Source organism: Schistocerca gregaria, chromosome X (assembly GCF_023897955.1).
Source record: "Schistocerca gregaria isolate iqSchGreg1 chromosome X, iqSchGreg1.2, whole genome shotgun sequence".
NCBI classification, from domain to species: domain Eukaryota; kingdom Metazoa; phylum Arthropoda; class Insecta; order Orthoptera; family Acrididae; genus Schistocerca; species Schistocerca gregaria.
Window position 1 is genome coordinate 455,421,168 of NC_064931.1, and position 1,153,433 is coordinate 456,574,600.

At 42.3% G+C, this 1,153,433-nt stretch overlaps 2 protein-coding genes and 24 non-coding genes across 30 annotated transcripts; 25 read left to right on the plus strand and 1 right to left on the minus strand.

Annotated features, from left to right (window-relative positions):
- The first annotated feature begins 82,173 nt into the window (after positions 1-82,173).
- Trnas-uga (transfer RNA serine (anticodon UGA)) lies at positions 82,174-82,248 on the plus strand. The gene has a single exon. It is a non-coding gene; the product is annotated as a tRNA-Ser (tRNA).
- A 19,296-nt stretch (positions 82,249-101,544) lies between these two features.
- On the plus strand, positions 101,545-101,619 carry Trnal-caa (transfer RNA leucine (anticodon CAA)). The gene has a single exon. It is a non-coding gene; the product is annotated as a tRNA-Leu (tRNA).
- An 824-nt stretch (positions 101,620-102,443) lies between these two features.
- On the plus strand, positions 102,444-102,518 carry Trnal-caa (transfer RNA leucine (anticodon CAA)). Its single transcript has one exon. It is a non-coding gene; the product is annotated as a tRNA-Leu (tRNA).
- Positions 102,519-103,342: 824 nt separating this feature from the next.
- Positions 103,343-103,417, plus strand: Trnal-caa (transfer RNA leucine (anticodon CAA)). The gene has a single exon. It is a non-coding gene; the product is annotated as a tRNA-Leu (tRNA).
- Positions 103,418-103,942: 525 nt separating this feature from the next.
- Trnas-cga (transfer RNA serine (anticodon CGA)) lies at positions 103,943-104,017 on the plus strand. Its single transcript has one exon. It is a non-coding gene; the product is annotated as a tRNA-Ser (tRNA).
- A 2,592-nt stretch (positions 104,018-106,609) lies between these two features.
- Trnar-gcg (transfer RNA arginine (anticodon GCG)) lies at positions 106,610-106,684 on the plus strand. The gene has a single exon. It is a non-coding gene; the product is annotated as a tRNA-Arg (tRNA).
- Positions 106,685-130,907: 24,223 nt separating this feature from the next.
- On the plus strand, positions 130,908-130,982 carry Trnas-cga (transfer RNA serine (anticodon CGA)). The gene has a single exon. It is a non-coding gene; the product is annotated as a tRNA-Ser (tRNA).
- Positions 130,983-177,092: 46,110 nt separating this feature from the next.
- On the plus strand, positions 177,093-177,167 carry Trnas-uga (transfer RNA serine (anticodon UGA)). Its single transcript has one exon. It is a non-coding gene; the product is annotated as a tRNA-Ser (tRNA).
- Positions 177,168-183,476: 6,309 nt separating this feature from the next.
- On the plus strand, positions 183,477-183,551 carry Trnas-uga (transfer RNA serine (anticodon UGA)). Its single transcript has one exon. It is a non-coding gene; the product is annotated as a tRNA-Ser (tRNA).
- Positions 183,552-189,861: 6,310 nt separating this feature from the next.
- On the plus strand, positions 189,862-189,936 carry Trnas-uga (transfer RNA serine (anticodon UGA)). Its single transcript has one exon. It is a non-coding gene; the product is annotated as a tRNA-Ser (tRNA).
- A 10,125-nt stretch (positions 189,937-200,061) lies between these two features.
- Positions 200,062-200,136, plus strand: Trnal-caa (transfer RNA leucine (anticodon CAA)). Its single transcript has one exon. It is a non-coding gene; the product is annotated as a tRNA-Leu (tRNA).
- A 1,424-nt stretch (positions 200,137-201,560) lies between these two features.
- Trnas-aga (transfer RNA serine (anticodon AGA)) lies at positions 201,561-201,635 on the plus strand. The gene has a single exon. It is a non-coding gene; the product is annotated as a tRNA-Ser (tRNA).
- A 525-nt stretch (positions 201,636-202,160) lies between these two features.
- Trnas-cga (transfer RNA serine (anticodon CGA)) lies at positions 202,161-202,235 on the plus strand. The gene has a single exon. It is a non-coding gene; the product is annotated as a tRNA-Ser (tRNA).
- A 2,024-nt stretch (positions 202,236-204,259) lies between these two features.
- On the plus strand, positions 204,260-204,334 carry Trnar-gcg (transfer RNA arginine (anticodon GCG)). The gene has a single exon. It is a non-coding gene; the product is annotated as a tRNA-Arg (tRNA).
- A 26,940-nt stretch (positions 204,335-231,274) lies between these two features.
- On the plus strand, positions 231,275-231,349 carry Trnas-cga (transfer RNA serine (anticodon CGA)). Its single transcript has one exon. It is a non-coding gene; the product is annotated as a tRNA-Ser (tRNA).
- A 9,824-nt stretch (positions 231,350-241,173) lies between these two features.
- Trnas-cga (transfer RNA serine (anticodon CGA)) lies at positions 241,174-241,248 on the plus strand. Its single transcript has one exon. It is a non-coding gene; the product is annotated as a tRNA-Ser (tRNA).
- A 4,726-nt stretch (positions 241,249-245,974) lies between these two features.
- Trnas-cga (transfer RNA serine (anticodon CGA)) lies at positions 245,975-246,049 on the plus strand. Its single transcript has one exon. It is a non-coding gene; the product is annotated as a tRNA-Ser (tRNA).
- Positions 246,050-247,174: 1,125 nt separating this feature from the next.
- Positions 247,175-247,249, plus strand: Trnas-cga (transfer RNA serine (anticodon CGA)). The gene has a single exon. It is a non-coding gene; the product is annotated as a tRNA-Ser (tRNA).
- A 10,330-nt stretch (positions 247,250-257,579) lies between these two features.
- Positions 257,580-257,654, plus strand: Trnas-cga (transfer RNA serine (anticodon CGA)). Its single transcript has one exon. It is a non-coding gene; the product is annotated as a tRNA-Ser (tRNA).
- A 1,726-nt stretch (positions 257,655-259,380) lies between these two features.
- Trnas-cga (transfer RNA serine (anticodon CGA)) lies at positions 259,381-259,455 on the plus strand. The gene has a single exon. It is a non-coding gene; the product is annotated as a tRNA-Ser (tRNA).
- A 4,723-nt stretch (positions 259,456-264,178) lies between these two features.
- Trnas-cga (transfer RNA serine (anticodon CGA)) lies at positions 264,179-264,253 on the plus strand. The gene has a single exon. It is a non-coding gene; the product is annotated as a tRNA-Ser (tRNA).
- Positions 264,254-266,277: 2,024 nt separating this feature from the next.
- Trnas-cga (transfer RNA serine (anticodon CGA)) lies at positions 266,278-266,352 on the plus strand. Its single transcript has one exon. It is a non-coding gene; the product is annotated as a tRNA-Ser (tRNA).
- A 4,125-nt stretch (positions 266,353-270,477) lies between these two features.
- Positions 270,478-270,552, plus strand: Trnas-cga (transfer RNA serine (anticodon CGA)). The gene has a single exon. It is a non-coding gene; the product is annotated as a tRNA-Ser (tRNA).
- A 21,816-nt stretch (positions 270,553-292,368) lies between these two features.
- Trnal-caa (transfer RNA leucine (anticodon CAA)) lies at positions 292,369-292,443 on the plus strand. Its single transcript has one exon. It is a non-coding gene; the product is annotated as a tRNA-Leu (tRNA).
- Positions 292,444-351,550: 59,107 nt separating this feature from the next.
- On the minus strand, positions 351,551-844,086 carry LOC126299299 (filaggrin-2-like). 5 transcript variants are annotated; one of them, XM_049991094.1, is made up of 19 exons: positions 843,999-844,086; positions 757,551-757,769; positions 747,381-747,522; positions 656,521-657,378; positions 620,665-620,700; positions 601,541-601,573; positions 539,165-539,200; positions 505,188-505,220; positions 492,334-492,369; positions 469,468-469,503; positions 433,275-433,316; positions 428,476-428,748; positions 427,063-427,152; positions 418,056-418,097; positions 414,377-414,418; positions 409,603-409,875; positions 408,187-408,276; positions 363,405-363,452; positions 351,584-351,893 (listed from the first exon to the last, which is right to left on the minus strand). In XM_049991094.1, the coding sequence occupies exons 4-19, from the start codon at positions 657,365-657,367 to the stop codon at positions 351,856-351,858; spliced, it is 1,995 nt and encodes a 664-aa protein (XP_049847051.1). In that variant the 5' UTR covers positions 657,368-657,378; positions 747,381-747,522; positions 757,551-757,769; positions 843,999-844,086; the 3' UTR covers positions 351,584-351,855. The 5 variants fall into 5 exon arrangements, with proteins under 5 accessions (XP_049847052.1, XP_049847051.1, XP_049847053.1 ...); XM_049991095.1 differs by lacking the exons at positions 747,381-747,522; positions 757,551-757,769; positions 843,999-844,086 and adding an exon at positions 731,803-731,952 and having other exon boundaries at positions 351,551-351,893; XM_049991096.1 differs by lacking the exons at positions 414,377-414,418; positions 747,381-747,522; positions 757,551-757,769; positions 843,999-844,086 and adding an exon at positions 731,803-731,936.
- Positions 844,087-1,052,138: 208,052 nt separating this feature from the next.
- Positions 1,052,139-1,056,574, plus strand: LOC126298798 (uncharacterized). Its single transcript, XM_049990262.1, has 3 exons — positions 1,052,139-1,052,251; positions 1,053,109-1,053,199; positions 1,055,039-1,056,574. The coding sequence occupies exons 1-3, from the start codon at positions 1,052,212-1,052,214 to the stop codon at positions 1,055,391-1,055,393; spliced, it is 486 nt and encodes a 161-aa protein (XP_049846219.1). The 5' UTR covers positions 1,052,139-1,052,211; the 3' UTR covers positions 1,055,394-1,056,574.
- The last annotated feature ends 96,859 nt before the right edge of the window (positions 1,056,575-1,153,433 follow it).

Sequence of the window (1,153,433 nt, forward strand, 5' to 3'; positions counted from 1 at the left end):
ACATTTTAATTGAACCAGTTGCTCAACTTCAACAGATTTCATTGTCTATAGTGAACTTTGTATACCTTGTCATGATGAAACTAGTCCCATCAGTTCAGTATGTTGCAGACAGTGGTTTGTAGAAGATGCAATCAACAGTTGGATATCATTCATTATGACAGTGAGTAAATGGTCTGCAAGGGAGCATATCACTTATTAATTTAATGCTGGTTAAGAATAACATTTATGTGTCTTATTGTTGTCGCGCATATGTACCTTACAAAATCATTTATTCTCTATATGATACTGATCAATGTTATTCATGTGATTACATCTCAACTAACAAGACAGATTACCACTGGCCATCTTCACTGAAAAATCAACCATGGCAGAAAATAGCATGTATTATGGAAAAATAGGAAGTTTATACAATAGCATCTACCAATATCTAGATCATTAGATATTAAACTCACATGCCAAAATACTAGTCACCACTTAAAAGATCACACTGGTTACTTTGTAGCACTGTGCATGGTACCATGCAGTCATATGACCTATATCACTTGTGTGGAACATGGCAGTTAACTGGTGTGTATGTGCCAATCAACTGCATGGAATCAGTGCAATTATATGAGTTGATATGGAGTTATGACAAAATAGCAGAAAGGAATTACTGCATGTGGACATGCCAATGACCACAGCCTGAATGAAGTTGCACAATGTGTTGGTGTATCAAAACCAACTGTTAGATTAGATTCGATTAGTTTTGTTGACAAAAGTGAAATCGGTCTGTATTTTGATGGTATTTCTTTATCCCCTTTCTTGAATAGAGGCTTAACATCCGCATATTTTAGCCAGTCAGGAAATGTCCCAGTTATAATAGACTGGTTACACAAGTAACTTAGAATTGTACTAAACTCACAAGAACATGCCTTAATTAACTCTGTTGCTGTTTCATTGTTACCACTAGAATGCTTTATTTTTAAAGATTTTATTATAGAAGTTATTTCATTTGGTGAAGTGAGTGACATATTCATGTACCTGAAGTTATTTATAAATGCTAGTTTCATATATTCAAGGGTATTATTTACTGATCCTGACAATCCCATTCTATCAGTAATGGATATAAAGTACTTGTTAAATAGATTTGGCACACTATGCCCATCGGTTACTAATGTGTAATCTACCCTTAATGCTATTTTCTCCTCTTCCTTTCTGGTTCTACTAGTCTCCTCTTTCACTATATCCCTTATTGTTTTTATTTTGTTCCCTAAAGCTGCTATCTTCTTCTCATAGTGCATTTGTTTAGATGTCTGAATTAATTTTTTAAATACTTTACAATATTCCTTGTATTTAGCTAAATCATCAGCATTGGAGCTATTCTTGGTGGACACATACATTTTTCCTCTTTGTCTTACAGGAAATCTTTATTCTTTGTGTAAGCCATGGTTTTATTATAGACTTCTGTTTAATTTGAGTAATTTTTAGAGGAAAACAGTTTTCAAACATGGTACTGACATTGTTCATTAATGTGTTATATTTTTCATTCACGTCATGAGCACTATAAACATCTTTCCAGTTCATATCTTTGAGAAGTTTTCTAAAACACTCAACTTTTTTGTTGATTGACTACTCTCCTGTACTCAGATTTAGTAGTCTTGATAATCTGCTTAGAATTTATAACTAAAACAAGGAGCTGTCCGAGGTGTCTATAAGTAATGATATACCACTGGCAGCCATGTACCATGGTGTTAGAACACTGGTTGTAAAAATATCCTAATAGGGACTGAAGGCAAGTGTTATGCCTTGTAAATAACAGTAGGTTTCAAAGCACACACAAATTACTACAGTCAATGAATATAGGTGCATCTAAACCAGTTTCCAAACCAATACTAGTAAAGGTTCTGCATGCAGCTGACATTCAAGACTTGGGTACCTTCCAAAATGCCACTGCTCACAGCATCACGCAAAGCTACAAGTCTCCAACAGGCCATGTTTAGTGTGGTCCATTAAGTCACAATTTGGCTTATTTTAAAATAATGCAATTTGCCAAATGCACCAATAGCCTAATGGGTTTAGCACACAGTGTGTGGAGGGTGTAGATCAGACCAGAGGTGGTTACATGATGTTTTAGGTTTTCTTTCTGTATAACAACTTAGGACCACTCATTAACTTAACTGAGTTGTTTATTTCTACATTCTCAGTGACCAAGTGTTGTGATTTCTTCTACATCATCAATATTTTGTAGACACTCGTATCTTCCATGATGACAACGGTTGTGTTCACACAGCTGCACACATACATTCATTATTGAACACACAGGGACTGTGTTGTGCCTCAGATGGTCCAATAAAGTCTGGGACTATAGGGACCAATGGGTGAAATATAGCAGTAAACATGCCAACAATTTCACACTACAAGACCTAATCATAAATGATTGGCTATAGTTGGGTACAGCACAACTGAGGAAACTTTATTTTGTCAAACTGAGGCATTTTCAAGTTTATATGTAGTGTTCTCCTGTAGGTGACCAGTTTTTTGTCCACTGTCCTTACTATTTCCATTGGAGAAGAACTGAGGAGGTGCGTGACTGTGACTTGCCAGGAAGTCATCATAGGACGAGCTGTCAAATGCACGGTAACCAGTCCACTAAGTTCCCATAAGAAGATTGTCATTTCTTTTTACTGTAGAATGAGCAATCACACATACATCAGGGTAGAGTATCACAGAACAACAATACACAATTAATATTTTCAAAATGCAATGACTATCAGCACGTTTGTATGTTCTATGATCACGTGTATGGCAAACATTACACGCATGCTGGAAGCTTGCACTCATTTCACCCATAACATGCATAAGATCTTCACATTTCAGAAATTTCTACCCAACTATAAATTTTCATAGGATAAATACCAGTCAGAATGTGTGTATGTTAATGCAGTTTACTCATGAGGCTACATAAAAATGTGACAAAATCAATGACACTCAAAGAAACAGTCTGTCACCTCAGGACATTATCAGAAGATACAGCAGGAAGAAAAACATGTTGGCTGAACAACTAAGAGAACATTGTTCTGGCATTACTGAATTTAGCATGCTTCTTCTACATCTGTATCTACACAAATACTCCCATAGCCACTGTATGGTGCATGGTGGAGGGCACCCAGTACTACTGCTTGTCATTTCCCCTCCTATTCCACTCGCAAATAGAGAGAGGGGAAAACAACTGTTTGTTCATTTCTGTATGGGCCCTATTTTCTTGTATCTTATCTTCATTGTCCTTATGCATGATGTATGCTGGTGTCAGTAGAATCATTTGGCAGTCAGCTTCAAATACCTGTTCTGTAACTTTTCTTAATAGTTTTTCTCAAAAAGAACCTCGCCTTCCGTCGACGGATTCCCATTTGAGATCATGAAGCATCTCCTCAATACTTACATGTTGTTCAAACCTATCAGTAGCAAATCTAGTCACCTGCCTCTGAACTGCTTCAATGCCTTCCCTCAATCCAACCTGATACAGGCCCCAAAAACGAAGGCAGTGCTCAAGAATAAGTAGCACCAGCATTCTATATGTGGTCTCCTTTACAAGTGGACCAATGTTTCCAAAAATTCTCCCAGTAAACTGAAGTCAACCATTTGCCTTCCCTAACACAGTTTTCACATTCTCATTTCACCTCGTATAGCTTTGCAACATTATGCCCAGATACGGAAAGGAATTGACAGTGTCAAGCAGGACCACAGTAATAATGTATCCGAACATTACAGGTTTGTTCTTCCTACTCATCTGCATTAACTTACATTTTTCTACATTTATGGCTAGCTGCCATTCATCACACCAACTGGAAATTTTGTCTAAGTGGTCTTGTACCTTCCTACAGTCGCTCTACTTTGACACCATGGCATCATCAGCAAACAACCGCAGACTGCCGCCCACCCTGTCCGCCAAGTGTTTTATGTATATAGAGATCAATAGGGGTGCTATCATACTTCCCTGGGGTGCTCCTGATGATACTCTTGTCTCTGATGAACACTTTCCAACAAGGACAATATACTGGACTCTATTATTTAAGAAGTCTTCATGCCGCTCACATATCTGCCAACTTATTCCACATGTTCGTACCTTTGTTAACAGCCGGCAATGGGTCACTGTGTCAAGTGCTTGCTGGTAATCTAGGAATAAGGAACATGCCTGTTGCCCTTGATCCATAGTTCTCAGTATATCATGTGGGGAAAGGGTAAGCTGAGTTTCATATGTGTGATGCTTTCTAAAACCATGTTGTGTGGATATAAGCTTCTCAATCTCACGAAAGTTTATTATATTCAAACTGGAAAGATGTTCAAGGATTCTGCAGCTAGCAGAAGTTAGGGATATTGGTTAGTAATACTGAGGGTCTGTTCTTTTACTTTTCTTATATACTGCAGTCATCTGCTCTTTTTTCCAGACACTTGAGACTTTGTGCTGAATGAGAGATTCACAAGAAATGCAAACTAGGTAATGGGCCAATGCCATAGAGTACCATTTGTAAAATTGAACTGGTATTCCACCCAGACCTGGTGATTTATTTGATTTCAAATCTTTCAGTTGTTTATCTATCCCAGGTATGCTTATTTCTATGTCATCCACATGGGAGTCTGCCTGATGGTCAAATGACAGTATCTTTGTACAGTTCTGCTGTGTGAATGATTTCTTGAAAATGAAATTTAAAACATCAGCTCTCGTTTTGCCATCTTCAACTGCCACAGCAGACTGGTCAAAAAGAGAGTGAATGGAGGCCTGAGACCCACTTAGCGACTTTACATATGACCAGAATTTTCTCAAGTCCTCTGCTGGTTCTTTTGCTAAGGTGTAACTGTGGTAGCTGTTGTGTGCCTGGTCCATAGATCATTTCACTGATCCACGAATCTCTACTAACCTTCACTTGTCATCATTTGTGAATCTCCTTTTGAACTTAGAGTGCAGCAGCCTCTGCTTTCTCAGCATTAGCTCAATTTAGTTATTCAACCATGGTCGGTTTTTTCCATCCTTTACCCACTTACTAGGCATGTAACTCTTACAATCAGCTTGGACTTTCTCCATAATTCCTCTACATGCACCTTACTGGAACTAATTCACTGTCTAACTAAGATGTTAATAACTGCTTATCTGTTCTATCTAGCAAAAACATTCCCTTAGCCTTCTTGACTGATTTATTAACTTTCATAATCATAGATGCTGAACTGACTTCATGATCACTAATCCTTATTTCTATACCGAGATTGTTGATAAGGTCCAGCCTATTTGTAGCTTCAAGGTCTAAGATATTTCCATTGTGTGTGGGTTGCTGACCTTGCTTTTCAAGACAATTTTCAGAAAATGTGTTGTAAAATATTTCACAAGACTGTGTCTGTACATCCCCCCTCCCAATGAATCCCCAGCATCACAGTCTATACTCAGTATGTTCAAGTCACCTCCAACTAGTATTGCATGAAGTGGGTATTTATGCAGTATTGACTGTAGAAATGTTATTACTCCATAGAAGAAGTTATGAATGATGATGTGGAAGTCTGAGCAAGGAAACATCACCTGTAAATTAAGCTTAGCAGTTTTGTGTAAAATAAATGATTTTAAAAATATGTTTACTACGTAAACACTGCTGTTCTATATTACTTTGCGATACATGTAAACTGGAGTGTTGATATGTTGTTTTTGTAAAACTGTATATACAAATTGAAATTGTAATGTAAATGTAATGTTGACGAGTCCCCAGTACATGAGATCTGTGATTTGACTTTGTACATTATGGGATAATAAAAATTCTGATTCTGATTCTGATTCTGATTCTTTGAATGACTCTAGAACTGTCACAGCAGAATTGGGTGTCCGGTAAAAACATCCAACAATTAACTTAGTTTCACCTACAACTGCTATACGTGACCATATGACTTCTGTTCAACCTCAATAAAGACAATATTTTGTCAACTGCAATGGACACTTCCCCTCCAATGGTCTCTAATCTGTCTTTCTGATATACATTCCATGACTTGTTAAATACCTCAGAGCTTTCCTCTTCGGGTTTCAGCTCTCGGTCCCAGGGATAATTTGAGTACAAGAACTTTCCTGGAGGGCAGTAAATTCAGGAACTTTATTACAAATATTTTGACGGTTTACTGACAAAATTCTGACAGTGAAAGTGTTTTTATTCTGAACGACGTTTGACTTCCCTTGCTGTGAATCGACTGGCAAGTGTTCATTAGAGCAGCTCAAACTACCAGCTGTGCACTCCACAAGTACTTTGCTACCCAAGTAGTTGTTTCATTTGTATAGTGTAGCCTGCACCTATCAAGGAGAGTCCTGCAAACTGCACATGATAGAATAGGTCTGTAAATCTGCAGCCGAGATCATCATAGTGTTGACAAACACTTTGGTTGAGACCCCCCATCTGGCTACAAACCAAAGGATCCTGATCAACTCTAAGAATTATGCAAATTGAGAGCTCAACTGGCATCCTGTGTGTGAGGCCAGCATTTTTCACCAAATCTGCCAGTTGCCTACACAAATTGAGAATCACCTCAGAACCAATGGGACAGATGTCGTTGGTGCTGGTGTGAGCCACAACTTGCAGACAACTCCACCCTGCACACTCAATAGCTACGAGCAAAGCCGCTCCACATCTTGGATGAGGCCTCTGGCAGATATGCTGAGTGCACATTAGCTTTATTACCAGCCCTCAATGATATCTTCATAAGAGGGTCCACGATGTGCCTATCATTGGAGCTCCCAATAACCAGTAAACCTCTTCCCCTACATGCCTGCTCGGACCCTGCTGAAGGAGTGGCCACTTGTCCACTCTCAGGGTGAATGACCAAGGTAAGGCAGCCAGTCTTCACATTGGCCCCCTGCCTCGAACAACATGAACGTGTTACCACCTGCCACTCACCCTGCTGTGAGGGCTGATCCACAGCATTGAGTGCATTAGGAGATACCTTGGAACCAAAGCCTGTGGACAAAGCAAGTGACACCTGAGATGTCCCACACTTCTCCGCCACTACTACACTCTCAGGCAGCAGTCTAAAGGTGACTGAGCATAATTAAAAGAGCAGTCAGCTCTTAATAACCTACGAACAGCTCCTTCTGCATTTGTACACAGCATGCACACATCCTATCCATCCTAGCAAGACTAACTGAAGAAGTGAACTGTAAAAGCAGACAATCCTAGATGTGTGACTTGCTACCCCCCTGAACTGCCACCAGTCGATGCTGATGCATTAATAAACTATGTAGCTGGTTGTTCAGTGAGCAACTACAGTGTTAGAGACTAAATGAATTTATGCTTACAAAAACATTAGATTAAACCCCTAAAACACAAAAACACGCATGAACTTTAATAAATACACTACGTGGAAAAAACAGAAAAGGATACACACTTAACTTGCTGCTCTGTAGACATATCACCTGCCATGGGGTGGAGCCTGACTGACTGGCATACTAAATGAACAGATGCATTATATCCCCCACATTTCGTAATTCATAGATTTATTTAGGCAGTATCATTATCAGGTAGTTGCAGGCAGTAAACAGTAAGTAAAATATAATAGAAGAAGGCCACAGTGTGGGATGTTCTTCATCCTGTCTATGTGACTATAGGGGACCATAGAGTGTCATCCACAGTCTTCTATTAAATCTAAGTTCTGGAACAGGTGTAGGCCAGACTGAATGACTGGATGGTGTCATCTGCAGCAGGCAGGCCTGGTGGTATGCACGCCAGTGTCAGCTTCCATTTTTCCAGTAAAACATATGATGTTGGCTCCAGTGGAAAAATGGCTTCATCTGTGGCAAGTTGAGTGATAAAATGTAATAGTTTTATCTTCTTTGTAAGGGACACCACAGCACAGTTCCTCATTAAACATAGGCGACATTTTCCCAATTAGGCTGCATTTATTTAGACCTCTCCTTTGTCATAAAAATTCTTTTGGTTCTGTAAGCTATTATCAAGTGTTGAGCCCAAATAAGACATTTTTCTTTCATTTTACTCATTCAACATCCATGACATCATTTCACTTGGGATCTATGGAAGGTGCATTAGTACATTTTTCATTGAAAAAAATTATTGTTCATTGTTGTTTTTCTGACATATTTTACATCTTGGAGTATCTTTTCACTATGGATCAAAAGGTATGTCTTATTTAATGTAAATGCCAGTTAGTGGCTCAGAAAAGCTTCAAGAGTCGAATAACAAAGAAGATGCCTAAATAAATAGAGCCTAAGTGGAAAAAGTGTTCCTGTATTTAATTATATGAGATTTTCTGGCATCAACCAGTCCTATAGTATTATCATTTATGTAACATGCCACCACGGGGTCTGCTTACTGGGAGGCAAAACCTTGTACAAGTTAATTTTAAAAATGAGTATAGCTTGGGGTGTCAATGGACACAACATGTGATATCTACCCAAACATATTGAGGGAGATCTGAATAGCAAATACTACAGGGGGAGATTTTAGAGCATGGGGTGGTTTATCTTTCAGGCCACACCACATGCCATGTTTTACTAGGAAAATACACAACCACATTCGTCAAGGTATATGTAAGCCAGTTGTGAAGAATAAAGGCAACCACAGCTTCCAAGATGGCATCAAGTGTAGTGATGTATAGCAACCAGATGAATATGAGTTGCAGATCTGCAGTGAAAAAAAGGAAATTGCGAAAGTTGTAAAAGCGGAGAAAAAGAACACATTTCAAGTTTATAAAAAATTGTGGACATTGTAAGGTGTGATATTTTGCATCTAACAAATAAAAATTCTGAAGTGAGGAAGCTGCACCATATTCCAAACAACAAATCAAGTTGTGAAAAAGCAAGCTGCGATACTTTTATTTCCCTCTTGTCTTACCAGCTGCCTCCTTTTTCATTTTTGAATTCATTGCCAGTAACTTACATGAGTATAATATGCATTTTCATAAAAAAGGAAGATTGGCCCTCAGTTTCAAATAATATAACACCACATCTAATTTTTGTTTAGTTTTATGTATGTAATTGGTTTCCTAATTAATTTTGAGTATGGCTAGTTAGTATCTTTTGTTATAGAGTGAAATCAGTAATTGTTTCATAACTTTAACTCAAATTGTTGACTTATAAACAAATATAAATTCTGTACAAATTGTAAACATCTGGAGGAATAACTAATAGTATCTTAAAGAATCTATTTTGCTCTATTCGAAAGCATATTAGCCAAGCCAGCCCTTAATTAATTCCAAAGTAATTAACAGTTTTCTCAAAAGTATTGTTTGCATATCAATATCGGTTACTTTCATGATTTAAACAAATAATTTTGCCTAATTCTTGTAGTAGAAAAAACTGTTAAAAACAACCAATTTTTCAATGTGTTCAGTTAATTGAATAAGTTTAATTGTAATTTCTGTAAATTTAACTTCAATCAATGTGTGGTTTCAACACCTGTTATTGTGAGGATGTATAAGGACCTGTTTTTTATTACAGAGACAGTCAGTCCACGGCCGAGTTTTTCAGACAAGGAACCTGTATTGGTTAGATCAACAACAATGCATCTGTGAAATAAGTGTAACACAATTAGGCCATGTGTTAAAACAATGACAGTGTCTGTTTTATACGTACCTTTTTATTGTTCAAGAACTGAACTATGTGGTTAGGTTTTTACTGCCCATAAATGTTCAACAGTAAACTATTGCAGCAGTATGTGGATGTTTGCCTGCAACCTATTAATGGGGCTTATCGAAAGTTAAACAACAGTGCACTGGCCACGTGACTGTGTATTATTGGCTGTTTGTAAACGGTGGGAGTAATATACTGTGAAACGTAAATGTGCACCTATTGGCTACACCATTTAATGTAGTCAGTATTGTACTTCCACACCCCATTTTTCAGCCAATGTAGCCACACAGTACGTTGGCACTGAGGACAACAAAAGAACTAAAAGAAGGTCAACCATCACAAAGTAAGCCACAACATGGGAATCTGATGAGTTATGAGAAGCACAAAGACAGTGGCAAATGGGTGTCAAACATAGCAAATGAAATTATATCAGCAGATAACTACAGATACAGTGTACTGTTGACTTGTACTATTGAGTGCAATATGGATGACAAACTTCATAAACTGTGTGTTAACAGAAAAACAAACCAGTCAACATGAGAAGAATGCAACAGAAATTGACTGCCAGTGTCCAAAAAATATCAAACCATGCAACAAAAGCCAATCCTCAATGACTAAAAGCAGTGATCCTGTAGGATCAGGTGGGATAAAGACTTAACAAACCTTGTAAACAACATGAAAGCAATGGCAACTCCACTCTAAAATCTTACATACAGTGCAATGTACTTTTTCTTGCTGATAGTCATAGAAGAATTTTAGCCGGTACTCTACAAAGTGTAAATCATAAAATCCAATAAAGCAGCACAGGGAAGCTGGGAGCAAGGACAAAAACATTATAGAAGACTCAACTTTAGAGAGCAAAATGTTGCATGACAATGACTTTGTGTCTCTATAACAGGTACAAATAATGTTGCTTGTAATGAAGCTGATACATGTATTGGTGTTCTGTCTAAGTCTGTACAATGAAACAAATTAAAAAAACATTGTTTTTCCTATAATCCCACATCAACATGATTTAATGTACAGCATGTGTTAACAAATAGATAAGAGAAACATATGCCAGAATTAAATCATTATGCTTGCGAAATGAAAAATGTTTACCTTTAGATACAGGCACATTAGATTAGAGCATGCAACTAAAAATGGACTACATCTGAACTATGAGGGCAAGCATTTTCTGTGCAAAAAATTAAGCAAAATAAATTTTTTGAGTGAGACTGACATCCCTTTTTTAGTGCAAATAGGCCTTTAGTGTGCACATGCAAAGGCAAAACATTTACCGACAACATCAAGAAAGATAAAAAATGTAAAATAATGTTCCATAATGTCCAGTCCATTACTGATGAAACATATATATTGTGAATGGACTTTGTATAAGGGCAAAGAGGGTTGTAGTTTTATGTTAAACAATTATCAAATTGTGGGTGCACACTACACGAAGGTACACAAAGGTGGTGGTATGGGTACTTATGTCAGAAATAACATTCATTGCTAAAACATTGAATAGGTTGATATCTCACAATGGAGATGGCCTTTGATGTAGCAATAGTTACAATGAAGGTAGGCAAAAACAACTTAATAATTATTGGTGTATATAGCTCACCAAATAATCCTGTAGAAGAATTCTTTTGCCACTTGCAAAAACGTTTGGGTAAACTATCTACAAACAAAAAACAGGTTAATAACAGTAGATGTAAACACAGGCTCTTTAAGCTACAATTTAAATTATCTTAGACACTTTGACATGTTGCACTGCTATAACCATATCAAAACAAATGAGGAAACAACCAGAATAACATATAAAAAACAATCCTGCATTGATCATATTTGTTCTAATGTAGATAGGACAGATACAGTGGTAAGGAGTATTGAAATAACAACTCTATATATAGAGATTAATGCAGACCAAAAAGCGTTGTGCATAGAGACCTACTCATTAAGAAGGAACTTGCACACAGATATGACCAGAAATTATCCAGATCACAGGATATAAATGAAAAATGGGACCTTTTCTATGAAATATTTATGCATAGTTTTAATCAGGCATGTCCTATAGTAAAAAAAAAAAAAGAAGAACTAAGCAAATCAGATCACACAAATAACCTCAAAATTGCCCCAGAAATACACAAACTAAAAGAAAACATGAAAGACCTGTATATGTTGATCTGAGGTAAAACATTGCAGTACTTAAAAAAAAAAAAAAAGTGTACAAAAACAGTCAAAAAACTTACACGGAATCCCTGAAGACGATAAAAGCGCGCCATTATCCTGAACAGATGAGTAAATCCAATAACATTAGCAAAACAGTTGGCATATTGTAAACAAAGAATGTGAACATAAGAGAGTATCCAATGTGCAGAAATATAGAACTAGGAGAAAATGGAATCTTGTTGTTGAATGAGCCAAAGACAATATAAAGGCCTTCATAAAACATTTTAGTAAGGCATGCAGAGAAGAAATTGATGAGTCAACACTACAAATAAATGAGTAAGGAGTTTAAGAATACGAGGTCATGAAAATAATTTCAAAACTCAAAATAAAATCATTAACTGGCTGGGATGACATACCATTTACATTACAAACAAAATTGAAAAATGAATTAATAAAACAAATAACACATTCAATAAATAAATCAAATGACCAGGCAAACGTTCCTCGATTTTTAAAAATTACTGAGATTTGACCAGTGTGTAAAAAGTGTGCAACCACTGAGAAATAATTGCTAGCCAACAGCTAGCAAGCTGCTTGAAAGAGTAATTCTAGACCAAATGGAATCCTCCTCCTGTAAATACATTCTACTGAACAACTAGCAGCACAGGTTCTGAAAACGACAATCCATAATAACAGCAGTAGCAGCTTTTTTCCATGAACTGCTAAACAGACTGGATAAAGGAAACAAAGTTATTGGAAGACAATATAATCAGCATACAGAACTCCGAACTATGGAGTCCCACAGTGACATATAGAGAGGCCATTCTTTGTTCTTGTAGATACTACTGATGTAACACAGCCACAATACTCAAAATTAGTGAAATAGGCTGATGAGACACCGTGCATTAACTGGAGCCATACTGAGTGGGTAACATTTGAAAGCAATAAAGGGAACTTTGAAATAATCACAGAATATCTAACGAAGAATAAAACTTACACTGAATAAGAACAAGAATGTAGTAATAAAGTTCTTGTTAAATTATAATAACATCGATGTTGAATAACTTTGTACAGTTGAAACATCTGATAAACATAAGTTTGTAGGCATTTTGATCGATGAAAAACTCACATGGAAAGATCGTATCTGTGATATCTGTAAAAAGGTTGTACCAGTAATATTTACTTACTACAATGTCTTGCAAATATAATACCACCCCCCCCCCCCCCCCCCACCATCCTTAAACAAGTTTACTGCCACTAATATATTGTAGTTTATGTTGTTGTTGTTCTCTTTAGTCCTGAGACTGGTTTGATGCAGCTCTCCATGCTACTCTATGCTGTGCAAGCTTCATCATCTCCCAGTACCTACTGCAACCTACATCCTTCTGTATCTGTTTAGTGTATTCATCTCTTGGTCTCCCTCTATGATTTTTACCCTCCACGCTGCCCTCCAATGCTAAATTTGTGATCCCGTGATGCCTCAAAACATGTCCTACGAACCGATTCCTTCTTCTAGTCAAGTTGTGCCACAAACTTCTCTTCTCCCCAATCCTATTCAATACCTCCTCATTAGTTACATGATCTATCCACCTTATCTTCAGCATTCTTCTGTAGCACCACATTTCGAAAGCTTCTATTCTCTTCTTGTCCAAACTAGTTATTGTCCATGTTTCACTTCCACACATGGCTACACTCCATACAAATACTTTCAGAAACGACTTCCTGATACATAAATCTATATTGGATGTTAACAAATTTCTCTTCTTCAGAAACGCATTCCTTTCCATTGCCAGTCTACATTTTATATCCTCTCTACTTCGACCATCATCAGTTATTTTACTTCCTAATTAGCTAAACTCCTTTACTACTTTAAGTGTCTCATTTCCTAATCTAATTCCCTCAGAATCACCCGATTTAATTTGACTACATTCCACTATCCTTGTTTTGCTGTTGTTGATGTTCATCGTATATCCTCCTTTCAAGACACTGTCCATTCCGTTCAACTGCTCTTCCAATTCCTGTGACATCTCTGACAGAATTACAATGTCATCGGCGAACCTCAAAGTTTTTACTTCTTCTCCATTAATTTTAATACCTACTCCAAATTTTTCTTTTGTTTCCTGTACTGCTTGCTGAACATACAAATTGAATAACATCGGGGAGATGTTACAAACCTTTCTCAATCCCTTCCCAACCACTGCTTCCCTTTCATGCCCCTCGACTCTAATAACTGCCCTCTGGTTTCTGTACAAATTGTAAATAGCCTTTCGCTCCATGTATTTTACCCCTGCCACCTTCAGAATTTAAAAGAGAGTATTCCAGTCAAGATTGTCAAAAGCTTTCTCTAAGTCTACAAATGCTAGAAATGTAGGTTTGCCTTTTCTTAATCTTTCTTCTAAGATAAGTCGTAAGGTCAGTATTGCCTCACATGTTCCAACATTTCTACGGAATCCAAGCTGATCCTCCCTGAAGTCCGCATCTACCAGTTTTTCCATTCGTCTGTAAAGAATTTGCATTAGTATTTTGCAGCTGTGACTTATTAAACTGATAGTTCGGTAATTTTCACATCTGTCAGCACCTGCTTTCTTTGGGATTGGAGTTCTTCAGTTGTAGTATATAGAAATTGTAGTATATAGAAGTTGCCAATGGCCTCGCCATAGTGTTTACACTGGTTACCAGCAAATCACCAAAGTTAACACTGTCAGGCTGACCTAGCATTTGAATGGGTGACTATCTGATCTGCTGAGCATTGTTGGTAAGCAGGATGCACTCAGCCCTTCTGAGGCAAACTGAGGAGCTACTTGATTGAGTAGTAGCAGCTTTCATCCCATAAACTGACATACGGTCAGGAGAATGGTGTGCTGACCATATGCCCCTCCATATTTGCATCCAGTGACACCTGTGAGCTGAGTGTGACACTGCAGTCTGTCAGTGCAACAGGGGCTTCATAGCCTGTTCAGGTGGAGTTCAGTTTTATATAAAAGTAGAACTATCTGCAAAGTTGTTTTGAATTTTTAGTCATTCACTGACACTGCCTTTCAACCCCCAACTATTTGCTTTCTAATCATAATTTGCTACATCTGAATTGGATTTTGTTCAAAGACTCAACACTTAATCACACAGTACAATATCATTTTAAACAACCAATATGGATTCCAACAATGTAAAACAGTAGTAGACATCATAAATTAATTTAATGAAAAAACTACTACATTGTTATATTAAAAACAAAGATTCCAAGAATTACCAAGCGGGAAAGCACTGGTAGATAGGCACAATAAATAAAACACACAAACACACACACAGAATTTCTAGCTTTCGCAACCAACGGTTGCTTCTTCAGGAAAGAGGGAAGGAGACGGAAAGACGAAAGGATGTGGGTTTTAAGGGAGAGGGTAAGGAGTCATTCCAATGTGACATTGTTGTACAGTGAGAGTTGCTCAGATGGCATTTTTCAAGATAAAAATGATAAAAGAGTTTATTTTTAGCTAAATGATGCAATATTGTGGCATGAAGATTCTAAAAGGCATCCTAATTAACGTAAAAGATGCTTATCCAGTAATTTGTCATTAGAGAAATTGAAGCTACTGATGAACCAAAGTGGGAAGTAGTTCCCACACTGATACTGGAACTCACAGAGAGATTTGGTCTTTCTCCATATGGGCAAAGGTGTGACATAAGTGATTTTCTGTTGAATGGATGGCACTTGTTTATTGATGAATCTGTTCACAAAGATATTTAAAAAAGCACTGAAACAGATGTCCATAGAGCAAATACAAGAATAATCATTACAATTTGAAGAGCTGGGTGCATTTCTTGCTGTTACACATGTAAGGGGTTCCATTGAATCCAAAGTAATGGAAGTGGATCTTCTTTGCTTGAAGAAAATTACAAGACCATTTTATAAGTCTGTGATGTCACATAATCACTTCCAGAAAATCATGATGTTCCTCCTATTTGATTTATAGTTGACATGGTGGCAGCAACTAAAAAAATGAAAATTTTCTGTCATGTCATATGTATGGGAGAGTTACAACAAATTGGCAAAGCATTCCTCATCCGTATACCTTTTCTGATGGACATTATTTCCCATTAAAGTTTTATGCCAGTACACTCATTTCATTGTTCAAGATCTAACAGTTATGGTCAGAAATATGGGACACCTGTCTATAAAAGTTCTCAGTATATGCTGAACACTTTCTCATATCTTGGTAAAGATTGAACTCATCTTGGTGATGAACATATGTATCTAACATGAATGTACTTAATGTACAAAATAACTCACCATTAGATTGTATATCAGTTACTGAAAAACACATTCCCTAAAATAAAAAAAGTCCACTGAAGATGAAGCATTTTTGTCCTGACAGCAGTTTTAGGGAGTTTGAAAAATGAGGCAAGTTCTAGTATTAATATCCTGTTCTCTGGAGAATCAGCAAGAAAGTTTGTATTGATATCCTGACACAAAATTTACTTCGTGTCCTCCTTAAGAACTGAGCTAGGCACAGTACCAAACCTAGCGAGAAAAGTTCTATAATCTGAAATGGGGCATCTGTAGGGCCCTAGAACAAAAAGTTTTTTCTTGAAAATTTCAACTTTTCTACCTATCCTAAAAGTATCTCTTCCTTACAGTACTTTTAACAAAAAAATAACATTTTTTAATAAATATAATGAGCTCTTGGAAATTGGATAAGATGTACCACACCAAAGGGAGCCACAGAATTTATTTGCTATGTAAATGGTGCTCCCAGATACAAATAATGTCAGTGCCAGCATCTTTCACTAATACACCTGTTTTACCATTAATTCCCTCAACATGTTGATGATATAAGCTTACAGTGCCTTACGATTTCCATTCCCCATTTACTGAATTAACCTCCAGCATTAAATGAAGTTTCCTCAACCAGGCATACTTCCTACCTAGCTTCATCCTAAACAGTTCGTAACCTGTTACATGTTATCCACCTACCATGCTGTTTCTCATAAACCTAGTCAATCATCCCTTCCTAACCCTATAACTGTGCATACCATATCTAGCATAGCCCAACCTATGAATAATGTCAACTGCCACCACAGAAATGTGTGTCTTGTCAGCAGTCAGGAGCATCCTCTCAGCTCCCATATTAACACACTTCAGAACAATGTCAAGATGTGGATGATCATGACAATGAAACAATTGTATGTGATGAACATTAGTGGTTCAAGTTTCAGTAGTAATCTGGTACAAGTTACCACTTATTTCAAAATCCCAGTCCCTACCAAGGATATTCCCCACACTTCCCACTATCAATATCTGATTGTCTGTGTTAAAGTTCTTACACAGGGCCTCAGATTCCTCTGTCACCTCTGCACTTGGTCTAAAAATATTGATGAACTGGTACTCCTCACCTAAGGTCTCTTATAACTGTGGACCTAGACATAACCCCTGACTGCTACTTAGCAGCAGAATGCCCCTTTTCTTAAAGCTTGTATCTATCTCTGGCTTCCTAACAAAATCAGGTTTATTCCACATATCACCTGTTCCTACAATTACTGGAAGTTGGTAATATCACAGACTGCATTAAGGCAAAGTACATTATTTTAGATATATTATCCACACTTCCAAAGGCTGCAGAAAAGATAGAATTTCTTGAATTTAATGGCCAATCTTTCATAAGTCACTTTCTACTGAATATGAAAGATTTTAAAATTATTTTGCAAGAGAATAAAGCAGAGATACCATTCTGCACAACATGTACATAAATATGTGAGGAGGGGAAACAAGCAAGGTAAAGCTAAAGAAAATATACAGATTTTAGGTCTGTAATTTGGAATACAGACATTCCATGACTATCAGAAGTTGAAAGTAATGTCAAACACATTTGTGTAATTACTCATTTCAGAAAAACTGAAAGAATTTTTTGCTCACAATATGTAGAGTGGACTGATGCAAGTGGAGTGTTCACATACAGGGTGGTGAGTTATCATGGGTGGTTGTGAGTATACAAAGTTTGTGTGGGTAGGCAAGACTATACACACAACAATACCAGATACTGGCTGACCTGGAGACTTACATGAAAGAAATGCCGTTGTAGTAGCATGCCTTTAACAGAAAAAAAACACACATCTAGGGAATACAGTTTCAATGTATTTGTTAACTGTGGTACTCATTTTTAGATCCAGAGCTATAACAGAAAAATAACATGGTCAAATTTTGAACTGACTATGTTTGAGTTGTCTCTTTTATTTTCATGACAGAAGAAGATACATGCAACAAAATATTTATCCAGCCCAGATGCGATATGTGAAACATTTGCACAAATCTAGATAACTAAATTTTTCAGCAGCACTGGGTGGTGGAGTGGAAGTTGCAAGGAGCCGTGAGGGTGCAAATACCTTTACTTATGTACCAAAACATTATCACAAAAACAAAACTGAACAATATCCAGAATTCATCAGTAAACAAGAACTTTGCATGGTAGAGGTTGCTCAGTCTATAATTCAGGTAATGAAATAAACTTTGAAAAGAGAAGCAATGTATTCTATTACTAACTTCAATGGGAAATCTGACATAAAGGCACCACAAAATATATAGAGAGTGAAGTACATAATCATTTCACGTTAAGCATTGACGGACGGCACGTACAGCAAATTCAATGTAAACTTCAACACAGCAGACGACTGTCAACTAAATATGAGCATTTCACTTGGGAAATATCAAGTACAAGGCAAACAATGGAAGTCACAGACACTGTCCATTTATTTCAACCCAGGAACTCAGCAGGAACCAGGAACAAACTGACCACAACGCTTCCACTGGCACCTTTCTGTACAATCAACACTGCTCTCTGTGTTGTCCTCGCAGTTGCCATCAAGACATAATCTTGAGACTTTCTTCTACAATTAATGCACAATACAACCATAACAGAGGAATGGTGCTATCCTGTATGCCCTGTAAGGCAGCAGAACTTCATACATCAACTGTTTAATTCATTTCCTGCAGTAAAGAATCTGGGGCAAATGCAAACAGTGTAATAAATATTGGTTTGAAAACCTGATTAAGTTAATGGTAGATCATGAATGATTTTTCTACTCATGTAAGTAATTTGCTTGTCACAGTTCATCAATTATGAGAGCTAAGTTTACAGACCATTTATTTTCACTGCTGCACTACTACTTGAGTTTGTTGCAACAAATGCTGCTGTTGATCCAAGTAGGTCTCTCATGTTTGTCTGTTATACTGAAAGGGTTTTCATTAACTGTTAGTTCCTATCTGATAACAGAAAATGGTGGAAGTGAAATGACTACCAAACAACACAGGTGAACACTCTTGCAGTTTGAGACATTTCAACAGGAAAACACAACACACAACTTGATTGTTACTTTTGGTGTGACATCACATGCTGAACTGCTGTTGAAATTGCTCATCAATGTTTTATAAAGTTTTAATCTTCAGTTACTTATTTTAAAATTTATTTGTGTTAATACGTGCTTTAAGAGTAACTTATTAGTGCATTTTCACTAATCTCAGTCCTGGTTCATGTGTTATTGACTCCAGTGGTCTGTTATTCCTGAATGTGTTTACATTGTTCATCCAAGCCTCCCACCTCAGAAATGTGATTACATTTGTGGTGTGCAGTTGCAGCTGTAGCATTTATAAAGCTAAGTAGTGATGAAGTTATTTGTGCATTAATATACAGTTACTAAATTTAATAGTTTTAAACAGTGTTTTGTGCTGTTTCTTGCCAAATAACTTTTTAATAAGCTTTAGAAAACATTTGCTTGCTGTGTTATTTACAGTTTCCTGTGCACTGAAGCTATTTAGTAAACTTTGTGCTTTAGTTTTCAGCTGACATTTCTTACTGTTTCTAGTGAAATATTTCAGTAAAAGTTTCATCCAGTGTTTTCACTTCATTGAGTGTTACAGTGCCCACTTGAAATTTTGGTTTCAGCTAATAGTTTTGTGAAGTTTTGTTTATACTGGTATTAGCTGTAGTATAGTAGTATTAATACAAGAAGTTGCTTTTTCAGTAAACAGAGAATTTTGAAACTACTATTTTTAGTTCTATAAATAGTTATTCTTGTGTAACTGAACTTATGAAACATGGACATAGTTTTTTTCCAGTAACTGTAAAATTTTACCATGAGTGAGAAGTGTGGGCTCTGTTATAGGTTTGTAAGTAGTGGTTTATGGTGTGGGACCTGTGAAATTATTTTCATTGGAGGGAGTGTAGTGGGGAAGCCAGTGGGTATTCTAGCATGATCCTCTCCTGAGAATGCAGAATCTGTAGTAGAAATAAATTGATAGAGGAGCAGTAATGTAAGATCTGTGGCCTTCAGATGCAGTTACAATGCACAAAGGAGGAACTAGCCAGGTTGAGGATGGTGAAGGGTCATGGAGATTGTGAACCTGCAGCTGGCAACAAGGCAGCTAGGAGGAGGAGTTATTCAGACAGTTATACTTTGCATATATGCAATAGATTTCACCTACTGTCAGAATTGAGTGGAGAGGAGCCACTTGTAGCTGTAGATGTAGATGTAAGGACATGCAGCAGTATTCAGTAGTTAGGAGGTGTAGGTCAGTTACAAAGTCTAACAGAAAGAAAAAGGTTCTGCTGCTAGGTAGCTCACACGGTACAGGTGTGGGCCAGCAGCAGCAGGAAGTCTTGGGGAGTGAGTACCAGATCACCAGCATTGCAAAGCCTAGTGCAGAGTTGGCTCAGACCTAGGTACCATATTTGTTGTGAAATGTGAACAGCTATTGGCCACATTCACGACCGGCCATCAACCCACACCTAACCATCACAACAACTGATGCAGCCAGAATGTTGCACCTACTCAGCTGCACCGTCCCTGCTGGTTCCAAGCACGATTTGGTGCCGAAGTGTGCTGCTGTCATCCATCCTGAAGCTACCCAAACTAGTACAGCAGCTTTAAACAGGAGCATCAGGTCACTCCCCTGCTTCGAGCCACCTCACTACAAAAAATGACAACACTCATCATATCCCACATCTACATTCTAATGGCACATGGCTCTTCATCTATGACACCCATCTTAGGGAGTACTTCCTAGTTGACACAGGTGTCGATGTTTGCATGCTGCCACCTCAGCTGGCTCCTGTTGAGTAACTATATCTTCCGGGTCTGGGGGTCAGTAAAACGACCCAATTAACAGGTGAGTCTGATTGTTATGTATAACCTCTACTCATACTATTTCACAGGAACTATCTACTTCAATTTCACTACAAAGCAAACTTCTCCTCACAGCAATAAATACTCCACCATCACCAATTGTATTTAATCTATCCTTTCTTAACACTGTTAGATCATTGGAATAAATTTCTGCTGAACTTATTTCTGGCTTTAGCCAGCTTTCTGTAGCTATAGCTATTTGAGCTTCAGTGCTTTACATTAGGGTTTGGAGTTCTGGTTATTTCCCAACACAGCTATGACAATTTACAACTACAATACTGATTATTTCTACAACTAACTTGCTGACAGATTTACAACAGTGGTGACACAGATTTTTCGGAACTGCAACCCACCCCATTCCAGAATAGGACTTGTCCTGCCACTTTGCTAAGTGGTTCAACACCAAGTGAGTTTCAGTTCCTTGAAATGTGGAAATGATAGCTTTAACAGCAGTACAATCTCATAAAGAAATTGATGGGTCCAGTGCATCTACAATTGCTTCTTGCAGTACTGGTTTTCCAGTCATTCACTAAAGCTCAAGAGCATTAGAAAGTGTACCAGAAGTGTTAAGCACTGCATTTCCAGGGAAGCAAATTCAATTACCATGAGCAACAGCAAGCCTTTTAGTACCTATAAAAAAAAGTTGGCTCCTCTTATACAATCGATTAGTGCTGCCCTCACCACTTTGCACACGCTTTTAAGTGAACATTTTGCTATAAAATTACGTGTGGTAGCTGCTCCTTTCGAGGTCTTTTAACATTGTAAGACAACATCAGACAGTTTATGCATCATTGATTGCATTCCCTCAAGGCCTACCCTGGGGGTTTTATGTGTTCTTGTGGACTACCTTGTACAGAATCATTAACATCTGAAGTGGTGATTAGATTATCACCTGATAGCAAAGTGCAAGCTGAGATGTTATTGCAGTCAGATCCTTCTGTTGGTGAAGTATTGCTAGGGAATTCAGGATTTCTCAAACAGCCAAGGCTACCATTTACAAAGCCTGTGGACTATCAAAAGTGTCATCTCTATTTGCAAGTTTGGTGCGACCTAGTCCATGTGACAGCCAAACTGCAAAAATGTTGTCATGCCAGGTGGTGGAGGAGTGGTTCCCATATGACCATAGAGTAATCAAACCAAGTGCCACAACAGTTTTTGGACACTGACAACAAGTTATTCTGGTAGTTTTTCTCTATATACTAGATCTAGATGCCCAAATTATAATGCTGTCTGTCAACTGTTGTTTTTTCCAGGGGCGCATAGCAGATGTTGCCACTGCCAGCTATGCCATCAACAGCAAATAAATCACATCACAGAGTCTAAAGGAGCACCATGCTGCCTTATGCTGCCAATGACAGTTCATGGGATTTCCATTTTATTCCATTTTGATACTGAGGCCTTCATCTCAATTATTAATCAGCCTACATATTTCTGATTAGGGTCTCCACCCTTAAAATCAGTAGCAGCTAAGCTGTGGAAATAGCTTCATCATGAAATTCTGACACCTTGCCAAGTAGTTCAGGAATTAATGTATAAGTACACACCCTGAACCCTTCCTTTCTTTGTTGTAGCAGATCCCTGACGGCAAAATATTTTTGGCCTGGGTGTGTACACAGCCTTTTGGTTTTCTATCCAACACTCAGTCCAAGCAATCCAGATTACTATTCCATGTGCAGAAGTAGATTATCTACATCTCTAATATGCTCCCTTATTTTCTCCACAATGGGGAATGGCTTCTTATTTTTCTAGTAGCAAAATTTTCTAAAACCCGCCCAATAACTTTAGCTTTGCGGTATGATGCTAAGGTGGAGCTGAATCACTTAGAAGAATCAAAAAGTGCTGTTCCTGATTCCTTATAGCAGATAGTTATTACCTTTAGTCAGTGTTAAAAAAACTGGATGGTGCATTATACTTTGTTAGGAACTTGCAAAATATGGTAAACACACAGTCAATAGTGGATTCCTACTCCCTTCCACATCCTGATTACCTATTTTTAAAATTGGCAGGGAGTCAGTATTTCTCAAGGATAGATCCTTCTAAGACTTATTTTCATCTTCCATTTGATGGTGCCTCTAAAGTCATTCTAAATCGAAGAGCCAAGGAAACTGTTACATCTGCCTAATATCATCAAGGACTCGCCCCAAGTCTGCATAAGCCTTGCAACACTACCTGGCATGCATACAACTAATGTTTGAAGCAGTGCTGGAGGGAATTGACACCATGAATCCTGCAGGGCTGTCAATAAATCCGTAAGGGTACAAGTGGGTGGAGGTCTCTCCTGAATGACACATTGCAAGGCATCCCGGATAACTTTCATGTCTGAAGAGTTTGGTGGCCAGGAGAAGTGTTTAAACTTAGAATCTGTAAGCCCATATCAATCACGTTTCACTGAATGGTTCTCACACTGACACTTGTTCATGGCCCATCATTGGTCCTACAGTAATTTGTGGAAGTGTTGCACTTCTGTCATATTGAATTATTCTCTTCAGTTATAACTGATCCCAATCTTGCAGGATCATTTTCCGGCCACAGTTTTGTCAGAGATTTGATGTTTCACCAGGTTCCTGATATTCACGGTACATTCATGAAATGGCCACATGGGAAAATCCCCACTTCATCACTACCTTGGAGATGCTGTCCCCCATCAATATTACACCAATTAAAACACCACATTCGAACTCACTGAAATCTTGGTAACCTGTCATTGTAGCAGAAGTAACCAATGTAACAACTGCACCAGACACTTGTTGTCTTATATACATGTTGCCGACCACAGCACCGTATCCTGCCTGTTTACATACCTTCCCTATACCAGTTTCTTGGGTGCTTCATTGTAGTATTCAATACTCCTTTGGCCTCTATCAATATAATAGGTTACCTTTCAGTGTTTCTAGCACAACAAAGTCTCTTTCTGAAATTTGTAGAATAAGCTATTACCAACATTCCACAATGTGACAATATCAAATCTCTGGCAAGGATTTTCAATCCATTTGAAAGCTGAGTTAAACTGTAAGTTGCCAACATGCTCCTCCAATTAATATTTTGGCACGAGGCCACTTAAAAGAATACTGGGCCTAGGAAATTGGCCATTAATGCTGTTATTACAGCATTACTGGCACATATACAATTGATGTATATTAAAGAGTAATATATAATGAAAAAAGATCAACCTTGAAGATTTCTTTTTCATATTTACTACAGTTTTGTGATAGATTACAAATTTAGAAATAATGATGACAGAAAGTATAATTATCCTTCCAAACAAAACTAGTGATGTGAGTTATTGAGCTATTTCTTACTCTTCAGCTTCCAAAATTTCTTGGTCAGTCAACGTATCGTTTGCTAGGTAGGCCTTAAACCAACATCAGAGAATGTGGTAGCCATTTTCAATATTCCAGAACCAAAGAAGATGAGGAAATTGTCACCAAGCATTTATAAAGCTCAAGAAATATCTCCAAATTGCTGTTTGCCTAATGTCTAGGGTTGACCTCAGACGTGTCACCCTACAGTGCTGGGACTGTTGTCACACATGTTCTCAAATGGTTCAAAACAGCCTATCACACTTACCTCAAAGACATTCACTATGACACAAGAAAGTTATTCCCAAATACAGAAGGAGGCACTGGCAACTATGTTTCGTATCCAGAAGTTCCACACTTTCTCGTATGGCAACAAATTTCATCTGGTCACAGATCATAGGCTGTTGTCCATATCTGATCCAAAGTCAAAGGTGCCTCAGCAGACACCTCAGTGGTCACAATGCAGAGCTCTTTCCTTATCACATTAAAAATATTCTGTTTATTATCACACATCAGACCAAAAAGGGAATACAAATGTGCTGTCACATTTCCCTACAGGATTTGATGAGGAATTTGATAAGCAAGATACTTTTTTCTTTCACACTGATTCACAGTTGGAACAGTCAATGGAAGTTTTTCCGTCATTCCCAGAGATGCCACAGCAGCCAGATGTAATAATCCACTCTAGAGGTGGCTAGTAACAAAGCCTTCTCCTTCAGCAATGTTCTTGGAACCTCATTGTTTCTTTTCATGACACCATGCTCTATTAACCTATTACTGAATTAAATGGATGATCAGTGTTGAGCAGTAATTCCAGAGGTTCTGCTCTCCTGTATGTTGTGACTCCTGCATCAGTCCCTATCAGTCTTTCCACAATGAAGTATCTGACCCGGCGGCACATGTAGTGGCCACATGTCAAAAAGTATATTGCATGTGTGACTAAACAGTGCCAGGCTTGTCAGATGCAGCATCCTGCACTACCTCAAGCCTATTAACTGTGGCCTGTTCCTGCCCATACATGGGATCGGGTGAAAGTGTACTTTTCAGGTCCATTCCTTGGGGTTATGTCATTAATTTCAATAGTTACATGTTCCCATTTATCATATATCATCAAAACATAACAGACCACGATGTTACAGCCTCTACCAGTGCAAGAGGAAGAAGCACCCATCCCTGTCTGGGCATACATTACTGGAACTATGCCTGGCTGTATGTGTGGCTCCATCACTACCAAGTGGTCCTAGTGGCCACACTGCGTGGCATCCTTCATCGACACTGGAACCAGATTCATTTATGCCATCTAGGACAAGCTCTGCCTCCATATTGGCCGCAACAGTTGACCATTCAGCTTTGCCCATCTCAAGCACCAGCCAATGAGGGGCCCAGTTCCAGGGTGACAGCCCAGGTGGTTGGCCCCTGGTTTTCCCTTTTCCACTGTTGTAACCCATGAAACTTATGGATCTGGACTTGGATGACATGCAGGAAATCCTCTGTCTGTGTCGAGTCTGATATCAAACCCACAACTTTCTCCAGAATCAGCAGCAAGCAGTGAATCAGAACCACTATTGCCTAGTGCTTCTCAGATGTTGGACCCTTTGTGGTGGCATGTTCACATACACCACCACAAAGACTGCAATGTATGTATTCAGCACCAAATGTGACAAGGCAATACAAGAGTGCCTGCTTAATTCAATGGCAGCACTACCTCAATTTGAGTGGTCCCGGTGGCATGCTACCAGCACAGCCTCATTCTCTTGTGCACCAGCTATGCTAGGTTAAGGACTGACTGACCTGCTTGGACAGACATGATTGTAGGATGAGCAGTGCATGTGATAGTAGCAGCTTTGTACCAGAAATGGCAGTTCAAACAACAACAGCAACAGCAGTTAGATTTATTTTGTCTGTTGGTTACAGATTCACAGAATGCTGCAGACCCTCCACAAGTCCTCCTTTGCATGCCTGAGTGCTCTCCCAGTATTTCCACCATTCCAGGAAGGGAAGGAAGTTTGGGAATGATATGTGTGCCATTTGCAGCAACACTTTGTAGTGTTTCAGATGGAGGACCTGTCTTTGTGAAAGTCTTTTCTTCTTGTCTTGGGTTGAACCTGAAACATTTCATTTATTTCAAAAACTTTCAGAATTAAAGGACCCAGCAGCAACATTGCCTTTTCTGAAATGTGCTAGTTGCTCAGTGCTTATTATCTTAAGCAAACCCTTCTTGTTGCTTCCTGGGTGGAGTTTCACCAGCAACATATGAAACTGGGCCAAGTGTGGGTGGCCAACATCTGTGGTATAAGGAGGAAATGCCAATTTATTTGTGATAATTGTCAACATTCCAATGCACACACTAATAATACATAACATCACTGTCCATTCTGTTCTGCACAGGGAGGTACGGTGCACAGATTAGCATTTAGAAGCACCAAAAGAGAAGTGGTTTTGGCTATCATTCAGCCGTTTGAGTCGTCTAGGGCTCAGATGGACGTATTTGAGGGTTTCACAGACATAGAATTGCTGCTTTCACAGCAAACATGTCATTCACTGTTGATATCACCACCACAACCACCACTATAATAATAATAATAATAATATTCAGGTTTACACCATCCACAGTTGGTTGGTGCTCCCTTCCAATACATGTCCCCCTTGTGTCCTGATTGTTCCCGTGTGCATACCTGTAGTTGCTACCCACATTGGCAGCCATGGTGCATAGCATATGATAATAAAAAAAGGACATGTGGCAGCTGTTTGCCATAGCTGCCCACACAACCAGTCCTTGTTCACAGACAATTTATAGAAGTTCAAAGAACTATGCCCATACATGGCCAGGTGTTCAATGTTCCAGCAGTAATATCTTTATTACACTGCACAATCAGCTGCAGTCATTCCATTTCCAGGTCAATACTAAGGTCACCATGTCTCTCATGAATCATGAAACTTACCATCACTCGAGTCATGATTGATATTGTGTATCAACATGTTGAGTCAGCTAGCATGTTTTTAGAGTCATCAGTGTGACATCAGAAAACATGTTTGGTCTCAATGCACGCACATTTTTTGGATTTCACATGTGGGATGTGCTGTGCTGTGCAAACTGTCTTGATGACGTCACTTTCGCCAATCCCTCATTGCAGAAACATCTCACTAACCTGCATATCCTATTCACCCAACATCAAGGGGTGGATCTTATGTGTTATATGCAGAATTTGAAGTTTTTTCAGATAGAAATCAAGTATCTGGGCCACCTTCTTTCCTAGGGCATTGTGAAACCTGTAGTACAGCACGTGGTGGCAATGGTCCCCCTAACTCCACCATGGAACCTGAAGGAATTCCAGTCATTTCTGGGTCAAGCCAGCTATTATTTTAAATGTCTGCATAAAAAAGTGGGTATCATTCATCCACTCAACAATGTGAGTACAAAAGTTGTATCCTTTGTTTGGTCAGCCGACTGACAGACTGTTCACCTGCATTAAGTCACTGCAACACCTCAGCACTTTTAGACAGGTAAACAGCTAGTTCTTGCCGCAGACAATTCTCCATAGTGTATTGAGGCTGTCTTGGCTGACAAAACTGCAGAAAGTTCCAAACAGCCTACCACGTATGTCTCCAAGACATTGACAGCCACACAGCGCAATTATTCTCAAATTGAAAAGGAGGTTTTGTTCATTGTGTGTGCAATCAAAAAGTTCCAAGTATTCTTCTATGGCAACAAAACCCATCACCAATGAGTGCTTGTGGAATTTTTTGGCCCACATTAGCAGCTTCCTGACAGGACAGCACAATGACTCCAGCATAGGTCTCTGTTCCTGAGTGTGTATCATTATGGGATTCCTACAGACTGACAGTGCAGCATGCAGATGTGGATGCATTGTCATGCTTGGCCATTGGACCCAATCTGTTCTTCAACGAAGTTGAGGTTACAGCCCTGTCAGCTGTTGGGATCCTTTGCTGCGTCAGGTGCATCAGTTTGTAAGGAATGGTTGGCCTGAGTAATTCTGGTATTTATTCAGAAGTAGTTGTGGAGGTTATTTGTGACTGTATGCAGTGCGCCAAATAGCAGGTGGCACCAACACAGAGTTATGCTCCCATGGCCCATGCCCAGTCAGCCATAGGACAGCATCCACATTGACTTTGCATGACCCTCCATGTGATTGGTAGTAGCTGAGACACTGTTCAACTATTCATGTTTCACACGTACTCACTCCACCATCGCAGAAGTTACTGTGCTGGCTCTTATCCAGGTTTTCATGAACAAAGGGCTGCCACAGATAATTGTCCCTTATTATGACAAACAGTTCACTTTGGCTTTGTTTCGGTCTTCCTACACCTGCAGTGGTATTACCCACATTACTTCTGCTCCATTTCACCTGCACTCAAATGGGGACATGGAGCATATGGTGGACACATTTAAGACATGTTTAAATAAGTGCTTGCTTGTCAGGATTGTCAGCAGACTTGGCATTGCCACTTTTTCTCAGCACCTACAGCACCAACACATTGAATGGCCTTGGTCGAGTGGCAATCCTCCACAGATGTCAGCTGTGGATGTGCTTTATCTGCCCTGTCTGTGCCAAGAACTATGAGGCATTCATGTCAGATGCATTCACGTCCTTCGTGTTATGCTCCAGGAGACTCTGTCCAGGTGCACACTATCAGTCTGTGGCCTGGATGGGTACTGATGATGGTGCGTACAATGTGTGGTCAGTGGACGTTCACAATGGATGCCCATCTCCCACTATCAGAACCAGCAGTACCCTCAGTGGGGACCTGAACCACATTGCCTGCAGCTGCAGCAGCCACAAGGAAGGAGCTGTTATTCAGCTGTCACCCCATCCCAGGGCTCTGGTGCCATGAGTGTGCATCTCACTGATGTGCTTTTGAAAAATGGTGATGTCAAGATGGATGCTTTCTATCATATGGACCACTTCTGGCTGTATGCCCTGCTGGCTGAGAGACAGCTGACCATCCAGCCTCAAGCTGATGCCAAGGAACCAATGGAGAGGAACACCATAGACCTTCAGCTGTTGCTAACCCAAGGCCATGGCCACCAGGTAACCAATGGTCTCCTCGGCCATTCTAACTTGTTGCTGTCAGCCCCACGCAGTTGGTTCTCTGCCTTCTTGCACTGACACCTGCCATACCAGCTTCCCAGAGGAGAAGAGGAATGTGGTGACATGCTCACATATGCCACAACCACAATTGCAACATTTATATTCAACACCACACATGAGAAGGCAATAAGGGGATGTCTCCTCCCAGCAGCATGCTACCGCTCTCTTGTGCATCAGCTGTGCCAGGTGAAGGTTCAGCTTACTGACTTGGAGGGTTATACAATTATAGGATGAACATTGCATATGATCAGACTCAAACTGGATTTGTATTCTGCAGTTAATTGTCTCTTTTCCTTGTGTAATTCTGGTGCTCACACACACTACTATTGTAAACGTTTGGGTGTTGCTGTTGTCAATAAAGAACTGAAGATTTTAGTCCCACAAATGATCCCTCTACCACCCACAGTCCAAAGCCAGACACCAGCTTTCACAGTAGGTCATGCCATGTCACCTACTCTTCCCACACACTGGCCAGAATTGTTCTGATTCTATGAACTGGTTCAACTGAGGAGGGATCTTGTACTTCTGATGGACATATCAATGGAACAGTCATGTAATTCTGCATACATCTAGAGAGATCACTAGTCATGGCACAGGAGGATATACACTGATCAGGCAGAACATTATGACCACCTACATAATAGCCAGTATTTCCTCCTTTGGCATGGATAACAGCAGTAATGCATCATGGCATGAAAGCAATAAGGCCTTGGTAGGTCGCTGGAGGAGCAAGGACCAAAACTGCACACACAAGTCACCAATTTCCTGTACATTCTGGGGAGGGGTGCGACAAGCTCTAAGGGCGTGTTCAGTCCCCAGATGTGATCAATCAGGTTCAGATCTGTTGAGTAGGGATGCCAACATGTCAATTGGAACTCACCACCATGTTCCTCAAACCACGTCACCACACTCTTGGCCTTGTGACATGGTGCATTATCTAGTTGAAAAATGCCACTGCCATCACGAAACACGACTGTCATGAAGGGTCTCTGTGGTCTGCAACCAGTGTATGATACTCCGAAGCCATCATTGTGTTTTCACTAGCTTCACTGGACCTGTGGATGCCCACTTCAGTGATTCCTGAGCATAATGGTGCCAATGACAGCATGTCTCTGACCTGCAGCACAGGTGTTAAGAAGCTGTTCCCCTGCAAGAAGGCAGATTCACACGCTCCCATCAGCACGATGCAGAGGGTATCAGGATTCACCAGACTATGCAACACTCTGAAACTGCATCATCAATGTTCAGTGCTCAAGGGCACATGCCCGTTTCAGTTGTAGTTGCCAATTTCATGGTGTAAACATTGTCACATGCCTGGGTCTTTAGCCCATTATCAGGAGTGTTCAGTGCACGGTGTGTTCAGACATATTTGTATTCTATCCAGGACTGAAGTCTGATATTAATTCCACCACAGTTCACCACCTGTCCTGTTTTACCAATTTACCCACACTACGATTTCCAACAACTGTAATGAGGGGTGATTGTCCAACTCCATGATGTTTGGATGTGGTTTCACCTTGGTTTTTCCATGTGTTGAAGAAACTTATCACAGCATGTCTCAAAACCCTGATAAGTTGTGCAGTTTCCAAAATGCTCATGCCATGCCTCCATTCCATCACAATCTGCCCTCAGTCAGGCTTAGATAGATCATACACCTTCGACATTCTACATGCGAACAGTACACTCACTGATACTACATGCACCATGCATGTGCCTAACTAGCAATCATTCCTTGCCATGTGATGCTACTATCACTTAGATGGTCTTATATTGATCATAGGTCACTGGTCATAAAGTTGTGGCTGATCAGTTTATCTTCCAGCACTAGGTCCCATGTCAAAACATCTGTGGAAGATTCAAGGGCTGCCATGTACCACAACAGTCTCACTTGTCATCCAACTGATGTTTACAGAGAGCTCCAATGAATCTGTTGATGACAGGCCTGTGCTACATGGCTTTCTCTCGGACTGTGATTTGCACTTAGTTATTAAATACTTAAAACATTTGACTAGCTCCTGGATTTGTCTGTCTGCCTAATTTGGGGCTGTACTTGACAACTATTCAACCAAACACAATATTTTCAGTGAACAAACTTATGGCATGTGGATGTACTGCGGGCATGGTTCTTATCCAACTGCTTCCTAGTTGAAACTACAAACAGTGTTATTCAGCACAGACATGTGAGTTATTCAAAAAATATTCAACATATTTTACTGATCATAATGTATCCATCTCCTGAAGTGTTTTGTTTTGTGTTTTTTCGGAAGTGTCAGTAACTATTAATTTCTGTGATTTAATGGTAAACAAGTTGTGCTTAATAAATTCTGCTTTTGAAGAAAGAGACTTAGAATGGAAAGAGCCAGATAGAATAGCATGATTTCATGACATCACTGCCTACCTTAAGGTGATATTTTCTATATCTATGCTCTCAGTGTAGCACGTAGCCTACCAACTGTTTTAGAATGATGTTATCTAGCCTGCAAGAGGTTACATTTACTAATAATAACCACCACAAACTTATTCCTTTTGGCATTTACCATACTCCAGTAATACTGGCAAGTGAGGAAAGAAAAACTCCCAGACATGAACATTAGTGAAATCAAAGAAGTTACATCTGATTTACCCTTGCATCTTTAAACATAATGTTCATGTTTAAACAGAGAATATACAACAATATGTTTTCAATCATTGCTAACAGAATAATCAGGTTTCTCTCAATGAAATCAATATATAGGACTAAAAAAACAAGGTTGTGAAATTTAAATAAGTTCAGTAATGGGCAGATGGTACATACTACTTTAGAAACTTACATATTCATGACCAAAATTGATTAAAAAGTGTCAAGTTGTGAATATGAGGCTCAAAAATTTCTGCATAGCATAATTAATCTGTAGATGAGTGTGAACACAAAGCTCCTAAATAAGAAATTTACCAAAGACAAAGGAAAACTGCAAACTTTCCTTTTATTGAATGGGTATTGAGATCATAATTTAATCTGACCACTCTGTCAGTGCTGTGTTTCACCAATTCCTCTACATTGTTTTCACAGTCCATTAGCAGTGTGTACCAAGTAGCTGCAGACTAGAAAGGAATCAGTGGACACCTCCATGTAAATAAATCACTTAGCATTGTTGGCTTTGCAAGCCAAGTGCTGATTCAGCTACCTAGTTGTGAAAGCTATCATTGTTCACTCACATTGGTGATTTTACTTCATGACTTGTGGATAATGTGCTTGAACTGTAACTGTGCAGTGCCGGTGGCTGAAATGGCTCATTTGTTACTCTACTGTTGTTGACAGTGAGCAAAATGAAAGAATGAAATTTAGTACAGGTAAATGGCCTATTCCTTTCAAACACAGCCTTTATTAGTATTATACACAGAAAATACCAAGAATCACAGTAAATGAAGAAAGAAAAGTGTCACTGGTAATTAGTACTAGCCTAAGCCAACAGTGGAGTATTTCTACATATGTTATGAGAACTAAAGGCTGAGATAGAGAAATACTGACAGTTTCTTGTGCATACCACACACATATGCACTGTGAATAGCCATCACACAAAATACTCTTTCGGAAACATGTTCTGGAAACTGTAGCTTTTCACGATGGACATCTCTGTGTATCTTCCCTCTTGTATATTTCACTCTGTTTTCAAATCTAATACTGTGTATAATTGTCAGAATATGAGGTCAAAACAGGTGTTACATAGTAACCAGACAAACTTAGCTGTTGTACAGAAAGGAGTGCATTATTCAGGCTTAATAGTTTTCATTGCTCTACCTACATGCATCAAAGGTGTCTCTCTTGAAAAACTAAAGTTAAAGGGAAAATTTAACATTTAGCTTAAACGAGTGTACATGGCTGTAGATTTATTGTGTAACTGGATGTCCCATTAGAGCAAGCATAAATAAGAATTACTTCCATTGTAAAAGATATACTGATTTTTTAATATGATATTTTTAATATTAATGTCTTGTAGTTTAGATGTAAATACACTTCCAAGATAAAAAAGAAGAAGAAAGAAAAAAAGGAAATCAACCATGAAGGAGTTATCTAAATTGTATGTAAATCAGTAGGGGTGAAGTACTTGTAAAGACAAACAAAAAATTGAGATTTCAGAGAAATTACATGATTTATTCACGAGAAAGAGCTTCATAAATTCAGCAAGTTAATACAGTGTTGGTTCACCGCCAGGCTTTGCACAAGCAGTTATTCAGCTTGACATTAATTGACAACGTTGTTGGGTATTGTCCTTAGGAATATAGTGCTGAATCCTGCCCAAATGGGATGTTACATTGTCAAAATCTCGAGCTGGTTGGATAGCCCTGTCCATAATGCCCCAAATATTCTCAACTGGAGAGAGATGTGTTGGCCTTTCTGGCCAAGGTAAGGTTTGGCAAACATGAATAGAAGCAGTACAAACTCTTTCAGTGTGTGGGTGGGAATTATCTTGTTGAAATATAAGCCCAGAATGGCTTATGGTGAAGGGCAACGAAATATGATGTAGAATATCATTGATATACTGCTGTGTTGTAAGGGTGCAATGGATGACAACCAAGTTAATTTAGTGATATTCTATGGCCTGTTTTGTTGCCCTTCATGACAAGCCATCCTAGGCTTACATTCTTGCAAGATAATGTCTGATCATACATGGTGAGAGTTTCTAAAGTTTCTTTTCGTGCTCACCAAACCATACCTTGGCCAGCAACATCACCAGATCCCTCCTCAATTGAGGACATTAGGAAAATTATGGGCAGAGCCCTCCAAGCATCATGGGATTTTAACAACCCAACACGCTAAGTGGGCAGGATTCGAAATGATATACCCTAGGAGGACATCCAACAACTCTATCAATCAACACCAAGTCAGTTAACTGTTTGCATAAGGAACAGAGGTGGACCAGTATGTTACTGGCTTGCTCAATTTGTGAAGTTCTTTCTCTTGAACGATTCATCCATTTTTCTAATAATTGGTTTGCCTGTACATGTACATCGCATCTACTGACTTTTGTCTCATTCAGGTAATTCCTTCTTAATGTGTCATTTGTTTTGTCTTGTTATGTTTTACTGTGTTATGCACCTTATTTATTCTTATGTATTATGATGTAACATTCGTTTTACAAAGGAACCACTGCTGTAAAGAATGAAGAAATTGAGTTGTGTCTCAAATTTCATAGAAAATTTAAATGGTTAGGTGGCTGTGTAATATAGTAATGTTAATCCTTGGGAGAATGTCTGGTTACAATGATAACCCATTTAAAAGTTTCAAGCAGTAGACAATTTTACAGTACAGTTCAATAAATGTGGTAAAACTATGTAGGAACTAATTTTACTACATTTCATTGCATTTACTGGGGGCTTTCCACACGGAAAGTCAACTTCATTCATTCACAGAGCACTTCACGAGTCTTCTTCAAACTTTTCAAAATATCTGTTCCTGAACAGTCAGCACGTACAAAAGCAGTAATGACTTTTTCATCAACAAGAAGTATCAAATTCATAAATCATAAAGAAGTGTGGAAAGAGACTACAAAAAAGTGGCTCTGTAAATGAAGTTGTTAAAATTAGGTTTGCTGGAAACTTTTTCTTCTGCTGGTGAAAATGCTAGTCAGTTTAACGTCACATTATATCAAAGTGAATTTAGTTACACAATGTTTACATTGTTAGGGCTATTGCAATGAGATATATTTGCATTAAGAACTACAATTTTATACACTTTTTTCTCTTGGTAGGTCATCCACAACTGTTGTATGGGTCATTAATGATTGATAACATCCACATGCAGAAGTATTTAATTTTATTTTCTGTTAAAAAGAGGCACAACTAGATTTCAGAAACATAGTTTCATTGTCACAAGCATCCGAAAAAGTACAACTACATTTGATGATCATATACATCTATTAATTTCCAGATTGCAATCCATGTACCAGAGAATAACTATATTACCTATTTTATTTTACTCATATTAATATGTTGTACATATTATGGTATTCTCTTTACAATTTTACTATAACAGGTTTTCTTACAGTTCAACAATATTCATAGTCATCACATTTTGTTATAATTTTTCAGGTGCATCAGAGGATCTGACTGTTGTCCTGAAACCTGATTGTGCTCTCCTGTCATAGTAAAATAAAATTTAATACAACTGTGCACAAGTTTTATCAATCATGTATCATTCTAGATAATCATTTGTTACTTAAAATGTTTGTACTTATGGTTTGTTAATTCAGCCATGTCTAAAATGTGACTCAAGAGTTTTAACATACATTTAGATTGTAAATTAATGTAGTGACAATGCTGGTTAACTTTAAGTTGCTTTCTATGATACAGTTACTTTCTCACAATTAAGATGCAGGAGACAAATAAAGAAATTTAGTCGGCAGTAGTGTTTGATAGTTCTTACCATCATCTGATTTCTCATCTGGCTCTTCAAACATTTCCTCATAAACAAGTGGTATTTCTCCATTGTCTTCTTCCATTTCCTGATCTTGCTCTGAAAAATATAGTTATTTTCTATTGAAATCATATCCAAGCCACCTAGAAACATATTTAGATGTGACTTGTGATGCAACTCATTTTTACAGATATGTTATGGCAAGGTTGATTGAAATAAAATCTCACTTTCAAGTTGTTGAGACTTCATCTATTTATTTCAGGGTAAATTTATATGTATGTCAAAAGGATAGGCAAATGGGAAGTGGGTGTGGTGCTTTTGTAGCAGTAACTCGAATAATATTTTTAAGGATGCATTCAATGAAACATATTTGTAGGTAGAAGTATCATTTGTTGAAATACTAGCTGAGTATCTGGTGTTGCTTGGGTATGTGTTTATTTACTTCTATTAGTCCATCTCCTTCCCCTCTCTCTGTTGATCTCCTCCTCCCACCTTTCTGTTCATCTCCTGCCCCCTCTCTCTGTCCACACACTCCATCCCTCACTCTCTGTCCATCTGCTCCTGCCACTCTCACAGTCATTTGCTATTTCTTTCTCTAACTGTCAGTCTGTTCCTCCCCAAGCAAATAGTAATGTTCTGCTCAAAGCTGAAAAGTCAACCAGTCTACAAAGGTAAACTTCTCATCAGACAAATTGGTTGTGTGGCTTACTTCGCTCAACAATATTTTGGTGCAGTAAAATAATAATTTTCTAGATGGCTGTGCATCCCGTCAGGTGTTGTTAGATGCATACATGTAAGTGATACAGAGAGAACATGAGAAAGTAGGCTGCATGCCAGATTCAGATTTGAACTCAGCTCCTCCCAAATAAAACTACATCACTAAACCACTTGCTCAGACACTTGCTTAACAATCAGTGTATGAAGGTGGTCTTTAACAAAACATATTACAGAGAACCCAACAATCAATTAAAAGGTAGTAATAATTCAATGCAATAATAGTTATAATTAGCTATGGAGGTTCAAGTAAAAGATATTTCCATGTTACTATCACTATAAATTTCCTAAATTGTGGAGCTAATTTTAAAATACATGCAGTAAATGATGTAAACAGAGGATACACATATTTTAACGCAAGGAGCCTGCTAAGACTTAACATGAAAGGGGCAGACTTCAGTGGCTATGACCTGGGAATAAAATTGGATAACAGACTTCCAAAACAATCTTTAAGTTTGAAATGAAGCTGCTTTGAAGTGGCAGTGTAGGAGTTTCTCAACAAATGATAAATAATGTCAGTCTACTCCACTTCTCATATCATAATAGGAAGAATTACATAATCGGATGGGACTGATGACCTCGCTATTTGGTCCCCTCCCGCAAAACAATGAATCGACATAACGGGAAGAATTACACCCTAAAAACAGTTTGTGACAACACAGTCATTAAATAACAGTTAGTAATAGTATTCCAAGCACTTACCATGCCAGTTTGCATGCATTTGGTCTTCATTTATATCTTGATTAACAAAGTACTCCTCCTGGTTTATGCCTTGTTTATTATCAACATAATACTGTTGCTGATTTACATCTACATGATCATTAACAATGTTCTCTGGCTGGTTGACACCTACATCATCATAAATAATGTTCTGTTGCTCTTCGGCATCTTCATCATCGTCATGTATTACTATTTCTTCAAAATTGTTCACTTCAGCATTATTGTCGGCTTGCTCTCCATTATTTTCACTTCTCTCATCATCAGATGACTCTGGAGGGGAAAAGAAAAAAGGAACAGTAATTCACATCAAAAGTAGCTAGGACACCTTCAGACTGTTAACAAGAAATTATTAATCACTTGTGTAAAGCTATAATTCCTTACTACTCATAAGAAGATCTTCTATGGAAATGATAAGAAAACATCACAGTGTGGCACTTGAAATCCATGGTGTATCTGAAAAGATTCTGAATAGTGCCATACTGCTTAAAATTAACTTTTAACATGTTGTCAGGTTTGAAGTCATCAAATCACTGAGCATAATTAATACTGTACTTAATTTTACCCTATCTGATGTTCAATGGGGGACAATCATTGCATGCTGTTTTTGATACCTACAGGAAGTAAACTGTGTTGATATACAAACTGTGTTATAATTCCATTATTCTCAACAGGAAACTGGCAAAAGGTATACAAAGGCTACCTGACTCACACAATGTATTTAGGATGTTTTAAGAAGAACAGTTAGGAAAGGAGGAGCTGATAGTAGTCATCTATGACTAATCGAACTGATGAGTCTAAGGGATCAAATTAGTATATCATTAGGCACCATCCTAGATGTATCAAAGCAATAGATATATTTTAAAAGGAACGAGAAGGGCAGCCAAATAGACTCTTAGTACATTCATCCAGGATGAAAAACAGTATGCGAAGCAAAGGGAAAACCAGCTACAGTAGAAGATTCAAGTAGCATTTGATTTCTGTACTGTGTGGTGTGTGTGTGTGTGTGTGTGTGTGTGTGGGAGGGGGGGGGGGAGATATTAGAGATACACTGACAAACCAGGAAGAGGCCCGCCCAACATGCTAGTCATGTGGTGGGAAACATATGTCGTGCATGTAACTGCCAGGCTCCCAGTTACTCAGCCCACAGTCTCTGCTGGTGGCACATTGCTGACCCAATTTTCACAGTTTTAAGAGAAACTAATGCAGAGTGTAGATTGATGATTCAAGAATCTCCTTTTGAAGCTGCAAATGCTCTTGTAACAGCATCAAAATCTGATAACCTAATGCCTAACCATGTCAAAATACATTTGACATGCGTTTTCTTTACCAGAGCAAGAGAAAAATCAGTATTATTTGTTAGATTCTTGGGGTGGTCAGTGCAAAAGAACCATTTTTATATTGAGTTGTCCAACATGTGAAGAAATGTCATTCACTTTATGTGTGTGGTGTAAAAAAAGATATGTTTTAAGCATTCCCATACACATTATCTATATTATCTATATCATTATCTATATTTTAATGTTTTTGTATGATAACAATTAAATACTTATTACTTTCAATTAACAAAATACCATATCACATGTGTGAAAAGTAAACTAAAAAACAAAAATAAAGAAGGAATTTGAAACATAAAATTGTATCTAGGGAAAAATAACTTTTTCATCTGGTCATCCCAAAAGGTTCAACAGAACAGGTATCACCACATTCACCTTACAATATTTGAAGAATTTTCATATCGAGTTCTGCTGAATGACGATGATGTCAATGTGCACTTGCAACTTATGCTCAAAATTAATATAAAGTGTTTGATTTAAAATTCCCTCCAGTATTAAAAATTGATATATATTCAATGCCATTAGAAACTTATCTCTATCTGACAACATTGGATTCAACTGTCAGCAGCAGTGCAATACTGCAACTAATGTGAGTCATGAGGATTCACAAGCTTACTAACACTGTCTGTCCCCCACCCCACCATCACAAACACAGGACACAGCCAAACGTGTGATGTGTCGTTGCAGTCTGCAGTGTGCAGTGTCAGTGAACTTTAAAGTGATTTGTGTTATGGGCAATAGTACAATATTTTTTTAATAGCTAGTTTCTTAAAGGAAAAAATAAAAGAGTGAAAATCTCATTCTGGAAACATCCCCCAGGCTGTGGCTAAGCCATGTCTCCGCAGTATCCTTTCTTTCAGGAGTGCTAGTTCTGCTTGGTTGGCAGAAGAGCTTCTGTAAAGTTTGGAAGGTAGGAGACGGATACTGGCAGAAGTAAAGCTGTGAGTACCGGGCGTGAGTCGTGCTTCGGTAGCTCAGTTGGTAGAGCACTTGCCCGCGAAAGGCAAAGGTCCCGAGTTCGAGTCTCGGTCGGGCACACAGTTTTAATCTGCCAGGAAGTTTCATAACAGCGCACACTCCGCTGCAGAGTGAAAATCTCATTCTGGAAACATCCCCCAGGCTGTGGCTAAGCCATGTCTCCGCAGTATCCTTTCTTTCAGGAGTGCTAGTTCTGCTTGGTTGGCAGAAGAGCTTCTGTAAAGTTTGGAAGGTAGGAGACGGATACTGGCAGAAGTAAAGCTGTGAGTACCGGGCGTGAGTCGTGCTTCGGTAGCTCAGTTGGTAGAGCACTTGCCCGCGAAAGGCAAAGGTCCCGAGTTCGAGTCTCGGTCGGGCACACAGTTTTAATCTGCCAGGAAGTTTCATAACAGCGCACACTCCGCTGCAGAGTGAAAATCTCATTCTGGATCACAAGATAGATACACTTCATACATCTTTGCAATGGGAAATTTTATATGTGCTTGCTCTTGGGCTCACAGATTTTGGCAAAAGTCATCTACAAACTTGCGGGTTTGCATAATTTTTCTTGTACCTGTCTCACGTTTACCACCTGACACAACTCTCTTGTTTCCCTCTGTCAATGATCAACATTGGTGAACACTGGTTTGCTAGGAAGTCGCATGTTCGGGTATCTTTCCTGGTGCAGGTGAGGAGCTGCACTGTCTTTCTCATGAGCTTCTCCACCCACCCAAAAACACACACAAACACACACACACACACACACACACACACACACACACACACACACACACACACAGGAAGAGTGGAGATGAAAAATGTTCTCAGTGCCACATTTTCCGCAAAACGCGTTTCCTGGCTCTTGTGTTCTCAGTACTCTGTTGCTTATCCTTACACTTGATCCAGGTGCCAAACCATGAAGAAAGTAATTTAAACATGTATTGATAAGATGGAGCATGTTCTGTGTGCCAAGCTGTGTTTCCCTCTGGTGTTCCACTAGCATAAAATTAATATTGTATTTCAGTGCTTTTCTTATTCCAAATAAAACATAGTGTCTTAGTATCAATAGCACTATGAACAAAAACTTTCTTCTTGCTATTTTGTCGAAAACTGACATTTTTGTGACAGTGCCCGTGTACAATATGCCCAGCTGCTTCTCACAAAGAAGAAAGTAGCAACCACCCACTGTTGATAATACTGTTCATCTATGTAAATAGTTTCGTTTATGGTTTCGAGCTGACAGGTTCGTTTTTCAATAGCTGTTGACATTTATATTACATTTATCGTTGTTTGCATTAGTTGCAAAAACTTTCAACAACTAATGTAATATATATGTGTGAACAGCCGTCTTAAGATGAACCTGTCGGTTCGAAAATGGTAACGGCCTGTAAATAAACAGCATTATTAAAACTGACTAGTTGCTGTTTTCTTCTTTGCAAGCTTCAGCTTGTAAAAGCTTTCTTATTGCCTCTTGGAACCAGTCAGTGGTGCTGCAATGAACAACATAATTCTGCGGCAGCAGAAGAATACCTTCCTTTCTGGATACAAGTCAGTTATATACACAGATGTGTTGTTTCTTTCATTCTCCTGACAAATGTTAGATTTGGCACTTAAAACCTTTCTACTTCAACTTCTACTGTTCAACTGCCTATCAGCAAATATTACTTTCCATGATGATGGGTTGTTATCAAACCAGTTGAAGATGATCTGTATGTCCATACAGATTGCGTCTAAAGCACAGTAAACAGACCTCAGAACAGTTACTCCGGCATACTAGCTGTGTGTTTACATCTTTCTTTGCGATTAAATCCCTCCAATTGCATGAGTAACACGGCATCAGTAGATGGAGAGGTAGCTATTAAAGAGAAACGTGGTCAAATACCTCTACATGCTGCAGTTACTCCATTTCTCACTATGTAATAGGTAGCTTGGTGAAAAACGTTCAAAAGTCATCTTCTACAATTTCCAAAATTTTCAAAATTGTTTAGTTACATGATACGGATGACAGAAGATAAGATTTTATAAATATTTTGGGCCAAACAAATAGTTGTATAAAACAAATTTACAATCTAACACAGACTCTGTATAACTAAGTACGTTACCTAAGATACGAAGCAAATCACATAGAACACTGTATCACGTCTTGAGTAAACTCTATTACTAGTTCATGAAACAGTCATATTTCGATCAGGATGCTGTAGACTCTGATTGCTTAAGCAGGTATAGAGAACTTACAATCCACATGTGTAAGTGGACGTCCTAGTCTCAGACATAATAAATTTATGAGACTGTTTGTAAATTAATGAATCCAGCTTCTGAGGTATGCGGTATTTCACCTAACAGTTGTCTTTTGTAAATAAATCTAAGACACATTGCCTAAATCCGTTGGAGATAAGCTTTTATTGCCTAAAATGAAGCAACATTGTGAGGACAATATGTGGAAATGACCTATGTAATGCACTGCTACCAACAAGAGAAATATGAAGGCCGCATTTTTTCCTAGGAGTAGTCTGGCTCCTACTTAGTATCCATTGATGCTGTGTTATTCAGAAAGGTGGAAGGATTTAATTGCAAAGAAAGATGTAAACACATAGCTAGAGTACCTGAGTAACCCCTCTATGGTCGCCTAACATTACAGCCCTCTCGGCCAGGGGAATATTTGCACGTAAAAAGAACAAGGGCACATATATTGCTTACTTTGATTTTCTGGCAATAAAGGCAACATCCTTGGTGTACAGTTTGAGTCAGTCTCATGAACTTTATTTATTGAGACACTAATTTATTCAGTCGAAGTCACGGCTTGTTTCTATTTTGTTCCGACAACTACATAACAGTTGCACCTAACATTCCACCTCATTAATTTTTGGCGTGCAGAGTCATAGTATGTACAACACAACTATCAAACGACGAACTTACGGACCCTTTCTATTTTGTTTTGAGAATTGTCTTACTGTTGCCCCTGGGCATTCCACTGTGAACTATTTCTGTATATATTTTTTTCCTCAGTGAATAAATGTTTTTCTTACGGTAGGACATATGCTGAACTAATAGCGCATGAAGCTACATGGTACTTATCATTGAGTGGAACAACGTCATCATCAGAAGATTCCGAGGACTCTGAAAATTAAAAATAATAGTTTCAAGTGAAAGCTGTGTCTACAGAAATCTTAAAGAGAGCAAACAAGATGTTACATTACGTAGTATTTAGGAAAAGGTGAAAGAAATGGACTGTAACTAAACTTTTTCATCATTTTTCTGCTGAAATAAAATTGAGACTAACTGGTTTGCTTCAAAAGAAGAACTGTTTTTTTGGCATGGCATTCATAACCAGCCAGAGAGGTGGGAGAAATGTATAACTAGCAATGGAGATTATTTTAAATAAAATATTGTTTATCAATTTCAAACAACAGTTTTATAATTATTGCCACCAACTTCCAGTTTCCTACTTCTACTCTTGATATGCCTTTTGATTATTGTAGTGATTTTCGCTCGATTGATTTTGAGGTATCAGAGGTTACACCTGGAGGTAAGGTTATTGATCTAGGAAGGACCCTTGAGCCACTTGTAGGTTTGGATGGAGAGCAAGGAAGGTATTGTGATCAGCATGACATAGTAGATGGATGGGGGAAGCTGGCTAGTTCATATCAACTCTGTAAAGGCGGTGGATGAGAAGGGATATGACTCATCTTTTGGGCACTCCTATACATGGATTGGGTATTTTGATGATAATAAAAGGGGTCCAGTGTGTCAGAAATGAAGCGGGATACCATATCCAATCAAAGGCTTATTCAAGGTCCAGGGACACAAAAATGGCAGTATTGAGTATTTTGGATGGAAGTCACACTAAGTTTTAGAGAGTGGTAGGTATGATTGTAAGTGCTTGTGGATGTGCTGGGTTGGGATGGATTCAGGTATGTTGCTAAAGATGGAGCTAAGGCTAATTGGTTGATAAGATGAGGTTTCACTAGCAAGTTTATTAGATTTGAGGAACAAGATTATCTTGGAGACCATCTTCAGTTCGTAAAGAATCCAGTGTATAGGATGACACTGCACGGTGTTGCTGCATACTGTAGCAAGGCGAAAAGACTTTCCTTAAGATGGCAGTAGGTAATGAAGTTATGCCAGGTACTGCATTGTGTTCTTGGAGAGGGTTGTTTTACTGTTTTGTGCTGCAATCAGTGTTTTTGATTTGGTTTGTGGTATTTTGTGAAAGTATTGAAAGTTGAGAGTGAGGAGTTGTGTGGTTGTATATGTACACCAGTGGACAGGCCATGGAGTGGTTGAAGTTTGAATCTCTAGGAACAGTGAGGATATGATCAAGTATGAGATAAAGAGCTTGGCTTTACTAGAAGTTGTCTGGTAATGGCCATTTGTTGTGGGGGATAGGATAATGTGGTGAATGATGTGAACTAGTAAGGGGGTGGATTGATTTCCAATACTTTGTTGAGTTTACAAGTAGTATGGTATTGAATTTTGTACATGTCTGTTCCCAGTTCTTGAATTTCTTTGCCTGAAGGGATTTTTGGATGTACACCAATCAGCAAAAAATTATGACCACTGCCCACCATGATGTTGGATGCTGCCTGGTGGCTTTCAGTCATGTGACATGGTAACAAGAGTATCCAAGCAGAGCAGACACAGATAGGGGACACCCTAGCATCGATATGGGCTGCAAATGGGGAAATTCATTGAGATAAATGACTTTGACAAAGGGTAGATTATTATTATGCTGAGTCTGTGCACTAGTATCTTGAAAATTGTGATGTTGGTTGAATGTTCACATGCTACTGTCATGAGTTCTACAGAAAGAGGAAAAAGGACAGTGAAACTACCACTATGCACTACAAGGTTGGATATCCATGGCTCCAAAAAGAACGTGGGTTTTGAGACTTTTCTGCTCTGTAAAGTAGTGTAGATGATGATCTGTGGCATCTCTGCTGTAAGAGCACAATGATGGTCCACATACAGGTGTTTCAGAGCACACCGTTCATCACACATTGTTGAACATTGAGCTCGACAGAAGACCACCCATATATGTTCACATGTTGATCCAACCACATAATCAATTATGATTGCAGTGTGAATGAGACCACTGGGCTTCAACCACCAATTAATGGAAATGTTTTGATACTTCTGGTGAATTACATTATTGCTTCACTAGGTCAATGGTCATCTCCACAAACACTGCCATCGAGGTGAATGACAGCTCGAAATGTGCAGTATGCCATGGATGCTGGCTGGTGGGAACAGTGTTATGCTATGGGAGACATTCTCCTGCACTTGCATGGGGGCTGTGTTAATAATTAAAGACATGCTGACAGCTGCGAACCATCTGTATCTTTTCATGCTTGATGTCTTCCCCGAAGGTGATGTCACCTTTCAGCAGCATTACTGTCTGTGACTTGGAGACAGAACATGGTACAGTTTTAGGAGCATTATGCAGAATTCATGTTGATGCCTCAGCCACCAAATTCCCCTCATGTAAATCTTATGGAAGACATCTGGGTCGCTATTAAGGGCCATCACCGCATTTGCAAATGAGCGGCCCATTATTTACGCATATTGCATGACCCGTGCATAGACATCAGATGCCACATACCTCCAAAAAGGTACTGACAAATTGTCAGCTCCCTGATATACAGACTCAGTAATGTATTTTGTTCCAGGTGCAGACAAACAATCTATTAAGCAGGTGGTCGTAATGTTTAGACTCATTAGTGTACATCTGTAGTTTTTGGTGGCATGTGAGGTCTCTGTGCAAAACTATTTAAAGTACCATCAACCTGTCTAGAGTTGACTGGTTTTTTCGTATTTTTTATGCTACTTCACAGATAAAGTGAGCTGCATTTTCACTGAAAATAGTATCCTTTAGCTCACAACTAAGGGATTTTTTCCTGTTATTTTCTTTTAATTAATGTCCTGGTCACTAGGAAAAACACATTTTAAGCACCAGTCAACTCAACTCTGCACTCATTGTGAAGTTGACCAGCATATTAAACGTACACATAATAAATGTTCACACATAATCCTGCTGGTATCAGCCTCACTATTGGATTATTTTGTTATTTATTTGTATTTTTTTAATGGAATTTTAGGATCAGAAGATGAGAACTTAACACATTTTGTATAGTGCATACATCATACAGATTCATGTTCATGAAACTTATAGAAAATGTTTAAGTAATTCCCAGATTTAAAGTAATTTGATAGAAAATATTTAAGTAATTCCCAGATGTAAAGTTATGTCAACCTACACACAGTATTATCTCAATTATTAATGAGCTAATTAATACAATAGGCCTGAAAAATATAGGAAATATGGTTTACATCTGTGTAAGATCCTAATTACTATCATAGCCCTGGAAATTTTAAAAGTCTCCTATTCCTTTAGAAACAAGAACACTTAGTTTTCTTTCTGTTTGGTCATAGACAATTAGCTAACATTTCCTGTCTTAGTATATTTGGATTGGAATCTGTCACAATTTGTAATGAAATTAATTTCAAGTTCTTCCCCAGGTACCAATTCCTCAAAGCAACAAACATAAAATATAGTTTTGTTGGTTGTAAACTTCACTATAAACAAACCCTTTGGTTTAGGTTCATCAAAGTTTCACCATTGTTATCTTTCTCTTCAAACCATTCACCCGATAAATCTTTAGGGAACTATTGTATACCTTCATCACTGTCACTGGGATCCTGGGACCCTGACTGTTTTCTTTTAGTGTTGGGTTTCATGACTTCTCTTTTCCTTTGTTTCTCAGTTGACACAGGATGAGAGATTTCTTCATTTGGATGAGATATTTTGTCTGCAGTATTGGTGTTGGCAACACTATTTCCTGGCTCAATTTCTATTTTCCTTTTTTCGGCATGTGGTGATTTTGCACATCTCATACCATGGAGCACTTTTATGGCTGTTTCTCCCACAAGAACTAGTGTGCCTTGACCTTTTGGAGACTCTACCATACCAGATTGTGATGATAATAGTTTATTACAGACTTTTTGTGGCCATGAGAAATTCTGCAGGCCCAGAATCCAGACTTGGTAGTTGTGTTAGGATTGATGGTCTCCATCAACTCACTAATAACAGCAGGGAAATTGTCCTTTGTAATTGTAGTCAGTTGCCTGTCTGCTTTTTGATGCCATTTTGTCAAGACTGATGCCTATTTCATTTTAATAGGTCTGTAAGAGGCCACATCTATAGGTTGTAGCAAATTGGCTGGAGACAGATGAATTTAATTCTGTGCTTCTTACACATTTTCAGCACATGTGATGAAAAATGGGAAGACAGATTGTCACCCAGCCGTGCTTTTACTACCCCTTATTTCCTGGTCCAAGGTTTTACAATAGTCTGGAATCAATTTTTGAATGTAACTCCCTGAGACCATCAAAACTTCAACCTATTCCTGGAGGTATTCCATGAGTCTAAGTATCCCTTATATGTTCAGATCTATAGATGACATATGCAGGCATGGGTATGCCATTGGCTGTACCAGCTAAGATCCCACTGGTTGCTGATTTAGAAGAATAAATTATTCTTTCCATATAATTGATTCCTCATTTGAAAATACACTCATTTCCACTAAGTTTATCAGCTAGATTGGTCTCATCATAATTTAGAATGTTAGAAGGTCTGATGCTCTCTAGTGTCTTTTCAAGGTTTATCAATATCAGTTGGAAACATAAATAATAAAAAATAATAATTTTGATCAGAGAAAATATGAATTTCATCATGAAACAGAAAACAACATAAAATCAGTTTAGTTACTAAGTGTTTAAAACTACAGCATCTTTGTTCTATTAGCAGGGATGTTTATTGATGCTGTTGTTGACAGCATGGCATTTCAATGAATTAAACCATCCAGCCACTCTTTTCCAGGGATATTGTTTTTAAATAATTTTGCATTCCATCAACTTTTTTCATGATAATGTTTTGCTAAAATCCAAAGATCAAATTTCAAATGGGCAATTCCCACTCTGGAACAGTAATTGGGTGTCCTGTAATGATTTTTTCTTCCTCTAGATTAAATACACTCACTTTTCCATGTTTTCCCATATGTCTTCCCATGATATTGTCTCCCAAGGTAATTCATGGATTCCATACTTCTTTGCAACATTTCTAATTGGTAATGTATTTCACTTTATATCTTCAGTTACTTTAGCAGCATCTAGATTTTTATAATACCCGTCTGCTACAATACAGAGGTGACAGACAATGAAAATAAGAAGTCACAGCAAGACAGCATTACTTTTTGTGGCAAAATCAAATTGTCTTGTAATAAGTGCAGCTGTTCTACCTTGTGAGATGCCTGGTTGACTCTGTACTGAAAAACTCTTTCAGCTTGAGACATGTTTCAGTAACATGGAAAAAATATTTTTATTGTAATATTTCGTTAAGCTAAAAATCAAGATTACAGATATATGATTATACTGTATTTCAGTACACCTTAAATGGGGTAAATTGAGAAAAATTTGACACAATATTTGTTTCACTCATGCTATTTTTTCTATTGTAACAATGAGTTACAAATCATTAAGGACACACAATATGTTCCGCACCACCTTATGAGGTCAAAGGGAAGATACTAGTCAGCTAGAAGCTGGCAGTAGTGTCTAGTACCTAATTGTGTTGCATTATCAAGTTAATGCAGAAAGTGTAGATAGTGGTCAAATTCGGACTCCATGTCATTCTAGATGGTTCTACACTAGTGCATATACCGAGTGTGGTGGCACAGTGGTTAGGACACTGTACTCGCATTCGGGAGGACGATGGTTCAATCTCGTCTCCGGCCATCCTGATTTAGGTTTTCCGTTATTTCCCTAAATCGTTTCAGGCAAATGCCGGGATGGTTCCTTTGAAAGGGCATGGCCAATTTCCTTCCAAATCCTTCCCTATCCCGAGCTTGCGCTCCTTCTCTAATGACCTCGTTGTCGACGGGACATTAAACACTAACCACCACCACCACTAGTGCATAGGACAATTATCACAAATGTTAAGCTATGCAGTTATTGTATTATCAATAGTAACATAAAACAGCTTGACTAACAATTGGCTAACTATCCTAAAAGGATATAAATGATAGTTTTTCTTATATATTTTGGCAGTTATGTCATGTACTATGATTTACAAAAGCTTGCTAAGAAATTTTTAGAAGCTCAGATTTTCTAATTGGAAATTTTCATAATCTGCCATGTTGTTTGTTGTTGTTGTTGTGGTCTTCAGTCCTGAGACTGGTTTGATGCAGCTCTCCATGCTACTCTATCCTGTACAAGCTTCTTCATCTCCCAGTACTTCTGCAACCTAAAACCTTCTGAATATGCTTGGTGTATTCATCTCTTGGTCTCCCTCTACAATTTTTACCCTCCACACTGTCCTCCAATACTAAATTTGTGATCCCTTGATGCCTCAGAACATGTCCTACCAGCTGGTCCCTTCTTCTTGTCAAGTTGTGCCACAAACTCCTCTTCTTCCCAATTCTATTCAATACCTGTTCATTAGTTATGTGATCTACCCATCTAATCTTCAGCATTCTTCTGTAGCACCACATTTCAAAAGATTCTATTCTCTTCTTCTCCAAACTATTTATCATCCATGTTTCACTTCCATACATGGCTACACTCCATAAAAATGCTTTCAGAAGTGACTTCCTGACACCTAAATCTATACTCGATGTTAACAAATTTCTCTTCTTCAGAAACGCTTTCCTTGCCATTGCCAGTCTACATTTAATATCCTCTCTACTTTGACCATCATCAGTTATTTTGCTCCGCAAATAGCAAAACTCATCTACCACTTTAAGTGTCTCATTTCCTAATCTAATTCCCTCACCATCACTCGACTCAATTCGACTACATTCCATTATCCTCATTTTGCTTTTGTTGATGTGTATCTTATATCCTCCTTTCAAGACACTGTCAATTCCATTCAACTGCTGTTCCAAGTCCTTTGCTGTCTCTGGCAGTACTACAATGTCATCAGTGAACCTCAAAGTTTTTATTTTTTCTCCATGGATTTTAATACCTACTCTGAATTTTTCTTTTGTTTCCTTTACAGCTTGCTCAATATACAGATTGAATAACATTGGGGAGAGGCTACAACCCTGTCTCACTCCCTTCCCTACCACTGTTCCACTTTCATGTCTCTTGACTCTTATAATTTCCACTTGGTTTCTGTACAAATTATAAATAGCCTTTCGCTCCCTGTATTTTAACCCTGCCACCTTTAGAATTTGAAAGAGAGTATTCCAGTCAACATAGTCAAAAGCTTTCTCTAAGTCTACAAATGCTAGAAACATAGGTTTGCCTTTCCTTAATCTATTTTCTAAGATAAGTTGTAGGGTCAGTATTGCCTCACATGTTCCAACATTTCTATGAAATCCAAACTGATCTTCCCCGAGATCAGCTTTGATGAGTTTTTCCATTCGTCTGTAAAGAATTCGTGTTAGTGTTTTGCAGCTGTGACTTATTAAACTGATTGTTTGGTAATTTTCACACCTGTCAACATCTGCTTTCTTTATGATTGGAATTATTATATTCATCTTGAAGTCTGAGGGTATTTTGCCTGTCTCATACATCATGCTCACCAGATGGTAGAGTTTTGTCAAAACTGGCTCTCCCAAGGCCGTCAGTAGTTACAATGGAATGTTGTCTACTCCCGGGGCCTTGTTTCAACTCAGGTCTTTCAGTGTACTCTCAAACTCTTTACACAGTATCATATCTACCATTTCATCTTCATCTACATCTTCTTCCATTTCCATAATATTGTCCCTCTCTCATGTTAGTGTAATAAAATTACATATTTTTGAAATCAGAAGAAATTAGGGCTACAACATTATATCACTGAACTTCAGAAAGTATTGCATTCCACATATTTGACGTAAAAACAAATCAGAAAAACTGCCACATTATTAAAATAGTTTACACCAATAAACATCTTCAGTCAGAACAAGTTTTCATACACTGGTCATCAGAAGCACAGCTGAAACATATAACATTCTGATGAGAATGCTTCTTACAGACACTGTTTTCACAACTGTTGCACAATTTCTGTATTATCCACATATATGACATATTCCATGGTTAGGTTCACCAAGAACTAGCTCCCTCTTTTCTGTATCATTCTAGAAATATTTGTATACTCTTGGAAGTTTTGTTAGTTTCTCTCTTTGGTCTAATTGAGTATTCACATGGCTATGCTAGACTTTTCTGTAAAAACTATCACCCATCTTCCTTATCTGGTTTGTTGTGGCTAAAGATGATGTTTGCTGAGTGGTTCTAGGTGCTTCAGTCCGGAACTGTGCTGCTGCAATGGTCACAGGTTTGAATTCTGGCTGGGGAATGGATGTATGTGATGACCTTAGGTTAGTTAGGTTTAAGTAGTTCTAAGTCTAGGGGACTGATGATCTCAGATGTTAAGTTCCATAGTGCTGAGAGCCATTTGAATCAGTTTTTCATGATGTTTGAATTAAGTCCTCCAGTATCAATATGTCGGTAAAATAATGTGACTGAGATCATTTGGTTATTCTGGATGTCATAGTTGATGCACACATCTCATCCTCAGTATCCACCCTTTATTTGGTTCTGTTGTAGTCTGCTGATTCCCCTCTTTTTTTTTCACTCTAATAAGTCACAGTTATTTGAAAATTAATTCTTATCACCATAGCCTACAAAAATGTCTTAGGTATGCATGTTATAGAGTTTCATTCTACTTTTTTTTGTAACATTACATAATGCAGTACTGTTTCTGAGGCAGATTTCAAAACAGCACGAGTTCTTATGTCAATGGTGGTACCTGGACACCTAATATTCACTTTTGCCATCAATTATATGCAGACAGGCAAATTATACCCCAGTATGCCCTTCCTCTTATTGTGCATCTCTGCGGCTGTTGTGCAGGTATAGACATCATATAAGAAACTGACACATTACTTGTTCAGCTGTACTAAGAGCTTTAAAACTTTTTATTTTCCTGTCTTATTCAATAAACTCTGTTGCATGTGGGGCTGCTGCTTTCCTTGAATATGTGTTAACATATTTTTTTCTGGAGCTGGATGGTAGACCCTGATAATGCAACTATACCATATCTAACTTCACTTGGGGATGTGTTAGGAATAATTTTACTAGGAGCAATGTTTGAGTTTCTTTCTTTATGTGGTGTGCATCTGGAACATAATAAAAAAGAATAAACCCTCATGTCTTCAAAATAAAGATACAGTGACATTATTTTTTTTAAAAGTTATATAATATGTGTTCATAATAGAGAAATAAATTCATATACTGTATCTTTCTCTGTAATTTCTATGTGCCTTTCACTTCAGAAACATACCCAGCCATTGTATTGAAGACTTTGTACTGGTGAAGAAATTGCTATTTCATTTCACACATGTTAATTAATAGGTATAAAGAGAAAACACAAATTAAAGACAGGAAAAAAGTATATGTTTTGGTTAAAAAAACTTCCATGCTATTATAGAGGAAGCAAGTTGAAAGTCATGAGAATGTATTAGGAAAATACATGTGTTATTGAAAATATTTTCCTGTACAGGAGCATTTCCTCCATACAAAAAACTGCACAGTCCCATATTTTATGGTCAAAAACACAAGGATTGGTAGCCCTGCGCCTGCTACACGGACGTCTGAGTCACAGCTCTTGTACAAGATAAGTAATTTAAGTAGTAATAAACTGTTTTTTAACACTTTAAACTAATTTATTACGTTAATTATAGTGCTCTGCAAGCATACCATTAAAGGTTTTTGTCTTACTCGCGTATTTTCACAGTAATCACGTAAAGTTCATTTTGTTTACATATCGCGGCCAGGCCGAACTTTTGAGTTTTCAGATTAAACTTCATACCGCAATCTTAAGAGCATTTACTGATAGTTTAGTGTGCTAAATACGTTTGCTGCCCATTTATATCTGTAGAGTATCGTCATCTCTTAAGTAATTTCCAGTAAAAAAAACTTCTGAACCACTGTTTACATAGTCGCGAGTAGGCCTAATTTTTCGTACACGTATTTTCATTGTTTTCCGGTAACTTAATTGTCTTTCTGTCACTAAAATAGATTTGTACCATGAGTGTAAAGTGCCTGACGTGCCGTAGGATCGTTAGCTCCGGGGTCTGGTGTGATGGATGTAGTAACTTTTTTCATTGGGGCGACTGTAGTGGCGTGGGAATTGGGAAAATGAGCGAGACTCATCAGTGGTTCTGTAGGCTATGCAGTAGAGATAGGAAGATTGTGGAACAGGAGGGGAAAATTGCTGCCCTTCAGGCTGAGTTAGATGAGGCTAGGCGAGAACTGGGCAGGTTAAGGGGGGAGAAGGGTAAACAGGGGTGGGAAGTGGCAACAGGCATGAGGAACAGGCCAAGAAATTCTTCTGACCGCTTTGTTATTAATGTACAAAATAGGTTTGACCTGTTGCCTCAGTCAGAAACTGATGAGCCTCTCACAGAAGTAGATGTACACAGGGCTCAACAAGCTTTCAGCAGCAAATTGATTAAGAATGTAGGGAAGTCTGCAAAGAGAAAGAAAGTCTTGTTGCTAGGTAGTTCGCATGCTAGGGGTGTGGGCCAACTTCTGCAGGATGAATTAGGGTTGGATTACCAGGTCACAAGTTTTTTCAAACCTAGTGCTGAACTTGGGCAGGTTACAGAGGATTTAGGTTCACTATGTAAAGGTTTTACTAAGGAAGACACCGTGGTTATTGTGGGTAGGCCGGGCAACAGTATTGACAGAGATCCGGGGTACAGCATAGAGTGTGACCTGGCAAATATTGCATCGGCATCGAATCATACCAGTGTTGGGTTTGTGTCGGTTCTGGAGCGCCACGACCGACCTCATTTGACCTCTTCTGTCAGGAGAGTTAATTTGGAGTTGGAACGGCTACTTGGATCTGATGCGGGGTCACACATTGGTGTGGTTCGTGTTGATTCACTCTGTAGGTGGGACTATACTAGACATGGCCTACACCTCAACAGGAAAGGGAAGGGTAAACTGGCTGGGCTGATAGCAGGAAATTTAAAGGGGGGAGGAACTACATCTCATGGTGGAAACTCTTTTTTAGTGTAAGATCAGTGTCCAGTGGGAAACTCAGCCATGCAAGTACTAAAGATGTCAAAAAAGTTCAAGATAGTTGCAAAAGTAAAATGAAAAATGTTAGTATATTTCATCAAAATATTGGGGGATTGAACAATAAAATTGATGAGCTTCTGCTTTGTTTAGAAGATATAGAAACTGAGAATGTAATAGATGTACTATGCCTGTCTGAGCATCACATTGTCACTGATATGCAAAAGGTTAGCATCAATGGGTACAAATTAGCTGCACATGTAAGTAGAGATAATATGATGAGAGGAGGAGTTGCCATATATGTCAAAAGCTTCCACAGTGCAAAAAATTTAGAAACTAAAAAATTTTGTGTAGAGCAACATATGGAAGCATGTGCCACTGAACTTAAACTAAAGGGTGGCACTTTCATAATTGTAACAGTGTATAGGTCCCCCTCAGGGAATTTCCAGCTATTTCTGGAAAACTTGGATGCTTTGTTGTGCTATCTGTCAGACAGGGGGAAGCAAATTATCATTTGTGGGGATTTCAATGTTGATTCCCTGAAAGAGTGTAATAGGAAGAATGACCTTTTAGTATTACTCAGTTCTTTCAATTTGAGCTCCGTCATTGATTTTCCTACTCGGATAACAAAGAACAGCAGTACATTGATAGATAACTTTTTTATAGACCAAGATAAGTTTAAGGACATAAATGCTTATCCTGTTGAGAATGGTCTTTCAGATCATAGTGCACAGCTTGTTACAGTACATGACATAGCTCCATGCAGTATAATAAATCAGACTTTCAAAGCAGTGCGTTCAATTAACAATATAAATATTGCAAACTTTAGGGAAAGCCTACAGCAGCTAGACTGGGATGAAGTGTATAAGGAACCCGATGCAAACTTGAAATATAACTTATTTCACAATACATTTTTAAGGGTATTTGAAAATTGTTTTCCCAAGAAAATAGTTAAACATAATTCCAAGAAAACATATAAAAAACCTTGGCTAACTAAAGGAATAAGAATATCTTGCAACCGCAAAAGAGAACTGTATCTAACAGCAAGATGGAGTACTGACCCCGAAATTGTTCAATATTATAAAAACTATTGTGCGGTACTAAGAAAAGTTATTAAAAAGTCCAGAAGCATGTGTATCATGTCTGAGATCAGTAACTCTGATAATAAAATTAAAGCAATTTGGAATATTATTGAAAGGGAAACAGGGCAACCAAGAGCACAGGAAGACTCTAGTGCAATAAAATTGAATGACAAGTGCACTAACAAACAATCAGAAATTGAAAATATTTTGAATTATCATTTTTTAAATGTTGTGGAGAAAATAGGATCTAGATCTTCACTAGAAGAGGCAAGGCTATTAATAGAAGAGGCCATACCTGCACAGTTTGAAACAGCTGTAATTCCACCAACCTCTCCCTCTGAAATCAGTAAAATAATAAACTCACTGAAAAGTAAAAGCTCTTACGGAATTGATGGCATTTCCAGCAAAGTACTTAAAGCTTGTTCCCCACAGATAAGTAGAATTCTCAGCCACGTATGTAATAGCTCTTTGGAGCAGGGTGTTTTCCCTGATAGACTGAAATATGCCATTGTAAAACCATTGCATAAAAAGGGGGATATGTCGGATGTCAACAACTACCGCCCAATCTCTCTTCTGACAGCTCTATCAAAAATTTTTGAGAAAGTAATGTATTCAAGAGTAGCCTCCCATATTTGTAAAAATAAAGTACTAACAAAATGTCAGTTTGGTTTTCAGAAAGGCTTTTCAACAGAAAATGCTATATATGCTTTCACTGATCAAATATTAAATGCTCTGAATAACCGGACATCACCCATTGGTATTTTTTGCGATCTCTCAAAGGCCTTTGATAGTGTAAATCATGGAATTCTTTTAGATAAGCTAAATCATTATGGTTTGAGTGGGGCAGTGCACAAATGGTTTAATTCATACTTAACTGGAAGAATGCAGAAAGTTGAAATAAGTGGTTCGTGTAATGTTAAAACAGCTGATTCCTCAAACTGGGGTGCTATCAAGCACGGGGTCCCACAGGGTTCGGTCTTAGGTCCTTTACTGTTCTTGATATACATTAATGACTTACCATTCCACATTGATGAAGATGCAAAGTTAGTTCTTTTTGCTGATGATACAAGTATAGTAATAACATCCAAAAACCAAGAACTAAGTGATGTAATTGTAAATGATGTTTTTCACAAAATTATTAAGTGGTTCTCAGCAAACGGACTCTCTTTAAATTTTGATAAAACACAGTATATACAGTTCCGTACAGTAAATGGCAAAACTCCAGTAATAAATATAGAATTTGAACAGAAGTCTGTAGCTAAGGTAGAATTTTCAAAATTTTTAGGTGTGTCCATTGATGAGAGGTTAAACTGGAAGCAACACATTGATGGTCTGCTGAAACGTCTGAGTTCAGCTACGTATGCTATTAGGGTTATTGCAAATTTTGGTGATAAGAATCTCAGTAAATTAGCTTACTATGCCTACTTTCATTCACTGCTTTCATATGGCATCATATTCTGGGGTAATTCATCGTTGAGTAGAAAAGTATTCATTGCACAAAAACGTGTAATCAGAATAATTGCTGGAGCCCACCCACGGTCATCCTGCAGACATCTATTTAAGGATCTAGGGATCCTCACAGTAACCTCACAGTATATATATTCCCTTATGAAATTTGTTGATAATAATCCAACCTAATTCAAAAGTAATAGCAGTGTGCATACCTGTAACACCAGGAGAAAGGATGATCTTCACTATGCAGGGTTAAATCTGACTTTGGCACAGAAAGGGGTAAATTATGCTGCCACAAAAGTCTTTGGGCACCTACCAAACAGCATCAAAAGCCTGACAGATAGCCAACTAACATTTAAAAATAAATTAAAAGAATTTCTAGATGACAACTCCTTCTACTCATTGGCTGAATTTTTAGATATAAAGTAAGTAAAAAAAAAAAAAAAAAAAAAAAAAAAAAAAAAAAAAAAAAAAAAAAAACTTAATCATTAGTGTCATGCAATATTTTGTGTAATGTAATTTCTTGTACAGACATCTTTTATTAACCTGACACGTTCCACATCATTACGAAGTGTCGTATTCATGATCTATGGAACAAGTATTAATCTAATCTAATCTACATCTGATTTTGAAGATATATTTTTCACAGGTTCAGGTTTCCTTCATTTTAATGTTCTGAGAGGAAGAATATGTGCAGAGAGATCAGTCTGTTTCTGAGGTAATTGTGACATAACGGCTCACACCTCATAGGTAACATATTAGCATATCATTCCTTCAGGTCTCTTGCCAGTATCAGAATAAATGCATGTACAGGGTGAGTCAATAACTATTGCCACCTAGAAGAACTCCAAAAGTATGATAGTAGCTGAAAAGTTTACAGGACAAATGCTGCATGGGACAATGGGGGACATAATATGACATTGGTTTTTTGTTGATAGGAAAGGTCACTTCACAGATGTAAAGGTCAATTTTGTTTTTTTAAATGAGATGCTATAGTTTTGTACTTATTTTCTGATAGAGGTTATGGAGACGAATCAAATTATGTGTAACATTAAGGTCTTTGAAGGTCAGTGAAGGTCACAAAGTTGACATGAATATCCATTTACAGAAGGTGTTCGAAGTGAGGACCATTGGTATATATTCAGTGCTGTAATCTTTTTATCACGGATTGAGTGGTATTCCTTATCACATCAGCATTTATCAAAGCACATACTCTGACAATTTTCTTTTGTATATCGTGCAAATAGTAAATATCCATCTAACGTACCACTGATGTGTGGACACCATTCAACAGTTTCGCAATACAACACTAATAGGAACAGTAAGAATAATATCGTTGAATCAAGCGAATGTGAATTATGCATTCCTTTGAAGAAAAAGTTGATATGCTTCTCATTTACAGAGACTACCAATGAAATTCAATGAGAGCTAGAGACTTACATGCTTAAATTTATCCTTAACATATTCACCCTACATGTTGTACATTTAAATATTTGTATGATAAATTGAGAACAACTGGATCTTTAACACATTTGAAACATATCTGGAAAAGGAAAGTTACTAATGAGGGAATGGAAATTGGTACTCTTCACAATGTGTTTCGAGATCCTTGTGTTAGTTCACGGCAGATCACAACGGAATCTGGCATGAGCCAGATTTATGTTGTTCATGTTCTGCATCACCATAATTATCATCCTTACCATATCAGTTTCCACCAAGAATTAATTGATTCAGATTGTATGCATCCTATTGAATTCTGCCAATGGGCTCAACTTCAGATTCAGACAGAGGACACATTTATTAATTTGGTTTTCTTTACTGATGAGGCTACAATCATAACTGTGGAAATGTTAATTTGCATAATATGCATTATTGGGCAACTGAAAATCATTGTTGGCTGAGTCAAGTTGCACACCAACAACTGTGGTTGGTGAATGTATAGTGTGGGATTCTGGAGGACAGACTAATAGGCCCTATTTCATCAAAGGAAATCTTAATGGTAGGAAGTGCGCCACATTCCTGCAAGAAACATTAGGTCTGTCATTGGAAGAAATGCCTATAGAAAGAGGAAAGAGAATGTGGTATCAACACAAAGGATGTGTGGCACATTTTTCACCAATGGCTAGAAATGAGTTGCAGAGACAATTTCCAAATCATTGGATTGGACGCAGAGGAGGTGTGTTGTGGCTGGCACCTCTGGATTTTTTCTTATGGATATTCATAAAAGACATTGTTTATAAAGACATTCCAACTACACCTGAAGATATGCAAGAGAGAATTGTCAGAGCATGTGCTTCGATAAGTGCTGAAGTTATAAAGAACACCACTCAGACTATGGTAAGAAGATTATTGCACTGCATTGATATCAATGGTCATCACTTCGAACACCTTCTGTAAATTGATGTTCATGCCACCTTTGTGAACCTTGTAGACCTTCAAAGACCTAACTGTTACACATCTTTGGATTTGTCTCGATAGCCGCTATCAGAGAATAAGAACCAAACTATAGCATCCATTTTAAAAAAGAAAATTGAGCTTCATATCTCTGATGTGACCACACCCAGCAACATAAAACCAAAGTCATATTATGTCCCCTGTTGTCCCATGCAACATTTAACATTTTTCCAACAAACTCTTCATCTCCTATCACACTTCCGCAGTTATTCTTGGTGGCAACAGTTAGTGAAACATTCCACGTGGTAAAAATATATCTAAAAACAAAGATGATATAACTTACCAAACGAAAGTGTTGGTATGTTGATAGACACACAAACAAACACAAATACACACATAAAATTCGAGCTTTCACAACCCACGGTTGCTTCATAAGGAAAGAGGAAAGGAGAGCAAAAGGTGAAAGAATGTGGGTTTTAAAGGAGAGGGTAAGGAGTCTTTCCAATCCCGGGAGCACAGAGACTTATCTTAGGGGGAAAAATGGACACGTATACGCTCACACACACACACACACACACACACACACACACACACACACACACACACACACACACACACACATCCATCCGCACATATACAGACACAAGCAGACATTGTGTGTGTTTGTGTTTGTTTGTGTGTCTGTCAACATACCAACACTTTCATTTGGTAAGTTAGTAGTAAGAGTAGAGGTCAATGAATCCATCATTTTTCTCTTGTCTGTTTACCTGTTTCCTTTCTGCATGTCTTCAGTTCAAACTGCTATTATTGCTCCTGTCTCAAGTTTTTTCTGTATATATGTCATCTTTTCAAACCTTTTTAAGAAGTCAGAATTTCCTCTGAAACTGTCACCTTTCTGTTCCATCTGCATCATCTGCTTTCTAATTCCTCTTGCTTTCTTCCTAAACTTTCTTTTACCCTCTGCTCAGTGCTTAACGTATGCACTGTTTCTCCCTCTCAACCTCCCTGTAGACATGTTGAGACTTATCCTCCACTCTTTGTGTTGAATGAAACTGTTTATTATTCAGTTCTATTCAGTCAATACAACCACAATATAAAATTTGTGTGATAGATTTGGTTATTTGATCTTCTACAAACATGGATGGAGCCAAAACAATGGCACACAGAGATACCAATATGCTGTTTGCAAACAGTTTTCTGACTTTTCATCTGGTTGGGATGATATGATTAATAATATTAGTGAAAAAGAGTTACTCTCAACTTTGAGTGGTAATCAGAAATACCTGGACAACATCTGTGAGTTATTTCCCAACAGATTTTAAAACATTTTAACACTTTTGTCTCAAAGACAATCAAATTTATGTTAGTCTTCTTAAAATCAGTAATGTCATATAATATTTGAGCCGCAAAGTTTCTGTCTAGTATAATTGCATTCTTGCATTTCTACTGGTTGTGGCCAGTGGTGCTGGCTTCCATGGAGCTTCAATCAAGTTTACATTAACATGAGCACACAGCTCATTTTTGTTGTGACTTTTTCTTTGAAGTGGTACAAATGAGGTTTATCAAAACAGGAAATAGCTAATTTGTTTAAACAGAATGATTTAGAGATTGAAGAATGGGATTCTGAGGAATACTGTGCTTTGCAGTTGCATACCTGATCACTTATCAGTAACACATTATTGTTACTGCCTATCTAAAAAATATTATTGTGTTATTTTTTCTGTTAGATACTGCTAGGGCAGGACTGTGCTGCTTACATTATTTTTTTCAGTGAGCAAAGTTAATCAAAACAGCTCATCAGAAGAGCCTAAAACCCATGATGAACATTAGTATGTACTGCTGGCTGCTTCTGTTGCCAAGGTAGGCATTTTGAGTGTACACATCAATCCAACACTGAGAAATCTTCTCACAGACATCAGTTCTCTGAGCTAAGTACTTGTCTGTGAGCACTATTTTCAATATGTGTGCCTCAAAATGGCCAAGAATTTCAGATCATAGGAATGCTGATTTTGTGATGAGTTGCAGTTACTGTCTATACGTAATGTGTGGTAAACAGTATTTCTTGCTTGCATCTTGTTGACAACTGTAATCACAAAAGGCCTCAATAAAAAGTATTTTTATATTCTCTTCAAAGATTTCCCTGCTATTACAATCTATAACAACAATGAAGTCAGGAACATTCTCTCTCTGCAAAGCTTGAATAGATGAAGCAATATGGTCTTTTTCATATCACCTAAATTTTTGAATTTATGTATAAAATAAACCACTTAAATATGGCTTGAATTTATAAACTGTTGTAGAAGCAAACAGTGTGTATATATCAAATATAGAAGCACATATTGGAAAGCAGGCACTCAGAAACTAATCTTCAGCAGCTGTCCTAATCTGTTGTCACATAGCAATCTGTTTATTAAACTAGTTTCTTCCTATCCATGTCTCTTTCACCATTATCTTGAACAGGACCTGGTGTTGTGGATGTTGTAAGTAAATTCAGAAGATCATTGCCTAAAAACTTAGCTGTAGCTATGTTAATGACTGTTGAAATACTATAGAGGTGAAAATATAAATATTTTCAGTCAGATGTGAGGACAAGATGGAAATGTATACATCATACAGAAATTATGCAGCATCGTTTGGCACACACACAATGAAGAATGGCATAGGTATACTGAAGTGTCCTGATGTATCGTAATACAATTTGGTTGCTGTTTTCACCTTCCAGATCAATGCTTACAGTACAAATTATTTTGGTATATAAAAGTCAGGTGGTGCAGGAAAATGAATTTTCACTTGTTGCTAATGGGAATGTCACATGGATTTTGAGTATGCAGTTCAGTGCACCAGAAGAATTGTGTAACAAAGTTTTTTTATGGAACATCAGTTGATGTGGAATGAACACACAAGATACTTGAAGAAGAATGTTTGTAGCATGTTGTAACCTTAAAATCCTATTAACTGCATGTCACAGCCAGTGTCCTGTGGTGACAAGGTATTCTATTGCACACTGTGCTCTTACCTGAGGATATCGTTTTTTGGAGATTAAATACACAAAGCACGGACACAATTTTTAAACTATAGAAAATGCCCAAAAGAATAACAACTCAAGGCACAGAAAAAATTCTCGTTGCTGATGACAAAAACATTATAGCCAGAAATGGGCAAACTAATTTATCTTTGAGAACTAGTTCATTGATGATCATTCCTTTTTGGGGACCATGCATTTGTACTCACTCCATTGTTTTTTATATCTAGTTATGCATACTACAAGAATTTTAAATAAATTTTGAGGAAAAGTTCAAATATGCACTAGCCTTACTTCTTCATGGTAAATTCAACAATTAACAAATGTGGAAAACTTCTTCACTTTGATCTCCTTATACAAATGCCTTCTCAGAAAGTATCACATTAGTCAGCTGATGAGGTGGACCAGAGAACACAAGACAGTTAGAGACACACAAGAGTAACCCAAATGAAAGTATAGGTTACAGAAGTGGTTGTGACCCAGCATGGACCACCACATTCTTCATTAACTGCAGAGGGAAGCTGTTAATCATAAAAAGTACAATGTCTTCATTTTCAATTCATTTATAGAAAATAATATATACTTGCATGTGTATTACTAGCATGAAATAATGACAAGTAAACTGTCATGTGCCAAACCAAGATTGTAGTTTTCTTTTACAATGATCCAGTGTGTAAATTAACAACATATCAAAGGGCCATAGTATTATCATGGGAAATAAAGATTCATTAGGAAAAATCATGACTTCCAACACATGAACAGATTAATTGTGTACTAAAATTCGAGACTTTGCATTAGCAATCAGTATAACTACATACACCTGCTGGGAGATCATAAAAACACCAAAAGTGAAAAGATACAATACTTCTTTTTCTAAACCATGATGACATAGCACACACCATTGCCTAGAAAATATTTACATTAAGAACAATAAGCTTTTGATCACTCATCAGTTGAAAGGGCCCCCAACGTTTATGCATAGATTCAGTCATCAGATACTTGAGAAAGAGAACTTCTGAGCAAGAACGGCAGCCATTAACAGATAAGAGTGAAATTAATGAGATTTGATAATAAATATTAATGAACTTAAAATACATATTTCACACACAAACGTATTTGAAAATAAAACATAAGAAAACTTCACTGCTGGCTCCATACCAATAATGTTATACATATTTTGGTCATTTAGCTTACTCAGAAAATAGCAGGAAAAAGTTTTCTGTTCAACTTGCACTGAATGGGTTTTTAGATAAATCATTAATTTCTTTTCCAAACAGCATAAAATATGACCACTTTAAGAGATGTGATTGTTTTAACTGAAAAATTTTTGGAAAAAGATCACTTTTATTTACCTTGCAGGCATAAGATATATCAGAGGTATATCAGAGGATTATATTAATAGTTTAATATTTAACTGTAAATCCTGTTCTCAAAGAACTACCTCAAGGAGTATCTTTCCATGCTCCAAGGTCATCCAACAAGCAATGTTGGTGGTGAAAGCTATTTATTTTCCATAATGAAGTTGAATTACAACCACAAGAAGAGTTTGCAGTTAGTTCTATTTTTATTTTCCTTACCAGTACATAAGTCAAAGCACTCTGCCACTTCAGAAGCCAAAGCACCATACTTGGATATCAGAATTCTTTCAAAACTTTAAATAAGCATATCAGGATGTCAGTAATGATACCCCACATGTGGGCATAAAAAAAATTTATGACACAAGTCCCTGTTCTGTAGCTTTGATCCTCTGAATCAAAAATTAAAACGGTCAGTACTCTGCACCTTGAAGCAGAACTAGTGGATGCAAATGTATAAGGATTCAAGTAGGAATTCTTCTAATCCCAAAAATTATGGCTAATACTACTGAACAGTTCATTTCTAATAAAATAAGAGTATCTTTAAACAGACTGTACTTAAGTAACAGGTTCCTTAAGATAGATTTTTCACAGTGACATGAAAATGAAGATGTTGTCAATGCTCTACACCTCAACACCTAGTTACTAAACTAAAAGTTGCAAATTATCCAGCAGAGATAGGCAACAATCTCATGGAACACTGTAAAAATAATAAACAAAAAAGAATTACAAAGGCTATATAAACTTCAGCTTGTGTTTGAGTTTTCTCATAAGATTCCATAGAAAGATAGAGACATCATGGAAGAATAAGTATGCTTAGAATAAAATGTTATTTTCTCATCATATGTACCTCACTCACTTAGTAAATTCAAGGATTACAGGCTGTATTAAGTATTAAGATGAGAGTAAAACAGTATTTTGTTAACAAGCTACTTCTGAACAACAGTTTTTGAGATAAATGATAAATATGATGTTATGCAATTCTACAATTATTCAAATGTAGAGACTGTAGAGGCACTGCTTCCCCTTTTCATATTGAGACAAAATCATGCACAACTCATTTTTATGTGCAAAGTAATCAAACCAGGGGAACCACAAAGAAACAACCAAACTTGAAAAATATGAGTGTCACTAAGTGTCATGTTTTATTTTTGGAAGAAATGCAAAAATCACAAATTTACTGTGCTTTCTTGCACTACAATTAAAAAATAATTAAGTTTGGTGTTAAAAACTAGTCTTTAAATCAATCAGATGGAAGTTAAAAAAATGTACAAGTAAAAAAAAAACACTATGGTTGCTCCTTTTTCTTGGTCAAACAAATAGACACCATGCCTTGTGATATGTATGTGCTCCATATAGTTGATAAAAGCAACAATGAGATGAGTAGATTACTCTCTTCATTACCTGAAAGTTACATTGCGATACATACAACTTATTTTTTATGTAAGTTGTATAATTCTAAGAATCTGAACTTGAATGAAGATTGAGTGATTAAACAAAAATGAAAGACCCAGTGAAACAAGATCAATGCACAAATAAGGAATGGAGGAACTAGAGTGAGAAATGAGATCATCTGAATGAGACTGAGGTGGGAATGAGGCCAGTTGGTGTGAAGGTAAACAACTGTTACTGGGAATGAGATTGACCATGACAAAAGTGAACAGATTTATGGAAGTATTTAGCAAGTGCTATGGAGCTGTATTCCCAATAAAGAAACAGACTGAGGTGTAGTAATAGAAACAAATTTTGGGTGACAACTGGAATAAAGATCTCAACCAAGGAAAAAAGAAAACTATATGATATTATAAAGACAAAGTAGGTAGGTGATGAATTTCATACTTATTACAGAAAACACAAGACAGTACTTTTAAAAAAGTTGTAAAGGAAGCAAATATAAAGGCAAATGATCTGTACACTCAAGCTGCTGGAAACAAGACCAAAGCCATGCAGAAACGTATGAAACAACAAGCATGTAATGTCACTAACAGAAATGCCAATATCATATTATGTCAAGAAGGAGAGAAAATAACAGAGCCAAGGAAAGTAGAAAATACCTTTAACAGCTGTTTCATGAATGTAAGTGGGCAAATAATCTGTAAGATTACTTCAGGAGCCAAAATGCAACAGCATTGCCACATAAGATCCATAGCTTTGCAACCTCATTCTATCTCTACCCAACAAATGAAGAAGAAATCCTGACCATCATGAAAACTTTAAAAATGAAACAGTCCTCAGGTTCAGATGGTATATGTGAGAAAATATTAAAAAGATGTAGTGAACTCATTGTAAAACCACTAACATATCTATGCAATAGTTCACTGACATCAGGTACTTTTCCTTCTTGTCTAAAAATTGCCAAATTATATCCAGTCTACAAAAGAGGAAACACAGAATAAGTTGGCAGTTACAGGCCAGTTGCTCTATTGTTCAGCTTCTCAAAAAGTCTAGACAAAGCCTTCCACAAAAGACTTACAGCCTTCATGGAAAAATGTGAAATCCTATCCAATGTACAACATGGATTTAGGAAGAACTGCTCTACCAACAGTGCTTTCTATAAGTTCCTAAGTGAATTTTATCAGAAATGGGACAGTGGTGAATATATCACAGGTGAATGCCTTGACTTGTCAAAAGCATTCGCTATTACAGGTCATGAAGCATTCCTACAGAAATTAAATCAACTAGGCATCAGAGGTACACCTAATGACAACCAGGTCATACCTTAGTGGATGGAAATGAACAGTGGAAATACAAGACACTGATAGCAACAAAATCACAAATCATTACTCAGATTACCAAGAATTGAAATATGGTGTTCCTCAAGGATCATTACTGGGACCAGTGCTCTTCCTCTTAAAATGTAAATGACCTACAAACAAACATACAGTGTCAAAATGCTTACTAGTTTGCTGATGACAAGCTTTCTCATTATTAAAAAAATCAGAAAACCCACTACAAGAAAACATAACAAAAACAATGGATATCATAAGAGAATGGTTCACATACAATAAGTTAAATCATAAATGAAAGAAAAACTGTAGCAATCAACTTCCATAATATCAAAGGAAAGCTTTCACAAACTATAAATATGCAGTTGGCAAACAAAGCTGTAAATAGAATTGACCTGACAAAGTTTCTCGGACTGTGGATCCAGGATAATGTCAGGTGGGGAACTCATATTGACAATGTCAGCAAAAAATTGAACACATCTTGCTATGCGATGAGGCTCCTTGAAAGCTACTGTAGCAAAGGCTGCCTAAAAAGTGTGTACTATGCAAGTGTCCAATCAATGTTGAAGTGTGGAGCCATTTCCTGGGGAGCTTCTCCAAACACCATCAAGCTGTTTAGAATCCTAAAAATAATTGTAAGAATCATAGAACATGCCAAACACAGAAAATCTTGCAAGCCACTCTTCATAAAACTGCAACTTCTGAAACTTCCATGCCTTCATATATATGAAACCATAGTATTCATACAGAAGTATGCAATTGAAAATTGCACACTCTTTCTCAAAAATGAAGATGTACACAGTCACAATGCAAGGCAAAAAATGGATCTCCATATGCATCATACAAAAACAAAACTCTGCCAAAATGGAGGTCTGCACCTTGAAAAAAAAAGGTATTCAGGAAACTACCAAGTAACATAAATCAATGAACAACATAGCAGGTTCAAAGCTGCAGTAAAGGAATAACTAACTGATCACTGATTCTGAGGTCTGTAAGAGTATTTTGATGAATAATAATGTGCCAGTCTGAATAATAATGTACTAGTCTCATCCACTGAAACCATAGTAACATTGTACCATTGAACAACTACAAATAATGTACCAATAATAAGTAGTGTAAGCGTAAGAGATTACTGATGTTAAGATGACAGAAACAGTATTGCCATAAATAATGTCCAACATCTTAATGTACATTCTATGAACCAACAAAGTGTAAAGGACAAATAAATAAATAAAAAAACCATTCCCAGAAATGAGACTGACTTCAGCTGAAGTGAACAGTAAATGACCATTCCTTATAAGTAATTCCTCAATCTTCTGCTTACTTGACTGAACTGCTGAATCTACTCCTTTGGGCATTTACATTCATAAATGAACCACATCTAATCATAACTGCTCGTAAAATACCAGAACTACTGACTAAGGAGCCATATGAAACCCTCAGTAGTGTGTACAGTTGTGCAATATATATTAAATAATACTGAATAAAAGGAAAACAAATGATGTCAAATACAGTTTAATAAGGAGGAACAGCTCTGAAACAGGAAACATAAATGACACATCCACAGCTTGTGCAGCAACCATGAAGTCTTTAGGGAGAATATTGATTGTCAATTGATATGGAATGAGAACACAAATATACCATGAAATATAATATTTTCGTCATTTATACCTTCAGGGTTCTATTATCACTGTCAAACAGTTAGTCCCATATTGTGATATAATATTATTATTATTTATACATGATTCTTAAACATGAGATTCTTTTCTGGTCAGGAAATGCATATAACCAAAACAAAATTTAAACTATAGGAAGAGCCATAAGAATAAAAACTAAAAGTTTTATTCGAGTTTGTTGTAAGGAACTATTTAAAGAAAACTGATATCCTTACTGCATCAGGTGAGCTCCTTTACCAGTTTGTTGTGCACATCAGAAAAACAACAGTAACAATGTCCACAAACTTCCATACACAATCATGGAACAAGAGCCAGTTTGGAATAAAATTTACTGGGTAAAAATGCCTATCTGAAAGTTCAAATGACTCAGCCATGATCAATACTACTGTAAGTGTAGTATTTTCACACTGTTGAGCTTTCTATCAAACTTCCCTATCAGGAGCATAATGTATGATTGCATCATGAAGCATATGATCTGCATAGGGTTCCTTATGAATATTTTTCACAAAATTACAAAAATGGCTAAGTCCATGTAGTTCTGATGCCCATGCCCTGTATGACTGTTTTGGTCTTTTTTGGCAGCATTAACACAAGTATGTTTACAGTAATAGTTAGAAAGTAACTTAGACAGCTGATCAAAAGAAAGACTTGAAGGTTCTTATATGGGGGTGAGCCAACACAACAACTGATATATGCGAGGTGAAATTCATGACAAAGAAAGGGCCTTGAACAAGTTTACATTTGTGACCCCAAATGCCTTGAAATATTGTTGCAGGTATTTTTTGTAAGCATCCCAGTTTTGTGCTACATCATCATATGCACGGAACAGTGGCAGATATGTTGGAGGTGGCACCACAAGTTGAGCTAATGTACTCATTACACTCGAAATACCAACTTTCAGTGCCTGCTGTTGCTCAAGAAGAGGCTTAAGAACTACCTTCTTGGAGATTAAAGTCAAAAGACTCATGACTGAAGTGGAACACATAGAGTCAAATATCATACTCATTGCCAAAGTGTGTTCTAACCCAAGAACACTGCACTTTTTTGTTTGAAGAGTACACACACACGGGCAACAAGGCAGCACAATCAGCAGGCTGTACACTTAACTGCTGTTGTATTAGCAGGCCAAATGGCATCCAGTAGTGGAAATCAAGGAAAAGTTCACACACAAACTATGAAGCAGTGCACACACCAAATTGGTTGCAGGTGATGGGTACAGATTTAAAAGAAGTAACATTTTTAAGAAAATTACAATAGTTTACATTCTTTTATACACATTTCTAAGACACTGCTACACGAATGCATACTGCAGTTTCCATTAATCAAAAATAAAATGTATAGTTACCTTGTTCAACCTGTGAAATTGTCCTCAATGAATTCTTCAGTAGAATAAATACACTTTTCCACCATAAGACTAAAGAGCATTCTTTTCAGTGAATCAAGCTTCACATTATATATATGTATATATTACTGCCTTTTATTTTATTGTAAATTTTAAACCCTATGTACTCTGATGTTTGTGTATAGAGTTTTAAGCAGCAGTCAGGAGATTTCAATTCTCCCTGTGGCAAGTGCTGTTGTTGTGGTCAAAAGAGAAAGAGTTTGCTGTATGCTGATTTTCATATAAGAATAAGTTCTCATAAATGTAAATGGAGGAATAGACAGTAGTTTTAAATATTTTAACAGTGAAACTTCCTGGCAGATTAAAACTGTGTGCCCGACCGAGACTCGAACTCGGGAACTTTGCTTTTCGCGGGCAAGTGCTCTACCATCTGAGCTACCGAAGCACGACTCACGCCCGGTACTCACAGCTTCACTTCTGCCAGGGTTCGCAGGAGAGCTTCTGTAAAGTTTGGAAGGTAGGAGATGGATACTGGCAGAAGTGAAGCTGTGAGTACCGGGCGTGAGTCATGCTTCGGTAGCTCAGATGGTAGAGCACTTGCTCGCGAAAGGCAAAGTTCCCGAGTTCGAGTCTCGGTCGGGCACACAGTTTTAATCTGCCAGGAAGTTTCATATCAGCGCACACTCCACTGCAGAGTGAAAATCTCATTCTGGAAACATCCCCCAGGCTGTGGCTAAGCCATGTCTCCGCAATATCCTTTCTTTCAGGAGTGCTAGTTCTGCAAGGTTCGCTGGAGAGCTTCTGTAAAGTTTGGAAGGTAGGAGACGGATACTGGCAGAAGTGAAGCTGTGAGTACCGGGCGTGAGTCGTGCTTCGGTAGCTCAGATGGTAGAGCACTTGCCCGCGAAAGGCAAAGTTCCCGAGTTCGAGTCTCGGTCGGGCACACAGTTTTAATCTGCCAGGAAGTTTCATATCAGCGCACACTCCGCTGCAGAGTGAAAATCTCATTCTGGGATTTTAACAGTGGTTGACAGGATGCTCATTCTTTGGCAACACACATGTTCCTAATTATTTTCTTTGTTAGCATTTCTTGAATTTTCCCATAAGATTATGCCATAATGAATAACTGACTCAAAGTAGCAGTGATAGACATGTACCTTCCGATTTACATTTTTATCAAGATTTAGGCCTGAGAACTTTACATGGGTTGCTTTTGCAACGCCCTGATCTTTGCAAGTTACCTTTATTTTGCTCTGTTCAAATGATCTACTTTCAATATGCATCATTCTGTTTTAGTTACATTTAGTTTTAGTCCATTTTGATGGAATCAAGATTCAAGTTTTTCCAGAGTATTTTTTACCATTTTTGGCATTGTTTCAGATACCTCATTTTTTATTACAACTGATGTATCATCAACAAATAAAAATGAATGATCATCAGTAGCAAGTGGTAGGTAGTTTATGTCAAAAAGGAACAGATAGAGACCAAGTATCAAACCTTATGAGACTCTGAGGAAAATAGTTTTCCAGTTTGAGGAGTGATTTCTTGAATCTGAAATTACAATTAATTTTTGTTTCCTGTCTGTTAAGTAAGAGTTGAACCACTGTAAAGCAGTGTCCTTCATTCTGTGTATCTAGAATTTGTGGAGAAGTAGGGAGTGGTTCATTGAATCGAAGGTTTTTGTCAGACCTCAGAATTTCTTATGACCTTTTTCTTCTTATCTAATGTGGAGCATATGTTTTGAGTAAATTCATCAATTTACAGTGATTTTTCTCTGTTGGAAGAAAAACTGGTTTCCAAAAAGTATGTCATTTGAAATAAGAATTTTTTAAATTTGTTTTGCTGCAATTTTTTCAAACACTTTACAAGATGGAATCCTAAATTTTTGGGACTGGTGAAGCCATCTGGAAAGTAGGAGTAGTAGATCTTTGCACCGCTAGGTGATGAGAGCTGCATGTCTGATGAGTCAGTGTGCACAGTGGCATTCAGCTGGGAGGACGTGTTATGTGTCCACAGTGATTTCCATAATAATCTGTGTTTGGTGTGTGGTAATTTTACGATGGATCTGCAAACAGAACAGCATGTGTGTACTGCATCTGATGATCCAACCTCCTTGTCATGAGTTATCACTGAAAAGATGAAAGGATGTGGGTCATCCTTTCATCTTTCCTTTTCCTTCCCTCTTTCCTGACGAAGCAACCACCGGTTGCAAAAGCTCGAAATTTTGTGTGTGTGTTTGTTTGTTATTTTATTGTGCCTGTCTACCGGCGCTTTCCTGCTTGGTAAGTCTTGGAATCTTTGTTTTTAACACACACACACACACACACACACACACACACACACACACATATATATATATATATATATATATATATATATATATATATATATATATATATATATATATATAAAGAAACTTCCACATGGGAAAAATATATTAAAAACAAAGATTCCAAGACTTACCAAGCGGGAAAGCGCCAGCAGACAGGCACATGAACAAAATACACAAACACACACACAGAATTACGAGCTTTCGCAACTGGCAGTTGCTTCGTCAGGAAAGAGGGAAGGAGAGGGAAAAATGAAAGGATGTGGGTTTTAAGGGAGAGGGTAAGGAGTCATTCCAATCCCGGGAGCGGAAAGACTTCCCTTAGGGGAAAAAAAGGACAGGTGTACACTCGCACACACACACACATATCCATCCGCACATACACAGACACAAGCAGACATATTTAAAGGCAAAGAGTAAGGGCAGAGATGTCAGTCGAGGCGGAAGTACAGAGGCAAAGAAGTTGTTGAAAGACAGGTGAGGTATGAGCGGCGGCAACTTGAAATTAGCGGAGGTTGAGGAAAAAAAATCCTGATCCCACTCCTAATGATCCAACTCCCCAAGACACTATCCAAATTGAACCCTGCCTGCAACAGTTCCGTCCTCCATCACAGCGGGACCCACCTCCTCTTCCTCAAAATCACCCTCTCCAAACCTTCCAAGAATTTCTCACTTCCAGCCTTGCCTCTCAATCTTTCTTGAAAAAGCTTAATCCTACTCCCAACATCACCGCAGCCGAGTCCCAGGCTATCCGTGATCTGAAAGCTGACCGATCCATCATCATTCTTCCGGCTGACAAGGGTTCCACGACCGTGGTACTTGATCGTCGAGAGTATGTGGCTGAGGGACTGCGTCAGCTTTCAGACAACTCTACATACAAAGTTTGCCGAGGTAATCCCATTCCTGATGTCCAGGCGGAGCTTCAAGGAATCCTCAGAACCTTAGGCCCCCTACAAAACCTTTCACCTGACTCCATCAAACTCCTCACCCCACCGACACCTCGCACTCCTACCTTCTACCTACTTCCTAAAATTCACAAACCCAAACATCCTGGCCGCCCCATTGTAGCTGGTTACCAAGCCCCCACAGAACGTATCTCTGCCTACGTAGATCAACACCTTCAACCCATTACATGCAGTCTCCCATCCTTCATCAAAGACACCAACCACTTTCTCGAACGCCTGGAATCCGTACCCAGTCTGTTACCCCCGGAAACCATCCTTGTAACCATTGATGCCACTTCCATATACACAAATATCCCGCACATCCAGGGCCTCGCTGCAATGGAGCACTTCATTTCACGCCGATCACCTGCCACCCTACCTAAAACCTCTTTCCTCGTCACCTTAGCCAGCTTCATCCTGACCCACAACTTCTTCACTTTTGAAGGCCAGACATACCAACAATTAAAGGGAACAGCCATGGGTACCAGGATGGCGCCCTCGTATGCCAACCTATTTATGGGTCGCTTAGAGGAAGCCTTCTTGGTTACCCAAGCCTGCCAACCCAAAGTTTGGTACAGATTTATTGATGACATCTTCATGATCTGGACTCACAGTGAAGAACAACTCCAGAATTTCCTCTCCAACCTCAACTCCTTTGGTTCCATCAGATTCACCTGGTCCTACTCCAAATCCCATGCCACCTTCCTAGACGTTGACCTCCATCTGTCCAATGGCCAGCTGCACACATCCGTCCACATCAAACCCACCAACAAGCAACAGTACCTTCATTATGACAGCTGCCACCCATTCCATATCAAACGGTCCCTTCCCTACAGCCTAGGCCTTCGTGGCAAACGAATCTGCTCCAGTCCTGAATCCCTCGACCATTACACCAACAACCTGAAAACAGCTTTCGCATCCCGCAACTACCCTCCCAACCTGGTACAGAAGCAGATAACCAGAGCCACTTCCTCATCCCCTCAAACCCAGAACCTCTCACAGAAGAACCCCAAAAGTGCCCCACTTGTGACAGAATACTTCCCGGGACTGGATCAGACCTTGAATGTGGCTCTCCAGCAGGGATACGACTTCCTAAAATCCTGCCCCGAAATGAGATCCATCCTTCATGAAATCCTCCCCACTCCACCAAGAGTGTCTTTCCGCCGTCCACCTAACCTTCGTAACCTCTTGGTTCATCCCTATGAAATCCCCAAACAACCTCCCCTACCCTCTGGCTCCTACCCTTGCAACTGCCCCCGGTGTAAAACCTGTCCTATGCACCCTCCCACCACCACCTACTCCAGTCCTGTAACCCGGAAGGTGTACACGATCAAAGGGAGAGCCACATGTGAAAGCACCCACGTGATTTACCAACTGACCTGCCTGCACTGTGATGCTTTCTATGTGGGAATGACCAGCAACAAACTGTCCATTCACATGAATGGACACAGGCAGACAGTGTTTGTTGGTAATAAGGATCACCCTGTGGCTAAACATGCCTTGATGCACGGCCAGCACATCTTGGCACAGTGTTACACCGTCCGAGTTATCTGGATACTTCCCACCAACACCAACCTATCCAAACTCCGGAGATGGGAACTCGCCCTTCAGTATATCCTCTCTTCTCGATGTCCGCCAGGCCTCAACCTCCGCTAATTTCAAGTTGCCGCCGCTCATACCTCACCTGTCTTTCAACAACTTCTTTGCCTCTGTACTTCCGCCTCGACTGACATCTCTGCCCTTACTCTTTGCCTTTAAATATGTCTGCTTGTGTCTGTGTATGTGCGGATGGATATGTGTGTGTGTGTGCGAGTGTACACCTGTCCTTTTTTTCCCCTAAGGGAAGTCTTTCCGCTCCCGGGATTGGAATGACTCCTTACCCTCTCCCTTAAAACCCACATCCTTTCATTTTTCCCTCTCCTTCCCTCTTTCCTGACGAAGCAACTGCCAGTTGCGAAAGCTCGTAATTCTGTGTGTGTGTTTGTGTGTTTTGTTCATGTGCCTGTCTGCCGGCGCTTTCCCGCTTGGTATATATATATATATATATATATAAAGATGATGTAACTTACCAAATGAAAGCATTGGTATGTTGATAGACACACAAACACACACACTGTGTGTGTTTGTGTTTATTTGTGTGTATATCCACATACCAACACTTTCATTTAGTAAGTTACATCATCTTTGTTTCTAGATATATTTTTCCCATGTGGAATGTTTCCTTCTATTATATGTAGTGAGTTTCTTCATGTTTTGATGAGACATTGAAAAGGTAAAGTTTATGTTGTAGTACTTTGAAGAACATGATGACTATGATGAGTTTGTGCGCCTTAGGAACTTAATTCTGAAGTGTGTTGCATGATCTTCAGTTCTGTCAGACAGCATTTGTTTGTATCAGAGAATATGAAGATGGTCTGTAATGTGTTACTCTGAGTCTGATAGCTATATGAAAAAAATATATTGATTACATCTGATAGGTTTGTGATAGAATATGTCTTAGAATAATAAAAACAGTAAAAAATAAATAGTGAAGATGGTTGGGCTAAAGTGATGTTTTTGAGTGGTATTTGGTGCCATGTAAGTGTTTGTTATAGCAAGTCTAGACTGTTTAAAAGAGTTATGCATTAGGAGGAAACGGGGGTTGCTGAGGCTGACACAGAATCAGAAAATAGTTTCTGGAGTAGAAAAGGTGTGGGGGCACTACAGTCCCTAATGCCATGTGAAAAGTTTTAGTGTCATGAAATAATTTTGTTTGACGGTAATACTTTCAATGAAACATTACTATCCAGAAGCACATTCTGCCATTGGGATTTGACACTGCTGTGGCATTAAACTTAGAATATTTTAGCATTCATTGTATGAAATGTACTATAGTTGTCAGGATATTTTCCTGATATTGGAAAGCAAATATTTAATGAAGGTCAGATTTTGTTATTTACTCAGGCTGCCACTTTGAAACATTTGAAATGAAAAAGTTGTGTTAAATATAGTGAGTAACACTGGTCACATTACTCAGGCAAAATTATGTAAATGTCAGCTGTGTTCTTCCACTAATATTCATATTTTATATTTTCATTTGTTTTGTCAAGATAAATGATTCAGCACCCTCTGGGGGACACGCATTTGATTTGATTTTATTTTAACAGGGAAGCTACAACAGCTTTGGTTAACCCACCACTACCCACACTGAAACTGAGTTTACTGTGTGGTATCGTTCCCTGTATATCTCGTGAAGCCAAACAATGCCTGTAAAGCCAACCAATGCCTTAAAATGGTGCAAGGAGTCTATTTTACCAGTTCTTTGTTAGACACAATTTCTTCAGATCTAGTTGTCCTGGAAATTCTTAGTCTCTTGCTCTCCAATGCAGTGCATTTAATGATTATTTGTGATGCCATTTCTTCACTCTCATCACATATCCTACATTTACGGTCTTCTTCCATTTTACCCATTGTATCTAGGTGTTTCTTTGAAATTCCGATGGCCAGTCATCAGTCCAACCATGAGCTAAATCTCTTTCCTGTTCAAGCCCAGGATTACAGAGCTTATTTTAAAACATGGATTTGGCATCATTACCTTGCAATGTTTTTGTTTATAGAAGTAGGTCCAGTATTCTACGTGCAGTCTTCTGAGCCACTTCTGTGGTTCTAGTTTGGTCATAGCCTTGGTGATTGTCAGGACAGGTTCCAGTCTAATGAATAGAGTCTTTGCCCCATCCTGGCCAATATGTCAGCTTGTTCATTGCCACTGACCTCTGAGTGGCTATGGTCCCACACTAGGTTTACCCTGTCGCTTCCCCCTAACTCCACCACAACCCTGTGACATTCTGCAACAATCTTAGACCTTGTTACAGGAGATACCAATGATTTCAGGGCTGCCTGGCTGTCTGAATAGCTGTAGATGCTAAGGTCCTTATATCACCTATGCACATTCTCTTCCACACACGCCCTGACTGCAGTGATTTTGTTTTGTTTTCTAGAGAGATTATGCCCTCCAGTCTTTGCTGAACCCCATACATCTTGGCCCCAGTACCTTGGTCTGATTTCGAACCATCAGTGAATCAGACATCTCCCATATAGGGCCAAATTTTTTTTTTTTCATTGCTCCCTGCTTCCAATTATTATGTTGTAAGGCTTATTGAAACAGTTAGGAGTTATTATATTGTTGGCTAGCGTTTCCCCAAACATTCCTATATTTACCTCACTCCTCCCTAACTATTTTAGTGTATGATTCTGGATATCCCAATGAGATCGAATTTTTACCAGTTTTGAGTCTGTATGCACCAGCTGCTGCCTCCATCTTGACCCAAAGGTATATTGGAGGCATGTCCAGCATGGTTTCCATTGCAGCAGTTGGTGTGTTGCTGATTCTGCCTGTTATGGCTAAGCAGGCCAGTCTTTGCACCTTAGCAAGCTCATTAGCTGCAACCTGCTGTTCTACTTTCTTTCACCACACTACGGCCCTGTAGGAGATCCCAGGTCTAACAACCTTGGTGTATATTCATTGCATACCTCTGGGACTTAGGCCCCAGTTCTTGGCACGAGCTCTTCTTTTACTCACTAGAGTACCTTTCACCTCGGATCAGATGCTCTTAATGTGAAGGGTCCATGTTAGTTTCTCATCTAAGGTTACCCGTAGATATTTCACTATCCCCTTCACAGGTAGAGGTTCATCACAATGTTTTAGATTCCAACTTGAGTCTGGGACATGCTTCTTCATGAATGGTACCACAACAGCCTTCTTAGGATTAACCCTTAGATCCTGTTTCCTGCACCAATCTTTCACAATGTCCAGCACATCTTGTGCCATATTCCTGACTGTATCAGTAAATTTGTTAAGTATTACTATGGCAAGCTCATCTGCTACTCTTGGCAAAAGCATTTTCTGGAATGTAGTTCCTCAATGAGTTTTTCAGCACTAGATTCCGCAATACAGAGGACAAAGCTCCTCCTTGTGAACAACCTCAAGTGGTGTTAATTACCATCATGGTGACCTCTACCTTTCTTCTATTAAGCATGGTCTTACTCCACCTAAGTGTAGTGGTCCCTAGGTAAGCTTGTGTTACTAAAACCCACCTCGATGTCCAGGAAGATGCACAGGGCTATTTCCTGAGAGTGAAGTGCTTTCTCCACCTTCCCAAGGAGTTGGTGGAGAGCTGTCTCACATTATTTACCTGGTTGATGAGCATGTACATTAACCAGTTTTACAATGATTTTAGACTGAAGGAGGACAGACTGATTGGTCTCATATCCTTGGCCTTGGTACGATCAATTCTCCCTGGCTTGGCATAAAGACAACCTTCACTGGACTCCAGTCATTGGGAATGATTCCTGCTGCTAGGTTAACCCTGAATAATCTGATAGGAAAACTTGGCCAGGTGACTTGAACAGTTGGAATGTTCCCACCACCCATTGGATTTTACTGAAGTTGACACATCCCTTGGTGAATTCCCAGTCCTCTTTTTGAATGCCTGAGAACCTCTGTCTCTCAGGGATCACATTCTGATCTGTGTTATCTGACAGAGCATATTGTGGGAATTGAGTTTTGAGGAGCAATTCCAGCATATCATGTACTGTTTTTGTATATTCCCCATCATCCCTCCTCAATGTACCTCCTGGATTAGTTGGTACTCGAGTGAGGATTTTGTGCAGTCTGCCCTGAGCAGACATGTCCTTCACTTCCTCACAGAATGCCTTCCAGGATGCCTCTTTGCTTGTCTAATTGCAACGTTGTAGTTGACAAGGGCCTTGTCCTTTACATCTCGTAAGGTTAAATAGTCTTGATGCTTGTCTTCTTTGCGTTTCCAAGTTGATGTTTCACCAAGGCACACTCCTATTTGTGCACTTCTTGGTGACAGAGCAGTTGTCCTAGTATGAGGTCACTATGGTAGAGGTTACAGACTCTGCCACTTTCTCAAACCCTACTTGATTCCTTATTGAGGTTTTAATTTCTGTCAAGATGAAGTAAAGGTCCCTGCTGTATGTCTCCCAGTCTGTTTTCCTGGGATTCCTATAGAACATGGTCTGTCTCATTCCCAATTCAACCTTGAATTTAATATACATGTGGCTCCAATGCCACATGCCATTGTTTGAAATTGCTGCCCATCATAATGGAACCAAACGTTATTTCAAATACTTCTTCCCTTCTGCTGTTCCTGAATGTAGGTTTGTCGCCCCTATTCAGGACCTCCAACTTACTAGACAAGAGAAATTCAAGAAAGTGCTCACCTATACTGCTGGTGTACTTGATGCCCCACACTAGGTTGTGGAGATTGGCATCACATCCAACCAACAGTTGGTCAGCTTGCCAATGGAAAGCTTCCATCAGTCTCCTCACCTCCAAAGGTGGAGGAGAGCTGTCTTTGTAAGGAAAGTATGCTGAGGCCAAAATAATTTCACTCATGATACCTTCCTCACGTTGGTGCATGCTCATGGTCACCGGGTCCCTGGAACAGAAATCCAACATTGGCTTGAAAGAAATTTCATTTTTCACATAAATGCATGTTCTAGTTTCTTAGATTTCTAGCATACATCAACTTACCTCCACTACCACCGAGGCCTAATACACCCCCTTTATGTAAGTATGGTTCTTGTCTCAGGGCCATGTCCACTTGCTGTCTCCCCAGACGACAGTTCAGGGCAGCAGTGGCCCCTTTACTGGGCTGCAGATTAATCTGCAGCATCTCAAGTCTCCATCTTTATGTCATCATTTTTTTTTTGTTGAGGTATTTGATTACCCTGGCAGTGAGCTGCAAGAACCCTAAAAACAATTTCAGGTCTTTCTCTCTCATCACCTTCAGGGACTTCTCTCCAGCCTTCACCACCAGGGTGATACAGCCTCCTGGTTGAAACTTCCTTGCAGATTAAAACTGTGTGTCAGACCAAGACTCGAACACAAGACCTATGCATTTCATGGGCAAGTGCTCTACCATCTGAGCCACCCTAGTACGATTCACGACCCGTCCTCACAGCTTTACTACCACCAGTATCTCGTCTCCTCAGATGACGTACCGGCAGAAGTCTGCTCAGATGGTAGAGCACTTGCCCATGAAAGGCATAGGTCCTGAGTTCGAGTCTTGGTCCGGTACACAGTTATAACCTGCCAGGAAGTTACATATCAGTGCACACTCCACTGCAGAGTAGCAATTCACATTCCAGCCTCCTGGTTAATTACTCTCCAATTCTCTGTCGAGACTTTGGGATCCTGGATCCCTATTTTCTCAAATAGAGTTTTTGGAGAGACATCCTTCAGGATATTTGTCACCCATATTGATACTTTTGTGGTGTTAAGAAGCTCAGCTGACTCCTTAAAAAGCAGATTCACATCCTCCCATGGGGAGATCATGGGCACCTTGTTCTTGAGCCATTCCACTGTATGCACCCCCTCACATACAAAAATGGGGGCACTATGATCTAGATAGACCCTCCTGAATTTGAGACCTGGGCCAGCGTCCAACCACCCTCTCCCCAATCTTTTCAAAGAGGGTCATCTGCACGAGCACCAGCTATTTCAAGGTGATGCTTACCAGAGAATAACTTTCTTGGATAACCGACATCCTAAAAACCAAGACTGCAGTACTATACATCTGTTTCCCTATTTCTTGTCTTGGCTTTTTCTGGACTCACTCTTCCTGAGAGAATGGTTTCTTACATTCCTCCCTTTCTCTCTTGTTACCTGTCTTTGACATTGAGGGTGTTTGTGTATCCCCTTCAACCTGAGACATTTTTTTCTTGGTGGTTTTGGGCTAAAGACCTTTTAATTCCCTCCACTTTTTTTGGGAAGCCATTATTTTCCTTCCTTTAGCTTCTGTTCCCTGAGAAGTATCCTCCTCTGGGCCCCAGACAAGGCTTTAATCTTGATCTGGTCCAGCGTCTCAGTTACACTTCCCATTTCTTACTCAGGCCTAGACACTGAATCAGTAGTGTGGCTGCATACCATCAGTCCTGAGCCCAATGTTTGGATGTCTGAGATCATAGTTTGCCCCTCAGTTTGTTTTAAATTATTTTCATCAGTCGGGCCCATCTTGGTCCCATGATGTTTGGGGATCTATACAGTCCACATCACACATCTTTCCATGTACCACACATTCCTCGGCACAGTTGGGGAAGGAAATTGGGTAAGGACTAGGAGTGGATAAGGAAGACAGAAAGTTTTGGAATACTCTTTCTCTGATCCATCAGCTAAGGCCTTTCTGGTAGTAGGTCCTCTACCTTTGGCATAGCCCTCAGCTTCACGCAGATACAAAAGCCTCTCCACCCACACAGATAGTGCTTTGTCAAGGTGGTGTCCCCCAAAGAGGGGGACACACATTCTTTGTATGTTATTTGTGTAGCAAATATAAGGTTCCTAGGTAGGTAACATTTTAGTTCCAGTTTTGTTTCCAAATGCTGCACCTGCACCTCACTTGTCAGTCTGTCAACGTTACATTCTTCTGTCAATCTGTTCATTCTGTCATAGTTAACTAATCTTGAGCAATGTTAATATCACTCAAAATCAAAGTCAAACCATTATTACATATAAAATAAGTTCACAAAACACTGATCTACCTACCTGACTGTGCCCACTATAATTCAGTTACCTTATATGAGCCATGGAACTATTTGCTACTTGTATAGGCAAATTATTCTTGATTTATGAATGTTCTGTAGTTTGCAGAGCTTGTTGGTATTTAGTTAGACATTATGTCTAACTGCTATACAACATGACAATTCACATTATTATTTTTGTAAATAAAATGTATTTTTACCATTTTCTACCATGCTATTTTTTACGATTTTGTGGCTTAACTAGTGTTGAGTGGAGAATACTAAGTGATTTATGCTTTTGATTCACTTGTGACTTATTCTGAGAAATGTGTAGACTCCTGTACCAGGTACATTTGTTGCATGAAAATGTGGTGAACATGTGAATGTGACATATGTTAGGTAGAACTGAAAAATCTTAGATTTCACTTACTGTAGTTTTGAACATTCATAATGATGACTTACTTACTGTTTACACTGTAGAATGGATGATATAAAGACTGGATACTGAGATGAATATTAAAAGTTGGAAACTGTATTATGGCAGTGATTTGAAATATTACTATGTTATGATTTCAACCTATAGCAGACAATGAATAATGATGACTTTATTCACAAAATATATGCAAATCATATATTGTATGATAATTAACACAGTCGTGACTATAGAAGAGAAAGTATGTTGCTTATTGAGGACACTGAATTGGAAGTAGAAAAACCTCTAATGTCTTTGTATCTGCTCTTTGAATTTGTTAATTAAGCACAATACTGTACTTTAGATACTTGATACTTAGTAACTTCTTACTAGTTTGTATTTAATTCAAAAATCATTCACAGATGGAATAATTAATTACTTTGCATACTATGTGTACTTATGTGCAAACCAAATTACAAGGGAACTGCACCTATTCATGATGCTCAATTTTTTCCAAATTATGGTACATGCAGGGCCAGGCCACAAGTGAAAGTGACAGTTGTGGAAAGTCCAGATGGCCAAGTATTTAGAAAAAATAGCGTTTTTGGCATAGGTTCGGTGAGGCATGAGCCGAAACTTCCTGGTAGATTAAAACTGTGTGCCCGACCGAGACTCGAACTCGGGACATTTGCCTTTCGCGGGCAAATGCTCTACCAACTGAGCTACCGAAGCATGACTCACGGCCGGTACTCACAGCTTTACTTCTGGCAGTATCCATCTCCTACCTTCCAAACTTTACAGAAGCTCTTCTGCGAGACATGCAGAACTAGCACTCCTGAAAGAAAGGATACTGTGGAGACATGGCTCAGCCACAGCCTGGGGGATGTTTCCAGAATGAGATTTTCACTCTGCAGCGGAGTGTGCGCTAATATGAAACTTTCTGGCAGATTAAAACTGTGTGCCCGACCGAGACTCGAACTCGGGACTTTTGCCTTTCGCGGGCAAGTGCTCTACCAACTGGCAGAAGTAAAGCTGTGAGTACCGGGCGTGAGTCGTGCTTCGGTAGCTCAGTTGGTAGAGCACTTGCCCGCGAAAGGCAAAGGTCCCGAGTTCGAGTCTTGGTCGGGCACACAGTTTTAATCTGCCAGGAAGTTTCGTATCAGCGCACACTCAGCTGCAGAGTGAAAATCTCATTCTGGAAACATCCCCCAGGCTGTGGCTAAGCCATGTCTCCACAGTATCCTTTCTTTCAGGAGTGCTAGTTCTGCATATCTCGCAGAAGAGCTTCTGTAAAGTTTGGAAGGTAGGAGACGGATACTGGCAGAAGTAAAGCTGTGAGTACCGGGCGTGAGTCGTGCTTCGGTAGCTCAGTTGGTAGAGCACTTGCCCGTGAAAGGCAAAGGTCCCGAGTTCGAGTCTCGGTCGGGCACACAGTTTTAAACTGCCAGGAAGGTTCATATCAGCGCACACTCCGCTGCAGAGTGAAAATCTCATTCTGGAAACATCCCCCAGGCTGTGGCTAAGCCATGTCTCCACAGTATCCTTTCTTTCAGGAGTGCTAGTAATGCATGTCTCGCAGAAGAGCTTCTGTAAAGTTTGGAAGGTAGGAGACGGATACTGGCAGAAGTAAAGCTGTGAGTACCGGGCGTGAGTCGTGCTTCGGTAGCTCAGTTGTTTGCGAGTCAGCCGCCGAGCGGGACGGACGTGTGGCGGAGCTGGACGTCTGGCTGTAGTAAACACAGGCTGAGTCGCTGCGTTTGAGGCTAGTGGTGCTGCTAAGCCGCTATTCGTGTTGCACTTGTATTCATGAAGTTCTAGAATTAATAGGTCGAATTATTTTAGGAAAGACACAATCAAGTTTACTTTCGATCGAAATTTCGTTCGACCTAAAGCATTTGAAATTAAAGCATGGTTTATCGAAAAAGTATTGATTAACGGTGATGATGTTGTCGGAGTTTATCTCTCGTTTGTGACAAATGCTGTGTATCTGAAGATGAAAAGTCCAGAATTATGTAGTTCCATTGTGGATCGTTGCGGAGGTAGCGTGAAGTTTAATCATTCTGATGGGAATGTGAGTGACGTTGCTGTTAGTCATGCTGGGTACGGGATTCGTACGATCAGAGTGTTTGAGCTCCCTTTTGAAATTCCGCCCGAAGAACTTAATGTTGCCCTTCGGCCTTATGGCAGAATTATTTCCAATGTGGCAGAAAGGTGGTCTGAAGCTCATATGTTTCCTGTCTTGAACGGCGTAAGGCAAATTAAGATTGAATTACAGAAGCATGTCCCCTCTTTTCTTAATATTTGTGGGTATCGTGCTTTGATTATCTATGATGGGCAACCGCGGACTTGCGCTTTATGCAATTCCACGGAACACATTCGTGCAGAATGTTCACGGAGGCGTGTCCCGCAGTTACCGCGTGACGAGATGCCGCGTTCCGGCCCTGTTGTTGGTATGAAGTTGTCATACGCTGCCGCTGCTGACTTCCGCAGCCGAGGCGAGTCGGTGCCGCCTGTGCGCGGGGAGCCTGCTGCCTCGCGGGCGGTTGTCGACGATACTCCGGCTTCAAGCTCTAGATTTGCGGATGGTCTGCCGATCAGCTCCGCGCCCCTCGAATCTATGCCGACGCCAACTTTTTCCAACTCTCCCACTGTGGTTGCTCGTTCTTCCGCGGACTCGGCCGAAGATCCCCAAATACCCGCAACGGAGGTTTCCTTGCGTCGTCAGGATTCCCACCAACGTGAGGATATTGCCACTAGCTTCCGAGGAGTGGACGCTCCAGGCATCCACTCTGCGGGATCTATGAACGAAGATAGCAATCTGGACATTGGTTTCACGTTGGCGCCCACAGAAGACACTTGCGTCAAGGAAACCACAACGAGCGATAGTGTAGAATTGGAGACTGGGTTGCTACCAGTGGGAGCCATGGAAAAAGATCTGCCTCCTTCTGCCGTTGTGGAATGCGATACGCGGACTTTTGTCCGAAAAAAGGAACAGGCGACGTCAGACGTATCATCCGGTACTTCTCCTGACAGGTCGCAAACTTCATCTCCTGCTAGATCGCCGAAGAGATCTTCGAAGAAAGGCAAGAAGAGGAGATTGGCACACAAAGCAGCAGAGAGTTTAGCTCCTGCATTGCGGGAAAAGTTAAAACATTTAAGGGATAATGAACGACTACGAGAACAATGCCCAGTAGCACGAGTTAACGAGTGTACTGAAGCGGAGATGAGTCGTGCCGATGCAGATGATCTTCAACAACAACCTCGCGCACCGCTTGGCGTCGCAGGTTTGCAGACCGGCACTACTATGGATTTAGACCGAACTGTCTCAGGAAAAGGACTTGATTGGGCCGATGCCCAAGAAGATCGCACCGACCACGGAATGGAGATGGACCTGACACATGCTAGTGGCATTTAATTATTTTTTTTCATGTCTATTTTTCTTTCTGACAGACAGCATGGAATGGTACAGACGTGACTCTGCATGGGGTATACTTCATTAGCCAATTTCTTTTACCTGCACCTATGCCAACGGAACTGACATATAACGTGACCACGATCAATATAAATCGGATTCGCAGTGAAACGAAAGTCGCTTCTTTAAAAGATTTCCTTTACCAGTCGGATACTGATATAGCCCTCCTACAGGAATTTAATGTCCACAACTTTTATGTCCCAGGTTTTCAAGAGATTTTAAATATTGCACCGGAAGCCACATGTGGGACTGCGATCCTTGTCAAAGATGGTATTGATGTGAAGGATATCTGTCTGTTAGAAAATGGGAGGGGCATCAGTTGTAAAATTTTTACTACTACTGTTTTAAATGTATATGTCCCCTCTGGTAACAACGCTAGAGATGATAGGGCTAATTTTTTTTAAGAACGATATGGTCTATTTACTTAAGGGGAATCCGGCGGAAGCTTTAATCGGTGGTGACTTTAATTGTGTACTTCACAAAAAGGATCAGCGACCAAATTTTAACTTCTCCAGGGAACTGGCGGCTTTGGTGACAAACATGAAGTGGACAGACGTGTGGGAAAGCAAATACCCCACGTTAGTCAAATTTACGTACATCAGTAATCGCTCGCAAAGCAGAATAGACAGAATATACGTCACAGCAAACCTGGAAAATAAAATCAGTAGTATCAAAGTAATTCCCACTACCTTTTCGGACCATCTCGCAGTGAAATGCAGCATTCGGTTTCAGAAGCAAGGAACGTATTGGGGTCGCCCCTTATGGAAGCTGAATACCCATATGTTGTTCGAGGGTGCCCTATCAAGAACAGTAGCGGAGGTATGGCAGGCTGCTCTACGTATGCGCCATAAATACAGCTCTCGCCTTGCGTGGTGGACCTCATGTGCTAAAAAGAAATTGAGATCATCCCTAATAGCTTACGGGAGGGAGCGAGCGATGTGGTCTCGCAATACCGTTGAATTTTACTATACATGCTTAAGGGAACTATCAGCTCAGCAGATGACTGATGAGGTTTTCATTGAAATAAAGAAGATCAAGGCTCACCTCATAAGTCTCAAGCGACAACAGCTGGAGGGTTTAAAAATTAAATCTCGTGTCCCGACAACGGTGGAGGACGAAAACGCATCGCTGTACCACTTACTCGAACATGAAAGAAATAGAAGACGAGCGTTTATTGCTTGTCTTAGAGTGGGCGATAACCGGGTGCTGACGGAACACTCTGACATTTTAAATGCAGTTTATGGATTTTATCGTACGTTATATACTGATACCCGGTATAATCTAGACTGTGCGAACGATTTGCTACGAACTACAGGTATCGACGACGTTATCAATGACGAGGACAATGTGTCCCTTACCACTGCGATCACATGTGAGGAGGTGTTTGATATACTTAAATATTCGCCTACCCGTAAGTCCCCAGGGCCTGATGGCTTGCCTGTAGAGTTTTATTGTAAATTTTGGCCTCTCATCGGTAATCAATTCACAGAAGTGATAAATGAAGTGTTGCAAGGTGTTACTGTTCCACGCGAGTTCAAAGAAAGCGTAACTGTGCTAATACCAAAGGGAAGGAACGCGACAGTTAAAGATCTCAATCAATTGAGACCAATATGTTTGATGAACTCGGATTATAAAATAATTGCACGTGTACTGAAGGAAAGACTGAGACCTCTAATGGAGAAGATCATAGGTGACCACCAAACCTGTCTCTCGGGGCGGAATATTTTTAAAACTGTTTGTGAATATAGGGATGTCTCTGCAATTTTTGCAACGTCATCCTCACCAGGAGGCCTTGCCTTTATCGACTTCTCAAAGGCTTTTGACAGGGTCAACCACTTATTTTTGTTCAGAACGTTGACCTATGTGGGTTTTAGTCAACATTTTGTGCAAGTTTTAATTAACATTGTTGAAGGCATCCAAACACAAGTGTCTGTAAATAGGCATTTCACTCCACCCATTGAAATTCGCAACGGCGTCCCGCAGGGAAGTCCTTTGTCAATGCTCCTGTATGTTGTTGCACTGGAGCCTTTACTAAGGAGACTCGATGTCGATCTTGAGGGCATCACGATATCTGGCGTTAACAACGTCACCAATGCATATGCTGATGACGTTGGAGTGGTTATTCGTAGTAACGAAGATTTAGAGAAATTAACTACGAATATTCAGATCTTTTGTGAAGCTACAGGCGCTAGGGTTAACGAGGTGAAGAGTTCGTTTTTAAATCTTAAAGGTCTTCAAGATGTCCGTTTGGAATGGGCACGCTCCGTCGATCGTCACACCGCTCTGGGTGTCACCTTTTACCGATGTCCGCTTCAGACCATGACCTACAATTGGAAGAAAGTACTGGATACAATCAGAGGAGCCACAATACTCAATCAGACCAGACATCTGAACATTAAACAACGAATCAGAATAATTAATTGGTCCATTTTATCAAAAGCTATATATATAGGTCAAATATTGCCAGTTTCGAAACCCATTGCCAAACGTATAATGAGTATCATTTGCCGATTTATATGGACAGGGAATATTTTTAGAGTAGCAGTCGGTACAGTTACGTTACCTTCCGCTGAAGGTGGCCTAGGTTTAACAGATATATGGCGGAAGACTACGGCGTTATATATAAAGAGGACCCTACAAATTATAGAAAAACATCCACATAGTATTACAGCCAGGCTGTATCGACTCCTACAGCCAGAAAATTTACGTCCACCCATAAATATAGGCGGAATTAATTATAAATTGAAATATATTCGCCAGTTCTTTTTAGAGATTAGCTACATGGACAGTATTGTCACGAATCCACAATCAAGGAATTGCAGGAAATTCATGGAACTCTTAACAACGAAAGAACATGTCAACAAAATGGAGTGCAGATATCCCGACAAAGACTGGAAAAGAATTTGGAAAAATATTAGTAATCGTGAACTGTCTTCCGACATTCAGGCAACCTGGTACCGAGTTGTTAATAACGTAGTTTCCACTAACGAAAAGTTGCACTCCATTGGTCTTAGTGACACGATTGTGTGCACCCGATGTGACGCAGTTGACACATTGATCCACCGCTTTCTCTGTGGCGGATACGCCGAAATATGGAGGGGACTCCAACGGCGGGTAGCCTTTATAACCAGAACTGTTAGTACTGAGATCAATGTTGAAAAATTACTCTTCCCCGATGGTGTTTTCTTCCCTGTCCAGAAAACCAATGCTGTGTTGTGGTTGTTTGGCAATTATGTACATTACGTTATATCTGAACACGGCAATGACCGTGTTTTAGAATACGAATTATACGAACGAGCAAAATATTATCAGATATGTACGCGCAGGGACCACAAAAAAACTTTTGGTAACATGTTACACATTCTGTTTCAGAGACAAGGGATTGGATAAACATCTTAATAGCCCTCGTCTACGAAAAATGTAGTCACAGGCCAAAGTAGGGGATCGCTGTTGAGGGTGAAGTACGGTGGGGACTTCGTGTGCCCCAGGGCCGCTACGGTAGCCGTGAAGGCCTCGGACAGAACCCCGAAACGGCACTGCGGCTTCACACTTACTGCTGGATGAACCCCATATCTCCAGCAACTACTTTCATCTATGATGATTTTCCAGGATCTCGGTAATATCGGAAGGTGGTTTCGTTGCACACAATGCAGTGGAAGCTTCTTGCACGTGTTCCTCAGTTACAATCTTTCTATTTTTGTTTAATTTTTTTCAGTATGAAGCAAGAGTGACAATTTATTAATTCCCAAGAAGCCTTAATTTTTCAATTTTCAGTTCTACGGAGGAGAAGCCTCACATGGCGAAGAAGCCAAACATCATTTCATTTCCCTAACTGTCACAGTAAATTTGAAAAAAAATCAGTCGATATAGCATAGAAGCTCGCCGAAGAAGGCATAAAAGGAGAGCGAATGGATGGGCTGTGTGGGGAGAAGGGAGGCCCAAAAAAAAAAAAAAAAAATGGATAAGGCGTAGGAAAAAAAAAAAGTTGGTAGAGCACTTGCCTGCGAAAGGCAAAGGTCCCGAGTTCGAGTCTCAGTCGGGCACACAGTTTTAATCTGCCAGGAAGTTTCATATCAGCGCACACTCCGCTGCAGAGTGAAAATCTCATTCTGGAGACATCTCCCAGGCTGTGGCTAAGCTATGTCTGCACAGTATCTTTTCTTTCAGGAGTGCTAGTTCTGCACGCCTCGCAGAAGAACTTCTGTAAAGTTTGGAAGGTAGGAGACGGATACTGGCAGAAGTAAAGCTGTGAGCACCGTGCGTGAGTCGTGCTTCGGTAGCTCAGTTGGTAAAGCACTTGCCTGCGAAAGGCAAAGGTCCCGAGTTCGAGTCTCGGTAGGGCACACAGTTTTAATCTGCCAGGAAGTTTCATATCAGCGCACACGCCACTGCAGAGTGAAAATCTCATTCTGGAAACATCACCTAGGCTGTGGCTACGCCATGTCTCCACAGTATCCTTTCTTTCAGGAGTGCTAGTTCTGCATGTCTCGCAGAAGGGCTTCTGTAAAGTTTGGAAGGTAGGAGACGGATACTGGCAGAAGTAAAGCTGTGAGTACCGGGCGTGAGTCGTGCTTCGGTAGCTCAGTTGGTAGAGCACTCGCCTGCGAAAGGCAACGGTTCCGAGTTCGAGTCTCGCTCGGGCACACAGTTTTAATCTACCAGGAAGTTTCATATCAGCCCACACTCCTCTGCAGAGTGAAAATCTCATTCTGGAAACATCCCCCAGGCTATGGCTAAGCCATGTCTCCACAGTATCCTTTCTTTCAGGAGTGCTAGTTCTGCATGTCTCGCAGAAGAGCTTCTGTAAAGTTTGGAAGGTAGGAGAAGGATACTGGCAGAAGTAAAGCTGTGAGTACCTGGCGTGAGTCGTGCTTCGGTAGCTCAGTTGGTGGAGCACTTGCCCGTGAAAGGCAAAGGTCCCGAGTACCAGTCTCGGTCGGGCACACAGTTTTAAACTGCCAGGAAGGTTCATATCAGCGCACACTCCGCTGCAGAGTGAAAATCTCATTCTGGAAACATCCCCCAGGCTGTGGCTAAGCCATGTCTCCACAGTATCCCTTCTTTCAGGAGTGCTAGTTCTGCATGTGTCGCAGAAGAGCTTCTGTAAAGTTTGGAAGGTAGGAGACGGATACTGGCAGAAGTAAAGCTGTGAGTACCGGGCTTGAGTCGTGCTTCGGAAGCTCAGTTGGTAGAGCACTTGCCCGCGAAAGGCAAAGGTCCCGAGTTCGAGTCTCGGTCGGGCACACAGTTTTAATCTGCCAGGAAGTTTCATATCAGCGCACACTCCACTGCAGAGTGAAAATCTCATTCTGGAAACATCACCCAGGCTGTGGCTAAGCCATGCCTCCACAGTATCCTTTCTTTCAGGAGTGCTAGTTCTGCATGTCTCGCAGAAGAGCTTCTGTAAAGTTTGGAAGGTAGGAGAAGGATACTGGCAGAAGTAAAGCTGTGAGTACCCGGCGTGAGTCGTGCTTCGGTAGCTCAGTTGGTGGAGCACTTGCCCGTGAAAGGCAAAGGTCCCGAGTTCGAGTCTCGGTCGGGCACACAGTTTTAAACTGCCAGGAAGTTTCATATCAGCGCACACTCCGCTGCAGAGTGAAAATCTCATTCTGGAAACATCCCCCAGGCTGTGGCTAAGCCATGTCTCCACAGTATCCTTTCTTTCAGGAGTGCTAGTTCTGCATGTCTCGCAGAAGAACTTCTGTAAACTTTGGAAGGTAGGAGACGGATACTGGCAGAAGTAAAGCTGTGAGTACCGGGCGTGAGTCGTGCTTCGGTAGCTCAGTTGGTAGAGCACTTGCCCGCGAAAGGCAAAGGTCCCGAGTTCGAGTCTCGGTCGGGCACACAGTTTTAATCTGCCAGGAAATTTTATATCAGCGCACACTCCGCTGCAGAGTGAAAATCTCATTCTGGAAACATCCCCCAGGCTGTGGCTAAGCCATGTCTCCACAGTATCCTTCCTTTCAGGAGTGCTAGTTCTGCATGTCTCGCAGAAGAGCTTCTGTAAAGTTTGGAAGGTAGGAGACGGATACTGGCAGAAGTAAAGCTGTGAGTACCGGGCGTGAGTCGTGCTTCGGTAGCTCAGTTGTTAGAGCACTTGCCCGCAAAAGGCAAAGGTCCTGAGTTCGAGTCTCGGTTTGGCACACAGTTTTAATCTACCAGGAAGTTTCATATCAGCGCACACTCCGCTGCAGAGTGAAAATCAAATTCTGGAAACATCCCCCAGGCTGTGGCTACGCGATGTCTCCACAGTATCTTTTCTTTCAGGAGTGCTAGTTCTGCATGTGTCGCAGAAGAGCTTCTGTAAAGTTTGGAAGGTAGGAGACGGATACTGGCAGAAGTAAAGCTGTGAGTACCGGGCGTGAGTCGTGCTTCGGTAGCTCAGTTGATAAAGCACTTGCCCGCGAAAGGCAAAGGTCTCGAGTTCGAGTCTCGGTCGGGCACACAGTTTTAATCTGCCAGGAAGTCTTATATCAGCGCACACTCCGCTGCAGAGTGAAAATCTCATTCTGGAAACATCCCCCAGGCTGTGGCTAAGCCATGTCTCCACAGTATCCTTTCTTTCAGGAGTGCTAGTTCTGCATGTCTCGCAGAAGGGCTTCTGTAAAGTTTGGAAGGTAGGAGACGGATACTGGCAGAAGTAAAGCTGTGAGAACCGGGCGTGAGTCGTGCTTCGGTAGCTCAGTTGGTAGAGCACTCGCCTGCGAAAGGCAAAGGTCCCGAGTTCGAGTCTCGCTCGGGCACACAGTTTTAATCTGCCAGGAAGTTTCATATCAGCGCACACTCCACTGCAGAGTGAAAATCTCATTCTGGAAACATCCCCCAGGCTGTGGCTAAGCCATGTCTCCACAGTATCCTTTCTTTCAGGAGTGCTAGTTCTGCATGTCTCGCAGAAGAGCTTCTGTAAAGTTTGGAAGGTAGGAGACGGATACTGGCAGAAGTAAAGCTGTGAGTACCGGGCGTGAGTCGTGCTTCGGTAGCTTAGTTGGTAGAGCACTTGCCCGTGAAAGGCAAAGGTCCCGAGTTCGAGTCTCGGTCGGGCACACAGTTTTAAACTGCCAGGAAGGTTCATATCAGCGCACACTCCACTGCAGAGTGAAAATCTCATTCTGGAAACATCCCCCAGGCTGTGGCTAAGCCATGTCTCCACAGTATCCTTTCTTTCAGGAGTGCTAGTAATGCATGTCTCGCAGAAGAGCTTCTGTAAAGTTTGGAAGGTAGGAGACGGATACTGGCAGAAGTAAAGCTGTGAGTACCGGGCGTGAGTCGTGCTTCGGTAGCTCAGTTGTTTGCGAGTCAGCCGCCGAGCGGGACGGACGTGTGGCGGAGCTGGACGTCTGGCTGTAGTAAACACAGGCTGAGTCGCTGCGTTTGAGGCTAGTGGTGCTGCTAAGCCGCTATTCGTGTTGCACTTGTATTCATGAAGTTCTAGAATTAATAGGTCGAATTATTTTAGGAAAGACACAATCAAGTTTACTTTCGATCGAAATTTCGTTCGACCTAAAGCATTTGAAATTAAAGCATGGTTTATCGAAAAAGTATTGATTAACGGTGATGATGTTGTCGGAGTTTATCTCTCGTTTGTGACAAATGCTGTGTATCTGAAGATGAAAAGTCCAGAATTATGTAGTTCCATTGTGGATCGTTGCGGAGGTAGCGTGAAGTTTAATCATTCTGATGGGAATGTGAGTGACGTTGCTGTTAGTCATGCTGGGTACGGGATTCGTACGATCAGAGTGTTTGAGCTCCCTTTTGAAATTCCGCCCGAAGAACTTAATGTTGCCCTTCGGCCTTATGGCAGAATTATTTCCAATGTGGCAGAAAGGTGGTCTGAAGCTCATATGTTTCCTGTCTTGAACGGCGTAAGGCAAATTAAGATTGAATTACAGAAGCATGTCCCCTCTTTTCTTAATATTTGTGGGTATCGTGCTTTGATTATCTATGATGGGCAACCGCGGACTTGCGCTTTATGCAATTCCACGGAACACATTCGTGCAGAATGTTCACGGAGGCGTGTCCCGCAGTTACCGCGTGACGAGATGCCGCGTTCCGGCCCTGTTGTTGGTATGAAGTTGTCATACGCTGCCGCTGCTGACTTCCGCAGCCGAGGCGAGTCGGTGCCGCCTGTGCGCGGGGAGCCTGCTGCCTCGCGGGCGGTTGTCGACGATACTCCGGCTTCAAGCTCTAGATTTGCGGATGGTCTGCCGATCAGCTCCGCGCCCCTCGAATCTATGCCGACGCCAACTTTTTCCAACTCTCCCACTGTGGTTGCTCGTTCTTCCGCGGACTCGGCCGAAGATCCCCAAATACCCGCAACGGAGGTTTCCTTGCGTCGTCAGGATTCCCACCAACGTGAGGATATTGCCACTAGCTTCCGAGGAGTGGACGCTCCAGGCATCCACTCTGCGGGATCTATGAACGAAGATAGCAATCTGGACATTGGTTTCACGTTGGCGCCCACAGAAGACACTTGCGTCAAGGAAACCACAACGAGCGATAGTGTAGAATTGGAGACTGGGTTGCTACCAGTGGGAGCCATGGAAAAAGATCTGCCTCCTTCTGCCGTTGTGGAATGCGATACGCGGACTTTTGTCCGAAAAAAGGAACAGGCGACGTCAGACGTATCATCCGGTACTTCTCCTGACAGGTCGCAAACTTCATCTCCTGCTAGATCGCCGAAGAGATCTTCGAAGAAAGGCAAGAAGAGGAGATTGGCACACAAAGCAGCAGAGAGTTTAGCTCCTGCATTGCGGGAAAAGTTAAAACATTTAAGGGATAATGAACGACTACGAGAACAATGCCCAGTAGCACGAGTTAACGAGTGTACTGAAGCGGAGATGAGTCGTGCCGATGCAGATGATCTTCAACAACAACCTCGCGCACCGCTTGGCGTCGCAGGTTTGCAGACCGGCACTACTATGGATTTAGACCGAACTGTCTCAGGAAAAGGACTTGATTGGGCCGATGCCCAAGAAGATCGCACCGACCACGGAATGGAGATGGACCTGACACATGCTAGTGGCATTTAATTATTTTTTTTCATGTCTATTTTTCTTTCTGACAGACAGCATGGAATGGTACAGACGTGACTCTGCATGGGGTATACTTCATTAGCCAATTTCTTTTACCTGCACCTATGCCAACGGAACTGACATATAACGTGACCACGATCAATATAAATCGGATTCGCAGTGAAACGAAAGTCGCTTCTTTAAAAGATTTCCTTTACCAGTCGGATACTGATATAGCCCTCCTACAGGAATTTAATGTCCACAACTTTTATGTCCCAGGTTTTCAAGAGATTTTAAATATTGCACCGGAAGCCACATGTGGGACTGCGATCCTTGTCAAAGATGGTATTGATGTGAAGGATATCTGTCTGTTAGAAAATGGGAGGGGCATCAGTTGTAAAATTTTTACTACTACTGTTTTAAATGTATATGTCCCCTCTGGTAACAACGCTAGAGATGATAGGGCTAATTTTTTTTAAGAACGATATGGTCTATTTACTTAAGGGGAATCCGGCGGAAGCTTTAATCGGTGGTGACTTTAATTGTGTACTTCACAAAAAGGATCAGCGACCAAATTTTAACTTCTCCAGGGAACTGGCGGCTTTGGTGACAAACATGAAGTGGACAGACGTGTGGGAAAGCAAATACCCCACGTTAGTCAAATTTACGTACATCAGTAATCGCTCGCAAAGCAGAATAGACAGAATATACGTCACAGCAAACCTGGAAAATAAAATCAGTAGTATCAAAGTAATTCCCACTACCTTTTCGGACCATCTCGCAGTGAAATGCAGCATTCGGTTTCAGAAGCAAGGAACGTATTGGGGTCGCCCCTTATGGAAGCTGAATACCCATATGTTGTTCGAGGGTGCCCTATCAAGAACAGTAGCGGAGGTATGGCAGGCTGCTCTACGTATGCGCCATAAATACAGCTCTCGCCTTGCGTGGTGGACCTCATGTGCTAAAAAGAAATTGAGATCATCCCTAATAGCTTACGGGAGGGAGCGAGCGATGTGGTCTCGCAATACCGTTGAATTTTACTATACATGCTTAAGGGAACTATCAGCTCAGCAGATGACTGATGAGGTTTTCATTGAAATAAAGAAGATCAAGGCTCACCTCATAAGTCTCAAGCGACAACAGCTGGAGGGTTTAAAAATTAAATCTCGTGTCCCGACAACGGTGGAGGACGAAAACGCATCGCTGTACCACTTACTCGAACATGAAAGAAATAGAAGACGAGCGTTTATTGCTTGTCTTAGAGTGGGCGATAACCGGGTGCTGACGGAACACTCTGACATTTTAAATGCAGTTTATGGATTTTATCGTACGTTATATACTGATACCCGGTATAATCTAGACTGTGCGAACGATTTGCTACGAACTACAGGTATCGACGACGTTATCAATGACGAGGACAATGTGTCCCTTACCACTGCGATCACATGTGAGGAGGTGTTTGATATACTTAAATATTCGCCTACCCGTAAGTCCCCAGGGCCTGATGGCTTGCCTGTAGAGTTTTATTGTAAATTTTGGCCTCTCATCGGTAATCAATTCACAGAAGTGATAAATGAAGTGTTGCAAGGTGTTACTGTTCCACGCGAGTTCAAAGAAAGCGTAACTGTGCTAATACCAAAGGGAAGGAACGCGACAGTTAAAGATCTCAATCAATTGAGACCAATATGTTTGATGAACTCGGATTATAAAATAATTGCACGTGTACTGAAGGAAAGACTGAGACCTCTAATGGAGAAGATCATAGGTGACCACCAAACCTGTCTCTCGGGGCGGAATATTTTTAAAACTGTTTGTGAATATAGGGATGTCTCTGCAATTTTTGCAACGTCATCCTCACCAGGAGGCCTTGCCTTTATCGACTTCTCAAAGGCTTTTGACAGGGTCAACCACTTATTTTTGTTCAGAACGTTGACCTATGTGGGTTTTAGTCAACATTTTGTGCAAGTTTTAATTAACATTGTTGAAGGCATCCAAACACAAGTGTCTGTAAATGGGCATTTCACTCCACCCATTGAAATTCGCAACGGCGTCCCGTAGGGAAGTCCTTTGTCAATGCTCCTGTATGTTGTTGCACTGGAGCCTTTACTAAGGAGACTCGATGTCGATCTTGAGGGCATCACGATATCTGGCGTTAACAACGTCACCAATGCATATGCTGATGACGTTGGAGTGGTTATTCGTAGTAACGAAGATTTAGAGAAATTAACTACGAATATTCAGATCTTTTGTGAAGCTACAGGCGCTAGGGTTAACGAGGTGAAGAGTTCGTTTTTAAATCTTAAAGGTCTTCAAGATGTCCGTTTGGAATGGGCACGCTCCGTCGATCGTCACACCGCTCTGGGTGTCACCTTTTACCGATGTCCGCTTCAGACCATGACCTACAATTGGAAGAAAGTACTGGATACAATCAGAGGAGCCACAATACTCAATCAGACCAGACATCTGAACATTAAACAACGAATCAGAATAATTAATTGGTCCATTTTATCAAAAGCTATATATATAGGTCAAATATTGCCAGTTTCGAAACCCATTGCCAAACGTATAATGAGTATCATTTGCCGATTTATATGGACAGGGAATATTTTTAGAGTAGCAGTCGGTACAGTTACGTTACCTTCCGCTGAAGGTGGCCTAGGTTTAACAGATATATGGCGGAAGACTACGGCGTTATATATAAAGAGGACCCTACAAATTATAGAAAAACATCCACATAGTATTACAGCCAGGCTGTATCGACTCCTACAGCCAGAAAATTTACGTCCACCCATAAATATAGGCGGAATTAATTATAAATTGAAATATATTCGCCAGTTCTTTTTAGAGATTAGCTACATGGACAGTATTGTCACGAATCCACAATCAAGGAATTGCAGGAAATTCATGGAACTCTTAACAACGAAAGAACATGTCAACAAAATGGAGTGCAGATATCCCGACAAAGACTGGAAAAGAATTTGGAAAAATATTAGTAATCGTGAACTGTCTTCCGACATTCAGGCAACCTGGTACCGAGTTGTTAATAACGTAGTTTCCACTAACGAAAAGTTGCACTCCATTGGTCTTAGTGACACGATTGTGTGCACCCGATGTGACGCAGTTGACACATTGATCCACCGCTTTCTCTGTGGCGGATACGCCGAAATATGGAGGGGACTCCAACGGCGGGTAGCCTTTATAACCAGAACTGTTAGTACTGAGATCAATGTTGAAAAATTACTCTTCCCCGATGGTGTTTTCTTCCCTGTCCAGAAAACCAATGCTGTGTTGTGGTTGTTTGGCAATTATGTACATTACGTTATATCTGAACACGGCAATGACCGTGTTTTAGAATACGAATTATACGAACGAGCAAAATATTATCAGATATGTACGCGCAGGGACCACAAAAAAACTTTTGGTAACATGTTACACATTCTGTTTCAGAGACAAGGGATTGGATAAACATCTTAATAGCCCTCGTCTACGAAAAATGTAGTCACAGGCCAAAGTAGGGGATCGCTGTTGAGGGTGAAGTACGGTGGGGACTTCGTGTGCCCCAGGGCCGCTACGGTAGCCGTGAAGGCCTCGGACAGAACCCCGAAACGGCACTGCGGCTTCACACTTACTGCTGGATGAACCCCATATCTCCAGCAACTACTTTCATCTATGATGATTTTCCAGGATCTCGGTAATATCGGAAGGTGGTTTCGTTGCACACAATGCAGTGGAAGCTTCTTGCACGTGTTCCTCAGTTACAATCTTTCTATTTTTGTTTAATTTTTTTCAGTATGAAGCAAGAGTGACAATTTATTAATTCCCAAGAAGCCTTAATTTTTCAATTTTCAGTTCTACGGAGGAGAAGCCTCACATGGCGAAGAAGCCAAACATCATTTCATTTCCCTAACTGTCACAGTAAATTTGAAAAAAAATCAGTCGATATAGCATAGAAGCTCGCCGAAGAAGGCATAAAAGGAGAGCGAATGGATGGGCTGTGTGGGGAGAAGGGAGGCCCAAAAAAAAAAAAAAAAATGGATAAGGCGTAGGAAAAAAAAAAAGTTGGTAGAGCACTTGCCTGCGAAAGGCAAAGGTCCCGAGTTCGAGTCTCAGTCGGGCACACAGTTTTAATCTGCCAGGAAGTTTCATATCAGCGCACACTCCGCTGCAGAGTGAAAATCTCATTCTGGAGACATCTCCCAGGCTGTGGCTAAGCTATGTCTGCACAGTATCTTTTCTTTCAGGAGTGCTAGTTCTGCACGCCTCGCAGAAGAACTTCTGTAAAGTTTGGAAGGTAGGAGACGGATACTGGCAGAAGTAAAGCTGTGAGCACCGTGCGTGAGTCGTGCTTCGGTAGCTCAGTTGGTAAAGCACTTGCCTGCGAAAGGCAAAGGTCCCGAGTTCGAGTCTCGGTAGGGCACACAGTTTTAATCTGCCAGGAAGTTTCATATCAGCGCACACGCCACTGCAGAGTGAAAATCTCATTCTGGAAACATCACCTAGGCTGTGGCTACGCCATGTCTCCACAGTATCCTTTCTTTCAGGAGTGCTAGTTCTGCATGTCTCGCAGAAGGGCTTCTGTAAAGTTTGGAAGGTAGAAGACGGATACTGGCAGAAGTAAAGCTGTGAGTACCGGGCGTGAGTCGTGCTTCGGTAGCACAGTTGGTAGAGCACTCGCCTGCGAAAGGCAACGGTTCCGAGTTCGAGTCTCGCTCGGGCACACAGTTTTAATCTACCAGGAAGTTTCATATCAGCCCACACTCCGCTGCAGAGTGAAAATCTCATTCTGGAAACATCCCCCAGGCTATGGCTAAGCCATGTCTCCACAGTATCCTTTCTTTCAGGAGTGCTAGTTCTGCATGTCTCGCAGAAGAGCTTCTGTAAAGTTTGGAAGGTAGGAGAAGGATACTGGCAGAAGTAAAGCTGTGAGTACCTGGCGTGAGTCGTGCTTCGGTAGCTCAGTTGGTGGAGCACTTGCCCGTGAAAGGCAAAGGTCCCGAGTACCAGTCTCGGTCGGGCACACAGTTTTAAACTGCCAGGAAGGTTCATATCAGCGCACACTCCGCTGCAGAGTGAAAATCTCATTCTGGAAACATCCCCCAGGCTGTGGCTAAGCCATGTCTCCACAGTATCCCTTCTTTCAGGAGTTCTAGTTCTGCATGTGTCGCAGAAGAGCTTCTGTAAAGTTTGGAAGGTAGGAGACGGATACTGGCAGAAGTAAAGCTGTGAGTACCGGGCGTGAGTCGTCTTCGGTAGCTCAGTTGGTAAAGCACTTGCCTGCGAAAGGCAAAGGTCCCGAGTTCGAGTCTCGCTCGGGCACACAGTTTTAATCTGCCAGGAAGTTTCATATCAGCGCACACTCCGCTGCAGAGTGAAAATCTCATTCTGGAAACATCACCTAGGCTGTGGCTACGCCATGTCTCCACAGTATCCTTTCTTTCAGGAGTGCTAGTTCTGCATGTCTCGCAGAAGGGCTTCTGTAAAGTTTGGAAGGTAGGAGACGGATACTGGCAGAAGTAAAGCTGTGAGTACCGGGCGTGAGTCGTGCTTCGGTAGCTCAGTTGGTAGAGCACTCGCCTGCGAAAGGCAACGGTTCCGAGTTCGAGTCTCGCTCGGGCACACAGTTTTAATCTACCAGGAAGTTTCATATCAGCCCACACTCCACTGCAGAGTGAAAATCTCATTCTGGAAACATCCCCCAGGCTATGGCTAAGCCATGTCTCCACAGTATCCTTTCTTTCAGGAGTGCTAGTTCTGCATGTCTCGCAGAAGAGCTTCTGTAAAGTTTGGAAGGTAGGAGAAGGATACTGGCAGAAGTAAAGCTGTGAGTACCTGGCGTGAGTCGTGCTTCGGTAGCTCAGTTGGTGGAGCACTTGCCCGTGAAAGGCAAAGGTCCCGAGTACCAGTCTCGGTCGGGCACACAGTTTTAAACTGCCAGGAAGGTTCATATCAGCGCACACTCCGCTGCAGAGTGAAAATCTCATTCTGGAAACATCCCCCAGGCTGTGGCTAAGCCATGTCTCCACAGTATCCCTTCTTTCAGGAGTGCTAGTTCTGCATGTGTCGCAGAAGAGCTTCTGTAAAGTTTGGAAGGTAGGAGACGGATACTGGCAGAAGTAAAGCTGTGAGTACCGGGCTTGAGTCGTGCTTCGGTAGCTCAGTTGGTAGAGCACTTGCCCGCGAAAGCCAAAGGTCCCGAGTTCGAGTCTCGGTCGGGCACACAGTTTCAATCTGCCAGGAAGTTTCATATCAGCGCACACTCCACTGCAGAGTGAAAATCTCATTCTGGAAACATCACCCAGGCTGTGGCTACGCCATGTCTCCACAGTATCCTTTCTTTCAGGAGTGCTAGTTCTGCATGTCTCGCAGAAGGGCTTCTGTAAAGTTTGGAAGGTAGGAGACGGATACTGGCAGAAGTAAAGCTGTGAGTACCGGGCGTGAGTCGTGCTTCGGTAGCTCAGTTGGTAGAGCACTCGCCTGCGAAAGGCAACGGTCCCGAGTTCGAGTCTCGGTCGGGCACACAGTTTTAAACTGCCAGGAAGGTTCATATCAGCGCACACTCCGCTGCAGAGTGAAAATCAAATTCTGGAAACATCCCCCAGGCTGTGGCTACGCGATGTCTCCACAGTATCTTTCCTTTCAGGAGTGCTAGTTCTGCATGTGTCGCAGAAGAGCTTCTGAAAAGTTTGGAAGGTAGGAGACGGATACTGGCAGAAGTAAAGCTGTGAGTACCGGGCGTGAGTCGTGCTTCGGTAGCTCAGTTGGTAGAGCACTTGCCCGCGAAAGGCAAAGGTCCCGAGTTCGAGTCTCGGTCGGGCACACAGTTTTAATCTGCCAGGAAGATTCATATCAGCACACACTCCGCTGCAGAGTGAAAATCTCATTCTGGTAACATCCCCCAGGCTGTGGCTAAGCCATGTCTCCACAGTATTGTTTCTTTCAGGAGTGCTAGTTCTGCATGTCTCGCAGAAGAGCTTCTGTAAAGTTTGGAAGGTAGGAGACGGATACTGGCAGAAGTAAAGCTGTGAGTAGCGGGCGTGAGTCGTGCTTCGGTAGCTCAGTTGGTAGAGCACTTGCCCGCGAAAGGCAAAGGTCCCGAGTTCGAGTCTCGGTCGCTCTCACAGTTTTAATATGCCAGGAAGTTTCATATCAGCGCACACTCCGCTGCAGAGTGAAACTCTCATTCTGGAAACATCCCCCAGGCTGTGGCTAAGCCATGTCCCCACAGTATCCTTTCTTTCAGAAGTGCTAGTTCTGCATGTCTCGCAGAGGAGCTACTGTAAAGTTTGGAAGGTAGGAGACGGATACTGGCAGAAGTAAAGCTGTGAGTACCGGGCGTGAGTCGTGCTTCGGTAGCTCAGTTGGTAGAGCACTTGCCCGCGAAAGGCAAAGGTCCCGAGTTCGAGTTTCGGTCGGGCACACAGTTTTAATCTACCAGGAAGTTTCATATCAGAGCACACTCCGCTGCAGAGTGAAAAATCTCATTCTGGAAACATCCCCCAGGCTGTGGCTACGCGATGTCTCCACAGTATCCTTTCTTTCAGGGGTGCTAGTTCTGCATGTCTCGCAGAAGGGCTTCTGTAAAGTTTGGAAGGTAGGAGACGGATACTGGCAGAAGTAAAGCTGTGAGTACCGGGCGTGAGTCGTACTTCGGTAGCTCAGTTGGTAGAGCACTTGCCCGCGAAAGGCAAAGGTCCCGTGTTCAAGTCTCGGTCGGGCACACAGTTTTAATCTGCCAGGAAGTTTCATATCAGCGCACACTCCGCTGCAGCGTGAAAATCTCATTCTGGAAACATCCCCCAGGCTGTGGCTAAGCCATGTCTCCACAGTATCCTTTCTTTCAGGAGTGCTAGTTCTGCATGTCTCGCAGAAGAGCTTCTGTAAAGTTTGGAAGGTAGGAGACGGATACTGGCAGAAGTAAAGCTGTGAGTAGCGGGCGTGAGTCGTGCTTCGGTAGCTCAGTTGGTAGAGCACTTGCCCGCGAAAGGCAAAGGTCCCGAGTTCGAGTCTCGGTCGGGCACACAGTTTTAATCTGCCAGGAAGTTTCATATCAGCGCACACTCCGCTGCAGAGTGAATATCTCATTCTGGAAACATCCCCCAGGCTGTGGCTAAGCCATGTCTCCACAATATCCTTTCTTTCAGGAGTGCTAGTTCTGCATGTCTCGCAGAAGAGCTTCTGTAAAGTTTGGAAGGTAGGAGACGGATACTGGCAGAAGTAAAGCTGTGAGTACCAGGCGTGAGTCGTGCTTCGGTAGCTCAGTTGGTAGAGCACTTGCCCGCAAAAGGCAAAGGTCCCGAGTTCGAGTCTCGGTCGGGCACACAGTTTTAATCTGCCAGGAAGTTTCATATCAGCGCACACTCCGCTGCAGAGTGAAAATCTCATTCTGGAAACATCCCCCAGGCTGTGGATACGCCATGTCTCCACAGTATCCTTTCTTTCAGGGTGCTAGTTCTGCATGTCTCGCAGAAGGGCTTCTGTAAAGTTTGGAAGGTAGGAGACGGATACTGGCAGAAGTAAAGCTGTGAGTACCGGGCGTGAGTCGTGCTTCGGTAGCTCAGTTGGTAGAGCACTTGCCCGATAAAGGCAAAGGTCCCGAGTTCAAGTCTCGGTCGGGCACACAGTTTTAATCTGCCAGGAAGTTTCATATCAGCGCACACTCCGCTGCAGAGTGAAAATCTCATTCTGGAAACATCCCCCAGGCTGTGGCTAAGCGATGTCTCCACAGTATCCTTTCTTTCAGGAGTGCTAGTTCTGCATGTCTCGCAGAAGAGCTTCTGTAAAGTTTGGAAGGTAGGAGACGGATACTGGCAGAAGTAAAGCTGTGAGTACCGGGCGTGAGTCGTGCTTCGGTAGCTCAGTTGGTAGAGCACTTGCCCGCGAAAGGCAAAGGTCCCGAGTTCGAGTCTCGGTCGGGCACACAGTTTTAATCTGCCAGGAAGTTTCATATCAGCGCACACTCCGCTGCAGAGTGAATATCTCATTCTGGAAACATCCCCCAGGCTGTGGCTAAGCCATGTCTCCACAATATCCTTTCTTTCAGGAGTGCTAGTTCTGCATGTCTCGCAGAAGAGCTTCTGTAAAGTTTGGAAGGTAGGAGACGGATACTGGCAGAAGTAAAGCTGTGAGTACCAGGCGTGAGTCGTGCTTCGGTAGCTCAGTTGGTAGAGCACTTGCCCGCAAAAGGCAAAGGTCCCGAGTTCGAGTCTCGGTCGGGCACACAGTTTTAATCTGCCAGGAAGTTTCATATCAGCGCACACTCCGCTGCAGAGTGAAAATCTCATTCTGGAAACATCCCCCAGGCTGTGGATACGCCATGTCTCCACAGTATCCTTTCTTTCAGGGTGCTAGTTCTGCATGTCTCGCAGAAGGGCTTCTGTAAAGTTTGGAAGGTAGGAGACGGATACTGGCAGAAGTAAAGCTGTGAGTACCGGGCGTGAGTCGTGCTTCGGTAGCTCAGTTGGTAGAGCACTTGCCCGATAAAGGCAAAGGTCCCGAGTTCAAGTCTCGGTCGGGCACACAGTTTTAATCTGCCAGGAAGTTTCATATCAGCGCACACTCCGCTGCAGAGTGAAAATCTCATTCTGGAAACATCCCCCAGGCTGTGGCTAAGCCATGTCTCCACAGTATCCTTTCTTTCAGGAGTGCTAGTTCTGCATGTCTCGCAGAAGAGCTTCTGTAAAGTTTGGAAGGTAGGAGACGGATACTGGCAGAAGTAAAGCTGTGAGTACCGGGCGTGAGTCGTGCTTCGGTAGCTCAGTTGGTAGAGCACTTGCCAGAGAAAGGCAAAGGTCCCGAGTTCGAGTCTCGGTCGGGCACACAGTTTTAATATGCCAGGAAGTTTCATATCAGCGCACACTCCGCTGCAGAGTGAAAATCTCATTCTGGAAACATCCCCCAGGCTGTGGCTAAGCGATGTCTCCACAGTATCCTTTCTTTCAGGAGTGCTAGTTCTGCATGTCTCGCAGAAGAGCTTCTGTAAAGTTTGGAAGGTAGGAGACGGATACTGGCAGAAGTAAAGCTGTGAGCAACGGGCGTGAGTCGTGCTTCGGTAGCTCAGTTGGTAGAGCACTTGCCCGCAAAAGGCAAAGGTCCCGAGTTCGAGTCTCGGTCGGGCACACAGTTTTAATCTACCAGGAAGTTTCACATCAGCGCACACTCCGCTGCAGAGTGAAAATCTCATTCTGGAAACATCCCCCAGGCTGTGGCTACGCCATGTCTCCACTGTATCCTTTCTTTCAGGGGTGCTAGTTCTGCATGTCTCGAAGAAGGGCTTCTGTAAAGTTTGGAAGGTAGGAGACGGATACTGGCAGAAGTAAAGCTGTGAGTACCGGGCGTGAGTCGTACTTCGGTAGCTCAGTTGGTGGAGCACTTGCCCGCGAAAGGCAAAGGTCCCGTGTTCAAGTATCGGTTGGGCACACAGTTTTAATCTTCCAGGAAGTTTCATATCAGCGCACACTCCGCTGCAGAGTGAAAATCTCATTCTGGAAACATCCCCCAGGCTGTGGCTAAGCCATGTCCCCACAGTATCCTTTCTTTCAGGAGTGCTAGTTCTGCATGTCTCGCAGAAGAGCTACTGTAAAGTTTGGAAGGTAGGAGACGGATACTGGCAGAAGTAAAGCTGTGAGTACCGGGCGTGAGTCGTGCTTCGGTAGCTCAGTTGGTAGAGCACTTGCCCGCGAAAGGCAAAGGTCCCGAGTTCGAATCTCGGTCGGGCACACAGTTTTAATCTGCCAGGAAGTTTCATTTCAGCGCACACTCCGCTGCAGACTGAAAATCTCATTCTGGAAACATCCCCGAGGCTGTGGCTACGCCATGTCTCCACAGTATCCTTTCTTTCAGGGGTGCTAGTTCTGCATGTCTCGCAGAAGGGCTTCTGTAAAGTTTGGAAGGTAGGAGACGGATACTGGCAGAAGTAAAGCTGTGAGTACTGGGCGTGAGTCGTGCTTCAGTAGCTCAGTTGGTAGAGCACTTGCCCGCGAAAGGCAAAGGTCCCGAGTTCAAGTCTCGGTCTGGCACACAGTTTTAATCTATCAGTAAGTTTCATATCAGCGCAAAACATCAACCAGGCTGTGGCTAAGCCATGTCTCCACAGTATCCTTTCTTTCAGGAGTGCTAGTTCTGCATGTCTCGCAGAAGAGCTTCTGTAAAGTTTGGAAGGTAGGAGACGGATACTGGCAGAAGTAAAGCTGTGAGTACCGGGCGTGAGTCGTGCTTCGGTAGCTCAGTTGGTAGAGCACTTGCCCATGAAAGGCTAAGGTCCCGAGTTAGAGTCTCGGTCGGGCACACACTTTTAATCTGCCAGGAAGTTTCATATCAGCGCACACTTCGCTGCAGAGTGAAAATCTCATTCTGGAAACATCCCCCAGGCTGCGGCTAAGCCATGTCTCCACAGTATCCTTTCTTTCAGGAGTGCTAGTTCTGCATGTCTCGCAGAAGAGCTTCTGTAAAGTTTGGAAGGTAGGAGACGGATACTGGCAGAAGTAAAGCTGTGAGTACCAGGCGTGAGTCATGCTTCGGTAGCTCAGTTGGTAGAGCACTTGCCCGCGAAAGGCAAAGGTCCTGAGATCGAGTCTCGGTCGGGCACACAGTTTTAATCTGCCAGGGAGTTTCATATCAGCGCACACTCCGCTGCAGAGTGAAAATCTCATTCTGGAAACATCCCCCAGGCTGTGGCTACGCCATGTCTCCACAGTATCCTTTCTTTCAGGGTGCTAGGTCTGCATGTCTCGCAGAAGAGCTTCTGTAAAGTTTGGAAGTTTGGAGACGGATACTGGCAGAAGTGAAGCTGTGGGTACCGGGCGTGAGTCGTGCTTCGGTAGCTCAGATGGTAGAGCACTTGCTCGCGAAAGGCAAAGTTCCCGAGTTCAAGTCTCGGTCAGGCACACAGTTTTAATCTGCCAGGAAGTTTCATATCAGCGCACACTCCGCTGCAGAGTGAAAATCTCATTCTGGAAACATCCCCCAGGCCGTGGCTAAGCCATGTCTCCACAGTATCCTTTCTTTCAGGAGTGCTAGTTCTGCATGTCTCGCAGTAGAGCTTCTGTAAAGTTTGGAAGGTAGGAGACGGATACTGGCAGAAGTAAAGCTGTGAGTACCGGGCGTGAGTCGTGCTTCGGTAGCTCAGTTGGTAGAGCACTTGCCCACGAAAGGCAAAGGTCCCGAGTTCGAGTCTCGGTCGGGCACACAGTTTTAATCTGCCAGGAAGTTTCATATCAGCGCACACTCCGCTGCAGAGTGAAAATCTCATTCTGGAAACATCCCCCAGGCTGTGGCTAAGCCATGTCTCCACAGTATCCTTTCTTTCAGGAGTGCTAGTTCTGCATGTCTCGCAGAAGAGCTTCTCTAAAGTTTGGAAGGTAGGAGAAGGATACTGGCAGAAGTAAAGCTGTGAGTACCGGGCGTGAGTCGTGCTTCGGTAAATCAGTTGGTAGAGCACTTGCCTGCGGAAGACAAAAGTCCCGAGTTCGTGTCTCGGCTGGGAACACAGTTTTAATCTGCCAGGAAGTTTCATATCAACGCACACTCCGCTGCAGTGTGAAAATCTCATTCTGGAAACATCCCCCAGGCTGTGACTACGCCATGTCTCCACAGTATCCTTTCTTTCAGGAGTGCTAGTTCTGCATGTCTCGCAGAAGAGCTTGTGTAAAGTTTGGAAGGTAGGAGACGGATACTGGCAGAAGTAAAGCTGTGAGTAGCGGGCGTGAGTCGTGCTTCGGTAGCTCAGTTGGTAGAGCACTTGCCCGCGAAAGGCAAAGGTCCCGAGTTCGAGTCTCGGTCGCGCATACAGTTTTAATCTGCCAGGAAGTTTCATATCAGCCCACACTCCGCTGCAGAGTGAAAATCTCATTCTGGAAACATCCCCCAGACTGTGGCTAAGCCGTGTCTCCACAGTATCCTTTCTTTCAGGAGTGCTAGTTCTGCATGTCTCGCAGAAGAGCTTCTGTAAAGTTTGGAAGGTAGGAGACGGATACTGGCAGAAGTAAAGCTGTGAGTACCGGGCGTGAGTCGTGCTTCGGTAGCTCAGTTGGTAGAGCACTTGCCCGCGAAAGGCAAAGGTCCCGAGTTCAAGTCTCGTTCGGGCAATCAGTTTTAATCTGCCAGGAAGTTTCATATCTGCGAACACTCCGCTGCAGAGTGAAAATCTCATTCTGGAGACATCCCTCAGGCTGTGGCTAAGCCATGTCTCCACAGTATCCTTTCTTTCAGGAGTGCTAGTTCTGCATGTCTCGCAGAAGAGCTTCTGTAAAGTTTGGAAGGTAGGAGACGGATACTGGCAGAAGTAAAGCTGTGAGTACCGGGCGTGAGTCGTGCTTCGGTAGCTCAGTTGGTAGAGCACTTGCCTGCGAAAAGCAAAGGTCCCGAGTTCGAGTCTCGGTCGGGCACACGGTTTTAATCTGCCAGGAAGTTTCATATCAGCGCACACTCCGCTGCAGAGTGAAAATCTCATTCTGGAAACATCCCCCAGGCTGTGGCTAAGCCATGTCTCCACAGTATCCTTTCTTTCAGGAGTGCTAGTTCTGCATGTCTCGCAGAAGAGCTTCTGTAAAGTTTGGAAGGTAGGAGACGGATACTGGCGTTAGTAAAGCTGTGAGTACCGGGCGTGAGTCGTGCTTCGGTAGCTCAGTTGGTAGAGCACTTGCCCGATAAAGGCAAAGGTCCTGAGTTCGAGTTTCAGTCGGGCACACAGTTTTAATCTACCAGGAAGTTTCATATCAGAGCACACTCCGCTGCAGAGTGAAAAATCTCATTCTGGAAACATCCCCCAGGCTGTGGCTACGCGATGTCTCCACAGTATCCTTTCTTTCAGGGGTGCTAGTTCTGCATGTCTCGCAGAAGGGCTTCTGTAAAGTTTGGAAGGTAGGAGACGGATACTGGCAGAAGTAAAGCTGTGAGTAGCGGGCGTGAGTCGTGCTTCGGTAGCTCAGTTGGTAGAGCACTTGCCCGCGAAAGGCAAAGGTCCCGAGTTCGAGTCTCGGTTGGGCACACAGTTTTATTCTGCCAGGAAGTTTTATATCAGCGCACACTCCGCTGCAGAGTGAAAATCTCATTCAGGAAACATCCCCCAGGCTGTGGCTAAGCCGTGTCTCCACAGTATACTTTCTTTCAGGAGTGCTAGTTCTGCATGTCTCGCAGAAGAGCTTCTGTAAAGTTTGGAATTTAGGAGACGGATACTGGCATAAGTAAAGCTGTGAGTACCGGGCGTGAGTCGTGCTTCGGTAGCTCAGTTGGTAGAGCACGTGCCCGCGAAAGGCAAAGGTCCCGAGTTCAAGTCTCGCTCGGGCACACAGTTTTAATCTGCCAGGAAGTTTCATATCTGCGAACACTCCGCTGCAGAGTGAAAATCTCATTCTGGAAACATCCCCCAGGCTGTGGCTAAGCCATGTCTCCACAGTATCCTTTCTTTCAGGAGTGCTAGTTCTGCATGTCTCGCAGAAGAGCTTCTGTAAAGTTTGGAAGGTAGGAGACGGATACTGGCAGAAGTAAAGCTGTGAGTACCGGGCGTGAGTCGTGCTTCGGTAGCTCAGTTGGTAGAGCACTTGCCTGCGAAAGGCAAAGGTCCCGAGTTCGAGTCTCAGTCGGGCACACAGTTTTAATCTGCCAGGAAGTTTCATATCAGCGCACACTCCGCTGCAGAGTGAAAATCTCATTCTGGAAACATCCCCCAGGCTGTGGCTACGCCATGTCTCCACAGTATCCTTTCTTTCAGGGGTGCTAGTTCTGCATGTCTCGCAGAAGGGCTTCTGTAAAGTTTGGAAGGTAGGAGACGGATACTGGCAGAAGTAAAGCTGTGAGTACAGGGCGTGAGTCATACTTCGGTAGCTCAGTTGGTAGAGCACTTGCCCGCGAAAGGCAAAGATCACGTGTTCCAGTCTCGGTCGGGCACACAGTTTTAATCTGCCAGGAAGTTTCATATCAGCGCACACTCCGCTGCAGAGTGAAAATCTCATTCTGGAAACATCCCCCAGGCTGTGGCTAAGCCATGTCTAGACAGTATCCTTTCTTTCAGGAGTGCTAGTTCTGCATGTCTCGCAGAAGAGCTTCTGTAAAGTTTGGAAGGTAGGAGACGGATACTGGCAGAAGTAAAGCTGTGAGTAGCGGAGGTGAGTCGTGCTTCGGTAGCTCAGTTGGTAGAGCACTTGCCCGCGAAAGGCAAAGGTTCCGAGTTCGAGTCTCGGTCGGGCACACAGTTTTAATCTGCCAGGAAGTTTCATATCAGCGCACACTCCGCTGCAGACTGAAAATCTCATTCTGGAAACATCCCCCAGGCTGTGGCTACGCCATATCTCCACAGTATCCTTTCTTTCGGGGGTGCTAGTTCTGCATGTCTCGCAGAAGGGCTTCTGTAAAGTTTGGAAGGTAGGAGACAGATACTGGCAGAAGGAAAGCTGTGTCTACCGGGTGTGAGTCGTGCTTCGGTGGCTCAGTTGGTAGAGCACTTGCCCGCGAAAGGCAAAGGTCCCGAGTTCAAGTCTCGGTCGGGCACACAGTTTTAATCTGCCAGGAAGTTTCATATCAGCGCACACTCCGCTGCAGAGTGAAAATCTCATTCTGGAAACATCCCCCAGGCTGTGACTACGCCATGTCTCCACAGTATCTTTCCTTTCAGGAGTGCTAGTTCTGCATGTCTCGCAGAAGAGCTTCTGTAAAGTTTGAAAGGTAGGAGACGGGTACTGGCAGAAGTAAAGCTGTGAGCACCGGGCGTGAGTCGAGCTTCGGTAGCTCAGTTGCTAGAGCAATTGCCCACGAAAGGCAAAGATCCCGAGTTCGAGTCTCGGTCGGGCACAAAGTTTTAATCTGCCAGGAAGTCTCATATCAGCGCACACTCTGCTGCAGATTGAAAATCTCATTCTGGAAACATCCCCCAGGCTGTGGGTAAGCCATGTCTCCACAGTATCCTTTCTTTCAGGAGTGCTAGTTCTGCATGTCTCGCAGAAGAGATTCTGTAAAGTTTGGAAGGTAGGAGACGGATACTGGCAGAAGTAAAGCTGTGAGTACCGGGCGTGAGTCGTGCTTCGGTAGCTGAGTTGGTAGAGCACTTGCCTGCGAAAGGCAAAAGTCCCGAGTTAGTGTCTCGGCTTGGCTCACAGTTTTAATCTGCCAGGAAGTTTCATATCAGCGCACACTCCGCTGCAGATTGAAAATCTCATTCTGGAAACATCCCCCAGGCTGTGACTACGCCATGTCTCCACAGTATCTTTCCTTTCAGGAGTGCTAGTTCTGCATGTCTCGCAGAAGAGCTTCTGTAAAGTTTGGAAGGTAGGAGACGGATACTGGCAGAAGTAAAGCTGTGAGTACCGGGCGTGAGTCGTGCTTCGGTAGCTCAGTTGGTAGAGCACTTGCCCCCGAAAGGCAAAGGTCCTGAGTTCGTGTCTCGTTTGGGATCACAGTTTTAATCTGCCAGGAAGTTTTATAACTGCGCACACTCCGCTGCAGAGTGAAAATCTCATTCTGGAAACATCCCCCAGGCTGTGGCTACGCCATGTCTCCACAGTATCCTTTCTTTCAGGAGTACTAGTTCTGCATGTTTGGCAGAAGAGCTTCTGTAAAGTTTGGAAGGTAGGAGACGGATACTGGCAGAAGTAAAGGTGTGAGTACCGGGCGTGAGTCGTGCTTCGGTAGCTCAGTCGGTAGAGCACTTGCCTGCGAAAGGCAAAAGTCCCGAGTTCGTGTCTCGGCTTGGCACACAGTTTTAATCTGCCAGGAAGTTTCATATCAGCGCACACTCCGCTGCAGAGTGAAAATCTCATTCTGGAAACATCCCCCAGGCTGTGACTACGCCACGTCTCCACAGTATCCTTCCTTTCAGGAGTGCTAGTTCTGCATGTCTCGCAGAAGAGCTTCTGGAAAGTTTGGAAGGTAGGTGACGGATACTGGCAGAAGTAAAGCTGTGAGTACCGGGCGTGAGTCGTGCTTCGGTAGCTCAGTTGGTAGAGCACTTGCCTGCGAAGGGCAAAGGTCCCGACTTCGAGTCTCGGTCGGGCACACAGTTTTAATCTGCCAGGAAGTTTCATATCTGCGTACACTCCGCTGCAGAGTGAAAATCTCATTCTGGAAACATCCCTCAGGCTGTGGCTAAGCCATGTCTCCACAGTATTGTTTCTTTCAGGAGTGCTAGTTCTGCATGTCTCGCAGATGAGCTTCTGTAAAGTTTGGAAGGTAGGAGACGGATACTGGCAGAAGTAAAGCAGTGAGTACCGGGCGTGAGTCGTGCTTCGGTAGCTCAGTTGGTAGAGCACTTGCCCGCTAAAGGCAAAGGTCCTGAGTTCGAGTCTCGGTCGGGCACACAGTTTTAATCTACCAGGAAGTTTCATATCAGCGCACACTCCGCTGCAGAGTGAAAATCTCATTCTGGAAACATCCCCCAGGCTGTGGCTACGCCATGTCTCCACAGTATCCTTTCTTTCAGGAGTGCTAGTTCTGCATGTCTCGCAGAAGAGCTTCTGTAAAGTTTGGAAGGTAGGAGACGGATACTGGCAGAAGTAAAGCTGTGAGTACCGGGCGTGAGTCGTGCTTCGGTAGCTCAGTTGGTAGAGCACTTGCCCGCGAAATACGAAGGTCCCGAGTTCGAGTCTCAGTCGGGCACACAGTTTGAATCTGCACGGAAGTTTCATATCAGCGCACACTCCGCTGCAGAGTGAAAATCTCATTCTGGAAACATCCCCCAGGCTGTGGCTACGCCATGTCTCCACAGTATCCTTTCTTTCAGGGGTGCTAGTTCTGCATGTCTCGCAGAAGGGCTTCTGTAAAGTTTGGAAGGTAGGAGACGGATACTGGCAGAAGTAAAGCTGTGAGTACCGGGCGTGAGTCGTACTTCGGTAGCTCAGTTGGTAGAGCACTTGCCCGCGAAAGGCAAAGGTCCCGTGTTCAAGTCTCGCTCGGGCACACAGTTTTAATCTGCCAGGAAGTTTCATATCAGCGCACACTCCGCTGCAGAGTGAAAATCTCATTCTGGAAACATCCCCCAGGCTGTGGCTAAGCCATGCCTCCACAGTATCCTTTCTTTCAGGAGTGCTATTTCTGCATGTCTCGCAGAAGAGCTTCTGTAAAGTTTGGAAGGTAGGAGACGGATACTGGCAGAAGTAAAGCTGTGAGTAGCGGGCGTGAGTCGTGCTTCGGTAGCTCAGTTGGTAGAGCACTTGCCCGCTATAGGCAAAGGTCCCGAGTTCGAGTCTCGGTCGGGCACACAGTTTTAATCTGCCAGGAAGTTTCATATCAGCGCACACTCCGCTGCAGAATGAAAATCTCATTCTGGAAACATCCCCCAGGCTGTGGCTACGCCATGTCTCCACAGTATCCTTTCTTTCAGGGGTGCTAGTTCTGCATATCTCGCAGAAGGGCTTCTGTAAAGTTTGGAAGGTAGGAGACGGATACTGGCAGAAGTAAAGCTGTGAGTACTGGGCGTGAGTCGTGCTTCGGTAGTTCCGTTGGTAGAGCACTTGCCCGCGAAAGGCAAAGGTCCCGAATTCAAGTCTCGGTCTGGCACACAGTTTTAATCTGCCAGGAAGTTTCATATCAGCGCACACTCCGCTGCAGAGTGAAAATCTCATTCTGGAAACATCCCCCAGGCTGTGGCTAAGCCATGTCACCACAGTATCCTTTCTTTCAGGAGTGCTAGTTCTGCATGTCTCGCAGAAGAGCTTCTGTAAAGTTTGGAAGGTAGGAGACGGATACTGGCAGAAGTAAAGCTGTGAGTACCGGGCGTGAGTCGTGCTTCGGTAGCTCAGTTGGTAGAGCACTTGCCCGCGAAAGGCAAAGGTCCCGAGTTCGAGTCTCGGTCGGGCACACAGTTTGAATCTGCTAGGAAGTTTCATATCAGCGCACACTCCGCTGCAGAGTGAAAATCTCATTCTGGAAACATCCCCCTGGCTGTGGCTAAGCTATGTCTCCACAGTACCCTTTCTTTCAGGAGTGCTAGTTCTGCATGTGTTGCAGAAGAGCTTCTGTAAAGTTTGGAAGGTAGGAGACGGATACTGGCAGAAGTAAAGCTGTGAGAAGCGGGCGTGAGTCGTGCTTCGGTAGCTCAGTTGGTAGAGCACTTGCCCGCGAAAGGCAAAGGTCCCGAGTTCGAGTCTCGGTCGCGCACACAGTTTGAATCTGCCAGGAAGTTTCATATCAGCGCACACTCCGCTGCAGAGTGAAAATCTCATTCAGGAAACATCCCCCAGGCTGTGGCTACGCCATATCTCCACAGTATCCTTTCTTTCGGGGGTGCTAGTTCTGCATGTCTCGCAGAAGGGCTTCTGTAAAGTTTGGAAGGTAGGAGACGGATACTGGCAGAAGTAAAGCTGTGTAACCCGGGTGTGAGTCGTGCTTCGGTAGCTCAGTTGGTAGAGCACTTGCCCGCGAAAGGCAAAGGTCCCGAGTTCAAGTCTCGGTCGGGCACACAGTTTTAATCTGCCAGGAAGTTTCATATCAGCGCACACTCCGCTGCAGAGTGAAAATCTCATTCTGGAAACATCCCCCAGGCTGTGGCTAAGCCATGTCTCCACAGTATTCTCTTTTTTAGGAGTGCTAGTTCTGCATGTCTCGCAGAAGAGCTTCTGTAAAGTTTGAAAGGTAGGAGACGGGTACTGGCAGAAGTAAAGCTGTGAGTACCGGGCGTGAGTCGTGCTTCGGTAGCTCAGTTGGTAGAGCAATTGCCCACGAAAGGCAAAGATCCCGAGTTCGAGTCTCGGTCGGGCACAAAGTTTTAATCTGCCAGGAAGTTTCATATCATCGCACACTCCGCTGCAGATTGAAAATCTCATTCTGGAAACATCCCCCAGGCTGTGGCTAAGCCATGTCTCCACAGTATCCTTTCTTTCAGGAGTGCTAGTTCTGCATGTCTCGCAGAAGAGATTCTGTAAAGTTTGGAAGGTAGGAGACGGATACTGGCAGAAGTAAAGCTGTGAGTACCGGGCGTGAGTCGTGCTTCGGTAGCTCAGTTGGTAGAGCACTTGCCTGCGAAAGGCAAAAGTCCCGAGTTCGTGTCTCGGCTTGGCACACAGTTTTAATCTGCCACGAAGTTTCATATCAGCGCACACTCCGCTGCAGAGTGAAAATCTCAATCTGGAAACATCCCCCAGGCTGTGACTACGCCATGTCTCCACAGTATCCTTCCTTTCAGGAGTGCTAGTTCTGCATGTCTCGCAGAAGAGCTTCTGTAAAGTTTGGAAGGTAGGAGACGGATACTGGCAGAAGTAAAGCTGCGAGTACCGGGCGTGAGTCGTGCTTCGGTAGCTCAGTTGGTAGAGCACTTGCCCCCGAAAGGCAAAGGTCCCGAGTTCGTGTCTCGGTTGGGATCACAGTTTTAATCTGCCAGGAAGTTTCATATCAGCGCACACTCCGCTGCAGAGTGAAAATCTCATTCTGGAAACATCCCCCAGGCTGTGGCTACGCCATGTCTCCACAGTATCCTTTCTTTCAGGAGTACTAGTTCTGCATGTCTGGTAGAAGAGCTTCTGTAAAGTTTGGAAGGTAGCAGACGGATACTGGCAGAAGTAAAGCTGTGAGTACCGGGCGTGAGTCGTGCTTCGGTAGCTCAGTTGGTAGAGCACTTGCCTGCGAAAGGCAAAGGTCCCGACTTAGAGTCTCAGTCGGGCACACAGTTTTAATCTGCCAGGAAGTATCATATCAGCGCACACTCCGCTGCAGAGTGAAAATCTCATTCTGGAAACATCCCCAGGCTGTGGCTAGGCCATGTCTCCACAGTATCCTTCCTTTCAGGAGTGCTAGTTCTGCATGTCTCGCAGAAGAGCTTCTGTAAAGTTTGGAAGGTAGGAGACGGATACTGGCAGAATTAAAGCTGTGAGTACCGGGCGTGAGTCGTGCTTCGGTAGCTCAGTCGGTAGAGCACTTGCCTGCGAAAGGCAAAAGTCCCGAGTTCGTGTCTCGGCTTGGCACACAGTTTTAATCTGCCAGGAAGTTTCATATCAGCGCACACTCCGCTGCAGAGTGAAAATCTCATTCTGGAAACATCCCCCAGGCTGTGGCTAAGCCATGTCTCCACAGTATCCTTTCTTTCAGGAGTGCTAGTTCTGCATGTCTCGCAGAAGAACTTCTATAAAGTTTGGAAGGTAGGCGACGGATACTGGCAGAAGTAAAGCTGTGAGTACCGGGCGTGAGTCGTGCTTCGGTAGCTCAGTTGGTAGAGCACTTGCCCGCGAAAGGCAAAGGTTCCGAATTCGAGTCTCGGTCGGGCACACAGTTTTAATCTGCCAGGGTGTTTCATATCAGCGCACACTCCGCTGCAGAGTGAAAATCTCATTCCGGAAACATCCCCCAGGCTGTGGCTAAGCCATGTCTCCACAGTATCCTTTCTTTCAGGAGTGCTAGTTCTGCATGTCTCGCAGAAGAGCTTCTGTAAAGTTTGGAAGGTAGGAGACGGATACTGGCAGAAGTAAAGCTGTGAGTAGCGGGCGTGAGTCGTGCTTCGGTAGCTCAGTTGGTAGAGCACTTGCCCGTGATAGGCAAAGGTCCCGAGTTCGAGTCTCGGTCGGGCACACAATTTTAATCTGCCAGGAAGTTTCATATCAGCGCACACTCCGCTGCAGAGTGAAAATCTCATTCTGGAAACATCCCCCAGGCTGTGGCTACGCCATGTCTCCACAGTATGCTTTCTTTCAGGGGTGCTAGTTCTGCATGTCTCGCAGAAGGGCTTCTGTAAAGTTTGGAAGGTAGGAGACGGATACTGGCAGAAGTAAAGCTGTGAGTACCGGGCGTGAGTCGTACTTCGGTAGCTCAGTTGGTAGAGCACTTGCCTGCGAAAGGCAAAGGTCCCGTGTTCAAGTCTCGGTCGGGCACACAGTTTGAATCTGCACGGAAGTTTCATATCAGTGCACACTCCGCTGCAGAGTGAAAATCTCATTCTGGTAACATCCCCCAGGCTGTGGCTACGCCATGTCTCCACAGTATCCTTTCTTTCAGGGGTGCTAGTTCTGCATATCTCGCAGAAGGGCTTCTGTAAAGTTTGGAAGGTAGGAGACGGATACTGGCAGAAGTAAAGCTGTGAGTACCGGGCGTGAGTCGTGCTTCGGTAGCTCAGTTGGTAGAGCACTTGCCCGCGAAAGGCAAAGGTCCCGAGTTCAAGTCTCGGTTTGGCACACAGTTTTCTTCTGCCAGGAAGTTTCATATCAGCGCACACTCCGCTGCAGAGTGAAAATCCCATTCTGGAAACATCCCCCAGGCTGTGGTTAAGCCATGTCTCCACAGTATCCTTTCTTTCAGGAGTGCTAGTTCTGCATGTCTCGCAGAAGAGCTTCTGTAAAGTTTGGAAGGTAGGAGACGGATACTGGCAGAAGTAAAGCTGTGAGTACCGGGCGTGAGTCGTGCTTCGGTAGCTCAGTTGGTAGAGCACTTGCCCGCGAAAGGCAAAGGTCCCGAGTTCGAGTCTCGGTCGGGCACACAGTTTGAATCTGCCAGGAAGTTTCATATCAGCGCACACTCCGCTGCAGAGTGAAAATCTCATTCTGGAAACATCCCCCTGGCTGTGGCTAAGCTATGTCTCCACAGTATCCTTTCTTTCAGGAGTGCTAGTTCTGCATGTGTTGCAGAAGTGCTTCTGTAAAGTTTGGAAGGTAGGAGACGGATACTGGCAGAAGTAAAGCTGTGAGTACCGGGCGTGAGTCATGCTTCGATAGCTCAGTTGGTAGAGCACTTGCCTGCGAAAGGCAAAAGTCCCGAGTTCGTGTCTCGGATGGGCACACAGTTTTAATCTGCCAGGAAGTTTCATATCAGCGCACACTCCGCTGCAGAGTGAAAATCTCATTCTGGAAACATCCCCCAGGCTGTGACTACGCCATGTCTCCACAGTATCCTTTTTTTCAGGAGTGCTAGTTCTGCATGTCTCGCAGAAGAGCTTCTGTAAAGTTTGGAAGGTAGGAGACGGATACTGGCAGAAGTAAAGCTGTGAGTAGCGGGCGTGAGTCGTGCTTCGGTAGCTCAGTTGGTAGAGCACTTGCCCGCTATAGGCAAAGGTCCCGAGTTCAAGTCTCGGTCGGGCACACAGTTTTAATCTGCCAGGAAGTTTCATATCAGCGCACACTCCGCTGCAGAGTGAAAATCTCATTCTGGAAACATCCCCCAGGCTGTGGCTAACCATGTCTCCACAGTATCCTTTCTTTCAGGAGTGCTAGTTCTGCATGTCTCGCAGAAGAGCTTCTGTAAAGTTTGGAAGGTAGGAGACGGATACTGGCAGAAGTGAAGCTGTGAGTACCGGGCGTGAGTCGTGCTTCGGTAGCTCAGTCGGTAGAGCACTTGCCTGCGAAAGGCAAAAGTCCCGAGTTCGTGTCTCGGCTTGGCACACAGTTTTAATCTGCCAGGAAGATTCATATCAGCGCACACTCCGCTGCAGAGTGAAAATCTCATTCTGGAAACATCCCCCAGGCTGTGACTACGCCATGTCTCCACAGTATCCTTCCTTTCATGAGTGCTAGTTCTGCATGTCTCGCAGAAAGGCTTCTGTAAAGTTTGGAAGGTAGGAGACGGATACTGGCAGAAGTAAAGCTGTGAGTACCTGGCGTGAGTCGTGCTTTGTTAGCTCAGTTGGTAGAGCACTTGCCTGCAAAAGGCAAAGGTCCCGAGTTCGAGTCTCGGTCGGGCACACAGTTTGAATCTGCCAGGAAGTTTCATATCAGTGCACACTCCGCTGCAGAGTGAAAATCTCATTCTGGAAACATCCCCCAGGCTGTGGCTAAGCCATGTCCCCACAGTATCCTTTCTTTCAGGAGTGCTAGTTCTGCATGTCTCGCAGAAGAGCTTCTGTTAAGTTTGGAAGGTAGGAGACGGATACTGGCAGAAGTAAAGCTGTGAGTAGCGGGCATGAGTCGTGCTTCGGTAGCTCAGTTGGTAGAGCACTTGCCCCCGAAAGGCAAAGGTCCCGAGTTCGTGTCTCGGTTGGGATCACAGTTTTAATCTGCCAGGAAGTTTTATATCAGCGCACACTCCGCTGCAGAGTGAAAATCTCATTCAGGAAACATCCCCCGGGCTGTGGCTAAGCCATGTCTCCACAGTATCCTTTCTTTCAGGAGTGCTAGTTCTAACATGTCTTGCAGAAGAGCTTCTGTAAAGTTTGGAAGGTAGGAGACGGATACTGGCAGAAGTAAAGCTGTGAGTACCGGGCATGAGTCGTGCTTCGGTAGCTCAGTTGGTGGAGCACTTGCCCGCGAAACGCAAAGGTCCCGAGTTCAAGTCTCGGTCGGGCACACAGTTTTAATCTGCCAGGAAGTTCCATATCAGCGCACACTCCGCTGCAGAGTGAAAATCTCATTCTGGAAACATCACCCAGGATGTGGCTACGCCATGTCTCCACAGTATCCTTTTTTTCAGGAGTACTAGTTCTGCATGTCTGGCAGAAGAGCTTCTGTAAAGTTTGGAAGGTAGGAGACGGATACTGGCAGAAGTAAAGCTGTGAGTACAGGGCGTGAGTCGTGCTTCGGTAGCTCAGTTGGTAGAGCACTTGCCCGCGAAAGGCAAAGGTCCCGAGTTCGAGTCTCAGTCGGGCACACAGTTTTAATCTGCCAGGAAGTTTCATATCAGCGCACACTCTGCTGCAGAGTGAAAATCTCATTCTGGAAACATCCCCCAGGCTGTGGCTACGCCATGTCTCCACAGTATCCTTTCTTTCAGGAGTGCTAGTTCTGCATGTCTGGCAGAAGAGCTTCTGTAAAGTTTGGAAGGTAGGAGACGGATACTGGCAGAAGTAAAGCTGTGTGTACCGGGCGTGAGTCGTGCTTCGGTAGCTCAGTTGGTAGAGCACTTGCCCGCGAAAGGCAAAGGTCCCGAGTTCGAGTCTCGGTCGGGCACACAGTTTTAATCTGCCAGGAAGTTTCATATCAGCCCACACTCCGCTGCAGAGTGAAAATCTCATTCTGGAAACATCCCCCAGGCAGTGGCTACGGCATTCTCCACAGTATCCTTTCTTTCAGGGGTGCTAGTTCTGCATGTCTCGCAGAAGAGCTTCTGTAAAGTTTGGAAGGTGGGAGACGGTTACTTGCAGAAGTAAAGCTGTGAGTACCGGGAGTGAGTCGTGCTTCGGTAGTTCAGTTGGTAGAGCACTTGCCCGCGAAAGGCAAAGGTCCCGAGTTCGTGTCTCGGTTGGGCACACAGTTTTAATCTGCCAGGAAGTTTTATATCGGCGCACACTCAGCTGCAGAATGAAAATCTCATTCAGGAAACATCCCCCAGGCTGTGGCTAAGCCATGTCTCCACAGTATCCTTTCTTTCAGGAGTGCTAGTTCTGCATGTCTCGCAGAAGAGCTTCTGTAAAGTTTGGAAGGTAGGAGACGGATACTGGCAGAAGTAAAGCTGTGAGTACCGGGCATGAGTCGTGCTTCGGTAGCTCAGTTGGTGGAGCACTTGCCCGCGAAAGGCAAAGGTCCCGAGTTCAAGACTCGGTCGGGCACACAGTTTTAATCTTCCAGGAAGTTCCATATCAGCGCACACTTCGCTGCAGAGTGAAAATCTCATTCTGGAAACATCCCCCAGGCTGTGGCTACGCCATGTCTCCACAGTATCCTTTCTTTCAGGAGTACTAGTTCTGCATGTCTGGCAGAAGAGCTTCTGTAAAGTTTGGAAGGTAGGAGACGGATACTGGCAGAAGTAAAGCTGTGAGTACCGGGAGTGAGTCGTGCTTCGGTAGCTCAGTTGGTAGAGCACTTGCCCGCGAAAGGCAAAGGTCCCGAGTTCGTGTCTCGGTTGGGCACACAGTTTTAATCTGCCAGGAAGTTTTATATCGGCGCACACTCAGCTGCAGAGTGAAAATCTCATTCAGGAAACATCCCCCAGGCTGTGGCTAAGCCATGTCTCCACAGTATCCTTTCTTTCAGGAGTGCTAGTTCTGCATGTCTCGCAGAAGAGCTTCTGTAAAGTTTGGAAGGTAGGAGACGGATACTGGCAGAAGTAAAGCTGTGAGTACCGGGCGTGAGTCGTGCTTTGGTAGTTCAGTTGGTAGAGCACTTGCCCGCGAAAGGCAAAGGTCCCGAGTTCGAGTCTTGGTCGGGCACACAGTTTGAATCTGCCAGGAAGTTTCATATCAGCGCACACTCCGCTGCAGAGTGAAAATCTCATTCTGGAAACATCCCCCAGGCTGTGGCTAAGCCATGTCCCCACAGTATCCTTTCTTTCAGGAGTGCTAGTTCTGCATGTCTCGCAGAAGAGCTTCTGTAAAGTTTGGAAGGTAGGAGACGGATACTGGCAGAAGTAAAGCTGTGAGTACCGGGCGTGAGTCGTGCTTCGGTAACTCAGTTGGTTGAGCACTTGCCTGCGAAAGGCAAAAGTCATTAGTTCGTGTCTCGGTTGGGCACACAGTTTTAATCTGCCAGGAAGATTCATATCAGCCCACACTCCGCTGCAGAGTGAAAATCTCATTCTGGAAACATCCCCCAGGCTGTGGCTACGCCATGTCTCCACAGTATCCTTTCTTTCAGGAGTGCTAGTTCTGCATGTCTCGCAGAAGAGCTTCTGTAAAGTTTGGAAGGTAGGAGACGGATACTGGCAGAAGTAAAGCTGTGAGTACAGGGCGTGAGTCGTGCTTCGGTAACTCAGTTGGTAGAGCACTTGCCCGCGATAGGCAAAGGTCCCGAGTTCGAGTCTCGGTCGGGCACACAGTTTTAATCTGCCAGGAAGTTTCATATCAGCGCACACTCCGCAGCAGAGTGAAAATCTCATTCTGGAACAATCCCCGAGGCTGTGGCTAAGCCATGTCTCCACAGTATCCTTTCTTTCAGGAGTGCTAGTTCTGCATGTCTCGCAGAAGAGCTTCTGTAAAGTTGGGAAGGCAGGAGACGGACACTGGCAGAAGTAAAGCTGTGAGTAGCAGGCGTGAGTCATGCTTCGGTAGCTCAGTTGGTAGAGCACTTGCCCGCGAAAGGCAAAGGTCCCGAGTTCGAGTCTTGGTCGGGCACACAGTTTTAATGTGCCAGAAAGTTTCATATCAGCGCACACTCCACTGCAGAGTGAAAATCTCATTCTGGAAACATCCCCCAGGCTGTGGCTACGCCATGTCTCCACTGTATCCTTTCTTTCATGGGTGCTAGTTCTGCATGTCTCGCAGAAGAGCTTCTGTAAAGTTTGGAAGGTAGGAGACGGATACTGGCAGAAGTAAAGCTGTGAGTACCAGGCGTAAGTCTTGCTTCGGTAGCTCAGTTGGTAGAGCACTTGCCCGTGAAAGGCAAAGGTCCCGAGTTCGAGTCTTGGTCGGGCACACAGTTTTAATCTGCCAGGAAGTTTCATATCAGCGCACACTCCGCTGCAGAGTGAAAATCTCATTCTGGAAACATCCCCCAGGCTGTGGCTAAGCCATGTCTCCACAGTATCCTTTCTTTCAGGAGTGCTAGTTCTGCATGTCTCGCAGAAGAGCTTCTGTAAAGTTTGGAAGGTAGGAGACGGATACTGGCAGAAGTAAAGCTGTGAGTACCAGCCGTGAGTCATGCTTCGGTAGCTCAGTTTGTAGAGCACTTGCCCGCGAAAGGCAAAGGTCCCGAGTTCGAGTCTCGGTCGGGCACACAGTTTTAATCTGCCAGGAAGTTTCATATCAGCGCACACTCCGCTGCAGAGTGAAAATCTCATTCTGGAAACATCCCCCAGGCTGTGGCTACGCCATGTCTCCACAGTATCCTTTCTTTCAGGAGTGCTAGTTCTGCATGTCTCGCAGAAGAGCTTCTGTAAAGTTTGGAAGGTAGGAGACGGATACTGGCAGAAGTAAAGCTGTGAGTACAGGGCGTGAGTCGTGCTTCGGTAGCTCAGTTGGTAGAGCACTTGCCCGCGAAAGGCAAAGGTCCCGAGATCGAGTCTTGGTCGGGCACACAGTTTTAATGTGCCAGGAAGTTTCATATCAGCGCACACTCCACTGCAGAGTGAAAATCTCATTCTGGAAACATCCCCCAGGCTGTGGCTACGCCATGTCTCCACAGTATCCTTTCTTTCAGGGGTGCTAGTTCTGCATGTCTCGCAGAAGAGCTTCTGTAAAGTTTGGAAGGTAGGAGACGGATACTGGCAGAAGTGAAGCTGTGAGTACCAGGCGTAAGTCTTGCTTCGGTAGCTCAGTTGGTAGAGCACTTGCCCGCGAAAGGCAAAGGTCCCGAGTTCGAGTCTTGGTCGGGCACACAGTTTTAATCTGCCAGGAAGTTTCATATCAGCGCACACTCCCCTGCAGAGTGAAAATCTCATTCTGGAAACATCCCCCAGGCTGTGGCTAAGCCATGTCTCCACAGTATCCTTTCTTTCAGGAGTGCTAGTTCTGCATGTCTCGCAGAAGAGCTTCTGTAAAGTTTGGAAGGTAGGAGACGCATACTGGCAGAAGTAAAGCTGTGAGTACCAGCCGTGAGTCATGCTTCGGTAGCTCAGTTGGTAGAGCACTTGCCCGCGAAAGGCAAAGGTCCCGAGTTCGAGTCTCGGTCGGGCACACAGTTTTAATCTGCCAGGAAGTTTCATATCAGCGCACACTCCGCTGCAGAGTGAAAATCTCATTCTGGAAACATCCCCCAGGCTGTGGCTACGCCATGTCTCCACAGTATCCTTTCTTTCAGGAGTGCTAGTTCTGCATGTCTCGCAGAAGAGCTTCTGTAAAGTTTGGAAGGTAGGAGACGGATACTGGCAGAAGTAAAGCTGTGAGTACAGGGCGTGAGTCGTGTTTCGGTAGCTCAGTTGGTAGAGCACTTGCCCGCGAAAGGCAAAGGTCCCGAGTTCGAGTCTCGGTCGGGCACACAGTTTTAATCTGCCAGGAAGTTTCATATCAGCGCACACTCCGCTGCAGAGTGAAAATCTCATTCTGGAAACATCCCCCAGGCTGTGGCTAAGCCATGTCTCCACAGTATCCTTTCTTTCAGGAGTGCTAGTTCTGCATGTCTCGCAGAAGAGCTTCTGTAAAGTTTGGAAGGTAGGAGACGAATACTGGCGGAAGTAAAGCTGTGAGTAACGGGCGTGAGTCGTGCTTCGGTAGCTCAGGTGGTACAGCACTTGCCCGCGAAAGGCAAAGGTCCCGAGTTCAAGTCTCGGTTGGGCACACAGTTTTAATCTGCCAGGAAGTTTCGTATCAGCGCACACTCCGCTGTAGAGTGAAAATCTCATTCAGGAAACATCCCCCAGGCTGTGGCTACGCCATGTCTCCACAGTATCTTTTCTTTCAGGAGTGCTAGTTCTGCATGTCTCGCAGAAGAGCTTCTGTAAAGTTTGGAAGGTAGGAGACGGATACTGGCAGAAGTAAAGCTGTGAGTACCAGCCGTGTGTCGTGCTTCGGTAGCTCAGTTGGTAGAGCACTTGCCCGCGAAAGGCAAAGGTCCCGAGTTCGAGTCTTGGTAGGGCACACAGTTTGAATCTGCCAGGAAGTTTCATATCAGCGCACACTCCGCTGCAGAGTGAAAATCTCATTCTGGAAACATCCCCCAGGCTGTGGCTAAGCCATGTCCCCACAGTATCCTTTCTTTCAGGAGTGCTAGTTCTGCATGTCTCGCAGAAGAGCTTCTGTAAAGTTTGGAAGGTAGGAGACGGATACTGGCAGAAGTAAAGCTGTGAGTACCGGGCATGAGTCGTGCTTCGGTAACTCAGTTGGTTGAGCACTTGCCTGCGAAAGGCAAAAGTCATTAGTTCGTGTCTCGGTTGGGCACACAGTTTTAATCTGCCAGGAAGATTCATATCAGCCCACACTCCGATGCAGAGTGAAAATCTCATTCTGGAAACATCCCCCAGGCTGTGGCTAAGCCATGTCTCCACAGTATCCTTTCTTTCAGGAGTGCTAGTTCTGCATGTCTCGCAGAAGAGCTTCTGTAAAGTTTGGAAGGTAGGAGACGGATACTGGCAGAAGTAAAGCTGTGAGTACAGGGCGTGAGTCGTGCTTCGGTAACTCAGTTGGTAGAGCACTTGCCCGCGATAGGCAAAGGTCCCGAGTTCGAGTCTCGGTCGGGCACACAGTTTTAATCTGCCAGGAAGTTTCATATCAGCGCACACTCCGCAGCAGAGTGAAAATCTCATTCTGGAACAATCCCCGAGGCTGTGGCTAAGCCATGTCTCCACAGTATCCTTTCTTTCAGGAGTGCTAGTTCTGCATGTCTCGCAGAAGAGCTTCTGTAAATTTGGGAAGGCAGGAGACGGATACTGGCAGAAGTAAAGCTGTGAGTAGCGGGCGTGAGTCATGCTTCGGTAGCTCAGTTGGTAGAGCACTTGCCCGCGAAAGGCAAAGGTCCCGAGTTCGAGTCTTGGTCGGGCACACAGTTTTAATGTGCCAGAAAGTTTCATATCAGCGCACACTCCACTGCAGAGTAAAAATCTCATTCTGGAAACATCCCCCAGGCTGTGGCTAAGCCATGTCTCCACTGTATCCTTTCTTTCAGGGGTGCTAGTTCTGCATGTCTCGCAGAAGAGCTTCTGTAAAGTTTGGAAGGTAGGAGACCGATACTGGCAGAAGTAAAGCTGTGAGTACCAGGCGTAAGTCTTGCTTCGGTAGCTCAGTTGGTAGAGCACTTGCCCGCGAAAGGCAAAGGACCCGAGTTCGAGTCTTGGTCGGGCACACAGTTTTAATCTGCCAGGAAGTTTCATATCAGCGCACACTCCGCTGCAGAGTGAAAATCTCATTCTGGAAACATCCCCCAGGCTGTGGCTAAGCCATGTCTCCACAGTATCCTTTCTTTCAGGAGTGCTAGTTCTGCATGTCTCGCAGAAGAGCTTCTGTAAAGTTTGGAAGGTAGGAGACGGATACTGGCAGAAGTAAAGCTGTGAGTACCAGCCGTGAGTCATGCTTCGGTAGCTCAGTTGGTAGAGCACTTGCCCGCGAAAGGCAAAGGTCCCGAGTTCGAGTCTCGGTCGGGCACACAGTTTTAATCTGCCAGGAAGTTTCATATCAGCGCACACTCCGCTGCAGAGTGAAAATCTCATTCTGGAAACATCCCCCAGGCTGTGGCTACGCCATGTCTCCACAGTATCCTTTCTTTCAGGAGTGCTAGTTCTGCATGTCTCGCAGAAGAGCTTCTGTAAAGTTTGGAAGGTAGGAGACGGATACTGGCAGAAGTAAAGCTGTGAGTACAGGGCGTGAGTCGTGCTTCGGTAGCTCAGTTGGTAGAGCACTTGCCCGCGAAAGGCAAAGGTCCCGAGTTCGAGTCTCGGTCGGGCACACAGTTTTAATGTGCCAGGAAGTTTCATATCAGCGCACACTCCACTGCAGAGTGAAAATCTCATTCTGGAAACATCCCCCAGGCTGTGGCTACGCCATGTCTCCACAGTATCCTTTCTTTCAGGGGTGCTAGTTCTGCATGTCTCGCAGAAGAGCTTCTGTAAAGTTTGGAAGGTAGGAGACGGATACTGGCAGAAGTAAAGCTGTGAGTACCAGGCGTAAGTCTTGCTTCGGTAGCTCAGTTGGTAGAGCACTTGCCCGCGAAAGGCAAAGGTCCCGAGTTCGAGTCTTGGTCGGGCACACAGTTTTAATCTGCCAGGAAGTTTCATATCAGCGCACACTCCCCTGCAGAGTGAAAATCTCATTCTGGAAACATGCCCCAGGCTGTGGCTAAGCCATGTCTATACAGTATCCTTTCTTTCAGGAGTGCTAGTTCTGCATGTCTCGCAGAAGAGCTTCTGTAAAGTTTGGAAGGTAGGAGACGCATACTGGCAGAAGTAAAGCTGTGAGTACCAGCCGTGAGTCATGCTTCGGTAGCTCAGTTGGTAGAGCACTTGCCCGCGAAAGGCAAAGGTCCCGAGTTCGAGTCTCGGTCGGGCACACAGTTTTAATCTGCCAGGAAGTTTCATATCAGCGCACACTCCGCTGCAGAGTGAAAATCTCATTCTGGAAACATCCCCCAGGCTGTGGCTACGCCATGTCTCCACAGTATCCTTTCTTTCAGGAGTGCTAGTTCTGCATGTCTCGCAGAAGAGCTTCTGTAAAGTTTGGAAGGTAGGAGACGGATACTGGCAGAAGTAAAGCTGTGAGTACAGGGCGTGAGTCGTGTTTCGGTAGCTCAGTTGGTAGAGCACTTGCCCGCGAAAGGCAAAGGTCCCGAGTTCGAGTCTCGGTCGGGCACACAGTTTTAATCTGCCAGGAAGTTTCATATCAGCGCACACTCCGCTGCAGAGTGAAAATCTCATTCTGGAAACATCCCCCAGGCTGTGGCTACGACATGTCTCCACAGTATCCTTTCTTTCAGGAGTGCTAGTTCTGCATGTCTCGCAGAAGAGCTTCTGTAAAGTTTGGAAGGTAGGAGACGGATACTGGAAGAAGTAAAGCTGTGAGTACCGGGCGTGAGTCGTGCTTCGGTAACTCAGTTGGTAGAGCACTTGCCCGCGATAGGCAAAGGTCCCGAGTTCGAGTCTCGGTCGGGCACACAGTTTTAATCTGCCAGGAAGTTTCATATCAGCGCACACTCCGCTGCAGAGTGAAAATCTCATTCTGGAAACATCCCCCAGGCTGTGGCTAAGCCATGTCTCCACAGTATCCTTTCTTTCAGGAGTGCTAGTTCTGCATGTCTCGCAGAAGAGCTTCTGTAAAGTTTGGAAGGTAGGAGACGGATACTGGCAGAAGTAAAGCTGTGACACAGGGCGTGAGTCGTGCTTCGGTTGCTCAGTTGGTAGAGCACTTGCCCGCGAAAGGCAAAGGTCCCGAGTTCGAGTCTTGGTCGGGCACACAGTTTTAATGTGCCAGGAAGTTTCATATCAGCGCACACTCCGCTGCAGAGTGAAAATCTCATTCTGGAAACATCCCCCAGGCTGTGGCTACGCCATGTCTCCACAGTATCCTTTCTTTCAGGGGTGCTAGTTCTGCATGTCTCGCAGAAGAGCTTCTGTAAAGTTTGGAAGGTAGGAGACGGATACTGGCAGAAGTAAAGCTGTGAGTACCAGGCGTGAGTCTTGCTTCAGTAGCTCAGTTGGTAGAGCACTTGCCCGCGAAAGGCAAAGGTCCCGAGTTCGAGTCTCGGTCGGGCACACAGTTTTAATCTGCCAGGAAGTTTCATATCAGCGCACACTCCGCTGCAGAGTGAAAATCTCATTCTGGGAACATCCCCCAGGCTGTGGCTACGCCATGTCTCCACAGTATCCTTTCTTTCAGGAGTGCTAGTTTTGCATGTCTCGCAGAAGAGCTTCTGTAAAGTTTGGAAGGTAGGAGACGGATACTGGCAGAAGTAAAGCTGTGAGTAGCGGGCGTGAGTCGTGCTTCGGTAGTTCAGTTGGTAGAGCACTTGCCCGCGAAAGGCAAAGGTCCCGAGTTCGAGTCTTGGTCGGGCACACAGTTTGAATCTGCCAGGAAGTTTCATATCAGCGCACACTCCGCTGCAGAGTGAAAATCTCATTCTGGAAACATCCCCCAGGCTGTGGCTAAGCCATGTCCCCACAGTATCCTTTCTTTCAGGAGTGCTAGTTCTGCATGTCTCGCAGAAGAGCTTCTGTAAAGTTTGGAAGGTAGGAGACGGATACTGGCAGAAGTAAAGCTGTGAGTACCGGGCGTGAGTCGTGCTTCGGTAACTCAGTTGGTTGAGCACTTGCCTGCGAAAGGCAAAAGTCATTAGTTCGTGTCTCGGTTGGGCACACAGTTTTAATCTGCCAGGAAGATTCATATCAGCCCACACTCCGCTGCAGAGTGAAAATCTCATTCTGGAAACATCCCCCAGGCTGTGGCTACGCCATGTCTCCACAGTATCCTTTCTTTCAGGAGTGCTAGTTCTGCATGTCTCGCAGAAGAGCTTCTGTAAAGTTTGCAAGGTAGGAGACGGATACTGGCAGAAGTAAAGCTGTGAGTACAGGGCGTGAGTCGTGCTTCGGTAACTCAGTTGGTAGAGCACTTGCCCGCGATAGGCAAAGGTCCCGAGTTCGAGTCTCGGTCGGGCACACAGTTTTAATCTGCCAGGAAGTTTCATATCAGCGCACACTCCACTGCAGAGTGAAAATCTCATTCTGGAACAATCCCCGAGGCTGTGGCTAAGCCATGTCTCCACAGTATCCTTTCTTTCAGGAGTGCTAGTTCTGCATGTCTCGCAGAAGAGCTTCTGTAAAGTTTGGAAGGTAGGAGACGGATACTGGCAGAAGTAAAGCTGTGAGTACCAGGCGTAAGTCTTGCTTCGGTAGCTCAGTTGGTAGAGCACTTGCCCGCGAAAGGCAAAGGTCCCGAGTTCGAGTCTCGGTCGGGCACACAGTTTTAATCTGCCAGGAAGTTTCATATCAGCGCACACTCCGCTGCAGAGTGAAAATCTCATTCTGGAAACATCCCCCAGGCTGTGGCTAAGCCATGTCTCCACAGTATCCTTTCTTTCAGGAGTGCTAGTTCTGCATGTCTCGCAGAAGAGCTTCTGTAAAGTTTGGAAGGTAGGAGACGGATACTGGCAGAAGTAAAGCTGTGAGTACAGGGCGTGAGTCGTGCTTCGGTAGCTCAGTTGGTAGAGCACTTGCCCGCGAAAGGCAAAGGTCCCGAGTTCGAGTCTTGGTCGGGCACACAGTTTGAATGTGCCAGGAAGTTTCATATCAGCGCACACTCCACTGCAGAGTGAAAATCTCATTCTGGAAACATCCCCCAGGCTGTGGCTACGCCATGTCTCCACAGTATCCTTTCTTTCAGGGGTGCTAGTTCTGCATGTCTCGCAGAAGAGCTTCTGTAAAGTTTGGAAGGTAGGAGACGGATACTGGCAGAAGTAAAGCTGTGAGTACCAGGCGTAAGTCTTGCTTCGGTAGCTCAGTTGGTAGAGCACTTGCCCGCGAAAGGCAAAGGTCCCGAGTTCGAGTCTTGGTCGGGCACACAGTTTTAATCTGCCAGGAAGTTTCATATCAGTGCACACTCCGCTGCATAGTGAAAATCTCATTCTGGAAACATCCCCCAGGCTGTGGCAAAGGCATGTCTCCACAGTATCCTTTCTTTCAGGAGTGCTAGTTCTGCATGTCTCGCAGAAGAGCTTCTGTAAAGTTTGGAAGGTAGGAGACGAATACTGGCAGAAGTAAAGCTGTGAGTAACGGGCGTGAGTCGTGCTTCGGTAGCTCAGGTGGTACAGCACTTGCCCGCGAAAGGCAAAGGTCCCGAGTTCAAGTCTCGGTTGGGCACACAGTTTTAATCTGCCAGGAAGTTTCGTATCAGCGCACACTCCGCTGTAGAGTGAAAATCTCATTCAGGAAACATCCCCCAGGCTGTGGCTACGCCATGTCTCCACAGTATCTTTTCTTTCAGGAGTGCTAGTTCTGCATTTCTCGCAGAAGAGCTTCTGTAAAGTTTGGAAGGTAGGAGACGGATACTGGCAGAAGTAAAGCTGTGAGTACCAGCCGTGTGTCGTGCTTCGGTAGCTCAGTTGGTAGAGCACTTGCCCGCGAAAGGCAAAGGTCCCGAGTTCGAGTCTCGGTCGGGCACACAGTTTAAATCTGCCAGGAAGTTTCATATCAGCGCACACTCCGCTGCAGAGTGAAAATCTCATTCTGGAAACATCCCCCAGGCTGTGGCTACGACATGTCTCCACAGTATCCTTTCTTTCAGGAGTGCTAGTTCTGCATGTCTCGCAGAAGAGCTTCTGTAAAGTTTGGAAGGTAGGAGACGGATACTGGCAGAAGTAAAGCTGTGAGTACAGGGCGTGAGTCGTGCTTCGGTAACTCAGTTGGTAGAGCACTTGTGCGCGATAGGCAAAGGTCCCGAGTTCGAGTCTCGGTCGGGCACACAGTTTTAATCTGCCAGGAAGTTTCATATCAGCGCACACTCCGCTGCAGAGTGAAAATCTCATTCTTTAAACATCCCCCAGGCTGTGGCTAAGCCATGTCTCCACAGTATCCTTTCTTTCAGGAGTGCTATTTCTGCATGTCTCGCAGAAGAGCTTCTGTAAAGTTTGGAAGGTAGGAGACGGATACTGGCAGAAGTAAAGCTGTGAGTACCAGGCGTAAGTCTTGCTTCGGTAGCTCAGTTGGTAGAGCACTTGCCTGCGAAAGGCAAAGGTCCCGATTTCGAGTCTTGGTCGGGCACACAGTTTTAATCTGCCAGGAAGTTTCATATCAGCGCACACTCCGCTGCAGAGTGAAAATCTCATTCAGGAAACATCCCCCAGGCTGTGGCTACGCCATGTCTCCACAGTATCCTTTCTTTCAGGAGTGCTAGTTCTGCATGTCTCGCAGAAGAGCTTCTGTAAAGTTTGGACGGTAGGAGACGGATACTGGCAGAAGTAAAGCTGTGAGTACCGGGCGTGAGTCGTGCTTCGGTAACTCAGTTGGTTGAGCACTTGCCTGCGAAAGGCAAAAGACCAGAGTTCGAGTCTCGTTTGGGCACACAGTTTTAATCTGCCAGGAAGTTTCATATCAGCGCACACTCCCCTGCAGAGTGAAAATCTCATTCTGGAAACATCCCCCAGGCTGTGGCTAAGCCATGTCTCCACAGTATCCTTTCTTTCAGGAGTGCTAGTTCTGCATGTCTCGCAGAAGAGCTTCTGTAAAGTTTGGGAGGTAGGAGACGGATACTGGCAGAAGTAAAGCTGTGAGTACCGGCCGTGTGTCGTGCTTCGGTAGCTCAGTTGGTAGAGCACTTGCCCGCGAAAGGCAAAGGTCCCGAGTTCGAGTCTCGATCGGGCACACAGTTTTAATCTGCCAGGAAGTTTCATATCAGCGCACACTCCGCTGCAGAGTGAAAACCTCATTCTGGAAACATCCTCCAGGCTGTGGCTACGCCATGTCTCCACAGTATCCTTTCTTTCAGGGGTGCTAGTTCTGCATGTCTCGCAGAAGAGCTTCTGTAAAGTTTGGAAGGTAGGAGACGGATACTGGCAGAAGTAAAGCTGTGAGTACCAGGCGTAAGTCTTGCTTCGGTAGCTCAGTTGGTAGAGCACTTGCCCGCGAAAGGCAAAGGTCCCGAGTTCGAGTCTTGGTCGGGCACACAGTTTTAATCTGCCAGGAAGTTTCATATCAGCGCACACTCCGCTGCAGAGTGAAAATCTCATTCTGGAAACATCCCCCAGGCTGTGGCTAAGCCATGTCTCCACAGTATCCTTTCTTTCAGGAGTGCTAGTTCTGCATGTCTCGCAGAAGAGCTTCTGTAAAGTTTGGAAGGTAGGAGACGGATACTGGCAGAAGTAAAGCTGTGAGTACCGGGAGTGAGTCGTGCATCGGTAGCTCAGTTGGTAGAGCACTTGCCCGCGAAAGGCAAAGGTCCCGAGTTCGAGTCTCGGTCGGGAACACAGTTTTAATCTGCCAGGAAGTTTCATGTCAGCGCACACTCCGCTGCAGAGTGAAAATCTCATTCTGGAAACATCCCCCAGGCTGTGGCTAAGCCATGTCTCCACAGTATCCTTTCTTTCAGGAGTGCTAGTTCTGCATGTCTCGCAGAAGAGCTTCTGTAAAGTTTGGAAGGTAGGAGACGGATACTGGCGGAAGTAAAGCTATGAGTACCGGGCGTGAGTCGTGCTTCGGTAGCTCAGGTGGTACAGCACTTGCCCGCGAATGGCAAAGGTCCCGAGTTCGAGTCTCGGTGGGGAACACAGTTTTAATCTGCCAGGAAGTTTCATATCAGCGCACACTCCGCTGCAGAGTGAAAATCTCATTCAGGAAACATCCCACAATCTGTGGCTACGCCATGTCTCCACAGTATCCTTTCTTTCAGGAGTGCTAGTTCTGCATGTCTCGCAGAAGAGCTTCTGTAAAGTTTGGAAGGTAGGAGACGGATACTGGCAGAAGTAAAGCTGTGAGTAGCGGGCGTGAGTCATGCTTCGGTAGCTCAGTTGGTAGAGCACTTGCCCCCGAAAGGCAAAGGTCCCGAGTTCGAGTCTCGGTCGGGCACACAGTTTTAATCTGCCAGGAAGTTTCATATCAGCGCACACTCCGCTGCAGAGTGAAAATCTCATTCTGGAAACATCCCCCAGGCTGTGGCTACGCCATATCTCCACAGTATCCTTTCTTTCGGGAGTGCTAGTTCTGCATGTCTCGCAGAAGAGCTTCTGTAAAGTTTGGAAGGTAGGAGACGGATACTGGCAGAAGTAAAGCTGTGAGTACCGGGCGTGAGTCGTGCTTCGGTAGCTCAGTCGGTAGAGCAGTTGCCTGCGAAAGGCAAAAGTCCCGAGTTCGTGTCTCGGCTTGGCACACAGTTTTAATCTGCCAGGAAGTTTCATATCAGCGCACACTCCGCTGCAGAGTGAAAATCTCATTCTGGAAACATCCCCCAGGCTGTGGCTAAGCCATGTCTCCACAGTATCCTTTCTTTCAGGAGTGCTAGTTCTGCATGTCTCGCAGAAGAACATCTGTAAAGTTTGGAAGGTAGGCGACGGATACTGGCAGAAGTAAAGCTGTGAATACCGGGCGTGAGTCGTGCTTCGGTAACTCAGTTGGTAGAGCACTTGCCCGCGAAAGGCAAAGGTCCCGAATTCGAGTCTCGGTCGGGCACACAGTTTTAATCTGCCAGGAAGTTTCATATCAGCGCACACTCCGCTGCAGAGTGAAAATCTCATTCTGGAAACATCCCCCAGGCTGTGGCTAAGCCATGTCTCCACAGTATCCTTTCTTTCAGGAGTGCTAGTTCTGCATGTCTCGCAGAAGAGCTTCTGTAAAGTTTGGAAGGTAGGAGACGGATACTGGCAGAAGTAAAGCTGTGAGTACCAGGCGTAAGTCTTGCTTCGGTAGCTCAGTTGGTAGAGCACTTGCCCGCGAAAGGCAAAGGTCCCGATTTCGAGTCTTGGTCGGGCACACAGTTTTAATCTGCCAGGAAGTTTCATATCAGCGCACACTCCGCTGCAGAGTGAAAATCTCATTCAGGAAACATCCCCCAGGCTGTGGCTACGCCATGTCTCCACAGTATCCTTTCTTTCAGGAGTGCTAGTTCTGCATGTCTCGCAGAAGAGCTTCTGTAAAGTTTGGACGGTAGGAGACGGATACTGGCAGAAGTAAAGCTGTGAGTACCGGGCGTGAGTCGTGCTTCGGTAACTCAGTTGGTTGAGCACTTGCCTGCGAAAGGCAAAAGTCCAGAGTTCGAGTCTCGTTTGGGCACACAGTTTTAATCTGCCAGGAAGTTTCATATCAGCGCACACTCCGCTGCAGAGTGAAAATCTCATTCTGGAAACATCCCCCAGGCTGTGGCTAAGCCATGTCTCCACAGTATCCTTTCTTTCAGGAGTGCTAGTTCTGCATGTCTCGCAGAAGAGCTTCTGTAAAGTTTGGGAGGTAGGAGACGGATACTGGCAGAAGTAAAGCTGTGAGTACCGGCCGTGTGTCGTGCTTCGGTAGCTCAGTTGGTAGAGCACTTGCCCGCGAAAGGCAAAGGTCCCGAGTTCGAGTCTCGATCGGGCACACAGTTTTAATCTGCCAGGAAGTTTCATATCAGCGCACACTCCGCTGCAGAGTGAAAACCTCATTCTGGAAACATCCTCCAGGCTGTGGCTACGCCATGTCTCCACAGTATCCTTTCTTTCAGGGGTGCTAGTTCTGCATGTCTCGCAGAAGAGCTTCTGTAAAGTTTGGAAGGTAGGAGACGGATACTGGCAGAAGTAAAGCTGTGAGTACCAGGCGTAAGTCTTGCTTCGGTAGCTCAGTTGGTAGAGCACTTGCCCGCGAAAGGCAAAGGTCCCGAGTTCGAGTCTTGGTCGGGCACACAGTTTTAATCTGCCAGGAAGTTTCATATCAGCGCACACTCCGCTGCAGAGTGAAAATCTCATTCTTTAAACATCCCCCAGGCTGTGGCTAAGCCATGTCTCCACAGTATCCTTTCTTTCAGGAGTGCTAGTTCTGCATGTCTCGCAGAAGAGCTTCTGTAAAGATTGGAAGGTAGGAGACGGATACTGGCAGAAGTAAAGCTGTGAGTACTGGGAGTGAGTCGTGCATCGGTAGCTCAGTTGGTAGAGCACTTGCCCGCGAAAGGCAAAGGTCCCGAGTTCGAGTCTCGGTCGGGAACACAGTTTTAATCTCCCAGGAAGTTTCATGTCAGCGCACACACCGCTGCAGAGTGAAAATCTCATTCTGGAAACATCCCCCAGGCTGTGGCTAAGCCATGTCTCCACAGTATCCTTTCTTTCAGGAGTGCTAGTTCTGCATGTCTCGCAGAAGAGCTTCTGTAAAGTTTGGAAGGTAGGAGACGGATACTGGCGGAAGTAAAGCTATGAGTACCGGGCGTGAGTCGTGCTTCGGTAGCTCAGGTGGTACAGCACTTGCCCGCGAAAGGCAAAGGTCCCGAGTTCGAGTCTCGGTGGGGAACACAGTTTTAATCTGCCAGGAAGTTTCATATCAGCGCACACTCCGCTGCAGAGTGAAAATCTCATTCTGGAAACATCCCCCAGGCTGTGGCTAAGCCATGTCTCCACAGTATCCTTTCTTTCAGGAGTGCTAGTTCTGCATGTCTCGCAGAAGAGCTTCTGTAAAGTTTGGAAGGTAGGAGACGGATACTGGCAGAAGTAAAGCTGTGAGTACCAGCCGTGTGTCGTGCTTCGGTAGCTCAGTTGGTAGAGCACTTGCCCGCAAAAGGCAAATGTCCCGAGTTCGAGTCTCGGTCGGGCACACAGTTTTAATCTGCCAGGAAGATTCATATCAGTGCACACTCCGCTGCAGAGTGAAAATCTCATTCTGGAAACATCCCCCAGGCTGTGGCTAAGCCATGTCTCCACAGTATCCTTTCTTTCAGGAGTGCTAGTTCTGCATGTCTCGCAGAAGAGCTTCTGTAAAGTTTGGAAGGTAGGAGACGGATACTGGCAGAAGTAAAGCTGTGAGTACCGGGCGTGAGTCGTGCTTCGGTAGCTCAGTCGGTAGAGCAGTTGCCTGCGAAAGGCAAAAGTCCCGAGTTCGTGTCTCGGCTTGGCACACAGTTTTAATCTGCCAGGAAGTTTCATATCAGCGCACACTCCGCTGCAGAGTGAAAATCTCATTCTGGAAACATCCCCCAGGCTGTGGCTAAGCCATGTCTCCACAGTATCCTTTCTTTCAGGAGTGCTAGTTCTGCATGTCTCGCAGAAGAACATCTGTAAAGTTTGGAAGGTAGGCGACGGATACTGGCAGAAGTAAAGCTGTGAGTAGTGGGCGTGAGTCGTGCTTCGGTAGCTCAGTTGGTAGAGCACTTGCCCGCGATAGGCAAAGGTCCCGAGTTTGAGTCTCGGTCGGGCACACAATTTTAATCTGCCAGGAAGTTTCATATCAGCGCACACTCCGCTGCAGAGTGAAAATCTCATTCTGGAAACATCCCCCAGGCTGTGGCTACGCCATGTCTCCACAGTATCCTTTCTTTCAGGGGTGCTAGTTCTGCATGTCTCGCAGAAGAGCTTCTGTAAAGTTTGGAAGGTAGGAGACGGATACTGGCAGAAGTAAAGCTGTGAGTACCGGGCGTGAGTCGTGCTTCGGTAGCTCAGTTGGTAGAGCACTTGCCCGCGAAAGGCAAAGGTCCCGAGTTCGAGTCTCGGTCGGGCACACAGTTTTAATCTGCCAGGAAGTTTCGTATCAGCGCACACTCAGCTGCAGAGTGAAAATCTCATTCTGGAAACATCCCCCAGGCTGTGGCTAAGCCATATCTCCACAGTATCCTTTCTTTCAGGAGTGCTAGTTCTGCATGTCTCGCAGAAGAGCTTCTGTAAAGTTTGGAAGGTAGGAGACGGATACTGGCAGAAGTAAAGCTGTGAGTACCGGGCGTGAGTCGTGCTTCGGTAGCTCAGTTGGTAGAGCACTTGCCCGCGAAAGGCAAAGGTCCCGAGTTCGAGTCTCGGTCGGGCACACAGTTTTAATCTGCCAGGATGTTTCATAACAGCGCACACTCCGCTGCAGAGTGAAAATCTCATTCTGGATCACAAGATAGATACACTTCATACATCTTTGCAATGGGAAATTTTATATGTGCTTGCTCTTGGGCTCACAGATTTTGGCAAAAGTCATCTACAAACTTGCGGGTTTGCATAATTTTTCTTGTACCTGTCTCACGTTTACCACCTGACACAACTCTCTTGTTTCCCTCTGTCAATGATCAACATTGGTGAACACTGGTTTGCTAGGAAGTCGCATGTTCGGGTATCTTTCCTGGTGCAGGTGAGGAGCTGCACTGTCTTTCTCATGAGCTTCTCCACCCACCCAAAAACACACACAAACACACACACACACACACACACACACACACACACACACACACACACACACACACAGGAAGAGTGGAGATGAAAAATGTTCTCAGTGCCACATTTTCCGCAAAACGCGTTTCCTGGCTCTTGTGTTCTCAGTACTCTGTTGCTTATCCTTACACTTGATCCAGGTGCCAAACCATGAAGAAAGTAATTTAAACATGTATTGATAAGATGGAGCATGTTCTGTGTGCCAAGCTGTGTTTCCCTCTGGTGTTCCACTAGCATAAAATTAATATTGTATTTCAGTGCTTTTCTTATTCCAAATAAAACATAGTGTCTTAGTATCAATAGCACTATGAACAAAAACTTTCTTCTTGCTATTTTGTCGAAAACTGACATTTTTGTGACAGTGCCCGTGTACAATATGCCCAGCCGCTTCTCACAAAGAAGAAAGTAGCAACCACCCACTGTTGATAATACTGTTCATCTATGTAAATAGTTTCGTTTATGGTTTCGAGCTGACAGGTTCGTTTTTCAATAGCTGTTGACATTTATATTACATTTATCGTTGTTTGCATTAGTTGCAAAAACTTTCAACAACTAATGTAATATATATGTGTGAACAGCCGTCTTAAGATGAACCTGTCGGTTCGAAAATGGTAACGGCCTGTAAATAAACAGCATTATTAAAACTGACTAGTTGCTGTTTTCTTCTTTGCAAGCTTCAGCTTGTAAAAGCTTTCTTATTGCCTCTTGGAACCAGTCAGTGGTGCTGCAATGAACAACATAATTCTGCGGCAGCAGAAGAATACCTTCCTTTCTGGATACAAGTCAGTTATATACACAGATGTGTTGTTTCTTTCATTCTCCTGACAAATGTTAGATTTGGCACTTAAAACCTTTCTACTTCAACTTCTACTGTTCAACTGCCTATCAGCAAATATTACTTTCCATGATGATGGGTTGTTATCAAACCAGTTGAAGATGATCTGTATGTCCATACAGATTGCGTCTAAAGCACAGTAAACAGACCTCAGAACAGTTACTCCGGCATACTAGCTGTGTGTTTACATCTTTCTTTGCGATTAAATCCCTCCAATTGCATGAGTAACACGGCATCAGTAGATGGAGAGGTAGCTATTAAAGAGAAACGTGGTCAAATACCTCTACATGCTGCAGTTACTCCATTTCTCACTATGTAATAGGTAGCTTGGTGAAAAACGTTCAAAAGTCATCTTCTACAATTTCCAAAATTTTCAAAATTGTTTAGTTACATGATACGGATGACAGAAGATAAGATTTTATAAATATTTTGGGCCAAACAAATAGTTGTATAAAACAAATTTACAATCTAACACAGACTCTGTATAACTAAGTACGTTACCTAAGATACGAAGCAAATCACATAGAACACTGTATCACGTCTTGAGTAAACTCTATTACTAGTTCATGAAACAGTCATATTTCGATCAGGATGCTGTAGACTCTGATTGCTTAAGCAGGTATAGAGAACTTACAATCCACATGTGTAAGTGGACGTCCTAGTCTCAGACATAATAAATTTATGAGACTGTTTGTAAATTAATGAATCCAGCTTCTGAGGTATGCGGTATTTCACCTAACAGTTGTCTTTTGTAAATAAATCTAAGACACATTGCCTAAATCCGTTGGAGATAAGCTTTTATTGCCTAAAATGAAGCAACATTGTGAGGACAATATGTGGAAATGACCTATGTAATGCACTGCTACCAACAAGAGAAATATGAAGGCCGCATTTTTTCCTAGGAGTAGTCTGGCTCCTACTTAGTATCCATTGATGCTGTGTTATTCAGAAAGGTGGAAGGATTTAATTGCAAAGAAAGATGTAAACACATAGCTAGAGTACCTGAGTAACCCCTCTATGGTCGCCTAACATTACAGCCCTCTCGGCCAGGGGAATATTTGCACGTAAAAAGAACAAGGGCACATATATTGCTTACTTTGATTTTCTGGCAATAAAGGCAACATCCTTGGTGTACAGTTTGAGTCAGTCTCATGAACTTTATTTATTGAGACACTAATTTATTCAGTCGAAGTCACGGCTTGTTTCTATTTTGTTCCGACAACTACATAACAGTTGCACCTAACATTCCACCTCATTAATTTTTGGCGTGCAGAGTCATAGTATGTACAACACAACTATCAAACGACGAACTTACGGACCCTTTCTATTTTGTTTTGAGAATTGTCTTACTGTTGCCCCTGGGCATTCCACTGTGAACTATTTCTGTATATATTTTTTTCCTCAGTGAATAAATGTTTTTCTTACGGTAGGACATATGCTGAACTAATAGCGCATGAAGCTACATGGTACTTATCATTGAGTGGAACAACGTCATCATCAGAAGATTCCGAGGACTCTGAAAATTAAAAATAATAGTTTCAAGTGAAAGCTGTGTCTACAGAAATCTTAAAGAGAGCAAACAAGATGTTACATTACGTAGTATTTAGAAAAAGGTGAAAGAAATGGACTGTAACTAAACTTTTTCATCATTTTTCTGCTGAAATAAAATTGAGACTAACTGGTTTGCTTCAAAAGAAGAACTGTTTTTTTGGCATGGCATTCATAACCAGCCAGAGAGGTGGGAGAAATGTATAACTAGCAATGGAGATTATTTTAAATAAAATATTGTTTATCAATTTCAAACAACAGTTTTATAATTATTGCCACCAACTTCCAGTTTCCTACTTCTACTCTTGATATGCCTTTTGATTATTGTAGTGATTTTCGCTCGATTGATTTTGAGGTATCAGAGGTTACACCTGGAGGTAAGGTTATTGATCTAGGAAGGACCCTTGAGCCACTTGTAGGTTTGGATGGAGAGCAAGGAAGGTATTGTGATCAGCATGACATAGTAGATGGATGGGGGAAGCTGGCTAGTTCATATCAACTCTGTAAAGGCGGTGGATGAGAAGGGATATGACTCATCTTTTGGGCACTCCTATACATGGATTGGGTATTTTGATGATAATAAAAGGGGTCCAGTGTGTCAGAAATGAAGCGGGATACCATATCCAATCAAAGGCTTATTCAAGGTCCAGGGACACAAAAATGGCAGTATTGAGTATTTTGGATGGAAGTCACACTAAGTTTTAGAGAGTGGTAGGTATGATTGTAAGTGCTTGTGGATGTGCTGGGTTGGGATGGATTCAGGTATGTTGCTAAAGATGGAGCTAAGGCTAATTGGTTGATAAGATGAGGTTTCACTAGCAAGTTTATTAGATTTGAGGAACAAGATTATCTTGGAGACCATCTTCAGTTCGTAAAGAATCCAGTGTATAGGATGACACTGCACGGTGTTGCTGCATACTGTAGCAAGGCGAAAAGACTTTCCTTAAGATGGCAGTAGGTAATGAAGTTATGCCAGGTACTGCATTGTGTTCTTGGAGAGGGTTGTTTTACTGTTTTGTGCTGCAATCAGTGTTTTTGATTTGGTTTGTGGTATTTTGTGAAAGTATTGAAAGTTGAGAGTGAGGAGTTGTGTGGTTGTATATGTACACCAGTGGACAGGCCATGGAGTGGTTGAAGTTTGAATCTCTAGGAACAGTGAGGATATGATCAAGTATGAGATAAAGAGCTTGGCTTTACTAGAAGTTGTCTGGTAATGGCCATTTGTTGTGGGGGATAGGATAATGTGGTGAATGATGTGAACTAGTAAGGGGGTGGATTGATTTCCAATACTTTGTTGAGTTTACAAGTAGTATGGTATTGAATTTTGTACATGTCTGTTCCCAGTTCTTGAATTTCTTTGCCTGAAGGGATTTTTGGATGTACACCAATCAGCAAAAAATTATGACCACTGCCCACCATGATGTTGGATGCTGCCTGGTGGCTTTCAGTCATGTGACATGGTAACAAGAGTATCCAAGCAGAGCAGACACAGATAGGGGACACCCTAGCATCGATATGGGCTGCAAATGGGGAAATTCATTGAGATAAATGACTTTGACAAAGGGTAGATTATTATTATGCTGAGTCTGTGCACTAGTATCTTGAAAATTGTGATGTTGGTTGAATGTTCACATGCTACTGTCATGAGTTCTACAGAAAGAGGAAAAAGGACAGTGAAACTACCACTATGCACTACAAGGTTGGATATCCATGGCTCCAAAAAGAACGTGGGTTTTGAGACTTTTCTGCTCTGTAAAGTAGTGTAGATGATGATCTGTGGCATCTCTGCTGTAAGAGCACAATGATGGTCCACATACAGGTGTTTCAGAGCACACCGTTCATCACACATTGTTGAACATTGAGCTCGACAGAAGACCACCCATATATGTTCACATGTTGATCCAACCACATAATCAATTATGATTGCAGTGTGAATGAGACCACTGGGCTTCAACCACCAATTAATGGAAATGTTTTGATACTTCTGGTGAATTACATTATTGCTTCACTAGGTCAATGGTCATCTCCACAAACACTGCCATCGAGGTGAATGACAGCTCGAAATGTGCAGTATGCCATGGATGCTGGCTGGTGGGAACAGTGTTATGCTATGGGAGACATTCTCCTGCACTTGCATGGGGGCTGTGTTAATAATTAAAGACATGCTGACAGCTGCGAACCATCTGTATCTTTTCATGCTTGATGTCTTCCCCGAAGGTGATGTCACCTTTCAGCAGCATTACTGTCTGTGACTTGGAGACAGAACATGGTACAGTTTTAGGAGCATTATGCAGAATTCATGTTGATGCCTCAGCCACCAAATTCCCCTCATGTAAATCTTATGGAAGACATCTGGGTCGCTATTAAGGGCCATCACCGCATTTGCAAATGAGCGGCCCATTATTTCCGCATATTGCATGACCCGTGCATAGACATCAGATGCCACATACCTCCAAAAAGGTACTGACAAATTGTCAGCTCCCTGATATACAGACTCAGTAATGTATTTTGTTCCAGGTGCAGACAAACAATCTATTAAGCAGGTGGTCGTAATGTTTAGACTCATTAGTGTACATCTGTAGTTTTTGGTGGCATGTGAGGTCTCTGTGCAAAACTATTTAAAGTACCATCAACCTGTCTAGAGTTGACTGGTTTTTTCGTATTTTTTATGCTACTTCACAGATAAAGTGAGCTGCATTTTCACTGAAAATAGTATCCTTTAGCTCACAACTAAGGGATTTTTTCCTGTTATTTTCTTTTAATTAATGTCCTGGTCACTAGGAAAAACACATTTTAAGCACCAGTCAACTCAACTCTGCACTCATTGTGAAGTTGACCAGCATATTAAACGTACACATAATAAATGTTCACACATAATCCTGCTGGTATCAGCCTCACTATTGGATTATTTTGTTATTTATTTGTATTTTTTTAATGGAATTTTAGGATCAGAAGATGAGAACTTAACACATTTTGTATAGTGCATACATCATACAGATTCATGTTCATGAAACTTATAGAAAATGTTTAAGTAATTCCCAGATTTAAAGTAATTTGATAGAAAATATTTAAGTAATTCCCAGATGTAAAGTTATGTCAACCTACACACAGTATTATCTCAATTATTAATGAGCTAATTAATACAATAGGCCTGAAAAATATAGGAAATATGGTTTACATCTGTGTAAGATCCTAATTACTATCATAGCCCTGGAAATTTTAAAAGTCTCCTATTCCTTTAGAAACAAGAACACTTAGTTTTCTTTCTGTTTGATCATAGACAATTAGCTAACATTTCCTGTCTTAGTATATTTGGATTGGAATCTGTCACAATTTGTAATGAAATTAATTTCAAGTTCTTCCCCAGGTACCAATTCCTCAAAGCAACAAACATAAAATATAGTTTTGTTGGTTGTAAACTTCACTATAAACAAACCCTTTGGTTTAGGTTCATCAAAGTTTCACCATTGTTATCTTTCTCTTCAAACCATTCACCCGATAAATCTTTAGGGAACTATTGTATACCTTCATCACTGTCACTGGGATCCTGGGACCCTGACTGTTTTCTTTTAGTGTTGGGTTTCATGACTTCTCTTTTCCTTTGTTTCTCAGTTGACACAGGATGAGAGATTTCTTCATTTGGATGAGATATTTTGTCTGCAGTATTGGTGTTGGCAACACTATTTCCTGGCTCAATTTCTATTTTCCTTTTTTCGGCATGTGGTGATTTTGCACATCTCATACCATGGAGCACTTTTATGGCTGTTTCTCCCACAAGAACTAGTGTGCCTTGACCTTTTGGAGACTCTACCATACCAGATTGTGATGATAATAGTTTATTACAGACTTTTTGTGGCCATGAGAAATTCTGCAGGCCCAGAATCCAGACTTGGTAGTTGTGTTAGGATTGATGGTCTCCATCAACTCACTAATAACAGCAGGGAAATTGTCCTTTGTAATTGTAGTCAGTTGCCTGTCTGCTTTTTGATGCCATTTTGTCAAGACTGATGCCTATTTCATTTTAATAGGTCTGTAAGAGGCCACATCTATAGGTTGTAGCAAATTGGCTGGAGACAGATGAATTTAATTCTGTGCTTCTTACACATTTTCAGCACATGTGATGAAAAATGGGAAGACAGATTGTCACCCAGCCGTGCTTTTACTACCCCTTATTTCCTGGTCCAAGGTTTTACAATAGTCTGGAATCAATTTTTGAATGTAACTCCCTGAGACCATCAAAACTTCAACCTATTCCTGGAGGTATTCCATGAGTCTAAGTATCCCTTATATGTTCAGATCTATAGATGACATATGCAGGCATGGGTATGCCATTGGCTGTACCAGCTAAGATCCCACTGGTTGCTGATTTAGAAGAATAAATTATTCTTTCCATATAATTGATTCCTCATTTGAAAATACACTCATTTCCACTAAGTTTATCAGCTAGATTGGTCTCATCATAATTTAGAATGTTAGAAGGTCTGATGCTCTCTAGTGTCTTTTCAAGGTTTATCAATATCAGTTGGAAACATAAATAATAAAAAATAATAATTTTGATCAGAGAAAATATGAATTTCATCATGAAACAGAAAACAACATAAAATCAGTTTAGTTACTAAGTGTTTAAAACTACAGCATCTTTGTTCTATTAGCAGGGATGTTTATTGATGCTGTTGTTGACAGCATGGCATTTCAATGAATTAAACCATCCAGCCACTCTTTTCCAGGGATATTGTTTTTAAATAATTTTGCATTCCATCAACTTTTTTCATGATAATGTTTTGCTAAAATCCAAAGATCAAATTTCAAATGGGCAATTCCCACTCTGGAACAGTAATTGGGTGTCCTGTAATGATTTTTTCTTCCTCTAGATTAAATACACTCACTTTTCCATGTTTTCCCATATGTCTTCCCATGATATTGTCTCCCAAGGTAATTCATGGATTCCATACTTCTTTGCAACATTTCTAATTGGTAATGTATTTCACTTTATATCTTCAGTTACTTTAGCAGCATCTAGATTTTTATAATACCCGTCTGCTACAATACAGAGGTGACAGACAATGAAAATAAGAAGTCACAGCAAGACAGCATTACTTTTTGTGGCAAAATCAAATTGTCTTGTAATAAGTGCAGCTGTTCTACCTTGTGAGATGCCTGGTTGACTCTGTACTGAAAAACTCTTTCAGCTTGAGACATGTTTCAGTAACATGGAAAAAATATTTTTATTGTAATATTTCGTTAAGCTAAAAATCAAGATTACAGATATATGATTATACTGTATTTCAGTACACCTTAAATGGGGTAAATTGAGAAAAATTTGACACAATATTTGTTTCACTCATGCTATTTTTTCTATTGTAACAATGAGTTACAAATCATTAAGGACACACAATATGTTCCGCACCACCTTATGAGGTCAAAGGGAAGATACTAGTCAGCTAGAAGCTGGCAGTAGTGTCTAGTACCTAATTGTGTTGCATTATCAAGTTAATGCAGAAAGTGTAGATAGTGGTCAAATTCGGACTCCATGTCATTCTAGATGGTTCTACACTAGTGCATATACCGAGTGTGGTGGCACAGTGGTTAGGACACTGTACTCGCATTCGGGAGGACGATGGTTCAATCTCGTCTCCGGCCATCCTGATTTAGGTTTTCCGTTATTTCCCTAAATCGTTTCAGGCAAATGCCGGGATGGTTCCTTTGAAAGGGCATGGCCAATTTCCTTCCAAATCCTTCCCTATCCCGAGCTTGCGCTCCTTCTCTAATGACCTCGTTGTCGACGGGACATTAAACACTAACCACCACCACCACTAGTGCATAGGACAATTATCACAAATGTTAAGCTATGCAGTTATTGTATTATCAATAGTAACATAAAACAGCTTGACTAACAATTGGCTAACTATCCTAAAAGGATATAAATGATAGTTTTTCTTATATATTTTGGCAGTTATGTCATGTACTATGATTTACAAAAGCTTGCTAAGAAATTTTTAGAAGCTCAGATTTTCTAATTGGAAATTTTCATAATCTGCCATGTTGTTTGTTGTTGTTGTTGTGGTCTTCAGTCCTGAGACTGGTTTGATGCAGCTCTCCATGCTACTCTATCCTGTACAAGCTTCTTCATCTCCCAGTACTTCTGCAACCTAAAACCTTCTGAATATGCTTGGTGTATTCATCTCTTGGTCTCCCTCTACAATTTTTACCCTCCACACTGTCCTCCAATACTAAATTTGTGATCCCTTGATGCCTCAGAACATGTCCTACCAGCTGGTCCCTTCTTCTTGTCAAGTTGTGCCACAAACTCCTCTTCTTCCCAATTCTATTCAATACCTGTTCATTAGTTATGTGATCTACCCATCTAATCTTCAGCATTCTTCTGTAGCACCACATTTCAAAAGATTCTATTCTCTTCTTCTCCAAACTATTTATCATCCATGTTTCACTTCCATACATGGCTACACTCCATAAAAATGCTTTCAGAAGTGACTTCCTGACACCTAAATCTATACTCGATGTTAACAAATTTCTCTTCTTCAGAAACGCTTTCCTTGCCATTGCCAGTCTACATTTAATATCCTCTCTACTTTGACCATCATCAGTTATTTTGCTCCGCAAATAGCAAAACTCATCTACCACTTTAAGTGTCTCATTTCCTAATCTAATTCCCTCACCATCACTCGACTCAATTCGACTACATTCCATTATCCTCATTTTGCTTTTGTTGATGTGTATCTTATATCCTCCTTTCAAGACACTGTCAATTCCATTCAACTGCTGCTCCAAGTCCTTTGCTGTCTCTGGCAGTACTACAATGTCATCAGTGAACCTCAAAGTTTTTATTTTTTCTCCATGGATTTTAATACCTACTCTGAATTTTTCTTTTGTTTCCTTTACAGCTTGCTCAATATACAGATTGAATAACATTGGGGAGAGGCTACAACCCTGTCTCACTCCCTTCCCTACCACTGTTCCACTTTCATGTCTCTTGACTCTTATAATTTCCACTTGGTTTCTGTACAAATTATAAATAGCCTTTCGCTCCCTGTATTTTAACCCTGCCACCTTTAGAATTTGAAAGAGAGTATTCCAGTCAACATAGTCAAAAGCTTTCTCTAAGTCTACAAATGCTAGAAACATAGGTTTGCCTTTCCTTAATCTATTTTCTAAGATAAGTTGTAGGGTCAGTATTGCCTCACATGTTCCAACATTTCTATGAAATCCAAACTGATCTTCCCCGAGATCAGCTTTGATGAGTTTTTCCATTCGTCTGTAAAGAATTCGTGTTAGTGTTTTGCAGCTGTGACTTATTAAACTGATTGTTTGGTAATTTTCACACCTGTCAACATCTGCTTTCTTTATGATTGGAATTATTATATTCGTCTTGAAGTCTGAGGGTATTTTGCCTGTCTCATACATCATGCTCACCAGATGGTAGAGTTTTGTCAAAACTGGCTCTCCCAAGGCCGTCAGTAGTTACAATGGAATGTTGTCTACTCCCGGGGCCTTGTTTCAACTCAGGTCTTTCAGTGTACTCTCAAACTCTTTACACAGTATCATATCTACCATTTCATCTTCATCTACATCTTCTTCCATTTCCATAATATTGTCCCTCTCTCATGTTAGTGTAATAAAATTACATATTTTTGAAATCAGAAGAAATTAGGGCTACAACATTATATCACTGAACTTCAGAAAGTATTGCATTCCACATATTTGACGTAAAAACAAGTCAGAAAAACTGCCACATTATTAAAATAGTTTACACCAATAAACATCTTCAGTCAGAACAAGTTTTAATACACTGGTCATCAGAAGCACAGCTGAAACATATAACATTCTGATGAGAATGCTTCTTACAGACACTGTTTTCACAACTGTTGCACAATTTCTGTATTATCCACATATATGACATATTCCATGGTTAGGTTCACCAAGAACTAGCTCCCTCTTTTCTGTATCATTCTAGAAATATTTGTATACTCTTGGAAGTTTTGTTAGTTTCTCTCTTTGGTCTAATTGAGTATTCACATGGCTATGCTAGACTTTTCTGTAAAAACTATCACCCATCTTCCTTATCTGGTTTGTTGTGGCTAAAGATGATGTTTGCTGAGTGGTTCTAGGTGCTTCAGTCCGGAACTGTGCTGCTGCAATGGTCACAGGTTTGAATTCTGGCTGGGGAATGGATGTATGTGATGACCTTAGGTTAGTTAGGTTTAAGTAGTTCTAAGTCTAGGGGACTGATGATCTCAGATGTTAAGTTCCATAGTGCTGAGAGCCATTTGAATCAGTTTTTCATGATGTTTGAATTAAGTCCTCCAGTATCAATATGTCGGTAAAATAATGTGACTGAGATCATTTGGTTATTCTGGATGTCATAGTTGATGCACACATCTCATCCTCAGTATCCACCCTTTATTTGGTTCTGTTGTAGTCTGCTGATTCCCCTCTTTTTTTTTCACTCTAATAAGTCACAGTTATTTGAAAATTAATTCTTATCACCATAGCCTACAAAAATGTCTTAGGTATGCATGTTATAGAGTTTCATTCTACTTTTTTTTGTAACATTACATAATGCAGTACTGTTTCTGAGGCAGATTTCAAAACAGCACGAGTTCTTATGTCAATGGTGGTACCTGGACACCTAATATTCACTTTTGCCATCAATTATATGCAGACAGGCAAATTATACCCCAGTATGCCCTTCCTCTTATTGTGCATCTCTGCGGCTGTTGTGCAGGTATAGACATCATATAAGAAACTGACACATTACTTGTTCAGCTGTACTAAGAGCTTTAAAACTTTTTATTTTCCTGTCTTATTCAATAAACTCTGTTGCATGTGGGGCTGCTGCTTTCCTTGAATATGTGTTAACATATTTTTTTCTGGAGCTGGATGGTAGACCCTGATAATGCAACTATACCATATCTAACTTCACTTGGGGATGTGTTAGGAATAATTTTACTAGGAGCAATGTTTGAGTTTCTTTCTTTATGTGGTGTGCATCTGGAACATAATAAAAAAGAATAAACCCTCATGTCTTCAAAATAAAGATACAGTGACATTATTTTTTTTAAAAGTTATATAATATGTGTTCATAATAGAGAAATAAATTCATATACTGTATCTTTCTCTGTAATTTCTATGTGCCTTTCACTTCAGAAACATACCCAGCCATTGTATTGAAGACTTTGTACTGGTGAAGAAATTGCTATTTCATTTCACACATGTTAATTAATAGGTATAAAGAGAAAACACAAATTAAAGACAGGAAAAAAGTATATGTTTTGGTTAAAAAAACTTCCATGCTATTATAGAGGAAGCAAGTTGAAAGTCATGAGAATGTATTAGGAAAATACATGTGTTATTGAAAATATTTTCCTGTACAGGAGCATTTCCTCCATACAAAAAACTGCACAGTCCCATATTTTATGGTCAAAAACACAAGGATTGGTAGCCCTGCGCCTGCTACACGGACGTCTGAGTCACAGCTCTTGTACAAGATAAGTAATTTAAGTAGTAATAAACTGTTTTTTAACACTTTAAACTAATTTATTACGTTAATTATAGTGCTCTGCAAGCATACCATTAAAGGTTTTTGTCTTACTCGCGTATTTTCACAGTAATCACGTAAAGTTCATTTTGTTTACATATCGCGGCCAGGCCGAACTTTTGAGTTTTCAGATTAAACTTCATACCGCAATCTTAAGAGCATTTACTGATAGTTTAGTGTGCTAAATACGTTTGCTGCCCATTTATATCTGTAGAGTATCGTCATCTCTTAAGTAATTTCCAGTAAAAAAAACTTCTGAACCACTGTTTACATAGTCGCGAGTAGGCCTAATTTTTCGTACACGTATTTTCATTGTTTTCCGGTAACTTAATTGTCTTTCTGTCACTAAAATAGATTTGTACCATGAGTGTAAAGTGCCTGACGTGCCGTAGGATCGTTAGCTCCGGGGTCTGGTGTGATGGATGTAGTAACTTTTTTCATTGGGGCGACTGTAGTGGCGTGGGAATTGGGAAAATGAGCGAGACTCATCAGTGGTTCTGTAGGCTATGCAGTAGAGATAGGAAGATTGTGGAACAGGAGGGGAAAATTGCTGCCCTTCAGGCTGAGTTAGATGAGGCTAGGCGAGAACTGGGCAGGTTAAGGGGGGAGAAGGGTAAACAGGGGTGGGAAGTGGCAACAGGCATGAGGAACAGGCCAAGAAATTCTTCTGACCGCTTTGTTATTAATGTACAAAATAGGTTTGACCTGTTGCCTCAGTCAGAAACTGATGAGCCTCTCACAGAAGTAGATGTACACAGGGCTCAACAAGCTTTCAGCAGCAAATTGATTAAGAATGTAGGGAAGTCTGCAAAGAGAAAGAAAGTCTTGTTGCTAGGTAGTTCGCATGCTAGGGGTGTGGGCCAACTTCTGCAGGATGAATTAGGGTTGGATTACCAGGTCACAAGTTTTTTCAAACCTAGTGCTGAACTTGGGCAGGTTACAGAGGATTTAGGTTCACTATGTAAAGGTTTTACTAAGGAAGACACCGTGGTTATTGTGGGTAGGCCGGGCAACAGTATTGACAGAGATCCGGGGTACAGCATAGAGTGTGACCTGGCAAATATTGCATCGGCATCGAATCATACCAGTGTTGGGTTTGTGTCGGTTCTGGAGCGCCACGACCGACCTCATTTGACCTCTTCTGTCAGGAGAGTTAATTTGGAGTTGGAACGGCTACTTGGATCTGATGCGGGGTCACACATTGGTGTGGTTCGTGTTGATTCACTCTGTAGGTGGGACTATACTAGACATGGCCTACACCTCAACAGGAAAGGGAAGGGTAAACTGGCTGGGCTGATAGCAGGAAATTTAAAGGGGGGAGGAACTACATCTCATGGTGGAAACTCTTTTTTAGTGTAAGATCAGTGTCCAGTGGGAAACTCAGCCATGCAAGTACTAAAGATGTCAAAAAAGTTCAAGATAGTTGCAAAAGTAAAATGAAAAATGTTAGTATATTTCATCAAAATATTGGGGGATTGAACAATAAAATTGATGAGCTTCTGCTTTGTTTAGAAGATATAGAAACTGAGAATGTAATAGATGTACTATGCCTGTCTGAGCATCACATTGTCACTGATATGCAAAAGGTTAGCATCAATGGGTACAAATTAGCTGCACATGTAAGTAGAGATAATATGATGAGAGGAGGAGTTGCCATATATGTCAAAAGCTTCCACAGTGCAAAAAATTTAGAAACTAAAAAATTTTGTGTAGAGCAACATATGGAAGCATGTGCCACTGAACTTAAACTAAAGGATGGCACTTTCATAATTGTAACAGTGTATAGGTCCCCCTCAGGGAATTTCCAGCTATTTCTGGAAAACTTGGATGCTTTGTTGTGCTATCTGTCAGACAGGGGGAAGCAAATTATCATTTGTGGGGATTTCAATGTTGATTCCCTGAAAGAGTGTAATAGGAAGAATGACCTTTTAGTATTACTCAGTTCTTTCAATTTGAGCTCCGTCATTGATTTTCCTACTCGGATAACAAAGAACAGCAGTACATTGATAGATAACTTTTTTATAGACCAAGATAAGTTTAAGGACATAAATGCTTATCCTGTTGAGAATGGTCTTTCAGATCATAGTGCACAGCTTGTTACAGTACATGACATAGCTCCATGCAGTATAATAAATCAGACTTTCAAAGCAGTGCGTTCAATTAACAATATAAATATTGCAAACTTTAGGGAAAGCCTACAGCAGCTAGACTGGGATGAAGTGTATAAGGAACCCGATGCAAACTTGAAATATAACTTATTTCACAATACATTTTTAAGGGTATTTGAAAATTGTTTTCCCAAGAAAATAGTTAAACATAATTCCAAGAAAACATATAAAAAACCTTGGCTAACTAAAGGAATAAGAATATCTTGCAACCGCAAAAGAGAACTGTATCTAACAGCAAGATGGAGTACTGACCCCGAAATTGTTCAATATTATAAAAACTATTGTGCGGTACTAAGAAAAGTTATTAAAAAGTCCAGAAGCATGTGTATCATGTCTGAGATCAGTAACTCTGATAATAAAATTAAAGCAATTTGGAATATTATTGAAAGGGAAACAGGGCAACCAAGAGCACAGGAAGACTCTAGTGCAATAAAATTGAATGACAAGTGCACTAACAAACAATCAGAAATTGAAAATATTTTGAATTATCATTTTCTAAATGTTGTGGAGAAAATAGGATCTAGATCTTCACTAGAAGAGGCAAGGCTATTAATAGAAGAGGCCATACCTGCACAGTTTGAAACAGCTGTAATTCCACCAACCTCTCCCTCTGAAATCAGTAAAATAATAAACTCACTGAAAAGTAAAAGCTCTTACGGAATTGATGGCATTTCCAGCAAAGTACTTAAAGCTTGTTCCCCACAGATAAGTAGAATTCTCAGCCACGTATGTAATAGCTCTTTGGAGCAGGGTGTTTTCCCTGATAGACTGAAATATGCCATTGTAAAACCATTGCATAAAAAGGGGGATATGTCGGATGTCAACAACTACCGCCCAATCTCTCTTCTGACAGCTCTATCAAAAATTTTTGAGAAAGTAATGTATTCAAGAGTAGCCTCCCATATTTGTAAAAATAAAGTACTAACAAAATGTCAGTTTGGTTTTCAGAAAGGCTTTTCAACAGAAAATGCTATATATGCTTTCACTGATCAAATATTAAATGCTCTGAATAACCGGACATCACCCATTGGTATTTTTTGTGATCTCTCAAAGGCCTTTGATAGTGTAAATCATGGAATTCTTTTAGATAAGCTAAATCATTATGGTTTGAGTGGGGCAGTGCACAAATGGTTTAATTCATACTTAACTGGAAGAATGCAGAAAGTTGAAATAAGTGGTTCGTGTAATGTTAAAACAGCTGATTCCTCAAACTGGGGTGCTATCAAGCACGGGGTCCCACAGGGTTCGGTCTTAGGTCCTTTACTGTTCTTGATATACATTAATGACTTACCATTCCACATTGATGAAGATGCAAAGTTAGTTCTTTTTGCTGATGATACAAGTATAGTAATAACATCCAAAAACCAAGAACTAAGTGATGTAATTGTAAATGATGTTTTTCACAAAATTATTAAGTGGTTCTCAGCAAACGGACTCTCTTTAAATTTTGATAAAACACAGTATATACAGTTCCGTACAGTAAATGGCAAAACTCCAGTAATAAATATAGAATTTGAACAGAAGTCTGTAGCTAAGGTAGAATTTTCAAAATTTTTAGGTGTGTCCATTGATGAGAGGTTAAACTGGAAGCAACACATTGATGGTCTGCTGAAACGTCTGAGTTCAGCTACGTATGCTATTAGGGTTATTGCAAATTTTGGTGATAAGAATCTCAGTAAATTAGCTTACTATGCCTACTTTCATTCACTGCTTTCATATGGCATCATATTCTGGGGTAATTCATCGTTGAGTAGAAAAGTATTCATTGCACAAAAACGTGTAATCAGAATAATTGCTGGAGCCCACCCACGGTCATCCTGCAGACATCTATTTAAGGATCTAGGGATCCTCACAGTAACCTCACAGTATATATATTCCCTTATGAAATTTGTTGATAATAATCCAACCCAATTCAAAAGTAATAGCAGTGTGCATACCTGTAACACCAGGAGAAAGGATGATCTTCACTATGCAGGGTTAAATCTGACTTTGGCACAGAAAGGGGTAAATTATGCTGCCACAAAAGTCTTTGGGCACCTACCAAACAGCATCAAAAGCCTGACAGATAGCCAACTAACATTTAAAAATAAATTAAAAGAATTTCTAGATGACAACTCCTTCTACTCATTGGCTGAATTTTTAGATATAAAGTAAGTAAAAAAAAAAAAAAAAAAAAAAAAAACTTAATCATTAGTGTCATGCAATATTTTGTGTAATGTAATTTCTTGTACAGACATCTTTTATTAACCTGACACGTTCCACATCATTACGAAGTGTCGTATTCATGATCTATGGAACAAGTATTAATCTAATCTAATCTACATCTGATTTTGAAGATATATTTTTCACAGGTTCAGGTTTCCTTCATTTTAATGTTCTGAGAGGAAGAATATGTGCAGAGAGATCAGTCTGTTTCTGAGGTAATTGTGACATAACGGCTCACACCTCATAGGTAACATATTAGCATATCATTCCTTCAGGTCTCTTGCCAGTATCAGAATAAATGCATGTACAGGGTGAGTCAATAACTATTGCCACCTAGAAGAACTCCAAAAGTATGATAGTAGCTGAAAAGTTTACAGGACAAATGTTGCATGGGACAATGGGGGACATAATATGACATTGGTTTTTTGTTGATAGGAAAGGTCACTTCACAGATGTAAAGGTCAATTTTGTTTTTTTAAATGAGATGCTATAGTTTTGTACTTATTTTCTGATAGAGGTTATGGAGACGAATCAAATTATGTGTAACATTAAGGTCTTTGAAGGTCAGTGAAGGTCACAAAGTTGACATGAATATCCATTTACAGAAGGTGTTCGAAGTGAGGACCATTGGTATATATTCAGTGCTGTAATCTTTTTATCACGGATTGAGTGGTATTCCTTATCACATCAGCATTTATCAAAGCACATACTCTGACAATTTTCTTTTGTATATCGTGCAAATAGTAAATATCCATCTAACGTACCACTGATGTGTGGACACCATTCAACAGTTTCGCAATACAACACTAATAGGAACAGTAAGAATAATATCGTTGAATCAAGCGAATGTGAATTATGCATTCCTTTGAAGAAAAAGTTGATATGCTTCTCATTTACAGAGACTACCAATGAAATTCAATGAGAGCTAGAGACTTACATGCTTAAATTTATCCTTAACATATTCACCCTACATGTTGTACATTTAAATATTTGTATGATAAATTGAGAACAACTGGATCTTTAACACATTTGAAACATATCTGGAAAAGGAAAGTTACTAATGAGGGAATGGAAATTGGTACTCTTCACAATGTGTTTCGAGATCCTTGTGTTAGTTCACGGCAGATCACAACGGAATCTGGCATGAGCCAGATTTATGTTGTTCATGTTCTGCATCACCATAATTATCATCCTTACCATATCAGTTTCCACCAAGAATTAATTGATTCAGATTGTATGCATCCTATTGAATTCTGCCAATGGGCTCAACTTCAGATTCAGACAGAGGACACATTTATTAATTTGGTTTTCTTTACTGATGAGGCTACAATCATAACTGTGGAAATGTTAATTTGCATAATATGCATTATTGGGCAACTGAAAATCATTGTTGGCTGAGTCAAGTTGCACACCAACAACTGTGGTTGGTGAATGTATAGTGTGGGATTCTGGAGGACAGACTAATAGGCCCTATTTCATCAAAGGAAATCTTAATGGTAGGAAGTGCACCACATTCCTGCAAGAAACATTAGGTCTGTCATTGGAAGAAATGCCTATAGAAAGAGGAAAGAGAATGTGGTATCAACACAAAGGATGTGTGGCACATTTTTCACCAATGGCTAGAAATGAGTTGCAGAGACAATTTCCAAATCATTGGATTGGACGCAGAGGAGGTGTGTTGTGGCTGGCACCTCTGGATTTTTTCTTATGGATATTCATAAAAGACATTGTTTATAAAGACATTCCAACTACACCTGAAGATATGCAAGAGAGAATTGTCAGAGCATGTGCTTCGATAAGTGCTGAAGTTATAAAGAACACCACTCAGACTATGGTAAGAAGATTATTGCACTGCATTGATATCAATGGTCATCACTTCGAACACCTTCTGTAAATTGATGTTCATGCCACCTTTGTGAACCTTGTAGACCTTCAAAGACCTAACTGTTACACATCTTTGGATTTGTCTCGATAGCCGCTATCAGAGAATAAGAACCAAACTATAGCATCCATTTTAAAAAAGAAAATTGAGCTTCATATCTCTGATGTGACCACACCCAGCAACATAAAACCAAAGTCATATTATGTCCCCTGTTGTCCCATGCAACATTTAACATTTTTCCAACAAACTCTTCATCTCCTATCACACTTCCGCAGTTATTCTTGGTGGCAACAGTTAGTGAAACATTCCACGTGGTAAAAATATATCTAAAAACAAAGATGATATAACTTACCAAACGAAAGTGTTGGTATGTTGATAGACACACAAACAAACACAAATACACACATAAAATTCGAGCTTTCACAACCCACGGTTGCTTCATAAGGAAAGAGGAAAGGAGAGCAAAAGGTGAAAGAATGTGGGTTTTAAAGGAGAGGGTAAGGAGTCTTTCCAATCCCGGGAGCACAGAGACTTATCTTAGGGGGAAAAATGGACACGTATACGCTCACACACACACACACACACACACACACACACACACACACACACACACACACACATCCATCCGCACATATACAGACACAAGCAGACATTGTGTGTGTTTGTGTTTGTTTGTGTGTCTGTCAACATACCAACACTTTCATTTGGTAAGTTAGTAGTAAGAGTAGAGGTCAATGAATCCATCATTTTTCTCTTGTCTGTTTACCTGTTTCCTTTCTGCATGTCTTCAGTTCAAACTGCTATTATTGCTCCTGTCTCAAGTTTTTTCTGTATATATGTCATCTTTTCAAACCTTTTTAAGAAGTCAGAATTTCCTCTGAAACTGTCACCTTTCTGTTCCATCTGCATCATCTGCTTTCTAATTCCTCTTGCTTTCTTCCTAAACTTTCTTTTACCCTCTGCTCAGTGCTTAACGTATGCACTGTTTCTCCCTCTCAACCTCCCTGTAGACATGTTGAGACTTATCCTCCACTCTTTGTGTTGAATGAAACTGTTTATTATTCAGTTCTATTCAGTCAATACAACCACAATATAAAATTTGTGTGATAGATTTGGTTATTTGATCTTCTACAAACATGGATGGAGCCAAAACAATGGCACACAGAGATACCAATATGCTGTTTGCAAACAGTTTTCTGACTTTTCATCTGGTTGGGATGATATGATTAATAATATTAGTGAAAAAGAGTTACTCTCAACTTTGAGTGGTAATCAGAAATACCTGGACAACATCTGTGAGTTATTTCCCAACAGATTTTAAAACATTTTAACACTTTTGTCTCAAAGACAATCAAATTTATGTTAGTCTTCTTAAAATCAGTAATGTCATATAATATTTGAGCCGCAAAGTTTCTGTCTAGTATAATTGCATTCTTGCATTTCTACTGGTTGTGGCCAGTGGTGCTGGCTTCCATGGAGCTTCAATCAAGTTTACATTAACATGAGCACACAGCTCATTTTTGTTGTGACTTTTTCTTTGAAGTGGTACAAATGAGGTTTATCAAAACAGGAAATAGCTAATTTGTTTAAACAGAATGATTTAGAGATTGAAGAATGGGATTCTGAGGAATACTGTGCTTTGCAGTTGCATACCTGATCACTTATCAGTAACACATTATTGTTACTGCCTATCTAAAAAATATTATTGTGTTATTTTTTCTGTTAGATACTGCTAGGGCAGGACTGTGCTGCTTACATTATTTTTTTCAGTGAGCAAAGTTAATCAAAACAGCTCATCAGAAGAGCCTAAAACCCATGATGAACATTAGTATGTACTGCTGGCTGCTTCTGTTGCCAAGGTAGGCATTTTGAGTGTACACATCAATCCAACACTGAGAAATCTTCTCACAGACATCAGTTCTCTGAGCTAAGTACTTGTCTGTGAGCACTATTTTCAATATGTGTGCCTCAAAATGGCCAAGAATTTCAGATCATAGGAATGCTGATTTTGTGATGAGTTGCAGTTACTGTCTATACGTAATGTGTGGTAAACAGTATTTCTTGCTTGCATCTTGTTGACAACTGTAATCACAAAAGGCCTCAATAAAAAGTATTTTTATATTCTCTTCAAAGATTTCCCTGCTATTACAATCTATAACAACAATGAAGTCAGGAACATTCTCTCTCTGCAAAGCTTGAATAGATGAAGCAATATGGTCTTTTTCATATCACCTAAATTTTTGAATTTATGTATAAAATAAACCACTTAAATATGGCTTGAATTTATAAACTGTTGTAGAAGCAAACAGTGTGTATATATCAAATATAGAAGCACATATTGGAAAGCAGGCACTCAGAAACTAATCTTCAGCAGCTGTCCTAATCTGTTGTCACATAGCAATCTGTTTATTAAACTAGTTTCTTCCTATCCATGTCTCTTTCACCATTATCTTGAACAGGACCTGGTGTTGTGGATGTTGTAAGTAAATTCAGAAGATCATTGCCTAAAAACTTAGCTGTAGCTATGTTAATGACTGTTGAAATACTATAGAGGTGAAAATATAAATATTTTCAGTCAGATGTGAGGACAAGATGGAAATGTATACATCATACAGAAATTATGCAGCATCGTTTGGCACACACACAATGAAGAATGGCATAGGTATACTGAAGTGTCCTGATGTATCGTAATACAATTTGGTTGCTGTTTTCACCTTCCAGATCAATGCTTACAGTACAAATTATTTTGGTATATAAAAGTCAGGTGGTGCAGGAAAATGAATTTTCACTTGTTGCTAATGGGAATGTCACATGGATTTTGAGTATGCAGTTCAGTGCACCAGAAGAATTGTGTAACAAAGTTTTTTTATGGAACATCAGTTGATGTGGAATGAACACACAAGATACTTGAAGAAGAATGTTTGTAGCATGTTGTAACCTTAAAATCCTATTAACTGCATGTCACAGCCAGTGTCCTGTGGTGACAAGGTATTCTATTGCACACTGTGCTCTTACCTGAGGATATCGTTTTTTGGAGATTAAATACACAAAGCACGGACACAATTTTTAAACTATAGAAAATGCCCAAAAGAATAACAACTCAAGGCACAGAAAAAATTCTCGTTGCTGATGACAAAAACATTATAGCCAGAAATGGGCAAACTAATTTATCTTTGAGAACTAGTTCATTGATGATCATTCCTTTTTGGGGACCATGCATTTGTACTCACTCCATTGTTTTTTATATCTAGTTATGCATACTACAAGAATTTTAAATAAATTTTGAGGAAAAGTTCAAATATGCACTAGCCTTACTTCTTCATGGTAAATTCAACAATTAACAAATGTGGAAAACTTCTTCACTTTGATCTCCTTATACAAATGCCTTCTCAGAAAGTATCACATTAGTCAGCTGATGAGGTGGACCAGAGAACACAAGACAGTTAGAGACACACAAGAGTAACCCAAATGAAAGTATAGGTTACAGAAGTGGTTGTGACCCAGCATGGACCACCACATTCTTCATTAACTGCAGAGGGAAGCTGTTAATCATAAAAAGTACAATGTCTTCATTTTCAATTCATTTATAGAAAATAATATATACTTGCATGTGTATTACTAGCATGAAATAATGACAAGTAAACTGTCATCTGCCAAACCAAGATTGTAGTTTTCTTTTACAATGATCCAGTGTGTAAATTAACAACATATCAAAGGGCCATAGTATTATCATGGGAAATAAAGATTCATTAGGAAAAATCATGACTTCCAACACATGAACAGATTAATTGTGTACTAAAATTCGAGACTTTGCATTAGCAATCAGTATAACTACATACACCTGCTGGGAGATCATAAAAACACCAAAAGTGAAAAGATACAATACTTCTTTTTCTAAACCATGATGACATAGCACACACCATTGCCTAGAAAATATTTACATTAAGAACAATAAGCTTTTGATCACTCATCAGTTGAAAGGGCCCCCAACGTTTATGCATAGATTCAGTCATCAGATACTTGAGAAAGAGAACTTCTGAGCAAGAACGGCAGCCATTAACAGATAAGAGTGAAATTAATGAGATTTGATAATAAATATTAATGAACTTAAAATACATATTTCACACACAAACGTATTTGAAAATAAAACATAAGAAAACTTCACTGCTGGCTCCATACCAATAATGTTATACATATTTTGGTCATTTAGCTTACTCAGAAAATAGCAGGAAAAAGTTTTCTGTTCAACTTGCACTGAATGGGTTTTTAGATAAATCATTAATTTCTTTTCCAAACAGCATAAAATATGACCACTTTAAGAGATGTGATTGTTTTAACTGAAAAATTTTTGGAAAAAGATCACTTTTATTTACCTTGCAGGCATAAGATATATCAGAGGTATATCAGAGGATTATATTAATAGTTTAATATTTAACTGTAAATCCTGTTCTCAAAGAACTACCTCAAGGAGTATCTTTCCATGCTCCAAGGTCATCCAACAAGCAATGTTGGTGGTGAAAGCTATTTATTTTCCATAATGAAGTTGAATTACAACCACAAGAAGAGTTTGCAGTTAGTTCTATTTTTATTTTCCTTACCAGTACATAAGTCAAAGCACTCTGCCACTTCAGAAGCCAAAGCACCATACTTGGATATCAGAATTCTTTCAAAACTTTAAATAAGCATATCAGGATGTCAGTAATGATACCCCACATGTGGGCATAAAAAAAATTTATGACACAAGTCCCTGTTCTGTAGCTTTGATCCTCTGAATCAAAAATTAAAACGGTCAGTACTCTGCACCTTGAAGCAGAACTAGTGGATGCAAATGTATAAGGATTCAAGTAGGAATTCTTCTAATCCCAAAAATTATGGCTAATACTACTGAACAGTTCATTTCTAATAAAATAAGAGTATCTTTAAACAGACTGTACTTAAGTAACAGGTTCCTTAAGATAGATTTTTCACAGTGACATGAAAATGAAGATGTTGTCAATGCTCTACACCTCAACACCTAGTTACTAAACTAAAAGTTGCAAATTATCCAGCAGAGATAGGCAACAATCTCATGGAACACTGTAAAAATAATAAACAAAAAAGAATTACAAAGGCTATATAAACTTCAGCTTGTGTTTGAGTTTTCTCATAAGATTCCATAGAAAGATAGAGACATCATGGAAGAATAAGTATGCTTAGAATAAAATGTTATTTTCTCATCATATGTACCTCACTCACTTAGTAAATTCAAGGATTACAGGCTGTATTAAGTATTAAGATGAGAGTAAAACAGTATTTTGTTAACAAGCTACTTCTGAACAACAGTTTTTGAGATAAATGATAAATATGATGTTATGCAATTCTACAATTATTCAAATGTAGAGACTGTAGAGGCACTGCTTCCCCTTTTCATATTGAGACAAAATCATGCACAACTCATTTTTATGTGCAAAGTAATCAAACCAGGGGAACCACAAAGAAACAACCAAACTTGAAAAATATGAGTGTCACTAAGTGTCATGTTTTATTTTTGGAAGAAATGCAAAAATCACAAATTTACTGTGCTTTCTTGCACTACAATTAAAAAATAATTAAGTTTGGTGTTAAAAACTAGTCTTTAAATCAATCAGATGGAAGTTAAAAAAATGTACAAGTAAAAAAAAAAACACTATGGTTGCTCCTTTTTCTTGGTCAAACAAATAGACACCATGCCTTGTGATATGTATGTGCTCCATATAGTTGATAAAAGCAACAATGAGATGAGTAGATTACTCTCTTCATTACCTGAAAGTTACATTGCGATACATACAACTTATTTTTTATGTAAGTTGTATAATTCTAAGAATCTGAACTTGAATGAAGATTGAGTGATTAAACAAAAATGAAAGACCCAGTGAAACAAGATCAATGCACAAATAAGGAATGGAGGAACTAGAGTGAGAAATGAGATCATCTGAATGAGACTGAGGTGGGAATGAGGCCAGTTGGTGTGAAGGTAAACAACTGTTACTGGGAATGAGATTGACCATGACAAAAGTGAACAGATTTATGGAAGTATTTAGCAAGTGCTATGGAGCTGTATTCCCAATAAAGAAACAGACTGAGGTGTAGTAATAGAAACAAATTTTGGGTGACAACTGGAATAAAGATCTCAACCAAGGAAAAAAGAAAACTATATGATATTATAAAGACAAAGTAGGTAGGTGATGAATTTCATACTTATTACAGAAAACACAAGACAGTACTTTTAAAAAAGTTGTAAAGGAAGCAAATATAAAGGCAAATGATCTGTACACTCAAGCTGCTGGAAACAAGACCAAAGCCATGCAGAAACGTATGAAACAACAAGCATGTAATGTCACTAACAGAAATGCCAATATCATATTATGTCAAGAAGGAGAGAAAATAACAGAGCCAAGGAAAGTAGAAAATACCTTTAACAGCTGTTTCATGAATGTAAGTGGGCAAATAATCTGTAAGATTACTTCAGGAGCCAAAATGCAACAGCATTGCCACATAAGATCCATAGCTTTGCAACCTCATTCTATCTCTACCCAACAAATGAAGAAGAAATCCTGACCATCATGAAAACTTTAAAAATGAAACAGTCCTCAGGTTCAGATGGTATATGTGAGAAAATATTAAAAAGATGTAGTGAACTCATTGTAAAACCACTAACATATCTATGCAATAGTTCACTGACATCAGGTACTTTTCCTTCTTGTCTAAAAATTGCCAAATTATATCCAGTCTACAAAAGAGGAAACACAGAATAAGTTGGCAGTTACAGGCCAGTTGCTCTATTGTTCAGCTTCTCAAAAAGTCTAGACAAAGCCTTCCACAAAAGACTTACAGCCTTCATGGAAAAATGTGAAATCCTATCCAATGTACAACATGGATTTAGGAAGAACTGCTCTACCAACAGTGCTTTCTATAAGTTCCTAAGTGAATTTTATCAGAAATGGGACAGTGGTGAATATATCACAGGTGAATGCCTTGACTTGTCAAAAGCATTCGCTATTACAGGTCATGAAGCATTCCTACAGAAATTAAATCAACTAGGCATCAGAGGTACACCTAATGACAACCAGGTCATACCTTAGTGGATGGAAATGAACAGTGGAAATACAAGACACTGATAGCAACAAAATCACAAATCATTACTCAGATTACCAAGAATTGAAATATGGTGTTCCTCAAGGATCATTACTGGGACCAGTGCTCTTCCTCTTAAAATGTAAATGACCTACAAACAAACATACAGTGTCAAAATGCTTACTAGTTTGCTGATGACAAGCTTTCTCATTATTAAAAAAATCAGAAAACCCACTACAAGAAAACATAACAAAAACAATGGATATCATAAGAGAATGGTTCACATACAATAAGTTAAATCATAAATGAAAGAAAAACTGTAGCAATCAACTTCCATAATATCAAAGGAAAGCTTTCACAAACTATAAATATGCAGTTGGCAAACAAAGCTGTAAATAGAATTGACCTGACAAAGTTTCTCGGACTGTGGATCCAGGATAATGTCAGGTGGGGAACTCATATTGACAATGTCAGCAAAAAATTGAACACATCTTGCTATGCGATGAGGCTCCTTGAAAGCTACTGTAGCAAAGGCTGCCTAAAAAGTGTGTACTATGCAAGTGTCCAATCAATGTTGAAGTGTGGAGCCATTTCCTGGGGAGCTTCTCCAAACACCATCAAGCTGTTTAGAATCCTAAAAATAATTGTAAGAATCATAGAACATGCCAAACACAGAAAATCTTGCAAGCCACTCTTCATAAAACTGCAACTTCTGAAACTTCCATGCCTTCATATATATGAAACCATAGTATTCATACAGAAGTATGCAATTGAAAATTGCACACTCTTTCTCAAAAATGAAGATGTACACAGTCACAATGCAAGGCAAAAAATGGATCTCCATATGCATCATACAAAAACAAAACTCTGCCAAAATGGAGGTCTGCACCTTGAAAAAAAAAGGTATTCAGGAAACTACCAAGTAACATAAATCAATGAACAACATAGCAGGTTCAAAGCTGCAGTAAAGGAATAACTAACTGATCACTGATTCTGAGGTCTGTAAGAGTATTTTGATGAATAATAATGTGCCAGTCTGAATAATAATGTACTAGTCTCATCCACTGAAACCATAGTAACATTGTACCATTGAACAACTACAAATAATGTACCAATAATAAGTAGTGTAAGCGTAAGAGATTACTGATGTTAAGATGACAGAAACAGTATTGCCATAAATAATGTCCAACATCTTAATGTACATTCTATGAACCAACAAAGTGTAAAGGACAAATAAATAAATAAAAAAACCATTCCCAGAAATGAGACTGACTTCAGCTGAAGTGAACAGTAAATGACCATTCCTTATAAGTAATTCCTCAATCTTCTGCTTACTTGACTGAACTGCTGAATCTACTCCTTTGGGCATTTACATTCATAAATGAACCACATCTAATCATAACTGCTCGTAAAATACCAGAACTACTGACTAAGGAGCCATATGAAACCCTCAGTAGTGTGTACAGTTGTGCAATATATATTAAATAATACTGAATAAAAGGAAAACAAATGATGTCAAATACAGTTTAATAAGGAGGAACAGCTCTGAAACAGGAAACATAAATGACACATCCACAGCTTGTGCAGCAACCATGAAGTCTTTAGGGAGAATATTGATTGTCAATTGATATGGAATGAGAACACAAATATACCATGAAATATAATATTTTCGTCATTTATACCTTCAGGGTTCTATTATCACTGTCAAACAGTTAGTCCCATATTGTGATATAATATTATTATTATTTATACATGATTCTTAAACATGAGATTCTTTTCTGGTCAGGAAATGCATATAACCAAAACAAAATTTAAACTATAGGAAGAGCCATAAGAATAAAAACTAAAAGTTTTATTCGAGTTTGTTGTAAGGAACTATTTAAAGAAAACTGATATCCTTACTGCATCAGGTGAGCTCCTTTACCAGTTTGTTGTGCACATCAGAAAAACAACAGTAACAATGTCCACAAACTTCCATACACAATCATGGAACAAGAGCCAGTTTGGAATAAAATTTACTGGGTAAAAATGCCTATCTGAAAGTTCAAATGACTCAGCCATGATCAATACTACTGTAAGTGTAGTATTTTCACACTGTTGAGCTTTCTATCAAACTTCCCTATCAGGAGCATAATGTATGATTGCATCATGAAGCATATGATCTGCATAGGGTTCCTTATGAATATTTTTCACAAAATTACAAAAATGGCTAAGTCCATGTAGTTCTGATGCCCATGCCCTGTATGACTGTTTTGGTCTTTTTTGGCAGCATTAACACAAGTATGTTTACAGTAATAGTTAGAAAGTAACTTAGACAGCTGATCAAAAGAAAGACTTGAAGGTTCTTATATGGGGGTGAGCCAACACAACAACTGATATATGCGAGGTGAAATTCATGACAAAGAAAGGGCCTTGAACAAGTTTACATTTGTGACCCCAAATGCCTTGAAATATTGTTGCAGGTATTTTTTGTAAGCATCCCAGTTTTGTGCTACATCATCATATGCACGGAACAGTGGCAGATATGTTGGAGGTGGCACCACAAGTTGAGCTAATGTACTCATTACACTCGAAATACCAACTTTCAGTGCCTGCTGTTGCTCAAGAAGAGGCTTAAGAACTACCTTCTTGGAGATTAAAGTCAAAAGACTCATGACTGAAGTGGAACACATAGAGTCAAATATCATACTCATTGCCAAAGTGTGTTCTAACCCAAGAACACTGCACTTTTTTGTTTGAAGAGTACACACACACGGGCAACAAGGCAGCACAATCAGCAGGCTGTACACTTAACTGCTGTTGTATTAGCAGGCCAAATGGCATCCAGTAGTGGAAATCAAGGAAAAGTTCACACACAAACTATGAAGCAGTGCACACACCAAATTGGTTGCAGGTGATGGGTACAGATTTAAAAGAAGTAACATTTTTAAGAAAATTACAATAGTTTACATTCTTTTATACACATTTCTAAGACACTGCTACACGAATGCATACTGCAGTTTCCATTAATCAAAAATAAAATGTATAGTTACCTTGTTCAACCTGTGAAATTGTCCTCAATGAATTCTTCAGTAGAATAAATACACTTTTCCACCATAAGACTAAAGAGCATTCTTTTCAGTGAATCAAGCTTCACATTATATATATGTATATATTACTGCCTTTTATTTTATTGTAAATTTTAAACCCTATGTACTCTGATGTTTGTGTATAGAGTTTTAAGCAGCAGTCAGGAGATTTCAATTCTCCCTGTGGCAAGTGCTGTTGTTGTGGTCAAAAGAGAAAGAGTTTGCTGTATGCTGATTTTCATATAAGAATAAGTTCTCATAAATGTAAATGGAGGAATAGACAGTAGTTTTAAATATTTTAACAGTGAAACTTCCTGGCAGATTAAAACTGTGTGCCCGACCGAGACTCGAACTCGGGAACTTTGCTTTTCGCGGGCAAGTGCTCTACCATCTGAGCTACCGAAGCACGACTCACGCCCGGTACTCACAGCTTCACTTCTGCCAGGGTTCGCAGGAGAGCTTCTGTAAAGTTTGGAAGGTAGGAGATGGATACTGGCAGAAGTGAAGCTGTGAGTACCGGGCGTGAGTCATGCTTCGGTAGCTCAGATGGTAGAGCACTTGCTCGCGAAAGGCAAAGTTCCCGAGTTCGAGTCTCGGTCGGGCACACAGTTTTAATCTGCCAGGAAGTTTCATATCAGCGCACACTCCACTGCAGAGTGAAAATCTCATTCTGGAAACATCCCCCAGGCTGTGGCTAAGCCATGTCTCCGCAATATCCTTTCTTTCAGGAGTGCTAGTTCTGCAAGGTTCGCTGGAGAGCTTCTGTAAAGTTTGGAAGGTAGGAGACGGATACTGGCAGAAGTGAAGCTGTGAGTACCGGGCGTGAGTCGTGCTTCGGTAGCTCAGATGGTAGAGCACTTGCCCGCGAAAGGCAAAGTTCCCGAGTTCGAGTCTCGGTCGGGCACACAGTTTTAATCTGCCAGGAAGTTTCATATCAGCGCACACTCCGCTGCAGAGTGAAAATCTCATTCTGGGATTTTAACAGTGGTTGACAGGATGCTCATTCTTTGGCAACACACATGTTCCTAATTATTTTCTTTGTTAGCATTTCTTGAATTTTCCCATAAGATTATGCCATAATGAATAACTGACTCAAAGTAGCAGTGATAGACATGTACCTTCCGATTTACATTTTTATCAAGATTTAGGCCTGAGAACTTTACATGGGTTGCTTTTGCAACGCCCTGATCTTTGCAAGTTACCTTTATTTTGCTCTGTTCAAATGATCTACTTTCAATATGCATCATTCTGTTTTAGTTACATTTAGTTTTAGTCCATTTTGATGGAATCAAGATTCAAGTTTTTCCAGAGTATTTTTTACCATTTTTGGCATTGTTTCAGATACCTCATTTTTTATTACAACTGATGTATCATCAACAAATAAAAATGAATGATCATCAGTAGCAAGTGGTAGGTAGTTTATGTCAAAAAGGAACAGATAGAGACCAAGTATCAAACCTTATGAGACTCTGAGGAAAATAGTTTTCCAGTTTGAGGAGTGATTTCTTGAATCTGAAATTACAATTAATTTTTGTTTCCTGTCTGTTAAGTAAGAGTTGAACCACTGTAAAGCAGTGTCCTTCATTCTGTGTATCTAGAATTTGTGGAGAAGTAGGGAGTGGTTCATTGAATCGAAGGTTTTTGTCAGACCTCAGAATTTCTTATGACCTTTTTCTTCTTATCTAATGTGGAGCATATGTTTTGAGTAAATTCATCAATTTACAGTGATTTTTCTCTGTTGGAAGAAAAACTGGTTTCCAAAAAGTATGTCATTTGAAATAAGAATTTTTTAAATTTGTTTTGCTGCAATTTTTTCAAACACTTTACAAGATGGAATCCTAAATTTTTGGGACTGGTGAAGCCATCTGGAAAGTAGGAGTAGTAGATCTTTGCACCGCTAGGTGATGAGAGCTGCATGTCTGATGAGTCAGTGTGCACAGTGGCATTCAGCTGGGAGGACGTGTTATGTGTCCACAGTGATTTCCATAATAATCTGTGTTTGGTGTGTGGTAATTTTACGATGGATCTGCAAACAGAACAGCATGTGTGTACTGCATCTGATGATCCAACCTCCTTGTCATGAGTTATCACTGAAAAGATGAAAGGATGTGGGTCATCCTTTCATCTTTCCTTTTCCTTCCCTCTTTCCTGACGAAGCAACCACCGGTTGCAAAAGCTCGAAATTTTGTGTGTGTGTTTGTTTGTTATTTTATTGTGCCTGTCTACCGGCGCTTTCCTGCTTGGTAAGTCTTGGAATCTTTGTTTTTAACACACACACACACACACACACACACACACACATATATATATATATAAAGAAACTTCCACATGGGAAAAATATATTAAAAACAAAGATTCCAAGACTTACCAAGCGGGAAAGCGCCAGCAGACAGGCACATGAACAAAATACACAAACACACACACAGAATTACGAGCTTTCGCAACTGGCAGTTGCTTCGTCAGGAAAGAGGGAAGGAGAGGGAAAAATGAAAGGATGTGGGTTTTAAGGGAGAGGGTAAGGAGTCATTCCAATCCCGGGAGCGGAAAGACTTCCCTTAGGGGAAAAAAAGGACAGGTGTACACTCGCACACACACACACATATCCATCCGCACATACACAGACACAAGCAGACATATTTAAAGGCAAAGAGTAAGGGCAGAGATGTCAGTCGAGGCGGAAGTACAGAGGCAAAGAAGTTGTTGAAAGACAGGTGAGGTATGAGCGGCGGCAACTTGAAATTAGCGGAGGTTGAGGAAAAAAAATCCTGATCCCACTCCTAATGATCCAACTCCCCAAGACACTATCCAAATTGAACCCTGCCTGCAACAGTTCCGTCCTCCATCACAGCGGGACCCACCTCCTCTTCCTCAAAATCACCCTCTCCAAACCTTCCAAGAATTTCTCACTTCCAGCCTTGCCTCTCAATCTTTCTTGAAAAAGCTTAATCCTACTCCCAACATCACCGCAGCCGAGTCCCAGGCTATCCGTGATCTGAAAGCTGACCGATCCATCATCATTCTTCCGGCTGACAAGGGTTCCACGACCGTGGTACTTGATCGTCGAGAGTATGTGGCTGAGGGACTGCGTCAGCTTTCAGACAACTCTACATACAAAGTTTGCCGAGGTAATCCCATTCCTGATGTCCAGGCGGAGCTTCAAGGAATCCTCAGAACCTTAGGCCCCCTACAAAACCTTTCACCTGACTCCATCAAACTCCTCACCCCACCGACACCTCGCACTCCTACCTTCTACCTACTTCCTAAAATTCACAAACCCAAACATCCTGGCCGCCCCATTGTAGCTGGTTACCAAGCCCCCACAGAACGTATCTCTGCCTACGTAGATCAACACCTTCAACCCATTACATGCAGTCTCCCATCCTTCATCAAAGACACCAACCACTTTCTCGAACGCCTGGAATCCGTACCCAGTCTGTTACCCCCGGAAACCATCCTTGTAACCATTGATGCCACTTCCATATACACAAATATCCCGCACATCCAGGGCCTCGCTGCAATGGAGCACTTCATTTCACGCCGATCACCTGCCACCCTACCTAAAACCTCTTTCCTCGTCACCTTAGCCAGCTTCATCCTGACCCACAACTTCTTCACTTTTGAAGGCCAGACATACCAACAATTAAAGGGAACAGCCATGGGTACCAGGATGGCGCCCTCGTATGCCAACCTATTTATGGGTCGCTTAGAGGAAGCCTTCTTGGTTACCCAAGCCTGCCAACCCAAAGTTTGGTACAGATTTATTGATGACATCTTCATGATCTGGACTCACAGTGAAGAACAACTCCAGAATTTCCTCTCCAACCTCAACTCCTTTGGTTCCATCAGATTCACCTGGTCCTACTCCAAATCCCATGCCACCTTCCTAGACGTTGACCTCCATCTGTCCAATGGCCAGCTGCACACATCCGTCCACATCAAACCCACCAACAAGCAACAGTACCTTCATTATGACAGCTGCCACCCATTCCATATCAAACGGTCCCTTCCCTACAGCCTAGGCCTTCGTGGCAAACGAATCTGCTCCAGTCCTGAATCCCTCGACCATTACACCAACAACCTGAAAACAGCTTTCGCATCCCGCAACTACCCTCCCAACCTGGTACAGAAGCAGATAACCAGAGCCACTTCCTCATCCCCTCAAACCCAGAACCTCTCACAGAAGAACCCCAAAAGTGCCCCACTTGTGACAGAATACTTCCCGGGACTGGATCAGACCTTGAATGTGGCTCTCCAGCAGGGATACGACTTCCTAAAATCCTGCCCTGAAATGAGATCCATCCTTCATGAAATCCTCCCCACTCCACCAAGAGTGTCTTTCCGCCGTCCACCTAACCTTCGTAACCTCTTGGTTCATCCCTATGAAATCCCCAAACAACCTCCCCTACCCTCTGGCTCCTACCCTTGCAACTGCCCCCGGTGTAAAACCTGTCCTATGCACCCTCCCACCACCACCTACTCCAGTCCTGTAACCCGGAAGGTGTACACGATCAAAGGGAGAGCCACATGTGAAAGCACCCACGTGATTTACCAACTGACCTGCCTGCACTGTGATGCTTTCTATGTGGGAATGACCAGCAACAAACTGTCCATTCGCATGAATGGACACAGGCAGACAGTGTTTGTTGGTAATAAGGATCACCCTGTGGCTAAACATGCCTTGATGCACGGCCAGCACATCTTGGCACAGTGTTACACCGTCCGAGTTATCTGGATACTTCCCACCAACACCAACCTATCCAAACTCCGGAGATGGGAACTCGCCCTTCAGTATATCCTCTCTTCTCGATGTCCGCCAGGCCTCAACCTCCGCTAATTTCAAGTTGCCGCCGCTCATACCTCACCTGTCTTTCAACAACTTCTTTGCCTCTGTACTTCCGCCTCGACTGACATCTCTGCCCTTACTCTTTGCCTTTAAATATGTCTGCTTGTGTCTGTGTATGTGCGGATGGATATGTGTGTGTGTGTGCGAGTGTACACCTGTCCTTTTTTTCCCCTAAGGGAAGTCTTTCCGCTCCCGGGATTGGAATGACTCCTTACCCTCTCCCTTAAAACCCACATCCTTTCATTTTTCCCTCTCCTTCCCTCTTTCCTGACGAAGCAACTGCCAGTTGCGAAAGCTCGTAATTCTGTGTGTGTGTTTGTGTGTTTTGTTCATGTGCCTGTCTGCCGGCGCTTTCCCGCTTGGTATATATATATATATATATATATAAAGATGATGTAACTTACCAAATGAAAGCATTGGTATGTTGATAGACACACAAACACACACACTGTGTGTGTTTGTGTTTATTTGTGTGTATATCCACATACCAACACTTTCATTTAGTAAGTTACATCATCTTTGTTTCTAGATATATTTTTCCCATGTGGAATGTTTCCTTCTATTATATGTAGTGAGTTTCTTCATGTTTTGATGAGACATTGAAAAGGTAAAGTTTATGTTGTAGTACTTTGAAGAACATGATGACTATGATGAGTTTGTGCGCCTTAGGAACTTAATTCTGAAGTGTGTTGCATGATCTTCAGTTCTGTCAGACAGCATTTGTTTGTATCAGAGAATATGAAGATGGTCTGTAATGTGTTACTCTGAGTCTGATAGCTATATGAAAAAAATATATTGATTACATCTGATAGGTTTGTGATAGAATATGTCTTAGAATAATAAAAACAGTAAAAAATAAATAGTGAAGATGGTTGGGCTAAAGTGATGTTTTTGAGTGGTATTTGGTGCCATGTAAGTGTTTGTTATAGCAAGTCTAGACTGTTTAAAAGAGTTATGCATTAGGAGGAAACGGGGGTTGCTGAGGCTGACACAGAATCAGAAAATAGTTTCTGGAGTAGAAAAGGTGTGGGGGCACTACAGTCCCTAATGCCATGTGAAAAGTTTTAGTGTCATGAAATAATTTTGTTTGACGGTAATACTTTCAATGAAACATTACTATCCAGAAGCACATTCTGCCATTGGGATTTGACACTGCTGTGGCATTAAACTTAGAATATTTTAGCATTCATTGTATGAAATGTACTATAGTTGTCAGGATATTTTCCTGATATTGGAAAGCAAATATTTAATGAAGGTCAGATTTTGTTATTTACTCAGGCTGCCACTTTGAAACATTTGAAATGAAAAAGTTGTGTTAAATATAGTGAGTAACACTGGTCACATTACTCAGGCAAAATTATGTAAATGTCAGCTGTGTTCTTCCACTAATATTCATATTTTATATTTTCATTTGTTTTGTCAAGATAAATGATTCAGCACCCTCTGGGGGACACGCATTTGATTTGATTTTATTTTAACAGGGAAGCTACAACAGCTTTGGTTAACCCACCACTACCCACACTGAAACTGAGTTTACTGTGTGGTATCGTTCCCTGTATATCTCGTGAAGCCAAACAATGCCTGTAAAGCCAACCAATGCCTTAAAATGGTGCAAGGAGTCTATTTTACCAGTTCTTTGTTAGACACAATTTCTTCAGATCTAGTTGTCCTGGAAATTCTTAGTCTCTTGCTCTCCAATGCAGTGCATTTAATGATTATTTGTGATGCCATTTCTTCACTCTCATCACATATCCTACATTTACGGTCTTCTTCCATTTTACCCATTGTATCTAGGTGTTTCTTTGAAATTCCGATGGCCAGTCATCAGTCCAACCATGAGCTAAATCTCTTTCCTGTTCAAGCCCAGGATTACAGAGCTTATTTTAAAACATGGATTTGGCATCATTACCTTGCAATGTTTTTGTTTATAGAAGTAGGTCCAGTATTCTACGTGCAGTCTTCTGAGCCACTTCTGTGGTTCTAGTTTGGTCATAGCCTTGGTGATTGTCAGGACAGGTTCCAGTCTAATGAATAGAGTCTTTGCCCCATCCTGGCCAATATGTCAGCTTGTTCATTGCCACTGACCTCTGAGTGGCTATGGTCCCACACTAGGTTTACCCTGTCGCTTCCCCCTAACTCCACCACAACCCTGTGACATTCTGCAACAATCTTAGACCTTGTTACAGGAGATACCAATGATTTCAGGGCTGCCTGGCTGTCTGAATAGCTGTAGATGCTAAGGTCCTTATATCACCTATGCACATTCTCTTCCACACACGCCCTGACTGCAGTGATTTTGTTTTGTTTTCTAGAGAGATTATGCCCTCCAGTCTTTGCTGAACCCCATACATCTTGGCCCCAGTACCTTGGTCTGATTTCGAACCATCAGTGAATCAGACATCTCCCATATAGGGCCAAATTTTTTTTTTTTCATTGCTCCCTGCTTCCAATTATTATGTTGTAAGGCTTATTGAAACAGTTAGGAGTTATTATATTGTTGGCTAGCGTTTCCCCAAACATTCCTATATTTACCTCACTCCTCCCTAACTATTTTAGTGTATGATTCTGGATATCCCAATGAGATCGAATTTTTACCAGTTTTGAGTCTGTATGCACCAGCTGCTGCCTCCATCTTGACCCAAAGGTATATTGGAGGCATGTCCAGCATGGTTTCCATTGCAGCAGTTGGTGTGTTGCTGATTCTGCCTGTTATGGCTAAGCAGGCCAGTCTTTGCACCTTAGCAAGCTCATTAGCTGCAACCTGCTGTTCTACTTTCTTTCACCACACTACGGCCCTGTAGGAGATCCCAGGTCTAACAACCTTGGTGTATATTCATTGCATACCTCTGGGACTTAGGCCCCAGTTCTTGGCACGAGCTCTTCTTTTACTCACTAGAGTACCTTTCACCTCGGATCAGATGCTCTTAATGTGAAGGGTCCATGTTAGTTTCTCATCTAAGGTTACCCGTAGATATTTCACTATCCCCTTCACAGGTAGAGGTTCATCACAATGTTTTAGATTCCAACTTGAGTCTGGGACATGCTTCTTCATGAATGGTACCACAACAGCCTTCTTAGGATTAACCCTTAGATCCTGTTTCCTGCACCAATCTTTCACAATGTCCAGCACATCTTGTGCCATATTCCTGACTGTATCAGTAAATTTGTTAAGTATTACTATGGCAAGCTCATCTGCTACTCTTGGCAAAAGCATTTTCTGGAATGTAGTTCCTCAATGAGTTTTTCAGCACTAGATTCCGCAATACAGAGGACAAAGCTCCTCCTTGTGAACAACCTCAAGTGGTGTTAATTACCATCATGGTGACCTCTACCTTTCTTCTATTAAGCATGGTCTTACTCCACCTAAGTGTAGTGGTCCCTAGGTAAGCTTGTGTTACTAAAACCCACCTCGATGTCCAGGAAGATGCACAGGGCTAATTCCTGAGAGTGAAGTGCTTTCTCCACCTTCCCAAGGAGTTGGTGGAGAGCTGTCTCACATTATTTACCTGGTTGATGAGCATGTACATTAACCAGTTTTACAATGATTTTAGACTGAAGGAGGACAGACTGATTGGTCTCATATCCTTGGCCTTGGTACGATCAATTCTCCCTGGCTTGGCATAAAGACAACCTTCACTGGACTCCAGTCATTGGGAATGATTCCTGCTGCTAGGTTAACCCTGAATAATCTGATAGGAAAACTTGGCCAGGTGACTTGAACAGTTGGAATGTTCCCACCACCCATTGGATTTTACTGAAGTTGACACATCCCTTGGTGAATTCCCAGTCCTCTTTTTGAATGCCTGAGAACCTCTGTCTCTCAGGGATCACATTCTGATCTGTGTTATCTGACAGAGCATATTGTGGGAATTGAGTTTTGAGGAGCAATTCCAGCATATCATGTACTGTTTTTGTATATTCCCCATCATCCCTCCTCAATGTACCTCCTGGATTAGTTGGTACTCGAGTGAGGATTTTGTGCAGTCTGCCCTGAGCAGACATGCCCTTCACTTCCTCACAGAATGCCTTCCAGGATGCCTCTTTGCTTGTCTAATTGCAACGTTGTAGTTGACAAGGGCCTTGTCCTTTACATCTCGTAAGGTTAAATAGTCTTGATGCTTGTCTTCTTTGCGTTTCCAAGTTGATGTTTCACCAAGGCACACTCCTATTTGTGCACTTCTTGGTGACAGAGCAGTTGTCCTAGTATGAGGTCACTATGGTAGAGGTTACAGACTCTGCCACTTTCTCAAACCCTACTTGATTCCTTATTGAGGTTTTAATTTCTGTCAAGATGAAGTAAAGGTCCCTGCTGTATGTCTCCCAGTCTGTTTTCCTGGGATTCCTATAGAACATGGTCTGTCTCATTCCCAATTCAACCTTGAATTTAATATACATGTGGCTCCAATGCCACATGCCATTGTTTGAAATTGCTGCCCATCATAATGGAACCAAACGTTATTTCAAATACTTCTTCCCTTCTGCTGTTCCTGAATGTAGGTTTGTCGCCCCTATTCAGGACCTCCAACTTACTAGACAAGAGAAATTCAAGAAAGTGCTCACCTATACTGCTGGTGTACTTGATGCCCCACACTAGGTTGTGGAGATTGGCATCACATCCAACCAACAGTTGGTCAGCTTGCCAATGGAAAGCTTCCATCAGTCTCCTCACCTCCAAAGGTGGAGGAGAGCTGTCTTTGTAAGGAAAGTATGCTGAGGCCAAAATAATTTCACTCATGATACCTTCCTCACGTTGGTGCATGCTCATGGTCACCGGGTCCCTGGAACAGAAATCCAACATTGGCTTGAAAGAAATTTCATTTTTCACATAAATGCATGTTCTAGTTTCTTAGATTTCTAGCATACATCAACTTACCTCCACTACCACCGAGGCCTAATACACCCCCTTTATGTAAGTATGGTTCTTGTCTCAGGGCCATGTCCACTTGCTGTCTCCCCAGACGACAGTTCAGGGCAGCAGTGGCCCCTTTACTGGGCTGCAGATTAATCTGCAGCATCTCAAGTCTCCATCTTTATGTCATCATTTTTTTTTTGTTGAGGTATTTGATTACCCTGGCAGTGAGCTGCAAGAACCCTAAAAACAATTTCAGGTCTTTCTCTCTCATCACCTTCAGGGACTTCTCTCCAGCCTTCACCACCAGGGTGATACAGCCTCCTGGTTGAAACTTCCTTGCAGATTAAAACTGTGTGTCAGACCAAGACTCGAACACAAGACCTATGCATTTCATGGGCAAGTGCTCTACCATCTGAGCCACCCTAGTACGATTCACGACCCGTCCTCACAGCTTTACTACCACCAGTATCTCGTCTCCTCAGATGACGTACCGGCAGAAGTCTGCTCAGATGGTAGAGCACTTGCCCATGAAAGGCATAGGTCCTGAGTTCGAGTCTTGGTCCGGTACACAGTTATAACCTGCCAGGAAGTTACATATCAGTGCACACTCCACTGCAGAGTAGCAATTCACATTCCAGCCTCCTGGTTAATTACTCTCCAATTCTCTGTCGAGACTTTGGGATCCTGGATCCCTATTTTCTCAAATAGAGTTTTTGGAGAGACATCCTTCAGGATATTTGTCACCCATATTGATACTTTTGTGGTGTTAAGAAGCTCAGCTGACTCCTTAAAAAGCAGATTCACATCCTCCCATGGGGAGATCATGGGCACCTTGTTCTTGAGCCATTCCACTGTATGCACCCCCTCACATACAAAAATGGGGGCACTATGATCTAGATAGACCCTCCTGAATTTGAGACCTGGGCCAGCGTCCAACCACCCTCTCCCCAATCTTTTCAAAGAGGGTCATCTGCACGAGCACCAGCTATTTCAAGGTGATGCTTACCAGAGAATAACTTTCTTGGATAACCGACATCCTAAAAACCAAGACTGCAGTACTATACATCTGTTTCCCTATTTCTTGTCTTGGCTTTTTCTGGACTCACTCTTCCTGAGAGAATGGTTTCTTACATTCCTCCCTTTCTCTCTTGTTACCTGTCTTTGACATTGAGGGTGTTTGTGTATCCCCTTCAACCTGAGACATTTTTTTCTTGGTGGTTTTGGGCTAAAGACCTTTTAATTCCCTCCACTTTTTTTGGGAAGCCATTATTTTCCTTCCTTTAGCTTCTGTTCCCTGAGAAGTATCCTCCTCTGGGCCCCAGACAAGGCTTTAATCTTGATCTGGTCCAGCGTCTCAGTTACACTTCCCATTTCCTACTCAGGCCTAGACACTGAATCAGTAGTGTGGCTGCATACCATCAGTCCTGAGCCCAATGTTTGGATGTCTGAGATCATAGTTTGCCCCTCAGTTTGTTTTAAATTATTTTCATCAGTCGGGCCCATCTTGGTCCCATGATGTTTGGGGATCTATACAGTCCACATCACACATCTTTCCATGTACCACACATTCCTCGGCACAGTTGGGGAAGGAAATTGGGTAAGGACTAGGAGTGGATAAGGAAGACAGAAAGTTTTGGAATACTCTTTCTCTGATCCATCAGCTAAGGCCTTTCTGGTAGTAGGTCCTCTACCTTTGGCATAGCCCTCAGCTTCACGCAGATACAAAAGCCTCTCCACCCACACAGATAGTGCTTTGTCAAGGTGGTGTCCCCCAAAGAGGGGGACACACATTCTTTGTATGTTATTTGTGTAGCAAATATAAGGTTCCTAGGTAGGTAACATTTTAGTTCCAGTTTTGTTTCCAAATGCTGCACCTGCACCTCACTTGTCAGTCTGTCAACGTTACATTCTTCTGTCAATCTGTTCATTCTGTCATAGTTAACTAATCTTGAGCAATGTTAATATCACTCAAAATCAAAGTCAAACCATTATTACATATAAAATAAGTTCACAAAACACTGATCTACCTACCTGACTGTGCCCACTATAATTCAGTTACCTTATATGAGCCATGGAACTATTTGCTACTTGTATAGGCAAATTATTCTTGATTTATGAATGTTCTGTAGTTTGCAGAGCTTGTTGGTATTTAGTTAGACATTATGTCTAACTGCTATACAACATGACAATTCACATTATTATTTTTGTAAATAAAATGTATTTTTACCATTTTCTACCATGCTATTTTTTACGATTTTGTGGCTTAACTAGTGTTGAGTGGAGAATACTAAGTGATTTATGCTTTTGATTCACTTGTGACTTATTCTGAGAAATGTGTAGACTCCTGTACCAGGTACATTTGTTGCATGAAAATGTGGTGAACATGTGAATGTGACATATGTTAGGTAGAACTGAAAAATCTTAGATTTCACTTACTGTAGTTTTGAACATTCATAATGATGACTTACTTACTGTTTACACTGTAGAATGGATGATATAAAGACTGGATACTGAGATGAATATTAAAAGTTGGAAACTGTATTATGGCAGTGATTTGAAATATTACTATGTTATGATTTCAACCTATAGCAGACAATGAATAATGATGACTTTATTCACAAAATATATGCAAATCATATATTGTATGATAATTAACACAGTCGTGACTATAGAAGAGAAAGTATGTTGCTTATTGAGGACACTGAATTGGAAGTAGAAAAACCTCTAATGTCTTTGTATCTGCTCTTTGAATTTGTTAATTAAGCACAATACTGTACTTTAGATACTTGATACTTAGTAACTTCTTACTAGTTTGTATTTAATTCAAAAATCATTCACAGATGGAATAATTAATTACTTTGCATACTATGTGTACTTATGTGCAAACCAAATTACAAGGGAACTGCACCTATTCATGATGCTCAATTTTTTCCAAATTATGGTACATGCAGGGCCAGGCCACAAGTGAAAATGACAATTGTGGAAAGTCCAGATGGCCAAGTATTTAGAAAAAATAGCGTTTTTGGCATAGGTTCGGTGAGGCATGAGCCGAAACTTCCTGGTAGATTAAAACTGTGTGCCCGACCGAGACTCGAACTCGGGACATTTGCCTTTCGCGGGCAAATGCTCTACCAACTGAGCTACCGAAGCATGACTCACGGCCGGTACTCACAGCTTTACTTCTGGCAGTATCCATCTCCTACCTTCCAAACTTTACAGAAGCTCTTCTGCGAGACATGCAGAACTAGCACTCCTGAAAGAAAGGATACTGTGGAGACATGGCTCAGCCACAGCCTGGGGGATGTTTCCAGAATGAGATTTTCACTCTGCAGCGGAGTGTGCGCTAATATGAAACTTTCTGGCAGATTAAAACTGTGTGCCCGACCGAGACTCGAACTCGGGACTTTTGCCTTTCGCGGGCAAGTGCTCTACCAACTGGCAGAAGTAAAGCTGTGAGTACCGGGCGTGAGTCGTGCTTCGGTAGCTCAGTTGGTAGAGCACTTGCCCGCGAAAGGCAAAGGTCCCGAGTTCGAGTCTTGGTCGGGCACACAGTTTTAATCTGCCAGGAAGTTTCGTATCAGCGCACACTCAGCTGCAGAGTGAAAATCTCATTCTGGAAACATCCCCCAGGCTGTGGCTAAGCCATGTCTCCACAGTATCCTTTCTTTCAGGAGTGCTAGTTCTGCATATCTCGCAGAAGAGCTTCTGTAAAGTTTGGAAGGTAGGAGACGGATACTGGCAGAAGTAAAGCTGTGAGTACCGGGCGTGAGTCGTGCTTCGGTAGCTCAGTTGGTAGAGCACTTGCCCGTGAAAGGCAAAGGTCCCGAGTTCGAGTCTCGGTCGGGCACACAGTTTTAAACTGCCAGGAAGGTTCATATCAGCGCACACTCCGCTGCAGAGTGAAAATCTCATTCTGGAAACATCCCCCAGGCTGTGGCTAAGCCATGTCTCCACAGTATCCTTTCTTTCAGGAGTGCTAGTAATGCATGTCTCGCAGAAGAGCTTCTGTAAAGTTTGGAAGGTAGGAGACGGATACTGGCAGAAGTAAAGCTGTGAGTACCGGGCGTGAGTCGTGCTTCGGTAGCTCAGTTGTTTGCGAGTCAGCCGCCGAGCGGGACGGACGTGTGGCGGAGCTGGACGTCTGGCTGTAGTAAACACAGGCTGAGTCGCTGCGTTTGAGGCTAGTGGTGCTGCTAAGCCGCTATTCGTGTTGCACTTGTATTCATGAAGTTCTAGAATTAATAGGTCGAATTATTTTAGGAAAGACACAATCAAGTTTACTTTCGATCGAAATTTCGTTCGACCTAAAGCATTTGAAATTAAAGCATGGTTTATCGAAAAAGTATTGATTAACGGTGATGATGTTGTCGGAGTTTATCTCTCGTTTGTGACAAATGCTGTGTATCTGAAGATGAAAAGTCCAGAATTATGTAGTTCCATTGTGGATCGTTGCGGAGGTAGCGTGAAGTTTAATCATTCTGATGGGAATGTGAGTGACGTTGCTGTTAGTCATGCTGGGTACGGGATTCGTACGATCAGAGTGTTTGAGCTCCCTTTTGAAATTCCGCCCGAAGAACTTAATGTTGCCCTTCAGCCTTATGGCAGAATTATTTCCAATGTGGCAGAAAGGTGGTCTGAAGCTCATATGTTTCCTGTCTTGAACGGCGTGAGGCAAATTAAGATTGAATTACAGAAGCATGTCCCCTCTTTTCTTAATATTTGTGGGTATCGTGCTTTGATTATCTATGATGGGCAACCGCGGACTTGCGCTTTATGCAATTCCACGGAACACATTCGTGCAGAATGTTCACGGAGGCGTGTCCCGCAGTTACCGCGTGACGAGATGCCGCGTTCCGGCCCTGTTGTTGGTATGAAGTTGTCATACGCTGCCGCTGCTGACTTCCGCAGCCGAGGCGAGTCGGTGCCGCCTGTGCGCGGGGAGCCTGCTGCCTCGCGGGCGGTTGTCGACGATACTCCGGCTTCAAGCTCTAGATTTGCGGATGGTCTGCCGATCAGCTCCGCGCCCCTCGAATCTATGCCGACGCCAACTTTTTCCAACTCTCCCACTGTGGTTGCTCGTTCTTCCGCGGACTCGGCCGAAGATCCCCAAATACCCGCAACGGAGGTTTCCTTGCGTCGTCAGGATTCCCACCAACGTGAGGATATTGCCACTAGCTTCCGAGGAGTGGACGCTCCAGGCATCCACTCTGCGGGATCTATGAACGAAGATAGCAATCTGGACATTGGTTTCACGTTGGCGCCCACAGAAGACACTTGCGTCAAGGAAACCACAACGAGCGATAGTGTAGAATTGGAGACTGGGTTGCTACCAGTGGGAGCCATGGAAAAAGATCTGCCTCCTTCTGCCGTTGTGGAATGCGATACGCGGACTTTTGTCCGAAAAAAGGAACAGGCGACGTCAGACGTATCATCCGGTACTTCTCCTGACAGGTCGCAAACTTCATCTCCTGCTAGATCGCCGAAGAGATCTTCGAAGAAAGGCAAGAAGAGGAGATTGGCACACAAAGCAGCAGAGAGTTTAGCTCCTGCATTGCGGGAAAAGTTAAAACATTTAAGGGATAATGAACGACTACGAGAACAATGCCCAGTAGCACGAGTTAACGAGTGTACTGAAGCGGAGATGAGTCGTGCCGATGCAGATGATCTTCAACAACAACCTCGCGCACCGCTTGGCGTCGCAGGTTTGCAGACCGGCACTACTATGGATTTAGACCGAACTGTCTCAGGAAAAGGACTTGATTGGGCCGATGCCCAAGAAGATCGCACCGACCACGGAATGGAGATGGACCTGACACATGCTAGTGGCATTTAATTATTTTTTTTCATGTCTATTTTTCTTTCTGACAGACAGCATGGAATGGTACAGACGTGACTCTGCATGGGGTATACTTCATTAGCCAATTTCTTTTACCTGCACCTATGCCAACGGAACTGACATATAACGTGACCACGATCAATATAAATCGGATTCGCAGTGAAACGAAAGTCGCTTCTTTAAAAGATTTCCTTTACCAGTCGGATACTGATATAGCCCTCCTACAGGAATTTAATGTCCACAACTTTTATGTCCCAGGTTTTCAAGAGATTTTAAATATTGCACCGGAAGCCACATGTGGGACTGCGATCCTTGTCAAAGATGGTATTGATGTGAAGGATATCTGTCTGTTAGAAAATGGGAGGGGCATCAGTTGTAAAATTTTTACTACTACTGTTTTAAATGTATATGTCCCCTCTGGTAACAACGCTAGAGATGATAGGGCTAATTTTTTTTAAGAACGATATGGTCTATTTACTTAAGGGGAATCCGGCGGAAGCTTTAATCGGTGGTGACTTTAATTGTGTACTTCACAAAAAGGATCAGCGACCAAATTTTAACTTCTCCAGGGAACTGGCGGCTTTGGTGACAAACATGAAGTGGACAGACGTGTGGGAAAGCAAATACCCCACGTTAGTCAAATTTACGTACATCAGTAATCGCTCGCAAAGCAGAATAGACAGAATATACGTCACAGCAAACCTGGAAAATAAAATCAGTAGTATCAAAGTAATTCCCACTACCTTTTCGGACCATCTCGCAGTGAAATGCAGCATTCGGTTTCAGAAGCAAGGAACGTATTGGGGTCGCCCCTTATGGAAGCTGAATACCCATATGTTGTTCGAGGGTGCCCTATCAAGAACAGTAGCGGAGGTATGGCAGGCTGCTCTACGTATGCGCCATAAATACAGCTCTCGCCTTGCGTGGTGGACCTCATGTGCTAAAAAGAAATTGAGATCATCCCTAATAGCTTACGGGAGGGAGCGAGCGATGTGGTCTCGCAATACCGTTGAATTTTACTATACATGCTTAAGGGAACTATCAGCTCAGCAGATGACTGATGAGGTTTTCATTGAAATAAAGAAGATCAAGGCTCACCTCATAAGTCTCAAGCGACAACAGCTGGAGGGTTTAAAAATTAAATCTCGTGTCCCGACAACGGTGGAGGACGAAAACGCATCGCTGTACCACTTACTCGAACATGAAAGAAATAGAAGACGAGCGTTTATTGCTTGTCTTAGAGTGGGCGATAACCGGGTGCTGACGGAACACTCTGACATTTTAAATGCAGTTTATGGATTTTATCGTACGTTATATACTGATACCCGGTATAATCTAGACTGTGCGAACGATTTGCTACGAACTACAGGTATCGACGACGTTATCAATGACGAGGACAATGTGTCCCTTACCACTGCGATCACATGTGAGGAGGTGTTTGATATACTTAAATATTCGCCTACCCGTAAGTCCCCAGGGCCTGATGGCTTGCCTGTAGAGTTTTATTGTAAATTTTGGCCTCTCATCGGTAATCAATTCACAGAAGTGATAAATGAAGTGTTGCAAGGTGTTACTGTTCCACGCGAGTTCAAAGAAAGCGTAACTGTGCTAATACCAAAGGGAAGGAACGCGACAGTTAAAGATCTCAATCAATTGAGACCAATATGTTTGATGAACTCGGATTATAAAATAATTGCACGTGTACTGAAGGAAAGACTGAGACCTCTAATGGAGAAGATCATAGGTGACCACCAAACCTGTCTCTCGGGGCGGAATATTTTTAAAACTGTTTGTGAATATAGGGATGTCTCTGCAATTTTTGCAACGTCATCCTCACCAGGAGGCCTTGCCTTTATCGACTTCTCAAAGGCTTTTGACAGGGTCAACCACTTATTTTTGTTCAGAACGTTGACCTATGTGGGTTTTAGTCAACATTTTGTGCAAGTTTTAATTAACATTGTTGAAGGCATCCAAACACAAGTGTCTGTAAATAGGCATTTCACTCCACCCATTGAAATTCGCAACGGCGTCCCGCAGGGAAGTCCTTTGTCAATGCTCCTGTATGTTGTTGCACTGGAGCCTTTACTAAGGAGACTCGATGTCGATCTTGAGGGCATCACGATATCTGGCGTTAACAACGTCACCAATGCATATGCTGATGACGTTGGAGTGGTTATTCGTAGTAACGAAGATTTAGAGAAATTAACTACGAATATTCAGATCTTTTGTGAAGCTACAGGCGCTAGGGTTAACGAGGTGAAGAGTTCGTTTTTAAATCTTAAAGGTCTTCAAGATGTCCGTTTGGAATGGGCACGCTCCGTCGATCGTCACACCGCTCTGGGTGTCACCTTTTACCGATGTCCGCTTCAGACCATGACCTACAATTGGAAGAAAGTACTGGATACAATCAGAGGAGCCACAATACTCAATCAGACCAGACATCTGAACATTAAACAACGAATCAGAATAATTAATTGGTCCATTTTATCAAAAGCTATATATATAGGTCAAATATTGCCAGTTTCGAAACCCATTGCCAAACGTATAATGAGTATCATTTGCCGATTTATATGGACAGGGAATATTTTTAGAGTAGCAGTCGGTACAGTTACGTTACCTTCCGCTGAAGGTGGCCTAGGTTTAACAGATATATGGCGGAAGACTACGGCGTTATATATAAAGAGGACCCTACAAATTATAGAAAAACATCCACATAGTATTACAGCCAGGCTGTATCGACTCCTACAGCCAGAAAATTTACGTCCACCCATAAATATAGGCGGAATTAATTATAAATTGAAATATATTCGCCAGTTCTTTTTAGAGATTAGCTACATGGACAGTATTGTCACGAATCCACAATCAAGGAATTGCAGGAAATTCATGGAACTCTTAACAACGAAAGAACATGTCAACAAAATGGAGTGCAGATATCCCGACAAAGACTGGAAAAGAATTTGGAAAAATATTAGTAATCGTGAACTGTCTTCCGACATTCAGGCAACCTGGTACCGAGTTGTTAATAACGTAGTTTCCACTAACGAAAAGTTGCACTCCATTGGTCTTAGTGACACGATTGTGTGCACCCGATGTGACGCAGTTGACACATTGATCCACCGCTTTCTCTGTGGCGGATACGCCGAAATATGGAGGGGACTCCAACGGCGGGTAGCCTTTATAACCAGAACTGTTAGTACTGAGATCAATGTTGAAAAATTACTCTTCCCCGATGGTGTTTTCTTCCCTGTCCAGAAAACCAATGCTGTGTTGTGGTTGTTTGGCAATTATGTACATTACGTTATATCTGAACACGGCAATGACCGTGTTTTAGAATACGAATTATACGAACGAGCAAAATATTATCAGATATGTACGCGCAGGGACCACAAAAAAACTTTTGGTAACATGTTACACATTCTGTTTCAGAGACAAGGGATTGGATAAACATCTTAATAGCCCTCGTCTACGAAAAATGTAGTCACAGGCCAAAGTAGGGGATCGCTGTTGAGGGTGAAGTACGGTGGGGACTTCGTGTGCCCCAGGGCCGCTACGGTAGCCGTGAAGGCCTCGGACAGAACCCCGAAACGGCACTGCGGCTTCACACTTACTGCTGGATGAACCCCATATCTCCAGCAACTACTTTCATCTATGATGATTTTCCAGGATCTCGGTAATATCGGAAGGTGGTTTCGTTGCACACAATGCAGTGGAAGCTTCTTGCACGTGTTCCTCAGTTACAATCTTTCTATTTTTGTTTAATTTTTTTCAGTATGAAGCAAGAGTGACAATTTATTAATTCCCAAGAAGCCTTAATTTTTCAATTTTCAGTTCTACGGAGGAGAAGCCTCACATGGCGAAGAAGCCAAACATCATTTCATTTCCCTAACTGTCACAGTAAATTTGAAAAAAAATCAGTCGATATAGCATAGAAGCTCGCCGAAGAAGGCATAAAAGGAGAGCGAATGGATGGGCTGTGTGGGGAGAAGGGAGGCCCAAAAAAAAAAAAAAAATGGATAAGGCGTAGGAAAAAAAAAAAGTTGGTAGAGCACTTGCCTGCGAAAGGCAAAGGTCCCGAGTTCGAGTCTCAGTCGGGCACACAGTTTTAATCTGCCAGGAAGTTTCATATCAGCGCACACTCCGCTGCAGAGTGAAAATCTCATTCTGGAAACATCTCCCAGGCTGTGGCTAAGCTATGTCTGCACAGTATCTTTTCTTTCAGGAGTGCTAGTTCTGCACGCCTCGCAGAAGAACTTCTGTAAAGTTTGGAAGGTAGGAGACGGATACTGGCAGAAGTAAAGCTGTGAGCACCGTGCGTGAGTCGTGCTTCGGTAGCTCAGTTGGTAGAGCACTTGCCCGTGAAAGGCAAAGGTCCCGAGTTCGAGTCTCGGTCGGGCACACAGTTTTAAACTGCCAGGAAGGTTCATATCAGCGCACACTCCACTGCAGAGTGAAAATCTCATTCTGGAAACATCCCCCAGGCTGTGGCTAAGCCATGTCTCCACAGTATCCTTTCTTTCAGGAGTGCTAGTAATGCATGTCTCGCAGAAGAGCTTCTGTAAAGTTTGGAAGGTAGGAGACGGATACTGGCAGAAGTAAAGCTGTGAGTACCGGGCGTGAGTCGTGCTTCGGTAGCTCAGTTGTTTGCGAGTCAGCCGCCGAGCGGGACGGACGTGTGGCGGAGCTGGACGTCTGGCTGTAGTAAACACAGGCTGAGTCGCTGCGTTTGAGGCTAGTGGTGCTGCTAAGCCGCTATTCGTGTTGCACTTGTATTCATGAAGTTCTAGAATTAATAGGTCGAATTATTTTAGGAAAGACACAATCAAGTTTACTTTCGATCGAAATTTCGTTCGACCTAAAGCATTTGAAATTAAAGCATGGTTTATCGAAAAAGTATTGATTAACGGTGATGATGTTGTCGGAGTTTATCTCTCGTTTGTGACAAATGCTGTGTATCTGAAGATGAAAAGTCCAGAATTATGTAGTTCCATTGTGGATCGTTGCGGAGGTAGCGTGAAGTTTAATCATTCTGATGGGAATGTGAGTGACGTTGCTGTTAGTCATGCTGGGTACGGGATTCGTACGATCAGAGTGTTTGAGCTCCCTTTTGAAATTCCGCCCGAAGAACTTAATGTTGCCCTTCGGCCTTATGGCAGAATTATTTCCAATGTGGCAGAAAGGTGGTCTGAAGCTCATATGTTTCCTGTCTTGAACGGCGTAAGGCAAATTAAGATTGAATTACAGAAGCATGTCCCCTCTTTTCTTAATATTTGTGGGTATCGTGCTTTGATTATCTATGATGGGCAACCGCGGACTTGCGCTTTATGCAATTCCACGGAACACATTCGTGCAGAATGTTCACGGAGGCGTGTCCCGCAGTTACCGCGTGACGAGATGCCGCGTTCCGGCCCTGTTGTTGGTATGAAGTTGTCATACGCTGCCGCTGCTGACTTCCGCAGCCGAGGCGAGTCGGTGCCGCCTGTGCGCGGGGAGCCTGCTGCCTCGCGGGCGGTTGTCGACGATACTCCGGCTTCAAGCTCTAGATTTGCGGATGGTCTGCCGATCAGCTCCGCGCCCCTCGAATCTATGCCGACGCCAACTTTTTCCAACTCTCCCACTGTGGTTGCTCGTTCTTCCGCGGACTCGGCCGAAGATCCCCAAATACCCGCAACGGAGGTTTCCTTGCGTCGTCAGGATTCCCACCAACGTGAGGATATTGCCACTAGCTTCCGAGGAGTGGACGCTCCAGGCATCCACTCTGCGGGATCTATGAACGAAGATAGCAATCTGGACATTGGTTTCACGTTGGCGCCCACAGAAGACACTTGCGTCAAGGAAACCACAACGAGCGATAGTGTAGAATTGGAGACTGGGTTGCTACCAGTGGGAGCCATGGAAAAAGATCTGCCTCCTTCTGCCGTTGTGGAATGCGATACGCGGACTTTTGTCCGAAAAAAGGAACAGGCGACGTCAGACGTATCATCCGGTACTTCTCCTGACAGGTCGCAAACTTCATCTCCTGCTAGATCGCCGAAGAGATCTTCGAAGAAAGGCAAGAAGAGGAGATTGGCACACAAAGCAGCAGAGAGTTTAGCTCCTGCATTGCGGGAAAAGTTAAAACATTTAAGGGATAATGAACGACTACGAGAACAATGCCCAGTAGCACGAGTTAACGAGTGTACTGAAGCGGAGATGAGTCGTGCCGATGCAGATGATCTTCAACAACAACCTCGCGCACCGCTTGGCGTCGCAGGTTTGCAGACCGGCACTACTATGGATTTAGACGGAACTGTCTCAGGAAAAGGACTTGATTGGGCCGATGCCCAAGAAGATCGCACCGACCACGGAATGGAGATGGACCTGACACATGCTAGTGGCATTTAATTATTTTTTTTCATGTCTATTTTTCTTTCTGACAGACAGCATGGAATGGTACAGACGTGACTCTGCATGGGGTATACTTCATTAGCCAATTTCTTTTACCTGCACCTATGCCAACGGAACTGACATATAACGTGACCACGATCAATATAAATCGGATTCGCAGTGAAACGAAAGTCGCTTCTTTAAAAGATTTCCTTTACCAGTCGGATACTGATATAGCCCTCCTACAGGAATTTAATGTCCACAACTTTTATGTCCCAGGTTTTCAAGAGATTTTAAATATTGCACCGGAAGCCACATGTGGGACTGCGATCCTTGTCAAAGATGGTATTGATGTGAAGGATATCTGTCTGTTAGAAAATGGGAGGGGCATCAGTTGTAAAATTTTTACTACTACTGTTTTAAATGTATATGTCCCCTCTGGTAACAACGCTAGAGATGATAGGGCTAATTTTTTTTAAGAACGATATGGTCTATTTACTTAAGGGGAATCCGGCGGAAGCTTTAATCGGTGGTGACTTTAATTGTGTACTTCACAAAAAGGATCAGCGACCAAATTTTAACTTCTCCAGGGAACTGGCGGCTTTGGTGACAAACATGAAGTGGACAGACGTGTGGGAAAGCAAATACCCCACGTTAGTCAAATTTACGTACATCAGTAATCGCTCGCAAAGCAGAATAGACAGAATATACGTCACAGCAAACCTGGAAAATAAAATCAGTAGTATCAAAGTAATTCCCACTACCTTTTCGGACCATCTCGCAGTGAAATGCAGCATTCGGTTTCAGAAGCAAGGAACGTATTGGGGTCGCCCCTTATGGAAGCTGAATACCCATATGTTGTTCGAGGGTGCCCTATCAAGAACAGTAGCGGAGGTATGGCAGGCTGCTCTACGTATGCGCCATAAATACAGCTCTCGCCTTGCGTGGTGGACCTCATGTGCTAAAAAGAAATTGAGATCATCCCTAATAGCTTACGGGAGGGAGCGAGCGATGTGGTCTCGCAATACCGTTGAATTTTACTATACATGCTTAAGGGAACTATCAGCTCAGCAGATGACTGATGAGGTTTTCATTGAAATAAAGAAGATCAAGGCTCACCTCATAAGTCTCAAGCGACAACAGCTGGAGGGTTTAAAAATTAAATCTCGTGTCCCGACAACGGTGGAGGACGAAAACGCATCGCTGTACCACTTACTCGAACATGAAAGAAATAGAAGACGAGCGTTTATTGCTTGTCTTAGAGTGGGCGATAACCGGGTGCTGACGGAACACTCTGACATTTTAAATGCAGTTTATGGATTTTATCGTACGTTATATACTGATACCCGGTATAATCTAGACTGTGCGAACGATTTGCTACGAACTACAGGTATCGACGACGTTATCAATGACGAGGACAATGTGTCCCTTACCACTGCGATCACATGTGAGGAGGTGTTTGATATACTTAAATATTCGCCTACCCGTAAGTCCCCAGGGCCTGATGGCTTGCCTGTAGAGCTTTATTGTAAATTTTGGCCTCTCATCGGTAATCAATTCACAGAAGTGATAAATGAAGTGTTGCAAGGTGTTACTGTTCCACGCGAGTTCAAAGAAAGCGTAACTGTGCTAATACCAAAGGGAAGGAACGCGACAGTTAAAGATCTCAATCAATTGAGACCAATATGTTTGATGAACTCGGATTATAAAATAATTGCACGTGTACTGAAGGAAAGACTGAGACCTCTAATGGAGAAGATCATAGGTGACCACCAAACCTGTCTCTCGGGGCGGAATATTTTTAAAACTGTTTGTGAATATAGGGATGTCTCTGCAATTTTTGCAACGTCATCCTCACCAGGAGGCCTTGCCTTTATCGACTTCTCAAAGGCTTTTGACAGGGTCAACCACTTATTTTTGTTCAGAACGTTGACCTATGTGGGTTTTAGTCAACATTTTGTGCAAGTTTTAATTAACATTGTTGAAGGCATCCAAACACAAGTGTCTGTAAATGGGCATTTCACTCCACCCATTGAAATTCGCAACGGCGTCCCGCAGGGAAGTCCTTTGTCAATGCTCCTGTATGTTGTTGCACTGGAGCCTTTACTAAGGAGACTCGATGTCGATCTTGAGGGCATCACGATATCTGGCGTTAACAACGTCACCAATGCATATGCTGATGACGTTGGAGTGGTTATTCGTAGTAACGAAGATTTAGAGAAATTAACTACGAATATTCAGATCTTTTGTGAAGCTACAGGCGCTAGGGTTAACGAGGTGAAGAGTTCGTTTTTAAATCTTAAAGGTCTTCAAGATGTCCGTTTGGAATGGGCACGCTCCGTCGATCGTCACACCGCTCTGGGTGTCACCTTTTACCGATGTCCGCTTCAGACCATGACCTACAATTGGAAGAAAGTACTGGATACAATCAGAGGAGCCACAATACTCAATCAGACCAGACATCTGAACATTAAACAACGAATCAGAATAATTAATTGGTCCATTTTATCAAAAGCTATATATATAGGTCAAATATTGCCAGTTTCGAAACCCATTGCCAAACGTATAATGAGTATCATTTGCCGATTTATATGGACAGGGAATATTTTTAGAGTAGCAGTCGGTACAGTTACGTTACCTTCCGCTGAAGGTGGCCTAGGTTTAACAGATATATGGCGGAAGACTACGGCGTTATATATAAAGAGGACCCTACAAATTATAGAAAAACATCCACATAGTATTACAGCCAGGCTGTATCGACTCCTACAGCCAGAAAATTTACGTCCACCCATAAATATAGGCGGAATTAATTATAAATTGAAATATATTCGCCAGTTCTTTTTAGAGATTAGCTACATGGACAGTATTGTCACGAATCCACAATCAAGGAATTGCAGGAAATTCATGGAACTCTTAACAACGAAAGAACATGTCAACAAAATGGAGTGCAGATATCCCGACAAAGACTGGAAAAGAATTTGGAAAAATATTAGTAATCGTGAACTGTCTTCCGACATTCAGGCAACCTGGTACCGAGTTGTTAATAACGTAGTTTCCACTAACGAAAAGTTGCACTCCATTGGTCTTAGTGACACGATTGTGTGCACCCGATGTGACGCAGTTGACACATTGATCCACCGCTTTCTCTGTGGCGGATACGCCGAAATATGGAGGGGACTCCAACGGCGGGTAGCCTTTATAACCAGAACTGTTAGTACTGAGATCAATGTTGAAAAATTACTCTTCCCCGATGGTGTTTTCTTCCCTGTCCAGAAAACCAATGCTGTGTTGTGGTTGTTTGGCAATTATGTACATTACGTTATATCTGAACACGGCAATGACCGTGTTTTAGAATACGAATTATACGAACGAGCAAAATATTATCAGATATGTACGCGCAGGGACCACAAAAAAACTTTTGGTAACATGTTACACATTCTGTTTCAGAGACAAGGGATTGGATAAACATCTTAATAGCCCTCGTCTACGAAAAATGTAGTCACAGGCCAAAGTAGGGGATCGCTGTTGAGGGTGAAGTACGGTGGGGACTTCGTGTGCCCCAGGGCCGCTACGGTAGCCGTGAAGGCCTCGGACAGAACCCCGAAACGGCACTGCGGCTTCACACTTACTGCTGGATGAACCCCATATCTCCAGCAACTACTTTCATCTATGATGATTTTCCAGGATCTCGGTAATATCGGAAGGTGGTTTCGTTGCACACAATGCAGTGGAAGCTTCTTGCACGTGTTCCTCAGTTACAATCTTTCTATTTTTGTTTAATTTTTTTCAGTATGAAGCAAGAGTGACAATTTATTAATTCCCAAGAAGCCTTAATTTTTCAATTTTCAGTTCTACGGAGGAGAAGCCTCACATGGCGAAGAAGCCAAACATCATTTCATTTCCCTAACTGTCACAGTAAATTTGAAAAAAAATCAGTCGATATAGCATAGAAGCTCGCCGAAGAAGGCATAAAAGGAGAGCGAATGGATGGGCTGTGTGGGGAGAAGGGAGGCCCAAAAAAAAAAAAAAAAATGGATAAGGCGTAGGAAAAAAAAAAAGTTGGTAGAGCACTTGCCTGCGAAAGGCAAAGGTCCCGAGTTCGAGTCTCAGTCGGGCACACAGTTTTAATCTGCCAGGAAGTTTCATATCAGCGCACACTCCGCTGCAGAGTGAAAATCTCATTCTGGAAACATCTCCCAGGCTGTGGCTAAGCTATGTCTGCACAGTATCTTTTCTTTCAGGAGTGCTAGTTCTGCACGCCTCGCAGAAGAACTTCTGTAAAGTTTGGAAGGTAGGAGACGGATACTGGCAGAAGTAAAGCTGTGAGCACCGTGCGTGAGTCGTGCTTCGGTAGCTCAGTTGGTAGAGCACTTGCCCGTGAAAGGCAAAGGTCCCGAGTTCGAGTCTCGGTCGGGCACACAGTTTTAAACTGCCAGGAAGGTTCATATCAGCGCACACTCCACTGCAGAGTGAAAATCTCATTCTGGAAACATCCCCCAGGCTGTGGCTAAGCCATGTCTCCACAGTATCCTTTCTTTCAGGAGTGCTAGTTCTGCATGTCTCGCAGAAGGGCTTCTGTAAAGTTTGGAAGGTAGGAGACGGATACTGGCAGAAGTAAAGCTGTGAGTACCGGGCGTGAGTCGTGCTTCGGTAGCTCAGTTGGTAGAGCACTCGCCTGCGAAAGGCAACGGTTCCGAGTTCGAGTCTCGCTCGGGCACACAGTTTTAATCTACCAGGAAGTTTCATATCAGCCCACACTCCGCTGCAGAGTGAAAATCTCATTCTGGAAACATCCCCCAGGCTATGGCTAAGCCATGTCTCCACAGTATCCTTTCTTTCAGGAGTGCTAGTTCTGCATGTCTCGCAGAAGAGCTTCTGTAAAGTTTGGAAGGTAGGAGAAGGATACTGGCAGAAGTAAAGCTGTGAGTACCTGGCGTGAGTCGTGCTTCGGTAGCTCAGTTGGTGGAGCACTTGCCCGTGAAAGGCAAAGGTCCCGAGTACCAGTCTCGGTCGGGCACACAGTTTTAAACTGCCAGGAAGGTTCATATCAGCGCACACTCCGCTGCAGAGTGAAAATCTCATTCTGGAAACATCCCCCAGGCTGTGGCTAAGCCATGTCTCCACAGTATCCCTTCTTTCAGGAGTTCTAGTTCTGCATGTGTCGCAGAAGAGCTTCTGTAAAGTTTGGAAGGTAGGAGACGGATACTGGCAGAAGTAAAGCTGTGAGTACCGGGCGTGAGTCGTCTTCGGTAGCTCAGTTGGTAAAGCACTTGCCTGCGAAAGGCAAAGGTCCCGAGTTCGAGTCTCGCTCGGGCACACAGTTTTAATCTGCCAGGAAGTTTCATATCAGCGCACACTCCGCTGCAGAGTGAAAATCTCATTCTGGAAACATCACCTAGGCTGTGGCTACGCCATGTCTCCACAGTATCCTTTCTTTCAGGAGTGCTAGTTCTGCATGTCTCGCAGAAGGGCTTCTGTAAAGTTTGGAAGGTAGGAGACGGATACTGGCAGAAGTAAAGCTGTGAGTACCGGGCGTGAGTCGTGCTTCGGTAGCTCAGTTGGTAGAGCACTCGCCTGCGTAAGGCAACGGTTCCGAGTTCGAGTCTCGCTCGGGCACACAGTTTTAATCTACCAGGAAGTTTCATATCAGCCCACACTCCACTGCAGAGTGAAAATCTCATTCTGGAAACATCCCCCAGGCTATGGCTAAGCCATGTCTCCACAGTATCCTTTCTTTCAGGAGTGCTAGTTCTGCATGTCTCGCAGAAGAGCTTCTGTAAAGTTTGGAAGGTAGGAGAAGGATACTGGCAGAAGTAAAGCTGTGAGTACCTGGCGTGAGTCGTGCTTCGGTAGCTCAGTTGGTGGAGCACTTGCCCGTGAAAGGCAAAGGTCCCGAGTACCAGTCTCGGTCGGGCACACAGTTTTAAACTGCCAGGAAGGTTCATATCAGCGCACACTCCGCTGCAGAGTGAAAATCTCATTCTGGAAACATCCCCCAGGCTGTGGCTAAGCCATGTCTCCACAGTATCCCTTCTTTCAGGAGTGCTAGTTCTGCATGTGTCGCAGAAGAGCTTCTGTAAAGTTTGGAAGGTAGGAGACGGATACTGGCAGAAGTAAAGCTGTGAGTACCGGGCTTGAGTCGTGCTTCGGTAGCTCAGTTGGTAGAGCACTTGCCCGCGAAAGCCAAAGGTCCCGAGTTCGAGTCTCGGTCGGGCACACAGTTTCAATCTGCCAGGAAGTTTCATATCAGCGCACACTCCACTGCAGAGTGAAAATCTCATTCTGGAAACATCCCCCAGGCTGTGGCTACGCCATGTCTCCACAGTATCCTTTCTTTCAGGAGTGCTAGTTCTGCATGTCTCGCAGAAGGGCTTCTGTAAAGTTTGGAAGGTAGGAGACGGATACTGGCAGAAGTAAAGCTGTGAGTACCGGGCGTGAGTCGTGCTTCGGTAGCTCAGTTGGTAGAGCACTCGCCTGCGAAAGGCAACGGTCCCGAGTTCGAGTCTCGGTCGGGCACACAGTTTTAATCTGCCAGGAAGTTTCATATCAGCGCACACTCCGCTGCAGAGTGAAAATCTCATTCTGGAAACATCCCCCAGGTTATGGCTAAGCCATGTCTCCACAGTATCCTTTCTTTCAGGAGTGCTAGTTCTGCATGTCTCGCAGAAGAGCTTCTGTAAAGTTTGGAAGGTAGGAGAAGGATACTGGCAGAAGTAAAGCTGTGAGTACCCGGCGTGAGTCGTGCTTCGGTAGCTCAGTTGGTGGAGCACTTGCCCGTGAAAGGCAAAGGTCCCGAGTTCGAGTATCGGTCGGGCACACAGTTTTAAACTGCCAGGAAGGTTCATATCAGCGCACACTCCGCTGCAGAGTGAAAATCAAATTCTGGAAACATCCCCCAGGCTGTGGCTACGCGATGTCTCCACAGTATCTTTCCTTTCAGGAGTGCTAGTTCTGCATGTGTCGCAGAAGAGCTTCTGAAAAGTTTGGAAGGTAGGAGACGGATACTGGCAGAAGTAAAGCTGTGAGTACCGGGCGTGAGTCGTGCTTCGGTAGCTCAGTTGGTAGAGCACTTGTCTGCGAAAGGCAAAGGTCCCGAGTTAGGGTCTCGGTCGGGCACACAGTTTTAATCTGCCAGGAAGTTTCATATCAGCGCACATTCCGCTGCAGAGTGATAATCTCATTCTCAAAACATCCCCCAGGCTGTGGCTAAGCTATGTCTCCACAGTATCCTTTCTTTCAGGAGTGCTAGTTCTGCATGTCTCGCAGAAGAGCTTCTGTACAGTTTGGAAGGTAGGAGACGGATACTGGCAGAAGTAAAGCTGTGAGTACCGGGCGTGAGTCGTGCTTCGGTATCGCAGTTGGTAGAGCACTTGCCTGCGAAAGGCAAAGGTCCCGAGTTCGAGTCTCAGTCGGGCACATAGTTTTAATCTGCCAGGAAGTTTCATATCAGCGCACACTCCGCTGCAGAGTGAAAATCTCATTCTGGAAACATCCCCCAGGCTGTGGCTAAGCCATGTCTCCACAGTATCCTCTTTTTCAGGAGTGCTAGTTCTGCATGTCTCGCAGAAGAGCTTCTGTAAAGTTTGGAAGGTAGGAGACGGATACTGGCAGAAGTAAAGCTGTGAGTACCGGGCGTGAGTCGTGCTTCGGTAGCTCAGTTGGTAGAGCACTTGCCCGCGAAAGGCAAAGGTCCCGAGTTCGAGTCTCGGTCGGGCACACAGTTTTAATCTGCCAGGAAGTTTCGTATCAGCGCACACTCAGCTGCAGAGTGAAAATCTCATTCTGGAAACATCCCCCAGGCTGTGGCTAAGCCATGTCTCCACAGTATCCTTTCTTTCAGGAGTGCTAGTTCTGCATGTCTCGCAGAAGAGCTTCTGTAAAGTTTGGAAGGTAGGAGACGGATACTGGCAGAAGTAAAGCTGTGAGTACCGGGCGTGAGTCGTGCTTCGGTACCTCAGTTGGTAGAGCACTTGCCCGCACAAGGCAAAGGTCCCGAGTTCGAGTCTCGTTCGGGCACACAGTTTTAATCTGCCAGGAAGTTTCATATCAGCGCACACTCCGCTGCAGAGTGAAAATCTCATTCTGGAAACATCCCCCAGGCTGTGGCTAAGATATGTCTGCACAGTATCTTTTCTTTCAGGAGTGCTACTTCTGCATGTGTCGCAGAAGAACTTCTGTAAAGTTTGGAAGGTAGGAGACGGATACTGGCAGAAGTAAAGCTGTGAGTACCGGGCGTGAGTCGTGCTTCGGTAGCTCAGTTGGTAAAGCACTTGCCAGTGAAAGGCAAAGGTCCCGAGTTCGAGTCTCGGTCGGGCACACAGTTTTAATCTGCCAGGAAGTCTTATATCAGCGCACACTCCGCTGCAGAGTGAAAATCTCATTCTGGAAACATCCCCCAGGCTGTGGCTAAGCCATGTCTCCACAGTATCCCTCCTTTCAGGAGTGCTAGTTCTGAATGTGTCGCAGAAGAGCTTCTGTCAAGTTTGGAAGGTAGGAGACGGATACTGGCAGAAGTAAAGCTGTGAGTACTGGGTTTGAGTCGTGCTTCGGTAGCTCAGTTGGTAGACAACTTGGCCGCGAAAGGCAAAGGTCCCGAGTTCGAATCTCGGTCGGGCACACAGTTTTAATCTGCCAGGAAGTTTCATATCAGCGCACACTCCACTGCAGAGTGAAAATCTCATTCTGGAAACATCACCCAGGCTGTGGCTACGCCATGTCTCCACAGTATCCTTTCTTTCAGGAGTGCTAGTTCTGCATGTCTCGCAGAAGGGCTTCTGTAAATTTTGGAAGGTAGGAGATGGATACTGGCAGAAGTAAAGCTGTGAGTACCGGGCGTGAGTCGTGCTTCGGTAGCTCAGTTGGTAGAGCACTCACCTGCGAAAGGCAAAGGTCCCGAGTTCGAGTCTCGCTCGGGCACACAGTTTTAATCTGCCAGGAAGTTTCATATCAGCCCACACTCCGCTGCAGAGTGAAAATCTCATTCTGGAAACATCCCCCAGGCTATGGCTAAGCCATGTCTCCACAGTATCCTTTCTTTCAGGAGTGCTAGTTCTGCATGTCTCGCAGAAGAGCTTCTGTAAAGTTTGGAAGGTAGGAGACGGATACTGGCAGAAGTAAAGCTGTGAGTACCGGGCGTGAGTCGTGCTTCGGTAACTCATTTGGTAAAGCACTTGCTCGTGAAAGGCAAAGGTCCCGAGTTCGAGTCTCGGTCGGGCACACAGTTTTAAACTGCCAGGAAGGTTCATATCAGCACACACTCCGCTGCAGAGTGAAAATCTCATTCTGGAAACATCCCCCAGGCTGTGGCTAAACCATGTCTCCACAGTATCCTTTCTTTCAGGAGTGCTAGTTCTGCATGTCTCGCAGAAGAACTTCTGTAAAGTTTGGAAGGTAGGAGACGGATACTGGCAGAAGTAAAGCTGTGAGTACCGGGCGTGAGTCGTGCTTCGGTAGCTCAGTTGGTAGAGCACTTGTCTGCGAAAGGCAAAGGTCCCGAGTTCGAGTCTCGGTCGGGCACACAGTTTTAATCTGCCAGGAAGTTTCATATCAGCGCACACTCCGCTGCAGAGTGAAAATCTCATTCTGGAAACATCCCCCAGGCTGTGGCTAAGCTATGTCTCCACAGTATCCTTTCTTTCAGGAGTGCTAGTTCTGCATGTCTCGCAGAAGAGCTTCTGTAAAGTTTGGAAGGTAGGAGACGGATACTGGCAGAAGTAAAGCTGTGAGCACCGGGCGTGAGTCGTGCTTCGGTAGCTCAGTTGGTAGAGCACTTGCCTGCGAAAGGCAAAGGTCCCGAGTTAGAGTCTCGGTCGGGCACACAGTTTTAATCTGCCATGAAGTTTTATTATCAGCGCACACTCAGCTGCAGAGTGAAAATCTCATTCTGGAAACATCCCCCAGGCTGTGGCTAAGCCATGTCTCCACAGTATCCTTTCGTTCAGGAGTGCTAGTTCTGCATGTCTCGCAGAAGAGTTTCTGTAAAGTTTGGAAGGTAGGAGACGGATACTGGCAGAAGTAAAGCTGTGAGTACCGGGTGTGACTCGTGCTTCGGTACCTCAGTTGGTAGAGCACTTGCCCGCGAAAGGCAAAGGTCCCGAGTTCGAGTCTCGGTCGGGCACACAGTTTTAATCTGCCAGGAAGATTCATATCAGCACACACTCCGCTGCAGAGTGAAAATCTCATTCTGGTAACATCCCCCAGGCTGTGGCTAAGCCATGTCTCCACAGTATCCTTTCTTTCAGGAGTGCTAGTTCTGCATGTCTCGCAGAAGAGCTTCTGTAAAGTTTGGAAGGTAGGAGAAGGATACTGGCAGAAGTAAAGCTGTGAGTACCCGGCGTGAGTCGTGCTTCGGTAGCTCAGTTGGTGGAGCACTTGCCCGTGAAAGGCAAAGTTCCCGAGTTCGAGTCTCGGTCGGGCACACAGTTTTAAACTGCCAGGAAGGTTCATATCAGCGCACACTCCGCTGCAGAGTGAAAATCTCATTCTGGAATCATCCCCCAGGCTGTGGCTAAGCCATGTCTCCACAGTATCCCTTCTTTCAGGAGTGCTAGTTCTGCATGTGTCGCAGAAGAACTTCTGTAAAGTTTGGAAGGTAGGAGACGGATACTGCCAGAAGTAAAGCTGTGAGTACCGGGCTTGAGTCGTGCTTCGGTAGCTCAGTTGGTAGAGCACTTGCCCGCGAAAGGCAAAGATCCCGAGTTCGAGTCTCGGTCGGGCACACAGTTTTAATCTGCCAGGAAGTTTCATATCAGCGCACACTCCACTGCAGAGTGAAAATCTCATTCTGGAAACATAACCCAGGCTGTGGCTACGCCATGTCTCCACAGTATCCTTTCTTTCAGGAGTGCTAGTTCTGCATGTCTCGCAGAAGGGCTTCTGTAAAGTTTGGAAGGTAGGAGACGGATACTGGCAGAAGTAAGGCTGTGAGTACCGGGCGTGAGTCGTGCTTCGGTAGCTCAGTTGGTAGAGCACTCGCCTGCGAAAGGCAACGGTCCCGAGTTCGAGTCTCGCTCGGGCACACAGTTTTAATCTGCCAGGAAGTTTCATATCAGCCCACACTCCGCTGCAGAGTGAAAATCTCATTCTGGAAACATCCCCCAGGCTATGGCTAAGCCATGTCTCCACAGTATCCTTTCTTTCAGGAGTGCTAGTTCTGCATGTCTCGCAGAAGAGCTTCTGTAAAGTTTGGAAGGTAGGAGAAAGATACTGGCAGAAGTAAAGCTGTGAGTACCCGACGTGAGTCGTGCTTCGGTAGCTCAGTTGGTGGAGCACTTGCCCGTGAAAGGCAAAGGTCCCGAGTTCGAGTCTCGGTCGGGCACACAGTTTTAAACTGCGAGGAAGGTTCATATCAGCGCACACTCCGCTGCAGAGTGAAAATCTCATTCTGGAAACATCCCCCAGGCTGTGGCTAAGCCATGTCTCCACAGTATCCTTTCTTTCAGGAGTGCTAGTTCTGCATGTCTCGCAGAAGAACTTCTGTAAAGTTTGGAAGGTAGGAGACGGATACTGGCAGAAGTAAAGCTGTGAGTACCGGGCGTGAGTCGTGCTTCGGTAGCTCAGTTGGTAGAGCACTTGCCCGCGAAAGGCAAAGGTCCCGAGTTCGAGTCTCGGTCGGGCACACAGTTTTAATCTGCCAGGAAATTTTATATCAGCGCACACTCCGCTGCAGAGTGAAAATCTCATTCTGGAAACATCCCCCAGGCTGTGGCTAAGCGATGTCTCCACAGTATCCTTTCTTTCAGGAGTGCTAGTTCTGCATGTCTCGCAGAAGAGCTTCTGTAAAGTTTGGAAGGTAGGAGACGGATATTGGCAGAAGTAAAGCTGTGAGTACCGGGTGTGAGTCGTGCTTCGGTAGCTCAGTTGGTAGAGCACTTGTCTGCGAAAGGCAAAGGTCCCGAGTTAGGGTCTCGGTCAGGCACACAGTTTTAATCTGCTAGGAAGTTTCATATCAGCGCACATTCCGCTGCAGAGTGAAAATCTCATTCTTGAAACATCCCCCAGGCTGTGGCTAAGCTATGTCTCCACAGTATCCTTTCTTTCAGGAGTGCTAGTTCTGCATGTCTCGCAGAAGAGCTTCTGTAAAGTTTGGAAGGTAGGAGACGGATACTGGCAGAAGTAAAGCTGTGAGTACCGGGCGTGAGTCGTGCTTCGGTAGCTCAGTTGGTAGAGCACTTGCCCTCGAAAGGCAAAGGTCCGAGTTCAAGTCTCGTTCGGGCACACAGTTTTAATCTGCCAGGAAGTTTCATATCAGCGCACACTCCGCTGCAGAGTGGAAATCTCATTCTGGAAACATCCCCCAGGCTGTGGCTAAGCCATGTCTCCACAGTATCCTTTCTTTCAGGAGTGCTAGTTCTGCATGTCTCGCAGAAGAGCTTCTGTAAAGTTTGGAAGGTAGGAGACGGATACTGGCAGAAGTAAAGCTGTGAGTACCGGGCGTGAGTCGTGCTTCGGTAGCTCAGTTGGTAGAGCACTTGCACGCGATAGGCAAAGGTCCCGAGTTCGAGTCTCGGTCGGTCACACAGTTTTAATCTGCCAGGAAGTTTCATATCAGCGCACACTCCGCTGCAGAGTGAAAATCTCATTCTGGAAACATCCCCCAGGCTGTGGCTAAGCCATGTCTCCACAGTATCCTTTCTTTCAGGAGTGCTAGTTCTGCATGTCTCGCAGAAGAGCTTCTGTAAAGTTTGGAAGGTAGGAGACGGATACTGGCAGAAGTAAAGCTGTGAGTACCGGGCGTGAGTCGTGCTTCGGTAGCTCAGTTGGTAGAGCACTTGCCCGCAAAAGGCAAAGGTCCCGAGTTCGAGTCTCAGTCGGGCACACAGTTTTAATCTGCCAGGAAGTTTCACATCAGCGCACACTCCGCTGCAGAGTGAAAATCTCATTCTGGAAACATCCCCCAGGCTGTGGCTACGCCATGTCTCCACAGTATCCTTTCTTTCAGGGGTGCTAGTTCTGCATGTCTCGAAGAAGGGCTTCTGTAAAGTTTGGAAGGTAGGAGACGGATACTGGCAGAAGTAAAGCTGTGAGTACCGGGCGTGAGTCGTACTTCGGTAGCTCAGTTGGTAGAGCACTTGCCCGCGAAAGGCAAAGGTCCCGTGTTCAAGTCTCGGTCGGGCACACAGTTTTAATCTGCCAGGAAGTTTCATATCAGCGCACACTCCGCTGCAGAGTGAAAATCTCATTCTGGAAACATCCCCCAGGCTGTGGCTAAGCCATGTCTCCACAGTATTGTTTCTTTCAGGAGTGCTAGTTCTGCATGTCTCGCAGAAGAGCTTCTGTAAAGTTTGGAAGGTAGGAGACGGATACTGGCAGAAGTAAAGCTGTGAGTAGCGGGCGTGAGTCGTGCTTCGGTAGCTCAGTTGGTAGAGCACTTGCCCGCGAAAGGCAAAGGTCCCGAGTTCGAGTCTCGGTCGCTCTCACAGTTTTAATATGCCAGGAAGTTTCATATCAGCGCACACTCCGCTGCAGAGTGAAACTCTCATTCTGGAAACATCCCCCAGGCTGTGGCTAAGCCATGTCCCCACAGTATCCTTTCTTTCAGAAGTGCTAGTTCTGCATGTCTCGCAGAGGAGCTACTGTAAAGTTTGGAAGGTAGGAGACGGATACTGGCAGAAGTAAAGCTGTGAGTACCGGGCGTGAGTCGTGCTTCGGTAGCTCAGTTGGTAGAGCACTTGCCCGCGAAAGGCAAAGGTCCCGAGTTCGAGTTTCGGTCGGGCACACAGTTTTAATCTACCAGGAAGTTTCATATCAGAGCACACTCCGCTGCAGAGTGAAAAATCTCATTCTGGAAACATCCCCCAGGCTGTGGCTACGCGATGTCTCCACAGTATCCTTTCTTTCAGGGGTGCTAGTTCTGCATGTCTCGCAGAAGGGCTTCTGTAAAGTTTGGAAGGTAGGAGACGGATACTGGCAGAAGTAAAGCTGTGAGTACCGGGCGTGAGTCGTACTTCGGTAGCTCAGTTGGTAGAGCACTTGCCCGTGAAAGGCAAAGGTCCCGTGTTCAAGTCTAGGTCGGGCACACAGTTTTAATCTGCCAGGAAGTTTCATATCAGCGCACACTCCGCTGCAGAGTGAAAATCTCATTCTGGAAACATCCCCCAGGCTGTGGCTAAGCCATGTCTCCACAGTATCCTTTCTTTCAGGAGTGCTAGTTCTGCATGTCTCGCAGAAGAGCTTCTGTAAAGTTTGGAAGGTAGGAGACGGATACTGGCAGAAGTAAAGCTGTGAGTAGCCTGCGTGAGTCGTGCTTCGGTAGCTCAGTTGGTAGAGCACTTGCCCGCGAAAGGCAAAGGTCCCGAGTTCGAGTCTCGGTCGGGCACACAGTTTTAATCTGCCAGGAAGTTTCATATCAGCGCACACTCCGCTGCAGAGTGAAAATCTCATTCTGGAAACATCCCCCAGGCTGTGGCTAAGCCATGTCTCCACAATATCCTTTCTTTCAGGAGTGCTAGTTCTGCATGTCTCGCAGAAGAGCTTCTGTAAAGTTTGGAAGGTAGGAGACGGATACTGGCAGAAGTAAAGCTGTGAGTACCAGGCGTGAGTCGTGCTTCGGTAGCTCAGTTGGTAGAGCACTTGCCCGCAAAAGGCAAAGGTCCCGAGTTCGAGTCTCGGTCGGGCACACAGTTTTAATCTGCCAGGAAGTTTCACATCAGTGCACACTCCGCTGCAGAGTGAAAATCTCATTCTGGAAACATCCCCCAGGCTGTGGCTACGCCATGTCTCCACAGTATCCTTTCTTTCAGGGGTGCTAGTTCTGCATGTCTCGAAGAAGGGCTTCTGTAAAGTTTGGAAGGTAGGAGACGGATACTGGCAGAAGTAAAGCTGTGAGTACCGGGCGTGAGTCGTACTTCGGTAGCTCAGTTGGTAGAGCACTTGCCCGCGAAAGGCAAAGGTCCCGTTTTCAAGTCTCGGTCGGGCACACAGTTTTAATCTGCCAGGAAGTTTCATATCAGCGCACACTCCGCTGCAGAGTGAAAATCTCATTCTGGAAACATCCCCTAGGCTGTGGCTAAGCCATGTCTCCACAGTATCCTTTCTTTCAGGAGTGCTAGTTCTGCATGTCTCGCAGAAGAACTTCTGTAAAGTTTGGAAGGTAGGCGACGGATACTGGCAGAAGTAAAGCTGTGAGTACCGGGCGTGAGTCGTGCTTCGGTAGCTCAGTTGGTAGAGCACTTGCCTGCGAAAGGCAAAAGTCCCGAGTTAGTGTCTCGGCTTGGCTCACAGTTTTAATCTGCCAGGAAGTTTCATATCAGCGCACACTCCGCTGCAGAGTGAAAATCTCATTCTGGAAACATCCCGCAGGCTGTGGCTAAGCCATGTCTCCACAGTATCCTTTCTTTCAGGAGTGCTAGTTCTGCATGTCTTGCAGAAGAGCTTCTGTAAAGTTTGGAAGGTAGGAGACGGATACTGGCAGAAGTAAAGCTGTGAGTAGCGGGCGTGAGTCGTGCTTCGGTAGCTCAGTTGGTAGAGCACTTGCCCGCGATAGGCAAAGGTCCCGAGTTCGAGTCTCGGTCGGGCACACAGTTTTAATCTGCCAGGAAGTTTCATATCAGCGCACACTCCGCTGCAGAGTGAAAATCTCATTCTGGAAACATCCCCCAGGCTGTGGATACGCCATGTCTCCACAGTATCCTTTCTTTCAGGGTGCTAGTTCTGCATGTCTCGCAGAAGGGCTTCTGTAAAGTTTGGAAGGTAGGAGACGGATACTGGCAGAAGTAAAGCTGTGAGTACCGGGTGTGAGTCGTGCTTTGGTAGCTCAGTTGGTAGAGCACTTGCCCGATAAAGGCAAAGGTCCCGAGTTCAAGTCTCGGTCGGGCACACAGTTTTAATCTGCCAGGAAGTTTCATATCAGCGCACACTCCGCTGCAGAGTGAAAATCTCATTCTGGAAACATCCCCCAGGCTGTGGCTAAGCCATGTCTCCACAGTATCCTTTCTTTCAGGAGTGCTAGTTCTGCATGTCTCGCAGAAGAGCTTCTGTAAAGTTTGGAAGGTAGGAGACGGATACTGGCAGAAGTAAAGCTGTGAGTACCGGGCGTGAGTCGTGCTTCGGTAGCTCAGTTGGTAGAGCACTTGCCCGAGAAAGGCAAAGGTCCCGAGTTCGAGTCTCGGTCGGGCACACAGTTTTAATATGCCAGGAAGTTTCATATCAGCGCACACTCCGCTGCAGAGTGAAAATCTCATTCTGGAAACATCCCCCAGGCTGTGGCTAAGCGATGTCTCCACAGTATCCTTTCTTTCAGGAGTGCTAGTTCTGCATGTCTCGCAGAAGAGCTTCTGTAAAGTTTGGAAGGTAGGAGACGGATACTGGCAGAAGTAAAGCTGTGAGCACCGGGCGTGAGTCGTGCTTCGGTAGCTCAGTTGGTGGAGCACTTGCCCGCGAAAGGCAAAGGTCCCGTGTTCAAGTATCGGTTGGGCACACAGTTTTAATCTGCCAGGAAGTTTCATATCAGCGCACACTCCGCTGCAGAGTGAAAATCTCATTCTGGAAACATCCCCCAGGCTGTGGCTAAGCCATGTCCCCACAGTATCCTTTCTTTCAGGAGTGCTAGTTCTGCATGTCTCGCAGAAGAGCTACTGTAAAGTTTGGAAGGTAGGAGACGGATACTGGCAGAAGTAAAGCTGTGAGTACCGGGCGTGAGTCGTGCTTCGGTAGCTCAGTTGGTAGAGCACTTGCCCGCGAAAGGCAAAGGTCCCGAGTTCGAATCTCGGTCGGGCACACACTTTTAATCTGCCAGGAAGTTTCATATCAGCGCACACTTCGCTGCAGAGTGAAAATCTCATTCTGGAAACATCCCCCAGGCTGCGGCTAAGCCATGTCTCCACAGTATCCTTTCTTTCAGGAGTGCTAGTTCTGCATGTCTCGCAGAAGAGCTTCTGTAAAGTTTGGAAGGTAGGAGACGGATACTGGCAGAAGTAAAGCTGTGAGTACCAGGCGTGAGTCATGCTTCGGTAGCTCAGTTGGTAGAGCACTTGCCCGCGAAAGGCAAAGGTCCTGAGATCGAGTCTCGGTCGGGCACACAGTTTTAATCTGCCAGGGAGTTTCATATCAGCGCACACTCCGCTGCAGAGTGAAAATCTCATTCTGGAAACATCCCCCAGACTGTGGCTACGCCATGTCTCCACAGTATCCTTTCTTTCAGGGTGGTAGGTCTGCATGTCTCGCAGAAGAGCTTCTGTAAAGTTTGGAAGTTTGGAGACGGATACTGGCAGAAGTGAAGCTGTGGGTACCGGGCGTGAGTCGTGCTTCGGTAGCTCAGATGGTAGAGCACTTGCTCGCGAAAGGCAAAGTTCCCGAGTTCAAGTCTTGGTCAGGCACACAGTTTTAATCTGCCAGGAAGTTTCATATCAGCGCACACTCCGCTGCAGAGTGAAAATCTCATTCTGGAAACATCCCCCAGGCCGTGGCTAAGCCATGTCTCCACAGTATCCTTTCTTTCAGGAGTGCTAGTTCTGCATGTCTCGCAGAAGAGCTTCTGTAAAGTTTGGAAGGTAGGAGACGGATACTGGCAGAAGTAAAGCTGTGAGTAGCGGAGGTGAGTCGTGCTTCGGTAGCTCAGTTGGTAGAGCACTTGCCCACGAAAGGCAAAGGTCCCGAGTTCGAGTCTCGGTCGGGCACACAGTTTTAATCTGCCAGGAAGTTTCATATCAGCGCACACTCCGCTGCAGAGTGAAAATCTCATTCTGGAAACATCCCCCAGGCTGTGGCTAAGCCATGTCTCCACAGTATCCTTTCTTTCAGGAGTGCTAGTTCTGCATGTCTCGCAGAAGAGCTTCTCTAAAGTTTGGAAGGTAGGAGAAGGATACTGGCAGAAGTAAAGCTGTGAGTACCGGGCGTGAGTCGTGCTTCGGTAAATCAGTTGGTAGAGCACTTGCCTGCGGAAGACAAAAGTCCCGAGTTCGTGTCTCGGCTGGGAACACAGTTTTAATCTGCCAGGAAGTTTCATATCAACGCACACTCCGCTGCAGTGTGAAAATCTCATTCTGGAAACATCCCCCAGGCTGTGACTACGCCATGTCTCCACAGTATCCTTTCTTTCAGGAGTGCTAGTTCTGCATGTCTCGCAGAAGATCTTGTGTAATGTTTGGAAGGTAGGAGACGGATACTGGCAGAAGTAAAGCTGTGAGTAGCGGGCGTGAGTCGTGCTTCGGTAGCTCAGTTGGTAGAGCACTTGCCCGCGAAAGGCAAAGGTCCCGAGTTCGAGTCTCGGTCGCGCATACAGTTTTAATCTGCCAGGAAGTTTCATATCAGCCCACACTCCGCTGCAGAGTGAAAATCTCATTCTGGAAACATCCCCCAGACTGTGGCTAAGCCGTGTCTCCACAGTATCCTTTCTTTCAGGAGTGCTAGTTCTGCATGTCTCGCAGAAGAGCTTCTGTAAAGTTTGGAAGGTAGGAGACGGATACTGGCAGAAGTAAAGCTGTGAGTACCGGGCGTGAGTCGTGCTTCGGTAGCTCAGTTGGTAGAGCACTTGCCCGCGAAAGGCAAAGGTCCCGAGTTCAAGTCTCGTTCGGGCAATCAGTTTTAATCTGCCAGGGAGTTTCATATCTGCGAACACTCCGCTGCAGAGTGAAAATCTCATTCTGGAGACATCCCTCAGGCTGTGGCTAAGCCATGTCTCCACAGTATCCTTTCTTTCAGGAGTGCTAGTTCTGCATGTCTCGCAGAAGAGCTTCTGTAAAGTTTGGAAGGTAGGAGACGGATACTGGCAGAAGTAAAGCTGTGAGTACCGGGCGTGAGTCGTGCTTCGGTAGCTCAGTTGGTAGAGCACTTGCCTGCGAAAAGCAAAGGTCCCGAGTTCGAGTCTCGGTCGGGCACACGGTTTTAATCTGCCAGGAAGTTTCATATCAGCGCACACTCCGCTGCAGAGTGAAAATCTCATTCTGGAAACATCCCCCAGGCTGTGGCTACGCCATGTCTCCACAGTATCCTTTCTTTCAGGAGTGCTAGTTCTGCATGTCTCGCAGAAGAGCTTCTGTAAAGTTTGGAAGGTAGGAGACGGATACTGGCGTTAGTAAAGCTGTGAGTACCGGGCGTGAGTCGTGCTTCGGTAGCTCAGTTGGTAGAGCACTTGCCCGATAAAGGCAAAGGTCCTGAGTTCGAGTTTCGGTCGGGCACACAGTTTTAATCTACCAGGAAGTTTCATATCAGAGCACACTCCGCTGCAGAGTGAAAAATCTCATTCTGGAAACATCCCCCAGGCTGTGGCTACGCGATGTCTCCACAGTATCCTTTCTTTCAGGGGTGCTAGTTCTGCATGTCTCGCAGAAGGGCTTCTGTAAAGTTTGGAAGGTAGGAGACGGATACTGGCAGAAGTAAAGCTGTGAGTGGCGGGCGTGAGTCGTGCTTCGGTAGCTCAGTTGGTAGAGCACTTGCCCGCGAAAGGCAAAGGTCCCGAGTTCGAGTCTTGGTTGGGCACACAGTTTTATTCTGCCAGGAAGTTTTATATCAGCGCACACTCCGCTGCAGAGTGAAAATCTCATTCAGGAAACATCCCCCAGGCTGTGGCTAAGCCATGTCTCCACAGTATCCTTTCTTTCAGGAGTGCTAGTTCTGCATGTCTCGCAGAAGAGCTTCTGTAAAGTTTGGAATTTAGGAGACGGATACTGGCATAAGTAAAGCTGTGAGTACCGGGTGTGAGTCGTGCTTCGGTAGCTCAGTTGGTAGAGCACTTGCCCGCGAAAGGCAAAGGTCCCGAGTTCAAGTCTCGCTCGGGCACACAGTTTTAATCTGCCAGGAAGTTTCATATCTGCGAACACTCCGCTGCAGAGTGAAAATCTCATTCTGGAAACATCCCCCAGGCTGTGGCTAAGCCATGTCTCCACAGTATCCTTTCTTTCAGGAGTGCTAGTTCTGCATGTCTCGCAGAAGAGCTTCTGTAAAGTTTGGAAGGTAGGAGACGGATACTGGCAGAAGTAAAGCTGTGAGTACCGGGCGTGAGTCGTGCTTCGGTAGCTCAGTTGGTAGAGCACTTGCCTGCGAAAGGCAAAGGTCCCGAGTTCGAGTCTCAGTCGGGCACACAGTTTTAATCTGCCAGGAAGTTTCATATCAGCGCACACTCCGCTGCAGAGTGAAAATCTCATTCTGGAAACATCCCCCAGGCTGTGGCTACGCCATGTCTCCACAGTATCCTTTCTTTCAGGGGTGCTAGTTCTGCATGTCTCGCAGAAGGGCTTCTGTAAAGTTTGGAAGGTAGGAGACGGATACTGGCAGAAGTAAAGCTGTGAGTACAGGGCGTGAGTCGTACTTCGGTAGCTCAGTTGGTAGAGCACTTGCCCGCGAAAGGCAAAGATCACGTGTTCCAGTCTCGGTCGGGCACACAGTTTTAATCTGCCAGGAAGTTTCATATCAGCGCACACTCCGCTGCAGAGTGAAAATCTCATTCTGGAAACATCCCCCAGGCTGTGGCTAAGCCATGTCTAGACAGTATCCTTTCTTTCAGGAGTGCTAGTTCTGCATGTCTCGCAGAAGAGCTTCTGTAAAGTTTGGAAGGTAGGAGACGGATACTGGCAGAAGTAAAGCTGTGAGTAGCGGAGGTGAGTCGTGCTTCGGTAGCTCAGTTGGTAGAGCACTTGCCCGCGAAAGGCAAAGGTTCCGAGTTCGAGTCTCGGTCGGGCACACAGTTTTAATCTGCCAGGAAGTTTCATATCAGCGCACACTCCGCTGCAGAGTGAAAATCTCATTCTGGAAACATCCCCCAGGCTGTGGCTACGCCATATCTCCACAGTATCCTTTCTTTCGGGGGTGCTAGTTCTGCATGTCTCGCAGAAGGGCTTCTGTAAAGTTTGGAAGGTAGGAGACAGATACTGGCAGAAGTAAAGCTGTGTGTACCGGGTGTGAGTCGTGCTTCGGTGGCTCAGTTGGTAGAGCACTTGCCCGCGAAAGGCAAAGGTCCCGAGTTCAAGTCTCGGTCGGGCACACAGTTTTAATCTGCCAGGAAGTTTCATATCAGCGCACACTCCGCTGCAGAGTGAAAATCTCATTCTGGAAACATCCCCCAGGCTGTGGCTAAGCCATGTCTCCACAGTATCCTCTTTTTCAGGAGTGCTAGTTCTGCATGTCTCGCAGAAGAGCTTCTGTAAAGTTTGAAAGGTAGGAGACGGGTACTGGCAGAAGTAAAGCTGTGAGCACCGGGCGTGAGTCGAGCTTCGGTAGCTCAGTTGCTAGAGCAATTGCCCACGAAAGGCAAAGATCCCGAGTTCGAGTCTCGGTCGGGCACAAAGTTTTAATCTGCCAGGAAGTCTCATATCAGTGCACACTCTGCTGCAGATTGAAAATCTCATTCTGGAAACATCCCCCAGGCTGTGGGTAAGCCATGTCTCCACAGTATCCTTTCTTTCAGGAGTGCTAGTTCTGCATGTCTCGCAGAAGAGATTCTGTAAAGTTTGGAAGGTAGGAGACGGATACTGGCAGAAGTAAAGCTGTGAGTACCGGGCGTGAGTCGTGCTTCGGTAGCTGAGTTGGTAGAGCACTTGCCTGCGAAAGGCAAAAGTCCCGAGTTAGTGTCTCGGCTTGGCTCACAGTTTTAATCTGCCAGGAAGTTTCATATCAGCGCACACTCCGCTGCAGATTGAAAATCTCATTCTGGGAACATCCCCCAGGCTGTGACTACGCCATGTCTCCACAGTATCTTTCCTTTCAGGAGTGCTAGTTCTGCATGTCTCGCAGAAGAGCTTCTGTAAAGTTTGGAAGGTAGGAGACGGATACTGGCAGAAGTAAAGCTGTGAGTACCGGGCGTGAGTCGTACCGGGCGTGAGTCGTGCTTCGGTAGCTCAGTTGGTAGAGCACTTGCCCCCGAAAGGCAAAGGTCCTGAGTTTGTGTCTCGTTTGGGATCACAGTTTTAATCTGCCAGGAAGTTTTATAACTGCGCACACTCCGCTGCAGAGTGAAAATCTCATTCTGGAAACATCCCCCAGGCTGTGGCTACGCCATGTCTCCACAGTATCCTTTCTTTCAGGAGTACTAGTTCTGCATGTTTGGCAGAAGAGCTTCTGTAAAGTTTGGAAGGTAGGAGACGGATACTGGCAGAAGTAAAGCTGTGAGTACCGGGCGTGAGTCGTGCTTCGGTAGCTCAGTCGGTAGAGCACTTGCCTGCGAAAGGCAAAAGTCCCGAGTTCGTGTCTCGGCTTGGCACATAGTTTTAATCTGCCAGGAAGTTTCATATCAGCGCACACTCCGCTGCAGAGTGAAAATCTCATTCTGGAAACATCCCCCAGGCTGTGACTACGCCACGTCTCCACAGTATCCTTCCTTTCAGGAGTGCTAGTTCTGCATGTCTCGCAGAAGAGCTTCTGGAAAGTTTGGAAGGTAGGAGACGGATACTGTCAGAAGTAAAGCTGTGAGTACCTGGCGTGAGTCGTGCTTCGTTAGCTCAGTTGGTAGAGCACTTGCCTGCGAAAGGCAAAGGTCCCCAGTTCGAGTCTCGGTCGGGCACACTGTTTTAATCTGCCAGGAAGTTGCAAATCAGAACACACTCCGCTGCAGAGTGAAAATCTCATTCTGGAATCATCCCCCAGGCTGTGGCTAAGCCGTGTCTCCACAGTATCCTTTCTTTCAGGAGTGCTAGTTCTGCATGTCTCCCAGAAGAGCTTCTGTAAAGTTTGGAAGGTAGGTGACGGATACTGGCAGAAGTAAAGCTGTGAGTACCGGGCGTGAGTCGTGCTTCGGTAGCTCAGTTGGTAGAGCACTTGCCTGCGAAAGGCAAAGGTCCCGACTTCGAGTCTCGGTCGGGCACACAGTTTTAATCTGCCAGGAAGTTTCATATCTGCGTACACTCCGCTGCAGAGTGAAAATCTCATTCTGGAAACATCCCTCAGGCTGTGGCTAAGCCATGTCTCCACAGTATTGTTTCTTTCAGGAGTGCTAGTTCTGCATGTCTCGCAGATGAGCTTCTGTAAAGTTTGGAAGGTAGGAGACGGATACTGGCAGAAGTAAAGCAGTGAGTACCGGGCGTGAGTCGTGCTTCGGTAGCTCAGTTGGTAGAGCACTTGCCCGCTAAAGGCAAAGGTCCTGAGTTCGAGTCTCGGTCGGGCACACAGTTTTAATCTACCAGGAAGTTTCATATCAGCGCACACTCCGCTGCAGAGTGAAAATCTCATTCTGGAAACATCCCCCAGGCTGTGGCTACGCCATGTCTCCACAGTATCCTTTCTTTCAGGGGTGCTAGTTCTGCATGTCTCGCAGAAGGGCTTCTGTAAAGTTTGGATGGTAGGAGACGGATACTGGCAGAAGTAAAGCTGTGAGTACCGGGCGTGTGTCGTACTTCGGTAGCTCAGTTGGTAGAGCACTTGCCTGCGAAAGGCAAAGGTCCCGTGTTCAAGTCTCGGTCGGGCACACAGTTTTAATCTGCCAGGAAGTTTCATATCAGCGCACACTCCAATGCAGAGTGAAAATCTCATTCTGGAAACATCCCCCAGGCTGTGGCTAAGCCATGTCTCCACAGTATCCTTTCTTTCAGGAGTGCTAGTTCTGCATGTCTCGCAGAAGAGCTTCTGTAAAGTTTGGAAGGTAGGAGACGGATACTGGCAGAAGTAAAGCTGTGAGTACCGGGCGTGAGTCGTGCTTCGGTAGCTCAGTTGGTAGAGCACTTGCCCGCGAAATACGAAGGTCCCGAGTTCGAGTCTCAGTCGGGCACACAGTTTGAATCTGCACGGAAGTTTCATATCAGCGCACACTCCGCTGCAGAGTGAAAATCTCATTCTGGAAACATCCCCCAGGCTGTGGCTACGCCATGTCTCCACAGTATCCTTTCTTTCAGGGGTGCTAGTTCTGCATGTCTCGCAGAAGGGCTTCTGTAAAGTTTGGAAGGTAGGAGACGGATACTGGCAGAAGTAAAGCTGTGAGTACCGGGCGTGAGTCGTACTTCGGTAGCTCAGTTGGTAGAGCACTTGCCCGCGAAAGGCAAAGGTCCCGTGTTCAAGTCTCGCTCGGGCACACAGTTTTAATCTGCCAGGAAGTTTCATATCAGCGCACACTCCGCTGCAGAGTGAAAATCTCATTCTGGAAACATCCCCCAGGCTGTGGCTACGCCATATCTCCACAGTATCCTTTCTTTCGGGGGTGCTAGTTCTGCATGTCTCGCAGAAGGGCTTCTGTAAAGTTTGGAAGGTAGGAGACGGATACTGGCAGAAGTAAAGCTGTGTAACCCGGGTGTGAGTCGTGCTTCGGTAGCTCAGTTGGTAGAGCACTTGCCCGCGAAAGGCAAAGGTCCCGAGTTCAAGTCTCGGTCGGGCACACAGTTTTAATCTGCCAGGAAGTTTCATATCAGCGCACACTCCGCTGCAGAGTGAAAATCTCATTCTGGAAACATCCCCCAGGCTGTGGCTAAGCCATGTCTCCACAGTATTCTCTTTTTTAGGAGTGCTAGTTCTGCATGTCTCGCAGAAGAGCTTCTGTAAAGTTTGAAAGGTAGGAGACGGGTACTGGCAAAAGTAAAGCTGTGAGTACCAGGCGTGAGTCGTGCTTCGGTAGCTCAGTTGGTAGAGCAATTGCCCACGAAAGGCAAAGATCCCGAGTTCGAGTCTCGGTCGGGCACAAAGTTTTAATCTGCCAGGAAGTTTCATATCAGCGCACACTCCGCTGCAGATTGAAAATCTCATTCTGGAAACATCCCCCAGGCTGTGGCTAAGCCATGTCTCCACAGTATCCTTTCTTTCAGGAGTGCTAGTTCTGCATGTCTCGCAGAAGAGATTCTGTAAAGTTTGGAAGGTAGGAGACGGATACTGGCAGAAGTAAAGCTGTGAGTACCGGGCGTGAGTCGTGCTTCGGTAGCTCAGTTGGTAGAGCACTTGCCTGCGAAAGGCAAAAGTCCCGAGTTCGTGTCTCGGCTTGGCACACAGTTTTAATCTGCCACGAAGTTTCATATCAGCGCACACTCCGCTGCAGAGTAAAAATCTCAATCTGGAAACATCCCCCAGGCTGTGACTACGCCATGTCTCCACAGTATCCTTCCTTTCAGGAGTGCTAGTTCTGCATGTCTCGCAGAAGAGCTTCTGTAAAGTTTGGAAGGTAGGAGACGGATACTGGCAGAAGTAAAGCTGCGAGTACCGGGCGTGAGTCGTGCTTCGGTAGCTCAGTTGGTAGAGCACTTGCCCCCGAAAGGCAAAGGTCCCGAGTTCGTGTCTCGGTTGGGATCACAGTTTTAATCTGCCAGGAAGTTTCATATCAGCGCACACTCCGCTGCAGAGTGAAAATCTCATTCTGGAAACATCCCCCAGGCTGTGGCTACGCCATGTCTCCACAGTATCCTTTCTTTCAGGAGTACTAGTTCTGCATGTCTGGTAGAAGAGCTTCTGTAAAGTTTGGAAGGTAGGAGACGGATACTGGCAGAAGTAAAGCTGTGAGTACCGGGCGTGAGTCGTGCTTCGGTAGCTCAGTTGGTAGAGCACTTGCCTGCGAAAGGCAAAGGTCCCGACTTAGAGTCTCGGTCGGGCACACAGTTTTAATCTGCCAGGAAGTATCATATCAGCGCACACTCCGCTGCAGAGTGAAAATCTCATTCTGGAAACATCCCCAGGCTGTGGCTAGGCCATGTCTCCACAGTATCCTTCCTTTCAGGAATGCTAGTTCTGCATGTCTCGCAGAAGAGCTTCTGTAAAGTTTGGAAGGTAGGAGACGGATACTGGCAGAATTAAAGCTGTGAGTATCGGGCGTGAGTCGTGCTTCGGTAGCTCAGTCGGTAGAGCACTTGCCTGCGAAAGGCAAAAGTCCCGAGTTCGTGTCTCGGCTTGGCACACAGTTTTAATCTGCCAGGAAGTTTCATATCAGCGCACACTCCGCTGCAGAGTGAAAATCTCATTCTGGAAACATCCCCCAGGCTGTGGCTAAGCCATGTCTCCACAGTATCCTTTCTTTCAGGAGTGCTAGTTCTGCATGTCTCGCAGAAGAACTTCTATAAAGTTTGGAAGGTAGGCGACGGATACTGGCAGAAGTAAAGCTGTGAGTACCGGGCGTGAGTCGTGCTTCGGTAGCTCAGTTGGTAGAGCACTTGCCCGCGAAAGGCAAAGGTCCCGAATTCGAGTCTCGGTCGGGCACACAGTTTTAATCTGCCAGGGTGTTTCATATCAGCGCACACTCCGCTGCAGAGTGAAAATCTCATTCCGGAAACATCCCCCAGGCTGTGGCTAAGCCATGTCTCCGCAGTATCCTTTCTTTCAGGAGTGCTAGTTCTGCATGTCTCGCAGAAGAGCTTCTGTAAAGTTTGGAAGGTAGGAGACGGATACTGGCAGAAGTAAAGCTGTGAGTAGCGGGCGTGAGTCGTGCTTCGGTAGCTCAGTTGGTAGAGCACTTGCCCGTGATAGGCAAAGGTCCCGAGTTCGAGTCTCGGTCGGGCACACAATTTTAATCTGCCAGGAAGTTTCATATCAGCGCACACTCCGCTGCAGAGTGAAAATCTCATTCTGGAAACATCCCCCAGGCTGTGGCTACGCCATGTCTCCACAGTATGCTTTCTTTCAGGGGTGCTAGTTCTGCATGTCTCGCAGAAGGGCTTCTGTAAAGTTTGGAAGGTAGGAGACGGATACTGGCAGAAGTAAAGCTGTGAGTACCGGGCGTGAGTCGTACTTCGGTAGCTCAGTTGGTAGAGCACTTGCCTGCGAAAGGCAAAGGTCCCGTGTTCAAGTCTCGGTCGGGCACACAGTTTGAATCTGCACGGAAGTTTCATATCAGTGCACACTCCGCTGCAGAGTGAAAATCTCATTCTGGTAACATCCCCCAGGCTGTGGCTACGCCATGTCTCCACAGTATCCTTTCTTTCAAAGGTGCTAGTTCTGCATATCTCGCAGAAGGGCTTCTGTAAAGTTTGGAAGGTAGGAGACGGATACTGGCAGAAGTAAAGCTGTGAGTACCGGGCGTGAGTCGTGCTTCGGTAGCTCAGTTGGTAGAGCACTTGCCCGCGAAAGGCAAAGGTCCCGAGTTCAAGTCTCGGTCTGGCACACAGTTTTCTTCTGCCAGGAAGTTTCATATCAGCGCACACTCCGCTGCAGAGTGAAAATCTCATTCTGGAAACATCCCCCAGGCTGTGGTTAAGCCATGTCTCCACAGTATCCTTTCTTTCAGGAGTGCTAGTTCTGCATGTCTCGCAGAAGAGCTTCTGTAAAGTTTGGAAGGTAGGAGACGGATACTGGCAGAAGTAAAGCTGTGAGTACCGGGCGTGAGTCGTGCTTCGGTAGCTCAGTTGGTAGAGCACTTTCCCGCGAAAGGCAAAGGTCCCGAGTTCGAGTCTCGGTCGGGCACACAGTTTGAATCTGCCAGGAAGTTTCATATCAGCGCACACTCCGCTGCAGAGTGAAAATCTCATTCTGGAAACATCCCCCTGGCTGTGGCTAAGCTATGTCTCCACAGTATCCTTTCTTTCAGGAGTGCTAGTTCTGCATGTGTTGCAGAAGTGCTTCTGTAAAGTTTGGAAGGTAGGAGACGGATACTGGTAGAAGTAAAGCTGTGAGTACCGGGCGTGAGTCATGCTTCGGTAGCTCAGTTGGTAGAGCACTTGCCTGCGAAAGGCAAAAGTCCCGAGTTCGTGTCTCGGATGGGCACACAGTTTTAATCTGCCAGGAAGTTTCATATCAGCGCACACTCCGCTGCAGAGTGAAAATCTCATTCTGGAAACATCCCCCAGGCTGTGACTACGCCATGTCTCCACAGTATCCTTTCTTTCAGGAGTGCTAGTTCTGCATGTCTCGCAGAAGAGCTTCTGTAAAGTTTGGAAGGTAGGAGACGGATACTGGCAGAAGTAAAGCTGTGAGTAGCGGGCGTGAGTCGTGCTTCGGTAGCTCAGTTGGTAGAGCACTTGCCCGCTATAGGCAAAGGTCCCGAGTTCAAGTCTCGGTCGGGCACACAGTTTTAATCTGCCAGGAAGTTTCATATCAGCGCACACTCCGCTGCAGAGTGAAAATCTCATTCTGGAAACATCCCCCAGGCTGTGGCTAACCATGTCTCCACAGTATCCTTTCTTTCAGGAGTGCTAGTTCTGCATGTCTCGCAGAAGAGCTTCTGTAAAGTTTGGAAGGTAGGAGACGGATACTGGCAGAAGTGAAGCTGTGAGTACCGGGCGTGAGTCGTGCTTCGGTAGCTCAGTCGGTAGAGCACTTGCCTGCGAAAGGCAAAAGTCCCGAGTTCGTGTCTCGGCTTGGCACACAGTTTTAATCTGCCAGGAAGATTCATATCAGCGCACACTCCGCTGCAGAGTGAAAATCTCATTCTGGAAACATCCCCCAGGCTGTGACTACGCCATGTCTCCACAGTATCCTTCCTTTCATGAGTGCTAGTTCTGCATGTCTCGCAGAAGAGCTTCTGTAAAGTTTGGAAGGTAGGAGACGGATACTGGCAGAAGTAAAGCTGTGAGTACCTGGCGTGAGTCGTGCTTTGTTAGCTCAGTTGGTAGAGCACTTGCCTGCAAAAGGCAAAGGTCCCGAGTTCGAGTCTCGGTCGGGCACACAGTTTGAATCTGCCAGGAAGTTTCATATCAGTGCACACTCCGCTGCAGAGTGAAAATCTCATTCTGGAAACATCCCCCAGGCTGTGGCTAAGCCATGTCCCCACAGTATCCTTTCTTTCAGGAGTGCTAGTTCTGCATGTCTCGCAGAAGAGCTTCTGTAAAGTTTGGAAGGTAGGAGACGGATACTGGCAGAAGTAAAGCTGTGAGTACCGGGCATGAGTCGTGCTTCGGTAGCTCAGTTGGTGGAGCACTTGCCCGCGAAACGCAAAGGTCCCGAGTTCAAGTCTCGGTCGGGCACACAGTTTTAATCTGCCAGGAAGTTCCATATCAGCGCACACTCCGCTGCAGAGTGAAAATCTCATTCTGGAAACATCACCCAGGCTGTGGCTACGCCATGTCTCCACAGTATCCTTTCTTTCAGGAGTACTAGTTCTGCATGTCTGGCAGAAGAGCTTCTGTAAAGTTTGGAAGGTAGGAGACGGATACTGGCAGAAGTAAAGCTGTGAGTACAGGGCGTGAGTCGTGCTTCGGTAGCTCAGTTGGTAGAGCACTTGCCTGCGAAAGGCAAAGGTCCCGACTTAGAGTCTCGGTCGGGCACACATTTTTAATCTGCCAAGAAGTTTCATATCAGCCCACACTCCGCTGCAGGGTGAAAATCTCATTCTGGAAACATCCCCCAGGCTGTGGCTAAGCCATGTCTCCACAGTGTCCTTCCTTTCATGAGTGCTAGTTCTGCATGTCTCGCAGAAGAGCTTCTGGAAAGTTTGGAAGGTAGGAGACGGATACTGGCAGAAGTAAAGCTGTGAGTACCAGCCGTGAGTCATGCTTCGGTAGCTCAGTTGGTAGAGCACTTGCCCGCGAAAGGCAAAGGTCCCGAGTTCGAGTCTCGGTCGGGCACACAGTTTTAATCTGCCAGGAAGTTGCAAATCAGCCCACACTCCGCTGCAGAGTGAAAATCTCATTCTGGAAACATCCGCCAGGCTGTGGCTACGCCATTCTCCACAGTATCCTTTCTTTCAGGAGTGCTAGTTCTGCATGTCTTGCAGAAGGGCTTCTGTAAAGCTTGGAAGGTAGGAGACGGATACTGGCAGAAGTAAAGCTGTGAGTACCGGGCGTGAGTCGTGCTTCGGTAGCTCAGTTGGTAGAGCACTTGCCCGCGAAAGGCAAAGGTCCCGAGTTCGAGTCTCAGTCGGGCACACAGTTTTAATCTGCCAGGAAGTTTCATATCAGCGCACACTCTGCTGCAGAGTGAAAATCTCATTCTGGAAACATCCCCCAGGCTGTGGCTACGCCATGTCTCCACAGTATCCTTTCTTTCAGGAGTGCTAGTTCTGCATGTCTGGCAGAAGAGCTTCTGTAAAGTTTGGAAGGTAGGAGACGGATACTGGCAGAAGTAAAGCTGTGTGTACCGGGCGTGAGTCGTGCTTCGGTAGCTCAGTTGGTAGAGCACTTGCCCGCGAAAGGCAAAGGTCCCGAGTTCGAGTCTCGGTCGGGCACACAGTTTTAATCTGCCAGGAAGTTTTATATCAGCGCACACTCCGCTGCAGAGTGAAAATCTCATTCAGGAAACATCCCCCAGGCTGTGGCTAAGCCATGTCTATACAGTATTATTTCTTTCAGGAGTGCTAGTTCTAACATGTCTCGCAGAAGAGCTTCTGTAAAGTTTGGAAGGTAGGAGACGGATACTGGCAGAAGTAAAGCTGTGAGTACCGGGCATGAGTCGTGCTTCGGTAGCTCAGTTGGTGGAGCACTTGCCCGCGAAAGGCAAAGGTCCCGAGTTCAAGTCTCGGTCGGGCACACAGTTTTAATCTTCCAGGAAGTTCCATATCAGCGCACACTCCGCTGCAGGGTGAAAATCTCATTCTGGAAACATCCCCCAGGCTGTGGCTAAGCCATGTCTCCACAGTATCCTTCCTTTCATGAGTGCTAGTTCTGCATGTCTCGCAGAAGAGCTTCTGGAAAGTTTGGAAGGTAGGAGACGGATACTGGCAGAAGTAAAGCTGTGAGTACCAGCCGTGAGTCATGCTTCGGTAGCTCAGTTGGTAGAGCACTTGCCCGCGAAAGGCAAAGGTCCCGAGTTCGAGTCTCGGTCGGGCACACAGTTTTAATCTGCCAGGAAGTTGCAAATCAGCCCACACTCCGCTGCAGAGTGAAAATCTCATTCTGGAAACATCCGCCAGGCTGTGGCTACGCCATTCTCCACAGTATCCTTTCTTTCAGGAGTGCTAGTTCTGCATGTCTTGCAGAAGGGCTTCTGTAAAGCTTGGAAGGTAGGAGACGGATACTGGCAGAAGTAAAGCTGTGAGTACCGGGCGTGAGTCGTGCTTCGGTAGCTCAGTTGGTAGAGCACTTGCCCGCGAAAGGCAAAGGTCCCGAGTTCGAGTCTCAGTCGGGCACACAGTTTTAATCTGCCAGGAAGTTTCATATCAGCGCACACTCTGCTGCAGAGTGAAAATCTCATTCTGGAAACATCCCCCAGGCTGTGGCTACGCCATGTCTCCACAGTATCCTTTCTTTCAGGAGTGCTAGTTCTGCATGTCTGGCAGAAGAGCTTCTGTAAAGTTTGGAAGGTAGGAGACGGATACTGGCAGAAGTAAAGCTGTGTGTACCGGGCGTGAGTCGTGCTTCGGTAGCTCAGTTGGTAGAGCACTTGCCCGCGAAAGGCAAAGGTCCCGAGTTCGAGTCTCGGTCGGGCACACAGTTTTAATCTGCCAGGAAGTTTTATATCAGCGCACACTCCGCTGCAGAGTGAAAATCTCATTCAGGAAACATCCCCCAGGCTGTGGCTAAGCCATGTCTATACAGTATCCTTTCTTTCAGGAGTGCTAGTTCTAACATGTCTCGCAGAAGAGCTTCTGTAAAGTTTGGAAGGTAGGAGACGGATACTGGCAGAAGTAAAGCTGTGAGTACCGGGCATGAGTCGTGCTTCGGTAGCTCAGTTGGTGGAGCACTTGCCCGCGAAAGGCAAAGGTCCCGAGTTCAAGTCTCGGTCGGGCACACAGTTTTAATCTTCCAGGAAGTTCCATATCAGCGCACACTCCGCTGCAGAGTGAAAATCTCATTCTGGAAACATCCCCCAGGCTGTGGCTACGCCATGTCTCCACAGTATCCTTTCTTTCAGGAGTACTAGTTCTGCATGTCTGGCAGAAGAGCTTCTGTAACGTTTGGAAGGTAGGAGACGGATACTGGCAGAAGTAAAGCTGTGAGTACCGGGAGTGAGTCGTGCTTCGGTAGCTCAGTTGGTAGAGCACTTGCCCGCGAAAGGCAAAGGTCCCGAGTTCGTGTCTCGGTTGGGCACACAGTTTTAATCTGCCAGGAAGTTTTATATCGGCGCACACTCAGCTGCAGAGTGAAAATCTCATTCAGGAAACATCCCCCAGGCTGTGGCTAAGCCATGTCTCCACAGTATCCTTTCTTTCAGGAGTGCTAGTTCTGCATGTCTCGCAGAAGGGCTTCTGTAAAGTTTGGAAGGTAGGAGACGGATACTGGCAGAAGTAAAGCTGTGAGTACCGGGCGTGAGTCGTGCTTTGGTAGTTCAATTGGTAGAGCACTTGCCCGCGAAAGGCAAAGGTCCCGAGTTCGAGTCTTGGTCGGGCACACAGTTTGAATCTGCCAGGAAATTTCATATCAGCGCACACTCCGCTGCAGAGTGAAAATCTCATTCTGGAAACATCCCCCAGGCTGTGGCTAAGCCATGTCCCCACAGTATCCTTTCTTTCAGGAGTGCTGGTTCTGCATGTCTCGCAGAAGAGCTTCTGTAAAGTTTGGAAGGTAGGAGACGGATACTGGCAGAAGTAAAGCTGTGAGTACCGGGCGTGAGTCGTGCTTCGGTAACTCAGTTGGTTGAGCACTTGCCTGCGAAAGGCAAAAGTCATTAGTTCGTGTCTCGGTTGGGCACACAGTTTTAATCTGCCAGGAAGATTCATATCAGCCCACACTCCGCTGCAGAGTGAAAATCTCTATTCTGGAAACATCCCCCAGGCTGTGGCTACGCCATGTCTCCACAGTATCCTTTCTTTCAGGAGTGCTAGTTCTGCATGTCTCGCAGAAGAGCTTCTGTAAAGTTTGGAAGGTAGGAGACGGATACTGGCAGAAGTAAAGCTGTGAGTACAGGGCGTGAGTCGTGCTTCGGTAACTCAGATGGTAGAGCACTTGCCCGCGATAGGCAAAGGTCCCGAGTTCGAGTCTCGGTCGGGCACACAGTTTTAATCTGCCAGGAAGTTTCATATCAGCGCACACTCCGCAGCAGAGTGAAAATCTCATTCTGGAACAATCCCCGAGGCTGTGGCTAAGCCATGTCTCCACAGTATCCTTTCTTTCAGGAGTGCTAGTTCTGCATGTCTCGCAGAAGAGCTTCTGTAAAGTTGGGAAGGCAGGAGACGGATACTGGCAGAAGTAAAGCTGTGAGTAGCAGGCGTGAGTCATGCTTCGGTAGCTCAGTTGGTAGAGCACTTGCCCGCGAAAGGCAAAGGTCCCGAGTTCGAGTCTTGGTCGGGCACACAGTTTTAATGTGCCAGAAAGTTTCATATCAGCGCACACTCCACTGCAGAGTGAAAATCTCATTCTGGAAACATCCCCCAGGCTGTGGCTACGCCATGTCTCCACTGTATCCTTTCTTTCATGGGTGCTAGTTCTGCATGTCTCGCAGAAGAGCTTCTGTAAAGTTTGGAAGGTAGGAGACGGATACTGGCAGAAGTAAAGCTGTGAGTACCAGGCGTAAGTCTTGCTTCGGTAGCTCAGTTGGTAGAGCACTTGCCCGCGAAAGGCAAAGGTCCCGAGTTCGAGTCTTGGTCGGGCACACAGTTTTAATCTGCCAGGAAGTTTCATATCAGCGCACACTCCGCTGCAGAGTGAAAATCTCATTCTGGAAACATCCCCCAGGCTGTGGCTAAGCCATGTCTCCACAGTATCCTTTCTTTCAGGAGTGCTAGTTCTGCATGTCTCGCAGAAGAGCTTCTGTAAAGTTTGGAAGGTAGGAGACGGATACTGGCAGAAGTAAAGCTGTGAGTACCAGCCGTGAGTCATGCTTCGGTAGCTCAGTTGGTAGAGCACTTGCCCGCGAAAGGCAAAGGTCCCGAGTTCGAGTCTCGGTCGGGCACACAGTTTTAATCTGCCAGGAAGTTTCATATCAGCGCACACTCCGCTGCAGAGTGAAAATCTCATTCTGGAAACATCCCCCAGGCTGTGGCTACGCCATGTCTCCACAGTATCCTTTCTTTCAGGAGTGCTAGTTCTGCATGTCTCGCAGAAGAGCTTCTGTAAAGTTTGGAAGGTAGGAGACGGATACTGGCAGAAGTAAAGCTGTGAGTACAGGGCGTGAGTCGTGCTTCGGTAGCTCAGTTGGTAGAGCACTTGCCCGCGAAAGGCAAAGGTCCCGAGTTCGAGTCTTGGTCGGGCACACAGTTTTAATGTGCCAGGAAGTTTCATATCAGCGCACACTCCACTGCAGAGTGAAAATCTCATTCTGGAAACATCCCCCAGGCTGTGGCTACGCCATGTCTCCACAGTATCCTTTCTTTCAGGGGTGCTAGTTCTGCATGTCTCGCAGAAGAGCTTCTGTAAAGTTTGGAAGGTAGGAGACGGATACTGGCAGAAGTAAAGCTGTGAGTACCAGGCGTAAGTCTTGCTTCGGTAGCTCAGTTGGTAGAGCACTTGCCCGCGAAAGGCAAAGGTCCCGAGTTCGAGTCTTGGTCGGGCACACAGTTTTAATCTGCCAGGAAGTTTCATATCAGCGCACACTCCCCTGCAGAGTGAAAATCTCATTCTGGAAACATCCCCCAGGCTGTGGCTAAGCCATGTCTCCACAGTATCCTTTCTTTCAGGAGTGCTAGTTCTGCATGTCTCGCAGAAGAGCTTCTGTAAAGTTTGGAAGGTAGGAGACGCATACTGGCAGAAGTAAAGCTGTGAGTACCAGCCGTGAGTCATGCTTCGGTAGCTCAGTTGGTAGAGCACTTGCCCGCGAAAGGCAAAGGTCCCGAGTTCGAGTCTCGGTCGGGCACACAGTTTTAATCTGCCAGGAAGTTTCATATCAGCGCACACTCCGCTGCAGAGTGAAAATCTCATTCAGGAAACATCCCCCAGGCTGTGGCTACGCCATGTCTCCACAGTATCCTTTCTTTCAGGAGTGCTAGTTCTGCATGTCTCGCAGAAGAGCTTCTGTAAAGTTTGGAAGGTAGGAGACGGATACTGGCAGAAGTAAAGCTGTGAGTACAGGGCGTGAGTCGTGTTTCGGTAGCTCAGTTGGTAGAGCACTTGCCCGCGAAAGGCAAAGGTCCCGAGTTCGAGTCTCGGTCGGGCACACAGTTTTAATCTGCCAGGAAGTTTCATATCAGCGCACACTCCGCTGCAGAGTGAAAATCTCATTCTGGAAACATCCCCCAGGCTGTGGCTAAGCCATGTCTCCACATTATCCTTTCTTTCAGGAGTGCTAGTTCTGCATGTCTCGCAGAAGAGCTTCTGTAAAGTTTGGAAGGTAGGAGACGAATACTGGCGGAAGTAAAGCTGTGAGTAACGGGCGTGAGTCGTGCTTCGGTAGCTCAGGTGGTACAGCACTTGCCCGCGAAAGGCAAAGGTCCCGAGTTCAAGTCTCGGTTGGGCACACAGTTTTAATCTGCCAGGAAGTTTCGTATCAGCGCACACTCCGCTGTAGAGTGAAAATCTCATTCAGGAAACATCCCCCAGGCTGTGGCTACGCCATGTCTCCACAGTATCTTTTCTTTCAGGAGTGCTAGTTCTGCATGTCTCGCAGAAGAGCTTCTGTAAAGTTTGGAAGGTAGGAGACGGATACTGGCAGAAGTAAAGCTGTGAGTACCAGCCGTGTGTCGTGCTTCGGTAGCTCAGTTGGTAGAGCACTTGCCCGCGAAAGGCAAAGGTCCCGAGTTCGAGTCTTGGTCGGGCACACAGTTTGAATCTGCCAGGAAGTTTCATATCAGCGCACACTCCGCTGCAGAGTGAAAATCTCATTCTGGAAACATCCCCCAGGCTGTGGCTAAGCCATGTCCCCACAGTATCCTTTCTTTCAGGAGTGCTAGTTCTGCATGTCTCGCAGAAGAGCTTCTGTAAAGTTTGGAAGGTAGGAGACGGATACTGGCAGAAGTAAAGCTGTGAGTACCGGGCATGAGTCGTGCTTCGGTAACTCAGTTGGTTGAGCACTTGCCTGCGAAAGGCAAAAGTCATTAGTTCGTGTCTCGGTTGGGCACACAGTTTTAATCTGCCAGGAAGATTCATATCAGCCCACACTCCGCTGCAGAGTGAAAATCTCATTCTGGAAACATCCCCCAGGCTGTGGCTACGCCATGTCTCCACAGTATCCTTTCTTTCAGGAGTGCTAGTTCTGCATGTCTCGCAGAAGAGCTTCTGGAAAGTTTGGAAGGTAGGAGACGGATACTGGCAGAAGTAAAGCTGTGAGTACAGGGCGTGAGTCGTGCTTCGGTAACTCAGTTGGTAGAGCACTTGCCCGCGATAGGCAAAGGTCCCGAGTTCGAGTCTCGGTCGGGCACACAGTTTTAATCTGCCAGGAAGTTTCATATCAGCGCACACTCCGCAGCAGAGTGAAAATCTCATTCTGGAACAATCCCCGAGGCTGTGGCTAAGCCATGTCTCCACAGTATCCTTTCTTTCAGGAGTGCTAGTTCTGCATGTCTCGCAGAAGAGCTTCTGTAAAGTTGGGAAGGCAGGAGACGGATACTGGCAGAAGTAAAGCTGTGAGTAGCGGGCGTGAGTCATGCTTCGGTAGCTCAGTTGGTAGAGCACTTGCCCGCGAAAGGCAAAGGTCCCGAGTTCGAGTCTTGGTCGGGCACACAGTTTTAATGTGCCAGAAAGTTTCATATCAGCGCACACTCCACTGCAGAGTGAAAATCTCATTCTGGAAACATCCCCCAGGCTGTGGCTACGCCATGTCTCCACTGTATCCTTTCTTTCAGGGGTGCTAGTTCTGCATGTCTCGCAGAAGAGCTTCTGTAAAGTTTGGAAGGTAGGAGACCGATACTGGCAGAAGTAAAGCTGTGAGTACCAGGCGTAAGTCTTGCTTCGGTAGCTCAGTTGGTAGAGCACTTGCCCGCGAAAGGCAAAGGACCCGAGTTCGAGTCTTGGTCGGGCACACAGTTTTAATCTGCCAGGAAGTTTCATATCAGCGCACACTCCGCTGCAGAGTGAAAATCTCATTCTGGAAACATCCCCCAGGCTGTGGCTAAGCCATGTCTCCACAGTATCCTTTCTTTCAGGAGTGCTAGTTCTGCATGTCTCGCAGAAGAGCTTCTGTAAAGTTTGGAAGGTAGGAGACGGATACTGGCAGAAGTAAAGCTGTGAGTACCAGCCGTGAGTCATGCTTCGGTAGCTCAGTTGGTAGAGCACTTGCCCGCGAAAGGCAAAGGTCCCGAGTTCGAGTCTCGGTCGGGCACACAGTTTTAATCTGCCAGGAAGTTTCATATCAGCGCACACTCCGCTGCAGAGTGAAAATCTCATTCTGGAAACATCCCCCAGGCTGTGGCTACGCCATGTCTCCACAGTATCCTTTCTTTCAGGAGTGCTGGTTCTGCATGTCTCGCAGAAGAGCTTCTGTAAAGTTTGGAAGGTAGGAGACGGATACTGGCAGAAGTAAAGCTGTGAGTACCGGGCGTGAGTCGTGCTTCGGTAACTCAGTTGGTTGAGCACTTGCCTGCGAAAGGCAAAAGTCATTAGTTCGTGTCTCGGTTGGGCACACAGTTTTAATCTGCCAGGAAGATTCATATCAGCCCACACTCCGCTGCAGAGTGAAAATCTCATTCTGGAAACATCCCCCAGGCTGTGGCTACGCCATGTCTCCACAGTATCCTTTCTTTCAGGAGTGCTAGTTCTGCATGTCTCGCAGAAGAGCTTCTGTAAAGTTTGGAAGGTAGGAGACGGATACTGGCAGAAGTAAAGCTGTGAGTACAGGGCGTGAGTCGTGCTTCGGTAACTCAGTTGGTAGAGCACTTGCCCGCGATAGGCAAAGGTCCCGAGTTCGAGTCTCGGTCGGGCACACAGTTTTAATCTGCCAGGAAGTTTCATATCAGCGCACACTCCGCAGCAGAGTGAAAATCTCATTCTGGAACAATCCCCGAGGCTGTGGCTAAGCCATGTCTCCACAGTATCCTTTCTTTCAGGAGTGCTAGTTCTGCATGTCTCGCAGAAGAGCTTCTGTAAAGTTGGGAAGGCAGGAGACGGATACTGGCAGAAGTAAAGCTGTGAGTAGCAGGCGTGAGTCATGCTTCGGTAGCTCAGTTGGTAGAGCACTTGCCCGCGAAAGGCAAAGGTCCCGAGTTCGAGTCTCGGTCGGGCACACAGTTTTAATCTGCCAGGAAGTTTCATATCAGCGCACACTCCGCTGCAGAGTGAAAATCTCATTCTGGAAACATCCCCCAGGCTGTGGCTACGCCATGTCTCCACAGTATCCTTTCTTTCAGGAGTGCTAGTTCTGCATGTCTCGCAGAAGAGCTTCTGTAAAGTTTGGAAGGTAGGAGACGGATACTGGCAGAAGTAAAGCTGTGAGTACAGGGCGTGAGTCGTGTTTCGGTAGCTCAGTTGGTAGAGCACTTGCCCGCGAAAGGCAAAGGACCCGAGTTCGAGTCTTGGTCGGGCACACAGTTTTAATGTGCCAGAAAGTTTCATATCAGCGCACACTCCACTGCAGAGTGAAAATCTCATTCTGGAAACATCCCCCAGGCTGTGGCTACGCCATGTCTCCACTGTATCCTTTCTTTCAGGGGTGCTAGTTCTGCATGTCTCGCAGAAGAGCTTCTGTAAAGTTTGGAAGGTAGGAGACCGATACTGGCAGAAGTAAAGCTGTGAGTACCAGGCGTAAGTCTTGCTTCGGTAGCTCAGTTGGTAGAGCACTTGCCCGCGAAAGGCAAAGGACCCGAGTTCGAGTCTTGGTCGGGCACACAGTTTTAATCTGCCAGGAAGTTTCATATCAGCGCACACTCCGCTGCAGAGTGAAAATCTCATTCTGGAAACATCCCCCAGGCTGTGGCTAAGCCATGTCTCCACAGTATCCTTTCTTTCAGGAGTGCTAGTTCTGCATGTCTCGCAGAAGAGCTTCTGTAAAGTTTGGAAGGTAGGAGACGGATACTGGCAGAAGTAAAGCTGTGAGTACCAGCCGTGAGTCATGCTTCGGTAGCTCAGTTGGTAGAGCACTTGCCCGCGAAAGGCAAAGGTCCCGAGTTCGAGTCTCGGTCGGGCACACAGTTTTAATCTGCCAGGAAGTTTCATATCAGCGCACACTCCGCTGCAGAGTGAAAATCTCATTCTGGAAACATCCCCCAGGCTGTGGCTACGCCATGTCTCCACAGTATCCTTTCTTTCAGGAGTGCTAGTTCTGCATGTCTCGCAGAAGAGCTTCTGTAAAGTTTGGAAGGTAGGAGACGGATACTGGCAGAAGTAAAGCTGTGAGTACAGGGCGTGAGTCGTGCTTCGGTAGCTCAGTTGGTAGAGCACTTGCCCGCGAAAGGCAAAGGTCCCGAGTTCGAGTCTCGGTCGGGCACACAGTTTTAATGTGCCAGGAAGTTTCATATCAGCGCACACTCCACTGCAGAGTGAAAATCTCATTCTGGAAACATCCCCCAGGCTGTGGCTACGCCATGTCTCCACACTATCCTTTCTTTCAGGGGTGCTAGTTCTGCATGTCTCGCAGAAGAGCTTCTGTAAAGTTTGGAAGGTAGGAGACGGATACTGGCAGAAGTAAAGCTGTGAGTACCAGGCGTAAGTCTTGCTTCGGTAGCTCAGTTGGTAGAGCACTTGCCCGCGAAAGGCAAAGGTCCCGAGTTCGAGTCTTGGTCGGGCACACAGTTTTAATCTGCCAGGAAGTTTCATATCAGCGCACACTCCCCTGCAGAGTGAAAATCTCATTCTGGAAACATGCCCCAGGCTGTGGCTAAGCCATGTCTCCACAGTATCCTTTCTTTCAGGAGTGCTAGTTCTGCATGTCTCGCAGAAGAGCTTCTGTAAAGTTTGGAAGGTAGGAGACGCATACTGGCAGAAGTAAAGCTGTGAGTACCAGCCGTGAGTCATGCTTCGGTAGCTCAGTTGGTAGAGCACTTGCCCGCGAAAGGCAAAGGTCCCGAGTTCGAGTCTCGGTCGGGCACACAGTTTTAATCTGCCAGGAAGTTCCATATCAGCGCACACTCCGCTGCAGAGTGAAAATCTCATTCTGGAAACATCCCCCAGGCTGTGGCTACGCCATGTCTCCACAGTATCCTTTCTTTCAGGAGTGCTAGTTCTGCATGTCTCGCAGAAGAGCTTCTGTAAAGTTTGGAAGGTAGGAGACGGATACTGGCAGAAGTAAAGCTGTGAGTACAGGGCGTGAGTCGTGTTTCGGTAGCTCAGTTGGTAGAGCACTTGCCCGCGAAAGGCAAAGGTCCCGAGTTCGAGTCTCGGTCGGGCACACAGTTTTAATCTGCCAGGAAGTTTCATATCAGCGCACACTCCGCTGCAGAGTGAAAATCTCATTCTGGAAACATCCCCCAGGCTGTGGCTACGACATGTCTCCACAGTATCCTTTCTTTCAGGAGTGCTAGTTCTGCATGTCTCGCAGAAGAGCTTCTGTAAAGTTTGGAAGGTAGGAGACGGATACTGGAAGAAGTAAAGCTGTGAGTACCGGGCGTGAGTCGTGCTTCGGTAACTCAGTTGGTAGAGCACTTGCCCGCGATAGGCAAAGGTCCCAAGTTCGAGTCTCGGTCGGGCACACAGTTTTAATCTGCCAGGAAGTTTCATATCAGCGCACACTCCGCTGCAGAGTGAAAATCTCATTCTGGAAACATCCCCCAGGCTGTGGCTAAGCTATGTCTCCACAGTATCCTTTCTTTCAGGAGTGCTAGTTCTGCATGTCTCGCAGAAGAGCTTCTGTAAAGTTTGGAAGGTAGGAGACGGATACTGGCAGAAGTAAAGCTGTGACACAGGGCGTGAGTCGTGCTTCGGTTGCTCAGTTGGTAGAGCACTTGCCCGCGAAAGGCAAAGGTCCCGAGTTCGAGTCTTGGTCGGGCACACAGTTTTAATGTGCCAGGAAGTTTCATATCAGCGCACACTCCGCTGCAGAGTGAAAATCTCATTCTGCAAACATCCCCCAGGCTGTGGCTACGCCATGTCTCCACAGTATCCTTTCTTTCAGGGGTGCTAGTTCTGCATGTCTCGCAGAAGAGCTTCTGTAAAGTTTGGAAGGTAGGAGACGGATACTGGCAGAAGTAAAGCTGTGAGTACCAGGCGTGAGTCTTGCTTCAGTAGCTCAGTTGGTAGAGCACTTGCCCGCGAAAGGCAAAGGTCCCGAGTTCGAGTCTCGGTCGGGCACACAGTTTTAATCTGCCAGGAAGTTTCATATCAGCGCACACTCCGCTGCAGAGTGAAAATCTCATTCTGGGAAAATCCCCCAGGCTGTGGCTACGCCATGTCTCCACAGTATCCTTTCTTTCAGGAGTGCTAGTTCTGCATGTCTCGCAGAAGAGCTTCTGTAAAGTTTGGAAGGTAGGAGACGGATACTGGCAGAAGTAAAGCTGTGAGTACCGGGCGTGAGTCGTGCTTCGGTAGTTCAGGTGGTACAGCACTTGCCCGCGAAAGGCAAAGGTCCCGAGTTCGAGTCTTGGTCGGGCACACAGTTTGAATCTGCCAGGAAGTTTCATATCAGCGCACACTCCGCTGCAGAGTGAAAATCTCATTTTGGAAACATCCCCCAGGCTGTGGCTAAGCCATGTCCCCACAGTATCCTTTCTTTCAGTAGTGCTAGTTCTGCATGTCTCGCAGAAGAGCTTCTGTAAAGTTTGGAAGGTAGGAGACGGATACTGGCAGAAGTAAAGCTGTGAGTACCGGGCGTGAGTCGTGCTTCGGTAACTCAGTTGGTTGAGCACTTGCCTGCGAAAGGCAAAAGTCATTAGTTCGTGTCTCGGTTGGGCACACAGTTTTAATCTGCCAGGAAGATTCATATCAGCCCACACTCCGCTGCAGAGTGAAAATCTCATTCTGGAAACATCCCCCAGGCTGTGGCTACGCCATGTCTCCACAGTATCCTTTCTTTCAGGAGTGCTAGTTCTGCATGTCTCGCAGAAGAGCTTCTGTAAAGTTTGGAAGGTAGGAGACGGATACTGGCAGAAGTAAAGCTGTGAGTACAGGGCGTGAGTCGTGCTTCGGTAACTCAGTTGGTAGAGCACTTGCCCGCGATAGGCAAAGGTCCCGAGTTCGAGTCTCGGTCGGGCACACAGTTTTAATCTGCCAGGAAGTTTCATATCAGCGCACACTCCGCAGCAGAGTGAAAATCTCATTCTGGAACAATCCCCGAGGCTGTGGCTAAGCCATGTCTCCACAGTATCCTTTCTTTCAGGAGTGCTAGTTCTGCATGTCTCGCAGAAGAGCTTCTGTAAAGTTGGGAAGGCAGGAGACGGATACTGGCAGAAGTAAAGCTGTGAGTAGCGGGCGTGAGTCATGCTTCGGTAGCTCAGTTGGTAGAGCACTTGCCCGCGAAAGGTAAAGGTCCCTAGTTCGAGTCTTGGTCGGGCACACAGTTTTAATGTGCCAGAAAGATTCATATCAGCGCACACTCCACTGCAGAGTGAAAATCTCATTCTGGAAACATCCCCCAGGCTGTGGCTACGCCATGTCTCCACTGTATCCTTTCTTTCAGGGGTGCTAGTTCTGCATGTCTCGCAGAAGAGCTTCTGTAAAGTTTGGAAGGTAGGAGACGGATACTGGCAGAAGTAAAGCTGTGAGTACCAGGCGTAAGTCTTGCTTCGGTAGCTCAGTTGGTAGAGCACTTGCCCGCGAAAGGCAAAGGTCCCGAGTTCGAGTCTCGGTCGGGCACACAGTTTTAATCTGCCAGGAAGTTTCATATCAGCGCACACTCCGCTGCAGAGTGAAAATCTCATTCTGGAAACATCCCCCAGGCTGTGGCTACGCCATGTCTCCACAGTATCCTTTCTTTCAGGAGTGCTAGTTCTGCATGTCTCGCAGAAGAGCTTCTGTAAAGTTTGGAAGGTAGGAGACGGATACTGGCAGAAGTAAAGCTGTGAGTACAGGGCGTGAGTCGTGCTTCGGTAGCTCAGTTGGTAGAGCACTTGCCCGCGAAAGGCAAAGGTCCCGAGTTCGAGTCTTGGTCGGGCACACAGTTTTAATGTGCCAGGAAGTTTCATATCAGCGCACACTCCACTGCAGAGTGAAAATCTCATTCTGGAAACATCCCCCAGGCTGTGGCTACGCCATGTCTCCACAGTATCCTTTCTTTCAGGGGTGCTAGTTCTGCATGTCTCGCAGAAGAGCTTCTGTAAAGTTTGGAAGGTAGGAGACGGATACTGGCAGAAGTAAAGCTGTGAGTACCAGGCGTAAGTCTTGCTTCGGTAGCTCAGTTGGTAGAGCACTTGCCCGCGAAAGGCAAAGGTCCCGAGTTCGAGTCTTGGTCGGGCACACAGTTTTAATCTGCCAGGAAGTTTCATATCAGTGCACACTCCGCTGCATAGTGAAAATCTCATTCTGGAAACATCCCCCAGGCTGTGGCTAAGCCATGTCTCCACAGTATCCTTTCTTTCAGGAGTGCTAGTTCTGCATGTCTCGCAGAAGAGCTTCTGTAAAGTTTGGAAGGTAGGAGACGAATACTGGCGGAAGTAAAGCTGTGAGTAACGGGCGTGAGTCGTGCTTCGGTAGCTCAGGTGGTACAGCACTTGCCCGCGAAAGGCAAAGGTCCCGAGTTCAAGTCTCGGTTGGGCACACAGTTTTAATCTGCCAGGAAGTTTCGTATCAGCGCACACTCCGCTGTAGAGTGAAAATCTCATTCAGGAAACATCCCCCAGGCTGTGGCTACGCCATGTCTCCACAGTATCTTTTCTTTCAGGAGTGCTAGTTCTGCATGTCTCGCAGAAGAGCTTCTGTAAAGTTTGGAGGGTAGGAGACGGATACTGGCAGAAGTAAAGCTGTGAGTACCAGCCGTGTGTCGTGCTTCGGTAGCTCAGTTGGTAGAGCACTTGCCCGCGAAAGGCAAAGGTCCCGAGTTCGAGTCTCGGTCGGGCACACAGTTTAAATCTGCCAGGAAGTTTCATATCAGCGCACACTCCGCTGCAGAGTGAAAATCTCATTCTGGAAACATCCCCCAGGCTGTGGCTACGACATGTCTCCACAGTATCCTTTCTTTCAGGAGTGCTAGTTCTGCATGTCTCGCAGAAGAGCTTCTGTAAAGTTTGGAAGGTAGGAGACGGATACTGGCAGAAGTAAAGCTGTGAGTACAGGGCGTGAGTCGTGCTTCGGTAACTCAGTTGGTAGAGCACTTGCCCGCGATAGGCAAAGGTCCCGAGTTCGAGTCTCGGTCGGGCACACAGTTTTAATCTGCCAGGAAGTTTCATATCAGCGCACACTCCGCTGCAGAGTGAAAATCTCATTCTTTAAACATCCCCCAGGCTGTGGCTACGCCATGTCTCCACAGTATCCTTTCTTTCAGGAGTGCTATTTCTGCATGTCTCGCAGAAGAGCTTCTGTAAAGTTTGGAAGGTAGGAGACGGATACTGGCAGAAGTAAAGCTGTGAGTACCAGGCGTAAGTCTTGCTTCGGTAGCTCAGTTGGTAGAGCACTTGCCCGCGAAAGGCAAAGGTCCCGATTTCGAGTCTTGGTCGGGCACACAGTTTTAATCTGCCAGGAAGTTTCATATCAGCGCACACTCCGCTGCAGAGTGAAAATCTCATTCAGGAAACATCCCCCAGGCTGTGGCTACGCCATGTCTCCACAGTATCCTTTCTTTCAGGAGTGCTAGTTCTGCATGTCTCGCAGAAGAGCTTCTGTAAAGTTTGGACGGTAGGAGACGGATACTGGCAGAAGTAAAGCTGTGAGTACCGGGCGTGAGTCGTGCTTCGGTAACTCAGTTGGTTGAGCACTTGCCTGCGAAAGGCAAAAGTCCAGAGTTCGAGTCTCGTTTGGGCACACAGTTTTAATCTGCCAGGAAGTTTCATATCAGCGCACACTCCGCTGCAGAGTGAAAATCTCATTCTAGAAACATCCCCCAGGCTGTGGCTAAGCCATGTCTCCACAGTATCCTTTCTTTCAGGAGTGCTAGTTCTGCATGTCTCGCAGAAGAGCTTCTGTAAAGTTTGGGAGGTAGGAGACGGATACTGGCAGAAGTAAAGCTGTGAGTACCGGCCGTGTGTCGTGCTTCGGTAGCTCAGTTGGTAGAGCACTTGCCCGCGAAAGGCAAAGGTCCCGAGTTCGAGTCTCGATCGGGCACACAGTTTTAATCTGCCAGGAAGTTTCATATCAGCGCACACTCCGCTGCAGAGTGAAAACCTCATTCTGGAAACATCCTCCAGGCTGTGGCTACGCCATGTCTCCACAGTATCCTTTCTTTCAGGGGTGCTAGTTCTGCATGTCTCGCAGAAGAGCTTCTGTAAAGTTTGGAAGGTAGGAGACGGATACTGGCAGAAGTAAAGCTGTGAGTACCAGGCGTAAGTCTTGCTTCGGTAGCTCAGTTGGTAGAGCACTTGCCCGCGAAAGGCAAAGGTCCCGAGTTCGAGTCTTGGTCGGGCACACAGTTTTAATCTGCCAGGAAGTTTCATATCAGCGCACACTCCGCTGCAGAGTGAAAATCTCATTCTGGAAACATCCCCCAGGCTGTGGCTAAGCCATGTCTCCACAGTATCCTTTCTTTCAGGAGTGCTAGTTCTGCATGTCTCGCAGAAGAGCTTCTGTAAAGTTTGGAAGGTAGGAGACGGATACTGGCAGAAGTAAAGCTGTGAGTACCGGGAGTGAGTCGTGCATCGGTAGCTCAGTTGGTAGAGCACTTGCCCGCGAAAGGCAAAGGTCCCGAGTTCGAGTCTCGGTCGGGAACACAGTTTTAATCTGCCAGGAAGTTTCATGTCAGCGCACACTCCGCTGCAGAGTGAAAATCTCATTCTGGAAACATCCCCCAGGCTGTGGCTAAGCCATGTCTCCACAGTATCCTTTCTTTCAGGAGTGCTAGTTCTGCATGTCTCGCAGAAGAGCTTCTGTAAAGTTTGGAAGGTAGGAGACGGATACTGGCGGAAGTAAAGCTATGAGTACCGGGCGTGAGTCGTGCTTCGGTAGCTCAGGTGGTACAGCACTTGCCCGCGAAAGGCAAAGGTCCCGAGTTCGAGTCTCGGTGGGGAACACAGTTTTAATCTGCCAGGAAGTTTCATATCAGCGCACACTCCGCTGCAGAGTGAAAATCTCATTCAGGAAACATCCCACAATCTGTGGCTACGCCATGTCTCCACAGTATCCTTTCTTTCAGGAGTGCTAGTTCTGCATGTCTCGCAGAAGAGCTTCTGTAAAGTTTGGAAGGTAGGAGACGGATACTGGCAGAAGTAAAGCTGTGAGTAGCGGGCGTGAGTCATGCTTCGGTAGCTCAGTTGGTAGAGCACTTGCCCCCGAAAGGCAAAGGTCCCGAGTTCGAGTCTCGGTCGGGCACACAGTTTTAATCTGCCAGGAAGTTTCATATCAGCGCACACTCCGCTGCAGAGTGAAAATCTCATTCTGGAAACATCCCCCAGGCTGTGGCTACGCCATATCTCCACAGTATCCTTTCTTTCGGGAGTGCTAGTTCTGCATGTCTCGCAGAAGAGCTTCTGTAAAGTTTGGAAGGTAGGAGACGGATACTGGCAGAAGTAAAGCTGTGAGTACCGGGCGTGAGTCGTGCTTCGGTAGCTCAGTCGGTAGAGCAGTTGCCTGCGAAAGGCAAAAGTCCCGAGTTCGTGTCTCGGCTTGGCACACAGTTTTAATCTGCCAGGAAGTTTCATATCAGCGCACACTCCGCTGCAGAGTGAAAATCTCATTCTGGAAACATCCCCCAGGCTGTGGCTAAGCCATGTCTCCACAGTATCCTTTCTTTCAGGAGTGCTAGTTCTGCATGTCTCGCAGAAGAACATCTGTAAAGTTTGGAAGGTAGGCGACGGATACTGGCAGAAGTAAAGCTGTGAATACCGGGCGTGAGTCGTGCTTCGGTAGCTCAGTTGGTAGAGCACTTGCCCGCGAAAGGCAAAGGTCCCGAATTCGAGTCTCGGTCGGGCACACAGTTTTAATCTGCCAGGAAGTTTCATATCAGCGCACACTCCGCTGCAGAGTGAAAATCTCATTCTGGAAACATCCCCCAGGCTGTGGCTAAGCCATGTCTCCACAGTATCCTTTCTTTCAGGAGTGCTAGTTCTGCATGTCTCGCAGAAGAGCTTCTGTAAAGTTTGGAAGGTAGGAGACGGATACTGGCAGAAGTAAAGCTGTGAGTACCAGGCGTAAGTCTTGCTTCGGTAGCTCAGTTGGTAGAGCACTTGCCCGCGAAAGGCAAAGGTCCCGATTTCGAGTCTTGGTCGGGCACACAGTTTTAATCTGCCAGGAAGTTTCATATCAGCGCACACTCCGCTGCAGAGTGAAAATCTCATTCAGGAAACATCCCCCAGGCTGTGGCTACGCCATGTCTCCACAGTATCCTTTCTTTCAGGAGTGCTAGTTCTGCATGTCTCGCAGAAGAGCTTCTGTAAAGTTTGGACGGTAGGAGACGGATACTGGCAGAAGTAAAGCTGTGAGTACCGGGCGTGAGTCGTGCTTCGGTAACTCAGTTGGTTGAGCACTTGCCTGCGAAAGGCAAAAGTCCAGAGTTCGAGTCTCGTTTGGGCACACAGTTTTAATCTGCCAGGAAGTTTCATATCAGCGCACACTCCGCTGCAGAGTGAAAATCTCATTCTGGAAACATCCCCCAGGCTGTGGCTAAGCCATGTCTCCACAGTATCCTTTCTTTCAGGAGTGCTAGTTCTGCATGTCTCGCAGAAGAGCTTCTGTAAAGTTTGGAAGGTAGGAGACGGATACTGGCAGAAGTAAAGCTGTGAGTACCAGCCGTGTGTCGTGCTTCGGTAGCTCAGTTGGTAGAGCACTTGCCCGCGAAAGGCAAAGGTCCCGAGTTCGAGTCTTGGTCGGGCACACAGTTTGAATCTGCCAGGAAGTTTCATATCAGCGCACACTCCGCTGCAGAGTGAAAATCTCATTCTGGAAACATCCCCCAGGCTGTGGCTAAGCCATGTCCCCACAGTATCCTTTCTTTCAGGAGTGCTAGTTCTGCATGTCTCGCAGAAGAGCTTCTGTAAAGTTTGGAAGGTAGTAGACGGATACTGGCAGAAGTAAAGCTGTGAGTACCGGGCATGAGTCGTGCTTCGGTAACTCAGTTGGTTGAGCACTTGCCTGCGAAAGGCAAAAGTCATTAGTTTGGGTCTCGGTTGGGCACACAGTTTTAATCTGCCAGGAAGATTCATATCAGCCCACACTCCGCTGCAGAGTGAAAATCTCATTCTGGAAACATCCCCCAGGCTGTGGCTACGCCATGTCTCCACAGTATCCTTTCTTTCAGGAGTGCTAGTTCTGCATGTCTCGCAGAAGAGCTTCTGTAAAGTTTGGAAGGTAGGAGACGGATACTGGCAGAAGTAAAGCTGTGAGTACAGGGCGTGAGTCGTGCTTCGGTAACTCAGTTGGTAGAGCACTTGCCCGCGATAGGCAAAGGTCCCGAGTTCGAGTCTCGGTCGGGCACACAGTTTTAATCTGCCAGGAAGTTTCATATCAGCGCACACTCCGCAGCAGAGTGAAAATCTCATTCTGGAACAATCCCCGAGGCTGTGGCTAAGCCATGTCTCCACAGTATCCTTTCTTTCAGGAGTGCTAGTTCTGCATGTCTCGCAGAAGAGCTTCTGTAAAGTTGGGAAGGCAGGAGACGGATACTGGCAGAAGTAAAGCTGTGAGTAGCGGGCGTGAGTCATGCTTCGGTAGCTCAGTTGGTAGAGCACTTGCCCGCGAAAGGCAAAGGTCCCGAGTTCGAGTCTTGGTCGGGCACACAGTTTTAATGTGCCAGAAAGTTTCATATCAGCGCACACTCCACTGCAGAGTGAAAATCTCATTCTGGAAACATCCCCCAGGCTGTGGCTACGCCATGTCTCCACTGTATCCTTTCTTTCAGGGGTGCTAGTTCTGCATGTCTCGCAGAAGAGCTTCTGTAAAGTTTGGAAGGTAGGAGACGGATACTGGCAGAAGTAAAGCTGTGAGTACCAGGCGTAAGTTTTGCTTCGGTAGCTCAGTTGGTAGAGCACTTGCCCGCGAAAGGCAAAGGTCCCGAGTTCGAGTCTCGGTCGGGCACACAGTTTTAATCTGCCAGGAAGTTTCATATCAGCGCACACTCCGCTGCAGAGTGAAAATCTCATTCTGGAAACATCCCCCAGGCTGTGGCTACGCCATGTCTCCACAGTATCCTTTCTTTCAGGAGTGCTAGTTCTGCATGTCTCGCAGAAGAGCTTCTGTAAAGTTTGGAAGGTAGGAGACGGATACTGGCAGAAGTAAAGCTGTGAGTACAGGGCGTGAGTCGTGCTTCGGTAGCTCAGTTGGTAGAGCACTTGCCCGCGAAAGGCAAAGGTCCCGAGTTCGAGTCTCGGTCGGGCACACAGTTTTAATGTGCCAGGAAGTTTCATATCAGCGCACACTCCACTGCAGAGTGAAAATCTCATTCTGGAAACATCCCCCAGGCTGTGGCTACGCCATGTCTCCACAGTATCCTTTCTTTCAGGGGTGCTAGTTCTGCATGTCTCGCAGAAGAGCTTCTGTAAAGTTTGGAAGGTAGGAGACGGATACTGGCAGAAGTAAAGCTGTGAGTACCAGGCGTAAGTCTTGCTTCGGTAGCTCAGTTGGTAGAGCACTTGCCCGCGAAAGGCAAAGGTCCCGAGTTCGAGTCTTGGTCGGGCACACAGTTTTAATCTGCCAGGAAGTTTCATATCAGCGCACACTCCCCTGCAGAGTGAAAATCTCATTCTGGAAACATGCCCCAGGCTGTGGCTAAGCCATGTCTCCACAGTATCCTTTCTTTCAGGAGTGCTAGTTCTGCATGTCTCGCAGAAGAGCTTCTGTAAAGTTTGGAAGGTAGGAGACGCATACTGGCAGAAGTAAAGCTGTGAGTACCAGCCGTGAGTCATGCTTCGGTAGCTCAGTTGGTAGAGCACTTGCCCGCGAAAGGCAAAGGTCCCGAGTTCGAGTCTCGGTCGGGCACACAGTTTTAATCTGCCAGGAAGTTTCATATCAGCGCACACTCCGCTGCAGAGTGAAAATCTCATTCTGGAAACATCCCCCAGGCTGTGGCTACGCCATGTCTCCACAGTATCCTTTCTTTCAGGAGTGCTAGTTCTGCATGTCTCGCAGAAGAGCTTCTGTAAAGTTTGGAAGGTAGGAGACGGATACTGGCAGAAGTAAAGCTGTGAGTACAGGGCGTGAGTCGTGTTTCGGTAGCTCAGTTGGTAGAGCACTTGCCCGCGAAAGGCAAAGGTCCCGAGTTCGAGTCTCGGTCGGGCACACAGTTTTAATCTGCCAGGAAGTTTCATATCAGCGCACACTCCGCTGCAGAGTGAAAATCTCATTCTGGAAACATCCCCCAGGCTGTGGCTACGACATGTCTCCACAGTATCCTTTCTTTCAGGAGTGCTAGTTCTGCATGTCTCGCAGAAGAGCTTCTGTAAAGTTTGGAAGGTAGGAGACGGATACTGGAAGAAGTAAAGCTGTGAGTACCGGGCGTGAGTCGTGCTTCGGTAACTCAGTTGGTAGAGCACTTGCCCGCGATAGGCAAAGGTCCCGAGTTCGAGTCTCGGTCGGGCACACAGTTTTAATCTGCCAGGAAGTTTCATATCAGCGCACACTCCGCTGCAGAGTGAAAATCTCATTCTGGAAACATCCCCCAGGCTGTGGCTAAGCCATGTCTCCACAGTATCCTTTCTTTCAGGAGTGCTAGTTCTGCATGTCTCGCAGAAGAGCTTCTGTAAAGTTTGGAAGGTAGGAGACGGATACTGGCAGAAGTAAAGCTGTGACACAGGGCGTGAGTCGTGCTTCGGTTGCTCAGTTGGTAGAGCACTTGCCCGCGAAAGGCAAAGGTCCCGAGTTCGAGTCTTGGTCGGGCACACAGTTTTAATGTGCCAGGAAGTTTCATATCAGCGCACACTCCGCTGCAGAGTGAAAATCTCATTCTGCAAACATCCCCCAGGCTGTGGCTACGCCATGTCTCCACAGTATCCTTTCTTTCAGGGGTGCTAGTTCTGCATGTCTCGCAGAAGAGCTTCTGTAAAGTTTGGAAGGTAGGAGACGGATACTGGCAGAAGTAAAGCTGTGAGTACCAGGCGTGAGTCTTGCTTCAGTAGCTCAGTTGGTAGAGCACTTGCCCGCGAAAGGCAAAGGTCCCGAGTTCGAGTCTCGGTCGGGCACACAGTTTTAATCTGCCAGGAAGTTTCATATCAGCGCACACTCCGCTGCAGAGTGAAAATCTCATTCTGGGAAAATCCCCCAGGCTGTGGCTACGCCATGTCTCCACAGTATCCTTTCTTTCAGGAGTGCTAGTTCTGCATGTCTCGCAGAAGAGCTTCTGTAAAGTTTGGAAGGTAGGAGACGGATACTGGCAGAAGTAAAGCTGTGAGTACCGGGCGTGAGTCGTGCTTCGGTAGTTCAGTTGGTAGAGCACTTGCCCGCGAAAGGCAAAGGTCCCGAGTTCGAGTCTTGGTCGGGCACACAGTTTGAATCTGCCAGGAAGTTTCATATCAGCGCACACTCCGCTGCAGAGTGAAAATCTCATTCTGGAAACATCCCCCAGGCTGTGGCTAAGCCATGTCCCCACAGTATCCTTTCTTTCAGTAGTGCTAGTTCTGCATGTCTCGCAGAAGAGCTTCTGTAAAGGTTGGAAGGTAGGAGACGGATACTGGCAGAAGTAAAGCTGTGAGTACCGGGCGTGAGTCGTGCTTCGGTAACTCAGTTGGTTGAGCACTTGCCTGCGAAAGGCAAAAGTCATTAGTTCGTGTCTCGGTTGGGCACACAGTTTTAATCTGCCAGGAAGATTCATATCAGCCCACACTCCGCTGCAGAGTGAAAATCTCATTCTGGAAACATCCCCCAGGCTGTGGCTACGCCATGTCTCCACAGTATCCTTTCTTTCAGGAGTGCTAGTTCTGCATGTCTCGCAGAAGAGCTTCTGTAAAGTTTGGAAGGTAGGAGACGGATACTGGCAGAAGTAAAGCTGTGAGTACAGGGCGTGAGTCGTGCTTCGGTAACTCAGTTGGTAGAGCACTTGCCCGCGATAGGCAAAGGTCCCGAGTTCGAGTCTCGGTCGGGCACACAGTTTTAATCTGCCAGGAAGTTTCATATCAGCGCACACTCCGCAGCAGAGTGAAAATCGCATTCTGGAACAATCCCCGAGGCTGTGGCTAAGCCATGTCTCCACAGTATCCTTTCTTTCAGGAGTGCTAGTTCTGCATGTCTCGCAGAAGAGCTTCTGTAAAGTTGGGAAGGCAGGAGACGGATACTGGCAGAAGTAAAGCTGTGAGTAGCGGGCGTGAGTCATGCTTCGGTAGCTCAGTTGGTAGAGCACTTGCCCGCGAAAGGTAAAGGTCCCTAGTTCGATTCTTGGTCGGGCACACAGTTTTAATGTGCCAGAAAGATTCATATCAGCGCACACTCCACTGCAGAGTGAAAATCTCATTCTGGAAACATCCCCCAGGCTGTGGCTACGCCATGTCTCCACTGTATCCTTTCTTTCAGGGGTGCTAGTTCTGCATGTCTCGCAGAAGAGCTTCTGTAAAGTTTGGAAGGTAGGAGACGGATACTGGCAGAAGTAAAGCTGTGAGTACCAGGCGTAAGTCTTGCTTCGGTAGCTCAGTTGGTAGAGCACTTGCCCGCGAAAGGCAAAGGTCCCGAGTTCGAGTCTCGGTCGGGCACACAGTTTTAATCTGCCAGGAAGTTTCATATCAGCGCACACTCCGCTGCAGAGTGAAAATCTCATTCTGGAAACATCCCCCAGGCTGTGGCTACGCCATGTCTCCACAGTATCCTTTCTTTCAGGAGTGCTAGTTCTGCATGTCTCGCAGAAGAGCTTCTGTAAAGTTTGGAAGGTAGGAGACGGATACTGGCAGAAGTAAAGCTGTGAGTACAGGGCGTGAGTCGTGCTTCGGTAGCTCAGTTGGTAGAGCACTTGCCCGCGAAAGGCAAAGGTCCCGAGTTCGAGTCTTGGTCGGGCACACAGTTTGAATGTGCCAGGAAGTTTCATATCAGCGCACACTCCACTGCAGAGTGAAAATCTCATTCTGGAAACATCCCCCAGGCTGTGGCTACGCCATGTCTCCACAGTATCCTTTCTTTCAGGGGTGCTAGTTCTGCATGTCTCGCAGAAGAGCTTCTGTAAAGTTTGGAAGGTAGGAGACGGATACTGGCAGAAGTAAAGCTGTGAGTACCAGGCGTAAGTCTTGCTTCGGTAGCTCAGTTGGTAGAGCACTTGCCCGCGAAAGGCAAAGGTCCCGAGTTCGAGTCTTGGTCGGGCACACAGTTTTAATCTGCCAGGAAGTTTCATATCAGTGCACACTCCGCTGCATAGTGAAAATCTCATTCTGGAAACATCCCCCAGGCTGTGGCTAAGCCATGTCTCCACAGTATCCTTTCTTTCAGGAGTGCTAGTTCTGCATGTCTCGCAGAAGAGCTTCTGTAAAGTTTGGAAGGTAGGAGACGAATACTGGCGGAAGTAAAGCTGTGAGTAACGGGCGTGAGTCGTGCTTCGGTAGCTCAGGTGGTACAGCACTTGCCCGCGAAAGGCAAAGGTCCCGAGTTCAAGTCTCGGTTGGGCACACAGTTTTAATCTGCCAGGAAGTTTCGTATCAGCGCACACTCCGCTGTAGAGTGAAAATCTCATTCAGGAAACATCCCCCAGGCTGTGGCTACGCCATGTCTCCACAGTATCTTTTCTTTCAGGAGTGCTAGTTCTGCATGTCTCGCAGAAGAGCTTCTGTAAAGTTTGGAAGGTAGGAGACGGATACTGGCAGAAGTAAAGCTGTGAGTACCAGCCGTGTGTCGTGCTTCGGTAGCTCAGTTGGTAGAGCACTTGCCCGCGAAAGGCAAAGGTCCCGAGTTCGAGTCTCGGTCGGGCACACAGTTTAAATCTGCCAGGAAGTTTCATATCAGCGCACACTCCGCTGCAGAGTGAAAATCTCATTCTGGAAACATCCCCCAGGCTGTGGCTACGACATGTCTCCACAGTATCCTTTCTTTCAGGAGTGCTAGTTCTGCATGTCTCGCAGAAGAGCTTCTGTAAAGTTTGGAAGGTAGGAGACGGATACTGGCAGAAGTAAAGCTGTGAGTACAGGGCGTGAGTCGTGCTTCGGTAACTCAGTTGGTAGAGCACTTGCCCGCGATAGGCAAAGGTCCCGAGTTCGAGTCTCGGTCGGGCACACAGTTTTAATCTGCCAGGAAGTTTCATATCAGCGCACACTCCGCTGCAGAGTGAAAATCTCATTCTTTAAACATCCCCCAGGCTGTGGCTAAGCCATGTCTCCACAATATCCTTTCTTTCAGGAGTGCTATTTCTGCATGTCTCGCAGAAGAGCTTCTGTAAAGTTTGGAAGGTAGGAGACGGATACTGGCAGAAGTAAAGCTGTGAGTACCAGGCGTAAGTCTTGCTTCGGTAGCTCAGTTGGTAGAGCACTTGCCCGCGAAAGGCAAAGGTCCCGATTTCGAGTCTTGGTCGGGCACACAGTTTTAATCTGCCAGGAAGTTTCATATCAGCGCACACTCCGCTGCAGAGTGAAAATCTCATTCAGGAAACATCCCCCAGGCTGTGGCTACGCCATGTCTCCACAGTATCCTTTCTTTCAGGAGTGCTAGTTCTGCATGTCTCGCAGAAGAGCTTCTGTAAAGTTTGGACGGTAGGAGACGGATACTGGCAGAAGTAAAGCTGTGAGTACCGGGCGTGAGTCGTGCTTCGGTAACTCAGTTGGTTGAGCACTTGCCTGCGAAAGGCAAAAGTCCAGATTTCGAGTCTCGTTTGGGCACACAGTTTTAATCTGCCAGGAAGTTTCATATCAGCGCACACTCCGCTGCAGAGTGAAAATCTCATTCTGGAAACATCCCCCAGGCTGTGGCTAAGCCATGTCTCCACAGTATCCTTTCTTTCAGGAGTGCTAGTTCTGCATGTCTCGCAGAAGAGCTTCTGTAAAGTTTGGGAGGTAGGAGACGGATACTGGCAGAAGTAAAGCTGTGAGTACCGGCCGTGTGTCGTGCTTCGGTAGCTCAGTTGGTAGAGCACTTGCCCGCGAAAGGCAAAGGTCCCGAGTTCGAGTCTCGATCGGGCACACAGTTTTAATCTGCCAGGAAGTTTCATATCAGCGCACACTCCGCTGCAGAGTGAAAACCTCATTCTGGAAACATCCTCCAGGCTGTGGCTACGCCATGTCTCCACAGTATCCTTTCTTTCAGGGGTGCTAGTTCTGCATGTCTCGCAGAAGAGCTTCTGTAAAGTTTGGAAGGTAGGAGACGGATACTGGCAGAAGTAAAGCTGTGAGTACCAGGCGTAAGTCTTGCTTCGGTAGCTCAGTTGGTAGAGCACTTGCCCGCGAAAGGCAAAGGTCCCGAGTTCGAGTCTTGGTCGGGCACACAGTTTTAATCTGCCAGGAAGTTTCATATCAGCGCACACTCCGCTGCAGAGTGAAAATCTCATTCTGGAAACATCCCCCAGGCTGTGGCTAAGCCAAGTCTCCACAGTATCCTTTCTTTCAGGAGTGCTAGTTCTGCATGTCTCGCAGAAGAGCTTCTGTAAAGTTTGGAAGGTAGGAGACGGATACTGGCAGAAGTAAAGCTGTGAGTACCGGGAGTGAGTCGTGCATCGGTAGCTCAGTTGGTAGAGCACTTGCCCGCGAAAGGCAAAGGTCCCGAGTTCGAGTCTCGGTCGGGAACACAGTTTTAATCTGCCAGGAAGTTTCATGTCAGCGCACACTCCGCTGCAGAGTGAAAATCTCATTCTGGAAACATCCCCCAGGCTGTGGCTAAGCCATGTCTCCACAGTATCCTTTCTTTCAGGAGTGCTAGTTCTGCATGTCTCGCAGAAGAGCTTCTGTAAAGTTTGGAAGGTAGGAGACGGATACTGGCGGAAGTAAAGCTATGAGTACCGGGCGTGAGTCGTGCTTCGGTAGCTCAGGTGGTACAGCACTTGCCCGCGAAAGGCAAAGGTCCCGAGTTCGAGTCTCGGTGGGGAACACAGTTTTAATCTGCCAGGAAGTTTCATATCAGCGCACACTCCGCTGCAGAGTGAAAATCTCATTCAGGAAACATCCCACAATCTGTGGCTACGCCATGTCTCCACAGTATCCTTTCTTTCAGGAGTGCTAGTTCTGCATGTCTCGCAGAAGAGCTTCTGTAAAGTTTGGAAGGTAGGAGACGGATACTGGCAGAAGTAAAGCTGTGAGTAGCGGGCGTGAGTCATGCTTCGGTAGCTCAGTTGGTAGAGCACTTGCCCCCGAAAGGCAAAGGTCCCGAGTTCGAGTCTCGGTCGGGCACACAGTTTTAATCTGCCAGGAAGTTTCATATCGGCGCACACTCCGCTGCAGAGTGAAAATCTCATTCTGGAAACATCCCCCAGGCTGTGGCTACGCCATATCTCCACAGTATCCTTTCTTTCGGGAGTGCTAGTTCTGCATGTCTCGCAGAAGAGCTTCTGTAAAGTTTGGAAGGTAGGAGACGGATACTGGCAGAAGTAAAGCTGTGAGTACCGGGCGTGAGTCGTGCTTCGGTAGCTCAGTCGGTAGAGCAGTTGCCTGCGAAAGGCAAAAGTCCCGAGTTCGTGTCTCGGCTTGGCACACAGCTTTAATCTGCCAGGAAGTTTCATATCAGCGCACACTCCGCTGCAGAGTGAAAATCTCATTCTGGAAACATCCCCCAGGCTGTGGCTAAGCCATGTCTCCACAGTATCCTTTCTTTCAGGAGTGCTAGTTCTGCATGTCTCGCAGAAGAACATCTGTAAAGTTTGGAAGGTAGGCGACGGATACTGGCAGAAGTAAAGCTGTGAATACCGGGCGTGAGTCGTGCTTCGGTAGCTCAGTTGGTAGAGCACTTGCCCGCGAAAGGCAAAGGTCCCGAATTCGAGTCTCGGTCGGGCACACAGTTTTAATCTGCCAGGAAGTTTCATATCAGCGCACACTCCGCTGCAGAGTGAAAATCTCATTCAGGAAACATCCCCCAGGCTGTGGCTACGCCATGTCTCCACAGTATCCTTTCTTTCAGGAGTGCTAGTTCTGCATGTCTCGCAGAAGAGCTTCTGTAAAGTTTGGACGGTAGGAGACGGATACTGGCAGAAGTAAAGCTGTGAGTACCGGGCGTGAGTCGTGCTTCGGTAACTCAGTTGGTTGAGCACTTGCCTGCGAAAGGCAAAAGTCCAGAGTTCGAGTCTCGTTTGGGCACACAGTTTTAATCTGCCAGGAAGTTTCATATCAGCGCACACTCCGCTGCAGAGTGAAAATCTCATTCTGGAAACATCCCCCAGGCTGTGGCTAAGCCATGTCTCCACAGTATCCTTTCTTTCAGGAGTGCTAGTTCTGCATGTCTCGCAGAAGAGCTTCTGTAAAGTTTGGGAGGTAGGAGACGGATACTGGCAGAAGTAAGGCTGTGAGTACCGGCCGTGTGTCGTGCTTCGGTAGCTCAGTTGGTAGAGCACTTGCCCGCGAAAGGCAAAGGTCCCGAGTTCGAGTCTCGATCGGGCACACAGTTTTAATCTGCCAGGAAGTTTCATATCAGCGCACACTCCGCTGCAGAGTGAAAACCTCATTCTGGAAACATCCTCCAGGCTGTGGCTACGCCATGTCTCCACAGTATCCTTTCTTTCAGCGGTGCTAGTTCTGCATGTCTCGCAGAAGAGCTTCTGTAAAGTTTGGAAGGTAGGAGACGGATACTGGCAGAAGTAAAGCTGTGAGTACCAGGCGTAAGTCTTGCTTCGGTAGCTCAGTTGGTAGAGCACTTGCCCGCGAAAGGCAAAGGTCCCGAGTTCGAGTCTTGGTCGGGCACACAGTTTTAATCTGCCAGGAAGTTTCATATCAGCGCACACTCCGCTGCAGAGTGAAAATCTCATTCTTTAAACATCCCCCAGGCTGTGGCTAAGCCATGTCTCCACAGTATCCTTTCTTTCAGGAGTGCTAGTTCTGCATGTCTCGCAGAAGAGCTTCTGTAAAGTTTGGAAGGTAGGAGACGGATACTGGCAGAAGTAAAGCTGTGAGTACTGGGAGTGAGTCGTGCATCGGTAGCTCAGTTGGTAGAGCACTTGCCCGCGAAAGGCAAAGGTCCCGAGTTCGAGTCTCGGTCGGGAACACAGTTTTAATCTGCCAGGAAGTTTCATGTCAGCGCACACTCCGCTGCAGAGTGAAAATCTCATTCTGGAAACATCCCCCAGGCTGTGGCTAAGCCATGTCTCCACAGTATCCTTTCTTTCAGGAGTGCTAGTTCTGCATGTCTCGCAGAAGAGCTTCTGTAAAGTTTGGAAGGTAGGAGACGGATACTGGCGGAAGTAAAGCTATGAGTACCGGGCGTGAGTCGTGCTTCGGTAGCTCAGGTGGTACAGCACTTGCCCGCGAAAGGCAAAGGTCCCGAGTTCGAGTCTCGGTGGGGAACACAGTTTTAATCTGCCAGGAAGTTTCATATCAGCGCACACTCCGCTGCAGAGTGAAAATCTCATTCTGGAAACATCCCCCAGGCTGTGGCTAAGCCATGGGTCCACAGTATCCTTTCTTTCAGGAGTGCTAGTTCTGCATGTCTCGCAGAAGAGCTTCTGTAAAGTTTGGAAGGTAGGAGACGGATACTGGCAGAAGTAAAGCTGTGAGTACCAGCCGTGTGTCGTGCTTCGGTAGCTCAGTTGGTAGAGCACTTGCCCGCAAAAGGCAAATGTCCCGAGTTCGAGTCTCGGTCGGGCACACAGTTTTAATCTGCCAGGAAGATTCATATCAGTGCACACTCCGCTGCAGAGTGAAAATCTCATTCTGGAAACATCCCCCAGGCTGTGGCTAAGCCATGTCTCCACAGTATCCTTTCTTTCAGGAGTGCTAGTTCTGCATGTCTCGCAGAAGAGCTTCTGTAAAGTTTGGAAGGTAGGAGACGGATACTGGCAGAAGTAAAGCTGTGAGTACCGGTCGTGAGTCGTGCTTCGGTAGCTCAGTCGGTAGAGCAGTTGCCTGCGAAAGGCAAAAGTCCCGAGTTCGTGTCTCGGCTTGGCACACAGTTTTAATCTGCCAGGAAGTTTCATATCAGCGCACACTCCGCTGCAGAGTGAAAATCTCATTCTGGAAACATCCCCCAGGCTGTGGCTAAGCCATGTCTCCACAGTATCCTTTCTTTCAGGAGTGCTAGTTCTGAATGTCTCGCAGAAGAACATCTGTAAAGTTTGGAAGGTAGGCGACGGATACTGGCAGAAGTAAAGCTGTGAGTACCGGGCGTGAGTCGTGCTTCGGTAGCTCAGTTGGTAGAGCACTTGCCCGCGAAAGGCAAAGGTCCCGAGTTCGAGTCTCGGTCGGGCACACAGTTTTAATCTGCCAGGAAGTTTCATATCAGCGCACACTCCGCTGCAGAGTGAAAATCTCATTCTGGAAACATCCCCCAGGCTGTGGCTAAGCCATGTCTCCACAGTATCCTTTCTTTCAGGAGTGCTAGTTCTGCATGTCTCGCAGAAGAGCTTCTGTAAAGTTTGGAAGGTTGGAGACGGATACTGGCAGAAGTAAAGCTGTGAGTAGTGGGCGTGAGTCGTGCTTCGGTAGCTCAGTTGGTAGAGCACTTGCCCGCGATAGGCAAAGGTCCCGAGTTTGAGTCTCGGTCGGGCACACAATTTTAATCTGCCAGGAAGTTTCATATCAGCGCACACTCCGCTGCAGAGTGAAAATCTCATTCTGGAAACATCCCCCAGGCTGTGGCTAAGCCATGTCTCCACAGTATCCTTTCTTTCAGGGGTGCTAGTTCTGCATGTCTCGCAGAAGGGCTTCTGTAAAGTTTGGAAGGTAGGAGACGGATACTGGCAGAAGTAAAGCTGTGAGTACCGGGCGTGAGTCGTACTTCGGTAGCTCAGTTGGTAGAGCACTTGCCCGCGAAAGGCAAAGGTCCCGTGTTCAAGTCTCGCTCGGGCACACAGTTTTAATCTGCCAGGAAGTTTCATATCAGCGCACACTCCGCTGCAGAGTGAAAATCTCATTCTGGAAACATGCCCCAGGCTGTGGCTAAGCCATGTCTCCACAGTATCCTTTCTTTCAGGAGTGCTAGTTCTGCATGTCTCGCAGAAGAGCTTCTGTAAAGTTTGGAAGGTAGGAGACGGATACTGGCAGAAGTAAAGCTGTGAGTACAAGGCGTGAGTCGTGCTTCGGTAGCTCAGTTGGTAGAGCACTTGCCCGCGAAAGGCAAAGGTCCCGAGTTCGAGTCTTGGTCGGGCACACAGTTTTAATCTGCCAGGAAGTTTCATATCAGCGCACACTCCGCTACAGAGTGAAAATCTCATTCTGGAAACATCCCCCAGGCTGTGCCTACGCCATGTCTCCACAGTATCCTTTCTTTCAGGAGTGCTAGTTCTGCATGTCTCGCAGAAGAGCTTCTGTAAAGTTTGGAAGGTAGGAGACGGATACTGGCAGAAGTAAAGCTGTGAGTAACGGGCGTGAGTCGTGCTTCGGTAGCGCATTTGGTAGAGCACTTGCCCGCGAAAGGCAAAGGTCCCGAGTTCGAGTCTCAGTCGGGCACACAGTTTTAATCTGCCAGGAAGTTTCATATCAGCGCACACTCCGCTGCAGAGTGAAAATCTCATTCTGCAAACATCCCCCAGGCTGTGGCTACGCCATGTCTCCACAGTATCCTTTCTTTCAGGGGTGCTAGTTCTGCATGTCTCGCAGAAGAGCTTCTGTAAAGTTTGGAAGGTAGGAGACGGATACTGGCAGAAGTAAAGCTGTGAGTACCGGGCGTAAGTCTTGTTTCGGTAGCTCAGTTGGTAGAGCACTTGCCCGCGAAAGGCAAAGGTCCCGAGTTCGAGTCTTGGTCGGGCACACAGTTTTAATCTGCCAGGAAGTTTCATATCAGCGCACACTCCGCTGCAGAGTGAAAATCTCATTCTGGAAACATGCCCCAGGCTGTGGCTAAGCCATGTCTCCACAGTATCCTTTCTTTCAGGAGTGCTAGTTCTGCATGTCTCGCAGAAGAGCTTCTGTAAAATTTGGAAGGTAGGAGACGGATACTGGCAGAAGTAAAGCTGTGAGTACCGTGCGTGAGTCGTGCCTCGGTAGCTCAGTTGGTAGAGCACTTGCCCGCGAAAGGCAAAGGTCCCGAGTTCGAGTCTCGGTCGGGAACACAGTTTTAATCTGCCAGGAAGTTTCATATCAGCGCACACTGCGCTGCAGAGTGAAAATCTCATTCTGGAAACATCCCCCAGGTTGTGGCTAAGCCATGTCTCCACAGTATCCTTTCTTTCAGGAGTGCTAGTTCTGCATGTCTCGCAGAAGAGCTTCTGTAAAGTTTGGAAGGTAGGAAACGGATACTGGCGGAAGTAAAGCTGTGAGTACCGGGCGTGAGTCGTGCTTCGGTAGCTCAGGTGGTACAGCACTTGCCCGCGAAAGGCAAAGGTCCCGAGTTCAAGTCTCGGTTGGGCACACAGTTTTAATCTGCCAGGAAGTTTCATATCAGCGCACACTCCGCTGCAGAGTGAAAATCTCATTCAGGAAACATGCCCCAGGCTGTGGCTACGCCATGACTCCACAGTATCCTTTCTTTCAGGAGTGCTAGTTCTGCATGTCTCGCAGAAGAGCTTCTGTAAAGTTTGGAAGGTAGGAGACGGATACTGGCAGAAGTAAAGCTGTGAGTACCGGGCGTGAGTCGTGCTTCGGTAACTCAGTTGGTTGAGCACTTGCCTGCGAAAGGCAAAAGTCCCGAGTTCGAGTCTCGTTTGGGCACACAGTTTTAATCTGCCAGGAAGTTTCACATCAGCGCACACTCCGCTGCAGAGTGAAAATCTCATTCTGGAAACATCCCCCAGGCTGTGGCTAAGCCATGTCTCCACAGTATCCTTTCTTTCAGGAGTGCTAGTTCTGCATGTCTCGCAGAAGAGCTTCTGTAAAGTTTGGGAGGTAGGAGACGGATACTGGCAGAAGTAAAGCTGTGAGTACCAGCCGTGTGTCGTGCTTCGGTAGCTCAGTTGGTAGAGCACTTGCCCGCGAAAGGCAAAGGTCCCGAGTTCGAGTCTTGGTCGGGCACACAGTTTTAATCTGCCAGGAAGTTACATATCAGCGCACACTCCACTGCAGAGTGAAAATCTCATTCTGGAAACATCCCCCAGGCTGTGGCTAAGCCATGTCTCCACAGTATCCTTTCTTTCAGGAGTGCTAGTTCTGCATGTCTCGCAGAAGAGCTTCTGTAAAGTTTGGAAGGTAGGAGACGGATACTGGCAGAAGTAAAGCTGTGAGTACCGGGCGTGAGTCGTGCTTCGGTAGCTCAGTTGGTAGAGCACTTGCCCGCGAAAGGCAAAGGTCCCGAGTTCGAGTCTCGGTCGGGAACACAGTTTTAATCTGCCAGGAAGTTTCATATCAGCGCACACTCCGCTGCAGAGTGAAAATCTCATTCTGGAAACATCCCCCAGGCTGTGGCTAAGCCATGTCTCCACGGTATCCTTTCTTTCAGGAGTGCTAGTTCTGCATGTCTCGCAGAAGAGCTTCTGTAAAGTTTGGAAGGTAGGAGACGGATACTGGCGGAAGTAAAGCTATGAGTACCGGGCGTGAGTCGTGCTTCGGTAGCTCAGGTGGTACAGCACTTGCCCGCAAAAGGCAAAGGTCCCGAGTTCAAGTCTCGGTTGGGCACACAGTTTTAATCTGCCAGGAAGTTTCATATCAGCGCACACTCCGCTGCAGAGTGAAAATCTCATTCTGGAAACATCCCCCAGGCTGTGGCTACGCCATGTCTCCACAGTATCCTTTCTTTCAGGGGTGCTAGTTCTGCATGTCTCGCAGTAGAGCTTCTGTAAAGTTTGGAAGGTAGGAGACGGATACTGGCAGAAGTAAAGCTGTGAGTAACGGGCGTGAGTCGTACTTCGGTAGCTCAGTTGGTAGAGCACTTGCCCGCGAAAGGCAAAGGTCCCGAGTTCGAGTCTCAGTCGGGCACACAGTTTTAATCTGCCAGGAAGTTTCATATCAGCGCACACTCCGCTGCAGAGTGAAAATCTCATTCTGGAAACATCCCCCAGGCTGTGGCTACGCCATGTCTCCGCAGTATCCTTTCTTTCAGGGGTGCTAGTTCTGCATGTCTCGCAGAAGAGCTTCTGTAAAGTTTGGAAGGTAGGAGACGGATACTGGCAGAAGTAAAGCTGTGAGTACCAGGCGTAAGTCGTGCTTCGGTAGCTCAGTTGGTAGAGCACTTGCCCGCGAAAGGCAAAGGTCCCGAGTTCGAGTCTTGGTCGGGCACACAGTTTTAATCTGCCAGGAAGTTTCATATCAGCGCACACTCCGCTGCAGAGTGAAAATCTCATTCTGGAAACATCCCCCAGGCTGTGGCTAAGCCATGTCTCCACAGTATCCTTTCTTTCAGGAGTGCTAGTTCTGCATGTCTCGCAGAAGAGCTTCTGTAAAGTTTGGAAGGTAGGAGACGGATACTGGCAGAAGTAAAGCTGTGAGTACCGGGCGTGAGTCTTGCTTCGGTAGCTCAGTTGGTAGAGCACTTGCCCGCGAAAGGCAAAGGTCCCGAGTTCGAGTCTTGGTCGGGCACACAGTTTTAATCTGCCAGGAAGTTTCATATCAGCGCACACTCCGCTGCAGAGTGAAAATCTCATTCAGGAAACATCCCCCAGGCTGTGGCTACGCCATGTCTCCACAGTATCCTTTCTTTCAGGAGTGCTAGTTCTGCATGTCTCGCAGAAGAGCTTCTGTAAAGTTTGGAAGGTAGGAGACGGATACTGGCGGAAGTAAAGCTATGAGTACCGGGCGTGAGTCGTGCTTCGGTAGCTCAGGTGGTACAGCACTTGCCCGCGAAAGGCAAAGGTCCCGAGTTCAAGTCTCGGTTGGGCACACAGTTTTAATCTGCCAGGAAGTTTCATATCAGCGCACACTCCGCTGCAGAGTGAAAATCTCATTCAGGAAACATCCCCCAGGCTGTGGCTACGCCATGTCTCCACAGTATCCATTCTTTCAGGAGTGCTAGTTCTGCATGTCTCGCAGAAGAGCTTCTGTAAAGTTTGGAAGGTAGGAGACGGATACTGGCAGAAGTAAAGCTGTGAGTACCGGGCGTGAGTCGTGCTTCGGTAACTCAGTTGGTTGAGCACTTGCCTGCGAAAGGCAAAAGTCCCGAGTTCGAGTCTCGTTTGGGCACACAGTTTTAATCTGCCAGGAAGTTTCATATCAGCGCACACTCCGCTGCAGAGTGAAAATCTCATTCTGGAAACATCCCCCAGGCTGTGGCTAAGCCATGTCTCCACAGTATCCTTTCTTTCAGGAGTGCTAGTTCTGCATGTCTCGCAGAAGAGCTTCTGTAAAGTTTGGGAGATAGGAGACGGATACTGGCAGAAGTAAAGCTGTGAGTACCAGCCGTGTGTCGTGCTTCGGTAGCTCAGTTGGTAGAGCACTTGCCTGCGAAAGGCAAAGGTCCCGAGTTCGAGTCTTGGTCGGGCACACAGTTTTAATCTGCCAGGAAGTTTCATATCAGCGCACACTCCGCTGCAGAGTGAAAATCTCATTCTGGAAACATCCCCCAGGCTGTGGCTACGCCATGTCTCCACAGTATCCTTCCTTTCAGGAGTGCTAGTTCTGAATGTCTCGCAGAAGAGCTTCTCTAAAGTTTGGAAGGTAGGAGACGGATACTGGCAGAAGTAAAGCTGTGAGTAACGGGCGTGAGTCGTGCTTCGGTAGCTCAGTTGGTAGAACACTTGCCCGCGAAAGGCATAGGTACCGAATTCGAGTCTCAGTCGGGCACACAGTTTTAATCTGCCAGGATGTTTCATATCAGCGCACATTCCGCTGCAGAGTGAAAATCTCATTCTGGAAACATCCCCCAGGCTGTGACTACGCCATGTCTCCACAGTATCCTTCCTTTCAGGAGTGCTAGTTCTGCATGTCTCGCAGAAGAGCTTCTGTAAAGTTTGGAAGGTAGGAGACGGATACTGGCAGAAGTAAAGCTGTGAGTACCGGGCGTGAGTCATGCTTCGGTAGCTCAGTTGGTAGAGCACTTGCCCCCGAAAGGCAAAGGTCCCGAGTTCGTGTCTCGGTTGGGATCACAGTTTTATCTGCCAGGAAGTTTTATATCAGCGCACACTCCGCTGCAGAGTGAAAATATCATTCAGGAAACATCCCCCAGGCTGTGGCTAAGCCATGTCTCCACAGTATCCTTTCTTTCAGGAGTGCTAGTTCTAACATGTCTCGCAGAAGGGCTTCTGTAAAGTTTGGAAGGTAGGAGACGGATACTGGCAGAAGTAAAGCTGTGAGTACCGGGCGTGAGTCGTGCTTCGGTAGCTCAGTTGGTGGAGCACTTGCCTGCGAAAGGCAAAGGTCCCGAGTTCAAGTCTCGGTCGGGCACACAGTTTTAATCTGCCAGGAAGTTTCATATCAGCGCACACTCCGCTGCAGAGTGAAAATCTCATTCTGGAAACATCCCCCAGGCTGTGGCTACGCCATGTCTCCACAGTATCCTTTCTTTCAGGAGTACTAGTTCTGCATGTCTCGCAGAAGAGCTTCTGTAAAGTTTGGAAGGTAGGAGACGGATACTGGCAGAAGTAAAGCTGTGAGTACCGGGCGTGAGTCGTGCTTCGGTAGCTCAGTTGGTAGAGCACTTGCCTGCGAAAGGCAAAAGTCCCGAGTTCGTGTCTCGGCTTGGCACACAGTTTTAATCTGCCAGGAAGTTTCATATCAGCGCACACTCTGCTGCAGAGTGAAAATCTCATTCTGGAAACATCCCCCAGGCTGTGACTACGCCATGTCTCCACAGTATCCTTCCTTTCATGAGTGCTAGTTCTGCATGTCTCGCAGAAGAGCTTCTAGAAAGTTTGGAAGGTAGGAGACGGATACTGGCAGAAGTAAAGCTGTGAGTAGCTGCCGTGAGTCGTGCTTCGTTAGCTCTTTTGTTAGAGCACTTGCCTGCGAAAGGCAAAGGTCCCGAGTTCGAGTCTCGGTCGGGCACACAGTTTTAATCTGCCAGGAAGTTGCAAATCAGCCCACACTCCGCTGCAGAGTGAAAATCTCATTCTGGAAACATCCCCCAGGCTGAGGCTAAGCCATGTCTCCACAGTATCCTTTCTTTCAGGAGTGCTAGTTCTGCATGGCTCGCAGAAGAGCTTCTGTAAAGTTTGGAAGGTATGAGACGGATACTGGCAGAAGTAAAGCTGTGAGTACCGGGCGTGAGTCGTGCTTCGGTAGCTCAGTTGGTAGAGCACTTGCCCGCGAAAGGCAAAGGTCCCAAGTTCGAGTCTCGGTCGGGCACACAGTTTTAATGTGCCAGGAAGTTTCATATCAGCGCACACTCCGCTGCAGAGTGAAAATCTCATTCTGGAAACATCCCCCAGGCTGTGGCTACGCCATTCTCCACAGTATTCTTTCTTTCAGGAGTGCTAGTTCTGCATGTCTTGCAGAAGGGCTTCTGTAAAGTTTGGAAGGTAGGAGACGGATACTGGCAGAAGTAAAGCTGTGAGTACCGGGCGTGAGTCGTGCTTCGGTAGCTCAGTTGGTGGAGCACTTGCCTGCGAAAGGCAAAGGTCCCGAGTTCAAGTCTCGGTCGGGCACACAGTTTTAATCTGCCAGGAAGTTTCATATCAGCGCACACTCCGCTGCAGAGTGAAAATCTCATTCTGGAAACATCCCCCAGGCTGTGGCTACGCCATGTCTCCACAGTATCCTTTCTTTCAGGAGTACTAGTTCTGCATGTCTCGCAGAAGAGCTTCTGTAAAGTTTGGAAGGTAGGAGACGGATACTGGCAGAAGTAAAGCTGTGAGTACCGGGCGTGAGTCGTGCTTCGGGAGCTCAGTTGGTAGAGCACTTGCCTGCGAAAGGCAAAAGTCCCGAGTTCGTGTCTCGGCTTGGCACACAGTTTTAATCTGCCAGGAAGTTTCATATCAGCGCACACTCTGCTGCAGAGTGAAAATCTCATTCTGGAAACATCCCCCAGGCTGTGACTACGCCATGTCTCCACAGTATCCTTCCTTTCATGAGTGCTAGTTCTGCATGTCTCGCAGAAGAGCTTCTAGAAAGTTTGGAAGGTAGGAGACGGATACTGGCAGAAGTAAAGCTGTGAGTAGCTGCCGTGAGTCGTGCTTCGTTAGCTCTTTTGTTAGAGCACTTGCCTGCGAAAGGCAAAGGTCCCGAGTTCGAGTCTCGGTCGGGCACACAGTTTTAATCTGCCAGGAAGTTGCAAATCAGCCCACACTCCGCTGCAGAGTGAAAATCTCATTCTGGAAACATCCCCCAGGCTGAGGCTAAGCCATGTCTCCACAGTATCCTTTCTTTCAGGAGTGCTAGTTCTGCATGGCTCGCAGAAGAGCTTCTGTAAAGTTTGGAAGGTATGAGACGGATACTGGCAGAAGTAAAGGTGTGAGTACCGGGCGTGAGTCGTGCTTCGGTAGCTCAGTTGGTAGAGCACTTGCCCGCGAAAGGCAAAGGTCCCAAGTTCGAGTCTCGGTCGGGCACACAGTTTTAATGTGCCAGGAAGTTTCATATCAGCGCACACTCCGCTGCAGAGTGAAAATCTCATTCTGGAAACATCCCCCAGGCTGTGGCTACGCCATTGTCCACAGTATTCTTTCTTTCAGGAGTGCTAGTTCTGCATGTCTTGCAGAAGGGCTTCTGTAAAGTTTGGAAGGTAGGAGACGGATACTGGCAGAAGTAAAGCTGTGAGTACCGGGCGTGAGTCGTGCTTCGGTAGCTCAGACGCATTCAAATGGAGGGCCTGCGGACGAGGTCTCAACCACGTTCCCTTCTACAAGAGGAACTGACGTCACTCTACCATCTAGTCCGTTTACGGTCGCGCCGGAAACGTGGGTGCCTTGCCTCCCTCACAACCGCTGACGGCCGCGTGTTCACCTCTCACCGTGACATTTCTGACTTCGTTTACACCTATTTTACTGATCTGTACGATACTCATATCCCGGCGGAAACCTCTCTTGACGACTTTACCTCCTTGCTGCCTCGCGTCGTCACTCCTCAATTAAACGACGCCTTTCTGCGTCCCTTTCAGAAGGATGACATATATGATGTTGTTGCAGGATCGCAGTCCCGCAAGTCGCCTGGATTAGATGGTATTCCTAAGGAGTTCTATGTTCAATTTTGGCCGCTCATTGGTGACACCTTAACGTCAATGGTAAATGAAGTGATGCGGGGAGTCTCACTTCCTGCTCCTTTTCAGGAAGGCAGAATGGTCCTCCTCCCGAAATCCACAGGTCGACCTGCAATTGATTCCCTCCGTCCTATTACTCTCCTTAACTTTGATTATAAACTTGTCGCTCGAGCAATTAATATCCGTCTCTCTAAGCTGCTCGATACCATTATTGCCGCCCACCAAAGCTGTGTGCCTGGACGCACGATACTGACTTCCGTTCTCGAATGTCGCGATGTAATCTCGGTGGCGACTGCCGCTAATATCCCAGGGGCTTTGCTTTTTCTTGATTTCCAAAAAGCGTTCGATCGCGTCAGCCATGATTTTTTATCGAGAGTGCTCACCGCTGTCGGCTTTAATAATGATGCTCGACAAATATTAACTAATCTTTTTACCGGTATCAGTGTCTCGGTGATTGTGAACGGTCACCCTACCCCCCGGATATCGATCAGACGGGGGTTACCCCAGGGAAGCCCCTTATCCATGTCACTTTTTGTTCTATCCTTAGAGCCCTTACTTCGCCATCTCACCATGCACTTACGTGGCTGGAATATATTGGGGGAAATTTTTGCAGTCCGTGCATACGCCGATGACGTCATGGTTTTAGTACGACATGCCGAGGATATACCGCGGCTTAAGGATACCTTGGATTCATTTTGTGGTCTTGCTGGTGCTCGCATTAATGATCGCAAATGCACGTTCCTGCCGTTGAGAGGCTTTGATCATGTCGTCATTCCTTGGGCGACGGTTGTCGATCGCCATAAGACCTTGGGGATCATAATGGATCGTAATCCGATCAAAATGGCGGCACTAAATTGGCGTGAGGTTACGAGTCGTGTTCACGGGGCGATCCTTGAACATGACCGCCGTTCCCTTAGCCTCCTTCACAAGGCACGGGTTTTAGAGGCCTATGTCTTCAGTAAAATATACTACGTTGCGCAGGTCTTCCCGCTTCCCGCGATGATGGCCCGCAGGCTGAAACAGCTGACTAGTCGATTTCTGTGGCGCCGCCATGTCTTCCGTGTCCGATATGAAGTTGTGGCCAGGCCTCGGAAGCTTGGAGGATTGGGTCTTTCAGATATCAAAGTGAAGACGTCCATCTTATTTGCCCGCCGCAATGTTTTAACCTGTACGCGGGCTCCGCATTCAGTCACCTCTCGTTTACTTTCCCGCCTCCGGCCGGCCAGTCTGACCCCTCCTGTTGATGTTGGACGGATTAATCCTAAATTGCGGCACATTCGTGAATACTTTGTACTTGTCGGTATTCTGGGTGCTGATATACTTTCTATGACGCATATAACTACCAACATGCTACAAATCCGTTGGGGTACAGCATGTTTCCCTTCTTCTGTTGAACTTGCTTCCCCGTCAACGTCATGGAAAACGGTCTGGTCTCATCTTAGCCTTCCCATTTTGCCGATGGAGATTGTTTCAACGTGGTATAAGGTCATTTACCGTCTGATACCTACTGGTGATCGTCTTTTTCGTATTGGCCTTCGTCCGACTGACCAGTGTGAGGAATGTCATCAAACTGACACCTTACTTCACAGGCTAGTTGCTTGCGGACGGGATCATTGGCTCTGGGTCCGCCGTCAATTAGCTTTTCTTACTAGAGGGCCTGAAACCGCATTCCCAGACGACATCTTCTTACATCCGGACATCTCTTATTTTCCTCAGACGAAAACGAACACGATTGTTTGGCTCTTGGGTTACTATGTCCATTACGTCATTGAAGGCGGTAATGACCCAGATCCCCGCGTTTTTCACCATTATTTGTCAACTGCGCATTGGAAATGGCAGCGGTTACCACAATACCGAACGCTTTTTGCGAATATGCTTTTTCTTGTGTTTAACCGTCAAGGGGCTGGTTAAGTTCCCCTGTGATTCCTGTTTTCTTCCCTGAGCTCGAGTCCCCTCCCTTGTTGTATTTTTTCGTAATTTTTTTTTCTCTCTCTCTTTTGCATGTATATATATACACCCAAAATTCATACGGGTGGGGTAACGGGTTGGTCTTCCCCTTCAGAAGAAATGTTTTATTTGTGTTTCACCTAATTTGTTGATTTTCTTTTTGCAGCTAATATTAAATGATGATTTGACTATGGTTGTCTGAATTCTCGTGAAATATACCAAGTCAATCTGATAATAAAAAAAAAAAAAAAAAAGTTGGTAGAGCACTTGCCTGCAAAAGGCAAAGGTCCCGAGTTCGAGTCTCGGTCGGGCACACAGTTTTAATCTGCCAGGAAGTTTCATATCAGCGCACACTGTGCTGCAGAGTGAAAATCTCATTCTGGAAACATCCCCCAGGCTGTGGCTACGCCATGTCTCCACAGTATCCTTTCTTTCAGGGGTGCTAGTTCTGCATGTCTCGCAGAAGAGCTTCTGTAAAATTTGGAAGGTAGGAGACGGATACTGGCAGAAGTAAAGCTGTGAGTACCGGGAGTGAGTCGTGCTTCGGTAGCTCAGTTGGTAGAGCACTTGCCCGCGAAAGGCAAAGGTCCCGAGTTCGTGTCTCGGTTGGGCACACAGTTTTAATCTGCCAGGAAGTTTCATATCAGCGCACACTCCGCTGCAGAGTGAAAATCTCATTCTGGAAACATCCCCCAGGCTGTGGCTAAGCCATGTCTATACAGTATCCTTTCTTTCAGTAGTGCTAGTTCTGCATGTCTCGCAGAAGAGCTTCTGTAAAGTTTGGAAGGTAGGAGACGGATACTGGCAGAAGTAAAGCTGTGAGTACCAGCCGTGAGTCGTGCTTCGGTAGCTCAGTTGCTGGAGCACTTGCCCGCGAAAGGCAAAGGTCCCGAGTTCGAGTCTCGGTCGGGCACACAGTTTTAATCTGCCAGCAAGTTTCATATCAGCGCACACTCCGCTGCAGAGTGAAAATCTCATTCTGGAAAAATCCCCGAGGCTGTGGCTAAGCCATGTCTCCACAGTATCCTTTCTTTCAGGAGTGCTAGTTCTGCATGTCTCGCAGAAGAGCTTCTGTAAAGTTGGGAAGGCAGGAGACGGATACTGGCAGAAGTAAAGCTGTGACACCGGGCGTGAGTCGTGCTTCGGTAGCTCAGTTGGTAGAGCACTTGCCCGCGAAAGGCAAAGGTCCCGAGTTCGAGTCTTGGTCGGGCACACAGTTTTAATGTGCCAGGAAGTTTCATATCAGCGCACACTCCGCTGCAGAGTGAAAATCTCATTCTGGAAACATCCCCCAGGCTGTGGCTAAGCCATGTCTCCACAGTATCCTTTCTTTCAGGAGTGCTAGTTCTGCATGTCTCGCAGAAGAGCTTCTGTAAAGTTTGGAAGGTAGGAGACGGATACTGGCAGAAGTAAAGCTGTGTCTACCGGGCGTGAGTCGTGCTTCGGTAGCTCAGTTGGTAGAGCACTTGCCCGCGAAAGGCAAAGGTCCCGAGTTCGAGTCTCGGTCGGGCACACAGTTTCAATCTGCCAGGAAGTTTCATATCAGCGCACACTCCGCTGCAGAGTGAAAATCTCATTCCGGAAACATCCCCCAGGCTGTGGCTACGCCATGTCTCCACAGTATCCTTTCTTTCAGGAGTGCTAGTTGTGCATGTCTCGCAGAAGAGCTTCTGTAAAGTTTGGAAGGTAGGAGACGGATACTGGCAGAAGTAAAGCTGTGAGTACCAGGCGTGAGTCTTGCTTCAGTAGCTCAGTTGGTAGAGCACTTGCCCGCGAAAGGCAAAGGTCCCGAGTTCGAGTCTTGGTCGGGCACACAGTTTTAATCTGCCAGGAAGTTTCATATCAGCGCACACTCCGCTGCAGAGTGAAAATCTCATTCTGGGAACATCCCCCAGGCTGTGGCTACGCCATGTCTCCACAGTATCCTTTCTTTCAGGAGTGCTAGTTCTGCATGTCTCGCAGAAGAGCTTCTGTAAAGTTTGGAAGGTAGGAGACGGATACTGGCAGAAGTAAAGCTGTGAGTAACGGGCGTGAGTCGTGATTCGGTAGCTCAGTAGGTAGAGCACTTGCCCGCGAATGGCAAAGGTCCTGAGTTCGAGTCTCAGTCGGGCACACAGTTTTAATCTGCCAGGAAGTTTCATATCAGCGCACACTCCGCTGCAGAGTGAAAATCTCATTCTGGAAACATCCCCCAGGCTGTGGCTACGCCATGTCTCCACGGTATCCTTTCTTTCAGGGGTGCTAGTTCTGCATGTCTCGCAGAGGAGCTTCTGTAAAGTTTGGAAGGTAGGAGACGGATACTGGCAGAAGTAAAGCTGTGAGTACCAGGCGTAAGTCTTGCTTCGGTAGCTCAGTTGGTAGAGCACTTGCCAGCGAAAGGCAAAGGTCCCGAGTTCGAGTCTTGGTCGGGCACACAGTTTTAATCTGCCAGGAAGTTTCATATCAGCGCACACTCCGCTGCAGAGTGAAAATCTCATTCTGGAAACATCCCCCAGGCTGTGGCTAAGCCATGTCTCTACAGTATCCTTTCTTTCAGGAGTGCTAGTTCTGCATGTCTCGCAGAAGAGCTTCTGTAAAGTTTGGAAGGTAGGAGACGGATACTGGCAGAAGTAAAGCTGTGAGTACCGGGCGTGAGTCGTGCTTCGGTAGCTCAGTTGGTAGAGCACTTGCCCGCGAAAGGCAAAGGTCCCGAGTTCGAGTCTCGGTCTGGAACACAGTTTTAATCTGCCAGGAAGTTTCATATCAGTGCACACTCCGCTGCAGAGTGAAAATCTCATTCTGGAAACATCCCCCAGGCTGTGGCTAAGCCATGTCTCCACAGTATCCTTTCTTTCAGGAGTGCTAGTTCTGCATGTCTCGCAGAAGAGCTTCTGTAAAGTTTGGAAGGTAGGAGACGGATACTGGCAGAAGTAAAGCTGTGAGTACCGGGCGTGAGTCGTGCTTCGGTAACTCGTTTGGTTGAGCACTTGCCTGCGAAAGGCAAAAGTCCCGAGTTCGAGTCTTGTTTGGGCACACAGTTTTAATCTGCCAGGAAGTTTCATATCAGCGCACACTCCGCTGCAGAGTGAAAATCTCATTCTGGAAACATCCCCCAGGCTGTGGCTAAGCCATGTATCCACAGTATCCTTTCTTTCAGGAGTGCTAGTTCTGCATGTCTCGCAGAAGAGCTTCTGTAAAGTTTGGAAGGTAGGAGACGGATACTGGCAGAAGTAAAGCTGTGAGTACCAGCCGTGTGTCGTGCTTCGGTAGCTCAGTTGGTAGAGCACTTGCCCGCGAAAGGCAAAGGTCCCGAGTTCGAGTCTCGGTCGGGCACACAGTTTTAATCTGCCAGGAAGATTCATATCAGTGCACACTCCGCTGCAGAGTGAAAAATCTCATTCTGGAAACATCCCCCAGGCTGTGGCTAAGCCATGTCTCCACAGTATCCTTTCTTTCAGGAGTGCTAGTTCTGCATGTCTCGCAGAAGAGCTTCTGTAAAGTTTGGAAGGTAGGAGACGGATACTGGCAGAAGTAAAGCTGTGAGTACCAGGCGTGAATCGTGCTTCGGTAGCTCAGTTGGTAGAGCACTTGCCCGCGAAAGGCAAAGGTCCCGAGTTCGAGTCTCGGTCGGGCACACAGTTTTAATCTGCCAGGAAGTTTCATATCAGCGCACACTCCGCTACAGAGTGAAAATCTCATTCTGGAAACATCCCCTAGGCTGTGCCTACGCCATGTCTCCACAGTATCCTTTCTTTCAGGAGTGCTAGTTCTGCATGTCTCGCAGAAGAGCTTCTGTAAAGTTTGGAAGGTAGGAGACGGATACTGGCAGAAGTAAAGCTGTGAGTAACGGGCGTGACTCGTGCTTCGGTAGCGCATTTGGTAGAGCACTTGCCCGCGAAAGGCAAAGGTCCCGAGTTCGTGTCTCAGTCGGGCACACAGTTTTAATCTGCCAGGAAGTTTCATATCAGCGCACACTCCGCTGCAGAGTGAAAATCTCATTCTGCAAACATCCCCCAGGCTGTGGCTACGCCATGTCTCCACAGTATCCTTTCTTTCAGGGGTGCTAGTTCTGCATGTCTCGCAGAAGAGCTTCTGTAAAGTTTGGAAGGTAGGAGACGGATACTGGCAGAAGTAAAGCTGTGAGTAGCGGGCGTAAGTCTTGTTTCGGTAGCTCAGTTGGTAGAGCACTTGCCCGCGAAAGGCAAAGGTCCCGAGTTCGAGTCTTGGTCGGGCACACAGTTTTAATCTGCCAGGAAGTTTCATATCAGCGCACACTCCGCTGCAGAGTGAAAATCTCATTCTGGAAACATGCCCCAGGCTGTGGCTAAGCCATGTCTCCACAGTATCCTTTCTTTCAGGAGTGCTAGTTCTGCATGTCTCGCAGAAGAGCTTCTGTAAAGTTTGGAAGGTAGGAGACGGATACTGGCAGATGTAAAGCTGTGAGTACCGTGCGTGAGTCGTGCCTCGGTAGCTCAGTTGGTAGAGCACTTGCCCGCGAAAGGCAAAGGTCCCGAGTTCGAGTCTCGGTCGGGAGCACAGTTTTAATCTGCCAGGAAGTTTCATATCAGCGCACACTGCGCTGCAGAGTGAAAATCTCATTCTGGAAACATCCCCCAGGTTGTGGCTAAGCCATGTCTCCACAGTATCCTTTCTTTCAGGAGTGCTAGTTCTGCATGTCTCGCAGAAGAGCTTCTGTAAAGTTTGGAAGGTAGGAGACGGATACTGGCGGAAGTAAAGCTGTGAGTACCGGGCGTGAGTCGTGCTTCGGTAGCTCAGGTGGTACAGCACTTGCCCGCGAAAGGCAAAGGTCCCGAGTTCAAGTCTCGGTTGGGCACACAGTTTTAATCTGCCAGGAAGTTTCATATCAGCGCACACTCCGCTGCAGAGTGAAAATCTCATTCAGGAAACATCCCCCAGGCTGTGGCTACGCCATGTCTCCACAGTATCCTTTCTTTCAGGAGTGCTAGTTCTGCATGTCTCGCAGAAGAGCTTCTGTAAAGTTTGGAAGGTAGGAGACGGATACTGGCAGAAGTAAAGCTGTGAGTACCGGGCGTGAGTCGTGCTTCGGTAACTCAGTTGGTTGAGCACTTGCCTGCGAAAGGCAAAAGTCCCGAGTTCGAGTCTCGTTTGGGCACACAGTTTTAATCTGCCAGGAAGTTTCATATCAGCGCACACTCCGCTGCAGAGTGAAAATCTCATTCTGGAAACATCCCCCAGGCTGTGGCTAAGCCATGTCTCCACAGTATCCTTTCTTTCAGGAGTGCTAGTTCTGCATGTCTCGCAGAAGAGCTTCTGTAAAGTTTGGGAGGTAGGAGACGGATACTGGCAGAAGTAAAGCTGTGAGTACCAGCCGTGTGTCGTGCTTCGGTAGCTCAGTTGGTAGAGCACTTGCCCGCGAAAGGCAAAGGTCCCGAGTTCGAGTCTCGGTCGGGCACACAGTTTTAATCTGCCAGGAAGATTCATATCAGTGCACACTCCGCTGCAGAGTGAAAATCTCATTCTGGAAACATCCCCCAGGCTGTGGCTAAGCCATGTCTCCACAGTATCCTTTCTTTCAGGAGTGCTAGTCCTGCATGTCTCGCAGAAGAGCTTCTGTAAAGTTTGGGAGGTAGGAGACAGATACTGGCAGAAGTAAAGCTGTGACACCGGGCGTGAGTCTTGCTTCGGTAGCTCAGTTGGTAGAGCACTTGCCCGCGAAAGGCAAAGGTCCCGAGTTCGAGTCTTGGTCGGGCACACAGTTTTAATGTGCCAGGAAGTTTCATATCAGCGCACACTCCGCTGCAGAGTGAAAATCTCATTCTGGAAACATCCCCCAAGCTGTGGCTACGCCATGTCTCCACAGTATCCTTTCTTTCAGGAGTGCTAGTTGTGCATGTCTCACAGAAGAGCTTCTGTAAAGTTTGGAAGGTAGGAGACGGATACTGGCAGAAGTAAAGCTGTGAGTACCAGGCGTGAATCGTGCTTCGGTAGCTCAGTTGGTAGAGCACTTGCCCGCGAAATGCAAAGGTCCCGAGTTCGTGTCTCGGTCGGGCACACAGTTTTAATCTGCCAGGAAGTTTCATATCAGCGCACACTCCGCTACAGAGTGAAAATCTCATTCTGGAAACATCCCCCAGGCTGTGCCTACGCCATGTCTCCACAGTATCCTTTCTTTCAGGAGTGCTAGTTCTGCATGTCTCGCAGAAGAGCTTCTGTAAAGTTTGGAAGGTAGGAGACGGATACTGGCAGAAGTAAAGCTGTGAGTAACGGGCGTGACTCGTGCTTCGGTAGCGCATTTGGTAGAGCACTTGCCCGCGAAAGGCAAAGGTCCCGAGTTCGTGTCTCAGTCGGGCACACAGTTTTAATCTGCCAGGAAGTTTCATATCAGCGCACACTCCGCTGCAGAGTGAAAATCTCATTCTGCAAACATCCCCCAGGCTGTGGCTACGCCATGTCTCCACAGTATCCTTTCTTTCAGGGGTGCTAGTTCTGCATGTCTCGCAGAAGAGCTTCTGTAAAGTTTGGAAGGTAGGAGACGGATACTGGCAGAAGTAAAGCTGTGAGTACCGGGCGTAAGTCTTGTTTCGGTAGCTCAGTTGGTAGAGCACTTGCCCGCGAAAGGCAAAGGTCCCGAGTTCGAGTCTTGGTCGGGCACACAGTTTTAATCTGCCAGGAAGTTTCATATCAGCGCACACTCCGCTGCAGAGTGAAAATCTCATTCTGGAAACATGCCCCAGGCTGTGGCTAAGCCATGTCTCCACAGTATCCTTTCTTTCAGGAGTGCTAGTTCTGCATGTCTCGCAGAAGAGCTTCTGTAAAGTTTGGAAGGTAGGAGACGGATACTGGCAGAAGTAAAGCTGTGAGTACCGGGCGTGAGTCGTGCTTCGGTAACTCAGTTGGTTGAGCACTTGCCTGCGAAAGGCAAAAGTCCCGAGTTCGAGTCTCGTTTGGGCACACAGTTTTAATCTGCCAGGAAGTTTCATATCAGCGCACACTCCGCTGCAGAGTGAAAATCTCATTCTGGAAACATCCCCCAGGCTGTGGCTAAGCCATGTCTCCACAGTATCCTTTCTTTCAGGAGTGCTAGTTCTGCATGTCTCGCAGAAGAGCTTCTGTAAAGTTTGGGAGGTAGGAGACGGATACTGGCAGAAGTAAAGCTGTGAGTACCAGCCGTGTGTCGTGCTTCGGTAGCTCAGTTGGTAGAGCACTTGCCCGCGAAAGGCAAAGGTCCCGAGTTCGAGTCTTGGTCGGGCACACAGTTTTAATCTGCCAGGAAGTTACATATCAGCGCACACTCCACTGCAGAGTGAAAATCTCATTCTGGAAACATCCCCCAGGCTGTGGCTAAGCCATGTCTCCACAGTATCCTTTCTTTCAGGAGTGCTAGTTCTGCATGTCTCGCAGAAGAGCTTCTGTAAAGTTTGGAAGGTAGGAGACGGATACTGGCAGAAGTAAAGCTGTGAGTACCGGGCGTGAGTCTTTCTTCGGTAGCTCAGTTGGTAGAGCACTTGCCCGCGAAAGGCAAAGGTCCCGAGTTCGAGTATCGGTCGGGAACAAAGTTTTAATCTGCCAGGAAGTTTCATATCAGCGCACACTCCGCTGCAGAGTGAAAATCTCATTCTGGAAACATCCCCCAGGCTGTGGCTAAGCCATGTCTCCACGGTATCCTTTCTTTCAGGAGTGCTAGTTCTGCATGTCTCGCAGAAGAGCTTCTGTAAAGTTTGGAAGGTAGGAGACGGATACTGGCGGAAGTAAAGCTATGAGTACCGGGCGTGAGTCGTGCTTCGGTAGCTCAGGTGGTACAGCACTTGCCCGCGAAAGGCAAAGGTCCCGAGTTCAAGTCTCGGTTGGGCACACAGTTTTAATCTGCCAGGAAGTTTCATATCAGCGCACACTCCGCTGCAGAGTGAAAATCTCATTCAGGAAACATCCCCCAGGCTGTGGCTACGCCATGTCTCCACAGTATCCATTCTTTCAGGAGTGCTAGTTCTGCATGTCTCGCAGAAGAGCTTCTGTAAAGTTTGGAAGGTAGGAGACGGATACTGGCAGAAGTAAAGCTGTGACACCGGGCGTGAGTCGTGCTTCGGTAGCTCAGTTGGTAGAGCACTTGCCCGCGAAAGGCAAAGGTCCCGAGTTCGAGTCTTGGTCGGGCACACAGTTTTAATGTGCCAGGAAGTTTCATATCAGCGCACACTCCGCTGCAGAGTGAAAATCTCATTATGGAAACATCCCCCAGGCTGTGGCTACGCCATGTCTCCACAGTATCCTTTCTTTCAGGAGTGCTAGTTCTGCATGTCTCGCAGAAGAGCTTCTGTAAAGTTTGGAAGGTAGGAGACGGATACTGGCAGAAGTAAAGCTGTGAGTAACGGGCGTGAGTCGTACTTCGGTAGCTCAGTTGGTAGAGCACTTGCCCGCGAAAGGCAAAGGTCCCGAGTTCGAGTCTCAGTCGGGCACACAGTTTTAATCTGCCAGGAAGTTTCATATCAGCGCACACTCCGCTGCAGAGTGAAAATCTCATTCTGGAAACATCCCCCAGGCTGTGGCTACGCCATGTCTCCGCAGTATCCTTTCTTTCAGGGGTGCTAGTTCTGCATGTCTCGCAGAAGAGCTTCTGTAAAGTTTGGAAGGTAGGAGACGGATACTGGCAGAAGTAAAGCTGTGAGTACCAGGCGTAAGTCGTGCTTCGGTAGCTCAGTTGGTAGAGCACTTGCCCGCGAAAGGCAAAGGTCCCGAGTTCGAGTCTTGGTCGGGCACACAGTTTTAATCTGCCAGGAAGTTTCATATCAGCGCACACTCCGCTGCAGAGTGAAAATCTCATTCTGGAAACATCCCCCAGGCTGTGGCTAAGCCATGTCTCCACAGTATCCTTTCTTTCAGGAGTGCTAGTTCTGCATGTCTCGCAGAAGAGCTTCTGTAAAGTTTGGGAGGTAGGAGACGGATACTGGCAGAAGTAAAGCTGTGAGTACCAGCCGTGTGTCGTGCTTCGGTAGCTCAGTTGGTAGAGCACTTGCCCGCGAAAGGCAAAGGTCCCGAGTTCGAGTCTTGGTCGGGCACACAGTTTTAATCTGCCAGGAAGTTACATATCAGCGCACACTCCACTGCAGAGTGAAAATCTCATTCTGGAAACATCCCCCAGGCTGTGGCTAAGCCATGTCTCCACAGTATCCTTTCTTTCAGGAGTGCTAGTTCTGCATGTCTCGCAGAAGAGCTTCTGTAAAGTTTGGAAGGTAGGAGACGGATACTGGCAGAAGTAAAGCTGTGAGTACCGGGCGTGAGTCTTGCTTCGGTAGCTCAGTTGGTAGAGCACTTGCCCGCGAAAGGCAAAGGTCCCGAGTTCGAGTCTCGGTCGGGAACACAGTTTTAATCTGCCAGGAAGTTTCATATCAGCGCACACTCCGCTACAGAGTGAAAATCTCATTCTGGAAACATCCCCCAGGCTGTGCCTACGCCATGTCTCCACAGTATCCTTTCTTTCAGGAGTGCTAGTTCTGCATGTCTCGCAGAAGAGCTTCTGTAAAGTTTGGAAGGTAGGAGACGGATACTGGCAGAAGTAAAGCTGTGAGTAACGGGCGTGACTCGTGCTTCGGTAGCGCATTTGGTAGAGCACTTGCCCGCGAAAGGCAAAGGTCCCGAGTTCGTGTCTCAGTCGGGCACACAGTTTTAATCTGCCAGGAAGTTTCATATCAGCGCACACTCCGCTGCAGAGTGAAAATCTCATTCTGCAAACATCCCCCAGGCTGTGGCTACGCCATGTCTCCACAGTATCCTTTCTTTCAGGGGTGCTAGTTCTGCATGTCTCGCAGAAGAGCTTCTGTAAAGTTTGGAAGGTAGGAGACGGATACTGGCAGAAGTAAAGCTGTGAGTACCGGGCGTAAGTCTTGTTTCGGTAGCTCAGTTGGTAGAGCACTTGCCCGCGAAAGGCAAAGGTCCCGAGTTCGAGTCTTGGTCGGGCACACAGTTTTAATCTGCCAGGAAGTTTCATATCAGCGCACACTCCGCTGCAGAGTGAAAATCTCATTCTGGAAACATGCCCCAGGCTGTGGCTAAGCCATGTCTCCACAGTATCCTTTCTTTCAGGAGTGCTAGTTCTGCATGTCTCGCAGAAGAGCTTCTGTAAAGTTTGGAAGGTAGGAGACGGATACTGGCAGAAGTAAAGCTGTGAGTACCGGGCGTGAGTCGTGCTTCGGTAACTCAGTTGTTTGAGCACTTGCCTGCGAAAGGCAAAAGTCCCGAGTTCGAGTCTCGTTTGGGCACACAGTTTTAATCTGCCAGGAAGTTTCATATCAGCGCACACTCCGCTGCAGAGTGAAAATCTCATTCTGGAAACATCCCCCAGGCTGTGGCTAAGCCATGTCTCCACAGTATCCTTTCTTTCAGGAGTGCTAGTTCTGCATGTCTCGCAGAAGAGCTTCTGTAAAGTTTGGAAGGTAGGAGACGGATACTGGCAGAAGTAAAGCTGTGACACCGGGCGTGAGTGGTGCTTCGGTAGCTCAGTTGGTAGAGCACTTGCCCGCGAAAGGCAAAGGTACCGAGTTCGAGTCTTGGTCGGGCACACAGTTTTAATCTGCCAGGAAGTTTCATATCAGCGCACACTCCGCTGCAGAGTGAAAATCTCATTCTGCAAACATCCCCCAGGCTGTGGCTACGCCATGTCTCCACAGTATCCTTTCTTTCAGGGGTGCTAGTTCTGCATGTCTCGCAGAAGAGCTTCTCTAAAGTTTGGAAGGTAGGAGACGGATACTGGCAGAAGTAAAGCTGTGAGTACCAGGCGTGAGTCTTGCTTCAGTAGCTCAGTTGGTAGAGCACTTGCCCGCGAAAGGCAAAGGTCCCGAGTTCGAGTCTTGGTCGGGCACACAGTTTTAATCTGCCAGGAAGTTTCATATCAGCGCACACTCCGCTGCAGAGTGAAAATCTCATTCTGGGAACATCCCCCAGGCTGTGGCTACGCCATGTCTCCACAGTATCCTTTCTTTCAGGAGTGCTAGTTCTGCATGTCTCGCAGAAGAGCTTCTGTAAAGTTTGGAAGGTAGGAGACGGATACTGGCAGAAGTAAAGCTGTGAGTAACGGGCGTGAGTCGTGCTTCGGTAGCTCAGTAGGTAGAGCACTTGCCCGCGAATGGCAAAGGTCCCGAGTTCGAGTCTCAGTCGGGCACACAGTTTTAATCTGCCAGGAAGTTTCATATCAGCGCACACTCCGCTGCAGAGTGAAAATCTCATTCTGGAAACATCCCCCAGGCTGTGGCTACGCCATGTCTCCACGGTATCCTTTCTTTCAGGGGTGCTAGTTCTGCATGTCTCGCAGAAGAGCTTCTGTAAAGTTTGGAAGGTAGGAGACGGATACTGGCAGAAGTAAAGCTGTGAGTACCGGGCGTGAGTCGTGCTTCGGTAGCTCAGTTGGTAGAGCACTTGCCCGCGAAAGGCAAAGGTCCCGAGTTCGAGTCTCGGTCTGGAACACAGTTTTAATCTGCCAGGAAGTTTCATATCAGTGCACACTCCGCTGCAGAGTGAAAATCTCATTCTGGAAACATCCCCCAGGCTGTGGCTAAGCCATGTCTCCACAGTATCCTTTCTTTCAGGAGTGCTAGTTCTGCATGTCTCGCAGAAGAGCTTCTGTAAAGTTTGGAAGGTAGGAGACGGATACTGGCAGAAGTAAAGCTGTGAGTACCGGGCGTGAGTCGTGCTTCGGTAACTCAGTTGGTTGAGCACTTGCCTGCGAAAGGCAAAAGTCCCGAGTTCGAGTCTCGTTTGGGCACACAGTTTTAATCTGCCAGGAAGTTTCATATCAGCGCACACTCCGCTGCAGAGTGAAAATCTCATTCTGGAAACATCCCCCAGGCTGTGGCTAAGCCATGTCTCCACAGTATCCTTTCTTTCAGGAGTGCTAGTTCTGCATGTCTCGCAGAAGAGCTTCTGTAAAGTTTGGAAGGTAGGAGACGGATACTGGCAGAAGTAAAGCTGTGAGTACCAGCCGTGTGTCGTGCTTCGGTAGCTCAGTTGGTAGAGCACTTGCCCGCGAAAGGCAAATGTCCCGAGTTCGAGTCTCGTTTGGGCACACAGTTTTCATCTGCCAGGAAGTTTCATATCAGCGCACACTCCGCTGCAGAGTGAAAATCTCATTCTGGAAACATCCCCCAGGCTGTGGCTAAGCCATGTCTCCACAGTATCCTTTCTTTCAGGAGTGCTAGTTCTGCATGTCTCGCAGAAGAGCTTCTGTAAAGTTTGGAAGGTAGGAGACGGATACTGGCAGAAGTAAAGCTGTGAGTACCAGCCGTGTGTCGTGCTTCGGTAGCTCAGTTGGTAGAGCACTTGCCCGCAAAAGGCAAATGTCCCGAGTTCGAGTCTCGGTCGGGCACACAGTTTTAATCTGCCAGGAAGATTCATATCAGTGCACACTCCGCTGCAGAGTGAAAATCTCATTCTGGAAACATCCCCCAGGCTGTGGCTAAGCCATGTCTCCACAGTATCCTTTCTTTCAGGAGTGCTAGTTCTGCATGTCTCGCAGAAGAGCTTCTGTAAAGTTTGGAAGGTAGGAGACGGATACTGGCAGAAGTAAAGCTGTGAGTACCGGGCGTGAGTCGTGCTACGGTACCTCAGTCGGTAGAGCAGTTGCCTGCGAAAGGCAAAAGTCCCGAGTTCGTGTCTCGGCTTGGCACACAGTTTTAATCTGCCAGGAAGTTTCATATCAGCGCACACTCCGCTGCAGAGTGAAAATCTCATTCTGGAAACATCCCCCAGGCTGTGGCTAAGCCATGTCTCCACAGTATCCTTTCTTTCAGGAGTGCTAGTTCTGCATGTCTCGCAGAAGAACATCTGTAAAGTTTGGAAGGTAGGCGACGGATACTGGCAGAAGTAAAGCTGTGAGTACCGGGCGTGAGTCGTGCTTCGGTAGCTCAGTTGGTAGAGCACTTGCCCGCGAAAGGCAAAGGTCCCGAGTTCGAGTCTCGGTCGGGCACACAGTTTTAATCTGCCAGGAAGTTTCATATCAGCGCACACTCCGCTGCAGAGTGAAAATCTCATTCTGGAAACATCCCCCAGGCTGTGGCTAAGCCATGTCTCCACAGTATCCTTTCTTTCAGGAGTGCTAGTTCTGCATGTCTCGCAGAAGAGCTTCTGTAAAGTTTGGAAGGTAGGAGACGGATACTGGCAGAAGTAAAGCTGTGAGTACCAGCCGTGAGTCGTGCTTCGGTAGCTCAGTTGGTAGAGCACTTGCCCGCGATAGGCAAAGGTCCCGAGTTTGAGTCTCGGTCGGGCACACAATTTTAATCTGCCAGGAAGTTTCATATCAGCGCACACTCCGCTGCAGAGTGAAAATCTCATTCTGGAAACATCCCCCAGGCTGTGGCTACGCCATGTCTCCACAGTATCCTTTCTTTCAGGGGTGCTAGTTCTGCATGTCTCGCAGAAGAGCTTCTGTAAAGTTTGGAAGGTAGGAGACGGATACTGGCAGAAGTAAAGCTGCGAGTACCGGGCGTGAGTCGTGCTTCGGTAACTCAGTTGGTAGAGCACTTGCCCGTGAAATACAAAGATCCCGAGTTCGAGTCTCGGTCGGGCACACAGTTTGAATCTGCACGGAAGTTTCATATCAGCGCACACTCCGCTGCAGAGTGAAAATCTCATTCTGGAAACATCCCCCAGGCTGTGGCTAAGCCATGTCTCCACAGTATCCTTTCTTTCAGGGGTGCTAGTTCTGCATGTCTCGCAGAAGGGCTTCTGTAAAGTTTGGAAGGTAGGAGACGGATACTGGCAGAAGTAAAGATGTGAGTAACGGGCGTGAGTCGTACTTCGGTAGCTCAGTTGGTAGAGCACTTGCCCGCGAAAGGCAAAGGTCCCGTGTTCAAGTCTCGCTCGGGCACACAGTTTTAATCTGCCAGGAATTTTCATATCAGCGCACACTCCGCTGCAGAGTGAAAATCTCATTCTGGAAACATCCCCCAGGCTGTGGCTAAGCCATGTCTCCACAGTATCCTTTCTTTCAGGAGTGCTAGTTCTGCATGTCTCGCAGAAGAGCTTCTGTAAAGTTTGGAAGGTAGGAGACGGATACTGGCAGAAGTAAAGCTGTGAGTACAAGGCGTGAGTCGTGCTTCGGTAGCTCAGTTGGTAGAGCACTTGCCCGCGAAAGGCAAAGGTCCCGAGTTCGAGTCTTGGTCGGGCACACAGTTTTAATCTGCCAGGAAGTTTCATATCAGCGCACACTCCGCTACGGAGTGAAAATCTCATTCTGGAAACATCCCCCAGGCTGTGCCTACGCCATGTCTCCACAGTATCCTTTCTTTCAGGAGTGCTAGTTCTGCATGTCTCGCAGAAGAGCTTCTGTAAAGTTTGGAAGGTAGGAGACGGATACTGGCAGAAGTAAAGCTGTGAGTAACGGGCGTGAGTCGTGCTTCGGTAGCGCATTTGGTAGAGCACTTGCCCGCGAAAGGCAAAGGTCCCGAGTTCGAGTCTCAGTCGGGCACACAGTTTTAATCTGCCAGGAAGTTTCATATCAGCGCACACTCCGCTGCAGAGTGAAAATCTCATTCTGCAAACATCCCCCAGGCTGTGGCTACGCCATGTCTCCACAGTATCCTTTCTTTCAGGGGTGCTAGTTCTGCATGTCTCGCAGAAGAGCTTCTGTAAAGTTTGGAAGGTAGGAGACGGATACTGGCAGAAGTAAAGCTGTGAGTACCGGGCGTAAGTCTTGTTTCGGTAGCTCAGTTGGTAGAGCACTTGCCCGCGAAAGGCAAAGGTCCCGAGTTCGAGTCTTGGTCGGGCACACAGTTTTAATCTGCCAGGAAGTTTCATATCAGCGCACACTCCGCTGCAGAGTGAAAATCTCATTCTGGAAACATGCCCCAGGCTGTGGCTAAGCCATGTCTCCACAGTATCCTTTCTTTCAGGAGTGCTAGTTCTGCATGTCTCGCAGAAGAGCTTCTGTAAAGTTTGGAAGGTAGGAGACGGATACTGGCAGAAGTAAAGCTGTGAGTACCGTGCGTGAGTCGTGCCTCGGTAGCTCAGTTGGTTGAGCACTTGCCTGCGAAAGGCAAAAGTCCCGAGTTCGAGTCTCGTTTGGGCACACAGTTTTAATCTGCCAGGAAGTTTCATATCAGCGCACACTCCGCTGCAGAGTGAAAATCTCATTCTGGAAACATCCCCCAGGCTGTGGCTAAGCCATGTCTCCACAGTATCCTTTCTTTCAGGAGTGCTAGTTCTGCATGTCTCGCAGAAGAGCTTCTGTAAAGTTTGGGAGGTAGGAGACGGATACTGGCAGAAGTAAAGCTGTGAGTACCAACCGTGTGTCGTGCTTCGGTAGCTCAGTTGGTAGAGCACTTGCCCGCGAAAGGCAAAGGTCCCGAGTTCGAGTCTTGGTCGGGCACACAGTTTTAATCTGCCAGGAAGTTACATATCAGCGCACACTCCACTGCAGAGTGAAAATCTCATTCTGGAAACATCCCCCAGGCTGTGGCTAAGCCATGTCTCCACAGTATCCTTTCTTTCAGGAGTGCTAGTTCTGCATGTCTCGCAGAAGAGCTTCTGTAAAGTTTGGAAGGTAGGAGACGGATACTGGCAGAAGTAAAGCTGTGAGTACCGGGCGTGAGTCGTGCTTCGGTAGCTCAGTTGGTAGAGCACTTGCCCGCGAAAGGCAAAGGTCCCGAGTTCGAGTCTCGGTCGGGAACACAGTTTTAATCTGCCAGGAAGTTTCATATCAGCGCACACTCCGCTGCAGAGTGAAAATCTCATTCTGGAAACATCCCCCAGGCTGTGGCTAAGCCATGTCTCCACGGTATCCTTTCTTTCAGGAGTGCTAGTTCTGCATGTCTCGCAGAAGAGCTTCTGTAAAGTTTGGAAGGTAGGAGACGGATACTGGCGGAAGTAAAGCTATGAGTACCGGGCGTGAGTCGTGCTTCGTTAGCTCAGGTGGTACAGCACTTGCCCGCAAAAGGCAAAGGTCCCGAGTTCAAGTCTCGGTTGGGCACACAGTTTTAATCTGCCAGGAAGTTTCATATCAGCGCACACTCCGCTGCAGAGTGAAAATCTCATTCAGGAAACATCCCCCAGGCTGTGGCTACGCCATGTCTCCACAGTATCCATTCTTTCAGGAGTGCTAGTTCTGCATGTCTCGCAGAAGAGCTTCTGTAAAGTTTGGAAGGTAGGAGACGGATACTGGCAGAAGTAAAGCTGTGACACCGGGCGTGAGTCGTGCTTCGGTAGCTCAGTTGGTAGAGCACTTGCCCGCGAAAGGCAAAGGTCCCGAGTTCGAGTCTTGGTCGGGCACACAGTTTTAATGTGCCAGGAAGTTTCATATCAGCGCACACTCCGCTGCAGAGTGAAAATATCATTATGGAAACATCCCCCAGGCTGTGGCTACGCCATGTCTCCACAGTATCCTTTCTTTCAGGAGTGCTAGTTCTGCATGTCTCGCAGAAGAGCTTCTGTAAAGTTTGGAAGGTAGGAGACGGATACTGGCAGAAGTAAAGCTGTGAGTACCAGGCGTGAGTCTTGCTTCGGTAGCTCAGTTGGTAGAGCACTTGCCCGTGAAAGGCAAAGGTCCCGAGTTCGAGTCTTGGTCGGGCACACAGTTTTAATCTGCCAGGAAGTTTCATATCAGCGCACACTCCGCTGCAGAGTGAAAATCTCATTCTGGAAACATCCCCCAGGCTGTGGCTACGCCATGTCTCCACAGTATCCTTTCTTTCAGGAGTGCTAGTTCTGCATGTCTCGCAGTAGAGCTTCTGTAAAGTTTGGAAGGTAGGAGACGGATACTGGCAGAAGTAAAGCTGTGAGTAACGGGCGTGAGTCGTACTTCGGTAGCTCAGTTGGTAGAGCACTTGCCCGCGAAAGGCAAAGGTCCCGAGTTCGAGTCTCAGTCGGGCACACAGTTTTAATCTGCCAGGAAGTTTCATATCAGCGCACACTCCGCTGCAGAGTGAAAATCTCATTCTGGAAACATCCCCCAGGCTGTGGCTACGCCATGTCTCCGCAGTATCCTTTCTTTCAGGGGTGCTAGTTCTGCATGTCTCGCAGAAGAGCTTCTGTAAAGTTTGGAAGGTAGGAGACGGATACTGGCAGAAGTAAAGCTGTGAGTACCAGGCGTAAGTCGTGCTTCGGTAGCTCAGTTGGTAGAGCACTTGCCCGCGAAAGGCAAAGGTCCCGAGTTCGAGTCTTGGTCGGGCACACAGTTTTAATCTGCCAGGAAGTTTCATATCAGCGCACACTCCGCTGCAGAGTGAAAATCTCATTCTGGAAACATCCCCCAGGCTGTGGCTAAGCCATGTCTCCACAGTATCCTTTCTTTCAGGAGTGCTAGTTCTGCATGTCTCGCAGAAGAGCTTCTGTAAAGTTTGGAAGGTAGGAGACGGATACTGGCAGAAGTAAAGCTGTGAGTACCGGGCGTGAGTCTTGCTTCGGTAGCTCAGTTGGTAGAGCACTTGCCCGCGAAAGGCAAAGGTCCCGAGTTCGAGTCTTGGTCGGGCACACAGTTTTAATCTGCCAGGAAGTTTCATATCAGCGCACACTCCGCTGCAGAGTGAAAATCTCATTCAGGAAACATCCCCCAGGCTGTGGCTACGCCATGTCTCCACAGTACCCTTTCTTTCAGGAGTGCTAGTTCTGCATGTCTCGCAGAAGAGCTTCTGTAAAGTTTGGAAGGTAGGAGACGGATACTGGCGGAAGTAAAGCTATGAGTACCGGGCGTGAGTCGTGCTTCGGTAGCTCAGGTGGTACAGCACTTGCCCGCGAAAGGCAAAGGTCCCGAGTTCAAGTTTCGGTTGGGCACACAGTTTTAATCTGCCAGGAACTTTCATATCAGCGCACACTCCGCTGCAGAGTGAAAATCTCATTCAGGAAACATCCCCCAGGCTGTGGCTACGCCATGTCTCCACAGTATCCATTCTTTCAGGAGTGCTAGTTCTGCATGTCTCGCAGAAGAGCTTCTGTAAAGTTTGGAAGGTAGGAGACGGATACTGGCAGAAGTAAAGCTGTGACACCGGGCGTGAGTCGTGCTTCGGTAGCTCAGTTGGTAGAGCACTTGCCCGCGAAAGGCAAAGGTCCCGAGTTCGAGTCTTGGTCGGGCACACAGTTTTAATGTGCCAGGAAGTTTCATATCAGCGCACACTCCGCTGCAGAGTGAAAATCTCATTATGGAAACATCCCCCAGGCTGTGGCTACGCCATGTCTCCACAGTATCCTTTCTTTCAGGAGTGCTAGTTCTGCATGTCTCGCAGAAGAGCTTCTGTAAAGTTTGGAAGGTAGGAGACGGATACTGGCAGAAGTAAAGCTGTGAGTACCAGGCGTGAGTCTTGCTTCGGTAGCTCAGTTGGTAGAGCACTTGCCCGCGAAAGGCAAAGGTCCCGAGTTCGAGTCTTGGTCGGGCACACAGTTTTAATCTGCCAGGAAGTTTCATATCAGCGCACACTCCGCTGCAGAGTGAAAATCTCATTCTGGAAACATCCCCCAGGCTGTGGCTACGCCATGTCTCCGCAGTATCCTTTCTTTCAGGGGTGCTAGTTCTGCATGTCTCGCAGAAGAGCTTCTGTAAAGTTTGGAAGGTAGGAGACGGATACTGGCAGAAGTAAAGCTGTGAGTACCAGGCGTAAGTCTTGCTTAGGTAGCTCAGTTGGTAGAGCACTTGCCCGCGAAAGGCAAAGGTCCCGAGTTCGAGTCTTGGTCGGGCACACAGTTTTAATCTGCCAGGTAGTTTCATATCAGCGCACACTCCGCTGCAGAGTGAAAATCTCATTCTGGAAACATCCCCCAGGCTGTGGCTAAGCCATGTCTCCACAGTATCCTTTCTTTCAGGAGTGCTAGTTCTGCATGTCTCGCAGAAGAGCTTCTGTAAAGTTTGGAAGGTAGGAGACGGATACTGGCAGAAGTAAAGCTGTGAGTACCGGGCGTGAGTCTTGCTTCGGTAGCTCAGTTGGTAGAGCACTTGCCCGCGAAAGGCAAAGGTCCCGAGTTCGAGTCTTGGTCGGGCACACAGTTTTAATCTGCCAGGAAGTTTCATATCAGCGCACACTCCGCTGCAGAGTGAAAATCTCATTCAGGAAACATCCCCCAGGCTGTGGCTACGCCATGTCTCCACAGTATCCTTTCTTTCAGGAGTGCTAGTTCTGCATGTCTCGCAGAAGAGCTTCTGTAAAGTTTGGAAGGTAGGAGACGGATACTGGCAGAAGTAAAGCTGTGAGTACCGGGCGTGAGTCGTGCTTCGGTAACTCAGTTGGTTGAGCACTTGCCTGCGAAAGGCAAAAGTCCCGAGTTCGAGTCTCGTTTGGGCACACAGTTTTAATCTGCCAGGAAGTTTCATATCAGCGCACACTCCGCTGCAGAGTGAAAATCTCATTCTGGAAACATCCCCCAGGCTGTGGCTAAGCCATGTCTCCACAGTATCCTTTCTTTCAGGAGTGCTAGTTCTGCATGTCTCGCAGAAGAGCTTCTGTAAAGTTTGGGAGATAGGAGACGGATACTGGCAGAAGTAAAGCTGTGAGTACCAGCCGTGTGTCGTGCTTCGTTAGCTCAGTTGGTAGAGCACTTGCCCGCGAAAGGCAAAGGTCCCGAGTTCGAGTCTCGGTCGGGCACACAGTTTTAATCTGCCAGGAAGTTTCATATCAGCGCACACTCCGCTGCAGAGTGAAAATCTCATTCTGGAAACATCCCCCAGGCTGTGGCTACGCCATGTCTCCACAGTATCCTTTCTTTCAGGAGTGCTAGTTCTGCATGTCTCGCAGAGGAGCTTCTCTAAAGTTTGGAAGGTAGGAGACGGATACTGGCAGAAGTAAAGCTGTGAGTAACGGGCGTGAGTCGTGCTTCGGTAGCTCAGTTGGTAGAACACTTGCCCGCGAAAGGCATAGGTACCGAATTCGAGTCTCAGTCGGGCACACAGTTTTAATCTGCCAGGATGTTTCATATCAGCGCACATTCCGCTGCAGAGTGAAAATCTCATTCTGGAAACATCCCCCAGGCTGTGACTACGCCATGTCTCCACAGTATCCTTCCTTTCAGGAGTGCTAGTTCTGCATGTCTCGCAGAAGAGCTTCTGTAAAGTTTGGAAGGTAGGAGACGGATACTGGCAGAAGTAAAGCTGTGAGTACCGGGCGTGAGTCGTGCTTCGGTAGCTCAGTTGGTAGAGCACTTGCCCCCGAAAGGCAAAGGTCCCGAGTTCGTGTCTCGGTTGGGAACACAGTTTTAATCTGCCAGGAAGTTTCATATCAGCGCACACTCCGCTGCAGAGTGAAAATCTCATTCTGGAAACATCCCCCAGGCTGTGGCTAAGCCATGTCTCCACGGTATCCTTTCTTTCAGGAGTGCTAGTTCTGCATGTCTCGCAGAAGAGCTTCTGTAAAGTTTGGAAGGTAGGAGACGGATACTGGCGGAAGTAAAGCTATGAGTACCGGGCGTGAGTCGTGCTTCGGTAGCTCAGGTGGTACAGCACTTGCCCGCAAAAGGCAAAGGTCCCGAGTTCAAGTCTCGGTTGGGCACACAGTTTTAATCTGCCAGGAAGTTTCATATCAGCGCACACTCCGCTGCAGAGTGAAAATCTCATTCAGGAAACATCCCCCAGGCTGTGGCTACGCCATGTCTCCACAGTATCCATTCTTTCAGGAGTGCTAGTTCTGCATGTCTCGCAGAAGAGCTTCTGTAAAGTTTGGAAGGTAGGAGACGGATACTGGCAGAAGTAAAGCTGTGACACCGGGCGTGAGTCGTGCTTCGGTAGCTCAGTTGGTAGAGCACTTGCCCGCGAAAGGCAAAGGTCCCGAGTTCGAGTCTTGGTCGGGCACACAGTTTTAATGTGCCAGGAAGTTTCATATCAGCGCACACTCCGCTGCAGAGTGAAAATCTCATTATGGAAACATCCCCCAGGCTGTGGCTACGCCATGTCTCCACAGTATCCTTTCTTTCAGGAGTGCTAGTTCTGCATGTCTCGCAGAAGAGCTTCTGTAAAGTTTGGAAGGTAGGAGACGGATACTGGCAGAAGTAAAGCTGTGAGTACCAGGCGTGAGTCTTGCTTCGGTAGCTCAGTTGGTAGAGCACTTGCCCGCGAAAGGCAAAGGTCCCGAGTTCGAGTCTTGGTCGGGCACACAGTTTTAATCTGCCAGGAAGTTTCATATCAGCGCACACTCCGCTGCAGAGTGAAAATCTCATTCTGGAAACATCCCCCAGGCTGTGGCTACGCCATGTCTCCACAGTATCCTTTCTTTCAGGAGTGCTAGTTCTGCATGTCTCGCAGTAGAGCTTCTGTAAAGTTTGGAAGGTAGGAGACGGATACTGGCAGAAGTAAAGCTGTGAGTAACGGGCGTGAGTCGTACTTCGGTAGCTCAGTTGGTAGAGCACTTGCCCGCGAAAGGCAAAGGTCCCGAGTTCGAGTCTCAGTCGGGCACACAGTTTTAATCTGCCAGGAAGTTTCATATCAGCGCACACTCCGCTGCAGAGTGAAAATCTCATTCTGGAAACATCCCCCAGGCTGTGGCTACGCCATGTCTCCGCAGTATCCTTTCTTTCAGGGGTGCTAGTTCTGCATGTCTCGCAGAAGAGCTTCTGCAAAGTTTGGAAGGTAGGAGACGGATACTGGCAGAAGTAAAGCTGTGAGTACCAGGCGTAAGTCGTGCTTCGGTAGCTCAGTTGGTAGAGCACTTGCCCGCGAAAGGCAAAGGTCCCGAGTTCGAGTCTTGGTCGGACACACAGTTTTAATCTGCCAGGAAGTTTCATATCAGCGCACACTCCGCTGCAGAGTGAAAATCTCATTCTGGAAACATCCCCCAGGCTGTGGCTAAGCCATGTCTCCACAGTATCCTTTCTTTCAGGAGTGCTAGTTCTGCATGTCTCGCAGAAGAGCTTCTGTAAAGTTTGGAAGGTAGGAGACGGATACTGGCAGAAGTAAAGCTGTGAGTACCGGGCGTGAGTCTTGCTTCGGTAGCTCAGTTGGTAGAGCACTTGCCCGCGAAAGGCAAAGGTCCCGAGTTCGAGTCTTGGTCGGGCACACAGTTTTAATCTGCCAGGAAGTTTCATATCAGCGCACACTCCGCTGCAGAGTGAAAATCTCATTCAGGAAACATCCCCCAGGCTGTGGCTACGCCATGTCTCCACAGTATCCTTTCTTTCAGGAGTGCTAGTTCTGCATGTCTCGCAGAAGAGCTTCTGTAAAGTTTGGAAGGTAGGAGACGGATACTGGCGGAAGTAAAGTTATGAGTACCGGGCGTGAGTCGTGCTTCGGTAGCTCAGGTGGTACAGCACTTGCCCGCGAAAGGCAAAGGTCCCGAGTTCAAGTCTCGGTTGGGCACACAGTTTTAATCTGCCAGGAAGTTTCATATCAGCGCACACTCCGCTGCAGAGTGAAAATCTCATTCAGGAAACATCCCCCAGGCTGTGGCTACGCCATGTCTCCACAGTATCCATTCTTTCAGGAGTGCTAGTTCTGCATGTCTCGCAGAAGAGCTTCTGTAAAGTTTGGAAGGTAGGAGACGGATACTGGCAGAAGTAAAGCTGTGACACCGGGCGTGAGTCGTGCTTCGGTAGCTCAGTTGGTAGAGCACTTGCCCGCGAAAGGCAAAGGTCCCGAGTTCGAGTCTTGGTCGGGCACACAGTTTTAATGTGCCAGGAAGTTTCATATCAGCGCACACTCCGCTGCAGAGTGAAAATCTCATTATGGAAACATCCCCCAGGCTGTGGCTACGCCATGTCTCCACAGTATCCTTTCTTTCAGGAGTGCTAGTTCTGCATGTCTCGCAGAAGAGCTTCTGTAAAGTTTGGAAGGTAGGAGACGGATACTGGCAGAAGTAAAGCTGTGAGTACCAGGCGTGAGTCTTGCTTCGGTAGCTCAGTTGGTAGAGCACTTGCCCGCGAAAGGCAAAGGTCCCGAGTTCGAGTCTTGGTCGGGCACACAGTTTTAATCTGCCAGGAAGTTTCATATCAGCGCACACTCCACTGCAGAGTGAAAATCTCATTCTGGAAACATCCCCCAGGCTGTGGCTACGCCATGTCTCCACAGTATCCTTTCTTTCAGGAGTGCTAGTTCTGCATGTCTCGCAGTAGAGCTTCTGTAAAGTTTGGAAGGTAGGAGACGGATACTGGCAGAAGTAAAGCTGTGAGTAACGGGCGTGATTCGTACTTCGGTAGCTCAGTTGGTAGAGCACTTGCCCGCGAAAGGCAAAGGTCCCGAGTTCGAGTCTCAGTCGGGCACACAGTTTTAATCTGCCAGGAAGTTTCATATCAGCGCACACTCCGCTGCAGAGTGAAAATCTCATTCTGGAAACATCCCCCAGGCTGTGGCTACGCCATGTCTCCGCAGTATCCTTTCTTTCAGGGGTGCTAGTTCTGCATGTCTCGCAGAAGAGCTTCTGTAAAGTTTGGAAGGTAGGAGACGGATACTGGCAGAAGTAAAGCTGTGAGTACCAGGCGTAAGTCTTGCTTCGGTAGCTCAGTTGGTAGAGCACTTGCCCGCGAAAGGCAAAGGTCCCGAGTTCGAGTCTTGGTCGGGCACACAGTTTTAATCTGCCAGGAAGTTTCATATCAGCGCACACTCCGCTGCAGAGTGAAAATCTCATTCTGGAAACATCCCCCAGGCTGTGGCTAAGCCATGTCTCCACAGTATCCTTTCTTTCAGGAGTGCTAGTTCTGCATGTCTCGCAGAAGAGCTTCTGTAAAGTTTGGAAGGTAGGAGACGGATACTGGCAGAAGTAAAGCTGTGAGTACCGGGCGTGAGTCTTGCTTCGGTAGCTCAGTTGGTAGAGCACTTGCCCGCGAAAGGCAAAGGTCCCGAGTTCGAGTCTTGGTCGGGCACACAGTTTTAATCTGCCAGGAAGTTTCATATCAGCGCACACTCCGCTGCAGAGTGAAAATCTCATTCAGGAAACATCCCCCAGGCTGTGGCTACGCCATGTCTCCACAGTATCCTTTCTTTCAGGAGTGCTAGTTCTGCATGTCTCGCAGAAGAGCTTCTGTAAAGTTTGGAAGGTAGGAGACGGATACTGGCAGAAGTAAAGCTGTGAGTACCGGGCGTGAGTCGTGCTTCGGTAACTCAGTTGGTTGAGCACTTGCCTGCGAAAGGCAAAAGTCCCGAGTTCGAGTCTCGTTTGGGCACACAGTTTTAATCTGCCAGGAAGTTTCATATCAGCGCACACTCCGCTGCAGAGTGAAAATCTCATTCTGGAAACATCCCCCAGGCTGTGGCTAAGCCATGTCTCCACAGTATCCTTTCTTTCAGGAGTGCTAGTTCTGCATGTCTCGCAGAAGAGCTTCTGTAAAGCTTGGGAGATAGGAGACGGATACTGGCAGAAGTAAAGCTGTGAGTACCAGCCGTGTGTCGTGCTTCGGTAGCTCAGTTGGTAGAGCACTTGCCCGCGAAAGGCAAAGGTCCCGAGTTCGAGTCTCGGTCGGGCACACAGTTTTAATCTGCCAGGAAGTTTCATGTCAGCGCACACTCCACTGCAGAGTGAAAATCTCATTCTGGAAACATCCCCCAGGCTGTGGCTACGCCATGTCTCCACAGTATCCTTTCTTTCAGGAGTGCTAGTTCTGCATGTCTCGCAGAAGAGCTTCTGTAAAGTTTGGAAGGTAGGAGACGGATACTGGCAGAAGTAAAGCTGTGAGTAACGGGCGTGAGTCGTACTTCGGTAGCTCAGTTGGTAGAGCACTTGCCCGCGAAAGGCAAAGGTCCCGAGTTCGAGTCTCAGTCGGGCACACAGTTTTAATCTGCCAGGAAGTTTCATATCAGCGCACACTCCGCTGCAGAGTGAAAATCTCATTCTGGAAACATCCCCCAGGCTGTGGCTACGCCATGTCTCCGCAGTATCCTTTCTTTCAGGGGTGCTAGTTCTGCATGTCTCGCAGAAGAGCTTCTGCAAAGTTTGGAAGGTAGGAGACGGATACTGGCAGAAGTAAAGCTGTGAGTACCAGGCGTAAGTCGTGCTTCGGTAGCTCAGTTGGTAGAGCACTTGCCCGCGAAAGGCAAAGGTCCCGAGTTCGAGTCTTGGTCGGACACACAGTTTTAATCTGCCAGGAAGTTTCATATCAGCGCACACTCCGCTGCAGAGTGAAAATCTCATTCTGGAAACATCCCCCAGGCTGTGGCTAAGCCATGTCTCCACAGTATCCTTTCTTTCAGGAGTGCTAGTTCTGCATGTCTCGCAGAAGAGCTTCTGTAAAGTTTGGAAGGTAGGAGACGGATACTGGCAGAAGTAAAGCTGTGAGTACCGGGCGTGAGTCTTGCTTCGGTAGCTCAGTTGGTAGAGCACTTGCCCGCGAAAGGCAAAGGTCCCGAGTTCGAGTCTTTGTCGGGCACACAGTTTTAATCTGCCAGGAAGTTTCATATCAGCGCACACTCCGCTGCAGAGTGAAAATCTCATTCAGGAAACATCCCCCAGGCTGTGGCTACGCCATGTCTCCACAGTATCCTTTCTTTCAGGAGTGCTAGTTCTGCATGTCTCGCAGAAGAGCTTCTGTAAAGTTTGGAAGGTAGGAGACGGATACTGGCGGAAGTAAAGCTATGAGTACCGGGCGTGAGTCGTGCTTCGGTAGCTCAGGTGGTACAGCACTTGCCCGCGAAAGGCAAAGGTCCCGAGTTCAAGTCTCGGTTGGGCACACAGTTTTAATCTGCCAGGAAGTTTCATATCAGCGCACACTCCGCTGCAGAGTGAAAATCTCATTCAGGAAACATCCCCCAGGCTGTGGCTACGCCATGTCTCCACAGTATCCATTCTTTCAGGAGTGCTAGTTCTGCATGTCTCGCAGAAGAGCTTCTGTAAAGTTTGGAAGGTAGGAGACGGATACTGGCAGAAGTAAAGCTGTGACACCGGGCGTGAGTCGTGCTTCGGTAGCTCAGTTGGTAGAGCACTTGCCCGCGAAAGGCAAAGGTCCCGAGTTCGAGTCTTGGTCGGGCACACAGTTTTAATGTGCCAGGAAGTTTCATATCAGCGCACACTCCGCTGCAGAGTGAAAATCTCATTATGGAAACATCCCCCAGGCTGTGGCTACGCCATGTCTCCACAGTATCCTTTCTTTCAGGAGTGCTAGTTCTGCATGTCTCGCAGAAGAGCTTCTGTAAAGTTTGGAAGGTAGGAGACGGATACTGGCAGAAGTAAAGCTGTGAGTACCGGGCGTGAGTCTTGCTTCGGTAGCTCAGTTGGTAGAGCACTTGCCCGCGAAAGGCAAAGGTCCCGAGTTCGAGTCTTGGTCGGGCACACAGTTTTAATCTGCCAGGAAGTTTCATATCAGCGCACACTCCGCTGCAGAGTGAAAATCTCATTCAGGAAACATCCCCCAGGCTGTGGCTACGCCATGTCTCCACAGTATCCTTTCTTTCAGGAGTGCTAGTTCTGCATGTCTCGCAGAAGAGCTTCTGTAAAGTTTGGAAGGTAGGAGACGGATACTGGCAGAAGTAAAGCTGTGAGTACCGGGCGTGAGTCGTGCTTCGGTAACTCAGTTGGTTGAGCACTTGCCTGCGAAAGGCAAAAGTCCCGAGTTCGAGTCTCGTTTGGGCACACAGTTTTAATCTGCCAGGAAGTTTCATATCAGCGCACACTCCGCTGCAGAGTGAAAATCTCATTCTGGAAACATCCCCCAGGCTGTGGCTAAGCCATGTCTCCACAGTATCCTTTCTTTCAGGAGTGCTAGTTCTGCATGTCTCGCAGAAGAGCTTCTGTAAAGCTTGGGAGATAGGAGACGGATACTGGCAGAAGTAAAGCTGTGAGTACCAGCCGTGTGTCGTGCTTCGGTAGCTCAGTTGGTAGAGCACTTGCCCGCGAAAGGCAAAGGTCCCGAGTTCGAGTCTCGGTCGGGCACACAGTTTTAATCTGCCAGGAAGTTTCATGTCAGCGCACACTCCACTGCAGAGTGAAAATCTCATTCTGGAAACATCCCCCAGGCTGTGGCTACGCCATGTCTCCACAGTATCCTTTCTTTCAGGAGTGCTAGTTCTGCATGTCTCGCAGAAGAGCTTCTCTAAAGTTTGGAAGGTAGGAGACGGATACTGGCAGAAGTAAAGCTGTGAGTAACGGGCGTGAGTCGTGCTTCGGTAGCTCAGTTGGTAGAACACTTGCCCGCGAAAGGCATAGGTACCGAATTCGAGTCTCAGTCGGGCACACAGTTTTAATCTGCCAGGATGTTTCATATCAGCGCACACTCCACTGCAGAGTGAAAATCTCATTCTGGAAACATCCCTCTTGCTGTGGCTAAGCCATGTCCCCACAGTATCCTTTCTTTCAGGAGTGCTAGTTCTGCATGTCTCGCAGAAGAGCTTCTGTAAAGTTTTTAAGGTAGGAGACGGATACTGGCAGAAGCAAAGCTGTGAGTACCGGGCGTGAGTCGTGCTTCGGTAGCTCAGTTGGTAGAGCACTTGCCCGCGAAAGGCAAAGGTCCCGAGTTCGAGTCTTGGTCGGGCACACAGTTTTAATCTGCCAGGAAGTTTCATATCAGCGCACACTCCGCTGCAGAGTGAAAATCTCATTCAGGAAACATCCCCCAGGCTGTGGCTACGCCATGTCTCCACAGTATCCATTCTTTCAGGAGTGCTAGTTCTGCATGTCTCGCAGAAGAGCTTCTGTAAAGTTTGGAAGGTAGGAGACGGATACTGGCAGAAGTAAAGCTGTGACACCGGGCGTGAGTCGTGCTTCGGTAGCTCAGTTGGTAGAGCACTTGCCCGCGAAAGGCAAAGGTCCCGAGTTCGAGTCTTGGTCGGGCACACAGTTTTAATGTGCCAGGAAGTTTCATATCAGCGCACACTCCGCTGCAGAGTGAAAATCTCATTATGGAAACATCCCCCAGGCTGTGGCTACGCCATGTCTCCACAGTATCCTTTCTTTCAGGAGTGCTAGTTCTGCATGTCTCGCAGAAGAGCTTCTGTAAAGTTTGGAAGGTAGGAGACGGATACTGGCAGAAGTAAAGCTGTGAGTACCAGGCGTAAGTCGTGCTTCGGTAGCTCAGTTGGTAGAGCACTTGCCCGCGAAAGGCAAAGGTCCCGAGTTCGAGTCTTGGTCGGACACACAGTTTTAATCTGCCAGGAAGTTTCATATCAGCGCACACTCCGCTGCAGAGTGAAAATCTCATTCTGGAAACATCCCCCAGGCTGTGGCTAAGCCATGTCTCCACAGTATCCTTTCTTTCAGGAGTGCTAGTTCTGCATGTCTCGCAGAAGAGCTTCTGTAAAGTTTGGAAGGTAGGAGACGGATACTGGCAGAAGTAAAGCTGTGAGTACCGGGCGTGAGTCTTGCTTCGGTAGCTCAGTTGGTAGAGCACTTGCCCGCGAAAGGCAAAGGTCCCGAGTTCGAGTCTTGGTCGGGCACACAGTTTTAATCTGCCAGGAAGTTTCATATCAGCGCACACTCCGCTGCAGAGTGAAAATCTCATTCAGGAAACATCCCCCAGGCTGTGGCTACGCCATGTCTCCACAGTATCCTTTCTTTCAGGAGTGCTAGTTCTGCATGTCTCGCAGAAGAGCTTCTGTAAAGTTTGGAAGGTAGGAGACGGATACTGGCGGAAGTAAAGCTATGAGTACCGGGCGTGAGTCGTGCTTCGGTAGCTCAGGTGGTACAGCACTTGCCCGCGAAAGGCAAAGGTCCCGAGTTCAAGTCTCGGTTGGGCACACAGTTTTAATCTGCCAGGAAGTTTCATATCAGCGCACACTCCGCTGCAGAGTGAAAATCTCATTCAGGAAACATCCCCCAGGCTGTGGCTACGCCATGTCTCCACAGTATCCATTCTTTCAGGAGTGCTAGTTCTGCATGTCTCGCAGAAGAGCTTCTGTAAAGTTTGGAAGGTAGGAGACGGATACTGGCAGAAGTAAAGCTGTGACACCGGGCCTGAGTCGTGCTTCGGTAGCTCAGTTGGTAGAGCACTTGCCCGCGAAAGGCAAAGGTCCCGAGTTCGAGTCTTGGTCGGGCACACAGTTTTAATGTGCCAGGAAGTTTCATATCAGCGCACACTCCGCTGCAGAGTGAAAATCTCATTATGGAAACATCCCCCAGGCTGTGGCTACGCCATGTCTCCACAGTATCCTTTCTTTCAGGAGTGCTAGTTCTGCATGTCTCGCAGAAGAGCTTCTGTAAAGTTTGGAAGGTAGGAGACGGATACTGGCAGAAGTAAAGCTGTGAGTACCAGGCGTGAGTCTTGCTTCGGTAGCTCAGTTGGTAGAGCACTTGCCCGCGAAAGGCAAAGGTCCCGAGTTCGAGTCTTGGTCGGGCACACAGTTTTAATCTGCCAGGAAGTTTCATATCAGCGCACACTCCACTGCAGAGTGAAAATCTCATTCTGGAAACATCCCCCAGGCTGTGGCTACGCCATGTCTCCACAGTATCCTTTCTTTCAGGAGTGCTAGTTCTGCATGTCTCGCAGTAGAGCTTCTGTAAAGTTTGGAAGGTAGGAGACGGATACTGGCAGAAGTAAAGCTGTGAGTAACGGGCGTGATTCGTACTTCGGTAGCTCAGTTGGTAGAGCACTTGCCCGCGAAAGGCAAAGGTCCCGAGTTCGAGTCTCAGTCGGGCACACAGTTTTAATCTGCCAGGAAGTTTCATATCAGCGCACACTCCGCTGCAGAGTGAAAATCTCATTCTGGAAACATCCCCCAGGCTGTGGCTACGCCATGTCTCCGCAGTATCCTTTCTTTCAGGGGTGCTAGTTCTGCATGTCTCGCAGAAGAGCTTCTGTAAAGTTTGGAAGGTAGGAGACGGATACTGGCAGAAGTAAAGCTGTGAGTACCAGGCGTAAGCCTTGCTTCGGTAGCTCAGTTGGTAGAGCACTTGCCCGCGAAAGGCAAAGGTCCCGAGTTCGAGTCTTGGTCGGGCACACAGTTTTAATCTGCCAGGAAGTTTCATATCAGCGCACACTCCGCTGCAGAGTGAAAATCTCATTCTGGAAACATCCCCCAGGCTGTGGCTAAGCCATGTCTCCACAGTATCCTTTCTTTCAGGAGTGCTAGTTCTGCATGTCTCGCAGAAGAGCTTCTGTAAAGTTTGGAAGGTAGGAGACGGATACTGGCAGAAGTAAAGCTGTGAGTACCGGGCGTGAGTCTTGCTTCGGTAGCTCAGTTGGTAGAGCACTTGCCCGCGAAAGGCAAAGGTCCCGAGTTCGAGTCTTGGTCGGGCACACAGTTTTAATCTGCCAGGAAGTTTCATATCAGCGCACACTCCGCTGCAGAGTGAAAATCTCATTCAGGAAACATCCCCCAGGCTGTGGCTACGCCATGTCTCCACAGTATCCTTTCTTTCAGGAGTGCTAGTTCTGCATGTCTCGCAGAAGAGCTTCTGTAAAGTTTGGAAGGTAGGAGACGGATACTGGCAGAAGTAAAGCTGTGAGTACCGGGCGTGAGTCGTGCTTCGGTAACTCAGTTGGTTGAGCACTTGCCTGCGAAAGGCAAAAGTCCCGAGTTCGAGTCTCGTTTGGGCACACAGTTTTAATCTGCCAGGAAGTTTCATATCAGCGCACACTCCGCTGCAGAGTGAAAATCTCATTCTGGAAACATCCCCCAGGCTGTGGCTAAGCCATGTCTCCACAGTATCCTTTCTTTCAGGAGTGCTAGTTCTGCATGTCTCGCAGAAGAGCTTCTGTAAAGCTTGGGAGATAGGAGACGGATACTGGCAGAAGTAAAGCTGTGAGTACCAGCCGTGTGTCGTGCTTCGGTAGCTCAGTTGGTAGAGCACTTGCCCGCGAAAGGCAAAGGTCCCGAGTTCGAGTCTCGGTCGGGCACACAGTTTTAATCTGCCAGGAAGTTTCATGTCAGCGCACACTCCACTGCAGAGTGAAAATCTCATTCTGGAAACATCCCCCAGGCTGTGGCTACGCCATGTCTCCACAGTATCCTTTCTTTCAGGAGTGCTAGTTCTGCATGTCTCGCAGAAGAGCTTCTCTAAAGTTTGGAAGGTAGGAGACGGATACTGGCAGAAGTAAAGCTGTGAGTAACGGGCGTGAGTCGTGCTTCGGTAGCTCAGTTGGTAGAACACTTGCCCGCGAAAGGCATAGGTACCGAATTCGAGTCTCAGTCGGGCACACAGTTTTAATCTGCCAGGATGTTTCATATCAGCGCACACTCCACTGCAGAGTGAAAATCTCATTCTGGAAACATCCCTCTTGCTGTGGCTAAGCCATGTCCCCACAGTATCCTTTCTTTCAGGAGTGCTAGTTCTGCATGTCTCGCAGAAGAGCTTCTGTAAAGTTTTTAAGGTAGGAGACGGATACTGGCAGAAGCAAAGCTGTGAGTACCGGGCGTGAGTCGTGCTTCGGTAGCTCAGTTGGTAGAGCACTTGCCCGCGAAAGGCAAAGGTCCCGAGTTCGAGTCTTGGTCGGGCACACAGTTTTAATCTGCCAGGAAGTTTCATATCAGCGCACACTCCGCTGCAGAGTGAAAATCTCATTCTTGAAACATCCCCCAGGCTGTGGCTAAGCCATGTCTCCACAGTATCCTTTCTTTCAGGAGTGCTAGTTCTGCATGTCTCGCAGAAGAGCTTCTGTAAAGTTTGGAAGGTAGGAGACGGATACTGGCAGAAGTAAAGCTGTGAGTACCAGGCGTGAGTCGTGCTTCGGTAGCTCAGTTGGTAGAGCACTTGCCCGCGAAAGGCAAAGATCCCGAGTTCGAGTCTTGGTCGGGCACACAGTTTTAATGTGCCACGAAGTTTCATATCAGCACACACTCCGCTGCAGAGTGAAAATCTCATTCTGGAAACATCCCCCAGGCTGTGGCTACGCCATGTCTCCACAGTATCCTTTCTTTCAGGAGTGCTAGTTCTGCATGTCTCGCAGAAGAGCTTCTGTAAAGTTTGGAAGGTAGGAGACGGATACTGGCAGAAGTAAAGCTGTGAGTACCAGCCGTGTGTCGTGCTTCGGTAGCTCAGTTGGTAGAGCACTTGCCCGCGAAAGGCAAAGGTCCCGAGTTCGAGTCTCGGTCGGGCACACAGTTTTAATCTGCCAGGAAGATTCATATCAGTGCACACTCCGCTGCAGAGTGAAAATCTCATTCTGGAAACATCCCCCAGGCTGTGGCTAAGCCATGTCTCCACAGTATCCTTTCTTTCAGGAGTGCTAGTTCTGCATGTCTCGCAGAAGAGCTTCTGTAAAGTTTGGGAGGTAGGAGACGGATACTGGCAGAAGTAAAGCTGTGACACCGGGCGTGAGTCGTGCTTCGGTAGCTCAGTTGGTAGAGCACTTGCCCGCGAAAGGCAAAGGTCCCGAGTTCGAGTCTTGGTCGGGCACACAGTTTTAATGTGCCACGAAGTTTCATATCAGCGCACACTCCGCTGCAGAGTGAAAATCTCATTCTGGAAACATCCCCCAGGCTGTGGCTACGCCATGTCTCCACAGTATCCTTTCTTTCAGGAGTGCTAGTTCTGCATGTCTCGCAGAAGAGCTTCTGTAAAGTTTGGAAGGTAGGAGACGGATACTGGCAGAAGTAAAGCTGTGAGTAACGGGCGTGAGTCGTGCTTCGGTAGCTCAGTTGGTAGAGCACTTGCCCGCGAAAGGCAAAGGTACCGAGTTCGAGTCTCAGTCGGGCACAAAGTTTCAATCTGCCAGGAAGTTTCATATCAGCGCACACTCCACTGCAGAGTGAAAATCTCATTCAGGAAACATCCCCCACGCTGTGGCTAAGCCATGTCCCCACAGTATTCTTTCTTTCAGGAGTGCTAGTTCTGCATGTCTCGCAGAAGAGCTTCTGTAAAGTTTTTAAGGTAGGAGACGGATACTGGCAGAAGTAAAGCTGTGAGTACCGGGCGTGAGTCGTGCTTCGGTAGCTCAGTTGGTAGAGCACTTGCCCGCGAAAGGCAAAGGTCTCGAGTTCGAGTCTCGGTCGGGCACACAGTTTTAATCTGCCAGGAAGTTTCATATCAGCGCACACTCCGCTGCAGAGTGAAAATCTCATTCTGGAAACATCCCCCAGGCTGTGGCTAAGCCATGTCTCCACAGTATCCTTTCTTTCAGGAGTGCTAGTTCTGCATGTCTCGCAGAAGAGCTTCTGTAAAGTTTGGAAGGTAGGAGACGGATACTGGCAGAAGTAAAGCTGTGAGTACAGGGCGTGAGTCGTGCTTCGGTAGCTCAGTTGGTAAAGCACTTGCCCGCAAAAGGCAAAGGTCCCGAGTTCGAGTCTTGGTCGGGCACACAGTTTTAATGTGCCACGAAGTTTCATATCAGCGCACACTCCGCTGCAGAGTGAAAATCTCATTCTGGAAACATCCCATAGGCTGTGGCTACGCCATGTCTCCACAGTATCCTTTCTTTCAGGGGTGCTAGTTCTGCATGTCTCGCAGAAGAGCTTCTGTAAAGTTTGGAAGGTAGGAGACGGATACTGGCAGAAGTAAAGCTGTGAGTACCAGGCGTGAGTCTTGCTTCGGTAGCTCAGTTGGTAGAGCACTTGCCCGCGAAAGGCAAAGGTCCCGAGTTCGAGTCTTGGTCGGGCACACAGTTTTAATCTGCCAGGAAGTTTCATATCAGCGCACACTCCGCTGCAGAGTGAAAATCTCATTCTGGAAACATCCCCCAGGCTGTGGCTACGCCATGTCTCCACAGTATCCTTTCTTTCAGGAGTGCTAGTTCTGCATGTCTCGCAGAAGAGCTTCTGTAAAGTTTGGAAGGTAGGAGACGGATACTGGCAGAAGTAAAGCTGTGAGTAACGGGCGTGAGTCGTGCTTCGGTAGCTCAGTTGGTAGAGCACTTGCCTGCAAAAGGCAAAGGTACCGAGTTCGAGTCTCAGTCGGGCACACAGTTTTAATCTGCCAGGAAGTTTCATATCAGTGCACACTCCGCTGCAGAGTGAAAATCTCATTCTGGAAACATCCCCCAGGCTGTGGCTACGCCATGTCTCCACAGTATCCTTTCTTTCAGGAGTGCTAGTTCTGCATGTCTCGCAGAAGAGCTTCTGTAAAGTTTGGAAGGTAGGAGACGGATACTGGCAGAAGTAAAGCTGTGAGTAACGGGCGTGAGTCGTGCTTCGGTAGCTCAGTTGGTAGAGCACTTGCCCGCGAAAGGCAAAGGTCCTGAGTTCGAGTCTCGGTCGGGCACACAGTTTTTATCTGCCAGGAAGTTTCATATCAGCGCACACTCCGCTGCAGAGTGAAAATCTCATTCTGGAAACATCCCCCAGGCTGTGGCTACGCCATGTCTCCACAGTATCCTTTCTTTCAGGAGTGCTAGTTCTGCATGTCTCGCAGAAGAGCTTCTGTAAAGTTTGGAAGGTAGGAGACGGATACTGGCAGAAGTAAAGCTGTGAGTACAGGGCGTGAGTCGTGCTTCGGTAGCTCAGTTGGTAAAGCACTTGCCCGCAAAAGGCAAAGGTCCCGAGTTCGAGTCTTGGTCGGGCACACAGTTTTAATGTGCCACGAAGTTTCATATCAGCGCACACTCCGCTGCAGAGTGAAAATCTCATTCTGGAAACATCCCATAGGCTGTGGCTACGCCATGTCTCCACAGTATCCTTTCTTTCAGGGGTGCTAGTTCTGCATGTCTCGCAGAAGAGCTTCTGTAAAGTTTGGAAGGTAGGAGACGGATACTGGCAGAAGTAAAGCTGTGAGTACCAGGCGTGAGTCTTGCTTCGGTAGCTCAGTTGGTAGAGCACTTGCCCGCGAAAGGCAAAGGTCCCGAGTTCGAGTCTTGGTCGGGCACACAGTTTTAATCTGCCAGGAAGTTTCATATCAGCGCACACTCCGCTGCAGAGTGAAAATCTCATTCTGGAAACATCCCCCAGGCTGTGGCTACGCCATGTCTCCACAGTATCCTTTCTTTCAGGAGTGCTAGTTCTGCATGTCTCGCAGAAGAGCTTCTCTAAAGTTTGGAAGGTAGGAGACGGATACTGGCAGAAGTAAAGCTGTGAGTAACGGGCGTGAGTCGTGCTTCGGTAGCTCAGTTGGTAGAGCACTTGCCTGCAAAAGGCAAAGGTACCGAGTTCGAGTCTCAGTCGGGCACACAGTTTTAATCTGCCAGGAAGTTTCATATCAGTGCACACTCCGCTGCAGAGTGAAAATCTCATTCTGGAAACATCCCCCAGGCTGTGGCTAAGCCATGTCTCCACAGTATCCTTTCTTTCAGGAGTGCTAGTTCTGCATGTCTCGCAGAAGAGCTTCTGTAAAGTTTGGAAGGTAGGAGACGGATACTGGCAGAAGTAAAGCTGTGAGTACAGGGCGTGAGTCGTGCTTCGGTAGCTCAGTTGGTAAAGCACTTGCCCGCAAAAGGCAAAGGTCCCGAGTTCGAGTCTTGGTCGGGCACACAGTTTTAATGTGCCACGAAGTTTCATATCAGCGCACACTCCGCTGCAGAGTGAAAATCTCATTCTGGAAACATCCCATAGGCTGTGGCTACGCCATGTCTCCACAGTATCCTTTCTTTCAGGGGTGCTAGTTCTGCATGTCTCGCAGAAGAGCTTCTGTAAAGTTTGGAAGGTAGGAGACGGATACTGGCAGAAGTAAAGCTGTGAGTACCAGGCGTGAGTCTTGCTTCGGTAGCTCAGTTGGTAGAGCACTTGCCCGCGAAAGGCAAAGGTCCCGAGTTCGAGTCTTGGTCGGGCACACAGTTTTAATCTGCCAGGAAGTTTCATATCAGCGCACACTCCGCTGCAGAGTGAAAATCTCATTCTGGAAACATCCCCCAGGCTGTGGCTACGCCATGTCTCCACAGTATCCTTTCTTTCAGGAGTGCTAGTTCTGCATGTCTCGCAGAAGAGCTTCTGTAAAGTTTGGAAGGTAGGAGACGGATACTGGCAGAAGTAAAGCTGTGAGTAACGGGCGTGAGTCGTGCTTCGGTAGCTCAGTTGGTAGAGCACTTGCCTGCAAAAGGCAAAGGTACCGAGTTCGAGTCTCAGTCGGGCACACAGTTTTAATCTGCCAGGAAGTTTCATATCAGTGCACACTCCGCTGCAGAGTGAAAATCTCATTCTGGAAACATCCCCCAGGCTGTGGCTACGCCATGTCTCCACAGTATCCTTTCTTTCAGGAGTGCTAGTTCTGCATGTCTCGCAGAAGAGCTTCTGTAAAGTTTGGAAGGTAGGAGACGGATACTGGCAGAAGTAAAGCTGTGAGTAACGGGCGTGAGTCGTGCTTCGGTAGCTCAGTTGGTAGAGCACTTGCCCGCGAAAGGCAAAGGTCCTGAGTTCGAGTCTCGGTCGGGCACACAGTTTTTATCTGCCAGGAAGTTTCATATCAGCGCACACTCCGCTGCAGAGTGAAAATCTCATTCTGGAAACATCCCCCAGGCTGTGGCTACGCCATGTCTCCACAGTATCCTTTCTTTCAGGAGTGCTAGTTCTGCATGTCTCGCAGAAGAGCTTCTGTAAAGTTTGGAAGGTAGGAGACGGATACTGGCAGAAGTAAAGCTGTGAGTACAGGGCGTGAGTCGTGCTTCGGTAGCTCAGTTGGTAAAGCACTTGCCCGCAAAAGGCAAAGGTCCCGAGTTCGAGTCTTGGTCGGGCACACAGTTTTAATGTGCCACGAAGTTTCATATCAGCGCACACTCCGCTGCAGAGTGAAAATCTCATTCTGGAAACATCCCATAGGCTGTGGCTACGCCATTTCTCCACAGTATCCTTTCTTTCAGGGGTGCTAGTTCTGCATGTCTCGCAGAAGAGCTTCTGTAAAGTTTGGAAGGTAGGAGACGGATACTGGCAGAAGTAAAGCTGTGAGTACCAGGCGTGAGTCTTGCTTCGGTAGCTCAGTTGGTAGAGCACTTGCCCGCGAAAGGCAAAGGTCCCGAGTTCGAGTCTTGGTCGGGCACACAGTTTTAATCTGCCAGGAAGTTTCATATCAGCGCACACTCCGCTGCAGAGTGAAAATCTCATTCTGGAAACATCCCCCAGGCTGTGGCTACGCCATGTCTCCACAGTATCCTTTCTTTCAGGAGTGCTAGTTCTGCATGTCTCGCAGAAGAGCTTCTGTAAAGTTTGGAAGGTAGGAGACGGATACTGGCAGAAGTAAAGCTGTGAGTAACGGGCGTGAGTCGTGCTTCGGTAGCTCAGTTGGTAGAGCACTTGCCTGCAAAAGGCAAAGGTACCGAGTTCGAGTCTCAGTCGGGCACACAGTTTTAATCTGCCAGGAAGTTTCATATCAGTGCACACTCCGCTGCAGAGTGAAAATCTCATTCTGGAAACATCCCCCAGGCTGTGGCTACGCCATGTCTCCACAGTATCCTTTCTTTCAGGAGTGCTAGTTCTGCATGTCTCGCAGAAGAGCTTCTGTAAAGTTTGGAAGGTAGGAGACGGATACTGGCAGAAGTAAAGCTGTGAGTACCAGCCGTGAGTCGTGCTTCGGTAGCTCAGTTGGTAGAGCACTTGCCCGCGAAAGGCAAAGGTCTCGAGTTCGAGTCTCGGTAGGGCACACAGTTTTAATCTGCCAGGAAGTTTCATATCAGCGCACACTCTGCTGCAGAGTGAAAATCTCATTCTGGAAACATCCCCCAGGCTGTCGCTAAGCCCTGTCTCCACAGTATCCTTTCTTTCAGGAGTGCTAGTTCTGCATGTCTCGCAGAAGAGCTTCTGTAAAGTTTGGAAGGTAGGAGACGGATACTGGCAGAAGTAAAGCTGTTAGTACCGGGCGTGAGTCGTGCTTCGGTAGCTCAGTTGGTAGAGCACTTGCCCGCAAAAGGCAAAGGTCCCGAGTTCGAGTCTCGGTCGGGCACACAGTTTTAATCTGCCAGGAAGTTTCATATCAGTGCACACTCCGCTGCAGAGTGAAAATCTCATTCTGAGGCATGAGCCATTTATATAAGCATAGTTTCCAGGCAGTGGCTGGTACCATGGGACAACACAGACTGATAAAAATAGGGCCATGGGCTTGAATCTCTATGCAAACAATTGTTTTACCTTTCATATGTTAAATTCTTACACTGCAAATAAATTAAAATAATTCTCAGTCTACTAAATTTGTTAATATTTTCACAAAAGGCTTGAAAAGGTACGGTAAACATAAATCTGGGATTGCAAATAAATTTCCAGGAAGGGAATGTAAGACATACACAAGATACTTTTATTGTTTTACAGTTGATGATTTTAAAATGCTGGGGTTATATTCATTATAAAAACAGGTGAAGCAGTTATTTCCTTGACATATTGCTCACATTATAAACGCTTTATTTGTCATTTATTTTAGAGTTTTTAAGTTTCTTTAGAAGAATAATCTTGGTTAATATATATAAAAGGTTCTGTCTCATTGCACAGTGTGACACAAACCGTATGCAACACATCATTGCATCAAATATTGGTAGTGGTATATGTTATCAAAATATATACATGACTGTAAAAGCAGATATAAAACGGCTGCACAAGTGATGGCATTTTTTATTTTATTTTATTTTTTTTTTAGAGCATTGGTGGGCTGGGCGTAGACCACTATTTGCTACATCATGGCAATCTTTCATCTTGAAAAATCTCATGAGAGGTTGATTAATAGGAGAAATTGGTTCTCCAACACACAGGGCTTCATCATAGGAGTCAAAAATTTTTTGTGTAAAATTTTGTAATTTACTCAGAATTTGATGATGTAATGGCATATACTCATACATCAAATTTTTCTTTGCTTTTCCTTTTCAGGCATTTTATGAGAATACCAATAAATGTTATGCACTGACCATTATTTCAGTTAATTTGCAGTGTAAGTGAAATGAAAATCTAAGATAAAAACAGGTTCTACAGAAGGACTTGGATCCCTCGTCCTCAGATTACTCTCCTGTTCTCTTTCCACAGCACCAGACCCTGTCTCTTCATTGTGTAATGTGAAAGGCTTATGTCTCACCTGATACACATCAAAAATGCTGTTTCCCTACGTAGCTGGCCGGTGTGGCTGTGCAGTTCTAGGTCCTTCAGTTTGCAACCACGTGGCCACTATGGACGCAGATTTAAATCCTACCTCGTGCATGGATGTGTGTGATGTCCTTAGGTTACTTAAGAGTAAGTAGTTCTAAGTTTTAGTTCTAAGTCCCATAGTGCTCAGAGCCATTTCTGTTGCCCTACATATAACAGGAATTTGTATGAACCTGGTTATGGTGAGTAAATGTGATCCTCTTGTTAGAGATCAAACACATAATGAGAAGTCAGGTGTCAACCCTGATTAACCAATGTACATACTGTTGTAAATACATGAACACACATTACTTTTGTCTAGTTGTACAGGTAATTAGAGTTTGCTCTTGTCTTAAAATTGGCGCATATTTGCCACTTCCTGATAAACATGCATTTCCATTGTTAAGGCTTTAGTAATCAACGTTTCGTGTTGATGACCGGCAGCACTGCCAGATGAGTTACTATTTATAATATTCGTTTATGATAAGTTGTGTGATTGGAATTTTGGCTTAAGACCTTTATTCTTGTTCATTTTTATTACCAGACTTTAATCAGACATGCTTCAAATTTGATATTTGACTATGTATCTGTATGTGATATTACTAGTTACATCTACTGTTAAGATGTGTACATTTGCATTACATGATTCTGATTGGCAATACTGAAGGACTAATTTATATAACCATTCAAGGTATGAACTTGCCTGGAATCCAGGACAGATATCACTATTGTTTTGTGCGACAGCCATATAAACATGCATACCATTATTCCTATGTAATTTTTAATGAGTTGTACACACATGACAAAGTATCACCAGACTACATTGTCTTTGACTAGCACCTGTTAAGGTGTTGTAAGTGTACTCCTGAGCATTATCTGTTACATAGATATTTCTCTCAATCTTTAATTGGGCTCTGTCTAGACACTTCATAATAAGAGCCATGTGTCATTTCAGGGGTTCTTGATGTATTAATCCACAAAATTCATGACTCAGTCATTGAGAAGTAAAGCAATCTATGGTGATACATTCTGTAAATTTACTGAGAACATCGTTGTGATACTATACAAAGAGAAAGGAGTTTGGTGAAATAAGAAAAGAAATTGTACATTAGAATATCAATATCGAAAAACAATAAATATGGTACAAGTACTGGAAAATTCATAAACAACTGTACTGTACACAATTATATTTCAGCTTGTAAAATGCAGCTTATATTATTGTATATGTTGCAACAGCCACACACAACTTAGTGTTTGTTGACTAATTTTTTTAAAACCTCTTATTAATTGTAATTAATTTACTTACATCATTTTGTTCACTTTGTAAATACACAATTTGTCTCGACAGCTGAGTGCTTAAGTATTTTGTGTTGTCAACATGTTACAGAAAATAGGACACTTTCTGTAACTTCACTTAAATTTGTAGTTAATTTCAACTTGCAATTTGAACATCTTGATAACCGAGTAATTTGATTTATAGCAATTTACAAATGTGTACCATAAGCTAATGTTGTTCTGTCCACATCAAACAAGGACAGTTTCTCTTTATTTTTCAATGTTTCCACATGTTGCACAACCAGAAACACATGAAATTTACTTCTTGAAACAAAAACCCCATATCTGCCCCATGTATGGCCTGGCAGATTCTTGCATGTAAACCTTGTGTCTGATACCCCTGACCGTACAAGAAATGTGATCTGGGATGATACTCTGGGATAGCAAAGGGGATATGTAATGTGGCAGAATGGTGCTACATATTCTGAAAAGATCGATACCATGTTTACTTTGGGTCAAAATGAGATTATAATACTCATATCACATATTGTATCTTTTCATAATTGGTAAGTTATATTCTTATGTATCTGTGCAGTTGTTCAGTCTTAAGATGCATGAAAAGTGTGAATATATGAACAAACTCTAGTACTTAGATGATCAATAATTCAATATGAAGTTCTGCATCTGACAGATAATGTGGTAGATATTCATGTTTTAATACACGCCATTGTTAATGTAATTAACTTTGTGTAACTTCACATCAAAATGCTGTTATCACATAGAAAGCTTTGGAACATGTTAGCACCTTCGGCACCATTATATCTGTTGAATTAATGAAACTTTATTACAATTCTCCATAAAACATGAAACCAACATGTTAAACTACGTTATGTGTTATTCTAAATAGATGTTATACAATTGGCTGAGCCCATACCAGCAAACAGTAACAACTTAGTTTTTGTTACAGCCAATCACAACCCTACTTTATGATATACAAGTTATATTGAATAGATGAAGATGTTTCATAAAAATCACTGTGTTTCACACATTATTTTAGTTAGAGTTCTTATTCATCTTGTAGATGTTGTTTATGAACCTAAGGTGAAGTTATTTAACTGTTTATACACCAACCAACAGAGGATCAATGAACTGCTAATTAAGTAAGTGTACAGCACTGATACATTTCACCCTGTTGGAGAAGTTCCTGAAGTTGACAAACAGGAAATAATCAAATAATAGTCAGCACTGGCTACCTCACCCACTATGCTGCCACCAACACTGTGCCAACTTCCAAGGCTACAGAATTTGCTAGGTTCCTTTTAAACATAATGAGTTTTTTGCCTACATATTAAATATTCAACTTGCTGAATGTCAAAGATATGACTGAAGTGATGAGGGTTTAATGCAGTTCCTCCGCTTAAAATACCATCTGGGTTCAGTTTTACATAATCTCAGGCAATTTGTGAATTCACCAAAAAATAACATAGTCAAATAACACAAAGTACTTATAAAATGAGCTTATTGCATCAGAACACATATGAAATTAACTTGGATTTAGTGCCCAAAATATTTCATAACACCAATGCCACACTGAGTCTAAAACTGAAGCAATACTAACACAATACTATCAGTTACAGTACTGATACAATACTAACTTGAATCACCTACCACTGATGCTGCTCATTTAAGTTCCAACATTATAAAGCCACATTACATATCATATAAACGGAACATAACTGAATTTGCAAATGGAATTTCTGTCCTTTCACAACATTCATTGTGGAATTTAACTTCACAAGTCTTGATGATGTTTCTGAAACAGTTACTACGTGAAATATCACAGTTTTCATATGAAAATTTCATGCAAAGTACATCAATAACAATGTCCTAATTACACTCCAGGAAATTGAAATAAGAACGTCGTGAATTCATTGTCCCAGGAAGGGGAAACTTTATTGACACATTCCTGGGGTCCGATACATCACATGATCACACTGACAGAATCACAGGCACATAGACACAGGCAACAGAGCATGCACAATTTCGGCACTAGTACAGTGTACATCCACCTTTCGCAGCAATGCAGGCTGCTATTCTCCCATTGAGACGATCGTAGAGATGCTGGATGTAGTCCTGTGGAACGGCTTGCCATGCCATTTCCACCTGGCGCCTCAGTTGGACCAGCGTTCGTGCTGGACGTGCTGACCGCGTGAGATGACGCTTCATCCAGTCCCAAACATGCTCAATGGGGGACACATCCGGAGATCTTGCTGGCCAGGGTAGTTGACTTACACCTTCTAGAGCACGTTGGGTGGCACGGGATATATGCGGACGTGCATTGTCCTGTTAGAACAGCAAGTTCCCTTGCCGGTCTAGGAATGGTAGAACGATTGGTTCGATGACGGTTTGGATGTACCGTGCACTATTCAGTGTCCCCTCGACGACTACCAGAGGTGTATAGCCAGTGTAGGAGATCGCTCCCCACACCATGATGCCGGGTGTTGCCCTGTGTGCCTCGGTCGTAAGCAGTCCTGATTGTGGCGCTCACCTGCACGGCGCCATACACGCATACGACCATCATTGGCGGAAGCGACTCTCATTGCTGAAGACGACACGTCTCCATTCGTCCCTCCATTCACGCCTGTCGCGACACCACTGGAGATGGACTGCACGATGTTGGGGCGTGAGCGGAAGACGGCCTAACGGTGTGCGGGACCGTAGCCCAGCTTCATGGAGACGGTTGCGAATGGTCCTCGCCGATACCCCAGGAGCAACAGTGTCCCTAATTTGCTGGGAAGTGGCGGTGCGGTCCCCTACGGCACTGCGTAGGATCCTACGGTGTTGGCGTGCATCTGTGGGTCGCTGCGGTCCGGTCCCAGGTCGACGGGCACGTGCACCTTACTTCAACCACTGGAGACAACATCGATGTACTGTGGAGACCTCACGCCCCACGTGTTGAGCAATTCGGCGGCACGTACACCCGGCCTCCCGCATGCCCACTATACACCCTCACTCAAAGTCCGTCAACTGCACATACGGTTCACGTCCACGCTGTCGCGGCATGCTACCAGTGTTAAAGACTGCGATGGAGCTCCGTATGCCACGGCAAACTGGCTGATACTGACGGCGGCGGTGCACAAATTCTGCGCAGCTAGCCCCATTCGACGGCCAACACCACGGTTCCTGGTGTGTCCGCTGTGCCGTGCATGTGATCATTGCTTGTACAGCCCTCTCACAGTGTGCGGAGCAAGTATGGTGGGTCTGACACACCGGTGTCAATGTGTTCTTTTTTCCATTTCCAGGAGTGTATTTCTGTTACTTACTTTGCGACTACAGTATAACTTTTATTTTTGTTCTTCTTCTCCCTCTCTCTCTCTCTCTCTCTCTCTCTCTCTCTCTCTCTCTCTAACCTTTCACAGCGCTTGTTAATCACAACACAAATTATTAAATATTTTCACTAATTTAACATACAGAATTCATGCAGTACTTCTTACATTTAAAATTGTTGAGTTTTTTAGTTCTCAGTAGGCATACTTTCACTTACAAAATGTGGATAACTGTGGCATGAGTCAACAACAAGAATGCATCCAACATAAATATTATTCATTTACTGTGAAACCACAAACTGATTGGTTCATGAGTTAGATTGTAATCTGTTTGAACTTCCCTCTCACGTTTTAAGTGAATTTGAATTGTTAACCTTTTCTTGTCAAACTAAATAGAACACCCTGGTATGTATGAGAGAAAATCGTGAGGGTCCAAACTCTGAACCTGCACACTGTGTTTGTCAGAACATTGTAGTCTACATGGATCAAGTGCTTAGCAGACCTACTATTGTAATTCTGCAAAGTTGAAGTCCTAATCCATCATTCACACCTGTCAGTCTGCAAATTCTGAGTGTGAAAGTACTACAAAAATAATATTTGGGAGAAATGGTTAACCTTGTAAATCAACTGTAGACATATCTTCTACAATACTTATATATTGGGACCAATGTCCCTTGTAGTCTGGTCCCTTCAATGCCACAAACCATCCAACTTATATAATGTCGATGCCCAATGTCCTCCAACTTCATATTGTCACAGGAGAAGCTGTGTAGTGCAGTCACTGTGGTGTAGTGTTTGTGATCCTAGACTGTTGCATAGCGGGACTTGAATTCAAAACTCATCTGAACTGTAAAATTTAAATTTAGATATTCGGTTCGAGTACAGTCTACATGTATCCACAAATGTTAAGAATCATTGTACTGAAATGTTCTGTAACTGTATATATAGCGCATGTGTTCTGGCCAGAGGCAGTTCACTCCGCAATCTTTTATGTGCAAGTGCTGAATAAACCTTTATTAAGTGAAGTTTGTGTTCATCATTCATCTAACTACACCTTCTTCTACGTGACATTATCCCGGTGGAGGCACTGGGTATTGGAACCTGTGATAATGCACATTATCGACGACACAGTGGCTCCTATCAGGCCACAACAGAGCCACTGTTTACGTGGCGAGAAACCGGAGTTCAAGCCCTATTCAACAGGTCGCAATCTATCAGAGACAGAAGAAGAAGAGGATGTTATGATGACAGCAAATGTGTACAACCACTTGGGACATCCTTCCAGGTTCTCTCGTGACAATGGCCAAGATCCAAGTGGCTGAAAGCATATGAGTATATAACCAAATTTAACAAAAGGGATGACATCGTGTGTTTGGCTAACGCAATTTTTTAATTGGAGGGCATTGCCAAGCAATGGTATGAGAACAATGAGGAGAAGTTCAGAAGCTGGTAAGTATTCCAGGTGGAACTTTGCAAGTATTTCAGCAACACACAACGACAGTATTACAATGCTGAAAGTAAATTAAAGTGCAAGACACAGCATCCAGGAGAAGCTACAGCATCCTACGTTCAAGACATCTTGGAGTTGTGTAAAATAGTAGATCCTAGAATGAAGGAGGAAGATAAGGGCCGGCCGCAGTGGCCAAGCGGTTCTAGGTGCTGCAGTCTGGAACCACGCGACTGCTCCACTCACAGGTTCGAATCTTGCCTCAGGCATGGATGTATGTGCTGTCTTTAGGTTAATTAGGTTTAAGTCGTTCTAAGTTCTCGGGGACTGATGACCTCATATGTTAAATCTCATAGTGCTCAGAGCCATTTGAACTATTTGAAGAAATGATTGCACATCTCATGAAGCGTGTTGCCGAGGACATGTATCAAGCCCTCATCCTGGAGGGGGTTTTGACAGCAGACGACCTCATAAAATGGTGACAGTATATCGAGACAATGTGTCAAAAAATAATTACACGCAAGAGGTTTGAACGGCTTCCAAACGTCATATCGATGTCTGTGTTAGAGGAAGGAACTGATTTCACAAGTGTTCTTCGTGATATAGTGTGAGAGGAAGTTCGGAAGGCACTTGGATCGCACGGCGGCAAAAAAATTGAGACGCTTCAAGAGGTCCTAAGGGAGGAAGTGTAGCAGACATTGAACCCTATCTCTCGTCCGTCATTTCCCTTTAAAACGGTGAAAACGTCGAGAGCCAGACGGAGTTACGTTCCTACAATGCCACATGAGGAATCTATTTAGATACCTGGAGGACCCAGGATAACTAACCAATATTTTTCCACTGCGGACGACCGGGACATGTGGTGCGCTATTGTCGAGAAAGGCGGCGGATATTTGATGACGTCCGCGCCATAAGTCAACAGACCAATCTTAGCCGACGCCAACTCCCGGAAGGCAAAGACTAACAAGAAGGTGTGGCTGCAGGGCAACGTAGTTCATCATCGCAGCAAGCTAGCCGCTGGAGAGGACGCTCCCCAACACGCCAGTCTAGGTCACCATCGCCGTTTAGAAGCTCCAGCCAATCACCTAGCGGCCGCAACCTGGAAAACTAAAGGGTGCGACCTTCCCTGGAGGTGAGTCTGCCGAAGAGAAAAATCCTCCGCCGTCGCTCTCTACAAAAATGATAGGAAACTACGTCGAAATCGTCATGGGTGTCCGACCAGCCCAAGCTCTTGTGGACTCTGGAGCATCATATTCAGTCGTTTCGGGGATGTACCGTAGCCAGCTGCAGAAAAGCGTATTTCTCGACAGCAAAACATTTCTGCTGAAGGTGGCTAATGGGAAATACGTAAAACCTACAGGAGAATGTGTCATTCGTGTGGATGTAAGTGGCCATTCACAACGCTTAGAATTCATCACCTTACAAGAGTGTAGTCATGACGTCATTCTCGGGTGGGACTTCTTGAAAGCTTCTCAGGCAATTATAGACGGTAGTCGCTCGAAGATTATGCTAGACGAGATGAGATGCAGTGGACAGGGAGATGCATCTCCGAGTGTGTGGAGACTATGTGTGCTGAATGAAGTGATCATTCCTGCGGTCAGAGCTAGCCTTGCATCACTCCATGGATCTTGTAGTAGAATCTAAGAGAAGCATACCACTGAAGAATAACTTGGTCATCCTAGCCTCTGTCGTCTCGTTTAAGAACGGATTCGGTGAATTGTGGATAGTTAACTGTGTCTGAGAACCGCAAATCCTTCCAAGACGCATGTGTGTAGCAAATGCTGAGCTGTTAACTGCCGAACAGCTGAGCATCATAGAAACGTCCCTTGCCGAGTCTGTGGGCAAAATTGGTGCTATCACTACGAGACAAGATCAGCTCGACTATCACCAGATCTCACTAAGGAACAATAGTGGAACCTACTTGCCATTCTTCAAGACTTCAATGAATGATTGAAACCGCAGGTGAAGAGCAAATTAGACAAATCGACAGTGAAGCACCGGAATAGCACTGGAGACCCATCAACCAATAAGCCAGATAGCATACCGTATGTCAGCAACGGAATGTCGATTAATTCGCGACAAGGTACAGAAAATTACGGTTAGAAGGGAAGTAGGCTAAAAGGCTATTTCCTAGAAGATGTGAAGAATGACATCATTCAGCTTTCACAGCGCCCATGGTCGTCACCAGTGGTTCTGGTCAGAAAGAAGGATGGCAGTTGGCGCTTTTGTGTTGATTACAGGACACTTAATATTGTAACTAAAAAGGATGTTTACGCTCCTTCCACAAACCGACGATACACTAGATTGTCTGAAGGGGCTAAGTTCTTCTCAACCATGGACATGTACTCGTGATACTGGGAAATCGAGGTAGATGAAGTCGATCGTGAGAAAACTACAGAAAGAGAATGTCTTGCTGTGATCTGGGCCATGTGGAAATTTCGACAGTATCTCTATGGAAGGCTATTCACAGTTGTTACAGACCATCATTCAGGTTGTTGGTTGACAGGTCCTAAGGCTCATAGTGTACAAAAGTGTAAAAAAAAAACACCAAGATGCCGACTGTCTCTCAAGAAATATCCTGTGCAAGACCATCAAGACTTTGATGAAGATAGTGATTGTCTCGCTGTATTCCAGGATCTCTCTGCTGAGCTGAAGAAGGACGCCATGATATCTCAAATTATGCTTGACTTAAATCGGTCAGAGGATGTGAAAGAAAAGCAAGAGAAACTCTCATCCGTTTGGAAAGATGTGGCTACCAGTGATTCCTAAACACGTGTGCTTAGATATTCTACAGAAATTCCATGACACACCTGAGGCCAGACATTTAGGATTTATTAAGACATAGGATAGGACACGCAGGAGAGTTTTCTGGCCAGGTTTATTTAGGAGTGTCCGTCACTATGTGTCCCACTGTCGAGAGTGCCAGAGGGGAAAGGCAGTTCCTCAGAAATCACCTGACCGACTCATACCAATTCCACCAGCCGAAACGCTTCCCAGCGAGTTGGTATTGACTTCCTTGGACGATTTCCAACATCTGCTGGTGGCAATAGATGGATTATTGTATGCACTTAACAACTGGCACGCTATGCCATTAAAAAAGCAGTGGAAACAGCCGGAGCGTCCGAGATAGCCAAATTCATCATGGAAGACATTGTATTAAAACACGGTGACCCAAGGTCGTTTTTTACGGATCGAGGGAAAGTTTTTCAATCGAATTTTGTGGCAGAGATAAACCCTTGGTGTAGAATTACTCACCATGTGACGACTGCCTACCATCCGCAAACTAACAGGATTAATTAGACCTTGGCCGACATGGTATCAATGTTCGTCGATGTTGAGCAGAGCAACTGGGATGAGGTGCTACCTTTCGGACGTTTGCCTACAACACTGCCAAACAAGACGCAACATGATTTACGCCATTTTTCCTGGTGCATGAGCCTGAGGCGACTACGACGATGGACACTGTGTGTCCATTGCATCCTTATAACGTGGAAGACGACTACATCGGCCAGGTGTTAACCAGAGCAGAGGAAGCTCGACAATTAACTCGATTCCGCATGCTGCAGGCTCAAGAAAACGATTGCCGAAGGTATTACGCGAGCCACCACCCCGTTGTCTACCTGCCTGGTGACCTCATCTGGATCTTCACTCCTGTTCGGAAAGTTGGTCTCTCTGAGAAGCTCCTCAGGCCTTACTTTGGACCTTATGAGGTTGTAAGACCGTTGTCTGACGTTACTTATGAAGTTGAAGATTTCAACCCCGACACAAGACGACGAAAGATCAGTGAGACGGTCCACGTCCTTCGAATGAGGCCCTATAAGGATCATTTAGGTGAATGCCATCACAATTACGCCGCTGCTACGCGATTGTATGTGGATCGTTTACCAAACAGACGACATCCAAACGAAAATATTATTCGAAATTTCACTCGACGATCTCGAAATGGATACATGCACCATCCACCTCGTCATCTCGAATACAATGAAAATGATGCTCGTTCTCTTACTGTTCTCGCCTGCGTTCTTGATCCCGAAATCAGTAGTTGTGCGATTCAGAGACAAACTGGAATACCAAAATTAACTGTTTTGAGGATTCTGAAGGCCCTTAATTATTGTGCTTTTCAAAACACACTGACACAGCATTAACGCAGAAAGATATGCAAATCCGTTAGCATTTCTGTCAATGGGCCTTGGAAATGATAAGATGTGACAATGATTTTTTTAGATACGTTATGATCACCGATTAAGCCACATTAAAAAACAATGGCGAATTAAATCGTCATAATTGTAATCCACACTGGCACAGACCCATTGACAATCAACGTAAATGGTCGTTAATGGTCTGGTGAGGAATTTTAAACGGTTGCTTGATAGGCCTGTATTTTTTTCACCGAAATGTTACTGGGGAATCTTATTTACAGCTTCTCCGTGATGATTTGTTGGAGCTAATGGAAGACGTTGAATTAGAAACTAGGCAATGAAAGTGGTTCCAACAGGATGGAGCAGCTCCCGATTATGCTAAAAATGTGCAGAACGTTTTAAATTTACAGCACCCTGATCGGTGTATAGGACGTGGCAGACCAATTCAGTGGGGTCCACATTCACCAGACCTAATATCTCCTGATCTTTTCTTGTGGGGTTATTGATTAAATATTGTTTATGAAAGACAGCCCACAATCTGCAGCGATATGGAGCAATGCATTCGAAGAGCGTGTGCAGCCATACCACGGGATGTGCTGCTCAAACCTGAGGACAACTTTCGCAGTCGACTGACTTTATGCATTGAAGCAAATGGGGATAATTTTGAACAATTTCTGTGCGGCTAATTTCATTAATTAAACACCGTAAATTGAGAGAGGCAAGGGAATTCACACTAACGAGGCACCCCAACATGTGAGAGGCAAGGGGACTCACACTAACGAAGCACCCCAACATGTGAGAGGCAAGAAGCACCCCATGGAACATAATTTTACTACGTCCATGTCGTTGTTCTTGGGTAACGCTAAAAGTAGGATACAGTTCATTTTGTACAAAAGTAGCTTAACTTGGCGTAATGAAAGAATTGGTGCACATTTTTTATTAATTTGATGCGTCTTTCCCGGATAATTCTAAATACATCAGAGTTCTTCCCCAATTTTACTTTTTTCAAAATTTCAGCGCCAGCTGTCAATGGTTTAAAAATGTTTCAGACATAACTTGATTACTTTTTTATCGAGAATCCGAATCTGCAATAAAAATGTGTGTTTCCATTTAAGATTTAAAAGTTGGCCCCCGTCCCACACAAGGGGGCAGGGGCTGGAGGTCACGTGTATTATCATTTGATGTCCCCCCTTTGAGCTTACGAACTTGTCTTACCCACTATTTTTACCCGATGTATAGTTTCCGAGATAATCTCATTTCAAACTTCAGATGGACCACCCTCTACATTAACCTTGTATCGTCTAACACCAGACGAGTGCTCCTATCTCTTTTTGGGATCACCAACAAGACATTCATGTGCGTAATATTTGCTAGTTCAGTAGCCCTTCGTGACACATTTCATTTATTCCCTGTACCACTTCTCCCTGCAAAAAGGCACAACATATACCTTAGCCACAAACCTGTCCTGTGGTTTTATTTTTAGTGAGAGTTCCTTCAGTGTTTCCTTCTGAGCATCTGATATCTTTCGCAAAGCATTAACTTTCTCCCTTATCTTTTTTCGAATCTGCTACTGTTCTATAACCACCTGATTCACTTTGCTCTTGTCTCTCAGAATTATCTGTACCAAAAGTAAGCTATCTCAGGGCCCCCCTTCACCTCTTCTGGTATATAGCATTTTAACCTACTTCCCTTCTAACCTTGTTGCTCCATAAACAGTAGCACTACTGCATTGACACATATGTTCAAATAACCAAATTCAGTATTTACCACAGAACTAAATTAATTCAAACAGTCGACCCCAGTTATCAGACTATCACTGGGTTTAAGAATGATTAAAAATGTGTGCTATATCAAGACACCTTTGAATTTCACTGGCAGGGTAACATCATGCTCTATTGATTTGGACACCTTCCCTGTAGCTCCATATTTGAGACCAGAAACACTGCCATGTTCATTTTGTTTGGCAACACTCAAAAATATTCTTGCAATATTGTGAAAATTTTTGAACCACTGTCCTTTAATAAATCACTCTCCAAACCTCCTATTACTATTTTAACAATAGCGTTTACTTCAGGTGGCAAGGGTATTGGTTCTTACTCATATAACAAATCCTTAAATATGGCTTTTCTCTCAAATTCTGGTGTCAGTACCAAATTCTCTTCCTTTACTCTTCCTACAGAATGACATTAAAAATCTTCAAGCATTCTTTCATGAAGCAAAGGGTCACAAATGTCCTTGATTCTTCCCACTTGGCTTGGAGCCAAACAGCTTTGCAGAATCGTTATCTGGCCTTACGGGCAGTTTGTACTTGAAATTTCCATCGAATACGAATTTATAAATAACGTCAATTTCCTTCGAAGGCATTAATGCACTCTTAATTCCGTTGCTTGTTCAAGTCCTCTCATCTGCATTTCGGAAGTATTTGAAGTATCACTATCTTCGATAGGCTCTTCTGCCATCCACAGTCCCTATAGTTGACTGTTCAGTGATGTGTTACCCCTTATTGTTGCTATTACAGTTGGTTCATGTTTTTCAAACAGTCGTGGATTCCTGTTATTGTATGCCATGTCTACTCCATCAACAATATATTGTCACTGGAACTCCTGCTTCCCTGATGACGCTTCTCATCCTGCACTTTCAGCAAGTATATCACTCTGCTGCCAAGATCGCTGGAACACTCCATCTGACGCTCAGCCATTCTAATCATGGAACCTACAACCCCCAACCAACCACACCCTGCACCAGCATTGCCAACCGTACGATCTGGATCATACATAAAAAAAAATTAAGATGGTGTACGAGAATTGATCAATCCTTCAGATAGCATGTCTATTCTACAATCTTTTGAAACACTTACTATTGTGAAGGTTTCGTCTTTTCATTGTTTTAATTTTCGTGTTTTATTTAATTTTTGATAATTATTTCATAAATACAATTGTGAGCAGATACATGCCTGTCTGTCAAGCAGTGGGATTCCCCAATTTCATTAATCTGCAGCTGCGTAAGTCAACTTAGGTAGTTCTCTCAGGTGAATCACCCTGGGGAGTTCACCATATTAACTGCTTTGCATTCTGCATGCTCGTACAAAAGTGAAAAACATTCCAGTCAATTTGGTGGCTTAGGTGAGGACAGTGGGAGATTTATAAAGTATCAAAAAGTGCAGAACTGTGTAAAAGGAAACACAAAACAGTGATATTGGTCTGATAGTGGTCCTAGTAATCCCTAGAAAGAACGTAAGGGACGAAAACAAAAATATAGAAAATTCTGGGAAACTAAACCTGAATTTCAAGGTTGGTTGTGCGGCGATGAATCATACTCTAAAAGGGCTAGATGTAGAATCTCCAACGTAACTACTGTGTCTGAATTGGGACATGTTAGAAAACATTCTAAAACTGAAAAATTATGTCAAAAAAGTGAAGGTTGTGTGATATAAAGGCCAGACAATTTTGAATACATTTGTGGAATTCTACAACTGAAATAATCAGGCTCACATTGCTAAAATTAGACAGGATTCGTGGTAGAACACTATCTTCCTTTCACTCTTGTAGATCATGTGGAGGCCTTTCACTGTTGTAAATCATTTGGAGGGTGTGGTTAAGAGTTGTTTATCTGATTCTAAAACCGCTAACGCTACACATGTGCATCGCAGTAAATGTTCACAGATGGTAAAGAACATGGCAGGAGAGAGCCATAAGAACGTACTTGCAGAAAAACTGAGACAAAATTAATTTTTTTTACTGATGAGTCAACAAACATAGGGTCTGTTAAGATGTCATATGTCGTGGTTAGGTATTTTGATAAAGAAACAAATAAAATTGGAAGTAAATTTTTTAATCATTGTGCTATTTTTAAGAAGGCTGAATATGATAAGGCAAACGAAGGTGAAACAAGTAAAAATCTTTATGCTAATCCAATACTTTCATTCTCTGAGTCCAATGTTTCTGAAAGGATTGTTATAGGATCTGCTTCTGATGGTTGTGATTCTCCTCACTTCACATATGTGCCATTGAAGTTTGTAAATGTGCTCCCAGACGATGTGAAAACCTAGCTAGGAACATTCATAACCATTTTAAAGCTAATGCTAAGAGAGAGGCACAGTTGCATGAGTTTCAAAACTTTTCAGATATAATAATTCATAAATTGTTGCATCAATCACAGACTAGATGGCTATCTTTGCGGGCCGTTGCAGTGAGAATTTTAGAACAGTGCAATGCCTTGCATCTCTAGTTTGATTCTAAATAATCTAGGGAGAGGCTGGTTGCCGCATAAGATATTCAGCGATCCCTCAGTGATATTCTTTTTAAATTATTTTATTCATTTTTGGCTTATATTTTACTGAAATTCACAGATGTAAATAAGCATTTCCAGAGTGGTAAAGTTGTTATTATTAACTTAAATGTAAATATAGTAGAAGGCTACAAGGAAGTGTCACTTTGCTAAACGGACCAGCAGTATGTCATAACCAGTAAGTTGACTGACACTGACCTCAACAACAGGTCGAAGTTTCTTCCTGACAGCCAAATGTATTTAGGAGTTGAGGTTTCGAAGGCACCCAGCAACAAGAAACATATAATGAACAGGACGCCGTGAAAGACTTTCATTCAGATATAGCGACTTCATGCAGACAGAACGTTCATAACTGAAAAAGAGATATAACTTTGGTGATGATTTATTGTCATTGTTTGCAGTTTTGACACCTAAGAGTGCTCTATTAACCCTCTGGGATTCACAAAAATTAATATTACTTGTAGGTTGTTCTTAGCAGAGTATTATTTACAGTTACCAGTATTTTGGGAGGTCAAATGTACAACTTTTCGCTTTTTTTCGTTTTGAGTCCTTTTTCTCCAATGAATTACACGTATGTAACATTGGGATTCAAGGTGATGGTATTGCCATGGGAAAGGTAAATGTATAATTTCAATTTTGCGTTCTGAATACGTTTATTACAAAAGCTTGTACAATAATGTAACAATAAGCGTATTTCCATACATTTATTTTAGTAGTGGAACCTTCTGAAGCGGCTTCTGTCTTTGTTGGGCACAGAAAAACTTTGCATTTTTGGCACTAAACAAAAGTATTCTGTTTCATGCAGACTTTGCGCCTTCCTTTCGCGTTATTCCACCGAGGAAAGTGGTCAGTTTTGTCCTTTACATTCCAGCACTAGAGTTACTGTAGTAGCAGTTTTCTTGACGTTTTTGGACATATCTTCAGTACTTGGACATCCGTTCTTGAATTTTCTTTGTCTATCAGATATCAATGCATTTGCAAGATTAGCTTGAAACTGTCTGAGAGAAAAATGATTTTCAGACAGGTCCTTGCAGTCTTCTCTATATTTCAGCCAGCTATTGACAACAGCTATTGCTATTCTGTGCCAGAAGATACACAAATATCATCTTCTGGATTTTTAGGGGAATTTGCATAGCGATGTCAACATATCATGAAGATCTGCTCCTCCGATGTTACTTGAACATTTGGACAATGGATGGCCTAGGGATGAAAATATGTTCTTTCTTAGTTCTATCGCATCTTTTTGTTATGTCCTTTGACTCTATACCTGTTAGGGAAAATACCAGTGTAACACATTTGTTATCATACCATTTCACAATGATGAACTTGCCCGTTGCAGTAACTTGTGACGCTGTAGTGCCACATACTTGCGCTTTCATCAGCTTTTCATCAGGAAGAGTATATTGCTTGAATCGTCCATCTCTTATTGTGCCTATATAATAAATACCCCTCTTCAGTAGGTTCTCAGCTCCAAGTTACGATGTGAAGGAATTTTCTGTGTAAACCCTAAAAAAGGGATTTTCTTTCAATGCTGCAGTTAGCTTCATCACAACATTGTAACCAAGACCTTTTCCAGTGACATGCCTTGTTGCCTTAGAAGCTGCGCCTTGGTAAACGTCAGAATCATACAAATACCCTAAGGAACCAGCTCTAGCCCACATTTTGAATCCCAACCGTGTTGACATCTTTTGTATATACTGTTGAAGACTACTGCATCGTTTGAAAGGGATCATTATTTCGTCAGGATACTGATTCTGCCCAGGCAGTTTTCTTAGGCAAGTTTGTGAGAACAAAGCAAGCCAAGGTAGAATTTTCTGTAGCTTATCTTCTTTCTGTATGTCCTGGAAATTCAACAAATATACTAGTTTCTGGAAGTGGCTTTGAACTAAACCCATTCGCCAATAAATACCTAAAAGCTGCTCCATCTCAGCTAGGGTAATGTCAATAGTTGTGCCCAGTTTCTGAATACCATAAATATTAGTTTGTTGAATACAGAGTTCCAGCATTTCACGTCACAAAAGATCTGAAGTACTGCAAACGGGTGAGCACTTCTTCATGTTCGTCTTCTGGAAGCTGCCGAAATGGATAAATTTCTGGAGTAAAGTCATCATCGATCCTCCACAACTCTGTATCTTCTGGAACATCCTCACGATTTACTGATTCAAAAACAGCTGACTCTTGCAACATCTCTGGAGTAGAAGTTTCTCTGCCGTCATGATATGTGCTACCATTAGTCGGAATTTCATCATCATCCTCATCACCAAGTTCAGAAAAATCACTTTCATCAGGATTATTTAGAACCTCAAGAATGTCATCAATCGTTAACTGGAAATGAAATAAAATACCTAAACATCACAATACGAACATTCATAAACATAACCCTAAACATCCATAGTTACACATAAGTTACATGAGTTGATTTCCTAGGGTATTTCAATACGCAGAACCAAAATAATGCAAATAACTAGTCCACTAGTACTTATTTAAAGGGAAAATATTTAATATATACTGATTAAAAACATTTTATCCACACAAACAGAGGATACCACATACCTTGCGCAACATTATGGCTACCAATGTCTGCCTAAGACGTTACAAACATGGTCAAATATATTTCTACAGTAGTTCCAATTATTCCTCATAGAATTCTCAGCATAGCTTGTGAAAATGTGTAACAGTGGGCATTGGTGAACCAGCATTGGCTAAACACCAGTAAAACCCATATAAAACTGATGTTACATATATGTAACCAGAGGTACTAGAGGGTAAAACAAAGAAAGGAAAACAACTCCCTTTCTTTTACCTCTTATGTCAAAATTTCCAAGAACAGCCTCTTTAGATGATAACAAGCATCTATAACAAATCTATGATGACTGGGGAAAACTTCATATCGAAAAATAGACGAAAATTTTAAGAACTGTACAGGACTGGATATTTTGGGGTAACATACTCAACATAAAAACTTTATTTGGCGAGAGAGAATTCCCAGCCCTACCAGAGTTGGCGCTCTCCTGTTTATCCCTTCCACATTGTAATGCTGACTGCAAAAGAATTTTTAGTTAGAAGAATGTTGTAAAAGTGGAAAATAGGAATAGGCTATTTACTTCCACAGTGAATGGATGTTTGCTTGCCAGCCAGTGTGTGAGTAGGAGCAGCCTCATGCAAAAATTTTGTTTCTAATGAAACTATGCTCAGTAGCAAGAAGAAGACGCAGTTATGTGCGGGGTTATCTGCTTAGAGTTCGTTTATTCCTGACCCTCCAGAGGAGGAGGATGGTGCTGATGTGATGATGATGATGGTGATGATGATGCATTCCATTTTTAAGTCATCTTCCAAGGTAAGCAAACAAGGAAAAAAAATATGACTTAATGATACGTATACATAAAAAAAATTAAAAGTAAAAAACAGCATTAAAATGTGGAGACGTTAATGTGGAATAATCGAACACATCTATTTTCATGTGGTACCAGTATAAAGCCGCAGACGAGACGAGCCACCACTTCTCAATGCACTGTAACAATCATAATAACGCTCTAATTCCGTTATTCTTGACCATAAGAATGTAAGTGAGAAAAAGTTTATTATAAGATTGAAATTATGCTGAAAGTATTTTGGAAGTTGCTAAGTGCTTTCACTTTGAATGACTGGATGATAACTGGGTAGGTAATATTCGCTCCATTTTAAGGAGAAGCGAGTTTCTCACAAATTTCATTATTTCTGACGTCATATCTCCTGAAGTATTTGCTGTACAGTGATGTTATGTTGCAGGTACATTCAGTGATTGTGTAGATACTATATGCACAATGTGTTACTCACAGCATTAGCAGTAAAGACCAGTGATAAATTAAAACCTTACGTCTGATGTATTATTGCATGTCAATGTAAGCAGAAGCTAGTTTTTGAAACGTCCAAGTGCCCATCACATCGTACCCCCCTGAACTATGAGCTGCACAGTGATATAATTTTGCAGGTACATTCAGTGATATATATAGATACCGTGTGCAAAGTGTTATGCGACTAGCGTTGGTGTTAAAGAAGTAAAAAATTAAAACGGCATGGCAGATGCTGAAGTTTCACCACATGAGCAGTGAAAATACTGTAGGCAATAAACTTTTTCTTCCCTCATTTTTGGGGGCTTTTAGCGAGAAGAAGTTACCTCAACATTAGAAGTTAAATGTGAAGTTTGTTGGAAGTCTCTAAACGTTTTCATTTTCGAGTAATGGATGAACAAAACTGGAATATTTACGCGCCATCAACTTCAAGACAAATACTTACTTCCTAATTGTAATATTTATTTTATCATTTTAAACTTAACTTACTCTTAATGAGTTGATTATGATAGCATGTAAAAATTTTTAATTCACTCAATAATCACGCGAAATATTGAAAATGACTTTCTTGTTGCTCCTGGAAGCCGTCAGATAGGTCACCTGCAACAAGAAGTCCATGACAGACACCCAAAAACGGATTTTATATTGTACATTGTAGATACGTACGATCCCTTGGTGAAATATATGAAAATTTCATTTCAATTATGCGATCCAGTAACGCTGAAAGGCTGGCAACGCTGCTCTGCACTGTCACGGTATCCCCTGCAGTCTGTATGTTGTTTGCTTGCTTCGGCAGAGTGGCATTTATTGTCGGAGACCTGCAGTATGTGTACTTACGACGCGACTTCACAGAAGGGAATGTCTAGAGTGGAGTTATCAACATGGCACCTGCACGGTCGAATAGTGGGCCAATGTCCTTTTCACAGATGATTCTAAGTTTAGTTTGGAGAGTGATTCACATCTGGAGGGCATGTGGAACACTATTTTGGAACCCAAACATTGTGGAAAGAGGGCGATATCAAGGAGGATCCCTAATGGTATGAACGATAACGCTTGACTTCATAGATTTTGATGTTTTCTAGGAAGCGTAAGATACTGCACGAACGGCGTGGCCTGCTCGCTCCTCCTATTTGAACCCTATAGAGCATGCGTGGGGATGCACTATGGAGATGGGTTGCACCACGTCACCATCCATCAACTTCCAAGGCTTGCGAGCAGTTCTGCAGGGAGAATGAACATTAATGCATCAACATGAGATTGATAACACCATTCACACTTGTCCCATCATTTCTAGGCCTGTATTGCTGCCAGAGATGGTCACACTCCACACTGAGCACATTTACGAGTCGTTGGAAGGTGAGTGCAAATCAGTTAAGTTGGAAAAAAACGAACATTTTTGTCTACCATTATACATGTTGCAGCTGCTTATGTTCTGTATTCTTTGCATTGTTTCTACTTTACTATCACCCATTTATATTGTTTTGTAGAAAACTAAATCCAACCACGCAAAGTTTCCGTTTGGTGTTTTAATTTTGTTTACCAGTGTAAATTGTAATCTACAATTTCCATATGCAGTGCCAAGATAACAATGGAGATGTAACACAGGTTCCTTAGCTTCCGTCTCAGTGACTAATGTGGTGCTGTTGCAAAAATTTCTGTTTGTGTTATTAGGTGCTCCCTACAAGAAGAGCTGACCACTAATAGTAAGTAGGCTCATTTAGGCATTGCAAAGAGAGAAAAGATGTCAACTAAATCTACTGGTGGCCAAACAACAAAATATGTGAAATATGCGTTCAAATAATGCAAAGTTTTCTGGCTGTCAAAACTGTCTTGAAGCTGCGCATGCACAGTACAGACAGTTTTAATATGATTGCATTCATTTGTGATACCTTTACTTGAATGTACGTAAATTTTTTATGTATAATCTATGCATGAACCTACCTCACTGCATTCAACCTCTTTGCTCATGGTGTCTTTCTGTCTTAAAACTAACCAAGGAGTTTAAAATAGGGGAAGATCCCTTTACACTGCAAAACTGAAATCACTGCCATTTGCACATCACCATACTGTAGAGTTAGACAGGCAGATTATCACTTTTCTTGAAAGTCCTGTACATAATGTTTGTCTGCACTATGTAAGAAAGTATCTTTGCAAAACTGATATGGAGTAAGTTCGAGATGTAATTTATAAAGGATATTGTGAAAAGTTGGCATGCATAGTCTCATATGATGGTTTAAGATAGTCTTTCTAAAGAAAGTGATGTTTATTGTGGTGTGATACCTCCTCTAGGGAAATATTCTCTTACAGCAACGTGGATGGTTTGAGATATTCTTGAATCCAGTTTCTCTTTTATTTAATTTAAAAGTTCATTTCATCTGATACACAACTGAATCGGCCTGATATTGCGAGAGTCAAGTAGTACATTATTGGACTGAAAAAAAAATTGGCTATTTGTAGTTTAACGTCTACGTATTTTGTATGGTTTTTGTACGTGGTACAAATGGTGGTTTCCAATAATTCTGCATCTTTTAACAAGGAAGGGAAATCAGGTGGTAAGTTCCTATGGGATCAAACTGCTGAGACCATCGATCCCTACGATTACAAACTACTTAATCTAACTTAAACTAACTAAGGACAATACATATATCCATAACTAAGGACAAAACACATATCCATACCTGAGGGAGGAGCCGCCTAAACCTTAGCAAGGCGCCACAGACCATGCGGCTACCCCACGTGGTATCTGTTAACAACACATAGTTTTGTAATCCGCTGTATTTTAATGCAATAACAGTTTGACAAAGCACAGTTATCAAGTACTTTTCCTTGTGTCCACGCAAATGTTTCTATTCTAAAAGAAAGTTAACACAACTGAAGAAATTTAAAGGAAATGTCCCTGAGGTTATGTTTTGCTCAATTTAAAAATAAATATTTCTTCAACCACACAAGGAACTGTTTCTGCTCTAGTCCCAAACTGTACCCTTTATTTAAACCATACTACGGAACTTTTTGAATATCTATAATATTTTATAATTTGTTAATATCAATATGAATTACACAACTAAATTATATTCCAAAATGATCGCAGTTTCAGATTGTAGGTCTTGACCACAGCTTAATATATCCTGCTATCTGAGCAAGTATTATGATATTGCAACCTACCAACAGAGACTTAGTTTGGAGAAACAAACACCTGTAATCCCACAATGGAAGCTCTGGAGAGTCGGACAAATGTCTAAGTATCGTGCTTTACTTAGATGTTAATATGTAAATAGGCACTCTCATTAGAGTCTCCTTCAGATAGGGACATTTTGTACCCTACATCAGACATATCTTAGTTGTCAATATGTAATACTCATTCTGTCATATCTATTATACACTCCTGGAAATGTAAAAAAGAACACATTGACACCGGTGTGTCAGACCCACCATACTTGCTCCGGACACTGCGAGAGGGCTGTACAAGCAATGATCACACGCACGGAACAGCGGACACACCAGGAACCGCGGTGTTGGCCGTCGAATGGCGCTAGCTGCGCAGCATTTGTGCACCGCCGCCGTCAGTGTCAGCCAGTTTGCCGTGGCATACGGTTCTCCATCGCAGTCTTTAACACTGGTAGCATGCCGCGACAGCGTGGACGTGAACTATATGTGCAGTTGACGGACTTTGAGCGAGGGCGTATAGTGGGCATGCGGGAGGCCGGGTGGACGTACCGCCGAATTGCTCAACACGTGGGGCGTGAAGTCTCCACAGTACATCGATGTTGTCGCCAGTGGTCGGCGGAAAAAGTGCACGTGCCCGTCGACCTGGGACCGGACCGCAGCGACGCACAGATGCACGCCAAGACCGTAGGATCCTACACAGGGCCGTAGGGGACCGCACCGCCACTTCCCAGAAAATTAGGGACACTGTTGCTCCTGGGGTATCGGCGAGGACCATTCGCAACCGTCTCCATGAAGCTGGGCTACGGTCCCGCACACCATTAGGCCGTCTTCCGCTCACGCCCCAACATCGTGCAGCCCGCCTCCAGTGGTGTCGCGACAGGCGTGAATGGAGGTACGAATGGAGACGTGTCGTCTTCAGCGATGAGAGTCGCTTCTGCCTTGGTGCCAATGATGGTCGTATGCGTGTTTGGCGTCTTGCAGGTGAGCGCCACAATCAGGACTGCATACGACCGAGGCACACAGGGCAACACACAGCATCATGGTGTGGGGAGCGATCTCCTACACTGGCCATACACCTCTGGTGGTCGTCGAGGGGACACTGAATAGTGCACGGTACATCCAAACCGTCATCGAACCAATCGTACTACCATTCCTAGACCGGCAAGGGAACTTGCTGTTCCAACAGGACAATGCACGTCCGCATGTATCCCGTGCCACCCAACGTGCTCTAGAAGGTGTAAGTCAACTACCCGGGCCAGAAAGATCTCCGGATGTGTCCCCCATTGAGCATGTTTGGGACTGGATGAAGCGTCGTCTCACGCGGTCTGCACGTCCAGCACGACCGCTGGTCCAACTGAGGCGCCAGGTGGAAATGGCATGGCAAGCCGTTCCATAGGACTACATCCAGCATCTCTACGATCGTCTCCATGGGAGAATAGCAGCCTGCATTGCTGTGAAAGGTGGATATACACTGTACTAGTGACGACATTGTGCATGCTCTGTTGCCTGTGTCCATGTGCCTGTGGTTCTGTCAATGTGATCATGTGATGTATCTGACCCCAGGAATGTGTCAATAAAGTTTCCCTTTCCTGGGACAATGAATTCACGGTGTTCTTATTTCAATTTCCAGGAGTGTACTTCGGAAGTAGGATGAAAAGTTACCATAAACTAATAATCCTATGTCAAGAGTTGTAAAAGACAGTGTAATTGTGTGAATATTTGAATAATAACCAAACAGGATACATCAATTAGAAGTGTCTCCTATCATCATTGTCAGTACTACAGATCTTGCGCTCTGTAGATACAGAGACTAACCTGGGCATGTGGCATCCCGCAAAAAGCACAATCATAGGTTCGAATTGACAATGTATCTGCCTCCGACGAAGAAGATTCCATGACCAATAAGCTTTCTTTTGTGCTGGGGACACAACTTAAGACGACAAGATGGTGTAAAGAACGGTCAGAGACTCTTATTCAATCTCTCCAGATCTCTCCAGCTTCCAGATATGACTTCCAAAGGGTCACATAATTTATACATGGCATCTCCTTGCTCGAGACCGTGTATTTAAAAAAGAGACTACTATCCAGTAACGAGAAGTGTGTACTGGATGAGATGTGAAATTCACAGTGAGAATAGTGAACTGTAGTCATATACATAAAATGAGCTAATCAGTAGTATATGAACAGTGAAAAGATAAAAAGTGACACTGTGTGAACTGTGAAATAATATCCTGTTAGAACTTTTGTAAGTTTCATGGAACTGTTAGGCAACAAAATTTATAAATTCCGCTAATTAATCCACGTCGAATAGTTGATACTGAAAACACCAAAACACAAAATCGAAGTGTAAGGTTATAAGTGTGTGCGTGCTGCTAAAGGAATACGTTTTGTTACATCACTACGAGAAACAACGCTTCATGGATCAGTTAGCAGAGCAGTGTACACCTGTCGCCTCCACCAGCTACAGTCCAAAGTCAGCATGCGACAAACGGCAGAGATATGCATCTGTGCTCGACTACAGCAGCGAAAGACACCCAACACAAGAAAAACAACAAGGCGAGCAGCAGCATCACACCACAGAAAAAGGTACCGAGTAAGTTTCTCACTTTGCAGCTAGTGAGAGTAAGCTAGTATAGACCACATTATAGGTTTTTAAGAATATTTTTAAATTCTTCTGTAATAATTTATTTAATAACAAAATGTTGGGGGGGAAGTGAAACATTGTACAGTCCTAGAAGTAGAGAAGTAGTGAAGCCTAAGGTTAATGAAACTGAAGAGGCAAGCCAATTACACAGCATGCCAGATGAAATTAGTATTATAAGTAAAGAGCATATTAATCGAAAGTCAGTAATGGAGAATGAACTGGAAAAATTATATTTAATAGTAGATGAGAAAAGTGTACAAAATCAAATGGATGATAGCTATTTACTAGAATAATCTGATGTAGAAACTGAAGTTTTACAAGAAACCATAACTTTAAATATTAGTGATAATAAAATTGGAGAGGTGGATTCTGATACAGATGATGTTGATGTTAATGACTCCGACACTGCCATTGCTAATGAATCAACAACTAGAACAATAAGATTAAGCTATGGAACAGCAAAAGCCTATAGAAGCTAATAATAAAAGTAAGGTTGAAATATTAGTGGCATTGGTTTCTAGGCAAAAAGAATTAAAAATAGGGCTAGAAGAAAAGATAGAACAGCACTAAAAAGATTTTTAAAAAATGCTATAAGGAAAGATAGAACAGTGGCAAAAAGAATTAGAAAAGTATTCAAATGAATTAAAGAAGGGGAATAGCTACTTGCTGATAAAATAGAAGCAACAATCGAGGTGACAGGAAAAATTAATCGTAAGTTTAATTATTTAGAGACCAGGAATGATTCTCATGAAACTAGAATAGGGGCCTGTGAAAAAGGAATTGAACATGGAACATGAGAGTGAAGTATGGAGTCAGAAATTGCAAAATCGTAAGCAAGAGGTTCATCGTAGTATTGATGTTGAAGTAGTGAAAATAAAAGATCTCATGCAACCTCAAGATTATCATTGTATTGTCATTCAGGGATGAAGTCACTAAATTTAGTAAAGATCAGAGTTAACTAGACAAAACTTGCAAAGCCACCCATGAAAGGCAAAACAAACAAGTCGTAGACTTAAAGAACGAAAATGGAGTCCTTAGCCTTTAAGTATCACAAATAGAAACTGTTTGTAGTGGTAATACAAATACAATTCAGGGTCGTTTGAGAGAAATAGAACTGAAGGTAGAATACATACCTCAACTAAGCGAGGTGAGTAAAATTATAGATAATATGGGAATTGTGTCAAAGCAGAAACTCGAAATGGGTTGAACAGGAAAAACATAAGGGCTTTGTTTATATTAATGAAGTAGTTAGTAATGAAAATGCTTACAAATTTCATAAATTTCTAATAAAGTTAGCATACATCTTGTTGCTTTCATTCACTAGTCTGAGGGCATCATACCTAACAACATGACAGAACAGCAGGAAATCAAATTTGTAGACAGTCTTTTTGAATGGGAACACTTAATCATGGGGGACAGGAGCCAGTAACACATGTAAAACATACCAAGAATTTCTTAGAGCATTCTTAAATCCTCACTGACCCAAAAGTACACAAAACAGTATAAGAACAGAAATATCTGAAGCTAGGAACTTTGAAAACAGAGGCTGGGATAGTTATAAGCAGTTCTTTAAGCACTGCTGGGAAAAGAACCAGTATTTAACTGATCCCTGACGTGAATCTGACTTAGTAGAAATAACAGTTCTTAATTTTCCAGTGTCTGTACAGGAGAAACTAATTCATGTCAACAAGAGTGAAATTAACAACCTCATGTATATACTTTAACAGCTGGATGAGCTTTACAGCAACATACAAGTGCTGGAAAGCTGGCAAAAAAACAGGTTTCGTGCAGACCACTGCAACGACCATAGCTCAAACAGGAATTTCACGGCAAACAATAACAAGGAGCAAGGTCGAATGGAGGAAGACAGACTTCATGATAGTAACTGAAATCCATCTAGAAGGGGAAGAGGTGGATTTCAAAGGGGTTTTAGGACAGGAAATAACCATAATGGTAGCTGGGATATTATAACAGCAATGAGCAGCAAATCAGACAGGTACGGTACCAAGTTGATGAACTGGTGCTAATTAAGTCCAGACCGTTGTCCTCAAAAATCGGTTCAGAAACCAAGAAGTTCCATGAAACATATGAGGGTGCATATAGGACAATTAAATTGACTCAGCCTAGTGCTGTGGAAGTGGCCAACCCAAAGACAGGACAGAGCAAAGGATTGTATAACATTGTTGATATCGAAAACTTTTATCAGAAACAAGGAAACGTCTGGGGGCAAAATCATTCTTTGCATTGCTAGATAGCTGAAACCTACCAGGTACCCAAGTTAACTAACAGTTTACTTCCTTTCTTTTCACACTGTTACTTCTGAATAGAATAGAATAGAATATTTTTACTAGCCTTTCAGTATTTTTCATACAATTGGCTTCATCAAAGTTTACAGAGGGTCTTAGTTTCAGTATGATATTCAAATAGTTACAGAAAGGGGAGAAAAGGAATTAAAGACCTTTTCTTCAGCATTATGTAAAACAATGTTTTATACAGTAATTAAATGAACACATAAGAAAAGAAACACAGTAAATAATTAGCTTATATAATATCAAAACATTTTCTTTATAACTTAGGTAAAACGTATATTTTGATTATTAGTTTCTAAAAATTCTTCAGATGTATAGAATTCGTTGTTTTTTTGCCAGGTTTACAATGTATTCTTATATTTATTTAGTGGTACTGTACAAAATGAGCATGGTATCTTACAGAAAAACTTTATGCTTAAGTACTTATAGTTATTATGGACTACAGCAAGTCTTGTGGAAGGCACATCCAGCAGGTGACTGTTTCTTGTACTGTGTGCATCCACATCACATTTCATGTTCAGTTTTTTTCAGATTTTCTCTAGCATATATTACGACAGTTACATATGTGCATGCTTGGCACTGTTATTACTTCAAGAGATTTAAAATAATTTCTGCAGGACTCTCTGGGTGCTAACCCCTCCATGCACCTGATTACTTTCTTCTGCCATCTGAAAATACATTCAGCCCCTGGGGAGGTACCCCAAAGCAATATTCCATATTGCAGTTGGGAATGAAAAAAAGCATAGTATGCATGGAGTAGCAATTGCTTGCTCACACTGTTTCTTAATTTATACAATAAGAAAAGTACTTGTGCTAGTTTACTACATAGATAATTGGTGTGTCCTTCCCATGACAGCTTTTTGTCTATGATTAGTCCAAGTAAATTCACTGTTTTGTTTTTAGTTACTTTGAAATTAAATATTATTTGTTCTGTTATTGTTTGATTTATGCACAGTTGGTTAGCCTGCCACCAGTAATTAGCCATTTGCATCATTTCTCTATTTTTGTCCAGTACAATCTTTAAGTTCTCTCCTGTACTTATTAATGTCATATCGTCAGCATATAGTATGTTCTTACACGGTATGTAATTCGAGAAGTCATTAAGATAAAGAATGAACAGAAAAGGTCCAAGAACAGAGGGGGTATTCCTCTTTCTATAGGGAGTATATCTGACCTCTGTTTATTTGCATATACAAGTTGTAACCTATTGCTATGATAAGATCTGAATAGTCGGAGCATGTCATCTTCAATGCCATAGTATTTTAACATTTTGATGAGTGTGTCATGTGACACCGAGTCAAAAGCTTTACTTAGGTCAGTAGGTGTTCCAGACATTGATATCCTTTTTTCATACCATTCATAAACATTACTTACCAAAGCTTCTACTGCTTTTACAGTTGACAGGTGTGACCTGAAACCAAACTGTTGTTCATTTAAAATTTTGTTGGTTTAAAAATACCTGTATATCTGATTATGCACACAATTATCTACTAACTTGTATATTATTGGCACTATTGAAATCGGTCTGTAGTTATTTGGGAGGTTTCTTTCACCTTTTTTATACACAGGCGATGTAAGTGTGAGCTTAAGAAAGTCGGGGAATATTCCTTCATCAAGTACTCTGATAGTGAGAGAAGTAGCATTTCAATTTGTTTTGCTATACATTTAATGATGAGATTACTGAGTCTATAATAATCTTCTGTTTTGGAATTACTTAATTTGTTTATTGACTTATGAATATCATTTAATGTGATTCGGGTCAAAGTGAACTTCTCACTTCTTGTCTGTTTTGCACACGTGAGCAATGCTTCTGCATAAGAGGCAGAATTGATGGGTGGGGTGGTGACACTATTTACAAAATATTCATTGAGAATATTGCAGTCAATAGGGACACTCCTTTCTTTATTGGTATTATTAATTTCCCTTTTAATGACACTCCAGGCATTTTTACATTTATTTTTAGAATTAAAAATATAGTCATCACTCGCACAGCACTTAGCCTTTTTTAATTCTAATCTGTGAAGGTTTCTCATTTTAGTGTACTTTTCCTTGTCCCTATCACTGTTATGAGATTTGTCTTTCATAATCATCAGTAGTATTCTGAGTTTGTTAACTTGTGGGGTGTACCACTTGTTAGTATTTTGTTGCTTATGAGTAATATTACTCTGGTACCTTTTGGTTACCAAGGGGCATGTCATTTCTACTATATGCTGGATCTCTGTCAGGAAAATGGAAAAACATCTATTAATCATTATCTTGTTATCCATTACATGAGTCCAATCCATTTCTTTTAACTGGTTTATCGTTTTGTTTACATTGGATTCACCTAGAATTCTATATGTCACTTCTCTCTCTGTAGAACTGAAGGCTGACTTTTCTATTTGAAGGCATAGCCCAGCGTGATCTGGTATTCCTAATTCTATTACATCACATTGTATGGAGTCTCTTTGTACATTTCTAATTATGTTATCAAGGCATGAGTTCAGTCTAGTGGGTTTCTCATTGAGACAGTAATAGTTTAATGACTTCAGAGTGTTTATCACAAGAACTACATTTTTTTCTCTTTGCCCTTATATCTATATTAATATCACCTACAATTACAATTCAATGCTGTTTATATTTTGACAACAGCAATATTAAAGTATTAATTTTTTCTATAAATACTATTTCATCAGAGCATGGGATTCGATAGATTGAGACAATTTCAGTTTTCTGTTCGTGCATTACCACACCAGCTACTCCTATTGTAGCTTCAAGGCATATTCTACTAAGATCTATAACTGAGTAATGCAATTGAAGGTTACTTTTGACATATATTGAGACCCCACCATGTGTAATACTTTTTCTGCAGTAGTATGTAACTAACGAATATCCAAGAGGAACACATAAGTCTATTTCAGTGTCTTTCATCCAGTGTTCATTGATGCATAGAATACTGCAGTTGATTTTATCGAGACAGTGTTGTAATTAATTGATTTTACACCTAACAGATTGTACATTTATATGAAGCAGGAGGAATCTGTCACTCCTACATAATGGTATTCTACTTTCACAGAACTTTCCATATTCATTTATTTTCGGTACATAATCTAGGGTTGCACAGTTATGTGAATTAATTATACTGCTGCAGTTTCCACTTAATGTTGTTTCTAACTTTCCTTCATCTACAATTTCGTTTTCTCTAAAAAAAGGAGGTGTACATTCATGCTCTGTGAGACTGTCTTTTAAGACAAGGCTGCTGTATGCTTGTATTTCATTTACAGCTTTGTTTATCTCCTGACACAAAAAATGTTTTCCCATGGTAATTTAGCTGCTCACGGTGTTCAGTGTGCAAATTTCTTTCAAGTCTGCTAATATCCACTACATTGCCTTTAGCATAAATGGAACATAGTTGTTTGATTTAAATATTCGTTTTACGAATCTCTTTGTTAACACATGAATTATAGATCTACAAGGTATCGTCACTACAATAGTGTTTTCCACCTTCCTTACATCTAAAAATATTTTCAAACCTTTTATACACTTTTTGGCTTCATTATGTGCTACATCATTTGCACCAGTCACACAAACAACAAAGTCACTGTCCCTTGTTGTATTCTTGTGTTCTGAGATGCCTTCATCAATATTTTCTGTCCTCGCACCAGGTTTTACGATGCCAGTTGCACGAAAATCCGTATTCACATCCTGTATAATATTTGCAAGCTTTCTTCCGTGGCTGTCAGCTAGAAAAAGCACATTATGTTTCTTTGTTCGCTGTTTCTGGCTGTTGGCGATGTTTTTGCAGCTCCTAACAATGTTTTTATCTTCACGTTGTGTGGCTTGTTCATTTTCAATGTTTATGGAGTTGCTGCTGCTTTCTGCTAACACACTGAACTTGTTTGTGCACACGAGATTAGGTTCATTCCATGTATTTCGTTGTGAGCAAGGCACTTTTTTAGTCACTTTGTTTGGCATTACACGAGAAATAGTTTTTGAATTGTTAGCACATTTAAGGCCACTGTTTTCACTTTGAAGAGCATTTGAGTTAGGCCTAATTACGCAATTTTGACCGTTACTTTCACTGGCAATTGAGTTCGGCCTATTTACGCAATTTTGACCATTACTTTCACTGGAATACGTGTTTAAGTTGTTTATGCTCTTTTGGCTTTTACTGCTCGCAACCAATGTTTTCAACTCACGACTTTCATTCTCAAGTTTAGTGATATCTCTTCTCAGTATATCAGCAACTATCTGAAGACTTTTTAATCGTTCATTTAACTTTTCGATTTCTCCTTTACCGTTATTACAAACACTATTTTATACAAAGGGGCTGCTGCTTTTTGTCTCGTTAATATTACTCACTTCTGCACTTGACGCGCTTTCCCTTAAATATTGTACGGTTTCCCAATCCATTGTAGTTCGTACCTCTTTCGACAGCTGAACATGTAAGGCAGACTCGCATGCTCCACAACAAAACTTAATTCGTCCGTGGTTTTTATTAATTTATTGCACTTAAGACACGATTTACTCTTGTCACTAGCCGCCATCTTTGTCATCTGTTCTTCTTTTCTATTCAAGATAAAAAGATAAAATCATAGAAAAGAGACAAAAAAGGGATCAATTGAAACAAAAGACATACTGACTGAATAGTTAAGCAACCAGTCATAGACTAAAATTATGGATAACAAAGGTAACATGCGGCATAAAGTTTGAAAAAAAAATACAGAATCTATGCTATGAGATCTACAGTCATCAACATTACAGGCAGGAGAACACTCTCTAAACTACGAAAATAAACTTTTTGCACATGTTATGAAACACAAGGAAATTAAATACACATATAATCAATTTGCTATATATCTTTATTTAGCTAGCTTGCAGCTGACAAAGAGGAACAGGACGATGGCAAACCAAGTAAGTAGAAACATTCAAAAGTAACAATACGCAATGGTCTTGAGACACTGATATTAAACTTTATTAGCAACAATTCGTAGACGTTCTGTGAGTGATTATAAGCAATGATGAGGTTTCCGCTGAAATGCATATATATTTACGCTAGGATGAGTCCACCTATATAAATGACAATGAAAGAGTTTTGGAGCGACCACAGAAGTCGACAATTCATATATGATGATAGGGAACAGGAAGGTAATAGGCGACGTGAAAATCGGCCACACATTTTGGAATTAGTAGGCAAGATATTTCCGCTGAAGCACAGCTATTAACTGTATCACGATGTAGAAAAATTACCCACACAGCTAATGGACACAAGACATGAATCTGACAGACAGTAATAAGTACTGAAGTACAAATACATAAATCACATGAGAAATGTTTGTTATATTCACAGCGTTTACATGTTTGAGCAGTAAAATCCATAATAAGTTTCGAGCGAATTAAAGCAACAGCATTTATTTCGCTATTTTTCTGTGTTATCATGATGTAGGGTATCTTCAGTTGTCTCAAAAGACCTGTGAACCTTGGTTCAATGCCTACTTAAGTGTATTGAATGAAATGAAAATAAAACATGAAGTATAAAATGAGAGTTATTCTTATATCATTTCGATTCTCAATACGTAGAAGTATGATAACAGTGCATCAAGCACTGGTATAATCTTGAATGGAAGTGAACACTACCTAGAATGAGTCATGCCTGATGTATAACGGTGGCTGAAGGTGTAATTGAAGGTAGAAAACATACATCATCTAAGTGAGGTGAGTAAAAAAATAGATCATATGGGAGTTGCATTAAAACAGATACTTGAAATGTGGGTTGAATGGGAAAAAACATTGTCTATATTGTAAAACTACATAACATTTATGTATGAATTTTATGTAAGGACACTTTTATGCTGAAATGATTTAGAGTATTTCTAAGCTATGTGATAGTAAACAATATATATGGATGGCCTATTGCTGTCATAAGTAAAAAATTTTGTGTTATTGGGTAAAAGTTGACGGCACTACGCTGATGTTATATAAAAAAATTTGAGTGTTATTGGGTAAAAGTGGATGGCATTGCACTGATATTAGATGGGAAATGTGTGTTGTGTAATCATGGACAGCATTGCGCCGACGGCATATATTATGTAGTTCCTATCATTTATTTATATAAATAATGGTAGTGAGTGTTTATGAGGAGATTTAATGGTCTAGGTGTCGATGTTTATTGTTGAATAACAAGACTACAGAACATTTAAAGGAAAAATATAACCTGAAAATAATAAATGATATTTTTTCAAGAAGAAGTTTATAATGTAATGTGTGTTTAGTTAACGTTTTTTGATAGAATTAACATGATAAAAATTATGTTTAGCAATAGCAAGTCAATGTTTATGGTAAATAGCGGTGTTATATTAGGAACAGCAACGCCTTAATTTTTTTAAGAGTTTCCATGAATGAGAGAGTAGGGGAGCCACTGAGAGATTGGAAAGTTCAATTTTTTACAAAATTAGGGGCAAAATTTTCTCATTTCCATTCTTGTTAGTTACCTTCGAGAACACGCCATTTTGGAAATCAGTGAATGAGGGGGATGTGTGATATTCCTGGCTGTGGCCGCTGGTATTTTATTTTGCTAGAAGCAGCTTGATGCACTTGAAGTAGCATATGGTACAAAACTTGAGTGAGGTAAAAGTGACAGATGGTACAGTGTACACCAGTCCCATGGGATAGTTCGCCAGTTGTACTGAACTGGCTTCTGATGGGTTGGCACTTTCGCATGCTAGTCCCAAAAACACCTAACTTTTCCTATTAATAATTTTTATACTTTTCGTTGTATTTCGCCCAGTTTTTAATAAGACAATCTCTCATGGTCACCCAATGAGTGTATCGTTTTTGTTTATTAAATTTCACTAGTTTTGAGAAACATAAGAGTAACAATAGATCAACCGAAGTGCTTCACGTTGCTTTGGCGCAACTGGGAGAAGAAGTACTTCGGCTGCGGTAGTCACTCTGTTTCGGGTGATCTGGAGCGCCGGGCACGCACTTCTGTTTTGGGTGTTCTGGAGGGTCGGAGACGTCTCAGTATCATGTGTTACTCACATGTGAAATGTAATAGGCATTCTGTTTCGGGTCTTCTTCGGAGCTGGACATGCTGTACTCTACATTGGGTGTAACTTAGTTTTGAATATGTAATACTCACTCTGTCTAGTGTGTACCGGAGAGCCAGACATGTGTATCATACTTCGGAAGTTGGATGGAAAAGTTACCATAGAATTAAGAAAGCTGTGTCAATTGTTATAAAAGACAATGTAAATGTATAAATATTTGGATAATAAACAGGATACAACAAAGAGAAGTGTCGCCGACCATTATTGTCAGTACTACAGATCTTGCACCCTGTAGATACAGAGACTAACCTGGGCCAGTGGCATCCCACAAAAAGGAAAATCACAGGTTCAAATTGACAGCACAGTAGCCTCTGTCTAAGTAGATCCCACTGCTGATGAGCTGTCTTCTGGGCTAGGGGCACAACTTTAGAAGACGACAGGTTGGTGGAAAGAACGATCAGAGACTCTTATTCAATCTCTCCAGCTTCCAGGCCTGACTTCCAAAGGGACACATAATTTATAATAGGTACAACTAAAAGACATTACAAATTAGCTTTCGGCCACAGTCTTTATCAGAAAAGAAAACACACACACAAGCAAGCACACCTCACGAGCATGCAGTTGCACTCTCCAGTAGTTTTCACCAGAAACCAGTCCGAGCTGCCACAGAAGGCAGTGATGTGTGTGTTTGTGGTGCGCTTGCTTGTGTGAATGAGCTTATGTGTGTCTCCTTTTCTGATGAATGCTGTGGATGAAAGCTATTGTGTAGCATCCTTTAGTTGTGTTGGTCTGAAACTTACCATGTCATATTTTTTGGTAAATAGCAATCTATCGAAGGAGATACCTTTTCTGATGAAACAACGACTAAGAAGTGGATTCTAGACATCAAAGATTTGGAGAAAAAGCAAAATAGTGGCTCTTCTGAAACCTGGAAAACAGCCCACAGAAGCTAAAACTTCCGACCGGCATCACTTCTGTGTCATCTTTATAAAGTCCTGGAAAGAATGATAGTTAATCGCACCTCAGCACATATTAACTAAACACTGATAAGACAGCAGGCGGGCTTTCGTCCAGGGAAGCCTTGTTGTGGACAGATCTTGCATTTGACACAATATATAGAAGACGGTTACGAACGCAAACAGATAAGTGGTGTTGCATTCGTCTATCTCACTGCCGCCTATTACACCATCAACCATAAGAAATTATTAGAAAAGATCTTTGCTGTTACAAAAGACTATCATCTGACGCAATTTATGAGATGTCTATTACAAAATAGACGCTTCTTTGTTGCTCTACAAAACAAAAGAAGTCGATGGAGGATACAGAATAATTGCATTCCACAAGGACTCTTGAATTGTTATATAACATTTATACCAATGACCAACCAATTGAACCTGTCACGAGATCTTTCATCTATGCAGATGATACAGCAGTTGCTGCCCAAGGAAGAACCTTTGAGCAGGTGGAAGAAACACACACTACAGGTCTTCAAACACTGTCTGCCTATTATCACAATTACCTGAAACCAAATCCCTCTGAAGCACAAGTGTGTGCTTTCCATTTACGGAACAGAGAGGCTAGAAAGAACCTAAACATCACCTGGAGAGGACAACAACTGACCAACTGCGATACCCCAAAATACTACGGATTAAAGCTAGACCGTTCCCTCACCTTCAAAGCCCACTGCAAGGACACAAAAATGAAAATATCTGCAAGGAACAACATCATTCGTAAACTGACAGGTAACAATTGGGGTGCACGACCAAATGCTCTTCGCACATCGGCATTGCCCTTACGCTTCTCTGCTGCTGACTATGCAGCACCCGTGTGGCTGAACGCCAGGCATGCCAAAAAAGTGGGCATTGCCCTTAATGAAACAGGATGCATTGTCACTGGCTGCTTGCGGGCAGTTCCTATTAAAAAATACATCATCTCATGGGCATAGCACTTCCACAAATCAGAAGAAGAACAGCAGTAGTAAAAGGGAAGCGGAAACTGGAGAGGTACTGGAACAGCCCTAAAGAAGGGCTTACTAAAGGACGTCACCTCCTATAGAAAACATGGAAGGTCCTCAACAGGCTGAGAACTTGTGTATCCTGATGCAAGATCAATTTGAAGAAATGGGGTTTCTCCCCAGGAGATGAACTAGGCAAATGTGGCGAATAGCAAGATCACCAACACCTGCTCAACTGTAGAAACCTCCCAGCCCCATGGACGATCTGGTTATCGCCAATGATACAGCAGTTCAAACAGCAGGATTTTTGATATCATATGGAATTTAATCACGCACTTATACTGTTTGTAAATTGATGTCATACGGAATTTAATCATGTACTTATATTGTGTGTATCTTGCTGTCTATCGGCTATATATGTATGTTATGTTCTGGACACGAGTAAATAAAAATTTTTGAATCACCTGAAATGACATATGTGAGATATAATAAAGATGATGACCAGTCATTAGGTTCTCAAACTACTTGTGTAGTGTTTCCCAGCCGTTTCTATTCCTGTGGAGTTATTTTTAAAATGTTTTTATATGGCAGAGGGTATTCAGCTTGCTTTAAATCTCACATGTTAATTGTGTTTGAGTGGTGATGCAAAGGAGGGAACGAAGAAGAGATTCAGTTGCTATTTGTTTTACAATAGTAGTTGCAAAAATCCTCGCAGATGTGTACAGAAATACAGGGTGAGCACAAAGTCTTGAACTGATTATAACAATTTATTACAGAATAAGCGTTTGGCTTAATAATTTACATTTGATGCCATTACGTAGGTTAGTGTTACTAGGTTTTTTTAAGATCACTTACGTTAGTAAACCTCAACGTGTGGTCCCTTGGTAGCTCAGAGAATGTCGAGGCGGTATTCCAGTTCCCGCCAGGTGTTTCTTAACATATGTTCTGTCACGGTACCCACAGCAGCTTTTATCCTAACCTTTAGTTCGTTGACATCAGCTACTGGTGTGACGAAGACTCTGTCCTTGATATAGTCCCAGAAAAAAAGTAAAGGGGCATAATGTTTGGAGTGCGGGTTGGCCACTGTGTTGGACCGTTCCTTCCAATCCACTGATCCAGAAATGTTTCATCCAGGATATCATGGACTATCAAAGCCTAGTGGATCGAGGGGGGGCGGGGGTGGGGGGTGCTCCACCTTGCTGGAAAATTATCCATGGTTCTATGGTTGATATTCTTCTAACTATGGGGCAATGAACTGTTGCAAAATGTCTAAGTAAATGTTAGCAGTAATGGATTTTTCCACGAAGAAAAATGGTCCAAAACCTTGGTATGCATGAGGCCGCACCAAACATTCGCTTTTTTGCTGTCTTGCTATAACTGTACAGTAGAATGTGGAGTCTCTGAACCCCATATATGGACATTATGACTATTTACCATTCCACTGACATGAAAGATGGATTCATCAGTAAAGCATATGGTATTTAAGTAAGTGTTAATGCCATATATTCTGTTGACAATCTCAGTTGCAAATTCAGCATGTACCATCAAATCATTTGGTTGCCAGGACTGCACGATTTGCACTTTGTGAGCATGCAACCTAAGCCTTTCATGAAGAATTTTCACCACACCTGCATGCGGAATTTGAAGTTCTGGTGATGCTTGACGCGTTGATTTTGACAGACTTCGTTGAGATGATCGCCAAACACGGTCAACAGTTGCATCACTCACACGAGGCCTGCCACAATCTTCAACACTGCCTGTTTCATTAAAAGTTGCATACCTTTGCTTTATTTATTTAACGTCAGGGGGGGCTGAGTCCATAAGAAGCCCAAAATTTACCCTGAACACTGACGGGTGATTTCGTTTCGTGAAACCAAAGCACACATTGCACTTTCTCCTGCTTCGACGCCATTTTGCCAGCAACTAACATGACCTAACAGACCAGGTCAGTGTTGTGGAGCAGTGGCACCATCTAATGGTCACAACAACTAGTAACGCTAACCTTTGTAACGGCATCAAATGTAACTTATTATGTCAAACAATTATCCTGTTATAAATTTTTATAATCATGGCAGGACTTTGTGCTCACCCTGAAATAGGGATCTCTGAAGCAAAGCCTCAGAACCACTGCTCCAGTAAAAACATTTGCCCATCAAAAATTTTTGTGGCATGTTGCTTTAGTAATTTTATGCGTCTGTGTATTTTACAATGTGTATTTTTACAATGTTGCTTCTAATCCCAGACAAACCACTTCATGACCTTTGCCTGAATCAAGTGAAAGTTGAATAATGTGTATGAGGCAAATATGCATTACAAGAAGAAAATAAAATTCTTCAAAAGGCGAACTGCCATCTGATGAAGTGTACTGGCTTGAAGATATTTTGAAGGTACTGCAGAACATAGAGGAAGAGATTATTTCTGTGCTTAAGGGCGTGCCAGAAATAAATGAACAGTTGCTGGCTTCCCAGTTTGCTGAGACTACAGGTCTAGAAAGTTCGGCTCAGCCAGAAGATCTTTACAATAACGCATAACATTTATTCGTTAAAGCATATGATTAGGTAAGGCCTACATTTGACGCTTTCTTTCCACAGCCTAGAACAATAACTGTTTCTACATCTGCATGAGTACTGGCAATTCACAATTAAGTGGGTGGCAGAGGTTTCATCAAATCACCTTCAAGTAAATGGTACAAAGTGTGGATGGGGCTCCTGATTTCTCAAGTGAGCCCTTTGAGGTTTTGAAAGTGAAACCTACCTTAGGTGATTCACGTTTTTTTGCCCTTTGCAGTCCAATACTGGATGAGATATCAATATGATAGAATGTTGAGTTTGATGGCTGTTGATACTTTGGTTATGTTGATATGGAATTTGGTATTATTTCAGAGTGTTTGCCAGTAGCAAAAGAGGCAATGGTGATCATGCTTAAGTTTTGGGGTTTGAACTGTTTCAGTAATTTTGTATGAAATGTTTCAATCATTTTGTGTTCAGGTTTTAGACAATTATTATTATTATTATTATTATTTCATTCATCTGTTAGGAGATGTTCAAATGTTGATGTGTCAAAGTTTGGATATAGTGGTCTCTGTGTAATAAACTTTTGAAGTTTTTATTTAAGTTTCATTCTGGTGAGGATGTTTCTGCATCTGCTATGGCTCCCTTTACAACTTTTAACATCCATAATCTCCTTGTAACTGGGAAGTGAAATCACTACATGGCCACTTTGGAACATACCATTGTATGTGTCTGCTGATTTCCATGTCTTCTGTTGAGTAATTTTTATCGTAAAATGGGTGGACATATGATTTTGACATTATAGGTTTTGCAAAGTCCCATTAACCTTTTTTCATTGTTGTTGATCTACTTATGTGCATGAAAACTGCCAGTTATTTTCTGTACTTTTTTCTCTGTCATTAATTGTCTAGAATTGTGTATGAATATGACTGGAAATGTTACAAATTTTGTGTTTTGCTGTACTGTTATTTTTTGTGAGAAGTGATATTACAATTTGTGACAAAGAACTAGATAATTTTATATTTCAAATAACATTTTCATTTGAGAGCATACCCTAGTTTTCCTTGAAAATTCTTTTTACAAATTTCATAACTGAATATCTGTGCTTTATTGAGTGTAAAGGCAAGTTACAATTCTGGTTGATATATACTATGGAATCACAGAAGTTCTGTTCTGTGGATTAGCCTCTGAGTGCACAGCCCATTCATCCTTGGAAGACCAGAGGACATCTGGTGATACAAAATTTATTTTATTACAAATATTTAATAACATTATATCTGGAGCAATAATTCTTGTGTACTACTGTACTATTCCAAATAAAAAGCAACTCTTAATTAGGGAACATCAAAAATTGTGGAGCTTGGTAGTGTCATAACTGAAAAAGTCTTTTTCTGTGTTTACTGTGAATTACTTATGGCTGACAGTTTCATTTCATTTAAAATGAGAGTAACAGTTTGGTTATTATCGCACAATGTAAACCATGCTTAATGAATTAGATTTTGCATTAAGAAATAAACTGTCTGAAACGTGGGTAGCCCTCCTTGAAAGTATACTGTATCAAAATTCATACTCAGAAACAACTGTCAATTACACATATGAACTAAGAGGGCAAGCACCAACCATTGATTTCACCAAGAAACTCACTACCTTGGCTCCACAGTATGACAGACTACCATGCTTCAATGGGTGGCCATGCTTATCACAGGTAGCAGCAGATCCACATTTTTTAACCTCAACAAAACTAGCCCGTTCAACATGCAGTTAGTGTTGGTGTGCTGTGAGTAAAATAGTGTGAGGGACTGAAAGTGTATCACAGAGAAGCAATGTGTAACTGTGTTTGTACATGCATTGGCTGAAATGCCATACATCTACACTAATGAAGAATATGTACATGTGGTGCATGTTTACAGCTGCTGACCACATACTTCAATAACCTGTGCAAAGATATAAAGAATTCTTACCACTGGAACCTCAGCTCAATAGCAAGTTGCAATATATATTCTGATTAACAAAATTTATAATTCCATTTATCTATCAAATTTGATGTTTCTTTTTTAAAAAAATTGCAAATTTGATGCTTATAAAGGGACCCTTTGGGGTCAGTATATTTTACGGGAACATTTATTTGAAATTTCAGTCTGTTTCATATTGTCTGTAATATTTTGGAACTCTGTTTGTATCACCCACTTTTAAGAATTTCAATTGTCCTATCAAATTCAAATTGGCTCTTTCATCAGTAACTGGCAGATATTCCAGAATTTTGAATGATTTGGTCAAGAAAAATTCATTCCAAAATTATGTTGAAAAATTATACACTCCTGGAAATGGAAAAAAGAACACATTGACACCGGTGTGTCAGACCCACCATACTTGCTCCGGACACTGCGAGAGGGCTGTACAAGCAATGATCACACGCATGGCACAGCGGACAAACCAGGAACCGCGATGTTGGCCGTCGAATGGCGCTAGCTGCACAGCATTTGTGCACCGCCGCCATCAGTGTCAGCCAGTTTGCCGTGGCATACGGAGCTCCATCGCAGTCTTTAACACTGGTAGCATGCCGCGACAGCGTGGACGTGAACAGTATGTGCAGTTGACGGACTTTGAGCGAGGGCGTATAGTGGGCATGCGGGAGGCCGGGTGGAAGTAACGCCGAATTGCTCAACACGTGGGGCGTGAGGTCTCCACAGTACATCGATGTTGTCTCCAGTGGTTGAAGTAAGGTGCACGTGCCCGTCGACCTGGGACCGGACCGCAGCGACGCACGGATGCACGCCAAGACCGTAGGATCCTACGCAGTGCCATAGGGGACCGCACCGCCACTTCCCAGCAAATTAGGGACACTGTTGCTCCTGGGGTATCGGCGAGGACCATTCGCAGCCGTCTCCATGAAGCTGGGCTACGGTCCCGCACACCGTTAGGCCGTCTTCCGCTCACGCCCCAACATCGTGCAGCCCGCCTCCAGTGGTGTCGCGACAGGCGTGAATGGAGGTACGAATGGAGACGTGTCGTCTTCAGCGATGAGAGTCGCTTCTGCCTTGGTGCCAATGATGGTCGTATGCGTGTTTGGCGCCATGCAGGTGAGCGCCACAATCAGGACTGCATACGACCGAGGCACACAGGGCCAACACCCGGCATCATGGTGTGGGGAGCGATCTCCTACACTGGCCGTACACCTCTGGTGATCGTCGCGGGGACACTGAATAGTGCACGGTACATCCAAACCGTCATCGAACCCATCGGTCTACCATTCCTAGACCGGCAAGGGAACTTGCTGCTCCAACAGGACAATGCATGTCCGCATGTATCCCGTGCCACCCAACGTGCTCTAGACGGTGTAAGTCAACTACCCTGGCCAGCGAGATCTCCGGATGTGTCCCCCATTGAGCATGTTTGGGACTGGATGAAGCGTCGTCTCACGCGGTCTGCACGTCCAGCACGAACTCTGGTCCAACTGAGGCGCCAGGTGGAAATGGAATGGCACGCCGTTCCACAGGACTACATCCAGCATCTCTACGATCGTCTCCATGGGAGAATAGCAGCCTGCATTGCTGCGAAAGGTGGATATACACTGTACTAGTGCCGACATTGTGCATGCTCTGTTGCCTTTGTCTATGTGCCTGTGGTTCTGTCAGTGTGATCATGTGATGTATCTGACCCCAGGAATGTGTCAATAAAGTTTCCCCTTCCTGGGACAATGAATTCATGGTGTTCTTATTTCAATTTCCAGGAGTGTATAATACATTCATTTCTGTAGATTTTTTTCATATTCTGGATATTGTTTTCTTAGTAGATGTTTACTCAGGCTTGCAGTGATCAGAAAGTTGTATTACTTTTGTGTGATTGTTGAAGAAATGGTGTTGTTTTAGAATGCAAATACTTCAGGATTAAGTGAGATCACTTACCAAAAGGCAGAAGCAATAAGATTTCAGTAGACACACACAAGTGAAGGAAGACTTCTAACTTTTTCATTTACCCTTTTGATAAGCTACAGTTAAATGTAAAAACACACTCATTCACATATACACAACTATGCCTCTGCATGGAGTCAACAAGACTAATAGTGCCAATGTTATTTTTTGGTAGATGGACTGGTTGTAGAGGTGGTAGTGCTGGGTGAGGTGGGTAGAGAAAGAGAGATGAGGGAGGCAGGGAGAGGGACTGCAGGCGGATGGATCTGAGGGATGCAGCTGATTTGTGAGCTAGGAATGTGAGAGGGAGGGGTGGCAGGTATATGGGCTGGCATGACCATAGCAGCTGCTAGGAAGCAGCACATGCTGAAGGTGACATGGGGACGTGAATTGGAAGGGATGGGGGTGGCAGACAGAGGAAGGGGAAAGTATTGGGTGTAGGGTGCAGTTATAGTGAGACACTTGAGATTGAAGCCAGGACAATTATGTGAGTGGGGGGGGGGGGGGAGGGGGGGGGGTGTTCCAAGGACAATTTCGATATTCACTGGTGAGAGAGGCTGGTGGTGGAGGGAAGGATGCAGATGGCTTGGGTTGTGAAGCAACCACTGAAATTGAACATGTGGCATATTGAGCGACCATGTCCACAGCTTTGTTCTTCACAAACTTTTGGCAGTGGCCATTGATCCTGGTGGACAGCTGGTAGCTAGTCCTATCAACATAAAAGGCTGTGGAGTGTTTAGAGCACAGCTGATGGATGACATGGCAACTTTCACAGGTGGTCCTATCTCTTATGAGATGACCAGCATATTGGGCAATGGAGTTCTCATGACTGCAAATTGATCGCACAAGGGGTCTAGGCTGAACAGGAGGGGTGTTTTGGTGTGGAAAGGATTACAGCTGTTGAAATACATGTAGTAGAGTCCATGCAAAATGCAGTTGCCAAAGTGCAGTGACCAGTTTTGTCCAACGTGCTGGAATGCCATTTGTTAGTTCAGAAGGGGAGGCCAACATTGTTTGCCTCCTCTCACCTGCTTTTGGCCATCAGTGATGCACTGTGATCAAAGAGTTGTGGCACACACCCTGCAGTTTATCTCAAACAGTTTTATAGAAACTGTTCAGTAAAAGAATTGCATTTTTGTGGTACTTATACATCAGCTTCATGATGATGTGCCCACCATTTTGTTAATGGTCTTAGTTATTGTGATATTTGCATTTAAATAAGACACTGGGAGAAAACTGAAAAAGTTTGCAATGAAACATAGAGGTTGCTATGATTTTGTGTTTGGGCACATTACATAATATATTGCTGTGTATGGAATTTAAGTAAAATGTTGAAATTTTCCTTAGAATTGGATGTATGTTGCCAATCTCAAGAAAACTGCTCTTATGTGGCACACACATTCGCGAACATGTTTGCCAGCCATGATATCACGCAAAGATGAGACTATGTTTCCATGTGGTTATTATGCAAAACTTCATTATCTATTAAATTATTCCATTCACTATGGACTTTTTGATGAAAGAATGTAATTTTTAAGTGTCACTGATAGCTTCTGAAAGGAATAATGCTGTGGGTTTTCGGACATAGGTGAAGACATTCCAAATTTATTTTTGTACCAAGGATATGCTTATTGATAAAATATTGACCTTAACTTTTCCTCAGTTCCTGACTTGTTGAGCCACTGTTTCAGAATTCTCTCACAACAGCTCCTTCACAACATTTTAATGAGGTGGCATTTTGCACACTGCACTGTGTTTTGGCAAAAGAAGCAAATTTTAACAGGGCAACAAAAGAACTGTATGTTTTACTCAAAATTCGCTACTCATTATGCTTCTCTGAGAGTTACAAATGGTTTATAAGCCAGGTGAAAATGAAGTCCTGCTTTTGTTTCATTTTCAGTGGATTTTTTTTAATGCTAACCAAAGCAGAGGAGACAGTGTATCTTTTTGAATGGTCGTCTTGTAAGTGTGGACGTGGAGGGGCTCCACTACTATTCACAAAAAAAATATGAGTGTAGGCATTAGTTTAGAAAGATACTTTCCCTGCAGCACTTGGCATTTCCCCTACAGTGCCTGCCTGCAATCCTCACCACCACCGCTCCCCCCATGCGTGCCCTGCCGACTGTGCATCTACTGGCCACATTATTCTGCACACACCCTGCTATTCGTGCTTAGTAGGTTTAATGTGGACAGAGGTGGCTGGAGCCAAAAGAGATGTGGAGGTCAATGTCCAGGAAGGTGGCGTGTTGAGTAGAGGAGGACCATTTGAAGTGGATGTTAGTTTTGGGAGGCTAGGAAAATTTCTTCCAGATGGCCCATAAACAGATTGGCATACAATGGTGCATGCGGGTGGCCATGGTTGTGCTACAGATTTGCTTGTAACCTTCCCTTCAAAGGAAAAATAGTTGCGGGTCAGAATATAGTTAGTAAGGTGTATAGGGCCCGCCTGGTTAGCTGAGCAATCTAACGCACAGCTTTCCAGAGCAGAAAGGAGTGCCTGCTGGTCCCCGACACGAAATGCCCAGCAGACTTGTGTTGAGGTCTGGTGAGCCGGCCAGTCTGTGGATGGTTTTTAGGTGGTTTTCCATCTGCCTCGGTGAATTCAATTCAATTCAATTTATTTGAGTCCTTGTAGTACATCATCAAAATGGCATAGGACTTGTCCATAAACATTACAATGTAAAATACATGTACATGAAAATTTATAATTGAATTTACTTGTCATTTAGACATTACAATTTTAATAGAACTATAAGAACATTAACATAAAAATATACAAGTAGGATAAATATTAACTGCGCTTTTATTGTCAATGATTCATAAACACTTCAATACTGTAAAAAACTATTGCTCAATAACATATTTTTTAATTCTCTTTTAAATACGCACAGTTTTGGTATTACTTTTACTTGTTTGGGGAGAGCACTATAGAGGATTTTGGGTTGTTATAGTACACTTTTGTGATACATACCTGTCTTATGAATTTCTCTGTGAAAATGATTCCTATTCCTTGTTTCGTAGTTGTGAATTTCTCTATTTAATGTAGAAAAATGCTCTTGTTCTTTTAAGAAACATATGCTTTCATATGTGTATAACGATGGTAGTGTAATGAGTTTTAATTCTTTTGAAGCATGCCTACAAGAGTATCTATATCCTATAACTTTTATTATTCTGACTGCCTTCTTTTGTAGTCTAAATGAATGTTGTTTTTAGACTTTTGTTACCCCAAAACTGTACACGGTATCATCAGAAACTGTGCATGAATGAGAAACAAACACACAATGCTGTTTTAATATTACATGAGCTTTTAAGCATTCTAAGTATAGAACATGTTTAACTTAATTTTTTGTTCAATGATATTAGATGCTTTCCCACCTTAAGTGTTCATCAAACCATACTCCCAAGAATTTAGTGTATGATGCTTGTTCAATCTTACACTTACCCAGTTCTACTGTAAGGTTAGTTTTTATTTTATTTGTAATATGTCTGAAGTTGATCCATGTTGGTTTTTTGGCATTCACAATGAGTCTGTTTTCATTAAACCATCTGTCTGCTTCATCTGTCGCTAATGTGACTTTTTCCTGTAAGTCAGCTACATATTTGCTTTAACAAATAAACTTGTATCATCAGCAAATAGTACTGCCAATGCTTCAGATAGTTGACTTGGTAGGTCATAGATAAATATTAAAAACAGTAATGGCCCTAATAGAGATCCCTAGGGTAATCCGTACAAAACTCTCTCGAATCTTGATGAATACATCCTATCTGCATGGCTTATATCCACCTTCTGATACCTGTCTGACAGATATGATTCAAACCTTTTGTGGGCAACTCCACATGTCCCATAGGCGTATAACGTCCTAAGGAGTACCTTATGGTCCATGACATCAAAGGCCTGTGATAAGTCTAGAAACCATCCACAATTTAATTCCTTTTTATTTATGGAATTTAGAACAAGTTGCAAAAAATTGAAGATAGCTGCTTCAGTTGATTTATTTTTATGGAAACCAATTTGCACATTAACCAATATTCTATTCTTAATAAGAAATTTGTATAGTCTATGATACATTATCCTCTCTATTATTTTTGAGAAACCTGATAACATTGATAAAGGCCTAAAGATACTAACATCATGTTTACCACTGTTCTTGTAAAGTGGCTTTATAGTTGACATTTTAAGTTTTGATGGAAATAACCCTGTCTTAAAAGATTCATTTATAATTTCAGCGATATGTGAGCCTATGTTTATTGCACTTTGCTTCATGACTTTGTCAGGAATCCCATCACACCCCCATGACATTTTATTTTTTAACTTATTTATAGCATTTAGTACCTCTGATCCAGTTACTAGATAAAGGAACATTGTCATGTCATTCGTGGGGATTTTTACCTTGCTATTGGAATTGCATTTAGTTTTAATTAAATTTATGGCTATATTTGTGAAATGTTTGTTAGATATGTTGGCAATCTGAAGTGGGTCCTTAACAGTTACACCCCACTTTCAATGACAAAGCTGTTATCTTTTCTTTTGTGTCTACCTATATTTTTATTTATTAACTCCCAAGTTGACTTCATTTTGTTGTTACCTTTTTCAACATATGAATCATTATCAAGCTTCTTAGTTGCAATTATTACTTTCTTGTGCAGGCTTCTATAACATTTGACATGTGCTTTCAGTGCTACGTTCTTCCTGGCTAATTTATTTAACTTTCTGAGAGTGTCTGATGACTTTCTAATGCATTTTTTAACCCATGTTTTGGTTTTATGTTTAGTTTTGACTCTTTTTATAGGAAAGGCAACATCGAAGCAGTGTTTGTAGCTTTCAAGGAATGAGTCAAACTATGTGTTGACATCACCACTTGATTCACTACCCCAGTTGTTATTTTCCAGAATGTAATTGAAAATTCTTATGCTGTCATCATTTATAAATCTCCTTTCTCTGTAATTGTTATTGATAACAGGGTATTTGTAAGATGTGACATTTGAACTCAATTTGACATGATCCCAGAAACCAGTGTCAATTACTTCAGTGTTATATTCATACTTGCCCTTGTTTATAAATACTTGATATATTATAGTTTCAGACATATTTCCACATCTGGTAGCTTCATTTTCAGTTGCCATCATATGACACAAAAACAGATTACACAGTCGCTGTTGTTTACTACCATCAATCTTAAAGTTAACATTAAAATCAACAAGAACAATTACATTATATTAAAGTTCATTCAGTAGTCTGTCAAGGTTTTCCATAAAAAAGGCAAAGTTGCCCAATGGTGATCGGTACAAATACACAATAGTAATTTTTAATTTGGTTAGCTCACATATACTGTATTCAAAATCTTTTTCTATGCATTTTAGTTTACATTTAATTTCTTTTGATTCTACCCCTGTCATAACATAAATTCATGTCCCACCCCCTTTATGGTTGAGTCTACAAAATTTTTGCTAATCATTTCAAAATTGGGAATAATTATGCTAGACCCTTGCATTTCTTTTACCCAGTGCTCACCTATACATAGTATGTTAATTTTTTTTGGCAGTTAATAGAATTTCTGTCTCAGCTAATTTACTTTGTAGTCCCTGATCATTTTAGTTTACAACTGTTTCATGTAGTGGATTTGCTGCACCATTTACCTTTGTACTTTCTTGTTGCTGACACTGTAAAGATTCTGCCTTTTCTTCTTCTTCGAATTGAGAACATCCCATAAAAAATAGTCACTATGCACAGCAGCTCTTCTTAACCTGGGGCTCTTCCTTTGAGATGTCTGCAGAGAATCTGATGAGTTCCTGGATCTAGTAGAATGGTTCTTGACTGTTGGGGTGGTTGCAGTCCTAGTTACAAGTGAGCATGAGGCATTAAGTGTGTCAAATGTGCTGACAGCTACAGCCTTGGAGGTTTCAGGTGCACATGAGTTTAGACTAGGTTTGTAGGCTTTCTCATCTGAAGAAATTGTTTCCTCTTCAACTCTGCTGGATGTTCCTGACATTTCTGCTGGCACCCCATATTCTACCACTCCTTCAGATACTGATATTGATATGTTAGGTATCTCTCTCATCTTAGATATTTCCTTGCAAATTTCCATTTTCTCAGTTACTGCTATGGTGAGGATACCAGGCAGTTTGTGTTGATCATTGAGATTATTTATTGTTTTCATAATTTGAGCACAGACATACAGCTGCCCAGCTCTATTTAGGAATCTCCACTGTTTGTGAAATGTTGTTTTCTGAAATCTAGCTGGACAAATGTTAATTTGGGTAGCACTTTGTTATTTAGTGAAGCAGTCTGTTAGTTTTTTTGATTTCTTCGTTAACACGAGACTTCTTTAAAAAATGTGGGCTGGTTCCTCTTATTGCGACTCAGCTACACTGTGTCAACGATTGCTGCACATACCAAGTTCTCGACATATGCATACACCACCATTACTCTGCCACACAAACATAGGGTTTACACTCGTCTGCTGTGAGATGTTGCCTCTAGGGGGAAGGGGGGTCCACCAGGGACCGAACGGTACAATAACCCTGGGTTTGGTGTGGAGCGGCAGAGGGGTGAAGTGAACTGCGGTAGTCATTGTGGGGTTGTTGTCCACTGTGGCTGTGGCAAGGACAGAGCCCCTCCGTCAACTCTAGGTCCCCGGTTAACATACAACAACAAGGTGTATGGAGTTTGAAAGACATTGGAAGGGAGAGATAGTGTCAGATAAGCAAAGCCTTGACATGACGGACGTTAGTGCACAGGGAAGTGCCATGAACAGTGATGACTAAGGATCAAGTGGGTAAAGGGGTGAGGATGTCAGTAGGCTGATGAAGGAAGTAAATAGCAACTTTAATTTGTGGGGGGTAGGTTTTGGGTTATTGATTGGAGGTGTCAGTAAACAAGAACAGAAATTCGTTCAGTACAATCATAATAGCTAGTCACAGTGGAGCGTCCAGGATTGTTGCTTTGCAGATTTTGGGGAGCGTGTAGAACGCCAGTGTGCATATTGTCGTTTGGGTTAGGAGGGAGATAGACTCAATGAGAGATCCTGAGAAGGACCTATGGATTTTGGTAGGGATTGGAGGTTATGTTGGACTTTGAGGATTGGATCACCCTGGCAGAGCATGTAGGTGGAGGAGTCAGGCAGTTGTCAGAGACCTTCCATCAGGTAGACACTATGACTCATCACAGCAGTGGTGGAGCCTTCATCTGCAGGGAAGATGATTAGGTCTGTATCTGTTTTCAGAATGTGTATTACTGTCTTTTCTTCTGCCAAGAAGTTAATGTTCTTAGGAAGGGACCTGAATGATGGTGAGGCTTAGTTGGAGGTAAGGAATTCCTGGAAGCTGACTAGGGATGAAAAGGTGGGAGGGTCACAGCTCGATGGTGGTGTGAACTGGAAGAGGCAAGGTTCAATGTTGGGATTAGGTCACCTTCAGTTGGTGTCGCTTCACATTAGCCACTACAATCATGCCAACCCATGTGCTTGTCACCCTTCTTCGTGCATTCCTAGCCACCAAACTGCCCACCTCCCTCCAAGTCAGTAGTCCCTCTAGTCCTTCCCCAGGCTTCCTGCATCCCTCTCTCTCTACCTGCCCCACCCAACACTACCCTTACCATAAACAGGTTACCCGCTGAAAATAAAAAAAACTAGTGGGCATCATGTAGGGTGTGTGTGTGTGTGTGTGTGTGTGTGTGTGTGTGTGTGTGTGTGTGTGTGTGTGTGGGTGCGCGCGCGTGGAAGTCTTTGGGCTGTTATGGAGAGAGATCAGTCATGTTGCATCAAGTCTTGGACTAACTTTCATGTAAGATGGAGTGGAGCTATATCTGTTGGAGTGGTCTCTGTGAACACCCTGTGTAACATTAACGTTAGTTTTTTATAGTTCTTCAATTACTCGGGAGGGAGGGGGGGGGGGGGAGGGATGGCAATTATGACAGAGAACATGGATCAAATTTCAATGGTACCAGTTGGGTCTCTCAGCAGATAGGGTTTCACTGCACCTCAATAGGTATGGGAAGTGGAGGCTGGAGAAGCTTATAGGGGACAGTGTAGTGGGTGGTGGTGGTGGTGGGATCACTCATCGAACAATTCCTGTGGTAGTTGGTGTTAGAGCTGCACCTTCTTTAGATTAAAGTTAGCTGATAGGTATACCTTCTTAAAGAAAGTCTCTCTAACTAAGGGCTCACCTCCAGAGGATGTGACGTTTCAGAGTACAGAAGGAATTAGGATATTTCATCAAAATATAAGAGGTATTAGAGACAAAGTTAGTGAAATTCTTATAGACGTTGACTCTGAAATTATTGGTATGTTGGAACACCACTTAAGTAATTTGACAATTCAGAGGCTTCCTTTACCAGGATAAAGATTAGGTGGTTGTTTCTCAAGGAGTTCCTTGTGGGGTGGGGGAGTGGCTATGTGTATAAAAAAACAGTATTCCATTTGAGTCCATAGACATATCACAGCACTGCACTTAACAGATATTTGAATGTTGTGCAGGGGCAGTTGATTTTAGTGAAACTAAACTCCTAATTGTTGTTGTTTATAGTTCCCGTAACTCTGAGTTCAGAGCATTTCTGCTCAAGCTAGAGAGGGTTCTTGATTCACTTTGTAGGAAGTAACAGAAATTACTTGTATGTGGTGACTTCAATATAAATTTTGTATGTGATGGAATAAGAAAAAGGGTGTTGATAGAGGTCCTAAATTCTTATGATCTGATGCAAACTTTGTGTTCCCCCCCCCCCCCCCCCCCCAACAGTAGCACAACTATAGACAATATTTTTCTTCATTCTCAATTACTAGATGGGCATTCTGTCAGTAAGAGGATGAATGGCCTTTCAGACCATGATGCATAAATTTCAACACTAAAAGGATTTTGTACTCAAATGTCAAATGTAATTACAAACTATGTAGGAAACTTAATCCAACAGCTTTAGAGAGTTTAGACAGTCTTGTTCAGGGACAAGACTGGCAGGATATTAATAATGCCGATAACATAGATGGTAAATGTAATGCTTTCCTTAAAATATTTCTCTTGCTCTTTGAGAGGTGCTTCACATTAGAAAATTCTAAACGGGGTACTAGCAGTAATAGACAGCCTGGGTGGCTTACTATTGGGATAAGGATATCATGCAGAACAAAGTGGGAGTAATATCAAAATCTTTGAATTAGTGACAATCAAGCTGCAGTAACCCTTCACAAGCAGTATTGTAAGCTGCTTAAAAATGTTATCAGAAAAGCAAAATAGTATTTGGTATGCAAATAGAATAGCTAATTCACAGGCTAAAATTAAAACCATGTGGTCAGTTGTGAAGCAAGTGTCTGGTCAGCAGCACAGGGTCAGCAATATAAAGTTAGATCGTAGTAAAAATATTTGTGTTAGTGATAAATCAGATATATGTACAGTATTTAACAATCATTTTCTGAGCATTGCTGGTGAACTAAATGAAAATTTAGTTTCTACAGGGAATCATATAACTTTCTTGGCAAATGACTTTGCCAGATTGATGTCAGAAATATTCCTTTTTGATACAGACAAGGGGAGATTAAGTCTATAATTAAATCACTGAAGACTAAGGACTCTCATGGTTATAATGGAGAGCCTAGCAGAATATTAAAGTACAGTGCTGCACAAGTTAGCCCTGTTTTTAGCCATATTTGTAATTTTTCCTTTAGGAAAGGTCAGTTTCCTGAATTGTTGAAGTACCTAGTTTTAAAGCCACTATATAATAAGAGAGAAAGGGATAAGATGGGCAATTTTAGACCTATGCCTATGCCATCAGTGTTTGCTAAAGTTATTGAAAAGGCTGTATCAGTAAGGATAATTGACAATTTTATATCACATGATTTGCTATAAAATGTACAGTTCGGCTTTAGAAGTCACTAAAGAACTGAAAAAGCAAACATATGTATACAGGTACACACACACACATATATATATATATATATATATATATATATATATATATATATATATATATATATAGAAAGAAACTTCCACATGGGAAAAACATATTAAAAACAAAGATTCCAAGACTTACCAAGCGGGAAAGCGCCGGCAGACAGGCACATGAACAAAACACACAAACACACACACACAGAATTACTAGCTTTCGCAACCGATGGTTGCTGCTTGTGTCTGTATACGTGCGGATGGTTGTGTGTGTGTGTGTGTGTGTGTGTGTGTGTGTGTGTGTGTGTGTGTGTGTGTGTGTGTGTTTTTGTGTGTTTTTTATTGTGTCTATCACCATAACACTTAATAGTCAGCAGAAATCAAATCTGCGTTTGGATCGTACTTCATTAACTCCTGTGCAGAAATGTGTGCTGTATACTGCTGCATCGATTTTCAATAAGCTACCACTCAGATTCAAAAACCTTAACAGTAATTCATGTGCTTTCAAATCACAAGTGAAGAGTTTCCCCATGGGTCACTCCTTCTATTCTGTCAAGCTTCTCCTAGAAAAATGAAGCTGATTCTTGTTGTATAGTTGATTGTGTTCACTTAAACTTATGGATTGACTTTTTTTTGGTTCATAAACATTTTATTTTTATCTGTTATTTCTTTTATGTTTCAATTTCTTGTACTGGCACATTCCATGACCTTGGAGATTTTATTCTCAATTTGGTCCTATGGAACTTGATGTCTAAATAAATGAATAAAATGTCAGATAGCTCTGACAAAGAAATATCTTAATTTTACTATTTTCATGCTGACCTGACTGTGGGGACAGGACCATTCGATTTTTTCTGAGATCCTGTATTGCTGAGAAGATATTAATTTTACAGTGTATTTCATATAATGAGAGAGAATTAGTTCTGAAATATGGTTTAAGAAAGAGATTCTACAGCAAAAAGGTGTAAAAATAGCGAACATGGCCATGAATACTATGTACCAAATTTGTTACAAGAGAAATGGTTAATGATGAATGAATGTAAATAGAATGACGGGGGACTTGTAAACAATAAACTGTTGCAGAAATCAATATAAGTATATAAAGCTCAAGATTTATTATTTTTTAATACAGTAGTTTGTGATTATGTTAACAAAAATGTCAATAACTGAAGACTGAATAAATTTGTTGAGAGTAATGAGAGCTAACGTGAAAGATTTAAGTTCTCAAATGGTAGAATTACAATCTACATTTGTGACTACAATGAAACCCAGCAGTGACTCTTTGAAATCTGTAATACAAGGTACATTAGAAACGAGAATAAAAATCAACAAACACCTTTCAAAGCCTAAAATACAAAAAAGGTAGTGTACAAATAAGTAAAAAACCAACATAAGCAAATGTTTCTGGAATTCGTGCCCATTCTACATTAGATTAGATTAGATTAGTACTTGTCACATAGATCATAAAAACGACACTTCATAATGATGTGGAATGTGTCAGGTTAATAAATGGTGTCTATACAAGGTATTACATTACACAAAATCTTACGTGACACCCAATATTTTTAATTTTTAGTTGGGTTGAGGAAATTACCCACTTACTATATGCAAAAATTTGGATTATAAGTAGAATAAGTTGCCATTCATAAATTCTTTTATTTCCTTTTAAATGCTATATGGCTATCTGTCAGACTTTTGATGCTATTAGTTAAGTGAACAAAGACTTTATTGGTAGTGTAATTTACCCCCTTCTGAGCCCAAGTTAGATTTAAACTTGAGTAGTGAAGATCATGCTTTCTCCTAGTGTTGTAGCCATGTACACTGCTATTACTTTTGAATTCATTCGGATTGTTAATAAAAAAATTCTTAAGTGTATATATATATTGTGAGGCTACAGTGAAGATCCCTAGCTCTTTAAACAAGTGTCTGCAGGATGATCTTTTATGCGCTCCAGCAATTATTCTGATTACCTGCTTTTGTGCAATGAACACACTTTTACTCACTGATGAGTTACCTCAGAATATGATGTCATACAAAAGCAGAGAATGAAAGTAGGTGTGGTAACCTAATCTACTGAGATGTATATCGCCAAAATTTGTAATGACCCTAGTAACGTAAGTAGCTCAACTCAAACATTTCAGCAGATCTTCAGTATGTTTTTTTCCAGTTCAACCCCTCATCAATGCATACACCTAGAAATTTTGAATATTATACCTTAGCTACCAGTTTCTGATCGAAGTCTATATATATTAATAGTGTCATTCCATTTACTGTGTGGTACTGTATATACTGTGTTTTGTAAAAGTTTAATGAGAGCCCATTTACAGAGAACCACTTAATGATTTTCTGAAAAACATCGTTTAAAATTTCATCAGTTAATTCTTGTCTTTTGGGTGTGATAGCTATACTTGTATCATTGGTAGAAAGTACAAGCTTTGCTTCTTCGTGAATATAGAATGGCAAGTCATTAATATACATTAAGAACAGCAGAGGACCCAAGACCGAACCTTGTGGCACCTCATTCTGCACTCTTCCAGATAGGTATGATTTAAAAAAATTTGAGCGCTGTCCCATTCATACCACAGTACTTGAGCTTATCTAGAAGTATCCCACGATTTACATAATCAAAAGCCTTTGAGAGATCACAAAAAATCCCAACAGGTGACATCCAGTTACTCAGAGCATTTAATATTATATATAGCATTTTCCACTGAAATACCTTTCTGGAAACCAAACTGACATTTTGTTAAAATTTTATTTTTACAAAGGTGTGAAGCTACTGTATAATACATTACTTTTTCAATAATTTTTGATAAGGCAGTCACGAGAGAGATTTGGCAGTAGTTGTTGACATCAGATGTATCCCCTCTTTTACGCAGTGGTTTAACAATGGCATATTTCAGTGTATCTGTTAAAATACCCTGCTTCAGACAGTTATTACATATGTGGCTAAGAATCCCCCTTATCTCTTGGGAAGAAGCTTTTATTATCCTGCTGGAAATGCCATCTATCCTATGTGAGCTTTTATTCTTGAGAGAGTTTACTATCTTCCTAATTTCAGAAGGACAGGTGGGTGGAATTTCAATTGTATCAGATTGTGTGAGTAAAGCCTCTTGCTTCTTCTAATGAAAATTTAGATCCTATTTTCTCTACAACATTTAAAAAATGATTATTCAAAATGTTTTTGACTTCTGGCTTGTTGTTTGTCAAGTTTCCATTCGTTTTGATGGTAATGCCATCATCCTGTACTCTTGGTTGTCCTGTCTCCCTTGTAATAATGTTCCAAATTTATTTGATTTTGTTATCAGAGGTATTAATCTCAGACATGATGCACATGCTTCTGGACATTTTAATAACCTTTCTTAATGTAGCAGAGTAGTTTATTATAATATTTGGCTGTTTCTGGGCCACTACTCTTTCTTGTTGTTAGATACAGTTCCCTTTTGTGGTTACAAGATATATTTATTCCTTTAGTAAGCCAAGGTTTTTTTGCATAGTTTCTTATAATTAGATTTAACTACTTTCTTGGGGAAACAGTTCTCAAACTGTCTTACAAGTGTAACATGAAATAAGTTATATTTTAAATTAGCATCAAATTCCTTGTACACCTCATCCCAATCTAACTGCTGAAGATTTTCCCTGAAGTTTCTATTTGTTGAGTCATTAATTTAATGCACAACTTTGGAGGGTAGTTTTGAATAACTGAATGGAGCTATGTCATATACTGTAACTAGCTGAGCCCCATATCAGAAAGGCCATTCTCAACAGGACAAGAAATTATGTTTTTAAACTTATCTTGGTCTATAAAAGTGTTATCTATCAATGTGCTGCTGTCCTTTACTACCCGAGTAGGAAAATTAATGACAGATGTCAAATTGAAAGAACCGAGCAAGACTTCCATGTGAATCTTCCTATTACACTCTTTCAGTGTATCAACATTGAAGTCCTCACAAATAATAATTTGCTTTCTCCTATCTGACAGATAGCACAACAAGGCAGCCAAGTTTTCCAAGAAGAAATGAAAGTTTCCTGAAGGGGACCTATATATTGCTACAATTATAAAAGAGCCCTCCTTCAGCTGAAGTTGACAGGCACACGTGTGTGTGTGTGTGTGTGTGTGTGTGTGTGTGTGTGTGTGTGTGTGAGAGAGAGAGAGAGAGAGAGAGCAAGCATGCGTACGTACAAAAATGGCAATTGCAATGTTCATAAAAGAAGCTGATGTGATCAATATGTTGAGCAGGAACATTTATTCAAAATTTAATTATTTTACATATGTACTGTACTATTCTGGAAATCCTTTTTTATCACTGACAATTAAGGACAATGACTATTTATAAAATTCCATTTGCTTCTTTCACTGGCAGCTGGCAGATATTTCAGGATTTCACATTATTTCCTCACGAAAATTACATTCCAAAATTATGTTGAAAAATATATAATTATTTTATTCCTATAAGTTTTTCTTATATTCTGAATATTGTTTTCTTGGTAAATGTTAACTCAGGATCGCAGTGATACATATTGCTGCTGCTCAGCAACAACAAGTTGTAATGTTTTTGTTCAGTTTTTCAAGGGAAATTTTTTGGTCATTTCTGGAGATATATCAGTCATGTTGTGTCAGATCTGGGACTTGATTTTGTGTCTCTTGGACTGATCACTGTTGACACTGTGTGACACGAATGTCAGTTGTTTATTTTAAAATTCTACAACTCTAAAAATTAATGCATTCCCATCATTTATGAAGTCAGTCTCTATTTAAAAGTGACTCCCATTAGCAATTTCCACAAGTTTCAGATGTGAAGTTAATTGTTGATTATGTAGAAGAGCTGAATTTGGCAATGAAGTATGATGTTTTTTCATCTGAAAATTAATATAGTCATTGAAATGCAACAAACCTGGGCCTCCTAAGGAATCATACTCCAAAATATATTTAATGATGAGTTGAGTCACAGATTCTTCAAATAATTAAGATGGGTATCAGCACTATTTATGGGTAAGTCAACAATCATAATTGAAACTGCTATTCTCCAGTGCTGCTTCCATAACATATTTTTATACATTTACATGCCTGATAATTCTGACAAATAATATACGATGCAACATGACTGGTGATATGTTGACAGGTCCAGTTGTTCTAGAAGAGTGAATGACAGGACATAATTACTTGCATTTTTTCGGAAAACTCAGCCATTCAACACTGTAAGCACATTCCTTTCATCATGTAGACTGATACATAAGATGGAGTTCCTCCACGTTTTTCCACATGTGGGAGGAACATCTTAACCACATTTGCTCTGATCACTAGAATGGTCATGGTAGTACAATTAACTGGCCACCAATTAGGCCAGACCTTATGCAATTCAAATTTTGCTTATGGGCTTGGATGAGGTCTTAGGTGTATAAATGGGAAGTGTACAAATGTGAGATGAACTATTAGGCCACGCCATGGATGTTGTTGCCCTAATTATGCAACATGCAGAGGCACTCAGACTGCAGTGTAACTGACAGTGGGATATTTGGAAATTACTGTGAACTGAACAAAAGCTGTAATGTGACATGTATGGTAATGCTTAAATGTGAATTTTTTAAAAATACACGTATTTCAATTGATACTTTGTAAAGTGCATGTTTTACACATGCATTTGGTTAAAATCTGACAATGTGCTCAATAATACATAAAATAACTAACCATGTTCATTATACATGTTCCTCAGAAACCATTCTGAATAGGGCATATGTCCATAAGAGGTTTTTTGCTTCAAGTGATCATTCCTGCATATCCCAGAGTATAAACCATTCCTCCTGGGATTCTCTGTAGTGACTGAATAGGTAATTTCTTGTGTTGCAATGTAAGCACTTTGAATTTTTAATTTAAATTGATATTGATATTTCACTAAAAATGAATAGAAACCTGTTTTGCCCCTAAAAAGTGATTGAAACTTGGTAGCTGAATGCATGGTGGCTTAAGCATCCTACTTAAATGACTTTGTAAAAATGATTAAATTTTGTGTTTATACATCTTCCAATTTTGAATATCTGTGTGCATGTTTTTTCCCTTCTTTTCTGCAACATTTTCTTCAGACTAAGATATTGAAAATATTCATATCTTAGTTTTCATTTATATCTAAGAACATACGTTTTAAAGACATTAAGAGAGATTTGTGATGTGGGCTCATATTCTCTGTCTGCATCTACTGTTTTGGTTCTAAGTTTCCCTATGGATGAGACTTACGTATACCAATAATCACAGTAATATAGGTTTTACTAGAAGACATTTTGTAACACAATATGCAGTATTACAAAAATGTTACATTTGTTATATTTGAAAAATACATGTACAGCACATAAAAATTACGTTCGTGCATATTAAGGCACATCACGACAATACACTTACTAAGTGGGGTACATAATGGTCTTACATTATTCAACTGAAAACTAATCTTAATGAGAGTTACACAGACATATATTTAAAAGTTTATGTTCACATTGTTCTTGGGAATGTATTCTTCATAATACTGATCATTGTAATACTGCAACACTGCAGATATTGTAAGGCATATTTTAATGTCGTCGTCTTCTTACTCGTCTTATCCTGTATGCTGCAATAAAAAAGATTAGTTATTCTGAATTCATAATTGAATACAAATAATGATTCTCTTCACATAAACACCAAAATATATAACATAGAGAACAGACACGAATAATTTCTCATTTAGTCTAAAAATTGTTAACAGTAGAGGAGTTAACTTTTGAAATTATCACACTACCCCTTTTAAGTTACTTTTCGCAAATAGTATTTACAACAAGCATTCAATAAGTAATGCAACATAATTTCCTATTTTTCTGCCAATTTCAGCTGCAAAAATGCAGAATTTGTTGTGGGACATTGTGCAATACTCCACATTCGGCTACTATAATTTCATTAAATTCCAATAGATGGCAGTGCTATATGCATCCTTCAAAACGGCATTTGTAATGGAGGTGAATTCCAAGCAAAGAACTGTCACTTAGTTGCTTATGGTGGAAAACAAGAGCATGGCAGATATTCGTATGTGTTTGCAGAATGTTCAAGATGATGCCGGTTAATATTGTTAGTGAAAGCCGCCAGGGCAAAAATGCAATTAAAAGTGACAATAACTGTAAAGTGTGTGCTAAGAAGGTGATAAAAGGAGTTCAGTGCACAGAGTGTTGATGCTGGTTCCACGAGAAATGCTCAAAAGTGTGTGCAGAATTTGTAACAAACTACTTCACTTGGATATGCTGTACCTGCGTCGTGGAAAAACATGAACGAGGAATCACAAACGCTGTTAGGGACAAAGACTAAACAAAAAAAATGCTTCAGAGTGGTATCGATGCTTTAAACAATAGGTACATTGCTCTCAGTGAAAAATACAGTGACAGAAAATAGACTACGTGGAAAAGAATTCCATCCAAATGACTTCCACGCCTCAAGTATGGATACGTGGCACTGAGCAAAAAAATTGCGTCTCCTCAAATATTATCCAGGAGAAAATCAAAATGGTAAGCAAAATAACTGTGACCAATAAATCATCAAACTGGAATTTGAATAATGTTGTGAAATACTGTGAGAAAAAAAGACTGATCAGCACTCTATTGCTAATGAATACAAGACATCTGATGTGAAAGTGCAGCAGTGTCCGCAGAAACACGAGGTGAAATTATTTGGGGACAGCCATGCATGAACCATCTCAAATGTAATGTCAATGCAGGCTGAGAATAGTGTAAGTATGTACAGTGAAGTAAAACCAAGGGCAAATTTCAACACAGTTACTGCTGGTATAAACAATAAATGCTCCAAACTCACAAAAAAGGACTGTACAGTGCTGATCCGAGGTGCAAACATTGTAAACAAAAACCATGCCAACAGATTAATTCAGAAACTTATCTTAGTAACACAATACTTACACTTCACTAATGTTACCGTAGCCACTCTACCACTCAGGTATGACCTGTCTGATTGGTCATGTGTCAATACACAAATTAGGCAAACTAATGATAAACTGAGATATTTTTGAGCTAAATTTACAAACATAAAATTATTACATATTAAGGCTAAAGAAGAAATATTTCGCAAAAAAAGAACATCATTATTATGCCTGTAATTGCGCTGGGTCTTCTTTCACAGGGAAACTGCTAAAATGGACCAAATCTTACAGGATTTTTTCCAAAAATAACGACAAGCATCCTGAACAGGAAATTAAAACATACAAAAGTAAAAAATAAGAACTTTATGGCTCAGAGAGGGAACAAAATAAATGTAAAGTAGGCCCACTTACCATCCTGCAAGTCAACGTTTGCAGCATTAGGAACAAGCTAGTAAAGTTAGAACAATTTTGAAAAATAACAAAAAATTGTGATGTACTGTGTGTTTCAGAGCATTGGCTTACAGAATATCAAGTAGATTTGTTCATACCTAACGAGTACATTCTGGCAGCTATAATGTGTAGAAACAACAGAAAAAATGGAGGGGGCTGCAATATTTATCAGACAATGTATACAATTCTCTAAAATATATGTAAGTTCATGGTCCTCAGAATTAAATAGCAAATTTACTTGTGTAAGAGTGATACACTAAAATATTGCAATTGTTAGCTTGTATAGATCACCGAATGGTGGTGTTAACTTATTTTTAGAAAAGTTTTGGCAAATGATAAGAAAAATCTTGAAACTCAAAAAAATGTAGCAATATGTAGTGATTTTAACATTGACTTACTACGCACACAGGAACTCAGCACAAATACATTCTTAAACCTACTCAGATCACTAAATCTATGTTATACTAACAATAGCCCAAAGTGTGTATATGCCTGTTTGGACAATATTATAGTTAATTTTTCAAGAAACCTATATAGTGTAAGAATAGCAGATGAATGTTTTGCAGATAATGATCCTCTAGTCCCAACACACCAGTATACACATCCAGATAAGAATTATAAGGTTGCAAATAAGAAACCAAGCATGACATGGGTTAGAAGTCAGAAAGAGGAATATATCAAGTTATTCACAGACTCCCTCAGAAAGGTAAACTGGGGCTTTGTTTATGAATATGACACAGATCAATCAAATGTTGAAACCTTATTTAATACTTTCATTAAGACATATACTGACTTATGGTACTCTTGTTCACCAATGAAAAGAAACAGTACTAAACCAAATAGAAAATGAAAAAAGCTTAAATGGTACACTGATGACCTTGCTAGTATCTGGAAAAAAATACTTTCACTGTACAAAACATTTAAAAACAATGGCAAATGTGCGACAGAACAAAATGATACTTAATATAAAGACTACCTGACATATAAAAAATGTTACAATGCCAACCTTAACCTTAACAAACAAACTGCCTATGAAAATTACATAGAAGGAGCCCCAAACAAATGCAAGGCTGCTTAGGATATAATAAAACAAGAACATACCTCTACCCAAACACAGGATGTTCTTCAGAAGAGCTCAATAAATATTTTACAACCACAGTAAATAAATTAAAATAAAAAATTAAACACTCAGACATACTAGCAATTGATATACTTGTTGATCAGCTACCGAAAGGCCATGAATTTCACTGGGACCATGTCACACCCACAGATATAATAAATATTGTTAGAAAATTATCAAACTCGAGAAGTATGGCCTACTACTGACTATCTAACTACACAATAAATAGAACAACACACTTCATTTGCAGTCCACTTGCTTTTATTATGAATAAAATCCTAGAAGTTGGAGTTTTCCCTAATCATCTCAAAATTTCCTAAGTTATACCTATATACAAAAAGGGGGAAAAACACCTCCCTGAAAACTATAGACCACAAACAGCTAAGTAACTATTTTGAAAAGTAGGACCTTCTCCATAATAGACAGCATGGTTTTTGACAAGGGAAAATACCACCTCTGCAGTCCTTGAAATAGTTAATCAGACATTAACAGCATTTGAAAATAAACAAACAGTCTCACTTGAACTTTGTGATCTGAGCTAGGCATTTGATTCCGCTTTTGATATCCTACTAGTCAAACTAAAGTATTATGGCATAAATAATTCAGAGTTAGAAATAATCAACTCTTATCTACATAACAGGAGACAATTTGTGTCAATTCAAAACAAACACTCTTCCATGACTTGTGTACCTCAGGGCTCTGTCCTTGGTCCCTTCTCCTTCATTGTTGCAATTAATGATTTGCCATCTTATATTGGAACTGAGTCAGTTATCTCCTATGCAGATGATACAACCTTAATCAGTAGAGATCGAGATTTCTCACAGCTACAGCAGAAATCACAGGGCACTATCACCTGAACACTAAACTCGTTCTTTGCCTAACAAACTTCTATGTAATCTAGAGAAAACTCAGCATCTGCAGTTGGGACTGGCTAACAAGGTAGATCCAAAATTCGTAAAACTGCTTGGAATACACATTGATTTCAAACTTAACTCTCAACCTCATATCAACCATGTCTGCAAAAAGTTATCAAGGGTGTCCTATCTAATCTGGAAAATATCTGATCCAGTGAGTAACAAATATCTCAGAGCAGCTTACTTTGGACTTTTTGTTACTATGGGGCCACTCATATCATGTCAGTGATGTACCACTGATGCAGAAAAAGGTGCTATGAATAATGTGCAAGGTTGGTCCATGGGAACACTACCGTCCCTTATTCATCATAATGGAAATAATGACAGTGATAAATCTTTATGTATATATATAATCACTGATATATGCTAAAAAGAACAGAAGCAAATTTAATGCCAGAGAGAACATACACTTTCACGACACGAAAAACAAATAGAATATTGACTTTCCTAGACATAGACCGACAAAAACAGGCTACTCTCCCAAAGTGAACTGTTTGAAATTATTTAACAAATTTACACATACTGCAGTCAGTACACCTTTCAATAATTGTAAAAGTAAACTGCACAAATGGTTAATTGACAATCCATACTACAGTCTTACAGAATTCTTGGATTCTTGTAACATAGAAATTGAGTTTTAAGTCTATGATTGCAATACTGTACAACTGATTACTGTAGCATAAATAATTTGTACTTGTAATGTAAACACTAACTAATATAAAAACTTTGTATGTAGGTAGACATCAATATAAAGCCTGTTTCACTGCATGTGGTCAATGGCAATTAAGGAATCTGAATCGGAATCTGAACTGGCGGGGAACAGAAGCATGGTGAAACATTGGGAAGGCATCTGTCATCCTCAGAACAAATTCGTGCAAACCTGTCCCATCTCCTGCATGACAGCTGACCACACACAGCTGCGACTCTTGCAATGTTGGAACATGCAGACACTCTCATAAGCGGTGATCAATGGATCATAATCAGACACTCTGCTACAACTCTGTTGGTAGTGCTGACACACTCATCCACCAGTTGAGGTACTCAAGGGTGTTCCTTGCTGTCTAACACAAAACCTTACAGAGCAATGAATTTGGCGCAGTGAAAGACGCACTCCACATGAAGCAGTACTAGGATGATTGGGAGGATATTGATGCAGCAGCACATTGTTCTTGTCATCAACCATTAGAGTGGTACCATGTGCACCATGGCCGCAGTAATGTGGTGTAAGGCCTGTGTGTTTCAATGGAGATTACACTGAGGTTATCAAAGTCATGGGGTAGCCATAATCATATATACAGATGGTGGTAATATTGTGTACATAAGGTATAAAACAGAATCGCATTGTTGGAGCTGTCACTGTACTCAAGTGATCCATGTGAAATGGTCTACGCCCTGACTATGGCCATTCAACGGGAATCAACAGACTTTCAACAGGAAATGGTCATTGGAGCGAGGCACATGGGACATTATATATAGGAAATAATCAGGGAATTCAATATTCCGAGATTCACAGTGTCGAGAATGTGCTGCAAACAACGAATTTCATTTATTACCTTTCACCACAGACAGTGCTATGGCTGATGGCCTCCACTTAATGACTGAAAAATAGCAGCATTTATATGGAGTTGTCAGTACTTCCAGACAAGCAACTGTATGAATCGATGTGGGACATGCAACACATGGATCCCATAAGACAGTGCAGCAAAATGTGATGTTAAAGGGCTATGGCAGCAGATGACCAACGGAAGTATATTTGTTAACAGCATGACAGCACCTGCAGTGCCTCTCTTGGGCTCATAAATGTGTCACTTGGATCCTAGATGACTGGGAAACCATGACCTGGTCAAATGAGTCATGACTGGTAAGAGCTGATGGTCTGAACATGACACAGACCCACAAAGTCACATACCCAATTTGTCAACAAGACACTATTCAAGTTGATGGTTGCTCCATAATGGTGTAGGCTGTGTTTACAGGAAATTGACTGGATCCTCCTATCCAACTGAACTGATCATTGACTGGAAATGGTTATGTTTGGACATTTGGAGACCATTTTTGGCCATTCATGGACTTCACCTTCCCAAACAATGATGGAATTTTCACTGGCCCACAACTGTTCATGATTGTTTTTAACATTCTGGACAGTTCAAGTGAATTATTTTGCCACCGGATCACCTGACAGCAATCCCATAAAATATATATGGGACATAGTCAAGTGGTCCGTTTGCACACAAAGTGTTGCACTGGCAACACTTTCACAATTATAGATGACTACAGAGGCAGCATGACTTAGTATTTCTGTAGGGATCTTCCAACAAGTTTTTGAGTCCACGCTACATAAATCTGCTAACTACACTGGGCAAAGGACGTCCAACATGTTATTAGGAGTATCCCATGACTTTTCTCAACTCAGCATATGTCGAAAAATTGTGGTTTGTGGCCAAAAGAGTGGAGAATGATATTGCGTATTGGAATTCTGAATAAAACCAACCTGCTTCAAGAAAAAAATGTATTGTATTACTCATTGAATGTACTTTGTATAATTCTCATTGGTTATGGTATCCCAGACAAGTCACTGATACAAATTTAAATCACTTGTCAACAGGAGCTTCCATCTACAAATGGTTATCAATACTATAGACAGGCACAGGTAATGATGGGAGATAGCCTCTAAAATGTCTTACTTATAAGCTCTGATTCATTACAAAATATGTCTGTAAATGGTGCATTGTTTACAGAGAACTATTATATCAATAATCACTTAAGAGGGAAATTATTTCCGTCTGTATTTACAAAACAGGCAAACAGAAAACAAAATTCTCAGCTGTCATGCTGAGCTCTAATGTTCAATAGTTGCCAAGATGGCTGATTGGATGGTCAGGCAAGGAAGAGAATGTATGCTTTGGCACATAGGAAACTGACATCTCAAATCATTGTAGATTTTGTCATGTCAATAGTTTAAACAGTGGATAGTTCTTGATCTGTTATTAACCTGTCTGGTAAAGATTCAACTGAAATTGAAACTTCTCTTCTAGCAAAAGGAAGCAATTTTTCTGTGATGCCCTTTAAAGTACCCACAGAGGATATTATAGTAAATATTGAGGCAGGGATCTGACAGATGAGGATAATGCCACAGTCCTGCTGAGGAGCGAGGACTATCATGAAAGGATCGACAATATTTTGGATCCCACCATTTATGACAAACTTCACAAGGATCCTACTAACAAGTTTTGAAATATCACTAATCAACTGGTTAAAGCATCATCATTCTCCCCTGACAATAAGAAGTTACTCTGCAAATGGAAGCCAAACCACCTAGGCTCTATGGATTACCCAAGGGGCACAAACCACAAATTTCTTTCAGGCCTATTCTGAGTGCTTTAGGGTCTCTCACCCACTAATTAGCTAGATGCCTTGCCTCACTGCTGCAACTTTATTTTAGGAAACTGACAGTCATATTGAGAATTTATATCATTTCATTGACAAATTAAAAGAAATGCACATGGTCCAAGGTGATATCCTTATTAGTTTTGATGTGTCATAATTTATCTAAATTCCAGCGAATGAAGATCTCTCATGTATAGTGGTTATTTTTCAGCACATATTGTGGAATTATTCAGACACTGCATCACCATGCTATATATTCAATACATGATCTTTATGAACAGATTGACAGGGTGGCTATGGTCAGTTCCCTTAGTCTGGCTATGACTGCTGGGCGCTAAGTCCACCGCTGGCGCGCTGCCCAGATTGCGTAATATGGTTGGCGGGTTGCGTAGCCCACCTCTGTAGGCGCAACATGCTGTTACATCCTTGAGGCCCCCGGTTCTAGATGTACCCTTGTCCAGTTAATGGCTGACGCTACAGATCAGTTTGCAAATAAACAATTTTTTTATGAAAATATACAGTACTATCACCAACAAATTTTACATATTCGCACACTCCTTTACCTTTCACCCAAATGAATACAGACTCATTTACAGATATTTTTCTCTTGTTATGAGTATATAAAGACAAAGATGACGGCAACATATAAGCAGATTTACCAAAGTCTTATTAGCAAGTTCTGCCATATGGTAGGTTCGAAAGGCAATAATCCTTTAGTTTAGATATTAATGATTCTTGGTAACAGATGGTTTACAGTAGCTATTGTACGTGGAGGTACAGGAGTACCTAATGTTGGTGGGCTTGAAAGTTTTGTTGATAGAGACATTATTGCCTTTCGAACCTACCATATGGCAGAACTTGGTAATAAAGACTTTGGTAAATCTGCTTATATGTCGCCGTCATCTTTGTCTTTATATACTCGTAATAAGAGACAAGGATGTAACAGCATGTTGCGCCTACAGAGGAGGGCTACGCAACCCGCCAACCATATTACGCCATCTTGGCAGCGCGCCAGCGGTGGACTTAGTGCTCAGCGGACGGGTGCACCAGTACGGCTAGTGCGCCCGTCCGGGATAACGCTCCACTGGCAGTGTGAAATATTCTAAGTCCGACTCAAAGTCACTCCTAATCAGACCTGTATGTAAGCGGCTCAGTCGTGCTGCCGCTGCTGCACAGGCAACTGCATTGAACGCTGCCAAGATGCCTTACAGGAGGTACCGTTACCGTTCTAAACAGACAATGTACAAAACCATCGAGAACATCAAATTTGCTACAACATCTGGAGACAAGAAGAATAGTATACCAGTCAAATCTGTTGCTGCTCAAGCTTTGCTGGATGGACCATCTGTTTTTTATGGTTGTCGTCTTAATTTTAGGTTAGATATTATTGATTCTTTTGGTCATGGGAACGGATGGTTTACAGTATATGGAGAACTTTGAACAACAGGACATTCAGACTGCCAGTAAAGGACTAACCAGGTGTTATCATTATATCTGTGATACTTTTGTAGTATGGATACACTGTGCAGAAATTGATGCCTTACTGATACATCTCAGCAGTATCAATCTGAAAATACAATTTGTGTATGAAGACTGAGAATAATGGCCAACTGAATTTCTTGAACGTGGATGCTATCAAGCCAGGGGCAGGATGATAGACCATAGGGTATACAAGAAAGCCATGCATACTAACCATTACCTGCATAAAGATTTTAACTGCCAACCCAGACGATACAAGAGGCAGAGAGGGCACACAAAATTTGTGAACTGACTGATTTAAAAGGCAAGTTTGAAGACCTACTGTCACCATTCAAGAAGAATGGTTATTCTAACCAGGAGATAGATCAAGGACTTCAGTCTAGGGAGAGAATTGGGATAGATGAGGTATGATGGTTGCCCAAAGGGAAAGTTTTCCTTCCATTCATCAGTACCTTTACACAGTACATTGGGAAAGTGTGGAGTAAATATGGTGTGAAAACTACCTTCAGATCTTCCAGGAACGTAAAAGAATGTTTGAGATCAGTAAAAGATATAAACATCCTTTGGATTCACTGGGTGTATATAAAATTCCTTTTAGTTGTGGATTGGTTTATACCAGTACCACAAAAAGAAGTGTTAACACCCGTCTGGTTGAATACAAGAGGAATTGCCAACTGGGACATACAGATGTATCATACATGGTGGAACATTTTTATCAAGAAGGTGACCATGGAATAAAAGTCACTGATAGAAGCATTATATCAAAAACCCTGTTATTATCATGCACATATTTATAGAGAGGATATTAAGATATATAAATACTATAATAATTTTAACAGAAAGAGGAACATGATAAATTATATAAAATCTGCATGTCAACATTGCATCATAAGAATGACAATTTATTACTTTCAGTTGAGAATGTTGGCATCACCAGAGATAATCTCACAGTCAATGTCTTTTGATGGACTGTGATGCCCTCTACACTGCTCGTATATTTGCCACATTACCTCTAAAGATCTCTCCCACAGTGAGAGAGGAAACTTTAGGAAAAGGATTTGTATGTCAACCACAGCCTATCAGCCTGGAAATTTTAAATGAGGTGAGTACCAGCTGTGAAAGCTGATATTGCGTGATTAAGTTATATTGTGTTTGTCATGGAATACAAATGAGGTGTACTGATATACATCTGCACCTGCATCCTCATCAATGTCTACATTTATACTCTGCAAATCACATTTAAATGCCTGGCAGAGGGTTCATTGAACCACTTTTACAATTCTCTATTATTCCAATCTCTTATAGCGTGCGGACAGAATAAAAACCTTTATCTTTTTCGTACGAGCTCCTATTTCCCTTATTTTATCGTGGTGATTGTTCCTCTCTATGTAGGTCGGTGTCAACAAATCACTTTTGCATTCAGAGGAGAAAGTTGGTGACTGAAATTTCACGAGAAGATTCCACCACAACGAAAAACGCCTTTCTTTTAATGATTTCCAGCCTAAATCCTGTATCATTTATGTGACAATCTCTCCCATATTTCACACTAATACAAAATATGCTGCCTTTCTTTGAACTTTTTCAATGTGAGTCCTATCTGGTGAGGGTCTCACACTGCATATCAGTATTCTAAAAGAGGACAGACAAGTGTAGTGTACACAGTCTCCTTAGTATGTCTGTTACATTTTCTAAGTGTCCTGCCAATATAACACAGTCTTTGGTTAGCCTTCCCCACAACATTTTCTGTGTGTTCCTTCCAATTTAAGTTGTTTGTAATTGTAATACCTAGGTATTTAGTTGAATTTACGGCTTTTACATTAGACTGATTTATCATGTAACCAAAGTTTAACAAGTTCCTTTTAGCACTCATGTGGATGACCTTACACTTTTCATTCTTTACGGTCAACTGCCATCTTTGGCACCATTCAGATATTGTTTCAAATTGTTTTGCAGTTTGTTTTGAACTTCTGATGACTTTATTAGTCAATAAACGACAGCGTTGTCTGAAAACAACCAAGGACAGCTGCTCAGATTGTCTCCCAAATCGTTTATATAGAAAAGGAACAGCAAAGGGCCTCTAACACTACCTTGGGGAACACCAGAAAACACTTCTGTTTTACTCTATGACTTTCCATCAGTTACTACGAGCTGTGACCTCTCTGACAGGAAATCCCAATCCAGTCACATAACTGAGACAATTTTCGATAAGCATGCAATTTCCCTTCGAGCCGCTTGTGTGGTATAGTGTCAAAAGCCTTCCGAAAATCCAGCAATATGGAGACTTTTGTATCCCCACCCAGAGATGGACTAGGTTAAAATGCACAGAAAGTGTTAAGGTAAAGATACTCAGCATTGCTGTCCAATCTGCTAACAAGAATCACAACACCAATGAGATGTGGCTCACTGTGTGGATAAAATATGTCCACGTAGCAATGAGCATGCAGTTTGGTTTGCTTGTATGAAACAGTTAGTGGAGCTGTTTATGACCCAGCTGTAGTCTTTGAATTTCCTTTGCTTACATTTCAGCAGATTGTACTAGATAAGTTTTGATCAAAACAAAAGGTCTTATGAGGCTCACAGCTTGAGTATTGAAATTACTCGCTCCTTCCACCCGGTGTCATCAATGATGTACATCCACAGGAGGCTTCGCTGCACCAGATGGTGACTTTTTTCTACAAACCATACTCTTTGTCTATCCAGCTTGCGTGAGTGCATGCACGCACATGTGTTTCATAGACTTGTAGACAAATGATTACTTTAAACAGTTTGTTATCTTGAATTATTAAAGAATAATGTGCATCTTATGAGTAAACAAACATTTTATACTTAATCAAATACCAAATGGAATAAAAATTGAAAGTAATATATACTCACTAGTTAGGGATAACTCTTTCCGTTCTACTTCGAGAATGTAGATGATCTCTGTGAAAACAGAAATTTATTATTTGAGACTCAACTAGTACATGAAACCCTTAAAAGTTAGAACTAAACATGAAATCTTGCACACAGTTTAATTGAAGATGTCCCCAACATTATACACACACACACACACACACACACACACACACACACACACACACACACAAATCTTGCACACAGTTTAATTGAAGATGTCCCCAACATCACACACACACACACAGAGATGGAGGGGAGAGGGGGGGGGGAGAGAGAGGGAGGGGGGAGGGGGGGGAGAGAGAGAGAGAGAGAGAGAGAGAGAGAGAGAGAGAGAGAGAGAGAGAGAGAGACTTTAGCATGACATATTAGGATCCTCCTCTTAGACTTTGAAAGGATAGCCTTAGGAACAGGTGTGTGTGCAGGTTGGGTAACATAGAAGATATAAGAGCATTTGATTGTGGTCAGATGGTCAAGATTACATCTTCAGTGAACCAGTTGTTGGACTTCAGCAGATTTCATTGTCTATAATGTACTTTGTATACTTTGTCATGATGAAACTAGTCCCACCAGTTCAATATGTTGCAGACAGTGGTTTTTAGAAGATGCAATTAACAGTTGGATAGCATTCTTTATGACAGTGAGTAAATGGTCTGCAAGGGAGAATATCACTTATTAATTTAATGCTGGTTAAGAATAACATTTGTGTGTCTTATTGTTGTCGAGCATATATACCTTCCAAAATCATTTATTCTCTATATGATACTGATCCATGTTATTCATGCGATTACTTCTCAACCCACAAGACAGATTACCACTGACCATCTTCACTGAAAAATCAACCATGGCAGAAAATAGCCTGCATTGTGGAAAAATAGGAAGTTTATACAATAGCATCTACCAAATATCTAGATCATTAGACATTAAACTCACATGCCAAAATACTAGTCACCACTTAAAAGATCACACTGGTTACTTTGTAGCACTGTGCATGGTACCATGCAGTCATATGACCTATATCACTGGTGTAGAACATTTCAGTTAACTGGTGTGTATGTGCCAATAGATTGCATGGAATCAGTGCAATTATATGAGTTGATATGGAGATATGACAAAATAGCAGAAAGGAATTACTGCATGTGGACATGCCAATGACCACAGCCTGAATAAAGTTGCACAATTTGTTGGTGTATCAAAACCAACTGTTAGATTAGATTGGATTAGTTTTGCTGACAAAAATGAAATCGGTCTGTATTTTGATGCTATCTCTTTATCCCCTTTCTTGAAGAGAGGCTTAACATCTGCATATTTTAGCCAGTCAGGAAATGTCCCAGTTATAATAGACTGGTTACACGAGTACATTAGAATTGTACTAAACTCACAAGAACATGCCTTAATTAACTTTGTTGCTGTTTCATCGTAACCACTAGAATGCTTTGTTTTTAAGGATTTTATTATATAAGTTATTTCTTTTGGTGAAGTGAGTGACATATTCATGTACCTGAAGTTATTTATAAATGCTAGTTTCTTATATTCAAGGGCATTATTTACTGAGCCTGACAATCCCATTCTATCAGTAACGGATATAAAGTACTTGTTAAATAGATTTGGCACACTATGCCCATCGGTTACTAATGTGTCATCTACCCTTAATGCTATTTTCTCCTGTTCCTTTCTGGTTCTACTAGTCTCCTCTTTCACTATATCCCTTATTGTGTTTATTTTGTTCCCTGAAGTTGCTATCTTCTTCTTGTAGTGCATTTGTTTACATGTCTGAATTAATTTTTTAAATATTTTACAATATTCCTTGCATTTAGCTAAATCATCAGCATTGGAGCTATTCTTGGTCAACTGATACATTTTTCCTTTTTGTCTTACAGGAAATCTTTATTCTTTGTGTAAGCCATGGTTTTATTATAGACTTCTGTTTAATTTGAGTAATTTTTAGAGGAAAACAGTTTTCAAACATGGTACTGACATTGTTCATGAATGTGGTATATTTTTCATTCACGTCATGAGCACTATAAACATCTTTCCAGTTCATATCTTTGAGGAGTTTTTTAAAACACTCAATCTTTTGTTGATTGACTACTGTCCTGTACTCATATTTGGTAGTCTTGATAATCTGCTTAGGATTTACATCTAAAACAAGGAACTGTCCGAGGTGTCTATAAGTAATAATGTACCACTGGCGGCCATGTACCATGGTGTAAGAACACTGGTTGTAAATATATCCTAATAGGGACTGAAGGCAAGTGTTACGCCTTGTAAATAACAGTAGGTTTCAAAGCACACACAAATTACTACTGTCAATGAATATAGGTGCATCTAAACCAGTTTCCAAACCAATACTAGTAGAGGTTCATCATGCAGCTGACATTCAAGACTTGGGTACCTTCCAAAATGCCACTGCTCACAGCATCACGCAAAGCTACAAGTCTTCAACAGGCCATGTTTAGTGTGGTCCATTAAGTAACAATTTTGCATATTTTCAAATAATGCAATTTGCCAAATGCACCAATAGCCTAATGGGTTTAGCATATAGTATGTGGAGGGTGTAGATCAGACCAGAGGTTACTACATGATGTTTTAGGTTTTCTTTCTGTACAACAACTTAGGACCACTCATTCACTAAACTGGTTTGTTTATTTCTACATTCTCAGTGACCAAGTGTTGTGATTTCTTCTACATCATCAAAATTTTGTAGACACTCCTATCTTCCACGATGACAACGGTTGTGTTCACACAGCTGCCAACATACATTCATTATTGAACACACAGGCACTGTGTTGTGCCTCAGATGGTCCAATAATGTCTGGGACTATTAGGACCAATGGGTGAAATATAGCAGTCAACATCCCAACAATTTCACACTACAAGACTTAATCATTAATGATTGGCTTCAGTTGGATACAGCACAACTGAGGAAACTTTATTTTGTCAAACTGAGGCATTTTCAAGTTTATATGTAGTGTTAAATCATATTAGTATGTCATCTCCTGTTGGCGACCAGTTTTTTGTCCACAGTCCTTACTAATTCCACTGGAGAAGAACTGAGGAGGTATATGACAGTGACTTGAGGGGAAGTCATCATAGGATGAGCTGTCAAATGCACGGTTGTGTGATCTCTTGTTACTGTAGAATGAGCAATCACACATACATCAGGGTAGAGTATCACAGAACAACAATACACAATTAATATTTTCAAAGTGCAATGACTATCAGCACGTTTGTATGTTCTATGATCACATGTATAGCAAACATTACATGCATGCTGGAAGCTTGCACTCATTTCACCCATAACATGCATAAGATCTTCGCATTTCAGAAATTCCACATCTACATCTACATCTACATCCATACTCCGCAAGCCACCTGACGGTGTGTGGCATAGGGTACCCTGAGTACCTCTATCGGTTCTCCCTTCTATTCCATTCTCATATTGTTCGTGGAAAGAAGGATTGTCAGTATGCTTCTGTGTGGGCTCTAATCTCTCTGATTGTATCCTCATGGTCGCTTCGTGAGATATACGTAGGAGGGAGCAATATACTGCTTGACTCTTCGGTGAAGGTATGTTCTCGAAACTTTAACAAAAGCCCGTACCAAGCTACTGAGAGTCTCTCCTGCAGAGTCTTCCACTGGAGTTTACCTATCATCTCCGTAACACTTTTGCGATTAATAAATGATCCTGTAACGAAGCGCACTGCTCTCCATTGGATCTTCTCTATCTGGTACAGATCCCACATGGTTGAGCACTATTCAAGCAGTGGGTGTACAAGCGTACTGTAACCTACTTCCTTTGTTTTCGGATTGCATTTACTTAGGATTCTTCCAATGAATTTCAGTCTGGCATCTGCTTTACTGATGATCAACTTTATATAATCATTCCATTTTAAACCACTCATAGTGCGTACTCCCAGATAATTTATGGAATTAACTGCTTCCAGTTGCTGACCTGCTATTTTGTAGCTAAATTGCTACCCAACTAGAAATTTTCATAGGATAAATACCAGTCAGAATGTGTGTATGTTAATGCAGATTACTGATGAGGCTACATAAAAATACGACGTAATCAATGACACACAAAGACACAGTGTCGCCTCAGGACAATATCAGAAGATACAGCAGGAAGAAAAACATGTTGGCTGAACAACTAAGACAACATTGCTCTGGCATTACAGAATTTAGCATGCTTCTTCAACATCTGTATCTACGCAGATACTCCCCTAGTCACTGTATGGTGCGTGGTGAAGGGCACCCTGTACTACTGCTTGTCATTTCCCCTCCTATTCCACTCGCAAATAGAGAGAGGGTAAAACAACTGTTCACCTCTGTATTGGCACTATTTTCTTGTATCTTATCTTAATTGTCCTTATGCATGATGTATGCTGGTGACAATAGAATCATTTGGCAGTCAGCTTCAATTACCGGTTGTATAACTTTTCTTAATAGTTTTTCTCGAAAAGAACCTCGCCTTCCATTGAGGGATTCCCATCTGAGATCATGAAGCATCTCCACAATACTTACATGTTGTTCAAACCTATCAGCAGCAAATCTAGTCACCTGCCTCTGAACTGCTTCAATGCCTTCCTTCAATCCAACCTGATACAGGCCCCAAAAACTCACGCAGTGCTCAAGAATAGGTTGCACCAGCGTCCTATATGTGGTCTCCTTTACAAGTGGACCAGTGTTTCCAAAAATTCTCCCAGTAAAATGAAGTCAACCATTTGCCTTCCCTAACACAGTTTTCACATTCTCATTCCACCTCGTATAGCTTTGCAACATTATGCCCAGATACGTAAGGGAATTGACTGTGTCAAGCAGGACAACAGTAAGAAAGTATCCGAACATTACAGGTTTGTTCTTCCTACTCAACTGCATTAACTTAGATTTTTCTACATTTAGGGCTTTGCTGCCATTCATCACACCAACTGGAAATTTTGTCCAAGTGGTCTTGTACCTTCTACATTCACTCTACTTTGACACCATGGCGTCATCAGTAAACAACTGCCACCCACCCTGTCTGCCAAGTCTTTTATGTATATAGAGATCAATAGTGGTGCTATCATACTTCCCTGGGGTGCTCCTGATGATACCCTTGTCTCTGATGAACACTTGCCAACAAGGACAATATACTGGACTCTATTATTGAAGAGGTCTTCATGCCACTCACATATCTGCCAACTTATTCCACATGTTCATACCTTTGTTAACAGCAGGCAATGAGACACCGTGTCAAGTGTTTGATGGAAATCTAGAAATAAGGAACACCCTTCATCCATAGTTCTCAGTATACCATGTGAGGAAAGGGTAAGCTGAGTTTCACATGCGTGATGCTTTCTGAAACCATGATGTGTGGACATAAGCTTCTCAATCTCACGAAAGTTTATTATATTCAAACAGGGAAGATGTTCAAGGATTCTGCAGCTAGCAGAAGTTAGGGATATTGGTTTGTAATACTGAGGGTCTGTTCTTTTACTTTTCTTATATACTGGAGTCATCTGCTCTTTTTTCCAGACGCTCGAGACTTTGTGCTGAATGAGAGATTCACATGAAATGCAAACTAGGTAATGGGCCAATGCCATAGAGTACCCTTTGTAAAATTGAACTAGTATTCCACCCAGACCTGGTGATTTATTTGATTTCAAATCTTTCAGTTGTTTATCTATCCCAGGTATGCTTATTTCTATGTCATCCACATGGGAGTGTGCCTGATGGTCAAATGACAGTATGTTTGTACAGTTCTGGTGTGTGAATGATTTCTTGAACATTAAATTTAAAACATCAGCTTTCATTTTGCCATCTTCAACTGCCACAGCAGACTGGTCGAAAAGAGAGTGAATAGAGGCCTGAGACCCACTTAGCGACTTTACATATGACCAGAATTTTCTCAAGTCCTCTGCTGGTTCTTTTGCTAAGGTGTAACTGTGGTAGCTGTTGTGTGCCTCGTGCATAGACCATTTCACAGATGCACGAATCTCTACTAACCTTCACTTGTCATCATTTGTGAATCTCCTTTTGAACTTAGAGTGCAGCAGCCTCTGCTTTCTCAGCATTAGCTCAATTTAGTTATTCAACCAAGGTCGGTTTTTTCCATCCTTTACCCACTTACTAGGCATGTAACTCTCCAGACTACGATTTACAATCAGCTTGGACTTTCTCTATAATCCCTCTACATCCACCTTACTGGAACTAATTCACTGTCTAACTGAGATGTTAATAACTGCTTATCTGCTCTATCTAGCAGAAACACTCCCCTAGCCTTCTTGACTGATTTATTAACTTTCATAATCATAGATTCTGTACTGACATCAGGATCACTAATCCTTGTTTCTATACCGACGTCGTTGATAAGGTCCAGCCTATTTGTAGCTACAAGGTCTAAGATATTTCCATTGTGTGTGGGTTGCTGACCTTGCTGTTCCAAGACAATTTTCAGAAAATGTGTTGGAAAATATTTCACATGACTGTGTCTGTACATCCCCCACCCCAATGAATCCCTAGCATCCCAGTCTATACTCAGTATGTTCAAGTCACCTCCAACTAGTACTGTATGAACTGGGTATTTATGCACTACTGACTGTAAACGATATTTGAATGACTCTAGAACTGTCACAGCAGAATTGGGTGGCCAGTGAAAACATCCAACAATTAACTTAGTTTCACGTACAACTGCTATACGTGACCAGATGACTTCTGTTCAACCTCAATATAGACAATATTTTGTCAACTGCAATGGACACTTCCCCTCCAATGGTCTCTAATCTGTCTTTCTGATATACATTCCATGACTTGCTAAATACCTCAGAGCTTTCCTCTTTGGGTTTCTGCTCTCAGGCCCACAGATAATTTGAGTGCAAGAACTTTCCTGGAGGGAGGTAAATTCAGGAACTTTATTACAAATATTTTGACGGTTCACTGGTAAAATTCTGACAGTGAAAGTGTTTTTATTCTGAATGACGTTTGACTTCCCTTGCTGTAAATTGACTGCAAGTGTTCATTAGAGCAGTGCACTCCACGAGTACTTTGCTACCCGAGTAGCTGCTTCATTTGTGTAGTGTACCATGGACCTATCAAGGAGAGTCCTGCAAACCGCAAATGATAAAGTAGGTCTGTAAATCTGCAGCCAAGATCATCACAGAGTTGACAAACCCTTTGGTTGAGACCTTCCATCTGGCTCCAAACCAAAGGAGCCCGATCAACTCTGAGAATGATAATGCAAATTGAGAGCTCGGCTGGCATCCTGTGTGCGAGGCCAGCAGTTTTCACCAAATCTGCCAGTTGCCTACACAAATAGAGAATCACCTCAGAACCAATGGGACAGATGTCATTGGTGCTGGCGTGAGTCACAACTTGCAGATAACTGCACTCTGCACACTCAATAGCCACAGGCAAGGCTGCTCCATATCTTGGATGAGGCCCCTGGCAGACATGCCGAGTGCACATTGGCTTTATTTCCAGCCCTCAATGATATCTGCCTAAGAGGGTCCACAATGCGCTTAACATTGGAGCTCCCAATAACCAGTAAACCTCTTCCCCTACGTGCCTGCTCGGACCCTGCTGAAGGAGTGGCCACTTGTCCACTCTCAGGGTGAATGGCCAAAGTAAGGCAGCCAGTCTTCACATTGGCCCCCTGCCTCGAACAACATGAACGTGTTACCAGCTGCCACTCACCCTGCTGTGAGGGCTGACCCACAGCATTGGGTGCGTTAGGAGATACCTTGGAAGCAAAGCCTGTGGAGAAGGCAAGTGACACCTGAGATGTCCCACACTTCTCCGCCACTGCTACACTCTCAGGCAGCAGTCTTAAGGTGACTGAGCATAATTAAAAGAGCAGTCAGCTCTTAATAAACTGCGAACAGCTCCTTCTGCATCTGCACACAGCATGTACACATCCTATCCATCCTAGCAAGACTAACTGAAGAAGTGAACTGTAAAAGTAGACAATCCTAGATGTGTGACTTGCTACCCCCCTGATCTGCCACCAGTGGATGCTGATGCATTAATAAACTATGTAACTGGTTGTTCAGTGAGCAACTACAGAGTTAGAGACTTAATGAATTTATGCTTACAAAAACATGAAATTAAACCCCTAAAACACAAAAACACACATGAACTTTAATAAATACACTACGTGGAAAAAACAGAAAAGGATACACATTTAACTTCCTGCTCTGTAAACGTATCACCTGCCATGAGTTGGAGCCTGACTGCCTGGCATACTAAATGAACAGATGCATTATATCCCCCACTTTTCGCAATTTGTAGATTTATTTAGGCAGTATCATTATAAGGTAGTTGCAGGCAGTAAACAGTAAGTAAAAGATAGCAGAACATGGCCACAATGTGGGATGTTCTACATCCTGTCTATGTGACTATAGTGCACCATACAGTGTCATCCACAGTCTTCTATTAAATCTAAGTTCTGGAACAGGTGTAGGCCAGATTGCAATTACTGGCTGGTGTCATCTGAAGCAGGCAGGCCTGGTGGTATGCAAGCCAGTGTCAGCTTCCATTTTTCCGGTAAAACATATGATGCTGGGTGCAGTGGAAAAATGGATTCATCAGTGTCAAGTTGAGTGATAAAATGTAATAGTTTTATTTTCTTTGTAAGGGAGACCACAGCACAGTTCCTCATTAAACATAGGTGGCATTTTCCCACTTAGGCTGCATTTATTTAGACCTCTCCTTTGTCATAAAACTTTGTTTGGTTCTGTAAGCTATTATCAAGTGTTGAGACCAAATAAGGAATTTTTCTTACGTTTTACTCATTCAACATCCATGATGTAATTTCACTTGGGATCTATGGAAGGTGCAATAGTATATTTTTCATTGTAAAAAATTATTGTTCATTGTTGTTTTTCTGAGATATTTTATATCTTGGAGTATCTTCTCATTATGGATCAAAAGGTACATCTTATTTAATGTAAATGCCAGATAGTGGCTCAGAAAAGCTTCACGAGTTGAATAACAAAGAAGATGCCTAAATAAATAAAGCTTAAGTGGAAAAGGGTTCCTGCATTTAATATTATCAGATTTTCTGGCTTCAACCTGTCCTATAGTATTATCATTTATGTAAGATGCCACCATTGGGTCTGCTTACTGGGAGGCAAAACTGAGTACGAGTTAATTTTAAAAATGACTGTAGCTTGGGGTGTCAATGGACACAAGATGTCATATCTACCCAAACATATTGAGGGAGATCTGAATAGCAAATACTACAGGGGGAGATTTTAGAGCATGGGGTGGTTTATCTTTCAGGCCACACCACATGCCATGTTTTACTAGGACAATACGCAACCACATTCAGCAAGGAATATGTAAGCCAGTTTTGAAGAATAAAGGCAACCACAGCTTCCAAGATGGCATCAAGTGTAGTGATGTATATCAACCAGATGAATAAGAGTTGCAGATCTGCAGTGAAAAAAAAGGAAATTGTGAAAGTTGTAAAAGTTGTAAAAGCGGAGAAAAAGAACACATTTCAAGTTTATAAAAAATTGTGGACATTGTAAGGTGTGATATTTTGCATCTAACAAATAAAAATTCTGAGGTGAGGAAGCTGCACCATATTCAAAACAACAAATCAAGTTGTGACAAAGCAAACTGCGATACTTGTATACACCACATGTAATTTTGTGTTTGGTTTTATATATGTAATTGTTTTTCTAATTAATATTGAGTTTGTCTAGTTAGTATCTTTTGTTATAGAGTGAAATCAGTAATTGTTTCATAACTTAGATTCAAATTGTTGACTTATAAACAAATATAAATTCTGCAATGATTGCAAACATTTGGAGGAATAACTAAAGTGTCTTAAAGAATCTATTTGGCTCCATTCGAAAGCATATTAGTAAAGCCAGCCCTTAATTAATTCCAAAGTAATTAACAGTTTTGTGAGAAGAATTGTTTGCATATCAATATCGGTTAATTTCACGATTTAAACAAATAAGTTGGCCTAATTCTTGTAGTAGAAAAAACTGTTAAAAACAAACAATTATTCAATGTGTTCAGTTAAATGAATGAGTTTAATTGTAATTTCTGTAAATTTAACTTCAATCAATGTGTGGTTTCAGCACCAGTTATTGTGAGGATATATAAGGACCTGTTTTTTGGTACTGAGACAGTCAGTCCACGGCCGAGTTTCAGACAAGGAACCTGTATTGGTTAGATCAACAATAATGCATCTGTGAAATAAGTGTAACACAATTACGCCATATGTTAAAACAATGACAGTGTCTGTTCTATACGTACCTTTTCATTCTTCAAGAACTGAACTATGTGGTTAGGTGCACCTATTGGCTACATCATTCAAAGTAGTCAATGTTGTACTTCCACACCCCATTTTTCAGCCAGTGTTGCAACACAGTACGTCGACAACGAGGAGAACAAATGAAGAAATAAAAGAAGGTGAACCATCACAAAGTAAGTCACAAAATGGGAATTTGATGAGTTATGAGAAGCACAAAGGCAGTGTCAAATGGGTGTCAAATATAGCAAATGAAATTATATCAGCAGATAACTACAGATACAGTGTACTGTTGATATGTACTATTGAGTGCAATATGGATGACAAACTTCATAAACTGTGTGTTAACAGAAAAATAAACCAGTCAACAGGAGAAGAATGCAACAGAAATTGACTGCCAGTGTCCAAAAAATAGCAAACCATGAAACAAAAGCCAATCCTCAGTGACTAAAAGCAGTGATCCTGTAGGATCAGGTGGGATAAAGACTTAACAAACCTTGTAAACAACATGAAAGCAATGGCAACTCCACTCTAAAATCTTACATACAGTGCAATGTACTGTTTCTTGCTGATAGACATGGAAGAATATTAGCCGGTACTCTACAAAGTGTAAATCATAAAATCCAATAAAGCAGCACCAGGAAGCCAGGAGAAAGGACGAAAAACATCATAGAAGACTCAACTTTAGAGAGCAAAATGTTGCATGACAATGACTTTGTTGTCTCTATAACAGGTACAAATAATGTTGCTTGTAATGAAGATGATACATGTGTTGAAGCTCTGTCTAAGTCTGTACAATGAACCAAATTATAAAAAACATTGTTTTTCCTACCATCCCACATCTACGAGATTTAATGTACAGCTTGTGTGTTAACAAATAGATAAGAGGAACATATGCCAGAATTAAACCATTATGCTTGGGAAACGAAAAATGTTTACCTTTAGATACAGACACATCAGATTAGATCATGCAACTAAAAATGGGCTACATCTGAACTATGAGGGCAAGCATTTTCTGTGCAAAAAATTTAGTTTTTGGGTGAGACTGACATCCCTTTTTTAGTGTAAATAGACCTTCAGTGTGCACATGCAAAGGCAAAAGTTTTACCGACAACATCAAGAAAGATAAAAAGTGTAAAATAATATTCCACAATGTCCAGTCCATTACTGATGAAACAGATAGTAAATCACACATATATGTTGTGAACGGACTTTGTATAAGGGGAAAGAGGGTTGTAGTTTTAAGTTGAACAATTATCAAATTGTGGGTGCACACTACACAAAGATAAACAAAGTCTTATGTCTTATGTCAGAAATAACATTCATTGCAAAAACATTGAGTAGGTTGGTATCTCGAAATAGAGATGGCCTTTGAAGTAGCAATAGTTACAATGAAGGTAGGCAAAAACAACTTAATAATTATTGGCGTGTATAGCTCACCAAATAATGCTGTAGAAAGAATTCTTTTGTCACTTCCAAAAACTTTTGGGTAAACTATCTACAAACAAAAACAGGTTAATAACAGTAGATGTAAACACAGACTCTTCAGGCTATAATTTAAATTATCTTAGACACTTTGACATGTTGCACTGCTATAACCATACCAAAACAAATGGGGAAACAACCAGAATAACATCTAACTAACAATACTGCATTGATCATGTTGGTGCAAATCTAGATAGGACAGATACAGTGGTAAGGACTATTGAAATAACAACTCTATATATAGAGATTAATGCAGACCAAAAAGCGTTGTGCATAGTGACCTACTCATTAAGGAGGAACTTGCACAGAGATATGTGCAGAAATTATCCTGATCACAGGATATAAATGAAACATGGGACCCCTTCTATGAAATATTTATGCAAAGTATTAACCAGGCATGACCAATAGTAAAAAAAAGAACTAAGCAAATCAGATCACACAAAGAGCCTTAAAATTCCCCCAGAAATACACAAACTTAAAGAAAATATGAAAGACATGTATGTGCTGTTCTGAGGTAAAACACTGCAGTGCTTCCAAAAAAAAAAAAAGTGTACAAAAGCAGTAGAAAAAGTTACACGGAATCCCGGAAGATGATAAAAGCACACCACTATCCTGAACAGATGAGTATATCCAATAACGTTAACAAAACAGCCTGGCATATTGTAAACAAAGAATGTGAACATAACAAAGTATCCAATGTGCAGAAATATAGCACTAGGAGAAAATGGAATGTTGTTGTTGAATGAGCCAAAGACAATATATAAGGCCTTCATAAAACATTTTAGTAAGGCATGCTGAGAAGAAATTTATGAATCAACACTACAAATAAACTCAGTTAAAATGAGAAAGGAGTGTAAGAATACGAGGTCATGAAAATAATTTCAAAACTTAAAATAAAATTGTTAACTGGCTGGGATGACATACCATTTACATTACAAACAAAATTAAAAAATGAATTAATAAAACAACTAACACATTCAATAAGTAGTTCAACTGACCAGGCAAACATTCCTGCATTTTTAAAAATTACTGAGATTTGACCAGTGTGTAAAAAGACTGCAACCACTGATAAATAATTGCAAACCAATATCACTGACTTCAACAGCTAGCAAGCTGCTTGAAAGAGTAATTCTGGACCAAATGGAATCCTCCTCCTGTGAATACATTCTACTAAACAACTAGCAGCACAGGTTCTGAAAACAACAATCCATAGTAACAGCAGTAGCAGCTTTTTTCCATGAACTGCTAAACCGACTGGATAAAGGCAACAAAGTTATTAGAATTTTTCCAGATTTGTGTAATGCGTATGATTCTGTGAATTATGCAGTTCTATTAGCCACGTGTAAGAAAAGTAGCACTAAAATTCGTAAGTTCTTGTCTGTGAGATAAAAGACAGTGCACTAAACTCAGTTATAATGATGAAACTAAGACAGTATAATCAGTATACAGAACTCTGAACTGGGGAGTCCCACAGTGACATATAGATTGGCAATTCTTTGTTCTTGTAGATATTACTGATGTAACACAGCCACAAAGCTCAAAATGAGTGAAATAGGCTGATGAGACATCATTTATTAACTGGAGCCATACTGAGTGGGTAACATTTGAAAGCAATAAAGAGAACTTTGAAATGATCACAGAATATCTAACAAAGAATAAACTTACACTGAATAAGAACAAGAATGTAGTAATAAAGTTCTTATTAAATTATAACAGTGATGTTGAATAACTTTGTACAGTTGAAACATCTGATAAACATAAGTTTGTAGGCATTTTGATCGATGAACAACTCACATGGAAAGATCACATCTGTGATATCTGTAAACAGGTTACACCAGTAATATTTACTTACTACAATGTCTTGCAAATATAATACCCCCCCCCCCCCCCCATCCTTAAACAAGTTTCCTGCCACTAATATATTGCAGTATATAGTAGTTGCCAATGGCCTCGCCGTAGTGTTTACACTGGTTCCCAGCAAATCACCAAATTTAAGCACTGTCAGGCTGACCTAGCATTGAATGGGTGACTATCTGATCCGCTGAGCATAGTTGGTAAGCAGGATGCACTCAGCCCTTCTGAGGCGAACTGAGGAGCTACTTGATTAAGTAGTAGCAGCTCTTGTCCCATAAACTGACATACGGTCAGGAGAATGGTGTGCTGACCATATGCCCCTCCATATCTGCATCCAGTGACACCTGTGAGATGAGGGTGACACTGCAGCCTGTCAGTGCCATAGGGGCTTCATGGCCTGTTCAGGTGGAGTTCAGTTTTATATAAAAGTAGAACTATCTGCAAAGTTGTTTTGAATTTTTAGTCATTCACTGACACTGCCTTTCAACCCCCAACTATTTGCTTTCTACTCATAATTTGCTACATCTGAATTGGAATTTGTTCAAAGACTCAACACTTCATCACAATATCATTTTAAACAACCAATATGAATTCCAACAATGTAAAACTGTAGTAGATGTCATAAATTAATTTAATGAAAAAACTACTACATTGTTAGATACAGAAACTAAAGTTGCAGGAATATTCTGTGATCTTACAAAAGATTCAACTCTGAAAAGCATGACCAGCTGCTTTTCAAACTCAGCAAATACAGAATAAGGGATATTTATTTGAAATGGTTTGAATCACGTCTTATGGAGAGGAAACAAAGGTTAATAATCACATCAAATAAAGACAATTACTTCTCAGAGTGGAAATCTGCACCACAAAGTGTTTCTAAATGCTCTATCTTTGGGCCAATTTTTATTCCAGTTGTTTGCAGATGATAAATCTGACCAAATTGAAAATGAAAATGCTGACAGTATACCACAGAGTGCTGTGAATACGTTAATTAATTCGGAAACATGATTCTCTGTGAATACATTAATGCTGAACATTTCAAAAATTCATATGATGAGTTTTAAAACCAAACAGTCCAAAACTGAAGAAATTAGTATTATTCATAATAATCAAAAATGGAAGAACTTAACTCAGTCAAATTCCTGGGTATAAATCCACGAAAAGTTACAACAAAATTAGAGATTGTGGCATAAGGAACATGAGGCTAAATGTTTTAAATTTCAGGTTACATTATTTTCTAATGAAAAAGATGCTGCTACTCACAGAAAGATTTCATGGAGGACAAGATGATAGAGCTGGATCCTTAAAATGGAATAAAAATTTATGCTAGTTATACCAGATGCAAATATTGAGATAGCATTAGAAATAATCTTGTATAAATTCCTCAAGAAGTAATATTGCAAGTCTGGCAAAATTTTAAATAAGTAAACTGTAATGCTGAAATGTCTCCTGTAAATGAGACTTACATTCTTAAACACAGTATATTATGAGATGAATAAAAGCATGAATGCATTACAGAGACGATCAACAAACTCTAGTGGCAAATGTGACACAAGGAGTACTGTGCACCATGGAGAAGTTCACTGTTGAAATTCCAAGTATCCCTTCCAAGAAAATTTGAGCAACATATTACTTCCTCCTACATACAAATCACAAAATGGCCATCACAATAAAATAGGAGAAGCTCACGAGGAGGTATGACAGTCATTTTTCCCAAGCAACACACATGACTGGAACAGGAAAAGGGTTAAATGATGCCCCGTAACGTGACTTGCAGAATATAGATGTTGTTGTAAAAACAGAGAAAATGTGTGAAATCCACAGATTTTGTACCTAGTAACAGTAGTGACAACTTCCACACTAACAAATCAATGATGAAAATTGTAGAGCCAATTTATTATGATCAGAAGAGGAAAAACCGTGTAACACAATATAGAACATTTTCTGTTCTGGGTGACTAATGATGTACTGTACTGATCTTGAGTATCTGTGGGCAGTGTAACTCTAGAAAAATTCAGGTGTCTTCTATTATGTTACTTGAATAAATGCAGCTGCCAGCCATTTTCATGTTGCTTTATTTATGACAATATGCATTTTGGGCTTTCACCCATCTTCAACTGGCATAACACATTTATATATTCATCAGTACACTGCTTTTATCAACTGTGTTTTGAATGTAGCAGGTGCTATTTGTTCTGTGATGAGGGGCTCATTTTCTGCACCATTGTACGCATTGCACAAGCACTTTTAAGTTCACTAGTGCAGTGCAACATTCACCATGTACCAAACTAAAGCATTTTTTAAATATTGGAAGTCATTTGGAAATGTTTCAACTTACAACATAAGTTAGCCAGTGACTGGATTCCATTCTTAAAGTGGATTTCTAAAAGGTCAACCAGATCTACTTTTATAGTTATCATAGCCCCTACTGTAGACTTAAAACATTTTCCTACCTCAAATTTCTTCAGATTTAGAGAACAGATAAATGCTATGCGGTCACAGACATTGGACATAGAATAAATGTTACAAGTCCCACTTCCAAGTCTTCAGTTTCCCTTTGTCAAAGCACATACCATTGTCCTGAAAAAAAGGTGTCTTTCTTTATCAGACTTTACATAGTATCAATTATTTTTACATCCAACTGGTCAAAAGATCTTGAATGATATGTTTTCAGATTTTTTGTACTTTTTGAAAAGTCATCAAAAAGATCAATCCTATCTTATTCCAAAAAACCACTGGCCACCAATTCAGCTAGATGACAATGGTTGTGCTTTTTTTTTTAGGTGCAGGGCTATAGGATTATAACAATTGCATTGTTATTTCATTTACAGCAGATGGCACTGACATTCTCAGGAAGAAATCAGATCGCAAATTCACCTGGATTCTCTTAAACCAGCTTCTCATTTCCTTTTGGTCAACATGCAATAACTTTTACACAGTTTTCACACACATCTTGCCCACAGATAATTATTCATGTAAAATGTATCATTGTCTTTCTTATGGTATAGCTATATCGTCAGTTATTTGACACATCAGTAAATATCCAACACCATATTTGGTACTTTCTGGATATTTTCATCAGTATTTCCAATTTTAGTACAACAAATATGGTTACGCACTTTAAATTGTGTAATTTGCTCTTATAAAACGTTATTAACTCTGTCCGACTTTCTGTTGGTGATAAGTCATCCGAAACTGAAAGTTTTAATTTGGGGACATTTTGCACTTAATATATTGAAATTAAATATATTAAACACAAATACATTTAAAATGTCATATAAACAGAATTATTCCACAAATAATTTCACTTCCAACTGCGAGTAACATGGGGCTATGTGTGTAAACATTCGAATGTAAGATCAATCACTTCTATTTTGACGTACTGCCTGTTGGCTTTTGTCTAGGAATCTTCAGCCTGCTGAATGCTTTTTCTGTCATTGTGCCAACACAAATGGCTGATTATCAAATAATCATCCCAGATTGGTTGTGACAAATTGGACTCAATCCTGTGTCCAGGTATTGTACATATTTTCCATAGCAATACTGAGGGTATTTTGGGCATCATTACCACTATTGTTCTCACCATGTAATCTAAAATTCATATTTTGTTGTGGCACATGAATCAAGGATAAATTTACCTTGATGTTTTCTTCTTTCTTATTAAAACTATTGTCATGTTTGTACCTTTCTTCTTCTTCTTCTTCTTCTTCTTCTTCTTTTGGCCTGAAACAATCTGTGTGGTAGCTCTTTCACAAAGCTAAAACCTGGGAGTCAGTGAATTTTATTATGTGATCAGTCTCACACAGTGTGTATGCCATCATGACCAATTTCTCGAAATGTCCTCCTGCAATACAATTTATGTCTGATGATCTTGGTATTAATGGGTCTTCTGATCATTCCAACAAACTTTACCATAAGAAAAATGGTGTGCCATATATTCCTGACATTATGAGTGGATCCCTTTTTTTTTTTCTTTTGCCAATGTGAGACACTCTCTGAACTGCCTGGTTGGCTTGCAAACAGTGTCTGCACAATATACACTGAATTCTGTCCATTACGCTGTGGATGTATGGCAGGAAGACCACATATGACATTTCTTCTTCCAATGTGTCACTTCACTGAGTGTTAGGTTTTGTGACACTGATGTTAACTAGTAGAGTACTTTTTGCGCCTCAGTATGTTTTGTGCCTCAGTATGCATTTGAGGTGCTGCATTTTGTCTCCAAGGTACTCAAGGTACTGTGTTTCAAGCATATTAATCATCTCTTTTCTGGCTTAGGTGATGATCTGAAAGTTTATGCAAGTATCATTATTGAGTGGCCGTCATTGGGTACAAGATGACTTAGACAGAATTTCTAGTTTGTCTCATGAATGGCAGCTTGCACTAAATGCAGTTAATGGGGATGAGTGGGAAAAACAGTCCTACAATTTCCATATAGGGTATCAGTACTGTGCAGCCTGACACAGTCACATTGATGAAATATCTAGGTATAACACTGCAAAGTGACATGAAATGGAATGAGAACATCAGGTTGGTAGCAGTAGGGTGTATGCTAGACTTCATTTTATTGTGAGAATTATGGGAAAGTTTAGCTCATATTTAAAGGAGACTATGTATAGAATACTAGAGTAGCCTACTCTTGAGTATTTCTTGAGTTATTGGAATCCCCAACAGTCAGAGTAAACAAAGACATTGACACAATTCAGAGGCATGTCACTTCATTCATTACTGGTAGGTTCAATCAGCATACAAGTACTGACACTGAAGTACATTTTGCATAAGGAGCACAAACATAAGATGACAAAAATTATTGCTCACATGGAGGCTTGAAGATAGTCATTTTTCCCTTACTCTGTTTGCAAGTGGAACAGGAAAGGAAATGACTTGTAGCAGTATGTGGTACCCTACACCATGCAGTGCGTGGTGGCTTGTGGAGTGTTTATGTAGAGGTAGATGCAGTCCATGGGCAGTAGTTTCCGATACAGGCTGTGGTGCAGATTCTCACCATACCTCCCAACCAGCACACATACAAAGCGTAACTGTTGGTCCTTTTATACTTCCATAGTACATTTAATGTTAGTGCGGAGATGGTCCAAATGTATTTGGAAATCAATGGACTGTTTGTCACAATGGTTTCACATGATTAAAGTATTACTGATGTACCTGCACCCCACACCAGGTTTGAAAAGTGACAAATCAGGAGCATGTCACTCATGGTGCTGCCTTCCAGCTTCCGTTATCCTGTAGGATGTAATTAAGCTGGTTCATGTGTGCCTTACCATAACCAACTTTATGTCAAATGGAAATTTGTACAAACAGATGGAAGAAGTGAGCAAGAAGATCAGAGACTGTCTCAGAATGGCAGAGGCCAAAGGGGCCTCTGGCAATGTTGAGAATACACTACATTTCTCACTGGGGAAAAGAGGCACCTTGCCCGTTTGTTCAGGAAAGTCTTAAAAATTTACAAACATGTCAATAGTCTTAACAAGAAAGCAGCAACGTAAATGGATACTGGATTCCTGTGCTGCAGGGAGAGACTGTTATAGGTAACACAAGGAGGACTACAGTGGTAATAACCAGTGAAAGGCCCTTGACATTGGCGTGTTAGGAACATATAACCTATGGTTGTGGGCTTGACTTCAGTCTGCCATCAACAATGGAGGATGAATCTCTCTGACAGTGCCAGCCACTCATGCTGGAAACATATAATAAAAAATTGTTAAATAAATATCAATTGAAGATCCTGAGGCAAATGGCAACATCTACTATGTCAACAAGTGGTCACAAAAGCCACAACAATATTTTAATTTTTATTTTCCATTCTGTACTTGTGTCCCTGTTTTAACATTTATCAATTCATGGTATTTCCTCATTTTATACCACTTTTCCAGAAAAATATGAAGTTGCTTAAAGATGACTTTGACATGCTTTTTCCTGCATGTACTTTCTATTCCCCTGTCTGATGAAATCCTTCAGCACGCTGCAGTATAGGGTGTAGTGAAATAATCTTTTTCGCATTAGGATGCAGCTTCTGTTATTTTCTAATGAAATTACTTGCCCAAATGGACTGCTTATCAGTACTGCATATCTGTCTGCAATTTTAATGGGAAATAGCTTTCAAAGAAAGTGGTGAAAAGTTTGAAGAAGTGCACTGGCAAGATTCAAGTAAATCTGTTAACACTAGAATCACCAAATGGATTATTTTTGTCCCAGAGCAAAACTGTAATCCCTCTCCTTTCTCTAATTGTTTTAGGAGGTGGATAAGGTTTCATAACTTTTAATATTTATTAACATAGTTCACTCTGAACTAAAAATCAATGCCATCACTTGCATAATTTTCAAGAAACAATAAGGAATACCTAGGACAACCAACGTGACATTTTCCACTGAATAAACTAAGTGGTGCCAACTGCTGCACATTGTTTTCAGCCTTTAATGAGTTTGCTGCTGCAATAGAGATCAAAAACTATATGTGTGGTGTCTTTGATGCAATAAAACTTCATTGAAATGGAAAACACATGTACTGTGAAGCAGTGAAGCCTGCCTCACTGTTTCAGTCTCACAGATGAGCAGATGTTAGCACTGATAAATAATACTGAATAAGTTGAATTTAAAAAAAGAGGTAGATGGTATTTCAACTGATTCTGATTGTGATGCAAAACAAAGAGCAGCATAGTGATCAGATGAACCAGGGGCAGCAATGAAGGTACTGATGAATCATAATGTATACATAGATGTGGAAATATTATGAAATAAACTGCTTCTGAGACTGTACATCTTTCTTTTTCCAATTTCACTGTGTTGTATTCATTTCAGGGGGAATGCTCATTTCAGTTATCTATAGACACTACCTGACCCAAAGTGCAACCACATTTTCATAGTAATAGGAAAGGTGGTAGAGGCATTTCTGTCACAATGTGACATCGTTGTACAGTGAGAGTTGCTCAGATGGCATTTTTCAAGATAACAATTATAAACAGAGTTAATTTTTAGCTAAATGATGCAAAACTGTGGCATTCAGATGCTAAAAGGAATCCTAATTAAGGTAAAAGATTCTTATCCAGTAATTTGTCATTAGGGAAATTGAAGCTCCTGATGAACCAAAGTGGGAAGTAGTTCCCACACTATTACTGCAACTCACAGAAAGAGCAGAATGTAAAATTTTCTTTGGGAGAATTTTGGTCCTTCTTCATATGGGTAAAGGTGTGACATAAGTGATTTTCTGTTGAATGAATGGCACTTGTTTACTGATGAATATGTTCTTGAAGATGTTAAAAAAAGCACTGAAACAGATGTCCATAGAGCAAGTAGAAGAATAATCATTACAATTTGAAGAGCTGGGTGCATTTATTGCTGTTCCACATGTAAGGGGTTCCACTGAATCCTAAGGAATGGAAGTGGATCTTCTTTACTTGAAGAAAAGTGCAAGACCATTTTATAAGTCGGTGATGTCACATAATCACTTCCAGAAAATCATGATGTTCCTCCTATTTGATTTATAGTTGACATGGTGGCAGCAACTAAAAAAATGAAAATTTTCTGTCATGTCATGTGTATGGGAGAGTTACAACAAATTGGCAAACCATTCCTCGTCTGTCTACCTTTTCTGATCGACAGTATTTTCTATTAAAATTTAATGCAAGTACACTCATTTCATTGTTCAAGAGCTAACAATTATGGTCAGAAATATTCATGTCTATAAAAATTCTCCGTATATGCTGAACACTTTCTCATATCTTGGTAAAGATTGAACTCATCTTGGCGATGAACATATGTATCTAGCATGAATGTACTTAACGTACAAAATAACTCACCATTAGATTGTATATCAGTTACAGAAAAACACATTCCCTAAAATAAAAAAGGTCCACTGAAAATGGGACATTTTTGTCCTGACAGTAGTTTTAGGGAATTTGAAAAATGAGGCAGTTCTAGTATTAATAGTCTTTTTTCTGGAGAATCAGCAAGAAAGTTTGTATTGAAATCCCTACACAAAATTTACTTCTTGTCCTCCTTAAGAACTGAGCCAGGCACAGTACCAAACCTAGAGAGGAAAGTCTTGAAAATTTTAACTCTTCTACCAATCCTAAAAGTACCTCTTCCTTACAGTACTTTTTAACAAAAAAAATCACATTTTTTAATAAATATAATGAGCTCTTGGAAACTGGATAAGATGTACCACTCCAAAGGGAGCCACAGAATTTATTTGCTATGTAATTGGTGCTCCAAGATACAAAATGTCAGTGCCTACATCTTTCACTAATACACCTATTTTACCATTAGTCCCCTCAACTTGTTTATGATATAAGCTTACAGTGCCTTACGATTTCCATTCCCCATTTACTGAATTAACCTCCAGCATTAAATGAAGTTTCCTCAACCAGGGATACTTCCTACCTTGCTTCATCCTAAACAGTTCTTAACCTGTTACATGTTATCACTGCAATTCAGCCTTGAGTGAGTCCATATCCACCTATCATGCTGTTTCTCATAAACCTAGTAAATCATCCCTTCCTAACCCTATAACTGTGCATACCATATCTAACATAGCCCAACCTATGAAAAATGTCAACTGCCACCACAGAAACGTGTGTCTTGTCAGCAGTCAGCAGCATCCTCTCAGCTTCCATATTAACTCACTTCAGCACAATGTCAAGATGGGGGATGATCATGACAATGAAACAATTGTATGTGATGAACATTACTGGTTCAAGTTTCAGTAGTAATTTAGTACAAGTTACCACTTATTTCAAAATCCCAGTCCCTACCAAGCATATTCCCCACCCTCCCCACTATCAATATCTGATTGTCTTTGGTAAAGTTCTTACACAGGACCTCACATTCCTCTGTCATCTCTGCACTTTGTTTAAAAATATTGATGAACTGGTACTCCTCACCTAAGTTCTCTTATAACTGTGGACCTAGACGTAACCCTTGTCTGCTACTTAGCAGCAGAATGCCCCTTTTCTTAAAGCTTGTATCTATCACTGGCTTCCTAACAAAATCAGGTTTATTCCACATATCACCTGTTCCTACAATTACTGGAAGTTGGTAATACCACAGAATGCATATAGGCAAAGTACTTTATTTTAGATATCTCATCCACACTTCCAAAGGTTGCAGAAAAGATAGAATTTCTTGAATTTAATGGCCAGTCTTCCATAAGTCTCTTTCTACTGAATATGAAAGATTTTAAAATTATTTTGCAAGAGAATAAAGCAGAGATACCATTCTGCACATCATGTACATAAGTATGTGAGGAGAGGAAACAAGCGAGGTAAAGCTGAAGAAAATATACAGATTTTCTAGCTGTATTTTGGAATACAGACATCCCATGGCTTTCAGAAGTTGAAAGTAATGTCAAACAAAGTTGTGTAATTACTCATTTCTGAAAAACTGAAAGATTTTTTTGCTCACAATATGTAGAGTGGACTGATGCAAGTGGAGTGTTCACATACAGAGTGGTGAGTTATCATGGGTGGTTGTGAGTATACAAAGTTATTGTGGGTAGGTGAGACTATACACAAAACAATACCAGATACTGGCTGACCTGGCGACTTACATGAAAGAAATGCCATTGCAACAGCATGCCTTTAACAGAAAAAAAACCCACACCAAGGGAATACAGTTTCAATGTATTTGTTAACTGTGGTATTCATTTTTAGATCCAGAGCTATAACAGAAAAAGAACATAGTCAAGTTTTGAACGGGCAATGTTTGAGTTATCTCTTTTATTTTCAAGACAGAAGAAGATACATGCAACAAAATACTTATCCAGCCCAGATGCGATATGTGAAACATTTAAACAAATCTAGATAAACTAAATTTATCAGCAGCACTGGGTGGTGGAGTGGAAGATGCAAGGAGCCGTGAGGGTGCAAATACCTTTACTTATGTACCAAAAAATTATCACAAAAACAAAACTGAACAATATCCAGAATTCATCAGTAAACAAGAACTTTGCATGGTAGAGGTTGCTCAGTCTATAATTCAGGTAATGAAATAAACTTTGAAAAGAGAAGCAATGTATTCTATTACTAACTTCAATAGGAAATCTGACATAAAGGCACCACAAAATATATAGAGAGTGAAGTACATAATCATTTCACGTTAAGCATTGATGGATGGCACATACAGCCAATTCAAGGTAAACTTCAACAGAGCTGACGACTGTCAACTAAATATGAGCATTTCACTTGGGAAATATCAAGTACAAGGCAAACAATGAAAGTCACAGACATTGTCCATTTATTTCAAACCAGGAATTCAGTAGGAACTAGGAATAAACTGACCACAACACTTCCACTGGCACCTTTCTGTACAATCAACATTGCTCTCTGTTTTGTCCTCGCAGTTGCCATCAAGACATAATCTTGAGACTTTCTTCTACAAGTAATTCACAATACAACCATAACAGAGGAATGGTGCTATCCTGTATGCCCTGTAGTACAGCAGAACTTCATACATCAACTGTTTAATTTATTTCCTGCAGTAATGTGGGGCAAATGCAAACAGTGTAATAAACATTGGTTTGAAAACCTGATTAAGTTAATGGTACATAGTGAAAGATTTTTCTACTCATGTAAGTAATTTACATGTCCCAATTCATAAATTACGAGAGCTAAGTTTACAGACAATTTATTTTCACTGCTGCACTACTACCTGAGTTTGTTGCAACAAATGCTGCTGTTGATCCAAGTAGGTTTCTCATGTTTGTCTGTTATAATGAAAGTGTTTTCATTGATTGTTGGTTTCTATCTGATAACAGAAAATGGTGGAAGTGAAATGACTACCAAACAACACAGGTGAACACACTTGCAGTTTGAGACATGTCAACAGGAAAACACAACACACAACTTGATTGTTACTTTTGGTGTGACATCACATGCTGAACTGCTGTTGAAATTGCTCATCAATATTTTACAAAGTTTTAATCTTCAGTTACTTATTTTAAAATTTATTTGTGTTACTATTTGCTGTAAAAGTAACTTATTTGTGGGTTTTCATTAATCTCAGTCTTGGTTCATGTGTTAGTGACTCTAGTGGTCTGGTATTCGTGAGTGTGCTTACGCTGTTCATCCGAGCCTCAGAAGTGTGATTACATTTGTGGTGTGCAGTTGCAGCTGTCGCAGTTATGAAGCTAAGTACTGATAAAGTTATTTGTGCACTAATATACAGTTACTAAATTTAATAGTTTTCAGCAGTGTTTAGTGCTGTTTATGGCCAAATAATTTTTTAATAAACTTTAGAAAACATTTGCTTGCTGTGTTTTTTACAGTTTCCTGTGCACTGAAGTTATTTGGTAAACTTCGTGCATTAGTTTTCAGCTGATATTTATTACTGTTTCTAGTGAAATGTTTCAGTAAAATTTTCATCCAGTGTTTTCCCTTCGTTGAGTGTTACAGCGCCTGCTTGAATTTTTGGTTTCAGCTAATAGTTTTGTGAAGTTTTGTTTATACTGGTATTAGCTGTAGTATAGTAGTATTAATACAATAAGTTGCTTTTTTTAGTACTGGTATTAGCTGTAGTATAGTAGTATTAATACAAGAAGCTGCTTTTTTAGTGAACAGAGAATTTTGAAACCAGTATTGTTACTTCTATAAACAGTTATTCTGGTGTAACTGAACTTATGAAACATGGACATAGTTTTTTCCAGTAGCTGTAAAATTTTACCATGAGTGAGATTTGTGGACTCTGTTGTAGGTTTTGTGAGTAGTGGGTTACGGTGTGGGATCTGTGAAAAGTATTTTCATTGGGGGAGTGCAGTGGGGAAGCCAGTGGGTATTCTAGCAAGATCCTCTCCTGGGAATGCAGAATATGTAGTAGAAATAAGTTGATAGAGGAGTTGTAGCGTAAGATCTGAGGCCTTCAGATGCAGTTACAATGCACAAAGGAGGAACTAAACAGGTTGAGAATGGTGAAGGGTCATGGGGAATGTGAACCTGCAGTTGGCAAGAAGGCAGCTAGGAGGAGGAGCTATTCAGACAGTTATACTTTGCATATATGCAATAGATTTCACCAACTGTAAGAACTGAGTGGAGAGGAGCCACTTGTAGCTGTAGCTGTAGCTGCAAGGACATGCAGCAGTCCTCAGTAGTTAGGAGGTGTATGTCAGTTACAAAGTCTAACAGAAAGAAGAAAGTTCTGCTGCTAGGTAGTTCACACAGTACAGGTGTGGGGCAGCAGCTGCAGGAAGTGTTGGGGAGTGATTACCACATCACCAGCATTGCGAAGCCTAGTGCAAGGTTTGCTCAGCCCTACATGCTGTATTTGTTGTGAAATGTGAACAACTATCAACCACATTCATGCCCGGCCATAAACCCACACCTAACCATCACAACAACTGACCCAGCCAGAATGCTGCACCTAGTCAGCCGCACCGCCCCTGCTGGTTCCAAGCACGCTTTGGTGCCGAAGTGTGCTGCTGTCATCCATCCTGAAGCTACCCAAATTAGTACAGCAGCTTTACACAGGAGCACCAGGTCGTACACCTGCTTTGAGCCATCTCTCTACAAAAAATGACAGCACTCATCATATCCAACGTCTACATTCTAATGGCACATGGCTCTTCATCTATGACAACCATCTTAGGGAGTACTTCTTAGTTGACACAGGTGTCGATGTTTGCATGCTGCCACCTCAGCTGGCACCTGGAAATCTTACACCACCCACTATACAACTACATGCCATGAAAGATTCAGTGATTTAGTAATTCCATATCCGCACATGAATATTTAAGGGCTGCAATGGTCTCATTTGTCATCTCATTGATCTTTACAGCAAGCTGTCCAGTGTACCTACCAAAGATGATCCTGCTCTATGTTGTTTTCTTCTAGATGGTGATTTGAACTTAGTTGTTACATACTGATGACGTTTGCCTAGGTAATGGACTCATATCTGCCATTGCAGGAGTGTATTTGATTGCTGTTCAGTCAACCAATGAGTTTTTAGTGGACAACTGATGGCATATGGGCACACAGTGAGTGTGGTTTGTATCTGAGTGTTGCCCAGTTGAACCTATAAACAGCATTCTCTAGCATGGATGAGTGAGTCATTCAAAGAACATTCAGATTACTTTGTTAACCATACGTCTTCTGTTTTGTGTATTTCCAGAAAAGTCGGGCACTATTCATTTCTGTAACTAAATGTAAGTAAGTTGTGGTTAATAATTTCTGTATTGTTGAAGAAGCATCTACACCTACATCTACATCTATGTGATTTCTCTGCTATTCACAATAAAGTGCCTGGCAGAGGGTTCAATGAACCACATTCAAGCTGTCTCTGTACCGTTCCACTTCCAAACTGCGTGCGGGAAAATTGAGCACTTAATTTTTTCTGTGTGAGCCCTGATTTTTTTTTTTTTACTTTTTTGTTATAATCATTTCTCCCTATGTAGGTGGGTGCCAACACAATGTTTTTGCAACCAGAGGAGAAAATGTGCAATTTAAATTTCATGAGAAGATTCTGCTGCAACAAAAAATGCCTTTGTTTCAATGATTGCCACTGCAATTCATGTATCATGTCTGTGAGACTATCTCCCCTAGTTTGCGATAACACAGAACAAGCTGCCCTTCTTTGTACTTTTTCGATGTCATCCATCAGTCCCATCTGATGCGGGTCCCACACCGCACAGCAAAACTCCAGAATAGGGCAGACAAATGTGGTGTACACAGTCTCTTTAGCAGACCTGTTGCACCCTCTAAATGTTCAGCCAATGAATCACAGTCTTTGGTTTGCTCTACCCACAACATTATCTGTGTGATCATTCCAATTTAGGCTGATTGTAATTGTAATCCCTAGGTATTTACTTGAATATACAGCCTTCAGATTTGTATGGCCTATCACATGATCAAAATTTAGTGGATTGCTTTTACTACTCATGTGAATAACTTCACACTTTTCTTAATTCAGGGCCAATTGCCACTTTTCACACCATACAGATATCTTATCTAACTCATTTTGCAATTCGTTTTGGGCATCTGATGACTTTACAAGATGGTAAATGACAGCATCATCTGCAAACAATCTATGACAGCTACTCAGATTGTCTCCTATGCTGTTAATATAGATCAGGAACAATAGAGAGCCTACAAAACTTCCTTGAGGAATGCTGGATATTATTTCTGTTGTACTCGATGACTTTCTGCCTATTACTATGAACTGTGGCCTTTCTGACAGGAAATCACGAATCCAGTCACACTACTGAGGCGATACTCCGTAGGCACACAGTTTGGTTAGAAGACGCTTGTGAGGAATGGTGTTGAAAGCCTTCTGGAAATCTAAAAATATGGAATCAATTTGACATCCCCTGCACTCATTACTACACAAGTATAAAGAGCAAATTGTGTTTCACAAGAGTGATATTTTCTGAATTCGTGATGACTATGTGTCACAAATTGTTTTCTTCGAGGTAATTAATAATGTTAGTTAGATGGGCCTGTAATTCAATGGATTATTCCTACTTCCCTTTTTGGGTATTGGTGTGACCTGAGCAATCTTCCATTCTTTAGGTATGGATCCTTCTGTGCACGAGCAGTTGTATATAATTGCTAAATATGGAGCTATTGTATCAGCATACTCTGAGAGGAACCTGACTAGTTTACAATCTAGACTGGAAGCTTTGCTTTTATTAAGTGATTTAAGCTGCCTTGCGATAATGAGGATATCTATTTCTATGTTTCTTATCCTGGCAGTTGTTCTTGATTGGAATCCAGGAATATTTACTTTGTCTATTTTGGTGAAGGCTTTTCAGAAAATCGTGTTTGATAACTCTGCTTTAGTGGCACTGTCATCAATGACTTCACCATTGTTATCGATCAGTGACTGTATTGATTGTGTCTTGTCTCTGGTGTGCTTTATATATGACCAGAATCTCTTTGGGTTTTCTGCCAGATTTTGAGACAGAGTTTCATTGTGAAAATTATTAAAAGCATCTCGCATTGAAGTATGAGCTTTATTTCAAACTTCTGCAAAACTTTTCTAGTCTTGGGGAGTTTGCCTTCTTTTAAATTTGGCATGCTTTTATCACTGCTCTTGCAACAGCCATCTGACCCGTTTTGTGTATCATGGGGTATCAGTACCATCACTTACTAATGTGGTCTATATCTCTCAATTGCTGCCGATACTATCTCTCTGAAATCTTTCCACAACTTTTCTATGCTTCCATGATCAGATCGGAAGGAGTGCAGACTGTCTCTTAAAAAGGCATTAAGAGTAGTTTTATCAGCTTTTTTAAATAGATATACTTTGTGTTTATTTTTTATGGTTGTAGGTGTTACAGTATTCGGCCTAGCAACTACTGCCTTGTGGTTGCTAATCCCTGTATTTATCATGATACATCTGCCCAGGATTATTTGTTGCTAAGAGGTCAAGTATGCTTTCACAACCATTTATGCTTCGAGTGGGCTCATGAACTAATTGTTCAAAATAATTTTCTGAGGAAGCATTCAGTACAATTTCGGATGACATTTTATGCCTGCCACTGGCTTTAAATGTATAATTTTTCCAGCATATTAAGGATAGGTTAAAGTTACCACCAACTATAATTGTATGAGTGGGGAACGTATTTGAAATGAAACTCAAATTTTCTTTGAAGTGTTGAGTAACTATATCTTCCAGGTCTGGGGGTCAGTAAAACGACCCAATTAACAGGTGAGTCTGATTGTTATGTATAACCTCTACTCACACTATTCACAGGAACTATCTACTTCAATTTCACTACAAAGCAAACTACTACTGACAGCAATAAATACTCCACCATCACCAATTGCATTTAATCTATCCTTTCTGAACACTGTTCGATCATTAGAATAACTTTCTGCTGAACTTATTTCAGGCTTTACCCAGCTTTCTGTAGCTATAACTATTTGAGCTTCAGTGCTTTATATTAAGGTTTGGAGCTCTGGTTATTTCCCAACACAGCTATGACAATTTACAATTACAATACCAATTGTTTCTACAACTAACTTGCTGACAGTTTTACAACAGTGGTGACACAGATTTCTCGGAACTGCAACCCACCCCATTCCAGAATAGGACTTGTCCTGCCATTTTGATAAGTGGTTAAACAGCAAGGGAGTTTCAGTTCCCTGAAATGTGGAAATGATAGCTTTTACATCATTACAATCTCATAAATAAATTGATGGGTCCAGCACATCTACAATTGCTTCCGGCAGTCCTGGTTTTCCAGTCATTCACTAAAGCTCAAGAGCATTAGAAAGTGTACCAGAAGTGTTAAGCACTGCATTTCCAGGGAAGCAAATTCAATTACCATGAGCAACAGCAAGCCTTTTTATTACCTATAAAAAAATGTTGGCCCCTCTTATCCAATCGATTAGTGCTGCCCTCACAACTTTACACACACCTTTAAGTGAACATTTTGCTATAAAATTACATGTTGTAGCTGCTCTTTTCGAGGTCTTTTAACGTTGTAAGACAACATCAGACAGTTATGCATCATTGATTGCATTCCCTCAAGGCCTACCCTGGGGGTTTTGTATGTTCTTGTGGACTACCGTGCACAGAATCAGTAACATCTGAAGTGATGAATTGATTATCACTTGATAGCAAAGTACAAGCTGAGTTGTTATTGCAGTCAGACCCTTCTGTTGGTGAAGTATTGCTAGGGCATTCAGGATTTCACAAACAGCCAAGGCTACCATTTCCAAAGCCTGTGGACTATCAAAAGTGTCATCTCTATTTGCAAGTGTGGTGCGACCTAGTCCACGTGACAGCCAAACTGCAAAAATGTTGTACATGCCAGGTGGTAGAGGAGTGGTTTCCATATGACAATACAGTAATTAAACCAAGTGCCACAACGGTTTTTGGACACTGAAAACAAGTTGCTCTGGTTGTTTTCTCTGTATACTGGATCTAGATGCCAAAATTATAATGCTGTCTGTCAACTGCTATTTTTGCCAGGGGAGCATAGCAGATGTTTGCCGCTGCCAGCTGTGCCATCAACAGCAAATAATCGCATCACAGAGTCTGAAGGAGCACCATGCTGCCTTATGCTGCCAATGACAGTTCATGGGATTCCCATTTTATTCCATTTTGATACTGATTCCTTGGTCTCAATTATTAATTAGCCTACATATTTCTGATTGGGGTCTCCACCCTTAAAATCAGTAGCAGCTAAGGTGTGGAAATAGCTTCATCATGAAATTCTGACACCTGGCCAAGTAGTTCAGGAATTAACATATAAGTACACACCCAGAACCCCTCCTTTCATTGTTGTAGCAGATCCCTGATGGGAAAATATTTTTGGCCTGGATGTGTACACAACCTTTTGGTTTTCTATCCAACACTCAGTCCAAGCAATCCAGATTACCATTCCATGTGCAGAAGTAGATTATCTACATCTCTAATATGCTCCCTTATTTTCTCCATATTGGGGAATGGCTCCTTATTTTTCTATTAGTTAAATTTTCAAAAGCCCGTCCAATACCTTCAGCTTTGTGGTATGATGCTAAGATGGAGCTGAATCACTTAGAAGAATCAAAAAGTGCTGTTCCTGATTCCTTATAGCAGATAATTTTTACCTTTAGTCAGTGTTAAAAAAACTGGATGGTGCAATAAACCTAGTTAGGAACTTGGAAAATATGGTAAACACACAGTCAATAGTGGATTCATACTCCCTTCCACATCCTGATGACCTATTTTTAAAACTGGCAGGGAGTCAGTATTTCTCAAGGATAGATCTTTCTAAGACTTATTTTCATCTTCCATTTGATGGTGCCTCTAAAGTCATTCTAAATCGAAGAGCCAAGGAAACTGTTACATCTGCCTAATATCATCAAGGACTCGCCCCAAGTCTGCATAAGCCTCGCAACACTACCTGGCATGCACTCAACTAATGTTTGAAGCAGTGCTGGAGGGAATTGACACCATGAATCCTGCAGGGCTGTCCATAAATCCGTAAGGGTACAAGTGGGAGGAGGTCTCATCTGAACAACAGATTGAAAAACATCCCAGATATGCTCAATAACGTTCATGTCTGAAGAGTTTGGTGGCCAGGAGAAGTGTTTAAACTCAGAATCTGAAAGCCCATATTGATCACGTTACATTGAATGGTTCTCACACTGACACTTGTTTATGACCCAACATTGGTCCTACAGCAATTTGTGGAAGTGTTGCACTTCCGCCATATTGAATGATTCTCTTCAGTCATAACTGATCCCAGACTTTGCAGGATCATTTTCCGGCCACAGTTATGTCAGAGATTTGATGTTTCAACAGGTTCCTGATATTCACGGTACATTCATGAAATGGCCACATGGGAAAATCCCCACTTCATCACTACCTTGGAGATGCTGTCCCCCATCAATTTTACACTAATTAAAGCACCACATTCAAACTCACTCAGATCTTGGTAACCTGTCATTGTAGCAGCAGTAACCAATCTGAGAACTGCACCAGACACTTGTTGTCTTATATACATGTTGTCGACCACAGCACCATATTCTGCCTGTTTACATACCTCTGTATTTTAATACGCTTCCCTATACCAGTTTCTTGGGTGCTTCATCGTAATATTCAATACTCCTTTGGCCTCTATAAATATAACAGGTTACCTTTCAGTGTTTCTAGCACAACATACTCTCTTTCTGAAATTTTTAGAATAAGCTGTTGCCAGCATTCCACAATGTGACAATATCAAATCTCTGGTAAGGAATTCAAACCATTTGAAAGCTGAGTTAAACTGTAACTTGTCAACATGCTCCTTCAATTAACATTTTGGCATGAGGCCACTTAAAAGAATACTGAGCCTAGGAAATTGGCCATTAATGCTGTTATTAAAGCATTACTCGCACATATATAATTGATGTATCTTAAAGAGTAATATATAATGAAAAAAGATCAACCTTGAAGATTTCTTTTTCATATTTACTTTAGTTTTCTGATAGATTATAAATTTAAAAATAATGATGACGGAAAGTATAATTATCCTTCCAAACAAAACTAGTTATGTGAGTTATTGAGCTATTTCTTACTCTTGAGCTTCCAAAATTTCTTGGTCACTCAACATATCCTTGGCTAGGTAGGAGAATGTGGTAGCCATTTCTAATATTCCAGAACCAAAGAAGATGAGGAAATTGTCACCAAGCATTTATGAAGCTCAAGAAATGTCTCGAAATTGCTCTTTGCCTAATGTCTAGTGTTGGCCACAGACATGTCACCCTACGGTGCTGGGACTGTTGTCACACATGTTCTCAAATGGTTCTGAACAGCCCATCACATTTGCCTCAAAGACATTCACTATGACACAAGAAAATTATTCCCAAATACAGGAGGCAGCACTGGCAACTATGTTACCTATACAGAAGTTCCACACTTTCCTGTATGGCAACAAATTTCATCTGGTCACAGATTATAGGCTGTTGTCCATATCTGATCCAATGTCAAAGGTGCCTGAGCAGACACCTCAGTGGTCACAATGCAGAGCTCTTTCCTTATCAAATTACCAATATTCTGTTCATTATCACACATCAGCCCAAAATGTGAATACAAATGTACTGTCACATTTCCCTACAGGTTTTGATGAGGAATTTGATAAGCAAGAGACTTTTTTCTTTCACACTGATTCACAATTGGACCAGTCAATGGAAGTTTTTCCATCATTCCCAGAGATGCCACAGCAGCCAGATGTAATAATCCACTCTAGAGGTGGGTTTGTCATTTCATACAAACTGGCTAGTAACAAAGCCTTCTCCTTCAGCAATGTTCTTGGAACCTCATTGTTTCTTTTCATGACACCATGCTCTATTATCCTATTACTGAATTAAATGGATGATCACTGTTGAGCAGTAATTCCAGAGGTTCTGTTCTCCTGTATGTTGTGACTCCTGCATCAGTCCCTATCAGTCTTTCCACAATGAAGTATGTGACCCTGCGGCACATGTAGTGGCCACATGTCAGAGAGTATATTGCATGTGTGACTAAACAGTGCCAGGCTTGTCAGATGCAGCATTGTGCACTGCCCCAAGCCTATTAACTGTGGCCTGTGCCTGCCCATACATGGGATTGGGTGAAAGTGGACTTTTCAGGTCCATTCCCTGGGGTTATGTGCTTAATTTCAATAGTTACATGTTCCCATTTATCATATATCATCAAAACAAAACAGACCATGATGGTCAACCCCTTTAAGGACCTGGATACTGATTATTATCTTATGAAGGAACCCCACTACCTCTGGTCACTGATAAATGGCCTGCAGTTCCCTTCTTCTGGTTTTCAATGGTTGTGCAATCAGAATAGCATTAAGTATATTACTGCACCTCCATTTCCCCCCATCTCAAATGATGTGGCTGAACATTTTCTGTAAGAGTTTGAAACACAGATGGAAAAATCATTAAGATCCAAGCCTACCAATTCCACACTGCTGTGCTTTTTGTCCTATTACCAGGCAACACTCATTCATGATCTGATACTGATTGGCCCCTTGTACCTGTGCCCTCATTGTTCCCTGTTAGACCAGTTACAGCCTCTACCAGTGCAAGCGGAGGAAGCAACTATCCCTATGTGGGCACACATTACTGGACCTATGCCTGGCTGTATGTGTGGCTCCAACACACCCAGGTGGTCCTAGTGGCCACACTGCGTGGCATCCTTCATTGCCACTGGAACCAGATTCATTTATGCTATCGAGGACAAGCTGTGCCTCCAGATTGACCACAACAGTTGGCCATTCAGCTTTGCCCATCTCAAGGACCAGTGACAGCCAATGAGGGGCCCAATTCCAAGGTGACAGCCCAGGTGATTGGCCCCTGCTTTTCCCTTTTCACCTGTTGTGATCCAAGACCCTTACGGATCTGGACTTTGATGACACGCAGGAAATCCTCTGTCTGTGTCGAGTCTGATATCAAACCCACAACTTTCTCCAGAATCAGCAGCAAGCAGTGAATCAGAACCACTATTGCCTAGTGCTTCTCAGATATTGGACCCCTTGTGGTGATGTGTCCACATACAGCACCACAATGACTGCAATGTTTGTATTCAGCACCAAATGTGACAAGGCAATACAAGAGTGCCTGCTTCATTCAATGGCAGCACCACCACCAGATGAGTGATCCCGGTTTCATGCTACCAGCACAGCCTCATTCTCTTGTGCACCAGCCATGCTAAGTTAAGGGCTGACTGACCTGCTTGGACAAACATGATTGTAAGATGAGCAGTGCATGTGATAAGATTCAACTGGGACTTGTATTCTACAGTTGATGTGCTCTCTTACTTGTGTAATGCCAGTCCTCAGCCCACCATCATTGTAAATACTTTAAAGTTGTTCTCATTGTTGTTGTCAATAAAGAACCATACATACTGCAGCCTTTGGTCATGTTGTTTCATTTTTCAAGCATGTTCTATGACTTCAATGGATTCAGCATTGGCTCAGTTATTACAACAACAGCAGTAGCAGCTTTTTAGCAGAAATGGCAGTTCGAACAACAACAGCAACAGCAACAGCAGTTAAATTTATTTTGTCTGTTGGTTACAGATCCACACAATGCTGCAGACCCTCCACAAGTCCTCCTTTGCATGAGTGTTTGCTCTTCCATTTTTGCCACCATTCCAGGAAAGGAAGTAAGTTTGGGACTCATATGTGTGCCATTTGCAGCAACACTTTGTAGCGTTTCAGATGGAGGACCTGTCTTTGCAAAAGTCTTTTCTTCTTTTCTTGGGTTGAGCCTGAAACATTTCATTTATTTCAAAAACTTTCTGAATTAAAGGACCCAGAAGCAACATTGCCTTTTCTGAAATGTGCGAGTTGCTCAGTGCTTATTATCTTGAGCAAACCCTCGTTGTTGCTTCCTGGGTGGAGTTTCACCAGCAACATATGAAACTGCGCCAAGTGTGGGTGGCCAACCTCTGTGGTATAAGCAGGAAATGCAAATTTATTTGTGATAATTGTCAACATTCCTATGCAGACACTCTAATACGTAACATCACTGTCCATTCTGCTCTGCACAGGGAGGTACGGTGCACAGCACCGAAAGAGAAGTGGTTTTGGCTATCATTCAGCCGTTTCAGTCGTCTAGGGCTGTGATGGGCGTATTTGAGCATGTCACAGAAGTAGAATTGCTGCTTTCACACCAAGCATGTCATTCACCACTGATACCACCACCACAACAACCACCACTATAACAATAATAATGATAATAATAATCAGGTTTACACCATCCACAGTTGGTTGGTGCTCCCTTCCAATACACGTCCCCCTTGTTTCCTGATTGTTCCCATGTGCATACCTATAGTTGCTACCCACATTGGAAGACATGGTGCATGGCATATGATGATAAAGAAAAGGACATATGGCAGCTGTTTGCCATAGCTGCCCACACAACCAGTCCTTGGTCACAGACATGGAATTTATAGAAGTTCAAAGTGCTATGCCCATACATAGCCAGGAGTTCAATGTTCCAGCAGTAGTATCTATATTACACTGCAAAATCAGCTGCAGTCATTCCATATCCAGGTCAATACTATGGTCACCATGTCTTTCATGAATCTTGTCAATCACGGCAAGCAGCCCATACCTGTTCGTGGCCAGTTCACGATTGATATTGTGTACCAACATGTTGAGTCAGCTAGCATGTTTTTGGAGTCATGAGTGTGACGTCAGAAAACATTTTTGGTCTCAATGCACTCACAGTTTTTGGATTTCACATTTTCACATGTAGGATGGGCTGTGCTGTGCAAACTGTCTTGATGACGTCACTCTCCCCGATCCCTCACTGCAGAAACATCTCACTAACCTGTATACCTATAAACACAACATCGAGGGGTGGACCTTATGTGTTATATGCAGAATTTGAAGTTTTTTCAGATGGAAATCAAATATCTGCACCACCTTCTTTCCCAGGGCATTGTGAAATCTGTGGTGCAGCACATGGCGGCAATGGCAATCCTAACTCCACCACGGAACCTGAAGGAATTCCAGTCATTTCTGGGTCAAGCCAGTTTTTATTTCAAATGTCTCCCTAAAAAAGTGGGTATCATTCATCCACGCAACAATGTGAGTACAAAAGTTGTATCCTTTGTTTGGTCAGCCGACTGACAGACTGTTCACCTGCATTAAGTCACTGCAACACCTCAGCACTTTTAGACAGGTAAACAGCTAGTCTTTGCCGCAGACACCTCTCCATAGTGGATCGAGGCAGTCTTGCCTCACAAAACTGCAGAAAGTTCCAAACAGCCTACCACGTATGCCTCCAGGGCATTGACAGCCACACAGCGCAATTATTCTCAAATTGAAAAGGAGGTTTTTGCCATTGTGTATGCAATCAAAAAGTTCCAAGTATTCTTCTATGGCAACAAAACCCATCACCAATGAGTGCTTGTGGCACTTTTGGGCCCACATTAGCAGCTTCCTGACAGGACTGCACAATGACTCTGTTCCTGAGTGTGTATCACTATGGGATTCCTACAGACTGACAGTGCACCACGCAGATGTGGACGCATTGTCATGCTTGGCCATTGGACCCAGTCTGTTCTTCAATGACGTTGAGGTTACAGCCCAGTCAGCTGTTGGGATTCTTTGCTCTGTCAGGTGCATTAGTTTGTAAGTAATGGTTGGCCTGAGTAATTCTGGTATTTATTCAGAAGTAGTTGTGGAGGTTATTTGTGACTGTATGCAGTGCGCCAAATAGCAAGTGGCACCAACACAGATTTATGCTCCCATGGCCCATGCCCAGTCAGCCATAGGACAGCATCCACATTGACTGTGCATGACCCTCCATGTGATAGGTAGTAGCTGAGACACTATTCAACTATTCATGTTTCACACATACTCACTCCACCATCGCGAAGTTACTGTGCTGGCTCTTACCCAGGTTTTCATGAACAAAGGGCTGCCACAGATAATTGTCCCTGATTATGACAAACAGTTCACTTTGGCTTTGTTTTGGTCTTCCTACACCTGCACTAGTATTACCCACCTTACTTCTGCTCCATTTCACCTGCACTCAAATGGGGACATGGAGCATATGGTGGACACATTTAAGACACAGTTAAATGAGTGCTTGCGCGTCAGGATTGTCAGCAGACTTGGCATTGCCACTGTTTCTCAGCACCTACAGCACCAACCCACTGAATGGCCTTGGTCGAGTGGCAATACTCCACAGGAAGTCAGCTGTGGACGTGCTTTATCTGCCCTGTCTGTGCCAAGACCTAAGAGGCATTCATCTCAGATGCATTTATGTCCTTCATGTTATGCTCCAGGAGACACTCTCCAGGTGCACACTATCAGTCTGTGGCCTGGATGGGTACTGATGATGGTGCGTACAATGTCTGGTCAGTGGATGTTCACAATGGATGCCAGTGGAGTGCCCATCTCCTACTACCAGAACCAGCATTGCCCTCAGTGGGGACCTGAACCACCTTGCCCGCAGCTGCAGCAGCCACCAGGAAGGAGCTGTTATGCAGCTGTCACCCCATCCCAGGACTCTGGTGCCACGGGTGTGCATCTCACTGATATGCTTTTGAAAAATGGTGATGTCAAGATCGTTGCTTTCTATCATATGGACCACTTCTGGCTGTATGCCCAGCCGGCCAAGAGACAGTTGACCATCCAGCCTCAAGCCGGTGCCAAGGAACCAATGGAGAGGAACACCATAGACCTTCAGCTGTTGCTGACCCAAGGCCATGGCCACCATGTAACCAATGCAGCCTTCATGGTCTCCTCGGCCATTCTAACTTGTTGCGGTCAGCCCCACGCAGTTGCTTCTCTGCTTTCTTGCACTGACACCTGCCATGCCAGCTTCCCAGAGGAGAAGAGGAATGTGGTGACATGTTCACATATTCCGCAACCACGATTGCAACATTTATATTTGACACCACACATGGGAAGGCAATAAGGGGATGTCTCCTCCCTTCAGCATGCTACCACTCTCTTGTGCATCAGCTGTGCCAGGTGAAGGTTCAGCTTACTGACTGGGAGGGTTATACAATTATAGGATGAACATTGCACATGATCAGACTCAAACTGGACTTTTATTCTGCAGTTAACTGTCTCTTTTCCTTGTGTAATGCCGGTGCTCAGTACACTACTATTGTACATGTTTGGGTGTTGCTGTTGTCAATAAAGAACTGAAGATGTTACTCCCACAAATGATCCCTCTACCACCCACAGTCCAAAGCCAGACACCAGCCTTCACAGTAGGTCATGCCATGTCACCTAATCTTCCCACACACTGGCCAGAATTGTTCTGATTCTATGAACTGGTTCAACTGAGGAGGGATCTTGTACTTCTGATGGACATATCAATGGAACAGTCATGTAATTCTGCATACATCTAGAGAGATCACTAGGCATGGCACAGGAGGATATACACTGATCAGGCAGAACATTATGACCACCTACATAATAGCCAGTATTTCCACCTTTGGCATGGATAACAGCAGTTATGCATCATGGCATGAAAGCAATAAGGCCTTGGTAGGTCGCTGGAGGAGCAAGGACCAAAACTGCACACACAAGTCAACAATTTCCTGTAAATTCTGGGGAGGGGTGCGACAAGCTTTGAGGGCGTGTTCAGTCACATTCCAGATGTGATCAATCAGGTTCAGATCTGTTGAGTAGGGATGCCAGCATATCAGTTGGAACTCACCACTATGTTCCTCAAACCACGTCACCACACTCCTGGCCTTGTAAACATGGTGCATTATCTAGTTGAAAAATGCCACTACCATTAAGAAACAGGACTGTCATGGAGGGTCTCTGTCGTCTGTAACCAGTGTATGATACTCCTAAGCCATCATTGTGCCTTTCACTAGCTCCAGTGGACCCATGGATGCCCACTTCAGTGATTCCTGAGCATAATGGTGCCAATGACAGCATGTCTCTGACCTGCAGCACAGGTGTCAAGGAGATGTTCCCCTGCAAGAAGGCAGATTCACATGCTCCCATCAGCACGATGCAGAGGGTATCAGGATTCATCAGACTATGCAACACTCTGAAACTGCATCATCGGTGTTCAGTGCTCAAGGGAACGTGCCCATTTCAGTTGTAGTTGCCAATTTCATGGTGTAAACATTGGCACATGTATGGGTCTTTAACCCATTATCAGGAGTGTTCAGTGCACTGTGTGTTCAGACATATTTGTATTCTATCCAGGATTGAAGTCTGATATTAATTCCACCACAGTTCACCACCTGTCCTGTTTTACCAGTTTACCCACACTACGATTTCCAACAACTGTAATGAGGGGTGATTGTCCAACCCCATGACGTTTGGATGTGGTTTCACCTTGGTTTTTCCATGTGTTGAAGAAACTTATCACAGCATGTCTCAAAACCCTGACAAGTTGTGCAGTTTCCAAAATGCTCATGCCAAGCCTCCAGGCCATCACAATCTGCCCTCAGTCAGGCTTACATAGACCATACACCTTCCCCATTCTACATGCGAACAGTACACTCACTGATACTACATGCACCATGCATGTGCCTAACTAGCAGTCATTCCTTGCCATGTGATGCTACTATCACTTGGATGGGCTTACATTGATCGTAGGTCTCTGGTCATAAAGTTGTGGCTGATCAGTGTATCTTCCAGCACTAGGTCTAATGTCAAAACGTCTGTGGAAGATTCAAGGGCTGCCATGTATCACCACAGTCTCACTTTTCATCCAACTGATGTTTACAGAGAGCTCCAATGAATCTGTTGATGACAGCCCTGTGCTACATGGCTTTCTCTTGGACTGTGATTTGCACTTGGTTATTAAATACTTATAACATTTGACTAGCTCCTGGATTTGTCTGTCTGCCTAATTTGGGGCCGTACTTGATAACTATTCAACCAAACACAGTATTTTCAGTGAACAAACTTATGGCATGTGGATGTACTGTGGGCATGGTTCTTATCCAACTGCTTCCTAGTTGAAACTGCAAACAGTGTTATTCAGCACAGACATGTGAGTTATTCAAAATATATTCAACATATTTTACTGATCATAATGTATCCCTCTCTTGAAGTGTTTTGTTTTGCGTTTTTTCCGAAGTGTCAGTAACTATTAATTTCTGTGATTTAATGGTAAACAAAGTTGTGCTTAATAAATTCTGTTGTTGAAGAAGCAGACTTAGAACGGAAAGAGCCGGATAGAATAGCAGGATTTCATGACATCACTGCCTACCATAAGGTGATATTTTCTATATCTATGCTCTCAGTGTAGCACGTAGCCTACCACCTGTTTTAGAATGATGTTACCTAGCCTGAAAGAGGTTACATTTACTAATAATAACCACCACAAACTTATTCCTTTTGGCATTTACTATACTCCAGTAATACCGGCAAGTGAGGAAAGAAAACTCCCAGACATGAACATTAGTGAAATCAAAGAAGTTACATCTGATTTACCCTTGCATCTTTAAACATAATGTTCATGTTTAAACTGAGAATATACAACAATAGGTTTTCAATCATTGCTAACAGAGTAATCAGGTTTCTCTCAATGAAATCAAAAACAAGGACTAAGAAAACAAGGTTGTGACATTTAAATAAGTTCAATAATGGGCAGATGGTACATACTACTTTAGAAACTTACATAGTCATGATCAAAACTGATGTGAATATGAGGCTCAAAAATTTCTGCATAGCATAATTAATCTGTAGACGAGTGTGAATACAAAGCTCCTAAATAAGAAATTTAACAAAGACAAAGGAAAACTGCAAACTTTCCTTTTATTGAATGGGTATTGAGATCATAATTTAATCTGACCAATCTGTCAGTGTTGTGTTTCACCAATTCCTCTACATTGTTTTCACAGTCCAATTGCAGTGTGTGCCAAGTAGCTGCAGACTAGAAAGTAATCAGTGGAAACCTCCATGTAAATAAATCACATAGCATTGTTGGCTTTGCAAGCCAATTGCTGGTTCAGCTACCTAGTTGCGAAAGCTATCAGCGTTCAATCACATTGGTGACTTTACTTCATGACTTGTTGATAATGTGCTTGAACTGTAACTCTGCAGTGCTGCTGGCAGAAATGGCTTCATTTGTTACTCTACTGTTGTTGACAGTGAGCAAAATGAAAGAATGAAATTTAGTACAGGTAAATGGCCTATTCCTTTCAAACACAGCCTTGACTAGTATTATACACAGAAAATACCAAGAATCACAGTAAATGAAGAAAGAAAAGTGTCAGTGGTAATTAGTACTAGCCTAAGCCAACAGTGGAGTATCTCTACATATGTTATGAGAACTAAAGACTGAGATAGAGAAATACCGACAGTTTCTTGTGCATACCACACACATATGCACTGTGAAACGTCATCACACAAAATACTCTTTCGGAAACATGTTCTGGAAACTGTAGCATTTTACGATGAACATCTCTGTGTACCTTCCCTCTTGTGTATTTCACTTTGTTTTCAAATCTAATACTGTGTATCATTGTTAGAATATGAGGTGAAAACAGGTGTTACATAGTAACCAGACAAACTTAGCTGTTGTACAAAAAGGAGTGCATTATTCAGGCTTAAAAGTTTTCAGTGCTCTTCCTACATGCATCAAAGGTGTCTCTCTTGAAAAACTAAAGTTAAAGGGAAAATTTAACATTTAGCTGTTGTAAAATTCTATTAACTTAGCAATTTTTTAGCTTAAATGAGTGTACATGGTTGTAGATTTATTGTGTAACTGGATGTCCCATTAGAGCAAGCATAAATATGAATTACTTCCATTGTAAAAGATATACTGATTTTTAATATGATATTTTTAATATTAATGTCTTGTATTGTACATGTAAATACACTTATACGATAAAAAAAGAAGAACAAATATAAGGAAATCAACCATGAAGGAGTTATCTGAATTGTACATAAATCATTAGGTGTGAAGTACATGTAGAGACAAACAAAAAAATTGAGATTTCAGAAAAATTACATGATTTATTCACGAGAAAGAGCTCCATAAATTCTGCAAGTTAATACAGTGTTGGTTCACCTACAGGCTTTACACAAGCAGTTATTCAGCTTGACATTGATTGACAAAGTTTTTGGGTATTATCCTTAGGGATATAGTGCTGAATCCTGCCCAAATGGGATGTTGCAATGTCAAAATCTCTAGCTGGTTGGAGAGCCCTGTCCATCATGCCCCAAATATTCTGAACTGGAGAGAGATGTGGTGACCTTTCTGGCCAAGGTAAGGTTTGGCAAGCATGAATAGAAGCAGTAGAAACTCTTTCAGTGTGTGCGTGGGTATTATCATGTTTAAATTTAAGCCCAGGATGGCTTATGGTTAAGGGCAACGAAATATGGCATAGAATATCACTGATGTACTGCTGTGTTGTAAGGGTGCAATGGATGGCATCAAGTTAAGTTAGTGATATTCCATGGCCTGTTTTGTTGCCATTCATGGTAAGCCATCCTGGGCTTAGATTGTAGCATGATAATGTCTGATCATACACGTTGAGAGTTTCTAAAGTTTATTTTCGTGCTCACCAAACCATACCTTGGCCAGCAACATCACCAGATCTCTCCTCAATTGAGGACATTTGGAAAATTATGGGCAGAGCCCTCCAAGCATCTCGGGATTTTAACAACTCGACACGCCAAGTGGGCAGAATTTGGCATGATATAACCTAGGAGGACATCCTACAACTCTATCAATCAACACCAAGTCAATTAACTGTTTGCATAAGGTACAGAGGTGGACCAGTACGTTACTGGCTTGCTCAATTTGTGAAGTTCTTTCTCTTGAATAATCCATCCATTTTTCTGAAGTTCTAATCATTTGTTTGTCTGTACATGTACATCGCATTTACTGACTTCTGTCTCATTCAGGTAATTCCTTCTTGATGTGTCATTCGTTTTGTCTTGTTATGTTTTATTGTGTTATGCACCTTATTTATTCTTATGTATTATGATGTAACATTCATTTTACTTAGGAATCACTGCTGTAAAGGATGAAGAAATTGAGTTGCATCTCAAATTTCATAGAACACTTAAATGGGTAGGTTGCCGTGTAATACAGTAATGTTAATCCTTGGGAGAATGTCTGGTTACAATGATAACCCATGTGAAAGTTTCAAGCAGTAGAAAATTTTACAGTACAGTTCAATAAATGTGGTAAAACTATGTAGGAAGTAATTTTACTACATTTCTGTGCATTTGCTGGGGGCTTTCAACAAGGAAAGTCAACTTCATTCATTCATTCATTCATTCATTCATTCACTGAGCACTTCACAAGTCTTCTTCAAACTTTTAAAAATATCTGTTCCTGAACAGTCAGCACGTACAAAAGCAGTAATGACTTTTTCATCAACAAGAAGTATCAAATCATAAATAAGTGTGGAAAGAGACTACAAATAAGTGGCTCTGTAAATGAAGTTGTTAAAATTAGGTTTGCTGGAAACTTTTTCTTCTGCTGGTGAAAATGCTAGTCAGTTTAATGTCACATTATATCAAAGTGAATTTAGTTACACAATGTTTACATTGTTAGGGCTATTGCAATGAGATATATTTGCATTAAGAACTACAATTTTATACACTTTTTTTCTCTTGGTAGGTCATCCACAACTGTTTTATGGGTCATTCGTGATTGATAACATCCACATGCAGTTGTATTTAATTTTATTTTCTGTTAAAAAGAAGCACAACTAGATTTTAGGAACATAGTTTTATTATCACAAGCATCCGAAAAAGTACAACTACATTTGATGGTCGTATACATTACCAAAGTCTACAAATTTTCAGCTTGCACGCCATGTACCAGAGAATAACTATATTACCCATTTTATTTTACTCATATTAATATGTTGTACATATTATTCTATTCTCTTTAGAATTTTACTATAACAGGTTTTCTTACAGTTCAACAATATTCATAGTCATCACATTTTGTTATAATTTTTCAGGTGCGTCAGAAAATCTGACTGTTGTCCTGAAACCTGATTGTGCTCTCCTGTCATAGTAAAATAAAATTTAATGCAACTGCGCACAAGTTTTATCAATCATGTATCATTCCAGATAATCATTTGTTACTTAAAATTTTGGTACTTACCTTATGGTTTGTTAATTCAGCCATGTCTAAAATGTGACTGAAGAGTTTTAATATACATTTAGATTGTAAATTAATGTCATGACAATGCTGGTTAACTGTAAGTTGCTTTCTATGATACAGTTACTTTCTCACAATTAAGATGCAGGAGACAAAGAAGGAAATTTAGTCGGCAGTAGTGTTTGATAGTACTTACCATCATCTGATTCCTCATCTGGCTCTTCAAACATTTCCTCGTCATTAAGTGGTATTTCTCCATTGTCTTCTTCCATTTCCTGCTCTTGCTCTGAAACATATAGTTATTTTCTATTGAAATCATATCCAAGCCACCTGGAAACATATTTAGGTGTGACTTGCGATGCACCTCATTTTTACAGATATGTTATGGGGAGGTTGATTAAAATAAAATCTCACTTTCAAGTTCTTGAGAATTCATCTATTTATTTCAGGGTAAATTTATATGTATCCCAAAAGGATAGGCAAATGGGAAGTGGGTGTGGTGCATTTGTAGCAGTAACTTGAATAATATTTTTAAGGATGCATCCAACGAAACATATTTGTAGGTAGAAGTATCTTTTGTTGAAATACTGGCTGAGTATCTGTTGTTGCTTGGGTATGTGTTTATTGAATTCTATTAGTCCATCTCCTTCCCCCTCTCTCTGTTGATCTCCTCCTCCCACCTCTCTGTTCATCTCCTACCCCCTCTCTCTGTCCACACACTCCATCCGTCACTCTCTGTCCATCTACTCCTGCCACTAACACAGTCATTTGCTATTTCTTTCTCTAACTGTCAGTCTGTTCCTCCCCATGCAAATAGTAATGTTCTGCTCAAAGCTGAAAAGTCGAGCAGTCTACAAAGGTAATCTTCTCATCAAACAAATGGGTTGTGTGACTTACTTCACTCGACAACATTTTGGTGCAGTAAAATAATAATTTTCTAGATGGTTGTGCATCCCATCAGGTGTTGTTATATGCACACATGTAAGTGATGTAGAGAAAACATGAGAAAGTATGCTGCATGCCAGATTCAGATTTGAACTCAGCTCCTCCCAATTAAAACTACATCACTAAACCACTTGCTCAGAAACTTGCTTAAGAATCAATGTATGAAGATGCTCTGTAACCAAACATATTACAGAGAACAAACATTCAATTAAAAGGAAAGATATTTCTCATATTATTATCACTATAAATTTCCTAAATTGTGGAACTAATTTTAAAACACATGCAGTAAATGATGTAAACAGAGGATACACATATTTTAACACAAGGAGCCTGCTAAGACATAACATGAAAGGGGCAGACTGCAGTGGCTATGACCTGGGAATAAAATTGGATAACAGACTTCCAAGACAATCATTAAGTTTGAAATGAAGCTGCTTTGAAGTGGCAGTGTAGGAGTTTATCAACAAATGATAAATAATGTCAGTCTACTCCATTTCTCATATCATAATAGGAAGAATTACATAATTGGATGGGACTGATGACCTCGCTATTTGGTCCCCTCCCCCAAAACAATGAATCAACATAATGGGAAGAATTACACCCTAAAAACAGTTTGTGACAACACAGTCATTAAATAACAGTTAGTGATGATATTCCAAGCACTTACCATGCAAGTTTGGATGCATTTGGTCTTCGTTTATATCTTGATAAACAAAGTACTCTTCCTGGTTTATGCCTTGGTTAGCATCAACATAATACTGTTGCTGATTCACATCCACATGATCATGAAAAATGTTCTCCGGCTGGTTGACACCTACATCATCATAAATTATGTTCTGTTGCTCTTCGGCATCTTCATCATCGTCATTTATTACTATTTCTTCAGCATTAAGGCCTGCTTGCTCTCCATTATTTTCATTTCTCTCATCATCAGATGACACTGGAGGGGAAAAGAAAAAAGGAACAGTAATTCAGATCAAAAGTAGCTAGGGCACCTTCAGACTGTTAACAAGAAATTATTAATCACTTGTGTAAAGCTATAATTCCTTACTAGTCATAAGAAGATCTATGGAAATGATCAGGAAACATCACAGTGTGGCACTTGAAATCCATGGTGTATCTCAAAAGATTCTGAATAGTGCCATACTGCTTAAAATTAACTTTTAACATGGTGTCAGGTTTGAAGTCATCAAATCACCGAGCATAATTAATACTGTACTTAATTTTACCCTATCTGATGTTCAATGGGGGACAATCATTGCATGCTGTTTTTGATACCTACAGGAAGTAAACTGTGCCGATATACAAACTGTGTTATAATTCCATTATTCTCAACAGGAAACTGGCAAAAGGAATACGAAGGCTGCCTGACTCACCGAATGTGTTTAGAATGTTTTAAGAACGAATATGTGTGTGTGTGTGTGTGTGTGTGTGTGTGTGTGTGTGTGTGTGTGTGAGAGGGGAGGGGGGGGGGGGGGGGGGAAGAGATGTGAGATATACTGACAAACCAGCAAGAGGCTCTCCAAACAGGCTAGTCATGTGGTGGGATATATATGTCGTGCAAGTAACTTCCAGGCTCCCAGTTACTCAGCTCACAGTCTCTGCTGGTGGCAGATTGCTGGCCCCATTTTCACAGTTTTAAGAGAAACTAATGCAGACTGTAGATTGATGATTTAAGAATCTCCTTTTGAAGCTGGAAATGTTCTTGTAACAGCATCAAGATCTGATAGATTAATGCCTAACCATGTCAAAATACATTTGACGTAAGTTTTCTTTACCAGAGCAAGAGAAAAATCAGTATTATTTGTTAGATTCTTGGGGTGGTCAGTGCAAAAGAACCATTTTGTGCACTGTACCTTAGGAATAATAACTTTTTCATCTGGTCATCCCAAAAGGCTCAACAGAACAGGCACCACCACATACAGCTTACAATATTTGAAGAATTTTCAAATCGAGTTCTGCTGAATGATGATGATGTCTATGTGCACTTGCAACTTATGCTCAAAATTAATATAAAGACGTCCAGTGTTTGATTTAAAATTCCCTCCAGTATTAAAAATTGATATATATTCAATGCCATTAGAAACTTATCTCTATTTGACAGCAATGGATTCAACTGTCTGCAGCAGTGCACCACTGCAACTAATGTGAGTTACGAGGTTTCACAAGCTTACTAACACTGTCTGTCCCCCACCCCACCATCACAAACACAGGACACAGCCAAACTTGTGATGTGTTGTTGCAGTCTGCGGTGGCAGTGAACTTTAAAGTGATTTGTGTTATGAGCAATATTTCAATATTTTTTAGTAGCTAGTTTCTTAAAGGAAAAAAATAAAAGGTATTAATATGATGTGGACTATAATTTGAAAGTAATAGCATACATGGAATAACATCGAAACGTAGCAGCTGATTGGTATTTTGGTCCTCCACCCACAGAGAAAATGATTTGCAATTTTTGGGCTAGTAAAGAAGAACTGGAAAAAGAGGACTGAAGGCAAAACAGCCAAAACTAAAAGATGACGATTTTAAAGGCCACAGTTTTATAAACTAAGAATCTTTCTTCATCTGCCTTTGCTATCTAATAGCAAAAGTGGCTAAAATGTTGTTTTTCTAAAAACAAACTGTTTAAAAATTAAGGTGTGTCTTATAGTCCACAGCATCTTATAGTCCATGAAATATGGTAATCAAGCTGCAGACACTAGTACATAATAGTCTCTTTGCTCAGGTTTTCTAATGTACTGAAATGTGTCTCATACAATTTAGGACAGTTAGAAGATCTGCGGCAACAGTTTGAAAACCCTGCTGAATTTAGTTTTATATTGAGTTGTCCAACATGTGAAGAAATGTCATTCAATTTATGTGCGTGGTGTAAAAAAAAGATATGTTTTGAGCATTCCCATACACATTACCTATATTTTAATGTTTTTGTATGATAACAATTAAATACTTACTATTTTCAATTAACAAAATACCATATCACATATGTGAAAAGGTAAACTAAAAAACAAAAATAAAGAACGAATTTGAAAAATAAAATAATGATTTCAAACATTAAATAAAACAAAGTCAAACAATTTGGTTAATAATAAATGTTTAAATATTTTGATTAAGTAAGTGAAAATACTCCAACAGCAAAATGTGTATAACCTATTCTCTAAAAATACCATTTCAGAAACCAGCTTCATTACCCATGAATGGAAACGGCATGGAAGTTTTTTTATTTGTGTTGGAATGAAAGTTTTCATTTTGCAAAATTAATTAAGGGTGATGAAAAATGTTCTCACTGCCACATTTTCTGCAAAACGTGTTTCCTGGCTCCTGTGTTCTCAGTACTCTGTTGCTTATCCTTACACTGGATCCAGGTGCCAAACCATGAACAAAGTAATTTAAACATGCATTGGTAAGATGGTGCATGGTCTTTGTGCCAAGCTGTGCTTCCCTCTGGTGTTCCACAAGCATAAAAATTAATGCTGTATTTCAGTGCTTTTCTTATTCCAAATAAAACGTTGTGTCTTAGTACCAAATGCCAAGCCGATTCTCACAAAGAAGAAAGTAGCAACCAGCCACTGTTGATAATCCTGTTCATCTATGTAAATAGCTTCATTTACGGTTTCGAGCTGACAGGTTCGTTTTCCGACAGCTGTTCACATTTATATTACATTTATCATTGTTTGCATTAGTTGAAAAAACTTTCAACAACCTACGTAATATATGTGTGAACAACCTGTCAGTTCGAAAACAGTAACGGCCTACTAAAAAACAGCATTATTAACACTGACTAGTTGCTGTTTTCTTCTTTGCAAGCTTCAACTTGTAAAACCTTTCTTATTGCCTCTTGGAACCAGTCAGTGGTGCTTTGATGAACAATGTAATTCTGCGGCAGCAGAAGAATACCTTCCTTTCTGGATACAAGTTAGTTATATACAGAGATGCGTTGTTTCTTTCATTCTCCTGACAAATGTTAGATTTGGCACTTAAAACTTTTCTACTTCAACTGTTCAACTGCCTATCAGCAGATGAGTAACTTACTTTCCACGATGACAGGTTGTAATCAAACCAGTTTAAGATGATATGTATGTAAATACAGATTGCGTCTGAAGCACAGTAAACAGACCTCAGAACAGTTACTCTGGCATACTAGCCATGTGTTTACATCTTTCTTCGCTATTAAATCCCTCTTACTGCATGAGTAACACGGCATCAGTAGATGGAGAGGTAGCTATCAAAGAGAAATGTGGTAAAATACCTCTATGTGCTGCAGTTACCCCATTTCTCACTATCTAATGGGTTCCTTGGTGAAAAACATTCAAAAGTCATCTTCGACAATACCAAAATTTTGAAAATTGTTTAATTACATGATACAGATGACACAAGATAGTATTTTATAAGTATTTCGGGCGAAACAAATAGTTGTATAAAACAAATTTACAATCTAACACAGACTCTGTAAAACTAAGTACGTTGCCAAAGATACGAAACAATTCATATAGAACACTGTATCACGTCTTGAGTAAACTCTATTACTATTTCACGGAACTAACATATTTCAATCAGGATGCCGTTGACTCTGACTACTGCTTAAGCAGGTATAGAGAACTTACAATCCACATGTGTAAGTGGACGTCCTAGTCTCAGACATAGTAATTTTACAAGACTCTTTGTAAATTATTGAATCCAGCTTCTGAGGTATGGGGTATTTCACCTAACAGTAGCGTTTTGTAAATAAATGTAAGACACATCGCCCAAATCCGTTGGAGATAAGGTTTTATTGCCTAAAATGAAGCAACATTGTGAGGACAGTACGTGGGAATGGCCTATGTAATGCACTGCTACCAACAATAGAAATGTGAAGGCCGCGTTTTTACCTAGGAGTAGTCTGGCTCCTACTTAGTATCAATTGATGCTGTGTTATCCATAAAGGTTTAAGGATTTAATCGCGAAATAAGATGTAAACAAATAGCTAGTGTACCTGAGTAACCCCTCTATGGTCGCCTAACGTTACAGCCCTCTCAGCCAGAGAAATATTTGCACGTAAAAAGAACAAGGGCACATCTATTGCTTACTTTGATTGTCCGGCAATAAACGCAACGTCCTCGGTGTACGGTTCGTGTCTATCTCATGAACTTTATTTACTGAGATAGTAATTTATTCAGTCGAAGTCACGACTTATTTCGATTTGGTTCTGACAACTACATAACAGTTGCACCTAACATTCCACCTCGTTAATTTTTGGCCTGCAGAGTCATAGTATGTACAAAACGACTATCAAACGACAAACTTACACTCTTTCTATTTCATTTTGAGAATCATCTTGTTGTTGCACCTGGGCATTCCACTGTGTACTATTTGTGTATGTATTTTTTTTTCCTCATTGAATAAATGTTTTTCTTATGGTAGGACATATGCTGAACTAATAGCACACGAAGCTAAATGGTACTTACCATTGAGTGGAACAACGTCATCATCAGAAGATTCCGAGGACTCTGAAAATGAAAAATAATAGTTTAAAGTCAAAGCTGTGTCTACAGAAACCTTAAAGAGAGCGAACAAGTCTATAGAAATCTTAAAGAGAGCAAACAAGTTGTTATATTACGCAGCACTTAGAAAAAGGTGAAAGAAATGGACCATAACAAAACTTTTTCATCATTTTTCTGCTGAAATAAAATTGAGACTACACAAAATTACTGTTGAAAACATCTACGAGCCGATAAGCCATTAGTAAACAACTTTCCTGTTTTCTGTTAAAATTGACAGCGATGAAGAATGGGAAACCGCACATTTTCAGTTAGTTTCTTTATATTAAATTCCAGCATCAACAGTTGCCTTATGCCAGGGCCATAATTAATTCAAACGTTGATAAGTTGTGGAGCAGTTTGCGAAGGAAATAAAGGAGCTCAGATTCTGGAAGAGTATACCTGTTACAAACATTGTGACTGACGATAGATTTAACCTTTGACCACAGCTCTGATCAACTCGTCTTGCAAATAATAGTATACTGTTTACCAATACACAATCCCCTAGTCTCCTTAATAAAACGGTTTCCTTTAGTGACGATTATCGCTGTAATCGCATCACGTTGCCGCTTCCTGTCTTTTTTTTGGGATCTAGAAAGGATATATGAGGGCTATTCGCCAAGAAAGGTCCAATCGATTGCAAAATGGAAACTAAAGTGAAACTCTGATGAAAGTTTGCATAGATGTGGTGGACAATGTCTCTAGTATACCCATCGATCGCGTCACATCGCTCTTTGCAGTTTTAAGCGTACATTGTGCACGTAATAACGCCTAGAAAATCAGGTATCCAAACAAGTACGGACATCAGAACAAGTTTTACCTCACGCCGGTTCCCAGAACTCCTGAAGATAGACGTTGATTGTGGATATTGTATCAAAGATGCAGTCCAATTGACTGTTCAGAGATTTAACTAAAGCCGACGAAAGCTATAACCATGCATGAGCAGCACCTATTAGACGGAGGGGGTCCGACAGCCGATCGGTTCCAGTTATTCCACCAAGGTGGTGGTACACGGCTCGTGTTGTCTGTAGTTCAACCATGTCTAGACGGACAATACCACGGTTCGATCACGTCCGGATTGTCACGCTGTGCCAGGAAGGGCTCTCGACAAGACAAGTGTCCAGGCGTCTCGAAGTGAACCAAAGCGATGTTGTTCGGATACAGATGAAATGCCTCGCTCAGACCGCCCAAGGGCTGCTACTGCAGTGGATGACCGCTATCTACGAATTATGACTCAGAGGAACCCTGACAGAAACGCCACCACGTAGAATAATGCTTTTCGTGCAGCCAGAGGAGGTCGTGTTGCGACTCAAACAGTGCGCAATAGGCTGCATGAAGTGCCATTTCACTCCTGACGTCCACGCGAGGTCCATCTTTGCTACCACAACACCATGCAGCACGGTGTAGAGGAGCCCAACAACATGCCGAATGAACAGCTCAGGATTGGTATCACGTTCTGCTCACTGATGAGTGTTGCATATGCCTTCAACCAGACAATCGTCGGAGACGTGTTTGGAGGCAAGTTGGTCAGGCTGAACGCCTTAGACAAACTGTCCAGCGAGTGCAGCAAGGTGGAGGTTACCTGATGTTTTGGGGTAACATTATGTGGGGCCGATGTACGCCGCTGGTGGTCATGGAAGGCGCCGTAGCGGCTGTAAGATACTTGAAAGTCATCATTTGACCTATAGTGTAACCATATCGGCAGCATATTGGCGAGGCATTTGTTGCAATGGGTGACAACTCGTCCTCAATCATCCGCATCTTGTGAATGACTTCCTTCAGTATAAAGACATCGTTCGACTAGAGTGGCCAACATTTTCTCCAGGCATGAACCCTATCAAACATGCCTGGTCCAGATTGAAAAGGACTGTTAAAGAATGACGTGACCCACCAAACAATCTGAGGGATCTACGCCGAATCATCATTGAGGAGTGGCGCAATCTGGACCCACAGTGCCTTGACGAACTTGTGGACAGTATACCACAGCGAATACAGGCATGCATCAATGTGGGAGGGCGTATTACTGTGTATTAGAGGTACCAGTGTGTACAGCAATCTCATCCACCATCTGTGAAGGTCTCGCTGTATGGTGGTACAACATGCAATGTGTGGTTTTCATGAGAAATAAAAAGAGCGGAAATGTTTTTGTACAGGTTGGAACTCTCGGAACCGAGGTGATGCAAAACTCTTTTTGATATGTTTATGAGTGCCTGTGAGAATTTCACCTGATTCCATGCAGCCCACAAAACGTAACTATCATGCATCTTCTTTTTCCTGACAATTCTGTGCCGCACACCGCAGGGGCAATGAGGACGCTTCTACAGAGTTTTAGATGGGAAGTGTTCGATCACCCACCATACTGGCAGGACTTGGCTCCCTCTGATTTTCATCTCTGCTCACATGAACCAATGACCATGAAGACAACATTATAGCACAGACAGCAGGCTGCGGATCACTCTAGAAAATTTGCGCAAACTACAGCCAGCTGCATTCTATTGCAAAGTTATTGGAAAGATGCTACAATGCCACGACAAATGTCTCAGTCGGAATGGAAACTATGTGGAGAAGTAGATGGAGAGTGTAGCTAAGTGTTGCAGATAAAACATTGTATTAAACAAATTTACAGTTTAACACAGACTCTGTAAAACATAGTATGTTGCCTAAGATAAAGCAAATCACATAGAACACTATCACGTCTTGGGTAAACTCTATTACTAGTTCATGAATCAGCCAATTTCGATCAGGATGCCGTAGACTGATTGCTTAAGCAAGTATAGAGAACTTACAATCCACATGTGTAAGTGCACGTCTTAGTCTCAGACATAATAAATTTATGAGACTCTTTGTAAATTAATGAATGCAGCTTCTGAGGGCTGGGTTATTTCATCTAACCGTTGTTTTTTGTAAATAAATGTAAGACACATCGCCTAAATCCGTTGGAGATAAGCTTTTATTGCCTAAAATGAAGCAACATTGTGAGGACAAAATGTGGAAATGGCCTATGTAATGCACCACTACCTACAAGAGAAATGTGAATGCCGTGTTTTTCCCTAGGAGTAGTCTGGCCCCCACTTAGTATCAATTGATGCTGTGTTATCCATAAAGGTGGAAGGATTTAATCGCGAAGTAAGATGTAAACACATAGCTAGTGTACCTGAGTAACTCCTCTATGGTCGCCTAACATTACAGCCCTCTCGGCCAGGGGAATATTTGCACGTAAAAAGAACAAGGGCACATCTATTGCAATAAAGGCAACGTCCTTGGTGTACGGTTTGAGGCAATCTCATGAACTTTATTTACTGAGATAGTAATTTATTCAGTCGAAGTGACGGCTTATTTCTATGTGGTTCTGACAACTACATAACAATTGCACCTAACATTCCACCTCGTTAAATTTTGGCCTACAGATTCATAGTATGTACAACATGACTACCAAACGACAAACTTACACTCTTTCTATTTCGTTTTGAGAATCGTCTTACTGTTGCACCTGGGCATTCCACTGTGTACTATTTCTGTATGTATTTTTTTTCCTCATTGAATAAATGATTTTCTTACGGTAGGACATATGCTGAACTAATAGCGCACAGAGCTAAATGGTACTTACCATTGAGTGTAACAACGTCATCATCAGAAGATTCCGATGACTCTGAAAATGAAAAATAATAGTTTGAAGTCAAAGCTGCGTCTACAGAAATCTTAAAGAGAGTGAACAAGTCTATAGAAATCTTAAAGACAGTGAACAAGATGATACATTACGCAGCACTTAGAAAAAGGTGAAAGAAATGGAACATAACAAAACTTTTTCATCATTTTTCTGCTTAAATAAAATTGAGACTACACAAAATTACTGTTGAAAACTTCAACAAGCCAATAAGCCATTAGTAAACAACTTTCCTGTTTTCTGCTAAAATCGACAGCGATGAACAATGGGAAACTGCACATTTTCAGTTAGTTTCTTTATATTAAATTCCAGCATCAATAGTTGCCTTGTGCCAGGGCCGTAATTAATTCAAATGTCGGCATGTTGTGGAGCAGTTTGTGAAGGAAATAAAGGAGCTCAGATTCTGAAAGAGTATACCTGTTACAAACATTGTGACTGATGATAGATTTAACCTTTGACCACTGCTTTGATCAGCTCATCTTACAAATAATAGTATACTGTTTACTAATACACAATCCCCTAGTCTCCTTGATAAAACGGTTTCCTTTAGTGACGATTATTGGTATAATCGCATCACGTTGGCGCTTCCTGTCTTTTTTTTGGGGATTACCCTTAATCCAAATAAATACAGATTCATTTACAGACACTTTCCTCTTATTACGACTATACAACACAAGTGCAGAGGGCGACATATATGCGGATTTACCAAAGTCTTTATTAGCAAGTTCAGCCATATGATAAGTACGATAGGCAATTATATCTCTGTCGACAAAACTTTCTAGTCCTGGTACAGATGGAGTACCAGACCCACCTCGTACAATAGCTACTGTAAGCCAACCATTACCATGACCGAAAGTGTCGTTAATATCAACGCATTCCAAAAAAAAAACTTCCCCCGAAACCACAACCGCCGGCTACGCTACAGATCAATTGGTCTTGTAGATCAATTTATTTATGAAAATACAAAGTACAGTCACCAACAAACTTAACATACTCACATACACCTTTACCCTTAATCCAAATAAATACAGATTAATTTACAGACACTTTCCTCTTATTACGACTATACGTATACTGTATATTTATGAAAATTTTCATAAATAAATTGATCTACAAGACCAATTGATCTGTAGCGTAGCCGGCAGTTGTGGTTTCGGGGGAAGTTTATTTTTGGAATGCGGCCGCGGCAGCGGCCGCCTATGATTCGAAAACATTGGTTGCTGTGGTTGCGTAATGTTGCGCAATGTTGGCGGCGCGCCAACGAGGCCGCCGCGCGTACGCGTGTGCCTAGATCTACTTTAACACGCGTACGCTGTAAGCGCACAACTGCTCAGCGGCTAAGTCCCGCGCAGATCCTAAGTCCCGTCCAAGGTCATGACGTCATCGCTGCCTATATAAGCGAGCGATCTGTACCAGGACTAGAAAGTTTTGTCGACAGAGATATAATTGCCTATCGTACTTATCATATGGCTGAACTTGCTAATAAAGACTTTGGTAAATCCGCATATATGTCGCCCTCTGCACTTGTGTTGTATAGTCTACAGTGTATAAAACGATCGAGAACATCGAGTTCGCTACAACATCTGGTGATAAGAAGAACCGCATACCAATTAAATCTGTTGCCGCTACTGCTCTTGTGGATGGACCTTGTGTATTTGTTGGATGTAGAGTTAATTTTAGCGTTGATATTAACGACACTTTCGGTCATGGTAATGGTTGGCTTACAGTAGCTATTGTACGAGGTGGGTCTGGTACTCCATCTGTACCAGGACTAGAAAGTTTTGTCGACAGAGATATAATTGCCTATCGTACTTAACATATGGCTGAATTTGCTAATAAAGACTTTGGTAAATACGCATATATGTCGCCCTCTGCACTTGTGTTGTATAGTCGTAATAAGAGGAAAGTGTATGTAAATGAATCTGTATTTATTTGGATTAAGGGCTATTCGCCAAGAAAGGGGCAATCGATTGCAAAATGGAAACTAAAGTGAAACTCTAATGAAAGTTTGCATGGATGTGGTGGACTACGTCTCTAGTACGCCCATCGATCACGTCATTTCACTCGTTGCAGTTCCAAGCATACATTGTGCATGTAATAATGCCTAGATAATCAGGTATCCAAACAAGTACGGACATCAGAACAAGTTTTACCTCACGCTGGTTCCCAGAACTCCTGAAGACAGACGTTGACTGTGGATATTGTATCAAAGACGCAGTCCAATTGACTGTTCAGAGATTTAACTAAAACTGACGAAAGCTATAACCATGCATGAGCAGCACCTATTAGACGGAGGGGGTCCGACAGCCGATCGGTTCCAGTTATTCCACCAAGGTGGTGGTACACGGCTCGTGTTGTCTGTAGTTCAACCATGTCTAGACGGACAATACCACGGTTCGATCACGTCCGGATGGTCTCACTGTGCCAGGAAGGGCTCTCAACAAGGGAAGTGTCCAGGCGTCTCGAAGTGAACCAAAGCGATGTTGTGCGGATACAGATGAAATGCCTCACTCAGATCGCCCAAGGGCTGCTACTGCAGTAGATGACCGCTATCTACGAATTATGACTCAGAGGAACCCTGACAGAAACGCCACCATGTAGAATAATGCTTCTCGTGCAGCCAGAGGAGGTCGTGTTATGACTCAAACAGTGCGCAATAGGCTGCATGAAGTGCCATTTCACTCCTGACGTCCACGGCGAGGTCCATCTTTGCTACCACAACACCATGCAGCACGGTATAGAGGAGCCCAACAACATGCCGAATGAACAGCTCAGGATTGGTATCATGTTCTGCTCACCGATGAGTGTCGCATATGCCTTCAACCAGACAATCGTCGGAGACGTGTTTGGAGGCAAGTTGGTCAGGCTGAATGCCTTAGACAAACTGTCCAGCGAGTGCAGCAAGGTGGAGGTTCCCTGATGTTTTGGGGTGGCATTATGTGGGGCCGATGTACGCCGCTGGTGGTCATGGAAGGCGACGTAGCGGCTGTAAGATAGTTGAAAGTCACCCTTTGACCTATAGTGTAATCATATCGGCAGCATATTGGCGAGGCATTTGTTGCAATGGGTGACAACTCGTCCTCAATCATCCGCATCTTGTGAATGACTTCCTTCAGTATAAAGACATCGTTCAACTAGAGTGGCCAACATTTTCTCCAGGCATGAACCCTATCAAACATGCCTGGTCCAGATTGAAAAGGACTGTTAATGAATGACGTGACCCACCAAACAATCTGAGGGATCTACGCCGAATCATCATTGAGGAGTGGTACAATCTGGACCCACAGTGCCTTGATGAACTTGTGGACAGTATACCACAGCGAATACAGGCGTACATCAATGCGGGAGGACGTATTACTGTGTATTAGAGGTACCAGTGTGTACAGCAATCTGATCCACCATCTGTGAAGGTCTCGCTGTATGGTGGTACAACATTCAATGTGTGGTTTTCATGAGAAATAAATACAGCAGAAATGATGTTTATGTTGACCTCTATTCCAATTTTTTGTACAGGTTGGAACTATCGGAACTGAGGTGATGCAAATTTTTTTTTTATGTCTGTATGAGTGTCTGTGAGAATGTCGCCTGATTCCATGCAGCCCACAAAACGTAACTATCATGCATCTCCTTTTTCATGACAATTCTGTGCCGCACACCGCAGGGGCAATGAGGATGCTTCTACAGAGTTTTTGATGAGAAGTGCCACGACAAATGTCTCAGTCGGAATGGAGACTATGTGAAGAAGTAGATGGAGAGTGTAGCAAAGTGTTGCAGATAAAACATTGTATTAAACAAATTTACAGTCTAACACAGACTCTGTAAAACATAGTACGTTGCCTAAGATAAAGCAAATCACATAGAACACTATCACGTCTTGGGTAAACTCTATTACTAGTTCATGAATCAGTCAATTTAGATCAGGATGCCGCTGACTGATTGCTTAAGCATGTATAGGGAACTTACAATCCACATGTGTAAGTGCACGTCCTAGTCTCAGGCATAGTAAATTTACAAGACTCTTTGTAAATTAATGAATGCAGCTTCTGAGGGCTGGGATATTTCATCTTACCATTGTCTTTTGTAAATAAGTCTAAGACACATCGCCTAAATCCATTGGAGGTAAGCTTTTATTGCCTAAATTGAAGCAACATTGTGAGGACAATACGTGGAACTGGCCTATGTAATGCACCGCTACCAACAAGAGAAATGTGAAGGCCGCGTTTTTCCCTAGGAGTAGTCTGGCTCCTACTTAGTATCAACTGATTCTGTGTCATCCATAAAGGTGGAAGGATTTAATCGCGAAGAAAGATGTAAACACATAGCTAGTGTACCTGAGTAACTCCTCTAAGATCGCATAACGTTACAGCCCTCTCGGCCAGTGGAATACTTGCACATAAAAAGAACAAGGTCATATGTACTGCCTACTTTGATTGTCCGTCAATAAAAGCAATGTCCTTGGTGTACGGTTTGAGTCAATCTCATGAACTTTATTTACCGAGATAGTAATTTATTCAGTCGAAGTCACGACTTATTTCTATTTCGTTCTGACAACTACATAACAGTTGCACCTAACATTCCACCTCGTTAATTTTTGGCCTGCAGATTCATAGTGTGTACAACATGACTATCAAACGCCGAACTTACGGACTCTTTCTATTTCGTTTTGAGAATCGTCTTACTGTTGCACCTGGGCATTCCACTGTGTACAACTCTGCATGTATTTTTTTTCCTCATAGAATAAATGTTTTTCTTACACTAGGACATATGCTGAACTAATAGCGCACGAAACTAAACTTAGTCCTTTTATCATTTATTATACTCCAGTAATACCGGCAAGTGAGGAAAGAAAACTCCCAGACATGAACATTAGTGAAATCAAACAAGTTACATCTGATTTACCCTTGCATCTTTAAACATAATATTCATAATCAAAATATCCACAGAACTCCCCCTGAGCAGCCATAGCGTACGGATCTCCGTGCCGGCACGTTCACAGGAGCTCAGTCCGTCAGTTCACCTGATGATGGCGACATGTTTGATCGCCGAAATATTGTGCCCGTTGGACACTGTAGACCGGCAGTACACCCGTGGATATTTTGATTATCAAATACGCCAGGAGAAACTCAAGAATCACATAATGTTCAATGTTTAAACAGAGAATATACAACAATAGGTTTTCAATCATTGCTAACAGAGTAATCAGGTTTCTCTCAATGAAATCAAAAACAAGGACTAAGAAAACAAGGTTGTGACATTTAAATAAGTTCAATAATGGGCAGATGGTACATACTACTTTAGAAACTTACATAGTCATGATCAAAACTGATGTGAATATGAGGCTCAAAAATTTCTGCATAGCATAATTAATCTGTAGACGAGTGTGAATACAAAGCTCCTAAATAAGAAATTTAACAAAGACAAAGGAAAACTGCAAACTTTCCTTTTATTGAATGGGTATTGAGATCATAATTTAATCTGACCAATCTGTCAGTGTTGTGTTTCACCAATTCCTCTACATTGTTTTCACAGTCCAATTGCAGTGTGTGCCAAGTAGCTGCAGACTAGAAAGTAATCAGTGGAAACCTCCATGTAAATAAATCACATAGCATTGTTGGCTTTGCAAGCCAATTGCTGGTTCAGCTACCTAGTTGCGAAAGCTATCAGCGTTCAATCACATTGGTGACTTTACTTCATGACTTGTTGATAATGTGCTTGAACTGTAACTCTGCAGTGCTGCTGGCAGAAATGGCTTCATTTGTTACTCTACTGTTGTTGACAGTGAGCAAAATGAAAGAATGAAATTTAGTACAGGTAAATGGCCTATTCCTTTCAAACACAGCCTTGACTAGTATTATACACAGAAAATACCAAGAATCACAGTAAATGAAGAAAGAAAAGTGTCAGTGGTAATTAGTACTAGCCTAAGCCAACAGTGGAGTATCTCTACATATGTTATGAGAACTAAAGACTGAGATAGAGAAATACCGACAGTTTCTTGTGCATACCACACACATATGCACTGTGAAACGTCATCACACAAAATACTCTTTCGGAAACATGTTCTGGAAACTGTAGCATTTTACGATGAACATCTCTGTGTACCTTCCCTCTTGTGTATTTCACTTTGTTTTCAAATCTAATACTGTGTATCATTGTTAGAATATGAGGTGAAAACAGGTGTTACATAGTAACCAGACAAACTTAGCTGTTGTACAAAAAGGAGTGCATTATTCAGGCTTAAAAGTTTTCAGTGCTCTTCCTACATGCATCAAAGGTGTCTCTCTTGAAAAACTAAAGTTAAAGGGAAAATTTAACATTTAGCTGTTGTAAAATTCTATTAACTTAGCAATTTTTTAGCTTAAATGAGTGTACATGGTTGTAGATTTATTTTGTAACTGGATGTCCCATTAGAGCAAGCATAAATATGAATTACTTCCATTGTAAAAGATATACTGATTTTTAATATGATATTTTTAATATTAATGTCTTGTATTGTACATGTAAATACACTTATAAGATAAAAAAAGAAGAAAAAATATAAGGAAATCAACCATGAAGGAGTTATCTGAATTGTACATAAATCATTAGGTGTGAAGTACATGTAGAGACAAACAAAAAAATTGAGATTTCAGAAAAATTACATGATTTATTCACGAGAAAGAGCTCCATAAATTCTGCAAGTTAATACAGTGTTGGTTCACCTACAGGCTTTACACAAGCAGTTATTCAGCTTGACATTGATTGACAAAGTTTTTGGGTATTATCCTTAGGGATATAGTGCTGAATCCTGCCCAAATGGGATGTTACAATGTCAAAATCTCTAGCTGGTTGGAGAGCCCTGTCCATCATGCCCCAAATATTCTGAACTGGAGAGAGATGTGGTGACCTTTCTGGCCAAGGTAAGGTTTGGCAAGCATGAATAGAAGCAGTAGAAACTCTTTCAGTGTGTGCGTGGGTATTATCATGTTGAAATTTAAGCCCAGGATGGCTTATGGTGAAGGGCAACGAAATATGGCGTAGAATATCACTGATGTACTGCTGTGTTGTAAGGGTGCAATGGATGGCATCAAGTTAAGTTAGTGATATTCCATGGCCTGTTTTGTTGCCATTCATGGTAAGCCATCCTGGGCTTAGATTGTAGCATGATAATGTCTGATCATACACGTTGAGAGTTTCTAAAGTTTATTTTCGTGCTCACCAAACCATACCTTGGCCAGCAACATCACCAGATCTCTCCTCAATTGAGGACATTTGGAAAATTATGGGCAGAGCCCTCCAAGCATCTCGGGATTTTAACAACTCGACACGCCAAGTGGGCAGAATTTGGCATGATATAACCTAGGAGGACATCCTACAACTCTATCAATCAACACCAAGTCAATTAACTGTTTGCATAAGGTACAGAGGTGGACCAGTACGTTACTGGCTTGCTCAATTTGTGAAGTTCTTTCTCTTGAATAATCCATCCATTTTTCTGAAGTTCTAATCATTTGTTTGTCTGTACATGTACATCGCATTTACTGACTTCTGTCTCATTCAGGTAATTCCTTCTTGATGTGTCATTCGTTTTGTCTTGTTATGTTTTATTGTGTTATGCACCTTATTTATTCTTATGTATTATGATGTAACATTCGTTTTACTTAGGAATCACTGCTGTAAAGGTTGAAGAAATTGAGTTGCGTCTCAAATTTCATAGAACACTTAAATGGGTAGGTGGCCATGTAATACAGTAATGTTAATCCTTGGGAGAATGTCTGGTTACAATGATAACCCATGTGAAAGTTTCAAGCAGTAGAAAATTTTACAGTACAGTTCAATAAATGTGGTAAAACTATGTAGGAAGTAATTTTACTACATTTCTGTGCATTTGCTGGGGGCTTTCAACAAGGAAAGTCAACTTCATTCATTCATTCATTCATTCATTCATTCACTGAGCACTTCACAAGTCTTCTTCAAACTTTTAAAAATATCTGTTCCTGAACAGTCAGCACGTACAAAAGCAGTAATGACTTTTTCATCAACAAGAAGTATCAAATCATAAATAAGTGTGGAAAAAGACTACAAATAAGTGGCTCTGTAAATGAAGTTGTTAAAATTAGGTTTGCTGGAAACTTTTTCTTCTGCTGGTGAAAATGATAGTCAGTTTAATGTCACATTATATCAAAGTGAATTTAGTTGTACAATGTTTACATTGTTAGGGCTATTGCAATGAGATATATTTGCATTAAGAACTACAATTTTATACACTTTTTTTCTCTTGGTAGGTCATCCACAACTGTTGTATGGGTCATTCGTGATTGATAACATCCACATGCAGTTGTATTTAATTTTATTTTCTGTTAAAAAGGAGCACAACTAGATTTTAGGAACACAGTTTTATTATCACAAGCATCCAAAAAAGTACAACTACATTTGATGGTCATATACATTACCAAAGTCTACAAATTTTCAGCTTGCATGCCATGTACCAGAGAATAACTATATTACCCATTTTATTTTACTCATATTAATATGTTGTACATATTATTCTATTCTCTTTAGAATTTTACTATAACAGGTTTTCTTACAGTTCAGCAATACTCAGTCATCACATTTTGTTATAATTTTTCAGGTGCGTCAGAGGATCTGACTGTTGTCCTAAAACCTGATTGTGCTCTCCTGTCATAGTAAAATAAAATTTAATACAACTGCGCACAAGTTTTATCAATCATGTATCATTCCAGATAATCATTTGTTACTTAAAATTTTGGTACTTATCTTATGGTTTGTTAATTCAGCCATGTCTAAAATGTGACTGAAGAGTTTTAATATACATTTAGATTGTAAATTAATGTCGTGACAATGCTGGTTAACTGTAAGTTGCTTTCTATGATACAGTTACTTTCTCACAATTAAGATGCACGAGACAAAGAAGGAAACTTTGTCGGCAGTAGTGTTTGATAGTACTTACCATCATGTGATTCCTCATCTGGCTCTCCAAACATTTCCTCGTCATTAAGTGGTATTTCTCCATTGTCTTCTACCATTTCCTGATCTTGCTCTGAAAAATATAGTTATTTTCTATTAAAATCATATCCAAGCCACCTGGAAACATATTTACGTGTGACTTGCGATGCACCTCATTTTTACAGATGTTATGGCAAGGTTGATTAAAATAAAATCTCACTTTCAAGTTCTTGAGAATTCATCTATTTATTTCAGGGTAAATTTATATGTATCCCAAAAGGATAGGCAAATGGGAAGTGGGTGTGGTGCATTTGTAGCAGTAACTTGAATAATATTTTTAAGGATGCATTCAATGAAACATATTTGTAGGTAGAAGTATCATTTGTTGAAATACTAGCTGAGTATCTGGTGTTGCTTGGGTATGTGTTTATTTACTTCTATTAGCCCATCTCCTTCCCCTCTCTCTGTTGATCTCCTCCTCCCACCTTTCTGTTCATCTCCTACCCCCTCTCTCTGTCCACACACTCCATCCCTCACTCTCTGTCCCTCTACTCCTGCCACTAACACAGTCATTTGCTATTTCTTTCTCTAACTGTCAGTCTGATCCTCCACATGCAAATAGTAATGTTCTGCTCAAAGCTGAAAAGTCGAGCAGTCTACAAAGGTAATCTTCTCATCAAACAAATGGGTTGTGTGGCTTACTTCACTCAACAACATTTTGGTGCAGTAAAATAATAATTTTCTAGATGGTTGTGCATCCCGTCAGGTGTTGTTATATGCACACATGTAAGTGATGTAGAGAAAACATGAGAAAGTATGCTGCATGCCAGATTCAGATTTGAACTCAGCTCCTCCCAATTAAAACTACATCACTAAACCACTTGCTCAGAAACTTGCTTAAGAATCAATGTATGAAGATGCTCTGTAACCAAACATATTACAGAGAACAAACATTCAATTAAAAGGAAAGATATTTCTCATATTACTATCACTATAAATTTCCTAAATTGTGGAACTAATTTTAAAACACATGCAGTAAATGATGTAAACAGAGGATACACATATTTTAACACAAGGAGCCTGCTAAGACATAACATGAAAGGGGCAGACTGCAGTGGCTATGACCTGGGAATAAAACTGGATAACAGACTTCCAAGACAATCATTAAGTTTGAAATGAAGCTGCTTTGAAGTGGCAGTGTAGGAGTTTATCAACAAATGATAAATAATGTCAGTCTACTCCATTTCTCATATCATAATAGGAAGAATTACATAATTGGATGGGACTGAAGACCTCGCTATTTGGTCCCCTCCCCCAAAACAATGAATCAACATAATGGGAAGAATTACACCCTAAAAACAGTTTGTGACAACACAGTCATTAAATAACAGTTAGTGATGATATTCCAAGCACTTACCATGCAAGTTTGGATGCATTTGGTCTTCGTTTATATCTTGATAAACAAAGTACTCTTCCTGGTTTATGCCTTGGTTAGCATCAACATAATACTGTTGCTGATTCACATCCACATGATCATGAAAAATGTTCTCCGGCTGGTTGACACCTACATCATCATAAATTATGTTCTGTTGCTCTTCGGCATCTTCATCATCGTCATTTATTACTATTTCTTCAGCATTAAGGCCTGCTTGCTCTCCATTATTTTCATTTCTCTCATCATCAGATGACACTGGAGGGGAAAAGAAAAAAGGAACAGTAATTCAGATCAAAAGTAGCTAGGGCACCTTCAGACTGTTAACAAGAAATTATTAATCACTTGTGTAAAGCTATAATTCCTTACTAGTCATAAGAAGATCTATGGAAATGATCAGGAAACATCACAGTGTGGCACTTGAAATCCATGGTGTATCTCAAAAGATTCTGAATAGTGCCATACTGCTTAAAATTAACTTTTAACATGTTGTCAGGTTTGAAGTCATCAAATCACCGAGCATAATTAATACTGTACTTAATTTTACCCTATCTGATGTTCAATGGGGGACAATCATTGCATGCTGTTTTTGATACCTACAGGAAGTAAACTGTGCCGATATACAAACTGTGTTATAATTCCATTATTCTCAACAGGAAACTGGCAAAAGGAATACGAAGGCTGCCTGACTCACCGAATGTGTTTAGAATGTTTTAAGAACGAATATGTGTGTGTGTGTGTGTGTGTGTGTGTGTGTGTGTGTGTGTGTGTGTGTGTGTGTGTGTGTGTGTGTGTGTGTGTGTGTGTGTGCGCGGGTGAGAGGGGAGGGGGGGGGGGGGGGGGGAAGAGATGTGAGATATACTGACAAACCAGCAAGAGGCTCTCCAAACAGGCTAGTCATGTGGTGGGATATATATGTCGTGCAAGTAACTTCCAGGCTCCCAGTTACTCAGCTCACAGTCTCTGCTGGTGGCAGATTGCTGGCCCCATTTTCACAGTTTTAAGAGAAACTAATGCAGACTGTAGATTGATGATTTAAGAATCTCCTTTTGAAGCTGGAAATGTTCTTGTAACAGCATCAAGATCTGATAGATTAATGCCTAACCATGTCAAAATACATTTGACGTAAGTTTTCTTTACCAGAGCAAGAGAAAAATCAGTATTATTTGTTAGATTCTTGGGGTGGTCAGTGCAAAAGAACCATTTTGTGCACTGTACCTTAGGAATAATAACTTTTTCATCCGGTCATCCCAAAAGGCTCAACAGAACAGGCACCACCACATACAGCTTACAATATTTGAAGAATTTTCAAATCGAGTTCTGCTGAATGATGATGATGTCTATGTGCACTTGCAACTTATGCTCAAAATTAATATAAAGACGTCCAGTGTTTGATTTAAAATTCCCTCCAGTATTAAAAATTGATATATATTCAATGCCATTAGAAACTTATCTCTATTTGACAGCAATGGATTCAACTGTCTGCAGCAGTGCACCACTGCAACTAATGTGAGTTACGAGGTTTCACAAGCTTACTAACACTGTCTGTCCCCCACCCCACCATCACAAACACAGGACACAGCCAAACTTGTGATGTGTTGTTGCAGTCTGCGGTGGCAGTGAACTTTAAAGTGATTTGTGTTATGAGCAATATTTCAATATTTTTTAGTAGCTAGTTTCTTAAAGGAAAAAAATAAAAGGTATTAATATGATGTGGACTATAATTTGAAAGTAATAGCATACATGGAATAACATGGAAACGTAGCAGCTGATTGGTATTTTGGTCCTCCACCCACAGAGAAAATGATTTGCAATTTTTGGGCTAGTAAAGAAGAACTGGAAAAAGAGGACTGAAGGCAAAACAGCCAAAACTAAAAGATGACGATTTTAAAGGCCACAGTTTTATAAACTAAGAATCTTTCTTCATCTGCCTTTGCTATCTAATAGCAAAAGTGGCTAAAATGTTGTTTTTCTAAAAACAAACTGTTTAAAAATTAAGGTGTGTCTTATAGTCCACAGCATCTTATAGTCCATGAAATATGGTAATCAAGCTGCAGACACTAGTACATAATAGTCTCTTTGCTCAGGTTTTCTAATGTACTGAAATGTGTCTCATACAATTTAGGACAGTTAGAAGATCTGCGGCAACAGTTTGAAAACCCTGCTGAATTTAGTTTTATATTGAGTTGTCCAACATGTGAAGAAATGTCATTCAATTTATGTGCGTGGTGTAAAAAAAAGATATGTTTTGAGCATTCCCATACACATTACCTATATTTTAATGTTTTTGTATGATAACAATTAAATACTTACTATTTTCAATTAACAAAATACCATATCACATATGTGAAAAGGTAAACTAAAAAACAAAAATAAAGAACGAATTTGAAAAATAAAATAATGATTTCAAACATTAAATAAAACAAAGTCAAACAATTTGGTTAATAATAAATGTTTAAATATTTTGATTAAGTAAGTGAAAATACTCCAACAGCAAAATGTGTATAACCTATTCTCTAAAAATACCATTTCAGAAACCAGCTTCATTACCCATGAATGGAAACGGCATGGAAGTTTTTTTATTTGTGTTGGAATGAAAGTTTTCATTTTGCAAAATTAATTAAGGGTGATGAAAAATGTTCTCACTGCCACATTTTCTGCAAAACGTGTTTCCTGGCTCCTGTGTTCTCAGTACTCTGTTGCTTATCCTTACACTGGATCCAGGTGCCAAACCATGAACAAAGTAATTTAAACATGCATTGGTAAGATGGTGCATGGTCTTTGTGCCAAGCTGTGCTTCCCTCTGGTGTTCCACAAGCATAAAAATTAATGCTGTATTTCAGTGCTTTTCTTATTCCAAATAAAACGTTGTGTCTTAGTACCAAATGCCAAGCCGATTCTCACAAAGAAGAAAGTAGCAACCAGCCACTGTTGATAATACTGTTCATCTATGTAAATAGCTTCATTTACGGTTTCGAGCTGACAGGTTCGTTTTCCGACAGCTGTTCACATTTATATTACATTTATCATTGTTTGCATTAGTTGAAAAAACTTTCAACAACCTACGTAATATATGTGTGAACAACCTGTCAGTTCGAAAACAGTAACGGCCTACTAAAAAACAGCATTATTAACACTGACTAGTTGCTGTTTTCTTCTTTGCAAGCTTCAACTTGTAAAACCTTTCTTATTGCCTCTTGGAACCAGTCAGTGGTGCTATGATGAACAATGTAATTCTGCGGCAGCAGAAGAATACCTTCCTTTCTGGATACAAGTTAGTTATATACAGAGATGCGTTGTTTCTTTCATTCTCCTGACAAATGTTAGATTTGGCACTTAAAACTTTTCTACTTCAACTGTTCAACTGCCTATCAGCAGATGAGTAACTTACTTTCCACGATGACAGGTTGTAATCAAACCAGTTTAAGATGATATGTTTGTAAATACAGATTGCATCTGAAGCACAGTAAACAGACCTCAGAACAGTTACTCTGGCATACTAGCCGTGTGTTTACATCTTTCTTCGCTATTAAATCCCTCTTACTGCATGAGTAACACGGCATCAGTAGATGGAGAGGTAGCTATCAAAGAGAAATGTGGTAAAATACCTCTATGTGCTGCAGTTACCCCATTTCTCACTATCTAATGGGTTCCTTGGTGAAAAACATTCAAAAGTCATCTTCGACAATACCAAAATTTTGAAAATTGTTTAATTACATGATACAGATGACACAAGATAGTATTTTATAAGTATTTCGGGCGAAACAAATAGTTGTATAAAACAAATTTACAATCTAACACAGACTCTGTAAAACTAAGTACGTTGCCAAAGATACGAAACAATTCATATAGAACACTGTATCACGTCTTGAGTAAACACTATTACTATTTCACGGAACTAACATATTTCAATCAGGATGCCGTTGACTCTGACTACTGCTTAAGCAAGTATAGAGAACTTACAACCCACATGTGTAAGTGGACGTCCTAGTCTCAGACATAGTAATTTTACAAGACTCTTTGTAAATTATTGAATCCAGCTTCTGAGGTATGGGGTATTTCACCTAACAGTAGCGTTTTGTAAATAAATCTAAGACACATCGCCCAAATCCGTTGGAGATAAGGTTTTATTGACTAAAATGAAGTGACATTGTGAGGACAGTACGTGGGAATGGCCTATGTAATGCACTGCTACCAACAATAGAAATGTAAAGGCCGCGTTTTTCCCTAGGAGTAGTCTGGCCCCTACTTAGTATCAGTTGATGCTGTGTTATCCATAAAGGTTGAAGGATTTAATCGCGAAATAAGATGTAAACAAATAGATAGTGTACCTGAGTAACCCCTCTATGGTCGCCTAACGTTACAGCCCTCTCAGCCAGAGAAATATTTGCACGTAAAAAGAACAAGGGCACATCTATTGCAATAAAGGCAACGTTCTTGGTGTACGGTTTGAGGCAATCTCATGAACTTTATTTACTGAGATAGTAATTTATTCAGTTGAAGTGACGGCTTATTTCTATGTGGTTCTGACAACTACATAACAATTGCACCTAACATTCCACCTCGTTAATTTTTGGCCTACAGATTCATAGTATGTACAACATGACTATCAAACGACAAACTTACACTCTTTCTATTTCGTTTTGAGAATCGTCTTACTGTTGCACCTGGGCATTCCACTGTGTACTATTTCTGTATGTATTTTTTTTCCTCATTGAATAAATGATTTTCTTACGGTAGGACATATGCTGAACTAATAGCGCACGGAGCTAAATGGTACTTACCATTGAGTGTAACAACGTCATCATCAGAAGATTCCGATGACTCTGAAAATGAAAAATAATAGTTTGAAGTCAAAGCTGCGTCTACAGAAATCTTAAAGAGAGTGAACAAGTCTATACAAATCTTAAAGAGAGCGAACAAGATGTTACATTACGTAGCACTTCAGGATAAAGACATCGTTCGACTAGAGTGGCCAACATTTTTTCCAGTCATGAACCCTATTAACATGTCTGGTCCAGATTAAAAAGGACTGTTAATGAATGACGTGACCCACCAAACAATCTGAGGGATCTACGCCGAATCGTCGTTGAGGAGTGGCACAATCTGGACCCACAGTGCCTTGATGAACTCATGGACAGTATAACACAGCGAATACAGGCGTACATCAATGCGGGAGGACGTATTACTGTGTATTAGAGGTACCAGTGTGTACAGCAATCTGTCCACCATCTGTGAAGGTCTCGCTGTATGGTGGTACAACATGCAATGTGTGGTTTTCATGAGAAATAAAAAGAGCGGAAATGATGTTTATGTTGACCTCTATTCCAATTTTTTGTACAGGTTGGAATTCTCGGAACTGAGGTGATGCAAAAGTTTTTTTGATGTCTGTATGAGTGTCTGTGAGAATGTCGCCTGATTCCATGCAGCCCACAAAACGTAACTATCATGCATCTCCTTTTTCATGACAATTCTGTGCCGCACACCGCAGGGGCAATGAGGATGCTTCTACAGAGTTTTAGATGGGAAGTGTTCGATCACCCACCATACTGGCAGGACTTGGCTGCCTCTGATTTTCATCTGTGCTCACTTGAACCGCTGACCATAAAGACAACATTTTAGCACCGACAGCAGGCTGCAGATCACTCTAGAGAATTGGCACAAACTACAGCCAGCTGCATTCTATTGCAAAGTTATTGGGAATATGCTACAATGCCACGACAAATGTTTCATTCGGAATGGAGACCATGTGGAGAAGTAGATGGAAAGTGTAGCTAACTGTTGCAGATAGAACATTTTTGATTTTCATTGTGGTTTCTATCTCGCAACCGCAAAAACTTTACTTTCCGAATAGCTCTCGTAGTTTGCAACCAGCTGGTCTTAAAAGTGTTTAAGTTAAGAAATCTTCGAGAAGCGATTAAAAAAGTTCTTCATGGCAACAATGAGCAGACTAAAGTGTAGCGACAAAAGACGGAAGAAACGTGTGACATCTGTGGCATACCAATAAGAGTCTGCTTACGGCGCCTGCAACAGTCTGTACGAGCAAAGTTCTTTAGTATGATATTTCTAATTTAGTGTTGCTTGCGTTTAGCACACATTATTACAAGGTAGAGACGCAGGATTTCACAGCGTTCCATCACTGATAAGTCAAACCATTATGACCACCACTCAGATAGCTTCTTCGTTCACATCTGGAACGCAATACAAGCAGTGGTTCTGCGTGGAATGGATTCGAGAAGTTCTTGGAAGGTATGTGATACCACATGTCTATGCACATTTCATGCAATTCCCATAAACTACTGGTCGGTGATGGTGAGCTGGCGCCAGATAGCGTTTCAGAAGCGTTTCTTCCGGTTTAGATCAAGTGAATTAGGTGGCTAAGACATCATAGTGGGCCGAATATCGTGCACCTAGAACCACTGTAGCACGATTCCGGCCTTCCTACTGGAAGATACCTATGTCGCCCGGGCAAAACATCAAGCATGAAGAGACACGGATGTTTTGCAGTAACTTTCACGTAGTCTACAGCAGTCATCGTGCCTTCCACTATTACCACAGGTCAGGTGGAAGCGAAGGTAAATGTCCCCCATAGACCAATACTGCTTGGAGGATAGTCGTCACCGTTTATTGATCTGGTGCACACCATGGGCACGTTACAACACATGACTATTTTATGGAAAAGGATCGAAATTACGATGTTAATGTCCTCGTTGAGGGCAGAGTGTTAGAGCACATACGAGACTAAGTGTTTTCTAGGAGAACTGTGACAGCTGCTGTCTATGAGGATGACATCCCGCAGTGACATGTGTACCTTTTTAGGGATGCACACAGACGTGGGAGGAAGGAACTGTCAAGTTTAACACTCAAGTATTGACGATGCTATTGCAGACGAAACAAAAGGGGGGACTAGCCAAGACAGGTGAATGGCCCCGTGTGGGTAGCCACGTGGTCTGAGGCGCCTTGTTACGGTCCACGTCGCTCCTCCCGTCGGAGGTTCGAGTCCTCCCTCGGGCATGGGTGTGTGTGTTGTCCTTGGCGTAAGTTAGGTAAAGTTAGAGTTAGTGGTGCGTAACCTTAGGGACCGATGACCTCAGCAATTTCATCCCGTAAGACCTTGTCACAAATTTCCAAAGTTTACAGGTGAATGAAAGCGGCATGGTGGTTCATTCAACGAAACTGTGTCGGTATTTAGCTGAAGCGATTTTGAGAAATGGTGGAAGACTTAAATCTGCATGCAACATGGCGACTTGAATACCGCTACAAATGAATGTGAGGCCAGTATCTAAATCACTGTGCTGCGTCGCCGAGCCCGTATGGTATGTGATAGGACATGACTGTATATGTTATTGCAAAGTATGTGTTTTTATTCCATTAGATAATAAGGCAATGAAATTTACTCCATAAACTGCCCTAATACTTGGTATATTTTCGTACGATCTGATTTGGGCTTTAACGTTCGAATTTAGTGAAATTTTGAAGCTTTCTACACTGTTGACCGTTAAAATTGTGTCACCAGGAAGGGTTGCACATTAAACAATTTTATTTGATATGTATATATAGTACTGAAGGAAGAGCACAAGATTAAATTGTGCAGGTGATTTAGTTTAATAAACGGATCACTACCTCTGCCAGAGCAAGCGGCTCTTAACTGGCTAAGAATAGAGTCGGGCTGAGTTTGGATGAGGATATTTAATTTCATTATGCTTCAACCTTGCGCCACACTTCATCAGTCGCAGTTGTGAGTAAGTTGTGGCCTACCATTATCTCAGCAACCTATTACCCAATGATTTTAATTGGTGAGAGATCTGGAGAATGTGCTTGCCGGTGCAACATTCGAACACCATCAGTTACACCCCACGATAGGTTCAGACAGCACGAGCCACATGCGGTATTGCGTCAAGTCACGGAGATCCCCAAATAGGATACAGTCAACGGTCTTCACACTTCTGAAATGAACCTGTTGCGATCGAAACCACCGGATTTGCAAAACAGATCTGATCATGTCGTATATCCATTAGCAACCCACACATCAAACAAAGTGGTGGGCCGTCTCACAATAACAAATGCAATTTCGCAGCGTTCACCTCATTGTTCCGCTGTGGGTAAAACAGGAAGTCGTCTGATACATTACTTAGAAAGTTCACACTGAAATCACCACAGATTAATAACTTCTTTTTATCTGACAGACAACATAATAGGGAGTCGAACTTTTTTATGAATAGCTCCCAGTCTCCTAATGGGGACCTGTAAACTGTTGCTAATATCAGTACTACATTATCTAGCTGAAGTTCACATGCAAAAACCCCAAAGTACTTATCAACACAAAATTTGCTTACTTCTACAGTTTTGTATTTATACCCTTGTTTTATGAAAATGGTAACTCGACCTTTATCCATCTTAGATCTACAGGTGTAAGATGCTAAATTATAACAATTTATACTGACGCTATCCACCCCCACAGTTACATGGTGTTCAGACAGATGGATTATATCAATCTCACTTTTATTTTTGAGATCATATAAACATACTAATAGCTCATCTACTTTAATTTTTATTTCCCTGATATTTTGATGAAGTAAGTTGATACTGCCCTTAGCTTTGCTGCTATTTAATATATATGAAGATTCTTTTATTCTATTTATCTTGATTGTTGTCTGTCTGGACTTAGGTTTTAACCTAAAAATTCAGTCTGCCTGGACCCATTAACCACTGGGATCACCTCTCGTGTGACTGTGGCCCCCCTTACAGTTTCTTCTAATAGAGAAGCTAAATTATTTTGCCCCTTCCTATTCAGGTGCAGGCCATGTCTAGTCTTATCCCCACCTACCAGTAGCAGTAACTGGGACAACAGTTATTTGAGATTTTGCCTGGGTCTGGAGCATCCTGTTCAGCTCAGTGTTAAAATGCTTTATAGCAGTGTTTACGCAGGGCAGATCATGGCCCTGAAAGACCTTCACAAATCTCCTATTTTATCCAGATCACTCCTATTATTGTATCTTGGACTCAGTATTAGGAGTGACCTCGATAAAATACACTCCTGGAAATTGAAATAAGAACACCGTGAATTCATTGTCCCAGGAAGGGGAAACTTTATTGACACATTCCTGGGGTCAGATACATCACATGATCACACTGACATAAGCACAGGCACATAGACACAGGCAACAGAGCATGCACAATGTCGGCACTAGTACAGTGTATATCCACCTTTCGCAGCAATGCAGGCTGCTATTCTCCCATGGAGACGATCGTAGAGATGCTGGATGTAGTCCTGTGGAACGGCTTGCCATGCCATTTCCACCTGGCGCCTCAGTTGGACCAGCGTTCGTGCTGGACGTGGAGACCGCGTGAGACGACGCTTCATCCAGTCCCAAACATGCTCAATGGGGGACAGATCCGGAGATCTTGCTGGCCAGGGTAGTTGACTTATACCTTCTAGAGCACGTTGGGTGGCACGGGATACATGTGGATGTGCATTGTCCTGTTGGAACAGCAAGTTCCCTTGCCGGTCTAGGAATGGTAGAACGATGGGTTCGATGACGATTTGGATGTACCGGGCACTATTCAGTGTCCCCTCGACGATCACCAGAGGTGTACGGCCAGTGTAGGAGATCGCTCCCCACACCATGATGCCGGGTGTTGGCCCTGTGTGCTTCGGTCGTATGCAGTCCTGATTGTGGAGCTCACCTGCACGGCGCCAAACACGCATACGACCATCATTGGCACCAAGGCAGAAGCGACTCTCATCGCTGAAGACGACACGTCTCCATTCGTCCCTCCATTCACGCCTGTCGCGACACCACTGGAGGCAGGCTGCACAATGTTGGGGCGTGAGCGGAAGACGGCCTAACGGTGTGCGGGACCGTAGCCCAGCTTCATGGAGACTGTTGCGAATGGTCCTCACCGATACCCCAAGAGCAACAGTGTCCCTAATTTGCTGGGAAGTGGCGGTGCGGTCCCCTACGGCACTGCGTAGGATCCTACGGTCTTGGCGTGCATCCGTGCGTCGCTGCGGTCCGGTCCCAGGTCGACGGGCACGTGCACCTTCCGCCGACCACTGGCGACAACATCGATGTACTGTGGAGACCTCACGCCCCACGTGTTGAGCAATTCGGCGGTACGTCCACCCGGCCTCCCGATGGCCACTATACGCCCTCGCTCAAAGTCCGTCAACTGCACATACGTTTCACGTCCACGCTGTCGCGGCATGCTACCAGTGTTAAAGACTGCGATGGAGCTCCGTATGCCACGGCAAACTGGCTGACACTGACGGCGGCGGTGCACAAATGCTGCGCAGCTAGCGCCATTCGACGGCCAACACCGCGGTTCCTGGTGTGTCCGCTGTGCCGTGCGTGTGATCATTGCTTGTACAGCCCTCTGGCAGTGTCCGGAGCATGTATGGTGGGTCTGACACACCGGTGTCAATGTGTTCTTTTTTCCATTTCCAGGAGTGTATGAGCAGAAACTAGGCACGTAGATGTGGGGTTTGTGGTGGTCTTTCACAGCGCCATGATCAGCCCTGGGTAACTACCATAATTCCTATCAATAGGTGTTGCAGCCTACCACAAAACTTTGCTTTTGTTTATAACAGCCGGTAGGCCCAGATCGAATGCAATAAAATGTAAAATTAACTTGTTTCATAGATATTTTAAATATGAAAATAACATTGTTATACTTTACATAGAGATTGTATGTGTTATCTTCCTCACTATAAAGCAGTGCTTTTTCAGGGTTTTTTTTTTTTTCCTCAATACTCTCATTTAGGCCTAGGATAACATTAATTGCATTCTTCCGATTCTGACAGTAATTCAAACTGTCTATTCGTTTCGTGTTTGCCTACTTAGCATACTATATTAGCGAACAACTGTTTTGGAAGTTATAGGTTTCGCCATGTTTATTTTGAGACATCTCCTTATTGCGGCCTAAAAATGAATAGTCAACTACCTGTTTAGGGTGTCATTTTTGAGACACGTGCATTTTGTAACACTTTAGATTTGGAAATAGCGCTGAGGCACTTGAGTTTGGAGTTCATACTCATGTTTTAGAGATAAATTTTGACAGATTTACACTCATGTTCAGAAAGAACAGAACAGTTTGAACGACTAGAGATAGGACATTCATATATACACGACATGTACCGTTAGTATGTTCTGCAGAAATGATTAGCATTTGAGCCACATGGGTCCTGTTGCTTAGTGAGTACAGGATCCACCATGGACCCTGATAACGTGTTCCATGCGTGATGGCATCGACGTGTATAAGGCGCGAATGGCGTCCTGTGTTATAGCCATCCATGCTGTAACAAAGTTCATCTGTGGTGGTTGGCATTGAGTCACAGTGCTGCACCTGTCGTTTCACAATATCCCACGCATTTTCGACTGGCGACACGTCTGGTGATCTGGCGGGCCAGAGCAAAAGGCTGACATCCTGTGACACCAACAAGGCATCTGTTCGTGCAGCAACATGCGATCGTGCATTGTCTTGCTGAAAAATGGCGTCTGGGATGTTATGCAGAAAGGATATGGTGACGTGTCGCAGGAAGTCATTCATGTAGGTCACACTAGTTACAGTGCCCTAGACACTCACCAGCTGTGACTTGTGGTTATAATCAATGTCACCCCACACCATAGGAACTTGCGTTGGCGCTGTATGTCTTGTGTGAATGCAGTCACTGTGATGCCACTCCCCTCGTCAGCGGCGAATCATTTTCAAACAAACAGAACCTGGATTCGTCCGAAAACACTCTTCTGATGCCATTCCTGTCCCCAGTGGCGTCGTTCCGTACACCACTGCCGTCTAGCATGTTTCTGCACATTCGTCAAAGGTAGGGGGAGAAATGGATGACGCGCACTAACCTGTGCTGTAATAAACGGTAACGGACTGTCAGTCATGATTATGTACGATGTGTGACACTTCCATTATTGCGTCAGAGCCGAGGAGGGCGCAGATCTGACCTGCAATGAATTCAGATGAGGTGTCGATCTTCTCGGGAGGCGGTCTGGGTGGTGCGACCTGACCCTTCTCGTCATATGGCTTCCCGTGAACCATTGTGCACACAACCATTGCACTGCGAAAACCCTTTATCCCACACGAGCAACAGAATCCCGGATATATACATGACATTCTCTCATGCCAATAAGGCGCCCTCTTTCAAAATCACTGATTTGACGGTACGGTTCACGCATACGACTGCGAAGCATCCTCAACATCTGCTCAAGTCACAGTGATCCATTACCTTCGGTTTATAGCGAAAACGAGAGCCGCTGGCACAGTTTACCGGTACATGGTGTTGTGCCGCAATATCTATGTTTACCTTGAACCCGGGGACTGACATTGTTCAAATGTACTAATGTACATGTCCTATGAATATGAACCTTCCATCTCTGGTCGTTCAATGTGTTCTGCTTTTTCTCTGAATATGAGAGTAAATAAGATTGTGACAATTGATTTATAAATTGGATTATTGTGTTGCTGACGTATTTTTGCAGACTTTTAGTCATTGGATTGACATTGTCAGACTTGACAAGTATCACTGAACGGTCTGGATGTGGAAATCTTTAAACTGAAGTTCCGCTGTCACTTGACAAGTGATGCTTAAACTGATTTTGATTGTCGTGTGACTATGGCCTCCAGTCTGGTAGACCGTTCGCTGGTTGTAAGTCTTTCTATCTGACGCCTCTTCGACGACTTGCACGTCGATGGGGATGAAATGATGATCATTAGGACAACACCCATTCTCTGAGCGGAGAAAATCTCCGACCCAGCTGGGAATCGAACCTGAGCCCTTAGGACTGACATTCTGTCGAGCTGACCACTCAGCTGCTTAAACTGTTAGTTCATGTCATAAACACTGCCGTGAATAGTGCTAGGTTACACATTTCAGGTGGAACTTCCATGTTTTTCAGGTGGAAATACTATAGTACTGACAATATGTACATTTTGCTGAATAATTTAGATATAATAATTTGAGGGTTCACTACTGCTTACAACATTTTTGGTTGATGCAAATGCTGTCCTTACAATGTTGCCAAACCACACACACACTTGCACTTTTCAAGATTTCATTTAAGTGCAAAGGGGATTAGTCCTCCATTGCCGAAGTACTGAGTTAGGTGCAACGAAATCGCCAACTACGTTATTAGCGGATGCACCAAAACATACATTACTGAATATCAGTCCTGCGAAAGTGATCTTCCAGAAGACAGCACTGTATAGTAGGCATGTAAGATAACGAAAAATTGAAATAGTGTGTTTTTGGTACTGTCAAGCCATCCAACCATTAGAAAAAAGTATTCCTTACTCTTTAATTTTGTTACTAATCGCATCACGAAAGAAAAGCTTTTGTAGCAATTTTAAAGACTCTTTGAAAAGTTATTGTTTTTAATAATATTTATACATGGCCATAAATAAAACGTTCCCCTGAGGTGTTTTAAAGATTACAGCAGTTACACCTGAAAAACTAGACTAGAAGAAGGGATCGGTTAGCAGCGCATATTCTAAGGCATCAAGGGATCACCAATTTAGTGTGGGAGGGCAGCATGGATGGTAAAAATCGTAGAGGGAGACCAAGAGATGAATACACTAAACAGATTCAGAAGGATGTAGGCTGCAGTAGGTACTGTGAGATGAAGGAGCTTGCACAGGATAGAGTAGCGCCATCCGGAGTGGCCAAGCGGTTCTAGGCGCTATAGTCTGGACCCGGGTGACCGCTACGGTCGCAGGTTCGAATCCTGCCTCGGGCATGGATGTGTGTGATGTCCTTAAGTTAGTTAGGTTTAAGTAGTTCTAAGTTCTAGTGGACTGATGACCTTAGAAGTTAAGTCCCATAGTGCTCAGAGCCATTTGAACCATTTGATAGAGTAGCATGGAGAGCTGCATCAAACCAGTCTCTGGACTGAAGACCACAACCACAACAATACCTGACATTCACAATGTACTCTGACTGCTTTTCGGTTGTGCAGTGGATCAATGTACTGACAAAGACTATGCTTATAACAGAATTTGTAGAATCTGTGTAGCTCTTTTTAAACAAATTAAACCACTTTTGAAAACTGATGGATAATACCAGATTATAAAGCCAAAGGATTCGATCACCTGTTGGCCCTAGGATTTTTCACATGAGTTTGAAGGCTTGTCCATTTGTGAAAATACATCTGAGCTAGCACTTGACCCATCTTTTGTTGCGACTAGGGTCGTTATTCCAGAAAGGTCTGGACATGTGGAGATTGTGGATTTGCTGGTAATATAGAACTATGTACCTACGCACGTGATGGAGTCCCTTGACGAAACAGCGGACAAATCGGGAAAGGAGGTCAGTGTCCAATATGTTTGCTGGGAGTTGATGAGCCAACGATCGTACTGGGTACAGTTAGATGCAAATCGTGGCTCACGAATGAAGCTTACCGCCAGGGTTCAGTAGGGTAACAGTGACTGATGATTAGTTTTAATCGTGGAGGGTGTGCGTAGTTACATATGAACTACGTGGAGAAATCAGTATGGTCATTCATAGTCAGTAGCATCGTCAGCGACACATATCATTTTAACCGCTAGCATGGACTGTCATAGCACGAAAGATTGATTAGGAAAAGCTATATAGCAATAGCAAACTTTAGTATGAATGTGGAATAAATTTGACTTAACGCGAGCGTGGTTGGGTCTAGGCATTGTCAGGAAGCGTTTATTGAATCAATAAACGATGTAAAATAGTATGGGATGTTATCCTATCACAGCAAACTTTTTTCCACCAAAATCTGAGGAGCTTTAATGCTTGTAAGTAAAGAGACACATTTTCTTTTAGGCAAAACGGCCAAATTATCCAACGAAACGTGTTGTCGCTGTTTACCACCCTACCCATTTCCTTCCGCCACAAATTATCTACTGAAGTGAAGCGTGAGCAGAAAGTGTAGTGGGAGGGAGATTACAGGACTCTTGTACGCTATAACGCCAATAATGATGTTGATGCAGATGATCATATGTAATGCTGTTTGTTTGAGGGTGGTCAAAATCATGGGTGTCAGTGTCCTTGCTAAACATGGAGGTCTGTGTGTAATGAAACGGACAAAACCTATCCACATACGCAACCTTGAGAGAATAGGCTATGTAATTAAGTACAGACGTTTTAAAGACTGTATGGCAATGATAATATCTGGGTGAGCAAGTGTAGTTACTTTGTTTCACACGTCCGTCTTGATTACACAAACTTTTACACTTCACTATTACCGGTTTAGGCTACTGCCATCTTCAGTCCTGTTACAAACAAAAACAGGGTGTAGCCAAATAAGTTCAGTGTGCTCAAAACAAGAGCGCTTTCGGTACACATTTGGACAGAGAAAAACATTCGGAAGGAAAGAGAGAATGACATGAAAGTGTTGCATAGGGCGCCAAAGGGGCAATTATTGAACCTACTCGAGGAATTGGAGATTTATGTACAGAGAAAACGGCAACCGGAATTACTGCCGAATGAACAGAACGAGTTTAGCCTAAATACTTATTTTGACGTTCACCTCTTAGTTTGAGCAGCGTCGAGTGCCCCAGCAGCTTGGCGTGCGGTCGTGTGCGCTGGCTCCAGCGACGAGGAGACGTGGCCTTTCTACGGGAGTTCCACCACAACAAAACAAGAACATCGTACAGAAAAGCCACGAAGTGCCGTCACTGAGATCCCACTCCGGATGTGTTATCGACTATTGAATTTTTAATTAGCAGTCACTGTTTCGTTAATTACCTTACACTTGCACTTACGGTTACGGTTCAATTGTTTTGTCATGCTGGAAGATTTCGTTCTATAGATGTGATTTTATTCTTAAACTTTTTATACTGGCTTTTTCACAATTGTGTGTTTTACATTGCCAGGCTAGGAGCTTCACATTGTTACTATTTGCACTTCTTATGTGGATTTTAAGTATGGATCTAATTCCACGTATTTTATGTAAGTACATGTTTTATTGTCAGACGCTCATTTTGCTATGTGATGTAATTTTAATTAATGACTATAAATACTGCATTTTAACCATTACATCTGCGATCCAGGTTACTTATGTACCCTAGCTATACTGCCGTCTGCTGGCCTCAGTTATTTGTGTAAGTGCCAGACGCATCCTCAACATCACCAGCACTTACTATGTAGCTACACGTCTAATTTGACGTCGATACCTACATCAGAATATTCCATGGTGTGTACGGCTGGTATACACGGCTGTTAATCATATTAATATTTTTTGTTTTCCTTATGTAGCACCAGATTTAGCTACGGCAAACTGAACTTAATTGGTTACACCTTGTTTTTGTTTGTGACAGATCTGATGATTGTAGTAGCATAAATGGTAATAGTAAAGTGTGAAAATTTCTGTAATCAAGACGGACCTGTAAAATAAAGTGCCACAATATGATCACGGACACATTTCCAGACTCTGTGTCTTCAGCTGACTAAGTTTACCTTTACGGTCGAGACCTGCGGCAAGGATTGACTCTCGTACCTCACGCTTATTGTAACACTGCCTGCTCTACTTCCGGTTCTGGTTGGGGCATTCTTGAGGCCGCCCATAGTCTGCGCTATAGTTCAAGACTATGAATTGAAACTATCAACCCCAGGACTACCGCAGTGTATTTTTTGTACATGCCTTAAGAGTCTGAAAATCAAACAGTTTCTTACTAACTCAAATGTTGTGTCCAAATTAGTTAACATAGGATGCAGCAATGTGGGTTCTATTATCTAATGATTACCTGCAATGAGTTAACTGTTTCAGCTGCAAGTTGCTGCTCCACTATCTCATCCGTGCCTTTCACAAATGGAACAACGTTATGTAGGGACCTTATCAGGAACTTTCACAACCATCGTCTTCGGTTACAAATGGGAATACGCACGGTACTACACTGCCCAGTCACAATCATGTGACCTCCTGTCAAAGGCCTGAATAACCACATTTGGCGGCACGGACTGGTGCAAAATGTAAAGGAAGAGAGTGTATGTAGTTCTGGAAGGTACCGACAGTGATGTGGAGCCATGATGTCTCCAGTGCTGTGGCCAGCTGCACCTGGTTTCTTGGTTGACGACCCATGGCCCGAACAGTGCGATCGAGGTAGATCCACAGATTCTCGACTGGATTTCAATCCGGCGAGTCTAGTAGCCATGGGAGTACGGTAACCTCATCTGGGTGCTCTTCGAACCACGCACGTAACTACGCTGTCCTGTCCTGTCAGGTGCCATCGTACCGAGGAAAAACAAACTGCATGTAGGGGTGGACGTGGCTCCCAAGGACATAGGTATTCTTTTATTGATCCATTGTGCCTTCCAGAATGATGAAATCGCACAGGGAATGCCACCAAAACATTCCCAAGACCATAATCCTCTCTCCTTCGGTGTGGACGCATCCCACGATTGTTACAGGGTGTTTGCTTTCAGTCCAGTGGAGCATAAAAACGTGATTCCACTGAAAAGGCTACATGTCGCTAACCAGTGGATGTCCAGTGCACGGAAATTCCAGCCTTTGTCGCCGACGAACGGTAACCAGTCAGAATGGGTGCCTGCACCGGACACCTGCTGCGGAGGCTCATACATTGCAACGTTCCCTGAACGGTCGTTGAGAACACACTGTTGGAAGCCCCTTGGTTCATCTGCACAGTCAGCTGATCAATACTTGCACGTCTTTCCACCTGTATACGTCTCCGCAGCCGTCGTTCACCCCCCTCATCTACGGCCCGTTATGCACCACAGTTGCCTCGGCGCCTGTTTTGGAAAGCACCATTTTTCCGTGAACGTTATACTTTAACCACGGCGGTATGAGAACAACTTACAAATTTAGCCGTTTCGGAAATGCTTCCACCCTTGGTCCGAAAGCCAATGATCATGCCCTTTTGGACGTCGGATAAATCGCTGCGCTTCCGCAATAAGGCCGTGTCCTACGTAAGCGACAGACGCAACCGATAGCGCGCGACAGCTTCAGACGACGCAGCACCACCGCAGGTACGGTTACGGAAGTATCCTACGTGGGTGACGTCCGTAGCGCAGTCTGTCCTGTGCTACATCTAGCGACGTTTGAATTCAAACGTGTTTGAATCTTGTCGCTGCAGCACGTGCGACAGTGAGAGCGACACCCATGTGTCTTCTCGGCAAAGCAGTGGAGCGGGCGCGACGGCAGCTATGAAACAGATATCATCCGATTTTAAGAAAACTACTCAGTGAAAAAATTTGATTCTTCCGCATCTTATAGCTTGATATCTTTGCTCGATAAAGGTCTGAAACTATTTTCGTTATGCGTCATAGTTACTGCGCGGTACGCAACTAAGTGCACGGCTGCACGAAATTTTTAACAATTTCCAGTGGTAAAATCACATTACGTAGACTTTCTTTGTAGTTCATTTCAGGCCATACATGACCGCGTATGAAATGTAATCAATATTTCTAAATTGTATTTAAAGTTGAGACCGGAATGGCATCGCCTTTCATTCTTGAGATATTGGTTGTTACATCTGCGAACGGGTCGCTTGCGGCGCGTCAGAATCCTTTCTACATCTACATCTACATCCGTACTCCGCAAGCCACCTGACGGTGTGTGGCGGAGGGTACCCTGAGTACCTCTATCGGTTCTCCCTTCTATTCCAGTCTCGTATTGTACGTGGAAAGAAGGATTGTCGGTATGCTTCTGTGTGGGCTCTAATCTCTCTGATTTTATCCTCATGGTCTCTTCGCGAGATATACGTAGGAGGGAGCAATATACTGCTTGACTCTTCGGTGAAGGTATGTTCTCGAAACTTTAACAAAAGCCCGTACCGAGCTACTGAGCGTCTCTCCTGCAGAGTCTTCCACTGGAGTTTATCTATCATCTCCGTAACGCTTTCGCAGTTACTAAATGATTCTGTAACGAAGCGCGCTGCTCTCCGTTGGATCTTCTCTATCTCTTCTATCAACCCTACCTGGTGCGGATCCCACACTGCTGAGCAGTATTCAAGCATTGGGCGAACAAGCGTACTGTAACCTACTTCCTTTGTTGTCGGATTGCATTTCCTTAGGATTCTTCCAATGAATCTCAGTCTGGCATCTGCTTTACCGACGAGCAACTTTATATGATCATTCCATTTTAAATCACTCCTAATGCGTACTCCCAGATAATTTATGGAATTAACTGCTTCCAGTTGCTGACCTGCTATTTTGTAGCTAAATGATAAGGGACCCATCTTTCTATGTATTCGCATCACATTACACTTCGCTACATTGAGATTCAATTGCCATTCCGTGCACCATGCGTCAATTCGCTGCAGATCCTCCTGCATTTCAGTAAATTTTCCATTGTTGCAACCTCTCGATACACCACAGCATCATCTGCAAAAAGCCTCAGTGAACTTCCGATGTCATCCACCAAGTCATTTATGTATATTGTGAATAGCAACGGTCCTATGACACTCCCCTGCGGCACACCTGAAATCACTCTTACTTCGGAAGACTTCTCTCCATTGAGAATGACGTGCTGCGTTCTGTTATCTAGGAACTCCTCAATCCAATCACAAAATTGATCTGATAGTCCGTATGCTCTTACTTTGTTTATTAAACGACTGTGGGGAACTGTGTCAAACGCCTTGCGGAAGTCAAGAAACACGGCATCTACCTGTGAACCCGTGTCTAAGGCCCTCTGAGTCTCGTGGACGAATAGCGCGAGCTGGGTTTCACACGATCGTCTTTTTCGAAACCCATGCTGATTCCTACAGAGTAGATTTCTAGTCTCCAGAAAAGACATTATACTCGAACATAATACGCGTTCCAAAATTCTACAACTGATCGACGTTAGAGATATAGGTCTATAGTTCTGCACATCTGTTCGACGTCCCTTCTTGAGAACGGGGATGACCTGTGCCCTTTTCCAATCCTTTGGAACGCTTCGCTCTTCTAGAGACCTACGGTACACCGCTGCAAGAGGGGGGCAAGTTCCTTTGCGTACTCTGTGTAAAATCGAACTGGTATCCCATCAGGACCAGCGGCCTTTCCTCTTTTGAGCGATTTTAATTGTTTCTCTATCCCTCTGTCGTCTACTTCGATATCTACCATTTTGTCAACTGTGCGACAATCTAGAGAAGGAAGCACAGTGCAGTCTTCCTCTGTGAAACAGCTTTGGAAGAAGACATTTAGTATTTCGGCCTTTAGTCTGTCATCCTCTGTTTCAGTACCATTTTGGTCACAGAGTGTCTGGACATTTTGTTTTGATCCACCTACCGCTTTGACATAGGACCAAAATTTCTTAGGATTTTCTGCCAAGTCAGTACATAGAACTTTACTTTCGAATTCATTGAAAGCCTCTCGCATAGCCCTCCTCACACTACATTTCGCTTCGCGTAATTTTTGTTTGTCTGCAAGGCTTTGGCTATGTTTATGTTTGCTGTGAAGTTCCCTTTGCTTCCGCAGCAGTTTTCCAACTCGGTTGTTGTACCACGGTGGCTCTTTTCCATCTCTTACGATCTTGCTTGGCACATACTCATCTAACGCATATTGTACCATGGTTTTGAACTTTGTCCACTGATCCTCAACACTATCTGCACTTGAGACAAAAGTTTTGTGTTGAGCCGTCAGGTACTCTGTAATCTGCTTTTTGTCACTTTTGCTAAACAGAAAAATCTTCCTACCTTTTTTAATATTTCTATTTACGGCTGAAATCATCGATGCAGTAACCGCTTTATGATCGCTGATTCCCTGTTCTGCATTAACTGATTCAAATAGTTCGGGTCTGTTTGTCACCAGAAGGTCTAATATATTAAAGCCACGAGTCGGTTTTCTGTTTAACTGCTCAAGGTAGTTTTCAGATAAAGCACTTTGGGAAACGATTGGTCGTCAAAACCGTCGTTTCTCAAATAGTTGAGGATATCGAAACGACGGTTTTTGGAAATGACAGCACGCAGAAAGGACTATTTTATCGTGTGATTAACACTCCGTACGTTTTTGTAAACGCGTGAGCAAAGCGAAATCAAGACACTCTATAGCCGGCCGGAGTGGCCGTGCTGTTCTAGGCGCTACAGTCTGGAACCGAGCGACCGCTATACTCACAGGTTCGAATCCTGCCTTCGTCATGGATGTGTGTGATGTCCTTAGGTTAGTTATGTTTAATTAGTTCTACGTCCTAGGCGACCGATGACCTCAGAAGTTAAGTCGCATAGTGCTCAGAGCCACTTTCAAGACACACTATAAATTACAGCATGAGGTTTTATTCAAATTTTCATAGCCAAAATGAGAGAAACAGGCAAACAGAGTATCAAAGTGACCAGTGAGGTCTAGTTTAGCATGAAAATACATAACTGCTTGAAAGGAATCAGGGTAATTAAGGAACACTTAATTAATGAGTGGAGAAAAAATTGAAATATTTCACGATAAGCTGCTGCCAAGCAAGTAAATGAAGTGTGAAACAGTTCATCTGTTCAAGGCCTAGCTGTTTTGCACATCAAAAGATACACTGGTGCGGTATTTAAATGTCGAAAAGGCTTCCTTCGAATTAAGTACCAAAGCTACGCTTTTCGAGAACAGAAGACGTTGGGCAGGCAAAATAGGAGTTCGTAAGGTCATGCTTTCTGAATAAAACGTGAAAATAAAAAATGAAAGAAATCGGTCCAATATTTTGTGAAATGATTTGGCTAAAAAAATAAGTAGATCAGGGAAACGTTCTCCATGGCTTTGAATAATGCTCGAAATCATGAACAGAAATTCAGGTGCATCAAACGTTTCCCTAATATTTTTTATTTCATTCCTTTAGATGAATCATTCCATAAAACGTTTGACTTTCTTTTCAAAAATTTTGTATGCTTCACTTTAGCGGACTATGTATATTAACTGAAACGCTTGGCCTTAACACTGACTGCTGATGAATTACGTTCGCAACATCAAATAGCTATAAAATTTCATGGTTGTTCCATGTAATTTATTAGGAATTTAATGTGTGCTATGTACTGGGATAGGTGTGTATACACTTGAACTACTCTGGCAAGATATTAAAAATATATTTAGCGATGCAATGTAAACAGTATACATAAAACGTTGTATACAGAATTGTAGCTGAATCGCTTTAAAAAAAATAGCAAAGAGCTGGGATCCAACCCATGTCCTCTTCGTAGCCGCTTTCTGAAAGCAGTAGTGCTGTCGTTACTCCACAGCTCGCTCTGGTTTGAGGTTCTCATTCATTATTTACGGTAGTTAGTTATTCTTGTCAAAAGCCCTTGATCGCGTAAAAAAACATTCGTCTTTAATTTATTGATGAGATAGTCGCATGCTCCTCTGCTCATTCACGTGTATTCTAAGAATTTGTCTGGTGATCTTCGTAGTTGATGATATAAATTACGAAATTCTCCATGAAGATTCCTCCCTCTGTAACTTTATGCACAGCATTGCTTTTTGCTTTATTTTCCTAAGTAAATTTAATTTTGTAGCCTTACTCTACAGCTACAGTATTCTACACTTCAGGGGCGCCGTTTTATAGAAACAGCTGGTCGGCTCTAAGCAGCCGTCTTGTAGCGCGAAATGGTCGCTCGCACACAGGACACCCGAGCTTTTCACCCGATGATGCTACTTGTTGCTGGGGTGTCGCGTATCCAGAAGTCGCTCGCTTACGTAGAACACGGCGTACGACAATAATTGCACCGCCCCCCCCCCCCCCCCCCCTCCCGAAGCGCTTTATATATCTTCCACTGTTGGTGCTACTACCACCCGGCGCCTGTGAGTGGCTACTGTTTAACATAGGCACACGTACATGCTGCGTTCATGGCACATGTACGCAGCAATACCACGAGAGGCCATCACCGCACGGTAGATGGCGCACGCTAACCGACTAGCTTCTGCTTCTGCTTCCGCATTGTTGCCAGGGCCCGAGAAAGCTCTGTCAATCATAGACAGCTTTGCTTCCGCCTAGAACTGGTGCCTTCCGCCAAAGACACAAAAGACGACGCACCGCTGTCACTCTCACAGTTCCTGAAGAACCAGTAGTACAGTTCCAGCTGTTACACAGTTTTGCGAGGTTCGGCAGTTCCGTTCGGAAGCCTACAGTTCTGCTTAGCAGTGGCTACTTATGGAGCATTAGAAACAGTTAACTACGAGTGCCTGCATAATACTTTCAGTCACACTGACTGAATCATAGGCTGCTAAGAGACACCCAAGTTATTTGAGGTTTCATTGTGTTAAGTATAGGACATCAACAGAGATGCATCAAATTGTTAATAAAGTTATTTGAAATTGTGGCTTCAGTCCGGAACCGCGATGTTGCTACAGTCGCAGGTTCGAATCCTGCCTCGGGCATAGATGTGTGTTATGTCCTTAGGTTAGTTAGGGTTAAGTAGTTCTAAGTCTAGGGGACTGATGACCTGTGATGTTAAGCCCCATAGTGCTCAGAACCATTTGAAATTGTGTATCATCACTGGTAATAAATGTTACTGATTATTACTTACTTTGCTGCCACATTTCTGTTCTAGTGCCGCCCATTCAAGCAAGTACAGACTCAGGGATTACCAGCGTGCACAGTGCCACCTTTTATTAGAACGACAGCAGAAGTACACTTCCCGCAACTGTGAATGTTTGCACTAAATTGATAGAAAAACTAAGTTAAACATCCCAACACTACTCAAACTAGTAATTAGCAGCAGTTCGTAATTATGTGTAAACTGATATTGTTGCTGACTGTGTTGAAGTGTCCTGATGCTCTTATAGGCGGTGTGTACACTTCCTTCCTACTCACTGTCATCTAACCCGTCTAGAGGAATTACTCCTGAAGATACGAACAGTCATGCGGCTTATACATGAGGGTCCTGTGGTTCACCTACGTCACAAGTTCGAACTGAACCCACTGGCGTTACAATCACAGTTAAACATGTGGAGGATGACAAGTCTCGTGAAATGCACTATTGCTACTTAAAAACTCAACAAATTTCTAATCTATATATGAGTGGCTTGTACAGAAACCAGCTCACCATTGTAAGAACCGAAGAACGTGAAAGGTAGGTAGCAGTTTGAGAAAGGAATATCAAAGTGTTGTAGGCTATCCACGATGTTATTCGATCTGCATATTCAGCAGAAGGTGAAGCAAATCAAGGAAAAATTAGGAAATGTAACCAAAGTTCTAATTGCGGAAATTAAAATTTTAAAGCTTCCTGATGACACACTAATTCTTACAGAAACAACAAAGAACTTGGAAGAGCAGTTGAACGAAATGGGTAATTTGTCCTAAGTCAATAACCACGTGAAGCATCTATTCAGATTCCACAAATAATTAGAGCTTTAAAAGCAAGTGAAAATGTCGAAAGGAATAACTGAACTAACTGAAAGAACTGTTGAGTTTCATGCAGTAATAATTTGGTGGTTTGTAAATATATTCTTGCTATATGGCTTTCCCTGGTAGTTGAAAATCATAATTACAGTTAATATTAAAATACTATTTAATTGAAGTTCTATAAGAAAAGTTAACGAATTGCTAAAGTCATTTCACAGAATCTGAAAGTGTTGATTATAAGCCGTGATTACAAAATAAATCCCATGCCATAACAGTTTAAAGGCCTACAAAATAAATCCCATGCCATAACAGTTTAAAGGCCTACTAAATTTCTGCTTGTTGGTGAACGACGCAACCAGCCACAAGTAGTTTTTAAATGTAATTTTAGTGCCATAACCGGTTTCGGACTAGCATGTTCACCTTCATGGATAAAATTAGAATTTAACTTGTATGATTATGATGACGACGTCCCACACTCCTTAACAGAGCGTACCGCCGTACTAGGCAAGGTCCTAGCGCAGGTGGTTTGCCATTGCCTTCCTCCAACCGTAATGGGGATGAATGATGATAATGATGAAGATGACACACCCAGTTATCTCGAGGCAGGTGAAAATCCCTGACCTCGCCGGGAATCGAACCCGGGACCCGTGCTCGGGAAGCGAGAACGCTACCGCGAGACCACGAGCTGCGGACATTAACTTGCATAGCAGGTTGTAATTAGCTTATTTGTGTATCGATATTTGTGTGTTTTTGTTGCCATTGCTTAATGTTGAAACTGTTGGACAAAGAGCCATGTAGAGACAGAGCCGTTTGAGGGTCTCCCTCTGTGTTAGTGATTCCACAGTGAAAGTTTGTGTGATGTTCAGTTCATTGCTCTTTTAAAATGTTGGTGCTCTTCCCATTACGAGTTGTTGTACTTCTTAAGCTATAACAGTTTCGGAGTTCCCAGAAACAAATCATGTCCTATGCAATGCAAAGGCTTGGTAACTATCTCACGATTACAGTTTATCAGCAATACAATTTGCGGGCCACCCCATGTCACACTGTCTAGTACTTTTCCCCCGTTAAATGACATAGTAATCTTCGTGCGCTATTGTGAAATAGTTTGAGGCCATGTTAACTAACAAGAAAGCAGGTTAATTCATGACTAAGCATACTGCAAACGGATGCTATTGTTTTCATGTCCGACAAACCAGCAAGTTTTTGCTGAACGAAGTTTAAATCAGTAGCTGCTTTACCTTCTGCTACACATTTAGTTGAAATTAGATGTGCCTAATTTAGACTAAAGACCGTGTTTATTTTGCCTTATCAAAAGCTTGTACTCCGTGATAACAGACAGTTGGTTCGACTCCCACTCGAATAACTTTTCAGCCTTTCAATACTCAGCACAGGCAGGAGACGAAACACAGTGTAATTCCCTTGTCACTAGGGCACGATCACGGGCAACTCAAATCTTGGCACAGGGTAGAATTCCAATGCAGAATTAACAGTTGTATCCCTATTTAAGGTTACAGTAAGATGTCAGTAGAAGACATTTGAAATGTTTTACGAATCAGTACTGCAATTGAATAGATCTTGTACTACAATGATCGTTGTCTGTATGTAAAATGTCATAACTTAATCATAGCTGACACTTGGTTCATCAATCATAAAAGAAAGTTGTATACATGGAAGAATCCTGGAGATACTGGAAGGTATCAGAGAGATTATATAATGGCAAGACAGGGATTTAGGAACCAAGGTTTAAATTGTAAGACATTTCCCGGGGCAGATGTGGACTCTGACCACAATCTATTGGTTATGAACTGTAGGCTAAAACTGAAGAAACTGCAAAAAGGTGGAAATTTAAGGAGATGAGGACTGGATAAACTGACTAAACAAGAGGTTGTAGAGAGTTTAGGGAAAGCATAAGGGAACAACTGACAGGAATGGGCGAAAAAAATACAGTAAAAGAAGAATGGGTAGCTTTGAGGGATGAAGTAGTGAAGGCAGCAGAGGATCAAGTAGGTAAAAAAACGAGGGCTAGTAGAAATCCTTGGGTAACAGAAGAAATATTGAATTTAATTGATGAAAGGAGAAAATATAAAAATGCAGTAAATGGAGCAGGCAAAAAGGAATATAGACGTCTCAAAAATGAGATCGACAGGAAGTGCAAAATGGCTAAGCAGGGATGGCTAGAGGACAAATGTAAGGATGTAGAGGATTATCTCACTAAGGGTAAGATAGATACTGCATACAGGAAAATTAAAGAGATCTTTGGAGAAAAGAGAACCACTTGTATGAATATCAAGAGCTCAGATGGGAACCAAATTCTAAGCAGAAAGGTGGAAGGAGTAAATCAGGGTGTATACGGGGACAAGGAAAAAAAAATTCCCGGATTTCTCCCGGATATCCCGTTTAAAAAATATGCTTTTTCTCTGGCGAAAATACACTTTTTCTGTGCTAAGTGACAGTAAGTTTTCTGTAGATTTTCCCTCGGCACTGTAAAACTTATCAATCCTTTGAATGGTTAACGGTTTGTACAATCGCACAGAACCTCCCGGAAAAAAAAGAAAAGATGGGGCAAAGAAGTTTTGGAGAGACTTTTAATGAAATTAAAAAGGAGTGAAGTTTTGGAAAGACCTTTGATTTGCAGCAACACGTACGTTGCATATTTTCGTATTACGAAAGTATACATTCGAATTGGACCAAACACAGCGCGTTAGTTTCCGGAGCGTTGAAACCAAGGTTGCGATGTACTTTTGTAAGCGAGTCATATCTCAAGCCACGAGATCTCGTCAGCCAATGACAGCAGCTATTCAGAGCATAGGACACGCGTTATAGTCAGCCATTAGCAAGATCACTTGTTACATAGTGCGAACACGCAAGAGGAAAACTTAACGGTTTACATTAATGTACACAGTACCGTATATCTACAAGAAATGCTAAGCTTTCACATATAATGTTAGTCTCTATGATTAACACGCTACAACAGAAGCTAAGCTTTCACATGTAATATTGATCTTTTTTTGTGTGTGTTATACTTTAAGACACATCACACAAATGTGCCAGTAAATTTAAAATTATGACATAAATGTCTCGGCTCGAAATTCTTGTAAGTGGCTGGTCCTCAAACTGTTCAGTTTCGAACGCTCTGTGATTTAGATTCCATCTCACTTTCTCACACGTAACATAACTCATCTTGCGTAAAAAGATATTTACTTTGAAAGTAACGCTTTTCTAACCACCGTTCGCAATACTATCCGGAGACTGTTAGAAATAGGTTCGATTTACCAGTTGCCAGAGAGCGCCAGAAAACAGGCATTATTGTGCGTGTGCAACTGCAGTGGTGTAGGAAGCCCGTATGTTCGTGTGTATAAAGCACTAAGAGAGCTTACATTGCACCATAAAAGAAACATTGCATCAGAGGATACTCCAAAGAGCATCGGAATTTCGTAAACCATACTAAAATGCATAATTCGGCTTGAAGTGCAAATTGGCTTTTTCCAGATTCACAATGAAGTAGGTCCCATCTGATATTAAGCTTTTTAGTGTGGTTTTTGGGATATAAATTTTCTTGGAGTACCAGTGCTCTACGATCTCATTTTTGGTTCTTTATTATCGCATAATGCCACATATGGCAGAAGAGGATAACGTGCACTTGAATTTGCACTTGAAATTCAGCGAACAGTTGGAACTAGCTAATACCGTAGAACGAAACACTTCGTTTCAAATAAAATGATTGCCTCGGCCGAAAGATTAATAAAGCCAAATTTCTCTAGCAAACTCACAAAAATAACTTCACTGTTCTGCGAGGCGATTAATGCTTGACTTGGAAATAAAATCAAATCAGAAACCTGAAATTAATAATATATTTTTGCCCTCCGTAATTATGTGAATGTATTTTAATTCACTTGATAGCTCCCGGCCACAGAAATCCGTTTTGTTTTCATTTGACGTGGGAGCTGTACACGAAGAGAATCAGCGAAGTCACTTAACGTAAACACGGGTCACGTGGAGGTTAACCCGCTCCCCACGACAACTCTGCGCAAGCGTGAATCTGGCAGCTAGGGCGCGCAGGAAAAATTTTTCTCGTTTGTATCTGGCTGCTTGCTGCTACTACCGATACAGCTAACAGCAAAACTTCAAGTAGCAGGAGAAGGTACTGCTTATACGCGAGTCAAATGCGCATGCGCCTCAGACCGCTGGCAGTTGGTCAAACGAACCTAATGTAAACAGTTGTGACATCATGCTCATAGCAAGCAGTTTATTGTTACGAAGAATTACAGTCTGCGCCCTACGGCTTTTGACATATTTTTGGTATTTGCAGACGTTTGTGTGTGTACGGTTTTTTGTTGTTGTAAATTTCACATTTCTTTTGCCATTAAAGTTATATTTTTTTTCCTCTCGTTTATATTTTATTGCTGCAGTATCATTCTCCAGTAGCAGGATACAATAACATTCTTTGCTAGAGAATCAATTCTGCAGTCAAAATTACAAAAAATTAACTCAAAGCTAAAACAAGGAAAAATTCCCGGAATTCCGAAAAATTCCCGGGTTTTTCCCACATTTATCCCGGATGAAAATATTCTCGGGTTTTTCCCAGATTTTCCGGTTGTCCCGGGTCGTAAAACCCTGTATATAGAGGGTCTGTACAAGAATAATGTACTTGAGGACAATATTATGGAAATGGAAGAGGATGTAGATAAAGATGAAGATGAAATGGGAGATACGATACTGCGTGACGAGTTTGACAGAGCACTGAAAGACCTGAGTCAAAACAAAGCCACAGGAGAAGACAACATTCCATTAGAACTACTGACGGCCTTGGGAGAGCCAGTCCTGACAAAACTCTACCATCTGGTAGGCAAGATGTATGAAACAAGCGAAATACCTTCAGACTTCGAGAAGAATATAATAATTCCAATCCCAAAGAAAGCAGGTGTTGACAGATGTGAAAATTACCTATCTGTTTAATAAGTCACAGCTGCAAAATACAAACGCGAACTCTTTACAGAGGAATGGAAAAGCTGGTAGAAGCCGACCTCGGGGAAGATCAGTTTGGATTCCGTGGAATTTTTGGAACACGTGTGGCAATACTGGCCTTACGACTTATCTTAGAAGAAATATTAAGAAAAGGCAAACCTACGTTTCTAGCATTTGTAGACGTAGAGAAAGCTTTTGACAATGTTTACTGGAATACTCTCTTTCAAATTCGAAAGGTGGCAGGGGTAACAAACAGGGAGCGAAAGGCTATTTACAATTTGTACAGAAACCAGATGGCAGTTATAACAGTCGAGGGGCATGAAAGGGAAGCAGTGGTTGGGAATGGAGTGAGACAGTGTAGTAGCCTCTCCCCGATGTTGTTCAATCTCTATATTGAGCAAGTATGAAAGGAAACAGACGCAAAATTCGGAGTAGGTAATAAAAGACTGGAGAAGAAATAAAAACTTTGAGGTCCGCAGATGATATTTTAATTCTCTCAGAGGCAGCAAAGGGCTTGGAAGAGCAGTTGAACGGAATGAACAGTGTCTTGAAGGGAGAATATAAGATGAACATCAACAAAAGCAAAACGAAGATAATAGAATGTAGTTGAATTAAGTCAAGTGATGCCTAGGGAATTAGATTAGGAAATAAGACACTTAAAGTAGTAGACGAGTTTCGCCGTCTGGGAAGCAAAATAACTGATGATGGTCGAAGTAGAAAGGATATAAAATGTAGACTGGCAATGGCAAGGAAACCGTTTGTGAAGAAGAGAAATTTGTTAACATCGAGTATTGATTTAAGTGACAGGAAGTCGTTTCTGAAAGTATTTGTATGGAGTGTAGCCATGTATGGAAGTGAAATATGGACGATAAATAGTTTGGACAAGAAGAGGATAGAAGCTTCCGAAATGTGGTGCCACAGAAGAATGCTGAAGATTAGATGGGTAGATCACATAACTAATGAGGAGGTATTGAATAGAAATGGGGAGAAGAGGAGTTGTGGCACAACTTGACAAGAAAAAGGGATCGGTTGGTAGGACATGTTCTGAGGCATCAAGGGATCATAAATTTAGCATTGGAGGGCAGCGTGGAGGGTAAAAATCGTAGAGGGAGACCAAGAGACGAATACACAAAGCAGATTCAGAAGGATGTTGGTTGCAGTAAGTACTGGGTTGGCTCTGAGCACGAGGCGACTTAACATCTGTGGTCATCAGTCGCCTAGAACTTAGAACTAATTAAACCTAACTAACCTAAGGACATCACACACATCCATGTCCGAGGCAGGATTCGAACCTGCGACCTTATCAGTCGCTCGGTTCCGGACTGAGCGCCTAGAACCGCGGGACCACCGCGGCCGGCAGTAAGTACTGGGAGATGAAGAAGCTTGTACAGGATAGAGTAGCATGGAGAGCTGCATCAAACCAGTCTCAGGACTGAAGACAACAACAACAACATGTAAACTGTAACTCGTAGGTAAATTATTGAGTTTCATCATTGACCATCCAGCAATTCTCAAACAAGCTGGTGGAGAAATGGAACGCCCTACTACAATTACTCCTCACCAACTATGCGGTCAGCGTAGGTCCATGATGCAGAGCATGGACTACCGTCTGTGGTGATCACACATCCTATCAAGAACATTTTCCGGCCTTTCATAATGTCCATGTGACCATCATGAATCGCAGTGACTTCAGTACAAGTGTTGTCTCTGAATAAAAGCGTCAAGTATGTTCGGCTCATTGCGTATTTCTTTCAGTTACATTCGGTTAAATATTGTAAGAGTTTTTTCTATGTATTGTCCAAGTTTCGTCAAGCTATGTCACTACGTCGTTGCATCTCATGTGGAAGTTAATTTCGATCCAAAGGTTTGCCCACCAGTTTACTTACGTCCATTAAATAAAATTTATCTATGGTTAGAGTCAGCATTGAAGGCTTGCACCAGGCGCCGATGGTGTGCAAGCCCCTCAGTGTATCGTTATAACAAAGACTGAAATTAACTGCGAATTTTGGAAGGAACATGACGATCTACATCTACGTGATTACTCTCCTATTGTATTAGTTAAAACAGTCTTGGTTGCAATTTTGTTTTTTGTTTTTTGTTTTTTTATTTTTCAATGACGCGTTTCGCCTTATAAAGGCATCTTCAGGTTATCTTTTCTTGATGGACGCGAGAGGCACCAAGATACTGTTAAGCACTGGTTTGCTGTTATGCCACATATGGACAGGAAGAATTTCTACTCTGCTATTCACAATTAAGTGCCTAGCAGAGGGTTCAATGAACCACCTTCATGCTGTCTCTCTACCGTTCCACTCTCTAACGGCTCGCGGGAAAAACGAGCACTTAAATTTTTCTGTACGAGCCCTGATATATTTTATCGTGACGATCATTTCTCCCTGTGTATGTGTGTACCAACATAATGTTTTCCCAATCGGAGGAGAAAACTGGTGATTAAAATTTCGTGAGAAGATCCCGTCGCAACGAAAAGTGCCTTTGTTTTAATGATTGCCACTACAATTCTCATATCATGTACGTGTCACTATCTCCCCTATTTTACGATAAAACAAAACAAGATGCCCTTCTTTGTACTTTTTCGATGTCATCCGTCAGTCCCACCTGATGCGGATCCCACACCAGACAGAAATACTCCAGAATAGGACGGACAAGCGTAGTGTAAGCAGTCTGTTTGGTAGACCTGTTTCACATTCTAAGTGTTCTGCCAATGACTCACAGTCTTTGGTTTGCACTACCCACAATATTATCTATGTTATTGTTCCAATTTAGGTTATTTGTAACTGTAATCCCTAAGTATTTAATCGAATTTACAGCCCTCAGATTTGTGAGACTTATTGCGTAATCGAAATGTAGCTGATGTCTTTTAGTACTCATGTGAATAACTTCACACTTTTCTTTATTCAGGGTCAATTGTCACTTTTCGCATCATACAGATATCTTATCTAAATCATTTTGCAAGTCATTTTCATCATCTGATGACTTTACAAGACGGTAAATGACACCATCATCTGCAAAGAATCTAAGACGGCTACTCAGATTGTCTCCTATGTCGTCAATATAGATCAGGAACAATAGAGGGCCTATAACACTTCCTTGGGGAACGCCGGATATTACTTCTGTTTCACTCTATGATTTTCCGTCTATTACTACGAATTGTGACATTTCTGACAGGAAATCACGAATCCAGTCGCACAACTGAGGCGATACTCCGTAGGCACGCAGTTTGGTTAGAAGACGCTTGTGAGGAACGGTGTCGACAGCGTTCTCGAAGTCTTAAGATACGGAATCAATTTGACATCCCCTGTCGATAGCACACATTACCTCATGAGTATAAAGAGCTAGTTGTGTTTCACAAGAACGATATTTTCTGAATTCGTGCTGACTATAGATTAATAAATCGTTTTCTTCGAGGTACTTCATAATGTTAGAATACAGTGTATGTTCCAAAACCCTACTGCAAATCGACGTGAGGAGTAATCTGCTGAATTACAAGCCTATATCATTACTTCAATTTTTGTGTATTGGTGAGACTTGAGCAATTTTCCAGTCTTTAGGTACGGATCGTTCTGTGAGCGATTGGTTGTATATTATTGCTAAATATGGAGCTATTGTATCAGCATACTCTGAGAGGAACCTGACTGGTATACAATCTGAATCGGAGGCCTTGCCTTTATTAAGTGATTTAAGCTGCTTTGTTACACCGAGGATATGTTTCTCATCTTGGCAGTTATTCTTGATTGTAATTCAGGAATATTAACTTCGTCTTCTTTGGTGAAGGTTATCGCGCAGTGAAGGTATTGATTGCGTCTTGCCACTGTTATGTTTTATGTATGACCAGGATCTCTTTAGGTTTTCTGCCAGATTTCGAGACAATTTCGTTGTGGAAATTATTCAAAGCATCTCACATTTAAGTACGCGCTATATTTCGAACTTCTATAAAACTTTGCCAATCTTGGGGATTTTGCGTTCTTTTAAAATTGGCATGCTTTTTTTCGTTGCTTCTGCAATAACTACCTGACGCGTTTAGTGTACCATGAGGAATCAGTACCATCACCTATTAATTTATGTGGTATATATCTCTCAATTGCTGTTGATACTCTCTCTTTGAAAACATTCCACATGATCAGATCGGAAGGAGTGAAGACTGTCTCGTAAAAAGGCGTTAAGAGTAGTTTTATCAGCTTTTTTTAAAGTAGATATACTTTGCGTTTCTTTTTGATGCTTGTAGGTGTTACGGTATTCAGCCCATCTGCAACTGCCTTGTGGTCGCTAATCCCTGTATTCGTCACAACACTCATTATTTGTCCAGGATTATTTGTTGCTAAAAGGTCAAGTATGCTTGCGCTACCATTTACGCTTCGAGTGGGCTCATGAACTAATAGTTCAAAATAATTTTCTGAGAAAGCATTCAGTACAATTTCGGATGATGTTTTATGCCTGCCACCGGCTTTAAACGTATAATTTTTCCAGCATATCGAGGGTAGATTAAAGTCACCACCGACTATAATTGTATGAGCGGGGTACTTATGTGAAATGAGACTCAAGTTTTCTTTGAACTGTTCAGCAACTATGTCTTCCGAGTCGGGGGGTCGATAAAACGATCCAGTTAATATTTAGTTCGATTTTCAGGTATAACCTCTACCCATACCATTTCACATGAACTATCTACTTCAATTTCGCTACAAGGCAAACTACCTCTGTCAGCAATAAATACTCAACCACCAACTGTATTTAATCTATCCTTTCTGAACACTGTTAGATCGATTGAAAAAAAATCGGCTAAACTTCTTTCCGGCTTTAGCCAACTCTCTGTACCTACAGCTATTTCAGCTTCAGTGCTTTCTGTTAGGGCTTGGAGCTCTGGTTCTTTCCCAACACAGCTACGACAATTTACAGCTACAATAACAATCGTTTCTACAACTAACTTACTGTGTTTTAGCTTCCCACTTTTAGACGGACGCCCCTTCTGTGGTTCCCTGAGACCCTCTAACCTAAAAAAACCGCCCAGTCTCTTCCACACAACCCCCGCTACCCGTGTTGCCGCCTGCGGTGTATAGTGGACTCCTAACCTATTAAACGGGACCCGGAAACCCACCACCCGATGGCGCAAGCCAAGGAATCTGCAGCCTTCACGGTCACAGAACCGCCTGAGGCTTCGATTCAGACTCTTCACTCGGCTCTGCACTAAAGGACCACGGTCGGTTCTATCGAAGATGCTGCAGATGATGAGCTCCGCCTTAACCTCGAAAGCAAGACTAGCAGTCTTTACCATTTCCGCTAGCCGCCCGAAACCAGACAGAATCTGCTCCGATCCAAAGCGACACACGTCATTGGTACCGACATAAGCCACCACCTGCAGTTGGCTGCACTCTGTACTCTTCATGGCACCCGGAAGCACCTTTCCACATCCGGAATGACTGCCCCCAGAATGCACACAGAGTGCACACTGGCTTCCTTCCCCTTCTTGGCAGCCATGTTCATAAGTGGCCCCTTTACGCACCTAACGCTGGAGCTCCCAACCACCAGCAAACCCACCCTCTGTGAATGTCCAGACCTTGCAGGCCGAGAAGCTACCTCTGGAAGAGGGTGGACGACTGCATCCGGCTCAGAGACATCGTCTTGTTCAGGTAACGCCAATGACGAGTCCGTTTTTCTTTCCGTCGCACCAGCACGTCGGCAAATATGTTTCCCTCCCGTCAGTAAACGGTAGCACGTGCTGGTGAACAGCCGTTCATTCTGTGTTCCTCTGCTATTGCTGCGAGATGTGCTCTTTTTTCGAGCATTGGAATGTTCTGTGTTCGCCAGGTGCTGCTGTTAAGTAGCTCCTGGAATAGTGTGACAGTCTGAAGATGAAGTTGGCCGTAAAAAGGGGACGTCTGAGAAAGCAGGCTTCGAAGCTTTAGTAGGCCCGCCAGCCAACGTCGATGCAAACCGGGGTAGTTCTCGCGGCAGAACTGTGTGGCAAGCTGTCACGGACATCACGCGCGATTCAGGTGTTTACCTGCTGGCAGAGATAGGCCGGCCCCAAAGTTCTGATGCTGACAACGACCAACTCGGACCTGGCTTTCGCACTGTACCGTGCTCATGGTTTCACTTGCTAGTCGTTGTCAATCGTGCTGGTAGCGTACTGAGCTTTTCTCCGTGCTCGTCTCTATGTGGTACTGGGACTCTGCTTCCCCGCAAATCAACCTACACGTCGAGTTTGTTTTCCTCTTCTGGGAGCCACCTCCACGACTTGTGTAGTCGAGATACCGCAGGCCAGATTAGTTACATTTGTGCCGACAGGACGGTTTCACGGCTTTGACACGCCTGTGCAGACACCGAGAAAGGTATCGACCGTTAAAAAGAGAATTCCAATCTGCGGACAAGGCCGCGAATTTGCGTACTCCTTGTACGAGTATATTGAAGTGGAGTAAGGATCCGACTTTAAATGTTACAAGACTGCTCGCCGAAACAGCAACTGCGGTTCACATTCACTGGTCTAAAGTGCTGTAGATTTTCGAAGGAGAAGGAGAAGGAGAAGGAAAGGAAGACGCGAACGATAAAGCATCACCAGATTTCCCTCTCCTTAGAATCCGTGGTAATAAAAGACGTTAAGACAGGCGGATAAACACGATTGACACATCCCAGCAAGACGCAATCTGTAAGCACGCATATGGTTGTTATCAACGCAAGAGTACTCTGCATTAAATAAGCTTCTTTTTAAGCTCAAAGTAGCGGAGTTATTTCTGAGGGTAAGTCGTCCCTTGCGTGGTAGCCTGCTTAGCTGAGTGGTTACGTGCTTGTCTACTACGCAGCGGGTCCGGATTCGACTCCCGGCTGGGTTGGAGACTTCTCTCCGCTCGTGTACTGAATGTTGTCTGGTCATCATCCTTTCATCACCACCTGCATGCAAGTCGCCCAATGTGGCGCTGCCTGAAATAAGACTTGCACCCGGAGGCCGAGAATGCCACACGATTATTTCATTTTCCATGAGCGCGACTCCAGCACGAAACGTTCTCGTCTCAGACGTTTATCGCCGAGCGTCGTGACATGATATGGAGATGTCGGTATCTGCATGCCGTGAAAAGCATTTCATCGGATGACATCCTGTGGCTTAACGGGACGTGCGTTAATGCGCGCCCTAAGTTGGCAAACGGGTGGACAAACCACACAGAGGAAGGAACAACAATAATGCCAATAGGGAAGGGTGGCTAGATAATCATTGTTCTTGCTAGTTTCCAAATTTTATTGTTGTTTCGTTTCAGGGAGGAAAATTTATTTTTTCTAGTTGCAGAAAAACGTTCCATCATAGAAATATGAACCTGGCGTGAATAAGAGAAAGTAATGGAACTTCTAAAGCTTTAAAGAGAAAAAGCGGCACACACACACACGTTGACGAACTAGTTTTGTAAGAGGGCATATTGCAATCAGGCTTGTTTCAATCATACTGAACTTACAGTGGCCTCGGTGGAATGTTACTCGGCAAGATATAATTCAAAATCTTAGAGAGGTGGAAATGTTAATGAAAGAAGTTGTTACGACCGTTAGTCCAAATGGCTGGTTGTGAGCCATACTCAACAGGAAGTCGAAGAAACATGAATCTGTGAAGGATTTGTGGAGAAAGAAATGGAAGAGGCAATAATTTATGTCAGCTTCAGGACCTCTCCAAGGAAGAGGGTAGCGAAGATTCTTCCCCGGGAGTTGCTCTGTTTACATCATGCTCGATATATTTATAAAATTTTCATTGATGTAAGTGATCTGTTCGGTATTCTCGTTTGTTTATTATTGACTATGCCTCGATGACGGTCAGTAACGACTACATGCCGAAAGTACGAGTGGCGCGCTTGGCTAGTGCTGGTAGCAGTGCTTCCCTTCACTCGCTCCACGCAAACTGTCAAACATCGCAAGTTATTTTACTCAAAGTATTCCTTGACGTACAATGGACACTACCTTCGCCTCTTACGGTGCCCTCCATTAAGAACGACGTATGGAGCTCTGTTTGCTTGGAAGTTTGCAATCCAGTCACATATCAGTTCGGGTATTCCGAGGGCATATAATTTATTCCCTAGGCGTTGGTGTGGAATTGCATCGAAAGCTTTTCGGAGGTCAATAAATATGGAATCATGATGAAACACATGATGTACATTCTTCTGGATCTCTTGAACGAAAAGAGCAAGTTCTGTTGATTCTCCGGGAAGTCCACATTCACTAATAGAGCACGAATTGTCTTTTGCAGGACTGGTGCTTGCTGAAACAAAGTTGACTCCTATGTAGTAGTCGTTCGGTCTCCAGGAAGGTCATCAAACGCGAGTACAGTGGACGTTCCACGATTCTGCTAAAAATCTATGTCGGCGAAATTGGCCTAGAGCTTTGCGTATCCGTCTTGAGAAGCTTCATCTAGAGTAGAATAACATGCGCCTTTTTCCGAGACCTATGGTGAAATGACGTTAGATGACTGACCAGTTATTTTGCGTATTCAATATAAAATACAATATAATAATAATATAATCTAATATATCTATATAAAATCTATGAGGCATAAGGAACTGGAACTCTAGGAATTCAAGAATTACACAGATGATGATGATGATGTTTGGTTTGTGGGGGCCTCAACTGCTGTCATCAGCGCCCGTGCACATTCCCAATATGTACGCAGTCCAATCTAGCTACTTTCATGAATAATGCTGGAATGAGGAGGACAACACAAACACCCAGTCATCAGGTGGAGAAAACGCCCACCCCGCCCGGGAATCGAACCCCGGACCACGTCATCCACAGGTAGAAACGCTAGTCACTAGATCACGAGCTACGGACAATTACACAGATGCACTATGTGATCAAAAGTATCCGGACACCCCAAAAAACATACGTTTTTCATATTAGGTGCATTGCGTTGCCACCTACTGCCAGGTACTCCACATCAGTGACCTCAGTGGTCATTAGACATCGTGAAAGAGCAGGATGGGGCGCACCGCGGAACTCACGGACATCTAACGTGGTCAGGTGATTGGGTGTCACTTGTGTCATTCGTCTGTACCCTAAATTTCCACACTCCTAAACATCCCTAGGTCCAGTTCTTTCCGATGTGATAATGAAGTGGAAACGCAAAGGGACACGTACAACACAAAAGCGTACTGGCCGACCTCATCTGTTGATTGACAGAGACCGCCGACAGTTGAAGAGGGTCGTAATGTGTAATAGGCAGACATCTATCCAGACCATCATACAGGAATTCCAAACTGCATCAGGATCCACTGCAAGTACTATGACAGTTAGGCGGGACGTAAGAAAACTTTGATTTCATGGTCGAGCGGCCTGTCATAAGCGACATACCACACCGGCAAATGCCAAACGACGCGACGCTTGGTGTGAGGAGCGTTAACATTGGATGATTCAACAGTGGAAAAACGTTGTGTGAAGTGAAGAATCACTGTACGCAATGTGGAGATCCGATAGCAGGGTGTGGGTATGGTGTATGCCCGGCGAACGTCATCTGTCATCGTGTGTAGTGCCAACAGTAAAACTCGGAGGCGGTGGTGTTATTGTGTGATCGTGTTTTTCATGGAGGGGGCTAGCACCCTTGGTTGTTTTGCGTGTCACTATCACAGCACAGGCCTACATTGTGGTTTTAAACACCTTCTTTCCTCCCAGTGTCTAAGAGCACTGCGGGGATGGCGACTGCATCTTTCAACACGATCGAGCACCTGTTCATAACGCACGGCCTGTGGCGCAGTGGTTACACGACAATAACATCCCCGTAATGGACTGGCCTGCACAGAGTCCTAACCTGAATCCTATGGAACAGCTTTGGGAAGCTTGGGACGCAGACTTCGTGACAGACCTCATCGACCGAAATCGATACCTCTCCTCAGTGCAGCACTCCGTGAATAATGGGCTGCCATTTCTCAAGAAACCTTCAGCTGATTGTACGTATGCCTGCGAGAGTGGAAACTGTCATCAAAGGTAAGGGTGGGCCAACACCATATTGCATTCCAGCATTACCGATGGAGGGCGCCACGAATCAGTAAGTCGTTTTCAGCCATGTTTCCAGATACTTTCGATCCCATTGTGTAACAACTTAATGTCGTAGACTTTAAGCAGCGGATCTCTTCATACACAGGATGTTACAAAAAGGTAGGGCCAAACTTTCAGGAAACATTCCTCACACACAAATAAAGAAAAGATGTTATGTGGACATGTGTCCGGAAACGCTTAATTTCCATGTTAGAGCTCAATTTAGTTTCGTCAGTATGTACTGTACTTCCTCGATGCACCGCCCGTTGGCGCAATTGAAGGAAGGTAATGTTGACTTCGGTGCTTGTGTTGACATGCGACTCATTGCTAGACAATACCAGCATCAAGCACATCAGTAGGTATCATAAACAGGTTAGTGTTGATCACGAACGTAGTTTTGCAGTCAGTGCAATGTTTACAAATGCGGAGTTGGCAGATGCCCATTTGATGTATGGATTAGCACGGGGCAATAGCCATGGCGCGGTACGTTTGTATCGAGACAGATTTCCAGAACGAAGGTATCCAGACAGGAAGACGTTCCAAGCAATTGATCGGCGTCTTAGGGAGCACAGAACATTACAGCCTATGACTCGCGACTGGGGAAGACCTAGAACGACGAGGACACCTGCAATGGACGAGGCATTCTTCGGGCATTTGACGACAACCCTAATGTCAGCGTCAGAGAAGCTGCTGCTGTACAAGGTCACGTTGACCACGTCACTGTATGGAGAGTGCTACGGGAGAAACAGTTGTTTCCGTACCATGTACAGTGTGTGCAGGCACTATCAGCAGCTGACTGGCCTCCACGGGTACACTTCTGCGAATGGTTCATCCAACAATGTGTCAATCCTCATTTCAGTGCAAATGTTCTCTTTACGGATGAGGCTTCATTCCAAAGTGATCAAATTGTAAATTTTCACAATCAACATGTGTGTGCTGACGAAAATCCGCATGCAATTGTGCAATCACGTCATCAACACAGATTGTCTGTGAACGTTGGGCAGGCATTGTTGGTGATGTCTTGATTGGGCCCCATGTTCTTCCACCTACGCTCAATGGAGCACGTTACCATGATTCATATGCGATACTCTACCTGTGCTGCTAGAAAATGTGCCTTTTCAAGTACGTCACAGCATGTGGTTCATGCACGATGGAACTCCTGCACATTTCAGTCGAAGTGTTTGTACGCTTCTCAACAACAGATTCGGTGACCGATGGATTGGTAGATGCTGACCAATTCCATGGCTTCCAAGCTCTCCTGACCTCAACCCTCTTGGGGACATTTGAAAGCTCTTGTCTACGCAACCCCGGTACCAAATGTAGAGACTCTTCGTGCTCGTATTGTGGACGGCTGTGATACAATACGCCATTCTCCAGGGGTGCATCATCGCATCAGGGATTCCATGCGACGGAGAGTGGATGCATGTAGCCTCGCTAACGGAGGACATTTTGAACATTTCCTGTAACAAATATATAAGTCACGCCGGTACGTTCTGTTGCTGTGTGTTTCCATTCCATGATTAATGTGATTTGAAGAGAAGTAATAACATGAGCTCTAACATGGAAAGTAATCGTTTCCGGACAAATGTCACATAAAATATTTTCTTTCTTTGTGTGAGAGGAATGTTTCCTGAAAGTTTGGCCGTACCTTTTTGTAACACCCTGTACAAGACCAATGGAGCGAACATGTGGGAACGGCAGAACAAAAGTGCGCACTTAATACAATGAGTCACTACCAATACACAATGAATTTCAGATTAACTGAATATGAGTTACTTACCATCAACTTCCATATTAAGAGAATAATTGCTCCGATCTGAAAAAAACAAGAAAATATATTTAATACTAATAAACAATCACATTAATAATAGACAATGCGTTAAGGGCATTAATCTGGAATTAACAGGAAGTAATATTTTTCATGTCTGTGCTGTAAGAACGAGATAAATCATACTGAAGAATAATAGTTAAAACATTACCACTGTAGCAGTTGCTGAAAATCTCTCCAAACTTTTCTGGTGTTTCGTAAGTTGTTTAAGGAAATTGAAGTACAATAATATGCTTTTATTCACTTGAAAAATAACTCATATTTTTAACTCACCTATGGCCAAGACATGACGATCAGAGAAATGACTTCAGACCAGACAACCGTGATGTTAGAGCATATTCATGACGGAGGGAATACTTGACTCAAGTGTGAAGACTTTTGAATGGATGCAAGTTTCACTGGCCGCAGGTTTCGTATATCCTTCCGTTTCGTCCCTTGCAATATTCCTCGCCCCAGCCCCCCCCCCCCCCCCCCCCCCACACACACACACATCGGCACAAAAATCATTAGTCTAAGCGAATTTTTCCCAAGTTTCAAGCGTGGATGGCTGTATGTACTGGACCCGACGCTAACCTTCGTCCTCTGTGATGTGCAACGAGCAGCGGTGATTGAGTGAAGCGATGGTTTCTATCTGATGGTGTGGAGACAGTTCTGGATGGTAGGCTGCTCACCAGATGATGTGGAAAGTGATTTCCTGCCTTGTGATCCGTCTATCCGCTGTTACAATCAGAGGTAATCGGTAAGTACTCGTATAAACACATTGTTGTTCTCAGTTGCTTCTTTTCTGGAGGACGGGTTTTCTAGAACCGATGTACAGGGTGCGTTCCGAAAGTAATGCAATTATTTTTTTAAAGTAATTTATTGAACAGATTTGCACAAACACTTAAAATTCTTCCAAGTACTGTCCTTGGGCCTCTACACATTTTTTCCAGCGACTCTGCCATGACCGGTACGCGCCCTGGAAGGCGTCTTCTGGGACCTCTCGCAAGGTCTTCGTCACGGCGGATTGGATCTCGTCTATGGACGAAAAACGGGTTCCTTTCAGGGCTGACTTAATCCTAGGAAACAAAAAGAAGTCAGCTGGGGCGAGGTCAGGACTATAGGGGGGGGGGGGGGGGGGGGACAGCGTTGGCACCTGGTGTTTGGCCAGGAACTCGCGGACTCGTAGCGCGTTGTGGCAAGGCGCGTTGTCGTGATGGAGTTGCCAGGTAGCGGAGATGTCCTTTCTCGTCCTGACGACCCTTTTGCGGAGTCTTTCCAGCACATCCACGTAGTAGGCAGCGTTAACTGTCTGTCCTTGAGGAACAAACTTCTTATGGACCACTCCTTTGCTGTCGAAAAAGAGAATGAGCATTGTTTTCACTTTTGATTTGCTCATTCTTGCCTTTTTGGGCTTGGGGGACTGATCAGTGTGCCACTCAGAGCTTTGGCGTTTTGTTTCTGGGTCGTATTCAAAAACCCAGGTTTCATCACCAGTGATGACGTTGTCCAGATAATCAGGTTCAATTTCAACACGTTGCAAAAGTTCACTTGAAATTTCCGCTCGGTTGGTCTTTTCGTCGTCTGACAACACCTTGGGCACGAGCTTGGCGCACACTTTCCTCATCGCTAAATCTTCAGTAACAATGCGAAAAACAACAGTAGACGACAAGTTCAGTTCATTGGCAACCATCCTGATACTCAATCGACGGTCAGAGTCCAACAGTTGTCGCACACGAGCCACATTGTTGTCGGTTTTGCTGGTTGACGGCAGCCCAGAGCGTTGTTCGTCGTGAACCTCTTCCCGGCCTTCCTTAAAGGCCTTTACCCACCTCGAAACTTGTGAGTAGGACAGAGCAGAGTCCCCGTAAGCCTCACGAATCATTTTGTTAGTCTCCTCAAAAGATTTGTTCAGTTTAGCACAAAACTTAATCGCGTAACGTTGCTCGATCGTCGATTCCATTTTTTCCGTGACACGGTCGGCGCGCAGAGGTTTACAATAACAGACGTCCTGCCGCTTCCACAGCTCGGAGAGCACTGAAACCGGTTTCGCGGCAAAGCTTAGCGTCCCCCCCACCTACTCCATGTGGCCCGCTCGCACTCCGACTACTAGGAGCGGCGCGGGAAATTCAATTGCATTACTTTCGGAACGTACCCTGTACTTACTGTAACTCCTGGGCAGCGACAAGTGGAAGCTTGTGTTCTTATGCCGCGAAAAGTTTCATAAAACTCTTTCAACTCAGTGTCAGTGCACTACAATGTAATACCTACACATTGTTATCCTCCACCGACATGTAAAGCTCTCTTTTGAACTGCGCGAATGCATGAACGAAGACATTAAAGAGGGTCGTTAAGGCAATACGGAACTAGCAGAAACACTAATTACTATTAGGAATGCTTGGATCTTCAATGTCCTGTTGGCCAAAGAAATGAGGCATGGTTATGTTGTCCTACGATATAGCACCTGTAGGGAATAAGAGCATGGTTCTTAACCCTTAACTACTATGGTCATTCACAGGAACACATTTACTATGGAGGGGTCTCACAGACGGCATTTTTCTATTTTATGTATCAAACCAGAATTTTGCTGAATATATATAGTTCCTTGACTTCCAGTCATTCATTACACTTCTTAGAGGTGACTTTTGTAGAAATTTGATTTTTTTAAACACTGCGGTATTCTATACTCTGCGACAATTAAAACAAAGCGAAATCTGGAGTATCTTTTTATTTTATGAGTTACGAAAATAACAGCAAATAGTTAGCTATCTACTCAGACACAGATTTTCATCAGAGGGATTATATTACAAATTGGCAATATAACTAGGTGGAAAAATCCGACATGACTTACGAAAAATTGTGTGCGAAGTCAGCTTTCAGTTTACGACTGACTTTGCAATGTACAGTGAATATTTCAGTCCGTAAGTCTATGAATGGAGAAGCTTTGCCACCATTTTACTTTTAAAATCACAAATAAAAACTAAATACTTGTTCTCATGTGCCACTGATTCATACTTTAGTCAATTTCCACCTGCAAACACTTCACGCAGACCTTCCTGGAACACTCCAAACAAATTGGAACACCACGCTGTTGACATGGATACCTTTTTTTTTCCTCTTCAGACGAGGAGGGCAAAAGGTGTACGTTTTTCAATATTCGAATTCTTCTTTCGGTGTCTGAGGCTCATCTTGCAAGTGAAGACATCTGTCTCATATAAGACACGTTGCACAGAAGGCCTAGCTTTCCCAGCCATGGAGAAACAGTAGCATGCAATAAAAACGCGGCACGCAAACACTATGGTACGTCTGTGAGACTCTCAAGGCTAATAATTACCAAACAAAGAGCAGCAACAATGCAAGAATGCTGTAGCTTGACAGCCAATACGAAGGTACATGGAAGAGTCCATTTGGCTTTGCAAGGGTGTGAGAAATATCACTACACAAAAATTAGTAGCGGTCTGAGAGACGGACGGTAGTAGTTAAGGGTTAATAGCACAACATTTATTGAAAACTATTCGCTCTAACGAGCTCGTTTAGTGAAGGTAAACCAATAACCCTTGTTAGGATTTATGCAATGATATTGAGTTGTACGCGATGAATAACATGGTACCATGAATTAAAAAGCAACGAGAGATTACTGGTAACACTGATGGTCATAACTGATTGGTCACTTTCTATCCCTATCTGACTACATATTGCGTAAGTGCACCTCACTGTGGAATTTAATGGTGCCTTTCAAATACACCGACCTTCAACGAAGGTATGGTGGTTACGGGCTACAGAGGATTAGCTGGAAAGTAGCTGTATAAGAACTGCTGACCAGAATATGGTACGCTGTCGTCACATCTGGATGCTCACTTGGAAGTGGCTCATTCGTTACGGTGCGTATGTAGGACCTGCGACCATAATAGCTAGAGGCAGATGTTCTGGCAGCTTTACAGCCTTCTGACAGTTTCAGAATCACTTGTCATTTTTTATCAATATAGTTTATTTCATCAGTTCATAAATTCACGGAAATACAACCTGCACATAGAGACACTAAAACGTTGTCGGCTTAACAGTGATTGCACTAAGACCAATGAAATTAAGTTCCAGTTTGTTTAGTACATGCACGTTAACTTAGATCAGATTTCTTAATTAGAGGACAGTTTTGATTGTGTGTCTCCTCAAAATAGTCGTGTAGTTCTAACTCGACGAGCAGTAAAGCGATCGAAATTAATAGCTTCGTTTGAGTGCGGTAGCACGTATACGCTCCTCAGTCATCGACGGAAGTAGCGCCGCAGTGGTGAGTACACTGGATTCGCCGTCGAGAGAAAGACGGTTGAAATCCGCGTCCGGCCATCGAAATTTGGGTTTTCAGTGATTTCCCTAAATCATTCCCTGCACATTCCGGGACGGTTCCATGGAAAGGGAGCGGCCGATTTCCTTCCCCATCTTTGAAACATTCCGAGCGTGTGCTGCGTCTCTAGTGACCTCCTTGTCGACGGGACATTATACCATCATCTTCCTTCCTTCCCTCCTCCTTTCCTGTAGATCGAAAAACGGATACAAATGTGTGAATTAGTATGTTCCCGTAACACCTACAGTTAAGAACCTCTGGCAGACTATTACTGGTCTCATTTAATCCTACAGGATGATAATTTTTGAACTATATGAAATAAAATGGTCATAGCTTCTGAACGGTTTGCGTTACGACGTTCAAACTGCACGTTTGGCTGAGGAGCATGATGGGAATTATTATGCCATGTATGATTTGGTTATCGATGAATCCCACTTTCCTTTGAATGGGTTCGTCAATTAGCAAAAGTGGATCACTTGGGGTACTGAGAATCCGCATTTCGCGATCGAGAAGTCTCTTCACCCTCAACGGGTGAGTGTGCGGTGTTCGGTGTCCAGTCTTGGAATAATCGGTGTGATATTCCTTGATGGCACGGTGACTACCCAACGGGCAGTGAAGCTTTTGGAAGATCATTTTATCCCCGTAATCCAGAGTGACCCTGATTTCGACAAGTTGTTCATACAAGACGGAGGTCGACCCCATCGAAACACGAGAATTTTTTGTGTTCTAGAGAAGCACTTTGGGGACCGCATTCTGGTTCTGGGGTACCCAGAGGTCATTGGCATGGTCCTCGATTGGCCGCCATATTCTCCGGATCTGAACACATTTAACTCCTTGTTGTGAGGCTATGCTAAAGTCAAGGTGTACGGCAATAATCCCAAAACCATTACTGAGCTGGAAACAGCCGTTTAGGAGGTCATCAACAGCATCGATGTTCCGGCACTTCAGCGGGTCGTGTAGAATTTCGCTATTCTTCTGCGCCACATCGTCGCAAATGATGGCAGGCATATCGATCATGTCATAATCTAAATCCGAATGTCTGCAGCGACGTTTACATGTTGAATAAAGTGAGTGCACGCCGTAATTTGTAACTAATTTACTATTTTATCATATAGTTCAACAATTGTCACCCTGTGTGTTTACTTTCCTCCCACAAGAGAACATCACCACTTGCTGAACTGTGCAATGATGGAAAGATAGACGCGGTTTTGAACTTCCAGGGCCTTGTCGTCGATGATAAGGACGACAGGGTTGTGTGAGTGCACGACGTCAAGAACTTTAGCGCTCGTACTAAACTATGAGACGAGTATGATTAAAATGGGTGAAAGACAAAAAATTATAATGAAATAAAAGTAAAATGACTTCTGAAAAATCATTTTATATACACACATACACATATCCTAAAATATTTGTTGAAAACAGAGACAGTTACAATAAAAAAGTGATTAAAATATCAACGCAGATATACACTCCTGGAAATGGAAAAAAGAACACATTGACACCGGTGTGTCAGACCCACCATACTTGCTCCGAACACTGCGAGAGGGCTGTACAAGCAATGATCACACGCACGGCACAGCGGACACACCAGGAACCGCGGTGTTGGCCGTCGAATGGCGCTAGCTGCGCAGCATTTGTGCACCGCCACTGTCAGTGTCAGCCAGTTTGCCGTGGCATACGGAGCTCCATCGCAGTCTTTAACACTGGTAGGATGCCGCGACAGCGAGGACGTGAACCGTATGTGCAGTTGACGGACTTTGAGCGAGGGCGTATAGTGGGCATGCGGGAGGCCGGGTGGACGTACCGCCGAATTGCTCAACACATGGGGCGTGAGGTCTCCACAGTACATCGATGTTGTCGCCAGTGGTCGGCGGAAGGTGCACGTGCCCGTCGACCTGGGACCGGACCGCAGCGACGCATGGATGCACGCCAAGACCGTAGGATCCTACGCAGTGCCGTAGGGGACCGCACCACCACTTCCCAGCAAATTAGGGACACTGTTGCTCCTGGGGTATCGGCGAGGACCATTCGCAACCGTCTCCATGAAGGTGGGCTACGGTCCCGCACACCGTTAGGCCGTCTTCCGCTCACGCCCCAACATCGTGCAGCCCGCCTCCAGTGGTGTCGCGTCAGGCGTGAATGGAGGGACGAATGGAGACGTGTCGTCTTCAGCGATGAGAGTCGCTTCTGCCTTGGTACCAATGATGGTCGTATGCGTGTTTGGCGCCGTGAAGGTGAGCGCCACAATCAGGACTGCATACGACCGAGGCACACAGGGCCAACACCCGGCATCATGGTGTGGGGAGCGATCTCCTACACTGGCCGTACACCTCTGGTGATCGTCGAGGGGACACTGAATAGTGCACGGTACATCCAAACCGTCATCGAACCCATCGTTCTACCATTCCTAGACCGGCAAGGGAACTTGCTGTTCCAACAGGACAATGCACGTCCGCATGCATCCCGTGCCACCCAACGTGCTCTAGAAGGTTTAAATCAACTACCCTGGCCAGCAAGATCTCCGGATCTGTCCCCCATTGAGCATGTTTGGGACTGGATGAAGCGTCGTCTCACGCGGTCTGCACGTCCAGCACGAACGCTGGTCCAACTGAGGCGCCAGGTGGAAATGGCATGGCAAGCCGTTCCACAGGACTACATCCAGCATCTCTACGATCGTCTCCATGGGAGAATAGCAGCCTGCATTGCTGCGAAAATAGGATATACACTGTACTAGTGCCGACATTGTGCATGCTCTGTTGCCTGTGTCTATGTGCCTGTGGTTCTGTCAGGGTGATCATGTGATGTATCTGACCCCAGGAATGTGTCAATAAAGTTTCCCCTTCCTGGGACAATGAATTCACGGTGTTCTTATTTCATTTTCCAGGAGTGTATGTACTGGCTGATCATCAGACAAAATAGGATGAGCCAGATACTCCACATTAGACTAAAACATCCCCACACTACGACTTTTGGTTGAAGTTCGGACAACGAAAATAATTCTAAAAGCTTCGCAACAGACGTCTCCTCATTAGCTAAAACAAAGTTTACGTCTCACCTGATGTTAGCCTATCCTATTCGGAAACTAGTTAGGGCGACTTGATTCCGTCGGAGTGACCTTTATGAGGTACGCCACAGCCGGGTAGTTGGCAACACAGACAGCAGCTTAGTGTCCCAGATGCTTTGCTACTCTTTTTCCCACAGTTACATGGCTTTTTTACTCAGCAGTGCGTTGGAAACTTGATGGGGTAAGGTACGTAGTCACAATGGGTTCTCCGTAGGCCTTATTGGCTGCTACATTAGCTAGTTCGCTACCCCCCCCCCTCTTTTTTTATACCAGATGCCCTCGTATCCAGTAGAACGATACCTACTTCCCTTGATGATGGAGAAGCAGCAGTTTATCCTGCATTAATTGGATAATCTTTTCTTCTGGGTACAGTTGATGGAGAATTTGTAGGTCACTAAGGGAACCTGAGATGATGAGAAACTGCTCGCTTCGATGACTGATCCGGTGCCTTCAAGTTAGCGTACACGGTGGGCGGACAAAAATATGGAAACAGCAAAAACACAACACTTCACCATGCTGAGTACTGTTTAGGACAGGGGTCTCCAAACTTTTTAGTCCGCGGGCCACATTGACTACTCCTGACTCCTCCACGAAGTTATAAGGGCCAAGATCTACCTAGTGGGATTAAAGCACCCTAGCACTCTATGATCACCGTAATGTAAGGCTAAAGGAAAGATGAAATCGCAAAAATCTAAGGTTGTGGGAATAGCTAGCACTGAAACGAACAACGATTTTTATTTAATTAAATAATTTTGATTGGTGGACGTACCTGACCGAAATTCTGGCGTATTTTATTCTGGCGAATTTCACCGACAAAAAAGTGTATCACTGCACATTCTTCACGAAAGCGTCCTGCAAAGTTAACGAAATCTCAAAATCATTGTTAGCAACACTATTACTGCAAGACGTAACAGAGGTGGAGTATGTCAACGCATTGTTATTTCAAGGGCGCAACAATAAGTTTAGTTATGTAGTCTCGTAGCGAGAAGCAGAGCCAATGTCGCTGTATATTGGTCGCCATAGGCCTCTAAACTCAATTGTTGGCAGTATAGGCACCACCTCATGTATTTGGCGGACAGAATACCGGGGATGTCCAGCCAGCTAACGCGGGCCGGTTTGCCGGCTCTCGCGGGCCGTAGTTTGGAGACCCCTGGTTTAGGAAAACCGTTGGAATTCAAAACAACTTCCAGTAGTCTCCGAATGGAAAAATACAGTTCCTATGTGGTTTTCAAGGGAATCTTTGACGATTCTTCCTGCAAAAGAGTTACAAGCTCAGGTAACGATGATGGAGGTGGATAGCGATCACGCACCTTTCTCTCCAAAGCAGACTAAAAAGGCTTTAATAATATTGAGATCTGGTGACTGAAGTGGCCAGGGAAAATGTGACAAGTCGTCCTCGTGCTCATAAAATCAATCCTGACCAATGCGAGCTGTGTGAATAGAGCACCTGTCATCTTGGGACACTGTATCACCGTTTGGGAACATTGTACCATTAGAAGGGCAAGGTCAGCAAAAACGCTCACATAATCCTTGGCAGTGACATTACCTTGCAGAGCACCAATGCAGCCCATGGAATACCACGACATGTTTGCCCAAATCAACAACAAATCCCCGCCACGTTTCGCTCTTGGGACGTAAACGCAGCTAGAAGTTGTAAACAGTGTGAAACAAGGTTCATATGACCAAATGACTTTCTTCCACTGCTCTACATTCCAGATTTTATGGCTGTGGCCTCACGTTTTCTTGTTAAGCGCATTTGAATCACTGATAAATAATTTTGGAATTCCAGTTCACCCTGCAATTCTCTGCTTGTGGAGCGCCCTTCGTGTTGTTTAGGTGCTGACAGGGTTCGCGAGTGCGACATTCAATGCTACAGTGATTTTTCCAACTGTCGTCCCCTTATTTTTGTTGTAATCGTCTTCAATGTGCGTCCGTCACGATAACTTAACACACCTGCATCCGTGTTGTGACTCAGCAGATGTTATTCCACATCCGCTGTGTGAGGCATAAATCTTCGACACGGTGCCTCGTGAAACACCAAACACTTCGGCTACCGTGGTTAGGAAGAACCCACCATACGATCAACAATTTGCCCACATTTAAAGTCACTTAGCTCTGACATAATGCTCTCACAATAACGCAGAACACTGTTCTGACCATGACTGACATTCGCAACGTATTGAGGACATTGCACAGGTGCCGTTCGTGGTCAAATTCAACAGCGTTATCTGCAGGCTTGCTTCTCATCAGCATTTATGCTCAAACGTGCATTTATCGCAGAGTTTCCATATTATTTTCCGACCCCTGTAGTTCAGCACTAAAAACTGTGAACTGGTCAGTGTCGATAAGTAAGGGGACACGACTAGGGTAGACGACTGAGATATCCTCTTGTTTCTATCCGCCTGTATGTATTTTATCAAAATTGCAGTGCTCATATGAAATGATATATAAACTCTAAAGTTACACTTAAAGTGCTTTCTTTGTCTAACACATTCAATTCTAAAATCATTATTGGCCTCTCAAGGGGTCAAAGCGGGTTTTCACTTAACTTGGCGTAAAACATCAATATCTGCCGCACCCATTTGTAAAATGAAACCCTCGCAGGTATCAAAATAAGCCTCGTTCCTCGCCATCGGATGTTAAAGAGTCGTTCGAAATGTGGCTGAACAATGGAGTGGTATGCAGGTGAGAAGGAAGAGGAATAAATTCTGTACGTCTGTCACGCCATGAGTAGTTGTCACCTGATGTGAAGTGGTGGCCCTCCTGCACAGAAGCTGGGTATAAGGCTGGTCCTAAATGCCTCAAGACTGGTCTAATTTCCTTGTGGTCGATGAATCATTCTTTTACGCTATACATCCACGGTATAGCCGCGATCGTACAAATCATCGATAAAACAGAGACAGTCAGGTTTTGTCTGGCTCCTAAGTTCTGTCACTAAACACTAAGTGCCCTGAGACATCTTGCCTTCAAATCTTTCAGATGTGGCAGACAAGGCACTTTTTCGTCAGAAGTGAGGCCCAGGAACAGCAGGATTCTTTAAAAATTAAACTGGTGCCTTTCATTCCCAATTCAGGCAAACTAAAAATGGAGTGAAAACTGTTAAAAAGAACATACATAGATTTCTCAGTAGGAAATACGAGCTGATTTTAGTTGCCTAGTCCTCCAGTCTCCTGACCGTCAGCTGAAGCTGGCATGTGCTACTTGTAATGCTGGAAAACAAGCTAAAGATGGAGAAGTCTTTCACAAATAGTAAACACTGGGCAGGGTCTCTCCCATGTTCGTAATGCTGTTAATAGCTGTTACAAGCATTGTCGTTCTCAGAAATACCACCTGATGGACACTGCTCTCTTCTTCAAAACGACTGAAAAAGTATTGCAGGCTCCATACTTAAAATAACGTGGGGACAGAAAAGAACGTAAGAAAACTGGTAAACGTCCCCGTATACCAGATTCATTGATCTGTCCTTGGATAATATGCCTCTACTTTCAGTTGCAACAGTTTTCCATTCAACCGAACTAAGAGTATACAAAATTTATATATTACTGCAAAGTATGTTGGTTAAGTCAAGAGGCATGTCTGAAACGATTTTTCCACTTAAAACTCGTTATCGTTGAATCCATGAAGAAACAAGGAGTACAAGAACGAAAATTAGAACATCCAGAATTCATTGCAGACTTCGAAATTTAAGGGAACTTTGTTGCTCATTGCCCACAGTTGGACATTACAAGGTGTGAAAGAAGCTCTTTCTGATTTAATGGGGTAGCATTAAAAAGAATGCCACATAACAGAAGTAACCCATATATACATTACTCTTCGAGGCAGGTGCGCTACCCCTGCGCCATTCCCATGCAGAGCTCACCACAGTCTCACGGACAAGCCTAACACGCCTCATGTGAGGCCCAAATTCGCAAGTTACACCAAATACTACTGATGTAGTGTACCCGCTTATTATACAACCAGAAGTCAGCTTAAATCGACGAGTACCTTTCATTTATGATATCCCTGCCGTAAGGCCTTCTTTAGATTTTCACAGCCAGAAGAAGAAAAGTAGGCTAACTTAGCTTTAAATTTACTCTTGGAATTGATGGTTCTCTTCTCAACAGGCATCAGGCAATTCTGTTCTGCCTCGTCTGAGTTGTTCAGCATCGTAATAGACATTTGGTGATTATGCAGCGTTGTTTATGATGGTTTCTGCTTTTTCTGCCTACCATTTCATTGGGTTTAAGTAAATGTATGGTTGATCTGGGTACTCAGAACAGTTATAGGTTTATAGTCACTGCAGCCTCAAGTTAGCGAGTTACATCACTTATGGTGTTAAACAGAACATGTTAGTCAAGAGCGTTACAATACGATCGCGCCCTAAAGGCTCGGCTTGTTGAGTGCCAGGGGAGACAGAGCTTTCTCTTGAAACGAAGCCAACTCAGAGTGCTCAGAACGCGGAGGCGGCGGAAGCCATATCAACAGGTAGCTATGGAAATGAAGCACAAAAGCTAAAGGCAATAGGCGAGAGTCCGGAGAGAGCCACGAGACAGGATACGACTGAGTTCTTACAAAAAACAGAAATTACTTAAAAAAGAAGACACTTCCAAAAAATTGAAGATACTTCCAACAAATGAAACATAGTTCCAAACAAAAAGACAACAATAAAAAAGACGAAAATTCCAAGAGAATACAGGAAAAAAGAAGTAGTGCTAATCAAAGGATAGATTTCATTCATAGTTGATAGCAAACGCATCATTTTAAGCCTTCATCAGGAGTTGCAAAGCGTGAAATCTGAGACAGTGCGATGGCAGTTGAAAACCTAGAAAACGGAATTTCAACTAAACCGGCCGTTGTACGGTAAGTATTGGAAGAAGTCAGCAAGGAACAAAATAACATGTTATGGGATGTCTCTCAGAAAGTATCTAGACGCAAGCAGGTCTTGAACCAACGTGATGGTGAAATATACAAGACAAACAGACAAATTGAAGTTTTTACGGTGGCAGTTGAACAGTTATCTGATCTTGAGGAGAATAATTCTAACGGGACTTGTCTAGTAAATGTGGCAGAAACGGAAAAGGTACAGATTCTGCTTCGTTTTAAGGAGATTCTGTCGGCAATTAATAGGCGACACCATGAAGCTCCAGATGAACTGCATAAATTAGCCGTACACGGTGAGGACCTGTAGGAATCGAGAGAGCAGTGTGTTCGGATAATACTGATACGAAGAAGAGAAGACACTTTCCTGACGAGCTCAGAGAGTTTCAGGAGAGACTGTCAAGAATTCGGAGTCCGACAACCTATTAAATGGGCGCTATGAACAGATCAATTAATGACTTTGAAGATGAAGAAAACAGGAGATGCTGCATTCCATCATGAAAAATGAACTTTCTGTGTGCACCAGAGAAGTGAAGTAACGATGCGGATGCGTATAGGCATCCAAGACCGTAAATTATACACGAGGTTCCGAACAGGTTTCTTCGCCAAATATTGATCGAAAAGTACGCTGGATCGAGTAAAACTTAGCATCCTGATACTGCCGCATATCACGATGCGAGACACCAGAATCTGGTGCCATATTAAAGGATCTCGATTCGTCGTACGACCCTTCCGAAATCATCAGAATTTGTTTGACCAAGCTGCCCCGCAGGATGCAAAGAGAAATCATGACTGCTGGCAGGAATATAAGCAATATTCCAGGTTTTCAATCTCTACTGAAGAAATCTGGCTACGATCGAGACGCAGTACCATGCTCCCCATTACCAACAGAGCAAAATCAGTTTCGCATTTCTCGTAAATTCCACGAGACACGAAGGAGTCATCAGCCACATTATTCCAGACGTAAAAATGGGCGAAGAAGACGAAATGCATGATCACACTCAGGACTGTCTCGGAGTAGGTGCAACGAGTAAAGAAACGTGGACTGATCTGGTCTAGAAATATTAGGAGAGGGAGTTCGTAGTTCTGAGGAGACACAAATGTTTGTTTTGTACACAGACATCGAAGACATAAGTTTAGTTATTGACAGTGAGCTGTCCGATGGTGTGTGTTCAATTAGGATAAACAACAAAAACTTTTCAGGGGATTATAGACACTGCCTCTCATACTTCTGTAATGACTAAGAAGCTGTTTGAAGGTTGTGGAAGGAATTGTCCATGGCACGAGTTGCCTTTGCAGAACACGAGAATAAGAGTAACGATGTGCTTTAGGCCTCAGTGTAACTAATATTTTCCTCTGTAAATCAACTTTGCTTCCTGGAAGATCAAGCAAACAGATAAATTTAGAATCACTCTTTCCTCTCGCATAAGAGCCCGATTTCCTCTTTCAGAAAAGGGATGTCCTGGAATGGTCCACCCCGCTATTATCTACTAAAGCATTAATTAGCTGTGCTCTAAATAGCCTTTCCATGGCTGTATCTTACATACCCTATTTCTTTCGCTCCACTACACGCTGATCTGTCTTCTCATCAGCTTTCACTCCGACACGTATTCTTACGGGCCAGTAATATGTAGTAATTTTCCGTAAGTCTGTAGTCCAATACTTTGTCAATCGTTCTAGGAAATATCAATAAACGTCATAGACAATAATGCTTTTTTAAAAAAATTACCCGTCCCCTAGTCTCATCAGCATTGCAGTCGGTAGTAGAAATCAGAACGGTACACATCGCATTCAGTGATCAAGTAGTATCTGCACAAGGCTGTACCGCGTTATTGTTAGCGTGCGCAGGTTTCGAATGCAAATTTTCTCTCTCAAATTCAGGTCTTAGATGATTCGTTTTGCACAGAAACCTGTATGGCAACTGCATTTATGGTTGAAGACTAATGAGCACTGAAAAAGGTGGAATACCTGGTGGGAAACGTTGCTAAGTTCTTGTAAAATAGGAATACTCCGCTGTTCCTAAGTTGCAAGTCTTTATCAATGAAAAGGTCCAGATATTGCCAAATATTTGTACTACCAGTAGTCAGATTAAATCAACGAGTACGTTTTAAGAGCGATACGTAATACAGCAGACACTCAACTGAAGGCACGGTCAGGGCGTTGATAGCTTCATAGTTTGGCAGCAAACAGTAATTCGCCGGCAACGTGGGCGTACTCACGCGGCTTTATGCCGTCTAGCCGTCATCATCAAGTTCCATGCGCGCTGGCGAATTTTCGATATTACTGAGATTTAACTTAAAACCACCAAAAAATCATATCAAGGAAGGGTCACTTAACAGCCCCCATCGTTAATCTGTGACACGGATTCTATCTGGGTCAGGCTTACCTCCCCAAATCCCAGAACTGGCGCGTTATTGTGTAGGCTATCTTCTTGATGGTTCATAATGAAATATACCAATATGACTAAGTAAAGCGAGCCGATGCATTTTGTCTCAGAGTAATAATCAACATCGAGACATAAATGCTTTTCCTTTTAATCTTAGTTTGTGATAGAAAGGGATTCACTGAGTAACTCTGACAAGAGTAATTATCAAGGCCATTACCAAAAGGGCTTTGCATAAGAAAGAATAAGGAAAGTCTTAGGACACAATGTAGTGTAAATTCAACCGAAACAACTAACAGATGTCTTCAGAGATGTGCAATTTGGAGTGGGTTATATAAATTAAATGATCCATTGCTACTCGTCATTACGTTACTAAACACTAACGTGTGTAACCCATTAACTGCAACCTCACACATCGTCCACAAAACTGATTTAAAATAAGTTACAAATGTCGTACATTAGGGAACAAAGCAAACTAAACTACGAATAACAAACTATTAAATGTTGCATAGCAACTTGTCTTTGCATCAAGAGACACAAAAAATAAAGACTGCTAGGACTTCCATCACAAGTGACGTGAAACATGTCGTGAAATAATTACGACGCAAAGCTAATTGTTGTGATATGTGGAGAGTCCATGGTTAAATAATGGATAATAAGTACCATATAAGTTACAAACAAATGAAACCAAGACACATGGAGGAAATAAGAAATGTGTTTATTATTTCATAATTGATTTCCATGGTGCATGTTCGGTCACATGATTCTGTCAATGAAAAGTACCTAACATACTGAATAATTCCTTAAATTTAGAAGGATATCAGTATCTATCCTCAATCTCGAGAAAATTGGTCGTTTCTAAAGCGCTTCGTCCCGAATTCGAGCGCCAGCGAAAAAGTCAGAATGAGATATTTGTAACATTACTCAAAACTCATCCACGTTTTGAGATATCGAAACAAGAGTTTTGCAATTGACAGTACGCGAAGAGAAAAATATTTGGCCATATGATTAATCGTCGACACTTCCATATCTAACCGATATTCAAGCTACTTACAGACTTTTCCATTGAAAAAACACCATTTTTAAGGGCCATCGACAGCTGATAAAACGAGAAATTTTACAGGTTCCTAGAAAACGGTAGTAGTTTTCGAAACATGGCTCTGACATTAACAATAAGATTCACAACCGTTGCAAGTTTTGTGGGGTCAACTGCCAAAATATTGGTGGATTGCTTCCAGCCACTCCACATGTGAGTGTCTTTTTCTAAATACTATGAATGATTTATGTAACATACGGAGACTCCTAACTGTAGTTGGTGATGCTGACCGAAAACACATTCGTCTGAAGTGCCCAGAAAATTCTGGTACAATATTTTTTACTTATACAGATTTTCATTCAATCGTACAACAAGCAGTTGCAGATCCTCAGGGGAAATTCATTGCAATCGATGTTGGAGGATTTGGAAAGGGAAGGGAAGGTGCTAGATTTTATTCTTCTTGACGCAAGAATACATCGTCACACTCTCCACTATCACACATTTGCTGGATTGCCTTTCGTATTCATTGGACATTAGGAGTACTCATCGTTTCAACAAACGCTTTTCCAGACCACGACAATTAACAGAATGCGATTTTGCAATAATGACGGGTAAGTGGAGCATATTTTGGAAGCCAAGAGAAATTGTGCCTGAATTTGCTGCTGATATTGTGAAATGTACATTAGCTTCACAAAGCAGTCATTGACCTACAAGGATCCCTGAGTGTCGATGAGCAACATTCAATAGATATCGAGCGTTCTATGCGAGGCACTTATCATACAGGACGAAATTTTAACAGATCTTAAAATGAAGCCGTCTAAATGATACAGTTTTGAACTCTTTTTCTCCCATAAGAAAACACGATTTACATGTGTTTTTCAGCTATGTTACTTCGACAGCATTATCGCCTTATTTTAAGTCAATGAAGGAAATAAGAAATTAATGAAATGCATTTTGTTCTTATAGTCTGTAATTCTGCTGGCACCACATCACATAACTTGTCCAAAATAAATTTGTTTGGAAGATAGTGCTTCGATGGTCCCATAAAGGATGCCAAGAAAAAAAAGCTGCTATCAAAGCCTCCGTCGATGCCATTTTCTCAACAGTACAACTAAAGAAACTCAGCACTGACGCTGCTACCCATAGTGACAGCCGAATACTGCCGGCATTGCGCGGCCGCAGCCTGAGACACTCTATAGCTCTGGTCGCCGCTCTCGCAAGGGAAACTTCCTATCGCACTTTTAGTGATAAAATGGCCCAGTGTACAGCCCATCAAAAACTGAACACAGACCAAGCGTAAAAACAGAAAGGTATAATGAACTGTGAAAAAAGAAGCAAAGTAGAAACAATGAATGGTCCAAGATGAAGACGTGCAACACATCTACATCTACATCTACATGACTACTCTGCAGTTCACATTTAAGTGCTTGGCAGAGGGTTCATCGAACCACAATCATACTATCTCTCTACTATTCCACTCCCGAACAGCGAGCGGAAAAAACGAACACCTAAACCTTTCTGTGCGAGCTCTGATTTCTCTTATTTTATTTTGATGATCATTCCTTCCTATGTAGGTTGGGCTCAACAAAATATTTTCGCATTCGGAAGAGAAAGTTGGTGACTGAAATTTCGTAAAAAGGTCTCGCCGCGACGAAAAACGTCTATGCTGTAATGACTTCAATCCCAACTCGTGTATCATATCTGCCACACTCTTTCCCCTATAACGTGATAATACAAAACGAGCTGCCCTTTTTTTGCACCCTTTCGATGTCCTCCGTCAATCGCAAGGGAAACTTCCTATCGCACTTTTAGTGATAAAATGGCCCAGTGTACAGCCCATCAAAAACTGAACACAGACCAAGCGTAAAAACAGAAAGGTATAATGAACTGTGAAAAAAGAAGCAAAGTAGAAACAATGAATGGTCCAAGATGAAGACGTGCAACACATCTACATCTACATCTACATGACTACTCTGCAGTTCACATTTAAGTGCTTGGCAGAGGGTTCATCGAACCACAATCATACTATCTCTCTACTATTCCACTCCCGAACAGCGAGCGGGAAAAACGAACACCTAAACCTTTCTGTGCGAGCTCTGATTTCTCTTATTTTATTTTGATGATCATTCCTTCCTATGTAGGTTGGGCTCAACAAAATATTTTCGCATTCGGAAGAGAAAGTTGGTGACTGAAATTTCGTAAAAAGGTCTCGCCGCGACGAAAAACGTCTATGCTGTAATGACTTCAATCCCAACTCGTGTATCATATCTGCCACACTCTTTCCCCTATAACGTGATAATACAAAACGAGCTGCCCTTTTTTTGCACCCTTTCGATGTCCTCCGTCAATCCCACCTGGTAAGGATCCCACACCGCGCAGCAATATTCTAACAGAGGACGAACGAGTGTAGTGTAAGCTGTCTCTTTAGTGGACTTGTTGCATCTTCTAAGTGTCCTGCCAATGAAACGCAACCTTTGGCTCGCCTTCCCGACAATATTAACTGTGAGAACCAGGGCGTCATGGTTGTGTGGTTAGGGTGTTGGACTACAAAGCGTGATATCCGTGTCCAAACCTTCCACGTGCCTATTTTTTTCCACAAAATTATGAACTTTTCGTGCGATCACTGACGGGTCTGTTCTCCTTCTGTAATCTTGGTAATTGTCACACTATACATTAGCTGTAGATTATGAGTCATGAAGTAAGAATAAATTATTGTCGTAAGTAAATGTGACAAATAGATGAATAGTAAGAGCAGGCGAGATGCTGCGTAGACCTCTCACAGAACTGAAAACAAAAAATAAACGGGTATGAATTATGTTAAAACAAAGGAACTCAAGGGTCTGTACTTCCAAAACGGAACATAAGAGTCATTACGTGTGGTAATTGTGTAGAACAAATTGGAAGTATGTACGTCTGGACGTCCCTTCCCTACACCTCGCTTTTGCAAACAGCCGTTACACCGCGACACAGCAAAACTTTGAGTACAGCGATAGATACATCAGTGATTGGACGGCAAGTTCATAATTGTGTGAAAAAAAAAAAGGAACGCGAGGCAGATTTGAATATGGATCTCCCCATTCACACTCCAGCACCGTGCGCACAGAACCACCATGCCGAGGCTATTCAAATCCGCTCCGTATCGTACATCTTAAGCTTGGACAATTCACTGTTTCTATTTTGCTTGTTCCTGTTTCCATCATCGATCTGTGTTCAGTTTTTGATGGGTTATCCAATGGGCCATGTTACTACTACATCTGAAGAGGCTGTGATGGGGAGTTACCATAGTCAGACGCAAACATGTTTGGTTCGCTCAGCGCCGCTCTATGCCGCGAAGCTTCGCGCCAATCTCCTTGCAGGGTCACTATAATCACCCTCACTGAGCAGCACTGTTTGGTTTCACCATCGCTATTACGTTGGGGTGTTCGGATACCTTTAATAAGATAGTGGGCATACTCTGAACTGAACGTTACCGAGGATGACCAACGGGTTTACTTACCGAAACTCTACCTGCAGATCACGAAAATTCGATGAAGCAATGACAACTGAAGTTAACACATTGGGTAGAAACTATCCTGTTTCTATCACCAACTTCAGCTGCATCCAGCTAACGTGTCGCGAAAAACATGTTTTTCTTTGAAGTGGTTGTCAATTTTATTTCGCCTCTGAAACATTTATTTATTTTTAACCTTCTGCGTAAATCCCGAAGAGAAAGGTTTCCTCACCCACATATATGAATCGTTATGTGTTTTCACCCTTAAGAAGACGCGGTATAGTTTTTCACATTTTTGGCATTATGATATTTTCACAACAGCCTGCAAGACGCTTCGTTTCATCATGAAGAGTCTATAGTGCTGTAATCTAACCAGTTGGGAGATGTTCTGAAACTCTAACAACTAACTGAAACAGCTGTATAGTTTTATTTCAAGAAATACAGCAAACATGCACTTATTCTGTATTTCTATTTATGCCAATACGCGTTTCAGGCTGTCAACTATTTTCAAATACTTGTTTTGTAAATTAAACTGCCTTTTGCTGCTGCTATTTAGTTTATTTCTCCCATACGCGTTTCGCCTTTTCTTGTTTTAAGGCATCATCAGTGGGATCTACAAAGATACAGTTTTGTTTAGTTTTAGATTATTAAACAGTTCACGTCGCGATTTTTGTAAAAAAGTAGTTACTTACAATTTGCTGATCTGCGTTTTCTCACATCTGGTGTAGAGGTCGCACTACCACTTTTTTCACTGCCACATACTCGTAACTTCGAGTTTTGGCCTTCCTTACACTGTTTCCCATGTTTCTCACACTTTTCGTGGTGAAATCTTGTGGTTTTGACACTCGACACAACTATTTCGTGTGACACTGCCTTTCACAAACGTAAATATTGCGACTCCATTTCGCGTTTCCCCCTCTTTGGCAAGTTCACGTATTTGTTGCCAACCTATCAAAGTATGTGTTTGAAACTACCTTCTATTTGTGCTGTTTATACCGTGTCCGTGTGTGTATGAGAGAGAGCGAGAGAGAGAGACAGTTCATGAGTGTAAATTATTATTATTATTATTTTCTTTGTGTGTGTGTGTGTGTGTGTGTGTGTGTGTGTGTGTGTGTGTACTAGCTTATTAGCGAGTGGTTGAAAACTTTGGTGACAGATATGTTTGATGTTTGGTGCTGTAATCCTTTTGGGTGTGTTATTCTATTATTTTATCTATTAGTGTAAATAATGAACTGTTTGCCATCTGTATTTGGTCATTCAACAGGATTTTCTTTTCTGCTTTGGTTTTCTGTATGTGATAATTTTCTTGCATGGTTAGGAGGTGTTTTTTATTGTTGAGTCTAATTATTCTCATGTCATCTTCTCTAGTGGTTGGTTTGTGGTCATTTTCTCTTAGGTGTTCTGCAAATGTGCAGTGGTTTTTCCCATATTTCCAGGCTCTCATGTGTTCTTTGTATCTGATATCAAATGTCCTGCCTGTTTGTCCTATGTATCTGCCATCACAAGTGTTACACTGTAATTGATATATACCTGCTTTCTGGTATATGTCTATGTTTTTTGTCAGTTTTGGAGTGTATTTTTGTATAGAATTGTCTGTTGTGTATGCTATATTTATTCCCTGTCTTTTGAAAATGTTGGTGATTTTATGGGTGAGTTTGTGTTTATTTGTCATTGTGTACCATCTTGTGTTTTCTTTCCTCTTTTTCTGATCATCCTGTGTAGTTGTTATGGGACTGTGTGTTTGTGTTTGGTTATGTTGTGTTGTCTTTGTTTTGGTGCTTTCTGCTTTTATTTTACTTTTAATTTTGTTGTTTAGCTTTGTGACTGTATTATTATTGTAACCATTATTTTGTGCTATCTGCATTATTATGTCCAGTTCTTTTTGGTAGCTTTCTTTGGTGAGTGGTATTGTGTTGAGTCTATGGATCATATGTCGAAGTGCTGCTTGCTTTTGTGCATGTGGGTGGTTCGAGGATTGGGGAATGATAATGTCCGTAGCTGTGGGTTTACGGTAAATTTCAAATGTATGCTTATTGTTTTGTTTTTTGATTGTTATATCCAGAAAGTTTATTTGGTTGTTCTGTTCTTTTTCAATTGTGAATTTTATATTTTTATGTATCTTGTTGATGTCAGTATGTAGTTTCTCAATTTTTGTTTGTGGTTCATCTATTAAACAAAGGATGTCATCCATATACCTGAACCAATATAATATGTTGTATTCTTTTGCTGCTATTTTTGTGAAAATGATCTGTTCAATGTGGTAGTTTCAAACACATACTTTGATAGGTTGGCAACAAATACGTGAACTTGCCAAAGAGGGGGAAACGCGAAATGGAGTCGCAATATTTACGTTTGTGAAAGGCAGTGTCACACGAAATAGTTGTGTCGAGTGTCAAAACCACAAGATTTCACCACGAAAAGTGTGAGAAACATGGGAAACAGTGTAAGGAAGGCCAGAACTCGAAGTTATGAGTATGTGGCAGTGAAAAAAGTGGTAGTGCGACCTCTACACCAGATGTGAGAAAACGCAGATCAGCAAATTGTAAGTAACTACTTTTTTTACAAAAATCGCGACGTGAACTGTTTAATAATCTAAAACTAAACAAAAATGTATCTTTGTAGATCCCACTGATGATGCCTTAAAACAAGAAAAGGCGAAACGCGTATGGGAGAAATAAACTAAATAGCAGCAGCAAAAGGCAGTTTAATTTACAAAACAAGTATTTATATGCTTGCTGCGGAAGATGGCCACGCAAACAAACTTGTTATTTTCAAATGGCGTAATACGTATTTGAATCTTCAGTAAGTATATCATTAAAACATAGACAGTAAAATGGCTGTAGCTGGTGCCTTGTACAAAATAACAACTGCGTTTAGCTACTCCACTTCGCGAATTGTATATTTACGGTATAAAGCTCTTTAGTTGTACCTACTACTCTGCTTGTTATTACCCCTATTTTCGCTTTCATAGACGTGGTAGAAACACTTTTCCACTTGTACCTCACCCAAAAAATCAGCGCAGTATTTTTATACAACAAACAAGTGGTAAAGAGTGTGTGTCACTTCTATGAACGAGAAAATCGGAACAACAAACAGAGTACGAAGTAATTTATTTTGGACAGGGGAGCTGCAGAATCCTATTTACTCTTGATGTTGTAGCAACGTGCTTACTGAAGATCAAGGGTGAAAGTCGTGCGCATTGGCATAAATGAGAATACATAATAAATGGCTGGTGGCTGTATTTCTTAAATTAATACTATCCACAGGGACAGGGCTCAACAACCAGTACAATGAATAAAGTATAACCGCTCGAGTGCAACCTAGTAATATTTAGGCCTGACTATTACTAAATGAATTTAACATTAAATGTGCTAAATAAACAGAAACTAGCCTGTGACTAACTTTCAGAACAATACGTACAGTCTCTCTCACGCATCTTATGTGAGTAGGAAGTAGATGTCGTCGTACTGTTCACACTGCAAAAGTCATCACAATTATATAGAGGGATCACGGGCATTACACGAAGAACGAACTGAGTTATTTATTGTAGAATCTTCATTCATCAACAATGTAAATCAAAAGACCAGAACTGTTAAGAACCAAACGTCCCGAAGTGCATGCACACCACATGCACGTAACAAAAAATAAAAGATGAATCACGTTTACTTACCACTCACTGGACTTCGCATGTGAAATTGACCACAACCTGAAATTGAAGGGAAATTATTATTAAATAGGTGTCAATGTGTCCATAATACACTGAGATATAAGCTCTAAAGGCTCTGAGCACTATGGGACTTAACTTCTAAGGTCATTAGTCCCCTAGTACTTAGAACAACTCAAACCTAATGAACGTAAGTCCATCACACACATCCATGCCCCAGGAAGGATTCGAACCTGCGATCGTAGCGGTCGCGCGGTTCCAGACTGTAGCGCCTAGAACCGCTCGGCCACCCCGGCCGGCGAGATATAAGCAGACTGGATAAAAGTTATATATCCATCTTGAGTGAAACTAATTTTAAATTGAGAAAATATACATTATTACTATGAGCACATTAGTACAGTTAAGTGAGTACGAAAAACTAGCAGACAGACACCCATGCAGGCAAAAGTAGTACTAATCCTGAGGCATTATCACACTATTCAGTCTCCTACATCAGCGTCCCCCTTCATGAACCCCTTTTCTTAACACAAACGCAAAAAAAGACATTTATTCATTTCGAAAGAAGTTTCGGGTGAAGAGAAGGATAAAGGTAAATCAAATCTTACGACGAGTTTTAACAGAGTGGGTAGGGACATATTGTGCTTGGTACATCGAACGGGTAACTTCATGGGACCTGAGGGACATTGTCTCGTCCCTTAACAGTAACCACTAGAGCCCTGTAGCTGCGTGGTGTGCGATTGGGAGCGTTAATACACTTCGCGAAAGTTGGCTAAGTTGCCGAAGATTACCGATGCAAATGACCGCGCTCAATTCCACTGCGAAATCACAGTGCGCGCATGCCCGATGTGCGTCATTTAACACCAGACTTGAGCGATATTTATGTGAATGGTTCAAATGGTGCAAATGGCTCTGAGCACTATGGGACTTAACATCTGTGGTCATCAGTCCCCTAGAACTTAGAACTACTCTAACCTAACTAACCTAAGGACATCACACACATCCACGCCCAAGGCAGGATTCGAACCTGCGACCGTAGCAGTCCCTATGTGAATGGCGAATAACGAATACACATATAATTTACTATTCCTTATTCATGAATACCAAATATTATTTGAAAGATTTATCACTTACACGAACAAAAACACTTATTCGTCATCTGTGAATAAAAAGTATTAAGGATCACGGATAAATCTGAAATCCAATTGCCTTTGTAGCTCCCATTTTTGCCCTACATTAAACAAACGTACTTTTCGTTTCTTTTAAATTAGTTTTCAGCACAACTATTCTTTGAAACGTCTCATTAGAAACTTTATTTGATTTACAAAAAATTTACAGTTGTGACACTAAGTACAATATGTCAACACATGCGATGCAGTCTTGAATTAGTTTTTAATCATAACTTCGATGTATGATTTTCAGCGACAAATATCGCCATCACCAGCAGATTCTTTAAATCTAAAAGATGCAGAATCTAGCATCGTTAGCAGGTCTTGGTGGCCGAGCGGTTCTAGGCGCTTCAGTCCGGAACTGCGTGACCGCTACGGTCGCAGATTCTAATCCTGCCTCGGGCATGGATGTGTGTGATGTCCTTAGGTTAGTTAGCTTTAAGTAGTTCTAGGAGACTGATGACTTCAGCATTTAAGTCCCATAGTACTCAGAGCCATTTGAACCATTTGAACTAGCATAGTTATACAAACACAGTAACACATAATTACGATTTTACTGTTAGTTTTCTGAAATATAGTTTTCCGTGGATACTTTCATTCTACCTCATTTATTGTATGTTACGGCAGTTTTTAAGAATCGCTGTCATTGTTTGCTGCATCTTTTTCTGTGCTTTTTCTGATACAGTTTTGTCTTAGCGTACATCATGTCGTTTGCAGCTGTGTGAGCGGCTGTTAGTAAGAAAATACTAAAAGGTGAATTTACCTATGTCAGCGTTATGCAATTGGGGTTGCGGAAGTGTTGTGGAATACAGTTGTGGTGTGTACTAAGCTGTTACTTAGTTATTCGAGTGTTCACGTTCGTTGGACGGCATGTAGCTGATTCTATATACAGAAAAACAAAACTTTACACTCTGTTAATGGCCCACAAGATTACGCCATCTTGCTGTTCGCTTGTGTCACGAGAGGTGTATTGCATGTTGCGAAAAGGCAATGAAAACTGTAGCGGGAGTTACGACGACTTCTGTTCTTTTTTTATATCGCTGTGTGTGATGGGTAAGTGGTTCTTTGCGTGTGTGTGCTTTTTGTTCTGTGTCCTTGGTCAGTTCTCTCAGAGTAGTAAAGTGTGTGTCGTTGCAGGGTGTTGTGTTTTCACTTATTAAACTTTTTCCCTTCCACTATAGCCTTATGTATGTAATAATTTTCTTATATTGTCAGTATAGACCGTTGCTGTGTTTCAGAATGTGTAGATCACTTTCGGTATTAATGGGTGGTGGTGGTGGTGGTGGGTAGTGCATAACGTCCCGTCGACAACGAGGTCATTAGAGACGGAGCGCAAGCCCGGGTTAGGGAAGGATTGGGAAGGAAATCGGCCGTGCCCTTTCAAAGGAACCATCCCGACATTTGCCTGAAACGATTTAGGGAAACCATGGAAAACCTAAATCAGGATGGCTGGAGACGGGATTGAACCGTCGTCCTCCCGAATGCGCGTCCAGTGTGCTAGGTATTAATGGGGTTATGGCTTTTGTTCATTGGGTGTTTTGCGAAAGTTGAATGTGTGCTGTAACTCTTTAGAGCTCTCATGTGCTCTGTGTACAGCACAGGTTGGCTGACAAACTGAAAGAGTATTAAGAAAGCGTTTACTTGCGTTTGTGCTTTACTTTAATATTGATTAATTTCTGACCAATTTTGCTGCCCTCTTCATGCTAGTTAACTTTGTAGAGTTGCTGTTTAAATGAATGTGATACTACTGGAAACACATGGGTGTTGGCCAGACCCTATACCCTTCTCTTCGTCATTTTGCTCGTGATAAATCTACTCAAAACCTTTAATTAACATTTTATGTAAGAACGAAGTCGAATACGCCTTGGTATCAACGGAAGTTTTTTTTCTCCTTTTTTGATACTCCTGGAAGTCAAGGAGAACCAATAACGCTATACGACAGGTCTGTCAACAACCATATGGTAGAATACACTTTTCTCATATTTTGCAAAATTTTTGCAGTCAAGTAATACACATTGGAAATTTTCAGGCTTACCTTCGTATGAAAGTAATCCGTCACTTAGAAAAAAATTATTTATGTGGCTTTAATCCTGCTGCGAAGCCTATGTGAGTGCTAGGTGGCTTATGCTGTTCACCAAATACGATATGTACACATACAGATATTCACTCATTCATTGGCCATCCTCAGCTTTAAATAGCTCTAAGCACTATGGGACTTAACATATGAGGCGATCAGACCCCTAGACTTAGAATTACGTAAACCTAACTAACCTAAGGACATCACACACATCCATGCCCGAGGCAGGATTCGAACCTGCGACCATAGCAGCCGCGTGGTTCCAGACTGAAGCCCTAGAACCGCTCGGTCACAGCGACCGTATCCTCAACTTCATATCCATCATTGTTATTTCACAACACATTTCAGTGCAAAAGTTGTTGGGAAGTGGCAGTTTCATTTTCCTTGTCTAAAAATACTGTAGGGAATGTGGCTGAGGTGCACAAGCGTTACGTACAAAGGGGAGGGCTTAATGTATTGTGGGTGTCGTTGAGAAACCTACCTTGAAAGATAAGTAGATGCATTCGGTGGATGTGCCGACAGCATACTGTTTCCAACTGAAGAGGCTAAAAAAAAAAAAAGTGTAGTGTACGAGCATCCGTACCTGCTTAAGGCCATGCATGTGTGTGAGTTTATTGGGGAGACACGCTGCGAGTCGTCACCCTGTCGCCAAAGGGGAACCCTTCAGGGAATTCAAGACCGCGAGTGTGTTTGCCAAACATATGCCAGGGAGAGTCCACAACAACTGGCCAGAAGTACCTGATTTCCAAGAATTTTTGAGATAGTCCAGCAAAGATTTGGCTTCCACAGACAGGTAAAGAAGACGAGACCAATCACCTAGTAGGACTCACCTACTGGCAGGCACCGATACGTCGCCAGCCAATAATAAGATGAGATGACAAAAGTTCGGTGCTGTGGAAGTACAAGAAGTGTCGATGAGGATCAAGTCTGCCAAGCAATGAAATTGAAGTGGACTTCGTGTCGAAACTAACTAAGAAAATGTCAATCAGGACCTGACCCCGTATTACACCACAGCCAGTGCACCACAGCAAGTAACCTACACTCAGTAAGGCCACAGTCTGTGACCCACAAGCAGGACTTAGTGTTCACTTGCACTTCATGTTGATCAGATCCAATCAGTTTTCACGAGCATTTCACTTTGTTTTCAACTCTGATGCCAGTCATCAGACTCTGACCCTCATGGTCGCCACTGCAAACATACTGCAATGGCAATCGAGTCCTGACTCCGCTGACAAAGAGTCATTCTTATGACCAACCTCATTCTATTCAGTTCAGATACTTCTGGTGATGATTCTGAAAATCTGCTCCATGCATAACTACTACATTCCACCACATGCTGGTTCCAGTGTCTTTATTTCCGCCCTGCATCTGATTCACGGGCGACATTACGACCCTCAGCTCAAGTTCCATCTTGATGTCAGAGTAAGAGTTAATAATAACTGCATCAATGAATAGAACGCGTGACGGCCGACAATCTGAACGCAAGAAACTTTGGCGAAGTATCAAGAGCCGCAGTTAACGGTCTTCATCTACTTCATTTTTTCAGGAGGACGAAAGCGTTGAACTGCCGACAACTATCGGCCATTCACCAAGTACCGATCGCTCGCCCAGATAGAACTGAGACAGCAGCCCATCACGCCGCCGCCCGTCACCGGCCGCTGCTCGGAAATTAACCACTGTTGGCAACCGGTTCGAGAGTTGGGTCGGGTTAAACTACCAAGCTGGTTCACCAGAGAACCCACAGCGTACTACAAACGCCGTCATTCCGTCGTGTCAGCGATGTCTAAGAACCCTGATATCCAACACCTTTAATGTACACTCCTGGAAATGGAAAAAAGAACACATTGACACCGGTGTGTCAGACCCACCATACTTGCTCCGGACACTGCGAGAGGGCTGTACAAGCAATGATCACACGCACGGCACAGCGGACACACCAGGGACCGCGGTGTTGGCCGTCGAATGGCGCTAGCTGCGCAGCATTTGTGCACCGCCGCCGTCAGTGTCAGCGAGTTTGCCGTGGCATACGGAGCTCCATCGCAGTCTTTAACACTGGTAGCATGCCGCGACAGCGTGGACGTGAACCGTATGTGCAGTTAACGGACTTTGAGCGAGGGCGTATAGTGGGCATGCGGGAGGCCGGGTGGACGTACCGCCGAATTGCTCAACACGTGGGGCGTGAGGTCTCCACAGTACATCGATGTTGTCGCCAGTGGTCGGCGGAAGGTGCACGTGCCCGTCGACCTGGGACGGGACCGCAGCGACGCACGGATGCACGCCAAGACCATAGGATCCTACGCAGTGCCGTAGAGGACCGCACCGCCACTTCACAGCAAATTAGGGACACTGTTGCTCCTGGGGTATTGGCGAGGACCATTCGCAACCGTCTCCATGAAGGTGGGCTACGGTCCCGCACACCGTTAGGCCGTCTTCCGCTCACGCCCCAACATCGTGCAGCCCGCCTCCAGTGGTGTCGCGACAGGCGTGAATGGAGGGACGAATGGAGACGTGTCGTCTTCAGCGATGAGAGTCGCTTCTGCCTTGGTGCCAATGATGGTCGTATGCGTGTTTGGCGCCGTGCAGGTGAGCGCCACAATCAGGACTGCATACGACCGAGGCACACAGGGCCAACACTCGGCATCATGGTGTGGGGAGCGATCTCCTACACTGGCCGTACACCTCTGGTGATCGTCGAGGGGACACTGAATAGTGCACGGTACATCCAAACCGTCATCGAATCCATCGTTCTACCATTCCTAGACCGGCAAGGGAACTTGCTGTTCCAACAGGACAATGCACGTCCGCATGTATCCCGTGCCACCCAACGTGCTCTAGAAGGTGTAAGTCAACTACCCTGGCCAGCAAGATCTCCAGATCTGTCCCCCATTGAGCATGTTTGGGACTGGATGAAGCGTCGTCTCACACGGTCTGCACGTCCAGCATGATCGCTGGTCCAACTGAGGCGGCAGGTGGAAATGGCATGGCAAGCCGTTCCACAGGACTACATCCAGCATCTCTACAATCGTCTCCATGGGAGAATAACAGCCTGCATTGCTGCGAAAGGTGGATATACACTGTACTAGTGCCGACATTGTGCATGCTCTGTTGCCTGTGTCTATGTGCCTGTGGTTCTGTCAGTGTGATCATGTGATGTATCTGACCCCAGGAATGTGTCAATAAAGTTTCCCCTTCCTGGGACAATGAATTCACGGTGTTCTTATTTCTATTTTCAGGAGTGTATTTTATAATACTCCTTGCTTTAATATTACTATCCCTCTTCACCTGGTTAGACTAATGACGATCAAGCCTGGCGTCCTTATTAAAAAAGTGGTTCCCTACTTTCTGCGCAATTTAAATTTATCACAATACAGTTCACTGTACGGCCCTAGCATCATCTCCACACTAGAACTCTACAGACATACTCAACCTGTAGAGACCCTTGAATTAGAACCGGTACGTATGTGAGTCAAAATATCGATGATAAGAAGCTGATATCCGACATTCCTCACATGCTATCGAAATTTCTTAAGACTACCCACATTTTATATCACTGAACAGAAACTTCAAACTAAGCGCAGAACATCACTACTTGTAGGAGCTGGACAAAAATATGGACACACCAAACATTTCATATGGAAACAAACACTGAATCATGGGATGTACCTGATCAGCCAATGTTGTGAAATAATCCTTGACAATAATGCGATCTAGCAGAGCATCCATGCTGCCAATGGAATACCACAACATGGCTGCAAAAATCATCACCGCCCGCCCGCCATGTTTCGCTCTTGCAACGTGAATCCATCGAAGTTGGAAACAGTGTGAAACCAGGCTCATCTGACCAAACCACTTTATTCCGCTGCTCCATAGTCCAGGTTTTATGGTTGCGGCACCACGTTTTCTTGTTAAGGACATTTGCGTCACTGACGAATGCTTTTGGAAATCTAGCCCGCCCTGCAATTCGTTGCTTATGGAACTCCCTTCTTATTGTTTCGGTGCTGACAGGGATTGCGAGTGCGATATTCAGTTTTGCAGTGACTTTTGTAGCTACTGTCACAATCACTTAACACTCAGTTTCGTCTGCGTGAAGACCTTGAGGATTGTGTTCTTCAATTTATAACACCAAAACTCTGTTGATGATCACACATTTTCTACGTGTTTTATTAACTGTGCTGAATATTATTCTTGTAAATATGTTGTCAACTATTTGTTTTTTAACAAAGAGAATACGCATGGAATGTTAACATTTTATAAGTAGACACGCTGCCCTAGTCAGGGAAAAGCTGTTGTCAAAAAGTGTAAAAAATTGTAAATATATTATCGCTGGGTGTGTGAGCGCGTCCAAAAAGTAGCAGTTAGGAGTCTCGAGGGGGCAGTTGTTGTCGTTGGTTGTGAATATTCGTCGACGTGGCTATGCAAAAGTGCGGAGATAATATGTCTGTTTCTGAAATGCGGAGCGGTGAATAGTGAAATGGTTGTTTTGCCGGATGTTTAATATGGGCGAGCTACGTACATGACATTTATTGGGCACAGTACAAATGCTGCTAGAGAAATTCACATAACATCAAGAGTACTGTCGGCCCTTGTTATTGGCTATGGTATGGCAAGAAGATCAACCTGTGCCCTATTTTCCCGCAAAATGATGCCGCTCGACAAACCAACGGGATCACGAAGCAAACTAAGATCTAGCCTTTTTATAACTAGAATTGTAATAGGCTGACCAGTGTAGTTGAATATTTTTTGTGTAAGTAACATTGTTTTCTTGCATATTGTCACGTAAATAATTTTCCTAAGTCATTATCCTAGTAGTATCCATCCTATCACTTTGCACGAACCGAGCCAATCAGAAAGTGAAGTGAACATTAATTTATTAGATTATCAAAACTTAATTTTTCCAACTTTTGGACAATTACGTAATAATGAAACCCTTGACTGTAGTATGAATTAAGTCAGAAATAGAATGATACAAAAGCCAGTATTAATTCATTGGCTAAAAATAGAGTATTTTTCATAATACAAAAATTGGTATTAAAACCTTACGTAACTTGGACACTGATTCCACGGTCAAAGCACAGGTTCTAGTAAATTCAAACAATCTTTCTGCTTGCTGCAATTACGACAATCGATATTACGGTGAGTAACGTAACATAAAGCTTCTGCCCAGAGCATGTTTTATGTATTTGCTATTTGATTAATATCTGACTACTGTGACATGTGTGGTGTGAAGTACTTGAAAGCGAGCAATAGGTACTGTTCCTACGTCATAACGGTAATAACTTTTCTAACGTAAGATTGCTTACGAGTATAAAGTTCAGTTTTAATTTAATTTTTCTTGTTCCGGCGAGGAAATGGCACCGTTGGTTGTTTTCATTAATGACATAATTTGAAAACTTTTTTCCAGATTTTCCACTAACTACTGTTAATTAAAAATTAGTTTACGTTATAAAATATATAAAGATAACAGAACTTTGTTTCTAATCGTCATTGCTGAAATACTGAGCAGTGGCGATTCGGTTATAACTTCATCTACTTCTATCGGTTTTACATTATTCTTCTGAGCAGATGCCTTTTCCCCACAGATTACGTGACTTTAGGTACACGGTCATACAGGAAAGCATAATTAGCCGGAGAGGTAGGAGAGTTCTTCCTGTATGCTATATAAATCCCCGATACGGTGCCTCTTTACTCACCGAACACTTCCGCTATCTTGGTTACGTAATCACCAAAATTTTGACCATATTCGAATTCACTTGGCTTCAGCATAATGCAGCCACCACTACACATAACACTGTAATTATCATGATTGACGCTTGCAACGTATTGAGGACACTGTACATGTGTCGCTCGTAGTCAAACAACAGGGTAGTTTGCAGCATTAACTACCATCTGCATTTCTGTTCAGGCATGCATTTCTCGTGGTGTTTCCATATTTTGTGTCCAACCTCTGCGCTTTTTTAGTAACTGCTCATCACTAGATGTACCCATACTCTCAGTGAATGGTGGCGAGTGTACAAGATCCTTCTCCGTATGCGTATTTACCGGTATCTCGAAATATGAGCTCTCAGATACTTCAAAATGCATGAAGAGTTAAAAATAAATAAACAAATAAAAGGTCGATAAAAATGAGATGGGTTGTGTTGGCCATGTGATATATGCTGGCATACTGAGCAGAATGGGCCTTGACGTCCTCTCAACGTTGTAAGCCAATTTTGGAACACGTATATGAACCATCAGTTTTGTTCGCACCTCTAATAACAACTATTTAGAAGTGACTGAAGTGTGATGACCCGTCACATTACAGCCGTAAAGTGAGTACATTAAACATAGTAGTACAAGGCTCCGGAAATCCGCTATCATCCCCGATCTTAGGGGCAGCACTATTGGCTGTAACTGCAATGGAACGGAAACTCGCTTTTCCTCTTTAAGTGTAGTCAAGTATTATCTATTACCAAGAACCTTTTATGCCTAATGATTACTAGAATGCATTATCACAGTTCTCTCACAATCTGTTAAGGATGAAGAAGAAATAGCGTCATGGAAGCTGCAGGCAATGCATTACTTTCAGGTACTAAGAAAATTGTAAATAGGGGCTAAATGTATGTACAGGGGTCATTAATAAGCAGACTACTGTGACGTCATGAAATGTTTTTCACGTTTTATCGTCCAGTTTGTTGAAAGTTTGTAAGAAGCCCCCCCAAATATTAATTCATTCCTCTGTACTTATCAAACTTCGCTCAAAAGCGGCCCACAGTATCCATTTACTTGTGTCTAATTATTGCACCTATCTGTTACAACAACAGACATCCTCAATTTAATTAGAAAGTGTCTTACGAGCACATCACAGTCATTTTTTAAAAACAGTCGTACATCTGTATTATTCAAAGTCGGCAAAAGCTAACAGTTACAATTAGTGCACAAATAACAATGGCTGCTTGTGCAGTTATTGGAGTCGAGAAAATATATGCATTTAACTACATATCTTTTTACAAATTAATGTATCATGTATATTCACAATGATCATCGAAAAAGGAAATAAACAATAGTAAAAAGTCCACATTTCTTTAAGCTTACGGGACGTGCTCATACAGCCATCTCTATAGTGAAATGGCAACTATGACGATACTAACGTGAGAATGACACAACGAGCCGTCCCCAAGTAGAGATAATCTCAGACCCATCTGGGAGTCGAACCCAGGCCCCTTCGGTTAGCAATCTACTGCGCTGAGAACGCATCTGCCGAGGCGGACCTGGTTAGGTCTTTGAAACCGCAACTGGCAGACCCCTTCCAGATGGTGCGGTGACCGATGTTCCGTGTTAATTAATCCCATTTTGGAAAATGTTAACTCTCAAGTAAGTTGCCTTCTTGCTAAATTGGGATATTCACTTCCAGACTGCACACAAAAACTTCCAAGAGGCTACGATTTAAATTCATTTCGAAGTTCTGTTAGCTCCTCCAACTATACTGTCAGCAACTGGTCTGTTACAAACGTATCGGATAGGACTGTGGGCCCAGTCATACTAAAACGAAGGTTCTGGAGATTTATCCTCGAATTGTTGAAGGTTTTAGAGGTGTACTACGAATAATTTTATCTACATCCAACTCATTTTCTTTCACGAAAGCATTCACACAAGAAAACATCTCGCAGTCACTCTTCTCAGTCTGGGGTTTCCAAAGTCCAAGTTTTCTATTTAAACGCAGGCACTTCCTCGCTTAGAGAGATGATATCACTACTTCAAGTGTTACGTGAAGATCATGCAGTGTCTAAGAAATGTGGTCCAAGAAGCACAATATTAGAAGCCATTTTTCTTCCAGAAACATAGCCGTGAGTGTAGCGCTGCTATTCAATAGGAGAAGACGAATGTCATCCCTCAGCTTCACTACGTAAAGAAGTACCTTACCACGAGACAACCTACGTGCCTGCGTATGGGATAGAAGTGAATTAAGAGTAGTATACATCTCCTCAAAAAGCATGGTATGGAAAATAGCCTACAGTTTAAAGCTCGTCCTTTCACAAAATTTGCAACACTGACGCCATCGTTCACGACTTTGCATTCCGGTTGTACTACTTTAGAAGTTAATGCCTCCCTGTGTATCATTCAAAGTGTGAATTTTGCAGAAGAAGAAACAGCACACACTCTTGCCATGAATCCTTTTTAGTTACAGTAAATGCGGTCACTCCGTCTGTACATATACCAACACAATGTGCCCACGACTATTTGTTGTCAATAAAAAAGGAATTCACAAGTAAAAAAATATCATCGCCTGCAGCCCTCCCTTAAAGAGCTTTACAAAACAGATAGTCCTCCTGTATTTAATTTTCCTATCAGTGGTATACAAAGACAAGGAGTTGGGAAAGAGTTCCGATATCAGTACCGGCAAAAGTTGTAGGACGAATTTTGGGCTATAATCAAGACGTGACAGCAATTTAAGTCAGTGACTACTGCAGCAATACGACGAATCACGGTATCATATGACAGTAGAATCGACTTCAGACTAGAGCAAAAACTTTCTCCGTACATGATTTCACACTTTTTGACGACTGCGGGAAGGAGTAATTTCTGGGCATAAATTTGTGGTGATTTCGATTTTGTAGTTAACCAAGAAACCTCTAGGGATGTTCTTAAGGTTTTCTTAAGAAATGATATCAGTTTTTTTTGTTGAGAAATCTGATATTTTCTTTTACTTGTTGCTCAAGAAGCTTAAGGAATTCGATTCTCTACACATCTCATCTTAAACCACTGGACTGATATCAGCCAAACTTGGTACACATATCACATACTGTCTGGAGCGGACCACTATGGGGGCAAAATCATCTAATCTCATAGGAGTTGGTGTTAGAGTTAAAAAGAAGCGTAGCTCATGACGCGCAAGAAATTAGAATTTACTCATCATGCAGTACTTGAGAATAAGAGCAGTTACTGACTTGCACTCAAGTTTACGAGTAATTTCAAACCTTAACGAGACTTTTTCTCGGTTAAACCCTGACAAAATCATGAAAGGAAGAAAGTTCATCGCTTACTGTATTTTAGGTGTTCAGGCAGTGAAACTGCCACATCAGGGTTACACCATATATTGTTCGAGTGTTGAAATCAAAAATAAGGAAACGAATGTCAGAGTTTAACTTGTGGTTGAGACGGTAAGAGCAGTTATACATTTTGAGGCGTAATCAGAAGGAGATAAGACACGCGGGTGCTTTCAAAATCACTCAGTTATTGAGCCGAATCGATTTAGATACTCTTAGAAAACTTCAGTCAAGGATTTGGACCCCGATTCTCCAGAATAATAGACTCATGTCCTATACACCATCACCAAATTTACCAACATTATCAGAGTTTCAAGGAAAAAGTGACAGAAACCGATTTTCACAATCAAATATATCTTACTGGAAATAATTCCACTTGTATCAGGATATTTATCAGCAAGTACATCACATGGCTCAACTGGTGGATTGTAAAAGCTTAAATCGTGAGATTCGAAGCGACACTACGTGATTAAATCTTGCATGAGATACAGAGGAGAGACAAAGAAATCTAATTATTATTTACTGCCTGTTCCATATATGATTACAGCGTTCTTCTAAGAGCTAATTTCAAGACTTTAATATCTTTAGACTTACCATGTACTGGTGGGCGACCGGGTTCATCACAGGCTGAAATCACAAAGAAAACGCATATCAGTAACAGTACAGCAAGTGTAGTAATACATACAAAATTATTCCTATTAATTTGTCTTTGGTGGAAGTAACTGAAATATTTCTTTTCTAGAATCAGGCAGGAGAGTAAATTGTCTAGATTCCTTCAGTTTTGAATTATTCTTACAGTGCTCCTAAATTTGTTATCTCTATTCTCGAAGTGATTTAAGTTTTGTACGCTATGGCAACTTCTGAAGAACAACCACTCACGGCAGTTATTCAGTTTCAGAGCCAAGAAATCCAGATTTTGCTAGCAAGCATTACCAGACCGGCGGAAGCACAGAAGGCAAGCGAGAGTGAAGTACAGAATTCTGCGGCCAGGTGCTGCCTTCTCCCTTCCACTCTTCTGATGGAAGAACAAAAGGAAGGTTAGAAGCACCGTATCCAGCTCGAAAATCATTTGACACCCTATAAAACCACTTTCATTTTTTTCCCTTGGGTATCAGTGGTTTAGGTGGTGTAGAAAACTGTTATCTCGAGTACAGCCCCAAACCCAGCTCTATGAGGATGTCGTTCAGAAGTAAGATGAATTTTTGGAATCTCACATTCATGTAGCTCCTGCTAGTTTCAATTTTTTTCGTACGCGTTGTCATAGTAACACGCCTTACAAGGAATGGATCGCTGAACTCAAAGGCATGACTGGTTACTGTAAATTTAGCAGCACCTGTGGAACTTCTTTTCACGACGAAATACTTCGTGATGCCATTATACAGAACCTGGTAGGCAACAGAATACGGGCTGAGATTCCAAATGATCGCCGTCCTTGTTTGTTATGTACATAAAGTAATTGAAGCTCATCAAGTACAAGATGTCGCGAAACTTTACTTTCATGTGATTGTTGTTGTAACACTCACCACGGTTAGTTCTCAGCGGGCTCTGCCCCGTGTAGCTCATTTTGACAACAGCTACAGCAAAAGGTTTGCAGGGCATAAGGAACTCTGCCACTTACACTCCAAACTCACGCACTCCGAAATCTTGTGTCAAGTGCTATATCACGAATGATCGACAGGAGAACTCAAACTGATTCCATTTTTCTAGGTTTCCAGAAGGCTTTTTACAACGTTCCTCACAAAAGACATCAAATGAAGACTGTATTCGTGGTTTCGTCTCAGAAAGGTCATTGTTCGTAGAAACCGGCTGAAAGTCATCCAGTAAAACAGAAATGATGACTGGCGTTCCCCGAAGACATGGTACAAGGCCTCTGCTGTTCCTAATAAATGTAAACGGCTTAGGAGACAATCTGAGCAGCCCTCGTAGATTGTTTGCAAATCATGCTGTCATTTACCCTCTAGTAAGGGCGTTAAAAGATCAAAGCTATTGCAAATAACTTAGACACGATATCTGCATGGTGGGAAAAGTGGCAACGACTCTAAATAAGGTAATGTGTGCGGTCATTCATCACGTAAGCAATAAAAAGAATTCGTTACATTTTGTTTACAACGTAGATTTAAAAAAATCTAAAGACTGTCGATTCAACTATTCACGAAAATTCAATTGGCAGCATTCTCCTCCTCTGAATAGAAAAAGATTTTATTGACGTCTATCTACATAGGAAGAAATGGTTAACATAAAATATCAAGATTTGGTATGGAAAAATTTATGTTTTCGTTTTTGCCACGTTCTGTTAGAAAGCTGAACGGTAGAAAAAACAGTCTGAACGTGGTTCGATGAACCATCTGCCAGGCACTTATTGCAGAGTACTCATGTAGATGCAGATAGCAAACACTGCTTTTTCTGCCAAGTGAAAATCGTCACTGTCACAAGTTAGGACACAGACAATTAGTATGTCTGCAAAAGTAGTGTAAAGCAAATTCTGTTTCACTTCAATCTAGATTTGAGCAAATGGAGATTGATGGGATCTCCCAATGTGAATCCTTACCCACTCCTCCTGGAAACTCTCACATGAACCGTAGACGCAAGTGCACGAACTGAAAAGGGACATGCTCTGTGCAAAACTTCGATAAATCAGTGCAGCTCTCTTCACATGGAAAGAAAGCTATAGGCTCTCTCTCGCAAAACAAATGAAAGTAGCCTTTCGCAAGCAAGAACTGACAGTCATATTCAGAGAAAAAATCTCAAGCTATTCCAATCTTTACAGATTGGAAACCATTCTGTACCATTCTAACCTGATACTGGTGCTTCAGTCACGTTGATTAATCCAACTATCTACGAGTAACTTTGACACTGTCAGTTGTAAAAATACGTCTGCGCTTCACAGTCTGCAACGGCGAAAGTGTTTCTGTTCTTGGGACGTGCACACTGCACGAAAATATCTAAAAACGACTCCATCAATGTCATTCACAGTAATTCAATCACGCTCGAGTCCCTATATTTTTGGCACGGTTACACTGGATTTGTATGGAAAACATATCAAGGAAAAGGTGCAAGCCCTTGATACGCAAGTTTCCCACGCCAGCATTCATCAAATGTGTGAAAAATATGGATATTTGTTCGATGGCACACAGAGATGCAAAGAATTTTTAAGCGCACATTACGCACGAAGACAATTCTCAAACCATGTGTTATCGAGTACGTCCGTGCATCACGCCATGAAGTGATTTCTGAGATCGACAGATGAGAACAAATTGGGGTCTTGAAGTCTATTTCTGCCGGTCAATGGACATCATCTCTGGTTATCACAAAAAAAGTAAAATCAAACTTCGTGCCGACTTCAAAACAGCAGCTATTGATCCTTTCCTGCTTCCATGTACTGAGCTTCTTTATCGCCTGGTAGGTGGATTTCTCAAATTGATTTAGCCGATGCTTACTTTCAACTACCCCTGGATGAGGAAACCGAAATATTTATGGTGCTTAGTGCGTAAGTCGGCTAGTAGCAATAGCAGCAACCTTCCCTTCGGAACCGAATCTGCTCCTACGTTATTTCAACGCGTTCTTGAACATGTCATGTTGAATGTTACGTCATGTTCAAATTATTTGGATAACACTGCGTACGAACAAACACCGGAACAGCATCTCATAAATTTGGACTTTTTTTTTTCAAGTTTTAAGCGACGCAGGGCTTATGCGTAGTTTACTCAGTGAAGCCCACGGCGCTGGTCCCTCGATTAAACATCACGGCCGGCCGGTGTGGCCGTGCGGTTCTAGGCGCTTCAGTCTGGAACCGCGTGACCGCTACGGTCGCAGATTCGAATCCTGCCTCGGGCATGGACGTGTGTGATGTCCTTAGGTTAGGTAGGTTTAAGTAGTTCTAAGTTCTAGGGGACTGATGACCACAGATGTTAAGTCCCATAGTGCTCAGAGCCATTTGAACCAAGCCAAACATCACGAAGTCATCGGAAGATCACCTTGTAACGTTAAAAGCCATACGATTTTTTGTGTATAAACTCAACCGGGAGAGGAAAGGCTGGGTTGCGCAACGCGCAGCTGACGGGTGAAGCGGCTGTGTGAAGTGAGTGAGATCTGAGCCGAAAGTAAAGTTGTAACAGCCGAGCTACAGACGGCTATGCAGGGGCTTCCAAGAAATCCCGCGTCGTATGTTCACTACAGAGCAGAGCGCTAGCAGGCAGCGTGCTTTCGTGGTGAGTTTCTGAGAGTATCAAATACTAAGATGCACATATTCTCAAAAGGTAGACAAAATACCGTCATAAAATCCCAATAACGTTATCACTACCGATGTATTATAAAGAAGTTACAGTGTTGTTGAAGTTACATATATGTCACGACTACACCCTTTTCACAAACAAATGAAATGCCATATAATGGAGAATGAAGATAGCCATAGGAAGAACCTATATGACATAGTATTACACAAAAAGTGGAATTAATTACAAACAATAAACATCCCACTGAAATGATTGGGTACCAAAACGGAAATGTAAGACACCATTACATAACAAATTCGCCTCTGCATAAATAGTTAATAATAGTGTCGTTTATTCGTGTATCAGTAGGACATTCTAATGTTTTTGTCACCTCGCTGAAGCAGTAACAAATGACATGTAAATTAAATTGTGAACTTGACTAGGTTTTTACCAGATACGACTCCTAGTTTAAAATACTTATCCGAACTAAACCAACAAACACTTTTCCATTTTTATGACCAAGAGGCAATACATTAACACAACCCAAATTCAATTACAGTAGATTTTCAAAAATGCCTCCATTGACACGTAAACAAAGGTTAAACCGTCGGATCATGTTCTGTCTGACACGGGCAAAAACCCCAGGATTATCCTGAATTGTTCCTTCTGCTGCTACTACCCGGGCAACCAGATCCTCTTCTGATGAAACAGGAGTTAAAAAAGTCCAGAGGGGAAATATCTGGGGATCGAGCAGGCCATGGTACAGGATCACCTCTGCCAATCCACTTTTCTTGGAATCGTCGGTCCAGGAATCGACGCACATGACAACTGAAATGTGCCAGCGCCCCGTCATGTTGGAACTACATGCGTGGTCTTGTAGGGATCGGGACGTCTTCCAGCAATTCTGGCAATGCTCTGGCGAGAAAATTTTAATAGTGCCTGCCATTTAATGGCCTAGGTATTAGATACTGCCCAATTAAACAGTCCCCAACAACACCGACCCACACATTAACGAAGAACCGCACTTGATGAGCGCTAGTAACTGAGGCATGTGGGTTACCCTCACTCCAAACATCCGAAATGTGCATGTTGAGGACTCCATCACGCCCGAATGTTGCTTCATCGGTAAATAACACAGAGAATGGAAATGTAGGATACATTTCACACAGTTCCAGGTACCACCGTTAAAACTCTGCTCTGGGTGGATAATCAACAGGTTTCAGGTTGTGGACACGCTGTACGTGAAATGGACGTAAAAATTGTTCTCGAAGAACTGTTCTTACATTCGTCTGATTCGTCCCCATGTTACGTGCGCACGAGTGCTGATTGAAGGAGCCCGCTCCACATGCTGCAAGACAGCTTCCTCAAATTGCAGCGTTCTTACCGAGCGACGGCGTCCCTGTCCAGGTAATCTGCTAAATGACCCGGTCTCACGCAGATGTTGGTACACAGCAGCAAAGGTCGTATGATGCGGGATACGGCGATTAGGATATTGTTGTTGACAAACCAGCTGTGCAGCTCGTCCGTTGTGGTGCGCTACATACTATGCACCAATCATGTCAGCGTACTCACTCCACGAGTATCGCTCCATTAGTAAACACAGACAATACACTACTACACTGGTGGACAGCAGTTGCCTACAACTGAAGAGCTTAATATGGCTTCCAGAAAAAAATGACATTAGGGAAAAATATTTGTTTTGATGTCACTTACAACCTCCCAGAGTTTATCGGTTTAAATACTTTTCACCCTGTACATTCAGAAAGTTGTAAATAACTTCGAATGGGTGTATCAACGTGAGCTAACGTGACTAAAATTTTTCGTTTTTAAATAAACCTTTTTTAAAGAACGTAAAATCCGCATTACGTTGAGTTTTGGGTTATTATAGAAAACGGGAAAAGCGATCAGTGCTATTTTAATAAGAATGCTGACAGAAACAAACAACATACAAAAGGCGTAAGAATTGGTACAGCATTCCTCAGACAATACTGTATCTATCACCAAGTGGTGTGGTCTGTTCGATGGTACTTATGTGTGTACATGAACAGCGCAAGACTTTTCCCATCTGGTCTATATGGTAGTTTCCCCTTAGCGTCTTCGGACATCAGTTGTATTACAGAATGGCATCGTCCCTAGTCTGGAAGTTTATACGAAGTGCAGTGCTCCATTTGCTTTAAAAGATTGAGAACGGTAAGAGCCACAATGAATTTGTGGCATAATATAAGGAGAAAACTTTGAACTTAACAGTTCATTTATACTTTGCAATAAAAACAAAAAGCAGCTGATCAGGTTCAAATGGTTCAAATGGCTCTGAGCACTATGGGACTCAACTGCTGTGGTCATTAGTCCCCTAGAACTTACAACTACTTAAACCTAACTAACCTAAGGACATCACACACATCCATGCCCGAGGCAGGATTCGAACCTGCGACCGTAGCAGTTGCACGGTTCCGGACTGCGTGCCTAGAACCGCGAGACGACCGCGGCCGGCGCAGCTGATCAGCTGCCTGTGTCTACACAACATGCCTTTATTTGCTTGTAGCTCTTGGAAACAGACAAATTAATACGAAAAATACAGTTCTTCAACCTCAGTATTCACTCTTTAGCGCTGCCTATTCGTAATGTCCCAATAGTGTTATAATTCCTGTTTTCTGAGCAGAGTTTAAAACAATTAGTATCAATAGGAAATACTGATGATTTTTTGCAGTAATCAACCACTTATCACTTTTCGAGAAAAGCAGCAAACGTTGGACGGACTAAGTTTCCTTTTATTAGTCTATTTAATTTAATATTTTGATTCTACGTATCTTAACACTAAGACAGTAAAAAGTTTTCAATCTTTGTTAGATTTCTACGTTTAATACAGGAAATATCAGAGATAAAAATCCGAAAATCGGTTATTCCAAAAACCGGTAATTTGAGCGGTTTTAATAGTCCGATTAAACTGGCGTTGGAAAAACCGAAAACCCGAAAATCGATTATTTCAGTGGTAACCCTTATCCTTACCGGAAATCGAACCTGGGGTCAGGAGATCGAGGTGGTTCGGGTTTGACAAGCAGATAGAATGGAGGACTGCCCACGGCACGCATGCATAGACAATAAGGCGGCACCACGCCAGAAATTTAGCTCGCCTTGACCTGACGGTCCTTGGCAAAGCATCCACACCGATTTTTGCTGGTCCTTTCTGGAACACGCGATAGCTGATTATTGTCGATGCATATAGTTGATATCCATTAGTCATTCCAGTGAATCAGACAACCAGCCCTATAAAATCACTCGCTTCTGTCTTTTATTCATGACGTTTGCTACGAACAACTGTTTCAAAAATTGATTCACCGTTTTCTTCATAGGAACTTCAACAACTTACCTACAAAATAGGTTCTTCATATCCCAACGGCGAGATTCTCTCCTCAACTGAAAGCTGAAGTCTAACGTTTCGTTGCATTTTCAATGGTTAGATGTCTAAATTCATGCTTTTTCCTCGAAGGGGAACACTTTGTTGTCCCTTGGCACCTATTACACTCTGCCTGGTCACAACGTTTTCTCGGCAACATTATGGCATGGTCGTCGCCACTCTGATCCATCCATTTCACCCTAGACAGCCTGCTTTAGACGCCAACTGTGCAACGAAGTTCCACGCCGGGAATCTGGCACTGTCGCTCTGTCGACTAACCGAGCTAATGACATTGTTAGCGGGAAAATAGGGCCAAGTGACGGCACTAAACTTTTCGTCTTCATGATTATTTTGATCTTGCCACACATTTTCATGTTTCAAAACGCTGCTTGCATCCCAGCCTGCTGTCCCCTTGTCGGTGCTTGACGTTCGGGCGCATGAGTCGTGAAACGACACTGCCATGGAGCTCGACAAAGGCCCGCCTACGCAGCTGCTGCCGCTACCGCATTCACTGCCACAGCACAGTCACGGACATTCAGCCTGTATCAGCCGTATATCCTTCAGCGTCTGCACCACCGCCACTGTTGCTCCCACCTGTGTCGCTGGATAGACGTCCTATCTCCGGTATTTTGGCAGACATTCCCGTGATTTGCAAAGCAAATGTCAGGACGCAGGTTCGTAGGCACCATCTGGCACTGGCTCGCATTCAATTCCATGGGTAGCAGCAAAACCCAAACCTCCATCACGTCGTCGTCCACACCCACGCTGTCCGACAACGGTTTGCAGTTCTGGGGTTGAGGAATGCGATATAAAAAAAAATGGTTCAAATGGCTCTGAGCACTATGGGACTTAACTTCTGAGGTCATCAGTTCCCTAGAACTTAGAACTACTTAAAACTTACTAACCTAAGGACATCACACACATCCATGCCCGAGGAAGGATTCGAACCTGCGACCGTAGCGGTAGCGCGGTTCCAGACTGAAGCGCCTAGAACCGCTCGGCCACTCCAGCCGGCGAATGCGATATCCATTGTGTCTTCGTAGACCACACACGGCGCGTCGCGCGCCGCTCACATCCCCGCAGACGAGACATTTACTTCGGCCGCCGCGAACCGATGTTTTATGAGGGCACGCCGTACGTCGCACGTGGCGCTACACACACCACCAGCGGCCGCCGAATTCGCATCACCTCAACTCACTGTCTGCAGTCGTGATTGGAACGCGCGTCTTTTTAGGCCACCGTAATAAGAGTTCCGCTTCAGAATGCTCTCAGAAAATGCCGAGCTTTCGGAAGAGATGAAGTGAGACATTATGAGCCCAGCACGGTGCTGTTGCTACTTCCACTGTCAGTGAATATTGTAAATCCGGTGCTGGTGGAAAAGAAAGACACTGCGAAGGGACTCAAGGACACAGTTATTTTTATTCAATACTTTTAAAATTTTAAATAAATACATTTATGTTTTAGTTATTCCTCAGTGTTCTGTGTGTTCATTCACATCGATATACACACCAGGAAGAAAAAAACCAATAATTTGTTTTAATTAGCTTCTCCCGAACTTTATCACTTATTTGGCACTCCCCTTGCTATACAGTTACATACTTACATACACGAAAAACGCTTTTTATTGCTTAGTACCTATTTCTTTGTGTTTTCAGCAGTCTTATGCTGAAGAATCTTACAACTTTTGTGATACGTAAATATGTTGTCATGCTAGTGTTCATGCAGCTCAGGTTAATGTAGAAATTTGTTACTACTGAAGTTAGTTCAAATACTGCCAATCGAGATTCTCCCGTTACTATTTTTGGAAACAGAACTGATTATCAAACGCTCTTGTCTGAAACATTTTGGTCATTCACATGCAAAAATGTCAAATGTGTCGCAGTCAGACGTGTAAAGGGTGTCCTATTTATCTTGACTACCACAAATAAATTTTTGTCCAGAAGCAAAGCAAATAACAAATTCGTACAGCGAATGTTATTTAGCTGCCACTAGAACATTAACTGAAACTTTGCTAGTTACGAAGAAACTAATAGTTGTACACTTTATTTTTTTTTTAAACAGCACCCTATATTTTTGTTGTTCGGTAATCCACTTCCTACCCTCAGAACCTGTACAAAAATGTGTTACAGTATACAGTTCATGTAACCACACCGTTATTAGAAACATTCAACTGAAGACGGTTCATCAAACGATCATTGTGTATCCATCTGATTACCTACAGCTGCATCAAGTGCAGAACTTACAATACCCCACGTACTTACGTAATAGAGTCGATCGTCATCACGGAGATTCCCCTTGATGGCCGCATATTTGCTTTCTAGTCCAGGCTAGCGAAACCTGCAGCGAATCTTTTAAACATATCAGGGAAATGAAAATGCATTTAATATGGCATCTGCCGTGATATATTTACAAGTTTATCGCCGTGAATTACTGTTACATTCTAACTTTCAGTTCCTACACACCTACTGGGTTCATCATTATCTCTCCATAGGAGTGGCGTTCAATATGTAATGAAACATTTTTTCTTCGGCCAATTTCGTTTGAAAAACTGCGGGATTTGTTGTGGGACTTCGTGGAATATTTCCGCTTCAATCCCTACAGTTTTATCGAGTCCAGATAGGAGGCGGCGCTATATGTAGCCATCAAAATGGTGTCTGTTACGGGCGTGCGTTCCAAGCAGAGACCTGTCATTGAGTTTCTTTCGGCGGAAAATCAAAGCACCACAGAAATTCATAGATACTTGCAGAATTTCTACTGAGATCTGACAGTAAACAAAATCACTGCGTGTCGTTAGGCGAGGTGTCTGTGCCGGCCGCTGTGACTAGGAGCTTCAGTCCGGAACCGCGCTGCTGCTACGGTCGCAGGTTCGAATCCTGCCTCGGGCACGGATGTGTGTGATGTCGTTAGGTTAGTTAAGTTGAAATAGTTCTAAGTCTAGGGGACTGATGACCTCAGATGTTAAGTCCCATAGTGCTTAGAAGCATTTTTGAGGCGTCGTCATAATCGCAAGGAGACTTCGCAAACCTGTCTGCTCTTCTACATGCCAGCTGGTCGCACACAGATGTGACTTTTGCAATGTTCATCGTGTTCGTTGCCACTAAAATGCAAATGAACTTCTCCATGACTCCATGACAATGCAAGGCCTCACAGAAGTCTGCGCACCAGAGAGCAGATCACAAAACTTCATTGGACTGTTCTTCCTCATCCGCCATACAGTCCCGATGTCGCACCTTCGGCCTTCCATCTGTTTAGCCCATTGAAGGAAGCATTACGCGGGAAGCAGTACTTCCATGCTGAGGAGTTTACTGAAGCACCATCACGTTGGCTTCGACGTGGTAACATGTGAGCATACACGTCCTTCCAGTAAGGTGGCGCAAGGCCGTCACATTTAACGGAGATTACGTTGAAAGCTAAGGGAGGGAATAACATGGTGTATTGGAATCTTGATTAAAACCAAATTGCTTTCAGAAAAAATGTGTTGCATTACTTACTGAACACTCCTGCTATATTGTGCATCAAAGTTAAAGGATCACTGTTTCGAGATGCTGAAATTCTCTCTCATTGCAAAGTAGAAGTTTGAGACTTTATTCTCCCGGCGGGGTCAGGGATTTTCTCTGCCTCGTGATGACTGGGTGTTGTGTGCTGTCCTTAGGTTAGTTAGGTTTAAGTAGTTCTAAGTTATAGGGGACTGATGACCATACAGCCATTTGAACCATTTTTTGAGACTTGATTCAAAGTTGCCTACAACCTCCCTCTTAATTGTGTAAACTTCATGTGAGATCTAAAATGGGTTAATGATGTAACACTGGCACGAAATATCACAATTCTGCCCAAGCCCGCCCTGGCTGTGTCACACGATGAGATGGTCGTCATACCGCGCTCTTACCCACATTTCGTCCCTTACTTTGACGCCTGTCCTAAGGAAATCAGAACCACGACGTTCTGCGTAGAAATCACGCCGTTTCCCTATGAGCGACCGAGAAAAACATTTCAGTTACGCCGCCGCCGCTACTCAAGATCGACACGGAATGGCCACAGAAGGTAGCAAAAGGGCGTCAGTGAAACCGCCCCTGTCCTTGGGGCGATGATTGCCACACATTTTGCAGTCGAAAACGACACTTCACAGAGCAGTGAGCTACAGGACGACGTTCTTGACTACCTTTCAACTGCTGACACGACACCCCTGGGATGATTCAGCCCTTCTCTAACGACATTGTAGTCTAACAGTCCTGTTAACATGATTGTTCCCCCCTGAAGTGCAGTGAGCCAGATGTTTTTGCTTTGGTGTATAGGGTGAAATCGCTAAGGTACATGTGAAGAAACTTGAACTTGAATCGAAGCAGAAAAGGTGCTTAAGTTTTTCAGCCCTCCTGTTTTGCACCATCCTGTGACCTGATTAGGGAGGGAAGCGACAGTGACACATGCACGAATAAAATGACAAAGCGCCCATCTAAGAACACCTATTTCGCAACATTATCGATGCCATCTGCCCGCCTCTGCTGAGCATTTTAAAAATGAACCTGCACAAAGACAAACTGTGTCACGAGTCCTAGGTGCCTGAAGGCAGGCAACCCCTTACACATTCTGCATGCCTCCTTCCAGTCGCAAGAGCAGCAGTGTAGCTTGCCTGCAGGCACCTAGGACTTCCGTCACGATCTGTCCGTGTGCATTACATTTTTAAAGTACTCAACAAAGGCGGGCAAATGACACCGACTGTGTTGCCGAACTGTGTGGTCTTACAGCAGTGGTCTTCACACTGGCCCGAATTAAGTATTTGTGCGGCCCGCGGTCCTCAGTCGCATTTTATAACAGTAGCCTACGCATTTAGGAGCTAACACTCGAAACAAAACAAAAAAGTCAACTAACGTTAAGAACTTCTTAAGCGAGTAGTTTTCCTCCTCAGATCAAACAAAGTACTTACAGACATAGTAACATTTTAAGATGTGCTTAATTTTAATTGACGCTGGTTAGTTGGGCCGTGAGCAAAGTAAAACTAGCTGCCTGCCTCAGGGGGAGAGGAGTAACTGGCACGGCTGCTACGGGGTTACGAGATGTTGGAGAGGGAATGTTGTATTTTTTGTCTTCCATTACTAACAACTCACCGGCGTTTGTGACGTGTACCGACGAGCTACTACTGTGCAAATTTTGACATGGGTCGAACACAGATTCGTGAGGCTGCATTATAGAGACGGCCAACTTCAACTGTAGTATCTATCTGTAGCAAATAACAATAAATTAATTGAGGCTGTTGTAATACAATGCACTGAATAGAGGATCACTGGGATATCATTTATCAAAAACTTTATGAGGATGACTACTGTTATTAATCCAAGTCATTCGAACACACGGTGAAACCAAAAACGTTTCACAACTTAACTTCAGTGTCGCAACTGTTAAATTGTTCAGATTGGCAGCCGTCTAAAACAGACAACAATCAACACAAACTGTTCCAAATGGTACCTGTGGTATCATTTATCGAAACAAACCCACGGACGTCAAAGTTGATAACGGAATTGCAAGCTTCTGTCAAGGCGCGGAGATCTGTCGTGCAGGATCCAGCAGGCCCAATGGTGCATGTCCGCTGAGCCACGCTTCCGGCTACATCATACCATGAGCGCCCTCTACCGCTGTATTATAGGATGGCCGGCTGCAGCCACAGAACCCACTGCCACTAGGAGCCTCTTCCGTTACGTGATGCAAGGCAACGACACCTACTTGCTGCTCAGACATCATCGTTTTTACCTTAGTTCAGAGAGCCTAATCCTTGTCGACATTTACAGATGGACTCTATTTCTTGATTCATCGTTTGTAGGGAGTCTTCGTTCACTTTGAGAAATAAAAGGCAAGTACATCTCCTGCTTACTGTGTTAACTTGTTCGCTAATTATTTATGCTCCTACCCAGCTTTCCCACGATTACAGTTGCCACAAGACTCGGCATACGAAATCATACACAACAGTACTGACATGTAGCACACAGTACTTCGGGGCTGTATTCTCGCGTGCCTACTGTAGAACAATACTGTCAATAACAAAAGTGACCAATAATTATAGAAGCGCAAATTCCGAGCTCCCTTCCAATTACAGAGACTTGTGAGGCCGAAGTTTTATTCAAAATTTTTCTCGGCGTGTTGCCACCACGTTAATGGCTTAGCACGGACAGAGAAGTTTACCCAACGTGTTGTGGATGTTATCTGCAACTACAGTGCGATTAATATTATATGGCACTTGGCATGTGTTGCCTGTACCTGAATGGAACAATCACATCTAGTAGTGTAGCGCACGAACTGCTAGACATGCTCTCTGTCACAATTGTCAGTGTGCCGTTACAGGCGGAAATGCACTGCGTCCGTTTCGTCGGCTGGCAGGCAGAGAGTAATTTTAATGGCACTGTAAGGAGAATACTGTCTCACCTGATCGTCGAAGATTCTGCATTTGGAAGAAACAATATGGATTCACATACTTGAATAGGTAATGGACGAGAAAGCCAAAGAACTACATACACGACACATTAATGAAGTAATTTTTATACTTAAATTTACCGGCAAGGAATAAATACTTATCATTTACAGTACGTGACTCCGTCTTCGAATCAAAAATGTATTGGAGGAATTATAGCACGCTTGAGAAAGTTTGGCCGGTCACCTCAGGGACGAAACTGGAAGCAGGAGCAGATAGGTTTGTCTTTGCAGGGTGAGGTATTTGATACAGGGAATGTTTTCTTTTTTGTCTTCCAATGACGACAAAGCATGGGCGTGTGTGTCTCGTACTGATCAGCTGCTACGTTTCGGACGGAATAACGTGGATTCTTGAGTGTGCATTATAGAGTGTGTGAGTGTGTGTGTGTGTGTTGGGGCTTATGGGCAATCAACATCGAGGTCATCAGCACTCTGTGCATTATAGAGACCCTCATCTTCACATGCAGTACATATTTACAGCAACGAATATGAAATTAATTTAATGCCTTTGCAATATAACGCAGTGTCTCCTGTTCCATAATGGATTTGAATGTAAGTATAGTTACTGTTACTAATCAATTAATCTCCAGCTCACACAGACAATATAACAACACATCGTCAAGCAATTAGAGTGTCACAACTTTAGAATAGCTGCGGATGGCAGCAGTCTGAAAAAAGAGAACAGTGGAGACGAAAAGTTTCGAATGGGGCCGATTTTTAACAATCAGTACTTGAGAGCCAGCAACTACTATAGTACTTACTCTTGCTAGATTATTGGAGGCTCATAAACTTATTTATGAAGATTACTAATAAATAATCAGAACGATAAATTTGCAGTCTGAGGTGCAATTCTACAATGTCAGTATTGCCTCATGAGCAAACAAATTTGACGACTACTGTTACATGCATAATGGGGAACCGGCACATATTGCTGCCGATATAAGACGACGTCAAACGGGCCAATACGGTCCAAGATGCAGAGATCAAGCGGAGTCTGTATTTCGGCCTCCAACGACCATTGACCTCAATAGGCAAAAACTGCTAAATCTGCTAACAGACCGTACATGGGAATTATGTCCTCCCAGCATCTCCTACAAATATAAAATACTTATCGGATCAGTCCTCATCTCTGTCCAGCCCCCCGCGGTGGTCTCGCGGTTCTAGGCGCGCAGTCCGGAACCGTGCGACTGCTCCGGTCGCAGGTTCGAATCCTGCCTCGGGCATGGATGTGTGTGATGTCCTTAGGTTAGTTAGGTTTAAGTAGTTCTAAGTTCTAGGGGACTGATGACCACAGCAGTTGAGTCCCATAGTGCTCAGACCCATTTGAACCATTTCTTGTCCAGCCCCGGCACACGGTCGTGATCTGCCAAGAAGTTTAAACCAGCGCAAACACCGCAGTAAAGTGGTTCAAAAATGGTTCAAATGGCTCTGAGCACAATGTGATTCAACTGCTGTGGTCATCAGTCCCCTAGAACTTAGAACTACTTAAACCTAACTAACCTAAGGACATCACACACATCCATGCCCGAGGTAGGATTCGAACCTGCGACCGTAGCAGTCGCACGGTTCCGGACTGCGCGCCTAGCACCGCGAGACCACCGCGGCCGGCACAGTAAAGTGAAAAATGATTCTGGCAACGATCAATATATTTAAAAATTACAGTATATCGGTGGCACTAAAAAACGTGGCGCCCCTCGAGTGACGCCACCGAAGTTTGTGTTTCCACTCACAACTTCAGAAAATCCATCTGTGTGGCGTCTCTTTAGCTGCGTGTGCGAATCCTGCTTTACGTATAAAAATTCCGAGCTCACGTTCTACTACGAGCAAAGAGGAGTTGTACCGGCCTCTATGGTTTATTTCGCGGGATAACCACGAGGCTACATGATACATTTCGCGCAATAACCGCGAGGGTTGGCTCGGGGGAAGCCGAGAGGTAGTCTACTGCCACAGGAATAGGTTGCACGGGTGCTGCCAGTGCAATGTCGTAAACACCATAGAGGAAGAACAAGGGGCAAAAAAAACATTTCTATTCCTGTAACAATCTGTCACAGTTAAGTCGTCTGCTATCCCAGCAGCAGTTGACAGTGACGTGCGTCATTGATGCTTACTACGTCTGTATTTATACAGTGTCCGTACCTTCACAGTACAAGTCCTTGAGACATGCGTGCATCTAATAATTACATATTTCCATGTGTCGCAAAAAGCTGACGTCAATGCATAGTCACAGAATGTGAAATTATTTATGAATGATGTGAGTATCTAGCTTATGTCTCCGTCTCTCTATCTCAGGCGTCAACACCGCGGGTCTGCCAGCAGTTAGCTTTGTCGGGTAACAGGAACAAAATGCGATCACTCGTTCGAAACACTGTAAAAGGTATGAGTTTCGCGTTGGATTCGAGTTTCCGATTCGCTCAGCGACTACCCGATTGGCTCGTCCTAGACCACGCCCACTGACATCCCAAGAGCTGGATGTCGAGGACAAAGAGGGAGAAAGAGAGAGACAGACGCGAGACAGCGGCCAGCTGCTGCGCTCTGCAGGCGCCGGGAGGCAGTTCCAGGGATATGGCCGCCCTACAAAGCCAGCCTTCCCTTATCAGCCGCCGCTCCTCAGAATTTGTAAAGTAGGCTACCCACAGCGGTTGTAGATGTGAGCTATGACAATTATGGAGTTGTACACCACTCCACTTTTGTTTTATGTCGTGGCTGCAACTAACACTTAAACAACCAGCTTTCTGTCTGAGAAGGACAGAGCCAAAGAAATGTACTGAAATAATACATACCACGACATAGGATGAAACGGAAATACTAATTGCCACAAGAACTGTAAATAACTGTAACTGTAAATAACTTCTTGCTGATAAAACAATTAACTGATCTGCTCAGAATGCAAATCTGTCTCAACGTCTACGCAAGACATGTACAAGATGTGTTTACAAAGACGAATTCTCTGGAAGGTAAAGTTTCTGGTACAGTTCTTGCGACATTCTGACGCGTTAAGAGTGAAGTGTGACGTAAGCGAGTAGTAGCTCAGTACTTGTTCCACATCTTTTTGTGGTACAGTTCGGCGATCAGCATGTCTAAAAAATTTAGAGACATAAAAAGAGCCCTTCATGGTATTTTTCGACAAGATAAACTCTAGACTCGGTCACAGTGGTAGTACCATCGTCTTTACGCCAGAGACAAACATGGGTAGGGATAACAGGTTACACTCTAGTATTCTCGCAAATGGAGAGCTGTCACACTTTAAATATATAGTAACAATCAAATGTTCATCTCCGTTGGGCGACATATTTATTTAAAATATAATTAATGAGAAACTACGTATACCTCCGGCTACATGGATTCCAGTACATCATGTTATCGTCAAAATACAGTACACCCTCATCACAATTATTCATATCTTATTTTTTCAGGAACTGTAGTATATATTTCATAATAAAATTCCGTCATCGCTTGCACAGACATTTTTCTTGCTTTTTACCGGTTTAAAAAAAATTAATTTGTCAACTTCTGAAGCCTGCAAAATTAGGGATATTATAAGCCTTTAGATATTGGCTGTACATTTATGTAGATGTATAAGAGGTGTATTACATAATATTACTTAGTACTGGTGTAGCGGATGTCAGATGAAACTACAGCTTGATACGTACACAGTTGTGAGTCATTTACTGTAAATTATCAATCTGTATATCTGCGTTTACAATAATCACAACATGCACAATTCTGGACATGTCTTGGCATGCGAGGAAGATACTGACATCTGCGAAATCAAAATTTATTACACACACAATCTATTGGTTATGACCTGTAGATTAAAACTGAAGAAACTGCAAAAAGGTGGGAATTTAAGGACATGGGATCTGGATAAGCTGAAAGAACCAGAGGTTGTACAGAGGTTCAAGGAGAGCATAAGGGAACAATTGACAGGAATGGGGGAAAGAAACACAGTAGAAGAAGAATGGGTAGCTCTGAGGGATGAAGTAGTAAAGGCAGCAGAGGATAAAGTGGGTGAAAAGACGAGGGCTGGTAGAAATCCTTGGGTAACAGAAGAAATATTGAATTTAATTGATTAAAGGAGAAAATTTAAAAATGCAGTAAATGAAGCAGGCAGAAAGGAATACAAACGTCTCAAAAATGAGATCGACAGGAAGTGCAAAATGGCTAAGCAGGGATGGCTAGAGGACAAATGTAAGGATGTAGAAGCTAATCTCACTAGGGGTAACATAGATACTGCCTACACGAAAATTAAAGAGACCTTTGGAGAAAAGAGAACCACTTGTATGAATATCAAGAACTTAGATGGCAACCCAGTTCTAAGCAAAGAAGGGAAGGCAGAAAGGTGGAAGGAATATATATAGGGTTTATACAAAGGCGATGTACTTGAGGACAATATTATGTAAATGGAAGAGGATGTAGATGAAGACGAAATGGGAGATAAGATGCTGCGTGAAGAGTTTGACAGAGCACTGAAAGACCTGAGTCGAAACAAGGCCCCCAGAGTAGACAACATTCCATTGGAACTACTGACGGCCTTAGGAGAATATAATAATTCCAATCCCAAAGAAAGCAGGTGCTGACAGATGTGAAAATTACCGAACTATCAGTTTAATAAGTCACAGCTGCAAAATACTAAAGCGAATTCTTTACAGACGAATGGAAAAACTGGTAGACGCGGACCTCGGGAGGATCAGTTTGGATTCCGCAGAAATATGGGAACACGTGAGGCAATATTGACCTTACGACTTATCTTAGAAGAAAGATTAAGAAAAGGCAAACCTACGTTTCTAGCATTTGCAGACTTGTAAGAAGCTTTTGACAATGTTGACTGGAATACTCTCTTTCAAATTCTGAAGGTGGCAGGGGTAAAATACAGGGAGCGAAAGGCTATTTACAATTTGTACAGAAACCAGATGGCAGTTATAAGGGTAGAGAGGCATGAAAGGGAAGCAGTGGTTGGGAAAGGAGTGAGACAGGGTTGTAGCCTCTCCCCGATGTTATTCAATCTGTATATTGAGCAAGCAGTAAAGGAAACAAAAGAAAAATTCGGAGTAGGTATTAAAATTCATGGAGAAGAAGTAAAAACTTTGAGGTTCGCCAATGACATTGTAATTCTGTCAGAGACAGCAAAGGGCCTGGAAGAGCAGTTGAACGGAATGGGCAGTGTCTTGAAAGGAGGATATAAGATGAACATCAACAAAAGCAAAACGAGGATAATGGAATGTAGTCAAATTAAATCGGGTGATACTGAGGGAATTAGATTAGGAAATGAGACACTTAAAGTAGTAAAGGAGTTCTGCTATTTAGGAAGTAAAATAACTGATGATGGTCGAAGTAAAGAGGATATAAAATGTGGACTGGAAATCGCAAGGAAGCGTTTCTGAAGAAAAGAAATTTGTTAACATCGAATATAGATTTAAGTGTCAGGAAGTCGTTTCTGAAAATATTTGTATGGAGTGTAGCCATGTATGGAAGTGAAACGTGGACGATAAATAGTTTGGACAAGAAGAGAATAGAAGCTTTCGAAATGTGGTGCTACAGAAGAATGCTGAAGATTAGACGGGTAGATCACCTAACTAATGAGGACGTATTGAATAGGAGTTGGGAGGAGAGAAGTTTGTGGCACAGCTTAACTAGAAGAAGGGATCGGTTGGTAGGACATGTCCTGAGGCATCAAGGGATCACAAATTTAGCATTGGAGGGCAGCGTGGAGGGTAAAAATCGTAGAGGGAGACCAAGAGATGAATACACTAAGCAGATTCAGAAGGATGTAGGTTGCAGTAGGTACTGGGAGATGAAGAAGCTAGCACAGGACAGAGTAGAATGGAGAGCTGCATGAAACCAGTCTCAGGACTGAAGACAACAACAACAACATTAAGTTCCAGTAATATACTTCTTGTACTGTATATAAATATGTGGCCAAGATCCAATAACTCACAATACTGCAACTGCTAGTTTTGTAGGTTTCTCACGATGACAAATTAATATGCTGAAACTGCTAACTGTGCAAGTGACGACTGAATTTCATTCTGTGGATATGAAATATCTGCAGAGTTCGTATGTCCTTGCATTTCTGCCTAACAGGGACACACGTGCACACCTTCAAGCGAACACTTACTGTAAGCAATTTTTTGGGGTGGGGAGGGGGCGTGGAGGTGGGAAATGGTGCTGGAAACCCATTAAACCCAATCTCCAATGCATCGTGTCCTTCCACAATTCATACACTAGCGACATACGCAACTTAAACATTTCGAAAGCACATTCCATCCCATCTTCCTCCGATGTTGTCATACTTTCCCACTTGTAAACGTAAGGAAGTAAACGGGAATTACAGGAAGCCGTAACGCCTGTCCATGAGGCAGTCCCTTGTACCAAACTGCCTAGTGCCTGAGGTACAGAAGTCTTACTACTGTGTTAACGATGTATTTTCCTACCGCAACGCATCATAGATAACCTGTTACATAACTGCGACTAGTACGATGCTGGCCATTACAATTGCAACAGCATGTAAAAAAAAACCTCAGGTTGGTTTATTCGAGGGAGGGGACCAAACAGCAAGAACGTCGGTCCCATCGGATTAGGTAAGGATGGGTAAGGAAGTCGGCCGTGCCTTTTCAGAGAAACCATCATGGCATTTGCCTGAAGCGATTTACGGAAATCACAGAAAACCTAAATCAGGATGGCCGGACGCGGGTTTGAACCGTCGACCTCCCGAATGAGAGGCCAGTGTGCTAATCACTGCGCCACCTCGCTCGGTAACAAAGCTCAGATTGGCATGGCGTATATGCACTACAAGGTCCGGCAAAAAGACCTCCCGTATCTGCAGAGGCCGCTGTGCGAGCTGTGGTGGGGATACTAACGTGGAGGGGTTATCGATCGATAACGGTATACCTACCATTTTGAAAGAGCGCAATGGCCTGGCTAGGTGAGCGTCGTGCTTTTCTTGTGAAGGAGTATATTCGTAATGGCGGGTTCTGTGATTACTACTCGGCGAGCATTTCGCGTTCGGCTCGAATTTGACCGACATGATTCTGTTCTGTATAGAACAACTATTCGAGTTTGGGTATCAGGCTTTAGAGTACCACCGAATTCTGCACTGAAATGATAATCTGTCGGCCTATCTCTGACGGTAACAATGCCGGAAAATGTGAGAGCGTTCCGTTCAGCAATCTCCGAAGCGTTTAGCACTTAAACATGCAACTGCTCAGGAATAATCTGATAAGAGTGTAAGAAGCGTCCTGCACAGAGACCTTCACATGCACCCATACTAAATGATGATTCCCCAAGAATTTTGAATGTAATTTTTTAACTCTCAGAGCTGCGTGTGTGGAGTTTCTTTAGAGCGTTCCCCCTAGTACGGTTTAAATTTCTTCTAATGAGGCCCAGTTCCAGTTAAAATAAACAAAATTTCCTCTGCTGTCCAGCAGAGAATTTTCAGGAACTTCACCAGCGACCACTTTTCAGGCATCGTGCTACAGTTTAATGCGCCGTTGCTGGATTTGATGTTGGGGTCCGTATTTTTCGAAGAAGATGGCATAACTATAACGGTTAATTTATAGATGATAGAGCGCAGCAATCAGTCGTCCTTATAATTTTTTTGCACGTTTTATTACGCAAATCCAGATTTCGGCTAGTGCCTCGCCATTATCAATGCACTATTTTTTAAACTCGATGCATGTTAGTTCTCTGTTGTTCGGGCGTCAGTCACAGTTATCTGAATACTATTCAAAGAACTGTGACTGACGCCCGAACAACAGGGAACTTACATGCACAGAGATTAAAAAAAAAAAATAGTGCATTGATAATGGCTAGGCACTAGCCGAAATCTGGATCTGCGTAATAAAACCTGCAAAAAAAAAAAATTACAAGGACGACTGATTGCTGCGCTCTATCTTTTATAAATTAGATAAGTCACTGAGTGCACCCACTTTCCTAATGGAAGGTAACCTGATATGACGATTAATTCAGATCGGTCGGCTGGTTGGTTGAGGGGACCAAACAGTGAGGTCATAGTTCCCATCGTATTAGGTAAGGATGGGGAAGGAAATCGGCGACGCCCTTTGAAAGGAACCATCCCGTCATTTGCCTGAAGCGATTTAGGAAAATCACGGAAAACCTAGATCAGGTTGGCCGGATGTGGGTTTGAAGAGTCGTCCTCCCGAATTCGAATCCAGTGTGCTAACCACTGCGCCACCTCGCTCGGTACAAATCGCTACTATCACATGATAAAGACCTTCCCCGACCTAAGTTAAACCAGTTAGTTGGGGAACATCAAGAGGGAGAAGTCTGATTCCAGCCAGCTGGAGCCACAGCTTACACTTCTCAGCATTCCTAAGGAGTTTTCAGAGAGCTGTTTACCTAGACATTTTCTTTCTTAGCGAAGAAACATCTCTTGGCCTTACAAGTCACCCGATTTATGAACTTGTGATATTTTTGGGAGACTTACAGGCTTTTGGGACACTTAAAACAAGTGTACAAATATCGCCCTACAACCCTGCAACCAGCTAAAGAGGCAATCACTCACGAAGTGGCTGTCATTCCACGAGAACTGACACGAAGAGCTGTGGACAACTTCAGGGGAGGCTTCACATTGAAACATTTTGTCTCTATCAGTTGCAAGACACACAGAAGCAAAATATTAAATACGAAAATAAAGAAAAACTTCGTCTATGTCCACAGTGGAGGACGCTATTTGCCGGACATAATTTTAAAAATCAGCTTATCTATAATGGCATGTAATTTTTTTTTCAAATGAGTATTTTTTCTGTATATTTCTTTGTTTGTAATTACTTTTTGAAATACGAGACATCGTCTTTCTGTCACACCTTGTACACGCCTGGTTATGCAATTGATTAGTGTGTTTGCGCAACCACATAAAGTACATACTAATAATGCCATCTACATTTTGTATATATGGTGTTTATGGAAGGACTACGAGCAGGCTTCTCAGTCAGAAATCGCATTTGCGCTCTGGTAATTTCTGACTAGATCGTGTTATGCGTTGCTTATTTGTAGCAATGCATATATTTGAACGGATAGTGCGATGGCGTCTGTAACAGCGCTGTCAACACGGCGCCGGCCGTTGTGGCCGAGCGGTTCTAGGCGCTTCAGTCCGAAACCGTGCGAATGCTACGGTCGCAGGTACGAATCCTGCCTCGGACATGGATGTGTGTGATGTCCTTAGGTTAGTTAGGAGCCATTGTGTACCAATACGGTCTCCTCTAAAGAGCATTGCAGGTAATTTGGACACTAGCCGTTATATTTCTGAAATGTTGCGGCCGATGGCTATTCCCTTTTTGCGAGGACTCCATGATGTTACCTTTCGACAAGATAATGCAAGTTGTCCGTACTGTCTGGACCTACCTCAATACAAAGGGACTGTTGCCCTGGTCAGCAAGTGCTTCAGATGCCCCACCCATTGAAAAGAAATCAGAACATGTGTTGCCGATGGACTGACTTGCCAAAAGTCGTCAGCAATTCCCACTGATCAACTCTGCCATACAGTTGAGTTGCGGGGAATGATATACCTGGCTCTGTTGTCCTAGTTCAGTTCGACTCTATGACAACCCATGTTAGAATCATTGTTGCTCCGAGAGGTGGCAACTGTGTACTAAATTTCGCAACCTGTATATCCCAAAATCAAATTTAATCATGCTTTTGTCCTACTGTAGTCCAGAAGCACAAGAAGCTAAATTTCGTAGTTTCCTATCCTTCCTGGTGTTGGAATTATAACAAGGATCTCGACACATACACACACCATAAGCCACCGTACGGGGCGTGGCGCAGGGTACCGTGTGCCATTGCTAGGCATTTCCTCTCCTGTACCACTCACAAATAGAGTAACGGAAAAACCACTGTCTACTGGGTGTTCGGAAATTTCCGTTACATACTTCTAGGACTGGTAGTGGAGAGTTAATTCATAATATTTTGAATAGGAATCCACGTCCGGGAACGTCATCCAACGACACCACAGAGCGTCAAAGTCATAGGAGCCGGGGACTGTAAATCTATGTATATACAAGGTGATGCCGGGATGATGTAACAAACTTTCAAGGATGAAGGAGAGGGATAAAGGTTTCAATTTGAGATAAGTGTCCCTGTAAAAAGAACGAACGAGTCGAAATTTATATGCGAAAACTATTCTGATATCTCTGACAGTGCAATACGTGTGCTCACGAATACTAGCATCTTCCGGTATTATTGTTGCTAAGACTGCGGAGTAAGCAACTTTCGAAGGTAGTAGCATGGACAAAAAAAAACCTGGGCTCTAAAATGCATACCTTGAGCCATGGGCACTCGTTCAATAGAGGAAATGTGTTTCACACTAGCTAAGATGAACAAGTGCTCATAGTTCTTCAGGTATGCATTTTCGATCCTATGTTCAGTAGGGATTTTTTTCTTGTTTTTGTCCATACTACCACCTCTGAAAGTTGCATACCACACATTCTTAGCAACAACCATATCAGTACATGTATTCCATTCTCAGAGGTAACAGAATGAATTTCGCTTGTAACTTTTGACTAGTCCGTTTCCGAACCAGGGGCCATTACCACAAATTCGTACATTTATCCGTCTCTATCATCCTTGAAAATCTGTAACATCATCATGAAATCATCTGGTATATACAAACGTTCACAAGCGCCAGCGCCTAACTTTGACGTTCTGTAATGTCGTTGGGTGATGTTTCTGTTCATGGGTTTCCATTCAAAATATTATGTAATCATTCCCCTCTGTAAGTTCTTGACGTTTGTAGCGGGAATTGCCTCCTTACGCAAGAAGACCTGGGTTCGAGTCCCGACAACAGCACAAATTTTAGTTCACTTCTTCAGCAGTATAATCGTTTTACAGTCAGTTTCAGATGCCGGTTCTCTAAATTTTCCCAGTAGTGTTCCTCGAAAAGAACATCGCCTTCCCTCCAGGGATTCCCATTAGAGCTCCCGAAGCATCTCCGTAACACCTTCGTGTTGTTCGACCCACCGGTTAGGAATCTAACAGCATGCCTCTGAAATGCTTCGAAGTCTTTGTTATTCCGGCATGGTGCCGATCCCAAATACTAGAGCAGTTCTCAATAATACGTCGCACTAGCGTCCCATATGCGGTCTGCTTATCAAATAAACCACACTTTGCCCAAATTCTCCCAATAAACCGAAGTCGACTGTTCACCTTTCCTTCAACAACCCTCGTTCCACTTCACACCGCCGTGCAAATTTACTCAGAGATACTTAAACGACGCCACTGTATCAAGCAGGAGACTACTAATGCTGCATCCGGACATTGTGGGTCTGTTTTTCCACTAATCCGCATGAACTCACATTTTTCTACATTAGGACTAGCTGCAATTAATCACACCAACTAGAAATTTTGCGCTGTGGCCAAGCGGTTCTACGCGCTTCAGTTCAGAACCGCGCTACTGCTGCTACTTTCGCAGGTTCGAATCCTGCCTCGGGCATGGATGTGTGTGATGTCCTTAGGTTAGTTAGGTTTAAGTAGTGCTAAGTGTAGGGGACTGATGACCTCAGATGTTAAGTCCCATAGTGCTTAGAGCGATTTGAACAATTTTTTTAGAAATTTTGTCTAAATCATCTTGTATACTCGTTCAGGCTCTCAACTTCGACATCTCCCCGTACACCATAGCATCATCAGCCAACAAACGCAGACCGCTCCTCACCCAGTCCGCCAGATAGGTTATCTATACAGAAAAGACTAGAGGTACAGTCACACTTCCTTGAGGTGCTTCTGACGATATCCTTGTCTCTGATTAGCACTCGCCAGAACTTCATGAAGATAGACATTGACTGTGGGTATTATATCACAGAGACAGTCCCTTTGACTGTTCAGAGATGTCATTAAATCCGCCATAAGATGTAAACAACCCTGCACGAGCAGTGTCTATTTGACGGAGGGGGTCCGACACATGAGCAGTTCCAGTCATTCCACCAGGAAGAAGGTACACGGCTCGTGTTGTTCTAGATCAACCATACATAGACGGTCAATTCCACTGTTCGATCGCGTCCGCATTGTTACTTTGTGCCAGGAAGGGCTCTCAACAAGGTGAGTGTCCAGGCGTCTCGGAATGAACCAAAGCGATGTTGTTTGGACATGGAAGAGATACAGAGAGACAGGAACTGTCAATGACATGCCTCGCTCAGGCCTCCCAAGGGGTACTACTGCAATGGATGACCGCTATCTATGGATTATGGCTCGGACGTCGTGTTACAACTCAAACTGTGCGCAGTAGGCTGAATGATGTGCAACTTCACTCCCGACGTACATGGCGAGGTCCATCTCTGCAACCAAGACACCATGAAGCGCGGTACAGATGGGCCCAAAAACATGCAGAGAAGGGCCCAACAACATGCCGAATGGACCGCTAGGGATTGGCAACACGCTCTGTTCACCGATGAGTGTCGTATATGCCTTCAACCAATCGTCGGAGACGTTTTTGGAGGCAGCCCGGTCAGGCTAAGCGACTTAAACACACTGTCCAGCGAGTGCTGCAAGGTGGAGATTCCCTGATGTTTAGGGGTGGCATTATGTGGGGCCGACGTACGCCGTTGGTGGTATGGAAGGCACCGTAACGGCTGTACTATAAGTGAATGCCATCCTCCGACCAATAGTGCAACCATATCGGCAGCATATTGGCGAGGAATTCGTCTTCAAGGACGACAATTCACGCCCCCATCGTGCACATATTGTGAATGACTTCCTTCAGGATAACGACATCGCTCGACTAGAGTGGCCAGCGTGTTCTCCAGACATGAACCCTATCGAAGATGCCTGGGATAGATTGAAAAGGGCTATTTATGGACGTCGTGACCCACCAACCACTATGAAGGATCCACGCCAAATCGACGTTGATGATTAGAACAGTCTGGACCAACAATGCCTTGATGAACTTGTGGATAGTATGCCCTGGCCCAACAGTGCCTTGATGAACTTGTGGATAGTATGGGACGATGAATACAGGCATGCATCAATGCTAGAGGCCGTGCTACTGGGTATTAGAGGTACCAGTGTGTGCAGCAATCTGGATCACCACCTCTGAAGGTCAAGCTGTACTGTGGTATTACATGCGATGTGTGGTTTTCATGAGCAGTGAAGAGGGCGGAAATGATTTTTATGTTGAGCTCTATTCCAATTTTCTGTACAGGTTCCGGAACTTTCGGAACCGAGGTGATGCAGAGCTTTTTTTTTACGTGTGTAGTTTCTTAGACTTTTTCCTTTTGAGTTTTTTTTAAATATTAGAACATTGCACGTGAATTTAATTGGCGACAGATTCAACTGGAACAAACAAAGTGCAGCTACTCCATTTAATATCTCACTCTAATTTTCTGCTAAGTTGGAAGAGCCATTACTAATAAAGCTATTCCAATTGGTGTGGAAGTTAGGCGAGGTACCCTCATATTTCAACAAGAATGGTATAATTCCAATGAAGGCAGGCGCTGACAGGTAGGAATATTACCGAATCATTAGTCTGATCTGCAGACTAGCAAAGTACTGAGGCGAACAACTCACAGATGATTGGAAAACCTGCTACAAGTCGGCGTTGGAGAAGATCACTTTGTGTTCCGGGAAAACGTAGAAACATGCGAGTAGACACTGACTGATCCTACGACAAGACTGGCAAGCTGAAAGTAAACCTGTGTTTATACTATAATTTGTAGATTTGAGCATAGATTTAAGTGTCAGGAAGTCGTTTCTGAAAGTATTTGTATGGAGTGTAGTAATGTATGGAAGTGAAACGTGGACGATAAATAGTTTAGAGAAGGAGAGAATAGAAGCTTTCAAAATGTGGTGCTACAGAAGAATGCTGAAGGTTAGACGGGTAGATCACCTAACTAATGAGAAGGTAAAGAACAGAACTGGAGAGAAGAAAAATTTGTGGCACAATTTGACTGGAAGAAGGGATCGGTTGGTAGGACATATTCTGAGGCATCAAGGAATCACCAATTTAGTATTGGAGGGCAGCGTAGAGGGTAAAAATCGCAGAGGGAGACCAAGAGATGAATACACTAAGCAGATTCAGAAGGTTGTAGGTTGCAGTAGGTATTGGGAGATGATGAAGCTTGCACAGGATAGAGTAGCATGGAGAGCTGCATCAAACCAGTCTCTGGACATAAGACCATGACGACAACAACAACAAGAGAGAGCTTTTGACAATGTTGCTGGGCATACGTTCTTTGAAGTTCTGAAGGTAGCGAAGATAAAATACAGAGAGTGAAATGTTATTCACAGCTTTTACAGAAACCAGACTGCAGTTATCAGAGTAGGACTTTAAAGGAAAGTAGTGCTTAAGAACAGAGTGAAACTGGGTTTTAGCCTATCCACGATGGTATTTCATCTGTACATTGAGCAAGCATTCAGGAAAATCTAGAAGAAATATGGGAAATAAATTAAAGTTTAAGGAGAAGAAATAAAATATTTGAAATTTGCCAATGACGCTGTAGTCCGATCAGAGACAGCAAATGACTTGGAAGACCAGCTTGGCGGAATGGGCAGCGTTGAAAGCTTTTAAGATGGGCATCAACAAAAGTAAAACAAGGGTAATGCAATGTAGTTGAATTAAATTAGGCGATGCTGAGGGAATAAATGAGAAAATGAGATACTAGAAGTATTCGATGAGTTTTACCTTTTGGGCAGCAAAATGACTGATGATTGTCGAATCAGAGAGGATGTAAAATTCAGACTGGCAATAGGAAGGAAAGCATTTCTGAAGAAAAGGGATCGGTTACCATCAAATACAATTTCAAGCGTTAGGTTTAAAAAAAAAATCATTTATTTTGCCATCTCAGCTACACCTCTTTACGGTGACACTAAAATTTTGAAAAAATAAAAATATATACAAATGAGACGGCAAAATAAACTATTTTTTTTTTCTAAATACAGTAAATCTTTATAAAAGTGGAACGTGTATAATTCGTACATCTGCCCAAACCGTATAAGTATTTCAGTATCGACGCATTCTGTACTCTTTTATATGCTAATTTTTTGTATAAAGCAAACGTGCCTAACGCGAGAACGGAATACAAATTTTAAGACTTAATTAATAAGACATTGTATAAAGCGGAAAAGAGACTATAAAGGACTACTGCCTTACAGTACACATTAGTTATTCACGACTCTACAAGAAAGCTACTTTTAACAAGAAGACTACAGCCCTGACAATGCTGTGCAGTTGCGCAAGAAAAGAGATTCGGCGCAGCGCAGTGCTGTGGATGTGGAGATCAAACCGCGCCGCTCTGTGCAGCAACGAACAGCAGCCCTTTCACACGGCAGGTCGTGCATCCGGCTGCAGAGAGCTGAAGTGTCCTTTCAGACGAAACACTCAGGGCTCATTGAGCCGCACTGTAGCTTGTCAAGTGAATCGATTGCTACTCGCTTTACACAGATCCTTATGGCAACTATCACACGGGATACGCTGAGCCGCTTGTCACCCTTTGCGCACAGTTTTGGTACACATTGTGGACTTTGCCAGATGCTAAGTACCTGTAAGAAGAATAGCTTTACGAAAATATATTAATGACACCTACAACTTTTTTGGTAGTGATGTAAAAAAGAAGTGGAAGTCTGAGAGATTATTATACGTGAGGGATATTAAAAGATCTAGAGAAGTAAAGAGTGGTTGTGCACTAACTGACAAATCTAAACATACTTATTCTGACCTGTCATTTTTGTCACCTGTTATTCAGCACAATATGTATGTAAACAATATATACGGCACTCTTGTGTTAACTTATTCTAGACAACTCAACGCTTCAAATTATTTACGTTTTTAATGCTGTCACATAATGATTCTTTCCAGAACATTCGCTAATTATGTAAAGAAGATGACACGATTTGAAACGACTACTGATGGAGTTGGCAATGAACTGCCAGTTAGTATTATTGAGGGAGAACAGATCCTTTCAAAAACGAGAAAAATTACAAAACAAGGTCCAAAATCAGAAATAGAAAAATTGTGTAATGTTTTACACCGAACCACTGAAAGTAGAGAAGACTACAGCACAGAACTATCTGATGACAAACTTTTTTCCATTATCTTTGATGAAAGACTTCGTAGCTATTCCAGAACACGGCCATCTTCTCGCAATATGTGGAACAATGCAAGTGGTTGCTAAATATAAGCTACGGATATCTATATCTATGCATCACCCACGTTATGAAAACTTTATAGCATACATGGAACAACAATGTCATGTAGGGCCAGTTCCTTTTCACCCAAACCAGCAGTTTTCCACAAACGCCTTTGAAATGAATCTCCCAACTCTCCCCATCCATCCAGCACTTACACACAGCATTCCTCTCAGCCCACTCCAGAAATCGAAAACCAGTACCACAATTCGTCAACCCTGAGCCTTTAAAAAACTTTTTAACTTTTTAATACATAGAATACTTCAATTGTCATGCCATTCGGAAAAACTACCATGATATTAGATGCTCTTATGTTGATTGACATTTGTATCAATAACAAATAACTTATTAAAATTCTAATAAAATGTTCCACATTTTTGCAACAAAGAAGTTTGATTTGCACCCACCTCAGAGCCAGAGGCACTCTCCCTTTCACTGTTGTAAGCTTCCTCACGTTAGTGTCCACCAACCGAATGAATGGTTTCAGTATTGCACACAACTCATCGTATGAAGTTTATGACATACGGCAAAAATTTAAAAACTCGTCAGGATCTCTTCGAAGTGTTCCACGTAGACAATGAAAAGCTCTTAAGCTTAATAGACAACTAGTAATTGGAGTTTACCAATTCTCTCTTTTCGGCACTTCGCGTTTCTTCATAACAGCTGCAGCAGCAAGTTGCTCTACAGGAAACTTTTGTTATTGACTGGTTCAAGAAACAAAACGCCAACAGTCAGCACTTCTTTTTGGATACCAGAAGGCTGCAGTGGACAGGAGTTCGGCCCTGAGAGCCAAAGCCTGGTGGCAGAAACCGGCCCACTGCATTCAGATGGGCGGCCTCCCGCCTGAAGCAGGCCTAACACGCATACTAGAACATTAGTGCGTACATATACACACTCTGCTGCAATCTCCCAGTTAAAGATGTGGGTGTTGTTGCGTTAAGCAATGATTTTACCCACCAAGGTCAAGCACTACCTGCATCTACATCCATACTCCGCAAGCCACCTGACGGTGTGTGGCGGAGGGTACCTCGAGTACCTCTATCGGCTATCCCTTCTATTCCAGTCTCGTATTGTTCGTGGAAACAAGGATTGTCGGTATGCCTCTGTGTGGGCTCCAATCTCTCTGATTTTATACTCATGGTCTCTTCGCAAGATATACGTAGGAGGGAGCAATATACTGCTTCACTCCTCGGTGAAGGTGTGTTCTCGAAACTTCAACAAAAGCCCGTACCGAGCTACTAAGCGTCTCTCCTGCAGTGTCTTCCACTGGATCTTCTCTATCTCTTCTATCAACCCTATCTGGTACGGATCCCACACTGGTGAGCAGTATTCAACCAGTGGGCAAACAAGTGTACTGTAACATACTTCCTTTGTTTTCGGAGTGCATTTCCTTAGGATTCTTCCAATTAATCTCAGTCTGGCATCTGCTTTACAGACTATCAACTTATATGATCATTCCATTTTAAGTCACTCCTAATGCATACTCCCAGATAATTTATAGAATTAACTGCTTCCAGTTGCTGACCTGCTATTTTGTAGCTAAATGACAAGGGATCTTTCTTTCTATGTATCCGCAGCACCTTACACTTGTCTACATTGAGATTCAATTGCCGTTCCCTGCACGATGCGTCAATTCGCTACAGATCCTCCGGCATTTCAGTACAATTTACCATTGTTACAACCTCTCGATATGCCACAGAATCATCCGCGAAAAGCCTCAGTGAACTTTCGATGTTATTCACAAGGTCATTTATGTATATTCTGAATAGCGACGGTCCTACGACACTACCCTGCGCCATACCTGAAATTACTCTTACTTCGGAAGACTTCTCTCCATTGAGAATGACATGCTGCGTTCTGTTATCTGGGAACTCTTCAATCCAATCGCTCAATTGGTCTGATAGTCCATATGCTCTTATTTTGTTCATTAAACGACTGTGGGGAACTGTATCGAACGCCTTGTGGAAGGCAAGAAACACGGCATCTACCTGGGAACCCGTGTCTATCGCCCTCGTGGACGAATAGCTCGAGCTGGGTTTCACACGATCGTCTTTTTCGAAACCCATGCTGATTCCTACAGATAAGTCATTATACTCTAACATAATACGTGTTCCAAAATTCTACAACTGATCGACGTTAGAGATATAGATCCATAGTTCTGCACATCTGTTCGACGTCCCTTAAAAACGGGGATGACCTGTGCCCTTTTCCAATCCTTTGGAACCCTGCGCTCTTCTAGAGACCTACGGTACACCGCTGCAAGAAGGGGGGCAAGTTCCTTCGCGTACTATGTGTAAAATCGAACTGGTATCCCATCAGGTCCAGCTGCCTTCCCTCTTTTGAGCGATTTTCATTGTTTTTCTATCCCTCTTCATCTATTTCGATATCTGCCATTTTGTCATCTGTACGACAATCTAGAGAAGGAACTACAGTGCAGTCTTCCTCTGTGAAACAGCTTTGGAAAAAGACATTTAGTATTTCGGCCTTTAGTCGGTCATCCTCTGTTTCAGTACCATTTTGGTCACAGAGTGTCTGGACATTTTGTTTTGATCCACCTACCGCTTTGACATAAGACCAAAATTTCTTAGGATTTTGTGCCAAGTCAGTACATAGAACTTTACTTCCGAATTTACTGAACGCCTATCGCATAGTCCTCCTCACATTACATTTCGCTTCACGTAATTTTTGTTTGTCTGCAAGGCTTTGGCTGTATTTATGTTTGCTGTGAAGTTCCCTTTGCTTCCGCAGCAGTTTTCTAACTCGGTTGTTGTACCACGGTGGCTCTTTTCCATCTCTTACGATCTTGCTTGGCACATACTCATCTAATGCATGTTGTACGATGGTTTTGAACTTTGTCCGCTGACCGTCAACACTATCTGTACTTGAGACAAAACTTTTGTGTTGAGCCTTTAAGTACTCTGAAATCAGATTTTTGACACTTTTGATAAACAGAAAAATCTTCCTACCTTTTTTAATATTTCGATTTACGGTTGAAATCATCGATGCAGTAACTGCTTTTTGATCGCTGATTCCCTGTTCTGCGTTAACTGCTTTAAACAGTTCGGGTCTGTTTGTCACCAGAAGGTCTAATATGTTATCTCCACGACTCGGTTCCCTGTTTAACTGCTCAAGGTAGTTTTCAGATAAAGCACTTAAAAAAATTTAACTCGATTCTTTGTCCCTGCCACCCGTTATTACCGTTTGAGTCTCCCAGTCTATATCCGGCAAATTAAAATCTCCACCCAGATCTGTAACATGGTGGGGAAATCTACTCGAAACATTTTCCAAATTTTCCTTCAGGTGCTCTGCCACAACAGCTGCTGAGCCAGGGGGCCCATAGAGACATCCAATTATCATGTTTGAGCCTGCTTTAACCGTGACCTTCTCCCAAATTATTTCACACTTCGGATCAAATCATTTCATGTCAGTGTCAGCTGACTAGCAGCACCTAGGTGATAACATGATGTTGAGTAAGATTTGTGTGTTCCTAACACTTAACGAAAAGATTAAGGTAATCAAGGTGAATGAGAAAGGCGGGCTCTTTGAGCGCGAAATAATGTTGCGTTTCAAATGCTGTTTAACATCAATTTAAGAAAGGAAAATAAGATATGTGCTGAACGGATGAAAGGGAACGAGCAAATGAAAATAAAGTCGAAGAAGACGTGAAAAGAAGAAATCAAGGAGATGTGTGGGAACGGTTAGTAAGACCGCGGGAAAAACCTTACCTCTGTATCGACCCATGTTGCAGAGTGAGACCCAGAAAGTCGCTAAAGAGCTAGGAAATAAGAATTTTAAGGCATTTTTACGACGCCTCGACAGTGTCAAAGCTAGGCATAATATCGTGTGGAATCTTCACAATGCTCTAATGTAATAACGTTGTTTTGCTCTGTTATTTGTACTTTCAAACCGTGTTTCTATTTATACTATACGTCCTTTGCACTGATCAGTCTCTACACACCATCTTTGTTTACGAAGTGTTAGTTTACACGTGATGTACTTCGACAGAGAAAGGAGCCGCTGATGGCTGGAGGTATTCTGTTTCAGTTGTTTTGTTTCCAAATTTATATCCACGTTCAATTTATAGTCAAAGGCCTCCACACAGCCATTTTCTGAAATGGTGTTTTAATTTTTTTTTTCAAGTCAGTGCAACAGTCGAAACAAAAGACAGACATGCCATTATTAATACAAATAAATTCACCTGATAATCAACGTTTAAACATTTGAAACGCATTGTGGAAAAAAAGAGTAAATGGATCAGTAAACTTCTTGTTCCATTCGATATCAATTCCAGTCACACTGTTGCCTAAGCTAAATGTTTGCATTAACAGAAATATGATTTTATGCGAATATAAAAGAAAATTTAAGTTGTGTTTGCTACTTACAACGTCCTGGTACAGGCTCTCCCTGATGTGAGTCACCTGTAAAGAAAAATAAACCCAGTGACAGTCTTTATCTGTTAGTTGTAATCATTACTGCTACATAAAGTAGTGCAAAAGTACGAATAATGATAAGAAACTACACATATAAAAAAAAACATCATTGATTTCGCTGGGAATCTCTTAAACGATCATTGTTCAGTCTGTAGCGCAGTTCATTAAATCACCTTAGACACCATCTAGTCAAAAATATCAAGACAAATAATAGTGGATATTAATATGGGGGAACAACACATCGCTCGCTGGCCTTGGTGGCCAAGCGGTTCTAGGCGCGTCAGTCTGGAACCGTGCGACCGCTACGGTCGCAGGTTTGAATCCTGCCTCGGGCATGGATGTGTGTGATGTCCGTAGGTTAGTTAGGCTTAAGTAGTTCTTAGTTCTAGGGGACTGATGACCTCAGATGTTGAGTCCCATAGTGCTCAGAGCCATTTGAACCAACCACATCGCTTTTACGACGGCTTAAACTCACTGGGGGTCACTTATTTAGGTGTCTGAATGTTATTTAGATGTCTGAATGCCTGTGGGGGAACAGCACCCCCATTCTTCCTCAAGAACTGAGATCATAGTAAGTAACTTTGTGATGTTGGACACTCGTGTCTGGAACGGAGTTGACATTCTGACTCATTCCAAAGGTGTTCAATTAGGTTCAGGTAGGAACCCTGAGAAGACCAGTCCGCTTCCAAAAATGTTATTGTCCACAGGCCATTGCATCACAGATACTGCATACGAGGGGATGCGTTGTTATACTGATACAAATGGTTCAAATGGCTCTGAGCACTATGGGACTTAACTTCTGAGGTCATCAGTCCCCTAGAACTTAGAACTACTTAAACCTAACTAACCTAAGGACATCAGACACATCCATGCCCGAGGCAGGATTCGAACCTGCGACCGTAGCGGTCACGCGGTTCCAAACTGAAGCGCCTAGAACGGCACGGCCACACCGGCCGGCTGATACTGATACATTCATTGTCTCCAAACGGTATCTGTATATACAAAAAGTTTTACATTCCACTAATATATATAGCATATACAATGTTTATGGAAGTCGTAGTATTTGGATGTACCATTTTACACTCAATACAAGGGCCACGGAACAGTTCTCCATCAAATGGCAATAGGGCCAGTATGTACCATCAGCTACACCTCTAAAAATAAAAATTAGCTACAAAGAAATAACACTAATCGTAAGAAAAGACAGGTTTTAGTTATGAATCGTATACATTCTTCTGCTTTTAATTACAATAATTATTTTGATTATTTCAGGTAAAATTCTAACTGACTGAGAAGGAAGAGAGATAAAGTACATAAGCAAATGAGTAATTAAAATGTGTCAGGACTGGCCTGTAAGGTCACCCGATTGAACACAAGCAGATTTCTTTTTGTTGAGATGTTTAAAGAACTGTGTTTATGTCACTCACAACCTCAAATTAGTTCATACAGGACATCAAGAAATATTGTTGCTCCGTGAAACTAAAAACTTTACATCTCACCTGCAAGTCTTTTAGAAGGTGCTATGAGTTGTGCATGCAGGAAACAGGCATTCGTCCGAACATATCATTTACATAGCTATTCCGCCAACAGAACAGCTATCTGAACAAGCCAATTATGTGCTGAATGTAGGATCCATAGCTAAAATTATGGACATTTCTAACTCCATAACTAAAATGGATAGAAATTTGATTTAAATGCACTTTTACACAGTTGGACTAAATCTATCAACTACATGATACAAAAATTACCTTCTATTTAAGGAAATATATATTCATTCCTTTAACTCTCTGGAAATTAACTAAATACATTTTCTTCATAGCTCCGCAGTAAGAGCAACTTTCCTTCATTTCATTTATTTGTAATGTACAGAGAAAAACATCTCATCTGAAACATCCTACATACACCGAATCACGAAAGGTATTGGTATAGGTATGCGTATTCAAATACAGAGATATGTAAACAGGCAAAATACACTCCTGGAAATTGAAATAAGAACACCGTGAATTCATTGTCCCAGGAAGGGGAAACTTTATTGACACATTCCTGGGGTCAGATACATCACATGATCACACTGACAGAACCACAGGCACATAGACACAGGCAACAGAGCATGCACAATGTCGGCACTACTACAGTGTATATCCACCTTTCGCAGCAATGCAGGCTACTATTCTCCCATGGAGACGATCGTAGAGATGCTGGATGTAGTCCTGTGGAACGGCTTGCCATGCCATTTCCACCTGGCGCCTCAGTTGGACCAGCGTTCGTGCTGGACGTGCAGACCGCGTGAGACGACGCTTCATCCAGTCCCAAACATGCTCAATGGGGGACAGATCCGGAGATCTTGCTGGCCAGGGTAGTTGACTTACACCTTCTAGAGCACGTTGGGTGGCACGGGATACATGCGGGCGTGCATTGTCCTATTGTAACAGCAAGTTCCCTTGCCGGTCTAGGAATGGTAGAACGATGGGTTCGATGACGGTTTGGATGTACCGTGCACTATTCAGTGTCCCCTCGACGATCACCAGAGGTGTACGGCCAGTGTAGGAGACCGCTCCCCACACCATGATGCCGGGTGTTGGCCCTGTGTGCCTCGGTCGTATGCAGTCCTGATTGTGGCGCTCACCTGCACGACGCCAAACACGCATACGACCATCATTGGCACCAAGGCAGAAGCGACTCTCATCGCTGAAGACGACACGTCTCCATTCGTCCCTCCATTCTCGCCTGTCGCGACACCACTGGAGGCGGGCTGCACGATTTTGGGGAGTGAGCGGAAGACGGCCTAACGGTGTGCGGGACCGTAGCCCAGCTTCATGGAGACGGTTGCGAATGGTCCTCGCCAATACCCCAGGAGCAACAGTGTCCCTAATTTGCTGGGAAGTGGCGGTGCGGTCCCCTACGGCACTGCGTAGGATCCTACGGTCTTGGCGTGCATCCATGCGTCGCTGCGGTCCGGTCCCAGGTCGACGGGCACGTGCACCTTCCGCCGACCACTGGCGACAACATCGATGTACTGTGGAGACCTCACGCCCCAAATATTGAGCAATTCGGCGGTACGTCCACCCGGCCTCCCGCATGCCCACTATACGCCCTCGCTCAAAGTCCGTCAACTGCACATACGGTTCACGTCCACGCTGTCGTGGCGTGCTACCAGTGTTAAAGACTGCGATGGAGCTCCGTATTCCACGGCAAACTGGCTGACACTGACGGCGGCGGTGCACAAATGCTGCGCAGCTAGCGCCATTCGACGGCCAACACCGCGGTTCCTGGTGTGTCCGCTGTGCCGTGCGTGTGATCATTGCTTGTACAGCCCTCTCGCAGTGTCCGGAGCCAGTATGGTGGGTCTGACACACCGGTGTCAATGTGTTCTTTTTTTCCATTTCCAGGAGTGTAGATGGTGGAGGCTCCTTAATGGTGTGGGGCATGTGCAGTTCCAGTGACTGGGACCCCTGATACGCCTTGATACGACTCTGGCAGGCGACACGTATGTAAACATCCTGTCTGATTACCTGCATCCATTCATGTCCATTGAGCATTCCGACGTACTTGGGCAATTCCAGCAGGACAATGCGTCACCCCTGACGTCCAGAATTGCTACATATTGTCTCGAGGAACGCTCTTCTTAGTTTAAAGATTTCCGCTAGCCACCAAACTTCTCTGGCATGAATATTATTGAGCATATCTAGGATGCCTTATAACGTGCTGTTCAGAAGACATCTCCATCCCCTTATACTCTTACGGATTTATGGGCAACCCTGCAGGATTCATGGTGTCAGTTGCCTCTAGCATTACTTCAGACATTAGTCGAGTCCATGCCACGTCTTATTGAGTCACTTCTGCGTACTCCTGGAGGTCCTACACGAAATTAGGCAGATGTATCAGTTTCTTTGGTTCTTCAGTGTATTATATTTGTGCTCTTCAGTGTAAATCGTTGTTTCTTATGGAAGACTGTGATTACGGTACTACGCTCAAGGCGCTAATGGTTTAACACCAGTCAGTTCTAGCTATCCCGTCGGAACAATGCCAGCACGATCACTGAGCTAAGTAAGGTGTTTTTGTACCACACCGTAAAAAAAAGCATTAATAAAGAGAACAAGAGGGTAATAAATCCTTGAGCTGATATTCTGAGACAACATAATCCTAATTATTTAATCTCTGTATATCACCAGATGTCTGTGTATCACCAGATCAGTGAATATACCAACCTCCCACGGCTTCAAATGAAGTTTTAATATAGCGTTTTATTCATCACGAGAATGAACATTCAGTGTTAGACATAAGCATCACGTCAACACTTACGTCATTAAAGGTAGTCTACTGGGGAAGAAATCGGGTGCATCATAGAAGAACCAATCGCAGAATACGTTATATGTTAAAAATTCTACAGAATACACGAATCTGGATGCAGTGCATGCGTGTTTAGTGCCTTAACCACTGTGCCGCTCCGCTCATCACGTGAAAGTAGTGAATAAACGATGGTCTACTGTTTGGAACTCAAGGAAGTAGAGGGGAAAACAACATGTACTAAATTCCTTTCGATGTAGTTCCTTTTCTTATTAGGCGCTCAACGAAGTCTGTATTTATCAGAAATTGGTGTTGAGGTCGGATTTTAGCATCTGCTGTTGGTGGAATACTGACGCAATAATTAGCAATCGAGCTGCTATTCTGGGTATGAGTGTTGACCACTGGGACGGACGGACGGACGGAAAGACCGGTGTTCTTGCGAGTGCATAAATAGTGAGCAGTACGAAGAGTGTGTTCGTAGTACCGGTAATGAAAACCTTATCAAAATTGAAGAAGTGCCCTTAACAGACGAAAGCTGCTAATTTCAAAGTTAACGACTGGTATCACGATTAGGGGTCAGTTTGGATTGGTCCAAGTAAAGAGGACATTATAACAAGTGGATGGATGTATTCTTATTGGATAAACCTTAAATATTAGCAGACGGTAAACCTTACGAAACATCATGCACGCTCTAAAGAACAGCATACGTTTACCTGTTAGAGGTGTCAGAGTTAGCACACATGCGGTAAGGTGGCAAATCGTAAGATACTAACCGGGAGAAATCATATGTTAATCTTGTAATGTGACGACAGGGACTCATATTCGCCAACACCGATTTCGTTGAAATTTATGTTTTATGCAGAGCACGGCCATTAAACGGAAGTGGCAGAAGTGAGAAGTAAAGGCGGTCAAGCGTTTAGAAAACGAAATGAAGCAATTTTGGTTTAGGTCAGGCGAGGTACGAGCCATTTACGTAGCGTACTTTCCAAGCAGTAGAATGGCACAGCGCAAATAGTACAGAACGGTAATACAGGGGTCCTGGAATCGGATCCTGATGTGGAAACTTTTTTCTGTTAAATTTTTACTTTACTTTCACTGAAAATAAACTGAAATAATACATATATACTGTATTTGTTAACATATCTGTAAGAAGCATGAAAAAATGCAAAATAAGATTTGGGTTTGCAAATAATTTCCAGGAGAGAACTGTACTATAACCGTCAGACAAGTAATCTTGAAATAATTTTCGAAGTAGGGATTGTATTCCTAATCAATGTGTACAGCACTTTCGTTAGTTTTATCCTGATCTTGAAGCAGCCCTCGACCGCTACGGTCGCAGATTCGAATCCTACCTCGTGCATGGGTGTGTGTGATGTCCTTAGGTTAGTTAGGTTTAAGTTGAACCTGAAAAGGTTCGAAAACCGGTTCATGGACTAATAAATAACTGTTCATAAAAGTGACTGGTTGCTGTTTTATGCACTTATTTCAACAACATCGTATCGGGCCGAATTATTTCGCATTGTAACTAACAAGCTGAGAGTATTGATCGTAGTAGACCCTTTTAGACCAGTAGCATGTGCGCCACGTGGAAATTGGTATGTGTTAGCCACTGTAGAACTCACTTATAAATATGTGACGTTTACTCCTTTGAGATTTGCGATGGCGCAATCAGTCGCACAGGCGTTTTCGAACGAATTTATGATGGAGGTAGGCTACGTGGAAAATGTTATTTTGGGCAATGGGCCGCATTGGCAGGCAAAGAATAACTGTCCCTATATTTACATCCCGATACCACCCGAGTTTGAGTCCAGTGCTAGGAAAGCACTAAGGGCAATTAAGCCGATGGACAGTCGCCAGGACTGATTTCTACCCTGTATTTATGGTGAAACTTTAACTGTCTATTACAGTAAGGAACAAGTACCCTGACGAAAAGGGGAAGAGATGCCAGGAAGGACATAGTTGCCAGCCGCTGTGGCCGAGCGGTTCTAGGCGCTTCAGTCTGGAACCGCGCGACAGCTACGGTCGCAGGTTCGAATCCTGCCTCGGGCGTGGAAGTGTGTGATGTCCTTAGGTTGGTTAAGTTTAAGTAGTTCTAAGTTCTAGGGGACTGTTAAGTCCCATAGTGCTCAGAGCCATTTGACTGATAGTTTGCAGTGCGACATCAAACCATGACTGAACGAATGTGCTCAGAACCTGACAAAGCAAAGGTTACCATTTATGCATTAACTGGAAACAAATGTCTTGAGCATCGAAATGATGGAAAAAGGCATGTCTCGATCCTCACATTAGCGAAGAGACTGGAGATGATTGGGTCTTGATATGTTGTTAGATTTCAAGTAGTTTGATTGTCATTTTGGTTTGCGTTTTAGATTCGTTACCCAAACGTATTCCTTGAGAAATAAGGTAATTTTACAAGTCTTGAGGGAGAGAGAAATACTGTAAGCAAGTCAATTGACCTTGACGTCTGTATCGATGATCGATGCCAACAAATCAATAGTAATACACCGCAGCCATAGCAGACGGATGGCATTCACGTGACAACAGTTTGTTATTTGGGTGCTCAGTCTTGAAGAGTTTGTACAGGGTGTTACAAAAAGGTATGGCCAAACTTTCAGGAAACATTCCTCTCACACAAAGAAAGAAAATATGTTATGTGAACATGTGTCCGGAAACGCTTACTTTCCATGTTAGAGCTCATTTTATTACCTCTCTTCAAATCACATTAATCATGGAATGGAAACACACAGCAACAGAACGTACCAGCGTGACGTCAAACACTTTGTTACAGGAAATGTTCCAAATGTCCTCCGTCAGCGAGGATACATGCATCCACCCTCGGTCGCATGGAATCCCTGATGCGCTGATGCAGCCCTGGTGAATGGCGTATTGTATCACATCCGTCCACAATACGAGCACGAAGAGTCTCTACATTAGGTACCGGGGTTGCGTAGGCAAGAGCTTTCAAATGCCCCCATAAATGGAAGTCAAGAGGGTTGAGGTCAGGAGAGCGTGGAGGCCACTGAATTGGTCCGCCTCTACCAATCCATCGGTCACCGAATCTGTTGTTGAGAAACGTACGAACACTTCGACTGAAATGTGCAGAAGCTCCATCGTGCATGAACCACATGTTGTGTAGTACTTGTAAAGGCACATGTTCTAGCAGCACAGGTAGAGTATCCCGTATGAAATCATGATAACATGCTCCATTGAGCGTAGGTGGAAGAAACTAAAATGAGCTTTTAACATGGAAATTAAGCGTTTCCGGACACATGTCCACGTAACATCTTTTCTTTATTTGTTCGTGACGAATGTTTCCTGAAAGTTTGGCCGTACCTTTTTGTAACACCCTGTAGATGGACTTCACTCTTTGCACAAATATATGAATTACTTAACTATAATATACTGGGACTGGTAGGTTATGGATAGCATACCATACATCATGGTATCGAGAGATGGTACACACTAGTTTTTGCCTATTAATAGCATGACGCAAGGGCAGTAGTTTGATTTAAACCCCTCCCTCACAACATCTCGACTAAACCTTTGTATTCAGTTGATTATTATCAGAAATAATAAATAGCGTTATCTGATGTATTCAGTTTCTGTCTCGCTAGACCTTACTTTTAGTCAACATGTTTTGTATTTTCGAGATACAGAGATCATATGTTTCTCAATAATATATTTGGTGTTGTAAATGCAGAGGGCAACATGTAAGGTAAAGCATACCTTGCCAATCTAGTAAATTTTAATGTGTCTTTCACCTCTTATTGTATGATGAGAAGTTACTTTGGTTTGTGAATATTAGGATCCTAGGATCTTTTTTTTTCACTCTCTGAACTATTAGAATTTGTGAGAGATGTTTGGATGCACTGTTGAGAATGTAAGCAGATGGAGGAACAAATACTATTGCGTTTTGTAACCATATTTCATACTGTGTCGGCGCAGCATGGGAGATTTACGACTGACGTCAGTCACGTGAGCCGAATCCCAGTCACGGCAGGTGACGGGGTAGCATATACTGACGTACCGGACGCGAAGTCTGCGAATTCTGTCCGATCTTGCCGAGCAGGTGACGACTTTGTGGTGGGCATCAGCTGTCCCCCCTCCACCAGCGTTCGAAGCATGTGCCCAGGTGAACACACTGCCGACAGCCTGGCTCTCAATTAGCCACCGTACACACCGGCACCCCGGAGCGAACGGACCTGTTAGGCGAGCAGTCTTCAAAGGAACCAGCTGCCTACCCCCTTTGTCGTCTTGCAACAAAAACGAGACCCACCACTCAATGGATGTTGGTTGTAAACAGGTTGGGAGCGGTCTAATAGAGCCATTCCACTTGACAAACCGAAGGTGTGACAGCCGTAGCTATAGCTAACGATGTTGCTTGTAATCCACCTGGTCTCAGTTAAGAGAGGAGAGGATTATGTAATTTGTATTTCACTGAACCTCTAGCGTTTTAAGAGTCATTACTGCTGCAACACACGGACGTTTAGTGGCGACAGTCATTTTTGAATTGCTTTGGCCAGTGGGAAGCATACTATCGAATTTTACAACTCTTGAACTATACTGTAGCACACACTGAACAATTACTCACTCTGAGCATTGCTAGGTTAAGCATGATGTGATGTGCAATTTGCAACATTGACATTTGATTCAGCTGTCAATGTCACGCAATATGGTACACAAAAAGAGACTCAGCCACAAGCAGAATTAGGTTTTTGGGACTAGATTCCACATTCCAGCGATCTAATTTACTCTCTAATATGTGGAAATGGGTTGTTTCCCACAGCATAGTCTTTGGAAACAAGATTGCACTCCCCATAGATGGACTTCGGTGTGATGGATGAAATTTGCAATGGCTGTTTTTATGGACAGTTACTGAACTTTCGTGGCAGCAAGATTAGCTGTAGCCACATGGAAGAATGTGAGAGACTCTGTAATCAAGATACATTTTTGGTCCCTTAATTCTTGATGAACACTTAGATTATGAACAGTATGTTGTCGAAGGGATACCATACGAATGACTGCCAGCTCCAGGACTACCAGTCAACCAAAACATGCCATGCTTGGAACAGTGCCATCGTCATGAGAGTAGCCAACCTCAAATGTGGCTAATCTCGTATGGTAGTGTATTGCTACAGTTACGAGGCAATATGTAACAGTTAACGCCTGTGGTGTGTCTGTCGTATGAATTCGATTTTTGAGACAAACGAGTTTCTCTTGCTTAGAGTATACATTAATGAAATGCCGATGACGCACTTGTGATTTACAGAGCTTATTTTATGTGTCTGTTTACTATTGTTGTTACCATATGTATTATGATAGGCTTTTCAGCTATATTGTCTTTAACGACTTGTTCCGAGTTGTGTTCTCTCTCTCTCTCTCTCTCTCTCTCTCCATCCATCTCTTTATATGTGTATCTTTCTCTTTATCTGTCTTTTTTCCTAATAACTTAGAAGTTAGTTTAATGTAAACATGTGTGAACCGTTTTGTGTCAGTTGTTCTCCTTTGATTAATTTGATTCTTGGTAATAGGTTTTTTACTATATGACCTGGCATAGAGTTGTATAGCATCACGGTTGTGTTAATCTGCATGTATTCATTTTCATCTAATTTTTACAGTATACAAACTCCCAGTTCCTCTTACACAAGTCTGCATGATTTGACACAGTACAGAATGTTACACATCCTTCGGTGCTGCAAACTTCTGTTTTGTTTATGATAACTAGTAAGTGCTGATTTAATCACATGTTAATAACAGCAACGGTGTTGTGAATCCTGAATCATTTAGTGTGCGTTGTATAGGTGTTACATGAATTCTACATCTACATGTATACTCCGCAAGCCACACAACCGGGTGTGGCGGAGGGCACTTTATGTGCTTCTCGGGAAGAACGACTGTCTGAAAGCCTCCGTGAGCGCTCGAATCTCTCTAATTTTACATTCGTGATCTCCTCGGGAGGTATAAGTAGGGGGAAGCAATATATTCGATACCTCATCCAGAAACGCACCCTCTCGAAACCTGGACAGCAGGCTACACCGCAATGCAGAGCGCCTCTCTCTCAGAGTCTGCCACTTGAGTTTGTTAAACATCTCCGTAGCGCTATCACGGTTACCAAATAACCCTGTGACGAAACGCGCCGCTCTTCTTTGGATCTTCTCTATCTCCTCCGTCAACCCGATCTGGTACGGATCCCACACCGATGAGCAATACTGAAGTATAGGTCGAACGAGTGTTTTGTAAGCCACCTCCTTTGTTGATGGACTACATTTGCTAAGGACTCTCCCAATGAATCTCAACCTGGTACCCGCCTTACCAACAATTAATTTTATATGATCATTCCACTTCAAATCGTTCCGCACTCCCAGATACTTTACAGAAGTAACTGCTACCAGTGTTTGTTCCGCTATCATATAATCATACAATATAGGATCCTTCTCTCTATGTATTCGCTATACACTACATTTGTCTATGTTAAGGGTCAGTTGCAACTCCCTGCACCAAGTGCCTATCCGCTGCAGATCTTGCTTGGATCACTTTCTGTCCTACTGTGTACGCTCTTTGTTGGTAATGTGTGTTTCAACATTGCCTTTATTAATGATTTATCGTGATGGCATTACTGAAGAAACCCCTGTTTTTGATGTACACTTTTTCTAATGTGATAGTACTAGTGAAAAAAATTTCTGAAATTTTTTCTAATATTCCCATAGCTGATTGCTTGAAAGTCGTGTCTTTGGCTTCAACAACACTATCGTCTCATCCTTATTTCTCATCAATTTGAGTAGTATTACAAGTTACTTAATGGTCAGTACATTTCCAATTAAAGGAACTGAGTTTATGGCATTTGGATTCCGGAGCAACTGTATGATAACGGTAACGAATTTATGCTCAGAACGATTCTTTTATAAATTCTTAGTAAGGCATATTTTGTATCACGTTGGATATTCAGTGTGCTTAGATTGAAGCTAGTGTCCCCTCCAGTGCCATTACTTATGTGATGATGTTTATACGTCTCTTGGCCTGTGGAAAATCTCTCTAGGGAAGATGGCAGTGAAAGTAAATTGTTTTTTGTACCTTTTCATTGATTATAGGACACATTAACTTATCTAGGAATCTTATTACTTTTGTAGAATGAAAGCTTTCGCGACCGGGTGACATGGCTATCGATATACTTTTGTCTCTTAATTCTAAGGTATAATACCGATGCCCAGATGAAGCATCTCCATAAGCTCCGTTTTATTTTAATTTTTCAAGTGGTTTTTCTGATCAGCAATTTCTACTTGGTGCCTGTTCATTGCCTTGCATGAGAAACGGAGGAACGAACAACGGCACATTCCTGTGTGGCCTGCGTGACTCGTAGCGCGACCGCAAGTGGAGAAACGGTCCTTCCCACCAAATTTTTAGGTGAGGCGTTTCACTGACTCTTCAGGTTTCTCAGTAGTGGATTCTCGAAGCATCTGGTACTATTCCCTTTGAGAACGGGTGCCAAAACGCTTTATCATGCGCACTCTGATCACGGACTGATTGAACTATACTTTGCAGAAAGGGTCGTATGGCCACTGCACTCTTGGTTCATGACCAATGAAAACTTAAAATGGTGGGATACCTGGTCAGAGGGGTAGTAACGTGTATTTGTAGAATAGGAACAATCAGCTGATGCTACGTTCAAAGTGTTTACCAATGGTAAGGTCAAGATATTGACCAAGATTTATACTACCAGTAATCAGATTAAATCAACGAATCACTTTTAAGAGCGATACGGAATACAGCGAACAATCAACTGAAGGCAGGATCAGGGCGTGGGTAGTGTTCAAGTCCGGCAGCAAGCACTAATTCGCCGGCAAGGTGGGAGTAGCCCTGTGACTTTGTAAAGATAACGCTGCACAGACGACTGTAGTGCCCGCGGATGTAGCCGTGCAAACTAGCAGCCTTCATCGCGTTCCATGCCCGCCGGCAAATTTTCGAAATTACCGAGATGTGATACCTTAAAACCCGCCTAAAGACCACGTCCAGCTGGCCCACTCTACAGCGCTCATCGTTAATCTGTGAGACGGATTCGATCTGGGGCTGGCTCAATTCACCGAATCCCAGAAGTGGTGCGTTATTATGCTACCCTATCTTCTTGATGCGTCACAATCAAATGTATTAATAACGCCTAACACAAAGCGAGTCGATGCATTTTGTCTCAAAGTAATAATTAACATGTAGACATATTATAGTTTTCCTTTTGATCTTAGTGGCGGAAGGAGGTTAATCGGATTGTTTCAAACGCTACAGAGCACGTTACTGAGTAACTCTGGAAAGAGTAATTAAAAAGGCTATTATAAAATGTGGTTCTGCAGAAAACAAAATAAGAAATGTCGTAAGACACAGTTAACGTAACGTAAATTATACAAATTAAAAGTACACTCCAAATAACTAATAAATGTCTTCAGAGATGTGGAGTTTAGAGTGGGTTACATAAACTAAAATGGCAAATGACCAATAGCAACTCAATTACTTTAAGAAACACTAACATGTATAATTATCTTAAACCCCAAACATCGTCCATAGAACTGATTAAAAGTAAATCACGAATGCCTTACATAGAGGTACAAAGTAGACTAAACTACGCATAGTAAAATGATAAAATGTTACATAGCAACTTGTCATTACATTGAGGGACACGGAAAATAAAGAATGCTGTATCATCCATCGCAAATGTTGTGAAACAATTCAGTCGAAAAGCCAAGTGGTTTGAGATAAGGAGAGTCAGTGGTTCAATAATGGACGATAAGTAGGTCTACCATATACTGGGTGAAAACAAGACAGATGGATAAAATAAGTAGTCTGCTTATTATTTCAAAAGTAATCGCAGTAACTCTTTAGACACTTATCCCACGGTGAGAAAGTTGTCAGTGCCTTCATGGAAAAATATCTGTGGCTGCTTACGGAACCATTAATGTATCCAGGTTTGCACCTCTTCGTCCGAAGCAAATTAACAGCCGCAAATGTCTTTTTTCAGGGCTACAAAAATATGGAAATCGCAAGAGAGAGATCGCTATCGAGTGGAGGATGTGTAAGGGCTTCCAAGCACAACTTCTGCAGCGTACTAAAAGATGATGGCTGATTTAAGGAAGCACCGTCCTCCATCGCAAAATTACTGCAGTGCGGGCATGTCATTGTTTGCCCACACATAGAATACACACAGTTCCTTAGTCATGCGAGTACATACGGTTTCGCTTCGAGAAGCCAGTGACCGAGTGCCCATGGACGTTATTACAATGTAAACCGAATTATTTCAAAAGATAGGGTCAGCCTGGCTATTCTCAGCAAGAAAACCGGTACTTATCACTTGTACCTGCGGCTCACTGCGAATAGAACTGGAGGGATAGGGACTGCTTACAAATGTTACACTACGAGACATCTCGGGGATTGCTTTCTGGTTACCTGCCATCATCACTGGAATCATCACCCTTAAACAACAGTGACTCGTTCATCTACCTGCCAGACCTACTCTTCGGAATCTTGGCCAAGGAAGGAAACCTGACGTGCTTAAATGGCACTATAGACCCGCCACTTGTTGCTTCGTAGAACCTGATGAGAGCAGCACAAGAAGGGTTGTGACGATGGAACACGTTCTCGACCACGTGAAGAAATAACGGACTCAAAACCGCCAACGATTAATTATCATACGAAGTAGCACATCATCCGCCGCCAACGTACTTCTGAACACATATGTGCCTACGTAATTCTGATAACAATAAGAACTGGGTACCGCCACTCATCTGTAGAGTCGCCCAAATCCCACCTTTATCTTCCTTCAGCACCAGTGAAGAAGTGACTCAGCCGCAGTGAGTGAGTGATGTTGTGAAAAGGGTGAACCTAGAAGCTGCGTCATTGAGCGTGAGAGGGGATATACGGTGTACGTAATGTAATATTAACTTCTCATCTTCGGGGTTCACGGCCACGTTGAATTTTTTTGGAAGACATTTACTGCATTTCAGTATTGCAATTTAGGCCTATCGGTCATTATCAAGTGGTATTACAAAAAAATTTGCTTCAGCAAATGTCAGACTTCCAAGATCTTCCGACGTGGATACATGTTATCATGAAAATGCTTAGTTAAATCTTTTTCTGCAACACTTGATAATGACCCGAAGACCTAAACTGCAATAGTGAAGTGAAATAAATAATTATTAATTACCTACAGTCAACGGCGGAAGAAAGACAAACCATGAAGAAATGTTATGCAAAAAGTCAGTTACTCCGACTCCGTGCAGTAGAATGTAAAGTGTAGAAACGGTTATGGAAAAATCAGTTTCTCTGTTGCACACTTACGCAGTTATCTCGAGACCCGGAATAATACAAGGATGAATGGAATAATATAGGGATGGGGTAAATTCTCCGGTTTAGAATTGCAGCAACATGGAAAGCAGACCAGAACTGTAACCAGGTGGCAGTAACCGTCTACCCACTGGGCATCGCTGTTGCTCAGCAGATGTCGACCCTTCCGTACCTCTGCGCTCGCGTGCCAATGATCTGGGTATCGATCGGCCTTCAGGAAGCTTTGGCAGTTTTACTGAGTGCCACACTTACAATAGCTAGACCCCGGTCATGGGCCTTCGCTGCAGAACGTTCCCAGCTACACGAAAACACGGTACTTCCGCAGACTCAGAGCTGGGCCGTAGTATATAAACACCCAAGTTCTAGCCTGTCGTCATCGGTACCGCAGGGCCCTACTGTGACGTACAGCCCGCACGTCCTCACCGTATTTATGACGCTGCTACGTTTCCCGTCTCAGTGTCCTGAAGCAGCGTCAGCTATCTGACTGCATCTGCCCAGGGCCTCCACGATTGAGGCCTAGCCGTCAGTTAGGGACAGCACAGCAACGGCCGCCGCTTACTAGACGGCAGTTAACTTGCTTCATCCTCCGTGTGGTCCTGCTAGTCTCCCGTGCCTAGCCCTGGCTGTCGTCTGGCTCGTCGCCGCCCACGTATACTACCTGCCTGCTGCAGATGCACAGAGATCGTGTATGATCGTAAACAAAGAGTATTGGCAACAAATTGGTTCCTACGTCGTCAGAACCTCCACCCACCTCCAGCAGGAAACCTCTCGCCCACACTTTCCCATGGCAACAACCCATTATGTTTAAAGTGGTTGAAATATCTGATTTATTACTCTGGTGAGCTCTAATGAGTATTCTATGTTCGAAGTAACTGAAATCCCCTCACCGATCCATTCTGCTGTTACTGCTTACGCACTGACAACACAATACTCCCCACCTCCGTCTATGGTTCAAATGGCTATGAGCACTATGGGACTTAACATCTGAGGTCATCAGTCCCCTAGAACTTAGAACTACTTAAACCTAACTATCCTAAGAACATCACACACATCTATGCCCGAGGCAGGATTCGAACCTGGGACCGTAGCGGTCGCGCGGTTCCAGACTGAAGCGCCTAGAACCGCTCGGTCACTACGGCCGGCTTACCTCCGTCTATACTGGCGGGCCTTCATCTCGTGACATTTAGTAGTCAATTTCGCATTCGTCCCGGATTGTAGTGGAGCGGTGCAACAGCGCAGAACATAGCTGTGCGTCGGGCAGCTGCTGCAGCGCTGCTTCATGCCTGCGTATAGTGGAGGAGAGAGCGGCGCAGTAGTTCGAAGGCTAGCTTGACTGCCTGGACTGCAAGCCACGCATGCCGCCTGTAATCTTTCTCAAGCGATTTTAAAGAAACTGCTACATAAAAAATTAGGTTCTATAGTATCTCATAGCTTTATTTGTCAGCTACATGATGAACTGTCTATCATTTCATTAATAGTTATTCCGGTACTTAAAAATTAAGTAACCTACAGCAAGAATTTCTTCGAGTTTGCATTGAAAAATAGGGGTCGCTATGAATTTGTGTTTGGGGTATGTCAGGTCATATGCTTCTGCCAATGAAATGTAGCTAACATACAGAATTGTTCTTTAAATTTAGAAAAATATCACTTTCGCCAATCGCGAGAAAACTGATCGTATGTAAAGCACTTCGTCCCGAATTCGAGAGTCAGAAGTCAGAATGAGGTACTTGTAAAATTCCTCAAAACTCATGAACGTTTTGAAATATCGAAACAAGAGTATTGAAAAAGGCAATACACAAAGTGAAGAATAATTTTCCATATGATTAACAATCAAAACTTCCTTATCTAACCTATATTCAAGCTACTACAGATTTTTCCACTGAAATAATGTCATTTTTAAGGGCCATCGGTATCTGATAAAACGATAATTGTTACACGTTCCTAGAAACCGGATGAAGTTTTCGAGACATGACTATGACATTCACCGTAAGATTCACAACCGCTGCAGGTATTGTGGAATAAACTACAAAAATGTTGTGGGATTGCTTCCAGCCACTCCACGTAACTCCGTCCGAACTGCCAACGAAGGTCCAACGCTACTGACCGGCCGCTGTGTCATCCTCAGCCCACAGGCATCACTGGATGCGGATATGGAGGGGCATGTGGTCAGCACCCCGTTCTCCCTGCTGTATGTCTGTTTTCGAGGCTGGTCCCGCTACTTCTCAATGAAGTGGCTCCGCAGTTTGCCTCACAAGGGCTGAGTGCACCCCGTGTTCCAACAGCGTTTGGCAGACCAGATACTCATCCAAGCCCGACAGCGCTTAACTTCGGTGATCTGACGGGAACCAGTGTTACCACTGCGGGAAGGCCTTGGCTACCCACACCACATACGTGTGTCTTTTTTTCTTTTTTTTTTTTTTTTTAGATACTATGCATGATTTATAAAGCATACGGTAGTTTCAAACTGCAGCTGGTGATGCCGACAGGAAACACGTTCGTCTAAAATGTCCAGAAAATTCTGGGACAATCTTTTATACTTATAAAGATTTTCATTCAATCGTTCTACAAGCAGTTGCAGATCCTCAGGTATTAGTTCATTGTAATGGATGTCGGGGAATTTGGGAAGGAAAGGGAAGGTGCTGTATTTTATTCTTTTAGTGTATTTTGCTTGAAGCAAGAAGGGAAGCTTAATACACCGACGCCGGCCGGAGTGGCCGTGCGGTTGTAGGCGCTACAGTCAGGAGCCGAGCGACCGCTACGTCGCAGGTTTGAATCCTGCCTCGGGCATGGATGTGTGTGATGTCCTTAGGTTAGTTGGGTTTAATTAGATATAAGTTCTAGGCGACTGATGACCTCAGAAGTTAAGTCGCATAGTGCTCAGAGCCATTTGAACCAATACACCGGAACTCACTCTACTACCAAATACATCTGCTGTATCGCCTTTTATATTCATTGGAGATTAGGCATACCCATCGTTGAGGCATTTTATCAGATATTATGGTCAATGTGTTTTAAATGCGTGGAATGAATATTTCAACAAAAGCTTTTTCCAGGCCATGACGATTAATAGAATGTGTTTTTTGAGTAATGTGCGGTTAAGTGGAGCATATTTTGGAACCCAAGACATACTTCACCTAAATTTGCTGACAATATTTTGAAATGCATATCTCCTTCACAACACTGTCATTAAACTACAAGGGGTGCCTGTGAGCAACAAACAGCAGACATCGAGCGATCTACGCAAGATATTTGTCATAGAGGACGAAACTTTAAAAGAGCCTCAAATGAAGCCGTCCAAATGAGACAGTTTTGAAAGCTCTTTCTCACAAAATAAAACACGATTTGCATTTGCACTCAGCTATGCTACTTCAGTTTTACTATCGTCTCTCATTTTAAGACAATGAATTGAGATACAAGATTACCTAAACGCATAATGTACTAATAGTCTGTAGTTCTGCTGCAACGCCGCTCTAAATTAGCCGAGCGGTCTAGGGCGTTGCAGTCATGGACTGTGCGGCTGGTCCCGGCAGAGTTTCGAGCCCTCCCTCGGGCGTGTGTGTGTGTGTGTGTGTGTGTGTGTGTGTGTGTGTGTGTGTGTGTTTTGTCCTTAGGATAATTTAGGTTAAAGAAATGGCTCTGAGCACTATGGGACTTAACAGCTATGGTCATCAGTCCCCTAGAACTTAGAACTACTTAAACCTAACTACCCTAAGGACATCACACAACACCCAGTCATCACGAGGTAGAGAAAATCCCTGACCCCGCCGGGAATCGAACCCGGAAATCCGGGCGCGGGTAGCGAGAACGCTATCGTATGACCACGAGCTGCGGCCGATAGTTTAGGATAAGTAGTGTATAAGCTTAGGGACTGATGACCTTAGCAGTTAAGTCCCATAAGATTTCACACACTTTTTTTCTGCTGCCACGTTATCCTACAACTTGTCTAAAATGAATCAGTTGTGATGATAGCTGTTTGGGTGGTTCAAACAACAATGAAGGATGCCAACTACAGAACCACTTGCTATCAAAAATTCCTCTGATAGCATTTTGTCAGCAGTACAACAAAAGAAACACAAGCGGTAGCAACAGTAGTGACGCTGCTACCCACAGCGACAGCCGAATACTGCCCGGCCGCAGCCTGTGCCACTACCGCTCTGGACGCCTCTCTCAGAAACGAACATGTTTGATTCGCTCGGCGCCGCTCTGATTCCAGGACCACTATAAGCACCCCGCACTTCGAAACACTTGTTTCACCAGCGCTGCTCTGCTCGCAGCGCTACACTGTTCTGGTCATGCAGCGCCGCTCCACTTAAACTGCAGCATTACCTAGGGGTATTCGAATACCTTTGATCAGTGTACGTACTCAGAACTTAACGTTATCACCGATGACCAACGCCCTTACTTCCCGAAACCGATTTACAGATCACACTGGACAGACACTATCCCGTTGCTATCAGCTGTTTCAGCTGCCTCCAGATAACGTATCGCGGTCAAACTGTTTCTCTTTGAAGTGATTGCCAATTTTATTTCGCGATTTAAATCTTTATTTATTTTTAAAATTTTGTGTAACTCGATGAGAAACGGTTCTCACAGGACCTTCACATATGATTCGTTACATGTTTTGTCACGTAATGAGGCGCAGCATAGTTTTTCACAGTTTTGGAGTTCCGTATTCCCCATAAGAGCCTGCAAGATGCTTTGAAAGGTGACAAACAGTCTTTAATTTTGTAAGTTAATCATTTGGAAGATGTGCTGAAACTTCACCACCCGCATTGAAATAGTAGACACTTTTTTACATATTTTTATGGACGCCAACACCCGTTTCAGGCTTTCACCTACGTTCAGTTGGCGTAATACATATCTGAATCTTCAGTAAGTACATCGTTAACACATCGACAAGAAATTAGATGCTGTGTGCTGGTACTCCACTTCGCGAGTTGTAACTTTACGATATATTGCTGATTAGGTGTACTAACTTTCTGCTCGGTTAGCTTTTCCTCCCACTTCCGTTTTTACAGATGTTTTTCACTCTTCCACTTTAAAAAACGGCGCAGTATTTTTGAAGATCAAATATGTATTACGCCAACTAATGATAGATGAAAGCCCGAAACGCGAACTGACATACGTAAAAATACATAACAATTTCTTAACATAATATAATTCACAGCCACTGAGCTCAACAACCAGTGAAATGGATAAATTATACCCGCTCGAGTGTAATCTAGTAATGCTTTGGCCGAACTGCACCTAAGTGAATTTAACATTAAATCCACTAAATAAACCGCAACTGACCTATGACTAACTTTCAGGACAATACATACAGCCTCTCTCACGCTTCTTATGTGAGTAAGAAGTAGGAGTCGTCGTTCTGTTCACACTGCAGAAGTCGTCATAACTATATCTAGGGATCACGGGCATTACACGAAGAACGAACTGAGTTATTTATTGTAGAATCATCATTCATCATTAAGATAAAACAAGATCAGAACTGTTAAAAACCAAACATCACAAAGTACATGCACACCATACCAAATTTCACATAAAAAGAACATAAAAGTGATATCACGGTTGCTTACCACTTGGCAAGTGAACTTGTCCATAGTCTGAAATTGAAGGAAAATTATTATTAGAAATGTGTCGATAATGTGTCCATAATATACTGAGATATAAGCAGACTGGATAAAAGTTATATCTCCATCTTGCTTGCAACTAATTTTAAATTGAGAATCTATAAATTATTACTATGAGCACTTTAGTACAGTTAAGTGAGTATGAAAAACTAGCAGACATTCATGCACGCAAAAGTAGTACTAGTCCTGCGGCAATTGTTTCAACTGCCGTCACTGTTTATGTCACTTCTACACTCGCTGTACTCACCCCGCCCCCCTCTCCCCGCAAAGCCCATGACCCACTACCGTCGTCTCCCTCCTCCCCCACCAATATCACTTTTTGTAAATATAACAGGAAAAAATTAAAGATTATAGAATCAGCCCATTTACGCTTAGTTAAGAATCCAAATTGGCAGAAAGGGGTAAATCTCCAGTTACAAAATCAGTACTTCAGTTACAAATCGATTCTGCTAATTTAAAAAGTCGGCGCAAGTAGATTCATATTTAAACTATGTTGCACCACATTAATATTTGTGTGGGATTTCTCAGTCTGATTTCAAACGTCGGTAAGTCCTTGAAAATGGAAGCAGCTTAGTCAAACTCGTTTCTTCATTTTTGCTTGGGGAAAATACAACTTTTCTCAACAACAAAAAATGGTTCAAATGGCTCTGAGCACTAGGGGACTCAACTGCTGTGGTCATCAGTCCCCTAGAACTTAGAACTACTTAAACCTAACTAACCTAAGGACATCACACACATCCATGCCCGAGGCAGGATTCGAACCTGCGACCGTAGCAGTCGTTTCTCAACATGTTTTCACGTATTTCACTGCCTCTCTTTCATATTATGAACTCTTGCACTTCGGGAGACGTTAAATTATACCCTAAATATGGCTAATCGGCTAATTTACAAGCTCATTTAATTCTGTATGTTTACGCAATTTCTTTGCAAATGTATCATTACTCGATACCTCACATGATGAAATCCTAATAATAATGTTTTTGACAGTTTCTAGTTTACTCAAAACTTGACTCAGTTTCTCACCACTAACTTACTGTTTTGGTGTGTAGTATGTAAGACATAAATAAATATTAAGTACCAAGACAAGAAAAATTACTAAATGTTTTGTTTTATAGTCGCAATACATGAAACTATAATCATCTGCTTATATATTTTTGTACGTCTACGCATCCGTTCGGCGGAAGATCATGAGTTTAGTGTACGAATACTGCCATCATGCTGGAAAGTTTGAGAGATTTTCATGACAGAAAAATTAATGGGTTCCATATTATGGAACCATTTACGAATACTGTCAATGACACATGGCGTGCAGTTTGCAACTCAATGTGACTGAAAAATGCACTTCCGGCATCTTTGTACTCCACTTCCAGTAGCTCGCAATATTATTTCGATCAGTTGCCTCCACTCTAAAAGTTTTATTCAAACCAGCTACTGCATTCCCAAAATCACTAGACAGACCTTGGTGAACTTTGAGAGACAGCGGTGAGATAATGATAAAATCATTACAGTAGCCATAGCTGTGATAAGCGTTCTGTATCTCTGCATGCAAACCAATTGTGCAAGAATGCTAGCATCCTCTAGATCTTAATCTTTATCCTCACCACAGTCACAATCCGCCATGTCAGGTTTATAGTGAATGATATGTTGACAGTAACTGTACGGTAAGTCCAACATCCTCCGCCCGTAATCCTGTGTGACACTACATCTACATTTATACTCCGCAAGCCACCCAACGGTGTGTGGCGGAGGGCACTTTACGTGCCACTGTCATTACCTCCCTTTCCTGTTCCGGTCGCGTGTGGTTCGCGGGAAGAACGACTGCCGGAAAGCCTCCGTGCGCGCTCGAATCTCTCTAATTTTACATTACGGGAGGTATAAGTAGGGGGAACCAATATATTCGATACCTCATCCAGAAGCGCACCCTCTCGAAACCTGGACAGCAAGCTACACCGCGATGCAGAGCGCCTCTCTTGCAGAGTCTGCCACTTGAGTTTGCTAAACATCTCCGTAACGCTATCACGCTTACCAAATAACCCTGTGACGAAACGCGCCGCTCTTCTTTGGATCTTCTCTATCTCCTCCGTCAACCCGATCTGGTACGGATCCCACACTGGTGAGCAATACTAAAGTATAGGTCGAACGAGTGTTTTGTAAGCCACCTCCTTTGTTGATGGACTACATTTGCTAAGGACTCTCCCAATGAATCTCAACCTGGTACCCGCCTTACCAACAATTAATTTTATATGATCATTCCACTTCAAATCGTTCCGCACTCCCAGATACTTTACAGAAATAACTGCTACCAGTGTTTGGTCCGCTATCATATAATCATACAATAAAGGATCCTTCTCTCTATGTATTCACAATACATTACATTTGTCTACGTTAAGGGTCAGTTGCCACTCCCTGCACCAAGTGCCTATCCGCTGCAGATCTTCCTGCATTTCGCTACAATTTTCTAACTCTGCAACTTCTCTGTATACTACAGCATCGTCCGCGAAAAGCCGCATGGAACTTCCAACACTATCTACTACGTCATTTATATATACAGTGAAAAGCAATGGTCCCACATCACTCCCCTGTGGCACGTCAGAGGTTACTTTAAAGTCTGTAGACGAGAACAACATGCTGTGTTCTGTTTGCTAAAAAATTCATCAATCCAGCCACACAGCTGGTCTAATATTCAATAGGGTCTTACTTTGTTTATCAGGCGACAGTGCGGTTGGTTTGTAGGATTAATGGGACCAGACTGCTTTGGTCATCGGTCCCTTTTTCCAAAAAACTAAAACCACCCAAAGAGAAGAAAAACGAACAACAGGAAAGACGGCAGACGACACGGGACAGGAAATACTCAGACAAAGAACAGACTAAACAAAGTAAAACCACACAGAGTGTGGTTGGCCGACCATAGGGATAAAAAAGAAAAAGCCAACCACCGAGAACACATTAAAAACTCAGTTTAAAATCGTAGGCCAAAGGCCAGAATCAACACAAAACAAACACTCAGATTAAATGATAAAAAACCCTGCCCGAATAAAGCGTAAAACTAAGTCAGCCATAGCAGAGTCATCTGTTAAAAGGGCAGGAAGCGTGTCAGGCAGTGCGAACGACTGCCTGAGCACAGCTAAAAATGGACAGTCCAATAAAATGTGGACCACCGTCAAAACAGAGCCGGAGCGACATAGAGGTGGGTTCTCACGTCGCAATAGGTGGCCGTGCGTCATCCATGTGTGCCCAATGCGCAGCCGGCAGAGGACAACAGACTCCTTGCGAGAGACCCGCAAGGAGGAGCGCCAGACACCGGTAGCCTCCTTGATGGCCCGAAGTTTGTTTCGTGAAGGCAGGGCGCGCCATTCAGTGTCCCAGAGGTCCAGAATTTAGCTGCGTAGGAACGCTCGCAAATCTGTCTCCGGGAGGCCAATACCCAGAGATGGTGTACTGGTGGCCTCTTTCGCCAGGCGGTCAACATTCTCATTGCCGGTTATCCCAACATGGCCTGGGGTCCACACGAAGATCACAGTGCGGCCGCAACGCGCAAGAGTATGCAGGGACTCCTGGATAGCCATCACCAGACGAGAACGAGGGCAGACTCTGCAAGAGAGGCGCTCTGCATCGCGGTGTAGCTTGCTCGCCAGGTTTCGAGAGGGTGCGTTTCTGGATGAGGTATCGAATATACTGCTTCCCCCTACTTATACCTGACGTGGAGATCACGAATGTAAAATTAGAGAGATTCGAGCGCGCACGGAGGCTTTCAGACAGTCGTTCTTCCCGCGAACCATACGCGACTGGAACAGAAAAGGGAGGTAATGACAGTAGCATGTAAAGTGCCCTCCGCCGCACACCTTTGGGTGGCTTGCGGAGTATGAATGTAGATGTACATGAAACACTGGTCGAGAGCTCGGAAACCGCTCAGGGAATCGCTACAGATAACGAAGGACTCACGTGAGCAGGGGCGGATATACTCTAGGGCTCGGAAGATGGAAACCAGCTCAGCATTGTAAACGCTGCAGCCATCCGGCAAGAAACGTTGTTCGGAATGGTCCCCTAGAGTTAGCGCATAACCGACACGACCAGCAACCATCGAACCGTCGGTGTATACGTGGCCAGGATGGAATACAAGCGGCGGCGGAAGGCTTCTTGAGGGACTGAGTCCTTCGAGCCCTGTGCCAAGTCGAGCCGAAGGCAAGGGCGAGGAACACACCATGGGGGTGTACGCAAAGTGGCCCGGAAAGGAGGTGGAACAGTGAGAACACTAAGCCCAGAGAGAAGCTCTTTGACGCGGACCGCGATCGTACAATCTGATCGGGGCCGACGTTCTGGCAGATGGACGACCGATTGTGGGAACAGGAGACGATTGTTTGGATGCCCGAGCAAGCTAAAAACATGGCGAGCATAAGCGGCCAGCAAACGTTGGCGCCGTAACCGTAGGGGAGTGACACCTGCCTCCACTAGTATGCTGTCCACAGGGCTGGTCCGGAAGGCACCAGTGGCAAGTCGTATTCCGCTGTGTAAGATTGGATCCAGCACCCGCAACGCAGACGGGGATGCTGAGCCGTAAGCCAGGCTCCCATAATCCAGCCGAGATTGGATTAACGCCTGGTAGAGCCGTAATAGTGTAGATCGGTCGGCGCCCCAGCGGGTGTGGCTCGAGCATCTCAGAGCATTTAGATGCCGCCAACACGCCTGTTTAAGCTGCCAAATATGAGGCAGCCAAGTCAACTGGGCATCAAAAAATCAAAAACGGCACCCAAAAACCTGTGGGTCTCCACCACAGAAAGAAGTTCGTTGTCAAGATAAAGCTGCGGCTCAGGATGGACCGTTCGGCGCCGGCAGAAATGCATAACGCGGGTCTTGGCAGCCGACAACTGAAAACCATGCGCTACAGCCCAAGACTGAGCCTTGCGGATTGCGCCCTGTAGCTGACGTTCAGCAGCTCCAATGCCAATAGAGCTGTAGTAAAGGCAGAAGTCGTCAGCATACAGGGAAGCGGAGACAGATTTTCCCACCGCCGCAGAGAGCCCGTTAACGGCTATTAAAAACAGGCAGACACTTAAAGCAGAACCCTGTGGCACACCGTTCTCCTGGAAGTGGGAGGGACTATATGAGGCCGCGACTTGCACGCGGAAGGTACGATACGACAGAAAGTGGCGGATAAAGATCGGCAGAGGGCCCCAAAGACCCCATCCATGAAGCGCAGAAAGGATGTGATGACGCCATGTCGTATCGTACCCCTTCCGCATGTCGAAAAAGACAGCGACCAGGTGCTGACGGTGGGCAAAGGCAGTACGGATGGCCGACTCCAGGCTCACCAGGTTGTCGGTGGCGGAGCGACCTTTACGGAACCCACCCTGAGACGGAGCCAAAGGCCCCGAGACTCCAGTACCCCATTCAAGCGCCGGCTCACCATCCGTTCGAGAAGCTTGCAAAGAACGTTGGTGAAGCTAATGGGGCGGTAGCTGACCACCTCCAAAGGGCTCTTGCCCGGTTTCAAAACGAGGATAATAATGCTGCGACGGAAACTCACCCTCGACCCAGAGACGGTTGTAAAGGTCGAGGAGGCGTCGCTTGTAGTCAACTGAAAGGTGTTTCAGCATCTGACAGTGGATGCGATCTGGCCCAGGAGCGGTATCAGGGCAAGCGGCAAGGGCACTGTGAAATTCCCACTCACTGAATGGAGCATTGTACGATTTGGATGGTGGGTGCGAAACGAAAGGCTCCGACGTTCCATCCGCTCTTTTAATGGAGCGGAAGGCCAGGGGGTAATTCGCGGAAGCGGAACTCAGAGCAAAATGTTGTGCCAAGCGGTTTGCAATGAAGTCGGAGTCAGTGCAAACTGCTCCATTCAGTGAGAGCGCAGGGACGCTGACAGGGGTCCGATAGCCACAGAGGCGTCGGATTTTTGCCCAGGCCTGCGATGGAGAAACATGGAGGCCAATGATGGACACATACCGCTCCCAGCACGCCTGCTTGCTTTGGCGGATAAGGCGGCGGGCCCGCGCACGTAGCTGTTTGAAGGTGATGAGGTTTTCAATGCAGGGATGTCGCTTGTGACGCTGTAGCGCCAGCCGGCGATCTTTAATCGCCTCAGCGATATTAGGCGACCACCAAGGCACAGTCCTCCTCCGAGGGGATCCAGAAGAACAGGGAATTGAAGATTCTGCGGCATTAACGATGACGGTGGTGATCGATTGAACCACCGCATCAATGTCATCATTAGAGAGAGGCTCAATATCGGCAGTGGAGGTAAACAAGTCCCAGTCAGCCTTTTTCATAGCCCATCTGCTAGGGCGCCCAGAAGAGTGACACTGTGGCAGTGACAGAAAGATCGGAAAGTGGTCACTACCACACAGGTCTTCATGCACTCTCCATTGGACAAACGGTAAGAGGCTAGGGCTGCACATCGAAAGGTCAATGGCGGAGTATGTGCCATGCGCCACACTGAAGTGTGTGATGGAACCATCATTGAAAAGTGAAAGATCGAGTTGTGCCAATAAATGCTCATTGGTGGTGCCTCGACCTGTCACCACTGACCCACCCCACAGAGGGTTATGGGCGTTGAAGTCGCCCAGTAACAAGAAAGGTGGCGGTAATTGGCATATCAGAGCAGCCAGGACATGCTGCGTGACATCACCATCTGGTGGAAGGTACAGACTGCAGACGGTAACAACCTGTAGCGTGCACACCCGAACAGCGACAGCTTCTAAAGCTGTTTGTAGATGTACAGACTCGCTGTGAAGAGAGTTCAGGACATATATGCAGACGCCACCAGACACCCTTTCATACGTTGCCCGATTCTTATTATAACGGGGGTTCGCATTGCCAGAAACCAAGTTTCCTGCAGAGCAATGCAGAGGAAAGAGTGATGGCTGATAAGTTGGCGGAGCTCAGCTAGACGGTGGAAGAAACCGCTGCAGTTTCACTTTAGGATCGTGTTGTCCATGGCTGAGAAAGGCGTGAAGGGACTGGGAAGGCAATTTACGCCGCTTGTTCACTCGCTGCCACCGATTCAGCACCCATGCGAGCGGCATCCATGGCGTCTGAGGGACCAGTGAGATCAAGGTCCACAGCGGACGAAAGAATCTCGAACTCATCCTCAGACGCAGAGCCCGAATGATGCGGTGGGGTCGGTGCCACCGCAAGGTATTTGGCCTTAGAGGTCTTGCGCTTGGACTTCTCTCGCTGAACCTTGGGTTTCACCGGCTGGGAAGGCTTCACCGAATCAGTCTTCGGGACGGAGGAGGATCGCGAAGCCCTACGACCAGCCGCTGGTGGGGACTTATACCATTGTCGGACGTCATCCTTCCCGCTGGTGGAAGCCTGGGAAAGGAGGGTCCCAAGGGAACCCTTACAGGCGAGAGCAGCCGAAGAATTTAGACGCTTCTCCGGCTAAGAAGCGGGGACGGACGTCCGCGATGGGTGAGAGGATGTTGCTCGTGAGGTAGGTGGTGCAGGAGCAACCGGTTGGGTAGAACCCCCCCCCCCCCCCCCCCACAGACAAGGGGGTGGGAGGAGTTGTACTGCTCATCGAGCTGGCTGGAATTCTCGAAACTGATGGGGCTAGCACAGTTGTTGTAGCAGCTGCGTAAGAAGATGTCATTCTCACAGGATGGAGTCTGTCATATTTCCTTTTGGCCTCAGTATAGGTCAGTCGATCCAGGGTCTTATATTCCATGATTTTAAGCTCCTTATGGAAGATTCGGCAGTCTGACGAGCAAGGTGAATGGTGCTCCCCGCAGTTGACACAGATGGGATGCGGGGCACATGGAGTATTGGGATGTGGTGGGCGTCCGCAATCTCGACATGTGAGGCTGGAAGTGCAGCGAGAAGACATATGGCCGAACTTCCAGCACTTAAAGCACCGCATCGGGGGAGGAATATAGGGCTAAACGTCACATCGGTAGACCATCACCTTGACACTTTCCGGTAATGTATCCCCTTCGAAGGCCAAGATGAAGGCACCGGTAGCAATCTGATTTTCCTTCGGACCCCGATGAACGCGCCGGACGAAATGTACACCTCGCCGCTCTAAATTGGCGCGCAGCTCGTCATCAGACTGCAAAAGAAGGTCCCTATGGTAAATAACTCCCTGGACCATATTTAAACTCTCATAGGGTGTGATCGTAACGGCAACATCCCCCTACAACGGCAACATCCCCCTACTTGTCACAAGCGAGTAATCGTCGTGACTGGGCAGAGGATGCCGTTTGTATCAGGACTGACCCAGAGCGCATTTTGGACAAGCCCTCCACCTCCCCAAACTTGTCCTCTAAATGCTCGACGAAGAACTGAGGCTTTGTGGAGGGAGAAGACTCCCCATCAGCTCTCGTACAAACTAAGAATCGGGCGAATAACTGCTAGGGTCATCCTGAGACTTACGTTCCTCCCATGGTGTGGCCCGGGAGGGGAACGTTTTCGGATCGTACTTCTGAGCATTAAATTGAGCCCGAGAACGCTTAGAGACTGCTGGCGGCTGGCCACCAGCGAGAGACGATGTACCACGCTTCATTGCGGGTCATCCGCCCTGATGCCACCTACTCCGATCAAGGGGCCTCCCCAGCCACAGCAAGAGCCACCTAGCAGGATGGCCGTTGCCGGGAGTCCCGATACCCCAGGACAGGCATCTACTCCTTGGCAAACGTGGGGAGTTAACGGCGCAGTCATCAGTAGAGCGATCCCTGTGTTGTCAGGGGGCTACAACCAACAGGGTACATGGCGACCCCACCACAACGGACTGGCTACTGTGCTGGATGTTAGGTAACATGTGGTCCATGGTCGCCGTCGGTGCAGAAAGAGGCACTGCACAGTGCAAGGTGTAATCTGCACGCAGAAACGGAGTAATGCACATGTGATGGAGAGCGGGCAGGACTGCAATTTAACGGCGTATAAGCTAGCGAATGGTCTGATCGCAAGATGAACACAATGCACCAAGTAAGGCGCCTTTCCCCAATCGGCTCTCTCATCGGAAAATTTTGAGAGATGAAGGTCAAACCCAACAGGGGACCAACACATAAGGCCGAAAAGTTTGAGACTCCTTTTAGTCGCCTCTTACGACAGGCAGGAATACCGCGGGCCTATTCTAACCCCCGAACCCGCATGGGGGCAGGCGACAGTGCGGAACTGTATCGAACTCCTTCCGGAAGTCAAGGATGTATCTAATATTTTTTGGGTCTCATGAACAAATAAAGCGAGCTGGGTCTCACACGATCACTGTTGCAGTAAACGAGGACAGACTTTTTTTAAATGGAAGAGGTATGACACACTACCATGTGGAGCAATGGATGTTACGTAGAGTTTAGTTGAATATGTATTCAGATTTAGATGTTGATTTCCTGTGTGTTTCCCAATGTTATGAGAGATATAATACTGAATCCCTTGACAGTTTGTCAATTTTTTATACATTTAAAGGTTGGATATCAGTCCGAGTATACAAATTAATATTTTCATGGTGGTAACTAGAGACCAGATTATATGAATTTGCTTATTTGGCTCCTTTTCACCGGTTATTACATATTTTAACTAAAGACTAGTGACGATGCCTATTTTCGACCGAGCGAGGTGGCGCAGTAGTTAGCACACTGGACTCGCATTCGGGAGGACGACGGTTCACTCCCGCGTCCGGCCATCCTGATTTAGGTTTTCCGTGATTTCCCTATATCACTCCAGGCAAATGCCGGGATTGTTCCTTTGAAAGGGCACGGCCGACTTCCTTCCCCATCCTTCCCTAATCCGAGCGTGTGCTCCGTCTCTAATGACCTCGTTGTCGACGGGACGTTAAACACCAATATCCTCCGCCTATTTTCGCTTTATGTTTAGAATATTTTAAAAATTTAGACGGGCGGTCTCTAGCTCGATCTAGTTTTGATGTCTCTCAGACTGCCCGCGACCTAGAACTGCCTGCAATCGCTAACCATGATGCCACTGCCTAGTGAAATCATTACAGGAGAGGAACAGAACGGATAGACAGAGTAAATGCTCCCGCGCCCGCGCCTCCGGTTAATCCCCTCCGCTGTCATACAGTGCACGTATGCAACAATTGAACTTAACTACGCAAGTGTTTGGTCGCACGTCCATTGTTTCAGTTTAGCTTTCCGTTTACTTGTAGACAGTTGAACGTGTTTACGACGTGTAGTGTGTAACGTGTTGTGCGCCATGCCGTCCGAACGAAAGAAACGTCGTTTCGTGGGTAGATGACCATCCTGGAACATTTACGTATGACGGAATTGTTTTATATTTTCGAGTTTGTGAGAAAAACGTTTCGTGCAACAACAACAAAAAAAAAGTTTCAAGTAGACCAGCATGTGAAGATAAGTCTTAATATCGCAGGAATGCAGAAGAAAGGACCACGACAACAACTTCTGACAACAGCAAGTTGCAGTAGCAGCGATTTGTCCAAAGGTAACCAAAAAAGTTGGTTTAACACGGATCTATGTGAAGCATTCATTGCAAGCAATATTTCTCTTCACAAACTCACAAACCCTATCCTCAAAGGCGTCGTGCGCAAAAAATTGCTTAAATAAAAAGATACCAGATGAATAAACATTGCATAAAAATTACATACCGACAATTTAGGTAAATGTTCTGGAAGAAATACGCAATGAACTCAAGGGCAGCATTATATGGATTGCAGTTGACGAAACTGCAGACACTTCTGGCCGTTACATTGCAAATTTAAGTGTTGGTACTTTAAAAGAAGAGCCTTCTTCCTATTCAACGGCCTGCACAGAACTTTAAAAAGGATATCATTCTACGATCGCCAGATCTTTGACTATGGATATTAGAAAAATATTTCCAGTATCTTCTGCAAATGAAAGGGTGTTTGTGTTTATTTCAGTTGCTGCTTCCTGTATGATCAAAGCAGCAAAAGATCTCCGAGTATTTTATCCCTATTTTATTCATGTGACGTGCTTTCCTCGTGGAGTACAGCGCCATGCTGAAGCAGTACGTCCCACGTTTTTGAATGTAAATAAACTGATTTCATCCACAAAGGAAATGTTTCTAAAGGCTCCTGCTCGCATCAAGACCTCCAAAGAAAAACTACCAAATGTGCCTTTACCTCTCGAACCAATGGTAACACGGTGGGGTACGTGGGTCGAAGCTGTGTTGTTTTACAATGAACATTTCGAGGCCATTGGAGGGGTAGTAAACAACATCAATAGTGCAGAGGCTGTAGCAGTTTGCCAGTGCAAAGAAGCTTTTAATGATTCCTGTATTAAAAAAGACATCGCTGTGATTAGCACTCATTTTTCCCATATACCTGCAAATATTGAAAAGCTTGAAACTCAAGGTTTGGCGTTGAATGAATTTATTCAGTTAATAAATAAAATTATTCTAGTGAACTCCTCATTGCCAGAGGTATTCCCAAGAAACCTTAAAGAAAAGTTTGAAAACATTTTAAACAACAATCCCTGTGCCAGATTGATAGTTTTATTAATGGAACGGTGAACTTTTACCAAAAACAGTAAATGCCAACATAGCACCCAAATTCAAATACCGCCCAGTTACCTCAGTTGATGTAGAACGGTCCTTTTCTGCTTATAAAAATGTTTTACGCGATCGAAGACACAATCTTACTACCGAACATTTGGAATAGTACTTGGTGGTTTATGTTTACAGTAGTAGAAAAATGTAAAATAAATTTAAATAATGCTTTGGTCCAATAGTAATAATTGAAAGTTAATACTGTTCAAAAAATTCATCAGTCTTTGTTGTTTTTTAAATAAAATATTACCGAGTTTTTGAGCGTGCTCCTCTATGTGCGATATATCTCGAAGCTGGTCCTGTATATATTGATTGTTTCGCTGCGACTCCTTCACATCGTATCCGCTTGTTACTGACAACAATGGAAGGAACAATTCTTGTAACACGGTATGCGTCCCCATTGTGCCAATTTTTAGAAAATTATCCCAGAAATGCACCCTTCCTAACCTCTACCAGAAAGTATTCAGAACATAATATTAGCGTTCTAAATGCATCGATTTTTCGCGTGGCCGGTGCTCTTCCTAGTAATTGATATGCATACGTTCTACTCTGAGATGATGTGTACGCGGTAACTACCTAGTTTTCTTTATTATTATTATTATTATTATTATTATTATTATTATTATTATATCTTGCATATTTTGACACTGTCCATGCATTTCTTAAACATTTTTCATGCATATTTGCATGCATATTTTAAAGTATGTAAGATGCATATAATCCGGTCTCTAGTGATAACAAATGTGGCAGTGCTATTTCATCCCAGAATGTAATTTTTGTGACAGCTTAAGATTAATAAAAATGGAATTTGTGTCTGACAATGTGCAGCTGAAATTGTGAGGTCATAACTGCAGTCCGCATCACAATCAGCCAATAGTTTGGATCACATCCACTTTTAAAGGCGGCGAAGCAGCGCAAATGTTAAATTCAGAGACGAACAAGGGAGTTATAGTCTGTGTGAAGGGAAAACAGTTTGGTTGAGGCAGATGGACGCGTCCATGTCCCCTAAGCCGGCACTATACAACACAGTGCGTAAAGAATTGTAATGCTTGGAAAGTAAGTGGACGTAATAAAATTTTTACAATGATAGATTCGAGAAGGAATAAGCATTCATCACATACTGGGCAAGTGAAATTTTTCAGTTTGTGTTATCTAAAAAACTGGTGTATATGACATCACGGACGTTAGAAAGTTAACTTAAAGTAGTATCAGCCCCTTGTTCACAGCAGATCGTGAAGGGGATCGGCCGACAGCCGATTTATGTAACCAGTGTCCGTCGGATCTGAGTGGTGAAGTAAGCTGTGGTAGAAGTTCACTTGTGTTTGGTAAGTAAAATATGTCAAATCATGTAGGAAGTTACTTTAGATATTATGAACAAATGTTTAAATTGTATGGTAACATTTCTTTCAGGCTGAGATGTGGTTAGACAATAATTTATGCACCTTCGCCACTCCCCTGCGTCATTTCTCGCTACTGTGAGAAACGAGTATTTAACTCTCACCTGTGTGTTTAATTCTCCATGGGTTTTGCAAATTCTGAGAGGATACGTTGGGAAGACGATTACTCTTAACTGATGGCTCCCGTGAAGACTCCTTAGATTCTGGAGTTGATCAGAAGTTACTTTAGTATACCAACATAATTGGAGAAGAAAATAGAACCTGTTTTTACTAGACTAGTCTACTTCTTTATGGAGCTAACCAACGTCTTCACTTCCCTATGAGTTACCTCAAATTAAATAGATGTGCAACCAGAAGCAGCACAGAGTGGGACGAACTCGTGCAGTGAAAGATAGGTGAGTTTTGAAGGCCACTTTGTCGCTTAGGTCGTAGCCACATCCACCGACCCAAGTGAGTGTGATCCATAGTGATCTTCGTTGGTAATTCCTCCGGTGTGTAGCCTCCTTCAGTCCAAGTTGACTTCAATTTCTCACTGACTCTTGCATTTTTCTAACTGAATTTATACCATTTTATCATCATATAGGTTTTAATCTGGGCCGTTGGCAAAGTGGCAGAGTATTAAGAAAGCGATTAATTCCGTCTGTATTTTACTTTAAAGCTGATTAATTTCTGACCACTTTTGCTCCCTTCTTCATGACTTAACTCTGTAGAGTTTCTGTTTAACTGAACATGATACTGCTGGTAACATACATCCCAGACCCTATACCCTTGGCTTGATAGTAGTACTGCCTGCTCCTGATAAATCTACTCAGAAACTTGCATTAATTAACAGTGTATGCAAAAACGAAAGCGCATCCTCCTCTGTACCAACGGAAAATTGCTTTTTTTTTGCTACATCGGTAAGTCAAGGAGAACAAATGGTGCTATACGACAGCGCTGTCAACAACTATATGGAAGAATGCATTTTTCTCATATTTTGAAAGACTTCTTTTAGTCATGTAAAACACATAGCAAATTTTCAAGCGTACCTTCTTATTTAAGGGATCCTTTACTTAGAAAAATCGATTTGTGTGTCTTTAATCCTACTGTTAATACTATGTGAGTGCTAGGAGGCTTATGCTCTCGAGTAATTAAGAAATGTACACCTACAAATACTCACTCATTCACTGGGCATCAGCTTCCTATACAGCGATGTATTTCACGACACATTTCAGTGCAGAAGTCACTGGAGTGTGCCAGTGACTCAGTTTCCTTGTCTACAAATACTGCAGTAAATGTGGATGAGGTGCACAAGCTTTAAATACTAAAGAGATAAGTTCATGGATACGGTGGAATTGCATTTAGCATACTGTTTCCCACTGGAGAGACTTCTCAGCGAAAGGCTGGTTACGACGGCTTAGTGCGGCTCAAGAATGAGGCTAACGCGTACACGTTTGTGACCACTGAGCCTCTGGGCAGTTAAAGAATTTCTGTGCTAGAAAAACATATTCTTTTGCAAAGCTAACGCCTCGCTGAGAAACATAACGGGCACGCTACTCTCATGCAGGTTTGCAACCATCCTGCGCCCCCTTTAGGCCTCGCAAGTGTAGTAGCCTCACAGAGATACGCTGCGAGTCGTCATCCTGGCGCCGAAGGGAATGCAAGACCGTGAGTACATTTGCGAGTCCACAACAGCTGGCCACAAGTAACTGACTTTGAAGGATTTTTGAGATAGCCCAGCCAAAGTTTGGCACACTGTGACGAATAAAGAAGAGGGGAAAATCGCACAGGAGGCACCATCTATTGGCAGGCACCGATACGACGCCAGCCAATAAGCTGAAATTATGAAAGTTCGGCGCAGTGGAAACACAAGAGGGAGTCAATGTGGACCAAGAATGTCGAGCAATAGAGTGTTAGGTAACTCCGTACCGCGACAATCTCGAAACACGTCACAGTTACGACACACCCCCGTAGTACACCACAGTCAGTACGCCACAGGTAAGACCTGGTGTTCACTTGCACTTCATGCTGATCAAATTCCATGATGATTTCAGTCTAAGCTGGATTTCTATCTATTTTCACGAGAATTCCACGTCGTTTTCGTTTCTAATGCAAGTAACTCAACTCTGAATCTGATGCTGCTATTGCAGTCTCTGTTCAGTGGTGACTCGAGTCCTGACTCTGCTGTCAACTAGTCATTCTTATAACCACTCTCATTCAGTTCAGTTCCGATTCCTTTGGCGACACTTCTGCAAATCTGCTCCATTCTTAACTCCACTACTTTCCACCATATGCTAATTCTAGTTCCTTTAATTCAGAGGCGACATTCCGACCCCAACTCAAGTTCCATCTTAATAACTGCCTCAGTTAATTGTAAGCCTACCAGTCGGCTACCTGAGTGGCAAGGAATCCTGGCCAAGTAGCACCTGCAGACAGATAACGGTCTTCATCTACTTTAGTCTCTCACAAGGACGAAAGCGTTCAGCTGCCGACAGCCGTCGGCCATTCACCAAGCGCCGACCGATCGCCCAAATAGAAGTCAGACAGCACCTCATCACCCGCGCCGCTACTCGTCGCTGCCCGCTACTCGGAAATTATTCTCTGTAGGCAGCCGATACAAGATATAGTTGGGATCAAACTACCAAGCTAACTCGCCAGAGAGCCCATAGCGTCCCACAAACGCCTTTATACTGCCGTATCAGCGATGTCAAAGCGCCCTGACATTCAACAAATGGTTCAAATGCCTCTGAGCGCTATGGGACTTAACATCTGAGGTCGTCAGTCCCCTAGAACTTAGAAATACTTAAACCTAACTAACCTAAGGACATCACACACATCCATGCCCGAGGCACGATTCGAACCTGCGACCGTAGCGGTCGCGCGGTTCCAGACTGTAGCGCCTAGAACGGTTCGTCCACCCCGGTCGGCAACATTCAACACCTTTTATGTATTTTATAATACTCCTTGCTTTACTAAATATTTGATATTACTATCCCTCTTCACCTCTTAGTTATTCAGATGTATTTTCCACATATCCCTGACTCGAAGTCTTATTTGAACGAAAAGGTGACGTTTGGTTATATTAATGACGATCAAGCCTGGTGCCCAGAAAAAAAAGGAAATTCGTCAGTGATTCCCTTCTTTTGTGAAATTCTAATTTGCCACAATGCACAGCGTGGTACGACCCTAGCACCATTATCACATTGGAGCACTACAGACACATTCCAACACGTTAGAGAGCCTTGAATTAGAAGGTATCATCAGAATACTATATAACTGTACGTGAATGGTTGATACAAACGTGACTAAAAATACGTATGATAAGAAGCTGATAACCAACATTCCGCACAGTTTATCGAAATGCTATAGAACTTTCGCTGGTTGATTTCACTGAAAAGAAACTTCATACTACGCACCAGGACATGCACTACCTGCTGAGGCTGGACAAAAATATTGAAACAGCAAACAGTTCACAACCATGTGTAATACGGTGTAGGTCACCCGGTGACATTCAAAACACTTTAGAGTCGTCTCGAAATCGATAAATATAGGCTCTGTACGGGTTTGAAGGCCATCTTGTACCATACTTCCTGGGAAACAGAGGGAAGTTCAGGTAACGATGATGGCGGTGCATTGCGATAATGCACTCTTCCCTCCGGAGTTGTCCACAAAGGTTCAATAATACTGAAATATGATGACTGTGGTGACCAGGGAAGATGCGACACATCAGCATTGAACTCACAAAACCGGTACAGGACGATGCGTTTTACTAACCGAGACCCTGTCGTCTTGGAACATCAAAATTAGGGAACAAACGTTGAACCATGGGATGAACCTGATCAGCCAGAGATGTCACACAATCCTTGGTAGTAATGCATTGAACTGTAACCATGGGAAAAATGGAAGTACCGCAATGAGGCTGCCCGAATCATCACAGGGTCCCCGCAATGTTTCACTCTTACGATGTAAAATTGGCCAAAAGTTGGAAACTGCAAGGGACACGACTCATCCCACCAAATTACGTTCTTCCACTGCTCCATAGTCCAGTTTTTATGACTTCGGCACCACGTTTCCTTGTTATGGGCATCTGCATGACTGATGAGTGCTTTTGGATCTCTGGCCTGCCCTGCATTTGCCTTCGTATGGAGATCTCTTCGTATTGTTTCCGTGCTAACTGGGTTACCGATTGCGGCAATCAGTTCTGCAGTGACTTTTGTAGTTATTTTCACCTTAATTTTCTTCATAATTTTCTTCAATGACCGTCCGCCACGGTCACTCGATACACACTTTCGTCTGCGATGTAACTTTCTAGATTGTGTCTTTCGCTTTCACCGTATGCGATGTAACTGTCGGATACGGTGCAGTTTGAAACACCAAACACTTCAGCTACCTTGGTTACGGATGCACCCAACATAGGAGCACGAAAAATTTGACCACGTTCGAACTCATTTGGTTCCAGCATAATGCTGTCACCATTACACAGAACACTGTTCTGACCATGATTGACGCTTGCAACGAACTGAGGATATTGCACGAGTGTCCTTCGTGGTCAAACACAAAAGAGCAACTGGCAGGCTTCGGCTAGCATCTGTATTTATGTCTAAGCATCTATTTCTCGTGGTATTCCCATATTATTTTCCTATCCCTGTACTTCAATGTAACATCTACCATTAGATGTACCCATACACTTAATAAATGGTGGTGAGTGTACGAGATTCTACTGCCGGCTGCATATTCACTAGTATCTCAGAAAGCACAAAGAGTTAAGAAAACTGAAATAGGTCACCAAAAATGAGATAGGTTCGGATGGCCATGTGATATGTGTAAGCATATTGTACAGAATCGGTACTGACATCCTCACAACACGGTAAGCTAAGTAAGCAACATGTGTTTTGTTCTGCACCTCTAATAACTATTCCGAAGGCACTGAAGTGTAATGACTAATTACGATACGACCCTAAAGTGAGTGCATTAAATATAGTAGTACAAAGCGTTGGACATCCGTTATCATCCCCGATCTTAGGGGCAGCACTATTGGCTATTCTTGGAATGGAACGCAAACTCACTTTTCCTCGCCAAATATAGTCAAGTATTATCTATTACCAAGAACCTTTTATGCTTAATGATTACTAGAATGTATTATCACAGTACTCTCACAACCTGTTAAGGATGAAAAAGTAACGTCATTGGTGCTGCGCACAGTGCATTACTTTCAGGTACTAAGAAAAGTGTGTATAGAGGCTGAATACATGTACAGGGATCATTCATAAGCAGACTACTGTGTGGTCATAAAATATTTGTTTTCGACTTTTTTATCGCCCAGTTCGTTGATAGTGGGTAAAAATCTTCTGAATTCATTTCAACGGTTGAGAACTAGTTAGTATAATTCAGTGAGTATGTGATACTACATAAGTGTTCTGCACCAGGTGTTCCCAAACTTTTCCGTTGTGCCGCACTCCTGAAACATACATTATTGTGCCTTCCCCATCAATTTTCTTTCCTTCCTCCATATTTCTCATACTTCGCACAGAAACGGCCTACAATATGTATTTACTTTTGTCTGCTTATTGGAGCTGTCTGTTAGAACTACAGTAATCCTGAATATAATTAGATAATGTCTTCCGAGCACATTACATTTATTTCTTTAAATTACCGTATTATTATTCAAAGGCGGTAAAAGTTAAAAATTACAATTAGTTTACAAACAACCGCTGCTGCGTGTGCGGTTATTGGATCCCAGAAAAAACGTGGATTTCACGACATATTTTATAACAACAGATTTGTTTGTTACAGTTTAACTATTTATATTTAGATTGCTTTAAATTCATTTCTAATGTTTTAATAGCTGAAACATCGCGACATACAAATTCTAACAGATCAAGAGAGTCGAACGCAAGTCCCTTCCGTAGCACTCCACCGGGCTGACCGCGCAGCTCCTTAAGCGGACCTGGTTGGGTCTTTGAAAGCGCAACTCGAAGACCACCTTCAAGATGCTGCGGAGACCAAGTTTTCGTGTTAATTCCATTGTGGAAAATGTTGACTCACACAAGTAAGTTGCCTTCTTGTTAAATTTGGACATTCATTCCCAGTCTGCACACAAAAATTTTCAGGGGCTTCGATTTAAATTCATTTCGAAGTTCTGCTAGCTCCTTTTACTCTACTGTCTACAATAGGTTTTGTTACAAACGTATGGGATGGGACTCTGGACCCAGTCATACTAAAACGAAGTTTCTGGACATTTATCCTCGAATTACTGAAGAAGGTTTTCGAGATGTACTACGCCAATTCTACTAATTTTACCTACATCCCGCTCATTTTCCTTCACGAAAACATACACAGAAGACAACCTCTAGCAGTCACCCTACTCAATCTGGGTTTTCCAAAGTCCGAGTTTTATATTTAAACACAGGCGCTTCCTCGCTTAGAGAGATATCACTACTTCGATCTTGAAGTGATACGTGAACATCATTCTGTGTGTAAAAAATGTCGGCGAAGTTGCACAATATTAGAAGACATTTTTCATCCAGAAACATAGCCTTGAGTGTAGGACTGCTATTTAATAGGGAAAGAGACGGTCATCCTCCAGCTTCACAACGCGACGAAGTATCTTACATCGAACCACCAACGTATCTCAGTGTGCAATAGAAATGAATCACAAGAGAGTATTCATCTCCTCGGAAAGCATGGAATGGAAAGCAGACTACAGTTAAAATCTCGTGCTTTCAAGAAATTTACAATGACAGCATCGCTGAGGACTTTACTGACTTCCTTTTGTCCATTTTAGAAGCTAATGCCTCTCTGTGTACCACACAATGTGTGGATATTACAGAAGGAGGAACAACACATGAATCGCTTTTAGTTCCAATAAATTCTATCGCCCTATTGGTACATAAACCAACACAATTTGTCCGTGACAAATTGTTTTCAATAAAAATGTAATTCAAAAGGAAGAAAACATCATCGCCTTCGGCCCTCGCTTCCAGAGCTTTACAAAACAGAAAGGCCTTGCGCATTTCATTTTTATAACAGTAGCTTTCAAAGACATGAAACTGGGAAAGATTTCCGATATCACTACTGGCCTATAGTTGTAGGGCGAATTTTGGGCTGTCATGAAGACGTGGTAGCAACTGATTTTTTGTCAGTGGCTACTGCATCAGTTCCACGAGTCACGGTAACATATGGGAGTACAATCGACTTCAAGAACAGTGCCAAAACTTTCTCCATGCATGATTTCACACGTCTTGACGACTGCGGGAAGAAGTAATTCCTCACCAATAATTTGTGGTGATTCCGATTTTGCAATTAAGTAGGGAAGCTCTTACGGCTTTCTTAGAAAATGGTGCTTGTTTTTGAAGAATATGACTTTTATTTTACTTGTTGCTCATGAAGCTGGAAATATTTTGTGGTTTATTTACAGGGCCTGGATGATTTGTCGGCAGTTGCAGCTTTAGCTTTATAGGCTTCGAGTTATCGTCAACTCAAATCTCCAAACAAAGAATCCATTGTGGTCGTACCTCATTATTCAAAAGAATACTGGTGAAGACTAATGTCACATAATCCGTACATACTATAACAGTGGATGTATATATGTAACAGTATTATCTATATTCAACATCTCGCCTTAAACCATTGGATCGATAGCAACCAAACTTGGTACACATAACACTTACTGTCTGGGAAGGACCGCTATTGGGAGTAACAACCATCTATATGTCAAAGGAGTGGGTTTTGGGGTTAAAAAGAAGCGTAGCTCGTGACGCGCAAGTAGTCAGAATATACTCAACATCCAGTATTTGCGAATGAGAGGGTTTAGTGACTTGCACCCAAGTTTACGCGTAATTTCAAACCTTCTCGAGACTTTTTCTTGGTGAAACCCTCACAAAACCGTGAGAGGAAAAAAAGTTCATCGCTTACTCTGTTTTTGGTGTTCAGGCAGTAAAACTGTCGCATCAGGCAAGACCTTGTAATTCATTACTTCTTTACAACCAACTCTACTCGCAACACATTTTGCGGACATGATTCACACATTCCACTGAATGTACATGCGAAAGTATAACTGTATGCTACATTGTTCACGAGATACGACGTCGTAAACATTGGCCTACACGAAAAAGGAACTGCACGACGAAATTTGCTAGAGGTAAGGCTGAAATTTGCTTTCAAAGCCGTGTGAAATGTGTTAAATATGTGTGAGGTGTAGGTACGTGGGAAAAGCCGCCAGGAAAAGCTCTTCCTAAAGCCCTCAATCGACTTCAACCACATTTGGTGCACATATTACATACTATCAGGGAAGAAATAATGTAGGTACAAGAACCAGCAACCTCCTATTACCGTAGGGTGATGTTCAAGAGGAAAGTAGAAGAGAAAATTTCATAGAGAAACTCGGAAGGAGAAGATGGACAGAGAAGGGGTGGAAAAAACTTAACAGAGAAAAAAAGTGGAAGTGATGGACGGAGAGAGGGGTGAAGACATGGACTTAGAGAGCAGGGAGAAGGAGATAGAGAGAGGAGAGGGAGGAAATGGACACAGAAAGGGAACAGGAGGAGATGGACTGAGTGACGGGGTGCAGGAGATCGATAGGGGAAGGAGGACAATGAGATGGATATAGGGAGAGGGAGGAAGAGACTGACAGAGAAATGGGGGAGGAGGAGAAGTGAGAGGGGGAGAAGTGGGAGGAGATGGACAGATGAGGAAATAGTAGATGGGCAGAGGGGAGTGGGGGGAGAAATATATGGGCAGAGAAAGGGGGAGGACCAGATGAACGTCGCAGGTTCGAATCCTGTCTTGGGCATGGATGTGTGTGATGTTCTTAGGTTAGTTAGGTTTAAGTAGTTCTAAGATCTAGGGGGCTGATGACTTCAGATGTTGAGTCCCGTAGTGCTCAGAGCCATTTGAAAAATTTTTAACCAGATGAACAGAGAGGGAGGAGCAGGTTGACAGGGAGAATGGCAGGAGGAGACGGAAAGAAAGTAGTGGGGTGGAGGAAGTGGACAGAGAGTACGAAGAAGAGGAGGTGGACGGACAGGGGCTGGAGGAGCATATCGTGATAGACGTGAGTGACGAAATGGCCAGAGAAAGTAAAGACGAGGAGAGAGCCGTAGAGAAGGTGAGGAGGAGATGGCAAGAGAAAGGAAAGAGGAAGAGATGGACGAAGAGAGGGAGGGCGAGGAGATGAATTGAGAGAGTGGAGACGAGAATTGGAATAAGTACCGTACAGTCCTGGGCAATGCCGAGTACTCCGTTATTCAACTTCATATGCACGCACTTTGAGTATGCTTTGAGACCTAATGTTGCTGAGAAGAACAGAAGAAGAAACGAACCAATGTTCTTTGATTGAAATTGGAACTGCGAGCATTCAAAGGAGAAAAGACACTCCGTGAATCACTTCCATTGGACCTCTTGATGAGACTGCAAATCAGTCATTTATCCGTGGAAATGGCGGAGATTCTATCACTTTATTGTGTAGAAAACCAAGACTCGGAACAGAGGACGGAGCAGACGAAGCAGCTGGCCGTAGAACTGGGGACACGTCGTGCTGGCCGCTGCTCTGCTGAGTAACTGGTTGCATCAGACCGCGCGCCCAGACAGCCCAGAAACGTTGCTGGAAGTAACCTACTGCTAATTACGACACCCTGCCACATTCGGGACGACACGAACACCTTACCAAGTATGGTCGGGAAAAGAGGCGTCGCCATGACACACTAATGACGCCACAATCACGTGATCAGCAGGCAGCATAATATTAAAACCCGATGCCACCGTCATTCGTGATTCGTCAGCTGGCGAAGTCCGTGATACTTTGCCCCATCCAGATGACGCAACTGTTTCTGCCGCTACCAGGCCCCGAACCCCTGCGTGTTGCCTGAGTACCTGTCCAGCGAGCAGCACCTCCCCCCACCCACTTTCACCAGCAGACAGGACAAGTCGAGCAACTCCGGTCCTCCCTGCCCTTGGTTTGGGGTTCAACATGGGTTTCATGCACTACGTGGCTCGGAACGTGACGTAGCCGAGATCTACCTCACCACCGCCTTCCTTGGTGCAAGCCAGTACTACGGGCCTTATTGCGACGCAGCAACAGCGGCCGTCGTGAGCGCCTGGTCAGGAGCCAACGCGCCCGGACCATTGGCATCAAGGACCATCCATTGTATCGGCAGTAACCCACAGCCGCCGCCTGCCATCCTTCGACCTCCTAGAATCTTAAATCCGGTTAACTACTTTCACTGAACACAAACTAGAATTAAACTTCTAGCTTATGCACTACCTCTGAACTGACTCCGGAAGACTGAACTAATTCCAATGGACCCTCACAATGGCTCTTATTAATAACCTATTCTGGTAGCCAGTGACGCGAGGATGTAGCGGTCACATTGCCAAGCGGCTTATTGTCATTTATGGTTGTTAAATGTTTGGTAAGTAGCCAACCCTGCGGGTGATCGGTGACAGATGCTCCGCGATGAAATACTATTCATAAATTTTCTTGGTGTTCCTGGTGACAGGGTTACTGCTCAGTCCTTGGTACACAAGACATCAAATGAACAATGGGGGAGCTTCCTAACTTAGTTAATGGAAATGACAATAGCAACACTTTTTTACCCGAAGACTTTCTTACGTAATATGAAATACAAAGATTTCAATTTCTTATTCCCTGCACCTCTCCCCAAGGAGGCACGACCCCCAGTTTGAGGATAACTGCTTGAGACCATGTTGGAAGAAGAACTAAATGAGAAAAACTCTGGATTTTATAAGGAGAAAATGGAAACAAGAGAGCTATTTGGATCATCCATCCTGTTTACCAGATGTAACATCATCTATTTCCACATCTAGAAAAAAATTGTGACTGTAGATGTTTTACTGCCCAATGAAGAGGTTATGGTGACTACAGACGGGTAACATGCAGAACATTGATAATCAAACTTCTGGAACAGAATCTGCTCAGTGGAAAGTGATGGTCTAATTGCATTAATATAAAAGGTATACTATTACACCTTGATGATCAAATAGTCTTTCATTACAGACTGTCCAATTTCAATCTGCAGATCGATTCATCTGGTTCGACACTTACGTTTACAAATCTTCTTAAGCTTTTTAAGGAATAAGATACAATAACAAAGCTGTGTGACATACAGTTCGTTACAGCTACAGAGTAACTTCTTGGTGTGGAATTGTAAGTGCACTGTCGTGAATAAACATATAATAGTTTGCTGTGGTTTATATTAAGAAATTTAAGAAACCTAATAAAAAGTGCCTTCTAGCCATTAAAAATGGAACTTAATAATCCAGAAAAAAGAAATGTTTACAAGTATAACGTGAGGATTTCAATAACATCAAAAAACGTTAAAAGAACTATAAAACATTTTTAAAAATGTGTCTTCTCTTCTTTCTAATAGTCGGAGATGAACCCACCCGCATTATGTCTGAGGTAGGCTATGGATGTCGACCCACACAAGTTATGACAAGGGAAACTATCAACACACAAAATAGTCCGAGATAGGAGTTCACAACTGGATTGCACGTACAGGCATGATAGGAGTATCATGTCACTGGAGGTACCACCGTATAGGATCTTTTGTGTATAAAAGGTCGCTTAATAGCCAAAACTAATCAGTCTTCTCCGATAGCAGAATGTGTCAAAATCGATTTCTCCAAAGTGCTAAATATCTCTCAGTTACTAGGGAAACAGAGGGGATGAATTGATGAACGCTTTGGTTTGTGGTTATTATTGGAGAACCTGGATAATCTTGTTACTGAGATCGGTAACATAAATTACACCGAAAATGGTACACACCTTGTGCAGCTGGTCCCGGCGGAGGTTAGAGTCCTCCCTCGGGTGTGGGTATGTGTGTTTGTCCTTAGGATGATTTAGGTAAAGTAGTGTGTAAGCTTAGGTACTGATGACCTGAACAGTTAAGTCCCCTAAGATCTGATACACCTTTGAACATTTTTTGGTACACACCTTAGTAAGAAGAATATAAATGGACTTACGCCCATTACAGAATCGTTTTGTGACAGCATTATGATGGTTAAAATCTGTGATGAATGGACTGCAAGGAATATTTAGAGAGAAGAAAATTACACGTTGTAAATCTCCTGTGCACCATGCTCTAATGCAACGGGAAAACGCCCTTATAAGTAGTGCAATGGGACGTACCCTCTGCCATGCACTTCATAGTAATTTGCAGAGTGCAGATGAAGATGTAGATGTCGAAACAGATGTAAATGGAAGAATGTTTGTTGCCGATTAAGACATCTTTGTGAGACATAGTGTCAAGGCGAAACTACTATTTCTCCTACATACAGGGTGATTCAAAAATGACCGGTATATTTGAAACGGCAATACAAACTAAACGAGCGGCGATAGAAATACACCGTTTGTTGCAATATGCTCGAGATAACAGTGCATTTTCATGCAGACAAACTTTCGAAATTACTGTAGTTACAATTGTCAACAACAGATGGCGCTGCGGTCTGGGAAACTCTATAGTACGATATTTTCCACATATCCACCATGCGTAGCAATAATATGGCGTAGTCTCTGAATGAAATTACCCGAAACCTTTGACAATGTGTCTGGCGGAATGGTTTCACATGCAGACGAGATGTACTACTTCAGCTGTTCAATTGTTTCTGGATTCTGGCGGTAAACCTGGTCTTTCAAGTGTCCCCACAGAAAGAAGTCACAGGGGTTCATGTCTGGCGAATAGGGAGGCCAATCCACGCCGCCTCCTGTATGTTTCGGATAGCCCAAAGCAATCACACGATCATCGAAATATTCATTCAGGAAATTAAAGACGTCGGCCGTGCGATGTGGCCGAGCACCATCTTGCATAAACCACGAGGTGTTCGCAGTGTCGTCTAAGGCAGTTTGTACCGCCACAAATTCACGAAGAATGTCCAGATAGCGTGATGCAGTAATCGTTTCCGATCTGAAAAATGGGCCGATGATTCCTTTGGAAGAAATGGCGGCCCAGACCAGTACTTTTTGAGGATTCAGGGACGATGGGACTGCAACATGGGGCTTTTCGGTTCCCCATATGCGCCAGTTCTGTTTATTGACGAAGCCGTCCAGGTAAAAATAAGCTTCGTAAGTAAACCAAATGCTGCCCACATGCACACCACCGTCATCAATCCTGTGCACTGTATCGTTAGCGAATGCCTCTCGTGCAGTAATGGTAGCGGCGCTGAGGGGTTGCCGCGTTTGAATTTTGTATGGATAGAGGTGTAAACTCTGGCACATGAGACGATACGTGGACGTTGGCGTCATTTGGACCGCAGCTGCAACACGCCGAACAGAAACCCGAGGCCGCTGTTGGATCACCTGCTGCACTAGCTGCACGTTGCCCTCTGTGGTTGCCGTACGCGGTCGCCTTACCTTTCCAGCACGTTCATCCGTCACGTTCCCAGTCCGTTGAAATTTTTCAAACAGATCCTTTATTGTATCGCTTTTCGGTCCTTTGGTTACAATAAACCTCCGTTGAAAACTTCGTCTTGTTGCAACAACACTGTGTTCTAGGCGGTGGAATTCCAAGACCAGAAAAATCCTCTGTTCTAAGGAATAAACCATGTTGTCCACAGCCCACGCTTACAGCAGAAAGACGACGTACAGAATGGCGCATCCACAGACTGCGTTGTCTTCTATATCTTTGACATCACTTGCAGCGCCATCTATTGTTGAAAATTGTAACTACTGTAATTTCGAAAGTTTGTCCGCCTGAAAAAGTACTGTTGTCCCAAGCTTTTTGCAACAAACGGTGTATTTCTATCGCTGCTCGTTTAGTTTTTATTGCCGTTTCAAATATACCGGAATTTTTGAAACACCCTGTAGGAACGAGTACGTCGCAGCAAGAGCAATATCGGAAAAAATCGTCAAGGTATCATTGGAAACCATTTCGAGGAAATATAAAAATCTTCTGGTTGTACCTTAAAAAGTGGAATGAATGTTTTAATGGAGACTAGACAGATGCAGTGTAGTGTCTATTTATTCAGGTGCGCTGCCCTTGTGTGATAGTGACTAAATGTGCTGGAGATACTGAATGCAGCCACTGACTGGATATTAGGTAGACAAATTGTACGAGTGTGCCTTGCGGCCTGTGCCTACAGAATGTTGAACAGGCACTGCTACTAATTTCTAAACATCTAAACATTGCGTGGGTAGTGGGATGGTCCACCACCATCTAGGTGGGGATGTATCCCCACCATGATCTTAACTTCTTCCACAGTAAAGTTTCCTTCGATTGCAAATATGAAGGTCTGTGTTCACAATGTTTGCCTTAAGCTCTGTTAAAGATTTAATGTTGGCTACGTCACCTAACGCCAGTTCCTTGCCTGTGCTAGTATCACTTGTGATGCACCTCTAAGGCGCAGCAGTCATGGACTTTGCGGCTGGTCCCGGCGGAGGTTCGAATCCTCCCTCGGGAATGGGTGTGTATGTTTGTCCTTAGGATAATTAAAGTTATGTAGTGTATAAGCTTAGGGACTGATGACCTTAGCAGTTAAGTCCCACAAGATTTCACACACATCTGAACATTTTTTGTGATGCACCCTACACGCATCGAGGGCTCGCACACGGTTGCCACCCAGCCACAGCAATTGTCATCTCATTGTTGGTCATTGCCTGAAGTCCCGTTTTCCCAAAAAGAATGGACATATACTTCATGGCATGCGTAGGAAGTTTATACCTCTACCATCCACAGTGCGCTCCTTGAGTTGTCACTGGACTACAATGGCGAAGGTACCTGATGACTCCACGACATTGGATTTGCAACTGTGTTGGCCTTCTGGGATCAAGTGTAGATTATCAGTTTACTCAACGTAAGGGATTCTTCTACAGTAGTCCTTCCCAAACGCTTCGCACCACTGTAAGAATTTGGAAAAAGGAGAAAGGCAACCCGTAATCGGGTAGTGGGTTTCTTACCCCGACGAAGTGATAGGAACAGAATGAATTGTCCCGAAATAAAACCTAAGGGATTGTCCTATCGACATTAAAGAACATGAATGGGGTCATTAGGGCTGAAAAGAATGTAGATAGTCGAAAGAGAACGAGTTGCAGAACGGAGGAAGTAAAGATTAATTCTGCAGTGACTGGAGGACGTATGCTCACCATACACGTACGGACGAAATTGTGAGTCCACTGGGAGGATTACATGACTATATTGATGCCGTAGTGTAGGTATTCATCCCAATAATGAAGAGGACATTCTTCATGTACAAAAAGAAGCTTTGCATCGCTTTAAACACCAAAACTGCGTTGACTGCACTTGAAATCACCAAATTCAGATTCCCTAAGTCTTCAGCTACGTTTATCAAGGAATTGCAACAGGTTATTTGTGTTGTATGACATTAAACCGTGTTCACCACTATTCACGATTTGTATGTTTAGTTTACGAAGTAAAAGTATGAGGGCCAGAAACGAGATGCATAGACGAAAGTAAGCGACCTTTCTTGTTATTTCAAAAGTAATCTTCATAACTTAATACATTTATGCCACTGCGAGGCAAGACGGTCACTGACTTCATGAAAATGATTGCGGTTGTCTACTATAATGAATCTTGCCTTCTCAGAACTTTAGTACCTTAGCTGTAATATTAGATAACGTATAAACTTCCGCCTGACTTACTTTTTATGCTTAATTTATATAGTCTACATCTAGAGATAATTTTGCATATGTTTTATCACCAAAACACTATTTTCCTGATAATATAATTTTATTTTTCATAACGATCCGCTTTGTAACATCGATCTTGAGCCACGAATACTGGTAATCACAGCTATTACCTCAAATGAGTCAGAAACCACTTTACAGTGAAAGTAATATTATTATGGTATGTATACTGCAGGTTCAGAAGGTAAGAAAGAGAAGGGATCACTGCTGTCAATTACATTAGGACACTACGCGGAATCGGCAACGACGAGTGAAAATGTGTACCGTACCGCGATTTGAACTCTGGATCTCCTGCTTACTAGGCAGGTGCGGTAACCACTGCTCCATCCAGGACACAGTCTTTTTGAAACTGCCCGGACTACCTCAGCACGCCTCATGTCCGATCCACACTCCCATCGAGCGCCACCTATCCGTAGTCACTGTCCATCTCCTCCATATTCGCTCTCTGAGATTCCCGCAGGAGGTCGGACGTATTTGTGCATCCGCATTGATGAAGGTGGATTCACTGCCCAGCTAGGCCTATCAAATTATATGAATATGGTGTGTTCTTTCGGACATGCCCGAAACAACAGAAACCACACATTCATATAATATTATTATGCTTTAGTTTTTTGGTAAATAAAATTTCTGTTTACATAAATTCATGTGCTTCCAGTGTTGGTTCTGACGCTTGCCCTCAGGCTCAAGATGATGGACCCCATGCAAGTAGTCGTTTTGTGTGTGTCTGGTTGAAACGTATTATCGAAGGTATCGAACCATCGTAAAACGCTTTGGATAATTTTCATTCGGCAGTAAACATTCCTAAATAAGTTTGGGTTTTCAACTGTAAAAAAATGAGCGATTGAATTCAAATGTTGCCACCCTCAGGAACTGGTGCACAAGCTGTTGGTTTTTCAGATGTTGTGAAATGGCATGTAATGTACAACCGTTCAAATCACATGTAAATTGGCATATACCCTGCAATAGTAGAAACTGATTGTGCTTGCCGGCTGCGGTGGTGTAGCGGTTCTAGGCGCCCAGACGCTTCGCGCGTCGGGCGACTAGGTCGTGCTCTTAGTTCCGCCTCTACCGTAGCGCAGCGTGTTTTCCTCCTGTCAGTTTAGTGCCGTGTTGGTCTCCGTGCGCGTCGCATCGCTGGTTGTCGGCTGGTGTTTGGTGTTCGTGCGGCCCTTCCTGTCGCGGCGTCGTCTCTCGCCGTGATGTCCACCATGGTTCCCACGAAAGTTCCGCGTACAGGTACAGTCAGTTTTACCTTTGACAAATCCACGCGTCACGTCCAGCCCGGTTCTTTGGAGATACATGACTGGTTAGTCGATACAGTTAAGGTCACTACTGATCAGGTGCATACCGCATATTTCGACAGCGAATTATATGTGTTTTTTGTTAAGTTTCTTGACCCGCTCCAGGTTGATAGGCTACTTTCTCGTCATGGTTCTCAGGTACCCTTTACGCACCGTGATGGTTCCACTAGTATGGTTCTCTTGGCAAATGCAGAAGTGATATATACGAATGTTCGGGTATTTAACCTTCCGCCCGAGGTTGACGACTCTTTTCTGAAGTCCGTTTTGCTTCCTTATGGGGACGTACGCCATATTCGAAAGGAACGCTGGTCTGCTCAGCACTGCTTACAGGTATATAGTGGTATTCGGTCGGTGGAAATGGTGGTCAAAAAACCTATTCCTTCTCACCTACAGGTATGTGGTTATAGGGTCCATATCACGTACAGTGGCCAGGAAGGAACATGTTATTATTGTAATGAAACTGGTCATTTCCGTACTAATTGTCCGCGGCGTGTGGTGGTATTAAAACCTACATACGAACAGCGTAAAAAATTGACTTTAGCTGATCTTCTCCCGCAAGGATCTCGGACTGAATCGCTCACTGTTACTGAGGGACGCAGTGATCCGTTGTCCGACAACGGCCGTGATTTTCCCCCGTTGTCCTTGAGTAGGGATGTTGCTGCCCTTAATTCCGATGTTCCCGCGCTGATTTCTCACAACAAGCGTCGGCGAACACAGGATGATGCGGCTGATGAATCTTCCTTATTGGCTCGCCCTTCCGATGGGCCTCCGGTAAAGGACTCTCTTTCTCAGTCGGAAATCGTGGATGAGGAAGCCACAGGTGCTATCACGCCTTTGCAGAAGCTCCCTGACACCTTATCTGACGTTGTTCCTGCTACCGCGGCAGCCTCTTCGGAGACGCCCGTGACGGAACCTGCTTCTGGTTGCCACGTGTCTTCTCCGGTGCTCTCTGACACTTCTCCTATTGACTCTGTTTCGCATCCCCCTTCTGGAATTTCTGTCGCCCCCTCTGGGTCACAGCCTCCTCCCATCAAACAACTGATTGATTCTCCAGAGCCAGTGGATCCCGTTGTTATTCACCAACTGTCCCACCGTGAACCCATGTCTGCGGACGAGTGGGATGTAGAGGCCTCTCTCTCGCAATCTGACACGGAATGTCTACATGATGCTCCTACGCAGCCGAACGCTGCAGCGTCGGCACCGCGGAGCCGCAGTCGAATCCGTAAACAGCCACGGAGAGCCGCGTCACGGCCGAAGAAAAAGCAGTGGGAAGATGAGGGTTCTGTTTCGTAGTTTTTCTCTCTGTGGTTCAGCGCTTGTTTCTGGTATGATTACTTGTATGCTGCTCCTTCAGCTGACGGCTCTCTACCGATCTTTGTTTTTCTTTCTAGGTTGAAGTTCCATGCAAGCATATACATTTCTTACTCTGAATATTAACAGAATATGTTCTGAGCTTCGGCTCGCCGCTTTGCGACAGTTTATCTATCAGTCTGGGGCAGATGTTGTTTTTTTACAGGAAGTCCTATTCGACCAGTTTTCCATTCCTGGGTTCTCGACGTTTTTTAATGTCGCTTCCGAACTTTCTACGGGCACTGCCTTGTTTTATAGAGAAGGCATTCCGTTGATGAATTTCGAAGTACTCGACAGTGGAAGGGGGATCGGGTGCACGTTTTATGATCTCAGTTTACTCCTTCTCTATGCCCCTTCTGGTTCGGGTTGTACTACCGCACGCTCGAGTTTCTATAAAGAAGAAGTCATTTACCTGCTTCGTAAATCCCCGTCAAAGATAATTTTAGGTGGGGACTTCAATTGTGTTCTACGGCCGGTAGATCAGTCTCCTAATTTTAATTTCAGTAAAGAACTCGACGACCTTGTGCGCTCCTTGCACCTGCGTGACGTGTGGGTTTCTCGCTATCCTACACTTGTGCGACATACCTACTTTACTCCCACGTCTAGCAGTCGCCTCGATCGCTTTTACCTTTCCGATTCCTTGTGTGGGCAACTTCTGGCTGTTGATGTGATACCAGCCTGTTTTACTGATCATTGCGCTGTAGCCGTTACGTTTAATTACGAGCGACAACCGGTAAAATTGTTTCGTCCTCCTTGGATGCTCAATATCGCGTATTTGCAAGATACCTCCCTTGGTATCGTCCTGGAGGACATTTGGACTCGTTGTTCTCGTACTATGGACCGGTACCCGTCTATCGTGGCATGGTGGACACTGTATGCAAAACCACACATCCGTAGGGCTCTCATGCGTTTTGGGGCTGCGAAGGTGGCAGAAGATCGACGAACGCAAGAATTTTACTATTCTGTCTTACGTCAACTGTACGATAGTGCTACGCATGCTCCCCTCCGGGTTACTGATATACAGCGCATCAAAGCCAAATTGCTGCAGCTCAAACGCATTCAAATGGAGGGCCTGCGGACGAGGTCTCAACCACGTTCCCTTCTACAAGAGGAACTGACGTCACTACCATCTAGTCCGTTTACGGTCGCGCCGGAAACGTGGGTGCCTTGCCTCCCTCACAACCGCTGACGGCCGCGTGTTCACCTCTCACCGTGACATTTCTGACTTCGTTTACACCTATTTTACTGATCTGTACGATACTCATGTTCCGGCGGAAACCTCTCTTGACGACTTTACCTCCTTGCTGCCTCGCGTCGTCACTCCTCAATTAAACGACGCCTTTCTGCGTCCCTTTCAGAAGGATGACATATATGATGTTGTTGCAGGATCGCAGTCCCGCAAGTCGCCTGGATTAGATGGTATTCCTAAGGAGTTCTATGTTCAATTTTGGCCGCTCATTGGTGACACCTTAACGTCAATGGTAAATGAAGTGATGCGGGGAGTCTCACTTCCTACTCCTTTTCAGGAAGGCAGAATGGTCCTCCTCCCGAAATCCACAGGTCGACCTGCAATTGATTCCCTCCGTCCTATTACTCTCCTTAACTTTGATTATAAACTTGTCGCTCGAGCAATTAATATCCGTCTCTCTAAGCTGCTCGATACCATTATTGCCGCCCACCAAAGCTGTGTGCCTGGACGCACGATACTGACTTCCGTTCTCGAATGTCGCGATGTAATCTCGGTGGCGGCTGCCGCTAATATCCCAGGGGCTTTGCTTTTTCTTGATTTCCAAAAAGCGTTCGATCGCGTCAGCCATGATTTTTTATCGAGAGTGCTCACCGCTGTCGGCTTTAATAATGATGCTCGACAAGTCTTAACTAATCTTTTTACCGGTATCAGTGTCTCGGTGATTGTGAACGGTCACCCTACCCCCCGGATATCGATCAGACGGGGGTTACCCCAGGGAAGCCCCTTATCCATGTCACTTTTTGTTCTATCCTTAGAGCCCTTACTTCGCCATCTCACCATGCACTTACGTGGCTGGAATATATTGGGGGAAATTTTTGCAGTCCGTGCATACGCCGATGACGTCATGGTTTTAGTACGACATGCCGAGGATATACCGCGGCTTAAGGATACCTTGGATTCATTTTGTGGTCTTGCTGGTGCTCGCATTAATGATCGCAAATGCACGTTCCTGCCGTTGAGAGGCTTTGATCATGTCGTCATTCCTTGGGCGACGGTTGTCGATCGCCATAAGACCTTGGGGATCATAGTGGATCGTAATCCGATCAAAATGGCGGCACTAAATTGGCGTGAGGTTACGAGTCGTGTTCACGGGGCGATCCTTGAACATGACCGCCGTTCCCTTAGCCTCCTTCACAAGGCACGGGTTTTAGAGACCTATGTCTTCAGTAAAATATACTACGTTGCGCAGGTCTTCCCGCTTCCCGCGATGATGGCTCGCAGGCTGAAACAGCTGTCTAGTCGATTTCTGTGGCGCCGCCATGTCTTCCGTGTCCGGTATGAAGTTGTGGCCAGGCCTCGGAAGCTTGGAGGATTGGGTCTTTCAGATATCAAAGTGAAGACGTCCATCTTATTTGCCCGCCGCAATGTTTTAACCTGTACGCGGGCTCCGCATTCAGTCACCTCTCGTTTACTTTCCCGCCTCCGGCCGGCCAGTCTGACCCCTCCTGTTGATGTTGGACGGATTAATCCTAAATTGCGGCACATTCGTGAATACTTTGTACTTGTCGGTATTCTGGGTGCTGATATACTTTCTATGACGCATATTACTACCAACATGCTACAAATCCGTTGGGGTACAGCATGTTTCCCTTCTTCTGTTGAACTGGCTTCCCCGTCAACGTCATGGAAAACGGTCTGGTCTCATCTTAGTCTTCCCATTTTGCCGATGGAGATTGTTTCAACGTGGTATAAGGTCATTTACCGTCTGATACCTACTGGTGATCGTCTTTTTCGTATTGGCCTTCGTCCGACTGATCAGTGTGAGGAATGTCATCAAACTGACACCTTACTTCACAGGCTAGTTGCTTGCGGACGGGATCATTGGCTCTGGGTCCGCCGTCAATTAGCTTTTCTTACTAGAGGGCCTGAAACCGCATTCCCAGACGACATCTTCTTACATCCGGACATCTCTTATTTTCCTCAGACGAAAACGAACACGATTGTCTGGCTCTTGGGTTACTATGTCCATTACGTCATTGAAGGCGGTAATGACCCAGATCCCCGCGTTTTTCACCATTATCTGTCAACTGCGCATTGGAAATGGCAGCGGTTACCACAATACCGAACGCTTTTTGCGAATATGCTTTTTCTTGTGTTTAACCGTCAAGGGGTTGGTTAAGTTCCCCTGTGATTCCTGTTTCTTCCCTGAGCTCGAGTCCCCTCCCTTGTTGTATTTTTTCGTAATTTTTTTTTCTCTCTCTCTTTTGCATGTATATATATACACCCAAAATTCATACGGGTGGGGTAACGGGTTGGTCTTCCCCTTCAGAAGAAATGTTTTATTTGTGTTTCACCTAATTTGTTGATTTTCTTTTTGCAGCTAATATTAAATGATGATTTGACTATGGTTGTCTGAATTCTCGTGAAATATACCAAGTCAATCTGATAATAATAAAAAAAAAAAAGTCCGGAACCGCGAGACTGCTACGGTCGCAGGTTCGAATCCTGCTTCGGGCATGGATGTGTGTGATGTCCTTAGGTTAGTTAGGTTTAAAGTAGTTCTAAGTTCTAGGGGACTGATGACCACAGATGTTAAGTCCCATAGTGCTCAGAGCCATTTGAACCATTTTTTTTTAAATTGTGCTTTAAAATGGAGTAATTCCAAAACTGCAATAGCATATTGCAGATTGGTAGACTATACAGGGCGAACAAGAATTCCACCGACAAACTTTCAGAGATGGTGGTATGGGACAAATCAAGAAAAATATGCAGTAAACATGGCGTCTTAAACGCATAACCTAAGACCTATGAGCATTGTTTCACCTTCGATACCGTGAAACACATTTTTACTGTAAGCTCTTTGTTTCCCATATTCTGGGTGAAAACAAGGGACAAAAGTGACCATAACAAGAGATTTATTTCGCAATAATGAGAATGAACAAGTGTTTGCACCTTTTCAGGTACACACCTGAGAGACGCTGATATAAACATCAAAAGAAGTACACAATACTGTATTGAACAATCTGCCATTGAAGGTGTTTAACGAAGCTGATGCGACAAGCAGATTAGTAAAATCAGTATGCTGCATTTTACGTTAAGATTTAACTGTTTAATGTGTTTCGAGAAGGACAGCTACCGAATTCGTTGATGCTGACCAAATGAAGTGCGAAAATGAATATCTCAATAAAGTCGAGAGCGTTAAAAAAGCTGACTCATATGGGCGATTTGTTACGGTGGATGAGTCATGGGCCACCGCATCGCGCCAGAAACGAAACAGCAAACAGCAGAATAGATACGAACAGTTTTTTCCTGAATGAGACAGGGATTCTTCTTGTTTATTGTCTCGCTAACGGTAAAACAGCAATGTATTAATACTACGCACGTTTCTTTGGTTAACTAAAGGAATAAATATCCTTTCGAATAAGCTTGGACAGCCCGGGAAAACAGACTCATCATTCCGTGATACGATTCATCTGCCTTCAAAGTTGCTTTTATATTGGCAAAACTAAGCGATTACAAGTACAAATTCTTCATAAATCCGCCATTGTCATCGAATTAGATACCAACTGACCTTCATCTATCCCACGCCAAAAATAAGATGCGATTGCAAAAGATTTTTAATCCACTGAACAGGTTATGACAGCAAAATGTGGTGCAAAGCATTCAGAATCTTACATGAAGTATGGAATCTATTCATTGGAGAAACAATGGACGAAGTGTACGGACCTAAAAGATATCTACACTCTAAAACCTTTTACATCCATTCTTTTACTGCCAGACAAGGAATTTTATCCTTGTCCTGGTATAGACATCCTACAGGAACAAGAACAAGCATAGCACAGAGAAGGCACCATAGATGTTGCACAACAAGGTCCATTATAATACAAAAACGACCGTCCTTGGCTCTTAATTTTCTGTTAGTAAGCGCCTATGATACGAAGTACGGTACCATTACTTCTTTTCAGTTACACGTTCATATCTTCCTGCCTTTGGTGACTGAAAATAATTACAGCACCACAGTAAGACCTGATTCAATCATTTAGTTGTAGAAACAATATGAAAAAATAGTAAACAAGAAACAGACACAGGTAACACTACAACACAGCCTTCGATCCACCAATGTGGCAGTGGTATTTCAAGGTACTATCTGCCCGTCAGGTTGCCTACGCGGAGGGCTTGTATAGATGCAGGGGAAGTTAACCCCGACCTTGAATGCAGCCTGCCGGTATGGCCGTGCGGTTCTAGACGCTTCAGTCTGGAACCGCGTGACCGCTACGGTCGCAGGTTCGAATCCTACCTAGGGTGTGTGTGTGTGTGTGTGTGTGTGTGTGTGTGTGTGTGTGTGTGTGTGTGTGTGTGTGTGTGTGTCCTTAGGATAATCTAGGTTAAGTAGTGTGTAAGCGTAGGGACTGATGACCTTAGCACTTAAGTCCCATAAGATTTCACACATATTTGAACCTTTTTTGAGTATCCTAACGCTCCATTTTTCCGACTTTTCCCAAATATTATGCAACCTATTACGTAAAGTAGCACCTGCATACACGAAAAACTGGAATGGAGCCTCAAACCAATCATTTTCCACATCTACGTTGTAGTAGAGTGTCACAAGGCAGGAAGTCAGATACAAGCGATTCTGTACATGCTGAACGAGCATTTTGCTTGTTCCGACAAGTCTCATATCCAATGAGCGTAACAAGTGAAACATCTAGATTATCCATCGACAGACATGGGCACAGTAGCGTAAAATACACATGTCGACAACGACAGTAAACAACGTTACTATTGTGTCGAAAATCAAACAAGAGTCAGTAAAACTGTGATTTCTATGTAGGACGTAACACAGTAGTGACCGCATGGAACACTAAGCTGATAGGGGCACTCAAGTGCAAGACCTGAATACAGTGTGTATAACAACAAGTAAGGAAACCTGATATGGGTGAAAGTCTACAAAGATAAAAGTGAGGGGGAGGGGCAAATAATAAGATGCTTGAGTGGAAAAAAATGTTCTTGAACCACCCCGGATTATATGCTACTAATGACAACTGAGATTAATCACAAAAACAAACGTTTTCAAACAATAGATAGCTTGCGTCATTTGTTTTGCTTGAGCGAAATATTGCGGAAGAGGTTTCAGTTAATCCTAAAAATTCAGTAGCACACTCTGCGGGCCGCGAAGTCTCTATGTCACATATTTAATGTCTGGAAGTTAAATACAATTAGCAATAGTGCTCATTTGTATTTTGAGAACCGATTTTATATATTTAGATGGATTTAATCCTGGTTACGCTCGTTTGCTAACCTATGATTTATTTCAGTAGTGCTAATAATCAAGCCGACTGTATTTTAAAACGATACAGAAAATTTAAATGTGGAAATATTGAATTTGAAAGTCAGTTGTGGTTACTAAGTGTGTTTTGCACTTGAAATCTTACATGTAATACCATTTTCGATATCTGAAATTATATTTCCGTAGAACGATATGCCACCTATACGTTCTTTTATACTCAACAAATATAAATAATTTTATCAGCTTACTTTCGAGATATCGACTCTTGTCCTGTTGCGCCGATGTGTGTAAACACTGGAGGAGTTCCCGTTGAGTATGACAAAAATATATAGTTTAAGTGGTACATCGCAATAAAATCGTCAAAACACCCTCTTCCTTCCTTCTTTCGTAATATGGTGTTTGCTCAGTACACCTAATTAAATACATTCTTCTTGCAATTCAGACTGCCCATGTTAGATTAGTATTTCAGCTAACATGTATTTTCTGCATTTACAAGGCTGCCCGCGTTGATTTTACGACATCGATCTTTTAGGTCTGACATGAAATCAGGACTCATTTAGCACGTTATTCGTAAGTACTTCGACGTTGGAATAGCATTGGGGTACTTCAGGGTTCACAATCAACTTTTACATTGCATTTTTTGCATTGGTGCGTATTTTGACAGACTTTTAGACTTGCAAAGAACATTATGACACTTGACAAGCCTTACAGCTGAGGAAAGTATTTAATTTCAGGCTCAGTTATGTCTTAAACAAAATATTGTATGCATATCGAAGTATAAAGATCACCACCTGTTGGTGATGACCAGCAACAGGAGCTGAAAGTAGCAGTTGATTTTATTTCGCGTTTTCGAAGTTGTGAGGAGTAGGAATTAAAGTAAAACTCATCTTAGACGACTATATATTAATAATTCATTAATAACATTTTGTAATCAAGTGTTAGTTTTTAACTGTATATGGAGAGCATGTTTTATACTCTTCTCCCATTCCATACAAAATTTACGTGCCTGTTTACCACGCCAAATGTGTTTAGGGTTGAAATTTTCATTGGGGCACTTACTTTCTAGTTCGCAGTCGTGTTTTAAACATCTAATGACATAAAAAATTGGATATTTTTGAGTTTGCAGACGTGTTTTTTGCAGGTATTTTAGATATGGAAAGGACAGTGTGATACTTGGCAATCACTATATGTGTGGAAGATAATTACTTTGAGGTTTCGCTCGAACTTTATATGTACGCAAGCGTTGCTTTACGTAGTTGTTTCCATAATACAAACATTGTGCAAAAAGAAAAAAGGGAAAAATAGCAAAATTTTTGGATACTTTTGAGTAGCCTGTAAAGTACTATGAAATATTGCCCAGTTACACCCTTCACGTAAATCTTTGGGTTTATAGCTGTGTGTGTGTGTGTGTGTGTGTGTGTGTGTGTGTGTGTGTGTGTGTGTGTGTGTGTGCACGCAAAAGGAAATATAGCTTCACACATACAATTACTGGATTATTTTGAAGGAGGTATCTTGTACAAGGGGTAATGTTTCAATTTAATTTATTCATAAAAACCACATACTGCTGGGGCTGTATCATTTCATTATTTTGTGGAGATTAACTGATGGGGCAGGGGAGGAGGGGGGAGGGGACAGGTGGGAAGGGGAAGGAATGGGACGACGAGAGCGTAATTGCACAATGCTTTTAAGGTCAATGGTGAAAGGTCATTGACCTGATCCTGCATGTAGACATCACTCTGCCCCTGCTTGTAGGCAGCCCGAAAGACATGGGTCGAAGTGTACCAGACAATACCTTGATACACTATCTGTGAACCTTTGTAAAATGGCAAGAGTTGTCCCCGAAGAACTAGAGTTTGGACAGGACCAAACCTATGGCTGCATCTTTATAATGTATGTTTGTATGAACGATAGAGACTGGTCCATTTCATCTGCAGGGGAGTGCGTTGTCTGGCAGAAAATACAGGGCTTTTAATAAAATTCATCTGATTTCACAAGATGTAATCTTCCACATAAATGATGATAGACACATCTTGAGTTACTCATAGGACTACCTAGTATTTTTTTCCTACAGAACCAACAGATTTTAGGAGCGTAAACCGTTTACATGCATGCATATGCCGCCTTTGCGTACATTTTTCCACTCAGTTTTAAGATCATAGGTTTTATCTATTTTTTCAGAAATGTTCAGATGCACGTGAAAACATCCAGAGGACAGTAAACTCGTACCATACTTTTGCGGCATGTCTAGAGTTAATTCATTCACTGGCGTTGCTATGAGGCGTTGCAGTTCACTCAAAATTCTTAGAGGGGAAGAAGCGATACAGAGTGTATATAAAAGCCCATGCTCCTCTCCACCCATAAATAAACATTACGTCAGTTTCGACGACCCTGAAGGATTATGGTGCAATGCGAAATTTGTACCCACTCTACCACCAGTCCACTGTTGGAATAGATCATTGTTAAGAATCACTCTTACACGCAGCACAGTTTTAACTGGGTTCCACCTGTTGATGAGGAGAACGCAACACGCCCTTTGTCGTTATGTTGGCACCATATCGACTGGACGCACACTAGGACAATGAACGAACGAGAGAGCGGACTAGCTGCACTATGAAGGGCCCTGTCGGCAACTCCGAGAATAAGTAACTTACAAGTGGCGCCAATGTAAACTTTTAATTTCGATGCCTAAGTTAAGAGACATCCCACAGTTTCTACCTTCATTAATGTAGAAGATATAGCTTTGTGAAATTGTGTGACTCTCTCTGATACGCCATGTGTTGTTCGAATGTAATCAAAAATAAGAAAAGGAATGTCAGAGTTTTAACGTATCGTTGAGACGGTATGAGCAGTTGTACATTTTGGGGCGTATTCAGAAGGAGATAAGACACCCGGATGCTCTCATAAATCACTCTGTTATTGAGCCGAATCGATTGAGGGACCCCTGGAAAACCTGAGTCAAGGATTTGGACCCCAATTCTCCACAATACTAGACTCTTTTTCCTATACAACATCACCACTTTGCCGACATCATCAGAGTTTTAAGGAAGGAGTGACAGAAACCAATTTTCACACAGAAATATATATTACTGGAAATAATTCCTCTTGTATAAGGATATTTTTCGGCCAGTACATCACATGGTTCAACTGGTAGATGGTTAAAGTGAAAGCTTAAATCATGAGACGCGAACGGAAACTAAGTGATTAAATGTTGCACGAGATATAGAGAGGGAAAGGAAGCAAATTATTATCTATTGCCGGTTCCATATATAGTTACAACGTTCTTCTAAAAGTTTTTTTTTTCTTTGTTGAGTTTAGGGGGCGGGCTGGCGGCAGCTTAGTATGCCGCTCTTCAGCCTACAGAAATTGTTTTAAAAAGATGAAGATAATAATTAATAAAAACAGGCGATAAAATCGGAGACTTAAATGGTAACATGGCGGAAAATCGTGGAACTTAAAACATAGAACAAAGGGATGATGATGCTAATAAAATACATATGAAGCAGGCAGATAAAATAATAGACAATTAAAAAACACAGCGACAGTCTGGTTTCTGTTCGCAAGGGACATAAAATTCACACCCAGCGACCCCATGATTTCTGTTCGTAACACGTTGGAAAGACGAACAACACTGAACATTCACTTGAACACTGCACTAAAAAAGTTGGCAAATATGACAAAAACGAAGGGAGGGGAGGAGGGGAAAGGAGCCGATGGAGGACGAGGGCTCATAAAAGGGGGATTGTACTGGGCAGACGCGACATGGAGTGGGGAAAGGCAGAGGAGGGGGGAGGGAGGAAGGGAGAGGTTAGGTGGGGAGAAAACAGGATGGAAGGGGGGGAGAGGAAGCCCAGGGAAAGGACAGAGGAAAGGAGGGAGGGGTGAGGATCAGCGTTGATAGGAGGGATAAATGGAGGGAGAGAGAGCATCGTCTGGGAGGGGGAGTTGACAGAAGCCACCTTGGGAAAGGAAATGAAGGGTGTAGAGATGGAGGGTAGAGAGGACACAACAGTGAGGACATGGCAGAAGGCAGGGATGGGAGAGGAGAGGAGCAACCAGAGGGTGAGGGGTATCAAGGCGGCGGGAGGTGTAGAGTGTGCGGATATGTTCGAGGAATAGGAGCAGATGGGGGAAAGGAATGAGGTCAGAGGATCCGCGTGGCGACGGTGTGGAGGATGGTAGAGGGGTGCAACCCCCATGTCCGGCCAGTGAGGAGTTTGAGGAGTCGGAGGCAGTTGTGGGCTTTGGATTTGATGGAGTGGAGATGAGGGATCCAGGTGAGATGACGGTCAATAGTGAGGCCAAGGTAGGTGATGGTGGGGGAGAGATGGACAGGACAGGCGCAGATGGTAAGGGAGAAATCCAGGAGCCGGAAGGAGCGAGTGGTACGACCTATGATGATTGCCTGTCTTCTAAAAGCTAATTTCAAGAGTTTAATATCTTCATACTTACCACACCTTGGCGGGGCACCGGGTTCGTCACGAGCTGAAATCACAAAGATGATGCATATCAGTAACAGTACAGAAAGTGTGGCAATACATATGCAATTATTTCTGTTCAAGGCAGTTATGAAATAAAATAACAAGACACAAACAATTAATGTCATATGTAGGATGGATACATTTGGGCTATAGCGAACAAATTAATCGAATAATTTCCTCTACTTCACTTAAAAACTGCACACAGAAATTATGTGGTAAATTCAGGATTGCTAAACAACTTCCTTTCGTTATAAAAACTGTTTCCATTTGTTTACTTACATCCCCACCAAGTTACGATGCCCCAAGTACTGTGTAATAGAATCGATCATCAATATGGAGAAAAAGTGAGAGATTCATTGTGGGGCATTCTGGAACATTCTCGCTTCAGCCCATATAGTTTCATGAAGTACCGATAGGTGGCGGCGCTATACGTAGCCGTCAAAATGGCGTCTGTAGCGGAGGTGCGTTCCAGGCAGAGAACGAGTGGCGGAAAACCAGAGCACCGTAGACGTTCATAGGTGCTTGCAGAATGTCTATGGGGACCTGACCGTCAACAAAAGCATGTTGAAAAGGCATGTGTCATCACCGCAACAAGGTGGCGCAAACCCGTCTGAGTGCCGCAAGGGGTATCCGCGGAGCGTCTTGTCCCTGTCCGCGAGGCTCCCCCCGTCGGAGGTTCGAGTCCTCCCTCGAGCATGGGTGTGTGTCTCGTCCTTAGCGCAATTGAGTTTAGGTTAAATTAAGTAGTACGTAAGCTTAGGAACCGATGACCTCTGCAGTTTGGTCCCATAAGACGCTACCACGAATTTCCACATTTCCTACCCGTCTGATCTCCCGTATGCCCGACGATGGCACAAAGCTGTGACTCCTGCAATGTTCAGCGTGTACGTCGCCACAAAAATGCAAACGAACTTCACCTTCGCATCAGCCCGATTCGTAATCAGGTGCGTAATTTTGTGTTTTAATTTGCGTTAAGACCCTTTTTTTTTACATTGATTTTCATTATTGCTCTCTTGTACATTTCGCCGCGCGGGATTAGCCGAGCGGTCTACGGCACTTCAGTCATGGACTGCGCGGCTGGTCCTGGCGGAGGTTCGAGTCCTCCCTCGGGCATGTGTGTGTGTGTTTGTCCTTAAGATAATTTGGTTTAAGTAGTGTGTAAGCTTAGGGACTGATAACCTTAGCAGTTAAGTCCCATAAGATTTCACACACATTTTTTTTCTTGTGCATTTTGTGTCACTGCTCTACTGACTCTATTGTACATAACGTTGATTGTGTTGTGTTGTCATTTTGGGTTTTTATTTTCCTGTATCTACATCTATCCGTATGCTACATTTCTCATACTCTTATATGATGTTATTTGCATTTTTGGTCTTCAGCTATTGCTATACTTATTGTACTATGTATGGCGTTTGCCCTTTCATGTTTTGTATTTCACTAAAAGACCATATGCATATTTGTCACTATGTTGTAGCATAGTGCTGTTTGTAATTCTGCTCCAACGTCATTGTCATTACTGCCACCGGCTGCCTAGTGTCTGTCGCTACGTTGGTGCCAAATAGACTCGACGCACACTAGGACGATGAACGAACGAGAGAGCGCACTAGCTGCACTATGGAGGCCCCTGTCGGCAACTCCAAGAATCGCCAATATACAAGTGGCGCTAATGTAAACTTTGAGTTTCGATGTCTAAATCAAGAGACAGTTTGTACCTTCATTCGTGTACAAGATACAGCCTTGTGAAATTTAGTGAATCTCTCTTACTTTAAGAGTGTTTTTTCATGCAAACTTCGTAATTTTGTTCTGTTCTCTTTTTTTTTTTCCACTTATGTTTCTGTGGGACTTAATGAGCGCTCCCGGCTGTATGGTCCTTGTAACAAAAAGCCAAATAAGGAAATAAAAAAGAAATTTCTCTTTTTCATGACAACGCAAGGCCTCTCAAGTCTGCGCACCCGAGAGGAGCTCATAAAATTTCAGTGTACTGTTCTGTCTCATCCACCCTGTAGTCCCGATCTCGCACCTTCCGACTTCCATCTTCCGCACGAAGCAGTACGTGGATGATGGGGAGGTTACTGATGCAGCGTGCGATGGCTCTGACGTCAGCCAGCTGAGTGGTAACATGTGGGTATGCAGGTACTCCTAGGAAGGTGACATAAGGTCGTTGCATTGAACGGAGATTGTGTTGAAAAATAGGGTTTTGTAGCCCAAAGATTAGGAAATAGTATGGTGCATTGGAATCCTGAATAAAACCAACATGTTTTGAGGAAAAAGTGTTGCCTTACTTAATGAACACCCCTCCCACATTATGCAACACAATTACAGAATCACTGTTCCTAGATACTGAGACGGTCTCTAATTTCGGCGTAGAAGTTGGAAATTTGGCTAAAAGGTACCTACAAGCTTCCTCTTAAAAGGCAAACTTCACGCAAACTATAAATGCTTCAATGATATCACATGGGCACCAAATGCCACAATTCTACCTAACCCCGCAGTGGACATGTCACACGATAAGACTGTCGTCACACCCCGCTCTTACTCTCATTTCATCCCTTATTTTGACGCCTCCCTGTGGAGGTCAGAACCGCAACGTTCTGCGTTGATATCACGCGGTTTTCTTATGCGTGGCTGAGAAAAATATTTCATTCACACCGTCGCTCAGAATCGACATTTAAGGGCCTGAAGGGTGAGCACAAAGGGCCCTGGTTACCACACATTTTGCGGTCGAAAACGACAGTTCACAGTGCAGTGAGCAAGAAGACGTCGTTCTTGACTGTTTTTGCACTGCTGACACGACACTCTTGGGACGATTTAGCCCTTCTCTATGGACATCGTAGGCCAGCAAACCCATTAACGTGATCGCATCTCTTTTTAGTGCAGTCGACGAAAATTTTTGCTCTGATGTAAAGGACAGAATCGCTAGGGACGATTCAGAACTATTCGAAGAAATTGGAAGTTGATTCGAAACAGAAAGGATGTTTTTACTTTTTCAGTCCTCCTGTTTTGCACCATACCGTGAACTGATTAGGGACTGACACGACATTGACACATGCATGAATAAAACAACAAATGGTCCATCGAAGACCACCCATTTCAGCAACACCGTCGGTGCCACCTGCCCGCCTTTGCTGAAAACCTGTATATAGACAAACTGTAACAGGAGTCCTGGGTGCCTTCAGACAGGCAATAGCCTTACACCTCTCTGGTTCTGCGTGCCTTCTACTAGGCAAAGGAACAGCAATGTAACCTAACTGATGGCACCTAGGAATTTCGTCATAGTTTTTCTGTGTGCAATACATTTTTAAAGTACTCAACAAAGGCGGGCAGGTGACACCAACGGTGTTGCCAAACTAAGTGGTCTTAGACCAGCGGTCGTCAAACTATGGCTCGCAGGCTGCATTAGGCCGTATTTTATAACAATATGCATTTAGCAACTAACAGCCAGATCTAAAAAAGTGGGCTAACGTTAAGCACTTCTTAAGAGTGTAGTTTTCCTGCCCAGTAACAAACAAGAATACTTACAGAGTTGGTAAAATTTTAAGATGTGCTTAATTTTACCTGATGCTGGTGAGTTCGGTTGTGAGCCAAGTAAAACTGGCCTCTTGCCTCAGTGGAAGTGGAGTACACTGCTCAGACACTGCGGGGTTACAGGATGTTGTATTGTTTATTTCCCATTACTGACAACACACGGGTGTGCGCAACTCGTATCGACTAGCCAATATCATAAATTTTGACACAGAAGTAATATGGATTTGTGAATGTGCATTACAGAATAAGTCATTTTCAAATGGAGTACTTATTTGTAGTAAATAACATTAAATGAATAAATTTTTGCAAATAAGATTAATGAGTTAAGGCTATTTTAATACAATGCATTGAGTAAAAGAAAACTGCCATTTCAAAAAAAAAATTGCTCTGAGCGCTATGGGATTTAACATCTGAGGTCATCAGTCCCCTATACTTAGAACTACTTAAACCTGACTAACCGAAGGACATCACACATCCAAAAGGACATCACACACATCCATGCCCGTGGCAGGATTCGAACCTGCGACCGTAGCAGCAGCGCTGTTCCGGACTGAAGCGCCTAGAATCGCTCGGTCACAGCGGCCAGCGGTGTCAATAGTAAAAGTGACCAATAATTATAGACGTGCACTTTCTGAGCGCTATTCAAATTACAGAGACCTTTGTGGTTAAAGTTTTATTTAAAATTTTTTCGATGTTCTTACCAACACGTAAATGCCTTAGCATGGGCAAAGAAGTTTACTCAACGTGTTGTAGATGTTCATTAAAACTGCAATGCGTTTAACATCATTTTGCACTTGACAGTTAAGAGCACGAGTTGTCTGTATCTCACAGGCCCAGTCACATCTAACGGAGTAGCATACGAACTATGCATAGTTGCCACCTGATTGACACGCTCTCTGTTACAGCTGTCCATGTGCCGCTACAGGTGGCAACGCACTGAGTCCCTTTCGTGGGTTGGCAGGAAGAAAGTAATTTAAATGGTACTCTAAGGAGAATATAATCTCATCTGATAGTCGAGGATTATGAATTTAGAAGATGCAATATGGTTCAAATGGCTCTGAGCACTATGGGACTTAACAGCTATGGTCATCAGTCCCCTAGAACTTAGAACTACTTAAACCTAACTAACCTAAGGACATCACACAACACCCAGGCATCACCAGGCAGAGAAGATGCAATATGGATTGCATGTTTCTGAATAGATGCAAATATGGACGAGAAAGCCAAGAAATTATCTTAAAATACCGTAATTAAACAATTTTAGATTTACATTTACCAGTAAAGAATAAATAGTTACCAATTACAATTATTGGTTGTACCAAACTCCGGTAACTGAATCAAATACATGCCGGAGACATTACAGCAGACGTGTGAAAAGTTGGCTGGTTACCTCAGGGACGAAACTGGGTGCAGAGGCAGATAGATTTGGCGTTACTGGGTGAAGTGGTTTGACAGAGGGAAGGTTTTCTTGTTTATCTTCCAATGCTGACAACTCATATGCCACTGCGCCTCGTAGTGGTCAGCTCTTGTATGAATTTCAAACGGAAATAACTTGGTTTTGACGTTCTGTCAAAATGTTCGTTCGTTTTGTGTGGCAACTGTTTACACTAATGGTTGTGACCAGGAGTACACTCACGCAATGAAGTACAGACTCATGACCGACCCTTTATTTTGAGAGCGGTATAAAAGTCCATTTGTAGTCTATAGCTGTGCCGCCGCTAACATCATTCTTCGCAAACAGCAAATGAAACTGAGCGGCTTTTCGCTCAACTTTAATTGCCTCCTAATCAGGCAGCCAGCGAAACAATAACATATAATATACTTACTTACCAGTCAGGCGCAAAGAAGAGTTGTGAATACAATTACTGTCTGTGACCTTTCAACGAGAGAGCTTTCTGACCAAATGAGATATCGCTCACGTCCGAAGGAACACTGTATCAGACTTCTGAACGAACAGGCACAGTAATATCGTATTCATCTGCGGACACCGAGCAAGCGACTTTCAAGTAAAATGTCCCCTATATGGGAATATACATTAAGGATGTAGGAGTAAAGGTCGTAGATATATGGCTAATCACACACGGAAATTTGTGTCTGGCCGTGAGCCGGATAGCGTAATGGGTTCGAGTCAGGATCCGGCACATATTGCCACTGTCGTCATTCCGTTATACAGCTGATGGCTATACGTATTTGCAACTGCGAATACATTTCATGTATTTCATAACGGTTGTGGTCACACACGGGCATGCATGCATGCTCGTAGAAACATTGCATCGTCCTCCTGAACAATACAGGCGCTACAAGATCGTGATTACCAGAAGAAGGACTGTTAGGCTCTCGCCTCGATAGAGGCCGACACCGTCCACAATACGCAGGACAGGTTCCACTACAGACACATCCACATTGCCGGCCACCGGGAATGGTTTCAATTGGATAATGACGCTACAACAACGTAGTTGTCAATAGAGACGTACGGGCAATTGAGCTCTGCCTCTCTCCCGCCATATACCTCGCCTCTGCATGGGTACAGCCAGGCATCAATTCCTGTTTCACGCCGGTGGTATGACTTGGTCAGATCGAAATCTGCTACCCGCTATCTTCGCTATATACCAGTAAACCGTAATGATGTCCCATGCGTGTGTTATGCACTACGTTTCACTCTAATCATATCATAAATCGTACTCTTCCAAGAAATAAAAAAAAAAATCTCTAAGATTTCCATCTCCCCGTTTAAAACAAGTTTTAGGCGGTGCACAAGAGATTTCAGCACATATCACTCTTTGTGCCGACGCCATTGCACTATTTGCATATTTATCATCATCTCTATCTACACTCATACTCTGCAAACCACTATGAAGTACACGGCAGAGGGTACTTCCCATTGTACTAGTAGTTAGGGCTTTTTCTCGTTCCAGTCATGTATGGAGCGCAACGATGAAGACTTCAAATGTCTCTGGGCGCGCTGTAATTAATCTTATCTTCTTATCACCATCTCTATACGGGAGCGGTACTTATGGGGTAGTAGTGTATTCATAGATTCATCTTTTCAGTCTGGTTCTTGAAATTTTGTATGTAGGCTTTCTCCCAACATTTCGTGTCTGTCTTCACGTATCTGCCAGTTCAGCTTCTTCAGTATCTCCGTGACATTCTCCCACGGAAAAAAAAGGAAAAGAGGAACTGTGACCCTTCCAGCTGCCTATTCTCTATACATTCGATGGCTCTAATTGGTCATATTTTGTATGGATCCCACACACTTTGGCAATGTTGTAGTATGTGTCGCACGAGTGATCTGTAAGCTATCTCCTCTGTAACCCATTTCATTTCCGTGGTAACCAATAAACAAAAGTCTGCCACCCCTTTTATGTACGACTGAAACTATGTGATCGTTCAATTTGATATGCCTACATATTTTTACATTCAAGTATTTATATGGGTTGACCAATTCAGACTGTGACTCACTGATATTATAGTCATAGGATGCTACGTATTTTTTTTTTTTTTTCGTTTTATGAAGTGCACAGTTTTACATTTGTCAACATTTGAGGCATGTTGCCAATCGTTTCACCACTTTGGATTCTTAGGAAGACCCGACTGAACGTTTGTGCGAAATTTTTCATACAGTACTTCATAATAGGAAACTGCGCTATCTACGAAAATTATGAGTTTACTATTAATATTGTCTGCAAGGTCAATAATATACAAAATGAACAACAAGGGACCTAACACACTTCCATGGGGGAAACGCAAGGTACTTCTACCTCTGTCGAGTGCTCGACATGCGATATAACATGTTGCATCTTCCATACCAAAAAAATCCTTAATCTATTCACAAATTTCACTTGATATCTTATACAACTGTACTTTTGACAATAAGCGTAGGTATGGTACCGAGTCGAATGCTCTCCGTCGATCGAGAAAACTGCATCCATAAGACTGCCTTGAACCATGGCTTTCAGGATGTCATGTGAGAAATCTGCAAGTGGCGTTTCACAACATAAGATGTTTTCAGAATCCACGTTGGTTGGCATGAAGGGTTTGTTCTGTTCGAAATCCCTCATTACGTTTTACAGGATATGTTCTAATATTCTACAGAACCAACTATTGACTCATAGCCCGGGGCGTTCTGCACCGAATTCTAAGTCTCTTTTCATGCTACGTCGTAGTGATCCATAAACCCGATGGATCTTTTCACATCTATGGCGATTCAAAGATCATAATCCGTCGTTTAGTCCCAAAGCTGTAGTAGATACATTTCCACTGCCACCGGCCACAGAATATTTTCTCGATTTCCAGATGGCCGTTGCTCTTCAAAGATCGACCGCTCTGAAGCATTCCTATAGCTTCCCCTTGATGCAGTCCAAACATTCATGGTAATCAATACGCCAAATGGATTGTGCCAATTCCGTAGGTTGCCGTTTTGCACAGAACGCGTCCAAGCTCTATTTCAAACGTTCTGGTGAAATTACTGCACGATATTCCCCATTGCTTTAATTACATAGAGAAGATCATAGTAACCGAAACAGACAAAGAAAAACATTTACGTAACGTTCACCCAGTTTTCTCACTACTACAATACACAGGCTTCTGTCGCAATCTGCAAAAAATATCCTTTTCAGCCATAAGTAGAGTACTTACAGCATATTACGGGAAATAAAGGAATAATACCAACAGAATCGTACCTGAAAGTTATACAAAAACTCCTTGAAAGTTACAACAGCTGCACAGTCCAACAGCCTCCAAAAAGATTTCGTGCATTTTGAGTGGCTTCCTGATTCTAAGCTAGCGTACTCTGCTTCAAACGCTGTCTAGTACAAGCTCTATGCCTTACCAATTTTCCCCCGAGTGCCCTCTTATCCTTGTAACGGACGCCTCCTACTATGAGGCAGAGTAGTATTGTTATATCGCACAAACAATAGGTCCAAACGTCCAACTGCTTGCATGGCTAAAAGCCTGTCGCATGCCCAACGAATTTACGCGCAGATCGAAAAAGAGGCTGATGCCAACATTTATGGCACACTAAACTTCCATGATTAACTGTTCGAGAGAATTTTCGAGTTGATGACTGGCTACAAGCCACTGCTGGTGTTATCTGTACGATTGTACCACAATGCCGCATTCCAGACCTCACAGTCCTATGCTTACAGCGTTGGTCCCCGGACTTCAATCCTTGGGACTTTGATTTGATTCCGAAGATGAAGGAACCTCGCGTCAGAAGTGTTCCAGAGATTCGACAGGCAGTAGACCGTTCCATTCGCACCATCAACAGAACAGGCTCTGCTAACGGTATTTTACCCCTTCGACAAAGCTGACAATGGGTTCTACACAACGCTACTGACTACTTTGAAGGACAGTAACAGGTGCAAACATGTAACTCTTTTGTAACGGTTGTGAAAAAATAGTTGCCACTATTTATGTTCCAACCCTAGTAGTTTCGTAACAGACATAAAAGTGGTGACACAAGCGTATCTGCATATAGTTTTCCGAAAACGACTGCTGAAATCCGAGTTAAGTACAAGTCTCAATTAAGTGTTCATTCACGTATTGTTTTTGTTACTCGGCAAAAACAGACTGATTCTGTTTCGAAATACAGCTGCTAGGTGACAGTCGGAAAGAAGTGGATCGATGTTTGGAGAAAGTTAGTGGCGTCACAAAGTTAAAACTAATAACTTTCGGTGGCATGACAAAAAGTGGCGCCACTCGAGTGATGCCACCGAAGTCCACTCACAACTTCAGTAAGGCCAACTGAGTGGCGTCTCTTTAGCTATGTGTGGGAACCCTGCTTAAGTATAAAAATTCTGATAGGTCACGTTCCATTATGAGCCAAGAAAAGTAGTACTTTCGTCCCCTGGTATATTTCGCAGAATAACACGAGGATTGGAGACGTGTAGTTTACTGTCACAGGATTTAGTTGCAAGGGTGCTGCCAGCGTAGTATCGTGAACAGGCGAGAGAGAAAAGATGGGAAATAACATGTTTTTATTCCAGTAACTATCTCTGACAGTTAAATGATCCGTTACGCGAGCAACGGTTGACGGTGATGTGTGTCATTGATGGTTACAACGTCTGTGTAATACAACATTCTTCAGACACGCTTGCATTTCTGAGCGAACAGACACTGTCACTGACTATTTCAGCTCTGGTGAACATCAAAAATGATCATGTGTCGCAAACAGCTGACGTCAATGAACAGTCTCAGCCTAAGAAGCTATTTCGGAATGTGCGTACCTAGCTTCAACCTTAGGCGTCAACGTCGTGGCTCTACCACCACAGTTCGCCTTATGGGTTAACAGAAACAAATTGCGATCATTCGTATGAAACACTGTAAAAGGGGTGAATTTCGAGAGGGACGCGTGTTTTCGATCCGCTCAGCGGCTATCCGATTGGTGCTTCCTCGACCACGCCCACTGAGATCTAGTTAGCGGGCTGCAGAAGAGGAAGATGCGGAGGGGGAGGGGGGGGGGGGTAAGGGGGAGCGAGCGAGAGAGAGATAGCTGTGATTCAGCCGCCACCTGCTGCGCTCTACAGGCTGTGGAAGGCAACTTCGGAGGTATGGCCTCTCTCTGGTTGTGGCTCCTCCTACACCTTCCTCCAGAGCCAGCCTTTCCTAATCGGAAAAAGCTCTGTAAAATTTGTGAGGTAGGCTTCTTGCAGTTGCTATAGATGTGAGCTTTGACAAATATGCTATTTTTCACCACTGCACTTTCGTAGTAAGTCGTGCGTGTAACCAAAACTTCAACTAGCGAGAGAAGCTTTCTGTCTACGAAGGACAGAGTCAAAGAAATGTGTTGAAATAATATACCGCACAACACTGAATGAAAAGGAAATAGTAAAAATGTGCTGCCTTTTGTCACAAGAACAGTGAATAGCTTACTGCTGATAAAACAATTAACCCATCTGGTCAGAAGGCAAATCTGTGTCAACGTCGACTGCAAACTGAGAAATATACAACTAAGTGTTCAGAAAGAAGGTGAAGTTTTTGGTAAAGTTCTAACGCGGTAAGAGTGGACTGTGACGTACACTGGGAGTATCTCAGTACGTATTCCACATCTTTCTGCGAGACAGTTCGGCCATCTGCACGTCTAAGAAACTTGAAGACTCAGAGAGAATCTTTCCTCGTGTTTTCGATAAGATAAACGTTAGTCTTCGCGAGAGTCGCAGTACCACCACGTTTATGCCCGAGAAAAAGATGGATGGTGGTAACAGGGTACACTCCAAGATTCTCGCAAGTGGAGAGCTGGAACAATCAAATGTTGACCAGCGCTTTTGTTAGGTGACACCTTTATCTAATATGGAATTCATGAGAAACTACGTTTTGTCTAAATAAACCTCAGGCTACGTGAATTCCAGTACATCATTTTACCGTCGAAATCTGATATAACACGCCTTCTTCGCAATCATATTTTGAAGTTTCATGTATTTTACTCATAGCTATTATTTTTTCGGCAAGTGTATAATGTATTTCAGAATAAAATTCCATCGTCGCTTGCTTAGATATTTTTATTTCACTTTATCGGTTTTAAAAAAAAATTAATATGTCTGCTTTAGATGTCTACAAAATTAGGTATATTAGACACCATCAGATATCGGCTATACATTTATGTACATATATAAGGAGTACGTTACAGAAACCTATTGTTTGGTTTAGAAGATGTCAGATGATACTATGTACAGGGATGTGATTCATTTACTGTGAATCATCAATCTGCATATCTGTGTTTACAATAATCAATTACAATATGTACAATTTTGGACATGTCTTGGCATTATGTTCTGTAAAGAAGATAATGGCATCTTCTAAATCAATACTTATTAGTTCCTGTAACACACTGCTTAAACTTTACATCAAGGAATGGCCTAGATCAAATGATTTATAATATTCCTAATTTTACACGCTTCTAAAGATGACTAATTAATTTGTTGACAGTGGCAAAGCGAAATAAAAGTATCTTTGCAACTGACAAATTTTTTTCTGAAAAATTACATATATCATCCGTTTAAACAGTCGAATTTTATAGCCGAATTCACTCCACAGAAAAATAAATTCTGATTAATTCTTTAGTGACCCTGTAACACAACACGGCACGGCGCGAAGTAGCGATGGAATATCAGCAGATTTAGTATATCCTTGCACTGCTACCTAACTGCACATAAGTACGTGCACGCCCTTAATCTAACGCTTATTGTACGCAGTATTTTTTTTTTTAATTCGCGGTGGTCGTGGAATGGGGGTAGGGGTGGTAGAGGAGGGAATAGATGCTGGAAACATATTAAACCAAATCTCCTACGCATAGTGTGCTTCCGCAATTCCTACATTGGCGACTTTCACAGCTTCAACATTTCGCAAGCATGTTCCATCCCTCTTCCACCGATGCTGTCATACTTTTTCTTGTGTACATGTAAGGAAAAGAATGGGAATTATAGGAAGCCGTAACGTCTGTCCATGACGCAGTCCTTTATACCGAACTGTCTAGTGCCTGACGTACGCTAAATCGCTTAGTGTCTAACGTACGTTGCATCACCTAGTGCCTGAGGGACGTACTGTTGTGTTATCTATGTACTTTCCTTCCCTAACGCGTCATAGACAGCCTGTTACATAACTGCGAATAGCACGACCGTAGCTGTCAAAATCATGACGTGTACTTCAAAGTCCAGCAAAAAGACCTCCCGTACTTGGAGAGACCGCTGCGTGAGCTGTGGTGGGGGTACTGAGGCGGATGTGCTATCGATCTATCGATAGATAGCGGTATACCTGCCATTTTAAACATGCGCAATGGCTTGGCTAGGTGAGCATCGTGCTTTTGTTTGAAAGAGTGTATTCTTAATGGAGGTTCTTTCAATACTAACCAGCGAGCATTTCGCATTCGATTTGAAACTGACCGACATAATTCTCTATTCCTGATTGAAAAACTATTCTAAACTGAGTGGCAGGCTTTAGAGCATCATCGGGCTCTGCACTGGATAGAAAATCTATTGGTCAATCCCGGACTGCAACAATGCCTGAAAATATGAGAGCGTCCGCCCAGCAATCTCCAAAGCGTTCAACATTTAAACATGCAATTGCCCAGGGATAGTCTGATAAGAGTGTAAGAAGCGTCCTGCACATAGATCTTAACATGCACCCATACAAAATGATGAGTACCCAAGAATTAAATGAAAGAGATTCTCGACCTCGCAGAGTTGCATGTGTGAACCTCTTCAGAGCATTGTCCCTGATCCGGTTTTGACTTCTTCTGATGAGAGCAACTTGCACTTGTCAGATACTGTAAATAAATTAAATTTCCGCTACTGGGCAGCAGAAAACCCTCAGGAACTTCACCAGTAACCAGTTTTCAGCCACCGTGCAACTGTTTGGTGCGCAATTGCTGAATCTGGTGTTGGAGTCCGCATTTCTTCAAAGAAGATGGGGTAATGAGTACGGTTAATTCAAATCGCTATTGTCACATTATAAAGACCTTCCTCCAACCTATGTTGAACTAGTTTGTTGGGGACCATGCAGAGGGGGAAGTCTGATTCCAGCAATGCGCAGCCACAGCTTACACTTCCTTGTATTCTGTAGAAATTGTGAGAGAGTTGTTTCCGTGGACGTTTTTTTTCTCCGCGAGGAGACGTCATATGGCCCACTACGTCACCCGATTTATCACCTAGCAATTTTTTTCTTTGGGGATATTTGAAGGCCCACAACCCCGCAAGCACATACGGATGCAATCACCCAGGAAGTGTCATCCATGTCACCGGAAATGACACGAAGAACTGTGGACAACTTCCGGGAAAGGCTTCGAAAATGTGTCAGCAATGGAGGACGCCATTTACTGGACATAATTTAAAAACCAGCTAATGTAAAATAGCGTAGTATCTTTTTATTCAAAAATAAAAGTATTTTCTATGTCTATGTTTTTGTTTGTTTGTGATTAGTTTTTGAAATACGGGTGGTCTTTGTGCCGGACGCTACAAATGCTTGGATATGCTACTTCCAACCACACAAAGCAGGTACGAGTAATTCCTTCTACATTCCGTACATACAGAAGGACAGCGCAGCATATTTCTCATTCAGAAATCACATTTGCGTTCTGGTGGTATGTGACAAGATAGTGTTATGAATTGCTTGTTCGTAGCAAGGCATATATTTGAACGGATAGTGCGACGACGTCTGGAACACCCCTGGCAAGGTAACATCAACTTCACCACTTATTTTAAGGAGTAAAAATCACGCTTGCAAGAAATCACCTTCAGCAATCGATCTCGCGCTTGAGTTTGGGCCGTAATTCTGATAATATCAAGTTGTGACTACCAGGCAGTACAGTTTTTGTATTGCCATTTTCACCGTAGCGCAACCGCCTAATGCCCCAGCGGAGTGTGTACCAAGTTTATAAATTAAAAGTTTTCACACTGTTAGCGTGCTTTGTTCACTGTGTCAAAGTACGCGTTTTCTAACCTGTATTTGGTGCTAGGCTCTCTTTGCTTTTATCATTTATATGTTGCGATTAACAAATGCAGCGTGATTGAATGAAACGAATTAGTTCGTCATTAGAGAAGCACGGTAGCGCTTTTTATATTAACATCGTTGATGAGCCGCCCAAAGTGGCCGAGCGGTTCTAGGCGCTAAGGTCTGGAACCGCATGACCACTACGGATTATTAAGGATTTGTACTAAGCAAAAGGTGGCAGCGAAGTTAAAGAATTAAACTTTTTTTTCTTTGATGATTATGAAATCGTTTATTTTGTGGCTCGTAATGAATTATCTGAACAGCGCAGCTATGTTTCATTCAGTTTACGCCGGCCGGTGTGGCAGTGCGGTTCTAGGCGCTACAGTCTGGAACCACGTGACCGCTACGGTCGCTGGTTCGAATCCTGCCTCGGGCATGGATGTGTGTGATGCCCTTAGGTTAGTTACATTTAACTAGTTCTAAGTTCCAGGGGACTGATGATCTCAGATGTTAAGTCCCATAGTGCTCAGAGCCATTTGAACCATTTTTTCAGTTTACACTAATGGGTCGAAGAGTGGAGGACTTCTGTGGTTTCTTTGTGGTATTTCTTGAAGATACTATGAAACCGCGCTTATAACGAACGTAGCGCAACGTGCAGCACTCGCTTAAACGTCCGGCGAAGAGTAGGGCGTTCATTTTTTTTTCTTTCTTCTTTATTCCCTCCCCTGAGGGGCAAGAGCGGGCCTCACAAGTAATTGCGAGAGTGCTCTTCATCTGGCAAAGGGAATGAGCTAATTCTATTTTGCTTCTTTATTTTGGCTGCATTTGATGCTTTAGTACCGAGGGACGGGGAATTTGTATTAATTTCTCCATATTTGTATTGTAGGAGGAGTTGCAAGGGGCAGTTGCGACATTCGTCTTACGGCCGACGGAGAGCCTCCGAAAACCCTGGCTAGAACTTTCAGTGTTTCACCACCTATTTCGATGGCGGCGGTATCCGTCTGGTCGTACGCGTTGTGCGTTCTACTTGCTTCGTGGAGGCACGCTGTTCGGGCCCCAGCGGTTCCCCCCATCTCCAGGAAGACAGCGTCTAGGTGGCAGAGCACCGCCACTTTCTCTTCTTAGAATGTCTGCTTCTGCCAGCCATAGTCGTTCGGCGATGTTAGCCTGTCGATGTAATTGAGTTATTGAGTAGAGAATTCGTAGTGGCGTAGCAATGTTACAATGTGTCGGCGCACGCGCGTCAGTAAAAACGGGAAACGTCGTCCAAACAGGTCGCTCGAACAAACGATTTTCTTTGATGTTCCGACACTGCTCGTAACTTGTTCGCCGTCGCGCAGAGCGGCGCGGTTCGACGTTCACATCGCCCGCGTCGCGCTTCGCCGAAACTTTTTCCTCAGTGCAGATCCATGATTTCTTATCTAATGAAGGTCGGCAACTCATGTGCTTAACACAAGACAAGCAGGAATGCCTCCTGCGCCTATAGATACATGGGGAAAAAGGCGCCATTCTGCGGGGTATCGGGGCACGTACGAATTCAGGGGAAACGAGACCACACACGAAGCCATTACGAGTGAATGTACGATGTGCCGCTCCTCTTTATATCGTCATGAGTTCAATGATATCTCTGATAAGCGTGACAGGCAGTTAGCACACACCACGCAGTGGCAGCCTAACAGATCTGTGGAGGTCCCTCAGAACTCACTCGTAAAAGTGCCTTCGTTTTATCAAGGAACTTCCACTAATTATGGAGATAGCGCCAATCACGAACACTATGTCATTCTCTTACTGGGTACAGGTCTCGAAATAAGACTCCTGAAGTAGCTGATACGTAACGTACGTGCTGTGTACTCTGTGTCCATCACAATAAACCTCGCACTTCGTGCGAAAGTCTAGTACCTGGAACTCAGGGGCTCAGAAGAGTGGTATGAGCTTATAATTAGAAGCAAGACGTTAACCGTTTGAGAAGCCTAAAGTTACCTTTGTGATTTACGCAATCAGGGAAAGACAAGCCGCCTCGCAGTATGCAGCTGCAAGTCGAAAGGTTATAGGGCACAGCCTTGGTAGCACACCGTCATGGTCTACTGTATCTTCTCATTGCTCGCATTTGTCTCTCTCGATCCTCTGATTTCGGTGCAAAATATGTGTCTACTTAAGTACACTGCTTGCCATACAATCTGTATCACCAGGAAGGATAACAATTAACCAAATTTTACATACTCAGAGTCTACAGTATAGCATGAAGAATACGTGATGCAGTTGGTATGTGATTTGGGGGGATACAGGGTGCGAAATTTAGTACAAGCAATTTCACCTCCGGTAGCAGCAATATCTCTAACATAGATCGACATCGAGTCCAAACGAGTTTGGATGACAGATACTGCTACATCATTCCACGCTATTTCAACTCTACGCCAGAGCTCACAAATCGTAGGGGTCGATGAGAGGTGGAGTGCCGCTCTCTAGGCAACCCATGACTGAGTGAACGATCTGCAGAATGTGCTAGCTGGAGCAACGTTTGATCATCACCTGTACCGAGGTAGGTCAGGACAGCACGGTCAACATGCATTATCTTGTTCAAAGATATTGTTACGGAGACCTCGAAAGCAGTCAATAGCCACAGGCTGTAACAAGTCCTAAATGTAACGGCAACTGTCCAAATTGCCTGTTATGGTACTTAGAGGAGATCGTGTTTTGTACCCAGTGACACCCTGCACCATCCGTAAGAAGAAGATGAATGCAGTTGGAGTCTCCTCACGCAGGTAAGTCCCTCGATTTGCTGTACACAGAACGCAGAATTGGTACTCGCCTGGAAACAGGAGTGCACTCTCGTCTTCTTGTCGACTGTCGTTGGGCCACTCTCTGATGATGTGTCAAGCGAAGCCGCAACAATGGTCGCCATGGTGACAGTCCGTGGTGCTCTTGTTATCGCTCACTTCCTCTGTGAATACTTGTCTTCTAGTACATAAGTCCATTTCTTGATTCAAGGTACTTGACGCGGCTGTGAGATCCTGTATGGTGGAGCAAAGATATGTCTGTCCTCTTGGGCGCTAGTCGCGTGGTGCTGAATATGACTTCTACTGAGCCCATATATTCCACATTCGCTTCACAGTTGTGTTTCCGACCAACACGAGCAGCCATATTGCGGAAAGATAAATCGCTGTCATGATTCCGCCACTGTCGAATAATGGCACATGCTGGCAGACGTTTTTCCTTCTTCAGCCATTCTTTCACGGAACGCGAGAACACACGTTTACGAGCAGGTGGTGGCGTCCCAGCTTCGAATTCCAAATTCCTCTGAACTGCATGTGAGATTTTCGGCTCTTTGAGAGGAACGTGACCAATCAGATGGGGCATCATTTTTACGTAATACGCAGAACTTAAGAGCCGTCAAGCCCGCCATATTGTATGGCGTTAAACGTCGTATTTCATGGATTTTCTTTATCATAGAGTACGCGATGTTAATAAAAGCTATTTCAAAGTATAGGCAAATTGAGGATCCTTCGCAAACGATTCATTTGAGCTACTATTTGTTACAATAACATGACAGGGAACTACGTATCGGTAGGTGAAGGCTTCCTAAAAAGTGTCATAATTTGTGTGGTATGAAAGTATACCATTTCAATGCTACGGCACAACGATGATCTATCAAAATTACGTCTTTCTGGTCAAATTTACGTATTATATATCAAATAACGACATTTGTATATACAATTTTTAGACAATGCATAGCCTACCAACTACGGAGGCCTGGTTGGTATGTCAAAGCCGTAACGTAGCTGATAGCGCCATGAGCTGTGAGCTGTGAAGAACAAGGTAACAGATTCGCGTTGACCTTTTTTCCCCTTTTGTTTCCCGTAAGATTTTGGATCTTTCTTAACAATTTAATAGAAATATTATCTGCAAAAATCGATGTTGTTATAAAAAATGTATTTGAAGCAATTCCTCTTACAAAGCCTTACGGCTGGAATGTTTCCCCAGTGGCCAGAAATCTTTAAATGATGGCCAGTCTATGTCAGAGAGTAAACACAAGTTACACACTGAACGTTTTTGCTATTATGAAATTTTCTCTAAGATATATACGTCTTTCTTTTAGCTTTATGGACTGCCTCACGTTTCTATCTTGCCGGTAAATATCTTTTTACACACACACACACACACACACACACACACACTCACACTATCTTCATCCTCTCCTTCATATTTGCCATCAATCCTCACAAAACCCAATAGATCACCCAAAAACTAATAGTTTGTAGCTAATGTCCGTCTAATATTATACATATCTGCTTATATTAGTAAGAGCATATCTATCTGAATACCTTTAATTCCTTATCAGTGTATTACTTCAACTTGTATGCCATTATACTATGTGACAGGTGTAAGCCCAACAAACCAACAGTACTGGCAAAACCAAAACTTTGCTCTCCTTCTGCCACTACTTTCATCCTGTACCTCTCAATAACAGCCTAAATTGTTATTTATATATAATTTTGTCACTGCTGGCAGCACAGTTAGTACACTTAATGTTTCTAACATATCACCTAATAATACAAATGAGTGCAAAATTTGCGCTATGTAACCCTGACAGAAAACGATTTGTGAACCACATGAAATATTTGATCCTACATGCCTATTCATCTACTCAACCAAAGATCTCCACATTACTCTGATATAATGGTTTGGTTTTGCCGTATGTTATCTGTACTTCGAAACAGTGTTTCTACTTATGCTATATGTTCTTTGGACTTATCAGTTTCTAGATACTATCTTTGTTTACAAAGTTTGACGGTTTATGTGAGATGAATTTCGACAGAGAAGAGCCTGTGACCACTGGAGGTACTCTATTTCAATTGTTTTATTTGAACCTTTATATTCACGCTAAATTTTTAGTCAAAGGTGTCCACAGAGACATTTTCTGAAACAGTGTTTTGTTTTCTTTGCTAGACAGTGCCACAGTCGTAAAACAAACAGAGACATGTCATAGTAATACAAATGAATGCACCTGATGATGGAAGTTTAACCATTTGATACGCGTTGTATTCGATATCAACTACAGTCACAGCATAGATTAACTTAAAATGTTTGCATTAACAGAAACTTGATTTTATGAGAGTATATTGAAAAAATATTATAGTTGCTACTTACAACAGCCTGGTACAGGTTCTGCCTGAACTGGGTTCCCTGTAAAGAGAAATGAACGCAGTGAGTCTTTATATGTTAGTTGTAATCATTAATGCAACACAGAGTAGTACAAAAGTAATAATAATGATAAGAAACTATACAAAGGAAAAAATATCATGAATTTCGCCGATTGTCCTCAAATAAACACTGTTCAGTCTGTATCGTTATTTACTGAACCACCTTAGGCATTATCTATTCAAAAATATCGAGACAACTGTTAGTGGACAAAAATATGGAGGAAATCAACACTTCGCTTTGACGACAGCTTGAACTCTGCGGGAGGCACTTCCATGTAGGTGGCTCAATGCCTGTGAGGGAACGGTACTCCATTATTCCTCAAAAGGTGAAACCAGAGCAGATAACTTACTGATGTTGGACACTGGGATCTTAAGCGAAGTTGACATTCTGACTTCTCCCAAAGTTATTTAGTCAGGTTCAGATACGGAACCGGAGCAGGACAGTCCATTACAAAAAATGTTATTGTCCACAAACCGTTGTCTCACAGATGCTGCATTACGAGAGTGTGCATTGTCATACTGATACAACCATCGTCTCCAAACGCGTCCTCCATATACGAAAAGATAACACAAATATATAGACTAGATACAATTAACCATGTCAGGAGCAGCCTTTCGGCGTACCATTATATATTGGATACAAGAGCAACAGAATAGTTCCCAATCAAATAGCAGTAAGGGCAATATGTACAATGAGCTACAGCTTTAAAAACAAAAATTAAATTCACAGAAACAACACTAACCGTAAGAAAAGACAGGTTTCTGTTGTGCATTTTATACTTTCTTCTGGTTTTAATTACAATAAATGTTTCGGCAGTTTCAAGTAAAACTAACTAACGGAACAGGATGAAAGATAAAGAACATAATCAAATGAAAAATTAAAATTTAATTGTCAGTACTGGCCCGTAACATCATCCGATTTAACACATGTAGAATTCTTTCTGTTTGGATATGTAAAGAACTGTGTTTATGTCACTCAGAATCCCACATTTCTTCATACTGCACTTCGAGGAATCCTGTTGCTCCTTGAAACTAGAAACTTTACATTTCATCTACACTCCTGGAAATTGAAATAAGAACACCGTGAATTCATTGTCCCAGGAAGGGGAAACTTTATTGACACATTCCTGGGGTCAGATACATCACATGATCACACTGACAGAACCACAGGCACATAGACACAGGCAACAGAGCATGCACAATGTCGGCACTAGTACAGTGTATATCCACCTTTCGTAGCAATGCAGGCTGCTATTCTCCCATGGAGACGATCGTAGAGATGCTGGATGTAGTCCTGTGGAACGGCTTGCCATGCCATTTCCACCTGGCGCCTCAGTTGGACCAGCGTTCGTGCTGGACGTGCAGACCGCGTGAGACGACGCTTCATCCAGTCCCAAACATGCTCAATGGGGGACAGATCCGGAGATCTTGCTGGCCAGGGTAGTTGACTTAAACCTTCTAGAGCACGTTGGGTGGCACGGGATACACGTGGACGTGCATTGTCCTGTTGGAACAGCAAGTTCCCTTGCCGGTCTAGGAATGGTAGAACGATGGGTTCGATGACGGTTTGGATGTACCGTGCACTATTCAGTGTCCCCTCGACGATCACAAGAGGTGTACGGCCAGTGTAGGAGATCGCTCCCCACACCATGATGCCGCGTGTTGGCCCTGTGTGCCTCGGTCGTATGCAGTCCTGAATGTGGCGCTCCCCTGCACGGCGCCAAACACGCATACGACCATCATTGGCACCAAGGCAGAAGCGACTCTCATCGCTGAAGACGACACGTCTCCATTCGTCCCTCCATTCACGCCTGTCGCGACACCACTGGAGGCGGGCTGCACGATGTTGGGGCATGAGCGGAAGACGGCCTAACGGTGTGCGGTACCGTAGCCCAGCTTCATGGAGACGGTTGCGAATGGTCCTCGCCGATACCCCAGGAGCAACAGTGTCCCTAATTTGCTGGGAAGTGGCGGTGCGGTCCCCTACGGCACTGCGTAGGATCCTACGGTCTTGGCGTGCATCCGTGCGTCGCTGCGGTCCGGTCCCAGGTCGACGGGTACATGCACCTTCCGCCGACCACAGGCGACAACATCGATGTACTGTGGAGACCTCACGCCCCACGAGTTGAGCAATTCGGCGGTACGTCCACCTGGCCTCCCGCATGCCCACTATACGCCCTCGCTCAAAGTCCGTCAACTGCACATACGGTTCACGTCCACGCTGTCGCGGCTTGCTACCAGTGTTAAAGACTGCGATGGAGCTCCATATGCCACGGCAAACTGGCTGACACTGACGGCGGCGGTGCACAAATGCTGCGCAGCTAGCGCCATTCTACGGCCAACACCGCGGTTCCTGGTGTGTCCGCTGTGCCGTGCGTGTGATCATTGCTTGTACAGCCCTCTCGCAGTGTCCGGAGCCAGTATGGTGGGTCTGACACACCGGTGTTAATGTGTTCTTTTTTCCATTTCCAGGAGTGTATATGTTATTTAGGAGGCTCACTGAGTTGCGCATGCAGGAAATGAGCACTCTTTCGAACAAATCACTTCTTTAACTGTTCCGCGTACCATCTAAGGGTGGGCATCTGTCCGTCTCTCCGAGGCCTCCTCCCTCGCTCCATTTTAACTGTGACCCTTTTTTGCATTTGTTTGTTTTGGTGTTTGTCTCTTCCCTTCATGTGTTCAACTCCCCTTGTCTTTTGGGGTGGACATTTTGATGTGTCGCAGAGTGGCTGGCTGGCCTCATTTTTCTTGTGATCAACCAGCCCAGGCCATCTGCTCTATGGTTTTAAAGCCTTCTTCTACTTTTCCTTATGGTGTATGTTTACCCCGCTTTTTGTTAGTGCCATTCATTTTCTTTTTAGGTGTGGTTCCGCATTACTTTTACCCCTTTTACTTTCCCCATCGCACTTTGGGAGTTGTTTTACCGTGAGCCTTGTTTGAGTCAGAAGTAAGGGACTGATGACCCTGGAGTTTGGTCCCTTTATCCCTCAAACCAAGGAAAGTCCAAGGAAAATATGGGATTGCCAAATACATTTCCAGGAAGTGACTGTAAGGCGTTCACGATAACTTCGTATTTATAATTAGAACTTCTAGTATTTTACAGTTGATGATTTCCACGTGCAGGGATGATATGCATCGTAAAAACTGTAGAACTTATTGTTCGTTTGTAAGAGCCGAGGGCTGCTCGAAGCTCAAAATGAAACTAACGAAGTCCTGTAAGGTTTTATTAAATCCCTTCTTCTAAATTTACTTGCAGAGTCCTCGTGGCCTCTATAAATACAGTCCATTACTGGAAATTATTTGGAATCCCAAATTTCTTTGCCTTTCCTCTTCATGCCTTTCACGAAGAAATTTAACATATTGCGCATGACTCTGGTTTACTTGCAGTGTCAGTAACGTCAAAAACTGAAATTAAAAAGAAAAATCTGCATCGTGACTCGACGCCACGACCCTTGTACCACCACTCGCAGTCTTTCCGTTGTGCTAGCCACTGCCTGGAAGCTTTCCTGACATAAGTGGCTCATGACTCGCCCGATCCGAGTCATTTTTTTTAACGCTTGGCCATATGTAGCTCACACCACTGCCTCTTTTGTTTCTGGCCAAGCCCTGCCCTGCATGTTCCATAAATGCGGACGAAATCAGTAATGATGAGTTTGCGCACTCCTCTTGCTAGGGCTGGTGAGCTCTCCTACCTGGATATGATTTTCAAGCGGTTTCCCCACATACCTCTACGTAAATTTCGGCGTTCGGCCGCCATTACATGCTACACAGACATATAGAATACGTTCTCAAACTTGCACCTATCATTAACTGTAGACGCTACACTGATTTCGTTTTCGGAGGTGAAAACGAGACTGATGACCTTAGATCTTTGGCCTTTTCACAACTTTAGTTGGCAGCAGTAACAGCTTATTACTTCGACCAATTTTGTGTGTTTCGTTACCTTGAATAACTGCGTAAGATAAGATTATTATTGCTTTATACGATTTCTCTGAAAGAGTAACCACACACATTAATCGAAACAGAAATGCTCTGTATCAAAGGGCATCGGTTCGATCCTATGTGCAGGGTACTACAGCAATACTGTGACCATGGATCGATTCCAGAGCTGCCAGACGAGTGGGGTACCAACACGACATATATAATTGGGGCTAGTCATGTAAAATAATATATGAACACTGGAACCCTGTTAAAAAGCACTACACATGCTCTTAGTGTATTTCAGTGCAAAATCTGTAACTATGAAAACTCATAAATCCAATGACCGTGGAAGAAGTCAGAAAAAACAAATGCACCAGGTTTTTCTCCGTATGGACCCCGGCTGTGTTGGCGACAGTGACCTAAGTTGGGCTTGGACCTTCCTTCGGCTTCAGAGTGTCTACTGCACTGGCTCCTCCCACAGAAACGACAGAGGCATTTGTCTCTTAAGTTTCCTGGTAAGATCGATTTTGCACGAGGTCTGAGACCTACAATACTTTTGTCTTCTTTACCAAGTTTGAACTTAACGGTCTTGTTCTATATTCCCGTCCCGAGAAGCGGTCATGCGTACAAAATTCCTACCAATATATGGCAAAGAGCCACGTGTCACCAAATATATGCCATGTTGCTCCTCATTCATCTCCCTCGATCTCATCATTCATCATTTTAAAAAAAGTATGGCTGTAAATACCTGACAAAACCTGACTACCACATTTCAAGCTGTTTATGGCGAACGAAATATTCACATCACTACAATTACTCAGTGGGGATATGAGTTAATAATCCAAACTGAGCACACTTCATAGGTTTGGATGAAAGTTTATTTTAATAAAACGAAAGTAACTGCTATAAGATATTGCAGAAAACTTCACGGATCAGCACAGTAGGACGATATATCGACGTTCAGTAAAGAATAAGAAAAAGGATAATATGTCTTGCAGAAGGCAGGTATTTAAAAAATACGAAGTTTCTTTCGACGACCTTGTCGCCCGTGCCTCGAAGCAACAACCTTTGTGGGTTCGTCGTCGTGTGTTGGACCACGGCCGCCGGCCGCCTGTATTAGAAGCCGGAGGACTGAAATGTGGCAACGTTACGTTAAGGCCTACCGCCTGGTTGTGGCTATAAGGTAGCGAACGGAAGCAGTTGTTTACGTACTTTCGCGGTGTCTGTTTTATCCGACATTGCAGTGTAATTATGCTATACTGGACTCTGCAAAAATTATAGCAAGTAGTCGTGACTACAGTCGAAGATATAACACAATGTAAGTATAAAATTCTGTGAAGTTTGCAGTGTTTTTACATGTATATGTGCAAGTGTGCTACGTGATCGACTTTCGTCTACACAATTGCAACAAAAGTTCTACTATACTGTAGATATAATTTGAAAATAAAGTTTTGAATTCATAAATTTAGTATCAGAATCGTCTCCTAAGTGATTTTGTGTTAATATTATGAATATTTATACACATTTGATTCTATCTGTAGACTTGTGTTTCGTGATGTCCAAGCAGTAGAAAAAACCAGTCCATTCAAATGCTCATTTGCTATTTTTACATAACAGTATTTTGATTTAAGTCGTTAGCAATTAATGCGCCATTCTATTTGCAGATGCCAGAAAAATGTGTTCCTGGTTGCAACAGCAACTACAATTCCATCAAGGGAGAGGGTTACATCTCAGTGTTCAGATTCCCTACTGATTCCCTAATAGATTCATGTCTCTGTGGAAGGCCACTTACTGATATCTACAAAAATCTGGTTTCCATTATGTGTAACACACTGTTAAATAATTATACCAAATTCCAAAATGATCATTTAATATGTTCCAAGAAGGAGGGAGTTAATAGAAAATTAAAAACATTACATAACTTTTGACACAAAATTATGAAACTTATATCTTACCCATAACCTCAGTCCTTACATCTACATCTACATGACTACTCTGCAATTCACATTTAAGTGCTTGGCAGAGGGTTCATGGAACCACAATCATACTATCTCTCTACTGTTCCACTCCCGAACAGCGAGCGGGAAAAACGAACACCTAAACCTTTCTGTTCGAGCTCTGATTTCTCTTATTTTATTTTGATGATCATTCTTACCTATGTAGGTTGGGCTCAACAAAATATTTTCGCATTCGGAAGAGAAAGTTGGTGACTGAAATTTCGTAAAAAGGTCTCGCCGAGACGAAAAACGTCTATGCTGTAATGACTTCCATCCCAACTCGTGTATCATATCTGCCACACTCTCTCCCCTATAACGTGATAATACAAAACGAGCTGCCCTTTTTTGCATCCTTTCGATGTCCTCCGTCAATCCCACCTGGTAAGGATCCGACACCGCGCAGCAATATTCTAACAGAGGACGAAAGAGTATAGTGTAAGCTGTCTCTTTAGTGGACTTGTTGCATCTTCTAAGTGTCCTGCCAATGAAACGCAACCTTTGGCTCGCCTTCCCGACAATATTATCTATGTGGTCCTTCCAACTGAAGTTGTTCGTAATTTTAACACCCAGGTACTTAGTTGAATTGACAGCCTTGAGAATTGTACTATTTATCGAGTAATCGAATTCCAACGGATTTCTTTTGGAACTCATGTGGATCATTTCACACTTTTCGTTATTTAGCGTCAACTGCCACCTAACACACCATACAGCAATCTTTTCTAAATCGCTTTGCAACTGATACTGGTCTTCGGATGACCTTACTAGACGGTAAATTACAGCATCATCTGCGAACAATCTAAGAGAACTGCTCAGATTGTCACCCAGGTCATTTATATAAATCAGGAACAGCAGAGGTCCCAGGACGCTTCCCTGGGGAACACCTGATATCACTTCAGTTTTACTCGATGATTTGCCGTCTATTACTACGAACTGCGACCTTCCTGACAGGAAATCACGAATCCAGTCGCACAACTGAGACGATACCGCATAGCTCCGCAGTTTGATTAGAAGTCGCTTGTGAGGAACGGTGTCAAAAGCTTTCCGGAAATCTAGAAATACGGAATCAACTTGAGATCCCCTGTCGATAGCGGCCACTACTTCGTGCGAACAAAGGGCTAGCTTAAATGCTCTAATTAGTACTGGCAAGGAGGAGGTGGCCACTATGAAATAAACTTTAATGCACTGATAAATTTCAGTCATGCTTCTTATGCAAATCCTACAGCAAGGTCCTCAGTTCATTCTGACTCAGAAAGATGTGTAGATTGTGTATGACCTGTGATTTAAAAAAAAGAATCTAACATACTAAAGAAAAATACACAAAAAACGTTCGTTAAAAATTATTATTATGCCACCCTCATATATAAAGGTGTGAAAGATATGTTGGAGCTGTCAGAAACTTTTATATTAGTTTGTCATTTATATTGGAAGGAACATGATAATACATTTCAAATAACAGACTGAAATAATTGCAAGTCAGCAAATAATGTGAATAGGCACCTCACCAAATTGTTTGCTGAACTTGTATCTCCAAATCTCGGGTAAGAACCGTCATAATATACTGCTATGAAGCACATGCGAGTTATTGGAAAGTTCATCGTTGCAAGGAAACAATGATAAAATCCGTAATTCCGACATAAAGTCAGCGTAATACTGCGAGAAATTAGCTTTTCTAGGTAACTGTGTTATTTATAGGGACCAAATCTACTAAAAAGAAAGTGATTGCGTATTTATATCTGACACGTCGTCTGCATTCGACGGAATCTAAACTTCAGTCTCGGCCTAGCTGGTCACGCTAGCCGGCCTACTGACGTCACCGGCTACGACGTTGTCAGCTTGATGACTCCGGCCTCTGATACAGGCGGCCGTGAGGCCGTGGTTGGACTCAACCAGTTCCATGAAAAACGAAATATCTTCCGGCCCGGGGTCATATGTTGTACACCTCTAAGAACAGTTCAGTTAACACATACAGCACGTAGTGACACGTCAGCAGACCTATCTTTCTTTAAGAAGAAGTAAGTTTTCGAAATATCTTTGTTCCACCTAACTTTAAACATAACACAGACAGTATTTCAGTTTTGAAGATTCTAGGCCTCCATCGTTGACGTAAGTCTGTTGTAGAATTATGAAACATGTTTTATTCTTAAGAATCAAAATGTTTTTGAAGAACGAAAATCTCGTCCATAAAACTCAACATAGATTCCACAAAAATCTTACGAAACTTTGCTCACTGTGTTCCTCCACGAGATCAACAGCGCTGCAGACAACGGAGCTCAAGTTGATGCCGTGCCACTTATCATCACTGCCCTGCGCTGTAGTTTAGTAAAGAAAAAAAATGCGAGCTCACTGAGTATCGGACCAGGTTTTCGACTGGATTCAAGACTTCCTTGCAGACAGAACTCAACGCATCGCTCTTAACGGAACAAAATTGACAGATGTGAAGGTAATTTGCGAAGTACCTCAATGAAGTGTGATAGACCTGTTACTGTTTCCAGTGTATATGAATCTTCTAGTAAAAAGTGTCGTAAGCTCTTTAATACTGTTTGCAGATGATGCGGTTGTCTGTAAGAAAGTATCAACGCCAGAAGACGGTACTCATTTGCAAAATGAAATGACTTACAGAGGACTGATAAATGACGCAGGCTCTGGCAGTTGACCCTAAATGTAAATAAACGTAACATATCGCGTATACTGGCGAAGGAAACCCACTACTACCAACTACACTATTGATGACAAACTGCTGGAAACAATATCTATCGTAAAATGCCTGGAAGAGTGAGTTTAAGTGGAATGACCATATAAAACAAATAGCAGGAAAAGCTGATACCAGACTGAGATTCATAGGAAGAATCTTAAAGAAATGTAAACCATTCCCTAAAGAAGAAGCTTACAGGGCGCTTGTCCAACCGATTCTTGTCTTTTGTTCATCAATCTGGGACCCTTACCGCATAGATTTGATAGAAGAAATAGAGAAGACGCAACGAAGACCAGCACGTTTCCTCACATACTCGTAAAGCGTTGGCGAAACAGACCAGTGCGCGTAATTATAACAGCGCTGCAAGCAAAGCGACGTGGAGCAAAGCGGCACTGAGTGGCGCTGAGCGAAACATGGTTGTTTCTGAGAGCGGCGACCAGAGCGTTGGAGTGATTTCGGCAACGTTCAGGCAACGCTGGCAGCTTTCGGCTGTCGTTGTCGGTATTGGAGTCAACAATGTAGCAGGCGCTAGTGCTCCTTTTGTTGTACTGTTGAGAATATGGCGAGCGGAAGCCTTGATAGCAGCTGCTGTTCTTACTTGGTATCCTTTAAGAGACCATTGAAACACCTACACCACACCTGATTCATTTTGCACAAGTTATCTCACGAGGTGGCAGCATAACTACAAACTATATGCACATACGGTTCCTCACTCTCTTATTTCTTTCATTATCTTAAAATGAGAGGCTATAATAAAGCTGAAGTGGCATATATGACAAAAACAATAAAATCATGTGTTACTATGTGAGAAAAAGTTTTTTAAAACTGTCTCATTTTGACAGCTTCATTTAAAACTCTGTTAAAGTTTCGATCTGTCGGGCAAGTGGCTTCCATAAAAAATTCAATTTCTATGAATTTTTCTCATCGGCACTCACGCAGCGTTCTAGGTCAATGACAGTGTTGTGAAGAACATGTAAATTTCATAATATCGTCAGCAACCTCTGGAGAAGTTTCTACTGGCTTACAAAATATGCCCCACTTAGATCTTATTCTACCAAAAGCATATGAAGTTAATCGTCGTAGTATGGGAAAGTGTTTGTTGAAATATTCTTTCCCTGGGTGACTCAACAATGGATATGTATACTCTCCAATTAGTACAAAAGGCAATAGAACTGATGTTTTTGGTACTGGAAATTTTGGAGGTATATTAAGCTCCTCTTCTTGCATCAAGCGAAATAGACTACAAGAATGGCATCTACCACTTTCGCTTTCCTTTCCATATTCTCCAACATCCATTATAACGAATTTCCCTTGAAAATCTGTAACTGCTTGTAGTACGATTGAATTAAAATATTTATAGCTCTACAACACTGGACGAGAATTTTCAGAGCATTTTATACAAGTGCGTTTCCAGCTAATATCGCTGACTGCATTTGGAAAGTTCTAAATGTCACACAAATCATTTACCGAATTTAGAAAATAGTTTTCAGAAGACCCACTCGTGTTGAGTGACTGGGGGCAATGCCAGAACACTTTGGTAGTTGGCTCTACAATTCTTACAATGGTTTTTTAACAATTTTAGTTACACCAGTTGTAGAGAACCCTTAAAAATGACATTATTCATATGAAAAAAATCTCGTAGTTACTTGTGTTTTATAGCGCTATATAAAGAAACTGCTCGCAGTAACCACATGGCGAACTACTCTCCTCTTTGCACGCTATCATTTGCCAAAAACCTACATTTCAAACCGTTAATGATATATGTGGATCTTACGAATATTTCATTCTCGCTTAATCGTTTTGATATGCGGGTGGAACGGAGCGTGCTACCCACGAACAATTTTCAACAGGACTGAGTGGGATGCAGATTACATCCCTATTTTATGAAATAGTACAAGATTTTAAATACACAACTGGCCTTTAAAATTGCTCACACCAAGAAAAAATGCAGATGATAAACGAGTATTCATTGGACAAATATATTATACTAGAACTGACATGTGATTACATTTTCACGCAATTTGGGTACATAGATCCTGAGAAATCAGTACCCAGAACAACCACCACTGGCCGCAATAATGGCCTTGATACGCCTGGGCATTGCGTCAAACAGAGCTTGGATGGCATGTAAGGTACAGCTGCCCATGCAGCTTCAACTCGATAGCACAGTTCATCAAGAGTAGTGAGTGGCGTATTGTAACGAGCCAGTTGCTCGGCCACCACTGACCAGACGATTTCAATTGGTGAGAGATCTGGAGAATGTGCTGGCCAGGGCAGCAGTCGAACATTTTCTTTATCCAGAAAGGCCCGTGCAGGACCTGCAACATACAGTCGTGCATTATCCTGCTAAAATGTAGGGTTTCACAGGGATCGAATGAAGGGTAGAGCCACGGGTCGTAACACATCTGAAATGTAACGTCCACTGTTCAAAGTGCCATCAATGCGAACAAAAGGTGACCGAGACGTGTAACCAACGGCACCCCATACCATCACGCCGGGTGGTACGCCAGTATGGCGATGACGAATACACGCTTCCAATGTGCGTTCACCGCGATGTCGCCAAACACGGATGCGACCATCATGATGCTGTAAACAGAACCTGGATTCATCCGGAAAAAATGACGTTTTGCCATTCGTGCACCCAGGTTCGTCGTTGAGTACACCACAGCAGGCTCTCCTGTCTGTGATGCAACGTCAAGGGTAGCCGCAACCATGGTCTCCGAGTTGGTAGTCCATGCTGCTGGAAACGTCGTCGAACTGTTCGTGAAGATGGTTGTTGTCTTGCAAACGTCCCCATCTGTTGACTCAGGGATCGAGACGTTGCTGCACGATCCGTTACATCCATGCGAATAAGCTGCCTGTCATCTCGACTGCTAGTGATACGAGCTCGTTGGGATCCAGCACGGCGTTCCGTATTACCCTCCTGAACCCACCGATTCCATATTCTGCTAACAGTCATTGGATCTCGACCAACGCCAGCAGCAGTGTCGCGATACGATAAACCGCAATCGCGATTGGCTACAATCCTTTATCAAAGTCGGAAACGTGATGGTACGCATTTCTCCTCCTTACACGAGGCATCACAGCAACGTTTCACCAGGCAACGCCGGTCAACTGCTGTTTGTGTATGATAAATCGGTTGGAAATTTTCCTCATGTCAGCACGTTGTATGTGTTGCCACCGGCGCCAACATTGTGTGAATACTCTGAAAAGCTAATCATTTGCAGATCACAGCATCTTCTTCCTGTCGGTTAAATTTCGCGTCTGTAGCACATCTTCGTGGTGCAGATCTTTTAATGGCCAGTTCTGTACATTTGATAAGCAGAAACGTATGACGTAACTTGCACCAAACGCAAATTCATAGCGATCTCTATTGTAAACTATTCGACTTTCTTCCAACAGTTCAATTATTTTTAAAAATATCTCAAAAAGTACAACGATTAATGAAATGATGAGCAGTTCATAATAAAGCTGACGAGTAACGCCAAGAGATGCGTGAGAATCAGATTTTTTAACGAGTAGTATCTATAAAGTCGTTTCACAAAGATTTCGGATCGGCCGGCTTGTCCGTTTGTCGTCCACGCAGAGAAGCGAATCTCGTAGCTGCCCCCCCCCCCCCCCCCCCCCACAACTAACCATCCAATTCATTATACCTGAGTGCGCTGCTGCAGCTGCTCTGCTCCGTTGCGATGCCCAGTACACCCCAGTGGCAGACGTTACGAGACAGGCTTGGTACCTCATGGAGAGGTTTACTATTGAAATTTCGAGTGCGCACTTTCCGGGAAGAGTCGGAGAACATATTACACCCTTTCACAGACATTCTAGAGCTTAGAGCTAACACAGAAGTTCACCGATAATTATTCCTCGCACGCGCCATTAGCGAGTGGAACAGGAAAGGAGGCATCTGTTAGTGGTACCTGAAGCACTCTGTGCTTCACATCGTTAAGCGGCTTGTATGACGTACATGTAGATGTAAAATATCTGATTTACTTTTCCGTCGCATGTGACTCTGCATGAATTTTCTTGCGATAACTGCCGAGCAAGGTAGCCCAGTGGACTACCGTGCCGCAGGACGGTGGCTCAAATCTACGTCCGACCATTCTGATTTAGGTTTTCCTTGATTACTCTAAATCGTTTAATGTTAGTGCCGGGATGATTCCTTTGAAAAGCCAAGCCTATTTCATATCTCCCCCCCCCCCCCCCCCCCCTCCCAGAGAAAGGCTTTGAGCACTATGGGACTTAACATCTTAGGTCATCAGTTCCCTAGTACTTGGAACTACATAAACCTAACTAACCTAAGGACACAACACAACACCCAGCCATCACGAGGCAGAGAAAATCCCTGACCCCGCCGGGAATCGAACCCAGGAACCCGGGCACGGGAAGCGAGAACGCTACCGCACGACCACGAGCTGCGGACGTGACATAATTAAACACGATCTTTAAACCTGAGTTTCTCCAGGCGTATATAATTTTCAAGCAACTAATGCGAATTGAGCCAGGTAATATTTTTTGAGACCGCCGAAATATCGGCGGTCGCTGAAAATATTACCTAACTGAATTCCCGTAAGTTATGTGAAAACACCATCTTCTTCCCTTCGCGCTGAATGTGACTATCAAAATTGACTACGTATTACGAAAGCAAATGGTGAAAAATACTTCCAAGCAGAACAGTTAAAAAGGAGTAAGAAATTAACTATGGAGAAGTAAAATAGGTTCTTGGTGTAGATATAGCTGAACACCTCGCTCTTGTATGTGGAACAAAAGAAGATAGTCCTCTTATTAAACACTCACACTCAGAAACTATACGCTGATGGGCTATGCCTTTATTTTCCTCCTATATTCCACAGAAAATCATAGGTATATAGTTCTGAGCGTAAACGGTAACTGTGCCTCCGTTGGAACATTCATTTCCTGTGAGAAACGAGCAGAAGAAACCATCCTCAGCAGCAGAGAGAGGTATGTGGGCAATAAACTTAGCGCTCCATACAATACCGCAACCATAAACTCGACCCCCGCCATTAACTTGGAACGAACGCTCATGTCAGGCTACAAGGAAACGTTGAAGATATGGGCATTCAGACGACATGCCACTCAGTTGCTGCGAAGGCCCCTACGTGATTAAAACGAGGTACGTTCTGAATGACTAAAAAACGAAAGCTTAAGGGACACTGTTTTTGTGAACAAAAAGCCATCTGTTTCAGCCAAATCCGGTGAACACGGCGGCAATGGAAGCACTATTTGAGAGTCCCGTAGTTTTGGAGGAGAAAGGTGTGTGAGAAGGCGTTATAGTAATGTAGGCAATTTTCTTCTATACGCCGTGATGAGCCTAGCCTAAACGTTTGTAAAGCGTGAGACTGCCTTGTGTCGGCCCTACACTTGTCGAGGCAATATGGAAGAACCACACCTTGAGAATCCCAGAGAACGGTATCAATGACGTTTCCTGCAGAATCAGTTTGCGTACCTTGAAATTCTTTTACCTTTTGTCCTCCACTTGTTCGCCTGCTACGCCTCTGCCTCGCAATGAATCTGTTCTTCGCCTACTGTTGTGAGACATCGGTATCTTTGCAAATGTCAGCGAGAATTTTTGGCTTAACCTTGACAGTCGTTCAGGTTCATCTGAGACTTGGACCGTCAAAACCTTCAGTGGATACACCACCATACATTCACCAGCCCATTCTTAACTATCGAAGACTTAGGAGACTAAACGTTTAATTTCGAATCAACTTCCTCTTTTCATAGCCATTAGGATTGTAACTTTTAATTGAGTCAACTGTGGGTTCTCGGTGAAACATTGCATTTTGTATAAACTGAACGAAACCTCATTATTTTTGTAAGGCCTATGTTTTGGGATATAAACCCACTTTCCAGTACGCAGTTGATTCCAGACCAGCAACCCAGCACAGATAAACACACCACCATTTCTTAATCTATCGCTTATCGACATAAGATTTCTTTCAGGAGTGCTAGTTCTGCAAGGTTCGCAGGAGAGCTTCTGTAAAGTTTGGAATGTAGGAGACGAGGTACTGGCAGAAGTAAAGCGGAGAGGACGGGGCGTGAGTCGTGCTTGGGTAGCTCAATGCCGGCACGGTAGCTCAGTGTGTTCGGTCAGAGGGTTAGCAGCCCTCTGTAATAAAAAAAAAAATGAGTTAATTGATCCACAACGAACTTAAACGGCTATCTTACGACGTCCGTCCCGAGCAGATGCAACGAACGAAAGCGAACAAAATGAAATTTTTTAAAAAAAATGTTGGTAGAGCACTTGCCCGCGAAAGGCAAAGGTCCGAGTTCGAGTCTCGGTCCGGTACACAGTTTTAAAATTCCAGGAAGTTTCAAGTGGCCATGAAAGCCTTAACAATTTCTTAATCCAATAAAATTACATATCGTACCATACAAAAGCTTGGATGGTTTTGATTTTGGGGTATACTGTATGTTATCGAACTCTGATTTAAAAATACGATTTTGGAGGCCTGCTTCGCACATTCACTTACGTGTTTCATGAAATTCTCTTTCTTTGTGATTTGAATAGGTAGCATACATATGTGAGTAATTTGTCTTACTCGCATTATTTGAAGAAAGAGTCTCTTTACACATGAACGTCGGTGTTCCACTGCTCGATAAACTGTGTAATGTAAGACGTCTAAATCATGCCCATTGTATTATTTGAAACATTAAAAACAAATGTTTCAACAAACGTTATCTCCGTCCTCTGTAAAGATTTCTAGCTGCTTGATTTTCGTTTTCACGCATCCATACTGATTTAAATTACAAATTGCTTCGAATGAAACCTGGGACATACGACTTACGAGCACAGCGCGCTGCGAGCGTGTTTGTCTCGTGTCCGCATTCCCTTCAACTAACAGCCCCGGCACATGTTATCGCAGTCAACAAGCGTGCACGAACACGCACCGCCTAGCCGTTTCTCGTGAGCTTCTAGAGAATATCTTGAGAACTGGAAGCTTCAGGAATTTGACTGTGCGCTCGAGCCGCCGCGCCTCGCCGTCCCATCCCTTGTCAAGCGGCTCTTTTGTCGGACAGGCAAGAATGTCGGCTTGTCCGCTGTCGGGTTGCTGTGAAGTAAGTCTAACCCGCACCAAGACCATCTACAGTAGGTGGTCTTGCCTGCACCTTCGCTGCTCGCCCCATTGCTGGCTACGATCCTCGCCAGGCGATTACCAACAAGCTGGTTCGTGTTTCGCGCTGCTATAAGTGCCGTACGTCCGGAAACAGGAGCTGTGTTGCGATGCTTCCAGGTCACTTTTGCAGTGCCGTGTTAAACGACTGGCGTTCGTTGCGCGCGGTTTCTCGGGCCTGTCGCAGGCATTATTGTTTGTTATGTGCTGTGGAGACGATCCAGTAACGACGAAAATGAGTGACACTTATTTCAGCCGTGTTTAGAATCACAACAATAAACGCAGTTCCACTTAGTCTCGGTTTTATCACATTAATCCCCTAAATTAAATACCATTTGTAACGGGTATGCACAGTTTTTTCGAAGTGGAGATAGGAGTCGATCTAAAACATGTAATTGGTTCAAATGGCTCTGAGCACTATGGGACTCAACATCTTAGGTCGTAAGTCCCCTAGAACTTAGAACTACTTAAACCTAACTAACCTAAGGACATCACACAACACCCAGCCATCACGAGACAGAGAAAATCTCTGACCCCGCCGGGAATCGTACCCGGTAACCCGGGCGTGGGAAGCGAGACCGCTACCGCACGACCTATAGATGCGGGCTAAAACATGTAATTATTTACACCTCGTGTTACTACACTTTCCCAGAACTACGGAAGTGTGTTAGTCAAGTTTAGTCATAGCAACATCTGTAAATGTAATTCTATTTTTCAACATCTGATGTTGCTCATCTTCAACTAGAAAGAAATTAAGCACAATGTAGCAAACTTTTACAAGATTCCATCCACATAAAATTCTCGTCTTACATTAATTTATTCTTCTAGATCCAAATACGAAATGCATATACACCTAATTTGTAGGGTGTGGAAAACAAATAACTGTTTGCCTTTCATGTTGTTGTTGTTGTTGTTGTTGTGGTCTTCAGTCCTGAGACTGGTTTCATGCAGCTCTCCATGCTACTATATCCTGTGCAAGCTTCTTCATCTCCCAATACGTACTGCAGCCTACATCCTTCTGAATCTGTTTAGTGTAGTCATCTCTTGGTCTCCCTCTACGATTTTTACCCTCCACGTTGCCCTCCAATAATAAATTGGTGATCCCCTGATGCCTCAGAACATATCCTACCAACCGATCCCTTCTTCTTGTCAAGTTGTGCAACAAACTTCTCTTCTCCCCAATCCTATTCAATAGCTCCTCATTAGTTAGGTGTTCTACCCACCTAATCTTCAACATTCTTCTGTAGCACCACATTTCGAAAGCTTCTATTCTCTTCTTGTCCAAACTATTTATCGTCCACGTTTCACTTCCATACATGGCTACACTCCATACAAATATTTTCAGAAACTACTTCCTGACACTTAAATCTATACTCGATATTAACAAATTTCTCTTCGTCAGAAACGCATTCCTTGCCATTGCCAATCTACATTTTATATCCTCTCTACTTCGACAATCATCAGTTACTTTGCTCCCCAAATAGCAAAACTCATTTACTACCTTAAGTGTCTCATTTCCTAATCTAATTCCCTCAGCATCGCCCGACTTAATTCGACTACATTCCATTATTCTAGTTTTTCTTTTGTTGATGTTCATATTATATCCTCCCTTCAAGACACTGTCCATTCCGTTCAACTGCTCTTCCAAGTCCTTTGCTGTCTCTGACAGAATTACAATGTCATCAGCGAACCTCAAAGTTTTTATTTCTTCTCCATGGATTTTAATACCTACTCTGAATTTTTCTTTTGTTTCCTTTACTGCTTGCTCAATATACAGATTGAGTAACATCGGGGAGAGGCTACAACCCTGTCTCACTCCTTTCCCAACCACTGCTTCCCTTTCATGTCCCTCGACTCTTACCATCTGGTTCCTGTACAAATTGTAAATCGCCTTCGCTCCCTGTATTTTACCCCTGCCACATTTAGAATTTGAAAGAGAGTATTCCAGTCAACATTGTCAAAAGCTTTCTCCAAGTCTACAAATGCTAGAAACGTAGGTTTGCCTTTTCTTAATCTAGCTTCTAAGATAAGTCGTAGGGTCAGTATTGCCTCACGTGTTCCCATATTTGTACGGAATCCAAACTGATCTTCCCCGAGGTGGGCTTCTAACAGTTTTTCCATTCGTCTGTACAGAATTCGTGTTAGTATTTTGCATCCGTGACTTATTAAACTGACAGTTCGGTAGTTTTCAGATCTGTCAACGCCTGCTTTCTTTGGGATTTGAATTATTATATTCTTCTGGAAGTCTGAGGGTATTTCGCCTGTCTAATACATTTTGCTCACCAGATGGTAGAGTTTTGTCAGGACTGGCTCTCCCAAGGCTGTCAGTAGTTCTAATGAAATGTTGTCTACTCCCAGGGCCTTGTTTCGACTTCGGTCTTTCAGTGATCTATCAAATTCTTCACGCAGTATCATATCTCCCATTTCATCTTCATCTACATCCTCTTCCCTTTCCATAATATTGTCCTAAAGAACATCGCCCTTGTATAGTCCCTCTATATACTCCTTCCACCTTTCTGCTTTCCCTTCTTTGCTTAGAACTCTGTTTCCGTCTGAGCCCTTGATATTCATAATAGTGGTTCTCTTTTCTCCAAAGGTCTCTTTAATTTTCCTGTAGGCTGTAGCTATCTTACCCCTAGTGAGGTAAGCCTCTACATCCTTACATTTGTCCTCTAGCCATGCCTGCTTAGCCATTTTGCACTTCCTGTCGATCTCATTTTTGAGACGTTTGTATTACTTTTTGCCTGCTTCATTTACTGCATTTTTATATTTTCTCCTTTCATCAATTAAATTCAATATTTCTTCTGTCACCCAAGGATTTGTACTAGCCCTCGTCTTTTTACCTACTTGATCCCCTGCTGCCTTCACCACTTCATCCCTTAAAGCTATCCATTCTTCTTCTACTGTATTTCTTTCCCCCATTCTTGTCAATTGTTCCTTTATGCTCTTCCTGAAACTCTCTACCACCTCTCGTTCCTTCAGTTTAACCAGGTCCCATCTCCTCAAATTCCCACCTTTTGGCAGTTTCTTCAGTTTTTATCTTTCATAATGTACAATTATAATTGTAAAATCACAGCAGATGGTTGTCCAGTGTAAACAGACATCGCTGAGGTTAAAATTTGTATATATTTGGATTTTTACAGCCAGGAATCATTAAAATAACACGACTCCGGACACTATACGTGTACTGATCGCTAGTAATTCATTTTTCTATCCTGCAGTGTCTGACACTACGCTAAACCTAGATAAACCGGCGCAGACTCCGTAAGCTTGCGATCGCAGCATTGACGCCATTTATAATCCGCATTCACTTGTGAACAAAGACCGATCGATATCAGTGGCACTACCGTTTCAAAAACTTTTCTGTACTTTTAGCTACATTTCGTTTGGAACAACGTGTAGCTTAAAACGTGTCTAACAGTTAGTTACCCTCTATCAAACCTATTCACTACAAGATTTGTAATTAAGTGCACGAGGTTGGGAAACGGCGTGATTTCACAGAGACTGTTACCAGTTATGGAAAGGTAAATGGTTATCTAGGAAACAAAGATGCTACACTACCACATTTACAAAAATATTTTTTAAACGCAAAATTTTTGCAAAATCGACTGCGAAATTGTACAGAACTAAAAAAAATTCACGCAATAGGTAGAGTTGACATTTTCTTTTTTCACAAGGAATGCAAGCCTTTTAAGGAAGAAATAACTTCATAATACAACGCGGCGTAGTCTCATATAGGGCCAAGACGTTTTATAACGTGAAAATCGAAGCAGTGAATTTTCCTCTTGTCGCTGTCACGATTTCTGGTATCGTGTGCCACCAGGCGGCTTGAAGTGTTCAGCCCTAAATGGCCCGTGCATGGCCTCGGCTGGCTGCTCACGGCGTAAACATATACATAACATGCCACAATCCGATCGTAATTTGTCGAGTTGGTAGCTTCTCGTACACAACTGCTCGCAAGAACGACTCACTTGAATTGTTCATATAATATCCTGACGCAAGAAGAAGGAAGGACACCTGGTGTCTTATTTTTCCCGTCCGCGGCAAAGATTATGAAAGACTGAGCTTTGCTCGGGTTTATTACTACATGAGAGGAAGGAAGCGACCATGGCCCTTTTAAGGAACCATCTTGGCTTTTGCATGGTGTGCCTCGGTGACCGCAGGAAACAGACATCTGGATGCTCGACCCATGAAGCTAGCCTAGGTCTCTCGAATTTGAGTTGAGAGTGTTAGCCACTACACCAGTTCACTCAGTCCTCATGGAGATATTGCTGAATTACTACTGACTTCATGTGCTTTTCACCAAAGTATTTATTATGAACAGACCTTTTCCAATTTACTTTTTCTGAGAAATAGGTATTAGAACAGACTGAACGTAGATAGAGACTTGAGGTTGAATTAAATTTATTTTAATACAGATATTGATTCTCTCGTCGTTGACAAAGAATGCCAAAAATTTCCTTGGGTCATTTTTAACAGTGACCACGCTATTTTGAGATTTTATCTAGTTGTGACAGCTACGTGAATATAATACAAATCTTTCCTTTATAAAGGAATATCAATAATTTTGAATTCTTCTTGTACAACATATATATAAATGCGCGCGCGCATCTCACACCCGTTTTTACAAAACAGATGGTCTGCACAATTAAGAAGGGTCTAGGGGTGTAGACAACAGCGCCCAGAACAAACGCAAACTTGACAGCTCATTACAATTTCCTTGCCTGACATCCGCCTCCCAACATTGCGATAACGCCGTCTCTTCAACGCACCCACCGCAGCCTGTCAGTGATGATTCACACGCTTGGGAATAACGCACTCGACTGCACGTAACAATTTCCTTGCTTGACGTCCGCCTCCCAGCACTGCGATGACGCCAACGCCATTCCTGCCGCGCAACCACCACAGCCAGTCAACAATGATTCCCACCCCCATCCTACCGCTTAATAACTAAGTTGTGTCCACGCCCGCTCAAACCGACCGCCCCAGCTAATGGTCTAGTGGTTAGCGTTGCTACCTCAGGATCACGGTGATCCTGGGTTAGATTCCCGGCCGGATCTGGGGGGTTTGTCCTCCAGGGGAATAGGTGTTTGTGTTCATTTCATCATCACTTGGGAATATGGCGAGACTGGACAGTGAAAACATTGGGATTTTTTTGACAAGCACGCCAATGAGTTCCCCACAAACCAAAAATCCTCCTCCTCCTCCTCCTCCTCCTCCTCCTCCTCCTCCTCCTCATCATCATCATCATCATCATCATCATCATCATCGAAATTGCCCTGAGATTTGTATTTGTACAGAAGACATTGTAATAAATGTCAATATTTCATGTTTTATTCCTATATTAACCTGTTTCAATTGCATATAAATCCCTTGAACTCATAACCTATTGCTGTTTGATTTCGCTGTATGAGTTTTGAATTTACAACATTCTCGTTGGCTAGACTTTCTAGTTAATTGGCACAAATAAAATATTTCAGTTTTCACCGCGGTGAAAAAAAAATCACTCAAACACATATATTTCCTGAAATTTGCGTTTTGTGTCACGCAGCTAGAGTCACTATCGGTATTTTACAAGCGTAATAACATTTGAAAGAGTTTATCTTAGAAACGTTTCTATAAGCTCCTCTTTTATCACGTACGTCTACACCTATACTCCACAAGACACCATACTGGTGGAGGGTAATTTGTGTACCACTGTCACTTTCCCCTTCTGTTTCAGTCGCAAATGGTTCACGGGGTTTAAAGATTGCTAGTAAGTCTCTGTGTGGGCTTGAATGTCTCTAATTTTAGCTACCTGGTCTTTTCACGAGATATACGTAGGAGGACGCAATATATTAGATGACTGTTGTAGGAACTATGCTCTCGAAACTTTAACAGTCAACCACAGCGTGATGAAGAACGCCTCTCTTTCAGCGTCTGCCGCTGGAGTAGGCTAATCATCTCCGTGTCGCTTTCGCGCTTACTGAACGATTCTCTAATGAATGGGGTTACCAGATGGTAAAGGAGACCCTTTACATCATATATGTCCGTGCTACGTCACTTTATAAACCAAGTTTTCGCCTCACACCGGATTTTACATGTGTATTTTACACGTACAAGTAGAGGAACTGTGAATCTCTGTACCTTAGAAATGGATAAATATATTTAGAAAATTTTCAGTGTTGTTCGATATAACGTAAAAATTACAGCCATTTGCTGTTAATAGCCGTTTCTCAATCAGCGGCCGGGTTTTGGTACCCAAAAACAAGTTTTAGGGGTGTTTCTCTATGCCGGTGAAAGATTTTTGAAAACGGGGAGATGGCTCTTCTAGATAAATGCCTAGAGAATATACCGTTAGAATTTTAGCCTTGTGCCCGCATCTCGTGGTCGTGCGGTAGCGTTCTCGATTCCCACGCCCGGGTTCCCGGGTTCGATTCCCGGCGGGGTCAGGGATTTTCTCTGCCTCGTGATGGCTGGGTGTTGTGTGATGTCCTTAGGTTAGTTAGGTTTAAGTAGTTCTAAGTTCTAGGGGACTGATGACCATAGATGTTAAGTCCCGTAGTGCTCAGAGCCATTTTTAGCCTTGTGCTACTCTTAATTATTATTTAGATATCGCCTCATACCTGCTTTCACGCGTAGAAGTAAGGTGACTCTGAACCTCTGTTGAAAACAGATAAAGATATCAGAAAAACCTTCAAGGCTCTTCATGATCAGGATCTTAGGAATATATCGTAAAAATTCCAGCCATTTGCTATGCATAGTCGTCTTGGAATTCTCGGCTGTGTTTTGGTCGGCTGATGACGGCGAAACTGTGCTGTACGACAGTAACACTGAGACGATTCTTCTTTTGGGTATACAAGTGGTCCCTAACTAAAAGTTTATCCAAAACACTTGACCCAGCCTTTTCATCACCAATAGAACCCGAGATCTGAGCACCAGAAAATCCCGTTTATATGCACGTTTTGGAACGTATTAGGTCCGCATACTGTCGCATGAATACCGATCCTTAAACTAATCTAAATCTGTACGAGTAATTACCACACATTACACTCAGTTCGTAAATGTACCTCTTGGACGTGAGAGCGGTTTCGCAGCACTACCGCTTAAGTCATGCTTGACATTTAGAATCACGTTTTGTTTATTGCCACTCCATCTCAGAACTGAGACGCCCGACAATTACTATATGTGAATACTTGTTATTCTAAGTTCATGAAGGTTTTTGGTTGGAGTTATTTCAGATCAAATGCCTCGTACGTGTGTAAATAACGAAAAATCGTTTTGTTACATCTGTGGAGGGTTACCTCTAAACATGGAAAATTATATCGGTATCGTACGGAGTCCCTAGAAGTGTTAGAATCAACATTCTACGAAGATCCTCCCCATGTGCAACGCTTGTGCCGGGTCAGAAGATACACAGCTTTTCCGGGTAACGCAATCAAGTACCCTAGCGCGGCGGTCTGAAACTCACTCTCAGTATCGTTTGAAGCTCTAAGTCACGCGCCATTCAGTATGTTGGAAATGACCCGGCTACGTCTCATTCTCCTGCTTTTGACAAGCTCATTGGATTTTCTAAGTCTGACCGCCGACGACTTGCGCTTCGCATTGGTTTCCAATTAGCGTGTTATTTTCTTTTCCGAATCAACACACAGTGCACTCAGCCGCCTGCGCAGGTGGCGTGCTCGCTGGTAGCTACACTGCTCTGAACTTTCTTGTTTATGGTTCCGCCTCTATCTCCAGTGGTCTATCTCCTCGTAGTTATGGCGCTGTCCTTTCCGACCTCTTCCTATGGCACTACACTAATTTATAGTACTTATGGACGAAAGTTACTTTCGCATGATGAGTCACTGCCAAATAACATAGCTCCAAGAAACTTGGGAGCATACATAGAAAGAACTGTTACAATATAGGTAGCTGAAAGAAATAGGCAATGAGCCGACCAGAAATGACACCTTTATTCAAAGGCAATAATTACGCTATAGTCATTGTGTTTTATGATGGTCCCCTGGATATTACAAAAGAAAGAACTTAGTTATTAATAGGGTGGGTAATCACCACAGACGGCAATTCATGCTCTGCAATGTACTCCCATGCAGGCCACAAGGTTTGTAAACAGTACTTATTGTAGGATGTTTCCGACCTGTTGAAATATGAGGGTACCTAATACATCCAGGAACATTGTCGACCGTGATCGTTTTTTGTGGTCCAAGTGTTTGTGTGGGGAGGCATAATGTTGTGCAGGCGTACTGAGCTTCCAGTCCTCGAACACGGTACACTCAACGGTCAACGTTATTGTGACACAGTACTCCTACCCCATGTGCGTTATTTCAGGGGTGCATTCGACCCTGAGTTCATTTTTATGGATGACAATGCGCGACCGCATCGAGCAGTGTAGATGGAGGAGCTCTCAGAAAGAGACTATTCGGCGGATGGACTGGCCTGCCAGTTCCCCAGACTTAAAATCCTATCGAGTATGTCTTGATGGAGACGTATTGAAGCGCGTAACATGCCATCCAGCAGCGGTCAACCGCACTGCCGAATGGAACGTTGGTTGGTTGGTTCGTTGGTTGGTTGATTTGGGGCGAGGGGACCAAACAGGGAGATAATGGGTCCCATCGGATTAGGGAAGGAACCATCCCGGCATTAGCATGAAGCGATTTGGGGAAATCACGGAAAACCTAAATCAGGATGGCCGGACGTGGGTTTGAGTCGTCGTCCTTCCGAATGCCAGTCCAGTCCGCTAATCACTGCGCCACCTCGGTCGGTCGAATGGAACGACCTACCACAAAACACGCTTCCAACGATGTGGCCAGCATGGGAACACGGTTCAAATGGCTCTGAGCACTATGGGACTTAACGTCTATGGTCGTCAGTCCCCTAGAACTTAGAACTACTTAAACTTAACCAACCTAAGGACATCACAGAACACCTAGTCATCACGAGGCAGAGAAAATCCCTGGCCCAGCCGGGAATCGAACCCGGGAATCCGGGCGCGGGAAGCGAGGGAACACGGTGCGGAGCATTCTTTTCCGTCCGCTGTGATCACACACCCTATTAATAACCATGTCCCGCCTTTTGTAATGTCCAGTGAACCATCATATATCGCGGTGACTTCAGTATAATTACTGTCTTTGAATAAAAGTATCATCTCTGTTTGTCTCAAGCGGACATACGGGCGGCAGTGTTGCTACTTAACTGGTACACGGAGCAAATCGTATCATACTGTGGCCAAGGAGCTAAATCAAAGATAAAGTAAATTACAAACGAGTGTCGCACAAACTAACATTTGTAGTAAGTAGTTAGTTCAACTGTAGCATTTAACATATTTGACTTAAAAGCGTTCACGTGACGCTGTGAAGTGTGGGAGGTAAAGATTGTACAGGGAGACAAATGGATAAATACAGTACGTAGTTTTAAATGTATGTAGACTGCGGTAGTTATTCGGAAATGGCGAGTCTTGCACATGACAGGCTAGCGTATAGAGCTGAGTCAAACCTGTCATCGAACTGAAAACCGTAACAACAACAATTAAGTTCATGTGACGTTTTAAAATATGTAATCATAATGTAACATGTAAGCGCAAGTGCGAGTAAGGAAACCATAAATCAGTCTACCTCCCTACCCAGTTTCAGAATTAAGAGACTTTAGTGTTGCACGACATGAAGTCTGGGCCTTCTGGTGTGAGAATCTTTGTACATACAGGCGTATAAGAACAATCGAAAACGTATGGAGGGAAAATTGTTTCAATATGTCTAAAAAATGGCTGACATCATCAGTTTCGTACAAAATCAAATTGAGGTAGTACAGGCACCTCCTACACTATCCTCTTTTATTTGTTTTTGTATCTTAACTAAAGTGACAAGTAGACGGATAACGGTGTGAAATGCATAAGAGAGGTTTGCAAAACTTTTCATACACACTACACTAGAATACTGAAACATTATGATGTCAGTTTGGAAAAAAATGTCAAACTGGTATGAAGTTTACTAGTTGCTGGAAAATACACCGCTCTGCAACACTTAAGGACGACACGTATAAAGTAACATATAGTATTGACAACTGGGTGGAAATGAAAAAGTGCGGGAGCAAGTTGCCAGAGGTCTCCCAGTCGTGCACAGAACTGGACTTCATATGGCGAGTGGCCAGCGTGATCATAAAGCCAAACTGAGCTGCCCCGCAACACGAGGCAACGGAAGAAACGGGAAAAGACAGTGTGTGTCAATCAGTGTGTGATGTCCTTAGGTTAGTTAGGTTTAAGTAGTTCTAAGTTCTAGGGGACTGATGACCTCAGCAGTTAAGTCCCATAGTGCTCAGTGCCATTTGAACCATTTTTGTCCAGAATTTCAGAAGTTTCGTTAAGGCTTCCTTAGTAAACTTCTGGTGTTTTATATCATGCCACGACCCATTACTGTACTCAACCTTTAAACTGTTCTGTATCGATTTATGCATCAATTTTTGAACTCCACCTCAGTAACAAGTAAACAGTGCACCTCGTCGCGCAATGTGTTGCTCTACCATAATCTCGTCGTTCACGCAACCGCCACACTGTGCATAGCGCACAGGACATTGTAAAACACTCAGGGCAGTTTTACCGCAGTCGGGGACTGCAGTGTCGCCATACGGCAGTTGTTGAGTTCACTTTCGGGGCATGCTAATGCTGTCGACTATTGAAAAGCCGGAAAGTGGACATACACTAGTGTCAAAAATTAAAGCAACAAAACGCTGCTTCGGCGTCCTGTGTCTAATTCACAGTATACTCATACAGACTGTCAACCAGACGTCCGTACGATCGTGTTCTGCAAGGAAGATAGCATTCCGGTCAACGGAAAACAATGCCGACACCAGTGTAGAATGGAAATTGTTGCGAATGCACATTGCTTAACGCGATTCAAACTGACTGTCCGTTCGAGACGCAACAAAAATTGTTCAAATGGCTCTGAGCACTATGGGACTTCTGAGATCATCAGTCCCCTAGAACTTAGAACTACTTAAAACTAACTAGCCTAAGGACATCACACATATCCAGCCCCGAGGCAGGATTGGAACCTGCGACCGTAGCGGTCGCGATGTTCCAGACTGCAGCGCCTAGAACTGCTCTACCAACCCGGTCGGCGCGAGACGGAACACGTGTGAGAGTTGGGAACGAGTGGGTGGCGGGCGAAGGATGCCGAACGACGCGTTCCGCTTTGATGGGTGACAAATCCTCGGAAGGTCGACCTCGTTTCCTCCCCAGAGTAGCCAGACTGCCAGCCTAACCTCGCCACACCAAGCGCCTTCAGGAGGCACCAACAAATTAGTCTTTCCTTAGAAAATTCAAACTCACTCTGCATCTCCGTACACACCACGCAAGCCACTGTGTGGCTGTATGGAGCTTAGCCGTGGCAGGCAAGCTGTTGATTCGATCCTTGCGAAAAGTACACTGGTGCCCAAAATTAAAGCAACAAACGGAAATTTTGCGAGGTTGCGTTTATTTTGCCACAAAACAGTATAAGTAGGTGATAGCAAAGAAGAAACAATGTAAAGAATACAGTAAGTACACAGCAGCAACTTGCCTAATAGTAGACGTAAATGTTTTTCCAACTTAACGTATTTGCACACACATTCCGACAACTGGTTAATGTGCTCACTATGGTGTGCGACCACCTCTGGCAGCACTACAGGCCTGACAACGACGGAGCATGCTGTGAATAAAAACGCCCATTCTTCCTGCGGAGCTGCTCGCCAGTTTTGGAGTGAGATTGTGGATGCTGACGTCATACAACCCGTCTCTCTACTGCATCCCAGACATGCTCTATGAGATTCAAGTCTGGAGAGCGAGGAGGCCACGCCATGCGTACAATGTCCTCTGTTTCCGATAAAACATTACCCACTCGTGCTCTATGAGGTCTAGCATTATCGTCTGGGTGGACAGCACCTCGCAACAACCGTACGTGAGGTCCCAAGACCTCGTCACGATACGTGTCAGCATTTAAACATTTCCGATTCATGCGTACAATTTCATGAAGAAATGTTAGAGTGATCAATATAATCCCCGCCCACGCCATTAGCGACCCTCTTCGACATAGGTCTCTTTCCACAATGTTCAGATCTCGAAATAGTGCCACACATTTCCTTCAGATGCGAATCCGTCGATAACCACTCGACAGGTCAAATCTGGACTCATCTGTGAAAATAACAATGGATCACTGTTCGACTGTCCAGATGAAATGTTGAACACTCCACTCTAGACGATCCCTTTTGTGAAAACGTGCCATAGACACACATACAGCAGGTCTCCGACAATAGAAGCCACTCTGTCCTCTATACCGTTTGCCTCGATACAACGCGTCCAGCGGATGCTATGAGGACAGTTGACTGTTGTTGCGCAGTATTACGGCGGTACAGGTGTGCCCTTACGGCCAAACAACGGTCCTCGCTTTCTGAGGTCACACGTGGTCGGTCCTGCCCTGATCTTCGTGTTACAGTTTCGGTCTCTTATCTACTGTTACCACATCCGGGAATCAACAGAACTATTCACGTTAAGCCATGAAGCCACATGAGTTTGCGACTGTCCTGCTTCTGTTACTCCCATTGCCCTCCACCGCATAGAGTCTGGTGTCTTCTCGGTGCCATAATGCACTGTTTCTGACTGTGTACACAACGACTGTGGATGTGGGACTACCCAGCAAACACTACTCCTTTTGATAGGTGCCACGACGTCATCGTTGGCGTGGTTTTCCGTTGACCGAAATGCCATCTTCCGTGTAGAACACGATCGTACGGACATCTGTCGGCAGTTTGTATGATTATATAGTGAATTAGACACAGGACGAGAAACTAGCGGTTTGTTGCTTTAATTTTAGACACCAGTGCATGTCAACTTTCCGGCTGTATATCACGTTAACCATGTCCTGGTTCAAAACAGTGCGCCTTCCTACATTGCAGTCTGAGCAACGAATTGTCTGAGAAAAACTTTTCATTTGGGAATAATGAAGAGTTTACTTATTATTTCCCATCTTTCACGTTTTAATTTCCTGCCCCTTGCACAAAAGAGCCACACAATATAATAAGCCTGCACCAACAAGGCAATGAACTGCACGTAAGTTGTCAAAACACTTTTTCACGTATAATGGTACCCAGTTCGTATAAATATGGCAGATTAACAGTTTTTTAGCAGCTTGCAGTGTACATAAATACATGTGTATATGAATATGTAACTCAAACACCACGAACGATACTTTTGAAAATGAACTTCATACAAAAGATTAGCTGAGTGGCGAAACACTAACGGACTAACTACCTGTTGGCTTATGTCTCGGGCTCTTTGACTGCTATGTTTTCTGATGTTTCGCCAGCACAAGAACCGACAAACACTGACTGATACTTGCAGAAAGTGTCAAGTCATCACCCGAGTCAGTAAAGATGCACATTTAATATTCTCGTAACGCGAGCAAGACGAATACTTGAGCCGCAGCACCTCAGACGCGAAATGGAATACCTGGAAAGCGTTTGAGGAGCAATGGGAACTCCATCAGTTATGTTAAAAGTGTAAAAGGGTCGAACATACGGTGAAGCGGCAGATCGAAAAAAATGTTGGGTAAAGCCCTTCGGCTATACATTTCCAGAGCGACGTACAGAATCGGCCGTATATCGCGCAAACACGGCGCAAAGACTATTTTATAAACTGACAAATAAGATCGAGACTGTCTCAGGTCGGCAAAGGAGAAAAGGGACCAACTTGCAATGTCGTAAATTATCGCATACCATACAAATGCGGAAAAGTCTATATTGGAATGAGTGGACGATCAATCAACACCAGAATCACAGAACATAGGAAGCATTGCAGGTTGGGGCAGGTGAAGAAATCGGCCGTAGCAAAGCACACGTTGTGTGAGGGCGACCACATATTAAAATTCTCCGACACGGAAGTTCTGGCTATAGAGAAGAGTTATCACACTCTCTTGTTCAGAGAAGCTGTAGAAATACACGAACCTGAGAACAGCTTAAACAAGAAAGGTGAAAGCCTCAACGTGAACGGATCCTGGATTCCCGTGCTGCAGCGAACGACCGTTGCAAGTAGCAAGAGGAAAACAGCACCGGAAACGACCTTGGAAAAGCCACTTGTGATGACGAAACGTCATAAAAATCATCAATCAAACGTCGACCCGTAGTTTACCAACAAGTGGCCACGAAAGTCTTAAAAATTTTCTAAAATACTAATAGTATGAAATTACAGAACTGTAATCGATGTTTGACTTCGAAATTCCGTACGGCACGAGGCGTATGTATTCTGCATTTACAACATGTAGGAGTGTATTTTACAAAAGTTGGAAAACATTCGACAAATTTCATTGACTTTAAAAGGGGACTCCTTCGTAAAATAAGTGTACTTATGAATTAAGTAACTAACTAACCGCCAGCCCATCAAGTTCTCACCTTGCCCTCGTAAGCTGTTAAGTAATTAAGGAGGAGAGGAAGTTTAGAGTTTAACGTTACGTCGTCAATGACCCTTTAATTATGCTAACTCTCCTGTCGTAAACTGATTTGATCCATTACAAATTGTTCGTAAAAGACTGCAGCTATAAAAATAATGGGTTTGTTTATAAATCACATTTTACTACGATTCACGATTTTCTTTTATTTATATTTTACAAAACGCGTTTCGGGAAATGATTTCCATTTTCAAGTGAATTTTTCTCTGTGTACTATGCAATTTTTAGGTAATATTTTTGAGGTGTGAAGCTCTGCTTTCTTCTGTTGACTTTACTGCAATACATAAAACACGCGCAATTTTTTGTGGCTGTAGATCTTTATATGAACCAAATAAACATGCACAAAAATAAACATAGTGAAACAGACTGCAGTTGCCAATAAGACACAGTCCTGGACAAAGTGAAGAAAGACTCAGACACAAACTGCACCACAGAAGAAAAAGGCAACAACAAATCTATATCTAATATCCAATAGATTGGCCATATATCACAAATGGTTGCAAATATTTTCGAAAGCCACAAAGGAAAAACTGGGTTTTCTACCTTTAATAAACTACAACAAAAACTAATACAAAATATAAAGTGTAATTATGACCATACTCAGACTCTGGAATATGCAAAACAACATGCCAGAAATGCTCCATATTCTACCAAGGATAAACAATCCGAAATTTCAACAGCAGGTACACAGAGCATATTAAGGCCTACACACACAACAGACACACATCATCATCAGTAGCCACACATATACATAATACAGGACACCCATTTGGAAAAGTAGATCAAAATGTCAAAGTACAACGACTAAAGAAAGGGCGTAAAATGTATTTGTTAGAAGAACTGGAGGTATATTCACATTACAGAATATATGAAGATAAAATATTAAACAAAAAGCTTGAAAGTGAATGAGTGAATTTGCTCCGATGCTCCATCAGTATTCTTAAATAAAAATAGCAACATATAGAAATAATCACCATTGTAAAAGTGATATAAACAAATTATGGCCCAGATTATTGAGATAAATACCATCTGTACATACTCTGTGGAAGACCCTGAGCATTATCTCTGTCGACTGTATCTAAAAACATATTTGTAACTTTTTTATTTAAATTATTCTCGATTTATACTGTGTATGATGTTTAAAATGTGGAAGATTCTGCACAAATGGACCATAAGAAAACTGTAAGTACAAGTTCTTCCAAACTTTGTCACCAACTACATATAAAGTTCGTTAACCAACTAAAAATTTTGAGTTTTTAAATATTGCTGTAAAGTCAAAAGAACAAAGCAGACCTCACACCTCAAAAACATTGTATAAAATGGAGCAGTACACAGAGAAAAATGCACCTGAAAATGGGAATCAATTCCTGATGCTCTTTGTGTAAAATATTAGTAAAAAAATCATTACAGTTAGTAGAAAAGTTATTTATAAACGAACTCATTCCTGTCGTAATGTTATCTACAGTAGACCTGACTGAGAATAAACTGCGCTCGCGTAAACTTGAAACGAGATAATGCGCCTGAGGTCTGTGGAATGCTGAGTGGGGTTATCTGTCGCTTGGAAGGTGGCAGCGAGGGAGACTGCCAGGTGGCGAAGCGACCTGACAACACAGGCGTCTGGACATCGTCGTAGCAGCGCACAAAAGCCGCTCTCTCTTTACGCTCTTGCTGGAATGTATTCTAGCTCGGGTGCTAAATACGATCACCAGATTCTGATACCGGAAAACAACTGACTCCCTCAACAACATGTTCGGTTAGAGTAAATGTTAGATCAGGAGAATTAAAGCAATATTTTTAACTGGAACGAACGGAAGTACCAAAGCGGCGAGTGTTGTCATAATTAGTGGACTGGAAACTATGTAGTGGTTATTTTGTGCAAAGCTAATGATTAAACCGGAGCAGCCTTGTTTAGGATGACAGGAACAGTATTCCAGACAGGAAGTAAGGTTCATGTTCAAGTGAATATTAGACCAACCTCCTCAAAAAATTTATCTGTCTGAATAATTAGAGCAAGTAGGACATTTCTAGGACAAAACCGTAACGAATTTTTTTTAACAACTTGTACTGTACAAAAGGTAACCAGCAAAGCGTAATCTTACAGGTAAGAATGAGAGAAGAGAATAGCATCATATGAGGAATTTCAAATTAAAAATATTCAGTTTCCCATACTTTTTGTGGCGACAGTGTGATAGATGATCGCTTCTTGCACCGCATTGATAGTTCCTTTGGGCCGCATGCTGCTGTGGAATAGTTGCTAGTGGACACTAGGAACGACGACGAAAGCCAGAAACTACTAACGATTAACGGACAGCTGTCTTGCGATCTCGATGATAAAATTTGCTCATTAACAGTTTATACAGAGGCAATCATTCTCTTCGCATACAGTATGTGAATAGAGTAAATTTTGAATACAACACGAAATAAGGCAGTAGTCATACATTGTACAGTAAACGAATGAGTACACGTTTTGTCATCGACCCCCATTTTATTGCGATAAGTTTATTTTAATTTTTTTAGTTCATAGACTTCATTTTAGGTAATATGAATTTAGCTGGTAAATGTTGTTTCAGTGGTACTTCTAACAAATGTTTCAGGCTGTTACACGGTTGGACGTTAAGAATCATTCTGAGGCTGGCTGTCTGGGTTACGTCGGGAATAGTAGTTTGTAAATTGGGCAGTATGTTCGCTCATCCTCGTACTCGCTGTCTGGGCTACGTCTGGAATAGTAGTTTGTAAATTGGGCAGTATGTTCGCTCATCCTCGTTCGTACCCACCGCGCTCGAGCATAGCTCTCCTGAGAACGAGTGCTCGCGGCGGGCAGCCTGTGGTCGAACGAGGCGTCGTGTGGATATTCGTGGATACTTATAGAATGTACTCCAACCGCATATAGACATTAAAGTGTCTGAACATCCATGCTCTCGATGACCTCCTGAATGGTTGTTTTCAGTTTGCAATGCTTTTAGCGTTATTGCTCTACAACTGCTCTTTAACATATTCCACAAAAAGGAGTTACATGTGTTCAGATCTGGAGAATATGGCGGCCAATCGAGGCACATGCCAGTGGCTTCTGGGTACCCCAGAGCCAGAATGCGGTCCCCAAAGCGCTTCTCCAGGTCATCAAACAGGCTGCATCGATGGGGTAGAGGTCCGTCTTGCATGAACCACATCTTGTCAAAATCGTGGTCACTTAGGATAATGAGGATGAAATTATCTTCCCAAACGTACCGTTCGGCAGTCACCGTACCATGAAGCAATATCGCACCGATTATTCCGTGACTGGACATTTCACACCATACAGCCAACCGTTGAGGGTGAAGAGACTTCTCGATCGCGAAATGCGGATTCTCAGTCCGCCAAATGCGCCAATTATGCTTACTGAACTCATCCAAATAAAAGTGGTCTTCGTCACTAAACCGCCATACAAATTCCTATAATGCCCCGTGGCCAACCGTGCAGTTTGAACGTCCTAACGCAAACCGCTCAGAAGTTATGACGATTTTATTTCATACAGTTCAATAACTGTCACCCTGTAAATATAATGGTACGCATCTGGACTGGAAGGCTTGCCTTTTCTAAGTGCTACAAGCTGCTTCACTATCCGAGGATATTCACTTCTAATTTACTCGTTTTGGCAGTTACTTTCAATTTGAACTTTGGAGTATCTACTTCGTCTTCTTTGGTGTACGATTTTGGAATACTATGTTTAACAACTACGCTTTAGTGGCACTGTCATAGACATTATTACCAGTGGCATCGCGCATTGAAGATATTGATTGTGTTTTGAGGCTAGCGTAATTTACATACGACCAGTCTGTTAAAGAACCATGTACCATTCAGAAAAACTAAAAACAATGTAAGGATGCGAATTCGAAGTGGTATTTGAACTCCGCTACTCTCAAGTGCGAGTTTAATATTACAAGTACTGTGAAAAATATTGTTGCATTCTTTCCATAATAGTCCAGTTGTTCTATGCACTAATAGAATATAGCACTACTGCACGTAATTCCTTGAGGTAACGTAGAGTGTTCTTACTGGAAGCCTGAGTAATTTCCGCAGGAACTTCCTAGTAAATCACGATTAATGAGACCTTGGTGAGACATCCACAACCAAAATTTATTAAAATGGTGGGAGGGAGTTCCCGGTGGATGTAAACTGAGAGATGGGGCGTGAAGCATGTTTCAATAGCTCAATTCAGAGTTTCGTTATTGAGAGGTGTAGGTCTATAGTGAGCCCCAGTTCGACACATTGTTTCGTTCGTTAGAGGGTTTCATATTTGGGCGTGCTAAAAAGTAATACCTCCGAAATTTTTACGTGAAAGGTCTTATAACCTTTTAAATAAAACAGACGTTATTTTCTGCATCTTTATTCTTCATATCTACATGTTTGTTTCTTAACATAGTCACCCTGGTGATGGCCACATTTCTCCCAAGTAGAGCCCAGATTGTTCATACTGTCGCAACAGAGTGTTTCACAACCTCACCTCCTTTAACATCGCTTTATCACTGTAAATGTGGGATGGAAATCGGATGGGGACAAGTTCAGAGGATGATCGATGACAGTCAACCCAAGCCATCTGATTGTTTGCAGAGGTCGTTGCTCTCTTGTGTGGTCTGGCATTGTCGTCTTGAAGGGGCGGGTGCTCCATGTGTGAAGCAAATCTTCGAAATCGAAACGCTATTATTGTACAGTGCTTCTCATGCACCGACATAGTTAAGTAAGTAACACGCCTCCATGTTACACGCTACAATTCGGAGCCTTCTAGCGGTTATGTGGACATGAAGAATAAAGATGTAGAGTGTTAATAATGTTTGATTTATTTAAAATCCTTTAAAAGTTTTCACAAAAAACGATCGGAGGCGTTACTTTCCTGCACGCTCACGTAGTTTTAGACTATCAACTAGATTCACAAACAGAAGCATACAAGGGAATACATCATAAAGAGTATCATATACTACTGCTAGCAGCCACAATTTTGTGAAATGATAAAATTATTTTCTCTCACTACTTTCCATCCTCCGACAGAGGTATATACTCCACTTTTAAGCTATACATATTTCTCAAGAAGATACATTTCTGTTGTAAAGCATCGTGTATACTGTCATATTGCCATAAAGTAACATATCTGAATTCTTCAACGATAAACTAGTAACATACAATGGGCAGTAAATGTGTATGGATGACTTTATAGTTAATGTAATGTACAGAGACGGAGTTTTAAGCCCGTTGACAAATTCGCAGTGACACATTGACAGAAAATGCCTAAATATTAAAAACATTAGTTCTCTCCATGAAAAAAGAAGTGCAAACATTTTTTAACATGTGTACAACCACAGTGAAACACAAATGGTCAAGGGCCCTCTGTGGAATTCAAATCGTTCGCCAGCTAATTGAAATCCTACAGGAGCAGCTCTGAAGCTGAGTACTAAGCGCCTCCGCACACTTGCCATCCTTGCACGCTGATCCAGTGGCTCTGGACACTCGTTTGAAAAATCATTCAAGAGGAGGACGTATATAGCTGATCTCATGGTGATACACAACAGTCCAACCCTAAACATAACTGAATGGTAGATGCTGCATGTATTGGAAATTAAAAATAATGTAGCAGCTTACCTGGTCTCATTAAAACTGGCGTTCCCTTTGCTCTCCCGCCACTGCCACGTCGAACTCTAACTCCACTTGGACGTCCACGTCCGCGTCCTGGGGGTGGCACATTATCACTCTCACTTGGATGGTCATGTGCAGACAGCCGACCAGGTCCCCGAGTGCGGCCCTGTCCGCGTTTACGTCTTGGTCCTCGAGGACGTCCTGGTCGGCGTACACAGACTTCACTTGCGTGTGTCACTTCACTTATATGTTCTGGTCCACGGAGACTGCCAAGTCCATACGACAGATTGTTTTCATTGTCACTGTCACAGTTCGGGGGGCGGCCGGGGCGCCCGCGGCCACGCGACGCCACCGGTGGACGCCCGCGGCCGCGCGACGCCAACGGTGGACGCCCGCGGCCGCGAGACGCCAACGGTGGACGCCCGCGGCCGCGAGACGCCAACGGTGGACGCCCGCGGCCGCGAGACGCCAACGGTGGACGCCCGCGGCCGCGAGACGCCAACGGTGGACGCCCGGGGCCGCGAGACGCCAACGGTGGACGCCCGGGGCCGCGAGACGCCAACGGTGGACGCCCGGGGCCGCGAGACGCCAACGGTGGACGCCCGGGGCCGCGAGACGCCAACGGTGGACGCCCGGGGCCGCGAGACGCCAACGGTGGACGCCCGGGGCCGCGAGACGCCAACGGTGGACGCCCGCGGCCGCGAGACGCCAACGGTGGGCGCCCAGGACCACGAACTCTTCCAGTTGCCTGTGAACGTAGATGGCTGTGTATTCCTTCAGTTTGTGGAGTTATACGTGCAGGTCGACGTCCGCATCTACCACGACGACACCGCATCTTCATATGAGATGTCATCGCAGCAAATACTGAAAATAAAAGAAAGTTATTAGACGTTATTAGACGCACTACTTAAGCTTCTAGATATACTCTAAATGTTAACTAATTAATTAAATCATTGAAAAGTGGGGCCTTTCATGGATATGATGGAGTATCTAGCAGAATATTAAACTACCATGCTGCACATGTTAAGCCTGTACCTCTAGCTATGTTTGTCATTATTCCCTTAGGAATTGTCAGTCTCATGGACAATTTAAGTCCTCAGTAGTAATGCCGCTTTATAAAATGGTAGAAAGGGAAAATGCAGACAATATTAGACCTATTTCTATGCCCTCTATGTCTGCTAAAGTTATTGAAAAGGCTGTGTATATCAGCTTGATTGCGCATTTTATTTCATATAATTGGCTATCAAATGTACAACTTGTTTTTAGGAGTGGTTTAATAACTGAAAATGCTACTCTGTCTTGTCTATGTGAGGCACTTGATGGATTAAGTAAAAGGTTTACAACGGTAGGCATCTTATTTGATATAAGTAAAGCGTTTCATTGTGTTGATCACTAAATATTGCTCCAGAAGTGGGACCATTATGGAATACAGGGAGTAGCACACAATTGGTTCACCTCATACTTTAAGAACAAACAGCAAAGAGCCATTCTCTATATTATGGAGAATGACCATGATGTGGGGTCAGAGTGGGGCATGGTTAAAGGGGAGGTGCCCAGGGATTAGTGCTGGGCCACTCCTGTCCTTATTTATATACATGATATGCCCTCTACGGTGGCAGGTGATTCTAAAATGTTTTTGTTTCCTGATGACACTCGCTTGGTAGTAAAGAATGTTGTGCATTAAGCTGGCACTTATTCAAGTAGTGCAGTTCAAGACATAGTTCATGAAGTGTAGAAAATAAACTAACGCTAAATCACAGTAAAAATCAGTTTTTACAGTTTCTAATACACAGTTCAACCAAACCTGACGTTTTAATTTCACTGACTGGGCACATGATTAGTGAAATTGAACAGGTCAAATTTCTAGGTGTTGAGGTAGATAATAAACTGTCGTGGAAAGACAACATTCAGGATATTTTTAGAGCCTTATTGCTGCTAAATTTACTATTAGAACATTATTTCAAGTAAGTGATAGTTCGACAAGGGAAGTAGTATACTTCGCATATTTTCATTCGCTTATGGTCGGCCGCTGTGATTGATCGATCGTAGGCGCTTCAGTCTGGAACCGCACGACCGCTACGGTCCCAGGTTTGAGTCCTGCCTTGGGCATGAATGTGTGTGATGTCCTTGGGTTGGTTAGGTTTAAGTAGTTCTAAATTCTAGGAAACTGATGATCTCTGACATTAAGTCCCATAGTGCTCAGAGCCACTCGAGCATTTACAACAATTCGCTTATGACGTATCCTATTACACTTTGGGGTACTCTTCCCACTTTGAAATAGTATTTTTGGGTCATAATGTGCGTATCAGGCAATAAGGGGTTTAAGTTCGCAAACCTGTTATGATCACCTGTTCATGAGCCGTCATTTCTTGTTAAGAATATCAGCTTATTCTGAAGAATTATTAGCGACTGGATCGCACTTCCTTGACTCTTGTGCAGAAAAGCATGCGGTATTCTGCTGCACCCATTTTCAGAAAGCTATCACAAAATTTCAAAAATCTTAGTAATAATCCACGGGCTTGGAGGACGTGACGGGATGTCGATGTAACACTGTACACGTACACATCAGCGGTGGGAGTAATGGAACAAAGAGAGCACCACTCCATGTTGCATTGTTGCCAAATTTATTCAAGATGGCGGATTCAAGATAATGGCAATTGATATGGCAACATCGCAATGACATCATGGCGGCAAGTTCTAATCTTGGTGGGAAGATAGGTAAGTTGGTCTACCTCCACTAACCTAACCCCCTCCCCTTCGCCAGAAAATGGCGTGAAGTTAAAATTCCAGCTGAACAATGAAACACACTGTGGATACCTACACTAACCTAAGAAAATGGCGGGAAAATAGGTCACCTGGGCTACCTCCACTAACAGTAATCAACTGACTGCCACCTCTTCCTAGGAACTGGTGGGGAAAGGACTCAGCCTGTTCTGGGCTGGTGGATCATTTGGACATAAATCTTTATTTTGCATGCAGTCTTTATTTTAAAATCTGAGGCAGTAGCTCCATACAGTGTGATCACCACGAGGTCTGGAGTCCCACTGACCTAGTGCGGAGTACTGATGAAGGGTGGGGATCTGCCATCTTGGATCTGCCATCTTCAACAAATTTAGCAAGAATGCAACGTGGGCTGGTTCTCTCTTTGTTCCACTACTGGCGTCTATGAGAATGATTAGAGTTACAGTTCTCTCTTACAGGTAGAATGGCCACCAGATTGCATTAGTGTTGTTAGTGCTTAGTGTTGTTACCATGCCTGGCTGTACACATGAGGCACGTGACTCGCTTTCGCTTTTGAGTGACTGATGTGAAGGAAACGGAAATGTTACACACTCATATGATCAGTATTATCAACAACTGACAGAGTTCGAAAGGGGCCTCAGTGTCTGTCTCCACTCGGCTGGTTGGCAGAATTGTGCAGTTTACTGATTTATGGGCATTCAGATGTCACAGCATCCCGATGTTCGACTATGTGGGAACATACAGGTAGGCATAATCGTCGTTAAGCTTGAGGTTGACCACGTCTGATCATCAAAATGGAGAACCGATGTATTGCGCAGCAAGCAGATCGTGATCTCTTCTCATCTGCCACCGTCACCCGAGAACAGTTAATTAATTCCGTGCAATATTCTATGTCATTTCCGCATCATTGGCTGGAATAACACGAGCAATTGAACTAGGGAATTATCATCCCACACATTGGTTGCCATTAACATCAGGGCACAAACGGCTCCGTTTGGAGTGGTGTTGTGACAAGGAAGATAGGGTGCTGATGAATGGTATCGCATTGTGTTCAGCGATCGGGTTTATGCACTACCCAGGATAACCACCGTCAGCGAATATGGCGGCGAACTGAGGAGAGGTCCCTTTCTGCCAATATTTAGCACAGGCACAGCACTGTTACTCATGGCGTCATGTCATGTGGAGCCATCGGGTCTGACTTCAGATCACGGCTGCTTAGTTCAGTAATGGCGTCACCAGAAAACTCCTTTGTTTGCAAAAAATGAGGTAGAAGATTTTATATTTTTATCTTGCGTATGTAGTTGACAGTACGACGAAGTTTTCCATCTCCAAAACAGCGTACAACTTTCCGTGGTCAAATAATCAACCAATTGTGGTACTTTTTTCAAGTTTTCGCCTATTACTCGAAAATATGCATCCTACTGAAAATGTTACCCGTACCAAAATGAAAGAGCATTAAATTTTGCATCGAATAATCTATTTAAATGTCAAATTCGGTGCAGCCTTTTGCCCGTGATCAGTTGTCAAGGTTCGTTCATTTTTACGAGCTTAGCTAAAAAGTAGGCTCCAGCGACTGTAATTCAAAAAAGGCTGCTTCAAATGAAAATGTTATGTTATCAAATTTATGGACCATGAAATTTCATGTTACAAAAGCATCTAGTTTTTCAGTTTTGGGCACTACTAAGCGTTCATACACTTGAAAATCAAAATAATTCCATTTTGTTGTTGTTTTGTAAGTCAAAATTAACTCTCGATAAATGAAAAAGAGAGTGTTACTTAGTCACGTACACTGATTTCTGCAATGAGGCCACGGTCATTCCTATCTTCAGTATTGACTGGAATCGGTACATTCATGTACAAAAGATTCGGATCAAGACTTATTGTCGAAGCTCTGAGTGCATTTTGATTGGCAGCTTCAATAATGGAAGCGTCACTATTTGAGACGTACTCGACTGCACTATCTCAGCATCCTAACAAAACCTGTAAAGGATTCATCCAGCTCATCTCTGATAACGCCAATTTCCACATCTACACAATTGACGGGTTGAATACTGTCCTTTCCATGGTAGGAATCACGGCAGTCTCTCCCTGCATAGCTACGGAATCTGACAAGAACATTGATCGGGAAAGTAGATGATCAACTTCTGAATGTTTGTTTACCCAAGTGATGCTTCGCAAAGGGAGACAAAGTATTCTGAAGATCTTGTCGTTTAAAGACACCAAGTTCTTCACAGATATCATTTTCGAAGAAGATACAAATCCTGCAGTCGCATAGAAGTTGCTTGCAACTGCACAGGAGAAGCAGCAACAAGAACCACTTTATTTTTACGCTTGTAACACTTATATCGATTAGGAGCAGGTTTACATTATATAACTGTGTATCTACAATTATGAAGTGTTTATTCTTTGTTAGTTAAGGTCATTGATCTGTGACAGGAAATTTAAAGTGTTGTAATGTATATATGGAAAAAGACAAATGATTGTTAAAATAATGAAATTTTATAATATATGTATGTTTATAAAGAAAATTGTTATTGGAAACTGGTTCATGCTTAGGGCACTTGGCCGGCCGTAGTGGCCGTGCGGTTCTAGGCGCTACAGTCTGGAACCGAGGTACCGCTACGGTCGCAGGTTCGAATCCTGCCTCGGTCATGGATGTGTGTGATGTCCTTAGGTTAGTTAGCTTTAAGTAGTTCTAAGTCCTAGGCGACTGATGACCTCAGAAGTTAAGTCGCATAGTGCTCAGAGCCATTTGAACCATTTTTTAGGGCATTTGTACTGTAAAATGTAAAAGATGTGGGGAAGTCCCTCCGCAATGGAAGCGGCTTGGCGCCATGTAAAAGGTGGTTTCTTCGGTCGAACTGGGCGGCTCCTTGGTGCGAACGGTACGCAGTCAGTGGCCAGCCGTTGCACGGTGCACATCGAAGGTGCCAAGGGAGGCAACTGGAGGCAGCTTTGCATGGAATTTTCCTTCGGATGTGGCTTTAGCTATTTCTTGGTATTCTCGGCAATAAGGAATAGCTCTAACACATTAAAAATCCGCCGCCAAGAAGAAATTTTATAGAGCGTTCAAACATCAAGAGCCGTGAGTACAGTTAGCCGTCACGTCGCTTGTCACCTCAACTTCGCCAATGCTCAACCAACTTCATGCATACAGGCATGTATTAGAGCATGGACCACTTAATTCGTGTGAGTGATTTTAATAATATTTCAAATGCTATATATCAGTGTTTGGGACCGTATCGTCTATCCTGATCATCAACCTATGTTCTAACTAACTTCACTTTTGTTGATCGTTGCACATTTCACAAACATAAATAAATCACTAGTTCATTTGAAACAGGATAGTCGTTTTTATAAACACTTAGGAGGGGATGTACGAATGCATGCTTTCACGGCGATATCTGTTAATAAAACATTTTCGGGTTTCAAGCCGCGTCAAGAGGTTTACTGCCCACGAGGAAGAAGACCTCTGAAGAAGACACCAAGCAGGTTGCATTCTTACAGTTTTGTGGTTCGACAACAGCGAAGATCAGTCGGCTCTTAGAGTGACACAATCTTCAGTCCTCCGGCAAAGATCCGGCAACTAACGAAATCTGTGGAAGACGAGGTAGGCCTCAGAACGCCAGGAATTTACTAGATACCGTGTGGATGTGAGCAGTTTTATGTCAGCCAGACTTCGCACTATTGAACAGCGCCACACAGAACATTAAAGGTGTTACCGTCTGCACTATCCCGAAAAATCGCCTGTAGCAGAACATGCTCTGGAAAACGGACTCCGAATTGCGTTAGATGAGACGTCTATTATTAAACGGACTAATGGCTTCTGGGATAGCGTGATAAACGAGGCCATAGGGATTAGAATTTCTGACAACACCTTCAATAGAGGCGGTGAATTGCAGCTGACTACAGCGTGGGATCCGGTGTTGAGGGAGTTGAAGCCGGCTCGGCCGCGGGGCCAAAACAATACCATATATGGTGTGGGACCGAGCACCAGTGACGTCACGAGCGACGGTGCGGCTATATAAGCATGGCAAAGACAACCACACGACAGTCATTCACTTGACAATGGCAAAGGATATCTCTGCCGAAATCTCGTGGGCGGTAAACCACTTGACGCTGCTTGAAACCCGAGAACGTTTTATCAACAGATATCGCCGTGAAAGCATGCATTCGTACATCCCATCCGAAGTGTTTGTAAAAGCGACTATCCTGTTTCAAATGAACTAGTGATTTATTTATGTTTGTCAAATGTGCAAGGATCAACAAAGGTGAAGTTATATAGAATTTTGCTGAAGTACTCTCAGCTTATAGCAAAGTATCATTTTGCAAAAGTACTGTGCCACATTGTGTGTACACGGTGGTCCATTGATAGGGACCAGGCCAAATATCTCACGAAATAAGCATCAAAAGAAAAAATACAAAGAACGAAACTCGTCTAGCTTGAAGGGGGAAACCAGATGGCGCTGCCATAGGTCAAACGGATATCAACTGCGTTTTTTAAAAAAATAGGAACCCCCATTTTTATTATATATTCGTGTAGTACGTAGAGAAATATGAATGTTTTAGTTGGACCACTTTTTTCGCTTTGTGATATATAGCGCTGTAATAGTCACAAACGTATAAGTGGGTGGTATCACATAACATTCCGCTAGTGCGGACGGTATTTGCTTCTTGATACATTACCCGTGTTAAAATGGACCGTTTATAAATTGCGGAAAACGTCAATATCGTGTTGATGTATGGCTATTGTGATCAAAATGCCCAACGGGTGTGTGCTATGTATGCTGCTCGGTATCCTGGATGACATCATCCAAGTGTCCGGACCGTTCGCTGGATAGTTACGTTATTTAAGGAAACAGGATGTGTTCAGCCACATGTGAAACGTCAACCACGACCTGCAACAAATGATGATGCCCAAGCAGGTGTTTCAGCTGCTGTCGCGGCTAATCCGCACATCAGTAGCAGACAAACTGCGCGAGAATCGGTTATCTCAAAAACGTCGGCGTTGAGAGTGCTACATCAACATCGATTGCACCCGTACCATATTTCTATGCACCAGGAATTGCATGGCGACGACTTTGAACTTCGTGTTCAGTTCTGCCACTGGGCACAAGAGAAATTACGGGACGATGACAGATTTTTTGCAAGCGTTCTATTTAGCGACGAAGCGTCATTCGCCAGCAGTGGTAACATAAATCGGCAGAATATGCACTATTTGGCAACGGAAAATCCAGGATGGCTGCGACAAGTGGAACATAGCGACCTTGGCGGGTTAATGTAGGGTGCGGCATTATGGGAGCAAGGATAATTGGCCCTCATTTTCCTACGTAATGTTTTACTGATGTTACTACAAGATGTTTCACTGAATGACAGAATGGCGATGTACTTCCAACATGATGGATGTCCGGCACATAGCTCGCGTGCGGTTGAAGCGGTATTGAATAGCACATTTCATGACACGTGGATAGGTCGTCGAAGCACCATGCCATGGCCCGCACGTTCACCGGATCTGATGTCTCCGGATTTCTTTCTGTGGGGAAAGTTGAGGGATATTTGATATCGTGATCCACCGACAACGCCTAACAACTTGCGTCAGCGCATTGTGAAAGCATGTGCGAACATTACGGAAGGCGAACTACTCGCTGTTGAGAGGAATGCCGTTACACGTATTGCCAAATGCATTGAGGGTGACTGACATCATTTTGAGCATTTATTCCATTAATGTGGTATTTACAGGTAATCAGGCTGTAACAGCATGCGTTCTCAGAAATGGTGAGTTCACAAAGGTACATGTATCACATTGGAACAACCGAAATCAAATGTTCAAACGTACCTACGTTCTGGATTTTAATTTAAAAAACCTACCTGTTACCAACTGTTCGTCTAAAATTGTGAGCCATATATTTGTGACTATTACAGCGCCATCTATCAAAAAGCGAATGAAGTGGTCCAACTATAACATCGATATTTCTTTACATACTACACGAATACGTAATAAAAAAAGGGGGTTCCTATTTTTTAAAAACGCTTTTGAGATCAGTTTGACCTATGGCAGCGCAATCTAGCGGGCCAACCATAGCGCCATCTGGTTTCCCCCTTCAAGCTAGACGAGTTACGTTCTTTGTAGTTTTTTCGTTTGATGCTTATTTCGTGAGATATTTGGCCCGGTCACGATAAATGGACCACCCTGTATGTTACTGTCTAAAATACCAGCTTCACAGGTGATGAAAAAGGCAGATAAGTTAAACTCGTTTGAAATTTAATTTAGCCATGATTACTATCATGAATGATTTTTTTAAGTTAATTGAGCTCAGTGTTGAACAATTTGCCTTGAAAATTAACATATAAATTATCCCAAGTGAAGTTAAGAAGTGACTTCGTTTACATTAAATTTTGCTGCTGAAATAATCATAGAGTTTGACGAGTGATGCTATTCCAGTTTATGGGTCCCCACCGTATTATTCTCATATTAGAAAGGTAATTGAAATATTATTGGTACTAAAGAAATTTGACATATTTCTTTAAATGGGCGTATAAACAGTGTGATTGTTCAAAATGGCTCTGAGCACTATGGGACTTAACTTCTTAGGTCATCAGTCCCCTAGAATTTGGAACTACTTAAACCTAACTAACCTAAGGAGATCACACAGATCCATGCCCGAGGTAGGATTCGAACCTGCGACCGTAGCGGTCGCGCGATTCCAGACTGGAGCACCTAGAACCGCTCAGCCACTCCGGCCGGCAGTGTGATCGTGATATTTATTGGTTTTATTAGTGGTTGTTACATGTCAGGTACGTCAGAAGACGTCCCCCCCGCCCCCTGTCCGAGTTTAGTTCTGCACTTCTTGCAGTAACATTTCAGTGCTCATTCAGGTAATGATCTTGATTGTAGCTCCTATTAGTATGAGTTCGGCACAATTTTGCTCTCTATGATTCCTAGTACGTGCATTAAAGGAACTTCAATAACTAATATCCATTTTTCTTAAACATATATTTCCCAATTAATATGCCTAATTGGGCTGGAGACAGTTAATTTTTTTCATTCGTATACGAAATTTACCACTTTCATTAAACCCCAAAGTTAAAGTCTGTTTAGTTTTTCTATTAATTGCAATATACATTCAAAATTACAGTACGAGACCTTTCCCCATTAGTCACACGCCCGATCAAAATTTCTCAAATCCTTTCAGAGGGTAACCGTAACTTGTGTCACCGCAGTATTGTACGTAGCTTTTCTTGTGACAGGACTTGAGGCTAGATTGTTGGCGAAGAGTGACGTAAAACAAGCTAGTGTTATACGCTCATAAGGAAATTTGAAAATGGTGGTATTCAAGTGCTACAGGCAGGAGAAGATACCGATTCACTGATTGTGGAAACAGCTATTTCAAAAGTTGCCAAGTCTAAAAGTGTGATAGTAGTAAGCGAGGCCACTGGCATGCTTGGTCTCCTGATGGGTCAAGAAAACAACTACAGCAACCTGTATTGCCATAAACCGGGAAGAGGGAGATCAGCTGGAGTTTGGTAGTCCAGCAATTCTTTCAATTTAGATCCTGTATATGCCCTTTTCAGTCATGCCTTCACAGAAGTTGATATCACATCCTCTTTCTCTGGCTGTGGCGTCGCACCTAGTGCGCGACCGCCCATTTGTCTATTAAAAGCTTTACTTCAGAACGTATGTGGGCTGCAATGTAAGCCGGTAGAGTATTATACGGTCAGTAACGGACGAGTTGTGTCCTGCAGACTGACGTCACGACCATGTGTTGCAGCTGCGCTTGTGAAAGCAGTGGAGTAGCGCTGGCAGGCCACTTATATTATACGAAACTAAAAATATTAATAACTAATAAAGGAATAACCTGAGGAACGTCATATTTTATGTACAACCTTCTATTGTGAAAAAGAAGAAAAACAATATGTCAAAGTCTGAGATCAAAAATAGTTGTATTTTGGGAGTTAGTAAAATTCCATAAAAAAAATTTCAGACAGTCAAGAATACAGTCATGTAATAGTTCACCTTCAGTGACTATATACGATGATCTGACAACACTTTCAGTGTTCATATATAAACTAGGAAAGTTTTTAGTTTCAGAAAACCTCTGTGACTATTCTATAACAATAATTTCAAGAATTCTAAGTAAATATGTGTATTGTGTGTTAGAGTGCGTGTGAATGAGAATGCGTGTGTGAGAGTATGTGGGACGTTCGGCATTATTAAAAAATCATTCATGTAATTCTCTACAGGAACTGGCAAGTGTTCCAACTCTGTAACGTGGGAATGAATCCACTAGTGGTTCCGCTACTAGTGAATGTCGGATGTCCACGTATGTATGCTTATGTGTAAGACAGCCAGAACATTCTCGGCTACATAATAAATTTCGAGATGTAGAGTAAAGCTTATAGTTCATTTCGTTTTGTTTATTTAATTAGAGAGTTTTGTGTTTCTTAATTTGATGACGTCAATGAGCCTAGACAAGTGGTTGGTGCTTGCTAGATTTTGGCGCGAGCCGCGCCCTAGAAGTGAGTTCTCATTGGTCGTAAGTGCTGACAGCCAATGAGAAGCGAGACGGTTGGCCGCCTAGCGAGGAGATATAGAGTTTTGAGTGTGGGAGAGTGCGAGGGGAGTCACGAGTTAGCTTTGATTGGAGGCGGTTATGCTGGATGTGACATTTCGCATTATGTGTAAGATGAAGTCTTGGGATGACTTCCGCGTTATGGTCCAGTGTTAATGGTATCTGGTAGTGACCAGAAACTGTTTATGAACACTTTAGAGTGTTGTGATAATTCGTTCCGACGAAAGTCGAGAGTGAACTTTCAATTATATAGCGAGGCGGTAATGAGTATATTCTTACTTAGTATTTTATGGCGAGCATAAACTTTTACTAAAGACAACCACTGAATATCATGTGCAGAAGTAATTGGCCGATCATTGACTGTGTTACAAGTAATTTGGGAATGTAAAATTTCTGTTTTAGGTATGGTGATAACTGTGAGCAGAAACTTTAGTAACTTTCTTAAATGTGGGCTGATGATCTTGCTTAACCGCAATAAAGATCTATTGAAGGCTTAAATTTGAACTTCATGTTTAAAGTACGAGTGACATCCCCCTCCCGAATTATTTCTTTCAAGTACATATACAATTTTCAGCAAATTTTACTTATAGCGGCCTCCGGCGTGTAGCTATGAGGTTACAGTTTCCTCAACACTGTGGCCTCGTAAGTAGCTGCAGTCAGGAGTTTACGTGCGAAGATCTCCCGCCGTAAAGAGGTAGGTGAACAAAAATTATAAAAGAAATTGCATCGCACGCACGCACGTAAAAATCCGTCGCATGGCGAAGGAAAAGGGAAATGACTAAACGTTAATGGAGCAGCAGCCACACCTCAAAGTGGAAGATGCTGAACTTGGTAAATCCCCCAGTCTCACAAGACGTAATAGCACAGGCAGGGGAACAGCTGATGTTAGCACTTCATGTGAATTCCAACCGCGTGACTATGTACGAACTTTTTGTAAAGTCTGCCCCCGAGAAAATCTTTCAAACATGAAAGGCTACTGCCAACATCGGACGCAGCAAGGTGGCACTCACTGCGATCCCATAATCAACTGCAATCTAGGCTGGGGAAGAAAAAAAAATGGCTCTGAGCACTACGGGACTTAACTTCTGAGGTCATCAGTCCCCTAGAACTTAGAACTACTTAAACCTAACTAACCTAAGGACATCACACACATCCATGCCCGAAGCAGGATTCGAACCTGCGACCGTAGCGGTCGCGCGGCTACAGACTGAAGCGCCTCGAACCGCTCGGCCATTCCAGCCGGCGCTGGGGAAGAAAACTGATCCCTGCGAGTGGTGCTGAATAAAAACCTATCAGGCTTGTTACCCATGAGGATTACGAAAGATGCGATGCTACAAACGGCACTGAAGATGATTTCCGGAGTATGCAAAACTCTATCCACAGCAGTATTTGGATGTCACATATCTGGACTGAACTGCTCCTCGACGTGCAAACGCTGTTGCCGCTTATCTCACGAGAACGCCACAGAAATTCGGCTCAACAAGGATGAGGAAGAGATAGAAGATATGTCCCAGGATGAGAAAGTTTGTAAAGGTGCCGCAATGGATCCTGAAGACCGTTTGCTGGACCTGGACCTGTTGCAGTCTCCTAAGCATCCTCAATGGAAATTGACCTGTTGCAGTCTGCAAAACGACCTGAATGGAAATGAAATTTGATAAAATGTTAATGTCTGATTGTTAAATTGTTTTTTAATTTTGTCATGTCATTTTATTTGTTCAAAAAATGGTTCAAATGGCTCTGAGCACTATGGGACTTAACATCTGTGGTCATCAGTCCCCTAGAACTTAGAACTACTTAAACCTAACTAACCTACGGACATCACACACATCCATGCCATTCGAACCTGCGACCGTAGCAGTCACGCGGTTCCGGACTGAGCGCCTTAACCGCGAGACCACCGCGGCCGGCTTTTATTTGTTCATTTGTACAAATTTTTATATTACTCATACATAAATACATATCGTCCATTACTATGGATTGGGTTTCGTTTTAGCAACCCACTCTCACCAATTAAGGCATGGATAAAAGTACAAATGAATGAAGAAAATTAAAAAGATATACAAAGAGAACACATATGTTCTTATTAGAGAGCCGCCTTCCCATTGGAAATTTCATTTCACTGAATAACTATGACTTAAAAGAAAAACAACAATATGAAATTACTTTGGCATTCAAGTGTATGAACTCTTAATAGCGCGTAATACTGAAAGAGTAGATGCTTTTGTAACGTGAAATTTCATGCACTACCACTTTCATAACTTGACGTTTTTCATTTGGGGTAGACGTTTTAGAGTCAACAGGAGTTGGAACCGACTTTTCAGCCAAGTTGGTAAAAATGAACAAATTCTAACAATGGATTGCGACCATACGACTGCACCGTTTTTGACATTTAAACAGACCATTCGAAGCAAAATTTAATGCTCTTTCAATTTGGTGCGCGTAACACTTTCAGTAGGACGCATAGTTTCCGAGTAACAGGCGAAAACCAGAAAAAGGTGCCACAATTTCTTGATTTTTTGGCCACAAATGTTGTTCGCGGTTTTGGAGATCGAAAACTTGCATTTAACATACTGCCAACTATATACACCAGAGAAAAAAAATCTTCTACTTCGTTTTTTTGCAAGCAAAACGCACCTCTTTAGTGGACTAGGTAGTGACTGGCGGAACTCTGACTTTGCATCCTCATGTGTTATCTTTCATGCTACAGTATCTTAGTGCCATTCTTCAACACGACAATGCTCGGCCACACAGTCGATGTTTCTCTGTGAACTGTGCGTGATATTGAGGCTGTGGCCAGCTAGATCCCAATATCTGTCCCTAATAGAAAGTGCGTGGGACCTACTCGGACGTCAACTCCATCCCAGTGCAAGTATCCTGAATATCAAGGACCAGTTATAACAGTTGTGGTCCTGTATCCCTTAGAAGAAGATACAACGGTTTATGATATCCTTCCCAACCGCATCAGTGCATGCATCTAGGCCGCACGGTGTGCGACGTCATTCTGGTACGTGGGAGCGTACTGCCAAGGTCTTCGTAAATTTAACTCGATTTTTTGATCACTGAAATAACATCCCGAACCCCATTAATGCGTGACATTCATTTCACTTCCTCTTCACCGTCTGGATGCATCACTTTTTTATCAGGCAATGTACGCCTCATGGGGTCCTATATTGCCCCGCTGAGTAGTACTGGATATATAATCGTCACTTAACATTTCGTTTTAGGTGCAATGCTCGCTATCTGCGTGTGGGAGACTTGAGAGATGCTTCTCCGACGGCTACATTTTGAGAAATTTTGAAAACCTGAAGGAGTCTCCTGGGCAACGGACTTAGACCGCTACTACACAGATAATCCTTTAAACTGGGAATCTGAAAGATATCGACCGTACGGTAGAAGAAACAGAACTGTTTAGGGTCAGGAAATAACTAAACACTGACAAAATATACACTCCTGGAAATTGAAATAAGAACACCGTGAATTCATTGTCCCAGGAAGGGGAAACTTTATTGACACATTCCTGGGGTCAGATACATCACATGATCACACTGACAGAACCACAGGCACATAGACACAGGCAACAGAGCATGCACAATGTCGGCACTAGTACAGTGTATATCCACCTTTCGCAGCAATGCAGGCTGCTATTCTCCCATGGAGACGATCATAGACATGTTGGATGTAGTCCTGTGGAACAGCTTGCCATGCCATTTCCCCCTGGCGCCTCAGTTGGACCAGCTTTCGTGCAGGACGTGCAGACCGCGTGAGACGACGCTTCATCCAGTCCCAAACATGCTCAATGGGGGACAGATCCGGAGATCTTCCTGGCCAGGGTAGTTGACTTACACCTTCTAGAGCACGTTGGGTGGCACGGGATACATGCGGACGTGCATTGTCATGTTGGAACAGCAAGTTCCCTTGCCGGTCTAGGGATGGTAGAACGATGGGTTCGATGACGGTTTGGATGTACCGTGCACTATTCAGTGTCCCCTCGACGATCACCAGAGGTGTACGGCCAGTGTAGGAGATCGCTCCCCACACCATGATGCCGGGTGTTGGCCCTGTGTGCCTCGGTCGTATGCAGTCCTGATTGTGGCGCTCACCTGCACGGCGCGAAACACGCATACGACCATCATTGGCACCAAGGCAGAAGCGACTCTCATCGCTGAAGACGACACGTCTCCATTCGTCCCTCCATTCACGCCTGTCGCGACACCACCGAAGGCGGGCTGCACGATGTTGAGGCGTGAGCGGAAGACGGCCTAACGGTGTGTGGGACCGTAGCCCAGCTTCATGGAGACGGTTGCGAATGGTCCTCACCGATACCCCAAGAGCAACAGTGTCCCTAATTTGCTGGGAAGTGGCGGTGATGTCCCCTACGGCACTGCGTAGGATCCTACGGTCTTGGCGTGCATCCGTGCGTCGCTGCGGTCCGGTCCCAGGTCGACGGGCACGTGCACCTTCCGCCGACCACTGGCGATGTACTGTGGAGACCTCACGCCCCACGTGTTGAGCAATTCGGCGGTACGTCCACCCGGCCTCCCGCATGCCCACTATACGCCCTCGCTCAAAGTCCGTCAACTGCACATACGGTTCACGTCCGCGCTGTCGCGGCATGCTACCAGTGTTAAAGACTGCGATGGAGCTCCGTATGCCACGGCAAACTGGCTGACACTGAAGGCGGCGGGGCACAAATGCTGCGCAGCTAGCGCCATTCGACGGCCAACACCGCGGTTCCTGGTGTGTCCGCTGTGCCGTGCGTGTGATCATTGCTTGTACAGCCCTCTCGCAGTGTCCGGAGCAAGTATGGTGGGTCTGACACACCGGTGTCAATGTGTTCTTTTTTCCATTTCCAGGAGTGTAGCTTGAGTTTCGTACCGACTGAGTAGCGGCGGTGCTCGCCGAGACAATTGTAAAGGCGTGTGTCCACAAGAAACCAACTTCCGCAAGTAACTACTGCAAACGCTTGCTGGGATGTTTACATCAGAACAAAAACTTGCACACGTTTACTTCTGCAAGCCACTTCGACAAGTTTACTTCAGAAATCTGCTGCAAATACTTGAAAAAGTGTTTCCATAAGATTGCTTCGTGAGATAGACAAGTGGAAGTCTGCAGCGTAGAGATTAAAAACAGAGGAGTCGCCACTGTTGTTGCATTATTATTACTAAGGAAAAATCGTTACGAAAAACAAAGCTAAGAGAAAAGAAACGTTTGGGTGGCGAAATGGATACGGTGAAAAACATACTTAAGTTAACGAGAAACGCTGCTGAGACGAAGTAATGTCAGAGGACTTCGCACCGATTAAAATTTTTCTGAGACTGTGTTACGCTAGTTTCAAAAATCTCTTTTCTATCGCACAATCAGATACTCAAAAACAGGATAGAAAAATGCGACAAGCTGTATCACCAAGAGATGACCTAATTATTCTTCGATTTTTGGAAACAGTATGTGTTACCTTCGTAACAAATTTAATGCATTTACGTTTCTGTTAACATTACTAAATCAGCTGCAATTTAAGGACGTCTGTACTGCCATTCTACTTTCTCTTCTGGCGAAACAAAGTAATTGGTGAATTCGTTTCGCATTTCCTTGGCTGCGATGGCTAATTATGTACAGGGTGTCCGAGCTAGAGTTATACAAAAACATTTGTATTTCAGTACATATTCAGCTTCATTACTATACTTGTCCAACATAGTACAAGAGCAAAGCCGATTTTTTTGCATGATGGTACAGTTCAATGTGGGAACCCTTTGTATCTCGACACATATCGAAACGGTACTCGACTTCTCGCCACAGGTTCATAAGAATGGCAGGTGTTGTGGCCTCTATAGCGGCATATATTCGTTGTCTCAAATATACCAGATCTCGAACCTTTGTTATGTAAATAATGTTCTTGATAAACCTCAATGCACTGAAATCCGAGCGGAGTCAGATCGAGAAACCGAGGGGCCGCCTACTCCGAACCAACGGTCAGGAACCTCAGGAAACCTCTTATGGAGAAAAGTGGTAACATCCTTACGATTGCGGTGCGAGAAAATAGAAGAGGTAAGGCAGTATTTCTTATAATAAACCGCCTAGTAATACTGAGTCTGTTTAAAGTAAGTCGAATTACTACTTGGTGGTTATTCGTTGTGACACACATGTGGCTGTTCAGTGCGAGGCTGGCGACCGTCTATATGAACAATTGCACAGTTACGGTGGTACACGGAGCAGATATGGGACCGCCGACTAACAGTTCTTACACCGACAGTGGGGTCATAGAAGTCGTGTGTCAAGGCTGCTTGCATCGCTAAGGCCTATAGAGAAGAGGTCCACGCCAGTAGAAGAAATTATTCGCGCCGCACTCACACCAGCAAAAATTTTTAATCCGCGTGTATCATGTGAACTCAACTCTTTGACATAAGACATAATTACAACTACGGTACAATACCGCTTACTCTACTGATACAATACAATCCTTCCGAAATTGTGCATTTCGATTCCTGTACGAAATCGATGTTTGGAATGTTGAAACCAGCTTAACTCATTACGCCACATTTTCCTGTCATGAACTGGCGTTCGATAGCAACTAAATTCTGTCCAAGACAGCAATGGATTTTGAAGATCAGTTGAACGGAGTGGACAGGGTCTTAAAAGAAGGGTAAGGAGATGTAGTCAAATTTAATCAGGTGAGGGTGAGGGTGAGGGAATTGGATTGGGAATCGTGACACTTAAAGACGTATGAGTTTTGTTGTTTTTGCTGCAAAATAACTGATGAAGGTCGACGTCATGGCAAGAAACGCGTTTCTGGAGAAGAGAAATTTGTCAACAATGAATAGAGATTCAAGTTTTAGAAAGCATTTTTCTTTAAGTATTTGTACAGAGTGTAGCTATGTATGGAAATGAAAATAGACGATAAAAATTTGAGACAAGAAGACAATAGAATTGTTTGAAGTGTGGCACTATACAAAAATGCTGAAGATTAGGTGGGCAGATCACGTAACTAATGAGGAGGTGGTTGTTGTGGTCTTTAGTCCAGAGACTTGTTTGATGTAGCTCTCCATGCTGCTCTATCCTGTGCAAGCCTATTAATCTCCGAGTGACTATTGCAACCTACATCCTTCTGAATCTGCTGAGTGTACTCATCTCCTGGTGTCCCTCTACTATTTTTACCCTCCACGCTTCCCTCCAATACTAAATTGGTGAGCTCTTGATGCCTCAGAACGTGTCCTACGAACTGATCCCTTTCTCTACTCAAGTTGTGCCGAATTCCTCTTCTCCCCAATTCTATTCAGTACCTCCTCATTAGGTACGTGATCTACCCATGAAATCTTCAGCATTCTTCTGAAGCTCCACATTTCGAAACTATTTATCGTCCATGTTTCACTTCCATACATAGCAAAAAACCATACAAATACTTTCAGAAAGGACTTCCTGACAAATACATACTCGGTATTAACAAATTTCTCTTCCGCAGAAACGGTTTTCTTGCCATAGCCGGTCTACATTTTATATTCTCTCTATTCCGACTATCATCAGTTATTTTGCTTCCCAGATAACGAATCTAATCTCTTCTACCACTTTAAGTGCCTCATTTCCTAATCTAATTCTCTCAGCATCACATGATTTAATTCGACTATATTCCATTATTCTCGTTTTGATTTGGTTGATGTTCATCTTATATCATCATTTCGACACAGTCCATTCCGTTCAGCTAATCTTCCAGGTCCTTCGCTGTCTCTTTACAGAATTACACTGTCGTCGGCAAACCTCAAAGTTTTTATTTCTTCTCCATGGATTTTAATTCCTACTCCTAATTTTTCTAGTTTTCTTTACTGCTTGCTCAATACACAGATTGAATAACATCGGGGATAAGCTACAATCCTGTAGCACTCCCTTCTTAATCACCGCTTCCCTTTCGTGCCCCTCGACTCCTAGAACTGCTAATTGGTTCCTATACAAATTGTAAATAGCCTTTCGCTCCTTATGTTTTAACCGTGCCACGTTTGGAATCTGAAAGAGTATTCATGTCAACAGTGTCAAAAGTTTTGTCTAAGTCTACAAATGCTGTTAATATACAGGGTGTTTCAAAAATGACCGGTATATTTGAAAAGGCAATACAAACTAAACGAGCAGCGATAGAAATACACCGTTTGTTGCAATATGCTCGAGATAACAGTACATTTTCAGGCAGACAAACTTTCGAAATTACTGTAGTTACAATTGTCAACAAACAGATGGCGTTGCGGTCTGGGAAACTCTGTAGTACGATATTTTCCACATATCCACCATGCGTAGCAATAATATGGCGTAGTCTCTGAATTAAATTACCCGAAACCTCTGACAACGTGTCTGGCGGAATGGCTTCACATGCAGATGAGATGTACTGCTTCAGCTGTTCAATTGTTTCTGGATTCTGGCTGTACACCTGGTCTTTCAAGTGTCCCCACAGAAAGAAGTCACAGGGGTTCATGTCTGGCGAATAGGGAGGCCAATCCACGCCGCCTCCTGTATGTTTCGGATAGCCCAAAGCAATCACACGATCATCGAAATATTCATTCAGGAAATTAAAGACGTCGGCCGTGCGATGTGGCCGGGCACCATCTTGCATAAACCACGAGGTGTTCGCAGTGTCGTCTGAGGCAGTTTGTACCGCCACAAATTCACGAAGAATGTCAAGATAGCGTGATGCAGTTATCGTTTCGGATCTGAAAAATGGGCCTATGATTCCTTTGGAAGAAATGGCGGCCCAGTCCAGTACTTTTTGAGGATGCAGCGACGATGGGACTGCAACATGGGGCTTTTCGGTTCCCCACATGCGCCAGTTCTGTGACGAAGCCGTCCAGGTAAAAATAAGCTTCGTCAGTAAACCAAATGCTGCCCACATGCATATCGCCATCAATCCTGTGCACTATATCGTTAGCGAATGTCTCTCGTGCAGCAATGGTAACGGCGCTGAGGGGTTGCCGCGTTTGAATTTTGTATGGATAGAGGTGTAAACTCTGGCGCATGAGACGATACGTGGACGTTGGCGTCATTTGGACCGCAGCTGCAACACGGCGAACGGAAACCCGAGGCCGCTGTTGGATCACCTGCTTCACTAGCTGCACGTTGCCTTCTGTGGTGGCCGTACGCGGTCGCCCTACCTTTCCAGCACGTTCATCCGTCACGTTCCCAGTCCGTTGAAATTTTTCAAACAGATCCTTTATTGTATCGCTTTTCGGTCCTTTGGTTACATTAAACCTCCGTTGAAAACTTCGACTTGTTGCAACAACACTGTGTTCTAGGCGGTGGAATTCCAACACCAGAAAAATCCTCTGTTCTAAGGAATAAACCATGTTGTCCACAGCACACTTGCACGTTGTGAACAGCACACGCTTACAGCAGAAAGACGACGTACAGAATGGCGCACCCACAGACTGCGTTGTCTTCTATATCTTTCACATCACTTGCAGCGCCATCTGTTGTTGAAAATTGTAACTACTGTAATTTCGAAAGTTTGTCCGCCTGAAAATGTACTGTTGTCCCAAGCATATTGCACCAAACGGTGTATTTCTATCGCTGCTCGTTTAGTTTTTATTGCCGTTTCAAATATACCTGTCATTTTTGAAACACCCTGTAGGTTTGCCTTTCCTTAACCGATATTCTAAGGTAAGTCGTAGGGTCAGTATTGTCTCGCGGGTTCCAACATTCCTACGGAATCCACACTGATCTTCCGCGAGGTCGGCTTCTACCACTTTTTTTCCTTCGTCTGTAAAGAATTCATATTAGTATTTTTGCAACAGTGACTGATAGTTCGGTAATTTTCACACGTGTAAACACCTGCTTCTTTGGGATTGGAATTATTACATTCTTCTTGAAGTCTGTTGGTATTTCTCCCGTCTCATACATCTTCCTCACCAAATAGAAGAATTTTGTCATGGCTGGCTCACCCATGGCTGTAAGTAGTTCTAATGGAATGTTGTCTACTCCCGGGGCTTTGTTCCGACTTAGGTCTTTCAGTGCTCTGTTAAATTCTTCACACAGTATCATATCTCCCATTTTATCTCCATCTACGTTTCCTTCCGTTTACATAATATTGCCCTCAAGTACATCTCCCTTCTATAGATCTTCCTTTCTGCTTTCCCTTCTTCGCTTAGGACTGGTTTTCCATCTGAGCTCTTGATACTCATACAAGTGGTTCTCTTTTCTCCAAAGGTCTCTTTAATTTTCCTGTAGACAGTATCTATCTTGCCCCTAGTGATACACGCCTCTACATCCTTACATTTGTCCTCTAGTCATCCCTGCTTAGCCATTTTGCACTTCCTGAAAATCTCATTTTTGAGATGTTTGTATTTCTTTTCGCCTGCTTCATTTACAGCATTTTTCTCCTTTCATCAGTTAAATCCAGTATCTCTTCTGTTACCCAAGGATTTGTACCAGCCCTCGTCTTGTTACCTACTTGATCCTCTGCTGCCTTCACTACTTTATCCCTCAAAGCTACCCATTCTTCTTCTACTATATTTCTTTCCCCCATTCCTGTCAATTCTTCCCTTACGCGCTCCCTGAAACTCTGCACAACCTCTGGTTCTTTTAGTTTATCCAGGTCCCATCTTCTTAAATTCCTACCTTTTTGCTGTTTCTTCAGTTTTTATCAACAGTTCATATCCAATAAACTGTGGTCAGTGTTCACGTCTGCCCCTGGAAACGTCTTACAATTTAAAACCTGGTTCCTAAATCTCTTTATTACCATTATATAATATATTTGAAACCTTCCAATGTCTCCAGGCCTCTTCCACGTATATATCCTTCTTTTATGATTCTTAAACCAAGTGTTAGCTATGGTTAATTTGTCCTCTGTGCAAAATTCTACCAGGCGGCTTCCTCTTTCATTCCTTCCCCCAGTCCATATTCACCTACTGCTTTTCTTTCCTCTTCTTTTTCCTACTATCGAATTCGGGTCCCCCATGACTATTAAATTTTCGTCTCCCGTAACTATCTGAATAATTTACTTTATCACATAATACATTTCGTCAATCTCTTTATCACCTGCGGAACTAGTTAGCATATAAACATTTACTACTGTGGTAGGCATGGGCTTCGTGTCTATCTTGGCCACAATAATGCGTTCACTATGCTGTTCGTAGATCTTTATCCGCGTTCCTATTTTCCTATTCATTATTAAACCTACTCCTGAATTACCCACATTTGATTTTGTACTTACAACCCTGTATTCACCTGACCAGAAGTCTTGTCCCTCCTGCCACCGATCTTCACTAGTCCCTACTATATCTAACTTCAGTCTATCCATTTCCATTTTTAAATTTTCTGAACTACCTGCCCGATTAAGGGATTCCCATCCGTAGACCGCCAATTTTGTTTCTTCCGATAACAACGTCCTCCTGAGTGGCCCCCACCCAGAGATCCGAATGGGGGACTATTTTAAATCCGGAAAATTTTACCCAAGATTTCGCCATCATCATTTAAATATACAGTAAAGCTGCATGCCGTCGGGAAAAATTACGGCTCCAGTTTCCCTTCGCTTTCAGCCGTTCGCAGTACCTGCACAGCAAGGCCGTTTTTGTTAATGTTACAAGGTCAGATCAGTCAATCATCCAGACTATTGCCCCTGCATCTACTGAAAAGGCTACTGCCCCTCTTCAGGGACCAAACGTTCGTCTGGCCTCTCAACAGACACCCTTCCGCCGGCCGGAGTGGCCGTGCGGTTCTGGGCGCTACAGTCTGGAAACGAGAGACCGCTACGGTCGCAGGTTCGAATCCTGCCTCGGGCATGGATGTGTGTGAAGTTAAGTCGCATAGTGCTCAGAGCCATTTGAACCACCCAAGACACCCTTCTGTCGTTATTTTATGTTTGGTATGGCTATCTGTATCGCTGAGGCAAGCAAGTCTCCTCACAAAAGGCAAGGTCCATGGTTCATGAGGCGGCACTGGATGGAACTATGGAAAAATGAAATTTGTGGCACAAGCTGCCTGCAATAAGGGATCAGTTGGTAAGACACATTCTGAGACACCAAGACATCACCAATTTAATACACGAGGGAACTGTGGGGGTAAAAATTGTAAGAGAGAAACCAAGAGATGAATACCATCAGCAGATTCGCAAGGATATAAGTTGCACTACTTGTCTGGAGATGAAGAGGCTTGCTAAGTATAGAGTAGCATGGAGAGCTGCATCAAATCCGTCTTTGGACTGAAGACCACAATAGCAACAGCAGCTAAATACCATAAGATCACATAAGTATCGCCATTTTGGCCACAGACGGGTCAGTCGAGCCCCATCAGTTTCTCGTCTAAGCAGGGCCTGTTGAAAGCACTAACGACACATGCGTCGGCTTGGGGCCCAAACAGAGCGGCGCCCAAGTGCGTATTACAACTAGTAGCGAAAACTGAGACTGGTGAAGATGTGCGAGGGAAAGGAGGAGGGGGGTGGCGGTCGGCGCCAAAAGGTAAATCGCTTGTATGGAAAAATGTTGTCGAATTAGCTCTGCATCCGTCGCCCGATGGCGTCACGTGGACGTGGTATGGAGGGTTTGGGGTTAGCACACTGCACTCCCACCGGTTGTCGAGTTATAACGCATAGGCTTTGTCGAACACACAACGTACGTAGCGAGGCCACAGCGCCTGTCAGAGCATGGCAGCCTCGTGGTGAAGACGCGTGAATAGCGCTCGTCTACGTCACTCGATTTGCACGCGCAAGCGGAAACACGCGGCTGGCGGTTCACTCACTCGGTATGGCGCGCTCAATCATCGAGTGATGGGCATCAGTCGCCTGACATCGCCATGCGAGTAAAGAGACACGCAACAGGAAGTCGGTCTGTCTCACCTGACTCGCACGCTGTTCCAGCTGCTGCGAGTGACGTCAGAGACCCTCACAGCTTTGACACAACGTAGCGGCACTTATGGCCCGGCAAGCATTCAAATGCGCTTAGAATTAGAATTTCCTTTTAGATGTCTATTTTCTAGGGAAAGGCGTACACTGTACGCCTGAGATTCAATAAGTGTTACCATAGTATAACGAAAATTGAAGTGAAAACCGAATTTAAATGTTATTCAAGGTCATTGTTTCAGTTTTGAAATTGCATATTTCTGTGAAATAATTGCTGATGAATTAATCCTCAATTTCAGTCAGCTCCTAAAATCGCATAGATATTTACACATATTTTAATCAGAACAAATTAAAGATATATATGTCGAGAGTGTGACAACAGACTATAATTGTGAACTTTGTTTATAATTAACTAAAAAACTTGAAACCATGCCGTAGGTTTCCATGAATAAATCGAGCAAGTGATCTAGTATATGTTTCAAATGGCTCTGAGCACAATGGGACTTAACATCTGAGGTCGTAAGTCCCCTGGACTTAGAACTACTTAAACCTAACTAACCTAAGGACATCACACACATCCATGCCCGAGGCAGTATTCGAACCTGCGACCGTAGCAGTCGCGCAGTTCCGGACTGTTTCGCCTAGACCCGCTCGGTCACAACCGCTGGCTGAGAAAGGAGTTTAACACACAATAAAAGAACCTTTAAAAACCAGTTGTCTCGGACTAGCCGGTTAATAGGATACAGTCTTGCAAATAAATGGAGAACGGAGAATTTTTCACCGCCCAATGGATGTTCGAGACCACCATGTTTCGAAAGGGTGCGTTTCTGGATGAGGTATCGAATATATTGCTTCCCCTACTTATACCTCCAGAGGAGATCACGAATGTAAAATTAGAGAGATTCGAGCGCGCACGGAGGCTTTCAGACAGTCGTTCTTCCCGCGACCCATACGCGACTGGAACAGAAAAGGGAGGTAATGACAGTGGCACGTAAAGTGCCCTCCGCCACACACCGTCGGGTGGCTTGCGGAGAATAAATGTAGATGTAGATCTGCAGTTGCCGTTATATATGCATCCTGTGTTTTACGAAATAATATGCCAGAAGGATATGACTATAATTATTGCACGTCCCTCCAGAACTGGAAATTCCCCATGTCCCTTAAGCTGTCGAACGTCATCATAAAATTTGTTTCAGGATGCAAGGTAGAACTGGCAGCTTCAACCAATGCCCGAACACTGAAGACAGTGTTCACAATTGGCAGCGCTACAAAATGGGTGAACGAAGCAAGAACTCAGTGGTTCCTAACGTTTAACATCACCAGACTTTTAATTCAAAGTTTCCTACAGCGTTTATGGAATGCTGCTGGACGTCCAGAATCATTTAAGGTGTTTTGGGATTAACTGGTGAGTGAGCTTATCGTTAGAATATGAAATACTTTTTCGATCTGACATCGGTCAATACAATCACGTAGAGCTTGGAGATACCACATTTTTCATAAGATACACTGGATTCGAGTATAGAAAAGAGTTTGTATTATTCCCGCGCAGTTGCAATTTGTGTATCGTGAAATGTCACTAGACGATTGTAAGACGTTTTTCACCTTTCTATTGCCAACTGTAATTGTTGCAGTAAAGTCTTATCACGGTTTAAAAACATGTAGTCCATCTTTATTGCTGTGCATGACCAAGGGAAGCTTACATCAAACATGTAATGTCAAAGAAATCGGCTCACGAGTTTAGAATACCATAATGTCATAAACATAAGATTTAATTAGGAATGCGATTTGAGAGATGTCGTGAAGGCGAATCACAACGAATTACTTGGCAGGAACTACAGCGGAATTAAGAAATTCTCAATTTTTCCTGAAGAATATTATGACTGAAAGTCATACATCGTTGTCATGATTCAAGACGAAATCAGGAGTTCACTGCATGTGTAGATCGTATTTTCTTTAGTGTCATAACGGTAAATCTCCGTCAATCAAAGTTTCTCATGAGACATTAAAAAAAAGAGTTGTTCTGATAACTAATTTAAAAGAAACGTACAGTACATTCGTTTAATGGCTGACAAATAACTGGAGCTACAAATGCATCTGGATTTCAAATTTATCTGTTCTCTTTAACACTTTTTGTTCACAGGTGACAAATAAGGGTTTTTATCTGTGTAAGCGAAAAATGTTTCAGATAAAATTTATTCACAAATGGTTCAAATGGCTCTGAGCGCTATGGGACTTACCATCTGAGGTCATCAGTCCCCTAGAACTTAGAACTACTTAAACCTAACTAACCTAAGGACATCACACACATCAATGTCCGAGGCAGGATTCGAACCTTCGACCAGAGCGGTCGCACGGTTCCAGACTGAAGCGCCTAGAACCGCTCGGCCATAGCGGCCGGCTATTCACAAAATAGGAATAGTAATTTATACCTGTATTCGTTATTCGCCATTTGCATTAATTTCACCCAAGTCAAGTGCGAAGTGAAGTGCATCGCGTATGCGCACATTGTGAATTCGCTGCTTGTATAGAAGTGAGTGCGGGCGCTTTAAGTACGCGTTGGTCACGCGGCTATGCCAGCCGCGTATACATGAGCTCACGTGGTTTTCAATAGCATTAATAATCTTCAGCAACTTCCGATAATCGTATTATCGCTCTCACTCGCATACCACAGACGCGTGCGGACCAGGCGGCTGCAGGGCTCTAGCGTCTGTCGAGACAAGTTCCCACCACAAAGGGAGAGAGAGAGAGAGAGAGAGAGAGAGAGAGAGAGAGAGAGAGAGAGAAATAAAATTAGTCCTTAGTTCTGATTACAGTTTCGAACTCCCAAGGAAATTCCGAGTACATTAATACCAAACAGAGACCGGTCGGTAAATTATCCCTGCAGTGGTGTGCGGGGGTGCAGTGTACCCATTCTGAAGAACTTCTATAATTAAATGGTAGATGCCATGTCACACTACTTTGTAGTTCCAGGTAGTTGCTACGAGATGTCAGCAGAGAGGTGGGAGTGTGTTTTTGTAACTTTAGTTTTGCACTGGACTACGTGAGGTGCTGCTAAACAAGTCTGTGCTTGCTGGGGTTTGCGAAACCCCAACACACCATCCTCGTTTCTCAAGGCGGAAAAGTCAATATAGCTATTTAATTGTATTTTCCTACGTATTTTGCTTAAGATATGATATTTGATTACGTAATTAAGAGCAAATACTGTTATAGTTAGCTCGTTACGGGGCTGAAGGGCCCACGTGCAAGCACTGACAGATGACTACTTGATGAGGGGCCAATTTATTCTAATTCTGGAGATGAAAAAGGTGTTGTTATTGTCGGTGGTCACGGCACATCAGAGCCGGTAGAAGATGAAAATGTGGTAGGTGGAAGTTATTATCTGGGTAAAGATGGAAACACTACATGGAGAAAAAATTGTGTCATTAAGGAGAAATTAGATGAGGAATTGTGAAATGTTTTGCATGATGAGTGTGTTGTGGTACTGTCTATACATAAAACATATTTTAACGATTTTAACCTGAGCTATTTCAACATAACAGCTTTAGATACAAAACGATAATTTCATTATTGTGCAACTCATTCCCTGTAACTGGTATGTGGCTAATAATAAATCAAATTCTATTTTATGGTTGTAACTGTGTGTTGATAATCAATATATAACACAAAAGCACGTGTACAATGTTCGTGCTACTAAAACTAGGAAAAGAGTCCTGGTAGGATCAAGGGAGTTACATGGCGTAGCAGCCCTCTGTCCCTCATCCATGAAGAAGGTTCCCGTTTTTACATGGGGAACGTGCTTTTGAAGATATAAGGGCTGGGAACTTTCACCGTCTTGAAATTTCTAGAACATTCCAGAGTATTCGAGAACATTGCTAAGTTTTGGAGACTACTCGAGAGCATTTCTCAACATTCCAAAATGATCAACAAAGATCCGGAATGTTCTGGAATGTTCGGGAAAAATCTGGAACATTCGGGAAGATTCCAGAATGTTTAGGACCATCCCGAAACATCCTAAAACATTGTGGAACATTCCAGGACACTCTCAAATGTTGTGCAGTGTTCTGGAACATTGTGGACCATTCGAAGTCATTTTGGTATGTTTGGGAATTCGCCGCTGCTGGGGCTACCCATTGGTAGGAGTATATAAAGCACGACCCGTCGTGGGTTCGAACTTCAGTTTCTTATCATTGACGAAAGGAGCAACCGAGATAGTGCAGTGAGTGAATAAAAACCAACAGTAAAACAAACAACGAAGTGTGAGTAGTCAAAGTGACACAGTGACAGAAAATAAATCGATAATGACGTGTGAAGAGTGTGTGACGTTACTTAGTGTATTTGTTAATCAAAAATTGATTTGATTAATATTTCAGGCAATGCCCAAACATTAAAGAGTAAGCGATGTTGCCACTTCTGAAGCAAAACGGCGGAAACAAAAAGAACAGAAAAAAACCGAGACAGATGAAGAGCGCAAACGAACGGCAAGACCACCGTGAAGTGAGAAACCGAAGAACAACGAAATAAACAGACTACAGAATCAAGAACTGCGACACAATCTTATAATAAAAGACTATGAACTCAAGCCAGCCGTGAAAATATCACTGTACGAGAAGCGTGGATGAAGACAAGTAAACAGTACTACCTAACAAACACATTGCAATCGGAAAAATGGATAACGTCTGCCAATTTTGCAAAACGAAAAAGTTCAGTGGAAGTACACGATGATTTAGCTGCATTAATGTCAAACTTCAGTTACCACCACTCGCATCAACTCCACAGGAATTTTTACATTACATGACCGGGGAAATTCCAGAATCAAAACATTTTCTTCAAAACATTAAAGCGTACAACGCCTGCTTCCAAACGACTAACACTAACAGAGGTGAAATCGATTTTTTTTTTATTTCCATACAAGGACAAATCTATCACAACATGGGATCATTACTACCGCTACCCAAACGAAGACCATAATTTTCTGCAAGTATATTTCATCAGAAATGAAGTAATAGACATGTCCGAAAGAACAAACACAACATATTCATATAATTTGATAGGCCTAGCTGGGCAATGAATTCACCTTTTTCAGTGCGGATGCGCAAATACGCCCAACCTCTTGTGGGAATCTCGGAAGAGCGAATATGGAGGAAATGGACAGGGGCTGCGCATAGGTGGCGCTCAATGGGAGTATGGATCGGCTGCGAGGCGAGCCGAGATGTCCGTGCAGTTGCGCTAACAATGTGTCCAGGATGGCGCTATGGTTACCGAACCTGCCTAGTCTGTAGGAGGTCCCGGGCTCCAATACCGATTCGGTACTCGCTTTCATTCGTCGCCACCGATTCCGCTTATCATCAGGGAGGGGGAGTTGGTGGAAGCCACCTTGGGCGAGAGTATGGATGGTGGTGGTAGTTAGTGTTTAACGTCCCGTCGACAACGAGGTCATTAGAGATGGAGCGCAATCTCGGGTTAGGGAAGGATAGGGAAGGAAATCGGCAGTGCCCTTTCAAAGGAACCATCCCAGCATTTGCCTGAAACGATTTGGGGAAATCACGGAAAACCTAAATCAGGATGGCTGGAGACGGGATTGAACCGTCGTCCTCCCGAATGCGAGTCCAGTGTGCTAACCACTGCGCCACCTCGCTCGGTGAGAGAGTATGGAGAGTGGAGAGATGGAGAGCTGGTGGGATGTGGGAATGCAAGTGCGGCAGTGGACGGGGGTGGGAGAGGATGGGAGAGACAAGCGGGTGAGGGGGGATCAAGTTTTTCGCAGGTGTAGGGGATCTGTATCCGTTCGAGGAAAAGGAGGAGGTGCGGGAATGGAATAGGGTTACATAGGATCCGCGTGGGGGAGGGGAGACGGATGCGATAGGCTTGGCAGAGCACATGGCGTTCTAGGATTTGAAGAGATTTGTAAAAGATAGGGGGGGGGGGGCGGAGGTCCAGGCGGGATAGCATTGCAGAGGATAGGGCAGACAAGGGATCTATAGGTGTGGAGGATGGTGGAGGGGTCCAGACCCCAGGAGTCTGAGGAGATGCAGGCGGGAACGTGCCTTGGCTTGGATAGTCCGGAGATGGGTGGTCCAGGAGAGCCAATGATCAAGGATGACGCCAAGGTACTTAAGGGTGGGGGTGAGGGTGATAGGACGGCAATAAATGGTGAGACAGAAATCGAGGAGACGGAAGGAAGGGGTGGTTTTGCCGACAATGATCGCCTGGGTCTAGGAAGGATTGACCTTGAGCAACCACTGGTTACACCAAGTGGTGAACCGGTCAAGATGGGATTGGAAAAGGTGTTCGGAGCGTTGCAGGGTGGGGGCGAGGGCAAGGAAGGCGGCGTCATCGGCGTACTGGAGAAGGTGGATGGGGGGTGAAGGCGGCGGCATATCCGCCGTATACAGAAGGTATACAATAGGGGAGAGGACGGAACCTTGGGGCAGACCGGCCGAGGGGTAGAAGGTGTATGAATCTGTGTTACGGATGGTGACATAGGAAGGACGTTGGGAGAGAAAGGACCCAATCAGACGGACATAGTTGATATGAAGGACGAAGGTTTGGAGTTTGAAGAGGAGACCGGAATGCCACACACGGTCGTAGGCGAGTTCAAGGTCGAGTGAGAGGAAGATGGCGGAGCGACGAGAGTTGAGCTGTTCGGAGAGGAGATGAGTGAGGTGAAGGAGAAGGTCATCGTGTGTGTGTGTGTGTGTGTGTTTGAGGTTTACGGGCGCTAAACAGCGTGGTCATCAGCGCCCAAGCGCATAGAAACAGGAACACAGGCGGTGAAGGGACGAAGACGGACGCCGAACAAGGAGAACGGCTAAAAGACACAGGCCTGACGCAGTTCCAAATGCGCACATACAGAGGCAAAACAAGAGGAGAAGAAACACACTAAAAAAGGAAAGGAAACACAAGGAAAAGAGAACTGATACCGAAGTGAAACAAGGAGGTAATCGTGACTGGCGGACCTCTTACCTAAAAACTGGGTGCGCCAGTCACCCAGCAGCACATTAAAACCTTCTCCCTAAAATCCGAGGCAACAGATTGGACAGGACACAAAACCGTAAAACCTTAACCACAGTCGCTGCGTCGTCTTGCAAAATAGAGGACAAATCCGGTGGCAAGGAAACCACCGCCCTCTGGTCAGAGAATAAAAGACAGTCAAGTAAAATGTGGCGGACAGTAATCTGGACGCCACAAGCACTGCAGATTGGGGGGTCCTCCCGCCGGAGTAAAAAACCATGCGTGAAGGGACTGTGTCCAATGCGGAGGCGAGTGAGCAGAACCTCATCCCGCCTGTATGACTGGTAGGACGTACGCCATGGTCGCGTAGTGGCCTTTACCAGACGCAGCTTATTGTCAGAAACTGCCAACCACTCCTCTTCCCATTGATGCATAACACGAAAACGCAAAAGGGAGGTTACAGCATGGAGGGGGACGGCGCATTCAACAACGTGAGGGAGGGAACATGCATCTTTGGCAGCCACATCCGCCAGTTCGTTTCCCCTAATACCCACGTGCCCCGGCACCCAGCAGAAAGAAACCTCCTTCCCCTGCCGTTGCAGGTGGAGTAGGGCATCATGGATGTTCTGGACGACCGTATCCGCTCGGTACAACTGTTGAATGGTCTGAAGGGCACTCAGGGAGTCAGAACAGATGAGGAACTTAATACTGGGAACACATCTCATCTGCTCCAATGCCCGCAATATTGCAAACAATTCGGCATCGAGGATGGTAAACACCGCAGGAAGCCGTAACTTGACGACTCGATCAGGGAAAACAACAGCACAACCAACAGAGTCCCCCTGTTTAGAGCCATCTGTGAATACAGGTACATGGTCCGGATGCTGGTTTAAAATATCGTAAAATAAGGAGGTAAAAACAAACGCCGGAGTGCAGTTCCTCCGGTTCTCCGACAAGTCTAAAAGGATGCTGGGCCTCTGGAGCAACCAGGGAGGCAGGCGAGTAAAACCTTGTCGTTGGGGGGCCACACGCTCCACACCAAGGGACTGAAGCAAATGCTTGGCTCGAATCCCAAATGGTTTTGTTGCCCTGGGACGACTGGAAAAGAGACGTTCCATAGGCGGTCGGGCAACGGTAGGGTACGCAGGGGAGGTAGGACAGGCAAGGAAATGACACACCCGTCGCACCATGAGGAGTTTCCGCCGGATGGCGAGCGGCGGTTCCCCTGCCTCAGCACACAGGCTGGGGATGGGACTGGTACGGAAGGCACCAGTGGCCAGCCTGATACCCTCATGGTGTACTGCGTCAAGGATCTTCAGATACGAAGGCCTTGCTGACCCATACACGGTGCAAGCATAGTCAAGACGCGATCGGACGAAAGCCCTATAAAACTGTAGCAGACGCGCCCGATCTGCTCCCCAGGACCGATGGCTCAGACACTTCAAAATATTCAGTGCCTTCAGGGCCCGCACCTTGAGGTCTTTAAGGTGAGGCAACCACGACAACTTGGAATCAAAAGTGAGGCCCAGGAACCTCACAGTGTCTCTAAAAGGAAGAACGGTGTCCCTCAGACGCAATTCAGGGGAGGGAAAAGGACGCCGAGAACGATTAAAATGAACACACACAGATTTGTCTGCAGAAAAGGTAAAACCCGTCTTTGCAGTCCATGCCTCTAAGCGCTTTATCGTAAGCTGTAACTGCCGACTAGCACTGACAAGACTGGAGGAAGAACAGAAAACAGCAAAATCGTCCACAAACAAAGAGCATTGGGCAGGACTCCGGATAGTGGACGTGATACTGTTAATAGCAACGGCAAAGAGGGTGACACTTAAAACGCTGCCCTGAGGAACACCATTCTCCTGCACGTACAAATCCGATAGCACATTACCAACCCGATACCGAAAGAGGCGGTGAGAAAGAAAGGACCGAATGAAGATGGGGAGACGGCCACGAAAGCCCCACTCATGGAGTTGATTGAGGATAAGGCGGCGCCAAGTAGTGTCATACGCCTTATTAATGTCAAAGAAGACCCCTAGACAATGCTGGTTACGTAGAAAGGCCTGCTGGATGGCGGCCTCAAGCAGGGTCAAGTTGTCTATAGTGGAACGACATCTCCGAAAGCCACACTGAGAGGGGCTAAGGAGTTGCCTGGTCTCGAGCAGCCAAACCAGGCGGCGGTTGACCATGCGTTCCAACGTCTTCCCAACACAGCTCGTCAAGGCAATACTCCGATAACTACTGGGATGCGTTCGGTCCTTCCCTGGTTTGAGGAGGGGAATCAAAATTGCCTCCCTCCACGAGTCAGGGTACGTGCCAGATAACCATATCATATTGAAACAGTTCAGGAGAACTTCCTTGGATGGCAGCGACAGGTGCCGCAGCATGCTGTACCGGATTTGATCATGACCAGGCGCAGTATCATGAGCCACAGACAGCGCAGAATCCAGTTCCCACATTGTGAAGGGGCAGTTATAGGGTTCAGAATTTAGAGACCGGAAGTCCAAGTGACCCCTTTCGACGGCAGTGCGGTAGCGGCAGAAATCTGGATCACAGTTAATAGTGGCGGTAGATTCCGCAAAATGCATGGCCAGTGTCTGGGCAATGTCTCTCGGCGCCGTGAGGAGACATCCCTGATGCAGCAATGCCGTGACAGGTAGCTGGCTGAGTTTCCCGGAAATCCTCCTGATGGCTTCCCATACTTTCGTAGAACTAGTGGAGCGAGAGATGGAATTCAAGAACGATTGCCATGACCGTCGTTTGCTCTCTTTAATCACCCGCCGCGCTCTGGCCCTTGCCACTCGAAAGGCCGCAAGATTGTCAGCTGAGGGACGGCACTTGAAGCGGCGCAGTGCTGCACGGCGGGCGCGGATGGCTGAGTGGCACTCAGTGGTCCACCAAGGGACAGGACGCCTCTTGGGATGACCGGATGACCGTGGGATGGACAATTCAGCAGCATGAGAGATCACGGCTGCAACATGGTCTACCCATTCGTGGACGCTGGCACGGTGTTCCAAAACAGCCAGTTGGCTGAAAAGTGTCCAGTCAGCTCTGCAAAGGTGCCACCGGGGCGGCACTGGTAATGCCACAGCCTCATCCAGGAGGCGAATCCAGAGGGGGAAGTGGTCACTAGAATGGAGGTCAGCTGCAGCCTCCCACAGAGCAGAATCCGCGAGTGCTGGAGAGCAAAAGGAAAGGTCAATAGCCGATGACGATCCGGAAGCAGTACAGAAATGAGTGGGAGCACCAGAGTTGAGGAGGCACAGTTCTTCAGACATCATGACGCTTTCCAGAATGCGACCCCTGGGGCAAGTAGTCCGAGAGCCCCATAAGACATTATGAGCGTTGAAGTCCCCCAGAAGAAGAAACGGGCGAGGGAGTTGGCTAATAAGGTCCATGAGAGCCTCAGTGTCTATCGCATCCGGAGGTGGTAAATAAACAGAACAGACTGTGAGCCTCCGACCCACAAGAATGTCAACTGCAACTGCTTGCAAGTCGGTGACGAGAGGGAGCTCAGATGAGCGGTGCACATCACGGACAAAAACTGCAACACCACCCTTTGCCCTTTGCCCCGTCAGATCATCTTTTCGATATGCGGTATAGCCGCGTAAAGAAGGAGAATCAGTGGCCCGAAAATGTGTCTCTTGGAGACATAAGCACAAGGGGCACTCTCGTATGAGGAGTTGTAATTCGGCCACATGCGTCCTGAAACCATTCAGGTTCCACTGTAATATGGGAGCCAGTGATCAGGGTGGTTGAACTTTCACCCTGCCTCTGTGCTTTGGAGGAGAGACCGTACTGGCCGGAGATTTATTCCTGGGGCGAGAAGATCGCCCCCGGTCGACATCAATGTCCATAAGATCCGATGACGACCCACGGGAGATGTCAGACAGCACGATGGCATCATCATCGGACCGACGCTGACTAGTCTCCTCAGGTGGCAGAACCTTCATCTTCTGAGGCTTTGTCTTGGGGGGCTTGGAATGCAGAGCCTTGTCAACAGTTGGAGGTTGACTCGCCTGGGCAGAAGGCGCCATATGGGGGGAGGCTGGAAGTACCTCAATGTCAGCAACCACGGCCTTGTCCGATGTAGCGGGGAGAGCCGCAGATTGCAAAACAACCGCAGCAGCACAAGTGCACTGGCAAGCGCAGGTTTTAGTGCTAACACTAGCAACCTCCGTTTGTGTAGCAACAGTGGCCAGTTGTGCCGGTTTTTTGAGAGCGGAAGCGAAAGATGTGGAAAACACAGGAGGTTGCATGGCCTTAAAGATCTTCTTGGCCTCACCATAGGGGATGCGCTTAGATGTTTTAATCTCCTGTACCTTCCGCTCTTCGAGATAGATGGGGCAGATCCGGCTCCAGACAGGGTGACTCCCAGAGCAATTCACGCACTTCACAGGCGATGAACAATCGGCTCCGTCATGGGCAGGCTGACCACATTTACCACACGTGGCTATTCCATTGCACCCCAACGTAGTATGCCCAAAGCGCTGACATTTAAAACAGCGCATTGGGTTGGGGAAATATGGCCGTACGGACAAACGTAAGAAACCCGCTTTAACATGCTCCGGCAGTCTCGGGCAACTGAATGTGAGAATAAACGAGTCAGATTTGACGAGGTCCCCATTGACTCGTTTCATAATGTGCTGCACGTCAACAATTCCTTCGTCAGCCCACTCAGATTTTAGCACGTCTATGGGGATATCCACCAAGTCCCTACACGTCACAACACCCTTACTATAGTTCAAAGTGGAGTGGAGCTCGGTCTCGACAGCGTACTCTCCTAGACAATTTGCTTTCCGAAGGGCAGCGACTTGACGGGAACTAGAAGTTTCAACTAACAGAGTCCCATTGCGCAGTCTCTTTACAGATTTCAGTGTTCCTGCAATTCCCTCAAGACCCTTGTGGATGTAAAAGGGAGAAACCCTCTCAAAGCTACCCTCCTTCCTTTTAATAATCAAAAACACATTCTGATTATCAGCATGTGCTCCGTTACTACATTCTGTTAAATCTCTAGCAACACCAGGCGCTGGAGGACTCGCAGCGCGTAGCCGCTTTTTCGATTGGGTGTGTTTTCCTACCAGCGGCCCACCCAAGCCACTGGTAGGGGGAAATGTAGAGGTCGAAGGGTCCATTGTGGTCCCACGAGCAGCTAGGGAACTAAAAGTCCGCTCAGACAGAGCCCCGCGTGCCTGAGTAAGCCTTATACAACTGGGGTGCGGCAGGTGCCCCAGAGGTTGCCCGCTTGCGACTGTTCCACCCCAACAGCCATGCATCTTCTAGGCGCGGAGCACACCGAAAGATTGAGGGGTTTTTATAGAGGTTGGCCTTCCTCGCAATCCAGGCGGTCAAGCCAAGATTACCATTCCCCGCAGCACACAACATTTCACCGCCGCGCCGTACGGTGGTCGCTGAAGCATGTCCGGGGGTTACGGTGACAGGACACTGGCGGCGCAGACCAGTCCCCAGCTCAGGACCCCGGGGTCGCCAAGCCCGTACTCAGCAAGTGAATGCTGAGCCCCTGGGGGGGAGAAGGTCATCAGTAGAGAAGGACGGTCGAAAGCCGCACTGGGTAACGGGAAGGAGGCGGTACTGGCGGTGGTGCTGGTGGATGCGTCGGGTAAGGATGGATTCCAGGACCTTGCTGAAGACTGGGGTAAGGCTGATGGGTCAGTAGGAGGAGACAGCGGATGGACGTTTGTAGGGTTTGAGGAACTTTAGGATACAGGAGGTTTTCCACAGGCCAGGGTAGTAGCCGGTGGACAAGACCACATTATATAGCCTGGCCAGGGTGGAGAGGATGGAGGCGGGAGTTTCACGGAGGTGGCGATAGGTAACACGATCATCACCGGGAACGGTGTTGCGTTTCGTGCGGAGTGTAGTGATGATATCTTGAGTAGTGATGGGGGCATTGAGTTCGTTGGGTGTAATGTTGTGCAAGTCTGGAAGCTAGGGGGCGAGGGGAGGGACAGAGGTGTCAGTTCGATCGCGGACATCCGGGAAGAGGGAGTAATCGAACTGGGGATCGTCAGGGAGGGTAAAGATATCGGAAAGGTAGGAGGCAAAGTGATTGGCCTTACTCAGGTTGTCAGGGAAGGGTTGGTCATCATGAAGGAGAGGGTAGTAGGGGGGTGGGGGTAGATCCGGTAAGGCGGCGGAAGGCGGATAGGAAGTGTAGCATTAAGACGGGTGCATGTATGTCGCCAGTCCTTACGTGTCGTTGTAGTTGCCGGTGGCGTCGTAATGTGTCCGGGTCATGCGTGTGAAGGGAGGCACAGTAGAGACGGAGGAGGAGGAGGAGGACGGGCTCTGGGGGCTAAGTAGGACGGTGCGGGTTGATGGCGACGGAAGGGGCGTGAGCCTCCACGGCCTCAGACAAGGTCTGCTGGAGGAAAGAGGCGGCAAGGGTAAAATAATTAGGGTGGTGGCAGGTGAGGGGGTGGCTATCGACCTGGGTAGAGAAGGTATCGCGGTAGGCATTCCAGTCGACACGTGAATAATCATGGACGTATTTCGGGGAAGGGTCGATGCAAGGATCGGGACGGGGCGACGACCGTCTGAAACTGTGAGAGACTGCAAGTTCCCGGAGTCAACTTTATAGCAAAAAATTGTCGCGAGAACGCTTACGCATTGGCCTCCGTCACTGGAGCTTTCTGTACCGAAATCGACGCCCTCTGGAGCTACTGTTCTGTCTGTGTCGCGCAGGCGCATGCGTAGGTGAAAACTACATGTCCACCCTCTGTCGAAATGCGCGCCCGAATCGCTAAAACCAGACGTCAGATGTCAACAGACGTGTCATTATGAATAAAATGTCTTCTCTCAGAGGGAATTAGAAAGATCACTGGGTCCCAAGTCTTGTCCAGCTGAAAACCGCAATCACGATTTATAAGATTTTGCGCTAGGCCTATCTCCACAGATTCTTTAATTGCTGAATCCCCGAGAGTTCTCACTGGGGCCAAGATTTTTGTGGCAGAAAAATCCATAGCGTGTCCTGTGGTAGTCCTGTGCTCAGCTACGGCCGACTTACTGGGCTGCAAAAGGCGAGTGTGGCGTTCGTGTTCAACGCACCTTTCATGTACTGTGCGTGTCGTCTTAACGATGTAAGCTTTGCCATACTGGCAAGGAATTTTATAGATCCCGGCCTTCCGCAGACCCAGATCGTCCGTTACTGAACCGAGAAGGGCACCAATCTTCCCCGATGGTCGGAAGATCACTTTAATTTGATGTTTCCTTATAATCCTGCCTATATGAGATGAAAGGTTGCCGACGTATGGAAGGAACGCCCTGGACTTGAATAGCTCCTTATCCTCTTGATTTTGTAGGTAGCCACGTTTCTTCCTTTTTAGCGCTGTTCTAAACTGATGTGGAGAGTAACCATTACCTCTGAACACCGACTCTAAATGTTCCAGCTCCTTTGGAAGGCTGTCTTCATCATAAACAACATGAGCCCGCTGCACCAACGTTCTAAGGACGTCGGTAGTTTGTGCAGGATAACAACTCGACGCTTGCAGGTAAATGTCCGTATGTGTTGGCTTACGCTAGACAGAATGCCATAATGGCCCGTCCACACTCTTAGTAACCAAGACGTCCAAAAATGGCAAGCAACCATCCTTCTCTACTTCCATGGATGTTCTTGTGGATTGTGTTCAGATGTTGCAAGAACCTTGACAATTCTTCTTCACTATGGGGCCACACTACGAAAGTGTTATCTACATATCGCCAGAAAACTTTCGGTATAAGTTCTACCGAGTCTACTGCCCTTTCCTCAAACTCTTCCATAAAAAAACTTTACTACCAAATGCGAGAGAGGACTGCCCATGGCAACACCGTCAGTCTGCTCAAAATATTCGTTGTTAAATAAAAAGTAGGTTGAGGAAAGGACGTGATGGAAAATCGCTGTTATGTCGGCCGTGAACTTATTGCTGATGAGCGACAAAGAATTCATAAGAGGAACCTTAGTGAAAAGCGAGATGACATCAAAGCTGACTAGTAAGTCAGTTTCATTGAGTTGAAGGGACTTCAGTCTACTAATAAAGTCAGCAGAGTTGCGAACATGATGCACGCACTTCCCCACAAAAGGTCTCAGTAAAGAGGAGAGATGTATCACCAAATCATACGTGGGGGCGTTAATATTACTGACGATCGGCCGTAACGGAACCTCTTTTTTATGGATCTTCCGAAGATCGTATAACCAGGGTGGCACAAAACTGTGAGGTCTTAGTCTTATGGCCACTTCTTGCGGAATAGAAGAATTCAGCAGGTCTGATGTTTTCCTTTCCACTTTCGCTGTGGTGTCTTTGTCAGTCTTCCGATACATTGGTTCACTCAGCAAGTTTTAGATCTTCTGTTTATAAACCTCACGCGGCAACAGCACTGTAGCGTTTCCCTTATCCGCTAGTACGACCACCGTGTGAGGATCTTCTCGTAGCTTTCGTAGTGCTGCCCTTTCCATGGCAGAAATGTTGCTCTTCTGACGTGGAGTTTTCGTGAGTACACGGCATGTTTCACGTCTTATTTTAGATTAGATTAGCACTTGTTCCATAGATCATGAATACAACACTTCGTAAAGATGTGGAACGTGTCAGGTTAATAAAAGGTGTCCATACAAGATATTACATTACACAAAATATTACATGACACTTAATATTTTAATTTTTAGTGGGATTGGGAAAATTACCCACTTACTATATCCAAAAATTCATCTAATGAATAGAAGGAGTTGCCATTAAGAAATTCTTTTAATTTCCTTTTAATTGCTATATGGCTATCTGTCAGACTTTTGTTGCTGTTAGGTAAGTGACCAAAGACTTTTGTCGCAGCATAATTTACCCCCTTCTGAGCCAAAGTTAGATTTAACCTTGAGTAGTGAAGACCATCCCTTCATCTAGTGTTGCAGCCATGTACACTGCTATTACTTTTGAATTCGTTCGGATTGTTAATAACAAATTTCATAAGTTAATATATATATTGTGAGGCTACAGTGAAGATCTCTAGCTCTTTGAATAAGTGTCTGAGGACGATCTTGGATGAGCTCCAGCAATTATTCTGATTACACGCTTTTGTGCAATGAACACTCTTTTACTCAATGATGAGTTACCCCAGAATATGATGCCATACGAAAGCAGAGAATGGAAATAGGCGTGGTAAGCTAATTTACTGAGATGTATATAGCCAAAATTAGCAATGACCGTAATAGCATAAGTAGCTGAACTCAAACGTTTCAGAAGATCCTCAGTGTGTTTCTTCCGCTTCAACCCCTCATCAATGCATACACCTAGAAATTTTGAATATTCTACCTTAACTACCGTTTTCTGATCGAAGTCTATATTTATTAAAGGTGTCATTCTATTTACTGTGTGGAACTGTATGTACTGTGTTTTCTTCTACAGCATCACTAGGAAGAGGTCTAACAGCTTCCTCAACAGCACTAATAAAATCATTCAGAGGCAGGGTTCTCGGAATAGGGGCGAAGTTCAAGCCTTTCCCAAGCACAGACAGTGTCACCTTGTCTAAAATTTTATCCGTTAAATTGACCATTGCACGTCGAAAAGCATCTTCTTACGGGAACGCTGCTGACAGCCGGGCTAACTTCGAAATCTGTCTTGAAGTAGACTCTGTATGGACCCAGTCAGCTCTTGCCCAGGTCACGCCATCGACCCATGCCAGGAAAGTGATGGCAGGCTGGATGCAATCTCCATACGCAGGTGAAACAGCCGTTTCGATATGACGTCCAGTTCACGGCGAGTAAACCGGATTCTCTCTTTCACTAGTACTAAGCTCGCCTTTCGTATAATGAATTTTGCAGCGGCGGTCTCGATAAAATGTCTCACTCTGGCCAACTGCGGGATAAGGCAATTGTCCCGACACTTGAGTAAAAAACACAGAAAACTTAACAGTCTCGCTCGCTTATTGCGTAGCTTGTCCAAGCTCTGGATTTGTAATGCCATCGCCTCCCTGAAGAGGTATCTGATGTGATTCTTGAAGTTTCCCCGTCGTATTGAATGTTCGATGAGATTTCGGGATTGCAGCCGGATCATGTTGATTTCTTGCCACGATATTTCGGGCTGGCAATTGTCCAGCTATCTTAAGGTGAGTGTCCGTCACTGCAGACTGCAAGTTCCAGGAGTCAACTTTATAGCAAAAAATTGGCGCGAAAACACATGCGCATTTGGCTCCGTCACAGGAGCGTTCTCTATCGAAATCCACGCCCTCTGGAGCTACTGTTCTATCTGTGTCGCGCAGGCGCATGCGTAAAGGTGAAAATTAGAGGTCCGCCCTGTCTCGGAATACGCGCCGCGTCTCTAAAACCAGACGTCAGATGTCACCAGACGTGTCATTATGAGTAAAATGTCTTCTCTCAGAGGGAATTAGAGAGATGACCGGGTCCCAAGTCTGCTCCAGCTGAAAACCGCCATCACGATTTGTACGATTTTGCGCTAGGCGTATCTCCACGGATTCTTTAATTACTGAATCCCAGAAAGTTTTCGCTGGGGCCAAGATTTTCGTGGCAGAAAAATCCATAGCGTGCCCTGTGGTAATACAGAGCTCAGCTACGGCCGACTTACTGAGCTGCAAAAGGCGAGTGTGGCGTTCGTGTTCAATGCACCTTTCATGTACTGTGCGTGTCGTCTTACCGATGTAAGCTTTACCACACTGGCAAGGAATTTTATAGATCCAGGCCTTCCGCAGACCCACACCATCCTTTACTGAACCGATAAGGGCACTAATCTTCTCCGGTGGCCGGAAGATCACTTTAATTTGATGTTTCCTTATAATCCAGCCTATTTGAGATGAAAGGTTGCCGACGTATGGAAGGAACGCCCTGGACTTTAATAGCTCCTTATCTTCTTGATTTTGGTCACGTTTCTTCTTTTTTAGCGCTGTTCTAATCTGATGTGGAGCGTAACCATAATCTCTTAACACCGACGCTAAATGTTCCAGCTCGTTTGTAATTTTTTTTACCTATTATACATTAAAGTTTATCCTTTTATTTCAAGTACCACACAATCTCATGTCAGCTCCCTGAGCGAAGCTGGTGCTCAAGCTAATATACAAGAACATTAGCCCAAAGTACTGTCTTACAGTTAATTAAACCACCAATTTCAATGTTAAAATACTCAAAATACATAAAAAACTGAATTGGATGTACAGAATCCCACACACTATTAGCGTAAGAATTAGAGGCCATATCAATGAAGAATTAATTAACATGTCGCGTCTTAATTACTCAACTAATTTTCCCAGGTCCGCAGACAATACCGAGATATTATCTACATAGAGGAGGATTAGTTGGAGGGAACAGGATGAGTTTGATTTTCGCAGTTTATTTAATACAGAAAACTGCTCAATATGCCGAAATATAGCTTGGCTTCCTAGTCTTTATTTCGAATCATTATGGAAGCCACGCGGTGCTGGACACATACAAGGTCTGTCGCGTTGTGGGTATCTGCTCCAGTTTGGGCCACCTAACTTGAAAGCAAGAATTCGGCCGCTCCAATTTATTAGGTTGACTACAAGGACCTTTTCCTATACCCAGGAAGTGCCCTTTAGTTCGTCGACCGAGTCTTCAAATTGCCCGGAGAGCAGCTCTACACTCTATTCCGTTGCAATTACTAAATGTATCGAATCACGAGGTTCATCGTGCAGCAGTTACCACCATTTTGTGGCTATTGTTGTTTCCCATTACCTTGGGAGCAGCCTTGTGTTAACCATCTGCGGGTTGCTCTCGATGTTTACAATTTCTAAGCATGCAGCAACTAAGATGGTTGCAGCTCTGCTGTCATTATTTAGCACCGCGAGATACCGGCGCTGTAAATCGACATGTAGCGTGGTAAGCTCTATTTTCCGACCCCTGTTACTGTAACCGCATTTTTGACATATGGTTGCCGGCCGGTGTGGCCGTGCGGTTCTAAGCGCTTCAGTTTGCAACCGCGTGACCGCTACGGTCGCAGGTTCGAATCCTGCCTCGGGCATGGATGTGTGTGATGTCCTTAGGTTAGTTAGGTTTAAGTAGTTCTAAGCTCTAGGGGACTGATGACCTCAGAAGTTAAGTCCCATAGTGCTCAGAGCCATTTGAACCATTTTTTGACATATGGTTAGCTTCTTTGTTATAGTGAGACATATCAATTCATTTTGCACTCTCTCTAGCAATTGGTCCGTGTACTGAAGACGCCGTTTTTCAGAATAAAATTCAGTAGTTCGTTGCAAATATATTTTTATTACGCCTTACTAGTTTCGACAGATTAATTTTTCATTTTCAGAAGCTTACTGTATTAAGGATACTGTAAGTCTCTAGACCTCGGCGTAGTAAAAATGTATTTGTCACTGGCGACGGAATTTTATTCAGAAAAATATATACTAGAGTTGCTAAAAATTAGAGCCACGGGTAAAATGAGGAAGACATTATTGTTTGTATGAACTTCTGTTCTTCTGTAGCAGTCGCATTGCTCTCCTAGCGGTTGCTTCATTGTGAATGATAAGTTACGAAGCGTGTGACAGGGCTGCCTCTCATTTGTGTATCAGTTCCAGAATAGATCACTGCCACATGACAATGACTTTCATTGGTCTGTAACTTCCCAGCTCTCGCTTCAATCACTTCCTTACTCGGCCATTAACGCCTGCAGTAAAAAATGAAGTCCGACGCCTGAGACAGAAGATCAGTAGGTGAATGATCTGTTAGGGAACAATGACAGTTAGAACAAATAATTCAGACTCTTAAGAGGAGAGATGACAGAGACCCCAATCATAGCTACAGTTATTCACCCAGTCAACCAATCACGCTACAGACGTGGCGACCGTGACAGTACGGACTAGGTTTCACAGACACTAAATTTTCTGTTAGCCGTGGTCGCGAGTTTCCAGTTTGCTCACCGAACTACTGTTGTAATAGCGATGAAAAGGACGCAGCCTTTTTTCCGTTAACCATACTCTGTAGGTGCCATCGAAATTCATTTCCAAATTCAGAGACTGGGTGGGCTCTTATTACTTTTTTTCTCATTGCAAGCAGAAATACTTTTGCCTTAAGGGAACGCTTGCGGAACAGGAACGGTGATTCGGCGGACGCAGAAGGACAAAAGCTGGACGTCCTGCGTGGCGCAGTGGCTTCTCAAAGATGTTGCGGAAAGCAGCCTTTAAGGCCAATTCACACTGGCCGTAACGCCACAGTCACGTCATGGCACCGTCAAGTCACAAGTGTATTCACACTGTCCGCCGGTTCACGGCACATCAAATCAGTTGAAGTGACGTGACCTCAACTCGCGTGACTGTCCTCAACTTTTTTTTCCTTCGTTTTTCTTCTCGTGGGAATTGCGATCTTCGCAAGATAATCTTCAACTGCTTTTACATGCGAAGGGCACACACACGACGTGATAGCTTATGCATTGATCAGCCAGAACATTATGATAACCTACCTAATAGGTGATGTGTCCATCTCTGCCACGGATAATAGTGGCGACGCATTGTGGCATGAAAGCAATGAAGCCTTGGTAGTTCGCTGTAGGGAGCTGACACCACATCTGCACACACAAGTCACCTAATTCGCCTCCATTCCGGGGTGGGGGCGATGAACTCTGACGCCAAATTCAATCATATCCCAAATGTGTTCGATCGGATTCAGATCTGGCGAGATGAGGGGCCAGCACATCAATTGGAACTCGCCACTGTGTTCCTCTAACAACTCCATCACGCTCTTGGCCTTGTGACATGGCGCATTACTTGTTGAAAAATGCCACTACCGTCGGGACGCATGATCGTCATGAAGGGGTGTATGTGGTCTGCAGCGAATGTACAGTACTCTTTCGATGTCATGGTGCCTTGCACGAGCTTCACTGCACCCAAGGATGCCCACCTGAGTGTTCCCTAGAGCATAATGGAGCCGTCGCCAGCATGTCTCCGTCTCGTAATACATATGTCAAGAAGCCGTTCCCATGGAAAACGACGGATTCGCGCCATACCATCGGCATGATGAAGAAGATATCGGGATTCATCAGACCATGCAATGCTATGCCACTGCGCCAACATCCAGTTCAAATGGTCACGTCTCCATTTCTATCGTAGTTGTCGATGTCGTGGTGTTAACATTGGCACATGCATGGGTCGTCGGCTGCGGAGGCCCATCGTTAGGAATGTTCGGTGCACTGGGTGGCGAGATATACTTGTACTCTGCCCAACATTAACGTCTAATGTTAGTTTCGCCGCCTGTCCTGTTTTACCAGCCCGTCCAGCTTCCGACATCCGACATCCGACATCAGTAATGAGAGGTGGCCGCCCAACCTCACGACGCCTGGACACGGTTTCATCTTGGTTTCGCCACGTGTTGAAGACGCTCACCACAGAACTACTCGAACACCCAGCAAGTCGTGCAGCTTCCTAACCGCTCCGCCCGAGCCTCTGGGCCATCGGAATCTGCCCTCGGTCAAACTCAGATAGGCCGCAAGTCTTGTCCATGCTACACACGGACAACACGCTCACTGATACTACATGCACCGTGTGTGTGTCTGATCAGCAGTCATTCTTCATCTGGGCAGGTTTATCTATAGTAGGTAGGTGGTCTTAATACTCTGGCTTATCAGTGTGTATGTGGATGGTGGAGTCCACAGCTCTACGAAAATTACATTTATTCGACTCAAACGATTTGCAAGTTGGAGGTATATACGAGTATTAGAGAATGTGTACATTAGAGACAGAGGAAGTGCAAAACAACGCAAAAAACTGTGTTCGTCCAAAAAATGCTAAATACGGGAAATTTCATATAGTATACAAGGAGATCGAGGGAGAGTTATCTGCATTTTATATGTATTTTAGGAAGTGTAAATGTACTGCGGAATGTTTTGACGTGTGAAATGGCCTTTATATAGAGTCCAGCCCGGCTACCTGCGACGCAGGGCGATGAGCCGTCCACCGCCTTGCGTCCAGGTCCACGAGGGAGAGCCGCAGGCCGTGGCGCCGTTCGACGCCAGCACAGCGGGCGCTGACATCGAGGAGACCGTTGCGCCGCCGCTTAACACCGCCAATTGCAGATGCAAATCACTACCACGCAAGTGAGCTTTCCGACCAGCTGCTGCCGCTGACGCGACGCGAGCTACGTCGAGGTGGTTGCTAGCAGCGATTGTAGTCCAAAGCATGGAAGTGCCCACACGAAGTGCACAGCTGCGCACTTCCTACAAAATTAGACGCACGAAGTGTAGAACTGCGCAAGTCCGGAGTTGAACGGCAGGTTTCAGCAGCAATCGTTCGCCACAGACGAAGCTAAAAATTCATATGTTGAGGCCCTACGGGCCCACAAGGTTTGAGCAGCAATCGTTCGCCACAGACAAAGCTAAAAATTCATATGTTGAGGCCCTACGGGCCCACATTGGGGAATTTTCGAGCCTTCTCGACTTGCAGGAGCAGGGTAAGTCGCTAGACCAGGTTTTGATTGAAGAAAAAAAAAAAAGTAGCGCGGGATAATATGGAAGAAAAACTCGGTTCGATAGATGTCAAGTTCAAAGGTGTTGACGAGTTTGGCAAACTGAGGCTCAAGAAACTAAGCTCGAGACGCTGAGCAAAACGAGTAGGAGAGAAATGGTCTCACCGAAATGTTCAGTACCCTGAAATCCCTGTTTGAGTTAACAGAAGAAAACGAGAAAAATTTAAAACAAGAATTTTGGAGACAGGTGTCACGCAATACGCGGAGTTTAAATGAGTTAAGCTTAGATTCCAATATAGCTAATAAGGTTGCCCGTGTAGTGCCTGTCCAGCCAGTTTTTGAACCTGGGATAGAACAGATGCTTTCGAATGAGACACGGGAAGGCGGAACAACGGCCACCCCAGCCCGGCACAACAGCCTGGGGCGGCCACTTAGCATTAGCCCATCTTACCACCCCTCTGTCAGTGGCCGCAGGGGCGGGCACGCTACTGTCAATTCCACCAGCTACGCCGGAAGGAATGGCTGCTGGAACTAAATGACCAGCGGAAAATGCTCCTACCGGAGCACACAAAATACGAATATGTTCTTGTTTATTTAAAAGACTGACTGAAAAGTGCTGTACCGGCAGTCACGTCTACCTTCCTCACCACCTTTGAAAACTTTTCCAGAAATTTTGGCATGCGCACATATTGGCGCTTTTTTAACATGCAACTCATATCATATTCTCAAGAGCTCTCCTAACTGTAGCCCACTCAGAACAACTGGTCTAGAGCTGTAAGTCTTTCATGCCCATGTACTCCTAGTTCCCCTTTCTCACTCACTCATTCAGCACATCTTATTGTCAAATATACCTTTCTGTTACTCTGTCACAGCCACAGTCCCTTTCAGTCTGTCCTACTACTACAGTCACCCCTCTCTCTCACTGTCTTCCTCTTGATGTTTCTTGCAGCTAGTATCTCATTTCTTCCTTTCTGCTGCTACTGCAGGGTATATCCGCGGACAAGGAAAAAAAAATTCCCGGATTATTCCCGGATATCTCGTTTAAAAAATATACATTTTCCCGGGCGAAAATACATTTTTTCCGTGCTAAGTGACAGTAGGTTTTCCTTAGATTTTTTCGCTCGGAACTGTAAAACTTATCAATTCTTTGAATGGTTAACGTTTTATACACTGGCGTTGAATTTTCCGGATAAAAACCGGGGGAGAAAAGTTTTGGAAAGACTTATGATGAAAAAAAAAGAGAAATTTTGGAAAGACCTTTAGTGTGCAAGCAACATATACGCTACATATTTTCGTATTATGAAAGTATAAATTAGAATTGCACTAAACACACGTTAGTTTCCGTAGCGTTGAAATCGAGTGGAGGTTACACTTAACAATCGAGCTAGGTTAATAATTGGCTCCTTTTACCGACCTCCATATTCAGCAGCATTAGTGGCAGAACAGCTGAGAGAAAATTTGGAATACATTTCACAAAATTTTTCTCAGTATTTTATAGTCTTAAGTGGAGATTTCAATATACCAGATAAAGACTGGGACACTCAGATGTTTAGGACGGGTGGTAGGGAAAGAGCATCGAGTGACATTATACTGAGTGCACTATCCGAAAATTGACTCGAGCAATTAAACAGAGAACCGACTCGTGGAGATAACATCTTGGACCTACTGTTAACAAACAGACCCGAACTTTTCGACTCTGTAAGTGCAGAACAGGGAATCAGTGATCATAAGGCCGTTGCAGCATCCGTGAATATGGAAGTTAATAGGAATATAAACAAAGGGAGGAAGGTTTGCCTGTTTAGCAAGAGTAATAAAAGGCAGATTTCAGACTACCTAACAGATCAAAACGAAAATTTCTGTTCCGACACTGACAATGTTGAGTGTTTATGCAAAAAGTTCAAGGCAATCGTAAAATGCGTTTTAGACAGGTAGGTGCCGAGTAAAACTGTGGGGGACGGGAAAAACCCACGGTGGTTCAACAACAAAGTTAGGAAACTACTGCGAAAGCAAAGAGAGCTTCACTCCAAGTTTAAACGCAGCCGCAACCTCTCAGACAAACAGAAGCTAAACGATGTCAAAGTTAGCGTAGGGAGGGCTATGCGTGAAGCGTTCAGTGAATTCGAAAGTGAAATTCCATGTACCGATTTGACAGAAAATCCTAGGAAGTTCTGGTCTTACGTTAAATCAGTAAGTGGCTCGAAACAGCACATCCAGACACTCCGGGATGATGATGGCATTGAAATATAGGATAAAACGCGTAAAGCTGAAATACTAAACACCTTTTTCCAAAGCTGTTTCACAGAGGAAGACCGCACTGCAGTTCCTTCTCTAAATCCTCGCACAAACTAGAAAATAGCTGACAGCGAAATAAGTGTCCAAGGAATAGAAAAGCAACTGGAATCACTCAACAGAGGAAAGTCCACTGGACCTGACGGGATACCAATTCGATTCTACACAGAGTACGCGAAAGAACTTGCCCCCCTTCTAACAGCCATGTACCTCAAGTCTCTGGAGGAACGGAAGGTTCCAAATGATTGGAAAAGAGCACAGGTACACTCCTGGAAATGGAAAAAAGAACACATTGACACCGGTGTGTCAGACCCACCATACTTGCTCCGGACACTGCGAGAGGGCTGTACAAGCAATGATCACACGCACGGCACAGCGGACACACCAGGAACCGCGGTGTTGGCCGTCGAATGGCGCTAGCTGCGCAGCATTTGTGCACCGCCGCCGTCAGTGTCAGCCAGTTTGCCGTGGCATACGGAGCTCCATCGCAGTCTTTAACACTGGTAGCATGCCGCGACAGCGTGGACGTGAACCGTATGTGCAGTTGACGGACTTTGAGCGAGGGCGTATAGTGGGCATGCGGGAGGCCGGGTGGACGTACCGCCAAATTGCTCAACACGTGGGGCTTGAGGTCTCCACAGTACATCGATGTTGTCTCCAGTGGTCGGCGGAAGGTGCACGTGCCCGTCGACCTGGGACCGGACCGCAGCGACGCACGGATGCACGCCAAGACCGTAGGATCCTACGCAGTGCCGTAGGGGACATCACCGCCACTTCCCAGCAAATTAGGGACTCTGTTGCTCTTGGGGTATCGGTGAGGACCATTCGCAACCGTCTCCATGAAGCTGGGCTACGGTCCCGCACACCGTTAGGCCGTCTTCCGCTCACGCCCCAACATCGTGCAGCCCGCCTCCAGTGGTGTCGCGACAGGCGTGAATGGAGGGACGAATGGAGACGTGTCGTCTTCAGCGATGAGAGTCGCTTCTGCCTTGGTGCCAATGATGGTCGTATGCGTGTTTGGCGCCGTGCAGGTGAGCGCCACAATCAGGACTGCATACGACCGAGGCACACAGGGCCAACACGCGGCATCATGGTGTGGGGAGCGATCTCCTACACTGGCCGTACACCTCTGGTGATCGTCGAGGGGACACTGAATAGTGCACGGTACATCCAAACCGTCATCGAACCCATCGTTCTACCATTCCTAGACCGGCAAGGGAACTTGCTGTTCCAACAGGACAATGCACGTCCACGTGTATCCCGTGCCACCCAGCGTGCTCTAGAAGATGTAAGTCAACTACCCTGGCCAGGAAGATCTCCGGATCTGTCCCCCATTGAGCATGTTTGGGACTGGATGAAACGTCGTCTCACGCGGTCTGCACGTCCAGCACGAACGCTGGTCCAACTGAGGCGCCAGGTGGAAATGGCATGGCAAGCCGTTCCACAGGACTACATCCAGCATCTCTACGATCGTCTCCATGGGAGAATAGCAGCCTGCATTGCTGCGAAAGGTGGATATACGCTGTACTAGTGCCGACATTGTGCATGCTCTGTTGCCTGTGTCTAAGTGCCTGCGGTTCTGTCAGTGTGATCATGTGATGTATCTGACCCCAGGAATGTGTCAATAAAGTTTCCCCTTCCTGGGACAATGAATTCACGGTGTTCTTATTTCAATTTCAATGAGTGTGGTCCCAGTCTTCAAGAAGGGTCGTCGAGCAGATGCGTAAAACTATAGACCTATATCTCTGACGTCGATCTGTTGTAGAATTTTAGAACATGTTTTTTACTCGAGTATCATGTCGTTTATGGAAACCCAGAATCTACTCTGTAGGAATCAACATTGATTCCGCAAACAGAGATCGTGAGAGACCCAACTCGCTTTATTTGTTCATGAGACCCAGAAAATATTAGATACAGGCTCCCAGGTAGATGCTATTTTCCTTTACTTCCGGAAGGCGTTCGATACAGTTCCGCACTGTCACCTGATAAACAAACTACGAACCTACGGAATATCAGACCAGCTGTGTGGCTGGATTGAAGAGATTTTAGCAAACAGAACACAGCATGTTGTTATCAATGGAGAGACGTCTACAGACGTTAAAGTAACGTCTGGCGTGCCACAGGGGAGTGTTATGGGACCATTGCTTTTCACAATATATATAAATGACCTAGTAGATAGTGTCGGAAGTTCCATGTGGATCTTCGCGGATGATGCTGTAGTATACAGACAAGTTGCAGTATTAGAAAATTGTAGCGAAATGTAGGAAGATCGGCAGCGGATAGGCACTTGGTGTAGGGAGTGGCAACTGACCCTTAACATAGACAAATGTAATGTATTGCGAATACATAGAAAGAAGGATCCTTTATTGTATGATTATATGATAGCGGAACAAACACTGGTAGCAGTTACTTCTGTAAAATATCTGGGAGGTATGCGTACGGAACGATTTGAAGTGGAATGATGATATAAAATTAATTGTTGGTAAGGTGGGTACCAGGTTGAGATTCATTGGGAGAGTCCTTAGGAAATGTAGTCCATCAACAAAGGAGGTGGCTTACAAAACACTCGTTCGACCTATACTTGAGTATTGCTCACCAGTGTGGGATCCGTACCAGATCGGGTTGACGGAGGAGATAGAGAAGATCCAAGGAAGAGCGGCGCGTTGCGTCACAGGGTTATTTGGTAAGCGTGATAGCTTTACGGAGATGTTTAACAAACTAAAGTGGCAGACTCTGCAAGAGAGGCGCTCTGCATCGCGGTGTAGCTTGCTGTCAAGGTTTCGAGAGGGTGCGTTTCAGGAGGAGGTATACAATATATTGCTTCCGCCTACTTACACCTCCCGAGGAGATCACGAATGTAATATTAGAGAGATTCGAGAGCGCACGGAGGCTTTCAGACAGTCGTTCTTCCCGCGAACCATACGCGACTGGAACAGAAAAGGGAGGTAATGACAGTGGCACGTAAAGTGTCCTTCGCCACACACCGTTGGGTGGCTTGCGGAGTATAAATGCAGATGTAGAGATTGCAATGTGCTTTTGTAAGCCAGTCGGATCTCATACCACATGATCTCGCCAGTCGATGACAGCAGATATTCAGAGCATGGGACACGTGTTCTAGTCAGCAATCGCAAGATCACTGTTACGTAGCGAGAACACACAAAGAGGAAAAGTTAATGGTTTACATTAATATACATAGTATAGCACAAGAGAAGCTAAGCTTTCACATGTAATATTGATTTTTTTTGCGTCTGTTGTACTTTGAAGATAAATCACCCAAATGTGCCAGTAAATTTAAAATAATGACAAATGTCTGGTCTTCTGGGCTCGAAATTCTTGTAAGTGGATGGTCCTACAAGTGTTCAGTTTTAAATGCTCTGTGATTTAAGAAATTGGTCCCACTTTCTCACACGTAACGTAATTCAACTTGCGTAAAAATAAATTTTCTTCGAAAGTAACGCTTTTCGAATCACAATTTGCAATACTAATCTGAGACTGTTAGAAATAGGTTCGATTTAGCTGTTACCAGAGAGCGCCGGAAAACAGGCATTATTGCGCCTGCACAGCTGCAGTGGTGTAGGAAGCCCGCATATTCGTTTTTATAAAGCACTAAGAGAGCTTACATTGTGCCACAAAAGAAACAGGACATCAGAGGATACTCCAAGAGCATCGGAATTCGTAAACCATACTGAAATTCATAATTTGGCTTGAAGTGCACATTGGTTTTTTCCAGATTCACAATGAAGTAGCTCCCATCTGACATAAGCTTTTCAGAGTGGTTTTTGAGATGTAAATTTCTTGGAGCACCAGTACTGTACTATCTCAAATTTGGTTCTCGATTATGGCATAATGCCATACATGGAGGAAGATGAAAACGTGCACCTGAAATTCATCTTACAGTTGGAACTAGCCAGTACTGTGGAATGAAACACTTCGTTTCAAATAAATTGCTTACCTCAGAGGAATAATTAGTAAAGCCAACCTATTTTAGCAAACTGACAAAAATAACTTCATTGTTCTCCAAGGCGATTAATGCTTGACTGCTATAACTTGGAAATAAAATAAAATCAGAAAATTGAAACTAATAAAATAGTTTTGCCCTTCTAATTATGTGAATTATTTTATTTCACTTGATAGCTCCCGGCCACAGAAATCTGTTTTATTTTCATCTGACGTACGAGTTGTAAACGAAGAGGAAACAGCGAAATCACTTAGCGCAAACACGGATCACGTGGAAACTAACCCCCTCCCTACTGCAACTCAGACAACTCTGCGCACGAGCTAACCTGGCAGCTAGGACGCGAGGGAAAAATTTTTCTCTTTACTCGTAACCACCTCCCCCCATGAACCATGGACCTTGCCGTTGGTGGGGAGGCTTGAGTGCCTCAGCGATACAGATAGCCGTACCGTAGGTACAACCACAACGGAGGGGTATCTGTTGAGAGGCCAGACAAACGTGTGGTTCCTGAAGAGGGGCAGCAGCCTTTTCAGTAGTTGCAAGGGCAACAGTCTGGATGACTGACTGATCTGGCCCTGTAACAATAACAAAAAGGGCTTGCTGTGCTGGTACTGCGAACGGCTGAGAGCAAGGGGAAACTAGGGCCGTAATTTTTCCCGAGGGCATGCAGCTTTACTGTATGATCAAATGATGATGGCGTCCTCTTGGGTAAATTATTCCGGAGGTAAAATAGTCCCCCACTCGGATCTCCGGGCTGGGACTACTCAGGAGGACGTCGTTATCAGGAGAAAGAAAACTGGCGTTCTACGGATCGGAGCGTGGAATGTCAGATCACTTAATCTGGCAGGTAGGTTAGAAAATTTAAAAAGGGAAGTAGATAGGTTAAAATTAGATACAGTGGGAATTAGTGAAGTTCGGTGGCAGGAGGAACAAGACTTCTGGTCAGGTAACTACAGGGTTATAAACACAAAATCAAATAGGGGTGATGCAGGAGTAGGTTTAATAATGAATAGGAAAATAGGAATGCGGGTAAGCTACTACAAACAGCACAGTGAATGCATTATTGTGGCCAAGATAGATACGAAGCCCACACCTACTACAGTAGTACAAGTTTCTATGCGAACTAGCCCTGCAGATGACGAAGAAATGTATGATGAAATAAAAGAAATTATTGAGATAGTGAAGGGTGACGAAAATTTTATAGACATGGGTGACTGGAGTTCGGTAGTAGGAAAAGGGAGAGAAGGAAACATAGCACGTGAATATGGATTGGGGCTAAGAAATGAAAGAGGAAGCAGCCTGGTAGAATTTTTCACAGAGGACAACTTATTCATAGCTAACACTTGGTTTAAGAATCATGAAAGAAGGTTGTATACATGGAAGAACCCTGGAGATACTAAAAGGTATCAGATAGATTATATAATGGTAAGACAGAGATTTAGGAACCAGGTTTTTAATTTTAGGACATTTCCAGGGGCAGATGTGGACTCTGACCACTATCTATTGGCTAGGACCTGTAGATTAAAACTGAAGAAACTGCAAAAAGTAGGAGTTTAAGAAGATGAGACCTGGATAAACTAAAAGAACCAGAGGTTGTACAGAGTTTCAGGGAGCGCGTAAGGGAAGAATTGACAGGAATGGGGGAAAGAAATATAGTAGAAGAAGAATGGGTAGCTTTGAGGGATAAAGTAGTGAAGGCAGCAGAGGATCAAGTAGGTAAAAAGACGAGGGCTAGTACAAATCCTTGGGTAACAGAACAAATATTGAATTTAATTGATGAAAGGAGAAAATTTAAAAATGCAGTAAATGAAGCAGGCAAAAAGGAATACAAATGTCTCAAAAATGAGATCGATAGGAAGTGCAAAATGGCTAAGCAGGGATGGCTAGAGGACATATGTAAGGATGTAGAGGCTTATCTCACTAGGGGTAAGATAGATACTGCCTATAGGAAAATTAAAGAGAACTTTGGAGGTAAGAGAACCACTTGTATGAACATCAAGAGCTCAGATGGAAACCCAGTTCTAGGAAAAGAAGGGAAAGCAGAAAGGTGGAAGGAGTATATAGAGGGTCTATACAAGGGCGATGTACTTGAGGACAATATTATGGAAATGGAAGAGGATGTAGATGAAATGGGAGACACGATACTGCGTGAAGAGTTTGACAGAGCACTGAAAGACCCGAGTCGAAACAAGGCCCCCGGAGTAGGCAACATACCATTGGAACTACTGACGGGATTGGGAGAGCCAGTTCCTACAAAACTCTACCATCTGGTAAGCAAGATGTATGAAACAGGCGAAATACCCCCAGACTTCAAGAAAAACATAATAATTCCAATCCCAAAGAAAGCAGTGTTGACAGATGTGAATATTACCGAACAATCAGTTTAATAAGCCACACCTGCAAAATACTAACACGAATTCTTTACAGAGGAATGGAAAAACTAGCGGAAGCCGACCTCGGGGAAGATCTGTTTGCATTCCGTAGAAATACTGGAACACGTGAGGCAATACTGACCTTACGACTTATCTTAGAAGCTAGATTAAGAGAATGCAAACCTACGTTTCTAGCATTTGTAGACTTAGAGAAAGCTTTTGACAATGTTGACTGGAATACGCTCTTTCAAATTCTAAAGGTGGCAGGGGTAAAATACAGGGAGCGAAAGGCTATTTACAATTTGTACAGGAACCAGGTGGCAGTTATAAGAGTCGAGGGGCATGAAAGGGACATAGTTGTTTGGAAGGGAGTGAGACTAGTTTGTAGCCTCTCCCCGATGTTATTCGATCTGTACATCAAGCAAGGAATAAAGGAAACAAAAGAAAAATTCAGAGTAGGTATTAAAATCCATGGAGAAGAAATAAAAACTTTGAGGTTCACCGATAACATTGTAATTCTGTCAAAGGACTTGGAATAGCAGTTGAATGGGAGGGATAGCATCTTGAAAGGAGGCTATAACATGAACATCAACAAAAGCAAAACGAGGATAATGGAATGTAGTCGAGTTAAATCGGGTGATGCTGAGGGAATTAGATTAGGAAATGAGACACTTAAAGTAGTAAAGGAGTTTTGCTATTTGAGGAGCAAAATAACTGATGATGGTCGAAGTAGAGAGGATGTGAAATGTAGACTGGCAATGGGAAGGAAAGCGTTTCTGAAGAAAAGAAATTTGTTAACATCGAATATAGATTTATGTATCAGGAAGTCGTTTGTGAAAATATTTGTTTGGAGTGTAGCCATGTATGGAAGTGAAACATGGACGATAAATAGTTTCTACAAGAAGAGAATAGAAGCTTTCGAAATGTGGTGCTACAGAAGAATGCTGAAGATTAGATGGGTAGATCACATAACTAATGAGGAAGTATTGAATAGGATTGGGCTGAAGATAAGTTTGTGGCATAACTTGACCAGAAGAAGGGATTGGTTGGTAGGACATGTTCTGAGGCATCAAGGGGTCACCAATTTAGTATTGGAGGGCAGCGTGGAGGGTAAAAATCGTAGAGGGAGACCAAAAGATGAATACACTAAGCAGATTCAGAAGGCTGTAGGTTGCAGTAGGTAGTGGGAGGTGAAGAAGCTTGCACAGGATAGAGTCGCATGGAGAACTGTATCAAACCAGTCTCCGACTGAAGACCACAACAACAACTCTTTACCATCTGGCTACCTGCTGCTACTGCCGATACAGCTAAAGCCACACTTCAAGTAGCGGGAAGCGCGAGAAAAGTACTGTCATACGCGAGTCAACTGCGTCAACTGGTCAAACGAACCTAATGTAAACAGTTGTGACGTCACGCTCTGAGAAAGCAGTTTATTATTACTAAGTATTGCATAGTCTTCGCCCGAAAGCCTTTGACATATTTTTGCTATTTCCAGACGCTTGGGTTTGCACGGTGTTTTGTTGTTATACATGGCGCACTTACTTTGCCACTGGTTTATATTTTATTGCTGCAGTATCATTCTCCAGTAGCAGGATACAGCAACATTCTTTGCTAGAGAATTAATTCTTACCACTTAAAATTAGAAAAATCTAACTGAAAGCTAAAACAATGAAAAATTATCGGAATTTCGAAAAATTCCCGGGCTATTCCCGGATGAAAAAATTTCCGGTTTTTTGCCGGTTGTCCCGGATCGTACACACCCTGTACTGTCTCTTCTAGCTGTCACACTCTCTCTCTTCTTCGTTGTCATTGTCATAGATTCTATCTTTCATTATCACTGGCTCTCTCTCACTCCAACTTACTCTCTCTCTTTATCCCTCCCCCCCCCCCCCCCCCTTCTCAATGTTTCTTTCACTCATTTCCTAGCACTGTTCTGTCACTGTCAACTGTGTTACAGTGTCACTGTGTGTGTCTCTCTCACGTTACTATTGTCTCGTTTGCCCTTTCTATTACACAATCACTGTGTACTATCTTCCAGCATTTACTACTTTTCCGTCTCTTTCTTACTGCCACTGTCCCCTTCTCTCTCAGCATAAAAAAGTTTGAATATATGGCCATGCCAAAAATTTTGCAGAACGTTTTTGAAGGTACTGAGGAAGGTAGAATGAAGCAGCTGGTACTCAACCTCTTAGTCGAGACTTTTAAATAAACGGGAATATATTAGCATTTCTTGTTCCCCGACAGGAGCATTTCTCAGCTGGTTCGCTTGATATCCCTGCTGCACCAGCAAATCTATTGGTTAACCAAATTTAAATAGTTTACCTACGTCAAACTGAAATAACGCAGAACTGATTTTACACCTTAGATCGGATTTTACGAACAAAACAATTTTGCATGGGCTTCATTACTACAACGTGGGGTTCCCAGTTCATCACGGGGACATTTTACGGCACATTTCTCCATACTACGTCACTTCATAAACAGTTTTCGACTCACACGACATTTTATGTGCGTAATTTACACGTAGAAGTATGGTAATTTTTAACCTCTGTATCCCGGAAACGGATAAAGATATGAAGAAAATGTTCAGGATTTATCGAGATAGTAGGAACACGTTTTAAATATTACAGCACTTAGCTGTGCATAGTCGTTTCGGTATCTACGGCTCGGTTTTGATAAAAAAAAATGTTTTATGGGTGTTTCTCGATAAGGGATAAAGATTTTTGAAAACGGGGATATGATTCTTCTAGATAAATGCCTACAGAATATACCGTTAAAATTTTATCAATTTGCTACAGTTATTTATTGTGTAGATATCGCTTCATACCGGATTTTGCGTGTAGAGGTAAAAAATATAGAACCTTTATCTTGGAAACGGATACAGATATCAAAAAAAAATTTCGAGTTTCTTCAAGTTCGAGACCTTAGGGATATATCGTAAGGATATTTTAGCTACTTACTGAGCATACCCAACTTGGAATCCTTGACTGGGTTTTTGTCCGACAGTGACGGGGAAAATATAGTTAAAAAAAGCTATTTGGGGCTTTCTGAGGAACCAGTGGTGCCTGCGTACGTCCGAACAAGCCCAATAAAGGCTAAATCAAATGCAGAAAGAGCCTACCTATTTTCTCCATTTGCCTAATCAAGAGGAAGTGTGTAATTCATATTTTGACCCTGTACTGTAGAATAGTGACACTAATATGATCCTCCTCCTGGGGATACAAATAGTCCGTAGCACATGGGCTATCCAAAATACTTGACGCTACCTTTTATTGACAACAGAACCCCATGTATGAGCACCAGAAAATTCAGTTTTGATGCCCGGCGTTTTGGACCATATTACGTACGCATGTTGTCGCATGTATACTGAATAGATCGTTCATTATCACGGAGAGAGCCACTACTGTTACGGTGGAATCGAGCGTTTTGAATTCACTGGGAGAGGAGTTGCCCCAGACCCTTGAAAACCACAGTTACCAGTTGTTGCCACAGACTGTACCTTACGCACCCTCCAACTGGAAGCGAAAAAGTGGACTGAATTTAAAAATTCACCCCTTGGAATTGCTCCAACATTTTCAAGACCGGTACGAGTCTGGTAATATTGATCCACGACAATTACTAAACTCATCTGGACAACACCCCAAATCCGAGGCGATCCTGTAATGCCAAATAATAGTACGCTATTATGCGGACTTGTGCAGATGAGCTGTGGTTTCCTGGTTCAGTGCTGGAACCGGGCACGTCAGGAAATAGTTAAACGTTTTCTGCTAACGGGGCCAGAATACAGTCCCAGCGGCGAGAGTCTCCGCGAGCTTTTTGTCTGAGAAAATTTGGCAGTGTAACACCTGGAGCCACCAATGGATCCCGACGAAATGATCCCATTAATATACCACACGATGCCAGAATGGGCGAGGCGACAGTTATTAACTATTCCAGTCATCAATACAGAATAACCTTTGGAAATACTGTTGATACTTGACAATGGGTTCGATGACCTCGCTGTTTGGTCCTCTCCCCTAAATCAACCAACCAATTATAAAATTCCCAAGCGGCGAAAATCGTATACTTGCACCTACTGTAGGAATGGGTCGTGGCAATGACCGGGCACAGAACCAAGTCACAGGTCTGGAGAAGCCCATGCTCAGCACGTCGAGGACGAGGTAACAGCTCTCACCAGAATAATCTGTACGCCAGGAATCAGAGCCGGCCCTAAGCAAGTGCAAACGGTGCCACTGTGCAGGCCCCCCACAAGGAATTAGAAGGTAATTTTAATGTTGGTATTATAAACAAATTTAAAGAATAACGTAAGGTGTTTCTAAGTCAACTGCAGATTTTAATTACGAATGTAATGTAATTGAAACATATACCCACTGGGACACGCGACTACATGGATACAGGTGTACGTCGCAGAGAACTATCGTTGCATCTGAGTCCTGGGAACCAAGAAGTATGATGGGATGCGCAGAGATACGCAATTCATTATCTCTCACGCCCCCCCCCCCCCCCCCCCCCCCCCCCACCGCAACCTTGCAACTCACTGTTGTGGCTAACAATCAAACATTACAGTCATCGGCCAGACGGTATCTCTCTCAGAATAATTTATTCATTGTAGTGAGTTTAAATGTATGTTTCCATTTTACACCGTTCCATGTGTTATGGGTGGGTTCTGTGTTAAGATACAGTGTTTTTCTTGTGCTGTGAAGTTTACAGTTCCGACAGGGAAATGTCTAATGAGAGAGAGATTGATTTAGGAAATTCGATTCAGGTGCTCAAAAGAACAAGAAAAAGCTACACTATGAACAATTTATGAACTCACAAAAAGGAGCTTTCGAAAAGTTTCTTCGAGCAACATTCTCACAAACTAAGAATAACTAGCCCGGCGATGGTATTAGCAATAACCTCTGATAATTTAGTGCTTTACATAAAAATGGAAAGGAAGTATTTGAATCCGAACATTCTGCTACCACCCATTCAGGTAGGCCTACTAGTAGCGATCCTGAAATAATCACAAATCTGAACCCAGACACTTGACCTAATACGTTAACATCCTCATGATAGATGAATTTTTACTACACAAACAGAAGAAAATTTTGAACTCATTTTTACGTAAGAACTTGGTCTAGTAAAGAAAAAATTAAACGAAAATGGCATTGTGTTCAGAATCTAATAACAAAGTTTTTTGCTACAGAATAACTCCGGCTTGCATGTTTTGTTATTGTTGTAAATTTTTTGGATCTCCTTCAACCAAGCTTTCCAGTTATGGACTGTGAGACTGGATTATAATAGTGGAAATCGGCCTCAAGAGCATGAACAATCATTTAAACACAGAGCCTACAAAAAATGGTCAGAATGTGAGACAGATTGAAACAAGGAAGGCGGTAATCGATCGAAATGACCTTTAAGTACTACAAAAGGAAGGGAATTTGGCATCAGGTTCTAACGAGAACTATACTCGCCGCCAGGTCCCTGGTTCTGCATAATATATGACCTTAGGAGGAAAGAAGCAACAACAAGCGTTATCAAGATAATAATGATTATTCTCTTGGTTTGATTGAAATGACAAAATTTGACCCTGTTTTACAAGAACATTTACTAACAGAAACCGTCCCAACAACAGACCTACAAGGCACAACGGTACCGATCGGCCGCCGCGTCATCCTCAGAATTAGACGTCATCGGATGGGGATACGGGAGGGGGGGGGGGGGGGGGGCGTGTGATCAGCACACCGCTCTTTCGGCCGTTGTCAATATTCGCGATCGACGTTGCTACTTCTCATTTCTCAGTTAAGTATCTCCTCAACTGGCCTCACAAGGGCTGAGTGCACCCCGTTTGCCAATAGTACTCGGCATACCCGGGCGGTGACCCATCAGAGTGTTAGCCAAGTCCGACAGTGCTTAACTTCGGTGATGTGACAGGAACCGGTGTTATCACCGCGGAGTCTCAAGATGTTCACGACCATTATCCTAGTAAGGTCGTTCAAAATGAACAAATAAATCTGCTTGCCAACGAAGTAAAAAACAGCAGTCTTAATTTTCTAACAGGAAGTAAATATTTTTCAGACATGCTTGGTTGAACTCCTGATACAAACCACAATTAACAAATGACATGATTGCTAGGTTTGTAAACTTATCCGAAGACGTAGTGACTGCAGGAGAACATTTTCTCGGTTTTCTGAACGCCATTTCAACAACAGGAGGAAGTATGACTGAAACCCTTTTGTCGAAACTAGCTCAACTAGGTCTCGATATTCATGATTGGAAAGGCCAAAGTTAACGATAATGCCGCAGATATGAAAGTTCATCTAAGTGATGTTCATGCCCGAAACCTAAAGTGTAATCCAGGAGCATTTTGTATGCCATGTGCTAACCACAGTCTTAATCATATGTTATTAGATCCAGCTAAGTGTATGGTGAAAGCAGTCACATTTTTTGGTGTAATTCAAAGAGATGGGAAATCTTGTTGAAAGGGGTACCATCTTTAACAATGGAGAAGCTTTCAGATACTTGAGGGGAACGTAGGGTCGAGTGTGTCAAAGCTATAACGAAGCAAGGTAAGTGAAGAGATGCCCTTCTTGAAGTGAGAAATAGCACTGATAAATCGAAAACAAAGGGTGAAGCACACTCGGTTGCTGTGAACGGATTCGAAAACTGAAAGTTTATTGCAGACGTTGTCATATGGTATGATTTTCTCCTTGCCATTAACGTCGCAAATAAGGCACCTCAAGCAGAGAACATGGAAGTGAAAGTAGTAACTAATGCTCGGAAAATTTAGAGTAGTTTCTTGAGAATTTCCGTGAAGGTTTTGTTAACACGCAGCTAACTGGGAAACAGAGAGCTGAAAGTTTACAGTTTGAGCCAAAATATACATTTTTTAAAAAAGCTGGCAAGAAGACGAAGCAATTTGATTATGAAAGTGACGACATGGTTTGCATGCCACAATTTCCGGTAGAGGACTACAGAACTAGAAAATTGATTTTTTCTATCCTGTCGTTGTCACAGTATTAAAAAGTTTGAAGGAAAGGTTTGGGCAATTGAGTAAGTATTCCGAAATATTCGGCTTTTTGTTCTCTCTAGAATGCTTACGGCACATCCAAGACGAAGAACTGAAAACGTCATAAGAAACTTGAGAAAGAGCTAAGTGTAAACGTAAACGGTGAATGTTTAAAGGACATTATTGAACCAGAACCTTTGATGGATATCATAGCGTTCAGAAATATGGTGCCCAAGGATATATTAACTCCAGCTGTAATATTGAAATAGTTAAATGAAATGTCCCCACATTTACAATGCTTACAGAACTTTGCTAATTGTGCCAGTGATCGTCGCTTCCGCTGAAAGGAGTTTTTCATGTTTGAAGTTGATCAAGAGTTATTTCAGGAGCAGCATCTGGCATGAACCCCTGTCTTCTCTTGCCGTGTTATCGGTGGAACACGAAGTGGTTTCAAAACTAAATTTTTATGACACTTGATGAATTTGCTGGTCAAAGGGCAAGGTAAAAACGTTTTGTTTTAAGTCTGAAAATCAGAAAACCCTTAGTGTCCAAACTAACAAATCATTTATTTTCATGCAAATATAGAGCACAGTGAGGTGATGAGTACATTTAAGACGGTATCCTAAAGAGTATCTGTGAATCTTGCTTGAATTTGAATTTCATTAAATTCTAAGGACACTCATAGGTGAGTTACTTTTTATTATTAACATTTTATTAATTACCATACTCCGGCCATTGTGGCCGAGCGGTTCTAGGCACTACAGTCTGGAACCGCGCAACCGCTACGGTCGCAGGTTCATATCCTGGCTCGGGCATGGATGTGTGTGATGTCCTTAGGTTAGTTAGGTTTAAGTAGTTCTATGTTCTAGGGGACTGATGACCTCAGAAGTTAAGTCCCATAGTGTTCAGAGTCATTTGAACCATCAATTACCATACCCACTGAGATTCCATCTCCCATGAATTATTTTACTACCACAACAGTAGCTCTGTTGCGGTAATAGTCTTTTGATATGTTGGCAGCAAGTTAACGACGAACGTGAAATTCTTTTAAGCGTGGCAGTGGAGTATCATGTGTGTTACAATTCTTTTAAACGTGGATAGGTTTATCATGTGTATTGTTGGTGGGGCCGGGAGGGGAGGGAGAGGAGGAGCAAACGACAGATGCGGAGTTCTGCACAGGACCCCGCGTCAACTTAAGCCGACTCAGACAGAAATTTTACGTCTGTACAGCGCTCTAATTCACGAGGGAGGACGCTCAAGGCGAAAACAGTGAGAACACACAATCGATAGCGACCGCTTTCCTTGTGGAAGTCGGTCGGATCTAATTACTATTCACCGGAAAAGCTTTCACCATGCAACAGAAATCCTATTGAAGAGTGTTCTCCGAATTCGGGCATCTGACGAGGCTTCGTTGTTCAGCTTGACATACGAAATGGGTAGGCTACATTTCGCAGTTTGAAGAGATCATTAACACTTTAATCCACGATGCTACAGGGCATTCCCTTGCAGAGCTGACGCTCTTGAGGCCAGTAATTACGCCCGTGAGAGCTGTAGCACCGTAACTTCCTTACCCAGAAGAGGAATTACAGATAGGGCACACTCGAATATGCCAACTTTTTATGATCTCAGTAGGAGTGTTGGATAATGGTTAGTTAATCCTTCACTCAAATTCGGCCGGTCTGCACTCAGTCAGCAGAACGGCCGAACCCTCTGAATGAGTCGCCATGGATGAATTTCTGGCTGTAAACATACATAGTCAGTTTCGTGGTTGAAATCATCTGCGCCGGCTTTTACACTGAGGTGACTAAAGCCATGGGATATCGATACGCACGGATACAGATGGCGACGGTATCGCGTACACAAGGTGCAAAAGGGCAGTGCATGGGCGGAGCTGTCATTTGTATACCTCACACAGGACACGGTGGCCAATGCGCAGTGAACATTTTTCGTCCAAAAGGCTGGGGTGGTTCATTCGCTTTTTGGGAGGGAGAGGATGATAATTGTTTTCCACCTTTCGGGCGGTCAGCGATGACTGAATCGAGGTGCGCACCCTGCATACCGTCTCACACTATTTTACAGAAACTATTCGTTTCATGATAATGTGCCCATCATTTAGTTATTGGTCCCAGTTATTGTGATATTAACCTGTAAGTAAAACAATATGTGAAATTCGGAAAAGTGTACAATGGAAAATAGGGGCCGCTATGATTTAGCATTTGGTGCATATTTATATAATATGTTGTTGCTTATGAAATTTAACTTAACATACTGAATTTTTATTTATCTTGAGTACAGGTATCTAGCTGCCACCAATCTCGAGAAAAGTGATCTGATGTATAATCTGCGATCACTCCGCACCAGTGATGAAGCCAGAGTGAAATATGCACAACATTCCTCATACTTGATAAACGGTTTCAGATATCGAAATTAGATTTTGGCAAATAATAGCACGGAAAGAGGAGAGTATTTCACCGTATCGTTATTATGTAAAACTTGAATAACTATCGCGTTAGTCCACCTACTATGGCCTTACTCGACGAAAGAATGTAATTTTTGAGGGCATCGACAGCTGGTGAAACAGGAAATGCTATGGGTTTTGGAACAACGTAAGTGAAGACATTACACTTTTTTGATTGAGGGTGTACTTTTTCATAAGTTATGGACCTTACTTTTCCTCAGTTCCTCATGTAATAAACCACTGTTTCAGAATTCTTTCGCAGTTGTTTCTGCACAACATATTAATGAGGTGAGACTATGTAAACTCCACTCTGTTTTGGCAAAAGAAGCAGTCACCGAGTGAGGTGGCGCAGTGGTTAGCACACTGGACTCGCATTCGGGAGGAAAATTATTCAAATCTGCATCCAGCCATCCTGATTTAGGTTTTCCATCGTTTCTCTAAATTACTTCTGGCAAATGCCGGATGGTTCCTTTCGAAGGGTATGGCCGACTTCCTTCCCCATCGTTCCCTAATCCGATGGGACCGATGACCTTGCTGTTTGGTCCACTCCCCCAAATCAACCCCAAAATAAGCAAATTTTAACATGGCAACCAGAGAAATGTAAAGGTTCTACTCAAAATTCGCCACTCATGACGCTTCTCTAAAAGTTACAAATGGTTAACAAGCCAGGCGAAAATAAATCGCTGCATTTTCGGCGGAATACTTTTTACATTCTAGCGAAAGCAGGAGGAACCGTAGGTCAACTTGAATGATCACTATGCAAGTATGGACATGCAGGGGCCCCAACTCATATTTACAGAAAAATGTGAGGCTAGGCTTTAGCTTAGAATAGCGCTTTCCTCTCCAGCCTTCGGTATTTCCCCTACAGCGCTCTGAGCGACCCTCACTACTGCTGCTCTCCCCCACGCCTCCCCAGCCAACTGCGCATCAAAGTATAAAGGGTAGTGCATTGATGGCGTTGTCACTTGTACTCAGGTGATTCATGTAAAAAGGTTTCGACATGAGTATAGCCTTATGACGGGAATTTACTGTCTTTGAGCGAATCTGGCGTTGATGTGCTACGGCAGCAAAGGACCGACAAAAGTGCCTCTGCTAACACAACATCGTCTGTGGCGCCTCTCCTGGAGTCGTGACCACATCAGTTGGACCCTAGGCAACAGGATACCCGTGGTCTGGTCAAAAAAAAAAAAAAAAAAATTGTTCAAATGGCTCTGAGCACTATGGGACTTAACTTCTGAGGTCATCAGTCCCCTAGAACTTAGAACTACTTAAACCTAACTAACCTAAGGACATCACACACATCCATGCCCGAGGCAGGATTGGAACCTGCGACCGTAGCGGCCGCGCGGTTCCAGACTGTAGCGCCTAGAACCGCTCGGCCACCCTGGCTGGCTGGGCTGTTAAGATGAGTCCAGATTTCAGATGGTAGGAGCTGATGGTGGGGTTCGGATGTAGTGCAGACCCCATGAAACCATGGACTCAAGTTGTCAACAAGGCACTGCGCAATCTGGTGGTGTCTTCATAATGCGTGGGCTGCGTTTACATGGAATGAACTGGGCCCACTCGTCTAACTGGACCCATCGTCGACTCCTTTGAGACCATTGGCAGCTATTCGTGGACTTCGCGTTCCCAAACAACGATGGAATTTTTATGGATGACAGTGCGTCATGTCACCAGGCCACAACTGTTGGCGACAGGTTGAAGAACATTTTAGACATTTCGAGCGATCACCTGGCAGGAATCCCACTGAACATTTATGGGACGTAATCGAGGTTCAGCTCGTGCACGTTTCATACATAAATTCTCAGTGAATTTATATTTCGTTTAAATTTAAAATATTTTAGTTTGCTAAGATGGCAGAACGCTTTGAGGATTTATTTAGTGGTCTCCATTCTCGTGCAGAAAATCCTACACCGGCAAAACATTCGCGATTATGGATGGTTATAGAGGCAGTATTGCTCAGTACTTCTGCAGGGCCCTGTGCCTGGCAAAAGGAGGTCCGACACGATATTCGGAGGTATCCAGTGATTTTTGTCACCACAGTGTTTCGTGTTTCGGTATGTTCTTCAAGTTAAGGTTATCGAAGAGAAAAATATGACAATTAGACGTACTAAGGCTACCATTATAATTGTGCTGGTCCCGACGAACAGTTCGTTCTGCGAGTCTAGGAAATAGAGAACAAGGAAAACACTGATCGTAAAGGGAAAGGAAGATTTTGATGAAGATTGTACGTAGCTGGCAACTCTCGTCCGGAGATAGTGATTTCAAAAGGAAATGAACACAAGTGAGAAAAGCAAATGAATAAAAGTAGCGTAAAAAGGAATGTTATGGTACTAGAGTATCAAGCTTGAGACGTAACTGCATGGTAGAATAATTAATTAATTAATGTAGCGTTAGTCACTAAAGAACAAACAACGAAGTGACTGTTAATCCTAACAAGCGAAATCATGTTACATTAAAAAACTGTGCGAGTGCTGGGCGCCAAATAGTTGAAGCCGAGCCACGGAGAAGAAAGTCGACCGCTAGGAAAGTTAGTAGATAAATATATTTATGTGGCTTAATATTTATATTGTTAGTGTTCGTTATAATGTGTTTATTTGTGACGCCGCAAGACTGTTAGAGGTCGTCCCGCAATTGGTCCACAATAGCCTGACAGTCGCAGGCTCCTACCTCAGAGCACACCAAAATACGAGTCTCTCCGGTGTTCAGACTGTTAGCCCGGACGGTTTGTTGTTGCAAAGCGGCGGCAGTTGGCGGCAAGCGCGTCCCCAAGGTCAAGGCCTAGGAAGCAACAATAGCCACTAGAGGGGCGTTTCAATGTCACCGACAGTCGGTTGCCTCTCCAGACGCTGAGGCTCACAGTGCACAGCTCTGCCAGCAACCCCAAGGGCGAGGATGGGAAATAACTTTGTGCCCTCCTTTCGAAAATACTGTAAGCTAGTCAATTACGTTAAATTTTTAAATTTTTTTTAAAAAATATTGTTTTTTGAGCTCTTCTACCATATTTCATAAACGTTTTAAAAATTTCAGATTTAGGGACTTACTTACACATGAGTATCTGCTTAAAAAGTGCAGTTAAAGATAACAACGATTAACGAATTTCGCATCTTTTAACTTTTTTATGGTGAGCATACAGTATCCTCTGTCGGTAATGCCCTGACTTGGCTAGAAGATATTTCCAAGTTCCGGACACTACTTACACATCAGGATCTGTTTGAAACGTATATTTTTAATGTAATTCAACAACAATTAGCAAATTTTGTCTTTTTAATATTTTTTGTTGGGCTTAAAGTAGCCCCCCCCCCCCCCCCCGGTAACACACGTTAAGTAAACTACGTTGGTATTGCTAGGTTAAATGGCTGGCTTACCCGCTCGCCTATTCTACCCACCCTCTCGTCGAAGCTGGATTCAACAACAGCTTGTCGCACACGGCCGTCCTTCTTTCCTCCTGAACGAGCGTTGTGAGTGCCAGAATTTACGAGTAGAATTAAAGGGCCCAACGAATGCTTGCATAGTGATTCGTCCGTTTAGATGTCTTATTTGCTTTGTTTGTGTGTTTTATTGTTCCCTTGAGAGCGCAGCTGTAACACGGTGACGTGGACAAGTATTTAACACGCATGCAGATGCCACGGTGCCTGTCCAGACCAGTCCCCACCGTAATAAAGCTAATTCTTAAAATCTGAACACAAATTCTAACTCACAATAAAATTGCGAGTACATAGGTACCAAACACAGACCGGTTGGCCAATTAATTAAAAATCCGTCAATCTCATTTACTCAGTTAATACTGCTAAACCAATTTTCCCAGGTCCGCAGTCACTACCGAGGTATTGTCTACATCGAGGATCATCGGCTGCAGGGGGCAGGATAATTTTGGAATTCCCCATTTCTTTAACGTTGAAAACGCTTGAGATGGTGAAAACTAGCTTGGTTCCCTGGACGTTATTTCGAATCATCGTGGAAGTCACGCGGTGGCGGAGATATACGAAGTCTTCCATGTTCTGGGAATCCGCGCCAGTTTGGGCCACTCATCTTCAAGGCAAGAACTTGGCCGCTCCGAACGGAAGAGAGGTTGATTACACCTCCAGCTTCAGTTACGCTGGCTTCAAGGACCTTCTCGTATACCGAAGAGGTTCACCACAGTTCGTCGATCGAGTTCTGAAATGGTCCGTAGCGCAGCTCTCCACTCCCTCCCGTTGCAGTTATTAAAGGTTTTGCCGTCGCGAGGTTCCTCATGCAACAGTTACCGCTATTTTGTGGCAAGTGTTGTCTTCCTTTACTTTGGGAGCATCGTTGTGTTAACCGTCTCCGAATTGTTCGCTGCAACTACGATGGTTGCGTCTGTGCTGTCATTATATTTGCACAACGTAATATCACCGCTCCAATCGACATGTAGTGCGGTAAGCTCTAGTCTGACCCCTGTTACTGTGACCGCATTCCTGACCTTAGGCTAGCTTCTTTGTTGCAGTGATTCATATCAGTTCATTGTGCGGTCTTGCTTGGGACTGGTCTTTATACTGAAGTCATTGTTGTTTAAGTGAACTTTTGCTTTTTGACTTATCCTACTGCAAGTCCGTTGCTCTTCGCTGCTTCATCCTGAGTGATACATTACGAAACTTGTGACACGCCTACCTCTCATTTACGTGTCCGTTTCAGAATAGATACATTGCCAGATGATACTGACTTTCATTGATCTGTAGCTTCCCTGCTGTCCCTTTAATCAGTTCTTTACTAGGTGACGAAACACATGCTGTAAGAAACAAAGTCCGACACCTGGGACAGAAGATCAGTCTGTGAGTGTTCTGCTGGGGAACAATGACAGTTGGTGCAATTAATACACACTCTTAAGAGGGAATATCATAGAGACTCCAGCCACAGTTACAGCTAGTTACCCAATCAACCAACTCATACAGATACAGAGCTAGTAGACCTACTCTGTCAAGTAGTTTCTGAACTGGCATCATAAGGGTGAGTGCATTCCTTTCCAGTCCCCTCGCACGAATGAAACATCCATGGTAGTACTGGTAACCGAACCCTGGATCTCCAGATTGCAGTCAGCACGTTGACCACTCACCTACGGGAGTGGACGAAGATCAGAGTAGAATAATAGGCTTCATTTAGGACCAATTGATCTGACTCTTTTAGAAAGTAACATTATTCAACAGATGCTAGAGAGCAAAAGGTCACGTGTTACACTTAATCAAATTTCACCAGCTGTATTAATATTAATAAAATATAAGTCGATATGTTAAAACCACCATAACTTCGAAACTCTTACGGGCCCGCAAAATCTAAGACCAGTTTTATGATCGGCACAAAAATTCCTCTAAGATGAGACTTCCATAAATAAATTCTCCGTAATCTCATATTTCGTATCAATTTAACTTATTTTATTTTACTAAGGTGGCAGAAAGGTTTGAGGATTTATTTAGTGGTCTCAAGTATGTTTACCATCATATTAACACACATTCAAATTTAATATGAAACAGAATAATCTTTTAAATTAATTCCAATATATATGAAACGAGTGATAGCCTTTAGGCACCATTATTCCATTAATAAATACATTGTTACCTGTCGTTATGTGTGATCAGATCCCTTTATATGGGGAAGAGGACAGGAATCTCTTTAAATACATTTAGGTTAGACGCCAAGCATCACTTGAGAGTGAACTGATGTTGTGGTAGGTCACGTAGACTTACACTACTTATAATTTTTGTGAAAGCCAACCAAACAGTGTAGTGTATAAGCACTCCGTCTTCAGGCCACAAGTGGCCCATCGGGACCATCCGAACACCGTGTCACCCTCAAGCTGAGGATGCAGATAGGATCAGCACACCGTTCTCCCGGTCGTTAATATGGTTTTCTGTGACCGAAGCCGCTACTATTCGGTCGAGTAGCTCCTCAGTTGGCTTCACGAGGCTGAGTGCACGCTAAGATACCGCGCCGGCTATGATCTGACGGGAACCGGTGTATCCACTGCGGCAAGAGCGTTGCCTGTAGTGTATAAACATGCCCGACGTTCTTCATATGCTCCATATATTACGAATTTGTGTCGACATTACCGAAACGGGTTTTGTTAAATATTCAGCGGAACGTGACCACAACAGTGGGAATTCAAATAAAACATTTGTTAATATTTATCGTCATATAACGCATACTGTTAAAAGTTGGTTACAAATTTCGTTTATGAAAGGTGCTGTAATTCACCACAATATCAAATAGCGTGTTAAGTGCTACACTTCTCAATCTAATAAGAATTACATTGTGTACTGGTGAGTATATTTAAGAGAGGCGTTGATAGATTCAGTGATACTCTACTGTACAAGATTCATGTCATGTGTGACAAACAGGAGTCGGACCAGGAAACGAAGATTCCAATGGATAGAGTATCACAGAACAGCGTTTAATTCGCTCTGTGGCAACTTTCGTTAACTCCGTTAATGCAAACGAAACAGGATGGAGATAAGGATGGTATGATGGAAATAAGACGGACGTGTATTCCTGCGAAAAATTAGGAAGGAAGCCATGTCGCCATCTATAGTCCTCGGAGTGTAATTATACTTTCTCTGGGGGATTACATTCAGGACAAAATAGTGGCAATCCGGATAGAATGGGTGACATAACTCAAAAGAATAGTAAGTATTATCGACAGCAAGTAATGCAAATTGACGAAAATAGCACGTAATGCAAATAGACGAATATCTCAATACTAACATTATCCTTTAATTTTTAACTACAAAGTAATTATTACTACAGATATCCTCTAATATCCGTATCATCGCATGCTCTACCGACGGTAGTACGCTCTTCGTGACAAGTTGCAAGTGTTTTCGCGATATCACGTCACTAACGAGCGAAACTCTTTGTTCCAACAGCCCATAGTAGCACATATGTCATGTCTTGTGCGTAATGAAACAACAGTCCGGGCAATATTTTCGTTGCGGCGTTAGGTGTAGGCAGTCAAACGCGCGCTGCCTCCAATATCAGAGGGAACGACTTCTATTACAGACTTAAACGTTGTCACTATAGGAAGAAGAAAGAAGGTAAGGTTTACCGTTCCGGCGCCAAGGATGGCGGAGGAATTCAGTGGTGTCATTGCAACCATTCAGCTGTTAGCTACTATATATGCGGCATGAGGCAGTCGTGCATAACGTCAATCGGGTTGGGTATTATGATCTCGCTCCTCCTAAATGTGAGTCCACTGCCATAACCCTTAACTTGGTGATGTGAAATCAGTTGACTCCGGTAACTGATATGTTCAATAGTATTTCAGAGCGCTCTGTATCTGCCCTAACGCATATCCTCAGGTTACTGTGTAGTCTTTTTCTTTGAATCTCTACAAAATTTTACTCTTCGGATAACCGTTGAAGTTATTAAATGAGGCACAATTTACCATCGGGCTCTACTGATAGAGGAAACAACCAGCAGCCCTTCAGGACTTACGATTAAAAACATTAATAATTTTCAGGAGTGACTATTTACCTGGCGCGCGTGTGCGTGTGCACGCTCGTTAGTGAATCTGCCTTATTTTCTTTTCTAACTTATCTGAAAAGGGAAAATTCAAAGTGTCAATAAAGGGTCTTGGTTAAAGGTGGCTGATGTGTAGAGGGAACAAAATAGTGCAACACGTATTTTTTCTTTTTTTCCGTTTGTGTCCAGTTTCACCTTTAATGGATAAAACTGGCCCCGAAAAGTAATTTGGCGTTTTGGGTTTGGAGGGAATACCTTCGAAACGATATATGAAAAACTTTTTATGTAATTAATGTTCTTGAAAACTTTATAACCAAGTTTTGTAATAATCTGAAATTGTTCAAAATACCCCACCACCATTATTTAATTTTGAAAAATGAAAACTTTTGTTATCACATGAATTAAAGAAGCTGTCAAGCCACATACATCCCTGTGTAACAAAGCTGATTTCTGAAATACCATTTTTGGAAAATAAGCATTACACAGTGTGCCGTCAGAGTATTTCCAACATACCTAATTAAAATATCTAAAAATTCATTCTGGAAACATTCCCCAGGCTGTGGCTAAGCCATGTCTCCGCAGTATCCTTTCTTTCAGGAGTGCTAGTTCTGCAAGGTTCGCAGAAGAGCTTCTGTAAAGTTTGGAATGTAGGAGACGGATACTGGCAAAAGTAAAGGGGTGAGTACCGGACGTGAGTCGTGCTTCGGTAGCTCAGTTGGTAGAGCACTTGCCCGCGAAAGGCAAAGGTCCCGAGTTCGAGTCTCGGTCGGGCACACAGTTTTAATCTGCCAGGAAGTTTCATATCTAAAAATTCTTTATTATTCCAATTATTTATTTTTCTTACATTTGTTTCTATGTTTTAAGTTATTTTAACTTTTACATTCTTAACTTTGTTTTTTAGTTGCCGTTTGACATACGCGTACTTTATTATTTGAAAATAGTAAATAACTCATTATTATGATAGAAAATAATTACAATAATGATGATCTGTGAGGAAACAATTAAAACACCTTTTTTTGCAGTGCGCAAATAAAACAAACGAAATGTATTCACGTAACATACACGGCGGAAAAGCTAATATAAAACAGTTACAGCCGTGGGCCGTATACGGCTCTCGATGCTGGAAGAAATTTGTGAGAAGTTTTTCGGATGTAGTTCTGTTGAATGATTCTGATGTCAATCTCCATTTGGGAAACAATACAATCAAGCTGTAGTCACTAGTACGTAGTCAATTCTCCACGCCAAAGCTTATCAATGTAATGAAATATGTTTGATACAATTCAGGATATTTAGAGGACCACCAGTGGCAATTTGAAATCCTGCTGAATTTTGTTTTATATTTGCTGCTTCGTAGTGAATATTACGCGAAGACAAGTCGTCCATCTTATGAGCGTGATAAAAAACGTTATATTTCAAGCGTTTCCTTACAGATTATCATTATTTTAATTATTTTCTATCATGATAATGAGTTTTTTATTATTTTCGAATACAAAAAACATGTGTGAAACAGTAAACTACACAACTAAAAGCCATCAGCTTAAAACGTAAAACAACAATTTCAAACATAAAATAAATGTAAATAAAATTAATAATTAGTAAAGAATTTCAGATATTTTAGTTAGGTATGTTGAAAATACTCCCACAGCACACACCGTGTAAAGCTTATTTCCCAAAAATGGTATTTCAGAAATCAGATTTATTACTCAGGGATGTATGGAGCTTAGAACCTTCTTTAATTTGTGTTATAGCAAATGTTTTCATTTTCTAAAATTAATAAATGGTGATGGGGTATTTTGCAAAATTTCATATTATTACAAACGTTGATTATACAGTTATCAAGAACATTAATCGCGTATCGACCTTTATACGTAAAACAGTTTTTATATATCAGCGTTTCGAGTACATTTCCTATAGTAAAAATATGCAAAATTACCTTTCGACGTGTCTTTTACTCCTTAAAAATGATATTAGACACAAAAAAAATATGTACTGCACTATTTAACTCTCTCTACACCTCCCACCCCAAGTGTCATCAAGATCGTTTACTCATACTTGGGTATGTTCCCGTTTGAGTAACGCAATTACGAGCAACATGCAGAACTACATTATAAAGGAAAACAGTGCTTTCAAATATAACGGTGGCGTGCTACCAAACAATGTATTTCTTATCTCGTATGATGATGCCATAGTTTATGATGAACACAAAAACTAATCGATTTGGTTCTGCGTTTAAACGACTCCCTTCATATACGGGAGTCAGACATAACCTTGTCTACGGAAGACACGATCTACACAGATTTTAATTGTGAATTCCCGTGTGGCCTCCGTATAGAAGCAATCCGCTGGGCAGTTCCAATGAGACGTCGATATTTCACAGGCTGTGAATACCGCTCTTGTTCGGCCTCTGCCTTTTGATAGCTGCCCCCCCACCCCCACCACACCCTTATCGCACGATGTGAAATGCCGCTAGGGACCACGTGGCCGCATTATTCCGGAGCGGAACAAATATAACGAAACTTTTTGTCTATACCGGAGAGTGCGATGCTGTAAAACTTCCTGGCATATCAAAACTCGGAGTTGGACTGGAACACCAGACGCTCTATTACCTTCCGCGGGTAGTTCTGTTACCGTACTGGACATGGGTCCCTGTTCAAAATATTATGTTCTATCTCCCCACTATTAATCCTTAAAGTTTGTAACGAGCATTTCCGAACACCCTGTATAGAAATCTTGACATCGACAAAATGTTACACTCCTTTCTTCCCCTTTTGCTAGATTAGACAGCATTTACATTTACGTTATTCACCCCAAAAATTTCGGGAGCAGATACAAGTGTCTGCCTTAACACACTCAATATTTTACGTTGTAGTTACTTACAGTAAAGTTCTTTCGTTCTAATTCATGCATCCTTAATTTCGGATACATTTAAATGAAGTACTCAATGCAACCATACAAAACTAAATTAAATATTACAGAAAAGCACAACAAAACCGACCTGCCTTACAGAACATAATGACACTTTCACAAGCGGACACATTGTCGCGAATAAAACAGTAACCCGTATGTACAATAAATTTCCTTTAATTTACGTCTATGGTCACAAACGTTTTGTTAACAGATTACCGGCTCGGTCTATAATTACCATCGTCAGATCTGCAGCAAAAAAATAGAAAAAAATACACTCGCAGGTTGTCTACAGCTTGAAAACAATAAATAGACCATAATGAAAAGTACTACTGACATAAATATGCGTTCTTGCGCTTTAAGTATGAAGAGGCATACCTGTTTTATAAAAACAAAATCCTGATGTAGTGCCGCAATAGCGGCATCGTCAAAAGTTAAAAGCAAAATCAGCACCAGCGTCGTCAAATATATATAAATAACATCTTATGCTCGAGTCATGTTGTCAGTAGCACTATTGTTCAAAACAAGCTGCCGTACAGTAGCCACAAAATGTTCGTGTTTTAAGTTCACCAGATGTCGCTAATGTAGGCATACACTAGTTTTCGGTGATTAATTGAACAGCGTAAAATAAAGGGGGGTTCAATAGTTGACGTCTGTTATGAGCTTATAACGTATAAAAGGCAATACAGTAATAAAAAGCGATGAAATAGAACTCGAAAAAAGTCAGATTGTTAAAAAGAGGAAGAGTTAAGAGACAGTAGTTGGCATATGCTCAAATGGCAATATTTTAGATAATGCCATAAGTAATAAACACTTTCGATTGTCCACGGAATAATATTTAAAAAACTATAAAATATATCGCTAAAGAAGCCACAATGAAGGGAAACATAGTGCTGCCCATAATCAGCGCCCTCTGTTAGCGCTAACGCCAAAATTACGCATAGGCGAAAAGTGGTTGGAGGAACGTGACCGCCAGAGGGCCCCTCCTACCCTTCGGCACTCCGTTGCAGGCAAAGGATGATAAAATTCCGTAACAGTGAATGACCAACATTATCTAGTTAATGCAGTATATGAAATGAACAGAGAAGGAACAAGGAAATACTAGAGTCATGCGTAAAACATACGAAAAACGAAGTAATTATGTGTGGCACTCAAAACTAGGAGAATGTTAATCGATGAACAACGAACTTAAACGGATGTCTTACGACGTCCGCCCCGAGCAGATGAAGCGAACAAAATGAGATAAAAAAAAAAGGCAAAGTAGGCATTGAATACAATATCGCTCTGCCATTTGAGCAGTTTTGTTGGATCTTTGTTTTTTGCTTTGTAAATTTCAAGCTCCTATACCAAATTAAAAACACGGCCTTTTCCACTCTGTGGAGAATACACATACAATTTTCAATTATCCCCATGGAATGACTGATTCAGTTAAATGCTGTCGCACAGCAGTTTTGTTCCGTGGCTGTGAGTGTTCTTTAAACCTTAAACTAAAAGAGCAGCATGTTTGACCGATATAATATTTGTCATAGTTACTGCAGTCAATCCTGTATACTCCAGAGCCATCAAATTTGTCATACTTCCCTTCGTCTTTGTTTTTTTTTTTTCGCAGTTTCAGGGTGTTGTTAGCCTTATGTCACATGTGGCTTTCGAGTTAACAACACCCTACAACTACGAATAAAACACAAACTGAAAGTGAAGTAAGACAAATTTGGTGGCTCTGGAGTATACAGGATTGCCTGCTGTGACTGACAAATATTATATCGGTCAAACAGGCCGCTCTTTTAAATTAAAGTTTATAGAACACTCACAGCCACGGAACAATACTACTTTGGGACAGTATGTAACTGAAACAAGTGATTCCAAAGGGAGCATTGGTAATTGTATGCGTGTTTTTAAAATTTATAAAGCAAAAACGAAGGTACCAACAAAACTGCTATACTGACAGAATGACTTTCTTTCCAATACCTACTCTGCTGTGTTTGACGATGTTTTAATTTAATTACTGCACGCCTCTGTTACATAATATAGTTTGTTGATAGTTTCACTTAGTATTGAGTGCCTCACATATTTACTTCGTTTTTCGTACTTTTACGCATGACTCTAGTATTTTCTCGTTCATTCTCTGTTCATTTCATATACTGCATTAACTAGATAATGTTGGGCATGCGCTGTTACGGAATTTTATCATTCTTTGCTTGCAACGGAGTGCCGCCGGGTAGGAGGGGCCCTCTGGCGGTCACGTTCCTCCAACCATTTCTCGCCTATGCGTAATTCCGTCGTTAACACTAACAGAGGGTGCTGATTATGAGCAGCACTCTTTTTCTTTCATTGTGGCTTCTTTAGCGATTTGTTTTATAGTTTTTGTTATTTTATTCCGTGGACAATCGAACGTGTTTATTACTTATGTCATTATCTAGAATATTGGCACTTGAGCATATGCCAACTACTGTCTCTTAACTCTTCCTCTTTTTAACAATCGTCGTGTTCTATTTCATCGGTTTTTATTACTGTACTGCCTTTTAACATCATAAACTCATTACCGACGTCGACTATTGTACCATCCCCCCTTTATTTTACGTTATCAGTTAATAATTGAAAACTATTGTATGCCTACATTAGCGAGATCTGGTCATCTTAACAACACAGACATCTTGTGGCTACTGACAACATGAGTCGTGCATCTGATTTTATTTACATATATTTGATTATGCTGATTTTGCATTTAACGTTAGGCGATGCCTCTAGGGCTGCACTACATTAGGACTTCGTTTTTATAAAACAGGTATGCTTCTTCACACTTAAAGTGCACAAACGCATATTTATGTCAGTAGTACTTTTCATTACGGTCTATTTATTGTTTTTAAGCTGTAGAAAACCTGCAAGTGTATTTTTTCCCCATTTTTTTTGCTGCCGATCTGATAATGGTCATTATAGACCTAAACCGGTAATCTCTTAACAAAACGTTTGTGATCATAGATATAAATTAAAGGGAACTTATCATATTTTTCTACAGATTCACGACTTAAAAGTAGTGATGGGAAAGCAGAAAAAGTTTTGCTTTCTGTTCAAACCGAAGACTCGTGGCCAAAGAGAAGTGGAATCTCAGCGTTAGTGACCGAGCGAGGTGGCGCAGTGCTTAGACACTACACCTCGCATTAGGGAGGACGACAGTTCAATCCCGCATCCGGCCATTCTGATTTAGGTTTCCTAAATCACTACAGGCAAATGCCGGGATGGTTCCTCTGAAAGGGCACAGTCGACTTCCTTCCCCATCCTTCCCTAATCCAATGAGACCGATGACTACGCTGCCTGGTCTCCTTCCCCAAACAAACAACCGTTAGTGTGTTGGTGATCTCGGAGACTCTTCAGCTGTTTGCTGATTTGCCCCACTATGGGAAGTTCTCAATAACTGGAGATTTTCGCTCTAGTATTATTTCCTTCATAGTTGGATCATAAGTAGTGTTGATTTCTATCACATAAATTCGTTTCATACACAGAAGAAATTCCAGATAAAATATATCTGTTTCCTCAAAATGATTTAATTTCATTCTAGTAATCTAGTTCACAGTGTGTATTTTATGAATTATAATCAGTACGTCAGACGAGAGTGCAAATGTGGACATTATAATACGGTCTGCTTTTGTTTACATTGTCAGACTGAAGGTTCTGATACTTTGGTGCCAGGTACCTAAAGTTGTATGCACAGTCATACACTAAAGAACTCTTGAAGGAGAAAATCGTTTTAGTAGGTCAAAAAATTGAATCTCTCTACACTTAGAATCAAACTGAAATATGTCCTCCATATAAATCTGGCACATAAATTGTGACATGCTATTCATTTGTAAAATTTACCAAATAATGCTACCCTACAAGTTTAAGACATATATATAGCACATTCATTATGATATACAGTGAAACCTAGAAATTAATTTTGTATCTAGCAGAATGTGGATTTATAGAAGACAAATTTATTTCTAAAGTGCATAAAGAAAATAGTTTTCATGTCTGTCAAGATGATTAACGCTTTCCCTTAGAACGACATGTAATAACATCAAAAATCTAAGATGAAGTCAGTTTCATTTCCACTCTTTCTGGCTGTCCGTATCCAGTTGTAATCACTGCATGAAGAACTTGCAAAGAGTCGTAATCGTTTTAAGTTCAAAATCACTGCTCGGACACCGTATTTGCTTCTCGCATACGTCTGAATGCGGGAAATTACTGATTGAAAAAAACTATTTTAACACATATCTTGAATGGATGAAAGAAATTTGAGCTAAAGTCTTGCGCTTAAGACTGATTAGCAATTTGATCGTCTATCAGATAGCTCTTAATTTCCAGTAGTTTTCAAAAGTTAGCAATAAATATTTTTTCAAAATTTTAAAATATAAAGTAAGTGACTAGATTACAATATTTTCAAAATATAGGTACAAAGTACCCCACCCCAAACCCCGCTTGGTATTGTGAGGATTAATAAAAATTAATCATTATTGAAAAATGACTCTTCAGTGAGATTTGATACAACTACATCTACACCAATACTCCACAATTTACACTTAAGTGCCTGCCAGAGTTCATCAAACCACTTTCACACTATTTCTCTAGTGTTCCATTCTCTAACAGTGTGTGGGAGAAACTAACACTTAAATCTACAAGCATTAAATGGTTAGTAAAATGAGTAACAAGGAAATTTAAGACTTTAGATGCTTTAGTATGTGTCAGAGTTTCATTCACGTTAGAATAAAAACAAAACACGCACTACACAAGTACGGCCTACTTCCATCCGTCTTAAGAGACCAGATGCCTGAACATTGCGGCCGACGATCAGTGGCTGATCATACATATGTTTAAAGATGGGTTCAAGTTATATCAACAGAGTATAGCTGTCTAGAGGCACAATGACAAACAACACCCTTAATTTTAGATACGAACATTTTAAGTAAGGCTTTACCGTGACTGTTATTGATATCAAATGGAACAACACATTTATTGTTGCGAGTCGCTGTTTATTTACATTCACAACTCTTCTCAAACTTTTAATTCAGGTGGATTTACATGTGTTAGTATGACGTGTGTGTGCGCGTGCTACCTTACGACTTGGGAGTAACCTAGTACTGTCTAGTGGAGAAACAAAAACAGTCTTTCAGAATATCATTTTGGGGAGGTTTCTAACTTAAAACTAAATGTATATCTAAATGAAAATAAAACAATTAAAACAGAATATCTCCAGTGGTTACAGACTCTTTTTCCCTGTCATAATATATTATAATAAATTGCCTTCTTTCGTAAACAGAGGTGACTTCTAGAAACAACTAGGTGCAAAGGATATAAAGCAAAACAGAAACATTATCTTAAAATACAAAGAATATACAGGGTGAGTCAAGAAGGACTTTACAACTTTGTAATGATAGATGTGTCATTTTGTTCCATTCAGCTACCCCCATCGGAGGTTCGAGTCCTCCGGTGGGCATGGGTATGTGTGTCGTCCTTAGTGCAAGTTAGTTTAAGTTAGATTAAATAGTGTGTAAGCTTAGGGACCGATGACCTCAGCAGTTTGGCCCCATAAGACCTTACCACAAATTTCCATTTGTAATTTTGTAACAAACAGCCTTAAATCTGATTCACATGGGATTACTCCATTCTGTCTCTGATGTTTCATTTGGCCGACGTGAAAAATTGAATCTAAGCTGCCGTTGCATAAGTTATGTCACATTTGCTGCAAAGAGTGTGGGAAAACGTTGATTACCAGTGGGATGTTTGCTGCATCACAAATAGAAGCCACATTGAATCAAAATGACACTTGACACTTTTATGTGAAACTTCGGGCTGTTTGCTACAAAAGACACACACCTGTCATTTCTGTAAGTTGTGTCAATAAATTTCTATATCATTCCAAAGTTGTTCAGTCCTTTCTCACTCACCCTGTATAGAAAACAAACACTGTTTTCTTCTGAATAAGCTTTAAAGGATTCTGGACATCTTTAAGTCGATGAATACATATGTTGGAATAAATATTTCATGTGGTACACAAATCCTTTTCTGTCAAGCTTATATAGCTTAAATTTCATACTCTTTTATATAATCAAGTGACATGTTGCACGCGTTAAATTCAATAATCATGTTGTCGACAGTGGTAAAATTATACATAAATAATAATTTTGGCTGGGATTCAGATATGGAGGATGAAAGGATTGTGATAAAGAGAGCTAAGTTTTGGATATGCTAGAGCTGTGGATTTGTTAAACTTACATCTGTTACTTGTTGTGAATAAGAAAATACTGAGGTAACACATTAATACCGAGTTACAGATATGCAGTTAGATATACTCTTAATAATATAAATATATATATGTAGTATCAGACTGCATAGGGTAAAAACTGCTTTTTTTTATTTCGGTGAACCAGTTGAGTTTTGTGAGTTAGATAAGTTACTGTTCATTTGGAAAATACACAAGTATATATGCTAATAACTAAATTAATTCATGGAAAGTATGAAGGGGAGGATGGAGGCACAGAGAGAAAGAGAGAGAGATATTCAGATACAGTGGGTGAGAGGAGTGTTTGGAGGAGAGCAAAGTTTTTCAGAGCAGGGGTTTCTTAAGACTGTATCTGTTACATTTATGTCTACGTAATGGTTGGAGCGACCGCAGCTCGTGGTCTTGTGATAGCGTTCTCGCTTCCTGTGCACGGGGTCCCCGGTTCAGTTTCCGACAGGATCAGGAATTATCCCTGCCTCAAGATGACTGGATGTTGTTGTGTCATCATCATCATCATCATCTTCATCATCATCATCATCATCATCATCATTCATACCCATTATGGTTGGAGGAAGGCAGTGGCAAACCACCTCCACTAGGACCTTGCCTAGTAAATGGTGCAGGTCTCCCGCATCGTCCCTTACGCTTCTCGGAGTGTGGGACCTCATTATCATCAATGGCCGGAGTAACACATTGGCTACACTTTAAAAATGTGAAGACTGTTTATGGTGTTTGTTGATATACATGTAGTCGACATTCGACAAACAAATAATGGAATCACCTCATTTGCAGATATGCCATTGTACCATCAGCTTGTTTCCCTATGGGCTTGAGACTTTATGTGTATCAACTTTTTACTCCGGCGGGAGGACCTCTCAATCTGCAGTGCTTGTGGCATCCAGATTACTGTCCGCCACATTTTACTTGACTGTCTGTTATTCTCTGACCAGAGGGCGGTCTATTTTGCCCATTATTTTGCAAGACGACACAAGGACTGTGCTTAAGGTCATACGGTTTTGTGTCCTGTCCAATTTGTTGCCTCGGAGTTTAGGGAGAGGATTTTAATGTGCTGCTGGGTGACTGGCTCACCCAGGTTTTAGGTAAGAGGTCCGCCAGTCATGATTACCTACTTGTTTTACTTTGATTTCTGTTCTCTTTTCCTTGTGTTTCCTTTCCTTTTTTAGTGCGTTTCTTCTCCTCTTGTTTTGCCTCTGTATGTGAGGATTTGGAACTGTGTCATGTCTGTGTCTTTTAACCGTTCTCCTTGTTCGCTGTCCGTCTTCGTCCCTTCACTGCATGTGTTTCTGTTTCTATGCGTTTGCGCGCTGATGACCACGCTGTTAGCGCCCGAAAACCTCAAACCACACACACACAACTAATTACATAAACTGAATATCTGTTTGCATATTTTTAGAGCATAACCAATGTATTGCTCCACTATTTACTTAGTCATAACATGTAACAGATACAATCTTAAGAACCAACTGCTCAAAAAAACATTGCTCTCCTCCTGTCATGCCTCTCACTCTCTTTATCTGAATCTCTCTTGCTTTCTCTCTGTACCTCCATCCTCCCCTTCATATTTCCTATGAATTAATGTAGTTGTTTCCATGTTTCCTTTGCTATTTCCTAAATGAACAATAACTTACAGCTCAATAGATCCATTGAAATAAAACAAACATTTTGTAACCTATTTCAGACTGATATTGCACGTATCTGTGTAATTGTTACGAATAAATCTATCTGTGTATCTTTAATCAGCCAAAATTTTAATTTATGTAAAATTTTACCACTGTTGATAACATAATTATTATACTTAAGGTATGCAACATGTTACAGATCATACAGGGTGTTACAAAAAGGTACGGCTAAACTTTCAGGAAACATTCCTCGCGCACAAAGAAAGAAAATATGTTACGTGGACATGTGTCCGGAAACACTTACTTTCCATGTTAGACTTCATTTTATTACTTCTCTTCAAATCACATTAATCATGTAATGGAAACACACAGCAACAGAACATACCAGCATGACTTCAAACAATTTGTTACAGGAAATGTTCAAAATGTCCTCCGTTAGCAAGGATACATGCATCCACCCTCCGTCGCATGGAATCCCTGATGCGCTGATGCAGCCCTGGACAATGGCGTATTGTATCACACCCATCCACAATACGAGCATGAAGGGTCTCTACATTTGGTACCGGGGTTGTGTGGACAAGAGCTTTCAAATGCCCCCATAAATGAAAGTCAAGAGGGTTGTGGTCAGGAGAGTGTGGAGGCCATGGAATTGGTCCGCCTCTACCAATCCATACGAACAATTCGACTGAAATGTGCAGGAGCTCCATCGTGTATGAAACACATGTTGTGTCATACTTGTAAAGGCACATGTTCTAGCAGCACAGGTAGAGTATCCTGTATGAAATCATGATAATGTGCTCCATTGAGTGTAGGTGGAAGAACATGGGGCCCAATCAACACATCGCCAACAATGCCTGCCCAACGTTCACAGACAATTTGTGTTGATGACGTGATTGCACAATTGCATGCGGATTCTCGTCAGCCCACACATGTTGATTGTGAACATTTACAACTTGATCACGTTGGAATGAAGCCTCATCCGTAAAGAGAACAAACCAGCTGCTGATAGTGCCGGCACACAATGTACATGGTATGGAAACAACTGGTTCCCCTGTAGCACTCTCCAACATTACCTTGTACAGCAACAACTTCTCTGCTGACATTAGGGTTATTGTCAGCTGCACGAAGAATTGCCTCGTCCATTGCAGATGTCCTCGTCATTCTAGGTCTTCCCCAGTTGCGAGTCATAGGCTGGAATATTCCGTGCTCCTTAAGAAGCCAATCAATTGCCTCGAACGTCTTCGGGACACCTTCGTTCTGGAAATCTGTCGTGATACAAACCTACCACGTCAAGGCTATTGCCCCGTGCTAATCCATACACCAAATGGGCATCTGCCAACTCCGCATATGTAAACATAGCACTGACTGCAAAACCACGTTCATGATGAACTCTAACCTGTTGATGCTACGTACTGATGTGCTTGTTGCTAATACTGTAGAGCAATGAGTCGCACGTCAACACAAGCACCGAAGTCAGCATTCCCTTCCTTCAATTGGGCCAACTGGCGGTGAATCGAGGAAGTACAGTACATACTGATGAAACTAAAATGAGCTCTAACATGGAAATTAAGCGTTTCTGGACACATGTCCACATAAGATCTTTTCTTTATTTGTGTGTGAGGAATGTTTCCTGAAAGTTTGGCCGTACCTTTTTGTAACACCCTGTAGAAATGAGCATGAAATTAAGCTATATAAACTTGAAAGTGAAAGATTTGTATACCACTTGAAATCTTTATTCTAACACACGTATTCATCGACTCAAAAGCTCTCCACAATCCTGTAACACTTATTTTAGAATAAGAATGTTGTTTTGCTGTATATCCTTTGTATTTTGAGATAATGTTTCTGTTTTGCTCGACATTCTTTGCAGCTAGTAGTTTCCAGACAAAATCTTTGTTTACTTGGCAAAGTGACACATCGGAAAAAGAAATGTCAGGTACAGCCTTTCTGCCATGCATTCCCAGAGTGACAGACAGAATATTGCGCAAACATGGCATAAAGACTATTTACAAACCAACAAAGAAGATCAAAGACTGTCTCAGATAAGCAAAGGAGAAAAGGGACCCCACTTGCAATTTTTGGAATATACTGCACACAATGCACGTGCAGAAATATTTATGCTAGGGTGACTGGATGATCATTCACCACTAGGGCACAGAACATAAGTGACACTGCTGGTCGGGCAGGTGGAGATATCAGCCGTGGCAGAGCATGCACTGTGTGAGGCCCACCACGTAGTAAAATTTCACTGACACTGAAGTTCTGGCTGCAGAGAAGAGTTATCACACCCTTTTGTTCAGAGAAGCTGTAGAAAAACATAAACATGACAACAGCTCCAACAAGAAGGAAGAAAGACTCAAGGTAAGCAGATTCTGTATTCCGGTGCTGCAGCGAATGACTGTTGCGGTTAGTAAGAGGAGAACTGCACCGGAAATGACTACGGAGAAGCACTTGGATGTTGGCACACCAGGTACATATACTACGTAGGCTGCGGCCGCGAACTCAGCTCCAGTCCACCACCAGCAGTGGAGGGTAACACTTTGGCAATGCTGGCCAGTTGTGCTGGCAAAACGACAGAAAAATCAACAGACCAATGTCGGCCGAAGACCAGAGACAGCAGCCTACAGGCAGTTTGTCAGCAAGTGGCCACAAAAGCCTTAAGAATTTTGTTTAAAAAGTATGACAATGCACATGTGACACATTACGATAGAGAAATGAGGCTGTAACAACTGGAGGTATTCTATTTTAGTTGTTTTATGTCCACATTTAGGTTTATGTTTAGCTTTTAGTCAAAAAACTCCCCAAACTCATGATCTGAAATAGTGTTGTTTCTCTACTAGACAGTTTCGCAGGTTATCCCACAATCGCAACACAACATACACATGTCGTATTGACACAGACTCAGAGGGCCATAGACATAGGTTCCCAGGTAGATGCAGTGTTTCTTGACTTCCGCAAGGCATTTTATACAGTTCCCCACAGTCATTTAATGAACAAAGGGAGAGCATATGGACTTTCAGACCAATTGTGTGATTGGACTGAAGAGTTCTTAGATAACAGAACACAGCATGACATTCTCAATGGACAGAAGTCTTCCAAAGTAAGAGTGATTTCAGGTGTCCCGCAGGGGAGTGTCGTAGGACTGTTGCTATTCACAGTACTTATAAAGGACCTTGTGGATAACATTGGAAGTTCACTGAGACTTTTTGTGGATGATGCTGTAGTATATCAATAGGTTGTAACAATGGAAAATTGTACTGAAATACAGGAGGATCTGCAACGAATTGACGCGTGGTTCAGGGAGTGGCAATTGAATCTCAATGTAGACAAGTGTAATGTGCTGCAAATACAGAGAAAGAAAGATTCTTTATCATTTAGCTACAATATAGCAGGTCAGGAACTGGAAGCAGTTAATTCCATGAATTACCTGGGAATAAGCATTAGTAGTGATTTAAAATGTAATGACCATATAAAATTAATCGTCGGTAGAGCAGATGCTAGACTGAGATTCATTGGAAGAATCATAAGGAAGTGCAGTCTGAAAACAAAGGAAATAGGTTACAATACACTTGTTTGCCCACTGCTTGAATACTGCTCACCTGTGTGGGATCCGTACCAGATAGGGTTAATAGAAGAGATAGAGAAGATCCAACAGAGAGCAGGGTGCTTTGTTACAGCATCATTTACTTATTGCAAAGGAGTTACGGAGATGACAGATAAACTCCACTGGAAGACTCTGCAAGAGAGACGCTCAATAGCTCGTTACGGGCTTCTGTTGAAGTTTTGAGAACATACCTTCACCAAGGAGTCAAGCAGTATATTGCTCCCTCCTACGAATATCTCGTGAAGAGACAATGAGATTACAGCCCACACAAAGTCATACCGACACTCTTTCTTTCCATGAACAATACGAGACTGGAATAGAACGGAGAGCCGATAGAGGTACTCGAGGTACCCTCCGCCACATACTGTCAGGTGGCTTGTGGAGTATGGATGTAGATGTAGATGTAGATGCACCCGTTGATGGAAGCTTAAACCTTCGAAACACGTTGCGGATATAAATAAACGGTGACTGGTAACAGTAAACTTGTTGCTTCATTCGAACTCCCTTAATAATAGTCATCAGCCACAGACGACTTATTCCTCAATGATTTTTTTTTACGTAGTATGTCGTACCAACCGAAATTTACTTGTTTCCTCTACCATCGTATCTCTCTTCAGTCTTCAGTTGGCGAAAATCGGTAAAAATCGGAAGCCTTTCGTCAATTAGCATATTTGGTTCAACACCTGCCCGCAGAGTCCTACATCGCCGTAGCGAAGTATCAGCATCAACTTCGTTGTTGCTTGCGAGCGAACTCAGTAGCTAAGTTTTTCTAGCTGCGAGAATATTTAGCAACTTGTTGCGTAAAACGAGTGAGAGACCGCGCTCCCCACTCGCACAATGCAAACACGATAGACCGTTTTTCTAGGGTGCCCACAAAGCAGTGCCCGCTACAGATTCTGCTCGCGAGAAACGCTTACGTGCTTCGGGAGGATTCTATCCCACACGTCTCAGCGATTTGCTTGGCTGGAGGCATTGGAGTGTCAAAATGAGCGGCAGCGACTACTAGGCGACAGCTGCAATATTTGTCTCACGCGCTGGGGCACCAAGAGCACAGATAATTGTACCACTCTAATTATTGAAACATTCACCAGAAATGTCGGCTGACTACATCTCTGCCTCGAAGGATGAGCAGCTAATCGTGTTGATATCCAAACACTTTATTTTGTGGAACATGGCTGACACAGAGATGCAAAAACTGAATGTAAAAGGAGTTACTTTCAGCACAAATCGGAAGAAAAATGAATGAAACATGTAAGAAGAATTGTCTTTGATTATGTCCATTGTAAACATTTGTAAATGTATTTGTACTGAGGTTTAAACCAGAGATATGAGGATGTTGTTGTTACGGTGATCAGTACTTTGAACGACGATTAAAATTTGGCCCGTTGAAGTAATCTGTAAATCCGCTCCTCAAGTGAATCCCTCGGCTATGTCATAACAGCATAACAGCCGATACCTACCACGTCAATCATGTTTTCCTTGGCCAGTTGACTATTTTCTGATATGCCTGCATATATTATTACCACCAACTTTCCAACGCGCAATGATCACCATTCAAAGCTAAGGGAAATTATAGCTCGTACTGAGGCGTTTAGACAGTCATTTTCCGTCGTGCGATCCGCTAGTGGAACAGAGGTGGGGGGATTATATGATTTTGGCGCGAATTGTGCCCTCCGCCACACACCGCTTGGTGGCTAGCGGAGTAAATATGTAGATGTAGATGTAGAAGTATAAGGCAGTGGAAACTGGCTTTTCCCCGCATCGCCAATGTTGTACGCTCGTTCTTCACGATGTAAGAACATTTGTCTGACTAGGCTACTTTGTGGATCCTAGTTATCTTACCAATAATATACAGCCTTCCTCCTCTTCCTTAAATTACATATACTTTCGGAGTGCCGAAATTAATAGGTTTTTTGATCGAAACGAAAGTTTGGCACATTTTTCCAATTTTCAGCTATTACTCGGAAATTATGCAACCTGCTGAAAATGTGGTCATTTCCAGAAGAAGCATTAAATTATGCGTCGAATGACTAGTTAAATGTCAAAATCGGTGCAGTCGTTTAGCAGTAATCAGTTGTCAAATTTCTGTCAGTTTTTACCAACTTTGCTAAAATGTCGGCTCCAATGCCTGTACCTCAAAAACGGGTACTCCAAATGAAAAATTTCATATTATCAAAGCTACAGAGTAAGAAATTTCGTGTTATAAAGGCATCTAGGTTTTGCGTTTTACTCACTATTAAGAGTCTTGGGGTTCAAATGGAGCAACAGCATCTGTTTTATAAGGGTTATGTGCACCTGGCTCCTTAGTACACAAACAGTGTGCAATCTTCCTAGTCCAGTGTCTCTTAATTCAAGGTTCATAATTTTATGAACAATATTTCACTTCACATAGGGAAGTCTGCTAAGTTTCTCCCAATGAGCATCAATTTCCTCGCCACAACAAAAGCAGTGATTATTAAAATCAATTAGCTTTTTGTATGATTGAAGATGAAGTGCTTAGTGTTTGTCAGAAGAAGTACAATAAATCAAAATTGATTAGATCGTCTTTGACACTATAAATAAACAGTAGGCCCTGCACCTTTACTTACAAGAGGTGCTTGCATTGGAAGACCACACAGATGCTGCTGAATTCAACAATTTACAACTGAAGGCTACTTCACCATTAATCGAAGTGATAAATTTTGGTGTGGTGTATGATCTGATATGACAAAAGAGCAAACTTTAACGAGGGGAATGAAAGCGAAAGGCGGATTAACTGACGGACATGTATTTTCAGATTCTGTGCTCATAAAGTGGACTTCAGGATTCGCATCTTTACAGGATATTTGACAAAAAATAGAACAACTTTAAGGCGTATCCTCAGGAACTAGCCAGCTTCACACAGATATAGAAATCCAGCAGACAATGATAAACAGAATGATTGGCACTCATAATATCCATTTCTTCCCAAATGTAATATGCTTATGTCAATAAGCTGTAACGCAATTGGTGATGAACCGCTTAAGATAGGGAAGAAGAGGATTCCTACCCTAAAACCCAGACTGCGTATTATGAAGCAATCTGATAAAGACTTGGATTTCTGTTTCTCATTTCAATTTTCCCCATACCCTGCGTTGTTGTTCACAGAAGACGGTCTCAATAAGGCTAAAAAATCATCTCTCTATGATGCATTCACACTTCTCTAACAGAATGAAGTACACAAAACAAAAAGTTTTGTAGTTGATGGTGCTACCTGCACCAAAGGTTGTTTGACACATCAAAGAAATGTTTAGAACCATCTGTATGCAATATGAAACATGCTTGAGAAAGCACAACGGATCCAAAATCACATTTATATTTAACGGGTACCCAAGTGATGCTTCGCAATACGGGGAGAAGTTTTCTGAAAGATCTCATCGTTTGAAGACAGCAGGTTCTTCGTGAGATATCATTTTCGATAAAGATAAAAAAGGTGCAGTCTCACAGGAGAATTTTCTCGGATATGAGGGCAACATGAACCGTCTGATTTTGATGATCATGAGGAAACTTGAGTATGGAGTATTCAAGTGCTATAAGCAGAGGAAGCTGAGGCTTCATTAACTGTGGAAACAGCTACTACCCAAGTTACTGAGTCTGACACTGCAACTGCGAGGACATTGGCATGCTGCTTCTCCTAATCGGTCGAGGAACCAATTACAACAACCTGTACTTACATAAACTGGGAATAGAGAAATCAGCAGGAGTTTAGTACTCTAGTAATTCTTTCAATTTCGATCCTGGGTTTGCACCTTCAGGCATGCCTGCACAAGACATGATACCACATCATCTTTTTCTGGCCAAGGAAAAAGGAAATGACTAAACCTTAATGGAGCAACAGCCACACCTCAAAGTTGAAGTTGCTGAACTTGTTAAACGCCCAGTCTCATAAGGCGTAATAGCAAAGACAGAACAGCTGATGTTAGCACCGCATAAGAATTCCAACTGCGCGACTATGTACGAGCTTTTTGTGAAGTCTGCCCCGAAAAAATCTTTCAAACTCAAAAGGCTACCCCCAACATTAGACGCTCCAAGGTTGCACTCATTGCGATCCTACCATTAGGTGCAATCTTAGCTGAGCAAGAAAGCTGATCTGTGCCAGTGGGCCTGGAAGAAAAACTTATCAAGCTTGTTTCCCGTAGCGATGACGAAAGATGCGACGCCACACACGCTACTGAGATTTCCTGCGCATTCAAAACATAATGGTTCATATGGCTCCGAGCATTATGGGGCTTAACTTCTGAGGTCAACAGTCCCCTATAACTTAGAACTACTTAAACCTAACTAATCTAAGGACATCACACACATGCATGCCCGAGGCAGGTTTCGAACCTGCGACCTTAGTGGTCGTGCGCAAAACATACTGCACAGCGCTACGTGGATGTCTCAAATCTGTATTGAACTGCTCCTCTAAGTGCAAACACTGTTGTGGCTTAAAACTCACCAGAAACTGAGCTCGATGAGGGTGAGGAAGAGATCGAAAATAGGCTCGAGGACGAAGAAGCTGGTGACGGTGCCGCAATAGATTGTGAAGATCAGATGCCAGACCGGGACCTGGCGCAGTCTCCCAGATAACCTCGATGGAGCTGAAATTTGATAAAATGAGAATCTTTGACATTTAAATTGTGTTTTATTAATATTGTCATGCCCTTCTACTTCTTCAGTTGTGCAATTTTTTATATTACTCATACGTAAATACATATTAGCCATTGCTATGTACTTGGGTTTCATTATAGCAACCCACTCTCACCAATTAAGGCGTGGATAAAAACGAATAAAAATAGAAATAAGTGAAGAAAATTAGACAGATACACATAGAGAACGCATATATGTTTATTAGGGAGCCATCTTCCCACTGGAAAATTCATTTCATTGAATAATGACTTAAAAAAAGAGACAACAAAGTGGAATTACTTTGGCTTTCAAGTGTAGGAACGCTTAATAATGCCTACAACTGAAAAACTAGATGCTTTTGTGACATGAAATTTATGCTCTACAACTATGATAACTTGACATTTTTCATTTGGAGTAGCCATTCTTGAGTTACAGGCGTCGGTGTCGCCTTTTAGCCAAGTTGGTAAAATGAACGAACTTTGACAACTGATTGAGGTCAGACGGTGGCACCGATTTAGGCCATTCGAGCAAAATTTAATGGACTTTCATTTAGGTAATAGCAAAATTTTCAAATTGATACATAGTTTTCGAGTAATAGACGAAAACCTGAAAAGGCGCCAAAATTTCTTTGTTTTTTGACCACACTCAACTATATGCACACGATAAAAGGTACTCCGTTACTCGACTACCTACAAAAACAGGCAACACCGTGAACACGAACCGCGCGGCGGAAAGAACTGCGACTGGCATGTCCCTACCATTAAACTCACAGAAACGAAATACAAAGCTATTTCAATCTTTGTATACGCTCTTGCATTACGACTCATTTTATAAAACTGACCAGTTCATAAATCGTAATTTTTCCAGGTAGCCTACCTGAAACATCTCTGTACGCCGAGATTGGAAATGATCCATCTTACTGTTGTACTAGACCAGAGTGTATACGCAGACAAGGAAAAAAAAATCCCGGGATTTTCCGGGTTAAAAATACATTTTCTCCCGGGGTAAATACACTCTTTCCGTGTTAAGTGACAGTATTCATTTCCTCGGAACATTAAAACTTATCAATCCTTTGAATGGTTATGGTTTTATACAACGGCGTAAAATTTCCCGGCCCTTTAGCAAACCAAACTCAGTAAAAAAAAAAAAAAAAAAAAAAAAAAAAAAAAAAAAAAAAAAAAAAGTTTTGAAGCGATCTTTGATGTGCAGCAATATGCGCGCTGCATATTTTCGTTTTACGAAAGTATAAATTTGAATTCCACCAAACACCACATGTTACTTTCCTTAGCATTGAAATCGATATTGCGATGCGCTTTGGTAAGCCAGTCATAGCTCATGTTATGTGGTCTCGCCAGCCGATGACAGATAGGACACGTGACGTAGTCAGCCAATAGCAGTATCACTGTTAAGTAGCGCGTGAACACAAATTGGAGAAGTTAATGGTTTAAATTAATATACTTAGCAAAGCTTTCACATATAGTATTGGTCTCTAAGATTGAGAAGCTGCAAGAGAAGCTAAGCTTCCACATATAATACTGTATTTTTTTTGTTTGTTTTCTCGTGTTATGCTTTAAGATATATCACACAAATGTGCCAGTAAACTTTTTAATAATTACGTAAATGTGTGATTTTATGGACTCGAAATTTTTCTTAATTGTCGTCGTCAAAGAGTTGGTATTTGCATGAAAGTCATACTCTCTGTGACGTAAAAAAATTGATCGTACATTCTCGCACATTGTTCAGCTTATATAAAAGCAAGTTACTTTGAAACTAACGCTTTTCAAACAACCATTCGCAATACTTTCCCGCGACCTCTTAGAAATAGGTTCGTTTCAGCAGTTGCCAGAGAGCGCAAGATAATAGGCGACACCGCGCTTGCGCAACTACTATGACACAGGAAGCCCGTATGTTCGTACGTGTGAAGCATTAAAAGATCTTACATTACGTCATAAAAGAAAGAAGACATCAGAGGATATTCCAAGAGCATCGGTATTTTGTGAAGCATGTTAAAATGGCCGAGCGATCTAAGGAGCTGCAGTCATGGACTGTGCGGCTGGTCCCGGCGGAGGTTCAGTCCTCCCTTGGGCATGGGTGTGTGTGTTTGTTCTTAGGATAATTTAGGTTAAGTAGTATGCATCCTTAGGGACTGATGGATGACCTTAGCAGTTAAGTCCCATAAGACTTCACACACATTTGAACATTTTTACTAAAATAGAAAGAAATTGGCTTACAGTGCACATTTGTATGTCCAGATATTATGGCATAATGCCATACGAGCTATAAGATAAAAAGATGCACTTTTGAAATATAGCGGACAGTTGAAACCAGCCAACAGTGTGGAATTAAACACTTAATAGATAGTGGTCCCCTCCCCCCCTTTCCTCCCTCGATCGTTTTGAGGTAGGACGCCAAAAATTAAAATGCACATTTCTTCAATCCTTATGTCCTAGCATTTTTTATTCTTGCTGCTACTGCTTACACTGCTAACAACCACACTTCTGTAGCCAGAAGCGGGCGAAGGTACTACACATGCGCGACTCAACTGCGCATGCGCTTGAGCCCGCTAGCAACTGCTCAAACGAATGTAATGTAAACAGTCGTGACGTCACGCCCATCGGTGGTAATTTGTTGTTATGAAGCATGGCACAGTCTTCCTAAAGCCTCTGACACACTTTGTTGTTGGCAGACGCTTTTGTTTCGAGCACATGCGCGTTTCCTTTGCAACTTAAGTTTTTTTTTCCCCTCTCGTTCATGTTTTGTTGTTGCAATATTATTCTGCAGGAACGGGATACAGTAATACACTTTGTCAGAGTACTGCGTCTTACCAGTCAAAATAACAAAGAAATAACTGAAAACTAAACAAAAAACATCCCGGAATTCTAAAAAAAAAAATACCTGGGTTTTCCCGGTTTTCTCCCGGATGAAAAAATTCCCGAGTTTTTCCCTGATCTACCGGTTGTCCCGGGTCGTACACACCCTGCAGACGACTGTATCACTTCGTCGGAAGGTGTCGTACTTAACGACAGTAAAACGTTTTATTCACTAGCTAAGGAGTCCAGTGATACATTACACGCGTAATTCGGCCTCATTCCTTGTGGTCGAAGACGCATACCGTCGCTGTGTTTAATCACACAATCCTTATCTCAAAACGCTAGTTCAAACGCAGTATTATTTCCCATCATTTACGACAACGTTATACAACAGTAGAACTGGGATCCACTAGGCTCAAAAAACATTTATTATTTTCAAAGCCTTCACCCACACGTTTCAATGTATGTGCGTCACCATGAATGAATATTTAACCCTTCTTCTCTCTCAATGTTTTAACAAGGCGCCTTGTAGCAATGTGCAGAGATTAGAGCACCACGACTGATTCTGGTATGTCTGTAAAACTTGAACGCGTTTTGATCTGTATTTACAACTTACACATGGCGAAGTTAAGATATTTGCCATTGCTGATGGTGGACGTTGTAGCCCCGTACGGTGAATATTGATAGGTCATTAGTTTTTTGAAACTGGCCCAGTCCTGTACGTACATCCTCTATAATGGGGTCATTCCGTGGCTAGTGGTCTAGTAGTTCCGGCATATTCACCACGGATTTTGATGAAATTTTGTACGAACAATCACACATACTCCCAAAGAACACTGCTAAAGTATCGCGATCATTAATTCAATACTTCCGGAAATACAGTCATTTGTTTGATCCCATAGTACACCTATCGATAGTGCACCCGTGAGTTTTCGGCAACTATGAGACATAATATCTCTGGTAATATTTTCTTGATAGAAACAAAATTTTGTTATCTTGTGCCATGTTTTGCACTCTCTTAAGCGAAATAATAAAGAAAAATTTCTTGGGTGATTTGCGTATGGATAATTTGAAGCAAAATCGGCAAAAAAAAAAAAAATAGACACTCGGAAGAAATGTTAAGTTTACCTTTTTCTATCTCCGGAAGTAATTGCAGAATGCTCCTGAAACCTTGCGCGTAATAATCTACCAACTCAAGATCTTACAACCTCATTCTGCTACTGCTTTCCAGTAGTTTACAAACTAAGGGCAAAGTCGATGATTTTTCTACAAAACGTCTAAAATGTCTATTTTTGGCCCAAATTTACAATAAAAGTGCCTTCTGCAAACTCTTTTAAAACATTTTAACTAGAAAGATCAAGTTCTAATCCATCTAAAGACTATATTTGGTTTTGCAATGCGACCATGTAAGGCCCTAAAAAGAGACGACAGTGTGAAGGTGCACTGAAAATGCGCACATACTCCGCTGGCACTCGAAATAAATCTGGCATCTTCTAATATGTTCTACGATTATTTACTTCTCTCTGGGGAAGGCAGTGCCAAAACTTTTGAAAACTAGGAAGTGAGAGAAAGTCCGTATAACGAAAAACTTTAAAAAGGGGTGTCTTTTGTTACGATTCATCGTGACATATTTCTACCGAATCAAATTGGCTATAACCTTCACAATTTAACTGTGTATTAGCAAGGCACTGGAGATTGTTGTAGTACAACTGTTGCATAACAGCTGCAGCACACGTTGTATAAAAAGCCTGTACGTTTTACACCACTGTCAAATTGTGTAATTTTTTGTAAAGTTCACAGCAGTATTCCTGACATTTTTTGCGATGGATTCGTGTTACAGAGAATTATTAGTACGTTTTTTTATTGTGTAATGCTATTCATTTGTTAGTTTAATTCCGGTTTAAGGTATAGCGTTCTTTGGGTTAACATAGTTTCGGGTTGATGTGGAACATTAGTGCGCACATCAAAAGCTTTATAAATGTGTTGGTATGGCCCTGGGCGATTTAACCAGTGCTGGTTCCTTTTAAAGTGAGAAAACCAGAATCCTCATTGCCATTGGAGCCAAGCCTAATAGCTGTGAAACAGCTGCCAAGGATGAGTTTCTTGACCACAGGTTCCAAAACCTGATAAGGGTTTCTTTACACGGGATACCAAGGTGATGATACGTTTCTAGAAGTGTCAGAAGCTAAAACCAGAAGAGGTTCCTTTTACGATCCTAAGCTTGAATTTTTTTACAGGTTTCATTAATTAGCAGTACACTGTCATGAGGATAACTATACTGCCGACTAGTTGATGTCACTGATGGGATTGTTTGGGAAGAAATTTTGGTAAGACAGAACCCAAAAAATTACACTTTTCTTATGTGATTACCTCAGATTATTAGCACTACAAAAAGGAGAAAACTGTTCTTTTTATTGGCTTCCTGATCCCACTTCATTTTTTATAAAAAGAATTTTGTAGAGGTGAGTGCTGTAAAAATGCCAAAATGACTAATTACTTGCAATTTTTATGACTCAACCTCATTTCCTAGTCATCAGAAAATCTGACATTATCTTCCACAGACACTATTAAACAACTGTAGAACATAGTAAAAACTGTCAGATTTAATCTTAGAACCAGCGGAATATGAGTCCATTTTCAACGCACCTCCACCTTGTCGTTCTTTCTTAGAGCTGTTATTAGCTCGCACTGAAAAACCAAATACTGTTTTTTAGGTGGTTTAAAACTTGGTCTTTCTAATGAATACAGTTTAAAAGAGTTGGAAGCAGACATTTGTTTTGTAAAAGGTGCACAAAAGTAGCCATAGTGGAGTTTGTTAGAAAAATTGTCATTGTCGCCCTCAATTTGTAAACTATCGGAAAGCAGGAGGAGACTAAAATTTTATATTCTAGGACCTTGTATTGGTAAGCTATTACAAGTGAAGTTTCAGGTGTAACCCGCAATTAATTCCGGAGATATAAAAAGCCACAATTCACATGTTTTTGAGTGTCTAATTTTTCATCCGACATTACTTCAAATTATCCACATGCAAATCGTTCAGGCTAACTTTTTTTATGAATTCGATGAACAGAGCGCAAAAATTTGTACAAGGTCGCTTAGTTTTGTTACTTTCATGACAACATTACGGGAGATATTGTGTCTGCAAATTGCCGAAAACTCTGGTGTGCACTGTTGGTGGCTGCGCTGTGGTGTCAAACAAATGACTATATCTCTGCAAGTATTAAACTGGCTCAAGTAAAACTTTATCAGTGTTAACTGGGAACATGTGAGAATGTTCACACAAAAAAAAAATTCATCAAAATCCGTGATGGTCATGCGGCAACTTTTATCAGAATTAGGCCACCTGTCATGGAATGGCCGAAATGGACTTGATTCGTATTAGTCAGTATAAGAAAAAGACTAAAATACTCCACTAAAAATTAGATGTGACACTTTCCACCCAGATGGACTTATAAATAAATTTACAAGATAGGATTCGGTGGCTCAATGGTAAAGAGGCAGCCAATAAATCCAGAGATTCAGGTTCGATTACTGATAAATCCCAGGTTCTTGTCGATGTGAAAAATGCCGGGTTGCACTGTGATTTGGAATCCATGTTAAAGTGTTCGTCCTCCTATGATTAGTTGGGTCAGTCACTTGAAATAACTGCTTTGCTTAACCAAATTCAAAAGCCTTTACAAATAGCATACGCCTAACAATGCTAGTAAAGGACTACAATACATGTTACAACTGAAACTGTATTATTAAGTACCATTACTCTTTTTAACGGTTGCCACTGTCAGTATTACACGAAGGGTAACTGCCACAGCCGTAAATCAGTCAAAGTGACTGCGTGGCAGTTGAAGAAAAGGCGGATGAACATTAATGTTCTCTTGTAAATAACTATTTCGATATAATGCGACAGAGGAATCAGAAAATACATTGGCTGCTTAAGAACCTTTGTTTGTAGGAGCATAATTCAATTGCTTTGATAGCTCAGTTTTGTTAAGGACATTAATGACTCCAACATCTACATCTATATTCTGCAAACCACTGCGAAGTTCATGGCAGAGGGTACGTTCCACTGTACCAGTTACTAGGGGTTCTTCCCATTGCATTCACGTATAAAGGGCGGGAAGATTGAATGCCTCTATTCGTGCTGTAATTATTCTAATCTTATCCTCAGGATCCCTGTGTGAGCGATATGTATACGTTGTAGTATATTCCTAGAGTCATCATATAAAGCCCGTTCTTGAAACATTGTTAGTAGACTTTCTCGGGATAGTTTACGTCTATCTACCCGACTCTGTGACTTTAGTTTCTTCAGTACCTCACTGACACTCCCTCACGGATCAAACAAACCTGGTGCTGCCCTTCTCTGTACACGTTCAATAATCCCTGTTAGTCCTATATGGTATGGGTCCCACACACTTGAGCAATACTGTAGAACCGGCCGCACGAGTGATTTGTAAGGAATCTCCTTTGCAGACTGTTTGCAGTTCCACAGTATTCTGCCAATAAACAGAACTCTACCACTAGCTTTAGCCACAACTGGGCGTATATGATCATTCCATTTCATATCCCTACAAAGTGTTACACCCAGGCATTGTATGAGCTGGCCGACTGCAACAGTGACTCACTGATATCATAGTCATGGTGTACTATGGTTTCTCGTTTTATGAAGTGCACAATTTTACATTTTTGAACATTCAAATCAACTTGCCAATCTTTGCGCCACTCTGAAATCTTATCAAGATCTGACTGAATACTTATGCTGCTTCTTTCAGACAGTATTTCGTTATTGATAACTGCGTCATCTGCAAAAAGTCTGAGGATACTGTTTAACTTGCTCGCTAGGTCATTAATATGCAGTATGAATAGCAAAACTCCCAACACATTTCGCAGGGGAACACCAGAAGTTACTTCTACATCTGACTATGACTCTCCATCCAAGATAACGTGCTGCGTCCTCCCTACTGAAAAGTCCTCAATGCAGTCACAGGTTTCACTTGATACCCTATACGATCGTACTTTTGACAATAACCGTAGGTGTGGTACTTTAACGAAGCGAGTAACTGAAGCTGTAACTTCAGTCTTCTACAGGTGCGGAATGTCTTAAGCTAAGCACCTAAATCACTAAACGTACCAGTAATCACTGTTGGGAAGTTGTGTTGTAAGCAACACGGAACTTGTTGCAGACAATAAGCAAACCCACTGAGTATTCAAAACGAATAGCAGTGCCTCCAAAAGGCCTGTTTTAATCTGTTGGGACATTTGACAACATTACACGTCCGCTGTCGAATTAAAGGTTCATTCTGACGACAATGCCCATCACTCAAACGTTCATTTCGGCAACAATGCCCATCCCATACCTCACTCACGTAAACTACAGGGCCTAAAAATCTTCGAGAGGCGACCGTCCTTTAAAATACTTCTTGCTGCTCACATGCTTCAACAGAATTGCCAAACCCAGTGCATGCTTTTCATTCACTTATTTTAAAATTTGTCGAAAATTGCTTATTAGAGGAAAACACGCACAGACGCAAAACTAAATTAAAATTATACATCTTTACACATTCAAAGACAGCATATAGTAATCTAAAAAAAAAGACATTTACAGTACAGAAACAACGCCAAATTTCTAACCAATGGTGAGAAGTGAAGATTACCAGGCAAATTCGTTGAAGTTTTTCGCCTGTAAACCTAAGCAAAAAAAAAAAAAAAGAAAAACAGGTTCTAATGGCTCTGAGCACTATGGGACTTAACATCTGAGGTCATCAGTCCCCTCTAGACTCTGAACTACTTAAACCTAACTAATGACTGAGGCACGATTCGAGGCTGCGACCGTAGCAGCAGCGTGGTTCCGGACTGAAGCGCCTAGAACCGCACGCCTACATCGGCCGGCACCGAAGCAAAGATCACTTCAGTTACTGTTGTTATCAAAAGTTCAAAAGATACATTTCTATTTCTCTTGCGAAAATGATAATTAAGCCCACGTTATGAACTTCAGTGTATGTTTCACAAAGTGATTAATATATCAGGACTGTACAACAATAATAAGACGAGCGGTTTTTATTGTTATATCCAAAAGCTTATTGATAAATCAGGAAAAATATTTGTCCGTTAAATTTAAAATAACTAAAACACAAGATACAGTAAATCTTCGAATGCGATTACTTCAGCAGCGTTGACTTTCCCTTGAGCGAAAAAGTTCTTCACAGTACCTGAAACGTCTTCAGCAAACACGTCGGTATACGAATTAGCAACGTCGTAAGAAACCATACGATCGCTTTATAGAATAATATCTTGACGTAGGTCACCAAATTCAGAACTGTTCTTCAACCAGTATTATTACTGAGAGGCGCATAGACGCTTTCTAATTTTTTTGCTCGCCTACTTTAATATTATGGACATGTAGTGTGATTTACTATTGGGCGATCCTTGCGGACCTCAACTCATGAATTCAAATGGTTCAAATGGCTCTGAGCACTATTGGACTCAACTGCTGTGGTCATCAGTCCCCTAGAACTTAGAACTACTTAAACCACATGTCTGGAATAAACAAGCTACGCAGTTTTCGGTTAGACAGATGACGACGGTACAAGAAACCAACAAACTGTTCACAAAGAACCGAGTACTTAGCAGCCGAAACACACATGAAAACGAAAATGTATTTGCGTTCCGCAAAATCAGACCTGCACCGGCACATCTTTGGCCAACAAGCACGAATTTCGTCCACGGAGCTCACTACTTCGATAATGGCCACTCTCAAATGGTTCAAATGGCTCTGAGCGCTATGGGACTTAACATCTGAGGCCATCAATGCCCTGGAAAATAGAACTAAACATCTGAGGCCATCAATGCCCTGGAAAATAGAACTACTTAAACCTAACTAACCTAAGGACATGACACACATCCATGCCCCAGGCAGGATTCGAACCAGCGACCGTAGTGTGGCCACTCCCGACTAGTAATAAATGTAAAAGCGTATTGTCATTTCCTGCCTCAAGCTTTTTTCAGATCACGAGTGACTGTCATGCGATTGTTGTGGATTATAATTAAATCATTATCAGCTAAAGCTCGCTGACATCAACTGCTGTGTAACAGCTTACTCTTCGACATTTCGAACTTTCCTCCCTTTTCTAATATTATGTACGCATGTCGTTATTCCAACAACTGTGTAGAAAATGTATCAGGAAAAGTGTTCTTACCTTTCGTTAGCACAGACAGCTCGCAACACGGCGGTGCCACATGCACTACTAACGAATGGCTGCCAACCACGGTACTGCGTCGTCGCCGGCGAGGTGAGTGGGTGGGTGGAGTGAAGCTCTGCTCCTTCCTGCAGCACCGGCCAATCGCCGGCTCGCTGCTATCGCAAGCCACACCCCCGTCAGCTTTGTTCCGCTTCTGCCGGCGTGGCCCGTGTTACACTGCACAATAACCTAACCATCAATGATCTTCCGTTAAAAAAAATGAAAACTTCTATAAAATATTTGCCTATGCTCGGCACTGCTTTTACTATATCTTCTGTATCTTTTATGAGAGGACGAGCATGGCCCTAGGATTTATAAAACATTAGTCAAAGATATTTGACGGTGTAATACTGAATAATTTCACCGCGGCCTTGAAAAACTCCACGCGGAAGCGGAAGGCGTAGGAGGTCAGTGCTTCACATCTGCTGCGCAAAGCACTTACACTGAGCCAGGCATTGGCCAGCGTATGAAAGATACGAATATCAACGCTGTTGCTGAATACAGCACTGCGTACAGCGACTACTGCAAATCTGTCTATTCTGTGTATTATTCGGGAAGCGTAAACATACTTTTCGTTTTTATTGCATATATGCGGAATGACGGTCTCTCTCCGGAGAAGCAGGTTACGAAAGATTCCGATGATGCAAAAGAATTACCCTCTCGTTATGGCCCCCAGTTTCTTCAAAGAGGAGGGTGATGTTGAAGACTGGTGTACATAAAATGTCTAGCTGTGTTCACATGTAATCTGAAAGGTTTTTACTTATTGATTCTAGCATATCTTTGTTTAAAAATACACAGCCATCAAAAGTAGCTACAAATAGCTTTTTTCCCCTACAGTCGCATGAGAAGCATCAGTTATTTATACCTATCTTCATAGCTGTTTATGTTATCTTATTGACATCTGAATTTTTCTTCTGCTTACCAATTATATCCCCGTCTCGCTGAGTATTTCGTAAACTTTCTGTGATACCTTTTCTACGAAATCATTTGCAATGATCGTTGTACTGTCGCATTTCTTCGTTCCATTCACGTAGCGAGAGCGGGAGAGAGTGATTGATTAACTGTAGCAATACCAAGGCTTTTCCCCTTATATTAACAACATAATTTTTGAAGAGTTACTGATGTGTTAGTAGGATCGGGAACATGAAAATGTCTTTTAGCATACTGTTGTCAATATCTACTCACTTTCATTATCATGTACTATCAAGAGAAATTGTGGAGATACTTTGTGCCCACACAAAAATATGGAAATTTCGTTAATTGTTGTTAGTTTTACTCACAACATACTTTTAAAGGGTTACTGATAGGTCAGTAATGTCCTGAACCTGAAAATGTTGAATATGACATTCTTTGGGGCAAGTGAGACCTCCCCCCTTGGTATTGGGTGGGTTAAACACCTGTGTTCGTAATGAGTGCAAAGTTGTCCTAGCCATCCCCATAGGAGCTATACGTAGGAGGTTGCAGTACATTCCTGGATTAATTTTTTACAACTGGTTCTTGAAACTTTGCAAGCAGTTTTTCTCGAGGTAGTCTGCATCCATCCTGAAGTATCTGCCAGTTCAGTTTCTTCAGCATCTCAGTGACTCTCTCTCGTGAATTGAACAAACTTGCGACAATTAGTGCTGCTTTTCTCTGTATATGTTCAGTATCCTCTGTCAGTCATGCCCGATACGGATCAAACACATTTAAGCAATATTCCAGGATGGGTCGAACAAGTGATTTGTAAGCAATATTATTTGTAGACTGATTGCATTTCTCTAGTGTTATAACGGTCAACCGAACTTTGCCACCTGCTACGACTGAGCAAATGTGATCGTACCAATTCGTATCACTGTAAATTGAAGATTGGAAATAGTTCCATAATAAAGAATTTCGAAGTTTTTTGGGACATAAGATCTACATGATAAACGCAATAACGTATAAGATGCTCAAAGTGCCACGACTGAATTAACAGCTGGTATGCGGTTTAACAGCCACTTCTGTTAAGATACGAAAGGTTCTATGTTCCGCGAGCTTACTCCTCAGTGTTAGATAAAACAGCGCAGGCAACAGGTATTTATAACAGTTTCAGTGGAAAGAAAAGACGATCGGGAAGGTACTGTGGCAGCAACGAGAAGAAAGCTGAAACACTGAGGAAATGAATATGTAGGATAAAGTAACAAATGTGTTCCTGCAAAATCTCGTCCAGCACAGGAGGTAAGTCTCATTACTGATCGGTAACCTACACCATAACTGGGCAGACTGTCTATTGTTGAGTTGCCAACTGTATTTTTACAGAAGAGGTAAAGGACGTGATACAGCAATCAAAACAAATACGGCCATTTATCGCCAGTAACATGAATGCATCTGACTTCTTAGCTTTAAAGAAAGCACCAGATTTTAATATAAACACAGCAACTGTAGACACGTTCGAAGTACAGTGGTTATGGTTGCGCAAACATAAGCCTTGTGTAGTTAAGACCAGGAGGACCGCGAATGTATCACAATTTTGAGAAAACATGTACGAGTAGAGGACGTCAATAAAATGCAGCTACTTGCCCTGGTTGTTGGAAGCCACATTTGTGAAGCAAAGGAGAAATACTTAACGGAAAAGATGCTCTAACTGACAAACGATGAACACATACAGTTTTACAAAAGCATGATGCCTTTCTGCTATGTTTTTGCCGTTTACTGACACTTCGAGCTTTTCATTAAATTTCCACTTTCAGTAAATTCTTCATACTGTTACAATTCAATGTTTGTAATTTCCACTGGAAACTAGATCCATAATATACTTAACTTTCGAATAAAACACATTAATAGTTCAATTATGACAATTAATACATATGCTTAAACCTCATTTACCTCAAATTCATGCTTTCGGCATTTAGAGCCTTTTTCATTTCTACATCTACATCTACATTCATACTCCGCAAGCCACCCAACGGTGTGTGGCGGAGGTGTGTGGCGGAGGGCACTTTACGTGCCACTGTCATTACCTCCCTTTTCTGTTCCAGTCGCGTATGGTTCGCGGGAAGAACGACTGTCTGAATGCGTCCGTGCGCGCTCGAATCTCTCTGATTTTACATTCGTGATCTCCACGGGAGGTATAAGTACGCGGAAGCAATATATTCGATACCTCATCCAGAAACGCACCCTCTCGAAACCTGGCGAGCAAGCTACACCGCGATGCAGAGCGCCTCTCTTGCAGAGTCTGCCACTTTAGTTTGCTAAACATCTCCGTAACGCTATCACGCTTACCAAATAACCCTACGCGCCGCTCTTCTTTGGATCTTCTCTGTCTCCTCCGTCAACCCGATGTGGTACGGATCCCACACTGATGAGTAATACTCAAGTACAGGTCGAACGAGTGTTTTGTAAGCCACCTCCTTTGTTGATGGACTACATTTTCTAAGGACTCTCCCAATGAATCTCAACCTGGTACCCGCCTTACCAACAATTAATTTTATATGATCATTCCATTTCAAATCGTTCCGCACGCATACTCCCAGATATTTAACAGAGGTAACTGCTACCAGTGTTTGTTCCGCTATCATATAATCACACAATAAAGGATCCTTCTTTCTATGTATTCGCAATACATTACGTTTGTCTATGTTAAGGGTCAGTTGCCACTCCCTACACCAAGTGCCTATCCGCTGCAGATCTTCCTGCATTTCGCTACAATTTTCTAATGCTGCAACTTCTCTGTATACTACAGCATCATTCGCGAAAAGCGGCATGGAACTTCCGACACTATCTACTAGGTCATTTATATGTAATGTGAAAAGCAATGGTCCCATAACACTCCCCCGTGGCACGCCAGAGGTTACTTTAACGTCTGTAGACGTCTCTCCATTTCAAGTCTTCGATTGCTACACCCACGTATTTGTACGAGTTGACCGATTCCAACTGTGATGGAAGGAATGATCGGATCAGGGTTTAAACGTCGCTTCCACCTCCAGTCGTGAGTCATTGTTACTGTAGTCATAGGATATTTCGCTTTTCGTCTTGTGAAGTGCACAGTTTTGCATTTCTGAAGAGTTAAAACAAGTTGCCAATCATTGCACCACTCTAATATCGCATTAAGATCGGTTTCAATATTCATGCAACATTTTCATACAGTCCTTCGTCACAGATATCTGCATAATCTGCATATAGTCTTAGGTTACTATTAACATGATCTGTGAGGACATTAATACACAAAATGAGTAGCAAGGGCCTCTGCACTCTTCCGTGCGGTACACCTGAAGTTACCTCTTCATCTGTCGATTACTTTCCATTCAAGGCAACATAATGCTTCCTCCCTAACAAGAGATCCTCAATCCAGTCATAAATTTCGCATGATAGCCTATTCAGTGGTCTCCAAACTTTTTTTCTTGAAGAGCTAACACTGAAATTGTGGGGCGGGATCTCGGGCCGCATATATATCATATTACTGACTGGCAGTCTAAACAAATAGTATATTATGAGCTACCAATAGACCAGCTAAAGTAAGGGTGAAGTAAGTTGGCTGCCGGCTGCTGAGTACTGATCGTTACAAGTCTGACCACTCAGAACATTTCGTATCGACTGGTTTCCATTTCAGAATGCTACAATCCTCAGAGACACCAAAGCTGTGATATTGTAATTGCCTGATGAAGTGTTGTTGTGTTGTGTGAACAGATGATTAATTGATTAATTACAGTAAAGGTGCTTGTATTTAAATACATTATGCAACATACGTCACTATCACAGATATTTACTGAATGTTTCGAATGTAGTTTTTCTTCTACTCATTATGTTGTAGTACAAGAGATTTAATTTAATTTCAGTTTCCTTGTTACAAACATGCACTGCATTTGAAGACGGCCATCTCTATAATGCGCATTCACTGCCTTTGAAGATGGCCATCTCTACAATCCGCATTCACAATTCCACGTTACTTCCGTTTGAAATATATACTCAAACCACTTGATCGGTACGAGGCACACACGGCCATGAGTTGTCAGCAAAGGTAGATGAACAATAAAACTTCCCCACCCCCTCACATTTTCTAATGCCGTAGTTGCCGCGTTACTTACTACTCTATCCCTAAGGTAAGCGGTCAACTTTACTTAGCTAACGTCCCAGTTCACAAACGCAGATTAAAATAAAGAGCATATTAAAATATTGCTGTCCTTGTAAGTATTTTTTATTTGTTACTAATTGAGAACACTACAGTCTTAAGATGCTCTTAACATTGTGAGCACATCTGAAAATTCGGTTAGCTGATGTTGGATGCATAGTGTTATAGAACATGGGCGAGAATAGGGCCGCAAGAATACTTGATTCGGATCGCATACGGCCCGCGGGAAGCAGTTTAGCGACCACTGGCCTATGCGATCGTACTTTCTATTATAAGCATAGATTTGGTATTGAGCTGCATGCTTTGCACGACTTTTAAGGACGCCACGCGAGAAAAGAGTGAGTTGAGTTTCGCATACTCGGTGTTTTCGCAATCGATTCTCGTTGGCATTGAGGACGTCATCCTGTTAGAGATATCTCATTACATCTGAAATCAGAATATGTTCTAAGTTTCTACAAGAAAAGGACGGTAATAGTATTGACCGGCTGTTTTATGACCTACTTCTGCTAGTCTTCTTAAATATAGGTGTGACCTGTGCTTTCGTAAAACTACTAGGGAGGGATTTTTATTCGAGCGATCTACGATAGATTATGTGTTAAATACGACGTAATTCAGCAGAAAATTAGGTATAGGATCTAAGGTGGATTTCACCGGGCCTAGGAATTTTGTTCAATTTCATCGATTTCATTTGTTTCTCAGCACCAGTGGCACCAGTATCTACTATATCACTCATGCTTACAGTGATTTGAGAATTAAAGTGTGGCAATACTCCTGGATTTTCTTTTGTAAAGAAACGTTTGAAAACAGAGTTCAGTATTTCTGCTTCTGATTTTGCTTTGCTACTCTCAATTTCAGTTCCTGCCTCGTCGATGAGTGTTGGGACCATAAAATTCGCACCACTAACAGCTTTTACATATAATAATAATTTCTTTGGGTTTTGTGAGACACCTTTCAATAATATTCTGCTACGAAAGACCGTGAAGCTTCAAGCATTGCCCCCTTGACAGTCAAACGTGTTCCGTTCTGCATTAGTCTATCTATAGCCCTACGATTTGTTTTACATCTACTTTGAAGTAGTCTGCTTATTAAGAAAAGACGAGGCACTCGCAATGTGAGTAATTTGCGCCGTTTTACAGTTTTGCCCTGTTACTTGTTGAATGCCAGAAAGGGTGAATGAACTGGTGTTAAAATATAATGAAGCTAAAATAAAGAACCAGCTATCCGCTCTTATTAGGCCTAACTAGAATTGTCTTGTTACGCATTTCATGCACTTTAAGGATGGTAGTGTTGTTACAGTTATTGCTGTAAGCTACCGGATGTGCCGAAGAACGGTGTCCAAGATCGTTTATGACTTGTGTGCAGCGATATGGAAGTGTCTGGAACACATTTACCTACATGTGGTATGTGACAACACAACGCTTCCAATTTTTAGAGGAAACAGTTTTCAGTTGTGTAGGAGTTTTTGACAAGAAACATGTTACAGCACGAAAATCTGTTAACTCATTCATCATATTTCAATCATAAACACAATTTCTCTGTTGTCTTATAGCTTGTTCAAGGGTACGGAGGACTAGCTGAATTTTTGCCAACATACACGCCGGGGAGGCAAGTCTACCTAATGGTTATGAATGTGAAATTTCTGGTCTTTTGTTACTGCAAACCGCCACATTGAGGCTTTCCATGAAACAATGACCTCTCTGGCCGCCCGCTGCTTGTTTAATAAGACACTCTGTTTCAAGATTCTGTCGCAATAGCTATTGAAAAGTGAGTTTGTGTAATTTATGCTGTGTATTGGCGAAAGAAGCAAAATTAAACCCTTAAGTAAGAGAAATGTAGCCGTTATCCTTAACTGGCTGAGGATCAAGAAATGAGAATTGGTGAACAATTCAGATGAAAGTGAATCGCCAGTTTTGTTGCAGTTCTGGCGGGATCTTGTACGCCATTGTATTTTTGATAGTGAACGACTGGAATGGAAACTTGCCAAAAGATTTTCTCCCCAATCTTCATCTGAGAAACATGAACATAATTTGCAGCAAATAGGGCACCATATTTTTTCCTGTCGCCATTCAGAGTGAAGTGATGAACTTCTTCGCCACAGTTCTCTTTTAACGTGTTAGGGTGTCAATTATTAAGCTATATATAAAAAAAGTTAATTAGTTACAAACTGTGGCGTGACACCCTTTATTCAACATGTAAATGTCACTACAGATATTAGGATTTAGGTTATGACATATTCGATTTGCTTGCCATCATTGAGGCTGATGTGGCGCAGACGAATAGTGAAATTCTGCATGACCGCCGAAGCTCGAAACATCGACGCTGTGGATGACCTCCTGAATGGCTGTTTTCAGCTCAGCAATGCTTTTGGGGTTAATGCTGTACACCTTGTGTTTAATATAGCCCCACAAAAAGGATCGCATGTGTTCATATCCGGAGAATATGGTGGCCAATCGAGACCCATGCTAGTGCCTCTGGGTACCTCAGAGCTAGAATGCAGTCCCCAAAGTGTTCCTCCAGGACATCAAACACTCTCCTGCTTCGATGGGGTTGAGCTCCGTCTTGCATGAACCACATTTTGTCGAAATCAGGGTCACTTTGGATAATGGGGATGAAATTGTCTTCCAAAACCTTCACGTACTGTGAGGTAGTCACCGTCCCATCAAGGAGTATCGCACCGATTATCCCGTGACTGGACATTATACACCACACAGTCACCCCTTGAGAGTGAAGAGAGTTTTCGATCGGGAAATGCCGATTCTCAGTCCCCCAATGCGCCAGTTTTTCTTATTGGCGAACTCGTCCATATAAAAGTGGGCTTCGTCCATACAGCGCATACTACTTCCCATCAAGCCCCGCGGCCAAACTTGCAATTTGAATGTCCTAACGCAAGCCGTTCAGAAGTTATGACGATTTTCTTTCATATAGTTCAATCAATTTGACCCTGCGTAACCTAATTGAACCTTAATGTGTAGTCTCAGGTAATTCATAAGGTAAGGACTATCATGTTTTTTTTTTAACCTTGTTATCCAAAGTTAAACCAACAGCAAATCTGTTGTTTTTTTTTCAGTAGAACAATACTGTATTTTTGCTGCACAGTAGGCTTGAAGTGCAGAAATAAAATCGTTTGGTAAGTTTCAGTCCCTGCCGTTCATTGTTACAGCTATATTGTGTTACAGAATTCTACTGGAATTTCATGAGAATTGAGGACAAATGTAAGGATGTAGAGGCTTATCTCACTAAGGGTAAGATAGATACTGCCTACAGGAAAATTAAAGAGACCTTTGGAGAAAAGAAAACAACTTGTATGAATATAAAGAGCTCAGATGAAAACCCAGTTCTAAGGAAAGAAGGGAAAGCAGAAAGGTGGAAGGAGTACATGGAGGGTCTATACAAGGGCGATGTACTTGAGGACAATATTTAGGAAATGGAAGAGGATGTAGATGTGGATGAAATGGGAGATACGATACTGCGTGAAGAGTTTAACAGAGCACTGAAAGACCTGAGTCGAAACAAAGCCCCGGGAGTAGACAACATGCCATTATAACTACTGACAGCCTTGGGAGAGCCAGTCCTGACAAAACTCTACCATCTGGTGAACAAGATGTATGAGACAGGCGAAATACCATCAGACTTCAAAAAGAATATATTAATTCCAATTCCAAAGAAAGCAGGTGATGACAGATGTGAAAATTACCGAACTATCAGTTTAATAAGTCACGGTTGCAAAAAACTTAAGCGAATTCTTTACAGACGAATGGAAAAACTAGTAAAAGCCGACCTCGGGGAAGATCAGTTTGGTTTCCGTAGAAATATTGGAACACGTGAGGCAATACTGACCCTACGACTTATCTTAGAAGCTAGATTAAGGAAAGACAAACCTACGTTTCTAGCATATGTAGACTTAGGGAAAGCTTTTGACAATGTTGATTGGAATACTCTCTTTCGAATTTTGAAGGTGGCAGGGGTAAAATGTAGGGAGCGAAAGGCTATTTACAATTTGTACAGAAACCAGATGGCAGTTATAAGAGTCGAGGGACATGAAAGGGAAGCATTGGTTGGGAAGAGAGTGAGACAGGGTTGTAGCCTCTCCCCGATGTTATTCAATCTGTGTATTGAGCAAGCAGTAAAGGAAACCAACGAAAAATTTGGTGTAGGTATTAAAACCTATGGAGAAGAAATAAAAACTTTGAGGTTAGAGACAGCAAAGGACTTGGAAGAGCAGTTGAACGGAATGGACAGTGTCCTGAAAGGATGATATAAGATGAACATCAACAAAAGCAAAACGAGGATAATGGAATGTAGTCGAATTAAGTCGGGTAATGCTGAGGGAATTAGATTAGGAAATGAGACACTTAAAGTAGTAAACGAGTTTTGCTATTTGGGGAGCAAAATAACTGGTGATGGTCGACGTAGAGACGATATAAAATGTAGACTGGCAATGGCAAGGAAAGCATTTCTGAGGAAGATAAATTTATTAACATCGAGTATAGATTTAAGTGTCAGGAAGTCGTTTCTGAAAGCATTTGTATGGAGTGTAGCCATGTATGGAAGTGAAACATGCACGATAAATAGCTTAGAAAAGAAGAGAATAGAAGCTTTCGAAATGTGGTGCTACAGAAGAATGCTGTAGATTAGGTGGGTAGATCACATAAGAAGTATTGAATAGGATTGGGGAGAAAAGGAGTTTGAGGCACAACTTGACAAGAAGAAGGGACATGTTCCGAGGCATCAAGGGATCACCAGCTTAGTATTGGAGGGCAGCGTGGAGGATAAAAATCGTAGAGGGAGACCAAGAGATGAATACTCTAAGCAGATTCAGAAGGATGTAGGTTGCAGTAGGTACTGAGAGATGAAGAAGCTTGCACAGGATAGAGTAGCATGGAGAGCTGCATCAAACCAGTCTCAGGACTGAAGACCACAACAACAACGTCGATTAATTTTCATCTGATCTGCTAAACTTTTCTTCTTCAGAAGTGTCTTCAGTAACTTATCTAGATGCTTCTTTTGCCAGACTAAAACAAAAATATAAGAAATTGATGATTATAGGCATAAATGGAAAGATAGTTTATTATCAAGCTACACAGTGAGGGTAAAATACTTTTTACCAAATTGTTTCCTTAAAACTGCAATAACAAGACTGTACCGTAGTTCTTATTCACACACCTGCCATTAGTATAATAATCCGATCGTGGGAAACGTCCTGGTAGGTTATAACTACCGGGTGATCAAAAAGTCAGTATAAATTTGAAAACTTAATAAGCTACGGAATAATGTAGATAGAGAGATAAAAATTGACACACATGCTTGGAATGACATGGGGTTTTACTAGAACCACCCCATATTGCTAGGCGCGTGAAAGATCTCTTGCACGCATCGTTTGGTGATGATCGTGTGCTCACCCGCCACTTTCGTCATGCTTGGCCTCCCAGGTCCCCAGACCTCATGCGTGCGATTATTGGCTTTGGGGTTACCTGAAGACGCAAGTGTATCGTGATCGACCGACATCTCTAGGGATGCTGAAAGACAACATCCGACGCCATACCCTTACCATAACTCCGGACATGCTTTACAGTGCTGTTCACAACATTATTCCTCGACTGCAGCTATTGATGAGGAATGATGGTGGAAATATTGAGCATTTTCTGTAAAGAACATTATCTTTGCTTTGTCTTGCTTTGTTATGCTAATTATTATTATTTTGATCAGATGAAGCGCCGTCTGTCGGACATTTTTTGAGCTTTTGTATTTTTGGTTCTAATAAAACCCCATGTCATTCCAAGCATGTGGGTCAATTTGTACCTCTCTATCTACATTATTCCGTGATTTATTCAGTTTTCAAATTTATACTGACTTTTTGATCACCCGGTAGGTTCCAGACCGAGACTCGAACTCGTGACCTCTGCCTTTCGTGGTCAAGTGCTCTACCAACTGAGCCACCCGCTTGGTCCTGAGTTCGAATCTCGATCCAGCACACAGTTTTGATTCGCCTGGAAGTTTCGTATCAGCGAACACTCTACTGCAGAGAAAATATCTCAATCTGGACATAAGGTTGATTCTGCTGCGAAAGCAGTAGATTCAAGACATTTGTTTTGGTAATCATCTCTGTGTTCAATTTCCGTTGTGTTTAGGCAAAAGAAGAAAAATGTAACGTGGAATCTAGATAAATTTATTTTTGTCTGAATTTTTAAGCATTTCTCATTTGAAGAAGCACCGTCAGTTACGGATAACAGCTACATTTCTCTTACTTACCGCTTTAATTTTGCTTCTTTTGCCAAAACACAATACAAACTGCACAAACCCACTTTTGCAGTAGCTATTGCTGCAGGATCTTGAGGCAGAGTGTCTTATTAAACAAGCAATAGGCGACCAGAGAGGTCAATATCTTACGGAAAACCTCATTGTGTCGGTTTGCAACATTATAAGAGAAGTAATTTCAAATTTATTTTCATACTAGCGAATTCTCTTTTCACTAGCTATCGATGACTTTTTAAAAATTACAGTACTGGAGTGATAAAAGCTAAATAAAAACTATAGCTTCGGCTATATCGACGTAGATGAGAATGTTCTGTGTGTTAACCATAAGGCAAAATATTCTCCTCTTGTGTGCTATCATTTTCCAAAGTCTCGTTTCGATATCTCGATCGGATTAGGACAAATAACGTATGTTATACTTCATTCTTGGGCGCGTGCGGTCGCCAGTTAATGTGCTACATAAAGTCAATTTTCTCGAGGTTGTAGACAGAGACCTCCTTCCAGGTCTAAAATTCGGTATGTTAGCTAAATTTCATACGCAGCAATATGTGATAGACCATGCACCGAGCCGTGCGGGATTAGCCGAGCGGTCTCTGACGCTGCAGTCATGGACTGTGCGGCTGGTCTTAGCGGAGGTTCGAGTCCTCCCTCGGGCATGGGTGTGTGTGTTTGTCCTTAGGATAATATAGGTTAAGTAGTGTGTAAGCGTAGCGACAGATGACCTTAGCGGTTAAGTCCCATAAGATTTCACACACATTTCATTTTAACTATGCACTGAAAACAAAATCATAGTGACCCATACTTTTCATTACAAACTTTTCAAATTTGGCGCAGTTTCTTACTTAAAAGCGAATATCACAATAAGTATGACCATTAACGAATGATGGCCACTTTACGTTGAAGCTGACGTACAATCCAATACGCAAGGAAAAAACATTTTTTGAACGAATAGTTTCTGTAAAATTGCATGAGAAAGACTGCAGAGCTAATGGAGGGCGCGTGACAGTCTACCCGTATTGGCTGCATCGTGACTAGCAGCTGAACAGCGACCTTTGTGTGCCGGTATAGCTGCGCTGGACAATGCAGACTTTGCGGCTTCCTTTCCGTGCGGCACAACTGTGTTACGTTGTTTAGCTAGAAACTCTACGAGGTGCTCATCAAAGAAAATGACTTGTTAAGGTTTATTAATTGAAAAATATACCGTATTTCGTGCGTGTTTCGTTTAGTAAGACTCCCTTTTGGGATTCCAAACAAGTTGTACGGAAATATTTTCTAAGTGGAGGCTTTTTCCGGTGAATGGTTTACAGTCCAGTGATGAGATCATATGTCCGTCGGCGTATAATCAGATCTCTATAATGATGTTAGTGATGACTACTTAAATTTGACACCTGGGTAAATGCGATTGTGGCGGTATTTTCAGTGCTGCTTCGTAAGTCAAGGACTGCACAAAGCTGATTCGAGTGCGTCGACTAATGGTCGTATCAGCGAAGGTAGTGTAGGTCTACTTACGTCGCCCTTTAAAACAGCGTACATGCGGCAGCGCATGTACCACGCGGACGACGGCAGCGTAGGCATCTCGAGGAGAAGAAATTAACATTAGAAAATTTTCTCTCGTTGATAGATAATTACTCCTTTAGTTATAGTTAATGTGTTTCAGACTTTCAGACCCATATATAGTTCGTCATTAGACAGTGTAAAACTACCCTACTTCAAATAGCACCGCGAGCGAAAGCGTTCCCCTATTTAGGGATGTCAATGACCCGGTGCGTAAAACTCCGTGGGAAGAGGATGAATTGCACCAAAACAAGTGATTGTTATAGTTTCCATCCGCTCGCTAGGACTACTTTGTGTGTCAGGATTTCCCATGACGTCCTTATGTAATGGCTGGAAGATATGACGGCGCTAACTGAATGCCCTTTTTAAGACAAAAGACCAGTATATGAAAACTGTTCGTTGATATTTTGCCTTCTTAACGGTGTTGCAGGTATTGTCTTTGCAGAAATATTCACCCATTCAATGGGGGTTATGCCATTTACATGACAGATAGTATTTTTTCTCGTAGTCCAATCTGAAGATATCAAGTTTAAGGCAAAACGCGTCAAAGTGTAAAATCTAGTTTTGCAAACGAGAGTGTTTATTCTTTCATACTGTCGTAGCATGGCAGTGGAACTGTGGCTGGTCATGGGCGGGAAGAGTGCTATCCACCGTTACCCATGATTTGTCTTCCTTACATCGAATGAAGTTTGCTCCAAAGAGTTTCCAATAGCTCGCTGAATATTTAGTAACATAAAAGTCCTCCGGACTACCTTAAACATGAAGGAGATTAGGGTTTAGCAACGAATCAACATCGAGGTCATTAGACATGGAACACAAGCTTGGATTGAAAGACATTGGCTGTGTCCTTTTAAAGGCGCTATCTCAGTATTTGCCTGGAGAGATTTAGGGAAATCACGGATAAACTAAATCGCGCTGGCCGGACACTGGTTTGAACCGTCGTACTCCCGACTGTGAGTCCGGTGTGCTGACCACTGCACCACCTCACTCGCTGGGACTACCCTGTGTGTCAGAATTAATGGGTGGAAGATACGGCGGTGCCAACTGAAATGTCCTTTTGTAAGACAAAAGGCCAGTATATGAAACGGTGGTCACATGTGACGCTATATATCGAACAAGCTTCTGGAACTTCTGGAGCTCCATGAATTCAAGGAATAGATCGTAGACAACAGAAGGCGAGTTACGACTTCTTGTGAGACAGAGGTTTTCCTTTTCCGCAGTTTCCCATATCTTAAGGCAAAAACGGGGAAAGTTCAGTATGAAATGTGGAGAGTTGGGAAGCAACTGGAGCTACGTTTCTCCTGGTGCAGGGAAGAACGGGGCTTGGGAAATACTTTATTGTGCTATAGCATTAATGTAAGAGAAGTTTCCATTGGCAGCCATGCGTTACGCTGGAAAATTATGAACTATGTGAAGCTGGTGTCCGTTGAAGAAATTAACTTTGTAAAGTTGTTGAAGTGTAAAACAAGCAATATTGAGTGACTGACCCTAATAATGTTTAACATGTAACCTGCGACATTTTATTTTTTTTATTTCCTGGAAAAGCCAAAAAGAAGTTGAAGATTAAGTAGAGGCTGTTAAAGGTGTATGTTTTTCTCTTCAGTGGAGTGGTCTGGGTTTTCTATTGAATGCTGTTAGATGCCCTCAGATCAATGGCGAAAAAGTTGTTACTGGTTAGCCTTGTTTCGTGAAGTCATCTCGGAGCTGATGACCCTATGAAAGCAAATTTCGCTAGTTGAGAGGTATAAGTAATTGATATGTACCGCCGACAGATGTATCCTTCACCGAGAGTAGGGTCAAAACGTGACCCAAAGAAATGGCGTTAGCTGCACCTAGTTTTCAGCCTGTAGTGGAGAGGCTTTTCTCGCGACTACAGGAGAAGACAAGAACATTACGAACCCTCATAATACGTTTATTAATAGTCGAGGCAAATCACTGTCAAATGGCCCTTTTTGTTTTGGTTTATGGAATCCACCTCGTCACTTGTACTTCCCTATCTTGCTTCACTGGAAGTTCACAAGACATCTGCTACTCCATGCAAGATGGTCCCCATAGCTGCTCAGTCACACACAAAGGAGTAAGACAGGTAATGAAGATAGCTGTTATAACTACCTAACCCACTCGCTCCTTTCATTTTTCTTTACTTCAATTAAACCAGCGCTCATCCACTGTTCTAGCATTTCTATAGTGTTCAAATGGTTCAAATGGCTGTTAGCACTATGGGGCTTAACTTCTGAGGTCATCAGTCCCGTAGAACTTAGAACAACTTAAACCTAACTAACCTAAGGACATCACACACATCCATGTACGAGGCACGATTCGAACCTGCAACCGTAGCGGCCGCGCGGTTCCAGACTGTAACGCATAGAACCGCTCTGCCACTCCGGCCGGCTATAGTGTTCATTTCCATATTATTTTTGCATGGCAACGCCATCGGTAAAAAACATTATATTATTCAGGTATGTTATAATCCGATACTTCATAGGATATTAGTCGTTAGAATATTGTTTGTTTAATTTTTGACCCGTTGAAAAACAGTTGGAGTAGATGCTCGCCCTATATATTCGTAAGGTTCGAAGACGACTTGGAAATACTAAAGAATGTAAAAAATACTACATTGACAGGAGGGTATACGCCGCACATCACCATAAACTGTTTCATTCTGACGTTTTGTAGAACTATGATCATGGCTTTCAACTTACGAAGCATTTGTCCCCAGCTGACACTTTGTGTGTAATTGGAGCTTTCTTCACTGTTAGCGAATCTCAGTATTTTTAGGTGCGTAAAATATGTATCTGGTATGTCACACTCGTTACCTGGAATGGTTCAAATGGCTCTGAGCACTATGGGACTCAACATCTGAGGTCATCAGTCCCGTAGAACTTAGAACAACTTAAACCTAACTAACCTAAGGACATCACACACATCCATGCCCGAGGCAGGATTAGAACCCGCGACCGTATCAGTCACGCGGTTCCGGACTGAAGTGCCTAGAACCGCACGGCCAACGCGGCCGGCCGTTACCTGGAATGAAATTCCTTTTGGTGGCGTATGTAATCAGTAGGAGACGTCTGTCTGCTTCTACCCCGTCTGGCATTACAAACGAGCACATTTGATAATCTTATACAGAGGTTTTATAGTCTTAGATAAAAACGTTTTATTTTTTACAATCCCGTAAGCTCTGATCTCTTAGCTCGTTTTAATTCATCCCATTTGAATCCACTTTCAAGTGTGAAGTTTGCCTATTGTCGCTTGAAATTCGTGACTACTAGCGTCATTTCGAGCAGTCTTCCGTGGCTTACACACAGCTGTAATTATTCTACGCATCTCGCTCTTGCAAAACGAAATGCCAGCACATACACTTCGACTGATTCTGTCTAACGGTTATTGGTCACATTAGTTTTGTAAGATTTTCGTATATTTTCTCCCACTGTACATAATTCACCTTCACCGTACAGGGACGAAGATGAATGAGCGCGCTGCACGAGCAGTGAATAATATCCCTGACTCTGTCCTTAATGTAATCTGTGGTGCGCTTGGCCGCTAGTCATTTGTGCAGTGCTGGGACATGCTTGTTTGAAACATAGTAGCGAGCACTTGAGTTTACAGAGAAAGAGATTTGACATTTGTGAATTCGGTAGAAATTATCTGAAATACTTCACTATGCAGATGAAAACTTGTGTTGCAATATATGTTATTGATTCTATGGATGGAGAAGATTTTTGAAAGAATATTTCGAGGCAACAAATGCAGGCGAAAGAATGAAATATTATGTCATATGATGACACGGTTGGGGACCGTGGCTGTTATTTGAAGACAGATGTTGATGGTTTTGAGACTGCAACCAGCCACAGATTTGTGGATGGTTGCTGTCTCAACACCATCACATGAAATATTTGTGTGTCAGAAATATTAACTGAAGGAAATCTTTGCACCTGAGATAACTAGTAATAGTCATGATTAATGTTAATTTGATCTCTTTGTTTCCATTAAGTCAGAAGTACCGCAAATAGCTTAAATGCTTGTAATTTTTTAGTAATGAGGGAATTTTGTTATTGTTAAAGTGTTTTCTATTATTCTACAATCTTTTTGACAATAACGATTTTCTTTAAAGGAAAACTCTCCTCCATTATTCTTATTAAAGTTTTGAATATTTTGTCGTGTCTGCATTGCACCCTACCACACGAAGCCACAGATTGTTTCTGACAAGCGAATGTCAAATTTTGTAGTTCATAGTTTATTTTTTCATTACCTATTTCATCTCCTGAAACGAGACACAAATCAACATGAGGAGTACGAGGTAATTTATTTTTATTTCAAGACAGCTCTCACTTTGCATTCATATGAAGAAACAGTTCCTAGTTAGAATTATCAGGTGTTGTGCTAAGCAACCAGATTAATTTACGAGTGAGCAGCGTAGGTAATCTCAAACATTTATTTTTCTTCTGAATAGAGTAGTATTTGTTTTTTGGACATTTCTAGTCAGAAATTGCACTCCATGTCACGCAACTTTCATAATGCACTTCAGCATTGAATCAGTTAAATAGTTTTCACTGATTACACAATAAGTTGGTTTGGGGTTTAATTAGATTAGTTTTCATTATTTCAAATTCCGTATTTCACTAAGTTTAAATCTTTGATCCACTGCAGTGTTCACATGCGCAACACGGGGCCAACCAACAGACAGTGTTGCTGAGCAGTTGAATACAGTATCTAAAGCACGCTTTACACGAGGAGAAAGTTCTTGAAAAAAACATTCAGTATTTCATTACAGATAATTTTTTCATGAAAACCGTACAGTCTGCTGTGTTGTTATATGACTGTTGCCGGAAGATACCGCAGCTCTGTGGGGTGACACATCAGTCACATTGGTCTTCTACAGGAAATTCAGATCAAGGCATTATGAAGTACATGAGTTACACACAGCGCAGTCTGTTCAAAAACGTTGCGGAGAGTTTGTTCAACAATTGACATCGGCCTTTCATTGGCCATCTTCTCCACTGGAGGAACCAGATAGGTGCGAATTTTACAGCAGTAGCATAACAGTGATAGTCGCTGTAATACACCCGACTCAGTTATTTTACAAATAATTATATTTAATGACGCAACAAACCCACTGACTCATGACTGTCTCTGTCAACGGCGCACCAGTCAAAGATTAAAAAGTAGTCTACCAACAGTCGGTTGAAAGCCAGGCACCACAAGCCAATACTTTGAGTACTTCAAGCATGTAGGCTGATGGGAAGCCCAGAAATGATGAGCAGAATCCTTTCTCGCTGTTATGCAGTTGCAGTTTGAGATCCACCTATGCTTCGGAGTTTAATGTATAAAATAGTAAGGCCCATCACCAGACTCTAAGATTTACAACTACTATAGATGAACGTATCTTGTGTTTGTTGGTTCTCCAATGGATCCATGTTGTATTTGAGGTGATATTAACTTGATTAAAAAAAAAAAACACTTTGAGCAATGTGTGATTCCAGTACAAGAAGACCTACTTTTCTCAGTGTTACCAACACATTTAATACGGGGGGTTTGTATGTAAATGTGTGCACTTACTTTTTATAGATCTCGTGTTGTCATAAATACTCTTCTCCCCTACCCCAATCAACATTTCTTAAAGCTTAATCACAATCAGCATACATTTCAACATATTGTTCGAAAAACAGTACTGTAACATAATAAAAGCTAGTCAAAAAGTAAAATAGCGAATCTTTGTTTACAAAACAACATAATGTACCGACAATCGAACTATAGATAGAAGGAAAAAAGGGTAGTATCATAGTTGTGAGAAGTTACGTAACAAAACAATATTAAACGCTTATTAATTGCAGGTGACATACTAGAAAGCAATAAATGTAGCTGTGTTGCAATGTCATACAGACTTGAAAACACCAATATGTAATAATAAGGTATATGTTTATCTTTTGTGGTGGTATTTCTGTCAATACGTATAGCAGCTACTGTAAATACTACTATCTCAAAAAACAGGTAAATATTATAATCCATAAATTCTTCGCATACTGAAAATAGAGAAACTTCTCCGAAACATGAATGGATATCAAAACAAGAAAAACTGTGTTTGCTGAAAGCACAACCACATTTCCCCATTATATATTAGGAAGCAAACGCGGACAAGAAAAGAGCTTCGACCACAAAATGATTAGAGCACAGATGTTTGAATGAAAGAAAAGGACCTTGTATATCGACTGTGATACTTCCATTACTTCAAAATGCTTTTCAAAAAAACTGTCGAAAAGAAAGTTACACAAAACTAGGGTGACCAGACGTCCGGATTAATCCGGACATGTCCTCCTTTTTAGCTCTTTGTCCGGGGTCCTGGCGGATTTTTACAGTGTCCGGCTTTTTCGCAGAGTTGAGCGTAATACAGTTAAATTTACAATTCGTCCCGTTCTATTCCTCTTTTCTTAAATACACTACTGGCCATTAAAATTGCTACACCAATAAGAAATGCAGATGATAAATGGGTATTCATTGGACAAATATATTATACTAGAACTGACATGTGATTACATTTTCACACAATTTGGGTGCATAGATCCTGAGAAATCAGTACCCAGAAGAACCACATCTGGCCGTAATAATGGCCTTGATACGCCTTGGCATTGCGCCAAACAGAGCTAGGATGGTGTGTACATGTACAGCTGCCCATGCAGCTTCAACACGATACCACAGTTCATCAAGAGTAGTGACTGGCGTATTGTGACGAGCCAGTAGCTCGGCCACCATTGACCAGACGTTTTCAGTTGGTGAGAGATCTGTATCCAGAAAGGCCCGTACAGGACCTGCAACATGCAGTCGTGCGTTATCCTGCTGAAATGTAGGGTTTCACAGGGATCGAATGAAGGGTAGAGCCACGGGTCGTAACACATCTGAAATGTAACGTCCACTGTTCAAAGTGCCGTCAATGCGAACAAGAGGTAACAGAGACATGTAATCCATGGCACCCCATACCATCAGACCGGGTGGTACGCCAGTAAAGCGATGACGAATACACGCTTCCAATGTGCGTTCACCGCGATGTCCCCAAACGCGGGTGCGACTATCATAATGCTCTAAACAGAACTTGGATTCATCCGAAAAAATGACGTTTTGCTACTCCTGCACCCGGGTGCGTCGTTGAGTACACCATCGCAGGCGATCCTGTCTGTGATGCAGCGTCAAGGATAACCGCAGCCATGGTCTTCGAGCTGATAGTCCATGCTGCTGCAAACGTCGTCAAACTCTTCGTGCAGATGGTTGTTATCTTTCAAACGTCCCCACCTGTTGACTGAGGGATCGAGACGTGGCTGCACGATCCGTTACAGCCATACGGATAAGATGGCTGTCATCTCGACTGCTAGTGATACGAGGCCGTTGGGATCCAGCACGGCGTTCTGTATTACCCTCCTGAACCCACCGATTTCATATTCTGCTAACAGTCATAGGATCTCGACCAACGCGAGCAGCAATGTCGCGATACGATAAACCGCAATCGCGATAGGCTGCAATCCAACCTTTATGAAAGTCGGAAACGTGATGGTACGCATTTCTCCTCCTTACACGAGGCATCACAACAACGTTTCACCAGACAACGCCGGTCAACTGCTGCTAGTGTATGAGAAATCGGTTGGAAACTTTCCTCATGTCAGGACGTTGTAGGTGTCGCCACAGGCGCCAACCCTGTGTGAATGCTCTGAAAAGCTAATCATTTGCATATCACAGCATCTTCTTCCTGTCTGTTAAATTTCGCGCCTGTAGCACGTCATATTCGTGGTGTAATAATTTCAATGGCCAGTAGTGTACTTGTAGTAGTTTCACAGCCTTCGTGATAAACACGCACGCAGGCGGTGTTAGTAGGTGGCACCAGGGTCGTCGATGTTTACGTTGATCGACCTATAAGCAAATATCTAGTATTTAAAATTTTCGTTTCGTAACTTCGCTTTGTATTGGCTTAGCTTCCTGCAGTGCACGTGTGATTTGTGAGTGTAATTTTTAACAGAGTGAGTTACGTAAAATATTTGCCTATGCCTGAACGAAAGTGTACATTTTCTGCTGTGCTTTCCCACCACATATACGGCTTTCAAGAAAGGGAGAAATGAATTTGATGCGGACTGTAAGACATGTGGAGCTGGAACGTACGTCTCCTGGCCAATAGAGGTAAGAATTAACTCGACAAATTAACTGTCATGGTTTTATTTCATTGTTTCATAGTCATTCAATTTATTTGTATCCGGAAGGTTAAAGTGCAGTTTACCTGTCGTCAGCTGCTGCTTGAATTGTAGATCTTGGTAGTGGTGCGTCGAATGAAGGGAGGTGAATGGCCTTACGTTTTTCGCTCTGTAAACAATTCCGTGTAGTTGACATAACAAAACAATTGACGCCGCACAGTAACCACAATCAATGTTTTTATTTTTTTTATATTGCTCAGTTAACCACCACCTGACCATCCGTAGCAACTGACAACTAGTTTTAATTCCCGGCAGAAACACGCAACCTTATTGGCTGTCTGAATGTTATAAAATGAAATGCATGTTGCTTTGTCACTGAAATGTTAAATTTCTTCCACAGGTGGCCATCAATGTGATCACATTGCCACTCAGAAGCATAAAAAAAACCTAAAGGCTTCCAGTTCAGTGTCTAGGATAGAGACATTGTTTCAGCAACAATAATCTACTTTTGCTATAAGCCACAGAGTTCTTGCTGGAGAAGGAGCATTAGCATTCCATAATGTTAGGCATCATTTTGGCTACAGATCAATGGATTGTACGCCAAAATTAAATGAAGGAATTTATTTTCACTCGGATGTTGCTAAAAAGATTTTCTCAGCCAGATCAAAAACTCATAGTATTGCAAATAATGTGATTGCTCCACATGCCTTGACTGTAACAATGGAAGATTTGAGTGGCATATCTTGTTTTGGTGTCTCTAATGATGGAATGAAGCATGGCAACACAAAAGTGTTTCCGATTGTTGTGCAATATTTTGACTACAAACAGTGTGGTTTAAAATCAAGAGTAATCGAGCTAAAATCTACTCCAAATGAAACATCTGAGACAGTTGCAGAGCATATTACAGAAACTTTACAGCATTTGGGTTTTGTTAATAAGTGTGTGTCATTTACTAGTGATAATGCAAACACAAACTTTGGTGGTATTAACGGCAACGGAGGCAATAATGTATACAGCAGATTAAAGACATCTCTGAAAAATGAGCATTTAATTGGAGTGGGACGACCAGCTCACATTTTACACAATACAATTCAGCATGGAACTGGTTGTCTTTCTATTGATTTAGAGTGTAGTATTGTAAAAATACATAATTATTTTTCTATTTACATAGTTAGAATAGAACAGTTGCTATCTTTCTGTGAATTTGATGAAGTTAATTACAAACAAGTCCTGTCTCATGTGAAGACTAGGTAGGTGTCCCTTTTTTCCAGCCATTGAAAGGGTACGGGAAATGTATGCTGCTCTTCAAGCTTACTTTATCTATGAAAGCAAACCACAAAAGGTTTTGTTTCAATTTTTTGAGACCATATTGAGTGAAGCTTACTTATGGAATTTGCATTCATTGATATCTTTGTTCAGTACAAGTATTCTGGAAATAGAAAAAGAGGACAACCCTGTGGTTGATGTCACTGAAATTTTAGAATCAGTATGAAAGGTGCTTGAAGACTGATTAAGTAAAAATTCATTTGCCTTAAGGTCAAGCAGATCCTGAAAAATGCAACAGAGGAAGGCTTCGAGAAAGAAGTCAAACTTTTTATGGTGGGAACTATTTTGCTTTATCAATCATGCCATGAATATTTGAAACAGTGGCTCTGTATGTTTGAGGACTTCTTATGTTTTAGGTGGATGTAACTCAAAAATGATTTTTACTACAGTGATGTTCAGAAAAACCTTGTGCATTTGCAGGAGAAATGTAAAGCCTTTGAAATTGTAGATGCAAAATGTTTTGATCAGTTCTGTAATTTCAGGCAGTTTCTAAAAAGGAATAATGATGATCGAGAATTTAGGACTTTATCTTGTAGTAAAAAATGGGCAAAGTTTTTTGTGACAATAAGTCCGTTGACTGTCACTCAGAGTTGCTGAAACTTGCTGAATACTTTTTCAGTATTTCAGGGTATAATGCTAATGCCGAAAGAATATTTTCTCTAATTACCACACAGTGGACTGATGAGAGGAATAGATTAAACCTTGAATCAGTGAAAGGTCTGTTGATGGTTCAATATAATTTAAAAGAATTTTCATGTGTGTCATTTTACAATTATCTGTTAAGTAAGCCTAAACTTCTGCAAAAAATTGGTTCCTCCGAGAAATATCAATAATTGTTAAGGAATGTATGTATGTTATGCCTATAAATAATAAACTCATTCATTAAAATTGAACGTATGTATGATGGGGAATGCTGCAGATGAGGATACGACCAGTCACATGAAAGTAGCCAATCAGGAGTGGCGTTTAGGCAGCCATCTTTGTTCAAAATGGTTCAAATGGCTCTGAGCACTATGGGACTTAACTTCTGAGGTCATCAGTCCCCTAGAACTTAGAACTACTTAAACCTAACTAACCTAAGGACATCACACACATCCATGGCCGAGACAGGATTCGAACCTGCGACAGTAGCGGTCACGCTGCTCCAGACTGTAGCGTCTAGAACCGCTCGGCCACCGTGGCCGGCGCCGTCTTTGTTAAATCTTAAAACTACGTGTAAATATAAAAACAACTGATGCCACACTGTCACCACAATCAATGTTTTTAATTTAAAATAAAAAATATATTGCTCTGAGAACCACCACCTGACCAGCAGTAACAATTAACTACTACTTTTACCGGTAATTCCCGGCAGTCACGTGACTTGTCCAGAGCTGACGGGTGGTGTCCTCATCTGCAGTTGACCCGTTTGATGTATCCTCTTTTTTCTTCCTTTGTCCCCCTTTTTGAAGCTGTTTGTCCTCTTTTTTTTAAACTTTTGCATCTGGTCACCCTACGCATTACTACCGTATCAGGGTTTGCAAGGTTAGTTCGTGAAAGCTAACCCCACAAAACCTCGTATGTCACTAGGGTCTAGAGGTGATTCTGTCTGTCGATACATATGATTAAAGCTGGTGTTAATTTATGAAAGAGAAATCGCTTAAGGAAAATTGAACCACACGAAGAAAGCTGACGAAGTAAGCACAAGTAAAAAGCTCGATGTGGAAAAGGATGGATAATTTCAATCAATTTTATCTAGTGCCCAAACGCGTCTCCTGTTATATCAGAAAGAACTTTCAGTATTATGTAAAAATTTAAGGTTATAACGACCAAATGGACTTCTCTTTGCACTTAACGCGTAGAAGCAGATCCAGTGGTCATGATCGATGTCGGATTTACGAAAAGAACAGGGAGTTCAATAAAATTACATCACAAGTTCCTTGTCAAAATGGTTCTTTCAGATATTTAGCACATTTCTAGGTGCTTGCTTGCATGCATTTCTGTTTCTCGCTGCTGTAATTCACGCACACATTGCGTTCCTCAGTTCTGTGTGCATTCATCATTTTTTATGTTAATATTAGCAGGCATCTGTGTTGTTTGGTCACACATTTGGTGTATAATAGTGTGATTCATTTCCTAAGTGGTTATACTTGGCCGTGAACTTTTACTTGTCCGCTTCTTCTCCCATTAGCCTTTGTCACGGTTTAATAGATGTTTCCGCGTCCTTGACCACCCGCTACACTCGCTGATGCTTCATCACTGGCCATTTCCTCGACAGACTGGGTTCGCGTGGTTCCTTGCTCTTCCCCAGACTTCCGCAGAAGATTTGGTAATCCGGTCATCCTGATCTCAGTTCAATTACCTATACATTTCATTCCATGGACGCTCAATCTTCATATGCTTTAACGAGGGAAATCTGAGAAACGCTGTTTGTTTGATTAGGCTCATGCTCGAGCGAAGCACAACTCGCTCCTCGCGTCTCCGCTATGTTCCGTTTGTCTTTCCGCACACTAACTTCCAAATATACCTTTTGCCTTAGACTTTCACTAGAGAGAGAATTCTTTTGTGACATTTTCCGAGCACAGAAACCCAGAATTTTCATTTCCGCCTATTGTGGAAATATGTGGATTATTTTTATGGAGCTGGTCTAAGTACTGGGGCGAGTGAAAACAGAGAAGGGCACCGCTAGTGCTCATACGTTCGCTTAACTACCGGGAGGATGTAACAGAACTGAGTGAAAATACTTACCGACAAACACCCTCAGAAAGATCAGTTCCTAAGACGGGCTTCCGTGGTAACATTATGTTCACGAAAATTCCTCAGACCCCGTAGATGTCGCAAAAATGAAGTTAAATTTATAACGGATCATACAGGAAATCGTTGTTCCTATGCTCCACTCGTAAGTGGAATGGAATAAGACCTTTATATAAGGTTTGCAGTTGTCCTTTTGATCATATTGTTAGTTAGTTAAGTGATGAATGCGAGTTTCCTCGCGAGGCTGTCCAGCGGCAGTTGTGTTATCTTGCTTGCTGCAACGAAGCTGTCGCGAGCCAGTAAAACGCCTGGATTCGCTAGCGTTTCGGACAGGAAACTGGCATCACGTGACCAATACCCACCCGGCTTTAGAGAACACCTCGCTACGCGTGTTGTACAATTCTGAAAGTAGCTGCTAATTGTAGCACGGTTGCCTACTCTCGTTTCGCTTGCTTTATTATTTACTATTTTCATTTCTGTTGTTTTATATTTGCTGCTGGGAATTCTTTCTTTCTTAAATAGTTTATGCTGTTAAAGAGATATATTTATACCTGTATTTGAAGTAATTCCCAATGTGCCAGTAACGCAGGTATGGTCTTGTTTGATTAATATTGCGGGAAAAGCTTCAGTACTGTAACACGTTTCTCAGTATTTATTGCTTGATGATAATTAATCTTACCACGTACGTTAAACAAATGTTGAATACTGTTTAATCTTGAGTCTGCTCTTACAACGGGGTCGCATGTTGTACAAAACCAGCAATCACATGCTTTCTTTCTGTCAGGCGCTTGTTCTTAAGCACAACTGAAACGTTATTGCCAATATATTTTTCCCTTTATTAGCAGCCAGCCATTTTAGTATACTCGCTAATTTGTTTAGCGCATATAGATAAATGAGGGATTAAAATCAGGAAAAGTAGAAGAGTTTCATAGCTACGAATATACATATACCACTCGAGCCTAGAGTTCCATGCCAGATGTTCAACGGTCGGCGCTGCCAGGCGTGCGCACCAGCTAGTTAAGTGACGCCGGTTTCCGGTCCGAAACGTCAACGCAGCCAGGCGTTTTATGGCGCGAGACACTCCCCTGCGGCAACAGGCGACAGCTGGCGTGGAGAGAGAACAGGGAAAAAGACCCCCCTCCATGCCGTTCACGTGCAAGCAGGTAGTAGCAGACTGGCGAGTAACACCCACAACGACCTTTCCTGCCTTCCAAGAAACTGTCGTAAATTGGATCTGTCGTAAATTGGATCCCTCTTCTCACGTTGCACAGATTTATGGAGAGGTTTCCTGCACAGTGCAGATGGAGCTAAGAAAAATACTGAATTACAGAGTGGTGTTTTCATATGCACCTGCAACTGCGTATATTACGCAAACGACTCTACAGTGCATGACGTAAGTTTCTCTGAACAACTCTAATCCTCCTCATGATCCATCACATACAGCAGTGTGATACAAGCAGGAGAAAAACTTCAAAAAGCCAAGATTGTTAATAAAGTATTTCGATAACCGGTTTCTGTAAGACTACGTTACCGCCTTCGGATCTGTATGAAATCAACATCTATTTATTACTAGGTTTTCTTCCGTAGCGACAGCAGTGCATTTATATTAGATTACCATAGACATTTGCTTCCGATTGGTATTTACATTCTCTTAAACGGTATACCCAAACATCGAGCAGCAAATTTTGTATGTAACGAAATTAATTGTCTAGTATAGGTTCTTTTACTTAAGTGGTCTTATCCACAGACTATCAACTTAAACTGTAACAGTGATGAAAATTAAAATGGTCAACACCCCGATTCGATGTTTAGCCATAGTATTCATTCACCTAGACATCGAGCGACACAGTGCGATGTGAAGGAAATGACTAGTAGTGGTACAGGGTACCTTCCGCCACGCACCATACGCGGGGTTGCAGAGTATGTATGTAGATATAGATGTACCTAGATATCGAGCAAATTTTTTTTTTTTTGGTAACGAAATTAAATTGCACAGTACAGTTTCTTTACTGATGTGGCATTATTTACACTCTATTAACTTATACTATATCTATGATGCAAATTAAAACTGTTAATACCCCCATTCAACGTCTAGCCTTAATACAAATTCACCTAGACATCGAGTGACGCATTAAAATGTATCTCGACATCAATACTCTATTGACAGTCGTGTAATATATATAAGATACCATACTAAGTATGTACTGCAATTTCTAGGCATGGAATTTCAACATCTGGTAGCTTTAGTTTATGAGTTTGAATTCTAAACACAAATTTTGCAGTTTCGAGCCTGTTTATCAATGTATAATATAGAGTACAAAGTATTTTTGACTTGATTACTCACAGGATAACATCATAAATTGGTTGTATACACCCAGTTATACATGTTAATTAAATGGAGTCTCTTTAAGATTTGCCAAAAACTTTTTATAAAAATTTGTTGTTTTAAGATTACTATGGTTTCTGATTTGGATTATGCTTTGTATGTTAATAATAACGCTTTGAAAGCTCTTTTTTCACTTAGCATATTAACAATTACTTGGTGCTGTAGATTCGTTCCTCTGCATACACAAAACTATTTCAAACTGTACTATCACCGTGCCACCTGGTGGGTTTATGGAATAGTTGTTGTGTTTACTCTGTATCTCACTCTGTAGTCAGATGATATGCTACCATGAGCACTTGCGTTCAGTGCGCTATCCTTATGTTCGTACTTCTTTTATTTTAAATTTGACATGCCGATATCCAGTGATTTTCATGATCTTCACATGCATATTCGTGATGTGACACGATAGCAGATTTAGAGGAGATAATATGAAGTTGTAGAGCATAAGGTATATTACTTTTCCAAGTGTATGGACAGTTTTGTACATTGTTAAATTTGACTTGTAAACCTATTATCTTGTCAACTTGGTTCTATTCGTTGCAGATTCGAAGATGGTAACGTAGTCTTGCTGAAACAGGTTATCGAAATAAATGCTTTCTACCTGTCTTGGCTTTTTGAGGTTTTTGTTCCGACTTCGTTACACTACAGCTCGCCCCCAGTCTGACACAATGTCAGGAATATATTACAGTGGTGGTAGCAGTACTGTCGTAATATATACCTCAAATAGCGATTCCCTAAACTTAGCGAACAGGGGTTCCGCGGGACAACGTCGCTGTCTTCCAGCGATTTCCATTTAACTTCCCCGAATATCCCGGTACACTTTCTTAGGCAGCAGCGACCTGACAGGATCGTAGCAGGACGTCTCTAAATTTTCAGGCGGCCACTATCAAGCCTACATGACAACTGCCCCTAACTCTGGAACAGTATTCTAGATTAGGTCGCTCAGTACTCTCAGATGCCGTTCCTTTGACATACGCACTTCTCATTCATAGTCTTTCCAACATGCCAATTCATCGTGTCATCTTTCCTTCTATTTATTTCATATGTACTGACTGTTTCATGTAACTTCGTAGCTTTAGACCAGATATCTAAACGATATGATAAATTCTGAAGCGTACCACTATCTGTTTATCATACAGTGTCAGGACTTCCACTTGTTCCTAATCATTATTGTACAGGGTGAACATTAATAAAACTGCCAAAATACCTAGGCGGATTCCTGACTGGGAATGGAGGAAAAAAGTCGTATGAACATGCGTCCAGAAATGAATTGTTGCCATGGTAGATGGATCTGTCGAATGAAAGTTCCGCTGACCATGTGCCATGTTTGTAGCCCACAGATGACGATTATGTAGACTGATGATGTCAGTTCTGGCAAAGAGGACTGGGTACAGTGTAAGATGGAAAGAACTATGCTCCTTACATGAAGTCATTAAAGATCAACTAAATTACGTTGAGCGAACAGTAGGGCTGAACAAAAATGACTGACATGAAAACTTTGTGGAAACGCGTTGATTTACTGGAGGCTAGTTTATCCCAGGGAAGTATAGAGAGTTGGCCGTGGCCGGCTGGGGAGTGGCAAAGGGAAGCGACAATAGGCAGCTTAGCTTGGCTCAAGCTCTGAGAAGGCAGTAACGGGGTGTGGCCTCCAGCTGTCTTAAGATGAGTGACAATGAGTGGGTGGTTGACCCCATGCTGGTGTACCGGGAAGCAGACGGAGAACTTGTACTCCTGATGACAAATTTCCATCGTCCAGTTTTCAGTGAAACATGCGAGAAAGCCGCGCAAAGCTACGGTGGAGCGATCAACAGAGGCCAAAATATGCGTGCTCACGCCTATAGCAACTTCACGCTGAATTCACGGTCCGCAGAGTCTGAAGTAAATCAGGCGAAGAGCAACAGAATGAAATACGCCGGCCTCCGATGGGAACGTAGGACCAAGGAGTCTGAAATACTCTCCTGGGAGTCACTATTCCGAAAAAAATTGTGTTCTGTGCAGATGCTAACCTTGATGGCTGGCCTGGGAGGAGATAAATAGCAGAAGTTGAGAAGAAGGGATATTTTGTGGGATTTGTTCACTTCCCAGAGCAGGCATTGGTTGGCGCTGGGAAGCGATGCATAATTAACGCGACTTGGGCTGTAATTGGCGTAAGTGATTTTGCTGGTGGGGAAACAGAGGTGAAGAGCGTACTGGGAGAAGTCTCCGTAGAGGTCTTCCGTTCCCAGGTTCCCTAGAGTGCAGACGTGGCGTTCTTTACTCAGCTTGCCTGAGAAAGAGTGAGCATTTCTGCAGTTTAGGACTGAGCTTGGAGATAGGAAGTTTTGGTTCAGCTATGTACTGAGCAAGATAGCTAGGAGTGAATAGGCGAGCGCAGCCTTGCAGCACCACGAGGTCGGCCGACGTCCGCAAAACGACGCCGCTCCGCCACGCTGTATTCGGTGATATTGCGCCCGCTCAAGCCACTAATTAATTTGTTGGCTCACGTCGGCAAAGCTTCCACGAGGGTTTCATGGGCCGTGTATTGTAGAATACTTCTCACACTTCGCATTACGCCTGGGTCAGTCGATAGGAATTAATTTTGAGTTATCGTGCTTTCCTCCACGCAAACCAAGAAATTACCACTGCCTGATAGAAGAGTCTAGTAATGTGATGACTGAAGGTCGGGAGTTAAAATAAATTTGTGCTAGTCGACTGCATCTGTATTCAATCAAGTAGTTGAAATCCCAAGTCACTTTCTTAATTAATTTTATGTTCAACATTTGCATCTGGTGTTCAATAGCTGAATATAACATCAATGTGCACCCCTTTTTAATTAAAAGTGATCAATTCTGAATCAGTTAATGTCAACACCTGCACCGCAGTTCAATGAGGAGTCACAGGGCCTTATTACGTTTTTTGCGTTATCCGATATTGCGGCAGTTTTGCACTCTGTTGATCTGTTAGTCAATTAGCTGGGGCGAACACACGCCAAAACCAGATAAGTGACGGGTGGGGTGTTACAACAGAAACTCCATAATTGTTATGGTCCACTGCAAAAACCAACGACAAAATCCGTCCCGTAGAGCGATATCCACTGCTGATAATCCTTCTACTCGTTGCAAGTGATAGGGATAGTAGCTGTTGTAAAGCAGGCTACACATAAAATCGTACTTTGTCTTAGACAATTTTGGAGGCCACGTGTCTGGAGCCTGTACTAGGGTTCGTCTCAGCATCCTTCAGAACCCGGTCCTCCAAGTCTGGTGGGCGCACAGTCCGCCGCCTTCCTACACGTCGGTCTGTCTGAAAGGACCCATGATAGCACAAACTCCCAAAATTGGCTTGAAATGTTCTGTGGTGTGGTTGGTGTCTGTGATGGTACTTGTTTTGGTATAGCCGTGTTGCATCTAGACCGTTTCCATCTTATTGGCCATACACAAACACTATCTCGGCTTCATTCTGCTGCTTACAGTACGCTACGTCAATCACACGGCCTGCAACGCACAAGGAAAGCACGGCAAGTGGTCAGAGAAATTGTCATTCGTCAGCGTCATCTACCGTGGCAACGATACATTCCCAGACACAAGCTCAAGGGCCTTTTTTCCTCAGTTTCCAGTCAGGAATCCGTCCCTACAGCTTGTCGGTTTTATTAATGTTCAGCCTGTAAATTGGAGGAGGATGAGTTATTACACAGCATACCGACACCTGATGAAAGGTTCGGCTTGTCAACATACCACAGTCGAATTGCTTGGTTGGTAGTCAATGAAACGTTATCATTGCCCTCCTGCTATTTTTCCTGTGCAAGGCAGGTGCCCTTAAACATTGCAGTTTAGATTAATTGCATGTAAGCTCGAACTGATCTAGCTAAACCACGTATTAGCTACAACCGATTAATCTCTTTACATAAAAAAATCACTTACGGTAGTTACACACAAATTTTCAGTACTAACAGGTGAATAAATCTTTCCCCATATCATTGTGGTAACCGTAACCTCTAGCTGAAAACAGACTACGAAGGACAATAGCAAATACTGTTATCATAAGAGCTTTCAGTAATTGTAAACAAGGGCAACACCTAGACTAGCAGAACTAGAAATCTGCATTCATAGCAGCATCACCATACTGTAATTACATTCAGCAAAAATATACGCTTGGGAGTGAATTAAAATCTCTAGTGAGACTTGGTAGTGCCATGGTAGAACAGTTACTACGTGTAACTGAAAATCAGTGTTAATATTGCCCACGTAGCACTTGTGCAGTGCAACAAATCTGCTGCTGCTTAATTAAAAGAGATTGAAGTTACAAACATTAAAAACAAGTCATTGATTTCACTCAAACTCCTTCAATGTGCATTTAACTGTCTCCATATGACAATGGCCTACGGGGATAGAATACCGAAATGAGACTAAGTATGTAAACGCAAAAAATAGTTTTGGTCGAAAGAAATTATTGGTAAAAGTTCAATTTCAATGAAAAAATTGTTGACAACTATAGTTAGTCAGAAGTTTGAGTGGTTTTTGCGTTTTCACCTCTGTATAGTGTGTTGGCATGACCAGATTCTTCTTCCTCTAATGATGAATTTTCTTGTTATTTTATACTTTATTCGTCGATATAAAGGTAATGCCACTGTTTTTATACAGGAAATTGGTATAGACCCACTGTGTCATCCCTACGCACAGTTGTTTAACTTATTGATGCTAATTCCAGAATTAATAACATACATAACATTATACTACTGCAAGTACACCATTTAGGATGTGATTTTCAGAAATACTTTGTTGTTGCTTATTAGATATTTCTAGTGGAGAAAAATAATTTCTTGTCTTTCCAAGCATTCTCCCCGTTTTTCGATCCACACGTGACTAGAATTTGGCCGTGTTGTAACTGTTCTTGTATGCCATCAGTGTTTGCACCATAGCTTAGTACAAGACTGTTAATTCGTTATTCGTTAATTAATGAATGTAACTTTTCGAGTAAACGTTTAACTTTTAATTTTCTTTTAGAAAAACTTTGCAGACTCTTTACATTTCGGTAATGTTCTTTGAGTCCTTTAGTCGTTAATTAGGTACCTACAATTTATGACTAACATGACACCACGTTGCCCACGGAAATCATTACAAATTCGGGTCATGTAGGTGTGTGGATACGCGGGGTGCGTGCGATTGTTGTAAACAGCGAAGTGAGAGCGGGAATAACGGGGTGTTGGCCGCTTATTGTTGCTTGTTTATTTAGTTCGCCTTAAGTACTAATTTTTGTTAATGGATTGACTGAGGAAACTGAACCAGTGAATCGTATTATATGTTTAACAATAATCTAAAAAAATGGTTCAGTGGCTCTGAGCACTATGGGACTTAACATCTGAGGTCATCAGTCCCCTAGAACTTAGAACTACTTAAACCTAACTAACTTAAGGACATTACACACATACACACATCGATGAACGAGGCAGGATTCGAACCTGCGACCGTAGCGGTCGCTCGGTTCCAGACTGAAGCGCCTAGAACCGCTCTGCTACACCGGCCGGCCAACAATCTAGAGAGAAGTCTAGTAGTAACACATCTGTAAAAAGTAAACTCTGGAGTCCAGTCAAAATGTGTCTAGACATGAACTCGAAATACTCATTCAACAATGCAGTATTTCTTGGGGAACAGATTTTAGTAAATTAATATGTTAAATATATTACCCTTATATCTTCTAGTGCTGGAGTCAAGAGACTTTTTCTGTGGGCAGACATTTTATCTCCTAAACGAGCCTCGCTGTCGGATGAAACCTTTAACGTGTTGATGTTCATGAAGGAAAATATGCACCATATGTCAGATGATGTATGAGTCTTCAGTATTTTGACTCTACTGTGATTTATAATTGACGAATAAATAATTATTAAACTGCTTTTTAGTTGTCTTCGATTTTCTACCTAAACTTTCCCAACCAAAACATTTTTATTTAAGCAACGATAATACGCTTGATTCACTTGCTCATTTCACATCTGCAAGATAAACTTTACTATTACTGATTAACGATTAACTTTAACTTCCGATAAAAATCCTGTTAAGTGTAACACTTTAACGTTTAATGAAGTTAATTTCCTCAGTAACGGATTAACGATTAGCGAATTTTTTTTTTGATTAACGTTGCCCAGTTATGGTCTCAGCATTGCCATTTTAACCTAAGATGTAGAGGAAAGTGTGTACTCCATTTGTTTGCGAATCTAACAAACTCTTGTTTATTCCCGCGTTTAACTGTTTATGTGCAATATTCCGTGACAGCATTTTGTCCATGCTCACAAGCCCCTAGCAGATATTGTTCTTATAGCATCGGTCATCTTTTTTACTTATTCTGCAGTCCTTTATGATGTCATCACTCCCTCTGTGTGTAAGGTCCTCTCTGTTCTTAGTAGACTTTGATCATTCATAAAAGCTGTCGTTTCCCTTCTTCTGTTGCTTCGATTATTTCTACAGTGCTTACTCAATTCCTCGTGGTATTCTTGCGCTGCCTTTGACATTATGTTCAAATGTCTCTGAGCACTATGGGGCTTAACTTCTGAGGTCATCAGTGCCCTAGAACTTAGAACTACTTAAATCTAACTAACCTAAGGTCATCACACACACCCATGCCCGAGGCAGGATTCGAACCTGCGACCGCAGCGGTCGCTCGGTTCCAGACTATAGCGCCTAGAACCACTCGGCCAACCGCCCCCGCCTTTGACATTATCTGAGATAGTTTGAACCCCAAATGCATTCAGTTATGACTTCAGCAGCTATCTCTCTCTTGCAAGGTTAAGTACCATACTAGGTGGTGCGGTAGTTATGACACTAGAGACAGATTCATAAGAAAGGAAACTCAAATCCCCGTCGCAACACGCTCAGTTAAATTATTTAGGGAAATCAAGGAAAATCTAAGATGAATCCAGAAATGTGTCCCTCATCTTACCCACGGCAGATTCCACCCACCCCTCCCCATGCATCTTCCCCATAATGTCACTACATCAAAAGTACTGAGGCTAATGCTTGATAACAGGACGTAAAAGCCATGCGTTCATCTTTATACACTTTTTTATAACGGGGTACAAGAAGGAGCCTCCCCGAAGATTGCAATCGACAAAGGCAATCGGGCGTACCCTGGGCGCCAAGGAATGACGTCTGATCCTTTCACACCAAAAATATACATACACAAGCCCTTTCAGGGCCACTGCTACTCATTATCTCAATCAACATAGAAGGAATAACATCAGCCAAAGAAGAACTGGTACAAGAACTTTGCACACAGCACCAGTGTCATGTACTGTGCATACAGGAAACACACAGGAGCTGCGACATGCGTAGACCGAAGATAAATGGAATGTGCCTTGCTATCGAAAGACCACATGATAAATACGGAAGCGCTATCTTCGTTCATCCAGACGTCCAGACTCTATCCACAGCACTCGCAGAGGAAAGTAACATCGAATTCCTTACTGCAAAAACAGATAATTGTATCAATTCGTCCCTCTACAAACCACCTGGTGAAGAATTCACAGTTAATAAACCAACAAATTACGAAAATAAACAAGTGCAAATTGTGATTGGCCACTTCAACAGCCAAAGTAACATTTGGGGCTATGATAATAATGATGAAAAGGGGGCAGTAGTACGAGAGTGGGAAGAAATTAATCATCCTACCCTAATCCACGGTGCAAACCTTCCTACACCATTTAACAACGGCAGGTGGAAGTGAGGGTACAATCCCGACCTCATATACACCACCAACAGCGTTAACCAAGAGTGTATAAAGTCTGTCTGTTCTCCAATACTAAATTCACAACATTGACCAATAATCTGTCAAATATTTGGTGCTGTTAGACCTCAAAAAATCCCATTTCCGAGTAGGTTTAAATTTAGAAAGGCTGACCGGCCGAGATTTGCAGATTTACTGGATGTCGAAGCGTCTGCTATAGAACCAATGCCAGGACAGTGCGAAGCCTTCACCACGACCGTAAAAGGATGTTCCCAGATATCTATCCCTCGTGGCTGCCGAACATCTTATATCCCTCGGCTCACATCAGATCAGGCAGCCTTATCTACAGAATACTTATTTACAGAAAACCCTTTCAGTGATATAACTATAGAAACAGGGAATAAACTCATTTCCTCGATAAGAGAATCACAAAGGAAAAAATGGATTAAAACAATAAGAAACCTGAATCTGAAAAGAGACAGTCATTAGGCTGGGAGACCTCTGCGACGTCTGTGCAATGATCCAACTAAGACCACTACAAAACAAAATATCACCGTCAACCAAATTGCACACCAGCTACTGCTAAATGTGGGGCCCAGCCATAAATCCAAAGCCGGCCGGAATAGCCGTGCGGTTCTAGGCTCTACAGTCTGGAACCGAGCGACCGCTATGGTCGCAGATTCGAATCCTGCCTCGGGCATGGATGTGTGTGATGTCCTTAGATTAGTTTGGTTTAATTAGTTCTAAGTTCTAGGCGACTGATGCCATCAGAAGTCGTATTGTGCTCAGAGCCATAAATCCAAAACACCAAACCTACGAAGAACTGAGCGAGCGGAGAATAACAACTTTTCACTTCCATTCAAGACGGATGAATCACATAAGGCTATTAAACAGAGTAAAACTGGAAAGTCAGCTGGTTTGGATGATGTACGAACTGCGCAAATCAAGTACTTTGGATTAACAACAAAGTAATGAATTCTCTAACTCTTCAGTAAATGTATTGATAGATGTCAAATTCCAAAGATGTGGTGGAAGATCCGAGTAATTGCTGTACTGAAACCTGGTAAAGAAGGAAACAGTCCAAAGACTTTTAGACCACCTTTACAAACAACCAGAGAGAGAGTTATTTTAAACCGTCTCTCACATGTTACTGATCCCTTGCTTATACCTAAGCAAGCTGGATTCCGCCCTGGTAAAAGCCGCACAGGACAGTTATTGTCTCACACAGTTCATAGAAGATGGCTTTGAAGCACGTAAGGTGACAGTAGTGGTACTTGTGGAGTTGACAGCAGCGTACGACACCGTCAACCACCAATTACTATTGAACAAGGTCTAGAGCCTAACCAAGGATTTCAGACTCACCAGACTCATCGTCAATCTTCTGCAGAACCGAAAATTCTTCGTTGACCTCCAAGGACAGCGCAGCCGATACGGGCTACAGAAAAGTAGCCTTCACCAGGGATGTGTGTTGGCTCAACTGCAGGAGTTTCTTGTGTGCCGGCAATTTTACTCTGGTAACCCGATGCACGAACCTCGATTCAATAAAAATCACCCTAAAGAGTGCTCTCGAAGATCTGTCAAAATACTACAGAATAACCACCTTAAAATAAACCTATCAAAGCACAAGTCGGCGACTTTCACATGAGAAACAGTGAAACCACCCGCAAGCTAAAGATAGAATGGTCAGGGTTTAAATTGAAACACTGTGGCACTCCAAAATATCTCGAAAAAACGCTCGACAGATCTCGAACGTACAAAAAAATACTGCATGAATCTCAACTCAAAAGTCTCCACCAGGAGCAACCTACTGAGAAAACTGGCCGGATCACAGAGGAGCAGCCAAGCTCAAAACATCCAAACTTCTTCAGTGGCATTATGCTACTGAGCTGCAGAGTTGCTCGTCCTGTTTGGTATACGTCAACATATGCCAGACAGGTTGATACTCCCCTAAATGACACGCGCAGAATTATAACAGGCTGCTTGAAGTCAACTCTAGTCTAATGGCTCTACCACCTTGCAGGAATTGCACCACCTCCTGTTCGAAAAGAAACATCAGCGAACTGGGAAAGAACGAAACTGGAGCAGGAAAAACCGCGTTCCATGCACAGGCATCAACCCAGCCCACAACGACTAAGGTCAAGGAAAATTTTCCTCAGAACATAGGAGAAACCAACAACTACTGAAGAAAAACCCAGGCAGCAATTTGGAGGGCTGAGACATCCCAGCCTACTGGTTGAAAAAATATTTCGGAATCCTTATCCCCTGGTTATGATGAGAATTTGCCAGTCTGGAAGTCATTGACCAGGCTGAGTCAGTAGTGAGCAGATCACGGGCTAACCTGGCAAAATGGGGATACACTGAACAGAACAAAATCCTGTGTGGCTGCGAGGAATAACAGACTGTTCAACGTATGCTTTAGTGTCCAGTCAGCTGCACAGTAGATGACCTTCACCAGGCAACGGATAGTGCATTGGAAGTGGCCAGATTTTGATCAAAGACTATATAAACTGCGTTCATCTGTCAGTAATTCTATAATCTGTGTTTTATGTATGTTTCTGAAACGGAAATGATAATAATTTTATAACGATTTCTGAATAACTTAAATTCTTCATATGACATGTCCGAAAGAACAGATACCATTGGTGATCTTGCAGCTCTCGAAGAATGAAATTACAATGAAATCCAGACTTTCAGCGGCTTACAGGCGTCGATAGATATGAACGGGGACAGTTGAAAATGCGTGCCTCAACCGGGACTTGAACCCGGGATTTCTTGCTTACATGGCAGACGTTCTATCCGACTGAGCCACCGAAAGACTGGGCGAGGTGGCGCAGTGGTTAGACACTGGACTCGCATTCGGGAGGACGATGGTTCAATCCCGCGTCCGGCCATCCTGATTTAGGTTTTCCGTGATTTCCCTAAATCGCTCCAGGTAAATGCCGGGATGGTTCCTTACAAAGGGCACGGCCGACTTCCTTCCCTAATCCGATGAGACCGATGACCTCGCTGTCTGGTCTTCTTCCCCAAAACCACCCACCACCAGCACCTGAGCCACCGAGGACAGAGGATAGCGCGACTGCGCACGCTCCCCGCGTGACGCACATTCTCAACTTACTGTCCACACACATTTGTAGTGCCCCTGCCCACTATATGCATTCCTCGCGACAGTCGATCTACCGATTCCCGTAAGAGTTCCGACAATGTGAGTGCGTCCGCACTGAAGAAGATTGACTGCAGCGAGTAATGAGTACAGTGGGCAGGGGCACTACAAATGTGTAGTGTGTGGACAGTAAGTTGAGAATGTGGGTCTCACAGGGAGCGTGACAGAGATAAGTCCCTGCAGACGCACTATTCTCTGTGTCCTCGATGGCTTGCCGACACGGTAGCTCAGCGTGTCCTCCGTAATAAAAAAAAAAAAATGAGGAAAGGAATCAACGAGCAGCTTGAACTAATGTCACGTGACATCCGCCAAGACCAAACGAAACGAAAAAAAAAAAAATGCTCAGACGGGTAGAGCGTCTGCAATGTACGCAGATCATCACAGGTTCGAGTCCCGGTCGGGGCACACATTTTCAACTGTCCCCGTTGATATTTATTAACTCCTGTAAGCAGCTAACGGTCTGGATTTCACTGTAATTTTATAAAGTCTTCGTAGTTTCATCTTATGAATGTATGTGTGGTAAACACGCTGGTATTCTGCCCTCGCAAATACTTTTTTCCCATTAAGTGAAACGTTATCAGCATCACAAACCCAGTACAACTGTGAGAGGGTATGGTTTCGAACTGACCATAAATTCCAAAAACACAGAAAGTGATATATATGAAAGAAGAAAAGACAGATGCAGACAATGATAAGGTAAACCGAAATGGGCTTCAGTTCAATTATTTATTTCAGAAGACACTCAAAGTAACAAGGAGGGAAGGCAAACATCATTGGCGAAAGTACAATCGTGAAAATAAAATCGGACACAATACCTTAAAACAGAAGTTAACAACTAATGAAAAAGAGAAAAGACCCTCACAAGGACAGAAGAAGAAACCTGAGGAGTACATGGAAAAGTCAGTGCTGCAAAATTAGCAAGCTGGGAAACTGATATGAACACTAGACGCAACAAACGACAGATATACAACAGCAAAACACCATGCTGACTGAAAGCCAAAGGACAAACTTCGTAAAGGAATATGTGACACAACATTGTTAATACAGAAATATCATTTGATTAGTGAGCACAGGAAGTAAAAAATAAGTTATACAGCAAACATAAAACATCTATTACAATTGTAGATATCGTAACAGATAAAATAATTGCTGTCAAGCAATACATATGGGGCAGGTCTGATATAATTCTACTGAAAGAAATAAACAGTCCCGACAGTATCATTATGATCTGAGAGTGCCTATTGTGACAGACGGAGATTTCGGCTGCTCCTTGGGCGCAGCGTAGAAGTCAACAACCAAATCATTGTGAAGAACTTAATATCGTAGGATAACTTCATCTGACTCACACTTGGACGTAATTGTATTGCAGGAGCTCTAGTATATTGACATGTAACTCCCTTTTCGGCCAGTCGGATGAACAAAATATGCTCATGGAGATCGATAACAGACATACATACGTCAATATTTTGGTCAGTGGCGTCCAGCAGAAGTGTCGCAACATGACGTGGCGTGGACTCGAACAGTCTGAAGTAGTACTGGATGGAAATGACACCGTGAGTACTGCAAGGCTGTCCATAAATCCGCACGAGTATGAGAGGATGGAGATCTTTTCTGAATAGCACGTTGCAAGGCACCCCAGATATGCTGAATAATGTTCATGTTTCGGGAGTCTGGTGGCCAGTGGAAGTGTCTAAACTCAGGAGAGTGTTTCCAGGAGGCACTCTGTAGCAGTTCTGGACGTGCTGGGTGTTGCATTGTCCTGCTGGAATTGCCCAAGTCCGTCGGAATGCACAATGGACACGAATAGATGAGGGTAATCAGACAGGATGCTTACGTACGTGCCACCTATCACAGTCATATCTAGAAGTACCAGAGGTCCCATATCACTCCAACTGCACACACCCCACACCATTACAAAGCCTCTACCAGCTTGAACAGTTCGCTGCTGACATGCAGGGTCCATGGATTCATGAGGTTGTCTTCATACCTGTACACGTCCATGCACTTGATATAATTTGAAACGAGATTTGTCCAATCAGGCAACCTATTTGCGGAAGTGTTGCACTTCTGTCGCATTGAACGGTTGTCTTCAGTCGTCGTTAGTCCCATTCTTGCAACATCTTTTTCCCACCGCAGGATGTCGGAATTTTGATGTTTTACCGGATTCCTGATATTCACGGCACACTCGTGAAATGGTCGTATGGGAATATCCCCACTTCTTCGTTACCTCGGAGATACTGCGTCCCATTGCTCATGCACCGACTGTAACACCACGTTCAAACTCACTTAAATCTTGATAACCTGCCATCGTAGCAGCAGCAACCGATCTAACAACTGCGGCAGACACTTATCTTATATAGGCGTTGCCGACCGCAGCACTGTATTCTGCCTGTTTACCTATCTCTGTATTTGAATACGCATGCCTATACCAGTTTCTTTGGCGCTTCAGTGTATATACTGGAGACTACATGTAGGAGGTAGTTATAATTAAAATTCGCCACTTCAGGCAGCGTAGACGGAAAACTATTTATCATATGGGCACCGAACTTTATAGGAATGATTTTCAGACTACGTGCTGCAGGATTTGTGTTGCTATAGTGTGCGTCATTTACGACGATGGTTGAGTTTAGGTTCTTTCTGCGCATCTGGCGTCACAAAACACTGTCAGCCAATGAACAGAGAACCATGTTGCCAGAGCTCGACTGCAGTGCACAACACGGACTAGTGTCTTCAGTTTTAGAAACGTTCAGTCATAAATAAAGTAATTGAACAAAAGCAATGTCTTGACAGCAGACTTTCTTTTATAGAAAGTTTGGAAAAATCATTCTTTATACCAATTGCTTCATATTCTATTGATTAATTAAACCAAACAAGCAATAAGCCTCCTAATTCAGACGATAGCAAGGAAAGGTGTTTGTATCATTCTCATGAACCGCTTTTTCGCAATAAAGAACAGCGGTAATTGTTTCTTTCCTATTGTACTTCGACGAATCGTGAGTAATTCATAGTCATACCAACAGTGTTTGTCGGTATTTTGCGCGGTATTTTAGAGTCCTCCTGGAGTGCTGTTAAATCACGAGCTGCACTAGCGTAATGGTTTAGGTGTTGGGCGAAAGGTTCTGAGTTCAAACCTTGTTTGGTGCTTAATATTTTCTTTATTTAAAAACAATATTGCAGTGTTTTACTTTATGAATTTTATTTGCTTGAATGCAATTTTTGAAATTTCTAGTGCTTTGTCTCTTCATTATAATCATATTAAGTTTTCGGTTTTTCTAATTTTGTCCTCCAATATTTCTTTTCACAGCAATTAAAAACAATGAAAAGCACACATACAATATTCATGTTATCTGTTTTGTTTGTATATCTTCTCTTCCGCAGTCGCTGTTTTACTATTCATATTGAGATATATTCTTTTGCGACAGTATTCAAAGTATTATTTAGAGCAGAATTTCGGCTCGTACGTTGCAGAGCTACTTGATTGTATGACGCAATTCTTTGCTTCGCTGCTTTGGCAACATCATATTCAATGTTTTCGTCGACTGATCTAAGTTTTGGCAAGTATTTGCTGTCCGTTGTGACAAACACAAATTGTTTGCGCACTGCGCCTCACTGACAATATATTTTATTTTCTATGTTTTATTACGTCCACAATTCAGTTTTGTGTACTTCGCCAACTTTGTTTTAATCAGAACGTTTTAGAAAAAAGCGAAATGACTCTGGTATAAATAAAAGTTTTATTACAGCTACTAAAGATGGAATATTTCCCAATTTATAAACACTGTTTATGTTATAAAGAGGGTTCATTTTAACTGGGGACATTGAAATCTCATGAAAACGACACACAGAGCCCAAAGAAATCCAAATGAAAACTAGTTCGTCTCGGAAGGGGACTTCCAATTGTAACAAATTTGACCACAAATACGTCAGATTTGGTATCATTGGATGTCCCCCTCGGAGACAAACAAATTTTAGTTATAAATTTGTTTGATTCGGTGTGTAGATTTTTCGAATATTTCAATGTCTCCAATTAAAATGAACGCTCTGTATAGTTCGGACCATGAACGACTGCGGTCGATTTAAGGCTCTTTCTACCCACTTGACGTCTCGCATCCGCTGACAGCCAATGAGTGTTCAGCAGTTTTCTGAGCTGTCTGCTGTGAATGTCCTGGCGAGTGCGAGTGTTAATTGTGATTGTAGTTATTATTTGGTGAATTTTTATCGCATTTGTTGCAAGTTGTCATGGCTAACAAACTATCCATATTCAGGCGAGGCACATAATTTAGAGGATACATGCTTTTTTCAGGCGCGAAGCAGAAAACGGTGGACCTATCACAGACGTCGCCAGATCTCAGGAACGCACTGCAGAAGCGACAGGCGTTAACTTGAGAACCATTCAGCGGATTGCCAATGAATGGAAATTATCTACGGAGACCTGAGGAAGCCCACTTTTCAGATCAGCAGGGAAATATCGCACTCGTGAGAGGACTGTAACCAATTTGGATAATTACGACAAAGATGTTCTAAGACGAGAAGAGCTCAACATGTACAACACAGGCCAATTTCCTACTATATAAAAAAAAATCACTGTGAAAATGCGTGAAACCATGAATTTTATTAAAGGTAGCATGACTTCAATGAATAACATTTTTTTCTTGGATAAAATATGGTTAAGCCAAAATCACACAAGGAAAGCGTTTTGGAAAATCAGTGATGGTTCGGGTGGGTTTAAAAAACCAGTTGGTAAAGGTGGACGAAGAATTGTGCTCCACGCTGGTTCTGCTTCCGGATTCATTCCAGAAAGCAAATTAGTGTTCCGGACAAAAAAGAGCAATTCAGGGGATTATCATTCCGAAATGAACTCAGAGACATTTAAATTGTGGTTTAGGAATCAGTTTCTCCCTTAACTGCCTGCAAACTCGGTGATTGTAATAGACAAAGCGAATTATCACTCCGTTGTTGTTGACAAGACACCCACGACAAGTACAAAAAAAGCCGATATCATGTTGTGTCTTGCAAGTAAAAATATACCACATACTGCCAACCAAACTCGTGCTGAAATGTTGAATCTTGTAGCGCTCCATAAGCCTCGCACAAAAGATTATGAAATCGATTGTATTGTCCAGAAATATGGACTGATAGTTCTGCATTTGTCACCGTATCATTGTCAATACAATCCAATAGAGTTAATTTGGGCGCAAGTGAAAGGGTATGTCGCAGAACGAAACGTGACATACGAAATAGCCGATACAGAAAGGCTTTTGCACGAAGCACTTGACAGAATTACTCCTTCAGCATGGGCTGAATGTGTTCGGCATGCACAAAAGCTACAGAAGGAGGACAGGGACAGGGAAATTGTAATTGACAATCTGCTTGAATCCGTCGTCATCACTCTAAGACCTGATGATTCGGACTGCGACACTGACTACTGCGATGCAGACGACAATCGCAGAGATTGACAACAATGAAAGGAAAGGCACATACACAATAATACTCATGTTCTCTACCTTGTTTTCGTTCCACAGTCGCAGTTTTACCAATGGTATTGAAATATGTTCCTCTTCAACTGTAATAAACGTCTTATTTAGACCAAACGCGTTTTTCTCTTTTCAAGCATCTTCAGTGGACAGTATTTTGTCTCCTCCATTACCAAGTCGCCTTTCGTAGATTTGTGCTGCGGTAACACAATAGTCAACGTTTGTGTCGGCTGATCAGTGTTTCAACAGATAAATGCTGTTTGTGTTTGCCACATACAAAAATTATATTTGACATAGCTCAGAGCACTTTTCTGATACACAAGTTATTCAAGTCATAATGTTTTTGTAACAGTTTTGTTTAATGTATTTTGTCTACTTCCTTTTGATTGATTGAAATGCTTTAAAATAAAGCCAAACGCGCCTACTGTAAATAAAACTTTTATTACAGACGCGAAAGGCGGAATATTTTTCAATATTACATACGACACCTATCTGGTGCTTAAATTAAATGAGATATTGTTATACAGTAAATTTTATATGAAATTTAGGTGTCTCGTCCACATTTCATTCTCAACATTGTGGCAACTAAAATCGACCATACGGAAAGTATACGCTATGGACTTTTACCTCTGCAAACTCTTCAAAGTTTCTTGCAATGGCTTACTACATTTAATGCTGCACAATAACTGCGTTGAACATCGAAACAAAATTAAGTCATTTATGGGGGGAAGGTACCAGTCAAGAAGATGAGTAAAAATCATATTTTTGGGCCAAATAATTTTTGTGAATACGAATGATCAGTGTTTCAAAGCAGTCGGAGTACCATGTGTCTGCACAGGCGAGCAGTGCAGTGGTGACAAATGCGGGGTGCACGTCTCTGTAGCAGCGAAAGAGTTAATTCGGCCGTGGTGGCTTTATTTCATAAACTGAGCGCTCCCCCTAAAAGTAAGTTTGCGAACTATACTATATACTATGGCGCTGCTTCTCTTGGCGCGTGCGTCGTTTGCAACTGGCAACGCAGCAATCTCCTTCGTCTAGGCGGGCATGCGCGAGCCGCCAAGATAACAGAATTGAACTATAGTAGTGTTGTTTCATGCCTTGCTGCTAGGCGCCGGTGCTTGTAAGCCGATGTTGGGCTCAGACACAAGCATCAGCGTACATCACAGCTGCAGTTAGTCAACATGAGTCTGGAGAAGGTGAATAGGGCTTTATTCGTGAAAGTGTTGCATCAAAACAATAGAGAGTTGTGCTACTCCTCGCGAGTATCGACGAATTAAAGGAATACGGAGAGGGCCTATTTCTGCATCGGGGTTGAAGAAAATATTTCAGAATTTCAAATTAACTGGCGATTTGGGAATTGCCCCCGAGAAAGTCCGTCTGCCAACTGCGTCACAAATTTTTGAAGAAATTACTGTTGCCATGGGTGAGAATCCTGGACCTGGTGAGCTATCTTCAATCAGTGCATGAGCTGTGTCACGACAGTCGAACATTCCATGGTCCATCGTCCGAAAAGTCCTGCGAACAGCTGTGGAATTGAATCCGTACAAATTTCGAAGCGGTCGTGGATGCAGACGGTCTTCACACTAAGCAACATTTAACACCTGGATCGTAAACATGGTACTCAATTAACAAATGTCACCCTCTCAGCTGCAAATTAAAATGTATTCCTTTCAAGGGTTTATTCGTTATTTCCCTTTTTCATGCCCTTACAAATATGTACACAAGGTTTCATTGTCCTAAGACCACTCGTTTCTCGTAGGGGCCCTCTCAAATAGCGAAAGTTTAATTGTAACAACCCTATATACGGAGGAAGAAGAAAATTAGTGGGAGATGGAAGAACAATCAGGGACACACAAAAGCGGAAAGGATCCACAAATTCACGGGAGAGGCAATATACGAATCTGATCAGACGTTGCCAAAATTAATCGGTGGGGAGGACGAACTTCAGATTTAATTTTATGTCGAATTCTTTCACATTATCGGATCACAAATCAGCAATGAAATTTAAAAGGGGTACAGATACCTCCCAGTTGTGCAGAAGCTATAACTAACCTAATCTGTGGGCCTTTAGCTTTACTGTATCTTTATTCTCAATTTACAGAATAAAAATCCACTCTAGTTGCTTTTTATTCTATAAATATGTTCGTCCGTAGTTGATGTTCACTTAATCAAATATTTTACTGTTATGCGTATCTTGAACAGCCGATTAAAAAAAAAAAAAAAAAAATACCACCAGTATGCAGAACACGTCAAAAGCCTGAAAGCCTGTTATGCAACGGAAATCTAAGGCAGCACTTTTATTGCTGTTCAGACGTTTAGTGTACCACATAACGAATTCACTTGCCAATCGGTGTTTACAAAGCCGATCGTAGAGAGAAAACAAGTCATGAGATCCATAGGCTCAAGAACTACAAAAAAAGATGAAGCTGTCATCAGCCCGAAGGTCGCCTGAACACCATTTTGGTTTATGAGGCATGGTTGTATCATAGGTGGATGCCGTTGTCTTCTGCAGGATTTTTGATTTATTTACCCATCCAATTATAGGGGGGGAGGGAGGGGAGGGGGCTACAGGTCAACGTCAATTCCGAATCACGGTGCAACTCGACTTTTTTCAGATTAAATACTTTGCCAGAGGTGAAAGAACTGAACAGTGTCAGAGAAAAAATCCTATGACATATAGGGGTTCGAAACAGATACCTTTGGATCCTTAGCCAGGCACTTTATCGCTTCTACTTTATTTGGGGTGTCAAATCTGCCCTTATAAGCCATTCTGTCTCTCTCCAAAACTGCCTTTTGTATCTAGCTTCTCAGGCTAAATTCTTCAGTTAGTCTTTTTTCCTCGAGTTTTTCTTTTTTAATCTTAATTCTTGAAATTGAATTACTTCATGACGTAAATTCAAAAATAAAAATTAGGCCCCCTCTTCAGGATTAGAATGTACTTTCTGATCCATTGATGACCATTATCACTCAGAGAGCATCGTCGATCCTTGTTGAATTCAAACTGTCCATTCTGCGTCAATGGAAATCAAGAGAGATAATTTAAAAAAAAAAAAAAAAAAAACATTTGGAGTCGCTAAACTTATTTTCTGCGGTACCTTTGTCACGTGATACAGTTTTTCTGTTGCAGATAAGACTGAAAGACCGATGTGTTCGGAGTGATTATGCTGAAGTGAGCCACATACCAGGTATATGAGCGGTGTTGGATCTTTGGAACATTTGCCAATCCGACTGGAAAATGACATTCAGGTCTATGATGGTAAGATTTGTTAGGGTAATTACAGCGAATTTCTTCCGCATCCACGACCAAAGTGCATTTTGGTCACAACCAAGGAGTCTATGTGCTATTATATCTTGTAAATGTAAATGTTCTATAACTTCTCTCTATTTGCATAGTTCCATAGCCTACGTCCAACCAAGTGGATTTGACTTCTGTCGGCAATAACTTTTCACGTACTTCCGGCCAAACCTTGCTCTAGTTTGTCGATCGGCAACGCCTGCAAAGTGGATAGATCGTTGGAAGGATTCCTCCCTCATGCAACTTTCGCTACTGACATACGACTGCGCATCATGCGGCGGGGTTCTGTTTCAGGTATAAATATGACCTAGAGGCGCTTAACAAGAAGAAAGAAATTAGGAAGTAATTCTGGCGTAAATAATGTTAAAATGCACTAAAGTGTTGCGCAAACACAAATCTCCCTTCAGAAATGGGTGTAGCTGTCGCTAGAAAGAGTAACTTCAAGACGTTAGGCGACCAGATTGACTAAGCAGCAGCTGCCATCATTTCTTTCCTATGTGAACCGGGAAGGAGTAAACTGACGCTTCGTGGCGGACAGGTGGAAATTAAGTGAAGCACAAGTGTTAATGAAATAGGCCATTTGCTGTCTGTCAGTATGTCATAATCAGCAATTTCGTCACGTTATACAAAAGTACTGAATTTTGTTCATATTTCTTGCAGTCACTGAAGGTCAGCATCGAGAGAAGAGCTGCCTACTTTACATAGAGTAGCTGTTCACAGTGTCAGAAAAACAACTTGAAACGTTCCTCCTTGCCGTTCGAGACTTCGCTCGAAGACTCACGCTCTCCGAACTATGTGCGGCGACCGAGATAAAATATACATCTTATTACTCTCCTGGTAAGTAAAGGAAAAATTTATCTGCAGACCTGGATCTGTACTCGACATTGCTACACTTATAAACAGTGTTTTGATTAAAGTCACCACCATCGCACATTGAAAGGTTACTTTCTTTTTTTATACCGACGATTTCACGCCTTCTGAAAACTCCTCAAATTGATCTCACTGCGGTATCTTTATTTCAAGGGATCGCCGGCACAGGGAAAGCACAGATTAAAATAAACAAATGTGACCGAACGTATTTATAAAATTTTCAGTAATGGAGGATCGCCTGTTCCAAGTCATGAAACTGGGCGAAATAATTTAAATGTATCACTTTTAATTAATCTAGTTTATTTCATTAATGTAGAATATACGATGTAATCTGATTGTTGCGGTTCTCCACCCTCGGTACAACCACACTCCTCCGCTCCAGAATACCACGTCCTCCAGGGAAGAGTCTATCACGATTGCCAGCCTGACAGCTCAGGATTTCTGTTTCTAGCACATATCGCAGGGGAGAAACTGCTGAAATTCTTGAACAGTGCCCAATTTGTTTCTGAATTTGAAAAACCGATTGCTTTGTCGTTCTCATCGAGTAAACCAAAAACAGTGGCGGGCGGGCAACTGCTGGAGCTGCCAGAATACGAAAAGTTATCACGCGGTGGGAGCACAAACTGGTGGAATCGTATCCTTCGGAGCCCTGCAGGGACAGCAGATATGTCGAGCTTGCGAACGCTTCTGGGAATCGACGGAACTTCCTGCCTTCAAAGGACGCGCTCTGTCCTGCTGACAAAGAAGCGCGGCCACATGCAACCTGTGAGTTCTTGGAATTTCTCTACGCTCGAGAAGCTTAGGGCAAAAGCCTCGTTTCCGAAGCGACCAGCCCTCCCAAAGAACGATGCTGACTCGCCTGGCTGTCTCATGCAACACCGTAACTTGGCTCCAACAGTCACTAAAAGTGTCCTTTCTCCACCACAGTTAAGAAAACACAGATAATTTCAGATTGAATAAAGTTTTCGTAGCGACAGGTAGCAGACTAGTTATGTTACAACCCATATCAACTATTGACCTGCTCTGAGATTCCAATGTCCGAGCACCTCAAACTCGAAACGGGTTGACATTAGAGATATTTTCAATTTCCACATATCTCTTCAATAAAACAACAGAAGATAACAGATAAAAGGTACAGTTACAGTCAAAACAAAAGACCACTAAACTTTCTACAGAAAAAAACCGTTTATTAGCTTTAATGAACCCTCAAAAAGTCTTTCTCCTCAATTCTGGTATAAGCGAAGTGTCTTCCAATAGGCAAAAATTTTGTGATAAAATAAAAAATTTCTAACAACTAAATACAAGTGCTTCTAGTGAGGCCACATCCCACTCTTTCTCCTCTGGGTCTTGTGGCGTCACATACCTGTGATCTTTATTTCTGCGATGTAATCCCACTGTGAATTAATTATTATACTAACGTAATTGTGAAGGGTGTTTCTATATATGCATTGCAAATGCTTCTGCAGTAGCCAATATCGTTTAAGAATTCTTTAAAACACTCTTCTGTGAGATTCTTTATCGTGTATCAGCCAGTTTTTACTGGCCGAAAGACTTTCCAGTCCGGTTGGAATATGCAGTTGATCTCTGTATTGCCGCTCTGTTTGTAATAGTTAGAGTGCGTCTTCTTCAGGAAAGAGAAATCCACATATCATGCAATAAATCGCGCAATGGACACTGTGAACACCTCAGTTGACACGTAATTTATAGGCATAAAGTATGATATAGCTGAGGTGTTTGATCATTTATGGTGGCCTGCCCTGTACAACAGAATGAAACATATGGACAATCCCAGGCATTTCTATAAAGACCTACGAGGATACTACATAGACAGGCAGGTGCAATTAGAATGTCCGGACAGAAAATTGTGTAAGACGTCACCAAACGCTGCCCACAGTGCTCTGTTGGTAGTTCAGAGTCCTGGGATGTTGTAGAGCAATTACTAACCCCGCTCCATAGTGTAACAAGTATTAGAAGTTACATCGCCTATGCAGACGACCTGCTAATTATAGTCTCTGCCAAATGAAGGGCTAAATTAAAGGAAAATCGTAGGATAGTTCTTGAGCGACTAAGTAACTGTTGTGTAGAAAACAAACTAACGAAAGCAGCGCACAAAACAATTTATATGTTACTGAAAGGAATATTATCAAGAACGACAAACCCTACAATCAGAATAAATGACCAGACTGTGGAAAGAAAGGAAGTATATAGGTTCCTTGGTATAAATACTGAAGAAAAGCAAAACTTCCACGCACATGTAGAAATCAGCTGCGACAAAGGAAAAATCCTGAACAAAATAGTAGCGACTGGCCCAGTAAGTTTCCAGTTGCAACTAAGTGCAATAAGAATGTACCACAAACCAATCGTAATTGCTATTGTAGGCTAGGGATCGAGCATTTGGGGTCGTAGCTCTAGAAAGTTAAGGACAGCACAGGCTCTACGGCCTGACAGACGGTTATAGAGCAAACCGACTGAGGCGCTGCCGGCGATACAAGGCTTGCTACCTCCAGACCTTGCAGTAAGAAAGAGAGGTATATACTGTCGACTCAGAAAGGTTCAAATGGCTCTGAGCACTGTGGGACTTAACATCTGAGGTCATCAGTCCCCTAGAACTTAGAACTACTTAAACCTAAATAACCTAAGGACATCACAAACATCCATGCCCGAGGCAGAATTCGAACCTGCGACCGTAGCGGTCACGCGGTTCCAGACTGAAGCGCCTAGAATCGCTCGGCCACATTAGCCGGCGACTCAAAATGGAGAATACGTTAAATTAAAGCAGATATTGGGCACAAGAGACACATCGAATCGGGAAATAAAGGCTACTAGAGAATGAAATAAATTTGGGACGGCGCAGAAACAGAGAGAACTTCTTAATTCATTCCTAATATAAAAGTAATTTCAAGAATGTCATACTTTCTTCCGGCCAAGGGATCCATACACCACCTGTCGGGACATGGTCCATACCCGAGCTACCTAATGAACATACGACAACGCACCACAAACACTTGTGAATCTACATCTACATCTACGTCGACACTTCGCAAGCCACCGTACGGTGCGCGGCGGAGGGTACCCTGTACCACTACAAGTCATTTCCTTTCCTGTTCCATGCGCAAATAGAGCAAGGGAAAAACCATTGTCTATATACCTCCGTATGAGCCCTGATTTCTTGTATCTTATGTTCGTGGTCCTTACGCGCAATGTATGTTGGCGGCAGTAGAATCGTTCGGCAGTCAGCTTCAGATGCCGGTTCTCTAGATTAGTGTTTCTTGTAAAGAACGTCACCTCCTCTCCAGGGGTTACCATTTGAGTTGCCGAAGCATTTCCGTAACACTTACGTGTTGTTCGAATCTACCGGTAACGAATCTAGCAGCCCGCCTTTGAATTGCTTCAATACGACCTGGTGCCGATCCTAAACACTCGAGCAATACTCAAGAACAGCTCGCACCAGAGTCCTACCAGCGGTCTCCTTCTAGACGCAAGTCACTCTTTCCTAAAAATACTCCCAATAAAGCGAAGTCGACCATTCACCTTCCCTACCACAGTTCTCAGATGCTCGTTCCATCTCACATCGCTTTGCAAACGTTACATACAGATATTTAAACGACTTGACTGTGTCAAGTGGGACACTATTAATACTGCATCCGAACATAACAAGTTTGATCTTCTTGCTCATTCGCATTAACTTGCACTTTTCCATATTTACGGCTAACTGCCATTGATCACACCAACAGAAAAATTGTGTGTAAGTCGTCATGTATCTTCCAAAAGTCACTCTTCGACATCTTATCGTACACCACAGCAAACAATCGCAGATTGCTGCCCACGCTGTCCGCCAAATCCTTTATGTATATAGGGAACAACAGCGGTCCTATCACACTTCCCTGGGACACTTCTAACGATACCTTTGTCTCTGATGAACACTCGCCGTCGAGGACAACATACTGGATTCTATTATTTAAGAAGTCTTCGAGCCACTCACATATCTGTGAACTTATTCCATATGCTCGCACCTTCGTTAACAGCTTCCAACGTGGACCAATCTGCACCCCGACCACACCGCCTGGGAATGTGTCATTAGACATGATATTACAGACCAGGGCACGAACATCTTTGGTAATACAACAGTCTATAGCATAATAAGGAATGAGGAAGTGTGGCATAAGCTGAACTCACTGACAGCTAAAATATCAGCTTATGAACTGGAAGCCTACATGGCTGAGAGAAAAGCAAGAAGAGGCCATCCATCATTACAGCCAGACGCAACACGGCAGAACATCCACCGGCAACAGCCTTCTGGAAACAGTGAGGAGATGAGCGTCGGGGAGGACCAGGAAGGATTTCCTGAGACCCTGACAGCCATCTCAGTCTATACACCTTGACTGGCACAGCAGCACAGCCCCTGTGAATCTTTAGTTGTATCTCATCACGTCGGGGGCTAACTATCCAGACAAATGAGAAATCTAGCTTGGTTCTGTTACCAAGTGTAGTAGTGTAGTGCCGTGTTGTGTAGTGCTGGTAGTGTATTTTTATATAGTAGTTTAGTTAGAATTATGAATTACAAAATTTGTTATTCAGCTATGCAGCATAGTGTAACAGATCAGTAGCACATGACTCCTGGATTCCAGATAAAAGTACATTTATGCGCCAGATGGCCAAATTGAGTATGTAGACTGCTTTTTGTTTTTTTAATTAATTTTTTTACCTTATGTAGATTTTGTTTGCCCTAAACACCATGATGCTTAGTTATATTAGCACATTTTCAATTATGTTAAAATATTGTGTGCTATATTTGTGTCAATTCATGCTCACTTTTGGTGTGTTCTTGCATCTAGATAGCAGACTGAAAGAAAATAGCAAATAAATACAAACATGTTCATGCCTATATTTTATTGGAGTTTTACAGAGGAATAACCGGGCTTTGGCCCCGACTACAATGACATGGAAGGTAAATGGAACGAAGAACGAAAGAAGACCTGTACCAGCGATTTGGAAAGCCACACATTGGTCGGATATTAGGGTACGTGAGGTTATAAAGGTTTGGCCACATCCTTCGAGCTGATACGTTCCTCCCATACAGAGTCCTGCGTTCTCAACCTGCTGGAAAACGCCCAGTGGGACGCCCAAGGACGCAATGGAAGGATCGAGCATTAACAGTCCTTAGACAAGTGATGGATGAGAAAGCTAGAGATCGGCAACCATGGGTTACCATCTGCAATAGGTATCTTCTCTTTGGTGACTGACTATATTTATTGCTCATTTTTCAATGTTTTCTTTTATAATTATTAATGTGTATTTTTTCCCTATGGTAATGTGATTATTTCTTTTGTTTTTCCGCAGTAGGCCTTTAATGATGATGACAAGAGTGGCTATCATGATACAGAGCACGGTACGTGCTGTGTGTATCCTTCGTCTATTTCTCCATTGTGGGGAAGGCTTCCGTGGCTGCGTCAAACCTAACTGACGGAACGTCCGTTGTAGAATATGCTTTAATATACTTTCCCATTCGTGATTGCACTTAATCTTCAGACACTTGAGTTTCAATGGGTACATTTATATGTATGAGGTTGTCGATTATCTCAAGATTTCGCCTGTAACACACTCTTCAAAAAACGTTTTGCATCACCCCGGTTCCCAGAACTCCTGAAGATAGACGTTGACTGTGGATTTTGTATGACATACACAGTCCTTTGACTGTTCAGAGATGTCACTAAGCCCGCCCAAAGGTGGAAACAACCATGCATGAGCAGCGCCTATTAGACGGAGGGGAGTCCGACAGCCAATCAGTTCCAGTCATTCCTCCAGGAAGGAGGTACACGGCTAGTGTTGTCTGTAGTTCAGCCATGCTTAGACGGTCAATACCGCGGTTCGATCGCGTCCGCATTGTTACTTTGTGCGGATAAGGGCTCTCAACAAGGGAAGTGTCCATCCGTCTCGGAGTGAACCAAAGTGATGTTGCTCGGACGTGGAGGAGATACAGAGAGACAGGAACTGTCGATGACATGCCTCGCTCAGGCCGCCCAAGGGCCGCCACCATGTTGAATAATGCTTTCCGTGCAGCCACAGACGTCGTGTTACGAAGTAAACTATGCGCAATAGGCTGCATGATGTGCAACTTCACTCCCGACGTCCGTGGCGAGGTCTATAGTTGCAACCAAGACACCATGCATGTGCCTGACAACATACAGAATGGACCGCTCAGGACTGGCATCACGTGTTTCTTCACCGATGAGTATTGCATATGCCTTCAAGCAGACAATCGTCAGAGACGGGTTTTTAGGAGGCAATCCGGTCAGGCTGAACGCATTAAACACAATATCCAGCAAGTGCAGCAAGGTGGAAGTTCCCTGCTGTTTTGGGGTGGCAATATGTGCGGCCGACGTACGCCGCTGGTGGTCATGGAAGGCACCGTAACGGCCGTACAATAAGCGAATGCCAACATCCGTCCGATGGTGCAACCATATCGGCAGCATACTGGCCAGGCATTCGACTTCATGGACGACAATTAGCATGCCCGCCGTGCACATCTTGTGTATGACTTTCTTCAGGGTAACGACATAGTTCAACTAGAGGGGCCAGCATGTTCTCCACACATGAACCCTGTCGAACATACCTGGGATAGATTAAAAAGGGCTGTTTGTGGCCGATGTGACCCACCAACCACTCTGAGGGATCTACGAGAATAGCCGTTGAGGAGTGGGACCATCTGGACGAATAGTGCCTTGATGAACTTGTGGATAGTATGCCACGACGAATACAGGCATGCATCAATGCAAGAGGATGTGCTACTGGGTATTAGAGGTACCGGTGTGTACAGCAATCTGGACCACCACCTCTGAAGGTCAGGTTGTATGGTGGTACAACATGCGATGTGTGGTTTTCATGTCCATTAAAAAGGGCAGAAATGATGTTTATGTTGATCTCTCTTCCAGTTTTCTGTACAGGTTCCGGAACTCTCGTAACCGAGGTGATGCAAAACTTTTTTGATGTATGTATAATTTAGTTCGAGATAGTAGGAGTTCATATATTTCGGCACTGTATGTTGAGTGTGTAGAAACACGAGGTTCTGCTATTATGTGATTAGAATAAAGAAATAAGTATTGATTATTGTATCATCTTGATAATTGGAATTTTAGTGGTCTTTTTCATATACGAGTACATTGCGATGGAGTGTGTTTGCAGTTGTCTCTTTCCAATGCCACCTTCTTCGCATAACGATGTCACGATTGGAAATGGTAACTTGGAAGCAGCATTCAGTCTCCAGTAATATCACGAGGACTTAGCTGAAATTTGTTCGGCGATTTGATGAGGTACCGTTCCAATCACATGCACATGAAAGTTTCGAATGTTCGCCGTATTTAATCAACATTTCTTAAATGACTTACTAAGGGATTTTTAATAGTTATTGATTTTACATCCCAAATGGCGGCGATCAAATCTTTCAAACTGAGCAGAATATGTACCCCTGTCAGTCGTCTTTAGTTTCTCTTCGTTAACCAGTCTACGTGCGAATGTGTCTTGCACCTGGCACTTTGTGAAGAGAAGGTCTGGTGTTAGACTTTTGTGTAACTTCTCTCTAATTGGAAACCTCCCATAGATTACATCCAACCAAGTGGATTTGACATCTGTCGGCAGGAATTTTGACGAACATTCCGCCAAACCTTGCTCGAGTTTGTCGATAGATAACTCCTGTAAAGTCGATGTGAACTTCAGCTTTTTGCTGTGCCACTTATCGGTATCATGCCAGCTATATGTACCTATATTTAAAGTACAGGAGTAAGCTTACTTATAAACCAAAGAACTATAGAAAGCGTAAAAGTGTATTCATATCTTGGAACCATAATAAATGAAAGTTGGGATAACTCGCAAGAAATCATGATTCGCACCGGGAAAGCAAGAAGTGTGTTTCAGAAAATAAGTGCTGTATTCAAAAGCTATAAACCAACCTCTAAGAAAAAAATCAGGCTCTAACACTGCTATGCATATTCTGTTCTCCTATATATCGTAGATACACGGACCTTAGACAAAAACACAGAGCAGTGCGGGATTATCCGAGCAGTCATGGACTGTGCGGCTGGTCCCGGCGGAGGTTCGAGTCCTCCCTCGGGCATGGATGTGTGTGCTTGTCCTTAGGATGATTTAGGTTCAGTAGTGTGTATGCTTAGGGACTGATGACCTTAGCAGTTAGGTCCCATAAGATTTCACACGCATTTGAAAAGCACGGAGAAGAAGCTGGAGACCTTTGAGTTGTGGCTTTTTAGGCGGTTCCTGAGAACGCCTAGGACCCAGAGAGTGATAAACGTAGAAGTTTTGAGAGGAATGGACACAACACCTAAATTAAACAAGACAGTGAAACACTGGAAGTTGCAATATCTACGACATATAGTGCGTAATAGAAATAGATATGACTTTCTACAAAATGTACATCAAGGGAAAATCAACAGCAAAAGAGGTCCTGGAAGAAGACGAACACGTATCTTGGTTTGACAACCTTAGATGCTGGTTCAGTATGCCTTTAACAGAACTATTCCGTGCTGCTAGCAAGAAGAGAAGAACAGCCATCGTGATCGCCAACATCCGAACCGTATAGACACCGAAAGATGAAGAATGTTTGAAGTTACACATTTATGACCTAGGTATTGTTGGAAACCGTCCCTTGCTCTATATGTGTCTCTAACACAGTTTAAAATATCACTAATATCGTCAGATTACGCCTGAGCGCCACTTTTATCCCAGAATATACGAGCCTGTAGCTCGGTGGCTCCGAGTTGAGAAATCTGCTTGCAGAGGTCTGTTTGTGGGGACGTGCGGTATTTCCTAACTGCGCAACGGCGATCGTTCGAGAAGAACACATCAAAGGAAATTAGTGCTGCTTCAGTCTTTCGACAGCAGCAATTGCAAGTAAACGCCTCCAGATCGTATAGTGAACATGGAATAAATCCGAATACAATTAGATTTAGCCTCCTATAACGTTGCGCCAGACCGTGGAAAGGTGAGATTGATGACTGGCTTATTGTGAATCTAGGTTTACCTTCAGAGAATGTATATGAATTTGTTTTATTTATTTCAGAACCCATTTTGTAATAAAGCAAACTCAGAACTAGCACTCCAACGACTCATGGACAGTACTAAAGGAGAAGTAGACATTGTGACCCTTTTGAAATGCCAAACGAACATATTCATTTATTACTGACGGCTTATGGCAGGGTTGTCCATATAATACGAGAGAAAAGGACAACTAATAACCGTCCAAATGTCATAAGTGATGTACGAACGGTTTGTATTGATGTAGGAAGACATACACCGTCTTATATTAATGTGAAAGATTTTCGGATACTTGTCGTATTTGAAGGTCAACCCAAAACCTGTTCCGTATGACAAGATGGTCACCTACAAGAGTAATGTACTCGCGTCGGTAGACCCTTTCAGCTGCCAGACAGAAGCATAAAATGATAATGGTAACAGCATATGCAGCCGTGACTATCAGTTCAGTCCGACTGGTTATATCGGCTATCACCACGTTAAAACAACAGAACACAGACCAAACGCCACGATACTCGAACGAAGAAAATTTATGGCAGGCCATCACGCCTATAGCCTGACCACTTAGTGCACACCCGAACGACTACTAACACTCCACCTTCGTCCCAATTGCGGCCACGACCACAGCTGGGAGGATTTCAACAAAGAACAGAAAAAACCTTCCAGCGTGAGGTAGACATGTTCCTGCTGAACCATCAACTATTTATAACTTTCCGCTAACCAAGGAAACTCAAAAGTGTGCTATCCTCCACATACGTATAACGAAGTCATTAGACAATCTGTACAAAGGTAGGTCTTTATCTCAACCAAATACACACCAGAGACAAAAAAAGAAAAAAAAGAAATGGTCCAAATGGCTCTAAGCACTATGGGACTTAACATCTGAGGTCATCAGTACCCTAGACAGAACTTAAACCTAACTAACCTAAGGACATCACACACATCCATACCCGAGGCAGGATTCGAACTTGCGACCGCAGCAGCACCTCAGTTCCGGACTGAAGCACATAGAACCGCTCGGCCACAGCGGCCGGCCACCAGAGACATATCGAGAGCCAAACGAGCCTTGGCATCACAACAAGAGATTATTTACGAATAACAGTAAAGGAACCTACCAAAAATTAGGAAAAGCAAGTAGAAAAGATCTCGGAGATCTTTCGATATTAGTTAAAAACTTTACCAAGACTAATGCAGCTGTGAACCACAACCGAAAAACTAAACGGCACCCTCGGACTTGCAGTATGACCCAAAGATCCCCCGGCCTGAAGACATGACTATTCAGGCGGCAATCGCCGCGCGATGTAACAAAATGGTCTGGGGCGCCTAGTCACGGTTCGCACGGCTGCCCCGTCGGAGGTTCGAGTCCTCCCTCGGGCATGGCTGTGTGTGTTGTCCTTAGTGCAAGTTAGTTTAAGTTACAGTAAATGGTGTGTAAGCCTAGGGACCGATGACTTCATCAGTTTGGTGCTATAGCCCTTACCACAGATTTCCAATTTAGGCGACAATGAATACATAGACATACTGTTTAGCTACTAGAAAGGTAAACAGGATATCTTCTGCCATAAAAAATCTGCCGTTATGAGAGCATTTGCGAGAAGCAGATGTCCATGTAGTCTTTCTGCAGAAAGTTTTCTCTCCTGACTTGCCACCGGATTTGACTCAATTATTAATACCAGTAGAGCACTCCTACCCAGGCAAATAGTACCGTGCACACCTACAGCTTTAGTCCCAAACAGTAGAGGCCGAACTTGACAACTCTTTGACATACACACTTTTATGTGCCGTCGGGCTCGGGGGTTCAGAACGAGAGTAAAGAACTTTCTTAAATACTGCTAACCCAAATTCCCACAAATTTCGGAGCGCGTAAGATTATTGTGGACGATTTTCTTTGCGTGATCGAACAACAGGACGAAAATCCTTATTTTAAATATTGTACCGAAGTGTGACAAATTAAGAAAAAACTTCATATTGTGGATGTAGTTGTCGTGGTCTTCAGTCCTGAGACTGGTTTGATGCAGCTCTCCATGCGACTCTATCCTGTGCAAGCTTCTTCATCTCCCAGTACCTACTGCAACCTACATCCTTCTGAATCTGCTTAGTGTATTTATCTCATGGTCTCGGCCTACGTTTTTTACCCTCCACGCTGCCCTCGAATACTAAATTGGTGATCCCTTGATACCTCAGAACATGTCCTACCAACCGATCCCTCCTTCTGGTCAAGTTGTGCCACAAACTTCTCTTCTCCCCAATCCTATTCAATACTTCCTCATTAGTTATGTTATCTACCCATCTAATCTTCAGCATTCTTCTGTAGCACCACATTTCGAAAGCTTCTATACTCTTCTTGTCCAAACTGTTTATCATCCATGTTTTACTTCCATACATGGCTACACTCCATACAAATACTTTCAGAAATGACTTCCTGACACTTAAATCTATATTCGATGCTAACAAATTTCTCTTCTTCAGAAACGCTTTCCTTGCCATTGCCAGCCTACATTTTATATCCTCTCTATTTCGACCATCATCAGTTATTTTGCTCCCCAAATAGCAAAACTCCTTTACTACATTCAGTGTCTTACTTCCTAATCTAATTCCCTCAGCATCACCCGACTTAATTCGACTACATTCCATTATATTCGTTTTGTTTTTGTTGATGTTCATCTTATACCCTCCTTTCAAGACACTGTCCATTTCGTTCAACTGCTCTTCCAAGTCCTTTGCTGTCTCTGATAGAATTACAATGTCATCGGCGAACCTCAAAGTTTTTATTTCTTCTCCATGGATTTTAATACCTACTCCAAATTTTTCTTTTGTTTCCTTTACTGCTTGCTCAATATACAGATTGAATAACATCGGGGAGAGGCTACAACCCTGTCTTACTCCCTTCCCAACCACTGCTTCCCTTTCATGTCCCTCGACTCTTATAACTGCCATCTGGTTTCTGTACAAATTGTAAATAGCCTTTCGCCCCCTGTATTTTAAGCCTGCCACTTTTAGAATTGTCAAAAGCTTTCTCTAAGTCTGCAAATGCTAGAAACGTAGGTTTGCCTTTCCTTAATCTTTCTTCTAAGATAAGTCGTAAGGTCAGTATTGCCTCACGTGTTCCAGTATTTCTACTGAATCCAAACTGATCTTCCCCGAGGTCGGCTTCTACCAGTTTTTCCATTCCTCTGTAAAGAATTCGTGTTAGTATTTTGCAGCTGTGGCTTATTAAACTGATTGTTCGGTAATTTTCGCATCTGTCAACTCCTGCTTTCTTTGGGATTGGAATTATTATATTCTTCTTGAAGTCTGAGAGTATTTCGCCTGTTTCATACATCTTGCTCACCAGATGGTAGAGTTTTGTCAGGACTGGCTCTCCCAAGGCCGTCAGTTGTTTCAATGGAATGTTGTCTACTCTGGGGGCCTTGTTTAGACTCAGGTCTTTCAGTGCTCTGTCAAACTCGTCACGCAGTATCACATCTCCCATTTCATCTTCATCTACATCCTCTTCCATTTCCATAATATTGTCCTCAAGTTCATCGCCCTTGTACAGACCCTCTGTATACTCCTTCCACCTTTCTGCTTTCCCTTCTTTTCCTAGAACTGGATTTCCATCTGAGCTCTTGATGTTCATACAAGTGGTTCTCTTATCTCCAAAGGTCTCTTTAATTTGGCTGTAGGCAGTATCTATCTTACCCCTAGTGAGATAAGCCTCTACATCCTTACATTTGTTCTCTAGCCATCCCTGCTTAGCCATTTTGCACTTCCTGTCCATCTCATTTTTGAGACGTTTGTATTCCTTTTTGCCTGCTACATTTACTGCTTTTTTATATTTTCTCCTTTCATCAATTAAATTCAATATTTCTTCTGTTACCCAAGGATTTCTACTAGCCCTCGTTTTTTTACCTACTTGATCCTCTGCTGCCTTCACTACTTCATCCCTCAAAGTTACCCATTCTTCTTGTACTGTATTTCTTTCCCCCATGCCTGTCAAATCTTCCCTTATGCTCTCCCTGAAACTCTGTAAAACCTCTGGTTCTTTCAATTTATCCAGGTCCCATCTCCTTAAATTCCCAACTTTCTGCAGTTTCTTCAGTTTTAATCTACAGGTCACAATCAATAGATTGTGGTCAGAGTCCACATCTGCCCCTGGAAATGTCTTACAATTTAAAACCTTGTTCCTAAATCTCTGTCTTACCGTTATATAATCTATCTGATACCTTTTAGTATCTCCAGCGTTCTTCCATGTATACAACCTTCTTTCATGATTCTTAAACCAAGTGTTGGCTATGATTGAGTTGTCCTGTGTGCAAAATTCTACCAGGCGGCTTCCTCTTTCATTTCTTAGCCCCAATCCATATTCACGTGCTATGTTTCCTTCTCTCCCTTTTCCTACTACCGAACTCCAGTCACCCATGACTATTAAATTTTCATCTCCCTTCACTATCTGAATCATTTCTTTTATTTCATCATACATTTCTTCAATTTCTTCGTCATCTGCAGAGCTAGTTGGCATATAAACTTGTACTACTGTAGTGGGTGTGGGCTTCGTATCTATCTTGGCCACAATAATGCATTCACTGTGCTGTTTGTAGTAGCTTACCCGCATTCCTATTTTCCTATTCATTATTAAACCTACTCCTGCATCACCCCTATTTGATTTTGTGTTTATAACCCTGTAGTCACCTGACCAGAAGTCGTGTTCCTCCTGCCACCGAACTTCACTAATTCCCACTATATCTAACTTTAACCTATCCATTTCCCTTTTTAAATTTTCTAACCTACTTGCCCGATTAAGGGATCTGACAATCCACGCTCCGATCAGTAGAACGCCAATTTTCTTTCTCCTGATAACGACATCCTCTTGAGTAGTCCCCGCCCCGAGATCCGAATGGGGGACTATTTTACCTCCGGAATATTTTTCCCAAGAGCACGCCATCATCATTTGATCATACAGTAAAGCTGCATGCCCTCGGGAAAAATTACGGCCCTAGTTTCCCCTTGTTTTCAGCCGTTCGCAGTACCAGCACAGCAAGGCTGTTTTGGTTTTGTGGATGTGTGGCGCAAATGGTACCCATTACAGTCAGCCTTCACCTACTTCACAGCTGCCACGGTTTAGGCGTCTTGACCGGATATATGCTCACATGCCAGTATAGCCAGACGGGAAGTATACTATGAAATAGTACCCCTTGGAAAGTGACAGGCTGAAGGATCCGAGAAACAGTAACATCATACGCTACAAACTACACACCGCAACAAATGTTTGGAATATCATATAGTTTACTACAATGACTTCTTTTAGTGCACCAATTGAGGTTTTTACGATACCATATTAACAAAATAAACATAATTCCTTCTGAAAACGAGAATGATTTTGGTTGATTACAAAAAATCATTACAAAATAAAGTAGGCTCTCTCCTAAGTGTACCTCTTGAAAACAGAAAACAGTAAAAATCTTTATCTCATGATGATGATAATCATTCTTTAGTAGTGAGTATGTCCTCCCCGCTTTGTGAGACGTGCTCTGGACGAGACGATCAAGTTTACCTTGGGATAGGTGATGACAGATGTGAAAATTGCCGAACTATCAGTTTAATAAATCACAGCTGCAAAATACTAACGCGAATTATTTACAGACGAATGGAAAAACTGGTAGAAGCCGACCTCGGGGAAGATCAGTTTGGATTCCGTAGAAATACTGGAACACGTGAGGCAATACTGACCTTACGACTTATCTTAGATGCTAGATTAAGGAAAGGCAAACCTACGTTTCTAGCATTTGTAGACTTAGAGAAAGCTTTTGACAGTGTTGACTGGACTACTCTCTTTCAAATTCTGAAGGTGGCAGGGGTAAAATACAGGGAGCGAAAGGCTATTTACAACTTGTACAGAAACCAGATGGCAGTTATACGAGTCGAGGGACATGAAAGTGAGGCAGTGGTTGGGAAGGGAGTGAGACAGGGTTGTAGTCTCTCCCCGATATTAGTCAATCTGTATATTGAGCAAGCAGTAAAGGAAACCAACGAAAAATTTGGAGTAGGTATTAAAACCTATGGAGAAGAAATAAAAACTTTGAGGTTAGAAACAGCAAAGGACTTGGAAGAGCAGTTGAACGGAATGGACAGTGTCCTGAAAGGATGATATAAGATGAACATCAACTAAAGCAAAACGAGGATAATGGAATGTAGTCGAATTAAGTCGGGTGATGCTGAGGGAATTAGATTAGGAAAAATGGTTCAAATGGCTTTGAGCACTATGGGACTCAACATCCTAGGTCATAAGTCCCCTAGAACTTAGAACTACTTAAACCTAACTATCCTAAGGACATCACACACACCCATGCCCGAAGCAGGATTCGAACCTGCGACCGTAGCAGCCCCGCGGTTCCGGACTGCAGCGCCAGAACCGGACGGCCACCGCGGCCGGCAATTAGATTAGAAAATGAGACATTTAAAGTGGTAGATGAGTTTTGCTGTTTGGGGAGCAAAATAACTGATGATGGTCGAAGTAGAGAGGACATAAAATGTAGACTGGCAATGGCAAGGAAAGCGTTTCTGAAGAAGAGAAATTTGTTAGCATCGAGTATAGATTTAAGTGTCAGGAAGTCGTTTCTGAAAGTATTTGTGTGGAGTGTAGCCATGTATGGAAGTGAAACATGGACAATAAATAGTTTGGACAAGAAGAGAATAGAAGCTTTCGAAATGTGGTGCTACAGAAGAATGTTGAAGATTAGGTGAGTGGATCACGTAACTAATGAGGAGGTATTGAATAGGATTGGGGAGAAGAGAAGCTTTTGGCACAACTTGACAAGAAGAAGGGATCAGTTGGTAGGACATGTTCTGAGGCATCAAGGGATCACAAATTTAGCGTGGAGGGTAAAAATCGTAGAGGAAGACCAAGAGATGAATACACTAAGCAGATTCAGAAAGATGTAGCCTGCAGTAGGTACTGAGAGATGAAGAAGCTTGCACAGGATAGAGTATCATGGAGAGCTGCATCAAACCAGTCTCAGGACTGAAAACCGCAACAACAACAACAACAACATGAGTTCCTACTCCTCACTGGCAGCTTCAATGAGGTGCTAAAGATTGTCGGGTGGATTCGAACTATTTGGAACGCCTACATTCAAGATGTCCCATGCATACTCAATTGCATTCATGTCTGGGGACTGTTCTGGCCAATGCATTCGGTTGACGCTGCATCTTTGAAGATACCGAGACACAGCTAGAGTACGGTGTCGCCTTTCTTTGTCATCGACTTTCGTGAAGTTGTCACAGTCTTCACGTCTATTGGGCCTTACAATCTCTTGTAGGACCTCTTGGATGTATCGGGGACCAGTGAAATTTTCATACATGGCAATTAGAGAGGTCTGCCGTCCCATCATTATTTACTCCCAGAACATTACACTTCCACAGCAAACGGATGGACTCCCTGAACGTGACGCAGGTCTTCTCCAAACCCTAACACGTCTACCTCAATATTTCAAACTTTTTTTGAACAGTGTATTTACAGAGCCAGATACTTGTGGCGGCTAAACACCAGCTGCCTAGCAGACATGAAACTAAATTATGAGATGATATCACATTGGGACAAATGCGTTTCTTCCCGCTCAAGGAACGGAAGTGGAATCGAATGGTCGTTCATTTGTGTCTGCAGATCTCTAACGAAATGTTAAATAGCGTACCATGACCTGCGACGTGCTTGGAGAGAATCTCCGTCCTTATAGCGAAGCAAGCCAAACCGAGAAGGTTACAGCATTGTCGACCCATCAAGTGCCTTAGCGATTATTCCAAGCTGTGTACCCTACACTCAGTGCTCGAAGGTGGACAGTTACTCGTCTGATACTGGGAAAATATCAGTACAGTGCGATACCAGGTCGATCTGTGTGAGAGGTTCTTGTATCAACTGTGTGGCATGCTGAAACTTCCTTGCTCTTCCTACGATCGCATGGAGTACTTCTGCCTAATATTTTGCCTACGGACTTAAAGCTTCGGGCTCCATTTTGTTCACATTATAATGAAATGCATCTTCCACACCAAAACAAGTATTAGGATCTCTCACTCCCACACATGTCTCATATCCTTCCATCGATGTCTGGGATAGGGATTTCTCCTAGCTGCGATGTTATGTGCTTTAGCCACTGTGCCACTTCTGTGAGGCCTCTATTCTAAGAGCTTTACATCATTTGGAATAAATTTGGAGGGCAGCCCATGTAGATGTCATGTGCGTTATCCTTGCTGGCGAAGCAGATCTTCGTCTCACGCAACAACTCGTGCAGGAATATGAAGGGGACAGCAGTACCAGAATCATACCAAACAATAGTGTCCTTCGGCCGGATTAACCCCGTCTGGTCGAATTTTTATAGTAAGCGAAGTGGCGAAACCAAAGAAAGGAGGGTGCATCTCCCCGTCCGGTCATCCAGTTTTCCGTGCTGTCCTTTAATTGATTAAAGTAAATGTTGAGAAGATTCCTTCGAAAAGATGCGAGCAATTTCCTTCCTCATTTTTATGATATCCTTCTTATATTCACTCTCTTATGACCTCGCAACCGTGAGTACTTTTAACCGTAATCTTGGTTATCTTCTTCAGATGTTTTTGTCATTGTATCGCCTCCAGGCCGAAGTGAGGTTTGATGTAACTCTCCATGCTGGTCCATACTGCGCAAGTGTCTTCATCTCTGCAAAACTGGTGCTATCTGCATCCTTCTGTATCTAAACTTTCGTCACCCTATATAATTTTTGCTCCACACGCTTCCCTTCATTACCAAACTGACGACTCCTTGATGCTTCTTTTAGTAAAGGTATGCCGCTAATATTTCCTCCTCCATTCGATTCAGTACTTCTTTATTCGTTATCCAATGTATCCTTCTATCTTGAGCATTCTTCTGTAATACCATATCTCCAGCCTCTTTTCTTTCAAGATATACTACTTATCATTCAAGGTTCACTTCCAAATAAGGCTGAACTCCGTACAAATATGTTTACAAAAGACATCCTAATATTTAAATTTATAATGTATATGAATATTTATTCTTTTCAAAGTAATCTTATCTTAATATTACCGCTTTGTCTTTTATATTCATTTTATTTCTGCTGCTGGCACGCGATCCAAATAGCAGAATTCTTTCACTCTTTTTAGTGTCTCATTTCCTAATCTAATTTCCTTACTATCATATGATTTTCGTTCAAAAGGGTTCAAATGGCTCTGAGCACTATGGGACTTAACTTCTGAGGTCGTCAGTCCCCTATAATTTAGAACTACTTAAACCTAACTAACCTAAGGACATCACACACATCCATGCCCGAGGCAGGATACGAACCTGCGACCGTAGCGATCGCGCGGTTCCAGACATCATATGATTTTATTGAACTACATGCATTCTCTTGTATCACTTATGTTGATTTTAATATTATCTCATTCCATGACTGTATCTTTTCCGTTCAAGAGGTTTTCCAAGTTCTTTTACGTCTATGACAATTACATTAAAGTCGGCAAACCTAAACGCTTTTATTTCTGAACTTAAACTCCCTTTTCAAGTTTCTCCTTAGTTTTGTTTATTGCTTGCTCAAGTACGGATTGAGGAACATTAGGAATAGGTTACAAACCTATCTCACTCCCTTTACAATTTCTGCTTCTCATGTCCTTAGACTTCTCTGATTTCGTTCCTTATATTTGATCACTTATCAGTTTCTTATCTTAATGACTGTGCAGTTATATAATATTTAATGGTGCACCTAACAAAAATAGAGCTCCTTACGAATTTTTCACAAATTGCTTTAAATGAATGGATACTACTTGTAAAGACATAGAGTAAATACGTGTGATCGTGACTGGATCATGTGTGCTTTGATACAACTTATAATGAGATTACAAACACATCAATTGGCTGGTACATACGCATGGGAAGGATCGATTGTCATTACCTGTGACTTCATTGATGGAAGACAGTGCCGTGATCACAGATCGAGTGTTGTAAAATGGCCACTGAAAACACTTGCTGTGATAGTGTCAGGGAGGCATTGTGAGCGGCAGTGCGTTGCCCCTTCACTCACTATTTAAGTTGCGAGTGGTAGTTCTCCACTTTAAAGAATACGTGGGCGGATCTGGTTTATGTACCGTCGCTCTATGACGGATGGAAATACTATGGTTCACCTTGGTGAGTAATATAAGTGTCACTGTTTCACTAACAAATATAACGACTGAACCCTTTGATCTGTTGCAAAGCGTCAGTATTTATTTTGACAAACTGTGTGACACGCAGTTGTTTCAGCAAGGGTCAAAATGATTGACAATGAACCTTCATTTGGCATCTTTGAAAAATTAAATTGCAAAAATTCGTGTGAAAAGTCTTTTCTGTGTCAGGTTGACACAGCGTCAATTATCTGCCTCCAATGGAAGAGTAAAGAATTGCAGGAGGGAGTAGGGTGGCCATGTCAGACTTTTTACGTTCGTGCCAGGCCAAATATACACAAGTCCTGCCTGTCCAACTTTTGTTGGGCTTTTTAGCTATGGGGTAGAGAAGGCACAACTAAGGCCCGTTGGAAGCCAATGACGAAAGCGCGAGGAGTAAGTATGAGGAGGAGTAAGGAGGTGTACCATAAGGATATATAAATATACTAACCAATGCTATTCTGATGACTGTGTTCTACGTTTTTCTTCGTAGATCAAACGAGCCTAACACAAATTGCCCTAACGGCGCGCGACGCAGAGCAAGCGAGGCAAAACTGAATAATATGTCGATCAGCCAATGACAACCCGCCGCATTCCATCTCGCTCATAGGTTGCTTCTATCCGCAAGTGTCACCAAGAGGTAGTCAGGGAAAAGTATGACCAATTATGGAGACTGAATACTTATTTGCCGTCGTAATTGCCAGATTATAAGGCCGGTTATTGTTTTTTCATTTTATGTTCATTATTGGTGATATCTCAAAAAACTGACTGTAATGGGTTAATTAAAATGTTCAAATGTGTGTCAATTCTTAAGGGACCAAACTGCTGAGGTCATCGGTCCCTAGACTTACACACTACTTAAACTAACCCAAACCAGCTTACGCTAAGAACAACACACACACACACACCCATTCCCGAGGGAGGACTCGAACCTGCGGGGGGAGCGGCCGTGCAGTCCGTGACATGGCGCCTCAAACCGCGTGGCCACTCTGCGTGGCATAGGTTATTAATAAACCATTGCAAATACCCATCTGATTCTATGTCTAGATAAATAGGTAATTCGGTTTTTAGGGTAAAATGTCTGGCTAAATATAATGCCAACTCCGACTTTCAGTTTTTCTTGGACCTGGCAACGCTAGGAAGGTGGCGTAATATTTCCGGCCAATTATTCGTCTTTGCATTCCTCAAGGGATAGCAAAGCTCATAAGAAAGTTAGGTAAATATTTACAGAGGACTCCCCTTTGGTCGAAATTTGATTACTCTGCAGCTTGCCCGATTAATGACGAAGTGATTTCCCAAAAAAATATGCGGCAGAGCGAAATTATTTCTTAGATCTCAGCAACTGTAGATTGCGAACTCGACAGGAATAAATAGAATTTTTGTTTCTGGTTTTGAGTGTTCTGGTATTTTCAGGTAATCTCAAATGGATTCTGTGTCATCAACTTCAATTTTTTTTTTCTTCAGAAGCACACGAAACACTTTTAGGTGCATTACTTTTAGTGTCCTCTGAATACTACGCTGAAGCCGAGGAACGTAGAAATTTGGCTGAAGCTTATCGAAATTATTGAGATGCAGGTGTGGATTCCCCTTAGCAAATCACAGCCCAAATCGGAATCAGATATATTAACTTTTAAAAGACGGGATACTGTGACATGAGATGAGAATGACGTGTCTTCCCAGGACTGAACAGATAAAATCACATATAAGTTTCAGCTCCTCCCTACGGTCTTTGTTCGACCCGACCAAAACACATGAATGGCACGGTCATGGCACAGTGAGGATGGGCTTGCGACTACCTGCGTCCATTGACAACGAAACCGTTAGCTGGGAGGACACAGTGCAAGGCTCTGTCTGCAACAGGCTCCCAGCCGAGGGCTTGTGTTCGGGGCTCCCTTCCCGCTCCTCGGGGAACACGGATTAGTGACGCTGTAGGCGAACAGAGGGAACTTCCTTTCTCCTCCAGGGACAGCTTACGTCAGAACAGGCGTGCTATCGACAAACACCAGCCAACATGTGAGGAAAAGAACGTTCTTACCGCAATAAAAATTATGTCAAGGGAACGAGGAAAAATATATGGGTGGGAAGTATCCTCCACCATGCACTTAACAGTGGTTCGCAGATTATAGATGTAGATCTTCCATGTTGGAGATTATGTGTCTTTGACTTCACAATGAAAATTAATTTGTTTGCAGTGGCAATACCAGTTAGAAAACCACATGCAATTTATGCTTTGCGTAATTTCGTACTAGATTTAACGAGTTAGTACGGGTTTCGTATCCTATTTCAGCACCTGGTAACCACTCACAACAAATTAATATATCATACTGAGCTTTAAACTTTACTCTATTTTCTCTATTTATTAAAATTATTTTGCAACACGGTGCAGAGTGCTTGTGAGGGGTTCCATACAATTCTCTACTTTAGCCTCTTAGTTGTATTTTGACTCAAAACTTGTTTCTACTCTGGTGCGACTACTGTTTGAACATAGCGACAGAGACCATTATTCATTTTTCAAAAATGGTTCAAATGGCTCTGAGCACTATGGGACGTAACATCTGAGGTCATCAGTCCCCTAGAACTTTAAAAAACTTAAAACTAACCAACCTAAGGACATCACACTGAAGCGCCTACAACCGTTCGGTCACAGTGGCTGGCCTTACTCGTTTTTCTTATTAATAAATCCTAAGTTTAATGAGCGTACTGAAATCGTTTGAAAGGAGGCTGGTATCTTAGGTAGAATTAACTGCTCTGCATCTGATTACCGAGCTAAGATTAAACTATACCGTGTTAAAGTTTTTTAGAAGACAATGAAGAATTCAAAAACTTACACATAGGGTTCAGAAGGTAATGTTAAATGTGATCAAATGAACAATAATCTTGTCACGCAGCTGCTTTGTTCCTACAGTAGTCTCGAAGACTATTGTACAAGAATCCATCTACCTGTAGTTCTCGAAATTGTGCACAAATTGCTGGCCATCAACGATTATCAATTGGGTGATTACTGTCTGGTTGCTGCAAATATTTCCTCTGTGAATTGCGTTTCTATATTAATTTCTTTAACGTTTCTTCGTAGTACCCACGAACGCCAGTCCACTACTTCAGGGTTTTCTGCTGATTCCAGTTGTCTCTGACGGTTGGTAAAAGACCAGGAAAGTACTGTGTATGAGGCTTTAGTTGTACGAAAGTGTATGCAGCCAGTGCAAAGACAGTGTTTGAGAAAAAAAAACAGATGATCAGTAGTAACTGATAAATCAGGTACAGAAAGATATTCCTTGAATCAAGAAAATCACAGGATTCTGTTTGATAACACTAAGACCCTGTCATCCACAAACGGCCTGTCATTCACGAGCGGTACTACGAAAAATTCGTACAGAATATTCACGTCATTGTGTAGCAAGTCACGATGATCACTACCGAATATACATCGAAGCGAGCCATACTTAACCCATCTACTTATAACGACGTCAACAGAACGCCAAACTTATTTTCCATTCTTTATCTGAATCTTTTCATTAAAATATTTTATGTTCCCGAATATCTCAGTAAAAGCGTGCAAAACAAACTAAGGAAATGGGAAGGAAACTCAGTTTTTAACCTACCACCGCGACGAGGTAGTTGAAAAAGGAGCACAATTTCGGTTGTGGAGGAACGTGAAAGAAACTGGTCGCGCCCTTTCGAAGGAATTGTCCCTGCAATTACCTTAAGTGATTTACGGAAATTGTGGGAAACTCATATCTGAATGGCCCGGTGGGAATTTGAACCTCCGTCGTCCCGAATACGAGTCTAGTGGTGTATCGGTGGTCCACTACATTAGTAGTCGCTACAAAAAGAAAGTCCGTGCCGTTATCTTCACATCGAATTTTCTGAATGTAAGGATTCATAACCTAGATAAAAACGTGACGATAGGATTGGTAGATATTGCTGCACACGTTCGAATATGCAGTGCTCTTTGGATATTACGTCATATGAAACTAGCGTCTTGGGAGCGAAGCCCTTGTCTCTATCTACAAGGACCAGATACACAAGCAGTTGCAGATAATGAAATACCAGAATACGAGAGCCTGCTGAAAACTAATGCCTGTGAATTTTTTATATAAAAACTCTTAAAACTTTTTAAATAAAATAAATGTCATTAACACTCTACACCTTGGCTCTTAATGTTCACATATTTTCACCCCTCTGCCGCTAGAGGGCATCGAATTATACGGTGTAACTTGACGGTATCTGTCGTATCCATGTCGGTGCGTGAGAAATAGCATGTTGTAACCGAATTTTGAATTCGAAGATATCCTCCACACATGGAGCAACCGCTCCTTCAGAATAACAATGTCAGACCACACACGAGCTCTGCATCTGCAGCTATCCGACGCCTTAGGTTCGTTGTCATCGATCATCCTGCATAAAATCTCGACTTCACCTCATCCAATTTTTCATGTGTTTCCAAAAGAACATCTTCGACGACTTCACTTTGTTAATGATTAAGTGGAGCAAGCAGAGGTGAGGTCATAGCTCCGTTAACGAAGTCAAACATTATAAAGAGACTGTATCAACAAATTGGTCTCTCGTTGGGAGAAATATTTTTGTCACCAGGGTGACTACGTTGAGAAATAAACATGTGGACATAAAGAATAAAGATATAGGATGTTAGTAACGTTTGTTTCATTTAGAAAGCTTTAGGAGTTTTCTCGTAAGAAATTCGGAGGCGCTACTTTTCAGCACACCTTCGTTATCAAGTTGATTCACGTCACACAGCAGTGAGTCGTGTCGCCCACTCTAAAATAGCGCCTAGGGAATTTAGTGTCCAGATGACTGTGGGTCGTTGTGTAGAAGTAGAAATCACATTCTCTGAAGAACACGCAAATATGTGTCTTCCAGCAATGAAGATAATATATGCTGTATGACTCGCAATTACAGATAGCCATTCAGATGGAGAGGTATGAAATACTGCCCAAGTGGAGTGCTGTGCAACAACAGTTAATATTCGCAGCAAACGGTACATTGTAGTGTTTACTTTTACTATCTTCAGTCCGAAGATTGTGTTGATGCAGCTCTTAACGTTAATCTCTTCAGTGCAAACTACTTCGCCTTTTTGTGATACTGCAACCTACATTCATTTGAACCACTTTACTGTCGCCAATCGTTGGTCTGCCTCTGTAACTTTTATCTACCATACTTCCATCTTCTACCAAACTGACGATTCCATCATGCCTCAGGATGTGTGCTCTCACTCGATCCAATATTTTGCTCAAGATTTGCCGTCGAGTTCTGTTCTCCCCAGTTCGATTCAGTACCTCCTCAGTATCCGATCTCATCTTAAGCATCATTCTGCACCACCACTATTCTGAAGCTTCTATTCTCTTCGTGTTTCAACTATTTATGGTCCACATTTCACTTCCTTACGAGGGTACACTCCAGACAAATACTTTCGTAAAAGAGTCCAAAGACTTGAATGCACGAGGGCGTGCTCAAAAGTGCCTCTGAATTTTTTATGCAAAAACTGTCAGATCCGATAGCTGAGTGGTGCCGCCACTGTAGAATAAAAAGAAAAAAAAGTGGTCAGCGCGACGTACTGCCATGCCAAGGGGCACGGGTTCGATTCCTGGCTGGGTCGCAGATTTTTTTTCGGCTCAGGCGCCGGGTGTTCTGTTGTCCTAATCATCATCATCTCACCCGCATCGACATGCAAGTCGCCGAAGTGGCGTCAACTCAAAAGACTTGCACCAGGCGACCGGCCTACCCGACGGGAGGCCCTAGCCACACGACATTTCATTTCATGTGAAAACCTAAAACTTTTCAAATAAAACAAACGTTATTAACACCTACATCTTTATTTTTCATGTCTACGTACTTACGTGTCAACATAATCAACTTGGCGACGAACATATTTTTCCCAACGAGAGACTAGATTGTTGATACCGCCACTGTAGAATGTTTGACTTTGTTGACGGAACCACAGCCTCACCTCTACTTGCATCGCTTCATCACTATCCATTTGAAGTCCTCGAAGATGTTCTCTAAGTTCTGGAAACAGATGGAAATCGAGTGGAGCCAAGTTGGGACTGTACGGAGAAAGTTCAGTGATAGTGAACCCAAGGCGCCGAGTTCTTACAGATGTTGCGGCGCTCGTGTATGCTCTGATATTTTCATGCTGAAGGAGAAGATGATCCATCTGTGGACGAACTCGTCGAATTAGGGCTTTCAGTTTTCTGAGGGATTACACGACATTGTTTCTCACGCACCGACATACACTATATGATCAGAAGTATTCGGACACTTGACTGAAAGTGACTTATAAGTTCGTGGTGTCCTCCATCGGTAAATCTGGGATTCTATATGGTGTTGACCCACCCTTAGGCTTGATGATAGCTTCCACTCTCGCAGGCATACGTTCAATCAGGTCCTGGAAGATTTCTTGGGAAATGGCACCACGTTCTTCGCGGAGTGCTGCACTGAGGAGAGGTACCGATGTCGGTCGGTGAGGCCTGGCACGAAGTCGGCGTTCCGAAACATCCCAAAGGTGTTCTACAAGATTTAGCTCAGTCCATTACAGGGATGTTATTGCCGTGTAATCACTCCGTCACAGGACGTGCACTATGAACAGGTGCTCGATCGTGTTGAAAGATGCAATAGCTATCCCCGAATTACTCTTCAATAGTGGGAAGCAAGAAGGTGCTTAAAACATTAATGCAAGCCTGTGCTGTGATAGTGCCACGCAAAATAACAAGGGGTGCGAGCCCTTTCCATGAAAAACACGATCACACCATAACACCACCGCCTCCGAATCTTACTGTTGGCACTACACACGCTTGCAGATGACGTTCACCGGGCATTCACCATACCCACAAGGCAATCGGATCGCTACATTCTGTACCGTGATTCGTCACTCCACACAACGTTTTTCCACTGCTCACTCGTCCTATGTTAACGCTCCTTACACCGAGCGAGGCATCATTTGGCATTTACCGGCGTGATGTGTGGCTTATGATCATGAAATCCAAGTTTTCTCGCCTCCAGACTGCCATAGTACTTCCAGTACATCCCGATGCAGTTTGGAATTCCTGTGTGATGGTCTGGATAGATGTCTCCCTGTTACACATTATGACCGCCTTCAACTCTCGGCAGTCTCTGTCAGTCAACAGAGGAGGTCGACCTGTACGCTTTCGTGCTGTACGTGTCCGTTCACGTTCCCACTTCACTATCACATCGGAAACTGGACCTAGAGATGATTACGAGTATGGAAATCTCGCTTACAGACGTATGACACAAGTGACACACATTCATGTGATTTCCGTGATTTCCGCGGAGCGCCCCATTCTGCTCTCTCACGATGTCTAATGGAAATGAGCGTTTGGCGTCATTGGCCGGGAGACCCCTTGCGGGGCCAGTGTTACTACATTCGTCGCCACATTGGGCAACCTGGGCGCCCGATGTGGATGAAATGATGATGAAGACAACACCCACTTCCTTAGCGGAGAAAATCTCCGACCCATCCGGGGATCGAACCCGGGCCTACGGGACGGCAATCTGTCACGCTGACCACTCAGCTATCGGGGCGGACACTATGTCTAATGACTACTGAGGTCGCTGATATGGAGTACCTGGCAAGTTGGTGGCAGCACAATGCACCTAATATGAATAACGTATGTTTTCGGGTGTGTCCGGATACTTTTGATCACATAGTGTACAGTAGTTACGCTGCTCACGCCACAGTTTGCAACCCTCTCTTGGTGAAGAATTGCAACCTACGTCAGCAAAGCGGGAAAGTGGGCCGAATAATATGCGTGGCATGTAATACCTCAACCGAAGTTGAGAACAGCATAAAAAATTAGGAGGCATTAGTTTTTAGTACTCCATCGCACATAAGGATATTCTTTTCCAGAAATACTTTTTTCTACACAGAAGCGCAAAAAAGTGATATAAGCATACACATTCAAATACGGATATATGTAAACAGGTGGAATACGGCGCTGCGGTCGGCAACACCTATAGAAGACAACAAGTGTCTGGCGCAGTTGTTAGATCGGTTACTGCTGCTACAATGGCAGGTTATCAAGATTTAAGTGAGTCTGAACATGGTGTTATAGTAGGCGCACGAGCGATAGGACACAGCATCTTCAAGGTAACGATAACGTAGGGATTTTCCCGTACGACCATTTTACGAATGTATCGTGAATATCTGAAAAACGGGTAAACATCCAATCTTCGACATCGCTGCGGCCGGAAAAAGATCCTGCAAGAACGGGACCAACGACGACTGAAAAGAATTGTTCTACGTGACAGAAGTGCAACCCTTCCGCAGATTGCTGCAGATTTCAATGCTGGGCGATCAACAAGCGTCAGCGTGCGAAACATTCAAGGAAATATCATCGATATGGGCTTTCGGACCCGAAGGCCCACTCGCGTAACCTTCATGACTGCTCTATATAAAGCTTAATGCCTCGCCTGGGTCCGTCAACACCGATATTGGACTGTTGATGGTTGGAAACATGTTGCCTGGTCGGACAAGTTTCGTTTCAAATGTATCGAGCGGATGGAGGTGTACGGGCTTGGAGACAACCACATGAATCCATGGACCCTGCATGTTAGCAGGGGACTGTTCAAGCTGGTGGAGGCTCTGCAATGGTGTGGGGTGTGTGCAGTTGGAGTGATATGGAACCCCTGATACGCCTCCATACGACTGTGACAGATGACACGTACGTAAGCATCCAGTCTGATCATCTCCCTCCATTCATGCCCATTGTACATTCCGACGGACTTGGGCAAATCCAGCAGGACAATGTGGCACACCACACGTCCAGAATTACTACAGAGTGGCTCCAGGAGCACTCTTCTGAGTTTAAACACTTGCACTGGCCACTAAACTACCCAGACATGAACATTATTGAGCATATCTGGGATGCCTAGCAACGTGCTGTTCAGAAGAAATCTCCACCCCCTCGCAGTCTTACGGATTAATGGACAGCCCAGCAGTATTCATGGTGTCAGTTTGTAAGTAGGCTGTTTAGGTTTTTTTTATTGGTAACGCCGCCGCCACGTAGCGCTCTGTATGAAAATCACTGGCTGTGCCGTGTGCAGTCTGTGGCTGGTTTGCATTGTTGTCTGCCATTGTTGTGTTGGGCCGCGGCAGCTGGATGCTAACAGCGCGTAGCGTTGCGCAGTTGGAGGTGAGCCGCCAGCAGTTGTGGACGTAGGGAGAGAGATGGCGGAGTTTTGAAATTTGTAAGAATTGGTGTCATGAACTGACATATATATTATGACTATTAAGGTAAATACATTGTTTGTTCTCTATTAAAATCTTTCATTTGCTAACTGTGCCTATGGGTAGTTAGTGACTTCCGTAGTTTGAATCTTTTATTTAGCTGGCAGTAGTGGTGCTCGCTGTATTGCAGTAGTTCGAGTAACGAAGATTTTGGTGAGGTAAGTGATTTGTGAAAGGTGTAGGTTAATGTTAGTCAGGGCCATTCTCTTGTAGGGATTACGGAAAGTCAGATTGCGTTGCGCTAAAAAATATATTGTGTGTCAGTTTAAGCACAGTCTTGTATAGTTTTTCTAAGGGGACGTTTCATATGTTGACCCTTAGCCGAGGATACCTCACTGGAATCTTCTGATTTTTTCTTGTAGTTTGTGTAATTAGTGTAGATATTGTTTATTGCTAGCGCGTAATTGTAGAGAGAATCTCCTTTGTAGTTGTAGCCTTTCATTGTTGTACAGTAAAACAGTTGTGGCATGCATGTAGATTTGCACCAAGTATTTCGCAACTGCGCTTGCAATTAACTAGATATTATTTGCTATGTCAATGTGTTTTCTTATTTTTGCTCTTCAAATTGTGTTTTTCTGTGTTGTCGTGTGAAATATTGTGACAATAATGGCGTGTGAAAAACGTAATACTAGGTTACAAAGTAAACTGAGAAATGACAGTGAAGACTAAAGCAGTGTGTTAACGCCACGGTGTAATGAATTAACTAATGTTCAAAGTAGTAATTTGGTAATTGTGCATAGGGAAATGGAGCGGGCTGCAAATAATGGTGTAGGCAGTGAAACAATTAGTGAACAAGGAATCATTATCGATCGATCGGTCGGCAACAGCTTGCGTCATGAATCCGAAATGATAGGACACAATCTTGCAAATACTATACATTCAGGATTTGCGTCCTCACCGTTTTCTCAAATACGTCAAGACACATTTTCTGCTTGTCAAAACGTGAATGTTGCCGGTGCAAATGCACTGCCGAAAAGCATAGAGGAACAGATTCCTGACACTAATACATTATTATTGCAATTAATGCAACAAATGAAACAAAATCAGAGACAAAAACAGCAACAGTTAGACACAATGGAACATAATCTTCAGAAGTTAGACACCACACTTGAACAAGCACGTGAAGATTTAACTACTGAGTTACATAACATTGAATCGAAATGTCAAAAAGTCTGTAATGACGTAAAAATATAAATTTGTGAGCATTTTAAACCTATTTTTTCGCGGCATGAAAATGCATTACAGAATCACAAAGCATCCATAAAAGAACTGCAAACTATTGTTCATGAAAATCATGAGACCTTGCAAGCCAAAATTGACTCAGTTGCATCTACCGATTCGGTTACACAACTTGCAAAAACTCAGAAAAAATTAAAGGACACCGTAGATACGATTTCAACACAAATGGACACTCTGAAATTTGGTTCAGAAAAACACACTGAGGAAATAAGTACACTATCGGAGAAAGTAGCCGAACTTTCGGATCAGTTCACTAATTTATCTGCAAAGGTATGATCTGAATTATACAGAAGAGTGCGAACAAGTTAGGAAATTCAAACAAAATCAGAATCAAATTAATACACAACACCAAAGAGAAATTCAGGAAGTACAAGATCAGCTGACACAGGTAATACTAGAATTACGTATTTCAGAGGACACTCGCGCTCCAACACGAGAAGAGGGACTTGGAAATACGGAAAAGCCACAAAATAATAACACAGGGCATTTCGGAAATTATGAAAGAAATTTCCAAGGTGCACCGAATTTTGAGATGGAACCGCCGACACGACGTAACAATGACCGATATGCTACCCGCCGACACGATGATTTTGACTATAAGCTGTTCATTACTGCATGTAAATTCAAAACATTTAAGAATTCTGGCAACGACATTCATCCACAAGCGTGGCTCCATAAATTCTCTTATTGTTTTCCTCCCAACTGGTCATTAGAGCACAGATTAGAATTTATGTGTGGCTACTTGGAGAATGAACCAGCTGTAAGAATGCGATCGGTCATTCACGATTGTCACAGTGAAGGAGAATTTTATCATGCCTTCCTCTCAGCATATTGGTCTCAAGCTACACAAGACCGAGTAAAACATAGCATCATTATGGTGAAACAATTCGAACAATCTGAATTTTCCAGTCTTGTGAAATATTTTGAAGACATGTTGCAGAAGAATCAGTACCTGTCAAACCCATACAGCCCCTCAGAACTCATCCGCATTTGCTTAACTAAATTCTCTGAACATTTACGACATATTATTTTGGTAGGACGTTGCAAAGACGACACAAGCTTTTCAGCGACTCTTACAAGAACTGGAAATTGACACTGACAATCGCGGAACGCGAAAACAAAAGCACTACAGTTACAGGTCATATCCGTCGCAATTCCGCGATGAAAGAAATAATAACTGGACACGACAAGGCTATTCTTACAACGCAAATCGTGAACAAAACAGACACCACCCATATGACAACCGTTGGCAGAGTAGTAATAATTACAGGGAAAGATCACCTCTCCGCGGTAATGACTATCACAGACACAATCAGAGAAACAGACAATATGAAAACCAAAATAATTATTATGAAGGGAGACAGAATAACTTAAGACGCAACGGTCCAGCGCGCAGTTACGATTCAGGGAGAAATTCTCCACCACGTGACCGACAAGAAAGAAACTATGGAACCTACCGATATGACGACAGACGATATGATCGTAACGACAGACCTGAATTGCAGCAGAACTGGCGGGATTCCTTCAGGAAAGGGCCCTCTCGACAAGGTGAATTTGTAGAAGTTAGGTCTCCTAATCCCTATAACGGCGCGCGCCAACAAAGAGACAGACATTGACTCGCACCGCAGGCAGCCACGTGCGCCGGCTGGCTCAGAGAAAAATAACATAGACGCTAACCTTGAGCTAATTTTTAGCATTCCTTACTGACGTATACAACATGACAATTGCTTCGAAGTTGAAACTCTGCGCACTAGGAAGAGTAAAGGTTTACACCACATTTCACATGTAAAACCATTTATTGAAAGATAATCTGCTTTTATTTTGTCTTTGCCATAAAGCTGTTCACTTCACATTACCAGGATGCTTTGTCAGACTTATAAACTGTTAATATGCAACAATGTTTGAAGTTTACTATCCAGTCTAGAACCTACGGAACATATTTAGAAAGTATTTACGAGTGCATTGTTATAGTGAACAGACGTCTCAGTTTTATTGTGTGTGTACATTCTTGCTTGTTAGTTGCACGATTACGTAATGGCTATAAGGCTTACATACTTATAACATTTACCAGTACTGCTAATGAGATTTTAATGCAACATTTTGGTTTACTTGAAAATACATTCTTTATTTGAAGTACATTCGGTGAGATTAAAGATGACTTAGCATTTGGTTTCTCTGATAGCTACACGATTATATCACGACGCTACTAATGAGTTACAATTTACAATGTTGCTTTTGCGGTGTATCTGTTTTATATCTGCACAGTTTTTCTGAATTATTCTAGAAAGTAAAACATGTTTTAGTAGTAACTTTTGTGCTATAGCTACAATGAGACAGCCTTTTCCTTAGCACAACAATACGTTACAGCACAGCACTTCCTTCATCACGGCAATAAGCGTAATAACTAAGATATCTATACGCAGAGCAATTCACTTCGTTTATTACAAGGGAAGTACATTGACTTCAGCAGAACTTTGCTTACAGAGGACGATAACTACGACACTTCCACAGAGATTATCTTACAACAAGACGCACAGTTTAGCGCTACAGTACACGTATTTGAGTGGTTAGTTTTGTACTTAAAACATTTATTTTTAAAGATATTTGAAGTACAATAATACAAAGGTTTTCCGTGATACATTTCATTCCATTATTGTAATCTGTAACACCTGAGGGTATAATTACATTAATCCTCAGGGGGGTACACGCATACTTTGTGTACCATGTGTATGGCAAGCACAAGGAGCCCTAGCTAATATGGTATTTGCTCATACAACTTTACACATCGGTACCATATTTCTCTAACACAGAATTACACAGCTATCTGATCATTTAACTGAGAGAGACCAATATTTATGTTACTACGTCAGTGACAGATGTTTACGTAATTACACAGTTGGATAATTTCACACTTATGAAATTGTATTTTGTCTGTACTTTGCGAAATGTTCTTATTTTTTCGGAACCATTGTGATACTATGAGAGCTTTGAATGATGTATTTGGTATGGGATCATGATTTTTAAAGTACGTTTGAGGTAGATGACACTTTTGACATGAGCAGAGAATTTTTTTTAGGTTTTGAAATTATTGGAATAAGCTACGACGATTTTGAGATTTGGCTGAGGTTTTATGATGTTATGATGACGATGTGTATTATGCTGTTGCGGTATGTTTATGATAAATAAGCTGATGCTATATGAGTTATTTGATTATGCTACGTATCTGTTATGATGAAATATTGAAGAAGTGTCGACGAATAAGGTAAGGAATAATGAGTAGTGGTTAGGGACTCTGGTTTGTGAAAAAGGTTGTTGGAAACCAAGAATCATACTTTAAGAGTTAAGAAATGTATGTAAATGCGTGAATGTATTACAATGCCAACGAAAATTTTTTGGACACTGTTATATCAATAGGAGTTTGTTTCTACAGATGTGTAATGCAAATTCTTGACCTGTGAAATTTTTTATATGAGACTGCCACTGTAGCGGAAACTGATGTCGTAAATATTTGGGTAAGAAAGTTAAGTGACCACTTGCACTTAATGCGTCGTGGGCACCCAGCTGGGCGACAGCCACCTGGAAACTAGCCATTAGTGTGAGCCTTTCAGAGGCACAGGTAGAAAAAAAAAAGAGGCCATTGTCTTCGCTATTGACATTCCTTTGTAGAAAGCATCGCAAATACGACACGCTCAAACTTGAAAACTTACGATTATACTGTGGAGCTCTTAATTTATGATATTTACTGAAATGAAATGATGAGAAACGTTTCATGTCTATTGTCTTGCTATTTGTAAGATTGTTTACTGCACTATGAAACGCCATATGGCTAGTGAATGACTTTTCACGCCTTGCTTTGCCTATTTTGTTTAATACCTAGTTTCTAGCTGCACTGCAGCATTGGTTACTATAAAATTTAATGGATGTACTAATATAAATATTTTATGCCTACAGATCCAGTAAATAATAACTTTATGATGTAATTAAAAAAGCATCTGAGCTCAGTAGATTTAAGTTAGCTTAAGAGGGCGTAGCCTATATAAAAGAATGAGTTGAGATGAATTGGAAGAAATGCACTGAGAGGTTATACAAAAAGTGTACAGAAGGCAGGTATAGGTAGGATTTTCTTGGAAATAAATGATGAGGTAAGATACTGGAAAATAAATAATGAAGTAAGAAATATGTGAACATATAAATACAGGATTTTTTTTTTTTTGTGGAAACAAATGTTGAAATAAGACGAAAGATCTATGGAATGAAGTTTTGGGTTGGACTGCAGTACCAAATGTTACACTGAAAACAAACCCTGTCCTTTCCTTTTGTGTTATCCTACTATGTGTTTGTGTACCCTTGTGTATTTGTTTTCTTCCTGTCTCTGTGTACTGTTTCATAGAATTTTTTCTCTTCTAATACTGAGCTTCATTCACTATGATGAGGAATACTGTTATCCTCAAATATAATTCGCACTAATAACATGTTATTTACTTCGTAAAGATGTTTACACATTATTTATTCTGTTTTGTTCTAATGCTCATGTGTGAAGTTGATGTTTCAAAAGTTATTCTGATCTTTCATGTATGTACTTATGTCGTAATTTTTGTAACACTGATATATTTGTTATTTCGATTCTTTTGTAAAGCCTGTATTACTGCAAATGTTATCTGTACTATTATGTTATTTAATGATATATTTTGTATCTTTGATATTGTATTCTCATGTTATAAAATTGTAATTGACACCAGTTCATCAAATTAAGTAAATTGTAAATTACATTTCATTGCACACGTTTCTGTTGGTCATAGTATATGGACAATATGTGAGAAGTAGGGACTGATAGTGTTTGCACGTGTGTTAATAATGCAGCAAGGGACTGGATAACAGGATTGCTATTTCTAAGGACATTTCAAACAAATTCTTTGTGAGTGGACAAGTGGTGGTTTATGGACTTGCTATATTGTCCACAAGACTCTTCGATGGTGATTGTGCACCTGCACAGTCACAACACTTGGTTGCTAGCCATCTCTACAAGGACTACAGTGTGTCTACACCTTTGATGACTCACCAATACCATTATTTCTACAAGGACTGCAGTGGGTCTGCACCTCTGGTGGCCCACCAATACCATAATCTCTAATAGGACTACAGTGGGTCTGCTCTGTGATGACCAACCTACCTATATTCTTCAAAACTTCGACTGACTCTGCTGTGGGTTTGCTCTGTTGTGGCCCATTACCTGTCTGCATGTCAAGAGTCAGCACTGTCTTTCCATTGGAAGGACAACACTACTTCTTCAAGACTGCATGGAAATCCGCTACTTCCGTGTGCATTCTCTTTTACTACTCAGACTTTGAGAAAAACACTGCAATTTTACTTTGATGAATGATCAGGACTGTCTTTATGGACTGTGAGAAAATTTTTGCTTTTGACCAACATTATATCGATAAGTGTGTGCATTTCATTTCTTTGTTATTGTAATTATGAAAAAAATTTTCAAATCTGTATTGGCCACTGCCCAAAACAATTTGTAAATTTTTTTGTGGGGAGCATGGGGGCTATGTAAGTAGACTGTTTAGGTTTTTTTATTGGTAACGCCGCCGCCACGTAGCACTCTGTATGAAAATCACTGGCTGAGCTGTGTTGGGCAGCGGCAGCTGGATGCTAACAGCACATAGCGTTGCGCAGTTGGAGGTGAGCCGCCAGCAGTGGTGGGCGTGGGGAGAGAGATGGCGGAGTTTTGAAATTTTTAAGAATTGGTGTCATGTATAGATATATATATTATGACTATTAAGGTAAATACATTGTTTGTTCTCTGTTAAAATCTTCCATTTGCTAACTTTGCCTATGAGTAGTTAGTGACTTCCGTAGTTTGAATCTTTTATTTAGCTGGCAGTAGTGGTGCTCGCTGTATTGCAGTAGTTCGAGTAACGAAGATTTTTGGTGACGTAAGTGATTTGTGAAAGGTATAGGTTAATGTTAGTCAGGACCATTCTCAGATTGCGTTTCGCTAAAAAAAATATTGTGTGTCAGTTTAAGCACAGTAATTCATTAATTGTTCTAAGGGGACGTTTGAAGTTCCCTCTAGTACTACTTCAGACATTAGTCGAGTACATCCTATGTCGTGTTCCGGCAAATCTGCGTTCTAGAGGGGGCCCTACACGATGTTAGGTAAGTGCACCAGTTTCTTTAGCTTTCCAGTGTATTTCCTGTTAGCATTTTACATCCTACCTACTTCGGCAGTCATCTATTGTTTGTTTCCCGGATTACTTTATGATTGAGTTCGGCAGGAGTAAGTAAAGGCCAAGTATATAGATCACACATTCCGCACTGAATACAAGTGTAACCTAAAATTTTATTCAAGTCGTTGAAACAGGTAAACTATTCGAAGTACCATTATGGAACTGCATCAGCATGTTCTGGAACAGACGCACAAAGTTTCATTTTAGTATTATTTGCAGGAACGAATTTTAAGACGATATATGGAATATTTGCCCGTTAAAGAATCACTGTCATGTACACTGATGTGTTAAAATTCGTGGGGTACCTCCTAATATCATGTCGGACCTCCTTTCACCCGGCGCAGTGCAGCAACTAGATATGGCATAGACTCAGCATGTCGCTGGTAGTCCCTGTAGAAATGTTGAGCTATGCTGCCTCTATAGCCGTCCATAACTGCGAAAGCGTTGCCGGTGCAGGTTTTGTGCACAAATTGACCTCTCAATTATGTCCCATAAATGTTCCACGGAATTGATTTCGGGCGATCAGTGTGGCCAAATCATTCGCTCGAATTGTTCAGAAAGTTATTTTTACCAATCGTGAACAATTGTGGCTCGGTGACATGTTTCGGAACATGAAACCCATGAAAAGCTGCAAATGGTCTCCAAGTAACCGAATATAACCATTTCCAGTCGATGTTTTTTCAGTTGGGCCAAAAGACCCAGTCCATTCCATGTACACACATACACCATTATCGATCCACCATCAGTTCCCACAGTGCCTTGTTGACAACTTGGGTCCATGATTTCGTGGGATCTGTGCCACACTCTAGCTCTATCATCATAATCTCTTAGCGACTGACATTGGGACTCATCTGAACACGTCACGGTTTGCCATTAGTCTAGTGTCCAACACATATCGTCAGAAGGCCAGGAGAGGCGCCGCAGGCGATGTCGTGCTGTTAGCAAAGACACTCTCATCGCCTGGCTTCTGCCATAGCCCATAAACGCCAGATCTCACCCACAGTCCTAACGGAGACGTTCGTCGTACGTCCCTCATGGATTTCTGATTTTATTTGAAGCAGTGTTGTTTGTCTGTTAGGACTGAGAACAATACGCAAACGCAGCGGCTCTTGGTCGTTTAGTGAAGGCCGTCGGCCACTGTGTCGTCTTCTTGACACTTTGGATCTCGGAATATTGAATTCCCTAACAACCTCCGAAACTGATTGTCCCTTGCTTCTAGCTCGAACTACAATCCACGTTCAAAGTCTGTTAATTCCCGGCACGCCGCCATTATCATGTCGGAAACCTTTTTACATGAATCACCTGGGTACAAGTGACAGCTCCGCCAATGTACTGTCATTTTATAGCTTGTGTACGCCGTACTACCGCCATCTGTATGTGGGCATTTCGCTATCCCATGACTTTTGTCACATCAGTATATATCACGATCAGCTGATTTCGGTGCTGTGCTTGCAGTGATTGTTTAATAGACTCTGTGTAAATTGGGACTGACTTTAAATACATTTGTGGCTGTGGCATCCGATATCTAAAACTTACTGATATAAAGACAAATTACGAAAATGGCTTTTCTGACGAGGTTACCGAATTTTCGCCGCAAGGGAACCTTCTTTGATATTAAATTTAGGCGAACCCGTTGTGCGAACGAAATCTTAAAAATACTTTTCGTCTAATTCAAACCAGACAAGGCCAGAGTTTTCTAACACTAGGTAATTTCATTTAAATATGACGCACACTGGTCCACTTGCGTGTCAGATATTAAGCGTGTTATGTAAATTGAAGGTGGAAGGGGGAGGAAGCAAAGGACAGGGAAGGACTTAGTTATATCAGATGCTCCGGGACTTTATGCAGAATCAGCGGCGATGAGTGAAAATGTGTACCGGGCAGAGAGTACCGCCTGCTTACTAGAGAACTGCGTTAATAACCACGCCACCCGGACACAGTGTTTACCGCACTTGAGTGGACGATCTCGGCACGCCTCCCTGCTGATCCACGCTCCCACTGAGCGCCGCCTATCCGTAATCCCCGTCCATGTCCTTCATGTTCGCTACTTTGAGATTCCTGCAGGTGGTTGAACGTAGTTGTGCAGCCACACTGAAGGTGGTGGACATCTACTAAAGAACAGGCACCAGGCATTTATAAGAGGTCGCTAGTGTGGTTTGGTTACGAGAAACAAATCGCTAGGTTTACAGTTAATCTGTTTTTAAGTTTTCTCATTTCCCTCCATATTTCTAACGTAACAAAAAACGAGTATTTAAGTGTGTTTACCGATGTGAGAAAATGTCTCGTAAAAAGGCTAACTGATAATGGGAGAAAGAACAAAAACTATATAGATAACAGTTAACTCAGTATTGCAGCAGTGATACTGTAAAGAGTAATTTTACTTTATTCTGAGATGACCTTCATTTGGAGTTAGTTGCAGATAAGCTTTTTTTGTTAAAACGTTAAAACATACGAAAATATAATTTTTTATGTGGCTACTTACGATTGATGCCCACTCCAAACATGCAGCTGAATCCGCCTGTTCTTCAGTTCTGTGGTGATAAAGGAAAATCTTGTTATTTATTGGAATAAAAATTCCCTCCTCTAAAATTTCGAAAACAGCTTCTCACGTCGATTCTCTTTCCATGACATTTTGGTTATATTTGATGGCATTCTTCTAATTCTGAGATGTGTCGTTCCTGGCAGCTTCGACTGGGGAAAGAGCAAATTTATTATTCTTCCTGGTAACGTATTCTTCAATTTAGGCCCATAATAACTTTGCTGGGTGGAAATGGCAGTTATGGAATTGTAACCTAAAGATTGTAGGCCTATACTTTTTTCCAGCTCGTCGATTTCGTAACTTATATGGGGAATTGTAGTTTGTGAAGAGATATTAGTTGCGTAAGCTCAACCTTTCTGAGATTATCAGTTATATCGACGTTACGGCGCTGAAGCCAAACTACCATTCCCTCCTTTCGCTTTGCCACGGTATGTGCCTTGTCAGTAACAACTGACTAGTAAGGAGCATTATCTAGAACAGTACTGTTGGTTTTCTCCGGACACAGCGTTAGTAATTCTACAAACCCTTTTGTAAACGTAATGTGGTTAGTTTTTTAATGATAATATACTGTATTGTAATTTAAAAATCAGAGGACCATTTGAGAGAAAACCTTGCGAAGTGTCTGTTTGCCGAAGAGGAAATCTGGCCTACTTGCTGAGAGGCATTACTATAGTACCTTGTTGTGTCAGCTGTCCAACCCTGCTTGACAACGTGACCGGAATTGAACCACGTTTCATCAAACCACACAACCTCGTCGCTAAACATGCCACCTATCTACCTTAAGAATCTGTATCTCCATGCAACTGTGTCCCACCTCCCTATCAACAGCTTACGCCATAAAAATGCCCATAGCGAAATCCTAGATTGTGCAACACTGAATAACGATGCTTTGAAAAAGACCAGATTACTTAAGGGTGACCAACAACATGCTGAGAGTCGGGTGTTCCTTTCTGAGATAGTAATCATAAGCATGACGACGAATCTCATCCTCAACAAAGGAATTTACGTTGGTAATCGTCTTATCCATACAACTCTTTTTCCAAAAGTTTGAAGCTAGGATGTTTTTCCAGTTTTCTTTTCTTTCACGAATATTTCCTTGCCAATTTTCAAAATTGTTACGTTTTTTATTCAAATTTGCAGCACATCTATCGATTGCTTTGGTAACTGAGAGTGGCTGATTAATGTTTAACGTCCCGTCGACAAAGAGGTGTTAAGATACAGACCTCTACAGCGGATTAGGGTGGGAAAAGAACCATTAAAGGAACCACCCGACATTTTCTATTAACTATTAAGGAAAACCTAATTCTGTATGGCTGGAAAGTGTTTTAAACCATCGCACTTCGAATGCCAGTAATGATTAACCACAGTTCACACACGACTATTTCCCTGCTGCCCCAAATAATATCATAGGTAACCCTAGCCTCGTCGGTAAGAAAACGTTAATTTTTTGGCACCACATCCTCCTTCATTGCTGCAATACAATGAACAACTCTCCCACAGTGCAATATCCTTATATTCAACAAATGGGTGTGGTATGGGTCATAATGATGTAACAGTTGCTCAGCAAACACTTCGACACACTACATCTGCTGCAACGATCATTGCAGTTTGAAATGTTGTCCGACAGATATACTAATCGCTCAAACTATTTTGACTCTTGGAGCATTGGCTTATGGAAGCGATCGTAAATGCATTTCCCATTTGCAGTTGCTCCCAACAGCCACCGCGCCAGGTGTCAACTTAGTTTGCGTGAATAATAAACACTTTCATATTGGATAACCCCCTTTCATGAATTTTTCTTTCTATTGTCTGCTTCAGTAAGGATATTGTTACGTACCTCGCCAGACAGGAAGTGAACAACTACTAGCTATTTGAAACTGTTCCAGTGCTACGCCGTCGATATATCCGACGTTGTGAATGAAAATAATAAATTACGACTGCGGTTTCGTAGGCACGCATTACTGCGTTTTAGGGACGGGAAAGCAACCCCTTGGATACCCACTGAGCCACAATTACGTAGTGTGCCTGCTTGATCTCCTTTCGCTGGTTTTACAGATTGTATTCCATAAAGCAAAATGTCTAATGTAACTTTTACTGAAATAGTCTATAACTTTCTTTGGCGAGACTATTTCCTTTACTGCACAGACTTTGTACTCGTTTATGGTAAACATTAAGTATAATTGAACTTTAATATTTTTCTAGTGCAGATCACAGTGAAGACTTACCATGATCGAATTCACTATTTGGACACAAAGTAATTACGATGTTAACGTTTGGTCCTTGCATATTTGTTAGACTAACTCGCAATAAAGCTACATTAGCAACACGTTACACGCAATTTTAAAAATTTTTTTTCGTCCAGTGAAACAGACTGCAGCAAAAGCAATAAGTTGAAAATACTGCGAAGCTGATGTCAGGAATTTTCACTCCCTGAACACCATTTCACTTACCCAAAGGTTCCATCTATGCTACGACAACATACACAACAATATTCTTACTTTTCAGTAACCTGTCGCTAGAGATTTACGAATCCCTTGCATTCATACCTGGAACACCACAGGTTTTAACAGTCATTTAAGTTTACATAATGTACGATTTCCATCCTGCAAATGAGCTCTGTTCACAATTTCATTTACAAGAAGGAATCATGCTACTGTTTGTCGTTGTGCGTTTAGCCTGTAATCAGGAGTTCAGAGCAATGAATCTCGCTTAAAAAGTATCTCTTAATGCTGAACTCTTTATCAGACAGGTTATTTGTCCTAACATACATTTCAGAGAAATAAAGTCTTAGAAATAAAGGCACAATGTGATTCTTGTGAAGCTGTTACTTGAATTAAAAAAAACAGCAGTTAACCAGCTGCTCGTTCCATAGTGGAAACTGAGAAATGCATACGAAATAAAACGACATGATGACAGAAAATTAAATAACAGAGCGCAATTTACGAAACGGAATCGCGAACTGTTTGTCGTTGTGTAGTTATCTGTTAACCAGGAGTTCAGAGCACTGAGTCTAATTAAAAAATATCTCTCATGCTGAACTCCCTACTAGATAGGCTATCTGTCCTAACACACATTTTAGGGAAATAGAGTACTCGGAACATATCCTTGCGGTTTTAATACTGATATTGTCCTTACATTTACAACGAGCCAATCACTCACGTTGGAGTCCGAAGTCTTCCTGAAACCTATGGTAAAGAACTCCCTCGGCTCTAGGCCCTGGGTTACATGCCTTGACAACAGCGCAGTACCACGTGGTTTTGCTCATTTCACACGGAAAATACACTGAACAACTCACAAGATTACAAAAGCTATCACTTCGTACTGGAATATGTCACAGATCAGGAAGTACACTCAAGGACGCGAGAACACAGCTCCACCAACAACGACGCGACTGCCGCGGACGCTTCGAAGCGGCTGCCCAGTAACGTCACGCCTCGCCAGGCCGTGCGACCGGAAAACGTGAAGGGAACGCAGAATGCTACCCCCTGGGGAATACACCTCCCCGCCCAAACTGAAGGGAGGCACGGAACTCACCCTCGCGGCTTTCACAGCAACCGCCAAACAGGTGCTGCGCTAGGGGTGTGAGTCTGGTGCTGCCTCCTGCGCTGCCCAGCATTCTAGGCACCCAACTTCCGCGCGGGTAATAGAGAAATGTGAACGAATAACGACGAATGGTGCTTCACTATACAAAACGATCAGGAAGAGTGATTGTGAGTTAAACTTTTTCTTCTGAGAAGAAAATTTCAGTAGGCCTACTCGTACTGAGAAACAGTGCAAAAACAAGAAAGCTATCAGGGATCCTATTGCACTTTTAAGATTATGCGTACATTTTCCATGATTATCTCAAAATGAAAAATACAGGAGATACTTATATAACGGAGAAGTTGCGTAGCTGTTTCCTAGGCCTTGTTCAAGAGGGAAGTGACGTGCGTTTCAGTTTTTTGACACTGGACACGTCGTTCGTTTATACCGTCCGAGTACCTCGATAAGATTTCTACTCAGTACCGATCAAGCGAGCGTTTATAATGGGTTAATAAGGATTAGGAAGGAATTATATTATTTGCGCTTATTCAGAGATAAAACTTTTATCCATTCTGGATTTGGAGCACTGTGTCTGTCTTGTTAAAGGTTTCAGGAATGACTGCTACCAATCGCAGTTTTTTCTTCAGTCTTTATTTATTCATTGCCGGTTTCGAATCGCCTGGCGTTTCGTCATCAGATGGTACAATTTAGTTTGGAGTATTGTGGGGGTCGTGCATTGTTTTTGTTATTGTGGAAGGCACTGTTCTGGAAAACAGAGCAATACGATTCCCAGAGTCGCCATCGATGAAAAAGTGCCTGAAAGCATACATTATGTTTTCCAGAGCAGTGCCTGCCACAAGAATAAAAACAATCCACGACTTCCACAATACTCCAAACTAAATTTTACCATCATGAATAAATAAAAATAGAAGAAAAAACGGCGATTGGCTGCAGTAATTCCTGAAACCTATTCAGAGATAATTTCATGACAGGGTCACGGAGTTCAGCGAGACGATGCAAAATTTTAAAATCACTTTCGAATGAACGTCCATCGTTTGATGAGCAGGCAAGCAGGAACAATGGCGCAATCAACAGCGAAGGGTCCGTAATGAGCCACGCTATTCCCGCAGTAGAAATACCAACTGTTAACTGTCTCTCTATAGTATACCAGTTACAAATGTCTGCATATTATCCCTGGTTTCTATGGAAGAGAATCTGAGAGTATTGTATTTGAAAGCGCGAAGTCATTGGCAAGCCTCTTCCTCGAAGTGAAAAAACAAATTTACGTTTCATAGTTGTTTGACATTAAGCATTTTCTCTATCGCAAAATGTTATACGGCTATTTAATGGCTGTTTTTTATCACACAAGAAATGTATACTCAGTTGTCTAACCAATTACAGAAGATTTGTTGGATGTGTGTTTACGATACTTTAAAACAAATGGAGAATTAATCAGCGAGCAATAAATGCAACCAAGAACACAGAATTTCCTAACTGTTGCACAGCGAGCAGCCAATTCCCAAATGTATGCCGAAACGTTGGATCAGAAGATTCTGCAAGAGGATACAGTGCCAGTAACCAATAAAATTAAATATCTATAAAATAACAAGTTCGTCATAGCTGTCAGAAATGGTAAATGTGGAATTTAATATAGATATTTCAACAAGAGGAACTTCCTTTTTCTTCTTTTCCTTTTGCCATTAAATCCTGCTCATAAACCACTACTGATATGAATTAATGCATTCTGCTTTTATGATATGTGTTACGAGACACGTCCAGAAATTAAGAGTTCTTCATGGCTTCTACAACTACATGAACTTTGATACTCCGAAAATCACACTTAAGTGCCTTGCAGAGGTTTCATCGAACCACCTTCACATTAATTCTCTATTATTCCAATCTCGAACAGCGAGCGGGAAAAACGAACATCTATACCTTTTCGTGTGAGCCCTGATTTCCCTTATTTTATTATGATGGTCCTTTCTCGCCATGTAAGTCAGCGTCAACAAAATATTTTCGCATTCGGAGGAGAAAGTTGATGATTGAAATTTCGTGAGAAGATTCCGTCGCAACGAAAAAAAAGCCTTTGTTTTAATGATGTCACCCCAAGTCCTATATCATGCCAGTGACACTGTCTCCCCTATTTCGCGATAATACAAAACGTGTTGCTCTTCTTTGATTTTTCCCCATGTACTCGGTAAGGATCCCAGACCGCGCAGCGTAACTCCAAAAGAGGACGGACAAACGTAGTGCAGGCAGAATCTTTAGTATATCTGTCACATTTTCTAAGCGTTCAGCCAATAAAACGTAATCTTTGGTTTGTCTTCCCCACAGCATTTTCTATGTGTTCTTTCCAATTTAAGTTGTTCGTAATTGTAATTCCTAGGAATTTAGTTGAATTTATGGCCTTTCCGTCAATTACTATGAACTGTGACCCCTCTGGCAGAAAAGCACGAATCCTGTCACATAACTGCGACGATATTCCATAAGCACTCAATTTCACTACAAGTCACTTGTGTAGTATAGTGTCAAAAGCCTGCTGTCAATCTACAAATACGTAATCAATTTGAAATCCCTTGTCAATAGCACTCAACCCGAAAATGCAATACATTTTTCAGAAATTAACAAATTCACAGATATACGTGAAATACTATTTTTCGATTTAGTCGCCTTCGTTGTCGGTGCATTTTGTGACTGAGGGATGAGCTTTCTGATGTCTTCGTCAAAAATAGTCTCCCGTCGTCTATTTTGGTCCATTATTTGACGGCATTCCAGGCGCCATCGTTAGCCGTTCACCCGTAACCAACTTCAGAGAGACAAAAAGATGAAAATCTGAAGGAGCCAGATGAGGGCTGTGACCGAGGTGGTTGACGATGTCCCAACCTAATCAATCCAGATTTGGTTTTTGGTGTTTGCTGTGTGGGGACGTGTAATATCATGAAACAGGTACACTCCCTTCAATAATATTTTCCTTCTTCTGCTGCCTACAACTCTCCGTAGTTTCTTTATGGTTTCACAGCACCGTAGATCATTAGTGGTTCCCCCCTGAGGCAGAAATTCGTGGGAAGAATCTCTTTACGATTACGGAAGACATGGGCTCCGATTTTTATAGCCGAAGCAATGGCTTTGAATTTTTCACTGATGGTGAGGAGGGATGTTGACACTGCATTGATTTTTGTTTTATCGTAGTGCAGTGATCCACCCACATATTTTCGCCATTCACAGTGGTGTAAAGCAACTGTTCACCATTCAGTTCAAAGCGCTCGAGAAATTTCCGTGAAAATATGAATATTTAACTTTATGTTGATCTGTGAGGGGCCTTGATACCAGCCCAGCTCAAACCAAGTGTTTCACATGGAAGACATCTGAGATTTATAAAAAAATGGCGTTCATCTGTGCAAAATCAACCGACGATCGCCACAAACCGTTTCTTCGATCTTGTTCACCATCTCATCAGTCACGACTGGGGGATGCCCATGTCACTGTTCGTCATGAACATTCGTTCTGCCAGCATTATACTCACGACATCTCAACACATTAGTACGATTCATCACACCATCCCCATAAAATATTTCTATTTCTTTAAAAATCTAGAACGGCACGTTTCCCTTTCTGAGAAGAAACCAGATTATGCTCCTCACCTTGCAGCTACAGACCCGTACAACAATACTTTTCAGCCGACGCAGGCAAATGAGCGTGCTTACATTCTGTCAATACCTTTGCCTCGGATACAGTGATGTCACCTCGCTAAAAAAAATCCTTTGAGCGTTAGAGGCTCAGTGTTGTTAAATTTCTGGATATTCCTCGTATTACTTTTCAGCAGAAACATCCCACACCTCCCGATGTTATTTCACTTCATTACTGAGCAGTTCAACACCAATACCACGATCTTTGCTTCTGCCAACAAATACGGTTGTGGCTTGTTCACAGACAACAAGCATAGAGCTATTAAAACAAATGATGACGAGAAGTTCCAGTGGGAGACGCAAGTTGTTTGTGGTGACACCACATTCCAGCAGAAAGCTGCACTGACACTGCAGTAGCTGAATCACGTGTGAACGGATCCATTCACTGCGTATGGTTAAGTGATTCCACGTTAGAGCTGGTCAGCGGAGACGGTTAACCGGCGAATAACTAAGATTCCCGGGTACTGTGCTGCCTCCGGTTGTCCCCGGTGCTATCGTAGTTGGCGATGAGCAATCTCAGCCCAGCCGGAGCAGATGAGACAGGCGAAATTAGGAAGATTAGTGTTTAACGTCCCTTCGACGACGAGGTCATCAGAGACGGACGGAGCAGGAGAGCAGGCATTCATTTGCTAGAGCGAGACCTGTCAGCGGATGCGGAATTACTGAGTAGTGTCAAGAAATATAAATATATATGCTCGCTCTTCTTGTTTTGATTCTTCTTATTCTTGTACGGGGTCTGCATTTTCGGCAATGTTAATGTTGGTTGGTGGCCGGATGCCCTTCTGATGCCACCCGCTCCCCCTCCCACAGCACAGAATCTGTGCACCCCATCTGTCTGCATCTATCACTCTGCAGCGGAGTGTGCACTGACATGAAACTTTCTGGCAGATTAAAACTGTGTGTGCCAGACCGACACTCGAACTAGGTCCGGCACCTAGTTTTAATCTGCCAGAAAGCTTCATATCAGCGCTCACTCCGCTGCAGAGTGAAAATCTCATTCTGGAAACATCCCCCAGGCTGTGGCTAAGCCATGTCTCCGCAATATCCTTTCTTCCTGGAGTGCTGGTTCTGCACGGTTAGCAGAAGAGCTTCTGTGAAGTTTAGAAGGTAGGAATTAAATGTGGGACAGGCTCAATTTCCCGTACCCTGAAGTGGCACCATTAACGCGCTCGGCTGGACGGGCGTATCACATATTGTCGCTCTCTTTTCATGAACAGGGCGAGTGGTCTTTCACACTTGGACGCAAACTGTTAAAAGACTGTCATGGGATGACCGTATAAACTACTTTAGCTGTAAGCTTGCAAGAGTACTTTTTTGTTGCATAAATTTCTGCCAAAGACAGTAAGAATCTGCTACTGCACTCTTACTACAACTCACACGTGCAGTATGGAGTACTGTTGTAGGGATAATGCTTCAGAATGAGCCTATGTTTTTCAATTGAAGAAGAGCCATTAGATGTAGTCTAGATTTGCCTCCCACAGAGACTTGCAGTGAGAGGGGAAAGATGGGTAAATGCGTACAAGTAAAGACGCAAGAGGTGTTAATAATTTCTGAGCACGAAGAATCTCACGCTCTTATGTCATTAAGGCCGTAGAAAAATGTTTGAAGGAAAATAAGACCATGCGTCCAGCCAGAGGAGAGCAGACTGACTCACAGAAATGCGAAATACTAGGCAAAGGCAACGGAATATATGAAAGAAATATTGGCCCCACAGCGTCATCTTCAGAAGGTATACTGAGAAGGTATACTCAGTTTGCGCACCGTCAACTGTAATCATGAATTTGCTTTAAGAATGGAATACCTCGCGGCATAGTAAAGTTCGAGGACATAATAGTAGTATTTTTGTGAATGGTGTAGCTTTTGAGATAGCTGGGACGAACTTCCGCCTCCATACTACAATCAAAAATACGGCTATACTCCAGTTTACTCAGTCTGCATTGTATAGGCCAGAGAAACTATTGGAGGTATTGCTACTGTAGAATCTAACCTACGCTAAAAACACCCTGAACCCTGATCTCACACACACTTTAGGCACATTAACAGTATCTCAGCAATGCAAAATTTCCATCGGGCAAATGTTGTCACATATTCAGCAATATCAAGAGAACCGACGCAGAAATTTGGTGATCATAAGCATTACGACCTCCAGTCCTGTCACGTTTCTGTTAACAGTTTGCGTACCGGCACTTTACTTTTGTCTCAGACGTAGAAGTATCCATTCTCCAGACCTTCCGACACATCAACCTGTTGAGTGACTAAGTAACGTAATACAAGAAACATAGACTAACAAGGTAATACATTTAATATAACTTGTACAAAGGAAATGAAGGACAATGTACCACAAATGTAAGAAACTTAAGAATAATGATATAGAAGTAGGAAACAAAGAGGCAGTCCATGTAACTCAGATCACACTGGCAAAAAAGTTGGTGCAATGCGCACTATGTACAATTATGCAGGCAGACCTATGAGACTGTTACAGAGAATAATCAAACGCAAAATTCGGGACGAATTTTTGAAACGGGGGAAGAGTGTTGGGCAGCAGAATGACTTTACTGTACATGTTCAAATTAAAAGAAAAAAAGAAGTTCAACCAAGCGAGCTCAAAACAGAGAAGTCTGGTGTGACAGTTAGAATGCCAACAAAGCATACCGCCGATGTAACGGGTGTCAGGGCACGTGGCGAGCACTGCTACACAGGATCCACGCGAGGAAGGAAGAAATGCAAACGGTGAAGTGCTACGTAACAAGGCGCTGTGAAGTAACACTATGTCGCTTCAACGCCAGAGCCCCACAGCAAAGTCAAACGTATGCAGAAATGCCCAAGCCATGCAAACCAGAATAATTACTGAATTACTGAATTACTGAATTGCTGAAAGTGCTGACGGGCCTAATAAACGAGGGAAAACGCACCCATACACCCAAAGCCACTGTGTCATGGGCATGGGCTCAGCCTTTTAACTAATGATACTTTCAGAGTTCAGAGACACATTCAGTCATCCTGCCTTTCTGTCCATGTTGATAGAACCAGAGAAAAAGACATTCTGCCAAGTTTAAGTGAAACCAAGGCAAGCTGATCGATGATAGTGTGCCTGCCACCTGCTTGCTGGCGTCAACACTGAAATGCAGCAAACCTGATGCATACCACAGCTGTGATATTCCGTTGCTGTCTACTGGGTCATCGAAGATGAGGAGAAGTCAGATGTGCAGTTACCTGTCCTAGACTATGGGTTATTGATGATGATCTACAAGTTGTCATCTCCGCACTGACTAGGTGTGGCATGTTCCTGCAGCCTCCTAGCTCACCCATGAAAATTTGCTCCTGTCTTCATTGATCCATGGTAGGTGACCAGCGCCCAGTCTTCACAACAATTGATCCTGAACCACAGTTGGCAGGCTGCACCTTAGCGCGTGATGGGTTGCCTTCTAGAATGCTAAGGTAGAAGAGGCAGTTTGTTGTGGAATGTCTAGAATAGGCAATGCCTTTGTGTCCCTCTACTTTGGCCAGCATAGCACATAGCTGTGGCTTACTGAGGTTGGGGCAATATTTTGTGTCTTGCCGATGAGGCATCAGCACTTCTTCACAACATATGCTCTCCCGCCCAGCTACCAACCATTGCTCTGTAGACAAATATAACTTTATAAATTCAACATGATAAATAAATGTCGTTGGAAGTATCACTGTGCCACTAACACCGCTGGGTGTACACTACATCAGTCGTCAACATTTGTGCTCAGACTCCTGTTCACACCCCAGCTCCCAGGGTCACACAAACATACTAGCATACTACATGGCTTCGAACAGCCATAAGTAACTGAAAACTTTAAATATATGTATATACATAAAATATGAAATTAACATATGTTAGAATTATGTAATTATACATGTGTTGGTAAGTATGCTAGTGTCCTTCACTTCTCTCTACTTAAGATGTCGTTGTATTATCACATAAATCAGTAGTATTAACTGTACCTTATATGCTAACAAGACTATTTATATGAAAACATAATAAATGGTTGATAATAAACATACAGCGATTGTTATCAAGAGCATCTCTTGCATTAGCATCTCTTTTCAAATGACAAATTCAGCACTGAAGTAGCAGCACAAGTAGCTGGCTGGAATGATTAGGTATGGAAAGTAAAATTTTAATAAGAAAGAAACACATGATAAAAATAAATAGTTTGTAGGATCCACACTGAAACTGTCAACTACAGTTGTACAGTAATAAAAGACTTGACAGAGAAACAGTTGGTATGAGGAGAAAGGAAGAAATGAAGGGTTTGATAGAAGATGTTGTGAAGATGGGAAGAGTATTTGGAAGTTCTTCTAATTATCATCTCAGACCTAGTATCATTAGGTTCACAGAAACTTCAAGAGAATATAGAAGATAAAGAAGAAGAGCAGAGACTAAGAAAGCAGGATGTTTGTGACGTACACATCCTAAAATAGCCTTGCACCTACTAAAAAAGGAATAGTCACAGAATATGTAAAATATGATGGTCCACCCCTAATTCATGAAATGCTTGAAGTAACAAATAACACAAGGTAATGAAAGAATGCCAGAATATTGTAGAATTCAAATGTCTGTTTTACATTTGAGAAACATGAAAAGTTGTCACATGGGAAATATAGAGTTATAACATTATTGAGTATCTGATTTAAGATACTTACTGGAGAATTGAATGAAAGGATAAATTAATGGCAATTATCTCTGGAGAATGCTAATAAAATTTAATGTAAATTGAAGGTGGAAGAGGGAGAAAGTAAAGAAAAGGGAAGGGATTACCGATGTTAGCTGCATTGGGAAATTATGCAGAATCAGCAGATACGAGTGAAAATGTGTACCGAGCTGGGATTTGAACTGAGGGTATCCTGCTGACTAGGCATACATGTTATTCACTGCGCCTTCTGGGACACAATGTTATCTCAACTGCACGTACTATCTCATCACACCCACATTCCAACTGAGCATCAACTATCTACAGTCAATGTCCATTTTCACCATGCTCACAACTGTGAATTACAAAACAACAAACACCTCACATTCATATACCTGATTTGCCTAGATGGGCAATGAATCTTCTTCGGTGCGGATGCATAACTACATCCGACTTCCTACAGGAATATCAGAGTAGCTATCTAGCATGGAGGAAATGGACAGGCACTGTGGATAGATGGCACTCAGTGGGAATATGGGTCGGTGCAGCAGTTAATGTTCCTGCCTTGTAAGCAGGAGATCCCGGGTTCGAATTCTGGTCTGGTAACCATTTCTACTCATCACTGCTGATTCCCCGTAATGTCCCAATGCAGCTGATATAGGTGAGCCCTTCCCTACCCTTTCCTTTCCTTTCTCTCCCCCCGCCACCTTCTAATTACATATAATGTATCACAGCTGCAGGTTCCATGTGGTGTCTGTTCTTTTGGACACGTCCGAAAGAAGTCACCATGCAGTCATATAACATAATTTTGTACAGAATATTGGTACTGGGTGGTTATAATTAAGGTGCATCTACTCAGGGAGGTTCAGTGTGAGCTGTAATTATCATGTGGCAGCAAAACTTGGTAGATATGCTAATGCATTACTGTGGAAAACATTACTGTGGAAAAGTACATTACTTCCATTTGTGACCACCAGCTGCAAATCTGGCACTGTACGCTGCTTGTATGATGGTAGGACATCCACACTATCATTTGACAAGTCATAACATGAATGAACAGTATAGCAATCGAGAAGAGAGACTGTGGGTTTTTAGTGAAACTGTTTTTGGTGAGCGGCAGCTATTATAGTGCTGCATTGAGAGAGTATCACTGATTGAAAGGTCCGAGGAGGGTCCCAATGCCTTTAAATGGTTTAAAGGAGATGAAAATGAACTTTGGAAACATGAGTGAGCTTGGTATGGCACATGGAAGAGGACGACATCCTACCATGGTGGAAATTTTTGATGAGGTTGCTGTTACCGTAACTGACCATGCAGCTGATGCCCCAGGTAGTAACAAAGCTTGTGCAGTGTCACAAGAACTGTCCATCCCATGGTCAACAGTACAGAAACTTTTGCAGTATATTTATCACTGATACTTGTACAAGATCCACATGTTCAGCAACTGAAACCTCATGATCTGCAGCAACATTCTGAATTTTCCCTCCGGTTTCTAGCGTAAATCGAAGCTGATGATATGTGGCCAGGCAAATTTCTTGGGAACGACAAGGCACATTTTATGTTACAGGGTACAGTTAATACTCAGAACTGCTGAATTTAGGGTACTGTTAAACCATGTGTTGTGCATAAAGCGCCATTGCACTCAATGTATATGACTGGTGTGGCTTCATGGTCAACCTTTATTCTCAATCTGTTCTTGTTAGAAGAGAATACTCGCAGAGAACCTTTCAGGTGTACCATGATATCATTAGATTAGACCTCCATGTACAGCATGTGAGTCCTGCTTTGGAAGAGCATAGCTGTGTGGAATCACTGTTTTCATAAAAGATAGGGGGACATCTCATGTCACATGCCCTGTGAAAGATCTGCTTAATGCAACCTTCCACGAATGTGTTATCTCTAGAAGTTTTTCAGAATCATAGCCTGGAAGATCACCTGATCTGAATCCACGGCTGTGGGGAATGAGTTTACCAAGGACACATTCAGTCCATACGTGATCTAAAGGCCAGTGTACAGGAACATGTTGCTCAGATTCCACCAGAAGTGCAATGAGCAACTGTTGATCACAACATTTTACTGATGCAGCACCTTCTTGATGCCTCTAGTGCTCATATTGAACAAACTGTGTAAGTCACAGTTAATAATAAAATCAGTGGATGACGAAGATGGCGCCGAGTGAGGATCGCGAGTATGTAAAGTCCGGAAAAAGTGTAAAAATAGCGAGGAAAACTGTTTATCGTGCAATATAGTCAGTGTGTATTGTGAAAACTTACGCATGCTATGCTACATAATAAAAAAAGTCACAGAAAAAAAACTGTGGAACAACAAGAAGTAATAAGTAGAATTACATATGTGGAGCATCTACATCGTCTTTCGGGGAAACAAGTGTAACATTAGGTTCGGATCCCTGCCACTGCAAAAAAACGTGCCGTTAAAGGTGTAATGTGCACGACATGTAAAACTGTGATTCATTATAAGGTGGATTACACAAACAATATCATTGAAGTGTTAGTGGAAGAGATATGCGTTTTACAACACGAGTGCAACAAATGCCCGCAGCTGAGCACAACGGGCGTAAATAAATCGCTCAGTGAACTTCAGTGAGGAATCATAAACTATAGTAGCAAAAATACAAGGCATAACGTGTGTAAAAAGTACGGGAGAGTAGGCAGTAATGGCGTAAGCGAAACAAAGTTCCGTTCTTGGTGTGCAAAAGTTGACCCGTCGCCAAAAACACATGAAAAATCATCGTCAGAATGGAAATATGATACCAATGTCTACAGGGTCAGAATGAACCCACCTGTTTAACTAAAAAATAGGTACAAAGTGCTAAGCGTAATAAGTGATACTGGTGCTTCAGAAAGTATTTTTGAAAATACGGTGGTACATGTCTCAGCCGTTGTTGCTCCCCTGAATAGGCCTACGCGCAATCCATGTTAACATATGCCTAGGTCACAGCAAAAAATACATAATGACATGGGAAAACTGCACATTTTAGCTAATAGCCACGGACGCGGAATAGCCTCTCTTGTTAAAGAGGCATCAGTTGTGAAATCCACGAGTTATGTCAAGCCTGGGGCTTCCCTTTAAGCTAATTAAGAATGTTTACACTGATGAAATTATCAAGTTGACTTCAAAAGACTTTGTAGCTTTGTTTGGTGGCTTTAAAGATGTATATATAAATGAAACCTCTACAGCCTGCTCAGAACTGAAAAAGCGTCTGTCTCATTTGTCACATACAAACATTCTCTTTGTCAACATTCCACATCGGTATGATTTGCAAACCTGATCTTGTGTGAATAAAGAGATTAGTACTGCTAATGAGAGTTTTTCCAGTATATGCAATCAATTCGAAAACATTTGTGTTGCTGATATTAGTGGCATTGGTCGGAGATTCCACACTTCTCATGGCCTTCATTTGAATGGCCTAGGGAAGAAAATTGCAGCACAAAAAGTGTTGGATGAAATAAAAAGGCACCAGCAAACATCTGCAGCACAGTAACAGTAACATCACAAAAATCAATAAAAGCAGGTTCATCACAAGTAGCAACAATAGAAGCAACAGCAACATCAAAATCATCACCAGTAGCAGCAGTAAAATTATCACAAATGGTCAAATCACCATCAGTAACAGAAACAAAACCATCGGCAGAAACAACAGCAAAACCAACAGATAGGCCCCCTACTACAACAACAGATCCACCATCAACAGAAATAGTGCCAATAAAAGAAACAAAGGCAGCAACAGGGCGAAGAATCCTGTCAGCACCACCACCACCACCACCACCTCCGGCCACAGAAGCAGCAGCAACAGCAACAACAGCAGCAGCAGCAACAGAACCAACAATAACAGTAACAGTAGCAACAGAACCAACAATAACAGAAGCAGCAGCAACTAAACCAACAACAGTAGGAGCAGCAAAAAAGCTATCAACAACAGTTGCAGCAACACGACATTGCTTAAGGAGGAGTCAAAGACAAGGTACATCTACATCATTAAAAAATGATTTTTTATGGCTTCAAACAAAGAAAAGGAAAAGATTGTGATACACTAGCAAGAAATTCTGCAGATAGGTCACAACTACTATGGAAAAACAGCACACATTACCAGGTAGTGACAAAAGGGAAAAAAACCTTTTAAACCAGTCAGTACAACGTGTCAGAATATTCAGTGCCTCAATAACAAAATGCTAGATCTAGAAGTAGCTTTAAACAATCTTGCTGATGTCTCTTGTATTTGTTTATCTGAACACTGGTGCAAGGCTAGTGAACTAAGTCTCATAAATGTAAGCAACTTTAATTTAGCATCACATTATTGCCGAAGTGTTTTTAAAAATGGTGGGGTACACATTTACTCTAGAGTAGGACTGCAGTTCAAAGTGAAAACAGAATTGGACCATCTAAATACAGAAAAACATTTTGAATCATGTGCCATAGACTTAAAAACTGAGGAGAAGAGTGAAATACTAGTTTTCATAACAATATACAGATCACCACTGGGTGACAAAAACATATTCTTAAAAAAAAAATAGAAGCGGCTTTAAACACTTTGTATAGTAATGAAGTGAAATTATTGTAATGTGGGGATTTTGATATCAACCTGCTAATTGAAAGTGATGAAAAAAGACAGCTTTTGAGTATACTAAGCAGCTTTCACATGAAACCGCTCTTTACAGATGCCACCAATATAAGAGAACTGTCATCTTCCCTTTTAGACAATATTTTCACAAATATGGATAATGGTGTCACTGAGGCACTAAACGTAATATTAGGTCTTTCAGATCACAATACACTATTAGCATACATAAATTCCTCTGTACCCAAGGCAGTAAAATATAAGTGGCAATGCAAAAGGCACTTCTATACAGAAAAAGTGAGTACTTTCATCCAGTGGTTTTCTAATGAAGCCTGGGAAGATGTTCTTTGCACAAACAACAACCAAGGAATCTTTCAATGCTTTTTCTAGTACATTCAAGTCCCTATTTGAGATGTGTTTTCCAAAAAAGCTCGCAAAGATTTATGTCATGCCTAAGAACACAAGCCATTGGATAACACCTGCTATTAGAGTATATTGTCAAACACTAAAACATATCAGTCAACTTAAAAAAGACAACAAAGATAAACACTTCAAAGATTTTTTAAAGACATATAAGAAAATTTACAGGAAGGTGATCAAAAAAGCCAAGACAATGCACAATGACAGTGTAATTGCGGGGTCAGCAAACAAATCGAAAGCTATATGGAATGTAGTAAAAAGAGAAATAGGCCCAACCAAAAATATGAGAAATCTAGATGACTTTGTTTAGAAAAATGATCAAGGTGCGCTAGTCAGAAATCTTACTTTACCAAATTACGTCAATGATTACTTCATAAATAGTCCAACCAGTCTGGTTCTAGGATTGGTAGAACATCAATCCCAGGAAAACAAATTGTTAATTCAATATTGCTACCTCCCACAAACAGATTGGAAGTTAATCGAATAACAAAAACAATGACGAATAAAATGTCTTCAGAGATTGATGAGGTACCTTGTTCAGTCATGACGAGATGTGCTAGTGTCATATGAGAACCATTCACACATGTCATAAACATATCATTGTCAGAGGGAGTCTTTCGACAACGATTAAAAATTCCAAAATTAAAACCATTATATAAAAAGGGCAATACACATGAAGTGGGAAACTATAGACTAATAGCTTTATTATCGGTATTTTCAAAAGTAATAGAGACAGTCATGAGAAGCAGAATTACAAATCACCTAGAGAAATTCAATCTATTGTCTGTAAACTAACACTGCTTTCGCAAAGGAATGAATTTATTGACAATATTGTAATGGGGCTAGATAGGAACAACAGTACAATAGGAATAAACTTGGACTTATCAGAGGCATTTGATACTGTCCGACACGATATCCTAGACAAATTAGAGTATGTCAGTATACGAGGAGTGGCAAAAAAGTGGTTTCAGTCATATCTCCATAATAGGAAACAGGTAGTAGAAATCGCAACAACAAACAGTAAAAACCAAAGTATTGTTTAAAGATCGAATATTCAGACTGTGCCAATTGGGGTACCACAGGGGAGTGTTCTAGGACCTCTCGTATTTCTACTTTACATAAATGATACCAAGATTCCAGTAAATGGTACTCACATAGCCCTCTTTGCGGATGACACAAACACTGTAGTAGCTGACATAAACCGGGTATTGCCAACATCTGCAACCAGAGTTATAGAATATTTGCAAAACAGCTTTGAAATGAACAAATTATCCATAAATATCTCTAAAACTAATTATAGCCATTACAGGAAAACAAAGTCACATTCTGATCTGGATCTCAGAATACAAAATAAAGAAATTGTGAAAGTTGCTACGACAAAATTCTTAGGTGTACGTATGGACGAAAATTTAAACTGGAAATCCCACATCCTATATCTCTCTCATAAGTTAAGCTCTGCTTGCATTGCATTACGTGTTATTAGCTGTGTATGTAGTAGGGAATGTAGCAGAACTGTTTACTTTGCTTATATACGTTCTGCTATTACCTATGGCGTGCCCTTCTGGGGTCACAGTAAGAAAAATCTCAAAACCATCTACAAAAACGAGCTGTAAGCATAATTACCAACAGTTCAAGGCTAACTACTTCAAAGAAATTACTTCAACAGCTAAATATTCTACACCTACTGTGCCTCTATATACAAAAAAGCGTAATTGATGTAAAAACAAATGTTGAAAATTTCCAATCCTACTCGGATCTACATACTTATAAACAAGAAAGTAGAATGACATTCATATTAAAAGAGTTAACAAGGCTTTGGTGCTAAAACAAACAAACATACAAGGACGTAGATTGTATAACAAACTACCGGTAAAGATAAAAGAAATAAAAAAAATTGTCTTCATTTAAAGAAGTAGTATTCAAATTTTTAATGACCAACTGCTTTTATAGAGTAAGCGAATACCTAGAATAGCTTCATATAAAACAATTAGATTTATGTACTCTCAGCCAATAGTAATTTTTATCTTACTGTTGCTATGATCTAAATAAATAATATGTACAAAACTGTTAGAATTATTATGTGTTATATCTAAATATTAACTGCGCATTCCATGTAAAAAGTCTTTCTCATACATTAATGTAATTAATCAAAGTTGTACATGCTATTGCAATGCGGTCTTATGTTGTGTAGTCTACTATGCACATTTGTATTCTGTAGAGTATTGTTCACACTTCATGTATTTCTTGACGAAATCCATGCAATGCACATTGTCTCTGGATGAATAAACTACTACTGCTACTAATATTATACCCTTCTCATTTGTTTCACCTGTTCTGCTAACATCTCATTCCTAACTGATTATGTACAGAAACACTTCTGTATGTGTTTCTTGCATTCACAGCACCAGATTTGCACTGGGGGCCAAAACTGGAACTAATTTTTTTTCCAGATTATGTCGGTTCTGCATTAACACATTAGAATATCTTCCAAGTTTTGCTGCCATATGGTAATTGCAATCCACACTGGATCTGTATGAGTAGCTGCACTTTAATTACAGTCACACAGTATTTCAGACCAGCTGTTTGTCATTGGGCAAATAATGAAAAAAAAGATGTAATGCCCTCTGCATCCTCTTGTTGGTTTTAAATTGGCTTTTAATGGTGTTAACAGAAATCAACTTTATAAAGCATAAATTGTAGTAGGAACCTGTGGCAAACAGAATGATGGTCTTTTAGCAGTTCTGCTAAACATAGTGCTATATTGTCCAAAAAAGAAATAGACAAAAGAGTTACAATAATGATGAGATACAATCATGTATGTGCATGTACTAATGATACTGCAATTGCGGCAAAAAGTATGAATAACCCTAAATAAACAAATGAAGTACATAATGGAAGCAGAAAGGGCAGTACTTGCTTCAACACCATCCCTGTTCTGTTTATGAGTTTTTGGAAAACCATAAAAAATGGATTAAACATTCTTAACCATACTTTTTGCTTTAAACTGTGCTCTGTTATTTTTATAATTGTATTATAAATACATAAAATGTAGTGAACTATTATCTCAAAATGATACTATTTATAATTTTTGTTACTATGTTGAATCTTACTTGCTCAGACTATGCACCAAACTAGGATTTACACACTCAATAAAGAAATAGAGATACAAACAATTGTACTCACTGCAAATGGGGGCAGTTTACATTTCTAAAGTCAGAAGAACACAACATGACAACACATGATCTGAAGGTGCCTCACAAATGTTCTAAGGATGTTAGGTGCTTTACTTATGTAGGAGCACGTTTAACCACTGATAATAATGATATGAGACACTATGTTAGAGAAAGAATGCAAGCTTGAAAATGATACAATTTTGCCAAATTTCAAATTTTTAATAACTCTCTAAGAACAAGGACAGTAAGGTTAAAAGTGTACTATGCCTTTGTATTACCAGTCATCCAATATAGGTCAGAAGTATGAACAATAAACAGAATGGACAAATATAGATAAATTTATAAAATTACTCAAAGTATACTTGTAAGGGCATATGATGAGGCTGGCAGATGACAGGATGCCCAAGAGAATAATGAAACAAAAATTGTATTCCAAAAATTGTATTGTATTACAAAAATTGTAATGAAACAAAAATTGTATTGGGTTCGGCAGAGTGACTAAATAAGTTACCAACGCAAAATACAGTTATTATTTGCATGTAAAGGTCATCAGATTGAGACAGGCAAATGTTTTATAACCATACAGAGGAAGATTTGGAAGAAATTTACTCTGCAAAGAAAAATACAATTTCATTTGGTGACTTCAATATAGATGATTGACCTGCATCACTAACAACCAAGTTCAAGCTATGAGCACCCCAAGGGATATTTTTCCCAGTAGTGTCATTCACGTAATAGAAAAACAAAAAAAATACTGGTCTATTGCCACTTGTTTGGAAAACATGTCTATACTCTTAAAACCATTCTAAATGCTCCTTGTGACTTAAATCTGGTGTACAGTACTGTACTACTAAATAATGTTTATTTTTGAGTGTAGTATCCTTCATCAGAGATACAATTTCATCAGAAAGTATGGTGGTGATATCATTTTGTATGACCTTACTGAAGTATGTTACCAGTCTTTCAAGTTTAATCACATGATTAATATGATCATTGAAGTTGGCCATTAATTCTACTTCTCCCCTAAAATTTCCATTACACGTCCAAGATGGTGGCAAGTGTAAAGGTAAATCATGCTTCTCCACGGAAAAAAGTAAATTTCGGTGGTAAAAAGAAAACGTGTGTAAATTGTAAGGACGAAATTTCAAGGCTTAATGAACGTATTTCCTGTTTACAATTTATAATCGGTACTTTAAAAGCGGACAAACGTAAATCCAGAATATGAGAGAAGCTGAGCAAGATGGCAGCAAGTGTACACGTAAGTTTAAACCACTCTGCAGTTTTTGAGGACTTAATTTCAATCAAGTGTATTGTTTGTGACGAAACACTGCTAAATGGAATTAGAATATGCGTGTTTAAACATAAATGGTGCCATTCACACTGCTTTGCTCAAGAAGATTTACAAATACAGTTGAAATGTGACATAGAGTGTAACGGCCGCGAGATCGCGAGTGAAAAGAGCTACGCGGGAATAAAAGACAGCGTGCATGACCAACTTCAAAAAGAACTTGTCATTATAAATATATATATAAAAACTAATGGAAAATGTGGTACAAAGCATACGGGCACTGTCTGAATCGTCAAGGCAACAAGATCTCATTAATGCTAGCCATAAAATTCGTAGGTCTGCACAATCAAATGTACAAAGTGTAAATAGAACGAGTCTAACTAGAAATATAAACGAACTGATCACTCAAAAAGACACAAGTGAATTATACGCAAGAAAAGAAAGTGTTAATAGTGCGTCTGTGGATAAATATATGAACAAACTATCCACACAAAAAGATACAAGTGGGTTAAACGGAGAAAAACACAAGGTAAATATTCGTAAAGAAAGAAAAGTTAACAACCACATTATGCATAAGCAAGGATACAAGCAACAGACATATATTTTTGCAGATAATCATGGGTGAGGAGTACAGAAATTATGAGAAGAAATCGCCCAGACCTTAATGTAACAGGCATCATCAAACCAGGCGCGCCACTACGCGAAATTCTGAAAAACATTGACAACATATTAACGACCGTTAACAGGTGCATCATAATAGGAGGCGCAAATGATGGTTACTGTAATGAAACTTGGCGTGCAACGAGAATCCTAAAGGAAACAATCAAAAGGATGCCTCGAGCGCATTTCTAAATTGTTAGTATCCCCAGGAGACACGATCTGATGGAAAACTCGTGTGTAAACATCAAGATTGTTACAGCAAACAGTCTATTTGAGAAAATATGAAGAGGTTTGCAAAATACGACTTTCTTAGAGATTAACAGTGTTCACAGAGAGCACTTCACAAGACATGGTCTCCACATGAACGTAAGAGGGAAAAAGTTTATTAGTACCGAAATACTTAAATTTATTAATGAGTCATCTGTAATGGAAGTGTCTCCAATCCTAATTCCGCCAAAACAAGAGTCGTCTGTAACAGTAGAACCATCATTATCAGCAGTAGAGCTACAACAAACACCAGTAGCTGCAGCAAAGGCTCTGATTTTCTCAGCAGCAGAGTCAGATAAACCAATAGCAGCAGAATCACCACAATCATCAGCAGAGCTGTCGTCATCAGCAACAGCATCCAGAGCAGCAGACCCAATAATACTATCTCCAGGCAATGAAAATGCTTTTGAGGGTCATTAGCCGCAGCAGCTAACAAAGAAGGGCAGTCACCAAGTCGGAGAGACAGGAGCCACCAGCAACAGCAACCACACAGAAGAGGTACCTGAGGCCTGGAAGATTAACAGCAGAAGCAGCTTCCAATCAAGACAGATGCCTGAGAACTAGGAGACCTGCCACACTAAGTGTGTATTTTGTATGGTACTGAGTAAGCAGAAAGAGAACATGGAAAAAGATGTAAGTAAAACAGTCCATCTTAAATACCAGTGTGACAATAGTGAGAGGAATATAAACATAGAAGAAAGATGCGATCCAGGTTTAATGACACAAACTGAAAAAAATCTGTGGTTAGTACCAGAAGCAAAGGGAACAAGGGAAGTGCTTAATATATTACAGGAAGGGGAACTATTACATTTAAAGCCTACTGTTAAAATATTTAACCAAAATGTTCAATTCATAAACAATAAAACAGAGGAACTAGAGGTGATATTACAGGATTATAGGCCAAACATTCTAGTAGTTACAGAACATGGGAATCTACATCTTGAAGAATTGTGTGAAAGTAGCCAGTTTTGCAGAACTTCCTCTAAAGGTGGTTGGGTTTTCTAACTATAAATCAAGTAAAGCCATAAATATAACAAAATATACTATAGAATTGAGCTTTCAACCTACAGCACTGGAAACTAAAATTGCTGGGAATTTATGTTGTGTATTGGATTTGTATCAATCGCCAAATGGTGTAATTAAAACCTTCTTTGAAGAGCTGGAAGATATAATCCAACACCTCTCAAAAACATATGCTTATTTGATCATTATAGGAGATCTGAACACAGACACGAGTAAAAATACAGACAATACTAAGACCCTACTGCACTTATTGTGCATATAAAATCTAAAAATAAAAATAGATAAACCAACCAGAGTAACAAAGCATAGTGAAACTATAATTGATCATATAATAACAAATATTCCTACATGCTATTGTGAGACACAGGTAATAAGCTCCACATTATCAGACCATTTTGCAATCATGATAGACATAAATGTAAAGACTAGTGATTCAGTGCAGAAGATATGGGAGATGAGAAAACAGAACTATCCACATAACATAAATCTGCTAAAAAAGATGTTAGAGGCAGAAAACTGGGAAACAATATATGCAGCTAAAGATGCAAGCACCTAATGGAAACAGCTTTTTCTTTATTAAATTATTACACTCCTGGAAATGGAAAAAAGAACACATTGACACCGGTGTGTCAGACCCACCATACTTGCTCCGGACACTGCGAGAGGGCTGTACAAGCACTGCTCACACGCACGGCACAGCGGACACACCAGGAACCGCGGTGTTGGCCGTCGAATGGCGCTAGCTGCGCAGCATTTGTGCACCGCCGCCGTCAGTGTCAGCCAGTTTGCCGTGGCATACGGAGCTCCATCGCAGTCTTTAACACTGGTAGCATGCCGCGACAGCGTGGACGTGAACCGTATGTGCAGTTGATGGGCTTTCAGCGAGGGCATATAGTGGGCATGCGGGAGGCCGGGTGGACGTACCGCCGAATTGCTCAACACGTGGGGCGTGAGGTCTCCACAGTACATCGATGTTGTCACCAGTGGTCGGCGGAAGGTGCACGTGCCCGTCGACCTGGGACCGGACCGCAGCGACGCACGGATGCACGCCAAGATCGTAGGATCCTATGCAGTGCCGTAGGGGACCGCGCCGCCACTTCCCAGCAAATTAGGGACACTGTTGCTCCTGGGGTATCGGCGAGGACCATTCGCAACCGTCTCCATGAAGCTGGGCTACGGTCCCGCACACCGTTAGGCCGTCTTCCGCTCACGGCCCAACATCGTGCAGCCCGCCTCCAGTGGTGTCGCTAGAGGCGTGAATGGAGGGACGAATGGAGACGTGTCGTCTTCAGCGATGAGAGTCGCCTCTGCCTTGGTGCCAATTATGGTACATCCAAACCGTCATCGAACCCATCGTTCTACCATTCCTAGACCGGCAAGGGAACTTGCTGTTCCAACAGCACAATGCACGTCCGCATGTGTCCCGTGCCAACCAACGTGCTCTAGAAGGTGTAAGTCAACTACCCTGGCCAGCAAGATCTCCGGATCTTTCACCCATTGAGCATGTTTGGGACTGGATGAAGCGTCGTCTCACGCGGTCTGCACGTCCAGCACGAACGCTGGTCTAACTGAGGCGCCAGGTGGAAATGGCATGGCAAGCCGTTCCATAGGACTACATCCAGCATCTCTACGATCGTCTCCATGGGAGAATAGCAGCCTGCATTGCTGCGAAAGGTGGATATACACTGTACTAGTGCCGACATTGTGCATGCTCTGTTGCCTGTGTCAATGTGCCGGTGGTTCTTTCAGTCTGATCATGTGATGTATCTGACCCCAGGAATGTGTCAATAAAGTTCCCCTTCCTGGGACAATGAATTCACGGTGTTCTTATTTCAATTTCCAGGAGTGTATTGTTATGTTACATATCCTGTTAGTAAAAGGCTTGTCAAACAGCAACAAAAAAAGAAAAGCTGGGTGACTGGAGAAGTAATCCATGCCAGAAATAATCTGAGACTCTGTTATGACCTCTCCAAACAAAAAAATACTGAGGCCTACAACACATTGTATAAAATAAAAAAAAGAGGGTGCTGCAGTTTTATCAGAGAAACTAAAGCATCATTCATCAGGATGTCTATAGATAAGGGAAAGAACTACTCAAAAGGTTTATGGTGTTTCATTAATGAAGAGAGAGGGAAAGTAACAAATCGGGCAGATGACATCTGCCCACTGATGAGTGGGAAAAGCAATGCAAACCCTCTACAAATGGCCAATACTTTTGACAAATATTGTATTACTTAGCAGACGAATTAATAAGACAAAATAAAACAAATGCAGTAAGTAAATTGTTAAACCCCCCACATACAAATCATACTATGGTTTTCATACCTACAACAGATACAGAAGCGACAAACATAATAAAAAAACTTAAAATTAAACATTCATCTGGCTTGCATGGTGTCACATCACATCTCATAAATGAATGCAGAGAATGTATATTAAAACCATTGACACACATGCTGAATGCTGCGATAGAAGAAGGTATATTTCCATATTCATTGAAAGTAAGTAAAATGAAGCCAATATTTCAGAATAGACCCGTAGGCAAGCTTTTGTACACTATAATATTATGACAGTATATTCACTGTACATATACCAAAGCATAAGGGCGGTAAGGTCAAGCGATAAACACCTCCCAAATAACGATGTTACCACACATGGTACAAGAGGAAACGAAAATTACTACATGATAAACAGAAATCTAAAACTGTCTATGACTGCTCCTGAAGAGGCAGGCAAAAGGTTTTTAATAAACTCCCCAAAATCATTAAAAAAGAAACAGACCTAAAATTTTTTAAAAATCATTTGGAACCATATCTCACAAAGAAATGTATATACAGTTTGAGTGAATACTAAGATAGTGTTTAAATATGTTATATCATTACTGAAATTTGTCTTTAAAAATTATCATTTCTGTATGCTGTTTGGATTTGTGTGTATATATAAAGTGAAACATGTAATACCTTTGTATGGTTATGGACTATTTCTGTTTAATTCTTTGTTTCATGTATATATAATGAAATCAAGTTTGATGTTAATTTAATAGCCTGTTGTATGACACACCGAATACTCTCAGCTGGATTTTCAGCTGGAGAATAAATAAAGATATAAATAAATAAAACAAAGACGATTAGTCATCAGGAAACAATAGGAAACCGGAAGAAAACTGTTCCCAGGAATTTCAATCTCAAAATAACACTGAAACTTCCGTGTGTAAAAACAGTGAAACTTGAGTGCTTAAAAACAGTCAATCACAAGTGCATAAAAACATTATTGTGCAAAGTGCAGAAGATTCATTGACACGGCAGTCGGAGCCGAAAAGTTCGGAAATGAATCGCGTAAAGTAAACAGACCGGTGCTAATTGATCCCCGAGTGCGAAAATTAGAAAATGCGAGAAGACCTGTGTATTTGGGGATAGTCACGCCCGGGGAATTTCCGCAGTGTTAACGGAAAAATGCAACTTCAGGGTATCTGGATTCGTGAAGCTGGGGCCCCATTACGAGAACTAACAAACCTAACAAAATCTAATGAAGTAACTAGCTTGACTAAGGATGATTTTTTTGTTTTGGTCGGACGAGCTAATGAAGTTCATAGAAATGAATCATACAAGGCTGTCACAGAACTGAGAAACTGCCTAAATAATTTGACTCATACAAATGTTTTCTTTGTGAATGTCCTAGAGCGTCATGACGTACCGAGTTGGTTATGCGTAAACCGCGGAATTAGTGTCGATAATAAGAGTTTCGCGGAAATATGTACTCATTTCCAGAATGTTGATGTTATGTACACAAACATAGTAGAGCGAAGGTTGTATACAGCTCACGGAGTTCATTTAAACGCAACGGGAGAAAAGGTTCTGCTGATAAAATATTTACTAGTATCTCGCCTGAGAACGAAGAAACCAGGACAAGGAGCAATCTAAGGCAAATTACAAACCGCTTTTGGTGAGCAGCAAACAGTGAAGCCCCCAATCAGTTGCAAATTACGCAGTGGTTTAAACCCAGCAGAGCAGAAACGAACAATCAAATCGTAAAACAGCCTCAAATTATGAAATGGTTCAAACCAATAAGGACGGTGGTGAATGAAACACAAATTTTGCAAGCTCCAAGAATAACTTCACTACTTGATCGTCACCAAGAAGCAGAAGCCATACTCAACAAACACACCAAGAAATTTTTAGGCATAGCGTCACCTGCAGAAGTAAAAGTAGTTCCACCAGCAACAGAAGAAAAAAACAACAGGCAAGTCGACTGCACATGGAACAGCAAGCAGACGGAAAGTAGCATGCCCACTACATCAGAAAGATTTTTTAACTACAGATACAAAGAACAAGAAGCACCCAAGATAAGTGACACCTCTACAAACAAGTCTAACTTGTCCATCTATCATCAAAACATTAGGGGACTTAGAAGCAAAGTAGATCAGCTGTCAGTCAATATAAATGACAGAAATTATATAAACAATGCTAAAATATTATGACTTATCGAACATCATATCACAAAGTGCATTATTACATTTAGATTCTAACTACAACACTGCAAGCTATTACTCAAGGAACAACAAGGAAAGAGGTGATGTGGCTATTTTTGTTAAAAATAATGTCATATATAGATCTGTAGGTGTAAGTAAATACTGCCTAGAACAGATATTTGAAGCCTGTGCAATAGAAGTTGCAGTGGATAGCTCCCCAGTAATAGTAGTGGCAGTTTACAGGTTACCTCAAACTAACTTTAGGGCCTCTCTGGTGCAAATAGAATTATTGTTATCAACTTTATTTTCTAAAAATAAGGAAATATTCATTCTTGGGAATTTTAATGTAGACTTTTAAGTGAAAACAAGAATGTAGAGCTCCAGCATTTGATGAATTCATATAATCTTACTCTGGTAGTTGACTTTCCCGCCAGAATCACAACATAATCTTACTCTGGTAGTTGACTTTCCTGCCAGAATCACAACTGAGAGTCAGTCTTTGATAGACAATATTTTTATAGACTTAAGCAGGCACCATTGCTTCACTGTCACCCCTGTCTTCAATGATCTGACCATGATGGACAGCTCCTCACTCTGCATTACAGTTCACCCCTCAAGAAACTAATCCCCACATGGAAATCTATTAGGATAAAGACTAGTGATTCACTTGAAGTCTTTAAACACAAACTGCAACAGATAGACTGGAGCCCAGTATACAGGGTGGGCGATGTTAATGCCAAATTTAATATATTCATAAATGAGTTCTCATACTTATTTGCAGAGGTATTTCTAAAAAAGTTTGTTAAAAGCAAACCTGGTACATCACAGAAGAAACCTTGGATCAGAAATGGAATTAAATAATCATGTAAAACAAAGAGGGAACTTTACATTGCAACTAGAATGTCTAAGGACACTACGAAAACTAACCATTACAAAATGCACTGTAAGATACTGAAGAAGGTAATACAAAAGTCAAAAGTATTGTATTATGATCAAGAAATAGATAACTCTCATAACAAAATCAAGACTATCTGGAACATTGTTAGAAGGGAGACAGGGGAAACCATAATAACTTCTGAAGAACTCAAACTTAGACACAAAGGCGATCTTGTACACAACCCTGATAACATATTTTCAACAACCACTTCTTGTTACCTTCAGAACAAATAGGATGCAAGGACTCTGTTAATGAAGTTTTGAGTCATATGCAAAAGACCATACCCGAACATACAGGTAAAATTCACAGTAGACCTGTCACAGCATCGGAAATTAAAAGAATAATCATCTCTCTCAAGAATTCTTATTCCACTGGGGTAGATAATATCTCTAATAATTTACTAAAACAGTGCTGTGCTGACATTAGTAATGCACTTAGCTAAATTTTTAATGCATCCTTACAACAGGGAGCTGTGCCTGACAGACTCAATTATGCAGTTGTAAAACCCCTTTTCAAGAAATGTGACAAAACCAAAGCCACAAATTACAGGCCAATTTCCCTTCTAACAGCCTTTTCTAAGATACTGGAAAAGCTTACATATTCGAGAATTTTGGAACATCTAAATAAATATAACATTCTCAGCAAAAGTCAATCTGGATTCCGGAAGGTACGGTCAACTGAACAAGCAATTTGTGCTTTCACAAATAAAGTTCTGGAATCAATTAATGACAAAATGGTAACAACTGGATTATTTTGTGACTTGTCAAAAAGCATTTGACACTGTGAACCACCAAATCCTACTACAGAAAGCAGACTTATGAGGATTAAGTGTTTGGCAAATAAGTGGTTAGAATCATACCTCAAAGACTGGAAGCAGAAAGTAGTGGTAGATAGTACTGATGAGATCCATAGTGGCCTGGTTTCATCTGAATGGAGAACCATTAAATGTGGAGTGCCCCAAGGATATATTATTGGTCCTCTACTATTCCTCATTTTTATAAATGACTTATCTCAATCTACAATGTTACAGTGCTTTTTTACCATTTTTGCAGATGACACGAACATTGTGATTAATGGTCATACATGTGAAGATTTTGAAGGATCTGTTAAGAATATTCTTCCTGATTTAGTGAAATGGTTTAGCTTCAATGGACTCTCGCTGAAGTTTAATAAGACTAATTATATTCACTTCACTGCAACTGCTAAAACAGAGGAGGAATTAACAGTGAAATGTGGGACAGAGTCAATAGAAAGTGTTGTATCAACAAGGTTTTTGGCTTTTAATTGAGTCCAGAGTAAACTGGTCTCATCATATTATAAATCTTCAGAAGAGACTCAGCTCATTGATTTTTGCCCTATGCATTCTCTCCGAGACTGGAAACATACACACAATGAAAGTAGCATACTATGGATATTTCTATTCTCTTTTCACATATGGTATTATATTTTGAGCAAAACAAACACTAGCAAAGAAAATACTCTTGGTCCAGAAACATGTTATAAGAATAATGAGTGGCGTAGACTCCAGATGTAGTTATAGAAACCTTTTCTGGAAACTAAAAATTTTTGCTGTCATGTGCCAGTACATATTTTCTCTTATGGGGTTCATCAGTAAAAATACCGATTTAGATAAAAGAAATAGTGAATACCATGGATATGATACCAGGAGAAAGCATGATTTCCACAACGAATGTAAAAACCAGACCATGGTGCAAAAGGGTATACAGTTCTGTGGTGCTAAAGTTTTTAATGCTCTCTCTCTCCTTTAGGGAGCAACTGAAGCAATTTCTACTGGAAAGGTCATTTTACAGTGTAGTAGAGTATTTTAGCCACAATGAAAAAACCACCCAGGTCTGTGGACCAGATATTTTGACTGTGATACACCATGTTGAAGTTTGAGCAATGATGTAGGTACAATACCCATGTAACATTCATAGTTATTTTCACTGGTTTCTAATTTGTTTTCACTTTCCATGTGTAATGTTTGGTATAATCTGTCACCCTTACCACACATGTGTATATACATATAGCAAACATGTAGTACCGGTATTGCTTTTTTCTGATTGCCTGCTTTACTACTACCTTTATATTGATTGTTTACTGATGCACTATATATCCTTGTGAGTTTATCAGAGTTGGATTGATGGAGTAACAAATAAATAAATAAAATAAATAGATACCCCAAAATTTCATGGTCACATCTTAATTAAAACATTTCGTTTGACAAGGAAAAATACTGTGGAAAGTAACTGTAAGAAAAACAATCTGCATCTTTTTACTTCCTGATAAATTTCATCTTGAGTTGCCTAATCCATTAATTTTGAACTTTTGATTCTCTCTGAAAGTTTTTTGTATTTGCACTTTCCAATAATAAGGTTGTGGGACAGTTTATGGTTAGACAGAATTTTTGATAAGCTTTACCAGTCTCTTAAACTATTTCTTGTGAGAGAGCCTGCATTAGGTTGAAGAACCTGTTACAAAAGCAATACACAGCTTCTCTTGTTTGAAAGTGAACAAACTGTGTTTACTTAAATGGTTCTGTCATTTAAAAGATAACAGTAGCATTGAAAAACAGTAAACATATTCTTGCCTCCCTATCGTCAGAAATTTCTACGTTTTTACACTAATGTCTCGTAGACCTTCCTTACCTGGTCTTATCCTAAGATTATCATTTATAATATTCATCCAGGTTCACAGATTGCTAATATCATTGACAACTTGATGGCTAGTACTTTCCTTAGGTGAATCTCTTTCTTCTTGGTGATGCTGGTCTGCTCCAGTTTCTTCCATAGTAACACTATCATAAGTAATTTCTACAAGTGGGACAGTTTCATTGCCACTAGTTGTTGTTTGAATGGGAAACATGATCCTTAATCCATTATCAACTGCTGAACCTTTAGTAACTCCATATTCTTTCACATCACACTATACATTGACAGAAACACTGTCAGTATGGTTTATAATTTATTTAACGAAACAGTTTGCTACAACTGCCATTTTAGGATGTTACACTTAAGCTATCTTTTTTCTGGCACCTAACAAATACATGCAATCGATTCTACCCTCTTACTTGAAACAAATCACAGACTGTGATAGCACTAGACATGGACACACAACTGCATTCATACTCTGTATTGTCATCAGTTCATGTGGAGAATGATTGCTGTGGTGTTTGTCAGAGCTGTTTGGTGTCAGGAAAAGTAGAACGAACAACGAAGGTGCTCTTGACAGAGGGATTACTATTAATGTAGGCTATTAACATTCTAAATCTGAATGATTTTGTTTTCTTTTAGCAGGAAACCAAGCTGTTTGTTAAATAGGGACAAATTTTGACAGTGGCACCCAACAACTGCAGTTCTTGTGAAACTATCTCTATGCTAGGAACAGGAAATACATCACCCCAGACACATCTCTGCTCACTGAACATCTCAGAGCAAAGAGAGTATAGGAACATGACTCAAAGTGTAGTATAAGTTATAGCTTACCTGGAGTTGTAAGTTGCAATAAACTTCAGTACCAGCTATTGACATGGTTTTAATAAGTTGAAAACTGCATGAGGTGACTAATTCTTCTTGCCAATAAAGCACTGTTCAGGCATGTACTGGAAGTACTCCTGTATGACTTATTTTTACACAGGATAAAGTGGAAACATTGACATGCTTGCAACTGCCTGGTACTGGTGTTTGATACAAGAGCATCCTTTTGAATGATGTGGATATGTCTGATTGTCTACAGCAGTCTAAAGGTAGCCTGTCGCTTCAGCAAGATAATGCTCCAGTCATACGAATTCCGATTTGTGTCACCATGGTTTCAGGAACTCCTCATGGTTCTGAAAGATGTTGTATATACTGCTCCTCCCTCTCGTACCTGATTACTTGACCAAAACATTGTCAAGCTGTATCTGGGACACCAATAAATGAGATGGGCATGCCAATATCCATGCGAGTGTCAATGAATGAGTATAATTCTTCTACCTTTTTTGTGTCTTATGAAGTTCAAAAGAGGCTCAACACACTGTTACAAAGATGTCAAATTCATTTACTCATGAGATCAATATCAAACAGGTATCCACTCCGATGCAATTAGACTATTTCCACTCATGGGCAGACTAGCATAATGTGTGAATATTGCCATTTTACTTGTTCTAACCCACCTACGTATGTATTCTAACAAGTAATACATAACAATAATAATAATAATGATAATGGTAAATTACCGTACACCAACAAGAATTGTGTTGATTTGCAAGCAATGAACAACTGTGCAGTTCCAGCACTGCATTGGTGTAAAGGTCCTACAACTCAATTCATTTGTCATTTATTTAGTTTTCTGCTAAGCAGCATATCATTTTAATAGTAACTAGTTTCAAACATGTGCATTCATTTTCAAACCATTGCCTAAATCTCTTATAATACAAGAGATATTATCTGACTGTAATGTAATTCCAAAGGAACAGTTTGAAATACCTGTTCAAGTGTTTCAAATGTGCAGTAAAAATTATGTTACAGTCAAATATTACAGATGCAGGGTATGCTTTTAAACTGAATGAACACATTTGAAACTAGTGACCATTAAAGATTATGTGCAACTTTTACAGAAATATACATAAATAATATATTCAACAATTGGTTGATACACACAGGTTTCCACATAAAAACTGAAGAACTTCCCAGCAGCAATACAAAGTCAGGTAATTGTGGCAAGGAACTACTTGTGCTATGTCATGAAGGAGTTAGGTATACATGATAGCTACAGGAATTGTGGGGATCTGATGTACAAAACTGGCACCCAGAATTTTTTTTTAGAAAAGTAAGATGAGATATCCAAAACAGTAGAGTAGAAGTTGTTACAGCAATATCAGTTAATGAAAGATTTTCCTTCATGCCGCAGAGACTAACATCGGATGCTGCAGAATCTGAAAAATGCAAAATGTACTGGAACAACAGTGCAATAAGTAATAGAACATCCTGATCCAGTCAACAAAACATAACAATGATCAACAAAGCTGAGAAAGTCATCTTCCTGATATCAACAACATCTATAACCATCTATGAATCACAAAAGATCTGAAATGAGAAGATGACTAAATGTGGGGAAATAGTTGATAAGATAAAAGCCATATGAAAATAGAAGTCTATGCACATTACTGGATGCTAGGATTATTCAAAAAGTGCCTTTAAAAATTCAACAAGACTTAACACTGCACCTTTTGCTTTGTTGGCAACTGCAGGAGGCAGCTGTGCTGAATAGCTTCAGAAGAGTTTGTTGATTTTTCGGTGCATATAGTTAACTTTCTGATAACTTGTGCCTAAACTGTTTGCCTAAATCTCTTATAATACAAGAGATATTATCTGACTGTAATGTAATTCCAAAGGAACATTTTGAAATACCTGTTCAAGTGTTTCAAATGTGCAGTAAAAATTATGTTACAGTCAAATATTACAGATGCAGGGTATGCTTTTAAACTGAATGAACACATTTGAAACTAGTGACCATTAAAGATTATGTGCAACTTTTACAGAAATATACATAAATAATATATTCAACAATTGGTTGATACACACAGGTTTCCACATAAAAACTGAAGAACTTCCCAGCAGCAATACAAAGTCAGGTAATTGTGGCAAGGAACTACTTGTGCTATGTCATGAAGGAGTTAGGTAACTACTTGGTCAAGACACTACTGCTCAAGCTTGTTCCATTTCTTCAATGGCAGCCTCCTGAAGTCATTCATTGTGTGAGGAGGATTCTTGCAACAACAGATTAGAGGCCATAGGAAGGGGAGTGTTCATAGTAGTTGACAAAAATATTGTCCATACTTAGGTCGAAGTTGAGTGTGATAGTGAATTCATCTGGTCACATGTAACAGGTGTAGGTGAAACCAAGTAAATTGTTGGATGTTTTTGCTGGGCACCAGTATCACAAAAAATGATTGAGTCAATAAATGAAGTTAATGTTTTCTAGCTATTTTCTGAGTTTTTAATGTACTGATTAACACTCATAAAAATGACGTAATCAAATTTCTTATACAAATTATGAGTGCTATCACACCACTCCTTTTGGGATTCAGTGGGTATGTTTTAGGTGAACTTATGTGTAATTTGTGTTTATTTGGATGCAGGACTGGGAATGACATGGAGACAGCTCCGGCAAGAGGTAACTGCTAATTATTAAGCAACATAGTGATTATCATTTTCCCCATATGCCTGTTTCATTTTGTGTATGACCCCTTTCTGTATTTAAACTAAAATAATTCATATTTTCATCCTACATTTCAATTCATTAATAGAATTGGATGACAACCATTTTCACTTCTTTTACAAAGTTTTGGATGCCAGTATTCTGTATCAGTCACTCTCTTGAAATACGGGCAGCTCTTTCGTAAACTTTTCTAGCCTTATTGCAGTTTACTTAAGAAAGTTTTGCAACACCTGCATATCTGTGAACGTGTGTGGGATTAATTTCAAGGGGACCAGGGAAGGGAATAATAAGTCTGATGAAACTGAAATGTAGCTTTACTCTGAAATAAAAACCAAATTATAATTATAACAAACTCATTCTGTCTGGAAGTGCATGTTTTGCACATCTTGTTGCTCCAAACTGTTCAGTGTAACAAGCTTGAATCCACCTTGGCATGTTGGCAACTACTTGGTCAAGACACTACTGCTCAAGCTTGTTCCATTTCTTCAATGGCAGCCTCCTGAAGTCATTCATTGTGTGAGGAGGATTCTTGCAACAACATGCTGCAAGATTTAACTAGTCCTGCACATAATCAGTGAGGTTCAGGTCACCAGGTTCCACATGATATACAATTCAATTGATTCTATCTTCCTCAAGGAAACACCTCATGAGTTAGGTGCAGGGTGCTCATGTATTATCATCTTGAAAGGCACACACATCACCAATACATGGACTGTAGGATTAGTCAGTAGACTAGAGCATTCTGCTGTGATCTTGTTGAGTCCTCAAATTACCCTTGATATTTATGAGAAACATTCAATATCCAAATGTGATACCAGCCCACTTCTTTGTTGAACCTATGGAACTGCATGCCTGAGACAGAACACCCAAAGTGAAAGCTCTGAGATATTTAGCAAGTCATGGTGCGTGTATTGGAAAGACAGATTAGAGGCCATAGGAAGGGGAGTGTTCATAGTAGTTGACAAAAATATTGTCCATACTTAGGTCGAAGTTGAGTGTGATAGTGAATTCATCTGGTCACATGTAACAGGTGTAGGTGAAACCAAGTAAATTGTTGGATGTTTTTGCTGGGCACCAGTTACTGTTGTGACAGTTCTAGAGTCATTCAAAGAAAGTCTTCAGTCAATAGTGCGCAAACACCCAGATCATGCAGTACTAGTTGCAAGTGACTTCAACCTACCGAGTATAGACTAGGATGTCTATTATTTCATTGTTGGGGTTGCAGATAGGCAGTCATGAGAAATGCTTTTGAACGTGTTTGCTAAAAATTGTCATGAGCAGCTAGCTAAGAAGCCAATACACAATGGAAATATCTTAGACCTTGTAGCTACAAATAGGCCAGACCTTACTGACAATGTGCGTATAGAAATGGGGGATAGCAATCATGATGTCATTATAGCAATTATGATTAAAAACGGTAATAAACCAGTCTAGAAGGTTAGGAGAGTGTTTCTGCTAAACAGAGAAGATAAGCAGTTATTAAAATCTCACTTAGACAGTCAATTGGCATCACTTAGTTCCAGTAAGAGGAATGTAGAGACGTTATGGGCAAAGTTTAAGCAAATTGTAAATTTAAGTCTGGAGAGTTACATCCCTAATAAGTGGGTAAAGGCTGGAAAGGACCTACCATGGTGTAATAGCAAAATTTGGTGGATGCTGAGGAAATGGAGGCTGTTGCACCCTAAGTTGAAAAGGGGATGCATAAATGACGACAAGCAAAGGTTAGTAAAGATTTGAGCATTTGTCAAAAGATCCATGTGCGAAGCATACGAAAACTACCACAATCACACCTTAGTAAAAGATCTGGCAGAGAACCAAAGAAACTTCTGGTCATATGTAAAATCAGTAAGCTGGTCTAAGACTTCCACGAGGTCCCTTGTTGACCAGTATGGTTGGCAGTTGAAGATAGCAAAACAAAACCAGAAGTTTAAAATTTCACAGTCAAGAAATAATTCACACAGGAGAATCTAACAAACACTGTCATTTGACCATAGGACAGACTCCCATATGGATGACATATCAATAAGAGTACCTGGTCTAGAGAAACAACTGAGGGGTTTGAAAGCAAGTAGATCACCAGGTCCAGTTAAGATCTCAGTTCGAATTTACAAAGGGTGGGCCTACTCTATGGCATTGGCACCTTACTTAGCTTGAATTTATCATGAATCTCTTGCCCAGAACAAAGTTCCAAGTGACTGTAAAAAAGGACAGATGACTCCAATATATAAAAAAGGTGAGAGAATGGAACCACAGAATTACAGACCAACTTCTGTTTGCTGCACAATCCTTGAACAAATTCTCAGTTCAAACATAATAAATTTTCTTGACATTGGGAAACTTATGTCCATGAATCAGCATGGTTGTAGAAAGCATTACTTGTGAAAAACTCCACTTGCTCTTTTCTCACATGATATGCTGAGAACTTTGGATGAAGGGCATCAGGCAGATTCCATATTTCTAGATTTCCGGAAAGCATTTGACACAGTGCACCATTGCAGGCTGTCAACAAAGGTATGAGCACATGAAATAAGTTCACAGATATGTGAGTGGCTCAAAAACTTCTTAAATATCAGAATACCAGTATGTTGTCCTCGACGGTGAGTGTTCATCAGAGACAAGGGTATTGTTAGCAGTGCCCCATGGAAGAGTGAGGGGACCACTTTTGTTCCCTATTTACACAAATGATTTGACAGACAGGGTAGGCTGCAATCTGTGGTTGTTAGCTGATAATGCCATGGTGTAAGGTAAGGTGCCAACGTTAAGAGACTGTAGGAAGATACAAACATGACTTAGACAAAATTACCAGTTGGTGTGATGAATAGGAGCGAGCCCTGAATGTGAAAAAATGTAACTTAATGGGGAATAGAGGGAAGATGAAACCTGTAATGTTTGGATATGGTATTATTAGTGTCATACGTGACACAATATACTCATTTTAATATCTGTATGTAATGCTGCAAAATGATGTGAGGTGAAACAAGCATGTGAGAACTGTAGTAGGGAAGGTGAATGGTCGACTTGAGTTTACTGGGAGAATTTTAGGAAAGAGTGATTCTCTTGTAAAGGAGACAACATATAGTACACTAGTGTGACCTATTCTTGAGTACTGCTCAAGGGTTTTGGATACATACCAGGTCAGATTGAAATAAGACGTTGAAGCAATCCAGAAGCTGCTAGATTTGTTACCAGTAGGTTCTAATAACACATAAGTGTTATGGAGATGCTTCAGTAACTCAAAAGGGAATCTATGGAGGGAAGGTGACATCCTTTTCAAGAAGCACTATTGATAAAATTTAGAGTACTGGCATTTGAAGTTGACTGCCAAACAATTCTACAGTTGCAAACATTAATTGAGCGTAAGGACCTGAAGATGAGATATGAGAAATTAGTGCTCATAGGGAAGCATATCAACAGTCATTTTTCCCTTGCTCTGTTTGTGAGTGGAGTAGGAAAGGAAATGGCAAGTAGTGGTTTGGGGTACCCTTTCCCATGCACCATTGGTGGCTTGTGAAATATCTATGTAGGTGTAGTCGTATACATACATTGGTACCTGGCTGCCTATGCACTCAAGTTTTAGAGTGGTTATTAAATGTCACACAAGCCATAAATTCATCAGTGAAGAGAACCCAATGCTACTTAGAAAAGGTCCATTTTAGGAGTTCTGTTCCCCACCTTCTCCACACATCACACTGGTGGGAGTTTAGTTTGGACATTTAGGGGTGAAACTGATTGTATTGAGACAGTTGCACGCTTTCTAGATTAACACAGCACTGTAAGTTGTCTCCAAAAAACAGCACACAATTTCTCACATATTTTTTCAGGGTACTTATGAATCTTAATATGGTCACAGCTGGTGTTTTTGACCATGGGAAACAATTGCAAGGCAGATCTTCAATATAATAATTCCAACAACTTTCAAAGTGTAAAGTGTCTCACCACAAATGGTTTTCATCTGAATAGGTTGGGCTCAAAAATAGTCGGTAAGATGTTCATAGATACTTGCCAGGTTTTAAATAAATAAGGGAATATAGCTAGTAATGGGAGTGAAAAAATTTGTGTATCATTAAGAAAGACAAATCCAAACTAATATCTGGCAAGAAATGTGCTATAGCCTATAAGTAATAGTCAAAGTAGGTTGTAATGAACTGGAACATAAATGGTTTAAACAATGATGCTTCAAACAACAAAAGCTCTAGAATAGAAGAATTGGAAATCATTCTTTCAGAATGTTCAAATACTAGAGTTGCTTATTTAAATGAGCAATTGTTTAAATGAAGAAGGTGTGTTTCAGAGTAGTTGTATAGAAAAAATGGACTTACCAGTAAATATTATAGTTATCTCAATATATAGCATCCCAGGGAGGTCAACAACAGCTCTATTCTTATGTAAGCTTCAAATTATACTAGAAGAACTTGCTAGAAAAAAAATTTAATAGCTACTGATTTTAATGTCAATATCACATGTGAGAATAGATGTGCTTCAAGATTCACTGACATGGTAAAGAAATGTGGTTTCAAATTGAATTTCTTTGAACCTACCAGAGACAATGGCCAATCAGCAACCTGTACTGACAACATTCCAACCCATTATTTGTAGGAACATGTGTGTAAATTTTGTATAGATCTAAGTGACTGAAAAAGTGCCTTGCTCATGACGAAATACATGGAATAAACATAATCCTGTGTGTACAAACAAGTTCAGTATGTTATCAGAAAGCAGCAGCTACTCCATAAACATTGAAAGTGAACAAGCCACCCAACATGAAGATAAAAACATTGTAAGGAGCTGCAAAAACATCGCCAACAGCCAGAAACAAAGTAACACAATGTGCTTTCTGTAGTGGACAGCTACGGAAGAAAGCTAGCAAATATTCTACAGGATGTGAATACGGATCTTCGTGCAACTGGCATCAGAAAACCTGGTGCAAAGACAGAAAATATTGTTGAAGACATCTCAGAACACAAGAATACAACAAGGGACAGTGACTTTGTTGTTTGTGTGACTGGTGAAAATCATGTAGCACATAATGAAGCCAAAAAGTGTATAACAGGTTTGAAATTTTTTTAGATGTAAGTAAGATGGAATATACTATTGTTGTTTAGATACCTCATAGACATGACTTGATCTATAATTCATGTGTTAACAAAGAGATTCGCAAAACAAATATTAAAATCAAACAACTATGTTCCATTTATGCTAAATGCAATGTAGTGGATATTAGCAGACTTGAAAGAAATTTGCACATTAAACATGGTGAGCATCTAAATTACCCTAGGTTATGTACCAAAAATAAATGAATACAGAAGGTTCTGTGAAAGTAAAATACCATTATTTATCAGTGACAGTTTTCTCCTCATTCATATAAATGTACAATCTCTTAGGTGTAAAATCAATGAATTACAATACTGGCTCTATAAAATCAACTGCAGTGTTCTATGCATCAATGAACACTGGATGAAAGACACTGAAATAGACTTGTGTGTTCCTCTTGGATATTTGTTAGTTACATGCTACTGCAGAAAAAGTATTACACATGGTGGGGTCTCAATATATGTCAAAAGTAACCTTCAATTGCATTACTCAGTTATAGACCTTAGTAGAATATGCCTTGAAGCTACAATAGGAGTAGCTGGTGTGGTAATGCACAAACAGAAAACTGTAATTGTCTCAATCTATCGAATCCCAGGCTCTGATGAAATAGTATTTATAGAAAAAATTAATACTTTAATATTGCTGTTGTCAAAATAGAAACAGCATTGAATTGTAATTGTAGGTGATATTAATATAGATATAAGGGCAAAGAGAAAAAATGTAATTCTTGTGATAAACACTCTGAAGTCATTAAACTATTACTGTCTCAATGAGAAACCCACTAGACTGAACGCATGCCTTGATAACATAATTAGCGATGTACAAAGAGACTCCATACAATGTGATGTAACAGAATTAGGAATACCAGATCACACTGAGCTATGGCTTCAAATAGAAAAGTCAGCCTTCATTTCTACAGAGAGAGAAGTGACATATAGAATTCTAGGTGAATCCAATGTAAACAAAATGATAAACCAGTTAAAAGAAATAGATTGGACTCATGTAATGGATAACAAGATAACAATTAATAGATGTTTTTCCATTTTCCTGACAGAGATCCAGCATATAGTAGAAATCACATGCCTCTTGGTAACCAAAAGGTACCAGGGTAATATTACTCATAAGCCACAAAATACTAACAAGTGGTACATCCCACAACTTAACAAACTCAGAATACTACTGATGATTATGAAAGACAAATCTCATAACAGTGATAGGGACAAGGAAAATTACACTAAAATGAGAAACCTTCACAGATTAGAAATAAAAAATGCTAAGTGCTGTGCAAGTGATGACTATATTTTAAACTCTAAAAATAAATTTAAAGCTGCCTGGACTGTCATTAAAAGGGAAATTAATAATATCAACAATGAAAGGAGTGTCCCTATTGACTGCAATATTCTCAATGAATATTTTGTAACTAGTGTCACCACCCCACCCATCAATTCTGTCTCTGATGCAGAAGCATTGCTCACTTGTGCAAAACAGACAAGAAGTGAGAAGTTCACTTGGACCTGAATCTCATGAAATGATATGCATAAGTCAATAAACAAATTAAGTAATTCCAAAACAGAAGAGTATTATGGATTCAGTAATCTCATCATTAAATGTATAGCAAAAGAAATTGAAATGCCACTTCTCTCACTATCAAACAGAGTACTTGATGTGCTATCTGTCAGACAGGGGGAAGCAAATTATCATTTGTGGGGATTTCAATGTTGATTCCCTGAAAGAGTGTAATAGGAAGAATGACCTTTTAGTATTACTCAGTTCTTTCAATTTGAGCTCCGTCATTGATTTTCCTACTCGGATAACAAAGAACTGCAGTACATTGATAGATAACTTTTTTATAGGCAAAGATAAGTTTAAGGACATAAATGCTTATCCTGTTGAGAATGGTCTTTCAGATCATAGTGCACAGCTTGTTACAGTACATGACATAGCTCCATGCAGTATAATAAATCAGACTTTCAAAGCAGTGCGTTCAATTAACAATATAAATATTGCAAACTTTAGGGATAGCCTACAGCAGCTAGACTGGGATGAAGTGTATAAGGAACCCGATGCAAACTTGAAATATAACTTATTTCACAATACATTTTTAAGGGTATTTGAAAATTGTTTTCCCAAGAAAATAGTTAAACATAATTCCAAGAAAACATATAAAAAACCTTGGCTAACTAAAGGAATAAGAATATCTTGCAACCGTAAAAGAGAACTGTATCTAACAGCAAGAGGGAGTACTGACCCCGAAATTGTTCACTATTATAAAAACTATTGTGCGGTACTAAGAAAAGTTATTAAAAAGTCCAGAAGCATGTGTATCATGTCTGAGATCAGTAACTCTGATAATAAAATTAAAGCAATTTGGAATATTATTGAAAGGGAAACAGGGCAACCAAGAGCACAGGAAGACTTTAGTGCAATAAAACTGAATGACAAGTGCACTAACAAACAATCAGAAATTGAAAATATTTTGAATAATCATTTTTTAAATGTTGTGGAGAAAATAGGATCTAGATCTTCACTAGAAGAGGCAAGGCTATTAATAGAAGAGGCAATACCTGCGCAGTTTGAAACAACTGTAATTCCACCAACCTCTCCCTCTGAAATCAGTAAAATAATAAACTCACTGAAAAGTAAAAGCTCTTACGGAATTGATGGCATTTCCAGCAAAGTACTTAAAGCTTGTTCCCCACAGATAAGTAGGATTCTCAGCCACGTATGTAATAGCTCTTTGGAGCAGGGTGTTTTCCCTGATAGACTGAAATATGCCATTGTAAAACCATTGCATAAAAAGGGGGATACGTCGGATGTCAACAACTACCGCCCAATCTCTCTTCTGACAGCTCTATCAAAAATTTTTGAGAAAGTAATGTATTCAAGAGTAGCCTCCCATATTTGTAAAAATAAAGTACTAACAAAATGTCAGTTTGGTTTTCAGAAAGGCTTTTCAACAGAAAATGCTATATATGCTTTCACTGATCAAATATTAAATGCTCTGAATAACCAGACATCACCCATTGGTATTTTTTGTGATCTCTCAAAGGCCTTTGATTGTGTAAATCATGGAATTCTTTTAGATAAGCTAAATCATTATGGTTTGAGTGGGGCAGTGCACAAATGGTTTAATTCATACTTAACTGGAAGAATGCAGAAAGTTGAAATAAGTGGTTCGTGTAATGTTAAAACAACAGCTGATTCCTCAAACTTGGGTGCTATCAAGCACGGGGTCCCACAGGGTTCGGTCTTAGGTCCTTTACTGTTCTTGATATACATTAATGTCTTACCATTCCACATTGATGAAGATGCAAAGTTAATTCTTTTTGCTGATGATACAAGTATAGTAATAACATCCAAAAACCAAGAACTAAGTGATGTAATTGTAAATGACGTTTTTCACAAAATTATTAAGTGGTTCTCAGCAAACGGACTCTCTTTAAATTTTGATAAAACACAGTATATACAGTTCCGTACAGTAAATGCCACAACTCCAGTAATAAATATAGAATTTGAACAGAAGTCTGTAGCTAAGGTAGAATTTTCAAAATTTTATATATTATATATGTATATATATATAGTATATATATTCCCTTATGAAATTTGTTGATAATAATCCAACCCAATTCAAAAGTAATAGCAGTGTGCATACCTATAATACCAGGAGAAAGGATGATCTTCACTATGCAGGGTTAAATCTGACTTTGGCACAGAAAGGGGTAAATTATGCTGCCACAAAAGTCTTTGGGCACCTACCAAACAGCATCAAAAGCCTGACAGATAGCCAACTAACATTTAAAAATAAATTAAAAGAATTTCTAGATGACAACTCCTACTCATTGGCTGAATTTTTAGATATAAACTAAGTAAAAAAAAAAACTTAATCATAAGTGTCATGCAATATTTTGTGTAATGTAATTTCTTGTACAGACATCTTTTATTAACCTGACACATTCCACATCATTACGAAGTGTCGTATTCATGATCTATGGAACAAGTATTAATCTAATCTAAGCTAATCTAAATATTCCCCTACTTTCTTAAGCTCACAGTTACATTGCCTGTGTATAAGAAATGTGAAAGAAACCTCTCAAATAACTACAGACCCATTTCAATAGTACCAATCATATACAAGTTAGAAGATAATTGTGTGCATAAGCAGATATACAGGTATTTTGAAACCAACAAAATTTTAAATGAACAACAGTTTGGCTTCAGGTTACACCTATCAACTGTAAAAGCAGTAGAAGCTTTGGTGAGCAATGTTTATGAAGGGTATGAAAAAGGGTATAAATGTCTGGAACACTGATTTATCTAAGTAAAGCATTTGACTTGGTGTCAGATGACATACTCATCAAAAACACTATGGTATTGAAATGTTGTGTGACGACGGCCTTCTGTTGGGTAGACCGTTCGCCTAGTGCAAGTCTTTCGATTTGACGCCACTTCGGCGACTTGTGCGTCGATGGGGATTGAAGATGATACACTCAGTCTATTCAAATCTTATCTAAGTAATAGGTTACAACTTGTATATACAAATAAGCAGAGATCAGAAATGCTCCCTATAGAACGAGGAATACCTCAAGGCTCTGTTGTTGGACCTTTTCTGTTCATTGTCTCTGTTAATGATTTCTCGAATTACATATAGTGTAAGAACATACTATATGCTGACGATATGACATTAATAAGTACAGGAGAGAACTTACAGAGTGTACTGGACAAAAATAGAGATATGATGCAAATGGCTAGTTACTGGTGTCAGGCTAACCAGCTGTGCACAAAGCAAACAAAAACAGAAGAAATAATATTTAATCTCAAAGTAACTAATTATGAAAACAAAACAGTGAAATTACTTGGACTAATCATAGATGGAAAGCTCTCATGGGAAGGACACACACCAATTACTTATGTAATAAACTAGCACGAGTACTTTTCTTATTTTATAAATTAAGAAACAGTGTGAACAAGCAATTGCTACTCCACTCATGCTATTTTTTTTCATTCCCGTTTGCAATGTGGAAAATTGCTTTGGGGTAACTCCGCAGGGGCCGAATGTATTTTCAGATGGCAGAAGAAAGCAATCAGGTGCATGGAAGGGTTAGCACCCAGAGAGTCCTGCAGAAATTATTATAAGTCTGTTGTCGTAATGACAGTGCCAAGCATGTACATATATAACTGTTTAATGTATGCCAGAGAAAATATGAAAAAACTGAACATGAGATGTGATGTGCATGCACACAGTACAAGAAACAGTCACCTGCTGGACTTGTCTTCCACAAGGCTTGCTGTAGTCCATAATAAGTATAAGTACTTAAGCATAAAATTTTTCATTAAGTTACCATGATCAGCTCATACAGTACCACTAAATAAATATAAGAATACATTACAAACCTGGCTTAAAAAAAATTCTATACAACTGAAGAATTCTTAGAAACTAATCAACAAATATATGTTTTACCTAAGTTATGAAGAAAATGTTTTGATATCATATAAGCTAGTTATTTACTGTGATTCTTTTCTTCCTGTATAAAACATTGTTTTTACATAATGGTGAATAAAAGGTCTTTAGTTCATTTTCTGCCCTTTCTGTAACTATTTGAATATTGTACTGAAAGTAAAACACTCTGTAAACTTTGACGAAGCCAATTGTATGAAAAATACTGAAAGGTTAATAAAAATATTCTACTCTAAAAAAAATTTGTTCAGATCATTTTGCATTGTTCATTGAGCTGCCACAGACTGACAGGAACATTTTAAGTGTGAAAACCCATGTGAGAAGGAACTTTAGCAAAGAAAACTTACTAATTTTGTGTAATAAGCTAAAAGAGAAAAAATAATCTTTTGATCATTGTATCTCAAGTGATGGAAACTTTGACAAATTCCTAAATAGTTTTCTTGGTGCCTTTAATCAAACATTTCTGCCAATGTTGTGCAGCAATAAAGTGCCAAAGAAGTTAAAGTGGATTAAACAGGGCATAAAAACTTCCAGCATAAGCAAAAGACTACCAGACAGAGAAATGAAATACGATAAAGATATTGATGTCATTGAATATGTTAGACTACTTACAACTATATTTAAGGGTTGTCAAAGGAGCAAAACCATTGGCAAATAACAGGCTAACTTTAAACCTTAAAAATAAGACAAGGGCTGTGTGGTGAGTGATTAAATTTGAGTTAGGCATTAAAACCTGTAACCAAAGAATTTCAAAAGTTAACATTGAAGGAAACAATATTGAAAGTGCAACTTAAATGCAAAAGTGCTTTGATAAAGTTGTAAAGTTTGATACAAATGTAACAGATTATTACAACAAAGTTAGCTCGTTTGGCCTAAATGGAAACTCTGAAATATTCACAACATTTTTAAAAGTTTCTGTGAATGATGTAGAAAATACAAGCCTATAAAAAAAACTCTGCATATCAGGGTGGAATACACACCAAAGTAAACAACAAAACTGCAAACCCACTAGCTCAAATAATGAATCAATGTTTTTGAGAGGTCTGTTTCGCAAAGGTACTGAAATATGCTGAAGTCAAACAAATCTTCCAAAAGGGATCCAAAGAGATCATGGGAAATTATCATCCTATATCAATTCTCTCAGTCATATCCAAAATATTTGAAGAAGTTTCTGTTGTCCAAATCCAAAACTCCATTGCAAAATATTCTATTATTCTAGACAATCAGTTTGATTTTCAATGGATGAAAGACACCATAGATGCAGAGAACATTTCATTGAGAAAATACATACATCGTTAGACAAGAGGAATAAGGTGGCAGGAATTTTCTGCTCTCACACAAAGACATCTGATTCTGTAAACTATGCATTGCTTATTTACAAAGTTGAAAACTACGGCATTAGAGGCAATGCCATACAATGGCTTAAATTCTACATATCAAACATAACAATAACAATAACAAAAACAATAACAATAAATCTTTAAATGGGACTACTTTGTATTCTGACTGGAAAAAAAATCTCAGGGTGTTGCACAAAGCTTCATATTAGGCCCAGTCCTATTTCTCTTCTGTGTTAATGACTTACCATCAAATATCACCTCCACATCAGTTCTATTTTTAGATGATACTTCTGTCTTAATTGAATATCAGGATTCGGAATAAAATCCCAAATCTATGATCAGTACCCTCAGTACTTAAGAAACTTTGTTTCAGCTAAATGGGTTGAATCTAAACATATCTAAGACTCCATGATGCACTTCAAAACCTTTCAAAATGTGAGCAGATTAAGATTGTTCAAAATAACCAAGATATATGAGAAACTGACTCAGTCAAATTATTAGGTTTAAATGTGGATAAGAAATTTAGCTGGCAGACACACATTGCGTAACTAGTAAGGACGCTGAGCAGCTTTGCATTTGCAATACAGGTATTGCTGACTGCAACTGACTTGTACATGCAAAAAGTAACATATACAAGCTACTTTGAATCTATTATTAGGTATGGTATTGTTTTCTGAGTTAACTTAACAGACGTAGTGTGGATACTAAAAATACAGAAAAATATTGTTTGAAGTATATGCTTTGTAAATTATAACTCTGCACGCAGAGTTACAATATTAACTCTGCCATCCCAACACAAAATTTTATGCTCCCCACACACTGGCTCAAACTGTACGCCCAGAGACCTCTGTACATGATAATGAAAATTTATAATAAACTAAAAGGAAATAAGATAATGCAGATGAATTTAGGTCCACTTAAAAGAAAGCTGTATCAGGAATTCACACTAAAATGTTATTACTCAGTAGACAAATTCAGACAGGGCAAACTGGTACTTTGAGCTGGTGCAGTGTGTTACAGATCCCAAGAAATAGCATAAGAGAGTTATTATTTATTTTAATGCTATTATTTATTAACATAGAAATCATTTTAACTATATTAATAATTTTTGACATGTCTCTTGTATGCAAACCAAATGAACTGAAAATATACATCAGGAGATGAATAAACCATAATCCCACAACTGTCACAAAAGCAACTAAATGTTTGAATGAGATTGTTGTGGTGTACGAGAATTCAGCAGGTAACTATCTGTGCTGACAACCATTCTTGCCATAATGCAACAATGTATGCATGGATTCAATTTGAAATGACTCTTCGAGGCAAGTCAGTACACTGGAGTTTTTACACAAATTAAGTTATGTTCACAGCTGGAGACACAGCTTGCTGCACTGAGGTACACTGAGAATGAAAGTTTATTTTCACTTTCACTGCACAGGTAGCTGTAACTAATGATTTCCTGTTTTCAAAAGGTTATCAATAAATAAGCTTCCATCAAAAAATGCAGTTTATGCAACTATTAATGGCGGCGTAAAACATTTTTTGACATCCGCTGATAGAATAAGAGTTTTTCTTAGATTTCTCCGTCCTTTATGATATTTAGCTGGTTATATCCATGTTTCTCCAACATGTTTTCTTATGTCACATATACGCTTCCTATTCGGTTATTGCCTCAAGCTTTTGTTATATCTTGTAATTCTGCAGAGATTGTAATTTATTAGTTAAGCAATGGAAACTCGATGTAGGAATGGTATTCTGGCCCAAGATGCAAGAGCTGGTGGTCATGTGTGCATGAGGTGTGATTGCTTGCTTGTGTGTGTGTGTATTTACTGACAAATGCTGTGGACAAAAGCGACATGTGAGTGTCTTTTAATTGTGCCTGTCTGCAACTTGACATGTATTGATTACAGTAAGTAGTGATATATCTTTTCCTGCATTCTTATTAATTGGTTAGTTAGTTACAGGTTCCATAAATCATCTGAATGATGTTTTTATCAAAATGATGTAGCATAAATCAGGACATGTATACAGGTCCGTTTTTAACGTAAAAAAAAAAAGCACGCACACTAAAAATATATATACATGGAGGTGACAAAAGTCATGGACTACTTCCTAAAATCAAGTTGGACTTCCTTGTGCCTGGTGTAGTGAAACAACATGATGTGGCTCAACAATTCATTGGAAGTCCAATGCAGAAATATTGCACCATACTGCCTCTATAGCTGACCATAATTGTGAATGTGTTGCCGATGCAGGATTTTATGCACACAATGATCTCTCAATTATGTCCCATAAATGTTAGATGGGATTCATGTCTAGTTATCTGGGTGGCCAAACCATTCACTCAAATTGGCAAAATGATTTTCAAACCAGTCATGAACAATTGTGGCCCGATGAAAATTCCATTGTTGTTTGGGAACATTAAGTTCGGGAATGACTGAAAATGGTCTCAAGTAGCTGAAAATAACCATTTCCAGTTGGTGATCACTTCAGCTGGACCGGAGGACTCAGTTTATAACATCTAAACACAGCCCACACCATTGCGGAACCACCACCAGCTTGGAAAGTGCCTTGTTGACAACCAGGGTCCATGACTTCATGGGGTCTGCATCACACTCAAACCCTACCATCAGCTCTTACCAACTAAATTCAGGACTCATCTGACCAGACCACAATGTTGCAGTTGTCAGGAGTCCGATACATATGGCCAGAGCCCAGGAGAAGCACTGCAGTTGATGTGCCGTTAGCAAAGGCACTCATGTTGGTTGTCTTCTGCTGTTGCCCATTAATGCCAGATTTTGCCGTACTGTTCTAATGGAAACATTTTCTGTACATTTCACATATCTGCAGTTATTTCATGCAGTGCTGCTTGTCTGTTAGCCCTGACCACTCTACAAAACTGCTAATGATCTCAGTCATTAAGTGAAGGCCGTCAGCCATTGCATTGTCTGTGGTGAGAAGTATTGCCTGAAATTTGGCGTTCTCAGATCACTCTTCGCACTGAGGATCTCAGAATACTGAATTCCCTAATGATTTTCAAAATGAAGTATCCCATGTCTTTGGTGCCAACTACTATCTCACATTCAAAGTCCGTTAATTCCCATTGTGTGGCCATAACCTCATCGAAAATCTTTTCATCTGGATCACATGAATGCAAGTGACAGCTTCACCAATGCACTGCCCTGTTATATCTTGCGTATGTGATACTATTGCCATCTACATATGTCCATAACACTATCAAATTACTTTTTCACCTCAGTGTATATGAGAGGCTGAGAACCATATAGGCATATAGCACACAATCATCAGTTTTGAGAGTGTAGCATGTATGTGTGCTCCTGACAACTATTGACTTGTGGTGAATCAGCTTTATGAGTTCTGTACCCCTACAAACAATATATGAACATTTGTGAAAAGCTGCCTTACCAGTTTCCCTGATATTCACTTCCATAAGGCCCAAAGCACAAATTTTCATTGCTGTAGAAACTCTCATTGGTTATACTGATGCCCATTTCTTCATTAAAGATGGAAGCTCTTGTAGGAATGCTGAGCCATAACCTCACACTCCATGGTCTCAGATTTCCAATCAGTAAAAAGGACACTGAGGATTTCAGAACCTTTAAGGGTTTTACTGATGTTACTACCAAAGCAAATGCTGACATTTGTTGTAATGTCAGGAATTTTATAAAGATGAAGGTTTTGACAGGTTGCCATGAATTGTTGTTTAAAGTATTATATTTTTCACAGGAGTTGTGGGAGGCCACCGTTTTCTTCAAGTTACATTGAGGAAGACCACAATTTGTCATTTCCTCACAATTTGTAGATGCGTTGCAAAAGCTAATGGCCAATTACTTAGGGGAAGTCATACGTCAGCCTTGAAACACAAAGACTTAACAAAATGGCTAGAGCCGGCCCCGGTGGTCTCGCGGTTCTAGGCGCGCAGTCCGGAACCGTGCGACTGCTATGGTCGCAGGTTCGAATCCTGCCTTGGGCATGGATGTGTGTGATGTCCTTAGGTTAGTTAGGTTTAAGTAGTTCTAAGTTCTAGGGGACTAATGACCACAGCAGTTGAGTCCCATAGTGCTCAGAGCCATTTGAACCATTTTTGAAAATGGCTAGATCACACATGAAACACACAGACGTAACAAAAATACTAGATTTCATTGCTAAAGTGAACAGATATTTGTATCTAAATATCAAGTCAGGGACTACGCTTCATCAAAATGGTGATTACAAGGACCAAGAAGTGTTGGGATGGATCATAATTGTGTGTTTGATACATTTAGCATATGTTATTTATGGTTTCATTCTAGTTTCACTTTAATTTACAAACTACACAACAGTCAGAAAGACACTATTGCCACTATGTTGAGACCATGTATCCATTCTTGTTGGAAGTGGGAGATATTTCAATAGTATTGGCAAAATATTATCTAAAAGGTTGCCGCACATTTGACCATTTGCAGTCCCATCCAAGAAGTATGGGCCAATTATCTGGGTATCTAACCACCGCACCAACATTTACACTCGAGGGGCATTGAAGCTCAACTTTGCTTAACCAGTGCAGATTCTCCATTGCCTGCTAATGCATATTATCCCAATTCATATGACTACAGTTTGTAAACATTGCTTCATCACAGAAAATTGCCTGTGAATGAAAGTCATCATTGGCTGCTAGTTGTTGTTGTATCCAATTGCAAGAGTTCTAGCAGCTTTCAAAGTCAACCCCTTGTAGAGCTTCAAGCAACAACAGATGATATGTATGATATTTGTATTTCTCCAGAATCTGCAGAACACTTTGTCATGAAATTTCTGAAACTTATTTGATTTCCCATGAACTAATGTGAAGATATGTAACAGTTACAGCTAAAACATATACTGCAGCATTTTCAGTCATTGTAGTATGTGGTCATATTCTACATGTGGGTCGAACACTTCCAGCTGCAATGAACAGCTGGATAATACTGCAAAATGTCTTTGCCAAAGGAATATTCTTCTCAAGGAACAAGTTCACACACAGCTTCTTCTACAAGCCTGTTTGATGCAAGGTATGAAGCAGTGACATCTACCCTCTCTACAATCATCAGCATCATTGCAGACATATGAAGAGATTGCTGTTTGAATGTTTGCAGTTAATGAAGACAGCTTTACGCCACCGTTTCCTTGGCCATCATTTGCAGTATGGCCACAGTTGCACTTGATACAATGGAACCACATCCTTGCACCTAGAGGTGTTGCACCTACAGTGAGAATCTGACCACAGACTATGGCAGATATTCATCATCTGCACATCACAAATGGTTATTTGAGTGGTAAAAAATGTATCGCAGATGATGGTTAACATATTTAACATTCCCCTATTACTTTTAAATTGTTTGTAGCCCATTTTGATTTGTGTCAATTGCAGCGCCATCCACCATGCAATGATAAAATTGTTCTGTATGGAAGCTATATTTTTTCTCCCCAAGAATGAGAATCAATAAAAATTAAGGGTTCATATCAAAGAATTCAAAGTTCACCCCCCTACCCTCCCATCCCCTGTCGTATAGCAAAAGAAGAAATGGTAAACAGTGTTCTTAAAAGTGTCACTGACTGGTTTACTGGAAATGGTCTCATGCTCAATGTTAAAAAGACAAAAAAAAAATATAAAAAATTCAATGTAAGTCCCTCTTTATACAAGATGGTTGTGGGGCCTCAGCTGTTCAATATAAAATGTCAGTCAAAACACCTTCAGCCATCAAAATTTCCAGTCTTCTTTTGTTTATGCTCCCATTTTCAGCATTACATTACACCATCTTCAGGCCCCTGTGTAAAGACAACAATGATCACAGCATAAAATACATAAGAAAATGGCCGGTGAAAATTTTTTTAAGAAATCAAATTACATACAGTTTGGTGTTATCTGTGAAGGCAGTTACACCAATAATGTGGACATCATAATGTGTTTTGGAGAATCATATCGGTTTGCTATAAAACACCGGGGTCATGGTAACGTGCTCCATTGAGCATAGGTGGATGAAACTAAGATGAGCTCTAACATGGAAATTAAGCATTTCTGGACACATGTCCACATAACATCTTTTCTTTATTTGTGTGTGAGGAATGTTTCCTGAAAGTTTGGCTGTACATTTTTGTAACACTCTGTATACAGGGATATTTCTTCACATGTATTTCTTACTCACTTATTAATATCATTTTCCTAGACTAAACTATGGCTGTGTGATTACTATTCATGTTTTATCTTTTTTTGTACCTTTCTAATGTTTTGAAACTCCTGTATGATGCAAGTTAACATTTCCCTGAACTACTCACTTGCTTAATATCATTCTTCAACACATAGACATGATGGTTGCTACACCACATTTGTTCACATTATAGTGTTAATGTTGTGATTCTTCTCTTCTTACATTGTTTTGATGGTACATGATGGGTATTTGTTTTCACTCATCTGCACTTTCATTACTTGACATGGATATGTTGTGGAGATTGCACACCTGTACCTCTTATGCCTCAGTAACACCTAACATAGTGTTCTGGTATATTCCAGGACATCCATATTCTCACATAACCACTTACTCATGAAGGTATTGACTGACATATTACACAATTGTATAGTATACATTGACACATGTTTTTGGATTATAATTGATTGGGTGACATATGATGCATTGATTGCTCTTGTTAGTGCCTTGACTGTTCCTTTGCATTCTGTTCTATTGCATGACTTTTAGATGATTCAGCTTAACTCTTGATTCTATGTAGAGTTGGTATATGATCTTAAAGTACTATTCCCTGTATGTTTTTACATCTACTAGACTCTTTCATTTGTTCATATTCACTAATAGTGCCTTTTGACATGTTTCTTACATGATTTGGGTAAATTACAACATAATTACATACATTTTGTTCTGTAGCACATCTGTCGATTCCCACATAATGACTTTTGTACTCAAGCAGATAATGTGTCTAACTTCGATGACTCACATCATCATCTTGAAGAAAAAATGAATTGATCAGTCAAGTATTAGTAAAAAAATTCACCAGCTGCTAATTTTATCACAAATGTAGGGAAGAATGGTGTTCACTCAAATGTGATTTCATTACAGTAAATTTGCAAATAAGTGAATGTCAGATTAATGTCGTAGCAGCTGTTATTGCTCAGTTTAGTACCAAATCCAAGCAATTTTCAGTGTGAGAGGTAACAAGGAACAACAATCTGCAACTTTGTTAGTAATCTTATAATACTAATTTGTAGTTATACACTGGAACCCAAACAATCAATCACTATGTTTCTTCTGTTGTATGTGCTCTAAAGGAGACAAAGTTAGTCCAATTGGCCAGAGACATTAAGGGTTTACGTTTTGTGATGTGAAGAGCCTCGTGCACAGATACTTCCCAGGAGAAGGGAGAATGATCATTAAACTGTACTATAGTGAGATAATGGACTGCTTCAAGAAGAAACAGAAAGAAACATTGTAGTGTTATGGTGTATGCAACTACAGGAAATTTATCATCAAGAGGCAGCATACTAGTGAACAAAATGGGCTAGTCCATATCTTATGTTGTAGGTGTGCCCTGTGGTGCAATTCCAGTTAAAAGAAGCTGTCCAACCTGAGTAATTCACTTGATGTTCAATGCACACCACACTTCATCTTTTGTAAAGACAATAACCACTGCATTACTGTACTACATTTGCAGATGTTATTTGAACTGACTGTGACATTTCTGCAGTTGACTTGTGAACAGGTTTTACAGACTTCCACTTCAGCCTGGTAGCATTACTAATACTTTGCGTTGTAGTGTCTGTTCATTCTTGTTGTTCATAATTTAATTAAATTGTGATTTATACTGATTTTTGAAACCTGGTTGGTACCGTTTTGACAAAGAATACTATGTTGCTTCACAATGATACCAGTATATCTGTCTGGAGTTAACAACACAAAATGCCTCATTATTTGTGTTACACATTGACACTGTGCCTCCTGTATTCACTTAATCTGACTCCCTGTGATTTATTCTTGTTTCCAAACACCAATAAGTTGCTTGCATGTAAAAATGTTTCAGTAAAATAAGGAAGTCACTACACTGATGAAAGTTACCCTGCAACAATGCCCAAAACTTTTGGTTTAGTAAACAGTATTGTCATATATCAGTAAATGTTTTACTAAAGATACTAGTCTTTGCAGAAATATACACTTACACATAAATAACCTGCTCTGTATAAAAAAAGGGACCAACAAAGAAGACATGGTCTACAATCATAATGCAGGTACTTATTGAACTGACCAAATACTTATAAAATATTTGAGAAGTTCTTTTCCTATTCATGATCTCCCAGAGCTTGCTTCTTAGTACTACATCAATGGCTTCACCACATGAAATCAAACAAAGGAAAGTCCAGGAAGGAATATCAACAATGTAAGAAAATACTGCTGTTGTTGTTGTGGTCCTCAGTCCTGAGACTGGTTTGATGCAGCTTTCCATGCCACTCTATACTGTGAAAGCTTCTTCATCTCCCAGAACCTACTGCAGCCTACATTCTTCTGAATCTGCTTAGTGTATTCATCTCTTGGTCTCCCTCTATGATTTTTACCCTCCAAGCTGCCCTCCAATGCTAAATTTCTGATCCCTTGATGCCTCAGAACATGTCGTACCAACCGATCCCTTCTTCTTTTCAAGTTGAGCCACAAACTCCTCTTCTCCCCAACTATATTGAATACCTCCTCATTAGTTCAGTGATATACCCATCTAATCTTCAGCATTCTTCTGTAGCACCCCATTTCGAAAGCTTCTATTCTCTTCTTGTCTAAACTATTTATCGTCCATGTTTCACTTCCATACATGGCTACACTCAATACAAAAACTTTCACAAATGACTTCCTGACTCTTAAACCTATTCTTGATGTTAACGAATTTCTCTTGTTCAGAAACACTTTCCTTGCCATTGCCAGTCTACATTTTATATCCTCTCTACTTCGACCATCATCAGTTACTTTGCTCCCCAAATAGCAAAATTCCTTTACTACTTTAAGTGTCTCATTTCCTAATCTAATTCCCTCAGCATCACCCAATTTAATTCGACTATATTCCATTATCCTCACTTTGCTTTTGTTGATGTTCATCTTATACCCTCATTCCAAGACACTGTCCATTCCGTTCAACTGCTCTTCCAAGTCCTTTGCTGTCTCTGACAGAATTACAATGTCTTCGCCAAACCTCAAAGTTTTTATTTCTTCTCCATAGATTTTAAACAGATCTTCTGTTTCTCAAGGATTTCTACTAGCCCTCATCTTTTTACCTACTTGATCCTCTGCTTCCTTCACTATTTCATTCCTCAAAGCTACCCGTTCTTCTTCTACTGTATTTCTTTCCCCCATTCCTGTCAATTGTTCCCTTATGCTCTCCCTGAAACTTTGTACAACCTCTGGTTCTTTCAGTTTATCCAGGTCCTATCTCCTTAAATTCCCACCTTCTTGCAGTTTCTTCAGTTTTAATCTACAGGTCCTAACCAATAGATTGTGGTCAGAGTCCACATCTGCCCCTGGAAATGTCTTACAATTTAAAATCTGGTTCCTAAATCTCTGTCTTACCATTATATTACCTATCTGAAACCTTTTAGTATCTCCAGGGTTCTTCCATTTATACAACCTTCTTTCATGATTCTTGAACCAAGTGTTACCTATGATTAAGTTATGCTCTGTGCTAAATTCTACCAGACGGCTTCCTCTTTCATTTCTTAGCCCCAATCCATATTCACCTGCTATGTTTCCTTCTCATCCTTTTCTTACTGTCAAATTCCAGTCACACATGACTATTAAATTTTCGTCTCCCTTCACTACCTGAATATTTTTTTTATCTCATCATACATTTCATCAATTTCTTCGTCATCTGCAGAACTAGTTGGAATATAAACTTGTACTACTGTAGTAGACGTGGGCTTCATGTCCATCTTGTCCACAATAATGTGTTCACTATGCTGTTTGTAGTAGATTACCCACACTCCTATTTTTTTTATTCATTATTAAACCTACTCCTGCATTACCACTATTTGATTTTGTGTTTATAACCCTGTATTCACCTGCCCTATAGTCTTGTTCCTCCTGCCACCGAACTTCACTAATTCCCATATATCTAACTTTAACCTATCCAGTTCCCTTCCTAATTGTTCTAACCTACCTGCCCGGTTAAGGGATCTGACATTCTACATCCCGATCCGTAGAACGCCATTTTTCTTTCTCTTGATAACAACGTCATGTTGAGTAGTCCCCGCCCAGAGATCCAAATGGGGGACTATTTTACCTCCTGAATATTTTACCCAAAAGGACTCCATCATCATTTAATCATACAGTAAAGCTGCATGCACTCGGGAAAAAATTACGGCTGTTGTTTTCCATTGCTTTCAGCCGTTCGCAGTACCACAACAGCAAAGCCGTTTTGGTTAGTGTTACAGGGCCAGATCAGTCAATCATCCAGACTGTTGCCCCTGCAACTATTGAAAAGGCTGCTGCCCCTCATCGGGAACCACTCGTTTGTCTGGCCTCTCAACAGATACCCCTCCGTTGTGGTTGCACCTGCGGTACGGCTATCTGTATGGTTGCGGCACACAAGCCTCCCCACCAACGGCAAGGTCCATGGTTCATGGGGGGGGGGGGGGAGGGGGGAGGGGCAAAAAAAAATAAAAAACATTAATATGGAACACATTCTGTTCTTCCAGATTTATTACTACTGGTTTTGTCTCCAATCTTGAAGATGGGAACTACTACAGCCTTTTCTTAGTGATTTCAGATTTTGCTTCGCTTCTAGGACTGGTTGCTGGCAGCTAGCAATCTTATTCAGATGTATGTCAAAGTAGCTCAGTATCCATATTTTTAGTACAAGACCTTTTATACTGTGGATTTTTTATTGTGTCTTTGGCTGCCTTCTTTGCTTCATCCTTAAACTTTGACTGTTCTAGAACAATCTGTAGTTTCTGGTTACATTTCCTTGTTTTTATTGGTTTTTCATCTTACTGATGGACATGGTCTTTTATAGTATGATTTTTTATGTTCTTTTCTACATTAAACTTTGAGAAGACCCACTATATGCAGATCAGAACCTGTAAGGGATTTCCTTCAAGCATGTGTATAACATATGAAGACATGCAGATTGAAGAGGTTGACAGTGTTAAATTTCTGGGATTACAACTCAATAATAAATTCAGCTGGGAAGGGCATATGAGAGATTTGCTTAAGTGCCTAAACAAGTCTGTATTTTCCATGAGAATCATTTCAGATGTAGGAGATGGAAATACAAAAAAACTTGCATGCTTTGCTTATTTTCATTCTATTTTATCATATGGGATCATATTCTGGGGCAGCTCATAAAACCAAGCAAAAGTTTTTAGGGTGCTAAAGCATGTGATAAGAATCATTTGTGGCATAAATTTAAGAACATCATGTAGAAATCTGTTCAAGGAACGTTGTACTCTAACCACTGCTTCTCAGTATATTTATTCATTAATGGAATTTGTTGCAAGTAATATATCTCTACTTCCAACCAATCACTCAATACATAGTATCAATACTAGGAATAAGAAAAATCTGCATAAGGGTCTAAAATCACTTACCTTGGTCCACTATTCAGGAACATACATTTTCAATAAATTGCCAGCAACCATTAAAAACTTGGTTTTAGATAAAGCACAGTTTAAACAGAGTTTGAAAGACTCTTTCATAGGCAACTCCTTCTACTCCATAGGTGAATATCTTAGCAGAGACTGTTAAGCCAGCTTAAGTAAAAATATCTGTTTGATTTCTGTTTTGACAGTACCTGGTCACAAAAGTCAAAATTAGGTATTTTGTGTATCATAAATTTATTAATAGTGCTTAACAGTGTTTCATTCTGACAGTGTGTTAATTCTATAAATATTAGCTGTTTGTGTTTACCACATTGTATTAACCTATTTCAACAATCTCCTGAAAAATGATCAGGGTAGTAAGTATTATATCAAAATGTTTTATTTTATATTGTCTGACATGTTCCACAACTACAAGAATCATCTCCTTTTTTGGGCCTATGGAACAAAAACTGAATAGAATCTAATCTAATCTCTAACCTCAGTTGTGTCTTGATCTGAGCTCATACCATGTCCATTGTTAGTAAAGGGTGATAAAATGCTAAGCCAATTCTCCTATTATGTTTGACAGTTTTGAACAATTTATTTAGTAAATAATGTGTCATCATATATATTCAGTGATGTGTTGTTGATTTTGTACAAGATGTGTGAGAAAAGTAATGAAGATGATTTTTTATCTACCAAAGTTTTTATTTTTTTCAACCAACAATATTATCCTCTTCAAAATAGTTCCCTTCAGCAGCTATACACAAACAGAGTCATTGTTCCCAGTCTTGGTAGCAGTACTGTAAGGACTTTTAACATGTCTGTGACATTCTTTTTTATGATCTATAAAGTCCTAAAATGGTGTCCTTTTAAGACTTTTTCAATTTTAGGAAAAGAAAAAAATCAGGAGGACTCACATCAGGTTAACAGGGAGATTGTAGCACAACAGGAATACTTTCGAGATAAAAAATATGTGATGGAAAATGCCATGTGACATGGGGCACTGTCGTCATATAGCATCCAGTTGACTGCAATGTCTGGCCTCACTTGATTTACCCTTTTCCTGAGCCTTTCAAGGACATCTTTGTAAAACACTTGCATTCCAGTTTGCCCTGGAGGAATAAATTCCTTATGCATGATACCCCTACTGTCAAAAAGCAAACCAGCATTGTTTTGCTCTTTGATTTGTTCATTTAAGCCTTTTTTGGTCAAGGAGAGGTCTCAGTGTGTCGCTCCTCATTTCATCATTGTGTCTCAGGATTATACTTAAAAATCTAGTATTCATCTCCTGTGATCAAATGACTGAACCATTCCTGGTTATTGGCAATCCTCTCAAAAAGATCAATGCACAAGTTTGTTCAATCATCTTTCTGCTTAGTTGTAAGGTTTTTGGCACAATTTTGCCACAAACCTTTTGCATGTGCAAAACTTCAATCAAAATTTGATGTACAGTGAAAATGTTTAAGTTTAATGAGTCACCCATCATCCTTATTGTTAAATATCAGTCTGTCTCACAACAGCAAACACACATTTGATGTTTTCATTGGTTTTTGAAGTTTAAGGGCTCCTTGAGTGAAGTTCACCTTCAACATGTTCTCGGCCTTCCAAAAGTGATTTGTGCCAGGCTTCAACTTGTGCTCTTAAGGAATATTCCCCATAGGCCTGTTTCTACTTTTTAAAGGTCACACTCACTGTTTTATCAAGTTAAACAAGAAACTTGATGGTATAACTCTAAAGTCCTGCCTAGTCATCAAATGTGGGGTGTCTAGGAAACCTGCTTTCTCACATCACCAGACAACATTCAAACAAATCGTATTAATGAGTTTTATTACAAAATGAGCAATTGCAAAACTTAACTTTGTGTTACACAGATGTGTGGCAAGCAAAGGATGACATACAAAATAATCAAGTTTCTTCAGTATAACAATTCCAAAGTCTGATACATAGAGCATTCAAGCAAAGTAATGAGCTGTGATGCTTCTATGCAAGTCGCTAGTCTTGAGGCTACTGTTCGACTGTTCGACAGTCGGGCACAGTGCTTACATACTCTTCATATAGGGGTCACTGCTGTTGAGTTGTCGTTTTGGAGAGGGGTCAGTTTGAATGCTATTAACTGACCTCTTCTCACAGCCCTCTCTCCTTTATCGTTCCCGACTTTCATGACGGTGCTTGACCTTGCGCCGTAACACTAACATTGCTCTAAATTCTGCTGTTCCATTTTCGGTGACACACAATAAAACTTTTCTTCACAGATGGCACTCTCAAAAATCATGTGGTGGCTGTGTGAAGCTGAAACTCAGACTGAGCACCTGAAAGGGATGAACACACCAGTCTATAAAAGTAGAACAACATACCATTGCCAGGTTGCTCGCAGTGTTGCCAGTCTCATTTTATTTTCTCACACACTTCATACCCCGTAAATGCAATATATTATTGATTATTAAAACATTTTATTTAAAAATAAATATATAATTATAATATATTTAAAAATATTATGTCTAGCATCTCTGTGTTAATACTTCCAAAGCCCTCAGTATTTTCTCATTTAAGTTGATGGTTGGTTGACCATTTATTAGCATTTTTCTGACCTGAGAAACAGGTAATTATTCCTGTTAATTATATCAATGACAATCTGAAAATGTTGATCGAAGACATGTGACTCAGACTTACTTTTTCCCTTCCTCTAGAGCATAGACTGCCAGCATGTTAGAATACCCTCTGCCAAACTTGCGTCTGTGATTGATGCTTTCCTTACAAAACTATGAGTGAAGTTGAGTCAGCTGACTCTGTTTGTTTAACAATGACAGTCACTCCACATCTGGCCACTTACTATGAGGCACTTCATTCAGCGTTGAGAAAAATCTGTCACCATCTCTTAATTTCTTTTTGGTTTCATTTAAACACATATACACTGAGGCACCAAAGAAACTGGTGTAGGTATGCATATTCAAATACAGATATATGTAAACAGGCAGAACATGTTACTGCAGTTGGGAATGCCTATATAAGACAACAAGTATCTCACACAGTTGTTAAATCGGTTACTCCTACTATAATGAAAGGTTATTAAGATTTAAATGACTTTGAACGTGGTGCTATAGTCGGCACATGAGCAGTGGGGCACAGCATTTATGAGGGAGAGATGAAGTGGGGATTTTTCCATACAACTATTTCACGAGGGTACTGTGAATATCAGGAATCTGATGAAACATCAAATCTCTGACATCACTGCTGCTGGAAAAAGATCTTGCAAGAAAGGGACCAATAATGACTGAAAAGAATCATTCGGTGCGACAGAAGTGGAAAATTGTTGCAGATTCCAATGCTGGGTCATCAACAAGTGTCAGCATGCAAACCATTCAATGAAATATCATTGATATGGGCTTTCAGAGCCAAACACCCACTCATGTACTCTTGATGACTTCACAACACAAAGCTTTATGCTTCACCTGGGCCCGTCAACACCAAAATTGGACTGTTGATGCCTGGAACTGTGTCACCTGGTTGGAGGAGTCTCATTTCAAATTGTATTGAGTGGACGGGTATGGAGAAAATGCCCGGTATCCATGGACCCTGCATGTCAGCAGGGGACTGTTCAAGCTGGTGGAGTCTCTGTAATGGTGTGGAGTGTGTGCAGTTGGAGTGATCGGGACCCCTGATATGTCTAGATATAATTCTGACAGGTGACATGTACATAAGCATTCTGTCTGATTATCTGCATCCATTCATGTCCATTGTGAATTTTCATGGATGTTGACAATTCCAGCAGGACAATGTGATACACATGTCCAGAACTGCTACAAAGTGGCTCCAGGAACATTCTTCTGAGTTTAAACATGTCCACTGGCCACCAAACTTCCCAGACATGAGCATTATTGATCATATCTGTGATGCCTTGCAACATGCTATTCAGAAGAGATCTGCACCCCCTGATACTCTTACGGATTAATGGACAGCCCTGCAGGATTGATGGTGTCAATTCCCTCCAGCATTACTCCAGATATTAGCTGAGTCCATGCCACGTCACATTGCGGCACTCCTGTGTGCTTGTGGGGCTTACACAATATCAGGCAGGTGTACCAGTTTTTTGGCTCTTCATTGTATATGTGTGGTGTTTGTTTTGTAGGACATGTCCCACAGAACAGACACTGTGCTGTTGTTGATGCAGCAGCTGTAAATATCACATTACCAAAGAGAGCCTGACTTCAGACACAGTCGGGCACCGAAATAATTAGATAATGAAAGTCGCAGTGAAAGTTGTATCAGACAGAAAGCATGTCTTGATGGCCATGGCAATTAAGGCAATCACTTGCATTAAGCAGGAGATCTGAGTTCAAGTCCTGGTCCGGCACAGATTTTCAGCTTTCACCATCAAATTATTTCGGTGCCTGATAGCAGCTGGATTTGGTCTGTACTTTGAAACTTTTCATTGAAAAATTTTTCTCACCTGTTTTTTCTTATCTTGTATCTGTCTCCATTTTTGTTTGTTCACTGTTGTGTCCAGGATGCACTAAAACTGTCAGTAATTTAAAATTCCTGTAGATATGACATGTGTCCTGTGCAGTGTAGATACAGTTGGTGGACAGATACCTTGCAAGTTCAAAGCCAAACAAAGTTTTTCTAAGAGATTTACCCCTCTAGGATTCTCAGATCATGTCAGCATTATGAATTCTATACTCTTCCTCTTCTAAGACCACTCTCCTGACACGTTCCACATCATTAAGAAGTGTTGTATTCATGATCTATGGAACAAGTATTAATCTAATGTAATCTAATCTTACAGAATAAAAATTTGAGAGAAAGGTCATAAATACTGTAAATAATTGTGAGAGTTGTGCCATAGTCTATCCCAAGTTAGGGAATAGGATACAAGCCAACAGCTAATATCAGAAGAGTAAATAAATTCTTTAAGTATTTTCACAGTGCTCCTGCCCATCATTTATTTGTTAAATAACACTGCTATGAAGATCTCTAGTGATAAATACCCTGATTTTTTCAAATATTCGTGTTAACCAGAATTTACAGGTCTGGATCCATATATTCTGAAAAATTATGAAAGGAGTTGGTAGTAAGGTACTCTTTCAATTTATTTGTAGTATTTAGGGTACTTTTTAGTTCTTGCCTGGTGTCTTTCAGCATCCAGTTATAGACTTTAGCACCAGAGTGTAAAAAACATTCTGGAATCTGGATGTGTATGCTTAATTTAATACAAAATTATTTTTACATATAGTTTTATCATTGTGAATTTCAAACTTCATCTTAAATTAAGTTTTATTGTTAACCACAATACCTTTTTGCAGTAAATGTATTGGCACATGAGTGTGGGATGCATAAGTCTCCTGAAGAAATTTCATTATGAATTATACATTCCATTATATTGCTGAGCAAAACCAGGAAAATGGAAAATAACTACATTTTACTTATTGTGTGTACATAACACAATAGGTAAAAAATGACATTAAATCTGTGGGGGGGGGGGGGGGGGGGTGAGGTAAGGATACACACTTTCTTGGAGTGGGGCACAAGAGGAGTGGGTATAATAGTAAAATTGACCCTATAAGAATATGTGAAATCAGTAATTTTCATAAGTGAAAGGGTGATAAAAATTCGACTGAGGACAAGTTGAGAAGTAAAGGTCTTCTTCCAAATACATGCAACACAGACTGAAAATAAAGAAGAGAACATCAAGGAATTCCAAGAGAAATTAGATAATGAAATTACGGAGGTGGAAGCTATAGTGATCGGTGACTTAAATGCACTGGTGGTAAAGGAAGGTCTAGGCAATGAAGAGGTACCTGGACTGTGTGGACATGGAAAGAAATGATGTAGGAGCAAAATATTAAGTTAAAAAAAATGGTTTGATTGTGGGCAACACTTGGTTCAGGAAGGAAAATAGCCAGTGGGTAACAAGGTACGAGAGGGGAGAGAGAAGGGTCAATATGGTCGTTGACTGTTTTCAGGCAGAAAACCAAAGTAGTTGTGGGATAGTTCGAGAATTATTCTAGCATAAAATCTAAAGCACTGAGAGTTGATATGTGGAAGTCGAATGCAGTTAAGTTCAAAGATGATTTTGTAAGCTCTTCAGAAAAGAAGAAAGCATGACATGAACAGAACAGAGATTAAAAGGAAGAAAGTGAAATAAAATATCTGGTAAGCAGAAAGAAGTGTAAGAAAGTGGTAGCAGAAGAAAAGAGCAAAAGGTGGGTGAAATTCATGCATGAATTGGAAAAGGGTGTTACTGCGGGTAAAAGGGTGCTGTATGTGTAGTGCCCAACAAAAACATTACTTGAGACATTAGGCATGTTAGTGGGTCCTAGCAAGCCTCAATTTATTTCTGGAGGAGGTCAAACAAGTACTACAACACATACAAAACGTTAGATCATTTTATTACGACTTGAACAATCTGAAATACTTCATCTGGTAACAATCTACAAGAGTGTCACTATGTATTTGTTACTGTTGCTGAATACTATAACTTATCATTTGATAGCAGTACAGAATGATACTCATTTCTCAATGTACTTTTGACTATTAACTTTGGTATATAGTTCTGACAACTAATACAACTAACACTGCTGCATCTGAAATAAGACAATGCTGTCATTGTAAGTTGTGACTGAAGAGATGTTTGAGCATCTCTGCACTCTGATGTAAGTAATCTCCTGGCAGCACTGGAATATGGAACCTCTTGATGGTGTGTCAACATCAACATTTCTCATTTGCTGCAATAAAGGCAGCTTGACCTACTGGGCTGTGGTGGTTGTATAGACTATTAAGATGCACATGGACTTAGAAATATATGCCTGAAGAATGGAGAAAGGGAATCATAATTCCATTTTTCAAAAGAGGAGACATAAAAGTGTTTGATAACTACTGAGGGATCACACTCATAACACAGGTGGAAAAAATAACAGAGAGGATCGTGGAAAGAATATTGAGTGAAAATTTGGAACGTCAATTAGAAGAGGAGCAGTATGGATTTCAATGTTGTAGGTCAACAGTAAACCAAATCTTCAGTATGAGAAAGTTGATGGAAAGGCATTGGGAGTATGTGAAAGATGTGATGGTGATATTTCTTGATAGTGTTCCCAGTGACAAGGTATTGGTAATTCTGGAGAGACATGAAGTTGGAAAACAAACAGCTGAACTACTTCAGGCAATGCATGACAAAAGTTTCAGCTGTGTCCTGACCTAAGTTGGAAGAACTGATTAGTTTAGGAATGTTACATGGTTAACACAAGGAAGTGTGGTGTCACCATCATTATTGATTATGGTGATGGCTGAAATTGTGAAAGAGACAAAAGACACTCACAGAGAAAGAGAGATGAAGTTATTGCTATTCTCCACTGGTATTTTGGTGTGAGACGCCAATAGTAAGGAGGAAAAAGACCAAACAGACAGCTTAAATGAAAAAATGAGAGATATGGCATGAAATGCAGTGTGGAGAAAAACAAGACTAATATGGTAACCAGGGAAGACAGTGAAGGAAAGGGATGAATTAACATTAAAGGACAGGATATTTAAGATGTGGATACTTTCAATATCAAGGAAGTGTGATTATGGAGAATGCAAGTATGCATGCAGAATTTAGCAACAGGATACAACAGAGCAATGCATTTCACTAGTATGTGAGGGAGATTAGTCTGGGGAAGGTTGGTTCCAATAAAGGAGAAGGAAGTGCTGTGCAAGACATATTTCACAGCTATACTGACACATGTGTCAGAGACTTGGACAACGACAATCACAGGGATTCAAAACACATAAGAAGCAGTTACGTGAGTAGCAGGTGCTGTGTGGAGGGTACAGGGCAGTTTTTTATGCTAGGGCATCAGTCTAAATGGGTACAGGGAAAACACAGGAGAAGAGCAGACCTAGCAACAACTGGTATTGTAGTTGTAAACTGTTATAACTGTCTTGGCACAAAACCAGAGCTCCAAGCACTAATAGAAGACACTGAAGCTCAAATCCTTATAGGTATGGAAAGTGGGCTAAAGCATGAGATAAATGTAGCCAAATATTTTACAAAGGACTTAGCAATGTTCAGAGAGGATAGATTAAATACAGTTGATGGTGGAGTGTTTATTGCTGTCAGTAGCAGTTTACCCTGTAAGGAAATTGAAGCTGACTGTTCCTTTGAGTTAGTACAGTTACAGCTTGCAACTGACAATGGAGTAAGTTAATAACTGATTCCTTTTGCTGACTCTTTGACTCTGATGATAAAGTTGCTGTACAGATCAAATTAAACTTTAGGCTCATTTCAAATAGGTGCCCCATTAAAATAGGTGCCTCATTCAAACCATTTTAGTTGGAGGTGACTTCAATCTACCTTCATTATGTTTAAAATCAGTGGTAGGCATAAAACATGGTCCAAAATAGCACTGAATACTTTATCAGAAAATTATTTTGAACAATGAGATCAGGAGCCCACTCAAAGTGTAAATGGTCATGAAAACAAACTTGAGCACTTAGTAACAAATAATCATGAGCCTATAGGGAGCATCATGATGGATGATGGATATAGGGACTAGTGACTACAAGATCATTATAGCAAGACTTCATACCATAATATCTAAATCCACCCAAAAATCAATTCAAAATAGTACTGTTTAAAAAAGGAGATAAAAATTTGCTTGATGCATTCATAGGAGACAGTCTCCATTCCTTCCAATCTGTCTGTGTAAATGTAGACCAGATGTGGATTAAATTCAAAGAAATAGTATTAACAGCAGTTGAGAGATATACACCAAATTAATAAGAGATGGTACTGATCCCCCATGCTACAAAAAACAGAACACTGTTGCAGAAGCAATGGAGAAAGCATGCCCAATTTAAAAGAATGTAAAACCCTCAAAATCTGTGAAGCTCTGCAGAAACTTGAAATTTAGCATGGTCCTCAATGCAAGATGCTTTTAACAGTTTCCTCAACAAAACTCTGTCTTGAAATATGGCACAAAATGCTAAGAGGTTCAGGTTGTATGTAAAGTATACCAGTGGCAAGACACAATCAATACCTTCACTGCACAATAGCAATTGAAATACAGAGCCCAGCAAAATGACCTCCCATATTTCAAAAGGTAGTTACAAATGAACAAATAAGGATACAAAAAAAAATACTTGCAGTTGTGAACTACCAATACTCTGCCATTATATGTTAGTAGGTTTTAAAAATTATATCTGGCAAATGGCATTCTCCTTCGTTGACACATTGATGAAGCCTTTCCCTTAAGCGGTCCAAAGTTCTTCTTGTCCTTTCCAATGGAATGACAGGCACTTCCTGGGTGATCACCTCTTGATGTGGTTTCAGGATTGTGGGATGGTGTTTGAACACTTGAACCTTTAAGTGTTCCCAAAGAAGAAGAATCACCAGGTGATAAATGAGGTGACTTTGGGGGCCTGGCAATGTCTGCTCACAAAGAGAGAATATGTCCAGAAAACAACACCCTCAAAATTTATAGAGAACACCTAGTACTGGGAGCTGTGGCTCCATGTTGTTGGAACCAGATGCTCCCTCTTAACGGTCCCCAACACATTGGTTTAATTTAAGTCACTATCATGTCACAGTGGTGATGTGAATGAACCATTCTCGTTAAACCTTCTCCTTTGGAAAAGTGTGGGCCCACACACCTAATTCAGCAACTGTGTACCAAACTGTTACAGTATAGCTGTGAAACATTATTAAAGTTCCTGAGGGTTTTGCAGTGCACAATAGTGGAAACTTTGTTTATTTACAGTATCTGACAAGTGGAAGTGCATCACATCAGAATAAATCAAAACAGTGCCCAGGGGAATGTTCTGAATAAGCCCTCACAAAGGTCTGCGAGTTTCAGAATGACTCTCATTTCATTCTTGGATAGTGATTATTTTATTGGGGTGTATGTGAACATCTTTGTTCATGTTCAGATTGGCCCATCAGATAATCCCAGACTAGCTGCATGTTTTAAGTGCTGAGCACTTTGGAGATTGCTGGATGGATGTTTTCACACGTGCCACATTTCCTGGTATGATATCAGTCTGAGGTCATCCAGTAGATTTTCTTTTCAGTTCAGAACCAACGCTCTAGAGTTTGACACCCAAACTCGAATAGCTATTCTGTCAGGTACAGAATCATGTTGGTCAAGCTCAACTGAATGAGAAATGGTCAGTGAGTAGCAGTCACAGACTCACCATTACAAATATACACCTCCACAACAAACACGCGATACTCACCTAGTCAAGCCATTGTGCCTGCTGAAAATGGCACATACATCACTAATGATTGATACCTCTCCCTAGTCAGTAATGCCACCACAGCTCATACAGTGGCCTTTCCAAATATGGGAAGTCTTTTTGCTGGACCCTGTATACTGATGACAGTGCCACTAAAGCTGAGTTAGGAAATGTGGTTTATCAAAATTGTTTCACCAAATATTTCAGTATTTAAATCTAGAACTGCTGCCAGAATGAGTAATTTAGAAGTAGATATCCTCAGACTACTGAAGAAAATGAAATTAGTTAATAAATGAGAGGCCTCTGATCCAGATTGTATACTAGTTAGATTCTTTTCAGGGTATGTTGATACAATAGCTCCATACCTGGCAATAACATACAATTGCTCACTCATCAAAAGATCCATACATAAAGATTAGCAGAACACACACATAAAAGACTCTTGTAATTTGCAAGATTTTGAGAAAGTCACCCAGAACCACAGGTCAGTGGAGACTTACAGTATGGAATGAGAAGGAAAGACCCCGTATGATAAGTCTCTCATGATCCACGGTTCTGGGTGACTTTCTGAAATCTACCCTTTTTATAGACCTCTCCAGTCCTTTTCCTTCACCCTTCTTCCTTCCGCTTCAAACTTTCTGCCTGAAGAAGGAGCCACTGGCTCTGAAAGCTTGCAAATTACAACAGTATTTTATGTGTGAGTAGTATCACTGCTTGCTGAGTATATTTTTTATCTATCCTAATATTTTGTCAATAACTGATTGTTTTCATTGCTGTACCTAAAGTTTGGAGAGATGCACATGGCACATCAATACTCAAGAAAGTAAACAGGAGTGATCCATTGAATTACAGACTCATTTCACTGACATCCATTTGAAGCAGGACTTTTGAACCTACATTGTGTTTGAAAATTTTTGATTACCTTGAAGAAAATGGTTTATTGGCAAAGAGCCAACATGTATTCAGAAAATATCATTCTTAGCTATGTGATTGGATTCAATTTAGGAGACAATATGAGCAGCCCTCTTAGATTGTTTGCTTGTGATACTGTCATTTACTGTATTTTAAAGTCACCAGATGACTGAAACCAATTGCAATATGACTTGAACAAGATATCTTTATGGCAAGTGAAGTTGTCCACATCAGTACTAAAAGGAATCTGCCAAATCTTGATTACATGATGAATCACACAAATCTAAATTCTTGAATTCAGCTAAATAGTTAGGGATTACAATTGCAAGTAACTTAAACTGGAATGATAACATAGACAATGTTCTGGGAAAAGTGAACCAAAGATAGCAATTTATTGCAGAACTCTTAGAAAATGCAACAGGTCTACTTAAGAGACTGCCTGTTCTAGGCCTGTCCACCATTGCTTTAGTATTGCTGTGTGGTGTGGGATCTGCATCAGGTAGGACTGACAGAGGATACTGGAAGTGTTTAAAGAAGAGCAACTAATTTTGTATTACTGCAAAATAGGGGGGAGAGTGCCTTGGATATAATAAATGAATTGAAGTGGAATTAATTAACAGAAAGGCTTTTTCATTACTCCATAATCTTCTCATGAAATTTCTGTCACCAAATTTCTCCTCTGCCTCTGACAATATTTTGTTGTCATCCACATACATAGGGAGAAGTCAGAGGTCAAAAGGAAATATTTAAGTGTTCATGCAACCCTTGCACTGTTTGAGAATGTAACGGTAGAGAAATTTCTCAAATGTGGCTCAATGAACCCTCTGCCAAGCACTTATTCATAAACTGCAGAGTAATCATGTAATACAAACGAGAAGAAAGTAGTGTAGCAGGTTAAAATGGTTTGTATATGTAAAGAGAATGGAAGCTGGAGACAATGTTTGAGAGCAGGAGATAGACCAAGAACAAGATGGACTCACTAAATAAAGGCAAGTTTAAGAGGAGAAAAAATTGGACTGGAGCCAAAGATTTATAGAAGAAGGATAGTGAAAAGACATAGCAGAGAGGTACCTTAAAGCACCTTAAATTTCCCAACCCAGTATGATGCTTATTTAGAGGAAATGAAGAGAAGGGTGACCTGGCATTGTTTGCTGCAACAGGCAGATGATATGCTTTGTGGATGGTGAATATTTTTTGATATTTTGACTGAGGAACTCATGCTGCAATGTTTGTATTTGGCACACCAGTGTAGAAGTTGGCACAGAAACCACTAAGTAAGAAATCTATATGCTTAGCATATGTATTTATATGTATGTAAAAGTCAACTCTAGAATTTTCTTTTGCGAGAGACCTCATGTGCTAATTCGAAATTATAGATTCACATATTTTACTGTTCATATAACTTCTTCTTAATCTTTCATTTATTGTATCAATACCCATCTGTATTGTGATATATATAGTGAAATCTGAACATTTGCAAGTGCCATGTAAACTCTTGCTGTTATCGCCAATTGTAGGCTTAAATTTAAGTGTTTTCTTTTAAAATTTTTGAGAACAGTAGACCCACCTTGTTTAGAACAGTTGTTCTCTAATTTCATTGTATAATTAGATGACAAATAGGTTAGTTTTTAGAAGTTTTTGAGGATTGCAAAAACTACATTTCTGTAACTTACCAGTACAAGTGTTCTTGGATAACAAATTTTGTAGCAAATCAGCATTTGTGTTTCACAGTTACTGCCAAAGAATAGATAACCACATATTTCATTGTATCTCAACATAAAAAAGTGCATTCTTGAGAATATTTCAAAGTTGCTTGTCCTGTACATAATCTAATTTGTAGTAGATTGGCATTTGTGATTTAGTTACTGTAGCAGATGTTCTAACTAATACAATGTGCTACATCTAGTTTTCCCTTAATGAGGTGTAGGACTATATATTAAAAATGTTTACTGTAAATTAACTATATTTTTGAGTTTCCTAATAACTAAAATTTACCACAAAAGTTTTAAGAAATTAGTAATTTTTACCCCAGGTTTTTCTGTTGCTTTAAGAGAAATCTCATTTTGTCATATTTGCTTCAGTTTTTAAAGGGAATTAGTATTTTCTTGGATCAACAGGCATGAAAGATAACCAGCAGGATTAGTTTGAAGTTATTTGTTCACTATCCTGTAATACAATGCACCAACCAAAATGCACCCCACTGTGAATGCTCCTCTTGAACACGGGGTGAGATGGTTGACAGTTAGTTACTTATATTACTTGTTCCATGGATCATGAACACGATTATTTCATAATGATGTGGAACGTGTCAAAGTACACAAGATTCATTTATCCCAAATAATCATTGTTAGTCTTATATACGGTACAATTGTTAATGCTTACTGTATTTATTTGGCCTATGTCTAAAAATTCACCTATGGAGTAGAAGGAGTTGTCATTCAGGAATTCCCTTAACTTACTTTTGAATGCCGATTGGTTGTCTGTCAGACTTTTGATATTGTTTGGCAATTGACCAAAAATCATTGTGGCAGTATAATTCACCCCCTTTTGTGCCAATGTCAAATTTAATATTGTGAAGCTACTGGCAATATCCCTAATTCTTTAAATAATTGTCTACAAGATGATCTTGGATGAGCCCCAGACATTATTCTGATAACACGTTCTTGTGCAATAAATACCTTCTTTCTTAGTGATGAATTGCCCCAAAAGATGATTCCGTAAGAAAGCAACAAATGAAAATATGCATGGTAAGCTAACTTACTGATGTGCTTGTCTCCAAAATTTGCAATGACACTAATAGCATAGGTAGCTGAGCTCAATCGTTTCAGTAGATTGTCAATGTGTGTCTTCCAGTTTAAATTCTGATCAATACAGACACCCAGAAATTTTGAACAATCTGCTTTAGCTAAAAATTTTCCCCCACACTCTATATTTATTTCCGGTGTTATGCCTTTCCCTGTACTGAACTGTATGTACAGTGTTTTTTCAAAGTTCAATGAAAGTCCATTTGCGGAAAACCACCTAACAACTCTTTGAAAAACATTATTTGCATTTTCCTCAGCTGATTCTTGCTTTTTAGGCTTGATTACAATACTTGTGTCATCTGCAAAGAGAACCAAGTTTGCATCTTCATGAATATAATTAGGCAAGTCATTAACATATATTAAAAACAATAAAGGCCCCAAGACAGAACCCTGTGTTATCCCATTCTTGATACATCCTCAGTCTGAATAATCTGATGCCCTTTGTGTACTATGTGGGTTTACTGTTTCAACCTTCTGCATTCTACCAGTTAAATATGAAGTGAACCATCTGTGTACTGAACCATTCATTCCATAGTACTTCAGCTTATCTAAGAGGATTTCATGATCCACACAATCAAAAGCCTTAGAGAGATCACAGAAAATCCCAATTGGTGATGTTCTACTATCCAGAGCATTTAAAATTTGATCAGTGAAAGCGTGTATAGCACTATGTGTTGAAACACCTTTCTGAAAACCGAACTGACATTTTGCTAAAACGTTATTCCCACTAATGTGTAAAGTTACTCTTGAGTACATTACTTTTTCAAACACTTTTGAGAAGGATGTCAGAAGTGAAGTAGGACGATAATTGTTGACGTCTGTCTTGTCACCTTTTTTATACAAGGGTTTAACTATGGCATATTTCAATCTGTCACGAAATATTCCCTGATTCAATGAGCTATTACATATGTGGCTAAGAACTCGACTTATCAGGTGTGGACAAGATTTTAGTACTCTATTGGAGATACCATCAGTTCCATGTGAGTTTTTATTCTTAAGTGAATTTATTATTTTCTTAATTTCAGACAGTGAGGTGGGTAGGATTTCAATTTCATTTGTTTGCACCGGGAATGCCTCTTTCATATAGAGTTCTGCCCTATCTGGTGAGCAGCTGGTGCCTATATTCTCCACTACATTTATAAAATGATTATTAAAAATATTTTCAACCTGTGATTTTTCATTTATAAGCTTTTCATTGTGCTTAACAGTAATACTGTTGTCCTGTGACCTTGGTTGCCCTGTTTCCCTTTTAACTATATTCCATATTGTTTTAACTTTGTCATAAGAGGTGCTAATCTCAGACTTGATACACATACTTCTGGATTTTTTTATAACTTTCCTTAGTATATTACAATATTTCTTATAATGGTTGAGCTTTTCTTCATTTTGACTTATTCTAGTGTCTTGGTATAGTTCCCATTTCCGGCTACAAGAAATTTTAATCTCTTTAGTCAGCCATGGTTTTTTATCAAGTTTATTTGAATTATGATTCACTAATTTCTTAGGAAAACTGTTTTCAAATATACCCACAAGTTTATCATGGAATAAGTTAAATTTAACATTTGCATCAGGTTCCCGATAAACATCCTCCCAGTCTACCCTTTTCAAGCTTTCCTTAAATTGTTGAATTGTTATATGGTTAATTGGGCGTATTATTATTATTTTTTTTTTTCACATTACTGTATGGAGCAAAGTCATGAATTGAAAGTAGCTGTGCATCGTGATCAGAAAGCCCGTTCTTAATAGGATAGGTACTTACCTCTTTTAATTTATCTTGGTCTATGAAAATGTTATCTATCAGGGTGCTACTGTCTTGTACAATACGAGTAGGAAAATCAATGACTGATGTCAGATTGTAAGAGCAAAGTAATAGTTCAAGGTCGTTCTTCTTGCTTGAGTGTTTAAGAAAATCTACGTTAAAATCTCCACAAATGATAATGTGTTTTCCCTTTTCTGACAGATAACGCAGCAAGAGATCTAGGTTTTTAAGAAACGTTTGAAAATTTCCAAGTGGGGACCTATACACAGTCACAATTATGAATTTACCACTGTCCAATTTAAGCTCACAAGCGCGTACTTCAATGTGCTCTTCTACACAGAATTTTGCGGTTTCTAAGTTTTTAAAACTATGTTCCCCCTTAACATAAATGGCAGCTCCTCCTTTCTCCATATGGTCTCTACAAAAATAAGTTGCTAGTTTATACTCATTAATATTTACATTTTTGCGTAGTTATATGATGTTCAGACAGGCTCAGTACATCAACTTCTGTTGTATTTTTAATATTCTCAAAACAAATTATTAGTTCGTCTATTTTGTTCCTTAATCCCCTGATATTTTGGTGAAATATATTAACACAACTGTTTCCTCTACCTTTATTCGAACCATTTATTTTTTTACCTTTAAGAGCTGCCTGTCTGGACATCTTGTTCAACCTAAAAAAGGTGCCCCTATGCCCTTTCGGGTCACCGGGGTTTTGCCTTGAGTGCTAGTGGCCTCCTTTAGACGACCTACAATTAAATCAGCTAATCTATCCTTCCCTAGACTATTTAGGTGCAGGCCATGTCGAGTGTATCCCCATCTCCAAATGCTACCAACAGGCACTGTGTAAATGTGTGTTTTTGCACCGTCCAGCAGCTGCTCGCTCAACTCTCTGTTAACTCGCCACACAGAAGGGTTAACCGAGGGCTGATCGTAACGCTGCAATACCTCAACAAAACCCACATGCGTACATCCTGTTGCAGCTCCTATTTTATCCAGGTCACTCTTACTATCATAATTCCTATCCTTAGCCAGGCTGTTTCCTGCCCCACCTATTACTATCACCTCATCATTCTTGTCAAAGTCCCTACAGAGTGGTCCTATGTCTTCTACCACCTGGCTAAGCCTAGCACTTGGCTTAAACAAACTCGTGACCTGGTGACATGGTGACATTCGTAAGCAAATGGAAATCGCCCTGACTACTGTCAAATAATTGGCTGCTGCTGCTACAAAGGTACCGGTACCAAAGGTACCTCAAGTACTGTCCTCTCCTGTGGATTCTGTCTTCTATGTAGAGAGTACGCCCTCTGTCATTACTCATCCACTAGACTGTGAGTGCCATTTCAATAGTAGATGTAAGCATCCTGTACAGTGTTTATTTACATGAATCAGGGAGGACTCAGGATATTATACCTATCCCCCTAATTGACAAGTTTTAGGTGTTGTCTTTTGCTGAAACTGAAACTAAAGCAGTGGGACTCACTTCACCTGTCTTGGGGAAACCTGTTTTGTCTGGTATGAAGAGGAGGAAACCATAGAGGAGTAGGGCTATTAATGATCAGCAATTGAAACATATGGTGAATGATGGCAGCCATTGAGGGAATAGGGTGCAAACAACTGTAGATTGTGGCACATGTTGGAACAAATAATGCCTGTAATCTGTTCTCTGAGGTCATACTTGGATAATTCCAGTGACTGGGAAAGAAGGTTGAGAAGAACAGCCTGGCACAAGGAGTTTCAAAAAAGCCCACAATTTGCAGCATTGTCCCCCGAACAGATTGTGGCCCTTGGTTCTGAGTCAAATGGAAGGACTGAACCAAAGACCTTTGAAAGTTCTGTGACAAGCTGGGCTGTTACTTTTAGGACTTGTGCCATAGAATGGGGAACTGAAGGGTGACCCTAAATGTGTCAGGTGTGCAGTACATGGCAGGGGCTGCCACCAAGGTACCTGACTGTGTGTGGAGTGCACACAAGGTTTTTTTTTTAGATTATGTGACTCTCCATCCAATCTGGATAATGACAGCTGTAGGAAACCCAGAAGTATCAGTATGAAGGTTCACAAAAACGCCTCCACAGGTGTGGGCATTAAAATTCTTGTGATTAACAGCTGAAACATTTGCAACAAAGTCCCAGAGTTTGAAGTGCTCCTGAAAAGCATTGAAGCTCTCATAATATTAGGTAAAGAAAGCTGGTTGAAACCTGAAATTGAAACCAGTGAGATTTTTGGGGAACATTTAAGTGTATGACAAAAGGATAGTCTAATGGGAAATGGAGATGGTGTATTTGTCACCATGTATGAGAAAGTCAAGTCCACCGAGATAGAAATTGAAGCAGCACATTAGACTGTTTGGGCAAGACTCAGTATCAGGGATGGCAGCATAAAATGGTAATTTGATCTTCGCATCACACACCAGGCTCATCTCCTGATCTAACCAAAAACCTTAGAGAAAGCCTCAGTTCCCTTAATAATGTTTAACAGCATCATTCAAAAATTTAATGACTGTGGCTCCAGCCAAAATAAAAATTTTAATGGCTGTAGTAAGCAGCACATAAGAAACACAACACATAGAATTAATGTATGCAGTAAGTGAGACAAGCTGTTGGCAGTGCATACTTTCATGATATGGACCAGAGTCTGCTTGGGTGCTCTGCAGTCACTACTTGGCTTCCCACAAGTCCCCATTCATAAAACATGGCCTTGCATGTTGTGTGCCTGCTTCAGATAGAGGTTGAATCCTTATAGTGTTTAGGAGCAATCAGTTATGAGATGGTGATTACTAACTGCCTTCTCTCAGTCATTTTTCCATGTGTGTGTTAGGTTAAAGGTATCCACTACTCTTAAGTAGCTGTTGTTCCATACTGGCTTATTTGATTTCAAGCATGTATTTGGTAAACCCCCTACAACACCGTGAATAAATAAATTTTTAGTGTGGTCTGTCTGTAGTATATTTTCCCATTCTTTAATAGTTGTTTCTTGTCACCTTAGCTTTAGTGAAGTCATGTTACTGATGATGGAGAGCCTTGGTATCAGAGTAGATCTTAGTTTACTGCTGATTATACACAAAGTTTCTAACTTGCTTGTTTGATGACTTCCTTGCCAGACTCGAACACAGTATGGTGTACTGGTGTAGACTGTTGGTGTTGCTGGTGATCACAGTGTGGATGCAGACCCCAAGATCTATCAACAAATTTTCTAATAATATTATTTCATGTCTTTAGTTGCTGACCAACATTGTTAAGATGTTATTGAGAGGTTAAGGACCTATCCGCCATAATTTACAGGTTTTTAGGATGGAATCTGTGTTTCACTCTGATGGCTAAATAAAAACTTCTACATCTACATCTATACTCTGCAGACCACCGTGAGGTATATGGCAGAGGGTACCAGTTATTTGGGTCTCTTCATGTTTCATTCATATATGGATCATGGGAAGAATGACTTTTTTTGAGAGATTTCATGATGCCTTCAGGTGCCATTCATTTTATTTCAAGTACAATTGTACAGTTTCGGCCTTAGGCCATTTTCAGATACTGTAAAACATCTCAGATTTATATTATGAGCATAACATGGAGTCATAGGATCGACAACATACACGGCATAAAAAAAATCCATAAAGTAAGTTATAATGTGCCTAGAATATCTACAGATATGTCTTGTTCCTACATCTAAATCACAAGTGTCACTAATGCATCCAGTGTATAATGCTTTCATTTTAGACACTTGAAAATCACCTCAGGCCAAAACTGTACTGGAAATAAAAGGAATGGCAGCTGAAGTTATAATGAAATCTTTCAAAAAATTCATCGCAGCTGTGGGCCCTATCACATTTCAAATTATGGAAGAATGACTGTTGTAATGCCTTGTGTGCATCTTATCCTCACTATCCCTATATGAGGAATATATGGAGGGCTGTAGTATATCCCCAGAGTACTCATTCAAAGCTGGTTCTAGAAATGTGACTCCAAAGGTTTTCCTGGAGTAATAATTGATAATATTCTTCTCGGGTGTGCAGCCAGATCATAATATCATCTTGACACAATATTTCAATGGTCCAACTGGCCGCCATCTTCAGGTGAGAGTGTTGGTACACAATCTCGACAGAAAGTTTCAGCGAGATCGTGTACCAGCATTCTCACCTGAAGATGGTGACCAGTTGGACTGCTGAAATATTGTGTCAAGATGACATTATGATCCAGCTGCACACCCAAGAAGAATATTATCTGGTTCTTGGAACTTTTTTAATAGACTTCAGGTCTTCCTTGGTGACAGTGTTGAAATGGAAAGTGCAAACTTCAGTCTCAGGTGGAATGACACTGAAATTACAGTTTTATATTAAATAGCTTCATATTCTTCATTATACAATGCTCAGAACAATAAGGGGAGTGGTTAAAATATCACATCCCACATTATGTAAAAACAAGTAATGAAATTATAACAAAAAATTACTGATTTCACAGAGAGACAATGGGCTGGCCAGAACTTACCTTGAGGAGAGGCAACTTCTTCTACAACTGACAGAAACAATTGAGAATAAATTAAAAACACTGCCCCTAAGTTTCTCAGTCACATATTGATTAATCAGGGAGAGAGAAGAGGAAAATGTTATGGGAGATAGGAAACAAAGGAGAAAGAACAATTCACTGGCAACAGTGAATAACTTTTACTACAGTTTTTTATAGTCCTTGATAGCATGTGCACCTTATTATGATTACCAGTTTTGACGTTAGCCATCCTCAGACCTGTTACAGGTAATGAAAGAGGAAAACTACAGTTAATGACATCATCACAAAAAATATAATAAACTACAGTTCACATTTGTATTGCCTCTGCAATTAATGTAGGTACAATGTGCATTTATACCATTTTCCCCCTGTTCATTACAAAATTTATTCTGTTGTAACCTTTACAGTGCACCATGTACATGTCACAATTTGAGCATGTTGCAGATGGATGCATGGATCTAGATGGGGTGCCCTAAGAGGTATGGTCAATATTCATGGATATGACAGCAAGCATCACGTGAAGCAAAAATTTAGAGTAAACATGGGATCTAAAGTGCATATCTTAAGAGCTGCAGGCAATTTTTCATCTTTGCTACTGTGAAACAAATCTCTTGTATTAAACAAGTGCTCATATCTTCTTAGGTATGCAGTTTACAGTCCATGTTTGTTATACAATTTTGTCTTGTTTTGAACCATACTACCTTCTCCCAACACATGGAAAACAAAGATTTTGTAGTATGGGATTTGTTTCATGATATCAATGATGAAGTGGTGCTTGTAGCTCTAGAGATATTAAATTTACAGCCCATGTTTACAAGACTTTTTTGCTTTGAATGATCATTCCTGCCATATCTCTGAATATTGACAATTCCTCGTGGGATATCCTTTATCAGTACCACTGTGTAAAGACAAGTCATTGTTTAACATTACTACAAAATCTTGAGAAGTTCTTGATTGACTCATTTCACATTTCTCCCTGATGCTCTAGCAAATAGTCAGATAAACATGTCCTAGATATTATTTTAAAAAATATATATTACATATTACGGTCTTCAAGTCTGACACTGGTTTATGTTTGCCATATGTAAACAAACTGCACTCTACTCATTGGTGCTAGGTGGGACAGATCTGCAATGCAGAACCTTGGTTTTAAGCACCCTTTCATCATATTCATAAGGTATAATGGTCCAACTAAAGTAGGTACAAATGAGTGAGAAAGTGTTGTGAAGCAGCAAGACAGAATATGGTTCCACATGGAATGAGCTAAGTTACATGCACTTGGCTTATGGTGCTACTAATAGCAACACAAGGGAGGGTCATAGGGTTTACCAGGAACATTATCCAAATTGCAGGCTGACTCAGAAAAATAATTTTGAGTCAGTTGATAGATGTATGACAAATACAGTACCTTTGCAAGCTAATAACCCTGGTGTAGGCAGGAGAAACACTGTCTGTACAGTTTAATTTGACAAAGATGTGTTACATCACATGCAGCAAGATCCAATGACAATTACCAGACAAATCGCTCACGAACTTCGAGTGGACTGGCATCATGTCTGGAATGTCATTCATGAGATTGGTGTACATCGTTTCTAGCAATAAAAGATACAAGTTGTGAGTCCAGAATTTGCTGAATGGTTGCTACACTGAGTAACATTACAGCTGAATTTCCCTGCACACATGTTTTTTACAAATGTGGCTTGCTTAAGTGTGAGCCTCAAGTGTGGCCTCAGGTCACCTGAGACTGCAGTCATGTGTTTGTGTGTGTGTGTGTGTGTGTGTGTGTGTGTGTGTTATCTATTTTTGATGAAGGCCATGCTGGTTGAAAGCTATATTTGTGACAATCTTTTTGTTCTGCCTATCTGTGGCTATGCATCTCCACTATATGGTGAGTGGCAATTTTCCTTTTCATAATAATGTTACATTCCATCCTGGATTTTCCATTGTTTGACAGATGATAGTGCCTTGCATATCCTGTAGCTGGGGAAGTACGCAGTTCAGCAATATATCTAGGTAAATCACTTATATTGCTTTGAAGGAAGAAAATAGGACCAACCACTCAATCACACATTAACCCACACCACACATTAACCTTTGGACTGTCCCACTACGTTTTTGTATGACACGAAGATTTTCTGACCACCAGATCTGGACATTATGGCAATTAAACTAACCACAAACATGAAATGTAACCTTACTGGAAAAACAAACATGTTTCAAGAAATCATTGGCCTCATCCCAACAATTCACCATGTCCACTGCCAATTTTTCACATTTTGGGTGATCATTTCATTGTAATGTCTGAACAATTTGGACCTTGTACACATACAATTTAGGAATTTTGCAAACCATTTTATGCACTGTACTCTCTGGCACTCTAAGGTCACACACAGCTTGTCTAATCTATTTCTTTGGCAGCCTTGCCTATGCATTTTGAACAGCCTGCACATTCTCCTCTAAAACAGATGGTCTGCCACTGCTTGTCCATTTCTCAACTGACCCTGTTGATAAAAAAGTTTTCATCCATATTCCAATTAATGTAACATCAGGTGCTTTCTTTTGAAAATGGAACACAAACTTTCAATGTACAGTAGTGGGTCATTTGATTTCTGCTAGCCACACAATGCAGTGAGCATTCTCCTGCGGGAAAGGCATTTTCATGATATAGATCACACGTAGTGCTTGTGGCGAAAGTATTGAATGAAAGACAGCTGTACAAAAGCTTCATGGGTTTCGTAGTAGACCTGTAACAAAAGACAAACATTACCCTCATAAATATAATTAATATGTAATCTTGTAATCAGGGTAAATATTTATGAACACTCTGTATATTTTCCGTCAATTATTTTTATTTTTGAGTAGAGATATCCAAATGTCAGACTACAGTTACATACAACAGCAGGAGAGATCTCTCACAACCCATATATCAATGATTAGTACATATATACAATTCCCATACATATTTAGCAATTGTGAAGCATGTCTGGGTTAGCTGGTAGTCATATGATGTCAAGGCAGGTGGTATGCTTCATAATGTGTGTCACACTTATAGGTAAGAAAATGTTTAGAAAACACATTAGTATACTTTAAAAACTGATCTGACTATTCATTTCGGTTGTACAGATATTGAAATAAAAAATGAAAATAAAGTTGTGACAAATATGCATCCTAACTTGTTATTATAACAACTGAAACTAGCTGTGTGATTGAATATTAAATTAGGTATTCATGGCTACACAAATGTTTTGTTTCACACTATTTTAAATTTAATGGTAGAATTTGTCATCAAGAAGATGAAATTCCCCTCTACTAAAATATGCCATGGAGTTAAAAAAATTAAAAACTCACTTTCTAGACCTATTTCCAAGAAAAATGGCAGGTATATATCTGTGATTTTTCAGAAGCCTGCACATATAGATTCCATCATCACTGAATATTCAGGTCATCCAAATTGATACAAACAGGTTTGTTTTCAGGTTATGTTGAACAGGAAATTGTAGTTGCCACTTGATGATGATGAATTTTTTTTTTAAAGGACTTAATACAGCATAGTGAGACAAGTGGTAACAGGAAATGTGTAGAAGGAAGGCAGCATAAAAACTTATAATAGCTCAAACAAGACTCCAGCAAAAGGAAAAACTTTATAACACTCAAATTTGTATTTGATATTAACAGACTCCTTTTCTTTAGAAGTGCTTTTCTAGCTATTTTGAGTCTACATTTTATATTCTCTATACTTCAGAAATTTTCAGTTATTTAACTTCCTAAATGGTAAGAGTCAACAACAACTTTAAGTGTCTCATTTTCTAATATAATTTTGTCTGAATCGCCCAACTTAATTTGAGAACATTCCATTCCCCTTGCTTTACTTTTGTTCATGTTCATCTTATCGTCTTTTTTTCAAGACAGTATCCACTCCATTCAACTGCTCTTTCAAGTCCTTTGCCATCTGTGACATAATTATAATGTCATCAGCAAATGTCAACTTTTTTATTTCTTCTCCCTGAACGGTAATTCTCGTTTTCCAGTTTCTCCTTGATTTTCTTCACAGCTTGCTTAATGTACAGGTGGAATATCAATGGGGATATGATATTAACCTGTGTCACTCCTTTCTCAATGACTGTTTCCTTTTCATGTTCTTTGACTCATACCAAACATATAGTTGGAAATATTCAATGAAGCCTAGACCTGTGGCCCTCTACTCTAACTTGTAGGAGGTGTTAGTAATTTATTGTCATAGAGACAGGGAGCATGGAACACTGCTCCGTGAGCAGAGTAAATACAATCATGGCTCCTGCTTTGAGATTTTTCTAGACTTATTCATACAGGAATGAAAGGAAAAGCATATACACATGGCAGCCAGACAGTTGTGAATGGTGAAGGCTGTGGGGCTACAGTGTTGTCCACAGACTGCACAGAAAGGAAGAGAACATTGTGGCCAATGTGAGATGAACAAGCCTTCAAAGCACCATAAGATGCCACCCACTCTACATGTGAATGTAGAAAATAAAATCAAACAGTTAAAACCAAGCAAGGCAGAATCTTGATTGGAATAGCAAATAACTTATAACACATAACAAAGAAAATTGCTGTAATTTTTTGTACCTAATTTAATTCTGCACCATAGTGCTTGCTTCAGCAGGGTTTCCAGTATTTTAATTAAAATAAAATATATACATTGTTGTCACTATTTCACTTTTACTTTATTTTTTATTGTGTTTATAGCTGCAGGACCTATATGATATTCAGATAAATGTTTAGTACAAGCTTTGAGTTGTTAAACATTTATTTTCATTAAAATTATGTTATTCAGTGTACCAGACATTATGAAGTATACTAAATGCCTTATCTATATGAGATTACATACATCTAAAAACAAAGATGATGTAACTTACCAAACGAAAGCGTTGGTATGTTGATAGAGACACTAAGAAACACAAACACACATAAAAAATTCAAGCTTTCACAGCCCATGTTTGCTTCATCAGGAAAGAGGGAAGGAGAGGAAAAGACGAAAGGTAGTGGGTTTTAAGGGAGAGGGTAAGGAGTCATTCCAATCCTGGGAGCGGAAAGACTTACCTTAGGGGGAAAAGGGACAGGTATACACTCGCACACACACACACACACACACACATATCCATCCGCACATACACAGACACAAGCAGACATATATGTCTGGAAACCCTGCTGAAGCAAGCACTATGGTGCAAAATTAAATTACGTACAAAAAATTACAGCAATTTTCTTTGTTATATGTTAGAAGTTATTTGCTACTCCAATCAAGATTCTGCCTTGTTTGGTTTTAACAATTTGATTTTATTTTCTACATTCACATGTAGAGTGAGTGGCATCTTATGGTGCTTTGAAGGCTTGTTCATCTCACATTGTGTCTGTGTATGTGGGGATGGATATGTGTGTGTGTGCGAGTGTATACCTGTCCCTTTTCCCCCTAAAGGTAAGTCTTTCCGCTCTCCCTTAAAACCCACATCCTTTCGTCTTTCCCTCTCCTTCCCTCTTTCCTGATGAAGCAACCATGGGTTGCAAAAGCTTGAATTTTGGGTGTGTGTGTTTGTGTTTGTTAGTGTCTCTATCAACATACTAACGCTTTCGTTTGGTAAGTTACATCAGCTTTGTTTTTAGATATATTTTTCCCATGTGGAATGTTTCCCTCTATTATATTCATGAGATTATATACAGATATCATTACCATCCATTTGCAGCACTGTGACATGTTCATTATATGCAGATAGGGTTATAGAGAGATAAATTTTGTGTTGAATAGTGGGAAAAATTGGTTTGTATGCACATCATACCAATATTACTTCTATGGTTTATACAAATGTGGATTGCAGTTTATGTGACATTATATCTGTCTGAGAAAGACCTGTAAATAAGATGGAACTCATGATGCATAAGGTCTTAGGGAGGCTTTACTTCCTTCTTTCAGCTCATGACATTCTTGGCAACCTTGATGTTTATTGATCTGTCCTCCTCACTTCCTACACTGTTGATACCTGCTTTCTTTGGCATTGGAATTATTATATTCTTCTTGAAGTCTAAGGGTTTTTCGCCTGTCTCATACATCTTGCCCACCAAATGGAAGAGTTTTGTCATGGCTGGCTCATCCATGGTTTTCAGTAGTTATAATACAATGTTGTTTAATTCCGGGGCCTTGTTTCGATGTAGGTCTTTCAGTGCTCTGTGAAGTTCTTCACACAATATCATATCCCCCATTTCATCTTCATCTACATCCTCTTCTATTTCTATAATATTGCCCTCCAGTATATCGCCAAGTATAGACCCTCTATATACTCCTTCCACCTTTCTGCTTTCCCTTCTTTGCTCATAACTGGGTTTCCATCTGAGCTCTTGATGTTCATGCAAGTGGTTCTCTTATCTCCAAAGGTCTCTTTAATCCTCCTGTAGGCAGTATCTATCTTACCCCTAGTGAGATAAGCCTCTACATCCTTACATATATCCTCTAGCCATCCCTTCTTAGCCATTTTGCACTTCCTATCGATCTCATTTTTGAGACTTTTGTATTCCTTTTTGCCTGCTTCATTTACTGCATTTTTATATTTTCTCCTTTCATCAATTAAATTCAGTATCTCTTCTGTTACCCAAGGATTTCTACTAACATTAATTCTTTTACCTCCTTGATCCTCTGCTGCCTTCACTATTTCAAAACTACCCATTCTTCTTGTATTGTATTTCTTTCCCCTGTTCTTGTCAATCATTCCCTAATTCTCTCTCCAAAACTCTCTACAACCTCTGGTTCTTTTAGTTTATCCAGGTCTCATCTTCTTAAACTCCTACCTTTTTGCAGTTTCTTCAGTTTTAATCTACAGTTCATAACCAATAAAATATGGTCAGTGTTCACATCTGCCCCTGGAAATGTCTTACAATTTAAAACCTGGTTCCTAAATCTCTTTCTTACCATTATATAATATATTTGAAACCTTCCACTGTCTCCAGGCCTCTTCCACTTACACAACCTTCCTTCATATTTCTTAAACCAAGTGTTAGCTATGATTAGGTTGTCCTCTGTGCAAAATTCTACCAGGCGGCTTCCTCTTTCATTCCTTCCCCCATCCATATTCACCTACTACTTTTCTTTCTCTACCTTTTCCAACTATTGAATTCGAGTCCCCCATGACTACTAAATTTTTGTCTCCCTTAACTGTCAGAATAATTTATTTTATCACATCATACATTTCTTCAATCTCTTCATCACATGCAGAACTCATTGGCGTATAAACTTGTACTACTGTAGAAGGTGTTCATGTCGATGTTGGCTACAATAATACATTCATTATGCCATTCATAGTAACTTATCTGCACTCTTATTTTTTTATTCATTGTTAAACCTACTCCTGCACTATCCCTATTTGATTTTGTATTTATAACCCTGTATTCACCTGACCAGAAGTCTTGTCCCTCCTGCCACCGAACTTCACTAGTTCCCACTATATCCAACTTCAGGCTATCCATTTCCCTTTTTAAATTTTCTAACCTACCTGTCCGATTAAGGGATCTGACATTCCATACTCCGATCTGGAGAATGCCAGTTTTGTTTCGCTTGATAATGATGACATCTTGAGTAGTTCCTGCCTGGAGATCTGAATGGTGGACTATTTTACATCCAGAATATTTTACCCAAGAGGATGCCATCATCATTTAACCATACAGTAAAGCAGCATGCCCTCAGAAAAAGTTATGGCTGTAGTTTCCTCTGGCTTTCAGCTGTTGGCAGTACCAGCACAGCAAGGCCATCTTGGTTAATGTTACAAGGCAAGATCAGTCAATCATCCAGACTGTTGCCCCTGCAACTATTGAAGAGGCTGCTGGCCCTCTTCAGGAACCATATGTTTGTCTGGGTTCTCAACAGACACCTCTCTGTTGTGGTTCCACCTATGGTATGGCTAGCTACATCACTGAGGCACACAAGCCTCCCTACCAATGATAAGGTCCATGGTTAATGGAAGGGGGATTTCAGCTACAGGAAGAAAAAAAGTTATTGAATTCTGAGGCTGCCTTTTTCGGATTATTGTATTCTCCTATTTTCTATTAACTGTGCTTCCCCTGAGTCTTCTGGTATTTTGTCCCTGCTTGTTTCCAATTTTATGATTCTCCATACAGTTTTTGATTTATTGTTTGACCTGTTGATTGTCTGTGCATAATGCTTGTTTTTGGCCTTGATTACACAGAGCATCACTTGTAGTGTATTATCACTGATTCCTGTGTATTAATCCTCCCTAGGTAATGTCTCTTTTTCTAGCATATAATAGTCTATTCTCATATATTACCATTCTTTCTGCCTACTTATATTTGGTTTATATTCCATTTGTCTTTGGGGGAAGCTGGCTTCAAAGTGTTTAAGAAAATGGTTTAAAAAGGAGTTAAATTTCTTATCCATAGTATCTTCATGGCTCACTCCTCCCCATAGTTCCTGTCATAAACTATTTCTAAATATATTTGTGGATTAATCATTTATTATTCTGACATGCCCAACTGGGTATGTACATTAGCTACTTCTCTATTGCTGAGTTTTAGAATTGTTATTTGACCATCATTAACAGATAGGCCATTTTCTTACTATAGCCTGTGTTTGAAGTAAATCTCAGATATCTTCCATAGGATTCAGGTATGGAGAGAGCTATATACATAATGTTATTTGATAAGTAAACATGCCCACATGAATACGTATAACTAGATTTCCAAGTCTTATAGTTTCTACGGAGATATTTGTTTCTTTTCATGTTATTATTTTGTCCAGAGGTACTGGTCCATATTGTATGCCCACCTGGAAATGATGAGGACATTCTACCAGTGGACAGGAGTAGACAGTTGAAATCAGTTCAGTAGGGGATAGAGCATAGACACTGAGCTATACTGGCGCAGAGGCTGCCAGAAGGTGCTACTCCGATAGACAAATCATTTAATTCTTGGCCACTTTAAATAAGCAGGTGCTGCAGCTGGGAAGCAGTTCACATACTTACATGAAGCACTCCTTAAACACTATTGTAGTACTGTGTTGGCTACTTTGCTTTTGACTTAGATTTTGATTTGGATACAACGCTGACTCTTTATATACTTCTTACAGTTGATGTGGCATCTGTTCTGGAATTTACTGGCTTAGAATTTATTGGGTAAGGTTGTGCATCCCTGTCCCCTGGCTTGTACTGTTTGTGAAGTTGTTCTGCATCAGTTTGAGCTTTACTCCAAGAACTATGTAGCAGGACTCTACTATCATGCACATAAAGAATAAAAGTCCACCACTGCTCTTGAGGACTCAGGTTACTTTTATGTAGTGGTGGTGGTGGTGGTGGTGGTGGTGGTAGTAGTAGTAGTAGTAGTAGTAGTAGTAGTAGTAGTTGTTGTTGTTGTTGTTGTAGCACTAGTAGTACTATTTTATTCATCTATGGATCACTTTTACAAGGGTACTGGACATGTCACGGTATCTAATCTAATCTAGTTGTTTAAGAACAATGCATATATGCAGGCATTTACATACTTACTGGTCTAGTAAGACAAAGATGGGGCAGATAGTTGGCCATGGCATTAGAGAAGAAACCATCCTAACATTAGTCTGAAGTAGTTTAGGAAAACAATAGAAAACCTAAATTACAACAGCCAGACAGAGATTAGAGTCACCAAGATAGAAGGCCAATCAGTTTAAAACAGTGCAAAATCATTCAGTTCATCCTTAATGCACAACATGTTTAATAAAGAAATTATTTATTAATATTAAAAGCTACTGCTGCACTGTTCATTAATTTTTCAGTGACAGTCATTGCATACATCACATGCACAGTATTTTGTAACATAACACGGCACATGCTGTTAACTGTCAAAAAGGACATAGCATTTATTTTTAGTTGTGTACTGCAACTTAACACTTGTTTTCCTGAAAAACAGGCTCACCATCCCCCCATAATCAGTGGGATGTTGAGCAAAGAGGTAGGGTAAGATGTTAATATTATCCATTAGAGAATAAAAGTGTGGTGTGAAATAACAGATGTGTTAGTATTATAATTTTTATTCTGTTATTGTTGTTAATACTTAATTGTGTTACATTTTCACCAATTCCGTACTTTGTGCTATCTTAGTAATCCTTTACATCCAGGACGTATTACTTAAGAGGTAATTTTTAACTGACTTCTTGTTCCAGTAATCTCTTTAATCTCCTTGGCAAATTACTGTACAATTTCATTCCTTGGTATAAAATGCAGTTTTTAGATTTATGTTTGTTCATTCTTGGTAAATGTAAGTTGTGTCTAGATATTGTTTAATGGCCATGGAAAGAGCTGTCAGTGCAGTAATTATCAAGGTTTTTTTTTTAATGCTCACAAGTGACTGGTAAATAAAGTCACAAGGGGAAGTTAAAAGGGTCATTGTTTTGAAAAAACCCTTATAATGAGCCCAATGATTATTTTGGTTATGACCTTTTTCTGTAGTTTGAATAAACTCTGTTCATATTTTGTGCTTTTGTTTCCCACAAAACAATAGCTAAGAACTGACTGTCCATTAGAATAATATGTAATTTAAAGACACTGGGTGTTATACTCTGATGAAGGAATTTTATGTTTGTTATGCAGTCAAGAGGCATGATCTACATGTAATTTAACAGTGTCATTTTAGAAGGTGCTGATTAACTTACCATTTAGTGCCCTAAAACAATAATAACCATCATCACTATTGTTGTTGACCCTTGAAACTGATTTTTGTGGCATTTATTTTCATTATGTTCCATTATAGTTTACTGTGTACTGGCAAATTGCAAACATCATTGCCATTTTCATTTACCTTCTCTGTATGAAGTTCTTGTGTTTTTCATTGACTGTAATATTGCTGGCATCAATGAAGATAATTTTTTCCTCACAATTAACACTAATACAAAAATCATTGATGTGTATTAGCAACAGTAGTACTTTAATCGGCTTCCATCAGGAATTTTTATATTGATTTATTTTGGTTTTGATAAGTGTTTCATTAAAGGTTTTGCCTTATTTCATACTTTTAATAGCTCTGGCCTTTATACCTTATGTGATAAGTATGACTGTAATCAGTCACTAGTTTTACTTCTTACTGTTAGCTTATTCAGTGGAACCTAATATCAAGAAGCATCACTACTTTAGAAATATCTAAGAATATCCCTATGACACACTAATCTCTGTGAAGTACCACTTTTGTGAATGCTACTATGGGAAATAAAATAGAAAGAAACTTCCACATGGGAAAAATATATTAAAAACAAAGATTCCAAGACTTACCAAGCGGGAAAGTGCCGGTAGATAGGCACAATAAAAAAAAACACACAAACGCACACACAAAATTTCTAGCTTTCGCAACCAACGATTGCTTCTTCAGGAAAGAGGGAAGGAGAGGGAAAGACGAAAGGATGTGGGTTTTAAGGGAGAGGGTAAGGAGTCATTCCAATCCCGGGAGTGGAAAGACTTACCTTAGGGGGAAAAAAGGATAGGTGTATACTCGCGTACACACACACACACACACATATCCATCCATGCATATACAGACACAAGCAGACATATTTGCAGACATATGAATCTTTGTTTTTAATATATTTTTCCCATGTGGAAGTTTCTTTCTACTGTGTTATTCCTGGTTAAAACAGAGGTCTTGTTGTGCCATGATCAATTCTGGATTAACACAGCTGTGAGCCTTATGAAAACAAGGTTGAGAAGACTGCTGGTGACTGAAATGATACCTTATTTCAGTGCAGTGTCTGTTGCTACAATTGGAAGATGGGGATGGCCTACACCTGAATAACAGCTGTTGGATGAGCTTCTTGCAGAAAATGTATTGTGGGCCACTGTCACACAAAGAACGATCCCTGTGATTATTGGTGTGAGAGTGGTATTTTTTGAGGTTAGAGTCAGGATTGAGTTACCCTGTTGTGAAAAAAGTTAAAATAACAGTAGAGTTCTATAAATGATTAAGAATGCACAGAAAAATAAGGTTATCCTGTTTGAACAGAATATTAGAAAAGAGAGTAGCAAGGCAGAAGAGCTCCGTTTCTGCTTGTAAAATTTAGAGACCTCTATATATATGGACATCCTGTACCTGTCTGAGGACCAGATAACCAAAGGATTAGAAAAGATACATACATAAAGAAATACACTTTAGCGCATTACTCATGTAGAGCTAATATTGAAATGGGAGCAGTTTTTAAATATATTAATACAGAACAGAAGGTCAAAAACATTGCAAGAAGTAGATTCTGCAGTGGTCAGCATATAGAAGCATGTCCTTACGAATTAATACTGAAAAATAGTTCACTTTTAATTGCTACTGTATGTAGATACCCATTGGGGAATCTTGAACTGTTAATAAGGTATATGGATTCCATACTATGCTGTCAGACAGCAGAAGGCAGTTAATAGCCTGTAGTGATTTCACCATAGATATTCTAAAGGATTCTTATACACTGAAGAGGCAAAGAAACTGGTTCACCTGCCTAATGTTGTGTAGGGCCTCCGTGAGCACACAGAAGTGCCACACTACATGATGCGGCATGGGCTTGGCTAATATCTGAAGTAGTGCTGGAGGGAACTGACACCATCAATCCTACAGAGCTGTCCATAAATCCGTAAGACTAAGAGGGGGTGGAGATAAAAAAAAAAGCTGTAGTGAGATTCGATCCGACACGTACTACAGCTACCAGAACAACAAGCTGACACCCCAACAAGAAGCTACCGATCTCTTCTATTTAGCGTAACGGTCGATTAGGCCTACCGTAGTTGAAAAACGAATATTAAACTGCATAAAACAGATACTGGAAGGCACAGCTACTCTCTCGTGTAAATCCGCGCGTAAGGACTTAGAAAAATATGCCACTCAGTTGATACATTTCTGTTAGCTGAAAACTATAGAGACACCAGCTGGTGGTCGAAGTAACTACAAAAAATACATCCATTTGCAATATTTTTACTATGACCATTTGTCTGTTTGGCTAAAGATTAGACTATCATAAAACGGAATCTTCTGAAAGAATGTGGAACCTAGAAAAGCCTACAACTGCACAATTTGTAGAGATTAAAGATTGGGAATATTACTTGCACAGGTGTTAATAAAGAAAAAGTCAATTGATTCGAGTTAGATTCGTAAATCTCGTCCTTTGCCTTCGTAAACCGTCAACCTATCCACATTTTTTTATTTTTATCGACCAGTACCTCGTCTCCTACCTTCCAAACTTTACAGAAGCTCTCCTGCGAACCTTGCAGAACTAGCACTCCTGAAAGAAAGGATATTGCGGAGACATGGCTTAGCCACAGCCTGGGGGACGTTTCTAGAATGAAATTTTCGCTCTACAGCGGAGTGTGCGCTGATATGAAACTTCCTGGCAGATTAAAACTGTGTGCCGGACCGAGACTCGAACTCGGGATCTTTGCCTTTCGTTGGCAAGTGCTCTACCATTCTTTTAGGAGTGCTAGTTCTGCAAGGTTCGCAGGAGAGCTTCTGTAAAGTTTGGAAGGTAGGAGACAAGGTACTGGCAGAAGTAAAGCTATGAGGAGAGGGCGTGAGTCGTGCTTGGGTAGCTCAGTCGGTAGAGCACTTGCTCGCGAAAGGCAAAAGGTCCTGAGTTTGAGTCTCGGTCCGGCACACTGTTTTAAACCGACAAATTATTGATTAAAATCCGACAGGAAGCATTTGATAATAGACCGCGGAGAATTGTTGTAGTAAGATCGACATATCCCATATTCTTCAAGACTTCAATTAAAACCTAATGTCTCACGTTGTCAAACGCTTTACAGAAGTCTAAAAATACAATTTCTCCTTTAGTTCCGGCCGCTGCAGCGGAGCATATCACGTCTCCTAGTCTGTATGCTAGAGTAAGAATGCTTGTACGAGGGATGATACAATGTTGGTAGGTGCCTAAAGTCTTCTCCAAGAGTGATTCTACGTGAATCTTCGTCGCACGTGCAATGATTCTGAATTCTGCATTAAGCAGCGTGACACGCCGCAGGTCGCTTACATGCGCGCTTTGACCAGGGAGAAGTACGACTATCCCTTCTTTCAGATCGTCCTGTACTGGTACTCCTAGTCACACATAATTAGCAATAGGACTTCGCAGGAGAGCTTCTGTGAAGTTTGGAAGGTAGGAGGTGAGATACTGGCAGAAGTAAAGCTGTGAGGACGGGGCGTGGGTCGTGCTTGGGTAGCTCAGATGGTAGAGCACTAGCCCGCGAAAGGCAAAGGGCCCCAGTTCGAGTCTCAAATGGCCCTGAGAACTATGGAACTGAACATCTGAGGTCATCAGTCCCCTATAACTTAGAACTACTTAAACCTAACTAACCTAAGGACATCACACACATCGATGCCCGAGGCAGGATTCGAACCTGAGACCGTAGCGGTCGCGCGGTTCCAGACTGAAGCGCCTACAACCGCTAGTTCGAGTCTCGGTCCGGCACACAGTTTTAATCTGCCAGGAAGTTTCATGATTAGCAATAGTTTGAAGAGATTCTTTGAGCACGTCCCAGTAGTACTGGTATAATTATGCTCCCAGGCCATGAGGCCCTGGTGATTTTTCCTTAGCTGCGCGATTTCGTCGCTGGTAAATGGGGCTTGCTAAGCGACTCTATCCGCCTCTTGCAGCTGTTCTTCGATGTGTTTAGCAGTACGTAACAGGCCTGATCGTCGATATTTTATCATCTATCACACAGGGTACTATAATACCCCCACCAGGAACCATGGACCTTGCCGTTGGTGGGGAGGCTTGTGTTCATCAGAGATACAGATAGCCGTACCGTAGGTACAACCACAACGGAGGGGTATCTGTTGAGAGGCCAGACGAACGTGTGGTTCCTGAAGAGGGGCAGCAGCCTTTTCAATAGTCGCAAGGGCAACAGTCTGGATGATTATCTGATCTGGCCTTGTAACAATAACCAAAACGGCCTTGCTGTGCTGGTACTGCCAACGGCTGAAAGCCAAAGGAAACAACAGCCATAACTTTTTCTGAGGGTATGCTGCTTTACTGTATGATCAAATGATGATGGCGTCCTCTTGGGTAAAATATCCAGGAGGTAAAATAGTCCCCCATTCGGATCTCCGGGCGGGGACTACTCAACAGGATGTCGTTATCAGGAGAAAGAAAATTGGCGTTCTACGGATCGGAGCGTGGAATGCCAGATCCCTTAATCGGGCAAGTAGGTTAGAAAATTTAAAAAAGGGAAATGGATAGGTTAAAGTTAGATATAGTGGGAGTTGTGAAGTTCGGTGGCAGGAGGAACAAGACTTCTCGTCAGGTGACTACAGGGTTATAAACACAAAATCAAATAGAGGTAATGCAGGAGTAGGTTTAATAATGAATAGGAAAATAGGAATGCGGGTAAGCTACTACAAACAGCATAGTGAACGCATTATTGTGGCCAAGATAGATACGAAGCCCATACCTACTACAGTAGTACAAGTTTATATGCCAACTAGATCTGTAAATGACGAAGAAATTGAAGAAATGTATGATGAAATAAAAGAAATGATTCAGATAGTGAAGGGACATGAAAATTTAATAGTCATGGGTGACTGGAATTTGAGTGTAGGAACAGGGAGAGAAGGAAACGTAGTAGGTGGATATGGATTGGTGCTAAGAAATTAAAGAGGAAGCCGCCTGGTAGAATTTAGCACAGTACACAACTTAATCATAGCTAACATCTGGTTTAAGAATCATGAAAGAAGGTTGTATACATGGAAGAACCCTGGAGATACTAAAAGGTATCAGATAGATTATATAATGGTAAGACAGAGATTTAGGAACACGGTTTTAAACTGTAAGACATTTCCAGGGGCACATGTGGACTCTGACCACAATCTATTGGTTAGGACCTGTAGATTAAAACTGAAGAAACTGCAAGAAGGTGGGAATTTAAAGAGATAGGACCTGGATAAACTGAAAGAACCAGAGGTTGTACAGAGTTTCAGGGAGAGCATAAGGGAACAATTGAGAGGAATGGGGGGTAGAAGTACAGTAGAAGAAGAATGGGAAATTTTGAGGGATGAAGTACTGAAGGCAGCAGAGAATCAAGTAGGTAAAGAGACGAGGGCTATTAGAAATCCTTGGGTAACACAAGAAATATTGAATTTAATTGATGAAAGGAGAAAATTTAAAAATGCAATAAATGAAGCAGGCAAAAAGGAATACAACCGTCTCAAAAACGAGATCGACAGGAAGTTCAAAATGGCTAAGCAGGGATGGCTAGAGGACAAATGTAAGGATGTAGAGGCCTATCTCACTAAGGGTGAGATAGATGCTGCCTACAAGAAAATTAAAGAGACCTTTGGAGAAAAGAGAACCACTTGTATGAACATCAAGAGCTCAGATGGAAACCCAGTGCTAAGCAAAGAAGGGAAAGCAGAAAGGTGGAAGGAGTATATAGAGGATCTATACAAGGTCGATGTACTTGAGGACAATATGATGGAAATGGAAGAGGATGTAGATGACGATGAAATGGGAGATACGATACTGTGTGAAGAGTTTGGCAGACCACGGAAAGACCTGAGTCGAAACAAGGCCCATGGAGTAGACAACATTCCATTGGAACTACTGACGGCCTTGGGAGGGCCAGTCCTGGCAAAACCCTTCCATCTGGTGAGCAAGATGTACGAGACAGGCGAAATACCCTCAGACTTCAAGAAGAATATAATAATTCCAATCCCAAAGAAAGCAGGTGTTGACAGATGTGAAAATTACCGAACAATCAGTTTAATAAGTCACAGCTGCAAAATACTAACGCGAATTCTCTACAGACGAATGGAAAAACTAGTAGGAGCCGACCTCGGGGAAGATCAGTTTGGATTCCGTAGAAATACTGGAACACGTGAGGCAATACTGACCTTACGACTTATCTTAGAAGAAAGATTAAGGAAAGGCAAACCTATGTTTCTAGCATTTGTAGACTTAGAGAAAGCTTTTGACAATGTTGAATAGAATACTCTCTTTCAAATTCTAAAGGTGGCAGGGGTAAAATACAGGGAGCGAAAGGCTATTTACAATTTGTACAGAAACCAGAAGGCAGTCATATGATAAGTAATGCACCAAAAGGCGCCCTGGGGTTAGCAACAAAGACTGGCTGGATGATTAGTTATAAGAGACAAGGGACATGAAGGGGAAGCAATGGTTGTGAAGGTAGTAAGACAGGGTTGTACCCTGTCCCCGATGTTATTCAATCTGTATATTGAGCAAGCAGTAAAGGAAACAAAAGAAAAATTCGGAGTAGATATTAAAATCCATGGAGAAGAAATAAAAACTTTGAGGTTCGCCGATGACATTGTAATTCTGTCAGACACAGCAAAGGATTTGGAAGAGCAGTTGAATGGAATGGACAGTGTCTTGAGAGGAGTATATAAGATGAACATCAACAAAAGCAAAACGAGGATAATGGAATGTAGGCTAATTAAGTCGGGTGATGCTGAGGGAATTAGATTAGGAAATGAGACACTTAAAGTAGTAAAGGAGTTTTGCTATTTGGGGAGCAAAATTACTGATGATGGTCGAAGTAGAGAGGATATAAAATGTAGACTGGCCATGGCAAGGAAAGCGTTTCTGAAGAAGAGAAATTTGTTAACACCGAGTATTGATTTAAGTGTCAAGGAAGTCTTTTCTGAAAGTGTTTGTATGGAGTGTAGCCATGTATGGATGTGAAACATGGACGATAAATAGTTTAGACAAGAAGAGAATAGAAGCTTTCGAAATGTGGTGCTACAGAAGGATGCTGAAGATTAGATGGGTAGATCACATAACTAATGAGGAAGTATTGAATAGGAATGGGGAGAAGAGAAGTTTGTTGCACAACTTGACCAGAAGAAGTGATCGGTTGTTAGGACATGTTCTGAGGCATCAAGGGATCACCAATTTAGTATTGGAGGGCAGCGTGGAGGGTAAAAATCGTAGAGGGAGACCAAGAGATGAATACGCTAAGCAGATTCAGAAGGATGTAGGTTGCAGTAGGTACTGGGATATGAAGAACCTTGCACAGGATAGAGTAGCATGGAGAGCAGCACCAAACCAGTCTCAGGACTGAAGACCACAACAACAACACTATAATACGCCTGGGAGTCCATAATCCCCCTCTGGGTATCTACTCGCTGGCCGGAGTCATTCAAAACTTCAGCAATTAGCTGAGCTTTCCCTAGCGTGCAAGGTGGAAAATATTGCCTCTACGTCTTTTGGTCATTTCTGAACAAAGACTCCATGGAGCTGCGTTTGTCATATGTCAGTAATTTTAGCTTTAAAATACCTGAGCTTGATACTTTGACAGCAAAAGACTATGCTCGATTTTGCCTGAATCGTTTCCACCGTTCGTACTGTTTCACTACTGGCTGCAGCCTAGGCTTTTCGAAGCGGATCCACCATGTCACAGCGTGGGGATGGCGGTGTCTTTGTAGAAGATTTTGATCCCAGTTGAGTCTTCTTTCATTTCCAAACTCGGGGTCCTGCAGGAGGCTAGTATTCAGCTTCCAGTAGCCGAAACCTCGAGAGACCTGTTATCGTTGAAGATTTAGAAAACGCGAATAGGCACAGTGGTAAAAAAAAAACCGAGACTGGTAGTATGTTATCGCTCGTGATATACTGTTTCAGAGCGGGAGAAACATTTAACCTATCCAGCCCGTTCGCTGCACAGTAGGGTAGAAAAGTAAATGCGACGCGGAGCAGTCTCACTATTCCCAAGTGTCGACAAGATGAAGACCGGTGACCAGCTCTTGACTCTCATTCTATTTGGGCAATTGATGCTTAGCATGGAGGACGCTGTTGTGGTCTCCAGCGATAAGTAGTGGACCACCACTTCGTAGCTCTTCTTTTACAAAACAGTTAGCGCTCGTGTCGTTTGTTTGAGCCTGATGGAGCATAGATGTCTATTATCTGCGATCCGCTGACGGTACATGAGATGACACGACCATTAAGAAGACGCTGGATACTCGTGAAGGGAATGCCGTCACCCATCAAGATTGCGGTTCCAGCAGAATCTTCACTACTCACATTAAAAATGGCGGTATAACCTGCAATAGCAATATCAATGGAGGTGATCTCCTGAGGAAGAGCAATTTCGACCGCAGTGACGTACAGAAAGTCTGCAAGAGAACGGTTTTTATTGCCACACGTAATCCGGTTAATATTGTGTGTAGTGCATTGGGAGGTTGTAGTAGCATTTCAGCAGGAGGTGGTGTTCCCGTCTCGATTTCGGCTCACCAGCGCGATGCTTCGGACGTTGCATGTGGGTCTTCTTCCATGGTTGTAGCGCCAGATATGATATCAGGTGTAGATTCCAACAGAGATGTGGCACCCTCAATGGAAGCTACCGTTTTAAATAGAATAGGCTTCAGCTGTTTAGCTTTCTTCTGCGCCACGGAATCCGAGATACGAATGATTTTTCTATGCGGGTGACAGATGTAACGTGTCTCCCGTTCCTTTGCCAGTGGTGCTATTGTTATGTCGCTGTTTGGGTTGCATTTCGTCTTCGAAACACCGAGTGGAGCCTGTGGAGTTAAGGAAGGCCCCATCTTTACTTCTAAACGGAAATACACTGCTTGATTCGCCGGGAATATCGACGCCTGAATGAGTGGCAGATTTTACCGTTCGGCGTCGAGGGTGCGTGCAGTGGGAAATGGAGTGTCACCCACACTTTCCACGTCATGTGATGGTGCCTCCTCCATCATAATACTTCCTCCTGTTCACGAGTGTGCTCCTCGGTAAGGGGAAGTGCGGGTGCTCACAGTAGCTCTCGCGTCAGCTGCCGCACAGGCCGTGTCTACCAGAACATTGCGAGAAAGCGCGATGGAGTAGTTGTTTGTCTTCAGGTTCAAACGGTTCAAATGGCTCTGAGCACTATGGGACTTAACTGTAGTGCTTGGGTAGCTCAGATGGTAGAGCGCTTGCCCGCGAAAGGCAAAGGTCCCGACTTCGAGTCTCAGTCAGGCACACAGTTTTAATCTGGCAGGAAGTTTCAGGTATTTATAAGCGGCACGGTAGTTAAGCCTATTCGGTCAGAGGGCTGGCTGCCCTCTGCCCTCCGTAATAAAAAAAACTGAGTTAATGGAGCTACAATGAACTGAAACGGGTGTCTTTCGACGTCCGCCCAGAGCAGATACAACGAACGGGAACGAACAAAATGAGATTAAGGGAAAAAAACTGCTGAAGTCATCAGTCCCCTAACTAACGTAAGGACATCACACACATCCAAGCCCGAGGCAGGATTCGAACCTGCGACCGTAGGCATCACGCGGTTCCAGACTGTAGCTCCTAGAACCGCTCGGCCACTACGGCCGGCGTTTGTCCCCAGGGCCAGCGGCTGAGTCGCTTTTCGGGGAAGTTGCGCCAGCCTGCGCTTGCTTCAGGTTGCCCGCAAGTGCTCAGTGCACCTGCAAAAAGATCAGGTGGTGGGGGGAGGGGGTGGAGGCTGTTCACTGTACGATAAGACTGCTCGTATGCTACCAACGGACAGATACGAAGGTATATGCTTCTTCAAATTAATGCAAACATTCCTAAACCGCTATCAACTTGGTTGACGTAAACAGACCGCCACTTTTCATTAGTGACAGTAACGACAGTTCCATAGAGACATAGCCATCTTGACATATCGTGAGTCGAAAATTCAAACGGCAGATTGAATGTGCGTATATGGCGGATCCCAGAGCCACCATGTACAATTTCTACGTGACTAATCGAGCCACCAAAATTTTGAACCACCAGTGGAAGTTATAATATTTTCACATGCCTCCAAAGTTTTCAGTCATATTAAGAGGGCCGACCGCAGTGGCCACGCGGTTCTGGGCGCTGCAGTCCAGAACCGCGCGACTGCTACGGTCGAAGGCTCTAATCCTGCCTCGGGCATGGATGTGTGTGATGTCCTTAGGTTAGATACATTTAAGTAGTTCTAAGTTCTAGGCGACTGATGACCTCAGGTGTTAAGTCCCATAGTGCTCAGAGCCATTTTCTTATAAAGAGGAAGTTCAAAATGAAATCCAACTGAAATTCCTATTATATCTTCATGAGCAATCATAAATTCCTCACGTACCCAGCTCTGAATATCTAGAGCAGTAGGACGCAGAGAGTTCCAATCGAAGATGCACTGGATAAAATCTGTTCAGTTTAAATTACAAACGTTACTTACAGAACGTTGTTAGGCACACACGAAATAACGAGCCTGACGCGGGGCGTAAACACATAGCGGCCGTGGCAGTGGACGAGACATCGCTGCCACACGTCCACCCGCTGTCACAGCTGCAACTCGACCGATCCACTCCGCCATTGAAACAGATATGAAGCACTTGTCATTGTAGTATTTCTACTGATGTGGAGTTCTCATATTTCAACCGTTACTACGTGCTCGAATAATGATTTCCTAAAGAAATGATATGATGAGTTAAACTGCAATGAATCTCTAAATATACTGTAGTCTAATTACTATATTGCTTCCATTTGACGATGTAAACACCAAGCTGAAACTCCACAGACCGCTAGAGTTGTGAAAACTGGCACTTATTAGCTTCGGCCTGCGCAATGCTGTGTTTTTGGACTCCAAATTATTCGGACCGGGATATCTTTTTGCCTCTCATTGTGCATTATTATTTATTTTCTATATTATCCTAACACTGTCATTCTTTACAACGAACCGCAGTAGTCTACAGTAAGTTGCGATGAACAGTTTGATAGAAGACACTTGTGGTCTCTCAAGTTAGGAAACCACCTCAAGTTGGCCTACAAAATCTACCTAAGCTACACGTATTCATGTCGCTTGAGATATTAAATATTCTCGATCTCTCTTCCCGCAAACTATTACTCCTAGAGAAAAACTGAATAGGATATTCTTTGCAGGTAATTTAATGTTGTTTGTCTGCTGGGCCAGCTTACTACAGTCGACCTGCGCAAGCACATATCAAACATACACTACTGACCATTAAAAATACTACACCACGAAGATGACTTGCTACAGAAGCGAAATTTAACCGATAGGAAGAAGATACTGTGATATGCAAATGATTAGCTTTTAAGAGCATTCATACAAGGTTGGCGCCGGTGGCGACACCAACAACGTGCTGACATGAGGAAGGTTTTCTACCGATTTCTCATAGACAAACAGCAGTTGACCGGCGTTGCCTGGTGATGCCTCGTGTAAGGAGGAGAAATGTTTACCATCATGTTTCCGACTTTGATAAAGGTCGGAATGTAAAAAATGGTTCTGAGCACTATGCGACTTAACATCTGTGTTCATCAGTCGCCTAAAACTTACAACTAATTAAACCTAACTAACCTAAGGACATCACACACATCCATGCCCGAGGCAGGAACCGAACCTGCGACCGTAGCAGTCGCGCGGTTCCGGACTGAGCGCCTAGAACCGCGAGACCACCGCGGCCGGCGGTTGAAATGTAACCTATCGCGATTGCAGTTTATCGTATCGCGGCATTGCTGCTCGCTGTAACGGCTCATAGCAAAACACATATTACACGTGGTAAAAAAAGAAAAGGAGAAAGGAATAATTGAACTGGATGATTGTAATTGCGTGGAAAACGATTGTGTGAACTTTATGTAACAAAGAGAAAGCATTATGTGTCATGTTTTGTTCTTGTATAGAATTATGTACCGATTTTTTTTAAATATAATATATGTGTCGGCGAGTACTGAAACCACCACAGACGATACTTATTAAATATCAAACATAGATGAGAATAGATCACAAAAGGTATAAATAGTATTGACCGAACATTAATTTCTCTGTCGTCTTCTTGGAGTTACGTAAGTAGGAAGAGCCTGTGACGCTATAGAACAAGCTTGCGTAGCATTCTTTTGTCAAGATTGAGAGATGTACGCCATTAGGTACTGATTTGTAAAGGTGTGTAATGATTTAATCTGTTTAAATGTTTTGAATAGAATTACTTAGTGAAAACTTGCATTATGAATTGTAATAAGCTTGCTAGTATTTTATCCCATACTCTTAAGACATTTTCAGCTATTTAAATATTATTAATGGTGCAGAGCTACGCTACGAACGAACGAGCCGCTGCCGCGGCGCATTCAAACGGCATTACATGAAACCAATCATACTGCAAAGAAGCGGACAGGTAATAGTAAACTAAAATTATTTCTTTCAGCTTTCGGAATTGCAGAGACGAGCAGCAGATTTTATGATGTGCTTTACAGGTTGACGCGGGCTGCTGATGATATATTATTAACAGTGGCAAAAGATAGTTTACCTTTATAACATAAAAGAAATCTTGGTGTGCTTAGTTCTGGTCTGGCAAACATGACAGTAAAAACATCTTTTTCTCTGATAAGAGTCTCATGTTCTCGTGTTAGTCGTGGCACTTATTGGTGTTTTACTGTTAACAAAAATCCACTGCAAAAGTTTGATGTTGAACAAACATTGCTTACTGTAACATCAGTATTGATAACGAAATATTTTAAGTAGCCTTCTCAATAACTGTAAAGTAAGGAAGATATGTTGAACTTTAATTCGAGTTACAGTAACGAAACAATGTTCCTTTAATAGAAAGCCACATCGAGAATAATAAGAACATGATATATTTAATTTTGTTGAAAATGAATGATCCAAAGAAAGTCACAGCACAGCATCCCTAAAAAGTATTTCAGGGGTCTTTTCGTAGCAACATATTTTATCTCATATATTAGTTGTTACGTGAGCAATAAAACAAAGCAAATGGAGCCAGTGAAACTGTCGCCCAAAAGCGTGGGGCAGAATTTGCATTGGCCACGAAAATAACAAATGTTTTATGTGTTTTCTTTCATTGTCCGTTGTTATATAACTACATATATGTATTTAGTGGTAAATGTATGTATGTGTCTCATGATTAATGCCATGTATTAATGAATGTACAAAAATTATTTCATGAAAAAAATGCACCACTGCAAGCGAGTCAGATGAAAAGATCCTGATAGTACTGTGAAACTGTAACGGCTACATAATCCGGGGGCAGCCGAACCCTGAAATCAGATAAACTAAAGGTAGGACTACAGTGTAGTTGTCCTGTTCGTAGAAGCTTAACCCCAGTGAAGTGATCTGATATCGTCAGTGGTATGCGTAGTTTGGCGTTAGTATTTATGACAGGGCAAAATTGAGTGTAGATAGTAATTTTTAGTGTGCAGTGTATTGTAGACAAATTACCATATTTTGTGTGGTGGTGGCGAAACTGGCAAATCCTGTGTTCGAGTAGGTAATTTATGAATATGGTTAAATTGCGTAGTCAACGTCCGAGCAATATGGATACTGAGGGACAGCCATTAGTTAGTGCATTAAGCAGTACAAGTACCCTCTTTGAGGATATACCACGTGAAAATGTGGGGGCTGGGGCACAGGAAGTGGTGACACCGCCCACCAGTGCTCAAGGAGATGTAGATAAAGACATTGTACCACCCCCGGAAAAGCAGGAACCAGAGAGTGGTAATCTGCCTGGTGGGTATTCACTTCAGGCAATATGAGAGCGTGTGCTGGATTACCAGTCAAAATTTGCGCAACAACAAGCTGAAAAGGACGAAAAAATTGAGAGCTTTCTCGCACAGCAAGCAGAGCGGGATCGCCAGCTAGAGGAAAAGTTTCTTGTCTAGCACGCTGAGCGGGATCGCCAGCATGCTGAGCGTGACCAGCATCTTGTGCAATCGTTAGAAATTATGAAAAGAGAGATTGCTTGTATGAAACAGAATTATGAGTCGATACCTAAGGCTGTGCAGACAGCAAACACTAACATTGTAGACGAGATGGGTGCCTTGGCCAACCCATTAGAAAAGCTATAAATAGATTTCACACAGCTTGTAGAGCAGAAGTGGAACGAACAAGCGACTAAAATTGAAACCGAATTCAACTCATGGCTAGAAGCGAAGGAGAGCGAGATCGACAAAAACATTAATTCTAAGGTACAAGCAACCATGGCAGATAGAGATTCCGAATCGTGCAGTACCGCACTAAATAGTCAAGTACAGAAAGACGTGCAAACCCTCAAACAAATACTCAATGAGGATATTCCGCAGTGGCAAGTGAATATCACCAAACGGATATCCGACTTGGAAAAGGGTTTAGCACAGAACAGCAAACATCTTGAACATGAAACTAAGTCGCCAACAACCAATGCTTTTGGCAACGCATAAACTTATGCGCGACGCAACAATGGTGAACCTTTAGGCGATAATGCGAAGAGCTGTAGCTTCGGTTCGGAGCACACAGCATATGTCCCAGGAGCAAGCCAGTATAGTTCAAAAACATTTGTTGAAGAAAGTTTGATCAAAAATAGGCAGTTTCAAACGTTTATTACTGAACGGAAGTCAGTACACCCAGTAGTATTCATAAAAAAGCTTTAAAAATATCTTACCTAGTGTGTGGAACGAAGCACAGAAAATTCAATACGTAATGTCATACATTCAGGGTTATGTAGCGTTGTGGGCTACGGAAGTAGCAGACAGCTACATGACGTATGAACAGTTCGAAAGGGCGTTTTTGTCGAAATACTGGTCGCCTTGTATACAAGAGCGGCTAAGAAAAGAAGTATACAATCCCTAACCGTACTCACCCCGTCTTGGTAATCTGAGACGATATTTCGAGAAGTATATAAACAATACTTGCTACTGGGATGAGTCTATCTCACCAAGAGACATAATAAGATTCCTAAAATCACATTAATCCATTCATATTAAAGAGAAACTAATACACGTACCAGAGAACGAGATGGAACATTTCCTGTCTGTTCTAGATTCAATATACTTAATTCAGGAAGACGCAAAAGCAGCATGTTTCTCACTCACGGAACGATGGATCACGACAGAAATAATAGTGCACAAAACCACAACCATGGAAATGGTGGTGACGTTAAAAAGCGGCAACAGCACTCGCAAAATGGTAATAATGGTAGAAGTCAGAACGGCTATGGGCTGCCGTCCCATAATAAAAAGCGTCGATTTGATGATCGGTACGATTCCGGACCGCCCGTGACCAACCGCTGGAAAAATGCGCGAGGTCAGTGGCATAGCAATTACAGCGACAGTAATCGCAATTGGAATCAGAATCACTGACCAAGCCCACAACGGCAAGGCAATGACCGGTACGATAACAACAGACCACCGCGGCAAGCGCCTATTGCGCAATCGTGGCGGCCTAGAAGTACCTCGCAAGCAAGCCATCCAACAAACTAGAATCGGCCACGATATGCTTTCCGTCGCTGGCCGAGGGGTGGAGTGAGAGCAATACAAATGACATTACATGCCTGGAATACATATGCTGCGATACAACGACGGTATCAATATGGATAAAGATCTACTGACCGAACCCCATGAATGTAATAAAGATAGCAACGAAAATGTGCAAGTCATAATAGAAGCGAAAATCAATGATGTTGCAGTGAATATATCATCGACACAGGTGCCTCAGTGACTGTAATGAGTACAGAATTGTTTAAAGCGCTGGGGAGGGACGTAGCATACCGACTTTCCCGGTGAATAATTGCAAGGTGTCTGGAGCTATAAGTGCACAGAGCCAATTAGTTAAGCACCAAGTGCAGGTGGAGATTTATAAGGAGGGCGAAGACATAGTGAGCTCGTTCCTCATTGTTAAAGGGTTAAAGGTGGCCTGAATTCTGTGAGTAGATTTTCTCCGTGAGAGGGATGCAGTGATCGACCTCTCCTCGGGAAAACTAAGCATAGTTAATAAAGGTAGGAGGATTGAGTTGTCTACGATGAAATCGAAGGAGGTACTTTTGCCATGTTGCAACCAAATTAATATCAAATGTAGGAACCCCTGTGTACTACACCTAGATGATTATTCACATGTGACAGATATTTATTATCCTAGTATGGAAGGTAGAAATTTTAAACAAATGTTGATGCATTTCAAACCAAAGTACAGGAATCTGAAAGTGTAAGCAACATACAAAAGCAACAGTTAACGCAGCTGCTATCGGAATATACCATGGTATTTACCGACCGACCAGGAATAATCAAGGGGTATCACTATCACATAGAGGTGATGCCCCACAAAACGCACTGTCGCGCATCTTACTCCATCCCTTGGTCGAGGAGGGAAGTAGTGGCTACAGAGATTCGGATGATGTTAGAGTGGGATAGTGAAATTATTTATTCAGTGACCTGTCAGATGTAAATAGTAGCAGTAAGAAGATTTCAATTGCCGGCTTGAGTGGCCGTGCGGTACTAGGCGCTACAGTCTGGAACCGAGCGACTGCTACGGTCGCAGGTTCGAATCCTGTCTCGGGCATGGATGTGTGTGATGTCATTTGGTTAGTTAGGTTTACTTAGTTCTAATTTGTAGGCGACTGATGACCTCAGAAGTTAAGTCGCATAGTGCTCAGAGCCATTTGAAACATTTGAAGATTTCAATTGTGTTTTAGAGTATAAGTATGTTAGCTTTAAGAAATAATTTGTGTGTATTTAAAATTTTGAGAAAGCAAGACATAAATAAGTAAGCATAGCATGAAAGTAGAATCAACAAACTGGGCAATAGCATGCAAATTGAAGATTTTGTTTACAGGCAATTAGTGTCATTAAAATACTATATGCTCGTCAAGCAATGAACACTCTTTTGTTGACAAATTAATGAATAATTTCTCGAATCATTTTTCATTTGTAATAAGTATGTACAATCAATTATGAGATTTCATATAGTAATGTAACAGGTGTAATTGTGTTAAAATTAAGGAACCCTGAGAGAGAGTCTCTACTGGACAAAAAATGACTCCGTAGTATAAAACAATTATGTGATATAATGTTACTGCCAATAGTGATCTGAGAACGACACTAGAGCAGAATTCAATCATATCAAACCCGTTCCGTGTAACCAACACTTTGCATGTGTCGATGCTTCAATTGAAGTCCGTGTACTTGGTGCACGTCCTTGAATATTAATTACGCGGTGCGCGAATCAAGTCAATCTACGCGGAAACTACACTGTAGTCCTGTAGGACAGATCATTAAAAAAATACTAATACTAAATGAAGTATTTCTTGAGCAATATGCCCAAGCCCAGCTGTCATGCACATGTTAAAATCTGTTTGCTAGATGGGTGATAACCGGGCAAGCTACACCGAAAAAGGAAAAGAAAACTATGTACCAAAAATCCCACACCTTTAAATAATTTTAAAAAAAGCATTAATGCCTAGTAACAATACTAAAAGGGTGTAATGGCATGGTAAACACAATGGACTTAATATAGATGAGAGCGATTATGCTAAGAACAGTTGATATGCATTAAAAATAAACTGTGTGCATAAACAATCTAGGAAAGGACGGAATATAGTGTGTAGCAGGGACAGAAAGTAACTGTTGTATCTGCACCAATATATACGTCGGAATAAGTCAAGTGTTGAGTGACTAACGGTCTTACTGCAGTGTTCAACGAACAATAAATTTACTGTGTGTAAAAACGGTAGTTAGTGATCCATTCGGAGTCGATTCAAACAAACATCGCTCAACGGAAACATTTAGTTTGTGTGAACCGAAACATTTTCGCGTGTTGAGAGATGCTCTGGCAGCGTATCGATCGTGAGAACAAATGAAAGTGTTTAGTACAACGTGCATGTGACGAACCCTAAATACCAGTGTCACAATGCGATTCAGTTGTGAAGCCACAAGAAACCCGTTATCACTCCAAAACATCCTATGCAGATCAGCGAAACGACGGCTTAGTGAACAATAAACGCTTTTAACCAAGTTGCATTTTCTTCCACACATAATAATCTGTATCCTTAAAGACAGTACACCGTTGTGGAATATTTGTTTCATGCGTTGTGACGGGGAGCCATGCGGAGAAGCAGAGACGGGTGCTGTGCCGCCCGCCATCCGGTCGCGGGAAACAACTGCAACACGCCGACATTGGAGAATGGTTCGGCGCAGTTCTGACTGCCAGGGAGCAACCCCAATACACCGTTGCTGTTACGGCGAGCAGGACGTCGACCCCAGCGGTCGTTGGCACGCCACGTTCCAGACGACGCTATGCAACAATTGCCTCGCGCCGCCAGCTCCGTACGTCATTTTCGACATTCAACCGAACATTACTAACTACGCTGTTAATCTACTAACATGAAAATGATTAATTGGACACGAAATTACGTGACAAACATTTTTTCTTTAGTTTACTGTGTATAAACTCAAAATATTATTTTCATAGATGATATATGTTTTCGTCATATTAGTGAAGCAAACTGACACGAATGCTATACCATGGTAGAACATTTGTCGTGAATAATTGTAGAGACAAGTCATTACACTACTGTAAACCTATTTAATGATTGACTTTCAGTGTGACATGGAACACAAACTCAAAACATTACCACGGATGTGAAAGAGTGTAGAAGGTACATTTTCAATAAGGGAACTAAAAGTTAAACATTTTGTCATAAATAACCTTTGTTATTTGTGAACATCTGATAAATGCCAACCTTTTTTGATGAACAATCAGAATGCGGCTTACTACAAACCAGGCGAGATGACCATGGCTCCGGCGCAGTTTTCCCAGGTTTCCTGCACACACATAGCCCGAAACTGTAATGACCCTGGGACTAAGTTTACGGTCACCTAGCAAAGTGTGAGAAGACCATAAGGAGTGCAATTAATACTATTGTGCAAAAGAGAAAACAAGTGAATAGTGAATATTCCAAATAAGGCGAGAAACAATCACGAAACGGACGTTAGTGGCAGCATATTGCCGAACATTCTTAACGTTAGTCAGTTGCTACCAGGGGGCATTGTAACGTCTCATAGTAAAACACATATTATATGTGGTAAAAAAGAAAAGGAGAAACGAATAATGGAACTGGATGATTGTAATTGCGTGGACAACGATTGTGCAAACTTAATGTAATAAAGAGTAAGCTCAAATGGCTCTGAGCACTACGCGACTTAACTTCTGAGGTCATCAGTCGCCTAGAACTTAGAACTAATTAAACCTAACTAAGGACATCACACACATCCACGCCCGAGCCAGGATTCGAACCTGGACCGTAGCGGTATCTCGCCTCCAGACGGTAGCGCCTAGAACCGCACGGCCACTCCGGCAAGACGAAGGAGAAAGCATTATGTGTCATGTTTTGTTCTTGTATAGAAGTATGTACCGATTTTTTAAAAGATGATATCTGTATAGGAGAGTACCGAAACCGCCGCAGACGATACTTATTAAAAATCAAACAAAGATGAGAATAGGTCACAGCAGGTATAAATAGTAGTGACCGAACATTAATTTCTCTGTCGTCTTCTTGGAGTTACGTGAGTAGGAAGAGCCTGTGACGTTATAGTGTAAGCTTGCGTAGCATTCTTTTGTCAAGATTGAGAGACGTACGCCATTAGGTACTGATTTGTAAAGGTGTGTAATAATTTAATCTGTTTAAATGTTTTGAATGGAGTTACTTAGTGAAAACTTGCATTATGATTTGTAATAAGCTTGCTAGTACTTCATCCCATACTCTTAAGACATTTTCAGCTATTTAAATATTATTCATGGTGCAGAGCTACGCTACGAACGAACGAGCCGCTGCCGCGGCGCATTCAAACGGCATTACATGAAACCAATCATACCGCAAAGAAGCGGACAGGTAATAGTAAACTAAAATTATTTCTTTCAGCTTTCGGAATTGCAGAGATGAGCAGCAGATTTTATGATGTGCTTTACAGGTTGACGCGGGCTGCTGATGATATATTATTAACAGTGGCAAAAGATAGTTTACCTTTATAACATAAAAGAAATCTTGGTGTGCGTAGTTCTGGTCTGGCAATCATGACAGTAAAAACATCTTTTTCTCTGATAAGAGTCTCATGTTCTCGTGTTAGTCGTGGCACTTATTGGTGTTTTACTGTTAACAAAAATCCACTGCAAAAGTTTGATGTTGAACAAACATTGCTTACTGTAACATCAGTATTGATAACGAAATAATTTTAAGTAGCCTTCTCAATAACTGTAAAGTAAGGAAGATATGTTGAACTTTAATTCGAGTTACAATAACGAAACAATGCTCCTTTAATAGAAAGCCACATCGAGAATAATAAGAACATGATATATTTAATTTTGTTGAAAATGAATGATCCAAAGAAAGTCACAGCACAGCATCCCTAAAAAGTATTTCAGGGGTCTTTTCGTAGCAACATATTTTATCTCATATATTAGTTGTTACGCGAGCAATAAAACAAAGCAAATGGAGCCAGCGAAATCGCGTTGGTCGAGATCCAATGACTGTTAACAGAATATGGAATCGGAGGGTTCAGGAGGATAATACGGAACGCCGTGCTGGATCCCAACGGCCTCGTATCACTCGCAGTCGAAATGGCAGGCATCTTATCCGCATGGATCGTGCAGTCACGTCTCGATCCCTGAGTCAACAGATGGGAACGTTTGCAAGACAACAACCATCTGCACGAACAGTTCGACAACGTTTGCATCAGCATGGAGTATCAGCTCGGAGACCATGACTGCTGTTACCCTTGACGCTGCATCACAGACAGGAGCGCCTGCGATGATGTACTCAACGACGAACCTGGGTGCGCGAATGGCAAAACGTCATTTTTTCAGATGAATCCAGGTTCTGTTCATAGCATCATGATGGTCGCATCCGTGTTTGGCGACATCGCGGTGAACGCACATTGGAAGCGTGTTTTCGTTATCGCACTACTGGCGTATCACCCGGCGTGATGTAATGGGGTGCCATTGGTTACAGGTGTCAGTCACCCGTTGTTCGCACTGACGGCACTTTGAACAGTGGACGTTACATTTCAGACGTGTTACGACCCGTGGCTCTACCCTTCATTCGATCCCTGTGAAACACTACATTTCAGCTGGATAATTCACGACCGCATGTTGTAGGTCGTGTATGGGCCTTTCTGGACACAGAAAATTTTCGATTGCTGCCCTGGCCAGCACATTCCCCAGATCTCTCACCAATTGAAAACGTTTGGTCAATGGTGGCCGAGCAACTGGCTCGTCACAATACCCTAGTCACTACTCTTGATGAACTGTGGTATCGTGTTGAAGCTGCATGGGCAGCTGTACCTGTACACGCCATCCAAGCTCTGTTTGACTAAATGCCCAGGCGTATCAAGGCCTTTATTACGGCAGAGTGGTTGTTCTGGGTACTGATTTCTCAGGATCTATGCACCCAAATTGCTTGAAAATGTAATCACATGTCAGTTCTAGTATAATATATTTGTCCAATGAATATCCGTTTATCATCTGCATTTCTTCTTGGTGTAGCAGTCTTAATGCCCAGTAGTGTATTTCACGTATATTAAGAATATTTCACACATATTAGTACGCACATTCCAGCTGCATCTGCAGAGAATTTCGTCCTGCTATTTCATTTTCGCGTAGCTTAATTCTTTTGATGTATCTCCCGAACTATGTGCTGCACATTGCTATATTTTTGTAGGTACATTCAGCGACGTATGTGGATACTGTCTGCAACAGGTACTGCGAATAGAGACAGTAGCAGTAAATGCGTTTAAATGTCTTACATGAAGCGATAGTTTTTCACGTATCTCAGTTTTTATGACGTCAGATCTTCTGAACTATGTGTCGTACGAAGTTATAATTTTGTTGGTGCTCTCAGTGGCGTATGTGAATACTTTCTACAAAATGTGTCGCGAATACAGGTAGTAGTAAGGTAGTAATAAATTAAAACGTCATGTTCCATGCGGCAGTTTTAACTGCATGTAACAACGAAAATGAAATAAGCGATAAAACTTTTTTTCTTCTCAGCATTTTGTGGGAGCCACCAGCGGGAAAATGTTTCGTAAATGTTTTAAATTATGTGTTAAGTTTTTTGCAAGTCACTAAGATTGTCATTCTCCAGTACTGGGTGATTAAACTATGACTATTCACGCTTCGTGTACTACACTGGTTTTTTGCCCCCATCACAACCCCTTTGACAGATATGTGTTTCTTACCCCCACAGCGAATTTTTCCAAATATTAAGCGATATGTGTACCAAGTTTGGTTGAAGTCGGCTCAGTGGTTTAGGAAGAAATATGGAACATACGTACATACAAACATACGAGGGGCGTTCAGTACGTAATGCGATATTTTTCCTGGGATTTGATTGGTTTTAATCAAGATTTCAATACTCGAAATTATTTCCCATTCTTTTGGCTACAAAACCCTATTTTGTAGCATAATATTCGTTCAATGCGACGGCCTTACGTCACCTTATCCATACACGTGCTACAAACGGCTAACTCCTTATCAACAAACCCATTCGCTGCTACATAAGGTATAACTGACTTTGCCGGAGAAAAAACGTAGGTCAGAACATTGCAGTATTGAGAAGAAGCTTTAGAGTTAAGGGGAATGTGAACAGTGCTATTGTCAACATACATATTTTAAAAATAGATGTACATATATACGTACGAGAGGCGTTCAGTAAGTACTGCATCACATTTTCTTCTCGGGCCGTTTTAGTTGAGAAAATGCTGAATTTGTTGTGGGACATCGTGGAATATTCCCGCTTCAGCTCCTATAGTTTCATGAAGTTCCGGTAGGTGACGTTCCTATATCATATATATCCTTCAAAATGGCGTCTCTAGCGGAGATGCGTTCCAAACAGAGAGCTGTCATTTAGTTTCTTTTGGCGGAAAAATAGAGTGTCGCAGATTTCATAGGCTCTTGCAGAATGTCTCCGGAGATCTGGTAGTAAACAAAAGCACAGTGGGTCGTTGGGTTTTTCTTTTTCTTAACAAGGGCACGCAAACCTGTCCAATCTACCGCGTGCCGGATGGTCGCGCACAGCTGTGACTCCTGTAATGTTGGAACGTGCGGACGCTATTCGGGGTGAGCGACGGATCACAAAGAAACTCACGCTGCTCCAATGGACGTCTCTGAAGGTAGTGCCGACATACTCGTCCAGTAGTTTGGGTACTCAAAGGTTTGTGCCCACTGCCTTCTTCGCCGCCTAACAGAAAATCTTCCGACTTCCATCTGTTCGGCCCAATGAAAATGCACTCTACAGGAAGCAGAAGGTAGATGATGGAGAGATTATTGATGCAGCAACACGTTGGTTTCGATGTCGATAAGTAGAGTGGCACCACGCGGACCCTGTTAACGCGTAAGCAACAGTCAAATGAACACGAAATAGATCGGAAAAAGTAAGTAAACTGTTTATTACTTAAGAAGAGGTCTCTTTAACTGTTTATACATTTATTCCAATGTGAGACAGGACGGTCAGCGCCGTCATGGAAAAAGGTTTGCCCATTGCCTACGGAACCTGATTTTACCCAGGCATACACCTGTACGTCCCAAGCAAATCAACAGCTACGAAAATAGTTTTTGAAGGCTCCAAAAATGTGGAAATTGCATGGGGAGTGATCGAGACGGTATGGAACATGTGTAAGGGATTCCCAACGAAACTTCTGCTGCGTGCGCACAAGTTGCCAAGGTTGTTTCTACTACGCTGCAGAAGTTTCTTTGGGAAGCCTTACACATCCTCCATCCACTTCCCATGTCTTCTGATCTCCCCGTGCGATTTTCATATTTTTGGAGCCGTGGATTTACGCATGCGTGGGTACAGTCATGATTCCGTAGGTAATCACGAACATTTTTCCAGGAGGATATTTACAGTCTTATCTCACAGTGGAATAGATATATTAACAGTTATGGTGATTAATTTTGAACTAATAAACACTTTGCTCACCTTTTTCTGTCTGTCTCGTTCTCGTTTGACTACACCTTATACTTTCACGGAAACAAACGTGACTGGAGTAACAAATCGAATGAATCATAATCTCGATATTGCTTTCTTACGAGCCACCGGAGACCACAGGTCCGAAGCACTCATAATATTTCCATGAACAGTCTCTAAGATTTTATCGGTGGAATTCGAATCCAGCATGTACACTATGTGATCAAAGGTACCTGAACGTCTCCAAAAACATACGTTCTTCATATGAGGTGCGTTGAGCTGCGCCTACTGGCAGGTACTCTATATGAGCGATCTCAGTAGTGTTTAGGCATCGTGAGAAAGCAGACTGGGGCTCTCTGCGAAACTCACGGACTTCGAACGTGATCAGGTGATTGGGTGTCACTTGTGTCATACGTCTGTACGCGTGATTTCTACACTCCTAAACATCCCTAGGTTCACAGTTTCCGATGTGATAGTGAAGTGGAAGGTTTTTCGTAATTTAACTTTGTAATATTTTCCAGTTAGTAAGTAGTTCGTTAACTAAGTAACATAAATCCTAAAATTCGCAACTTTTACTAATGGTGATCAGTTGTATTCTTCCTTGAGCCCGAAAGATCTTACAACGGGTTCATAAAATATGTGACGTATCTTCAAAAAGGTTATGTGTAAAAAACTGACATAAGCGTGTAAGAACAGCCAAAACCATTTTTTCATACTTAGTTTTCAGCATATGCGTTTCTCATAATTCCTAGTGATTGCTGAGAGTGTCATAAAATTTCTGACTGACCTGGCAGAAGCCTAATTATTAAATACGACGAAATTACTTCTTTCCCATTATTGGGACAGCGGCGGAAAATATTTAGAAAAAGTGTGTTTTAATGTGTAAGGTTGTTTATAAACGCTTTGAACAGTTATTAATGAAAATTCAATGCTGGCACGATCTACTATTTTTATCGTTTTCAAATGAAGGCGAGAAACAACGACACGTTGAGACCCTTACGATATATACGCATCTAATTACGTAGCACGAGTCATTGGGAAACGAGAGGAGAGCATTGTGTGTTCGAATTACATGAAATTCTGAGAACGAATCGCATTCCTGCTTGCGGGTGATAACCATCGCCGCTATGCGACTGCGCAGTCTGTCAGGGAAACAGCGTACAAGTAAGGAGTTTGGCTTCCAAGGGGGTAATGAGTCATTTAGTCGCCGTCCTCCGGGCTGAATGCGTATCAACGTAGTGTTAAGAAGTCGGACGACCATGAAGGCTGCTTACTACCTCGCTGTTCTCCTGCATCTAAACGGTAAGAAATAGCCTGTTGCCTTCAGATAAAAACCTACAATTTCTTGCCCTACAGTCAGAACGGATTTGTGACGTCAGAACTATTTTTTAGAGTAATCTCCTTTCAAATATCTGACTGAGTAAACAGCAGTGTTTCATCTTGACAAAGTAACAGACTTACAAAAATATCCCCTGACGAAAACTCAGTGCTCGAAACTTTTCAAAGTAACGATAGGTCAACGGTCGAAACTTTTCAGAGTACTTCATGTGATAAAATGCTTGTTACACCTTTATTTTTTTATGACACGTGAGTTTCATGCGATGGCTGTCTTTTCTGACAGCTAAAAGTGACATTTTATGAAATACAGCTTTGGCCTCACTTACTGGTATTTCTATTGTAAACACCAGAAAAGATTAGTTAAGAATGACGTGACAGTTCTGAATAAAAGGATGAAATGTAGGACTATTTGTTACTTAATTTTGACTTACTTCAGCATGATAAGCTTGTTACTTTTTCGTCATTTCAGAAAATTATAATAGAGATTATCCAAATTCATGGTTGTCTTTCCAGAAAATTTAATGTACATCTGAGTGAATCAGCCGTTTGTAAGTGAGGGCACTGTTAATTCTAAAAATGCATGTTTGACCGTTTTAATCCTTTTCGGGGCAGTGTGTAGCGACGTTTTCGTAGTTGCCATATGTTTCAATTATGATTTTTTGTATTCCTGAGATCCCATTATAATTTAAAGAAATAGAAATTGTAGTTTCTTCGTTAATTGATAGCAGCCAGCGTACTTTAGTGTCTTCACACAGTGATTTTACTTTTCAGCAATTTCGCCATAGTGCCAATAATCTATTTTATATCCCGGAAGAAATATGTGCACTAAAAGTTTTGGAAACTAGGGATGCCAAGCAAGACTAATATTTTAAATGCTATATACACATTCTTCACCACACGTGGCTGAACACTGCCCTAAGGAAATATGGCGTGTAAATTTACCTGTAAGAGGGGCACTAAGTCGGCTGTATAATCTGCTTGATGTAACGGTTGCTATTCAGACACTCTGAATCAAAAAAATTAAACGACCCCCACCGAATGAATTATCCGAATGGGGCGGAAATAGGAGGTGTGATGTAAGTGTACAGACAAACCAAAGGATTACAGTTTCAGAAAAACTGGATGATTTATGCAAGAGAAAGAGCTTCACAAATTGAGCAAGTCAGTAACCTAGTGGTCTACCTCTGGCCTTTATGTGGTTTTAACTTTGACTAACCGAGTTTTCTGATGTCCTTCCGAGGGATGGCGTGCCAAATTCTGTACAATTGGCGCATTAGATCATCAAAATCCCGAGCTGATTGCAGGGCGCTGCCCATAACGCTCCAAACACCCTCAATTGGGAAGAGATCCGGTGACTTCGCTGGTCAAGGTAGTCTTCGGCAAGCAGTAGAAACTCTCGCCGTGGGCGGGCGGGCATTATCTTGCTGAAATGTAAGACTAGGATGGTTTTCCCTGAAGGGCAACAGAACGGGGCCTAGAATATCGTCGACGTACCGTTGTGCTGTAAGTGTTCCGCGGGTGACAACCAAAGGGATCCTGCTATAAAAAGAAATGGCACAGTAGACCGTCATTCCAGGTCGCCGTGTGGCGAGCGACAGTCAGGTTGGTATCCCACCACTGTCTGGTGGGTCTTCAGACACGTATTCACCGGTCATTGGGGCTTAGCAGCGGAACTCATCACTGAAGACAGTTCTAATTCAGTCATTGAAATTCCGGGCCATTTTACAGCACTCTTCTTGTGAAGCTTTGTACGCACTGTGATGCACTGATGAGACTCATTGCCACAATTCTTTGTCGTGAACTCTGGATGGCAAACTTCTGAGTCGTGCCTCACAAATAATCGTTTTCACGCGCAGGTTTAATTCAAGGGAAGCAGAAAGCTGAAAATTGAGTCATCTGCTGCCCTGCTGAAAAATGTATTGTACGTAACCGAACCAATGTTTCTGAAGTTGTCGAAGTACTTTATCGGAAAACGTTATACTTGGAGTATAGAAAACATAAAATATCATATACTTTGGATTTGCATGTTTTTCGCTAAGCAACTGTTCTCAAACGATTGTAAGGAAAGTATTGTTTAAAAATTTGTGATTATTTCAAATTGTAAGTTTCATATTACAGCTTGATGATGAAGTGGTTATCCTTCCGGTATTGGTCATATTTATAGTGATGCTTAAAAGCTGAGTAACTCACTGCCGGTAGTTCGATGAATTGCAATGAATTAAGGGTACCATTTGCCACTATGAGTCTGAGGGAAACAGAAATTGGTAGTCTGAATTTGTTGTCATATTTCGAAATGCGTCCCTCAATCATCTGTAGAAGTATATCGAAGTCTTCTTTATTAATCGACAAGAAATTTCTGAATTCCAGTCGAGATGATCGTGCCCGTGTCTTTACGGTCTTTAAAAGGCCTAAATCCCTTTCTCGCCAGTGGAGATACGTTTACCAGTCTTCCGTATAATGTGAAAGTGTCAAAATAATTAGTATGTTTCACCCCACCAAGCAAAGAAACGTGTTCACATCTGTGTTTGACTCAAGGAAAGTGAGAAGCTTAAAACTGAGTCATATTCTGCTGCAAAACTTTCTTTATATAAACGAAGTAAACCTGCATACCGCGCTGCGTTTTACTCTATGGGTAGATAATTGATAAGTACAGGTTTTGGATTCGCGTGTTTTTTAGCTAGGCAGTTGTTATGAAACGATTGCAATCGACTACATGTCATTCAGGCGACCGGCATGTCCTTAACCAATTATCACACCGGGGAAAGGGAGCTGCAGTGTAACGTGAATCGGAGCCAAGTTTCGTTCATGGCGAATCTCCACGTCAATGAGAGGCGAATGCTAGGTTAAAAAGCAGGGTTAAAAATCTGACCCAACCAGGTTTCAGTCCTGTCAGTTTTCGGTTCCTAGGCAAACGCTCTGCAACTACAGCATAAAACCAGATCCGAATTTCGTCGCGCTTTCTGCTAACTCATGGAACTGCTGAATGCTCCATCGAGGCATGGCTACTGTTAGATAGGTGACAATTGCATCATTTTTACAAACGCAAGTTTAAGTCATCGTAATTCAGAATATTTGTAAGAAAAAATTATAAATTGTCTAGGGAAAACGTTCCTCGTGGATCAGTGTATATGTTAGTTGGGTTGGGGTTGGTTTGTTTGGGGGAAGAGACCAAACTGCGAAGTCATCGGTCTCATCGGATTAGGGAAGTCGGCCGTGCCCTTTCAAAGGAACCATCCCGGCATTTGCCTACAGCGATTTAGGGAAATCACGGAAAACCTAAATCAGGGGGCCGGACGCGGGATGTATATGTTAGTGAAAAGCGGAACAAAATCCCTACAGCTGTTTCTGAGAATACAGACGGACGCTAGGAGGCGACTTCAATATAAAAACATAAAAATATAGCCAATGCCATACCAAATGTTTATTAGAGTATCATGTAAAAGTTGGAAGTAAATCGGTCAAGAGTTGTTTGGCATTTTTGCTAAAAATGTTTAAACGTTTCCTTATTGTTCATAATTATATGTGTCTTTATATGCCACATATATTGAGAAAATATGTGCCCTCTGTCTTTCCGAATGTTTGTTAGAGTTCGGGAAAACTTTGAAGTGAACTGGTCAAGAACTTTTCGAGATTTTTGGCAACAACGTTAAACGACTTGTCTTTCTTAATACTCTCGGCTTTCATAATTTTATTTCATTCAGGCTTCATTGAGGATGACTGTTGTGGAGCGTTTCGCTTTATGTTACTCGATGAGAATTTATTGTTGCAGATATTTCGTGTTATTGGTCAGGTTAGTTCGAATTTATCAACTATAGCAAAAATAGTTTGCTTTCGCTGACATGTCAGGTCGAATGCATTCACCGAAAAATTTAAATTTAACAGCTTTCTTGAATTTTCTCTGGTCCAGTGAGATCTATTCATCAGGCTGTTTAAAATTGCCACAGTACGAGGTTTTGTTTTGTGATACTTGGAGTCTTGATTTGCCTGCTTGCCTTCTCAAGCGTTTTACCTGCTCTGCCGCTGTTTATAGGCAATGGTGAATTATTGCTATATCATTATGAGAGGTCTGTCAACCGTTCTATGTTGCGACCCGTCTTGGAATTTTGAACATTCAAACTCTCTAGTCTCCCGTAGAACTTTATCTCCCCTTATTTGAGGCTGCAGTTGAAGAGAAGCCATAATATGTATTTTACCTGCATGCAATATTAAGGAATTGTTTGTAAGTAGCGAGTGTTTAGGTACCTATTTCTCAGTGAATAGTATTATAATATACCCTAAACTTGATTTAAAAATAGTACAGTAACTGCTCGAAGACGACCATACTATCAGAGAGCAGCATCTCAGTTTATGCCACATAAACAGTTACTGATTCATCTTGAAATAAATTTCTATTTAATTTTATAACATTGATCTTGAAATAAATTTCTATATAATTTTATAACATTGTTAGGAATTGTGTTCATGTAAACTTTCGCGGTGTATACTACTGACGAAAATCCCACGGTTCTCCATCCTGGTGGCAGTGCTGAGTAATCGCCCCGTTTCAACAAGCGTCATACTCATTATGTTCTGCGGGCGCAACACTGGACAGCATTCGCGGCGGTTCACACGTGCCCAGGCAGTGACTCAGGCTCGATGCACAACAGGAGTGTAACAGCCGTGCGTGCTCGCCGCGAGATCGCGGCGTCAGAAATCGTTTCAGAGCACACACGACGACATCGCAGCGATAATCTCGCCCCAGTACTAGATTAGAAGCCAACCATTAGGGACGTAGGCGAAAGAAAGCAGGCAATGCTTGTTTATTTCGTTTATGAATACATTAAGGAACGCAACAGCAGATTTAGGACTCATTCCCTATTTAGTTCACGGCTACTGAAAGGAGCGTTCGCGTCAAGATAAGATGAGAGTAAATTCCTTAATTATTTTCGAATTGGTGTGCAGTAATTCGATGAGCAAACAGTATAACTGCAGTCATCCATCAAAAGCAAAGACTATGAGAAAAGGCATTCAGTACTGCCCAGTCCGTCTAATCTTGTCATTAGGCCGGGACTTCCTCTCCTAAGAAAAAGGTAATACCCGGAGACATGTCCAGTGCGCATTTGGAATTGTAACGATTAAATGGAGAATATTTCACAGACCTATCAATGTTAAGCTGAACTTTACTGTTAGCATGATCAAATGTTTCTGTGTTCTACGTAACTACTACCGTTCCTGCGGTGGTTTGAACTTTAAAGACACTTAAGGCGTACAGAGGCTCTAGACAATGAAATCACATCAACCCAAGGAAGAAGTTCACTTAACGGTAGAAGTAATGTTTTCGCTTAACACTGCCGACAAAGTACCATGGCACGACAAATGTATCTGCTTCTGGTCCGCAACAATCGTAGTGAACACCGAATCCATTAATGATTATTAACTGAAGATTTGTTCATTCAGCGGAAAGGATTATCGCCAGGGGGGAAAGCATTTGTTGCAAAGAGTTATTTCAAGTTTTGAATGACCACATTCGAACAAAAACGCAACCACTAGAACACGAACACAAAATAGTTTAACAGTGATACAGTTTATTGCGATATTTATGTAATATTTATCCTGACTCTATTTCACAGAAAAACCCTCATGAAACTTGGCTGCAGATTAATTTTTCGAGGACAGTGAACATGGTTTATGACCAAAAGTGATCGGAATAAAATAGAAATAATGTAAGAATTTGTGTGTCAAGCATTTCATAAAGAATTTACAAGCTGATAATTACCTTAACAAGACTTGTAAACTGGTCGCTTCATTGTGATATTCGCTTTCCGTATTTTCCCTGTCGTAATAAGATTTTCTCATTATTTTTAAGTGATGCTTAATTTTCATTTCCCCTTACACACAAAATAAATATTTATATCTACACAATTATTGGACATCTAAGGTGCTGTTTAATTAGTGTTATGCGTTGTATGATAGGAAGCGGCCGCCAGTTTTCAGAAATTTGCGCACTGATTATAAGCAGGATAGCGGCAGCTTCTATATAACTCTTTACTCTACGTTGTAACTATACATTTGGACTCTTGTTTCATGTTATATGTGTACTAATGTCTCTTTTGCGTCAAAAAATTTGATTACCTTTTCTCTTTTAGTATTTCAGGAAGCAGCCCTTTATCCAGTTTGCATCGATCTTCACGGTACCATGAGATGCCATTTTCCTGATGAATTACCAGAGTAAGTAAAGCCACACTGTTGAAGGACTGTTCTTTCGTTATCTTACGGCAAACATCGTGGGCAAATACGTCATCGCTGGATGTATATGACCTTTCAAAACTACTGTTTAGTATCATAAACAAGCATAGATTTTCTAGTTTTAGCTGGGGAGACAAACATTGGTTGATTGACTCGTGTGACCACTTGTTACCAGAGGTGGTAGTGGTAGTGGTGGTAGGGATGGTAAATGACTGTAAAAGACAAAGAACTGTGAGCATCCCTAGGACAAGTGGATGATCACGTGCACCGTGTGGACTCTAACGGGTCCTTCTTAGTGTCTGATTTTTTTTTCATCAGTGTGCATGCATCAATTTTTATGGCAGGCTATACTGCGAGAGTACCTGGCATTACTCTGGCTTGTATTTATTCTAGTTTTCTGTTAGTCCATCTCCTGCATCACCCTCTCTCTGTTCATCTCCTCCTCATCCTCTCTCCGTCTATGTCCACCACTTCCTTTCCCTGTCTACTTCCTCCATCCTCAAATCACTGTCCATCTGCTCCTGCCCCTCTCCCCGTCCATCTCATTCTTCCTCTTACTCTAACCACCTGCTCCTCCCCCCTCTGTCCAATAGTTCTTTCTCTCTCTGCCCATCTACTCCTCCCCCTCTCTTTGACCATATCCTCCTTTCATCTCTCTCTGTCCAGCTCCCCCTCCCCCTCTCTCTGTCCATTTTACACGGTGCCCCATTGTAGGCCATATGGAATTGGTTTTCAGATAAGTGAGTGGCTCGAAGACTTATTAAGTAATAGAAAACAGAATGTTGTCGCCGGCGGCGGCTGTTCATAAGAGACAAGGGTATCATGAGGAGTGCCCCAGGACAGCTATTATTTTCTATATACACAAATGATCTGGAGGACAGGGTTAGCAGTAATCTGTGGTTGTTTGCTGATGATGCTGTGATGTACGGGAATGTGTCGTCGTTGAGTGACTGTGGGATGATACTTGATAACTTAGACGAAACTTATAGCTGGTGTGATCAATGGCAGCTAGCTCTAAATACAGAAAACCGTAAGTTAATGCGGATATTAGGAAAAACAAACCTGTAATGTTCCGATACAGCATTAGTAATGTCCTGCTTAACACAGTCACGTCGTTCAAATATCTGGCCATGACGTTGCAAAGCTTTTAGAAGTGGAACGAGCATTTGAGGATTGCGGTTAGGAGGGCGAGCGGTCGACTTCAGTTTATTGGGAGAATTTTGAGGAAGTGTACTTCATCTGTAAAACAGGCCGCGTATAGGACACTGGTGCGATCTATTCTTGATTAGTGCTGGAGTGTTTGGGATCCGCATCAGGTCGGATTAAGGGAAGATATTGAAGTATTTTACAGGCCGGCGGCTAGATTTGTTACCGGTAGGTTCGAACAGCACTCTGATGTTACACAGAAGCTTCAGGAGCTCAAATGGGAAACACTGGAGGGAAGGCGACGTTCTTTTCGCTGAGCACTATTTTGAAAATTTAGAGAACCGGCATCTGAAGCTAAATACAGAATCATTCTACTGCGGCTAACATACATTTCGCGTAAGGACGAAGGAGATAAGATACGAGAAATTAGGGCTCATACGGAGGTAAAAAAAAAAAAAAAAAAAGCGCCCTGACATTCAACAAATGGTTCAAATGGCTCTGAGCACTATGGGACTTAACTTCTGAGGTCATCAGTCCCCTAGAACTTAGAACTACTTCAACCTAACTAACCTAAGGACATCACACACATCCATGCCCGAGGCAGGATTTGTACCTGCGACCGTAGCGGTCTCGCGGTTCCGAACTGTAGCACTTAGAACCGTTCGGCCACTCTGGCCGGCCCTCGTACGGGGCATATAGACGGCAGTTTTTCCCTCTCTCTGTTTGTGAGTGCAACAGAAAAGAAAATTGCTAGTAATGGTACAGGGTACCTTCCGTCACGCACCGTAAGGTGGCTTGTACAGTATGTGTGTAGATTTAGAGGTCGAAAGCGATCCAGGGGTTTAGGAGGAGCTTTTTACCCGCTACTTCGCTCACGTATACACGTGTCACATGTACTTCACAGATATTTAACACAATTCATACGTATTTGTACATACATCCCACCTTTATCTGTATTAAAATTCACCCTGCAGTTGCATCATCATGCAGCTCAACATTTAGGATGTCATATCTCCTTACCTATGTCTCCTACGATGATATAATTTTGTAGGTATTTTCAGAGGCACATCAGGATACCGCCAGCGAACTGTGTTACGAATAAAGTTAGCAGCAAAGAAGTAATAAATTTACAGTTCATGCACGATGCACCAGTTCTTCACACATCTCAGTGTTTATGACGTCGCATCTTTTGAGCTGCAATGATTTAATTTTGTTAGTACATTCAGCCGTATATATGTATGCTGTCTGCAAAATGTGTCGAAAATACAGTTAGTGTTAAAGAAGTAATAAATAAAACGACATGCCTGATGAAGCAGTTTTACTGCGTGAACAGCGAAAATGTACTAAGCGATGAAGTTTTTTCGTTTCATCATTTTGTGGTGGTCGTCAGCAAGAAAAAGTTTCGTAAAGATTTGAAATTGCGTGTAACGTTTGTTACAAGTGACTAAGTGCTCTCATTCTCAAACACTGGATGAAAGTGGTGCAGCTGTTCGCGCCTCGTGAGCTCCGCTACTTTTTCATTCCCACTCCCACTCCTTAGACGGGTAGGTGGTTCTTACCCCCGCAGCATTTCTTTGCAGACAGTAAGTGATGTGTGAACCAAGTTTGGTTGAAATCGGTCCAGTGGTTTAGGAGGAGATGTGGAACGTACATACATAGATATACGAGTATACGGCTGCGATCAAAAAGTAATGGGTATTTTTGTTTTTCTTAAAGAATCTTCATTTATTCATTAACAATAACTTTGTTCTCTTCAAAGTAATCCCCCTCATGTATAATATTCTCGTGCCAGTGGTTTTTCCAAACTTGGAAGCACTTCTGGAGCTCACTTTTCGTTATGGTGTTCAACTCTTTCAGCGATTCTGTTTTTATCTCATCAATGGTGGCAAAACTACGTCCTTTTATGGTTCTCTTCAGCCTCGAGAAAAGAAAGAAGTCATGCGGGACCACGTCCGGCAAATGTGGTGGCTGAGATAACATAACGGTTTTGTTTTTTTGTCAGAGATCACAATCAAGTATTGAGGTGTGAGCGGGAGCACTACCGTGATGCAATTTTCGCAAGTGGTTTTGCCATAGCTCTGGTCATTTCCTTCGGATTTCTCCACGCAAACGGGGCATAACTTCCAGGTAGAGTTCCTTATTCTCCGTACGACCATAAGGTATGGACTCATGGTTCTCCGTCCCATTGCAATGGAAGAAAATACCGAGAAGTACCTTCACTTGTGGTCGAACTTGCGGAACTTTTTCGGTCTTGGCGCTTCAGGCAGTTTCCATTGTGACGACTGGGCCTTAGATTTGACGTCGCGTCACCTATTATAACCTTTAAATGGTCTGGACCGTTGTAGATTTGATTCAACAATTCCTGAACTATAGCTACGTGACGTCGCGTTTGGTCGAAATTCAACAATTTCGGAACAAACTTCGTTGCAACACGCTTCGTGCCCAAAGCACTCGAAAAAATTGTTTGACATAAGCCAAAGGACAATCGACATCATCAACAACCTCTCTTATGGTGATTTTACAGAGCCATTTTCCTTACTTCTATCACATTGTCTTGAGTAATTGACGTTCTAGGACATCCCGGTCGGTCGACGTCTCCAACGTCTTCTCGGCCCTCACTGAAACGTTTGTACCACTGGGAAACTCTTGTCCTACTCATAGTAGATTTGCCAAAAGCGCTATTCAACATTTCGAATGCGGTGCCGTACTTTATTCCATTTTTCAAGAAAAAGGTAATGGAAATGCTTTGATCCTTCTTCTTCGAAAGTAAAAATTCCCCTACTACTGTAAACACATATAACCAACAATGAACCATGTATTGAAAACAGCTGAAAATGCAAATATACATCAGGAAAATGTGTAGCAACAATATAAAAATTTGAAAATCAGATGCGTAAATCCCTAGAACTTAAAAAATTCCCGTTAGTTTTTGATCACATTTAGTATTTTTCTCTGATAACTTCAGAGTTTCGGAGCGTATTCCAAGTCAACATGATCAAAATTCTTATCTAAATCTACGAATGCCCTAAAGTTGATTTTTCCTTTAGCCTTTCTTCTAAAATAACTCTACATTTCCCTGAAACTAAAACTAATCTTCGACCAGGTCGTCTTCTGCTAGTCTTCCGTCGTTATGTACATAAGGTTAAAATGCATCCATTATATGTTTAAATTTGACACGAACAAAGAGAAACCGATAACAGCTAATCCGGTATATGCTCAGGAATCGATTAGACCGATGCTATATGCTATGTGTTAGACAGAAGATAATTATTTATGGCACTCAATGATGTTGAATATAGATAATGGAGAACACAGATTTAAAATCGATAGCGATCGCAATCGATTGTTGATTTTTTCACCATTACCTATAAGTATTTATATAGTATGCTCATTGAATCTAGTCTTTGTTTCTCATTTGTTATACTCTCAGATCTGTTTTAATTTTCTGTCTCCTGTAGTACCAACTATGCCTGATCGTTTCCTGACAGTGTAATGTTTCTACTTGTCACTATAAACATTTCTCCTCCTGGGGCGTATAATCTATCTTTCTATATACGTTTCACTATTTTTTAATTCGGGTTTCTACCAACGGAATTCTTTCTATTAGAGTTGTAAGTTCCTGAACATTGCTGCGGAAACTCTTGCAAATAAAAAATAATGTTTTAAGATAGTAACTCTCTGCATTTACTGTTCGTCATGTTGTAATAATGGCTTTTTTGGTGCTGGTTTTTCTGCTAGTGTATCGGGATTTCGTGTAGCTTAAAAAAAGCTATGTGTATTATACAGGTTCTCGACTACCCTATAGATGTTTCTGGCGCGTACTGGAAACAAGACCTATCCAGGGTGACTTTACAAGTCAACATTGTGTAGCTTAGGTTGAAGAATCTGTAGGCGAGCTCCTGACAAAACTGACAAAGGCTCTGGTATAGACCGTGCATTCGGTCCCAGACCAGAGGGCTCCAATCCGTTCTCGGAACTATGATGCAAATCGACAATTGTGCAGAGTCCATACGAATGAGGCTAGCAATGTTCAGAACTTCGGTCAGTATCAGGACAGAACTGAGACAACAGACGTCGTTGGTGACGATATAAGCAACGATCTACAGCTGACTGCAACCTTCCCTCTGAGTTGCTGCGGGGGTGTCTTCTTCCAGTTGGTGGACAGCTATTCCTTTGACACACATTGAGTTCCCTTTAGGTCCACATCTCTCTCATAACACCATTTCCCCAAGAGGGACTAATACACACGTAACATGGGAACTGCCTACAACTAACTGCCCGTTTTTCTTATCTATGGAAGTCGAAAGAGGGGAGACTACTGCTTGAGCAGGACAGGTAAGACACGACGGCTCTGTCTTATTAGCAGTGCGAGACAGTATTGGGTTAGTCTTTTGTCCATTAGCCACATATAAACTTCGCTGTGAAACAGCTCCAGATATGGTAAAGACGTACTAGCCACCTTCGGGCGACCGTTTGGTGCCAGACGGGGACGCTCTACGGATCGTGTAGGCAACGGGATTAGTTGATAAGCTCTGTGTGGTCGTCGCAGCGTTAGACCACATTGCAACTTCAATAGCGGCGCAATTCGCATCCACCATGTTACGCCGGTCGACAGGTGCCAGCTACAGTCTGTTGTAGAACAGAAATACTTTGAGGAAATCCTTCCTCTTACTTAAAATGATGTTCACTGTCAACGGATTTCTCTGCTTCAGAATATTTGTTTTTGCTCTTGCCAGTATGAATTTTATGTATACGATAGGTAGATAATTTCAGTGTGTTATTTCCTAAACTAATACCCGCGGCATCACTTGATTTAATTAGATGATACTCCTTCTCTTTTCCATTACTTTTGTTCATGCACAGCTTACAACTTCTTTTAAAGTCAGTATTCATTCCGTACAGCTTCCGATTCTAGTCCTTTTCCATCTCTAACAAAACTGAAATACCATTGGCAAACCGAAATATTTATAGTTTTTCTCCATGAGCACTAAGGGACTAAACTTCTGAGGTCATCAGTTCCCTAGAACTTAGAACTACTTAAACCTAACTAACCTAAGGACATCACAGACATCCATGCCCGAGGCAGAATTCAAACCTGCGATCGTAGCGGTCGCGCGGTTCCAGACTGTAGCGCCTTGAACCTCTCGTCCACAACGGCCGGCCGTGTCGCTTAGCTGGCCGTGCAGACCGCCCGCCATGCCGCTGTACGCAAATATTGCAATAGATAAAAATTTATTTTGCGACCACACATCGCTGTCCTTTTCAGCGGAACTGGGGGAGAACGCATCTAAAACCAATATTTTTTGTTAATTTTTTACTTGAGTTTCAATTAACGAAACAATTAATTGTTAAAGTGATAAAAGTGTTTTAAAAACAGGATTGTACAAATTTAATTGTATGTTCTTTTTTGGTGTGGTACGAGCAGGAAACAGGTGGGCAAAGTTTGCGCGCAAGTTACAAATGATCGCTGAGAATTGGGAAAGCAAGGAAACCCTTCACTGGTGGGAATCTCATCAAGGATTGCCTGGTCGACTCGGTGGTTTGTATTTGTCCACCAGACCTCACGGAAAAATTTGAAAAAATAGCTCTTTCGCCTCAAACTGTTGCTCACAGAGTCGAAGATATTGTCTCAGATATGGAGCAGCAATTAATGGAGAGAGCGGCAAACTTCATTTCACTTTCTATCGCTCTTGACGAGTCCGAAGACGTCGCGGACATATCTCAGCTCGTTATATTCATTCGCGGTGTCGACAACAATCAGCGTGTCACCGAAGAATTTCTCGATCTTATACCATTAAAAGACACAACCACGGGTTTGGATATTTTTCTAGCCATAGAAAACGTGTAGGAGTCAATGGGTTTAAAATGGGAACGCCTGACCAGTGTAACAACGGATGGAACCCTTGCGCTACGAGGGATACGCACTGGATTTCTGAGTTACGTCAGATCAAAAATAGCTGAATTCGGCTGTTCCTTATTCGCGCGCGAAAGTCCATTGTCTGATACAAAAGGAGGCACTTTTGTGCGAAGATTGTCAACATAAAATATGTTATGGACACAGTTCTTCGAAAGGTTAATTATCTTCCCTCGCATGGTCTCACACATCGCCAATTTAAAGAATTTCTGGCTGATATCGAAGCGGAATACCCGGACATCCTCTACCACACTGAAGTAAGATGGCTGAGCAGCATCGGTTTTTCCCCTTGAGGGGCGAAATAAATATCTGTTTGGAAATGAAAGGACGTCCAGAAGAATTACTTTGTGGTCCTAAGTGGATGGCGAATTTGGCTTTTTTGAGTGACCTTACTGGTCATTTAAATACTTGGAATATTTCACTCCAACACGAAAATCACTATGTCGTTAATTTAGTGCAGACGATACAAGCATTTTTTAAAAAAAAACTTATTTTATGAGAAAAAAAATTGCGCGAGGAGAATTTTGGACACTTTCCTGCACTAGGCAGCGTTAAAGAAGATGTAGATTTTTCAGATTATGTTGCAATGCAACTGCATTCCATTACCAAACTGATGACGCCTTGATGTCTCGGGATGCGTCCTGTCAATCGACCCTTTCTTATATTCAAGATGATCTGTAATTTCTTTCTTCTTCATTTCTATTAACTACCTGCTTGCGAGGTATTAGATCAACTCATCTAATCTTCAGTTCTACATTTCAAGTACGTATGTTTTCTTAGTTGTACTGTTTATCGTCCATGTTCCAATTCCGTACTTGACTCCACTCAAGGTAAATGTCATCAGAAAAAGCGTCCTAACATTTAAATAGCGTTACGGAGATGTTTACCAAACTCAAGTGGCAAAGTCTACAGGAGAGGCGCTCTGCATCGCGGTGTAGCTTGCTCGCCAGGTTTCGAGGGGGTGCGTTGCTGGATGAGGTATCGAATATATTGCTTCCCCCTACTTATACCTCCCGAGGAGATCACGAATGTAAAATTAGAGAGATTAGAGCGCGCACGGAAGCTTTCAGACAGTCGTTCTTCCCGCGAACCATACGCGACTGGAACAGGAAAGGGAGGTAACGACAGTGGCACGTTAAGTGCCCTCCGCCACACACCGTTGGGTGGCTTTCGGAGTATAAATATAGATCTAGATGTAGAAATCATTTGCGAATTACAAGAACGGTTTGAAAACAGATTTTTGGAGATAAGTGAGCTTCAATCGGCCTTAGATATATTTGTTCGCCCGTTTTCCCTTCGGTATAGGACGTCTCACAAGTGCTTCAAGTAGAGCCGATTGACCTGCTGTGTCATATCCGCCTGAAGGGCCGCTTTCTCATGTGTAAAACTCTGGATGACTTTTACAGGTGTCTTCCACGAGAGAAATATCCACTTTTGCACAAGCACGCGGCCTAAGTTCTCTCAATGTTTGGTTCCACGTATATCTGTGAGCGCTTTTTCTCTCTTTTAAAGCTTGCTAAAACTAAGAACCGTTCATTACTTGGCGATAAAATTTTGACTATTTCTTTGAGGTTATCAGTCTCAGGGAATATTGTACCAAACATTGACAAAACCGTTTCCTCTAAAAAGAAACAAGTGTAGAATGTCAACTGTCTTCTTTACCAAGACCTGTAAGAATTAAAGAGCTTTATAACCTTAATTCTATTTTTTAATAAGTTTTAAAACTTGGTCGTTTAAAATTATTACGTGCAAAACAGCAAACTAAGGATCCGATTTCTAAACTCTGAAAAGGGATACGAAGAGATGTAGCCCGAAGTACAACAAAAAATATTTACTTGTACCTGCTAACAGTAAGAATGAGACTCTATATCCCTTACATAAAGTTATTTCTAAAACAGAATATTTATAGTTCATTTAAGAAACTAGTATATTTTTCAGAAGACGCCTATTGTACTTACACTCCTGGAAATGGAAAAAAGAACACATTGACACCGGTGTGTCAGACCCACCATACTTGCTCCGGACACTGCGAGAGGGCTGTACAAGCAATGATCACACGCACAGCACAGCGGACATACCAGGAACCGCGGTGTTGGCCGTCGAATGGCGCTAGCTGCGCAGCATTTGTGCACCGCCGCCGTCAGTGTCAGCCAGTTTGCCGTGGCATACGGAGCTCCATCGCACTCTTTAACACTGGTAGCATGCCGCGACAGCGTGGACGTGAACCGTATGTGCAGTTGACGGACTTTGAGCGAGGGCGTATAGTGGGCATGCGGGAGGCCGGGTGGACGTACCGCCGAATTGCTCAACACGTGGGGCGTGAGGTCTCCACAGTACATCGATGTTGTCGCCAGGGGTCGGCGGAAGGTGCACGTGCCCGTCGACCTGGGACCGGACCGCAGCGACGCACGGATGCACGCCAAGACCGTAGGATCCTACGCAGTGCCGTAGGGGACCGCACCGCCACTTCCCAGCAAATTAGGGACACTGTTGCTCCTGGGGTATCGGCGAGGACCATTCGCAACCGTCTCCATGAAGCTGGGCTACGGTCCCGCACACCGTTAGGCCGTCTTCCGCTCACGCCCCAACATCGTGCAGCCCGCCTCCAGTGGTGTCGCGACAGGCGTGAATGGAGGGACGAATGGAGATGTGTCGTCTTCAGCGATGAGAGTCGCTTCTGCCTTGGTGCCAATGATGGTCGTATGCGTGTTTGGCGCCGTGCAGATGAGCGCCACAATCAGGACTGCATACGATCGAGACACACAGGGCCAACACCCGGCATCATGGTGTGGGGAGCGATCTCCTACACTGTCCGTACACCTCTGGTGATCGTCGAGGGGACACTGAATAGTGCACGGTACATCCAAACCGTCATCGAACCCATCGTTCTACCATTCCTAGAGCGGCAAGGGAACTTGCTGTTCCAACAGGACAATGCACGTCCGCTTGTATCCCGTGCCACCCAACGTGCTCTAGAAGGTGTAAGTCAACTACCCTGGCCAGCAAGATCTCCGGATCTGTCCCCCATTGAGCATGTTTGGGTCTGGATGAAGCGTGGTCTCACGCGGTCTGCACTTCCAGCACGAACGCTGGACCAACTGAGGCACCAGGTGGAAATGGCATGGCAAGCCGTTCCACAGGACTACATCCAGCATCTCTACGATCGTCTCCATGGGAGAATAGTAGCCTGCATTGCTGCGAAAGGTGGATATACACTGTATCAGTGCCGACATTGCCTGTGTCTATGTGCCTGTGGTTCTGTCAGTGTGATCATGTGATGTATCTGACCCCAGGAATGTGTCAATAAAGTTTCCCCTTCCTGGGACAATGAATTCACGGTGTTCTTATTTCAATTTCCAGGAGTGTATGACGAGTGTGCATGTGCTGTACTAATAGAATGAACCTGTGGGTCAGAAGACAACTAAGATGTACTTCGATTCTTGTTTTGGATATTGTTGTCTAAAGCTTTGCATTGTAATTCTGCCAAACGAACATTAGTTGTTACCTAAACGGTAAGTGGTTTGCTTGTTTTACCGCTCATCGGCCTCTTTCACAGAGGTACACTTCCTCTGTTATTTTGTTTGCGTTGGATCTGACTGCGGGACAGCCGGCCGCGGTGGTCTCGCGGTTCCAAGCTCGCAGTCAGCAGCCGTACGACTGCTACAGTCGCAGTTTCGAATCCTGCCTCGGGCATGGATGTGTGTGATGTCCTCAGGTTAATTAGGGGTAAGTAGTTCTAAGTTCTAGGGGACTGATGACCAAAGCAGTTGAGTCCCATAGTGCTCAGAGCCATTTGACTGCGGGACAGTCCAGCGCAGAGCAGTGGTGTGCGGTCCCACTAGCTCCGCAGCTCTCTCTCTCGCTCCTATGGAGACACTAGCGACACACGGTAGCGGACGGGGCGCTGAACTACACTGTCTGGTGCCCGAGGTGCGCGGGCGCGCCCGCCGGGCTCTATTCTTGGATGAGCCTCATTTAGAGCCTTTCCATCCGATAACTTCCCTTTTCCTTTTCTCTGCTTCAGTTTTCGAAGGCGTGTTCCCATTCGTTTTTGAACATGGCCCAGAGTATGCTTTTCACGGCAGGGTTGGCTTTCCACGTCTAATTTGAAGGCCCTCGAATCACCATCCCCCAAGTACTCAGAGTAGCACACACCTCTTCCCTGCTGTGAGCATCTGAACATAGAAACAACTGCAGCAGCCTCCATACCCTCACTAGCTCCTTCATAATTCCTGGCACAGTTTGTTTTATGACTTTCACTTTTTTCATTGTCTGCTGATTTACACTGATGGCAATATTTAGTTAGCACTTCGATGTCTAAAATTTTACCTGTGTCTACACTAGTGACAGTTGCAACTGCATTTTTAGATATGTCGCCTCTCTTCTGCTATGTATCATCTGCTGCCACAGATAGGTCTGTCGTGATATTTAATTCAACTGCTTCTCCAAGAGCGGCATTCATAGAAGCAACAGCGACAGATTTGACACATTCACCAATTACTTCTGTGTACTTACTTGGTATGGTTGGTGGGTTTGACAAGTTCAGCGTCGCACATAATACTTGAGCTGCAGTCAATCCTTTACCTATGCATCTCATTCCATACAAGAAACTAGCATTGCTCTCAAACCAGTCATTCTTGCACTTTTGAGAAGCCTGGAGACTTAGCACTGAACAACAAGTTTGTTAGCTAGTCTAGTCCTTGCAGATGTGTCCTGAAATATGCCGATTTGCCAACCACAAACCTTACATGGTACAGCATCTTGTAAAACTGGTCCTAAAACACTCAAATCTAATAAAGCAAACCTAAACTATTTATATGATCTCCTTTGTAAATAAAGAAATCCTCATGGTTTCCAAGTTTCCTCCTCGAAACACTAGTAGGCGTGTCTTTTTCGTGTGCCTGTGAAACATCTATTTCAGGATAAGCACTGGATTCAGATCCAGTTGTATGCTGATTTCCATGGAAACGTTGCTCATAAGATGAACGTGCAATACTGCTATTTGTGTTAACACATTGCATCCAACCTCTTAACATGAATTCAAGGAATAAATAGCTGAAAACCACAGCCTCGTAGACTGAGTAGTTCCTGAGATAGCAAGTCAATGCAGAAAGACCGGATTGTTTTGCGCTTGCACTATTAACTTCGAAATGATAAAAAGTACACTTCTAATTGGAATTGACCGACAAATAGCGCATGAAATTATTGAGGAGAGATCAAATATTATTCAGTGTTAGTCACTGTACACAGCTACATCATGAATTCGTAAAAAAAATATGGCATCACAGCGTTACATGACAATCAGATTCAAGCAAAAACCAATGCTGAGTATATCTAAAAAATGCGATACTTTCGTTATGAGCCATGGGTCGTGAGTCATGTAAGCGAAAAAAATGTGAAGAAACATTCACATAATCTATCATCAGTTTTCCTAGCTCCTACCATTTTCACAGTTTTCCATTAATAGAAGAAAAATTGCCGAAATCATACTAACTCCCAAAATTTATTTGTCAAGTGGGATGAAAAAGTAAAACACGAAACATAAATTACAGAGAATTAACTTATTTTCAACCTGGGGACGTATCTGAAATGTACAAACTTGTTCCGTTACTTTGCCATAGAGAAAGCAACAAAATGTGTTGTGTGATTACCCCGAGTAACAATAGAACACATTCAGAGGTGAATGAGGATGTTATTGACAGTGTCTACGAGATCCGCAGGAAGTCAGTAGCATTAATCTAGAAAAGAAACTTTGGAGATGAGGATTGTGAACCATACAAATATATCTACTACCAATAATATTCTTCTCGGGTCTGCAGCCGGATCATGAAGTCGTCTTGACACAATATTTCCGTGGTCTACCTGGCCGCCATCTTCAGGTGAGTGAAGTGTTGCAGGAACTCGCTGGAAAGGTGCACCACGGAAATGTTATGTTAAGATGACGTCATGATCCGGCTGCAGGCCCGAGAAGAATACTAGTAGTTATTACGCCGGGAAAGCCTACGTAATTACACAGCTCTACTACTTTTCGAAACCCTCTCTAACACGTTCCATAAGATCGAGATTGGGAGAGCGTCTGCCCACTCTGTTTGCTGAATTGTTTACTGTAGAAGATAAACGTCAACAATTTCTGTGATAATATCGTCATCTCTTGCAAGGAGATGCATAAGTATCTAGATTACATTCTCCACAGATGTGCGCAGTCCCGTGGAAGACATGTATCTAACATATACATCAAGATATAACACCATATAAACTAGTATTATCTTATACAATGGCGTTCCGTTCGCTGATTCTTGATGGACGGTGTCGTGTTTCAGCTAATCGTAATGTTTCACGCGAAACTGTGAAGAGAATTATCCATTAATCTGCAGTCGAGGGTACATTTTGAAGTACTCACTACAAACGGGTGGTGTGCTGTACGCATGAGATTGGTCTGTAGGTGTGAAGCATTCTGTGCAGAGTACTTGAAAATATCTTACCAATGGTTGAAGTGAGGTCAGACCTTACTTTGGGGGGAGATGGAGTTTTGTTATACGTAAAGTGCTACGATTATTATTCGTGTGTGATGCACTGGCTCTTATAAGGCGAACTTCATTTTTGTTAATTAGTGTGATGTCCTTAGGTTAGTTAGGTTTAAGTAGTTCTAAGTTCTAGGGGACTGATGACCTCAGATGTCAAGTCCCATAGTGCTCAGAGCCATTTTTTTCTTAATCAGTGGCATACAATATTAGCATAACGAATGATAAATACTTAACCATTTGTTTATGAGTCACTAATATTCTCATGATATCAGTCTGTCAGTTGTTCTCCATCGTGGATAATTAGGAACATGCTACCAAGACAACAGTCAATCGGTATCGCTATTTGAGATCCCTTTCCTTGTTGTCGTGGTTTCATTTGCTATTTTGCTCTGCATGTGGTAGTATTGTTAGCAACTAATATCGTGACAACAAAGTGTAATTTATGTCTGTTGATTTATTTTTGCGAGATTTTTATTGTTTCTTTAACATCTTTCTAGTGTATGGCACCGACCATCCTTCATCAGCCGTAAAATCGAGCCGCACAAGAATTGTTTCTTCTAATTTAGCATTTTAATTTTTGATATTATGTTCTTCACATTATTTTTCTTTAATTTCTGTTACTGTTACCACTCCAAGTCTGATTCATAATAGCATGTGGAAAGTTCTTTATATTTTTACGGATGCTTATCTTTTGTTAAGGTATGGCGACACTCAGACTGAGGGCAACATCTACGAGGTTTCAGTAGTTGATCCAACCCGGCTGATGACAGCATGTCAAGATTTCTGCGGCGAACTTGAAGTAAGAGAGACGGTCCTCATAGTCGTCTCCACTTTGTTCGATGGACTTGCTGAGCCTCAACAAGGTGACGGAACGACCATCACCATGGTTCCCAGTATGTGCAACGGACTTGCTGTGCCTGAAGAAAAAGGCGAGGTGACCCTCACCATTATCTCCAATATGTGCAGCGGATTTAATGCCCCTCAGGAAGGGGCCGAAACGGCTCTAACGGTGGTCACTAATATGTACTGTTACGATATCTGCGCTACCACCTCCTCTTCTGAAACGAAAGCCTTGGCTATTTGGTCAAAAAAGGATCCCGAGAACTGGATATTTCTCTATGTAACACTAATTTTATTTGTCACTATACTGACTCACGTAGTACTGATGTACCGTGACTATAAAATGTCTGCTCAAAACGAAGAAATTGTCGAAATAGTAATAATAGTGATCGAAATCAATTATGAGAGTTTTAATCACAGACGTCACAATTAGGGTGATTGTGGATCAGAGCGTTACCTTATAGATTCCCATGACATTGCACACTTGATGTAACATTATCATCATGCCACACTGACCAGTAATTTTTGTAGCAAGCGGTGGGTATTGAATGGTATGGACACTTCATCTTACAAAAACTGGATATTTAGTCTCAGCATCAAAACACGATCAATGGTGGAATTGGTGTTTATTTAGAGGGAAAGCATAACATATGAACTATTTCGCAGAGAAAATATGGCACGAGACGTCATTATATTTCGCTCCATCCATTTGATGGCCTTGGAAAATTATGGTGTTCAAATTATAAGAAAGAGTTCTTAGCATCGCTGGTGTGATCAGGGTAAAAAAATAAAATTATTGTTTTGCTACTTAATATGACAGCAAACATACATTGATTTCACCTTGGCTAGTTTCACATTACAGATTCATAATCCGATATGCAGGGTGTAAAAAAACTATATATACCAAATTTTAGTCCTTAATCGAGATAAAAAGAAGCACTTTATGTGACAAAAAGGTCACAGAGTCACTGGGCCTCACTAGGTGCCCATGAAAGTTTTGATGATAGTGCTGTTCAGAGACGGTGTTCAAACCACAATGTGATGAACATTGTTTTGGAGATGTTGGTGAAAACATCGTCTGTTTACATGAGTCATTGATTGTCCAATGTGTTCAAAACTACCAGGTGTCTTACGAATAATGGCTGCAGCTTGAACGAATCTGGCAACCAACTCTTCCGGAGTGTGTATTGGTGTCTCCTACATCAAGCACTTCAGTTTTCCCAGGTCATCAACATCCCTAAAGCAATTTTCAACAGACGGCAGTTTCAACACCGGTCCTCCACATCACTAGCGTCAAAACGTTCATGGATCTCTAGCGGTGAAACGATGCACTTATGACATTTCTGTTACATAAGAAAGTGTTTCCTTTCATCCCCTCTAAAAACTCTAAAATGTTGTGTACATATTTTTTTTACATTCTGTATAGCTTCAGTGCGACATAGTACAAATGGGAAATACCTACATGTAAATTACACGGAAGTTACCTACCAATAATTAACAACCGTCACAATCTGTTTCTTCAAAATGAAGCAACCTTGCATCAAAGATTTTTTTATCATATTGATGAACAGTATATGGTTGCCAGCATCATCCGCATTTTCATTTTTGTACTTCTTAAGAGATTCGTGATCGTATGGTTTCCTGGAATGTGTGCGATATCTCTGACATTTTTGAAGGAATCGGTTGTGATGGAGTATTCCGGCAATAGCTGCATTTGAAACAATTGCGTTCTGGAAGTTAAGAAAGTTTATTCCAGCTTTCTTCACAGGCAATTTTATTTTAATTGAAAGTGTTGCATTGTATGGTTATGGAGACTTTCAGGAAGGACTTGAAATAACATATACCTCTGTGAGATATATTTGTTTCTTAGTGTTATCTGAATGTTACTATCAAAGACGGTATGAAAAATAGCTACTATGTGTTAAACTAAACAAGTAGTGTACAATGTCTTCATTTTATTTGGAAGAGTTCAAGTACCTGAAAATAAAAATACAATTGTCCCACTAGATCATATGTTTTTCAGATAATTTATTACACAAGATTCGACTCCTGCAGTATCTTCTTAGCCCTGATGTTGTGTTTGTGTGGACATCCGTATATATTCCTTCTCTAACAGTAACATAAAATCTTGTATTTAACCTTATTTATTCAGTCTTCCGTTACTTTTTGGTACAACAATTCCATATTTAAGATTGAATAACGAGTACACTGTTTTCGTTCTAGTCATTTGAGTTTGATTTTAAACTAGTTTCCGGCTTATTGTGCAATCTTCACGAGACACCTGACTAGCGTCTGAAAGAAAGACTAGTTTTTAGGTAACCAAGCACTCTCAGCATAGACAGAATCCCCTTGCAGAGTGCTGTGCATCAAACTTGGTTCTTAACGAAGAACTTGCAATTTGTGCACTGAACAATGTTAAGCACAATTAATATTTAAGCTCCACAATGGTACAAGTTAAATGGCTGTAACTGCTAAATTTTATGAGGTCTTCACTTTGGTTGAGAAACTATGAAACTGAGCACTCTTCATTTATGTTGGGCAAAAATAAGCTTTTTAACATTGTAAACTAAACTTGGATCTGGATAGTATTATACACAATAATTGAAACACACAATCTTACAGTATTACAAGATATATGGTTATGATCCCATAGTTAGTGAGGTATTGACATCGGTTGAGACCTACGTAACTGAGCAATAGTAACTTATGTTGTGGAACAAATATGTTTTACATAGCAAATTGCATTTTTAAACAATTGGCAATATTAAACACAATACATGGTTAAAATAGAAGTCTTTAATGTATTACAAGTTATATTGTTGAAGTTTGTGCTTTAAGCACGATAAAGAATAGGAAATTTATTGTGTTTTAATTTCGTGTTGCAATATTTGTCATTGTTGCTGCTTGTGGGTACGTGGCTGGTGATTGCATCATGTGAAGCTTAAAAGTGGGGACGTGCTCAGTTGTAATTGATTATTTAGAACCAGCTGGGGATTTTGAGATTAATGCCTTTTTACCTCAAAACCTACTAACAGGTTTTCATGTCTTCCGTTGTTGGTGATATGTAGTGCTTCTGTGTGGACTTCCTTCACCACATGTTTCGCAAATGTGTCTGACTTGTGTAATCTTCAGCTGCGTTCTTATTCAACCAGCTTAGTCGCTATGGCCTTGCCTATCTGACCAATATAGTCTTTTGTTGTCATCGCAAGTGATTTTGTAACCGCCACTGTCACTTAATAAATGTTTTGTCCAATCTGTTGAATAGGATATTAACTGTAGTGCCTCTTACACAAAATGAAATTTTGTAGCTGTATGATTTAAGGATTTTGGTTAATTTGTAGGTTAGCTTTCCTACATATGGCATAATACACCAGTTGGTTTTACATATGACTGTTGCTGCAGAGGGGGCATACAAGTAGAGCGATATTTTTCTTCTGTGTTTTTCTGTAAAATGTTGTCAATTAATTCAGGAGGATAGCCATTGTTTAATGAAATACATTTAATGTTGTCTAATTCTGCCTGAAAATTCTGTTTTGAGATAGGGTTGGATGTACTATGAACTGTAAAGCAGCATGTGTGTTTGATATTGGAAGTTGTGAAAGTGAGGATATTACAGTATCTGTTGTGCAGAGTTTTCTGAAAATTTTGAAACTATGTGCGTTTGTAGTGATATCTATACTGAGGTCTAAGAAACTAACTTATTTTCACCGATCTCCATGGTGAACTGTATGTTTTTGTGTTGTGAGTTTAGATGTTATAGAAATTTTTTCAATTTTCTTTTGCTTCCAGTCCACAGACACTGTACATCATCTACAAATCTGTACGAATATTTAATATTATCACTGAGAGGTTCATTATGTAGGAACTGTTTTCCGAAATGGTCCATAAAGTTTTCTGCTAAAGTGGGGCTGAGGGGAGACCCCTTGCCCAGCCATCTAGCACATTGAAAATGATTTTGTTGTAAACGTGACTAGGTGGCCAGTTTTATGTCTGTTACTTGTACAGGGCTGACGCCTACTCTGTAGTTCTGTGAAAATATCGAAGCATTCTTTGACAGGTATCTTTGTAAATAATTTGCTATCATAAAAAGATACTAGTTTCAAGCTGCGTTTAATAGGGAGGTCATTAATTTTGTCGAGGAGGTCCAAAGAATTTAAGATTCCGAACATATACCTAAATTTTGTCTCGGTTTTTATACAGAAATGCAATCCTTTGCTAATTTTGTAGTTTGGTGCCGTGTAAGTTGGCAGAAGAAGTGTAAAAGTTGGCCTTCCTTGTCTAGCTTAGGAAATTCACACAGTTTTGAAGCTACTGGGGTTATGTTAATGAAATACGTAGCTTCATATTCAGGTATTATGTTTTTGTGGGTCATGGTAAAGTTTTTGATTTCTTCGTTACAAGGTTTTTTTTTTTTTTTACCTTGATGAGGATATAGTAGGGACTGCGTGTGAGGAGTTGTTTCACTTTCTCAACATAACCACTTTTGTCCATGAGAGCCCAAGTACTACTTTTATTTGCTTTCGTGAGAATGCTTTTATATTCAGTAATTTTTTTCCTTAGGTTCTTCAGTGCATTTTGGTCCATAGATTAGTGTCCAACTGAAGCGATTTTTGGATTCCAACACTTAATATGTGTTTGATCACAATGTCTTTATTTACACTGTATTCTATATCAACTTTTAATACACATAATTGTTTTTCGGATGGTTTGTGGGGAGGGGCATATTTGAAACCTTTTTCTTGCACTTCCGTTTCCTTTGTGGAAAGAACTGATTCATATAGATTTACCACACGTTCTGAAATATTGTGTTTGTGTTTTGAGGCTGTGGCTTCTCTACAATAGGTTAGGCTGTTTTTTTTTGTGGCGAAAGTTGATATTCTGGATTATGTTACACTCTTATTCACGTATTTCATATTCACGTATATCAAATTCACATAGCTGTAGACCATGTGTGATTCGCATGTATATCACTTTAACGTGCACTGACGCTGTCCCTGATGCTGAACTGCGACCTTAGTGTTTTTTCGCTGCGGCTGACGTACATCTTGACTTGACGCACACTTATTTCGGTGTAATATTTAGTGCTTGATATTGTTTATTGAACGAAACGTGGTATCTTGCCGTTGCTTTTTGTTTGAGTAACCTGCCGTACAGAACGCATAAAAGTGCTTTATCGGCACTATTAATCCTGTTTATGGATACCTCCGTTACTTCTTCGCGGACAGATTTCAAATTTAAGACAGAATAAAGACTACATTGTTTTTGTCCTACTGATTTTATACTTAAATAGCACGTCAACATAATGTCACAGGACACATTTAGGAAGGAAGCCGCTCAACCAAAAGAATCTATTGTTTAACTTGCGAGATTCCAATCACTTCTAGTTTTTTTTATTTCCTACTGACAGACATGCTTCTATACCAACGCACAGGTTTTCCACTTGTAAACACAACTTTGTTCAGGTTGTCATTCTCTTCCATGATGTGTCCAGATTTTTAAAATACGTAAGTACATGAATCATGGAGAATGTCATCAAACTTTGTCGAAACTGAAATGCCTGGTATTGAGCAAGTGTACGTATTTTTCTCAGCTAAGTGATGTACACGAGACCTATTGTGGAACACAAAATTGTGTATAATGGTAGAATGTTGTGGAAAACAAAATTCTGTATAGTGGTAGAATTTTTCTTTCAATAGCATCATCATACTGAAAACTGTTCCTTCTTCATGAATTTCTGGGTTTTGTTGTTCGAATTAGATTCCAGTATCAATGTCAAAATGCTTATAAGTAATATCAGTCTTTATTACCTAACTTAAAATGTATAAGTATTTCAATCTTTTCTAATCATAACTCTTTTTTCAGTTCTTTCTGGCCACAGGAACACACTACAGAGTTACACTGACGTGACAAAAGTCATGGATATGCATGTATGCAAATGGCGGTAGTATCACGTGCACAAGATATAAAATAGCAGACGATTGGTGGAAGTGTCATTTGTACTCAGGTGATTCATAAGAAACGTTCCCAACGTGATTATGGCCGCACGACGGTTATTAACAGGCTCTGAACGCGTAATGGTAGCTGGAGCTAGACGCGTGGGACATGCTACTTCGGAAATGGTTATGGAATTTAATATTCTGAAAGCCACACTTTCAAGAGTATGCCGAGAATGCCATTTCAGGCTTTATCTCTCACCACGGACAACACAGTCGCCGACGGGCTTCACTTAACGAGTGAGAGGAGCGGCGTTTGCGAAGAATTGTCATTGCTAACAGACAAGCAGAACTGCTTGTAATAACTCCAGAAATCAACACAGGTCGTACGACGAACGTATCCGTTTGGAGTGAGAGAAGAAATTTGGCGTTAATGTGCTACTGCAGCAGAGGACCGACACGAGCGCTTTTGCTAATAGCATGACGGCGCCTGCAGCGTCTGTCCTGGCCTCGTGACTATGTCGACTGGGCCCTAAAAAACTAAAACTGCACTTAACTCCTCCAACAATATTCTAAGACTCGGATTTCAGGTTTTTTACCTCATTTAAAGACAAACAGAAAACTGAGGCAGCAATTATTTTTCTTTGGTGCTGAAATATTGAACAGTTCCAATTTCGCATCATCTACATCCGTTGATTTAGTAATTTTGCAACCACTTAATGATTCATCAAGTTTTGTCTGCATTCAGAAAGTGAAAACGAGTTAATCAAAGGTCGAAAAACAAGAAGAAAACATCAAAGAGTTTTATTCTAATTTCTGTAACTACGGCAAGGGTCTATAAGGTAGGAAAAAAATATCCACGTGTCCCTTTTCAGTTAACTGCATGTTTCTGTTTAGGAATCAAAATGTGCAGGACAATCTTTGCACATAATTATTTCTTCTTCAAAACATTCCGGAGAATGGCTTACACACTTGATTCAGAGGTACTGCTCTATTGCGATTTCTGACACAACAGTGTTGACACACTACGACCGGACGTCCAGTACTTAGCACTGGCTGCTAGCAGCTGATAAGTCGAATGGACGTCTGTTTTTTAGAGTTTTTAGTTGAAGTTACTGCGCAACGGCCGCTTGATATCATCAATAAAATCAGTCTCGGAACATTCTGGATGGACGGTGTTTACCTAATGGTTTGTGTACGTTAGCGTCTATTTCCAGAAACACAAGAAGCAGTCGCTTCGGTCACATACGAGATATTGTTAACACACAGAAAAAGGAACTACGGGCTATTCTGAATCCAGCATTACGCAGGCACATAAGTTTCTTCAAAAGCAAATAAATCATTTCACCCTCTTGTGAAATTACAATTATTTAAATACGAAGTGAACAATTACGTATTTTAAGATTGTGCAGCTTAATGTGATTCCAGTTACTTATGGTAATCTTCTTTGGGAGTAATGTAAAATGCATCGAGTTCTCCATATGTCCACCATGGAGCCTATTACCACACATGATTTCGTACTGATAGGAGTTATTTATGTGGGGCGAACATTAATAAAACTGACAAACTGCAGGGTTTGATTCCTGACAGGACATGGAGGAAAAAAGGTCCTGTGAATATGTGCTCGGCAATGGACGCTATGCGTACAACGACAACAAATCGTCTCGGAGCACAGCACAGAGCTGCATCGCATCCACATCACTACAGATATTTAAAGTGGTTTCCATGCGATGCAAGCAAGTGTTCACACTTCGCATCATGGATTGCCGCAGTTTTTCGCACGTTCCGGCTTCTCTTCGAATAGAGCCACAGGCGCGGTGAACTTGCTGTTGAAGAGTCTGCGCATCAGGAACCAATTCAGCACACACAACGCTTCCCAGACGTCCCAGAGGTAAAAATTCATTGGTTTAACTCCGATGACCTAGCAGGCCATGCTACTGGGCTTCCGTGTCGTACCCAACGTCCGGGGAAGATGTTATTGAGGTGTTGGCGTACTATTATACGGAAGTGGGGTGGTGCTCCGTCACGTAGAAACCACATAACCTGTTGTATTCCCAAAACAACAGTCTCAAGCAGCCCAGACAGTGGTATTTCGTAGGAAGACAAGGTACGTTTCTCCGTCGAGACACTGTGAAATAACAATTGGTCTAAGGTCTAAGTATGTGGTCACCAAGAATCCCTGTTCACACATTGATGCTGAACCGATGATGATGAGACGTCTGAGCCATTCAAAGAGGATTGCCTGTAGCCCTCAGGCGGCGATTATGTAGATTGATGATGCCAGTTCTGGGAAAGGTTGCTTCGTCAGCAAAGAGGACTGATGTCAGAAATCCCATAGTTGTGATGTTGTGATGGTCCGATGAAAAAACCATTGACAAAATCCTTAACGTAGAAGGAAATCCACTGCTGATATTACCTGCACTCGTTGCTGATGATAGGGATAGTAGCAGTGGTCATGCAGGAAACACATAGTCGTACTTTGGCTTACATCACGTTGGCGGGGCACTCGGCTGGATCTTGTACTAGGTTCATCCAAATATCCTGTAGAAACCGGTCCTGAAAATCCGCCGCCTTCCTGCACGTTCGTCTGTCTGAAAGGGCCCATGATGACACAAACGCCCAAAACGGGCTTAAAATGTTGTGTGATGTGGTTGTTGTTTGTGAGGGTACTGCCTCCGGACCGTGTCCATCTGCTTGGCCGTACATGAACATCATCTCGGCTTGTTTCCGACTTAAAAAGCCAGACCATTCTGCTGCTTACAGTACTCTGCGTCAATCACACAGCCTGCAAAACACGGAAGGAGCACGCGGCACTTGGTCAGAGGAAAGATCATTCGTCAGCGCCATCTACCTTGGAAACGACGCATTTCCGTATACTATTTCAAAGGACATATATTTATCCATTTCAAGTCACCTGCTGTTTGTCGGTTTTATTAATGTTCTGCCTGTATAAGGACATGCTGTCAAGGAACCTTTCAGTTCTGTGAGCCTTACGCTGTATTACTAATTAGTGTACTGAGTAATAAGCAGCTAAGTAGAGTGGTTTATGCTACAGTCAGAAACTGTGCATATCTAGATCGAATACCGATTAGCAACCGAGACAACGCGTCGCTAGTTTTATGAAGCAGGCGTATCATTAGTAGATGGACAGAAATTAAAATTACCGCCACAGATGGAGTCTGCTCAGGGAGTCCTATGTAACGTAGCAGCCTATTCTTACAATTATACCTCGATAAATCTTATACGAATATTCTGACAGCCTAAAGGCCTCGTTAGTACGAAGATATGGGGAGCACTCTGTGAGAAACTGCATACAAAACTCTGCCCCATGCTCCATTTGGTCGGTCTATTCTCTTACTGTTATTTAGGTTTCTCTCTGCCTCAAGCATATTCGTTAGGCGCTTAAGTTTTTATTGACCATGTATCCCGAACGATCATGAGGCAACCATAAACGAGAGATAATATTTTTCGTTCCTTTGGTCATTCTAGACTGAAAGACAGTTTGCTTAGAAATAAGGTCTGCAAATTATTTACAGTCTGTGTATTACCTTTATGAGTTGTGAAGAGTTATGCTTCCTGTTTCGTTGTCATCAAAGGCTGAAATAGAATTTTCAGAGCAAAAGTCCATTGGTTTATTTTCTGCACCATTTTCAAGCCAGCCTTTTTGGCCATTTTTCAGGGATTTCTTCGACTATTAGCTATATTAATTTGAACCTGTTTATTATTAGTAATTTATGAAATTTCTTTGTTGATGTTCCCTTTTCCCACTCGGAGGTGTATTGTTGTCTCTTCATTTGTGTCCTTTCGTTTAAAGTGTAGCGTAAACGACAGAACCCTTAAAAACTGTTTTTAAGTACGTATAAATAAAAGAACAAAAGTTATTATCTACGTGCAATGTTTAGAGTATGGAGATACGCTCTAAAAAATAAAGAAGTAAATGAGAGATGGAGAGAGTGAGGACGAATCAGATCTTCTACTTGACTTTTCAGTTTGTGGTGTAATTAAGAGACAAAGAAAACAGAAATGATTATCATAGCAAATAAATCTTCTTGCTCTTAATTTATGGTGTTCAGGTTTCTGTCGGTGCATCTGAACGTTTTCAATAATTACTCTTTAGTCCCTTATGCTGGTTACATATTACGTAAATGAGAATAAAACTGATTGCTCTATTCTCTTGCTACTTCGGTCCTCGGTCAACTCGGTGGCTGCCCACGATGTATCTCTGAAGCGCAGCCCAGGCTCCTCAAATGCGAGAGCTCGAGAAACATATCGGCTACGGAAACAAAAAGTCGTGCAGCTAGTGTATAAGTAGTAGTCATCAAAAAAGTAAGGTCATCCGAAGACCAGTATCAGCTGCAAAGCGATTTAGAAAAGATTGCTGTATGGTGTGTCAGGTGGCAGTTGACGCTAAATAACGAAAAGTGTGAGATGATCCACATGAGTTCCAAAAGAAATCCGTTGGAATTCGATTACTCGATAAATAGTACAATTCTCAAGGCTGTCAATTCAACTAAGTACCTGGGTGTTAAAATTACGAACAACTTCAGTTGGAAGGACCACATAGATAATATTGTCGGGAAGGCGAGCCAAAGGTTGCGTTTCATTGGCAGGACACTTAGAAGATGCAACAAGTCCACTAAAGAGACAGCTTACACTACACTCGTTCGTCCTCTGTTAGAATATTGCTGCGCGGTGTGGGATCCTTACCAGGTGGGATTGACGGAGGACATCGAAAGGGTGCAAAAAAGGGCAGCTCGTTTTGTATTATCGCGTTATAGGGGAGAGAGTGTGGCAGATATGATACACGAGTTGGGATGGAAGTCATTACAGCATAGACGTTTTTCGTCGCGGCGAGACCTTTTTACGAAATTTCAGTCACCAACTTTCTCTTCGGAATGCGAAAATATTTTGTTGAGCCCAACCTACATAGGTAGGAATGATCATCAAAATAAAATAAGAGAAATCAGAGCTCGAACAGAAAGGTTTAGGTGTTCGTTTTTCCCGCTCGCTGTTCGGGAGTGGAATAGTAGAGAGATAGTATGATTGTGGTTCGATGAACCCTGTGCCAAGCACTTAAATGTGAATTGCAGAGTAGTCATGTAGATGTAGACCCAGAAAAATAAAGTTAGCGTATGTGATGTACTTTTGGTTTCTTCGTAGTGACATGTCTGCAGTTCTGGCACGCATTTAAATCCCCGCACCGTCACACTGTGGCACGTCCGTACAGCAACCCAAACGAGGTGGCGCATCTCGTTGATTAAGTGGAATATTGCGCTTTATGTCGTTTTCAGCAGCAGCGGACATGTTGCAGCTGTGTGAGGCCAATCCTCATGCCTTCAGTAACGGCATGGATTGATCTGGTACCGTGGTTGACCTAGTTCATCTGAAAAATGACATTTGTTATGTTGGCTCCAAGCACTATGGGACTTAAACATCTGACGTCATCAGTCCCCTAGACTTAGAACTACTTAAACTTAACTAACGTAAGGACATCACACACATCCATGCCCGAGGCAGGATTCGAACCTGCGACCGTAGCAGCCACGTGGTTCCGGACTGAAGCGCCTAGAACCGCTCGGCCACAACGGCCGGCTTATCGGCTCTTTATCTGGCCTCAGAGGAGATGTATCTCCCATTCTGTCGTCTGTTACTCTGACAGTGTTGAGTTTAACGTAACGACCTTCCTTGACATATTCTATGGTGATCTGCTTTTAAAATACGAATCTCTGTGTGCTGCACGTATACAGGAAGTAAGTAATTAGTGCGCAGAAACTTCGAGGGGTCTGGGGAAAGAAACTGAGGATAGGAAAGTGTAACTGGAGACGTCAGCCAACGACGCTACAGGTTGTCGAATTTATTTTTATAGGTGGCGGCCTCGCCGGTGTGTTTGTACGCTTGTCCGCAGCTCGTGGTATTGCGGTAGCGTTCTCTCTTCCCGCGCACAGGGTCGCGGGTTCGATTCCCGGCGGGGCCAGGGATTTTCTCCCTGGCCTCGTGATGACTGGGTGTTGTGTGTCTTTCATGATCATTTCATCCCCATCGACACGCAAGTCGCCGAAGTGGCGTCAACTCGAAAGACTTGCACCAGGCGAACGGTCTATCCGATGGGAGGCCCTAGCCACACGGCATTTCCATATTTAACGGACTGCAAGTGGAAAATCATGAAGTGGGCACTACAGCAGTTGGAACGTTAGATGACATCTAACGCGTTCACGCCAGTCACGATAACAGTGTAGACTGGAGATACCAATAAGCGCAGCTTCTACGTGGTAGCTCCGTAGTTGTTCCTTAAAGCATCCACTTTCTGTGACGTAATTCACTGATGTTTCTAGGCAGGAGCATTTATCCTCAATTTGTGCCTCAAGACGCTTTCTATTGTCCCTCGAAATTTATCTGTATTTGCTTGTGACATCCTATGTATTGTTCTATTGTCCATATCTAATATGTGACCTGCGCCCATTGGTGGTATATTTATGCTCTTCTTCATCGTTAGCCACTCTTTCTACTCATTCCGGATAGTAAATCCATCTGGAATATCGTAGAAACAATTCTCGACAGCTGCTGTCATGACAGCTTGCCTTCTAATCCCATGACAAACGTTTCTGGTTTCAATTTGTCAGTCTGATGGGACGGATGTAAAACCCACCAATGAATGAATTCTTTTACTGACTCGACACCAAGGCTAAAGTTTCTATCACTTAGGATCTCTCGAAATACATCATTTTGCTAAATATGTGACCAATATTCCTAAAGCAATTAAGATAGTATGTTACTCTCTAGCAGCACGTTTGTTGACCAATCCTAATCATTACCTGGTAGGTGATTTTTAACGAAAAATATTTTCTCACATTCTCATGATACGACACACAGCATTAAAAAAAATAATCCAGAAATAATTAGGGTGGAGTTCTTTCTCGGAATCAAACTTACGAACTAGAAACATCCGATAAATGCCACATCTGAAGCAGTCTTGTGAGTAACTCTGAAGAAGGTAATCAAACATCCAGTAGTACTTTGGCTTCTAAGCCACTTATATATTTTTCAAAGTCACTGATGCTACTAATCAAATTTACTGTAATATCTTATACACTTTCTACTCAGGTTGTTATATGATTACCCGTCCTGATTTCATCTGATGTATTCTGTTGTAACACCTAGAGTCCTCTTTACAATCAGATTAAACTTGTACAGTTCCTTGTTGACAGTTTTCCACCTTGGCATCAACTCCAGAGAGTATTTATGAATAGAATTTGGACAATTCTTCCATTTTTTCCGTTCTGTTCTTCCTGTAATTTTCTTCTGCCACAATTGGGATTAATTAGAATCTGCAGATTGTTCTTTAATACTTACAGTTCCTTCCCTCGTCTTCTATACTTCCTACCGTTTTGCTGATAGCTCTCAAACTTTTCTTTCAAGTTAGAGCTTAAATTAACCATTTCTTCCATTATTCAGACCTTCGGTTCCAACTTCTTTCCTCAAACTATCGTTATCAGACCCAACTGAATTCATTTTGGAATGCAATATTCTTACAAAGTTTTGCGTTTCTGTGTATATTTCTTATTATTCTAACGATCGTTTAGGGGTTTCGAAAACTGACACGAAGGTATTCCAAAATCATTAAGTTTTTGTGCCTCCTTTTTAAACATAACCTGCAGTTTCTCTACTGAGGAGGCATCTTGTACCCTAGATTACATCTCTGGTACCCAGATAGTACCCATAAATAAGTGATACAGATATTCCTGGTTCTACAGCAATGGCTGCTACTCTAGTTCTCACAGCAGTTTATTCACTACGGTAGCTCAATCGCACGAATTTTCTGTTGTAAACTGATCACTCACGTACCAACATTTCGTGAGGTTTGGATTACTCCCCATTATGTATGTTACCCTCTCGTTTGATTTAGTGTCTACCACGTTCAGTTGCAACGAATATATTCAATGATTTTTAGGCACAAGAAGATACTTCATGTGGTATAAGCAGTCGGAATTTAATGTTTGTAATTTATGCAATGTGGTCTCTCTCTCTCACTTTCTCTCTGACTCTCTCTCTCTTTCTCTGCCTCTCCCCCTCTCTCTCCGTCTCAACAAAGCAACTAAGTACATCAGATGATAAACAGCAAATACTAAGAAATAAATTACCTGCACTATACGGTCTTTCTGCTGACAACAGCAGCTGCGGTGATGATCTTGCTATACTATGGAGAAATGGCAAATGTTTGGACTGGATTTACTAACAGCATGTAGAAAGCTTTAATTTACAGTTTGGAAATAATCAGTATTTGTTTAGATAAAAGCTTTGGCACTCAAAATCAACACTAGGCCTCCACAGAATTTATTTAGCACGTCTCATTTCAGTTTTAAGCTGTTCATCAGCTAGTTTCTTTTCATAACAAAAAAACTATAAAAATTCCCAAGACACCGTAGGTGTAACCGAAATTATTGCAGGTAAGATTAACTGAATGTGCTTACTCTTTAATGGAAGTCTTCAGTCTATCGTTAGTAACCACATTCGTCGAAAACCTCTCGTGCAGCAAATAGTCTGCACTCTTAAAAAATAGTACAGGTCACTGCCGTTTGCAGAAAGGATGAAGGGACGATAGCACGGAAGTACATGCTATTATCGCTAATGTCCGTGTGTTCCAGAGCATATCTTAAGGTCGAACATTATCATGTTCATGAGCCCCCCTCACAGTTTTACATCCGTTAGTACCGTTCTCCTACGTTCACTCTCGTACCCAGTATTTTCCGAAGCATAATTCACCCTTGCTTATGTACATCGTCACGTTTCTGCGACAATCGCCTATGTTCGATGTCAACGTGTAATAACCACTCACACGTGGCAGATGGTAGTGCTTGCAGTGGAGTATATGAAGTGTGTCGGGATGACGTGGGAAATAGTGCAGTCGCTGTGATATGGGGGAAACGGAGCCATATATCTGACGTCCAAAAGGGCCTGATCATTGGCTTTCGGACCAACGATTGAAGCATTTCCGAAGTGGCTAAGTTTGTGAACTGTTCACGTGCCGCCATGGTCAAAGTACGAGGGCTATTCGGAAAGTAAAGACTGATCAGGTGCGAAATGGCAACTACAGTGAAAATCCTACAAAACTTTGAACAGAAGTGTCGGACAATGTCTGTAGTATGCCCATCGATCTCGCCACTACGCTCTTGTCAGTTCTGAGCGCACAGAGAGCACGTTAAAAAAAGGTTAAAATGGCTCTGAGCACTATGGGACTTAATTTCTGAGGTCATCAGTCCCCTAGAACCCAGAACTACTTAAACCGAACTAGCCTAAGGACGTCACACACATCCATGCTGGAAGCAGGATTCGAACCTGCGACCGTAGCAGTAGCGCGGTTCCAGACTGTAGCGCCTGGAACCGCTCGGCCACCACGGCCGGCGAGAGCACGTTAAGATGGCTAGATAAATAGTATCTACAGCCAAGTATGAGAGCCTGGGGAGAGATTTCGCCTGATGTCATGCAGCCCACATATCACATCTGTCATGTGCTTCCTTCTTCGTGACAATTATCGATCGCACTCTGCAGGGTTAATGAAGATGCACCTGCAGCGTTTTCGATGAGAAGTGTTTGATAACTCACCATACAGCATGGAGTTAATTCCCTCCAAGTTTTGTAGCTGCACACACGAACCGCTGGTTATGAAGACAAAATTTTGGCACAGACAGATATCTGTAGACCAGGGCAGAGAACTGATGGAAAAACACAGGTGGTTGCGTTATATGACGAGGGTATGAGGAAAGCTGCTACAATGCTACGACGAATGCCAGTCGGAGTGGCGACTATGTAGAGAAGTAGCTGGAAAGTGAAGCTAACTGATGCAAATAAATTAGTTTTATAAGAGTGGTTTCCATATCGCGACCGATCGGACCTTACTTTCTAAATAGCCCTGCCGGCCGGAGTTGCCGAGCGGTTCTAGGCGCTACAGTCTCGAACCGCGCGACCGCTACGATTGCAGGTTGGAATCCTGCCACGTGCATGGATGTCTGTGATGTCCTTAGGTTAGTTACGTTTAAGTAGTTCTAAGTTCTATGGGAGTGATGGCCTCAGAAGTTAAGTCCCATAGTGCTCAGAGCCATTTGAACCATTTAAATAGCCCTAGTATACCATGCACGCTAAAATGTCGTTATCCTCAACCGACACCAAAGGAACTGTTGTGCACCATGGGCCGCAAATGAAGAGGTAAGCGACGAAAGCAGTGTAAGAAATGTGTGGACGAACAGACGTGCAGCTGTTAAGCAACAGACTGCCCAGACGAACGAAGGGGCTACCAACAGTGCCTACTCAACACCCGTTCAGCGAACATTGCTGCGTATAGGCCTTCACAGCAGACGCCTAGTTCATGCACCTATGGTGACTGCTGTTCATCGGAGACGGAGGCTGGAGTTTTCACGCCTGCATTGCAGCTGGACCTCCACTGAGGGGCGACAAGTAGCTTTTACAGATGAATCACGTTTTGTGCTTCATTAGACTGAAAGAAAACACTCTGCAACTATCTTCCGGAGGGTCCAGGCAGCAGGAAAGTGCGTTATGGTCTGGGGAATGTTTTCGTAGCGTTCCCTGGGTGATCTCATCATTCTGGAAGGCACAATGGATCAACACAAGTATCGATCCATCCTCTGGGACGCTGTCAACCAATATATGCTGTTTGTTTTTCCTCGGCACGATTGCATCTGCCAGCACAACAAGACATACAGCTCACAGTTTACGTGTGTCGTTTGAACAGTACCAGGATGAGATTACTATACTCCTCTGGCCACCAAACTGCGGGATTGAAACCCAACCGAGAACCTGTGGAACCACCTCGATCTGACTGTTCGTGGCATGGATCTTCAACCGAGATATATAGCGCAGCTGGCCACGGCGCTGGAGTCAGCAATGTTCCACATCCCTGTCGGCACCTTCCAGAACCTCACTGATACTCTTCCTGCATGTCTCGCACCGGTCTGTGCTGCAGATGGTGGTTGTTCAAGCTTTTCACATGTGGTCAATTTAACGCGTTAATGTCTGAAAAAATTTCTAGATGAAAGATAAAAGTAAAAAACTCTAGGTGCTTTAGAGGTGCCCGGAACACTCAGAAGAATGTAATACTTGTCAGAGGTGTTGGAAGCTTCATCAAGAATCTACATCTACTGGCACAGGCATTCAAAAACAGCTAACGTTCCAGCATTAAGGGGTGAATTTGGCTGGACAGTGTATTTTGTGCTCTCGTCTAAACTAGGCTCTGTGCCATACCCGGAAAACTATGGACATAATGACGGAGGTAAGTCGTGAGGGAGGAGGGGGGGGGGGGGGTTGTGTGTCGTGGTTTGTGTGACTTAGCTATTAAACTAGGAGACATGTTTCCGGTTTCGAGTTCTTGTCCGGCACGCCCTTTTAATCTTCCAAGGGGTTTCAAAGCAATCCACACTCTGCTGAAGAGTGAAAGAGTAGTAGTGGACAGTTTGTTTTATCGTAGCAAACGGAAGATGCTGATGAAGCGGTATATTATGACCTCACACATCTTCGAAAGCTATTCAGCATTGTAGGATGTTTTCGACAAATAACACAGATACTATCGCTCGGTATATTTTCACAGATAAGAGATTGGATCGACGAATTTATGACTCATGTTAAAAGCAGAATGTTAAAAAAACAACGGAACTAACATCGGTAGTGCCCAAAGAAAGTGCAAAAGAAAAAATAACGATCTCATCGTACGAGATGAGACGTAAAGACTTATCAGATTGAATGAGCAGTACTGTCTAATTATTTTCTGATGATACTGTTGACTATAGAGGAGGATCACCGTAAAAGATAGTAAGTTCTCTTTAAATGTAAGTAGATGTAAGGCACCCGACATAACGAAGAGAATGAAACCGGTAGTATTCGATTGTGAGATTACTGGTGAACATGAGGAACATATCACATCTATTAAATAATGGATGTTTCATAATCGACTCAAACACAGTCGTCGACTTTTCTTCGGGATCTGACATCTTGTAGGCAGGATATGATCACCGCATGGGACCTAGGCTCGTTGTTCGGAAAGTGTAGTAGATGGCATATCGGTTAACAATGCTTTTTTGTGTATGGATGTGTGTCTCATGTACTGGGCAGTCGAGTATGCATCATATTTCTTTGTTATTGTGTATAACTTCCGTTCATTATGGCACATGCGAAACAACAATGAGAGATTTTTAGGCAAACTATGCAGAAACAGAATCGAATGTGGAATGTCGATTTGCCGTCGTACGGAAATTACCCTAGTGCACGATTTCTCAGTGATCTGACGATACACAGATTAATAAGGACATTTTGGGAGACAGTATCCATCTTGGACAGGGAAAATATTAGTAAATCAAGTGTTTTAACAGAAAAAAACCTTATGAGTTTGGAGTGAACTTGGATAGAGGTCCGAGAAAATCTTTGCGTTGTTTAGAGCTTCAGACTTAGTAGCATCTGCTGTTGGAGCTGTCCACAAACACTGACAGAAACCTTAAATATTAACGATAATGCATAGACTCATACACCGTTGTTCGACGTTAGTACTGCAATACTCTGTGGATGGTCGAGTTGTTCCTGAGATGCTCTTCTTCTCCGACCAAACATGGCTGTGTTTATCTATCTCAACGAACTCGATGAACAATCCGCGTTGAGGTTCAGAAAATATCCATCAGTTACACGGAGAGTTCCTGCATGGTGTGAAAACTACAGTGTTCTGTGCAATTATTGCAGTATGAATTACTGGACCGATCCTTTCCCACTATGGTAACTTTTGATGCCTATGTGAGCAGCGTATTGGAACCTTTATTCTGAGAACCAACTAATAACGAAAAGCTCTACGGGTATTTCAATGAGGACAATGCAAAAACACACACAGCCAATGCATCTGTGCCATTATTACGTGGTATTTTTGGTAATAAGATAGTTGACTGCCTCCTTGTTACCCTGATCAAAGTTACATATTTTTACCTTGGGGATATTGAAAGCTAAGATGTCCCTTACACTCGAAGAATTGGAAGATATTCGACGAATGTTTGATTCCGTATTTGGAAAGTATCGGACAGGTCGTACCACAAAGGGTTGTCATTATCATCAGCTCCTGTAAGCAAATGTAAGTTTCATATCTACGCAGTGACTTTTAATTTGTGCTCTGTTCAGGCAAGTTGCGCCGAGGCGTCATATGGGACCTACTGATGGAGTTAGCAGGTTTACATCCCATACGAACTGCCTCGTACGTGAAACACGTGTAAAGAAACAGTATGAAAGGAGAAGGACATGAAAAATCTGTAATAAGAAACAAGAATGGGGGACACTGATATTTGTGAGGAGTTCTGGGATAGTCAAGTTTAATTGTAGAGAAAATTGCGTACAAATCGCGTTTCAGACTAATACTTAATTATTGCTACATGGTTTGCGATCTATATCAAATAATCACGGCAGCAGACAATTTAGAGCAACGTTGCTAGGTTCATTATGTGGGTATATTCTACTGGAAATCGTGACGGGGATTCTCGGGTAACACAAATCGCAATTTTGAAAAGAAAGCGACAGTCTATCTATGGAGAGGAGTGATTGATGTATTGTACCCTTTTTTATTTTATATGCGATCACATAATGCGATTGTAACCAGTTTCCCGTGTAGGCCACAAATGATTGAGTGATCGTGCGTAAATGAAAAGAAGTGAATTTGGCGTCTCGGGAAAACAGGTATTGATTTGGTCTTGCATTCGAAGGAGGCTGTCTGACAGTGCCGCCTCCACCGTAGTACAGCTCTCGTAGGAATCATGAAAGTAAGACACGCGAGATTGCTGCGCATACAGGGGCATGTATACAGTGTTTTTCTCTTACTCAAAACGCAAATGAAATAAGACAGAAAATTGCTAATACTTGTGCTAGGTACGCTTCGCCACTCACTCTGTAGTGGCTTGCGGTATGTTACACCCTGATGGCAGAATTCCAGAGATTGCTCTTGGATATTTTTCCGAGTATTCTGGTTTAAGGTAGGCAATGGCCTCCCGTTACTCGTTACAGAGCAATTGCCTCTCGTTTAATATCTTACTTCAGATTATCTTTGTATCACAGAGAAAATATCTGTACAATAGTGCAGATGTGACCATTATGCACTGTGTGTGTCGCTCGGGAACAAATTTGTCCCGTTCACTCACGATACTTCCTGTTGACAACACCAATGTCTACTTTATGCTTCGTCCTCGAAGCTGCATTCAGTATTGATCGACTCTGTTTCAGGTTTGTTTTTCCGGCAGTGTTAACTGAACGACAACAGTTATACATAGTATGATGGATAGGTTTACTGACGAAGAGGTGACCGATACGCCGTTTATGGGCTCACTGAATGCATTGGAAGAGATGCACCATGAAGCTACTCTCAGCGGTCCTTGCAGCGACGACTACCAGATCACATCTGAGAGCATTGCTTTACTCTGTGTTTTATGTTGTACATTTTTTAATGATTGTAATTAAATGTTTTCTCACTATTGGCAAGATATTTGCACAGAAACAAGGATAATTGTGGTAAGAAAGCCAGAAATTCATAATTAAGTTATTACTTCGCAACGAGTCACCGGAGACGACGGGTACCTTACACCAAAACAGTCAGAAAGTGTCTCAGAACAATCTCCGAAATTGATTGGTGGATTTCTGGTTCATCCTGCTTGTAGATGTAAATGTATATGGATATGCCTTTTTATGCAAAAATGGTGTTTGCGTTAGAACAGATTCACGAATGGACAAAGAACAGAACAAAATCGACAAAGGCTGGAATAGTTTATAATTTTTCACTCAATACGTATTTTGAAACTGATTTTCTTTACTATTCCTCTACCGTCCTTGATACTCATCCTGTAGCAGGTGGCGCTACACCCATACTTAATGCAGAAGTTTTTTACATCCCAGGAAAGGTAGCAATTTATTTCAAAAGTGTTACATAATTTTCAGATGACATAGACAGTGTATCTATTAAAATTTGTTTTACTATCGAGACATAAAACAGAAGATCCGAAGACTGTGCTACAGAAGTGCTGTAGTACATTTGGGTAAAATTGTAAATAAGAAGCCTTTTTTATCAGGTAGACTGACGTCCTTTTCCTAGCATCATTTCTACAAACACTCTTGGTGCCGAGACGAAACTGACGAGGCTGTACTGGTCAGTTATTAACGAATTGTTCTATACTTGAAAATGTAATTTTTCTGCTGTAGCCGGCCTGTGTGGGCGTGCAGTTCTATGCGCTTCAATCTGGAACCACGTGAGCGGTACGGTCGCAGGTTCGAATCCTGGCTTGGGCATGGATGTACTTGATGTCCTTAGGTTAGTTAGGTTTAGGTAGTTCTAAGTTCTAGGGGACTGATGACCACAGATGTTAAGTCCCATCCTGCTCAGAGCCATTTGAACCATTTTTTTTCTGCTGTAATTGTGCTAAGATTTTATAAGACTCTCAACCGACGTTTCAGACATTAGTGACTGCTCTGTCAGTAGCATGGCAGTTCTAATGTTCATTTAATCCCAGAACACTTAGCTGCAATTGTTACTAAACCATTAGTAAATTTTACTACTAAGTATTTTATTCAAAGGTCTGCACAATTTATAGTTTATCCGCTTGTTAATTGCTGTTACAAGTTCTCCAGTGGTATTTCACATAGAAAATAAGTACAGAATGTCCTGTTTTACACAGCAGATTGGCGGGAACCGCTAGTTGGTACCAGATGCAATCGTAAGTTTTACAAGGGTGTATAGAGTTAAGGACGTAGGAATGAGTAAGTAAGACGTCGTATCTGCTTTGTTCATTTGGCATATAAACTGAGCACTGTGAAAGTAGATGGAGTAACAGTTTGACTTCTTACTGGTCTGTTTATACGAAGGTTCTTGCTTTGTTTTCGTGGCCGTTCGATTCAGTTTGTGGTGTTTCAACGTTTGCGAGAGGAAAAAAATTTATCGCAGCCGTGGGACTGTTCGTGGAAGGCCAGCTCCGGAAGTCGGCTTTCTTGATGACTGAAGCTGGAAAACGGGTACGGTTGCCGGCTGATAAGCGGCGAAACGATGCTGGGCCTTTGTGCTTACGCACGCCCGCACGTATGCCAGAACGCTGTTCCTTTGTTCGGGGCGTCTCGACGTCCGCAGTACGAAAATGAGTTATCGCTGCCGAAAGGCACTTCTTGGAAGGCCAGCCGCGCAAGTCTGCTTCTGTCAGCTCTGTAGCGGCGAACCGTTTCCGCTGGCGGGTGGGAACCTGTGACAGTGCTGTGTGCAGTATCGTCGCAACACTGACCTTCGACCGTGCCCACAGGTCACATCAGCCTGCGTTCTTTCATCCGATTCGCAAACCAGGCTAGTGGTCAGTGCAAGAAGATGACGAATCGTTAGATTTTAGCTTCTTGTTCAACCAATGAACGGACAGCTGTTACTCTGTTAAATATAAAAACGCTCATAATTCTATAGTCTAACTATCGTGGGCGTCTTTTAATCAGCATAGTTTTCGTTTTTCCACGTTTTGTTCATAGGACACCGTACGACCGTTGGCGGTATGCACAACGTCTGGCATGATGCAATCGTTAGCACCCACGACTGGCATTAGGGGGACAACGGTTAATATCCCCGTCCGGCCATCCGCATTTAGTTTTTCCGTCATTTACCTAAATCGCTTCAGGCAAATGCCAGGATGGTTCCTTTGATAAGGGCAGGGCCGATTTACTTCCCCATTCATTCCTAATACGAGATTGTGCTTCGTCTCGAACGGCGGGACGTTAAACTTTAATCTTCTTTTTCTTTCGGTATACAACTAATCACAAACAAAAATAGTGATGGTTTTACTATCCGTACAAATCTAAACTTATATCACACAACAGACAGTGCCAAGCATTTTAGAATAAACCCTTGAAGTTAATGTTGCTGTATTATTCTACAGCGAAACATCGTTGTTGTAAAATATCGTTAACAGCAATTGCAAATCATTCGTGATTATACATCACAGTTACCAATAACATATGCAGAATAAGAACAAAATACTCTTCAGGGCTAATATTCATAATTCCACCCAAGTCTTGATGCTTAAATTGTTATTAAATTGAATGAAAAACCGAGAACCGCGAGACCGCTACGGTCGCAGCAGGATCGAATTCTGCCTCGGGCATGGATGTGTGTGATGTCCTTAGGTTATGTTTAACTAGTTCTAAGTTCTAGGGGACTAATGACCTCATAAGTTGAGTCCCATAGTGCTCAGAGCCATTTCAACCATTTTGAAAAACCGAGAATAAAGAAACGGTTACACATTATAAAAGCATTATAAGATAATGTCCTGTGCCCTATTCTTCCATATCAGCGTAATGTATAGAATGTGCGACGAATATATGAATTATATCGCCAACAAATTTCGTCTCATTTACATCGCTATCAATTACAACACTGATTGATGACCTGGGTAACTGATGTGGCTGAAGCTTTCTTCGCCGTGGAATGAGAGGATTGCCACGTAATGATCAGAAGATAAAGTTTTTAGTGGATTTCCCGGCTGAGTAGTGGCATACCGTTTGTCATATGATAGCAGTATATGGTTGATTAGGCTCTAACGGCCTGTCAACGATTAGGTCATTAGAAACCGAGCGCAATTGGAAGGAATTCGGTCGTGTTCTTTTCAAAGGAGCCACGAAATTTTACGCCTTAAGCTATTCAAAGAAATCCCAGATAACATAAATTGGGATGGCTGACAGGATTTGAACTACCGTCCTCCCGAACACGAATACAGTGTCTTCAGTACGGCGCCATCTCCGTCGTTGATAGCACTAAGTTTCTTCCAGCTTTGTTTCTAACGCTCTCACATCAAATTTTTCACTTATGTTACGAGACAAGGTTATGGAACGGTAGTATGTTAAAGAGTCTATGTAGCTCAATTTACGGAGCTTATACACGTAGTGCCACCCCTGGCGAAGCTCCACAATATTTTTAGTGCAGTCCACTATAACAAACACGATTATCGAAAAGCAACATATGGTCACTAAAGTATTTCTCAGTCTATCAGCGGGATGGCACTCACATTAATGAAATTACTTTTTCTGATATCTTGGTACACCATACTCAATGATCTAAATGTGCCGATCTGTGGAATAGTGTTATTTACATGGACTTCTATAAAACTTATATCGTGTAGCTTTCGTTCGAATGGATGAACTGGTATACCTATCCATAGTGAAATTCTTTGTTTTTCTAAGCATTCCCAGTGGGAAATACAGAGTACGATAAAGTTTTAAGGCAGTTTGATTCTTCAACTTTAATTCTCAAGCAATTTCCCGCTGTTTCCAACATATCCATACTCTCGACGTGTTCCATGTTATGTACGGTGCAAAACGGCAACCAAACATTAACCCGTCGAGAATATGAAGGACAATGATTAAACGTGTACGAAATGGTTGGGTTCATAAGCATATCAGAAGCGAAAGCGCGGCCAATTTACTTATGGAATTAGTCTAAGGATAAGGGGTGGAAACCGTGGATTTTATGGTTCGGTGAAGCTCTGTCAGTGTTTCCTGGGTTACATGAGCAACTTCTGGTATTTATTGCATCATAAAGAGTAAAATAATAACTGCAGACACCTGCGCTTCTCTTCTGGGCCAATTTCATGTGCAATGCGAGAGAGAAGGCCTGCAACTAAGTAAGGATATAGCACCTGCCAATGAAGTTGCTTTTGTCACTGAAAAGACTGTAGGATCCATAGTAGAACGTTTTGAGACAGCCAATGTTTTTGCAAGATTCTATTACATCCTCCATTTCCAAATCGCACCTCAAGGGTGGGATATACTCACTGATGATAAAAAAGCGCAGGAGGCAGTGAATATTGTAAAAGTCGAGTTGTACGAAAAACAAGTGCGCTGCTTGTATGAGAAAAGCGGACTATATCTCTCAGGGCGAGATATTTCCTCCGCTCCTTTGCATTAAAGACCTTGGGAAACTTGAATACGCTTAAGACATGTAGCCCTCGTTAGAATTTGGACAGACTTTCTGAAGGTCTGACTAAACAGCGTTGTTATGTCCCGTTCAGTGATGCTCATATGCCTACTGCGGTAAAATTGCGCTGTGTTAATGATTTTCTCTTTCAGCAGATTTCCCGCTTGAGAGTTATCTGTTAATAGTTGGCAAGGCAGTATGTGCAGAACTTGTTTTAACGTCTCTACAAAGTCTTTTTTTATTTATTTATCATATCCCGAATATAAATCTTCAAGATTCATCCAGAAACTAATGTTACGGCTAGAGCTAAATTATACCGTTAATATCCAGTATTCGGGTGCTTTAATGGCGTTACTGTTTACAGAAGAAAATCATTTACAGTACGCTCTTACGAAAAGTTGTTGCATTTTCGGGATGCTATACCTTACAACAATCGCATATTTCGTCTTGCCCGTTTCATGCTCACTTCCTTGTGATGATATTGCACAATGTCAGTTCCTTTACCATGCGACTGCATTCATTTCATGGCAAAAATAAGAGGTGGTAAACAGCCCTAAGATTCTACCTGGCATCCAAGAGTTCTCCAAATGCTTTTCTTCGGGATAGAGAGCTTCAGATGTAAGTGCAGTTTGGATTTTTACAATTGTGTGCAGGAAACTAATTCCAAATCTCAATCTCGAGAGATAGAAGTCAGGTCGAAATTCTGGAAATCGTGCGTGCGTCACTGCTTATCCTTTTCTTTTTCTGCATGTGATATACACACAACCATGGGTACTTTAATCTTTTGATATAGATGTCAGAAGAGACACACTTTATACAAAAAAAATTCTGATTTGTTCACTATTTTAATGACTTTTTCTGAATTTTAAAAAGATCTTGAATGTCACAATCACTAATGTAATGTTATTTTCGTAGATTCCAAAGAAACGGTTGAGCAATAAAACCACTATTCTATGATATTAAGCCACTATCACTCAAGAGATGATTATAAAAATTCAGTAGTCTGTCGACTTATATTTGACAAACTACTGGTCACTGCTAGTTCTTGGTCTACCTTTGTTATCGTGGAAATGTATCCATAATTTCCGGTTAAACATGCACTAGCTTCAGAGAGCGTAATGTTTTTTTCCCGTTTCGATAGGGTGGATTGTTGGTGAAATAATTCTCCAATCCACATTTCAATCCGGACATTTTTTTACGTGATTTAATTTCTATGCGGGAACCCGCAGTAGTCGTTGAGAAGTGTGCGACCCTCAGCGTTGTTTGTGGAAGACGTTCCAAGCTGTAGTTTATCAGCAGCCTTAGGCGATGACGAGGGGACGATTTTCCGAAAAACCAAGGCGTAGTGTTACAATCGGCAATTTAAGTAATCTGATGGATTGCAGTGATGTTACGGTAACTTTTCCGGTCGTTAGTTTGTCAGATTTTGTTAAAAGTCTTATTCTGCTAGGGGACTGCACTGAATAAATTGTGGTTATTAACTGTAAAGGGGACTGAGCCAATGAGAATGGCTGCGGCTGAGAAAGAAGGCGTTATGCAGGTACCCGGACAGGAAACGTATTTGGCAGTTAGAGCCTAATTAGGTGCACTTAAGAAGAATAAATGATCACATGTTACTGCCGGCTGGGAGGCCCCATCCAGTGAAGTTCGGCGGCCGAGTGCGAGTCTCCTTTCAGTCTACGCCACATTAAGCGACTCGCGTGCCGGTGATGAGGATGAAATGATGCGGAGGGCAACACAACACCCAGTCCACGTGAGGAGAAAAAACTCCAACCCGACAGGGAATCGAACCCGGGACCTCTGTATGGTACGAAAGCTCTTAACCACTCAGCTAAGCAGGCGGACACAAGCGCTCGTAGTTTTAGGAAAGAAACATTGCTGTAGCAGTAGCGGTCCTGCGGTTGTGTTTTTCAAATTTGACTGTACAGTGTTGTTTCTAAGCTGCTGCTATTGTTTTGTGGCAGTTTTAGGCTAGGCGCTAATTGAGAAACGTATAGCACGTGTGACTTGACTCGACACTACACCGCGACACGCATGTGCCGCACAGATCGCGCGGGTGCAGCGCATATTGCGACGCGTACATCATACTTCGCACGCGCCGACTGGCTAAGCTCTGCGCTGACTGAACCGAAGCACGCGCAACCTATTATTTTTCTCAAACGATTTTACAGAAACTATTCTCTGAAAATATATGATTTTTGCCTTACTTGTAGCGTTATATGTCAGCTTCGTGACGAAGTGCCTATCACCTATTCTTATTGTGATGTACACATTTTAGTAAGACACTACGCAAAACTCAAAAAGTTTCCAACGAAAATTAGGGGTCGCTATGATTTTGCGTTTGGTGCTTATTACACCATATATTGAGCTGCGTATGAAATTTAGCTAACATACTGCATTTTTGATTAGACTTTGGAGGAGATCTCTATCTGCCTCCGATCTCGAGAAAATGGATCCCATGTAGCGCAATCACTTCCGATCTCACGCCAGCGAGAATGAAATACTCGCAACATCTCTCGTATCTCCTAAACCGCTCGACACATCGAAACGAAAGTTTGGCGACTGGAGGAGAGTTTTTTGCCAATAATTAAATACACGGAACTTTCTTATCTATGGCGGTATATCACTACTAATACTTCTTTTTTTATTTATTTCGGTCCAGTGACTGTAATTTTTTAAGAGTTATCGACAGCTATCGAAACAACAGCTTTCTCATATGAAAATAAACATGAAATTTCTTCTTTTATGTTACTGCAAACCGATACTATGAGGTTTTTCGTAAGCTATTGAGCTCTGTGATTGCCAATTACTTGTTTAATGAGGCCCTCCGCTTCGGAATTCTGTCTCAATAGCTGCTGTGAGATGAGTTTGGCAAATTACATTGTGACAAAGGAAATACAATTAGACCAGTCACCAAGAAAAATGTGGCCTTTAGGTGCTGCTTCTTCGAATGAGAAAAGGTTAACAACTCACACAAAAGCAGATTGGCAATTCTGTTGGAATTTTAGTGGAATCCCCGTAACCCATCGTATTTTTAACAATGAGCGACTGGAATGGAAACTTACCAAAGGATTTGATTCCTTCTCATGACCTGAGCAGTATTAAAATAATGACGAGCGTTCCTTCAGGCGGAATGATAGGCACATGCCAGATACTGTTTACTCACTTAGGGCTTGCCAAACTGACAATGCGTGATCGCGAATAAAGTAGTTGTCATTGAGAAAAATAAACAATTGGTCTGTCGCACAACACAATGGTCAGTGTATTGTCAGCAGCGAAGGATAATGCGCGCGACAGGAATGCACAAGCTAGCCATGTGTGCCTTGTGAGATGGAGTTCTAAAACATTGTCATGGAAGTAGATCTGTCTTTGTCAGCAGCACATTTCAACAAATTAAGTATATCTAATCATAACACTGTTTTAGGATATTCCTACTTTCGTAATATTACCGACCATTTTCTTCATTTGTGTAGCCTGTTCCTGTATAATTAGTTTATTAATGTTGATAATGTCCATGCAACAATTGAAATGCTTTTTCTCATCACGGCGAACGAATTAAAACATTGTTATTTGTCACTGCTTTTCGACTGTTTTAGCTTACAGTGGAAATATGTTCTTCACATGCATGTAGTACAGTGTGTCGTATTACATTATTACATCCATATCCAAGTAATCACAGTGAGACTTCTATAGTTCAGATCTTGGACGCTTTTTACCACAAGCACAAAGGGATCACACCTGTGGAGATTATCCCTTTCTAAATTTTTGTAACAGATCGTACAGATACGCTAGCTTACTAGACAGCGGGAATATAACCTTGCTTTACTTTCCTGCCTTGATTCTTAATCACATGATTTTATAATATTCCTTGCTTCCTTATTCACTACCCTCTGTCCCTTCTTGCAATCTGAAAACATCGCGGAGGCATATGGTGCAATTCCAGCGGCCAATGGCTCATCAGTTACTGAAGTATACATTTTTCTTGACAGAAGAAAAACAAAACAAAACTAAACTATGCAGATATAAATAACAGAAAAGTATAACGTGCTAACGAAGAAAGCTGGAGCGTTTAAATGGCGAAAAACGAAACACTACCCAAAGGCAATAAAATTCAGTACACAGAAGGCAAAATTTACCGTATTGGCAGTGCTACCACTGCTGATATGCGCCGTTCCGATGTGAGCATATGGCCGGGCTACTTTTCCGCTCCCCGCTTCAAATTTCCCACGGTGCTAGCGAGAGGCAAGCGCGATGCGCGGCGCGAGAAACTGTGCCTCAACCACAACGCCGCGCGACCTGGCGCAAATTGTGACGCAACGCGACTGGGACGCGACACGCGCCTGCGCCAGGTTGCGCGGCGTTGTGGTCGAGGCACAGTTCCTCGCGCTCCGCCTCGTGCGTGCCTCGCTAGTACCGTGGGAAATTCGAGGCGGGGAGTGGATAAGTAGCCCGGCCATACGCTCACTTCCGAACTGCGCATATGAGCAGTGGTACCATTGCCCAAACGATAAATTTTGCCTTACTGTATACTAAATTTTATTGCCTTTGGGTAGTGTTTCGTTTTTCGCCATTTAAGAGCTCCAGCATTCTTCGTCAGTACATTATACTTTTCTGTTATTTATATCTGTATAGTTTTATTTTGTTTTTCTTCTGCCGCTGGAATTGTATCATATGCCTCCTCGATGTTTTCAGCTCGCAAGAAGGGACAGAGGGTAGTGAATAAGGAACTAAGGAATATTATAAAATCATGTGACTAAGAATCAAGGTAGAAAAATAAAACAAGGTTATCTTCTCGCTGCCTAGTATGCTGGCGTATCGGTACGATCTGTTACAAAAATTTAGAAAGGGATAATCTCCACAGGTGTGATCCCTTTGTGCTTGTGGTAAAAAGCGTCCAAGATCTGAACTATAGAAGTCTCACTGTGATTACTATAATATGGATGTAATAATGTTATACGACACACTGTACTACATGCATGTGAACATCACATCTCCACGCAAGCTAGAAACAGTCGAAAAGCAATCACAAATAACCATCTTTTAATTGGTTCGCCGTGATGAGAAAAAGCATTTCAATTGTTGCATGCATTTTATCAGCATTAACAAACTAATTATACAGGAACAGGCTACACAAATGAAGAAAATAGTCGGTAATATTACGAAAGTAGGAATATCCTAAAAGAGTGTTATGATTAGATATTTAATTTGTTGAAATGTACTGCTGACAAAGGCAGATCTACTTTCATGACAATGATTTTCGAACTCCATCTCGCAAGGCACACATGGCTGGCTTGTGCATTCTGGTCGCGCGCATTATCCTCCGCTGCTGACAATACACTGACCATTGTGAAGGAATAAAATCCTTTGTTAAGTTTCCATTCCAGACGCTCATTGTTAAAAATACGGTGGGTTACGGGGATTCCACCAAAATTCCGACAGAATTGGCAATCTATTTTTGCGTGAGTTGGTAACTTTTCTCATTCGAAGAAGCATCACCGTTTGTGAGTAGCGGCCACATTTCTCTTGGTGACTGGTTTAACTGTACTTGCTTTGTCACAGTGTAATTTGGCAAACTCATCTCACAGCAGCTATTGAGACAGAATTCCAAAACGGATTGCCTCATTAAACAAGTAGTTGGCAGTCACAGAGCTCAATAGCTTACGAAAAACCTCATAATGTCGTTTTGCAGAAACATAAAAGAAGAAATTTCATGTTAATTTTCAAACTAGGAAGCTCTTGATTCGGTAGCTGTCGATAACCCCCAAAAAAATTAGTCACTGGAGTAAAATAACAAAAGGGAAGTATAAATACTGATATATCGCCATAGATAAGAAAGTTCCGTGTGTTTAAGAATTGGTAAAACACTCTCCTCCTTTTGTGTCATCACTCGCCAAACTTTGGTTTCGATGCCTCGAGCGGTTTAGGAGATACGAGAGATGTTGCGAGTATTTCATTCCCACGAGCGTGAGATCGGAAGTGAGCCCGCTGCATGGGATCCATTTTCTCGAGATCGGAGGCAGTTAGAGACCTCCTCCCAAGTCTAAACAAAAATTCAACATGTTAGCTAAAATTCGTACGCAGCAACATATGGTATAACACGCATCAAACGCAAAATCATAGCGACCCCTAATTTTCGTTGAGTTTGGCGTAGTGTCTTACTAAAATGTGTACATCACAATAAGAATGGTCATTAGAGAGGTGATGAGCACTTCGTCACGAAGCTGACATATAACGCTACAAGTAAGGCAAAAATCAAATATTTTCAGAGAATAGTTTCTGTAAAATCGTTTGAGATAGATAACAGGTTGCGCGCGCTTCGGTTCTGTCAGCGCAGAACGTCTCCAGTCGGCACATGCGAAGTACGGTGTACGCGTCGCAATATGCGCTGCACCCGCGCGACCTATGCGGCACTTGCTTGTCGCGCTGTAGTGTCGAGTCACGTCACACGTGCTATACGCGTCTCAATTTGCGCCTAGCCTTACGTTACATAACCGAGATAATACACTGACGAAAAAAATCACAGCACCAAGAAGGTGTTGTGCGACATAAAGAAAAACGTGGTAGACGTGTTCTACGTCTGAAAGATGATGTCTATTCAAATTTCGTGGCAGTAGCATAAGAGTGGCGCTAGTAACACAGTTGTGAGGATGCAAATCAGGTTAGCTTCAAATACTCTTTGTCACGGTCAGGGGCGTTGATTATATTTGCCATTGGGTGCGGTGAATTGATGTTCGTCAAGAACGGCTTTAAGCGGACAAAGGCATCATTATCAACACCTCATGGAGGTTGAAAGAGGTAGTGTAATAGGCTACGAGTTGCTGGGTTTTCCTTCTATGATACTGCACAAAGACTTGGCAGGAATATAGCCACCGTACATGATTGCAAGCAGCGGTGGTCACGGGAATGTGATCGCAAGAGGACCGTGGTCTTTATGGCCACGTGGCACTATCGAGTGGGAATAGCATCGTGTTGGGGGTATGGCTCTGTCGCATCGTACTGCATCTGCAGCAGCAATTTGAGCAGCTGTTGGTACGACAGTGACACAACGAACTGTCACAAATCGGTTACTTCTACGACAGCTCCTAGCGTGAATTCCACTGACCCCAAACCACCGCTATTTGCTACTTCAATAGTGTATAGCGATAGTTAACTGTATGACAGGGTGGGGGTATGTTGTATTTTCTGATGAAAAATGGTTCTGCTTCGATGCCAGTGATGGCCATGTGTTGTTTAGGAGGAGGCCAGTTAAAGGCCTGTAACCAACCTACTAGACACGCTGCGTCTACACCTGGAATTATGGTCGGGAGTGTAATTTCGTATAACAGCAGGAACACTCTCGCGGTTATGTCACGCAACCTGACAGCAAATTTGTACGTCACTCCGGTGATTCGATCTGTTGTGCTGCCACTCATGAACAGCATTCCAGGGGGTGTTTTCCAACAGGAAAGCTCTTGCCCACATACGTCTATTGTGACCCAACTTGCTCTACAATGTGTCGACATTTTGCCTAGGCCTGCTCGATCACTAGATCTGCTTCCAATCGAACACGTATGATAAGGAATGGCAGCTTCACCACCATCCGCTATCAACATTTACCGTTCCTGTATTGAGTGACCAAGTTCAACAGGTGTGTAACTTCATCCCACAAACTGACATCTTGCCCCTGTACAACACAACGCATTCACGTTTACATTCTTGCATTCAAAATTCTGGCGGCTACACCGGTTATTAATGCGCACTATGTGATCAAATGTATACGGACAACCCCAAAAACGTACGTTTTTTCATATTAGGTGCATTGTGCTGCCACCTACCATCAGTTACTCCATATCTGCGACCTCAGTATTCATTAGACGTCGTGAGAGCAGAAGGGGGCGCTACGAGGAACTCACAGACTTCGAACGTGGTCAGGTGATTGGGTGTCACTTGTGTCATACGTCTGTGCAAATGGGTGGTGAGAAAACTCGGATTTCATTGTCGATCGGCTGCCCATAAGCCACACATCACGCCAAACGACTCCTTGCTTGGTGTAAGGAGCATAAACACTGGACTATCGAACGGTGGAAAAACGTTGTGTGGGGTGACGAATCACAGTACACAATGTAGCGATTTGATGGCAGTGTGTAGGTATGGCGAATGCCCGGTGAACGTCATCTGCCAGCGTGTGTAGTGCCAACAGTAAAATTGGGAGGAGGTGGTGTTGAGGTATGGCCCTGTTTTCCATGGAGGGGACTTGCACCCCTTTTTTTGCATGCCACTATCACAGCACAGGCCTACATTGATGTTTTAGGCACCTTCTGGCTTCCAACTGTCGAAGAGCAATTCGGAAACGGCGGCTGCATCATTCGGTTCAGAGCTATTCCTCTACTGCGATTTCTGACTCAACAACTTTGATACACTACGACCGAAGAAAACTGCATTCTCACAACTGACTGGTCGAATGCACGTCTGTCGTTTACATTTGTTACTTCACCTTGACACCGTATTAATTACAATGATGTCGCTTGTCAACCAGGAATAAAATAAGCCTCGGAAGTTCTTCTAGGACGATGACACAGAGCAAGAGGAATATTTCGTTACGAAGTGTTATATTCTGCTGACACTCTGTAGGAGCTACTGTAACATACACTGCTGGCCATAAAAATTGCGGTACAACGAGGCCGGCATTTGGCAAATGTTAAACAGGCACGAAGTTTACTATGTGCATGGAGGTGCAAATCATAAGCATATTAGCGCATCCGGTAAAAGTTGGTAGGAGTAATATAACGTACATTCGCTATGTAAAGACAGATCATGCAGCGGATTTCTCATTCAGAAACCGCATTTGAATGTTGTTTCTTTGTGATGAAATCGTATTAAACCTCATTTATGGAGGAGAAACGTGTACGAGCAAGGATCGAAAATTCGACTGCAGCAGAATTGTGATCTACTGAAAGACTGTTTTATCGTTCAGCGACTTTGATGCTCGTGTTGGTCGGAATCCCAAGACTGTGATGTTAATGTGGAATCAATGGATTCGGGAGAGCCATACTCAACGTCGCTCGTGATCTCACTGACCCCACGAGACTATAGTTGAGAATTGACGAAATGTTCCTTCGCCTGTTCAGGACCAACACCCACGTCACATTTCTTGAGTCAGGGAATGGGATAGCTTGTAGCAAACTCAGTATCCATTTGGAAAGTGTGACGACGTCTGGGGAATAGCGGACTGTCATCACGGCGACCATTTTTGCGGCTGACCTTGATGCTGCAATATAGGCAAACCGACAATGGTGCAGCCAACTGCACCGTTGGCCTCAGGTTGGCAACAAGTCTTTTCAGACGAGACCTGGATCTGCTTGCAGCGTCGCAGTGTAATTATCGGTGTGTAGGGGCTCTGAAGAGTCGTTTTCATACAAATGCCGTGCCGGATGTGATGATAAGTGGTGCCACTGCATATTTATTTTATTTATTTATAGTATGGTAATACATACACAAAATTTACAAAACCTACATATCAATATTTAAAAACAGCTCATCAGCATAAGATGATACAAATGACAACAGCTATATATGGGTATCACAGTCTTTTATGTATTTTATCACATGTATATCTGTATCCACATAGATACTGCCAAGCCACAGTACGGTGCGTGGCCGAGGGTACCCTCAATCACTTCCTTTCCTGTTCCAATCACAAACAGAGCGAGGGAAAAACCACTATCTATATGCGTCTGTATGAGCCCTAATTTCTCTTATGTTATCTTCGTGGTCCTTACTCGCAATGTATGTTGGCAGCAGCAGAAACGTTTGGCAGTCTGCTTCAAAATGTCGGTTCTCTAAATTTTCTGAATAGTGTTTCTCGAAAGGAACGTCGCCTTCCCTCCAGGGATTCCCATTTGAGTTCCCGAAGCATTTCTGTAATACTTATGTGTTGTGCGAACCCACTGGCAACATATCTAGCAGCCTTTCACTGAAATGCTTCGACGTCTTCCTTCAATCCCATCTGGTACGGATCCCAAATACTCGAGCGGTACTCAAGAATACGTCGCACCGGCGTCCTGTATGCAGTCACCTTGGCAGGTGAACCACTCTTTCCTAAAATTCTCCCAATAAACCGAAGTCGACCATTCGTTAGTTCCATTTCATATCGCTTTGTCAAGAAGGACACTAGTATCACTGTATCCGAACATTACAGGTTTGATCTCCTACTCACCCGCATTAACTTACATTTTTCCACATTTAGAGCTAACTGCCAGTCATCAAACCAACTGGAAATTTTGTTTAAGTCGTCTTGTATCTTCCTACAGTCACTCAAATTCGACAGCTTACCGTACACCACGGCATCATTAGCAAACAACCGCAGATTGCTGCCCACCCTGTCTGCCAAATCATTTGTGTGTATAGAGAACAACAATTGTCCTATCACACTTTCCTGTGGCACTCCTGTTAGCTTTCATCCATAGTTCGCAGTATATTACTGACTTTCGTACGAGCGATGCTTTCTAAAACCATGCTGATTCGTGGACATAAGCTTCTCAGTCTCAAGAAAGTTTATTATATTCCAACTGAGAATATGTTCAAGGATTCTGCAGCAAACCGAAGTAAGAATATTCGTCCGTAATTTTGCGGGTCCGTTCAGTTACCTTTGTTGTATACTAGAGTCAACCACCCATTTTTTTTTCCTGTCTCTTGGGACTTCACGCTGGGCGAGAGATTCACGATAAATGCAAGCTAGGTGAGGGGCTAGTGCCGTGGAGTACTCTTTGTAAAACCGAATTGGGATTCCGTCCGGACCTGGAGATTTATTTGCTTTCAAATCTTCCAATTGTTTCTTTACTCTAGGGATGCTTATTACTATGTTATCCATAAGGGAGTGTGTCCGATGGTCAAATGACAGTATGTTTGTGCGATTCTCTTGTGTGAACGATTTCTTGAACGTGAAATTTAGAACTCAGCTTTCGTTTTGCCATCTCCAACTGCCACACCAGACTGGTCAACAAGGGACTGAATGGATGCGTTAGACCGGCTTGGCGATTTTACATAGGACGATAATTTTCTCCGGTTCTCTTCCAGATATTTTGCTTCGGTGTGGCGTTGTTAGTTGTATATTGGAAATTTGTGGTAAGGTCTCATGGGACCAAACTGCGGAGGTCATCGGTCCCTAGGCTTACCCACTACTTAGTCTAAGTTAAACTAACTTACGCTAAGGACAACACACACACCCATGCCCGAGGGAGGACTCGAACCTCCGACGGGGGGAGCCATACGGACCGTGACAAAGCGCCTAAGACCGCGCGGCTACCCCGCGCGCCCGTTGGTAGTTGTACGCTTCGCGCATAGATCTTTTCACAGACGCAGGAATCTCTACCAACTTTTCCTTGTCGTCATTTGTGCGTTCTCTTTAAACATCACTTGTTACTGCCAGGAAACCTTCAAAAGGACGCTTGTAGGTGCGTGAGCAGCATGTTGATGCAACATGAGCAGCTGTCAGTCGTCCTGCACTACAGTCACACAATGGTAATGAAGATTTACCCCACCTGTAGAGTGCGTCAGCACATCTTGCGTTTTTCGTTCAGATGTCATTCAGAATAGTCAAAATTACCTGAGGGTGGTCAGATCCAGGGGGTTTCTTCTGGCTGCAAGACAGTTTCAGGCATTATGGATGACAGTTCTGTTGACAGCAGCGTTTCCATTCATCGATGGAACTGAATACAGTTTCCCTCAGAATCCTGGCTGTGATGAGAGAGGGATCTCCTGATCTTAGTCTTTTCTGATCCACAGGGAATATATCGTTAAATATTGGGAGGTCAGCGTCATTCTGATGTCAGAGGTGGAATGTGGCTCAAAATAGGTAACCAGTATGTGGGAGTAGATCGTATTGACCTACTGAGAATGCGCATGGCCTCGTTAAGTTGTACATCTGTCTTTTTACGTGCAGAATATTAAGTTAGACTGACGCACAGTACCCTGCTGCTGAGTATACCAATCCGAGCGCTGATACCCGAAGAGTTTCCACTGACCCTAGTTAGTGCCACAGAGTTTATGGAGGGTGTTTATGCTTTTGTGCTTAGCAGATGTTCGTGTGAAGTGCTTCTTAAAAGAAAGTGTCCTCCCTAACGTGATCCCAAGGTAATGTGGAAGCACGTTATGATGAAATTTGTCTCCCTCAAAACAGATATAGAGGGTTCTGTGTGCCATTCTATTGGACAGATGAAAACGTGAAACTTCCATCTTATTTGAGTTTGGTTGTAACCTCCATTTACGGAAATATTGGCTTAAGTTGTCTAGAACACCACAATTAACTTGGGTTCAGATAGGCAGTTATTTGAACAGCAGCCGTTACATTTCCGAAGTGTTCACGCTGATGACTCTCTTCCAGGTCTCTGTGACGTGCAGTTTCAAAACGTTAACAGAAGACCGAAACTTGTCCTTTCTGTTTTTGACCTACTTTGATACAGAAGGTGTTCAACTGTTGTCCTGGAGAGCGACTTCTCCAGATCTCTTATCTATCGAAAACATCTGGTCATGGGTTACCGAAAGAGACTGGTATATTTGCCAGTCTCTACGACTCTGAAATCTGGTACGGAGTTGATGCATCATGTCATATCAGCTAAATTCGACTCGATGCCCAATCCGGTTTGAACCATTGTTGCTGCCAGAAATGGCGGCTCTGTATATTAAATTTCAAAACCTGTAAATCACCTGCGAATTTAATTATGTCTTCGTTCTGCATGTACTGTATATGTATAGTAAATAAAATTTCATTGTTTGTATCCTTCCAGGTGTTGTAATTTTGAATGTCAGCAGTGTAAGTTTGTTCCTCCTTTCCAAACCTACAATGTAGAAATTTTTAAATTGTAATGTGTACATCAAGAAATAGTGAGTTGGGCGTTCAGTGACCTTTATTACGAAAGAGAAATACTTTCAATTTAAAATTTATTAGTTTTATTTGGAAAACACATGAACAGTATTGATTTAGAATATAAAGTTGAAAAGGGATTTTTTCTCATTACGATAGGTATTTGGAAACACATCAGTTACCGTATAAAACTATGGTTTATTTCTTCCAGCGCTCCTCAACCCATCAGAGTGCGAAAAATGTGTCTGATGAGAGGGTCGATTCGGTGTAGCGACAACAAAGTACTTATCAGGCAGAATATGTTCGATATTGGGAGCTGTAATAAACCATACTAGTTATGAACAGTCATCCCGTTTGAGATTTTGAAGCTGATAATATTATCTCCAGTATTATCTCACATTTTAGCAATATGCTTTTCACCATTCAAGTGACTGTAAATGGTTGAGCTACATCTCAAGTTCTTACGTACCGTCACTTGGTATATCGCTTGCTGTATACTGAAATTCTCAACCATTCAACGTAGCAGGCCGCGGTACACATGAAGGAACGCTGCTCGACCGCCGCTGCCATTCGTTCCCTGAGCGCTCAACCTCAGAAAGTCGTTGTTCCCATGGCCAACTGACATCAACTGTGACGGGCCATTGTCTGCAAATGTTTTCAAATATGACATGTTGGGTTCTTTCATTATATTTCGTCACAGAAACAGTAATAGTTTCTAATACTATTGCTGTTGGCAACAAGCTGGGGGTACTTCTTGTGGAAACATACTGAACACTCATTTATAACTTATATTCCAAAGGTCGACTGTAACGTGACACTTAATTTAAGTAAAACTGGTCGACTTCTTCTTATATATTAAGTATGTTGAGACTTGCTCTTTTTCAGTACGATAACTCTTCGTTATGCAATGACTACTGATACACTTACCTACGTAATACCATGCTCCGATGTTCTATCTTGACGTTTCTCCCTGACTATGAATTTACTTTTATTTTTATTTCAGTATTCATCATTGTTATGATACATGATCCTGGAACATACCATTAAATATTCATAACGTTCTGTGAAAGGAAAGTGTCAGAAATACGTTGACCGAAAAAAATCGTTACACCAAGAAGTAGTTGACGTACAGTGACGAAATTTTAGGAATACATCCGTCTAGGTAACATATTTAAATGATTAGCATTGCCAGATCAAAAGCTAATGTAAGCCCGAAATGCTGCTCCATTAACAGCCGATGTAACCGCCAGGATGTTGAATGCAAGCATGCAAACGTGCATGCATTCTGTTGTGCAGGTGCCGGATGTCAGTTTGTCGGATGGAGTTCGACTGCTGTTGCACTTGCTAAGTCAATACACGGACGGAATGTGCGCTACAGGGCGTCTGGCTTGCAGTTGCTCTTAAAGTAACCGATTTGTAACAGTTCGTTGTGTCACTGTGATGCCAACTACTGATCAAACTGCTGCTGCAGATGTGGTGCGCTCATCACGATGGTCTTCCCTCTGGATCATGCCATATGGGCGTACGCAGCCCGGTCATTCTGCGACCGTACGTTCTCGTGACCACCACTCCCAGAAATCATGTACAGTGGCTACATTCTGTTGAAGTCTTCGAGGAATATCACTTAGCTCTATTACGTTCCCTCGTTCAAACTGAGTGGCCTCAAAGCTAACTAATGCTCACGACCGTTACAGTGACTGTTAAAAGTATATCTGATTTGTATCTTCATAGTGGAGCTACTAGTGTCATTCTTTTGAGACTGGTACGTAGTTTGAATAGAAAACGACATTGATAATAATAATAATAAACAATCTGCATGAGTTTACTCAAATTTAAATTACATATAAGTTTCAATGATTGGGAAAAGCATCAGCCATCGACAGTTGGTAAAAATCATCACACAGCTCGTCTAAGATGATAAGAAGAAACATGGGAAACCCAAATCAGACTGGACGTTCGATTTATCGTCGCAATAATTGTTATATTTTGCTTTTCTATGACTTGAAATTACTGTAACACAATAAAGTATTTCTGAATTAAATGTATTTTAGTACTTTGCGGTTAGTTACAGAAGTCTGAATTATCATTACATGATGGAATAGACGTAACTCTCACATACATTAAAGGATTTGCTCACTTTCCATTCATTTCAGTGAGTTGTAATTCTCCGTCCGTACAGACCTCAGAGGCCTCAGCGGCCATCGACCGCCGTGTCATCCTCAGTGGATGGTCGTCATTGGATGCTGATATGAAGGAGCACGTGGTCAGCCCACCGTTGTCCCGGTCGTTTTCCGTTTTTGTGATCAGAGTCGCTAATCATCACTCAAGTAGCTCATCAATTGACATCACAGGGGCTGAGTGCACGCCACCTGCCAACAGCGCTCGGCAGATTCGCACGGTCACGCATCCAAGCGTTAGCCAACCCCGATTGGTCTTAAATCGAGTGATATGACAGGAACCGGTGTTACCACTGCGGCAAGGCCGTTGGCTAGTTGTGATTACCACAACACAAATAGGTTTATCTACAGTTACTTTTCAGGCTTCAGCTTACCGCTTAATCTAGATTTCAAAAGCTGAGCTCTGTCACAAAACTTACAGAAGCGTACTGAGAAACATTTGATACAGCGTGCTGTATACTTTTCTGACAGTCCTTACAGATATGCTAACAGAATAAAAACTGATCCTACATCTTGCATACAATAAATATTTGCTGCGTTTCAAATAAATCCATGTTCACAAGTACAGACCCCATAAACAACGACAAGTACTACGACGTTGATTTATGCAGCGGATTTTCCAGATGCAGAGAGGCGCAATATGAACGTGCCATTGGAGCCTGCGAAACATATTGACATTTACGACTGTTTGTTTGAAAGACGCGATAGTCCATGTTTCGATGCGTTAACGCGTGTACGGACGAAAGAAGATATTTTGAACATTTTCTAAAAGTTTCCTTGACTGGACAGCATTGCGAACTATTGATGTGAGACGACAACACCAGATAATGTGACATTCTGTAATTTTTTCCTAATATGTAACAAATAAAGCGTTGCTGTATTTACGTTCATGTTCGCCCCCGGTAGCTGAATGGAGTCCGCCACTCGTGGTCTCGCGGTAACGTTCTCGCTTCCCGAGCGCGGTGTCCCGGGTTCGGATCCCGGCGGGGTCTGGGATTTTCACCTGCCTCGAGATGACTGGGTGGTGTTGTGTCGTCTGCATCATCATAGCCGGCACGGTAGCTCAGCGTGTTCGGTCATAGGGTTAACTGCCCTCTGTAATAAAAAACTGAGTTAATGGATCAACGATTAAGTGAAACGGGTGTCTTGCGACGTCCGCCCCGAGCAGATACAACGAACAAACACGAACAAAATGAGAGGAAAAAAAATTGGTCAGTGTGACGGATTTCCCGGCTGGGTCGGGGAATTTTCTGCGCCTAGGAACTGGGTGTTGTGCTATCCTCATCGGCTGCAGGTCACTGAAATGGTGTGAAATTGAAAGGCCCGGCGAACGGCCTGCCCGACGTGGGGCTGTAGCCATACGATTAAATTAAATAAAATTTACGTTCCTATGAAATTTTTCTTCTCTGGTTGCTATGAGAAACCCGTATCAGAGGCCTTTCAAATTATTTTTGATACGCCCTATTTAAAAAGCTTCTGTCTCGTATGTGGTTCTGATTTACTCTTAAACGTTGCGTAAAACAGTATGTTGGGCACCTTTAGCAGATTCATCGAATCTTTAACTTTATAGGTGACATAGGAAACAAGAAAATGGGAACTAGGAGTAGGTGACCTGGGATTCATTTCCTATTTTGGAAGAAATACGGCAGACGTTTTACTAAGTACGATCCGTTAATGTGGAGCTTTAATTTCACTCATCTGTTCCGAAAGTACCCAGTTCATAATACGCACTGATACACAATTCTTTTGTTATTTTACATCCAGAGAAAAGGAATGTTCACTCAACTATTCTAGGGCGGTGATAAAAGACTCTGAAGGCATCCGAAACCTGGAGCCACTTGGGTGCGGGGCCACCCACCTACAGATCCACCACAGCGCCGCATGGTGGTAGTCTCTTGAACGAGGAATGTGGCCTAGTCTGTTGCTACACGTCAGTTGTTGCGCACGGATCTGCACCGACGCTGCGGAGGTCACCATGGGAGGCATCTACTGGGCCACCGTCTTCATTGCCATAATAGGTAGGTAAATCATATTTTCCGTTAAACTGACAATGCGCTGTTGTATATGAATAACATTTGCCTATGAGTAATGGTCAATGTGTGTCTGAGTCGCAACCGGAAAGTTATTATTTTGCATGTGGCACGTATTTTGTAGTTACTGCTGTTTCTCTGAATTAATTTATTACAGATTACTTCTCGCATTTCTGGCATATGTTCAGGTTAGGCTACTTAAATACTAAAGCAGACCGTATTGTTTGTATTCATCGATAAGCTTCCATTTTTAACAAGAAATTTGCACAGAGAAGTCTCTGTACTTTATCTTTTCTTCAGTTCATTTCCTACTTACACCATACAACTACTTACTGGTACTTTTACTATCTACAAAATAAATTAACTACTCGCTATTTAGGATATTGCTCTGTTATACAAATACTGCTAGTACAGATATCCTGAGACGTGCTCGAGTTTGTATACTACTACTATTCTGATAATAATAATTACTACTATTGATTTCACCGCATTATATGTTCTTTTGGAAATAGATAATTCATTATATAGTGACCCACGAATATTTCATTTTTTCCGTGATCAGTGGGATCCGGTTAGATCATGAAAGTGGAATGGGAGCAGATACCTTTGGCAGGACATCTGGAGGAGTTTTGAATTTACTTTCTAGTTACACATGTCTTACACCAATTTCATGTGACAAATTGCCGGGTGCAAGTCTTTCAATTGGACGCCACTTCGGCGACTTGGGTGTTCTTAACATACCCGTGCAATACTACAGAGGAAAGGAGACGTACAATTTAACGTGTCATTCCTGATGAGTTTTCTTATGAGTGAGAGTTAAAGGATAGATTAAAAGCAGATTGTAAGATTCCCGTGGATAGACTGGGATTATATCGCGCAACTCTATCACGAGATTTAGTGCTGGACCACCATGCCCGATTTGTACCAATCATTAAACGATATAACATGATTTTCTTCACATCATTATTAGGAGATTTCATTTACAGCATCTACACTTTTGTTATAGTTGCATTTGTTAAATCAGAAGAGGATAACCTATTCGTAAGTTAGTTAGTTTTCACTATCATTCTGTCTCACTTGTATCTCCTCCTTTACACTTATCCCCTCCACTTCTCTCCCTACTCTGCTAACATATCTCATCACACTTCAACACTCCTCCTGCTGCCTCCACGAAGAATAAAATTATGTTTCATTAATACAAAATCCACGTCTGTGTTTTAAAGTGATTGGTCTTATATGTGATCAGTACGAATGCCCATAAAATGTTTCTTTTCATTCGTATGTCCAATTGTTCTCTGAAATAATATTTACCATTCGACGATCTTATATACAAGATGAAACAACTTACTGCGCTTTATACAGCATAACGTGTTAGTGGTCAGCTTCTTATGGTAACCACTTACGAATCTAAAGCAAAAAAAAAAGTGTTTGAAAGTATTCTTGGAAGGTGAGTAGAAATAATTGTTTTTCTTCATGCACCTTGCGAGCAAGCACACGCACACACACACACACACACACACACACACACACACACACACACACACAGAAAAGTGCGGACTGGCACAAAATTGGAAAATTTACCACCAGTAGGTTTACTTTCAACAGCCACCGGAGACCTGCACGGTCAGCGAGACGAAGAGCTACACCCACTCCTGAATTGTGTCAAGTGGAATTGGATGAGCATTTCCCACGCCTGAAAACAGCCTTCTTTATCGTCGACGTCAGCTGATATTGATCCTTTGAACACATCTGGCACTCTGTTACGAATGATTTCAGCCTTCTTCCTAGATCTAAATCTACATCTACACTTCGCAAGCCACCTTACGGTGTGTGGCAGAGGGTACTTTGTATATCTTTGTCACTTCCTCCTTTTATCCCTTCCTCCTTTTCCTATTCCAGTCATCTCTCTTATTTTATCTTCGTGTTCTTTTCGCAAGATACACGTGGGAGGAAGCAGTATATAGGCTGACTCTCCTAGGAACGTACACTCTCGGAATTTTGACAGTAGACCATACCGTGATACGGAACGCTTCTCTTGCAACGTCTGCCACCGGAGTTGCACATTGGCACAACCACTGATCACGAACTAGGGGAAAGTGATGAGCGTTCATAGATCAGAGTGTCTCATTAATCTTCCGGTATCTAACGAAGCTCGTCCCAAGGCACGTAACCTAGGTTTTTACTCGACACTGCTACGACCATCTTAATAAGTTGCCGTCGAGTGTTGAGCGTTTATAGATCAGAATATACCACTACTGTTTCGTGATGTTTCGGTATTATGAGGAGTTCATTCCACGATACGTCACCTACATCACTAAAGCCACAAAAGGGTTTCTCATGCTGCAAAGCAAGAATGACTAACGCTGCGAAAAACTAAACGATTTTTTTTATTGAGATAAGGGTTCATGGCGTGTATCTAACCGTATAGAAGTTTTGGTACCAACATTAAAACCGTTACTAACAAACTAAATCTGAGGAAAAAACAAACAAACAAGAAAGCACTACCGTATTCGAAGGAAACGGAATGCTTGTGGACGAAATAGGTAGCGTTTTCACTAGGTTTCCTGTGGAAATCTTACAGAAATGGTAAATACACATGCAAAATTTCTTCATTATTGGTAATTTTTCGATTTAGATACGGAACCTGAATGGCTGTACATGTTAAGAATGTAAGACTTTTAATGTATTTGCAGATCCGTTAACAATGACACTATCGTTTTGTGTGCAAAGTCTTCAGTTGTGGGGAGAAGAAGAGTTAGACATTAACTTCCCTCATTGTGGAGGACCTAAATTGTTTTAGATGTTTTAGGATGGTGGCATGTCTCAACCAATATCTACAAACAGTAATTTAAATAATAATTAGGCAATGGATGAATGGATCATGATTCGATCTATGCGAAGACCAAACGTTATGGTAGAGCGCTGAAGGCACTCGTCTCTTATTGAAGAGAAGCGTTGTGGAAGTATTTGCTGGCTTCCTCCTGTAATAATACCGATATGGATGGGAGATTAAGACTCTAATAACGTACAGAATGCAGTTACACAGTAGAAGCATAATTCAAAAGCCAAAACAAAGACAATTGTGAATAACTCAGTGAATTTACCAGTTGTACTGTTTTAAAAAGAAACGAACGTAATGGTTCAATCTGCTAGGGCATACATTTCCTATCACGGTCTGTCCTTAACAGTTTGGGTGATTAAGCGAGAAGAACTTTAGAGGACGAATATTCAAAAATTACTCTAGGAAGAGAACAACTTGATACTATCTATGGGCATAATAGATAAATGGAAACTGTATTCAGGTAAAGGAAAATGATGGAAATAGTAATTCCTACTTTAAATAACGATTCATATAGGATGAAAAATTTACTGTCCAATGTCACCTTTCAACCTAGTGAAATAATAGAAATGTTTCAAATCACTCAAGGTGGTACATGATATGACCGCAAATTTTGAGCGAACAAACTCTTGTATGGCAACCGGAGTGTGATACGTAATTTACCTATTCTCTTAATGTCCGTACGTGGATCAAAGGAAAACATGAGACATCGATAACTTTGTCAAGGTTAAACAAGAGCGAATTCTTTTTCATATTGTGTCCTCAGTTTATTCGGTGTTGAGCTCAGACTTATTATTAGGTAATATTAATTTCTGTCAGAATGTTATTAGAGGCTATTGTTTGTTTCCAACTTTCGGTACCTTATTTAGCATACCGCTGTATGAAGTGGTAATATTTTGTACAGGTCCCCGAAGGAGTTGACTCAACGGAATATAATATTAAGAAATCATCTCCATGTTTCACAATTCAGCTTTTCTTTATTGTGCTCCTTTCGTTCACTGACTGAGTAACGTAGTACCAAATGGGACATGGAACACATTTCTGAAGCTCCCCTAAAGATACAATGAGTGTCTCCATACCAGCTCAGACCGTAATATTTATCTGCACGTACATTTACATCTACGTTTGCTGTCCGCAAGCAACTGTACGATGTGCGGCAGTGGGTAAAAAGTGTACGAATACTATTCTACCCTCTTCCTATTACGTTGGAGAGTGGTGCGGGAAGAGACGGTCAATACTGTCAATACAGGTTGTCTCCGGAGGAATGGTCGACATTAAGGGATATGACAAGGACGATCACTCGAAGCAAAAAGTCCAGTAAACATGGGTTTTAAAATGCATACGTTTCGAGCTAGGATCACTTCATCTTGGAAACAAATCTCTTCTAGAATGAAACTTTCACTCTTCAGCAGAGTGTGCGCTGATATGAAACTTCTTGGCACATTAAAACTGTGTGCAGGACCGAGACTCGAACTCGGGATCTTTGCCTTTCGTTGGCAAGTGCTCTACCACCCGCGAAAGGCAAAGGTCCCGAGTTCGAGTCTCAGTCCGGCACACAGTTTTACTCTGTTTCAAATCTCTTCTACCGCCAAGGCTTTGCTTTTCATATTCTGAAAGATAGTAGTATGGACCGAATAAAGAAAAAAATATCCTGGGAACAAGGGCTTTGAAGTGCATAGGCTATCTTAAGAGCTATGAGTACATGTTCATCTTCGCTACTGTGGAATAGACCTTTCCTACTGAACAATTTCTCATAGATCTTAAGGTATGCATTTTAGAGTACATGTCTAGCAGACAATTTTTTCTTGTTTCAGTCCATATTACCTCCTCCCAAAAGTCGGAAAGGGAAAAGCTTGCAATAGAAGAGATTTCAGAGATTTCTCTCACAGTGTCGAAGATGAAGATGTGCTCATAGGTCTAAGGTTTGCATTTTAGAGTCAGTGCTTGCTAGATTCCTTTTGCTTTGAATGATCGTGCCTGTCATATCTCTGCATATTGACCATTCCTCCTGGGACACCCTGAATACATCCTTGTGACCTCGAGTTTCTCTAATTTGGCCATCGTTCTTATTACGCGAGGTATATATTGGAAGATGTGGATAGCTCCTTGACTATTTTTGGAACACAGATTCTTGGAGTCCGTAAGTAACGCTTTGCGCAATGAACAACGTCTCTCTTTTAACATTTTCCATTACTGTTCTTTGATCATTTCTATAACATTCTCACGTTCACCAAACTAGCTTGTGTTGAATAGAGCAACTTGTCTTCGAATTTTCTCTATGTCTTCTGGTAATCCAACTTCGGAAAGGTCCCACCACGACGAACGACACTCACGACTTAGTCGAACAAAGATTTTACAAGTAACTATTTCTTTCACAAATTACAGTTCATTAAGATTCTTCCAATGAAACTGAGTCTGGTATCTACCTCACACACATTTATGTTGTCTTTCCACCTTAAATGACTGCCGAGAAAGAATCCTGCGTATTTGAAGATTGGGAGGTATTCCAGTGATTTACCAGCACGTTGTCAAACAATATCGGATCGTTTTGTGTTTTTGCAACATTACACTTCCTTATGTTGAGATCTAACTGTCATTCGTCGCACTAGGCACCAAACATCTCAACGATGTTTGAATTTCGTATTAAGTTTCTAACGGCGTTGCCACCAAGTAGACAAATATTTCGTGTGCGAAGAGCGTCATAGGTCCACAGACGTTATCCACCACATCATTTACATATACTTTGAACAGTAATGGCCCCTATCATACTAATGTGAGGCAAGTGCCACTTTCACTTTTAAAGATGCCTCTCCATTACGAACGACATACTGAATTCTGTTTCTAAAGAAGTCTTCAGTCCAGTACCACATCTCTTAGGATATTCCGTTCAAATGGTTCAAATGGCTCTGAGCACTATGCGACTTAACATCTGTGGTCATCAGTCGCCTAGAACTTAGAACTAATTAAACCTAACTAACCTAAGGACATCACACACATCCATGCCAGAGGTAGGATTCGAACCTGCGACCGTATCAGTCGCGCGGTGGATATTCCGTATTCATGTATTTCTTTTAATAGTTAACGATCCGGAACCGTACCGAAGTGGTTTTGGAGATCAGTAAAAGTGGTATAATCACGAACTACACTATCTACCATCCTCTGCATCTCATGAATGAAAAGAGCACGGCAAGGTTTCACACACCCCTTATAGCGGAAATCTTGTTGGTTTGTGCATGGGAGTTGTTGGGTTTCCAGAAGTGCCGTCGTATGGGAGCACAGTACACGTCCTAAATTTCTACAAAAATTCCTTTTGTTAAGTAAGTAGATGATACCGTCTCTACAGATTATTCGTTTTCAATTTTTATTTTATTTCAGAAATCCAGATGACAGAGCAACGTTTTCTTGGAGACATTGCGATCAAGACTGCTGTGCCTGAAGAAAAATTTGCCCCTCAGACAACAATGTGAGTGTTACAAATTTTCCCTACTCTTTAATTTAATGTTATATCCGTTAGGTCTCGGTAGAACAATTTCATGTAGAAGATAGGAAAGCAATCAAACTGTATTTTGTTCTACTTAAATTTGTTTATTACACAAATGTTTTTGTCTTATTAGTAAGTAAAGGCTGTGGGCTATTATAACAGATTTGATACACAAAAAGAGTGATGTGCACTTTGCTGGTTATTTATATAGAATTTGTAACCCACCGCTTTTTGAATTTGGTATTATTTTTTGTTTCATTTACTTGTTTTCGTGCCACTGCAGTCTTATCATGAGATAGATGTGTTGCAATAATATTATATCTTGTACCAAGTGCAGTTACACGCTAGGGTGCTTGTGCTGGAGGATATAGCAGAAATTTAATAAACGAAGCGTTTACTAAACGAAAGGATTGTTAAGTTTCAGAATACCTGCACTACACTGTCTCTGACGTATTCATCATTATAAGGTATGAAAAATGAAGCGGAATTCATTTGTGAAGTGCACATTCCTCTTCTTGAAGTATGACGGCTCCAGTATCTAAACCACGACCACGTAGTAGTCCACAAAGTAATAATTACAGTAAAAGAGAGACATTTAATACCTGCTAGAACGTCACGTTGTAATATAAATGCTACTTTGAAATGAAGGTTAGAGTACAAGCTTATACAATATTTGTTCACGATGATTCCCTCAAGGACAGACTACTGATACTGAATAAATAAAAACGGTAGCATAATATCAATAAAGTATATAATTTCTGTAATTACTGTGGTGCTGTGCCAATCACTGACGGAGAATTCAATTAATCTTTTTAATGTTCATTTATTTTCGGTATTCAGGAAGAGATAGTCAATTATCAATAATACTTGCTCTGTGATTCTGTACCAAAAGGTATTACTCTGAAAAGATTGTCGTGCACTCTATTTCTTTTCGTTTATGCTTTAGAAATGGAACTGAAGGAGATCACAAAGCTGAAGGATATGCAGTGAATTATCAACTGCCCGGCGACACCAGCGGTGTTCAGCGGCGCAGTGAGGAATATATTAAGTCCCCACCCACACTGTCACATGAAGATGGGCCGACTCTCGATGTATCCGTGCAGCCTGTACGCAGCGAAGCTGCATATGAAGAAAGCTTAATTATATATCATGCCATTAATATAGTTTTGATTGAGGTTCTAGGAATCATCTGGGTTATGATTATTGTCCTAGGCATAATTAAAGTATTTAGGAAATACGGTTTGAATGGTGGTTGCAGGTGTCCCTTTATCTGGGCTCTACCAATGGTACCAGCAGTGAGATACCAACACACATCCAATAACGAAGCTGACTAATGTACTCTTGTACTGCACCCGTACATATCTACACACACACACACACACACACACACACACACACACACACACACACACACACACACACGCACACACACAACACACACACACACACACACTGACACACACACACACACACACACACACACACACACACACACACACACACACCTCACTCACACACATACATGCACAGGCACACATACGCAAATCTACCCATAATCAACCAACTGCAAAAATCCACCTTCCCGTTGTTCCCCGTTCTACACATACCAATAACTACACACCCTAAAATAAAACACACACACACACACACACACACACACACAGACACACCCGCAGACACCAAGTTCTATACTTGTTATGCAATGAACCTTTCGAATGTGTCTAAATACGATGTATTTTGTTGTTCTCAAGGAAACGGATGTACTGAATCAGTCACTCTTTTCTCTACATTCTACAGCTGGCTAATTTAAACTTTACCCAGTACTCCTTAATGAACTTAGTCAACTAAGTGCAACTACTTTCTGGAGGCTTGCCAGAACTGACATTAGTGTTTAAGTTATTACTGGACTGGCATTTGGAGGTATGGATGACTACTGTCCAAGATAATGGTAGTGCGTCTGCAATGGTCATGTTAATATACTACACGATATGAGTGGAATACTGATGTAGTTGGTACTTCTTGCAGATAGTTACTAATCAAGATGCGGCTGGTACATCTTGTTTATTCAGTAGCCTTCATGTGCGGTTTTACAAACCTTCTTCATAAGTATGTTGAACAAGATACAAATTTCATATCCAAATATTTTTCTCTTGTCTATGGTACCAGCAACACTAAGTAGGTTACTGCTTTGAGACTGGAAACGAAAATTTTCTCACATTAATAAAGAGAAGTGATTACACTGCATTGTGGAAGTCTTGTTTCATAATATTCGGTGATTTGTCAAGGAAATGTACTTCATCTACTGTGTAAGTATTTTACTCTATTTTATTATAAGGTTTTCAGTATTTGCTTACCAATATAGCTGTTTACATGTGTAATATCTTATAATGTAGAAATAAATTGTAAACGAATTCTACGCAGGTACTGCTCATTTCATTGAATTTACACCAGACAATCCAATTTTTTCATCGTTCTTTGAATATTTCTTCAATTATTGTTGCTGCTAATACATATAATTTCGTCAGAGACAGCAAAGGACTTGGAAGAGCAGTTGAACGGAATGGACAGTGTCTTGAAAGGAGTGTATAAGATGAACATTAACAAGAGCAAAACGAGGATAATGGAATACAGTCAAATTAAGTAGGGTGATGGTGCGGGAATTAGATTTGGAAATGAGACACTTAAAGTAGTAAAGGAGTTTTGCTATTTGGGGAGCTAAATAACTGATTATGGTCAAGTAGAGAGGATATGAAATGTAGACTGGCAATGGCAAGGAAAACGTTTCTGAAGAGGAGAAATTTGTTAACATCGAGTATTGATTTAAGTGTCAGGAAATCGTTTCTGAAAGTATTTGTATGGAGTGTAGCCATGTATGGAAGTGAAACATGGACGATAAACAGTTTAGACAAGAAGAGAATAGAAGCTTCAGAAATGTGGTGCTACAGAAGAATGCTGAAGATTAGGTGGGTAGATCACATAACTAATGATGAGGTATTGAATAGAATTGGGGAGAAGAGGAGTTTGTGACACAACTTGACTAGAAGAGGGGATCGGTTGGTAGGACATGTTCTGAGCATCAAGGGGTCACCAATTTAGTACTGGAGGGCAGCGTGGAGGGTAAAAATCGTAGAGGGAAACCATGAGATGAATACACTAAGCAGATTCAGAAGGATGTAGGCTGGAGTAGGTACTGGGAGATGAAGAGGCTTGCACAGGGTAGAGTACCATGGAGAGCTGCATCAAACCAGTCTCAGGACTGAAGACCACAACAACAACTCATATAAGAAAGAGTAATTTCCTCAGTGAGGGAGTATATCACAAAATCAGCACTACATCTTAAACAACGTTGCCCCACCAACCTCTTTATTGTCCTCCAGCCTTTACAGCCTGCGGAATATATACATGTATCCCTGTTAAGGAAAGTATCATGGCACAAATACTGTTACTTGAAACGGCCTGCTGAGACGAGCATACGAAGAGACGGGAAAATAAATGTAAAAGGTAAAATAAATGACTAAGCGACGCTCATGGTAAAGGCACAGATAGAACTGTAAAAAGTTTGTTATTTGTTGCTTTTTCCAAGAAATATGAATATACGAATGTAATGTTACAGCAAGATGCTGCTATACGTCATATCTAAGTAAACTGTGTACGATAATATGTTATGTTGTTGAACTAGTAAATGTAGCCAACTTTTCTGTTGGTAGCGATTCCAAATGAAACCCCTTGGCTCCACTCTTTATGTAATAAGTACGTATGGAATGTCCTTCTATGCAGAATCAAATGTTGCAACAGATATTTTGCCCATCATATATGTCCTGCAGTCAACCTAACGGAAAACTCCTCATATTAAACTATGATGGAGATACCACTAAACTAATTAAATTATATCTAAGAGACGGTCGTAAAAAGTTAAAATAAACCCATTTCACTTATACAGTAAAAAGTTAAAAAATGCGGTAAAATGAGTTTTGATGGCGAAGCGGTAAAAATTTCTTGTTATAGTTATTAGAAATTTATCGAGAACATTTTATTTTGAATTCTTAAAAAACCTACTTCTGCAACAAGAAAGCAAAAGAGTACTAGAACTATGCTTACGTTTTTTCTGATGTCGCAGAAACCACATTTGTCATATGACTAATTGAAAGTTGATTCTTGGGACACAAACAGTCTATAATTTCACGTACATTTAGTGTTAAACAGAAATTAACAATCCATTTGAACTAAAAAGAATCAGTTTCATTATTAAATACTAAATACAAAAGAAAACGGGTTACTTTAACTTCATGTGAAACACAGAAAAATTAATGTTACACAAGGTGCATAGGTCCTTCTTCCATTATTTCGCAGGCAGCTGTTCACGGTCAACAACTCATTCTCGCAATAAATCGCAATGCAATAGAAACTGTATAGCTTCAGAAGTGTCCTATGACCAATTCTGACAAGACGTTTTACATCTACAAAAACAGTTATTCATTTAGCTCCTAAATGAGTATATCATTTTAGTGTGATGCAACGAAATGGAGCAAATGATGATCAGACACTGAAGCTAAGTACAAAGCCTTATTTCTCAGTTTAGCGCTTCCACTTCGTGTGTTTCTACACTGACAGTTATACAACGTATGAGCCTGATTCTTACGAGGCTTCTTATACTGAACATGAATCTGAAAGTAAGTGTTGATTATTTTCGAAACCAGTAATTGTATGAATAAAACCTGTCATTGTCATCTAGTTAAATAAAAGAAAACGGAAATGCCACTGATTGTCTACTACTCTAGTGATTATATGGAAATCTTGTAAGTTAATACTTCTTGTTTGAATTCGATTTACACGGAAATATATAACCTGACATTAGTCTCTGAATAAACGCCCTCTTCTCAGTAAAGCTTAGATCCCAGAAATGATGTTATAACGCTTTATGATAAGAATTTTCTTTGAGGGAAGGAAATAAGAGATGAGTAGGAATAGCTTATTTAGCACAACTTAATAACAGTCATCATAAATGAGTATTTCACTCAATTCTATAAACATACCAACTTGTCATATTCATGACCTGGTTCCAGCTACCTGTAAGTAACCCATATTATATTTAAGTTACTTGCAGTGGGTAGGCTTGGCTCAGTCTGTTACCCCAACGTTTCTGTTTAGAAATCTGAAATTTACTGAAACAAAGTAATTATTTCGCATATAAAGTGATTAACTTTCAGCTATCGCTGTCTTCCCAGCTGATGACTTACCTTCTGGTCTGAAAAACGTTCAAAGAAATAGCCGAAGCTAATGCTGACTGCAGTTTTAAAAACTCGTATACTAGTTGTAATAGTGGCTCAAGATAATTGGTACCTCTCCTGAAGGCAGAAAATCTATAGTATTTCATGAGGTAGCTCGTTGCAGACTCCATAGAGCACACTCTCTCGTAAATATACTAGAATCTTAAATCAATGATAAGGGATCATAAATAACACTCAGAAACTTTGATTGAAGGCAATATAATTTCATTTAAGGCATAATCGTGGCCATAATGACGAACACAGACGTCCGTGTATGCAACATACAATAAATTACCAGGAATGAAAGATTTCCACAAGAAAAATTTCGTATGCATTATAAAGTGTAGCAAATGGCTCTTTTATTCGGATGATTTAACGTAAACCTGATTCTGTATCATGCTTCGAAAACTGAACATCTCACAAAACACCGAGCGCGTCGTTTGAATATAGATAAATGCACGTTAAAGAGCTGAAAACGATGGAAATACTGTTTCTGCAAGCCGTGCGATGCGAGCCAGAACCTTGGAAAACATTTATTAGAAGACTTCTGAGAATGAACAACCAAAAATGACTTTATTTCTACTTGATACATAACTATGGCTGCGCCTCTGCACACCGTGACAAGCCGTCTGGAACCCCACGACAGACAAGAACTCACTTTGAACTCACTTTTTCCTGTTTAAACTGCCAGTTCCAAGCACAAGACATACTCGTCCCAGACTTGTTGCCATTCACAGCTCGCCAAAGTATTTCATCCCATAATTGTCTCCCTACTGAGTCTGTCAAACACAGAAATCGATTACTAGGTGCAGCGTCATCTTTGCCTGCCGGGGTGGCCGAGCGGTTCTAGGCGCTTCAGTCGGGAACCGCACGACCGCTACGGTCGCAGGTTCGCATCCTGCCTCGGGCATGGATGTGTGTGATGTCCTTAGGTTAGTTAGATTTAAGTAGTTCTAAATTCTAGGGGACTGATGACCTCAGATGCTAAGTCCCATCGTGCTCAGACCCATTTGGACCATTTTTAGAGTCATCTTTGCAGATTATCTTGAATTTAGCATACGTGTAAGAAAAATTATATCTGAAGGTTGCGATTGTGACAGACTAATTTCAGTCACATACAAACTCAGAAAATTTGCGTGCCTATAAACAAATCGAATAAGTACAGGGATCATCTAGAAGGAAGAATCTGGAAACATTGTGTCGAGGAGAAAAATTCTAAAGTGACAAGTGCCAACTACTGATTACAGCAAGTGCTCCATATATAGACAAGAATGAAAGATGCTCTTATCATAGCACAAAAGAGGCAAACACATCCTGGACAGAGTTAGGATGTAAAGGAAGAGCATTAGCTTTCCGACTTATCAGACAACTCCAAAGAAATTTTAATCAAAACATCTTGATGTATTAGCGCAAAATTGCTTGATCGTTCCTCCACAAACAAATCCACACCAGAAACGCCATCCATCCACAAAAATATTTTAGTTGTTACATGTATACTCTTCAGTCATATGATATTATGTATTGTTTACTGTGGCTGGCGAATATTCTGGATTTCGGGCACAGGATCAGGCCTACAAATTGCTAGATGCAGGTGTGCCAATACCATGCAGCTAGGAGAACTCACCACGCTGGGGCAGTAGGGCTAACTCGTAAAAAGCCGGCAGTTTGTCAATATGTTTTGTTTTAAATTTCTTTGAAGCAGCCAGGTAAGTCGAAAAGCTAGTTCCCCCTTTTTACATCCCCGCCTGTGCCCAGAACATATTGACCCTTTTCGCGCTACGGTAGGAACATTTTTCATTGTGATTCCAAGCTTTTATTCTACCATAATTTTAACATTAGACCGCCACAGCTTGTCAAGCGATGTGGATTTTTGTTGACTTGTCCGACGACTGATCCGGTATAGGTTTTTTTTATTGTCTTGCGAACCATGTTGCTTATATTGTTGCAACGGAAACGGATAAAGCTTTGACAAAACAACAGGATGAGCATTAATTACACGTATTATAATACATTCCTGCAAAATTTGAACCGATTCGCACTAGTTTGAAACACAGAAATGGCGTGAGCGAGAAACTCACAAAAACATGTTTTTTTACGTAAAATTCAAATGAAACAATATTTTGCCAGAGGATTCAAACTTACCTTAGACCAAGGTCCGATGCACCGGTGCACCAATTATGAAACATCAGTGTCACTCTCAAGCCGGAGTTATTTAATGGTGACTGTTTTTGCACGTAAAATGTGAATGGTGCACAAGCAGATGGTGCTATTAGGTGAACATTAATTTAAACCTAATTAAAATGTTTTGCGAGAGGAATTAATTGATTCGCACAATTTTCCTGGGCGACAGCTCCGGTTCCTCATTCAAACGTTGCTTAATGTACTGTAACATAGTTACAGTAAGACGGGAACCCACCACCAACACACCCCACCCTCCTCCCCCTCCGAAGCGCGATTGTGCTCGCAGCCTTTCCATGCATAACGTTTAGGGTAGCGAGGACAAACTGAAAGCATAAGGACCAAATAAAATTGACGAAAATGCCTGGTTTAAGTGGTAGTGGTAATTTCGTTTCGACTATGGAACGGTGATAGAGCAGGTACTGGTATCTGAATCTACATCTACGTACTTTGGCCGCAAGCCACCATACGTTGCGTGGCGGAGGGTACCATGTACCACTATCAGTCATTCCCTTTCCTGTTCCACTCGCAAATACAGCGAGGGAAAGATGACTGTCTATATGCCTCTGTGTGCCTCTCCTATCTTATCTCCGTGGTCTTTACGCGAAATGTATGTTGGTCGCAGTAGTATCGTTCGGCAATCAGCTTCAAATACCGGTTCTCTAAATTTTCTCGGCAGTGTTCCTAGAAAATAAAGTCGCCCTCCCTCCACCGATTCCAATTTGAGTTACGGAAGCATTTCCGTATACTTGCGTATTGTTCGAACCTACTGCTAACAAATTCCCTTCCAGAGTACACTACTGTTCTCTACAGGATATTATTTGTCCTTTATCGTTTTAGGGTTTGTGGTTCTATTACGACGCTATAATCGTAAGATGTAGCTTGGCTTGCTGCGGGAAATGCTTATTCCGCTGCTGGAGTAAATCACTTCGGTGATAAGAAGAGTTATGCCGGAACTACACAACGGGGTGCAAGCCTGCTTGTGCCTCAGGTAGGGAACGACAGTATCATACTGTGAAATATGCAATACATGCCACTGCAGTAAAAGGATAAAGTAATGTGATGGGAACCAAGCGTTTTCGGAGATACTAACATAGACTTTATTTGTTCCTTTTCCTTTTAGGAATCTGCTACGACGGACTGAACAAATGTTTCTGTCAGCGTATATACACAATATTAACTGACAAAAAGAGTTGCATGGAGAAATATTGTAGTGAGGAACGAAATGTTGTAATGAATAGCTGATAAATGTGTTTTAGCTATGATCTTCCGTCGGCAGACTGATTCGATGCAGCTCTCTACGCTAGTGTGCCCCGCACAACCTCTTCATTTCTGCATGTTTACTGCATCCTACGTCGATTTGACCTGCTTCTTTTGGTCAAGGCTTGACCCCCGTCAACAATTTTTGTACTCACACTTCCATGCATTACCGCAATGACGATTCGTTGATACCCAGGATGTGTCCTGTCAAGCAGTACCAAGGTATGCCATGCCACAAGTTTATTGTTCTCGTTATTCGATTCGGCACCTCTTCGTTAGCTATACGATCTACCCGTTTAATGTGCAGCATTCTTCTGTGGCACCACATAATAAAAGCTTCCATCTCTCCTTGCCGTTCACGTGTCACTTCCGCACAGTGCTACGTTCCACATAAATATCTTCAGAAAAGACTTGCTAACATTGAAATTCATATTCGACGTTAACAAATTACTCTTTTCTAGGAACCCTTTCTTGCTATTGCCAGAGAGCATTTTATATCCGCTCTGTTTTGACCATCGTCGGTTATTTTACTGCACAAATATGAAAAATCATCTTCTACTTTTAGTCTCTCATCTCGTAATCTGATTTTCTCAGCATCGTCGGATTTAGTTTAACATCGTTTCATTATTCTTGTTTTAGTGCTGTTGATTTTAATCTTATAAACTCTCTTTAAGACACTAGCCATTCCGTTCAACTGCTCTTCCAAATCCTTTGCCGTCTCTAACGGAATCTAAACCTTAAAATCTTTGTTGATTCTCCCTGTACTTTGTTTCTCTTTCCTGATATTTTATTGGTTTTCTTTATTACCCGATCAGTGTAAGGATTAAATAACATCGGCTACAACGCTGTATCACTCCGTTCTTAAACAACTGCATCCCTTTATGTCCTTTCGCTCTTGTAGCTGCAGTCTGGTTTCGGTACGCGTTGTAGACAAACGTTCGATCCCTGCATCTTTTTCCCTGCTACCTTCACCATTTTAAAGAGTGTACTCTAGTCAACAACACCAAAAGCTTTCTCGAAATCCAGCAACGCTAAAAACGTGGGTTTGCCGTTCTTCAGCCTGCCATTCTAGGTAAGTCGCATTTCTTCACGTGCTCCTACATTTCTCTGAAACCCAATGTGATCGTCTACGAGGTCAGTTCCTACCAGTTTTTCCATTATTCTCTGGATAAATGGGTCAATATTTTGATGGTTCCGTAATATTCACATCCGTCGACACCTGATTTCTTTGGGAATGGTATTATTACATTGATCTTGATATCTGTGGATATCTCTCAGGTATCTTGCATACCAGGGAGAATAGTCTTGTCACGGTTGGCCTCCCAAGGATCTTACCAGTTCTGAGGGAATGTCGTCTACTCGGTGGGCTGATACTGATATAAATAAAAAAATAAAATTACAGAGCAACACAACCGCATCAGCGCTACACATTTAGCATTTTCTGGAATTTGTGTGAGACGTTAGATATTTTTCTACCAAATGCATCGATTCAAATATTAAGCCGATTCGCACTTGTTGTCCGTGGAGACTTAGAGGACAACTGTTGAATAATCAGACATACTGCTTTTCTATGTAAAGCGTGTTCGGTAAATCCCGTTACAAACGTCTGGGACTTGTAAAAGGTTGTACGTAATATTTGGAATAGGAAGCCTTGTTCCTTTCTACGACGCTATCATTTTGTATGTTTAACTCATCCACTTATGCGCGAGGAACTGAACTAGGCGTGACGCAGTACAATTATTAGATAACTATTCGAAAGGAAAGGTAACGAAACATTTATTTGTTTGTATTAACACTTAAGCATTACGTTCTGTACGTACAGTACGCGCGGTCTTTTCTTGTTTTGGAATAATGTAAAAACACAATGTTTAAGTGTTAATACAGAAAACTGTGCTTAAGTGATAAATGGATATTTCGTTGTGTTTCCTTTCGAATTGCATCTAATAACTGTCCTTTTCATGCCTAATTCAATTTCTCAAGCAGGAATGGCAGGAGTGAATGAGTTAAACATGTGCATAGAAACCGTCGTAGAACGGAAACGGTACGTCTGCGGACTTGGGTTCCTGTTCAGAACAAGTCTCCCCTGTAGAAGTCTTAGAAGTTAGTAACGAGACTTTCCGAACACCCTGTACAAGATGTGAACGCTCGGAGACACCACCCCAGAAGTAAGCCTATGGAAGGTTATAGCTTTGGGCATAGCAATTTCACTGAGGTAGCAGTTACTATAGGTTGAGGCTACAGTTTGTAATTCTTGCCTTCTTCAATGATGACCATTTGTACCTCCTAAGATCGCGTCCGATTTTCGTCTTATGTCTGGAGGGAGTGGGCGTTCTCTGGTGGCGATTGGTGTGACAGAATGAGTCACAAATACCTCGATAACAGTAGAAATCTTTATTTACACCCCAACACTTGGTTACAGTACCCATATCAGGCGAGTGTCGAGCGGTGAGCGTCAAACCTGTAGACCACAGAACAGGAAACGTAGCCGGTAGTCAGTAAGTCTGGATCAGCACGACAGCAGGGTGACTCTGAGCCGTGTGCATTTCCAGGTGACCTACCCTTACCGACCTGATTCATACTGGCAGAGTGTGTAGTGCGTGGTTAGGAATTCAAGCGCGACCGCTACGGTCGCTGTTTCGAATCTTGCCTCGGGCATGGATGTGTGTGATGTCCTTAGGCTAGTTAGGTTTAAGTAGTTCTAAGTTCTAGGGGACTGATGACCACAGATGTTAAGTCCCATAGCGCTCAGAGCCATTTGCACCATTTGAAAACATACACTCCATCTCTCTTCAGTACAGTCACGAGACGCCATGGTGGCTTTCAGTGGATTATAACAAATTGTATCATGAACATTGCGTATCTTATGTATCTTATGAATCTAGACAACGGCACACTGAGGATCCATAAGAAATGCAATGTTCTTGGCGCAATTTGTTATAATCAAATTTCATTTAGTAACGTATCTACGATTAAAGCTTTCAGAAAACTCTCATTCTGGAAACATCCCCCAGCCTGTGGCTAAGCCGTGTCTCCGCAATATCCTTTCTTTCAGGAGTGCTAGTTCTGCAAGGTTCGCAGGAGAGCTTTTCTAAAGTTTAGAAGGTAGGAGACGAGGTAGTGGCAGAAGTAAAGCTGTGGGGACGGGGCGTGCATCGTAGCTACGTTGGTAGAGCACTTGCCCGTGAAAGGCAAAGGTCCCGAGTTCCAGTTTCGGTCTGGCACACAGTTTTAATCTGCCAGGAAGTTTCATATCAGCGCACACTCCGCTGCAGAGTGAAAATCTCATTCTCGAGTAATTCGTTCATTCTGCCAGGGCGCAATTCTCTTCCCCTTCACTTCCCTTCCTCCGTTCCATGAAGCCTCTTGTAATCTATGCACCTGGCTTCTGAGTCACCCTAAAGTGGTTGGCGTGTCCCATATGCACAACAGGGGTATGATCTTGGAGATGTAACTTTAAATTTCAGAAACCTGATAATGTCTCTGGACACGTGTAATGAATTTCTTTGTTTTTCCTTTCGGAACGCTAGGGTTGATCAACATTACAAAAAAAAAAAAAGGTTCAAATGGGTCTACGCACTATGCGACTTAACATCTGAGGTCATCATTCCCTTCACTTAGAACTACTTAAACCTAAGTAACCTAAGGACATCACACACATCAATTCAAGGGGCAGGATTCGAACCTGCGACCGTAGCAGCCACGTGGTTCCGGATTGAAGCGCCTAGAACCACTCGGCCACAGCTCAACATTACCCATTGTCCAACGTCGTACTGGGGCATCTTGACCTTCCCCATTAAGAAGCCTTCTTGTCGCTCTGAGGCTTTTGTATTTGCTTTTCTAGTCTGGCATCGTTCTCTTATACCCTTCCATCTGTTAGCAAAATTACGTACAGCTGACATGTCCTCCCCAAGCGCTGGTTTACACGGTTCGAAAGGGAAAGGCTTCTTTCGCCCAGAAACAGCCTCATCCTCCTATGGTAATAAACCCATACTTTGATGAAACTTTGAGTTACATGTTGCTACATGTAGAAGAGAGTACCTTTCACTATGGTGAGCGTTACCTTATAACTTAACATTTTCCCTATGGTTCTGTGCATCCTTTCTGTCCTCCTATTCAATTGCATATGTAGTGAACTTGTCCACAACTTCTTATCCACAGAATTCGAAGCAGCGGTTTGATTAGTTCAGATATAAAACCAGTACCCTGATTGGTTAGCAAGGTCCCCAGTGTCACTTTCATATGGGTCGCAGCATTATACTTACAAAGTTTCTAAACGTGAAATGGACTGCTCGTGTTGATGGGCAAACCGTGAGTGTGAACACGGCTTATGGGACTGGGGCTAGCAAACGTCGAATTGTCAGACAGGCCGGTAATAAATTTTGATAAAATTTAACTGTATACAAACTGTATTTGACATTTGTACTTGAATGTGATCTCTGTAGCGACATACTATAAAAGGCGGCGAACTTGACGGTACTGAAGGATGTAAGGTCAGAATTTACTGTCCCTTAGACAAAAAGGCTGCCAGAGAAGAAAACACTAGTTCATTTTGGCCAGGATGTTGAGAAAAAGACAGTGTAATTAAGTGAGTAAGACAACAATGGAAAACCTAAATTATCATGATCATTCGGGAATTTGAGAGCCTCGTCTCGAATTCGGGTTGAGTACCTAGCCGCTATGCCATATGTACTGCATGCTTGATAATATAATTAGTCCTGTTTACTATGATTAATCTTGCAGAATAATTAACGTGCTTAGTTCAGGAAAAGAGCCTTATAAAATACTGTAACTTTGCTCCTTGATATTATGTTACCTCAAATTATGTCCTAACACTTCTCTGTATAATTGTCTTTGTCCCTGTGAAATTATACATAGAATTTTATGTTTACATAATTAGTCGATACTTCTGTGTCAGTAAGTCTACTCATATATTTCACCAACAGCTTCCTTATCCTTAAGACTGCTTGTAGACGAAAATTTTCAGCAAAACTGCCAGCTGTTATCTTATACAATTTCTACTGTTTTGATCTTCATTTATCCACCCTAACGGAGGTAAACTGTAATGTCATTCTCCTTGATATCTTTTCATACTGTTAAGCTTAAAAGAGATATTACAGAAAAAAGTAATTCTTATATTCTCAAAAGTAGCTTGCTGTGTAGTGTTTACCACCGATTATTTGAGAAATGAAATTATCATGTGGCATTATTGGTCAGGAGACCGTATTTGGTGTTGTACGGGCGCCCTATGCAAGTCTTTCTATTTGACGCCAGTTCGGCAACTTCCGCCTCGACGAAGATCAGATGAAGTGATAAGGACCACAAAAACACTCAGTCCCCAAACAAAGAAAATCTCCGTTCCGGCCAGGAATCCAATCCAGGATGTTGCAGTCAAGAAGCAGCGCTGATAACCACTAGACCACGAGCTATAGATTCCGTCAACTACAGTTACGATAGACAGGAGGCATGTCTGACTTCTGTATGACTATATATGTGTATATACAGGGTGGTCAGAAACAGTCTGGCTTTTAAGGGTGTTGCAGGGTGCGTTGTGCTGAGAAATAATAAGATCTCCAATAAGGTCGTTGCGCACGCAAATTCAAGCGGCGCAACAGAGACGGTGTCACCAAACGTGTTCCTCGTTTGGTTTCCTTAAAAACCGAAGAAGAGAGCGATGCAAAATCTGTACATGCGATGGCAGTAAGGATCAAAACCTAACCAAAGGTTAAGGAGTCTCGTGCGCTATGATATCAACTGACACTAAAAGAATCTGCAGGACCGTTTTAACTTTCGTGCGCAACAGTATGATTGGCTAATTTCAATGCTAATTAACTCGGAAACGGCGCAAATTATCGAATTTTTTTCCTAAACAATTATTTCTCAGCACAACGGCAGCGGAAATCATTCGACGGTCATCATTTGACAATGGACGAGGAGAACTCGGCCGAAGGTTCTTGAATTTTAAACCGCTGGACCCAGCTGGAAGCCCGAAAAAATTTTATCACTATCCTATACCAATGTTTTTCTGCCTGTGGGTCGCGACCGCCAGGGGAGCCACTTTAGGGCAAAAATGCACTGGACATGTGCCGCGGCGACTGGCGGGTAAGCGGCTGTCAATATCCGTATTCTAACGTGAAGGAGAATGTATTGGTTGTTGCTTAACCGCGCGGGTGGCGCGCGACGCTGCACTGTGGCGGTTGCGGGCCACTGCGTGGTAGCAAGCGACGGCGCCCACACACCGCAGTGAGCGGCGGACCAGAGAGTTGTCGGCCAAGTCGCGCTCGGGGGGAAGTGGTCGCAGCAAGGCCGGTAACGTATGTTTCGTGACGATCATCTGCTATCGTAGAAGTGTCACGGGGAGGTGACAAGGTTTTATGAAAGAACATCTGAAAGGTTTGAGAGGAGAGGCGAGATATGACATTAACCACTGGGTTCGAATGGTGATATGGCGACAGCGTTTTGTACAGTACTGACATTTTGTGATCTCGTAAAAAGATCATATGGAGCTAGAGCGATTTGTGAAAACACTTTAAAGGTGGCTGACGTTGAAATGTGATACAAAATGGCTGTATCTGCACATACCGCTCACGTGCAAGGCTTTGCACCACGGTTACTTGAAAGCATTTCAGTAACCGTGCTTAGAACCAAACAATAGATCGGCAGGGCTGGCAGCAATGAGAGAAGGAAGGAAACACACCACTTTCTACCTAGCGCTCCTAGGGTGCTTGAGTTCACATCAGACTGTAACTGGAACAACGTATGTTACTGTTGTTTCTAGATACGTTGCTCTCTAGCTTCATTGGAATTCCCACAAAATTGTCACTTCTTGTTGCCTGTTTCATTTATCATGTCTTTCGTGTTGTTAACGGTGATTGCCGTGAAGTGACTCACTGTTACTTTGATTGTGGTTTATAAAAGAGTTAAAAATATCTTCTAAGAGCTAATACAATAATCCGTAATTAAATATACCAGATATTCTCGCAATTAATTAAAAATAAATGTTGTCTTCATCTGAAACTGGATGAAAGTAAATGAAACAGCCGTCCAGTGCAAGTCTGAATACTAGGGGTTCCGTAATACAAAAACATAGGCCTAATAAAAGTAAAATTTATATTTTATTAAAATTCCGTAATTCCTTGTTTAACAATAATTCTGAGTTGAATAGAACGTAGTTATTTCGTCAGTAAATGCACCATGTTAACGATGAATAAACACAAGACCTGGAAACTATTTTCGGAAACCGATCGATAAGTAAATAACCAAGATCCAATAAGTAACTTTGAGAAATTCGAAAAATGATCTACTTCTTTACAAACTGACTATATAGTGGGGTCATGATTTACGAGCATATCTTGCTTCTGAGGCGTACCTGAAAGGCGAAACTCTCGTTAAGCGAAATATATTTTTTCTGTAGGGATTCACGTGAAAAGATGATAACATTTCTCATTCCGAACAATACTAAAACGTTTATAAAATAGTAATATAATGCATAACATTGTACATCCTTTTTTACAAGGACGGTGGCTATAGACTTTTGTATTTTCCTACTCTTCAAAATGAGTGCTAAACACAGAAGACGGATAATTGGTTAATGGGGAATTTTATTGAATTCGTGTTGATTAACGTAGTCAAATATAAAATGAAATACTTAAATGGGTATTCAAAGTCATGAATACACATGAATGTTCGAGGTTAGGAGAACTTTCAATATCGGCACAGAGTAGTTGCAACATTGTCGGGCATGCCGGAGCGGAACTACTACAGACAACTGCAACGCTATGAATGTCGCTAACGGTACACCTGAATACTGCATTGTCGACGGCAATGTAATTTGTAGGAGCTTCTACTGTACAAGATGAAAGGTCATAGAACGGCGAGTAACTTACTGCCCTACTACTGCAGCTGAAGAGGCCTATCTGGGTCAGAAGTGATATTCGTTAAGCGAGGTTTGACTATTCTTTGCTCATCGTAATGCTAATATTGGTGTGAACATTACACTATTTATTCTTCCAAATTTTCTGCTGTCTCATTGTCATTTCTTTCATGCGCTGCATAAGCCATACCATAAAGAGGAAAGTCCATAACAATAGTGGTACGATTGAGCGATTATACCCAAATGCACAGCGCCTATTCGGCACAACTGCAGTTTTATGCTAGTGGCTAACGTCATTGGCATTTTTTAAAATCTTACTAGACACTCATGGTTTTTTATTGTTTTTAACTGTTATGATTCATATCATATCAGTCACAGATGACACTTAACCCGATAAAAGTAAGCAAGGTTTGATACCGGCTGTCAGGCTGCAGTTTTCTGCAGCTACAGGATTGCTGAGAGCAGCGGTTGGAAAATCAGTTCCATCAATAATTAAGTTCATATCAGCCCGGTATTCATGTGATAGCTGGATGCATATTTGCCTGCGGCATACGACTTGACTCCAGGTTAGAGTAAAAGAAATCACAATATAATGCAGCAACTTACCGTGGATGCTAGCAAAATCTTTATCGATCGTTCTAGGTTTATATGGATAACAGGACATTTTCCATATGTATGAATGGAAACTGTTTTAATCTAACCCTTAAAATCGGAAAGTCCTTGGAGTAGATGATTCACAGATGTATTGTCTGAATCTTAAAGAGGTATTATCATTTTACTATTGATAACCTGACCTTTCTCCAGGCAGACAAAAGATGTCCTACATTGGAATCATTCAGTACGTATTTTTTCCCAAACATAATAAGGCCTATGATGATATCTGAAGGCGTTATTTCCTCAGACAGCTCCATGCAAGATTTTGGCAAGACTCGTGTGCAGTGCTGGTGCGGACGTTTGCTTGTAATAGTCCTAGCTCAGTCGTGACTGATTATAAATGTCAGAGTCTCGGATTAAGACGATCAGTTTTCCTCGTGTTAGTATCAATCTGATCTGTAACACATTAAGTTGAAGTAAGGTCCGTTATCCATGTGTTAATATCAATTTGATGCGTAATACATTAAGTTGAAATAACGACCAAATGTATACAGTTATGGGCAAGTATTTATATTTCATAACAGTTCCATAGTTTCTAACTGCGCAAACATGAGCACTATTTCTTTCTTTGCGTTCCTTATAATTACTCACACATTTTTGACTAGAAGAAGTTCTTAAAATCTGTAACTTCACCGTGATACGCTTCAGCATTTTAATATTTTGCCTCCAGGTGTTAAGGAAGGGAGAGATGCTTAATCTGCAATCGGTACGCTGGACTCGTCCAGAAACTAAATATGGCCAGCTTAACTGAAATGTTTGTCTAACTGTTAAAAGACTACATTTAAAGTCTGATGAGCAGCAAGAGGGACACCACCAAGTCATGAGCACCTAGGGACAACTGAGACAATTGCAATTGATAAAGCGTAGGCATTTCCATTAGAAACATTGGATTTGTTGGTGGGAAGAAGGAAAGAGTTACGCCGCCAAGCAAGATGAAAACTGACGACGGTCAACTCACCACCAAACAAACAACGAGCGGTGATCGACTCATAGCTCTAACTTTGCATCTGCTGGACACGACTTTATAGAGAACGGTCTCTGTTGAATGGTGAGATGAAATAATTCATTAGTTCCCCCACATAACCCTAATTTCCACCTACTGAGCTGTGCCTATCCCAACTCAAATCAACCCGAGACTTATGTTAGTGTACACAATAAAATATTAAATGTAAATGTTTTCATGTTTCAATCCTACAGTTAATTTGGCTTACCACATTTTGTTTCCCAACGTGGACATATTTTGCACATCAATTTCTTGAATTTACTATGAGAATATATTTCCGCACGCAGCGTATACATAGTGTCTGTGACCATTGGATCCCCTGTTGTTTCCTGTTATGGATTTTTAGAGTGTTCAGTTCGTTGCTCTGTCAGTGTTCTATTTTGCTTTTCCAGTATTCTGGCTGTTGCCAACTGCGTTGACTTCGGCGTTGTTTCGTTTGTGTCACATTGTTCTGTGGAAAAATTTTGTTTCGTGGTCGCGTTTCCAGTGCGGCTGCGGTCTTGAAGGATGATCGACATGGAAGCCGGCAGGCTAATAGAGGGAACTTAGATTAAGTAAAGACGCGCAGGGCACTTCTGTGGAAGGGAGACAATGTCAGAGTCCAATGGGTCGTTTACTCGTGACGTTAGGAAATACTAAAGCTTGGTTAGCAGAAATAAGACAATGCAACACAAGCATCGTAGTGCAGATGGCTGAAATGAAACAGGAGAATGCAGAAACTACAGAGCAACTCACTCAAATGAGTTACGAAAACCAAAGGAAAATTTCGAGACTAGAAACCGAGCTGAAACTCTGGAATGAAAAGACTGGGTGTCAGATCAGAGAAGTTAGGTGCGACTTGGGGACCGAGATCGGTAGAGTTCGCCGACGGTGTAGTGAGATGAGAAACGCTTGTGGTGAGAATGTTGCCAGAGTCGAAACCACGAGTAACTGCAAAAATGGTGGATATCACCGGAAACATGGATAACAGAGACGAACCATCCGGGTAGGGACCGAAGGAATCTAGTCGTCAGCTGCGAAACACAAACAAGAGTGTCTTTTCTCGATCAGGAGATGCCTGTAATACGAAAATGAAGTGTCTTAGCGAGGCAGCTCACGCGGATGGGTTGCATGCTGTGTTTCCGATACAAGGTGTGGCCATAAATTTGTTTAGGTTCGATCAAACACTTAACATTGACTCTAAGGAATACCGAACTAATTTAGACACGTATCTGCGTGCGAAAGGAGTGGTGGAGTGTAATGCGTTACTTGTTGCTCGGCAGACGCTCAATCAGACGGAAACCGTCTGGTTCCATGTAACAATTTGCGAAAGCAGTACTCATAAAGATTTTTGCACCAGGTCTTTGACATCTTACTGGAACTCGCCTTTAATATATTAATTTTATGATCAGAATACCAATTACTTGGATTTGTTGTATTTTTGCTTCCAGCATGACACGATTTTCACATTTATTACCATGATTCAATCTCAGTCTCCCTATTTACCACAAAATAATCTAAAACTCTAAAAAAAGTTAATTTTCTCATCTGGAAGTAATAAAATTATTTTAGAATCAGTGACAGTATTCGTATTAAGCGAAACTGTTTTTGAAGACGTTTGGTGGAAAGGATGAATTTTACTCTTTATACATAGCACAAACGGGCTAACTTGTTGTCAGTGACAAGTGATAACTAACAAGGTCCACTCGCTGCTACGAGATTTACTTGCAAGCGAGCGTTCTGTAAAAACAGCCAATTTTTCAAAATTCTGAAAAGTATAACTTCATATCTTTATCATGAACGAGAACATCTGATGAACCGGTGAACGTTTGTAAGTTGTCTGCTCCTTCAATTTCGATACTTTGTAAATAAGAGATTCCATTCTCGCGTGAGGGAAGGTACAACTTCTGAAAATGTGCAACGTAATGGACCTCCAAAAACACCAAACACATCTAAAAATAACTAGAAATTGTACAAAGTGTTACGGGACTGACTGTGATGAAATGTGTACGAAATACGTGTGCAGTACTCATCTCAGAATAAAAAGTATGATAAATTTCACTGGAAAAAATTACTGTGAGAATTCTTCGTGCCTGATACAAGTCGTATTCATTAGAAGCTGATCAAAAGCAATTGCGTAAATAAATTTCTAATAACTGTTTGCACATTTCTAACAAAATGCAGTTGTTGTTGTGCACCTGAGTGTTGCAACTATGTGTGTGTGTGTATTTTATTCTTAGCAGAAGTTAGTTTAAGTAGTGTGTAAGTCTCGGAACCGATGACCTCAGTAGTTTTGTCCCTTAAGAATTTACACACATTTGAATATTTTTTTTGTAACTGTGCTATACACGAGGATCCACCACTTCACGCCATAAACGAAACATGAATCAACAGTAGTCTAAAGTTGTTAGTTCTGCTTCAAAACGTCGATTTCTTCTCTCGGAACAATTATTAATAGCTCTCCCTAGGTTAAAAAACTGATTTATTTTATTAATTATCTTACAAAGGGTAGAACAATACCTAGTGAATATTACTCAGCCCTTATGGACCAGCTACATGCTTAAATACGCAAGGAAAAGCATTTATTTTCAATCAGGTAAATGTATGGTGTTTTGGCGTTGGGAAAAATATGTTATTGAAAGTTGGAACTGTAGGAATATCAGCTATGTTGACCAGCTTTTACAGCGGCTGAGTTCCAATTTTGCCACAGTGATAAAAATTAGTGTCTGAAAAAAGTTTTTAGCCCAATGAAGTGATTATGGCAATCTTAGGTAAGTACTGCACAGACTTTCTTCAGTCAATCTATTCAGTGGAATCACGTTAGACTAACTAGGTAATTGAGAATATGAATAACGTGACAAATAAGAGTTTTTTTAAAAAATGAAATTGTTTTAATTTCCTTTGAGCGCTTTGTACATCTTTAGTTGATCAGGGGCGAGGAACAGATGCGATTCGTAGTTAGAGAATTCAGGTATTAATTTATTCTATATCTAATTTCAAACAACAAAAGTGATACATAACTGTTTTCCTGTAGTTACAGAATCAGTTGCTGACAGTAGATTGAAATGTTGAAAAATGTACAAAGATTTACAATAAAGTCAGTCTTCAATATAATGACTATTCCGTAGCTGACGAGGCCTGACCGCTATGAAAATCTGTAAACGCTATGAAATGGCAAATACACGAGAATGAGGCTTTGTACGTGGATGTTGGAACCTAAGAAGTCCCGTCGCTGGAGCTCCGGAGAGGGGATACTTGCACTTGATTGACGCTGCGTAAGCGTCCGTTTCAGCGCTCTCACGCCGCTGTGGCGACTGTAGAAACGCAGCGGCGTGACTGGCAGCGCGGATATCGATGGATCACCTTTACAGCGTTACCGTTTTAGTTTAATAACGAAAAATATGTCATATTGATAAATATTTACGTACTTACGGACCTAGTATGGGACAGGTAGTCGGCCGAAGGGGAAAACCTGAATTACGATTGTTGGAAGGTGATTACGGGCTCCATCCCCCGAATATGACGCCAGTCACGGGTGTTGTAACAAGTGTAGATTACTGTTCTGTTTACACATTATGAAGCGAATGTGGCTTGTAAAACGGCAGAGGCGCTTTCTCTTTGCTCACATGTGTAACATTTTTTTTTTTTAACAAGCCTACAACCCCGTACTACTTAAGTAATCTTTCTCTGTACGGAATGTATTTATTCCAGGCAAATTAGTCAAAGAAACAGCCAAGGGAGGAAATAATTTATAAAGTTATGAAACTTCGAGAAAATAATCATAAAGGCGTAGTAGTAAGAAAAAGAAAAATCGCCCCTCTCTCCCTCATTTTCCTCCACTCTTCCATTTTTAAAGCTTTTTCACACAGTGGTTTATTTTTAGATGAGAACTGTAACATCAAAAAACATTCCTCGTAAAATTCTGTACAAAAGAGATCTTGTGCATATTTAAAGTCAGACAAATAGTTTTAGAGATGGAACAGTTGAAACAGGGTTATGTTAATATATAATTTTTGCAGCTGTTGTTGCTTAGTCAGTGATTTAAATGAAAAGAATAATTAAGTATATGGACATATTTCGTAATTTTCAACTTGATGCAATTTCTTGTGCATTCGGTGTTGTTGAAATCAGGATTAGGTGCCCCACAATGAAACTGGGAAGTTTCCCTACCACTGTGGCTGCCATTTTCCTGTAAATGTGCCCGGCTGAGCTGAGCTTATATCTTCAACTTATTAAAGCCATGCGGAACAGGTCAATTCGTTGTGACACGTAGCGTTTGTCCTTATTCTCTTATCTTTTCTGTGGCCTAAGAGAACAATAATGCTGAACACAGCCACCCGTTTTATTTGCGGGAAATCTTCTCCTTTTTGTTTTTTTAAATAAGAAGAGGTTCCATCAAAATTCACGAAGAGGTTGGAAACTTTGATATGTGTCAGCAACGAATGAAAGAATGAGGCTCATACTCTTCTACAGAGCTTTGGAATGACTGAAGTGCACAAAGTATGTCAACGTGAAAACATTAAGCAACTCAATTAACTAGAAACGAGCAGAAGTAAATGATAAAAGATTAAAGATCGACTTCTCCTTATCCTTTCATGTTCAAAAAAGACTGTTTCAAATGTGCTTCAAAATGTGATTTAGAGGGCAAGTGCGTCCGTACTTAGGGCAACTTTCGTATTTTAGTATCAACATTCACGTGGAAGAAATATGTTTCTATAAGAATAAAAGGCAAGTAGTTGTTGAAACATTTAACTAAATTAAAATCGAAGCTAAAATTATGCCAAACGTACAAACCAACAGACTTTTTAATCTTCAAGACAGAGTGTCTCAAAACTAATTGTCCTGCTTAACACATTTATATGACCCTGTTTGAGCGGGATTTCACTAGAAATAATTTTAGACACAATAGATGTCTTCGAAAAAAGGAACGTTTTTCAATAAACTGAAAAGAGTTAAAAAAGTTGAATTAGGGGATAGGGTAGGCTGGTGCCCATCCTCTAGGTGAGGGAACTTCCTTGTTTCTTACTACTACTGCTACTACTACTACTACATGTTCTATGAGTGTTTACCAAAAGTTTCAAAGCTTTATAAATTATTTCTCACGTCTTTCCTTATTTGAATGGAGTAACTGCTTAGGAGGTACTTTTAACCGCCTACTTAAATAATTTTCTTTTAGTAATAGTTAGGCTATTTATTGTATTGTTCTGTTCCTTGGTAGGAAATGATACGTTGCGCTTTATGGTTATTTTGTCTCGGTACCTAAGTTGCGTCTAGATCTTGTTCCATGGTCACAAACAGGTGTATAACTGGTTGGTAAATGTGTGTGTATATAGTGTATTTAATATCCCCAATGTTCTGATCTGCTATTCATACTGAGTCCGATTACAATTTTGATTATAATTCTTTGAGACCTTATCTGTAGTTTGAAAACTGTGTTCATATTTTCTGCATTTGTCCCATATTGGAGAGTTTAGTGTACATGTAAATAGTACATGACAAAAAAGCGCTAGCTTTCACACACTGATGACAAGTTTATTAGGGCATGATATGTTAATGGTATACTATTCTTTCTTTGTTCACTCAGCTCCAACTGTGAAAAAAATATTCAGTTCTAAAAATTTTGAGTATGTTGCGAAATATGTAGAAGTACCATTCGATTTTCATTTCAAACTGTAATTCTTCCTGTTCAAACTGAAATTCATGACTTTTATTTTATTTATGTTAATTGTAACTGTATTGGATATTGACGATTTAGAAACTTCCTTCAGCGTTTCATTTACTTTCCCTGGAAGTAGTTATTATGTTTTGTTGGACTTTGACAGGTACGAAACTTCTCTGCTCGCCACTCGAGTGCTCCATGCAGTTTTAAATGCAATGCCATACTCACGACATTAAAACTCTATATGCTGTCGTTAGTCTAACTTCAGTTGCCACAGAATAAATTATTTACCAATTAAAAGAGATTCTACCTTCATTTTTTAAATTTATAAATAAATAACAGTTCCTTCCAGATACTTACCGACCTCGGATTGTATCACGCACCATTTGCTAGTGCAACAGGCGGTAAATTGATAATAGTAATCCATATATGTTCCATAACACATCGTGGGGGGCTTGCGTTGTGTAGATGTATATGTAGTTAGTTAGACAGATAAAATTGTAGCTTTAATCGCTAAAATGCTTTTTTAATTTACTAACCAAATAATTTATATTATGAGCCAGAGAGACAAAGTGAAAAAATTGAGTTTTGGAGAATAATATTATCACGGATAGATTTATTTCGACCGTAAAAAGTAGCAAGACATCGAACGAAGCTAGTTACGTAATATCACCCTCTCGCCGCCGGCCAGCAGCGGTCACGTGGCACGTTAAGGACGAAGCGGATTGGCTGGCAGGTACAGTGGAGGAGAACGAGGCCGCACTCACGCGCCACAGAGCGGCAAGTATTTCAACGGGAGACACACGGCAGCTGCCCTCACAAGAGCTCCTCATCTCCGGCCGTCCGCTAATCCAACGCACCCGGCAGTCATGAAGATTTTCCTTGCTTTCGTCTTGCTGCATCTTTCAGGTGAGTGAATATACATACATTTTAAATTTTCCCATACGTTCCTGCGGAATAAATCAATTTACAATACTTCAATAGGCACTGTCAATAAGATTCTTTTGGCTCCAGGCTCTGAGTGTGAAGTCTACGACGCCCAGTGAAAAGTAGTTACGCACTTGACTTTTAAATATTACATTATCAACAATCGATCAAGGCGACTGTGGGAAGATTTTTCGTACTAGCGGATAGTTAATACCGGTAGTGATACATCTCTCGTGTTAGTACACGTACAGACTCACAATGTTCTACCACTACGGAATATGCCGTATACGATTTGTTGTTGCAAATAGCCCATATTGTCTTTATTTAAGATCTGTTATTTGTAATCAAATCCGAAACTCACTCAAGCGAAGATGCAGGTTTTGTCTTCGACACTGACTCTCTGTTACCTTCTCCTGGAACAGAACACAAATTATCTATGCTGATGCTCCTAACCACATGTTCATATTGTACATTTACTTCGTCTACTCAAGTGTATGTGTAAGTTAATCCGCAAATAAACTGCTTTGTTATTTTACGGTTTCAGTTCAAAACAATTTAAATTTAAAGATGATTTTATGCTCAACTGTGAAAGTATTGTACATGAAGATTTTAAGTTTGACTCAGAAGGAAACCTTCAGTTCCAGTTTTGGCACCTGTTTGTTTACACTATACTGTCTAAAACTAAAAACAAAAACATGTTAATGAGATGCCTATTACACAAATATTTATCCCTGTTCCTCTTGTCCTTCATATTTGCGCAGGAACTATCGTAACATTAATGTGTCATACTGTATAATGTATTAGTAGTATCAAATGAGCTAAGACATATTTTTCTGCAGCTTTTCAGGAAACATATCAACGCCAAGTCCCCGGTGTTGCTACGGTAACAGGTGGCCCCGTCCGAAATGACGCTGACACTGAGATAAGCAAGTGAGTGTTGTTCTACGTTTTATTCGCTTTTCTCTTACAAGGAAGGTGGAAAAGGTTTCCTCGTATTCTGTTATGACACTTAAGATTACTCATGTCTATATGTCACGAAATAATCGCTATACTTTGCTTTTTAAGTTAACATATTGTAAATTATGACTTGTGTACTGTTCACTTGTACTGCACATTAACAACCTTGTTGTTGTAGGTAGCAAAAAAATCTTGATACTTACCTTCATATCAGTAGAGACAACAGCTATTAAAATTCTGGGTGTTTCTACAAATCGTTTCACTTCAGTTTGTCATGATAATTTCTCCTCATCCACAACAACGTCGTAATGAATGTCAAGATTTGAGAATTTACTATCTTGTTAACTCTGGCCCTCACTTACCAAAGTGTACTTCAAGAATTTATGAAATCTTTAAACTTTCGTTGTGGCTGGGCAAATTTTTCATCGTAATGTCTGAAACTAGCAAAACTTTACAATGAAGCTTAATTGTATTGTTCTCGTTTATGTGTTATGATAGAAGTAGCATTAAAATTAATGTGAAATTCAGAGTCAATTACCAACCTAAAAACACTAAATCACATGTCTGAAAAATAAATTTAAGAGTTTCGAGCTGCTACGGAAACATCCAATACATTAGTACCGAATAAATCAAGATCCATAGTGTTTGCAGTATGCTGACTTTTTATGTAACTATCAACTCGTTACGCTGGCGACAAAATTGAGGCATGAACACTGTTTATAGGTATATTCTAACAAGCTGTCAGTTTCGAAAACTTTCGGACGCATACGAAAATCTTCACTATTTTGTCTTCTGTTAGGTTTAATGTATTTCATCTAGAGACTCATGATTGTGACGTAAGTGACTTTCTTGTTGTTACTACTTCAGTACTGAGAAACGCATTCAAATTCCATTTCATAAGACTAGTAGGCACGAGGGTCTTTTTCATTAACCTCTTTTTCGTGACTCTATTAAATTAGTGCTTGGTTGCATGTAACATTTCTGACTGCTGGAATGAAGTTTCAGGGAGTCACATTCCCAGGTATTACAAAACGCAAGTATCGCCGAGCGGTGCTTTTAATCCGTAACGTGTAGCCACGAGGACAAGGATTATTTGATAACCCTCGCGTTTGGGAGAAAAACTGGTCAAAGCTAACGAAACTGTGCACGACCTCTGGCTGTTTTATCTGAGTATTATTTACAGGGCTTGCGAAACGTTTTTACTTGACCCATAACCACAGAAAGGAAATCAGTGGATTCAAATCAGGTAAGAGTGAATGTCAAGGAAGGGGATCGCCTCTAGCTGTCCACAAACCAGTGTAACTTACTTGTAAGTGGCTTCAACCACTGACATCGGTAGATGAATCAGGGCCGCCTTGCATGCTCCACATTCCTCGATTAGCTCATAAGCCATTGAAATAATCAGGCTCTGTTTACGCCAGACACACAAGTAGCAATTTTAACATCAACGCGGATGAGACAGCAGCCGTTATTGACTGCGTTGCAACTCGGAAACTAAGGATTTCTGGATCCGTATTGATATTAGGTGTTCTTGTATTTCTTTCAGTATTGCCCACTATTTTCAGTACAACATTGTGGATATCCTGCCGATATTCCATACCGTAATACGAAACTCTTCGCTATGTTTATTTACTGCCATGAAGCCATGCCGTGATTCAAAATGAAGTATTGCTACTTGTTCTCTTAGGAGCTGAATTTTGTCGTGTAGGTTAAGGGCTTTGTAACACTGAAGTTAGTATTCAGATAGCAACAGTAGAAACCAGAATTACGTAAAAATAGGCTGTATTTACATAAATTTATCGTTATGCACAGGTACGACGGCCTCAATATGCAAAACATATCAGCTGGCTCGATGGAAGGAACAGATCGACGCAACAGCAGCATCAACGCCACACTCCTCGAATCAGACATCGCCGGATCGGGCTCATTTTCCAACGACACTACTAGCGAAGAGGGTGCTGAAGAAAAGAAGCCCAAATACTTCCATGATGAGACGAAGGGAATAGTGGCAATCTTCATAATGGCTACAATGGTTGCTGGATTATTCTTGTCGCCTGTGTTGAGGCAGTATGGGAATAATTACATATGCAAGAAGCCCCGTACTGTACAAGAGCAAGCTGATTTTCCTCCTAGGTATCAAGATTTGCTGCAGCGTGATTATCTGTGATCAGAACATTCACAATGAACAGTCCGTTTCGGACAATCTGCTACCTCAGTCCTATAGGTTGCAAAATAGCAGTACTGTTCGATTCGAGGGTAGTAGGTTCGAGTTTCTGTAGGAGCAAGTACCTTCATTGCTGTGTCCAGGACTGTAGGTAAAAGCTAAGGTGGAATGAACCCCAGATTGTTCATAAATGTTGTTATTCGTCTATTTGGCATACTTGGTAATTAGGTTTCATCATTGTCAGTGAGTTACTACAGAAATGAGAAGCAAATGCTATTTTAATATACAGATATAAAGTGTGAAGAAACGGACCTTTCAATTACTTGATGTTTCTACTTAGTGAAGCAATACTCATTTTTATCCAACATTAGATATAAAGTGTGAAGAAACGGACCTTTCAATTACTTGATGTTTCTACTTAGTGAAGCAATACTCATTTTTATCCAACATTAGATATAAAGTGTGAAGAAACGGACCTTTCAATTACTTGATGTTTCTACTTAGTGAAGCAATACTCATTTTTATCCAACATTATTAAACTTGACCGCCAGCAGCAACTGTAAATATATTTTCAATAAATAATGTATACAGCCAGTCGGTTGTATATAGTTTCTTATAATCAGCCTTGACCAAGTGGGAAAATAGGAAGAATTACTCTACAGGTACAGTTTATTATAAGAACAAACTTGGAGTTCAATGTTAGTTTTTATAGCAAGCTGTACATGTGTAGTAATCCTTGCTGTTTCTCGTGGAGGAGTTAATCTATAATTTCTACTATTTGACTTGTGCACTTTAGCTCGTAATGTACATGTAGACTTTAAACTTAATGAGACTTTATTGCTTCTGAAGGCGATACCTCTGGTGGTGTTGAAACTTGGTCAAGGCTTATTACAATAAACTTTATGCAACCAACTGGCTATTTACATCCTTTATTGAAAGATTCATTTGTATATAAACCTATGTTGCTTTAATATCATCAGCTAAACCTTGAAATTGTTTGGCAAGGAACCTGCAGAATGATAAATATTTCATAGCTTCGAATGGGAGGAACAGAAATGTCCAATATACTTTGGAGTTAGATTCATTCAAGAAAACGATTACCTATGCGACCCACAGAAACATCAGTAATAGATAGTTTTAGAATTTACTGCTTATATTTCTCTTAACTCTGTGCTCCTTTTACATGTTTCAATAACTTATGATGTATTAAATATCGTTAATAAAGTACTAAGAAACATGTAATTGTACAGCATTATTACTAAATTATTCATGAAGTGCAAATCCATTAACCCTACCATTTTAATTAAATTTTATCCATTCTATACTTCTTTCTGTCCATCACCAAGTGATGGTAAACTGATACTTGCCATGTCTAGACAGAACATTATATAGCTGACTTACATTAAGTTTTCAGAACATTTCAGGACTTCACAATAAGCTGTGCTCATTAAAGAAATGTTTATGATGAGTTTCTTGTATGCTCCATACAAGATGTTCAGAATTAACAGAACTGAATGAAATGTGTCAATCACAGAACATTTTAAATATCTGAAAAATGAATACACTTGAATGACTACATGATAACCATGTAGGAGTTTTTAACAGAATATGTAATTTTAGTTAATGGTAGAAAAAGTTTTCGAACAGAAACAGCTTTTGCTTCCTGTCAAAAATACTAGTGGTGTCTGTATGCCAGATATTTTATTTCAATGTTCACATATTCATTTATGTTTGTGCATATTTATTGAGCTCGTATGTAGATCAATATTAGATTCGATAAGAGAAAAAGTTAATAAACAGTGAAGACTAGTGCTGAAGAATATGCTTTTTTGTATTGGTGAAGGGATACACAAAATGGTGATTTCGTTCAAGAGATCATTTCACAGGCTTCTTACTAAAAATGAATATTTATTCTTCAGTGTCGTCCGTAATGATAGGTCCAGCAAACTAATGGTTTATCAACTGCTTTTATAACAGCTGCCTTCACATTTTTTTGTCCATTTTTCTGCCTAAATACTCTGACAGGGTTGTCAGTCATATTTCAGTCTATCATATGATTTTATGTACTTGAATTACATTCGTGACAATATACTGTTTCTAAAATGAAGTACTGGCTTCCAGTTCAAGCAACATTCGCATTATAAAGAGGGTGCATACACAGATACATGCCTCGTGAGTTCGCCGTATCAGAAAACAAAACCTGACAAACTGAAGGAAACAGAAGTAACTTCATATGCATGTGTAAAATATGTAATTTATCTAATTTAGTTATTTATTATTTTATTTTGCGTGACTAGATTATGACCTCAGGCAGAGCAGAGCAGTAGGTATACCCATTAAAAATCATTAATAGATGTTATTTTCCTAGCTTCATAATTTATATTCCTACATGTACACCTGAGATTATATTATGGGGATAATTGTAATTACCATGCAAGTAATAATAATAGTAATTGCATACATAATAACAGCAAAGATTTAGAATACGAGTCATATTTAACATCATCAGAAACAGGAGGAAAAATGTCAGAGGAAAAGATTAAATTACAGTGATAGTAACTGTTAAGAAAGAGAAAGTATGCTCTTCACTGAGTGCTCTGCAGACAAGAGGGGAGTCGAGGAGGGGGAGGGCTGAGAAGGGGGGGGGGGGGAGAGATTAAACTCGGTTGCTTGAATGAGCTTTCGGATATGCGGAAGAAATAGCTACTGTGATAGAAAGTGGAACATTAATCGTCTTTTGAAACTGGAAAAGGTTAAATTTCTCTGAGAAATTTAAGGAATTTGGTTAAGATGTCGTGTATCTGACAGAAAATAATTTTGAGAACATAGCTGTCCGATTTAGTAGTAAAGGCCGGGTGTTGCTTTACTGAGAAACAGTACATACATAATGTGATTCTGCTGTTCGCCTGTGTTAGACGTTATTTCAGGAAATGACAGTTTCTTTTTGGATGAAAACTTGCCTCTCTGATGTAATCTGGTATTTGTTTCCTTTCACTGTCACAAAGGTGATCTATAAACACGACAAGGCAAAGAAATCGTTTGAGCGTTTTGTATTCTTGGCTGAACAGAGCATGAGATAGGTATGTCTTTCCACCACAACAGAGGTATTTTATAAATATGTGTGATGTTCTTTAATAATTCTAAAAGTCAATATGGGATGAGATTACAAATACTGATAAACTGTCCTAAATTAATGCAAGGTACACTTGGTAGCATGTAGGTTACATATCTTTCAGAAGTCTTACTGAGACCATTCAGTGGGACGTGATTAAAATGACATGAGATGTTTTACTTACGAAACCATTTAACTTTCGGTCATATTATTACAAGAAATGTAGCTGTATTTGTTACTGTGAAGTAATGCAATAAGCAGGTATTTAATAAAATGTGTTAATAGTAGGAAGAAATGATGACTACTTATTATCAAATAAAGTTCTTTTTCATTTTGGAATTCTTATCGTTAAGATTCAGAGACTCCGTAGGCAAGATGTTATTTCGAAACTAATGAGGAATGACTGGTGATAATCTTGGATATCCCTATTTCTCCATATTAGCGGATATTTTTCACAGAACAGATGAAAAAAATCACAAAAAAATTCTTTGACATCTCTGGTTCGGTAATCGTGGCTTCGGGATAGCGGCACTGCTTCGAGAAACGGAAGTGTTATTATTTGTAGAAATGAGTTGCAAATTTGTCGTCACTGTGCGTGAGTACGAAAGGTCGGGTGTATATTTAGTTGGGCACTGTTGTGAAATTTTATCTATATGATTGTGAGTGCAGGTCCATGGGTGATATCTAACTATGGAATTCAGTATATCGTGAAGGCGTTACTTGCTGCATTCTATTTTTATAATGGTGGGCGAATACTATCAAAGTGTGCAATGATATCATCTTGGGAACCCTCGTCCATACGATTAGCAACTAATCTGAGGAAGGATCACAGCGGATAATGCAGGACTGTAAATAACAACTTGTCCGCCCAGAATAAAACTTCATTCCGCAAGAGGAGTGTGTGTTGATTTGAAATTTCCTTGTAGAGTTAAAGTGTGTGTCAGACAGGAGCTCGAAACCTGAATTTTGCCTCTGCCGCTATGAGTTATTCATGCATGACTCACAATCCACCTTCATAGGTTTGTTTCCACCAATAACTCTCTTCTGCCTTCCTAACTTCACAAAAGTTCTCCCGCATACTTTGTGGGACTAGCACTCAAGGAATAAAATATTGTAGGGAGAAATGGTTAATGGCTTAGCCACGGGCTGGGATACTGTTTCCAAGAGGAAGTTTTAACTCAGCATTATAGTGTGTGATGATCTGAAATTTCCTGGAGATTAAAACTGTATGCAAAATTTGGCCTCGAACCCTAAACCTTTTCCTTTCGTGGGAAATGCTCAACCCACGTTTTTTCGGGGACGCCAGCCTGGAACCTTCTCCTTTCGCGAGAAAGTGCTCTACCGGCTAGCTTCCTTCAGCTAAATTCGGATTTTCTTTATTTAAATAAATTCGTCGTCTTGCATTTGAACTAACAACTTTTATTTCCTAACAAAACCAAAACTTGCATATTTTTGACTGTCAGTTATTATTTGAATTCAGGCCACTCTTTATTTTATTTTAAATAGATATTTTATTTTACGCACCAGTATATGTTCTTACATTATATTATTTCTTTTTTCTCATTTTGTCTCGTGTTAAGTTGGCTTCATTCTTCGAGACAATTAAAATAATTGCTTGCGTATTAAAAGTCCTTTGACTGTAAATGGATAAGAAATGAATCAATGATGTGTCCTTTGTCGTCCTTTAATTAGCATATGAAGTTAATTTCATCATTTATTTCTACAAAAGGCAACGGAAGCACACTTCTTGTGTTAAGAAATACTAAACCTTATTATCCTTGTTGTGATAATCCAACAACTAAATAGTTCTGAAACCATACATAATGCTTGGGAGGTTTTGCTATAATGTTGTGACTATACAATGTCTACATTATATATTCCAACAGTGACGGCTGTTCTCTGTTCTTTTGTCATTACATAATAAAGATACTGGCCGAAGTAACTGCTATTACTCGTAGTAGGATAAAATTTCGTCAGATTTTTTAATATCATCGACCATTAACGAAGTTTCCACTGTCCAATTAACGATTAACAGTTTTTTATTAGTCCACTTTCAAATATGTTTGCAATGAAAGAATATGAATGGGCTCGGCTTGAGGTTTATGTTACACAGTTTTCAAATGTGAGAACCTCGTACCATAAGGCAGTAACACTAGAAGTTAGCATGGGATTGTTAATATTGTTCCATATAAATTTCCAGTTCCTGTGAGTATTCGTCTTTTCAATGAGGGTAGGCGTTCGTGAATTTATGAAGAGAATGTGAGTCTCACTGGTAGTAAGCTTTTGTGGGCTGTTTCGCATCTTATGTAACTGATTTCCGTGAAATATCAACGAATGTTTTCCAGTGCCGTGTTGATGTGGCCGATGTTCGTTGCTGAATTTTTGTCGTTAGGATCTGAGACAGCAGACTAGGTATGTCGATAAACCATTGTCCCGTGAAAAGCAACATTTCCAGCTTCGAATCCTATTCTGGCACGCGATTGTAATCTCCAATTAAGTTTCAATTTGTTTCTCCAACGTAGCCTAAACATTTTTGTTAGTCGACATTTCAAAAGTACGGGAAGCCAAGTCAGGCAAGTAGTTGAGTCAGTAGAGTCTCAATTATGTAGAGGTTTTCGTTCAGATTATCCTCCTAGAAAAAGATATATGTACTTCATCCAGTGGCATCCAAAAGTATCACTTCCTTGGATTCTGTCCAGTTAGAGGTCACTCACAAATCAATGCTGCACTGTACGAATGCTATTAGGCATACTGTCACTTGTTTTAGCGTTTCCAGTATTTCTGACGGTTTACTCTGGCGCGACACTGACTATTCGGGTCACATAAGAAAGAGCGCTTCTAATACTGTGCGCACATCATCTCTCTTCAACATTAATCACTAATTGCAAGTACACATTTCTACGCATTAATTCAACTAGGACTCATTAAGACCATTCTTTCTCAGTGTACCTGTTTTTACGGACTGCAGTGCCTATTGCCACTGAAAATCTCTAACAACATAAATCCATACAAAACCGGGGGTCGAACACGGCTTTCCTGCTTAGCACGAAAAGTCGCGTTTACTGTTTGGCTACCTGAATAGGACTCCGGTCCTGATTAAAAAAATTTTCCCACTGGTATTTTCATCTACGATTTCCGAACAGTAGTACAGGACTTCTTCCCTCAGGAATAACCCCAACAGTGAAATGACGCGCTCAGATAGCACCGTAAGTAAGAAAGTGATGAGAAGGAAGTATAAGTTCAAATCCCGGTCTGGAAAAAAAATCAGTTGTCACTACATATCCATTAAAATGCAGGTTCAGCATAACCAAATGGATTACGCTGATATCATTTCTCGTCAGTGCTTCTTAATTGGTTTCGTATCCATTACCCATAGATTCATTCGTTTCATTTCATTGTCTCCAATTAATTTAATTGAAATGATGAACTTATTTAGTAAAAAGTGGACAGACATTTCTTTCTGGGATTCATGAGGACAACGAAACTCCGTTGCTCTTAGGAGACATTAGTTTACGAGAATCCTCCTAGTCAAAGGTTTTTCGGATTTTTTTTCGTTACAAATACAATCAGGTGATAGGACTGTGAAGAGGGGCGCTGGGAATTCTGATTATACTTCACAGTTTGCCCTCGTCAGCAATAAAAATTCTTGAACTGAATATCGCACTGTACTGTGAGTTTGCTCTGTCGACTGAGCACCTAAAAACATACTTTACTCAACATTCTGTTTACAATGAGAACAAAAACTTCGTTTGCTGTTTGTAATAAGCGTCCCAACTCACGAGTACATTTTATTTGTATGATTTGCATGCTTCTTCATACATATCGAGAAAACCGAACTGTTTATTCCTTTCAAAAATGATACTATGTTTGTGGAGTTTTCAGACTGACGTTAACGCTTTTATATTTTTAATTCAAGTACATTTATTAGCAATCATGAACTCAACATGTGCTCAGTCAAGCACGATTCCTTCTGTAGTTCTTTCTTTCCTTTCTGAGTAACATTTGGCAATCACTGTGCAACTTCTGCGAACTTCGAATGCTGTGCTGACTTTAACATATTCACCTGAATCACATTACCCGACTTTTCACAGAATATTGACAATGTTTCCGTTGTAACTTGTATTAGCAGATAATATATTAACTATTTCTTGTAGTTGTATGATTGTGTTTAACTTGAAGTAGATAGCGAACTGTATCAGGTAAGGTACTATAGTGACAATTTTTTCATTCATTACTTTGATAAAGCCCCTAGTTTTATCTTCTTGTGAGTTACAGCAACAATGTTTCACATATACTACGGCCATCCCTATTTAATAAATGAAATTCATTAAGTTATCCACCGGGCAACATCTGTAATTAAATTCACTTGATTCTATAGAGAGGCAGCTTATTATTGGTAAGGTCACGTTATGGAAGTAATATTCTCTTATACACTACTCTTTCCTAAATACGAAACCAACAAGTTGAAATAAATATATGGGAATACAATCATTAGGCTACCATTTCGACTAAGTAGAACTAATCTTACTGTAAATTAAAAATGAAGATGTCGGAAAAAAATCTTTTAAAGTATCTACAGTGTCTGCAGTCGAAACATTGACAAAAAAAAAAAAAAAATACGAGCGACGCCTCTGAAAAGTGAAAGTATGTTGTCATTCACAGTGAGTGACAAGGTTAAGAAATTTAGGAGATTTGAGGAGAAATAGGTCATCTTAGTAAAAAAGGGAAGGCGCTCTTCAGGCAACTCTGATTATGATAGAAGTCGTCAAACGTTTTTTCTTGTCGGTAGGAAAATGACACTGTTGGATTCAGCTGTACGATCCCAATTTGCACTTTATATGGTAAATAGCAGGGTAGCAAAATTATATCTAGACATACATTAAAAACAGAGGCAAAATGAAATTCATTACTTGAGTTGTGGTTAAGTTAATTACACTTTGTCACATTTAACAACACTGTTGCCAGCTTTCAACTGAGAGGTGTGAACAGCTGCACGTGAAAAGATAGCCGTCTATAGAGCTTTGACAACACTGAGGCATTGCCATAGAGACGTTTGACAAACATCACACACATGGATGTCCGAGGCAGAATTCGAACCTGCGACCGTAGAAGTCGCTCGGCTCCAGACTGTTGCGCCTAGAACCGGACGGCCACTCCGGCCGGCGAATTATAACAACCAGTCTTAAAGGAACAAACGAACTTTGTAAAATATTTGCGTCACTGTCGGTGAAATTTTTGTTTAAATGGAGTGTGTTGGATCTGTTAAAGCACCATCTGGATATTACTACAATTTTTTCTTGTTCCTCGTATGATCAAGTTTCTGCAAACTTTGCCACTTACCATGTATTTATACAGGAGCAATGCAGTGTGATCAAATAACGGTTGTAGTTGAATCTCACAGCAGGTTTCAGTCACTAGTATCAATTCCTCGTTGGGTTGTCATTCATTATTTTTCTTTTATATAAAGAAGTTGGAAAGAAAAATGTTCTTGTAAGACCCCTTTAGTACTTCCCACTTTTTTCAGCTAAAACTACATTCGACAAATATTGCCAGTGTCTCTTCGGGTGTATGTGTTTTAACAGTGATTTGCTTTAGTGCACCTGTAATACCTTTGAGAAATTTCACGGTGTGGAAACCATATCTTTTATCAATTTTGACGCGTGATTGTTCACCGAAGTGCGCTCACTCAAGTCAACCGCACACGTCAGATCCTCAGCAGATATCTGCTGTCTTAGAGATCGAGTTTTTTGACGCTTTCTGCGGTAAACTAATTCTTGGAATGTTTTAGGAGTTCTGAAAGCACTACTTAAAACATCTGTTTGATCGGCTGGACATTTTAACGTTTCTGAAAGTTTTTCTGTGATGTACGAAAACTTCTCATCAATTTTCTTCTCTATAAACTGCTGCCAAATACCATACAAAGTTTTTCTGGTAAATTTCTTGACTGACCCCAAAGAGCCTACAACAGAATAAACGAAATATTGCTAAGAGGCAATAGTTCAACTAATTTAACGTTGAATGAATAAAAAACAAGATGACGGATGAGGCTGCCAATATTGTTGTGTTAAACAGTTGCAATCGATCTAAATTTCATGCCTGTAAAAGAAATACAATTCGACAAGACCCGATAGGTAACTTAAAACAATGAAATCTCAACGTGTTGAGATAAAAAAGAAACCACTCATAGAAATGCTGACCGTCAACATACAATTTAAACAATAAAACAATAAAGGTATGGTGCAAGATAAAGTATATGCAATTAATTTCCATTTGCAATAGATCTTTTTATGTAAATTCAACCACAAAAGTGAGAGAAGCAGATTCCACAAACAAGAGCGCACAGACGAGCACTTGTATTTCTCACTATGTGTGGTTTGCGACTGACTTTGCAACCAGTGGCGTGAGCGAAGAGGTGGTTGTGGCTGCCAAAAGACGGGCTGGTTATCGAACTTTAAGATTAACACATTTGAAAGGATTGTAAAGTCAGTTGGTTATATCCATTTTTGACTAGTTTCAGAGTGAAAATACTCCTATGTACGTCGGATACTCAGCTAGTCTTATAAAAATGGATTTATGCATGTTGTATGTATGATCAACATCTCCTGCTAAACTTCTGGATTGATTTCATCCAAACTTGGTACCCGTATCACTTGCAATCTAGAATGAAGGTCTGTGAGGTTAGGAACCACCAAACATTCAAAGAACTGGGTGTGGGGAAGAGAAAAGTAGCGTAATGCACCACGAGCAAATAACCAGACTACAAGGGCATGCTGAAAATCATTGTCTCTGACCTTTTTAAGTGAAAGGTTTTTAAACAAAACAAATTTTATGATAATGCTACATCTTGATTCTTCATGCCTATACATTTGTAGTAGGCTCAGGGCTCAGAACTGTAGCGGGTAACATGGCGGTGTGTAACGTATCTACGTCGGTGCGTGAGAAACAGCGAATTGTAATCGAGTACGAATTACGGAAATTTCCTCCACACGTGGAGCACCCTCTCCTTCAGCATGACAATGCCAGACCACGCACGAGCGCTGCGACATCTGGAACAATGTGACGCCTTGGGTTCCTCTCATTGATCACACTACACACAGTCCTAACTTGTCCCCATCCTATTTTCATCTGTTTCCGAAACATAAAGAACACCTCTGATGACCTCACATTGGGAGTGAAGAAGCGATACAAACAGGTGAGGTTGTGGCTCCATCAAAAACGTCAAACATTCTGCAGTGAAGGTATCAATAAATTGGTCTCTCGTTGTGAGAAATGCATTCGTCGCCATGGTGACTATAAAGAGAAATAAATATGTAGACATGAAGAATTAAAGAAGCAGAACGTTAATAACGAAAGTTTTATTTAAAAATCTTAAGAGTTTTCACACAAAATATTGGAAGGCATTACTTTTTGCACTTACTTTCCGAGTTGTAAAAGATTTAACACATAATGTCGAACCTTTACGAAACTGTTTCCCGCTGACGTCGCCCACAAAATGATGAAAGAAAAAAAGTTTGTCGTTTGTTATTTCCCGCTGTTCATGCAGTAAAACTACCACACTAGGCACGTGGTTTTCATTTCTTTACTACACTACTGGCCATTAAAATTGCTACACCAAGAAGAAATGCCGATGATAAACGGGTATTCATTGACCAATATACACTCCTGGAAATTGAAATAAGAACACCGTGAATTCATTGTCCCAGGAAGGGGAAACTTTATTGACACATTCCTGGGGTCAGATACATCACATGATCACACTGACAGAACCACAGGCACATAGACACAGGCAACAGAGCATGCACAATGTCGGCACTAGTACAGTGTATATCCACCTTTCGCAGCAAAGCAGGCTGCTATTCTCCCATGGAGACGATCGTAGAGATGCTGGGTGTAGTCCTGTGGAACGGCTTTCCGTGCCATTTCCACCGGGCGCCTCAGTTGGACCAGCGTTCGTGCTGGACGTGCAGACCGCGTGAGACGACGCTTCATCCAGTCCCAAACATGCTCAATGGGGGACAGATCCGGAGATCTTGCTGGCCAGGGTAGTTGACTTAGACCTTCTAGAGCAAGTTGGGTGGCACGGGATACATGCGGACGTGCATTGCCCTGTTGGAACAGCAAGTTCCCTTGCCGGTCTATGAATGGTAGAACGATGGGTTCGATGACGGTTTGGATGTACCGTGCACTATTCAGTGTCCCCTCGACGATCACCAGAGGTGTACGGCCAGTGTAGGAGATCGCTCCCCACACCATGATGCAGGGGTGTTGGCCCTGTGTGCCTCGGTCGTATGCAGTCCTGATTGTGGCGCTCACCTGCACGGCGCCAAACACGCATACGACCATCATTGGCACCAAGGCAGAAGCGACTCTCATCGCTGAAGACGACACATCTCCATTCGTCCCTCCATTCACGCCTGTCGCGACAGCACTGGAGGCGGGCTGCACGATGTTGGGGCGTGAGCGGAAGACGGCCTAACGGTGTGCGGGACCGTAGCCCAGCTTCATGGAGACGCTTGCGAATGGTCCTCGCCGATACCCCAGGAGCAACAGTGTCCCTAATTTGCTGGGAAGTGGCGGTGCGGTCCCCTACGGCACTGCGTAGGATCCTACGGTCTTGGCGTGCATCCGTGCGTCGCTGCGGTTCGGTCCCAGTTCGACGGGCACGTGCACCCTCCGCCGACCACTGGCGACAACATCGATGTACTGTGGAGACCTCACGCCCCACGTGTTGAGCAATTCGGCGGTAAGTCCACCCGGCCTCCCGCATGCCCACTGAACGCCCTCGCTCAAAGTCCGTCAATTGCACATACGGTTCACGTCCACGCTGTCGCGGCATGCTACCAGTGTTAAAGACTGCGATGGAGCTCCGTATGCCACGGCAAACTGGCTGACACTGACGGCGGCGCTGCACAAATGCTGCGCAGCTAGCGCCATTCGACGGCCAACACCGCCGTTCCTGGTGTGTCCGCTGTGCCGTGCGTGTGATCATTGCTTGTACAGCCCTCTCCCAGTGTCCGGAGCAAGTATGGTGGGTCTGAGACACAGGTGTCAATGTGTTCTTTTTTCCATTTCCAGGAGTGTATTATACTAAAACTGACATGTGATTACATTTTCCCGCAGTTTGGTTGCATAGTTCCTGAGAAATCAGTACCCAGAACAACCATCTCTGGCCGTAATAACGGCCTTGATACGCCTGGGAATTTGGTCAAACAGAGCTTGGATGGCGTGTACAGGTGCAGCTGCGAATGGAGCTTCAACACGATACCACAGTTCATCAAGAGTAGTGAGTGGCGTATTGTGACGAGCCAGTTGCTCGGCCACCATTGACCTGACGTCTTCATTTGTTGAGAGATCTGGAGAATGTGCTGACAAGGGCAGCAGTCGAACATTTTCTGCATACAGAAAGGGCCGTACAGGACGTGCACCATGTGGTCGTGCATTATCCTGCTGAAATGTAGGGTTTCACAGGGATCGAATGAAAGGTAGAGCCACGGGTAGTAATACATCTGAAATGTAACGTCCGCTGTTCAAAGTGTCGTGAATGCGAACAAGAGGTGACCGAGACGTGTAAGCAATGGCATCCCATACTATCACTCTGGGTGATACGTCAGTATGGAGATGACCAATTCACGCTTCCAACGTGCGTTCACCTCTATGTTACCAAATACGGATGCGACCATCTTGATACTGTAAACAGAACCTGGATTCATCCGAAAAAATTACGTTTTACCATTCTTGCACCCAGGTTCGTCGTTCAGTACACCATCAGAGGCGCTCCTGTCTGTGATGCAGCATAGTGTAACCGCAGCCATGGTATCCGAGGTGATAGTCCATGCTGCTGCAAACGTCGTGGAACTGTTCGTGCAGATGGTTGTTGTCTTGCAAACGTTCCCATCTGTTGACTCAGTGATTGAGACTAGGCTGCACGATCGGTTACAGCCATGCGGATAAGATACCTGTCATCTCGACTGCTAATGATACAAGGCCGTTAGGATCCAGCACGGCGTTCAATATTACCCTCTTTAACCGACCGATTCCATATTCTGCTAATAGTCATTGGATCTCGACCAACGCGAGCAGCAATGTCGCGATACGATAAACCGCAATCCAGATAGGCAACAATCAAACCTTTATCAAAGTCGGAAACGTGATGGTACGCATTTCTCCTCCTTACATGAGGCATCACAACAACGTTTCACCAGGCAACGCCGGTCAACTGTTGTTTTTGTATGAGAAAGCGGTTGGAAACTTTCCTCATGTCAGCACGTTGTAGGTGTCGCCACCGGCGCCAACCTTGTGTGAATGCTCAGGTAAGCGAATCATTTGCATATCACAGCATCTTTTTCCTGTCGGTTAAATTTCGCTTCTGTAGCATGTCATCTTCGTGGTGTAGCAATTTTAGTAGCCAATAGTGCACTAATTCTATTCGAAACACATTTCGCAGACATTATCCAAATATGCCACTGAATATACCTGTAAAATTATGTTACTGTACGAGACACAGTTCAGAAGACATGACATCAGAAACATTGAGATGAATGAAAAACTGCCACCTCATTCATGACGTTTTAATTTCTTACTTCTCTACTACTAATTCTATTCGCAACATATTTCGCTGACAGTATCTACATGTATTACTGAACGTACCTGAAAAATTATGTTCCTTACGACGCATAGTTCAGGAGATATGACGACACAAACATTGAGTAGGGTGAAAAACAAGATTTTCTTAAAACGATGGGCAAAGTACCCACACTATGGCCATCCAGTGTTTGATAATGAAAACACTTAGTGACTGCATACGAAATCTAAACATAATTCCAGACCTATTCTAAACCTTATCTCGCTTACATGCTTAACGTCATATACACTGAAGCGCCAAAGAAAATGGTACAGGCATGCGTATTCAAATACAGATATATATAAACAGGCAGAATACGGTGCTGCTGCTGGCAACACCTAGATAAGACAACAAGTGTCTGGCGCAGTTGTTAGATCTGGTACTACTGCTACACTGGCAGGAAATCAAGATTTAAGTGAGTTTGAAAGTGGTGTTATAGCCGGCGTAAGAGCGATGGGACACAGGTTCTCCGAGGTAGCGATGAAGTGGAGATTTTCCGGTACGACTACTTCGCGACTGTACCGTAAATATCAGGGACCCGATAAAACATCAAATCTCCGACATCGCTGTGGCAGGAGAAAGATCCTGCAAGAACGGAATCAACGACGAATGAAGAGAATCGTTCAGCGAGACAGAAGTGCAACCATTCCGAAAATTGCTGCAAATTTCAATGCTGGGCCATCAAGAAGTGTCAGCGTGCGAACCATTCAATCTTCTCAGGTAAGTCGAAGAGTCAGTATTGCCTCGCATGTTCCTACATTTCTCCGAAATCCAAACTCAAGTTTCCCGAAGTTCCCTATTACCAATTTGTTCATTCTTCTGCAAACAATTCGTGTTAGTATTTTGCAACAGTGACTTAATAAACTAATAGTTCGGTAATATTCACTCCTGTCAGCACCTGCTTTCTTAGGAATTGGAATTATTACATGCTCCTAGAAGTCTGAGAGTATTTCTCCTGTCTCATACATCATGCTCACCAGATGGTAGAGGTTTGTCATGGCTGGCTCTCCCAAGGCCATCAGTAATTCAAATGGAATGTGGTCTTCTACCGGGCCTTGTTTCGACTTAGATCTTTCAGTGCTATATGAAATTCTTCACGCAGTATCACATTTCCCATCTCATCTTCATTTACGTCCTCTTACACTTATATAATATTGCCCTCAAGCACATCGCCCTCGTATAGACCCTCTATATACTCCTTACAGTTTTCCGCTTTTCCTTCTTTGCTTGGGACTGGTTTTCCATCTCAGTTCTTCATATTCGTACAAGTGGTTCTGTTTTTTAGCAAGATCTGTATAATTTTTCTGCAAACGGCATCTATTTTACCCCTAGTGATATATGCTTCCACATCCTTACACTTGCCCTCTACGAATTCCTTCACAGCTAGTTTGCACTTTCCGTTAATCCCATTCTTTAGACGTTTGTAATCGGTTTAGCCTACTTCATTTCCTGCGTTTTTATATTTTCTCTTTTCATCAGTTAAATTCAACGTATTTTCTGTTAAACAAGGATTTCCCCTAGCCCTCGTCTTTTTACCTACTTGATCCTCTGCTGCCTTCACTATTTCATCGCTCAAAGCTACCTATTCCTCTTCTAATGAATTCTTTTCCCCTGTCCTTTTCAGTCGTTCCCTGAAGCTCTCTACAACCTCTGGTTCTTTCAGTTTATCCAGGTTCCATATGCTTAAATTCCTACCTCTCTGCACTTTGTTCAGTTTTAATCTACGGTTCATAGCCAATTAATTGTGGTCAGAGTCCACATCTGCCTCTACAAATGTCTTACAGTTTGAAATTTGGTTCAGAAACCTGTATCTTACCATTAAATAATCCATCCGAAACCTTCTGGTGTCTCCAGGCCTCTTCCAGAACATAATTTAATCATTGTTAACACTTGGTTTAAGAATCATGAAAGAAGACCGCACATGTGGATATATCCAGTGGGATGTTGTACGCACGGTCGACACTCTTCTGGTAAGACGACGCGATGTCAATGTTGTCTTTAGACATAGAAATGTCTGCGTACCTCTGACTAGAGCTGCGTCAAGGGAAGCAGCCAAAATAGTTGCCATTCTGACAGTCTTCGATGCTACAGACTTCATCGCTCTATCTGTGTTGATACTTACCTTGCTACAAAAGATCAATTTCCTGGCTCTTGGTACATGACGATGCTGTGTGATGGTGGACGAGCGTATGTATAGTAAGTCTTTGGTCTCGGTCACTTGTCGCGTGGGACGTTTGAGATCCCGCACTTGAATGAGCGTGGACCTCCTGAAACCATAGATATCGCATTATCGTAAAAGTCGTGGGGTCCCGACTATCCTCAGCTGCAGTATAGCGTATCGATTAGCCTTAGACTCTATTGGCCACAAATCGCCCACTTCTGAATTGCGACACGTGTTAGTAGACACCTATCTTTCTTAAACAAGGCAAAGTACGATGTTCTCGAAAACAATCAACATTAAATTTTTGAATGAGGAACGCACTGCGTAATCTTTCGGTACATACAGAATGTACATGGCGTTTCTCCTATCTATTTTGTGCAGAGGCGCTGAAATGATAATTGTTTTACACTTTGCACCCTTCTTGGCGAATTGATGTTTGTTGCACGTCGCCTTCGTTTCAAAAAATGGTTCAAATAGCTCTGAGCACTATGGGACTTAACTGCTGTGGTCATCAGTTCCCTAGAACTTAGAACTACTTAAACCTAACTAACCTAAGGACATCATACACATCCATGCCCGAGGCAGGATTCGAACCTGCGACCGTAGCAGTCCCGCGGTTCCAGACTGCGCGCCTAGAACCACTAGACCACCGCGGGCGGCGCCTTCGTTTCAATGGCCAGTAGTGTAATGAAGAGATGGTCAGCTTTTCCCTGTGAGAAAGAGGACAGGATTCCATAGCGGACTCTGGAGTGCTGATAGGATGTATCGTAGGTTGATTGTGGCAAGTGATGGTAAGAAATGACTTGATATAGGAGCAGTGTATTCTTTTTGCATATCGGAGCGGTAAAGAATTATGATTTTACGTCTCGATAACGATGCTGTCACTAGAGCCAGAAAACAAGTTAGAACAAAAAAAAAATATGACGCAGGAACTTGGCAGGAACCATCCCGGCTTTCACATTAGTCGATTTAGAGTAACAACCGAAAACCTAAATTTCGATGGACAGAAGTATTTTCTTATTTTACGGAATCAGTCGAGACGAACTGTAGATAAAAGTGTCGTAAAACTAGCGCATGTCCCTAATGTTATGCCTATAGTGCGGGTTAAATGAGTAAAAATATTTGTTTTTCAATTGCTTTTTGTATAGGTAGTGGCTGTTTTTTTCATGTTCGTGAGTGTGTGTGTTTCTGAGAGAGAGAGATAGAGTCTCTCTCTCTCTCTCTCTCTCTCTCTCTCTCACACACACACACACACACACACACACACACACACACTCTAAAACTCACAAAGAAAAAATGCAAAAATGCATTCACAAGTTGGTAACACTCGCAGCCTACACTGAAAATAACTGAATAAACATTAACACTATGCTGAGAACGGAACACGTAAAACTACAGTACTACTTCTCTTGCTAAGTTATACAATAGTCATGTAAAGTGCAAAAAACACCTATTCGGCGTAAGAAAGGATGGGGTCAAAAAGGGGAAAACACCACAGAAGGGCAAGTACAACCCAGTTTCTGTCGACCTCAGTTTCCACTAACAACGAAGGAAAAAGCAGTAATTCGCAGAATATGTAAACAAAAGGCGAAAACATCTTAAGTAAACAGTGCGTCAATTTTATAAGGAAATACTATTTATAAGGAAATACTGGATCTAAGCACTATGGGACTTAACATCTGAGGTCATCAGTCTCAAAGACTTAAAACTACTTAAAGCTAACTAACCTTAGGATATCACACACATCCATGCCCGAGGCAGGATGCGAACCTGCGACCATAGCAGCAGTGCGGTTCCGGACTGAAGCACCTAGAACTGCTCGGCCACTACTGACGGCCAGTACCGAAATGGAGAGAGACATTATGTATCGGTATTCGAAAACGACAACGTAAGATTCTTTACAAATAAAAAAGAAACATGTGACGTGAAAAATACTCCTTATGCCCAGTAAGTTTAAGACCGAAAAACCAATAACAGTTAATTGTAATAACCGCTGTGCAAGATGGACATGCAAACAACATGTTATTTTGGGAGTGTGGCCCATGCCAAACGGCATAGGATTTCTTTTCTATTATGGAAATCGACCAGATATAGACTATATAGAAATTTCGTGGGTTTTTGTTTGAGAAGAAGAACTGTGAAAATCATTAACGCACGAGTGAATGTGCTAATTACTAAAAACGTGCCAAGAGGTTCAAGGGAGATATCTTGTAAACTATATTAAATGTTTTTAACGTCCTTAGCGCGCCTATCAGGTCAATCTTTCAGTAAAAGGGTGGCATGCAGATTACTGGAAATGAAAAATCTTTTTTCCTAAGCATATTACGTTTTTCACATAAAGCTATCCATCATATCACTGTATGTCATGAATAGTAATGTATCATTATCACTTCATTCCAACATGCATCTAGATACTTTCAGTCTACTTACTTACTTACTTACTAAGATGACCACACGAACCGGAGTTGGATCATTGCTTATTCTTTAGTCTCTTCTATTAGTCTCTATCGCTGACCACACTCTCGTTGACTCCCAACGTCTCCAAGTCTTTCTTGAGTCCATCCGTTCACGTCACTTTTGGTTTAACAATGGGTCTCGTCTTTCACTGTTCCCATTCTAGCACTACCCTCAGCATCAGGCAGCGTGAGAGGTTAATCCGTGGCGAGGATATAGTCAACAAATACGACTCGAGCTTAGTGCTGATCCAGTGACAGATAAAGTAATCACTGCCAGAAAGTAAATGCAGTCCCCTCTGCCTTGCTAGTAGGGATTCAGCCCAATGGGTAAGGGATGGTAAATCCCAACAGAAAAGTAAGGATGGAGAGAAGCCAGTCTCTGTGTGGGAATAAACCTCACACATATCCTGGCCCTGCCGGTTGCGGACTGGGCGTCGGGTCGACAACCCACATTGTTCAAAAGACAAAACAAGCTTCAGTGTTGGATTCATATTTTGACGGCCGTGGCAAAGGACAGGGACTACGACACAAAAATTTACGGATGGGGACATGGAATGTCATAACGTGAATTCAGCAGGAGCAATGAAGGCTTTGGATGCTACAATACGGTAGTGGTCGCCTTACAGGGGGTACGTGCGCGCTAAGCAAACGACCTGGTGGTGCTTTGCGAAGTATATACCGCACGCTGGTATTGTTGTCTTCCAGTTCTGTTCCATTGTAGAATGATGTCAGGGAACCAGGAGAGAAAGCAGTCTTTCGTATAACTTTCTAATTATTTTGAATTTTCACTGATTTAGTAGCAATTTGACAACATATACTAGTATGGGAGGCAGCACAATATTGCTTGATTCTTCCTGGAACATGCGTACCACTGCATCTGCATGACGCTCTACTGCTGACTAAACGGATACATGTTGAATCGTGGAGCTATTGTTGGTTTTTTAGGTGGCTGATCTATTAATACTGATCGTTAATTGTCTCATATTCACCAGCAACTCTAAAGGTCTAGTAGAAGGAACATTTTATAGGCTACGTCCTTGGTAGATTAATTACATTTTCGTAGTATTTTTGCACACAATCTCAGTTTGACATTGTCTTTCATACAATAGTTTCATGATGTCGTTCAAATTTAAACAGCTCCAGATACTTAATCCTAGTTATTTTGAGGTTGCGAATATTTCCATTGACTGATCGATAGTGTTGTAACACAACTAAAATGCGTCTTTTCGACTATTTACGTGTAACACTTTACATGCATTTGTTCTGAAAATTAACTAACAGTGTTTATATGATTCGCTCCGATTTATAGAGTTGTCAAAATATGCGACACTATCATTTGAGAATTGCATTACGCATCTACTAACGCTGTCTAGCATGTAATTTTATGTATCTTGAGTAGTAACGATCCTAGAACACTTTCCTGCCGCACGCCATGAGGGATTTACACATCTGAAAATATTAACCTGTTTAGAACGAGCTATAGATTTCTATTTTGTACGAAATTTTCAGTTTAGTAACAAAACTGTTCCGACATTCCGTACGCTTATTTCCTTAATTAGGAGACAGTACTAAACATTATCGAATACCTCGCTGAAATGAAGGAGTGCTCCGGAAAACTACTACCTTATGCGCGAACAGAGCTAACCGAGTATGTCACGAACGCTGTCTGTGTGATCTATATCTACGTATATACTCTGAAAGCCACCTTACGATGAATGGAAGAGAGTAATTCTAATACCAGTACTGTTCCTCCCTTCCCCGTTCCATTCGTGAATGGCGTGTGGGAAGAGTAATTGTCGGTAAACCTCCATATTAGCTCTAATTTCTCGGTTTTCCCTTTCCGGTCATTTCACGTGACGTATCTGGTAGGAAGTAATATGTTACCCGACTTTCTGGACCATACTCTTCAGGACTTCAATAGAAAACCATAACACACAACACCACTCTTGTAGCGTTTGCCATCGGAGATGGTTCAGCGTCTCCGAAAACCTCTCTCGTTGAGTAAATGATTCCGTGAAAATACGCACCACTCTTCGTTGGATCTTGTCCATCTCTTCGATTAATCCAACATGGTAAGCGTTCCAGACAAACAAACTGTAGTCGGGAACAGACCGAACAAGTGTTTTGCAAGCCACTTCTTGCGGGCATGAATTACATTTCCTTAATATTCATCCGTTGTATACATGGAAGAAGCCTTGAGATACTGACAGATTTGAGATAGATTATATAATGGTAAGACAGAGATTTAGGAATCAGGTCTTAAATTGTAGGACATTTACAGGGGCAGATGTGGACTCTGACCACAATCTATTGGTTATGAACTGCAGATTAAAACTGAAGAAATTGCAAAAAGGTTGGAATTTAAGGAGATGGGACCTGGATAAACTGACTAAACCAGAGATTGTACAGAGTTTCAGGGAGAGCATAAGGGACCAATTGACAGGAACGGGAAAAAGAAATACAGTAGAAGACGAATGGGTAGCTCTGAGGGATGAAGTAGTGAAGGCAGCAGAGGATCAAGTAGGTAAAAAGATGAGGGCTAGTAGAAATCCTTGGGTAACACAAGAAATATTGAATTTAATTGATGAAAGGAGAAAATATAAAAATGAAGTAAATGAAGCAGGCAAAAAGGAATACAAACGTCTCAAAAATGAGATCGACAGGAAGTGCAAAATGGCTAAGCAGGCATGCCTAGAGGACAAATGTAAGGATGTGGAGGCTTATCTCACTACGGGTAAGATAGATACAGAATACAGGAAAATTAGAGACCTTTGGAGACAAGAGAGCCACTTGTATGAATACCAAGAGCTCAGATGGAAACCCGGTTCTAAGCAAAGTGGGAAACGCAGAAAGGTGGAAGGAGTATACAGAGGGTCTATACAAGGGCGATGTACTTGAGGACAATATTATGGAAATGGAAGAGGATGTAGATGAAGATGAAATGGGAGATACGATACTGCGTGAAGAGTATGACAGAGCACTGAAAGACCTGAGTAGAAAGAAGGCCCCGGGAATAGACAACATTCCATTAGAACTACTGACGGCCTTGGGAGAGCCAGTCCTGACAAAACTCTTCCATCTGGTGAGCAAGATGTACGAGACAGGCGAAATACCCTCAGACTTCAAGAAGAATATAATAATTCAAATCCCAAAGAAAGCAGGTGGTGACAGATGTGAAAATTACTGAACTATCAGTTTAATAAGCCACACCTGCAAAATACTAACACGAATTATTTACAGACGAATGGAAAAAGTGATAGAAGCCGACCTCGGGGAAGATCAGTTTGGATTCCGTAGAAATGTTGGAACACGTGAGGCAATGCTGACTTTACGGCTTATCTTAGAAGAAAGATTAAGGAAAGGCAAACCTACGTTTCTAGCATTTGTAGACTTAGAGAAAGCTTTTGACAACGTTGACTGGAATACTCTCTTTCAAATTATAAAGGTGGCAGGGGTAAAATACAGGGAGCGAAAGGCTATTTACAATTTGTACAGAAACCAGATGGCAGTTATAAGAGTCGAGAGACACGAAAGGGAAGCAGTGGTTGGGAAGGGAGTGAGACAGGGTTGTAGCCTCTCCCCGATGTTATTCAATCTGTATATTGAGCAAGCAGTAAAGAAAACAAAAGAAAAATTCGTCGTAGGTATTAAAATACATGGAGAAAAAAAGAAACTTTGAGGTTCGTCGATGACATTGTAATTCTGGCAGAGGCAGCAAAGGACTTGGAAGAGCAGTTGAACGGAATGGACAGTGTCTTGAAAGGAGGGTATAAGATGAACATCAACAAAAGCAAAACGAGGATGGAATGTAATCGAATTAAGTCGGCTGATGCTGAGGGAATTAGATTAGGAAATGAGACACCTGAAGAAGTGAAGTAGTTTTGCTATTTGGGGAGCAAAGTAAATGATAATAGTCGAAGTGGAGAGGATATAAAATGTAGACTGGCAATGGCAAGGAAAGCGTTTCTGAAGAAGAGAAATTTGTTAACATCGAGTATAGATTTAAGTGTTACGAAGTCGTTTCTGAAAGTATTTGATTGGAGTGTAGCCATGTATGGAAGTGAAACATGAACAATAAATAGTTTGGACAAAAAGAGTATAGAAGCTTTCGAAATGTGGTGCTACAGAAAAATGTTGAAGATAAGGTGGGTAGATCACGTAACTAATGAAAAGGTGTTGAATAGGATTGGGGAGAAGTTTGTGGGACAACTTGAGTAGAAGAAGGGATCGGCTGGTAGGACATGTCCTGAGGCATGAAGTGATCACAAATTTAGCATTGGAGGTCAGCGTGGAGGGTAAAAATCGTAGAGGGAGACCAAGAGATTAATACACTAAGCAGATTCAGAAGGATGTAGGTTGCAGTAGATACTGGGAGATGAAGCAGCTTGCACAGGATAGAGTAGCATGGAGAGCTGCATCAAACCAGTCTCAGGACTGAAGACCACAACAATAACAATATTCATCCTATGAATCTACGTCTGGCATATGTTTTTCCTGTTATTTGTTTTATGTACTCATTTTAAGTCGGATCTCTCCGGATGGTTAGTCCTAGATATTTTACGAAAGTTACGGTTTTCAGTGATTTGTCGTCAATAGCGTACTTGTACAGTAGTGGGTTTCTTCACCTACTGCGTAGTTTTATAGTCTCAAAATGAGCGTTAATACATAATCAGTAAATATATTACGTTATTAGTAAATAGTTTGATATTGGGGATACAATATCATAGTTATTGTACTTTCCTAACAACATCTGAGAAAAAAAGTACAAAATTCTGGTTTCAAAATGCAATGGCGGGATTCTGGAATAATTTATTAGAAAGGACGCCCATTCCAGTATTCGAGAAAGTTTAAATTTATTGTAGGAAGAAATAACTAGACACAGCTTATTTTTGTGACTGTTGACTGAATTATTTATCAGTGTGCTGCTGGTGTGTGGAATGTTCGGCTCTGTGAACTTGATATGCAGTTCGAGAGCACTGGCTACAGTGGGCTTAACACGTGATTCCTGAGTCACGTTGCAAGCCTGCTGCGTGCCAACGTGATTGTTAGCAGACCAAAAAAAAGTCTTTCGTTCGTTTCAAACGTTTACACATTTCGAGGAAAGGCACATAAAGACTGGCAGAGTAAACAGTATCAGTCGTTGCGTTTTCTGCGATTTAACGGTCGACGGCGGTCGGCTCAGGAGCTCGTAATCGCCATTGTCTGTATAGGCTCGTAACAATTGCCCGTCGCTACTGTTTGTTATCATTTACACATAAAAGTTCTTGCAGCAAGTGATAAGTTTTGTTTCACTTCGCAGCCCCTTGTCTCCTACGATAACGGTCTCAACAAATGCCTGTGTCGAGCGAAATTCGTGCATTTCACAGTTGCCCGAATGTTCTCGTTCTGAGAAAAAATGTTTCAAGCAATCGCTTTTACGGGGCACTGAGGTCGTTTTTGTAACTACTGTTTGCTCGGGAGCTCGTGACGGCCAACGTCTGTATAAACGGTTACGTGGCGCTCGTAAGAATCGCCATTCGCTACTGTTTGTTATCATTTACGCATAAAAGTTCTTCCAGTAAGTGATTATTGTTGCCTCAGGCGCCAGCCTTTGTCTCCCACGATAACAGTCTCAATGAACGCCTGGGTCTAGCGAAATTCGCGCATTCCACAGGAGCTCGAATGTTATGGTTCTGAGAAGAAATGTATCAAGGCATGTCCTTTACCGGGCTCTACGATCGCTTTTGTAGCTACTGTTTGTTATCATTTAGGCATAAAAATTCTTCCAGCAGGCAATAAATGTTACCTCAGCCGCCAGCTCTTTGTCTCCCGCGACAACGGTCTCAGCGAATGCCTATATCCAGCAACATTTGTGTATTTCACAGTTGCTCGAATTTTCTCGTTCTGAGAAACAATATATCCAGCAATCGCGTTTACTGGACTTTACGTCCGCTTCTGTAAAGTAGAGTAATAAATGTTAGAACAGTAGTTAACGGTTACTGCAACGTTAACGGTTAACGTCCGGTGATATAAAGCAGAATTAACGACAGTCCTTGTTAAAAATTCCATAGATTTCAGGTTACCGGTAACAACAGAAACAGTACAGAACTTCTGAAAACGTTCATATCTGGTTACTTTCCTCATCTTGGAAAAAGTTGTGGTCCACTTTCACGAATATATTCCTCCCATCACGATCAAACACATTACTCAGATAATTGATGAAATAAAGGTTTATCCTAAAATTGTTAAATCCTGCCTAGTCGCCGACCGCGGTGGTCTCGCGGTTCTAGGCGCTCAGTCCGGAACCGCGCGACTGCTACGGTCGCAGGTTCGAATCCTGCCTCGGGCATGGATGTGTGTGATGTCTTTAGGTTAGTTAGGTTTAATTAGGTATAATTCTAGGGGACTGATGACCACAGATGTTAAGTCGTATAGTGCTCAGAGCCATTTGAACCAACCTGCCTAGTCGTCGATATAGGGTGTCTAGGAAGCTTGCTTTCTCCGATCGCTAGTCAAACGATTCAAGCAAAGCGTGTTAATGGGTTTTATTACGAAAAGTAGATGTCAGAACTTATCTTTGAGAAATACAAAAATGTGTCGCAAGCAAAAGGCAACAGACCATTTCTTCAGTACAGCAATTCTAATACAAGCGAAGAAGTGAGCTTTGACTCATCTATTCAGGTCGCTAGTCTTGAAACTTCTTTGAAATTATGCCGCGACAAATCGGATGCGCCGTTTTTGTCCGCTTCGCATGGAGACCTGTGCTGTTGCGTTGTCGTCCTGGAGAGGGGTCGGTCAGCGCGCAATTGGCTGACGTCGTCTCAGCCCTCTCTGCTTTAATGTTCCCGACTGGCGTGCCGGCGCTTGACTTTCCGCCGTAACAAATAATGAATACAGTAAGCTCACTAGCAAGCTTCTCTGACGCATTTTTCGATATTTTCTCTCTATTACTTATTTATTGACAAATAAGTATCAGACGTAGCACGTCGCAGACCCTAGAAAATGACTTGCTATAATAATAATACCAACAACACCTGAAGTTAGGAATTTCAGCGTAGTGGTCATCGGCCCTCCAAACAGCTGAACGTGTTAAAACGCTCTGTTCCTGGACACGAGGAGCCGTCGCCGTCTTCGAACGCGTACGGCCGGCGAATTATGGAGGGCCGGTGTACAGGCAGGCTTGTATGTGATACGTGAAATATATTCGCAGCTGCGAATATGGACAACCGTCAGCTGTATAATGTAATCACGACAGTAAAAATTTGAGTTGGATCGGTACTCGAACCCGCATTTTACGCTTACCGAGAGCTGCTGCCTTATCATTAGGGTATACGAGCAGTCTCCGCGGTCAAACCCAGACTTCCATATTCGGCAACCATATGTATACAACAGGCACTCGTGCGATCATTATGTATATTCCCGTAGAGGAGAGACATTTTAATTGAAAGTCAGTTGTTCGGCGTCGGTGAATGAATACGATATTGCAGTGCCTGTGTTGTTCAGAATTACGATGTACTGGTTAGCTTGTGGGGGTTGAAGGGACCAGAAGACAAAGGCCATCGGTCCCTTACGATGTACTGTTCCTTTGGACAAGCATGCATGCCCAGTTTTATGCCGTTTCCAACATCCGACTTGGCGAATGCCGGGCTGGTACCCACTGCCCGTCTCATTATACGATTTGTAGAAATTAAGAGAAAGTTCTCACACTTGCACACGAGATAACACTAGATGCGGACAGACGAGGTAGGCCGATTCCTCCCCGGGAAGTAGCGCTGGCTATAGGATGGCCATCCGGCCACTCAGTCCTATATCAGAAATAACATACCGACCCCGTGAAGAAACGGGAGAAGACCAAGTAGTTCTGGGCGCCTACTCCCGGCGGAGGTTTGAGTCCTCCCTCGGGCATGGGTTTGTGTGTTTGTCCTTAGGATAATTTAGGTTAAGTAGTGTGTAAGCATAGTGACTGATGACCTCAGCAGTTAAGTCCCGTAAGATTTCACACACATTTGAACATTTTGAACCAAGTAGTAGAAGAAGAGCGATATGGTAGTCGACAGCTTAAAATAAGTTATGTGGGGCGAAATACCTAACGTAATTGTATTGATATTACAATCAATTATCAAAGATAATTAAAAATATGTCCTCGAATTTGTGTGGCGTAGCATATTTCAGTGTTTCTCAAGCCAAAAAACAGAATCATCTTTAGAACAAGGAATGATAATGTTACAAAAGAGTTACAGATGATACTGCCGTCCATAAATAGAACGAAACATCTCTTGAAGCATTCCAGAAGTACAGCCCTCGTAACACGTATAACCTCAGAACTTCTCTAAGGTCATTTTACTGTTTTTACTACCGCGGAAATGTCTTCAGGTAGACTGGTATTCTCTCGTCAGTACACATTAGACTCTTAATTATAATGTGGGGCAGAGAAATGCCTCTACACATTATACTAGCTTCACAGCACACGACATGCTCTCTGTAAACTAGTTCAGAAGCCCAATTGGCAGTGTGCCTTAATCCCTCTTCCTTTAGAGTATTCGATAAGGTATTCTATACGTTTAATGATATTCTTCTCTGATGTATTAAAACCTTTTAATCTATGATTCCCTACCTGCAGTGCAGAAAATATACATTTCTATGTCTGCAACAAATGGAACTTCTTGACTCCTGATCGTAAGTGATTCTGGAATGTACTTTTCGGTATAAAGCAGACACCGTGAATGGTTACCATTGGTGTTGTTCTGTTCTTTTCTTTTCTTTTAATATTCGTTGATTTTTTTCTCAGTTACTGTATAAAATGGAGTTATATCATGTTTCTGTAATATAATCCGTATAAGTGGACGTGCCCGTAATTTATCTTTCGGTGTTTAACTCCGACGGACGATTATTCTACCAAAACTTAGGACGTCATTCATTGAGCAATCTTCCTGTGTAACAACGCTTTCTGGTTGATGTAGTTTATTTTTTACACGCTATGGTATTCGTACTTCAGACAAAAAAATGTTTGTTCATCTGGTTTCTTTGTTCATTGGGCTTTTTATACAGGTTGTAATGGTACGTGAATTACGTAACCATTATGGTACCTCACCTGAACCTCTCGATACTAGTAATATTCTACTGTATTTCTGTTAACTACTTAACGTATTTCTGAGACAACAGATTTGATTTCATTTGTGATACATCGATATCTTTATATTGCAATGATATTATTCTTATGTATATTCTTTCTTTAGTCACTATGATCTTTGACGTACTTGTAACTCTGATTTTTGGGCGCGTAAGCGATAGTTAGTTAGTTGTTATCATGTTAGAGAGTCGGACCTTGAAAAAGTCAAGTGCTGGACGTCATGTTGGAAAGACGCATAACGTAGTCGGCTTATGCTTGAGAACACAAGCATCAGTGATATGCCCTCTAGAACTACAGATAATTCTAAAATATTGCTGTTTGGTGATTACACAAGCTTGGCAGTAAAGGAAGTTGTGTATAACATTGGCTCTGTTTCATATAGTGCAGTTCATGACATAAGTTCATGGCTTGTGGAAAATAAACTAACGCTAAATCACAGTAAGACTCAGTTTTTACAGTTTATAACACACAATTCAACAAAACCCGACGTTTTAATTTCACAGAGTGGGCATACTATTAGCGAAACTGAACAGTTCAAATTTCTGGGTGTTCAGACAGATAGTGAACTGTCGTGGAAAGCTCAAGTTCGGGATCTTGCTCGAAGACTTAATGCTGTCACTTTTACTGTTCGAATGGTATCCGAACGAAAAGTAGTCTGCTTTGCTTATTTTCATTCGCTTATTTTATATGGTATTATGTTTTGAGGTAACTCTTTCCATTCCCAAAGGAAGTTTTTGGCTCAGAAACGGGCAGTTCGGGCAATAAGTGGTGCAAGTTCACAAACCTCTTGTCGATCCCTGTTCATTAGTCTCGGTATTCTGACATTGGCCCCTCAGTATATATAGGCTTTACTGTCGTTTCTTGTTAACAATGTCAGCTTATTCCCAAGAATTAGCAGCTTTCACTCAGTTAATAATAGGCAGAAATCCAATCTGCATTTGGATCGCACTTTCTTACTCGTGTGCAGAAAGGTGTACTGTATACTGCTGCATCCATTTTCAATAAGCTACCACACGCACTCAAAAATCTTAGCAGTAGTCCACGAGCTTTTAAATTGAAACTTAAGAGTTTCCTCATGGGTCGGTCCTTATTTTCTGTCAAGGAGTTTCTTGAAAAATGAAGTTGGTTCCTATGTTACATTGTTGATTGCGTTTACGCAAACTTATGGCTTGTCTTTTTTTGGGTTCATAAACATTTTATTTTATCTGTTATTACCTTTATGTTGTAATTTCATGTACTGGCACGTTCCATGACCTCGGAGATTTGCTCCTCAATCTGGTCCTACGAACTAGACGTGTAAAGTAAAAGAAAAGAAAAAATAGACAGTTAACATGGGTCTAGACAAGGTAAGAATGGCTTTATAGCCAGGTTGTTCTATCGAAACAACAGCAACAGTGCTGCTGCTCTTCGTGAGTATAAAGGAATACGAAAAGGTCCTCTTTCGGCACCATGGGTGAAGAAAATGATTAGGAAGCTCTAATTAACTGGCGATTTGTAAATTACTATTAGGAGAAGCCGACTGCCAATCGCACCATAAATTGTTGAAGAAGTTACTGTTGTCATGGCTGAGAATTTTGGACATAATGTGCGATCTTCGAACAATGCACAAACTGTATCACAACAGTTGAACATTCTGTGGTCCACTGTTCAAAAAGTAGCGCGAACAATTGTGAAATCGTATCTCTAGTGCGGTTCTACTCTGCCGTGGATGTAGATGATCATCATATTGAGCAATTTTTGTAGACTGGAACGTAAACATGATATGTAACTATCAAATTTTAACTTCTCGTAATGAAATTAATCTGTGTGTCTTTCAATTGTTTATTCGTTGTTTATCTTCCACATGTTCTTGCAAATGTTTCCAAGAAGTTTCATGGTCCAACGATCACTCGTTTTTCACGGGAGATTGTCAAGTAGGCAAAGTTTAATTATAACTATCCAGTGTTTTGCAAAGTAATTATGACTTGGACGCATTAAATATCTTTAAGAACGAAAAAAAATGGGTTCAAATGGCTCTGAGCACCTATGGGACTTAACATCTGGGGTCATCAGTCCCCTAGAACTTAGAACTACTTAAACCAAACTAACCTAAGGACATCACACACATCCATCCCGAGGCAGGAGTCGAACCTGCGACCGTAGCAGTCGCGCGGTTCCGGACTGAAGCGCCTAGAACCGCTCGTCCACCGCGGCCGGCCCTTACGATTTTGTCGAATAAGTTCACAAGGAGACTGTACGAACTTCCATCACCGATTTGATTCATACTGACAGACTGTGTAGAGCACGACTAGCATGTGAACATATACAGGGTATTACAAAAAGGTACGGCCAAACTTTCAGGAAATATTCCTCACACACAAAGAAAGAAAATATGTTATGTAGACATATGTCCGGAAACGCTTACTTCCCATGTTAGAGCTCATTTTATTACTTCTCTTCATATCACATTAATCATGGAATGGAAACACACAGCAACAGAACGTAACAGCGTGACTTCAAACACTTGGTTACAGGAAATGTTCAAAATGTCCTCCGTTAGCGAGGATACAAGCATCCACCATGCGTCGCATGGAATCCCTGATGCGCAGATGCACCCCTGGAGAATGGCGTATTGTATCACAGCCGTCCACAATACGAGCACGAAGGGTCTCTACATTTGGTACCGGGTTTGCGTAGGCTAGAGCTTTCAAATAACCCCCATAAATGAAAGTCAAGAGGATTGAGGTCAGGAGAGCGTGGAGGCCATGGAATTGGTCCGCCTCTACCAATCCATCGGTCACCGAATCTGTTGTTGAGAAGCGTACTAACACTTCGACTGAAATGTGCAGGAGCTCCATCGTTCATGAACTACATGTTGTGTCGTACTTGTAAAGGCACATGTTCTAGCAGCACAGGTAGAGTATCCCGTATGAAATCATGACAACGTGCTCCATTGAGCGTAGGTGGACGAAACTAAAATGAGCTCTAACATGGAAATCAAGCGTTTCCGGACACATGTCCACATAACATCTTTTCTTCATTTGTGTGTGAGGAATGTTTCCTGAAAGTTTGGCCGTACCTTTTTGTAACACCCTGTATAAATAGGAAGACGCAATTGTCAATCGTTTTCGATAAAATCGAATTTGAACATGTTATTTGTGCATACGTACTTCATATGGTCGCCAGTAATCAAGGATTCAGCAGCGAAACGAGAAAGCGCTTAGTTTCATAAGCGCGGAACCTGTGGATCGAACTCGCTTCGAGTACTCCTCTTTTCTGTTTCATTCCCACGTAATTCTAACAACAAATATGCATGGTACGCCGTGAAATTGTCTGATGACTGAGCACCGCTAGCGACTGTAACCCAAATTTGCTTTGCAATAGACACATTGAAAAAACTATGCACAAGCGAAGATTCGGCGTTCTTTGCAAGTTCTGTATGTAGCAATAGCTATTGTTTCTTGTGTTTCTATGGCTAGTATCATCAGGATTCGCACAGTACTCCATAGGTTACATATTATACCAGTCACACATGTAGATAAAAATAACATAAATAAAATGATCTAATTGCAAGCCAGATCTTATTGTGAAAATGTTTCTCCTTTTTTCAGCATGAAGATTATGAAAATAATAAACGAATCATTGAATAATGACAGTTTACACGGTTATAATAGTTACTTGGGAAACTAAACACTTAACACGCCCGTCTGTGGACTTCTTTGAGTACTAACGCCATTAAAAATATGTAAACATACGTAAAATTCTCAAACTTGGTTTTCTCGGAAACGGTTGAGAGTAGCCCCTTCCTGTTAACACATGTTGAAGTCGTAGTCGTAGTCGTACCCTAGACATCCTGTCAATATAATGAAACCGGCGAGGGGAGGTTCGCACGGTCCACTTGTCAGTTTTGCATCTGTTTTCCTGCAACTAGTATTATGTGCTAATTCCACTTTAGGTATCTTAGGACGCTTATTCCAAGGTGTTTTACGAATATTGTTGTTTACGATGTTTTACCGCCACAAACGGCCTGATAAAAATTTTGAAAATAATAGACGAATCATTCAATAATGACAGTTTTCACGACTGTAATAATCGCTTAGGGAGGTAAACGTAACAGAACGTAACAGAGCAACAGTACAGCCATGGATTTCGTCCCGTTCAGATCAAAGTGTCGAGTTCCGTCTACAAGAAAGCCTGAATCCAGTCACACAGCTTGTCCGATACACATTAAGTTCCTGTTTATATCACTAACGTACAGAGCATAACTGTGCTGAATTCCTCCTGGAAGTCAGGTAATGCGGCGCCCTTGTCCAGTGCACTCTCGATTTAATGGTCAAACAGAGCGAGCTGTGTTTCGCAAGATCACTTTTTACGGAATCCTGTTGATTTTTACAGAGGAAGTTTTCGTTCTCCACAAACGTCAACGTTAAGATGCGTTAGCCTCAAACATGTACATAATTCTACAATAGAATGACGTCAGTGACATGGTTCTATAATTTTATACATCCGTCCGACAACCCTTCATGAAAATGGAAATGACCTGCACTTTATTTTTCAGTTGGTGGGTATCTTTAATTGCTTCAGCTACCTACGACAAAATATTGATGGAAGGAGAGTAAGCTCTTTAGCGTAATATCTGTAGATTCTCATTGGTATTTCAACCAATTCAAATACTTTACCGTACAGAGCGGTTTTAGTTGATTTTCTGTTCTGCGATCACTTACCTTAATGTCCTCAATTTAGAGGTTTGTACGATGATTTAAAGAAGGCACCTTATTACGACCTTCCAAGCTGAACAAATTCGGAAACCGTTTTCAATATTGCAGCCTTCTTTCTGACATCAACTGTTTCTGTGCCATTTGGTCACTCAGTGATTAAATACATGATATCGATCCGCTCACTGACTGTATTTGGTGCCGAAACATCTCGAGCTCTTTAGTCTGTTATGTCTGCATTACTTAGTTTCGAATTCATTGAACTCATCTCGTACCGTTCTCAGTACGCCGAATTTGGCTTCGATCAGCTTTTATTTGTATACTAGACTTTGAAATCGTTTAAATCTTTGCTGCAGTTCTCTATGCTTTCGTAGAAACTTTCTAACCAGACTGATGAACGACGATGAGCCTTTGTCAGACCTCACAACTCTGCACGGTACGTACATGTATTGGTCTATAGTGTATTGCACAAGCCTTATATGTTTTATCCATTCTCTCTCCATACGCTCGTCCGCAGAGCCGAATATTTCATGTTGGCTACTCCGGTACTCTGTAATTTGTTTACTGTGGCTCTTGCTAAAAAAAAAAAATATGTTCGTACTTTTCTTAACATTCAATGTAACACTCTTATAGTCACTGTTCCTATAACAATTTTATGATCACTCTTATCCTCATCATTTTTAACTCATTCCAGAAGTTAGTGTGTGTTCGTTACTAGAAAGTCAAAGAAACTGCCATGACAGGTTGATTCTTTAACTGTCTGCTCGAAGTAATATTCAGAAAATACATTCAGAAAAATATCGGGGCAACCCTGTCTCAGGTACTATTTTGAATCGCATGACTGTCCCATTCCATAGATGGCCAGATGAGGTCTCCCTCTTTTGCAATTCAAAAGCAGGAAAGGTACTTACGATACAATCCAAGACTTTTCTCTGAAGTTCCCTGCTCCTGTAGCTCCTGGGGCAGAAGGGCTGTAGAGGCATCCAGTTACCATGACTAGCATCAAAGATAGGTCAATCACCATCCCCATTATTTCACATTCGTGCTCTGTTATAGCCTCTTTGAGTATTATCGAAAACTTTACAGCAGTAAGTATGCCGCCACCATTGACGTCTATTCTACGTTGCCACGTAAATGTCAGTCTGAAATTTATATTTCGCTGCTGTTCAATTCTGGTTTCAGCTAGCTTTCTGTTAACACTAAGTATTCATTAGCACCTTTAGTAAGTGAAACTAAATCTGAGACCTTGCGGTGGATGCCCTTGCACTTTACTAATACTATGTTACTATGGTGTAGGTTTGAAGAGTGCCGAGACCATGAACGAAGTTCTGAACTTCTCCTAAATGAATTTGAAATCATTGGTTAGAATGAATATTTCTCTTTGAAGTTTCTCACGTCGCTGTATAAGTTTTTCTTATTCGTATGTTAGTATAGCACTAGACTAGATACTTCACAGGTTTGACTTAGTGAGGCAGGATCACTTACTCCTGTGTTAGTGATACGCTTCCTTTACGTATTTCTATTCACGATACGATAGAATTTTTGGGATTATATGTCTTTCTTCTGCATTTATCTAGAGAGGGAGAACACTTCGACTACAGCTGACCGCCCACCAGAAAATAGGTACTGGCGAGAACGATCAGTAGTTATTGTTCCCAGCACGTCTGTAGAAGCAGCTGTTAAAGTATTTCCTGGAAACTAGCGAGCTACTACTTCACAAGAATTGTGGCGCAACTAACTCACTGTTAGGAAGCTGGGAATATACGAACTCTCCGCATTCCCGGAGTCCATGCCGCAAACACAGTTTGACACATGCCGACGGATAGATTACTTTTTGAAAGGAAGAGCGTAACAGAGAGATGAGAAGCTCAGTCAGGTTATTAATATATACCGATTGCCGAGATGGTATGATGCGACTTGAGGATTCAGTCTTATGGTCCGAAGAGATTTACGGGTATCTAGAAAATAACTCCAAAGCCGAATTCGATACGAGGAGTAGGGGAAAATGAGGTAAGATCGAGTAGCTAGTACATCAACGCCCCGTGGAGCTAAACTATTTACACTGAAGTTCCAAATAAACTGGTTCGGGCATACGTATTTAAATACAGTGATACGTAAACATGCAGAATACGGCACTGCGGTCGGCTACGCATAAATAAGACGAAATACGTCTGGCGCAGTTACTGCTGCTACAATGGCAGGCTATCAAGATTTAAGGGAGTTTGAACATAGTGTTATAGTCGGCGCACGAGCGACGGGCACTGCACATCTGAGGAAGCGATGAAGTGGGGATTTTTTCATACGACCATTTCACGAGTGTACTGTGAATATCAGGAATCCGGTAAAACATCAATTCTCCGACATCGCTGCGGCCGGCAAAAGATCTAGCAAGAACGGGATCAACGACGTCTGAAGAGAATCGTTCAAAGTGGCAGAAGTGCAACCCATGTGCAGATTGCTGCAGATATCAGTGCTGCGCCATCAGCAAGTGTCAGCGTGCGAACCATTCAACGAAACATAATCGATATGAGCTTTCGGAGCCGAAGGCCCACTCGTGTATCCTTGATGACTGCACGACACAAAAGCTTTAGGCCTCCCCTAGGTCCGTCAACGCCGATACTGAACTGTTGATGACTGGAAATATGTTGCCTGGTCGCTTCAAATCGTATGGAGCAGATGTACATGTACGGGTATAGAGACAACCTTATGAATTCATGGACACTGCATGTCAGCAGTTGACTGTTCAAGCTGGTGGAGGGTCTGTAATAGTGTGGGGCGTGTGCAGTTGGAATCGTATGAGGTCCCTAATACCTCTAGATACGACTCTGACAGGTGACCCGTACGTAAGCGTCCTATCTGATCGTGCATCCATTACTGTCCATTGTGCACTCCTACGGACTCGAGCAATTCCAGCAGGACAATTTGATGCCCCACACGTTCATAATTTCTACAGAGTGGCTCCATGAACACTCTTATGGGTTTTAACACTTCCGATGGCTGCCAAACTCCCCAGACGTAAACATTATTGAGCATACCTGGGATGCCTCGTAACGTGCTGTTCAGAAGAGATCTCCACCCCGTCGTATTCTTACGGATTTACGGAAAGCCCTGCAAGGTGTCTATTCCCTCTAGCACTACTTCAGACATTAGTCGAGTCCATATCACGTCGTGTTGAGGCACTTCTGCTTGCTCGCGATGACCTCATACGATATTAGGCAGGTGTACCAGTTTCTTTGGCTCTTCGGTGTAACTGAGAGATTGTTACATAATAACTGTTTAATCTACATCTACATATATACTCCGCTAGCCACCAAGCGGTGTGTGGCGGAGGGCACTATTCGCGCCAAAGTCATATTCCTCCCCTTCCCCCCCCTCCCCCCCCCCCCCCCTTCGTCTTGTTCCACTAGCGGATCGAACGAGGTAAAAACGACTGTCTGAACACCTCAGTACGAGCTCTAATTTTTCTTGTCTTTGAATGGTGATCATAGCGCGATTTGAAAGTTGGGGGTAATAATATGTGCACTACATCCCCGGCGTAGATCGAATTTTGGAATTTAGTGAGCAGCCCCTTCCGTTTAGGGTGTCATCTATCTGCAAGTGTGTCTCACTTCAAACTTTCTATGAGATTTGTAACGCTCTCGCGAAGGATAAATGCACCAGTCACGAATCTTGCCGCTCTTCTTTGGACATTCTCAATCTCTTGAATCAGACCCAAGTGGTAGGGGTCCCATTCAGACGAACAATACTCTGTGACTGGACGAACTAAAGTACTGTAAGCAATTTCCTTTGTTGAAGAACTGCACCGTTTCAGGATTCTGCCAATAAACAGCAATCTAGAGTACGCCTTACCCGTTGCTCTGATCATTCAATTTGAGATCATTTCAAACAGTCACACCCAGATACTTGACGGATTTTACCCTGTCCTAAGACTGGGCACTTATTTAGTACTCTTACATTTATGGGGATTTTCGCTTTGTTATACGCAGTAGGTTACACTTACTAATATTGAGAAATAACTACCAGTAATTACACCACGCGTGTATTTTCTGCAATCCCTCATTGATTTGTTCACAACTTTCGAGTGATACTACTTTCCTGTAGACTACAGCATCATCGGCAAACAGTCTAATGCCGCTGTCAATACCATCAACAAGATGGTAGAAAGCAGCAGACCTGCTGTGGGGTATACCTAATGTTACGCTTGTTTCTGTTGAAGTCTCCCTGTTCAGGACGACATACAAACTTTCTATCCAACCGCATATGTCATCGGATAGACCGTAAGCGCGCACTTTTGGAGCAAACGAGAGTGCGAAACTGAATCGAACGGCTTTCGAAAGTCGAGGAATATGGCACCAAACTAGGAGCCGGTATCTAGAGCCTGTTGTATATCATGCACAAAGATGGCCAGTTGTGTCTCGCATGACCGCTGTTTCCTAAAACCGTGCTGGTTTCTGCAGATGAGTTTCTCAGAGTCTGAAAGGTCAATATGAACAAGAAATATGTTTCATAATTCTACAACAAATCGATGTCAGTGATATTGGCCGGTAAATAAGTGCATCAGATTTTCTACCCTTTTTATAGATTGCTATGACCTGGGCCTTCTTCCAGTCCCGTGGAAGTATTCGCTGTTCCAATGATCTATGATAAATGATGGATAAGAATTATGATATTTTTGTAGCATAGTTAACATAAAATCTTACGTGGATACAGTCTGGCGTCTAAGGATCTTAACCCTTTTACCGTCCCAAATACACTAAACATTATGTCAGTCATCCTTGCGTTTGTTCGATAATTGAAAGGGGGAATGGTGCTGCAGTTCTCTACCGTAAACGAGTTTTTGAAAGTTAGGTTTGGAATTTCGGCCTATACAGTATATTATTCCTGGAGAGTCATAGCTTCCGTACTTTTAAGTGAGAGGTTATTTTATAGAAAATGTCAAACCGCATAGTGTTATACCACTAATGGGGTTAGAGTGGGTACACATACTACCTTTATATGAAAACAGAAAAACAATGTTTTCAGTAGAAAAACAGACTCATGTTTACATAAATGTAATTCAGATAACAGTGTTATTCACGAAATTCACATGCAAAGTAACAATCCTCATCGTCTGCTTCACTTGATCTTTTCAGGACTCAGCGAAGACATTTTTCTCATTGTATCAAATCTTCTTCTCCGTCTGAGTTTGGAAACAGGTCGTCACAATACAAGCAGTTGACGTCTGATTTGTTTTTATCGTCTTCGTCCATAGAGAATTTTTGACGGCACTCCTTTCCTGTGTTAGTTCTTCACATACGTCTCTATCTAGTTGATTTGCTTTGATGACGTCTTTTTCCGTTTTTCTGAGTGTTCAAAGACGACTTTCTCTTCGTCGATACATTCTTCTTATGCATTTGTTTCCTTTCTTTTAATTGACCTTCCTAGTCTAGCTCTCACTCAGTGTACCGGTATTAACCCAAATGCATAGGCTGTAAAAACGAAACAAAAGCACGTTATTGTTGAACGAAATTCCTATTGTTTGCTAGGTATAAATACTTAGTGATCATCTAGTATTACTGACTAAATAGTTCTTATAAGTTTAATGATCAGGCAATAATCGCGGTTTAAAAACAAAATAACATTAGTCATCTGACACCGGAAAACAAACTTACCTTCACAGGTGCAGCGACATGGCAATATGGTTACTCCTTTCTCTTGACTATAGGACCGTAATTCTGTATCTCTCCACCAAAGGGCATAAATAGTGACCTTAGAAACACAGTACCCAGGTTCACCCCACTACCCAGTCTTACCCGCCTTTCCCTTATTTGTTGAATAAAAGAGTTCAGTTTACGTGCTCTACAAAACGTGAAAAATACATAAATAAAAAGACTAGATCAAATGGCAGACAGTGTTACCCGAATCTTTAATCGTTAATAACAGAAATTCTTTGTGAGTATTTTTGTTGTTCCACAACCCGTGAAACTGGAAGCTTTTATTCGCATTATGGTGGGTAGCTTTCTGCAAATATTAGTCAGAAACAACAACATTAAACATAAAATTCTCATACCTATAGTTAGGATTCGGAACGTAAAAGACTAATTAGTTTTTAAAATTTCTTACCTCAGTGGGTAAACCGGAATCCTTACAGATAACTTTGTTGTCTCTCTGTCTGTCTGTAAGACCCCTTTTCCTCAGGAACGGGTAAAGGTATCAAGTTGAAACATATGTCACATACTAAGTCAAAGGTCCATGGGCGGTTTACGGCATTTAAGCTTCTAAGTCAATTCGATAAAAAGACTCGGCCATTTATTTGACATATTTTGATAACCATAAACCCAGTCATCAAAACCTGTATACGAAGTATCTATATAAATAAATTTGCACCGACACCTCAGTGCACAAGTCCTACTCGCTCGTGTGCGGTTGTTTCCCTTTAATTACAGCGTTTTCTAAATAATTAGAGTTATTTCGAATAGTTTATCGTTTTGATGTCCAGATGTTGCTAGCAAGTGAATAGTTTCCTAAAATGATGACTGTATGTTTATATTAATTATTTTTATTCAAGCCAACTCAGTTTTCAGAAAACAGTTCCCTGGAATAGATTATTGAGGCTTACATAAGTAAATCGTAAATTATTGGTACTTGGGCATGAGTAACTAAATCACACAACTTTAAAAAATCAAAACTGTGGATCATTTTTACTTCAAGTTTAAAATATTACTATTACTTGCGATAACACACATGTGGATGTCAGTTAAGTTTTCTGGATACCAGATTCAGGGGAAATTAGTCTTTAAATTGAGTAACTGACGAGCCGCGCGGGATTAGCTGAGCGGTCTGGGCGCTGCAGTCATGGACTGTGCGGCTGGTCCCTGTGGAAGTTCGAGTCCTCCTTCGGGCATGGGTGTGTGTGTTTGTTCTTTTTTAATAGGTTAATAATAATTTAGGTTAAGTAGTGTGTAAGCTTAGGGACTGATGACCGTAGCAGTTAAGTCCCATAAGATTTCACACACATTTCAACATTTTTGAGTAACTGACGAAACCAATTACATTATTCTTGAACGAGTGCTGTTGTCGGTAACTTGTTCTAAGGGGGATGTAGTACTTATTACATACTGTTGGGTTTATATTTAGTTTGTAAGCTTTCAAGCATTCTACCAGTAGTCCTAAATTTTCGTAACGACTTCTCAGTGGACGCTTATTTGTCGAGCATTCCTCGTTCTCGCAAGTGTGCAGGTTAAACATTAAAATTTTATTTCTCTAGAACCTCTCGGTGTGATACTACGTATTACCTAACTTGCAAGATTAGCCTCAGGTAATGTTGACGTGTTTGTCCTCAAGCTGCTGCGGAAAAAGTTATCCTCGAAGCTAGATTGCCCTGTGCTGACGTGGATGTGATGTTTTCTCAAACTGCTGCGGAAGAAATTTATTCTCGCAGCAGTTCAGGTCAACTTGTTGCCCGCCTGTAGTGTGGTAGGTCGCCCAGTTCCACAATGAGCCGATGGCAGAACTTGCCCGACTTTTTGTAGAAGGTGCGTGCGCTCTGTGGAATTCTGTTTCGCAAAAACTGAATTCCCGTATCTTCGTGTAATAGGTGATTTGAATACAGCCTCGAGAACAGCAAAGCGAGTTTCAGAGTTCGGTTCTGGTGTCCTGTAAACTGCACACAGTGAAATCTGCATCCTATGAAATTTGCACCCAGAAAAGGTCGAGGAAGGGTTCACTTATCCTCCCTGTCCCAACTCTACCACTTGCCCAGCAAGTAGAAGACTCGAGGGCCCGCCTCGGCCAACGGTTACGGGGTATGCTGATGACTCGAATGGCTCTATGTACATTCCTGGAAATGGAAAAAGGAACACACTGACACCGGTGTGTCAGACCCACCATACTTGCTCCGGACACTGCGAGAGGGCTGTACAAGCAATGATCACACGCACGGCACAGCGGACACACCAGGAACCGCGGTGTTGGCCGTCGAATGGCGCTAGCTGTGGAGCATTTGTGCACTGCCGCCGTCAGTGTCAGCCAGTTTGCCGTGGCATACGGAATTACATCGCAGTCTTTAACACTGGTAGCATGCCGCGACACCGTGGACGTGAACCGTATGTGCAGTTGACGGACTTTGAGCGAGGGCGTATAGTGGGCATGCGGGAGGCCGGGTGGACGTACCGCCGAATTGCTCAACACGTGGGGCGTGAGGTCTCCACAGTACATCGATGTTGTCGCCAGTGGTCGGCGGAAGGTGCACGTGCCCGTCGACCTGGGACCGGACCGCAGCGACGCACGGATGCACGCCAAGACCGTAGGATCCTACGCAGTGCCGCAGGGGGCCGCACCACCACTTCCCAGCAAATTAGGGACACTGATGCTCCTGGGGTATCGGCGAGGACCATTCGCAACCGTCTCCATGAAGCTGGGCTACGGTCCCGCACACCGTTAGGCCGTCTTCCGCTCACGCCCCAACATCGTGCACCCCGCCTCCAGTGCTGTCGCGACAGGCGTGAATGGAGGGACGAATGGAGACGTGTCGTCTTCAGCGATGAGAGTCGCTTCTGTCTTGGTGCCAATGATGGTCGTATGCGTGTTTGGCGCCGTGCAGGTGAGCGCCAAAATCAGGACTGCATACGACCGAGGCACACAGGGCCAACACCCGGCATCATGGTGTGGGGAGCGATCTCCTACACTGGCCGTACACCTCTGGTGATCGTCGAGGGGACACTGAATAGTGCACGGTACATCCAAACCGTCATCGAACCCATCGTTCTACCATTCCTAGACCGGCAAGGGAGCTTGCTGTTCCAACAGGACAATGCACGTCCGCATGTATCCCGTGCCACCCAACGTGCTCTAGAAGGTGTAAGTCAACTACCCTGGCCAGCAAGATCTCCGGATCTGTCCCCCATTGAGCATGTTTGGGACTGGATGAAGCGTCGTCTCACGCGGTCTGCACGTCCAGCACGAACGCTGGTCCAACTGAGGCGCCAGGTGGAAATGGCATGGCAAGCCGTTCCACAGGACTACATCCAGCATCTCTACGATCGTCTCCATGGGAGAATAGCAGCCTGCGTTGCTGCGAAAGGTGGATATACACTGTACTAGTGGCGACATTGCGCATGCTCTGTTGCATGTGTCTATGTGCCTGTGGTTCTGTCAGTGTGATCATGTGATGTATCTGACCCCAGGAATGTGTCAATAAAGTTTCCCCTTCCTGGGACAATGAATTCACGGTGTTCTTATTTCAATTTCCAGGAGTGTACAATGGGACTTGACATGTGAGGTCATCAGTCTCCTAGACCTAGAACTACTTAAACCTAACTAACCTAAGGAAATCACACACATCCAAACCCGAGACAGAATTCGAACCTGCGAGCGTAGCAGCAGCGCGGTTTCAGACTGAAGCACCTCGAACCGCTCGGTCACAGCGGTCAGCGGTGTGCTGATGAAGAGGACTGAAATACTTGAACAAGAACTGTAAAGCCTAAATTTTTACAATCTGAAGTGACTGTAATGTTTTTTTTATTTATTTTCCTATCAGACAGAATAATACTTTCTTTTACTTGCGACCAGATCTTCAGAAAATATAATTAAAAACATTAAAACCGAATTACCAGCAAGGATTACTTTAACCCTAGCTGTAACAAAGCATTCTCCGTAACACGTAATACCATCTTGAGTGGGGGGAGGGATGCGTTGTGCCCACTACAAAGAAAAAAAGAAAAAAAAATAAGTTCATTAAATATGTTTAGCTTTCATTAACATAATTCTTTCGAAGCAGGTAATGATATACAAGTAGTGTACTGAACCGGAAAACACCAACAAATATTCCCTAATGTTTACATCGATATGAGGGGTACTTTATGGACACTACAAAGAACTTTAAAAATACAAATTACATTTGATTTTCCTTCACAACATACTTTTTGAAGTTGTACAGATGTGTAAGAAGCCTCCTGAATTTGAAAATATCAATATTGCATTTGTTGCGAAAAATCACATCTACTATCGACAAGGAACCCCTTGAGTGCGAGGTCGCAAAAGGATAATGATGTTTACGGCATTCGACACCCCAAATATTTCTTCTAGCAACCACAATATTGGCTACTAATTTAAACGGGGGTCGGGACTCGATGTATCCAATGGTGACCAAAGCATTAGGCTACGGAGCGAAGTTGAACTACTTATTCGACAAGTACCTCACAAGCGTGTTACAGTGCTGGTGGTGTTAATACAAACAATGACACGGCAACAATAAACAAAGTGAACATTGCATTACATCCACAACAACAGTAGCCGAAATTGACATTTCTTCAGGAAGGAGCCCAAAGAATTCCGCGGAGTGAGAAAGAAGTGGCAGTTGAAATAGAGTTTCTGCAAGATGAGCCAGTGCAATGTGTCTTATCGTATACGATAACTGTGCTGACAATGTACATTATGATGACGATACATGTTAAACAAGTGAAAGTGACATTAAAACAAGTGCCGAGTCATGCAGTTTATCATCCTTGTTGGATGTACAAGCAATGATCACAAACCCCAGTGAAACATAGTACAGGACAATCGTATATGGAGCTGGTACTAAATATAATTACGCACATGGAAGATCATTCGCTGCATGGCAAAAGAAAATTATGAAAAGATTTCGATTAAGTCAGCAACAATATGACCCCATAGGGCGCAAGAAAAACTACGGGTATTCAAGAGAGGACAAGATGTACTGGTTACAGAAACTGGTGTTTGCCCGTTTAAAGGATACTCGATACAATTTACAGGATGCGTGTGATAACACCATACTACGTTATACACGATTACGATGAATTCAATCGAGGCAGTGAATGGTTGCATAACTTCAAACAGTATTACCGAACTGGATGATCGAAGATAACGAAATTTCAAACAAAGCGTCAACGTGACGAGACACAGCAAAATGCGGAATCGGCCAGAAAATTTGTAGATGAGATATACAAACGAATCCCATCCTTCAATAAAGAATTAGTTTTCAATTCCCCGAAATGCGTGTGAAAGGAAACCTGGAAATTAGAGGTACCAAGAGTGTTGTGTCAAGATCAACTGATATCAATGCCTGAACTCATTCGTACACAATTACGACTACTGTTAATCAAGATGATAAATTGGCTGGAAAGTTATTTATTGTGATGCGAAAAGTCGGCGCTCGAGCAGTCGGACACAGCATCTTCTCACGAGTGTACCATGAGTAACAGGAATCCGGTAAAACATCAAATCTCCGACATCGCGGCGGCCGGACCCCTAATACGTCTAGATACGACTATGACAGGAGACACGTGCGTAAGCATCCAGTCTCATGAGCTGCATCCATTCATGTCAATTGTGCAATATGACGGACTTGGACAATTAAAACAAGACAATGCGACGCCCCACACGTCCAGAATTGCTACAGAGTGGTTCCAGGGACACTCTTCTGAGTTTAAACACTTCCGCTGGCCACCAAACTCCCCATACATGAATATTATTGAACATACGCGGGATGGCTTTCAGCGTGCTGTTCAGAAGAGATCTCCAACCACTCGTACTCTTATGGATTTATGGACAGTCCTGCAGGATTCATGGTGTCAATTCCTTCCAGCACTACTTCAGACATTAGCTGAGTCCATGCCACGATGCGTTGCAGCACTTCTGTGCGCTTGGATGTTCCCTATATGATATTAACCAAGTGCACCGGTTTCTTTGTCTCTTTAGTGTAAAACTGTGTATTAAGCGAGACACTCTTTAAAAGAACAGAGTATTCGTCACAAGTACTTAAATGATTACATACGTAACGGAACAACCAAAAACGTTTGATGTGACAAAGCGTAACGATTTTTCGTGTTTTGACAGAATATACTTGGTAATGTTACCGAAGTCAGTGCGACTAAAGGGGAATTACTAAATACAGTTATCCGAATTTCTACACCATAGAAAATGAGGCAAACAGTGAGAATTCGAATCAAGAACAAGTGCCAACATGAGTAAGACGGGAATGTTGCACATATCACAGAAATACACGAGAGAGTAAATATGAATTATCCATTGAATTACAGACTTATAACACTGACGTGGATTTGCAGTAGGATTTTGGAACACATAAAGTGTTCGAACATTGTGAATTACCTCGAAGGTAACACATCGCACGGATTCAGAAAATATAGTACCGATGTTGTGATACACAACTAGCTCATTATACTTATGAAGTAATGAGTGTTACAGACAGGAGTCTCAAATTGATTTCAAATTTTTAGGTTTCTAGAAGGCTTCTGAAAGCGTATCTCACAAGTGGCTTCTAATCGACCCGTATCTCTATAGAGTATCGTCTCAGTTGTGCGACTGGATTCGTGATTTCCTGTCAAAAAGATTACAGAACGTAGTAAATAACAGTGGGTCACTGAGTAAAACAGAAGATAAATCTGGCGTTCCCTAAGAGGGCGTTATAGGCCCTCTGCTGTTGCTAAGCGATATACACGATGTAGGAGACAGCCCTTTTAGATTGTTTGCAGACGATATCGTCATTTACTGCCTAACAAAATCACCAGAAGATGAAAAACAATTGCAATATTATTTGGACGAGATGTCTGCATGGTGCGAAAAGTGGAGACTGACGCTAAGTACTGAAAAGCTTGAGTCTTTCCACAAGAGCACTAAAATTATTCCGACAAATTTCGGTTACACGATAAATCTCATAAACATAAAATCTGTTATTTCAGTAAAATTCGAAGAATTACAATAACGAACAACTTAATTTTGAATGATCATATACGTGTTGTTCGGAAATCTTCTTTACAAACTTTCAGGGATTGTATGGTGGAGTGAGTACACAATGTTTTGAATCAAACCCATGTGCGAAAACGTACCGTTTCCGTTCTACGACGGTTTCAATTCAGATGTGTAACACGTCCACACGTCCACGTCTCAGAGTTGCTTGTCCTGATGTGCAATAGGATAGACAGAATAACGTGTAGTACTCAAAGCGGTCACGTGAAGTCACTTAACGTCACTTTACGGGACTCCTGTCGAGAACGAGGAAGATCTGGCCGCTGCACTAGAAGCTGTAGAGATACTAGTTGAGATGAAGACATGCGTTCGTAGATACAGGGTCTGTAAATAATTTGGTGGTCGCCACATCGAACGGCTGTTGTAATGCATCAATACTGTTCTGGACGTACAGTATGCTGGTTTTTTTGTTTTGGAATTTTGTAAGCACATAATGCTTAAGTGTTAATACAAACAAATGTGCTCGGTCCCTTGTGACCGAGCGGTTCTGGGCGCTTCAGTCCGGAACCGCGTAAACGCTACGGTTGCAGGTTCGAATCCTGCCTCGGGCATGGATGTGTGTGATGCCCTTAGGTTGGTTAGGTTTAAGTAATTCTAAGTCTAGGGGACTGATGACCTCAGATGTTAAGTCCAATAGTGCGTAGAGCCACTTTAATTTGAAACAAATGTGCTTAAGTGATAAATGGATATTTAGTTATGTTCATTTTCGAATTGTTACCTAATTATTGTATTAGGCCACACCTAATTCATTCTCTGAAGCAGAAGTGGATGAGTTAAACATCAGAATTGAAACCGTCTTGAAATGGAAACGGTTCGTTTCCTGACATGAGTTCCCATTCAAAATATTGTGTATTCACTCCTTTGTAAAATGCCTTGACATTTGTAATTGGAACTTCCGAACACCCTGTTGATAGTGTTAGAAGTAAGGTGAATGAAAGACTGTGCTTTATCGGCAGAACTCTTGGAAGATTCAACAGGTCTACTACAGAGACTGCGCTTGTCCGACCTGTGCTAGAGTAGTCCTTTGCAGTACGGGATGCTTATCCGACTAGACTGAAGGAGGACATTGAAAAATTTTCTATTGTGGCCAAGTAAGGGAGAGAGTGTCACGGATATGAGGGTGAATTTTGGTGGCAATAATTAAAATATAGGAGTTTTTCGTCATGGCGAAATGATTGTTCTCAGTTTCAGTCTCCAATGTTCTCGTCTGAATACAAAAATATTTTATTTACGCCCACCTACATAGGGAGAAATGATCATCGTAATAAGATAAATCAGAACTATTATGGAAAGATTTAGGTGTTGGTCGTGCTCATGGGATCTTCGATAGTGGAATGGTAGAGGAAAAGTGTGAAAGTGGTTCGATGAACTCTCTGCCAGGCTTTTCAGTGTGAATTGCAGAGTAGTCATGTAAGCAACATAACAGGAGAAAAAGTAGGATATAAACGTTAAAAGAAGTAGAACCAAGTCCATATGAGTATGTAAGAGGGAATATCATAGAGTGTTTTGTAGACAACTGGTGACGCTGTTGCCTTTCAGGAGTAGAATATTTTGCTCATGTTGGTCATTTGCCTGGTGGCTTCGACGTGGCTCAGGTGGTGTCCTATAAACTGCACGTTGTGAAACTTGCACCCAGAAAAGGTCTAGGTAGGCTCCACAATCCTGCTGTCCCATCTTCGCAGCTTGCCGGCAGGTAGAAGAGACAAGGTTCCGTCACGGCCTGCCCTAACCCGTCAGTGCAGGCAGGTGGGGTCCGATATTATAAGCAGTCGCCGATGTCCACATCCAGTCGAACGGGTATGCGGTTCGGCGGTTCGGCAGACCGGTCGGTTGTGAATAGGCGCCTTCACGTGGTGTGCTGATCAACAGGGCTGGAGATGCTCGAACAAGAACTGTAATGCCTAAATTTTAACAGTCGGAAGTGATAATTTTTTATTTACTTTCGGACTCAGTACTTTTTATTTACGACCAGCTCTTAGGAAAATACTTTAAAACCGAAACACAACGACCGATATAAAAAATCATATACTTTCTGTTCGACAAAGTATACTTTAAAATAAAATATGGTCTACACCCACAAATCAGCATATGGTACATGCACTGTGAATAAGATGCGTTGTTATTCTAAGGAAGAGGTTATTTTCCATGCATACGGGGCGAACTAGAACGTCACCGACAAAATTTCAGAAATTGCCCAGGTATAATTTCCAAGTATTTTGATATTAGAGACTTGTGGTCTCCTGTGGTTCGTTACTGAGCACTTACATTTCATTTGATTTCTTACGCACTCTATCGGCATAGTATTTGAAATATCTGCAGAACAGTAAAAATATCAACGATGTGCGCTGTGTATCTCGTTTAGAAACAAATTCGTCCCATTCATTCATGGTACTACTGTTGACAACAAGGCCTACTTTACTCTTGGTCCTCAAGCTTGATTTTCAGTACTGCTCGATCCAGTCAAGTATTCGTTTTTATAGCAGTGTTGGCTGTACGTTAACAGTGATACACAACAGCGTAGATATGGTTCGAATGGCTCTGAGCATTATGGGACTTAACTTTTCAGGTCATCATTCCTCTAGAACTTAGAACTACTTAAACCTAACTAACCTAAGGACATCACACACATCCATGCCCGAGGCAGGATTCGAACCTGCGACCGTAGCGGTCGCACGGTTCCAGACTGTAGCGTTTAGAGCCGCTCGGCCACTTCGGCCGACAACAACAGCGTAGATAGATTTACTAATGAAGAATAGGTGGATATGCATCTCGTCCATGAGGTCACTGAGTACAATGGAAAAACGAGTGGTTCCGTCTCATTACAGTGTCACGTTGCACCCTGTGACAGTGATTTTACATGAGACATTAGTCATTCTTGTAAGTGTAGTATGGTACAGTGAGGCTCTGGATAGGGATGGACGCCACTGTGTTCATTTCTTTAATTATTTCATTATGTAGATTTTTCTCTTATGCTTATTATTTAATTATAAATTATGTAATGAGTGTTTGTTTTGTTTGTGGGTTTGTCTGCAGAACAGTTGTAGGACAAAGTTGCATGCTTTACTTAGATTTTGGTGCCACCCTACCTCTTGTGGATAATCGACAAAGATGCCCCTGCAAAAGTAGAATCTTCGGGGGTTGGTAGGAGCCCATTTCCACTCCCCCACAGGGAAGAGCAGAGTGACCTTTAGGGGCGCTCCGCCGTTTTTGGTCATTCCGTTCCTGATCTGGCTAGAGGGTGGACGGAAGCTGTCATGAGCTCCGTCATGCAGTTTGCAAAAGCTAAAGAGGATGAGGCATATTATTGTTAAGATTAGTAATCCGCTCTTTTTCGGCAAAATTATAGTCAGGGCTATGGGGCGAACACCTTTTGCAGTAATTTTACAGCTAAACCCAATGGTTAGAAGTTTCGTATTTTGTCGAAAGCATGGAGCACAATAGAATCCAGTAATACAAAGTCAATCTTGAGGTGCATTCAGCACGTTTGACCTTTATTTGAATTCTGTCATCAATTATCTTGCCTTTGATGATTCACATAAATTAGTTTTCCAAATATTAAACGAATTTTCTTTGCAGCATGGGCCTGATCCAGTGTCCTCGATACTACATGTCGCCACTGTACAACGAAAGATAGTAGAGATTGTAGTATGATTTGTGGCTAGGCATTTTGAATGTGTATTGCGTGGGATACTTACGTAAACTGGCGTGTGAAATTCTTTGTTAATTTCTTTTTAATTTCTTGTCTGCAAGTCATTGTCTCCGAAATGCCACATAAGCAGTTCTGCAAGGAGTTTTGGCCACCGGTGTCCTAAATTAGGCTGAGGTAGGAAATCCGTGTGAAGTTTAATTTTGTTATAATACCGAGTATGATCCCCATGAGTGAGTAAATATAAAAGTCACTGATTTAGAGTAACCGTTGTGGAGTTGGGTGCACAAGTCAATGAGCAAAGGGCGCTTTTCAAGCAATTCGGCCTAGGATTTGCGTGTGTTTCGGTTGAAGTTTTGATTATGTTCGAAGAACGGTCGACTAAGGTGAGTTCCAGTGTCCCGTTTTGACTTCTAACGTGATGTTGGCTGCAAAGTCATTGCACAATGATAGTTGTTGTTGAAATTCATATTAGGACAAATATGTGAGTGTGAAGAATTAAGGAGAACGTAATAAATTTTATAGGTGCCTAATTTAAGTATGTTTTTGTCTGCTTAGCCCCACGAATCACGTATTTCATCTCGTGATTCCGTCAAAATCAAATAGTTCCAGTAAGTAAGCTCAGATGCTATTAAGTTCAAAGGGTTTAAGTAAAATGAGAACGAATGACGAGCATGGTGATCACGTGGGAGCAGTAGAAATAACAGTAGCAAGATAATATGTATTCCCTATTTCCGCGCACAATTTATTCGAAAGCTTGTGCATCCAGTCTGGCAATGATCTCCATATCAGCTCGACAAAAGGAAATAAAGTGCAGCCTGACATAACTAAATGAAAATAGGCAAATCAGAAACGAACGGTAATCACTCAATAGGCGCCCACGAATAAGCTGATTCTTTCGTGTTATTACGTTTAGCTAATGGTAATTCCCTTTTGTGACAGTATTTTCACAGCAACAAAGATAATTCTCGTAAGAAAGCCTACTAAGTGATAGTAAAGTTATTACTTTATAACAAGCCACCCGAGACCATGTGTCTCTGTAACAAACTACTCAGAGAATATCCCTGAAAAAGCTCTGAAATTTTGGGGGTGGTATTCTGGTTCACCTTGTATGGGTGATATGAACTTGCGGGCTTTCTAATTAGAATGAGGTGTGGTGGTGGCCCTCAACTACGTACCCTCAGACGCAGAGTTGAAATATTTAAAAGTTTTGGCTGGTTTCGTTGTTGAGGGGCTGGGATCCGTAGTTGCCGCATTGCAAGCCAAATACTGCTGAGTCTACAGTATACAACATGAATATACACACGAATCGAATGGTCGAAGGTTCCTATCACTGGACAGTTGTGAATATTGAACGTAACATAGACATTTATAAATGAAAAATTGCAATTAAATAAATTCTGCAGCTGCTATTTTAACGACTTTAAACGATGAGTACGATAGCAGAAGTACCATCAGAATCGTCGTGCAAATAATGGTAATGTATATGTTTCTTTTTGAGGTATCATGATACATCTGGCTAGTATTAATTTCTATACGAACTGTGAAATGTCTGCCTTTAAGGTTTTACAAAGTCCGCCATCCTTGGCACTCCCGGCATGTCTCCTTCATCGACACACTATCACCATGGAATTTCCAGCTACGCGGCCGATGGACCACGTGGTCCGGCCGTTGTGCGGCATCACACGGTTGCTAACGAGCCGCGGCCCGTCGGGAGGCCTCAGCGGGCCACACAACTCCAAACTTAGAATTTTTCAGGGCGCCACAAGTCGCCCGTTACCTCATACACATCTACTTATTAATATTATGGCTTGCCAGAATGTTCAGAAGTAGCAACCTTCAGATCATACAAGTACATATAAAACAAGAATGAGATTTTCACTCTGCAACGGAGTGTGCGCTGATATGAAACTTCCTGGCAGATTAAAACTGTGTGCCCGACCGAGACTCGAACTCGGGACTTTTACCTCTCGCGGCCAAGCGCTCTACCAACTGAGCTACCGAAGCACGACTAACGTCCGGTACTCACACTCACACATCTACATCTACATGACTACTCTGCAATTCACATTTAAGTGCTTGACAGAGGGTTCATCGAACCACAATCATACCATCTCTCTACTATTCCACTCCCGAACAGCGAGCGGGAAAAACGAACACCTAAACCTTTCTGTTAGAGCTCTGATTTCTCTTATTTTATTCTGATGATCATTCCTACCTATGTAGGTTGGGCTCAACAAAATATTTTCGCATTCGGAAGAGAAAGTTGGTGACTGAAATTTCGTAAAAAGGTCTCGCCGCGACGAAAAACGTCTATGCTGTAATGACTTCCATCCCAACTCGTGTATCATATCTGCCACACTATCTCCCCTATAACGTGATAATACAAAACGAGCTGCCCTTTTTTGCACCCTTTCGATGTCCTCCGTCAGTCCCACCTGGTAAGGATCCCACACCGCGCAGCAATATTCTAACAGAGGACGAACGAGTGTAGTGTAAGCTGTCTCTTTAGTGGACTTGTTGCATCTTCTAAGGGTCCTGACAATGAAACGCAACCTTTGGCTCGCCTTCCCGACAATATTATCTATGTGGTCCTTCCAACTGAAGTTGTTCGTAATTTTAACACCCAGGTACTTAGTTGAATTGACAGCCTTGAGATTTGTACTAATTATCGAGTACTCGAATTCCAACGGATTTCTTTTCGAACTAATGTGGATCATCTCACACTTTTCGTTATTTAGCGTCAACTCCCACCTGACACACCATACAGCTATCTTTTCTAAATCGCTTTGCAACTGATACTGGTCTTCGGATGACCTTACTAGACGGTAAATTACAGCATCATCTGCGAACAGTCTAAGAGAACTGCTCAGATTGTCACCCAGGTCATTTATATAGATCAGGAACAGTAGAGGTCCCAGGACGCTTCCCTGAGGAACACCTGATATCACTTCAGTTTTACTCGATGATTTTCCGTCTATTACTACGAACTGCGACCTTCCTGACAGGAAATCACGAATCCAGTCGCACAACTGAGACGATACCCCATAGCTCCGCAGCTTGATTAGAAGTCGCTTATGAGGAACGGTGTCAAAAGCTTTCCGGAAATCTAGAAATACGGAATCAACTTGAGATCCCCTGTCGATAGCGGCCATTACTTCGTGCGAATAAAGAGCTAGCTACGTTGCACAAGAGCGATGTTTTCTGAAGCCATGCTGATTACGTGTCAATAGATCGTTCCCTTCGAGGTGATTCATAATGTTTGAATACAGTATATGCTCCAAAACCCTACTGCAAACCGACGTCAATGATATAGGTCTGTAGTTAAATGGATTACTCTTACTACCCTTCTTGAACACTGGTGCGACCTGCGCAATTTTCCAATCTGTAGGTACAGATCTATCGGTGAGCGAGTGGTTGTATATGAGTGCTAAGTAGGGAGCTATAGTATCAGCGTAATCTGAAAGGAACCTAATCGGTATACAATCTGGACCTGAAGACTTGCCCGTATCAAGCGATTTGAGTTGCTTCGCAACCCCTAAGGTATCTACTTCTAAGAAACTCATGCTAGCAGATGTTCGTGTTTCAAATTCTGGAATATTCCATTCGTCTTCCCTTGTGAAGGAATTTCGGAAAACTGCTTTCAATAACTCCGCTTTAGCGGCACAGTCGTCGATAACAGTACCATCGGCACTGCGCAGCGAAGGTATTGACTGCGTCTTGCCGCTTGTGTACTTTACATACGACCAGAATTTCTTCGGATTTTCTACCAAATTTCGAAACAATCTTTCGTTGTGGAACCTATTAAAGGCATCTCGCATCGAAGTCCGTGCCAAATTTCGTGCGTCTGTAAATTTTAGCCCATCTTCGGGATTTCGCGTTCTTCTGAACTTCGCATGCTTTTCCCGTAGCCTCTGCAACAGCGTTCGGACCGTTTTTGTGTACCACGGGGGATCCGTTCCATCTCTTACCAATTTATGAGGTATGAATATCTCAATTGCTGTTGCTACTATATCTTTGAATTTGAGCCACATTTCGTCTACATTCGCATAGCCAGTTCGGAAGGAATGGAAATTGTCTTTTAGGAAGGCTTCTAGTGGCACTTTATCCTCTTTTTTAAATAAAATTATTTTGCGTTTGTTTCTGATGGATTTGGAAGAAATGGTATTGAGCCTAGCTACAATGACCTTGTGATCACTAATCCCTGTATCAGTCATGATGCTCTCTATCAGCTCTGGATTGTTTGTGGCTAACCGGACGTGAGTCGTGCTTCGGTAGCTCAGTTAGTAGAGCACTTGCCCGCGAAAGGCAAAAGTCCCGAGTTCGAGTCTCTGTCGGGCAAACAGTTTTAACCTGCCAGGAAGTTTCATATCAGCGCACACTCCGCTGCAGAGTGAAAATCTCATTCTGGAAACATCCCCCAGGCTGTGGCTAAGCCATGTCTCCGCAGTATCCTTTCTTTCAGGAATTCTAGTTCTGCAAGGTCCGCAGAAGAGCTTCTGTAAAGTTTGGAAGGTAGGAGACGGATACTGGCAGAAGTAAAGCTGTGAGTACCGGACGTGAGTCGTGCTTCGGTAGCTCAGTTAGTAGAGCACTTGCCCGCGAAAGGCAAAAGTCCCGAGTTCGAGTCTCTGTCGGGCACACAGTTTTAATCTGCCAGAGAATTTAATGATTTAAACGCTTGGCCAATAGTGCTTACAAATGTTTTGTAGTGGTGTAGGAGTAGCATGAATTTCGAAATAAACTTAAACTAACACAAATTATGAACAAATTGGCATATTAAATAAATGCCTGCATTTAAGTTAAGCATAAAAAATTTTTTTTGGACAAGAAATGAAAATGTTTTAAAGGCACTTGCACTTATGTGCGACTTTTTAAGCACTTCTTGTGCCACTCACTTAGCGATAAGTCGCCTTCTTGTTCTAATTTGAGCACGAAGTATTGATCAATTAACATCATTCTTTTGACCGAGTGCCTCGCAGAAATCGTGTCTGCCTCTAAATTCCGAGCTCCCCCGTTTATCGTGACAAATTTGTCTACACCGAAAACCAAAAGTAGTAACCCGACAACAAACCGTTTCCCAAACCCAACCAGCAGAAAACGATACTTTAGGAACAAAATCACAAGGCAAACGACTGAATCACAGTAAGCTCAAATTCCCTCAAGTTCTATTTAATTGTCTTCAATCGATCCTTCATACCTCCACACAACAAAAATTGCGTGCACATACAATTACAGTTTTAAGACCCTTCAAATTGATCACTAAATTCTTTGCCAAACTCTTATACAAAGCATAAATCAGTACATATTTTACTTAAATCCACGAGGTCATTGACCTCCATGGACCCTCAGTGCCTTTTGCACACGTACAGTGCCACAATAAACTAACAAATTACTAACGACTCCCCAAATAAACATAAAAATTGTTGTTGTTGTGGTCTTCAGTCTTGAGACTGGTTTGATGCAGCTCTCCATGCTACTCTATCCTGTGCAAGCTTCTTCATCTCCCAGTACCTACTGCAACCTACATCCTTCTGAATCTGTTTAGTGTATTCATCTCTTGGTCTCCCTCTACGATTTTTACCCTCCACATTGCCCTCCAGCACTAAATTGGTGATCCCTTGATGCCTCAGAACATGTCCTACCAACCGATCCCTTCTTCTAGTCAAGTTGTGCCACAAACTTCCCTTCTCCCCAATCCTATTCAGTACCTCCTCATTAGTTATATGATCTAGCCATGTAATCTTCAGCATTCTTCTGTAGTACCACATTTCGAAAGCTTCTAATCTCTTCTTGTCTAAACTAGTTATCGTCCATGTTTCACTTCAATACATGGATACGTTCCATACAAATACTTTCAGAAACGACTTCCTGACACTTAAATCTGTACTCGATGTTAACAAATTTCTCTTTTTGAAAAACGCTTTCCTTGTCATTGCCAGTCTACATTTGATATCCTCTCTACTTCGGCCATCATCAGTTATTTTGCTCCCCAAATAGCAAAACTCCTTTACTACTTTAAGTGTCTCATTTCCTAATCTAATTCCCTTAGCATCACGCGACTTAATTTGACTACATTCCATTATCCTCGCTTTGCTTTTATTGATGTTCATCTTATACCCTCCTTTCATGACACTGTCCTTTGATGTCTCTGACAGAATTACAATGTCATCGGCGAACCTCAAATTTAACATATAAATTATCCCTCCAAAATTACTACCACTAATTGCAGATTTTCGCTTCTGCCCTTTCTCTATATACCCTTAGAAATTTTAAATTTCTCTCATTTCCACATATGCAGCAGCAACGAACCGTAACGTTCTACCGTACCAACGCCAATCACTCTCACTAGAATCACACTCCTCCTTCATTTACCAATTAGTACGAACTTCTTTACAAGAACTATCCCCATCCACACTATTTACCTCAGCCCTCTCTAAATTTTCTGTTATTCTTCCAGATATTTCGCCAATTCACTACCCACAGATGAACAACTTTACTGTTTTTTCCCTCCAAAATATCGACACTTTTTAATGAGAAATATATATACATATATACATTGTTATTTACTCTTTCAGTGCGAACTCTGTCGTAGAACCCCTTTTTTACGTGTGGTAATAGAAATTCATTTAGACAGAATTGAGCACATTTAAAATTACGTGAACTTTAGCAACCGTCTCATGCTGATAAATTCAAACTAACTGATTAATAACATTTATGACTTTGAAAATAATTTAAATTAAATTTTTTACGTATTTCGGCCTTGGCACATATTTTATAGATGCAGTGGGTTTTTAAATATTTACTGAATTCTTTCCCGGCGTTAGCTATGGAACACAAGACTGTCTCTGTTAGCATAAAATGGTTACATATTGCGAAGCCGACCTGAACGTTTAATTAGCATTGACAAAACACACTTAACTATACGTTCAAGTTACTTGCTTTAGAAATTGAAAGAACCAACAGATTAACAACTTTAACGTTAATTATCCGCCTATGAATGCACAAATGTAAAACCAGTAGCAAATTCAGTCAGCCTCAGGATCGCTGTAAAAGAAAAATGTTTCGTAATTCACTGCTAATTTTACCATAATTTTATAGCGGAAAAATTTTTTAAATGTGCCGCCGCTGCAAATCGCTCGGTCGCGGCACAGCCCAGCAACATCAACGATAATAGCTAAAAGTGCTGAAAATTCTTTAAAGAAATATTATAGATGACATGGGCAAGCTAATTTACATTAGTAATACACAATTTTGATAAATTATAATGTATTTAGACCATAACAATGATTAAAATTACACAACTTTATAATTTCTCCTCTAATGGCGGCTAAAGATAGATACAGACAAAAGAAGTCTAGTCATTCATATAATGCTACGTCACAGGTTCCTCTCTCTCTCAGCTCTCGAGGGAGACGACAAAGAATGCACATTATGTAGTGCTATTTATACTATTGCTGATTATGAATATCTCTTTGTAATCTTACAACATTTTTTCCTCTGTGGCTATATTTTACATTATTCATCGCAGATATTAACATATTTCGTAATTACATTATGAGTACACAAATATTACAATCATAAATACATCGAGAATATTATTACATAAAATATTACAATAATAACCAACGTCCTTTATACAAAATTAAATAGTATTTTTTGTTAAACAATTACAGTAGATACGAATTGCTTCAGAGCGGCGTACATAGTACAATTACATTTCATTTCAGTTATTTAATAGCGTATGTGCTGCCAGGGAACGTTACATCTTGTAGCTTTAACAAAATTACACTTAAATTCACTGTTAAACACTTTATCTTCCCGAAATAATACATCGATACCTAAGCCATCATCACCATAAATATTCATCTCAGCAACCTTATCTGCTGATACACCATTAAATCACTACACAAATTCACATCAGAAACCTTACTTTCCCGCGTCGACAAATTAGTTCTACGTGAATCGTACACAACTTTATCCTCCGCCGCTACATTATACAAATTGCTGATACCTTGTTGTACAAGTTTGGGTCTTCCAGACTTGCTACATTCCGCTTTGATCGGACAAAAATCAGCACACACTGCCATTTCTACATACTTTTCATCCAGATGAACTCCCGAGCCTACTTTACATACATTCTCACATTCACATTCATGCAAAGGTTTTAGATCCAATCATTCATCAATAAGTTTGGTTTCGCCTTCATTCGTGACTAGAAACGCGTAAATTCCTACCTCCGAAGTATCAATACCTGTAGCTTTTACATCATTATATAAATTACCATTACTCTGTTCCTTTAAATAAAAATCATTTACCTCCGCCGATACGTTTTTATCTTCAACTGCTGGCGAGATAAATGCTAAGCCTCTCTTAGTAACATTTACGTTTTCCGCGGAAACACAATCACCCTCACTTGCAGCTGGAGAGACCAAAGCTACGCCTCGTTCTCTAACATCGACGCTTTTCGCCGACTCACAAATACTTGCTACTACAACACCTTCCTTACTGCAACTGCTACTATTTGCTAATACCTCTTTAGAACTCTCCACACGATTTTCTTTCTTAAAATTCATCTACTCTTTAACTTCTTTTTGAACCACTGAATCTTTCCATTCATCAATATTCACACACTCATTCATCACATATTCGTAACTTTCATCATTCCCCGCAAATTTATTCCCATTACTTTTACTTAATGTCTCACAAATCTCTGCTTCCGCCGTTTGCGCCTGCTTTTATTGAAAGAGCCACCTATACAGCCTTCCTCTTTAACATACTCCCTATTACATATTGGTTGCCTTTCTCCAAACTTAATAACATTTCTACCACTACCATTTTCTACAGTCCTTTTCATCGCCTGCTCGGATCGCCATCCCCGGGCCTGAGATGTGGTAAACATCTGTTTCCCAAACGGTTGTTACGCGATTGCACTTCACACGAATTCCCCCCGTCAAATCTGCTTTCTTTACTTGGGTCCCGTTCACGGAAGTTATCACTCCCGTTCGTTCTCCGACCATTCTGCTCATTCCAGCTACTGTCTCACTGAGAATTCCTTTGATTTCTCTCACTATTATTATTTTGGTGGTGATTATTTGGATTCCCATTTTGATAACTACCACCCTGTTTGCTCTGAGGTTTGAACTTCAAAGCCCTCTCTAATTTTTCTACAAATTCTAGAAATTCGTCCGGGGAATCACATGGACTGTGGACAAGATCCCATTGCAAATTTTCGGGTAATCTCCTTTTTAACGTGGTGATTTCCGTTAAAACCCCCAACAAATGTTTCACATGCATAAGCTTGCCAAGTTCGCACTTCTAAAAATCTCTCATCGTCCCATTATCGTAGCTGTAACTCGGCCCGTTTAAAAATTCAAATTGGATCCACGTCTCTTCTGCCTCCCTCCAAAATATATTCAAAAAACGCTTTTCGAACTCTTCGTACGATTCACACGAACTATATTTAACATTTGCTCAAGACTGTGGGTCTCCCTCCATATTCCGTTTAACGTATTTTATTTTCGGTTCGTCCGACAATCCGTGAACAAAAGCGTCCCTAGACGCAGCCAAGATATTTACTGGGTGATATCTTCCGTCATTTGTGTAACATTTCACACATCCGGTATTTACTCAACGGATATTTATAACCGGTGTGGCTTGTTGGGAGGCTAACGAATTTAAATCACTTTTTACCTGTGGCATTTATTTTTTTAATTCTTTTGCACTAAGGATACTGGAATAAATTTTATCTTTAATTTTGCACATTTCTTTCTCCCCCTCACTAATTGATAAATTTATATCGCTTTTATGAGCATCTTGCGCTTCTATACAGTCACTTACCTTTCTCTCAAGTTCCATCTGTATCTTATCCATTTTTCCCCAAGATCTTTTTCCACTGATTCGATTTGAGATCTTACTATTACAACTTCATCTGTAATCTTCCCCATATCGACTCGGACATATTTTAATTGATCATAAACTGCTTTTTCAAGGTTACCCATAATTTTTTCAACTTCCTCTTACACAACGGAACCCATTTCAGTTTGCATTGTACCCATATTAGTTCGAATTGTATCCGTAGCTGTTTGCAATATGCTCGTGTCTGTTCGCAATGTACCCATAGGGGGTCGAATTGCATTGATATTATTTGCCATTATATTCACTTTATTTCCCAATCCCTGGATCATTTGCATTAGTTGAGACGTCATATCTCCTCCACATTCATTCCCCTTGCCTGAATTCCTACTTGTTACACTTTCACGCTCTGGTTTCGGACTAACTGGCTCACTTCCGTTTTCAGAATTACACATACTAGGTAACTGTTTTATATACGTGAGATCTATAAGTGGAGCTTGAACTTCAGAGTTAAACACTATCTCACTGTTTGCGCAGGCACTTATCTCATCTGAGATTGTTCCCTCTGCCATGGTGATGCTGTCGGTTGTTGTGGATGTCGACAATGAAGACTGACATGGAGTACTCAAAGACACTGCCGTCGTACTGCTATTGATCTGCGTCCGTCACTGGAGAAGTCACCTGATGTAGTTGTAACTGCTGCCGGTTACCGCGTGTTCCAACCGTCTCCAATACCGCTGTCCGTTAAACGAGCTAACCGCTACTGTTCCGTGCACTCTGCGTATTTAGACTCTGAGCCGCCATGCAAATTGCCTTTGACATAATACATTAGGACCTCTATTGATAGCATGTGTCAGTTGTGAAAATTACTGCGTAATTTCACTATTTCCAGAGACCTATTTGCGGAAGAAGCCGATCTCACAGTTTTGTGAGAGGTTCACTCTACAGAAATCTCTACTGGTTTTGCAAAGATTTTTTCACTTCACATAGTACACTGAATAACAGAGAGCAAAGGAGTTACGAGTTTGCAGGACACAAATCTCGGACGAGCCCCAACTGTGGGATTTTAATAATAAATGATGTGATGGTGAGGCCCTCAACTACATACCCACAGACTCAGAATTGAAATATTAAAAGTTTTGCCTTGTTTCGTTGTCTAGGGGCTGGGATACGTAGTTGCCACATTACAAACCAAATGCTGCTGAGTCTACGGTATACAATACGAATATACACTTGAATCGAATGTTTGAAGGTTCCTATCACTTGGCAGTTGCGACTTTTGAACGTAACATAGACATTTACAAACGAAAAATTGCAATTAAATAAATTCTGCAGGTACTATTTTAACGACTTTAGATGATGAGTACGATAGCAGAAGTACCTTTAAGAATGCCCTTTATTGCTGTAAAACCCTTACTGGTGTCGATGGTCCAGCAATTAAATGAAATATTAGTTGACTAAAAGGGAAACAATAGATTCCTACTTCACGTAATTAGTTACGAACAACAACATAGCTCACGGGATGCTCACTTCTAAACGCATACTAGGTGTTCACTGCAGAAGTGACGAAAATCTCACAACGAAATATTTCTGTCTCCTACGACCACGCACAAAACTCCACTCTTCAACGTAGTTCCTGCGATCAGCGGTCGCGCCTTCTTGTCGAGCACTATCTCGCGACTGTATATCCGACTCGCCGTACTGTCCACGACTCTCCCGTGTCCTCTCCCGTACTGTCCAGAACTCTCCGTGTCCCTTCCGACTGTCCTTTGCGCCGCCCTGTTCAGAACTCCCCTTCCATTCACTTCGGTAGTCGCCTCCATTACTAACGAGCACTGTGATTGGCGATAGCGCTCCCGTCATATCTTCAAGCCAACGGACACTCACAAACATTTCGAAACACATTCGAAATACTGGATTTACATTTAAATAACTTGAAATTAAATAAATACTCCTATGGTTGGACCATAAACATACTCTAACACACATTATTAAATACGTAAACAAATCAAATAAACATATATCAAAGGAACAGAAACGAAAGGTAAGCCAGTAACCTAATGTCTCTGTGCTTTCTAAAACACAGTAAATATTTAACCCATTTCTTCATGAATAGCTTATATCGGATATAAACAACGACATAGATGAATAACTATGTTTATATGCACGCTGCTATCGCTTTTTCGTGTAACTGTCGAGTACTTATGGCCTGACACAATCAATAGTATTTTGCCACTTCGACCTCCAATAAGTCATTTACTATTCAAGTCACATGCCTGTAATTAATACCAATTTAAGTTCACACTAATAGCTTTCGAGAGACACGCCGATCGACGAAATCGGATGAACCGTTTAGACTTATCATCAGACACTAAACTTTAAATTAATAAAGATATTGAAAATCTGATTACACCATCAGAATCGTCGTGCAAATAATGGTAATGTACATGTTTCCTTTTGAGGTATCATGATTCATCTACCTACTATTAATTTCTATACGAACTGTGAAATGTCTGCCGCTAAGGTTTCACAAAGTCCGCCATCTTTGGCACTCCTGGCATGTCTCCTTCATCGACACAGTGTCACCATGGAATTCTCAGCCATGCGGCCGGCGGACTGTGTGGTCAGCCCGTTGTGCGGAATCACACCGTTGCTAACGAGCCACGGCCCGCCGTGAGGCCTCAGAGCGGCAACGCCAACTCCTAACTTAGAATATTTTCAGGACGCCACAGCTCGCCCATTACCTCAAAAGCTATACATAGGTTCTCCTCCCACACCTAGCACTACGAGTGCGCGTCCTCTGTATGTGACTTAAAAAAATTAGAACAATTTTCTTTATAACAGTAATACTGCATCTACATCCATACTGTGCTAACGTCTGTGAAATGTATAACATAGTTTACTTCCCATGTTACTACTTATTAAGGTTTCTTATCATTCCATTCGACCCCTGTGAGCAATGGAGCTTACCACTGGTGGGGAGGCTTGATGCGTCAGGACGTGTATTTGTTGAGGGGCCAGACAAACGCGTGGTTCCTGAAGAGGGACAGCAGCCTCTTCAGTAGTTGCACCGGCCTTGTAACATCAACCAAAACGGCCTTGCTGAGCTGGTACTGCGAATGGCTGACAGCAAGGGGAAACTATAGCCTAATTTTTCCCGAGGGCATGGAGCTCTACTTTATTGTTAAATGATGATGGCATCCTCTTGGGTAAAATATTCTGGAGGTAAATTAGTCCCCATTCAGACCTCAGGGCTGAGACTACTCAGGAGGACTTTGTTATTAGGAGAAACAAAACTGGTGTACTTCGGATCGGAGCCTGGAATGTCGGATCCCTCAATCGGGCATGAAGGTTAGAAGATTTAAAAAGGGAAATGGATAGTATAAAGTTAGATGAAATAATGAAATTCGGTGGCAGGAGAAACAGGATTTCTGGTCACGTCAATACAGGGTTGTAAATACAAGATCAAATAGGAGTAATGCAGGAGTGGGTTAAACAATGAATAAAAAATAGGAACGAGGATAAGCTACTATAGACAGCATAGTGAACACATTATTGTACCCAAGATACACAGCCCACACCCAGCACAGTAGTACACGTTTTTGTGCCAACAAGCTCCACAGATAAGGAAGACATTGAAAAAATGTGTGATGAAATAAAAGAAATTATTCGGGTAATTAAGGGAGCCGAAAATTTAATACTCATGTGGGACTGGAATTCGATAGAAGGAAAAGGAAGAGAGCCGGCCGGTGTGGTCGTACGGTTCTAGGCGCTTCAGTCTGCAACCGCGTGACCACTGCGGTCGCAGGTTCGAATCCTGCCTCGGGCATGGATGTGCGTGATGTCCTTAGGTTAGTTACGTTTCAGTAGCTCTAAGTTCTAGGGGACTGATGACCATAGATGTTAAGTCCCATAGTGCTCAGAGCCATTTGAACTATTTTGAAAAGGAAGAGAAAGAAAAGTAGTCGATGATTATGGACTGGGGGAAAGGAATTAAAGAGGAAGCCACCTGGTAGAATGCTGCACAAAGCATAGCTTAATCATAGATAACACTTGGCTTAAGGATCATGAAAGAAGTTTGTATACGGGGAACAGACCTGGAGACACCTAAAGGTTTCAGATTGATTCTATAATGGTCAGACAAGAGAATTCGGAACCAGTTTTTAAACTGGAAGATATTTCCTGGTTCAGATGTGGACTCTGACAACAATTTTTTGGTTATGACTGTAGATCATTCTGAAGGAACTGCAAGAAGGTAGGAACTTAAGGAAAAAGGACCTGGATGGACTGAAAGAACCTGGGGATGAGAGAGTTTCAGAGGGGCCATTGGGGAACTATTGACAAGAACAGGGGAAAGGACTACAGTAGAAGAAGAATAGGTAGCTTTGAGAGATGAAATAGTGAAGACAGCAGAGGATCAGGTAGGTAAAAAGACGAGGGCCATTAGAAAACCTGGGGTAACACAAGAGATACTGAATTTACTTGATAAAAGGAGAAAATATAAAAACGCAGTAAATGAAGCTGGCGAAAGCGAATACAAACGTCTAAAAACTGAGATCTACAGGAAGTGCAAAATGGCTAAGCAGGAATGCCTAGAAGGCAAATATAAGGATACAGAATCATACATCACTAGGAGTAAGGTGGGTGCCGCCTACAGAAAAATTAAGGAGAGTTTTGGAGAGAAAAGAGAACCAGTTGTATGAATATCAAGACCTCAGATGGAAAACCAGCACTAAATAAAGAAGGGAAGCACCAAGCTGGAAGTAATATATAGTGAGTCTGTATAAGGGAGATGTACTTGAGGGCAGCATAATGGAAATGGAAGAGGACGTAGATGCACATGAAGTGGGAGATATGATACTGCATGAAGGATTTGACAGAGCACTGAAATACCTAAGTTGAAACAATGCCCCGGGAGTAGAAAACATCGTATTAGAACTACTGATATCCTTGGGAGAGCTAGCCATTACAAAACTCTTTCATCTGGCGAACAACATGTGTGGGAGTGGAGAAATATCCTCAGATTTCAAGAAGAATGTAATAACTCCAGTTCCAAAAAAAAGTGGGTGCTAACAGGTATGAAAATTACCGAATTATTACTTTAATAAGTCACGTTTGCAAAATGCTAAGTTTGGAATTTTGTGGTAAGATCTAATGGGACCAAACGGGACCAAACTGCTGAGGTAATCGGTCCCTAAGCTTACACACTTCTTAATCTAACGTGAACTAACTTACGCTAAAGACAACACACACACCCATGCCCGAGGGAGGACTCGAACTTCCGACGGGGGAAGCCGCGCGGACCGTGACAAGACGCCCAAGACCGCGCGGCTACCCTGCGGGGCTGAAAAATACTAACACGAATTCCTTACAGAAGAATGGAATAACTGATAGAAGCTGACCCCAGTGAAGATCAGTTTGGATTCCGGAGAAATATAGGAACATGAGAGGCAGTACTGACTCTACGAGTTCTCATAGAAGATAGGTTAAGAAAGGCAAACATACTTTTATTGTATTTGTAGACTTCGAGAAAGCTTTTGACAAACGTGGATAATCGAATGTAGTCGAACTGAATCAGGTGATGCTAAGCGAATGAGATTAGGAAATGAGCACATAAGTAACAGGTAAGTTTGGCTATTTGTGCAGCAAAATAACTAATGATGGTCGAAGTAGCGAGGATATAAAATATAGGCTAGCAATGGCAAGAAAAGCGTTCCTGAAGAACTTAAGTTTGTTAGCATCGAGTATAGATTTAAATGTTAGGAAGTCTTTTCTGGAAGTATTTGTATGAAGTGTAGCCATGTATGGAAGGAAAACATGTAGGATAAACAGTTTAGAAAAGAAGTGATTAGAGGCTGTTGAAATGTGGTGCTACAGAAGAAAGCTGAAAACTAGATTGGTAGGTCACGTAGATAATGAGGAGAAACTGAGCAGAACTAGGGAGAAGAGAAACTTGTGGGACTCACCAATTTAGTTCTGGAGGGTATCGGGGAAGATTGTAGAATGAGACCAAGAGATGAATACAGTTAGCAGATTCAGAAGGATGTAGGTTGCAGTAGTTACTCGGAGATGTTGTAGAGGCATGCACAGGATATAGTAGCATAGAGAACTGCATAAAACCAGTTTTTGGCCTCAAGACAACAATAACAACAACATTCCTATCACGCATGAAATGCGGAAAGAACGATTGCTTTAACGCCTCAGTTGGCGCTGTGATTAGTGTAAACTGTCCCCACTCCCCTACGGGATCGATACGTATGGAGTTGCAGTGTATTCCTAGATTCATCATTTACAGTTGGTTCTTGAAACTTACTGACTTGGCTTTCTTTTGATAATTTGTCTCCATCTTCGGCATCTCTGTGACATTCTCCTGCTGGTTAAACAATCTTGTGACAATTAGTGCTGCCTTGTGACCGGAGGCCTTCCTGGCGTATGTGTTGTTTTCAGGGCTCTCGGGTGTCCAGTCGGATGCGATCGTTGAAGTCCCACGATATTTCGGCGAATAACCTTTCCGCCATCTGACGGAATGATCCGCCAGTACTCACTCACTCTCATCTAAAACTTTTTCCTCTTTGGGGAAGTGTGTGGGCGAGTTTATAGCCTTGCGGCATTCACTCCACTGTGTACTTGTGTGTGTTATTATTTTTGTAATTTTTGGGTGTCTGCGTGATGTGATAAATGTTGTGTGTCTGGTACTTGCCTGAGGTTGGCGAGATGACTGATATTATGGGGAAGGGAACAGGATTAGGAATTGGATGTAGGGGTTTTCTCTTCCACTTAGTCGTCGAAGATAGTCATTGGGCGCTTGTGCTTATCGCGGGACATGTCATACCGACCTAAGGAGTGGATGCGGCCATTTCCTGATGTGGAAGAGCTATCATAGAAGGCCCTTACCAGACCTTGGAAATGCTCTTTCAGGAGTGGGATTTCAGCTGCGGCGTGCAGATCATCGGCGGGGAATCCGAGGGGTAGATGCAGTGCCCTCCTGAGAGCGCGGTTCCACAGCCTCTGGAGTTTGTCCATGTGCAGCTTCGCGGCGTATCCACAGACAGGGCATGTACACTCCATTACCGGCCGTATGAGGGCCTGATAAACGTTCATTCCTACAGAGCAGGGAAGGGAACTGGATGTGTTGAGGACTGGGTACAGGATGGACATTCTGGCACAGACCTTCCTGTGGACCTCGTCTGTGTGGGGCTTCCACGTAAGACGAGAGTCCAAGGTTAGCACCAAGGGAGTTGGATTCCGTTTAGGTGAAGGCAGGGGGGGGGGGGGGAGGGGGGCGTTGAGTATGTCCACGCCTTCCAAGCCTAGTCGTGATCAGCACAGCCTGCGTCTTTTCAGAGTTCATGGTGATGTGCCAGCGACAGGCTCAAGTTTCTGTGTCATCTAAAGCCCTTTGTAGCCTATGGATGTCCAGGTCCTTGTTCGCATTTCGTGTGTAGAAGGCTGTGTCATCTGTGTACTGTGTGGTGTGCACCAGGGGGGCCGTTGGTGTGTCTGCAGTGTTCAGGCTGTACAAAACGGGCCCCAGGACCGATCCCTATGGCGCCCCAGTGCGAATACACCTTTTGGCGGAGGTGGCAGTTTCTGCCTTGACAGAGAAAGTTCTATTCGCGAGTCAGCTTTTGATCTGCCTAACTAGGCACCCGGGAAGCCCTTGTATGTACAACTTGTAGAGTAGCCCTCTATGCCATACTGAGTCGAAGGCTTTGGCTACGTCTAGTAGCACTATCCCGCAGTAGCCTCTGTGGCTGAAGCCCTCGGTGGCTGCTTCAACCACTCTTATGATCTGTTGTGAGACAGAGTTGTTCTGCCGGAATCTGAATTGGAAATCCGGCAGAAGTTGCTCTCTGATGATATGGTCCTGTATGGGTATTAGCAGGAGGCGAGAATAGAGGGTACTTCCCTGGTTTGTGTATCGCGACCACTTCGCGTGTTTCCAGCAAACTGGGAACTCGCGGGAAGGTGTAACCTTATTGAAGACGTTCGCGAGGTGTGTGACCGCCGAGGGTGGGATGTTTTTAACTAACTGACTGGTGAGACTATCATGTCCGGGCGCCTTTTTTGTGTGGAGGGACCTAATTACTTTTTCCACGTTTTCGGGGGCGAAAAGTGTGGGTCCGACCTCTGGGTCCTCCTCAGCATTGAGGAAGACAGCCAGTAGACGACGGACTACCTCTTCATGTTCTTGCAGGCCAGAGTGGCCGAACGGTTGTAGGTGCTACAGTCTGGAACCGGTCGCAGGTTCGAATCGTGCCTTGGGCATGGATGTGTGTGTTGTCCTTAGGTTAGTTAGGTTTAAGTAGTTATAAGTTCTAGGGGACTGATGCCCTCAGATGTTAAGTCCCATAGTGCTCAAAGCCATTTGAACCATTTTTTTCATGTTCTTCATCCTGGGTTCTGCCGCTTGAAACTGCTTCTCCAAGGAGTCGGCGAAGGCGTTGGCCTTATCCGCATGGCTGTAGGCGAGACCCTGTGCAGTGGTGGCCTCCTAGCACGTCTTTTCGTGAATTTCTTGGTTGCTTGCCATAGTGTGTGATCGTCTACTCTGAGAGCTGTGAGGCGGTTTTGCCATTGCTGGTTTCTGTGCTCATTGAGCGCTACCTTCAGCTCTCTCTGTAGATGATTTAGCAGGCTCCAGGTGGCCTGATTTCTGGTGATCTTCCACTCTTTTTCCACTCTGTTCTTATGTCGAATTTGAGCCAGCAAGTGTTCAGGAAAATGTATTTGCAGGGGCGACCCGTCCCTTTGCGGGGATCTGTCCTCTTCCGCTGCCTGCAAGATGGTACCTGTTAGGTCTTGTGGCGCTTGTTGTACAGTTTGGCCATGGGTGTGGCAGGGCGAGCAATATCAGAAGCGACAGTTTCTCGGTATCACTCCCAGTCTGTACGCTTGTAAGACGTCTGGTACCGTGGGAGTGCTATCATTGTCCCACATCGACCTCTACAATCACTGGGTTGTGGTCGGAGGACATTCTGTTGATTATACTTGCGACCACAAACCCCGCGATCCTCTTAGAGAGGACAATGTCTAACACATCGGACCTACCTACATTTTTTGGAAAGTGTGTGGGCTCGACCAGACCCCATGTTTCGAAGTGGTGGTTGCGCGCTAGTCGTTGTAGTTAGGTGCTTGCTCTGGAGGTTACCCTAGAGTTCCAATCGGGGTGCTTGGCACTGAAGTCGCCTCCTATTATGAGTTAGCCCTCAATTTGTCCTAGAGCAACTATGTCTTCCTCGTCTATCTCGTCTTGTGGGCGTGGGTAGACTGCAACAATTGTTAAGGGTCCGGTGGCAGTGGTTATTTCCACAGCCACTGTTTAGGTTTAGCTGGTAAGAATACCTGGTGGTGAAGGATCCCTCTTTTTATGTATATGACCACTCCTTCGCCTTGGGTTGGCCTGTCTTTATGGTAGCTAACGTAGTTGGGAACTGTCGCCTTTACTCCTGGTTTTAGGTGGGTTTCCCCCATCATTAAATGTGTCTATTCACAATTCCTTCATGAGTTCTCTGAACTCGACATATTGATTACCAAAGCCGTCTGTCTTAAAGACGCACTTCGATTCCCTGCCACGACGGTCCGACTGCGGCCGCCGTCATTCCGATTGCTTACGCCGACGCTCCTATTGCGTCCGCCGACAATCCGTTTGCGGGCTCCGACCCAGGTCAGCGCTGTCCCCGGCATGGCGCCAGGTGATGGTAGATGCAGAATCCCGTGGAGTGTCCCCGGCGGCCGTCGTGGAAGGATCTTGTGTTCGCTTGAGGCGTGACACCTTGATGGAAGTAAGTAAGGGCTTCCATGCCTTAATCAGCTGAAAATCTGTGTCTCGGTTTATGAGACCGTCCGTTACGCAAAATTCAATGGCCTCCTGGAAGATGTTGCCCCAGTAGAAGCTGGTAGGGGCCAGAATCTCGGTCTCTTCGTATTTCGCGTTGCGTCCAATTTCCAAGCAGTGTTCTGCCATTGGTGATTTGTTGGCCTGGCCTAGGCGCGTGTGACGTTGGTGTTCTTTGCAGCAGTCTTCGACTGTTCGAATTGTCTGATTGATGTACGTTTCACCGCAACCGCATGGAATATTATATACGCCGGCTTTCTTGAGGCGAAATCCGTCTTTCACTGTCGCCAGTAAAGCGCGTATCTTGGACGGTGGTCGGTAGATCGTGTCAATTTTGTGTTGTTTTAGCAGTCCCCTAATTTTCGCCTTCACGTTGCCTGTATACGGTAGAAAGGCAAGGGCTGGTTCCTCATCTTTAGACTGTTCTTCATCGGGGATTCTGCTGTGTTTCCATCGTCTGAAGGCTGTCTGGATCTGTAGATTGCTGTACCAGCTCTTGTGGAACACATTTTCTAGGTATTTGAGTTCTTTGTGCAGATTTTGTTCATCCAATATCGAGTATGACCTGTGAACCAGTGTGTTGAGCTGTGCAGGATGGTGGCAACTCGAGTCATGTAAAAATAAGTCTGTATGTGTAGGCTTGCGGTACACGCTATAACCGAGTTTGCCATTTGATTTCCGCTCTACAAGTACAGCCGAAATATCGTGGGACTTCAACGATTGCACCTGGCTGGACACCTGAGAGCCCTGGAAACAACACATACGCAGGGAAAGCCTCTGATCACATATCAATAACCTCTACGAGTAGGATATGTACCTCCTGGTGAAGAAACTAGAAACTAGAAACCAGAAATGACGTTTGCTGAATTCACTAGCCTTTTTACTAAGGTGTAGGGACAAGAACACCATTCCTACGTTTGCCAAAATGGTGCACCATATTTGCATTCCCATAGCAAACCGGACCAAGAAACGAGCCAGCCTGGCCTTTGTCAGGGAGAGAATTTGCTACACTCGACAACAACTCGACAGTAATAACAAAGAACTGCCGCACCTTCACCTACAATTAAACTCCAAGCTTCAAGATCATTTCTTGGAATGGGTGGATGGCAACACATTGGCCCAGGCTGATTGGACACACCTGAAATCCACTGAGAAACAGACTGGAAAGTTGCAAGGCTACCAGGCAAACAGTAAGAAGAGAGAAACAAAAACATCGTCATTAGGGACGTCCTCAGACAGGTCTCTGCCCAGGCAGTCAAGACATACCTGACTGCCCAGGGATTTGTTGTAAAAACTATCGAGCAGATGGGTAAAAATGGGGCAGAGACAAAGTGGCCATTATTTCAAGTCACTCTGCCGGACATACCCCAGAACAGACGCGAGATCAAAGCTGTTCTGGCAGTCCCCGTCGCTACGGAGCTGCTCCGCTGCAAGAAAAATGTGGTGCAATGCTTCAGGTGTCAGGGACTGGATCACATAGCCGCCCACTGCCAGATGCCCATGTGCTGCAGAAAATGCTCTGAACCGCCCGTCACCAGGACTTGCACAATAAAACACATGGGCCCACAGGTAAGGTACGCACTGTGTGGGAAAAACCACATGGCAGTGTGCCAAGGCTGCAAGGTCCACTAAAAATATACAATGAAGGCAAAGGGTGCGAAGGCCACCCCCGGCCCCACACGAAAACAAGACACCACCGCCCCATCAAACCCCAAAGAGAGACAAAACAGGACAACAAACACAGACAAAACTTGGTTAAAACCAAGGCCTGACACAACAAGGGCATCATATGCAGAAGTGGTCTCTCCACCAAAGAGCCACGGAAACGTCGAGAAATTGACACAAGCCCAGTCACCAAAACACCAGACATACATACAAGATCAACGACGGGAAAAACACAACAATGACAAAGTCCACAAAAACAGAGGAAGCTCTAGGGAACCCCACACTCAGTCCATCCCCTCGGATCAGTTGTTAGGGATTATGGTCCAGACCATGAACCTCGTCATGGAAATGACGAAGGAATTTAGGGAGGCCCAGAAGCAGAACACTTAGATCCTCGTTGCCCTTCATGGAGCAGTCCAGCAGTCACTCCCCTCTGTGACTATGTCAGAAGTTTCAAACCTCATCGTGGATGGACGACAAAAATATGCAAGGCCTGACAATGTGCGACTTTAATGCAGACAGCATTGTTAATCAAGAGGTCGAGTTAAGATAACTCATGAAGGAGTTCTCCATCGACATACGCATGATGGGGGAAACCCACCTAAAACTCGGAATGAAAGCGACAGTTCCCAACTACATTAGCTACTGTAAAGACAGATCTACCCAAGACAGAGGAGTGGCCATATCCATAAAACGAGAGATACCTCACTCCCAGGTATTCTTACCAGCTACCAATAAAATCGAAGCAGTGGCTGTTGAAGTAACCACTGTCATCACACCCCTAATAATTGTTGCAATCTACCGACCCCCACAAGATGAGATAGAAGAGGGAGACATAGCTGCTCTAGGGCAAATTGAAGGCAAACTCATAATAGGAGGCGACTTCAATGCCAAACACCCGACTGGAACTCTAGAGTAACCTCCAGAGCAGGCGCCAAACTGTAACAACTAGTGCGCAACTACCACTTCAAAACATGAGGTCCGGTCGCGCCCATACATTTTCCAAACAATGGAGGTAGGATCGCTCTGTAGGAGTAAGTGTCTATCTGGCCCTTATACGGCCAGTAATGGAGTATGCATGCCCTGCCTGGGGATAGGCAGTGAAGCAGCATCTGGACAAACTCCAGAGGCTGCAGAACAGCGCCCTTAGGAGGGTTCTGCATCTACCCATGGGATTCTACACCAACGATCTGCACTCCACTGCCAAAATCCCCCTACTCAAAGAATGATTGCAAGATCTGGCAAGGGCTTTCTACGAGAGCTCTTCCAGATCCAGAAATAACCTCATCCACCCCTTAGGTTGGTATGACATGTCCTGTTAAGCACAAACGCCCAATGACGATCTGCGACGACTAAGGTGAAGAGAAAAATCCCCAAATCTCCAATTTCTAATACCAATCCTTATTTCTTAAAATACCCAACATATCGCCAACTTCAGGCAAGTACAAGACACCACCAGAACACCACTACAATACACAAACAACTAAAACAATCAAATAAAATCACACATACACAATATACACTGTGGAGCAAAAGCCAAGATGCTATAGACCCATCCATACTCTTCCCCAAGGAGATGAATGTAAAAGGTGAGAGAGAGAGAGAGAGAGAGAGAGAGAGAGAGAGAGAGAGAGAGAGAGAGAGAGAGCAGATAGACCATTCCATCAGAACCACCTGATGATGGTGGAAAAGTTATTCGCCGAAATATCGTGAGACATCAATGATCGCATCCGGCTGGACACCCGAGAGCCCTGGCAACAACACCTAAGCTGGGGAAGCCTCCGATCACAAGGCAGAACTAATTGTCACAGGTTTGTTTAACCACCAGGAGAGTGTCATGGAGATGCTGACGAAACTGACCTATCATGTTTGAAGATGGTTCAGCAGTAAGGCTTCTGAGATTCTGATTTTATTAAATCAAGAGTGGAGTTGCGAGAAGATCGCAGCACAGGTAGCTGATTTATTAGCAGCTTGGGAGCAAAATTGTCATGGCGTGTTGCGAGCTGTGGGTTGGCGCAGTCTGGCGTGTGTCTTCTTGTTGCTGCTGGCCGCTTTGCCAACTGACTCGAGTACTTCACACCCCGCTGCACATACTCCATCTGCTCCCTGAGGTGTAGGGCATTTACATGCCAGAGCCTGGTCACTGGCCAGATACCCACATGTGGTAGATGCTAGGATCAGTTTGGCACCGGATACGAATAATGGTGCCAGCAAAGGTGACAACTGACACTCTTTGGCAGCTCTTGACTTTGCCTGCTTTTCCAATTCGAGCAAGATACAGTGGGACTAGAGATGCCCAGATCCAGAGGGACAGGATTCACAATCGAACGTAGGGACATTCAGGGGCTAGGTTCGATCTTAAGCAACCCCATGATCTAGAACATTCTGCCCCCCTAGACCTGACCAAGGAAAGAAAACTGATGGCAAGTTTGCTATGCACCAAGAGGCATAGGGAGAAAGCATGGCAACCCTAAAAAAGTAAGGGCAAACGTAAGATCTTACTGAAACCCCCCCCTCAGATAAAGGAGTAATGAACAAAAAGCGTGCAAATTCACCAAAGCGCAAGACCAAGGGCAGCAGGGGTGGACGAGATATCCCCCCCCCCCCCTTTGTTTCCCTTCTTCTTACCGCAGAGCCTGCAGGAGAAGCACTCCACCCACCCAGAAGTAGGCCCAAGTAACCAAGAAGGCCCCAGTAGAGAAACTCCAAAGGTTGTGATTCAGGCCCAAACAGCAACTTGCAAAATAACGAAAACACAGAAACACACACCCACAACACACACACACACCACACCAGAACAAATAGACTCCCAAAACAGCCCAGAATGAGCCAACACAACAGAACCCAAACAAGCCCCACAGACAGAGCGGAAGCGGACCGACAGCAGGGAATTCCAGCTCACGTGGGAGACGGTGCACATCACAGCCCCCATGCTGTGGCCGGCCCCATCACCAGTGAGAACAGATTCTCGCTGCTGGAAGATGGGGAAGACACTACACAACAGCGCTAACCCTGCCCATCACCAACCAACAGGCAAAAAACATCAAACGGCCAACAATAGTGGCGACGTTCCCCAAAACCTACAAACAACTACACGACTTAATCACTAACATTGTGGGCACAGACCACTTCCAAGCGAAGTCAGCAGGGGGCCACAAAATCAAAATTACACAGAAGACACTACAGGACTACAACAACACCAAGGCGACATTAAAAGAAAACAAAATACCCCACTACACATTCCCGACTGGGGCACAAAGGTCTCTGAATGTGGTGTTCAGGGGCACAGACCCAACAGACATGAAAGGGGCGATAACAGCCAAAGGGTATTGCTTGAGATCGGTGTACAAGCCCGGATGAAGCGCCAACAGACCGCTCTACCTAGCAACACATATAGACACACCACAACACTGCTACCTGTTTCAAGAAACACACCTGATGTTACTATCCATAACACCAGAACCAGTGAGACAGAAAACAAGGGCAGCTCAATGTCTCAACTGCCAAGTCATTGGACATGTGTACGCTAACTGCAAAATACTGCCTACATGTGTATGCTGCGCAGGAGATCAGGCATCCAGATATTGCAAATGGAAGCAAGTAGACCCCCTGAAGTGCGAGAGCTATGGAGGCCGGCACACAGATAGTTATCAAAGCTGTCCTGTCCAGAGAAAGGCCTGGGACAGAAAGCAAGGCACGAACACCAACAACAACACCGCAAATCAAAACAGGACACGACCCCACACAAAAAAACGCATCACAGAAAACTCTCCCGACCCCTCCCCCCACGAAACCACAAAAATACGGTCAAAACGAAACAGTACCACACAAACACACCAAAAGCGAAACACTACCAACACCAGACTGCACGACAAACCACAAACTGAAACAAACACAGCAATACTGAAAACACACAGGACCTACGCGAAAACAGCGACAACGCCCCACAGAAACATCCCCAGAAACAAGACAACGGCCCCCCACACCACACAAGAAGACCACACAGAAAACTCCCCCATGCAACACTTCACCAATGCCCTCACCAAAGTTATCAGATTAGTAGACAAACTCCTGCAACAGTAACTTTGAAAAACTGTCCGCTGAAGTCCGCTCGTCAGTTAGGCCATCTCAGCACGCTGCGAAGACAAGTTATACAGAAACCCGTAACGGCTAGACCGACATTGCAGGGACTAAAACTTTGTACATTTAACGTCAATGACCTCGTCCAACAGGCACTGGAATTCAAGCAGTTCCTGGAGGAGGAAAACGCCGGCGTATGCATGGTGTCCGAAACTCACCTAAGCAAGGAGTTCGAGTAAAGACATTAAACTATCTCAGCTGCCGACGTGACCGACGAACTGCAGGGGGCGGGGTAGCAATATACATTAAATGGAGGATTCCGCATCACAAAATATACCTACCAGACATGACGCACTTTGCAAACAGTAGCACCCGAGGTACAGACAACCACAGGTCCGGCAACTGCGGTTGCGACACACAGACCTCACACTCGCACCCTAGAATAAAACGACATGGTAAAACTAGGGCAAATCAGGCGCAAGCTCATAGTTGGGGGTGACCTCAACGCAAAACACGCAGAATGGTATTCCAGTTGTGCAAATAGAGCAAGCTGCAGACTGAAAAGCATCGCGGAACCACTAACTACATTTGTGGGGCCTAGAGGAGCACACACATTTTTCCCTGAACGGCAACAGGGTGCACGACCTCAATATGGCTGTTACGATAGGTCTCGCAGGTTTTGTGGCAGCGAGTTCACTGAACAGAATGTCATCCGACCACAATCCTGTAATTTTGAAATCCACGTAGGCGGGTGTCTACCGCCCAGTCAGCGATTACTCACACACAAACGTGCCAATTGGGAACAATTCAAAGAAAGCGTAAGAGCAGCCTTTACAAACACCCCACTCCCTTTAGACGATATCGAACAAACGCTGAGAAGTTTCACCGACGCGATCCTGCAAGTAGCAAAGGGCGTTACGCCCGACCCCACTTCCACCCCACCGTCCACCCAGCGACTGCCACGCCAGCTGCTTGCCCAGATCAGGCACAAAAACAGGACTGCGAAGGAATGGAAACTAACGCGAAATCCGGTAACCAGGAGGCTGCTCAACCGTCTACAAAGATAGATTAAGGTGTCACTCACTGAATACAAAACCGGCAATGGTCACACAGCCTCACGTTTCTCAAAGAACAGGATAACAGCCTCTGGCAAGCCACCAAGAAGTTCAATAAAAGACGAGCAAGGATCCTCCTCTGCACGGCGAGAGAGGACTAGTGTTCAGCGCCCAAGATAAAGCCAACGCACTCGCCGACGTTTTCGAGGAACATTTCACCCCCGCATAGGCGCAGGACCAAGAACACGAGAGAATGGTCCATGAGCAAGTAGCTGCACTTCTTGCAGCAGAAGATGACGTCGCTGAAGACATACCTGCCTTCTCAACTAAGGAGGTAGCTCAAAAAAATGGTTCAGATGGCTCTGAGCAGTATGGGACTTAACATCTGTGGTCATCAGTCCCCTAGCACTTAGAACTACTTAAACCTAACTAACCTAAGGACATCACACACATCCATGCCCGAGGCAGAATTCGAACCTGCGACCGTAGCAGTCGTGCGGTTCCGCAGTGAGCGCCTAGAACCGCGAGACCACCGCGGTCGGCTAAGGAGGTAGCCAAAGCCATCAAAACGCTGCCCACTGGGGAAGCCCCAGGTCACGACCTCCTCACAAATGAACTGCTTAAGCATCTGCCCCAGCTAGCGATAGAAAAACTGACGGAAATATTCTACGAGATCACGTGAACACAAAAATTCCATAAGCAGTGGAAACACGTGGAAATGGCCACGATCGCTAAGCCTGGAAAAGATCCCCTCTTTCCCCAGCACCACCGGCCCATAAGTTTGCTTCCCAACTTCAGTATACTTTATGAGCACCTCCTGTTAGTTCATAGCGAACGCTATATACACAGTGAAGAGATGCTCCCCCTATTACAATTCGGATTTCGCAACAAACACTCAGCACCACAACTCATGAGAGTCGTCTAGGCCGCCACAGGAGCCTTTAACCGGAAAGGATACTGTGGCCTAGTTCTACTTGAGGTAGTCAAGGCCTTTGACAGCGTGTGGCACACTGGACTACTATACAAATTGTTGTGTTGGCAGAAGAGCCAACACCGTATTACTAGTGGGGACCAAATGCACGCGTTTTAGCTCACGCAGGCTGGCGTGAGGAGGGAAAGACTATACTGACGTGAGGTATGGAACATGACAAGGAATTAGAGTTCAGAAAGCGGACATAATTAGTTTGATACTTAACTTTCATCCATTAATGAGGAACGTTGCTCTTGACGGTACATGATTCATAATATTATCTGTTCAGAATACATATAGCAACTGAATATGGCGCCTTGCTAGGTCGTAGTAAATGACGTAGCTGAAGGCTATGCTAAACTGTCGTCTCTGCAAATGAGAGCGTATGTAGATAGTAAACCATAGCTAGCAAAGTCGGCTGTACAACTGGGGCGAGTGCTAGGAAGTCGCTGTAGACCAGACCTGCCGTGTGGCGGCGCTCGGTCTGCAATCACTGATAGTGGCCACACGAGGGTCCGACGTATACTAACGGATCGCGGCCGATTTAAAGGCTACCACCTAGCAAGTGTGGTGTCTGGCGGTTACACCACACAAATTATACTCTTTAGGATTCCCCGTCGAAGTCGTTAAGTTACTGCTTAGTTACCTAGCCAACCGCACCTTCTGTGTCAAAGTAGACATTGAAATGTCCACCACACGAGGCATACGAGCTGGAGTCCCACAGGGATCATTTCCAGGCCCTGTGTTGTACAACTTGTACACAGCCGAAACACTGACTGCCCCACAGACCCACACAGCTCAGTATGACAATGACACGGCGTTTTTCGCCACCAGCACAAACAGAAGATTAGTAACACACAGACTGCAAAACTTCCTCAATAAAACAGAGAATTCGGCCAGTAAATGGTAAATAGAAGTCAACAGTGAAAAAACACAAACACTGATAATCACACAGAGAAAAGGCAAACGGTCCCCTGTATTTCGTCGCCGAGAAAACATACCAGTTAGGCTTCACAGGCGTGAAATCCCATGGAGGGCAACCGCTAAAAACCTTGGGAGCCACATTAGACCAACGCATAACATGGAGAACACACACAAACGAACTCAGAAGAAAATCCAGTGCCAGTATGAACTAGTTATACCCGCTGTTAAATAGCAGCGGCAGCCTCGCTGCGACCGCAGGGGTGAGGCTGTACAGCAATTTAGTCAGACCAATTTTCGAGTATGCCTGTCCTCTGTGGGGACATGCAGCCAAAACGCATTTCGCAAGGCTGCAAAGAACACAAAATGGGGCACTGCGCCGGGTACTACACGCTCTCCCTTAATTCCCGACGACCGACACCCACGAAGCCGCGGGAGTGAAGACACTAATACAAAGATTCCTAGAGCTCGCGACCGCTTTCTATCAAACCGCGGACAAATCGGAAAATCCCTCATGAAAAACCTAGGTAACTACCCCAATCTACCAAACAAATTCAGGAGGTCTAAATCGTTCCTGGAATAAACACAAACTACACTTTACAACACATGCATTTGCAGTTAGGCCCATAGCAAAAAGTTAGGAAAATGTCCAACATACTAATCATTATTCCCATCAGTTAGAACAAAATGTCTGAAGACAAGAAACTTCACAACATACATTCTCCCCTGTGTGAGAAATTAAATATGCAGAGAGAGAGAGAGAGAGAGAGAGAGAGAGAGAGAGAGAGAGAGAGAGAGAGAAAGAGAGAGAGAGAAAGAGCGCCGACAGACCATTCCTTCAGAACCACCTGATGATGGCGGAAAGGTTATTCGCCGAAATATCGTGGGACTTCAACGATCGCATGCGGCTGGACACACGAGAGCCCTGGAAACGGTGCTGCCTTTCTCTTTTTCTCTGAATATCCTCTGTTAGTCCTATCTGGTACGGGTCCCACACACTTGGGGAATATTCTAGGATGGGTTGCACGAGTGCTTTGTGTATAGTCTCTTTTTATACTGATTGGGGTGTTTTTGTATCCTAGTAATGAACTGACGTCTGCCCCCTGCTTTACCTACGACTGACCGTATGTGATCATTCCATTTAATATCCCATATCCATCTATGTATGGTTATGAGTTGACTGATCCAAATTTAAATTTTAGTCATACGACATCACGTTGTATTCCTTTTGTGAATTTATACAATATAACATTTCTGAACATTTAAAACAGGTTGTCAGTCTTTTCATGACGTTGAAACCCCTTTCAGGATCTGAACACCTGTGCAGCTTTTTTCACATAGTACGTCGTTATAGACATTTACATCACCTGCAAAAAGTCTCATGTTACTAAAATATTTTCCGCATGGTCAATACTGTACAACATTAACCATAGTTGTCCCAGAACACTTCGCTGGAGAACACTCGAAGTTACTTTTACATATGTTGTTGACTCTCCATTCAAGATAACGTGCTGCGTCATCGCTACCAAAACATCCTCATCCTAGTCACAAATTTTGCTTGGTACCCCATACGATCGAACTCTTGACAGTAAGCGTAGATATCATATGGCGTAAAATGTTCTTCTGAAGCAGAGAAATACTGCATCTGTCTGACTGTCGTGATCCATGGGTTTCAGGAATGCATGTAAAAAATTGCAAGTTGTGGTTCACGTGGACGATATTTCGAAATCCATGCGGTTTCAGAAAACATGGGTGACATATTCAATAGACAGTCAGAATCCCTAGATGGTTGGAGGAAATTGCCCATGAAACTGCCAACTTTCTTAACAGGGGAGAGATTCGGCGACATGCCGAGGTGGGGTTTGGCAAGCACGAAGACAAGCAGTAGAATCTCTAAAGCCCAGGATGTCCTGCCATGAAGGGCAACATAACGGCGAGTAGAACAACGTCGACGTAACGCTGTGCCATAGAGCTGCTGCCCATGACATCCAAACGGCTTCTGCTATGAAAAGAAATGGTGCCGCAGACCATCATCTTGCTTGTCGGACGTATGGCGGGCGACAGTCAGGTTGCTATCCCACCGCTGTCTGCGGCGTGTCCACTCATGTCTTCGCTTGTAATCGACTCTGATTCTGAAGCGGAACTCACCGCTGAAGACAGTTTTGCTCCAGTAATTGAAATTTCAGGCCGAAGACGTGCCTGAAGACGCCACAGAGTGCAGTGGGATACCAACCTGACTGTCGTCCGCCACACGGCCTAACGACCAGGAATTATGCTTCACGGTGCCATTTCTATTCATAGTAGGACCCCTTTAGTTCTCATCAGCGGCACCCTTACATCACAGTGGTAGGTCGACGTTATTCTATGCCCCATTACATTGCCCTTCATGGAAAGCCACCCCAGGCTTACATATCAGTAAGATGACGCTTGCTCGTACACGGCGAGAGTTTCTACTGCTTTATCTTCGTGCTTGTCAAACCCTACTTTGGCCAGCAAGGTCGCCGGGTCTCTCAGCAGCTGAGAAAGTTTGTAGCGTTATGGGCAGAGCCTGCCAACTAGCTCGGGATTTTGACGATCTAACGGACCAATTGGAAAGAATTTGAGACAGCGCCCTCAGGAGGAAATCCAACAACTCTATCAATCAGTTCCAAGCCGAATAACTGCTTGCATGAGGGTCGGAGGTGGACCAACGCTTTATTGGCTTCCTCAGTCTGTGAAGCTCTTTCTCTTGACTAAATCATCCAATTTGTATGAAATTATAATTTTTTTCCGGTACATCTACATCACATCTACCGATTTTTGTCATATTCGGATAATTCCTTCGTGGTGCATCATTTTTATTGTCTTAGTGTGTATGTCCTACTATTACACTACAAATGGATCTCAATGATGCTGGACATTAGTTTTGGGGTTCATGATACGCTTCTTGTATGGGGGGGGGGGGGTCACTTGTACTTCCTTTTAACCGCTGAGCAATGTTTTTGTTCGAGGAATCTATAATAGATTATGGTTAGATAGGAGCTAACCGGATGGAATTCATTTACCTTACAGAATATGATAGGGAATCCGTCGGGTACTGAAGCTTCGTTACATTTTAGCGATTTCAGCTGTTTGTCAAGACCACTAACTTTAATATTTACACTCCTAGAAATTGAAATAAGAACACCGTGAATTCATTGTCCCAGGAAGGGGAAACTTTATTGACACATTCCTGGGGTCAGATACATCACATGATCACACTGACAGAACCACAGGCACATAGACACAGGCAACAGAGCATGCACAATGTCGGCACTAGTACAGTGTATATCCACCTTTCGCAGCAATGAAGGCTGCTATTCTCCCATGGAGACGATCGTAGAGATGCTGGATGTAGTCCTGTGGAACGGCTTGCCATGCCATTTCCACCTGGCGCCTCAGTTGGACCAGCGTTCGTGCTGGACGTGCAGACCGCGTGAGACGACGCTTCATCCAGTCCCAAACATGCTCAATGGGGGACAGATCCGGAGATCTTGCTGGCCAGGGTAGTTGACTTAGACCTTCTAGAGCACGTTGGGTGGCACGGGATACATGCGGACGTGCATTGTCCTGTTGGAACAGCAAGTTCCCCTGCCGGTCTAGGAATGGTAGAACGATGGGTTCGATGACGGTTTGGATGTACCGTGCACTATTCAGTGTCCCCTCGACGAACACCAGAGGTGTACGGCCAGTGTAGGAGATCGCTCCCCACACCATGATGCCGGGTGTTGGCCCTGTGTGCCTCGGTCGTATGCGGTCCTGATTGTGGCGCTCACCTGCACGGCGCCAAACACGCATACGACCATCATTGGCACCAAGGTAGAAGCGACTCTCATCGCTGAAGACGACACGTCTCCATTCGTCCCTCCATTCACGCCTGTCGCGACACCACTGGAGGCGGGCTGCACGATGTTGGGGCGTGAGCGGAAGACGACCTAACGGTGTGCGGGACCGTAGCCCAGCTTCATGGAGACGGTTGCGAATGGTCCTCGCCGATACCCCAGGAGCAACAGTGTCCCTAATTTGCTGGGAAGTGGCGGTGCGGTCCCCTACGGCACTGCGTAGGATCCTACGGTCTTGGCGTGCATCCGTGCGTCGCTGCGGTCCGGTCCCAGGTCGACGGGCACGTGCACCCTCCGCCGACCACTGGCGACAACATCGATGTACTGTGGAGACCTCACGCCCCACGTGTTGAGCAATTCGGCGGTACGTCCACCCGGCCTCCCGCGTGCCCACTATACGCCCTCGCTCAAAGTCCGTCAACTGCACATACGGTTCACGTCCACGCTGTCGCGGCATGCTACCAGTGTTAAAGACTGCGATGGAGCTCCGTATGCCACGGCAAACTGGCTGACACTGACGGCGGCGGTGCACAAATGCTGCGCAGCTAGCGCCATTCGACGGCCAACACCGCGGTTCCTGGTGTGTCCGCTGTGCCGTGCGTGTGATCATTGCTTGTACAGCCCTCTCGCAGTGTCCGGAGCATGGTGGGTCTGACACACCGGTGTCAGTGTGTTCTTTTTTCCATTTCCAGGAGTGTATATCAATCTTCTTTGCAGCGGTGCTACAGTTATATAGGAGCAATACTCCGGGATATTTCTGCATATCATTGTCTTTATTGTAATGTGGAAAATACACGAGTGTTATAAAACTGTATAGTAACTAAGATAAACTGCAAAAGGACGCCGGCCGGAGTGGCCGAGCGGTTGTAGGCACTTCAGTCTGGAACCGAGCGACCGCTACGGTCGCAGTTTCGAATCCAGCCTCGGGCATGGATTTGTGTGATGTCCTTAGGTTAGTTATGTTTAATTAGTTCTAAGTTCTAGGGTACTGATGACCTCAGAAGTTAAGTTCCATAGTCCTCAGAGTCATTTGAACCATTTTTTGCAAAGGGACAGAGTATTCATCACAACTTACTTAAATCATAACTTACGTCACGAATCAATTAAAAACTGTTAATATGGTATTACAGTTCCTATGTTGTTTCAAAATACGACGCAATGTTCCTTCGTACATTCATGCATATCCGAAGCAATAGCCACTGTGACGACCACAGCCGTTATGCAATACATGAAATGTATTCGCAGTTGCGAATATCGACAACCATCAGCTGTATACTGGAATGACGACAGTTAAAATTTGTGTCGGACCGGGACTCGAACTAGGATTCCCGAGCGGTCGCATTACAATTTTCTTTCATGGGAGAACAAATTAATTATGATATCAAAACAATAAGAAAAGGAGAAAGGAAGAAAACTGAGAACATAGCCAAAAAACCACCACCAAGCTCTCATGTTCTGTATAAACAATTTTTTTAGTTTTTTACGCCTAATTAGTTTTTTAAATTTTTTTTTATTTTGTATTATATAGAATCTAAAAGCAGAAAGGCAACGAATCAGGTCATATACTAAATAGCAAACTAAGAAAAATTTCAATATGATTTGAAGAATTGTATCCGCTCATGTGTATATATATACACATTTTACAATAGAACTGAAGCGATACTTAGTCAAAACACTAAACAAAACGAGAAGGGAAACTAAGAGAGAACAAACGGAAGCAAATCAGCTGGGAAACATACATAACAAGGAAAACACTTATCATAAGAAAAATGAGATTAACCAACACCTTGCCGACGGAAAACAAGATTCAACATGTTGGCGAAGATGTACTGATATCGAGGCATTCTCAAGCACGTCCAATAGGCCATGATCATGTACTGCATGAAGTTCATGTGATCATCCCTCTCACCTTCTACAACGTAATGAACGAAGTGTCCCAGTTACCACGTAACGGTATTGGTTTTCGACCGTGGAATGAAGGAAGAATCCGGTCGCAATATGATGTCCGTAATGTATAAAGTGTCAGAAGATTTAGAAAGGAAGGCCAATTGTGACTTAATCAAAGACCAATTTTCCATATGACCTTCACAAGCAAAGCGATGTAGTATCGTATCTGCAGACGTACAATGACTACATAAATCTGTGTCGCTAAGCCCACTACGGAAAGGTTGTTCGTTCGTTGGAATCAAGTTATTTACTACCTTATAAGAAGAGGGCGTTACGTGCATTGCAGCATCTGAAGTTTGATATTGCACCAAACTGTCGTCCAGTTTGTTTGCGGCGATTCTCTATCAACGAGGTTCGGGCAAGGGACTGCATTCCAACGACTCTGTAGGAATTTCATGGTGACGACGGGTCTCCATAAAATGTCAACCCCTAATTAGCTCACCGCAAGACAGAAGTCACGAATGTGTTTTAACTGATAATTTATGCGGCCAACATAAGTAGGGGGTTCAAGACTAGTAGGACGTACACAGAGAAATGAACGAGACGCGAATGTGTGAGTTTTTTGACTTATCATCAAAACAATACGTCGCACACTTAGCATCTGCGTCGTCCTTCGTATTTCAGCCAGATCCAACCCCCCAAAGGAACGAGGCTTTCTAACCACTTCATACCGTAAGTGAAAGATATGCCTGTTCCACAAGAAACGACCAGACGGTTGCTGTAGTTTCTTCACCGAGGGAAGCGGATAAACTTGGGCCACATAATAAACTTTGCATAAAACATATGTATCCAGTATTCGGACTCACTGGAACAGAGTAAGAGAAAGCCTTTCATGTTCTAGTATAACTCTCTGAATTTTTTTTCCCTACCAGACTTCCAGTTGAGCGTCGCCATTTTGAGTGGATACGATCAATGGTGATACCTAGAGACTTATGTCGATCCACCATAGTAGCCCATGGAACAACTGCGTCATCAAAACCTCGCAAAGTAAGAAGCCTGTATTTACCTTCATTAAGTAGTCCACCTGAACTCCGACAATAATAATCGATTACAGCCTTCCATCGATGTTGTTGTTGTTGTGGTCTTCAGCCCTGAGACTGCTTTGTGCAGCTCTCCATGCTACTCTATCCTGTGCAAGCTTCTTCATCTCCCAGTACCAACTGCAACCTACATCCTTCTGAATCTGCTTAGTCTATTTATCTCTTGGTCTCTCTCTACGATTTTTACCCTCCACGCTGTCCTACAGTACTAAATTGGTGACCCTTGATGCCTCAGAACATGTCCAGCTAACCGATCCCTTCTTCTAATCAAGTTGTGCACAAACTCCGCTTCTCTCCAATTCTATTCATTACCTCTGCATTAGTTATGAGACCTACCCATATAAGGGGTATCTCCGCATAATTCCGAAATAGAACCATCACATCATCTGCGTATGTACGAACAGTTATAGTCCCTCCGGAAAGCGTCCAACCTTTCAGCTGGGATGCTAGCACCCGAAGTAGGGGCTCCAGAGAATTACAGCGGGCTTCCTTGAGACACCCCCTGACGGATATTTATGGGGGACGTCAGTTTGCTATTAACAACCACCGAAGCAGAAATACCAGTAAAAAGATTTGATAGCACTTCGCTATGTGTCACCAGTAAAATCAACTACTTCCAGAATCCGAAACAAGAAGTCGTGATTAACACCATCAAATACCTTATCAAAGTCTAGGAAAGAAAGGACACAAGGGACGGACTTTACAGCAGCAACCGAAACCACGTCACGACACTCGATTATAGAAGTAAAAATGGTACGAACAAGTATGAAGCTTTGAAGTTTCTCAACAATCGTCTCCGTCACAGCCGACATCCTACTATTAACTGCCATCGCCCCAGTCTTGTATTTAAGGTTTAACAAAGTGATTGGGCGAAAGATATCAGGGGAAGCCGGTGCAGGGTATTTCGGGATTAAAACAATTTTTCCTATCTTGAACGAGGTCGCCACTACTCTACCCTGTAGCACTTCATTCAAAAGAGACGTGTCGGTAGCACCCAACAGTGGCCAAAAGCGCACGTAAAATTCCTTGGGAATTCCATCCAGACCCGGAGATTTTTGAGAATGCGATCCCACAATAAGATTGTAAACTTCCTCAGGCTGAAATGTAGTAAGAGCGTTTCATTATGTTCAGGTGTAAATGTCGTATCCAAAATGCTGACTAGTGGGCCGTAAGGCGTTGCGCTGGACTCATAGTATTGGTGTAAGACAAGCACTGCGAGTATATAAGCTTGCTCCGAAACGATAGGTCCATTATTTGTCGTGATAGAATGAATACAAGCGCGTCGGCGACGGGTCTGATGCCGAAGAAAATGATATAAGAAAGTCGGTTCTTCCGTCACCAATGATCGTGGCTTGGATCGCATTTTCCCCCCTTCCATTTGTATTCATTTCAGTGTCAACAATTTTGCCTTTACACGTCTAACATTCGCTATTCGCAGAGGGGTGTGCTCTTCAGCAGCATGAAGTTCACGCAAGATAGAATAACTACATTCGTAAGTTCTCTGTAAGTGTCGCCCTGTGGTAGCACAGAGAAGTATCAAAGTTTGCCTGAGCCTCGGTTTTGCCAGCTGTGTCCATCAGTCATGGATGGAAGAGTACTTCCCAGTGGATCGTAGAGTACGCTCCCTCACGGCTCGCATCACATCTTCGAGAGAGGGGTCAGCTAGGTGAGCGAAGTTTAACATCCACGGAGTGCGAAACAATTTGACTGGGTGCCGTTCTAGACTGACGGTTGCAGTCACAGAACAGCCATCCGTTAAGGAAGCTGGGATGACTTCAACATTAAGAATGCAATCGCGTTGGCAGTCTGATAAGTAAAATCTATCTAACCGGCTACTAGAAGTCGCAACAAAGTGAGTTAATTTAACCAACGTCGGGTTTTTACATACCCAGACGTCTTGCAGGCGCAATGAGCGGACGAATTTATGTAATTCGCGACGGAAATTAAAAATTGAAGGTTAATCTGCAGGACGAAACACACAGTTAAGATCACCACGCAACAGAATACCCGGAGGACTCTTATGCAACAGATAAACGATATCCTCTTTATAAAATCGCGAAGGATCCACTGCGCGACCAGTGGCCAGAAGGAGCATATAAAAGAACCAAGGTAAGATTAAAAAGTTGACAACCTTTGCCCTTGCCAGAATCCAACATTTTCACTTCAGCTATTGGAATGCCTTCGCGAAAGAATTCGGGTGCTACATTAAAGATCACACGAAAACCTGGTAAGGGGAAATGCTCAAATGGCACCTCCTGTATGATGACTATGTCCGCATATGAATCATAAATGAACTGACGCAGCGAAGCTAATGGTATTTCTGATTCCACATGATTAACGTTTAAGAAAAGGAACGTGTAAGTTTGGATCGTTGAGCACAGCTATACAACGATGTACGGAACGTCCGAGCAGAATTAGGTAGACAGCTGAAAGCCAAGGCCCGTTGTGGAATCCATAGAGGAATCAGACATCAGGGAACCAGAACCACCGTCATTGCAACCTTTTTTCTGAGATTTCTTACGTACCACCACACGGTCAGTCGGCTACGTGGGATGGCGGCCTCTGCAGACGGAGGTGTGGGAGGGGTCATAGGCACAGCTTCCTGTCCCTCAGAACTAGTATCATGTAATACAGATCTAGTCACTAAGACGGAAGCACTCTGTGGAACTACCAATGCAATATGTGATACTTGGTTGCTAATTTTATTCTCCTCGGGAGTTGTTGTAGTCGGCAAATTCATGAAACAGTCGGCGGCTGAAGCCGAAGGAGCAGAAGGACATTGGATCGTCTCAGACTGTAACGGAGGTCACAAAGACGAAAGGGGGGACTCAGCTCCCTCTCCACACACAGGCAGCTCAGAAAAAGCCACTTCGTGAGCAGGAGGGATGCTGGAGATTACTTCTTCGCCACTCACTGTACCACGGACGGGAGGTATCGTAGCATCGAGAGAAGCAAGGGACACAGTCAATGCGGAGGAGGTTGGCGCAGAAGGCACAGTCAAAGCCTCACCATCACCATCATGAGTGCGACGTCGCTTGTTTATCACCGTTATAGGTTCTATCATAGGTTTCTGAACCTTTCGTGGAAGTAAAGGCGGAAATTCATTGACACGATTATCAGAACTGACTGTATGTTCATTATAATCCGAAGAAGAAGCAGGTCATTCGGCGGGAGTGAAAGGAGCAAGATGAGCAACCATCAGTTTGCGACGCTTCAACAATGACGACTTTAATACAAAAAACCCTCCTCGGGCAATTATACCGAACATGTCCACTTTCATTACATAGGAAGCAGGTTCCCTCTTGACTAGTATACATGACACGGACGCGGTAACCACAAACTCGTAAATGTGATGGAGTATTGCGTTTGACATGCATTTGCATGGAACGAATTCCACTATGAGACTGTAATCTGTGTTGAGTATACCAGACTTCACGACGGACGTTTTTCACGTTACCATAAGGAGTCAATATGTCCTTTAGAAAGTTGTCATCAGCTTCTGGCAGGAGGTTGAACACTCGAACATTTATATATTCAATTTCAGCTTCTGCGAGTGACACCATACTATAGGAATTATCGCGATGCTTCAACGGGACTTGATAACCATATCACGAGAGCTATCGTTCAGCGTGAAGGGGATCCATAAATTTCATGTAAAATACGTACTCGTTCTGCATTACAATAAGCGGTGTGGACCTGATCAGAGTTCACATGAATTGTATCGACAAGCCAAAAGTGGATTTCTAGAGACCCGGACTCCACGTGCCTCGTTGTTTCATCGAAAGTAAAGCTCACAGTACCTTTCCGTGGAATACACGTGGAAACCATGGTAGCCATAGCGGAGCGGCCGACGCTGCTGCAAGTAGATGAACATAAACAGACAGTAAGGCGGAGCGGAGGCGCTACGACTCACTCGGCAAACAGAACAACACAAATGAGGAAAACTCCACACAAGAGACGCTGCGGCAAGTGAAATAAACAAGAAACTTCCCGCTCGGCGCTCGAAGAGGAATGAACCAATTGGTGTGTTCATTGCATTATAGATGATAAATGGCCCAGTAAAAGTTGTGGCAGTCATTCCTCACCACACTGTCACTTTTCAGCGGGATTGTATCTTCTTCACCCTAACACCAGCATCCCGTTCCACCCAATAGTGGCAACTGAGTTGATTTAGAAAACCTCCGATATGGAATACACCTCATCACTCAGGAGGATGTTATTAAACACCTGGGACCAAACTTCATGCCAACTGAACACTGACTTCCCGTGCTCCATTCGGTGATCACTGTCTTCCAGTGTCAGCTGCTACACATGACGAAGTTACCATATACGAAAACCCAATTCATTACGTAGCATCTCATTTACCGTGTACCTTGTTAGTCCACTTTGATGTGCGGCGTAGCATGTTGATTTCAAAGGGCTGCATACAAATATTTCCTTCACAGTTTTAACTTTTATCATCAGATTGAGACATTAATTGGAGGACAGTTTTTTTTAAATACCAGCCCGTGATCATAACTTTCAGTGACAATTCTTTATTGTCTATAGACAAATTGTGGCACTCACTCCACTCACCAAATGCAACCACTTCAGCACCAGGACATCAGAATTCGACATTTGATAACATGCAGCAATTTGTGCTCACTGTTGAACAGTCAAGCAATCGACCATCTTTCCTATTGCTGCGTGCAGCTTCTCTCGCAGAAACTGTCATGTGAAGAGAGAGAAAGGAAGGAGAGGGAATGAGGGAGATGAAACAAATGCCAAGCATGGAACGTAAGTATCGCCTAGCAGCCAGATGTTTGCACGGTAACAGTGCCAGGATGGCAAAATAGCCTCCGAGCCAAATGACCCCTGCCTGTGCCATGTCTGTAGAAATCCAGACATTATTGAACAATCTATATGTACACACTATTTACATTACGATTCCATTGATATCAAAACTTCTACAGCAATTTATAATATCTAGTTTTTTTAGACACATTCATGGAGTTTAGAATGAAATAAACGTCCAATTATTCCGAATCCTAAAATATCTTTTCTTTGAGATGTAAAAATTAATTCTAAATTCACTATAAGCAAGACAGAGCCTGAAAATAAGGAGCCACTGGACCCAAAGGATAATAACAATGATACCAAATGTATTACTAGCAGTCTTTTCCAGGACCGCATTTTATCTATGGAATTAATATTTCTTGGAACTGGTTTCTAAATGTTACCCTCTTGACTTAATTCTTCTAGGCATGATGGTGTTTTCACTGTACATAAAAGTGTCTGAAGGCAATTAATTGCTCCCAAATGTACACATTAATCCCTAAATATTTTCAATTTCACAAATAAATGTGGTAAACTGAATATGCCCTGTAAACTGGCTACACAGTCCAAAAAGAATAACTATCTGTTAATTTACACTATCTTTTGTGCTTAATTTAACAGTTTGAACATCATTACTCTATTTGCAAGAGTCAGATAAGTCACATTTAAAGAGTATAATGCTGTTAAAACCTCTTCAGACTCTTGCTGTGTTTTCACTTTTGTAAGAAGAACAGTGTTTGTTCACAACGAAGAATAAATTCATTTGCAGCAATGCTCTATTTAAGAAAATGCAAAATATACATTGATTTTTAAGTAACTGTACAATAAATTGGCATTCTCCATTCACATTTCATACTGCAGCAAAACACTATAAGGCAAACTGTGATACAGCTTACTGCAAGATGATTTCTGTAGCCAGTATGGAGCAGGCACACATATCAGAGTGACAAAATGTACTATTCCACGTTCTGTCAAAAGGGTTCAAACAGGATTGCCGAGATTGCGAACCACACAACGTATGAAAATTAGCACTGTGTCACGACTAATTTTTGAACAGTAGTTGTCTAACTGTTAAATGTGATACCGATTTACATTTGGAAACAAGACTGTATATTGCTTCCCGTCAGTAAGGTTGCAGTATTGGGCAACAGAAGTGCATTTGTCTGTGGGTGTCAGTGACAAAAATTACTGCATGCAAAATCTGTATGTCATGGTATAAAGTGTAAGAGAACAACGTTGCAATGCAAATAAGTTATTTCCCTTTTCAAAACAATTTATATTACATTCACTGTACCTTTTCTTTATCTTCAGCCACTCATCAATCCTCCTCACCCCCATACTTGATATGCTTTTTGCCATTGAAAACACTCACTCTACTAGCTGTAAAACTTCCTGACCTTTCAGGTTAGTCTTCACTTATTGGACGTAAGGCAAAATCATATGATTTAATAGCAATGTTATAATGAAGGTGCTCAAAAATTTGGAAATCTATTACATCTTGTCAGTGTAGTTGTTTTAAGATTTATACTGCTGAGTTTTACTGATAACATCCCACTGTCGGAGCACGACTGATGACCAGACTCAAATTTCCATTCGTCAGTAACCTTGTGCCTGCAAACTGCACTCGTACATCCATAATGAATATTCCGGTACAGAGGAAACATTAGCTGACAGTCACTTGCCGATGTCTACGAAAAAATGCGATACTGCCTGTGTTTTTCAAAACTACGTTACTTTGCACCATATTTCTGAACAACACAGATAGTGGAATACTGTAGTAGGATATTTTGGTCACGTTGGTCATTTGCATGGCGACGCTGACGCCTAGCACCCCACTGTGGCTGGAGAGACTGGTCAATCAAGGACTCGTAGTGCAGGTAAGATCTGACGTAATGAGCAGGTAGTTTCCAGGAAAAATTATGCCCAAATTTCACAGCGTTCTGGTTGGGTGTAAATTTCACAAAGTGCAATTTTCTTATATCCCTCGGTTCTACACCCTCTGAGGCGTCAAGGTGCGTGAGTCTACGACCTTTCCGCACTCCACGGGTGCGTACTTTAGAACTGGTCTCACCAGTGCTTGATAGACCGTAATGACGTGGTGCACCGGCAGCAGCGACTATGCTGTGGGCTGAGGAGCTGACGATACTGGTCACGGACACACGCCACTGCTATATTGTTGACATGATCTACATGTGGGGCCCAGGTGAGTCTTTGGTTTAGGATCACCCTGAGGCATTTCGCGGTCTTCGTCCATGGCATTAGACCTTCCATGGTGTTAACAAGCGGCAGGTATGAATCCTTTCTTCGGGTGAAGACTGCTGCCTGAATTTAAGTCGCCATATCCTTGCCCATTCCCGCATTACGTAGCACCCGAGTTGTAGGTGGGGTCTCATTGCCTGAACGCTCACGCTGTGGGTGAAAAGCATTGTTTCGTCGGCGTAGGTAGCCAACTCAAAGCCCACGCAACCCTTGGTGCGTCGGCTCTGTGTGGGGAGTGCTGCATTGGGCCGATCACCGACGCCTGCGGTACCCCTGCACGTATCCGCCGGTCAGTGGACTCTCCTTGGTGTGCTCTCTCATGGAAGGCCCTTCCAGCAAGAAGGACCACATTTGACATCGATATCCCGTGCAAAAAGAGATTGTACACGAGGTCGTCGCGCCCTGGAAACGTCGAAGAACACAACCCCAAGGCACTCACTTGTTTCCAGCGCCGTCACTGCCGGTTCCACCAGTCGCAGCTTTGGTGAAAGGTAAAGGGACCGTTGAGCAACATAAACTGTTCGGCTGGTACGACTTTCTCTTGTGTGAAGTGTAGCATCGGTCTCCTAGTGTACAGCCTCTCAAAAGCATTCGAGAGAGAAGGGAGTAGGCTAGCTCTTTACTCGCATGAAGTGCTGAGTGCTATTGACAAGGGATTTCAAACTGATTCCATATTTCTGGATTTCCTGAAGGCTTTTGATACTGCACCATACAAGCGGCTTGTAGTGAAATTATGTGCTTATGGAATATCGCCTTAGTTATGTGATTGGATTCGTCATTTCGTGTCAGAGAGGTCACAGTTCGTAGTAGATGACGGAAAGTCATCGACTAAAACAGAAGTGATTTCCCTGCGCTTCAGTTTTACTCGATGATTTGCCGTTTATTACTACGAACTGCGACCTTCCCGACAGGAAATCACGAATCCAGTCGCACAACTGAGACGATACCTCATAGGACCGCAGCTTGATTAGAAGTCGCTTGTGAGGAACGGTGTCAAAATCTAGAAATACGGAAGTGACATCTACATGGATGCTCTGAAAATCACATTTAAGTGCCTGGCAGAGGGTTCATCGAACCACCTCCACAATCTCTATTATTCCAGTCTCGTCCAGTACGCGGAAAGAACGAATACCTATATCTTTCTGTACGAGCTCTGATTTACCTTATTTTATCATGGTGATGGTTTCCCCTGTGTAGTTCGGTGTCAACAAATGGTTCAAATGGCTGTGAGCACAATGCGACTTAACTTCTGAGGTCATCAGTCGCCTAGAACTTAGAACTAATTAAACCTAACTAACCTAAGGACATCACATACATCCATGACCGAGGCAGGGTGTCAACAACATATTTAATTATGTTCACCCCGAATCCTGTATTATTTCAGTGACATTCTCTGCCCTATTTCGCGATAATTCACTACGTGTTGCCCTTTTTTGAACTTTTTCGATGTACTTAATCAATCCTATCTGGTAAGGATCCCACACCGCGCAGCAGTATTCTAAAAGAGGACGGACAAGCCTAGTGTAGGCAGTCTTCGTTGTAGATCTGTTACATTTTCTAAGTGTCCTGCGAATAAAAAGGCGTCTTTGATTAGCCTTCCCCACAACAGTTTCTATGAGTTCCTTCCAATTTAAGCTGTTCGTAATTGTAATTACTTGGTATTTAGTTGAATTTACGGCCTTTAGATTTGACTAATTTATCGAGTAACCAAAGCACTCATGTGGATGACTTCACACTTTTCGTTATTTAGCGTGAACTGACAATTATTGCACCATACAGATGTCTTTTCTAAGTCGTTTTGCAATTTGTTTTGACTTTCTAATGACTTTATTAGTCGATAAGCGACAGCCTCATCTGCAAAAAACCCACAGACGACCGCTCAGATTGTCTCCCAAATCGTGACTGAAATTTCGTAAAAAGATCTCGCCGCGACGAAAAGTGTGAGGTGATCCACATGAGTTCCAAAAGAAATACGTTGGAATTCGATTACTCGTTAAATAGTCCAATTATCAAGGCTGTCAATTCAACTAAGTACCTGGGTGTTAAAATTACGAACAACTTCAATTGGAAGGACCACATAGATAATATTGTCGGGAAGGCGAGCCAAAGGTTGCGTTTCATTGGCAGGACACTTAGAAGATGCAACAAGTCCACTAAAGAGACAGCTTACACTACACTCGTTCGTCCTTTGTTAGAATATTGCTGCACGGTGTGGGATCCTTTCCAGGTGGGATTGACGGAGGACATCGAAAGGGTGCAAGAAAGGGCAGCTCGTTTTGTATTATCACGTAATAGGGGAGAGAGTGTGGCAGAAATGATACGCGAATTGGGATGGAAGTCATTACAGCAAAGACGTTTTTCGTCGCGGCGAGATCTTTTTACGAAATTTCAGTCACCAACTTTCTCCTCCGAATGCGAAAATATTTTGTTGAGCCCAACCTACATAGGTAGGAATGATCATCAAAATAAAATACGAGAAATCAGAGCTCGAACAGAAAGGTTTAGGTGTTCGCTTTTCACGCGCGCTGTTTAGGGAGTGGAATGGTAGAGAGATAGTACGATTGTGGTTCGATGAACCCTCTGCCACGCACTTAAATGTGAATTGCTGAGTAGTCATGTAGATGTAGATGTAGATTTAGATGATGGGCAGGTAACTGGTTGCCTGTCGTTGTTTATTATCGGTTTTCGGGGTATGCATGTCCAAAGGAACTTTGCAGCGTAATCAGAATAACACAAACACTGCAATACCGTATTTATCTGCCTGCCGATACCAGGCAAAAGACTTTCAAGCACAACGTCTAACCTATACAGGAATATAAATTATGAATGTATGAGTATAAATCGCAGACGCATGGTTGACGACACATGGAAGTTTGGGTGCGGCGTGAGTCGTGCAAGGATAGGAAAGTCCTAGAAGCCAGATAGGTTGGAAGATGCTGCTCAACCCGTTGGACTCAGTTATCGTAGGAGATATCGGCTACCGGCGTGAAAATTTCCGCCAATGCGTCGGCCAGCAAGCTGGCTTTGTTATCTGGTTCGTAGACGAGTAATTGCCGACTCACAGCGGCGCAATGCGCTGTCGGCGGTGCAGGAAGCTTTTAACGACTCTCCAGGCGCTGCCGTTGGCAGGTTTTAGCTTCATCACGAGTTATGCCCAGTCCCAGTTCCTCTGATTTTCTACGGCTGCCTTAATCTCCTACCTCAATGCAGTTGACGCGGCGTTTCGTGTCTGGTTGGCGGATGAGCTGCCATCCACAGAACGTTTCCTAACAACTGTCCCAGAAACTTTTCCTACAGACAGAACCAATGTGCTTCTTTCGGCGTGTACGCCCTTTATAACTTGGGCCCTTTCGTTTTAAATTACCAGTCAATGATTTTATTCGGTGGAGAAATGTAGAAATTTCAGAGCGCATTTCTTCGTATTATTCGCAGAGGATGTACTAGCAAAGCATTCAGGGCCCCTTGCACGTGCAGCATGACGTAACTACGGCAGTTTGGCTTTTATGGCGTAGTCGTAATGAAGTATATACACAAACCTTCCTCGTGAATCAGTTTATTTATTAACGAAAACCGTATCAAAATCCCTAAAGCAGTTTCTGAGATTAGTCTTCACGTACTGATAGAAAAATACCACTGGGGCTGTAGCATGTGTATAGATATGCAGTGTGGTTAGAAACAGTCTGAAAACCTTGTAAGGGTGACGCAGGATATGCTGTTCTGTAAAATTATTGTTGGGAAAAAAATTCAACACGTTGCGCCGTTTCCGATTGAATTAACATTGAAGTTAGTCAATCAGACCGTTGAGCGTACCAATTCAAGCATCTGCACGTGGTAACACACTGACGTCTGTGGGTCCGTAAGTTGCCTCTCTTTGTAATGAGCATTGTAGTTGAAATGTGACATTTTTGGAAGCGATAATTTGAGGATAGGTGAGCAAAAACTACGTTTGCTCGGTTTCAGGAAACCAAACTAGTAACACATCTGTGGCAGGCTGCTTGAATTAGTGCGCGCAACAACCTGACTGAAAAAAATGGGTCTGAGCTTTATGGGACTTAACTTCTGAGGTCATCAGTCCCCTAGAACTTAGAACTACTTAAACCTAACTAACCTAAGGACATCACACACATCCATGCCCGAGGCAGGATTCGAACCTGCGACCGTAGCGGTCGCTCGGCTCCAGACTGTAACGCCTACAACCGCACGGTCACTCCGGCCGGCCAACAACTTGACTAGCTAACTCCAATGCCAATTAAATCGGAATGTATCGAATGTTTTTCTTAACAGTTATATCTCAACGCAGCGTACCCTGCAGCACCCTACGAAGTTTTAAGACTGTTTCTGACCACCCTGTAGATATGCACAGATTCTGGTCAGGCTTCGTTGCTCTGTGGATTTCCAGCGGCTGTTCACTTTACTGCTAACTGTTTTTCCCACAAGATACGATCTCCTCAATAGCTGACCAACACGTAGCTTCCATAATTGCCACGAGATGTCATAACAAACACTAATTAAATATGGAACAGGTAACAATACACATATTTCCCACTCATAATTACTGTAATTATCAAGTGAATAGTCTACACGAACCCTTCTCGTGATTCAGTCTATACCCTAATGACAACTGTATCAAAACCTATACATCCGTTCCTGAGATTAACCTTCACATACAGTCACATCCCGAGATGGGAGACTTTAAAAATAAAACACATAGATAGACAAACACTATCACTGTTTTATTCTTCACGTGGTTAACTAGATGCTATTGATAGATATTATGCCGGCCGCGGTAATCTAGCGGTTCTAGGCGCTCAGTCCGGAGCCGCGCGACTGCTACGGTCGCAGGTTCGAATCCTGCCTCGGGCATGGATGTGTGTGATGTCCTTAGGTTAGTTAGGTTTAAGTAGTTCTAAGTTCTAGGGGACTGATGACCACAGATGTTAAGTCCCATAGTGCTCAGAGCCATTTTTGATAGATATTAAACTAACGAACTGATGAAACTGAGGGAAATACCAGTGAGGTATATCGGTCTGGGGACATTAGTTCTGTAGTTCTCGTGAGAATGAAAACTGCAATTACTGGATTTGCAAGTGCTAGCAAGTGTTTTGGGTAACTGCATTTTGCAGGGTCAATCTTGCAATAAATGACACGTATTAAATCTACAGTAAAAGTGGCTGAGAAAATCCTCTCCTTTTAGATCCCACATTCTGTAGAAGTTTTCCATCCGCTCAAATGTCTAGCCTGTGTATTAACCGAAATTTGATGTTTCAGTTACGTAATACTAAAGTTGGTGTGATTTGATTTCAGGGTGACAGCGTAGTGAGAGTTAACTTTTTTCTTGGGATTTCGCGGGAGAACTAAAACTAGTAAAGATGTATTTGCGGACGATGTTAACTTGTGGTTAAACCCGATGATTGGTGTCAATTTTGGGATCACGACGATTACTTTATATGATTTTAGTATAGTATGAAATCTGCTTAGCTAGACGGAGATGTTAGTTCCACGACTCAAAAATGTTAGTACCGTGGAATTTACAACCAGCGACAGAGGGTAAATCTTTGGCAATGCGAGCTATGCTTGGTGGTGAAACGTCATAAAACCACAAAACGACCGTCGGTCATAGATCCAGAGACCTGCGTCAACAGGCGACTTTAAGAAACAATATCATTTATCACGTAAACCCAAGCAATCTTTGGTAAAAAGTGTAGTTCGATTCCCTATCAGACTGATGACAACAAGATAGTAAGCAAAATATTTTCAGTCCACATGAACATTTTCGGCACTGTTAGCTGGTAAGCCAAAGGACTGGGAGTTTTTCCGTGACAACCAAAAACATTTTAGCTCGTGTGCAATTAAATAACAATTTGTCCATTAAAAGTTTCCAAAAAACTGTTGAAGTCAGCCAAGTGAGCACAGTCGCAGACAGGTAGCTAATAATGCACGGCGCGCAGGATTAGCCGAGAGGTCTCAGGCGCTGCAGTCATGGACTGTGCGGCTGGTCCCGGCGGAGGTTCGAGTCCTCCCTCGGGCATGGATGCGTGTGTTTGTCCATAGGATAATTTAGGTTAAGTAGTGTGTAAGCTTAGGGATTGAGGACATTAGCAGTTATGTCCCATAAGATTTCACACACATTTTTTTTAAAAAATAATGCACAGTTAACGCTTATTATGTTTCTGCATGAGATTAATTACTTAAAATCTTGTTTTAAACTACTTCTCGTATTTTAAACTCACTAGAATAGTATAATGGTTTATTTCAGCGTGACCAACAATGCGTGACGTGTCTGGTACACTTAGCACTCACGATCTTACACGGTCCCGTCACATTAATATTCTACGTCATTACCTCTCACAGACGGCAGTTGGCAGCATTAGCAGCGGAGGATGTGCGACGAGTGTCAGGGGGACACGGAACACTGTGCGTTGTCGTAAAGCGGAAACGATGCTGCTTTAGTGACATCTAAAAGGGGCATCATAATCGGCTTTCGGGCCAAGGTGGAGGCACTTCCGAAACTGCAAAGTTTGTAAACTATTTACGTGCCGTTGAGGCTAAAGTATATCGTGCATGTCAAAATGGCGCTATCCAAAACCGGCGCCGAGACAACTATGATGTACCGCGGGCCATTGATGACAGGCGTGAATCACGGCTGCGAAGATGTGTATGGGCGAGTCGACGTGATGCTCTTGAGCAACTGACCGCCCGATGAACGAAGTGGCTACCAGATACGTCTCCTCAACGACCGCTCAGCAAACGTTGCTGCATATGGGCTACCACAGCATACACCCATGCTGACTGCTATTTGTCGGCGACGAAGGCTGTAATTTGCACCCAAATATCGCAACTGGATGTCAACTGGGTGGTGACAGGTGGACATTTCAGACGAATCACGGTTTATGCTCCATCATTCAGATGGTCATTGGCATGTATGGCGCGAAACGTCTGAAAGCAAAACCCTGCAACAAGCGTCGGAAGGTTCCAGGCCGGAGGAAGGTGCGTTACGGTCTGGGGAATTTTACTGTCATCTGGAAGGCACAGTTGATCAACCCAAGTGCGCATCTATCCTGGGGAAACATGCCCAACTAGACAAGCAGTTTCTTTTTCCCCAACAGAATGGCATCTGTCAGCAGGACTAAGCAAAGTGTCACACAGCTCGCACTGCATATGTGTTGTTCGAACA

What these genes read in the sequence shown, in the direction of transcription:
- LOC126299299 (XM_049991095.1), bottom strand. Translation starts at nt 657,367, where the DNA reads ATGACATCTCATATGAAGATGCGGTGTCGTCGTGGTAGATGCGGACGT. An exon ending in AGAACCTGTACCAGGCTGTT is followed by an intron (nt 601,574 to 620,664) that starts GTAAGTAGCAAC and finishes TTGTGATTTCAG; the next exon opens with CTCGTGACGAACCCGGTGCC. An exon ending in AGATGAGGAATCAGATGATG is followed by an intron (nt 363,453 to 408,186) that starts GTAAGTACTATC and finishes CTGTTTTCACAG; the next exon opens with AGATCATCTACATTCTCGAA.
- LOC126298798 (XM_049990262.1), top strand. Translation starts at nt 1,052,212, where the DNA reads ATGAAGATTTTCCTTGCTTTCGTCTTGCTGCATCTTTCAG. An exon ending in CGTCTTGCTGCATCTTTCAG is followed by an intron (nt 1,052,252 to 1,053,108) that starts GTGAGTGAATAT and finishes ATTTTTCTGCAG; the next exon opens with CTTTTCAGGAAACATATCAA. An exon ending in GCTGACACTGAGATAAGCAA is followed by an intron (nt 1,053,200 to 1,055,038) that starts GTGAGTGTTGTT and finishes CGTTATGCACAG; the next exon opens with GTACGACGGCCTCAATATGC.